Source organism: Stegodyphus dumicola, chromosome 9, assembly GCF_044657685.1.
Source record: "Stegodyphus dumicola isolate Sdum_Otavi_A_Nest chromosome 9, ASM4465768v1".
In the NCBI taxonomy this organism is placed as follows: Eukaryota; Metazoa; Arthropoda; class Arachnida; order Araneae; family Eresidae; genus Stegodyphus; species Stegodyphus dumicola.
Window position 1 is genome coordinate 31,206,740 of NC_140776.1, and position 975,175 is coordinate 32,181,914.

At 32.6% G+C, this 975,175-nt stretch overlaps 1 protein-coding gene across 1 annotated transcript; it reads left to right on the forward strand.

The window, feature by feature from the left end:
• The first annotated feature begins 308,488 nt into the window (after positions 1–308,488).
• LOC118181428 (cell adhesion molecule Dscam1-like) lies at positions 308,489–974,850 on the forward strand. The gene is made up of 22 exons (XM_085823330.1): positions 308,489–308,777; positions 380,920–381,219; positions 575,414–575,575; positions 627,513–627,659; positions 659,744–660,037; positions 681,515–681,784; positions 742,135–742,545; positions 789,343–789,504; positions 828,252–828,539; positions 831,135–831,254; positions 832,853–833,032; positions 842,981–843,128; positions 849,214–849,362; positions 920,091–920,222; positions 933,924–934,091; positions 934,945–935,015; positions 946,245–946,485; positions 947,478–947,564; positions 948,633–948,818; positions 950,685–950,984; positions 956,851–957,027; positions 972,614–974,850. The coding sequence occupies exons 1-22, from the start codon at positions 308,708–308,710 to the stop codon at positions 972,871–972,873; spliced, it is 4,323 nt and encodes a 1,440-aa protein (XP_085679456.1). The 5' UTR covers positions 308,489–308,707; the 3' UTR covers positions 972,874–974,850.
• Positions 974,851–975,175: the final 325 nt, after the last annotated feature.

Here is a 975,175-nt window from a genome sequence, read left to right on the forward strand (position 1 = left end):
CACTTGGGTAGAAAACGAAGTAATGTTTTTCTTAAATTCGTAGACAAAGGGTTAAAGCACATCTGAAGGTATTTTAAGATTAATCACTTTTTGTGTCAGCACTGAATTGTTCTCAACAAAATAGAAATGGTATTGTTTTTTAGAAGTAGGGGGAATTCTGCTCTGTATAAAGAAGCGACATGTGCATATTTGCTGATACCGAAAAACTGACCAGTAATTCATAGTTGTAATTATATGTTATGCTCGAATACGTCATAATTTTATAACCTTTAGAGGGGAAAAATATAAATTTCAACATCTCATTTTAATGAGAGTTCAATTTAAGTTAAAAAAAGAATTAAATAATTACTACGAAAGGTTACAAACTTTGCTTTTTTCTAAATAGTTAGAGAATTCCTGACAGAATTTATTATACGTTTATATGATTTAATAGTGACAGCGTTTCTTTTTAAATAAATTTTTAAAAAGGTTTTTAAGCATAACTTGCGGTGTTATAGCATTAAAATTCCAAACTATTCAAAATGCATTCTTCGAAAGTTGCAATTTATATTATTATGAGAATGAAAACGTCCCTAAAGAAGAAAAATGAAACTTTTATCGACATAAAGATGAGAGAGAGACATTGTACTCCAGGAATATAATATAAAAGTGTTTTACTTGCTTCTAAAGTCATGAAGACATACAATACTTTGAAATATTTCTGCTTTGTATGAGGCAAATTTCCGTATAAGAAAATGTAGGAAAGAACGTATTGAGGCCATAAAATCTCGATTGTTGCGGCACAATGAAGTAAACAGACATTGTGGGATTTTGCTTTTGAACATTCAGGCAAAAATATTCGTCCGTGTTCCCCCAATCACTTTCGTTACAAGAACATATATATTATGAATAAAGAGTTGCATTTTCAATTTTTTACGTCTAGAAATTTATATCTGAGATTGCATAGAACTCATTGCTATGAAAGAATTTTGGGATAAAAATGTAAATATCATAGAAAATTTTATTCTTAGAGGACTTATTTTTCAGAGTACAAAATTAACAAAATATAAAAATAGAATTACAATCCTAGAAACATTAGTATATTTGAAAGGATTGCTGAGAATTGGTTGTGATGGCTTAATTTTGGTTGTTGGTATTTTCTCTCTCCTTCCAGCATGACTTCTTTCAGTAACCGTAGCACACTTGATGCGTATTGGAGAGTTCCAGTATCGAGTTCCGGTGAGAGCATTGCTGATCTTTCATGTCTCCTACTTAAAAGAAAACTATTGACTCTACAAATGATTAACGAGTAAAAATATCCAGCACTTTTTAAAGATATTGTAATTTACAAGGAAAAGAAAAAGTAACAACAATTAGGCAAACAAAAAAGATATTAAAAGAGGACGATAAGAAACTGAAAGATAAAATATTTTCAATGTCGTCTTAAATAAAGAGCAATGAGATGAAGAGGTTTTAGAACTGTCTCCAGAGACCATGACATGATGAAGTGGGATCTACGCGTTGACGACATTTGGCAAAAGATTGCTATAAAAGTTATAAAAGCATTAATAACAGTTATTTTGAAATCTTAAGTTGATGTTGAAGCTTTGTGATAGAACTTATCTTTAATAAAATCAAGAAGACTCAAATTCAAGCAGAATGCAGGTTAAAATATGATATCAGTATATGGATGGCATAGGACTGTGACTTCTGTCCTGAAAAAATATATTTTATAGATCATATTAAAAACAATCCGCATTCTGTGAAAGGGCAATTTATCATGTTAGAACCAATAATCTCTAACTATACCTAATCACTGAATCTTCGGGAAACATTTAAGAAGAACCTCACAATTTTATCTCCTTCGATAAAAAATTGAACATACAGCTACTTGACTAGTGAAAACATCCCAGATTGCTAATTTTTGTGTTCGAGTTATGTATGCGCCATCGCAAACTACTAATGTTTGAATTCGAGGTATATCGTGTGTCTTCCTTGTCATCTTTCCAGTATCAATCACTTCGGAAACACCTGCATTCATCACTTTTCATTTCAAGCAAAACGCTTCAGAAGTCATATTTTGCTGTTTTCCATTTTTCTCTTTAATTAAAATTTAGTTGTTTATTACTTAACTATGTTTTTTATGTAAGGGTATTATTACACTTTAAGATACCCTCATAGATATACATTCAAACTTGATTTATAAAAGGCATTCTATGTCAAAGGCAATCACATTTTCGACTACTATTGTTTGGTGTATAAAATTTTATAATATTGTGTTACTGATTTTTCATTTCTTTAACAAACTAAACGTTTAATTGTAAAAATTGTTTTTTAATTGGTTTAATTACATTTGGTTTCTTATGTTTTTCTTCATCTTTCAATTTTGAATGAAAATGTTTTGAGTTTTATGTATTTTTGCCTTGCCGCAAAGTGAGAACTGAATTAATGAAGTGAGAAAAATACCTGTAATGAAATTGGAGGAAATAAGTTTAAATGAAATGCAGGAAAGAATGCGTATAATTTAATATTCCGTACAAGGAAGTCATGTGGTGTTACACATGAGACTTTTAATCGTGGATTAGTATACTTATTTTAATTTTTCTCATGTATTAACTAATTTTATATTACCACAGCGTTTATTTATTGCACCAGGATTTTCAGACAAAACAGAATTTATTATTTTTCTCTGTTATTAAATAATGAAGAATTTGTATGCATATATGTATGTCCATGTATATGTATGTGTATGTTTGGTATTCTCATTGCAGAAAAACAATGGTATCTACAACCCCAAGATTTTGAAAATTTTTCCACCTGAACTTGTGCACATTCAAGCTGAATTTCAAATTTTATATGTGGTTTTTGCTTATTTTATGTTTTGTGCAAAGTTAATGAAATTTTGATTAAGAAATTCCGAGATTTAAAACCAATGTGTTAACCAAAGCATAAAATATTTATATTTCAAATTTAATGAAAAATATCAGGGATTTAAAAGAAATATGTGGTATCTCGCAAAGTGTAAAATAATTATTAGCCCAAAGAAGCCTTAGTTCAGAAGGGCTATTAATCTCGAAACAGCATTTTGTGTCGGTTCACTATAAATGGCGTATCACTTTTCAAATTGTGGCTGACAAACATTATCGTCCTGTATACATTTAAAAAAGATATATAATCCAGAATTTGCATGAATGTGTGCATGGTTTTCACGTTGATAAAAACAAACGTATTTAGAACTATCAAATTCTGAATAACGTAGTCCTCCATTCGAATTTGGACACCTGAAAGCCCGAATCTGGAATTTGTTTGATTGTCTACTTGATATTTTGTAAAACTTTAACGAAGTTTTGTTTAACCAACTCAACGATTTAAAAGCTAGCAATGGCAACACTGTGCGGGAAAAACATTTTTTATCTCCAGCGCGAGATTCTGCATATCGGAAATTCTAAAGATATGCTTCTTTTAAATATTTTTTTGTGTATTTCCTATTTTGCAAAACTTTAGCGAATTTTTGATTAAAACACGCAGCAATATAAAAGCGAGCATTGGCAACACTGTAGGGAATAAAAATTTTATTTCAGGGCGCGAGACTGTCTATTTGAAATTCTAAAGATATGCTGCTTTTAAATATTTTTAGTCCAAAGAGACATTAGTCCAAATGCTCTCAAAACGTATGTGTATGTAAATAGAAAACGACCTTTTGGGCATAATAAATAATTTGAAAGCTTTCGGATATTTTTTTATCATTCACTTAATTTTATCTTAAAAATTTAATCAACAGACTCAGCGATTTAAAAGATATGTGTTACTACTGCTCGAATTTTTTTTAAATCTATCTCTTATTGATTAACAAATTAGGCGATTTAGAAGCAATAAATTTAGTTTTTCCTCGTTATTGTTATTAGTTACTGATAAGATCCGAGAAATTACGCTAGTTGGATTCATTAAAATTATTACATAGATTTTTTTTTTCAATTAGTCGGGTGGCAACATTTACCACGGTTTAAGGAACTGTTGCAAAATATAACTGGAATAAAAATTGTAGTGAAAATGTCATTATTATGCTTAGGCTTGTTTGTTTCTTTGAATGTAGTAAAAGATGAGAGCTTATCCGGATATTTAGGTGCGTAAAATTTAGGTGTAGTGTGTTTATAAGCAGTAGACATTTTCTTTCTAAATTGCAATGGTTTCCCCTCTATTTATTTTCCTCTCAATTTCTTCTCTAGGCGAAAGAATACAGTATTTCTTAAATTATAGCATGGAATTTGTTTTAGAGTAATAATTTATACTGAATAATTATAAGCGTAGTTTATCACCGAAAAGTATATTTTTCATTATTAGTCTTTTATCATCCTGAAAGTTTTCATTAAAAAGGAATTTATCACAAAATCATGAATGTAAAATAATTACACATGACGTAAGTGAAATCTTTCGCTTTATTTTGTTCTGAGCTGATTTTCGACAAAAGGAAAAAATGTACCCCATAAAAATAATCTCTTTCTTCTAATTATAATTAATATGCAAGAATGAAATAATTACTCAATTAATAAACGTATCAAGTAATCAATTCTTTCTTTCGATTTCTCATTTTCATTTTGTCAGTACAATTTATTTCTATTTTTTCTAGAACTTGATACCAGAATTTAACGTCATTTCTCAAATATTTTAAATTTTGTATTTACGAGTAAATGAGGTTTGTTTCAATCATTTGCAAAATGAAAGCCAACAGACGGATATCCATTTTTTTTGTAATCTATTTCTAATTCTATTGTAACTATATTTCATGTATGTAAAGATTTATCGATAATATTTTATGATGAACTGCATAATTTCTTGTATTAATTAAATAGAAAATTTTAGCTTGGTCAAAATTTTGTATTTCATATTTCTATTAGAATTCTATAGAATGTTCATAGCTTTACAGCCAAAAGATAGGTTACTAATGAGAAACACTTTAGATAGCTTGATAAAGGAAGTTGTAAATTTAGGAATACTTCCTTTAATTTCGTATTTTGGAAAAATGCGTCTTAAGGTATTTGGAAACAGTTCATCTTATAATATCCGGCTTGACTTTTAAATATGAACTAAATGATGCAACTTCATTTAGCGATAGACTAAACTGTTAAAAATAAATGACGTTTATAGTCTAATTAACAGGTTGACGTGCATCTAAAAGGTTGCTGTGCGATCTGAGAGTCCAGTGTTCTGTATTACACACGAGGCTTTAATCGGTCTATTTAAATGTTCTGTTAAACATTGCATGTGTTTAGGTGTCAGTTCTTCATAGCCAAATTGATTAAATAATAATTTAAATAATATGGCTATGATAATTATTATCATATTTAATCAAACTGAAATAAGGTGTTAAATTACATACCTTATTTCAGCAAAATGTAAATATAAAAGCAAAACTGGAGACGGTAATGACTTTTCCTTGTATTAAGTTACATGTGGTTTCATTCTGTAATGGTAATCATTTCTTTAGAAAATTCAAGCGTATTAATTATATCTCTTCCTTCACATCTGAGTAAAATCGAGTTCAAAAAATTCATCACAGTTAAGAGCAGCAGGGTAGAAAATATGGAATTAAAACTGAAGAAAATATTTACTTTATTAAATTAGAGGTTAGAACTTTGTTGTTAGACCAAGGCCTTAGAGGCCATATAGATAACAGTCTACTTTTGCGTAGTTATATCTCAAATTAGATCAAGAATGCTGGTGGGGAATGGAATATAAAGGTTTATTCTATTGCTTTTTCTGAAGACAAAGACCTTTCGAGGAGACTTTAGCCGCAACGGATTTTAAGTATCTTCATTCTGAAGACCCTATACATATACAACTATTCATGCATTCTCTGGAATTTCAGTAAAGGGCGCAATAATAAGGCTTTCTTAATTACTATACAGAGTAGGACCGCGGATGAAACTGTAAACTACGCTTTCACCCCACTTTCTTTATTTACTGCTTTGTAGATGTATTGAATGAAAAACACGAAAATTTAAAATTTTCGTCTTTAATAACCCCTTCCAGCTTGACAAAAATATTTTTAATATTCATTTGAGAAATTTGATATTTAATATTCTTTTCGAAGAGTAAAAACAGAAAATAAAATTCTGTAAACTAGAAAAAGAAACTGAATACTGAAAATTAATAAGCAACTGAAAAGCAACTGCGAAGATACTAAATAAATAAATGAATAATTCCTTCCTGTTTGAAAGAACAAGATTTCAGAAACATAAAGAGGTTTGCGAAAGAATAATCTTGAGAAATTAACTTTTCTCTCGTAGGCTTTGGTTTGTTTAGTTATGGCAAAGCACTCAAAGGCTATCTGCCTAAAGGAAGGGATGCCTTCGTGGAGGTCTTTCTAAGAGAAACTGGCTCCTATACACGTTACAAATGGGGAAAATCACGAAAAAGCCCATGCAGCCAGCCAATTTGCCAGAATTAGAAATTCGAACCGAACTACCAGTGTTTAGCGACTTTACAGCTCAGGTGCTGGTGGGCGCTCTTGCAAGGAATGAAAACCGTGTCCAGTTTACTTTACTGGCATTTTCAGTTACCGTAAAAAGAAAATGACATGCATGAATGTCTTTATCTCTCGGATCATATGATAAAATATAACGATAAAGAGCATCTATTTTAGATATATATTTCCTACTGTTTTATTTTTTATAAATGTTTTATGAAACATTTCTTAACGCGCAGATAAAGACTCAGATGTATATTTTATAACGAGTACAAAAGTTCACTAAATATAAACATAAGGGCCAAAGCAACGTGTAAAATTAGATTACATAATTTTGACAAAACTTATTTTAAATTTTAAAATTCTAAAACAGGAATCTTTGCATCATTTAAACCATTTCTTCAACAGGAAGAATATGTCTTCAACCATAGGCTTCGGAAAAAACCTGGGTAAAAGTTTTGTGGATACAATATTTATGAAGTAAGAAATTTATAACCAATTTTTCACAAAGACCAAAAAGTTTGAAATTCAAAAGTAATAAATTTCATTAAGTCCTATAAATGTAAAAAAAAAACTTAATTAATGCTAAAACTAAATTTCTTCAAACAAATAATACCCTAATTAAAAAAAAAAAAAAAAAGGATTCAATCAACTTCAATGCCACTTCGTCAGAAGGAGGAACACTGAAATCAAATAAAATCTCTCTTCCATAAAAATCCTTGCTTTTCTGTAGCCATAATTAGCCAAATAACCATTCCAATGCAATTTTATTTATAATAGTTCACCCGAAACTTTTGGCCCCTTAACAAAGCAAGGAAAAAACAAAGTAAATTTAAATCAAAATTTTACCTTTAAAGAAAGAGTTCTTGCAATTCCTTGGATAGAGATATATTTGTTTAATTGTAAAATTTTGATTTGAATTTACTTTGTTTTTTCCTTATCTTTGCTTTAGGAAGGGGCAATTAAAATACATTGGAATGGTTCATCAGTTAATTCTAGATACAGAAAAAGCAAGGATTTCTTATGGATTAATTTTATTTTAATTAGAGATTAATCTCTAATTATTTAATTAGAGATTTAATTAGATAATTTAATTAGAGATAAATACATTGGAATGGTTCATCAGTTAATTCTAGATACAGAAAAAGCAAGGATTTCTTATGGATTAATTTTATTTTAATTAGAGATTTCAATTAATTTCAGTATTCCTCCTCCGGACGAAGTGGCACTGAAGTTGATTGAATTCCTGTTCTTTTGCATTCTTTAGTGTTTAAATTTCATTGATTTTTTTGAACTATTGTATTATTTGTTTGAAGAATTTTAGTTTTAATATTAATTAAATTCTTTTTTACATTTATGTGATTTTATGAAATTTGTTACTTATGAATTTCCAAGTTTTTGGTGTTTGTGAAAAATTGTCTCATGATTTTATTTTGTATTTTTAAAAATTGTTTTGTATATATATATATATATGTATATCTGTACATATACATGTGTGTGCATGTAATAAAAAAGGACTTTGCAATATTTATGGTGTAGAACGTCGAAGGCTGAATCCGTAATGAACAGCGAGAATTTTGATTGCATAGAATGTTGATCCATAATTAATAGGAAACTGGCAAGAAAGGCAGATTAAATCTTCATTTTATTTCAGTAAACATATTCCGACCACAAACGACGTGACTCAGTATTTGTGCCTATTTCAAAATATTTACATTTTTAATCGATTTGAAAAAAAGAAGAGAACAGCAGACAGCAGTCCAGCTAGGCCGAAGATTAGAAAGCGAGTGCGTTATGTTCAGGATGAAATCTTACTTCAGACTGAGTTAGTTTTGGTTCTCAGTGCATTTTGATTGGATAATTAACACTGCTATAAAGTTATTATTGGCTCTTTTAGTTCCATTTACGTCATCAGACAGAGTCATATGGCATGGATTAGTCTCGCGATGACGCACTGCAAATAGAGATTACTATTTTTAGAATACAGTGAGAAATAAATTTACATTGCTAATTTAAAAAATGTTATCTTTTACTCATTATTACTTTTCTGTGTTTATTAAATTCCAAATTCCATTTCACAGTTTTTTACAATTAAAAAAAATGTGGATTATTTATTAGCGTTAAATAATTAATTTTAATTCAAATTTCATGAATATGTAAAAGAAAGTTTTGTTTTTATATTGACAACAACAATTTTTACGAAAGCCAAGGATTCCAAAATGCTATGATTATGATTAAGATATTCAAGCAAAGATTTTAAGTACTGTGAACGTTAACCGTTATTTATTAAAAAAATCATAACATTCCTTACATTGATTTTATATATATATAAAAAGAACTTGCAGATTTTCAGTAGAATTTTCAATTTGCATTTGTTGTTAATAATGATAATTGTAAAATTTTGTTATTTTTAAAGTTATTTAAATCAAAGTTTTATGAAATTTCGTCCCAAAGTTGTATTTCCTTATTTCGATAATGCTATAATGCTTTCTTCTAAAAAGACTTTTCTGTCACCATGCCGTATTTCTTTGAAGGGTGGAATATGTAAGACAAAAAATATGTAAATTAGCTTTGTAATTCAATTTAACAATAGGCTTTTAATTCCTCATTTTAAATTGTAGTGTTTCCTCTTTGTATTCTAAAAATTGCAATAACTTTCTTGGACTGCGTCATTTCTAGATCAGTTTGTGATACATGGCTTGCGTTACGCTGATGACCTAGATAATTCGGAACTTGAACTCAAGAATTTGAGTATTGAAATTTTTCTAACCTAAACCAAAACCTCCCTCTTTGCGATCTCCCATATTGGATAAATGCGCACTTCCCTTTTACCTTCTGTGGTGCTTGTATATTGTTTCACTATACCTTTCTTGTTATCGCAATAGTATAAAAAATTCAAATGTTCTGGAAATAGGGTACGATTGGTATGCCAGGTAGATTGTGACCATAAATGTCAATTTAAATAAAAATGGAATTTAATTCGTTTCGACTGCCAAGTTTCCTCTTCAATATGCCATCTACGTTCTACGCCATCTACATTTGCTATGTCTTTGTCTCTTTTTTATCACATAAATATTTATATAGAGGGAGATGGATCGATAAATATAGATGTAAAGTGTATATTTATGTGTATCTAAATATACACCCGGTACATATATATACGTATACGTAGTTACTTACATCACTTTATTGCTTCATTTTGCCTTTCTTTCCAAGTTTCTGAAAATATTTGTATGCTATATTTTCCTGTTTCACTTTATTTTAAGCTTATGAACGGTAAAAAAATATTTAAAACACCTACGTGAGAATAAATGTTCCTTACCATAGCACATAACGTCTTTTTTTCTTCAGAGAATGGAGTTTTAAGTTCATTTTGAATCAGAATTTCTTTTGCCTCCCAAACAAATTTTTAAAGGAAGTGATAATTTAATCAACTAGCAAGACTGTATTTTTTCTCTTCTTAGGGAAAGAAAAGGTAATTTTTTTCCTCGTGTGAGATAACTTTTTTCTCAAATCCATTAAAGCTTAAAATTTATTTTTGCACACCACGAGCAAGTCCATTTGTGTCCCAAAATTGGCTTACCTAGGGCAGAAGTTTTTGACATTTTTTAAAGAGGCTTTTCCTCCTGGCTGTAGTTATAAATAAAAGGGAATAGAAATATTGTGCAGCTCTTTTAATGAATTGTATGTCTAGTTGTATAGGAGGTAACGGAGCTGCTGTCAAATAAATTTATTTCTGCATTATTTTCCCTTTATTAGTTTTCATTATAGCAATTAAAATTTTTTGCTGCCTTTTATTTAATGAATGTAGAAATAACCCTTCAAAATAACACGTATTTTAGAAAGAAGTTGACAATTTTTAAACTGGAAATATTTCTACGACATTTTAAATATTACTTTACTATGCTTATTGCCCTATTTTACAACATAGAATGCTTCTGTTTACAAAGCTTACAACTCTTTGAATAACTGGAATACCTTATAGGATATACTTGCAAAATGGTAATTATTATTAAATTATGAAATACACTGGGCGATAATTTATTAACTACTTTTGTAAAAATCTGATATCAGTACAGAGAATAATTTTATAGTAGCGACTTTAGTTGTATAAACATTTAACTAATACGTAACTTAGAATTTTTAACGTAAACAACTCAAAATTACTTAAAAAATATAATTAGAATTTATTTAATCCAAGTCTTGGTTTGCAAAATTTAAACGTACACACACAAAAAAGTTAAAGTTCAGATTATGTACTGCAAGAATGCCCAAATTGTTAGTTTAGTTTTACTCATTAAGTCTTAAATCAAATTATCTCAAAATTTTAATTAATAAAATAGGAAAAAAAGAAATAACTTATCTGGATTTGGGTCTTTTATTCAGACAAACGAAACTAAAAATCTGAACTACTCGATTAATATTGTTATAAACCTTAACTATTACAATATAATTATGGTCATCAGAATACATACTATTATTATATTTATGGTCACCAGAGTAAGGGGGGAAGAAAAAGGTCTTAAATGATTAAGATTTTAATGGCCACATAAAAGGATTTATTAAGGTTTTTTTAAGCTCTCGTTGACCTCGCGACTCAGTTTTTTTTGTCTTTTTAACTGTATTATTAAGCATCATCTTCTTCGCGCTAAGCTCATATACAAAAAAGTTAAGATCAACACCAAAACTACAGAAATTTTAAAAGACCATAGCAGTATACATTTAGAATTCCTAATCCAGATGAGTTAAGTGTTGGCATACATTTTTCTGGTTTTTTCAGTCTTTTCTCAGTTTATCACATGAATGTTCAGTTTTCTTACTAGGATGAGTTAACAGAATTTTATTTTGCATTTTCATTATTACCGTTTTGTTCGTTTACTTTATTTATTGAATATCACTTCCTTGGGGCTTACACGAAATAAAATTCAACTGAATAGCAGAATCACCAAATATTTACAAACAGCATATCTTTAGAAAATCCGTTAGACAGTCTTGAACGCTTGAGATAAAAATGTTTTTTAGTCCTTGTAGTGTTGCCACTGCTCGCTTTGAAATCTTTAAGTTTTTAAATCAAAATTTCGTTAAAGGTTTACAAAATATGAAATAGATAATAAACCTATTCTAAATTAAAAACTAGGCATGCACGTGCCCATGCTCTTGTAAAGAACTACGTTATTCAATTTTGGATGGCTCTAGGCAACGTTGATTTTTCACAATTCGAGAAGCATACATACATTCATGAAGATTCTTCATTATTTAAATTCCTTAAATATAATACAGAGCGATAATATTTGGTGGCAGCAATTTAGTAATTTAACGCTTTTAATGATTCGACGTTAAATGCCATTTCGAGACTAACGTCCTTTTGAGCTAAAAATTAGGGGGCCAATCTATAGTTTACTCTAAAACTTTTAAAAGAGTATGTAATTATCACAATACAAATATTAATGGGATGAAGGTAACTGCAATTGCCTTTTTTTTAAAGTTATCTAAATCCATTGCATTGCGACGTAATAATTGTGAGAAGTTACGTTAAACGCTAATCTGTTACTCTATTTCTCATATAATGTTTTCTAAGATTCATGGTTAACAAATTACATGCATAAAAATTCAAATTTTTGCGCAGTAGTGGTATCGTGCAGCTCCCCGATCCCTGAATGTTGCGTATTTCTTGTAAGAAAAATCATTCTTTACTTTAGCTTACAGATGATTTTCGAGCAACAAGTTCAGCAGTTAATCTTAGGAGCATATTAGAATATAATAACTGTGAATGCAATTAGTCTGAAATGCTTTACAGTTTTGAAATTTTTTGTTAATTTGCGGTTACGTTTTATTATTACGCTATATTTACGTTATTTGATTATTATTTATTATTATAACTTGTTATTTATTATTACGCTATATTTAAATATTCACATAATATATCTCAAGATGTCTATTTTAGTTTTATTACTTAAAAGTTCTTACTTAGCTTATGCAAGGATGTTGTCAAAAACGATATCTGAAACACTGAACAGCAACATAAAAAAATGCCGTTTATTAATAACGTAATTTATCTCTTATATCCAAGACAATATAAGGAATGAAAGTATTGTAAAAATTTGAATTTTAGTATTAAATACGTAAAAAATGAAAATTTCTTGAATTTCGTTTCTTTAAAAATTAATATAAATTTTATGAAAATTATATATTAATTTAACATAATTAGTTATTTTTTGAAGAATCCTTTTTCCTCCGGTAGATATTATTCGCTAGAGATAAAAAATGGTTTCTCTTCAGAGCATTATCTAAGTTTAAACTAGTAATAATTAGTAACAGTAAGTTAATTTAATTAACAATGAAACTTAACAACTTATCTTAAATTATCCCTAAACTCTTTTTGGTATGTTTTTCTTTAAAGCAATGTCTGAAATGTCTGAGGCATTTTCACTTATTATTAAATTCCTTATACACATAATTAGGAAAAAGAATGTTTTTTTTTTTGTTATTTGTAATTAAACCTTCACTATGGTGGAAGTTAAATTTGATAAATTCTTTGTTCTTTGTTCTTATTATTACATTATTCATATTATGCAGTATTCTCTTTTCTTATGTTTATGTATATACTTAAAAGTTTTCCTGGTTCTTAATAATATTATAAGATGTGTTTAAAAAAATTACTAAACTCAGTAGCTTCTTATCTTTCTAATTAGTTGCCAGTATAAATTTCGTAAGTTTCATTGTACCTGTATGTAATTAACATAAGTAAGGCAATTAATTTCCTTTTCCTTTAGAAAATAAAACGGATCTAATTTTTCATAACAACATAAAAATTACTTATCTAAATTAAATAATAGCAAATGTTTCTTTAAAGCTACATAAATATTTACTATTACAAGAGTTTCAGGGATATATACTGAAATAAGTTGTAAATAAATAATTACGTTAAATCAAACGATAAGATAACTGCAGTAGAAAAATAATTTTTATCTCATTACTATCAAATTACATTACGGTTAAATAAATTTAAACTGTAAAATTAATAAATGATATCGAATTATTTTCATTCGTATGAGGTATATTTTTAATACCATTTGCAGTCACCACAGAAGCATATTTTTGTTTTTCGAATTTAAAATCACTCGGATTTAATTGAAAATATTCATCATTAAAACATATTCAGCATATATAATGTAGGTCATATATATACGAAAAATTTTAGAAATTTATTTAGATACATTAGTATATATTTATTTTCTCTTTTGATTAAGATAAACGTATGAAACAGAAATTCCCATGATGTGATTTTTATCTCGAAACCACATGAACTCCAGAAAATAAAAAATAAGAGTGTATTTATTAAGCTTGAAATATATTAGTCAAGAGTCTATCTTTTTATAGATATTTTTCAGATGGTCACAATTGTCCTACTGTATACTTGGTCTAATGATCCTGCCGCTTCTGGAACACGTAGTAGAACTGACGTCTCATTTAAAACCACCATTGCTTTTTTTTTAAAGCTTATTTGTGAATTGAAACAAGGATCTCAAAGCTATTACTGTTGATGAAAGTATAAAAATCATAAAAAGTTAAATGCAGACCAGATGGAGAGTGCGGCACATATTCGATTTCTTTTCCGAGCCATATTTTGGACAACATGGAAGGATGTGCTTTATCCTTATGTAAACACCATCTAGACGTATTTAGCACAGGTCTCAACAAATTGTTACACATTTTGTATTTAGATAGGAAATTTTAGTGGAATTATAATTAAAACTATTGTATTTATCTGTATAATGTAGCGCGAGACAAATTTCACATTTCAGCACGCGCGCTTGGCAATTTTACATGAGCACGCGCGCGTCGTATTTTTTACGACATCCGTTATTTTACCGTTTTGGGTACGAAAAACCACAGAAATGAGTGGATGTTGATAATAAATTAAGAAATAAAATATTAATCTGATTTTTGCAAAATACAAATGATATCGCATTCAAATATAAGTAAATTATTTTTAAGTTCTTATGTTAGTGAGATGGAAATGCAATGATGTATTTCATTATAGAATATTTAAAATTTTTTATTTAATAATTATATTTTAAAATCGAAGCGAATTTTAATATTCATAAAAGACAAGTATAGACAATAAAAATTAAAAAAAAAAAAAAAAAAAAAAAAAAAAAAAAAAAAAAACGAAAAACCTTGGTAGGAAAAAAATAAATTTAGCATTACTTACTTCTGCAAGGAAATTTACTTCTTACTGATTACAAAAACGCACTTTAAACTAACTGTAATGTTTTTATTTATTTCTAAAAATTAGAAATAAAAGAAAATAAGGAATGGAAATCGTTATTGTTCTCCCATCGAAATGTTTCCTTGTCTTCATTTTCTTCATGAGATATTTCTTGAAGAATCCGAGCAAAATCAGCTGGTTGCACATATTTTTTGGCCATGAAAAACAGATATAAAATTTACAGAGACAAACGTATTCAAATTAAAATAATTAATAACACAAAATTACAAAACATTTTGCGAATTTTAAAACCCGACCACGCGCGTGTCGTAACTTTTATGAAAAATCTGCTATGTAGCACAAAATCCCAGGTAAAAAAAGTCAAATGACTTCCTGTTGGCACATTCCATGATGTGGATAAAATTGACTTTGCACATTCCATGATGTCGGTATGCGAAAAATGTGCATTGAAAACTGAATTTGTCGTAAATTTTGCGCATACGTGCGTGCTGGAAGGTTCAAGAGAAAGCTATGCCGGAAAAGTACGTATATAGGAGCATGTGCATTTAACTTTGAATCTAAGTAATTTGTATTAAAATTGAATGTATATAATTGACGACTGTGTTAGCTGCAACTGTAATTCCACACTCTTATTGCTTTCTAGTAATCTCGAGAAGCAGAAAATACTAGAAATATCGCGCGGCTGGTTGAAAACAATAAAAGAACGGAAAGAGAGCATCCGAGTTCAATCGTTCAACGAGAATAATGGTTTGCGTTTATGAGTAAAGGCTGTGTTTCTTCCGTTCATACTGGTTTAAAAACGGTCTATTCAGTTTCGTCCCTGTCACGTTTTCACGAATCATGCTTAAGAAAAGGATGAAGCATTTTCCGATTGATGTACCTTACACTAGATACCTGATTAAAGAATTAGGTATAAGCTTATAAAGACTTTTCTGAATCTCTCTGACGAGCAATCTCTGAATGAGATTGCTCGTCTACAGAGCAACGTTCTTGATGGCTACCCGCTATAATATCGACTTAAATGTGCTGAGAATTTTTTTTCCTCTTAAAGAATGCTAACATAGATATTCAGCCTTTTAAAATCCTGATTGGGCTGACCGTTCTGCGACTCCGTTGAAGCCCGTTCATCCAAATCCTGGAAAAACAGACAGACCGCCCATACTGGTGTTGTAAATGATATTGCAAGCATCATAACCACTGAATCAGATGATAATGCGCTGGTTTTGCCTGCAAAATCGTCCTCACCTTCCGTGGAAAGCTACCACTGCTGCTGAGCCTACGACTACTAAGTATTGTAATGTGTTTCCGTTATCAGCGTTTAGGGCATGGATAATTATTCTGCAATAACTCACCGACATATCTTAAGTGTGACCGTAACCATCGTATCTACACTTCCAGATTAAAAGGTGAAGAAAACCCTACATGTGTGAGATGTAAAAAATCGCATGTAGCTTCCTATAAGGGATGTGAGTGTTTTCCTAAACTCGCACCAAACCTGATATCAAAGCTGCCGAGAAATGTAAAAAGAAGACTGCTTAGAAGGATAAGAAACCTATCTCTGATAGTGTACATATTTCGAAAGCCCGGCACTTAATCTGACGACCAGCAAAACGACTGTAAATCTGGCTATGCAATTTTTAGAAGTGATAGAGTAGTTAAACTTTTAGTTTAAAGTACTACGAACGATCACTTATTTTTAACTCCTATTCCAAACATCAACTGACTCTACATCACGGTGGATGATTCTACATTTTCTTCTCACGACGCTACTTCGCTTTTGGCCTGTCATGTTTTTGGCCTTTTACTTTATTATTTTATTTATTTTTTCCTTCCTTATGACTGTTAATTTTTATTAAGATTGTTCATACTTTCAGATTTCTACTATTTTATAGAGACGGAACAAAGCTAGTTCCTATACTAGCTAACAGCGGCTTAATAAAGTTATGTCATGTCATGTCATCTGAGTTCAGTTACTCGGTTATTGTTGCGAGTTGTTTAATCCCGCGTGAACTGAGATATCCGAGTTAGCTTACTCTTTAGGTGCTCTTTGCGTTTCGTTGTATTCAACGTTTTCAGTAGGTTGAACTAGAACTATTGATTATACTGCGTGAGTTTGTGAACACTTGAACGAATATCTCCGAGAAAAAAACTCCAGAGTTCTGATATATTTCTTTTGATAAGAATAAATTTTATTAAACTGTTATCGAACTTGTGCATTCAATCTATTACGAAATCGTACGCACGAAACAAACATATGCTCAAGCACTGTATATTGATAAACCATTGCATGATAAATAAAGAAATAGAAGCTACTTTTCTGTTTCTGTTGATTTTGGACTCTTTTGAAATAGAAGAACAGGGCGGTTTCTAGACTATGCTTGTTTAATGAGTGATACAGCTAACATTCATCAGTAGAAATAATATATTTCAATCATGCTTAACTACCAGATTCTGAAGCTGCAGACACACATCTCCTCGTATTTCCTTCTATTTAGGAGTTAAAAATCTCGACACGCATCTAGTACAGGTGAGTATCATCTGCTTACGATCTTGTATAATGATAAATGCGCTGTAACGACAAATATCTTGCCCATACACTGCTACTCAGCCCATACACTATCGGTATCGTCAGCCCATACACTGCTACTCGACAATATTTTCGAACAGTGGGAATGACAGTGTTTTTCATAATGTCGCTCACTGTGCTAGAAGGTGCACTCGAATTCCTTTTGTTTGAAAACGAAATATAGGCTACGCTTAAGTCATTTGAATCTCTGAAGAGTTATGTCAAAAATCTGTGTCACATTCTTCGATGCCAAATTTTATGTATCTCTGTCTACAATCTAACTCAAAATTTGTTGTATATGCTTACTGCGAACAGTTATTGTTAATTGCTAGTGAATCTCAAAGCGAGATTTACTTAGAATGTTTTACTAAACAGAAGATATTCGAGTTACTTGCTAAGATTTCTTTCGCTACCGTATACCACTATGAAGAAATAAAATCATTCTCCATCTTCTTTGAATGTTTTATATATGATGATAAAAAATTCCACATATGTTTTGCAAACGAATTAATAATTTGAATTAAAGTAATTTATTTATTTCTGGTTAAACATGTTATGATAGTGGTTCTATTAAGTGTTTAATTTTGAGTAGTAGTAAAAAATTAAAATTAAAAGTACACATTTGCATTATCAAACATAATTTTACTTTGGCATACAAAATTCATGACTAAAAAGTTTCAAAATGACGAATGCTGTGTTAAAATTCAGAGCTAAAGTAAGTACGAATTTATTACAGAAGGGTTTAGTGTAGTTAACGTAGTACTATTTATTCATGGAGTTATTTTTTATAATGTCAAGAGCATCTTATAAAGATTAACAGCAAGGATTACAGAAGTATTCTGAGTTTTTTTAAATCAAGAAATTGTTTTAGAAACAAATAATGTTTTAAAATGTTAAAGAAATTATCACATTTTGTTTCTTTGCTTGTAAATTGTATATATAAGTTAATTACATTTATTCGATCCAGTATTTTAATAAAGATGTTGTTATTAGTATTATTTTTAAATTTTTCTTTACGTTCATAAGTTGTGTTCACAAAATTTTACGCTCATAAATTATACTTCCTCTAAAATATTTTCAGTTGTTACATTGCACATGTTAATTGAACTTACAGCTCGAGTGTTCCATGATTTCTCACTCAAAAGATTACTTAAAAGGAATTCACAATTTTTAATGGTATACAGTCAAATGGAGTGTTTAAAAAATTCTAAAAGCTTCCATTTAATTTCAAATAAATCTCCCCAAGAAGTAAGCTTTTATAAAACTATCTTTTCGTGCATGCAAATTTATGAATTATATTAATTCTCTCCTTTAATGGCGGTTTCAGTATCACTATTAGGAGATGAATTATAAAAAATCCAAGCAAAAAGTTAAATTTAAATCGTCTCAAACCTATCTATGCGTTTCTTAAGAACAGCTTAAATTATAAAGTAATAAAGAATAAAAATTCAATGCATGATTTTTGGAGGTACGTGGATATATTTCTTTGATAAACTCACATATTGGTATATTTAAACATATTGGTTAACTTGATTATGAAAGTGTGTAAAATGTATGCTTAAAAAGAAAATATTTAAAAAAAATATAAAGAAATTTTAGTAATTTTAAATTTAATACTTACAATTGTGAAATGTGAATGCATTTGATATTACATATAAGTAATTAACAGAGTAAGTAAGTCTTAAAAGAGCCCGTTATATTAATACACTTTAAATAGCAGTGAGGAATCATTCATACGAAAATGAATCTTGTACTGACAAACAAAGGAAACATTTACAAAATCTACTTTTAGAAAATGCTTTTATATAAAATATTAAAATATATATATTTTTATATATTTATATAAAAGCGTAATGAGATCAAATTAGGAATAGGAACTTTGGGCTTCTAATGTGAACTATCATTTATATATAACAGACCAAATATTATGAAAGGATTTTAATAACTGAAAATGTGATCATTAGTGTTATAATTGATGTCTTAAAAGGATTTTAATTACACATACATATATTTCATTTAGTTATAATTTATTTTAAATATTTAAAATGAGGGATATTTTGTAAATTTAAAATTGGAGATAAATGCTTCCTAGATATTAAAAACATAATTAAACAAGTTGATTCGTAATTGTGTTTTCTCTCCTGAAATCTTTCATGGGCATAATTAGGATTAGAAATATATATTTCAAGATTATAATTTTAAGTTTTTTATGTATAATGAAGGATTTTCATGTAAGAGGACATGCAATTTTTATAATCATCCTACTTTCTTTAAATACAAAGGCTGTTTGCACAGTTTGTAGACGATTTTCATTGCAAATACTATATTTGATTGCCCTTATTTTTCGCTATCTTTCTACAGCGTAATTGCCAAGATAACAAAGCAAATTATAATATCCGAAGAAGTATATTATACCATTATTTTGAACAGATTTCCAAGGCGTGTTGTAGAACAATCCACATTTTAAAACTCCAAAAAAACGCAAAAATTGCATCAGGTTGTTATCAGGTGATTTCATAGGGATTTGAATGAAGGGTATGCCTTGAATATCCGTTTCCTATCCATTTTTACTTCCTTGTACAAAGTAAAAAGGAAGTATTGTAATCACGAAAAGTTTCAGGCAGCATATTTCAACGAAAATATCCATTTTGACCGCTATCGAATGCAATTTAACGATGTTTTTGAGTGATATCTGTACGTAAGGGCAGAATAAAAGGACTCTTTTCCTCCAAAAAAATTATAAAACTGCTTTCAAATGAATTCTGAAGGGAATTTTTCGTGGTGTCTGTACTTACGTACGTATGTATCCCGCTAACTCAAAAACTAGTAACCTCAGAACGTTGAAATTTTGTATGTAGAACTGCTATAACATGTAGATGTGCACAGCGTATTTTGGTTGCACTCGGACGCACCAAACGTATATAAATATATTTATATATATATCCTCTCTGTTACCCGGCTTAGCGATCTCAGTTTTTTACTGTTATATGTTTGCAAATTGTGCATTTTTTGCTTTAAAAATGACTGAATTATGTTGTTCTTATCTTTCGATTAAGGTTTTTATGGTTTTAGTAAATCTGTATGCAATATTTTTAGAATTATCAACAATTTTAAAGTTGTTTAAGTGCCGCTAAGCCTAATAATTTTTTTGATGGCGGCCATTGCTTGTTTACATTTGAAACAGAAGAAAAGTAGATTTCTTGCCAGATATAGATAATAGATATGGATACATATAGAGATACTAAGCTTCGCAACAACAAATATAACGCCTTCATTTATTATTGTGAATTAAATCATACTTAATCCTTTCTAGAAGTTTTTAGAGAAAATAAGTGTTTAAGATTTACTTCGTAATTTTTAATACAGATATCTTCAGTTTTTATATATTTTTGCCTTGTCGCGAAGTGAGAACTGAATTATTTCAATGAGAAACACTGAATCGTCTGTGAAAAGCTGTTTTTTTGTTTTGTTTGCTTAATTTCTTTTATATATCGTTTTAGATTTACTATAGTATTTGCATAAAATATGTGGCAACGATTAGATAATTCTTCAAATGATATACATGTTGTGCATTCTGAGTTATAATACGAACGAAATATAACGCTGTTAAGTGAACCTAGCGCCAGTGTGTCGATATGGTAAACAAATACAGTGAATTTTAAAGAATGCATTTATTCTATTGTGGTTTATAGGCTATCGACGAAGTAGATTTAATTCAATCCAATAAGTTTAAATGAAATGCAAGAAAAATGTTTATAATTTAATATTCTGTGCAAGGAAGTCATGTGGTGTACACATCAGATTTTTTTATTAGGAAATTAACAGTGGATTTTGACGTATGGCTGCTTGCTGTACCTTGATCCAGTTCTACTGACTGATGGCATTGTGGGTAAACAGAAGGTAATTTGTATATGAAAATTAGGTGTAAAATATGTTTCTGATAATATGTGGAATTTATTTTAGAAATTCTCTCCACTCTCTTCATTTTCAATTTGCCGTTATATGAAAAACCAACATCAATCATAAATCCTTTGAAAAATTCTTTTTTTTAAAAATATTTTTAAGATTTTTCCTCTTTGTCGACAATAAACGGTTTTATTTTTATTGCAATAATTTAAATGGAACAGGATACATATAACAACATTTTTCCAATTTTTGTCCAGATAAAAGTTTCGCCTAAAGAATTCTGCAAAGAGTTCTGCGTTTGGCGATGTGTGTTAGACAAAGACAATGCACTTTATGTTTTTTTTACCTTTTCGAAATTAAAATAAGCATTAAATACTCTGTTTCCACTTGACTTGAGTATTTTAACGATTTTGCAACTCTCCTTTGATTTGGCGGACTTTCGTTTAACATTAAGGATCTTACCTTTGCAATATTCGAAACATTCCGTTTTTGTCTTGTATATGTGTCTGGAACAACTTTTCTCCTCGAAACCAAACTTTGAAGTTTTTTTCCTTTCTTACTGACAGTGTTACCTATCGTAGCTTTAGATATCGAAAAACTATGGCTTTCACAACATTTTTAATAACTTATAAGGTATTTTCTTCCTCCTTTCTGCATGCCATGCATTGTGTAACGGTTGCACATTCGGCGCGTCGGCGATGGCACTGCACATTTTTCATGCCTCCTGCTTCAAAAATAGTTAATGTTTCCACAGTGGCGCCCGAACTAAAAGGTGGTGGATGATGATTCTTCACCTCCAGGGTTTGGCGACTGTTTCCACTAATCGTCAGTCGCCCTTTAAAAGAGGGAGTATATAACATATTTTCTTTCTTTTTTCTGCATGTCTTCCTGGTGTACCGGTAGCACACTCGGCACGTATTCGAGAGGTCCAGGTTCTAGTCCCGGCGAGGGCATTGCACATTTTTCATGTCTCCTGCTTAAGAAACCGCTAATGATTCTACAAGCTAAATATGAATAATTTTCTTTGGAAAGAGCCCAAGCATAATCCTCCATCCATTGCTTATTTTAAAATGCTATTTTTCATGAAAACTAAAGTATCAAGTAGCAGACAATAATTTATACTTTAGAAAATATAGTTGCAGTTAAAAACAATATTTCCGAGAGAAGTTGATTTTTAATAGTAAGGCAAAATCGTCTAAAAAGATATGTGATCAACCTCACTAAATCATACTGCGTCATTATAAAGCATCTGAAATTTGCATTAAAATTCCTGTGGAATTCCTGGCTTATCTAGTAATACGAAAGTTCTTCAGCAAAGTTAACTCTCTCTTAGGTAGACGCTTTATAAACATAAAGAATAATTACGCTGGAAGAATTTTATAATTTCTGCTCTAATTTAGGATATCATCTACAAGTTCCAATAAAATTTCTGTCTATAACTTTAAATGCTGCTACTGACGTATATGCATAAATATTGCAGCAAATGCGTTTGAAGAGTTATCAACGGATGGGTATTGCAAATCAGCCTTTATATTTCTAATTGCATCACAGAAGTATACTAATCCTATATTTCTCAGGCCTCAGGTATATTTTTTATATAAGATATTTCTCAGGGCTTGAAAATCGAATGCATATGAAATTAGAAATTACTGCTTTCATACAAATTTAATATTTCTATATTTCCAAAGCAAATGCTTTATGTTTGATACATTCTGAATGTAAAATTTTACAATGATTTTAAACAATAAAAAACGATAATATGTGAGTAATTCCAGATTAATGTTAACTTAGAGAATGCAACGCTTTTAGTAATTTTTCTAACAAAAACCATTGGACAATTTATGAGGAATTCGTTACACAGTTCATTGAGACTATTGTTTCAAACTAGATCCTTACATTAATATGTTTGTCAGTATATCAGAGTGATTAAACGATTTTGTTTTTCTACTAACAAAAGAAACAAACAAAAAAGCTTTTCAATTAATTTTTAGAGATCAACAAAATTCAATTAATTTAAGCAAGTGTGGTTGTCGTTTTCTTCCCTTTCGAGATGGAACAAAGAAACCTTAATCTCCCAAGAGCCGAGAAATTAATTTTCAGAATTTTCTATAAACACTTTTTTTTTTTGCCTGCAAACAATACGAAAAAATGCAATCGATTTCTATTTCTATCTATATTACTATTTTTCGCAATACTCCATTAAAAATTGACGCAGGATGTTAAGGAGTAGAATAATTAAATGAATAAAAAAGCTATAAAAGTTACAAATTTTATGAAACTAAATATTTTAAACTACATGAAATTCGCTATATTTAATCCTAACGATTGTACAAAGGTTTTATTTTGGAGTACTCTATCTGAGATCATTTTGAGGAAAATATCTAAAGTATGGAGGAAATTTTGGTAACTTTTAACCCATTTAAGTAAAATTATTATCATATTTTATTTCATTACTGAAAATATTATACTGTTGCTAAGAATTCTACTATTTTTATTTCCTTGTACGAAGTAAAAAGGAAGTATTGCAATCGCGAAAAATTTCTTGCATCATATTTCAAAGCAAATATCCATTTTCACCGTTATCGAATGCAATTTAAAGATGTTTTTGCGTGACATCTGTACGTAAGGACAGAATACAGGAATCCTTTCTTCCAAAAAAATTCTAAAACTAATATAAAATGAATTCTGAAGAGAATGTTTCGTGGCGTCTGTGCCTACGTACGTACGAATGTATCTCGCATAACTCAAAAACGTGTAGCCTCAGAACGTTGAAATTTTCTATATGAGACTGTTATAAGATACAGAAGCTGTTCACACATATTTTAGACGATGTATATTGTATTCACAAAACTAAATTACATACAATTCTTGTGTTTTAAACGTTCTATTTGATATCCCTTATTCTGAACTATCTTTCGACACCGCAATTTCCAGGATAATAATTCCTTTTGAAGTGGAAGAAGAGGTATTCTATCCCATTCCTTCCGAACAGATTTCCACAGTCCTGTTAGGGTTTGGGAACAACGTTTGGATAATGCAGTTTTTAAAAGTCCGAAAACACAAAAATCCATAGATGACACATCGGGAGATTTAGTAGGGATATCATGAAGAGTATGGCCTTGATACCAGTTTTTTGTTCTATTTCGTTTAGGAAATTTACTGTGGATTTTGATATATGACTGCTAGCTTTGTCCTGATGGAGTCTCACAGATTGATGGCGCTGTGGGTAAAGCGATGGTATTTCATTCAGAAAAACTGGCTATAAAATATGTTCCTGATAGTATTTGGAGTTAATCTTGACATTTTTTTGCACTCTGTTTATTTTTAACTTGCCATTATAAGAAAAACCAGCAACAATCATGATTCCCTTAGAAAAACTTTCTTTCGATTCTTTGAACCATGTACTTAATTTTTTTCTCCCCTTTTATGATAATAAATGGCTCTTTTTTTGCTACAATCATTTAAATACACCCATGTTTTATCTATTGTGACAATTGTTTTCCATTTTTTTTGGATATGTGTTTCTCATATAGAATTCTGCAGCGTGTCCTGCGTTGAGCGATATGCTTTGGAAGAAGACGATGCACATTGCGTTTTTTTGCTTTCTTAAGATTTAAATCAACGTTTATCATTCTGTTTACAGTGGACACCGAGCATTTTAATGATTTTGAAACAGTCCTTTGACTAGGATGATTTTCTTTTAACATTAAACAACGTACCTTTGCAATAGTCGAAGATGTCCCTTTTTTCCTTGGATACTTGTTTGGAATTTTTGTCCCACTTGAGGCTCGAATTTGACGTTTTTTCCTTTTTTGTTGATGATATTACATGTCGACGCTTTAGATATCACAAAACCATGACTCTCACATCGTTTTTGGATAACGGAGTATGCATATTTCTCTTCGGAAAGAGCGTAAATGTAGCCTTCGAACCACTGCTTTGTTAAATTCACCATTTTGAATAAAAACAAAACTTTCAAGCCACAGACGATAATTTTGACTCTTACAAACATAGTAAAATTGCAATTACTTCTTTTGCAGCAAACTATGTTTTATTACGGCTTACCAAAATCGTCTAAAAAATGTGCGAACAGCCTCTGAATAGATGTGCTCTCGTATTTTGGTTGCAATCGGTCGCACCAAAAGTATATAAATATATGTATTTATATTTATATACTTTTGGTACATAAATAGATACTTTTGGTATATTATATACTTCATTGAGCCGAGTAACAGAGTATATCCACTCTGTTACTCGACTCAATGATCTGTTTCTTTATTCTTATATGTAGGTAAATTGTGCATTTGTTGCTTTAAAAATGATTGAATTATGTTGTTCTTAATCTTCCGGTTAAGGTTTTTATGCCTTTAGTAAATCTGTAAGCAATATGTTTAGAATTATGTACAATTTAAAAGTTTTTTGAGTGCCTCTAAGCCTAATAATTTTTGTCATCTCTGCCATTGCTTCTTCACAATAACAAAGATAACGGCTTCTTTTATTATTGCCAATTAGATCATGCTTAATCCATTCTGGAATTTATTCGAACAAATAAGTGTTTAAGATTTACTTCATAATTTTTAATACAGACATCTTGAGTTTTAATGTATTTTTGCCTTGTCGCGAAGTGAGAACTGAATTAATTGAATGAGAAATACTTAATCGTCTGTGAAAAACTGTTTCATTTTTGTTGTTGTTGTTCTTTGCTTAATTTCTTTTATACATCATTTTAGATTTATTATTCAATCCAATAAGTTTAAATGAAATGCAGGAAAAAATGCGCATAATTTAATATTCCATACACGGAAACCATGTGATGCACATATCAGATTTTTTTGAGTATTTTTTCTTAGTCTTTCCCATTTTAAAGCAGGAAATACTCTAAAGCTATACAAATTCCTTTGAGAATTTTCCTATTTTAATAATGCATGGTGTTGCACTGTTTATAACAAGCAACGCATCATTAGTCTCTTTTAAAGCAGTAAAACGAATATGGAAAATTTTAAAGCTTCCAGCGCAGTTTTGAAGCTTTATAGGGCATTTTTGTGGTATTTCAGAGCAGTTTGAGAGAGATTCTATAATCAAACTTAAACAATAAATGAACATTTGAAATAACACTCTCTGAACACCAATGAATTCCGTTTTACTAGGTAGGCATGTCCTGTCCACTGAAAACTAACCCTATAGTCTGTTAGTCCTATTTATCATGACGGACGTTTTCTACAATGTATGCGTGTGACTTATAGTATTTTGTCATACTTCATTTCTTAGCTGTTTCAGACTTTTTCTATGAGTGGTTTGTTGCACAGTATTACATGCAAAGGAGGAATAGCTATTTTATAGACACCTTCTTGGAATTACACACTAATAGCTGTATTTTCAGCAGATTGAATTATTTTGTTTTGTAAACTGTATGTGGAACAAAAGTTGCAGCAAAAAACGATTTACCATTAGGAAGCATGTGAGGGCAAATGAGCATAAAGGAGCAGCTGAAAGAGCAATAAAAAAGAGCCAAGTCTCAGATTTTGCTTGTGCACAATTCTTTCTTAAGTATCACCGAAGAAATAATTTTATAAAGAATTAGTTTGAGCCATGGTATCCACAAACATTCCTCTAGAATAACGTAACAACCCTATATTTTGCAACTTATTAGAGAAATATGTAGACCAAATGGTACCTGATGAATCTATGCTGTAAAAATATATATAGAATATTATTTCTGCGAAACAATGGATAAATCCAGGGAAGCAATGAAAGGGGGAAAATATTTGTTTGAATTGATGTAATGAATGATGTTGATGGTCGTTATGATGTTGATGGTTGTTATGATGTTGATGGTCGTTAGTGCGATATAGGTACTCTGGTATCCAAATTACTTGGCAAAATATTTTTACTTAATATAATGGAATTAATTTGAAAAAGTGAACCTCTAGAGTTTATGGGTATTCTTTGATAACATACAACTTGGTTTCTATATAGAAGACATGTGTCGTTATGAGGATAGTGCGATGTAGGTTATGTGTTTAGTGCGATATATGTCGAACTATTGTACACAATTTCTCTTGGTTACGAGTTGCGTTATCTGCTTTGCCAAATCCTTGCAAATTATGCCAACTTCACCAAAATCTTCAATTTGGTAAACATCAGATGAAAAGAAATCTCAGATATTTAGATAAACAGATACAGATGGTCTTGTTATCATTTTGCCTTACGTTCAAAGACCAGCTTTTTTGATAAAGAGGTAATTGAAGAGAAGGCCAGTTACACCACGAAGGCATGCGGAACGGAGGTAGAAAATACATTATTAGCCAACTATTTTGAACTTCATACAAATTATGTTGTCTCGAATTATATTATTATTGTTTCAATAGAGAAAATGCAGACTTTTTTTAATAGTAGAGAATAGTCTTTAGCAGTCCAAATTGAAGTTTACAAGCTTATCGAACATGGAAAGACCTCTCTGTGAACATCTTGGTCAAAGAAGTATGTGAAAACAGTTAAAAATTATAGAAGAGATGAAGCAAGAATGTGGCTAATTTCATAACTTTACTCAAGTATCTAAAAGAAATTTCACGGAATGATTTTAGCTAGAATCTCTGCAAAATTATTTTGTTTATTTAATCTGTTACTTGACATTTTGTGTTTATAATGTTCAAAAATAGCCATACGAAACTGCTCGATAATTTTGAATAACCTGTTCAATAAACGCTTAATGTTTCTTTCTCAAATTATACTCATCATATGCACAGACATTCTAAACGCAGAGTATGTAATACAAAAGTGTTCTACTTTTCGTCCTTGTTATAATGTTAAATACCTATAATTATGATTCAGATCAATTTGGGTACAACTGAAAATTGGTTTTGGGGGGGGGATTTCTTAACATATTAATGCAAATGAAAAGCGTAAGAATTCCTTTTATTACAAAGATCGTTTTCCAACCATTGTAGAAATGATATTCATTCTTTCCATGTTTATGCTTATTTCAGAAAGTGAATCTCCAGAAAACAAAATGATTTTATGCTTGAATTTCTGTAGGTATACATAAACACTCACTGAATAATTTCGTGGAATTCGTTATCTTAGAAGATATGTATAAAAAGCGAGATGGTTATAACCATGGCTTACAGCCTTTCAAACAAATTTCTCGTATTCAAACACTCCAACCACACTCGAATCGTAACGATAACCGAACAATGGAACAAGACCCCAAACGAAGACCAAAATAATAGACGCAAAGGAATATAAAAGGCTACGAGAAGAATTTTAAAATAAAGTGAAATAAATTCTGTAAGGAAAGGGGCTTTTCTGCTGAGGCCGCTAGCGAATGGCAGGACATGAATATTTAATGAGGGCGAAAAACCACGGGGAGCCTAGGCGACTGCTTCCATATTTGGAATGCGGAGCTCGTAATCCGCAAGCCAAAAGAAAAAATATAAATGAAAAACGTAAAAAATAAAAGCCTGAGAGCTTTTGAGATTTGAATTGGATTGAAAAATAAAGTTTTCGTTCTGAGTGGAGATGGCTCTGGTTAACGTTGGTAATGGAGGGATAAGTGGGTGGGAAGAAACTTTTTCCCCTCTTTACCGATTGATTCAGTTTCGGTTGGTCCTGATGAATTTTATTTCTGATTGTGAAGCCTTTTAATTTAGTTAAGTGCCTATTTCAAAGGCATCCCTGCTCCGACGCTCTTAGTGGTTCTCGTGGGAAATAAAGGTCGTTCTGTAAAATTCAATTAGTTTACTAATCCGACTGTAGATACTGAAAAGATTACCCTATAATAAGGAAAGTTGGAACAGAGAAAGTAGGAGGAACTTTGATTAAGGATACATTTCAGTTTTAATTATGGCCCTCTGTCCGAATTCTTTAATATTAAGACGAAATATATTTGCTCTGTAAAATTCAATAATTTTATACAACTTACAAGGAATGCACGGAAAAAATACATCTCATTAAAAAGTGATAAGTTTTATACATCTTCCATACAAGACAATTGTTATGGGTCTCTGCCTGAATTCTTTGCTATTATGACAAAATATATTTGCCCTGCCAAATTCAGAAATTTTATAAAACTTGCAAAGGATGCACCGAAAAAATACATCTCATTAAAAACTGGTAAATTTTACACAGCTTCTATACAACAAAATTATTATGAGCTTCTGTCTAAGTTCTTTTGACGAAATATATTTGCTCGGCCTCGGCCAAATTCAGCAATTTGATGTAACTTTCAATAAATGGATTAAAAAATATATCTCATTAAAATGTTTTAATTTCAATATATCTTCTATACAACAGAATTATTATGGGCTTCTGTTTAAATTCTTTATCATTATGACGAAGTATATTTGCTCGGCAAAATTCAGCAATTTTATCAAAAATGCAAGTGATGCAATGGAAGAAATACATGTAATTAAAAAGTGGTAAGTTTTATATATATTCTGTGCAACAGAATTATTACGGATCTCAGTCTGAATTGTTTAATACATTTTCTCGGTAAAATTTAGCACTTTTATATAACTTGCAAGAGACGCACTGAAAAATACGTTTTGTTAAAAACTGATATTTTATCTTCTACATAATAGAATTATGATGAGCGTGGTGAATAATTCACTCATTTGAAATTTTACGCTGCAAAGACCACATGTAAATTTAGATTTTATAACCGAAATTTCTACACAGATAGTACTGAAACCCCTTGAATAATGCTTTTGCCTGTTTTTGAAAGAAATCTCGTCATTTGATGTGCGTATTTAAGATAAATATTTAACGAAAAAATGTTATTCAAACAAACTGTTCACTGTTCTTTTATAAAATATGTCTATGTACATGGGAAGTCTTTTAAATGTATGACATTAAGTCTTTCAAAGGAAGAGGAAATTACTTTCAAATATACATAGATCTTATAATCCTAAAAATAATGTAACAACAACAAAACAAAACAAAACAAAAACCTGAATGGTTTCAGATTTATATTACGTCCAAAGGGGCGTTTTTTTTTTAACTTTTTGCGTGTTAACTTTATTTCTTAAATAAATGTTCTTTACACTTAAACGACAAAATTCAGTTCAATAGTAATGTCGCAAAATAATTTTAAAATGAGCTTATCTTTAGAATTTCCGATATAGTTCCGCTCGCTGGAGATAAAAAAAGTTTTTTTTCCTGTAGAGTGTTTCCGTTGCTCGTTTTGAAATCCTCGAGTTTGTTAACCAAAAATTCGTCAAAGTTTTACAAACTATTAAATCGATAATAAAACAAATTTCAAATTTCAAATTTGTTCTTCCACATGCCCATATTCGTAGTAGGATTACATCATTCAAAATTTCGATGGCTGTATGTACCGTTGTTTTATCCCAATGCGAGAAATATACATATATTTATGCAGATTTTTCATTATTTGATTTCTTCAAATCTAATGTAAGACTCTAACATTTGATAGCAACAGTTTGAAAAGTGAAACGAACATTTATAGTGATTCAACTCAAAACAATAGTCCTTCAGGGACAAAGCCCCTTTGGACAATAAAAAATATACCTGAAGTTAAAAAACAAATTTCCAAGCAGACGAATTCTTTTGCAGCAAAGTAAAATCGTCTAAAAAATGTGTGACCAGCCTCTGTGTATAAAATATTATTGGAAGTCATTTTTGGTATTCAACGCAAAATCGCAAAACGGAAACAATAGTCCTTCAGGGTCAAAGCCCCTTTGGACTAACAATTATTATCTATACTATCAAAATCTGTATATGTGCGTATCTGTATGTTTGTTTTTTGGCTGTTTGTGACATTCTCCCTTCTGGAATGGCGGGAAGTTGTGTTCCGTGAGAGATACTCCCCGGGTTCCACAAATCCGTGGGAAGCTATTTCAACCATTCTCATCTTTATACGAATTAAACCAACCGCGATATGAAATTAAAACTCTGAAAACGATAATTTTTACAGTTATTTTTCCGGGTGGAAATAGTCTTGTGCGCAGGAGATAAAAATCTGCTTTATTTCGAAAAGTGTTGAGATGTATAGCCTGTTAGCAAAAAATTTCTAAGTTTCACAAAATATGAAGCAAAAATAACATTTCCAAACAACAAATATGTTATTAATATTTAACATCATATTTTGATCTTGTAGAAAGCACGCGATGCGGCATATTACGTCATCAGCATCGTGGCGCTAAGTGATGTATATCGAAAAAGTTTCGTCACCATTTTCAATAAATAGCTGCTGTTGGCAACTTTTCTGTTTCATGTTAGAATAACTGACATGATATGTTATTGCCACTTTAATTCTTCTATTGATACTAAGAAAAAAATGTTATATTACATTAAATTTAAATTATGACCTCATACGCATAGCCGAAGTGTCAAAAGGTTTTTGTTTCCTGGTTTCGAAGAAAAAAAAATATTTACGAATTGGTTTTTGCTCCGAAAGAATGAACCGGTTTTATATACTGAAATGTTTTTATGCATTTTCATTTAAAGTGTACATAGAAGTCACAAATTTTCTTTTGGCCGCAACCTGCTCATCCGACGGGCGTGTCAGCTAGTAATGTAAACAAATCAATGCAGGTTTTATTTTAAAAAGATACTAAACACAGCTGAGAAAATATTTCATAATATGCCTCCTTTCCCTGCATTCTACAATGAAGTCTGTTCAAATCCTGTACATGTTATTACAAAAGATTTCTTTTTAACATAACGCGTGTAATTAGTCACTTTTCCAGGAATACATGATATTTTCGAAAAATCGATCTATTATGTTAACTTGGGATTTCTAGACAACAGTATGACGGAAACTACTTTCTTCATACATTGCAGAAAATAAGTGGTGGGGGAACCGAGCAAAAGAAAATCTGTGCAAAACTTTTACCCTAGTCAGTACCACTTCCGTTAAATGTCGGAGAGCTTTGCCCGACAAGATTTGCATTGCTGATGCACGCAGAGTATTACCATACGTCTAAATAAACCTCACCATCTAAAGCTGTTTAGAAAGTCCCCGGCTTTTACTGCATTCTATTCTTCAGTCTTGGAGCATAAATACAAAGGGAAAAAAAATTAAACGGAAATCAACTTGCTCTCTTAAATTTATGTCTGAGCTGCTGAATAGAGGGTTTTGTTACATTATTCATGTAAGAGATTTATATTGTATTTAAATACGCGTCGCAGTGAGTCTTGATGCCCGTATGGAGATAATTGAACCACGAAGGAATTCATTGTTTATTCAAAATGATTGTATGAGGTTTTTCCTGACTAACAATTCCATTTGAATCTTCAAATCAAAATGAACGTCAGACTAAAGGTTGCTTGAATATTTATTGTTTCAAGTTGTAAAATCTTTTGTTAACACTCTTAAATTAAAGGCTTTGTCTTGCAAAGCTCAGAAATTCTCGAAGTACTTCCTTTGTATTCATAACTTAAAAAAAAAAAAAAAAAAAAAAAAAAAAAAAAAAAAAACTTTCATCTGTCTCTTTAAGTGGCATAAAAGCTTCTCTTTTGCTATGTTGTTGACAGTTTAGAACATATAGTTAACTTCAGCTAAATGTAAAGTTACTGTTAACTACTGTTAACTGTATATCAAGTGAGGACATGCTTCTCTCTTGCTATATAGTGAAAGTTTATTCATGTATTGCCCTTAGTTTTAAAGCAGAAAACTTTAAATATTATTGCAAATAAATTGGGTTAGAGGAAATGAAATTCATTGAAAAATTACGTATATATAATTTTATCTTTTATTTTAATGACGTGTTGTAGTACAATCGTGTTGTAGCCATATGTATATGTGTATCATTATCGTGATATACGTATTGTATTCAAATTTCACTTCGAAATATTAAATCCACGTTCTAAATTAAAATGCATTTTCTCTAAAGTATCGTGTGAGGCATATAAAGACGATAATAGTTCAGATAAATAAGTTGCATAAGTAACAGTAAATGTGTTAGTGATGCATCTTTTTATATCTATAAAGATATATTTTTACATCTGAATTATGCATAGTCTTTAAGTGGATGAAAATAATTCTGTTACAGTAAATATAATAATAAACCGAAATAAAAATGTTACAATAATAATAATAAAACGATATAGTAATAATAATAAAAATAAATTATGTTACAGTATAAAAATACCACAAATAACAACGTTTTAACCATATTTACAATAATAAATGTAACTATGTTAATAAAAATAACCATATTACGATACATATACATAAAATTATGCTTAAATTGCTTTAAAGTACGCAAGCTGAAAAATGGAGTAAGGGTTTTAACATAGGAACACCCCATCAAACCATACGCATTCGAAGGTAGAATAAAAAAGTTATCCCCCCCCCCGAATAAAATATGTAAGCTTTTAGATTTTATATTATGTCCAAAGGGGCCTTTTTTAACATCTTTTGTGTTATCTTTACTTATCAAATATCTTATAATATATTCTTCGCACTTAAATCATAAAATTACAGCAATGTCACAAAATACTTAAAAAGAACATATCTTTAGAATTTTCGATACACAGTCTCGATTGAAATGAATTGAGATTGAATTGAAATGAATTGAAATTGAGATTGAAATGTTTTTTGTTAGTAGAGTTTTACCATTGCTCGCTTTGAAATCGTTGAGTTTGTTAGTCACATTTTCGTTAACATTTTACAAAATATATAATAGATAATAAAACAAATTCTAGATTCGAAGTTTAGATTTTCGGATGCCCATATTCAGTTTGGGCTTCCAGGTGCTCATATTTGTTCATAATTTGATGTCTCTAGGTACCGTTTATTTATCACAATGCGAAAAACATACATACATTCTTGCAGATTCTTGATTATTTAATTTCTTTAATTATAATGCAGGGCTTTAATATTTGGTGGCGACAATTTGGAAAGTGATTCGCCATTTAGAGTTTTCATTGCAAAATGCCAGAACGAAATTAATAGTCCTTCATGGCAAATTGCCCCTTTGGACTAATAAATATTGAGAGACAAGGTAAGATTGCACTGATCTTAATATTTAATCATTACTTTCTTCTTAAAACTCCTTTTAATTACAGTGATTATCAAAATCAAAATTCAACAATATTATCAAAAATAGTTATCAAATAATCAATTTACAAAGTAATTATCAAATCATAATATCAATTTACACAATAATTTTAAAAAACAATTCTTCACGCAGGGAACTTTCTTGATTGTTGCAATTTAATAAGAAACATAAAACTAACTTGGCAACAAAAAATTTTGAATGAATCTACCAGCTAGAAATGGACTGGACGTATTGGATTAGACGAATGGAATTCAAGAATCCTGGCACTTATAATAACATCAGAACTTTAAGCTATTAAGAAAATTTTAAATACTTTATTTTAAAAGTTTATGCAAAAATGTGCAGATATTAAAAATTTATTTTCTTCACATGATGAGAAATTTGCAAAACAATCTAATGCAGAAGTGCCTACGATTTTTATTGATCGGTGTTATGGCACGTTTAAAAGGTTTCAGGAGTTTAAGCTTAGTTCTGAAGCTTAATTTATAACAATTAATCACTTAACAAACTAAAGAAATTAACTAAAAAATATTGATTAAAAGGATCAGCCCTCATTGCTTATGTAAGAGCTTTTTATTTCGGCGGAAAATTGTGATCTAGCTATTGAGTTGTTAAAAAACAGTACGATCGTAAGTGATTATAGCTAGAACACGTATAATTAATATGCTAAACTTGCTCCCTCTACATTCTGCTATCAATTTAAAATAGCTTCACGAGTGTGCGATGCTTGTGGAATTCAAATTAGAAATTTGGAATCTGTGTGGAAATAGTATACATGCTACATATGCCGTTCGTTTTTATAGCAGATTGTTATTTTTATGCTAATTAAACTGATTTCTGCTAATATTTTTCCAAAATTAAAATTAACAGAAATTACAGAGAAGATAAAAAGCGGAAGATGTGTCATAAGTTGTTAAATTTTTGAAATCAAAAATTGAAAAAATGCATGCTTTTATTCAGAAGTAAAAGAGAGGACGTATCTTGAGTTATAAAACCTTAATATTTTCGGCTGTACAATAAGTGTTCGTGTTACCAAGCCGGTATAGTGGTTAAGCAACCTAACTGTCGCAGCTATATACCCGAGTTCGAATCCTGGAGAAAGCATGCTGTAACTGTCCGTCCCTTCATAAAAGATAATGGTAGCAACATATTAGGTGCTTCCATAATGAAATGATCACCACTTTTGACCTTTGTAACGGAGCAAGGCTAATGGTTATTAAATAAAGCACTTCGCCATTAAAAAAATAAATATTAGTAATTTTTCAGTAAGTTGTTGAATTTAACTACTTCCTAAAAAATGATGAAACGAAAACGATAACGCCTTCTACTACGGCCTAAGTATGAGAGATGAAACTTGTATATTTTGTAATAACTGAGGACGTTAATTCAAAACTGGGCATAAATATTACAAGTAATCATCCCACTGATCATACATGACTGTTTCATTGATATTACTCTTTTAATGTATTTTCTGCTGTTCTTTTTTAATTAATTAATTAAGAATAAAGAATTTTTAAACATAAAACATAGCTTAAGCACTTTTTCTGGCATTAGTCATTTCAGTTTTAAGAAAAAGAATGTAATTCTCTTCCAGGCAAAACTATAGAGTTAAATCAAACAAATTTGGTATGTAAGTGTATTAAAAAAATTACTTAGAATAACAGGAACTCCCTTTTCCATACCATACCTAAATTAAAGGAAGGATTTTCACGAAGGGGTGGCGTTGAAAAAATGTTTCCGCTTAAGGAGGGTAGCTTCCAAAAAGGTTGAGAATCACTGGTGTAGAGGAAAATGATTTATCTCGTTATCGCACATCAAAATTAAAACGCGTTGCTTCTAACCATAAACATAATAAATTAAATTTCAAGGACAAATCATCTGCGAAAGGTTATGTCTTGTTATTTGAATATGGCAGTGCACACAAAGACTATTTTTCTAAAGGAAGGGATGCCTTTGTGGAGTATTTATAAGTGAAACTGATTCGTATTCAAGTTCCATACGGGGAAAACAACAAATTTCTTACTGCGTCAATTCCAGCAACACAATTCTGACCAAAGGCAGCAGATCATTTTTGACTCCTTCAAGAAAAGGGATATGTTCTAATTCATAAAGCTGCTCAACAACCAGAGGACAATGGTTAGCGACGCTGACTGCCGTACAGGAAAGCCTGGGTTCGAATCCTGGAGAAGTCATGGGTGTTCTTAAATGTATGCATAGGGCCACTTTAAATATTCTGCGAGCTGAAAGTCTTTTCGAGAGGCTGCTGGTAAGGGAAGAGGGGGTAGGAGACTCTTAGACCCGTCTCGCCAAGGTGCTCTCCATCAAAATTGGGGCGGAACTGAGTTAAGTTTTACTGTCCCCTGTATGGTGCTCAAGGCTGTTGCCAAAGGCAGGTGCAATCTTGCACTGCTAGCCGTGATGAATATAGTGGGGCTGTTCTGATATTACTATCAGACAAGTGAGATAAGTCACAACACATCACAAAATAAAAATAAATGAACCAATGGCGAGTAAACTGTAAATATTACCAATTTTTAAAATTCATATTAAGTACTTTATTTCTTTAATAACGTTCATTTGTGAAACAGGTGTCTATGATAATTCGATCCTTAGCATTCTTGCTTTCACAGAGTATGTACATTGTTTTTAAAAGAATTCATATAGAATTATATGCACTATACGAATACAGTTGTGCAAAAGTGTGAAAAGATGTGCCTTTAATTTGTTTATGACATTGCGAATATTTAGAGTTTATGTCATATTTTGTCGATATTTGTATTTTTAATAAAGTATAAATTATTTTATTAGCTAAGTATATTAATTATATAGTAATATTTTTCGTTTTACTGTAAATGAGCTTTATGTCCTTACATGCAGTTTTAAGCCTTATGCTTGCACATAATCCGCATTATTTTCCCATAAACTCCGACGGACATAATCTAGAAATAAAGAAGTAGAATTATAATTAATTCGGAATTATCATATGTCAGGCGAAATATTTGCTTTCTTTCAAATGCAGAGTGCATTTCCACCTCACTAATTTCGTTTTTTCAATGTTTTTTATACTACCATGCAAAAACATCAGGAAAAAGAAAACGATACTACAATATTCTTTCCATTTTAAAAATGCTATTTTGTTTTTTCTCTTTTCAATTTACCGTCGATGTTTTACCAGCCAGAGGCAACTTAGTTTTTTTTTACTTCCTTTTTTAATCATTTTCTTTTAGATTACCAAGGAGAAGCGAAAAAAATGTTTAGTAATTGTTGTTATTGGTATCCAAGCCCTTGGAATCTAGATACTGGAAAAAAATTCCGGATAAAACGGATGAAAAGAAGAGGGGAGGGAGGAAGTCTCTTTTCTCTTTAATAAGAACTACCGGCTGGCCCTTTGATCAATTTCGCGCGATTTTGATCTCGGAAACCTGGCAACTGGGTAGCAATTCGCAATTAATTGAAGAAGTCTAAGAAAAAAAAAATTATGAGAGGGGGGGGGAACACTTTTTGAATTTTTACGCTTCACTTTTCAAAGTGGCACTTGAAATAGGTTTTAATTTCAATTTGTAAGTATCATCATAAAATTTAGGAAAAACGGAATGCCTTTTTTTAATTTTGTTTAGGTTGAGAAATAGCCTGTTTTGTTAATGTTAAGAAAATTTATAATTTTTTTAAAGGAATGCTAAAAGATGGAGATTAACTCTGCCAACAGGACTGCAGCAATGCAGAATGAAGAATCATAGACTTAAATTTTATCTTTGTAATTGCAATGCAAAATATATGCATGTAAGATAAAGATATATGTAAACAAAAGTTGTAACTTTAATTTGCAATACTCCCTTGATTATCCATTTTAATTTGGTTATTGCCCCTTTCTATTCTAAATATAGTAACTACTTATAAGACGTCGTTCTAAACTGCATCATTTAAACATTAATGTTCGATGCATGATTCTTACGCAACGTGCATGAAGCAGATGCTTACAAACCGCTTCAGCCAAAGTAATGGTTTCAAATTTGGAAATCAAAATTATTATCAATTATTGGGGATTAATCAGAATTGAAAGTGATTCATTTTGAATAAAGCTTTTATCTTAGGCCCGTCGTATTCAAGTTATATAATCGTCGTTTATCTTAAAAGTTGTAAAATTCGTTCAGGAATGGGCAAGCTTAGCACTAGTATATCATTGATGGATCAAAAATTGTATGTGAATGAGTCCGGAAATATTAAATCCGCAACTACGCTGTTGGCACATTTTTAGACGAATTTCTTTTGCTATTAAAAAAAATTCGCCTATTTGGAAATTCTTTTTAACTGCAACTATATTTTTGATACTGTAAAGTAAGTGATTAACAAAAGCCACTACCAGTTTATTCCGTATTTGAATAATCAGACATTCACCAGTTTGAGTTTCATAAGCAGTGGAGATGAAGTTAATAAGCTTCGGTTTTTCTATTCATCAGTATATGACTGATTGAAATTCCTGTACAGCCATTAGAGTCTTAAAAGGGCTTAGTGGTACTAGTTAAATAATGAAACGTTGAAATCTAAAACAAGGCTTATATTAGGCCCATAAGCAGCATAACAACCACCATACTACCTGAAATAACGTTACAACTAAAATACAATAATTTAACAATTAAAATATGATCTTCAAGTCTAGAAGTTGGTGAGATTTACCAGCTACACCATAAAAATAGCACATTATTACATACTCTGTAAAACAAAATATAACGCATGTTACTTACATGCATAAAATATATTACTAACAGGATATCATAAACACCCTAATTTTTCTTAAAACAGACAGAGAAATTTTTAAACACAATCAATATATAAATTCGTTTCATATAAAGATACATATTTTATGAAATTTGACAATTTCAAATTAGTCACTGTACTTTTACATAGGTCCATTAGAGCATTAAATTTAGCGATATCTGGAATAAATCTTAGAAAAATATTTTTCATAGAAGAACAACTAAATAACAGGTGCTCAAGATCGACATTACTCATGGCACAAGGACAGGCACATTTTTTAATGGAAAACTATTATAATAAAATGGGAAATGGCCATGATTAGTTAAAGCTTGATATTGATCAGTATATATTCGTTTTGGTCCTCTGGAAGTTAAACTCAATAAACGGCTAAGTTTATTAACCAATGAGTTTAATGAGCGGTGGACATTTCTCTTACAAACTGTGATATCAGTTTTTAACTCTTTACATACAATAATAGCTAGCAAAACGTTTTTTAAGTAATCCTGAAATAATAATTACAAATTAACACTAAAATTAAACTATTCACGCAATTTTAAAATTTATAAAAAATTTTGTTTTATAAAACTATTTTTTATAATTTCTTTCCTGATGAAACTTTATCTCTTAAAAACAACTATTTTCTCTGTTTTTATCTCATATTGTTCAATAAAAGTTTTTAATTATATTCTCAATTTCGTAAAACTGTTGACAGGTTTCAGATCAGCATCTTTCAGTTCAAGATTTTTTTTGTGTCTCTTTCGCTGTCTGTTTCTACAAATCTTTTATACATTTTCGTAGTCAGGTTTTATACACGTTGACTCAATATTGTTGGAAATCTACATATATACCAAAAATGAGTTTTCATAAATTTCCTTACTGATATCCTGAAGCATCAGAATCTTGCAGTTCCTCTGAGGAGCTTATGCCCTCAGGCAAAGCTCAGCTACCCAGAGAATGCAACAGCTTCACCCATTGTATATTTTAAAATGCATTATTTGCGTTGTGACAGTACTGTAACTCCTGCGCAGTAAACTCTAGAGCTAGACCGCTACTGTCTGGAAGTAAGAGGCTACATCCCAAAATGAAAGCCATATGGAAAGTTAGACAAGGTAAAATAAGATAAGATAGAGGCGTTCTTCGTTCCGTCAACTTAATGACACTATGGACCAAAGAAAGTCTATGTAAAGAAGGAAAGGCCTCCATAGACGCAATGTAAACTAGTTTGCCTTCTACGCCGCTAGAAAGAAGAGGGACAATTCGCCAAGAGATTTGGCGACGGAACCTGTAGGCGAGAATTTCCCCCTTTGTGATGTACCTGGCCGAGATTTTTCACCTCCGCCACGTGTACAGGAAATTGAGGAACGCGAGTTATTATGAATCGTTCCTTGACTTTTCGCGATAATTTAAACTCGAATTTTCGTGCTTTTTGCTACGGAGTCCAATCCCACAGCCGAATCAGGCACAACGGTTCAACCCCTGTTCTCGCACCTTGGAGAGACTGGCGCCGTTGCCTTAATGCGACACTGGTCGTCAATTTGCAGTAGCGTCTAGCCATAGCATGGTTTATGCTTTGCAGTGATAAACTTCGTTGGCGTTTGGCGTTATAGGCTGGCGTCCGTTATATAAATTTGGCAATGTATCATGAGATTGGCTACAAAAGACATGTTGTTATTCCACTAAATTTTGTCACGTTGCAAAAGTTAAGCCTGAATGAGAAGCTTAAAGCGTTGAACAAGTTAAGCTGTTACTGATTTCTTATATTTAGCGTGATTAGTATGGAAGGTAATTTTGTGTGTTTGGAATGTTAGAAGACCTATTTTGGATTAGTACTAAGGTAAGATAAGATAATCTTGGGCTGCCCCGCCCCGTGAACTAAATCACACTACTGGTCCACTCACCTTTAGCACTCCGTGGATGTTCAACGTCCACTATTACCCTTCCAGGTAAGCAGCGCACCACCTGGATATGACGCCAGGCAGCACTTGTCATCAATTGCTCCTGCCAGTCGCATGGGCGAGCCCGCCACAGAGGGCCGTTACCCAGCAAACCGGGGGTGAGAAATCCTCCGGCTACGGATCCAACCGCTCAGGATATGCCAAACCCCGAGGCCGGCCAGTGAGTGACCTTTCCCAGGGCCTTCAGAACCACCAGTTTATGAATTTTATACCCCGAGACTGCATAGGTACAGATCCTAGCCAGTAGCTTCTCAGAATTCTCTACGTCGATCCCGGGGGGGGGATAGCACTAAGGTAAGATAATATAATCAAGAAAAGAATCAAAGGACCAAAGTATGTTATTTTGCTGAATGCCTGTTAATTTTGCTATCCGAGACAGAACCCGGGACGCCAACCTGGGCTACTAGAGCCTTGAGCTCTAGGACGTGCTAGACCCACGTTCCGACTGATAAGCGATCTATCCGGGGCCTTTAGAACTATTTGTATACCCTCGTGACCGAGACTGCCTAGGTACAGATCCAAATAAGTAGCTTATCAGAGCTCTTTACGTCGACCCCCGGGGGGTGGTGAATGCTAGACAAGGTATGCAACACACCTGAAAGATGTTATCTTGAAAAAAAAAAAAAACCTTGAAAACACAATGCTTTTCCATGTTTTTTGGAATGCTTTACTTATTTACAATTTATTTTTCAATTAAATTTAATTTCCAAGTTATTATTCGTCTAAGTGGTTTTAGCTCTCGCTATACTTTGATACAAACTGAAACATCTCATTCTACATCTGGGGGTTCCTTAATTCCACGAAATTATAAATATTAGTTAACAAACGTAAGATAACTATTATCTGGAATTTACTCTCCTGTCCCTCATCTTGCAAAAACTTTCACAATTTGAATTCTCTTAGGATAGTTACTTTATCTCTTTTCAACTAAAAAAAATCTGCTTCACAATTCTTTCCTTAGCTTGGCTCTATTCTTCGCCGGCAGACACGATTTAACACGGGCGTACTTAAACGCTTTATGCATACAAATGGGTTAACGTAACTACTCATGCAAACAGAATTGCATCCAGAAAGCAGTCTCCCACTCTGAAGGTAAATCTAAACAATTTACTTTTTAATGTTCTTAAACCATCTCTCTGCTGTGCTATATTTTTTTTTCTGAATTTGAAATTATTTTGTTTTAAAACAGGCACACCAGTGTAGTATACGTAAGTTTAGAAACATATTTTATTAACTACTGTAGATTGCGTCTTGCCTTGGTGTCTGAGAACACACTGCATACAATAGCTCAAACTTTCTTATGTCTCGGGATAAACACATACACTAGTCCAACTAACATATTAAGTTGAACATATGTTGAGGATTATGAACGATTTTCACACACTGTGAAATGGGACGACTGGAACGTGAATATTTAGAGGAAATTTGTCGCACTAAAGAAAAGTAAAAAAAAAAAAAAAAAAACTTTCATCTTTATAACATCGTGCAAATTCTGCTAACATGTCATACACATCCTCTGCAATCACGGCGGCATAGTCAGTTTTTTTTAAATAAAACAGTTCTGTCGAAGGGCGTAAAGTGCCATCTGCTATAGAAACACAAAATCTTTTAGGGAGGCAATTTATTTTTGTTGCTTGGAGGACGGTGAAACAGCGCTATGAGACACACATTTCTTCGACGCTTGACATTAAAGTATTTATTTCTCACATATTGCAGGGTTTTCCTTAGTTTAAGTAACCAATTACTTTAATCTTTGTTATCTTTTCTGAACTCTTCAATTTACCCTTGCATTTCCTCGCCAGGATTTAAATTAAGTGTTACTCTGAGTTCTTGATACTCTAGGTTCCTGATGGGTTCCTTTTGGCCGTTTATTTAAAGTCTATCGACGGTGAAGGCTGCTAAGTCAGCCTGTATTTCTAGTACTTCTTGCTGCTCCAAATTACTGGAAAGCAATACGAGTATTGAATTAAGATTAAAGCTAACATACTGGTGAATTACATTTATTCAATTTCAATACATATTACAGTGATACAGCGAATGGACCAAAATATCGCCAAATGCTCGCCAAATTCGGCCGCTTTTGGAGATTTCTTGCCAAATTACCAAGATACCCGAATATCGCCAAATTACCGAGATATAAGAAAATGCAGTATTCCCTTTATTCTTATTTTTTCGTCATAACTTCTCTTCAGACTCTTCATGTTACAAAAGAAATACAACAATTTTACTTATAATTCTACTAAAATTACCTATCTAAGTAGAACGTTCGTAACAATATGAATGATATTCGCAAGTTCTTTTCTGAGAAATACACTTACGTAAATTGATAAGAAGTGATATTGCTTTGAAAATAATCACTCTTAACAAAGATAGATGCTATAACTTGAAAGATAAAAATCAAAAAACGCAAATTTTCAAGAAGTAAGATTACCGGTATGGAACAACTGAAGTACAGTATGCGTTCTATTGCATTTATTTATAATATTATGTTTTAATATGAAAGATAAAATAAAGAGCTTTGATAAGAGATATGTCTCAGAACTGACAATCAATCAGAAGTCTCAGAACTGACAATCCATTAGATGGCATAAATAATTAGTGAAGATAAAATACCGCGGAAATTGAGGAGCTCTCAACATGATACATAATGCAGCAATAACTTAACGTTAATTCATGTGATTAAAGATTAAACTGCTAATTTTATAAATGACCTAGGAAGAAAAAACGATACTGTAACATCTTCTTAAATTAAATTAAAATCGAAATCTAGAATGCATCTCATAGAACCCAACGAAATGCAAATGTATATTTTATTGCTTTTTAATTCTAGTACAAATAATCATTCTAAAACCTATTACAAAGAGACAGAGAAAGTAAAAAAAATTCCGCAAAACAGCAATAAATAATAAATCTTCAAACTTCCTAAAAAGCAAACAGGTTTAAAAGTATTAATCAAAATTAACGTTCAGTAAAATAAACGCACTTTAAAAAGTGGCGTCATAACTTTATTGAATTTAAACTGAGAAGTTGGTAAAGCCTAGGTTGATATTGTTCCTCTAGAAAGTAAAAATGCAATAACATAATGATTATAATAGTTTACTTCTTGTAATATCAGATTCACAAGTTGGCAATGTATTAGCAAATGTATGCAGATATATTTAAAGGTACGTAGTACGCATACGTATGCAGATGAAGCTATTTTTTTCTTTTCTTTTCAGACTTATTTATTTATGTCTTTTTTTATTATTTTATATTTTCTATTTTTGACAGCTGTTTGAAAAAAAAATTACGTAAACAAGACATGATTGTAGGCATGATCTATATACTAGAAATAAGTTGCTTCTAGCCACCTCAATTTATAATGTCATGATCAATTTTTACATGCAAATAACAATGTAACACCACAACAATGTAATTTCTGAAAATCAATTAACACAAAAACATACGTAACAGCACATAATGAATCGTCAAAATTGAGCTGTTAAAGTTTCAGCACAACTTTACAACAGTACTTAAATGTAAGCTTTGTAAACAATTTTATAGTTCTTAATTAATTCTGATATAAACTGATCATGTTTACAAAAATGATTTGTAACGTGGGAACATGCGACTGTTTCTAATGCAATATATAATGTCCTGGAAACATGTTGCCTGTACCCACTACAATAGATAACATCTTCAAAATATGCACCTGCACAACTATGTATTTCGCATTGTATATCATGTAATTCAATCCCTTTTACTTGAGCTAATTTAATGCTGAAAAGAAGGAGTACCGTTGATGCCGCCGCCGGTGGTAGTATTTATAGTACTCACTGGAGTCGACTCGAGGAATGATGCCAGAATGTTGTTAGTTTTCTAGTTAGTGTGTGGGGCTAATACCTGCTTACGTAGGGTAAATATTAGGTGGCCCCTTCACTTCTACATAACATAACATAACATATGTTACAATTAAACACTTCTACATATCAATGCAATTAAACACCACTTTATAATTACAAACTTGAAACATTAGTTACTTTATACTGAACATATATTACATAAATTCATTAGATAATGACAAATATCCAGCTGAAGCAACATAAACAACAACAAAAAATCATTACAAATATTTAAATACTTGTTCATAACATATAGACATAACTGGCGTAAAAGCAAATGCTGATGGTTTACATTAAAACATTTCGCTGTCACTATACCAAGTAAGTTATAGCAAGAAAAGCAAATATATATCCATGAAACAGTGACAATATCCAGAAATCTTGAGCTGAACTTTAATTACAGCTTCTAGGCATCAACCTAAAACAAAACTAAACAACCGTTCTAACGTTCTAATAATCCTAAGCCCGGAAATTAATTAATATGAGAGACATTGTCGTGGAAGAATTTTTAGTTGACAGCTGGCACGGGAACCTCATTAACTGAAATGTTCCATGCGGTCTTGGGCACATTTCTTAACTGTTCTGTCAAAGATTACACTAGGTAATAATTGTTTTCACACAAACCGTGTCAGGTTGCTTGATGTTGGGTAGCATCTCTCGCGTTTCGATGTATAATAGAAAGCGTATGGTTCTGATGAATGGTTTTCAGCTGTGTTGGAAGGTATTTTTTACCCCATTTTAAATTGTCGTTGAAATTGTATTTTCGTTTCGATCACAGTAGAAAATATAATTAGCTTAAATGAATGAAAACTGAAAATTATTGATGTAAAGATTTATTTTTTATAGAATTTCTCGTTACATTTAAGGAAAAAAAAATTTTAAATACTGCATGAAAAAAAACCCTCGTTGATAGAAATTTTATTATAAATTTAAGTTTCTGTTTACTTGTTTATAAATATCTCTTTAAATAACTAGGTTAGGTTGTAGAGACATTACATAGTTTTGAAAGTAGGTGGTATAAAAAATGAGCAATGCCCTCGCCGGAACTCGAACCACGGATCTCTTGAATACGCGTCTAGAATGCTAGCCACTACACCACGAAGATATGCTCAGAAGGCGGGAGAAATATCTTATATATTTCCCATTTTAAAGGGCGACTGGGGTTTTAGAGGACCCAATCGCCAAATCCTGGTGGTGAAGAATTATCTTGCACTACCTTTCAGTTCGGGCGCCACTATAGAGACATTTAGTATTTTTTGAAAGCAGGAGGTATGAAAAATGAGCAATGACCTCGCCGGGACTCGAACAATGAACCTCTCGAATATACTAGGCACTACACGACGAAGGCATGCTAAGAAGGCGGGAGAAATACCTTATAAGGTAAACTGGGATTCTTGAAACATTGTTACTATTCAATATAAAACTTAGATAATTATCTGAATTCGTAACAATATGTAAAAATAATTCACAAGTACAAAACTGCAGTACTTTGACTCCCTAGTAAGAGCTAAGAATGATAGAAATTGTCACTCTACCACATTCTGAGATTCCTGCTCTTGGGCAGGTGGTTTAGTCATCCCACCACATTTTCGTTCTCATTGGATTGCCTTACAACGTGCTGACACTGTTTTCTTCCCTCTACTGAGCACTGTAAGAAGAATAACTGGATTTCGAATTCTACGAATGTGAAATATCCTTTAATTGCACCGCAATTAGTTTTTTTTTTTTTTTTTTCAATGTACTTTCCCCTTTGCCCCACTGGAAAGCAATTTCTAAAGAAGAGGGATTACCTATTCATTTTATTGCTCCCTTGTCACAAAACTATCTTTCACTGAGTACAAATCTGCCTTTGAAACCTCTAAAGGTTACTAACAAAGATTATTTCTATTTTTATTTATTTCTCTACTTCTATCTTATTTTTGACACTGTTTCTCTATGCCCTTTAATTAGAGGTGTCCTTTACAGGATTAGATAGGCACTTAGATAATTTTAGTAGAATTATAACTTAAATTGTTTTATTTCCTCATACAATGCAGCGCATGATAAAATTTAAGATAAAGCTACGCCGAAAATGTAAAAAATATAAGAGCACATGCATTTAACATTAAATAAATGGATATCTCTTTTATTTTTATTGAAATTGAATTGACTACTTAAATTCTTAGTGTTTAGACCGAGACACTCGGCAATTCGTGACTACTGTGTTAGCTGTAACCGTAATTCCACCTTCGTGTTCGTTTTCAGAAATCTCGAGAAGTAAAGAAATTACTAGAACTCTCTCGCGACCGATTGAAAGCTTTAAAATGCCGGAGACAGACATCTCAGCTCAGTTTTTTAGTTACCTGCTGGTGATACTGTGGGTCGAATTAGCTTCCTGTGCTGTGCTTTGCGTTCTATTTACGCTATATTACTATACGCTTTTAGTAGTTTAAAGTATAATTACTGATCATTACTGCCTAATATGTGAACACTTGTATAAATATTTCTGAAAAACATTCCAGCGTTCTATTATATTTCTTTTCATGAGAATAAATTTTATTAACTTATTTTACTAACTTTCACCGGACTTGTGCATTCAATCTGTTACAATCCTGTATGCACGCAACAAAATGTTATTTATCATGGCTTTAAAGAGGAAAAGATTAATATTAAAACAAAAAGTTGACTTAATTCATGTAGCAGAAATTGAGAAGGTATTTGGAATAAGTAAAAACCGAATAAGTCATGCGCTAAAGGATAGAGAAGAAATAACTATGGATTACTAATTCAAATGAATATCTAAAGATTCTAAAATTTGCAAAAATTGCAGCATGTGAAATTGATTGATTAGTGTTCAACATGTTTTGTTTTGTAAGAGCAAACAATATTCCTGTACGTATTATTGCAAGAAAAGGCAAAAGAAGTTGCGGAACGTCTAGGACTACAGAACTTCAAAGCATCAAATGGTTGGTTAAACAAATTTAAACAAAGGCATAACATTACTTTTAAGACTACTTATGGTAAGGAAAAATCAGTAGAGGCGAACAAGCAACAGACTGTATAAAAGAAATTAAATTAAATTTGTGAAAGATATGAGGCTAAAAACATCTGCAATGTTAGATTATTTTATCAAATTTTGCCGGATAAAACACTATGCTTCAAAGCAGAAAATGCTCTGGTGGTAAAAGCTCCAAGGAACGTCTCACTGATTTAATCTGTTGTAAGATGGAAGAAGATTTGGAGCAGAAACTTTTTATTGGTGTTAACGCTGAAGAGAAGAGAAGTGACGCCGAGATCTAATGTTTGAATGTTGTCTACGTCTTCAATCGGTTACAACTACAAGTAGAAAAGAATAAGGCGAAAAGCTAGCCGCTATGGACTGAGTGTGTGGTGGTATTTCTGATTATGCGATATAATGTGTGGATGGAAAGAGTGTCCATCCGATTACAATACGTAAATTTTTCATGCGTATGTAATGTCTGTTATTAGAAGTAATATTAAAAATGCTACAGCCCAGAAATTTTTGTGAGTGAATTTCGTGAATATTTGTATGATTAAATTCTATGATCGAACATTGTGGTCCGTCGAGCTGGAGTAGAAGCAGCGACCTATGTATGGACAGATTCCCAATCATAAAATTTAATCAATTGGAAAAGCCAGGAAACTAAGTTGCTTCAATAACATAAATCCAAAATTTTTATTGGTAAATTGGCATCACAATAGAAAAAATCCCACCTCTAACGTAACATCAGTATTATAACCCCTGAACCAAGCCATATTTGGAAGCTTCGAGATTCATTGCAGAAATTTGTTTTTACGGCATGTTCTTTGTTAAGGTGCTTGCGGAACGATCAGCTAGTAAAACATATCAATGTGTAAAACATATCAATGTACTGAATTCCATTCAGTGGGAAACAAAAGCTTTTTAATAAGTAAATCCGTATAACAGTGTTCATTGTTTAAAGAAATCAGGCTTTGAAATTCCAATTTCGGTGCCGTCATTTAAAATATTGCTAATGAAAATGAATTGTTTGAATTTGTTAAAATCAGTGGCAGTGCTGAAATGCGAAAGTATTTAGAAATCGATGAACATGTGTGTACTGAAGACACCAATGACGCAATAAAATTTTTTAAACTAATAGTTAATAATGTGAGGCTTAATAAAAATAATTTGTATTACTGCGAGGAAGACGAAGAAAAACCAAACGAAAAGGATGACACAATAAATAGTGCAGATACCACAAAATACACCCCGCAATTAAAATAATCCATGACTTTTATTTGAGACTGTGCAGGACTTAAGATGAAGAGTGACTTGCAGATCACAGATGTAAGATCATCAGTGATAAATGTAGTTGCCACCATTTTTCCATAATGCACAAAATATACATACATACAAGATCTTCGTTTCTTAATAACAGAAATAGGTCGTTATATAAAAGGACAGACAGATATACGAGTAGATGGAAAAATAAATACTTATTACAGAAAAGTAATTATTGTAGCATGATTTATATTATCACATATAATTTGTTTCATAGAATTACGTATTTTACTTTGTCGCATAGAATTTAATTTTTGATTTCTTTTAATCGCACTGTTTTATGTAAATATTGAGGGTTTTCGTGTAACAATTTGCAGGTTTTTTATATATTATATATATAATGCATATGATTGGATACGCCCGTATAGGGTCATAGGGCAACCTTCGTTTTGCAAGGTGGACCGGGCTACGCCCTAGCAAAATAAAACAGATATCAGATATTCAGAGGCAGGATATTTTTCAGGTAAAACAAAATAATAGGCCTCTCAGTATGTACTTCATTCTCATTCTAAATTTTTATCATGATTTTCCCTATGGAAAAATAAAACATATGTTTTTATCAAAATTTTTTTATAAACCATTTCTTTTTTTTCTTTTTTTTCGTTTTTAAACTAAAATCTTTTCGTTAAGGAAATTACTTTCTGTAGTTACTCAAAGATAAGTGCATTTCATGCAACTCATTTAATTAAGTACGCATTAGCGCACTGCATTAAAGTGCATTAAAACATTTTCACAAGTTTTTCTGAACAACAGAGAGCAAATTTAATGCTTCCTAAAAAGCATCCTAAAGCCTCATCTTCCTGGAGCAAAATAATGACAGAAATTTTATCGCAACCATGTTTAATTTTTTCATGCACACAATTTGAAAGAAAATAATTAATAATGTACAAGACAAGCTAAATCTAATAATATAGAAGGAACGTTCTCTGTATAACACCTTCGATGAAACGTAAGTAAATGGAATTACTAATATTTAAAGTATTTTCTATTAAACAGCAGCTAATAACCTAGTCTCTGGCATATTGCGTAAACTTCCTGAAGTGGATATAAATCTAGAGTACCTAAACCGTAGGATAATTATCAGCTTCAAGGTACCGTTATAAAATTTTCATTCGATTCTGTGTATCCAAAATTTATCGAAATCCTCATATTTCATATATTTGAGAGCGTAAATGAGATCTTATGAACGGCATCTTAGACACCTTTACATATTACATAAGAGGATTTAGACGAAAGATATATATATATATATATATATTTAGATATATAGAGTCAAAGATGGTTACACAACCACTTCTGGGTATTGGGCAAAAGTAATAAATGGATGACTGCGAGGAAGAGCAATGTAATTATAAATTTATGCAATAAAAGGAAAAGGAAATGAAACATTTCAATATAAATATTTACATTTATTTTATAATCTTAAAATTTCAACATACGAGTATAATTTAATGCAATTATTCTGAGTAAAATTTAAATTTTACTTATTTAAATAAGTAATGGCCGTCTATTTAAAATTAATTACAGATTTTTACTTATACACAACACGGAACAAAAATTAAGTTAAATCATATGTGTTTTAAACCAGCTATAATTTAGTGATATTATTCTTTTGATTTCAAAAACACAATAGCCGTTTACACTTTATTAACAATTTTAAAATATTCTTCAGTAGTATTGAAAGCTTTTTAAAATTTCCCTAGAACTTTACTTAATGTGTCTTCACCCTTCTGCACGAAAATTCTCATCATTCTTCATACCCTGTATTTCTTAGTTCCATCTATTCTTCATAGCCTATTTACAAGAAATAATACCTAATAAAATACGTAATTAAGGTATTAAAGCATTTTTGTTTACACCATCATAATTAAAATGATGACGGAATTTCATAACTCGTTTTAGAAGATATTGAATCAATCAAGAAAGAACAATATCATCTTCCTAATTCTTTGGACTAACAGCAGTAAATCCATAGTCATTTAGCCCAAGTCATGTGATCGGTTTTGAACCAACTACACAGTCTGTATTTGAACACAAATTTTCAATTCACGTGTGTGTGTGTGATTATGGCAAAGCCTCGAGGGCTATCTGCCTAACGGGAGGGATGCCTTCGTGGAGGACTTTCTAAGAAAAACTGGCTCGTATACACGTTACACATGGGGAAAACCACAAAAACGCCCATGCAGCCAGCCCGTTCGCGGGATTCGAACCTCGGACCGAACTACCAGTGTTCAGCGACTTTACCGCTCGGCCGCTGGTGGGCTTTTTCAATTCATGATCTGCTGGTTTAGTATTTCACATCATATTGTCTTTGTTAATTAAATAAAGGTTGAATATGGAAAAAAGAAAAAAAAATATGATGTGGTCACCACATAATTTCCCTATACGGCCTATTAAATTATACACATTTTTTGTTGCATTTCATTTAGACTTATTTCATCGAATTTCATTAGAGATATATTTCTAATTCAATTAATACAGTTCTCACTTCGCGACAAGGCAAAAATAGATAAATCTCAAAACATCAAGACAGAAAACCATAAAACACCAAATACAGTTAAAACAGTTAAAATTTTTTTTTTTTTTTACAATTAAATTTAGACTTTCTTCGTAAAAACAAGGAATTCGGCCTGCGTCAAGAAGGCAGATTTTTCGGTGCCCAAAACTGAAAGATTACTTTTGGTCCCACTCGCCAGAAAGACATAGAAAGTGCAGATGTCACGCATAATTATCATTTAAATGTAATCGAGATCGTTCACAATCGAGATTTTCATTGAAATATGATGCCCGAAATTTTTCGTGATTACAATACATCCTTACAACGAAGTAAGCGCACAAAATGTCCACATATATTAGCAGAATGCTAACATTGGCTTCATTAGACAGAAACTTCTGAAACTTGTATCTAGTCAACATGTAGAGATTTGTTAGGTCTGTGAATGTGAGTATCATTGTAAGCAATATTATTTCAAATTTGACACTATACAGATATAAATACAAGCAGTGAAATGATGAACATTCCATGGAGGTGTTACAAATACGACATGCTGGCTGTGACTAATGAGTGTTGTCATGAACTTATATAGATGTAAATCCATGGAAAAAGCCTCCAGGCATTTTATAAAATTTTTATATTAGTTAACAGAGTAAAATAAAAAATATATCGGCACCACTATTTTAATGTCAAATTCTGCAGTTTCGTTTTATAAACAAAAGCTTGTTTGAACTTACCTCATTATATTTCATCACTTTAAGACTTATGATAAATAAAAATTGATTAAATGTACATAAAATAATGAAATATTAAGTGAAGCATACAAATTATTTTTAGCTCGAATTAAAGCTATAAAGTGAAATTATTTCGTATATTTTATATAGAAATAGCTAATGCATTAAAGATTTACTAAGACTATTATTTCACAATAAAATGATGCTTTCGATGATGACGTAGTACTGAGCCACAAAAATGTACATAATTCTGTATTTGCAATGTACTATATTACATTTAGTTCTGTTACGAAATTCGATAATGTATGCGCTATAAACGTCTGTTAATGATTGTTATATTAAACATGTTAGTATAAGTAGTAAGAAGCTCGCAAAACTGTTAATTTGTCTGCTCTCACACGCCATTAAGTCAGGTAAGACGAGTTCACTGCATCTAGCATCGGAGCGCAATTTAAAGCGAAAATTAGAAAACTACAAATAGATACATCTTAATAAAAAGTAAAATAATGTCTTGAACCCTTATTCATTCATATCCTTTGAATGATCGCAGTTTAATAATATTGCATATCTGCAATATTATTAATTAACATATACATATTACCCTCTATAATAATAATATCATAATTACCAATAATTATCATATACATATTACCCTCTTTAACGAGCGAACAAAAGTGAAATAAATTAAATTAAAGTATCATAATGAATAAATTTTAAAATTGAATGATACGTGGTATTTGAAGTTTTATTTATTAATAATATTGATAGCATTATTAAATACATGCCTTTCTGAGAGCATTCAATTTGTTCTGTTAAAAGCAATGTACTGCTACAGAAATTTCGCAATGTGAAGCGGAAACACCTGTCAGCATTGGCATCTCCAGATAACATGGATGGTGCTACAAAATATCTGCTTGGTACCGACAAATGCTTTCTAATGTTAAAACTATTTCATACCGCGTGTGGTACTTATTTTAAGTGTTTTGTCAGGGTTCTATCAAACACGGAAGGAAGAAAGTTATGTTCCTGTTGCTTTAGAATATGATTTGACAATTGTCGAAATTTTGTCGCAGTTTGAATAGAGAGTGTGTTTAATCCATTTCTTTAATTTTTTTTTTTTTTTTGCAAAACCGTCAGTTGAATTATACTTATCGTTCACCTCTTTTCAGTTCGACCGCGACTTAGAGTAATTAGGCTATTTGGAAGAAGTCTACATGAAAATTAAGCAATGCCCTCGATGGAACCCGAGCCTGGACCTCTCGAATACGCACCGAGTGTGCTACCGTTACACCACGAAGGCATGCTGGAAAGAGGGAGAAAATACCTTATATAGCATACTGTTCGATTCTTCTTTGTTACCTCATATATGCTTTGAGTATTTTTAAAGTTTTTTAACAAGTCTTTCGAGTAATTTGTTTTGTATTTTAATGGACTGGAATTTTATTACTCATAGTAGGCACTTGATACAATTTCTTGTAAACCATTTTAATGAAATAATTTTCTAAAGAAATATTTCAAAACTCAATGCTAGAATCTTTTACTAGTGTACGAATGGTCTGACAGACAAACTCAAGCAAAATCTCTGATCCTATTATTATGTTATATCTTCTATGTTTAATGTATTTTGCAAGGTTATAGGACTTCTTCCACCAATACATTTTAGTGCTTTAACATATTGGATGCTTTTTGCAATTCCTTGCCTGATAAATGATGCATGTTTCTGTTTTCCATTTTCTTCAAATTATTTCTTTCACAAAAGATTTCGATGCTTAATGAATTTTAACGGTTTTCTTCAGTATAACTTTAGCTAACCATTCAGTTAAATAATATATATTGCATAAATATGCTATATAAATTGTGCAGCATCATTTAAGTAGATTCTGGAACGTGTTATTTTTGAAAGATTCTAAGCGAAAATAAATTATTTTCAGTACTAGTTTATAGAAATATTGAAATTAAAATGAAAGATATTTTTCTCATATAGGCTTAACTTTAATGGTCAATGGAAAGAATTTAACGAGATTCATCGCCCATTTTATTCATTTATTTATTTTCAAACGTTAAAGTAAGCAGCAGCTGAATTTTTAGACATCCTTTTAAAATATATCTAAAATATAATCGTTGTGAGAAGATACTTTACTTGCATTTCTTCTTTTTTCTAATCCACAGTATACGCATTGAAAGATAAGAGGATTTACTTCATAAAAAGTCAAACATCTTCCAAGATTAATAAAAAGTGCAACTGGTCTGTTTTAAGAGTAGCCTAAAATGTGCTCCTGTTAACACTTTGCTACTCGCAGTTTACTTAAGAAGAGAAGTTAAGATGTTATAACACATGATAATATATCCTTAAGAAGTAGGATGGGAAGAATAAAGAGAAAACACTAGTTTATGATCACATTTTAGTTGTCACAAAAACAACTCATGGGAAGATATTATCCTTATATTCGCTACTGAACAATGTGGTATGTGTGGATAGAGACTTCAACATACAGCTTATAGCAGAACAGACAACGAGAACTAAATAAAGAACCCTATATCATAACTCTTTCAGCTGCTTTGTCGAAGGAATAAGTCAGCAACAGTATCTCAAGCCAAGTTAAAGGCTTTCCGCCATCTTTGGACATGCACGTAGAAGTTCTTGATAAAGTGTTTTTTTCTTTTACTGTAATAGCAACAGTAATTAAAGTACTCATCCAATTACCAAAATCCAAGTTGTAATAGAAGAAAATTTCGTTTTCATATCAGTACAAACTTAAGAATGTTGTCTATTTGCATAAAAAGTATTAAGATAAGACAGCTTCGTTAACGTTTAGGTTTCATACATTCTAACCAGTCACTTATTAGGTTTTAATATTTTTTATGTTTATATCTTTCCTTTAAATAGTTAAGTGCTAGTTTTAATCATTTGAGTTTCATTGATTGTTTAATTTACAGATTTGTCTTTGCCTTAATTCGAAACGAAGTTTATATAAATTGGAATGACAGCAAGAAAGATGAAGCTAGAAGAAGACATTATACTTGTATAACAGTTTTGATATTAAAATCGACATCGCTTGCCGTTGAATTTGTCTCATTGCCAAGAAAAAAAGTCTCACGTTGTGAAGTCGCAGGATAGATATGGTGTGGTAAGTTAGAATTTGGTTCTCTCTAGCAATCTTAGACAAATTTTGTAGTCTCTGGTTAGAATTTTGATTAGAAAAAATCCAAGAAAAGCTTATGTCCATAGCCAGATTCAGGTGGCTGGTAGTTTGTGTTGTATTATTTAAATTTAACCCTCATAAATAGTAAAGTAGAATAAATTTAAAGTATACATTTGTCTCTTTGTTTTATCTGTTCTGTCTCTTTGTTTATTTATTCTAGCGGTGGTACATTACCCACTGAATCTATAGAACACATATCTTAACAACTAACACCTCCCAAGTAGCACATGACGTACCAAAGACGTTGCAAACTGGACCGAGAGGTCGCAAAGTGGTTGTGGTAACTTTTACGACGTCTTTACAACGCAGCGAAAATACAAAATACTTGCCGTTGCATCTTGAGAGTTTGTCAATGTCGCTCAAACGTCATGGTATGACCGCGTTTAGACGTGGTCGTTTTAGCATCTTTTTTCCTAGTTCATTTAGCGTTACTTTTAGAATGAAAAGATACTAAATCTGCCCTTTAAAAAATCTGAAGTCCGCATAAGTTTTATTTTGCAATGTTTCATTACTTTATTTCTTCTAAATATATTAATCTAAGGTAGATTCATCTAATGAAATATAAATTTAATATAAATACTTGAATTATTAAATTTAATTAGTGCTAAAATACGTGCTAAATTATTGTTTAAAATAATTAATACTTAAAATATTTTTATAAATATTATAGTAATATGTTTAAAAATGAAACTAATCTATAAAGTAAGTTATTAAGCTATGCATTTTATATATTTAAAAAAAAAACATATTTACGAAATCAATGCAAATCACATGTTAGCAATTATTTCACTGCTGAAATATGACAGTCAGGAAAAGCAGAACGGAAAAATTAATGGGAAAGGAGAAAGAAATATTAACACTTTTAATGGAAAACGACAAAATTAATGGCTTTGATAAATTACTAATAAATGTTGACATCAAAATTAAAGAAACTGTGAACAAAAATACGAAATTCATTACCTATAAAAATTCTGATGAACTGTTTGTTATGTTTTTACGTTTTTAGCATGTATTCAAAAATGCTTGGTTTAATCCTAGTATACGGTACACTCAGTATTTGGCGACATTGACATTACAAATGTTTTAGTGAGCCCGATAAATATTTTTTTGTAAATATCATCTTGTGAACATTGTTCGTAATTCTATTCAGATGAAATAATTATTCTAAGCCATTTAAAAAGAATTCTATTAAATTATCAGAAGAACCGTCGAAAGGTTTAATGCAATCGCTGAAAAGTTTAGACTGAACCACTGTTCGACCGATTGACATTACAGGTATATTATTTACTGAATGATTATATAAACGGACATCTGAGCTCGAGGCTTGCACTCTTTGGTTAGCTGCCAAATTCGAACAGGTTAGTTAATTTCAGACTCCCTCTTATTTTCAGAAAAATTTTCTTCACGGTTTTGTAATTCACCGTCGGAATTAAATACTGGAGAGCTTCAATACAGCAAGAGAACGATGTACAAGAATATAATGATGGCAGTTTATTTTGAATTGAGGAGAAATCATCGTGGTAATGCCGAATTTTTGCTTATTTTTTTTGGTGAATATCTGCTCTACAATGCAACGTGCTAAAATCTTCCATACAGTGAAATAGTATCTGTTTTGGTGTTTTATGTTCCCAGTGATTAATCTTATATAGTGGTGTTCTCCAATCTTAATTGTTCCAGCATTGCAATATTTGGATACACGTTCCAGCATTGCAATATTTGGAGTCGGTTATAACGTTCTAAGGTTGGTGCTCAGACTTTCCGCATATGATCGAAAAAATAGTTTTAAGAAAACATTAGCATTACTATGAAATAGTGTAATCTATAATTATGCGATATTTAAGTGTATAATATTAAAAAACATTAAATATTTTTTTATTGATTGCAAATTACAGTTTTATTACTTGTCGTTTGATAGCTATTCTTCCAAACACTGTGTAATTCGTGGTTTTATAAATATTGCTGTTATGTATGTCTATTAGATTATCTCAATAAATGAATGTTAGAAAATAAGTTTTATTCTTTAGTAAATTTAAGTATATTCTATTTTCTTCGCTTACATTTTATGTGCACGTAGTAACAAAGAAATTCAAAATAAAACATAAAGTTTCATCGCGTGCTATTTAACGAAGAGCTTACTTTAACGTACTTTGCTTATTATCGTACACCATATTATTTAAATTATTTCTGTACAGTATCAAAAGAAAAGTTATTGATTATAAAAACTGCATGAAATGATCATTGTAATATACCACTATTCTAAAATGTAGAAACTAAAAGTAAGTAAATACATTTACATAATGATAAAAAAATGGTGCTAAGAAACATCAGCATTACTAGTAAATAAGTAAATACTGCAATCCATAATTATTGCACTTTTAATTGCTTACCATTTAAAAAACATAAATATTTTTTTATTAATTGGAAATTTTAGTTTTGTTACCCTCCTTCTGATATTTATACTTTCAAACACTACTAGTTCATCTTTTTTCTTAAATAGTGCTGTCATGTATGTTGTTTGTTAGGTTATTATTTCATTTTAGCAATGAATATGGGAAGTTTTTTTTTGGTTATTAGATAGGTATATTTTTGGTTATTAGATAGATTATTAGATAGGTTATTAGATAGGTATATATTTTTATCACATTTATTAACTGCTTTATACAGTCTTTTATTTGCATATCTTGGAGATATAGAAGTTAATGGTTATATTTTTTGCTATGAAACACGAATAAATTTATAGAGTTCAGGTAAAATACTGATTAAGTTATCTTAAGAACCACCTCCTAACTTATCATGACAGGGGCAATTTTCGATGTCCCTGAGATTTAACAAAAATAAATGCGATAAAGCTGTTATAATCAGAAACACTCTTTCTTTACCCACATATATAGCTTTACTTTTATTTATGTCTGATTGAGTTCCATTTAGTTAAAACCTTCCACACTGACTACCAATAAGTATTTGGACACCTCTGATAGGAAAGAAAAACAAACTTTATTCAAATTAAATAGTTGGCAGAGCCTCCACGAGAGGTAATTACAGCGTGGACCCTCCGGGGCATACTTTCCACAAGTCTTTGTATGACAGCTAGTGGTATTTTCTTCCACTCGGCTTGGAGAAGACATAGAATTTCCTTCACCGATTTTGCACAGGTAGTGCACCCCTGAATTCGGCGATGCAACTCGTCCCAGAAGTTCTCGATAGTGTTCAGCTCTGGACTCTGGGCAGGCCAGTCCATTCGATGAACTCCAATGGCACCATACCAAGCCTTGGTTAACGTCGAAACATGACAACTGGCATTGTCGTCCTGAAAGTAACAGGGGTCCAACCCGTAAAACTGCCACAACATAGGAAGCAAATTGTCATCCAATATATTGCAGTAGGCATCGGAGTTGAGCTTACCATGAATGGGGACCAAGGGTCCCAGCCCATACCAGGAGAAACACCCCCAGACCATAATTCCACCTCCGCCGAACTTGACTAGTGGCACAATGCATTCTGGCAGGAGACGTTCTTCAGGTAGACGCCAGACCTAGGCCCTGCAATCGGAACGGTAAAGGGTGAACCTTGATTCGTCACTCCAAAGGACCCGTTTCCACTGCTCTACGGTCCAATTTCGATGTGCTTTGCACCACATTAACCGAGCAGCGCGGTTGGACTTTGTGATCAAAGGCTTATGGGCAGCAGCACGACCATGAAAAACAAGCAGATGCGCTTCTTTACGGATGGTATTCATTGAAACAATACTCCCGGATGCCTGTTGAAACTCCTCGCGGATGAGAGCCATCGGTTGGGTGCGGTTCTTCCGAATTTCTGTGGACAGCATTCGTCGGTCTCTATCTCCCAGTTTCGTTGGTCTGCCGACTCGGGACACATTCTGACAATCACCGCTCACCTTCCACTTCTTAATCACATAGGCCACTGTCGATTTTGGGTACTTCAGATCGCTAGATATGTCCCTTAAGGATCGGCCACATTTGTGATACCCGATAATTATACATTTCTCGAAATCAGAGATCTCTGAACTGCGAGGCATCTTGCATGTGACTAAAGCCGATGCTGTTTCCTACACGATTTATACCGGCGGAGTCCGTGACGTACCTTAGGACGCAGATATCGTCATTTGCATAGGTGTCCAAATACTTATTGGTAGTCAGTGTATTATTGTTATTTATTTAATAATAACTATTTTCGTAATTACTCTTACTTACATACTAAAGGATTAAGGAAAAAAAATGATGAAACCTTAAATAATCGTGCCTTACAATTTAAGTTATTTAAATAATATAGTTTAAAGTACTGAAAATAATTAAAGCTATTACTAAATATGCATATTCAGTTTAAAGAGAAAAAATTGTATTATCTTCTGGTTTTCAGGAAATGATAAAATATTTAAACTTTAGAAAAATACAAGGAATAAAAAATTTTTAAAAAGAAGTAAAATACATTAATTATTAAACTTATTTTTCTGCATAAATCATTATGTAACACAAGGACATAATAACGAGGTTTTCACAACTGTTGGAAAAAGGTCGAATTCTGTGAACAGTTAGGTTTCGTTAAGACGTCGTGATACCAGACGCAATAACGACGTCTATTCAACATAAACCTGATATGCAAAGATGTAATAAAGACGTCTTTGCAACGGTTGCAAAACATGGAAACATCTGGGCTTCTTAAAGACGACATATCGTAACTTTTTGCAACGACATCTGCGACGAGTTTGCAACTTCGTTACGATGTTGACGTGCTATGTTCAGCAGTCTTAATGACTGCTGGTGGGGGGATTTCAAATTAATATTTTTCTTTATGATAAGGTAACATTTGGTTTTAAGAGGTTCTGACTTTTTAGGATGCATATCCAGATGTTAAATATTCCATATATAAGTGTTAGTACTAGTGATATTCTGTTGTTATCTGTAATTAATTAACATTTTGATGCCAAACTTGTCAGTTTTGTGATTTTTATAATCAATGCCTGAATGATTGATAATTTGCAGCTAATGTTATGGTTTTTGGGTGCTTACGTATTAACGCCACCGCAGCTGCTGAAGCTGTAACTGAAATAGTTGAAATTAATTAAGTCACAGATAAGTGTTATAGGTTTTCTACGTTCAGTTAAAATAATGTTTTCAATAAATTCGATGTTTGAAAAAACGCTGTTGCAGCATTAAGAGGGGTTAATCTCTAAGAGAATCTTCAGATCTAAGAAGTATTGATACGTACTTGAGTATCTAGATCATTAAAGTGTTGATCTTAGATACGTACTTGAATATCTAGATTCGTCCTGGATGCGTATAGATACGTCCTGGATACTTACGTACCTGTATCTAGATCCTAGATACGTTGGTCCTAGATACTAAAGTTTAAACTTTTCCCAAAATAAGCTACAGAACTTCATGAAAACAATTTTAATCGTGCGGGTAAATCGTTTAGATAAATTAAACGTAACATTTTAAGGATATTAAATATAATTCGTAAACTAATTACTATATTTTAATAAGTTAAAAACTAATGATGCCACATCTTAAGCGTAAAAGTCGCTAAGATATGCGAAAATGAATATTTTCTTGGAGTTATTTGTCTATTTAAAATTGAGCGCATTTTACTCATTAATGATCCCCAAATTTGGTCAGTACTTTTGGCGGTATACTAGTGAAACTAGTCGCAATAAATAAATTCTTCGCAGAATACCTATGCAAACTTTTTTATTCAAAGATATGAACCATTTTGTATTTAACGTATTAGAGAATACTAATACTATTTCGCTTATTACCATGTTTGATCCAAGGGTAAAATATAAAGCCTAAATTTTATATTTGCAAATCCCTTACATACGCAGTATAGAAAAATCCATAGATTCTTTATATTATTTCTTTATGCAAATGTAATTGAAAATTTGTATCTATGATGATTGTTAAAGAAAATATAGCCTGCCTCCACTTGTTTCGAAGAAATTACGTATTAAAAATAATTTGTTTTTTATGAATATTAAAAGCATAATTATTTTTTCTGTAAGCGTATTTCTAATCAATAAATAAGAGAAAATAATCAAAATAATCTCTCTTATAAAATAATGGGTAAGATGTATTTTCTTGCATTCTGGAAAATGGTGGCGTCTAGAGTCACCTAATTTAAATGTGCATGGTTCTCCACGTGAACGTGTACAATTTGAACCTCAGAATTTTTAACTATGTTTTACCCCAAAGAGCCAATTTGTCCAGAAGAGCTATTAATTTCGTTTTGGCATTTTGCGTCGTCCGCTATAAAACGGCTTTTCAATCTTCAAATTGTTGCCACCAAATATTAAAGCCCAGCATTATATTTAAAGAAATTAAATAATGAAGAATCTGCATAAATATATTTATGTTTCTCGCATTGTGAAAAAGCAGCGGTAACTAGAGATATCAAATTTTGAATAACGTAGTTCTCCACTCGAATACGGGCATCTGGAAGCTCAAATTTGGAATTTGTTTTATTATCCATTTCATATTTTGTAAAACTTTGACGAATTTTCGATTAAGAAACTCAAACGATTTAGAAGCAAGCAATGACAACACTGCAAGAGAAAAATATACCTCCAGCGCGCGAGACAATGTATCGGAAATTATTTAGATATACTCTTTCTAAATATTTTGCGATATTCCTGTTGAATTAAATTTTATTGTTTAAGTGCAAAGAACATGATATTTGATAAATAAAGGTAACACACAAAACGTTAAATAAACGCCCCTTTGGACGTAATATAAAATCTGAAAGCTGTGAGGGTTTTTTTTTTTTTTTTTTTGAACTTCAGACTTTGTCAAAATGTAATGAATTTTTGATTCACAAACTCAGGGTTTTGAAAACAGTGTGCTGCCATCGCTCGAAATAAATCATTTAATCTTCAACTCGCCAGTATGTTGCCATTTAGGAAACTGTGAAATAAAAAAAAAAAATGATTCAGCTTTCAAATTTTATGACCACACCATTTGAAAGCAATATGCTGCAACTACTACTACTAAATTCGTGCATTTAAAAGCAATATGCTGCCACTACTGGAAATACGATATTTCTCTCTTCCTCGCACCTGCGCTTTGCCATTCCGTGAAACGTAAGCTATTTTCTTTCACATTTAATTTATCTATTATTGATTTAGAATATTTTTTTTTTACTTAATCGTTAACATTCTTCAAAGAGTATGTTTTTTCAGAGCAGTTATATTGCAATTTGACAGCTTTTTCTAATGATCTGGAGCCGTGCTAATAATTCGTACGAAATACTTCAAAGCTCAGTCCATCCAATCTATACTAAATCTTTTGATAATATTGCTTAAAGCTTCGTTGATTTTATTCATAGCCTTTCAGAAAGATTAGCCAGACTTTGTTGCATAGGTAGACAGAAAATAACGGATTTTTCCAGGGAAATAATGCATGTGATGACTGCTACTCACCAATCGTTCTGTCGCTTAATTTCAAATCATTCAATTAAAAAAATCTGATGTGTGCACCACATGACTTCCTTGTATGAACTATTAAATTATACGCATTTTTCCTGCATTTCATTTAAAATTATTTCCTCGAATTTCATTAGAGATAAGTTACTCGTTTAACTAATTCAGTTGTCTCTTCTCGGCAAGGTAAAAATACATAAAAACGCAAAATCTTTTTATTGAAAATTTAAAGATATAGAAAAACGTAAAAAACCAAATACAGTTAAAATAATTTAAAAATTACAAATAAAATTACAGTTTCTACGCAAAAAGAAGCAATTAAGCCACCATTCAAGAAGGCGGATTTTTCGGTGCACAAATCTAAAAGTTTCCCACTCGGGAAAAAGACACTGAAGGTGCAGAAAGACTTACTTCACTATTCTGCTAAGTTTCAAACGTAAGCAAGTATGACTGCTGTGGTAAAAAAAATTAGGCTTAGCCGCACTTAAACAATTTATTAATTGTTGGTAATTCTACATTTGTCGCATGCAGATTAACTAAAGGTATAAAAAACCCTAACCGGAAGACAAGAACAACACAATTCAATTATTTTAAAGCAAAATATGCACGATTTACTAAATTATAAGAATGAAAGAAACTGAGCTCACTGAGTCGAGTAATAGAGTTGATATAAATATATTTATTTATATACTTCTGGTGTGGCCGATTGCAACCAAAAAAGGCATGTGCACAACTACATGTTATTGCCGTTCAATATACAAAATTTCAACGTTCAGAGACTACTCTTTTTTGAATTATGCGAGATACATACATACGTACGTTCAGACGCCAAGAAAAAAAAATCTCTTCTGAATTTGTTTTAAATAAGTTTTATAATTCGTTTGAAGAAAAAGCTTACGTACAGATGTAACGCAATAACGTTGTTAAATTGCATTGGATAGCGGTCAAAATGGATATTTCCGTTGAAATATGGTACCCGGAGTTTTTCGTGATTACAGTACTTCGTACACGGAAGTAAAAAAGAAAACAAATATATATTTGATTTAATAACACTATTGCCATTATGTGATTACGAAAAATAATAGTATAAATATAGGTCAGAAATCTGAAGAAAAGAAATAATTTTTGTTCGTTCGTAGGCCTTTTCGGAGCATTAAAATTAATTGCCTCAACCAACAATTCTGTACTTTTGATTAAAGCCATAATCAATAGTATAGAATTATTCGTCTGGAGAAATTGATTCAAGTATTTTAATCAAAATAAGCCCAATTTTTGGTTTATTGTTAAAATCATTAAACATTTTAAAGAAATTTTACTAGATGGACCCATGAAACGCAGCTAGATATTAAAAATGAAATTGCCATATTTAAGCCGTAGGTGGAACACGGTTAAGATATCATGACGCTCAACTATGCACGAGTGTTTTTAATTTTGCAACAAGCGGGGAATCCCCGTGGAGCTTAAAAGATTGGGTTAAGCGAAAGCTGTGTACACGCGTTCTTAATAAGAAGAAAATGCAACTTGTTATATATTACATTAATTATGTATATCCTTAGCTTTGTAGTTTAAAATATGTAAAATTATTGTGCGCCTGTAGTTTATGGAGAATGATGCAAGTCCAGCCATGCGAATTAAATAGAGTTAAGTTAAACTTAAGATTTCTCTTTTATCCTTACTCATTTATTACTTTCTCGCTTATCCTTATTATTTACTTATTTATGCTGTAGAAGAAATCTAGACGAATAGATTTGGGTAAATTTAACAATCGTTACATCTAATTAGTGAGCCAGCCAGGATCCTTAATACATATTTAATGAATTAGTACAGAAGTTTAGATTTATGAGTAAAAATTATGCTGTGGAGTTAAATAAGAATTGCTTGTTACTCCAGGATTTTCCTTTACGAATACTAGATGTTTTAAAAGAAACAGAACGTCTGTAAACCGAAAGCAGAAAAATGCACGCTTAAAGAGCTTACTAAGCTGGGTAAATCAAATGCTGATTTGATAGATCTTGATAAAAAAATTATATATATAATTACAAATTATGGTTCCGAAGAGGAAGAACTGGTAGCCGAAATGAAGAGCGCGGAAGAATATTATGACAAGTTTATTATTATAACACATGTAACTAAATAAAAATTAATAGGTGACGTTCAGAATTAAAATACACATTTATGAGGATCAAAGGTTGTAAGTTATTTCTCCCGCCTTCTTCTCATGTCTTCGTAGCGTAGTGGTCTGCACGCTGGGCGCGTATTCCAGAGGTCCGTGGTTCGATTCCCGGCCAGGGCGTTGCTCATTTTTTCAAGCCTCCTGCTTTGAAAATAACCTAATGACTTTACAAGGTTAGAAATGATAAACTTCTAAAAATCAAAATTAAAGCCTGTGATAGAGAATTAATAATTTGTTCTAATTTTGGCTTCAGTTTAAGAAGCTGTAAGAGGACTAAAATTTACACAATAGTGAGATTGTGTAATAGTAATAATAATAATATATACAATAGCTGCCCAACCAGCACAGTGGTTAACCACTCTGGCTGCCCTTGAGTCGAATCTTCGAGAAGGAATGGACGTTTGTAAATGTATAGTGTTTGTGCGGCAGGATGGCATTCCAAATATGCGGCGAGCCGAAACTCCTCTCGAGAGGTTCGTGATAGGGAAAAAGGGTGGGAAACCTTTGAACCCGTTCCCTTGGGGTTTTCTCCATCAACATTGGGGACGGAACTGAGCAAAGTCGTACTATCACCTGTATGGTGCTAAACTAGCTGTTGCCAACAACAGGCGCAATCTTGCACTGCTTGCCATGAAGAATTCCGTGGGCTTGTTCTGATGTAACTGTCAGACAAGAAAGCTTGGAAGCTCTAACTTGAAATTATCTTCTTCAAAGAAGACAATCTCCAAGTTAGAGCTTCCTGCTTGTAATTTAAGAGCCAGACTTCACAAATACATTGTAGAGGTAGTAAATCTATTCAATTTCTCTATGCAAGTTTGGACATATTATTTGGCTATAGACCTTGCTTGAATTAAAAGAAATTATCAATGAGGTACATTTGCAGAAATTCAAGTTCAGGAGATAACCATACTTGCAGATTTTGCATCTTTGGACTAATGTTCCTGTAACCTTAATTCAACAAATCACTTGAAGAGGATGGAATCCAAAGGGATTCCTCGATAGTCAATGATGGAAGGGTTCGACGGAGCGTAAGCATATTTAATGCCAAGACACATTCAGATGTACAACAAGCACTTGCTAGGAGGTAGAATGGGTCATTAAATTTTATGGCTGGTAAAATTAAAATTGTTTTCTTTAAGGGAAGGAAAATCTCCAAGTCAGAGCTTCCTGCTTGTAATTTAAGAGCCAAACGTGACAAATACATTATAGAAGTACTAAATCTATTTAATTTCTCTATACAATTTTGTACCTATTCGGGTATACCCCTTTCTTTTTTTAAAAGAAATTATCAGGGGGGTACATTTCCAGGAATTCAAGGTCAGGTGATAACCAAACTTGCAGATTTTAAACATTGGGCTGATGTCCCTGTTACCTTAATTCAATGAATTACATCAAGAGGATGCAATTCAAAGAGATTCCTGAACAGTTAGTGATGGGAGGGCTCTACGTGGCTTAAGCATATTTAATGGCAAGACACATTCAGATGAAAAACAAACCCTTGCTGAGAGATAGAATGGGGCATTTATTTTTATGGCTTACAAAACAAAAACACTAATGTGTTTCAAATTTCAAAGACTCTGCGAAAAATCTGAATATTTTTTGAACCCTAGGACAAAGTCCGTAAAGATCTTATGAAAAGATCTTATTACTTTAAATATGCATTTGAAAGACTGAGAGAAAAAATGAGAATATTTCCTGGCTCATGGTTCAGAAAAAAAGTTTTTTTCACTGTAAAAGATTCCTATCAACGGATTGTTGATTGTTAAATATGATTAGGTTAAACACTGACGTTGTTAATTAAGTTAAAACGAAAGTCATAGCAAGAGAAGATACATTTTTCTTTGGTTATCATGTAGTGTTACCCAGTGGTAAGCTATGAACATTTTAAAAAGGATAGCACATTATCCTATAAACACAAAATACTAAATGCTAACTATGTGTTTACTTTTGCAGAAAAAGAAAATAAAAATAGTTGTAATGATTAAGAAAATATTTTAAAATAAAAAATATGTTTAAATTTAAAAATTTCACAAATTATCATACATAATGCATGTAGGGCGGGAGTAGGCAACGTGGTGTCATGGCGCCTTTACTACATTATACACATACTGAACCCAATAAATATATCGCTCGTATATAAGGAAGCTTAATTACGAAAACGCAATGTCAGAAAATAACAATAAAGTTGCAACCAAAGAATTTACTACTTAATACCTAAAACGCTTCTTGCTATTGGTACACTTGGTAATGGGTTATCGTTCTGCAGACGAACTTCATATATTTTGAACATTACTGGCGACACCACAGAAGACAATCTCATTTCTATCGATTAAATACGTATCGTACTGGTTAAGCGGATTTTATATTTAACAAATCAGGAATAATTATAAAAGAAAATTAATTTATTGTTTTGAAGAAATTTGTTTTATTGATTTAAAGTTTGTTTTTGTTCAATAATAATATAGCGATCCTCAAGAAAATTAACATTGAAAGGCATTTCAAAAGCATTTATTCAAATTTTGATGCTGCCTATCCTGTGTGCTCCGAAAGAAAAGAAAAAATATATCTTCCTTAAAATAAGCTGTTACCAAACAACAAAGCATTTTCGATAAACCTTTAGAATTGTCTAAATCTGCAAAAACTGTATCATTTAAACTGCGCTCTAATAATTTTTGAATTTATATAGCGCTTTTTTTTGTCAAAACTGTTGCCGACCTCTGCTGTAGGGTAAGGATCATCAATGCCAGGTCTTTTAAAAATTCCAAATTTAAGGGTCAGTTATAAACAACCTTTATATTTATTGTTCGATTCAACTTGATTCCACATCCCTCCACACACCAAATGCCGTTCATAAGCTACATATGTTCTACCACTGTCTAAAAATACGGATGATGTTTAATATTTCGAAATTCAAATCTTTACAAATCTCAGTAAAAACTCTCTAAACGGAAGGCAGATTCTCTAAACGGAACAGAAAACATATAATTGATGAAGAATTACTTCAAAATGATTTACTTCTATATGTGGTTTATTTAATCTGCCAACGCTAATTGTAAGCGATGAGTTAATCAATGCTCAGTTATAATATTAGAAAAGTTTTAGTAGATTTAGAAATTACTTAACGGTTTTAGAAGATTAATTGAAACTGAACTTTTCTGCTAGCAATAACACTAACTATATCTCAACAAAATGTAATTGAATGATTTTTCAAATAGTTTTCAGGAAGTTCATATAAATTGTTGTTACATATGGCTTGATTGGAAAGATCAATCTGAACATATAAGGCAGCTCAAGTTCTCACGCAAGAACAATGATAAATAATAAAAAAGAACAAACATTTAAAGTAAGAATCAGAATAAATGAACATGGAATAAAAGTAAAAAGTCAAAATTTTCACAACAAAGAAAGGAATATAAGAGATAGTCTTACTTAGTACGACCTCCTATATTCAAATGTCATTTCTCTTGCTCTTTATATTCTCTGCCCTCTGAACTAATTGGCTCAGACATTTCTCGTAGAAGCCACTCTGCGATTTTGCACGCTGCCTTTACTTAGTCTTTACAGGGAGTTCATGAAAGCTCCAGTATAGTTTGTTTACCACACCATATAAATTCATATATAAAAGGCATTCCAGTATAGGTTGTTTACTTCACCATATAAATTGAAACCTCTAATTATACAAGCATGTGTACATTCAGTAGTAGCAGCCTTTAGGTTAAAATGAAAAAGTACATTTAGCTTGCAGATTATATACAAATTTAACTAAAGGCTCGCGCGATCTCCATGTTCTAGCTCACCAGTAATGCTAACAGCAACGCATTATGTCGTTATATGTTTTATTAGAGAATAGCGTTGGAAGAACTTCCGTGCAGGAAGTATAGCAGCTGTCTGCTGTTGTGTGATAGCAATACTAGATCATTTATTCCTTAGGAATTATTAGGAGAATCTTTTGACACAGTATAAAATTTCAGAGGTTTCCTGAGAAGTCAAAAAACGCTGTTCCTGTTCACGTAACCCTTGAACAGAGTCAGAAAAGCTATTGCATTTAGGGTTATTGAGGTTGATTTTTATGGATGTCTGTTTTTCAGAAATGGGCCTGAAGCGTGGATACTACTATGTATTTGTTTATTTATAAAGCTGTGCATTAACAACCGATTGCTTCTTTAAGTACAAAGACGTTTACACAAACAGTGAGAAGATTTATACACTGATACGCTGGATTGCCTGCTATAGGCTCTGATAATGCTGCAAGTTTTATTGATGATGAAAATGCACTAAAAATGTAAATTCGAAGGCTATCGAATGCAATGAAACTTTGAACCTCATAAGAGCTAAATTCTTTCCACCCACATCTGCTGTAAGACAGCGTTTGATTCGTTGTATCGGAATATTTTTAAAAAAACGTTTTAGAATATTCATCACTTGACCTCGAATAGTTAGTTACTGTCTTGTGTGAAGTGGATGCAACTATTAATGCCATACTTCTCATTCAGAGCCTCTGAAATCTGAGGATAATTGATGTAACTTTTATCCTCGTATTTTCTTATAGGATAAAGAAACCGGAGTAGCAGATTTTGATATACGGTATCACAAGAAAATATATTCTAATTATGAGTACTTACGTGCAAAATTGCAAAGTGGCTTCTACGAGAAATGTCTGAGCCAGTTAGTTCAGAGGACAGAGAATATAAAAAGGAGGAGAAATGACATTTGAATACAGGAGGTCGTACTAGGCAAGACTATCTTTTCTGGAGGGCCAGAAGAGATTTTTTTCGCCAACGACCAATGTATAGACACGCTTTGCAAGCTAAAATGGGCATACAAGTATCGCAGGATTAGGAATAGGATTTTCGCTATTAACGAAAACTCCCGGTAGATCTGTAGACTCAGGTAATCGAAAGGCTATGTAAATGCATACTTAAGGAGAAAATAAAGCTTGTATATCATATTTATGAGCTAAATTCTTAATTTCGTAGATTAAAATAGGCAAAATTTTAAGTGTGGCTGTAGTTTACAGATAACGATGCCAATCCAAACACGAGAATGAAATAGTATGAGAAACTTACTTCTAAAGTGTGGGAAACTTCTACTGAAGTATGTGAAACTTACTTCTCTATCATATTTTTGAAAGGTATTTTCTTCCACCTAACCGCGTGTCTTCGAGGTGTAATTGGAAGCATATTCCCGCTAGCATCGGAAATTTTGGCCTTCGAATCCTGGTCCGGACATTGCACATTTTGCATGTTTCTCAACTTCAAAATACATAATGACTCTCTCTTCATTTCCTTATATTTTTATCAAGCCTGAGACAGAAAGATGTGGACTGGTAGTTTTGTGTTAGTCTGCCAGTCGTTATAATAATAAAAATGTTAATAATAGAAAACTATCATTGACGATTGTAGCCTCAAGAAAAAAAAAAAAAAAAAAAAAAAAAAAAAAATCTGAAATGTTTCAGATTTTTTTTTTTTTTTAAAAGGGGCGTTTTTTAACATTTTGTGTGTTACCTTTCTTTATTAAATATCATGTTCCTCGCACTTAAACCATAAGATCCAGTGCAACAGCAATATCGCAAAATAGTTTTAAAACGAGCATATCTTTAGAATTTCCGATACAGAGACTCACGCGCTGGAGATAAAATTTTTTTTTCTGCACAACGTTGCCATTGCTCGCTTTGAAATCCTTGAGTTTGTTAATCAAAAATTCGTCAAAGTTTTAAAAAATAGGAAATCGATCATAAAACAAATTTCAAATTACAAATTTGGTCTTCCACATGCTCATATTCGTTGGAGGATTACGTTATTCAAAATTCGATGACTCTATGTACCGTTGTTTTATCACAATACGAGAAATATACATATATTTATGCAGATTTTTCATTATTTAATTTCTTCAAATATAATGCAGGACTCTAACATTTTGTGGCAACAGTTTGAAAAGTGAACCGACATTTATGAGTCCGACGCAAAATGCCAGAACGAAACTAATAGTCCTTAAGGATTCAAATCCCTTTGGACTAAAAAAAAAAAAAAAATGTTTGCATAATGTAATATATATTAAGATCATACTTCATAGGATCATTTCTATAGTATGATTAGCGAGTTCACTCACCTGTAATATATATTACTTCAATTCGCTAAGCCAATATAGTTTTTTATGAAAAATTGCTTAGTTATCAAAATGAAAAGTAAGATATTTTTATCAAAATATTTGTTTCAATGAAATTATTATTTCAAAATTGAAGCAAATTTTGAAGTCACCACACTTAAATATGATACATTCTAAAATATAAAAATACTTGAAAATTTTTCTCGAAATTTGTCGCCATTTTAAAGCTGAAAATTGTTTAAAGTTCAGCTTTCAGAGTCTCTGATAAATGCCTTAGCCATTAGATAGTCAAATGGATTTGAGAAACTAGCACAAGCGTTACAACATTGTCAAAGAAAAGTACTTTATTCAAGAATACAAGAATCATTTGTTTAGATGAGTTACCTCTCACAGCTTTAATTGGATTTTCGTTTTTTCTGTAATGGTTGAAAGTGTGCCACAAGTAATTTCATTTGTAACAAGAGTAAACCGCTGACAAATGTTTGCTAGCGAAATGTAGCAGGAACTACATAAAGATTTTAACTAATTTATTCCAGTAAGGAACTTTTAATAAATTACTTTACGATTAAATCTGCGTGTCAAATTGCTTTGATGAATCCACCTTTTGAGGTGCTGAAAAATGCCAAATAATTGCCAAATTAGCAATAAATTTGGTACTTAAAATAATACGTTTTAATTGAACCCAGTCACCTGCTATCTGTTGGCCCCCTGTAGGCTAAATCATGAAGCTCATTGTTTAGTTTATTATAATACATATTTTGGAAAAATAAGAAAGAGACCAAGATGAAGATGCAACATTCTTTGCAGATTTCAAATAATTTGTGAAATATATGCAAATAAATATTTATTTTTGAAATTAGATTTTATTCTACCAGTACGCTTCCAAATTTTATATGAAAGATGGAATATTTAAAAATAAACTTACTACGACAGGAAATACCTTTAAATAAAGAACTCCTATAAAGAATGTAAACAAATAAATGTATAATTAAGACAATAAATGTATTAATAATTAAATAAATGTATGTTTATATGCTTTATAAGTTGGGGATTTAAAAACACTTGCTTTTTTCAAGCAGCTGAATGTGATTGTGATTATGGGTTATCTGCATATTGGCGGAATGCTTTCGTGGAAGACTTTCTAATGGGAACTGGCTCGTATACACGTAACACATGTGGGAAACCACAACGACCAGGAAGCCAGCCCTTTCGCGGGACTTAAATCTCGGACAGAACTACCACTGACTTTTACCGCTCGGCCGCTTGTGAGCCTTTGTGTTGTTTTTGATCTAAGGCATCTTGAACATAGCAATAGAAAGATCGCGGTTGAGAGCCACATCTTCTACGTTTAAGCCTTTTGGAAACATTTTCATAACCTGCTGACGACATTATGATGCACATTCAGCTCTGTCGCAATACCACATTGTCTTGCACCAGCTTGCAACTTTTCGACAACCCTCCAACATATTTCATCCTGGAAATGTTGTCTCCGGCTCATGGTTTATGCTTTAGCTATCCCAAATCACACGTAACTATTGCTGATGGCCCAGCATGTCCCTTTGGTTACCTATTTGCTTTCGACGATACAACCTCAAACTTAAAACCTCAAAACATGAAGAAAAATGCAAATGTAAGCCACAAAGATAACAGAAGCAGCCTCTTTGACCTTCTCTGAGATCTGCTCCAAAATATAAAACTTAATTCAGCATCAATGGAATGTCCCTCCGATTCCCTCTTGGTATAATAGGCAGACTCCAGGTAGTGCCCTTGTCGTTAAGCCTTATAGAGTCATTCAGTCCGCCATTAGCAGGCTTGCAAGCGGACACATCAGGTGTATGTAATTTAAACATGAGCAAAATACCTATCTGACATGCACCAACTGCAGCTCTATGCAGGCCTCTTCCGATTATACACTGAACCGTGCAGGTCTTGATATAATGACTTTTTTATCAGTCCTATTCTTGTTTATTATTTTTGAAGATTCCTTGGCTTGTGGATTTGGTATAGCCTGCGGCTTAATATTGTGGAATGAGACAATAAAAACAACAACGGAAGGAGACACTTTTGACGATAAATTTTTCAGGGAAGTGTTTCTAAACATATTAGCATATTATATTACGCTATCTTGCTTTTCTATGAATATATTTCTTGTGATTCTTACCAAATGTTGCCATTTAATATTATATATGATCATTTGATATCATATATGCCATTTGATATCATATATCGTACATGATGATTTGATATTATATATCATATATTCTTTTATATTTTTTAAAAATATAACTTCTGTTTTTATTAAACTGAGATTTTGTAAACAGTAAGTCTCGCCAGTGGCTTAATAGGCTTCTGACTACTACATGTTTGACCTGCATTTGAATGCCACCCAGGGGACTTACTTTATGAGCACTTGTAGGGGTTTTCCCAATGTGTAAGGTGAATATGGGCCAGTTGGGCTCACAGAAAGTCCTTCACGAATTCATCTTTTCTCACTAAAGCACCTTATAAATATCCAGCTGAAACATTGTACAGAAACATTACGAGAAAATATAAAGAATGTAAAAAGTTTTTTAATTATTGAAGGATTAAAACATAGTTTCTGACTATTTTTAAATTCATAAAAGTAACTTCGAATCAGAATACGTATAAAAAGTATCAAGAAGGTATAAAGCAATTAGCTTACATATTTTTAATACAGATTACAGAATAAGAATGTCATTGCTTTCATTTCATATTTTGCTGCTTCTTTTAGAGTTCAGTAGCTTTTATCTTAAAATAATGTACGGTATATTACCTACTTAAAATCCCCTTTACTTTTGCATAAATTATTGCGTTTCTTTCTTCCATAGATGTATTCCTATAAAGATTTAAATTTCGTATATGAACTTCATAACGTCTCCTTCCCTTTTATCCACAATTAAATTTTGCAACTTTGAAACTAATTTTATACATTACAATAATTACTCTTCTGGAGTAAGCGGAGGAAAGGGATTTTTGAATTAATATCATTCCTTTCGCACTACATTTGCATAATATAACCAATCTCGCAGGGCAAAGGGAATTCCTCAGAGATAGAAAATCTGACGGAAGCCATAAAATTCGAGACTATGTAAATGAGATTCTAAATTAATTTTAATTTGGGTCATAAACCCTTTCAGAGGTGGGTAAAATGTGTTTATAATGAGTTTTATTTATTTTATATGTTCTGTATAATGAACATTAAATTCAATTTATATTTAATGCTGTGTGTTTGAGGATTTCTCACATATTAAGGAACGTATTTCAAAGTATTTCTGTATAATATGTACTAAATACACAATTTTCCTTTATTCAACAATCGTTTTTACATGCGTACATACAGAATATATGTTTGATTCTTATTACTTTTAGTTAAGATTTTAGTTCTTGATTCTTTTTGCTGTTGCAGTTAAAATTGTAAAAAAGAATCAAGAAATTAAAAAAAAGAATCAAATTTCCCAACAGTACTGCTGCCTTATGTTAATTTTAAATTACAGATTCTTTAATATAACAGACGTATAGGAAAAAAGACGCATTTATATTTTGAAGACATTTATACACCATTTCCTAAAACATTTAGGAAATTAAAAAACTATAGAATTCTCTTTCCATCCCAAGGAAATTGGATCAAACTCGTATTCACGTTACACATGGGGAAAACAACGAAAACGCCCATGTAGCCAGGACTCGAACTCCGGACCGAGCTACCAGTATTCAGCGGCTTTTACCGCTCGACCGCTGGTGGGCCTCTTTCCAGATCTTGGAGACATTTCTAGGTTTCAAGAAATTTCTTTGGATATATCACTCATGAATATTTTTTACTGATAATTCAACTTCTGAAAAAAATGCCTTGCATGAAACATGCATTTTACGCATTTATTAAAGAAACTTACGATTACTAATTCAGAAGTCAGACAACAAAAATCAGCGTTATATTTTCAAAAATTTCGCAGGACTAGTTTCGATGGTTTTTGCCGAACCACTATCCTCAGCTGCAAAACCGTAAATGAGCAAGATAGGAAATAATGATTAGATAAGATAAGAAAGCCTGGACTGGAATAAGCATATTTTGTTGTTTGACTTCTGAATTAGTATTTATTCGGCGTGTTATTGTGTCTTAAACTTACGATTCTTTTTGAAAACACCTTTATCTTTTATTAAGGCGAAAGGCGCATAAATAGAGCAAAAATATATAATTTAGTCATGATAGTTAGAGCATTATTTTAAACATTTTAATTACAATTATATTATTCTTTGTATTATATTACAATTGTATTATTCTTTGTATTGTATTACAATTGTATTATTATTCTTTGTATTGCATTACAGTTGTATTATTCTTTGTATTGTATTACAATTGTATTACTTAATTTCAACTGTATTAATTGTATCATTCTTTTTTCCAAATTATATAAGAATTAAGTTTTTAATGAAAGGAAACTGTCATATTTTCTCTTAAAGTATTGTCACATTTAAATTTCACAATTTTATGTAGAATGTTTTGCATGGATATTGGAATAGAAAAACTGAAATTATTGATTGATAGAATTCCTTAAAATTATTTATTTTACGGTTTGTAACTGATAATATCGGGCATGCCTGCCAGATGAGCGGGCTGCTACCAAAGCACAATTTATAAGTTCTATGTACCCCTGGAAAGCAAATGTAAAAAAAAATTTCAATGTGAGTGAAATCAATTCATTTTTTACAAGCGACAACAAATTCGTAAATAATTGTTTTGTTCCCAAATTAGGAAACAGAAACTTTTGACTGTTCAGGTCAGTACGTTTGACGTCGTGATTTAAATGTAATTTAATATAACAAGTTATCTCAATATCTTATCTTAATCTGAAACAAAAAAGTTCAAAACAACAGATGTTTATTTAAAATGCTGACATTAAGAAAACATTTTCGACATACAACGACATCACATGCAGTCGTGTGCTTTCTTCAAAGTCATAATATAATATTATATAATAATAATATATTTGATGTTTGGCATTGCTATTTTTAGTCCAAAGGGGCTTTGTTACTGAAGGACTATTGTTTTCGATTTTGCGTTGAATCACTATAAATCTCCGTTTCACTTTTCAAACTGTTGCTACCAAATGTTAGAGCCCTGCATTATATTTGAAGAAATTAAATAATGAAAAATCTGCATAAATGTATCTATATTTCTTGCGTTGTGATAAAACGACAGTATATTGAGCCATCGAATTTTGAATGACGTAATCCTACTGCGAATATGGACATGCGGAACCCAAATTTGAAATTTGGAATTTGTTTTATTATAACGATTTCATATTTTGTAAAACTATAACGAATTTTTGAGTAACAAATTCAACGATTTGAAAGCGAGCAATGGCAACAATGTACGGAGGGGGGGGGACCAGCGCGCGGAACTGTGTATCGGAAATTCTCTTTTTAAGTATTTTGTGATATTGCCGTAGTTTTATGGTTTAAGTGCGAAGAACGAGATATTTAATAAATAAAGGTAACACGCAATATGTTAAAAAACGCCCCTGTGAACGTAATTAAAAATCTGAAAGCTTTCAGTTTTTTTTTTTTTATTATTCCTTATTTTGCAATAAATTTTTTATTAACAAACTGTACGATTTGAAACGAGCAGTGGCAACACTTTTCAAAGTAATAACTTTTTGTCTCCAACTCGCGAGCTTGTTGCGACTCAGAGAAATGAGGGCGAAATTTAGCGTTTTGAAAGTTTTTAATTAATATCTCGGCTGATTAAAATAGCACAAAGATGAGAGTGGTCGAAAGTTCCCGTCGTCCAAAAACTGAAGTCCCCGTCGTTCCGGAGAAGATAAAGCACAAAAGAAACAAATAGACAGACACTCACAGATTTTTATATATAACAGATAGTTTATAATCATAAAAGTTCAAGAAAATGAGACATTTTTGTTATTATAATAATTTTCAGATGAAGGCAAACAGCACAAGCCGACCGAAACAATTACTGCTGAAGTTTCATGGGCATTCCATATTTTCGTGTCAAACCTTAATTTTGTTATATTGTATTAGATTGGTTTGGTTTATTTAATTATGGCAAAACACAATAGGGCTAGCGTAAGGGAAGGGATGTCTTCGTGGAGGACGTTCTAAGGAAAGCTGGCTCGTATACACGTTACACATGGGAAAAACCACGAAAACGCCCATGCAGCCAGCCCGTTCGCGGGATTCGAACCTCAGACCGAATTACCAGTGTTCAGCGACTTTGCTGCTCGGCCGCTGGTCGGCCTATCTTATATTCGAAAGTAAGTGATTTTTTTGTATTCGAAAGTAAGTGATTTTTTTGTATTCGAAAGAAAGTGATTTTATACATTAAAACTATTTCTTGACGAACTCAATATCCTGCAAATGTAAGTTTATGCAGATTTCACACTGTATTTCTGGAAATGAAATTGAAAATTAGTAATTCTTTTCAAATCAGTTGTTCTTTTTCTGATCCTCATAACGTGCTCAACTTTATTCCTACGCGTACCTAAACGGGTTCAACTACACTGCTTTATAAGTGAAATATATTTGGGCGAATTTACCTATGTAAAGGATTTTTACGGCAATAAAAATTAGAAAATCTAAGTACAGATATAAAATTACTTACCTTACTTATCAAATTACATATCTGCATCATTTTAAGCGCCAAAATACGAGCAATTCGCCATTGAACTTTAAAAAATATGGATTATGTATTTCGGCAAAGTAATTGAAGGCATGGGAGGTCTGGTCTAATACATTCAAAGAGTTGGAATCTAACAGAATTTTAACCATTCTCTTTTTCATCAGCTTTTCAAGAAGGATAGTTTATTTAACAATAAAAAACAGCACAAGAGTTCTGTTGTGTAAGGCGAAGGATGCCTTCAGGGAGAGCTTTCTAAGGGAAATTGGTTCTAATTTATGGGCATTCGAGGAAACTTTTGAATAGTTTTAGTTTATAGTTTAGTATCGTTTTAGAATAGTTAATATTTTTAAGTGTATTCGAATAGAATGCAGGCACAAACGGTCATATATGTTTCATTCCTTAAGCCTTAAATGCCTTCAGTCACCCGCATACAACGATGCGGGTGTATAAACAGAATAGCGGTAAAGTATAAACAGAAAAATACTAATGCTGTTTTTAATTCCATATCAATGATTTAACTTGTAGAGATATTAGGTTATTTCGAAGCAGGAGACATGAAAAATGAGCAATGCCCTCACTACGGACCTTTCGAATACGCATCAAGTGTTCTCACCCCTACACCACGAATGCATGCTAAGAAGGCGGGAGAAATACCTTATATACTACACCTTTTAAAGGGTGACTGGGAATTAGGGAGCCTGATCGCCAAATCCTAGTGGTGGATAATCGTCATCTACCACCTTTTTTAATTTTGGCGTCACTTTGGAGACATTAGGGTATTTTAAGCAGAAGACGTGAAAAATGAAAAATGCCCTCTCCGGCACGAACCTCGGACCTCTTGAATACGCGTCGAGTGTGTTGACCATTACACCACGATGGCTTGCCAAGGAGGAGGGAGAATTACCTTATAAACTTAAATTTATACTTTATATTATGTTTTTAGTATTTCAATTAATTTATATTATGTTTTAGCAAGCATCTTTAAGCATTCAACCCATGCATATCAAGAATAATGTTTGGTTTTTTATATAAAGAAAGTTAATTAATACAGCCAGCTATAAATTGTATTTCTAAAGGTCAATGATGCCATCGCAATAAACGCTATAATCCTTATTTATGCGCATAAAACCATGTTTCCTAAGCTTTTATGCATCACAAATTTTGAAATGGGACTCATCCTTTATCCTGAATTCAGTAGCAACATACATATAGACTATTTGGTTTCGAAGGTCCATAATGGCCTAAACATCCTTAAATATTTGCTGGCAGAGATTGGGGAGCCGGTGCAAACACTCTTAGAGCTACATATATTGCGCTAATAAGACATATTCTAGAATATGGCTATCCAATTTATTCTTGCGTTTCTGAAACCAATCTTCAGAAATTAGAACGTCTATAACTTATTGCGGCTTTAATTATTCTTGGACTCAGAAATAGCTTCCCTTCTGGTATAGCCTTGTTCGAGACCACTTACAGTCACTAAAATAATAAATATTAGAAGAAGAGACAATTTAGTTAAGTATTTCAATAAAATATACAGCTACGGCCCCCAACATCGTACTTCGTTATACCTCCATACTTGCACAACAATCAAAGACGCAAGAAATACAGCCCTTTTAGCTTGGCAGAAACTCAGAACCTGATCTCTCGGGAAGGTTGTACCTCTATTTCTAAGATCCTTTGTTTATCCCTCAGTGGGACTACTGAAGGTTTTCTTCCACTCTGTTCTGAAATCCACTGCAAACAACAAACTCACCATGAAGACCTTCCTAGGCAACTGGCTCTGGAAATTATTAGTTGCATTCATAAAGATGCAGTGAAGGTCTATACTGGTGGTAGTCGTACAGAAGATCGTACTGGCAGCTGTATCTTTATTAAGACCTCTCACTTTGAAACCACAATAAAGCAACGCAACAATGACTCTTGCTCTGTCTTCAGGAGCGAGTTAAAAGTGATTAATATCGGGCTTGATGCCATCTTGGCTTATGATTGTGATTTTGGGGAACCATGGATTTTATCGGACAGCGCAGTGCACTACAATATCTTGGTGGCTGGTCGTCCGCATGCGATGAAACCAGCATATCTATTCTTCTCAAACTGAGGAAGATCTCTCAGACACACGAGGTCCACCTACAGTCGATCCCATCACATGTTAATATTAGTGATAATGAGGTCGCTGATAAACTGGCAAAAGTGGGTAGTGGAAATGACACGGTCACTGGCTCCTCACTTACTTAAGAACTTTACTTAAATGAAAAATCTAAACTTAATATAATATGGCGCATTCCACTTACGCACCAATGGTACATAGGAACATCTCCTGGTTCCCTACTGGAAATTAAATGTGACCGTGGCTCCCAGACTACTCTGACTAGATTAACAAGTGGCCACCGTAAATGTCTTTCCTTTGATAGTGGCAGAAAAATCCATCCCGCTTGTAAAAAATGCTGTGACCATCCAGCTACACCAGATCACATACTGGGTTATATCGGACTTTCTAAGGAGGACTTAACATCCGATCCCCATCACTGTTATTAATTTTTTGACGGTCAACAACCTTCTGGAGCTGATATGACGTATGTCTGATCTTTCGAGGATAAGCAACAACAACAACCCAACAAGTTGTATTTTAGAATTTATTAAAGTGGAATCGTAGCTGAAAAAATGCAATGTAAATTACTCGCATATTATTTAAATGAATTGTTTTCAGAGAGTCTCTTTCTATGCATATATATCTTATTCATGGATAGAAAAAGCCGTCCAACCGGTATAATAGTTAACGTCGCTGATTGCCGTGTCGAAGGGTCCGGGTTGGAATCTCGGAAAAGGCATGGATGTTTGTAAATGTATAGTGTCGGTGCGGCATGACACCATTCTAAATATGCAGCGAGCCGAAAGTTCTCTCGTGTGGGTTGGTTGAAAGGGAGAATGGTGGGAGACTCTCGGATCCATCTCCTCCGGGTGCTCTCTATAAAAATTCGGGGCCGAAACTGAGCTAAATCGCACTCTCACCTGAAAGGTGCTCAAGGCTGTTGCCAACGACAGGCATATCTTGCGCTCCTTGCCACAAGGGATTTCGTGGACTTGGACCGACAACGTCAGATAAGTGAGCATAAGCAACTACAACAACAAGATGGATAGAAAAAGAAACGTTGTTACGGTGTTGCAAGTATTAACTTTAACTCTTCTATAAATACATTTTCAGAATTCTGAAGTTTTTTTATGCTGAAACAATGTGCCACATTCTTCTTTGTTCCTTCTTTGAAGGAAAAAAAAAGAAGAACGGTCTTAATTGACTTCCCACGTCGCACATTGATGATGTCAAAGAAAGCTAACTTTAACTTCTCAGGACTTCAAAAGGCTAGCTAGTTTATAATTGCGCAAAGTAAACCTGACAACCTGTAAAAACAAAGTTAGTTTATTTCCATTATAAATGTATTTGTACTCATACGAATGATCTGAATTTATCTATCCCAGGAAAAAGTGTAAACATTATTGACATTGTGCTACACGATAAATGTATTTTAAGTAAAAGTTATAACTTTGGTGTCGATAAGTTAGAAGAATCTTTCTAATTTTCCACGGCTCGAAGAAATGTTTAATAACAATAATTCCAAGCGCATGGGAAGAAATTATGGATCATTTGAAATATTATCAAAACCATTTGATGTATATTTTAAAGGAGAATAACTGAGAATTTCGGAAACATGGATTATAAACCCATACTATGTAAATATGGATAGCATTTCGGATGAAGAAGCAGTGATGGAAGATTTTTTGGAAATGCAAATCGTGTTCTTGAAATGCAGGTTGAAAGCAATGCTTTGGAATAGAAATGGTATTCGGTAATAAATATATTCCCAAATATCAGTAAAAAGGCCCTAACTGTATTTATTTCATTTTTTTATTTTACATTTCTGTGAGTTTGGATATAGTGCCCTTTTGTCAGTCAATGCAATATTCAGAAATCACTTGGATGCAAAAGGAGATATTTGAATTGGTTTTAACTGTAATGCGCATAATTTGAAAAACTCTGATCCAATAAACACAAAAGGAGAAATTAATGTTGTTCAAAAGATTTATGAAAATATTAATTTTTTATAATATTTTGTTATTTTTGTGTTCCATTTTTAGTCTAAACGAGCAATTTGCCCTGAAGGACTATTAATTTCGTTTTGGCATTTTGCGCTGGTTCACTATTAATATCGGTTCACTTTTCAAATTGTTGCCAGTTTTATTATCTATTTCATATTTTGTAAAACTTTAAAAATTTTTTGATTAACTCAACGATTTCAAAGCGAGGAATAGCAACACTCTACTAAAAAAGTATCTCTAAAGACTCTGTACTGGAAATACTAAAGATATGCTCATTTTAAAATTATTTTGCGATATTGCTGTCGAACTGAATTTTATGATTTAAGGGCAAAGAACATGATATTTAATAAATAAATGTAGCCCAAAAAACCCTTAAAAACGCCCCTTTGGGCGTAGTGTAAAATCTGAAAACTTTTAGATTTTATGTTGCTGTTGAATTGAATTTTATGTGGTTTAAGTGCAAAGCACATGCTATTTAATAAATAAAGGTAACACGCAAAACGTTGAAAAACGCCCCTTTGGGCGTAATATAAAACCTGAAAGCTTTTATACTATTTTGTTTGTTTTTGTTTATTAATAAAAACTTGATTGTACAATTTAAGAAATTGGTTTCCTATGCTATATAAAGTATTTCCTTCACTAGGCACGAGGCTTCTTTTTACTTCCGCCTAACCTTCGTCATAAAAGTATATTGGTCAAAAATGGCGAAATTGAATGAGTTTGGCCAAACAATATTTTTCTTTCTCTTGCCTGTCGTATCCAAGAGATGTCATTAAGCTTGCAACAAGCTTGATTCTCTTGTAACTCCTCGGGGTTTCCCTTAGGGATCTGAATGGCCTTTTTTATATTCTTTTCTTAAACCTCCTAGATTAAGGAAAGACGTAGCAGGAATATCTGGCCTCTGCGGGTTTTAACCAACTCCTCGATATTGCAAAACAATTTGAGGAAGACACAAAACATCACACTGAATGCAAGCTTTTCTAGCCTTTATTTTCTCAAGAAACGAGTTTTTTCTGGGTTCCTTAGTCCTTTTTTCGGTGTGTGTGATTGTGTGTATTTAGCCATCGACGTGAATTAAAAGTTTCAGACTTTTGTAGTTTCGTATCTAAGGATTAGTATTTTTATAAGGACAGCATTTTTCAAAAAGACTTTATAGAAAAAGGAATGAGTCTCCTTTTTTTGTAGAAAAATAACATAAATAACATAAATGACATAAATAAAATTTATTCGAATTTCAGAAGGTGAAAACTGAAGCTACAAAACGAGTAATCTAAAAAATCTGACTTATCAACAAAACTTTAATTTATACATTTAGTTCCTCCTATCGTAACTTCCTATTTATCGAAGATCTTACAGTTTTATATTGAAATTTAAGGAACGTAAAACTAATAAAAATGAATAATTATGTTACACCTAGGCATACTTTCTTGATCATTTAACTAAAAATTTAAGTATTAATACATTTTAATATTCCGTGCCCTATTTTCGATAAATTAGTATCTTTTAGATAAAAATATGTACTTTCATTTGTAAATATATCTAAGTGATATAATTGCTAACTATGATAAGTTCGCTCTAGAGAAAAAGCATCCCTTTTTTCTTAAGAAGCAAAATCCAGTCTGTCGTTTTAATTCAAGAAAAACTTAAGGGGGCCCATACACCTTATGATCTCCTTATGATCTTCGAATATGTGACTGTTGCAAGAATTGGGATATTTTATTTATTTTAAAAGCAATTACTTCCAACTTTTTACGGCTGACTACATAATATAGTTGCTTTAGGATTCAGTAACCAGAAAGTTTGTGTTGCCACAAATACTTTTTTAATTTAATCCGCTTTGTGACGGAATTTTTCGTCATGTTTCCACCTTGCGCGCATAATATTTTAAAAATGGGTAATGGTATATAATTTAAATTAGTTGGAATTCTTTATATGGGCACTATGTTCTAACTGAACCAAAAATCTGATGAATATATTAATATTAAAACATTTTTTGCACGAAAACATTACAGATTTTGTTAATAAAATACATTTTATAAACTCAACTCAAAATAAAATAAAAATCTTAGGACTTTTTGATTCACAGTAGTTTTCAAATGTTATAAAAGCTATATATTAAATATGGAATTAAACTATGCAACAAAATGTTTTAAACCGTGCGCTCAAGTTGGAAACATAACGAAAAGTTTTGTCACAAAACGGATTAAATTATAAAAATATTTGTGGCAACACAAACTTTCTGATTACTATTACGAGAAGCAACTATATTGTGTAGTCAGCTGTGAAAAGTTGGAAGTAATTTCTTTTAAAATAAATGAGTTATTCCAATTCTTGCAAGAATCACATTTTCGAAGATCTTGAGTTTTAAGGTGTATGAGTCCCCTTAACATAGTAACTGAAGATTTGAAGTATAATTTTAGCAGAAAGAAATGACGCAGTTTCCTTTGAAGCGTTTACAATATTTTGATGTAGAAATAGTTTTAATATGATGCTGAACGTTTTTTATCTCCATTGAATTGAAGTTCGAAGAAATAAATTTAAAATGATTATAAACGGCTTTTTCAAAACTGATATATAATAAGGCATTTCGAACAAAGTGATGACTAGCATCAAAACCTCTCTGATATCCTGAAAACATTTGCCATGAAAGCTTCAGAAGAGATCAAGAATGTATATAAAGATCCAGATGTCAGGTATAGCATTTTGCTGTTGCCCACAAAACTCAGAGGAAGGCGGTGCGCTATTTATAGGCATAAATGTTAACAAACATAATGTATGTATAAGATTAAAGAATTCTTTCGCAAGTAGAGGTACATTGTTGTTAATAATATTGGAATAGTGTGGTAATGTGGCGAAAGAAAGCAGGGTTTGTGACTGGAGTTGGCACATGCACCAAGTTGGTGACAGAAGTGAATGGGACACCAAAAAATTTACCATGGATTATAGATGTAGCACCTAGCAAGACTAAATATCCTTAGAATTAACCTCACCATGGGGACATTAGTTTAAATGACTGAACTCGAATAGAAGAGATGGTTAACGATGACTTTCCAACAGTGGTAAGCAAATACTTTCAATCACTGGCCAACATCGTCTTTCTAAGCGCACCATGCCGGCAGAGCCACCGCAATGTGTAACGGTGCTTGTGTGACAATCTTGTACGATGCTCTTGTTGTTTTCTAGAACTCGATGGGAGGGAGGAGCACGCAGACGTTTGTATTACACGATAAAAACATGCAATTTCATTTTCATTCTGCATTCATTTGAAGCTAAGATGCATGACAAAATATTTACGTAATAAGATATTTCTCCCGCTTTCCTAGCGTGCCTTCGTGGTGTAGTGCTTCTGCACCGGTATTTCAGAGGTCCGTGGTTCGATTTCCGGTGAAGGCAGTTGCTAATTTTTCATCTTGCCTGCTTCCAAAAACTTCTAATGGCTCTACAACGTTAAAGCATTTCTTTTTAGTGTAACTGGAAACATACTCGAAGGGTATCCGAGAGGTGCAGGTTCGATTCCCGGAGAGAGCATTCCTCAATTTTATATATTCCTGCTTCAAAATGACTCTACAACGTATGCATTAAAATTAACATGCAATTGATGTGTTTTAAAATGTGTTTGATGTGAAGTAAAAAATAGCATTTATTAAAAGTTATTTAAAAATGTTTGCTTAAACTTTAAGTAGCCCAGAGCGACAATTTGCACAGAAGGGCTATTAATTTCGTTATGTCATTTTGCGTTGATTCACTATAAACGAAGAATCACTTTTGAAATTCTTGCCATCAAATATTAGAGTCCATATCATATCTAAAGAAATTAAGTAATGAAGAATCTGCATACAGGTATGTATGTTTCTCGCATTGTGATAAAACAACGGTACCTAGAGCGATCAAATTTTGAATAACGTACGTCTCCGCCCGAATATGGGCATCTGGAAGCCAAAATTTGGAATTTGTTTTATTATCGCTTTCATATTTTGTAAAGCATTTGTGCATTTTTGATTAAGAAACCCAACGATTTCAAAGACAGCACTGCCAACACTGTACGAAAGAAAAAACACTTTGATGTCCAGCGCGCGAGGCTGTCTACCGGAATATCTAAAGATATGTCCTTTTTAAATATTTTGTGATATTGCTGTTGAATTGATGTTGTGCTGAATTCAATTGTCGTTTAAATGCAAAGAACATGACCTTTAATAAATAAAGTTAACACACAAAACGTTAAAAAAACGCATGTTGGGGCGCAGTATAAAATCTGATATCTCTCAGATATTTTTAGTCCAAAGGGGCATTGTCCCGGAACAACTACTTTTTCGTTTTGCGATTTTGCGTTGGTTCACTATAAATGTCCGTTTCACTTTTCAAACTGTTGCTACTAAATGTTAGAGTCCTGCATTTTATTTGAAGAAATTAAATAATGAAAAATCTGCATAAATGTATGTGTGTTTCTCCTAATGTGATAAAACAACGGTGCATAGAGCCACCGGATTTTTAATGATGTAATCCTACTGCGAATATGGGCATGTGGAAGACCAAATTTGAAATTTGGAATTTGTTTACAATCGATTTCATATTTTGTAAATCTTTAACGAATTTTTGGTTTACAAACTCAAGGATTTGAAGGCGAATAATGGCAACGTTGTACAGAAAAAGTATTTTTATCTCCAGCGCGTGATACTGCATATTGGAAATTCTAATAATATACTCAATTTTAAATTATCTTGCGATATTGCTTTTGAACTGGATTTTATGGCTTAAGTGCGAAGAACGTGATATTTAATAAATAAAGGTTGTAGAGACATTAGGTATTTTTTGGAAGCCGGAGAGATGAAAAATTAGCAACCGCCTTCGCCGGGAATCGAATTGACGGACCTCTGGAATACCGGTCCAGCGTGCAGAACCACTACACGACGAAGGCACGCTAGGAAACCGGGAGAAATATCTTACACACTCCCCTTTTTAAAGGGCGACTGGAGTTTTCAGGGAACCCAATCGCCGAATCCTGGGTGGTGGAGAAACCTCATCCAACACCCTTTTAGTTCGGGCGCCACTGTAGAGACATTAGGTATTTTTTGGAAGCTGGAGAGATGAAAAATTAGCAACCGCCTTTGCCGGGAATCACGGACCTCTGGAATCCCGGCCCAGTATGCAGAACCACGAAGGACCGCTAGGAAACCGGGAGAAATACCTTGTAAGGTAACAGAGAAATTGTTAAAAATATGCCCCTTTGGACGTAATTTAAAATCTGAAACATTTCAGATTTTCTTTTCTTTTTTTTTTTCTTTATTATTATTTTTTTCTTTGAATAATGGAGCACGCTGTTAAGATGACAACATTTAAAACAAAACACACAAAACTTTGACTCATTTATATTGAAAGAAGCAGGGTAGTCTAATATCCTCTTTGAAAGATATGATCTCTACAGGAATGTACCAAGGTTTTTTCCAAATGGTTACAAAATTACGTCAATTTATAAAAGCCTTTATTTGATATGGAGATACAAATAAATTAAATAAAAACAGCGCTTCTAATAATCTGTCATGAATGCCTGTATAAACTTTTTATAAATTAGTAATTATAATTTTTAATCACATAAGGAGATACGAGTAAATTTATATTTAAATAACAGACAGTACATTTTCGTAAATATAATTGTATTAAGTAATTAAACTATTTTACCAAAAAAATATATGATTGTAGGAATTAAATTAAACAAGTTAAAAGCAAATATATTTTCATTTTACCAACACATTTACGTGGAGATCAATGACAAACAAAGTAATTTATCCTACAAATTACCTAGAGCTATTCCATCACCATTAAAAAGAGGACTAAGCACGAAAAATCAAAACCTATTTCAGGAGAAGTCGTATGAATAACTGCTTAATAAAGCGAGATTACTGAGACTAATTTAACTGCTTTTTTCCTCTTCTTCCATTGGTTTCCTAACAGCAGGCAAAATTCAAATTCAAAATGGAGATCATAGAATTTTCATTCCGGCGGTTGGGTCGGTATCTAATGCGAGAAACCTAATCGAACAATCGACCACATCAACGGGAAAATTAGCATTGCTAATCTTTAGCTAACGACTTCTTAATTGATAAATGATTGTCCTCTCCCTAAAGAGGCGGACTGGAACAATATGCTTAAAGTCATCAATTTTGATTCCAAATGACGCACTGCATTTTACATATTCATACCCGAGATTGCGTGCGTTTAGGTTGCTTGTTTGTATCGGAAGATACCGCTTGTGTAGTAAGTTTGTAGCGTGCGTTAAGTGAGCAGAGAATTGTTTGAAAAGTATCAAGCTTAAAAATTTGAATAAATTAAATGCGCTTGCAGTTCGCTGCACAAAATAGAATTATGTAACTTAATTTAAAATTAAGGAAAATTTTAAAATTAAATTTAATATATATATATTAATAAAATAAATATGTTACGCTTCTTGGTATTTTAATCCAAGACAACACTTAAGCTTTAATTCGTTTTCTCCCCAATTACATAATAATAGTAAGATCTTATTTTCTTTAAAAATTTTCGGCCCCTTTTCCCAATTTGATTACGAGAGTTGTAATTGTTTGTTGGTTCCACTTTTTATCCGTGGACATTACTTAAGCAAAGATTAATGCTGCAAACATTGAAACATTGAATTAGTTTATCAACGTTACAAATACTTACTTTTATTACAATGCTTGCTGCAGACTATGTTAATTGGTCATATATTTGGATTAATGTTTTATTCTTCCTATTTATCCTTTAAAGTATCACTCAGAAATAATTTCAGTTGCGTGTCAAAATAATAAATAGCTTTGGAGGCAACCGTTAGACCGATTTAACTAGAGTTTGCCAAATTAAAGTTCAAATTTAGCATTAAAAATTAAGTCGGCGGAATTGTAGCCTGCATGTTGATATCTTGTAAATTAGTAAACAGCCCAGCCGGTTAGGGGAGCCTACTGTGGTACCGAAGAGTGCGGCTTCAAATTACGGAGAATGCATGGATGTTTGTATATGTATAGTGTCTGGCGGCATGGAAAGATTCTAAATATATTTAGAACCGAAAGTCCTCTCGAAAGGTTGAAGGTAGGGGAAGAGGAGTAAGGGAACATAGAACCGTCTCCACGGGGGAACTGTGCGAAGTCGTCCTGTCACCTGTATGGTGCTCAAGGCTCTTGCCAACGCCAGGCGCAATCTTGATGTTCTTGCCACGTTGAATTTCGTCTGCTTGTTCTGGTGTTACTATTAGACAAGTGAGGTAATTCACAATAACAACGAATTAATATGGAGTTACTTGAAATTTCTATAGCTTCATTCTGGCTTGATGATTTCCTGTTGAACCTCTTGAAACGCTAATCGCGCCGTGCCAAATGAAGTTGTTAAAATTGCGCTTATGAGTGAAAATTGATGTTTGCTAGAACTGATTGCATTCAGACGCGAAACTTCTGAAATGATGCTTAGTATTAAATCCTAATGTTTTGTATGTAAGATTTGTTTTGTGTAAGATTTGGTTCGAATGTATTATATCTGTGTACTAGTCCAGTTGTCAAGAAGCATATCATCTCTGCAAAATAGATCAAAATCGGGAGACTTTTCTAGAGCCTTATCTCCAAAATCTCAAAGAATTAAAGAGCTATACTGCAACATTTGTAATAACACTGTGAATACAAAATATTCTTGATAACAAAGTAGTAGTGGAGAAAGCATAAAATGGCTAGTATCCGCCATAAAAAAGTAAATAATCTGACGGGAAAAAATACCCCAAGAAAAATGTATTACCTTATTCCATTTGCAAGCAATCGAAAGATATGTTTAAAATATTTCAAAAATTCCAGGGATTTTCTGCTTTCGAAAGCCAACACATTATTTTAAAAGCTAAATTACCTGGAAATTATCTAAATTTTTCTCAGAATATTAGTATCGATAAGTCAAATGTACTAATATTACTTATATACTTTTATATCCGAAAATGAAAATTTTAAGAGCCATTTTTCTTATATCCAGAAATCAGTACTACTACCACCACAACCACTACTAATAATAATAATAATGATAATAATAACTTTAATGCTGATAATAAATAATTAAAATAAAATCCATTAATTTTTCTTCAGTATAGTAAAAATAATTGAAATAATGTCTGAAGTTTAAATATAACTAAATATCTTCTACGGATCAAATCCTATACACCACACTTCCGGCTTTAAATAATATAAGCGTTTGTTCTAGTGCAGTTAGTTTGAAACCACATGATCTGAATTTTTTTTTCCTAAATTCCATTCAAAGCTTAGAAATTGCTTTAGAGTCTGAGTGAAATCCTTGCAGCTTTATAGACGAATTGCCCTGTAAATGGCGATGCCTCATCAGACCATTCCAGAAACGATTTGAATCTTGGATTAAAATGTTTTTTTCCGTATGGCAGAATTATTTGCGTTGCTACGAGTAATGTGTAGGTATATTGTTGCCTTTGCGTTAATTTCAAAATGGAAAATTTTGAGGCAAACATTCCAAAGGTGCAATTAGATGAGAATATGATTAGATTTAAGTACTTTTTACGTATTTTGCAATAGTAGAGTTAGAAGATATATAAATATTTCAGGCTAAGAACACCTAAGAATCAGCCTAAGAATTAGTTGCGCCCTCTTAAGCAAGGTATTTCTTCGCTTATTAGTCCAAAGGGACAATTTGGCCAGAAGGACTTTTAATTTCATTTTGGCATTTTGCGTTGGTTCACTACAAACTTTGTAAATGTGTGGTTATGCTTGCAATGAAGTAGTATAAGTCCATATTTAATCATTATGCAAATTTGTTGATCTTGAATTTGTTGAACTGTATCTTTTATAGAACCTCGCGAATCAAAACAGCTTAAGAAATTAAATCCATGCTACCAACAACAAATGGTCGGGGACGTGCCTGTAGATTATACAAAGCTCTCATTTGCTTGAAACACTGTATGCTGGACTACCCAGCATGACTCTACGTTCAGTTAAAATTGTTGTAGCTTCAATGATATTGCATTGTGGAAATGCGAAATTTCAAAACAGTAGTATTGCTGACAGTAATCACTCGCTGTTAGATGCCTTGTTGGTCTCGTGCTTTTAATTTGTTGTTTGTATGCAAGAAATTTGAAAATATTTACGAGCTATTTGGTTATTAATCAAAATATTAACCAAATATTTAACCAAAATATTTGTTTGCAATTCCATCAAGATGAATATCAATCTTGTCAAAAAAATCATGTGCTATTACAGAAAAGTTAGAAAATTATGCTGCAAATAAAAACATAATTAATATGTCAGTCTATAAATGTACACTGCGAAAAAAAGGTTTACATATAGCAATTGTTGTAATATAGGTATTTTGACAGAAAATCGGCATGCTAACTGTTTCAATATTTCTATTCTACCACTCAAATTACGCCAAACTGACAAGTTTTGGAAAACTCGCACGAGTGCCTTTCAAAACATTAGCTGTCAAAATTTTAGCTCCTCAATGTTAGATGAATTTAGTATATATTTGTTAATATCTCTTTTTTTATTAAACTTAATTTTCAAAAACATTTTTGAATTACAATCTATAAAAATTTTAACATCATCTTAAAATAGAAGTATCTTTGGCACACCTGCAAAAAAATCAATTTTTTTTTCAAAATTTCCTAAGATGAACATACATATAGAACATACATGGACATACATATTGGCGCGTTTTGAAATTTGGCATATTTTTATAAGCTATAATAACGCTAAATGTGGTTTAAGCACTTTGTAAAAATTATTTGAAAGTATGAATGATGACATTTTTTCCGCTCGTTTGCAGTGAAAAAAAAAGGAAAGGAAAACAGTTTTCAATAAATTAAGAAACTCGCCAAGTGAATTATTCTTGGCGCAAACTGAAAAAAAAAATGCGGCAAGATAATTTTTTGAATTTCTCCGTAAATTTCCAACTACAATTTACAAAATATAATATTAAATCTAATTTGAGTCGTAAAATCGAAAACATTTGGCATGTCATTTCAGAAAGAGTCCGATTTTAAATTTGTCATTTAGGAAAGAGTCCGATTCGATTTTTCAGAAAGAGTCAAAATACCTGTATTATAACAATGCTATGTATAAATCTACAGATCCTAAGCCGCGCTTTCGAGACATGAAAAATGCAATTTGAATTTCGTTAGTCAGCCCAATAGAACGGGAGATATCGAACTTCCCCCCCTTTTTTTTCGTTCCACCTTTCGTAGCTACAAAACTTTTACATTTTTAAAAACATTCGTAGTCATGCATACTAGTGTGGGAGCATACTTGATTCGAGTAACTAGATATAGAAATTATTCATTTCCAGAATTGTACTTTAACATGAAATACGTAATCGCATGAAATCGTAGCATTGCCTCAAAACCTGAATATCGTCAAAACGTATGGTTTATATTATCTGTAAAGAATTATTGATCCAGAATAGAAAGTATTGCATTTTATAATTAATGCTTGAATCATTTACCAAAAATTCTCATACTCCATTGATTTGAGAAGTGATGAATTGAGGGTTCCTTCATTTGCCGAATAATGATAAAAGATCAGATAACGGGAACATCTGAAGCATAAATATTTTAGAGAACAGAAATTTTTAAAACTCACTTAAGCAGATTTCCACTCCTACAGTCAATATTCCAATGGGATATACTTGACTGAGCAAATGTTCTCTAACCGAGTGTCCTCAGGGGGCATTGCTATAATTAGCCACGTTATTCGCCTATGTTGCAATATCAGTTGTTTTGATAGACTTGAGATACACGGAATTTCAATTAGTTTCTCGTGTATATCGCAAATGACGGAAATCTCTAGTTTATTTATGCTTAAACGCTCAAGTATTTGCTCTGGAGAACATGGTGAAATTCGCTGCCTTTTGTTCCCATATATGATCGAGTTTCATTTCCAATGCATTTCAATATCAGTAGATGTATGCTCACTCTAGATAGATAACTGCTAGATAAATGAGTAAGTATTTAGTTTTTTAATTCTAATGTCTGTATATAATAAATGCGTAACAATGTTTTTAATTGCATTATTCATAATGTTCATGATAAATTATTCTATGAGTGTAGTTTGTTATACATCAAATCAGATAAAACTGAAACATTTCATATTCTATAATAATTGTTTTAGCGTTTTGTATATGTAACGTTTCTTAACGTAATGTTTAACGTTTATTTACTAAATATCATGTTCCTCGCACTTAAATCATAAAATTCAATTAAACAGCAATATCACAAAATATTTAATAAGAGCACATCTTTAAGAATTTCCAATACACAGTGTCGCGCGCTGGAGATAAAAATGTTTTTTTTTTTTTTTTTTTCTTTTTCGTACAGTGTTGCCACTGATTGCTTTGAAAATTTGTTTGTTAATCAAAAATTCGTTAAAGTTTTATAAATATAACAAATTCCAAATTCGGACTGGTGCCCATATTCGAGTGGAGGACTACGTTGTCCAAAATTTGATGTCTCTAGGTACCGTTGTTTTTTCACAGAGCGAGAAACATACGTACATTCATGCAGATTCTTCATTATTGAATTTCTTTATATATAATGCAGGGCTCTAATATTTGGTGGCAACAATTTGTAAAGTGAAACGCCATTTTATAGTAGACGACGCAGAATTCCATAACGAAATTAATTCCCCTTCTGGACAAATTGCCCCTGTGGGCTAGTAATAAATTAAAACGTCAAAACATTATTTTTCTTTATGGACTAGTCAAGAGGGAAACTTATAAATTGAAAAACATGTCCATCTAAAAAAGGAATGCAATAGAAAAATTTCAGATTATTTTTTTATATTTGTTTGTGGATTTTATACTCTGGTAAAATAAAAATTTATTAATTTAACAGTGTTATGCCATTTGAACTATTGTTATTTATACATCCTTCTATTGTGGTTTTTTGTAGGAATATGTAATACAGCTGAAGAAGCTCTGTGTTTCCATCTCACAAATCTGCTATTCTAAGCTTGTTTAGAGATCCTTATAATTTGAAATACAGGGTGATTATAATTAAAGTTTATGTTTCAAAACGCTATAAAAAAAGAACCACTCATGAAAATGATGCCAAATTTGAAAGGAATGTTATTGAAGAAAGCGGAAAGCGTATGGCAGAAGAAAAAAATTAGTTTCAAAAGTTAGCAACAGATGGCGCTGCAAGCGGAAGAAGACGTAAATTAAAATGTTAGTTAAATTTCAGTGTTATAAAGCCGCCAGGTACCAGGCTGTTCCTCATTTCGCGTCTCAGACGTTCGCCATGGGTGTTTCACTGCAGGACCGCGGTCTGCTGGTAAAGCTGTATTACAAGAATGATGATTGTGCAAGAGTAGCTCTGCAAAAATTCAGGACACTGAAGGGTATAAAAGAAGGCGTTGGTCCAATGAGTGTCATAGGTCTAAAGAAAATGATGCAAAAATTCGAAACGACAGGTTCGTTTGATGTGCAATCTGGAAGAGGGAGAAAGCGAGTGAGTGCATTCGACGGTAGTTGAAGAAGTGGCCACAGCATTACAGGAAGGGTCGGCCGGTGGTGTGCAACCGTGTAGTGCACGAGGAATTGCCCGAACATTGGACAGGCCTACGAGCACGGTGCTGAAAATTGTACGAAACATCCTGCAATGCTATCCGTACAAAATTGGCCATGTGCAGGAGTTTCTTCCGTCTGACCTGACAGCTAGGGAGACGTTTGCGTTAGAATTCCTGGCTCGCATGGAAGTGGATAATGAATGGCCGTGGAAAATTTTGTGGACAGATGAAGCCCATTTCCATCTGGCAGAATACGTGAATACCCAGAATTGTCGAATATGGGCAACAGAAAATCCACTGGCAACGCACCCCGTACCACTTCATCCTGAAAAGGTCACGGTATGTTGTGGCTTTACGGCATCCTACAACCATATTTTTTCGAGCAGACGAGTGCTTCCGGTCCTGTTACCACAACCGTCACTGGTCAGAGGTATCCGTCTCTTTTGCGCAACCACGTGATTCCAGCTCTGCAACAGCGTGGATGTGTGGATGAAATCATTTTTATGCAAGATGGCGCTCCTCCGCACATTGGACATCCCGTGAAGCAGCTGCTGAGGCGCCATTTCGGAAATGCTCGAATTATCAGCCGTCATTTCCCTACAGCCTGGCCGTCCCGATCGCCTGATCTTACTCCGTGTGATTTCTGGCTGTAGGGATATCTGAAGGATGTTGTGTTCCGTGCTCCAATTGCAAATTTAGCGGAATTAAAGGCACGCATTTCGCAACACTTTCTTAACAACGCCCCGGAGACACTGCGATCCGTTGCGGAACATGCTGTTTGTCGCTTTCAACTTGTTGCACACAACGGTGGACACCATATTGAACATGTTTTGCGCCAGTCTCGCTACAGTTCCGAACTTCTTTGATGAATGGTTCTTATGCGGTATGTCGCCGCAAAACTCTTGAAACCGATTCGTCCCTTTCGATGTGATATGTATAGTCATGCAAATAAAATTATTCAACAATTCTAATTTGTCAATGCGTTTTTATGTGTAACTTCCATCTTAGCCGTTGTTTTACGAATCATTTCTCTTTTCTCGTCGTGATTCTGCCGCTTACAGCGCCATCTGTTGCTAACTTTTGAAACTAAATTTTTTCTTCTGCCATACGCTTTCCGCCTTCTTCAATAACATTCCTTTCAAATTTCACATCATTTTCATCAGTGGGTCTTTTTTTATAGCGTTTTGAAACTTAAACTTTAATTATAATCACCCTGTATATAGGTGTAAGAATTATTAGAACAAATGAAAAAAACAAAAATTTTATTTATTTGTTTTAAGTATTCTTTTGCACGAAACAATTTTAAACATTTATATTTTTGTCTTTGCTCTTTTTTCCTTACGCAAGTACATTAATACAATTTTATAATCGTTTAATTAGTTTTACGTTTATTCTTATTTCACTTTCATGGACGCGGATTTCAAAAATGATTCAAAGCGTTGCACCTTAGTACTTGTAGTATATAGTATCTTCATTTTTCTCTCGAAAATCTTCATAAGTTCTCAAAGCTTCGGTTACTCACACCACTCATGTGATTTTTAGCCTAAGGAGCGTTAGCTTAGAAAGGCTATTAAATTATTTTTGCCATTTTGCTTGAAAATTTTAAATGTCCGTTTCACTTTTCAAATTATTGCCGCCATATTATCGCCCTCTGTTATATTTAAATAAAGTAAATAATGAAGAATCTGCATACATGAATGTATGTTTCTCGCATTGTGATAAAACAACGGTACCTAAAGCCATCAAATTTTTAATTACGTAATCCTCCATCGAATATGGGAACCTGGAAACCCTAATTTTGAATTTGTTAATTTATTATCGATTTCACATTTTGTAACACTTGAACGAATTTTTGATTAACAAACTCAAAGATTTCAAAGCGAGCAATGGCAACGCTGTTGGGAGGGGGAACTATCTCTAGCGCATGAGACTGTGTATCGGAATTTCTTAAGATACGCTCATTTAAAAATTATTTTGTGATATTGCTGTTGAATTGAATTTTATGTTTTAAGCGCTAAGATCATAATATTTAATAAATGAAATTAACACACAAAACGTTAAAAAACTCCTCTTTGGACGTAATGTAAAATCTGAAATATTTCATATTTTTTTTTCTTTTTTTTAAATCTTATTTCGATCAAAAACTGAGTGATAGATTTCGTTCTGTGTCTAGGAACTCCATCATGAAATATGAAGTGTTTGGTGAATACCACACAATAAACTATGGCAGTTGTTTTAGGACATTTTGTGTTGATAATTGTTTCATTGTTCCTTTTATGATCCATATAATTTATTTGTATCTCGTTTACATTTAACATGCAAAAGCATAACTTTAGCTGTATTGAAACTGTAGCTTGAGCTGTACATTGAAATGAAAAGTTTTCATTTTTTACCTCTTATTATATATAGATTTTTTTTTTTTTCAGATTCATAAAATACAGAGAGGCATTGCCTATGATTACACATCTTATGGTTTATTAGGGTATATCCTTTTATAACATTAAATTTTCAAATTTTATAACTATGTAATTTACGAATCTAAAATATAATTGTTTATTTTTAACATAATTATTTTTTTAAATTTTATAAGTATGTAATTTATTAAATTAAAAGCTAATTGCTTTGTTTGTTAAGATAATTACTTATTTGTCCATTTTACAATTGCTTATTTATTTTCAAATTTCATTTTCATTCCAAGAGGGCAGGGTAAGTTTTGTTTTGGCATAATTGCAGTAATTTTTCCTTTCTTTTAAGGATGCACTGCCGAAATCCCAGCAATGATCGATTTCCGACGAATGTTCGAAGATCACACTTTTAAAATTGTTTTAATACTTTTCTAAAATGCTAATTTTTACTCCACTTATTTTTCTTTGAAATTTGCCCAGGTTTTCCTTCCATTCCTTTTTTACACGAATGATGTGATGGTGTAATCTCTATTACTCTTTATAAATGGATTTATCCTACTTACTGGTTTTTGATTTTATTTCAATCTATCTGCAATTTATTGCTGCATATATTTTTTTAGACGATGTATTTAGTATGTGCAACTTTTCTGGTAGAATGATCACTTGTTTTATCCGTAGACGCAAAATAAATCTGAAAATCAGTATGTTAATAAAATATTTGAATATTCTCTGCTATTAATTAATAAAGAATCTGTATGTATGTATGTATTTTTTTCGCATTGCGAAAAAATGATAACGCATGGAGCCACCATATTCAATATTTAGTTTCTAGATTTTCAGTTTTATTAAATAATAAAGATTAAACGATTAGATAGTATTATTAGATAATAATACTTTATTAAAAATTCAAGCTTATTATTAAGCTAATTATTACGAAAGAGCTCAAGTTGATTACTTTTCTGATTTAAGAAAATCTGAATTTTTATTTAATTCTTTGAATTATTAATTTAATGTTTTGTTATTTATAATTAAGTTAATATTTGGTTATGTAAATTCTTTAATTTTGGGGAAAAACCAATGCTTCACCAATGCTATTATTATTATTTTTCTTTTATTTAAATTTAATCAAGAATTCTGCGTTCTTGTGAAGCATTAAGGAAAGAAAGCAAATTTTCACCTAGTCATTCGCTCAGAGTGACGTACTTCCGTAGATCTTTCTAGAAAGAAATTGCTTTGTTTCGGTTGTCTTGAAGGACAGGAAGTACGTGACGAAGGGTCAGAGGCGTTAACGTTTCACCTACAGGGTACGTCATTTGCTTGGCGACCTAAGAGTCCGGTTTTGGCCCGCTTTTGGAATAAGTGGCGCATGTTCAATTTGAGTTATCTTATCTGGGCTGAAAAGCGGAAATTCTGTATCTAATATGGGGGCGAAAATCCAGTTTTGGGGTAGCCAGTATTTCTTGTGAGAAGTGAGGGAAAATTCGAGTACGGGTCACGTTTGGACGGACCTTTAGATTTTGCACTTGGACTTCTTACGCTGAGCTGAAAAAAGAGATGTAGCTTGTCTTCTAGCAGTGCCTAAGTTGCGGGAGTTATGCCGCGTGTCTCATTGAAATTGCGAAGAATAGGAATTTGTGTGGCGATCTTGTGAATTAACGAAAGAAATATCTAAGGACTTTAGATCACACATTTGTACTTTTTACACTTTTTGCTCGAGTCGTGGAAGTGTTGGCTACCGTGGAGTGAGCTCCGAAGGCAAAAGGGGGAAACCACACTTATGATCCCGACCTTGTTGCTCTTACCTTAACTTCAGGTAAATTAGAGTTCTCGATGGTTAGCTTGAAAATGGTTTTGCTCCCAAACTGGTAAATCAGTCTGAAGTAAGAAAAGGAGGGTTTCGCTTTTCTTCCTCGTGCTTCCTACCTCTTTTAATGAGAGCTGGCACGGGTGACCGATTATGCCTCGCGGTCCGTGGCCAGTTAACCCTTTGTTGCATCATGCCCCCTCTAGTAGACAAAAGTTTTAATTTGTTTATTCTTCTGTAAATGCCTTAAGAGATTCCATTCCTGTGTTTATTCATTCTATATTATTAGAACTTTCAACTGTCGATCATAGATGGCTGTATAGCTTCACCAAGTAAAGCATTGCTATTTGGAAAATGGCTGCTACGTTTGTTTCCAAGTTAAATTAATTTCTCATAGTAAACATTATATAATATTGCTTACATTTTCTTATCCTGCCATTTTTCATTCATAATTGGTAATTTTAACCATTTTGTTTTAAATGTCAGTTTGAGAAAATTGTGGACTGTATAGATAAAGATTTACCAAAAAGAGTAAATTGAAATCCAAATGTATTGCTTATCAAGCCAAAACACCACTGGAAATGTTTATGTTTGGCAAGGAATTTCTAGAACATTTGACATTTGAATCCAATAGGTACAGGTCACAAAATCGTAGCAAAATGAATTCAATCACAATCCACGAAATGAAGGTATTTCGGAGGATCTGTATGTACATGTCAGCTGTAGATTTACCATTTAAAAGAGGGTAATGACAACTGGAAACAAGGCAGGAAATGATTTCAAATGCAATGACCGTAAATCGTTGGGAAGAGATTTGTATGCATGTATGTATGTGCATGCACTGTCACTGTAGTGAACAAACTGTAGCAATTATTTAAAACGAAATTTGAATAAAATTAATTTTTTTTATTATTACTAATTTTATTTTCAGTAGAAAATAGACAAACATTTTCGTTTAACATCTCTAGATTATTTGTATGCCACAAAGGGTTAAACGTTAACTCCTACCTCGCATGTACTATAAAGAAAGTTGTTATCGCGTATGGAAAGTTGTTATCTGGAATAGAAAGTCTTTATATTGAAAGGATGTTAACTCGAATGGCGTTCGGAAGTCCCGACCTTTTATTCGATGTTTCCCTACAACTGGGGGCCTAGTTAATTGTAGCAGCTGGAGAATACTTAATTTCCTGACCGACGTTTTCGACAACCTCAGAGGAAGCCCTTGGTACCACATCTATAGAAAGATAAGTGTGCTTTTACTCTTTGTTCATCCCACCATTAAGAAAACTTGAACTTGAGACATCGAATGCTCTTCCGTTCTTCGACTGTTATTGGTAATTGATAACTTATGTTGAAGGAATTTATCTAATTGAACTCTAACTTGTTCTTGTCAAAAATTCGCTTGTTTTTGCTTCCTACTGCAGGCTTAATTTTAGGCTTAATTTAGTCCAAATAATTAATAATTAAAAATATAAAATTTTCTGAATTAATTATTCATCTATTAATTCATTCTTAACACCTGAAAGTGAAGACTGTAATAATTTATCTTCTTCGGTTTTGTAGCTTGTATTGAGCATTGCTTACTAGGTCCTATTTGTCAGTGTATACCTAAATTATAAATTAAGTTAATATACCAAATTTTGATAGGATAACCATACTTCCAGGATGCTGTGAAAATTCCGTTTAAACCTGAGAAAATTTAATAAACCTGGAATTAATTTGAAATTTATGTTATGGTCTTATTTGTAAATTATATGTATCATTTGTCCGATCCTTACCTACCAATGGTCCCGGGAGTACATTAAAACAAAACTCAATAACTAAATCTTAATTACGATCATGAAGACGTTAATTTTGCTAGCACTTATATTTCCAGGATTATTTTTAAGTTTTTTTTTGCTAGCTTGGATAGCTTAAGGTTTAAATTAGTATTTTATCACGGTTTCACCAGATAATATTGTGGGCCTCCAAAAAAAAAAAAAAAAAAAAAAAAAAAAAACTCACAATATTACACTTACGCCATAAAATTCAGTAGAGATTATCAAAAAGTTAAAAGCATTTCTCCTAGGAATTTACTCGTGGTTTCCTTCGATGTAAAATCATTATTCACCGGTGATCCAGTGGAAAGTGCATTAAGATGTCTAGAAACCAGACTTCATGAACTTAATTTTTCCTGCATCGAAGTTGATGACCTAATTTCTCTTATCCAACTCTGTTTGAAACAAACACACTTTTTCCCCCAAAATAAATATTATAAACAAACTGAAGAATTATCAATGGGAAGTCCTATTAGTCTCATCCTTGCTGACATGGCTAAATAGTCCAATCTCTTGTAATACTAGATACATGCTATATAGATCTGGAATAAAAATTTTAAATAATAATAAAAATTATATAAATAATAAATAAAAATTTTAAATAATTTTAAATATAATAAATAATAAGTGAAATTAATAAACATACTAATTAAACTAAAGAAAAGATAATTCATAAAAATAAGAAAAAAAGTTAAGTATTCTAAAATCAAGAATTACAAGGAAAATATGATATGGCCTGATGATTAACTATAATAAGTATTTTTAATTTATAATGCAATTAGTTTAATTGCAGTAAAATGAAATAATAAACTCATAGTTTATTTTGTACTTTTATTTAAATTCCCTCGAACGTTATTAAGAAAGTAATTTTATTTTCTAAATCACTGTCACATTCGCGAACTTATTTATTTCAACTAATAACCTATGGACGTTATTACAAAATCTCTGACGACATGAAGATAATAAAGTAATGAAACTTTCTGCAACATTTCTTAGACATCAGAATAATAGCTACTGACTTGAGATTGGTGATTTAAAACGTATCCGTTTTGGAGCGAGGGCCAGGCAATTCCAGTGTATTGGCATCATGTAACAACTCACGCATCCGTGAAAAATACTGAAAAAGATAGCTTCAGGTCTCCCCATGTGGAAAATATTGCCTCCTGGGAGTTTTTTTGCATTGTTTTAAGAAAGCTTTCAAGCACGAAGAATTTCTAGCACTTCAAAGATAATGCCAGTATCCATGGTAACAGCGAAGAAAACACCCTGTAGGCGAAATCCGATACATATGAAAAGATAGTTGAAAGAATGAAACAATTTGAGTGTTAAGGCAAAACGACGTGGCGTAAAATATTTATTATTTCTTACTATTTCATGAATATTGCTAAATTTTGAGGTCTAGAAATATACTTTTTATCTTTCCAAAACTCAAAATGCAAATTTCTAAAATTTTATTTTCGTCTTTGTGTGTTTATAGTTTGCTTTCTTCTCAAACACTTACTAATTATTTTTTTCCAGGGATGAAGTTCGTCTGCTGCTAAAATTTCAATTAAAAATTTTAATGAATAATAAGGCTTATTAGTGTACTTGCGTATTATACGTTTCCCATCAGTGACCGAGTGGTTAAAACTTCTAAATACTAGAAGTTCGACTTGGGTTCGGTCCAAGCGGATGAATTGTTTGCATTGCTGGTTTTCGAAGTTTGCCTTATGTGCATAGGAATACGAACCAGTCTTCCTTAGGAAGCCTTCCAGAAAAGGCATTTCTCCCCAAAGGAAGATAGCTCTTGTATGCTTTGCAATCGTAAGTAACCTAACCCCATATGATATTTATATTTAGCGGAAAGTCCAGATTATGATTTTGCATTTAAGGTATAAATTATTAAGTGTTATATTAATTTTATACTGTATATTTATCCTAAAAGCTAATCACAGAATTACCATTGACCTATTGGTGAGTTATCTCTCTTATTTACTACTTAACTACCAACAAAACAGAAGTCAAATAAAATTAATTACCTACCCGTAAGGAGTGGTTAAATAAAATTAATTACCGACTCTTGACGAAACCCGTAAGGAGTGGTTAAATAAATTTTAACAGAATGATAATAATTGATTGAAATATTAATACAAACTAAAACAAAAACCTGAAATTTCAAGATTAGGCTACTAGCCCTGGTAGCTAAGAATGAAATATTTACAAAAAAATATTCTAAATTTAAAATGAAATACCTGGTTAGTTACATTATCCTTAAATATCTGAAGCATTTAACAAAGTACAATGGTAGACTGAAATTTATACTTAAAAAAAAAAAAAAAAAAAAAAAAAAAAAAACCCTCTTAGTAAGGCCCCAAGACCCAAACAAGTTGTGACGAAATCTCCAATACCATTGCGATTAAGATTGACTCCTATTTATGAACTGTACCTCATGCCATTAAATTTGCATAATTTCCTAAACAATTACGAGTATTATATTTCAACTAAATATCAATTTTCTCCGTTCTCAAACCCATTTGAACGATTTTTTTTTTGCTTTATATCTATACGTGCGGACAGAATAAATGGACATTTTTTTCTAAAACGGAATGTAAAATGGACTAAACATAGATGCAAAAGAATTTATTTGTGACGTCTGTACGTATATGCGTATGCGTTTATTTCGTGTAACTCAAAAATGAGTAGTCATAGAATGATGAAAGTTTGTATATGGAATTGCTATAACATCTATTTGTGCACCTCCCTTTTTCGTCGTAATTGGCCGCAACACACACACACACATATATATAATATATTCACACTCTGTTACCTGGCTCGGTGAGCTTGGATTTTACTCTTATATGATGGTAAAGTGTGCATTGTTTCCCTTAACCCTTTGCGGCACAGTGTGTCCGGTCTGGACACACCTAAAAATTTCCTTCTGTACGCACAGAAAAATTGAATGAAAAAGGATTTATAGGTTACTATAGGTTACTCTTAATCTTCTTTATTTACAGTAGATGGCAGCTCAACACAAACCAGTCCATATATTTTAGCCATGCTTAGTTTTTTAAGACCCTCATTTTTCAAAGAAATCTTCCCCACTTTTCTTAGGGATAAAAGTAATTGTTTGAAAAGAAATTTCTATGTTATTTTTTATGTTCTTTCTATGTCCTGGCTGTATGCTAATCTCTTTATTCTATATTAGTTTTAAATATTTACCTTCAAATATTGCCTAAAATCAAACGGCGAACCCTAGGTGTGCCCAGACCGGGCTCACCGATAATCTAGAACAACTGAGAGTCTGTATTCGTTGTTTCTCCGCATCTCGTCGGTCTGTTGATTGACAAAAATGCTCGTTTCAGCACTCTTTTCGAAGCTCTATTCAATTCAGTGTGCCACTTTGGGCACACCCACAGAATTAAAACCATAAGTTCTATCTTCACAAAATTTTACTTGTGTATGCCTCTAGGTGTAAGTAGACTGTCTATCTTTTTTTTTTTTTTCTCAAAACTCCGACTTTAAAAGGTAGCGTGCCGGAAAGGGTTAAAAGTTATTGAATTACAAGTATGTTGTTCTTATATTCTGTTTAAGGTATTAATTTAGTAGTCAAACAACAGAAATCAGCGTTATATTTTCAAATTTTCACAGGACTAATTTTACGAACCATCATCCTCAGCTGCCAAAGCGAAAATGAACGAGATAAGATATAGTGATTAGATTTTGCGCTTTGGCAACTGAGGATGGTAGTTAGGTAAAACCATCGAAACTAGTCCTGTGAAAATTTGAAAATATAAACGCTGATTTTCTGTTGTTTGACTCCTAAATTAATTACCTGTTCGGTGTGTTATTGTATCTGTTTAAGGTTTTTGTGCCTTTAGGTTATCCGAATGCAATAATTGTAGATTTATCAATGATTGAGAACTATTAGGCTTAACGAGATACCCATTTGACATCTGAAACTGTTAGTGGAATAGTAAATTAAGTCGGTTGGTGCACAAATGTCAGTGTGCTTTTTTCGAGTAACACAAAAGCTAACTTTTTGTTCTTTGCACTGAAAATTTTGTCTTTCTGCCCACTGGCCGAATTGTTTGTTTTGGAGTAAAACTCTATTTTATTGTAATTTTTTTAAACTGTTTTTAACTGTATTTGCTGTTTTAAGTTTTTTTTTAATATATATATTACAATTTTTAATAAAGACATTTTGAGTTTTTATGTATTTTTGCCTTGTTGGGTAGTGAGAACAGAGTAGAGTGAATGAGAAATATGTCGCAAATAAAATTCGAGGAAATACGTTTAAATGAAGGGCAGAAAAAAGGTGCATAATTTAATAGTCCACATCAGGTATTTTGAATTATGTTTTAAACATTAATATTAGATGAAAGTTTTAAATACCTCAGATATTTTCACTTTTGCTAAACAATATTTCTGAATGTTCATGTTTTTAGTTAATTTATTTGCCGTTCCGTTTAAAAGATATTTAACATAAGTAAATAAATGTGAGTCTGAGTATTAAATGTCTTTATATCATACCGAAAGGAATTTTCACGGACTCTTGTTTCATACTATTCACTCTATGACGAAAATCCTTTTTACATTTTCCCTAATGTAACAAATTATTGAGTAACTAGCGAAATATTAAGGATTGGTAAAATGTTAAATAGCTATATATATATGTTTTCATTTAACAAGATATTAATTTTATTCCAACTGAAGAAAATATTTTTAAAGATTTCGCTGGCTAAGCAGTTATGTATTACATATTATTATTGCATTAAACCATTTATACAGATGAATATAAACAACTTTATGAAGTGAATTTTACAAATAATTTAATACTATTATTTAGATTTTAAGCGCGCCACTATAGTAAAGAATTTTTATTCACTTTCAGAGCGCAGACCTTTAATAAAATATAAATGGATTTTTCATACTTGGTTTCATTCTCCTATAGCTAATATATATGGGATTAGGAATTGCACAATTTATGTTTTAATTTTAATGAGAATTTATTTCAGTTGTGAGTTTCAGTAACAGCAAGCGGCAAACGGATAAAATTATTAGGAATTGTTACTTTATCTTCAGCTTAATTCTCGGGTAGTACTTGAAATTTTATTAATTTCATTTGGCATTTAGTTGCAAACGGTTTTATAGGGGGAAGTTTATATTATTTGTTATTCAAAATATATTTCACTACTAGTTTTTAGTTAATATATTAGCAAATATATTTTACCATTAGTTTTTAGTTAATATATGCCATTGATTTTTACTTCCCATTTTAAAACAAAAGGAAAAAAAATCGAAAAGAAAAAGCTTTCAGAATTTACATTAGAAATTACATTGGAAGCTTTCAGATTTTACATTACGCCTAAAGGGGCGTTTTTTAAACTTTTTGTGTGTTACCTTTATTTACTAAACATCATGTTCTTTGTACTTAAACCATAAAATTCAGTTCAACAGCAATATCGCAAAATAATTGTAAAATTAGCATATCTTTAGAATTTTCGATACACAGTCTTGCGCGCTGGAGATAATTTTTTTTTAAGTACAGTGTCGTCATTCCTCGCTTTGAAATCGCAAGTTCCTTAATAAACTATTCTTTAATGTCTCACAAAATATGAAAGATATAATAAAACAAATTCCAAATTAGGGCTTCCAGACGCCCGTATTCGCTGAAGGATTACGTTATTCAAAATTGGATGGCTCTAGGTACCGTTGTTTTCACAATGCGAGAAACATGCATACATTTATGTAGATTCTTCATTATTTAATTTCTTTAAATATAATGCAAGGATGTAATAGTTGGTGGAAACAGTTTGAAAAGTGAATCGACGCAAAATGCCAAAGCTAAATTAATAGCTGTTCTGGGCTAACACCCTTTCTTTCTTGCTTCTTTTTACTTCCTTGTAAGCAGTAAAGGAAGTTTTGTGATCGTGAAAAATTTCGGGTGTCATATTTCAACGGAAATATCAGTTTTGAACGTTCCTTTACCCATTACAAAATGCAAAATACACTCATTGTTCGGTTAAACAGTTAGAGGCATATATATATATATATATATATATATATATATATGTCTGTTATGCTTTTTCAATTCTAATTTCAGTTAAAACTGACTAAATAATTTCATTTGCTTTTTTGGACTGGGAAATTATTCTTAGTCTGCGTCGGGGACGACTTCAAAATTTTTTGTTCGACTGTTATAATTAAATACCTTAAAATAGTTCATCAGCTAAATTCTGTATACAGAAACGCTGTGTTTCTCAAGTGAAAGAGGCATTGCAATTCCGTCTGCTGTATCCTCCTCTTGTTAAGGTTATATCAGATTTGATTGAATTTCTCTTCTTTTGAACTTTCATGGTTTCTGCATTTTTTCCTGGTTTTAGTAATTTTTAGGTTTTAGTTTCAATTTTTTAATTCTTATTTTACATATTTATAAAGAATTTTCAAATTTATTGATAATAAATGTCACGTCTTTAAAGCCTATGTAAAATTGGTTCTAAATTTCTCAGTTTTAATTTAGGATCAATTTTCAGCCGCATACTAAGCGGCAATCCTTGGAATAATTTTGTTTTTAATTGATAAAATTTTTTTGATACTATATGTATATATAGCTATATATGAACTATTATAATTAAAATACATTGAAATGGTTCATCGGCTAATTCTGGATACAGAAAAGCAAGGGTTTTCGTTAGAAGAGTAATTTCAATTAATTTCAAGGTTCCTTTCCCGTTATGAAGTGACACTGAGTTTGGCTGAATTCCTTTTCTGTTTCTGTTCATTATTCTTTCAGTTTCATTAATGTTTTGAAGTGGGGTTTTAATTGTTTGAAATGTTTTGGTTTTAATATTTTAAAATTCTTTGTTGCATTTATATGACTATTTGAAATTTAGTAAAACATTAGTTCTAAATTTCTTACTTTATATATATATGCCGTTAAATCCCACACCGGAAATGAATTTGATGATTCACTGGTAGTTTGAGGCAGCAGAGTTTGAAATCCATTCGGGAAAACTTTCACCAGGTAAATCCTGTCGACTTTTTATAAATATGTAATGATTTCAAATGCGTAGATAAAAGCAGTGGAACTTACGATACTGCGTAGATGACCGAGAAGACCGTAGTGGCTTGAAGATGGCAGAGTGGAAAGCATGATGACGCAGTTTAGCACAACATATCTTGAAAAATCACAATCTTTATTTTTTCCATGCATATCAAACAATCCTTTTCAAACAAGATATTTCTTAATAATATTTGAATAGAATAACTCCCATTTTGAAGTACGACGTCAGCTTAAGCAAGTAAGCGGCAGCAGCATGGATGAAAAGCGTCTTACCAGCGGAAGAGCTAACGCGGAAAAGGGGCAGAGAATCATAGAACTTCAGAGGAAGAAGGGTGGGAGTCAGAAAAGTTTCAGTTCACAGTTCTCGTTTACAATTAATTTGATTGGACAAGAGGCATCTGCATTAAAACGTTACATAAGATAGAAAAGTCTGGAACCTGTGAGAAGAGATGAATTTAGAGCCAGATTACCAAATTTAGAATGTTAATTTTGAGGTCGTCAATTATATTTTTTGAAACAGCTATCATATTTTGTTATATCTTACATATATATATGTGTGTGTGTGTGTGGGTGTATGTGAATATGTATACATCCATACCATTAAGTATTTAAAAGTCCTTACCCGCAATTATTTCTGCAGTCGTTGGTCGTATGACGAAAATATTCATGTTTTTGCAATGTCAAATTTAAAAAATAGTTAATTTTTAACAAAGAGTGAAATCTGACATTTAATGTGGTCTATCAGTTTTCATACATATATTTGGAAAAGTTTTATACTCGTCTTGAAAAAGTGAATTTTTAAGAAATTTGACTCCATATGACAAAAATTCAGTTCATATACATTACAGTTTTTGATGTCAACTTGCCATGAGCGATAGGTTTAAAAGTTAAAATAATTCGAGGAAATAGGTTTAAATGAAGTACAGCAAAAAAAAATTGTATAATATAATAGGGCGTACAAGGGAGTCATGTGGTCTCCGCATCAGAATTTTTTTAATATTTTTACGAAATAAATAAATAATGTTAAATATTTAAACTTACTTCTAATTGTTGCGTAATAAATAAAATGTGAGAATAGTTTTCGAATTATAATTAAATTTTCAGCTAATGAACGCAGGAGTGCCTAGGTTATAAATTAAAACTTTGTGTTCAGCTTAGTCGTGAATTTCGTAAGTTACGAATTCTTAGAAAATATCTTGATCTGTAAAACTTATAAGTGAGCTAAAGCAAGACGAACTTTTGTTAAGGGAGTCATCACTTTTGTGCAACACAAAAAGTGAGAATTTTGGCTGATTTTTCGAGTTTTAATAAGTCAAATTGTTATGATCATAGATATATGAAATTTTCAGTGTGTCATCGCTATACATAGATGGTGTTAAATATTTGCATAATCGCCTGTAGTAACGGCAACTGCCGTCAATAAAAGGAGGTGCTTTCCTTAGTGGCACCGCAGTTCATTTTAGTTCAATCCAGAATAGACCTAGCCGGGGAAGAAGCCAGGGGATGATAGATTCCGGTTCCCGTCCTGTTCCGGTTCCAGTCCTGGTCCTGTTCCGGTTCCCGTCCTATTCCGGTTCCCGTCTTGTTCCGGTTCCAGTCCTGTTCCGGTCCTGATCCAGTCCTGTTCCAGTTCCAGTCCGGCCGTTTAAGTCCAAAACATGTAGGAGCGGAAGTCTGAATCCAGCGAATGGAGATATATGCCGAAAGGGTTAGATGGATTCTGTCTTTTAAAAGAAAGTGTTCTTCACCGTGCCGGAATAGCTGTTATATTAAAGCATTTTGAATGTTTTCCACCTAAGATGTTAAGTTTTCGTTTATGATGTTAAGTTTTTATCATTTTTGAAGTTGCAGTTGAATAAACCTTTAAGTTTCAGACAAGGTTTTTGTGTTCTTCAGAAAATTTTAGATTCGAAGTCGAAGATAGCACATAGGATTTAGCGGAAAAAATCAACATTTGGCGCCAAGCGACAGGACATTGTATGCAAGGTAAGCGACTTTTTTATTTTTGAATCGTGGAAGCCTTAAAGTTAGCACGAACTCAATACAGAAGATTATTTTGCAAAGCGCGTAATGAATTTGACAATGAAAAAACTAAATTTAATCAGGAAGAAAAATTAATTAAAATAAAAGTTATTGCCGAGAAAGCTAAAGTTTTGTTTGATACTGAAATGAAAATACGAGAATTAATGTTTAAAGAAATTACCGATGAGACTTTACTTATTAAGGAAATAGATGAATCTGAATTATATTTTGATAGGTGGAGACTTATGGAAAGTAAACTAAAAGATCTTACTTCTGGTACCTGAACGTTAATTGATCCATCCTTTGTTCAGAATAAAATGCTACATTATCCGAAGATTAAATTGCCTATCTTTGGCGGCAACGTGAAGAAATGGCTAGGATTTTGGGGGCAATTCCAAAAGATTGATAAAGATCCTACATTAGATAATAATGAAAAATTTGTTCATTTGGTACAGGCTATGGAGAAGAATTCTCCCGCAGAGGAAATAGTTAAAAGCCTTTCGCCAACTGGTGATAGTTGCAAGAGCGCAATTGAAGCATTGCAAACGCGTTTTGGTAACAAAGAATTACTAACGGAGATTTATATTCGTGATTTGTTAACCCTTGTTATTCAAAAACAAGGTACACACTCTTTGCGGAAACTATACGATGAACTCGAATCTAATCTAAGAGCCTTGGAGATATTGGGAATAAATAGAGGCAAATATTGCGCGATATTATATCTATTGGTAGAATCAGCATTGCCGAATGAAGTCTTAAAAACGTGGGAGAGACTTAGGTTTTCGCGTAAAGGATCAGAAAGTTTAACCGGCGAAAACGCCGAGTTAAGAGAAAGGGAATCTGACCTTGAGCGTCTTTTATGTTTCTTGCGCGGTGAAGTTGAAAGTGAGGAAAGAATTTCTTTAGCAGCTAAATCTTTCAATGTTTTCGATCGATTGGCTCACAGTAATAAGAAAGGAAATTCGGGTTTAAAGATAAGAGAACCTCACTTAAAACCTACGGCAGCTGAACTGTTTACTTCTTCTCATGAAGCTAGAAAAGGCTGCATATTTTGTTCCAGTATAAATCATGGTTCTGCGGAATGTTTTCAGGCGCGTAACTTATCGTTTTCGGAAAGAGAAGTTTTGGTCCAAAGGACACGCTCTTGTTACCTGCGTCCGAAATCTGGACATTCTGTCAGGAGGTGTAGATTAAAAACAGTTTGTTTTACATGCGGTAAAAGGCATCATATTTTTCTATGTAAGGGCCATTCACAAATGAGTGAGACAAGGGCAACAGAACAGCCTCCAAATCAGGCTGAAACACTCGCCAACATTTCTTCAAGGTCTCCTAAAGTTTTGCTGCAAACAATAAGAGTAATAATTAAAGGAGATAAAAAATCTCGTTCGGCTCGAGCTATAATTGATATTGGTTCTCAAAGATCATATAGTCTGCAAAGCGCAGCTCAAGATATGGGTTATAGGTATACGGTAAAGGAATACCTTAGCCACGCATTATTTGGCGGTACGACGACCAGTTTGTGTGAACATAAAGTTTACAAAATTCATTTATCTAATACGTCTGGCTCGTACAGTTGTAATTTTGATACGTTAAGTCAGGCTGTTATTTGTAATAATATACATTCTATTGGACAAGGAATATGGCTTAAAGAGCTTGCTGACTGTGGAATAAGTTTAACAGATCGTTTAGAAGGACCTATAGAAATTTTAATAGGAGCCGATGTTGCAGGACGATTATTAACGGGAAATCGTAAACAAATTTCAAACGGTCTTGTAGCTATTGAGACAAAGTTAGGATGGACGGTTATGGGAAAAACCGGGGAGTTGAATAGTGAAGGTTCAACATTCTTAGTTACTTCAATGTTGAATAAAGAGGCTTGTATTTCTGATTTATGGGCCCTCGACTCGCTTGGTATTACGGACCCATCCGAACAAAAGAGTAAATTGGAATTATATGAGGCTACCAGGCAACATTTTCTTGATACTATAAAAATAGAAGATAACCGCTTTGTAGTGTCTTTGCCTTGGTTGGAAGGGCACCCTCCCCTGTCGGATAATTTTGAGTTATCGCTTAAAAGGTTGCACGGTACGATTAGGCAACTTGAACTGGATAATCTTCGCAAAGAGTATGAAAATATATTCCAAGAATGGGTCAAAGAGGGCATAATAGAGGAAGTACCCATAAATGAATTGGATTTACCCCATCATTATTTGCCACATAGACATGTTGTTAAGGAACATAGTACTACGAAGTTATGGCCAGTATTTGACGCTTCGTCTAAAGCAAAGGGTTCTCCGAGTCTCAACGATTGTCTTGAAAAGGGATTAAACCTTATTGCATTTATTCCTACAATCTTAAATAGATTTCGCCAAGAAAAAATAGGGGTGATTTCTGATATTCGTAAGGCCTTTCTACAAATTGGCCTGAATTCTAGTGACAGAAACTTCCTCCGATTTCTTTGGATAAAGGGTGAAGATGACTTGAAGCAGTTTCGTCATTGTCGAGTCGTATTTGGTGTAACCAGTAGTCCATTTTTACTTGGAGCTGTTATTAAATATCACCTAAATTCAATTTTAGAGAAAAATGATGCAGATGTAAAATATCCTTCCAACATTATTGTTAAATTAATGAATAGTTTCTATGTTGATAACTGTGTAACAAGTGTCGGAAGTGAAGATGAATTACAGCGCTTCATGAAAGTATCTTCAGATGTTATGGCAGAACGAAAATTTGAATTACGGGGTTGGGAATATACCGACTGTAGTTTAGAAACCGAAACTATTGCGAATGTATTAGGTTTGTTATGGGAAAGACAAGGCGATACTCCTCAAATAAATGTTGCTAATTTACAAAATCTTTGTTTCGAGAAAGTTACGAAAAGAAGTATTTTGGCAATAGCCCATAAAGTATTTGATCCCATCGGTATAACATGTCCAGTCCGTATATTACCTAAGATGTTATTACAGCGCACATGGGAAACAAAAGTAAAATGGGACGAAGAAGTTAACACTGAAATTAAAAGTAAATTTTTGAAATGGGTAAAAGACATTTCTCTTTTGAAAAACATTAAAATTCCAAGTTTTTCATTCGTGTAGAACAACCTGAATCAGTTAAAGTCCAGTTGCTTCAGGTTAGGTCTAGAGTTTTCCCTTGTGGTAAAAAGGAAACGACTATTGTAAGATTAGAATTGTTAGCAGCAACTATTGCATCTCGTCTTGCTGCAGACGTTCTAAAAGACTTTGAGGCCAGAAGTACATTTTTCTGGACAGATTCAACTGTCCTTGCATGGATAAAAAGGGAACGTCTGATCGGAATGATGAAGCAAGTCCTTAAAGTTCTTAAACATGCTTGTTTAAATTATGAAGAAATGAACACGATACTGTGTGACTGTGAAGCGATTCTTAATGACCGACCGTTGACAGTAAGTCCTTCCGATCCTGAATTTAAAGCTTTAACTCCTGCCGACTTTTTAAAAGAAATTAGAACTAGTAGTTTGCGGGATATAAAATACGGTATCAAATCAAGTAATTTACAAAGAAGATTTCAGTATATTCAAACTGTACGAGAAGCATTTAAAAATAGATTTCGTAAAGAATATTTGGGAATTCTCAAGGTCTCGCATAAAAGAGCTGAAAGGAAAGTTACTATTAAATTAGATGATATTGTTTTGATCGGTAGTAGTGACAAAAGACTTTTTTGGCAACTTGGTCGTGTCATAGAACTACTTCCAGGACCTGATGGAATAAATCGGCTTGCAAGAGTAAAGACCCAAAATGGAATTTTGCTTAGAGCGGTTCGAACTCTGTATCCTTTAGAGGTAACGCAAAATGATGTACCCGTGAAGCTGCAGAATGAAAAACAAGATTCGTTGTCTGAACTTAAACTCAACGTAGACGATAAATCTGTGACACGATCTGGTAGAACTGTAACTCCGCCAGACAGACTGGCATATTAAGGCTCTTTGGCATTGTTTTACTTTGTTGTGAAAGTTCACTTTTTTTCCCTTAGGTGGAAGGATGTTAAATATTTGCATAATCGCCTGTAGTAACGGCAACCGCCGTCAATAAAAAGAGGTGCTTTCCTTAGTGGCACCGCAGTTCATTTTAGTTCGAGCCAGAATAGACCTACCCGGGGGAGAAGCCAGGGGATGATAGATTCCGGTTTCCGTCTTGTTCCGGTTTCCGTCTTGTTCCGGTTTCCGTCTTGTTCCGGTTCCAGTCTTGTTCCGGTTCCCGTCCTGTTCCGAATATCCAGTCCTGTTCCGGTTCCAGTCCTGTTCCAGTTCCAGTCCGGCCGTTTAAGTCCAAAACATGTAGGAGCGGAAGTCTGAATCCAGCGAATGGAGATATATGCCGAAAGGGCTAGATGGATTCTGTCTTTTAAAAGAAAGTGTTCTTCACTGTGCCGGAATAGCTGTTACTTTAAAGCATTTTGAATGTTTTCCACCTAAGATGTTAATTTTTCGTTTATGATGTTACGTTTTCATCAGTTTTGAAGTTGCAGTTGAATAAACCTTTATGTTTCAGACAAGGTTTTTGTGTTCTTCAGAAAATTTTAGATTCGAAGTCGGATATAGCACATAGGATTTAGCGGTAAAAATCAACAGATGGGTTTGTTTCTTGATTTATTTTACTAATAGTGTTTAAGAATTTGTTTTATAAAGAAAAAACAAACTGTATTTTTCGAAAATTAAAAATTTGTGCTGAAGCACTGCGCTCAAACTGACAGTAATACAAATTTATTTTTACAATTTTGTGATGAAAGAGCATTAGGTATGATTCTTCACCTCTTTAAATTTTAAAATATCAAAGAATATTAACACCATTACAGTAAGATCTTAGAAAACAGAAAAAGCATTACAAATTCTTAAGTAAATTTATATAGATACTTAAAAAATAATTATTCAAAGAAAAAGATAGATTTTTTTCAGCAATATCATCATGTACTTAGTCTGAAACTTTTAAATCAATAGTTATAGATTTTTTAAAGAGTGGGCGCAAGTATGAAAATCACCATTTTGAGAAAAATGGTTTTAAAGTTTCAAAATTTTCAATATATTTTCTCTCAAGTGACACTAAAACAGTTTAAAACTGCTCAGCTGCATATACCATACTCTCCTGTTCTTCAATAGCTGTTACTGAAACAAGTTTGGCTCTTTATCTTGCTCTGCGAGTATGTATTGTAGACATCTCTGCCTTTATTTCGCCTGACTAAATAGGACGTTAATCAGTATCTGCAGCAAACTAGATTGCATTATCACCAATTCGGTATCCAAGTTCATTTATAGTATGTAATCGCCCACCTTGACCTTCCTTGTATATAATAACTGCCTCATTTACCCTCATTACTCCGAACCCGGAATTTTTAGGACACAATTTCCAAATCAAAGCATTCAACGAATCATTTGGATTCTGTGTATGTCCTCCTAAACACTTTTTAGTAATAATGGCATGTTACCATGTCATCTTTAAATATATTTTGTACGATTTCAGATTTTCACTTGCACTCGCTCTTTGATATGTACACCACGAACCCAACCCTGTTGGGGAAAAATTGTGAGTAGGTTCCACCTCGGTTGAACATTTGTGGTAAAATATTGCACATATTGCCTTTTGCATATCTTTTACAGAACTCCAAGTTTTTGAATAGAATTTCCGTACTAAATTGGCAATTGGTTTATAATATCATCCATAAGGCGACCTTTTCCACTGAGAGTTTTACTGTCACTAAGTTTCTTACCCTTTATTTCTTGCTTTCGCTTATGTAATTTAATGCCTATTCTTTTGTGAATGTGTCGAACATATTCAATGTTGCTAATATACATGATGTTAACAGTAAAATTTAAAGCAATCTACGAGTGAACATTCGTAAGCAGCTGCGCATACAAATGTAAACAAACGTCAGGTGACGATTTAAATGCCCGATCTGGCAATATTTACCTCAGAATCGTTTTCTTTAATTCATAATTTTTAAGGTTCTAATTAGAATATAGTAACGCCGTTTGTTTTAGCAGACTTAGAAATGTTTGCAGGTTCCAAACATGCTAAAAAAAATAAAATTCGATTTTTTGAATGTGTAAAGGTGATGACTCCCCTAGCTTATTTATTCAAGATTAAAGAATTTGTCAAGGCAATTTAAAAATTCATATAGTTATGCATATAGTTCTGTCGTATAGCTGAAGATTTATTCTGTAGTATTTCTCGCAATACAAAAGAACTGGAATTTTCAAACTGACTGCAAAGCAATAAACATTGGACGAAACCCATAAATTTATTTATTCATATTTTATCTATTCTCCTACTGAACTGGGCGCCATCTACACATTTCTTTATTTTCCACCTAACTGCATTATATTCTCGACATTTTCCTCTTTCCCTTTTGTTTTTTACTTTTCAGGAGGTCTACCGAAATGCAACTATTCCCTTTTCTTTCACTTCAACTCCCACAGGCGCGTCATTCCAATAAATTTCTGCAGTTATAGCTTCTTCTTATTCATTTGCTTATTTCGCTCAGTTTGAACTTAAATACTAGTTCAAAGTTCCGGACAACTCTTGCAGTTAATGTAATTTTGCTGCAGGAGCACTTCACGATTAAAGGGTCGCAAATCGATGAGATATTTTCTTCAAAGGCAGGGGACGATCTACAAAACGAATCTGCTCAGAATATTTCACCTAGAGTTTTGCAATAATGAATTTCCTATTGTATGCAGTTTCCATGCAATAAATTACTTTGCATTAACTAACTTATGTTAGGCCTTTATATGTAGCTTAAAGCTTTACTATAAAATTAAAAAGACACTCTAGCATTGTTTTAAATAAGAGATTTACGTAACTAATGAATTAAGACTCTCATGACCCATATCATCTGTAGCAACAAATCAAATCTTTCTGGGTTTGCATAAAATGTATGTTATAAGGTAACATAATGCTGAGGTAAACCTTGCCCTCCCCCAAATAAAACAGTTTTATATCTCTCGTTTTTCTGGGCTGATTGACGAAATTTGTGTTTTTCATGTCTGGGAAGTGCGACTTAAGATATGTATTATATATAGCGTTGTTCTAAGTTAGGTAATTTAGCGCAAAATCGAACTTTTTTGGATATGGAATACCGATTTGTTTCAATATTTCGATTCTAAGGCTCAAATTATGCCCAAATACAATATTTTATAAAATTTAATAAGAAATTTACCGAGAAATTTAAAACTGTATCTCGGCTAACATTTTTACAATTTACGCCAAGAATAATTTACTTCGTGAAATTCTTAATGTATAGCAATCTTTTTTCCTTCCCATTTTGTAATTGTGCACCACGGAAAAAAAAAAGGTGCATCGATCATACTTTGAAATAATTTTTAATTTTAATAATTTTAAATAACTTTGAAATAATTTTTATTTTAATTTTTAATTTGATTTTGATTTTTATTTAAGTGTGTAAAGCAATAGTTGGAGTTAATGTAAAAAGTTTGCAAATATGGAAAATATGAAAAATTTCAAAAAAGTGTCAGTATATAAGTTTACGTATATCTTTGAAAATTGTAAATAAAAAAATTCTAATGTTTTGTAGGTATGCCAAGAAATATATTTACTTTAAGATGATGATAAAAATTTGATAGGTTATAGTTCAAAACACTTTTGGACAAATTTATAAAAATTTCTAAAGAACACAAATTAATAAAAAAGAAAATATCTGGAAATTTTATTTGGACTGAACCTGAAATTCGAATTGTAAAAAAAAGAATATAAACCAAATTCAGTTAACATGGAGAAGCTAAAATTTTGAGAGCTACTTTTTTAAAAACCGTGCTATTTTTACAAAACTTGGAACTTTCGCAAAATTTAAGTTGCAGATTTGAAATATAGAAAACATTCAGTTTGTCTTTTCAGAAAAAGTCCAATTTTTTATCAGACTACCTATCTTAGATCAATGTTCTATACGAAACTAATAAATATTCTAAGTCGCGCTTTCGAGACGTAAAAATTGGAAGTTAAATTTCGCCAGTCGTCCCAGTAGAACGGGAAATATAGATCAGTCCCTTCCCTCTCCTTTTTTTTTCTTTTTTTGGTGGATGGTGTACGTAGACTAAAATTCCATTTTTTCTATATTTATTCAGTAAATATCTAATAGTGAGTTGAAGAGAAGAGTTTGAGTTACTTATTTATTGAAGCATTACCCGTGCTTTTTTCGGTGTTGGAACATTTAATCTTCGAATTAATGTAAGGAGATCTTGACAATAAAATCACTATAGAGAGGAACATGGTCATTGTTGGCGACAAATTGTTGGATTGGTCTCCAACATGGTCATTATTGGTCATTGTTGGATTGTCAATAGACAATAATGGCGTGTCGTATTTAACAAAGTTCTAAAATAAATCTAAACGTCGTATCTGAATTTCTACACGTGTGTTTTAGGGGTATGTCTAGCTAAATCAACATTCAATCCAGTTTAAAAGGGAATTTATTAGTATACCAAACAAATTAATTTAATCTAGAATCTATTTGATATGTCATCCGCAGCATTCAAGTTGCATCAAACAATTTGAAAGCAAATTCTAAAATACAGAATGTTGCCACTAGAGTTCTCTAAATCATTGTGCTTCTACTGATTTTCGCGTTCCCAGAGTCAGAGAAAAGTGTTTGGTCAAACCGGGACAGTCTTAATAAGGGTATTTTGGAACTAATTATTTTCAAGCACATAATAAAAAGGAAACGTATGTATTGTTATAATATTTATATATATATTGTTACGGATTTGGTATTTAAATAGCTTATAATAGTAGAATTATAAATTAAATTGTTTTATTCCCTGTGCAGTGCAGCGCGTGACGAATATTAAGAGAAAGCTAAACCGGAAAAAATAAAAATACAAGATAACGTGCATTTAACATTTAATAAATTAAATATCTCTTTTTTTCGAGAAATTGCTAGAACAAAATCGTTCGGCCGATTTAAAAAGATATAAAAGCCAGAGAGAGAACACTTCAAATCAGCCCTGTTTAGAAAACTGCTGCTGTTTACTGTAACGAATTCGCAGTGAAATCGGATTAGCTTTCTGTATGTTTCTCTATTTTGAATTAGTTCTGCTGAAAGTTTTTAGTGGTTTAAAAAAATAACTACTGTGAGATAATGGGATATTGTACGAATATCTGAGGAAATTTAAGCAGTTTGTTTTATTTGTTGCAATAATAGTAAATTTTATTCATTTTTCATCGAATTTGTGCATTCAATTCATAATGAACCCGTACTCACACATCAAAATATAAAATATAACAAAATACGATAGCTGCTTTAAAAATAATTGGCGACCTCAAAATTAACATTTCTAGATTTGGTCTCTCCCCTTAAATTCATGTGTTCTTCCAAATTCGAGATTTTTCTACTACTGCAAACTACTGGAAAAACGCAACTAAAACTAATATTACCCAATCATAGCTTGTTTCTAGAATCGCACATACGCTTGTATACCTCTGACAAGCTAACTAAGTCTTAATTCTGCTAGCTTCCGCCTTGCTAATATCTCCTCGCTTCATTTCTGTAAAATGCTTGCGTGATTACTTTTAAAAAACCAATGTGTATAAGAAATTATCGTAACTTATTATTAAAGGGTATATTGTGTACGAGAATTATTCTAGGAAATCGGGAAATAAGGATGATAATTGGCTGAACTTAGTTTCGTATCAACATCTTCCTCTTTCTCTACCATTCAGCCATCGCGACTTTGCTTCGAAATTATGACACATATATAAAAGAAAAGAGAAAAACCTGGAGAAAGTAATAAATTTCTAAATTTATTTTAAAAGAACTTAAAACGTAAAATCATCTGCTATTGCTGCAAAGATTAAAAATTAAATTTAACAGAGAATATAAATGAAAAATTATCTCCTAGGAAATGAGAAGTAAAATTTAGATTGTAATTGTGTTCAGCAACTGCACAACAATTAAATGATTGAAACACTAATAATTGTTGATGATTGTGCAGAGGGATCCCAATTCCTGTGGAAAATTCGGGATTTGCTGTAGAATTAACGATAATTCCCTTGTTTTAATTGCTTAAATTTACTTTATTAATTAAGCATTTTAAATACTATTTCCAGTTTGACTAATTACAAATTCCAATTTTTTATTTCCGATTGGTACACATTTACTATCTAAATTTTACTTCACATTTTCGAGGAGATAATGTTTCATTATATATACATACATATAAATGAAAATCATGTTGATGTAATAAATCATGTTAATACGAAAGTAAAATATTTATAGGCAAAAATGATAGCATTCTGCTGACCTTAATTAGTGCAAATGAAAGGCAATTATAGCAAGTACTTTCAAAAGAAACAGTGCTTTCAGTAGATAGCTGTCATTTTTGCCCATAAATCTTTCACATTCATATAGGAGGTACAGTCACCATAAGCTGGCTAAAATACCACCGCATGTTTTTAATTTATTATTTTAGTTTTCCTAGCTCTTCATTCACGGAAAATTTTTTTCTTGAATTTTTCAGGAACACACTATATTAAATGCTAATAAACACACCTTATTAATACGCCACAGTATTAATATGCCAATGAACAAATTCACAGTTACTCTAAGCCTCTTTAATTGATTATTCATGCATTTTTAAATATTTGTGAAGTCACTAACATTATTTAAATTTACCTCTAGGCCTTTAATCTGTTCCGCACCCCTATAAATATCAACATAAAAATCAATTTTTATAATAAATAACACTGGTAAATAATATAACCATAGTTTGTCTTTATGATAGCTTCCGACACCGAATAGCCTTTGAACTGTTTCTCGTTAATCCACACCAGCAACAGCTTCTCGACATCTTCTAGGTGTTTTGGACGATGCTTGGAAGGATGGGTAACTGTTTTGGCCTACATCAAGTTTCTTAATTTCTTCCCGCTTCTTCTCAATAGTACAAACAGTCGATATCGAAAAGGCCGTAAGTCTTCGCCAATTCCGTCTCTCTTAGACCATTTTTGTTTATCTATGATTTCTTCCTTATTTCCAACGACAAGGGCTTTTTTATTTTCTATTACAGCACTATCTAAGGCAACAATGCGAGACATCGTGAAGTAGTTATTTTCATGTTAAATATATTAAACAATTAATTCACAAGTGCACAAACATGTAGATCAAATAACACCGAGTGATCTGACAAGGGGATTCCCCGAGTCGAGCCGGATTGGGAAATGACGCCATGCATGTCAACCGCCTGGCTCATTCCTCGTTACTCCAGTCAATGCTCATATTTAGAGACACATTTTTCGCTCATAGTTTTCTCGTATCTCGAATTTCTCGTAAATAGAGACGCTCGTATTTCGTGGTTCCACTGTATTTACAAATATATTTTATCTAAAATATTTGTGTTTCAAATGCTCTATTTAATAACCCTTATGCTTAACTAATTTTCAATCCAATAAAACCTTTTGTAGTATCGTAAGAAGTATTTTATCCCATTCCTCTTGAACAACATTCTAGGGGCCAAGAAATGTTGTAAGTTGACGGTTGCACAATCCGCTTTTTTAAAATCAAGAATTGCAAAGTAAATCCATAAGGGATAAATTAGGAGATTTAGTAGGGATATGACTGAAAGATATGGCTCTGGTGCCTGTTTTTTGTTCCATTTTTTCCAGGAAATTAACAGTGGATTTTCACGTGCAGCGGCATACTTTGTCTTGAAGCAGTTATACTCACATTATTTTTAATTTGTTGTTATATGGAAAACCAGCGACAATCCTAAATCCATTTGAAGAACTCTCTTTTAGATTCTTTGAAACATGTTTAAAGATTTTTTTATCTCTTTGATGATGATAAATGGATTTCTTTTTATTGCATTCATTTAACTGCATTCAAGATCCGTCTATCGTGACACTAATACCATTTTTGTTCAGATAAATGCTTCTCATAAAGAATTCTGTATCCCGTTCTGCGTCTGGGGATATGTCGTGGAGAAAGACGATGCCCATTGTGTTTTTTAGGCTTTTTTAAGATTCAAATCAGCATTAATCACTTTGTTTACAGATGAGACTGAGAAGTTTAATAATGATTTTACAACTGTCCTTTGACTTGGCGGATTTTCTTTTAACATTAAAAATTTTAATTTTGTAACATCTCCGAAACATTCCATTTTTTCCTTGAATATGTTGTAGAGACATTAGGTATTTTTTGGAAGTAGGCAAAATGGAAAACGAGTAATTGTCTTCGTCAGGAATCGAACGACGGACCTCTGGAATACCACCCGAGCGTGGAGAACCACTACACTACGAAGGCACACTATGAAAGCGGGAGAAATACTCCATAATGTATTTGGAACAATTTTCTACTTGAAGCCAAACTTTGAAGTTTTTTTCCCTTTCTTATTCACAAAATTACCTATTGTAGATTTATGTATCCAAAAACCAGTATTAGTATGACTTTCGCAGTATTTCTTAATAACTAAATGCAAATAACTTTTTTTAGGAAGATCGCAGACATAGCCTTCCATCTATTGCTTCTTTAACAGCGTCATTTGCTTGAAAAGAAACTGTTAAGGAGCAGATGATAATTTATACTTTCAAAAACATAGCTGCAGTTAAAAAAAAAAAAAAAAAAAAAAAAAAAAAAAAAAAAAAAAAAAAAAACGATTTTCCAATCAGACAATTTTATTTAATCTTCTAAATCTTCTAAAAAATGTGCAAACCAGCCTCTATAGTCTGGTCTACTTAGAAAAAAAAGAAAGAAAAACTGTGAAACTTTTCAGATTTTATATGATGCCCAAATGAGCCTTTTTTGAACCTTTTGAGTGTTACCTATATTTATTGAATATAAAGTTCTTCGCACATAAACCATACAATTCATCTCTACAATTCCGATACACATTATCGCTCGCTAGGCAATAATATTTTTTTCTGTACAGTACTGCCATTTCTCTCTTTCAAATCATTGAATTTCTTAATGAAAAACTCATAAATGCTTTACAAAATGTGAAATAGATATAAAAAAAATTCCAAATTCCAAATTTGAAATTTGAGCGACATATGTACGAGGGCAATCCCCAAAAAAATATCTCCAATTTTTTGGGGACGTAGAGAAAGTTTTAATACGGTTGTTGGCAACACTGTTGTGAGTAGTGCCTTCTTCGCTACCACATAAGCACGCAGGCGCTTCGCTCGGATGCTCAGTCTTGGCTTGGCAGCCATTCGAAATGGAGCTCCCGATAAACGTTACCGCCAAGTGCGAATTATTCGATTTTTGAACGCAACAGGCGTTAAACCGGTTGAAATTCACCGCTTATTGACGGAAGTGTATGGACGGTCGTGCATGGATGTCAAAAACGTTCGCAAGTGGTGTAGAGTTTACAAACGGTCGTACTGAAATTCATGACGAAGAAAGGAGCGGGAGGCCATCAATTGCCGACGAGACAATCGCGAAAGTTGAGGAACTCATGCGTAAAGATCAGAGGATCACTCTGGATGCTCTCTGCATTTTGGTTCCTCAGGTTTCCAGAAGCACCATCCACAGGATTTTAAAGGAAAAGTTGCAATATCGGAAGGTGTGTGCAAGATGGGTGCCACGTATGTTGACAGAAGACCACAAACAGCAACGGGTTGATTCTTCTGAAGATTGAACTGTTGATGATTCAACGCTTCTAGAAGGACATGGCGGGAAGCTGGTATGACATGGGCATTGTAAAATTGCCACAGCGTCTACAAAAATGCATCGACCGAAATGGCGATTATGTTGAAAAATAAAGCATTCTTCAATCTTTAAAGTGATGTAGCAATTATAGAAAATAAACGGTTCTTTGTATATCTAAAAATATAGGAGACTTTTTTTTTGGGGGATTGCCCTCGTAATTAAAAATTGGATGGCTCTAGGTACCGTAGTTTTATAACAATGTGAGAAACATACTTACAGTTATGCAGATTATTTTTATTTAATTTCTTTAAATATAATACAGATCTTTAATATTTGGTGACAACAATTTGAAAAGTGATTTGCTGTTTATAGTGAATCAATGCAAAATGCCAAGACGAAATGGGCAAATTTCGCCTTTGCACTAAAAAATAACAAAAACGTCACGCATACATTTCGCTAAAATTATTTACATATGTACAAAATTCATAAAAATATTATTTTCTTCCTCTACTGTTATAAACAAAATCTAAAAACATTCATGCTGTGGAAATTTGTTATTGCGTTGCGTTAAACTTTGCTGTTGGTCGCTTTAAAATCCTTGAGCATGTTAATCAAAACGTTTTATAAAATATGAAATCAGTAATAAAACAAATGTGGATTTCAAGATGCCCGTATTCTCTGAAGAATTACGTTATTCAAAATTTGATGGCTCTAGGTACCGCTGTTTTATCACAATGCTAGAAATATATCTACATTTAGGCAGATTCTTCATTATTTAATTTCTTTAAATATAACACAGGGGGATAATATTTAGTGGCAATAATTTGAAAAGTGAAACGGACATTTAAAGATTTCAACACAAAATGCCAGAACGAAATTAATAATCCTTCTGAGCTAAGGCCCTTTGGGCTAAAATTGAAACGACAGTTGGTGATTTACGAAAAAGTGATCTGGATTGCGTATTCTTGGAATGAGCTATTTCCCATGTATGAAACGAATGATTACTCACAAAGACAATCTAATTTTTCAAAAATAGCTTTTCAAAATCATTTTCTCAGTTATCTTCCTTCCCTAGCAAGAAATAAACACTAGTTTAAAATTCTTATTATAAGCATGTAAATACCATTTCGTTTAACAGAATACTGAAAGTTTAAAGGAAAATGTCAAAAGTATAATATAGGGAAAATGTCACAAAAAGTATTTTTGGGAATAAAATGGCTTTAGAAATGAGTGTTCTGACGGCTGTCAAGAATTTCAATGCTTTGTTGCCACAAACAATAGGAAGAGAGGAAGAAAAAAAGTACTTGACCACGCAGCAAAAATGTTACATAAGCGAGGGAGAAATATGAAGGAAGGTGCAGGAGAAAGAAGGTTGTTGAAGAGTAGTTCAAAAAATAAGCAGCAACAATATTTCAAATGCAAAATATTTCTAAATCTTGAGAGAAGAGTAATAAAGATGATAATTTTTACCCTTTTAAATTTATACACATTAAAAAAAAGTATCACTGATTTATTCTTTTTAAGCCTAAACAAACAAGCGATGTGTCAATATTGAAATTTAAAAAAAAATCTGTTGTGGGCACGACAAGTCTTCCTTGCATGAGCCATTGAATTTTACACATTTTAGCTGCCTTTCATTTAAAAATATTTCCTCAAATTTTAATAGATATATTTCTCATTCAATCAATTCAGTTCTCACTTCGTGGCAAGGCAAAAATATTTAAAATATCAAAACAGCTTCACTAGAAATTGTAAAATACAGAAAAACATAAATATAGATATAATAATGTATATTTTAATTTTATAGAAGTTTATGGCTCTTTCGTATCCTTCCTAGCTTCAGGTTACAACTCCTTACCAGAATGCGTTTTTAAAACCTCGTTAAATGCAAATGAGAAGTGGAATAGCATTTAAGTCAAGTTCCACTGACTTCGCCAGAGAGAGTTAGGATTCCTGAAATAGCGTGCAGTTGTCTTTGGGCTACGTGTTCTTTTTTCTTACATTTTAAACCCAAATGAAGGCTTTGCTGTACGCCCTGAGAAAGGGGCTGAGTATTAAATCTTTATTTTGAGCAAATAAAGTGTAATTAACCCTTCTTGAAGTTTACGTTTCTGTTCTTGGACTTGTGCGATTATTCGCTTAGCAATTTACTAGATTCCTCGACACTTAGTTTAATATAAAAAGGTGAAGAACTATAAATATTTACTAAAGAAATATTGATTCTTTAGTAAATAAATTACTATTATCTTACTTTGTGGCTTTTGCTCAAGTATTAGAAAAACTTGTTTTCAAATTCACTGAATTTTAGATCATTCAATATATATATATATATATTTAAGGGAAAGTTTCTGTAGACAAGGATTTCTAAAATACATTGGTTTCTAGATGTTTTATTATTTTATAAAAAATTAATTAAAAAAATAATTTTTTAAGAAAAAGTTTAATTCTTGACTGTACTTGCTTGTTTCCCAAAAGACTTCATTAGTATTTTCCTTTTTGAACTTTAATTCTTAAATGTTAATACTTAAATGTTAATTTCTAAGGGTACCACTTTATTGGAATTACTTTTAGTTTTGACCTTTACCCTTGCCTACATGAATGACGAAACACGAATTGAATGATTGGAAAGTTAGGTTTGGAGGCAACTTCCCCTTGATAAGTCTGTCTCCTGCCTACTCTACGGTCATTCACATATGCATTTTTTTAAAAAAATTGTTTAATTAATTTTAATTTATTAAATTAGTAGATTTATTTTCATGGATAGATATTACACTTGATTTGCTTATGCTTCTGAATTTAAATGATATTGTAGATTAGTTCGAGAATTAAATCTTTTACATGTTTGCACATTTTTTAAAAATTATTTTAAATTATTTTGGACTTTTTTCCTTTTTTTAGAATTTAAATTTGCTTTTTTACTTTTATACGTATTTGTTAAGAATTTGAATTTGTTTAAATTTATATATATATATATATATATATACATATTTTTAGTAAGAGGAGTGTTTAAAAGCTAATGCTAAAAATACTTTTGACACTATAGTTTCTTAGTAAAAATGTAAAGTCATGTAACAACAACAAACAATACTAAAGTAGTAAAATCTATCTCTTAAAAACTAAATGTAAAAATTACAAATCGAGATGACTGCAAAATCAAAAAGGGTAAGAAAAAAATTAAGAAATTTGAACGCACAAAACATTTTAAAAGGACGCTTGTAAAAATTAAATACCTTTCAAATACACAATAAATATGTACAAAGAATTGCAACAAATGGTAAATTAGCTCAACCCGAGGTCTGAACCGGATTTATCAAGGAAAAAGCAGGTCAAAACTCGAATTAAGTTAATACCTATAGCACATTTCGTCAAACAATAATAATTGAGACTATAAACGTAATTTCATTAATAGAATAATCCAACATAATAATCTTAAAAAAGCTAGTAAGTCTCAATTATATCGCTTCTTTTACCAAATTTTTACGAGATAGCTTTTACTACTGTAGTATTGCTTGTTATTGTTACATGATTTTACATTTTTACGAGATAGCTTTTACTACTGTAGTATTGCTTGTTATTGTTACATGATTTTACATTTTTGCTAAGGAATTATAGTGTTAAATGTATTTTTTAGCATTAGCTTTTAAACATTCCTCTTACTTAAAAAATTTTGCAGCTCAATGAGCAAAATTCTTGACCACTAAGGCCTCTCTAATTCATGTTGTCTTGCTACTTTTATATATATATATATATATATATATATACGTATGATAAAAAGTATGAAATCAAACTTCTAAATTTGACTATAACCTCTTTTATTTTTTATTTAATTTGGGGAGTTCATCTTTCTGTTTTAAATAGCGCTATAAATTTAAACTGCGTTATTCAAATTTGTCATGCGATTTGACGCAACCCTTAAAGCAGATATCTCTTGCTCAATCAAAATAATTGTAAACCAAAACTAATTCGAATTGAAAATTGACTTGCTCCCTTCTTCCTTTGCATTACTAATGCGACACTCTTTCTCTTTTCTACGCTTTGATACTGTTCAGACGCAGCTGCAATCACGTTTTTATCGCCATAGAATCAAAATGTAATTGTTCTTTAATGAGTGCCAAGTGATTGTGGCCACAAGTGAATTTAAACAAATAATGGAATTAAATATGTTTATTCTTCGTCAAAATGGATGGATGCTCTAAGCATTAAGTATCTACGCCATCAATATTTCTACGTTTCGGCGTCTCAGTGTTCTTACACCAATGCTTCGAAAAGCGTGCTAGTATTACACACACACATACATATATATGAAATGTAATACTGAGCCGGATATGTTTGAGAGAACGGACGTGTGTCGTTTCGCTCCTGTTTTTTCGAGATTTTCTATTGGAAATTCTGCCGCCGAAAGTGCGCCGTTGGTTTTAAAGTGTGTATGAATATCTGCTACATGCGTGGATACTTTGTTTATGTGTGTGTGACCATTTTTTACGGAGATATAAGTGTTTTAGTGCAATAACAAAGGATTATAGGCTGCTGCAATTTCAGCGGACTTCTGTTCACTTACCTCGCCGCCTTCCCTACGGAAGGTTCCCGCCGGCCAAACACGTGGCACCGAGGTAGGCTTAACTTTTTGCTTGAAATTTTTTAAGTCCAGAGACTAGACAATTGTTTTCAAAAATCCATAACTCTTCAAATTTTAGTGATTTTCACACCGGGTTTTGTTCAAAATGTGTTAAATTTTAAGTTCTATCTTTTTGTATTACTTAATATAATCTTGTATTGATATTTAACGAGTTAGTATATAATAGCTATGTTTTTATGCACTTATGCTAAATTTCACCCTGTGTTTAAATAGGCTTAACTGTATTTTCATATGTATTTGCTCCAAAGGGTTTGTCCTTTTGGCAGTTGTTTTTCGCGAAATTTTTAACATTGTCGAGAAGTTGAACTTTTTGTCGAGATCCAGTTCTCGTCATTAGACTATTGTCGAATCTCACTCGACAAGTGTTCGTTTTTCGTTTTTTTGACATTTGTATTGATTAAAATAGTGTTTTAAGTATATTTCTTGATCTCTCAACTGTCTTATAATATTCTTTAAGCATTGTTTCACTTTATTTTATGGTTTTTTTATGTAATTTAATTAATTTTACTGGACTTAGTTGTTTCATATTGTGAAGATTGAAATCTATAATCTCTGCCTATATTTAGTGTCTTGCTATTATAACTGCTGATAATATACCTCGATATGTATTTGAGTCAGTTAAAATTTTAGTCATTCTGCTGTCTAAACATTACTTTGTGTATATTGATTAGTTATACAGGAATTTTGCTTGTATTATTCTCTGTTATCACGTGTCACATAGACATTTTAATCTGATCGTTCTTAGTGACTTTTGGACATTGCACTTTTAGTCTATGTTTTACTATTGCTCTTTAATACTTTATAATGTCCCGTAAATCTGTTTTAACAACTGCCAGAGAAACATCACAGGGGGCTACTAGCGCACCCGATTTGTTAGACTCTGACTTACCTTATGCGGATAAAATTACACTACTCTGTGCTGATATACGCAAAGTAGCTACCACCAGCAGAGGTGGCAGAATCCTCTTATCTTCGGATCTTCGAGAGCATCTGTTACAATCTCTGACAACTTTGCAAACTTTGGCCTTACAGGGGCCTGAGGGCTTACCTATTCCAGAATTGGTGGACGCTGAAGTCAATACATCTACCATAGTTTGCTGTGAAGCGGTTCGACAACATTCTTTCCAGTCACCTGTTCTCCCATCTACAGCTGATCAGGCTTTGGCTCCTGCTCCATCTTTTGCGGATATTGTTCGACGACCTAAAAAGCCTAGCCTTATTATTCGTCCTAAAGCTGACACTACTAGTGATACGCTTAAAGAACAGCTTAATACCAAAGTTCCGCTCTCACAACTTAAAGTTGGAATAGATCGTATTACTAAAATAAATAACGGAGGTTTGGAGGTCTTCTGTCAAACACCTGATGATGTTGCGATACTCGAACAAGAACTCACGCGCTCTGATGTACCAGCAGATGTCAGTAGACCAATTAGACGAAAACCAAGAATTGCTTTCCATGACTTGCCGGAATCAATCACACCGCAAACAGTACTTTCAGAACTCAGCGGAGCCACGGGATTGCCAGAAACAGCATTCACGATGCGATTCCGTCTCAGGGAGCGACGGAAGGGATACATTAAATGGATTGTTGAATGTGACTCCCCAGGTTTTGCTGCGGTCATGCGTCGGCGAAAAATTTTCGTCGGCTGGCAAGCTCACAGAGCCACTGAATTTATTGGAATTAAAAGATGTTACTCCTGTCAGCAATATGGCCATGTGCAAACAGAATGCAAGAGTAAGCGAAAATACTGCTCCTACTGTGCAGGAGATCACGGGCTCAAAGATTGCACAGCTCAAACACCTGAATGCATCAACTGTGGGGAAGCCAATAATCGTTACGGTACCAGATATGACTTCGCCCATCCCACCTACCACCCCGATTGTCCAGAGTATCAACGTCGCGTCCAGCTCATCAGGGCAAACACAGACTACTAACTTCAATCCTTATAGTCTAGCATCAGGTAACTTAGTATCTGATTCTTCATTGGATCATATACTATCTGATTCTTCATTGGATATACAAAAAGATCTTAATACCACTCTTCTGCAACGAACTTTACCGACGGAATGTCTACAAATAAACCTTCAACATGCTCGAGCTGCGACGGCACAGACTGTAGAATATGCTACTTCTGAGCATATTGACTTCATCTTAATCCAGGAGCCGTATTGTCTAAATGGTAAGGCGGTTGGCTTTCCACTGCACTGGACACTATATCAAAAGGAAGATCCTTTACTTCCACCCCGTGCAATTATTGTCAATTGTAATTCTTTCTGGTCTCCTTTACTTGTCACTGCGCTGCGAGATATTGTTGCTGTTCTTCTGGAAGTTCATCATCTGACAGTCCTTCTGGTTTCCATTTATTCCTCACCGTCCTCAGAAATCGAACCTGTGCTCTCTGCGATGCAAGATTTACTGACCTCAATTCAAATTCCAAATTTGCTCTTTTCTGGTGATTTTAATGCTCATAATGTTTCGTGGGGATATGCTACTACGGACGTAAAGGGTAGACTTCTGGAAGATTTTATATCCAGTTTTAATCTCGTGAAACATAATTCACATGATGCTCCTCCGACTTTTGATCGTCAACATTCACATGGTTGGCCAGATTTGACTTTGTCTACTTTGCCTATGGCCTCTCTTCTTCAAGATTGGCGAGTAATTGAGGGTCTAAGTCTATCAGACCATAACTATATACGTTTTTCACTCGCGGGAACTACAGCCACCTCAATCATACGGCATTATAATTTACCTGGCCGAAAGGTCAGACAGTTTACTGCAGCCATTCAAGCCAATTTGGCCTCTTATCATTCTCGTCTTCAATCTCAGCATTCTCGTGAAGATCTACAAAATTTTACTAGTGATCTTATGGCTACCATTCGAATAGTATGTGATAGTGTTTTGCCTATTCGTACCACTAACAAGTTATGTACATTAAATTGGTGGAATGCTCAGCTTCGTACTCAACAACAAAAATGTAGAGCTCTTCGACGTCGGCTAAAGCAAGAGCGTCGAAATAATATCAGCTCCAATACTCTGCTTCTTTACCGACAGGAAAGAGCATGCATGTTACAAACAAATGATTATACGTGCCAAATTAACTAGCTGGCGCAAATTTTGTTCTGAGACAACATCTGTTTATGGTATTCATCATAAGATTGCGACTGACAAGCTGTTTAAGCCAGCAACTTTCCATCTTTTACCTACAGCTAGTCCTAATAGTCACCTGACTGAATCAACTCTATCAGAAGTCCTTGATACGGTTTTTTCTACAGATGATAATTCAACTGATTCCTCCTTTCATCAGACTATTCGAAATCAAACTTCTAGTCTTCAAACACCAGACGATGTTATTTTTACTACTCAAGAAATTCGGCAAGTCTTACGCCAACTCCCTAATAAGCGCGCACCGGGTCCAGATGGTGTTGACTATCGTATTGTCAAATTGATTATTAGCACCAATCTCAGTCTCTTCCAAAGCCTGTTTAATAAGCTATTCAATAGTGGAACTTTTCCTCAATGTTTTAAAATTGGCCAGGTGATCTTATTTTTAAAGAAACACCGTGATCCAGCCCGTGCCGATTCTTATCGCCCTATTTGTTTGTTGTCAGCTTTTGGCAAAACTTTTGAAAAACTTCTTATGGGACGATTGAGATTTCATTTGCACTCAACAAATTATCTGTGTCCTTTTCAATACGGTTTTCGCACCAAAAGATCAACACTGCACGCTTTAAAGGAAGTTCAAGATACTATCCTGCGCAATAAGTTCTCCGGCCACCACACAGCGTTTATCTCAGTGGATTTAAAGAGCGCCTTCGATACGTTGTGGTGGCCGGCAGTTCTATATGCATTAAGAGATGCCAATTGCCCCCACAATTTATATAATACTCTTGCACATTATCTGTCCGATCGACATTTGATCATTTCCTATAATGGAGGCCTGGTACATAGATGTCAGACTCGAGGGTGCCCGCAGGGTTCATGTGCGAGCCCCTTTCTCTGGAATGTGACATACAATCTTATCCTTAAGCAGCCATGGCCTGAACATACATCTGTGGTTACTTATGCCGATGATACCGCATTCATAGTGCGAGGTAGGACTCGTGATCAACTTCAAGCAAACTCACAGGAGACCTGTTCTTTGTTTCAGACTAGATGTGAAGATTTTAAATTGCAAATCTCTGAAGAGAAATCGCAAATTCTGATCATTCCTAAGAAGGGTGGTTCTATGACTCGTCAGCCGAGAATAACCATAAATGGCAAGCGTCTTCGTATTAAACGTGAACTTAAATACCTTGGAATTATTTTCGACGACAAACTCAATTGGATTCCCCATGTGTTAGATCTCAAGAAGCGTACTGCTGTGATTGCTCAACGCCTTAAACTTATGAAGGGAATCCACTGGGGCTTAAATCCACATCTTCTTAAAGTTTTATATGCAACAGTAACTGAAAAGATTGTTTCATATGGTGCTGCAATTTGGGCAGCACCAATGCAAGGACGCAAAGTCCGACATTTAAATAGTATACAGAGACCATTTCTCTTAAATATCACTCGTGCCTTCCGCACATCACCAACTAACGCCCTCGCAGTTGCAGCTGGAGTCTTGCCTTTACCTATTGCGGTTGAAAAGGACGCAGCTTATCAGTTGATTAGACAACTTGGCTGTTCAGTTCAGTTTGGAGATCACTCTTTCTCCTCCCATGATTATGAAGCAGCAATAAACAGAGAAGATCAACACCCCTCCCTCTATGGTACGGGAGTTAAAGTTAATCTCAAACCGAGTCATCAAGTTTCTCATGCTGATCTGGTCTTTTATACTGATGGCTCTAAATTGGAAGATCAGGTTGGCTGTGCATATATAGCCATACTGCAAGATCAGACAACTCTTCACCAGTGGAAATGCCATCTGTCTTCTTTTAACAGCGTCTTCCAGAGTGAGGCTATTGCTATTCGACAAGCAATACAAACAATCATTAATCATCGATATTCACATTCCTATGTTCTTACCGATAGTCTCTCCACATTGTATGCCATTTTAAATCCTCTGCATTCATCCCCCATTATTGTGGACATTCAAACTAGCTTGTCTCGACATAAAAATCTACACATTTGTTTAGAATGGACAAAAGCTCATGTGGGGAACTACGGTAATGAAACTGTCGATAGGCTTGCTAAAGAAGCAGCACAGAATCACGAGATAACACAGACCTTGACGGTTTCACGCCCAGTATCTAATCTAAAGCGTCATTTACTTCTCACAGCCATCTCCTTGTGGCAAAATGCATGGAGTTCGGAGGAAACTGGTCGCCGAGCATTTGCCCATGTCCCTAAAGTAGATTTAGACCGATTAATCATGCCACCACAGCTGATCTTCTACATTACGGGCCACGGGCCTTTTGCCTTATATTTCGAGAGACATGGACTCTCTTCCTCAGCACTCTGTAGTTGTGGACAACTGGGCAATCCAGAACACTATCTAATCGATTGTCCACTTACTACTGAATTCCATATTCCTTTTCCACCAACGGATAGGACTGCCTTTAGTCGTTTTTTGATTAAGCAACGGCATCAAGTCAAAAAGATAGTCCGTTTAATTGACAAACTGATGAATCTGGGACTTGATCTTTGTGCCTTATAATATCGACATATGATTCAACTTCTTCAACTGCTTGTATATATTATAACCCATCTACTTTTATGCTCTGAAGTGTTTGTAACCATTGTAATCTATTGTAATCCATCTGTTATAAGTCGCTGTGTATAGCAGCAGTCAAATATTTGTATATTCTCTCTCAGCATCTTTTTCTAAGTGCAACCAGGTAATATTGTCTATAACAGCTGTCCTTGTACCTATGGTACATTTAATACCAGGTGCTGTTTAGTATCTGTATATCTTGCATTTGCCTATTTACCGATGAATAATAATGTTATCTTTTGCATATGCACATTTATTATCAAGTGCTGTTAAATATCTGTATATATTGAATTTGCATATTTATCTGTTGCATATGTATTGTCCTAATAGTCTCTTTGTTGTCCATAGTAGCTATCAATGTACTTATGGTACATTTTTTACCAGGTGCTGTTAAATATCTGAATATATTAAATCTGCATATTTACCTATGAATAATAATGTTATTGTCTTTATTTTTATCTTTTGCCCATGTATTATCAAACATATAACTGTCTGTATTCCCTCATAATGCACTATGATAATATCTACATTGAACGTATTTTTCGTTTTTCACTGTATAATAGTATATAATATCTTGGCATATTTAGTTGGGCGTATTAATGGTACATTGTTTGCCAGTTGCTGTTAAACATCGGTATACCATATACTTGCATATTTGGCTATACATTATACTGTTACTGTCTTCTTTTCATCAATTGCCCATGTAATATCATACATTTAATTCTCTGTGTAATAATAACACTGAATGTATTGGGGTCGCTAGAGATTTTCATTGTATAATATATCCAACCATTATCCATTGTTTTAAATATATCCATTGTATTTATACCAACATTGAATGTATTTTGTGTTTTTCACGGTATAATATATGTTCATAATTTGTGGCATACTTAAGTCTATATTTCATCCTTTGCAAATGTATAGTAACACATTTAACTGTCTGCATCAATTTATTTGCTGCATAAGGATCACAAGTGTCATGATAATTTTAAATGTATATTTGTGTTACCAACACTGAATGTATTTTATATTTCTATTGTATAGTATCTACTGTATCGTATCGTATTATGGTATTGTTTTGTATTGTATAGTATCTTATATCAATTGGCTTTATACAGGTTAAATATGTTAATTTTTATTCATTATAATCGTTTAATTAGCTTTTGTATTGTATTGTATTGTAGTATTGTATAGTATTGTATGGTATCTTATATAAGTTATCTTTTATGCAGGTAACTGCATCAATTTATTTGCTGCATTAGGATCACTGGTATCATGACAATTTTAAATGTATTTTTGTGTCACCAACACTGAATGTATTTTGTATTTTCATCACTAGTGTCATGACAATTTTAAATGTATTTTTGTGTCACCAACACTGAATGTATTTTGTATTTTCATTGTATAGTATTGTATAGCATCTACTGTATCGTATTATATTGTGGTATTGTATCTACTGTATCGTATTGTATTGTGGTATTGTATAGTATCTTATATCAGTTGGCTTTTAGTACAGGTTAAATATGTTAAATTTTTTTTGTATTGTATTGTATTGTAATATTGTATAGTATTGTATAGTATCTTATATTCGTTAACTTTTATGCAGGCTAAATATGTTATTTTTTTTCCTCATAATCGTATAATTAGCCTTATTGCATGTTTTTCCCACAATACCACGTGATCAAGTGTATTGTACCGCTATTGCATTCTGTTACATTGTATTCTTTTATTTTTATTTCTTTTGGTATATCCTCTGTGTATTGCTGTAATCATTTACATTCATTATTTCACTATGTTCTCTATTTTTATGTTATATTGTCATTAAGTCTAATTCTACTGTCTATATTTTATTCATTGTATATTATTGGGCTGCCCAACATCAGACTGTACTTTAGCTTATGTATATTCTATATTTGTGTGTATTACACCTTTGTAAAATTTTTGCTTATTGTCCAAACTCGCTCTTTTTGGCCCTGCACGCTTTTGTTATTTTATTTAATAAATGTGGGGCCTGGGCGGTTGTTGGGACTGTCTTTCGTGGGCATTTGGTCTGTTGGACTGCCCCCGGGTTGAATTTGGCTCTGGGTTTGGGCGCCCGGCGCGTGGCGTCTTGTGATTCCTCTTTAGGCTCTAGATATAGGTGGACGTGGTGCTATACCGATTAACCTTTTGGTAAAGGGACAGTGCCCACGTCCTCCGTTGCTTATCGCTTATATGAAATGTAATTTCTCATACATTATTTGTTTTTTGCAGCCGGGGCAACAGGAATGAGACAAATTTTGGAATATAAAGTGGTAGGTTTATTTTAGCATCCATCTCGTAAGCGTTCTCCTCGTACCTCGAGCAGAAGCCCTACTTATACATATGTGTACGTCACGAGGCTCCTCCAATCAGCGATATTAATTGAATCACGAGGTGACGCTATCTTCTCATCAGGAGTGTTCTTAAGTACTTTATGTAATATGATAGATTTATGAGTTTGGCGATTTCGCGGGCGCCAACAGCTTAATATATTTTATACTAAAGAAAGGATTTCGCCAAAATTTAGGAACAGGGATGCAATTTAGGTAGAGAATCGCCAACACATTATTAAGCAATATTAATAGAATTTAATTCAATCAATTGATTTAAAAATATCATTACAGATTATCCCCCCCCCCATCTGAAAAGGCTTGCAGTCGCGGCCGTCGACCCAAGACAGTCCAGATAGTGAGAGCAGAAAATTTAGTTATTAGGAAATTAAGTGAGTAGGAAAACTGATTGGATTTACCTCAAGGCACACAAAATGTTTACATAAAATATGACATAAAATATTTGAATATAATTAATACAGTATATAAAATATAATAAATGATTAATGAAATTATAATATAGTAACTAAGTGCAGAACAAATAAAGCACTAATAACATATTGCTGGTTAGCTACGCGGCAATAGGAAATATAGGAAGTAACTGAATTTGTAAGTTTATATCTTAGGGCATGCCATTCACAGTTTGTGTATGAGTCCATACAATCATTAGAGTTGTCATTCAGTCTCATCTTCAGTCTTTTACTGGTCTTTGGAGATCTCCGGATCATTTAATTAGCGCTAGATTTATGGATCAGCATTGGCACTGAAAACATTTGAGTTTTTATGTCACGATACTAGAGCTCTTATACTCTTGTTGAAAATACACATTTTGCTAGGTTTTTAACATATTTTGTCACTCTATGTTTCTCTTATTAATGATAATAAAACAAAATTTAACTTCCAACATCCATACCAGTTTTTTGGTACACGATGCTGCAGAAACATAAAATGAAATTCAGAAGTTTCAACAACTGAAATTTAACTTTTTCAACTGTTGCTACAATTTATAACACAAACATAGGAAAACATGAGCTCAAGGAAATGTGAGGGTATAGTACTCTACTTGTAGTATAGCCTCAATTGAGTGTTTCCCACACGGAAAGTGCATTGAACCTGAAACTCAAGTTTGAAGGAGCCCAGTAAAAGAAAACGGCAGACAAACTTTTCAGACACTGAGAGATAAATCAATTATTAAGGGGGACAACAGGATGAAAACTAAAAGAAGGGTTATGGATAGTTTATTGATTTATAAATTTTGATTTATTCATGATGTAATTTAAAGTTCTCGGGTGGATAATAGAACCTTAATTTTGACGCATGTACAATCTCAGTTGGTTTCTTCGTGTGAAAATTTTCCCTGTCGATTTCATAATTAACTTCAGATAATTTATTCATAATCCGATAAGGGCCTGAATAGGGTGAAGTCAATTTTCTAGTATTTGGGTATTCAAATTCCTCGTAAAGGACAAAATCTCCAGGTTGAAATTTAGATTCTACAAATCTGATGTCATATCTAGTTTTATTCTTTCGGTGGTATTCGATAGTTCTTTTCTTTGCTAAAGCCCTTGCTTCATTTAAGGAAGGGTATTTATTTTGATCAATTGGAGATTCAAAAGGGAGGTTACCAAATAGTAAGTATGCTGGGGTGAACTTAGTTACCGTATGAGGGGAGTTGTTATATTCGATAACAACTTGCTCTAGCACTTTAGTCCACGGTACCTTTTTAGAAGAAGAATTTACTTTACATTTTAGTCGACTTACTATTGATTGATTTACTCTTTCTACTTTACCATTTGTCTGGGGATGGTGAGATGAAGTTAAAAGTTGTTTAACATTATGCTTTTTAAGAAATTTTTTGAATCTAGAGGAAGTGAAGGCTGCATTCCTGTCACTCAGAATTTTTTCGGGGACTTGTATTTGAAATATTTGTTTTAGACAATTGGCATAGGTTTCTGAAGTTACACTTTTAGAGGGAAACGCCCAGACATATCTTGTTGCATGGTCAATAACTATATGCAAATATTTTTTTGTAGAATTATAATAATTAAATCCTCCCACAGTGTCAATAGAGAGACATTCGAAAGGTTTGTCGGTTGGGGGTACGTCTTGCATAAGACCAAATTTTTTCTGTTTTTTCTTTTTATTAAGTTGACAAGTATGACAATGTTTAACAAAATTTCCGATATCTTCGCTAATATGAGGCCAATAATATTGAGGGGTGATTAAGTTAAGCATAATTTGAACTCCCGGGTGACCAAAATTTTCATGGGTTTTATTCAACAATTTTAATCTTAAAGATTTAGGTACTACAATTTTATAAATATTCTTTTTCTTAATTACCATCATATCATTTATCTCTTGGTAATTTTTTCCGCAGACATTATCAGTTTTTTGTTGTTGGATTATTTCATTTCTATCAAGTAAATGTACATAATGTTGGAGGTGCTGTGAAACAGGATGTCTAGAAAGCATGTCAGCTTCAATATTGGTAGAGCCCTTCTGATACTTTACTTCATAATTGAACATACTTAGTTTGAGTGTTATTCAAGTAATTCTGAGGAAGCTTTCTCTTACATTTTCGCTTTTTTCTTAATCTGTTGCATCACAGTATTTGGAAACTATCGTAGGTCTTTAATTGCAGCAATAATTTCAGTATTGTTCTTAAAATAAATAAAATGTGAATCTGATATTTCCCCGAAAGTTTCATTTATCAATTTCCCGACCGAAAAACTATATATATGCTATATATATTTAATATGGCTTACTTTGAATGATGCAATAGTCACTTCAGGTATTTCAGATGGGCTTTTTGAAACACATTTTTGAGATCCTAATTAAAAAACCTAATTTTATTTTCCACCAAGTCACTATTTCATGGATTATCGGTTTGATATTCATTATGTAAAATTTAAAATGTGTCTCTAGATGATCCTTTTTGGTAATGCTTATAGTTATTTTATATATTAAGCGACATTTATACTCATCCATTATAAAAATGTAATCAAGTTTTTATTTTTTATGATAATGAAACATTTTTTATTTGTTTGATACTCATTTTTATTGGTACTAAAATTCAAATGAAATATATATAAAAGGCAATTTTAGTTTAAAACATGCAAAGAAGATATTTGCATTTTTGACAAGGCTACTGTTAAGAAACATTGACACTTTTTCTAAGAAGTGTAATAAAATGCTACCACTATAGTAAAAACTGAACAAGGAATACAAGAATGCTAGTTTATGCGTTGTTAGACGGAGGATCAAGAGAGAGAGCGCTGATGAGCCCGCAAGATGGTGTGTTGGACAAAGAATGGAGGGCAGATAACGTAGGACGCCGCTCTCCTACTCTTTCAACAACTTGTGTGGAAGGGGGATTGTCAGCGTTAAGCAAGATACTAGAAGAGCTACGACCGTTTGTTTCTATGGGCCACGAATAAGTTGCGCTTGCCCATTGAAATTATCTTTTGTCGGATGTCATTGACCAAAAATCGCTTTGCCATCAAGTAGTTGGCCAATCCTGCTACAGATAGAATTCAGTCGTACGAAATACTGAAAGATGTTCAGAAATAAAGATTGGCCAGCTTTTAATTAATTATATGTACGCTGTAAATATCAATGCATAAAAATCATGTCTAATATAGTAAGGAATAATAATATATTTACTTTAAATTCACTCGAACACAATGAATATTCACTCCTTACAGCATGCAGATTCGTCATCTTTTCGCATTGTGGGAGGAAAGGAAAAGAAGAGAGAAAAATCATGTTTTTGGTTTATCCCTTGTCCGTTTATGTTTTTCCATATGTACTGTCCACTTACATTAAGGAATAAGCCAAGAGAAAAAGCATGTGGTAGTACGCAACTCGTTTCGTTTTGAAACTCTGATTTTAAAATCGATGGCTTGGTTCATAACTACACATTAAATACAAGTAATAAGGATATGGACTGTTTCCCGATGTATCTACACCAAAACTGGGGCTGAGGTGTTCAGTTAATACGGTGAGGTTATACTACATGTGCAACTCTAATGCTGAAATTTGTGGTGTCCCACTCATTTGTATCTGTACCTATATGAAACTGTTACAGCTGAAAACATCGTGTCAAAAACATCGCGGACGAAAACGTTGCGGAGAAAAGAACGCAAGGCGAAAGTGTATTGGTACAAAACATAGTGTGAGAAAAGAAAGCAAAAGAAAACATCGCAGTTCTAAATCATCGTGGTACAAAATATCGTCGTCCAAAATAAAGCGGTTAAAAAATTTCGCAGTTTAAAAACATCGTCGTCGAAAATATCCTGGCAAAAAAATAAAGCTATCTACAAATTGATTATCGCATGACGATAATAACATCGCACACATGCGCTTTTCAGTTTTAAAAAAGTTATAACTACATATTCGCATAGAGATTTGGAAGCTTAAGAAATGTTAACGACACTTTAAGAATAAACGGAAACAAAAGATATAATTTCCCCCAAACCAATATCAGATTATGAAATGTGAAAGAAAATAATTTCAAAATTAAGTAAGCAATTTTTATAGAGGTAACCTCATATAGTTATTTATCTTCCTTATTTTAAGCATATCAGGCTGTATTTTTCATCAAAAATTACGAGTAAAACTTTGTAAAAAAGATTAATTTATAACTGATCTTTGTTAATTAACCTTGTAAATTTAAAATTCTGTTAAGTGCTATAAGTTGCATTACTTTTCTACTCTTTTTCAATTTTTAAATGCTTAAGTTTCCTTCTTACGTTTTTAGCAAAAATTTTTAGTTCATTCAAAAATATGAAATATCAAAGTAAAAGTATCTTTCTTTTCTTCTTGTATTCCCAAATCATTATGCGAAAATGGATTTACAGCTTTTATAACCTGAAAAACGCATGTGTGTGATGTTATCGTCATGCCATGATTTGTATATACTTTATTTTTCCCACGATATTTCCGACGACGATGTTTTTAAATTGCGAAGTTTTTAAATCGCTTTATTTTCTCCGACGATGTTTTAGAATAGCGATATTTTCTCTTTGCTTTCTTTAATCCCACGATGTTTTGTACCATGACGTTTTCGCCTTGCGTTGTTTTCTCCGCGATGTTTTCGTCCACGATGTTTTTAGCGGACACCATATGAAAGGTATGAAAAAAAAAAACAGTTCTCTTTTCTGTCAACTTTAAATTCATGCATTACATGCACTGAGAAGACATACCTGAAATTAACAGTGTAAAGTTTTCAAATATTATATTAGTAGTCTGCAGAAGCATGCCCTTCGAAAATAATTTGTTGGTCGGTATAATATGGAAAAATACACAACAGTTATCTGCTTTAAAGAGAAGCTTGGTGGATGATTGACTAAAGTAGACTAGCTTAAATGCATCTTACATACATAATAAAACCACAAAATAGCCCGACCTCGGGTTTTGATCTGTGTTGCAGGATTAATGTTCAACAGTTTTAAACATTCGGCCACCAGTGGGACACTTAGAAAAAAATTTTCTATATCATGAGTAAACGTTTTAATATTTATGAGGTTTTATATTATTAAATAAATCTTAATTTTCCAAGCACTTCTGCCGTAATTCTAACGGTAACTTTGTTAAAATATGATTGAAATTGTGGAATATTTCATTACACGTTTATCAATCCCAAGTATTTTGTACGAAAGACAATACTTTGAATATTTCACGTCGTAGATATTATGGTTAAATGGTGATTAGATTACTCAAAATATATAAAAAACTAATCATTAAACGTAACATACAACAGAAAACTTATAAAGGTAAACACTTGCGATAAAGTATCAATAATGTTTCACATTTAATTAGATAATTATCATTATCATAAGAAAAAACAAATGTACCGTTATTATTAACCTTTCGAAAAATAATTGGATTATATAAAATAATAAAAATTAAGATTTAATAAATAAGAATTATCTAAATAGCAAAATGATTTCAACAACTGTTCAATTCCACTAAAGGGAGACAAAAAAATTCCATTAATACCAACAAGCAAACCGATCTATTTATACGTGAAATCATAAATTAACTAGAAGACCTTCCATACAAATATAATACTGCTAATTCATGTTCCTAAATAAATGGAGGAAAAAAGCGGAAGACAGCTCTTTTGTTCCCATTATGTGATAAACACTTCCCTTAATTTACCTCAAATACCATTAATTTTTAATCGATTTTCTTAGAGCTTTGTTGGAAAAGACGAATAATAATTAAAGAAAAGAAAGTTTTCTTCCACTCCCGCAAATATATCATAGCAATTAATAAGCGGAAACACATTCATTAAGCAGTTTTAATGGGAATGATTTATACTCGAACTTATGCAAATGTAGCAGTCCTCAGACTTTAATGGGGGAGTAAATGTTAATAAGATTAGCTTATTTTTTTATTTCACGAGTTTGGAGTTTGTAGAAAGTGAGATTAAATAAAACCTGCGTTTAAAGGGAATTAGTTTTTGAGGAAATAAATGGTGTAACCAAGTTTATTGTTCTTTCGAAACTCTCACGCAAATATTTGATGAGAAATATATCAAGTCATTCATTATATCTAAGCATAATTAAAAAAATAAAAGCATCAAGTGCTTCAAATTCTAAACTTCTTTATATTTGAGTTTACGAGTGATAATCGCATGCATGTATAATTATCATATCATTTGCCGAGAAAATAATTTCAACGCATTAACGATGAAGACAAATATACTTTTTTCTAAATTTTGGCAATTATAAAAATAGCTTTATGCTTTCTTTAAATAAAAGAATAATTTGGTAGTTTTAAATTGTCCTGGAAGCAAATCATGAATAATAATCTTTGTTATATTTTATTAACCGTGCATTATATTTTAATCTCTTTACTTAAAAATAAATTTCCTCAAAATGCATGTTAAAAACTTCTAAAAACAGAATATATTATTCAATTTCTCACGAGTATATTAACAGGATGGTGTCTAATGAAATGTTTTAAATTTCAAATTCTTTTTGTCGTGAACACATCAGATCTTTTAACAAACATGCATAAATTTAGGAAGAGTACGAATATTACATACATTTATTATTATTATTATTTACGTGATCCGCTCTAAGGCACTGCACAGAAAAGAAGGATGCCTTCGTGAAGAACTCTAAAGAAAACTGGCTCGTATTAAGACGTTGGGAAAACCACCAAAACGCTCATGCAGCACTCTCGTTCGCGGAATTCGAAACTTGGACCGTACTACCAGTGTTCAGGGACTTTACCGCTCAGTTGGTGGGCCACTTCATATATTTAAATGTATATTTAATACGCATTTCATGCTATGTATTTGTATATGAATTAGTGAACTTTGATTTCGAGATGGGGATAAACGAATTATAAAGAAAAATAACTTTAAAGTGAGTTTGGTTAACTGCTTAATGAATTTTTTTTTTATTTTTGAAAATGAAGTGATGTATTTACGTTTTTGAGCTCTATCAAGCATATTTTATATGAAGAGATGTACACATAAGCGTCGATATTTTCTCGAATTTGCTGGATGAAAAAATCGATAAACGCGCCAGAACGAACGAGCCAGGAAAACATTGCATATTGTTAAATAAAGAGATATTACTACAATGGGGACACAATGCGTTTTTTACAGTTGCAATTATATTTTTTACACTATACAGTCATATTTTTTTCGCTAATACTTATGTACTATTTTCTTTTGCTTCTCTGTTGAATATGATCTTTATTGGAAGTACGACTTTTTTCGAGATTTAAAATGGTTTTATGTTCCGCACTGCTTCCACTTTGTACACAGTACAATTCCTAATATTGAAGAAAAGGGCGCTTAACTCGGATTCTAAGCTGAGGACAGCATGAGTTAGTGCATCGCTGCATTGCCAGATTTATCATAGAAATAAAATAGATAAAAAGCAAATATGAGAGAAACCTGAAAGGTTTCACCTTTTGACAGTCACCCAAAAACGTGTGTTCAAATTTTACCAAATACAATTCAATAACAAAATCTGCAAAAATTTCAAAGTAGCATAACAGAACATGCATAAATTTTGAATAACATATTAAATTTTGAAAATTCCCAATGCAGCGTTTAACTGTTTCCATATATTTCTTTCTATTTTTTCAATCTTTTATCAGTAATCTTAGTAAGATGGTTTACAAAACTTTTTTTTTTGTCTTTTATTATTAACTTTTTGTATGTTTTTATTTATTAAATAGCATGTTCTTCGACATTACGGTGCATAAAATTCGATCCAACAACAAAATCATAAAATATTTAAAAACATTATATATTTCGAATTTTCGACAGGCAATCTCGCGACATTGGAGATAATTTTTTTTATGCCGTGCAGTGTCGCCGCTGCCCGAAATAGTTCAGTTCCTTAATAAAAAATTCGTTAAAAGTTTACAAAATATGAAATGTAAAATTCGAAATTTAAACTTCAGCCTTCCAGGCGCGCATATTCGGGTGGAGGACTATTTCAAAATTTAATAGGTACTGGTGTTTTCTCACAGTGAAAGGAATATGCATACATACATGCAGATTCTTGATTATTAATTTGCTTCAAAAATAATAGATAATACTGGTGTCAATGATTTGAAAAGTGATTCGCCTTTGATAGTGAACCAACTCAAAATCCCATCAAACAAGGTGAACACACAAGGGAAAATGATGGTTGAAGAAATTACAGATCGAGTTTCTTCTTAATTTAATAATTTACTTGACACTATCATCGAACAATATTATAAGATACTCGTGTCAAATACAAGTTATTCGTTTCTGTCAATGGTTTAACATAATTTATAAGGTATTTCTCCCGCCTTCTTAACGAGCCTTCGTGGTGCAGTGGACTGCACGCTCAGCGCGTAATTGAGAGGTCCGCGTTTCGATTCCCGGTGAAGACTTTGCTAATTTTTCATCTTTCCTGCTTCCAGAAAATACCTAATGTCTCTACAAATTTACTTAATACTAACAGTTTTTAACGTGAATCGTATATGCGCGGTTATCTGTTAGCGCGGTTGAGTGAAATGATGTTATTTCCTTTATGAGTTAGATCACTTGTTCTGCACTACAGGGAAATTTTCATTGCCAATCTGTAGAATTATTTTATTTAATTCAGCGAATATTGTTAAAATGATTTAATATAAAAGTAGAAGTGTGGGAGTTCGTTATATATAACTGGTATATCGTTAAAATTATAAAAACCTTACTTATTTCAATATTTAGAGATTAATATGTTTAATTTATTAACTGATTATAGCACAACATTCGAGCGCTACTGCATTAAGTTTGGTTTGGTTTAGTTGATTAAGGCATAGCACACTAAGGCAAACTGCCTAAGAGAAAGAATGCCTTTGTGGAGGACTTCCTAAAGGAAACTGGCTCGTATATACTTTACACATGAGGAAGACCTGGTAGCCAGCCTGTTCGACCCAGGTCTGAATTACCAATATTCTGGGATTTTAACGCTCGGCCACGCTATTCAATTAAGCAAAGGGTCCTATGTTTAAGGATTTTCTAAAAGATTTATTACTACTGACATATTTGAAATGAGGCGAAGAATCTGGAAACTAATACTCCATGCTGTGCAAATAAGACGGTTGTGTAGAACTAACACTATTGCACGACATTTTTCAAGCTTTCATATAGCACCGTTAATTTGGACACATTTTAAGAGTTCTGAAATGAATAGCAACTATAATATTTGCAAAGATAGCTGTGATATTAGAATCACTAAAGGCATGTCTACTTGTAGTACATTACTTTAAATTCATTTTATATATTGATGATATTTTATTTTTTTTCCTAATTTAATGTCTCTACTGGTAATTAGTTCTTCATGTTTATAGCTTATGTCTCTTAGATTTAAATTTGTTTTTCTAATTTACAAATAATATTTTGTTGTGAAATATCTTCTTGTAAAGAAATAGCAACTGTTTACCCAATTAAAAATTTTATATTCTTATCTCTTACCCTAAACTTGGTACCAAATATCTTCTTTTTCTCGTAATATAATATTTAAGTTGACTGATATTTATATACTAGTCAGTGTTGACAGTCTCAATGAGTTACACGTAAGAGATCTTACAGCCCTATGTGCGACTTTCCAGGGGTGCTATTGGTCTGAGTTCCTTTTCACGGGCAACCACATGATGTCCACCTGGTTGATAACTATTTGGAAAGCAAGGATATTGACCAAGGATCGACCAGCCAAATGTTCTGACCTTAATCCTATTGAACATGCTTGGGATGCTCTTGGGAGGACTATCTGAATATGCCAACTTCAAATCCAGAATCATTATTCAGCAGTTAAAAACGCTCTGGTTGGAGAGTAGGTGATACTTCCACAGCCACAACAGAAAAATCTCTTGTTTACAACATGGCTACTTATTGTGCGTGCTGTATGTCAGTCAGAGGTGACCACTCACCATACTGGCAACATTTTCACTGTCATTTTTAAACCTCAAATTTGGACAACATTGTACTATTGGCCATAACTCATGCTAATGAACGGCATTTTCATTGTTATTTTTTACACATTACTCTCATACAATGAGCTATATCCGTGCCTAATTTTTTTTATTTCTATCCATTATTTCTCAAGATATTTAGGAAAAACTTGTTCCATCTCCGAGTTTTGTTTGTTTTTAATTTTGTTTAATGATTCGAAAGTGAAGTGATCAGAAAACTTCATTTATTTCAAATATTTTTTTACTAGCCGCTACGAGGCCAGCCTTCGTCTGGCTTTTACATATACCGTAAAAATGCCTGAAGGGAACACCAAACATTAAACTTAAAACCTACACAGAATTCTACTCTGCAGAACAAATTTATAAAAAAAAATATGTATCACATATTAAAAGAAATTGCAATGATACAAGCAATATCCCTTAATGCAAATATTAATTATCCTAATAAATAAATTAAACCAATTTCCCTTTTCAAAATCTTACGAATTCTAATGGTATAGAGGAAAGAAAGTTAAGAAGAAAGTTCCTTCTGTGGTGCCTCGCGTGACGCATACACGTCAGAATAAGAAGGTTGCAATGTGCGTGTTACGCGTCCCAAAATCAAAAGAAAATAAGCAGCATGGAATAAGCAATATCCCTTAATACAAATATTAATTATTCTAATAAATAAATTTACCCACTTCCCGTTGAAAAAAAATCATGCTAAGCTTTTTCAGTATCTTAAAAACAGTGAAATAAGCAATAAATATTTTATCTCATATTTTCAACAGTCAGCAGTTCAGCATACAAATCATTGAATGAAAAACTGTTGCCAAAAGCACATTTCTAAAAGAATGAAACTATTCAAAATGATACGATTTCATCAGAAAAGATTAAATGAAAAAAAGTCTGATTCGAATTTTGAAAAAAATCGCTTCTAGGTGCACTGGCTCTTGTCTAGATGCACCTACGTGTCAAATTTCATATTCCTGGGTCTATTAGCTTACGCGCAGCACGAACGAAAGACACAAACAGACAGACTCTTTCTTTTATTATATGTAGAGATTAACATAAATTTACTAATAACTAATTTTGTATAAAAACGTTGATATAAGTTAATAAGTTGATAAAATGTTAATAAGTGGAATCATAAGTAAGTAAACGGAGTAGTTTCCAGAAATGTGTGAATTGCACAACTTGTATGCAAAGCCTTACAAGCTGTAGAGTTATTAGGTTTTTTTTTTTTTTGAAGCAAAAGACGTTAAAAATGTGCTATGCCTTTGCCGAGACTTGGACCCCTAGAATACGCGCCGAGTGTGCTACCGTTACACCATGAAGGCATGCTGGAAGAAGGGAGAAAATATGTTATGTACTCACCCTTTTAAAGGGCCACTGGGAATTAGGAGACTCTTTCGCTAAATCCTGGTGGTGACGAATTATTGTCCGAATCCAGAACTCGAACCTGGACCTCTTGAATACCTTAATATGTCGAAGGCATTCTGGAAGGAGGGAGAAAATACATTATATAGTAAAATACCTTAACAAGCCTGGTAACCTGGGCCTTATAAAGTAAAATACTTGACCTTATAAAGCAAATACCTTAACGAGATAAGTAACCCTAATTTTCAAAGGACTGTACTTTTATTTTTTTTAATGTTGCGCCTTGAGTTTTATTTTTCTTTTGAGAAGGCGAAGAAAAGTGAACAACAATTAAAAGCCGTATGAATGTTTAAAAACGACAAAGGAACTTACCTTAAAAATTACTAGTTACATGTTTTCTTCGATTCTGTAATATAAATGTATGTTTTATTCGATTATGTAATAAAAATGTATGTTTTCTTCTTTTTTAGCAAAAAAATAAAATATCTGAAAAACGAAATTCATAAACGTATAGTAAGACAGTCAAATGCGAGTAGAGCTGAACTGCAATTTCATACTGCTGAAGAAATGCTACGATGAAGGTTAAATCTAAATTAAATGAATACATTCTTTCTGTGAAGTATCTCTGTATATACACAACAAGCTCGACTTAACAATATTCTTCACTCTGATTAGATAACAAATATCTAAAGGATTATGCTTTTCATCTCTGCAACTTTCGAGAAAAACAGTAATATCAGTAACAGTCCTTTGCAAGGAAAATAAAAATTTTATTTATTAGATAAAACAGAATAAAAATATCATAATTTAAAAGAATTACATCTATAAATTTGTATTCGCATTTGTCTCGAAATATACATACCATAGAGATATACCAGTAATTTTATATTCTCAGTGCGGAGTTTATGCGCAACTCACTAGATACTCTCTATCCTTGCTAGAACAAATTTTTGTCTGCTTAAGTATTTATTCGTATATTTTTATGATTTATTTATATTTGATCAAAGGTTTCATATGCTTGTGGCTTACTTCGCACGTGTGTAGTTGATTTAATATTTTGAAAATGTGAGTTGAAATAAGGAATTTTAACAAATAACTTCGCTCGTTTTCGTGAATATAAGAAAATTACAGTAAATTAACATTGTTTTTTTTATGTTTGATGAGATAGAGTATCAGATAGAAGTAATTTTCATTCTCATTTATTTATTCATTTAAATATTTTATTTTCATGTAACTGCTTGGAATTATTTTACGAAATCACGTGCCGTATGCAAAGAATATGTTATTTATTATCTGCCTCCTTTTATCGAGAAGACAGAGGACACTTAAAGTTGATGTCTTATAATAATGAATAGGAAAACTTAAAAAGGGCATAAAAAGATGTCTGCAAAAAATCGTAACTGTTAGTTGCAAAAATTAATTCAGTTATAAAACAAATAAATTTTCATTTCATCCTTTCTCATTTAAAAAAAATCTGATGCGGACAACACAAGATTTGTACGGAATATGACTTGTACGGAATATTAAATTATACGCATTTTTTCCTGCATTTCATTTAAACTTATTTCCTCGAAATTCATTAGAGATCTATTCCATATTCAATTAATCCAGTTTTCACTTCGCGGCAAGGCAAAAATACATAAAACCTCAAAATGTCTTCATTAAAAGTTGAAAAATATAGAATCACATAAAACACCAAATGCGGTTAAAAACAATTTAAAAAAATTGCAGTTTAAATTAGAATTTTTACGCAATTCGGGCAGCAGGCAAGAAGGTAGATTTTTCGGTGCACAAAACTGAAAGTCTTTTGGTCCCACTCTGCAAAAAGACATTGAAGGTGGAGAAACTAACTTAATTATCCATTCTACTAAGTTTTGAATGTAAGCAAACATGTCTGATGTGTTAAACAAAATTAGATTTAGCCACACTTAAACATCTTTTATCTGTTGAAAATTCTACAGCTAACGCATGCAGAATAACTAACGGCATAAAAACCTAAACCGGAAGATAAGAACAACATAATTCAATCACTTTTAAAAGCAGAAAAGGGGCAATTTACCAACATATAAGAATAAAAATACTGAAGTGACGGAGCTGAGTAACAGAGTGGGTACGCATACACAAATAATATATGAGTACATATATGTATATATGGTACACACACATATATATATATGTATATATGGGTACATATATATATATATATATATACTGCTTTAGGTGCAGCGGATTGCGACCGAAAAGGAATGTGATCAACTACCTGATATATATATGTAACATGTAGCAGTAATATATACAAATTATAACATTCTGAGACTACTCGTTTTTGAGTTATGCGAGAAACATACATGCATACTTACGTACGTACCTACTTATGTGCAGACAACACAAAAAATCTCTCCTGTATCCATTTTAAATAAATTTTATAATTCGTTTGGGGAAAAAAGTGTCCCTTGTTCTGTCCTTACGTACAAATGATGTAACGCAAAAACATTATTAAATTGCCTTCGACAGCGGTCAAAATGGATATTTTCGTTGAAATATGATACCCGGAAATTTTTCTGATTACATTACATCATTTTCTTCGTACCAGGAAGTAAAAACAGATACAGTTTAAATGTAATTTAAAGAAAAAATTGTAAAATTTATTAGTATATAACATAATTAATGCATTTATTGTTTCCTATAAAAGGTACGCTTTGTTTACAATTTTTAATATATTGAAGAAAGGATTTTCTAAAGTTATTTTCGAAAGCAAAGTTGAAATGAGGAAAATATTGAAGTTTCATATATCCTCTTTTTTTAGAAATAATGGCAATCGAATGTTTTTTCTTTCCAGATATTCTAAGAACTAGTAGGTAGAAAATTTTTCTTTATTGCTGTTTAACTTTCTCCAATTACTGTTCTTTATAAGAAAGAGTTTCCCAAAAGTTCAAGATAGGTAATTCATAAAATTCAATAAGAGTATAAATTTTAACTCAGTCTTGTGCAATTTATTATTTCGTAGAAGTTTTCAGAATAGAATATAGACGGGTTGATACTTTTGATATCCTGCAAAATTTTTATCAATTAAAAATTAATTGAAAGTATACAAAAAAACTCATTACTTTAGGAAAATGGATTATGGAAAAAAAACTTTCTACTGAAAAACAGTGCAAAAGAATCCAAATTATTATTTGAATAATTTTCTAATTATTTTCCAGTTTTATGTCAGTATTTTTTACTTTAATTAATTAAGTGTATTTTGTATTTCATGGCAATATTGTGACTTAAGTGTTTGCCAATAACACATTCGGAAGTTACTAATTAACAGTCGTTAGATTTAAATCAAAAAAGTGGCACGCGTAAGCCTTCATTTTTATCTAAATGTAAATTTTTAATCACAAGTAAAAACTGCCAAAAGAGCTTGCTTTATTTTAACATATTTTGAAATTTTAGACTGTAGTTTAACGAATTTATTTTATGACACTGCAAATTCTGGTAGCTGCTTCCTATACTTAACTCCGATGTTTAATGGCTTCCAGCTCATAAATTAAGAACTTCCATTGTACTTTGATAGACCGTTTTTCCTTATGTTTTGTATCCCAAAATAAAATTAGAATTTACATAGCGATGCCACTGATATTTTATGAGATATTTTTAAACATATAAAGAAAGTACCATTCAATCAGGGTAGTGTTTAACGAAGCTGACTGCCGAATCGAAGGGCTCGGGATCGAATCCCGGAGAAGGCAAACGTATAGTGTCTCTGAAGTATGGGAGCACTCTAAATAAGCTGCAAGCCGAAAGTACTCTCGAGAGGTTGGTGGTAAGGAAAGACAGGTGGGAGAACCTCGGACGTGTTCCCCGGGTTGCTGTCTATCAAAACTGAAACCAGAACTGAGCAAAGTCGTACAGTCGCCTATATGGTGCTCAGGGATCTTGCCGATGCAGGCTCAATCTTGAACTCCTTGCCATGATAAAGTTTGTTCGCTTGTTCTGATGGTACTGTCAGCCAAACGAGATATGTCACAACAACAACAGAAAGAATGTTTAATGCCATGCAGAATTCTAGTTACCCCGCAGAGATATGTCGTTGTACGGTCTCTTCATATTCGCGGATACAACAACAACTGGAACAGCACATGAACATATTGCAGAACTACGCTGTCCGTTTGTATGGGGAGGGCAACAGCGGCCGAGTGGCAAAGTCTCGCTGAGTACTGGTAATTTTGTTCAGGGTCCAAATCCCCGCGAAAGAAATGGCTGCATAAATGTTGTTATGGTTTTCCCCATGTGTAAACGTGTATACGAGCCAGTTTCCTTAGAAAGACCTCCACGTATTCCTTCCCCAAGGAAGATCTCCAGTGCTTTGTCTAATCAAATAAAACAAACAAAACATTTTTTGTGGTCACAAGTTTCGAATATGTTTCCCACCATCTTGCCATTGACATTCCTATATTATTAGATGTTCAAGCTAAAGGATGGACTGGGAGAAAACAGACATTTTTTGCACGACCACACACATCACTAAACTAAGATTCAGCTGATGATACTGTAGAGACACTAGGTATTTTTGGAAGCAGGCAACATGAAAAATGAGCAATGCCTTCACCGGGAATAGAACCATGGACCTCTGTAATACGCGTCCAGTGGGCAGACCACCACACCACGAAGGCATACTAATAAGGCGGGAGAAGTACCGTATAATACCAGTGTGAATTTATAAAAAAGAGGTGTATGTAATACATACACTTATCCTGAAGATGCATGCGGAAGAATCTGTATTGGAATACTTGCATAAAGCAAAAAGCTTCCAAACCCATGAATTGGAGAAAAAAATTGGAGTAAAAAAATATATGCTGAGTAAAACTACTCTTAAAAATTAGGACAAAAACAACTTAGGTTGTCCTAGATTTCGAAAATTCTATCGATTTCGAGGGCATTTAGAGATATATTCTTCTTTTTGAAAGCAAAATGCTAAAAAAGAAAAAAAAATACCTTTGTGAAACATTGACCTAGGTCCAAACACCTCGAAATCTAAATATTTAAAATCTACTCTAAACTGGAATTTTTTTTTTTTGGCCTAGCTTCAAACTCATATTTGCGTTCTCTCTTTCAAACTGATCTGCCAGTCTGCTAGAAACGTTCATATAGCTTGCGAAATTTATAAAAAATATTTTTTCATGTTTTTTACCTGGCAGATTTAATATATTCATAACATTCTATAACCCAATATTCTTTTAATAATCCTTTAAGTAGCACATCCTGTATTTTAAGTTTTTACATTATTTAAAACCAAAGACGAGTTGTAGGTTGGCAGTATAAAATTTAGCGATCTTCTAAGTAAAGGAATTAATATTGGTTATCAACTTGTGATTTAAAAAATGATGAAATATATGTTGCGAGTGTTTGTATAATGTAACATAAACGGCATCAAGAAATGCGAAGCTTTACTGGAAAATTAAGATTGCAGGGAAAAGTCCATTTAACATTAAGGTATATGGATATCTCACTACATTGCAGAGATATCGCCAAGCTAGAAACGGGTCGCCAAATTTGGCGGGACTTTGTCAAAAGTCGTAAATTTTCTGACAATTTGTGAGCATTGGGGACTGGTCAAAGTATAACTGTAATTTGCCTAAATGCCTATGTAACTGTAACTGTATCCGACCCTTATATACAATTTTAACCTTACATGCTTTTAAAAAAGGGAAGGTACTGGATATTATTTAGTTGCTGAGGAAAACTGTATAAGACTGGAGAGCATTATTTTTCTCTTTTTACTTCAGAGTTGATTTCGGAGTATTGAGAGATCTCCTTGCGAGCTTCGCGCTTTAGATAGGCTTTACCATGCGTTGTGTTTAACGTTCATAGTAGTTTGAAGCGGTAACTAATAAGTGTCGTCTCTAATACTGAGAAAAGTTGCTCGAAAATGTTTGTGAAAACTTTTATAGAACGGTAGTGTGTGTCTTCTAGAGTGTGTTTCTTTTGGAAAAATAAATTTTGTCAATCTCTCACCAGTTATGCGTGCATTCAAAACACTGCAAACACGTACGCACGTAACAAAAATTTTATGTTAAAATATATTTTTCCTTTGGTTAATTATTCAGATAAGTTTCACAAGAGGAAAAAAATTGTCTCGCTGTTTTGCGTCAAAGCAAAAATGAGAGTCTTAATCGTGAAGCAAGATTAAATAATTTTCATCTGAGATGCAATTTTAAATTTCAGTAAGCTTATATTGTCTTACACCACATCGAAAATAAGATTAAAACATTCAATGTCGAGAAGCTAGCTTTAGAGAAAAAAATTACTAAAATAATAAAAGGAAATCATCTATTGCCAAGGAATTAAATTGCAGATACTTGAAAGAAGACAATAAAAAAGTTAAGTTTTGGTTGAAGCAACCTGACAGGAAAGATCAACATTCTGACTTAGCGACGTCAGCTGAGTTTAGGAACACAAACGATTGAAAATATGCGCAGACAAGTGAAGAAAATAGTGTTATTCGCTGCAATCATAACTTGAATATTTAATTCCCTTGCAATAAATAAATTACAAAGAAACAGCGTTTGTTATAACCCAAATACCACTTTACCGAAACAATGAAAAAATTAAAACAACACTAGAAAATGCTACATTTCGGAATTTTTTTAATGACCTTTTTTTAATAAATGTATATTTTATGCTGTAAACAATTGCAGTATGTTCCAAAGCAGAATTAGTGGACTATGAAATCTCTAAACAGAAGCTGACCTATGTTAGAATATATGAATTTTTTCAATTAAAAGTTTATGTGTTTTTCTCTGCATAGGAATAAATGAATCATTAAAAACTAAAGTACAGATATGTTTAATAAATTTTAAAAAATTGAAATGCCGCACTATGAAAAACTTATTAACACTTTTACTTGGACCTTTTGTTTATAAAAATGTTTACTTTCTGAAATTAAATAATAAAATAACAACATAAATATGCAACAACATTTTATTTTTGTTTGGATTTTACATTTTCAAAAAATTCGCATGAGACATAAATGTCCTTTTAAGGTTCCCTTAGGTCCCTCCATCAACTTCTGGTTCGATGAGGTTTTGACCAATGCTTGAGCTTTCCGGATTTTCCAGATGAAAGCTACTTTCACCCATGCCGGATTCTGAAGTCATCTCTGTGGTGGATGGAGCACATTCGGAACCACTGTCTTGAATTGGATCCGCATCATCTTCAGACTCATCCAAAAAACGATCAGCAAACTGTTGTAGTTGTCTGTCGTCCAGCTTCGACTTTCTGCACAAATATATATATATATATATATATATATATATGAATGCATATTTTTGAGCACATAAACAGCAAAAACCGACAGCGACCCATTTATCCCCAATAAGAATTTGAGAGGGCCATATATGTCACATGTTGAAAGTTTTAGCCAAAAAAAAAAAAAAAAAAAAAAAAAAAAAGGAATAGAAATATATTAGCAACACCTTTGTCGCTGAATGTAGACTAACACGGAAAGCATGGCGAAATTGAGGGGGGGGAACCTTTGATCAAATTCCTGTACTTAAGTGGGATACGCACTCACGAATTAGAAATAGCCGTCCTTTTTTGTCGTATTTTTTGGTTTTCTGATGGGACATACGTAATCCATTAGAAGCGAAAGGGTTAACCCGCAATTTAGTGGAAGAAAATTCATCAAGTTCCATTTATCTCAAAATTCTATTTATCCATCTTATTATTTATCAAATTATATTTAACTGACTTGAAAATTTAGTATAAGTTTACTTTAATTAAAACGATTAAAATTTCAGGTAATTTTGTGGTACAGAATATGCGGTTCTCCAGCATCTATCTGCCTCTACAAACAACAGCAGTTATTATGTGTCTGGGCATCAGGTAAAACAGAATTTAGATGATAGTTAAAGGTTGTAGAGTCCATGCGTCTTCAGTTTTATGATATAGTTTAATCTGCTGTACCGAGAGGTTTGTATTATCTTGCCCGTGTTCGTAATCATTAATCAGTCGTTAATGAGTGCAAATTGATAAGAGAAGAGAACACTGTGGACAAGGCAAGAGTCGAATACCTTGTCGATTGAGAAAACACCAAGCAACATGGGTCTCATGTTGTCCAAACTGTTCTGTTGAAATGTTTGGTAACGGAGGCCTCTGTGGTATATCACAACAAAGATAGCGATAGCGTAACAGTGGCCGGTCATGGTACCAGATGTAAAAAAACTAAAGGTGAATGGAATAAATCCCATATCATCATCGACTAGGCTAGTACGGCAATGCAAATTACTGGCCTCCAATGTTTGTTCCTTTCGATGTCTCCACACAGAGAAAGGTCATCAAAATGCAGTAAGCAAAGAGAGTTTCTTCAGAAAAGACGACTTCAGGCTATTGATTACCGATGTACGTTGCTGAACGCGCAGTACTGTTTCTGTAAGTACTGATTCCTGCACTGCAACGTCAAGATAAGCCGAAGAAATGGTCGCCTTGTTGACAAGGCTAGGCGTTGCAGACATCGTGGCAGCGTATGTGAGAATTATTGATGTCGCCCATTTCATTCAATATTCTGACCCGTAATCTTGGTAGATGAAGATTCTCTCGCTTTCGAATTTTCTAAATACCGTTCTGTTCCGGATCCGTGCTGCTTCGAATCCCTTATGAAGCGACGCAAAACACGACTTCCGAAACAACTGGTAAACGTGATTTCTGAATAAAAAATATCAGCATTTTAATACCTCTTTTTGTATTGTTTCGAGGTGTCATTGTTCTTGCCTGTAATGGGTGTTTAACGTAAAATGCTTTCATAATTTGTCTATCAAAAATATTCTGCTTGTATGGAAATTTGAGGTATATTCTTAGTTTCTTCATGGTATAGCTATTTTTATGGCTAGCAGTGTATTTTTTATGTAAAGAAACATTAGTTGCCAGAAATTTCCGACTTATTATTAGACTCCTATTAGAAAGAGTTCCTATGAATGCTCAAATTGCATCAATTTACTGAAACAGAGCATAACGTCATTTTGAATAGAAGAGTATCCCGGTGGAACGGTGTCGAGAGTCGCCTACCCATCTTCCCTACCATCATCACCATACTCGAGAGGACTAGCAGCTATTAAGCATATTTAGCTTCCTGCATATTAAGAATATCCCATGCTGCGCAGACACTATACATTTACAAACACCCATACCTTCTCCGAGTTTCGAAACAGGTAAAGTAGTTAGAGTTACTAACTATTATCCCGGCATTGCGGCAATTGTAAGAATTTTAATGATTAAGAAAATTTTATTAAATTTTTTTAGTTTAGTATTTATTTTTATTATTATTTTTATTAACTTTTATTATTTATAATTTATTTATTTTATTAAAATTTTGTTTAAATTAGGGATTTTTCTTATCAGTTTAAGAAAATTTAATTTAATTGATTAATTATATATTTAATTTCATTTAAGTTTTACTTAATTTTAATTAATTTAAAAGTTTATTTTATTTTTCATTTATTTTATTTTATTAAAGGTTTATAAATTTGATTTATTATTAATTTATTAGAAATTGTATATATTTAATTTTTTGCAAAGTAATAAACATTGTACATATTTGAAAAATGAAGTGTTTGGGAATTAAACTTCAACAAAGTTTATTAGCAGTTTTTTTCAAGGTTAACACGTAACGGGGAAACATTACTGCAGATGAATTTAATCTTTCATATGAGCACTTCTATTTTGCAAATACGTTACGGATGATTTAAAAAAGTACTTCCCGCATAAACGAATTTTTACATTTTGACATCTCCATTTGTTGTGGTTTTAATACGCACAGTTGTTTAGAAACCTTTAGCTTCAGACATTCTAATAACAGCTGCAATTTATTTATCTTTAAGTAAATACAGTTTTGAATCAAACACAAATCCATATATATTGGAGATTTTACAAATTGTCACATTCGTATCTCGACAAAGAGAATTTCGTTGCTGCAACTCCAAACAAATATTGCAAAGAATCAAACTGATTTAATGGAAAAGGAAAAACAAACGAAAGATTTATATTTTTTATAACGCCAGATTCACTAGAACCTTTAACATTTAAAATTCATATCCCAATACCGAAGAAAAACATAAATTCAATGCATCGAATAAAAATGTTTTTTTGAAAAATTCAATTTATCACTGTATCCGTTTTCTTGTCTCCGCAACGCCGATTGCACGGTACGGCTCTTAAATTTTTCATTTATTTGCTTAGTTTATTTCATCTGAAGATTTTTTCTCTTTTTCTTTTGATTTCAAATGATTTTTTCCTGTCTTCCTGAGTCGCAAACAAACATGACATGGAAGAGCATCTACGTGAATAATTTATTCCTTTTTGGATTGGGAGTTCGTGCGGTTAAAAATCGTAAAAACAATCGATTTTGTGGATCCAAATTTTATGTTTTTCTCCACTTCATCCAAATATCTTAGTTCTTATTTCTGCTTCTGAATATTTTTGAAGTTCTGTGAACAATGATTTTCAGACTTTAGGCGATGAATGTCGAAAGCTTCTAATACAGGAGTGTGACTTCTGGTAAATATAAAATACAATTTAAAATCGCTAACCATGTCTTTTCAGCACAAAGGGGCAATTTGCCCAGAAAGACTATTAATTTAGTTTTAGCATTTTGCGTTGGTTCACTATAAACGGCGTTTCACTTTTCAAATTGTTGCCAGCAAATATTAGAGCCCTGCATTATAGCTAAAGAAATTTAATAATGAAGAATCTGCATGTATATATGTATGTTTCGTGCATTGTGAAAAAACAACGGTAGCTAGAGACTTCAAATTTTGAATAACATAGTCCTCCGCTTGAATATGGGCATCTCAAAGCCCACATTTGGAATTTGTTTTATTGCCTGTTGCGTATTTTGTAAAAGTTTAGGAAACTTTTTATCAACAAACGCAACGATTTCAAAGCGAGCAATGGCAACACTGTGCGAAAGAAGAAACAATTTTCTCTTCAGCGCGAGAGACTATGGATCGGAAATTATAAAGATGTACTCTTTTTAAATTATTTTGTTTTGTTATCTGTTGAATTGAGCTTTATATATTAAGTTAGAAGAACATGATATTTAATAAATAAAGGTAACACACAAACGTTAAAAAAACGCCCCTTAGGGCATATTATAAAATCTGAAAGCTTTCAGATATTTTTAAACTATGTAATTGTTCGTAGAGTAATTATTTTTAATATACTTTACAATACAATTCGTTAAAGTTCATGTACTACGGTTTTAATATTAAATCTGTTGTGGATGTCTTGCAACAAAGTCGGTTACAGAAATTTAGAGATTTATGTATAGATGTTACGGAAGTTATAGAAGCTGAAATTGTGTAGTGAAATTTCCTTATTTCAGTTTCCGACCTAGCGACTCAATTAGAAAATGGCAGAATTTGCCATAAGCTGCTAATAAAAATAGATGGTTAAAAGCACATTTTTCTATGTATTTATCCTAATATATAATTATAATTAATTAATTTCCCAAAATAAGTAAGATAGTTTTATGAAAGGAATTTAATTATTGTGGGCAGGATTTTTTTTTTTAAATATAACTTTTCATACCGATTATGTCGAGAAAGATTTCTAAATATAGTGTCTTTTCTGTCTTAATTATAGTGCATTAAAAGTGCACTTTTGCAAATATTTTTATTTGTTAGAGACTTCAAAAATCTCATGAATACTTATTCATTTTGCAACTCTACTTTGAAAAACTTATAATTCTATAGAATTAAGGTTAGCACCTAACCACTGCCTTTTGCGTTGAAAAAAATCAAAATGCATTATTTTATAATCGAATATTCCATCCTCATATGGTTAAATATTTTTATCTATTCTCAGAAAAATATTGAAAGGAAAAATGAGTGTTTTTACCGAAGAATTTGTTTCCACATCTTCTGTAGTGGGATCAGGCTTGATTTTAAGCTCTGTGCTGATTAAACAACGTTTGCTGTTACTTCGTAATTTATATCTACCATCATCTAGAAAGAAAATAAACCAGAACTATTTATCAGGCCAGTGAACATGTCGAGGTGCCATCTGGAAAGACTCATAACTTGTGATGAGAGGAATAGTTATACAAATGGTTGTCTGCTTTTGGCAATCTGAATGAAGCTTTACGGTGCACAGTAGATAATATCCTCATTCCAATGGCTACAGCTGGAGAAAACCCCAGTAAGTTTCATGCAGAAGGTCCTCCAACTTCATGCACTTAATTTCAGATATTTAACTTCAAACGTCATAGTAACTCTTGAGTCACTGAACACTGGTAGTTCGGTACGAGGTTCGAATCCCGCGAAAGGGCTGACTGCATGGGTTTTTTCGTGGTTTCCCATGTATTCCCCATGTGTAACGTGCATACGAGCCAGTTTCCCTTAGAACGTCCTGCACGAAGGCATCTATACCCTTAGGCAGATAGCCCTCGAAACTTTGCCGTAATTATATAACCTAACCATAGTAACTCTTGAGAGCCTTCTATATGGGTTTTCCCTGCCGGTGGTCATCCATCATAGTTTATTTGTAAAAGATACTTCGAAGTTATTGTATTATATTTGTTACACCATGCTAGTTCCTCGTAGACATTTTAATCACAAATATGTGCTTTCGTGTCCTTGCCTCATAATGGAAAGCGATGATAGCACCAAGATGTATGCTGAGAACCGGGTTTTTATAGTGCATCTAAATTTCCTTCAAGTAATTTATTGTTTAGCACGATCGTTATTTTTGTGATATTTTCATAAAAAGTGGAACCCATTTTTTTTTTCCTTTTCGATCAGAAACAAAACTAACAAAAATTAGAAAATTACTCAGCGGTTTGATTATTTCAAGGAAGGATAATATTTTGGACTAATTTCGATGGTACCTTAAACAGCGTAAGTAATTGAAATAAAATAAATTCCATTTGGAAGTAAAATAAACTAAAGTTATTAAATATCATTCGCTCTAAGACGCACATATTATCATCATGATACTTCAACTGGTTTATATTTTGGCACATTTTTCACAAATCTATGCCAAAAATAATATCCCGATTAAAGTTCTGCTTTTGTAAATATTTATTCAGCTTTTTAAATCCATTCGCTCTGCAGAAAGATATAATAAGACCAAAACCAAACATAAATATCATTTGAAGCATTCTAAAGACATCCAAGACTACAAAGGAATCTTATAGATGTGAAAACTAGAATCATCTAATGATGCAACCAAAGAACCAAAGAATAAAATAACCACAGCCAAAGAATTGGTGGAAATGTGACAATTCCCTCAGTTTATATGCCGTTATTATTTTGAATCCCAGAATTTCAGGAAGAAGCCATTTGTCGTTTTTAAGCTTTAGAACTAGAAACATTTAAAAGAAATTTTTGATAAAATTGCATGTCTTTATTGCCGTCATTTTCTTCCTTCTCCCTTAGATTGAATTCTTTAGATCTCCTCATGATGCATTTAATTCATTACGTTATAACATTATTTTTATCCTCTTCTTTTTTTTTCTGTTTTATACGTTTCTTTACTTCTAATGAGTTTACTTTATCACAATGGAATTTATCCATTTGGATTCCTTGGAAATTAATATTTTCAATCCTTAAGTGCTTTAAGCCTCAAAAATGCTGTTTGTGGCTTTCGAAATTTCGCAATCTGGAACAATTTCTTGTTTGCCAAAAATATTTGCAGCAACATCTAATAAAGTAATAATTGTCCAGCTAAAATACATACGCAACATTGTCTTGAATAGAATATTTGATTACATTACTTAACAGAATAATTTGTATAATTGCAACGCGATTAAATTTTAAAAGATTATTTTTCATACTAACTAGCGTCCTTCACACAGTGTTTCCAAAGTGTTTAAATTAGAAATGCCTTTCAAATCTAAAGCTCGTTAATTGATTCTCAAAATACGTTTCCATACATATTCAAAAATTTAGATAAAAACAAAAAAGGTCGCAAGTTTAATAACTGAACAAATCTATAAAATAAATTTACATATGAATGAATAAGAAAATTCTGAAAGCTTTCAGATTTTAAATTACACTCACAGAGGCGTATTTTAACGTTTTGTGTGTTACCATTATTTATTAAATATCATGTTCTTTACACTTAAACGATAAAATTCAATTAAACAGCAATACCACAAAATTTTAAAAACAGCATATTTTTAGAATTTCCGTTAGACAGTTTCATATGCTAGAGATAGAAAATGTCTTTTTCTAAGTACAGTTTTGCTACTGCTCGCTTTGGAATCATTGAGTTTTTTTCCCATAAATTCTTTAAAGTTTTACAAAATATGAAATAGATAATAAAAATAATCAAAATTCGGGCTTCCAGGTGTCCATGATCGAGTGGAGGATTACGTTATTCAAGATTTGATGGCTCTAGGTACCGTCATGTTTTCCCAGTGCGAGAAATATACATACATTCTTACATGTTTTTCTTTATTTAACTTGTTTAAATATAAGACAGGGCGATAATGTTTAGTGGCAACAATTAAATTATTCGCTGTTTATCGTGAAGCTCCACAAAATGCCATTTTGAGACTAATAGCCCTTCTGGGCTACCGCCTCTCTGGGCTAAAAACATAAATCTCTTATAAAACGATTATGTCTATCATGTGAAGCGAAAACCTCTTTCGTTCAAAAAATATTTTGAATCATAAAACGTTTATTTACTTCATCTCATTTTATTTTTGAGTATCGTTAATGTTCATAAAATTTCTAACCAAATTCTCTGCACCCCCAGTTTTCAAACAACTATAACATAAAAAACATAATAGCATGCAAGTCTGTTATGGATTCATAATTTAGAATTGAATATTTTTTCTTAAAGAGGGGCACATAAAACGTAACGGAGTAAATACACAGTAGGCTGACTTATGTAGAAGTACCATACAAAGCAGAAAATACATGAGTATAAATATTAGGGGAATAGAAACTCGGGAATAAACTTTGACGTTTACGGTAACGGCTCAATATTTTATAGCTCAGATATTTTTTCGGGTTGTTCATAATTATGACATAACATACATAGTTTAGGTTGCTATATAAATTGCTTATTTTGAAAGAAATAAAAATATAAATAAAATAATCAAGCGCCTGTGTTGCATCAGTGCAATATTCTGTTTCAGAGCACTGAGAAGATTAAATAAGTTAACAGTAAATATTTTGAGCTAATGTAACTTAAAAAATGTTAAACGTTTAACTGACGCTTACTTAATTTAGAAGACAAATAACGAAAATCAGCGTTATGAAAAGTGCGCTTTTGCAACCATTTGCGCTTTTGTAGCTGAGGGTGATGGTTTGGTAAAACCATCGAAACCAGTCCAGTGAAAATTTGAAAATTTAACACTGATTTTCGTTGTTTGATTTCTAAATTAGTACTTGTTCGGCGTGTAATTGTATCATAATGATACTTACTTGTCAAACATTTTAGCATGATTAGAATAAATCATTTCTGCAATAGAAAATTTCTTCCAAATTTCAAATTAAAGTGTATCATATGAAAAGGTGTATCAGCTTTTAAAATTTTCTGAAATTATTAAAAAGGTCTAAAATATAAAATATTTTAGAAATTAAAACAAACTGCAACCTTTCTATCTAGATTCTTGTGTTACTTTCAGATTCAGTTCAAAAGTTACTTTAAAATTATCCAGATTCTTTAAACCTTTTAAAGCTAATTCTATGATAGATTTGATAATTTCCTATACTTATTAAAAATGTCTAAATATATAATATTTTAGAAATTAAAACAATCTGCAACGTTAACATAAAGGTAACGTATCAACAAACTGCAACGTTAACGTAAAGTAACATAAAGTATCTGGGTATAAAACCCAGATTCTTGTGTAATACTTTACAATTTTTAAAAATAATTTTGATAGATTTAATGATTTAAATATAAATCCCAAAATCCAAGACACGGGTAATTAAATGATATATTTAAAAATAGCCTTCGTCTGGCTTTTAAATGTACCGGAAAACAAACGTCTTCTCGACAAACGTCCTCTCGACAAACCTCTCGACAAACGTCCAGTATCCAAGTAAAACATTAAATTTAAAAACTGCACCGAATCATCGCCCTCATTTTTCCGAGTGGTAACAGTGCTGATATCAGTAACAAAGGCAACAGTGATATATCAGCAAGAATGGCTTCGTGCCATCGATTTAATGCGATTTCATCAAAAACATAGATTAAAAAAAATCTTATTCGAATTTTGGAAAACCGCTTCGAGGTGCACTGGCTATTGTCTAGATGCACCTGTATACCAAATTTCGTAGCCCTGGGTAGCTTACTCGCAGCACGAACGAAAGACACACTCTTCCTTTTATTATACGTTGAGACTCTTCCTTTTATTACACGTTGAGATGAGCGATTCGAAACTGCAGCATCGAATAGTAAGAAAAACGATAAATTACTGTAATATTATTCTTTCAAAAATTAGAGACACTTAAAGGTAATTTCAGTTTATGTATCAAAATGAACTTATTATGCAGGATACATCTGCCTATTTTTTTCGTCATTTTATCTTGTAAGGAAAACATTGGACATGCTGCTTGAAACATATTCCGACAAGTGACATGATTTTAATATGCATTTTCACAGGACAAATAGCTCATGATATTTTGTAGTGCCGCTGGCATTCTGAATTTTCGCTAATATGGTTTGTTTAACTAAATTATTTTAAACTAAAATGCTTAATTGTTTTTAATAGAAAGAAATAAATTAGTATTTACATTTACGTTTAACTTTCCAATTATTAAATATAAACTTCTTTTAAATTTTAACCTTTTCTTTTTAAACATTAACCCTTTAACCCTTTCGGGTTAAACCTAAGCCTTTATTCTACATAGTTTTCCCAACGTTAAAGATGACCCATTTCATAAAAGTATTTATGTTTTCAAATGATAATATTACAATGATAATTTTAAAACATAATTTTCTATACAATGCTGGCAATTAAAATCAAAAGTTGTTAATATTATAATAGAAATTATTTCTACACAGCAACTGAATAAACTTTCAAATTTTAGTTTCATGATACACCGGTTATTTAGCTTTTTCTCGGCTATGAAAAGGAAATAATTTAACACTTAACACTGTATCGGCAGATTCAAAATATATTCTGCAATGCGGCTTTTAAAACTCAATGCAAAGAAAGCGGCTTTTAATAATAAAGCTAAAAAGGACAGGGAAGATTAGGAAATTTTCATATTTTAAATTACGTCTAAAGGGTCCTTTTTTTAACATTTTGTGTGTTACCTTTATTTATTAAATATCATGTTCTTCGCATTTAAATCATAAAATTCAGTTCAAGAGCAATATCGCAGAATAATTTTAAAATGAGCATATCTTTAGAATTTCCGATACACAGTCTCGTTCGTTGGAGATAAAAATATTTTTTCTGTACAACGTTACCATTTGAAGTGAAATCGCTTTGAGTTTGGCAATTAAAAATTTGTTAAAGTTTTGCAAATTATGAAATCGATAATAAAACATGATATGTTTTGTACTGTATGGTGTCATAATAAATTTCCAAGAATTCAATTATAACCTACAAAAAGAAAAAAAAATAATTATATCAAAAAACAAAAAAAGTTATTTGTGTTTAACATTGGTAGGTCTTATTTGGCCCACCCTATACAAGGAGTAAAAAGTAATCGCTATTAATAACGCTTAAGTAATACACTTGTAAGCAGTCCAAATACTGTGGTTTCTCCTTGTCGAAATACATAGCAGTCTCAAGCACACCTATTTTGTATACTGCCTAGTTTTTACTCGTACAATCACACTAATATCACGTAAGCAAAAGCTAATAATTCTATCATTTTGAACAGATTTAAAACGCAACAAGCAAACATGTTTTCGCAAATACAATAGCGGAAAATTCAATAGCTAACAAGATAGATTGCAAATATCTATATGCAATTCGCTTATAATGCAGATGAAAGTCACTTATGACAAATTACTTTAATTGTAAGCATCCCTCGAATAAATATGCCCCGAGAAATTCAAAGCTTTCAAAAGGAGCAAGAAACAAGATCAATGACGTAACAAAGTATTAAACCCTAGTATATAATGTTAATGATGGATCGTTATTCCAAATTAAATGTCAGACGGCGATTATACACTGGAAATACAGAAGTGCTTACATTAGCATTTTCTTTTGTTGGTGAATTATGGGGCAGATTATGCCAACGAAGAAACGAATGCAAAGTTTTCTTTTCGAAGTTCAAACAAGATTAAAGCTGTAGGATTTCAAAAAAATAATGAGCTGATTTTCTTCTATGCTATATGAGATTTTCGGCGTTATAAATATTCAACGTGTCTTAACAGCGAAGCTGTGTCTGTAAAAATAAAACTAGAGCTTCAACTTTCCTTCTTTCTCATAAAGTGATTTATGGATCAAGAGAAATCCTCAAGAGGATTTGAGAACTTTTGAAATAAATAAAATACGATCCATGGAATCATTTTACGTATGAAGGCTCGAGTATTGTGAGAAACGAAATAAATTAAATAATTTCTTTTTGCGTGCGTAGCATATTAAAATATATTTCAGAGAAAAATTCGAGTATTTAAATCAAAAACTATGTAAAAATAAAGAAAATTTTCTGAGTGGGAATTGCTATAAATGCAGTAAAAATTATGTATAATATATAGAGTTTACGTGGGTGGTAGAAGTTAAATCTGCGGAGCTTTTAGATTTAGGATGACACCTTTTGATTAAATACACACATAGACAGTCTTCACAATAACATAAAACATTAAACATGAAAGTTTACTTTTTGCAATAACATACTTGCATTGTCTTTTCCTTAACGTCGTAATTATTACCATCACCATCCTAAACCTAAATCGAGCTCATCGTTATCAATATCGTTATCATCAGAAACATAATTCACAACCAACCATTCATGTAAGAAAACGGGACGACTTAAACGGCTCTTTTAACATGCAAGTTTTTAAATACAGCTTATGTCTTTATTTTTTCCTTTTGTTTTAGCCGAAGGGACAATTTGCCCAGAAAGTCTGTTAATTTTGTTTTGGAATTTTACGTTGGTTCAGTATAAACGGCGTTTCATTTTTCAAATTGTTGCCACCAAATATTATCGCCTTTTATTAAATTTAAAGAAATTAAATAATGAAGAATCTGCATGAATGTATGTATGTCTCTTGCACTGCGAAAAACCTACTGTACCAAGAGCCGTCAAATTTTAAAAAAGTAATCTTCCACTCCGATATGGGCATCTGAGAGCCCATATTTGGTATTTTTTTAATTACCTGCTTCATATTTTGTAAATCGTTAACGAATTGTTGATTAACAAAGTGAAGCATTTCAAAGGCAGCAAATGCAACACCCTACCAGAAAAAAAACTTACGTCTAGTGCCCGAGACTGTGTATCGGAATTTCTTGAGATATGCTTATTTTTAAATTATTTTGCGATATTGCTGTTGAATTGTATTTTATGGTTTAAATGCGAAGAAAATTATGTTTAATAAATAAAGGTAACAAACTAAACGTTAAAAAACGCTCCGTGGCGTAACGTAAAATCTGAAAGCAAACCTATTTTGCGAATTTCAAGCAGTCATTTAAAATCATATTACAGTGCTCCGTTTATTGGTAGCCGATTAGCTAAATGTTTTATTTTTTCTGACGTGGGCTATCTTGTCGATAATTTTTGAGAAAAAAGTCCACTTTGTTTCTTCTTATCATCTCTCGTCTTTAAAAGTCCAGCCAGAACTTGAAGAGTTCTCGTCAACCAGGTCATCTCAGCAGGTGTAGCCCGGCGGTATCTGCCGTTCGACCCTGGCATCACATGTATATTATCAATAAACATGAATACATATAATTAAATAAATAGTGAGTAAATGACTACTTATTAGAGGAAACAAGCATAGTACACATAAATTAAAACATGAATTGGAAGGTGTAAGCATGTACAGAGACTCTGGAAATTTTTTTTGATGAGTTTATTGCATTTATAGAAATATTCTACCTATAATTTTTGTGTTTTAAATGTTACATTTGATAACCCTTAATCTTTACTATCTTCTGACACCTTAATTTTGCCCAGACAATAAAGCTTTTTTTAGTATCCAAAGAGGTACTTCATCCCATTCCTGTTAAACAGATTTTGATCTCGATGCAGTTCTACTACTGTGGGTAAAGAGAATATATTTCATAATTGAGAATCGAGGGTAAAATATATTCCTGATAATATGTGGAGTTGACCTTAACAGTCTTCTGCAGTATATTTAATTTTTATTTGGTGTTATATCAAGAACCAGCAATAATCATAAATCCCTTTGTAAAATTTTCTTTAAATTTGTCGAACATGTTATAAGCTTTTTTTTCTTCTCTTTCATGATAATCAAAGGACTCTTTTTATTGCAGTCATTTAAATACATCCAATATTTATCTACAGTGACAATATCTTCCACTTTTGTTCGAAAAATTGTTTCTCATAAAGAATTCTGCAGCGCGTTCTGCTTTTGGTGATATGTCGTGAAAAAAGACGATGCACATTGTGTTTTTTCACCTTTTTAAGAATCAAATCAGTATTAATCAGTTTGTTTATAGTCAACACTGAGCATTTTAATGATTATGCAACTGTGCTTTGAATTTGGGGATTTGATTCAATATTAAAGTTCTTACCTTCAACATTCGAAACATACTATTTTTTCCTTGGATATGTATTTTGAATAATTTTGCACCTTAAACTTTGACATTTTTTCTCCTATCTTATTGACGATATTAACCCTCCGTTCTTTAGATAGCAGAAAATCCTGGCTTTCACAGCATTTTTAATAACTAGAATACGAATAAATTTAATCGGAAAAAGCACAAACATACCCTTCCGTCCATTGCTTCTTTAAAAGCGTCATTTTGCATACAAATAAAATTGTCAAGTAGCAGAGGATAATTCGTACTTTCAAAAATATAGTTTCCGTTAAAAAATTTACAGATAAGCAATTTTTTATAGTAAAGCAAAGTGGTCTAAGAAATCTACGAATAACCTTAGTACAAGGGGAATTTCCATACAATTTTTTTAAAATAATTAAAAAATAGAATGCTTTGAAATGAAAGATTAGGGAACATTTATTTTTGGACACTTACATTTTACAGTTTTATTTGAAAGTATGATTAGTTAGATTCAAGCTAAATAACTTACTTTTATTCTCGCATATACTAATTATTACTATTTAAAAAAACCTGCTTGTTTTACTATAAGTATTTCAATGAGCTTTAGGTTAAAAAATTATTTTAAATGTTTTGAAACTGAATTTGCATAAGTATTCGAACACTTTTAAACAAACACTTTACATTACGTGTATAAATCCACGTAAATAACATCTTGTTCACGTGTATAAAAGACACGTTAAAAATACATAAAGAACGGGACATTCAATATTTTTTAACATCCTTCAGTTACACTTTCCGCAGTTATGAATTCAACTATTTTTTTCGTATAAAGATGTTCTAATTCGTACTATAGGCTTGCTGTTAGTAGAGCTCCAGAAGAAATTTTCCTTATTCCTTCGCCAACTTACTTTATAGATGCCGGATAGGACCGATTAAAGTTTGAAGAAAATGGAGGAATTTTGACTATTTCAGGACAGTTGTTTAATAACCACATGCGTTAATTTCATATAGCCATTGCCAACTAAAAATAGGCCCACTTGGTGCATACGCTATTCGTCCTTCCGTAAGTAAAAGTTTTTGAATAATGTTTTTGAATAATAAAATATGTTTCAGTTATCGCTTAATGTCACATGATGATCTGTTTCTTAGGACTGATAGCTTACAAAACGTTCTTGCTGATATGTTTTCTGTTTTTAATCGTTCTGCAGTTGGTACTAATTTTCTTTGCATTTGCTCATTGAAAGTACGTACATAGAGATATGACATGCTTGTCAATACAGATATTCGTATGGAATACAGAAGTGGACGCAGCTGGCATGAAGGCACCTATCATTTTTTTTCTGCAAGGATTCACGCAGCAACTTTCCGCAATATGCTAACGCTGATGTTTAGTATTGCATAACATGTAAATTAGAGTTTCGGTTCTATTCAAAAGACATTTTTTATCCCCCAGCATACAGAATATTTGGAAAATCAATTGTAGGCACCTGTGTACTCCTAAAACATGAGAGTGGGATGCAGAATTTTGTAAAGCCTGCTCTATTTGTAATGATAAATGACTGATAACACTAAATAATAAAACAGTATAAATGATTTAAAGGAAAACTTGCAATCCCACATTAATGAACACAGAAGTTAAGACTTCTTTTCTTAAAGTAACTATATATTTAGAAGATGGCTAATGGATAAAAGCTGCTGAAATTTCAGTGTAGCAGAAAAGCCTAATGTATGTTGCAGTGGTATCGATATTTGACATAAAATCTGGATGAACAGATGTGTGATTCTAATGCTTACGCCTCATTTTTACTTCATTGTACGAAATAAAACAATTATTTGTATCCTGAAATATTTCGGGTACCATATTTTAACAAAAATATCCATTTTGAGCGCTGTGCAATCCATTTAAACGATGCTTTTGCTTGACATCTATACGTACGGATAGAATAAATAACTCATTTTTCCAAAGCGGATTTAACATGGATTTGAAATGGATTCAGAATAGAGTTTTCGTAACGCCTGTAAGTATAAATTAATTGAAACTGACCTACAATATACAAAAGACAGCAAGGTATAAAACAACATGAAAAGAAATTATCAGACAGTTATGGTGTTATAGCATACGTATAAAATGAAAAAATGGAGTTGTTAGTTTAGTATAGGAAAATTACCTTCAATATGGAGTATGATCTCCTCTTAAAAGTAATATAGCACATACAGCAATGTGCGATGCTGTCAGTTATGCGGTCTGTGAGTTCCATAAGAAGCGAGATCCATTGCTCTTGCAAAGCAGTTGCAAGCAAAGCAAAGATCCGTAAAGGAGGACTGAGAACAGCTATACGTCTTCGTAGAGAATCCCAAACATGCTCGATAGGTTTCAGCAGGTCCGGTGATCGGTCTATCCACTCTATGCTCTAAATTGTTTGCTGTTGAAGATAATCATACCAGATGCCAGTCCTTTGAGGTCTAGGGTTGTCCTGTAGCAAGAAACTATCACCTATTGCCTCGGCATAAGGTCACACATAAGCATCAAGAATGTGATCTGTATAGACCTGAGCATTCACGGTTCCACGTGGAAACACAGGAAGGTCTCTGCGTCCACACGAAAAGATACCGCCCCAAACACAGACACTGCTCCTCCGTATGCGTCCCTTTCCCAGAGTTTGATGGATGATAACATGTGCCATCTTCTCTCCAATGAAATAATGCCTACTATCACTTTGGAGACTAAATCTGGACTCATCGGCAAAGAAAAAATCCTCCATTGATCAGCCGTCTAGTAGATACGTTGACGCGTCCCACTCAAACGTTCCCTTTTATGACGTGACTTGCGGGATACGCAAATGGCTGGTAGAGTCGCGTACAGACTTCCTTCGTGAATACTTTTACACATGGTTGACGTTGACACCAACTATCTGGTTACTGCGGCAAGAGAGTATCTGAGTTGAGTCGGAGTTGCGGTTCTGTACATTCGTGCGCATAACAACAAACATCGGTCATTGACTTACGTCATAGCGGTTAACCGTCCTTGGCCGAACCTGCTGTATGCGGAATCTGTGCTTATAAATTGTTGTCAAATTTTATGAACTAGAGAAATATTTACATTTAGTCATCTGCTCATATATATATATATATGTAACATTTCCAGAAGCACAGAAGAGGAATCAGCTTGCAGTCGTTGTGGCTGAGGGTGACGGCGTACAGATGAAGATAACCAAACATGAACATGAAGAATTTCCAGTCTTTATTTCCACGCATATAGAATCATCTGTATATATATTTATCCAATCATAATGAAATATGAGACATTTCGATGATTCAGTCATAATGAAATATGATAGATTGCTATGCACATTGGTTCTTAAAATTACGACGCAGACGGAGTAAGACAGAGAAGCACAGCAGCGGGGATATTTTAGCAGCTGCGAAAGCTAGAAAACGAATGACGTAATTAGTTGCCAGAGGTATACAAGAGTATATCAGAGATAATATACCAGAGTAGGTGCGATTCTAGAGACAAACTATGATTGGTTAATATTAGTTTTGTTGGCGCTTTTCGGTATATGCATAACGTAGAAAAATCTCGAATTTGGGAGAACAGATGAATTAGGGGAAGAGCACCAAACTTAGAATGTAAATTTTGAGTCGCCAATTATTTTTTATAGCAGCTATCATATTTTGTTATATCTTACATATTATATACACACATACATATATTATATATATTCTTTCTTACTATAAATTTCTACTGACACGAAACTTAATTCAGGTTTTGTAACCATTTGCGTGTTTTGAATTTGTTCAGGTTTTATTTAGCTTACTGCGTAATTTTTACAACGCATGATGCTTTTCATTGTATTCATACAAATTCATATAATATCTTATTATAATGCTCTAGTGCAATGTTGAAAGGAAAGTTCATCTGCAATTCTTTTACTTCAGAATAAGCTGAATTACAAATATCAAGTCGATTTCTGATAAAATGGGGTTACCTCAAAGAATAAAAATTATTGCGTGGCCCATTATCTAAAAATAAGGAAAGTCTCAAAATTAACAGTGAAGTCAAAGGGATGGAAGGACATGAATACTATATAACATAATATGACACTATATAATGTTATCAAATTAAAGTTAATAAACATCTAAAGCTGCAATAAATGGCAATAACAATCAGTTTAATGCACATTGCATCGCTTTCCGATGAATGCGGTTTTAAAAGAATACCCGTCACATGTGTTAAATGCTGTGATTGTTGAATCTCTTTTACACTTTCTAAGATGTCAATTCATATGCCGAACTTTTAACATTCATTCTAAGATTTAGAAATGATTCAAGCATACACCGAGAATTTCTCGAATCACTAATAATCTCAGCTCAGTCGAACTGCTGGGATTGCAAATAGACAGGTAGAACGCATTTTAGTGTGTTCTACCTATCTATTTGAGGATGTGGTATGTGTCTGGAGTATAGATTTTGTTTTTCTTTCGGTGTGGACCAGAATAAAATATTATGCGTTTTCTTAGGAGCATCTCTGGCATCATCAATCATTTTGATTCGACATAACGTATCATCTCACAGTATTTATCGGGCGGATGGCTAATAACGGTCGCGATGAGAGAAGCCCAAATGTTCGAGAATTTAAATAACTGTGGAAGATCAAACTTAGAATATGTCTTTTATAAAGCGCCTTATTAGTGGCTGAGTGGCTAACTTCGCTGAATGCTGGTATTTCGACTTAGTTTCTAGTCTAGGCGAACGGACTGATTTCATGATTGGTTTTCGTGAAAAGTGAATGCGAAACAGTTTCCTTGGAAAATCCTTAACGGAAACATAATTTCCCTTGGGTAGATAAGCTTAGCGTGCTTTATGATGTTTCAATCAACTGTTTAATACACTCGGGTAGAACTTGAAGGTGACGAGTGAGGTAGCGTAAATTAACGCCTCAAAACATTATGAAAATTTTGAAGTAGTGCGGTATATGTTAAAGCTGATAAAAACCATAAATATTATAGAAATTTGCCTAAAATCATATTGATGTAAGAAAAAGTGCATTCGAGATTCCGTGACATATAAGATGGAATATTCCGTGATATATAACTATGCATGATGATACTTTTTCTAGCTATTGATTCGTAGTAATTAGATTACGCTGTTAAATTTTGCAAATTATCATTTTCTTTCCCCTCGCTATGCTGCATATTTAAGTTTTAATAACTTCCGTCATTGTTCTCTAGAAATGCTATGCTGCATTTATGGTCAAATTTTCGATGACCTTTCTTAACTACTTTCTTTCGTAGAAGGAGAATTAACCGTGTAGAGTAAGAAACTATTTGTTAAGAAACAGAAGGTGTGAACGAACAACATTCCTTTATATATGCATAATATGTATTATATTACTGTGGAGTGACTTTTCTTAGTTTGATTATTACATATTTTCTCCTTTTCCTTTGGGACCATCACAACTACAGTGGTGGCCAAAATTGTGGACACTTTTGGAAATTTTTATGTTTTTGAACTTTGTATGCTTATAGAAAACGTTACGTTTCACAAATGCAAACTGGTATATATCATTTTAAAGAGAATTTATTACTGAATTCAATACAAAACACAAAATTCAATTATTTGCAATACAAAAAAAGTTAAACGATAATAGTTATCGATATACATTAGATAGTGATGATTGCAGTGAGTTATCAGTACTTAGTAGAGTACCCTTTATTTTTGATTACAGCTTCACATCGACGTTTCATTGAGCTGACAAGAGTTTTAAGCTCTTCTTTCTTTATTACATGATGCCAGGAAACAATTATAACCTCAATTAGTTCTCTTTTATTTGATGGGCGCCTCATTAGGACAAGAGTTTTCAAACGGTGCCACAAATTGAGGTCAGGACTGTTTCCTGGCCATGACAACAATTTAATGCTCTTTGTACGAAACCAATCTTTCGATATTTTGGCCGTGTGGCAAGGAGCAGAATCCTGCTGAAAAATAAACGAAGCATTGTTGGGAAAGAGATCTCTGATGGAAGGTAGAAGTTTTGGTTCTAGAATAGTGTCCATGTATTTTCTGGCATTCAGTGTTCCACCGATGACATGAAGGCGACCAATACCATCTGCTGACATGCATGACCAAATCATAACACTAACTAGGTTCTTCACAGTTGCTTGAATGCAGTCAGGATGTAGCTCTTCTCCTATTCTACGTCTTACATATTTTCGCCCATCACTACTGAATAAAGATATCTTAGTTTCATCAATCCATATAACTTGTGACCACTGATCATCTGTCCAATTAATGTGTTCCTTTGCCCACTGTAGTCTTTTTTTCGTTGCTGAAAATTAAGATAAGGCTTTTTTCGTGGAATTCTACCTCTCAGTCCAACATATATTAATCTTCTCCAGATTGTTCTTGAACTGACAGAAACACCATCATCATTCAGATCACTTCTGATGGCCGCTGATGACATTTTTCTATCTTGGAGACATAGTCTTTTTATTCTTCTGTCATCAATAGATGTGGTGCACCTTTTTCGGCATTTTCCTTCTCTGTTTTTTATTGAATTTGTTTCCTGATATCGTAATCAAAATTTTCGGACTCCAGATGTAATCACTGAACCACCCACCTGTCTTGCAATTTCAGCATAGGAAAGACCACTTTCTCGTAACACAATAATATTACATCTCTTTCTATGTGTCCAATCTACTCTTTTATTTGATGTCATTGCTTCTTGACTAAATATTAAAAATTTTTACAAAAATTCCTACTTGTAATTGCAGTGTATAAGAAACAGGCCCTCCTTCTACAGAACAAAGCAAAATAATGAATTGTTTCAAGTGTAAACGTGATGTCAGCTTCTACTGGCAGTTACTAACATTTGATTGGTTCTCAGAACAAGAGCAGTGATTGGCCAGGAAAGCTAGACATTACAAACCACTTCATAACTGTGTGTTTTATTTATATTAAAGTACATATAACTTTGTTTCTATTGCAAATAATTGAATTTTGTGTTTTGTATTGAATTCAGTAATAAATTCTCTTTAAAATGATATATGCAAGTTTGCATTTTGTGAAACGTAACATTTTCCATAAGCATACAAAGTTCAAAAACATAAAAATTTCCAAAAGTGTCCACGATTTTGGCCACCACTGTAGGTCTCACAGCCTATATTTCTGTATGTGTTCTAGATTGCATCGGAAAAAAATCATGAGTTGTATTAATAGAAATACAAAACCCTACTCATGTTAAATTGGTGCAACAAGGAGAGAAATTCGGTCTCTAATTATGAATATTATGCCTATATTACTGTACCACATGTATATTGCATCGGCAAAAATCATGAATTGCAGTCATAAGAATACAAAGCCTTATTCATTTTAAATTGATGCAATAAAGACAGAAATTAAGTCTCTTAATTATGAATATAATGCTTGCATTGCTGTACCATATGTATATTGATTTAGAAAAAATCATGCGTTGCGTTCATATGAATACGAAGCCGTATTCATTTTAAATTTATGTAATAAAGACATACAGTCTCTAATTATGAATATCATCACTATATTACTGTTCCATATATTATCTACATTGCATCGGAAAAAAATCGTGATTTGCAATCATATTAATACTAAGCCGTATTAATTTTAAATTGATGCAATAAAGACATTCAGTTTCTAATTATGAATATTATGCCTATATTACTGTACCATATGTTATGTACAATGGTTCAGAAACAATAATGCTTTGCAATCATATGAATACAAAACCATATTCATTTTAAGCTGATGCAAAACAGACTGAAATTTGGTCTGTAATTATGATTATTTTGCCTATATTGCTGTACTATATGTTATGCAGATTGCATCGGAAAAATCATGAGTTACAGTGATAGGATTACAAAACCATATTCATTTGATATTGATGCAATAAAGACAGAAATTCAGTCTCTAATTGTGAATATTATGCTTATATTGCTGTACCATATATATATTGTGTCGGAAAAAATCACGAGTTGCATTCTTATGAATACAAAACCATATTCATTTTAAAATGATGTAACAAAGACAGAAATTAAGTTGTAGAGACATTAGGGCTTTTCTGAAAGCAGGCAAGATGAAAAGTATGCAACACCTTCGCCGGGAATCGAACCACGGACCTCTGAAAAGCGGGAGTATACCTTATATACTCCCTTTCTTAAAGGGCGGCTGGGGTTTTCAGGGGACACAATCGCAAAATCCTGGCTGTGGAGAATCATCGTGCACAACCCTTAAGTTCGAGCGCCACTGTAGAAATATTAGGATTTTTTTGGAAGCGGGCAAGATGAAAAATATGCAACGCCTTCGTCGGGAATCGAACAACGAACCTCTGAAATACCGGCTCAGTGTGCTGACCACTACACCATGAGGGCACGCCAGGAAAGCGGGAGATATACCTTCTAAAGTCTCTAGTAATGAATATTAAGTAATCAATAATAAAGTTAATTAAAAATAACAATAAAAGCAATAAAAATTTAACATCTTATTTTTTGTGCAGGTTTATACGATAAGTGATTACCAGTTTATGATGCAAAATCTCTTAATACCGATTTTATATTGCTGATCAGGTTGTCAACGAAGAGCGCTTTATTTATGATCTTTTACTTGAATTGTAAGTTGCAGTGCAAAGGATTATTCAGAGCCAAAACTTGCAGCGAGGCTTTAAAAATGTCGACAGCCAAAATATAAAAAAAAAAAACTGTCCTGAGGTATCTCGGGATTCAAGGGATGAAAGAATAAATGGCTATAAAAGAATTTTTTATTTATTTTTCCTACATTTTATAGGGAGAAGGATAAAAAAATGTATTCGCCCGTTTTATATTGAATTTTTACGCCGTCTTAGGTTAACCTTCCATCTCAAAAGACAGCAAGAAAAGAATAGAGAGAAGGATAGAAAGAGGATATTTCCTCCTTTTTCCGTCTCTTTCCTATTTTCTTTCTTAGGTCGGGATCACGACAAGAAAAGACGTCAGGATAGAGTAAAATCTATTTCCGTTTCTTGCTTTCTTTTAAAAGCCTTTTTTATATTTTTTATTTCTAGAATTCCTTTGGGAAAAGGGCAAGAAAACTTGACTGCACTTGTGTAAGGGACCAATATCTAATACGTTCTTGTGAATATAAAAGAGGCAGACGAAAATTCGTTAAACGTCTAAAAAAAGCAAAGCATAGAATTTCACAGAAAAGGACTGTTGTTAAGAGTGAGCACGTATCTTGAATGCTACATTATATTTTGACAAGACAGCTTTATAAAAATTCAGCTAATGACTATTTACACAGAGACAAAAAATTGTAATTAAATATCCTGGAATTAAATTTAACAAGATTAAAGCAATGGACATCTTTGAAAGAAAATATATATTTTGTAATAAAAGAAAAGAAGTAACATACCAAGAAATTCAACTCAAATAATTTCTTATATGCGTGCAATTAGCACATACATAATAAAGTGATTTCCTGTTAAAAATAGTATTAATAATAAAAAAAAACTGAAAGCTTTCAGATTTTATATTACACCCAAAGTAGCGTTTCTTTACATGGTTGGATTCAAAACGGGATTTGAAAAGCGATACAGACATTCACTCGCCACAACTAGACAAAGTTATTCGAAAGAAAACGCCGTTTGGCATTGCGTCTTTGCGTTGCTACGCTACCAACATAATACCAGTAAGAAATGTGAACAAATCTCTCGCATAAAATATCCGTGCTTGAAGATGCACGCCATGGCAGTGTTAATGTGTGTGTGTGACTATGGCAAAGCCTCGACGGCTATCTGCCTCTGGAAGGAATGCCTTCGTAAAGGACTTTCTAAGGGAAACTGGCTCGTATACACGTTACACTTGGGGAAAACCACGGAAACGCCCATGCAGCCAGCCCGTTCACGGGATTCGAACCTCGGACCGAACTACCAGTGTTCAGCGACTTTACCGCCCGGCCGCCGGTGGGCTGGTAGTGTTAATGAAAAGTTTTGAAATCTTTTCGATCGTTAATCAAAATTTCGTTTTGCAAAATATGAATTAGATAATAAAATAAATTCCAAATTTGAGCTTCCAGATGCCCACATTCCAGTGGAGGACTATGTTATTCAAAATTTGATGATTCGGACTTTTATAGTAAACCGCCGCAAAATGGCAAAACGAATTTAACAGCCCTTCTGGACTAACGTCCATTTTGCTTATCATAATCATAATAATATTAACAATAATACTAAAAGTAGTTACAGCAGAAGTAACAGATTAAAAATAAGAGTTCATAAGAAATTAAATATTATTTTAATGTAAACAGTTCCAGAAACGTTCAGCAGTCTAGGTGTTTGTTGCAAGGTATAAATAATTAGTATTTCCATTCACGATGTGAATGTTTGTAAAATTTATCAGTATGTTAGGTGAGATAATATTGAAATACAATGAAAAATACGTTTTGCTTTATAAGAATTATTCATACACGCATTTGTTTTCATAAACAGCTCATTGTTTTTAAACGTTAAGTAATCTATTGTTGCAATTTACAGTGGAAAACAAAAATAACGTCATTAAGATGCGAATATACAGTGGTTACAATATTTCAGTTTACTACATTGCTGCACATGGCGCCGCCAAGGTATTTTCAGGAATATAGGTTATAGCAACTGTTTTCAGAATTAGCAATTTGCTGTGCCGCACTGATATTGAACGTGGTAGTAGCGTAATGAAACTTAGGTGAAAGCGTATGAAATATGAACATTCCTAAAGTCAAAATATTGGATTAAGCATTCAAATTTTAAGCTGGAATTTAAACATTCGTTCGCGGTTTTTATGTATAATTTACATGCTTTAATATCAGCTTCAACGATTTGATATCAGGTTAAACGATTTTTGTGAAAATTCATAAAATAATACATTTTAAATTTTAAATTGCAGTTAACTTTAGGGTAATTAAATTATTAAAAAATTGACCATTATCGAAGCAAGAAGATAAATGCGTATTTTACCTTCTAATTTAATTAACTTCTAATCTCATTAATGTTGCTTTTTACTTAAGCAATTGACTCGTGTTATTTTCGTTTTAAAGGTTACATTATTAAAAGAGAAGCAATGGTACAACAGGCCAATGCAGTATTAAAATGAAATGGTTAGAAAAATGAAGAAAAATCTGGTAATTTAATACGTTTTAGTAAGTATCTGTGGCTTCAAAGATAACTTTTATTTTTTAAAACAGTTTACATTTGCGTATCATGGAAATATCTATACATATTTCAGCTTAATCATTGGTAAATCCACAACTATCCAAGCTTAAAATCTTAGTGATTTAATGAGAGTAAAATTATTTTGAAAAGACCTATTGAACAACTAATACGTGCCGTAGTAAAAATTACATACAGTTGGTTATTACTATTCAATATTTTAACCTTATTGCTTAAATTATCTTGTGAAAATGTTACGAAATCCAATATTCCAATAATTTTACAGCAAAACAGCAATAGTTTAGCATTTGCTTTAATAACAAGAGTTAACAAGATATCAAATATTTGACGAATATACCCTACTTCTAGCTTGCGAGAATGTTTTTAAACAAATATAGTAGAATATTACAGACACTAGACAGAAAAGCTCTACCATAAGAAATTCAAACATCATTATGGTTAACGCCATGTCTTTATCTTCCAGTGTAACGTACTTCATGCCCTCGCTGGAATTCGAAAACAGACCTCTGGAATACGCACCGAGTGGGCTACCAATTTCCCCACGAAGACCTTACAGGAAAGAGGGCCAAAATTCCTTATACACTTCCCTTTTTTAAGGTCGACTTAGGGATTAAGGGACTCAGTCTCCAAATCCTGGTGGCGATTCTCGCTTGTTCATTCCCTCTTTTTAGTTCGAGCGTCATTTGTAAAGTCATTAGGCTTTTTGATGCAGGGGATATAGAACATGAGCAGTGCCCTCAACGGGACTCAAACCTAGACCTCTCGAATACATGTCTAGTGTACTACTGTTAAGTACCGTTCGTTACACCACGAAGACCTGCTGGAAGGAGGGAGAAAATACCTTATAATATTTCGTGGCCTGTTATGACCATAAGACCAACTTGTTTGGTTAAGTGGGTAGGGTTGCGCCCATTTCTAGTATCTTATAATATTAACAGTTTGAATTACATTAAATGCATATTAACGGTCACTTCGGTCCTGAAAATGAAGAATCCATTACAGCTTTTATAAAATAAATGAAGGTGTATTCCCTTGTGATACAGGGAAACGGGATTAGAACACATATTATAAGGTATTTCTCCCGCATTCTTGGCATGCCTTCGTGGTGTGGTGGTCTGCACGCTGGGCGCGTATTCCAAAGGTTCGCAGTTTCATTCCCGGTGAAGGCTTTGTTAATTTTTCATCTCTGTTGAGTCTAAAAAAATACCTAATGTCTCTACAGTATTACGTCTAAAATAATCATAGTGCAAAGATTTTCAATGCAAACGTGAGGATTTCACTGACCACTACACAACGAAGGCATGCTAAGAAGGCGAGAGAAATAACTTATATACCACTACAGAGACATTAGGTTATTAAGAAGCAGGAAACATAAAAAATGTGCAATGCCCTCACCAGGGTTCGAACCACGGACCTATCAAATACGCGCTGAGCGTGATGACCACTACAGCACGAAGGCATGCTAAGAAGGCTTTTAATTCCTTATAAGGTATTAAAAGTTAGTATGTTGACTAATTTCATGGTCCTCTCGATCTCTTTGTAAACTTAATCAGACTTATTTATATGGAGGTTGTAAAAGATCCGTTTTGTGAAACTAAATTACGTTATACTGTTGAATTTAAGTAATGAGTTGTAGATCTCATTGCAACTATAATACTCGTCACTTTCGGGGAATCGGTATAAGTGTTTGACTGGAATAATTTACACAATACAAAAATACATCATCGAAGGATTTTGAAATCAAAGAACTGCTTGAGTTGCTTTGTAATTTGATATATAATACAAATGGTTATATTTTGTAGCTCCCATGCTATTCATCACCGAAATGCGTTAAATTAATTTATAGCTGTCTATGTAATAAATATAAATAATAGATATATTCCTAATTAACAACGATGTTTATATATTCTCTAGAATGACTCTAGAAAGTCTGACACTCAGCTATAATTTAGTTAGTAGAAAACTTTAGCCGTTTAAGTGTGAACTCCCTGCTCTTCATCTAACTAAAATAACTTCACTGCGTCATTAAAGAAAAAAAATTCTCGATCACTCATGGTTATTCTGACATTAATGAACCAAAAAAAAAAAAAAAAAAAAAAAAAAAAGGATGAGTGAGATTCATATCATCTCTGCACTAAGAAAACAAATAAGAAGGGAAATGTATTAAAAAAATCATTTTATTAAAGTACTCAGTCGAGGCTCAAAAGAGAAAGGTGATCCGTTATCTTAAAATTTGTTGTTAAGGAGACTTAAAGTTTTGTTATTGTTGTCAGAAGGAGCATCGTTTCAGCGCATGTATAGAGATTTGAAACTGGAAGAAAAAATATTGCTTTTTAAAAAATTCATATAATATAATCCTTATTAATTACATTTAATAGCCTATATTTATGAACTGAGTAATAAATTTTATTGTCAGAACACATTGCCATGCCCCATTTTCCTTTGCCCATTCAGCACTTATAAAAAGATAGTTGCATGCTGATGAAGGCGTGCGAATGCAAGTTTCTCACACTTATATCATAATTATCGACACTATCGTAACATTAATCAGAATCGCAGAACTACACATGCATATAAATACCCGCCAAACAGGTTCGCTCTCTTTTCTGACTACCTCTCGAACGAGTATGTGGGCTGCGGCCATTGCATATCTCACACTCATGGAATGATGTCTTTTTAATGGAAAGGAAGGAGCGGAGCAACATGAGAATTGCACAAATTATCCTGAAAGATTATGTTAAAAATTAATCCACTTATGAAGTAATTATGCTAAAATTTAACCTGTCTTGAAATAGCTTGTTAATGTGTGTGTTTCGCATCAAGACATTGCTGCTATTGCGTCTCCTCGTGGTCTGTACCTTGCGCTCATCAGAAGAATGGGTGTAAAAAAAGAATAATCTAAGAGTATATAAAGCAATATCTGCAATGTGTGTAGATATCGTGGAAATATTTCCAGTACGAAAAATAAGCGATGAAATAAGATATAAATTTTGCTTTCTATTTTCACTAGAGGGCGCCGTTCTTATGTTCTTGTGTTTTTTGTGTGCTATGTTATCAATTTGATATATTTAATCCAGATAATGTTTAAATAATTGAATAAAGAGAGATTGAGAAAAGAAATGGATCTCCGCAAGTCTCATGCATATGGGTTTGTAGGTAAGTGACGTAATGTTATTATTCTCTATTTTAGGGTTACAACGCAATGTACGATATACCTTTTTTTCGGGCCAGTAAGTATTGGGTACATGTAACTTAGATTTGATACTTGAAAGTATTTAGTTAAATAGGGATTTACACACAACGCAAAAAAGGATTTCTCCCTTCCTTTCCTTCCCGCCCAGAATGCAAGAAATGATCCAACTGTATGCCGTCGCGTTACAACGTATCAAAGGAACATTTCTGGGAATCTTTTTTATACGGAATCATCCTCAAAGAATACAAAGTTGCTTTTATATATTCTTACGTATGGGTTCATGCACTTGAAAATTTAGGGTTCTTCCGAGCCCCCACCCACACACAATCAAAGAGACTGAAGCGGTCCCATTTTCTGCGACTGATTGGACCTACACCAGAACTTATGGTGCTGGGGGCAATTTCCTATGACAGCAAGAGCTCTCTCATTACTATCCCATGCACGTGGGCGGCACATATTTGTACATCATTCTGATTGTACTGTTGTACTGCCATTCTTGAGCAATATTACAGGGGTCATTTTAAAACAGGATAACGCTCGTCCCAATAACGCTGCTATCAACCTATATGCTCTGCAGAGTGTCGAAATGTTGCCTTGGCCTGCATGATCACCAGATCTTTCTCCTGTCCAGCACCTGTTGAACATTAGAAGACATATCTAGCTTTATCCATAATCAGCGTGGACCACTTCTGATTTGAATGACCAAGTGCAACAGGCAGGGAACACCATTCCATAAAATGACGTATGGCATCTGTATGTGCTGTTTTTCATGCTTGCATTCAACATCGTAGTGACTACAATCGCAATTATTGTACCATCAATTTCATGTTTCAAATAACTCTTTTCGCATATACTTTAATCTATCGCATTGAAACACTAATCAAATAAATAGATCACCTAGACAACTGCTTTGGCTACATTTAATTCTTCTAATATAATTTCTTCTTGATGCTGGGATTTCATTTTCGATCTGTGTATACATATATTGATCGACTTTAGATTTTAAAAGTGAAGCACCACAAAAATGATTCGACGTAAAAGGGAGGACTGGGAGTAATAGCCTCTTTGAGGTTAATAATACGTAATAGATTTTCATAGGCTTTTGTTAGAACTGTTAGTTATTAGCCGAAACATGCTGCTGTCATTTCACCAGCTTTTATTTCTTTTCAGAATGTCACACTTTCATTATTTTTCAAAACTTCTGGAGAATTGTACGTTTAATTATTTTCGCATTCAATAAATCAATGAACGATAATTTTCTACGTTTAGTATATAACTTTATTTAGTATTCAGATTTATCTGTTTACTGTCTAGAATAAATAGCAGAAGAGAGCAGAGGCCTATTCGTTGATGTAACAAATTCAGGGATAGTTTGTGTTGTTTTATAAAAGTCCATCACAATTCTCAAGACATCAATTATGAATTTTTGAGGCAGCTTTTCTCTGATTTACCACCTATTTACAATAAAGATTTATTAGCATTTTATAAAGTCTCTATCAAAAGCATAAAACAACATGAAATATTACTGTATAAAGTATTTTCACCCTCCTTCCAGCATGTCTTCGTGGTGTAAAGGTTAGCACACTCGGCGCGTATTCTAGGGATCCAGGTTCGAGTCCCGGGGAAGGATTACTCATTTTTCGCAATTTCAGCACCAAAAACCCCAAAGACTGATTAAATATATCTTTTCGGCTTATAAATTCCCATTTTTCAGACTTAAACACGGCAAAACCCCGCTTTTCTCACACATGTTCTTCTTTTACACTCTGGAATGAATGAAAGAAAACGGGTTTATAATGTTGCGTGCTTACGGGTTCGTAATAGATTGACTGCACAAGTCCGATAAAATGTTCATAAAATTTATTCTTATCAGAAGAAATATAACAAATTAATTCCTCAAAAATATTCGTACAGTATCGCAATATCACGCAATGTAATCAGTAGCTATATTGTAAACTACTATAACATTAAATAGAACTCATTCGAAAGCGCAGAGAAAGCTAATCCGATCTCACCGTGAATTCGCTACACTCAAAAACAACAGTTATCTACACAACTCAGCTGAGATGTATCTCTCCGGCCTTTTAAAGCTTTTTAATCAGACACTAGAAAGTTCTCGTAATTTCCATTTTCTCGAGATTTCTGAAAAGCAAAAGAGTAGAATTATGGTCACAACTAACACAGTAATCAATTAAATTTATCCAGTTTAAAAACAAATTACGAGATATCTATTTATTAAATGCTAAATGCATACAAACTGTATTTTTACTTTTCCGGCGTAGCTTTCTCTTAAAATAAATTTCGTGCTGCATTGCACGGAGATATAAAACAGCTATAATTATAATTCTAGTAAAAATAGCTAACTAAATACAAAATCAGTAAATGTATTATAAAGTTCGATCGGCACGAGTAGAAAAGCGGGTATGTTATATCCAAAGGCTTTGAATTCCAACCAGATTTCATTAAAATATTTAAAGTTCACATCGGTCTGCTTTATTAATTTGCCTGTCCAGAGGATTTGACCATAAATTGTCTGCTTTAGTAATTTGCTAGTCCAGAGTTTTTGACCATAAATTAAGCTTCAATAGGTTTCATTCTCTATTAAAAAAGAAAAGAATTAGGATAATAACAGCAAAGCAGGCTATGATAAAATTACATGCGCCTGCTCTAGAATTGATTAATATTTGTTATTTATTTTTCTTGAGAGTAACAATAATTATATAAAACTGCGTTTATAGCATTCTTTTTTCTTGCGTTATATGAACTATATATTATTAAGGAATTAACGGCAAACGTTCATTCATGTAACACGGAAAATTGAAATGAGCTTTGATATTATAAGAATTATGGTATATTTTTCAAGTTTTGTTTCCTTAATTTTTCGTGATAGCCATTAAATAAGCAGCTGTTACGAAGATTGTTTCCGGTTAGGAAGCAAATTAAAATGTAGTGGCTAGTATTGAAACCAGTCATTGTATTGAAACCAGTCAAAAATAGTATTGATAGTATTGAAACCAGTCAAAAATGTGTTAAATTTGATTTCATGTCTTACGTATGCGATTCAAAAAGTAGGTTTTAATAGCCTAGAGAAAAACCTTTACCTCTGGAACTTTTAAAAGAACTTAACTTTCAAATTAAATATCTACCTTTCAGTTCATGATTATTTACATAACTGTTATATAAATTTACATTTCGCTATAATTTATATTTTATTCACGATTTATTGTAAATAATATTTTAATAAAGTAAATCTAAAAATTCAACGCGCGTAGTAAATCGTTATTCTTCAGCGGTAGGTGACTGCTGCTATAGCTGCTGATGAAGAATAACGATTTGCTGTGGCACAAGTGTGGCCTTCAGAATCATACAAAAGGACGTGATAATAGTAGCTTTTCTATAAGTGTTTCATGCGTCAAACATGGAACACTGCTACAAATAGCATAGTAGTTCACTTGTGTGGCTTTTGTTAACGCCGGTAAGGGAAATGTATAACATTTAATGTATTCCAGCCTAAAGTACCATTCTTCAACTCACATCACAGGGTTCTACATCTTATCTCAATACATATTATCCTCGGCTCGGAAACACTGCCATTAGACATGGGAATTGGAAAAAGTAACTTGATGTGACGTTCGATTTGCCGTGAGAAAGTGAACACTTTATTTATGAACACAGTGCGAAGGAAACTGTAGGAAACAATAATCTAGAATATCAACAAACGTATTAATGCAACCTGATGACTTACAGACTTAATAATTATGATTGATATATAAAGCATTCAGCTTTTATGATATCGGATTACTCCAAACAGTTATAATTGTCTCCAACCAGTAGTAACTGAGTAAATATCTTTTCAGATACATTGTTACCACAAACATCTACAGCCTTTTATCTAGAGTTTCAGAAACATTTCTCAAAGTTTAGGCTTCTCAAATGACGCTTATTTCATTAGACTCAAACATTAGAAAGCAAATCTAGGTTATCTTGCAATGATACTTTCATAGCAAATAATTAATTCTTATGAGTTTTGAAGAACTGTGAGCATTTTGTAGTGCAACTTGGCATCATTTTCTGCATACTATCTCAAACTATACGCTGTAGTCGATTTCTGCAGTTTCAGGATCCAAATTTTAGCAGAACATCTTTTAAGTTGCTATTTCAATTTTTCCAACATTTCAGTGATACGTATTGCACATAAATAAGGCTTCAGAAGAAATGATTAAAATCAATTTTCAAAAACTGCATTACTTTTACATTGCGGTTTTTAATTACCAAAATTAAAGCTTAAGTTTCTTTAAAGTGCACTACTAATACTAAGCATTTTAATAAGAAAGTATTAGTAGACATTATAAGACATAAGTAAACATTTTAATAAGGACCTATTAAAAGCATGCCTAATCTGTTAGAGAGCATTCAGAATCTGTGCAACATGTTGATAAAATCTTTGATACAGCTTACTTGTTCATTCTTGTGAAAATACAGCTCTAATTTTAATTAACTAAAAGTAGTTCTGCCAAAGTGGAATTGGTTTGTGGTTATATAAGTACCTTTCAAATCTGAAAATACATTTGCACACTTAATATAAAGTGTGAAACATCGCATAAAGATTTGTGCTTCATTTCCATATTTAACATGTATGATTTAAGCATTCTTGAAAAACATGCCCCCCCACGATAAAAAAACAGACCGAAAGCTCTGTCTTCTAGTTTAAAAAGCCACTGGTGTTTAATGCGTAGGATTACTGACGGAAGTGCGAGGACGTTAAGGAGCAAAGAGTTCAAACAAAACAATCTTATAACTACATATCTTTTTATTTTATTTTTATTTTTCCTTTATTACATTTATTCATTCAAAATCACCCTACATAAAACTGGTCGATGATATAAGAAATAAGATACATAATTTAAGATGTCTGCAGCTATATTCCTAGTAAATATTAAATCTATAAACGAATTTTCAAATATACTTGGAGAGTTACTTGGCACCATATTGAGATTAAAATGTTTCATAAATTCAGATGCCTTTTTATTTCTTTTGACGTCTAATTTGAAATTTTCCATCATAATAATATGAACATCTAGTAAACTCTTCATCGATAAATAAAGTAGTGTCGAAATAGTTCTATAATACACTAAACAAGAACATCTTCTAATCTTCTCAATTAACAGATGGGTGAATGGGTGAATATATAAGAATGCTAAAACAAATCTTGGCTGTCCATTAACAATTACATCCAGACTCCAAATAAGTATCTTCTGCTTTTGAATTGTTGCGCTGCTTAATACTTATTTCTATTGGTATAAAATATGCAACCCTCTTCAAATTTCTATAACTTGCAACACCGCTAGCTTGTTGAAATAAAATAAAATCCAACAAACAAAACCCGAACTCACTGAATTGTAAGAATTATGTTAATTTTATTTAACAGTTAAATTTTAAGTTCCTTTCCTGTCAAACTCTTAACTTCAACTTACTTCTTCCGGCCAGAACGTAGTTTTGGAATCCCGTCTGAATACATAATGAGGAAGAGCAAGATTTAACCGCGAAGTTCTACTTGCTGAGTTAGAGAGAAAAAGAGTTTCTGATAAGCGCGCCTCCGCCTTTCGGCTACTCTCCCTCAAAGCTGTTATTACGCTCGGCCGTACTCAGGCCCTTGATAGCTTCGCAGTCAATTAGCGTTAAGGGGCTAACTCGGTTAGAATCTTGATAGCTTCGGCTATATCTCTTAGTTTAGATTAGATTTAGTTTACTTTTTAGCCTCTTAAGTTCAAGCCCAAGTGTTGGCTTTGATTGTACACTCCAAGACGGAGTTCTGTTAAATCTTATTGAATAATAAAGGGTTATTTACCCTTCCATCGTGTTGTTTCTTGTCACACGAACTCGGTGTGGAGCTAGGTCAGTGCCGTGCTGTCAGGACGTGTATTTGTCGCTCCTCCGATTTGCCTAATATCAGCGGAAGTTCTCAACGTACCGCTGTAAAAGTAGTTGCTACGTGTAGCTAACATCATCAGGAGTACACTTATATAAAAATTGTGTAATTACGACATTTAGTCGTTTTTTTTATGGAACTTCAAAGTTTTTAACACTATCATTCACGACTTGGAGCCATTTTCGCCGTGTTCCTCAACTTCGCAGCCCGTGGATACACCGACGGACGTCGTAGCAGCCGGATTTTTACATAGCCGGATAGAGGATCATCTCAGCAGTATTTTGATATAAGTTTTATCAAGATTGGATAATTGGTTGAATAATTATGCAGAAATTACTCATTTAATTTAGCGCTTTTTTCGCTCACGCTGCATTTTCGACCATTAGGTGCCACCGTCCCCCCCTCGGGGTAGCGCGTTTTCGTCAAGGACATTCGCAACGGCTTTCCTTTTATGAAGTGGACACTTTATTAGCTGCCTGCTAATTAATTTCCTAATTGCTGTATCATGCTGGAATAAACGGCAATCTTCATCATCTATCTTCAGAAGCAGAAGTTTCAAATTTTGGTCGTGATCGGCCCACTGGTTCCAAAGATATAATTTTTTCGACATTTATTAACTTAGAATTTTCAAGCTGCAAAATTGCGTAGTTTGACTTCCTATTACAGTGCAGTGTTGTGTTTCAGTGTCTATGTGCCTTTGGATTACTATGGAATACCTTTATACAGATGAAGGACAGATGAAATACTGCTGCCAAGGTAAGAAAATTTGACTTTTTCCTGTATTCCAGATAGAAATATAAAAATTCAGCACCAAACGCAGTACTGTACAGAAAAACTTAGATCCTTTCCCATACGATGAGTGACACAGATTCCTCCACTTACTCGAGAGAATTTGCTTTGAAAACATTCATTACCTCGGACATAAGCTATACTGAGAAGATTGATAAACTCACTGACGAAATTATAAAGATCGCAACTTCCTTTCGAGGTGGCAAAAATATTCTACCCCTAGGCTTGCGAAAGCAACTGATAGACACGGTTGAAGCCTTCCGAATTCTGGCTTTGGGAGTATCTGAGTATATCCCACCTCCGGATACCGTCGATAAAGCAGTCAACACATCCAGTATTTTCGCGTGTGAACTAGCAAGTCAACAGCAACACATCACAGCTGCACCTAATCTAGCGCAAAAGGCAACAGACAATCGAAAGTCCTACGCAAGTGTAACGGCGCAAAAGCCTAAACACACCTTGCTGATCTACCCTAAAGACCCGTCCACAACATCCAGGAAAGTGTTAAAAGAAAAATTGACTGCTGAATTTCCGTTACCCACATTGGGAGTTCAAGTAGCAGCTTTAAGATACATCCCACAGGAAGGACTTGCAGTGGATTGCCATACAAAGGAGGACATTCACGCACTCTCGGAAAAACTGCAGACTGAAAAGGCTAAAGAATTCTTGCAAACCAAGATCCCAAGCACAAGGCTTCCCAGGGTTGCTATACACAATATCCCATTAATCGTTACACAGGAGTAACTTGGACGAGTCATCAGTTTAGAACTCCATATTAACAAGAATAATGCCAAAATCCTGTACAGGCTCAAAGAAAGGAGTAACACAGTCAAGTGGATTGTCGAATGTAATCCCGATGCCTTCCAACAACTCATGCACTCCAGAAAACTACTCATCGGCTGGCGGGCACATCGAATCTCAGAGTACTTCAACACTAAGAGGTGCTACCGCTGTCAAGCATTTGGCCATACCCAGCAGGGATGCCAAAATAAAATCTATTGTGCATACTGCTCGGGGAATCATGCAATCAAAGACTGTCAAGCCAGACGAGCCATATGCTTCAACTGTGCAGACAGTAACTACCGCAACCGAGACAATAAAGCTTGCGACCATCCAGCATATGATGTTGCCTGTCCAACATACACGAGATACGTCGAACGGATCATACGCAGCACTATCTATGAATAGTCTATCTGCTACTAATGCTAACAACAACACGCCTGTAATCCAATCTAATAATAACAATAATCATATGCAGATTCTCTCTCCACATACTATACCTCCATCAAGCAGGAACATAGGTACACTAAGCACAAGTATCATCAAATGCCTGCTAATCAATCTTCAAAGGGCTGAGGCAGCAACATCTCATGTCCTCACGCAAGTTATTTCCAACGACATAGACCTCGTAATCATGCAGGAACCATACTGTAGAGAAGGTCACGTCGCTAGCTTACCTATTGCATGGAAAATATACCAAAAGGAGTCCCCGACGGCAGATCTTGCTCCTAGAGTAGCAATTGCCTGCTGCAACCCCACATGGACACCACAAGTCATCAAGCTGCATAGGGATTATGTCGCCATTCTAATCATTTTTGAAAATATGCAATTTATCCTTACTTCGGTGTATTCACCACCAACAGATGCAATTGGCAGCACTGTCGCCCACATAAGCGAAAAAAGTAGAAAATTGCCAAACACAGTTCAAGTCATAGGAGGCGACTTTAATGCCCATCATATTATATGGGGGTATAGTACCACAAATCCAAAAGGGCAGGAGCTTGAAGATTATATTGCGGCAAACAATTTACAATTGCACAATACAACGAATGCACCACCTACATTCGATAATTCGTACAATCAAGGATGGCCAGACTTAACGATCTCAACGTATGATATTGCTAACAACATACATTCATGGCATGTCTCAGACTCTGAAAGTTGTTCAGATCATAAATACGTAGAATTTACTATACAAACAGATACCACCATTTCTATAATTAAACGCTATAGGCTGCCATGTAACAAGGTTAGACAATTGACCCAGGCCTTTACTCGTCTCCTGCAAGCAAAAGAATTGCAGCTAGAATCTTGCAACAACTCAGAACACCTTGATTCCCTTGCACAAGGACTTCTAGAAGAACTTAATGAAATATGTCAACAAATTTTACCCCTCCGTACAACCAAGAAATTACAAGGAATCTCTTGGTGGACCGGCGAACTAAGGCAACAAAGACAAAAATGCAGAGCTTTGCGCCGCAGACTAAGAGGCAACGTGGACGGAGAGACCAAAGCACAGATTCTGACTACATACCGGCAAGAGCGGGCTAAATATAAGAAGAATATTCTCGCTGCAAAAGTGACAAGCTGGCGTACCTTCTGTAACAACAATACGAATCCCTACGGGATCTTACATAAGATTGCAACACAGATGGTATTCAAACCAGCACAAATTCATGCACAGGTTCCAACAGCTAGTCTTTCAACAAACCCAGCGGGGTTTACAGCTGCCACCCTTCTTGACGAAATTTTTGCAAAGGACAATCCGCATGAAGATACACTGGAATAACGTGCAGTGCGAAACAATACAACTATACCAGATACGCCAGATGATTATGCTTTCTCAGCAAAAGAAATCGCTCATGTATTTCGCTACCTACCCCTGAAAAAAGCCCCAGGACCGGATGGCCTGGACTATTCAATAATTAAAGTTGCATATAAAGCCAATCCAGATTTCTTCACTAAATTTTTCAATAAATTACTTCAGGCAAAGCTCTTCCCAACCGTATTTAAGAAGGGACAGGTAGTCTTGTTCTTGAAAAAATTCAAAAATCCAGCTGAACCGCGGTCTTACAGGCCAATCTGCTTGTTGTCTGCACTGGGCAAAGTGTATGAAAAGCTGATTGTCAATCGACTTCGTCATCATCTGCACAAGACCAAATATCTAAGTGTCAGACAATTCGGTTTCCGCATAGGATCTTCCACCGTTCAAGCCCTTTCAACAATCAAGGATTGCATCCAGAAGAATAGAAATGATAATATGCATACGGCTTTCATTTCGATTGACCTGGCCAGCGCATTTGATACTCTGTGGTGGCCAGCAATCAAACAAGCTTTACGCAATGCAAAATGCCCGACCAACCTTTATCTAACAATCACAAGCTACTTACAAGATCGTATGTTAATAATGTCCCACGATGCAGGTGTTTCATCCAAAGCCCAAGTGAGAGGTTGCCCGCAAGGCTCTTGCGCGGGGCCCCTCCTATGGAACATCACATTTAACGAAGTGCTCGCTGCAGACTGGCCCGCACACACGCGAGTTGTCGCCTACGCAGATGATGCTGCACTCCTGGTGCGAGGACGCACACGCAACGAACTGGAGAAAAACGGCACAGAAGTCTGCACACTTTTTGCTGACTACTGCACTCGACTTAAGCTTCAAATATCAACAGAAAAGTCAACAGCGTTGATCATTCCAAGGCCAGGAACAAATCCAACACGACGGCCCTGTATTAAATTAAACGGGAGAAATATTAAGTTCGTTAAAAATCTTAGGAGTAACATGGGACTCCGGTCTAACCTTTATTCCTCATATACAAGACCTTCGTGTTAAAACATCTCGAATAACGAGAACAGCGCGCCAATTTCAGGGCAAGAATTGGGGTCAGAGCCCCCATTTTCAGAAACTGTTATATCTCACAGTTGCAGAGAAAATCGCATTATATGCAGCCCCAATCTGGGCAAACCCAATGGGAGCCAGGAAAATCCGTCAACTATCAGCCTTGCAAAGACCTTTTGCGATAAACCTATGCAAAGCATATCGAACTACAGCCACAAATGCAGCACAGGTACTAGCTGGTATCATACCACTGCATATCAAAGCCTTAATGGAATCTGCATATGTCCAACTGATCCACTTGCGCCGAGATGCGACATTTGGAAACACTACCTATAGCCCAGTCCAATATGAGCATCGGGGCGACGTATTGCGTACACATCCCTCAATAAAAGGGACAGGCATACGCACAGTTAAATCCAACTGCCTTCATCGAGACACCCTCACGAAGATATACACGGATGGCTCGAAGCATGAACATGGAGTAGGTAGTGCCTTTATACACTATGATGGTTCCAACACCGAATACACATGGAAAGGACATCTGAAACCGGAAAACAGCGTCTTTCAGGCGGAAGTTACTGCTCTCACAGCAGCGGTACAGCATATACTCAACAACAATATACAGGCAGCTACCATATACACGGACAGCCTTTCAGCAATAAATGCAATAGAAAATCAACACCATGTATCGCCGAGCATCATTAACTTGCAAGACATCCTGCAGCATAATCGTCACACTAAAATTACCATGGTCTGGGTCAAAGCCCACGATGGCAACCAGGGAAATGAAGCAGCTGACCGTTTGGCTAAGGATGCTGCAAGCAATCTCGAAGCACAAGAAATAAATATTCCTGCCCCACCATCCTATCTAAAGCGTCATTTGCAGGGACAAGCAATACGACAATGGCAAGAAGAATGGACTAATGCGGAAACAGGGAGGCGCACCTATGAGCGTATTTCAAAGGTATCAACTGACCGCCTTATCGCCATTGCTCCTTTGGTAAACTACATAACAGGTCACGGGCCGTTCCCGTCTTATTTTCATCGACATGGGATATCAAATACAGACATCTGTGCCTGTGGAGAAGACGGAACGCCAGACCACTACCTATTCAGGTGCCCTCTGACAAATACCATGCATCTTTTCATGCCCACGAGCAACATAACTGCCTACCACCGACTGATAATAAAGCACAAGGGAAGCATTAATGCAATATGTAAAATTTTAAAATTTATCGCGGCACTAGGTCAGGATATCTGCCAGCCCATTTAATCAACATAAGGTTTTCCAGTGCATTTATCCAGGAAACTACAATTTGCACACGCATACCTTATATCTTATACCTAAACAGAACTTAAACTGGTTTGAGAACTCTTGCACAATAGCAAATATTTAATGAACTTTAACGCTGTCATGTGTCCTTATTAGTTCTATACAAGCACAGTATTATGTGCTTTTGTCAGTATTATAACGACTCTGTAGCATGCCTTCCTATAAGCATCATATCAGCTCTCTGTATCATATGTTTCTATTAGCACTTATTACTCATATACTATCATATGTATCTTTGTCTACCTTAATATTTATTTGCACAATGTGTTTTATTCGTATTATATCTGCTTTGCTATTAGTATCATATCAGCTCTGCACCATGTATATTTATTGGCATCATATTTACTTTGTACCAAGTGTATTTACTCGTTCTTCACCTGTACTGCATCTACTCAGCACCATGTCATTTAATTAGCTCTATATTTGTTCTGCATCATGTATATACATTAATATCATATTTGCACTGCATTATGTGTTTCAATCGTATGACAGCCTAAGTTCGTGCACTATAAGTTGTCTAATCATAAGTTTTTTTTTTTTTTTTTTTTTTTTTTTATACATATACTATCATATGCATTATATGAAACACCAACTGTTTACCCCAAAAATATTTATCTGCATTAAATATTTTCATTTGTATTACATCTACTTTACATCATGCGTTCCTATTAGTACAACATATGCTCTGTACCATATGAGCCTATAAGCTATTTATCTGTTCTGCATCATGTATATTCATTAGTATCATATCTGTCCTGCATCAAATGATTTTAATCGTACTATATCTGCTCAGCGGCATGTGGCCCTTTCTTTCTTTTTTTTTTCCTCATATCTGATTTGCATCATACGTGTTCATTAGAACTTAAACTGCACTGCATAATGTATTTTCATGTATTTCTATTAGTATCATATCTGCCCTATGTCACGTTTTTAATTAGCTCTAGATTTGCTCTGCATCATGTGTATATACCAGCATCATACCTGCTCTGCATAAAGTACCCTAATATTTATTTGTATCATATGCTCCTATTTGTATTATATCTGCTTTGCATCATGAGTTTCTATTAGTATAACATATGCCCTGTACCATGTGTATCATATTCATGCTTGCATCATGTGTTTCTCATTAGTATTATCTCTGTCCTGCATCATGTGCTTTTAAATAGCATCATCTCTGCCCAAAGTCATGTGTTTTTATCAGTATTATAGTTGTCCTGAATCATGTCTTTTATTTAGCTCTATATTTGCTCTGCATAATGTGTATATACTATTAACATATTTGCTCTGCATCATGTACTCCTATCATGTGTTAGCCTAGGTTCATGCACTATGAATTGTCTCCCCATAAGTATTATTACTCATATACCACCATCTGTTTCATATGTAAACCAAAAGTTCATTGCTAATAATTATTTGCAACTTATGTTATTATCTGTCTTAAAACTGCCCTGCATCATGTGTTTTAATTAGTATACACGCGTGCTTTATATCTGGCAATGTTACACGCGTGCTTTATATCTGGCATGCACCATGTGTTTTCACTAGTATCGCAGCTTTATCTCTGCTCTGCATCCTGTGATCTTACCAGTTTTATTACACGTTTTTATATGTCACATAGTATTACATCTGCCCAGCATTATATGTTCTAACAGCATCACATGAATGCATTATTAGTACTCTACTTAGCAGTCTGTGAGTATGTTCTGTGTATTTTAAGCGTGTTGTTATGTGTATTATGTCTTACATTTTTATGCCACCTCCACCCCTTTTTTTTTTTTTTTTTTTTTTTTTTTTTTTAGATTTCCTGTAACAACCACTGCAATCCTAAAACTTTCAAATGTCATACACATCACTTGTAATGTAGACTATGTCAACCGCCCTTGTATGGCCATCTAACTTTCTCATTAAGATTCAAATATACTCCCGAGGCAGCCTGATGAGGCTCCAGGGAGTTGTTGCCACTAGATAGTGGAGGACGCGGGGCATATGCCTGTTTACCTATGTTAAACATCAGGCGCCCTCGTCCTCCGTCACCTGTCACACGAACTCAAGCGATTATTCGCTTAACAGTTCTTCAGATTTTTCACGTTAAAAAATAACTTAGAATTTACAAAGTGGAGAACTCTAGAGTCAATCTACGAGACGACCTTGCCCCTCATACGCTGTTACGCATGCGCAAGGAGATCAGACTTCCCCATAATGTCGCTGTTTTGGGCGATTTTTATGCATATACTCTTGGTCTTTTGTTAAAAATATTTTTGGTGTTTACTAATGTGGTCTTTCACCAATTCAATGATGTACTTAGATTGATTATAACGTTTGTAGTTTCCTAGGTATAAGCGTTAATTGTAACATTTATAGTTTCCGTAGGTATAAGTATTTGATTGTAACTTTTGCAGTTTCCTAGGTATAAGCGTTGATTGCAAAATTGTAGTGTCCCAAGGTATAAGCATTGATTGTAAGATTTGTAGTTTTTTGGTTTAAGCATTGACTGTAACATTTTTAGTTTCCTAGGCATAAGCGTTGATTGTAACATTTGTAGTTTCCAAGAATTAAGTATTCGCGCACACCACAAATAGTATCTTAATGTTTACTTTCCCAACAGAACATTATGTAGGAAGGTAAACTTACGTTAAAAAAATCTAAGCAAATACAGCTAATCAAAGAATAAATTCTCCAATCTTTATTTAAACTGGTAATTGGCTTGGAAAAAAAATTCTCTGTATTATAAATCAGTCAAGAAAACTTTATGAATAACTGAAATAAGTTGTCAAAAATATAAAATCATGCGAATGAATTTTACTCTTCCTTATTAAAAGAATACACAATAGTCATTACTTTCAGTTCTAAAAAATAATTAAATATCCAAGTTAAATAATTAAAAGAGCGACAAATTACACGTCACTTCAAGAAAATTTTTAAAAAATCTGATGCAGACACCACATGCGTTCCTTATACAGATTATTAAATTATACACATTTTTTGCTGAAAATTCCTCAAATTTTATTTCCTCGAAATTCATTAGAAATAAATTTCTCAATTGAATCAGCTCTCACTTCGTGGTAAGACAAAAATACATAAAAACTCAAAATATCCCGATTTTATATATATATATATATATATATACTTTTGTTGTAGCCGGATTCCAACCAAAAAGAGAGGTAAACAACTACATGTCATAGCAGTCCTATATACAAAATTTCAACATTCTGAAGCTATTTGTTTTTGAGTTATGCGAGATACATACATACATACGTACGTACAGACGTCACGGAAAAATCTCTTCTGAATCCATTTTAATAAATTTTATTCTGCGCTTCGGGAAAAAAAGAGCCCTTTATTATCTCCTTACGTACAAATATCACGCAAAAAGCTCGTTAAATTGCATTCGCTAGCAGTCAAAATGGATACTTTCTTTGAAATATGATACTCAGAATTTTCCGTGATTACAATACTTCCTTTACGTCGTACAAGGAAGTATAACGGTGTTTCCGGTTCCTAAATTTAAATGTTCCTTCAAAGCTATAATCAAACAATTTTTCATATAGGTTGAGGGCCTTAAATAAAGCATATTAAGTAAGAAGTTGGAGTCAATCGATAGAGTAAAATATTATAGGTTTTTTGATTTATGATATTAATTTTAGTCATCATTCCATTCATATAAATCTCTTTGATTGAAGGATTCGACCAAAGAAGTATTAAAACAGACCAGGAGAAATAAAGGTTCATACTGACAGTGTGATTTGTTGGAGCTTGCTCAGTTTCCAATTTAATAACTATAGAATGACATATTTTAAGACATTCTGCCACTGATTGTGCTCTTGTCAGAAGCAGCGCAGTGAAATCACTTCTTGAAACGAGCATCAAGATTGGAAATGTGAGAGTTAAGAGATCAAACCAGAATAGTTTTTAAAATTCGGAGGTGCCAAAATAAAGAATAGCTTATATTTTCTGTTAAAAATGACTGTTGTTGCTTCTAATATATCACATTTTATTTCTAAGCGGATCAGACACTAGTAACAGGATCTAAGGCAATAAATAATATATATCTTTCTGTCATAAAAAAGGAACTGGGAACAAGATTTATTCCAGCAAACCCGATATTCTGACGTCTCTGTAGGATTTACACAAAATGAAAGTATATGTTCTAAGACGATTACATAGATAGGTGGGTATCCATGTTAATTATATTTCACTAGGAGATCTGAACAAATTGAACAATATTTTAATGTGACATCTTAGTAAAATGTGTTAGAATCAAAAGATATATTTAGAAGCCAGCTAGCATAAAATTTTATTTATGAGTTTCAGTGTTAATATTTTGCATGTAATGTTTTTCATTTGTTTTCATTTTGTTATAAGGAAAAAATACCTAAACTGAAATTTTATGAATTAATTACAAAAAAAAAATTAGTAGAAAGTTTATCTCCAACAGTTAAATTCACAAATATTTTATTGTGGTGAAAAAAAAAAAAAAAAAAAAAAAAAAAAAAAAAAAAAAAAAAAAAAAAAGAACTGAAAGCTTTCAGATTTTATACTACTCCCAAATGGGCCTTTTTTTTCATGTATGCAGTGTATGAAGAAATAAACAAATGATTACAAATTCTGAACAAAAGACTGTTAGACTGTTTTATTAAAATGTTATAACATGAAAAAGGTTGCAGTAAGAAGTATAGCCACCTCTGGCAGCTATACACGGCGTAGCATCGAATTAAGTAGGCCACCTATTACCACTCTGGCGAAGATCATGCCACAGTCTTTGCAAATGGCCAGTTAATTTACCAATATTCTGAGACGGCTGCAGTTGTCTTCTAAGCATGTCGCAAGCTTGCTCTATTGGCGAGAGGTTTGGTGACCTGGCAGGCCAAGGGAGTACGTCATATCCTTGAAGACATTTTTGGGAGAGCTGCGCGGTATGTGGACGAGTGTTGTCTTGCTGATAAAGGGCACCCGGGAGGCTTAATAGCATAGGCAGTACATTTGACAAAATGTCGTCCACGTAACTGCGAGCCCTCATAGTGCCTTGAAGGACTACTAGAAGTGATCGTGTACCCCAACAAATCGCTCCCCACATTGTCACACCTTGAGTAATCGCCGTATGCCGCTCGAGAATAAATGCCGCATCGGACCGCAGGTTCTGGCTGTCTCCACACCCACACGCATCTGCATTGGTCATCAGTATTGAGACTGACTCGGGATTCATTTCTGAAGATCACACGCCTCCAGTCGGTAACACTCCAGTTTGCCCGATTTCGGAAAAAATGCAGTCGACATTGCTTATGATGTAGATCAGTGGTAGACGTCTTAATGGACGTTGGCATCATACACTAGCGCAGGCCAGTCAACTCCGAATTATTTCCTTTGATACCACCGGATGCTTGAAAGATGGTAAATGGCGTCGAATCGATGCTGGCAATATCGTTGGCGCGGAAGTGACCGCTGATATGATTGCGCGATCCTCCAGATTCATAAATGCTTTGAATTTGTGATTTTCAAATTATATTTGAAAATAATTTTCTCTTACTTTTCGAATGGCTTTTCTGGCTTTAGAATTATTTGTTCATAAATGTTAAATATCTGATTACGCAATAAAAAAAATCTTGTTTTATTATTGAGCCACATAAGAATTTTCATCTTCATTTCATAGAAGATGATATAATTATTTTTTAAATCCATTCTTTACTTAGTTTATGTAAAGGAATATAAAATAAGAGACTTCTGAGCTCCGTAAGCTATCTGCGTACTAACTCTCCTGTATATGAGAGAATGGTTTGAGTTCAGGCTAGAAACTAGTCAGATATTCAGCATGCAACAAAAATGAAGTAGTATTAGATAAAAGTCGGGATTAAGTGTTTAAAAATGATGGTATTGAAGACTTTCGGAATACTTTTCTTTTTTATTGCAGGGTTTAAATTTCTGGAAAATATAACTTCTTTGAATATAATATTCGGGAAGTAAAACAAATTGAAATGTTATGACTACGAATTCAAAGGTATAGCAAAACGTATTTTATTCTTTTTTCAAAAAAATCTGTTCTCAAGTGTTATGCAAGGCTCTATTATTCATTTCGCGTTTTAAAGTATATAGCGAAAGCATTTTCTTAATTTCAGTGACATTTTCAAGAATATTTCTGGAACTGAAATATTGTCACAGAAACGTTATACATCTGAAATAACATTATCAGGACTTGTATTCTTCTTTACTTGCTTTGGAAACACGAACTGTCCTGACTCGGAACAGGGAGCTTATTCAAACTATGTTCAATAAATTGTGAAGTAGACAATACACACAGGAAGCGTATACAAAACCCTTTATTTTTCAATCTTTACAGAGATTTCCGGACTTCGGAATACAGACACCAACCAATTGTGGTCTGAACGTAAGAATATAAGACTACTAACTAAAATCTAACTAAAACTAACTTTTGATTAATATACAAGTGCCTAACTTTAAGATTGGCCGATATTTAACAAAAATCCGTATGTAGTACAGAGAGCTGCTAAAACTACGATACGTTTAAAATTATCAAGAGGATTAAACCTCTGGCCTGGAAGGCAACCAGCAACCGAGTAAAACTTCTAAGGCAAGCGGCCTGCTTCGACTAACTCCTTCCTCTCTCTCGCTTGGCAAAAAGCCACAACTTAAGTACTTGGCGTTCGCCAGACAAATTTGCATAAACAAGTTAAAGCTGTTAATTCTGGCCGGAAGTAGAAAATAAGAAGTGATAGTAAAGATTTAAAATAAAATAAACGTTAGTAAAACTTAGGATCCTTACAACATCACTAAACTAACTTTAGTTTTATCCAAGATACTATTCATAAACTACAGATACTAGAAATCGCATGTTGTAAGGCCTTAATTGTAAGCAGGTTGTGATATAATTTTAACAGTGCATTTCATTAGTAATTACTGAACACAAATAACGATATGCGGCTTGCATTACTATGGTACAGTGTCCACTGTCCCAAGAATTTATATTACTTTCTGAATATATGTTGGTCTTCAATACTATAGTATAATATGGATATCTGATAGTAGTTCTGAGAGAAAGAGATGCCTATAAGCCACATTGCGTAATAAAAAAGAAACCGAAGCCTTCGCTGACCTGCATGCTTAAAATACCGAAACGCCTGTCCCCGTTCATTATCGTCCTATTGGTTTCCTTCCTTCAGCGTCCATTAATGCACGTGACGATTTCAAATGACATCCTTTCAACTTCCTAACAAAGAAGCTACCATTAGCCTTTTAGGAATAGGTGTCTGCAAATAAACTGATACAATGCATTTGGGAAACTGCACATCTTAGGGAAGGCACATCGTAATCTTGGCCGTTTTGGGAAGTTGTAGGTTTCAATAGAAGACTGTCTTGGGCGTTTTGGACCCTGAAAGGGTTAATTTAGAATATCTTTCTTCTGAGCAGCTACATCAGTCATTTCCAGGACACATACTTCGGCAATCGTAAGATTTGAATGCGATGTATTTTTATTTTAACGGGTGTTATTATCATCTTTGGAACGTTTATTGCCGTTTTTTGGTCTTTTTTGCGAATCATATTCAATCATGTCTGTTTCCATAACCTGATGAACAATGGATAAATTTTTTTCCCTTCGAACATCTAGATGTACAGCTCAAGAGCATAAGTATAAAGCATTAAATTGTCATATACAATTCAAAATGTTAACATTGCCGAAACATTATGTGACACTACATTCTTTGCATAAGGTATGCATTGATTTTGTTGAAAAATTACCCAAACAATGTTAACACTGCGCGCTAAAACAAAGTTTTCCTGCCGTACAGGTGATCGCCCAGCTGGCATAATCGTTAGCGACGCTTATTACTATACCAATGGGCCCTAGTTCGAACCTCAGAGAAGCCATAGATATTTGTAAACCTACCGTACCTGTGTGGCAAGGGGCACTTCAAATTTACAGCGCGCCGAAAGATTTCTGAAGAGACTGGTGCTGGAGGAAGTGGGGTGGAAGGCTCATCCTAGTGCACTAAGGTGATAGCACTCTAGATCTCAAAGCTATGACAGAACTTGCCTGCTTCTACTTGTTTTCTAGACGTAAGTGTGAGTTCTGCACACAAACGTTCAACTTGGGATTAATGTAGCCATCAGTAGATTGAAAACTTAACGGATTTTCCTTGGCAAGCTCACTTCATTAACACAATTACATTTCATTAAGACTTATATTTCTGGAACAGTTGTATATAAAACGGTAACAAAATATTTATTGCAAAATGCAGTTTTCTCCTAAATGTAAATCCTAATTATAAATTCCTCAGTATAACTGATATATGAAAAATTTTGCATTCTTTAAACAACTACTGAAAGATAAAAACAGAATTTTCTGCCGCATTAAAAACCTTCCAAAGCAGATGAATCTTTCTTCTTCTTCTTCTTCTTGAAGCTTGGCTTCCCTTTGGCGCCTTATGCTCCAACTCAAAATAGCATACCATTAGGACGCATTCCCTCCAATTCAGGGGGGAACGTCAGTCCGAAAAGCAAACCCGTACACAAAAAATGCTTAGGAGTTCTTTAAGATGTATTTGATGACAAATTTGCCTAAAAATAATACCTCCAAGGTTTCTTATTACAATGATTTAAAAGATCAGCTAAGAGGTCAATATTGTTGATTTTCATTTTCTTGAGCATAATGTTTCTGGCGGTATCGTACTTTGTGCAGTGAATAATTGCATGTTCAGTACTGTCAATCGTATAACATGAGTCACAAAATGGCGAATTCGCTCTACGATACCTGTGCAACAGTTGAGTCGTGTCCAACATTTGCAATCTAGTTTTACTGATTGCAACTTCCATTTTCCTGTCGATGTTTAAACCCTTACTCCACTCACAGTGAACATTACACTAGCTGAATCTGCGGCCGGTGTAAGAGGCCCGCCAGCTGTCGTCTTGCTCTTTCTTAATAGTATTCTCGATAAACCTACACGCATCCTCTGCTGAAATATCCCCCAAGTTGTTCATATTTCTTCTTTTCGCAACTTTATCCGCTCTTTCATTGTACCCTATGCCCTTATGGCCAGGAACCCAGATGACTGTGAGGTAATGAAAAGACTTAATCCGCTCAAAGAGCTTAAGAATAAGAGAGTTGGATCTCCTATGAACACAGCTCAGCGCGCTGACGACAGAATTGCTATCTGTAAGGATAGCGATCTTATCTCGAGGATTCAGTATCTCAAGAAGCTTACAAATGGCCCAAGCCTCAGCTGAAAAGATGGAGTTTCTATTGTCAATGCACTGACTGACAATTGCTGAGGTACGATCTACAGCCGCAATGCCAACCCCTGTATCGGACTTGGAAGCGTCTGTAGCATAGATTTTAAACCCTTGATTCACGTAATCATTAATAGTGGAACGGAAAAATTGCTGTATCTCCACATCCGAAAGATTTTTATTCTGGAACTCATACTCATTTGTTTTGAAACAGCACTTAACTTCTTCAGAAAAATCTAGTTCATTGTTAAAGGTAATACAATTATTGAGATCTAGATCGAAATTGCTAAGCTTATCTTTAACGCACTGGCTAATGGGCTTACGTAATTTGCTCCACTTGTACTTGCAGCTTTGCAAGCAATTTTTCAGATTATCCGCAATAGGAGAGGCTGCTGACATAGTGATATTTTTTATTAGGAACTTCATTGCGGTGATGCATCTTCTTGTTTCTAAAGCAAACACCCCTGCTTCAACATATAACAGCGGGAGAGGAGTGCTGATTGGCGCCCCTATAGCAAGTCTTAAAGCGTGATTATAAACTATTTCGAGCTTTTTCTTATTTTGTTGAGAGGTAGACAAAAGGAGACAGCTGCCGTATTCTATTCTTCCTCTTATTGTAGCATTTGCAACATTGACGAGATCCACTTTTCTAGCACCCCACCTGGGGCTCGCGATAAATTTGAAAGCATTCAGCATTCTTTCCAGTTTCGGTACTATTTTATTAACATGGACGTTCCAGCTCAATTTACTGTCAAACCACATGACCAGAATTTTAATATGATCTTCCGTAGGGATTCTAACACCATCAAGCTTCAAAAGATTCTCTTCACTACTCCTTGTTCCGCCGAAAGTAATCGATTTACTTTTCTCTGGAGAAATGCACAAGTTCCACTCTTTAGCCCATCTATGCACTTTAAACAGCGCACGCTGCAAATTACTGACTACCTTGGAGGGTGAGACATCTGCGCTGTAGAGGAATATGTCGTCCGCATACACGTAGCAGTCAACATTAGCCGGGATAATTTCATAGATATCGTGCATGAAAATTGTGAAAAAAATGGGAGACAAAATGCAGCCCCGAGGAACACCACTGATAGTATCATAGCTTCTTGAAAGAACCCCTCTCCACTTTACTCTAATAGTTCTCTGGTTTAAGAAATTGGCAATCCACAGGATACTATTCCCTTTAACTCCGAATTGCATGATTTTATAGAGCAGGCCATCATGCCAAACTGAATCAAATGCAGCTTTGAGATCGAGAGCCACCAGTTGAACAACTTTCCTTTGCTTCCTGTGGTGCAGGATACTACTGAACAATTTGTTAAGCAAGACCAGGCAACTTCTATTTGGAATAAAGCCGTAGTGCATTTTAGAGAGTCTTTTACTTTGCTGGATCCTCGGAAGTAATCTATTGAGAATCATCCTTTCCATGACTTTGGCAAGAATTTGCGTTAGAGAAATAGGTCTGTAGCTTGAAACCAGCGCACTGTCACCCCCAGGTTTCAAAAACGGAATAACAATAGCTTCTTTCCAATTCTTAGGGATAAGACCCAGATTCCATGACTTGTTGTAGGCCTCGAGGAGTGCATACTTGCAATCATCAGCTAAAACTGTAATAGCATATCTTGTAAGGTCATCTTGTCCCGGAGCAGAGTTTTTGAGGCTCCTGATAGCTTTATCGAGCTCAAAACCTGAGAAGGGGTTATTCATACAGCTACTCTCTTCGTCACTGAAATCCAGGGGAATGAACTTTTGAATAGTGAATCTTGAATAATATTTAGCAAAAACTACACTTTGCTCTTCAGGTGACCAGGCATGGCCATTCTGGTACTTTAAGATATTGTTAGAGAACTGGACCTGACTTTTGTTATTCTGAAGATTTTTAACTATCCTAAATAAATTGCCGTCCTTTCTGGAATGACTACAAATTTTTTCCCAATGAAGCCTTCTCTTGATATTAATGACCCTCTTAAGGTAAGCATTCCATTTCTTGTAAGAGATCCAGTAGGCTCTTGAAAGATGAGCTTTAGCGAGTCTAAGACATTTCCTTTTCTGGCCAAGAATGAAGTTACATTCTGTGTCCCACCACGGGCTGTTTTTGCGTTGAATCTCAATTTTTTGAGGTTCTCCTTTTTCGTGGCGCTCAAGATTCGGTTGAAATTTTCCAGGTTCCTTTCTTCAAGGCGCAAAGCCCTGAATTTGTTACTGCTTTCTGTAGCGAACTTCTTCCAGTCATGGCGAACGATTATTCTCTGGTTGCCAGCAGCTGAGGCGTAGTTATCATTTGCAAAATTAATTTTTATAGGGTAGTGGTCACTGCTGAAGGGATCAGGAGAAACTTCCCATTTCAATTGTCCATAAAGCTCGGCAGAGCACAAAGCGATGTCAATGCACGATTCAATTCCTCCAGGGCTTACATGAGTGGGCTTCCCTGTATTTAGAATGCAAAGGTTGTTGTTGTTACACCACTCCAAAAGCACCTTACCCCCTGCTGACATCCTGCTTGACCCCCAAGCCGGGTTGTGACAGTTGAAGTCTCCTAAGATAATAAACTTGCCGGGCAACGAAGCCAGAACTTTATCCCACTCTTTCACGCTGAACTGGCCATTGGGAAGGTAGACATTGATCACTGAAATATCGTAACTATTTGCACGGAAATCTACTCTCATAATTTCCCCTCCCGCTAAATCATAACTGCTATCTTGTACAAATAAGCTTGCCCACTGTCTCCTGATGGCAATCATTAGACCCCCGCCTTGGTAGGTGCTTAATCTATCTTTACGAAAAATAACCTTTCCGGGTAAGCAAAAATCGTCTAAATTAGAAAGCCAGGTCTCCTGAATAATTAACACGTCGCAGAAGAATTCTTTCCTGCTAATAATAAAGTTTCTTTTGTTGGAGATACTTCTTGCATTCCATGAACAAAACGTAGGTCCCATCGAACTAGATGAGAAAAGGAAGCAAAAGAGAAGCAGGAAAAAAAAAAAAACACCTTATTTTTTGAGTATAGTCTTGGTTTCTAACCTTGGCCAGACTTTTTTGGTATGCTTATGTCAAGTTTGCTTTGAATGCAGGCTTCCCTTGTTATAGGTTCTGATTTAAAATGGGGCTTCTTGCCCTTACTTCTTGCTACTTCTACTTCCGTATTATGCTTATCCAAATCCAGGTCACTGTCAGACTCAAGAGCTCTTTTCCCAATATGCTTATCTCTAGTGCATTCTGATATCTCGCTCAACTTTGTATCGAGCTTGCTGAACATGCTTTCATATTTTTGATCCAATCCTGCTAAGATTTTTTCGAAGTAGTCAGCCTGCTGTTTTAACGCACTTTCAAAAGATCCTTGCAGCGCAGCTATAATTGGAGTCATGACTTTCAGGAAATCTTCCTTTGCAGGAGTAGACACGTGAGCTCCTGCTACCTTCGCATAGGAAATTTTGCTTGCTACAGCCTGCCTTGCTTCTACTACAGGAACATGATGGTCAGCACTATATTTGAGAATATTGCCCTCTTCGATGTATTTGGGACAATTCTTCGAGGATGCTTCATGTGAGCTACTGCACAATGCACACTTGATCTGCTCACTTTGACACTGTGCCCTGGTGTGATTTTCGCTACATTTGCTGCATCTGACTAATCCTCTGCAGCTTTTAATCCCGTGACCAAACCTCAGACATTGAGGACATTGCCTTGGATTGTCGTAGAACCTTGTGATCCTATGTCTTGTCAACCATATTTTTACATATTCTGGCAAGTGGTGTCCTACAATCGTAACAAGTACTCTTTCTGAAGGTTTCTTATTACTGTCAGAACTTTTCGCTAAAAATCTTCTTAAATTCAATACTTCAATCTCATTATTATGATTCAACTCGTTAGCTAGCTCAGAGAGCTCAACTTCTACTGGAATGGATGATAGAAGAAATTTGCTTGTCAATTCAGACACGGCAAGCATCGAGGAGACCTTAATATTATGCAATTCAAATACGTTTAAAACTTGCCATGCACATTCAGCCACCGAGGTATTTATTAGAAGCCTTCCATCTCTTATAATTTTTATGAAGTCAATATTTTTGACTAAAGCCACTTTGCTAGATATCTCATCTTTCAAAATTTTAGGATTGTTTACATTAATATTCTTCTCTATGCCTTTAAGAAAAACAGTGTAGTTCCTTATTCCTTTTTCATGACAAATTTTTAATAAACGCTCTGACGATAAGGGCGGTTTGTACTGACAGTCCAGGTAAGAGCTCCATTCCATCCTGCTTCATCACACTTGTGTCAGAGCGCAAAAGGAAAATGAAAAGGAAAAATCTCCTACCTGAAACTTCACTGAAAAAACAAAACCAGGGGAACAAGACACTCTGTTACTAGCTTTATTTAAAGCACAAATTAAACACCACAATACGGGAAGAAAACCCGCACTTTAACACGTTGCACTTCGCCGAAGTAAACAAACGCGAGTCGAAGAATTCACCACACAGCTTCGCGTTCTCTCAGCGAGAAAAACCATGAATCTTTCATCTAAAAAGCCATTCAGTTTTGACTTTCGAATCGTTGCCGTAAGTACCCTTAGTGTTTATGGAATGGCGTATATGTTTTATTCTGTGCATATCGAGCTGCAAATATTGAAGAATTGTAGTGTTTAAAAGTATTTTACTGTTATTATGTGATCATTAAAATATCATTTTATTTCTGCAATTTTAAGGAAAAATATTAGATATTGCCTTGAATTTAAATTTATGCAAAAAGTTTATTTGTCTAAACATTTCTGAAAAAAGCGTCATGAAAATCTTACATCATATAATTTCAATCTGCGTTATAGTTTAGATCAATGACGAATCACATCTCTGCACGAACACAGTAAATTAAAACATTGCGATTAAAAGTGAATCAAGCGTTCGTACCATGCAACAGATATTCAGATCGATAAATAAGTCATCTTCGAAATAACTTTTCTAAATTAAGCGGACAACAGTGAATTGTTGGTCCACCCCTTGACCATACGTGCGCGTGTGTGTCAGTACATGCCACGGGGCCAATAATTCTCTCCCGGGAAACCGCCTTTTAAACGCATCAGATTTGACATTCTCTAAAAGGTTTTTTTTTCTCCCCCCCCCCTCTCGAAGCATAAAAGAGAAAGACATCAGATTTCGCGCCGCTCTGGAAAGAAATTGAGAATTTTTCCCTTCCTTTACAAAGTTAGGAAGACAAGACGAATTCGGAATTTTATTCTTTATGTTCAAAGATAGCTTTTGTTTTACGGAAATGGTTCTTGGAAAACTTGCTGACCATATGCGAGTAAAATTCTTTTTTGAATGGCCTTACATTCAGAAAGTTTGGACAATTTCGTTGTTTTGCACGAAAAGCAGAAATACTAAATAATGCTTATCTTATATTTTATGTATCATTTCAATTTTATTTGGTTTATATTCAAGAATAGTAGTTTCGATACACACAAAATACAGTTTGCTTGGGGTAAAAGACTCTGTTTAAATTCTATTCGTCAAAATCCATTTATGCGCACATAAATTTATTTTTTCACCTTGTTTTTGTTATACTGGACATTTTGTTCGCGTTTCCAACTTTAAACTGATGGTTTATGTTTGTTTAAAGTAATGGAAGAGAATGCATTAAATGTGATTATATTCTGCAGTGGATATCGCTGGGGTTATCACAAGATCTTAGATAAAAAGAAATGGTAGAAATACCAGGCCATAACTCATTTATACATCCAATCCAAGATTCGTTTACATTTTATTGAAATGATGCAAAAATAACAGAAATAAAATAAAAATTACCCACTCCCCAAAATCTGAAAGCTTTCAGATTTTTTATTACTTTCAAAGGGGCGTTTCTTCATTAACACGCACACTCGCGTTTTGAGAACACTTGAGCTAATGTCTCTTTGGGCTAAAAAGATTTAAAAACAGCATATCGTTAGAATTTCCGATAGAGAGTATCGCGCGCTAGAGATAAAAATATTTTTTTCCGTACAATGTTGCCATTAATGGTGTGGCAGTCTTGATGTTCGGCTGCGTTCGCTGCTAGACCATGTCATATTGTGTTTTTAAAAACTGCTAGCGCGGCAGTGAACTCGCTCACTTCGCCTTTAGCTCGAGCGTAGGATGTACGAATTTTAGTTTAGTAGTTTTCTGATATGTTATTTCGTTATGTTATGACAATTGTGTTAAAATTATGCTTGTGTGAAAAATGTTATGTTTAACGAAAGGTAAGGAAAGGAAGTAGGTACTGTTGCTTTTTCACAATATGAGAAATATGTATGCAGATTCTTCATTATTTAATTTGGTTAAATATAGTACAGGGCGATAATATTTGATGGCAACAGTTATAAAAGTGAAACGAACATTTATAGCGAATCAACACAAAATGCTGTTTCGAGACTAATCGCCCTTCTGGGCTAACGCCCCTCTGGGGAATGGAACTATTCACCGTGGCCGTCCGTTTCGCCGTGGTCGTTTTGCCGTCGGGCCTTTTCGCCGCCGGGACGTTTCGAAGTCAAGATATATTTTTCTTTACAAGACTATATTACATCTTGCCGTATTATATTATGTTTAAATTAATAACTCTGTTTATCTGTTTAGTATAAAAACTTAATATAATAAACATTTTATATAGAATCTTTTTGTGCGCAGTTTAATACAAACACACCGTTACACATCACATATTAATTTTAAGAGGGTAAGTTGCTGACAAAATTCTAAAGTAATTCCGTTTTCCATTCAGATTTCATAAAAATATGAATTTTCTACTTGTATGAGTGGTTTCTTTGAACTAGTCGATTAAAAGTTTAAGAAATTTTGACGAATCATTTAAGCATTGTACCCGCATAATTTTAAAATCGATAATATAACATCTGTTATATCAGAAGTTTAGCCCCAGTTCTCTTTGGTACTGACATAATTTTCCAAATAGCTATGTGTAATTTCTTTATATCTCATACTTGTAAATAACTATATATATTAAAAGCAACCTTTATTAAGTATACAAAAGGTAAACAAAATTATTAAAATAATAAATTTAATACGAGTATAATACGGGAAGATAAACTACAGTCATGTAAAGAAAAATATGTCTTGACGGTGAAACGGCCACGGTCAAATGGCGACGAAAGTCCTAGACCCTTCTTTGAGCTAATAATGAGTAAGTGAATTTTGTTGTACGAGTTGTAATAATAAGCTTCTAGCTGTTGAAAATTCCAATAGTTGTCAGTAACATACACACCTCTTTACATTAATATATGCTTTTTTGTATATTATTATGTATATAAGATTCAAAATAGGCATATAACCTGCAGGGATATAGTTGCTTGTTGCCAAATGAACAATAGAAATGCAGTTACAGATATGCTTCGTTTTTCGACAACGCGCTCTAACACTCAATAGTGATATATGCGAGGTTAAACCGACTAACTTACGGTAAATAAATGTACCTGTCCTCAGTCAAAAGTCAAGATTCAACAACAACATATTTAACGCAAGGAATTCTAACGGAGCGTGTAACCAGAAATTTCCAATAGCACATCTTTTCATAAATTTCTGAAAACTTACAAAAAGGCCTTTTTTATGAAAATTAGAAGGCCTTTCTTCCCGTTCCTTTCTCAGATATGCTGTAAAAACAGTTATAAAAAAAAGAAACTTTCAGAGAGGATTTCAGAGAAGACGTTATAATATATTTAAACGAATAACAAATCGAGCTTAATCAATTCATTGGAAGGAAGAAGGGGAGCCACTTTCTCTTTGCGACGTAGCTATAAAATATTTAGTCTAATGACAAAATTACATTGAATATCACTATGAATAGGGTATTCAAGTGCTTGGCTTTATTCATATGACTGCCTAAGTTTTAACACGTAGCCTCATCTTCTACTACATGGTAAATGAAATGTAAATGGTATGTAAGGCCTTGAGAATAACGTTCAAACAAAAAAGTTTTTTATGTAGTCCAAAATTACAATTGCAAGCAGTAGAGCGCTTAACAGCATCGTACGACTTCCTGGTGAAGAGCCAGGAAACCATTGTTTTGGTCTGCCTAGTCATCTAGAGTCTCACTGTCTCTTGAAATGGGCAGTTCATAAGCACGTAAGCCTGAGGTGTGGAAAGGTCCAAGGATTTCCGCAATTAAACCGGCAAATCGTTTGAGTTATGGGTTATCTTAGCCACGAACTTATCTCTTATGCCTTGGGTAACATCACCAGTTGTTCTTAATTCTTTGCCAAACTACAAGAAAACTTCCATGCGGTTTGTAGTTTCATACTTTCCAGTGTTCATTTAAGAGTGGTAGTTTTTCTTCCAAGGAGTCGTGTTCATCTCCAACCATTTTGGCGATTTTGAGTTTTGGATCTCTACTTTTCAGTGCAGATAGGTTTGCTTGAGGATTATACACTTTAAGATCTTGCTTAATTTCGAGAAAATTGCAATTTTGTTTCATTACGGCACATATGAACTGTGATCCATTACCACTGGTCAGTTTGCGTGGAGGTCCGTATCATAGAAAGACTTCTTCGACGAACATTTTGGTGCAGTTTGCAGGTATGGAATTTTCATGGGCACACTGTGTACTAATTCGATAAAAATTCTCTATCATAAAAATCCATTTCCTACAGAGAGATCTTGCGAAGACGTTCAGAAAGTGAATAGCTAAGATTTCAAACTTTTGAGCATAAATTGAAGTTCGAAGAAGACCGGTTAGCTTCTGATTAGACGATTTTTAACGGTTATATTTTGGGCAATTTTTAAGATATTCAGAAATGCACTTGCGCTTTCTTGACAAATATTGTCTAGAGGGAACTTTATTGCAAGTTCCTTCCAGCCCCATAGTGTACAGCGGTTGGAACGTCATTGCTCTGTTGTAACATTCATGTCCTGGATATGACTGTCATAACTGTCCTGGATATGAACTACGTTTAGAGCTTCTTCTATTTCTACTTAGCGTTTGTAACAAAACTATACCTTGAATCATAAGATAAGCTCCCTTAATCCCTTTTAAGAAATTTTCATTTTTTGAAACGCTTTAAAAACAGCCAATTATTTTTTCATTTTGCCTTCCTTCATCTGTTATTCTCGAATTTTTTCGAACCTTCTCACTGTAAAATCCACTGATGTTGCAAATAAATCAAAAGGGACAAATTCATCTGCATTCGAGGGTCTAGACAACATATCGGCAAGCACATTAGTTTTACCATGTGTAAACTCAATTTTCGGATTATAGGATTGAACCTGAAAAGCTCATCTTGCCAAACGATCTGATGGTGAATTTATGGTCATAAGCCATTTTAAGGGTTGGTGGTCAGATGCTATGACTATTTCTTGGTTTTCGAAATATCCTCGAAATTTCTCCAGAGCCCAAACTATTGCAAGTACCTCACGTTCAGTAGTGGAGTAATTTCATTCTGCTACGATAAACAAACGACTGGCGTACTGAATAATGCTTTCCTCTGGGCCTTCTCCTTGAGTAAGAGCTGCTCCTAGACTATACCTACTATCATCTTTACGAATACAAATCATCTTAAAACTATCTCTGTGGTTGTTTTAATACCATGGATGTTATTAATATTTTCTTCAATTCTTCAAAAGTTTCTTGGTGTTCAGGACACCACCGTACAATTTTTTTAAAGTTACTGAGTGACCTTGAAATTTTCGCGAAGTTTGGAACATACTTCCTTAACCATGAGCACGTTTGCAAAGAGGACTGAAATTCTTTCACGTTGGCTGGCACAAGTTCTCTGAACAGAGAACACTTTTTTCGGGTTCACTTCAGTTCCTTTTGTGGTTATTTAGTGATCTAACCATTTAACACATCATATGCAAAATGACATTTTTCTCTGTTAGTATGGAATTTAAACAAAGAAATGCTCTCGAAAACAGTTTGTAAATTACTGACTTGTCGATAAAAAGTCTTTGATAAAATAATGTCATCGCCTAAATACGACAGAGCAAAAGCACCTTTTAGATCTGCTCTGAAATTGTAAATTAGGCGTTGACAACTTACGGGCTCATTCCGTAAACTGAATGTCCTATGCTAGCGTTTGGTTTAGGCACCAACATAACAGGACTGACATATGAAACTTCTCTTTCTTTAATTATACTATTACCAAGGAAAGAATCTAATTCATTTTTCAGCAATTCTCATTTTAGCAGGATTCATTCGATAAGGTCTGCAACGGGTAGACTATTTCCAGTATTAATATGATGTTTACTATATGGGGTTGGGTCTCCCTCCGGTTAGAGTTAGCTCTCAAATTCTTGCAATAAGAGATTTAGTTCAGTACTTTGTTCTGCATTTAGAGGTTTACCTTCGTCACTGAAGATTCAGCAAAAATGTTTCAAAAACTTTAACTGAACTGGAAGTTTCTGTAATTCTTTCAGAAGTGGAGGCAGAATTTTCAGTCTGGAAAGGCACCTTGTTGAAAGGGTACTGGACGAGAGGATATTCATATTAATGCCAAATACCATTGAGGACATGTAGGACAATCCCAGCAGATTGGGGAATGCCTGTTCTCAAGAGAGTTTTATATATTTTTTTTTTCAGGCAAAACAATTATTTCTGTTGGTGCGACTTTACTTTCAATATTTCCGCAGCTGTGGTCAAGGCAGCTACACTGTTCCCTCAGAACACAGAGCAGTGTTTTTTTTATGATAGCGTCAAAGAAATGTGTTTGGATTTATATAGTGAAAGATAAAAACACAGCTACAAAACATGTTAGCTAAAATTCTCCACACAAAGTGTAAATATTTTGGATTTTTTATCATGCGATGTTAGTAAATGTTAGAAAAAATTTTCAAGATCTAAAATTACATATTTTCGGAAGCTAATACTAAAACGCAAAGTGCCCGAAAATTAAAACATATTTTCAAAAACAGGTAAAATAAACAATCATTATAAGAACAGAATATAATAAATATAAGAATAGAATGGAAAAGTTAAGATTATATAGGAATAATTAGCGTGCACTTGCGAGAACATACGAGTAACAGTACTACCTACAATAGAGTAGTCGAGCTCGAATTGCACAACTTATTATTGTATAGATTTAACTTGCACAACTTGTTGTATAGTTTTAAATTTGTACAATTCGTATACATTAATGGTACCGAAATATCTTTCTGTGATTAAATGGAACTGAAATATACCTTACAGCCTTCCTTTCCCACATCAGAATAGTTCGCCTTTGTGAGAAATCTAAGCCGAACTTTGTTAAATTATTTTTTTTATTTCGTATAATTTTCTTGTGTGTTTTTCAAATTTATACGACATTTTTTTGTACATTTCTAGGATAATAGTATTATTATGCTATATAAATAGGGTCTTAATATATTTTCCACATTCTCAAATATATTTTTGAGATTTATCACTAGATTAGGTAGGTATTGAAACCAAACATTTGATTAAAACTGCCACAATAAACATTTGAAATCATATTTCGTAAAATGAAATCTTAAACCTCATTTGTTTGTTGCCTTAAGTGTAAAAGGTTACAAAATTTTGCACGCTTTTCATTATCGAAGGAAATATTTCAGGATGCGCAAAATGGCAAACAGATGGAGATAAGGGGAAAAAATTACTCAGTTTTGCAGGATAAATGAACTTTTGGCAGTCTTACAAAAGCTTTTGCGCCGCAAAGCGTTGACATTTGCAAAGAAATGTTTGGTTATATTTTTCTCTGAATATCAACAGCTTCCATTTATTTCCTCTTTTCAGTTGAATTCACCAAAACGGTGATTTTGTTGAAACACAATGACGTACATGATACATAAAATGATTTCAGAAGGATTCCGATCCTAAAAGAAATGAATTGCAAAAACTGGAATGAAAAGTAGTTTCTTGTGTTTTACAACATGTCATTTTTCTTCTTCGTTTTTTCCCTTTATTATTTACTTACTTACCACCAGCTGAGTTGATGTACCGCCTGTTATATGACTATCAGCATTTGCACTCAATTGGTGAAGCATTCTGTTATCGCTAAGCCTAGCCAAAAATCTCTATAGAATATTAAAATTTGTAGCGGATTTTATAAAGTTACTTCCGAAGATGAGTATTTGTGACCTGTGGCTATTAAAGAGACCCTATCAAGATTTTGACGGTGCTTAATGAGAATTTTAGCAATGATTTGTGGATTTTTATTCTGAGTTTGCAGAGAATGTTTACAGTAGAAATCAGTGGTAACTTGGGTATAAGAAGTTATTCTGATGTATTATAATAGACAATATCAAGTGGGTATATTTATGTACAACATGCGTTCTGTTCACATAGTTCTTGTGTTATATTTCCTTGTCACATGCATAGTAATCACTTGTGTTATTCACTTATTTACGGTTCGTTTACATTTCACTTATGTATAGTCTTCATGACAACTGAAGGTGACAATGAGAAATACAAATCAGTGTGTAGAGCTGGAAATTTATCTGCTCATTGAAAAACACGTGCGGTTCACTCATACATACACTGTGCGGTTCTCTTATGATGCTAGAAAATATTAAGTACGTAAGTTTATTATACAACCACTCAGCCGCTAAGTCTGTACTGAGAGCTTCTTTATTTCTTTCACAAAAGAAATTTTGTTTTAAATCTGATGCTCTAGTATTCAAAGAAATAAAAAAAAAATCTGACATGGACGCCACATAACTTCCTTGTACGGCTTATTAAATCATACATATTTTTTGTTAATCATACACATTTTTTGTTGCATTTCATTTAAACTTATTTCGAATTTCATTAGAGATGTATTTCCCATTCAACAATTCTCACTCTGCGGCAAGGCGGAAAAAAAAAAAAAAAAAAAAAACCTCAAAACATCTTTATTAAAAATTGTAAAATTCAGAAAACTCTAAACACCAAATATAATTAGGTAAAAGGGTGATAGAAGAACAACTCTTACTATTAAAATTAGAGTTTCTAAGCAAAAGTAAGTAATTCGACCAGCGGGCAGGAAGACAGATTTTTCGGTGCACAATAATTACTTTTGATGCCACTCGTCAGAAAGACATTGAAGTTGGTGGCGAAACTGACTTAATTCACTATTCTACTAAGAGTTTCAAATTTAATCAAATGCTGGCTTCGTTAAGTTTAGTATACTTAAACAACTCTTAAATTGTTGATAATTCTACGACTAGTGCATGCAGATTAACTAAAGGCATAAAAACCTTAACCGGAACATGAGAACAATATATAATTCAATCATGTTTAAAGCAAAATTCACAATTTGCCAATATACCAGGAAAAAAAAAATTGAGCTCACCTAGCAGGGTAACATTGTGTGTATATATATATATATATATATATATATATATATATAATGTTGTATGAACTTAATATGCATATATATATATATATATATATATATGCACATATATAAATATATATAGAGAGAAAGAGAGAGAGAGAGATTTATATAGTTTTGGTGTGGCCGATTGCAACCAAAAATGGAAATGCTCAACTACATGTTATAACAGTCCCATATGCAAAAATTCAACGTTCTGAGACTATTCGTTTTTTAGTTATGCAAGATATATACATACGTGCGTACGTTACGTACAAGTGTCACGAAAAATTCTCTTCTGATTCCATTTTAAATCCAATTTGTAATCCGGTTTCGGGAAAAAGAAACTTCTTACTCTGTCCGTAGGTAAATATGCCAGCAAAAACATCATTCAAAAGGACTCGAAAGTGACCAAAATACATATTTTGCTTGAAATAAGAAACCTGAATTTTTTTTAGATTACAATACATCCTTTACTTTGTAGGATGTAAAAAAGCAGTTTCTTAAATGTCCTAGGTGAATACGACTTTCTAAACATTAATTTCCTGCCCTTCATTATTTTTTATTTATATCTCCATGCCATTATTAAATGCTTCTTATTTTGGATAGAAACCGGAAAATTCAAAATTTAGAAGATATTTCTTAAACTTTCTTTATGAATACTTTGACCATTGCAATAAAATTAGTGTAATGTCCGAATTTTTTTGTGCTGCGTTTAACAAAATAAATTTTGGAGGAAAAAGACAAACCTGTAGCAGAAAATAATTTCGGAAATTGCGTAAGGCGAAATTAATTTTATTCTCTAAATTGGGAATTTTATTCCATTTTTGAATGTAAATAATTCAATTTAAAATTAAATGCATACAGCCTTTGGAAATCATTGTGTCCCTAACAGGGAAGAAAGACTGCCCTAGAACTAACTGTATACTCCTCATGAATGGATCTTGATTCTAGGAAAAATGCGCATAGGAAAAAAGCCCACTGAAATAATGCTCACGGGTACAAATGCTCACAGAAAAAAAGCCCACACAGAAATATGCTCACACAGAAAAAACTCACATGGAAAACTGCTCACTTAGAAATATACTCACACGTAAAAATGTTCACATAGACATATGCTCACATGGAAACAAGCCCACTGATAAATAAAATACGTAGAAATATCCTTACATTAAGCAATTAATAATTAATCGATTTGAACATCTTACACCTACTTGAATTTTTTAAAGAAAAATTATTTGATCATTTGAAAAAAATATTGCACAAATGCTCACATTAACCTTTTCAGGTATATAAAAGAATAAAAATTATAATAAAATTTTGCATGTACTGTAATATTTTACACCACTGCCCCCTGTACGAACTTTTTCCCCTGTTAAATGCCAGTAGTTTATTTTTTTTATTTTTTACTCTATTTTTGCATACTTTAGATGCGTATCTATAGAAATTGATGTTTGAATGTAGTTATTTAAGTTTGCAGCCAAAAAGGTTCTGACCACAGTTTTCAATCGAAGTGAGAAATAATTATGAAGCAGCCTTCGAAAAATCTCCTAAAACAACAAATTGTTTGAAAGCTTTCATAAGGTGATAAATTCATTATTTAATTGTAACCATCGAGTATGTGGTTTTTGTTTGACGGACTGAAAAAAGATTTAGCCTGTCAACGTCTTTTAGTAGCTACTTTAAATATAGGGCGTACTGAAGTTAATATATATATATATATATATATATATATGAAACTTACATTTGGTAATCACGAATCATGTTAGAAACTATGATGAAATCGATGATAAAATTAGATATTTACATATATTAGCTAATAATATTCAGTAAGTTTATGTGACATATATATTTATGATTTATATATAACAAGGTATTTTACGTAATTAAAATAATATAATTATTTCTGTTTGCTTATTCTTCTAAACATTTATATTATAAAATGTGAAACTTATATTTACTATTATTTTATTTTTTTAGCCACTTGCGATACGACTAAACTTCGCGGTTGCGATGCCGTGCGCTACAATATAACAAGTTGTAAAGTGTCTCATTTACGCCGCTCCGCGTTTGCGAGTGCAATCCAGAGCTGTAACTCGAGAAATAAACAATCTCGTCGTTAGGCGACGTGTGCACCACGTTGTTTTCATTTTTGCGATAAATGCCTATAGACGTGGTATTCACGTCGCTAGCGGTTTGAGACAAAAGCATCTCGACGTGCGTGGCAAGTCGAAATGGTTAACAATTAAATTGTGATTATTTTTCGCTGCATATTCTATATCATTTTTTTCCTTCCTCCGCTATTTTTCCTAATTAAAATGACCCATTTGTTAATCTTATACAGCAACTGAAGCTACACATAAGTTATACACAGTTATATATATATATATCATAGATGTTTTGGTAATTTAAATAATTTTTCTTTGAAAATAAAAGTAGGTGTTCGATGTTCAAATCGATTAATTATTGGTCAATATTGGATATAAGGAGGTTAATGTTGCGCCTGTCGTTGGCAAAAACCTTGGACACCATACAAGTCATAGTATCACTTTGCTGAATTCCGCCCCCAATTTTGATGGAAAACACCCGGGTGGTAATGATAAATAATTAATGAAACTAGCTATCATTATGGTTTCCCAATCGGGTTATTTGTTAGCGCTGCTGACTATCGTGCCGAAAGTTCCGGGTTCGAATCTCGGAGAAGGCATGCGTGTCTGTGCGACATGGGCCCACTCTATGTATGCGGTTAGCCGAAGGACTTCCTGAAAAGTTGGTGCTATGGGAAGAATGATTGGAAGACTCTCAGATCCCTCCCTCCCCCGAGGTGGTCTCCTTTAAAATTAGGGGTGGAACAGAGCGAAATCGTACTGTCACCTGTATGGTGCTCAACCCCTCCCGGGGGTTGACTCAGGCGAATGCCTGGGAAGTACTGGTTAGGGTCTGTACCTAGGCAGTCTCAACCATGGGGGTATATAATAACTCTTCACAGAAGGTCTTAGGGGTCTCCGGACAGGGTAAGGCTCGGCAGCGACCGTACTGGTACTGTCTTGACCGCCCTTGCTCTCTAGGATCGTTACATGGAGATTGATCCAAGGGCGGGGCGGTATTAATCCTGTTTGGCACCCTCGAGGTTGCATTAGGTCGGGAGCTGTCTCGCTCCAACAGCGTTGTATGGTGCTCGAGGATCTTGCCAACAAAAGTCAAAATCTTGCACCCCTTGTCACGATGAAATTCGTCTAATGTTTCCGACAGACAAGTGAGGTAGGTCACAACAACATTACTATCATTATGTATCAAGTAAAGTATAAGTAATAACTGAATTCATCTGAATCTGATTTTAGTCTCGTGAATGTGATTTAACTTTAATAGACTCTGAATTTGGTTTAAAAATATAAATGTATCCAAGTCGTACATTACTGTAACAAAAATTATTTTTATATTTATGATTCAATTTGTGTTTTATGTAATGTATTGTGAGAGCTGTATAAAAAAGGAGAAACTGTGTTGTTAATAATAATTTTGTATTTATTTTCTTGGGAATTAAATCATCATTTATTTAGTAGATACTCCATATATATTCAGTTTAGGAATACATAAACATAACAGAAACGAAAGATGTTTCTATAGAAAATGCATTTTACATTAAAACGGGTATAGAATATAAAATAAAATACACAAAATTGATTGTGAAATTGCAACTAGTAAATAAAAAAGTTATTGGACGAGGGAGAAAAGTAATAAAGCTAGAGATTGTGAGAAATGAAATTGAATTCTAAGAAGAAAATTTAATTTTCAAAATGAAACCGAATTTTCTTTTAAATGTAATTCAAGAAACGTATCATTCTACTTTTTTATAAAAATGATTAAATTTCTTTCCTGACATTTTAAGGTAATTAAGTTCAAATATGCTTGAAATGTTTCGTTATTTCAGTGGGGAGTTTTCATGAAATCTAATTTAAAGTAACTCTTGAATTTTATTTTTTACAAGTATCTCTGCCTCATAATATTGGAAAGTGTTTTATTATAGGTTTATAGATATTTTGTCTTGATTTATGTAAGAAGACAATTTGAAATATTAATTTAAAAAAGGCTTAATATGAACTCATCCTTTGTTATAGTGATTTAAAATCTTTTTATACAAGACTTGTGTTAACTCAGTTTTGATGCTTTCATTCCCAGAGAATTTATTTCATATGAAGAGGATTCCTTTTATTTTCTTACTATTTAATTTTTAAACTGGACTCCACCAGATCTCCTGCATTTTCAAATCTTGTTGTGTAACTAATTGCTTGTGTTGACCTAAAATGCTCAAACCTTAGACTTTGTGCTAAATATAATATTGTGACTAATTTTGTACTTAGATAGGTAATGTTAGTAGAATTAAAAGTAAAATTGTTTTATTTTTGTGTTTAATATAGCGCGAGACTTTTAAGAGAAAGCTATTTGAGAAAAGCTAGAATACATGGGAAAATGTATCAGGTTCAATGTTCCGTCTTACTTTCTTTGGGAACATGCACAGACCTGACTCGGAACAGGGAGCTTACTAAAGCTATGTTCAATAACTGTGGGAAGTAGACAAGATACACAGAAAGGATATACAAAACCCTTTATTTTTCACTCCTTACAATAATTTCCGTACTTCGAAATACAGAGACCAATTACTTGTGGTCTGAACGTAATAATAAAAATATAACTAAACTCTAACTTAACTTTGGAATAATAAACGTGGAAGATTGGCCTTATACTAACAGGAAGCCGTATGTAGTACAGAGAACTGTTAACACTACAATACGTTTAAAATTATCACGAGGATTAAACCTCTGGCCTGGAAGGCAAACAGCAACCGAGTAAAACTTCTAAGGCAAGCGGTCTGCTTCGACTAACTCCTTCCCCTCTCTCGCTTGGCAAAAAGACACAACTTAAGTACTTGGCGTTCGCCAGACAAATTTTGCATAAATAAGTTAACGCTTTTAATTCTGGCCGGAAGTAGAAAATAAGAAGTGATAGTAAAGATTTAAAATAAAATAAACGTTAGTAAAACTTAAGATCCTTACAAGTGTATTTAACATTGTATAAATAGGTATCTCAGTAATTTGGCGAGATATCGCCAAGGTTTTGACAATGGTTTTGGCGACTTAGTTTGTCACCAAATTTTAAGGAAAATCGCGAAAAGTCGCTAAATTTGGCAACTATGTGGCGACATTTGTATCTGATCCTTGTATCACCGTAATATGTAGTGAAATTAAATAAATTTAATTGACCTCTATGTTAGCTGTAACCGTAATCCCACACTCTTATAGGTTTCCATTAATTTCGAGAAGCAGAAATTATTAAAAAAATCTAGGCAGCTGGTTGAGAACTATAAAAGCATCTGAGTTCAGTTCCTTAGTTATTATTGTTGTGATTTGTTAGTTTCTCGTGAATTAAAATATAATCCGAGTTGGATTTCCGCGTGAATTGAAATATAATCCGAGGTGGATTTCTATTTAGATGCACTTTGCATTGTATTGTGTTTAATGTTCCTAGTAGATTGAAGGGTAACTACTGATTGCATTGTGTGATACTGTGAACACCTGCACGAGTATTGCTGTTGAAAATTTCACGGTTTTATTTTACTTTTTTTTTAAATTGCTTAACCTATTATCGAACTTCTGCATTCAATCTATTACGAACCCGTACGCAAGAAACAATATTTTGTGTCTCTGTTTCCATTTAGGAACCAAGTGGCTTATGTCCTGAGAGGGAAGGTTAGAAATTCCTAGAATACGTACGAGGTTTTATAGTCCTAAAACTCCATTAGGCGTGGAGCGAAAATTGTGGTTAGATCTGTAGTGACTACAAGTCATGTTAAGCTTTTAATAGCCTTCTTTATTAAATAGAAATTAGAATATAAATGCGCTTCCTTGTGCTAATAATATCAGTTACAACTCCTGGTGAGACAACTAAACAGAAACAGTCAAATTTAAGTAAAAGAATCAGTAGGCAAAGATCTGAACAATTTAAATCTTACTCGAAGATGGCTCAATAATTCTACCCCAGGGTCAAATTCAACATGTCGGCAACGATATAACGCAAAGCTAAACGTAACGCGCAGGCCAGGAACACGGGTGTCCGGCGGAAACATCGCGGCAAAACGCCGCGGACGAAAACGTCGCGGAGAAAACAACACAAGGCAAAAACGTCGTGGTACAAAACATCGTGGGAGAAAATAAAGCAAAGAGAAAACATCGCAATTCTAAAACATCGTGGTACAAAATATCTTCCCGGAAAATAAAGCGGTTCAAAAGCCTCGCAGTTTAAAAACATCGTCGTCGAAAATTTCATCTTAAAAAATAAAGTACCTACATATCAGCGCATTATGATAAAATCGCAGACATGCGTTTTTCAAACTTTAATAATTGTAAAAGGGTACTCGCATAATGATATGGGAGCGCAAGATGGAAAGAAAGATAATTTTTATTTTCATATTTTTAGCTAATAAATACTTTCTGAAAATGTGATATGGAAACTTAAGCACAGAAAATTAATGCAAATTATAGCACTTAATAGAATTTTAGACTGACATAGTTAACTAAGAAAGGTCATTAATACGTTTTTTATAAAGTTTTACTTGTAATTTTTCATGAAAACTAATCTAAAAAAATAGAAAAAAGGAAGATAAGTAACTGCATGACCTTATCTAAAAAAAAATTTGCCAAGTTAATTATGAGATTCTTTTATTCACTTTTGTTAATCTGATACTCTTATAGTGAAAGTTATTTCTTGTTTTGTTTAAATTTCTTGTTCAGTTTTTTAAAAATTTATTTGGTAATAAATATATGGAAGGTAAAATTAGCCTTCTCTCCATCTTGCGCTCATAAATAATTATGCGAGTATCCTTTTACAATTAATAAAGCCTGAAAAACGCATGTCTGCGATGTTATCGTCATGCGATTATTTGTAGGTACTTGATTTCTTACCGCGATATTTTCGATGGCGATGTTTTTAAACTGCTAGGTTTAGGAACCGCTTGATTTTCGACGTCGATATTTTGTACCCCGATTTTTTGAGCTGCGATGTTTTTTCTTTGCTTTATTTTCTCCCACGATGTTTTGTACCACGACGTTTTCACCTTGATTTGTTTTCTCCGCGACGTTTTCGTCCACGATGTTTTTGGCTGTTAAAGAAACACGATCTATCTTAAAATCGCCCCAAACTTCAATTTAAGTACTATTTACACGCATTTACTTTCTGGTGAAGAAAACAGAAAGAAGAAACTGCAGTAAAGGCAGAAAACATGAAAACATAGTTAGTTTAAGTAATGACAACCGTACATCGCACTACAACGATAGATGAGAAATAGAAATATATCTCTGTACATTATCATCATTTTTAGTCGAATGTTTAGTACACTAAGATGATGGAGATCTTCATCTCGCCTACCCAACTGTAGTCATAACTAACGCTATGTTTTCTTCTCCATTAACCTTATGTAAACATATTTTATCAACTTAAAAACATAATAGTGATATACATAAATGGTAATATGATTTCTGTTCGAGAGTCAAATATTTCATTAATAATTTTCTTGTCACTGAGGAATGTAAAATATTCTTTTGTGTAAGCAATATGGTATTGCAGTTTGAAAATTACATGAAAACCCCATGCGGTTTCTAACAATACATTGACATCTAGTGCTATTATTCTATTTTTTGATTTGTACCAAGGAAAAATAATTGTCCTGATAAATTTGTGTAATCAGAAAAAGTAGATTATGTTCCCGCTATACTGGTGTAATGTCTAGATGTTTTTAAATAATTTTGATCAATGCATAATGGCTAGAATAATATAAGTTTTGTTACAAAATCAACACTTTGCGAAAGTGAATTGCAAAATAAAAAATTAACTCATTCTATTTTGTTTTATTAATTTTATGGCTTTTTAGAGTAAACAAAAGTGCTTATATTATTATTTCTTTCAGAAAATGTGACAGAGAGAATTGTAAGCCTCTCAAATGGTCTTATAGTATGTGAATACAGTCTTTGTATTTAATAGTAAATTTGATGGAATATATAATTATATAGAGAGAAGAGTTAAAAATCTTGAAATATTTTAATTTGATGAGAAATGAATATATGAAAATATAAAGTTTATGAATATGCATATCTGTATTTATATACTTCATGACTGTATATTAGCTAATCAATTTAATTAATACTTTAAATAAATACTTTTAGCCCAAAAAATTCTATTAATCTCAGAATGGAATTTTGCGCTTCATCACTATAAATGCATCGTTTCACTTTTGATTCGCGTTTTTTGCCATTCGGCGAAATATGATATATTTATCTTTCAGATTTACTCTGTCTGTTTCAGATTAACAAACTAACCTTTGTTGGATCCCTCGCTGTGTAATTCTAAGTTATTCTTGGAAGTGAAGAATCTTAAAAACTGATAACCGAATAAACTGATAACCGAATTGAGTTCGTGTGACAGGAAACAACAAGATAGAAGGGTAAACTAACCCTTTATTATTCCAAATAAAGTTTAACGAAACTCCGTCTTGGAGTTGTACAATAAAGCCGATACTTGGGCTTGAACGTAAGAGGTTAAGAATTAAACTAAACTAATCTTAACTAAAGAGACATAGCCGAAGCTATTAAAATTCTAACAGAGTTGGCCCCTTAACGCTAACGAAGCTATCAAGGGCCTAAATTACGGCCGAACTTAATAATAGCTTAAGAGAGAGTGGCCTAAAAAGGCGGACGCGCGCAGCCAGAATATCTGTTTTCTCTCTCACTAAGATTGTAGAACTTCGCGGTTATGTACCTCTCTTCCTCATTAACATTCAGATGTGATTTTAATACTACGTTCTGGCCGGAAGTGGTAAGTTGAAATTAAAAATCGATAAGAAAGGAAGATAAACTCAAAATTTAACTGTTAATAAAATTAACATAATTCTTACACCTCTTTGAGAGCAATAATTTCATAGAATGACGTTATATATTTTTTATTATTTGTTTTATATTTTGCAAAACCTTAATGTATTTTCGATTAACAAACTCAATGATTCGAGATCCAGCATTGGCAATTGTTTCCGAAATCAAACATATTTATCTCTAGCCCGAGAGACTGTCTATCGGAAATTTTAAAGATGTGTTTTTTAAATATCTTATGATTTACCTATTCAAATGAATTTTATGTGATGTAATTGCGAAGTGCGTGATATTTAATAAACAAAATTCTGAAAGCTTCCAGATTTTATATTATGCCCAAAGAGTCGTTCGTTTTTCATTTACACTAGGTACAGGGTATTTATGTTAACTCCCCTTTTGGCTAAAAATATTTAAAAACTACATAACATTAGAATTTTCGGTAGACAGTCTTGCGCTCGTTTTAAATTGAGTTTCAAGCTTAAAAAATAAGAAATAAACAATAAAAAAATTCCAAATTCAAGATTCGGGCTTCCAGGCGTCCATATTCGGGTGGAGGGCTGCGTTTTTCAAAATTTGATAGGTCTGGGTAGCTGTTTTTTTTTCACGAATCGAGAAACGTACAATGCTGGATCTCGAATCATTGAGTTTGTTAATCGAAAATACATTAAGGTTTTGCAAAATATAAAACAAATAATAAAAAATATATAACGTCATTCTATGAAATTATTGCTCTCAAAGAGGTGTAAGAATTATGTTAATTTTATTAACAGTTAAATTTTGAGTTTATCTTCCTTTCTTATCGATTTTTAATTTCAACTTACCACTTCCGGCCAGAACGTAGTATTAAAATCACATCTGAATGTTAATGAGGAAGAGAGGTACATAACCGCGAAGTTCTACAATGCAGATTCTTTATTATATAATATCTTTGGTACTATTCGGTTTCGAGGGCCGTAAAAAATCGCCAAACTATTGTTGATGCCAATGCTGCCAAAAATAATTGCGGCAACCCTAATAATTGCGGCAAGAAAGGAAATATAATAGTAAATAACTATCTAAGATTGCTGTTTTAATTTAGATGAAAGGTTAATTTCATATAATGCTTTTTATTATTATAATTATATGAAAAAGGCTAAACATGACTGAATGGAAGCATAAGAGTAAATAACTATTTCAGATCATTATTATAATTTATATAAAAATTGCTAAACATAACTGATTGGATGCCTGCATCGCTATTTCGCTACCGAATTATCGCTAAAGCATAATTTTATCTCGTTGGTTGTTCAAACGTAATTTTCTATAATGAATGATGCCTTTTCTTTGAAAATATTCTCGGTAAAGTGCAGAATCGCGCACTTATTTGTTTGCCGCTTTTTACAAGGGTAAAAACTATTGGATTTTAGTCAATTTTCTTTTACTTTTTAAGTGAAAATAGATCGATGTGTACATAGAAAGTCGAGGGTGTGCGCAGTGCGATTTTTGTGCAATTCTAGGATTTTTTTTTAAGTGAAAATGGTCGATGTGCAGATGGATGCCGAGTATGTGCAATTCTTAAAAACGCGTCAAGCAGTGGGTGATTCTGCACTTTACCCAAAATTCTATTGCCGACTTTTCGTCATGGGCAATTCCCAAATTTTTAAATTCATAGGTTATCAGAAAAAGGTTTTAAAATCAAAAAATGATTTAAAAATTAAAAAATGATTTAAAAATTAAAAAGTACTTCAATGGCGTACATTTTTTACGCCATTGAAGTATAAATATTTTTAGCCCAAAAAATTCTATTAATCTCAGAATGGAATTTTGCGCTTCATCACTATAAATGCATCGTTTCACTTTTGATTCGCGTTTTTTGCCATTCGGCGAAATATGATATATTTATCTTTCAGATTTACTCTGTCTGTTTCAGATTAACAAACTAACCTTTGTTGGATCCCTCACTGTGTAATTCTAAGTTACTGTTGAAAGTGAGAATCTTAAAAACTGATAACCGAATAAACGCTTGAGAAATATAGAAGAACATAAAGAAATATAGAAGTATATAAACTTATGCAATCTGAAATCAACGCGTACGCTAGATTTGATGCTTTTGCGCATACATTTTCGCTGCAATTTTTACGGCCCTCGAAACCAAATAGTACTATATCTTTAAATATAATATAGATCAATAATATTTGGTAGCAACAATTGGAAAGTTAATCGGACATTTATAGTGAAGGGATTCAAAATGCCGTTTCAAGAGTGATTGCGTTTTCTGACTAAATCCTCTTTAGGTAATAAAGTTAACACACAAAACGTTAATAATAAAAAGTCAAAAAAAGTTTTAACCATTTTTACTAAGAAAACTGACCATTGATATGATAAACTCAGAAAAGGCTGAAGAAAATAGTAAAGGCGTTGTACAATACTTAATACTGCATCGAAAATTCTAACCATGTACTGCTGTACTGCTTTCACTATTTTTGTCATTTTTCTTTTAAACTGTACATGACATAACAGAGAGAAAAACGATGCTTAGTCATAAAGTTAAAAAAAAAAAAAAAAAAAAAAAATACAAACAGCAGAATGGTAGAATGAGAACTTAGCGAAAATGTAAAATTCTTTAAAAAGACCCTTTTCGGCAAACGTTAAAATCTGAAAACTTTCCTTTATTAGACCAAAGGGGCTTTTCCCCTGAGGGACTATTGCTTTCGTTTTGTCATTTTGCGTTGAAAGCTTTTTGTATCACTTTTCAAACTGTTGCCGCCAAATATTATCGCCCTGTATTATATTTGAAGAAACTGAATAAGGAAGAATCTGCATAAAAGTATGTATGTTTCTCACATTGTGATAAAACAACGGTACCTAGAGCAATCCAACTTTGAATGACGTAATCCTCCTGCGAATATGGGCATCTGGAAGCTCAAATTTGAAATTTGGGATTTGTTTTATTATCGATTTCATATTTTGTAAAGCTTTACCAAATTTCTGCTTAATAAACTAAAGGATTTCAAAGCGAGCTACGCAACCTTTTACAGAAAAAAAACATTTTTATCTCCAGCGCGCGAGACTGTGTATCGGGAATTAATCGGAGCGCGCGAGACTGTGTATCGGGAATTAATCGGAGCGCGCGAGACTGTGTATCGGGAGAGTGTATGCTCAATTTAAAATTATTTGGCGATATTGCTCTTGAATTGAATTTTGTGATTGCAGTGCGCAGAACATGACATTTAATAAATAGAGGTAACAGACAAAATGCTAAAAGAATACCTATTTGGGCGCAATTTAAAATCTGAAACCTGTCAGATTTTTATTTTATTTTATTTTTTATGTGGTGTATCTTATTTTTCAGTTTACAGGAGAGTGTATGTATATTGTAGCTCTGGTATTCCACGAGATAAAATTAAAGTTTTCGGATTAAAAAGGAGAAAACCAATAGTTTAATTTTAAAAAATATTTTAGACTTAGTTATGTGTCGGAAATATGAAACGATTCGAATAGGCCTGCGTTTATTGCGCAGCTTGGGCGTGGAATTGTGTTGGTAAACGTAATACAGTGTTTGCACATTGCGTTACGACTACACTATTCCTGTTTGCACAATTACTATACTACAACTCACAAACGATTCTGAGTGATAGATTCCTTCACATTTCGGTGAACATCGTACAATTTTCGGTACTTAATCAAATAATAATTATTGTTAAACTGATAGTGAAACATTGGTATCCTTATCACTTAATTCGTTGCTGATATTATAATTAATTATCATTTAAACCTCTTCATTTCCAGTACATCACAGATGGTATGCTTCAATTTCAATTCGTAGAGATCATGTAAGAAATGTGCTATGGGAAAGGAAATGGGAATGAGGGTCATGGTATCATATTTGATACGGCAAAGAGACCGTTTTATTTTAAAATTTTTAAGCGAATGAATGATTTTACAATATTACAAAACTTAACTGAATGGAATGTTTTAAGTGTTAATCTATGTAATACTCTACCAATGTAAAGGCTGCTTAACTTGTTATTCAGAGTTTAGAACAAATTTACACAGGGTGAATGTTTTTAGATTTTGTTTATAATATTGGGGGTAGAATATAATATTTTTATGAATTTTGTATACATGTAAAGAATTTTAGCGAAATCGTACGAAATATTTTTTTTTTTTTAGTCCAAAGTTCATTTTGTTTTGGCATTTTACGTTGATCCATTATAAATTGGGAATCACTTTTTAAATTGTTGCCACCGAATATTAGAACCCAGTATTATATTCAAAAATTACATAATGAAGAATCTGCATATCTGTATATATGTTTCTCGCATTGTGATAAAACAACAGTACCTAGAGTCATCCAATTATGAATAACGTAATCCTCCACCGAATATGGGCTTGTGGAAGCCCTAATTTAGAATCTGGAATTTGTTTCATAAACGATTTTATATTTTGTAACACTTTAATGAATTTTTGATTAACAAACTCGGGGATTTCAAAGTGAGGAATTGCTTGCAACACTGCACACACACACACACACACAAAAAAAAAAAAAAAAAATTATTTTCAGCACGCGAGACTGTGTATCGGAAATTCTAAAAATATGCTCATTTTAAAATTATTTTGCGATATTGCTGTAGAATTGAACTTTATGTTTTAAGTGCGAAGAACATGATATTTAATAAAGTAACATGCAAAACGTTGAAAAAACGCCAATTTGGGGGTAATGTATAACATGTAAGCTTTCCGGTTTCTTTACAGTTCTCATGTTATTATTTTTTTAATAATGTAACATGAAAATCTACAGAAGCGATACTTGCTGGTAAAGAATGCAGCGGCAAATCTATTTAACATTGAGCGAGAGCTGGCGACAAATTTCCTCAGCATATTTGACGAGAAATCCTCCAAAGTCGCCAAACTTGGGACATTCGGCGACATTTTTGGTCCAGTCCCTGTATAACTGTAATGAGTATTGCAATATCCGGCCCTCATACAGAGAGAAACTCAGTTTCAGAGCGATTTAGAAGCATTGAGATATCCGTGAGATCTTTGCCTTTTGGATGTGCTTTGCATGCATTGTGTTTAATGTTCTTCGTGCTTTGAAGTGTAACTGTCTTAGCAATTTGAAGTGTCATCTGTGATACTGTGAAGAGCTGTACGAGTATTTTGAGAGAATGTTCCAGAAATGTGATATGCTTCTTTTGATAAAAATTTTATCAATTTTATCGGTGCCGTGTGCATTCAATCTATTATGAGCTGTACGCACGCAATAACATGTATTTATGGTTTTAAATCTTAAATTTTCTGTTTCACTAATCTATAGAAATGATTTAGAATCTGACAATCAATCTGAGAATCGATGCTCTATCCGGGCTTATATAGTTTTCTCACAGCCACCGAGAAATCTATAGTACCTTCCATTTCTCGAAATTACTTGGAGGCATACACAGTTAAAGTTACATACAAGTGTTTGATAAGGTTACAGTTACATAGAGGTACAGGTTTACATAAGGTTGCAGTTACATAGAGGTACAGGTTTACCTAAGGTTACAGTTACATCAACAAATAGTTGCCAATTTTGGCGATTTTTCTTCAAATTTGGCACAAAAATTAGTCGCCAAACCATAGCACCTTCACGATATTTTGCGAATTTAGCAAGATAGCCGTTTAACTCAATGTTAAATAGACTTGACATTAGTTTTCCACCAGAGATTGATTTTCCAAGTATTTTATGTTACTGCGAGCTTAATGAGAGCGGAAAAAACCTTAACAGACTTTTTTGGGTGACCTTTAAAATCTAGAATCTTTCATCTCTCTCTCTCTCTCTCTCTATATATATATATATATTACGTTTTCGCACTTCTAGACGATTTGTTTTTGGCCAGTTACATTTTATTACGTTATAAGGTATTTCGCCTGCTTTCCTAGCGTTTACATAATACAAAAGATACTACACTTTAACATACAATTTCACTAAAATTATTTACATATATAATTTCACTAAAATTATTTACATATATAATTTCACTAAAATTATTTACATATATATAAAATTAGTAACAATATTATGAACAGATATGAAAGTCTTATTTTAAATTGTATTTTATTTATCTTTTTCATTCTGACTTAACGATATTCATTTGCTTTAAAACGACGTTGCTGTGACATTTTAAAGATTAAAATAATTAGAAATAAAAACGAGCGTAAACATAGTGACCCAACGCTCTTTTCCATATATTTTCTTAACGGGAGCACTTTATCCAACAAAAAACATAACAAAAGCCACACATGTAAATTTAATCATATCTTAATGACCATTCATTATGCATCACCCCATAACAGGGCAAAGGAGGAATTTTTCGATCTGGTTTACAAAAGCATACATTACCGGTAGAGAAACAAAGTTGTTAATTAGATGTATAATCACACTCTAATGCTCACCTACAAAGATTCATAAAAAAGCTTTTTTTCCCCCGCTCTTAAGCATAATTTAGAGTATTTTGAGTTTCTTGCGTAATATCCTACTGCGTGACATTCTTTTCTTTCTTTCTTTTTTTTTTTTTTTTTAATCTTCTGTCCTCTTCTTTTTCTTCCTAAACAAAAGGAAAGTTTTCCACTCCGAATATTAAGCATAATAGGGTTGCAAATGCTTCTGCCTCAACGTTTTTCTCTTATTTTTAGTTTAAAAGCGAATGACAAATAACCTCATTGTGTTGCGTAACAAAAGGCTATTCCCTTCGTCGAAGAAGAATGGAAGATTCCTTTAAAATGATATAATGGTTATGAAGGAAATATTTCATCAAGGCATAAACGGAATTGCTGTCAATATATTAATCATCCATAGAACGTCTAACGTCGTTCTAACGGAGAAAATCATTTCCAAGAAAAGGTTGATATAATGAATATTCTTTCTATATTATTTGTACCCTTTGTATACCGTAAAATTATTAATGGTTATTTCTCTGAATGGAGGTTTAACTGTTATTTTATTTAAAATCACTACTTAAAATTCTAATACATTCTATTAAGATTGATTTATTTTCAGTAAGAGAATTTTCAGGAATCGTACAGGAATTTCAGAAATTTTGAAATAATTGCAAAGGCATTAAACTATTTCAATATTCAGGAACTTATACCTAGCAGTACTTTTTATATCGTCCAGAATACTAATAATATATTCTTATTAATACAAATAGAATGTATCACGTTTACCTGAAAGCTTACCAATCAACGGCCACGTGACAAAATCGCTGAACCTTGGAAGTACCAATTAGGAGAACTGCAAATACTGTTCAAAGCCGGCAGACGGTTTGGCTGCAAGGGATTTTTTGGGTTTTCTGTATGAGTAACATGAATACGACCCTAAGTCCTTTAAACAAATCTCACCGAAGTCCTCCCTTCTCTTAGAAAGATAACCCTCAAATGAATTACCGTAGATTAAAGAATCCAATCTCAATAATAATTTGGCTTCACACGTAAGGTGATTCCATGTTTTAAGGTGTAGCTTCATTAAGTATATTTTACGTGATGTAAAATATACTTTCGTTGATTTTACGTAATGTAAAATCAACGATGGCCTTATAGGGTCTCTCCTAGTTTGCATAACAAACTATTAGCCCAAAAAGCGTCAGCTAGAAGGGCTATTAATTTCTGTTTGGCGTTTTGCTTAGTTTAAATGTCGGTTCACTTTTCAAATTATTGCCACCAAATATTACAGCCCTGTATTATATTTTAAGAAGTTAAATAATGAAGAATCTGCATAAATGTATATACGTTTCTCGCATTGTGATAAGAGGGCGGTACCTAGAGCCATCAAATTTTGAATAACGTAATCCTGCAGCTATGGGCATCTGAAAACCCACATTTGGAGTTTGTTTTATTATCTATTTCATATTTTGCAAAAATTTACCGAATTTTTGATTGACAGACTCAAGGATTTCAAAGCGAGCAATGGCAACATTGTACAGAAGAGAAACATTTTTATATCGAGTGCGCGAAACTGTGTATCGGAAATGCTAAAGATATGCTGTTGATATGCTGTTTCTGCGATATTGCTGTTGAACTGAATTTTATGGTTTAAGTGCGAAGAACATGATATTTAATAAATAAAGGTAACCGACAAAATGTCAAAACGCCCCTTTGAGTGTAATATAAAATCTGAAAGCTTTCAATTTTTTTTTTTTTTTTTTTTTTAAGTTTGGTATCTTTCCTGAATTTCTCATTTTCCCCTGGCATTTCCTCACCAGGATGCAAATTTAAAGTGATGAGAGTATAAAAAGAGACTGAACTGCTATTTCTCCTTGCTGCTGTTACGCTGACTTGCTGATAAGCCTTTTAGCCATTTATTAAGTATATCGCTGTGTAGGTTGTTGAGTTAGTCTTAAACTAAGTTGTTAGTCCAGCACTATTATTTTTCTTAGAGTTTATTGTTAAATTATTCTTAGGTTCCACCGCAAGTCGTCGGTGTTACTGTGAGCACACCGTACGAAAGTTTAAGTAAGTTAAAACTTTTACGAATGAAAAAGTGTTTATGTTAACCTTCTTCTATGTTAATTGTTTATGTTAACCTATGCGTGAAGTTGTCAGATTTCCTCTTAAGATCACATTAACTGTATGAAAGCAAAGAAAGTTAGATCTTGCAAACTCTCCAAAATTAGAACTAAAGAGATTCCGACTGCCAACCAGACGTGCTTCTACCTTACGGTAAGTCTCTTTCCTTGGGGGACTTACATTCTCCTCCGTCTCAGGGATGACTGGGGAAAAGAAGATCCAGTCATTTAGTCCAAGCAGTCGTCGATTATATTTTAATTTGTGCGTCATTTGCAGAGTCATCGGGTATATTTCGGAGCTGGAAACACGTAAAATCGATGATACCCTCGCAGGGATTCGAACTCCGGACCTTGCGATTACTAGCCAGATTTGTTTCCACTTACACTAAGAAAGATACTCCATTAAGAAGGAAAAAATTCCTTACGAAGGGTGTTTTTCAAGAACTTTTGACATGTTTCAAAGACATAATTACAAAATGAACTCATATGCATGAGCTTCAACGTCGAGCTTATTTTATTATCAATGGTGTTGTTTTGACAAAGAATTGCAGTGAAGCACAGAAATTTCCTGCTAAAAACTTCTAGGCTGACCTAAGAAGAATAATACTGTAGATATGAAGGACACGGATTAACTGGTATTTTCGGCACATATAATGCTATTTTTTACAAACATTTTTTGAAGGATCAAATCATAAGACTTCTTATACCGTGTTCCTGAAGCCATCTGCTCCTACGTTAAAAAAATATTGATTTCTCTGAAATATTATGAAGCACAATATTTATTGAACTTTTTATATAATAATTGCTTTATTATATTAATTTTTAGTTTTCAAAACGCTTACTGCGAATATTTATAGATTTTCTTCAACATTCCGCATTTACATACTATCTACATTAAATGAATGTTCTTGCATTTAAGCGGAGATTGTCGCTTTTAGTAACATGTTCTTTACATCCAGTTATTTTAAGGTTTTTGCCGCTGGGATTTCAATATTTTTATTTTAGTAATTTTCCATTTCGATTTGTTTATTCTTTTTCGGCTCGTTTAATATGGTGTTCTTGAACACTTGTTAAAAGATTCCTTTCTTGAAACTTTCGACTTTCTTCTGTTAAACGTTTATCTTCTCAATCGTTTCTCGCTTCTTCTTTAAGCTTCACTTTTTGGTTTGATTATCATGCATGTTTGAAAAATAATTTTCAAGCCTTTATTTATTTTTCCCACAGTGAAGATCGGCTTGCCGTTTTTCTGATTTTATCCACGTATTGCGAAAATTTCGCTTTATTTTTTTTCGTTCCTTAATTTTTTTTGGGTAATTATTTTTTTTTCTCTCTAAGTTTCTTTGCTCATTTTTCATTTCACAAGGATGAGTGTATCTATCTGTTTTCTTTCTTTTTTTTTTCATTTACACACTCCATCGGTCATTTACTTTGCTTTGAGTGACATTACAAAGCTTTGAGTGAAGCTAAAATTTTGCAGCTCCACTTAAAGCTGAAATTTGTTTAAACATTTGCATACTTTCTTTTATTATTATTTACTGAAATTCTAATGTTCGCCTTTTTCTGAATCAATATGGATCCATGTCATTTTTAAAAATTTTGATTACATTACTTATTACATTATAATAGTGTTGTCGCAACATTATCATTACTTCAAAATCAATTTTGAGCCATTTAAGAGCTAACTGAATATGGAAAAAAAAACTAAATTTTAAATGAGGCTTAAATGTTGTTACTTTATCGTTATTGTGCCTAATTTTGTATAGTATAAGTTGACGTAATAACCATACAGTCATGTGTTACTCCAGATGTCTTTAGAATTTAATTTAGCAATGTCAAAAATAGTATCAGTCTAATTTTAACAGTTGTTTTAGACGAATTATTTCATCAAACATTTGGTCATTTTTATGAAAATATTAACAAGAGATGTTAATTTACACATAGTATTATTCATTTTTTAAAAGAACTATTAGATATGGCAGTGAATTTATTGAGTGATGTATATGTTACCGTGAAAGACCGAAATTGGAGAATGTCGACATTCACCGGAGAATGTCAACATTCACCAAATGCGTCGGTGAAAGATCGAATATTGCATTACATTCTTGTACATTCGGACCCTCACCGGTGTATGTCGACAATCACAGATATGCTCTGGTGTAGGTCGAAAAGAGAGAAGTACGTGCTGTCATTGCAAAAGGAAGTGTTCCACAAATAAATGCAGTTGTAAAAGCAAGGACCTCTTGTGCAATTCAAAGTGTCCTAATAGTTTAAGTTGTTGCAGTAAATAAGATTTGAATCACATAATTTAGTAAGTTTTTAACTTCTATTATTTTCCTTTCTCATTTTGAATGTACTGTGTGTTTTAAGTTCTTATATTTTTAAGTTCTCGTTTTAAGTCTCAAGTGCGTTTTTTCGAGACTGAATTACGGAGAAGAAAATATAATATTCTTATATGTTCAACATTCACCGGTGTAAGTCAGAAATAAGAGTATTTGGAAAATATTTGGGGCATGCACCAAGCGACTATGTGGATGTTTACATTCACCGGTGAAAGTCGACATTCTCCAGATTTCGGTGTTTCACCGTAACATATACATTAAGCCGAAAATTTTAAAAAATGCATTACAGATTCTCAGTTTCTTTTTACGCTGCTAGCTACTTTAAATACTGCATTACAATTTTTGACATGGGTTTTAGTCCAAATGGGTGTTAATCCAGATGGGCAATTAACTTTGTTTTGGCATTTTGCGTTGGTTCCTTATAAAAGTCTGAATCACTTTTCAAATTGTTGCCACCAAATATTAGATCCCTGAATTAGATTTAAGGAAATGAAATAACGAATAATCTGCATGAATGCATGCATGTTTCTTGCATTGGTAAAAACACCGGTATGTAGACACATCAAATTTTGAATAACGTAGTCCACCGCTCACGTATGGGCATCTACAAGTCCAAATTTGGAATTCGGAATTTGGTTTTATTATCTATTTCATGTTTAGTAAATCTTTAGCGAATTTTTGATTAAAACTCAACGATTTCAAAGCGTTCTATTAACATAAACATTGCATGCATCTCCAAGCAAACATATTTTATGTGCGAGGTTTCTTTACATGTCTCTTACTGGTATTATGTTGATAGAGTAGCAAAGCAAAGATGCTACAATATTTAACGATATTTTGCCTCGAATGGCTTTGAACGTCTGTATCACTTTTCAAATCCTGTTTTGAATCCCACTGGAAAATAACGCCCCTTTAGGCGTAATATAAAATCTGAAATCTTTCAGATTGCTTACTTATTTATTTATTTTCTGAGTTCATACCTAGTAAGTACTGTTTGATTTATCTATATATAAGAGATACTCATTATTTTTTTTCTAAAATATTTTGCATTACCCGCTACTTAAGCAGCAATTGAGTTTTGTGTGCTTAATAACAGATTAGGGGAATAAACGATATTTACTGAATAATATTCTTTTTCACAATGATATATCTTAAGTACACTGTCAGTAAAGAACAGCTTGATGCGCTCTTGCTCAATGAAAGTATCATGTTCAGAACTTGTAGAACTTGAACCATTAGAAGATGTTTTTGACATTTCTAGCTTTAGAGTACCGTGAACTCTCGATTATCCTAGTGCGGGTTATCCGGTTTCCAGATTATACGTGCTTTGCGACGCATAAGCACACGCGCTCATCGCTCTGCACAAAAGTGTGTAAAAAAACTAACACGAGCAGAAATGGAGTAGGTTTTAAAAGGCGTTAAACTGCATCTTTAGGCTTAGTTTCAGCAGCTTTAGGTTAGCCTTTAGGTTTCTTCTCATACCTTTTGCTGAGGAAGACGATAATAAAATGAAGTTCTGGAAAAGTTGACTGTATTGGATCCAACCAGCTTGGTCGAAATTAATGCAAATAATACTGGTTCGATCATGGAGGGAATTCTTCCTTATATAAAAATCAGAGATTTGGAAAGAAATCGAGGCAATAACTAAAGATGTTTGCCAAAAAAGCTAAAATTATACAATTCTTCAGAAATGTAGGTCGAAAAAACACCCAATAGTGGAACTCCAATTCAAATGAGCCAGTTTTTCAGTGTTTGAGTCGTGCGGATAAAGATTTAGTTGACACAAGAACAGAAGGGCAAAGAGTGATACCGAAAAAACAAACAAAAAAGATAATGACAATTACAATTGCCCCGAGACAGCATTATTCTGTGGAAAATATTCTGGGGAAACTCTACTGAAATACGTCGAACAAAACTGATGATAAAATAGCACTTGGAAAAATACGCAGTGAAATTCGGCAAATGCTTAAACAATCTCAAAAACAAAATAAAGTTACTGATTGTTTTAAGAACTAACACAGAGAATATGCATGAAAATTGATAGTGTGAATTATCCGTATCATCAATTATAAGTGATCCGGTTTCGTAGCACTAGTGCGGATAATGGAGAGTACGCTTTAGTTTGAAATTCTACATAAGCAAGAAGTGCAATAACGAATATGCCAAGCCTAAGAATACTGAAGACGTGTGTAAAATATAAAATTCTGAATTATATATGTATATGAATTATACATGTGTGTGTATCAACACCAGTGGTGTTCATATACCTCTGGATTAATATTTTGTACCGAAACGAAACGAAGTACTAACGTAAGTTGCAATGAGGTCGTAATTTAGCCATACGATGTGAACATGTTTACTAAAATTAGATTAATTTTCAGTTGAATTAGAATTATTTTCAGAATTATTTAAGAATGATTCTTGAAAAGGTAAATAATATTTCAAAGAAAGTAATATTTGAAATTTAATTTACTCAGATTTTTCGTAATGTTTTTCTTCGTTGCATGCAGATGCTATATTAACTCTTAAAATATTTCTTAAAAAATAATTCATTTAGGGATAGAATATAAAATTTATCATAAGCATTAACTGGAAAGTTGAAAGTAAATTGTGAAAATCGTGAGTAATGAATAAAAGAAGAAGAGTTATGCTTTGCCAGAATGGTAACATCAGAAGGTGTTTCTAAAGATCTGATAAAAAATTTGTACTTATTGTTTAAAGTTATATGTTTGTGTTTCTAAAGGCTAAATAAAATTGATATAATATTATCAAAGATGGCTTCATATTGAAAAGAACTAAATTTTTCGCCTCATTGAAACAAATTGCGGGAAGATGGCATTTTATCTCAGTATGGAATGAATAAAAGGCCAAGAAAGAATTTTATATATATATATATATATATATGTAAATAATATTTGTAAAATTGTAGTATTTTTTATATAATGTGACATGAAATGCTTGAAAGAGACGAAGCTCTGCCATAAAAATAATACAAGGAAGCCTATTTAATATTGAGGCTACTCGCTAAATTGGCGAGACATTGCCAAGCTGTCGATTGTTTTGGAGACTAAATTTGTTACCAAATTTGGCGAGAAATTGCCAAAAGTCAACACACTTAGCGACCATCAGGTGACATTTTAGTCCGGTCCTTGCAAAACTGTGATGGGTATTGCAACTGAACAACTTAAATTGTTTCCTATAAGTAATTGTAACTGTATACAACCCTCATATACTTCCAGTAATTTCAAGAAGTGGAAGGTACAATAGATTTCTCGATGGCTATACAAGACTGGAAAATTATATAACACCGAGAAGCATTAGTTTCGGTGTTGTTTATTTCAGCGTTGAATGCAGAGTATTCAGAGCTTCGTTCGAGTGTATTTTAATGTATTTTGCATTACGCTGTGTTGAACGTACTTATTAATTTGAAGTGTAACTACTGATTGTACTCTTCGATACTGAGGAGAACTGTATGAGTAATTTTGTGGAAAGTTCCACTCAGGCTATTATCTATTCTTAACACAATGCGTCTGGTTTCGCTCTTTCTTTCAGTATTTCTTTCAATAAAGTGATTTAATATAATAATGATCTGTGGGCAAAATATTTGATGTATATACGGAAAAGAGAAAATTGATGCCTTTCGTTTTAATTCTCTTGTTTAAATACATAAACAACAAAATACTCTTATATATTTTTGAAATTCCGTTCATATATTACCGAATATGTTAATGAAAGTATAATGTATTAACTTAATGCGTAATTCTGCTCTGCACATATTAATTCAAAATAGAAAATATCGGTATTCATGTCAGTCTTCTCGTGATTTATAAACTAATCATTATGAACTATGGAGCCACTGCAATGCTTCTTTGAAGGTTCTGTTGTTCTAATAAAATTGATGATAGTTCAAACTGGATAGTACAAAAACCTAAATTAGAAGTAAGTGAAGGCAGCTGTTTCGAATATTCTCTAACATAAGAGAATACACTCAATATTATGTGTTTAAATTGTATACACATATTTCTCTAAAATGCATTCAAAAAGTCTTTCTCTGATAAACAAATTATATTGGTAATACAAATTACTTATATATTATGTAAAATCTCTCTCTGTATATATATAAAATATATATATAAAACTGGATACTTTTATCTCTCTCTATATATATAAAACTGAATAACATTGCTGAAATAAATGTAGATTAAAGCTTCTGCAGGAGACTAACATTTTCAGTTCTCCATTTCCATCTAACACCCATGCAGTGTTATAATAATATACATTTAATGTATGCAACCGATTGAATAGAACTGGCTATAAGAAAATTTATCAAGTATTTCTTACGTGCAATACATTAACATCTCTTAAAAGATATGCCCCTATTGATTTATTCCCATTTTATCTAATTTTACGCCCTTTGATGAAAGCTTTCGCACAAGTACTGCAAAGTCATTAGGTATTTTTTAAACATGAATACTTAAAAACTGTACAATGCACTCGCCGGGTCTCAAACCTGGACCTCTCGAATACACGCCGAGTTGCCTTACACTACGAAAGCATACTGCAAAGAGGTAGAGAATACCTCATATACTCTCCCTTTCAAAAGGCGACTGGGGATTAAGGGACCCATTTGCCAAGTCCTTCTTGTGAGGAATTATTGTTCACCACCTTTTTGGGCGACACTGTAGCGTGATGAGGATTTTTGAAGCAGGAGAAGTGAAAAATATGCAATGAACTCGCCGAGACTCGAACCTGGAACTCTCGAACGTGCTACCATTACACCAAAAAGGCATGCTGCAAGGAGGGAGAGAATAAATACTTTATATCGTCCCCCATTTAAAGGACGCCTGGTAAAAGGGGACCCAATCGCCAATCCTGGTGGTGACGAATCGTCGCTAAGCTTTTTTAGTTCAGAAGCCATGTTAAGTTATTAGGATTTTTTGACCTGGATACGTGAAAAATGAGCAATTATCACCCCAGAACTCGCGCCGGGATCTCTCGATTACGCGCTGAGTATGTTAACATTTACCATGAAAGCATGCTGCAAGGAGAGAAAAAAAAACATGTTAGTACATTTTTTTCGAACCGAACTGCTGCCTAATATGCTTTTTGCTATTATTCAATGGGAATGTTTGGAAAATTTTCAAGTTATGATGCTAGATCATGTTTTGAAATTGCTTTACTCTGAGTTTATATTGTGGTTAGTGCAGAAACGGTTTTTCAAATTAAATCTTTACAGTGTAAGGATTATGTTAATTTTCTAACGGTTAAATTTTGAGTTAAAGTTCCTTTCCTATCGCTTCTTAATTTCAACTTACAATTTCCGATCAGAACGCATTTTTAGAATCGCGTTTGGATGCAAATTTGAGGAGTAGTATTTAACCGCGAAGTCCTGCTGTCTTAGTTAGAGAGAGAACCAGCGATTCTCGCTAGCATGCGTTTGCATTTTTAGGCTATTGTCTCTTAAGCTATTATTACGCTAAGCCGTACTTTAGGCTCTTGATAGCTTCAACGTTATTTAGCTTTAATGGGCCAACTGTGTTAAAATCTTGATAGCTTCGGCTATATTTTTTAGCTATTGTCTCTTAAGCTTTTATTACGCTAAGCCGTACTTTAGGCCCTTGATAGCTTCACCGTTATTCAGCTTTAATGGGCCAACTGTGTTAGAATCTTGATAGCTTCGGCTATATTTTTTTTAGTTAAGATTAGTTAACTTCTTAGGTTCTGAGTTGAAGCCAGAGGGACGACTTTATTGTACAACTCCAAGACGAAGTTCTGTTAAACTTTAATTTGGAATAATTAAGGGTCTTTAACCCTTTTCAAGTCTTAGTTGCTGTCTCACGAACTCAAGCGGTCGTTCGCTTACCAGTTCTTAAGAGTTTTCAAATTCAATTGTAACTTAAACGTACACAATACAGAATCTTACAGCAGAGACAATTCTGTGAAGAAATTTTGCACTGAAGGAGATACATTTTAAAAGGAGTGAGAGGAGATTTTAACTTCATTATCCTCATAAAATCATAAGGAATAGGTAATCAGCAGTTTTACTGAAACGAATACATAAATATAGCACAATGAGAACAAATGTAAAAGATAAAAGTTACATAGATTGATTCTTCAGAATAGCATACATTCGTTCATTCTAAGAATTTTATGATCGAACAGTTTAAAAAATGGGCTAAAACTAACTTGTTCGATGTCTTTCCAAATATTTCAGTAATAACTATGACACAGACAATTTAGTGTGTGCAGGCATAAAAGTTAAACATTTATTTCAGGAACAGCCTTTGCTTGATGCACCTGAAATATAAGGAGATGAAATAATAAAAAACTATATATTGAATAAAAAAACCAAAATGAGCATCAAAGAAAAACATTTTAAATAAAGAAATCTTTCTTTATTAGAAAAAAATTAAACTTTGAAAGTTAAAATGTTCTTGAACAGAAATAGTGGAGATTTTTCCCTTTATCATTTTACAATAATAATGCATCTCAAGATTGCAAGAAATTATATATGTATATATATATATATTACATTCAGTATAAAGTGCGGGAATATGTTAGATGATAAGACTATCAAAGCATTCTATAAATGGTGGGAAAAAAAAACTTCGTTTCACATTCATGAGGTGTGAGCGGGGAGCTTCCAAAAGGAGAAATAGGTGTGTAAGGCGCCATAATTCTTTTAAATCACTCATGGAGGCACTTACATCTGCAATACCACGAAGGTAAGGACCAAATGATACGCAGAAAAACTTTAGAGCGGGTGAGCTGTATAATTTTCACATTTCAATGGAAAAAAATGAGTATGCTAAATTTGCTTCAAAGATGAGAACATTCTTGAAAAATACTGGGATGTAGTTGAAACTATCTTCCGTAGAGATGGGTAATTTATCAGGCATACAAAAATAAATCGGCTAAAATGAGCAGTTTGCTTGTCTAACAAAGTTTCTATTTTATTTTATTGTAGGCAGTTTATTTTTATCAATTGCTTAGCTGTAAAAATCTTCTAAAGTTACGCATACCCATCTATGCTGTTATATCTGCAAGTGCAATGTGGCAGCCATTCTTAAAACATATATTTGCACTGAATCCTCAGAGATTATGTATAATCAGTCGATGATAATGCACTCTTGGTAACTGGATCATTGGTGTATTGGAAAAATATATTAAAAAGTTCAAATCGAAAAATAAACTCTCCTTTTTGTTTCGGATTGAACGCTGTTTGATAGAGGCAGTCGATAAATCAATAGAAATATTCGAATCTGATGTTTAGAACTTTTATTGCATAAAAGCATTGTACAAAAGAGGGAAGAGCTCAATTTGAAAATTCGAGACTGGTAACAGATGAATCAGAAATGATAGCGCAGGGCAAATAATAAGATAACTGGTTAACAATTAAAAAATTCTGCATGTAACATATTTTATGTTATATGTCATAAGGTATTTCCCCCGCCTTCGTGGTGTAGTGGTTAGGCCTTCGTACCTCGGCGCGTATTCGAGAGGTCCGTAGTTCGAGTCTTGGCGAGAGCATTGCTCATTTTTCACGTCTCCTGCTTCAAAACACCTAATGTCTGCACAGTGGCGCCTGAACTAAAAAAGATGGTGGATGATGATTCTCCACCAACAGGATTTGGCGATTGGGTCTCCTAATCTTCTATCGGTTTCTGAAAGAGGAGAGTATATAAGGTATTTCTCCCGCCTTCTTAGCACGCCTTCGTGGTGTAATGGCCAGCACACTCGGCCTGTATTCGAGAAGTCCGTAGTTCGAGACCTGGCGAGGACATTGCTAATATTTCATCTCTCCTGCTTTAAAAATTACCTAATATCTCTACAATGTAATCTTGAGAAGTAAAGGAGATTTAATGCATTGTACAATAATATTAAAATGTATTACGCCTAACATTTACTTTGGAGAGACATTAGGTATTTTGTAAGCGGGAAAGATGAAAAATATGCAACGCCTTAGTCGGGAATCGAACCGCGGACCTCTCAATTACGCATTGGGCATGCAGACCACTACACCACGAAGGTTAGATAAGAAGGCGGAAGAAATAGCTTATAACGTGCTGGACAAATATATCTTATTAAATGAGTTATTGTTAGTATATCCATAAGCAGCTAAAATGTTCTCTATTCAATTTTAGTAAATTCGGTTTTGGTATACCTGTTATACACATTTGATGTAGTAAAGGAATATAACCCGTTAAGGATTTGTGACACTTTTTGGTGCGAAGAGAAAATTGTTCATGAATAAGCTAAATATCGCAAGCATAATATTTCCCAATATGAACTCAATATAGTAACAAATGTCACTACAGAATAATTACGAATCAAGCCAATAATAGCAATTCATTTGCAGAAGATCATAAAACGTTCTTACTAATGTCCAAGCAATTTCATTTCTCAGTAAGGAATATATCCACTTCGAACCAACATTCGTAACACCCTGGTACATTCACTACTAAATGATTTATGAATTTACGGCGCATATTGTTCTATTCCTCCTTTAGGGCAGATATATGGTCTCACATTAATAGGGTTGAAAGATGTAGCTCATATCCAATAACATCTCATCTGCACTCTCAAGCTGAAGACTGAGAAACCTGTAAGCCAGTTGATTCGACTCACAGATTCTTCATTTCTCTAGTTGAGACAGGCAATTATCCTCCATAAGTAGGATTTTTTTCAGTTGTATCATGAAATAAGCAAATACGGCACAAATAACCTCTTTATAATGAATTTCTCCTGTCATCTTGCTATCTCTCCGGTCATCTAACATCTACTACTTATTGCACAATGCTGTTACACATTATCACCATAATAATGCTTTTAACGACAGCTGGATTGATAGCTGGAAAAGAATTGAGAAATTAAACAACTCTCAAAAGAACATCCATCGTCGAGTGCATAGATGTTATTTAAATGCCAGGAACCAAATTTAACGATTACTCTCCTTTGTGTGCTGCAGTAAAGATAACTTACAATTTTGATCCTTTAATTCTAAATATCAGTCTTCTTGTAGATTAATAGCAGGAGAATTACATTTCATTTGTTTAAAGCGTTACAGAAAGTCAATGCACAGCAGTTTGCTGGATTCTAAACTTCACTTCAGTTTTGCGAATGGAAGGTTATAATATATTATGGCATTTCGCTATGCACCTTCTCCCGGTGTAAGTGGTTAGCTCGTTCAATTAGTAATTGAGACATCAGTGGTTCAAATCACGGCTACGATACAGTTGATTCCCTATCTAAAATGTCTATAGGTCTCGGTAGGCTTTCCTTACATATTCGTTTTTACATTTTTCAGCACATAAATTTATTTAAATCAGATATTCGAGATATGAAGAAAATTTTGCCCTTGTATAGATCTTTCAGCCTGGGAAATTCTGACAAATGCACTCATTTTTCCTGCTTTGAGCTACCGCGAGATTCCATAATGGAATGATTGGGTGTTTTCATATAGATTGGCTTCTTGATGTCCATATTTCAAGCACACAAATCGTAAATGAATTCATTCATCGGATTTTGTAGCGATAATATAGTGGACTTATGTTCATTTTTACGTATGTTTTTACATGTGTGTGCCACTAGTTTAGTTTAAATATGTACCGTCATATTTTAGAAAACTGATCAACTGAAATATGATTTAGAAAACTGACAGTGGATCAACTGATGGCTCGTTTAGATGATTTAGCAAGACAAGTCGACGCTTTGATACGGAGTAGGAGCGAGAAGAAAGTGGCTCTAAGGTGTTGGAGATGTGGTAGTGAAGGTCACCTAAGACGGAATTGCAGAACGCCCCAGGGTACGGAATATAAAGCAGATGATTTTACCAGACAAGTCAGTGGCTTGAGACGGAACAGAAGTGAAAAGGAACTAGTTCCAAAGTGCTGGAACTGCGGAGTTGAAGGCCACATACGAAGAAACTGCAAAACACCCCGAGGTACGGAAAATAAGACCATTTCCCAGCAACAACGCAGTAAACAAATTAGTGACCATATCGAGGAACGGAGGTTGCCAGATAATGAAAAACCTTGTTTTAAAGCGCTTAAAATTTATACAGTGAGTGGCAACAGTAAAGGACTGTCCATTAATGGGAATATCGACGGAGTTCCTTGCAATATGATCATTGACACAGGAGCTAATGTTACCATCATTAGGAAAGATTTAGCTGAACAGTTTAAAGATAAACTTATTTGGACGCCATCCTGTGTTACCCTTCAGACTGCGTCTGGTGACAAAATCGACATAACTGGGAAGTTAAACGTAAACATCACGTTTGGAAGTGCCGCCTACCATCACACGGCATATGTGGCGGATATTACAGATCCATGCATACTCGGATTGGACTTTTTAAGGAAATACAATTTTTCCTTAGATTTCAGAAACAATAAGCTGCTTTCAGCATCTGATGGCATGACTATACATCCTCAAAAGGGATCCTCGCCTGGAAATGTCGACGCCTTGTCCGAAAGATCGAGCTCGGGAAGCTGCCGAAATCATACCAGGGTCGAAAAGAAACTCAAGACAACCAGCTATTCTCCATCCCAGAAGCTCTTCGGTCGAGACCTTCGTCTTCCTTGTGACCGCCTGTTTAGTCGCCCTACGGATGCGCCTTCATCGCCTGAGGAACACATCCAAGATGCCCAGGCCCGGTTTGAGGGGATGCACCGTTCTGCACGAAAGCGAGTCAACTTGGCGACGGAGAAAATGAAGACCAGATGTGACACAAGAGCTACTAGACAGAGATCCAACAAAGGAGACAAGGTGTGGTTGTGGAACCCAATTCAACGAAAAGGACTGAGTCCTAAATTACAGTCACCTTCGGATGGTCCATATACAGTGCTGAACACGAATGACGTCGTGGTTCGGATCCGTGAGTCTTCGAACTCTTACGACAGGTTAGCTTATTACTATGGCCATAGTACATAATGTAAATAATTGTAAATAGTATAAGACCATGGTCCATTTTGTTTTTAAATGTGTATTTGATTTGTATTTGATAGCATTTGATTTGTTTTATGTATTGCATTTATTGTTCATGTTGTTTATTATTGTAACGTAATGCTTATTAATGCATTTATGCCACAATTGTAAGTTTAGCTTCCTGTCCAGGGATTGTACTGCCCGGGACGTGCAGTGCTTGGGAAGGGGGCAGTGTTACGAATTTGGTATTTAAAAAGCTAATGTTAGTTCAATTATAAATTAAATGGTTTTATTTCTCGCGCAGTGCAGCGCGTGACGAATATTAAAAGAAAGCTAAGCCGGAAAATTGAAAATACAAGAGCGCGTGCATTAAATAAATAAATATCTCTTTTTGATTTCGAGAAAGTACTGGAAAATTCTAGCGCGTGATTTTAAAATCTTATAAAAGGAGGGAAACATCTCAGTTTGGAGTAGTTGCTTAGTTTGTTGTTGTTTAGAAAACTGCCGTTGTTGATTATAGCGAATTCGCGGATTAGCGTTCTTTAGCTGTTTTGAATTACGTTCTATTGTACATTTAAGTAGTTAAAAGATAACTACTGTGAGATATTGTGATACTGCATGATAATTTGAGAAAATTTAAGCATTTCTGTTGTGATAATAATAAATTTTTGTTCATTTTTCATCGGATTTGTGCATTCATTTCATAACGAACCCGTACGCACGCAACAATATATATATATATATTATAGAGACATTAGGTATTTTTTGGAGGCCGGAGAGATGAAAAATTAGCAACCGCCTTCGCCGGGAATTGAACCACGGACCTCTGGAAAACCACTACACCACGAAGGACGCTAGGAAAGTGGGAGACCTTATAATATTACCGGCAACGTTTGAAATTCGGCATTCTATAGGATGCCTAGGCATTGTATATAAAGCCTGAAACTAGCCGGTAATGTGTGAAATGGTTCATATTTCACACATTTCCTAGATCGTCTATAGAATGCCAAATGACAAAGCGGTATGAAATACATGTCCGATTCGTTTCGAAGAACCGAAACTACTAACCAAAAGTCATTGAATGTTGTAAAAAAGCGAAAATGGCTACTAAGAAGGAAATACGGGACTCGTGGCTGCTGAACTGCTAAGATGTGATGTGATATTTGCGGAAAACAAAAGTACATCCATTTACCCTGTTAAAAAGAAAGCATCAGTACTATAGAGTATTACGTCACGGAAGCTGTGTTATTTTCCGTACGTCATAAAAACTCATTTGAGTGCTGCACACGGACGACGTCACATAATGTTGAATGAATTTTCAAACAAATACAAACACGTTATATGTAATGATATTGAACTGTACAACCACCTTTGTAATCCCTGCCAGAAAAAACATACATATTTCGAATAACAGGCTTTTAATGCCACTCTTTGATTAATTTTTTTAAATAATATTTGCATTTTTGAAGAATGAACATGTTTTAAATAATATCCATACTTTGGATCCATACTTTGGAATTTTTCCATACTTTGGATAAAGAGGATTTGTCATTCTATAGAATCCCCATGTACTATATACAATGCCTATAGAAACTGGTATTTCATGCTTTGCCGGTTGCATATACATGTGAATTTTTTTCTTTTAAATTTAATTAGTAAAAGATATATCATCTGTTGCTAATTAAACAGGAAATATGGATACTATGTTGTGAATCGCATCACAAATCAATTCATAGATCGCCAGCACTGAAATGCATTGGCACTTTCCATTTACCTGAATTGATTTTGGAGAGAGCGGTTAGCTTAAAAGATCAAAATATTCTTACATACTGCAAAATTCATCGGCAAAAGTCGATAAATATTTGCAATGCATGACGATAAATTATTTCCGTTTAAAATAAGCGTGATGCTACAAGTACTGCTAGACCCCACTTTTAAAGCTATAAATTCCATTGCTCGTATCTACAGCGATGAACCTCATATCATTCGATTAATGCACATTTTCCAGCCTGAACATAAAGGTTTCTAACTATCGACTGCTGTTTAAAGTACTGGAATAGGTTTCATGAGACTTAAATTTACACACAGGGCATAGATTCTATACACAGAGAACACCAGACCAAGTGTGTCTAATAAAATACATTTCCATTCGGATTACTTTTGCATCGATTACTATCACATGGTCTTACGGACACATGTGTGCTTTATAGTCTGTTGCTTTTATGATTCTATCACATGGTCTTACGGACACATGTGTGCTTTATAGTCTGTTGCTTTTATGATTCTATCACATGGTCTTACGGACACATGTGTGCTTTATAGTCTGTTGCTTTTATGATTCTATCACATGGTCTTACGGACACATGTGTGCTTTATAGTCTGTTGCTTTTATGATTCTATCACATGGTCTTACGGACACATGTGTGCTTTATAGTCTGTTGCTTTTATGATTCTATCACATGGTCTTACGGACACATGTGTGCTTTATAGTCTGTTGCTTTTATGATTCCAATGTTATGGGATTTCTGGGAAATTCTGAGTTGATAACTTTATAGGATTTTCTAGTATGAATATCAGACGTCCAAAGCCATCAGTATAACAAATAAGTGTTTTTCACTTTTTTGCTGTACTAATGTCAGTTGGACGTTTGCTTATGAAATTTTAGACAATAATTTTTAGTTCCTTTGAAGTACCCAAAAATATGCTTTGCAGCCAACGATGTCATTCTCCAGGCTTATTATTAAATTGGCTCAGATGGCTGATAGATTATGAAATATCCGGTCTAGTAAACACGCTATATATTAGAGAACCAATTAGCCAGCAACAGGATATATCGTTAATTTCTTTTTTTCATTTTCAGAAGGACATATTTCTTTATTTAATTTTGCACTAGGATTTAAAGGATATGCTACTGTTTTTCCAGCTTGCCTTTAAAACCTTGTAACATGTTATTAACATATTTCTTCTGAGCTAAACTAATGGAATTATTATTTACATCTCGATTAAATTATATTCCAAGACAATAAAGTAGTTTGCTTAAATCGTTAACAAGAAATTCTTTAGAAAGATTATCATTAAGTTCAGCATATAAATCACAGTTGTTTTTTACTATTATTAAGTCCTTTATAAATAAAATTAGAAATTACTAACCTTGAGAGGTTTTCTTCTTGTAAACACACATACTCGATTGTAATGGTTGTAATACAGATTTTTTTTTGAGTCTTTTGTCTAATTTTTCACACTATTGTGTTCCACTTGTTTCAAACCATACAGAAACATTTTCAAAGCATAAACATAGCCAGGAAAATTTTGGTCTTCAAAACCTTTAGCTTATTTCATAAAAATATTTTCTCTTAAATATCCGTTAATATAAGCCCTTATAAAATTTAATTAATATAGAATAAGGTGTCGTCGAGTACTTGTATGTTATGTACAATCACATTTCCTACCCAGCTTCCTCTGGCTACTGAAGCAAAAGTTTCACTGAAGTAAATTCCATATTCCTGTGTATATACTCTGGCAACTAATCGAGCTTTTCTCTTTTGAAATGTTCCATCCGCATTAGATTTTGTCTCCCTAAGAGTACAATAACATTCTATTGCTATTTTGTTTTTAGTCACTTTACTAATTTCTGAGCACCATTCTTAACACGTGTTTCATATTCACTTTGCGTGGCTTTATGCCTATCTTCAGCATAACTTCCATTTAATGCATATTCAAAGATAAGATTTGTATCTTCTGATTCAGCTTATTTTATTTCTTCGTCTTTATGTTTATATTGAGCTATTCCTTTTTCGGTCTTCCTGCATTCTCATTATTAACTTTTTTCTTTGGCTGATCTGATCCCCTTTTAATCTGCATTTCAGGTATTGCTTCGAAATCAGAATCTTCAGTTACATTATCTGTTATTTCAACAGCCGATATTTGCTCTACAATCAAAGGTTGTTCCTTCTTTTTAGCAGGGATATCATCAAGAAACCAAACTTCTAAATCCTTTTCATAATTAGTACATTTTTCAAATTCATCAAGAAAACTAACATCTAGGGCTAATAACGATTTTTCTAGAATTTTTATTCCACAGCATGTTTTCTTTCGATTGATTTGAGTATCCTCCAAAAATATGTTCTTCTGATCTAGGATCGAATTTTCCTTTAGACGTTTTATTAAGTATAAACATTTCTTTCCAAATACTTTAAAGTGAGGTACAGTTAGCTTGATGCCAAAAAAACTCATTTGATGTCTTGTTTACTCTCAGGATTTGCGTCAGGCAACGATTAATTATATAAAAGAAACACATTTCAAAACTTCCCTCCAAAACGTTTGGGAGATATTTCTTTGTAATAACAAGCATCTGGCTGTTTCATTTAAAGTACCATTCATGCGCTCAGCTCCCGAATTTTGTTCGGGAGTCATGGGTACCGAGAATTTTCGTTTAATCCTACATTCTTGAAGATAATTATTAAATTCTTCTCCGCGTTATTTGAGACTGTTATCAGTACAAAGGATTTTCTGCCTAGACGATTTTCGACCGCCGCTTTGTATATAATGAAGGTATAAACGTCTTTAATTTTTTCAATCTTTAGTTTCACTTTCAGTTCACCACTTTAGTTTTAAGAAAACTAACTTCGACATAACGAGATTTGACGTCTACTAAGTTAACAAAATAACACAAGCCAGCAGTGGATGGGATTATCATAGATCCACATAAATCAGAGTGAATCAATATCCGTTATTCATCACTTTGAGATCTCGATTATTTTGGAAAAGGTTGCACAGTTTGTTTACCTTTGATACAGACTTTACAGTCTTTTAGAGATTCGTTATCATTACAATTCATATTCCTAACCATACCTAAGTCTTTTTAACTCTTTGAAACCCAAAGCCTTCTTTAACCTGTAGGTTGAAATACGGAACCGTCCGAAATAGTTTTCGAGAGTCACAACAATTTCCTCCCCTCCCCATCCATTAACACACAAAGAAAAGTGAAGAATTTAAATGATATCCCTTCTACTTCTAACAAATAAAGATAAGCAGCCACAAATAAATCCTTATAGGACAGGTTGTCTGCAATAAACTGATACAAAGCATTTTGGAAAACTGCCTCCGCTTCTTGCATTCTTTAGGGAAAGGAAGAAAACAGCATCGGAATTTCGGCCGTTTGGGGCGGTTGTAGTCGTTTGAAAGAAAGACTGTCTGGGGCTTTATGGTCTTCAAAGAATTAAATCAGACTCATTTAAATACCTAATTTAAGATGCGACTTTACAAAATCACTTACCTGGGCTATTTCCAGGTCTTTCGGTGCTTTGACTTAAATAAAATCACTATTAAGAATAGCCTACACTTTTATACCTTTATTCGGTTGTGTTATTTTAGTATAGCTTTTTAGAAAAAGCACTGAACGATAATTTGGAGTAGTTTTAGATGTTCGCAGTTAATCATATTTTGATTCTGGCATACATGGTACATTTTTAAATGTGAGTTTAGTTGTTTTATTCCCTTTAGGTACTATTATAAGAACAGTTCTAGTTCCTGTATAGCTTGCTGTTTTGTAAAGTATTCGCAACTTTATCGTAGAATTCGTTCGGAAATGAAATTCTGAAATGGCCTACTGTCATTGCACATGTGAGATGTACTGGTACTATCTAAATACCATGAGAAGGTCTGTGGATAACCATCGTATTGTGTGTCTTTTAAATAAAACTAGAATATACTCCAATTACTGTTGAATCTATTAATATAAGGGCTCAATAAATTACAAGACTTACCCCTTTCATGATATTCTTGATGCTGGATTACATTCCGAATATCCGCTAGAAAAAAACTAAAGACATCTTCTGTGAATCATTCATAACGTAGAAATAATCATCTGACATGACATGAGATAATCATCAGACATAGCTTTTTTTAGTTTTATATTGACACAGTGTTATTTACATTTTTAGTTTAAAACGATAATCATTTTACTGCATAACTCAAAAGCATAAAAGCGAACGTGCGCTAAGGTATATATTGGCGAGAGAAAGCGAAGATCGGAGCCATTCCATTCTCACCTTAGCTACTTGTACCTGGCCAAAGGTCAAATTCAGTTAGTGCTTTCTCTTTCAGGTATTGAGTCAAAGTACGTTCGTGTTTCTCTTTTTTATTGCGCAAACAGGTAAGCCTGGTGATTTAGGACTGATGATGGTTCTATATAAGTTATTCTTTCAATCCTTAAATTTTTAATATCTGTAAAGATTGTTGATTTAATTGGTATTCTACTTAAGCAGAATTCTCAAACTTGTTAAATAAAGATTTCTTAATTATTTTGAATTATGATTCTTTGATTAACCCTTTGTTGCATCATGTCCACTGTAGTAGACAAAAGTTTAAATTTGTTTGTTCTTCTGTAAATGCCTTAACAGATTCCATTCCTGTGTTTATTCATTCTTTAATATCAGAACCTTAAATTGTCGATCATAGATGGCTGTATAGCATCACTAAGTAAACCATTGCTATTTGGAAAATGGCTGCTAATTCTGTTTCCAAGTTAGTACAATGTGGGTAGATAAAGATTACCGGTGTTGGTGTTGGTGTATTTAATTATGGCAAAGCACACTAGGGCTATCTGCCTAAGGGGAGGGATGCCTTCGTGGAGGACTTTCTAAGGGAAACTTGCTCGTATACACGTTAAACATGGGGAAAACCACGAAAACGCCCATGCAGCCAGCCCATTCGCGGGATTCGAACCTAAAGATGTACCGAAAAGAGTGAATTGAAACCCAAATGTACTACTTATCAAGCCAAAACACCACTGGAAATGTTTATGTTTGGGAAGAAATTTCTAGAACATTTGATATTTGAATCCAATAGGTACAGGTTACAAAATCGTAGCAAAATCAATTCAATTACAATCGACGAAATGAAAGTATTTTGGGGGATATATATGCACATTTCAGTTGTATATTTACCATTTATAATAATATGGTAATGATCACTGGAAACAAGGCATGAAAGGATTTCAAATGCAATGACCGTAAATCGTTGGAAAGAGATTTGTATGCATGTACGTATATGCATGCTGTCCACTGTAGTGAACAAATTGTAGCAATTATTTAAAACAAAATTTGAATAAAATAAATTTTTTTAAATTATTACTAAGGTTATTTAAAGTAGAAAAAATACAAACATTTATTTACATTATTAAACATTTATTAAAAATACTAGATTATTTGTATGCAACAAAGGGTTAAAACTGCGCTAAATAGAGGAAACGTAGTCATGCACAACACAACACATTTAAACAACAGTATCCAATTACAGCCGAATCAAAAACTCATAAAAATCGAGTTCAAGTAAAAGTTCTAAAGAAACATGGCTAGTTCTACAGTTTTCGTCTGGTTTCTTTCTGTTCCGCAAACCCCCATCGAATCCAATAACTGTTTTGTTCTTCTCCTATTTACTTCCTTGTACGAAGTAAAAAGGAAGTATTGTAATCGCGAAATGTTTCAGGCAGCATATTTCAACTAAAATATCCCATTTTGACCTCTTTCAAATGCAATTTAACGATGTATTTCCGTGATATCTGTATGTAAGGTCAGAATAAAACACTCTTTTTCTCCAAAAAATTATAAAACTGCTTTAAAATGAATTCTGAAGAGAATTTTTCGTGGCGTCTGTACGAACGTATGTACCTACTCGCGTACGTACGTATCTCGCATAACTCAAAAACGAGTAGCCTCAGAATGTTGAAATTTTGTTTATAGGACTACTATAACATGTAGATGTGCACCTAGTATTTTGGTTGCAATCGGGCGCACCAAACGTATATAAATATATTTATATATATATCCACTTTGTTACCCTGCTCAGTGATCTCAGTTTCTTTACTCTTATATGTTTGTAAATTGTACACTTTTGCTTTAAAAATGATTAAATTATGTTGTTCTTATCTTCCGGTTAAAGTTTTTATGCCTTTAGTAAATCTGTATGCAATATTATTAGAATTATCAACAATTTTAAAATTGTTTAAGTGCCGCTAAGCCTAATAATGTTTTTGATGGCGGCGATTGCTCTTGTTTACATTTGAAACAGCAGGATAGCGGATTTATTGCCAATCTAGAGAAACTTAGCTTCGCAACAACAAAGATAACACCTTCATTTATTATTTAAATCATGCTTAATCCCTTCTGGAATTTTTCCGTGGAAATAAGCGTTTAAGATTTACTTTGTAATTTTTAATACAGATATTTTGAGTTTTTATGTATTTTTGCCTTGTCGCGAAGTGAAAACTGAATTAATTGAATGAAAAATACTCAATCGTCTGTGAAAAACTGACGATTGAGTATTTCTTTTGTTTTGTTTTCTTAATTTCTTTTATACATCGTTCTAGCTTTATTATAGTATTTGAATATAACACGTGGCAACGATTAGATAATTCTTTAAATGATATAAATTTTGTGCATTCTGAGTTATAATATGAACGAAATATAATACTGTTAAGTAAACCTAGCGCCAGAGTGTCCCTATGGTAAACAAAGTGAATTTTAAAGAATGCATTTATTTTATGCGCTGTCGGCGAAGTAGGTTTAATTCAAGCTAATACGTTTAAATGAAATGCAAGAAATAGTGCGTATAATTTAATATTCTGTACAAGGAAGTCATGTGGTGTACACATCAGATTTTTTCTTTTTCTTTTGCCGGAGTAGTTGCCATTAAGGGGCCTCATACACCTTAAAACCCGTAAGATCTTCGAATATGCGACTGTTGGAAGAATTGGAGTAACTTTTTTTTTTTTTTTTTTTTTTTTAAGCAATTACTTCCAACTTTTTACAGCTGAATACATAATATAGCTCATTTTTGAAATAGTAATCAGAAAGTTTGTGTTGCCACAAATATTTTTATAATTTAATCCGCTTTGTGACAAAGGTTTTCGTCATGCTTCCACCTTGCGCGCACAGCTTAAAACATTCTGTTGCATAATTTGATTCCATACTTAATATGTAGCTTTCATAACATTTGATAAATAGTGTGAAGCAAAAATTCTAAGAATTTCATGTTAAATTTTTATTTTATTTGACGTTGAGTTTATAAAATGTATTTTATTAAAAAAAATCTGTAATGTTTTTGTGCATAAAATATTTTAATATTAAAATTTTCATCAAATTTTTGGTTCAGGTAGAAGATAGTGCCCATATAAAGAATTCCATCCATTTTCAAGTATGTACCATTAGCCATTTTTAAAATATCAGGCGCGTAAGGTGGAAATATGACGAAATATTTTGTCACAAAGTGGATTAAATTACAAAAATATTTGTGGCAACACAAGCTTTCTGGTTTCTAGTTCCCAAAGCACCTGTATTATGTATTAAGCTGTAAAAAGTTGGAAGTAATTTCTTTTAAAATAAATAAGTTATTCTAATTCTTGCAACAGTCACATATTCGAAGATCTTACGGGTTTTAAGGTGTATGAGTCCCCTGAAGGTAGTGCTAAGTACTTGAAGTACTTGAAGAAGAAATACGTTTAACTATTACTGTTTCCAAAAATCGTTTCCTGCCAGACTAGTCGGTTCATAACTGGTACACATCAAACAACCCTGATTTCCCTTATTTGATTGCTCATATTTTCTATAAGCTATTTTCTTTCTATATTTTAATGTAATTACAGTTCATTTGCTATAATTGTTTTCAGCAGTAGAATTTCTATTCTAATTTAACCTTCATTTCTTATTTTTTCTGTTCTTGACTCCTTTTATTTTCAGCATAGTAGGCATTTGGTGAAGCTTGAGACGTTTTCTTTTTTTTTTTTTTTTTTTTTTTTTTTGCTTCCCTTTCTTCTAACATTTTACTTTTCAGGGATTAGGGACTAGGTAATTTATCTTATGACTTGATGGTGCTTAAAAAGTTTTCAAAGCATTCTTCCACCAAATGTTGTTTCAATATAGTTGCCCTTTTTCGCGGTCACTTCGATTCTCACACGGCTTTTGAGTTTATTATTCACAAAATTTGATGTCGCATAATGTTTTATATGATACAGTTCACTAGAATTAATGCGAAGAATTATGTTTGCACGAGCTTTTTGATCAACTTGGGGCTATTGCCTCTTGTCTTCAGTTGCTTCAACAGGTTTCAGTATTTACCTGTCACGTAATACTGGTGATTATGTTTAATTAATACAGCTTATACCTTCCAGCTGTCGAACTTGCGTTTTCCGGAGCTTTCCTGTCGTAATCAAATGCGATATAATGTAATGCAGTCTCTCACAGCCAAAAAAAGGACAACAAAATAGGCTTTTCAGAGGACTGATCAGTTTTTACCTTCGATTAGGTTTAACAGATCTTGCACAGGATTTCGCTTAAGAGCTCGCAGCTCGAAACTCGAAAGTCTGTTTTAAAGAAAATACTTTGGTAGTTATTCACAGTTGAAACGTTCCTGGACACATAACCATTAAAGAAAAATGGGCCCATACAAATTATAACATTAATCAGCATTTTAATCAAATAGATAAACATTGAGACTGTAATGCAAAAGGAAAGAAAGTTAAGCATAGCATATACATACATACATATTAATACATATATATATATATATATATATATATATATACATACATATATATAAGCGGAGGAGAGAGATTGCGTCATCACGGCTCAGATTTTCCTACGATCCTACGACATTTCGCAAAGTAATATATATAGTCCTCTGGAACATATTCTAACCTCTACGGAACTTGAAAGGCAATCTTAGAAACGAATATGCATAGTATTTAGTAATTAAAACTGTCCTCGGATCATCCTTGGGTCTTATGGCTAGACGGGAATATCCAAACGTTAAATGTCATGTAAATTTTCAGATTATTTCTTCAGTTATTAGTAGCAGGTAAATTGTGAAACCACAAATGAATGATTTTCCTAAATTCCTCCTGATTCCTGATGAAATGATTTTCCTCCTGATTTCAGTGGCCAGAGAGAATTTATCTCTTTTCTAAAATGTGATATTTTTCTGTTTATTGAAATAATTTAAGATAATTTTCTCCAAATTATTACAACAGATAATAATTTGTAGCGTTTAAAAATGAAGCTAATTAATCTTCGATATATATAAAAATGAATGTTTGCTAGTTTGTCTTTTATACAAATGAACATTTATTTCGGATTTTTATGAAACTCGCCACACTCATCCTTCAAAATAAGAGGAAGGTCGCTGTCTACAAAGGATTTCTGGAAAGCCCACTCATGCGTGTCCGCACTCATTACATACATATATAATTTATGCTAATTTAACGAACTGATTAAAAACCCGAAGATTTAAAAGCTTTGCGTTGCCACTCTGGAAAACGTAAGCTATATATGGTTCAAATTTAATCAAAAAAATTGGCGATACAAAAAATATTGTGTTGCTACTCCGCAAAATGCAATTGTATTAATTTGTCTCGACTTTAATAAACAATTTCAGCTATTTAAGACAAATATGTTGCACTGCACAGATTAAAATACTTTAAAGTATGTTATCGTTCAGCAAAAAAGTAAAATATTTCACGCATAAACACGCACGCATTAATATGCGTGTTATTGCATCACACATATTTTCTTTGCTTTTTAAATAGGAATTTGTAATGGTGATCAAAAAGCATTACTTTCACTGTGAAATCAATTATGACACCAAAGCGAAAATAGATTTCTCGATCTACACCTCAAGCATGAAAGAAAAAGATATCACGAGCTTCGAAAACAAACGAGCAACGTGAGGCAAGACAGATAAACGGTCGAGTACGCACTGCTCAATCTTGTTCGTCTGAAACAGACGAGCAAGAGGAAGCAAGACTAAAAAACGTTCAGGTATGCACTGTTCAAGCCAGTTCATCTGAAACAGACGAGAAACGAAAAACAAGACTGGAAAACGTTCGAGAATGTGCTGCTCGTTCCAGACGAAGACTAACTATAAGCTGATTTAAATCATGCTGCATTCCATTACAATGCTATTATGATTACAGTATTCGTCTAAATGTGGCCGTTGGAAAGCTGGATAAATTGAGCATACATTGCAGAGTCGTCAAATTAAGGATGAAAAACCAGGAATGTCCTACGAGGATGGAAATAGAAAATTTTCAGAATTAAATTCACCCCCCGAACTACTATCATCAAGTGATACAACAAAATATAGTTAATATTATTAATACAGTTTAAAGGATGAGAAACAGCAGCGGTAAAATTTAATGAGAATGATATGAAACTAAATAGGATAATCAAGGTTGTTATCAAAAGAATATGAATTTGATCTGAAAGCAAAAGTGTATTTCTCAGAATCTGTAACTGTCTTTAGAAGTAAACGTAAAATAATTTGCTTTCTATAATGGATCACCTCGTATCTGACATGATTTATTATTGTAGATCTCAAATTTGGCTTATCAGAAAACCTTTAAATAAACAAAAAGAATTCAATATTAAACCTTGCACCGCAGGTTTCGACATTTTGTTTTCGTCCTTTTTCATTACATAAGTAGGCTGTAAATGATGGGCTGAAAAATTTTCGATATCAAACTCTTTGAAGCCAATATTTAGCTCCTTTCCTATCTAATCTGTTTACTATATCTCTGTGTGCATCCGAGATTTAAGAATATATTGAAAAAATCCTAAAAAATGTAAACAAAATTAATTATCTTATCGAAGTACATAAAACGTTTTCCGTTGAGAATAATATGAAACCTTCCAAATATTGGTGAAAAATTAAATTAATAACTGAGGGAAAATAAGATTTATTTTTGGCTCCAGAACATAGCCTAGAGAAGTAAAAAAAATCTATGTATTTATGTGGGTGATCTCTTTGAAGAACCGAAAATGTTCTACTATTCTTAAAACGATAATAGAACGTATGAAGTATTTTCTCTCTACTAGCTGCATGCCTTTGTGGTGTAACAGTAGCCTACTTGGCGATTCAGGTTTGAAGTCGAGGTCCAACGAGAGGTCCAGGTTCGAGTTCCAGCGAGGGCATTGCTCATTGTTTTACGTGTCCAGCATACTACTACTACTAATAATAATAATAATAAAACCTAATGACTCTACAGACGGTCTGAAAGCGTGTTGGGCAACTGTAATTAATGTTACATAATGGAATTCTTGGGGGAACTCCCTTGCTCTAATTTTTCCTTTAACATTAAAATAGCATATCATTATTTTTAAGCATGCATTTAGGTATCAAGACTTAAATTTAAAATTAATAATAATCACATTCAATTTGCTGCTGTTATGTTCTTATATCAATTAGTTTATTGTTTTGTTCTATTTGGCATTCAATAATTGATATTAAATATGTTGTGGCATCATTGCATTCTTAAGCATGAGTTGATAGTCACGTAGTGATACAAGCAATTGTAATAAATAATTGATCTACCAAGTTGTCGTCTCGATTTAACTTTCTGTTTGTGCGCAGTGAATTTTAGTGTTGTGTTTCAATGTCTGATGTATTTTACGGAATGGCGGCTGTGGCCGAAATATTAATCATAAAGATTTGTGAAAATAAGGAAATGTATTTTCGGTACTTTTCCGTTTTGCGAGCGCAGGCGATAAAGTCGCCTATAAAAACCTAATGACTCCACAGGTACAACTGAAGCCAAACGGAATATCCTCGCTGGTAACCTTTTACGCATCACTTTCAAAACAAATCGCAGCTATTTCTTATCAGATTGATTGTTTCTTTCAATAATGGCATACAATTACATAGAATTTTTATGAGATAGTTCAATTTTATGCCCTAACGTCATTCGCGGTAATTAAGTCAATTAGGATGCAATCACACCTCTCAGCCAAGGCGAAAATATAAAAAAGGCAAAGTCAAGGGTTAAACTCATCAATTCTAGTAAGAATGCACTAGCAAAGTAAAACATTACGGCCATTACGGTTTTACATAATATTTGAGTATTCGTACGAATTGAAATAATTCTTGCATTTAAACTTGCATCCCAAATTAAGATTTAACTTAAATTAATGTAGATAATTACCAAGAGAATTAGATTTTTGTAGCACAGTTTACGCGAGATGATATCCCTTGGGATCACATGGTATGAACCAGCGAATCAGGATGTTGAACCATGAAAGCATAGTAAATTCTTAAATAAATGTCTTTTTACAAATTTATTGTCTTTATTTATTGTCTTTTTTACAAATTTATTATCTTTATTTATTGTCTTTTTACAAAATTTTAAACGATACTAAAATATTTATGCCTTCAAAATAATAATAAAAAAAAAATTCTTAGAACTAACATTTTTATGTGTATACTGTATGTTGTCGCCAATAAAGTCTGCTTGGCGAGATTTGCGCAGGCGAAACGGAAAAGTACCTTATTCTCTTAATATAGGCATGTTTTATTTTCTGCTGAGCTGAAAATAACCAACCAGGGTATACCATAAGCATTAAAATGAATTTTTATTTTAAATTATACAGATACTATCTTACATTTGTATGAATCAATGTAATAATATCACATGTAACCCCCCCCCCATTTCTCCCATTTTTGTAAATGAACTAAGATTTGTAATAACCAACCAGGGTATTCCATAAGAATTAAAATGAATTTTTATTTTAAATTACAAGATTCTATCTTAAATTTGTATGAATCAATGTAATAACATCACATGTCCCCCCCCCATATTTCTCACATTTTTGTAAATGAACTAAAATTTGTTCTGTTCACTAATTCTAACTTAAATATGATTTCTAACTTAGTATTAAAAGTACTTAAATATTCTTTTTAAAGGGCTGGTATCCCTTGCAAATGAGGAATTCAAAACTCTTGATCCCAAATAGCCATATTTAATGGAATCGTTAATTTATGAAGTTTATGCGTTCCAAACTTGTTAAGGGCGTTAGCTCAGAAGGGCTATTAATTTCGTTTTGGCATTTTGCGTTGATTCACTATAAATGTCGGTTCACTTTTCAGATTGTTGACACCAAATATTATCGACCTGTATTGTATTTAAAGAAATTAAATAATGAGGAATCTGCAAAAATGTATGTATGTTTCTCGCATTATTATAAAACAATGGTATCTAAAGCTATCAAATTTTGAATAACATAATCTTCCACTAAATATGGGCATCTGGAAGTCCAAATTTGTAATTTGTTTTATTACCTATTTCATATTTTGGAAAAATTTAAAGAAATTTTGATTAACAAACTCAGCGATTTTAAGGCAATGGCAAACTGTACTGTACGGGAAAGGAAAAAATGCCATTTTATCCCCAGCGCGTGAGACACTGTATCGTAAATTCTAAAGATATATGCTCATTTAAAAATTATTCTGCAATATTAGTGTTGAATTGAATTAATGCAAAGAACATGATATTTAATAAATAAAGTAACACACAAAACTTTAAAAAACGTCCTTGGGTGTAATGTATGTGAACAAAAACTTATGAGACTATCCCAACTTTTATTTTTAATATACATTACCAATTTTACTGTTTTATTCTTCTTGTCAATTCATTTTGTCAGTCAATAGTTTCAACGTCATGCGAAATTAATACCTGTATCTCATCGGCCTCGTCGTATGTCTCGATCGATATTTCAATTGAGCACACATTGACGGCATAATTTCAGCTTCATCGCTGCTAATTATGATCATTGTTCTGCTTGCGGCAATTTTCTCGTCGCTTTTAGTGTCGCAATCATCTGCGCTTGCGAACTTTCATCACACCTTTTCATAAATTATTAATCATTTCAGTTTGAAGGGAAATTTTCAAACTGTTTTTAGGTTTCGCACTTAGGACGTCAAGAAAACAGTTTGCACATAATGTCAGAACATAATGCATATGTTATTGAAATAACTCTTGATGATTATTCAAAATTTAAAGTTAATTACTTTCACATTGAAACGAAAAACATAGAATCACTTATTTGAAATTCATCAATTATTTTCTAAAGCACACATACAGCGCATGATCTTGAAAGTGAATTTATATTTTCGAATTTAAATTAGGTTTAGTTTGGTTTATTTTATTACAGCAAAGCGCTCAAGGGTTATCTGACTAAAGCGAGGATGTCTTCGTAGACGATGTTCTAAGGGAAGCTGGCTTATATCCACATTGCACATGCGGAAAACCACGAAAGCGACAAGCAACCAGCCCGTTCACTGAGATTCGAACCCTGGACCCAATCACCAGTTTTCTGCCACTTTATTGCTTGGTCGCTGGTGGACGCAATTGGAATAAACTCGGAGTTTTATATTACCGATGATATACGATGCTTAGATATAACTTGTAATAAAATAATACATGCTTAGATATATATTGTTAGAGTATAACTTGTAATACTTAGATATAACTTGTAATAAAGTAATAAAGTAATTTGGAGACACCATGAGAAAAATAATTCCAGTTTTTGATATTAGAAAATTCTCGTTCGGAATGATATATCAGCAAATGCGCGTACACGTATTAATAAAATGGGGGGGGTGTATTTGCTGACTGATTTAAATTTCATAACCACGCAATAAATCATTCGGTAAATATCAAACTTTATTTGCTTTGTTTTTATTTCGTTCTAAAATATAATATCTGAATTAATAATATGTATGTAGGAAAAGGTATTAAAACTCACTAATAACATGACGCTCATAGCAGACTAATGAGGTGATGCATAGTGTACAAAATATTGTTGCGTGCGTACGGGTTCGTTATGAAATGAATGCACAAGTCCGATGAAAAAAAAATGAACAAAAATTTATTATTATCACAACAAAAATGCTTAAATTTTCTCAAATTATCACGCAGTATTACAATATCTCACAGTAGTTTTCTTTTAACTACTCAAATGTCCAATAGAACGTAATTCAAAACAGCTAAAGAACGCTAATCCGCGAATTCGGTACAATCATCAACAGTAGTTTTCTAAACAACAACAAACTAAGCAACTACTACAAACTGAGATGTTTTCCTCCATTTATAAGATTTTAAAATCACGCGATAGAATTTTCCAGCACTTTCTCAAAATCAAAAAGAGATATTTATTTATTTAACGCACGCGCTCTTGTATTTTTAATTTTTCCGGCTTAGCTTTCTTTTAATATTCGTCACGCGCTGCACTGCGCGAGAAATAAAACCATTTAATTTATAATTGAACTAACATTAGCTTTTTAAATACCAAATTCGTAACACTATGATATTTTCAAAATCGTACTACAGAACATTTGGGCAGTCAAGGCCATATTAACCTTAGGACGAAAAAAATACAGCATGTAGGTTTTCTTATAGTACATCATCGCATAAATGTTAAACTTTTACTTACCATAATGCATTCCGCATTCTGATGGTGGTTTCTGCAATTCTGAATTGTGTTTCTTGTACGTCAAGCAGGAAATGTAGAATGCAGTTATGATCTCGCATGCATTTTAAAAGTTAAAAACTACCATACACTTAAATTCAGTAATTACGGCAGTCATATGAATAAATATCATTTGAAGTTTGATATACCTGATACATTTATGCAACTCTACATCATAAAGCACAGAGTAAAAATTTCTAAAACTGTATGGATATGTCTAGAATACTTGCCCACTTAGCATAAGTAATCTATTGAATGGGTTCCCAATGGTTTCTCACCCGTTTTAAACATCTCATAATGTTAATTAGGAATATCTGTACACCTCTCTTCTGAAAATTTCAAATGATTTAGGCTTCAATCATTCTCTTAAATATTGCAAAACGTTCGGGCTCTAATTATTAAAGATTCCACTGTTTGTTTACGAAACATTACAAAAATTAATTGTAAATTGACCCGAAATAATTAAAAAGTATTCAGTTATTTTAAACTTTACATATATCGTTAGAGTGTAAATAATTGAAAGAAAATCAGTTATTTCCACTATGTGAATTTTGTGGATTCTAACTATTTCAAACTCTTCATACTATTCAAATTTCGAGCTAATATTTTTCAAAAATTTGTTTCTGAGATATAAAGTTATAACTAAAATCTGAGCGAAGGACTCAAAATGAGAATTGTTTTATGCTGTATTGAAGTTAACGTTTTCTTTCGTCTGATTTTTTTGTTTGATATTTTAATTGAAAAGTCTAAAAATGTGATAAACTTAAATTATATGAAGTAATACATTATTTCTTTAATTTCTAGTTAATATTTTCTGTAAATGCTTATTGTTTTCTATAAACTAATTCTATAAACCACCGGGTTCTTCTATAAAGTGACGGACACTTATAACCATGACTTCTCCGGGATTCGACCCTGGGCATTTCGGTATCGCAGTAGGCTCATCTAGTCCTTATACCATCTGGGCTGTAATTCTTATATCATAAATATTGCACTGGCGTTCTGAACTTTAATAATAATTTCTAAAAGCAAAATATATACCAACAGCAAATAGGAAGTTTAGCACCTAATCTATAAATGAATGAAACTAAATTAAATTTAGTTTCTAATACAGGAAATATATACTTCAGAGTCGGCAAAAAAAATCTACCTGTATTAAAATTTTTATCATTGTATAAGTATTGTATTATTTAAGTTACTTTAGCATTGCAGATTAAATAAGCTCGCGTTCTATTTATAAGTATCTCTCCCGCCTTCTTATCATGCCTTCGTGGTGTAATGGTCAGCACACTCGGCCCGTATTTGGGAGGCCCGTGGCTGGAGTTCCAGCGTGGGCATTGCTTATTTCTTCAACTTTCAGCTTTTAAAAATTCTAATGACGCTAGAGTGGCTCTCGGATTAAAAAAAGGTAGTGGATGATGATTCTCAACCACCAGGATTTGGCAATTAAGTCCCCTAATCCCCACTTTTCCTTTAAAAGGGGAAGAATATAAGGTATTTATCCGGCCTTCTTAACATGCCTACGTGAGGTAATGGTCAGCAGACTCGGCGCGTATGCGAGCGGTCCGTGGTTCAACCTCCGACGAGGGCATTGTTCATTTCTTCATATTCCTGCTATCAAAAATCCTAACGACTCTAGATATTAATCAATAATATTAACATTTTTAGCTACTTAGATACATATTATTTTTATTCTTAATACCTAGCTTTTGAGAAACTCCCTTCTGCAGCTGTCATATATATTTATGAACATATCGTACACAATTTAGGCAGATGAATTGTATAAGTAATCAAGCTAATAATAATGGCACTAGGGATTTATTCTTTGTTTAAAGTTCGTGTTAGACATTACAATACTCTTATCAGAGTACGGGGTTGTGCTGGATTGAATGCACATAGAATCGATCATAAATTGATAGAACAAAATCCCCAAAGAAACGTTTTACAGTTCTGGAAATTTTCACAAAAGTACTCGTACAGCTCTTCTCAATATAACACCACACTCATGTGTTACCGCTTCAAAATATTAAGAACGTTTAACACAACGCAATGCAAGAGCGAAGCTCGCACGGAGGTTTCTCAATACTCCAAACTCTGAACTAAAAACTGAGAAAAAGATACTCTCTCTGGTCTTATGCAGTTTTTCTCCCGTCTGCCGGGATATTTACACCACCTTCGGGTTTCTAGAAATTGATGGAAGGCATGTGCAGTTACAGTTGCTACCTGCAAAGCCATATGCGTTACATTGGAATTATACTAAATACAGTCAAACAGAAATCAAACCCATAGTCGCAAAACGGTAGCCGCATTTGGCGACTTTTGGCTATTTATCGCCAAATTTGAAGAGAGAGAATTCGTAGAGAATTTTCTTTAGAATCTGAGTTCAATTTGAATTTATTGACGACGAAAGGGGAACAGATATAAGTTACCAACTTAACATAGCCTTCAGCACCTTGTAGAGATATTAAGTTCATTGGAAAAAACGAAGAGATGAAAAATATGCAACGCCTTCGCCGGGAATCGAACCACGGACCTCTGAAATACCAGCTCAGTGTGCTGACCACTACACCACGAAGCACGCTAGGAAAGTGGGAGAAATACCTTATATACTCCCCTTTTTAAAGGGACACTGGGGATTTTAGAGGACCCAATCGCCAAATTCTGGGGACGAAGAATCACCATCCACAACCCTTTTAGTTCGGGCGCCACTGTAGACAATAGGTATTTTTTTGGAACCAGGAAAGATGAAAAATTAACAACGCCTTCGCCGGGAATCGAACCACGGACCTCTGGAACACCGGCCCAGCGTGCAAAACCACTACACCACGAAGGCAGAAGAAATACCTTATAACCTAATAGCAAATTTTCTGGTTTCAAATTCTTATACATTATGTTTCTGTTGTTCAGATATTCAAGCGTTTTCATCACACAAACTGTTATAATTAAAAAACATAATAAAAAATATAAAAAACTTGTTGCGCCGTCGAAAGAAGCCCTAATTCATAAAATAATTAGCAATAAAATTATATTAAAAATTGCTTATTAAATTTTAATTTATCTCTTATCATTTTGTTTAATTTTAATTATTTAATTACTTAAAATATTTAAAAATAATAATAAATTTTAAAAAGTAAAAGAAAATAAAAAAACCTGAAAAATTTTCATATTTTAAATTACGTCGAAAAGGGCTTTTTTTTTTAACATTTTTTGCGTTACCTCCATTTATTAAATATGTTCTTCGCAATTAAATCTTAAAATTAAGTTCAAGAGCAATATTGCAAAATAATTTTAAAATGAACATATCTTTAGAATTTCCGATACAGAGCCTCGCGCGCTGGAGATAAAAAGGTTTTTTCTGTACAACGTTATTATTGCTCGCTTTGACGTTTTGAGTTGGTTAATCAAAACTTCGTTAAAATTTTACAAAATATGAAATCGATAATTAAACAAACTCCAAATTTCAATTTGGGATTCCAGCTGCCCATATACGAAGAAGGATTACCTTCAAAATTGATGGCTCTAGGTACCGTTGTTTATCTCAATGCGAGGAACATACATACATTTATGCAGATTCTTCATCATTTAATTTCTTTAAATATAATACAGGGGGATAATATTTTGTGGCAACAATATGAAAAGTGTAACGACGCTTGTAGAGAATCGACGCAAAATGTCAAAACGAAATGAATATATCTTCTGAGCAAATTGCCCCTTTGGACTAATTATTAATTAATTAAATAATATTTATAAATTAAATAATAATTAATAAATATCAATAACATAATTATTAATCAATTTTCTACTAATTAATTATTTAATTTTTAAATTAATAATGATTTTAATAGTCATTTTATTTATTTATTTACTCTTGTTCCTCTTTCCTGACGGTCTTCCATAGTGCTCCGGCACTTTTAAAAATTAAGCCTCGAGTCTCACATAGACTATATCAGCAATTTTCGCTCCATTGAGAGAACTGTCAAATTTATTCAGGCATATAAAGTTTTCTTGAACAAACAAACAAACAAAAAAAAAAAAAAAAAAAAAAAAAAAAAAAAATGCAATAATAACAGCATAAATCTCAAAAAACGTAATAATTCTTAAATGTTTCAAATTTTCTTGTCAATATTGACATTGATTCTCTTCAGTCACCAGCCACGCAAACTAGAACATTTTTGTCTTTATACAAGATCTGGTCTTTTCAGGAAGCATGGAATTAGATCAGAACTCTTAAACGACACTTAATGACTTTCACTATGTCTTTGAAATACCGAAATACCATAGAGACAAGGAAAGGGTGTAAACTGCCCTTTTATTAATCCATATAAAATTTAAAAGAAGGCACCAACTCGTGCTCACAGAAGCTTAAAGTTTGGCTTAATTTAAGTATACTAGATAACTAAAATTTATAAAGTACAGCCTTACGGCTTCATAGTATATTAGCACGCAAGCTGGCTGTGGCCGAAGTCGGCGTAGAAAAGCACAATGGCCAGAATAACTTAACGCCGAAGAATTCTAATCTAGAGAATCCAAGTTAGCAACGTGGCTTTCAAGCAGGAAAAACACGCTCTGATTTCACCCTCCAAAACCTTTCTTTAAGTACTTCTTTCATTCTACCTAATTTGAATATCGTAAGCGATGAAAATTTACATGCTGCCAGGGAAATCAAAGTAGGCTTGATTGGAAATTAACTTAAAATAACTGGTTAGAAAATTAAAATGAGACATTATATGTTCTTAGGGGAGTACTTTACATTAATTATAAATGAAATCTTAACAACCTTATAGTGTTTATTGCAACTATGTATTAATATATACAAAATACTGAATTATAATTTGTTTCTTAGTAGAAGACTTTAAATGAAATCTTGAAAGCGTTAGGAAAGTAAATTTTAGATGTAGGCTGCACGAGAAATAACCGAAAAGTTTACAGAGCTAGAACATTTGGTGATTAAGATATAGTTACCATAGCAAACACATCAATGAATTATAAATTGAAGACTTTCAAATTAAAATTATATCTGAAATAGCTTCGTAATATCATAATTCAAATCTAACTGGAGATTTTGTAGAATGTTTACTCACATATCGTGACAAATATTTTATAAAACAATTTTTAATTCATTTACTTAACGAATCTGACTTTGTCTAATATTTTAAGATGCTATTAATTACTAATTATTCCAGGAAGAGAATAGTTTAATTGGCGGTTGCATAGTAAATAAATTTCCATCGGCTGAAATATAGATATTTTCATAAGTTAGTTATCTGTACTTCAAACAAAATATTCTTTTCATCATGAATTAATTGCTTTTCAGAATTTTATAATTGGTCGTTCCGTTTAATATTTCAATGTTGACCAAAATATTTTAGAGAAATCGTTTTATTGTGAAAGTAAGAATGATTAATAATATTCATCGTTAATTTTTAAGAAATGAAATTGCTATAGTGCTTATAAAAATTTTCTTTAATGAAGATTTAGCATTAGATGCATTCAAATATCTTTAGATATGATACCGATTGTGAAAATGATAAATTGAGTCATGCATTTGAGACGAAAATAATGGTAAGTAAAGAATGAAAACCTCAAAACAATTTAGACGTTACTTTCACATCAGAAGATTTATTCCTTTCTTTATGTTCTCGCTGAGCATCGTACGTTACTAATCTACTCTTAGACTCAATCCTACCATAGTGTTTTTTATTAGCCCAAAGGGGCATTTTGCCCAGAAGGGTTATTAATTTCGTTTGGACATTTTGAATCCTTCACTATAAAACTGCGTTTAACTTTTCAAATTGCTGCCACCAGATATTAAAGCCCTGTATTATATTTAAAGAAATTAAGTAACGAAGAATTTGTATGAATGTTTTTCTAACATTGCTAAAAAACAAATGTACCTAGAGACATCAAATTTTGAAAAACGCAATCCTCCTCTCGAGTAAGGGCGTCTGGAAGCCAGTTTTGAGAACTAGAATTTCTTTTATTATCCATTTTATATTTTGTAAAACATCAACGAATTCTTGATTGACAATCTCAACGATTTCAAAAAGAGCAATGGTAATGGATTTTTGCAGCTTTCTTTGTGGTGAGAAAATTAGTAATGATATAGCCTTCACGTTTGCCAATAACCACTGCTACACGGTGCGGCACTGAGTGAGAGACTTTGGATGTGTTATTGGAAAATGGCACCTATGCTGCCTCCACACGCAGCCAAAGTTCATCTAATGTACTCGAGGGTATGAGATGTCGAGCTAGGCGTTGACATGCTTGGTGGACAAAATTCTGGAAAACGGCAGACCAGCGTAACAATGCAATAAAGTGGGGCTTGAAGATAGCGGGAACATTGCGTGTAGCGTGTGACCGCGAATTGTCTTATAGAAATGTGACCTTCGGCAAGCTAAGGACGTTAAGCAGGAGAACAAGCTGCAGAAACCTCACAGATATAACGTCGGCTGGTACGTGTACCGATATTTGGTACTAGGTGGTGGGGGAGTGGAATCCTGTACCACAGCAAACCGAGTGCCGGAGCGGTATGACGACGCATAACACAACAGATGAGCAACCTTTCCATACAGTATCTCTGCACTTTAATACGATTATCGTGGTACTGCAAAAGCAGCGTAATTCGTCCGCAAATGCAATGTTATGCCATTTGGAGTTTCATATCCACCAGTGCACCACTGCAAACGCAGACGCCTGTGGTTTAACGGTAAGCGAAGAATGACACATAGCGGACAGTGCATTGCACTGTAAATGATGTTGAATTGTTGCTGCAAACACCAAATGTTGTGTTAAAGACTGCGCTTATATATAATATGAGCGCAGTCTTTAACGCATTATTTGGTGTTTAATGTGTAATATGGTTGCGGATGTGGTAGTCAGTGTCGTGAGCCAGTTTTCCCGTGGAATGACGCAATGAGACGGTTGCAATTCTTCCTGTCCGTAAGTCTTCCCTACTGTATCCACCCATTCCACATTCGCATGACTGTTGCTCGGCTACGTCCGACATGTTAACGGATTTCCCAGAAGGATAATCTGCAATCTCCATATGTAGCGATTATGCCTCGGTTGAACTCAGTAATGTGCTCGATAATGCTCTTACTTTTCCACGATTCATCTTGAAGCTACAAAAAAAAAAAAAAAAAAAAAAAAAAAAAAAAAAAAAAAAAAGAGGGGGCAAACTCACGAGAGAAAAATTTACGTTCTTCAAATAGCAATCTTTCCTCCCTTTATGTACGAATTGTAGGAAGCGTTGCAATTGCTCATGATGTCCGAGTATACTGAAATCATAATCATTTGCCTGTTCCATTCCGGTATAAGTATGATGTACAATTTATGTGCTGTTTTAATGCTTCCATCCTGGCGTTGCGTTTTAGATGTCCAGCAGTTTATTAACAACGAATTAACAGTAATATACATATATTTAAAGAGACAAAAGTTTAGGAATCGAACTATTATAGTTAGTAACTTAGTATCTTTTTTGAAATGTTGTGATAAATTAAAAATTAATTCACGAAGTTTTCTAATTATAAAATACCGAATAGAGTATATGAATCTCAAAATGACATGTAAATCTTCGTTTTTCTGATAGTGGAGTTTGACTTCAAGTATTTTTTTAGACCGAAAAAACATCGGTTAGCATCTGTGAATCTACTACGGATCTCGGGCATTAAATCATTGAGATTATTAACTTCTGATCCTAAATATTTAAATTGTACTAAACGGTACACAGAAATTAAAATAAAAATGCAGGAATCCTGATAATGCATTCCACATATTATGTCGTGTTCTTTAAGTTTCTAACTGCCTAACTGCCAGAATCATTTTCCCGCCTGTTTCGCACACTCTGCAGGGTTTTGTTCATCTATGCGAACAAAATACATGCATGAAATGCAGAAATAGTTAGCATTAATCACTTTGTCATAACAATATACAAATAAATCAAATGAAGTTTTCCCATAATACAAATCACCAAGCAAAATGTGGTCTTTTGAAAATGCACTTTTCATCGGTATGTTAAGAGATGCTTATGCTCTCCATCTACCTACAAGATTTAAAATAATATTGCATTTACTTCCTTTCGCTTTTATAATATTGCATTTCTTTGGATTTTCTGCCATTACAGTTTCTTGCTGGATACTCCTAAATCGTTAAAAGATCAAGAAGCTCAATGCAGCTTTTACAGCAGTAAAATATTGTCTTATTAAAGGGAATAAGCAAAACATCTTATTCCTGACACTGCAATAAGCTTTGTAGTCAACTACATTGTGAGATAAATATAATGTATTACACTAGGGATATATATTGCTAGGAGCAGAACCGTTCACTAAAATAAGAAACGAAAAATCTATTTCGAACGAAGTCATTTTTAAAACAGAACTAAGACACATTTCAATTGCATCCAATTCAAGTTCAGCTGAGACAGAAGAAAAAAGCAAAATAAAATTAGTCACAGGAAAGCTTTTTTATTTTACTTCAAAGAGTGATCCAAGCGTCCGAAACGATTTAGATCGTATCATTCGATTAGGAATGGCTTACAGAGATTGGCAAAACGATTCCCTCAGGGAGAAATAGCTCTTTTACCATTTCTTTCTCTTATTTTCTGGAGTTGAGAAAAAGTGTTTTCTACTACTTCGTTCTGCTTTTAAATGGCTTCCTTAAAGATATTCTAGCGGAAGTCTTTAGTTTTATTGCACTGATAATTGAAAACGGTAAAATATTCCCATTTATAGTAAAATATAACACGGTGCATCCAGAGAGTGTATTTGAAAAAACAGTGGCTTTATCTTAAGGAGTGAGACTTTCTTTTATACTAGGTATGCAAAAAACTCGATCAAGCTATGATTTTACTATAATTTATGGCTCTAAATGCTTCAACATTTTGTATTAAAGTTTTCTTCTGTGAAAGAAATGCGTATAGTAAATACTTCTGGACTCTTAAACTTTCTTCACTGACTTTTAAATTTGCTTCAATTTAAATTTAAATTTTTATTACTTTTCAGTATTTTAATTATTTAAAAAAATAAAATTCAATATCAGTATTTTTTTCATTTCTATAAATACATGATAGTACTTTCACTGAATATGTCATATTTTTGGAAAATTTTCTGATATAAGAGAAAACATTGTATAGAAGATTGCTATATTTATGCATAATGGTAACATATATTATAGGAATGTACATACAAATCAAGCTCAGGATATGGTTTTGGTAATATTTCAATTTTAGATAAAGTTAAAAATTTAAAAACTAAGATTAAGTTTGTAAAGCATTCATTTATTTTACACAACCTGCTATTTTTTGTTCAGTATCTTTAATGTGTTTTTCCCTTTCCGTTTTCCTGCCAGAAAGCTAATTTATAGTTCCAGCATAGTCAAATGAGGTAGAAGGAGACAGTATTGTAAGTGAAGTAAAGAGTAGATTGCTTAATTAGAGCAAGGTTCACCTGCTGAAGGCCACGTTACTAGCTGAATTTATCCAGCTTTGCTTTTATTCTTGCCAATAGTGCTTGTCACTTCGGTTTAGGTTTGTGCCAATTTTCATGTTATACACTACTGTGTAACCATCAGATCTAATTAGTTTTAATTTGAATTCATTACTTTGGAGTTACGCCATAAATATGGCTGCTTCTGTAAGCAGAAGAAACGCCTTCTATTAAATTATTGAGTTCTTAAAAAAAGGATCTCTCACACTTCTTACATTGATTGTTTTCTTACTGGACATAGCGATAAATCGCTTTCAAAGAAGGTGAGACTCTACAAACAATTTACTTTAAGTTTAAAAACCAAGTTACCAAACAGGGATTTGTGATCATAATAAACAGCTTATTTAAATTCCTGTGGTGGTTAAAGAAAGCTGTTTACGCCACTGGACTCAGGCTAGAATTCAGGGACAAGTAATGAATGAATGTTTGTTGTTGTCCTGTGTTCTCAAAATGTGAGTGTCTGATGTATGATGATATAGAAGATTTTTTGAGTGCTAGTTAGTAGAGAAGGCAGAATAATATATATTATTTAATAAAATATTATGCATTAAAAATGAGATAAAACGAAAGGGAAGAGTACACATGTGTGTTGAAGTTTAATTTACTTTTTATAAAAATTAACCGTGGCTTTAAGTGAAACAGTAATTTTTAATGGTACTGCTTTTGCTTTTAAAGAAAAGTCAGATGTTATTATTACCAATACAAGATTAGGTAAAGCTTTTCCCTTGATTTAGTGTTTCTTACAGAAATTGACTAAAAAATGAAAACTTTTTCCATACTTCCTTTGCCTTCTAGAAAGCAGTTTTAGACGTTGAAAAATTATCCTAAAGCGCCTTTCGGAATAAGGAATGATAAAAGGCAGTCTCTTTTCACTTTTATTTCTTTGATTAATGTCCTTACTGTACTTTTATTTTTCGGAAACGTTTTGCTTGCACACACTTTGATAAATGTGGTAATTAGTGATCTCATTGAAATTTTTAATAACTGCGTAACATAATAGAGAAATATTCAAATCATTTTGCCATAAGTCATTATCTCGCCGCCTAACCGGGATAATGATTAGCAACGCTGACTGCCGCAACGAAGGATTGATTTCAAATCCCGGAGAAGGCATGGATATTTTTAATAATGCATTTGCTGCATGGGGCACATTAAATATGTGAAGAGCCAAAATTCCTTTCGAGAAGTTGGTGGTACGGAAAGAGGAGTGGCAGACCTTCGGACCGGTTCCCCCCGCCGGAGTGCTGTCTATGAAAATTGGGGATGGAACGGAACAAGGTGGCACTGCAGCCTGTAGGTTACTCAAGGTTCTTGCCGACGACAGGCGCAATCTTGTAATCCTTGTCCCGATGCATTTCATGAGCTTGTTCTGATCTTACTGCCAGAGAAGTGAGATAAGTAATAACAAAAGTCTTTTGCGAAAATGCGTATCTTATGTTAGTTATTAGTGGACGATCCTCTTTGTGAACACTTTCAAACTTTTAAAGCTTATATTTGGAATGAAGTACTTGTTTAATACATCAAATTTTAAATTCTAAATTTATTATATTGCTTCAAAAAACTTATATACTTCTGATAACACCATTTGCGTTATTTATAATATTATTTGAATAGTCCTTTGAGAAATCTGAGAATCACCATTTCCCAGTCAATCCTCCGACACACGCTTAACATTCGACACCCTGCATCTCCCCTAGAAGCACCGTACGTGATGACAGGCGGATAAAAGCAAGCAAAATGCAAGCTATTCACAGCTTATCAACGTAATTGGAACTCGAAGCTGAGAATGAGATGAAAATTTTACTTTTTATCAGAAACTATTTAAAAATAAAATAAAAGCTTTATAGGGACTTTGAAACCGTACATTTGAACGTAGCTATATATTTGAAAATATATTAATACCATACGGCAAACACTACGGAAATTAAATTTCTTACGAGAGTTCCAAGAAGATCTTGATAACTAGAGACCTACTCTATTGCGACATGTAGCTTCAGGAGAGATGCGGTTAGCCTTTTATTTATTTATTAAGTATTTAATTATAATTTATGAATATAACATACGACTTCTGTAGCTGCAACTTCTGTAGCTTCTATAGCTCCCAGTTGCGACAAGTAATTGCAGCTGGGATTATGGCGGATCACCGATACTTTGATGAAATTGTATCGCTTCATGTTCAACTTTTGTGTAATGCTTTCGGTAATAAATCTTTTTTCGTGAATGGCAACGCACCGTGTGACCGAATAGGTTACAGCCGAAAACATCACGGCAAAAAGATCGCGGACGAAAACGTCGAGGAGAAAACAACGCAAGGCAAAAACGTCGTGGTACAAAATATCGTGGGAGAAAAGAAAGCAAAGAGAAAACATTGCAGCTCTAATACATCGTGGCACAAAATACCGTAGTCGAAAATAAAGCGGTTCAAAAACTTCTCAGTTTAAAAACATCGTCATCGAAATTTCAGGGTAAAAAAATAAAGTACCTACAAATCATCGCATGACGATAACATCGCACGTATGTGTTTTCCAGGTTTTAAAAGTTGTAAATGCATTTTCTCCTAATGATTTGGGAGCGCAAGAAGGAAAGACGGAAAGAGGGTGAAAATGTTAACATAACTTAAAAAGAAACAAAACAAGATGTAATTTTCACTATAACAATAACAGATTGTGAAACGTGAAAGAAAATAATTTCATAATTAAGGAAGTAATTTTTATAGAAGTAACCTCATACGGTTATTTATCCTATATTTCTAAGCATTTCAGGCTGTATTTTACATGAAAAATTGTCAGTAAAATTTTATAAAAAAGATTAATTTATTAATAACCTTTAAAATTATATTAAGTTGCATTAATTTTCTACTCATTTTCAATTTTGTAATGCTTAAGTTTCCTTCTAACATTTTCAGAAAAAATTTATTAGTTCATTCAAAAATATGAAATATGGAAATAAAAGTATTCCTATTTCCTTCTTGCGCTCCCAAATCCTTATGAGAAAACGCACTTACAGCTTTTAAAACCTGGAAACCACATATGTGCGATATTATCGTCATACGATGATTTGTAGGTACTTTATTTTTTACCACGATATTTTCTAAAACGGTGTTTTTAAACTGAAAAGTTTTTTAACCGCTTTATTTTGGACGAGGATATTTTGTGCCAATATCTTTTACAAATGTTGTGTTGTTTCTTTGCTTTCTTCCCCCCCCCCCCACAATGTTTTGTGCTACGACGTTTTCGCCTTGCGTTATTTTCTCCGCGAGGTTTTCGTCTGAGATGTTTCTGCTGCGATATTTTCGGCGGACACCAGCCGAATACTCGCTGTTCAGGATTGTCTGGAACAGTGGTTCTCAAACGATTATCCGCAATGCATCTCTTTCACCATTGGTAGAAACTCATTCCTCTTTCCTAAATTTAAAAAATCCATATAGGAATTCCTTTTAAATAAATTGTTTTAACTTGGTTCGGGACGTTTAACTGTGTTAAGCCACCCAATAAAGCTTGCCAGGTCTGGGTGCCGCGTTCCTCCTGTTGAATTGAACTGTTAAGTCCAAGCTTAGTAAATAGGTTTATTTAAAACCTTTGTAAGATTTTGTCGTATTTCTACAGACGGAGCGATAACTTGCTTGGTATTCTAGTACGGTGTGGAAAACGTTAAGATAATATTACGCAAGTTGAGACCCTGTAAATGTTAACTTCCGAAGTAATCTACTTGATTTTTAAAAATTCTTGAAAAAAGTAAAATAAACCTGAGCTCTTATCCAAATATTTTTGTCAAAGCATACTGAAAATTTTAGCTTTTTAATTTGTTACTTCATTAAATAAATTGCCTGAATATTTCCTTGATAATTATAGACTATATTTTAAAATTATTCTCTTTTCCCATAAATTTATTTTTAAGTGAAATTTTATTTTGATTAAAATCGAGTTTAGTATTTTAAATTTGTCATTAATCATAAAACATATAATACTAAATATATTTTTCTCTTCTATAAATTTTATATTAGTTTTAAAGTTTAGATTCAAGAAAATTTAAAACTCATCCCTTCAATACAAGAAAGCTTACATGCAGGAAATGTCATCAGTGTTATTTATTTCCTTTAACATATTACTTTCTTTCACGGAGTAAAGGAAATTCAATACAAGGCGCTGAATATCTCATTCATATAAAAAAGAATTAAGAATTTAATACTGATATTGAGATAGAAAACTCAGATGAGAGAGGTATTTCTCAAGATCTTCCAATGTTGAAACCATCGAATTAAGCCTTGGGATCTTGTCTACCACAATATTTCTTTGATGAGTTCTACTTCCAATTATTTCTCCTCGATGTCATTTCTATGAATCTTTATTGGTAACATAAATAAAAGTGGCGTATCTATAGCAACGTTACAAATCCAAATATAACATTCCTCAAACCATTCTTGGTGCCTTAAATTATAATTCATCTTGTTACGAAAAGGTTTAGTAATCAAAACATCACATTCTCTGGTTTCTAGAAAGATAACCGTTTTTTCTTCAGGTTTTCAATTTTTAAAACACAGCTTTATTTAATTCTATATGTGTACAAGAAATAATGTTTAGTTTGAACAGAAATTTACACATTTATATTTTCACTTTAGATTTCTAAATTTTAAACATTTTTGTAATTACTTTGAACTCTTTATTACATTAAAAATGTAGCAGCCTTACGAACTTCAGATGACGTAACATGCTGCTTCTTATGAAATGATTTTCTGTATTCCACTATATTATGTTAATGATGGTTTATTTTAACGTTATCTGACGCACAAAAACATTTTTAATTACATCAAAAACTGTTACAAATTAAATCGCAATCTGGTGAATTCAGATCACAAAGTAACAACTCATATATATATATATATATATATATATAAATATACACACACACACATATATATATATATGTACACGTACATATGTAAATAATGGAAATATTCCGCATTTCTTTTTTCAAAAATAACTGTTATTGAAAATACACAAAATTTAATCTTTATTATTGATTAAGATTAAAACTCAATTTGAAAAAAGTTGCAGAATAAAATGCAATCTGAAGACCTCAGATTAAAACGTAATAACTAAAAAGGAGAATATATATATACAGGGCCAATTCAGCAAGTCGGTTACAAACTTTCAAGAGAGATTCAGTACACCTAGGAAAGGCGCATAGCAATGCGTGGTTGAAAACGCTTTCTTGGCGCGGTAGTTAATACAAAATACAAAAAGGAAGGACACCAACAGTATGACAAGTCATATTTTATTATGTTTAGTACACCAGTAACGAACAAATAAGAACATATGGGACAACGATCGTCATTAAAGAATGTTTCCGAAATTACAACCCTCGACCGTGATGCAGGCCTCACATCTCCTCAGGGAATATATACATCAGGCATTGGAGATCGCATAGAAAATGAGTGACGCACAGTTCCTGCATCACGGTCCGGGTCGTAATTTCGAACACCTTCTTTGATGACGACCGTCTGTTTTTGTTCTAATTTCTTGGTTTCCGCTGCACTAAACATAATAAATTATATTATTTATTTATCAAATGCCTGGTCATTGACCATCAGGTCATTAGGCAACGAGCTTTCCAATACTTCTTTACAATACAGTCCAAACTCTTAAGCTCAGAGCACACGCCCAGATGAGCAGCGTCTATGACTTGTCCAGAATCGCACAAAAAGGTGAGACAGTCAGATTAAAACAAAAGAAATAAGCACCAAGGCAGTCATGTCCAGTCAATAATCTAAATTCCCTCCCAGCAGTAGCACGAGGAGAGTCCGAGACACAGGCGGCTTTTAATAGCACCCTCTGTGACCTATTTTCAGTGGCACTAACAGCAGCTTTACGAAAGGATTTTTTATAAATACTATTGATTTCAAGTTTCGGTCTCTGAAAGACCTTTGAAGAATATTTTTACCTTTTTCTGCCAAAAGGTCCGCCGTTTTATTTCCACAAAGGCCACGATGTTATGGCACCCCTGGAAAAACACCTGAAGAGCAGAACTTGAGTCCGACGACATAACAGTCTTTTCAAGCGGACATAGACGGGCAGAAAGCTGTCGAAGGGCTAAAATAGATGGCCTCGACTTCACTGTCAGAATGGATTGATGAGTATATGTAGGTAAAAGGAAAACAGATCACAGATGACTCCAGCACCAGCGCCCTGGATGAAATCCAAAAGCATAGTAAACATTATTATTCTTTTTGAATATATATATACAATATAGAAATACTCCACTTATCTTCCTTCAAAGATAACAACTATTACAAATTCACAAAATTTAATCTTTATTATTGAATAAGTTCAAAACTCAGTTCGGAAAGAATTGTAATTTTAAAAGCTCCAGTAATTTTTATAAGAATTGCTGTAGAGAATTACAAAATTGCTCTTTTTTACAATTCGTTTCCAATATAAAATGGTATTAAACGAAAAAAAATCAAATTAATTAGAAAGTATATTATAGGAGTTAAAAAAGAAAGGTATTACAATAGTAAAAGGAAAATGCATAAAAAGGTTTGAAACTCCAGATAGACAAAATTAACTTTTACTTTGATTATCTTAACATTGCATCCTGCAATGTACTTTTATAAAATCAAACAAAACATGAGATCCTATTTTTCATTAATTCGCAGCAATATCCCAGACACGAGTTTAACAAAATTCAAAACAATACATCCTTGAAGTGAATTCTTTGCTAATTATTTTGATATTTTCAGATTATTAGCCACTTCACCGAACAAATCGACAAATGTTTTATGACTTTTTATACAAGCGAAAGACATTTGATTTTTTACTGCTATTGAGTTAGAAGAGCAGTTTTCCATTCTTAAAGAAAAATATAAATAAGGCTTTTGTAAGAAACAAAAAATCTAAGATAAAACAAAAATCTAGTCTCTGGTATTTTTATTTTTACAGCCAGTGGATACTGCTCAGGGAGAAGACGTTTAAATATAAATTACGTGCAATTAAACGTACATCTGGTATATGTTGTATGTATACACGAAAACATGTCTGAAACCCCAACAGTTTAGCACATTGAATTCCAGGATTGGATAATCAGAAAATATTATAAATTGTAACGGCTAGTTATTTAGTATTATAAGTATAAAGTAGTTTTATATTTTTTTCGTGCATTGTTGTTGTTGTTAGTTATCTTAACTTGTCTGACAGTAACTTCAGCCCAAGCCCACGATATTCCTCATGGACTATATTAAAATTGTTTCAGACTGTTTGGTTATTGTAATGTGAACTGATTTCTTATGGCTTTTTTTTTTTTTTTTAGCTTGGAGAAACACTATTGTTCTCTTCCAGTTTCCTTTGCCAATTTTCTGACTCGTCGCTCTTGATTTTTATCAATAATGCAGAGCCTACCTTTTGTTCCATTTTTCAATCGTCGCTGTATATTATTGGTGCTGTATGTTATTTGTTTTCTCATTGTAATATTTCCCTGAAATAATTGCATTAGGATTTAATGCAGAGGGTCCTATATGGCAGTTCAGAGAACTCGTGCTTATCAGAGGATATTGTGTAATTATATACAGGGTGATCAGCGAATAAGCCCTGATTTCAAAATTAAATATCTCTACAACAAAAATCGATAGAATTATCGGGAAAACTGTACATTTAATAGCAAAACTGTAAAAATGGTGTACAAAATTTTAGAAAACTTAGTTAGGAAAATCGTTCACAGATGGCTCTCTGCGCTGAAAACATTTTCTCTGAAAGAAGTCAAAAGAAAAAAATTAATTAGAAAAATAAAGTGAAGCAGCCTTTGCAATCAATATACAATTTTTTCAAAATGTTCACCGTTCGAAACAATGAGGTGGCGTAAACGAACAATGAAATTTGACATCACGTCTTGCAATGTCTCGACGAAAATGGAATCACATGCAACTCCAATAAACGATTCAAGCTCATCTAGAGTAGAAGGATTGTTTCGATAGACAGCGTCTTTCAATGCGCCCCACAGAAAGAAGTAACAAGGACTCAGATCGGGAGAATATGGAGGCCAAGCTATTCCTGTGTCAGTAAATTCAGGATAATCTAACGCAAATACTCTATTCCCAAAGTATTCATGAAGAAAGTGAAAAACTTTATTTGTTCGATGTGGTCGAGCCCCCATCTTGCAGGAACCAGTCGATACCTGGTCGATCCTTCAAGCTAGTTGAGTGCTGACAAATTGTTCCAAAATTGTAACATAACGTTCAGTAGTTATCGTTTCTTGTACGAAAAAGGGTACGATAATGCCTCTGGCGCATACCGCAGTCGTTACCATAACGTTAGGCGAATGCAGTGCTTTTTCTTCACACAAATGAGGAATTTCAGTACCCCAAAATCTCCAGTTTTGTTTATTAACGATTCCATTCAAATGAAAATGTGCTTCATCTGACTTTTGTATGGAAGGAGCCGTAGGCTATTTTTAAATATTTTTTGTGTGCTCGTGAACTTCAAACCTGTCTCTGATGCAATCCGTCGGATGCTTTTCCTAGGATTTTGCTGAACAAATCCAGAAACTTTGGCTGCATGTTTAGGAGTGACTGTAGTTTGCTTAGGCCCAACATTTCCCTTTCAATCATCAGCCATGCTGCCAGTCCATTCGAATTTCGCGAAGAGCATGCGAATGGTTTTTGCATCGGGTCCAACTGGAACATTGAATCGGTTTTGAAAACTGCGACTTGTTGCCGTAGGACTGTGTTCTAATTGGTGAAATTCCAGAACCAAAATACACCTTGTTCAATGGAATACATTATTTCACTTTCTACGGTAGCCTCTTTTCACTAGCCAACAGTTGTACCGATCACGTTCGACTTCGAAGCACATTTTAAAGGCTATTGATAGGTCATTGCGATTAGAGCGCCATCTGTTAACGATTTCCGAAACTAAATTTTATGAACTTTTGTACATCATTTTTACAGTTTTGCTAATAAACATACAGTTTACCGCATAATTATATCTATCTTTGTTGTAGAGATATTTAATTCTGAAATCAGGGCTTATTCGCTGATCACCCTGTATATTGTATTTGTTTCAGAACTAGCAATCTGGGGATTTTGCTGCTTCCTTTAGAGCTTTTTGAGTTCCTGAACATTTGCATAAAGCTTCGTTAGAAATCGTTCTGCAAAACGAAAGATTTTTGACTGCTAAAGAGTATCCTCTCATTTTTCTTTTGATGCCCCTATTATTGCTCCATAGTTAACAATACTAGCGATTATTATTCTACACAGGATCTTTGGAACACGTGGTTTCAATCCCCAGCTTAGGTCTTGCATTGGTCTGAAATTTTATGCTATTTTGGAAGTTTTAGTTCTTTCAGACCCGATGTTATTTCAGATTTATTGTCTAAGGTAAGGCTTAGAAATCTGATCTCTTTGGTTATTTGTATTCTTTGCCCTTTTAGGATAAGTTTAGGTTGTCTATTAATTTTTTTTTTTTTTGCTTGTCTATGGATGGTTATTTCTTTGGATTTTTCTTGGGAGATAATTAACTTCTGTTTTTGGCATTTTGTATGGAAAAGTTCAACCGTTTTATTAACATTTCGCTGAAACATTTATCTGTAGAATCTATTCACTACCAGAGCTGTAACATCTGCATAAGCATACCTTTCTGTATGTGATGGGAAGGTGCTTTTGAGAATGTCATATTGAGTCTATATTGAGAGTCTCAGAAGTCTATATTGATTAATGACCCAGATGTCTATATTGAGTAATGACCCACGTGGGCAGCCTCTTGATTGCACGTTTTCTACAATTTTGAATTATGAAGCATTTTCTTTCATCTCTAATTATGAAGGAGTAATCATTGATGATCCAGTATACATTTCTAGACAAATAGCTTCTGCTTTGCATAAGCATCAGCCACCAAAGGGAGCATATCTCAAGTCCATCTTGCGATTGCGTTGAGCAAAAGATATATATTCGTTCCGAGAGAAAATAGACTCTGAATATAATAAGGGCAAGAGGTAAAATGGGAGCAGGCTGTATCCAATAACTAAGAGTTCAGCAATGCAACAAAACTTTTCAGTTATTTATTTAAATTAAGGATGCATCGACTTGCCCCGATATTTTACAGAACACTGTATTTTATTTAAAACACTTTTCTTATTTTAATAAATTATTTTTAGTGTAACATGCACTAAGAAAAATAATAAATAGCAGATAAAAATTACAAATTATAATGCAAATAAACATTATTTTTGTTTAATTTTAAGATACTTCCGTATTATCCCGTCGATATTGAAACAGTTCCCAAGCAGCGTGAATTACAACCAATTGTGGATAAATGTGAAATAACACCACACTCATAACATCTGCGATTTTATCTGATGTAACCCAATTGATTCTATGTGAAACACCTTTTGTTTTTATGAACAAGAATCTAAATTAATTGTTATTGCTGCATTTTTCTCAAATTTTGCATTACGCCCAAAGGAGCGTTTTTTTAACATTTTGTGTATTTCCTTTATTTATTAAATATCATGTTCTTTCCACTTAAACCGTAAAATTCAATTCACAAGCAATATTGAAAAATAATTTTAAAATGAGCATATCTTTAGAGTTTCGATAGATCGTCTCTGGCGCTTGAAACAAAATTTTCTTTTGCACAGTATTGCCATTGCTTGTTTTCAAATAGTAAGTTTCTTAATCAAGAATTCGTTAAAGTGCTATAAAATATTAAATAGATAATAAAACATATTACAAATTAGGACTTAAAGATCCCAATATTTGGTGGAAGGTTACGTTATTCAAAATTTGAAGGCTTTAGGTACCGTTGTTTTATCACAATGCGAGAAACATATATACATTTATGCAGATTATTCATTATTTAATTTCTTTAAATATAACACAGGGCGATAATATTTTGTGGCAACAATGAACATTGATACGCCGTTTGTAGCAATTGAACACAAAATGCGGAAACGAAATTATTAGCCCTTATGGGCTATCACTTTTTGGGCTAAAAAGATTAAAAATTTGGGTCTTGTCTTTCACAAAACTACAAGCTGTAGATCAGTTTCAAGGTTACAAGAGCCTACCTTAACGTGTGTATTAATGGACATGATTTGGTCAGCTGAATGTGGATGAGAAAACAATAATAAATTGGTAATAGTACTTACGTATTAACACAAGCTCCTTACTATATGTCTCCGAATTCTCAGAATGTGCCAAACTCTGACAACCATGCTAATAGCAATTCTTCTGGCAACCTTTTTCATAACAATAAAAAAGGGAAAAAGCGTTTCCTCGACAGTGCACTAGGCGAAGTCCCGGTAATTCTCTGGTGTTTTGTTTAAGCGAAAACAGATCGGTGTGTAATTCGGAAGAGAAATGTAAGTGTTTTATTTCTAACGCATCACGCAGTCCTTATTTAACAATTAAAAGTTTTATTTTAAATTGAATAGTTTCGTTCTTTTAGAAATATGGCTTTGGCAACAATTTTCATTGTATTTCTTATGTCACTGTTTTTAAGAGATTGACATATTTCATTGTCATTTATATATTTGTAATAATAAAATTACATAGTCAAGAATACTCTTAAAATTCTAACTGTATGTTCTTTTCATTTTTGATGGCGACGTTCTCTTATTTGAAAGTACGTGGATTTAAATTCACAGCCCCGTAGTCAAGTTGTTTTTCCCGCCTTTTCTACACTTACAGTTATAGAATGTTCTGGAAATATTTTAAGCGAACTGGATTGGCTGACGTCATTTCTTGGAAGCTCCGCCTTTCCAGAGGCTATAAAAGGATTCGCAAAAGAATATCGGGGCTTTTTCTTAAATGTCACGATGCAGTAAACTTCATACAAAAAGTTATTAGTAATTCTTTTATTTACTTCGGATATCTGATTTTGTAACTGCTATTTTCTCCTGAATAATAATAAATAGATCCTGTTTCGTAAACTTATCGTCTGATCATTTAAGCTACGACTACATTTATGATTCTTCATCATTCTATTTATGCCGGACAAAAGCTGGTACATCACATATATATACATATATATATATAAAATACATATTTATTGATTTTTTTTTGTTAAAGTTGTTCTGCAGAGTAAAATTCTGCGCGGAATTTTATGTTTTTTGAGTTAATTTCATGTTATTTTTTGTTTGTAAAATATTGAAAAGTTGTGCAAGATTTTTTTTCTTCAACGGAAAGTTGGTTAATTTTTTATTAGGATAATTAATATTTGTATTAAGGGATATAGCTTATTTCATTGTAATTTTTTTTTCTCTTGAAAATATAAGATAAAATATCACTAATTATACTTTGCTTTTCAGAAAGTTTTGTTTTTTGCATTTTTTTATGTTATTTATTGCTCATTTCACTGTTTTTTTGAAAAGTTTTGAGTGATTTTTTTAGGAAACAAAGTTCTTAACCTCCTTTATACCATTTGAGTTCTTAGGATTTTGCAAAGGGAAGTTGGTTAATTTATTTATTAGGATAATTAATATTTGTATTAAGGAATATTGCTTATTTCATTGTAATTTTGTTATACGTAATAACATTTTTTTTATGAAGTTGTACTGCAGAGTAAAATTCTACGCAGTTTTCAAATTTAACGTTTTATGTTCCCTTCAGCCATTTTTCCGGTACATTTAAAAGCAGCTGGCAGCGAAGCTGCTATTTAATTCAATAAAGTATCACTGAGTTTATTCCTGAGGTCTATAGTCACTTGAATCCTATATACGGTAGGTTTTAATCTAGTTGGTAGTTTTGTTATTTTTGGAAATATTTACATGACCCCATAACACGTGCAAAAACTGCTGTATTAGTAATCAAAATATTCTTAAAACAAATAATGAAAATATCTGCTGAACAGCTAATGAAAGTATTTCTCGAAGGTCCTCTAAACTACAAGCAAAGAAAGAACTTGTTCGCTTAACTAATACGTTGAAGGCTGAGCATTTATATTGGCGAACCAGATGACGGCGGGTTTTACAATGGGTTTTATGCATTTGCTCAGCCATAAATTTTATCTTAAACTTCGCGAGGTGAAATATTTCGATCTTTTATGCGTGGTAGTTAAATGGTTCCCACAGCTGTCACAGCCCCTTGTAAAAATGCACAGCAATATTTCTCTGAAATTATTCCGATATCTGAATATCGAATGCTTAATGAAGCAAGAAAAAAAACGCGGTAGCATTTTAATTTGCTTCTTAAATATGCTTAGTAGCTTTACAAAGTTTATGTATGAATTTAATCTTTCTTGAAGGAAAATGCAAATAGTAGTTGTAGAGAAAAATCTCAGGTTTAATTTAAAAAAGCGGGCCTAAAATATTTAATAAAAAATTTAAACTTATGGAATTAGATGTCTAAAAAGTTAAAAAAATTATGTCATTCTTATTTTTTTAATAATGAGCATTACTGGATGCAGATGGCATTTTAAATATCGTTACTTCATTGTTAAAGCTGCCATCGAAAGCGATTTGAGAAGAGAATTTCGAGCCTTTACATATTAATTTCTTAAAAACTAGAAAACCACTGTGAAACCTTCAAAAATGAAAAACCGTAATCATGTAATAAAATATATATTGTGTTATATAATCAATATTGTACCATACAATAAAATATATATTGTGTTAATATGCAGAATACCAAAGTTGTGCATAATTTCGGATTTGTGCAATTCTCTGATGCATTTTTAAGCATGAAAACCTCACTTTACGCTAAAGATGGACAAAACTGCTCTTTTCTCTTTAACGATTCACAGCTCACTAACAATGAGCTTTATGAATGTGCTCGGAACAGGCGTGGATCAAGAGCGGTCAGCAAAGTTGGGGGAAAAGCAGAAATAATCAAAGAGTGGGATCGCTGGAATCTACTCAACCAAACCGCTTACTCCCTGGACTTATTTCCTTCAACTGTACTTTCGAAATTTTCTAAAAACATCTTTCTACTTAGCACAACAAGGTGTCGAAGGGACGCTTGCTATTTATCGTCTCCTATGATCGGGCCTGTGGTGTGCAAGATGGCTGGATGAAAGGGTGTATACTCAAATGATTCATAAAATAACGCAGACACAAAATAAAACTTATATATTGTCGACCTTTGACGATATCAGACGAGACAACCCGCTGAATTTAAGCATATAAATAAGCGGGAGAAAAGAAACCAAGAGATTCCCTTCGTAGCGGCGAGCGAACCGGGATGACCCTAGCGCCGAATTCCGCACCGTTTGGTGTTGGAAAATGGGGCGTATAGGAGTGAGCGTTCCGGAGGTTGACTCTGCAGCAAGTCCCTCTGACCGGGGCTGTTACCGAAAGCGGATGTGAGGCCCTTAGCTGCTAGGTCTCCTCAGGATGCGATCTCCTGGGAGTCGGGTTGCTTGGATGTGCAACCCTAATCGGGTGGTAAACTCCACCTAAGGCTAAATACTGCCGTGAGACCGATAGCAAACAAGTACCGTGATGAAATGTTGCAAAGAATTTTGAAGAGAGAGTTCAAGAGTACGTGAAACTGCTCAGAGGTAAACAGGTGGGCAATCGAAATCCTGTGGCGGAAGGATTCAGTTGGGCTTCCGTGGTAGCACTGACTGATTGACCAAAACGGATCCCAGTTTAAAAAATAATGAAAACTATACTCACTTTTGTTAAGGATTAGATTATTTTATTACTATAATTGTTATTTAGTTCCTAGTACAAAGCAGTGTAAAAATAAATTTTTAGGTTAGAGGCAGATCCCAAAGAACAGGAAATTTTCTGCGACAATACCGGCATTTTTCTTTTTTTTAAATCTAATTTGACAAAATTATACCAAATATCGCGAGAGGTTCTTCTTTTCGGTAGGGCATATAGAATACGTACGTATTCTATCGGTTTTGTTCTACAACCTTTGAACAATACATTTGATGGAAAAGTTTACGTTTATAAATATATACTAATTCTAAAGAAGATTAAATAGAAATTCAGAGCTCTTGACTGAGTTCCAAGACGTTAAGATGTAAAACTTATTTAAATAAATATTACAGTAATATTATATTAAAACGGTAAGACCTAATATACATAGCAATACTATGATACAGTATTCAAACAATCAAATAAAAACTCATCGGGACAGATCCGAGGAAGCGAAAAGAGCAAATAATCAGAATCCGCAGATATCGAATCTGCGGTTAGAGCAGGAAGGATGAAACAGAGAATAATCATAACTGCAAAGGATCCAGACATACCACTAGCGCCGTAGCGATCATAGCTGGGAATCCGAGGAAGTAGTTCCTGTAATCTACATACTATAAACCGATCATCGCACTGCTATATGGGAAAAAAATATCTATCTACAAACAGGGCGTGGACAGTTTCCATAATATTCGTTGGTTTATTTAATGTTTTGTTTTTCAAATACTAGATTTCTGCAGAAGCAAACCAAAAGCACACATATATAATACATGCATAACACACATAAAAAATAGGTCAGAGACGTTTCCGGTAAATAATAAAGGAAAAAATGCTAGTGCTTACATTAAGAGGAATCAATTTTTAGCACGCTTTCTAACAACAGCTATTGGTGAACTTTTAAAGAACCAAAAAAAAAAAAAAAAAAAAAAAAAACTTTTATCTCCAGTACGCCAGACGCCAGATTGCGTATCGGAAATTCTGAAGATATGTTACTTTGCTGTTTCTGAATATTTTGTGCTATTGCTGTTGAATTGAAATTCTTACGGCGGGTGTTTTGGGCGTAATATAAAATCTGAAAGCTTTCAAATTTTTTTAGATGAAAGTGCGTTAGCCCAGAGGGGCTATTAATTTCGTTTTGGCATTTTGCGTTGAAAACTTTAAAAGTCTGGATCACTTTTTAAATTGTTGCCACCAAATATTATTATCTTGTATTATATTTAAAGAAAATAAAGAGTTTGCATAAATGTATGTGTGTCTCGCATTGTGATAAAACAGAGTTACCTAGAGCCATCAAATTTTGAATAACGTTCGTCTCTACTCACATATGGGCATCTGGAAGACCAAATTTGAAATTTGGAATTTATTTTATTATCAATTGCATAATTTGTAAAGCATTTATGAGTTTTTAATTAAGAAACTCAACGATTTTAATAGTAACACTGTACGGAAGAAAACATTTTTATCCCCAGCGAGCGAGATAGTGTACCGGAAACTATAAAGATATCTTCTTTTTAAATTATTTTACGATATTGCTGTTGAATTCAGTTTATGTTTTAATTGCGAATAACATTTTTAATGTATAAATGTAGCACACAAAACCTTAAAAAAAGCCCCTTTGGGAGTAATATAAAATCTGAAAGCTTTCACATTTTTTTATATTCGAACCTAGTTTAAATTTTAGAATCAGTTTTTAATTTTATTTGTTTTGTTTTTATATTTGTAGAAGCAATATATTTTCTCATATATGCATATGCATTTTGAAGTCCAAAATAAATTTAAACTATATAAATATGACCTTTAAGAATGATTTAGGTTACTGAAATTAACGTCCTGTAGGATAAAGTAAACGTATGGGTAACAGGAAACTGTTATAAAGCACAATAATAGGCATAAATTTAAAAAGCGGGTGGGCAATATTAATACCGTGATATGAACTTTTAAATTTAAATATAACTGAAATTGTGCAATAATAAAATACAAGTAAAATCTTGTTTGAATAATACTTTTCTATTATGATTACAAATTTTGGATCTCTTGCCTTATAGGACAAATAAGGTCAAACAATTTTCTCTAGACTGTGATATGCTAAATTGATATTTCCTGCAGGATAATATGCTTTCGTTATCAGCAGATTTTTGACTATGAGGACAGTTTTCGAAGTATTAATATTTTTTTATTAATTATACAAATAAATAAACGGAAAATACAGTGACACTCTTTAAAAGCTTTACTAATATACTATCTATTTTACTAAATATTGCTTTGAGCTGTTTTCTAGTTATCCACACTCCTAAGGAAGCATTTGAGGAAAACAACTGCTTGGCTATTTTCACGACTTATGGCTACTTTACTGCTTATATATAACAACAAAGATGAGCATTCAATGAAAAAGGAATGTTATGAAACAAACCAAAACCTATATCGCTGATTATTTACACTCTTTCTTACACCTGGTGAATGCTGCTCAGAAATGATAATTCAACATAAAGTACGTACACTCATACACAAAATGGCACAGTTCTATATCTCCGATTCTACTGGGCAGATTAACGAAATGTAACTTCCGTTTTTCATGTTTCAAAAGGTGACTTTGGATATGTATTGGATTTATATATAGTACTGATCAAATATAGGTATTTTGACAATTTATAGGACTTTCTCTCATTTTATACGCCGAAGTGTTTCTATATTTCGATTCTACGACTTCAATTATGCTAATGTACAAATTGTGCAAAAATAGAGCTAGAAAGTGTCTCAAAATTAGCTCTTAAAATTTTAGCTCTTCAATGTTAATTGAATTTGGCATATATATTTATTAACATATCTTTTTTATTAAACGCACATGATTTCGAAATGTAGATTCAGTCCAAATAAAATTTGCAGTAGTTTTCTGATTTGTATTTCAAATTTGACTTTTAAATATTAGATATTTTTCATAAATGTTCGAAAGCGTTTTGTGTTAGGAATTCTAACATTTTTGCCGTACGTTACAGTAGAAGTATTTTTAAGCATACATGCAAAATGTTATTCAAAATTTCTTAAGATCTATGTGAATTCGTATATGAAAGCATACGTGCATTCTGAAATCTACATTCAGTAATAATAATAAATTTCGTTAATTTGCAGTCTCGCAGGCTTAAATAAGGTCATATCTAATGTACAAAAGTGGTTCTTATTTCGCTATGCAGAAAATTTAATTTTATCGCTATCAGAAAGACCTTGTGACATACAAAACACTTAGCTATCTATTCTATAGCAGGGATATAGTACGCTAATTTTACTAGGAATAATTGAAACATACTGTTGAGTTCTACAGTTGCGTGGATTTGGAGTGATTGATGACAAAACTTGATGAAGAATCGAAACACTATTTAATTGCCAGTATTACAGGACAGTTCCAAAGACAGGTTTACAATCGTCGATAAACTACGAGAAATACGCTGAAACAATTAGGAACACAGCTTTCAGGCTATAACACTATAACGGCGAAGACAGCTTCACGGCAAAGCACTAAAGCACAACTCTCGACTCGGTTCGGTCACTGTCAAGCTACCCTCTAAACTAAAGATACTCTTCTACTCCAGGCAGGGTATATATAGCTTTAACCTACGTTCGAGAACATTCCCGAAAAAAACCCGCCGAGAATTCGTCTTAGGATGTTCTCACTCCAAATCTACGGCACATCGCTAATTTTGTCACCAAATGGGCGATTTCGTGCCAAACCTGGAAACACTCCTTTCTCTGTCACTTTCTGGCAACCCCGCTTTGATTGGAAGCTATCTTACCGCAGCTGAGCAATTCTGAACAATAAGCTTCGTAAATCAATTAAACTATTTAACTAAATAATAAATTACTTTTATTTCCAGAACTTCAGTGAGACAAAATTCATAAGAAATTCCATTAATCACCCATTCACAGGAAAGTTGCACACTTTCAGACAGCTCATGTCTGTTCCACTCACATTTCAGTTTTTTCCTTTATATTTAGTATCCATAAATTGATATTAAAAGGATGACAAATAATTTTCTAATATATTCTATTCTGTATTAAAAAATGTGTAACTTAAAATATAGAATACCTACAAATCAATTTCTTAATGCAATGTGTTTCACTTCCTGATTTAAGGAACAGAAACTATTAAAAGACAAAAAAATTTAAAAACATAAAATATCATCTTATATGTAAATACAAAGAAATTTCTTTCAACAAACACTTTTGGTTACTGGAAACAACATTATTTGTTCAATGCAACTTAATACATAGAAATAATTATAAAAATTCCCAAATAGTGTAAAATAAATATCAATTGTTCTTTCAGTACGTTAAGGTATACATATTAAATTTTTCTCTAAATTATTTGTAATGCAATTGTTCATTAAAAATTAACATTATTAAGAATGGATGACAGCGTCCCAGAAATAATTAATTAATTGTAATTTTAAGGAAATAAATTAATATCTGTACATCGCTTTACATTATTGTTCAAATATTCAGTATACGTAATTAGATTATTTTTCAAACATGTGTAATTTCAACATCAAATATACGCATTTATACTTTCTTTAAATATTCAGTTGAAAAGCTAAAGAAATGCTTTTCTAACTATAATTCATGAAGATTTAGTGAAAATTTATGGTTTATATGAGAACAAAGTCTTTATTTGGAGAAATAGAACGAAATTTTTCTCTCTCTCTTGATCCCTTACTTTAGTCTATTTCTCACTGGGGACAATGTTTTGAAACAGAGAAATTTTAATTTCTCTCGAGAGCTTAGACTTAAGACAACAGTCTTTAATCCCTCCCGCTTCAGAGTCTGCTCAATTTTCGCAAAGATATGTATGCATCTTAGCATAGAACGTTTATGTTTGGAGCTTTAAATGAAACAGAAATGTATTTCAGATGTAATATTTTGCATTTTTCTTTGCTAAATCTACGAAAATCTTGTTTTAAGAAATCTTAAATATTTATATAATGTTCTTAAACTAAATGACTCTGAATAATTTTATTGTTGGATGCTAGACGAATATTTTATTAATAACAGTAATATATTATAATCTGTCTTAAACTATATCACTTTTTTAAATATTCAAAAATAAAATAAGATTTAATCAGTTAATAAATGCTACTGCTGCTTTTAAATATTTTAGTTTTTAAGCAATTACGTATTAATTAAGTATGATAGATGACGTAAAGTTCTTTTGCACTGTCCAATGGCAGAACTTAAAATCCATGACGTGCATGAACTCTAGCTTAACAACAAAATTGAGAGTTGTTTTCGATGCGAGCGCTAACACAACCACAGATGTTTCTTTAAATGATACGCTAATGATAGGCCCAAAAATACAAGATGACTTAATTTGTATTTTACTAAGATTTAGACTTCATAACATTGCAATAACCGCTGATATTAAAATGATGTACGGAAAGATAAAGGTTCATGAAAAAGAAAGAGATTTTCAGAGAATATTATGGAGAGATAGCGCGTATAAACAAATACAAGTTTGTCATTTGAAAACAGTTACATATGGAATTGCAGCTGCTCCATATCTTGAAACCAAAATTTTGAGTCAGTTAGCGATTGATGAAGGAATGAACTTTCCAAAGGCAAAGAAAATAGTTTTGAGAGATTTTTATGTTGATGATATGTTAACAGGTGTAAAAGATAGTTCGGAAGGTATTGCATTGATAGACGAATTGCAACAACTGCTAAAAAGGGGTGGCTTTGAGCTTCACAAATGGTCGACAAGTGAACCGTCATTGTTAAAAACCTCTGGCTTAACAAACACAGATAGTGACAATATTCATCGTGTAATAGAAGACAAATCATTGAAACTTCTGGGATTGGAATGGCATCCGGACAATGATGAATTCGAATGTAATGTCGGTGTAATAGAGTATCAAAGTGTTACGACTAAAAGGATTATTTTGTCATTCGTAGCAAAGGTATTCGATCCATTGGGGTGGATAGCTCCGTTTGTGATTCTCGCTAAAATGATCTTTCAGCAATTTTGGAAATTACAATTATTATGGGATGATCCTGTAACAGAAGAGATTGATCGAAATTGGAGAAATCTATGTAGAGAAGTTAAAATTTTGAATTCTATAAATATGCCTAGGAAAATTCTGCTACCTGATTATTTTCGATGTGAAATTCACAGATTTTGTGATGCGTCTGAAAGGGGTTATGCAGCAGTTATTTATATCAAAACTTGCAATAACTCTGACATTAATGTTAAACTTATAACAGCTAAAACTCGTGTAGCACCATTAAAATCTATTACGATTCCAAAACTGGAATTATGTGCAGCAGTGTTATTGGCACGTTTGATTCAGTCTGTAAAAGCTGCAATAGTTATAAATTTTGATTTAGTGCAAGCTTGGAGTGATTCACAAATCGTGTTGTCATGGCTAAGGTCAGATCCTAAAAAATTGCAAGTATTTGTATCCAATAGAGTTTCTGAAATACAATCCATCTTACCACCTGAGAACTGGAATCATGTTGATGGAAAAGAAAATCCAGCTGATTGTGCTTCACGTGGATTATTTCCTGCAGAACTATTAGCTCATCAATTATGGTGGAATGGTCCTTCTTGATTAAAGTGCAGTGAGATTTCCTTGTCTAAAAATATTCTTATAGATGAAGAGACATTACCAGATGCACGTAAAACAGTCTCATTTGTAGTTTCTGAACCTGTACAGGAACTTGCTATTATATCAAATTTATCTTCATTTCTTAAGTTACAACGCATATTTGCTTCGATATTAAGATTCATATAGAATTCTAAAGTAGCATATCTAGAAAGAAATACGTCTTTTTTTATCTAGTTATGAAATTCGAGTTGCAACTTTCTGTATTGTCCGAATAATATCGCGATTTCACTTTTTTAAAGAAATTCAATGTTTGGAGTTGGGAAAAAACTTACCTAAAGACAGCAACCTCCTTAGCTTGTGTCCAATTTTAGATGACAACAAAGTGTTACGTGTAAGAGGAAGACTGAAAAATGCGCAACTATCAGAAAATGAAAAACATCCAATCTTATTACCTTCAAAACACAATCTGACAGAAATCATAATTAGACACTTTCATGTCAAATATCTGCATGCAGCACCGGAACTTCTTCTATCTTTAATTAGACAGCAATTTTGCATCATAGCTGCTAGATCTGCTATCCAAAAAGTAGTAAGATCTTGTATCACGTGTTGCAAACTTAGAGCTAAAACTGCAAGTCAAATAATGGCTGATCTACCAGAATCTAGAATAACACAATAGCGTCCATTTAATCGAACTGGAATAGATTTTTCTGGACCGTTCATGATCAAACATCGTGCAGGACGTGGACAAAAATCATTTAAATGTTACGTATGTTTTGTAATCAAAACAGTACATCTTGAAGTGGTAGAAGATGTGTCAACAAAGGCATTTTAAGTGCATTGAAACGATTTGAGATTTATAGTGACTGCGGTACTAACTTTAAAGGTGCAGACAAAGAAATTAGAAAATGTTTTTACAATGTTATCAGGACTTGTATTCCTCTTCACTTGTCTTGGAAACATGAACTGTCCTGACTCGGAACAGGGAGCTTACTCAAGCTATGTTCAATAAATTGTGAAGTAGAAAATACACACATGAAGGGTATACGAAACCTTTTATTTTTCTATCTTTACAGAGATTTCCGGAACTTCGGAATACAGAGATCAACCACTTGTGGTCTGAACGTAAGAATATAAAACTACTAACTAAAACTCTAACTAAAACTAACTTTGGATTAATATACAAGTGCCTAACATTAAGATTGGCCGTTATTTAACAAAATCCGTATGTAGTACAGAGAGCTGCTAAAACTACGATACGTTTGAAATTATCAAGAGGACTAAACCTCTGGCTTTTAAGGCAACTAGCAACCGAATAAAACTACTATGGCAAGCGGCCTGCTTCTAATAACTCCTTCCTCTCTCTTGCTTGGCAAAAAGTCACAACTTAAGTACTTGGCGTTAGCAAGACAAATTTGCATAAATAAGTTAAAGCTTTTAATTCTGGCCGGAAGTAGAAAATAAGAAGTGATAGTAAAGATTTAAAATAAAATAAACGTTAGTAAAACTTAGGATCCTTACAATGTAAGCAAAATCAAGAAATTCACAAATTTTTGTCTTTAGAGGAAATAAAATGGATATTCAACCCGTCATCATCTCCCCATTTTGGTGGACTATAGGAATCGGCAGTAAAGTCAATGAAAAAACACTGTTGGTGATACTGTGCTGACCTATCCTGAATTTCAGACCTTGATAGCGCAGGTTGAGGCTTGTCTCAACTCTAGACCATTGTGTCCAACATCGGCTGATCCAAATGATTTAACTGCATTAACACCTGGTCATTTCCTAATAAGAACGTCTTTAACTGCCATACCTGAACAAGACCTAAATTATAGTTCCTTCAATCACCTACACAGATGGCATGTGAGACAGTTTATTTTTCAGCAGTTCTGGAAAAGATGGAGTCGAGAATACCTGTCTCAGCTTCAGCAAAGACCTAAATGGCAAAAAAAGTCAAAACAATTTAGAAGTCAATGACTTAGTCCTCATCAAAGAAGATAATCTTCCGCCTCTAAATGGAGGTTAGGGAGAATAATTGCTGTTCATCCGGGCTCAGATTATAGAGTCAGAGTTGTTAGTATTAAAACTGGTCATGGTGTCATAAAACGACCAGTCGTGAAATTTTGTCCTCTTCCTATTCAGACTAAAGACTACGAACTGCTTCGCATATAATATTTTGTGTTATTTTTTTATATTTATCTTTTATTACAGACTAAGAAGTTTCAAAATGCTCCAACTGTTGAAATACCCTGGAATTTCAACGAGGGCCAGGATGTTTATGTGAGTATCGTTTGCTTCATTTTATTGTTGCAAACAGCGTAAATTTCTTTTGTTTTTCTTCCTTTAGTTTTGAACTTTTTGTGTGGCAACAAGATAATTGATTGATAGAATTGTGTTTGTGACAGCCATGTAGAATGGCTCGCTTATTTTGTATCAATTATTTCGCATCGCTGACATCTTATTTATAATTAGTGTAATGAAATAAAAGTGAAGGAAAACAGTCCATGTGTAATTATTGTTTGTGAAACATATTAAATAAAGATCAACATCCTTTATATTTGAGTGTGACTATTAAGTTCGTATATTGCCTGGAGCTCACGCATTTACCAGACAGGTAACAGAGAGTGGGAGACTTCTGGCGGCTACCAGAGGTTAGCAGAAATCGTCTCAGTCCAGCAGTTTGGTGCAACAAAAGTAATTTTGACATATCTGTACAAGGGCGAATGTACATAAATGATACGTTACAGATTTTTTTTTGCTATTACGTAATTAACAGTTTGGACTTACAGAAGTTAATAGTGTTTTCTAATTAAACATGCAATTTTAAAGCCTAATGTTTAAAATAACATTAATTAAACTAAAATTAAAATTAGAAATAAAACAAAGTTAAAATAAAACTAAAACTAAAATTAATGCAGAACTTTCGCTGTATTAATTGTGCGCTTGCTGGAAACAAGTGTGGATCCGTAATTATTCTTGCTTTGATCTCGTGCTTTTGAGATCTTGTCGTATTACCGTTATGAATTTATTTTATCTTTCTCCAGATTTAAGTAATTAATATTCTGTTGGTGATTATAAACGTCTTATACACAACGTTTCATCAAATTTTTGGAAAGAAGACATAAATGATTTATCGCCGTTAGCCGACAGTGGAAAGCAAAGTTATCAGGGCAGCCTTTGTTTCCTCAGAAGCAAATAGCTGTGTCCAAGATAATACAACGATAGAAACGGTTCAAATTACAAGTAATATAATTTGTTAGATAAGAGATGGTAATCTGACGTGTTGATTAAGCTTTCCATATACCATACGTTTGTCTTCCTCTGTCAGTTTGGTCCCATTCGAATTCCCATGTTTGGATCGCCTTGACCAGCTGTACTCGATTCAGGCAGGATGTAGGGGCTGGGATATTACGTTATGATGCATTCATATATCTGGCTGCTTCCGTGCTACTCTGGGTGATTGTATAGAATTTGATTGCAGGTTTTATAGTTAAAATATGAACAGTTGATGCAGTTAGGTGATCCGAGTCCAAACAGAAAGCACAGCATTAATTCATTCTTGCAGCTCTACTGCAAGAATGCAGTAGCAGCTCTATTGCGTATATCCAAGTTCGGGACAGCGGAAGCAGCATTAGCTGTTGTAGAATTCAGTATTTTATGCGCTCGCCAGCCAGTATAGAGGCCCAGGACGGCATAGGATACTGCATAAGATTCCTAAAGGCAGCTGGTTGACATTCCGAAATCCATTTCACTTTTTCGGACTTTTAGCTAGTAAATTCCCTTGATCGATATTTTGGTTATATTGTGTTCCGTTGTCAGAGCATTTTTAATTTCTTGTTCTTTTGTAGGCGAATATCGTGAACTGCTATTTTTGTCTGCTGGTTGGCAGTTTGATGCAATCAGACAATTTATATTCATCAGACAATAAACAGGCGCAAGTGAATTATCAGGTGAATTATTAAGTCAGAGCGTCAAAAAAATAGTAACGCAGGTGTGTAATAAAACCAACTCACTTAATCAGCCAAATTAAGGGAAGGTTGCTATCGATTGGCCAGTTCTACAAAATGATCCTTAAAATCGTCAAATTTGGCAATTTTTCAGATTTTTTCATGTTAATTTAAACATTACTTTCCATACTACACATATTAGGAAGAGACGTTATAATTATGAAATGTTCCGTAAATATCAGAAAAATAAAATTAGGTACCATTGGCCCAAAGAAAGAAACGGTCGCCTTCGCTGATCCAGGGAATTTCCATGTAGCTATTTCCTTTTTTATACAGTATCATCTTAATACAAAACAAAAAAAAAATGTTTAAAACTATTTTGAGCATGATTCGTAAGTATAAAATTCTGGTTACAAACCAACACAAACCACTGAAAATACATTGAAACACATTGATAGCTTCATACACAAATTACTGCATCAGTTATTCGCTCTTAATGATTTCAGTTGCAGTTTTTGCAGTAATACATTTTGATTCCCTTTCTAAAACTAGCACACTTTTCATGAGCCCACAATATACACGACAGACATTGAATCATGTCATCCTTGAAATCATCACAACAGACATCAGAGAACCATGAATCTTCGTTGGAACTGATAGGGCTATTTACTGAATGAAAGTTTAGCATTTACTGTCTTCTCCATTTCAGAAGTTTGGAGTCGCTTGCCTCTTCTTCCTTTTGTTTTTAATAGGCCTCTTCCAGGATCTGCTTCTATGGGTTACTTTTTTATCAGTATTGCTTTTTTCAGCTTTGTTTGAGCCTTTCCCAATTGAGAATGTAGATGGAATTGGAGAGATTCACTCAGAAAAACTTTAACTTTTGACAACAATGTTGATCTACCAGATGGAAGCGGTCTTGATTCTGTTCCACTGGTAGTTGCGAAAGATTTTCACTCTGGAGACTGCATGCCATGTGACAGTTCACTAGTAGAAGCAGTTAGACTTATGTCAGGATTTTCTACAACAGGAATATCATTTGTCTCAAACTGCACTGCTGCAACAAATTGTGAGTCTTGAAATACATCTCTCTTCACTGGCAAAACTGCTGTTTTAGGAAAACCATTCATTGCCGTCCTTACTGTTGCTGCATGTCCACATGCTTTCCCAAACAATCTTGCTATATGGGACTGGGTGACAACTTCTAATTTTCCTTCTCTCCGTCTTACAAATTTTTTCTTAATTTATTTATTATACAAATATAGTTTTAAAACGGAAAATAGGCATAAATTGCACAAGAAGTGTTAAAACACATTATTATAATTTCAATAAAATATTCATTTTACACACGAATCCTGATATGTTTTTACTGAATCAGATAGAGACATTTTATTCTTCAACATGAAAAAGTTACAAAATATTTATCTCAGTATGGTTTCCATGGTTAAGACACCATCTCATTCATAACAAAGCAGGCTGGGTCATTGAAAACAACTATCTGTCGGCCTGTAATACGTCCGTGATTTCGGTTATAACAAAGTAAACAAGCCTCGTTAATATAGCCAAAATAATGCTGATTTAAGACAGTTTTAAATGTTATCAGTAACAACTAAAACAATACTTACGTCTTACTTATACCCATATTTTCATTACACTGATGATTTAGAAGAAAAGTACAAAAATCTTCCTTCCTTGTAAAGAAATCTTGTTTTAGCATGGATCTTCTCTCAGTCAAGATGCCGGTTTTCAAGCATCTTGTAGTATACTAACAGTCAACAAGTAGCGCTTATTGTCAATAAATAGAAAATAATGGAGGTGGCTTAACGAAGAAGCCGGCTCATCGATAGAAACATTACCCTATACTTTTACAGCATAAATAAATTAGCTTTTTTATTAATTACGTTTTGGTCTTTTATATTTCAGGTTTCTTGATAGAATGAGTCTGAATAGAAAGGAATTGTGATATATAGTAAATTAGAATTATCTTTAATCAAATATATATATGATGATCAAAGATAAGTTTATAAGCATTATTTAAAAGCATTTGCAGATTATATATATGAAATATATAACTTGAACCAACTTTAGTGGTTGGTATATCTCACTGTGCGCTGAATATAGCTGAATATTAATGTACACGGGTTTGGGTTAAGTATTTCGTGTATCTAAGCAATTTTGTTGCAGAAAAGGAGGCCCTAACGTTATATACATAATTTAGAGACTGATAATTACTTAATGTTTTTTCCTCTCAAGTACTATCAGTTTGAAATAATGAAGGAAGTAAAGATAGCCTTCGAGCAAAGGCATTTTTTTTTTTTTTTTTTAGAATAGCATTAAAAATTCGAAATGCAAACACAGTTTAAGAAAGAATTCAAATATATTCGTCAGAAACGTTTTAGTGACGATTAGCATCGATAAAAATTAGTTGGTAAAAATGATTGATAAAAAATGGAACGCCAGAATTAAAAAAAAAAAAACTGTACGGAGAGCGTATCGTGAGTTATGAATGACGAAATCGTGTATCCACTATATTTTCAAACACTGTCTTGGGAAAAACTGCATTTTAAGAACAATCCTGGTCCTCAGTATAGATGATCTTAACCTGAAAATACAGCTTTGTGAAATAGATTTGGCTAGATGTGATATGTGATATTTCCAAGAAAGTTTGAAGGAATGAAGCCATATTTAAATCAAATGGCATTAATTAACCAACACAATTGCCCCTACTGAACACCTGAAAACCACGTCACTAATCCATATAACAACCATTGATTAAGAACGCACACGCATACCGAAGGAAATGATTTTTAACTCTTGCTTTTGCACTGTTTTGCGTTATTATCTGTGAATGAATCAAAATGGCCATCAGTATGATAACACACTAACAACAAGCTATATATTTTTGTATACTCTCTTTAATTTTAAGCTGATTTTATGTTATTCAATACTAATTTTAAAATCACTAACTTAAAAATATATAGGGAGGGAAATCAGACAAAGCATGGATTTACAAATATAAAACTTTAAAATGCTAGAACGTATAATGAAGACTAATATATTTTATCATTTTCTATCAAGAGATAATCAAACACTTGTAAAAAATTAAAATTTTCCAGGTGTCAATTACAAACGTTTTCAGACTTTACATGGTGCCAACGTTGGTTAAAACGTGTTAATAAGTGTAAAGTTAAGCATTAAATCACATCTGCGTAAGATTAACTGTAAAATTAACTTTTAACTATATAACTAATAATTGCATTATTCCTCCCTTTAAGTGCTTGAATTTCAATTATGTCTAGCATTTTAATATATGGAAGGAATCGTGTATTTCGGTTATTATTTGTTTTAATTTTAACTCAATATTGCAGATTTTAACTAAACGTAGTTTCATCAATTGGAAGTAACTGTACTTATACTGGCATTGCCCTCAAGAAACAATAATACTTTGAAGAATGTAATAGTCAAGCTCCAAAACGTTCAAAACAGTATTAAAGCATTTCAAAAATTATAAATACAAAAGGAAAACCCTGTAAGGACATTAGGTAATTTTGAAGTAGAAGACATGAAAAATGAGCAGTGCCCTTGACGGGACTTTCGGACCTCTCGAAAACGTGTTCTGACGGTTACACCATGCAGGCATGCTAAGAAGTCGGGAGAAATACCATATAACCCTTTATCATCCTGATTTCAATTTAATATTCGGAACGATTTTATTTACCATCAACTTACCGTTTACCATTGGTTTGCCTTTCAAGAGAGTAAGAAAAGAAGAAAAGAAAAATTACATTTTAAGAAAGTAAAAAATATCATTGATTTGCATTTAAGATCCTGAAAAAGTTAAAATTTAGAACATAAATTTTCTGTTTAAAGAGAGCTATTCAAAATAAAAAAGCCATACAGTAGAAAACAAAACTGCTGCAACATTATTTCTTTGAAAATTACTGTGAAGACAGTGAAGAGTTGCATATGCATATTTAAGAAAGAAAGTCCGTAACTGTTCAAGTCCTAATTTGCATTTCTATTAATGGATTGCTTTCGCGCAAGGCTTGCAACAAATATTTCTCACAAGATCAACACCCTCCATTTTTCTAAAATGCGAAATTTGCAAGTGAAAAGAAAATGTACATCGAAAAGATTTCCTCCGAGGTGTATGCTAGACATGTAATTTTTTTCAAGATATCTGGAATTCTTTTACGAATATAAATGTAACACCCTAAGTCAAAAACATTTTAGACATTTATGATGACTCATTAGAAACAAAATGGTTACACAAAAATAGTAAAGTCGATTGTATTTTGGTTGCAAATCATATTCCCAATACTTTGTTATCAATGCAACAATCTTTTTATTTGACAACGAAAATTATATTTTCATACTTGGCTTCTAATGTTGGCAAAATACACAGCATTTTTATATTTGTAACCTGTGCAGTAATATACATAAGTGAGTGGACAATATATAATACTACTACAATACTATATTCAATACATGATTCCTTTCTTATTCTTTTAAACAACGAACTTCACTTAAGGCTAGTCGCTCAAGCTCACTAATTTGTAAGAATGTAGAATATAAGACGTACATACACTCAAGAGCCAAAACTTTATGACCAGCCCTACATTTTGCGATGAACACGCCTGGATGACGTGGAAGGCACGTGATCAGGTGGAAGTGGTATTTAACTGCTGCTGGAGAGTCTGAAGAATCATTCTTTCACTTACTTCTGTGTGTGATGGGAAAGGCTGCGGATCTAAGCGACTTTGATAGAGGGCAGATTGTAATGGCTCGAAGGCTCGGAACAAGTATTTCCGAAACTGCACAACTCGTGGGTTGTTCGCGATCTACAGTTGTTAGTACGTATGAAAAGTGGATGAATGACGGTGAAACCAGCAGCAGACGACATGGTGTTGGACGTCTACACGCTATCAAAGAAAAAGGTCGTCGGAGACTGTCTTGCATGATGAAGCAAAACCAGAGCCAGACAGTGGCTCAGCTGACAGCCGAATACAATGCAGGGTCAGGTAGAAAAGTAACGGAGCACACTGTTCAGCGAACACTGTTGGATATGGGGCTACGCAGCAAACGTCCCACTCATGTGCCTTTGCTGACCAAGCGTCATCGCCAACTGAGCCTGCGCTGGTCCCGGGAACATCGCTACTGGTCCATGAATCAGTGGGAGAGTTGCTTGGTCAGATGAATCACGGTTTGTCATTCATCACGCCGATGGCCGTGTCAGGATACGCCGTCTTCCAGGCGAACAGTTGCTCCCTCAATACACAGTAGGTCATACACAGGTCGGTTGTGGCGGTATTATGCTCTGGGGACTTTCTCTTGGGCGTCTCTGGGACCCGTAGTTGTGGTAGAGCAGACCATGAATGCTACAGGGTATCTGAACATCATTGCGGACCAGATGCACCCTCACATGGCCTCTGGTTTTCCAGCTGGAAATGGAATGTTCCAACAGGACAACGCTCCGTGTCACAAGGCTACAATTTTGTCGGAGTGGTTCCAGGAACATGATGCTGATTTCCAGTTAATGTCCTGGCCACCTAACTCACCGGATCCCAATCCGATAGAACACATTTAGGATGTCATGGGACGGCAGCTCAGAGGTCAAAGACCACCAATTCGCAATATCTCGGATTTGCGTGACCGTTGCTACAACATCTGGTACAATCTGTCTCCGGCCATCTTTCAAGGACTTGTGGCATCAATGCCAAGGCGGGTTGAAGCTATGTTGCGCGCCAAAGGTGGCCTAACTCAAAATTGACAGGTGGTCATAATGTTTTGGCTCTTGAGTGTATGAAAAATATATGTTACTCTACAGTAACTGGTCTACTTCTGGTCAGCAAAATAATATTAACAATTTTTTCATTGCATAGCCAAAAATGTACACAAACGTGAAACTGCAGGATTTTGTTATAAATTTATATTGCATTCTAAATGGAAATAATAAATATACATTGATTTCAATTCAAATTATAGTACGAGATATTCGATACCAAATATGATGGGGTAAATAATAGACGATGAACATTGCGAAATTCGCTTTAAGCCTTTTAAAGCAAATTTTATTTCATAATAATTATTTTTCACAAATTAATTTGTTGACTTTTATTTGATCATCTTTGTATTTCTAATTTGTATTTCTAATATTTTTAATTTTACAAATAAAGTTCATATTTCGAAATTTCTGTTTTCCTAAGTTCTGTATCTATTCATTTTTGGTGTTTCACTCATGTTTCTTTATATTATAAGGTTATTTTCTCCCTCCTTTCTGCATTCCTTCGTGGTGTAATGGTAGCACACTCGGCACGTATTTGACAGTTACGGGCTCGAGTCTCAGCAAGGCAACTGCTCATTTTTCATGTACTCCTACTTAAAAATAACCTAATGATTTTAAAATGTGATTATTGATGAAGTGTAAGATTTCATGAATCTATAAAGGATTATTAAGCTTGAATTTTCATAACTATTTCTACCCCAGACTAACGTTTAGAAAAGTGAACTTCTTGTTTTTGAAATTTTAAACGTTATTTTGTTCATAGTGTACAGTTTTGTACACAATTACATAAGACAACACTTTTTCTCTCAAGTTCAGTAAAAGACGAATTGATAAGCAGAAAATCTATTAACATATAGATCTTATTTATGCAATTCTAGAATGAATTAAATGCTACTTAAATAAGTTCTGAAACTTACTCTGGCTGCTTTTAGAATCGTTTTGCGCAGAAAACATACAATATGAAAATATATATATTCAAATCAAGGAGATTATTTGAGACAAAAAATTTTAAACTCATTTCTGTAGAATCAAACAACTTTCAAATAATAGTGCGTATTTCTGATAAACGGTTCAAATTCAAATATATGACTGTATGTCTGTAGTTTTACATATCATACATGTAGTTTTACATATAGTTTAAATTACGTTCGTATTAGTTTAAATTAATTTCAAAGCATTAACGTACTTTTAATTAACTAAATTGAAAATGTATAGAAAAACCATGAAACTATTCGCCTTTCATTTATTATTAATTATCTCTTTAAGTAGCATGCGCCACCAGAATAAATTAACAGAACGGTATTGCATGAATGGAATGTGTTACAGTCATCAAATTAAAATTCTATCTTTCATAATCTTATGTTGAAAATAAAGTGTGAAATAAAATGTACTAAGTATATACGTAAAAGAAAGATATTATATTTTAATAGATAAATTAAAAAAATTATAACCAAATGTAAAATTTTAAAACTTTCTTTGCAAAAACTGTTGAAAAACGTACTATTTTATAACACACATAATATATAAATTATAATACATCATCAAAAAGACGACAATAGAGAGCGGCAAAGCTATACCAGATTTAGCGATACACAGGGTGCCCCACGAGGAGACCTGCTACGTTACACCCCAAAATACACCGATTCACAATTAAGATCTATTTCAGTTACACCAATTCACAATTAAGATCTCTTGCAATGAAAACTGTTAGGGTTGCTATCCTCAAAATGAGTGGTTATGCGTCTACCTCGACGTCTCTATGTTAGAGAGAGCGCGCGATGCTGGAGCAGGCATCCATAGCAAGCTTGTTAGTTTCTACTTACCAGTGGGCCCACTTACTACTGACTGCCTTTAATGGGGATATCGAAGATATTGCTGTGGATATTCAACAACTGTTTATTCGCAATCACTCTTTTGTAAAGGCAGTTATATTTTTAGATTCCAAAAATTCGCTTCAAGCTCTTCTAAATAATCAAAACAGTTCCCAAAGAATCTTAAAATGTAGGCCGTTACTTAAGGCAATGGCACGCATAATTTCTTTCAAATGGATTCCAGCCCATTGTGGAGTTATGGCCAATAAAAAAGCTGATACATTGGCTAAGAAAGGAACTTTGATGAAGCAACGCATTAGTCGACTAATTTTCTTTTCATACAACTTAAATTGTTTGTTAATCTGATTCTTAAGAAAATTCTTAAGGAGGACATAACGTGCTATGGATAAGAGATGAAGGATTCTGGAGGAAGAAACAACTTTAATTCCCAGTTTTCCAAAAAAGACAGCAGTAGCTCTATTTAAACGTCTGATCGGACGTGACAGTTTGCGAGTAAAGTTAATATCTTCTACGTAGTGGTGAATCCCCCAAAACGTGTTTTGTGTGACTGAAATCAGCTTATGATTTTTGAAAATTTAAATAATTGTATTGTACTTTTCGGTATGAAGATATTGCTAAAAAGTACTGGAGAGCTCGTGAACAAATGGCTTAAACGCTAATGTTTCGCATTTATAAAGTAAAAATATATAATATATTTACATTAATTAATTAAAATTAATTTATTAATTAATTTACATTAATTTATTAATATATTAATTATATTAATACATATTGTAATACAATGATATTTAGAGATAAAAATGCTAATGAAAAATTGCTTTAAAATAAAATACATTTAAAACAATATTTGAAACAAAAAATAAAATCATGTCTTCAATAACGATGCCATGCTTTTTAAAATGAATAGATTATGTTTATTTTCATCTTCAGGTTCACAAATATCTAATACTATGTTTCTTTAAGTTTATGTCTTGATATGATGTACTGATCTGTTGAAAATCGCATTATTTTCAAGTATCTAATTAACTTTTTGAAGGAAAGGCCAGAATTCTGAAAGACAAATCTAGTTTACAACTTTTTTACGAATGTAAATGTAAATTAGATAAAATCGAAATCTCTAAAATTCTTGCATTTCTAAATTCACGCTGCTCTCTGACTTCTGAGTAAATTCCAGACTTTGACGCATGCGCAAACGGAAATTCGGGGAGTCGGGATCGCGGTCTTATCCGAACGCTGCCAGAAAATTGATTTCAGTCCTCTCAGCCTCCGCTTCAAGAGTGGGAGTAAGAGTTTGGTTTTCCGAGTTAATGTGGAGAATTTGTTGCGCCCGCTGACAAGCGAGCGCTCGTAACACGTGGTCGTGATTCCGGCAACACTGACATTCCAAACTGACTCTGTGCAGTCTTGCGTGATAAATTATGTAGTAATATAAAGGTTTAATGTGGTTTTGGTACATACTATATTGAAAAGAAGAAACATTTCGTGTTAGGTATCGGATTTAAAATGATAAATCATTTTTGCGTTACGCTGTTATTGGTACTGATAACAGGACTATATTCCACTGACATAACAGGTAAGGGTATATTTTTATCAAATACTTTTAAAATATGTATTTGTCCCAATGATAGCTTTCATTTATAAATGACGATTTCTGAACATTTCATACGCGTAGAAAATTACTAATTAACAATCTGAGACGTTTCTAGTACTTTTATAGACAATAGTGTGACTGAAGCTAAAGCATTACATGCTATTTGATAATTTATGTCTAATATTTTAGTAGAAATATTACAAGAATGCTTTCGTTCCTTGAAAAGAGCAAAAATATGCCTATCCTTAACAAAACTACACAGCCTACCAGCGGCTGAGCGGTAAAGTAGCTAAACACTGGTTGGTTCGAATCCAAACGAATGGGCAGCTTTTTGGTTTCCTCCATTTGTAACATGTATACGAGCCAGTGTTTTTAGAACCTGTTTACCTTAATTTTACGCTACCGGTTATAGCAAATGATCCTCTCGACCTGGCATGTGTAGCCACTGCAAGAAGCATGAGATCATAAATTTACCTTTCTCATTAACTACAGCTTGACTAGCTTCTCTCAGAGTATTACCATTAGACATGTTAAATTTATCTTCCAGTTTAACCAGTCTGTTACTGGCTTTTGAATTTGGCGATATTAACTGTAATAAATGTGTTTCTTGATAGTTTACCTCCTTATTTCGAATAAAATATATAAAAGACATAAATTATAAAACTATAGCATCGTTATTGTTACTGAAAGATATTTTAAATGCCATACATTATTACCTGATACAAAATTCCTTGGTGTTTATCTATAAAACCAGTTCCTATTTAAGGTTACTTTTACCTGAATTTCTATCTAGTACAGAATTCTTTGGGCTTTTCTATAAAACCAAGGATAAAAGGGCAATCTGTGCCTCTTATTTTTGCTCAGACGTACTTAAGTATGGCATCATGTATTAAAATTTCAATTACAAACGAGTAGCTCGTTAAATCTGTGACAAGTGTTGAGTTTGAAAGTTTGTTTGAATAGGCAGAGAATATGTCTGAAAAATCTGAATAACTAAGTTTTCTTTTCTTACTGCAGACAAATGCGAATAGAATGTAATGGAAGTAAATGAACTTTATTCTTGCTTTATCTTACTTTATTTTCAAAATGATTAAATAGTAAAGTGGCTAAAATATTTTATGATTAAATAGTAAAGCGAATAAAATATTAAAAGTATCTGTGAAAAAGTACAGAATTTTCTTGGCGATGCTGTATGTATATATGTACCAAAACAGATAATACACTTTTCTTTTCAGCAGCAACAACAAAAACAAATTGTAAAATGTCACGTCTTTTGATAACGTATACTAAGTCATGATGCCTACTTGGACTTAAACGACTTATCTTTATGTGTCTAGATTAAGCTAAAACAAACATTTGAAGGGTGTAAATGACCTGCTATATAAAACTAAGCAAACCGAGCAGAAATCACACCTAGTGCTTACAAATCAGCCAGTATATATGGAGTGAACTCTGAAGATTTTTAATTAAAATTAAATTAAACTTTCCTAGCCAAAGACTACGCGGAGATGATTAGGACAGGTTAGCCCTTAACGTACACAGGCGTAACATCACAAATCGTCAAGAAAAAAGCAACGCCGTAGACGGGAATGCTTATCATAAAATAACGACTAGTAACGTGGCCTTCAGCAGGCAGAACACGCTCTGGTTAAAAACAATCTCACACCCTCACCTAAATGCACGGGATGCAATAGAAAAGTAGAAAGTGAAAAGTGACAGTACAGATTCGTAACATAAAATAACTGGTTAGTTAATATAAATAAACCTTACAAATTTGTATTATTTTACTGATAATTGAAAATTATGAATTACACAGCTTAGGGTAAGACAAAAATGTGTTCTGTGAAGAGAGATTTAGCATAGTTTATTAAAACTCTTCTTAGAAAAGGAATACTTGTTGTGATGAAATAAACAAATGGAGATCTACTTATAGATTATTCAAATAATTTTATCATTTTATGGATTATCTTTATTTATCATTTCTGTATTTATAGATTTCCATTAGTTGTGCAGACTATTTATTTTTCCAAAATTACATAAAACTTATTATATCGTTTCCTCTAGTTTTATACTTTCTCTAATTTGGAGGGACAACTGTTACTATTCACAGATAGAATTTTTTGAATACCAGTATGTATTGGATTAATATATTTATTATGGATAGTTTCTTCCATTAGCATTCTTCGATTTTTCTTATCACTTCTATCATAGTTTTAAATTTCTCTATATTAATATGACTTTCCTAATAAATCTTTTAAGAACAATTTCTTTCACATTTAATTTTCCAAATTATCTGCTTAACTTAGTACCCTAATATTTAATTCAATTATTTAGTAACCTAGAATTTTTGTTCGGTACTTTTCCGTTTCGCCGGCGCAAATCTCGCCAATCAGACTTTGTTGGCAAGAACATACAGTATACACATAAAAATTTTTAACAAATGTTAATGCTAAGAATTTTTTTATTTTAAAGGCATAAACATTTTAATATGGTTAAAAATTTTGTGAAAAGCCAATAAATAAAGACAATAAATTTGCAAAAAGACATTAATTTAAGAATTTACTATGCTTTCGTGGTTCAACATCCTGATTCGCCGGTTCGTATCACGTGACCCCAAGTGATCCCATCTCACGTAAACTACGCTACAAAAATATAATTCTCTCAGTAATTATTTACATTAATTTCAAGTTAAATCTTAATTTGGAATACAAGTTTAAATGCAAGAATTATTTCAATTCGTACAAATGGCTTACTCAGAAATTATGTAAAAACGTAGTGCTTTACTTTGCTAGTGCTTTCTCATTAGAATTGATGAATTTACCACTTGATTTTGCCTTTTCTATATTTTCGCCTTCGGGTGAGCGGTGTGATTGCATTCTAATTGACTTAATTACCGCCAATTGTCTTAGAGCATAAAATTTAACTCTCTTGTAAAAATTCTATGTAACTGTATGCCAGTATTGAAAGAAATAATCAATTCGATAAGAAATGGCTGAGACTTGTTTTGGCAAGGCGTAAAAGGTTACCAGCGAGGATATTCCGTTTGGCATCAGTTGTACCATTATTGGCGACTTTATCGTTTAAGCCGGCAAAACGGAAAAGTACCTTTTGTTCCTGTGCGTTATAATCATATATGGTTTTATTTACAATATTCATAAGCATTAATTCATTAGTTTTAAAATGCTGATGTCTCTGCAAATAAAATAATGCTGGACTGAAGATAGGTATGCAAAATGAATGAATCTAGTTCATTTTGATATATAAAAGACAAAATATTTGTCACTTATATTACACTGATCAGGAATTTCCAAATATTTGACGTCCGGAGCCCTTTGTTTAATCAACTGCTTTAACAGGGCTTATCTTTAATGATGTTCAAGAATAGTATTACAAGGGTAGAAAAAAGGGTAGTTAATAAGGGTATGTAATGTGAGGAAGTATTTAAACAGTTCTGCAATGTATATGAAAGGAAATTATATTCTAAAATGTTTAGCTTTACCATAATACCTCAATTTATTATCAACATGATATTGTCAAAACATAACTCCACATAATGGTCCTTCTAAAATTCAATAAATCAAAACATTCTGTGTTACATCACGCATTTGATATTGCTGCTGAGGGCATTATTAAGGTCATTATATTAAGTTCAGTTCCTGTAAGATAATCATTACATGCAGTTTCACACACTTGTCTGTTGTTTGTAATTTGACATACTTTTACTTTCTGTAGAAGATAATTACAATTTAATTTGTAAGCAATTATTTTGCAACTAATTGTGCAATGTAGAGCTAAATTAAGCTATAATGTAAGAAACATAAAAGTTTTTAATGAGACGCTTGTACTTGACTTTATGTGTACAAGTTTCTGAGTTCCGGTGTAAATGCTGATAATTGCAAACGAATACATTGTTCAGATTCCGCACATTCTTTTGGTTTCTGTACTAGCGGAAAATCCTGCATTGTAGAGATGTGTACATAGCTTAGAAAGATAGCAACACACAGTTTGCTTCCTCAGACAAGATTTTTAAATTCATTTAATATGCAGCCAAATCGCTCGTGGACTTCGGTTTTGAATCGCGAGTGTTAATTTGTTGTGTTATATCAAATCTATGATGAATTCGAATTCCGTTAGTCTGGATCCACACTGAATACCATCCAGTACTTATCCAAGAGCACCAAAATCTTAAATAGATACCAAACACTCAGATCAACAAACTAAATATAAAAAATGTAGATCAAACTCATCAGCAAACGTACACAGCCTCGTTTAAGCTGGTCTATCTAAGTTTCTTGGTGAGTTTTACTATTTGTCTCTGTTTTCTCTTGAAGTTTGATGTTATATTCTTGTAAGAAAGTTTTTGTAAGGAATGTGCAATGGTTATATTCCTTTCCACGCACTCCAGCCAGTGAATTCGTTTTCTCTTAAAAAAAGACACTTTGACATTTGCATCAAAAACTACTGTATTTTTCCCTATTATTGAGTGATTTGCTTCGTTCACTTTGATAAAAATTTCGGAAAATATGCCAGTATAGAGGCACAGTCCTTATTTTAAACCATTTTCAATATATGGCTATGATTCATTAAAAATGTCACACGCGTTGATATATAGAATCTGTCTTTAAAGGATCACGATTTAGTGCAGTTTATTATTTTTATTATCACCTTTATAAATAACACAAGATAAAAGGTGCACAAGATGAATACGTATACCTCCGCCAAAGCAAAATATCAGTAAACTCGTGGAAGAACTAAGAATTCATGATATTATCGCTATGAGCATTCTCTATCAAGTGATTCAAAGTCGACTAAATATTTGTTTTTATATGACACTAAGTTTCAAGAAGCTTCGAGCTGATTCCAGGAATTCCGAAAAGATTGAGAAGCTGCTTGAATGTGCATTTCATAGAGAATAATCAAGCACTGAATGACAGAAGAGATACGAAATTCAACTTAGCGAATTTCCTCGTTTAACATGCAATTCCCAAGTTTCTGACTTACTAATTTTTCTATTTTATAAACATATTATTTAACGTAATTCAGATTTTATATGTTTTACTTTCCTGGATGAGCTCCTTTGAAGTTCACTCTGAGCCCTTATAGCTCCACGGAGCTCAGACTGGAAACCGCAGCCTTGACTTATTATACCCATTTCACTCTGTCTCAATCATTATATTAAATGTAGCTTGAGTCGCAACTCAAAGTATCTGTAATAAATTTACTAAGAAAATGATCAACAATTTTTGACCAATTTTCTTAAACAGTTTGCAGATCTGAATGTAGGAAGAAATACTAGATGTTGTCCTCTAGAGATCTTGATGAAATGAAATTCAGTAAATGAACTCTTGAAAAGTTAATTTATAGCTCAGGTCGGATTTACATATTACAAATTCCGTAATAGACGCATCTGCACATACTCATTGTACTTATGCACCACATTTTCTCTTGCAATTCCAATAAATTAAATGGCTTAATATCAGTTAATCACATTGTTTGATATTTAAGGTACTATATAATGGAATAAAAATTTCTGCAGGTTAATTCTAGGAGATAGAGACAAATCAGAGCTGTGTTTAAAATATTTGTAAATTTATCTGTGGGTCCTGTTTACCTTAGAGAACCGTTATCCACTGAGATCAAAAAGTATCATTTAAAGCGATTAGAATATTTGTTTTCCTTTCATGAAACAAGAATATGAATTGTTTCGCTTGAATAGACATTATATTGTTTTCAAACCAGGAAGATGGAAAAAATGTGCAATGCCCTTGCCGGGATTCAAACCTGGACTTCTTGAATACTCTCCGAGTATAATTATCTGGCACTGGGGATGCCTTGATCAAATACGAGTCGAGTGTGCTATCGTTACACCACGAAAGCATGCTGGAAGGATAAAAAAAAATACCTTATATACACCACTTTTCAAGGGCAGCGGGAGATTAGGGTATCCAGTTGCCAAATCCTGATGATGACGAATTATTATCCACCACCATTTTTAGTCCGGACGCCACTGTATAATCATTTTAAAACTTTTCGAAGCAAGGAAACTGAAAAAATGCCTATCTTCGCCGGTACTCGAAACTGGACCTCTCGAATACGCCCTGAGTGTGCTACCGTTACACCACGATGGCATGCTGGAAGGAGGGAGAAAATGACTGATACACTTAAAAGTTTCTCCATGATGGTATCCCTTTTCATAACCGAATAGCTCTGGTGGGCTGTGCTATAATCGATTAAGCAGGCTAATATTTCCTTTATATCGTTTTAACGCAGTAGGTTTCGGCATTATTTCAGCATAAAGTTTGATGCTGAAAATGTAAATTAGTGTATCTAATTATTACGCTAAAACTATTCAAGATACACAATATCAAGGAAAATTTAAATATTACTGCTTGATTAAAGGTAACTTTTGTCTAGGATACATTACATCTTTGTTTGAACTTTGAGCTAGTTTGAAACGCTCGCTCCTTACACCACAGAAAATGCTTCAGTAAAGATGTTGAACAGCTAAAATTTCTGTAATTTCAAATCATGAACTATGCATAAGTATTGCTGCCAGGTTAGTCATTTCAAATTTACTAAATTAAATATAATTTTTAAGACTTTTAGTACTGATATAAAAGTGATTTAATTCAAGTAATTTTGTATCTACATGTTCACGATATACGGACAAATATTTGCAAGCAAGCAACACTTTCCTCTCGTATGGAACAAAACTAGATAAGATAAACTCTGCCACAAAAATAATACTTTAGATTTTAAAAGATCTATGCATTCTGTTCATAAAATGTCTTGTTTTCCTAATCATTTATATGTATCTATACATAGCTCATAATTACAATTCATACATCGGGGGAGGAAAGGAAAGCAAACAGCAGAATCTTCTTTATAGAACATACACAGTATATTAAGAGGAAGATATGATTATATTTGGAGGTGGCTTGCAGAATTGAGTACACACAGCTGCTACTTCTGGCAGCAACAACAATTGTAATACGGCTGGACATCAAGTCGAACTGAGCTTATGCGACTAATACGGGTAGTTCATTCCGTGAGGCTTCATTTCAATGACAGACTTTTATCAATCTACTGATGGCATTGGAGAGTGGTGGCTTGCAAAGCTCTCGGCAGTCAGTGACCAAATGCTCTCGCTGGGTAAGAGATCCGGGCAATCTGCGGGTCAGAGAAACAGTTGAACACCTTCTGTATCGAGCAGTTTTAGGACAGCACTTGCAACATGCGGTCGTATATTAGTTTGCTGAAAAATGGCGTCACGCAATAATACAATATAACCCTTCTGGAGTCATTGATTCCCACCTTAGAGTCATGCGATATCTACCATCACGAGATACCATATCACAGAACGATAAATTGCAGTCTCCAGAGGATACGATGCTACGGAGGTAGAATTTCGACTCATGCTGATACCAGTTTCTTCTTACACGAAGTATAACACGATATTCAGATGCAATTTCGAAACCAGAAATTTGCTACTCAAGCTTTCCATGTACTCACAATGAAGATGGGGCTACTGCTTTATGCGCATCTCTTGGAGTGTTAATTGTTTGCATATCGCAGCATGTAGTACCTTTCAGGCAAATATGACGCTTACCACACCGAACTTCGTGGTGTAAAAATTTTAATTGGCCATTAGTATACCTTCCCAAAGGGAGAACTAATTTTACCTCTTTCAAAAATTTAAAAGTTCCTGAGCTTTTGTTACTGAACAGTGACTGAATGGATAAGATCGTTCAGCAGTGGTAATTTGGTACGAATTCAGGAATGGTGAATTTTCAAATCTGGATGCATGGGCATCAGTTTGTCCTTGTGCAAGACAAAAATTGGCTAGTTTCCCTAAGAAAGGTTATTCTCTTGGTTCCTTAGAAACGTTCCCAGGAAAGTAACTTTCTTGCAAAATATTCGTTATGTTTCTCTTTTAATGGACACTAATAAATTATAATCAGTTAGAATCAATTAATAAATTATAATTTGAAATATTTTTAAAACTTCTCTAAGGAGTAATTATTATAGTTTTAAAATATTTCTTCGTAAAATAATGTAATGCATTTTATGCTTACATTATAGCAAATGCTTTAAAGAATTCCCAACTCGCAATTACATTTTTCCAATTATAAACTCTCAGAAAAATACGAAAACGTGTTTAAACTTTAATGCAGTTTTGGGATATATAATCTGTATCTTTAGATCGTCATTTATCTGTGTTTTTTGCTATGGAGTCACTAGATAACGAAGTGGAGAACAATAAGAGAGGAAGAGATCCAAGGTACAGTAAGCAAAAATGGCGATATCTTAGTTGATATTGGAAATGTTAATATTAATATGCATGATATCCTAAATTCTTTAAATAAATAATATTGCAGTAGCCATTTGTACTTTATCTGTGTACTTTATCCGTGTATTCATTTACCATGTCCTCACTGTTACCACGACCTGCAGAATTTAAATAATTCGCGTAATTTTCTTCTCTCGATTTTTGTACAATAAAATTAGTAAAAACGGGAGAAGGAAAATAGACGCGAATATGGTATTTGCATCTTATTTCAAAAATATTTTAGAATAATATTTCTAATACTTTATTGTAGTTCTTCTATTCTGTAGCACATTATGGAAGTACGCTAAACGTTTAAACAGGTTTTACAATAATAAAATAAAATCCTTCTTACTTTCCTAACGTGGTAATTCATAAGAATACTTTGATTAAAATACAGGTAGTAGACTCCACATCTATTAGAACATGGGATTTACTATGTAACATGGAGCCATCATGTATCTTTTGGGAACTATGACTTTTAGAAACTAAGCTGCTATATAACATTTGGGCACATTTATCTGATTAGGCTAGAAATGCTTCTTTAAGGTAACAAATTTGGGGTTTCCCCATAAATAGATTATTTCTAGGCTGCTGGTTTCAGAGAGAAGTGTAACTTGAATTATCTGTTTTCTTAGTCACCAGTTTAATACCTAGCGAGATTTTTTTTCCTGTTCACGAAAGTAAAAAATCTAAAACAATTTCGATAATGTTTGAAAGTCAGATGAAAACGTAACAGATGAATGAAGTATAATCCTTTAACTTCAGGATAAATCACCCATTAAAATGTTACTTCAGTCTTCCGTACATTCATCTCACAATGTCAAAGTTGTAAAAGCATAACAGAACGGCATATTCGATCACTAAGGAAAGTTTAAACACACTAAGTGCTTGAACTACTATAGAGCTCTGAAGTGAATAAATTCTGAACTAAGCTGACTGGTTGAGAGCTTTTTTATACCCTTTTCTGCGAAGGATGGCAGCGGTAAAACGAGCTTAGAACTGAGTAAAATTACATTAGCGTGTTTCTACTCTCTTGAGACTTCGCTTTTCAGATGTTAAAAAGTTGCCAAATTTATCAAAAATGTTATCAGTTATTGCCAAAATTGGGCAGAATCTATCAAATTACAATTTCAATTCTGTATACGCTAATTAAATATATAACTATTAATCGAATTCTAAAATCACACTAATTGCACAAACACTTGAGGACATGACAATAAAAAGATATAACTATGTACTCAATAATTAGAATGAGATAACACAAAAATAGTAAAAGCAGGTATGCAATAAAGTACGATGAAATAATTTACATAATTAATAACATCATGCTTTTCACACAATTCAATTAAAACTAAGAGCATCCTAACAAGAGATGGAGAAGTATTATGCTGTTAATTAACATTTATTTTTGATTTGTATGGCTTATTTCAAAAATCTATTCAATAATGAACGCAGATGTTTGCAGAATTATGCTAAAAGAGCAAAAAGTATGCTTTGAGTCGTTTTCAATAAAATTACGCATCAGTTTCAGTAGCAGTATCATTAAATGAAAGAATTATCATTGTCTTAAATGATTTAGCAATCTTGTGATCGGCGTATATTCTTACCATTAAAAGAAGGAAAGTATTTAATTACTAATTTGAGAAAATTAGTATTTTAAATTTTCAATACATTTTTAACTATTTGACATGGGAAAGAATATCGAAATAATCGATGTAAAACAGTTAAACTCTCCCTACGAATCTGTGCGATGTATGCTTTCGAATGTATTTTTTTATTTCTAGGGCGGAAATTTTATTTTTTAAATCTGGAATAACGTTATCTGCTTCAGTCCCTTCTCATTTAATCAAATATCTGAAATAGCGTATAAGTAATAAATTAATTTATTTGACTAATTATCGCAAAGTATTTGAAAACTATATGTCCAAAAAGATGGATGCTTTCTTGGTGGATCGTTTAGCAGAAATTGTCCCTAATTTGCATTTGACACATGGTAATCGTAACAGTGCCCTTAATTATACCCCTCATTCACCAAATGCTAAGTGTTAGACAAACTGCCAGTTTCCGTGGCATTAGCTATTTGGTAACTTGTGATAATGATTTTAAAGGATGATGTAATTATCTTAAGAGAAACTAAGATAGTTTCTTTATCTTCAGGATTAATATTTACCTCATTTAATTAATGGTTAACAATTATGCAAATGAATTATGCAAAATAAAATACTACAGAATGAATAATTTTAATATTCATGCCATTTCTAGCATTAAAATACATTTTTATTCACTGTATTCGCTATATTATACGAAAATTTTCTTTCTTCTTAATAAACTCATACATGGGCGTATCTGTAATTTTATGTTAGCTTTTTAGACTCTTTCTTATTAGATTACAGAATTTTATTTTGACTACTATATGCTTTTATTTGCTGTTGTCTTGTCCATACTACATGGAACAATTGTTGCCATAACCTACTCCAAAACGAGGTTGGACTTCTATTTTCCACTCCAATTTTGAGGAAGAGCACCCAGGGGGATCCGGAGGTTTCCCACCCCTCTTCCTTTCCTCAATCCACAAGAGAGAACTTTGGGATCGCCTCATATTTAGAGTGCCGCCATGCCGCACCGACACTATACATTTACAAACACCCATGTCTTCTCCGGGATTCGAACCGTAGTAGGCTTCTTACCACTATACCGTCTGAGCGACATATGCTTTTAATTGATCCTTTATATAAAATTCGAAATTTTACCCTGAAATTATGCTAATTTCTTTTACATCGAGAGAATTTAGTATGCTTTACATAAATGTTTCTAACACAATTTTAATTTCATTAAAATTATTTTATATTGCGCATATACATTTGTAGGTCGACCTCGTTTCTTCAGCGAGTTTATAAATTAGTGAAATGAATGAGTTACCTCATTTATTGTAATGTGCAGTTGATTATGTTTATAATGAATGTGCTTTTATATTTTTAAAATACAATAATACTTTATATAATACAATAGAGTTATGGCCAGTTAACTTCTAGGTAACTTTGTAATATTCAACTTATTTCGTTGCAATGGGCATCCGTTATGTTTAATTTACTTACGACTTTGCAAAAGGAGGTGCCAGCTTCCTACAACATCCTAGTACAGCCATTTCCTATTAGACGATTAAATGGTTTTTAAAAAGAAATTATATCTTGCGAGACGTTTACACTTGTACTGAAAGAGTTGGAGGATGATAAGTCATACTCTTATTCCCGATAGTTCAAGACGCAATGCAGTTGCAGCTTTCCGTCTGTCTAGATGACATGGTTGCCTTGCCTCCTGCCTGCACGGCATAGTGATTTTAAGTGATCTCATTTGCGCACTTTGTGATTCTGGTGAAGAAATGAGCAGGAAGCACCTGCTCCGATGTAGGGTTCTTCGTAGTTTTACAGAGGAGTGGAGATATTGGGAGGCAAGGACGTTCCTTAGGCAATGACTTCGGTCTTTTTGTTCTTAGTTCTATTATTTGTAACCTTGTTTAACGTTATTTTAAGATTTGAATTTATTATAAGGTTTTAATTCTTTGTAACCTTTTGCCTAGCTATTGAAAATACCAAAATAGCTATATAAACTTCTGTAAGAATCAGACTAACAAAACGTGGATGTCTTTTATCATGCAGGTGAAAGATACCATGGGTAATTTTACTGCAGAGATAATTAAAGTCAAAATGAAAACAAAGGAATATTTAAATTTCTTTTTTAGAAAAAGTTTAAATTACACTTGATCAGAAAATTTTAATTTAAAATGTTCTCTAGGTTGTTTCTAGTTCGGCTAATAATTGTTTCTTTTTCTAACAGTCCGATAGAAAATGTAAAAATCTGTTAACTAGAACACAGCATACGTCATGTATATAGAAATTTTAATTTTTTATATTTTACTGAAAATATCACTATGCATCTGTAACTAAAACATAATGGCAGACTAAATAACTACGTTTGGAAGTTCTATTCAGTGCGCAGATTCCAGTGTAAGAAATGAATAAAACGAAATAAGATTCGAAATAAAGAGAAATAAATAAAATAAAATTCAAAGAATGTAATAAAAATGTCAAACAGAAAAACATTTTGTCACATGAGGCCTTTTTTAGTAAAGTAATATCATATTATGCATAGATACTTCAGAAAAAGAAAATGAAATGGGAAACATATTTTTCATCACTATAACACTCCTTCCTCTTCCACTAAAAATTAATCAAGATGGTGTTAGCTAAAAGTTTTGGATCATCTACAGAACTTTAAGATTTCTTCAAGAGAAAAAATTTTAATACAAATTTTAAAAGGTATTTTGTTCATTCGATAAACATAAGAGTATAAGAGACAGGCTTTAAAATTCCTTTTCTCATTGATGGTGAAATTCCAAATATTTCATGTAACTTAATTCAGTTTCACTCTTCTCATTTATTGACATTTATAACAACGTAGTTTCCTCAAGAAAGTATTTTAGTCTGATGATATTGATACGTTTCAGAAACAACCTTTTATGTTAAAAATGTTTGCGGTTGTTTTTAGTTCGGCTAATGATTGTTTCTCTTTCTAGCAGTCCGACAGAAAATGTAAAAATTTGTTAACTAGGAACACAGCATACGTCATACTAAAAATTTTAATTTTTTATATTTCACTAAAAATATCGTATGAAAACTGTTATGGTATTTTTGAAACCTCCTTCGTTTAATTTATTTGTCATGCAAGCAATAAGCCTATGATCTACCATGTAAAACATAACATAAGAGGTCTTTTTCAAATAACTACCTTTTAAGAACGAAATCAAGACCTTGTGTTTTCAGAGCGAAGTGCAAAATTTATTACATTAATACATTAATGTAATAAATTTTGCATTAATTATTTATTTCATTTAATACATTAATGGGATCTTCTGATAAAGAAAACACGATTAAAAACAAATATTATGTTAAAACAGAATTAAACTCTCAATTAAAATTTCCGTTATGATTTATTAGATGAACCTTTTGATCAACAAAATCAGTATATGCAACCAATAAAATATATGTGCATTATTCACTGCACAAACACGTTCATGGCAGTAGAAACACATTTACAGGTGTGAGATTTAAAATCAACTTGAGTATTAGAGCGGTAGTAAAAAGCACTATTTTGCGGTGAGAGCAGGGTTTGAAATCTTTAAAACATGAAAAGAAAGATCTTTCAATAAAAAAATGACAATGCTTTTTTTAACTAATGAATAGTTTACGTAGTCTATCTTATAAATTCAAACAATAATTTACGTCTACGTTATATTTTATCTGCTTGTAGTTTTCGTATATTGTTTAGGTTATTTTAATAATAATTCTTTCAGCCCTTATTATGTTGAACGTTATTGAAACGTAAATGCAGTTACATTCTGAGAAATAAAAGCTAGCCATCTTTTGAACTATTAATAAAATATTTCATATTATCATAGTAGTTTAAGATTCATTATTGAAAAGTTTATATTATATCTGTCACAATATCTTCAACGCTCAAATGCACAGAAAATGCCTACTTTTTAAGAATAGAAAATTAATTTATGAGGAACAGGAAATTCTTATTTAAACCTTAAACATTCTTAGGCGAGGTGTATCTGAACTCCTGTCTTTTGTGTCTGGATATGAATTTTGGTTCCCACAACTAACATATTTCCTGCTTATATATATATATATGTGTGTGTGTGTATGTGTATTGATGGATAAGAGATAACATAAACTAAACTATACACATATCTGCTTTATTCCCTCAGTGATCTTGGATTACAGGTTCTTTCTCTCTTTCGAGAACTAATTGATTGTCATCCTTAATACATCATTTGTTTAAAATTTCACAAATATGAAAGTGTAGAAGGATGCTGCAGTAAAACCTAAATTAATACCATATGTTAGTACTTTCTTTTCAGAAACAAATATGAATTTAGGGAGACGTGAAAGAAAGAAAATATAAAAGAAAAATAATTAATAATATATTACTCCCACAGCTATGTTTTTAACGTTTTTTGTGTTATCTTTATTTATTAAATGTCATATTCTTTGCATTAAATAACATAAAAATCAATACAACTGCAAAATAACAAAATATTTCAAAACAACATACTTTTAGAATTTCGATTGACAATCTCTCGCGCCGGAGATAAAATTGTTTTTTCCCCTGTGCAGTGTTGCCATTGGTCGCTTTGAAATCGTTGAGTTTTTTAATGAAACATTCGTTAAGTTTTACAAAAGGTGAAATAGATAATAAAACAAATTCGAAATTTTTCAAAAACCGGCCCTTAGGTGTCCATGTTCGGGTGGAGGATTACGCTATTCAAAATGCTTACTGCCCTTCTTTCACAATGCGAGAAACATACTTACACTCATGAAAATTCTCCTTCATTTAATTTCTTTTAAAATAATACAGGGAGGTAATAGTTGGTGGCAACAATTCGAAAAGTGATTCAGTCTTTTACAGTTATCTAACGCAAAATTAGGTTTCGAGACAAATAACCCTTCTGGGCTAACGCTACTTTGGGTTAATTATTAAATTTTAGGTACAGAGAAAAATAATAAAGAATATACTGGAATACACTTTTATTAGAAAATTACATATGTGCAATATTTATATTTAATTTTTTGAATTAAATGAATAATACATAAAATATTCCTAAATTACCGCCCTGCACAACTGACAATAGTTTATTTTTTTATGTTCAACTAAAATGTAACATAATTCAATTCATGGAAATTTAAAATTAAAAAAAGAAAAATAAAAAGGAAACATTCTGATGGAAAACATGTTAAAGGGAAGTTTCGAGAATTACGTTGGAATGTAATAGCAGGTCTGATCGTATCTAATATGTCGGTCATTAAAATCCATAAAAAATTACCAATGCTTAAAATCTGCACAAAGCATAAATTTCAGAGGCATCACAATTAAATACTTTAAAAATCAATGAACTTTATATATTAAAGTGTTTGCAACAGATTGTCAGTTATAACATAATTTTCAAAAAATAACATCTTAATTTTACTGAAAGTCAATTGATTTTACCTTCAGACCTATACGAGCTTCCTTACAAGTGTTTCAACTTCTGGCTTTATTTGGATTAAAAACTAAAGTATACAAGTCACGAAAAACATAAATTAAATTTTATTAATTACCAGCGGATGTACTCGATGCCAGTTACATTAGATTCAGAGTAATTCATCTAACAACGGAACAATACCGCTGTAATCCGTCTCTAATAACGATGCAAAAGATACCATTCATAGGCATACATTTTTCAGTTTGATATGACATAGAACACACATAAAATGTCGATAGAAAAATAAACTAATTTTCTCTCATTTTTAGCAACAATGGCATGAAGTTTTTAATCATTATCATCTTTCTAATCAATTGGTCATAAAAGCTCAAGCTGCATCTAATATTTCACCTATATTAAATTTTAGTCGATTAAATGTGGCAAAAAATTGATCATAAATGATCATAAATCAATAGCGCAAATAAACACAGAAACATATATTTTTCTTTATATACACATATATTACAAGGTAGTATTTCTCCTGCCTTTCTAGCATTCCTTCGTGGTGTAGTGGTTCTGCACGCTGGGTCGGTATTCCAGAAGTCCGTGGTTCGATTCCCAGTGAAGGTGATTGCTAATTTTTGATCTTTCGGCTTCCGAAAAAATCCTAATGTCTCTAAAGTGGCGTTCCAATTAAAACAGTGTTGGATGATGATTCTCATTACCTGGGATTTTGCGACTGGATTCCCTGAAAACTGCAGTCGCTCTTTAAAAAAAGGGAGTTTATAAGGTATTTCTCCCGCCTGCCTAGCTTGCCTTTGTGGTGTAGTGGTTCTGCACGCTGGGCCGGTATTCCAGAAGTCCGTGGTTCGATTCCCAGGGAAGGTGATGGCTAATTTTTCACTTCTCTGGCTTCCCCAAAAAAATCCTAATCTCTCTGCAATATACATATATATATATAATTTATGATAAGAAAACTTTTCATATACCATCTCCAAAGAACACAAATTCAATTTAAAACCATGAATGAAACAATTTTTTTAGTCATAATTTAAATTAGTATTTGAAATAGCAATTTCAACTTCTCGTTCAAAAATCTACAAAAAAAAAAAAAAAAAAAAAAAAAAAAAAAAAATTCTTAAATCACAAATTCTGACTAAAAATTTTGTTTCGTTCATGGTTTTAAACTGAATTTGGTTTCTTTGGAGAGGGTATATGAAAAGTTTTCTTATTGTAAATTATTATGAATTATTAATTTAGTGCTTTGCAGCTTTAGCGCAAGCCATAGGCTATTTAATTTACTTTATATTTTGAATTGGTATATGTATATACATATAGAGTTTCTTAATCTTACAAATTTTTGATTAACGAACTCTACGATTTGAAAGCGAATAGTACCAACACTTTTCGAAATAAACCATTTTTATCTTCAACACTCGAGACTGTTGTGATTTGGAAATATGAGCCGAAAATAAGTGTTCTTAAGTTTGGAGTTTTTAATTATTATCTCCGCTGATTAAAGTCGTGCGGAAATTTTGGAATTGGGAATAATGTATTTAATGTTTGCCAATGCTATTTTTATTTCATTGTAAAACTTTTATTAACAAACTCCAAGATTTGAAAGCGAGTAGTGGCAACGTTTATCGAATAAAGAAGATTTTTATCTCCAGCGTGCGAGACTGTTGCTTCTCAGAAACAATTAGCGTTAAATTAGAGTTCGAAAATTATCGTTTTAAGCGTGTTCTTTGATTTTAGCTAGTTTTTGTGGAAAAAAGGTGGCCGTCGAATTTTTCCAGAAGAGAATTAAAGAAAGTTTGGTCACGATAACTATATTAATGACATAGTTATCAGCGAACAAACAAACGTACAGACTTTCTTCTTAATATATATATATATTTAATAATCACAAATCCTCAAAATGAAATAAATATTACGGTCAGCAGCCCAAGCAAATTAGACTCAAACAGAGTTTTTAAGTTTTAATTACTTTTAAAATAAGATATGGCTTATCCCATCTCAAAATATTTAGAAACTCCCATAAAAGATCAATTTTCGCAAACTTCACAAAAATGCGAAACTGCAAGAAGAAAAAAAGTATGGTAACTGAACAGGATATCTTAACACCTATTATGCTTCAGTCAGGTGACTAATGCATCAATGTCGAACTGAACGGAGTTTAATGGAGCCTCCAAAATCAAATAAATAACAGTTTTAAAGAAAACCTAGCGGAGCGCGTGTAATGCGAGAGATAAAACACGAAGGCTCAGTTACCACTAGACCATTAATTAATTCTACACAATAGATGGAGTAGACGCTTCACCGTTGTTGTCAATAAATGAATTAAGTTAACGTGTTCATCAATGGCCATGTGGGCGTGGCATCCGCAAAGAATGAATGAAAGAAGAACGAGTGATAGGTCGATTATACGGGTGTGGAGGTTTATGGGATATCATGCACGCACTTGCAAATACATTATATTTTGAGGTCTGAAAGGAATATTACGGCAAAAGGCTTTTGTGTTTAAAAGCAGCATATATATTTTTTCGAGTGATATCTCGAACTGATCGAGTGATATCTCGATCTTACAAAAAGCTGTAATATGTAATTAAAAACTTTAGTACTTTTACCGGAACAATATACATATAATTTTAACATACAAAATATACAAGTAAAGAAAACATATATTTGGCTTTCATATTGTTACGAATTTTTCATTTAAATAGGTAATTTTAGTAGACTGATACTTAAAACAGTTGTATTTTACTGCGTAATATAGCGTACGACAAATTTTAAGAGAAAGCTATGTAAGAAAAGTAAGAATACAGGAGCACGTATATTTAACATTGAGTAAATGGGTGTAGAGGTAATTTGCATTGATACTGAGTATTATTAGTGTATCTTCTTTACATTTTTAAAGAAAATATTGTTCAAGTATTATTATTGGGTCACCCTTTGAGAAAACATACAAGAAGGAAAGACATATATAAAAAATCTGATATGTACAACACATAATTTCCTTGTACGGAATATTAAATTGTACGCAATTTTTGCTGCATTTCATTTAAACTTATTTCCTCTAATTTCATTAGAGATACATTTGTCATTCAATAAATTCTGTTCTCAGTTCCAGGGAAGGCAAAAAGACATAAAACTTCAAAATATCTTCAATAAAATTGAAAAATATAGAAAACAATAAAAACCAAATACAGTTAAAACAATAAAAAAAAGAATTTTTACAATTAAAATTAGAGTTTCTAAGCAAAAGAAAGCATTTCGGCTAGAAAGCAAGAAGGCATATTTTTTTCGGTGCGCAAAACTAAAAGTTTTCTTTTCGTACCACTCGGCAAAAACACACTGGAGGTGCAGAAAGACTTAGTTCACAGTTCTGCTAAGTTTGATCTGTAAACAAATATGGCTGCTATGGCAAAAAAAAAAAAAAAAAAAAAATATGTTTAGCCGCGCTTAAAAATTTTTTTAAATTGTTGATAATTCTACAACGTTTGTATGCTGATTAAGTAAAGGATTAATCACTTAATCGAAGTATAAGAACAAAATAATTTAATCATTTTTAAAGCAAAAAATGCACAATTTACCAACATATAAGAATAAAAAAAACTGAGCTCATTTTGCCGAGTAAACAGAGTAGGCATACTTTAGTTTCTACGCATAAATAAGCAGTTCGGTTAGCAGACAACATGGCAGATTTTTCAGTGCCCAAAAATGAAAGTTTAATTTTGGTCGCACTCGGCAATAATACACTGAAGGTGTAGAAACTGAATTCACTATTCTGCTGAGTTTCATATGTAAACAAATATGGCTGCTATGTCAAATCGAAGTTAGACTTATACACACTTAAACAACTTTTAAATTGTTGATAATTCTGTAAGTATTTCATGCAGATTACCTACAGCATAAAAACTTTAACAAAAAAATAATAACATTTTTAAAGCAAAAAATGCGCAATTTAGCAACAAATAAGAATCAAAACAGCTGAGCTCACTGAGACGGTGCACAACTACATTTTATAGCAGTCCCATATACAAACTTTTAACGTTCTGAGGCTACTCGTTTTTGAGTTATGAGAGATACATACATACGTACGTATGTACAGATGGTCACGGAAAAAAATATCTTCTGAGTACATTATTTATAATTCGTTTGTGGGAAAATGAGTCCTTTACTCTGTCCTTACGTACAGATGTCACGCAAAAACATCGTTAAACTGCATTTGATAGTGGTCAAGAAGGATACATTCATTGAAATATGACACACAGAATTTTACGTGATTGCAATACAAGGAAGTAAAAAGATGACGATTTGTTTAAAACTGAAGGATAGAGTGTGAAAACGGCTTTGAAGTGTGCACAGATGGTGGGAAAAATGATCATGGACGAAAACGTTGGCATTAAATCTTTTGTAAAAGCTTGCAACGAAGATAATCTATAGGAGCATTTACCAGCAAATAAATTAACAACTGAAATGTACCATGTGCTTCAGGGTGCTCTCAAAATGATAAAAAGTATTAAAAATAGTGCGTACAATCATGTCAATAGATTAATATTTATTAGTATTGTTAAACCACGAAATTATTATATTTTTGAAGGAGCAAAAATTTGATCTTGCTGTTACTTTTTAAAATGACTTATAGGTATGCTGTCTTATTTTTCATATATTTTTGAGAAAGTAAAGAAATTCACTCAAGTCGTTTCTTCAAGGTAAGAATAACAATACATTTGCTTCCAATAATAACAGGGGCCCACCACCAGTGACCGAGCGGTAACGTCGCTGAACACTGGTAGTTTGGTCCGAGGTTCGAATCCCGAGAACGGGCTGGCTGCATGGGTGTTTTCGTGGTTTCTCCCATGTGTAACGTGTATACTAGCCAGTTCCCCTTAAAACGTCCTCCACGAAGGCATTCGTCCCTTAAGGCAAATATCCCTCGAGTGCTTTGTCGTAATCTAATAAACCAAACCAATAATAACATTAAAGATCAACATTGAATAGCGTGGAAAATGATTCATTTGAAATATTTTCGATTACTGAATTATTGATTTGATTATGATAATAGAATCGATTATTGAATTTCAGGTAATTTATGAAATAACAATAAATGTTTTTCTGCCATTCATCACCAGCTTTTTCAGCTTTAACGCTTACTAAATTCAAATATAATTCAGCGATAAAAATACTGAAGATTTCGAATCGAAATGGTTTATCTCCTGCAGTATCAAATATTGCACCAAGATTTAATCTGTTGCTGTTGTTGTTACTTATGTTCACTTTTCTGATAGTAACATCAGCTCAAGCCCATGAAATTCGTCGTAACAAGTAGCACAAGACACGCCTGTCGTTGGCAACAGCCTTGAGCACCTCACAGACGAAAGTGCGATTTAGCTCAGTTCAGCCCTCAATTTTGATGGCCAGCACCCCGGGCGAACGGGTCCGAGGGTCTCCCATCCCTCTCCCTTTCAAGCAAACCACATGAGAGGACTTTCTTCTCGCTGCATATTTAGATTGCCGCCATGTCTCACTGACACTATACGTTTGCAAACATCCATGCCTTCTCCGGGATTCAAGCCCGAGGACTTCGGCAACGCGGTCAGCGACGCTAACAACTATACCAGTTGAACGGCATATTTGTTATTTAATTCATTGTGCAGGAAAAGACAAGCCTATCCGCATCGTCGAAAATTGATTTTCTTTCATTCATTTTTTGGTACTTAAAACAAAATTTAAATCTACTTCATTTTATTTGTATATTGCTTACCAAAGATGTAAATTTTTTATTTTTATTTATTATCTGGTGTCGCGAAAAATATCATGATGTTAAAAGGATTGGATTATTCAATTATGGCAAAGCACACGAGGGCTATCTGCCTAAAAGAAGGGATGCCTTCGTGGAGGATTTTCTGACGGAAACTGGCTCATATACACGTTACACATGGGGAAAACCACAAAAACGCTAATGTAGCCAGCCCGTTCTAGGAATTCGAACCTCGGACCAAATTACCAGTCTTCAGCATCTTTACCGCTCTGCCGCTGGTGTGCTGATGTTAAAAAGCGGTCATTACTTTGGGTAAAAGATAACAGATCTATAGCAGTTCTTCGATAACAAATCCAAGAACGGCCGTTTCTTAGCTGTACGAAAGCCAACAAGCAGTTAAGAATAAAATACAGAAAAGGTTACCATTTTTTTTTTTTTTTTAATTTTTCTCTATAAAGTAAATACAATCCTAGAAAAGTTATACCCACAAATTAGTTTTCATTATTAATACATACTTAAGACGATGAAAAGTGAAAATAAATTAAGAAATTAAAAACTGTGATTAAAAACTAAATGGTTGATTCTAACATGGAATACACCTCTTACAAAGGAAGAAAAAGTATGTGTAAATATATTCCTTACATTAAGCACGATGGCTCACCATTAGCGATAAAGAAGTCTAGATATATATGTGGAACTTCAAAAAGATTTCAGAAGGGAAAAAATGGAAATGTGAAAGAAATTCGGGTACTTTGTATGAGAAATCCAAGCTTTCGTTCAGAATAGTCACCATGAAAATGAAAATTCATGTCTTCTCGGTTATCGCTGACGTGTAATTCCGATGATAAATTTAGGCTTGGCGCATTTATCGCTTGTTTACGGCGCCGTATTGGTGGAAGTTGAGATTTTCCTAAAGCCGGGCGTAAACCTTTAACGGCTTGCCCGCTGCAACAAATGGAGAATCGTAAATCGTAATTACGTAATTTACGAAACCGCGGGAAGCGCATGATGAAAAGAAAATGCTGCAGTAAAATGTCATTTTCACCAAAGATGGATATCGTATTGAGCATGCAGAAAAGATTACTTTTCTTAAAACAGATACAGAGAAAGAATATTTTGGCCGAAAAATAAGATCATATTCGATATGTATATGTATATATAGAGAGAGAGATTCAAAACCTCATTTCAAATTTTTTCTAAGACCAACGCAATGCTTAATGTTTTAGTATAAATGTAATTGATGCCTTATTTTAATAACACTGACGAAATAATTCTAAAATATTAAATATTATTTTTTTCTATTTTCTACTTAAAATATCTGCATTAAATAGTTATTTAAATTTCGAAATTTTTATCATGCTTTTCATTTCGAATTTGCTGAATTCCTTCATTTTTACTAGCGATAGAATAATTTCCAGAGAAACATTATGATATTTTTAAAATTTAATTATATTATGAACATTAAATTGAGATATACCAAATAATAACTAAAGTTATTCTCCGGAATCAGATAACAACAGCAGAATGGACTGGAGTCGCGTCATCTGTCACTGTTATACATATAAGCTTCTTAGACACATATAGTTTGAGGGATTTTATCTTATTAAGCAGTTATTTTATCATTTTGCCTTCACTTCTGCTTTCATTGGCTCCCACCAGGATGCAAATTGTTCCTGCATTTAAGTGTGGAGCATTTGAGTTCAGAACGAGTTGCTAGCAGTTCTCGTTGTTCGTCTTGTAACGATTCTTCTGATATTTGGATTATTTGAATTGGCTTAAATGATTCAGACCGTTGTTTAGTGTTTCTTTCTTCTGATATAAATACAAGATAGTTATATATAACATTAGAAAACATCGGGTCTGCTTTATATAACATCGGGTTTGCTGTACATTCCTTGAGTAGACTGGAAGGTCACTCTGGGCAACTATACTATATAAGTAAATAAATACAAATGATACAGGACATTGAGTAAACGTCAGAGTAGAGGCCAGAAAAGGAAATATTAAGACAAAAGAAAATCAAGTAATCGTTTTACCATGTTTCAATAATTATTGTTTACATTATCGTTATTTTTCAAATATTGATGAAATATTTTGTTATTCCTATCTCTATCTGTATAAATAAACACACATATTATATAGGCAAAGAATGTTTGAAGAGGTAAGAAGAACTGGAATTTCTTAAAGTTGAACGTTATAACGTTATATAATTTTGACCTCATCTGGGTGTAATAGTTATAAAGATCCATACCTCGCATTGAAACTTTGGCAATCTACGAAAAATTCTAAATGCTGTGATTTTGCAGCATAAGCTGTGGTCTAATGAAATATTTGAGATAAAAAATCTAAAAGAAGCTTTTTAACCTGAAAACCGCATTTTTGTTTCTAAGGCGTCACGCTTCAAACTTGTATAGAGAAAACAAATGTGACTTTAAAAACAGGAAGCTATTGCCACTAAATGGAGTGGTCGTAGTACGTGGGACACCTAGCGCTTAATGTCTTAAACTGATCGACTGACAGAATCCGCTATATGGGGATCCTTAGAAGATACGAATAATGCAAGTGTGATATGATAGTAATGGACGGAAATTGCGAACGTGGTTTGTTACGGCTAAGTCAGACATACTCTTTGTAAGGAAGTATTTGTCTGCGAGATTGTCGAGATATTAGATTATTTTGAAACACGAAAGGTGAAAAATTTGCAATGTCCTCACCGGGACTCGGACCCTGAACCTCTCAAGCGCGCGCTATGTATGCTATTGTTATACCACGAAGGTATGCTGGAAGGAGGAAGAAAATACTTATACACTCTCCCCTTTTAAAGGGAGACTGGGGATTAGGGGACCTAATCCCCAGTCTTGTAGTGGAGAATTCTAGTCGTGAAAAAGCATCCATTCTAGTGTGAAGAATCATCATTCATCAACTTTTAGTCCGGAGGCCACTGTAGTGATATTAAGTTAATGTTTTGAAGCCGAAGATGTGAAAAATGTGCAATACCCTCGCCTGGACTCGAACCTGGACATCTCGAATACGCGCCGAGGAAGCATTCGTTACACCACGAAGGCATGCTAAGAAGGAGTGAGAAATACCTTATACTAATAATACTAAAGCTTCTTGTACTATAAGAACGTAATAGTACAAGGCAATTTTGTGGCATTATCAGCAATTAAAAGACAACTGCGCGAGAAGAGGTTTCTCTTAAGGAATGAGGAGATGAAAAAAACCACGATTATAATTTTAAAAATGATGTAGCAAATCTCTTATTATCCTATTTTTAGAGCCTTCATTAAACAGTGTAAGGTGTAATTCATTCTAAAAGACTTTATTTTGAAATAAAAACTAAGTACAGTGACTTTTGATTTATTAGAATTTGAGTATAAGACAAGAAATTCAAACATTTTCAGTATTTTTAAGAATACGTTGTATTCTGTGTAATTAAAATGTCTCTTCACTAGTCGGTCAGAGCTTTAACATAAGAAAGAGAAGAAAATAATTACAATAAATTTTCCCCTTCCTAGACTAATCATTTTAGTAGGAAAAACTTCATGGAATATTTCTTACTTTAATATGGGGTTCACGGTAGTGTCTTAAAATCCTGATGATTACACGATAATCCAAATTACCAGAAAATTCAATAAGTGTTAAACTTCCATTTGTAGTTTGACATCAAACATAGTTAATTATCTGTAAAAGACCGAACTAATTTACATTAAAAGAATGTGGAGTTCCTGTTAATAGTTTTTATAAGAAAATTAATAGTGTTAAGTAAATCTTCAGATGGCTCTAATGAGATACTAGCTTAGTCCATTAATTAGTTAAATAACTACTCTTGGGAAATAAAATCCATCAGTATTAAAGCTGCTTAATTTGGTCATGTTTGTGAATGTGACTCTTTTACAGACATACATAAAATAAATTGCATTAGTTAAGCTATTGTTATCAATTACCGTGCTTTATGTTGAATCAGACGAGGATTAGCGTTTCTGTTTATCAGAGGTGACCAAATTCTGTGCTAACCTATAATCTAAGGACCTGTTGATAATTTGTGTTGACGTTGATATATCTTGATTAGACAATACTTAGAAATTGTTTCAAAATGGTAAATATTATTTCAAAGTATTTATGTAAAGAGATTTCCATTATAACTATAACTAGGAAAGGCATTTTACACAAGAGACTTAAGATGTTGCTTTCGAAATATCCCTCAGGGGAAAATAATTATATTTAAAATTCTATACAAGTGACTTTTAGAAAAATATTCGTTAATGCTTAAAATGTAATACAACATTGAGAATACTCTTGCGGAACAAAAACAATTCAAAAAACAGTTTTCAACTAGGTATAAACAATTTCAAAAAGCTCTCAAAAATTTACAGTTGAAAAAAATCCATTTGAATCCAATTCAGCTAAATTCAGCTAATACTCGAATTTAACTAATTCGAGTTTTGAGCCGCTTTCTCCTTGATAATTCTGGCTTAAACCTCGGGGTGGGCTAATTTACCATTTATTGCAATTCTTTGCACATATTTGCTATGTATTTATTATGTTTTTAATTATTTGCGTAAATCTTTTAAAAAAATTAAATTTTTTTATTTAAAATTTATCAGTTTTTTCTCATTCTTTTTTGATTTTGTAGTTATCTCGTTTCATAATTTTTACATTAAATTTTTAGGAGATAACTATGAAGTCTTTTGTATTGTTTGGTGTTTTTACCTAGTGTAACTATTTTACTCAGGAAGTACGGTATCAAATGTACTTTTAAGCAATAGCTTTTGGACATTCTTCTTCTTTGCAAAAATTTTCAATTTTGCAGCTCAATACACAACATTCTTGACCACAAAGGTATCTTGTTCGTGATATCTTTCTATTTATATATATATATATATATATATATATGGTACTGCAGATTGATTGCAATAAAAGAGGAAGTTCCACAACGGTGTCACGAGAAAATGGTGTCCGCCGAAAACTCGCGAAGTAAACAACGCAAGGCGAAAGCGTCGTGGTACAAAACTTCATGGGAGAAAAAGAAGCAAAGCGAAAACATCGCGGTTTGTGGTACAAATATTGTCTTCGAAAATAAAGCGGTTCAAAAACTTGCACATTAAAAACAGCGTCGTCGAAAATATCGTGGTAAAAAAGTGACTACACATCATCGCATGACGAGAACATCCCACGCACATGAGGTTTTTCAGGTTTTAAGAAGCTGTAAAGGCATTTTCGCATAATGATTTTGGAGAGCAAGAAGGAAAGAGGGATGCTTTTACTTTTTTATTTCATATTTTTGAATGAACGTTTGCTGAAAAACTAAGAAAGAAAACTAAGAAGGAAGCATTTCAAAATTGAAAATGAGTAAACAATTAATGTAACTTGCACCACTTAAGAGAATTTTAAATTTACTTGGTTAATTAACAAAGGTCATTAATAAATTAATCTTTTCTATCAAGTTTTACTCATGATTTGTCATGCAAAATTCAGCCTGAAATGTTCAGAGAAAGCAAGATAAATAACCGCACGAAGTTACATCTACGAAAATTACTTAGTTAATTTTCAAGCTACTTTCTTTCACGTTTGTTAATCAGATATTGGTTTAGTGAAAATTATATCTTCTTTTGTTTCCGTTTATTCTTAAAGTGTCGTTGATATTTTTTGCGCTTTCAAATCTTTATGCGAATATGATTTTATAACTTTTAAAACCTGAAAAACGCACGAGTGCAATGTTATTATCATGTTATGATTTGCGGGTACTTCATTTTTTCCCACGATATTTTCGACAGCGATGTTTTGAACCGCTTTATTTTCGAAAACGAGGTTTTGAACCGCTTTATTTTCGACGACGATACCACGTAGTGTTAGAACTGCGAATTTTTTCCTTCCGTTCTTTTCTCCCATGATGTTTTGCATTACGACAATTTCGCCTTACGTTGTTTCATTCCCGACGTTTTCGTGCGCGATGTTTTCGACTGTAACTGAAAAAAAATCCATTTTTAATCCATTTTAAATCTAATTTACAATCCCGTTTGAAAAATGATTCATTTTTCTGCCTATTTACTACATATCTAGTACTCAAAATCGATTTGGAAACGATCGAAATTGATAAGGCCGTTGAAATCCGAAATTTTTCGTGATTACAATACTTCCTTTAATTTTTACAAAGAAGTAAAACATTTAAGAGAATCACGGGGAAATAAATTTCATGTATTAATTTAGTAGACCAGATAACGAAAAATTATAACATGCTTGAAGCAATAAAACTCTTTTTTTTTCTTTTCTTTTTTTTTTTTTTTTTTTTTTTTTTTTTTTTTTTTTTTTTTGGTATACTAAAATTTTTCAAATTCTGGATAATCAAGTATTGTTTATATTAATAATATAGAAGTTTATTTTGTTACAAATACCTCTTACGTATTTCAACAGCTGAATTTCGTTTTAAAAATAATGCTTTAATTAATCGTTTTAATGTTAATAAATCAAATGTTCTCGCATCAAATGCATTGAATTGCAATAAGTTTAAAATTAACTTTATTTTTAATACTAGAACTTATATTATGTATAATCAAACTGTTGTGCTTTTGTTTTAAGATTTAGATTTAGTATATGCTAATTATTAGTTATGATAAATCAAACATATAAATTAAGGAAATAAAACAATCTTCAAAAAACCCTGTATACTGTTCAATAATGTTCTTTAAATCCGTACATATAGACTGATAAATTATTTCTAGATTGCCCATTGATCCACTTTAATATTGTGTTAGGCATATCTTTACATTCTAAATATTTAGCATTGGAATTAATTTATGTTAGAATATTAAACATTCAACAGTGGAATATGCTATTATATTAAGCATTTAATATTGGAATGTGTTAGAACATCCATTTTATATGTAAATACATTATATGGAACGTATTGTTAGTGTTTAACTAAATACAGGAAGACATTTCATTAATGTGACTATAATACATCATATGTTTACGATACAGGCCATTTAGATTTCTCTCTTCTACGAAAACTATTTATATGAAATGCATTATAAACTTTTTTCTCATGTTTTCAAGTTTTCACTATCCATGTATTGCTTCTCTGAGAAAAAGTAAATATACCTTGCATATATTTATCTTTATATATATTTATCTTGCATATGCTTATCTTTATATATTTATTTATCTTACATATATTTATCTTTATTCACACATTATGTTACACATTTATCTTTATACATTTATTTATCTTTACGTATTTACTTTTCTTGCACTTATTATCTTTATATATTTGTTTTTCTTGCATTTACTTATATTTGTACATATATATATATATATATATATCTTGCATGTGGCTTGGTAATCTTCCAGTTCTCAGGTTTCTTTTATTTGACCTTTCGAAAGCTGTTTAATTTACTTTCTACTTATATTACAACTGCATATAACACACAATTATAAATGTAATACTAAGCAACTTATATATAATTTAACAATACCTTTAATTAGCATAAAGTGTGATATATTTTGATATTTTTAAAACTTTTTTTAATTGATAAATTTACGATCATTTGCAGCATTATAGAAATTAAGAAACAAATCATTTAACAACGTACAATGAGAAATAGATTTTATGCGTTATTTTTCATATTTGATTTCGATTCTTTATTAACAGTCACTGAGCGAGTATGTACAGTATGTTTCCAAAACTACAAAGAAATAGATCGAATGATTTCTGAAAGAGATGAAAAAAAAGTACATGAAATAAATGAAATCGTAATTTAAAATAACCCGCGATTTGAACACAAAATGAGTATGTTATTGCTCTATTTAGAACAAGACTGTTTTACATTAATACTAAATGAAAGGTTACTTTGTATTAATTATAAATACTCTGTTACATTATTTATATGCAAACATTCTCAAGTAAAACTACACAGCAAATATATTCAATTAAAATCGCCATAAAAGCTCTGTAATTATAGAATGTTATATTCTTCATGAACAATTTACTAGGGTGTTTTGTACAAAGAGACGAAACTTCAGTAAAAATTAAATCCACGTCTGACAGTAAGAAATAAATTTGAGTTATATGGTGACTAGTTTCTAATTCTAATCTCAATTTTAATACTTACTATACGATGCAATGTGCTAAAAATCGATCTTTGTTACTGACTGCCCATATTTAGGGATGCTGGAGGAGTGGGAATAGCTTCTATTTATCCATTTATTTTCCATTCCGTCACAAGAAGACTCCAAGATTGAAAGATAATCAAAATTTTATTCCAATACGTACATAGCAGAGAAGTATTTTTTTTCTTCTTTAATAAAGGTCTATGCGAAACGTAATACACTAAGAATGAATTTTAATCCGTTTGCAAATTTTTATCAAAATGAATGTCTTGAGAGATATGAATTTTTGCCGAATGCTGATGATATTGTGGTATGGTGTTAATGCTTCAACGGTGTGGTGTTGAATTCCAATGAAAACTCTAATGATGGAACACCGCATGAAGATTTTATTGAACGCCCAAAATACAAAGCTACGTACAATCAAGAAGAGAAAAACCTATCTAAAACATCTGATGTGTGCATCACATGACTTCCTTGTACGGAATATTAAATTATAAGCATTTTTTCTTGCATTTTATTTAAACTTATTAGATCGAATTTCCCCGACAGCGCATAAACAACAATAGAATAAATGCATTCTTTAAAATTCATTTTGTTTACCCGCTAAGTTTACTTAGTATTATATTTCGTTCATATTATAACTCAGAATGCACAAAATTTATATCATTTAAAGAATTATCTAATCGCTGCCGCATGTTCTATTCAAATACTATAAAAAGCTAGAACTATGTATAAAAGAAATTAAGGAAACAAAACAAAAAAGAAACAGATTTTCACAGACGATTGAGTATTTCTCATTTAATTCAGTTTTCACTTCGCGACAAGACAATAATACATAAAAACTCAAAATATCTGTATTAAAAATTACGAAGTAAATCTTAAACGCTTATTTCCTCGAAAAAATTTCAGAAACGATTAAGCATGATTTAAATAATAAATGAAGGCGTTATCTTTGTCGTTGCGAAGCTAAGTTATTCTAGATTGGCAACAAATCCGCTACTCAGCTGTTTCAAATGTAAACAAGAGCAATGGCCGCCATCAAATTAGGCTTAGCGGCACTTAAACAATTTTAAAATTGTTGATAATTAAAAATATTGCACACAGATTTACTAAAGGCATAAAACCCTTAACAGGAAGATAAAAACAACATAATTCAATCATTATTAAAGCAAAAAATGTACAATTTAAAAACATATAAGAGTAAAAAGACTGAGATCACTGAGCCGGGTAACAGAGTGGATATATTTATAAATATATTTATATACGTTTGGCGCAGCCGATTGGAACCAAAATACGAGGTGCACATCTACATGCTATAGTAGTCTTATATATAAAATTTCAACGTTCTGAGGCTACTCGCTTTTGAGTTATGCGAGATACGTACGTACGCACGCACGTACGTACGTACATACGTTCGTACAGATGCCACGAAAAATTATCTTCAGAAAATATTTTAAAGCAGTTTTTCAGTTTTTTTGGAGGAAAAGCGTCTTTTATTCTGTCCTTACGTGCAAATATCACGCAAAGACATCGTTAAATTGCATTCGAAAGCGGTCAAAGTGGATATTTTCGTTGAAATATGCTGCCTGAAGCTTTTCGCGATTACAATACTTCCTTTTTACTTCGTAGAAGGAAGTAAAAAGAAAAAGTGATTTATACGAAAGAGTGCGACGAGGCTTTCAATAAACTGAAGACCAAACTAGTAAAAAGTCCGGTTTTATTTGCACCAGATTATTCTAAAGAATTTATTGTGCAGACAGATGCCAGCTTATATGGTGCAGGTATTGTGTTGTCTACAATTCAGATAGGGAGAGACACCCTATACTGTATCTTAGCAAAACGTTTACTAAAGCGGAGCGAAATTATAGCACCATTGAAAGAGAACTAGCGGCCATTATTTATGGACTGAAGAAACTAAATCATTACTTAGAGGGACAAAAATTCAAGATCCAGACGGATCATAATCCGTTGACGTTTTTAAACAAAATGATGGGATCAAATTCTCGTTTGAATCGCTTGGAATTGTATCTCCAGCAGTAGAACTTTGAAATTGTTCATAGGCCAGGCAAATTACACGGTAATGCAGATGGATTGCGTCGTGCTCTAGTCTAGTAATTGAATATCACTAGTGGATACAATGCGAAAATGATTTTTGTAGCGTTTTGGAATTATATTAGAGTAGATTCAAAATTTAAATCTTTTTGTTGTATTTTTGCGTTTATATTATCTAGAACTAAGTGCAGGGTAATGTAACTGGCTTTTCTATTATCACTTAAATGGTTACCACTTGTGTTTTGAAAGCAGTGAAAGTATTTAGAATTTACCCATCCATAGTCTAGGAAAATTCTTTTATGAGGAGAGGAGTTGTAATAAGGTTGCATAAAGGTACTTGGTCTACGACGAATGATTTCAAATTGTAAATTCAGAGTGCAATATCCGTGATGAAAAATATAATTACTTAATTGTTATTAAAATAATATTAAGTTGTTAAAATGATTGTTATTAAAATAATATTAAATTGTTGACAATGTTAAAAACGTAGGTTCGAGAGCCATGTGTGGCTCTCACACGACTGATGTATAGAAATTATGTTTTGAAAAGTAAAGGAATTTTTATATAGGTTATTCTCTTGTTGACTGTATGTAGCCTTTTATTTTGGGCGTTCAATAAAATCTTCATGCGATGTTCCATCTTTAGAGTTTTCATTGGAGTTCAATACCACACCACAATATTTTAGATAACTTCTAAATAATATTCAAAATAAAGCTTGAAATCAAAAAATCTTGTCGCTGGGCTACATAAGATACAAAAATCATTAAGACTTTAAATTAAATATTAATATTAATATTAAATGTATTAATTAAATTAAATATTAATAGAAATACATTTTCTCGCTAGTTAGTATCTAATATATTTGGTTTCAGAATGAAGTATAAAAAATAAGATGTATGAATAATAATGTGTATTATTTAATTTATCACGGTTGTCTAATCAAGACAAGTGTCATTTATCACACTTGTCTAAGTGATTTATCACACTTGTCAATATCAGTTCAAGTCCGCAAATTTTAACATGGACAAGAAACAGCATTTGAGCCTGTCGATGGTTTAGGCCTTTGACCCCTTAAAATGTGACAATAGAAATTTGACCATTTTCTTCCCAGTATTAACAAAGAGTCCCTCGGGTACGGATCCAAGCGTCTTCCATTCTTCTGTCATTCCATCAATCTCTCGAAGTAACTTGGTGCACAGTATGTTATGTGCCCCCATGCTGAAAAGATATTGTATACTTGGAAATGGCCTTGCCTTCTCTGGGATTCAAACCCAGACACAAATGTTGAGTTAAACAAAATGGCAACCAGGCTAAAATTAAATATATTAAACAAAATAAAATATTATTGACATAATTTGAATATGCTTTCAAAAACACTGAATGTCTCCATTAAGTGATAGATTTTAACGTGATTCTTGTTTTCAATTCAAATGAAAATGCTTTGCATTCAATATTAAAATGTTTTCCTTTCTTATAACTGTATAAAATATGAATATAATTAAACTCATTCATTTCACAGAAGTAGTGATTGATTTATTATCGTTTTTTCCGATGTATATTCGTTAAGTGAATATTTAAGTAGTTATAGAAATATAAATAATTTCGCATTATGAATGAAAATCTTACTTGTGTTATCATTTGGCTCATTTGTTGCCCTTTATTTGATCTGAAAAATAATTCGAATTCTTATAGAATTATAATTAAATTTGTATCTGCATGTGTAGTGATTTCATATATTCAGGGAAATTAAGTGATCCAATTTGGACTTGCACACACACACACAAAAAAAAAAAAAAAAAAAAAATACAACAACAACAACAACAAAAAAAAAACAAATTACAGAATTAACACAATATAAGAGAAAATTGATAAATTAATATCCTAAAATTTCAAAAGGATTTTTCAAAATAATCCGGTTTTTAAATTGTCAGATGCTCCGAAAATTGTTCGCTTATTTTTTTGCGTTGTAAAAGATTTCTAATACCGCGTTCTTAAAAATCGCTGGTTCTATAAATTGGTTTTAGACAGCTATAGATCTTAAAGTTACCCAAACTGATAATTTTAGAGCTTTTCGCCCTGTACAAGTTAAAACGTTTATTAAAAAATAAACTATTAATATATATATAAAATCTACAGATGTATGAGTTACAAGAAAATGGAAGTATAATATTAAATAAAATTTAAAAAAAGAAAAGAAAACAATAAATAAAAAAAGAGAACAACAAAACTATCAGATCTCATATTATGCTCAAAGGGGCGTTTTTTTAAAGTATTATGTGTTAACATATATTTATTAAATATCATTCTCTTTGCACTAAAATTATAAAATTAAATTCAAGAACAATATCACAAAATATTTAAAAACAGCATATCCCTAAAACTTCCGATACACAGTCTTGGGCGCTGGAGATAAAAACTCTTTTTTTCGTACAGTGGTGCCATTGCTTGCTTTCAAATCGTTGAGTTTGTTAATAAAAAATTCCGTTTTACAAATTTCCATTACAAAATATGAAATAGACAAAAAAGCAATCTCCAAATTTCAAATTTGGACTTCCAGATGCCCAAATTCAAGAGGAGAACTAGGCTATTCAAAAATTGATGTCTCTACGTAAAGTTGCTTTCTCATAATGCGAGAAACATATATACATTCATGCAGATTCTTTATTATTTATTTTTTAATATAATGCAGGGCTCTAATATTTGGTGGCAACAAGTTGAAAAGTGAAACGCAGGTTTATAGTGGAGAACGCAAAATGCCGAAATGAAGTTAGCAGTCCCTCTGGGCAAATAGCTTCTTTAGACTAATAAAGTAATAGTTAGGAGTAATGTTAGTTTATTGTCGTATACATATGAAATTTCAGTACATGTTATTTATCATGTTTATCAGATTAATTTTAATTATGTATTTTTAATTGGAGTATAATATATTGAATTAATACACTAACCAGGTAGTCTCAACTTACCGATCTGATGTCAATATACCTAGACAGGCGTATTACAATATAACAACGTCACTATACATTTATTATTTATAGTTATTAGCCCAAACGGGCATTAGCTCAGAGAGGCTGTTTGTCTCGAAACGGCATTTTGCATCCCATCACTATAAACGTCTGTATCACTTTTGAAATTGTTACCGCCAAATACTATCGCTCTGTATTATGATTAAGCATATTAAAGAATGAAGAATCTGCATAAATGTATGTATATTTCTCGCATTGTTGAAAAAACAACAGTATGATAGGTCCATTAAATTTTTAATAACGTAGTGTTCTACCGAATAGTGTGGAAGCCGGAATCTTGATTTTCAAATTAGTTTTATTATTTATTTCATATATTTAAACTTTAACAAATTTTTCGTTAAGAATTTCACGCGATTTGAAAGCGAGCATTGGCAACATTGTAGAGAATGGAATATTTTTATCTTCAGCACGCGAGCCATTCTATCGGAAATTCTAAAGAATTCCGATGCTTCTTTTTAAATACTTTTAGCCCAAAGGCACATTAAACCAAATGCTTATGGTGAGCCCATTTTTATTACAAATTTAATTTATTTGAGGAACTGCATAAATAAACCGCCGACCTAACAATCTGCGAAAATTATCTCTCACATATATATGCAGTCATTAAAATAATTTATATATTTTTCGAAGGCGAATAAAAGAAACAGTTATGAAATATTCATCATACCATCTTTGACTTTTCCTAAATTAAAAGGCAAACTTTTCAAAGAATTCCCCCCCCATCCAACTGTTTAATTATATTTTGAATGGATAATAGAATGATAAGAAAAAGAAAATTACTGAAGACATTATTTTCACTTTCTTATGGCATATATTTGAGCAGATTATTCTTTCTTTTCCTTTAAATAAATTGCAACATTATTATATGTTATTACAGGAAGGAAAATATTCGAGAAAAGACGAGAACCATTTACGTTGATGGCCCGTTAATGAGGTTTGATAAATCATTAACTTAATGTATAATTGAGAAAATAATTAAACTTTTTATTATCTTAACATGCATTCTCTGGCATTTAAATTGTCAATGACGCTTTAATTGTTGTCACTGGTTTACAAGTACTTATTTCCTTTAAAGATTTTTTTTTCTAACGCATAGAAAATGAGATTGTTAAAATACAGATAGTAATCAAAATTTAAGTAAGAAGGCATTTCATCATTTATTTTAAGTAATATTATTATAGCTTTATACTTTGTCGTTATGCATTCACTTGCAAAATTACATTATCATAAAAAATGTCTGTTTCATGTAAGATGTTGAGTTTATATTCATGAATAGAAAAAAAGTTTTAATTTTAAAGAGGTGTGTTAAGGATAGGTATTAGGAAAAGATATTAAATAATATGCCAAAGCTTCTAACGATTATTTTTTGGGATGTTTGCTCCGATTTGCGTTACATTTTTAGAAATCTACAAAATTAAAATATAAATTTTTGATTATGACGTATATTTTGGTTTGGTTTATGTGATTACGGCAAAGCCTCGAGGGCTATCCGCTAAGGGAAGAGATACCTTCGTGGATGACTTTCCAAGGGAACGAGGTTGTATACATGTTACACATGAGAAAAACCACGAAAACGCCCATGCAGCCAGCTGTTCGCGAGATTCAATCCTCGGAGCGAACTACCAGTATTCAGCGACTTTTACCATTCGACGTGGGCATTCTGCGATGGAAATTTAAAAAGGTAAATACTGAAATTTGCATTTTATTGGAAATATTTTATCATATTTAGAAATTGAATCAATAAAATATTTTATGCACTGATTGGATAAAACAGCTTGTGAATTGTTTGACATTTCGAAGCACTAGGTATTTTAACTACCCTTGTTATTAAAATTTAGTTAACAGGAAGGAAGAATTTATAAATATATTTAAGCCAAAAGTTAATGCTAAGCTTCATCTTTACAATAAGCACACCAGTAAACAAGCGGTAATTTTGCTGAATACTGGTAGTTCGACCCGTGTTCAAATCTTGGCGACTGGCCTGGCTACCGGGGAATTATTTTCTTTGTGTGCAAAGGAACCATTTTCCACCTCTGTGAAGGCACCACATAAGTAGCCCCCCCTTGCTTTGCTGTAATCTAATTTATAACGTTAATGTTAATCGTGCAGCCCAAAAGGACTATTTGTCTCGAAACTGCATTTTACGTCGAATCACTATAAGCGTTCTATCACTTTTCAAATTGTTGCCACCAAATATTATTGTCCTGTATTATATTTAAGGAAAATAGGTAAGGTAGAATCTGCATGAAAATATGTATGTTTCTCGCATTTTGAACAAACGAACGGTACCCAGATTCTACAAATTTTGAGTAATATGAACCTCCCCCCGAGTATGGACAATTGGAAGCCCGAATTCTGAATTTCGAGTTTGTTTTATTATCACTTTCATGTTTTGTGAAACATTAACGAATTTTTATTTAGAAAACGCAACGATTTCAATGTGAGCAGGGGCAACACTCTATTGAATAAAACATTTTTATCGACAGTAGTAAGAGTAATATGGAAAGTACCTCAAGTAGTAACAGTAGTATAGAAATGTATATCAATATATTTCCTCTAATTGGGTTAGCCAGTAAGAGGAAACAGGATAACGTCACGAGCGGTAAAGTCACTAAACGGTGGTAGTTCGGTCCAGGGTCGATTCCTAGGTAGCAAGATGGGGTTTTAGTGATTTATTTGTATTTAATGTTTATACGACCTAGTTTAATTTGAAACTGCCTCCACGAGTGCATCCTGCTCCTTAGGTAGCTAGCTCTCGAGTACCTTTGCCATAATGAAATATGCCAAATTCTAACTAGGTTAAGTTTGAGATAAACAAATGCTAAACCTTTCCAAATCTATGATAAACAGTATTTAATCCTTTAAAAAAACTTCGTGCGAAAATGCAATCCTATATTTCGTCTTAATTATTTGGTCATCAAGTAAGTTTATAGGTTCTCAAACAGCCAACTTTTAAACAATCTAACATACTAATTCAGAAGTCAAACAACAAAAATTAGCGTTATATTTACAAAAATTATTAAATATTTATTTACAAAATTATTTATTATTTTTGTAAATATAACGCTGATTTTTGTTGTTTGACTTCTGAATTAGTATTTATTCGGCGTGTTATTGTGTCTTAATCTAACATACTATTACTTATCTATTACTTGTAATATACTGGTTGCAATTACCTATTACTTCTAATGAAAACAAGCGCGATTGAGCTCATCGTATTTCTCGGCTATGTAACACTTGAATATACCTCTAGACCTCAGAAACACACAGGAAGGTTTTTTTTTTAAATTTTTATTTTAATGTCTTGCACTTTTGAATAGCATTCATTAAACAAAAACCAAACTGTTATATTTCAGTTATGTAATACGGGCAGTTATAAGTATTTTATGACTTACTATAAGACTTTAAATATTCCTGAAAACATTTCTTGGCTGCAGTATTTGTTAAACATATTTAATTTGTATAAGGCAGGTATGTTTTTAAAAAAGTGAATCAAAAATTTCAATTACTAGGAAAGACTTTTATTACTCTTAAATGTATCAATGTATTCATGAATAATAGGTTGGTTAAATTTGAGAGAAAAATAATGACTTATTATTTATGAAGTGGCAGCACTTTGAGAAATGACAGCATGTAGAGCCGCGTGCAGGTTAAATTAATTACGTCAGTTTAGTGCAGTGCCAATGCTTGATAAAACGAATGTAAAATACACTGATGTTACTGTAGCGTAATGTGACTGAACATGCGAAACTAACGATCTAAACATTTGGAAAAACTCCATTAAAGAGCTTTCTGACGTCAAAAAGCTATTCAAACAATGAAGGAACTGACATGTGGATTATAGCTAAAGTTCTATAAGGTTCATGTACGCGAATGCTCTACTGACGAAGATGTAGAACCTAAAACCTAACTCGTGTAGCTGTTATGATCATGTTTGCGGTATACAGTCAGTGACTAGCATTAAAAAACTAATTGTTTTATGGCCCACCAGCGGCCGAGCGGTTAATTCGCTGAACACTGATAGTTTGGTTTGAGGTTCGAATCCCGCGAACGGGATGGCTGCATGTCTGTTTTCATGGTTTTCCCCATGTGTAACGTGTATACAAGCCAGTTTCCCTTAGAAAGTCGTCCTCGAAGGCATCCGTCCCCTTAGGCAGATGACCCTAGTGTGCTGTGCCATAATTAAATACACCACACTTAATTGTTTTTTTACTTTTATTTTAACTTTTATTGCTTACTTTTATTTTAGACTAGCCGCTACGCACGCAGCCTTCGTCTGGCTTTTAAATGTATAGGAAAATGCGTAAAGGGAACACCAAACATTACATTTAATCTGTGCAGTTCTGCAGAGTAAACTGCACAGAATTTTACTCTGCAGAACAACTTTATAAAAACAGGAACAACAAAAACATTCGATAAAAATGTATTGCATATATAAAAATTACAATGAGATAAACAATATCCCTTAATACAAATATTAACTATCCTAATAAACAACTCAAACAACTTACCCTTGCTTTCTCGCGAAAAACATCCAGTATCCGAGAGAAACATTAAATTTAAAAACCGCACAGAATTATCGACCTCATTTTCCCGAGTATTAATAGCGCTGATATCAGCAATAATGGCAACAGCGATGTGTCAGCAACAACGGCTGTGTGCTATTGTTGCTGATATAATAAGAAAGAAATATCAATTTGACGCGATTTCATAAACAAAAAATTGTCATTCGAATTCTGAAAAAAAAAATCGCTTTGAGGTTCACTGGCTCTTGTCTCGACAAACCTATGTACAAAATTTCGTAACCCTGTGTCTATCAGCTTACATGCAGCACGAACGAAAGACACACACACAGACAGACTCTTCCCTTTAAACATATAGAAAACGTTGACTACTTAGCTTTTAAGATGCGACAAAAAACATTTAATTAGTTATAATACATTGTGCATTAAATAAAATTATGTCTAAGGAAACTGTAACTAATTAGATAAGCTGAAGTTTTGTTACTAATTGCTATAACCTTCTCCGAAACGAAAGTGATTTTTGTAGGAGATAATTGGTGATAACCTTTTGCACGAATTATCTAGCCGTTGCAAGAACTATTTATTTTGGATCTTGCATAATGTGTACAGACTGGTCTTTAATCACACATTAATTTACGTCAGAAAAAAGCAACCTTCTGTTAGTTGGATTAAAAAAGTAAAGCTTATGCTTGGAGATGCTTCTGCGATTGCTATTCAAATGTTATTTTCCATGCTTCTTTTTCCTCATTGCGCAGAAAAAATTCCAGATAGTGCAGGAATATAAATAATATTAATTTCCTCATTTTCTCATTGCTTCTAGTGGATCAGAAGACAACTAAACTTATTTGTGTCTCAGATGTGTGGATTTAATGTAACCTCATCAGGACTACTATTTCTTCTTATTGCCTTTGCGAACACACTGTAATCCTGAGTAAGAAGAACAGGAAGTTTATTTAAAACTATGTTCCTGCAAATGTAGATGATACAACACACATGTGAAGGGTTTAATTACCCTTTATTCTTCACACAGTTCACAGCTGTTCCCGCACTTCGGGATACAAAGACCAGTACTTATTGTCTGAAAATGTAAAATATAAGAATTACAAACTAACTAAATTAAATAATAACTAAACTCAAATACATTAAAAAGACTAGTAACGCGAAGATTGGCCTTTTAATATTTACGAATGTAGTACTCAGAATGCAGGAAAACTACAGTACGTCTTCGATATCAAGAGGACTAAATTCTGGCCTATAGGCGGACAGCAACTGACTGAAAAGCGCGCGTGAGGTAAGATAGCGAGAAGTCTCTTTCTAACTCTTTTTTGGATAAAAGCCACAACACGAATACTTAACAGTTTGCAAGCACAATTTTGATAATCAAAACTAACCTCGTTTATTTTGGACGGAAATGGAAAATAAGAGAGGGCAATAAAGTTTTAAAATAAAATAAACGTTAGTAAAGCTCCTTACAACCTCACCAAATGCTATATGCTCATTTTCAGACCTTCGGAAAATCGTTAGTTCTGTTTATAAGTGCCTTTCGTACCAAATGTAAGGCTGTAAATACATGCAAAAATTCCTTTTTCTCATTAAAAAGAATTTGCCTCACCAACCAACGTCGCTTGTGTAGTACCTTGTGAAATGTTCTCGTTGGCAGCTTCAACTGTTGAGACTCTTGCTGGATTGATTTGGTTGAGCTGCAGATAAATACATGCTACATCCATTCTACGTCTGTTTCACTCGTGTTCGGACGTCCACAACTCGTACTCTTCATGATACATTCTGTTCCCTTGAGCGTTGTATACCACTGCTGGATGGTGGGACTTGAAGGGATGTGCGCCCTTAATGCGTAAGGAAGTGCTGTTGGGCCTGGATGGCAGATTTGGTCTACATCTGCTATTTTGTACATTGTGCCATCTCTTTGAGGATGGCCATTCTCGTTAATGCCTCACCTCAACAGATAAAATAAACACCTAGCTTACTTTGAGTAAATAAGAGACAGTTTGTAAAATCACTGGATATTTATAAACTTTCTAATTATTATTTAAAATTTGCATAATTAATTTAATTATAACAGTATAATCCACATGATCGGTGAAAGTATGGATCATGCATTTGAAACTAAAATAATTAATCTAAATTTCAAATAAGAAATCAGTCTAAAAATTCACTAAGCCACCACTAAGCAAACAAAACTTTTTAAAATTAGAAGGAGTTTGCATTTATATGCTTTCAAACTGTATGGGAATTGTATTCTTAGAATTAAAATAGTTAATACTGTTTTAAAGGATTAATACTTGAATGCTTTGATTCGTTTTGAGATAAAATCGAATATTAATTTCAGATATGCATAAAAACAGAACCATCAAGAGACTTGCTTACTTTTGAGTGGAACGTCGGTCTGCATGTCAGTAAATAAATTCTTGCAAATAATTAAAAACAGCTACGGAACCTTAAAGATATTTTTCACGGAAAGATATTTTTTCAATGCTGAAAGAATAACATGCTTTTTTAAGAATATTCTTTTAAATATTCTTCAAATCGGAAAGATTTTCAATATTTTTTTTTCTATTATAATAGACTTCAAAAACTGACATAATATAATATCATATATACATATGATATTTTGTCTAAAATTATTAGCATAAGAATATAATACATTCTCTGAGTACTCGAAAAATTATTTTCTCAGAAATGCTTTTCAATTAACTTTCCAGAATTGTAATCACTCCCTAATGTAACAAGTATAACAATCGTCAAGACATAGAACAAACATCAGGAATATTTAAATTCCTGAAATATATTTACGATACGATTTACTACGTAAGAAACTGTATGCCCTCCCAATCGGTATAGCGGTTGTGATTCTGACTGCCGTAACGAAGCGATAAGCGATAAGCAACGGAGGACGTGGGCACTGTCCCTTTACCAAAAGGTTAATCGGTATAGCTAGCACCACGTCCACCTATATCTAGAGCCTAAAGAGGAATCACAAGACGCCACGCACCGGGCTCCCAAACCCAAAGCCAAATTCAACCCGGGGCAGTCCAACAGACCAAATGCCCACGAAAGACAGTCCCAACAACCGCCCGGGCCCAACATTTATTAAATAAAATAACAAAAGCGTGCAAGGCCAAAAAGGGCGAGTTTTGACAATAAGAGAAAATTTTACAAAGGTGTAATACACACAAATATAGAATATACATAAGCTAAAGTACAGTCTGATGTTGAGCAGCCCAATAATATACAATGAGTAAAATATAGACAGTAGAATTAGACTTAATGACAATATAACATAAAAATAGAGAACATAGTGACATAATGAATGTAAATGATTACAGCAATACACAGAGGGTATACCAAAATAAATAAAAATAAAATAATACAATAGCCATCAGTGTGTGACTGGAAGTACTGATACATGGGAAATGCGTAAAGCATTCAGATCGGGATACATTGTATAGCCAAGTACATATATTTGACAAAGCAACATATTGAAAGTCAGTGTAATAAACTAGATATTCGCTATGACAAAGTCATGTTACAATACCGCAGGTAGTGATGTGATACAGAAGAAGTAGGTAGCGTACAATATAATTTGATCTCGGTACGCATTCAATCCCTATAGTACAACAATAGTTAGGAAAAAGGAATATGTTATACAAAATATATTTAGCATGCAACTGTGTTTAAGATATACAAAGGTCGATACATTGGTTACTACCAATTATGGTACAGGATTCTTACCAAACTTAGTAACTGAATGCAATAGCGGTACAATACAATTGATCACGTGGTATTGTGGGAAAAACATGCAATAAGGCTAATTATACGATTATGAGGAATAAAAATAACATATTTAGCCTGCATAAAAGTTAACGAATATAAGATACCATACAATACTATACAGTATTACAATACAATACAATACAAAAAAGAAATTAACATATTTAACCTGTACTAAAAGCCAACTGATATAAGATACTATACAATACTATACAATACCACAATACAATACGATACAGTAGATACAATACCACAATACAATACGATATAGTAGATGCTATACAATACTATACAATGAAAATACAAAATACATTCAGTGTTGGTGAAACAAAAATACATTTAAAATTGTCATGACACCAATGATCCTAATGCAGCAAATAAATTGATGCAGTTACCTGCATAAAAGATAACTAATATAAGATACCATACAATACTATACAATACTACAATACAATACAATACAAAAGCTAATTAAACGATTATAATGAATAAAAATTAACATATTTAACCTGTATAAAGCCAACTGATATAAGATACTGTACAATACTAAACAATACCACAATACGATACGATACAGTAGATACTATACAATACTATACAATAAAAATATAAAATTCATTCAGTGTTGGTAACACAAATATACATTTAAAATTGTCATGACACCTGTGATCCTTATGCAGCAAATAAATTGATGCAGACAGTTAAATGTGTTACTATACATTTGTAAAGGATGAAATATAGACTTAAGTATGCCACAAATTATGAACGTATATTATACCGTGAAAAACACAAAATACATTCAATGTTGGTATAAATACAATGGATATATTTAAAACAATGGATAATGGTTGGATATATTATACAATGAAATTCTCTAGCGACCCCAATACATTCAGTGTTATTATTACACAGAGAATTAAATGTATGATATTACATGGGCAATTGATGAAAAGAAGACAGTAACAGTATAATGTATAGCCAAATATGCAAGTATATGGTATACCGATGTTTAACAGCAACTGGCAAACAATGTATCATTAATACGCACAACTAGATACGCCAAGATATTATATACTATTATACAGTGAAAAACGCAAAATACGTTCAATGTAGATATTATCATAATGCATTATGAGGGAATACAGACAGTTATATGTATGATAATACATGGGCAAAAGATAAAAATAAAGACAATAACATTATTATTCATAGGTAAATATGTAGATTTAATATATTCAGATATTTAACAGCACCTGGTAAAAAATGTACCATAAGTACATTGATAGCTGCTATGGACAGCAAAGAGATTATTAGGACGGGACATATGCAACAGATAAATATGCGAATCCAATATATTCAGATATTTAACAGCACCTGGTAATAAATGTACCATAAGTACATTGATAGCTGCTATGGACAACAAAGAGACTATTAGGACAATACATATGCAACAGATAAATATGCAAATTCAATATATACAGATATTTAACAGCACTTGATAATAAATGTGCATATGCAAAAGATAACATTATTATTCATCGGTAAATAGGCAAATGCAAGATATACAGATACTAAACAGCACCTGGTATTAAATGTACCATAGGTACAGGGTTTTTAGACAATATTACCTGATTATAGACAATATTACCTGGTTATAGACAATATTACCTGCCGTAACGAAGGGGTCCAGTTTCGAATCCCGGAGAAGGCATGGATATTTGTAAATTTGTAGTATCCGTTCGGCATGAAGGCACTATAAATATGCGGCGAACCGAAAGTCCTCTCGAAAGGGAAGTGGTAAGAGAAGAGTGTTAGGGACCCTCGGACCCGTCCCATGGGGTCGGCTGTCCTTCAAAATTGGGGACGAAACTGAGTATAGTCGTACTGTCACCTGTATGGTGCTCAAGGCCAATGAGAAACACAATCTTGCACTCATTCCCACGATGAATTTTGTGGGCGTGTTCTGATTTTACTGACAGACAAATGAGACAAGTCACAACAACAGGACCTATGTATTTATTTTAAGCATATTTTATACATTGCAAGTATTTCTAGTGCATTCGATACCGTAAAGTTATTTGAAGTAGTGAATTTTTACACTTACACACATATGAAAGAAATTACTTGAAGGTTTTGGGTAGAATTCTCGTGATGAATTCGAATTGTGGGAAGAGAGAGAAAGAGAAAGAATGTAGAGGAAAATGATTTATAATGTCATTAGGATGATGGTGTAAGCTGAAGTTTCCTTGAAATGCGGAAACTAATAATTAAGCGGAAACAAAACTGGACTCTGACGAAATGATCTACAGCAGTAAAGACTTCTCTAAGAATTAATGGACTGTGTAAATCTTCGTAATTAAAACTAAGTCGCAAAGCAAAAGACATATGCTATGTTCTGCACTCCATCACACATGACTCAGAAACTTAAAACTCGACGAAAGTGTCACTTCGTGTAATTTATTTAATTCATCATTAAACACTCCTAAAATGTGAAATTAAATAACATTGGTTTTACTTCTGTTTGTGGGTTGGAAAATGAAATGTTATAGTTTTTAATATTTATCCATTCATTCCATGTATTTTCTTCTCTATCTCTATTTGTGTTTTTAAAGAAATATATAAAAAGCAAAATAGTAATAAATTTATAAAAACTTTTAATGCCATAACATATTCAACTTAGAGTAAATCATTAAAATCAAATTCAAGAAGCTCAGAGACAAACGGAAAGAAAAGATGCAAAATTTGTCTATACCAAAAATGAAAAACGAAATCAGTAAAAGAATAAGAATTATTTTCTTCCCTCGTTACAATGTCCCCATTATTTTTATTTTATTTTACTGCCACCAGTTTTTGCCGCTGTCAGGAAATAGCTGAATAACGTTTTGAAAAGTTTTTACTCCTTTGTCAAAGTAAAGGAAGTATTGTAATCGCGAAAAATTTCGGGCATTGTATTTCAAAGGAAATAACCATTAGGACTGCTCTCGAATCAATTTGTACAATTTGTTTTGCGTGAAATCAGTATGCACGCACATAATAAAGAACTCTCTTTTCCCAAACAGATTGTAAAATGGGTGTAAATGGATTCAGAAGAGAATTTTGTTTCTGATATCTCACCTAAATATCGATTAGCCGTAAAACGTTGAAACTTTGTATATGCGTCTGCTATAACATCTAGTTGTGCAACTACCTTTTTTGGTGCAATCGGCCGCTCCAAATATGTACATATATAGTGTTGCATGCGTTATATTAGTACAATATCTTAATATCTCACCGTAGGTATATTTTAAACTATTAAAATGTAAATAAAACTCAAATTAAAAAAACACAGAGAAAGCTAATCCGATCTCACCGCGAATTCGCTACAATCAATAACAGCAGTAAGTAAACAACTGAACAAGAACTGAATGGAGATGCTTTCCTCCAGTTTTTATAGGCTTTTTAATCCTGGTAATTTCCCGATTTTACTGAATTGAGATGTTTTCCACCAGCTCTTATAAGATTTTTAATCCTGGTAATTTCTCGATTTTTCTGAATAACAAAAGAGTACAATTACCAGATATCTATTTATTAAAATGTTAAATGCGCGTGCTCCTGTATTTTAATTTTTCCGGCGTAGCTTTTTCTTCAAATAAGTTTCGTGCTACATTGCGCGGGAGTATAAAACAATTTTAAATACAAATTATACTAAAAATAGCTAAATAAATACAAAAACCTTAACATGTATATCCGTACACATTTATGTATAGCCACCCTTTTACCCGCACGGTAAGCTAAGTATTTTCATTCTTATATGTTGGTAAATTGCGCATTTTTTGTTTTAAAAAGTGATTCAGTTACGCTATGCTTTATGCCGCTATGCTCAGTTACGCTATGCTTTATTATTAAGGGTTTAAGGTTCCTGTTAAAATTCAGTTAATCCGTATACAATATTTTTGGAATTATCAACAATTTAAAAGCGTCGCTAATCCTAATGCGGCTGCTATTTGTTTGCGTTTGAAGCTTTTAGCAGTAGAGTGAATTTAAGTCAGTTGGTTCATCAACTTCAGTGTCGTTTTACCTGGTGAGACAGGAAGTTAACTTTAAAGTTTGTGCATCGAAAATGTGCACCATTATATATTTCTTTCTCTCCGTTGCCGAATGTCATTTTTGGCGTAGAAACTCTAGTTTCAATTGCAAAAAATGTTTTTCTTTAACTTCTTTTATAAAGAATTTCTCCCGCTTTCCTAGCGTGCATTCGTTCTATAGTGGTTCTGCACTGGTTTTGCAGTTTTTAATGAAGATTTTTTGAGTTATGCTCTTTTGTATTCCCGCGAAGTGAGAACTAAATTGATTGAATGAGAAATATATCTCTAATGAAATTCGAAAAAAAAAGTGTAAATGAAGTGCAGCAAAAAATGGGTATAAATTAATAAGCTGTACAAGAAAGTCGTATGGCGTCCACATGAGATATTTTATTGTATCTCATGTATCATCATTTAGGAGATTATAAAAATTCTGTTGTCATTCCCTTCTTTCCATCAATTAGCTATAAAGTTGCACATATTTTGCAGAAATTTAACTTTCGGGTCATTTATTCTCCCATCAATAAAATTCCGAGTTCCATACTCAAGGACCCCATTCCGGATATGAATTCCTGGGGTATTTATAGGATTCCTTGCCAGTGTGGTTTAATTTACATTGGCCAAACTAAGAGAGCCTTAAAATTTCGCGTCAAGGAACATGAGGCATATGTTAGAAAAAAGGAAACACAGAAGTCTTCTGTTGCTCAACATTGTTGGTCCGAAAACCACACTTTCAGTTTTTCTGCTGCCAAAATTATTCAAAAAACATCTTCCATTGGAGAACTGGATTTTCTAGAGGCATTTCACATTCATAAAAATCTTTCTGTTCTAGTTAACGATCCTAATTCCAATACAAATTTGCCTTCGGCCTTTAAAGAAATTATGTTTTAGTTCTGGTTTCACCAACAGATGGCGCCACTTGCTTATTCTTGTCCAGGCTTTCTTATCTTATCTAATCATTATTTCCTATCTTGTTCATTTGCGGTTTTGCAGCTGAAGATGGTGGTTCGGTAAAACCATCGAAACTAGTCCTGTGAAAATTTTGTAAATATAACGCTGATTTTTGTTGTTTGACTTCTGAATTAGTATTTATTCGGCGTGTTATTGTGTCTTAATATTTTATTTTGTTTTGAATCAGTAATAATAAAACATTTTATTGTATAAATAATACGAACAACGTTCAGTGTTTTCGTAACCTATTATTATGCCATTCTGTTGTTTTTATAACGCTTCAGGAAGATATTGTACCGAAGAATAGTTATTATAATCTTTATTAAGTATTTGCATTATATATACAGAAAGAGAGATAAAAAGAGAAAGAGGGAGAGTTTAATGGAAAATAGAGCAAAAAGCGAAATGATAAAAAATGATTTTCTAAGTTTAATTCCAAGCGCCATAAATTCTATTAATTACTTTTTTTTTACTTGCTCTCTTTTTCGGGGGGGGGAGGGTTACTTTTTTTAACTTAATATGAAACAAATTTATACTAAAATGTGCATAGTAAAAAGCAAAATGCAACAAAATAAAGCCCCTGCGAGTAACAGATAATTAAAACGGATATAGAAATCAGCGTTAACTAAAAGTGCTGATTAAATGCGAAATTGAATTAGAATATTAACTAGTTGCATCTTTTGTTCAAGACAAAGAGAGTTTTCATGCAGTTATATTAGTGCATCTCGAAGTTACCACCGAAGTTCAACAGAATTTTTTATAATAATTAATTTCAATTAAATAAGCTTATGTTGCGATCAGCTTTGGATATGCTTCTAAACTTAGGAATGGATAAAAATAATAATTATTCGAAAACAAAGTAATTGTTAAACAAAAGCAAAAACTGACCGCAGCGTATTTTGGAAAATTAAAAGTAAACATTCAGTTTTATACACCAAAAATCTCTCTTCTAGCTCGCTAGCCGAATTTCTTGTTTTAGAGAAAAAAATTCTAATTTTAATTTAAAAATTTGCTTTTAGCCCAAAGGAGCGTTATCTCAGAAGGGCTAATTAATCTCGAACACTGTAAAAGTCTGTTTCACTTTTCAGATTGTTGCCAACAAATATTATCGCCTTGTATTACTTTAAAAGAAAATAAATAAAGTAGAATGTGCTTGAATGTTGGAAAGCTTAAACGAATTTTTGATTAAGAAAAACAAAGATTTCAAAGCGACCAGTGGCAGCACACTCTACGAAATAAAATAGTTTTATCTCCAGCCGCGAGACTATCTCTCAGAAATTTTAAAGATATGCTATTTTTAAATATTTTGTGATACTACTCTTGAATTGAATTTTACTTGGTTTAAGTGCAAATAAAGTGACAATTAATAAATGAATGTAACACAAAGCATTAAAAAAACAGTTTTGGGAGTTATAATATGGGAAGTCTTTCAGATTTAAAAAAAAAAAAATTACTTATTTTTAAATGTTTTTTGTGTTTTATCGTTTTTTTTTTTGTATTTTAGAATTTTTAATAAGGTTGTTTGAAGTTTTTATGTTTTTATGTATTTTTGCTTAACTCCGAAGTGAAAATTTAATAAATTGAATGAGAAATACTTCTCTGATGAAATTCGAAAAAATAAATGGAAATGAAATGCAGCAAAAATGTGCATTATTTAATAGGCAATACAAGGAAGTCAAATGGTATTCACATAATGTTTTTTATAATAATAGACTGATAACAGCTTCTAACCATCTTTCTGTAAACTCGTAAGTGTAATATCACTAGGCAATTGAAATTATATCTACGAAACATTTTAATAAATATATTAACTTTATGCCACTCTGACGCGTTCATTACTTTCAGTTTGATGTAGTATTGTAAATTTAAAAATTTGGAGTTTCAGTGAGGGATAAAGACGTACTTCTGAAAATCAGAACTTAAAAAAAGAAAGATATATATTTTCAATTATTAAACATTCTAAATATAGTGATATATATTCCATAAACAGAATTGTTTTTTCCTATCATTAGGCACACTCTCACAGTCATATTCTAAGTTGAAATTACCAAATGCACCTGCAGATTTATTTAAATGACGCTCAACAGAAGGCGAGATGAAAAACATACTAAATACTTTTAAATGGAATTCTACTCTCCTAAAAAAGTATTAAATTAAATTCTAATGGACTGTAGAATATTTCTTACCTGACAAGCGTAATTTGGAAAACTGTTTTTTTAGAACTACACTTGTGAAATATATTTTATTCAACGGATTCAGGAGTTTTAATGCTTATATCATCAAAGAAATAAATTCCATTCCATTTAAACAGAGCGTTACTGATGAAATAATTTTTAATTATTCAGAAAAAGATGCATGCATTATTAAAAGTATATGATTTAATAAGAAATTAATTTTCGAATCATAATGAAACAAAACGCTTTCAGACGTTTTCGTATGCTGAAATGAACTTAATGGAAATTTAATGAAAATAAATTTATTTAGTTATAATTTAAGCTAAAGTCATCAAATGGAAATTGATGAGAATATATTGAATGACTTAAACGTTGCGACTTTAGCATGTGACATGATTATTAATTATGTGTAATTAAAAGCAGTGCAATAAATAAAAGAATGAAAAAATTATATTTAATTGCTTTTGATCTTGTTGCCAAATTTCTTCTATATAATTAATAGCTGTTATTAATAAGATTTTTAGATAAGTTAATAACTGCTAAGCACCAACACAATTACACATCAGTCAACTAAGAAATAACATCAGAAAATTCTTAGAATATTGTGTGATTTCCGTCTATAGAATTTGCTATACAATTTGCGTATATTTATCGCATATAGTGCGTAAATCTCCCCATTATTTCGCTTCGTATGTTTATAATGAAATTTTTTAAATTTTTCACAAATATATATTTTACGCAGAAATTTACGTAAATTTTCGCTGTTTTTTTTTACTATATCTATATATACTTTTGGTAAAAGTTCTGTAAAAATTCCTAAGCGTTTTCTGCGTATTAATGTGCATTTGGGGGAAAAATGCGTCAAAAAACTCTTTTCTTACTAAATCTACTACTGCGCTTGTACGCGTATTTTTAGTGAAATTCACGTATACTTTTACATACGTACATATATTTAATACCATATTTCTATCATTATATGCAGATTATATATGCACGTTACGAATATAAAAACGTCCTTTTAAACACATTTGATTTTCATATATCCGTCTTCTAGTTATAAAGCAGTGGAATAAAATATACGAGGGCCATCCAGGAAGTAGATTACGTTTCCGTCTGTGTCCGCTAGGGGCGGGTCTAGCGCGGCCATCTTGGGGTCAGAGCGTTGCGCAGCTCAGTCTGCATCTAGCCGTGCTAGTGAGAGGTTCGTGCTGTGCTCCGTTCAGATACTGTGACGGTTTGAAATGTCTGCGTTAATTGAAAATCCTGCGAGGTGCGCTCAGTAATAAGGTTTCTGACTGCAAAAAACTGTAAACCGATAGAAATCTATCGGCAGCTTCGTGAAGTGTATGGGGACAACATTATCACTGAAGGTGGAGTGCATCAGTGGGTCATAAGATTTCAAAATGGCCGAACCAATGTTCACGACGAAGATCGAAGTGGGAGACCCAGCATAGTGACCGCCGAACTTCTCGAAAAAGTCGATGCTAAAGTCCGTGAAAATCGAAATTTCACAATAACGGAACTTTCTTTGAGTTTTCCACAAATTTCGCGAAGTTTGTTGCACGAAATCATCAGCGAAAAGCTTGGTTACCACAAGTTTTGTGCAAGATGGATTCCAAAAATCTTGACAGAGGACCACAAAAATCAGCGAATGGCTGCAGCGTTGAACTTTTTGGACGCTTACCATAAGGATGGTGACTCTTTACTCGATCGCATCGTTACTGGTGACGAAACATGGGTGAAACATGTGAACTGTGAAACGAAATTGCAATCAATGCGTTTTGATGACGACGCACAGCTGCAAGAAGAGGTAACGAAGTGGTTGAAGGCGCAGGCGGCCGAATTTTTCGACGAAGGAATTTCCAAGCTCGTACATCGCTACGATAAATGCCTTAATTTGTATGGTGACTATGTAGAAAAGTAGTATTTGAGTGTGGCTTTCATCTGTATATAATAAAATTTGTTTCCTATACTTTGTTTATTTTTTTATTCCAAAACGTAATCTACTTTCTGGATAGCCCTCGTACGTGTGCCAGAATGCAGTTAAACTTTACAGTAATTAAGACACCCCATCCGCACATTTACAATACAACCAAGTGCCAATAATATCTTCACCTTTTATCTGTATAATTTAACACGTAAAAATAGCGTGAAAAATATGCCATAGACGTATTTCAACAAACATTATACTTTTGTTTTCTGGGTAGGATTTCAGAAGAAAAATAAATTCTGACAATTCTTTGAATTATTACAAATACCTGTTTTATATATTTTCTTAAATTTAGCAAGTAAATGTGTTTGCTTTTTTTTTTTTTTAATAAATCACTTTTATTCTTTACATCTTCTTTAGCATGTACCATACCACTCCTATTTTTACGTATATTTATCACAAAAACAAAAAAACATTCATTTTTCTTATCAGTGCAGATGAAATTTATATACTTTATAAACCTATCTAAAACAATTAGAGTACTTCGTTTAAATTCTTTTCTAGAAATAACACAAAAATTTTCTTTATAAAAAGAATTTTATTATTTCTTTATAAGAAGAATTTTATTTTCTTTATAAAAAGAAAATACAAATTTATTTTCTCTGTAATAACGCAAAGTGAAATCCGATGCTTCAAAACATTAAAAAAAGGAAAAAAAACATTTTTGCCATAGAATTTATTCCAGAACAATGCCCATTTCAAAATCTGCCAATCTGTTTAATTTTCATTAGTCTATGAATTATGAAACATATGTTTCAGAAAGAAGTTTGGAAAGAAGTTTCCAAAGAAGCTCGGATTCATTGTCATATATAAGCGTAAAATGACAGGAAACAATGAAGCAACTTTTTCAATCTTGAATTAAATTTTTTTATAAATCAAATGTTTCGAAATGTAATGCGAAAGTGAAGAATAATAAATTTTTAACTGAATACGGAAACTGAGTTTCATGAAAAATCAATTTTATATGCGTTAAAATATTCATAATTTTCCCTTTTCTGGTTGAAAAATCATGCAATTTGTTTTTTGCAATCTGTTAGCATCAAACTTACATATTCAATTTTAAATATAAACTTACACTTATTTAAAAATTCTATGAAAGATGTATTAGAAAAAGCTGTTAGTTTTCGAGCTAAAAGAATATTTTCACTTTATAACAATAACGGCAAGATAAATCTTAATATTTTAAAATCTAACTTAATACACAAATTTTCATGTGAAGAACTTCAAAACAATGCATATAATAACATTTATTCCTCACATATAAGCCTATTCAAAATCTGACTCGATTCCAGATAGTTTTGCTTTTAAAACTGCATATAAAATTTAAAAAATAATATAGGAAATGAAGACAAATTGGTTCATGTTTTATGTTAAGGAATAAACATTGCGACTCTAAAATATATTTTCCTACGTCATCAAATTATCCCAAGCGAAGGCGTTGTGGGGTGAATTACGATCACCTAAAGGTTCAGGAATAAAGTATCAAGTGATATTCAGTATGTTTTATTGGTGTTAGCGACGATACATTCGGATTAATCAATTTAAATATTCATGTATATTCCTTTTCAATAATAGTTTACGGCCTACTTGTGGCTAAACCAAATCAAAGAACCAAATAAACTAAGTAACCAAATTAAAGTACTGGGCAGATTGTCCTAAATTCGTCCTCCAAGGAAGATTCTTTGGCATCGCCAGGAGGGTCACCTCGACCTTTATTCGAATAAATTCACTATAATAGCTGGAATAAAATATGATACAATTAAACTTATGATACTTGTGGCTAAGCGGCTAGAGCAAAAACATTGTGCAGATGCTTTTAGAAAATCAACTAGCCAGCCTTAAGATATCTTTCCTGTTCTTCCTACGGGCAAAGAAAATGAAAGTTAGTTTCATTTTACATTTTCGATTTAAACTTAAACTATTTTATTCACTTCATTTCATCGCATAAATAAATGCATAATAATGAGTTCACAATTAAATGCCTTTAAATTTCATTTCAGTTATCAGCTTGGTGAATTTGTTCTATTTACTCGAAAGATATTTTTACTTCCTTGTACGAAGCAAAGGAAGTATTGTAATCGTGAAAAATATCGTGTATCATATTTCTACAAAATACCCATTTTTACCGCTCTCGGATCCATTTGAAAGTTGTTTTTGTATGGAATATGTGCGTACGGACTGAAAACGATATTTTTATGACATCTATACTTACATATGTATGTATCACTCATAACTCAAAAATGAGTAGCCTTACAAGGTTCAAACTTTGTATTATAGAATTGTTAAAATATTTAGTTGTGCATCTCTCTTTTTGTTTCTTATTGGCAGCACGCAAAGTTATGTAAATATATACGTATATCCCCAATATCTTACCCGACTCGGTGAGCTCAGTATTTTTATTCTTACATGTTGGTAAATTTTGCCGTTTTTGATTGAAAAGATGTTGAATTTTGTTGTTTTTTCTTATGTTCTTTTTAACATTTTTTTATATCTTTAGTTAATTTGTATTCATAATTTGTAGAATTAACAACAGTTTAAAAGTTCAAGTGGCTCCAACAAGGCAGCCATTTCTTTACAATTGAAACTCTTAGTAAAATAGTGAGTTCAGTTAATTTGTGCAACAATTTCAGTGTCTTTTTGCCGAGTGGGAGCAAAAGTAAACTTTCAATTTTGGACAATTTGAGGTTCGAGCGGGGAGATAGGATCCATTAATATCCCATATCACTGATCATTGACGACATTTTATAGTTCACAAGCTTATTGAGCTGTTTGCTCTTGTCAAAATGTCAGCCAAAATTGCATTAGCGACGATCAGACAATTGTTGGCAATGCTACGTCAAACACGAGTGCGAAAAGAAATTTGATGGATGCATTTTGCATTTCCCTAGTATTAAAAAACTGCACTTAGCGTCTGAAAATCATTTTCACAATTATATTCCACAATTCTTTGTTAATCCACCAGACGGTAGAGTGGTTAGAGGAACCTACTGCGGAACCGAAGTGCACGGGTTCGAATTTTAGAGAAAGCATGGAATTTTGCAAATGTATAGTGTATTTGAGGGAACGAGGCGCTCTAAATATATGGCGATCCGAAAGTCCTCTCGTGTGGACTTGTGGTAGGAGAACCCTTCAAATCTAGATTGGAAGTAAAAGTTCAACTTCCAGGTGGTTCTGACAAACATTCTTCCATAAATACGTGTATAAGTATTTCTCCCGCCTTCTTAGAATTGCTTCGTGTAGTGGACAGCACACTCGGCGCGTATTCGAGAGGTCCGAGGTTCGAGTCCCGGCGAGGGCATTGCTCATTTTTCATCTCTCCTGCTTCGAAATAACCTGATGTCGCTACAGTGGCACCCTATCTGAAAACGTTGGTGGATGATACTTGTCCACCACCAGGATATGGCGACTGGATCCAATAATCCCCAATCGCCCTTTAAATGGGGACGTATATAAGGTACCTTTAAATGGGGACATATATAAGGTTTCTGCCGCCTTCATGGTATAGTGGTCAGTACACTCGGTGCGTATTTGAGAGGTCAGAGGTTTGAGTCCCGGCGAAGGCACTACTCATTTTTCATCTCTCCTGCTTTCAAAAAGTACCTACTGTCTCTACACACGCACAAGCCGATAACAACAACAATGGTCTGTTAAAGTGTAAGAACGCATTACCAATGGAAGGAGATGTATTATTTTCATATAACGTGTAAAATCCTATCTTTCTGAAACTGACGAACGAAAAAAATGGAAAGAAATTAGAAACAGTGTTTGGGAAATTTTACCACTGTGTTAAACATAAGATACTTATTTTCCATACATACTAGCACATTACAAATTCTCATAGTGTTACCGTCTTACAAAGTAATAAGTAACTAAAGCATTTAAATTTTCTCCACCTTTGACTCAAACAGTTATTGATTAACAAACGGAACCATTTAAATTGAAGTAATGCTTTTCTCCATAGTTTAATCTTTATTTAATTTTTATTTCTATTTTACTTGATAATGAATGTAAACGGATAAAAAAAAGGTTACATTAATCATGTAGTATGTCGGAGAATTTTTAATAAGATCTGAAATTTTAATGTTATATATATTTTTAAAAAAGTTTATAGCTCAATGAATTTCCCAGTTTTTTAAGCTGTTTTACATTATTTTTTTTGTAATTTGTTAATTTGTTTTTCAAATCTTCGTTTTAAACTATTCTTTGAGGCAGATTATAATCTGAAATCTTCAAACTACCGTTTTCGTGTTAAAATATATATTTCCGTTGAGGTGTTTGTTTTTATAAAATCCACCTAATTGTCAAGAAACTATTTATTGCGATGTTGTTTTAGTATACAGCAAGGACTAATACTATATGTATATTCAATACAGAAAATATACATTAAATCTTAGAATTTTTTGTAAGAGCTGGACCACATTAATCAAAAATAAATCTTAGCTTTATGTTTGAGATTTCAGTACTCTGTACAAAAAATATCGTCATAAATTCTTTAAATGAAACTGCTATAAATCAGATTTAGCAATGTGGGTCACCGAATTAATAAGCGAACAGTACACACGCCATTGCGGTTGGTAAATCAATATAACATTTCATTCGTAGAAATGCTCTTTTTAAATTATTACCACTAGTTCTTCCGTAACAAAATACTTCCTCTACCATGTTGTAATCACATCCAACAGAATATTACAAGCAACGCAGCTCAATAATTTAGTAGATTTCGTTTCATTTTGATAAAAACATTAATGGAGAATTGGTTTGGCTGAACCGAAGAGTCACACATCAAACCGAAAATCTAAAGAGCAATGGGAAAAATATGTTTTTTTGGCTGCTCTCTCTCTACTCTATAAATTATTGTTATTATTATTTTTGGAGACGATCAAAAACAGCTTACCCCAGAAGTCATGCGTTTAAAAAATATCTATCTCATCTAACCTTATCTATGATTCAGGCGGACAATTATGATTTAGTGGGAATTATCAATGAAAGATACAGAGGATACTTGAAAGGTATTTTCAGAAACTTTTAGCAGTGTTACGAAAAACTCTTAATTAATACATTAATACGAAGGAATGCTATTAACAAATACATTAAAAACACATTTTTCCTACTCGTTGTCAATTCGAAATTATCAACTGTGATTTAAACTATAATCCTAAGGATATTTCATGAACTTCACATTCGTTTTAGAAAATGGTTTTAAATGGTATAAGCGTACTAATGCCCCAAATTAGTGGGTAGCCTCATACTACCTAAGACTTTTAGCTATAGAATTAGAATACGATTACAAATTAAAAAAGTATTATAAGCTCTGAAAGCTTTCAGATTTTATATTACGCACCAAGTGGCGTTATTTTCGTTTGCACACACATACAGGTTTCGAGAGCATATGGGCTAATGCTCCTTTGGGGCTAAATATATTTGAAAATAGTATATCTTTAGAATTTCTGATGCCATTCTTGCGCACTGGAGACAAAAATATAGGACGTATAGTGTTGCAACTCTTTGCTTGGAAATAGTTGAGTATTTTAATAAAACATTTCCATAAAGTTTTCCAAAATATGAAATAGATAATGAAACAAATTGCATTGACGATGAAATAAAAATAGCATTGACAAACATTAAATATATTATTACTAATTCCAAAAATTTGCGAGAAGCCAGTTCGACTCTTCCCATCTTCGTACGACTTTAATCAGCCGAGATGTTAATTAAAACCTCTGAAAACACCAATTTTCGCAATCCTTTTTCCGACTGGCAACAGTATTGCGCGATAGAGATAAAAACGCTTTATTTCGAAAGGTGTTGCTACTGCTCGCATTCAAATCGTAGAGATTTTTTTTTTAATTGAAAATTTCAAATTCCTTGTGAACCGCATAGTATTATACAGGGCTTACAGAGGTAAGTAAAAAAAAAACAAACAAATAAATACAACAACACAACACAAAATAAAATAAACTTACAAATTCACAGATGACACGTAAGAGATAAAGTTACAGAAGAAAGAGAAAGCCATTTTATGTTGGAAAAATACGTGAAGAGGGGGAGGAAGTGTAATATTCACAGAGTTTTAACCTAGATATGAGTTCTTTTCGCCTTTCCTTGAGCTTTGAACAATAGAACAACAAATGTTCGAGATTTTGCACTCCCCCGAAACTGCATGAACACAATTCTGTACTAGATAATCTAAATCTCTTCTAATATTAATTAAATTTACCATGTTCAGTTAGAAATTTAGTAACTTCAAAATTGCAGAAAAAGTGTTTATTATTCAATTTGTGAGGAATGGAAGGAAAATATAATTTACTCAAAGAGGCAGTAGTAGAATTCCTGTATAGTTCATTCCACTTGAGTATTGTATGATCCCTATTTTTGTTCTTGAAAAATGACTTGGGCAGTATCATTGGAGTATTTACTTGAAGATGTGTAGCTCGTTTTGCCAATCAATCAGCCCTTTTATTTCCTAGATCGCCAGTGTGGCCACGTATATGTTTTATGAGAAGGCGTTTGAAAGGCAGAACATTGGTAGTTGGGAATTTTATGTGCCATTCTGCTGTTAGGGGGCACTCCGTGACATAATGGTCTGGTGAGCCCACGTTGCCACAGACACACATATCAGTTGTTGCTAGTAAAAATTAACTACAATTAAAACTAACAGTAAAGAAAATAAGCTATAAGATATACATACACAAACAAATATCTACACAAATTATTGATAGTAAACGGAAATGAGACTAAAATGCGACAGCAAAAAATTCGTGCAGCTCTAAGTAAAGATTACTCGCGCTACTGATAAAAATCCCGCGTGAAAATTACTCACAAAAATTTCAAGAGGACCATATTAGGGCTTTCATAGCACAAACCACACCTCACCCCTCAAGACTGCTTTGTTTGATTTCCTTCCCCCAAAATAAAGGAAACAGAAAACATATACAAGAGATGTTTTCTCCTAAGACTGATGTGATGCGTAATAGCATGAGATCGCTAAAGGCGCAGTGTTCCCGCTAATGGAACACCCTGTTTTATTCAATGATTCTGCGTATGCTTTTTGTATGAAAAATTAAAAAAAAAAATATAACAAATAATATAGAGTACAGCCATCAAAGTTATACAGAAATCGGTTTTCAAACAAATTTTTTTGTATCACCAAAAAAATGTAGAAAATTACTAGAAAATAAGTGGATTTTAATACCTTATCATAAATGAAAATTCTGGGTCTCCTTGTGATATGCTGCCATCGAATATTTAAAAAGAGAAGTTCTAAGTATATTTTAAAGGTATTTTTATCCATTTATGGTTGAATTTAATGGTTTCAAAAGTGATTCAACTTAGGTGTTCCATGTAGTGGAACACCGAGAAACAAATGGATATAGGTAAAATATTAGATAGAAATTGAGCCTTTACGACCATTTGATTAGAAAGACGAAAATAATTAAAAACTGGCTGCCATAGTTGTTGATATAATGAGAGATAATTAGTTTAGTTTCTATCAACTTTTTATGTGGGTTATATATCGCAAACTGAAATCGTTCTCTCTTTAGATGCATTACTCTCAATCTTACTTAACTGGTATCGGGTACTTCCGCTATTTGTAAATAAATCTAATAATTTTAATTGAATTTATTTATAGAAACAAAACTATCATTTTAAATAAGAATAATTATATCGAAATTTTCTTGTATAGAATTAAAAAATAATATTTTGTAATCTTGTATAGAATTAAAAAAAATAATATAAAGCCTTGTATAGAAATGAAAATAATAATATAAAGATACTCTTCGATTTAAAAAAAAAGCGAATGTGGAACGTATCTTCTGAACATCCGATAGAAAGGGCAAAAACCAAAACAGAAGGAAAAGGAAGATGGGTACTTATTTTTGTTATTATTTTCCCATTTTTCTGCTCCGTAAAAGCCCTCTTCCAAGTGTCATCAGAAGGCAGGGATACAAAAATTGTTGTCCAATACGAAACAGTTTGAAAGATAGTAGCCATGGAAGACCATATCTCGAACTCAATTGTGTAATTTATGGTTTTGTAGCGAAGATCGAAGCAAAAGACACAAAATTCATCAAAGAATACTTTACGATACTTTACGAAAAGAAATTTAAAGCCACAAAATGGCATTTTTCTTCCTATATTTGACGAGCAATAACATTCCGAAATTGCAAACGATTTTGGAATGTGAAATATCTTTTTATTCGGATCTCCTTTAAAATGATCAGAGCGATAATTTATCCAGTTATGAACAAAACTGCATCGGAAATGGAAAGTTGCCTTTTTCAGAATTTCACGATGTTTGTTTAAATAACTGTTAACGCCGTCATTGGAGATTCAAAGGTAGCTTCTACGTGTCTGAAAATAATACATGGGAAATAAATTTCTGAAATATCTCGTTCAGAAAATAATTCTAATTGGGCTATGTATAAAGTAATTCTTTACTTTTTTGTGGTACAATACAGGAAGTAACCTATTTTGCAATATTTATAATAGTGTTACGAATTTTATACATAGGTAAATACTTTTAGTGAAATTATATGAAGAATTGCTGTATATTTTGTATAATGTAACATATGATGGTTGAGAAAGCAGATGATTTGCCAAAAAATAACAATATATGGTCAGGTTTGATTAAGCAATGAGTAAATGGTATGTTGCCAAATTCGCGAGAAATTTTCAAGCTGGCGACGGTGTTGACTTTTGTCGATATCTCGCAAAATTGGCAACTAATTTTTGTCGCCAAATTTGCGATCAGTCGGTAAAAGTCGCCAAACTAGGTCCCCATTTGGTGACATTTTAATCCGGTCTATGTATAACTTGATTTGATATTGTGATTGAATAAATGTATTTAATCTAGGTATGTAACTGTAACCGCATGCTGCTCTCATATGCCTTCCAGTGATTGGAGAGCTAGAAGGTACTAGAGATTTCTATGTTGCTGGGGGAAAAACTATATAAGACTGGACAGAACACCGGTTTCTCTATTGTTTAGTTCAGTGTGAGTATGGAGTACTGAGAGATCACCGTAGCAGAAGTCTCAATAGCAGAAGTCCTCTTCTCCTTTTTAGATGCCCTTAGCATTGCGTTGGTTTTAACGTTCTTAGTAGAAATATAAAGAAATTTTAACGTTCTTAGTAGAAGTATAAAGTTCTTAGTAGAAATATAAAGAAGCGTAACTTCTGAATGTGCTCTGCGATATTGAGAACACACGTACGAGTATATATGTAGAAAGCTCCATAACTGTACAGTGTTCCTTTTCAAAAAAAAAAAAAAAAAAAAAAAAAAAAAAAAAAAAAAAAACTGAAAGCTTTTAGATTTTATATTACACCCAAAGGGGCCATTTTTTAACGTTTTGTGTGCTACCTTCCTAAATATCACGTTCTTCGCATTTAAACCACAAAATTCAATTCAATAACTACAACACAAAAATGTCTCAAAGCTTTCAGATTTTATATTATGTTCAGAAGGGCGTTATTTACAACGTTTGTGTTACCTTTATTGATTAAATACCATGTTCTTCGCATTTAAAATACATAAAATTAATTTAAACAATATCACAAAATATTTGAAACAGCGAAAGAGCTTATCTTTAGAGCATCCGATACACAATCTTGTGCGCTGGACATAAAAATGTTTTTTTTTCATGATATGTTGTCATTGCTCGCTTTGAAATTGTTGAGTATGTTAATCAAAAATTCGTTAAAGGTTTATAAAATTTTAAGTGGATAATAAAAGAAATCCAAATTCAATGTCCGGGCTTCCAGTGTCAATGATGGGTTGGAAAACTCCGTTATTCAGAATTTGATGGTTCTATGTACCATTGTTTATTCACAGTGCGAGAAACATTCATACATTCATGCAGATTCTTCACTATTTAGTTTTTACTTCCTTGTACGAAGTAAAAAGGAAGTATTGTAATCGCGAAAAGTTTCAGGCAGCATATTTCAACGAAAATATCCATTTTGACCGCTATCGAATGCAATTTAACGACGTTTTTGCGTGATATCTGTACGTATGGACAGAATAAAAGACTCGTTTCCTCCAAAAAAAAAAATATCAAACTGCTTTAAAATGAATTTTGAAGTGAATTTTTCGTGCCGTCTAAACTAACGTATGTACGTACGTATCTCGCATAACTCAAAAACGCGTAGCCTCAGAACGTTGAAATTTTGTATATAGGACTGCTAAAACACGTAGATATACACCTCGTATTTTGGTTGCAATCGCCGCACGAAACATATATAAATATATTTATATATATATCCACTCTGTTACCCGGCTCAGTGATCTCAGTTTCTTTACTCTTATATGTTTGTAAATTGTACATTTTTTGCTTTAAAAATGATTGAATTATGTTGTTTTCATCTTCCGGTTAAGGTGTTTATGCCTTTAGTAAATCTGTATGCAACAGTTGTAGAATTATCAACAATTTTAAAGTTGTTTAAATGCCGCTAAGCCTAATACGTTTTTGGATGGCGGCCATTGCTTGTTTACATTTGAAACAGCATACTAGTGGATTTGTTGCCAATCTAGAGAAACTTAGCTTCGCAACAACAAAGATAACGAATTCATTTATTATTGCCAATTAAATCATGCTTAAACCTTTCTGCAATTTTTTCGAGGAAATAAGTGTTTAAGATTTACTTCGTGTTTTTTAATATAGATATTTCGAGTTTTTATGTATTTTTGCTTTCTCGCGAAGTGAGAATATAATTAATTGAATGAGAAATACTCAATCGTCTGTGAAAAACTGGTTCTTTTTTGTTTTGTTTGCTTAATTTCTTTTATACATCATTCTAGCTGTATTATAGTATTTGAATAGAACATGTGGCAACGATTAGATAATTCTATTCTTTAAATGATATAAATTTTTTGAATTATGATTTATAATATGAACGAAATATAATACTGTTAAGTGAATGCAGCGCCAGAGTGTCACTGTGGTAAACAAATACTAGAGTGAATTTTAAAGAATGCATTTATTCTATTGTGGTTTATGCGCTGACGGCGAAGTAGATTTAATTCAATCCAGTAAGTTTAAATGAAATGCAAGAAAAAATACGTATAATTTAATATTCCGTACAAGGAAGTCATGTGGCGTATACATCAGATTTTTTTAAATAAAATATATGGCGATAATATTTGGTGGCAACAATTTTAAAAGTGAGTCAACGCGAAATGCTGTTTTTAAATTAATAGCCTTTCCGGGCTAACGTCGTTTGGGCTAGAAATTATCGAGCTATTATTGATTCTGTGTGCTTTCAATCTATTACGAACCTGTACGCATGCAACAATATTTTTGTTAACTGCAGCATGCATAATTAGTATAAATATGTAGGTAATGAAATGAACAAAAATAAGTCACGCACATGAATGACGAGCAGTCAGAGAATTCTTGATGTAATAATGCAAGAAATTTGTGCAAAACGTCTTCAATGAAAATAAAACGAAAACTGAATATACTTCCATGGAATATAATTCTTTGCTCGAACGCACTTTTTCCCCTTTGCAAGTTGAAAGATATTGCAAAAAATGCTAGGCGAATAAAAAGGCGAAATTATTTTTCAAGTCATAAACAAAGAAAGTTTTTCCTCGGTCACCGTATATTTATCTTTTACTTCCCATTCCACTTGAAATAAGCTTTTTTCAAGAGCATGTAGCAGTATTAACAAGCCCAAGCGTGTCGCGTAGCAACAGTGAGTTCAAGAATTTCAACTTAATCCTTTTTTTACTCTAGATATGATTGCCAAGATTCTTTTTCAGAGAATCTTTTATAATTTATGAAATTAGAAGTAAGAACACTTATCATAACAAACGATATTTTTTCTATTAACAGATGAATGTAGTAAATGCCTTTCTGGTTCTAATGAAATCTTCTCCTTTCAATGGAAAGGAGACACTTTACTTTTTATAAAAAAAAAAAGTATTTTGTCTTCTTTTTTGAATAAATATGTTTTACAGGAAATCAATTGAAATGAAACGAAATTTATTCTGATCAGCATTCTTGGAAATATTTTCGTATAATCTATTTAAAACGCTTAAATATTTCGGTAAGAAATTTCGAAAAGAATTTTCCTCAATTGTGGCAATAGGTTTATCTGTGAATTGTAAATTAAATGCCATGATTCTAAAAACAGTCAAGTTAAAGCTTAATATAGAAACTTTGGCTTACGTTCATTTTATATTATTTACTTAGGATGTATACTTTAGCTGTGAATCATGTAGAATTAAAATCTGACATGCAACGTTTATGAATTGAATTACCTGAGACCTGCAATCTGATATATAAGTGCATTTATGTACAACAAAAATTCAAATAATATCTTAGAAATACCAGTATTATCATTTTTCAGTCCATAATATCTCCAAGCATTTTATCCAGATATGTTTGGAATCAAATTAAAAATTCTTGAAAGCGCAGATGAAGCTTCTTTAGAAAATACATCAAAAACAAATTTGTTTTGTCATGTGTCTGGAAATATATTTAATATGAAAAATTATATATGAAGCTTTCTGATATCTTTTGACAATCGAAATGCACTGGCGTTTCGACATCAAATATCAATAACGAATAAATTTTGTATTTTAGTTTTTAATCTTAGAATTTAATTCAAATAAAAATACCTTAGCTTTTATTTAATGCTTTTTAAAGGTATTTTAAATGAAATTTTCTGTTGTTATAAAACATAAAGTCTGATCTTAAAAATGATGAACTTGTGTTCATGAAATTTTGTTCGGGTAACAGGATTCTGAATTTCAAACCCCTGAGATGTTATCTTACTGTATTCATTTATGAATCTTTTTGGAGCGTCATTCAACAATTGATAATATTTTTACCATTACTGTTTTACAGAAACGGAAAGAAAACTTCGTTAAATATATACTGTTTAATTGTAGCAAAACGTTTTGAGAATTCAGATTTTTTTTTTTACTTTGATTACTTAATTTAACGGGAAATGGAATAAAATAAAGAAGTTAAGGATAATAGTGCATGATATTTTCTGTCGTTTCAATACTTGATATATCTTGAGCATCTAACAAGTAATAGTATTATTACACACCTTTTATTTATTATAATTTTCAATTAATCTATTAAATTTAATATGTTAGTTATTTTAATCGACTTTCTATACATAAACATTGAAACCAATTTTAATATACGTTTCAAATATAAATCCAGGTCTCCAAACAGAATAAGGATGTCAGTATACTAGTTGACTGATTTGTAGAAATTTCAATGATTTACTAATTTACTTGCAATATGAGATGCATGTGACGTGAAATGCTTAAACTTGTTGCCGATAAATGCATTTAAAAATATTAAAATTCCATTGGTCCCATTTATAAAACAAAAAGATGTGTCAACATATTATGTCTAAAAGTATGCCATTATAGTGTGCTTTTCGTTAAATAGGAGATTCATAAATTTAGGCAGGACTAAAATTTGACTAACTAAGTTTATGGTAGCATTCGTATCATGTGCTTGAATTTCTGCAAAATAAAGTGTTAGAAACATAAGTATACTGGTATAATAGATTACCTCCAGAATTAATGGTTACATTTCAATAAGTTCTGGTATGCATGTAATGATATTTTTTAATCAACTGATTAAATTAAATTCTAATCATATTACTTAATAAAGCATTGGCGATTCTTTACCTAAATTGCATCCTTGTTCCTAAATTTTGGCGAAATCCTTTCTTTATTATAAATTATATTAACCTGTTGGCGTCCGCCAAATCGGCAAACTCATAAATCTGTCATATTACATAAAGTCCTTAAGAACACTCCTGATGACAAGATAGCGTCACCTCGTGATTTCAATTAATACCGCTGATTGGATGAGCACCATGATGCACACATATCTATAAATAAGGCTTCTCCCTCAAGGTACAGGAGGAACACTTGTGAGATGGATGCTAAAATAAACGTATCACTTTATATTCCAAAATTTCTCTCATTCCTGTTGCCCCGGCTGCATAACACAAATAATGTATGAGAAAATACATTTCATGCATATAGTTCGATATAATACAAAATACAAGTACTTGTACCTTACAATAGTTATGATATACACACTTGGTCATGGATTAAACTCACCAGCGGACGCATATATAAAACCGTGGTTCAAGGATTGATCAACAAAGGATGTTAATAATGGTCTAGTCATACAACACTAGCAATGTAACTTTGTATTGTATATGACGTAGCCGTAAGTGCGTGGGGCAATCGTTCCTATACCAGCAGCAACGTTGTTATTGTTGCTGGTGGTTTCTGAGTGGGATAAGGTGAGATGCCATTCCCCTCCCATGAGCATTCCAGACATGTTATAAAGGGCTTAGCTCTGGAAATTTAGCATGCCAACTCATCCAGTTATTATTGTTACATTCTGGAAAAATAATCCACTAGGTTATTGATGCAAAAGCATTGTCGTTCATAAAAGTGCCCTGAGGACGAACTGCAGCCTTAAAGAGACTAGCATAGACATTTAAGATCTCATCTGTTTGCAATAAGAATCGCTGTTTGCGCTCTGATCACTTCTGCATACAAGAGAGTTCATTTAGCTTGGTTAAGAGTACATCAATGTTGGGCAAAGCGTTAGTGGGGCCTTTCTCTTCCCATATGACTCCCGATTCAGCCTAAGCATTGTTTTTCGTTGTGTCTTCATTTAGTAGATATGAGCATGTATGCGCTATGACTTTGGTTGGTGCACAGACATTTATATCTTTAACAGAGAAGATACAAATGCTATGAGGTATAGATAAGATATTTTAGAAATTTATATCCATTTTTCAAAGGTGAAGTTTGCTCATATTTACATTTGATACATGAAAATGTTTTTTCACCTAGGACTGATCAGCCTTTGTTTTCATTAACATTCCGCCAGCCGCAAATATATATACGCAAATGGGAATTTTGAGGGAAACAATCTTTTGTCTTACTCAGATTCATACACAAAGCAATAAAGATTCCTTTCGAAAAATTAATAGATAAGTAAAATTAGTTCTTTTAATTCTTTGTAATTATTAACACATCTATAAATAAGCACAAAAGCTTTCTCATCATTTATACCTTTAAAGGCAGTTTTATGAAGGATAAATTTATTACATTTAAGACAGTAGCTTTTTAGTTTCTGAATTGCTATTATCCATGGAATCATATAATCAGACTTATTCTAATCAGCAGTTTATTATCAATGTGAGACACCAAATATCCTTTAATATTTAAAAGTAATTATGGCGATGCATGTATACAAATGAGAATGTAAGATGTATATTTTACGATTTAATGCTTCTTGAAAGTTAGGAAAGGTAATGTCTAACAATATTACCCCTAACAATTACCCTCTGCTGTGGTTTTCTGCAGAAAACCCTTTTTATTTAAATTAAAAATTTGTCAAACTATTAAAAAAAGTGTCATGCCACCTTTCCATCGCTAAACAATTATCATGCAAAAACTTAAGGAATAATATTCAAAATGTAAATTCTATTTCGTGTTTTTAAATTCTTTGAAATAAACAAATTCACAGCTATTTCAAATTGTATATGAACTTCTTTCTTTATTATCACATAAAGTAGACATAAATATAAATAAGAAAGCTCCCAAAACAGTGAATAATATTCGAGACGTTAAGTTATGCCAGGTTGTTTGCGAACAGTAAAGCACGCAAGAACTATTTGTTTAGGGACAGGAAAGCCTTTTTGAAGTATTTTAGAAGGAAAACTGACTATTGAAAAACTTTTATATCATCTATATTTGACTGGTATTCATCTGTATTGAGTAAACCACGAAAGTCAAATATGCAGCCAGCTTATTCGTTTGGCATCGAACCCGAGTCAAACTCTCAGTCAGCCTCCAGAGGTCTTAACCACTCAGTAGCGGCGTAGCTAGGGTGGGGCAAAGAGGGATATTTGTCCCCAGGCGCAGCGTCCCGGGGGCGCCAAACTGATGCTACGCAATTTTATAATGAAAGGTTTCCCATTCTTGACACACAGAAGGGGGCACAAAATTTTCATTTACCCCCAAGCACTGTAAATCCTAACTATGGCTTTGCCACTCAGCCATTCGTTAAACTAATAACTGAACAACCAGTTTTTCGAAAATTATTATTTTCACAAAAACAAAAGTTTACTTTTCGAGTTAACAGCAAACATATTTGGTTAGGACAATAATAGTTTTCATCCTCTCACTTTTGTCTCTAAGTACAGTCACAATTGTTGCGTTATCATTAAACACAAACAATTTCTTTAAAAATATACCAACTCTGGACTCAACCGCTTATTTATATAAGAAAAATATGATGTGTCAAGTAAATGACTTCCCACCAGTTCCATTTTAAAACATGGTTTGGTATATGTGATCACGGCAAAGCCTCGAGGGCTATCTGCCTTATAAGAGAGAAGCCTTCGTGGAGAATCTTTTTAAGAAAAACTGGACACATTTTACACATGGGGAGAACCTCGAAAACGCTCATGCAGCCAGTCCGTTTGCAGGATTCGAACTGCAGACCGAATTACTAATGTTCAGCCGCTTGTTCACCACGAACAAAATGTTTACCGCTCGGCCGCTAGTGGGGGAAATGGTGCCCTCGTTGGGACTCGAACCTGGACCTCTCGAATACGCTCCGGTGTGCTACCATTATACAAGGAAGGCGTTAAAATATGGAAAGAGATGAATAGCTAGTAACGTTAAGTGAAGTATGCCTTTCATTTGATCGTTTGTAAATAAAACCTGATAAGTTTATGAATTTTGTGTCCAAATTTAATTATAAACACTACTCATTTTTATTATTCTGTTCTCGCATACAATGGATAGTGATAATTATATCCTTATGTTCACATTCTTTCTCAAGCTGTGATTGGAAAATTTGGCATCGATCATAATATATCCATTGGTCATATGGTATTTCGAATTATACTATTTTGAATTTCCATTAGAGTGTTAAGTTTTGCCATACAGTTCCTTTTCAGCATTTTCTAAGTTTACGATATCAGTATTCAGTTTTCTTCAAATGATGGCCAACATTTTTAATGTATCTTTTTTAACTTTATTTATTGAACATTTGTTTCTTCGCATCATACGTCACATAAGAATTCATCAATGAAATCACACAACTTTTAAATATCTTTATAATTTTCAGTTAATTATTTGCCATATATTTCAATTTACTATATTATTTATAGGTGCTGTATTATTTATTTTAAAATATAACATATCAATAACGTTTGATGGCGACATCCTTTTATTTGAAACGTGACTAGACATAAAGATGAAACGAACACAAACTTTAAGGCTGGGGATTAATACATTCGAACTGCTTCTGAACGAGCTCGTCTTCATAATGTTGCATTCTCGCTTCATTTAATATATTTACGCGAATACATTTATGTATGTTCATAAATATCATATTATGTTCTCAATTAGTTATATGTTTTAACTATCAAATTTGAGAAGTTTCAGACTATTTCAAAATACATATTTCAGAAAGCGTGTTCTAATTATCAAGTAAAGTAACCAGGTTTAGCCAAAATCTAAGATATCTAATATATCTCTTTGAGAGTATCGAAAAGTCTGAAGCACTAAAATTGAAAGGTTTTGTATTATAATTTAACATTGTTTTCCATTAAAAGCTTTTGTGATCTTAACCTCTTTCGGTTGTCCAAATTTACCTAAAATATAATCAAATATTTATATGAATGCTGTGTGATGTTGGGAGGCCCCAACTTGTCAGCAACAGTAGTAGTGACTGCTATGAACTTGAAATTACACAAACCCTTAAGAAGGGTTTAACTCCCTTTTTATTTCACTTTAGAAATCACAGTTGCGTTCACTTGACTCTCACGAACTACGCCGACCCGGCGGTTAAACAAAAATAGAAAAGTACAACAAAAAATAAATGACAGGATGAATAACTAACGAAGTCACTATCTACGAGGCTCTATAATCGTAACTATCTTAACCGCGTTCTAAGATACAGCTAACTTTCTGATTAAGAATTTGAAAGATTCAACGAACTGTCGAAATAGGCACACAAGCCGAAACGCGCGGTTCTTAAACTTTCTACCAAGCAACCTTCCCGCTCGTGATTCAAGAAGCAAACTTACAATCTCGCTTCCCTTCTATTTAAACTCAATTACTTCTGCTAAAAATTTGAATACTCTGCGCGTTCTACTAAAATTTACATACTGTGGCATTGGCAATTCTAGGGCAAAGTAAAGGCTTGACAGGAAAGATACCTTAAACTTTAAATAAATGTTAGTTAAAATAAATATAAACCCTATAATGAAATACAGAAAATAAAAGGTTTTGGAAGTTTGATATCAGAGTGACCATGAACAAAACAGTCATTACACGCATACAAACAGGGAGACACGCATCATTATAAAAATAGTTAAAAGATGTTTATAGGAGCCCTAATTCGTACTTATTCACTAAAAATTCGTAGCCGAATTTTTGGCCGAAAACATACCTACGTGTATGAGTTATCGAAGAACAAAAATAATAAGAGTCCTTTCTTACCTTGTAAACATCGGTATGCTATTTCCGTAAAAGTTCAATTTGTTGTCAAAATACTTATGTTAGAACAATGCCATATACAAATCTAATATATATCCTAAGTCTCGATTTCTGAGTCATGGAAAACTAAAGTTAAATTTAGACATTCGGTCCTGTAGAACGGGAGATATAGAACTGTTCCCCCTTTTTTTGTGCAAGGTTTACAATGAAAGCAACATTGTAATCTGAAAACAAGAGTAAACAACTGCATAAAATTTTGAGATAGATTTTTCTTAAGATTTAATGCAATAAATCATAACTATTTAAACTAATTTGTACATCTTATAAATTTTAGAAAGAAAAGAGAGAAAAATAATGTTTGTGTGGAAATATTTCAATCTGTGCATTACAAATTGATGAAAAATTACTATAAAAATTTCCATTTAATATTAATCATTAAGGATTGCTTAAAGATTCATTTAATTTTACATTATTTTACTTCAGAATTGAAATAAGCCAACTTTATGCACTGATACTGTCAACAGTTGTCCAAAATAATTTATACTTTCTTATTTGTATTCCGATTAAGTTGGTTCATAGCTGAAAATATTCATCTTTCCAGAAAAACTGTTTTGCAGTTTAAACTGTGAAATTCTTAAAGCAAAACTATGCGCTTGAATAAATTTGTTTATTACTTTTTTTAATTTCCCAGTTAAATACTTTAAACTAACAGAATCAGCAAGTGCAGAATGCCAGAAAATTTGCAGATGTTGCATTTGCAAAACTCATTATATTTGAAATAAGTTTACTCACTTGGAATTATTCATATTAGCTATTCCGCAAAAATTAATATTTTTGCACCATATGAAGAAAATGGAATAATTTGAAGCCATTCCACTAAATGACCTAAGTTTTAAATGCCAAAACATATTGTGTATAAATAAAATACAACTTTGTCCTTCCTTTTAGAATAAAGGTAGGTTCACGGATCCACCTGATAAAATGCTTATTTCTGAAAGCTATTTTTGTTAGCAGAATGTATATTGGATTTAAAGGAAACGATTATAGTAAAAAAAAAAAAACCCCTCTTTTTGGAAGACTTTAGTTTATTAGTTTTTTAGTAAGTTCGAAATAAACATAAAGGAAATTACAATAAGTGTAAAATAATTTATGTAGATAAATTACTTTTAAAATTCATTGTAAAAGGTTTGGCAGTCTCGCCTTAACGTTAAATTACGCTGCATAAGCTGAATATAAATGCTCTTTAATTACAGTTGTTTTTTCTTCTTCTTTTTCATCTTTATGAAATATTTGGCATATAAGATTTCTCTGTTATAATATTTTAATCTTATGCAAACCAAGTTGAAATGTATTATTACAAATTTTATAGAATATAACATGAACGGCTTTACTAAATTGCAAGCTTTGCCGGAAAAATAAGATTACAGTGGCAAGTCTACTTAACATTGATATCAATGGCTATCTCTCTAAATTTGCGAGATACAGACAAGTTTGGCGAATGATTTATATCGCCAAACTTTGCGACAATTTGACGACATTTTGGTCAGTTCCTTGTAACATTGTTAATTGTAACTGGTACTGCAACTGAATAATTGTAATTGATCCTTATATGTAACTGTAACCGTATTCGGCCCTTATATGTAACTTGTACTAGATATATAGACTGTCTATGTCTTCCAGTAATTTCGAGAAGTGGGGAGTATATATTCGATAAATAATATTTTAAATTTCGTTCATTACATATTTTGATATTTTTTATATAATTAATTATTTTCAATGAAATTTGAACCCTGTAAGATTGTAAAATATTTTTCCTTTATAGTTCGAGGACCTATGTTTGAGTATGAACCACCTCCGAGGATCGATTTTGACAATTCAACAGGAGCTGTTCTACGATGCGCTGCTAAAGGGCAGCCAACACCAGATACTTGGTGGGAGACCAAAAATGGATCTGCGGTGAGAGGAATACCTGGGCTGCAACAGTTGCGTTCTGATGGATCTATGGTATTCTCTCCATTCTCCCCGCTACAGTACAGAAGAGAGGTTCATGATGCTGTTTACAGATGTGTTGCGGCTAATGTTGCTGGAAAATTAGGAAGCAGAGAAGTTCGTGTTAGAGCTGGTAAGATTTATTTCATATTCTGGCTTCAATGCATACAATGAATTTAATTTTTGAAAGAACCTTGAAATAAGCATTAGCATTCTCGGATTAAAAACAACTTTTTATCGCTTAATGCTAATATCAGATATACAAAAAGTATGTATTTAAGGTATCTGAACACGTTAAAAAGGCCAATTTTGGCATAAAATGGCAATTTCCTTTTATTCGTTCATTGGATAGATTGTGTATTTAGCTTTCCAAAACTGGTCTGCTTTTGTTTCTACGTTAATTAGAAACTGAGATATTAAGGATTTCATAAAGACGCAAACACCGGAAATGGGCATTTAAGTCACCGAAAGTGCGCATTCAAAGGGTTGACAAGAGCTAAAAATGGACGTAAACATTTTTTTACCTTTGAAACATAATGTAAAGAATTTTAAAGAGAGGGAATTAATATGATCTGTAATCTGCGCAGCAAAACGAAATTATTTCCAATAAAATGCAATACTTTAATTGAATGCGTTATGTCCTCGTTAGCATATGTGTTTGATTTGATTCGAAACATAGCATACTGCAATTAGATTTATAACTTATTCTTTGATTATTTTTAATAATATTCGAATTAAAAGTATAATAAAGGGTGATAAAAAATCGATGTCGTGTTTGTAAACGATAATGCGTACGGAACAAATTTATGAAACGGGTTGCGAAGGAAACTGAGAATAATATTAATAAAACAATTCCCATCGAATGAGCTAAGATTAAAATGTTTCTCATCGGCAGGAGATGTTTTTGAAAGTGATTTGTTATGTAAAAGATATTTATATTTCAGTAGTGTCACTATCAACGCATAAGTCATATTCAGAAGCTCCGTTCCAGAGTTAGAATTGAAGGGAAAACAAAAATATCTTGATAGAAGGGTCAACGTCGCTCACTAATGGATGTCTTTATTGACAAACTTAAAAATGGATTTAGAATCAGGTGACGGATCGGGGAATGCCTCCATAGGTTTATCCTTGGGTGGTATGAGGGAAATAAAATACCTCCCGCGGACCAACAGGCAGAAGTCCAACCTGTTCGAAGCTCTGGCAGCTTCTTTTTCTATGAATTGTACAAAATGGTGGAGTTAATATGTTTTACAAAATTCAAAGCACTAATACGTACGTCATTTAAAACACTTTTGTAAGAAGGATAGATCAGGGATTAAATGGTTTCAAAAATATATTCGCGTTAGAGCCTTTGTGAACATGATGTATATTAATGAGTTACCTTCCATTCAATGACTTTAAAAGCTGTTATTGTTGTTACTAATGTTCACTTTCTTGATCTATATTCAGCCCAAGCTCACGAAATTCCTCGTGTCAATAAGCTCAAGTTTATTCCTGTCGTTGGCAACAGTCTTGAACACCTTGCATGTGACAATGCGATTTAGCTCAGTTCTGATCCCAATTTTGATGGAGATCATCCCGGGTGGGAAGGGGTTTGAGGGACTCCCATTCCTCTTTCTCAACTTTTCGAGAGGAATTTTGGCTCGCTGAATATTTAGAGAGTTCTATGCCGCACACATACTATACATTTACAAGCCACTATGCCTTCTCCGGGATTCGAACCCAGGCCTTCGGCAAGACAGTCAGCGACGCTTACCACTATACTAGTCGGGCTGTTACAAAACTGTAAACAGTATTTATGAATAATACCGAAGACGTGGAACATTGGTATGTTGCTATGGGTATCAGATTCAATGGATATTCATATGTAAAACTGGTATTATTATTTGGTGACTGGTAAGGGCGAAAACGTTTTCTTTAAAGTAACGTATATTGTATCAATGTAAAATGTTTACAAAACTGCTGACTTATTTGAAACAAATCACCGAAAACAAATTAAATTAATGCGATTTTATTTTGACAATTTCAAGTCTAAATACTACATTAGTATCATGAAAGTTACTGCACCTTCTTTTCATAAATTTGGTACATGAAAACAATGAGGTTAAAAGTATAAAATTATAATAAATATTACCTGTAATAATGTAAATGTCACAAAATAGCTGTTTTTAGAATGTCAGTGAGACGTAGAAGTACTAAAAATTTATTTATTCAACCTAATAAACAAAAAATATTATTACGCTTCTTATATCTAAAGTAGAACAAGCTATAACCAATATGCGGTTAAAACTGCTAATGAACGAATTGCTTAGACAAATTCTAAAAACATCTAAGAATTTCCAACCGAAAGAAAAATGTTAAAGGAGCTGTATTAATACATCATCTATTATAGTAAATGATGGTGTGGTGTATTTAATTATGGCAAAGCACACTAGGGCTATCTGCCTAAGATGAGAAATGCCTTCGTGGAGGACTTTCTAAGGGGAACCGGCTCGTATACACGTTACACATGGGGAAAACCACGAAAACACCCATGCAGCCAGCCCGTTCGCGGGATTCGAACCTCGGACCGAACTACCAGTGTTCAACGACTTTACCGCTCGGCCGCTGGTGGGCAGTAAATGATGGAAATTAGGTTACCTTCTACAAAGACTTAAGCATCGGATAAACAGCGCCATATCTTGCCTTTGGTTTATTTTACTCTTAAGCAGAAGTTTATGGAAATACATAACTCACGCAAAAACTTTCAATATAAGTTAAACTTTCAGCTCTTTACTTGAAAAATCTCCTTTCCATTAATCACTCTTTGCACGCAGACTCAACCAGGTAATTTAGGAGAGGAAGTTGATAGAACCTAGGATCTACTTACCTCTTGACGAATGCAGTAAGCAAATCTTTAGTACAATTAGTTTAGTTAATGGTCAATCCAGATATTTTGTTTTAAGATTCATAAGTTTTGATAGTTGCACTTGCAAAGCCGTTAGCCTGATTATAGATAACTTCCGAATTTTTCCAATTCTGCAGACCGAATACAGTATTTACTCGCGCATTTCCTACATTCTTTTTCTACCAAATTTATGGTGCGAACGTCGAGAGGGAAAATGTTTGTGTATAATTAATTTTTGATTGACTCGATTGCAGTAAGAGAAATATAAATGAAAAGTATTCATGAACAAAATACTGGTAACTATCACAATATTATTTAGTTAAAAAAACAAGTTCCAATCAACATACGTTGTAATATAAACATTGCATTATCTAACAAGATATTTTCTTTCGACTTGCGGTATATTGAATCTCCTTCTTTTACTATATTGCACTGCTAAATTCTAGTCTTCAAATTAATAAATGCTCTTGGAAGTTTTGTCTGCATCGTCCACTGTGGTTTGTACCGTTCAGTTTTTCTTACACCATGCAATGATCTTTACAGTCAAATGGAACATTTGATATCCCCATTTTTTTAAAGCTGGTCACTGTTATAATAATTCATCAGCAGAGCTCATGTACCCAAATTTCTCGATCATATCAATTAGTAAGACTAACCAATCACTACATGGACAAATCTATTCTAGAATTTACGGTAGATAACGTTCTGAATTCTGTAAACGAGTGGAAAGTTATTTAAATAATTAAAACTTTCCAGAAACTTGTTGTAAAGAGCTAGGGAGAAAAAGGCGAATGTGAGTGAATGCGGTAAACCTGTTTAAATTTGGATATAAAACCACGAAGAGTTATTCAACAAAACTTCATCTTATTCAATTTTATGTGAAGGTCTTAATTTAGTTAGAGAGATAATCTGTTGATATCTTCAATGTCATTAGGTGAGTGAACTAACAGAAAAGATTAAGCTGGGTGTCAACTAAAATAAATAAAAAGGCAAAAATGCAAATTTAGAGAAAAACGTGTACGATTGCTTGAAATTACGCGTTTGAAATTTTCATACAAATAAGTATGTGTCGTTTCTACAGGATATGTATGACAGGCGGTATTATCCTTCACTGGTGGTTCTTTCTCGTTCCCTTTCCACAATAACTCATTTCTGACCCAAATGAAATGCATCATTTCATCAGCATACGTGGTAAAACTGTACCTTTAAGTTCTACTGGAGTTCCAAAACCATAACAAAAAGATGCACTACATCATCTGAGTCCATCATAAGCAATGAATGACAAACAACTCATTAACAATAAAATATCGTTGAAAGATCATGGAAGCCCCTTGATTGCATACCCCAAGCTAGAACCAGTAGTCAAATTAGAACCCGGTCTGCCATCTTGTAGCATATTTCGGCATTAACCTTGATATTTACTAGGTATGGGGAGCAGTTTCTCGAGCTAATAACGGAGTTTTTGGCAAAGCAATTCATGAAAACAGCATTAAAACTTTAAAACGTTCAGTACACATTTTCACTTAAAGTGTTATTAAAGTTATTAAAGTGTGGGACCTCAATGTGTAGGTATTTTGGAATGAAATTTGATATCGCATTTAAAACAATATAATAATTCAGGCAATATCAGTTTCAAAAAATGTTTTGTTCCACTCTAATGTGTAATCGTTGTCACTGTGTACAGCAGGTTCACTTCTCACGGTGTCCGCCGAAAAAATTGCGGACAAAAACGTCGCGGAGAAAACAACACAAAGCGAAAACATCGCGTTACAATATAGTGTGGGAGAAAAGAAAGCAAAGAGGAAACATCGCAGTTCTAAAACATCGTGGTACAAAATATCGTAATCAAAAATAAAGTGGTTCAGAAACTTCGCAGTTTAAAGACATCGTGGTCGAAAATATCGGGGTAAAAAATAAAATACCTACAAATCATCACATGACGATAATATCACACACATGCGCTTTCAGTTTCTAAAAGTTGTAAATGCATGATCGCATAATGATCTGGAAGCGCAAGAAAGAAAAACGGTTTGTTTTAATTCTATACTTCATATTTTTGAATGAACTAATAAACTTTTACTGAAAAAATAAGGGGGAAACTAAAACATTTAAAAATTGAAAATGAGTAGAAAATTAATGAAACTTATAGCACTTAATAGAATTTTAAATTTACATAGTTAATTAACAAAGGTCACTAATAAATTAATCTTTTTTAGAAAAGTTTACTGATAACTATTTTATGAAGAATACGGTCTAAAAATGCTTAGAGAAAGGAAGATAAATAACGGCAGGAGGTTACCTCTATAAAAATTGTTAGTTAATTATCAAATTACCTTTTTCACATTTGTTAATCTAATGTTGTTTCGGTGAAATTTATATTTTGTTTTGTTCCCGTTTATTCTTAAAGTGTCGTTAACATTTTCATATATAGCGTGCAATCAATTTTTTGGATTCCAATTTGTTAGTTATGACGAACGTCAGTATGGGATTTAAAAAACGCATGTGTGCGATGTTACCGTCCTGCGATGATTTGTAGGTACTTTATTTTTTACTGCGATCTTTTCGACGAAGATGTTTTTAAAGTGTGAAGTTTTTGAACCTCTTTATTTTTGATCACGGTATTTTTATTACGATGTTTTTAGAATTGCGATGTTTTCTCTTCGCTTACTTTTTCCCACGATGTTTTGTACAGCGAAATTTTCGCCTTGCGTTCTCCGCGACGTTTCCGTCTGCGATGTTTTCGACTGTAACCACTTTTCACCTACTTTTGATTACTAAAAATAAAATTTAACGGTGCTTCTTTTTCCTTATACTTATAACGACTGTTTATTGATACTGATTGGCTACATGGTCAAATATTTACTGCATCAGCTAATAATTGCATTTTAGCTTTCATTTAAATCGAATTTCAGTCGAATTTTAAGGAAAGTCGTACTTTATGTTATACATAAAACATATAGAATACATAAAATTTTATACTTTATCCCAACGTTTAATTATTCCATTTCCCTTGTAGCAATTTTGATTTTGCGGACTTGGAAGCACTTATTTTCCTCCAATTTCTATATTTACTACATTATTACATTTCTACATTTTTGGGGGGAAACTTTCCTCTACCTTCTAGCATTGCGAATATAGTTTTAATTAATCTGCACTTATTTTCATTTCTCTGTTTACATACATTCCGTTTAAAAATATGTGTTGTGGTTTACTTAACTAAATGAACTTTCATACGTTTTATTTAATGCATAAATGAATGTACATGCGAGATTCTAATTAGTACTATTTATATCTTCCGTGAATTTCGCTATACAGTTAACTATTAATTTGTTGTTTATCACTTGAATAAAAGATAAATGCCACAACGTGTGTGAGCAGTATTATATCATTAGGTGGTAATTACGTTTGACGTTGAAGTTTCAGTGCGAAAGCGAATTAAACAAATAAACGCATTCATAATAAATCATTTAAGAAAAATAAGGATAGTTTAGCTGCATTTAATTCGCGAGAGATAAATGGGAAAATATACCCATTTTTCTTTTCGAGTGAATATTTCATTCTCATAAACAGTCAATAAACGCAAGGAAAACTTGAAAATACTGGTTTGGGTCACTTTGCGTCTAAATGTCTCTTATCATGCCGCTTTAATGAGATTTGGTTAGCATTGTTACGAAATTGTCAGTGTGTCAGTGCGAAACGGGAGACGTAAGCTCCTGTTTAATTTAGAGAACTCAAAGTTATTAATGTCCAAACAATTGACTTTAATAATGCAGAGTATGAATTCGTGGTTCTTGGATAATCGCAATCTAACTTCCACGATCTGCCACTGAGTGTCAAAAGAGGAAATAAACCCTTAGTTCGGTTTATTTAACGCAATTGTCTATAATTTGTATTGAATATGCTTGATTATACACAGAATGGTTTAGAACTCCTTGATACATGTAAAACAACAACTGTTCAAACGCAATATATACTCAGTACATACAGCGTTACAGTAACAATTTTTACTTCCTTGTAAGAAGTAAAGGAAGCATTGCAGTCGCAAAAAATGTCAGTGTATTATATTTATTTCAAAAGAAAAACCCATTTAACCGTTTAGTAATCGACTTCGACGATTTTTTGTATGACGTCCATACGTGTGCATAGAATAAAGCATCTCTTTTCTAAAACGGGTTCCAAAATAGATATAAAATACATTTAGAAGAGATTTGTTTTGAACTTACATTTGTATCTGTGCAAGCATGAACTTACCGCACATAACGCAAAAAATAATTAGACATAGAACGTTCAAATTTTGTAGATAGTACTGCTATAGCATCTAGTTGTGCACATCCTCTCTTTTGTTGCAACCGGCAGTATCTAACATGCACACACACACATATATGTGGTGACCGGAAATATGACCATAGGAAAAAGGCCCACAGGAAAAATGCTCACAGAAATAATACTCACAGGTGTAAATGCTCACAGGAAAAAAGCTCATGCAGAAATATGCCCACATAGAAAAAAGCTCACATGGAAAAATGTTCACTTAGGAATATGCTCACACGGAAAAAAGCTCACATGGAAAAATGCTCACTTAGGAATATGCTCACACGGAAAAAAGCTCACATAGATATATGCTCACATGGAAATAAGTCCACTGATAATTCTATGTATGTTGCATACATATATATATATGTGGGGATTTTAAACGATGAACAAATTAATTAACGAAAGACATTTTAATTAGACAAACGATTATTACATAAATTTAACATTTAAGAGAATTAAACAAGTAATGATTCGTCAAAGTTCTTTTTGAACAGAAGCAGCGTCTCTGCTTTCACTTCAATCGTCTATCATCTCAAAACGGTAATTCCCCTAATTTTTGCTTGGCGCCTTCGCAGCTCGTAGAGAGAATGACGTCACGGCATCTGGTTTTCATCACAGCTCCAAGCGATCGGCACTACATTTCGGCCATCCGAGGGTGGACTGGCCCTCCAGGACACTGCAAAATACAAACAAAAAAACAAAGCAACAAGCAAGAATATACAATAACAGAAATAAGTATTCGTGAAAAATTTTAAGGTGCCGTCCATTTCTTGAGGAATTCGGCACATGTGGTGGTGCATATGGGACCCTCATGGCATCCTTCCTTTATTACGTCATACGTGTTGCCACCCTTAACTTTCGTGATCTTATAAGGTCCAAAATACTTCGCTCTTAATTTTAAGTGTGGTCCGAATTGAGTCCTTTTGATTGCCACTAAGTCACCAACTTTGTACGGCTGTGCTTGTCTTCTTTTGGCATTATATGTCTTTTTATTTTCCTGTTGGACTTGGAAAATTTGCCTCTTGGCTTGCTTTCGTAATTCTTCTCTTTGAGACTCGAATTGAGATTGAAACTCACTTTCTATCAGCTCTTTGAGCTGATCGGTGCCCTTACTGTTTATTTTAGTACCGAAGAGTAATTCGAACGGAGTGGTGTTAATGCTTCTTTGATATGTTGAGTTAAGCGTCCTCTGAACTTCGTGTGTGTGTTTATACCATTCGGTTGGTTTTTTTAAGGACAGTTTCGCTAATACTGATATAATGACTTGGTTGATTCGTTCGACTTGTCCATTTTCTCTCGGCAGGCCTGTGGTGATTAGATGATGTTTAATATCTTCTTTAGCACAGTAGTCAGAAAACTCACTGGATGTGAAAGCCGTTCCTCTATCAGAAATGATCTGACAAGGGCTTCCAAAAATGGCCTTCTGATTCTCTAACTTCGCTATCACCTCGGCTGAGGTCGTAGATTTTGTTGGATAAATCCAAGTAAATTTAGTAAAGGCGTCGACCACTACTAATAGGTGCTTGTAGTTTTTATGGGTACTTTCCAGAGGACCCAAGTGATCTATATGATAAGTATGCAACGGAATGTCCTCCTTGAATCGCGGATGTAAAAATCCTTCCTTTTTCCCTGCTTTGCGATTTATTAAGATGTAATGAACGCAATTCGCGATAACGTTTTCTATCTTCTGCCGAAGTTTGGGAGTGAAATAGTATTCATCCAGGTGTTTCTCTGTATGTTTGATACCGGTGTGCCCTTTCTCGTGAGCATCTTTTATGATTTCAGTCTGCATACTTTCCGGCACGACTATCAATTCTTTACCGTCAATAAACTTGTATAGTACGCCATTTCTATTACAATAATTTTCATAACTTGAGGTTTTCAATAATTCCTTAATGGTTTTTATTTCAGTGTCATTTTCTTGAGCAAGTTTTAATTTAGGTAAGATATTTTCAATAGAAATGCATAAGACGTTTACAGGAGCTCTACTTAGAGCATCTACATGTGGCATTCTAACACCTTTACGATGCTCTATAACATAATCGAATTCTTGTAACAACAGAGCCCAACGAGCAACACGCGTCGCTAAATCTCTTTTTTCCATCGTCCGTTGAAATGCTGAACAGTCCGTCACTATCTTAAATGAAATTCCCAAAAGGTAAACACGGAACCTTTTCAGTGCTTCTACGATCGCGAGGACCTCCAACTCGTAACTTGAGTATTTTTTCTCTGCATCAGAGGTTTTCCTACTCATAAAATAAGTGGGGTGAAAACTGCTATCACCTGGAGGTTTCTGCATTAGAATCGCCCCATATCCTTCTATACTGGCGTCTGTGTGTAGTTCGGTTTCATAATTAAGGTTATAAATTGCAAGTACAGGCTTCTCAGCTAGCGCTGATTTCAAACGATTGAATGCGATCTTTTGTTCTTCACCGAATTCGAACTTATTACCTTTTTTTAGCAGGTCGCTAAGTGGCTTGGCAATTATAGAGTATTTATTAATAAATTTTCTGAAATACCCTGTCAGCCCAAGAAAACTTTGGATCTGTTTTAAATTAGATGGTTCAGGGAAATTTATAACAGCTTGCGTCTTCAAGGTGGATGGGAAAATTTTACCCTCTTCTATGACATGACCTAAAAAGTCAATTCGTTTCTTTAAGAATTGGGATTTTTTAAAATTTATTTCCAATCCGTATTCACTCGCTAGATTTAAAACTTGACTCAGCCTCTCGATTCCCTCTTCGTATGAGGCGGCCAAAATGATGATATCGTCCATGTACGGCAAAACGATGCCATCGTTAACTAACGGTCGGAAAATGGTATTTATGAATCTCTGGAATACAGCTGGTGAGTTACAGAGTCCAAACGGCACTTTCAAAAACTGGTACTGTCCTTCATGCGTAACAAATGATGTGTACTTCCGACTTTCCTTTTCGACGTCCACGTGAAAAAAGCCATTTTTGAGATCAATAGTGCTGAAAACACGTGCTTCTTGAAGGCGGTCTAGGATATCCTCAATCAGGGGAAGGGGAAATCTATCCTTTACGACAACTTTGTTTAAACGACGATAATCAACGCAAACTCTTGGTGTCCCGTCTTTCTTTTTAACGATGACCAATGGGCTGGAATATTCCGAAGAACTCTGTTCTATAATTCCTGACTTTAGCCACTCGGATATTTGGGTTTCAACAATTTTCTTTTCCGCAAACGGTAATCTACGCGGTTGATGCGATACTGGTTCGTTATTTTTAACGAAAAGTTTTAACTGTATGTCCGTAGATTTGGTCTTACATGGCATATAGTTCGAAACTAACTGTTGAACAGTCTCTTTAAAGTAGTTTGGAACACTAGGTGCAATGTTTATTTCGTCTTCGTTACTAGCTAGGTCAACAGGTAAAACAGATATAATATTTACTTTCTCTACACTCTGTGACTTACTTTTTATGGTAACCCCATTTTCATTTATTAATATTTCACCTTTTAATATTACGTTTAAGCCTAAAATGGCTTCATGTGTCATTACATTGTTGTCTACAACACAAATATCTGCAGTACACTGGAAATCATTAATTTTAATATTACCTTTAAAGAAACCTAGAGGTTTTACTTGACATTTACCGAACCCACTCAGCGTTGAACTTACGGGCACGAGGCCTTCGATATTCTGTTTATCAAAAGTCGATCTACATAACAAAGTAGTTTGACTTCCTGTGTCTATTAACGCGGTTACATATACATCATTAATTTTTACTTCTTTGGTCAACTTCGAGACTACATCAATATTATTCACGGTTGATACTTCTGGTTTCGAATTCGTATTTGAGCATTCGAAACTTCGGTGCCCAAATTCTTTACATTTAAAACACTTGACTCCCTTATCTTTATGAACACATTGTTTGGAAATATGACCGCTTTCACCGCAGTTGAAACAGGTTGTATTGCGTTTAATTTCAGGAATTGTTCCTCGACTATCAATTACGTTACGCTTTGTTTGGTTAACAGAATTTTTTGAGTCATATTTATGCCCAGATTCAATTTTTTGTTTACTTTCAGATTTTGTTTTTGACGTTCGCGACTTTTCTTCATCATCACATATCTGTTGATAAAGCTTCAATTTGTTCTTAAAATCAGTTAATGTTTGTGACCCATACAAGCAAGATTTTTTAAACGCGGAGCCTGGTATACCATCTATAACATATCGTAGTAAAGCAACATCTTCAATTTGACCATTTTTAGCAATTCTTTTCATATTTAAAAAATACACATCAAATGTTTCATTGCTCTTCATTTTTTGTTTTGATAATAACTCATGCAGTTCGGCCGAATTGCAGCTGTACCGGAATTCATCAAGAATAGCATTCTTAAAAATTTGCCATGAGTTCAACTTTGGTTCACTAAGAACAAATAGTTTTGCTTTGCCTGTCATCAGGCGTTTAGCAAAAATCAGTTTTTGTAAATCATTTAACTGAAGAATGGTAGCTGCATCTTCAAAACTTTCGACCCAACTACTGACATTTTCGTGGCTTTGGCCATCAAATTGAGCAACAAAAGATTTGATGTCTTCAATAGTAACATTTATACTACAGTTATGAAATACATTCGACTTGTTTTCAATTGTACTAAGAATATTATCATTAGCACATTGGGAAGGAAGTTGTCTCACTGTGGCACCAGAATTGTTTCTTAGTTTCGTTTCATCTCGAACATTATCATCTACTTCATTTTTATTCCCACCATCCACACCCTCTAAATCATTTTCGTTTTCACTTTCTTCTAAAATTACATTATTTTTAAGCAATTCTAAATTATTCAGATAAGAAACAATTCGGGTTGCTAAGTCATCTTGTGCGCCAGAGCTATCAATGCATAAAACATTGGCAATGGAAATTAATTCATAAGCCTGAAAATCTTGTTTGATTTTTTCGAGTTTTTCATTAAGTTCTTTACTATTCTCTTCTAAAGAGAAACCACTAAATTGTCTTAACCTTTTTCGATTATTTCTGTCGCCCACATCGTTAAATATTATTTTGTGTAATAATTTTATAATTAAGACACAATAACACGCCGAATAAATACTAATTCAGAAGTCAAACAAAAAAAATCAGCGTTAATTTACAAAATTTTCACAGGACTAGTTTCGATGGTTTTACCGAACCATCATCTTCAGCTGCAAAACCGTAAATGAACAAGATAGGAAATAATGTTTAGATAAGATAAGAAAGCCTGGACAAGAATAAGCAAGTGGCGCCATCTGTTGGCGAAACCAGAACTAAAACATAATTTCTCTAAAAGCCGAAGGCAAATTTGGATTGGAATTAGGATCGTTAACTAGAACAGAAAGATTTTTATGAATGTGAAATGCCTCTAGAAAATCCAGTTCTCCAATGGAAGATGTTTTTTGAATAATTTTGGCAGCAGAAAAATTGAAAGTGTGATTTTCGGACCAACAATGTTGAGCAACAGAAGACTTCTGTGTTTCCTTTTTTCTAACATATGCCTCATGTTCTTTGACGCGAAATTTTAAGGCTCTCTTAGTTTGGCCAATGTAAATTAAACCGCACTGGCAAGGAATCCTATAAATACCCCAGGAATTCATATCCGGAATGGGGTCCTTGAGTATAGAAGTTGGAATTTTATTGATGGGAGAGTAAACAACCCGAAAGTTAAATTTCTGCAAAATATGTGCAACTTTATAGCTAATTGATGGAAAGAAGGGAATGACAACAAAATTTTTATAATCTCCTAAAATAAGAGTGTGGCTTTTAGTGTGTTGAGATGAGAATTTTTTAACTGCTTGATTAATAATGTTGGGTGAAAAGCCCCTGTCAATAGCTATTGCTTTTAAATAATTTAGTTCTTCATCAAGGCCTAGTTTGGAGGAGCAAACTTGAAGAGCACGGAAAACATAGGAATAAAATGAAGCTAACTTTTGTTTAGTCGGATGACATGATTTAAAGTGTGGTGGAAGGCAAACCGATGAAGGTTTACGGTAAACTGTAGTACTGAAGTTGGATGTGTTACGTGTGACCAGAATGTCGAGAAACGGAAGAGAATTGCAAGTCTCAAGTTCAAAAGTGAACTGAATAGCAGGATCAATAGAATTCATTGTTGAAAGAACTCTATTTAAATCATCTTTATTACCTTCAAACAGGGTAAAAGTATCGTCTACGTAGCGGAACCATGTCGGGAAGTTTAAAGTTTCAAACAATTTTGATTCATAATAATGCATGTAGATATCAGCCAGGATGGGACTGAGGGGGCTTCCCATGGCTAATCCCTCAGTTTGCTTGTAATATTTATTTTGGAAAACAAAATGTGTTTGTTTCAAACAGAGTTGAGTGAGAGAAATTAGCTCATCAATTTCGATGCAAGAGAAATGAAATTTGCGAAGTCTGGTTTCTAGACATCTTAATGCACCCTCCACTGGGACATTGGTGAATAATGATTTTACATCAAAAGAAACCATGAGTAAATTACGAGGAGAAATGTTTTTAACCTTTTTTACAAACTCTATTGAATTTTTTATGGTGTAAATGTTATTGTCTAATAGAGTGTAAAATCTAGAAACTAAATATTTAGCTAATGGATACGAGGCAGTACCTAAATTTGATACAATAGGGCGGAAAGGAATACCACTTTTATGAATTTTGGGAAGAGCATATAATCTGGCACAATTCGCAACAGATGGGATAAGCGAATGTTTTAAGTTGCTTGAAATGATTTGCGAAGATTTGATCGCAGTTTTTATTTTGGATAAGTCCGAAGGTGAAGGATCTTTAGGGATCGGATTATATGGTCCTTCGTTTAAGAGTTTAGTGACACCATCGATGTAAGTGTTCTTATCCATGACGACTATCTGGCCACCTTTGTCGGCCTTTGAAATGACAATATCCGGGTTAGAATGAATCTCGCGCATTGTAGCTCTTTCTCTCGCAGTTAGATTTGGTTTCAAAGGTTTATTATTGAATTTCACATTATGAGCGATAAGATGCCTAATCATTTCTTTCTGTGAATCTGAAACTTTACTGAACTTGAAAGCTTTTTCGATAGGAGCCAAAATCTTTGGAATCGGGGGTTTACAGGTTTGTGAGAAGTTAAAATTATATTTTAGAATTCTCTCTTGTTCTTCTGAAAGACTAACATTAGAAATATTAACTATTGGCTTGATGTTTACAATGGGAAGATTTTTTGAACTACTTGAACTGGAAGACTGTAAAAGAAGTTTTTCGAATTTAACTGCAAGGGTGTTTTTATGACGGTTAACTGCATTCTCCGTTCTAGACCAAGACCTTTGTTCAAGGGCAGTGAATTTTGGATATGTTTTAGCGAGTTCCAGATGAAGCTTATAGAGTTCACGTTCAATTTTGGACAATTGTTGACGTGTATCCCTTATCACGGACCGAAGTAAGGCAAGTTTGCAATTTAACAGAATTCTTGAAACGCGACTCGAAGGTTTTTGATTAGATTTGATTTGAATAAAATTGGGGATCAATTTTTTACATTTACATTTAAGTAAAAAGTCAAGATGATTCAGGAATTTTTGCCGTTTCAGGCGTAATTTAGTGAAACGATTAACGGATGAAGGCATGATAAACAATGCAGAAAATCAAACTAAATTAACTGAGGAATAATAAAGTACACACAAAATAGCAGAAAAATCCCTCACTGAAATGAATAGAAAAGAAAATGTTTGTAAGCAAAATGCATGAAATCAGACAAGCAAAGCACAATATCCAAATGTACAAAACATAAACATAACTTGAAAATTGCAAAAATGTACTCACCGAAACTCCTACAATGAGTGAGTACATTTTTGCAATTTTCAAGTTATGTTTATGTTTTGTACATTTGGATATTGTGCTTTGCTTGTCTGATTTCATGCATTTTGCTTACAAACATTTTCTTTTCTATTCATTTCAGTGAGGGATTTTTCTGCTATTTTGTGTGTACTTTATTATTCCTCAGTTAATTTAGTTTGATTTTCTGCATTGTTTATCATGCCTTCATCCGTTAATCGTTTCACTAAATTACGCCTGAAACGGCAAAAATTCCTGAATCATCTTGACTTTTTACTTAAATGTAAATGTAAAAAATTGATCCCCAATTTTATTCAAATCAAATCTAATCAAAAACCTTCGAGTCGCGTTTCAAGAATTCTGTTAAATTGCAAACTTGCCTTACTTCGGTCCGTGATAAGGGATACACGTCAACAATTGTCCAAAATTGAACGTGAACTCTATAAGCTTCATCTGGAACTCGCTAAAACATATCCAAAATTCACTGCCCTTGAACAAAGGTCTTGGTCTAGAACGGAGAATGCAGTTAACCGTCATAAAAACACCCTTGCAGTTAAATTCGAAAAACTTCTTTTACAGTCTTCCAGTTCAAGTAGTTCAAAAAATCTTCCCATTGTAAACATCAAGCCAATAGTTAATATTTCTAATGTTAGTCTTTCAGAAGAACAAGAGAGAATTCTAAAATATAATTTTAACTTCTCACAAACCTGTAAACCCCCGATTCCAAAGATTTTGGCTCCTATCGAAAAAGCTTTCAAGTTCAGTAAAGTTTCAGATTCACAGAAAGAAATGATTAGGCATCTTATCGCTCATAATGTGAAATTCAATAATAAACCTTTGAAACCAAATCTAACTGCGAGAGAAAGAGCTACAATGCGCGAGATTCATTCTAACCCGGATATTGTCATTTCAAAGGCCGACAAAGGTGGCCAGATAGTCGTCATGGATAAGAACACTTACATCGATGGTGTCACTAAACTCTTAAACGAAGGACCATATAATCCGATCCCTAAAGATCCTTCACCTTCGGACTTATCCAAAATAAAAACTGCGATCAAATCTTCGCAAATCATTTCAAGCAACTTAAAACATTCGCTTATCCCATCTGTTGCGAATTGTGCCAGATTATATGCTCTTCCCAAAATTCATAAAAGTGGTATTCCTTTCCGCCCTATTGTATCAAATTTAGGTACTGCCTCGTATCCATTAGCTAAATATTTAGTTTCTAGATTTTACACTCTATTAGACAATAACATTTACACCATAAAAAATTCAATAGAGTTTGTAAAAAAGGTTAAAAACATTTCTCCTCGTAATTTACTCATGGTTTCTTTTGATGTAAAATCATTATTCACCAATGTCCCAGTGGAGGATGCATTAAGATGTCTAGAAACCAGACTTCGCGAATTTCATTTCTCTTGCATCGAAATTGATGAGCTAATTTCTCTCACTCAACTCTGTTTGAAACAAACACATTTTGTTTTCCAAAATAAATATTACAAGCAAACTGAGGGATTAGCCATGGGAAGCCCCCTCAGTCCCATCCTGGCTGATATCTACATGCATTATTATGAATCAAAATTGTTTGAAACTTTAAACTTCCCGACATGGTTCCGCTACGTAGACGATACTTTTACCCTGTTTGAAGGTAATAAAGATGATTTAAATAGAGTTCTTTCAACAATGAATTCTATTGATCCTGCTATTCAGTTCACTTTTGAACTTGAGACTTGCAATTCTCTTCCGTTTCTCGACATTCTGGTCACACGTAACACATCCAACTTCAGTACTACAGTTTACCGTAAACCTTCATCGGTTTGCCTTCCACCACACTTTAAATCATGTCATCCGACTAAACAAAAGTTAGCTTCATTTTATTCCTATGTTTTCCGTGCTCTTCAAGTTTGCTCCTCCAAACTAGGCCTTGATGAAGAACTAAATTATTTAAAAGCAATAGCTATTGACAGGGGCTTTTCACCCAACATTATTAATCAAGCAGTTAAAAAATTCTCATCTCAACACACTAAAAGCCACACTCTTATTTTAGGAGATTATAAAAATTCTGTTGTCATTCCCTTCTTTCCATCAATTAGCTATAAAGTTGCACATATTTTGCAGAAATTTAACTTTCGGGTTGTTTACTCTCCCATCAATAAAATTCCAACTTCTATACTCAAGGACCCCATTCCGGATATGAATTCCTGGGGTATTTATAGGATTCCTTGCCAGTGCGGTTTAATTTACATTGGCCAAACTAAGAGAGCCTTAAAATTTCGCGTCAAAGAACATGAGGCATATGTTAGAAAAAAGGAAACACAGAAGTCTTCTGTTGCTCAACATTGTTGGTCCGAAAATCACACTTTCAATTTTTCTGCTGCCAAAATTATTCAAAAAACATCTTCCATTGGAGAACTGGATTTTCTAGAGGCATTTCACATTCATAAAAATCTTTCTGTTCTAGTTAACGATCCTAATTCCAATCCAAATTTGCCTTCGGCTTTTAGAGAAATTATGTTTTAGTTCTGGTTTCGCCAACAGATGGCGCCACTTGCTTATTCTTGTCCAGGCTTTCTTATCTTATCTAAACATTATTTCCTATCTTGTTCATTTACGGTTTTGCAGCTGAAGATGATGGTTCGGTAAAACCATCGAAACTAGTCCTGTGAAAATTTTGTAAATTAACGCTGATTTTTTTTGTTTGACTTCTGAATTAGTAATAATTTTATATTATGCGCTTTTTCACTTTTCAGGACATCTTCCATTCCCGGCACATCAATTAGAAACATAGTTAATAAAATTGAGAAAATCACTCACTTCATATAATGGTAATCCACGATGTTCCTGGCTCTATAATCCGGAAACAGAAACGAAACAAATTACTTCCATACCATCCAATGGATCACAAATGCTGTCGACAAGAGGCGAGTACAAACAGATTATGTCCGATGGATTTTTGGCCACAATTCACGTCTTGACACTTGACATCCAGTATTATTAAAATTAATTCCAGTCTTTAATAGAGCCGCACACTATTTACTCACTATTACGCAGTTTAGGTTCAGGTAAATCAGCATACATTCCTAGGAGTTTGACGAGGTTTTTGTTCGAAACATAGTTGATTATACATCGTAAAACAATCCAGCACAGCAACAGTTATTCTTCAAAACCGGTAGTAATCCAGGAAAGCAGGTAAAACTACAGTTCATTCGAGTGCTTAATTGCTATCCCACTTCTGAGAAAATTTTTGTGGGGATTTTAAACGATGAACAAATTAATTAACGAAAGACATTTTAATTAGACAAACGATTATTACATAAATTTAACATTTAAGAGAATTAAACAAGTAATGATTCGTCAAAGTTCTTTTTGAACAGAAGCAGCGTCTCTGCTTTCACGTCAATCGTCTATCATCTCAAAACGGTAATTCCCCTAATTTTTGCTTGGCGCCTTCGCAGCTCGTAGAGAGAATGACATCACGGCATCTGGTTTTCCTCACAGCTCCAAGCGATCGGCACTACATATATGATTGATATATATATTGATATACCAAAACATCTATGATATATATATCAAAAATTGTATAACTTATGTGTAGATTTAGTTGCTATGTTAGTGTGAAAGACCGAAATATATACTCAGTACATACATGTCGACTTTCACCGGAGAATATCAACATTCACCAAATACGTCATTGAAAGACCGAATATTTCACTACATTCTTGTATATTCGGACCCTCACCGGTATATATCGACAAACACAGATATGCTCTGGTGAAAGTCGAAAAAAGCGGTCATAAAGTGCCATAATAGTTTATGTTGTTGCAATAAATAAGATTTGAATCACATAATTTAGTAAGTTTTTTATTACTGTTATTTTATTTTCTCATTTAGAACGTAGTGTATAATTAATAAAGTTTTTAACTTCTATGATTTTCCTTTCTCATTTTGAATGTATTGTGTGTTTTAGGTTCTCATGTTCTTAAGTTCTTATTTCAAGTCTCAAATGCGTTTATTCGCGACTGAATTACGGAGAAGAAAATATAATATTGTTATATGATCAACATTCCCCATTAGTACATGGTGAATGTTAACATTGACCGGTATATGTCAGAAATAAGAGTATTTGGAAAATATTTCGGACATACACCAAGAGACTATGTGAATGTTGACATTCACCGGTGAAAGTCGACATTCTCCAGATTTGGGTCTTTCACCGTAACATATATACCAACCACTTACTCGGACTTTATTTTCGTAGTTGGTGGTCGTACATCCAATTACAATAGTGCTTAAACGAGAAAAATACTTTTTTGTGTGTATATGTTTTTGTATTACCAAATTTTAAACGAAATTACAACAAATTACGAAATCTAAATTTTAATGCGATCTCCAGCTTCCTATAATTATAACTGGGAAAGTTTAAATTCATTAAGAAAAAATAAAGCTGCAAAAAGTTTTATTTCTGCACGATCAAAGTTGACCAGGATATTTTATTTTTAAATTTACCGTTTTTGATGTCATTTTTCATTTTTTCATTCATTTTTTGTCATTGATCATTTTCATGTTTTTGATTTCATTGCTCTGAGAAATCGGTTAATTACGTTAGAATAATTCGATGAAATAAGTTTAAGTGAATTGCAGCAAAAAATGTGTATAATTTAATTGCACGTACATGGACTTTCTGTGGTCTCCAAGTAGGATTTTTTAAGGAGCTTTACTGTTGGAGCCTTTTGTGCCGAATACCATATCTAAAAAATATGCTTTTGCGATCTAAATAAATACCTAATTTTAATTACAAAATATTCTTTTCGGCTTAATTTAATAGTCCTGTGATTTCTGTCGAAAAATTTACAAACTGCGAAACAAAAACTTTTTATTTGACCTATCCTTCTAAGAAATGTGCTTTACGCACTTTGTTAAAATTATTTGAAAATATGAACGATGTACCTCATGCACAGTGAAAATAGGAAAGGAAAACAGGTTGCTATGAATTAAGTATTTTGCTAAGTGAATTATTCTTAACTCAAATTAAAAAAAGTGAGCCAAGATAAATTTTTTAATATCTCGGTACGTTTCTCACCAAACTTTACAAAATTTAATATTTGGGCGTAATTTGAGTTGTAGAATCGAAATCTTAAAAAACATTGGTATGGCATTTCAGAAAAAGTCTGATTTTGTGAACATTTTCTATGTTAGAGCAATGTTGTATATAAATCTAACATACGAGTATATGGTAAGTGACGCTTTCGAGACATGAAAAACGCAAGTTAAATTTCATCAATCAACTCAATAGCACGGAAGATAAGGTACATGTTTTGCTGTATACTTTATCAAAACAAGAATTAATTTATGCACATTTTCTTAATTCGCATATTTCTCTTTCTTTCTTTTCACTTCCTTCATACTTAATAAAATATGTTTTTCAACTATAAGCAATTCAGTATTCAGGATCTAAATATACATTTAATATCAATAACTACGATGAGCGAATCAGCAAACTAATTTAAATTCTCAAAACATTAATTATATTTAATTACATTATTTATATGACTGCAATAATTTCTTCAACATTAAATTAAGTAACTCTTTAATAAATACCCGAAAAGTCCTGTTATATTTAAAATCGTGTTTTAAACAGAAAGATGAAATGCAAATTCAGATTTCATGAAGTATATTTTTCATAAAATACGTAATATGTAACCCTAAAATGCGCGTATTCCCGATTTGGCTAATTACGCAAGTAATGAAAACACGCGGAATATTTGATAGACTCAAAATTTAATTCGACTCAATAGAGTGTGTATGTGCCCGAAATTATAGACAAGTGTCTAACTGGGGGGGGGGGGAACAGCGAATCGAATTTTTCATTAGCTGAAAGGAAAGTCAGTGTTAAACCTTTCCTCAAGTATTCGCTTAAATATCATTATTCTATTTACCCTTTATTTAAATTAGTTTAAGGTATTGTCTCCATAAATCGAAATTAGACTATTAAAATGACATTCAATAGGAATTTAAGTAGGTACAGAAAGGTTCTAATTAAAGTTACCCTATTTAGACCTATGTAGAGATCGTTTTGGTAGGCCTATTTCTTTAAAGGTTGTTATATAAGTTACATGGACTATCGACAAAAGGAAACAACAATAAAAAATAACACTTCAAATTTCGACTATCAGGTGAGAAAGAGTAACTTGAAAATTTTAAAACTCGAAATTTTAATGACAATATTTGTTTAACGTGATAAATTGCAGCAACATGACGTGCTATGCTTGATTTAAATTCAGGCATAGTCTGCATACTTCTTACACAGACCCGAATTGTTAACGAACGGAAGTTCCAAGGATTCAAATCCGAAGAGTGACGAGGCATGGTAGTCGGAAAATGTCTCAAAATTACCCGATCATCTCCAAAATGCACAAGAAACAGTGTCTTCACTAGTCCGGCAATGTGAGGCAGTGTACCATCTTGCATGAAGGCTGTAGTCTCCCAAAATTCTTTTTGTAATGCTGCAGATGATTTGCTGAAGGGAACGAACATCCATGTTGGAACATCTTTGAGGACCTTGAAGGACTGTTCTTCTCAAAGGAAAAGGGACCATGAATGAAATCAGTAGTAAATATACGCCATACAGCAAAGAAATCAGGATACAGGGAAAATTCATAGACAACATTAGGATTTGTAGCACCCCATATGGTGTATTAATTGCTCTTTCTAGGGTAAAATGAGACTTGTCCGACGATAAACTATTCCAATATCATGCATTGTCAGAGGCTATTCTGGCAAAAAGGCTAGAAAAATCAGTATGTTTGTGCTGGTTTGTAGGATGCAGCTCTTGCCGAACTTTGATCTTGTATGGATACATCTTTAAAATTAATCGCAGAATTTTCGTACTGTCCATCAAAGCAGAGACACATCATGTATGTTCAAGCGCTTGTCGAAGAATATTGGAAAATGGATGCCCTTTCGGTCAAGGCAAGAGCGACCTATTTCCACAATTTCATTTGAAATTGTTTCCATCCTCTTCTTCGAAGCACGCGCAACTACCCATTTTCTTCAAATTTAGTAATTATCTTTTTCAAACCTTGCCTCTACATGGGCCCTTCTTGAAAACGTCTTTCAGACGTCGATTTTCTTGTAGTGCAGTTGAAAACTCCTGCTGCAATGAAAAATCAACTTCATCAGTAAACTTCTGAATTTTGACTCTAAAGGCATAGTGCAGAATGATTTTAATGCACTGAATTCCAGTTTTTTGAAACGATCCAAATTTACGTAACGTCTTTTCTACGTTGCACATTCTATTTCTACATTGCCCCATCTATTGGTTGAAAGTTTAACTATTAATTTTTATTGCAAATGTCTTTTCCCCGTGGTCTATAAAACGTATATAGCAAATTTCAACGAAATTGTTCTTCCAGAACGGTGTCTGCATACATTTGAGTGGAGTACTTTAAATATAACCCCTCGCTATGCCTAGTAAGAACAGTGTAAGTATAAAATCGTTACTTCTGTAATTAAATTATATCTCATGATTCTTGTAATTTTAATACATTTGAATACATTTAGGTACAGGACAAGAAAGAAATGATTTATTTCATGAACTCATATGAGTTTATTTTTTAAGAATGCGCAATTAAATGACTTTTGTAAATGTATTTATGATTTATTTATTTTCTTCTGAATTTTTAAGTCTATATGCAGAACTGCCCTGAAAATCATCTTTCATTACCTACAAGAACGATGTAAATGTTTATAATAATCATCAGTTAAATTAAATGTTTTTTAAATTTATATTCATTTCATATGTTATTTAAAAAATAAAATAAAAGTTTAAATTAGTAAGAGCTATATTTATCACTTTTAAGTTAATGCAGATAATTAATCAGCATCATAGTGATTAAATTATGAAGGTAAATTAAAAAAAATATATATATATATATGTACTGTCGAATGGCAGCACACTGGCAACCGGTTAGGTGGGAAGGGACAATTAATCTTGTTGGAATGGATTTTCTCGTCCATGACAAGAAGAATGCTACAGTGTTAACAGTAACCTTGTAGAGTCATTAGGACTTTTTGAAAGCAGGAGACGTGAAAAATGAGCAAGGCCCTCGCCGGGAATCGGACCACGGACCTCTGGAATACGCGCCCAGCGTGCAGACCACTACACCACGAAAGCATAGTAAGAAGGCGGGAGAAATACTTCATATACTTCCCATTTTAAACGGCGACTGGGTTTTTTAGGTAACCCAATCGCCAAATCCTGGGTATGGAGAATCATGATCCATCACATTTTTAGTTCGGGAGCCACTGTAGAGTCATTATGATTTTTTTTGGAAGCAGGAGATGTGAAAAATGAGAAACGCCCTTACCGGGAATTAAACCACGGACCTCTGGAATGCCCGTGCAGAGTGCAGAACATGACACCACGAAGGCATGCGAAGAAGGCTGGAGAAATACCTTATAACCTATTTAAATTAATTAAATATATTTAAACTATTAACCGATTTTAATTAAGCGATTAGTCCTCTCTTGATGATCATTACGCTATTTCACGCCACTGTGTGCACTTGCCCAATAAGACATGATTGCAACTGCTAGCATCAATAGCTAAACAAGAGGGAAGGTGGATTCAAATAAGAGAGTCACTTTTAGCCGTTTCAAAAGAATGATTAGTATTTGATGGGATAGATGATTAACATGATTAGCTAATTTGATGGGGCGAAAGCACCAGGCACACCGGAGTTCTGGCGTCTTACCGATGTCTGAATGCACGGTCGTTTCTGGCGACTTCGCTGTGAAAGATTTAAATTAAAAGCCATTTTTTCTGTTAGCGATAATGATTGGTTTTTAAAAAACTCTGAAAGATAAGAGATTCATTCAATAACACTGTAGTAACAGTTCAATCTATGACAAAAACAAAAAAAAAAAAAAAAAAAAAAAAAACAGATTGAACAAATATGAGAGACAAAATAAAGCTTTTCTAAACAGCAACAGTATGAGAATATTCTAATTAAATGTGTGACATTTCGAGCAACAGCAACATTTTTAAGAAATGTTTTTAGTTTCTTTCCTCTCTCCTCACCGTCAATTATGCCAAGGCAGTATTATAAATACTAAATTAAAGAATACATCTCCCTCGCGATGTAAAAATGATTATAATTTATTTAGTTTCATTGCTTGACGCTACATTCAATCACATTTACAGTTAGTACATTTGTTCTAAGCACTTTACTGAAAGAACTCAAAAGCATTCTAATTGGCAGCACAGATAGCTAGTTTTATGAGACAAAAACATATCCCAAAAATGCTATTTAAGAAAGTGTTATTCTTTCGTTGAGGAAAAAAAAAATACACATTTGATAACATATATTAAGTGGTGCTGTTTATCTAGAAGCACAGCGATATGAAACACATTCAGTAAATTATGCTAATAAAGTTTTAAAACGCTGAAAACCAAATTGAATCTGTTTTCTTCATATTTAACAACGAAATGCTCTTAAATAGTCTTGGAACGCGAACAACTTATCCAATGATCCGATTAATTACAAAAAAAAAAAAAAAAAATCGTACCCTTTTTTCAATAACAAAACATCTGGAGCTGTAACATCTGGAAAATAAGCTATTTGATAGTAAAGGAGAAATTCTTGCTTGTCATTTGTCTTACGGAATGCATCATTCTTCTCGAAATGCATTTGAAATTATGCCGTATTGTTTTCAGAACGCTTCAGTTTTCTTAGAATGCGCTTAAAATTAAATTGGGCAAGAAATGATATTTTCAGTTAAAGAGTTGATCGAATACTTCAACGAATTATAAAATCATTTGGATCATTATCTGTCAATATGTAATTTTACTTTAAAATTAAAACTAAACAAAAATGTCTTTTGGAAATTCGTAAATGTGTAAAACATGTGATCTTCTATTATGTGTGGAATTGGCTTTTTAGAATTCTAAAACTATATTTTCAATTATATTTTAGATCTAATTTTACATATAGTTTCAGAATTTTTGCAAACGGAGTGTAGATATTACCATTCCAATCTTAAGTGATTGGATAGCCGTCCACTCGGTATAGCGGTTAGCGTCACCGACTGCCGTGCCGAAGGGCCCGGATTCGATACCCGGAGAAGGCATGAATATTTGCAAATGTATAGTTTCGGTGCGGCATGGCGGTAGTCTAAATATGCGACGAGCCAAAGGTCCTCTCGGTTGGTTTGGTGGAAAGGGAGAGAGGTGGGAGACCCTCGGACCTGTCCTCCCAGGGTGCTTTCCATCAAAATTGGGGAGGGGGATGAGATAAATCACCTGTAAAATGCTCAAGGCCGTTACCAACGACAGGCGTATTTTGCACTCCTTGCCACAAGGAATCTCGCGGGCTTGGGTCACACAAGTGAGTATAAGTAGCAACAGGAACATCATTGGATAAACTTTTGTTCATCAAGTGACAAGACGAATATACAGTCGATGAACATCGCTCATTCGAATCTGGTTCGATTCCTGGAAATGGGCTGGCTAAATGTGCTGTTTCGTGTTGTTGAGCGCAAACAGCTTGAACGCAAGCCAGTTTCCTTTAAAATGTGCTTCTGTAAACCTTTCACTACTTTAGGCATACTGCTTATACATGCGTTTTTTGCAATCGTTTAAATAAATAACGTATGGTGGGATGGACAGGCATTCAAGTAACTTCAAATTTAAGAAAAGAGTCATTGTTTAGAAAAATTTAATAGTAGCACAAGCAGCTGCTAGTGTTAAAAAAGAGGATAGATAGTGGATAAAAGCAGATATGCCCAAATACTTGCTAATTTTAATAAAAGGATTATACTTTACTATATTTTCCATGCGTTTTTTGGTGTTTTTTCCATGCGTATTTTAGTATTTTTTCCAAGCGTTTTTTGGTGTTTTTTCCATTGGTTTTTAGTATATTTTCCATGCGATTTTTGGTAGTTTTTCCATTGGTTTTTTAGTATTTTTTCCAAGCGTTTTTTGGTGTTTTTTCCATGCGTATTTTAGTATTTTTTCCATGCGTTTTTTGGTGTAACTTCGTGATTCAGAAAGCAAACGAAAAACGATATTGTTATTCAATTTACAGAAAAAACATTATTATAATTATAATTATTATTATTTGTAACAAATTAATGTTACTTGAAATTATCTGTCTTTTAATTAACAGCATGCGCAGTCTCGACGTAAAAAATTACAAAATTATGTTATAGAATAAGAAAAACATTTGTCTTTTATAGAGTAAAAAATACTCAATTAAATTAAATGGCGTATTAAATGGCATAGTCTTTCAAATGTTAATTGTGAAAAACTATTATTTTTCGTTCGATTTAATCTCTCGTACAGTTTTCATCAAGAGTTAAAATTTCGAGGTTATATGACTTCATTTCAATGTATTATGACGAAATTACAAACCGAAATGGACCTGGATATTCGGAAAATAGTAATTACTATTGTCAGCAAAAGGCAAAATACATTTAATGAAAGCTATGGACATGAGAGTATCTTTATTACGTTTTATAGATTTTATCTTCGTCTTAGAAAGACAAAAACTCATTATTTTTCTTATTATGCTAAAATCAGCTGGGATGCTGCGCAAAAGATTTTATCAAAGACGTGAAAGTAAACATAAAAAAGAGAATAGAATTTTATATGCCAGAAGTATTAGAAACGTTAGAAAAATGAAAGAATTTCTTGTAACATGGGTTTGCATTTAGCAAAATAAATAAACTGCATTAATATGACCATTTTATATAAGTTCTCGGCCAAAAGAATGAATTTAATATATTTAAGATCTCTCATCATTAAGATTTTGCTGCTTTTGCCATGTAATTGATGATGTTTTTTAGCTAAAAATAATTTAAGTGATATGAATTCCCTCTTAAAGAATTAAGATACCTTAGAGCTGGCATAATTCAAATAAAAATTTGAACTTAGGCATCTCATAATGCCATCTTCTATTTCATAAGTTTATATACATTTTTCTAGCATTAATATGCTAACATCCAAAAATAGGACTGTTATAAAGATTTGAGATTTTAGAGTTTATAAAAAACGCTTCCTAGTCTTTTAAAACAGGAAAGATTTAAAAAATAAAGTTGATACGACTTTCTAGAACTTGTTTCAAGCCTAGTCACATTTTTTAGCGTTAGCGCAGAACGGTTGTTAGTCTCAAAACGGGATTTTGCGTTGAACCACTATAAAAGTCAGAATCACTTTTCAAACTGCTGCCACCAAGTATTATCGCCCTGTATTATATTTACATAAATTAAATGAGGGAGAATTTGCATGAATTTATACATGTTTTACACATTGCAGAAAAATAATGGTAGCTAGAGCCATCGAATTTTGAATAGCGTATTCCTCCAACCCAATATGGACACCTGGAAGACCAAATTTTGAATTTCGAATATGTTTTATTGTATATTTTATATTTTGTGAAACTTGTACGAATTTTTGATTGACAACCTCAATGATTTCAAAGTGAGCAATGGCAACACTGAACGAGGGAAAAAAATATATTTTTATCTCCAGCGCGTGAGCCTGTCTGTCCAAAGTTCTAAAGACATGCTGCTTTTAAATATTTTTAGCCCAAAGCAAGATTAGTCCAAATGCTGTCGAACCGTATATGTGTATATGCAAATGAAAAAACGTCTCGAAAAATTCCAGGTATCATATTTCAACGAAAATATCCATTTTAACGGCTATCGAAGGCAATTTAACGAAATTAATACGTGACATCTGTACATAAGAAGAGAATAAAGGAATATTTTATCCAAACGAATTATAAAACTTATTTAAAATGGATTCAGGAAAGATTTTTTTCGTGGTGTCTGTACGTACGTACATATGTATGTATCTGACATAACTCAAAAATAAATAACCTCAGAAACTTGAAATTTTGTATGTTGGATTGCTATAACAATTAGATGTGCACCTCTCTTTTCGGTTGCAATCTACTCTGTTACAGGGCTTAGTGAGCTCAGTTTCTTTATTTTTATATGTTTGTAATTTGTGCATTTTTTGCTTTAAAAATGGTTGAATTATACTGTTAATCTTGCGATTAAGGTTTTCATGCCTTTAGTTACCCTGCATGTTATAGTTATAGAATTATCTACAATTTAAAAGTTGTTCAGTTGGGGCTAAGCCTATTTTTTGTTTACCATAGTAGCCAAATTTGTTTACATTTGAAATTTAACAGAATAGTGGATTTATTGTCGATCTAGAGAAACTAAGCTTCGCAACAGCAAAGCAACGTCTTCTTTTATCATTGCAAATTGAATTATGCGTAATAATGCTAGGTCCTCGGCTCGATTCCCGACAAAGTCGTTGCAAATTTTTCATGACTTCCGTTTCCAAAAAAATACCTAATGTCTCTATAACCTACATACCGTAATATATTACTTTAATTTTATTGGTAAAAGTATAACCACCACCTTTACAGATTTATCAAGGTTATGCCTTTAACAAAACAATTAAATTAATATGCTTCGATTTATAAACAGACATGATTTTATTATCGTGATTTAAAGCTGTATTTGAATTCTGTAAATAGAATAAATTAATCGATTGTTCCCAATAAGCTAAACGATAAATTATTAGCTCAAAGCGGCATTAGCCCAAAAAGACTAGTAACCTCGAAACGTCATTTTGCGTAGAATCGCTGTAAACAGCTGTATCATATTTCAAATTGTGTCCACCAAATATTATCGCATTGTGTTATATTAAATAAATTAAATAATGAACATCTACGTGAGTGTAAGTATGTTTCTCGCATTGTGAAAACCCAACGGTACTTAGAGCCATCAAATTTTGAATAATATAGTTCTCTACCCGAGTACCCGGACACTTGGCAGCCCGAACCTTTAAATTCGAATTTATTTTATTATCTATTTCATATTTCTTAATCTTTAATGAATTTTTGATTAGAAACTAAGTGATTTTAAAGGTAGCAGTGGCAAAATCTTTACGAAACAAAATATTTTTATCTTCAGCGTGAGCGACTACTTATTGAAAATTCTAAAGATATGCTGTTTTTAAATATTTTTAGCCCAAACATGTATCTATGTATAAATTGAACAAACGCCCCTTTCTGAGTAATATTAAGTCTGAAAGCTTTGGGAATTTTTTTAAAAATTCTTTTACCTTTAGTCCATTATGTTTATGAGTTTATGAGTTTGTAAGGATTATGTTAATTTTATTAACAGTTAAATTTTAAGTTCCTTTCCAGTCAAATTCTTTACTTCAACTTACTACTTTCTGCCAAAACGTAGTTTGGAATCTTACTGAATATTTAATGAGGAGGAGCGGTATTTAAACCACGAAGTTACTTACTGAGTCAGAGAGAATCAGAGTTTCTGATTTACGCGCGTCTGCCTTTTTGGCCGCTCTCTCTCAAAGCTGTTATTACGCTCGGCCGTACTCAGGCCCTTGCTAAGCTTCGTAGTCAAATATATTAACGGGCCAGCTCGATTTGAACCTTGATAGCTTCGGCTATACTTCTTTAGTTAATCTTAGTTTTAGTTTAATTTTTAGTCTTTTAAGTTCAAGTCCAAGTGCAGGCTTTTCTTGTAGACTCCCAGGCGGAGTTTTGTTAAATCTCATTGGAATAATAAAGGGTTAGTTACCCTTCTATCTTGTTTTTTCTTGTCACCGAACTCAAGCGATTATTCGCTTATCGGTTCTTAGATTCTTCACTTCCAACATTAACTTCGAAATTTAATTGTTAATAAAATTAACATAATCCTTACAAGTTTTAAATAAAATTTAATACATTTAATTTTTTTAAACACAGTTTAATACTTTTTCTTTTAAGCTGAACTAGTTTCAGCCTGTATTTGTTCAAATTGGTGATACACTATGTTGAAACTTTACAACCATTAAAGTATAATTTAATTAACAGCAAAATTATTCACAAGGAACTGTATGATCTTAAGGAAAATAGAATTATATAGCCTAAAATATGTAGAAAGATGTTCTTTTGAATCGCTTAAAATGTGTTTCAAGCAAATATATTCTTTTTACTTTGCAGCAGTATGCAATTCTGAAATAAATAGAATTGAAAAAGTCGGGTGAAAACAGAAAAGATTTTAGGCCCAAGAAATTAAGAAATTAAAAGGAACTGAGAAAATTAAAATTCCTAAGTTTTTGGTTTAAAATTTTTTATTTGGTTTCAACTTACTGCTATGTACTTCTTAAAATATATGTTCTGAACTAAAAGAAACAGAATATCTTAGCAAAATCTAAATTGTTTTTGCTTGAAGAAGTATTTGGTAAGCAGCTGAAACGAAATTCAGACATAATTTACATTCAAGAAATGCATTTCCTAGTCAACAATTTTGATTTGATTTTAGTGTAAGATGCTGAAACCCAAACGAAATAAAGTAACGAAAAATTCCCAATTGGAAATACTGACCGAAAAAAGTTCTACAAGAGAGAGGGAAAAAATTCTTTAAAAGCTTCGATCTTGGTGCACAAAAGAGAAGTTAAGATATCCCCACCAACTCAACTTTGAAGGGTGGGTGTCTCTGTAAAATTCGATCCGTTACTGTGGCGAAGTAGAAACGGTACGTGGGAAGGCATGTGCTTTTCTAAAGAAAACTGAAAGAGGAGGGATAAAGTAACTTAACCCCTCAAGATGACAAAAACCACTTTAGAGGAAGAGAGAACCTTTTTTAAAGTCCATTTTTTACTTTGCTTTTGTCCTGTTTTATAGTTCGCTTTATTTCGAACGCTAATATTATTTCAGTCAAAACATGTAAGAGTGCAGGAGATAACTTGTGTTATCTTTATTATATTGTGAATTCTTGTGTTTCTGTATACTTTTCACAAAAGATTTAAAGAAAATATATGTTCATTAATGCTTGTAATCACTAATATTAACCTCATGACGATTTTGTAGGAAGAACATTATTTTGAACCTGGAGTTTTTCGGGGTAAAATAGTCTCGTCGAATTCCATTAAAGCCAATTTATATACAAATTAATGGTACTTTATTTCATTACCAATTTATCAGGATAATGAAAATCCGGTTAAGCAAAACTAAGGAACTAAAAAAATAAGAAAAATAAATTTTACACCGATTTGGCAAGTAATGAGCGTTTGAAGATTTTATTAATTCAAATTGAATGTATTGCCGTTTCTAAATTAACTAACTGTATAATAATTGAAAACCAACCTCCCATAGCAAGGAATGAAGTGTCTTTTATATATAATTAATCGTATACCTATAAAAAATCAATATTTTTAATTGTAGAAATGACTTATCAGAAAATTTTAAATCACTTTGTTTATGGAAAATATCTTTATTTACAGAAATAAAAATTAACATCAATCTCTATTCTCAACAGCTTGATTCAGTTTACTATGGCAAACCACACTAAAGCTAACTTTCTAAAAGGAGGTTACTTCCTTTGAGGACTTTCTAAGGGAAACTGGCTCGTATAGACGTTACACATGAGGAAAACCACAAAAAAGCTCACACAGACAGCCCGTGCGCCTCGATGTTCGAACTACCAGTGTTCAGCTGTTTTAACACACGACCGCTGGTAGACCTTCTTTTTAAAAAGCCCGCATTTATGTAACAAAATGAAGTATCACCATTACGAAGATTGATTTAACTTAGCTTAAGAAATTCTTACCTTTCTTAACATTGGTGCTTCTTCCTCTCCAGAAAAAAAAAAAAAAAAAAAAGAATACTAAGCTTTTTTATAAAAAGCATATAAACCAAACCAAAGAAAAATTAATTAATTAATTAATAAAAAACCTGAACCTTTTTCAAATCTTACATATCCCCCAAAGGGGCGCTTTTGAACGTTATAGATGTTACATTTATTTATTACATATCACGTTCTTCGCACTTAAAACATAAAATTCAATTTAACAGCGATATCATAAAATAGTTTAAAAAGAGCATATCTTTAAAATGTCTTATACACAGTCTCGCGCGCTGGAGATAATTTTTTTTCCTCTCAAAGTTTTGACATTGCCCGCTTTGAAATCGTTGAGTTTGTTAATCAAAAATTCGGTAAAGTTTTACAAAATATGAAATAGATAATAAAACGAATTCCAAATTCGAAATTGGGACATACAGATACCCATATTAAGGACTACGTTATTCAAAATTTAATGTCTCTAGGTACCATTTTTTTCACAGTGCGAGAAACATACATACATTCATGAAAGTTCTTCAGTATTCAGTTTCTTTAAATATAATGTAAGGCTCTAATATTTGGTGGCAACAATCTGAAAAGAGAAGTGCCGTTTACAGTGAACCAACGCAAAATGCCAAAACGAAATTAAAAGCCCTTCTAGACAAATAGCCTTTTTGGGCTAAAACACCTTGTTTTGTTTCGCTAAATTGCTAAAATAAAATATTTTATAATAATGACGGGAATGAGTTTAATTTCCTTAATACTTTGAAACTTCTTTTGCTCTTCTTAGACTGAAAATTGTAAAGAACAAATTAATTATATAACGAGTTAATGTCTGTCTGAATGGTTAATATTATAAATATTTCTAGGCTCAAATTTATATAAAGGGGCATGATCAGAAGCGAAATGTATCATTTTGGAAACGCAAGTTATCATTACTTGATTTCGACATTAGACTTCATTTATAAACTAAAGGTAGAATGCATCCAGAATTACTATCCTTCATATTAATCTCTTTTATGACGTGGGTTTCAAAATTGCAAATTGAAAGAGTCGAAGCAAATAGCTTGGAGACGAAGTGCATTCTGAACCAGACTAGGATGTCCAAGATATACTGAAATATCGATTAAATTTAAATGCAGAATATGATTTAAGACTTGAATTAGTATCGGAAGTTGTTGCTGTTAAAGCAAACTTTCAGTAATCTAAAATGAAGTATGAGGGAAGGCACAGCTGAATAACAAATGGGATGTTAATCACCAATCAAGAACTATATATACGGACCGATTACTAAGTCTAGAATTTAAATTATGATATGTGGGTTTTCTCATTACTCCATATGTGATAGTATTAAAGAGCTGTTTGATTTATGTTTTACCAATGATTCGGTTAATTTCATTGTAATGTTTCAAACTAGAATTTAGAACTAAATGTGTGGAACCTTAAGAACTGGTAAACGAATATACGCTTCGTTCAGAAAGATAGAAACGTAAACGTACGAAGGGTTAATTACCCTTTATTATTCAAAGTAAATTTAACATTTGACTCCTTCTTGGAGTTTACAGCAAAGCCTCCACTTGGACTTAAACTCAGAAATACTAAGAAATAAAACTTAACTAAACTAAAAAGAAATAGCCGAAGCTATCAAGATTCTATAAGAGTTGGCCCATTAACGCTAACTAAACAGCAAAGCTATCAAGGGCCTAAAGTACGGACTAGCGTAGAAATAGCTTTAGAGAGAGATTAGCCTAAAAGGCGAGCGGGCGCTGGACAGAATCTCTGGCTCTCTAACGAAGTCAGTAGAACTTCAAAGTTAAATACTTTCTCCTCCTTCATTTGCAATTAACCGAGTTTCTGAAAACACGTTCTGGCAGGAAATTGTAAGCTGAAATTAGAAGAGATAGGATAGTGGCTAAAATTAAAAATAACTGTTAGCAACTTAGGATAAACCTTACAGTATAAACATCCATTTAATTTCGTAGAATGTCGTCTTTTAACCAATAAATCAAACATTTTAAACCCTTCAAACACTTAAAGTTTAGCTCAATTATCAGACGTGCTTTATGTTATTGAGATAAAAAGTGACTAAGTCTTGAAGCACAAGCTGGTATTTTTTTATGGACAAAATGTTTTAAAAGACTGGAATTTTGTCTTAGATTATTTATGACTAATTAGATTATTTATGACTTAGATTATTTATGACACGTCTTACTTATAAGATACTTACTTACTTAATTTATAAGAATTTATAAGTCTTTCTGAAATCCTTTTCAAATATGTTTCCGTAATAGACAAAAATCAGGTTCTGCTTCTCTTTTTCTTCATCAAAATGTCTTTATGTTGCGATAATAGTCACTCAAATATAGCAGAAAAGTTATAACTGAAAGAAGAATGAAAGTAATACTCAAAAAATATAGTTTCAAGTTAAATGTTCGTAATGAAAATGCAAAGAGGAACTGAAATGAAATAAAATGTAAATATCTTAATTTACAGCGGGAAAAACCGTTTCATAGCCTCTTCGTCCTGTCTTTTGTGTATTTTTTGTTTTATAACTTATATTTTTCAGCTTTTTTTTTATTTTTATTCTTGATTTAAAATTTAGACGACGCGTTTACGTTATAGCTATTTAAATATTAAACATGAAGCGTTCTCCATTAATGTCACACATTGTTTTATTATGTGTGGCTTATCCTGCTATTCTGTTTAGATTAATATCAAACAAATCGGAAGCCGGTATTTTGTAAACTGCATTTCTTCAATTTGTGTCTCTAGGAGATAGTCTAGTAATTTTCCCATTATTACAAATTTTCCATTATGATCTTGGCTAAATTCCATTTATTACAAAAAATTGTATATATATATATTTTTTTTTTAATTTTACTTAATTTGAAATCTATGTAGGTGTCTTCTTTTTTTTTTTCTTTTTTTTTTTTTCCCAGCGTATTAGAAATTTGCCGAAATTTACGCATGCTTGATTTCTTATTTTAATTCATTTTAAGAATCATGTAAATTTTCTAAGCCTTATTTATAGAAATACTCAACTTTGTCCTCGTATTATATCGGAATTAGGACTAACAGAAGGAGCTCAGGTATCTCATTTGTAATAAAAAATGTAGAAATAATTAATCTTAACGAAAAAACATAACAAATATCATGTATGGAGTAAAGATATAGGCCATAAATTAATTCTTTTACAGCGAAGTCTCCCGAAACGCCCGTGCAATCAGACATCAGCTGGTCGCCCGAATGCCAGCGCCTCTTTTTCAGCTGGTTATTTCTCCAGCACGTTAGTGCATGGCTCATTGGTTTGGGGAGTTGTTAAGTGACATGCCACTCATTCTTTCGAAGCGACTAAATGTGACGTTCTTATTTGAATACACATTCTCTTATCATGTTTAACGTTTAACAGTTTATATTCACAGTTGCAATCCTGTCCTAAGGGGAAAGTGCACATAGTGGGTGAAACAGCACACAGATCTCCAATAGAGAAGTAACCGCTTAACTTAAGTAAGTTATAGTTACTGTTGTAGCATTTTACTTGGTATTGAGATCGGAACCCATTCCAATAAAATTCGTATGTACTAGTGTTTCAGATGTTTGAGAGGAAAAGATTTTGGCTTCGACAGAAACAGTTAGATAGAAGTACCGATAGGAAGAGTTAAACAATTAGCCAAATTGGGAAAACTAAGTACTTAAAAAAATTTGAAAGAAATATTCTAGCGAATATTCGAATGTTGATAAAGCTGTAAACACTGAATTCTTTATAAAATACAGTATATTCAATGTAGGCATTTTATTACTCAAGCAACCACATTTATTGCATTAATCTCATTATTACGATAAATTGAAACCGAACAAGCAATACCTCGTTCCAGATTTGCATAAAAAATAATTACAATGTCTTAGCTCGTGTTCAGTATATTCGATGCCTTAACTCAGATTCGGATTGTTAATTTTTGTTTTAGATTATCTTTTCAGACAAATCTTGACTCATCAATATTTTCCTTTCACTTTCATTTAAGGGACATTTTTCCTTATATTTTTAGGAGAACAAATTTAATTTCTCTGAAAACACTTATCATTTCTATTAAATCTACTCCATATCCAAATGATAATTAGCATAGTAATAACAAAATAAGGTTTACATGTTGTTGTTGTCTTGACCAAGAATTTCATAGAAGAATGGTTGCCAAAGCCTCAAAAAGGTTGGCCTTCTATTTCCACCCTAATTTTGTGGAAGAGCACACCGGGGGCTGGTCCGAGGGTATCCCATTCATCTCGCCCACCAGAAGTCCACACGAGATGACTTTCGACTCGCCATATGTTTAGAGTGCCCCATGCCGCAAAGACATTATACATTTACAAACACCCATGACTTCTCCGGGATTCAAACCCGGGCCTTTCAGTACCGCAGTAGGCTTCCCTAACCATTACATCGTCTAGGCGGCATTAGATTTACATTTATGTCTCATAAGACAAAATAATTAATAATTAACTGAGATGTAAGAGAAATGTTAATTTGAGCCCAAATTATATTTTTGTTTGCAAACATGGTAATAAAATAATGTACTAACCGTCATGATAAAAACAGAAAACCATTTTTTTATTTTTTTGAAAAATAACCTGTTTTGATCTATTCTTATTTCCAATTACCTAATTTCTTGTTATATTGATAAATAACACGATAAATAAATAACGTTTTTGCGGGTATAATAAGAAGTTAAATTATTTACCATGAAGTTCGTTTGAAATAAGAAGAATAATAAATCTGAGTTTCTAAATCATGTGGTGAAAAGAATTAAATTTTGGAAACAACACTTACAGACTTTATTTACTCCTGTTTAATAAATCAAAAGTTAAATTTTCTCATATATACCATAATAAACTCTTGCTGAAAACTGCCATGAACATTTAATGTATACTTTCTGTTTGCATCTTCCGCTATAGAATGAAAAGTCGTCACGCAAGCACGCGAATTCACTTAATTTATCGCTTTAATTAACAGAAACTCAGCAGGTTACAAACGCTATAATTATGCAAATCATTACAACAATGAAATAGTTCACTCGAGGGAAGTAAGAAAAGGAAGATTTATAGCTATTACCTAATTATTACGGAAGGTCTAGCAAAAATGACGGAAGATCCCACAAATAGCTTTGTTTATTAACATAGGAATGTATTGTATTGAATGAATTTAGTGTAGAATATGTAAAATATCGCTGCTAGGTTTTTAACACTTATACGTTTATAATAGTAGTAACTACTCAGAGAATGCTGACGAAAAACAAATACCTGCATGCCTCGTATCAGTCCAGTAATATCTTCCACATCTTAAAAAAATAAGGGCCCACCAGCGGCCGAGTGGTAAAGTCGCTGAACACTGGTAGTTCGGTCCGAGGTACGAATCCCGCGAACGGGCTGGCTGCATGGGTGTTTTCGTGGTTTTCCCCATGTGTAACGTGTATACGAGCCAGTTTCCCTTAGAAAGCCCTCCACGAAAGGCATCCCTCCCCTTTGGCAGATAGCCCTAGTGTGCTTTGCCGTAATTAAATACACCACCACACACCACCTTAATAAAAATATATAAAATGCGTGATGTGAGTAAAAGGAAGAATTATATTATATAACCAAAAATAACCGCCCTAGCAACCGTCTGAATGTAAGGTAGTTAAAACTCTCGCTGATATCTGCAGCCAAAAACTGTTATACGTACTCTTTCCACAATAATAGTATAATTAATACATTAAATACTCAGCTGAAACCTTTCATGACATGCTGTTCTGTCTTCAGAAAAACGGCGGCTCCACGGGGAAAAATGAATTATTGCGAACCATAAGTGAGATCTTTACTGTGTCTTCCCGTTTTAACAGTACACTGCTTAATTTGATAAAACAGACAAAGACAACATGCTATGCAATACCATTTTAAGACTTGTCACTGGCAATTATCAAGTCTATTAATTATGCTTTATTATGTCTTCTAATCTGCAGATGTATTATTATTTATTAATACCAATGAGTAGTTGATATTTCTCTCCGTAGCAAAAATGTTAAAGAAGAAGCGAAATTATGTTGTTTATAACTGTCTGAGTTTTGCCTGAAGTGTGTCAATACTTATCCGATTAACATGCTAAAAACAAAAACGTAATATGCAGTTATTAATAATATAAGAATTTTGTTAATTTTTTTAAAAGCATATAAATTAAACAATTTTGATTGAAACATTTATATTCAATTGCGAACACACATAACTAATCCGTGTTAGATTAAAAGAAAAATCTAGTATGTAGCAGTGTCAAGAAACAGAGAGCGATTGATTGATATGTAAATGAACGTTAAATAAAACATAAACACAGTTGTAGACACATTAGGTTAATTTTGGAAGCCGGAGAGAGGAAAAATTAGCAATTGCTTTCGACGGGAATCGAACCACGGACCCCTGGAATACCGACTCAGCGTGTAGAACCACTACACCACGAAGGCACGTTAGGAAAGCGGGAGAAATACCTTCTGAAGTTACAGAAAAGAAAAATATACTCATGCTCTACGTTTATTTAAGACAATTGTAAATATCCTAAGTTTCATTTCAGTAACTAATAAAATCGATGCACTTGTAGACTCATTAGGTTAGTTTGATTCTGGAGACGTGAAAAATAAGCAATACCCTCGCCGGGACTTGAACCTGGACCTCTCGAATACGCGACAATTATACTACCATTACACCACGAAAGCATGTAGAAAGGAGGAAGGGCAACTGAGAATTGGAAGATGCAGTCGCCGAGTCCTGGTGGTCCTAATATCATTATTTACCACCGTTTTTAGTTCAGGTGCCACTATAATTAGCTTATTTTAAAGCTGAAGACGTGAAAAATGAACAATGCTCTCGCCGTAACTCGGTCTTGGACCTCTCGAATACGCGCCGTATGTCTGTTGTCACACCATGAAGGCACGCAGAAAGGACGGGAAAAATTATTCTGATAGAATAATAACGAAATGACAGCGCAGTAGGAGGAAGGGGCATTCAGACCTGATTTGTTTGAGGTTGCGTTACACGATGGATTGCCCAATCCCTAGGGGCGATCCCAGGAGGCGTAACCCCCGGTCAATCCGGAGGGGAACAATCTCGATTTAACAAAATATGGGTTTTGTAACGTATAGAACAATTGCGGACTGCAACGAATCCACCGAAAAAACATAGAACGCATGTCAGATATCGACCATCCCCCAGTGTTGACCAAGAAGAGAAATCCAACCATATAGCGTCCCTACAACCAAAAGGCAGACAAGACAGTACCATATGGTCCCTGCCGAGCCCAACCGAAGCTACCACCGAATAAACGATGGTTCTCGTCGCTGTGAAGATTGTTAGTTTGGTCCTCACAAGTCAAGTCTGTCTAGAATCTAGTCAGAACGCCAGGGTTGCTCCCAGTCGACCCCCGGGAATAAATGAGTAGTATATGTCTCAATCTATGAAAATATTCCGATTAAACGTGGCAAATGTGTATCTTTTCGTTGTTATTAATTTTTGCAATCTAGCCCCGTTGCTTTTCTGTTGATTCTACTAAGAAGTACAAACGCTCAACGATTGGTATAAAACGAAAATAAACAGATTACCCATTTAGAGCGATTACGATATGAATTCTTCCTAACGCGTAGAAAAATATATTATATAAAAGCATACCCATTAAAACTACATGTTAATGGCAAATATATCAAACTATCTCTGTATTTTAATAGCTCAACTCAGCTTGAGTATTCGTTTTTAAAATATACGACTTGTTTCATTATTTTAGGATATCATATCTTCTGTTCAAGGTTCAACCTCATCATTTTAAGATAAAGTCAATAGCTACAACATGTAAAATAATATATTCTGTGTATCACTGAAAAATTTAAAAGCGATGTAATTTTCTTATAAAATGTAACAATGGTGGAACTTACAAAATATTGATGATGATGCGAAAAACGATGATGACGCGACAAAGGAAAATAAAATGGCAATGAAAATTTCAGAGCTTGATGACAGGAAAGCAGCGTATTCAAATGTTTTTCAGAAGTTTAAGTGATTTTAGAATGAACAGAATTATTGTCTGAACATAGGCCGTACTAATATGAAACATCCGGGAAATTTAGCTATCTGATTGATTTGTAGCAGTAATATATTTTAAGAAAATGTCAAAATCCGGAAGTTAAATTCCTCACAGGGAGTTTCATCCTGAAAGTCAACTGAAGGTCTGTTAAGACTTATGTACAACAATTCGTAGATTCGTCCGCACTGCCAAAGTGGAAAATGTAATCGCTCTTTCACTATTATAAGTTATATCTCGCGCCTTCTTAGCGAGCCTTCATGGTGTGGTGTTATGCAGGCTGAGCGCGTAACTGAGAGGTCCTCGGTTGGATTCCGGTGAAGGCTTTGCATATTTTTCATCTTGCCTGCTTTCAAAAAATATCTAATGTCTCTACACTCTTTTAATTTAATCTTAAGTACATCGTGCTATAAATTGTGTCCTGCCAGTGCGGTTTTATACTTCAAGACAATCCGTGCATTTTTATTCTTCAAGAAGTATCATGCTTATGTTATCTCGCAAATTCATCTTCTTCCAGACAAAATTATGCCTCCAAATCTAAACTTAAAATTAAAAGAGAGTCATTTTGTTCATATTAGCATTTAACAAAAAAAAGCCGAGAACCTTAAGGTATCTGCCTACGTTCGGAGCACTTTTTTTTAAAAAACATAGAATTCTGATGAAATATATATTTATTTAGTCAAAATATGATATCAAATCATGAAAATAGGTAAATTTTTGGGAATATTTTAATAAATTTTTGAAATATATGCAATTTTATGCAAACTTTTAGGAGAATTTAACGCTTACGTTAAATGTCGTATATTTTTTCTCACAGCATATATTTCAATTTTATTTATACTACTACAGCACTTATCTGTGTTATGAACTAAAATGTTTATGATATTTCTAAAATTTACTAAAATATGTGTAATTACATGAAAAAACACAGTTTTTTGTAAAATATTTCTTATCGTTTTATATAGAAATACTTATAAAACAATCAAATTAATAAATATTACTTAGATTGTAGCTTAAAACCTAATAAATAATATAGAAAACATTTTAGTGAAATTTAATAGAGATACCTTTAGAACATTTTGAGTAATTACATTTCTTGTATGTAAAAACACTAGAAAGATTAGTTTTTCAAAAAACGCATTTAGAGATTTCACATTAACAGGAAAACTGTTCTGTTGCATTTACACACTTAAAATTCTCCACATTTGTACATCACACCCTCCATATCTTTATACTTAAGTAATTTTGATTTCCTATTTGATTTTAATTTTTCTGGCTATTTTCGAAATGAGCGACGAATGAATTTTCGAGTTCTTTATTCTTTCGTTATCAATTCCAAAGTAATTTTTAATCATTTCTTGTTCAATTGATATGCCTAAATGTTCAAACGCAGGAAGTAATCCAAGATACCCTGAATTAAAAATTAAAACGGCTATATATGCACCCAGCAACATAGTCTTTATACCTAATCGCAATGTTGCCAAACCCAGTTAAAAAAACCGCAATGTTGCCAGCCCCAGTTCAAAGAATTAAGGCAAATAATTATTGCCAGAAACAAAAAAAAGTACCCAGAATTAAAATGAAATGTTTTAGCACAATTTTACACACAAACAGGTAAAAAAACACGGATAACAACATTGTTTACCTTTAAGTTGAGCCTTTTAAATGGCACTTCCGGTCTTTCTGCTTTCACTTCCAGTGCAGTTAATTGGCTATACCTTCTCTTCTAATTATCACAAACGTAAAAATGAATCATTTTCGGAATCCTACAAAACTGACCTTTCAAATTGGGCAATAAAAAAAAATCGAATTTTTTCGCCGAAATTGTTTTTTTAACGTAGGCAGATACCTTAAAGAGAAAGCCGAGAACCTGGTAACCCGTTGAAGGCCAAAACGCCCGAGACACCCCTTCATTCAAACGACCACAACAGCCCGAGACGGCAATTGCGATGTTGTTTACTTCCGTCTCCTGATATGCAGTAGCAGGAGCAGTTTCCCCAAATGCACTGTATCAGTTTATTGCAGACAGCTTTTCCTAAAGGGCTAATGGAAGTTTCTTTGTTATGAAGCAGAAAAGATGTAATTTGAAATCTTCACACCTCTTTATGGTTTAATGGAGAGGAAGGGGACGACAAGTAAGTTTTCTGATGCAACTAGGCTTCATTTGAACTTAATTGGTGAATATGAGTCACCTCAAAATTTTTTCCAACTAATTACAGACACCCAGGAATTACATTTATGCAAATCTCATTTTTTTTGTACTACACTCTAAAAAAAGGCGACTAGCGTGTTATGCTCGTCTTCACGTCGTGGGAAGTATCCGACACATCTTCACGTCCCCAAAAATGTCTCTCAAGAAAATAATTAATCTAGTAGACTATCTTTTTACCTTTACATGCCAAGGAGAGTTTAAACTGTAAAATGGCGTCTTGCTCAAAATCGCACTTTTTCGAAGCTACCGTTTACGCTGATTTCCTATAAAAAATTCGTTCCCATTAATTTAAAATTTTTCTCTTGACGACAATTCAGATCTAAGACTTTTCTTTCAAAGCATGCGTCGATTCATCTTCAACAAACATCCCGCTGTTCGAAAATGCTTTACTATTTAACTCTTTCGCATCAGTAGTGGTCCAAATCTGTCTTATAACAGAACCACTCAAACGTCCGTATACTATACGTGTTTTTGTTAGAATGGATTTCCTTCCCCATGCCATGTAGTAACATGTTACCTTCTTAAGTGAAGCGATAACTTCTCATATGGAATCTTCGTGTGGTTAAACCACCGTTTGCAGTTTTCCTGTTCGGATAGGATTGTGATTTGGAGCATCAATAGCTGACGCTAATAATAGGAGAGGGAAACAATAGAACTACGTTTAGTCACCGCAAAAAAAAAAAAAATGATTTTCATGTCATTTAACAAATCTCCAAAGCAGTGAGCCATGCGCCAACGAAAGGCACCTGGTAGAAAATGTTTCAGGTGTTCAGGCAACCTGCCGATATCTGAATGGTAGATCATTTTGAGACACTTCGATGTGAAAGATTTAATGCAGTGGAAGACATTCTATATCCCTCTTCATTCAGCGGCGTCTGGAACTTAACCGCTCATATCAGAAATTACTTTAGACTAGAGCAACAGCTAGAATTCATACTGAACCCAAAATGCTAAAGGAACACGTTGTGCAAAATAATGCTGTACACATAATGTTGTGCAAAAGAAGACGGAACGATATAAGGTACGATTAATATTTCCATGAATGTCTTAAAATAACCCACTTTCATAACTATTAAATTTCTTTTTTCCACGAATTGTAGAATAACATTTTAAATCCTATTCTCTAATAAGTTATAGTAAAAATACCCTCACATTATTTTCACAGTTTATCAAATGATGTCTTGACAACATGTTTTTACTCTATTTCTTACTACACATAAATAAATATATATACAGGATATTGTGAATTTTTATAAATTAATTAAATATTTTCCAGTTCCATTCTTTCTCATTCTCTCTCTCTCTATATATATATAATTCATAATTTTGGTAAAATTTATGTAAATTCTTCAGAATTCGCCAAATATGTTGCAGGGTTTATATTTATTTTAACTAACATTTATTTTAAGTTTAAACTATCTTTCCTGTCAAGCCTTACTTTTCCCTGGAACTGCCAATGCCAGAATATGTAAATTTTAGTAGAACGCGCAAGGATTCAAATTATCAGAGGAAGTATTATGATTTAAATAGAAAGGAAACGAGTTCGGGGTGTGATGTTCTTACTACACGAGCGCGGAGGTACTTAGCGAGAAATTGAAGAACCCCGCGTTTCGGCCTATGTGCTTGGCGGGAAGTAGTGTTAATCGTTCCAGTGAGCTTCAAGTCTGCTGAATTAGCAGCGGTATTGTAACACGCGGTGAGTTAGTTATTTTTAGAGAGCCTCGTAGTTAGAGTCTTGTCTTTAGTTTCTTCTCAGGTTATTATTTTTATTTGACCGCCGAGTTGGCGCAGTCTGTGAGCGTCAAGAGCACGCAATTGTAATTTATTACGTTGAATAAAAAGGGACTTAAACCCTTCACAAGACTCTGTCTTTTATCCAGTTTTCACAGTCACCTCTTGGTTGCGTGCAAGTTGGAGGCGCGCAACGCTACATTGGCGCCCGAACACTTATCGAACTGAAATGGCCGAAAATTGGATGGAAACCGCTGGACAACACCAAGAAATGACAAACCAGTTGGAAGGATTTGGATTACTGGTCCAGACTTTGAGAGCGTCAATCAAGCCAAACGTCCATTTCGACGGAAAAAATTCGGTGGCGGTATTTCTAGAAGGTCTAGAAAACCACTTTCAGCTCTACCCTGTTCCTGAAAGACAAAAAGTTGCCATCGCCACATCAGCACTAAGAGGACAGGCCGCGCTATGGTGGAAAATAAAGGCAAATTTTTATTAGGGGAATTTGGAAGCCAGACATATACATTTGAAAATTTCAAAAAATCGTTAGTAAAGGCCTTCCCCATAGTGAAAGATCGCGCACGGCTGGAAGCCGAACTATATAGTTTCTATCAACGGGATATAGCAGAATTGACGGACTTTATTCTACGAAAAATTAAGCTCACGGATATGCTGTATGGGAAGAAACTCGATGCAGAGATTATTGAAATAATCTTGCCAAGATTGTTACCCGCTGTTCAAAACTACTTTGAAATTAGAAACCCAAGCACATTGCAGGAACTCTTCGAATTGGCGGTGAAGTTTCAAAATCGCAGAATAGCGGAAAAAGCGAGAGGGGAAACATATTCTCAAAGTACCCGAAGGAAATCTTCAAATGAGGAAACCAGAAATGGAAATCGCTCTTATGGGGGAAAGAGCTATCAAGCTAACTCATCGAAACTCGAAGGTCAAGGCCCAAAAAGAAAATTTGAAAATAAACATCCGCGTACCCAGAAGGCACAGATTGAAAGGAAAGCTTTAAACGAGTAGAGGGGCCTGTGAAAGGGAGGGTTAAAAAAAACCCTCAAATAGACATTTAAATACGGTCATCGTAAAAAACTCACAGCTACCAATTATACAAGTCCTGGTTGGCGATGTACCACTAGAAGCCCTCATCAATACAGGAGCAGAAGGAAATTTTGTGAGTGAAAATTTCTTCAAAAAGAATTTTTATAGGGTACGATTATTTAAAACCAAAAATACGGAAATTATAGCGGCGCAAGGAAAAACATGTCACTGCATCGGGAAATTATCATTAAACTTACAGGTAAAAGAGGAAAGTCTCAAAGCATTAATTTTTGTAGTGAAAAATCTGCAAAATTCTCTTATTTTAGGTATGGAGTTTTTAAGGGCCGCGAGGGCCAAAATAAATTTTCAAGATAGTTCCGTGGTGTTGGAGATGGACCAGAGGGTGGTGGAACCTGTGGAGACACCGCTAGTGGACCTTAGCCATCTGAATGACCATGAAAGGAAAGCAATACAGCAAGTGGTGAGTAATTTTTGTCATTTATTTTCAGAAAAACCAGGAAACTGCCAAATAGTCACGCACAAGATTCAATTAAATGCCGAAAAACCTTGTAGGACTAAACCTTATAGGTATGACAAACAAAAAGACGTAATCATCGAAGAACATATTCAGGAGATGTTAAAGAATAAAATAACGCCCATAAATAGTGAGTACGCGAGTCCAGTCGTACTATGTAGGAAAAAGAACGAGTTTCCTCCTTCGGATAAAAGGGCTTGGAGGTTTGCTATTGATTACAGAAAACTAAATAGTATTACCAAATTTCCAGTTTACCCTTTGCCGGTTATAGACGAGATCATTAGACAGATCAAATCGACAAGATATATGTCTAATTTGGAATTAACGTCTGGCTACTATCAAATAGCTATGAGACCCGAAGATATACATAAAACCGCGTTTATAACAAAATCGGGCACTTATGCATTTTTACGCATGCCCTTTCGGTTGTGTGGGGCCCCATCAACATTACAGAGAGCTATGGACATTTTTCAAAAGCCTGTCCTAGGAAAATCAACTTTAATTTATCTAGATGATATAATTATAACGAGTAGTACGTTGGAACAACACATTAATGATCTAGAACAAGTTTTTAAATTATTAAAAGAGGCCGGTCTTACAATTAACGCCTCAAAATGCAAGTTCGCAACTAAAGAACTTAAATATCTCGGTTATAAAATTTCGCAAAAGGGTATAGAAACGCAAGATTCAAAAATAAAAGCTATTAAGAATTTCCCACCGCCCAACACCGCCAAGAAACTTTCTTCTTTCCTTGGGTTATGTTCTTACTATCGATCTTTCATAAAAGATTTCGCTAATATTGTTGAACCACTCTTAGTAATCAAAAGAAAAAGGGGTAAATTTACGTGGACAGCGGAAGCTAACACAGCATTTGAAAGATTAAAAGAAGCGCTAATTAATGCCCCTGTTTTAAAATTCCCTGAGGGGGACGAAAACCTGGAAATTGCAGCAGATGCGTCAGACTATGCGGTGGGGGCGGTTCTTAAGCAAAATAACCATCCTCTGGCATTTTTTAGTAAAACATTGAATCAGACATAAAGGAATTATACAGCTACAGAAAGAGAAACATTAGCCGTATTAATGGCTGTATACAAATTTCGAGTTTATTTCGGCAAATCGCCAGTAACAGTCTTTTCGGATCATGCGGCTGTTGGTAGACTTTACTCGGGGAAAAACCTAACGCCCAGGTTAATAAGATGGGCTTTAAAACTCCAAGAATATAATATCACAATAAAATATAAACCGGGTAAGGAAAACAATGTAGCTGACGCACTTTCTCGTATAAAACTGGACGATGAAGGAAATGAACTTAAATGCGCTGTGTTGACTTCAAAAATTTTAGATTCTAGAGATACGATTATTACAGAACTGAAAGCTGATCCTGAATTTGGAAATATATATGCTTATTTGAAAGACCCCGAAAGCTTCGAGCCCAAAGATATCGATTCGATAAGAAATAGAGCAAAAAACTATGAAATAATAGATAATTTATTATTTTATACGAAAACAACAAACGAAAATCTTGAGTATAAACCAGTCATCCCAGCCTCGCTTCGATTAAGCATTTTGAAGGAATTACACGAAGCAAAAACAGCGGGCCATTTAGGGGTCAGAAAGACTTTAAAAAGGGTACGCGAGGCGGTATATTTCCCGCAATTATACAAAATAGTAACGGCGTATGTCAGGTCCTGCAATCAATGTCAGTTAATAAATGATATTAATTACAGCCCGGCCGGGTACTTAAATAGCATTCGCGCTACATTTCCGAATGAAATTTTAGGCATAGATCTTCTTGGTCCCTTCCCCCAGAGCGAGTTAAATAAAAATCGTTTTCTTTTAGTAATAGTAGATCATTTTTCAAAATGGACAGAAATTGTTCCACTTAAACGCGCGTCAGCCAAAGCAGTCGCAGATGCATTCTTACACAGATACATTTTAAAATACGGTGCACCGATAAAAGTCATTAGCGATAACGGAAAACAATTCATTAGTCAAATATTTGAAAACATATGCAATGGACTTGGCATACGCCATATCAAAATGGTTCCGTATAGACCACAGGCTAACATAGCAGAAAGAGTTAATAAAAATATAGTAAAAATAATTCGCAGTTTCGTGAGCACACATCACAAGCGCTGGGATGGCTACATAAATGAATTAGCTTATGCTTCAAGAACGGCAAATCATGATACTACGGTAAAAACTCCAGCAGAATTATTTTTAGGCAGAAAGTTAATTACGCCTTTAGATAAATTATTCTTTGTGCAACAAAGAGAGCAGGAGTTTAAACAAAAAGATGTGCAAAAGCTGATTGATCAGGCGCTTAAAAGCTCGGATACGGCAAGAAATAGGCAGAAAATATATTATGATAGAAAACGCCGTGAAGCAGATTTTAAAGTTGGGGATAAAGTATTGAAGCGGAAATTTTCTTTATCAAGTGCCCCAGACAATTTTACGGCAAAGCTAGCTCCAAAGTTTGAAGGCCCCTATGTAATTCAGGAAATCAAAGGAGTAGTATTATATCTTAAGAACGAGAGAGGGGAAATCTGTAAAGCAAGTCTCGACCAGGTGAAAAAATACTATAATCCAAATGATTTTGAAATCCTTAAAAGTTTCTTGCAGGACTCAAGTCTAAACGAAGTAGAAGGTCCAGAGATAACAACAACTATTCCACCACCCAAGAAACAGAGAACTGAAGAGAGACCTAGCCCTTCTACAACCCGGACGTCGGTAGCAAAAAGAAAAAATAACTTTCAAACTCCAGCGTTTAAGAAAAACAAAAATACAGATGAACCGGGTAAAGAAACCGTGGTAAAGAGAAAAACACCACCTACAAAGGATCGCAGGAGAAATTATATATCAAGGAGAACGCGCACACGGCCACAGAGTCAGGTGCCAGCAAGGCCGCCGTTCCGGAAACTGAAACGGCAACAGGAGGCACAAAAATACGAGGAACAGAAGAAATTCAAGAAGGACTCCAGACCGGAGGACGTCAAGACCAGCCGTCCCAGGGAAAAACGGAAATGCCAACCACCAGACGATTACTCCGCCAAGAGGCCAGCATGTAGAGGACGCAAAAGAAAGAGTAATGTGGACGACACTCGGAGGTCAATAAGGAGAAGATTGACATCCATGAAACCTCTAACTTGGGAACAATATTGCCAAAAACGAATGACGGAGTTTCAAGCATCGAAAACTCAAAGATAAGTTAAAACCTTCTATAAATTTTTTTTCTCTTTTGTTCCGAAATGTTATGCATAAGTACGAAGTTCTATGTTTTGACGAAAGTCAATATGTCTCGGTTGAGACTTAGTTTTGTTTTACTTTATTTAGCTAAGGCAAAAGTATTATTTTCTTTAAGTGTAAAAGCTAAAAACAAGCATTTTCTGTTGGTCGAAAGACTAATTCTGTTATGTTAAAGCCAAAATTTGGCCGAAGATAAAAATAACTTCGTATTCTTGTATTAATAAGAATTTTAGTTTCAGTGCCGCCAGCTTGGCGAAGAATGAGTAAAGTAAAAATTTATTTTCTCTTATTCATTTTATGGTAAATTGTAAAAATCATATGTATTAAAATTTTGTAAATGTACATAAATACTTGAATGTTATGTAAAAGTATAATTTAGTCTAGAAGCATAAAATTGTAGATGCTAAAAGTGAATGCTTAAAAGCAATGAAGTCAAAATTTAAGTATTAAATTGTAGATAAAGTCATGCTTTAGGGCGAAAGCCTGCATGTTTAAAGATGAATGAGGGGGAAGTTACAATGAATGTGTTTTGTAGGGTTCTCCACCTACATTTGAATTTTTAAGAATATTAAAGTAGCTCATTGAGTTGTAGAATGTCGAGTAAGGTGTGTCTATTTGGTCGTTGAATTCTAACAAATCATGGTGGTTAGGGGAAGTGTTGTAAGACTAAAACACGAATATTCCCGTTTGACACCACACACGGTGGAGGGCCAGGGTAAAGTTAAATTAATGCTTGAAAAATTGAATGAATGTGAAGTAAGCAATAACTAAGAAAAACGAATCGTTTAAAAGCAAAAATTTATTGTGTCAAGAAAGTGTAAATTATAATGTATTTAGAAAGATACTGATACTTATTCCTTCCAGATGCTGGAAGGAAAGACCAAGATTGATTGATGAAGTCCAGGAAAAGTTGCTGTAAGAAGAGAAAGTTATAACTATCAACAGAAATTTTAGTATACAATTTGTTACATAAGATTTTTTTTTTTTTTTTTTTTTTTTTTTTTGTGTGTGTGAACGAGGTTCTCGCCAGTTAGTTCAGAATTAGAGAAACTTACAACAGGTCGTTTGTAGGACCTGCTTCCAAGTTTTCCAAATTCTGGTAGCGGCAAATGTAGGGTTTATATTTATTTTAACTAACATTTATTTTAAGTTTAAACTATCTTTCCTGTCAAGCCTTACTTTCCCCTGGAACTGCCAATGCCAGAATATGTAAATTTTAGTAGAACGCGCAAGGATTCAAATTATCAGCGGAAGTATTATGATTTAAATAGAAAGGAAACGAGTTCGGGGTGTGATGTTCTTACTTCACGAGCACGGAGGTAGTTAGCGAGAAATTGAGGAACCCCGCGTTTCGGCCTATGTGCTTGGCGGGAAGTAGTGTTAATCGTTCAAGTGAGCTTCAAGTCTGCTGAATTAGCAGCGGTATTGTAAAACGCGGTGAGTTAGTTATTTTTAGAGAGCCTCGTAGTTAGAGTCTTGTCTTTAGTTTCTTTTCAGGTTATTATTTTTATTTGACTGCCGAGTTGGCGCAGTCTGTCAGCGTCAAGAGCACGCAATTGTAATTTATTACGTTGAATAAAAAGGGACTTAAACCCTTCACAAGACTCTGTCTTTTATCCAGTTTTCACAGTCACCTCTTGGTTGCGTGCAAGTTGGAGGCGCGCAACGCTACAATGTAATACGTATATAAATATATAACTATAAATATCTGTACCTATTATATATAATAATAGACTATATATTATATATAGAGAACGTATCTATTATATATATATAATGCATCCATTATATATAATTATATATAAATACCTGTATATATTATTTTAAAGGTAATGAAATAAGGACTAAAATATATTCAATAAAATAGCTTAACCTTCTTTGTATTCAAAAGTTAAGTTTAGCAAATAAAAAAAAATTCCTAAAGATTATATTATCCGGAAAAGTTTAAGAAAGATTTTAACTAAAACTTAGATTAAGAAAACAGTATTTTGTATTTTGAATTAAAAAGTCATTTTAAACCTATTGTGTTAATTTCTTTATTATTGAATTTTTATTTGTTTAATTAAAATTTTATTTAATATATGTTTATTTTTTTAAAAATAAAAAATAATAATAAAATAAAAAATAATAAAAATAAAAAATAATAATTATATATGTTTAATAAATAAAAAATTTAAAATATAAAATTGCTTACAAGTTTACTCACAAATTACACAAAAGTCAAAAAGCACGACATGTGTACTCATTACACCTTAATTTTTCATACTTCAGGTTTATTGCTTTACATAATTAGCTCCTGGCGAGTCTATTTCAAGCATTAATTAAGCTGCAAATATTCATTAGGTTTAAAAAAGTTTTTTTTTTTTTTTTTACATATTTTAAAGAAATCTTTAACTAATTCAAACTACTGAATCTATTGCTGAAAATGCTTAATAATCTTGCTAACTCTTTTCTTTATCTAAAATTACTGTTTAAGTATTTATTAAATTTTCCACGATAGTATATAATAATTTTCATGGTAAACATTTTATCTCCTAAGCTTATATGTATATACATGTTTACTCTGTTGACTAGAATGTAAGGGAATATAAAATCATTGTTTTCTTCAAAATACATTTCTGAAAAAACATATCTGTTTCTAGATGCTCAGCTTAACAGTCAAAAAACATATTAACGCCATTTATTTCTTTAAGAGGGAATGTATTTTTCAACTTTACTTTATGCTAAGAATTTAAGGTTATTCAGGTACCGTACTTGAATAATATCTTTAAAATTAAACTCAAATGCATTTGATCTGTCTTATATGGGCGGGCTGATGATGCCGTTTTATATTCATACCAACATGATGCATTGTTAGGTATACAGTTTCATTATTCTGTTTTGGAAAGCTTTGCATTAATATCATTCTAAAATTACGAATACTTATGCACGTATTTATTGCTTGAGGTTATATAGAAGATAGAAAGATACGTAAGTACGATTACAGTACAATTCGCATACCAAGAAAATGAATTTATAATATGTTATTTTGTTGAACTATGTAATGAGAATGGCTTCCAGGCTTTATTAATCAACACTACGCAATTCAAAATACGAACGTGCTTGAATATCTTAAACTGGAAGATGGAATTCCAAAAGATTAAATTCCAGATAAATTTCCGCTGGGAAATCCCTATTCGTGGTCTAATGGTCGTTAGAGTGGCTACGTGCTATTTAAATATTGCAAGTAAAGGCCCTTTTGAAGAGAACGATGGTTGGTGCGCTGAATCGGAATTGTGAGTAATATTTAGTACAAGGAGGAAGTTTTATTTGACTGGTTGTAACTTAGTTTTAAAATAAAATGCAATCATTCAATGACAAAGCATTTCATAAATATTTTACTTTCATGAATTTCTTCTTTTTATTTCCCTAAATACGTTTCATATTCTCCGGCTAAATTGAAAGAAAAAAAAATATTACAGAGAATAGAAGGTTTACAATGATTTTACATTACAAACTGACTTTTTAGCGCAAAGGAGAAATTTACGCAGAAGATCTGTAAATTTCGTTTTGGCCTCCACTATAAAACGGCTTTTCCCTTTTCAGATTGTTGTCACAAATATTAGAGCCCTTCATTATATTTAAAGAAATTAAATAATGAGGAATTTGCGTGAATGTATGTATATTTCTCTCATTGTAGAAAAACAACGGTACCTAGAGGCATCAAATTTTGAATAACGTAGTACGTACTATACTCGAATATTGGCATCTGGAAGTCCAAATTCGGAATCTGGTGCTTTTTTATTACCTATTTCATGTTTTGTAGAACTTCAACGATTTTTGATTAAGAAACTCAACGATTTCAAAGCGACCAATGGCTACACTGTAGGGAACAAAAAAATTATCTCCTGTGCCCGAGCCTGTGTATCAAAAATTCTAAAGATATGCTCTTTTAAAATACTTTGTGATATTGATGTGAAATTCAATTTTGTGGTTCAAGTGCGAAGAACATGATATGTAATAAATAAAGGTAGCACACAAAACGCTAAGTAAGCGTTCCTTTAGGCATAATATAAAATCGCAAAGATTTCAAATTTTCGTCTTTTTAAACCCATCTGATTTAAAGTAGCTGAAATAATATTCTTAAGGAAAACTTCATCTATTAGTTTTAAACTGCTTAGTTTTCTATTTGAAGTTGTGTCTTAAATTTTAATACTTATTCGAATTATGCACATGCCTATTACTATTTATAAAGTATTTGCACTAGGATTTACTTTATAAGGTATTTCGCCCGCTTTCCTAGCGTGCCTTCGTGGTGTAGTGGTTCTACACACTGGACCGGTGTTTCAGAGGTCTGTGGTTCGATTTCCGGCGAAGGCGTTGCTAACGTTTCATCTCTCCGGCTTTTCCCCAAATCCTAATATCTCTACAGGGGCTTCCGAACTAAAAAGGTGATGGATAATGACTCTAAACAACCAGGATCTGACAATTAGGTCCCCTAAGAACCCCAGTCACCCTTTAAACAGGGGAGTATATAAGGTATTTCTCCCGCTTTCCTAGCGTGCCTTCGTGGTGCAGTAACTCTGCACGCTGGGCCGGTTTTCCAGAGGTCTGTGGTTCGATTCCCGTCGAAGGCGTTGCTAAATTTTCATCTCTCCGGCTTACCCAAAAATCCTAATGTCTCTACAACTTTAGTATTTACATTAGTCTTTGCATTGGTATTTACGCTAGTATTTACGTATTTAGAAATTTTTTGTATAGTATTTACATAGAAAGTATTTAGATTCTATTAGAAGTATTTGAATATATTACTTTCTAATAGAAATATTTACATTTAGAAATATTTTATGTTAACATAATTATATACTAAAGCTACGTAATGCTAAAAGGTGAATGCATTGATTAGTGCTATCCGCCTGGCTATTAAGAAATATAATAACGAGTTCTTTTTCAACTGTGTTAATAAATCTTAATTCCAATAACAGACATACTAGTATAACGTTGATAAAAATTCTGCAAAAGTAATGACTTTTGAACTTCACTCACAATCTTCTTTATATCAGTTCCATTTTTATTTCATACTGATTTGCATTCTCAACGCATCTCCCAACTACTCTATCTCAACATCAAAGGTATTCATTCTTTATTCTTCTGAAAATCTGCATCTTCAATGTATTCAACAACACGAGACATAGAGATTTCAATCCTGAATAATTTCTATCAATTTTCCTTCAATATATGCGTGTTTATGGAGTTGAGTAAAAGTATGAATATATATCTGATTTATAGAGATATAACCTAATTTGCAATTGTAAATTGTTGTAAATTTGAGATCTTACTTCTTTTCGGATAGGTTGTCCTTGGAGGGAAGAGCTATCCAAAGCAATGAGTAACCTCGTGCACTTTCTTTAAAGATGAAAGAGAAAGATTTCTGTTTTGACCTTAAACTATGGTGACACCAATACTCTAACTCAGTGCTCCGCAACCGGTGTGCCATGAGTAGGATATAAGTGTGCCGCAATCAAATACATGTATTTGACATTTTGCAAATTGTTATCATATATTTAATACACAATGACAATTTTTTCCTTAATAATGTCTATTTTAAATGTTTTTATATATTTCGCTGTTGTGTGGTTGTGTGTGTGATTGTAAGTGTGTCAGCATTTGAATTTTTTCGGCACTTCCTTGATAAATCGGAACTCTTTGGTGTGCCACGAAATTCCAGAAATATTTTTTGTCGTCGCAGGTGAGAAAAGGTTGCGGAGCACTGCTCTAACTCCTTTCGTTTGCTGAATGGTGTGTTCCGGGCGATGATAACAATGATAGGCGAAGTGTACTGCTATACAACACATGGAATTCAATTTAAAAGTGAATCGTACATTTCAAGCGTGTATAGTTTTCACTCAAATTTTACTTCCAGTCGCTTTCTGATATCTGCATATGTAAAACTGTTATATATAAACAGTTGTTTAGCTAATTCGCTCAGAAAGTGGAGCGTGAAACCATGAGAACTAAAAAAGGTTTGATATGTTCTGTTATTTGAGCGCGTGTTGAATAAAGTCTCGTTTGGCGTCGTATCTGTGATATTGTTATGTAAAAACGACATGCGTGGTAACAGTTCAATATTAGATCCTGTGTGTTAAGAAATGAAGCAAGATTTCCTCTAAAATTTTATGTTTTTGTCAAAACGTAGCTTTATGAAAAGCTCATCTGTTTATTCAGTCTCTTCTGCGTCTCACGAAACCTTATGTTTGGTCTGTCATTTGAAGATGACGAAATGTAAATGTAAATCATTTGCTCTTTTGAAACAATCATGGATGCTAAAATTTTCGAAAATATTTTCTGGTAGTTCTTTACCATATAACCAGAAGTATTAACTGGCACCATATCTCTAGAAGCTGAAAACCGATATATATATAGGATTATTGTCATTTTTACTTCCTTATGCGAGGTAAAAACGACAAAGTACTGTAATCGAGAGAAATTTCGAGAATCATATTTCAACAGAAATGTCTGCTTTGGCGGGTCCCAAATCAACTTGTATGATTTGTTTGCTTGACATCCATGCATAGAGACAGAATAAAGAACATTTTTCCAAAACGGGTTGTAAAAATAGATTTAAAAGGGACTGTTTCTTGATGGCTTTTGTACGTCCGTCCGTATTTATATATGTACCTCTCATTACTCAAAAGTGGTTAATCATAGAACACTGAAATTGTGTATATCACAGCTATAACATCTAGATATGCACTTTCCTTTTTTATAGCAATCGGCTACACCAAACGTTTATATAGTATATACATATATAAACGTTTAATGTGGTACATATATATATATAAATATATTTATAAACTTATGTATATAGTATATATTTATATATTCCACCCTCTTACTTGTCTTAAATATCCTTATCTAGGCTGTTGGTGGTAGACATATACTTTCAGTTACAAAAGTGTTTTAAAATGACGAAACTATTTATGTTTTCACAACATCAATAACGAAATCTAGCATTTAATGCGGTCTCTCCGTTGCTGCACTTATATTTAGGAATGGTTTATATTTGTTATGAAAAAAGAATTGATGTTTGAAAGATATATCATTCTTGTACGGCCTATAAAATATCCTTATTAGAACAACACTAAACTGGTATTAAGCACTGTTATATACTTACAGCATTGGACTAATATTCGATACTTATTTTTAGACTAAATACATATATAAGTTGCTATTACGTATTTAGTTAGATTTCCTTATTTGTCGAAAGTTATATTTTTAAGTTTGGCATTGCAGAAACATGAATATTTTCATCATTTAAAATATTTCTATAACTGGAACTATAAGACTATGACCAATGATTCCGATGAGAAAGGCCGGATAAGGACATCTAAGCCGTTTAAAAGGGTGGGGATAAGTATACGTTTGATGCTACCGATTTCAAGGAAAACGTGGGTGTAAAATTAGATTTGATAGCAGACCCGTAAACGAAATTCAAAGTTCTACGGCTATCGTTTTTCAGTTATGCGAGGTACATATATACATACATACATACATACAGGGTGTCCCGTAAATGTTGGGACAAACTTCTATAGGAGGTAGGGCACATTATAAGGATTACGAATTGCATAAGAGTCCCTGCCCAGAAACGTCACTGTACGTCACCAGGGGGTGTTTTACAGGAGAGTGCTAGTGGAAAGTGAGGATTGCCTCATTCGAGCGGTAGGCACCATACGAAGAGCATGGAAAGCTGTGTGAACTGAGAGCTTGTGAACATAATGAAGTGCCTGCTCATTTTTGACTGGATATTCGTAGCCATTTAAACAGATCATTCCCGCATCGATGGATTGGTCGCGGTGGACCGGTTCCCTGGCCCATACACTCAGTGGATTTAGCGTTGATTTCTTTTTGTGGGGCTCCATCAAAAGTGTCTCGTATCACGATCTTGTTGTGTCTGAAATGGATCTCTTGGCAAGACTTGCTACTGCGCAAAACTGCCCAGCTGCTACAATCAAAGAAACTCCCGCTGTGTGTGAACATGTGCGGCAATCAATGGTCCGTCGGTGGCAGGCATGCTTGGCGTCTGATGGTGCTAACTCCGAGCATCTTTTGTATCATTCAAGCTGTCGTACACCATAGGTATGCATGCCCAATAAATGTTTCAAATTAATCACTCTCTTGTTTCTTTTCCCATCTTGTAACTCTGCTACCACTTACGCCTGACATTTCAAGACCATGGGTTCCTATGCAATTCCTTTTGCTTATGATGTGCTCTACCTCCCCCAGAAGTTTGTCGCAACATTTACGGGACACCCTGTATACGTACGCACGTGCAGTGCGAAAAATTCCTTTTTTAACCCATTTTAAATCAACTGTACAATCTCTTTTGGAAACGAGATTCTTTTATTTTGTCCTCATAATGAAGATGTTATACAGAAAAGTTGTTCATATGGGTTTGGGGACGGCCGAAATTCATACTTCTGTTGAAATTTCGCGATCTTTCTTTACTTCGCACAAGGAAGTAAAACTAAAACTGTAAGAAGTTTCACATCCGTACGAGAAAAATTGACCTACTTTCAAAATTTCGAATTTTTGATGTCATTTTCAACTTGCCTTGATCGGTTAATTAAATTAAAACAAGTCCAGGGAATACGTTTAAATGGAGTGCAGCAAAAATGCGTATATTTTACTGGGTCTTACAAGTAAGTCATGTAGTGCTCACATCAGTTTTTTTAAATAAAGTGTTGGAATTTCCAAGTAGCCAGGCTTGTATTACTAATATGCCTGTACATACAAATTAGTGATTACATCGGTTAAGAACGTAAATTGTCACAACACTATTTTACTTTTAAAATTGACCTTAGGGACAAAAAGCAATGAGTTCAAACATAGTTGGAGATGGAAGTTCATTTCTTCACATGAAAACAGTGTGAAGAAGGAAATTTATCTGCAAAATGTTAAAGAACAGAGATTAGTCAACGAAAGTGGTATCTATTTTAATAAGTAGTTTTATCTACACTTCAATTGCTAAAATTTCAACCAAATGAAAAGTGCTGCTTAAATGTCATTTTTTACGTAATATGCTTGAGTCGATAATTATATCCTTCTCATGGCTGAAAATCAAGATGAATGTACTTAACTTTGTAAAAAAAATTATAGTTTTAGGCAATTAAAGCAATAAAATGAATTTGTGCAATTTATCATCAAAAGAAAGTTTCGCAATTGAGACTGAAGATCATTTATTTGTAAAAATATATGACAACTGAATTAATAAATTGAAATCATTTATGCAAATTAACTTCCTCGCTTTTCTGTCTTCGATTACTTAATTAATAGTGCTTAAAATATGTTTTTATTTAGCTGCTCGCTTATCTTTTGCATTTTACATAATCAGTGTATAATGGCAAAAATATAGTTTTATTTTATTTATTTATTATTTTTTGAAAAAATTTAAAATACGTTCTGCTATATATAAATAAAGTAAAACATTTTACGAAATAATTGTTTTCTTTTGCAATTGTCCTTATTATTCTAAGCGGTCAAGTTACCAATAAATTAATTTAGAATTACTTTTGACGCACATTTTAATTTAGAAAAAAAAGATATTAGTTTTTACCATCCTATTAAGTAACACATTTTTATAACTGCCAACAGTAATTATTTTACGCAGAATTATGAACTCCTAACTATGTCTGTCATTCAAAAATAAATCTTAATAATAAATTATCAAGTTAAGAATTTTGATTTTTATTTCCTTTGTAAATTTATTATTTATTTTCGAAATAGTCATATGAATAAACAATTATTCCAGCAGATTAAAAAAAAATATGTATATATATATATATATTTTGCAGCATTTAAAAGAAGAAAAACTCCAACATTGCAAATTAGAAATTATAATATTAATATTAATGCAATATATAAGAAATTGTATTAGCAATATAATATATTGCGGAAACATATCGAACATATTTTTCTTTATATGTAATCCGAATATGGTTTTTACACATCATGGAAGGCGTTTATTTTGTTACACAAAAAAGAAAAGTAACAGGAATAAAAAATACACATGAATACATGAGTAAATAAACAAAAAAAATAATAAAAATAAACAAATAAAATGCAATCAAAACAAAAAAATAAATAAAATAGATTATCTTTACAAAATTACAAAGCAATTTTACATCACGAAAATTATAACGTAAGTTCCTTTGATAAATTTCTAAACTTAGTGGCTTATACGTTTGACAACCCACCAGTGGCCGAGTGGTAAAGTCGCTGAACACTGGTAGTTCGGTCCGAGGTTCGAATCCCGCGAACGGGCTAGCTGCATGGGCGTTTTCGTGGTTTCCCCCATGTGTAACGTCTATACGAGTCGGTTTCCCTTAGAAAGTCCTCCACGAAGGCTTCCCTCCCCTTAGGCAGATAACCCTCGAGGCTTTGCTATAATCACATACATACATATAAGTTTGACAATGAAATTCGATTCCTTCATTTTTTAACGGTCCACGTTTTAATGCTTCGTCATATTAAACTGTAAGTGAATTTTGCAGAATGTATTATTTAATCTCTCGCTCTCATCAAACAATATGATACATCATTAACCCAATGGGACAATTAGCCAAAATTTTAGAGCCCTGCACTATTTTTAAGGAAATTGAATAATGAAGAATCTGCATGAATATACGTATATTTCTCGCACTGTGAAAAAAGACAACGGTATCTACTGACATCAAGTTTTGAATAATTCTGTTCTCCACTCGATTATGAGCATCTGGAAGCCCAAATTTGGAATTTGTTTTATTACCTATTTCATATTTTGTAAAACTTTAACGAATTTTTTCTTAACAAATTCAACGATTACAAAGCGTTCCATTAACATCGCGTGTATCTTCAAGCACGGATATTTTAAGCACGAGGTTTCTTTACATTTCTTATTGTTATTATGTTGGTAGTGTAGCAACTCAAGAACGTTACAATTTCTAACGGTATTTTGCGTCGAATGACTATGAATGTCTGTATCACTTTTCAAGTCCCGTTTTGAATCCCCGAGAAAAAAAAACCCCTTTTTGGCGTAATATAAAATTTGCAAAACTTTCAGATATTTTTTTCTATTTTAGTTCATAAATTATTTTTAGAGATTCGGATAACATATCATTTTGCTAAAGCTTTTTTTATAAATTTCTTTTTATTTTCCTCTTGTTATTCTCAATGACAGGTTATCAATCAAATCATTAAATTAAAAAATCTTTTTTAACAATTAATAGGAAACTGTATATTTCCAACAATTCTGGTACGGCAAATGATAAAAACTCCAGAGATAGGCCAAAAATAAGAAATTATGTTAAAATTTCATATAAACTTCATTTAACAGATATTCGCCATTGTTTTCGATGGTTTAAATAGCAATATTCTCCTAATTTTAGGCTTTTTTCATCAAATGAAGATATAAGCGAAAACCTGTTTCAGTATTTAATTTTTAAGAAATCCAAACCAAATTGTGAACAAAATCTCTTCTCCTAATCGTATTATCATTCACAATGATTGGGTGTGTAAAATGCGAGCTCGATAGATTATCAAGGAATGGCTTAAAAATGGGTGGTAATTTTTTGACAATACAATAATGACAAAAAGCATGAGCGAGCTTCAAAAACGTGGGTGGATTTTTTTTTAATGTAATCTTTCTTGTTTTAAAAGAAGTTGAAAAATATTTTTCATAAACAGGGCAGGTGACTTTAATAAAATTCGAATAACATAACCTAGCGAAATAAATTAATATTTATAAACAACTTCCGGCAAAAAAATAACTTCATTTATGACACATAAATTTGTTCCAAAATATAGTACCTGTATTTTAATAAAAAAGATTGTATTTTTTTGTGTTGCTCACTGAAAAGTTGCAAGAATACAAGAATTAAAATTCGATTTGGTAGGTTTATTTTAGATATGGCAAAGCACTCGAGGGCTCAGGGACTAAGAGGAGAGATGCCTTCGTTGAGAACTTCTTAAGGGAAACTTGCTCGTATACACGTTAGTAGGGTAATATTCGTTTAGAATTCAGAAAACGAAACTTTTGCTTGAAGGATTCGGAGTTGATATCGATTTTCAGAATAAACGACAATAAAAATATGCTATATTCATTACCCATTGTGCATCCTTCTCTTCCCACTGGAATGGACTTCACGTTCAGGGCAAACTATCTTCTTTGTATGTATGATATCAAATTCTAAAAATGTGATTTTTCGAGTTATGTGCATTGAGATGTATGGTGTCACATTAGGAGGTGAGTTGAGTCATTCATTCATCTCAGAATTATGAAAAGCGATCTCGATGGAGCAACACACGCAAATAATTATCCTCTCTAAGTTCCAATATCTTATGTTGCACAAATGGGTCAGCTATCGTTTATGGCTCATTTCCTAATGGAATAATTAATATGCAGTTATTTACCAAATGGGTGCTTTTGAATTCGCGTTGATGTCAAAGCATAACAGCTTTCACTATTATATTTATATTATATTTTATAAACGTCAAGTGCTAAGGTTTATTTCGGAAAAAAAATCACAGTTTATAAAAGCTTCGTAACATTGTTTAATTGGCCGTATATTATTATTGTGTGTTATTCTGGAAATAAGAAGATAATTTTAATCAGATATAAGATGCTTTTAACCGTATGTAATTTTAATCACATTTCTTCAGGGCTTCTGTCAATAATTCACCATAAGTTGGCTGAACATGGAATTTGTTTGAAAAACATTTGAAGAAAAAAATATGCTACGCAAAGGCTAGAAATGAAGTAGACAATTTGAATTATTTTACTTGCATATGAAATAAGAAATCAAGTAGTATTATTTACTTTATTCCATACTATTATTTGGATTCACGTAATTAGGTCCCCGAATATATATTATCATTGAAGATCCACTATGCTATGTTGCAAAATAAAATTTATTCTCTAGCTACCCGAGAACAAAATAAATGAAATATAGATCGCTTTCTAGCAATTCCGAGCTACATAATTATATTAACGTTGCGTGTGCCATCACGAAAGTTATTTATTTGCTCGGATCCTTTTTATGTTATGTAAATGGACAAATACTAATTTTGCATTATATAAACAGGCTATGTATATTGAGGGATTCATTTCAATAACATGCTGCACTTCCAATAACTTTATTATACTTATTTCAATAACGTTAACCCTCAAATTCTAATATACAGGTATTAGAACGATTCTCGATGGTTCGCCCTAGCAAAATCTGGTTTGACGTCATTCATTTAAATATAATAGAATACGCAGTTCGAAAATTTGCTTTTGAATATTTTAATGTTAGAATCGTCTACAGCAGATCTCTTGAAAGAATTTTGAGGTATTATAATTAATGATACGCTACTATGCATGCACCACCTACCATGCATGTAGCTTGGTTTGTGTTGCTGCTGTTGCACATGACATTGCACTATCCTGAAACACGGAATTGCACACCATTGACTCTCAACTCAAAGTCCACTGATCGCCGACGGCTTAACGAGAAATGATGGTGTTCCATTTAATTAAAAACTTTTAAATCTATATAAGTATGCTGGCGGCCGCCCACACTGTAGAGTAGTTAGGGGAGCCGACTGCGATACCAAAGGGCCAGGATTAGAATCTCGTAGAAAGGATGACTGTAGCTTTTCGTCCCTTCATAGGAGTCAAAGGTGACCCACCTATCATGTGCCTCCATTATAAAGTGACAATCACTTCTGGCCTTAGTAGTGGCCAAGCCGAAGTTGGCTGGAGGCCGCCATTGGTGAAAACAATATGCGGGCAGTCATCCATGCTGTTAACCTCCAACCCATAGAAAATCAGCGAATAACACTGTTGACAATCATTTTTCAGTTATATTTTGTTATAATAATTGAACTGATATAGCTCTAGCTGTAAGTTTTAATTTTCAAAAATTATTACATTTATATTTGCAGCATCATTTTAGTTAACAAAATACGTTTCTAACACGGTTACAGTTTCTGTTACAGAATCGTACTATTTTATGGTACAAATTCCAATGAGCATTTTTCTTTGGTTTCGAATCAAGTTTCGAAATAGTAGTATTTTACATAGGAAAATAAAGATTCATTACAATATTCATACACTAGTTGTTCCTAATATAGGTAAAACAATCGGAAATAATTATATTTGATTAATTTTTTCCTTGATTTGCTTTCTATAACTTTCAAAGGTACAAAATTATATCTAGACAGATAAATGACAAATTATCGCTAAACATTTAAACGTATTTTGTGCTTCGTACTGAAGAATATGAAATATTTATTGATTATTTTACAAGAACAATTCATGTTTTTACGTTTTTTAAGCATTAATAGCTGTACAAAAATTTAATAAAGAGGATGATAAAATAAGTAGATAGTTGTACAAAAACAACTATCCTCTTCGAGAATGAAACTTATCACAAAAGTTGAGAATGACAATTTCCTTTACGTAAGAGGAAAATCATGCCGCCCAACTGGGTTAATAGTTAATGACGCTAACTGCCATATCGAAGTGCTTGGGTTCGAATCCCAGAGAAGGCATGGATGTTTGTAAATATATATTGTCCTCGCGGCATAGGAGCACTCTAAATATGCGACGAGCCTAAAGTCCTCTCGAGAGGCTAATGGTAGGAGAAAAAGGGTAGGATACCCTCGGACCCGTCTTACCGGGGTGCTCTACTTCAAAATTTGAGGCGGAATTGTGCAAAGTGTTACTGTCAGCTTAGGGCTCTTGCCAACAACAGGCGCAGTCTTGAATTCCTTACCACAATGAATTTCGTGGGCGTATTCTTATGTTTCTGGCAGACAAGTGAGATAAGTCACAACAACAACAACAGAAAGTTATAATTTCATTGATGATAAAATTAAATTGAAGAAATATTTTTACAAAATGCATGAATTCACAAAAAATCTCTAAAAATACATATAACGGAAGGCCATTACCTTATTATTTGAAACTTTACTGTCACCTTTACCTTTGTTGGCTAGCATCACGATGGAAATTAGTTAATGTATTGTTGCATGCGTTTGGGTTACTAATAGATTGGATGAACACTCATCCGATGATAGACTAATAACAATTTATTTTATCAAAATAAACACTTCAAAGTTCTGGAATTTTACGCAAAAGTACTCGTACGGGAGTTCACAGTATCACAGAATACAATCAGTAGTTACACATCAAACTACTAAGAATGTTACACATAACCCATCTAAAGAGAAAGCTACCTCGGATATTCCAGTTCACGCGGAACTAAGCAACTAAGAGCAGCTGCTCTCTCTTTAGTCTTGTGTAGTTTTCAACCGGCCACCGAGATATTTCTAATACTTTCTGTTCTAGAAATTACCGCAAAGATATATGAGGGTCGAATTAGTTACTGCTAACATTGCTGTCAATTACATTTATTCAAATACGATATCTACTAGGGTAATACAGAACCGAACCAAAATGTCGCCAAATGGTGGCAGAGTTCGGCAACTTTTGGTGATTTCTAGTCACATTTGACGAGAAAAATAGGTCGCCAAAACCGTTACCAGCTTGGTGATATCTCGCCGAATTCCCGAGATACTTATTTACTCAATGTTTAATACATTGCCCCTGTGTTCTTACGTTTTCGGTGTAGCTTCTCTTTAGATATTCCATGTTACATTATACAAAAAGAAGTACAAAAATTGTACTTATAATTCCACTAAAATTATCTATCTAAGTACGAAATTCGTAACAGTTCTTAACAGCTATCTCTTAACTTCAAGAACTGAGTTCTTGGAGTTAAGAGAGAGATTTACTTGGCGACTGCTAACTTTCTTTGAAACAGATTCACGCAAATCCTAGAGCGTTATCAGATCTCTTAGCTACCCTTAGTTCCGCGTCAAAAAATTTACGGTTCCAGAAAGTCCATAATCGCTTCCAGAAAGTCTGCTTGATTGGCTAAAATTCCTCTAAAAACCATATTCTGCCTTTCCTCTCCAAAGCGAGACAGAGCTGCCAGAGAAACAATTTTGCCAGCATCTTAAAATGTCCCATGCATGTACTCGACCACACATCGTCAAGTACAAGTCTTTCGGTTCGAAACCTTCCATTTTAACTAGTGCTGAGAGAAGCACTTTCCTCGAAAGAGTTTCTTATAGCGTCATTAGATGTGATAATTCCAACAGCGTTATCTGAATTGGCTTTATCATTTTTCTAGATTCTTGTTTAGAGGGCTTAAACAAAACCTTACAATAGAACTTTGCTTTGGATCTTGCACACATTAATTGTTTCCGTTTAACTGTTATGCTAAATCCTACAAGAGATGATTTAAAGTGGTTTTTATACACTACATTATTTAGTTTCCTAAGTTCATATGAATAGATTTTTTTTTTTTTTAATTTTCAGGGTTCGTAGTTATTCTCAGGAAGACTAAGACGTAGCGATAAATCAAATGGCTGTCAACAAGGAGCTGGAAGTTAGATATGAATTACACAATTAGTATAACTTATGTGTCGCAAATCAAATGTGTTTATGTCTAAAGCATGTTGTAGCGAAAATATACACAGTAGCGATAAATATTCAGTTAAAAATTACTAGTATAGTTGGTCATTATTTTTCAAAACTTTGCACCGATTTATCAGTAGTTTTCATGATTTTTAAACAATAAAATGTAAAGAAGTAACACTCTTAGCGTTTTTATAGCAAGCAATTACTTAATCGTTAGCCAAGCATCTTGCTAAGTATTATTAATTAAAACGGAAAACTGGCAAAAATTACCTCTATTCCAGATTATTAATTAGGCGAATGGTTTACACATTTTATGTTTTCTGAATCAACAAGCTTCTCAAAATTTTTATGGTCATACTAAAAAATATGTACATGGAAAAAATACAAGTTAATGAAAGAAAATATAAGCTAAGTAACAATCAATCTTATGTTTGTTTTATTTTATATACAAAACACTACTGATTTCCAGAAAACTAGGCGAAGTTTCCTTTTCTTCAAAAAATAAGTAAATAAATAAATAAAACCTGTACTAATCTAAGGCTTAATATTAAAGTTCATTTACGTTTTAAGTGCGTCTCTCATTGAAAAAAAAATAATATATTTGCAGAGTCAAAAGGATATTTTTGAAGCATGAACCTGAAAAATAAGCAATGCTCTTGACAAGACTATAAATATAAAATAAAATAAAATAAAATACCTGAACTTTTCGAATAAGTTTCGAGGGTGTTACCGTTACACCACGAAGGCATGCAGAAAGGGGGTAGAAACTACATTATATACACCCCATCTAAAGGGCGACTGGGAGTTAAGAGAACCCAATCGCCAAATCCTGGTGGTGAAAAATCATCATCCACCACCTTTTAATTCGGGCGCCACTGTAGAGTCATTAGGTTTTTTTTTTTTTGAAGCAGAAGACGTGAAATATCTGCAGTGCCCTCACTGAGACTCGACCCTGGACCTGAATACTTGCCAAGTGTGCTACGTTTACACTACGAAGACCTGCAGAAGCGAGGGAAAAATAACTTAATCAAATATATAGCTTATCATTATAAAAGAAGCTGCATAGACACCAATCTATACAATAAAAAATCGCAAGAAGGAACTTACAATTAGACCTTTTACGTCAAATTTAGCGTCATTATCATAATTTTTTATCACGTGTCATTGCTGTTGCATTTATCTAATTTCTACATTTATCATATTTACACTTCATGTCTTTAATTTAGATGCACATTATTAGAACAGACAAAACAGGTTTGTATTTCACGAATTCTTCAATAATAGTCACTCTTGTACGATCGTAAAAACGTTAAACATGTAAGTCTTATTTAGTAATTAATGAAAAAAACATTAGGTGCGTTGATAAGAAGTAAAAATAAAGTTCGGATAAAAAGAAAATCAGGTAGTATTGAGAAAGCAGATTTTATTGAATATCAGACAAATGTACGAAATATTACATCTAAAATATACATAGACAGCTTTAAAAGGATACACTTAAAAAGCAAAGAGGCTTTTATTTTGTTTTAAAAATCTTGAATTTTTCATTTTCTAATGTAATTATGAAAGCCTTATTATATATCATATCTCATGCTTAATAGCTGGTAAATAATTAATAGTAGAATAAACTTAATGCTAATAGCAAATCTAATACCAGCTGTTAAATTGGTTATCATGAATTATTCAGTACTAAATCTCGTAAGGCAAGACGGCGGAAGGAATCTTTATGAGATTACAGTCTCTTTGCTCAGCAGAATGACACATGCTTCAGAAAATTACTTTATGCAAATAATTTATTTATCGAAAGTATGTTGTGAAGATGCCAGAAAATGTTTGTGGTGCGCAAAATTTCTTATCATCCATTTCCCTCGTATGCTAAAGCAATAGCTTTTGCCATGACATAAATGATTCGATGAAATTAAGCTGGAATTCATAAATCACTTGTATACTTTGTCATAATGCGCATTTTAAATATGCAGGTCATTAAAATTAATGTGTAGTATTATCATTTAGCTGAAGTGATACTTTTAGGAATACAATCAGAAATGCATCATAAAGAAGATAATCAACTTAATTACAGCTAAACGTTTACTTTATGAACTTTACTCTTTATGTGTGTAAAAGCTTTGTGGAATCTCCTTCTATGAAGCGAATAAAGTTTTTCGACTTAAACTATAAGTAAAAGTAATGTTAGATAGGGTGTGCTTTATAATAAATTTAAAATGTATTAAAAGAGGACTGACCTCATAAGCATTACGGGATTAAAATGAAGTGTTTAAACATAAAAAGTTAAGTAAAAATAATTAAAAATAATAAATTAAAAAATATAAAACATCTGAATGTTTTCAGATTATATATTACGCCCAAAGGGGCCTTTTTTTAACGTTTTTCGTGTTACAATTATTTATTAAATAGCATGTTCATTGCACCTAAACCACAAAATCCATTTCAACAGCAATATCATAAAATAATTTAAGAATGAGAATACATAAAAAAATCCGATACGCAGTCTAGCGCGATGGAGAGAAAAATGTCTTTTTCGTAGTGTTGCCATTCCTCGCTTTGGAATCGTTAAGTTTCTTAAGCAGGAACTCATAAATGCTTTACAAAATATGAAATAGATAATAAAACAAATTTCAAATTCCCTAACTGGGCTTTCATATGCCCATATTCGGGTGAAGACGTACGTTACTCAATATTTGAAGACTTTAGGAACCGTTGTTTTTACATACATTTATGCAGATTTTTCATTATTGAATTCTTTAAATATAATAAAGGGTAATATTATTTGGTAGCAGCAATTTGAAAAGCAATTCAGACTTTAAAGTTTCCTACGCAGAATGCCGAATCGAAATTAATAGTCCTTCTGGGCTAACACCCTTTAGACTAATAATAAAAAAATAACCATCTTAAAGTGAAAAGAAATTATGAAGGGTTTTATTTTATTTTCTTAACAGTCACTTTTATTTTGGAAACTGCCTTTCTACACCCTGATTTTTCTGAACACGCTTTCCTGCGAGTATGAGTTTTCAGTTTCAACTTTTATGCGAAGTAGTGTAGAAATTATTGTTTTAGCTATGATCTGATTTTACACTAATTCAGACAGAGCGTGCTCTACATTCCGATTATGTTGTTTCGATATTAGTTAAAGCTTGCTATTTTACGGCCGTTTATATGAATTGCCTATTAATTTAAATCAATGATTTTAGCCAAGAGCCAACTACGCGCTAAATATCTGTGAGCAGCCTCAGCTGATTATTCAGTTTAGGATTACTTTCTCTTATTTTTTCTACTTTTTAGTGAAAGCCATAAGTGCTGGCTATTTGTACGCCCAAGAGGAGCCAGCTGGGAATCTACTTGAGTTAAAATAAATGTGTCTTTTTACCCTTCTTGCTGCTACTGACACATTATATCTTAGTGAATAGTCATTTCATGGTTCTAGGTGGTTTTAACTTTAATTTATCTAAAACGCTAAGGGTCAAATGCTATGAAAAATGAGGATTTTTAATTTTCAGATTACAAAAATTTTATCAATTTATTTCGGGATTCGATTTCTGAGATGACCGAATCAAACTACATTTCTAATACGGAAAACTTATATATTGAACTTGAATGGTGAAGTAAGAGGAAGCTTAGTCCAGGTATAAGCTTATTTTGAAGGGTATTATATTTTAGCATTGTTAAGATTCCGTATTATTTCTTGCTTATAAGCTCTAGGGCAAGATGGATGAAATAGGCGTCCTAAATAAAGCTCGTTTCTTTCATTTTCAAAACTATTTCTTTTCTCATTTCAGAAAGAAATTTGTAAATAATATCCTGCTAACCAAACAAGTATTTTTTTTTTTTTTTTTTTTTTTTTTTTTAATTTTAAGATCATAAGAAATTTTGTTAGTTAATTCAGTTTATCTTATTAATTTGGCTTTTGTACTTTCACTTCCGCTTTCGACCAAAAGAATGTAAATTAGTTAAATATCCAACAGAACGCAAATTATTTGAGGTATGCATAAGAGCATAAGATCAAACTTCTAAGGTTTCAACGTGAGTTTTTCGCAGCGTAGGTTAACGATCACTCTGCCACACTGCAGTGCTGTTTGAACTAATACACTTAAGCTTCGACAAGATGCATTAGCTTCGCGATAAACTATACTAACTGGAGAGTTTGTATTGAAGTACTCTAATAAGTCTAGGGGCGAAACTGAGCAAAGTCGTACTGTCACTGCATGAAGCTCAAGTCTCTTGCTAAAGGCAAACACAATCTGCATTCCTTGCCAGGATGAAATTTCATGGGTTTGCTCAGGTGTTACAGTCAGAACACTGAGATAAGTCAGAACAACAATAGAATCTTACATCGATTTTTTTCCTAGCCCAAAGGGCCTAAAAGGTTATTAATTTCGTTTGAGAATTTTATGATGTTTTACTATTAATGGCGTTTCACTTTTCACATTGTTGCCAACAAATATTATCGTACAGTATTATATTTAAAGAAATTAAATGATAACGAATCTGCATAAATGTATATATATATTTCTCGCATTGTGATAAAACAACGGTACCTAGAGTCTAATTTTGAATACCTAACCTGATTTGCACCTAACCTAAATTTGATTACCGTACGTCTCCACTCGAATCTGGGCATCTGGATGCCCAAATTTGGAACTTGGAATTCTGTTTTATTATCTATTTCATATTCTGAAAAGCATTTATGAATTTTTGATTAAAAATATCAACGATTTCAAAGCGAGCCATGGCAACACTGTATGGGTGAAAAATTATCTCCAGCGCGCAAGACTGTGTATCGGAAATTCTAAAGATATGCTCTTTTTAAATTATTTCGTGCTATTGCTGTTGAACTGAATTTTATGGTTTAAGTGCGAAGAACATGATAAAAGGTAGCACACAAAATGTTAAAAAAATTCACTTTGGGTGTAATACAAAATCCGAAAGCTTTCAGAATTTTTTTTTTCGCTTTGAATTAAAGAAGTTGAAACCGCTGATACTTAGTTAGTAGATATGAGGGTAAGATTTCATTATATTTCATTTTCGGTGTAAATACTCTTTGCCCTTCACAAGCAGCAAACCAATGTGAATATCAATAAAAGGGATAAAATATGGATAAAGCGATTGATTTCAAGAAAAATTGGTCTCTGAACCAAAGGTTTTGTATAATTTATCCTTATGCCACATTAAAATTTGTAAGAAAATACGCGTGGTTATTACACCACTATACTTTCTCTAATTTTCTTTAATGCAGTGAGATTAAAAATAAATGTTCTCTAACAAAATCACCAAAGCGTGAGTTAATTAAAAACACGAATTTCAGTACAAGCCGCCCCTTCGAAATTTATTGAACACAAAGCAGCATTTGAATTATCTGATACAGCTTTCAAAAGCCAGCGTAACAGATGAACAGCCCAGAACATTTTCCCTTTTAAGTAAATATCAATTGATTTTAATTAATTAAACCTGAGGGAAAAATTAATTTGAAATTTCCCGAAAAGAAAACGGCATTCTACGGAACCTAATCCTGAGTGAGTAAAAATGTGTTTCATATTAACTGTTAATATAGAAAGCTATAAGATTTTAAAAATATGCTTTAATTATATTTATAGAGGTTATTAATAATAAATTGCAAAGTGCTGAATTTTGAATAGGAAGTAATTGAAGTAGATTATAAAATTGGAACCTCATTTATGCTGAATGAATTTTCAGTGGTAAAAAAATACTTGAACCTAATAAACTAAAGCTACCCTCAGAAAATACCATTTTCCAGTTTCATTGTGTTTCCAGTTTCATTGTCTTGAAGGAAATGGAAACACTGGGCTCATTTTATTACTTCCATCCTTTTCAGTATTCTTCATTGGTGCAGAGGCTTTCAACATGAACAGATGTGCTGCAAATAGCTTTTGCATTTCAAGGCAAAACTGCGCGATTTCTCAAGTAAATGTAATTTCAAAGGTTTTTATTAGAATTTAAATCATTGGTATGTTTGTGGGTTAGTAAACATGCAATCGGCCGATTTATGAAATTAAAATTTCGTTTTACACGTCTCGAAAGAGCGACTTAGGATATATATTAGATTTATATTTAGCGTTGTTCTAACATAGGAAAAATGACACAAAATCGGATTTTTTTCTGAAATGGCATACCGATTTTTTTTCATATTTTAATTATATGACTGAAATTATATTTCAATTCTATGACTCAATTTTTGTTTACTCTCTCTTGGAGTTATCTCAGTCAATAAAAAAAAGGAGAGAATATTGAAACAGACAATTTAAATTGAGAGATAACGGGAATTCAAATACTGATTGCTATTATTCCATCTGTGGGCATACAAATTAGTGCAGATACTAAAATAGATCTTAATATAACTAAAGAACTGTAATATAGTTTTGCAAGTAGTAAGTTTCGCAATAGATTTCTGAATTCATGTAGACTAAAATGAATGGAGTCAGCACTTTGTTCTCAATAAAACCACGAAAATCAAGTTATAAAACATGAATGAAGCTCAGTATATATTGATCAGAACATTATAAATACGACGTTAGTATAGCAGTTTACTTCTGAAAGTCCTCCATTAAGGCATCCCCCCTCTTAGGTAGATAACCTTCGAGTACTTTCCCATAATGAAATAAACCAAATTATTACACTTTTAACATCTAATTTAAACCATAAAGGGATCTCTTCAAAGAAAACCCCACTATTTAACTTTGTAAATGCCTTGTAACTGCTAAAATTTGTACATGCTTGTTATTAAGAATTTTCATGATTTAGTCTGAATAGTATATTTATATGCCGATTATTTTATGTAGCCAGTCCTCTAATGTAAACGTAAAAGAATAGGAGTTTATTGCCAGTTGAGCATAAAGTCTTGCCTTAATTTTACATGATATTTTATTTCATACAACCTCCTTGCATGTATATTATTGCACAAACATTAATTGTTAAAAGGTTGTATGTGTATTATTAACATCTTAATTGTTATAAAACACTATGCGTATTAAATAGTTGGCTGTATTAAAAACTCCTTGTCTGTTTTGCAGAAGTCTCAAAAATTCAATAAGAAAATATTATGCATTCACCGGCATTAATTAATAATCGAGATTATATACAGAGTGTTTGTTTTTAAACTGACATTACCCAGAGCAATCTGTACTCTACGTATCAGCTGGAATGCTATTAGAGTTGGGAAGGGGACTAATGACGACATGAGAAAAATGATTTTGTGGAAAACAAAGGCGAGTTCCTAAAGTTGCTGATAGGGAAAAATATGGGGCTGCTCTGGTCCTCACATTTTAGAACAAATAAATAAATAAATAAATAAATAACAGATGAAAAAATTGAGTTAAATTTAAAGCCAATTTAATGCAGCAAATCAATTACCCAAATGTTTACAGAGATGATATTTTATTTGATAAATGTGCTTCCTCGGGAAGTCTATGACTTATAGTCATAAACATATTTATCAAATAGTATCAAATTATTAATTTATCAAATAATATCAAATTATTCCTCGGGGAGTCATAGACTTCCCGAGGAAGTCTATGATTATATTATACTATTAAAATACTATTAAAATATGACCACCTTCTCATGGGTCACACATTGCATGTTGTATATAACATTCCCGACAGCAGAACATCGTTAAGAATGCTCAGCTCAGACTGTGATATCTTATCGTTTAACAGCTCTACGATATGCTGACGACGTACTGCGGCCGTATGTGTTGCTTTTCATGGCACGCTATTCTGGAGCCGTTTTCCAACAGGATAATGCTATATACCCAATGGGTTTCGCATATCTGAATTGTCTCAGAGCTATTGATAATATTCCTTGGCCAGCAAGATCATCACATCTTTAGTCAGATGAACGTGCACTGGTCATGAGAGGACTCCAAATTCAGGCACTTCAAAATATACCAGATCTGGACCAACAATAGAGGAATGCCTAGCGGAATATATCGCAATTACTAGAAATTGCTAGCCACTAATGTGTTCTATGGCCTCATTTTATTAGTCGTGTATGAGCTCTACACATATCTAACTATTTTACAATGTCTCTTATGGGTTTTGCAAGCCACTCAAGGTTATTACTATGAAATCCTAAATTGTTACTAGCGACTTTATTTTATTAATTTTCCCTTTCATTTTTAAACAAACGTGATTATTTATTTTTCAAAATTAAAACTTTATTAAAACATAACAACAGTTTACTCTTGTGTCCTTAATTAATTCTGACATTTTTCTTAATTAATACGCATTTTATCTCGAATTGTCTGAACCATGCATAAAATTCCTGAAACGTTCCTATGATAGTTGCACAACTTCCGTTTACAAAATTCACATTTCTGCTTCTCTAATACCTCACAGGAATACGAGTAATTAATTTTGCGTTATAATATAATGTAGGTATATCATGCTATGTCGTAAATGTAGCTGCAAAAAGTTTGCAGTGTAATATATTAACCTTACATTAAACTACCTCTCTCGTCTCCTAGCACGTTACATGATGACTCCGATGTTATTAGTCTCTTGCAAAGTATCCTGTTCATAAATTAGAGGGCAGTGTAAATGTTTAAGCCAGTTAATTAGTTACGCGAAGTACACGTGTGTAGAGCGTATTTATCTTGAAAAGACTAATTTGGCGCATTTTGAAATTTCCACAGTCTACTTAAATTTCTGATTTTCTGCATCGTAATATTTTGAATAAACGTAATTGTGCTATTCAAGGTATAAGAATATAATATACTTGATTATGTCACTCTTAAATACCATGAACGGTTTATATTCAGTAGAATATAAAAATACAGAAAGGAACTCAATATATATGCGCAATTAAAGACTTATTTCCAGTTGCAAACTTAATTGTTTTGTGATTTTTTGTTGCTTTCTACTATAGATTGTTAGAAAAAAGGTACATTTTACTGATAATTCTAGAAAGCGAATTTATATTATAAATAGAAACATATAAATTAGCTATTTTAAGAATACTTAATTCAACAGAGTTTATTTTGGCAAATATTCACAGTAAACATTTGGTTTAAAAATAAATTTATATTTGCCGGTTTCAGTTTCAAACTCACAAATTATTTAAATGGCAGCAAAATTTACTGAAGAAAACATAACTTGAAATATGATGTAAAGAATAAAACATGGTAAGTATGAAATGATTTCATTTCATACCAATTTATGCTTCATGTATCGTTACAAGAATGAAAAGGTGCCCACCAGCGGCCTAGCGGTAAAGACGCTGAACACTGGTAGTTCGGTCCGAGGTTCGAATCCCGCGAACGGGCTGGCTGCATGGGCGTTTTCGGGGTTTTCCCCATGTGTAACGTATATACGAGCCAGTTTCCCTTAGAAAGTCCTCCACGAAGGCATCCCTCCCTTTAGGCAGATAGCCCTAGTGTGCTTTGCCATAATTAAATACACCACAAGAATGAAAAGATAATTTGATTTACGGCACATACAAGTTAATATTCTAGTTGTTTTAGAGAAAACCACAATATAGATAAATTTTAATTAATCAATACAATAATAATAATTTTAGTTCATAATGAAATCAAATGGTAAAATTTACAGTTAAAAACATTGAAAAATATAAGTCTTAGATAAAGGGAAAACGTATGAAACCGCTTGTCGTTTCAGTAGTTAAGATTCTGCATAGATAACGTGCCCAAATTAAGAACTGTTTGTCACGGCTGAAGTAAGACAGTGTACGGAATTGCTGAAGTAAACTCCGTGCGTTATCTTCAGATATTTATCTATCAAAGTAATAAAAGTATAGGAATTTAATACGTATTTGTATTTTTTCCCCAGAGCAAGAATTTTTATTTTGCACTTATGTCCCATCCCAAATATCCATTCAATGAATATTTAAACGGACCAACAAACCAAGTATTGATTTTATACTGCTTGTTAAAAATTATAGTGCTTATAAGAAGCTATTATTCAAAAGAACTAGTTTTTAAAGTGTCATGTACAAATTAAGTAAGAAATTTTCATTTTGTAAAATGTTTGATGCCATTAACGCTAGATAAACACGAAGAAATTGGCAATATATTATAAAAAGAAGATACCAACGAACTGGTAACCCTCAACAATATTTTTAAGAAATTTAACATGCTGAAGGACTGAGGCAATCAGACGAATAAATAATTCATTTTGATGCAACTATGACCAAATTTTAACACCATAATATTTTTTTTTCGAATTAATTGAAGAATATTATACCTGGGCAAAAACATCTAACATAATAGCTAAGTTATTTATGTGGTCTTGTTCATATATTTCACTAAATAATGGTTGGCAGAGCCTCAAGGCGTTTGGACTTCTACGTCCACACCAAGTTTGAGGAAGAGCACCCTGGGGGGGGAGGCCAGAGGGTCTCCACCCCTCTCCCCTACCACCAAACCGCAGGAGAGGACTTTCGGCTCGCCATGTATGTAGACTGTCCGAGAGAGACTATACATTTACAAGCATCCATGCCTTCTCTGGGATTCGAACCTGGGCCCTTCGGTATCACAGTAGACACCCCTAACAACTGCACCGTCGGGCGGCTAAATTATTCCATAGTAACATCTTTCGTAAATATGTCATCTAAATGGATTGCTTTGTTGTCGTACTGAAAAATATAAAAAATCAGAAGTGATTTTGTTGCTATACTTTTTATTATAGATATTCCTGAAGTTTTTGAGACACTGAACGTGATTTTGTTGCTCGCTTTATGTTCAAAAGGAATTCGGCTGTTACAAATACAAACTGTTCCCTCACAAATGGGATCTTTGCCGAACACAATTAATCCTACTGTTTGAATATCTCTTATTGACACTACTTATTATTGAACTCACGTTTTTACCTTATCCTCTAAATTTCACGTAAATTAGCATTATAAAATAATTAACATTTCAAAATTTAGAGCAGATTTCTTTTATCAAATTAAAATATACAACAAAATTATACGTATTTATAAGTCCAAAGAAAAATAATATACAAATTCTGGCATGTGTTTCTAACTCAGTTTTCAGTGTCCTACAAAATTAATTTTTTCGGAATTTCAAGCTTTAGTAATATTACTTCGCTTACAGATTTGTGTTCTCTAAATTCATAACATCTACAGAGTTTATCTTATAATACACGGAAAAGAATTATGCCATTTTAAAATAAAAAAAACTAGGCAAAATTTTATCTCACATATGATTTTTTTTATACAGCATCTCTGTAAAGTTAGAAAGAACTGAAATTTTCAGTTTTGGGGGGCAAGAGAAACACGGAAATATGGTGTTGCTGCGGTGTATTTAATTGTGGCAAAGCACAATACGGCTATCTGCCTAAGGGGAGGGATGCCTTCGTGGAGGACTTTCTAAAGGAATCTGGCTCGTATACATGTTACACATGGGGAAAACCACGAAAACACCCATGCAGCCAGCCCCTTCGCGGGATTCGAACCTCGGACGGAACTGCCAGTGTTCAGCGATGTTACCGCTCGGCCGTTGGTGGGCCCCCACGGACTGTGTGTTAAGCCTCGATATCCACGCATTTTAATCAAAAGAATGATTTCGTTACCATTGAATGATTCTCTTCCATTTAATATGAGAATGCTAGATTTCGTTACCATTTTCAAAATTATACCTAATTTATTTTAACTATTATTGTCCAAGATTAAAAATGGTACTTTAAATTTAAATAATCTTGTGCAATCATATTTTTTTTCTCGAAATTTAATTCTCGGGCATTAGAGTTATTTTTCGAGGATTTCTAGTTTTAAGAAGGAGATTAATATGACTAATGGAATGGCTGATCTTTGGTTGGTAAAACTTTTACGCAAATGCAGATGAAAATTTTAAGGGAATGCGAATGAGCGAGGATTTAAAAAAATTAACGTAGATTTAAAGAAAAATATTTTAAAGTTCAGATCAATTTGGAAAATTTATACAAACGTCTGAATCTAGACACATGGATTTATTTATTTACTTAATTATTTATTTTTATTAAAAATAATTTAATACGTATTATGTAATAACTGAATAAGAATGCATAAATGCAAAATTGCATTATATTTAGTTCTTAAAGAAATGAGATATTTTTAAAAGAATACTTCATTAAAAAATCATTTATAACAGTAAAAGAAAGACTATTAAAAGAATAAGCCGAAGCAAATTTTTAAATATAATATGAGTTTCCTAATAAAAAAACGTAAAATAATTTAATATTAATCCTATGATATAAAAATGTTATAATTAGAGTATCATTTCAGTAGCATTACTAATTACTATATTCTTTTCAGTTACTAATTAAATAGGAAGATGTATAAAGGACCATATGTCAAATTTGACATGAGTAACAAAAGAACTATCCTATCTTTATAAGAAATTCAAAAGTGAATAACAAAAAATTGTGGGTTCAATGTAATTAGTATCCATACAATTATACGTTTTTCAACGTCTTCTGACATTCTTTTGAGGAAGGGAAGTGTTTCGTTGCTCTCGTAAAATTTAACCTTTGCCGCATAGTGTCTTTTCACTTCTTCCGATTTAATTATTATTTCAGTTATTACATTTTCAGAATCGTGATCTCATATTTAGGTGCTGTTTATGGCTTACTCAAATTAAAACTCCCAGTTGAACTGTAGATGAGCTTTCATTAATCATATAAATAGTCGAACCCGGCTAAGACTAGTCCTGCTTGTAACAAATTCCTGGATATATCGGAGAAACATTTTGGTCCCGTCCAATTGCTCTATAAACGTAAGATTTTTTATTTATTTTAGCGAACGTCCAAAGTTATGAAAATCTGAAACAGATAACTGTATGGATATATTCATTTGAATTTTTTTGTAGTTTTCATTTTTGCAATAATTTCCATACGTTTTGATGAAAAACTTACTAACCCTTAAAATTGTTCACGTTTAGGATTTTAGGATCCGCATTCCACGGGTAACCTTTTACGTAGTTTTTCTTTATTTTCACTCCCAATTTTATGTTCGAAACAGAGACTTTGCAAAGTAAGCCTGAATCCAGTTCTAGGAGAACGACGACGCAATAAGCATACTTTTGCACAGCATGTAGTATAAGTGACTATTGAATCAAAGAACGTTAATAGGTTCTTATATATTACGTCCAACTTTGAATGATCTGTCACAGACTCTATTCAATGCTGATGCTCTCATTGATACTTTTTTGCTGCCCAGAGAGAGCGGGGATAATGAAGCTTCTTATGAGCTGGGGGCTATGCAGTTGATTCAGCTTTTAGGGAATGAAATCTTGATCCTTAACGATTTATTTTATTAGAGTATAAATGCCCTTCAAATTCTGTTGGACCTTTGCTTTGCATAAACACACTGCTGACATTTTCTCCTTTCCATCTTTTGCAGAAAAGCTAAACATTCACATAATCTTTGATCAAACTTTATGCATTCTCTTTATATGACAGAAAGTTACTCAGTACTCAGTAGCCACAGCAAAATCTCTCGGCTCATGATCTAGCCCTTGAAACCCTAAAAACTACCAAATAGCCATGAATAAATGATTTTTTCCTGAACATAATTCCAAAATGTCCTTCTGACTTTGTACCTTGATTCCACTTCTTTCAGTATACACCCAGTCCAAAATCAGATCCATAAAAATATGGCAGACTTCTCGTCAGTAACGCACTGGAAGGCCATCTTCCTATATTGAAGAAACAAAAAGAGAAAAAAAACGTAATCCTAAAAAAAACGGAAGATAAATATAATGGAACAACGGTGACGTAATATTATTTCTTCGTAAGTCAGTGCAATGTAAAACTCTAATGCCCAGAGAACTTGAAGGACATTTATACTCATACAAATGATGAGGATTTCATTTCTTAAAAGCTGAATCAACTGTATACCCTGCAGTTCATAAGAAAGTTCATTTATTTAAGACGTGACCGGTGCAATTGTTTCAACAGATAATTTTTTTGAACAAATACTTTTCTTAAGTCACAATACTTTTTGCTTTGTTATATGCAAAATCAAAGAAGACAAAAAATAAAACTTCGAAAATATTTTGCACAAATATTTATTCATTTATTAAAAAGACATATCGAGAATAGCAAATCGAACAATACTATACTAAAAATACAAGTACAATAATAAAAATAAATCTTCATTCTAAAGCATTTGCAAATTTTACTGTTAATAATTTCAGAGTTATTTTCTAGAATATCCATATTCAAATACGTCCAACTTTGAATTATTCGGTCTTTGACAACATTGTTTAAATGCATTCTAAAGCAAAAGCATTTTCAGTTAATTTAAACATTCAACGTCCGGTAAAATTGCTTGATTTCATTCTTTCTTTGCGATATGTTTCTCTTCCACAACGAAAATACTTTGGAAGTCAGCCAAAATTAGAAAATACGTTTCTTTCAGTTCCAGGAAACTAAGCATTCTCCCCGTGGCAGTATGCTGAGAAAAACAATAGAAAACATCACACAAAAAATAAAACTTACTCGTAACTTAGGAACAATTAAAGTAAGGTGAAATTACTTAGAGAAAGAATGTTTGTGCCCTTAAGCGTACGAACCAACTCTGAGCAAATCATTCAAGTTCTTCGAAGTTTTCCTTTTGCGAAGATTAATGAGGTATGCAATTAGGGTAATAAGCGGTGCAAGAATCAATTACCTTAATTCAAATTTGATCGAAAAGAAAGTCCTCGGTTACTTGTAATAATTAGTTGTTTTGCCGTTGTTGGAAACGGAGTAAAGAATGGAAAAAAATTACGTAAGCTGCAGGAGGAAAAGCAGTAAATAATAGTAATTTTTTTATTCACTTTGGAGATATTTCTGCTCTCTATGCGTGGTTGAGTATCAGAAATTCGCATGTCTTCTGCAGGGAATCTTTAACATCTTCTTAGGCACATCATTAGTGTGATACAAATTTAGCTCTGCGATGTCAGTGATTGTAACCGTGAGAGATTTTTTGTGAAGTATAATATTATTATTTTAGTCATAATTTTCTTTTTTTTCTTCTGATTCAGACAAGTTTCTACTTTCTAATTTGATTTGGGAGATTTTATACTTTTTTGCTTCTTTTCTAAGTGCATTAGTCATACAAACGTGGATAGTTAGAGGATGTTCACATCTTCTAGACGTCTTTGCAATGAAAAAATAATTGCCTGCTTGGAATTTTTTTTAACTGCTGTTATATTTTTTAAAGTGTAAATTATCAATTATTTGACAATTATCAATTATTATCAATTATTATTTGACAATTTTATTTTCCTGCAAAATGACATGCAAAACGCAATGGACAGAAGGCTATATTTGTGCTCTTTCCGAAGAAAATGATTCGCATTTAATTATAAAAAATGCTGTGGAAGCCTTGATGTTCCCGTATCTAAAGCAACGATCGATAATATTGTCAATAGGAAGGGGGGGAAAAGTTCAAAGCTTGAATTCAAGGAGTAAATTGTTCAAAATACATATCCAAGGAAAAACGGCATGTTTCGAATGTTGCAAAGCTAAGAAATTTAGTGCTAAAAATTTTTTAAAGTCAGAGGACAATTGCATAATCTTTAAAATGCCCAGTGTCAACTATAAAATATAAAAAAATATTATTGCTGATTTGGATCTTAAAAAGGTGAAACCATGTAATGTGCATCGTCCTTCCCCATGAAATATCGCTGAAAGCAGAACACACTGGTCTGATCTGGTCTGGTAGGAATATAGTGGGACACCCATTGTTTACCATAAGTAATGTAGGTCCACCACACTTCGATCTAGAGAAAGCCCAAAATATCACAGTGCTGACCGAGCTGTCGTGGCGCGAAACATTTGTTTCACCTCGCACCGACAGTCCCGAGACCTCCCGTGAACTCCAGGACTCCCAACCAAGACTCCGGATATTTATTGAAATTTAGGAAAGATATACAAAAATGCACATAACGTTTAACAGATGGTGTTATCGCACGTACATGCTTTGGATACATATCCAGTTTCGACTTATATAGTTTGGTCTTGGTGGTAGCAATACATGTATATTCGCTAAAATACAATTGATACAATTAATCCAACACAATTTTGACTGGTTATCAACAGATGGTATAGTTTTGAGAATTTAACTCGAGGGAAAATTCGTAGAGTGTATCATACCCCAACTCTACAAAAAAGTGGAATAGTCTTAAGTTTTTAAACTGAAATTCTGTGCTGCATTCAGTAGCTGAATTTCTGGTAGTGGTTGACTTTCAGAACCACCTTTTGCGTTGCCAATGTGTTTCAGAAAAATATTTATTGGTATTTAATTGGATATGGCATATCCTACGCGCCTATGCACGTAAGTGTTTTTCTGACGGAATATTTATTTGAGAAATTTATTTCTACAGTGTAACAGTAAATATTTCTACTCGCAAACGATTTTACAGTATTTGAAATTCAATTTTTAAAGATTTCTAAGCTCATTATCGCAAAAAAGAATGACTCTCTAGGAACTGAAAATGCAATGGCTGTGAGATTTATTAGAAATATTTAAAAGTGATGAAAATTGTATTTTGGAAACTGAAGATAAATATAGGAATATTTTCTGCGCTGTTCGGTTTCGAAAAAGAATAAACATTAATTTCTTATGTTCCTAAAAAAGGAAAAACTGTTCTTATGCTATCAACATTACATAACGATGATGCTGTAAATGATACTATTGCAGAAAAACAAACGCCAGAAATTATATATTTTTATATCACTAAGAGAGTAGTTGATACTGTGGATGAAATGGCAGCAAGTTTTTCAATTCCCAGACTAACAAAAAGGTGGTTAATGGTAATTTTCTTTTCTGCACTAATTTTTGCTAAAATAAATGCTTAAAATATATTACTTTCAACTGCTAATACACCAACCGGATAACAATCAGATGCCTGTTTTGGAGAAACTTAGCATTACAGTTAATTAAAAACAAATCATTAAACTACGATCAGAGATTAATATTTTACCGAGAAACTTACGTAATGTATGCAAAAGAAGAGCAGAAGTTTCGAGGAGTAACTCAAACGAATATATGAAATTCGAAGCATCTAAGTATAAAAGATGTAATGAATTTTTTTGCTCTCGAGCCAAAGACAGAAGAACGCGAAAGCGATATTTAAAATGTGAAAACTTTCTGTGCCAAGAACACATAAATGCATTTTGTTCAAAGTGTAAACAAATAAAATAAGCACTGTGTATTAGAGATGCAATGAAACTTAGAGGTATGAGGTTTATTTTGTTATTATTTTTATTTGAGTAATTTCTACTTTCTATAAGGTTAATTTGGAAATTAAATTTTTATAACCCAAGTATTATTCACGTATTATAAATGAAAAAACAGCTTTAAAACTAAATAAAACTGTTTTTACCGTATTTTAAATAGTGGGGTATGTGATACTCCATGCGCCCACTCTAGTAACTTTTCTTGATGCGCTTTGCACCAGGTTAAAATAATTAGTATAGTACTTAAATGAATAGTACAATTTAGTGTTTCACTAATTAAATATATAATGCAATGCAAATGTCAATTTAGTTCAGTAATTCAATGCATATATATATATATATATTCAAATATAACAGAGTTTATATATTCAATAGATCAATGTTAAATAGTTCATTGATCCTAATAGTTTATAATTGTAATAGCTCATAAACGTTCAAACTAATATATTGGCATACAGTTCATAAATAGTTCATTGCTATATGATTCACACATAATGTGTATATAGTTCATAATAGTATAGTTATAGAGTACTGGGAAATAATTTAGTAGTTCATAATAGTTTATTGGCAAAATTATTGGTGTTATAAACAACAAAAATAATTATAATTGTGCATTGACATTTAGTTCTTATAAATTTGCATTTATAATAGTTCTTTACAGTTAATAATAAATAAATCTATAATTAGGTAAATAGTTCCTAATTGTTAGTATTTGGAATAGTTCATTTCTATTCAGCAGGATTATTAAATCCGTTAGGCTCTAGGAATGGCTCTGGATTAATAGTTAGTATTTGCAACAGTTCCTAATAGTTCATTTTCATTATTGTTAGTATCATAATCAACAGATTAATAGACAATGACATGATCATGTATAATTTTTAAAGTTAGTATATATATATATATAAATAATAGTATATATTAGCACATTGACATTTTGATTGGTATCATAACCATTAGATATATTTATAATAGTTGTGCTAGATATAATAACAGTAGACCAACAGTCATAATTATAATAGTCCATAATAGTTTCTTGATATATGATTTATTATATGATTTCGCTTCTTTTATTTGAGATGTTGTAATTTCATATTATAAGTTTATATCGAATTCTTATAATTAAGTTCATGTATCACATTTTGTCACTGTAAATATTTTCACTTGATAGTACAATATTTAATAAGTTGCCATAATATGTTTATATTGATAAGTTATAATTTAGTTTTAGTTCATATAATAGATTTCATCAGTTTCTTTTGTAACATAAATATATTTATATCAGTATTGTAATAATCATTTAATATTTTTCTGTTCTTCATGGGAAGCACTTGCCCTTTTAGTGAAATATATAAATACATTTTCTTGAATATAAAAATGAAGTTCAGGAACTTTAAAACTATCATTTTATTATCATTGCAGGAAAGTGATTATATTTACTAATGATTTTGATATTTTCAAATGCAATTTCATTTTAAATTTAAATAGAATCAATTAAAATATATTATAAGTAAATCTAAGTAAAGTTCATAGTATGAATGTATAAAAACATTATAGTAATCTTTATAGTTTTTACTGTCCTTAATCCTAGATAGTTTATTCTCCGTGAATATTCGACTTTATTTAACAGTTCAGTATGTTTAACTGTAGAGCTATTTTTCTTACTGGACCATTAATATTGCAAGGAAACAGATACAAAATATATTCTTGATTTAAGTCATTAGGTTCTAATAGGTATGACGTTTTTAAATTGTTTTTAAGATAATTATGCAGTTTTAGATGAATTGCAACTTCAAAAATGAATTTTGACACTAATTAAGTTAATCCACATAACGTTTTTTCTATTGAATATAGATACTTGAATGCATTTTCTGTTTTAAATGTTTGTTTTTAATTTCAAATATATTGCTTTGGTGATTTAAAGTGAAAAAGTGATTTTAATTTTTTGGTTGTAGGGATGAAATTAATCTAAGATGCCATATTCTGTTCTTGTAGTTATTTTGGTAACTTCGTTTTGATATGTTGGGCAGTATGGGTGATATGTGTTAAAGTTCGTATTATTAGCGTCATTATAGCGTTTGCAGTTTATATATGATGGACTTCCTGCTTGGCATTTTTGATACTGTTATTGCCCCCACAGAATGCGCAATAATTTTTGTGCTTGCGATTTCTGACTGAGTGGGTCAAGTCTTGACACATCGACATAAACCAAAACGTTCTGTGATTTTGTGACTTCACCAGCTGTGAATGATATTATTTTGTTTCATTGGAATTAGTCTAGAGGAGAGCATTAAATTACCCATTTTGTTCCATTGTTTCTTTTGTCATTTATTGTTAAAGAGGGCTTGAATTCTTTCTCATCCAAATTAGTTGCTTGTTTAATTACTTCAGTGACATCTTCTGGAACAGTATTATTAGGTAATTTTTTTCTTGCGCTTTTAGATTTTTCTTTTGAATGGTATTTTGAGTGAAAATATATTATTGATTTTCCATTGTTTTCCAATATGAACTTAATCTTGAGTATTTCTTCTTTGATATTGCATGAAACCGCAATACCACATTTTCAGATGTGGGAAATATTTTGAATTTTTACACCAATTTTGGAAATTAGATTGCATTTTTCTAATTTCTCTTGAAATTCACGATTCGCCATTTGAGCCTTTCTGGTTATAAGAAGTGTTGGCGGCTGTCTTTTAGTTCGAGTTTTATTTATTTTGACGATTTCTGCATATGATATGAATCCTTCATTTAGTATTTGGTCATGATATATAAGAGACATATATGTCTTTTTGGTATTTTGACGATGGCCTGAAGGTACCGTTGTTTTATCACGATGCTAGAAACATACATACATTTATGCAGATTCTTCGTTATTTAATTTCTTTAAATATAACACAGGGTGATAACAATTGGTGGCTACAGTTTAAAAAGTGATTCACCGTTTATAGTTAATCAACGCAAAATGCCGAAACGAAAATAGCAATTCTGAGTAAATTGACCCTTTGGGCTAAAAAATATTTTTCCTAATCTGAGCTATATAATACTACTATGTTGTGCGGATGTGGCTATAATGTGATTCGCGAGCTGAGTTCTATTATCTCAGGCTAGTAGTGCGGTTATTATGCAAATGAAATACATGTATGAAGTATGGTAAACTAAAACTACTCGATGTCTAAAAGAAAATATGGCACACTGTCTTTGAGATTTTGTTTGGAATCACACGCTTTTTTTTTATTAAAACCTACTTCACTACATTTAAAGTGATGCGCCGCCCAGTCGATATAATAGTTAGGGCAGTCTCCTGCGGCACCGAAGTGCCCGGGTTCGAATCCCAAAGAACGTATGGATGTTTGGAAATGTATAATGTCTTTGCGGCATGGGGGCACTCTAAATAGCACCACGTCCAGTTACAGATTAACATTCAAGATACATTACTGGCACAATACTGATACAAACGTGACAGATGCAGAACTGATAAAAGGCTGATATAATACTGATATTAACACTGATTAATACTGCTACAGTACTGATACATTGATATAACACTGAATATTATTACTTATTAAATGGAAATGATTTTGCACAAGTTGGTAAATAAATCCACGAAATAATACGTTACAGAGACTCAAAATATTGCGAATTAAAATATCACAGATGAATGTTCTGCTGTTACATTACTTATACTATTGCACTATCTATGGCACCCCTTCAAAGTACATAAAAAGGAAGACACTTGGACCGACAGACCGGGGTGCTCTCCATCAAAACTGGGGGCGGAACTGAGCAAAGTCGTACTTTCACCTGTATGGAGCTCAAGACTCTTGCCAACGACGAGTGCAATCTTGCTTTCCTTGCCATGATGAATTTTTGTGGGCTTGTTCTAATGTTACTGTCAGACAAGTTCGACAATTTGCAGACAAACGAAATGATGTAAATACTATGCACTTGTGGCTTCTAGAAAATCTAGCTGCTTCTGTCGAACTGTCCTGAATTCCAACTTACAGACATGAAGTTGGACCACACTTGATACATAGCGTTAGAATATTCTTTCATTAATTGTAAAACGAAATGATTCTATACCGAGGCCTTATAATATATGGTGTTTTGAATCAACCTTTCTAATAATTACACCCCTGCTGCTGATATTCGTTAAAATTATGAGTATATTATAAATTAATTTTAAATTATAATGATTGAATTATTTATTACATATATTAATAAATATCAGGAAGTTCAATATATTAAGAAATGGGTTTATTACTTTTCAATTGTTTATTTTGTTAAACTTAGTTTAAAGATTAATTGAATATTTCATATCTCAAACAGTATATCTTTGTCATCTGGCTGTCTGCCTGGACAATTAGTGGAAAATTCAAACATCATGCGTTTTGCTGAATGATAGCAACGCTTGCCAAGTGGCGAAAATAGATGTTGTTGTGTCTAATTTTCCGACCAAATCCACAAAGTTCATCATGGAAAGGAGGCAAAGTTGCGCCTGTCGTTGGCAAGAACCTTGGACAGCATACAGGTAAGAGTACGCTTGTTCTCAGTTCTGACCCCAGTTTTGTAGAAGAGCATCCCGGTGGACGGCTGCGAGAGACTTCCATCCCTCTTTCCTTAACAGCAAACTCTAGGGAGGAATTTGGGCTCACCGCATATTAAGAGTGCCCCCATGCCAAACAGACACTATACATTTACAGGCAACCATGCCTTCTCCGGAATTCGAACCCAAGTCTCTTCGTGCGGCAGCCAGAGTCACTAATATCCCGATTGCGCGGCGGTGAAAGTAGTGTATTTGATACAGGGTAGCGTAACTTAAAGCAACAACAGTAACAATAAAAAATGTCGAAAAATTCCGTAAAAATATTTATAAAATAAAAAACGAAAAAAATTACTTCCGTTGTTAATTTTTTTTTTTCGTTCCCTACAAATCGAGAAGAAATGTATGGGAAAAACAAATCGCCCCTGAAACGAAATAAATTCATTTTAAACCTCAAATGTGCTAAAGTTTCAATACAAATATCAAAGTTCTTATTAGTCCAAAGGGCGTTAGCGCAGAAGGGCTACTAATTTGGTTTTGGCATTTTGCGTTGATTCAGTTTTCATATGATTGCCACCAAATATCACAGCCCTGTATTACACTTAAAAAATTAAATAATGAAGAATCTACATAAATGTATGTAGGTTTCACGCATTGTGATAAAACAACGGTACCTAAAGCCATCAAAATTTGAATAACGTAATCCTCCACCGAATATGGGCATCTGGAAGCTAATATGCGGTAATTTGCACTTTGTTTTATCATCGATTTCATATTTTGTCAAGCATTCAGGAATTTTTGATTAACAAACTCAACGATTTCAAAGCGAGGAATGGCAACAATGTACGAAAAAAATTAACTCGCGAGACTGTGTATCTGGAATTCTAAAGATATGTTCATTTGAGAATTATTTTGCGATATTACTCTTGAATTGAATTTTATGGTATTATGGAATTTTGTGGAATTTTATGGTAAGAACATGATATTTAATAAATAAAGGTAACGCACTAAACGTTAAGAAAACGCCTCTTTGGGTGTAATGTAAAATCTGAAAGCTTTCAGATTTATTTTTTTTTTTTAAATTTTCATGCCATTATCTTCAGTGTAACGCAATAAACTTCCGTGATTTAAGACCGTTATTTATTGTACAATTTTAAATGCAAGGCATTTTAATAAACATGTTACAGCACTATATGTAGAATTCTTAACTAAGTAATATATTGTATCTTTAATGCCTGAATTAATTCTTATTGTCTCTTTCGAATTTCGATATACATGTGTAAAATGGTCACGTATTCATCCTTGTATACCCTGTTCAACTATGCGAGGAAATAATTCTTATCCTTTCTATTGAGACAACAATGGACTGACAATGCGGAAGCAGCGCTTGCAAGAATCCACACACCTGTCAACTTGTCTCCTTTCAAATGCCTCTCTGTTGAAGCAATTCTTCACTCTTTTCTTAAGTTTGTTGCTTGACTTAGTCGAGGAGCTACATTCTCTCAGTCATTTAAAAGGACCATTTTAATATTATTTTCAAACTCCAACAGGGATTTAGATAAGAATCAAGCTGGATTTCCGCTGGATCATTAAATGTTTCAGCTGAAGAAAAGAAATGGGCATTTCAGCCACTATAATGCCTTACTTCCATTACCTGTTTTAGACAGAAAAGTACTGAAATACTCAAATTTTAAAAAGAAGTTTCAGATCTATTTTTAGAAAATCTATCCCTACTGCAAAACTTTGCTTTTATTGTTTCAATACATTAAAAATATTTCTATTAATTCAGCTCATTTTCTAGATCAGTACATGATCCCCTTTGTTACTTGAATACACACACAAAAAATATTCATTCCGGTATTTTAATATAATGATGCAAAAAATTGACAGTTTATGCAAACTTTTATTCGTATTTACATTTTATGAAAAATTACGATATTAATTTACTTTAAAATATCATTTTGGTTTCAGAAACACAGGTGATATTGTTACATTTCTTCACGCACTTCTTCCCTGGAGAGATACTATGCCATATGGAACTCCTTATCTTACCTCTTTGAAGTTATTTTTATTATTCTTATGTCCAAAATTTTACTGTGGCTAATACGGAAATATTATACATATAAAGATATGAAAGAAAATTAGTCACTTAAATTCTGCAATAATCCCTTTTTGTTCCCTTTTTAAATTCCTACTATTAGCTCTATTAGCTCACACTGTCCCTATAACTCTTTCAAATTTTCACAAAATACGTTTTATTCATCCACTCAAGTTCAAATACATTTTTTAAACTTGTAGTGGATGACACTTGATGCTAATACAGTTTTTTGCATATTAAAGAAAATATTGATTTAATAAATAAATAAATAAATCTAAATAATTTAATTTTGTTTAGATGTTTTTGGCGCTTTTTAATTTCTAAATGATTTAATAAATAATTAATGTACTTTTATTAAAAGTCTATTAAATTAATTTAGATGAAAGTAAAAATGTGAAAGGTTTGATTTTAAATTACGTCCAAAGGGGCGGTTTTTTTAATATTTTGTGTGCTATCTTTATTTATTAAATATCATGTTCTTCGCACATAAACCATAAAATTCAGTTCAAGAGCAATATCAGAAAATAATTTTAAATTGAGCATATCTTTAGAATTTCCGATACACAGTCTCACACGCTGCAGATAAAAATGTTTTTTTTTTCCTCTGCGACGTTGGCATTGCTCGCTTTAAAATCCTTGAATTTGTTAATCAAAAATTAGTTAAAGTTTTACAAAATATGAAATCGACAATAAAACAGATTCAATTTAAAATTTTAATAAAATTTGATAGTAAAATTTTTCTTTGTTGACCTAAGTAGGAATTGACTTTATTTTTTTTAAATATTACTTGTTAATTTAGCTATACGCATATTCAGTCTTAAAAGTAGAAATTCTGTATAATAACTTTCTGCACTATGTCTTTTCAAAATTTATCCGTTTCATGCTCGCCTATGTAATACCGCTGCAATGGGACAGCTCCTATCCAGTCACATTAAGAACGTCTTACTAGATATACCGCGTTTTGCGATGCTTTCCTTTTTGCGATGCTTCCCTGATTCGTTTTTCCGCTTTTCTTCTTTATGGATAACGCGCGCACCATCAATTTTCTACGATTTTAAAATTGTGGAGTACGTATTGCACTTACAGTGACGTGTGGGCAAATATTGTGTCTTCAGAATTTCATTATTCAATAATAAAATTATGTTGAATTCGACCACGTCTGTCTGCAAGTCCATCATTCCATTAACGGATTAAAGCCTGTCCAAATAACTAAGACACAGATAAACGTCTCTTTGAAAGGTACCTCTCCTGTCATCATATTACAATTAAAAGTCTGACAGGACCAAGCTTGTAAAATATTTCCCCTGCTTTGTTGAAAATTGTTCTACGGAATACATTAGTAATATCCGATAATAATAAGAAAAAAAATCTTATCATCGTACTGCTGAGGCTTATAGTAATACATCTTATGACCTAACAGTGCTTTTAAAAAATCAAGCGTGGTACTTATTAAGTAAAAGTGACTTGACGATTTACTTCTGTCTTGGGGATCTTTTTGCGGTGTCACCCACTGTGTGCAGTTACCCTTTAGAAAAGGTTTACAGCTACGAAAATTAATAGTTAAACGTTGGCGCTAAACAGAGGAAAACGTAGATGCATTCATTGAGCTACTTAGCCGTTTCAAAATCATGATTTTCCTCGAAATAAGTGAGCCATGCACTAAAGGGATTTATTAACTTTAATTTCAAAATAGTTCTTTTTATTCCATATCTAAATTTTTCTATCTTCCGTTTCTTTCCTAAAAGTAGAAATTGTTTTAATAATGTTTTGTGCTGCATCTTTTCAAAATTAATCCATTTCATGCTTGCTTTTTATACATCCACGCAACTGCTTTTTTCTGATCTCAAGATATTTATATAGAATTATGAAAAATAATTTATTCCACATCCCCTGTTAAACTAAAAAAAATCTAAGTGATAATAAAGACATTTTAGAAAAAGCATTAGAAAGTTTGCAAAAGAAGATAAATATAATTTTGTGAAAACTCATGTAATTTTGAATATAACAGTTTTGACTAACAAATGCAAAATTTAGACTTCTGTTGAAATCTTCGGTACAGTTTTAAAATTTGCAAGATCACGTTTTCTCTGAAAATATTAAAAATGATTCTGGTGTCTTAATCCTTAAACGAAAAAAAAAGCTAAGAACTTAGCTCTTAGAAAACTTGTATGAATATTATTAATGTAATTTTTAATAGCCCTTCTCTTGGAAGTCTCTTGTAGAAATCTTTGTATTCAATGTAAAACAAAAACATTTTTATCACACATATGTGAAATTGCATTAAAATAAATTATTTACTTATTATAAAACAATCTACATTTTTCTTTTGTAAAACATTTTAAAAGGACTATAAGGCATTGATAACACAGAAAACGAACCAAATACAGTATAATAATGAAACAAACTAATGAAACAATGACAAAAATGGGCAGGTCCTCACAAACTATGCAGCGTAACTTGTGATGCTGAACGCTGTAGGATTTATAAATACAATCGCAATTAAAACCTCTGATCTTTATACAAGGAAGGGCTTTTAGTACTATAAATACAACAAAGTTTATGCTATGATTTATGGTCATAAAAGTGGTCAAATTACACAATTATAATTAAAAAATTAAAAATTTCAATTTCAAACTAATACAAATAGCATGCACATTCAAGTTAGGTTTTATAAATTTAGTGTACAAAATGTAATTTACATTACCCCACAATAATAGTGTTATGTATTAATTGTCTATTAATTGCAAGCTTTAAGTTAAGTGTTTCTTTTTTCAGTTTAGAAAATGATTGAAGTTGTTAATTTTTGCTTTAGTTTGTTTAAAGTTGGTTGTAAGTTTAAACTGTATTTAGGTTTGGTTAACTTTAAATTTAGGTTTGGTTGTTTTAAAAGTTTTTTTAAGTGGAGTTGTTTAACTTTAACTGAATAAGGGACTTGGTTTCTGTACACTTTGTTTCTGACTATTAAGGTTGCTTAACTTTATTTTTTTAAAGTTTTGTTGCTGCACTTTCGGTGCGTTAATTTTAATGTTATTAAAGTACTTTAATTGTTACCCCCTTTTTCTATTAGAGTTTCTCGAATTCATATTTTCTGACTGCTGGTAAGGTCAATTAATTGTAAAAGAAACTCAATCTTGAAAATGAATACCTACACTTATTTCTTCAGAAGAAACAACTTATTATGTGTGTATTTCATGAAAATGAACTTAATTGTCAAATAAGAGTTAAATTTACAGTATTGAATTTGTTAATTGTGTTGAAAAATCTATTCACTGGTTCAGCGATTTGTCCCGTCCAAAAAATTGTCGGTTTGGAACTCGCTTCTCAGAATTCCTTATCTGGGGATTGCTGCTTCCCGAATTCTTTTGCCAAGTACAGTACTTCACGATGCGTGCTGCTTTGCATATTCTGCATTCTTTTGCTCAGGGATCTCTAGCAGAGAAAATGGTGAAGGTCTCTGGTGAAGGTTTGTCCGTTAGGTTGCTCGCTATAATAAATCCAGACACCGATAAGAGGCTAGTTCGGCCCATCCTTTCAGCGGAGGGGTAATTGACTTCGCGCAGTGGCCTTGGAGGGCTCCTCTGCTGGACAGAGAGGTGAGCCAACATTTAGTAGCCAGGAAGGTCGTTCCCATAAAGATTTCACTATTTCTTTCTTTTGGGCTGCCTAGCTCGGCGACTTTTACATCCCATTCTTCGCCAATTATTCAAGATCTCGCCAATGAACAAAAACAGTTGCTGCGTAGTTGGAAGACAGAGAAAGAGAAAGAGAGAGAAGAGCTGCGACGAGGTTAGAACTTAGACGAGAGAACATGAAGACAGCGCCGTGAGTGCGAGACCGAGGAATTTCTGAAAAGGATCATGCTGGACGGAGCTATGAATTTTACCAGAGCTGGAGGAGGACCCTTCTAACTGAATAACTTTGACAGATAGAGCTGCTGAATAGTACACGCGGACCAGTGCTGAATCAACTGCTTACTCTTCTCGAAATAAGAATGGCGATTAGAGAGAAGTACGGGAACCTGACGGGAGGAACTGCCGAACGGAGAAAGGGAGCATAACCGCGTCCATGATTCCGGTCCTGAGGTGATCTAATTAATTAATTACCTCTCTTTTTCTTTTATTTTGGAGACAATACAGTGTTCCACAAAAGCCTAGCGGGAGGAATGTTGTTTCCCCGCAGAAGAATTTGTAAACAAGCTGGCCATCGATAACTGTTAATTGTCAAGAATCTTTTGGATTTCACCCATGTAAAAAATTTTTTAAATCAAAAGCTATGTTAATTTGTTTTGTTTCTTTAAAAAAAAAGTAATAGACCAGCCACCAACTAACCAAAATTTGTATTTATTCTTATTAAGTTACAAAATAAACGTTAGATTGTTTTCTTACATAATTGTATTTGTTTTCAGTTAATTTTCTCACTGGAGCATAGATTTTAATTTATTGGGTTTAGACTTGCCAATAACACAACACAAATAGTCCCTTTAATACTTGCATTTTGAATTGTTATATTATTTTTGCATATCTTATTTCTTGCATGTTATACTATCATGAAATACTCTGAGAAACTGAGACTCTGAGAAACAGATATTGAACATATTTTACACTTTTACCATATACAATATTGACATAATTACACTCAGTGTTATGAATACTATTTACTCAGTGATGCTGACTAGTTACACAGAATGTTAAATGAATCATGTTATATTGTTCTACATTTAATATACAACAATATATATATATAAACTTTTAGATGAAAAAAGAAGCCACATTAAGAGAGTGAAACTTGGGAAAAGTTTGTCATAATTTTACTTGTATTACACAATATTACATGAATAAAAATTTTACATGCCAATACTTCTTTTTCAAGTGCACAGTTTTGTCTTCGTAATAGGACAACCCTTGGTACGCATAAACATATTCAATTACCCTCATTTATGGGTGCGAAATTCACCCCTCAATTTTGTACAACTTATATGTTTTTAGACAATTAGGAAACAGTTAGGAATCAAGAGTGTCCAAAAATTAAATTCAGAAAAATAATATACTTATTTGCGAAATTATTATAAATTTCGTTAAAAATTAATATACAGTACAACTCCAGTTATCCGAATCAATTAGGACCGGACACCATTTGGATAATCGAAAATTCCGATAATTGGATTTCTTTCGAGTTAAGAATCTACGTACACCTTAATTAATTACTGTATGTGTTGTATATTGAAAATTGTAAAAAACTATTTTTAAAGAAAAAGATGTTTTAATTAATTAAAATGAAAAGGCAACACTTTTGCGTACATGTTATATAGGGTACTGTACAGTACTTACAAGCGCTGAAAATCATTGCTTGCTGAACCTTACGGCACAAGTAAGCTGTCTTACTGTCTTCATCAGTTTTCGGGCAGCGACGTCATGCATCCGCTTGACAACGAGATGTTGCATGTGGTCACAGTCAGGCTGACGCTCAACCCATTTCAGTGCAGTTAGTTTAAGGCCGGAAAACACTTCACTAGCTGAGGGTCCCATATCTGCTTCAACTTCGACATTGAGGTCATCTTCTTCCTCGATACTATCTTCTCTCATACTTTCAGTAACTTCATAATCCTTTAGAACTTGAAACCCAGGGTCTGACGTATCACACACCCTCCATTCTGAACTTCTGAACATACAGGAATTTTCAAAAGATTTTGCGATTTATTAGCAAAATTTGCGTGATTGAGATTTCAAATTTATTCTGCGGATCGCAGTACGTTTCTTAAATTTTCAAAGCGATTCGGATAGTCGAAATTCGGATCATTGGAGTTGTACCGTATATATATATATAATGTTGTATGATCTTAAATTCACTTAGTTAAAAACAAGTTTTTCTAATACTTGCGCAATAGCTGCAAAGTAAGATAATAATAATTTGCTTACTAAAGAAATATTGATTATATTATCTCTTAATATAAATTTAGTAGAAGTATCAAAAAAGAGTGAACCCATATGTAGGAAGTTTTATTCCGAAAATTGTGTTTTAAAGTAACTTGAATGTAAATTATTAAAAATGCTTTACGGGGACTTGAGTAACAAAATTTTAAACTTTGAAAAAGAAATTAAATTAATTAATACGAAGGTTAATTATTGTTCACTGAATGGGAGTTGGTTTGTTCCCCTTGAAACGTCAACTAATTTCCGATCAATAGCGATAATTACTTGTTTTTATATTAATTTCTTTTTCTAAATTTGAAATTTTGTTATTCATGATTTAATTCAAGTCCCCGTAAAACATTTGTAATAATTTACATTCAAGTTACTTTAAAACGCAATTTTTAGAATTAAACTTCCTACATATGGGTCACTCTTTTTTGATACTTCTACTAAATTTATATTAGGAGATAATATAATCACTATTTCTTTAGTAAATAAATTATATATATATATATATACAAATATTTATGTTGTTATTGTTGCTATAATTATATATATATCTCTCTATATATGTATATCGGTATCTATCTATCTATCTGTCTCTCTCCCTTATATATATAACAACGGTAAATGAAGTAATTAAATAAGTTGCAATATAATTGGTAGATAATATTGGGCTATTTTGCAACTGAGTAATAATGTAAGTAAAGAATAAGGTTGCAGAAAATTTACAAGAATTGAAAAGTAAATAGTGTTAAGAAATAACCAAACGTATTGTTATGAGATATTTTTTGATTTTACTCAAATGTGAAACTTAAATGGATTCTTTCAAAACTGTGTGAAATCTAGCCAAATGAGCTTTAAAAATTTTAATGGAATCGTTATAAAAGTGCAGAATAATATTAAGAAATGTGAAAAACATAAAGGTTGTCTAAACTTAACACAAAATATTGCTCAATAAAAAAAAATCTGCTTGCGAAGAAAAATCAGTGAGCAGTTTATTGTTAACGTGGGCATGAAATGAGTAAATTAGATTGATTATACAGAAGTATTTTTGCTATTGAAGAATATGATAACATCCTACTATTTTTCATGATAATTAAATCAAAAGTTAGAAACTAAATCTTCGTACGCTCCAACCAAAATTGCATTAATTAATTGTCTATTTTACCGGTTATGTTTTCTTCTACAAGCTCTGTGAAATGTTCCTTTTTTCAATTCTGATTCTTCTTTTGTGCAACAGCTGGCAGATGCTGATTTACGGTACACATGAAGATTTCATGTTAGCCAATATGTTCCTGTTAGCTTGTTTTTCAGTCTTTACATTTCAAACATTTTTTCTGAGGTATTTTGGTGTTGCTTATCAATGCATTTAACACATTGCTTTATATACTGATTTTAGTATTCTTCCTTTTTTTTCTGAGATAGGTGTTTATAATTCCTTGCAATGAATAATTAAGCGTACTTTTATGCAGTTTCACGTTTCTTCTTAATATCTGTTTTTTTTATAGGCAATTTATCTTAATGCGATATTAAAAGTGATTTTTGAAGTTCATGATGTTGTTGTTGCTGCTAATCTTAGTTGTCTGTATTAGAACAAAGTCCACGAATCATTAGAGTGGCAAAAAATACTAGATTGCGCATGTCATTGTCCAGAGACTTGAGCGCCGTGCAGGTGACAGTCCGACTAGCAGTTCTGCCCTCAATTTTGATCGAAATCACCCCGGCCGACAGGAGGGTTTCCTATCCTTTTCGCCTACTACCAACTTCTGGAGAAGACTTCGGCTCACCGCATATGTTTATGCTCCCATGCCGCACAGACACTATACATTTACAAACATCCATGCCTTTTCCGGGATTCTAACACGTGTTCTTCGATACGATCCCGGGCCCTTCGAATCTTGTGTAGTCGGCGTCGCTAACCACTTTTCCGTCTGGGCAGCTCAAGTTTATGTTACTTACGTAATTACAATTAGGCGTCTGCGCTATTTGCGATTGTTTGCAGTCTCTGTAACAAGAATATCTCGTCGGTACCTGCTCTATTTCTTTAGGCGACTGACATTTCAAATGCTGTTGAAGTTAGACCGCGAAAAAATAAATCACTTACAATTCATGAAGTTCTGCCTTGATTTATTCCAGATTGCACGAGGAAAATGATTTCATTAGTTGCATACACTCAAATAAAATAACAGAACAAATTATATTTATTTTTACAGTACACTACATTTTTCGTATATATGAAGATTAGCCTATATTTTGAATCTATCTGCAAATGTAAATTGATTCTATTAAACCCATATTGAATAGCAGTCCATTAAATATCTTTTATATATCGCAGTGGCATCCGCATTTTAATACCTTCTATCCCAAGGTATTTCTCTGCAAGTTTCTTGTACATGTGCTACCAGCAATCAAACTGAAATATTGACTGGCTGCTGGATGATAAAGACAGAATACATGCCCTTAGTTTTGGGTGATTTCTGCTTTTGCGAAACGTGTTATAAACACATGACGCCTTGTGAAATACTCTATTGAAAATCCAGTCCATGCAATGAAATTTCCATATGTAATGCTTGGGGTCCAAAGATGTTATTAGGTTCTTACATTAATTGCATGTACTCTATTATCTACAGAGCATCAATCATTTGTTGTCTTACTTTTAGGTAAATCCTTGATTTTTCTTCGAAAACTATGCATCATTTTGCTTGGATTTGCGTTATATACACGTACAGTCGTTAGGTTATTTTAAAGCAGGAACACATGAAAAATGAGCAATGTCCTTACCGGAACTAACCTGGACCTCTCGAACACGACGAAGACATGCAGAATAGAGGGAGAAAATACCTTATATACTCCCCCTTTTAAATGGCGTCTGGTGATTGGGGGACCCAGTAACCAAACGCTGGTAGTGAAGAATCACCACCCGCAACAATTTTTTAGTTAGGGTGTAATTGAAGAGTCATTAGGGTATTTTTAAAAGCAACAGACGTAAAATAAGCAATTTCCTCGCTGGGAAATAATACCCTCTGATTGCTTAGAATGATAAAATGTTGAAGAGAGCTAGAAACAAAATGTGCATTTATCTATTATTTGGGGCTCACTAAGAAGAAGTTTTTGGTTTAGATTAGAATGGTATAACCTCACCCATCTTGCATTTGCATCGCCGTTGTAGCGTTCACGCTATTAGCTCTTACAAGATCCGTTAGATGACGCCATGTTAGTTTATTCTTTTAAAGAGTATAATATCTTTAAAACAGAAACGTATATGGGTTGTTTATCCAATTCTCGTGAATATTTCCAAATTGGGCAAAGTGGATGGTGATTTTGCGAATAAAACGTAACGGATAACAAAGGAAATATCAGAACTTATTAAAACCTTTGCATGGCGACATATTTTATTTCTTTATAAACGTGTATAATTTTTATAGCAAGATTTAAGTGCGCTCTCTATGAGTTTTTCATGAATATTTCGAATAGGCGAAAGTGGACCGCTTATTTCCGAAAAAAACGAATATGTATTTTTTCGAAAATAAGGTCATAAAAAAGAAAATTCAACTCTTCAGATAATCAGTTTATAAATATTAATTCATAATCATACAGATATCGGTACAGATGTAGTATTACGACTTTCCTGTTTTACGGATTACCTTTGCACTGACGCCTTGTTCGGAATTCTTATGGCAACACTGATGATTTGACCGAAATAGTACCTTTTCATAATTCTCCTTTATTATTCGTCTTCCGTTTTTAGTTTTCCTTTTGCTGATTTTGTCTCCGTTATCCGTTTCCACTTTAGAATGCTCTGAGAGTTTCTATTAAATTCTGCAACATTCTTCGAAAACGGAATTTCGAAAGTCGTTTACCTAGCACAACAATTTTTAAATCGGCATTTCTCATTTCATTGTTGTTTAGCATGGTCGTTATTTTGGTCTATCATCTACCAGGTAAGTTATCTTTATTTTAGCATTGACAGCTATGTGAAAAAGTCATTTTCGCACCATATTGTGAGTATGTTAACAGACTTATTTATGAAATGCTTCCCGCAGAACTGTCACCTTTCTATCCATAGGTTCAGTAATGGACATATAGCAAGATGAGCATTAGGTAACAGAATTGCTGATTTTGTCTACGTTATCCGTTTTCGCTTTAAAATGTTCTGAGAGTTTCTACTGAAATTCTGCAACGTTCTTCGAAAGTGGAAGTTCGAAAGTCTATTTCCTAGTACAATAATTTTTAAATCGACATTTCCTATTTAATTGTTTTCTAGTGTGGTCGTTATTTTGGGCTATCATATACCAGATAGGTTATCTTTCTTTTGGCATCCATGCCTTCGTGAAAAGCCTGCGTGATTTAGTCATTTTAGTACCATGTTATAAGTATGTTAACAAACTTATCCATGAAATGCTTGTGCAACGGAATAAGTCTTACCGTATTACCAATTAAACAAGGAGAATTAGAGGAATCCAATTACACAATTAATACAGACCTTAATGATAACAGGCCACAGAAAAGCTCGTAAGTGAACAAATTTGATATCCAATGATTCGAATATGCTCTTGGATTTCAAGCGATTGCAGTTCCCCCATCTACTTACATTCGCTGTATCAACAAATAACAAAGGCAATCACATTGTGTGGCAAGTATTAAGTTGGAAACAACATGTGACATGGAAACATCTTATTTTTCACATGGTCAACGCAATATTCAAGCATGCCGGATAGTTTAGTTTGTTTACGCTTCAGATGAGCAAACGAAAAACCTTATGTGCCTTCATGTTTTGTCATAAGAGGTGAGATAAAATCAATGTTTATGTTCTAGCTAAATGAAATCTACAGTTTTATTCGAGCTTGGTAATATTTTGCAAAGTTCACCTTGAACCAAAATCATAAGAAAATCACTATTTGCTTAGATTTCGCAAAAACAACCCTCATGTCTATAAATGAAGGCTATCTGTCCTGCTAAAAGCCCGGGTAACGCCGGGTATTTCAGCTCATTCATAAATTTGAAGATTATGAAAAAGGGATTGAAGTAAACATAATCTAATGTATATTTATTGTATCTATATGAAGGTATATTTTATAAATTCTAGCCTAAGGCACGTAATAATAAATATGTAAGTAGAATGCATAAATATATAAACAACAGTGAGCGTTCATTTTGAAATTATCGTCGTTATCAAGCTAGAGGCAACGAAAGCCATTAACGTCGAAGCAAATTTTATATACCAGCGAAATGACATCAACAAGGTAAAAACGTTTTTGGAATATATAATGGAATGTATACTTCATGAATTAAATATGTAAGTGGGGCAAATCATTGAAGAAAATGAACATTAGATTTTATTTTAAGAAAAAGTAGACTATTGAATTTTACTTGCATAGTTAACTTTTCATAGTGTATTAATAAATGAGCGTATAAAAGTAAGAGATGAAGAACGAAAATTATATTCTTCAAATGATGGGTAATAGAAAACGAAGCAACGCGTGCCTGCAATAAAACAAAACAAAATTATGTGTTATCCATATGTATGACTTTAAGCACAGCTAGCAGCAGATACTGCGTTCTTAAGTACGCTTTGACAAACACTAAATAATAATTTCGAGCACCGAAAGCAAAACGCCCAAAGTACAAGAAATAAAATCGGTTTCGTGCTCAAAACTACGTGCCTTTCCCCCTTTCCCGTAACGTCATTTTCATTCAAGCGTGCTTTCTAAACGAAACAACCGTTTATTCAGCAATAATCCCGTTTCCCATTCATCAAAAAAGCTTTAAGATCGCCATTTCCTTTTTTGCTAAAACAGGAACGCGCATTAAAATTCTGCTAACGCTTTTCGCAGACGATAATGTCCCTTTTTTTAATTCTAGTTCTTTGTCCGAGCCATCAGATGGCAATAACAGAAACCGCGTTTTAAGTGGAGGGAAGAAGGCAACGAAGCAGCTGTTGGTTCGATGAATGTTTGATGGTGCGAAATTCTGAGCTATACCGTCTGCGAATAACGGGATGGGTTATTCTGTGAATTTACCACCATATAAAGAACATTTTGGGGAACAATGGCTCAATAAAAACGTTATGATTTTTCGAAACTCGTTCAATGATTTATTACCTAAATGTCGCGCATAAAATTTTAGTTAGCACAAAGTGGTGCATAACATTATGATAATGCAGTTGTGGTATCACGGTAGATATCATGAGAGAAATTTTAAGGATTGTAACACATTGAAATTACCAATCTAAAGATTAATATAATTAATTAAAGGTCACCCGTTGTAGATAAATTTAAACATTATTTACCATAATTCTGTAATATGTGTGAAAGGCACGTGTTTGAGCCTACGGATGCTTAAGGTAAGCAAATCTTCATTTAATTTATTTCAAAATTTCTGATTTTTGTGTGTGTTTAATTAACATTCTTAATATGAAAGCGCTTTAATAAAGTACTCTGCTTTTTCGAGATTATTTCTAAAATCTGTACTTTACATTAACTCATACAGTTTTGTTTCAGGATAATTATTTAGTTAATATTGTATGTGAATTATCTAAAACTTTTGTACATTTCCGATTATTGTATGAAAATATGAAATTTTACTTTGAACTGTTGTTTATCCAGGCTCGGTACAAGGTTAATAGATTGGTTGCATAATGGTTGTTGCATCTCTCCCCGCTAGTAAAATAAATACGAATTAGTTTCTGTTAGAATGTTTTCTATTAATCCACGTTTTCCGTCTAAAAGTCTTCCCATGATTTTTAATTGAATTAAACAATAGTCCTCGAACTAACTGTCTTCGCTAAACGTATGGAAGTTTATAAACCCTCACCCGTAGTTTAAAGTCCCGTGTTACACAAATTAATATTAATCAATAGGAAAATTATCAATATTAATCAATATTGAAATTTATACGATTATTTGCATTTCAAAATTAAACAGTTCAATCACTAGTAAAATTTCTTTTATCATCTTTATTCGCTAAAAAATTAACAGTGAAGCAAGAAAAAATAATTTTATTAACATTTATTTTTAATAATGCTTGTTCTTAAATTGTATAATAATCTGTACAATATTATAGGTTCATTTTTTTAAAGCAACAGACGTGAAAAGTGTGCACTGCGCTCTCCAAGACTCGAACCCTGGATCTCTCGCATACCTGCTGGGTATACTTCCAGGTACTTTACGAAAGCATTCGGAAAGGAAGGGGAGACAATACCTCATATACTCCACTTTTTAAAGGGCGACTAAGATGAGGGGACCAATCGCCAAATCCTGGTGGTGACGAATTATTGTCCACCACTTTTTTTTAGTTTTGTGGAACTTGCCTCGACGGGGCTCGAACACTGGACCTCTCGAGTATGCGTACAATTACACCACGAAGGCACTCGAAAACGAGAGTAAATACCTTATAAATATCAGAAATAAATTAGGTTGTTCAGATACAATCGATAAGAAAACATTAATTTATTTAAAATTATGTTTTCCAATTCTGAATTATCTGTCTTAGGAACTGAGTTTTTCAGCGATGCTCTTCTTTAACTACTAATCACCCTTATATTAGCCAAAGAAAATGTTTTATCATACGACTTCTTTAGTTCGAAGAAAAAGTGCAAAGAAAATTTGTCTGGTTCAATCAATTATATATTCTTTCTTAAAACTTATCCAAGATAAATTCTGAATTTTACAAGTAATTAAAACCAACCTGCTTCTGTTCTATCATTTTTTTTTATTCCTTCTTTTATCTAAACTAAAACGTATGACGGATCTCTATAATTTTGATTCTTGCACAGCAAATAAAGCAAGAATAAAATAAAAGTATTTTATTTTCATAAAATTTGCTTTCTTGAAGTAATTACCCACTCTTTTTTTATTGTATATGTATTATTTTTAGTGTACATATCAATAGCATATCCAAGATTAAAACTGGGCTAGAGATTTATCACTTAATTTTATGATTTTTAAAAGCACACTCATTTGTTTAAATCTAGTTTAATCGTACACAATGCATTTAATTTTGGAATTTCAAATTTTCAATTTAAATTAACTTTCCTCTTTATTAAAAATTGTACATTATTGTTAGCCCAAAGTGGCATTTTTCTCTGAAAGGGTATTAATTCTCTGTTGGCATTCTGCTTCGTCTACTAGAAAACGAAGTTTCGCTTTTCAAATTTTTGCCACCAAATACTAGAACCTGCACTCTATTTAAAGTAATCAATTGATGGAGAATCTGCATGATTGTGTGTATGCTTCTCGCATTGTAAAAACAACGGTACCCAGAGACATCAAATTTTGAATAACGTAGTCCTCCACTCGAATATGGGCATCTGGAAGACCAAATTTGAAAGTTATTTCATTATTTTGCAAAAGTTTAACAAATTTTTGATTAGAAAACTCAAAGATTTCAAGGCAAGCAATGGCATCACAGTACGAAAAAGAAAACAAAAATATTTATCCTGCAGCGGGCGAGACTGTATATCAGAAATTCTAAAGTTATGCTCTATTTAAATATTTTGTTATATCACTGTTAATTTGATTTTATGATTTAATTGCGAAGAATTTAACATTTAATAAATAAAGGTAACATACAGAACGTTAAAAGACGCCTCTTTAGGCGTAATATAAAGTTTGAAAACATTCATATTTTTATTTTTTATTTATTATTTTAAATTATTTTTACTTAATTTTGATTTGATTTTGATTTTAATCTGGAAGCTTTCGTATATATATAGATATAGATATAGATAGATTTTATGTGTATATATATATTATTTTGACATATTTTACTTTACGCAAACGCATTGGTTAAATACAATGATGCTCCGTCATGATTTTCCAGAACCTCATACTTTCCTGATAAAATAGTTGAACGAAAATATTAGAAAATGAGCTTATTTAAACTGCTGAGAAATTACGCCAAGTAACATCCATAAACATTCCTTGGCATATATAATTTTGAACTGAGTTATAATGAAAAATGAAATGTCACTTTTAAGAGCATTCTGACCAATGAACAAATCACCTTTCATCTCTTCCATACCAAGTCACTTAGACAACAATAGTAACACGCAGCGTGCTTAAATGACTTATTCTATTATTCCCCAAATCCTTAGAGACTTAGTAATGGGAAAAGTATAAAAACGCGGGTTGCATTTAGAATATGCGATGCTGATGATCCTTGGCCGATGATGATGATGATGAGCAGTTTACGGCGTCCTTCCTATTACGTGGTATGCAATAAATCGCACCTTCGCATGCATAATAAAGTACTTATCCATTCCTTTAGGTACGCCGTAAATGTTTCTTGGTAACGACAGCCATCAACGGCAATATCACTTTGAGGGAAAGGGGGGGGAAATCAACAATGCACGTTTATCGTGCTTTATGTAAGTGTGTACAGCATTCAGCGAAGTTTCTGATTATTGGTGAGATTTTCATGGAGGGATCATGACGTCAGAAGGGTAATAAAATTTAACTTTATGGTGTTAAAGGTTACCAATCATTTTATGTTTTCTGAAAATGGATGCGGAATTTGCTGATCGTGTAAAAGTATGAATGCGAAAGGCTTCTTTACTTGACAAAACGTTCAACGTTTAGGAAATTAAGATTTAAAGTGAATATATCTTTATACAATTTTTAAGGAAGATGTAAAAAGTCTTATTTTTAAAATGAGCTTACTGCAGAAAATAGATTAACATAGCTATACAGCTTTAATGATTTAAGCGACAGTTATTTTACCCAAACATTGTATTTTTCATGCCCAACCAAAAGCTCTAATCATTTGTAATCCCCTGCGATGTTATGTTCCAACTGACTGCGATAAAACTAAACTGAACCTCTGAAATAAACGCACAAGCAACCGAGCGGTCCCTGATCACTGGTAGTTCGGTCCGAGGTTCGAATCCCGCGAACGGACTGGCTTCATAGCCGTTTTTGTGGTTTCCCCATATGTAACGTGGTAATACGAGCCAGTTCCCTTAGAAAGTCCTCTACTAAGGCATCACTCCCTTCCCTGTTGTGCCTTAGGGCGAAACACGTAAATAATAATAATAATGATAAAAACTTCCGAAATAATACATAAGTAACGATGAATGTTTTCACGAAATTTGTTAGAATGTACTATTAAATTTGTGAAAATATGTTGTAGTCATTCTTAAGGAATTTCGTGTGTTTATGACTACATCAAGTTGTAAGATTATCTAGCATTGTGTATAAAAGTTGAAAATTAATACTTAGTACATCCATGTGTTTTCATGGCAATAAAACGAGAGTTTTGCAGTGTTGAAAGTCTTCATTACTGTTTGACCTGAAGTATTTGTTAAACTTCGCCTTTTGAACAGGTAAACTTAAAAAAAATCAATTAAAATACCTTTTTCTCGTCTTTTGCTTGCATTGCTGATAGCGTATAACAAATCAACATCAATGTGGTTCTAAAAGAATTCACTTTTATTTTTAACGTTGCTACAATCGGTCGCATTTAGTTTTCAGTTCACGGTTCAATGCGTGTATACATGTGGCATTTTATTTTCAATTTCATTAATCTTAAGTGATTCAGCTTGGCTTCAAATGTTCCAATTTGAAGTTATTTAGAATAATACATCAGACAATGACGTAAAACAAAAGTAAAAGCATTTTGAAGCACGAAAAATTACTGCAGATAATTTTAAGGATTTGTCACAAACAAAGCTGGACGAAAAGTAGAATGGAGAGTTAATAAGATGATTTTCTTCATGTTTAAGGCAGTTAACTTTATATTCCATCATTTTAAGAAATATTGATGTTATTTACAGCATACTTTTGCCTGTATACTAATGTAAAGTTGAATAAAAAATAAACGGTGTACCAAATTAAGGTATTTTTTTTTTCCTAAGGAATAAAATATCTAGTATGCACTTTTCCATCATTGTAATGTCTGTGCTTGTCCATTCTGCATCTTCGGCTCAGAACTTACGTATACAATTTTACCTGCGTATAACTTAGTTACCTGTCTTTCATTGCATATATCTAACACTGTATCTTTCCTATGTTAAAATTTAACATACAAGACATTTCTTTCGTAATTTCAAATAGTTCCTTTAATACTTATGTGAGTGCGGAAGCTCATGATTTCAAAAATAAGAAATATTATGAGGATATTTAACATGATTGAACTATTTATTTCCTAATCATAGAGGTAATATTCTTAAACGAAGTTATTTAGAATATCCCTAGAATATCCTGTATCTGAATACAAAAAGGTATTAATTTAATATGACTAAAAATCTAAAATCTTTTATTTATATAACGCCCAAAAATGTTTCTCTTAACATTTTGTGTGTTACCTTTATTTATTAAATATCATGTTCTTTGCACTATAAAATTCAATTCAAAAGCAATATCACAAAATATGTAAAAGAGCATATCTTTAGAATTTCCGATACAGATAATTTTTTTTTCCCGTACAGTCTATCCATTGCTCGCTTTGAAATCGTTGAGTTTGTTAATAGAAAATTCTTTAATCTTTGACAAAATATGAAATAGATACTAAACCAAATTCCAAATTTGGGCTTCTAGATGCCCATATTCGAATGGAGGACTACGTTATTCAAAATTTGGTGTCTTTAGGTACCGTTGTTTTTTCACAGTGCGAGAAACATTGGTACATTCATCCATATTCTTCATTATTTAATTTCTTTAAATATAATGCTGGGCTGTAATATTTAGTGGCAGGAATCTGAAAAGTGAACCGACATTTATAGCGAACCGACGCAAACTGCCAAAACGAAATTGTATTGCTGAGGAAATTGCCTCTTTGGTGTAATAATTTTCAGGGAATTTTTACTGCCATCTGAAGTTAAAGAATATTAGATTTACTGATCGATACTGAGGCTTATTTACAAATAGGCGTTTTCCACGAGTTAATGAACATTATTTTGAATGCCCCTCCTAAAATTAATATCGCATTTTCATTATGCAAAATATTCATTTCTTGAGGGTACTTGAAATCAATAATATTTGTTTTTTTATATAAATTGTGAGAAATGGGCTAATCCGTGTATGCAGGGAAAGGTTTTAAACATCAATAGTTTATAAGTTATGCTTTAAAATTCTATATTCATACTATATTACTCGTATCTTATTATATTGTTATTTCCTTCTTTGATTTTTAATTATTATCCAGATATTATATCTATAAAATGTTTAATGATGATCTAAATCCTTATCATCTAACACGCAGCATCAAGGCAATATAACTTTATCCGAAGCTCTTTTCTCCTTTCAGAAAGAGTCAGAATAGCATTTTACTAAAAATATTCAAATGTAGCATTTTATATTCAGAACTTTATGTAAGAGAGTGATTTTGGAAAAATTCAACTGTCTACAAAGCCCAGTCATTTCTTTCATATCTTGGAAAATACTGTATAAGTGTGCTTAAGCAACAATAAAATATCTGATGTGGATACCATATGAACTCCTTGTGCTACCTATTACACATTTGGTTGCTGTACTACATTTAAACTTTTATTTTCCCGAATTTCATTAGAGATATACTTCTTATTAAATCAAATCAGTTCTCACTTCAAGGTAAAAACACATGAAAACGTAAAGCATAAAAACGTGAACACCAGATACTATAAAAAAAAGTAAATTTTTTCTTTTCCAAATAAAATTAGAGTTTCCACGAAAAAATAAGCAATTCGGCAAACACGTTCGAAGACAAAATTTTTGGTGCGCGAAATTGAAAGGTAACTTTCGGTCCTACTGTGAAAAAAGACACTCAGGTTGGTGCACCAACTGACTTAATTCACTGTTGCACTAAAATATTCAAATGTAAATAAATGGCGCTCTTGTTAGTCCTAGCGCCACTTAAACTTTCAAATTGTTGATAATTCTACAACCGTTGCATGCACACTAACTAAAGACAAGAATCCTTACCCGGAATATAAGAACACGATAATTCAATCACTTTTAAATAAAAAAAATGCACGCTTTACCAATGTATAGGAAATAACACAGAGGTCACTGAGCCGGCTACAGCAGTGGATGTATATATCCACATATATAAACATTTAGTGGGGCCGATTATAACAAAAAAGGGAGGTCCACTACTAAACGTTATAGCTGCTACGGATACAAAATTTCACTATTCTGTAGCTAATAATTTTTAGTTACGCGAGGTACATACAGACGTACGTACTTATACCCAGACGTCACTAAAAAGTCCGTTTTGATTCCATTTTAAATTCATTTTACAATCCTTAATGGAAAAAAAAAAGTGTTCCTTTATTCTGCCCGTACGTACAGATCACACGGAAAAATATTGTGTAAATAGATTCTAGAGCTGTCAACCTGAAATTTTTTGCAACTGCAGTACTTACATTGCTTTGTAGAAGGAAGTTAAAAAGAGCTGTTATTGATCTATTAGTATATATGAAATAAAAATATATTTACATTTAGAATAATAGCTTAAGTATTTCACTTGTAAATCTAAAATGCAGAATTTGTTTTTAAATAAAGAGGTAGTTTCAGTCATAATATGGACATTTTTGATTAATTCAAAACATAGGAAATAAATTGCAATACCTTGAAGCATTACCTTGATGAAACGCGAAATGTGTATTACGTTCTGCTATAGAATAGAAACGAAATTCGTTTATTTACTTTTTACATTTGTTTGAAAATTTGAACTCTCTTATTCTGACATTTATATATTCATTTTATTAACAACTGAGTAATGAAATGAAATTCATATATCTCAGAGAATAATTTTCTTTTGAAAACAATTGTTTATATAAAGTTACATTAATGATCTCTAAATTTAATTATGCTAAAATTTTAATTTAAAATTCTTCTTTATGAATATCTAAATGTAGATACTGTAATGTATTTTGCAGTAATTGACAAAACAGGCAATTTTCTTAGTAGAACATAAATTTCATTTCTAGTTCACGGAGATAGATAATTTGAAGAAATTCTTTAGTGACAAAACTTTCATACTACTCCTAGCTGGTGAAACTTCAGAATCTAATTTTAAAACAATTTCTCACGTTGCTGAGCAAAGGTTACATAATACAAATATGGCGTTGCCACTTCAACAATAAATATAGTTATTTATTAAATAACAAGATATTACAATACTCATCCACATGCAGACGATGAATTGGGGAATATCAATTGCAAAAGTATGAAAAAAGCAGATAAAAATTTAGTCTGTTGTTGCGTGCTTTCAAAAACAATTTCTTCAATACGCCTATGTATATTTTTAGCTTTATATTGAGGGCTAGAGAAACATAGATATTTTTATAAATGAACATTATTTGAAGCACAAACTTCAGTCGATATCCGTATATTATTAAGAAACGCCAAAATACCTTCACAGATGTCATGTGGAACTGGGCTCAGATGGTAGATGTTTGAGACTGGGATTAAATGACCGCCTTTCTGAACAAGACAAATACGTTCCATTTAATGCAGAGGAAACTGTAAAAGACTCTTTACACTAGCATGCAAATCTTAGCGGGTATTATCTCTTCTGGATCTAAAATTCCTCAAATTATTTACCGAGCCAAGTTGGGAAAGAAATTTGCATAATTTATGTGACGCGACTTCTAATTCCCCAGTTGGATTGGGAGAAAGCGTTTGCCCATGACTCGTTGGGGCCGTACTCTCTTTAAACTCTTATTTCAAGACAGTTTGCAAAAGTTTGGAGTCGTCATGGGTATGGGGTGGTGTTCAAATTGAGTACTGTTCCCCGTTCTAAGTAGGTATACATAACAAACACGTAAGGCACGTGAGGAATTTTATTTAGAATAGGAAAATTAGTATATTTCGCTTCTCTGATGCCAAGGGCTTCTCTTAAAATGGAAATGTTACTTTCGATTTCTGGGACTACAATTTTACAGCCACGTCTGGAAAATGAATTAATCTTGAAAGTGAGTTCTCAGAATATTTTGATGAGAATTCTCAAAGGATCTATAGATATTGCTCTTAACTAGCTAGCAGAGTTATTTAGAAGCAATTTAATCTTATGAATTAGTTACGAAAATCTGTGCTCGCAAAGCAATACGTTTAATACATGTTCGTAAAAATTAAATATTAAAATTCTTCCTAATCTTTCCTAAACATTAAACTATAAGATATTCTCAAAATTTATTTATATCTTATCTCCTAGTACACTTATCATTTATTAATTTAGTTGCAAGCAAGAAAGTGCAATAATTACTAAATGAAAAATATATTTATTAAAGGGATTTTGATATTTGTAGGTTGGATTTCACACATTGCATTATGGTAGAGTAGCTTAAACGGAATTCAAGCTACAAATATAATTTCCATTGTTTTGCCGTTCTACATCTTGGAAAAAATATATTATATCTCTTTCTTGGAGTTTTTAAAAGTCAACAAAATATTAAAAGCTTAATGAAACGAAGTTTTGAAAAATCAGTATGTCACTTCAGTAAGCATGAAATTCAACGGGAGGAAAGAACCTTTCGCTCGTATGCCTGTTCCCTCCCAGCCTCTTCTGATCACGTACTGGATTATATAGGTGTCCTCCTAAGACAGCTGGCTGCTGGCGGCAAGGTCTCTTGGACTTAGTGTAGGCTTTCCTTCCCCAAGGGGATTTAGCAACAACAACGTCAGTAACTATTTAGTGATGCTTGTGAAGTTTATATTTTTCGGAATATTTCAGGAATAAAATTACACGAAATTTTGCGCTTGCATTATTTTGTGAACAACATTTTTGTAATTTAATATGTACCAAATATGTTCAAATTTCCTTATCAAATTACTTTCTTTACAAACGAAACGTCATATAGAACTCAAAAGTTGAATAAAACCAGTGCATAATAAAAACCATATGTAATTCATAAATAATCGTTATCTAACGGTACCTATTATTAACTTTTTGGAATATTCGATTGGGGACAAGACTATTTTAAAATTTCCTCCCAAATCCTGTTTTTAAAGGGAAAATTATTTTGCAGATTTTTTAAGCGAACTGTGCTTTGAAGATTTCAAATGAGTTACTTTAGAAGCGTTTTCTAAGGATAATCTAGAAAATAAGGTAAGAAGAAATCAAGATGAGGTAAATTTTAATAACTAAATATCGTGCCAGATGCAATAAATGTAAAGATAATTATGAATAATTCTTCTAAACACATGACCTCCAGTTTTGATATAAATGCATCATACTTTTGGCCGATGCCCGAAATATCAAAATTTGACCGATGTCTGTTATCAAAGGAGAAAAATTTTAATTTGTTGATGGGAATTTAACATGCTTTTTTTCTTAGGAGAGGAGGCTTAGTCTTGTCTCAAGCAACAGTTGAGAGGAGATGGAGGCACCATCATTCGTCTATGAAGATTATGTGGTATTGTCTTGCGTTCTCCTACATTTAACATTATTAGATACATCAAATAACAATATAAGATACTTTTGTCGTTGTGTCCAAGACATAATTACATAATTTATGTAATCATACATAATTTCAGGTATTCAAACTACTTTACAGCAGAACATACACTTAAATTTCATTACATATACACTTTCTTTACAAATTACAATCACAGTTTATAAAGACAAAACTTCACAAATTTTACAGAAACTTACAGTCATATATTAGGGGACATCCAAATATAGTAGTAGTACAGAGAGTTAAACTTCTAGAAAAAATCTGAATTAATATTAAATTCTTATTCCAGGCACTGATCCTATTAATAAATGGTTTTGTTAATAGGAACATTAACAACATTAACACATCGTTGGCTGTCTCAGCCAACAGCGAAACGATTAAGGAGACCCTACGTAACTTCAGATATTTTACATAAGTAATGTAAACATATTAGGGTTTTAATGAATGACTGTGTTTAAAGAATCCTCTGATAGATGCCAGTTTAAAAACATATTACTGTAAAACCCTCTTGCAGTTTATTCCTTGATATAGGTTTTGGTATCTTGGCGCCCTGGCTGCTTTTTCTTACTACTATTCCAAAGCTGATAATTGTCTAGATTGTGTCTTATTTAAAACATAACTTGGAAATCTGAGATATTTATGATGTGTTCTGTTTATATAAGCGCTTAAAGTCGAAATGTGGAAGTCTGTGTCCTTTTAAACTTTCTTTTCCCCTTCTCTCGCAACCAAAGTTGTGATATGTGTATAAAAGGAGCAAAAGTTAGTAGAAAATAATGCTTAATATGTTTTAGCATACGGGAGATTTCAGATGATCATCAAGGCTTTCATCATTTTGCTCCTTTAAATGAATTTTAAATCTGGGGAAAAGAAAAAATCACAAATGTGAGGAAATACGAAGACTGATCGTTAACAAGGATGCTTCACCTGTCCATATATGTCATTAGGAAAAGCATATACACACAACGTTCATGTTTGTTTTTTAAATATTATCTTGTACCACTGGCTTAACATATTAGTTGTGTGGGAACATACTGATTTGCACTTGTGAATTGCTTCGCTAAATTTCTACTTCGTTTCCTACTTTAACTCTGGCTGGATTCTGCTGCGAGCTCTGCATAAATGTTTTTAGAAATATATGAGACATTTTAATCTTACATTCTTTCAGGAAGAGAGAACTAGATTTATATTTTTTTTAGGATTTCCACTTCTCTTCTGAGATGATCATGTAACTTGATACACAATTTATAACATTTGTGTTATATATCAAAATCTTTAAACATGTCATTAATAAATCTTCATTTTGTGTTATATGTTTCGTATTTCCATGTTGCGTTTCAGAGAGAAGAAATGTTTAGCAATCAATAGTATTTACCGTGTATATCAATATCTTAAAAAATCACAATATTCTTAGCACTTAAAAAGAACTCCGCAGCTTTTTAAAGATATGGTATATGTTACTAATCCTTTATTATGTTTCTTTTCAGAATATTTTATACATAATAAAGATAGGACATATTAAATATTAATATCAAAAGAACACAGCTAAAAATCCAGTGTCAACCGATTACTTGTAACTCTGGCAAATGCTTAAATACCCTTATCTGTATTTTAAAGCTGCTTCACAATGCTGCTTCATACTTTTGCAAACTATTTAATAATATTACAATAAATAAATATATTCTTCGTTGTCACTGTTCGTCCTTTCCAGTCAAATATGAAAGGAACTCCGAGGAACACCTTTATAGCAAGATTTTAATTTTCTTTCTTCCCTTTCCCTTCAAATTATTATTTACGTAAATAATTTTTTAAAACTTATTCTTTTCCCTAATTCTGGCCATTTGCCTTGGGAAATTTTAGGTTATGGCCAGCCATATGTCTATAGAGGGATATGTGCAGATTTCAAGTGGAAGTTACTGGAATGATGTATTTTGAAATTTAATCTTGTTTGAGGTTGACGTTTTAGCTTATTCGGCCAAGGTAACATCATTTGGAAGAATCCTGTTTGAACTATTCATAAATGGTAAATGACTTTAAAGTTGAATCAAACCGAGCATTGAACTTATTTAGTCTTCAGAAATGATCTCTTGAATAAAATGAAGACAAAATTAAATGTTTTGATATTATTTTTCATGTATTTGTCATGACTAAGTTTAAGTGTTTCTTAAGCATGAGAAGAATATGCATTTCAGAATATGTATAATTTTAAAATATTTAAAATATTTTTAAAAAAGTACAATTTTAAAATTTCACATTGCGACATATAAGAATAACAAACACATATGGTAAAGGAATTAAATATTGAAGACATTTATAATAAGTAACAATTATGCCTACATTTTACATAACGAACGCGTTCCTCTATTAATAGGAATGAGTTAATCTTTCAGCTACACAAATTTAATTAAATATCTTGCTTAAGAATTCTTTGCTCACTCGAGATGCATTAAAACTTATTAACTATTTACTTTCCAACAAACTAATTGCAAAATAGTAAATCCGTTCTGAAGATGGATTACTAAATAATTATGATTAATTAAGCATCTTAAACTAGGATTATGTTCGAGAGAAAAGCATGTTTCATTAATATATAACAATTTAAATTTAGGAAACCATTTAATGACGTCACTGAAACAGGCAATGTTGTCAAGAACTATTTATTTTCTTTAATGATTTATTTTTGTGATTAAATAAATTAAAACATGTGAGTATGTTTAAATCTAAAAATATAAACTGAAACAAAAATTGTTACGAAATTCGACAATGATATAGATAATAAGAAAAATATGCTGCACTAATTTATTGCAAAACCTGTTACTTTATCCATATATCATGAGACAATTAGTTCTTCATAATATATGGATATGAAAACGTTCAAAATTAATCAGATACACATACTAGAGTCCATGATGTCTACGTTATTATAAGGAAAATAAAGTAAGCTAAATATATAATGTATTTTTCTTAAAAATTATGCCATTTTTATCATTTTTTCCCTTTTCAAAACATATTACTCAAAAGCGCCTCCAGACAATTATGTCAGTCTAAAGAAATATAGTGCAGATAACTTTCTTCCTTTTTTTAATCATGAAAATTAATTTATGAAAATATTATGGTTTAAAATTGGTGCGTTTTTTATGCTACGTGTGAGAAAATTCAAAATCAGATAAACGTTTTCGTTAAATGAAGTTTACGAACCAGAAAGAGAAGGTAACGGAAACAAATGGATATAGTTAAGGGGTGTTGGAACTCAAAAATCTTCAAAAAATGGTGGTTTCAGATTTTTGCATTTTCAAATTCTCTACACTTTTATCTTTCTAAAAATACCATTCTTTGATCTCTATGAAAATTAGAACTGTAAAATAATCCTAGTTTTAATTTGTCATCGAATGCTTTGATAAGTGAGGATTCTTACATAAAAGCGTGTTTTTTTTTTTTTTTTTAAACGTGATTTTTCTATACTCGATGTACCTTTTCTCAGAAACTACTGCTCACAGGTATCTAAACTTTTTATGACTTATTTATTAGGTTCCCTAATATTTACTAAAATGAGCTTTTTGTAATAAACTTAGAAAAAAAAATAATTTTTTTGTGTGAGAAAAGTGATAAATTTTACTATGCCTAACGAAATATCCTGTAATTTACTCTAAAATTCAAAATGTTTCAAAAGCTCATTCCAGTATAATCGAATAGGTATACTTTAATTACACAAAGAATTTCAAGCGTGTATAGCAGATTTTGAGAAATGGCACATCAAAATGGCCAATTTAACATTGTCAGTACAGAGGTTTCTGATACCCCTTAAAGTATACATCTTGCAACTGTTTTAAGAGAATTTCCAAGGACAGACGTACTCTAACATTATTTACTAATTTTATTGGTTTAACCCCCAACTTTATTTTAAATGGTATATCATAGCAAAGATCGGTAGCTTGCGAACGGAATAACTTACATTTCGGAGGTTTAAATTAGCTTCTATGAGCTTCTGTAGTAATTTATATGCATATATATGTAGTATTTTAAGTGCGTAGTTAGAGAGATAGATGCAGAAACTAGTAACTTCCAGACGTGACCGTTTCAAAACATCATTTTATTCCATGGTATTTCCCATCGGATAAATTTTGTAGACAGGGTATTTTTTCAATAACATTTAAATACGATAATTTTTATTTACAGTATTTTTAAAAGTAAGACGTAAGCATCGTAGAGTAAGAAGCAAAGCAACGCGAAGATATTAGCATGGTAGAAGCTGGGGAAAGACGTGATGTAGTTGATTTGCAAAGCGTATTTATACTAAGTACATTCAAAAAGTACTCGACGCTGTGATTAGTTCATTTTAGGTTGTTATGTAACATGGAAAGATCTCGAATTTGGGAGAGCAGACGAATTTGGGGGGGGGTGGAAGTACAGTGTTTTGTAAATCAACAAAAAATAATATCAACCAAAAACTTCTTGACATATAATATCAACAAATTTTGGGTTAAAACAATATTATTTCCGTGCAATAGGCTGGTGAAAATTAATCAGTTATAGTTAAAAATTATGAAATTTAGAAACAAATCCTCAAAGAAATGAAATTCAAAACCACTAAAATCCAAAATTCCATATAAATATGTAAAACATAAGTCAATAATCAGAAGAATTATAGGCATGGGAAATACAAAAATTACCAAAAACAGATATAGGAAGAGGAACTCAATCAAAATTTGATTCAATACATATATTCAAATGTTTTTCTAAACGCATCCTACTGTAACAATATTGTCTAGATAATTATGCAGATAGGCTTCATATAACAGTCCCTTCAAAACAGTCTCCATTAGGGGTTCATATGTCGCTGCACACTTTAAATGGCATAGCGTGAAACTACCAAATTCCTGGCTAGTAATAAATGCAATCGCCTCGTGATCTTGACTCCACTTGTCAGCAAATACTTTTTCAGTCCGGAAAAAAAGTTAAAAACTATTTGTTTCCTGTTAGTGTCTTTGTTCAGCTAGTTTCCGCTAGTACCAGTGCTACTACTAACTTCTGCTAGTGGCCAATTTTCTGCTAGTTCCTAGTAATATAAGTGCTAGTTCCTGCCAGTGCTAGAATCTTCTTGCTAGTGTCGTTGAGGTGTCTTCGATTCTAGGCGAAGGGTGACTGTCTTTCTTTGCAATATATTTGAGACGTCTATAATCGGCTTAAAATCGAGTGTAATTGTCAGTTATTTCAAGCTAACGCTCTAGATCAGGATTTCTTAAACGTTTTGATGTGGGGACGCTTTAATATTTACGAAAACATTGACGGACCCCCCATAAGCACTGAGCAAATCCGACACACGGTTCAGTGAAACTATCAGTGTCTTCACTTGTATTGTAATATACTATTGCAGCTTTAGGTCACTGACTTTAATTTTTAAAGTAAAATGAACGTTTCTATTATAAAAAAAATGCGTCAAAGCGTTTTCGTTTTTTCTTTGTCTATATTGTTTTATATTTATCTATTCTCAGGTACATTATGTAAAAATATTTTGTTATCGTAAGAGTATTATAATAAGTTAAAGACATATCAAAATTGCTAAATTTTTGGCGATCCGCTACTGCAAGTGCCGTGACCCCAATTGCGGTAGCAACCCAAAGTTTAAAACTCTGCTCTAGATGATACTTCACTTCTATAAGAGGATTTATTGACGTGATTATCCCGCATCTTCTTTAGGAGTTTTAAAACATTCTTTGGTTTTACGAAAGGAAGACACCAACGATGTTACTTGATTAGGCGGTTGCCTTTCTGTATCAATCCGGTGTCATAGTATTTGTATGCTTTATGACACCAAGTGAAGTTACAAGTGAAGTTTAAAAGATGTTTTTAAAGTCTTCGATTAAGTGATTTGTAGGATAACACTGATTAGCATTAATTTGTTCTTTCAATTAAATCTTTTATTTCAGCTGGCGTCTACTCCTTATTAATAAAACTTCAATGCGTATAGTATGGGTATATGAAACTGTTTTCTCGCCTTTGGTAAAAGTACTTGGCCATTCACGTATGTTTGAAATTTTGACCAGCACGATTTTTTTGGTTATAGTCAGTAACACAGGTAGGATTAATCCTTTCCAATGTGCATTTTTTGTAGAAAATAAGTGACTCCTTTGCACAAATTCTTGGGATAAATCTCTTTCGCTATACAATGATGCGTGCTGTTTCAGAGGAGAAAGTGGTATTACTCTGAGCAGTTACCTTGTATTCTCATCCACTCCAAATATCGGTATTTCTTCATTAGAGTTTCAAAGTTTATCCTTTTGACATCCAAACAAAATCCACATTTCTTGGAAAACCAAAATTCTCCTATGCATAAATGTATTATATCGGCCAATTACACTTTAAGCTTATACATAGAGGATGTGTATTTGATGTGCAGCTTTTCCAATACATTGACATTTCTGTCCTTTCAGAGTCTGCTGTTTCTGTAGAGTTAAATATGGAGCCGTGTGTAGCAGATCTCGATATGTTTGCAGGCTACATCAGCACACAAATAGTTACATTAACACCGCTATCTACATTTATGTGACAAGGAGATCCATTTTCTGCTCCTTCAACACGGAGTACGCGATTTCTAACGTAAAGTGCCTGTAGAATCCTGATCAGCTGAATTTTTGCTTGAATTAATTTCTGTTCTTTCATATGATTTTAACTTCTTAGTGTTTTACGCACAGGATGTTGCTTCTCTAAATGCTATTCATTTCCATAGCTCTAGAATTTTAATTTATTATAACCGGTGCTTTGAGTCTTAACTGTTTCCATTAACTCCAGTCCTTTCATCAGATCGTCATTACTCTAAATACTGAGTCTCCTAAGTTATGGAGTCCTTTTACAAGACGACGATCTCCTGTGTTGGGTTTATGTTCAGCTTTTAGATTTATGGTATACACGACAGTACACTTTAAATTTTCTTCGGCTATTCGGAGTACGTATACATAAAGATCTGTAGTCTCGTCTATAAAATATTGCAAAGTATAAGTGCTCTTTGGAACCTAAAATTCCAACTGAATTACGTTTTTCATGTTCTAGTTCTCGAATTGTCTTTACTGCTTCCTATTGTTGAATGCTGAAGATGCAGTCAGTGACAGTCTTCGATAATTTTTCATCCAAACATCAGTTACAAATCTATAAATAAGACATCAAGAATTTAAGACATCAAGACATTTAAGATATCAGAAAGCCTTTGTTTTTAAAGAATCAGCCAAATGTAAGGCTTTGATTACCTGCGAAATCAGCTCAGTTTTCTTTATATTTAAATTTACGATGATTTTCCCCTTATGTATGAGAGTGAGATAACTGAGCCCTGAACAGGATGAAAGAAAGTGACTATCACCAAATACTAAAATTGAGATGCTCTTTGCTGATGAAACTGACATTAGAAATTTCTTTTCTAATCTTTGCATTTCCCCGTCGAGTGTCTCGCTAAATAGCAGGAATCTCTTCAGTGGCGTTGGCGTTTATTTGATTTACAGCCCCTAAAAGTTCTGATTTTATATTCTTATTTTAAAATATTTCTTCTAGAATGGTTACATTCTTAGTCATAGCAACTTAAGTCCTCTAAAAGAAGTTTCTTCATTTCATTCGTAATTGTCTCTTTCCACATTCAGTATGCATTCAGTTTCCTTCTTACTAGCAGCAATCACTTCGATGATAGCCTTCAACTGCTCTTGAATCTACCTGGTTATATTATAGGCTGTTGCAACCTCCATCTGGTTATATTATAAGCATTTATATTGTGTTCCTTAGTATCTTATTTGAAAATTAGCGCAGAAACGCCTCTAAACGCACGCTGTTAAATGAGTAGTTGGATTACAATATGAGTTGAAGGAGGGGCCAACACATATTTTCCCTCTTTGTAAATGAATGTATCCCTGATACAACACTGCTCTGGAGAAAGGGTGACCAATTAAGCCACCAGTCACCTTTGTTTCATTTTCGACTCATTTTGGTGGTTGAAAAGAACGAAGCTATGAATCTAGCAAACCACATTCAACTCAGACGAGTGTGTACTGTTGTTAAAGAATGAAGACACTTTCAAAATCGACGAGTCTTGATCGGGGCAAAGGGGGTGCAGTTTTGCAGAAGAAGTAAACATTTACTTGGAGTACATGTGGTTATGTATTAATATGTGGTATACATGTGACAATGTATAAAATATATAGGTTAAAATTTAAGTAACCAAAAACCAACTCTAAAATTACTATTCTATGTGCAAACGTTTTCACATTTTAAATAAAATTTACTTTAAAGTTTAAAGTAATTTACAGTTTTCTATAACTATAAAATTTTCATTTCAAAAATTAAAAAAAAAATTATCTCTTTAGTTTAATAAGTGTTTTTAGCAGTTAAACGATTTCTACATTTAGATTAATTACTTTAATTGTTTAATGCAACAAAACAAATAAGTAAATCAATAAATGAATTAACGTGAAATAATTTTAATGTGTCAGTAAATTCATATAGCCTCAAATTTATTGTTTCAGAAATAGCAGTTGCTCGACATAAATGGTATTCCAAATACCTAGGTTCAAAGTATTTTAAGTGAAATCGCCGAGCTGTGTAAATTTCGAAATATTAATAAAGCAGAGTTGTTAAGTCTAGTTTTAAATAAAACTTTCATAGGTAGCAAAGGATTATGCTGTATAATTGATATCCGATAAAACTAACTAAAGCTGCTTCCTTCAATTCTTTAAGGAATGAAATAATGATTCTCAATATAAGGTAGGAAATCATTTTGCGAAATGCAGTAACATGGAAGAAAATTTCTAATATGTGCTTCCAGTAGGTAAAGTGTTAATAAATGGCAAATGTTATGTAAAGAAGGTATGCCTGTATCAGCAGAAACAATTTCATCATTGGTGCAGTTTTAACAATATTTGGTTAATTGATAAATAATTTTAGAAGTAATTATTTAAGATTATCGTCAATTATCATGTTTGGGTCACTACATATGAGTATGAGATACTAATTTATTTAAAATATCCTATATTTTATCTTAAACCTAAAATTTATTGTATAAATAGCATTATAAATTAACTTCTTTAATACGCTGCAAAACCGCAATCAAATCTAAAAATCATAATTTTCAATACTCCTGAAGCATAACGCCTAAATTTCAAAATTTATGGTGTGAAAGCTAAAAATCTAATACGCTTTCGAAGCAATTTATTGAACTAAATGTCAATGCAATTTCTCTAAAGTCATGCCTTTTCTACTGCAATTACACACATCGCCTAAGATGGACAAAATCGCCGAGCTGTGTAAGTCTTTTCTTGGGCATTCCAGACTTCAAAAATCAGCACCGTTATAATCAGAAAAAAAATATGATGTGGACACAACATGACTTCCTTGTACAGAATATTAAATTATACCAGTTTTTCCTGCATTTCTTTTAAACTTATTTCTTAGAATTTCATTAGAGATATAATTTTTATTCAATTAATTCAGTTTTTACTTCGCGACAAATCAAAAATACATAAAACCTCAAAATATTTATATCAAAAATTGAAAAATCCAAAAAAAAAATATATATATATATATAAAGCACCAAATACATTGAAAACAATTAAAGAAAAACAATTTTTACAATTAAAATTATATTTTCTCCTCAAACACAAGCAACTGGGCCAGCGGGCAAGAAGACAGGTTTTTCGGTGCACAAAACTGAAAGTTTACTTTTGGTACCACTCGGTAAAAAGACACTGAAGGTGCAAAACCTGTATTCAATATTCTGCTAATTTTCAAATGTAAACAAATGTGGTTGCTAAGGTACAAAGAAATTAGGCTTAACTGCGCTTAAGCAGCTTGCAAATTGTATATACTTCTATAACTATTACATGCAAATTAACTAAATTCATAAAAACCTTAACCGGAAGAAAAAATAATATAATTCAAACATTTTTAAATAAAAAATGCTCGATTTATCAATCAATAAAAAGAAATTTAGCTTTGGAGCCGAGTAACGGAGTATATATATATATTCTTTTGGTGTGGAAATTAAAAAGGGAGGTGCACGCCTACATATTATAGCAGTCCTATGTACAATGTTTCAACGTTCTGGTCCTACTCGTTTTTGAGTTATGGGAGATAAATACATACCTACGTACGTACAGACGTCGGAAAAAACCCTCTGAAATCATTTTTGCAATCTGTTTTGGGAAAAAGAGTTTTTTTTTATCTGTCTTTATGTACACATGTAAAGCAAAAACATCTTTAAATTGTATTCGATTAGCAGTCAAAATGGATATTTTCGATGAAATATGATACCCGAAATTTTCGCGATTTCAATGCTTTCTTTACTTCGTACAAGGAAGTAAAAAATGTAAGAAAACCTTCTCGAAAAAATTGCCCTAAATTTTCAACGACAAAACGAAAAAGGAATACACGAAACCTAAAATTTCCTTTTCATATTTAAAAGATTATTTCTGCTTCGTCTTTCGAAAAAGCATTTGAAAAATGATATCAGGAAAGAAAAAGTTTGAATAAATATTTACAAGAAATGCATTCACAGACTATCTCGCAAAATTCGTAAAACGCTTATAAAAGCATCAACGAGAAAATATTATTTTAATCCTTTGAATGTTTCTATGTATCTGATGCTTTACCTTTTAGTTTCATTAAACAATTCATATTGCGCGTAGATTTGCCAAGATTTTGATTTTATTTCACTCGCTTCTATTTTGTGATAAAATGTATTCTGATATTTTAATACAAGTTTGCTATTAGTGATTTTTTTCATTTATTATAAAAGACTCTCTTCGTAAGTTTTTGGAAAAATATCGAACAGTATTAATTCTTTTCTGTCCGAGTTCGTACACTATGCAAGCAGAAATATGCGATGCAGATGCAAACAGAAATAAGAGAGATAGAGATGTGTATGTGCGTGTAATGAAAATAAGTTTTCAATATTAATGGCATATACCGTAGAATGTTTAATTTGTAATGAACATCAAACATGACAGTAAAGGTATAATAAAATTTCATCTTTACTTCAATTGGCATTTGCAGCCATAATTCCCCTGGCACTCTAATCTTGCTTATTCAAGAACATTTTACATTTTATATACTGTTGCGATGAAAAAGAGAGTGTCTTAGGCAAGGCAGTGTCTTAGCGGGAACACATGTAGAAACAATGGTGTGCAATATGGCCGCCTATACGAGCCTATTATTATCTAATATGACAGCCTATATCAGGCAGCCTATTACATGATTTTACCTCTTTGAAATCCAGACCCTTCGCTAACCTGTATCCTCAAAATGCCAAATCACACAAAATACTTTTCCAATTTCACTGCAAATTCCTCACCTCCCCGTCCATTAAGGCGGAAAATAGGTGTGAATATTTCGAATGATATCCTTTGTACTTTCTAACAAAGATTCCATTAGCCTTTTACCCCGTTCTTTATAAACCTATTCTGAAGGTCAGACCAACAAGCCTTTCTGGCTTTGTTATGATCACGACTTAGATTTTGTTTACTTCCGTTATTTTTGTAGGAAGGAATAAATTGATTAAAAATAAATATAATCCTTAAATTTTTAAACTGCACTTTTATTGCTATTTAAAGCTTAAAAGCATACTGTACAAAAAAAAAAAAAAAAAAAAAAAAAAAAAAAGAGAATCAACAACAAAATGTCACGAGCAACCAAAAGATTAGAAACCTCTTAGGACAAGCTTTCTGCAGTAAACTGATACAATGCATTTGGGGAAACTGCACCTGCTATTGCTTACCTTACGAGGAGGGAAGAAAACAAGATAGCAGTCTCGGCCGTTTTAGGGCGGTTCTGGTTGTCTCAATGTAGGGCCGTGTGGGACGGATTGGTCGTGAAAGAGTTAATCTTTCAGACAAGTGTATGACTACTGGCAGGATCAACCAGATAGCTAACTTATGTTCATAGAACGTTTGGAGCTGCAAGCAAATCGAATCCACCATTTCATAGCGTACACCTTGGAAATGCCGCTGCCCAGACGGCTCCCTCTCTTATACGCACGGAATACTATCATGTGCTTTTCGTAGCGGCTCAAGACTCACTACGTCCTCCACGGCATCAGCGCTGGAAGGTGAGCATTCATGGGCATCGAGAGGATTTTTCTGGATGGGATGCAGATTCAAAAATTCCCGTGTTTCAAATTTTATTATTACGTGTCTAGACACCCAGCTACGGCACGGGGAAAGAGCTGCTCGCAGAAGTGCTATGAAAGTTTTCTGTTCCTCTGTTTAAGTTCTGAACTAGCTAAGCCATTAACGTTACGCAAATCATTTGATATAGTTTGATCTAGAAATGATGCTGTTTGAGAAAAGCATTGCTAGCTTTAGAACACAGAGGGGGAGGGGACAACTAAGAGGCTATTGCTAGTTTAAACTATAATTTTGATGTGCATATTTTTGTCTTACCTATTACCCTCCCTCTTTCAAAAAGAAAAATCCTGGACGACAGAAAAAACTTTTTAGGAGATAGCTACGTTATGCAAGTCATATGATATAAAATTATCCAGAAATGACACAATCCCGGGAAAGGTATTACTATTTTTAGAATAAAAATATTACTTATATATATATATATAAGTAATCTTATTTTTTGTAGATATATATATATATATATATATATAGTACTAGAAAATTTTATTTAAGCACAAAATTATCCTAAATTATTTCCGCGCAATATGTGTCTGAAAATTAGCCAAAAAGTAAAAAATTTAGAACCAATTCCACAAGACGCGAAAAAAGTGAAATTCAGTACCAATCAAGTTTCAAAATTCCCTATAAAAATGCATTATGTACATGTAAATTAAACAAAATTCAGAAGAACAAAATGCTAGAAACCTAAAACAAAAGTAATAAATACAAAAAAAAAAAAAAAACACTGAATATTAATTAGTACATAGGAAGAGGAATGCAATCAAATGCAATAACGTTGTCAAGAGGAAGTGTATCAGGCTCAATTGAACCCCTGTACGTTTGAAATCATCGCGTTTCTGTTATCCAAAATTAGCTGCTGAACCATTCTAAATTATTTAATTTTAACATTTCACCAGAAAATTTTGAATTCCTCCCTGACGCAATGTTGAAAGAAAAGTACAAGTATATATAGAGCCACTTGTTAAAATTCTAAGAACAAAAGAAGCAAAAGAAAATAATGAGACTCCTTTTACTGAACTTAGAATTAAAACTAATACACAATATATAATAAAACTTAGTGGATGCACATAAAATTCGTTAGAGAAATATACTCATCACATCCATATGAAAAAATCCCATCGTTAACTAAAGTAAATAAGTTAGTAAACATTTTTAAAGAATGCAAGAGCACAAGTCAAATTGACAAGTTAAATTAAAATGTAGAAATAAAACAAAATACAAGAGATAAACAAAGAACATTGTACTCAAAAGACTAATTTCGGAAAAAAAGATCAGAAGCTCTAGATTCAAACAGGACACTCAGGGATGTCAGTTTGGCTTCTTGGCAAAACCAATTGGAGGTGGAAATTAAATCTCCTAAATGGTAAATTAAATACTTGTTATTTTTTTATTTTTTATATAATAAAAATGTTAACGAAAAGAAAAAAGGGAATAAAAAAAACAAAGGTAGCAGCGTAAAAAGTTTTCAGGTCATAGGCTTATTATAACGACTTAGAACATAGCAGGCCCTATGTTAGTAAAACTAAAGTAAAAAATGTAGTTAATAAAATTATACAGTAATAAAAATATCACAAAATACTACAAAATTTCGTAAAGCATCCTTCTCTATTTCGGTTTTCAAATAAAAATTCATACTTTTAAAATAATTTATAGGGTGTAGACTACTCCAGCTATTCTTAGTATATTTTTATTAGAATATTCCGTATTAATACCAATTCTACATTCAATAAAATGTGTCTAATTAAATTTCTTATGCTTTCTTTGACCTTCTAAACTTTAGTAGCGTAATTGTCTTTGTATTTTCTTTTAACACTGCTTTGGGGTGGAATCCAAAATTTTCGGGTGAACTGTTAATTAAATAATTTATAATCAATCTTCAGCTAATTATGCATAACAGAAACGCGGTGGTTTTAAAAGAATCAATTCAGTCTGTTGCACCGCATCTTGATAATGTTATATCAGATTTAATTATAATCCTCTTTCTATGTACTTATATTTTGCATTTATTGTATTTGTTTTGTATTATTACGAAGTTTGGTTGAGGTTTTAGAATTTTTTGCCTCACCTTTGGTTAGTTTTACCCATTTATAGGGAATTTTGAAATTTACTGGTATTGAATTTCACTTCTTTTGGGTTTTTGGTAACTCGTTCTGAATTTCCTACCATATATATGCATAATTACAAAACATTTTTTAAAAAACAAAATATAAATATGCCAAGTATAAAAGAGTAGGAAGAAGTTTGTAGGAGAGAGATTTCAATTGATTTCGGTGTTCTTTTATTCCCTGATGAAGTGCCACTGAAGTTGATTAAACTACTCTTCTGTTATTGCCTTTTTTTCTTTTAATTTCTTTAAGGAGTTTTTTTGAATTGGGGTATTGATTGTTTAAAAGTTTTGGTTTTTGCATTTATTAAATTCTTTGTTGCATTTATTAGATTATTTGAAATTTATTAATTATGAATTTCAAAATTTTCGTTTCCGTGAAACATTAGATCTAAATTTCCTACTTGATATATATATATATATACAGAGAGAGAGGGAGCAAGAGAGCTTATATCCCCCTTTCCTTTATGTGATATAAGTTTTGAATATATTTTTTTCGTTTGTTTATATTTTTCATACATTTATTTTCCGGTATATTACATTTTACATTGTTTTTCATTCTGAGTGTATTAATATTTATTTATTTATACGTGTGCTTACCTAGGATAAATTACTATTTTACTATTATTTTATTGAACTATTTAGCATACATTTGTTACAAAAAATATGAGAAGTAAAATGCTAATTTTAAATATGTAATATGCAATCAAAATCGTAAAAAACAACCTTATATTTAGCGTAGGTATAATGAAACACTCAATCGATTTCGAGGGCAGCTAAAGGTCCCTCCTCATCAGGAGAAAGAAATACATAGAAAGAAGAAAATAGGAATCACAGAAACACGTGGTGCTTATCAGCACTGCACGTGGTTATAACTAGGTTTTTAATCAGAGTTGCACTGGCCGCCTACTTTTACTGAGCCAGGCTGTCTGATCAAGCATAAAGAAATATTAGCGAAGTTAAAATAGGGAGCGAGGGGCAAATGCACATTACGCTCAAAATCTGAACTTCAAATAATGGAAAGCAACCACTGAACGGGTTTTTATACCCTCTGGTAGTACCAAGTGCGAGGAGGTAACGCCATCTATCGGCAAAAATAATTGAATTAAGACAGTAGAATTTTAAAGGCATTAGGAAGGACTGGATTGGACTTCAAATCATTAACTAAACTTTCTAAATCTTTGTGAATTTGAAAAGCCTCAAGAAAATCCAATTCGTCTATGGAAGAAGCCTTTTGGATGATTTTTGCAGACCCAAAATCAAAATTATGGTTAAAAGTCCAGCTATGATACGCTATTGAAGACTTGTTAATTTCCCCTTTTTTGACATAAGATTCATGTTCCTTGATACGAAACTTCAACGCTCTTTTTGTTTGGCCAATATATCTTAAACCACACTGACATGATATACTATAAATTCCCCAAGAATTCAAGACAGAAACGCAATCTTTTAGAATCGAAGGGTGAATTTTATTAATAGGGGAGAAACCGACTTGAAAATTGAATTTCTGGAGAATCCGTACAATTTTATAGCTAACAGAAGGATAAAATGGAAGCACTACAAGGTCATTGATATTATTTCTAACAGTGGAATGTCTTCTTTGATGGGAATCTGAAAATTTTTTGACGGCTTTATCAATAATCACGGGAGAAAATCCACGGTCAATCGCAACTGCTCTCAAATAATTAAGTTCATTGGTAAGCAAAGATTCAGAGGAACAAACTTTTAGCGCGCGGAAAACATAATAGTAAAAAGAAGCCATTTTTTGCTTAACAGGGTGGCATGACTTGGCATGGGGTGGTAAACAAACTGCAAAGGGTTTACGGTACACAGTGGTGCTAAAATCGGTTTCATTGCGGATTATAAGAATATCGAGGAAGGGGAGGGAATTGTTGGATTCAATTTCAAGAGTGAATTGGATGGCTGGATCAATTGAATTCATAATAGATAGAATCTCGGATAAATCCTCTTTATAACAGTCAAAATGTGCGAAAGTGTCGTCAACATACCGAATCCAAAGACGAAAAGATAATTTATCAAATAATTTCATCTCAAAATAGTGCATATAAATGTCAGCAAGTACCGGACTGAGAGGATTACCCATAGCCAATCCTGCAACTTGACGAAAATATGCATTTTGGAAAACAAAGTGGGTTTGACTTAGAGAAACTTTAGTAAGCGAAACCAACTCATTAATTTCAGTATGTGTGAAGTGAAATTCCCGAAGCCTAGTTTCAAGACAATTTAGTGCTCCTTCGACCGGAACATTAGTAAACAATGATTTGACATCAAATGAAACCATAATGGAACGAAGTGGGGAAATATTTTTAAGTTTATCAATGACTTCAACAGAATTTTTTACAGTGTGAATATTGTTATCAAGTAGAGGAGAAAATCTGGAAACTAAATATCTGGCCAAAGGATATGAAGCAGTACCTATGTTGGAAACAATTGGTCGAAAAGGAATACCGGTTTTGTGGACTTTTGGAAGAGCATAAAGTCTAGCGCAATTAGTAATAGACGGAATAAGTGATCTCTTCAACTGAGTTGGCAGAATGTGGGAAGATTTAATAACACTTTTTACTTTCATGAGGTCCGAAGTTGAAGGATCTTTAGGGATCGAGCAGTATGGGCCTTCATTTATCAATTTAGAGACTCCAGTAATATATGTGTGTTTGTCCATAACAACGATCTGTCCGCCCTTATCAGCTTTAGAGATAATGATATTAGTATCAGAATGAATTTCACGTAAGATCTCATTTTCCTTTTTGCTAAGATTAGAACCCAAAGATTTATTGTTAAAATTAACGTTATGAGTAATTAGGTGGCGGAAATTATCCTTCTGCGTTTCCGAAATTTTGGAGAATTTAAAGGCTTTCTCTATAGGGGCGATGATTTGAGGAATTGAAGGTTTAGATGTCTTTGAAAAGTTGAAATTATATTTTAATACTTTTAACTGATCCTCCGAAAGATTCCTATTGGAGATATTAACGATATAATCGTTAATATCTCCAATACATCTAAACCTTCAATTCCTCAAATCATCGCCCCTATAGAAAAAGCCTTTAAATTCTCCAAAATTTCGGAAACGCAGAAGGATAATTTCCGCCACCTAATTACTCATAACGTTAATTTTAACAATAAATCTTTGGGTTCTAATCTTAGCAAAAAGGAAAATGAGATCTTACGTGAAATTCATTCTGATACTAATATCATTATCTCTAAAGCTGATAAGGGCGGACAGATCGTTGTTATGGACAAACACACATATATTACTGGAGTCTCTAATTTGATAAATGAAGGCCCATACTGCTCGATCCCTAAAGATCCTTCAACTTCGGACCTCATGAAAGTAAAAAGTGCTATTAAATCTTCCCACATTCTGCCAACTCAGTTGAAGAGATCACTTATTCCGTCTATTACTAATTGCGCTAGACTTTATGCTCTTCCAAAAGTCCACAAAACCGGTATTCCTTTTCGACCAATTGTTTCCAACATAGGTACTGCTTCATATCCTTTGGCCAGATATTTAGTTTCCAGATTTTCTCCTCTACTTGATAACAATATTCACACTGTAAAAAATTCTGTTGAAGTCATTGATAAACTTAAAAATATTTCCCCACTTCGTTCCATTATGGTTTCATTTGATGTCAAATCATTGTTTACTAATGTTCCGGTCGAAGGAGCACTAAATTGTCTTGAAACTAGGCTTCGGGAATTTCACTTCACACATACTGAAATTAATGAGTTGGTTTCGCTTACTAAAGTTTCTCTAAGTCAAACCCACTTTGTTTTCCAAAATGCATATTTTCGTCAAGTTGCAGGATTGGCTATGGGTAATCCTCTCAGTCCGGTACTTGCTGACATTTATATGCACTATTTTGAGATGAAATTATTTGATAAATTATCTTTTCGTCTTTGGATTCGGTATGTTGACGACACTTTCGCACATTTTGACTGTTATAAAGAGGATTTATCCGAGATTCTATCTATTATGAATTCAATTGATCCAGCCATCCAATTCACTCTTGAAATTGAATCCAACAATTCCCTCCCCTTCCTCGATATTCTTATAAATCCGCAATGAAACCGATTTTAGCACCACTGTGTACCGTAAACCCTTTGCAGTTTGTTTACCACCCCATGCCAAGTCATGCCACCCTGTTAAGCAAAAAATGGCTTCTTTTTACTATTATGTTTTCCGCGCGCTAAAAGTTTGTTCCTCTGAATCTTTGCTTACCAATGAACTTAATTATTTGAGAGCAGTTGCGATTGACCGTGGATTTTCTCCCGTGATTATTGATAAAGCCGTCAAAAAATTTTCAGATTCCCATCAAAGAAGACATTCCACTGTTAGAAATAATATCAATGACCTTGTAGTGCTTCCATTTTATCCTTCTGTTAGCTATAAAATTGTACGGATTCTCCAGAAATTCAATTTTCAAGTCGGTTTCTCCCCTATTAATAAAATTCACCCTTCGATTCTAAAAGATTGCGTTTCTGTCTTGAATTCTTGGGGAATTTATAGTATATCATGTCAGTGTGGTTTAAGATATATTGGCCAAACAAAAAGAGCGTTGAAGTTTCGTATCAAGGAACATGAATCTTATGTCAAAAAAGGGGAAATTAACAAGTCTTCAATAGCGTATCATAGCTGGACTTTTAACCATAATTTTGATTTTGGGTCTGCAAAAATCATCCAAAAGGCTTCTTCCATAGACGAATTGGATTTTCTTGAGGCTTTTCAAATTCACAAAGATTTAGAAAGTTTAGTTAATGATTTGAAGTCCAATCCAGTCCTTCCTAATGCCTTTAAAATTCTACTGTCTTAATTCAATTATTTTTGCCGATAGATGGCGTTACCTCCTCGCACTTGGTACTACCAGAGGGTATAAAAATCCGTTCAGTGGTTGCTTTCCATTATTTGACATTTCATTTCATTGGAGAACAGCGATGGCTGCTAACAGTGACGGACGTACGAGCTCTGAGCTCCGTAATGTCAATGCAAATGGTATCCTGAATACGGCGCCGCCAGCGGGCAATCAACCCTCTTTTCCTCCACCTTTACTGATACAAACCGAAATGGAAGTAACAGCAAATACTCCGCCTGCCTCTCCTTCAGCACTTGAGTTATCTAAGAGCGCAATCCAGATATACTCACTTAAGAATCGGCACACAGACCTCCTTTTTGACATCCAGCGTCTTCAGCGAACTGAGACACCTAATAAGGAACTGATGGTCAAACAGTTACAGGATGAGGGTGAGAAAGTTTTATTTTCCTTACATACCCTCTGCTCTAAACTCGGCATAAATTTATTCACCCTCCCTGCTACTGAAGAGGAATTCTTCAAAGAATTCAAAAAGACTTCTAAAACCCCTGATTCGGACTCCAAAACTCAAAATTCTAACGCTAAAACCCAAAACACTAATCCACCCTCATCCTCAACCAATCAAAATCCTCCAAAAGAAAATCTCAAAAATGATTCTAAAAAACGAACCAGACCCACAGACAGTGAAGGATTTGTAGTTCCTCCAAAACATTTAATTGCCAAAAAACCACTTCCCAACACTAATAGTAATGAAAACATCACAACATCCAATTCTTTCACAAACATACAAAACTCTGATAACACTGAACACTCGACGCAGCAGCCGGCTGTCACTCAAACACCAAAAATTCAAGCACCACCTCCAATTTTCATAAAACCGCGAGCTGATTGGTTCTTTCTCCTCAATCAGCTACGCCGACATGCACCAACTGTTCTTTCCAAACAAAACATTGATTTTCTTAAACTCACTACCACTAATGAGACTGACTATAGAACAGTTGTTAGATTCCTCACAGACAATAATATTGAATTCAAGTCCCACACACTCAAATCAGATAGACCACTTAATGTGGTAATTAGGGGATTACCCTCAAATACACCGCTCAACGTTGTGCAGACTGCGGTTGAAGTGCTTGGCTTCAAAATTCACAAGATCTCTCAACTAAAGAAATGGAAGACCAAAATGCCAATGCCTCTCTTTTATTTACAAATCTTCAACAGCCTCAAAGCCGAAGATATCTACTCTATAACTGAACTCCTTGGAACTGAGGTATCCATGGAACACTTCAAAGGTCAGAAGGGTCCCTCCCAATGCTGGCGTTGTCAGGGATTTTTTCATTCATCTGAAGTTTGCACCTTACCAAGACGATGCGTCAGATGCGCTGGGCCGCATCAAGCCAAAGAATGCACTAAACCCTTTGAAGAGCCTAACAAATGTGCAAATTGTTCGGGAAACCATGCTGCTAACTGGCGTTCCTGCCCGAAGTTCCCAGGCTCCAAAAACAGACAACCTCCAAAGCCAAGCACCAAACCCAGTCAGACCGTTGACAACACAAACAAATTTAACCTACAACATAATACATTTCCAGTTCTGCCGGCTGCACACACTCCCAGTGCAAATAATACTCGCCCTGGAGTATCATACTCTGCTGCCCTTACGGGTATGCAACAGACTGCACCCCAAATTCTTCCAAATCTATCGGTCCCCATAGGAGCAAATTCGACTCTAAATTGTACCGAGATCCTTTTGGCTATAATCCAAATTTCTAATCAGCCTGGCATTGACCAGAGCAAATTACTTCTGGCATTCAAAAACGTCTTACCGCAGCTCAGAGTGGCTCCATCTGGTGTTGACGCGGCCTACTATATCTTTGAGAGTTATATTACTCTCCAATTCTCTGATTCCCACATTCATTAAAATTCAATACTTTGAAAGGGTTGAAAAATCTTAAACTATGCACCTGGAATGCAAATGGCATTCTTTCCAAATTCCATGAGTTTAGAGACTATGTAGAAGAAAAGGATTTTGATATCATTTTTGTCCAAGAGACCAAACTCCAGCCAGGGAGAGCTCCCAAGCTTGTAGATTATGCACTATATAAAAATGACAGACAAGCTTCGAATACACGTGATGTCTATCATGGTGGCACTTGTATTTACATAAAAAACTCTATCCCGCATCGCAGAATTGACACACCAAATATGAGCAAACTTGAAGCAACAATCATCGAAATTTTTATTCAAAATTCACCATCCCTAGTTATGATCTCTGCCTATCTCCCACCAGGTGGAAATTTTCCTGTGGTAGATTTCAATAAACTGCTCAATTTTTCAAATAATCTTATCATAGCTGGTGATTTAAATTGTCACCATCAGCATTGGCGTTGTCATAGATCAAACCCTGCTGGTCGTGGCCTACTAAAATGGGCTCAGTGCGCCCAAATTAAAATTATTGCGCCGGATTCCCCTACTAGATATGGTTCACGGAATGCCCCTTCATTCATAGATTTGGCACTCTTTCGAAACATCCCTTTTGGATATCACGTGACTGTTGAAAACTGTTTATCTTCAGATCACAACCCCGTAATCATAGACCTTAACTGTACTACTTTTAATCAAAATTCTCCGGCACTCGTCTCTACAAACTGGGACAATTTTGGTTTCAAACTTAAAAGTAAAGATTTGCCCTCCCTTGAAATTAAATCCAGCCATGATATTGACTCGGCAGTTGATCACTTAACGACCATTCTAACAGATACTTATAAGGAAGTATCAAAACCCACCCTTAGACCCAATTTTCGTAAATTACCCCAAGAAATTAAACTCAAAATTAAAGAAAAGAAAAAAGTACGGAGACTTTGGCAAAGAAATAGGAATCCAGGTCTAAAAATTCAACTCCGTGCTCTCCAAAATGAGATCAAGGCATCATGTGACCAGTTCTTCCAATCACAATACACGAATTACATTCAGTCCCTAACGACCAATGATAACAGTCTCTGGCGCGCATCAGCCCGCCTACGCAAACACAAATCTAACATTCCGTCCTTAGCTACGGACGCAGTGGTGGCTCACACAGACGCTGAGAAATCCGAACTAATTGCGGATTCTCTTCAAACTCAATTTACACCACATAATGAAGGAATTTTTGCGAACAGCGCAAGTTCTTTCCCACAAGATGTTGAACGTTTCCTCTCCTCGCCTTTCGCGAGAGATATACACTATACATCCATGAGCGAGGTAAGTGAATACATTACCAAGCTCAAACCCAAAAAAGCCCCTGGTATGGACTCTATTTCTAATCGTATGATTAAAAATTTACCCACCAACTATCTATTTTTCTTAGTAATGCTTATAAATTATATGATACAGCATTGCTATTTTCCTCAAAGCTGGAAACAAGCACTTATTGTGCCTATTCCAAAACCAGGCCAAAGCCTTTCTAATCCTCAAAATTATAGACCTATCAGCCTCCTATCCTCGTTATCTAAGATATACGAGTTTGTGTTACTTAAGCGCCTGAATGATTTTCTCCGAAATCACAACGTTCTGATTGATGAATAATTTGGATTTCGAGCAAAACACTGCACCACGCACCAGCTGCTGAGGACAGTGGAGTTCATTCACGAAGGGTTTCGTAACAAAATGCTTACTGGCGCTTTATTTCTTGACATAGCCAAAGCATTTGATAGGACTTGGCATATAGGAATTATTATCAAGCTCATACGACTTGACGTTTCGGCCCATTTAATTCATATAATTAATTCGTACCTCACTAATAGATCTTTTTCTGTACGAGTTAATTCTTTCATTTCGGCACCCCGTCCTATTCTAAGCGGCGTCCCCCAAGGGTCACTTTTAGGCCCAATTTTGTTCAACATTTTCATAAATGACATACCAAAATCACCTAGTATCACTCTTGCACTTTATGCAGATGATACGGCCATCCTAGCTCAACACACACGCCTTGAAAGCTTGGTCCAAATCATTCAGAGATATCTCTCTAGCCTTGAGCACTGGCTCATCACTTGGAAAATAAAAATTAATGTTGCTAAATGTGCTGCTATGATATTCAAACGTAGCCCCCTCCCGTACCCTTCCATTAATATTAAATTCTTTGATGACTATGTTCCCTGGTCAAATTCTTACAAGTACCTAGGAGTTGTACTTGATTCAAAATTAACCTGGCGCCTTCATATTGAAAATGTTCTCAACAAAGCGAAAGGTGCTAGAGCCCAACTTTACCCATTTTTAGCTCGAAAGAGCAATCTGTCAATTAAAAACAAAATCCTTCTCTATACATCCATTATAAGACCTGTCTTTATGTATGCATGTACAATCTGGGGTACTGCTGCAAAAACTCATGTGAAAAAACTTCAATCTTTTCAAAGTAAAACCTTACGTATGGCCCTGAATGCAGCCTGGTACGTCCGTACAGATGTGATTCATTCGGACCTAAATATTAAACCTGTAGATTATCATATTAAAAAGCTTAGTCAAAATTTATTCCTCAAAATTGAACAGATTGATAACCGAGCACTTCAGCAGATTCCAGCATATGATCCTGCTATTCGCAGCTCACAGAAGAGACCAAGAGCCGTGATTGGCCGAGAGTTCGGCATCTACCCTCCATCCAAAAGGGCAAGACACGCCCTCTCAACATCCCCCGTATGTGAAGAACAAACGTCTCCATGAAGATTTAAAAATGGATACAATAGTGGAATATTTAAGAAGAACTAACACGGCATTTTATGACGCCGCTAAGGAGTGCCAACATATGGACATTTTCAACCTATTTCACTATGAAATTTTACACGAGGACAGGCACCTCCGTCCATATGCCGCTTTTCTACTCAGTGGAAACCAGGATTTTCCAACATAATTTGTGTTTTTAAGTATGTAGTGAAAAACTTATTTGACTTGTAAATAATGATGTTTAGAAATCTTAGCCGGATGATCATGTGACACACACAGCCAAGCCCACAAGATATTACTTATATTTTTCCTGTATATACTATTATACTTTTTGGAATCGTATTCTATTTTCTGCATTTATGACTGCAACACACACCTTTTATGAACTGATTTAGTACTATTTTATGTATAACTACTGTAAAACTTCAGATTTACAGCGCTACGATGCCTGGATACCTCATCGCCAACCAGATGTCATATCGCTCATCACGTGACATTGGTCACACCCCCTGCATCTGCTATCCTGTCTCCACGAGAACTACGTTCGGCATTTCCTTACCTGCAGCGCTCCTAGAAGCACCAAAGTTCGATAGCCGGAACACAACCTGCGATTTCGCAGGTTAATCGCGGCAAATAAAGCAAGTTGGAGTTCTCAACATCAGTTCCAGCTCCCGCGCCATGAAGGAAGGACGTCTCTTCAGCGAGCTGCCATATAATTGCTTATTTCATCCTCTGCTACTACTATCAAGATCTTCAAGCAAAGTTATCAATCTATTTACTTAAGAATCACATCTCCCGCAGATTTCAAATCTGCCTATGAATATTTTCATCGCGATCTCAATAATTATTTGCACTCCCTAACACAAGCCACATGCCAATGAGCCTATTAATCGTAAAATCTTTCCTATCCACTTTTTGCTTTAGTGTTTGTACTGTGTATAAAAAATTATAAAAAACCAAAAAAAAGTATAAAATATAAAATACAAAAAAATTTTAAAAACCTAAAAACTTATAAAAAAATTATGAAACTTAAGTTTTTATTTTACTCATCTCTATCCCTAAACTTTCTAGAGCCTGTGGCTCCCTCTAGTGTGCATCAAGTAAATCACTTATGCCAAATTTTTCTTATTTCTGCTCGCTTTTAATAATTCTGATGTGGAGGTAGATGGTTTTGAACCATAGGAACTCCGAAATTATTAAATCATTGGCATTTCCATTATTTGAAGTTCAGATTTTGAGCGTAATGTGCATTTGCCCCTCGCTCCCTATTTTAACTTCGCTAATATTTCTTTATGCTTGATCAGACAGCCTGGCTCAGTAAAACTAGGCGGCCAGTGCAACTCTGATTAAAAACCTAGTTATAACCACGTGCAGTGCTGATAAGCACCACGTGTTTCTGTGATTCCTATTTTCTTCTTTCTATGTATTTCTTTCTCCTGATGAGGAGGGACCTTTAGCTGCCCTCGAAATCGATTGAGTGTTTCATTATACCTACGCTAAATATAAGGTTGTTTTTTACGATTTTGATTGTCACATTAGCGTGTTTCTCTTCTAGTCCATGTAATATGCATTTAATTCTTTATTTTAATTTGGATATTTTCCCTGTCCACCCTTTTAATAGCTCTGGAGACACAGAAGAATTGCAAATAGAATGTCAAACATCCGATACCGTTATTTTAATAGTCAATCAGGGGATTGTAAACCATGGACACTTTTCTTTCTGAACCGCGGGCCAATATCTTGAAATACGTGAATTTTCTCCTCAGCGTGTCCTGCTTACCTAGCTTAGAGCATTGTCTATCTTCAAAATTATATTTTAAAAATGTAAATATTCTGAAACAGGCGCGCTTATTGTTCCTTTTATTTGCGTGACATAGTAAAATGTGTGTGAACCATGAATAAAAAGAATATTATTAATTCTACCACATGTGGAACTACTTCATGTTTCATCATCATGTCTAATGGACATTTCCTAATCATCGCGCTCGAACAGTCATTAGGGAATATCTCTATATATAAAACGCGTGTCTACGTATGATATAGAATTTCTGTATATATGATGTATTTCTATATGAAGCGCTTGCGATTTTAAAGTGCACCCATGCGGTTCGGTATCACAGAGCAATGTACGGTTAGAAATAAAATGTGAGTGCGGTGCACAGAAAACACCATAAATCAAGTACGCCACATAAATGAATAATTTTGTTAAGAATAATTGTACATTCACAAAGGTAACAGCTGAAATTAATGTGATCGAAGTTTCATTTACTACCTATAATGGAGATCTTACATCTACAGCGCACGGTATTCCGAATATTCTGGAAGATTTCTGGTATGTCTTGGACTTCTGAGACAGGTATACATGATGGGTGAAATCAGTTTCTCACCGATGTTAAAGAGGTTTTCGTACACCAGCGCTTTTTTCAAGTCATCTCAAGTCATGATAGATCCAGCGATCGAGTGAGCAGGTCAAAGCATCGGACCATCATGCCCGATCTGCTATTGGTCAAGTGTAGCGCTTGCGTACCATCTAACTAGAATGTTTTTATAATCGTTCATCCTACTGCCTCTGAATCTGTGAGTAAAGTGACCTTTCCAACGAAAATGCTAAGATCATCGCTATCTACCGCCTAAGGAAAGCATTTTTGATTTTGCACTGTTATGTCATTCAAGTCATATACACACACACATACGTAAATATACGGTCTCCAGCAAAATATTATGAATTCCCCCCTTATTTAACAAGATGAAATGATAGTATCTTTTTAAGCGCTGGCTTTTAAATAAATTCAATATGCATTTTTTCTTAGATTGCATGATTTTGTTATTACAATTAAAATATTTCATTACTTCACTGGTGTAATGAATTTGTTATTTTTATTTATAATAAATTTTATTCATGTAGTTCATTTCGTCGATGTTCTTATATTTTGTATATTCCTTTTATTCCTTAGATTACTCATTTTTGTATTGTTATTTTGCTAAATTTATTTTAATAAATTTAATGTATAAAAAAAATTTGAATGAGGAATTTAGAGGGCGAACCTAGATAATACCAAAAAAGTAATCATCCGGAGCGAAAAGACGTTACTAAAAAGTAAACGTTTCACATAAGTATGTGCGTGTTATTAAAAACACCAAAGAATAAAATGAAAGTTTGTCACTGAACATTTAAGGAAATGAGATAACCTCTAATGAGCAGAAAACTTATCAGAATCAGTATGAAAATTCACAGATTGCCATCCACAGAATTAAAATGGATGTAGGAAATCGTTTTGGAGCAGAGATATCACTCTGCTCCAAAACTGCAAGCAAACGCCTCCTGAGAGTTAAATGTTACACTTTCTATGATAAAAAACAATTTTCGTATCCCAAACTTATGCCACATTGAGCTCTGAAGATTGGAACAAAGTGTTTATTCAAAATTTAGTTAATTTTCATACTGAATCTGATTTCGTGCCATTAACTGCGTTTAACTCAATTAACTGGTTGATTCAGAAATATTCCTTTCATTATTCTTGCCATTTTTAGCAAAAGTTTATTTTTTCTGGTGAAACTTAAATCTAAGTGCTTAATGAAAGCTAACTATGATTTAGTATGTAAGTTGGAAAAAGCAAACAAAGAAACTTAAATTTCAACTAAGGTGAAACACCCTCCATCTTAAATAACATACAGCTGTATATCTGTTAATGCTACCGGGCACATCGACATAATTAAAACTACAAGGAGATGCTTGAAAGACGTGGCTTCCCAAAACTTATGTATGATTTCCTCAAGTAGATGTCCTTTTTTCAACAAGACTATAGCTCTTGCAATGCATCCAGGACTCCGAAAAATTATTTTACTTCTAAAGAGCTTCAAATGCTGATTTGCTCTGGAAATAGTCCTAATATAAACCTTATTGAATGTCTATGAAATATTTTTAAAAATGATTAAATGAAGAAGAAATTACAAAAATGAGTAAGCTAATTTAAATAACTCAGAAAATATGGGATTAGGAAAAAAATATTAAGCTTTATTATAAGACAAAAGGCGTCTTACTGAATAACAAAATGTTTTAATATTACTTAAAATAGCATTCAATATAATTACTTTATTTGGAAATATCAACAAATGTAGTTAATGTGCAATAGAGTCTTATTAATTTCAATATATATACTTTAGCAACGAAGTTTTCAGAAATCCGTAATAATTCGCATAAGATTATGTATAGCAAATTCGAATTTTAATTCCTTTACCTGAATCTTAGCCTAACATCATATATTCTAAATTTATCATATTTTTTCCTACATATTTCTAAAAAGTTACTTTTATATAAACAGTAAAACTCACATTTAAAAGTAATATCAATCGTAATTCAAATTTGTATAAACTGTTTCCTAAGGAAAAATAGCTTTTCAAACTGAGTTAAAAAAATATTGTTCCAAAATGTTGTATTAAATATGTATTTTATTAGTTATACTAATTACAACACTAATTCATTTTACTGCAAATAAATTAGAAGGTTGGAAGGTATTTTGAAACTTGAACTATGCATTTGAGTTGGAGCGGAGATTTGAAATAGTAGACTTATAAGGTATTTCTCCTGCTTTCCTAGCGTGCCTTCGTGGTTTTGCACGCTGGGTCGGTATCCAGAGGTCCGTGTTTCGATTTCCGGCTAAGGCGATTGCGAATTTTTCATCCTTCCGGTTTCCAAAAAATACCTAATGTCTCTACAGACTGATGTGATGTACGATATACACATTGTAAGATCTCATGGGATGCATGTTTTTATTTTCTTGTAATAGGAAGTATGCAGACACAGTTCTAAAAATAACCGTTCTGCAAACTGTTTTTCAAAGATCTAGTTCATACAGTAATTTTGGAATTATTGGATAATTATGAACTTATTAACACAATTTCAATGTTCATAGAGGGGAAAAAACAAGGCTTCAGCAAAAGCCAGCAGACAAAATTCTTTCTTATTTTATTCAGAATATAATAAAAGGAAATTTCCTTTATACGACAAATAACATCCAGCAAATAAATTACTCTAGAAATATACGTGATATTTCCAAGGACAAAATATTCTTTTTCAATATAAATCCATTTTGACATATGAAATGATCATTTTAAAGAGAAATATAACTCGCAAGCTAGCTACTTCATTAAACAAACAGCGAATTATAAAAACACACTTTAAAAATTTTATAGACAATAATTATTTTGAAAATAAGAACACTACTGTAAGAGATCAGAATAACGTATTTAATTTAAAATCGACCAGCAGTCTAACCGGTATAGTGGTTATCGACGCTGACTGCCATCCCGAAGGGACCGTGTTCGAATCCCAGAGAAGGCATACATGTTTGTAAGTGTATAATGTCTGTGCGACATGGAGGCACTAAAAGCAGAAGATGAAAGTCCTTTCGAGAGGTTGCTGATAGGGAAAGAGGGGTAGGAGGCCGTCGGACATATCGCCCACGGGCTGTTATTGTGCATTAGAATTAAAAGCGGAACTGAATAAAGTCGTACTGTCATCTGTATGGTGCCCAAATCTCTTGCCAATGACAGGCGCAATCTCGACTCCTTGCCACGATGAATTTTGTGCGCTTGCTCTGATTTCAGAGACCTGTTCTAATGTTGCCACCACCAGGTGGGATAAATCACAACAACAGCAACCAATAAAGCCGATTTAAAAGCGACCAATAGCTAACATTAACGTGCGTATGATTTAGCCCAAAATTGTTTGAACTTTGAAACATCCTAGTAATTAATAAGGAAATTTATTATGTGCTATGCAATTTTAAATGTCTTATAATCACCGTAGGGAAAGATAACGAAATGGAAAACAATTAGGAAAAAAACATAACAGTCACTTTCATAACAGAGACAGGTTTTTTGGACTTAAGGTTATATTAATTCCGAAAAAAAAACTTGCAGTTATTTTATGCACATTAATTTTAATTGAGCAATGCTACCAACGAAAAACACTCCTGAAACACAAGGATGATGAAGAATGTTGATGAAAAATGTCGCGCTTTGCTCCTTTTTTTCCTCAACATACGCCTTATTTTCTTACAATCAGCTGTTCATATCTGCATCATTTCCTCATTTATTATCTACACCAAGACATGAGACTTTTGTTAATATTAATTAGGAGTAATAAGAAAGCAAACACATTCTGTGTGTAGTAAAGGCAAGACTGAAAGAAAAACAAGGGTCATTTCCTTTCTCTCAAACGTGTGTAAGATAAAGAAAGGTTCTTATTTTAATATTAGCTTTAAAAAGTTTCTAATCAACTCATGTCCTTTTATGATAATTCATGTACTATGTGAAATTTTTGAACATATTTTATTTGAATAAATATTTCTTTCTTATCAATAATGTAGTCGAATAAATGTGAAATAATTTTCTTTAAAGTGGAAGAAGTATTGTTTTCGTAAAGAAAAAGTTTACGGGAAAAGGAAAAAGATTTGATTACATTTTGTTCGTTTGTTAAACTATTTCAGAAGACACTTTCTTTGCTAAAACCTTTCTTGTTCAAAAAAGAAATGAATTTTGCATAACATTTGTTTTCCTCTAGAGCTTTAAGAAAATTTTACCACTAAGCATTAGAAATTCCTTTTTGGAGTTCTTAGATTATTTTTTGCATTAAGATGTGCTTTTCCTTCATGCATGCTAAAGAGGTACGGCAGGAAAATTCAGATTTTATTCTTGTATAGCACGCCATCTGACGTGTGAAGAAGTAGCACCAAATGAAATTTTAAGAAAAGAATGGTTGTAAAATCAGCGTTTTCGAGTTGTCGACAAGGAACGAAAATAAATGTAAAGGAAAGCGAAGCACATTTTAACTTGCAATAAAACAATGCTATTTGGGAAACATTTTGTATAACTGAATACCCTTAAATAGAAATGTATTGACAAATAACATTAGTTCTGAATATATTTAGCATTTTATAGCAAAATCCAATGTACTGCAATGTTATGTTTAATACTTCTAGAGTATTTTTATGTGAGGTTTGTTTATTAATATATATTATATATATTATTACGTTAATGAATATTAACTAGGTGTGTATAATGTTTATATTTTTATGTTTTCCTAAAAGTTTTAAAACGTTTTAATTAAAATTTCTAATATATAAATATATATAATATATTTATATATGTATGTATGTGTATATGTATATGTATGTGTTTATGCTTCTACGTGCAATAACACAATGCCGCTACAATTTCCAAAAATCGTAGCAGCATTCGAGTATACTCGTACTATACTTATTTATATTTTATTGTAATGTAAACGTTTCATTTACGAATATAATGAAACGTTTGAGAACCCCTGCGTCAGAGAACGTTCTGTTTACTTTATGTCCCTAACCATGGAAATTTACTTGTATGAAAAAAATTCATGTTGTAGAATATAATACTTTTTAATACGAACTTCGTTATAATTGTCCTTCTAAAAATGCTCGTAGAAACCCATAAAATGTTTTTACGTGGAATTGGCCCACGGGTACTCTTACAGTTCTGAGGATACCTGTAGGCCAAATCCCCGTAAAAACCCACAGACGAAAACCCTTACAACTGTACGGGTACCCTTATGCCAAATCCCCGTAAAAACCTACAGACGGAAACCCATACAGTTGTACGGGTACCCGTAGGCCAAATCCCCATAAAACCCATAGAAAGAAACTCGTATAACTTTATGGGTACCCATAGGCCAAATTCCCGTAAAAGCTTATAAACAAAACCCCGTAAAACTAACCCGTAAAATATGAGTAGGCCAAATCTGCGTAAAAAAATCCCATAGAAACCCGTAGAACTGTATGGGCACTATAAACGAAATCCCAGTAACAACCCATAGCCAGAAATCCGAACTTTATGCGTATCCATAGGTCAAATCTCCATAAAAAATGGATATGCCGTAGGTCTATTCCTCATAAAAACCAGTAGAAAAAAACCCCGCATATCTATATAGGTACCCATAGGGCCAAATCCTTGTAAAAACCAGATCTACAGATCAATAAAGGTACCTCTTGGCAAAATCGCTGCACAAAACAGTAGACAAAATCCCATAAAAAAACCAATAACGTAGGCGGTGTATACATACATAGAATCGTACATAGAATTGGTATTCATATACATAATCTTTATAAAAAAAGACACACAAATAGAACTGTAGATCAAATTTTCATAAAAACTAGTAATTAAAAACATAAACCTTTAGAAGTACATAATTAGCACTGATGAAATGTACAGAACTAAATGGCGGAGAAAAATGTAGAGTAATTCTAAATAAAATTCAATGAGAATAAACTTGATTAAAAAAATACAACCCCCCCCCCGAAAAAAATGTTTGAAATGTTTCAGATTTTAAATGACGTCCAAAGTGGCGTTTTTTTAACGTTTTGTGTTATATGTTTATTTATTAAATATCATGTTCTTTGCATTTAAACCATAAAATTCAGTTCAGTAGCAATGTCGCAAAATAATTTTAAAATGAGAGTATCTTTAGAATTTCCGATACACAGTTCCGAACCCGCTGGAGATAAAAAGTTTTTTTTTCTATTTTTTTTTTTTTTTTTTTTTTTTTTTTACCCAACCGTAGAGTTTTGCCATTGTTCGCTTTTAAATCGTCGAGTTTGTTATTCAAAAATTTGCTAATGTTTTACAAAATAGGAAATCGATAATAAAACAAATTCCAAATTTCAAACTTGGTCTTCCACATGCCCTTATTCGTAGGAGGATGATGGCATTCAAAATTCGATGACTCTATGTACCGCTGTTTTATCACAATGCGAGAAATATACATACATTTATGCAGATTTTTCATTATTTAATTTCTTCAAATATAATGCAAAACTCTAACATTTGGTGGCAACAGTTTGAAAAGTGAAACGGCTATTTATAGTGATTCAACGCAAAATCGAAAAGCGAAAGCAATAGTCCTTCAGGGGCAAACCCCCTTTGGACTAATATAAATTTAAAGAATATTTAGAATCCGACAACTCCCTGTCCTTTTCAATGCATGTCAGTATCTATAAACATATTACAAATTATTTGTATAAATTCTGCTTACAAAATTTTAATCTCCTTTTATATAATTTTGAAAATAAAAATAATAGAAAGATAATAATCAAAGTCATGATTCATAACCATCGAATGATATATGTACGAAAAATAAAGAATATATAAAAAATTAAAATAGCAGCGTAAAATTAATTTTCCTTCTCTATTCTAAAAATAGTAATCTCTCTGCACTGAGTCATTTCGAGATTAATCAATGTCATATGACTCTTACATAATTCCGATGTTGTAAATGGAACTAAAACTCAAACAGCCAATAGCAATTTTACAGCAGTATTATTTATCAAATCAAAATGCATCGAGAACCAAATTTAACTCGGTCTGAATTAACATTTCACCCTTAACATATCTCATTTGCTTTCTACGCTTTGGCCTAACTGGATTGCACTCTGTCTGCTCCTTGTTACTTACTACACATTTATCAAAAATGTAAACTTTTGAAATAGACATAAATAGAAAGTGAATTATATTCTAAATTTCAAAATTCAAATTTCGAGTTTCCAGGTATACCATGCATTATAGTATGTTCGTAATGGCTGGTATTCGAAATTAAAATAAAAGTTTGAAATCTAAAGGACATGACTACAGACCCCACTTTATTGAGGATTTAAAAATTTAACATAAAATTACCCTTTTAATTTTTAATGGTAATAATTCTCCTGTTTTCACATTTTGAATGCGATTCTGATAAATTCCTAAAATACTTTGCTTTTAATTAAAATGAAAAAGGTAACATTGTATGCTATTTAACAATGCAAAAAATGTTTTAATACACGTACCTCTAAACTGTAAATAAAACGGGTATTTTTATTAATACTATCTCCATACCAACTGTCAGATGAACTCTACGATAGAGAATGCTTGCCGCAGCTTAGCTGCATTACACGGGATGCAAAAGAACCTATATTGATACATTGAGACAGACGTATTGGACAGCCTGTATTTCTATCTACTATCTACTACTTTCTTCTAGACTAGCAGCTAGGTTACTTTCTTATAAGTAACAAAAGGAGGCATCTACTAGGCTGAAGTTTTGGTTGTTATAATCAAACGTTTCTCTTACAAATTGCCGCCATTTTAAACCATACCTATATTTTTCTTTGCAGTAAAATTATCCTGTTCCTTTCTTTTGCTTCGGTGCCAATTTTTTATACACGTTTTAAGCAAGATATTAAAGTTTAACTTATCGTTGAAAAATATGTTTTCATACAGCATTTAATATCTGAGCTGTGTTTAAGTATATTAAACATGTGTCGCTCTCAGCAGGCAAATTTTGTAGAAACAAGTGTAAAAAATTTAAGAAGAAATAAATAATCAGATGAACGTTAGTTCAGAAGAAATTTAAGTTCTGTCTTTATTTTACAATTTTTGGATATAATTCCTTTCACCCCTCGAACATCTTTTTCAGATAACTTCTTACTTCGGCGATTACCCTGATTGAAAGAACTTCTTATTTCTAGGCATATAAGATACGATCCTGGCTATAATATTTCTTGAAACGTACAAAAAATCTGCTGACCTTTTGTGATTTTTCAGCTTTAAACATGTGTAACATAAAAATAAGCATGTTTCATTGAAAATTCTGCCACTAACTTAAATTACGTTCATTGCTAATAAAATAAGCTCTTTTTGCTTGCACGATTGCTAGTTAAGTCCTTTTTTCTAGTTACGTTTAAGGTATTTTCTTCCTGCTTCCAGCATACCTTCGTGCCGCAATTGGATGCATACACGAAACGTGCTCGAGATTTCCAGGTTCGAGTTCCGGCCAAGGCACTCTATATTTTCACCTCTCAATATCAAGAAACTTTAATGACTACAACTTTTTAACAGATATGTTTGTAAAAATAACTACATATCTTTTTGAAATTTACTTTCAAGTTTAAATTTCCTTTACTGTTGATACTGTAATGGACATCTTTTTCTGAAAAATAAATGCTCGTATTATTTAATTTAATTTATATGTTCAATATAAGTTGAAAATTCAATCTACTGAAGCATCCGCATTTAGCTTCAAAAATTTATTTAAAAATTCGGGATATCATTCAGTCCCCTTCGGAAGGTCCAGATTCCAGTCCCGGTGAGAGAAATGCTCATTTCCCATATCTCCTGCTATAAACTAATCTAATGATTCTACAGTGGCACCCGAATTAAAAACGGTAGTGGATGATGATTCTTCGCCATCAGCATTTGGCGAGTGGAGCCCTTAACGAACAGGCTCCCTTTAAAAGAAGGAGTATGTAAGGGATTTTATCCCTCCTTTATACATGCCCTCGTGATGTAACGGTAGCACATTCGGCTCGTATTTGAGAGGTCTAGGTTCGAGTCCTGGTTCGGTCCAGGTTCGAGTACCGGTTCTGTCCAGGTTCGAGATGGCATTACCCATTTCTCATGTCTCTAACATCAAAAAGGCCTAATGACTCTATATAACGTATTATAAAAAGAAACGTCTAAATAATTCAAATTCGTCGGAACACTATAGAAAAAGAAAATTAGTTTGAAAACGTATCCTTATATTTTGCGCCTTTAATCAATATTTTATGGTTCTGCATGTATTACTTGACATTAAACGACGAATGGAAGCATTAAAAAATTCACAATTTTTTGCTCCAAATAGCGTTACATCTATTTTTTTACTCCATCTTCCCCTGAGCTTTATATTTTCTTCTTTTTCCTCTCTCTTCTTTCATTCCGTAGGGTCTCCGAACGGCTTACCGAAGAGTCTGATATCCAGGAGTGTTTAATATATATTGGATATAGCCAGATATTATCAGAGACGAGTTTTTGCTTCTCTGCAGCTTATTAAGGCTTTGGGGTTATTATATGAGAACGGCAAAGGCAGGAAATAAGCCACGCTAAAGAGGAAGTGAGAAGAGGGCGAGTAAAAGTAGAAGTAATACTTATGCATTTCATTGTAAGATATCGCCGGAATACATGCTTTTTTCTCCTTTAGATCAGCACAACATACACGAAAGGAGTTAACCAGGTCGGGAGGATCAAAAGGCAATATGGAACTGCAATAGCACTTGATGCAATATTTACATACGTGATTTTTTATATAAAAGTGATAATGAATAGAAATAAGGCTATAAAAGGTTAGCAGTGTTGCTAATGTTTCTCGCTTTTGTGTATTCTGAAGAGCTGATTTAGATTCAGACAGAAACACTGAACTAATTTAAGTAAATCTGGGCAATAAAATGTTAAAAGAATAAATTTCAGTGTAACGAAGTTGAAACATACTAAACTACGTAAAAGAAATAATAAATACTACGTAAAATCACATTAATAGCAATAATTTAAAATTATAATAATAATAATAATAATAATTTTAAAAAATGGAAGTAATTAAATATACTAAAAAATAATAAATTTTAAATTTAACATAGAAGAATACTATGTTATTTTCAGAAAGGAAAAACATGAAAGGGTTCAGATTTTAACGGTCGTCCAAGAGCATTTGTTAAGTTTTCTTTCCGCTCTCGCGATGTTCGCAGTTTACCAGAATGGGGTTGCACTCACTTCTACCAACCAATTCCTGTTTCTTTTTCTAGTTTGATTATTAAGCAACATTTTTTATTCACATTTACAATTACAAAATTCAAAAGCAAAATGACAAAAAAATTTTAATGCAATATAACAGAATAGTTCTTAGAGAGCTTAGAGTTCCAATGCAGTCTCAAAGGTTGGCACACATTTTTTCAGACTTTTCTCAGTTCATTAAATCAATCCTCAGTTTTGTTAGTAGAATTATTTACAAAACGTTTTTGGGCCTTTTTACTATTATTAATTTTTTTGCGTTAAACTTATTAATGTATAAGGTATTTCTACCGCCTTTCTAGCGCGTCTTCGTGGTGTAGTGGTTCTGCACGCTGGACCCGAGGTGCATGGTTAGATTCCCGGCGAAGGTGATTGCTAATTTTTCATCTTGCCTGCTTCCAAAAAATACCTAATATGTCTACAAATTAAATATCATGGTCTTCGCACTTATAAAATTCAGCAAATTCGCTAAATATTTATAAAAAACATAACTTTGCAATTTCCGATATAAAGTCTCTCCCACTGGGGATAAACATATTCCATTCCGTACAGAGTTGCCTGTGCGTTCTTTCACTTCATTGAGTTTGCTAATCAGAAATTCATTAAAGATTAAAAGAATATGAAATACAAATTTCAAAAATTCAAATTTCGGTTGTTTAGGTGTACGTGTTAGTATGAGGACTACGTTATTCAATATTTCTTCGCTCTGGATACCGTTTCTTTTCAGAAAGTGAAAACATACATAAATATCATGTCAGGGTAATAATAAAAGAAGTAACAAAAATAAAAAACTGAAAGTTTTAGATTTAAGCGGTCGCTAAAAGGTTTCGTTAATGTTTTGTACGCATTCGCTGAGCTCGCAGTTTAACAGTAAAAAAATGGGTTATTAGGAGTAAATGCTGGCTTTTCAGCCCTATTATTAAGAATCAATTTCTTCGCACTGACACCATAAACGTTTTGTTTTACTTATTAGGTTTAATCACTAATGCTATTAATGGTTTATCTAACGAGAATTTTGCTTTGGCTTTAAATGAAAAGTCTGAAATGGGAAACGTTTTCACCTATCCTATCAAGGGAGGTTGAAATGGCGCGATTTTTAGTAAAGCCTTAGCTGGGAAATCCTGAAATATTTCTCAACCTTTTTTTTCATTAAGGCTTTTCTTAATCTTTGAGTTAAACTTCGGGCAAGCCGTATAGTACACCGAAGTGCCACTGAATTAGTGATAGCTACTCAATATCGAGCTGGGCTTCTTCTGGCCTTGATAATGTCTGCCACACGACAGGGCCTAGATTCAGAAAGATTGCGGAAGGATTCTAGGGGAATGTCTCTCCAAACATTGGATATAGATGTTCATAATTTAGGAAGGTTTGCTAGTGTTGCTGTGTTTCCACACCTTTCTGCGAAAGATCAGAAAGGTGCGGAGTAGAGTAAATCGAAAATTTATCGAATAAAACAGTTCAACAGCAAATTTACGAAAATTTTAAAAGAAGCATATCACTTTTTGAGTTCACTCTTCTTTGGGCTAGTAATAATAATAATAATAATAATAATAATAATAATAATAATAATAATAATAATAATAATAATAATAATAATAATAATAATAAATGGTTAATATTATTATTTATTATTATTGTTAACAACAATAATAACAATAATTTAATCTATTTATTATAATTCATTATTGTTATAATTATAACTACCATTTTTAAATTTCAGTTTTAACATTACTTAAAAATTACACTGTGAGTTTATGAATGCTTTTTTCTTGCATAAAATAAAGATGAAACAAATAATTTAGTGACTCTTACCACTGCCACATAATGATTAAAAAAATTTATTTAAATTTTGAAATATAATTCCGTTTCATTCATTAAGTCCATTCACTGTTACACACTTCTGTAGCGTTTCTTCCGTGATCAAATTCGTTAAAAATACAGTATTGTTAATTACATTTATCTCTAGCATTGTGTACATGATCGTGTCTGATTTGATAATGACATGATACGCTTTTGTTTTGTTAACTTAGAAGAGCACATGTTATTAAATGCAGTGATAAAGAGAGCCAGTCATATATGTCTCATATTAACACTTGCATGTGTGTTAAACCTTGAAATAACATTTATCGAATAAAACTTTTCGTACTGATGTCCGTTTGATGTCCCGTTTCGGGCTTTCTCGTTCAGGCTTTCTGAAGGTGGCAATAAAAATCGTGCAATATCAGGTATTTTTTCCTCTTCTGCAGATGTTATAGATGAAAGCATAAAAAATCTTACTATTTTAGACTTTCTATGTTTAATCTTAATTATAATTGGTGAGAAGACATTGGAAGTAAAATTCTTGTACTTTAAGTTGCTCCGAAATAAGATCAAAAGAAAGAAACCTAAATTGAAGCCTTCTTGGGATACATAAAGGACAAGTATTTCAGCTGGAGAAGAGGATATTTCATTGATTTTATGCCATATAGTAACTTCATTCGGTAGATGGCGGTAAAAAGGCTATTTTCCTATGCATAGTATAAAATTCACTTTAACGATAAAAATCACATTTTAAAATATCTGTAAAATAATCAGTTTATTTTATTAAAAACTGCGATAGCAATATTACTGACAATTTTCACGGATCACTGTGCTTTTAATACAGGTTTAATGCTAGTCAAGTCTTCAAAAGGTTTCACTTTTTGCTTTAAGCTTTTCAATTTTCTTTTTCAGTATTTCAGTTTTCGAGATGTAGAAATCTCAAAATATTTTAGCCCCCTTATTCTTTAGAAATCGACATGATCCCATTTCAACATAATTATATTACTGAATTGCGGAAGGATTCTAGGGGAATGTCTCTCCAAACATTGGGTCAATTTTTAAAAACGTTTTGTTTTACTTATTAGGTTTAATCATTAATGCTATTAATGGTTTATCTAACGAGAATTTTGCTTTGGCTTTAAATGAAAAGTCTGAAATGGGAAACGTTTTCACCTATCCTATCAAGGGAGGTTGAAATGGCGCGATTTTTAGTAAAGCCTTAGCTGGGAAATCCTGAAATATTTCTCAACCTTTTTTTTCATTAAGGCTTTTCTTAATCTTTTGAGTTAAACTTCGGGTAAGCCGTATAGTACACCGAAGTGCCACTGAATTAGTGATAGCTGCTCAATATCGAGCTGGGCTTCTTCTGGCCTTGATAATATCTGCCACATGACAGGGCCTAGATTCAGAAAGATTGCGGAAGGATTCTAGGGGAATGTCTTTCCAAACATTGGATATAGATGTTCATAATTTAGGAAGGTTTGCTAGTGTTGATGTGTTTCCACACCTTTCTGCGAAAGATCAGAAAGGTGCGGAGTAGAGTTTACGTCAGGGCTTCTAGGTAGCCAGTTTATGGCAGAGAAGTTAGAGGAATACTCATCCAAACAGGCAGTAGCCAACCGGTACCTGTGGGAGGAGCAGTTATCTTGTTGGGATGTCCCATTTTCGTGTGAATGACAGGGCAACACAAATCGATGGCGATGATCGCCTAGCAACTCTAAGTATCAAATCATATTGAGAGAAGTAAGTAAATAGATAGGTATAGGTATAAGTAGGTGGGACACCAGATATTTAACAAAAGGTGATCCAGGAGTAGTTCCTTCCTACTAACGTTCCCGAATAATCTAGCTTGGAACAGAAGATGCCCGCTTTACGTTAAGCCACGGGCCCTACCACTGCCAGCAGTGCATTAGGGGCACGTCCGCATGTCTCGAGTGCTTCGTTTGTACATTTATATCTATGAAAAGTTACATTATGCATGGTGTTACATTAATATTACTTCAACATGGTGATAAAATGGATTTTACATAGTAGATACAAATGTGTTGCATATTTTTAAATCATATGGGTTACGATTGTATTCACATATTGTTTGAGGGACGTAGGTATAAGTAAAAAAGTTCCCAAACACTGCCAAGAGAAACACCTTAGACCAGCTGAAACGTACCATCTATACCAAAATTGGAAACCTTTAGTACCATCACTACAAAGTACTACTACCACCACCACTCCTGAACAAAGCTCAGATCGCAAAAATGTACGAGTGTTAGAGAAAAACAAACTCAATCAGGATGTTGGGGGTCTTAATTTTTGGATTTAATAGTTAAAAATACATTGCTTCTTTGCGTATCACATTTTTCTCTTGCGCACTACCGGTTGTCAAGTCCTGCCTTAGACCATGATTGAGCCGACATGGTCTTGTACAGTTCCAATCTGGCATTCTGGATCCATGCCTTCATGAGTCTGACGCCATAGTCTCAGCCTCCTATCGGTATTAATTAGTCCAAATCGAGACTCATCACTCCATGCAGTTCGTTTCCAGCTCCCTAGAGTCTATTCTCTGTTCTCTTTCCCAGGTAAGAAGTGCAGCTCGATAGCATTCATTCAGCAATGATACTCTCGCGTGTAGACTCCCCAGGCCCATATGTTGAAGCGACCGTTACACGATCTGTTTTCTGACTATACGACTGGCTCCCTGATTCAACTGGGTGGTAATATGAGTTAATGTTTGGCTTCGTTGATATGTACAATACGGTTTATCCATTTTCCACCATGCTCGTTTGAGGTTAATTTTTCTTTGCAATTTTCCTGATCGCTTATTATTTTCCTACTATCCATGTAATATCATTACACACTTGATGCTGTCGACCCTGAAAATCCTGGCCCTCTGATGATTTCGGAAATTAAACTGCCCATACGTGCGTCGAGTGCCCACTATCTGTCAGCGATCGAAGCTGTCTAAATCAGAAGTTTTACCCTAATGGTAATTGAAACAACTAATTGATAACAATTATTGTACTAGCTATATATGCAGCTACCACAACGGCATAGCGTGAGCATAAATGCGGCGCAGCGATATAAAATTTGGTGGCTATGTCTATCCCTAATTCAGTGGCACTTCAGTGTATTATTCACATGGAAATCGTGTACTGATTTTATCTTTTATTTAACGACTATAATTTATTCAAAAATTTCATAGTATTTTGATCAAATTATCTGATTTCTTGATCATAATAAGCAATTTTTTTATATGTTTGTTTACAATTGGGTTTTAGCAATTAGGAAACAATATCACATGCTAACAGTAAACAGTATCACATTAAGCTGCGTCTACAGTGGTTCCAAATAAAAATTGGTTAATTTCATTTGTAAACATCGAATAAAACTATATTCAAATATTTATATCTGGCAAATTGAATTCTCTGATATTTTTGGTGACTAACCGTAAAAGAAATATGCCCTGAGTTAAATATTTTCTTGTGCTTGTGAGGAAATCTGATTAATTCTATAAGCAAATATCAAAGAAATATGTTTATGGTTGAATATTTTCCTTAAGGATATTCGCTATTATGTAATATTCATGAAAATACTTTTGAGTAAACACACTGTTGACTGGGATATTTTTTGAGAATAATCAGATTTGTATTTAATTCTAGATGAATTTGAAACGCTGGAAATGCAATAGATATACATGTGTTCCAATCTTGTGAAATACGAATGAATTAGCAAGATTCGAAATAAATTATTTACTTATATTTTCAATTATGAATTGCCAAAGTTATTTTCATCAAGCCCACATTTGATGAAAATGAGTTGTGTGCTGTTTACCAGTTAGTAAATGGTATGCATGTATATTATATTTATCGCATGAGCAAATGGAAAAATACATTGTGATTTAATATGTCCTTTATGAATACTTAGCAAACCGAATTTCTGTATTTCTATAAGTTACCCAAAAGCCTTTTATTGGATTAAATGTTATTGCACACTTTGAAATTATTTTGTAATAAAACAGTACACTGTGTAAGTCATATTACGTTTATATATAAAATGTCAATGATATTTACTACGTATTGGGTGTTTGCAAGACTTTTACTTCTTATATAGATGCAAATGAGATCAGACAAAGTCACCTCACTAATGGAAATGATTGCCTGATTCTTTTACCCCAACAAAAAATAGCGTCATACAGCATACATACTATTCTCAAACTACAGAATGAGTAATGTGATTAACAATTAAAAATGGAAAAACAAAATAAGCACAATATGTATTGTAGAATTTGATAAAATAAGAAATAGTCATAGCTTTGTACCGCATATGGAGAGGATGCTATGACGATAACAATATTACCATTGCTTTCAGTAATTCTGAGATGGAAACAGAGAATGCAAAACTTACTAGTCACGTTCAGAAAGTCCTTCAGTGATTTCACTTGTTGTTGTTGCTGATGCTCACTTGTCTGACCTATATTCACCCCAAACCCACGAATTTTCTCGTGGTAAAGAGCTCAAGCTTACGCCTCTCATCGGCAACAGCATTAAACACCTTATAGTTGACTGATTTAGCTCAGTCCCCCCCCCCCAGTTTTGATGGAGAGAAACCTGGCGGGACAGATCCGACGTTCTCTCAGCCCTCTTCCCCTACCTTCAACCTCTCGATGGGACTTTCGGCCCGCCGCATATTTTAGAGTGCCACCATATCGCATGGACACCATATATTAACAAACATTCATGCCTTCTCCTGGATTCAAACTCGGGCACTTCGGAACGGGAGTCAGCGATGCAAACTACTATACCTTTTGAGCGGCTCAGTGTTTTCTGCTGAAAAGGATTAAGTCATTAAAAGGGAGGCAAACTGACCTCCCATAAACTATTTAAAATGTTGTTCCACAGAACAACAGTTGAAAATCCCATGCACGCGTGTGGATTGCTGAACTTTAAATGAGTTTCACTGTAGCTTTTTGTGAATCAGTGAGAGAAAGCAATCAAACTATGTACTTCTTTGCTTTGTTATTTTAGAATTGAAGCATTTTTAGGGCAAATTCTATTGGAAGATGAGAAAAGTGTTCTGCACTGTAATATAAAGCATTTAAGTGCGTAGTTGCAGACTCTGCGCTGCCAACCTCCAAAGCATGAATGAATCCCTAATATAATCTTGTAAAGTGTATGTTGGGATGACAAGCGAATAATCTACTTGGATGTAATGAAACAATAACTGATGCCTTTGTAACATGTCTTTCCGAGGTTATCCAATCAGCTGCCTCTTTTTTCGCAGTGAAGAGCCAGCAAGGGTAACAGACCAGAAATTGAAGATTGGAGTTGTCTACGAGAACTTCGCCAGGTTGTTGCATCTGAGTTAGAATGTGGTGTTTAGCCAGTTTGGCTGAAATAAAATGTTAAAATTAGATTTACGAGGAATATAAATCATCGCCAATCTGACAAGCACAACAGCCTTCTAATGCCGACAACTGGTCAGCCGAGAGAAAAAATCTAAAATTTTATAGTTTCCACTTCTCATTTGTACAGATGTTATCTTTTAACATGATAATGTCATGCCTCATGGGAATAAATAAATTCCCCCAAAATTACTTGACTTTTGCTGGAAAGTATTGCTTCATCTCGGGTATTCACTAAACCTTGTTCTTTTACATTTTATTATCTCATTCGATATTGCTGAACAACTTTAACACTTTGAATTTCACTAGAGAATAGGTTGTAAAAACAGAAACACAAGATTCCTTTAATTGGAAAGCAGAGAAGCTACTTCGGTATGTAATGACAACTATTATGCAAAATCATTAATACCGGTTGTGTTCTATCCCCCTTCACACGTTTTGATTAAAGAAGCGGAATGAACATTTTCATGTACCTAATTGGAAATATACAGGAACTGAGTTCCTATCATGTTACGGTTAATATAATATGAACAAAATTTGTATTCCTCTGCCAGTGCATAAGGAGATTAATTTAGAACATTAATAGCCACTTCCATGTAACATTCTGTTCTAGAATGAGAAAAATAGCAAATGAAAGTGTTTTCTCTAAATAGCGGAAAATATAAAACAAACAGCTCCTCAGCTGAGATAATCATGAAAACAAGCATGTATTCATTATGGAAACGTTATTGAAATGCACTTTAGCGGTAAAAATAGTGATGGAAACGAATGCCAATATTTTCTTCTTGCTGCCATCTGAGATGGTGAATAAATCCAATAATTGAGGTCATTTAAATCAAATCGTACAACTGGCCAAATATTAGAAAGGGCACGGCTCGTTTTCGTTCTTAATGCCAGAATTTGCATAGAATAAGGAATTATTTATTGTTGTGCTCATTTTCGATAATATATTGGTGTTAAAAATATTGCAAGAAATATTCAAAAAACTTTATACTAGGGGATTTTGGCACCTTGAAAGAAAAACAAAATTGTTCTCGTTGGGAAACAAGTTAATGCAATACATTCTCGCTAAATTACCAATGGAAGAAAAAAAAAATTCAGTCTTGTGTTCCAAAATAAAATTTCATAATCTATTTTATATTTACACATTCAAAGAGATAATTAATATATGCATGATTTAAATCACATAAATGCCTCTAATATTAAAATTTAAAAAATACGGCAAAATTTAAATTTAACAAATTGCTAAAATCAACGATAAAAATTAATTCTAACAATTAGATTTTAAACACTTTGCCTACTACAGTAAAACAGAAACTTTTAAGAATGAAACTGTTTAAGAATAGATGGAAAATATTTTCTCAGCCTTTCCTGTTATATTTCTAAAATGCAAAACTACAGAAAAGTTTTTAAGAATGTATGCCTGTATGTCTTTTATTCATATCTTTCTTTGGAAATACTTTTAAAATAAATACTACGGTAAAACAGATCCTTTTAAAATGAAAAATTTTAGAAATAGATGAAAGATATTTTCGCAGCCTTTACTGCTACACATAATTCAAAAGTAAATAAGTGTTTATTAAGAGCATATCTATGTCTCTTTTTTTCCATCTTGCTTTGGAAATACTTTTAGAGCACTGCGGTAAAACAGAAACGTTTATAAATGAAACTATTTAACACTATGTGGAATATATTTTTGCCGCTTTTCCTGTTACATTTCTATAATTCAGATTAAGGAAGTTTATTAAGAACTTATGTCACTTTCATATCCTTCTTTGAAATACTTTTAGAATACTACAGTAAAACATATCTTTTTGAAAATTATGCTGTTTAAGAATGTATGAGAGATGCAAAACTACAGAAAAGTTACGCGCGCTGTATTTTTGCGGTCTTTCCTATTATATTTCTATAATGCAAAACTAAAAAAGTGCTTGTTAAGAACATATGTTGTTTTTTTTTTCATTATCTTTCTTTGGAAATGCTTTTAGAATAAATACTACAGTAAAACAGATCCTTTTAAAATTGAAACTGTTTAGGAATAGATAGAAGATATTTTCGCAGCCATTCCTGTGATACATAATTCAAAACTAAATATGTGTTTATTAAAAACATTTGTCTTTTTTCACATCTTGCTTTGGAAATACGTTTACAGTAAAACATAAACTTTTAAGAATGGAACTATATAACAATAGGTGGAATATATTTAGCAACATTTTCTGTTACATTTGTATAATTCAGAACTAAGAAGTGTTTATTAAGAACATATGTCACTTCTTCACAAATTCCTTTGGATATACTTTAAGAATTATGATTTAGGATAAAAATTTAAATAAAATTTCATAAGAGACATGAGTGACTTCATTCGACAGGATCTTCTGAAATATTAAATTTTCAATTGTTTAGCAAAATGTGTTAATTATTTTTAAGAATCTGATACGCAGTTTTTTAAAAAAATAGTATTTGCAGGAATTTACGCTGTTATTTTGGGCGAAGTTTAATGTAAATTGCAATAAAAATAAAAATTACATAAATCTTAATTTTGTACATATTATTAATGTGTTGTATTGTCTAATTAGTTGTAGTAAACGCATTCATCGTTTGAAAAGTGTTAGTTGTAATAAACACATTCATCGTTTTTTATTCCATTGTCAATGTTTCTCCCTCCTTCCATCATACCTTCGTGGTGTAACAGTGAACAGAATAGGCGTGTATTCGAGAGCTCCAGGTTCGAGTCCCGGAGAGAGCTTTTGCTCATGTTTCATGCCTTCCGCTCCAGAATAACCTAATGACTCTACACCGTGTAACATTCTATTCTAGAATGAAAAATTGCAACTGAACGCGTTTTACCTCAAAAATAGCAGAAAATATAAACCGAAGTACTCCTCAGTAATTATTATTAAACAGTTACGTAAGTGTTAAGCTGTTTTCTATGTGAAGAAACGCGATTTTCCTTTAAATAATGAACAAATAGAACACGAATTGCAGTTTTCCAGTATTCCTAATAGTTTCTATATTTGAATGCAATATTTAATTTAACTACCATTTAGCAGCTATATTTAGATTGATTTGTTTGTTATTAAATACAATTGAAATATGAAAAAAGAGCGCAATCATAAATAATAAGATAATACGTTTATATAATAAAGCAATTTAAAAACTTTTTTCTTAATCTTTCCTTTGGCATGCAGAAGTGTTTTTAATTTTTATCGTTTAGAAGTAAATTCGAAATAGCTTTTTCTAATTATTATTGCCCATATTTTTCGCACTCAATTACAACTCTCGTAGAAGCAAACACATTTGGAAACTCAAATAATTTCTTTCAAATAAGCAATTCCCTTAGCATAACAAACCGCCATAAATACAGCTATTAAATTTAATACTTCTACGTGATAGCATTATCACGAGCACACTCCATATTAGAGTAAACGCAATTCTTCGCTGTAATACGAGAACACGCATATGCTGAACATTAATTACTAACACAAGTTCTGAAGCGATTAACCTTTAACGGCTGCCATTACGTTAAAACTCCGCAATATTACACGAAACACTTCACATCTAACGGACGCGAATTTTACTTAGTCGGCAGCCCCGTACAAAGTACTTATTATACGAACACATGCATGCATATATACATAGGCATTAACGAAAAGAATAGAGAGAGTCAAAACCTAAAAAAAGGGAGCAAGGATGTTTTATTCATGAGTTGTCCCCTCAACTGTACAAAAAAAAAAAAAAAAAAAAAAAAAAAAAAAAAAAAACTCCTCTTATGTTTCACTTCATTTTTGGATGTGTTCAAACAAACGCAGCGTCGGCAAGATTCTCACGTTCGTACTCAACTGCATTTGTAGAACAAACGAAAACGCAAGAGCTCCCGGCTATTGCAATTGTGCGAATGTATGGAAAAAAAAGGGCAAGCTTAATTCTGCCACCCTAATCACACTCGCCCTCTCTTTAGCTGAAAAAAAGTTCGATCGAACTTTTTCTTTCTCTACAAGATTTCTTCTCCTTTTGTGGAAGTAAATGATTAAACAAAGAGTAGTACAAGATCTTTTTTTTTTATCATATCAAACTTTTTCTCTCATTACTCTGTTTTTAATGCGAAGTGTTTCAGTGTCTAGTGTATTTAAAGAAGAACATTCAAATATACATATACATATATTTACGTAAGTGATTATGTAAGTGTAGAAATGGTGAAACTTCCACTCTCTGATAATTTTGATGTTCATAAAGGAAAGTAATTCCTGCATTACATACATGCATTTTATATAAAGATATATATATATATATGAACAAAGAATGTTTTGCAGTGAATTAAAAATGATAACTATTAATAAAAGAACTTAATAATATTCTGGCACTCGAAAGAGTTTATTATTAAAACTTTAAATACCTTAAAAAATTAAAAGGTATAAAAATTGAAAGATGTAATAAAAGTTACTGTCTGAATCTAGTAGAAAAATTCTTGTTTAAAACATAAGGTAACTTTAAACTAGATACCTACAATACGTTTGCTGGAATAAATTAAATAGATTATAAAGGTATAGAATTCGAAACGTTATATCTAAAATCAACTGTTCAAAACAGTAGGCAAATAGTACAAAATACAAATTTACTATATTATTTCAGCGTAAACTAACGGAATGTAGAGACTTTAAAAGATATAAGACAGAAAAGACTTAATTATTGAAGACACATATGAATATATAATTGTCTATACGTTTCAGTGGATCGCATTCGCCAGATGCTTGTTAAAGTGGGTTAATACTTATAATGTACAGTAACTAGTGCCTATAGGAAAGAATGTTTAAGACAGGGTAAATATTAGTGGAAGAAAATGTGTTGTCGAGGCAATCGCCATTGATAATTAGTAGAAGATGACACCTTTGTCAAGTTTATCAAGTGCATAGATTTGCTACAGCTCTCATGTTGTTACAATGCTCATTTAATATTCATGCTGCAAACAGTGTATCGGAACATGCAATGTATTGCGTAGTGTGCTACGGAGCTATCACTTCATCCGCCTGTCTTTTCCTGCTATAGTATATTAGTGTGAAACATTTATGTATATTGACGCATCGTGTCATTGGTTTATTGTGTCTATAAATATATTCTAGCATCATGTTGTCATGATTCAAGATCTAAGAACATACAGAGTAACACTTGTAGTAGTACTGTGTATTATTAATATTTACACAAAAGTGTATTTTAAAATATATAGAATTTACGCAGTATCTATGTGTATCAATACTTAACTTTTTTATATATTGTAACTTAGCGTAAGTTTCTACCTATCTCAGTGTATTGTATCCACGTGTATGTTACAGTAGTGTAATAGAATAATTGTATTATCTTACCTATGTGTATTTTTGTGTACATGATACTTATGTATTAGCGTCAATGTATACTAGTGTGTCGCATTTATGCGCACTGGTGTATTGTGTCTATCTTTTAGTGTATAGTATATTAGTGAATTATTGTATAGTATACTGGTGTATAGTATATTAGTGTATAGAATACTGGTGTATAGCGTATTAGTGTGTCACAATTATGTGTATTGGTGTATTGTGTCTATCTTTGAGTTTACAGTATCTTAGTGTGCTGCATTATGTACATTGACGCATTGTGCGATTACACGATCAGGTCTATTTGTAAACTACTATATTTATGTCTATTTAAAGTTTCAGCTACAGATAGTTGCAGGGTCCGGACAGCACCCGAGTAGTCATTGTAAGCCGTCCGGGTGTCCGGCCCTGCTGTCACCTGTCACCTGTCTTTTCCTGCTGCAATGCATTGCCATAAACATACTGTGAGCATAGAGACATGGCCATTGGATTACTGAAATGAAGACTCTCGCTTGGGCAGTTGCATCTCGTCTTTCTTTACACCACATGGATGGGCGTATTCGTGTGCGATATGTACCAATGAGAAAGATTAATCCGTCAGCGAACTTCGACGCAAGCAAGCTGATGGCATAATTATTGTGGTGTGGTGAGCAAGTTCTTTTTTATCGCTCTTGTTATATGGAATATGTTTGGCTTTACTCCGAAAGTTTGAGAAAATGTCAATTCTTCCACCTGCTCAAGCATCCTGGGAAACTAGTTACAGTTCTTCATGCTGCACAATCTTTTGAGTGTAACTAGCGACGTATAAGACAATGCTCCCTGTCGTATAGCTCGTACTGTTCTAGAATGGTTTGATGAACAGGGTAAGAGTTATTTTCGACGTCATGAATCCCAAATGTTTTCCAAATAAATTCCATCTAGCATTAGAATAACTCATTGGTTTCCATTAGAATAAATCATCAATTTACCAACAACAAAGTCATGGAATTTACAAGATTTAGGCCAAATTCTGTTAAAGTCATAACGCGACGTGCCTCACAAGAAACCCTAGACCTTATTAGGTGGTTTAGCATTTCGGTGATCAGTGTAATTCGTTACAGCAGTGTTCTGCTTTCCAAAAAATAAACATGAAATAATACGTACTTTGAAGAACGATAAACAAACAAGCAAATATATTAAAGTTTAATTTAAATAATAGTTTAGAGATACAAAATGTAATTAGTATATAAATGTTGCACTATTCCAGGCATTCGGGATGTAGTTTTCTTAATTGTAACAAAATTGCTAATAATTTATTATTATACATTTTATACTTAATTTCTGTTCGATGAAGGTAATACTTATGTGAGATAATTTTTCTCGACAGAGCGAAAATAATGGAGAATTTCTAATTATTTTAAGTGTTTCGAACAGTTTTCCAACCCCCTTTCCCATCTTAGCAATGCTGGTATTGTATATTGCACACTTCTCTAAACATTTATTCCTTTTTATTAACATTTAATCAAATTTTGTTGCACTTTCCATTCGTAGCTTTTTAAGTGAAACGTAAAATTCATAAAGCATTTCCTCTGTTACTTACTGTGTTTCTGATTAACGGAAATTATTTAATGTTACAACCACGCAATTAAAATTACACCAGGTCTGCTGCAGTCCTTCGCCTAATCCTAAATGAGAGCTGAGCTATCTAGGCTGCTTTGATATTTTCATAACTTAGTACAAAAACGAATAGAAGGACGTCTTCAAAAGATAAATCTTTGACATTATACTACTGAAATTAAATTCAATTAGAATGATTGTGTTGTTTCTATAAAGATTCCAAACAGCAGTTTATGATTATATATTTCAAGCTATAACAGATATAGGCAGTTAAGAGAAAACAGAGCTTCTGTATTCCGTTGATTTGTAAGATAAATACCGTATTTACTCTAGTATCCTCACCATTATTTATATTAATTTTGTCAGACAAAAGCCGAAAAGAAAATTTATGAGAATAATTTAATTTCGGAAAGAAGCATTTGCTGTTAGAACATAGCAAACGAAAGGAAAACCCATCGTTTACTATAAGAAACCTATATTTCAATAAAAAATACATACTAATATTAAAATTACCAACATCTAATAAGCTATCATCATTTTTACTTCTTCTATCTTGAATTTATCCCACTATTATAGTTTCTCATTTTCTTCCTTTCAACCAACGGCGGGGCAGCCGATTCACTGGCGCAGTTAGCCTACCAGCCAGGTGGCCCCACTGACGGAATTAACTTGCTACAAAAGTTCCTTGATTGCAGGCACTCCAAGTTTATGTTTGGTGGGTCGTAAGTAAAAGGTCAAGTAATTGGTTTCACTGATACTCCCTTGGCTCAAATCATTTAATGCAGCCGTAAGTGCTGTCTGGGTAGTCAGCTAAATTTTTCGAGCTGCCGCCATAATTGCGTCTGTTTTGTTTATCTTCAGTCAGTTTTGATTTCCGATGCGCAGTGATCATCAGAAATATCATGAGACTCAGGTATAATCATTTCCTTGAAGTTTTTCACTATTATTGCTCCTTAAGTCAGAGCTCCTGCACCGCAAATCTACTCGCAAAACAATTAGTAAGACGAAAATAGTTACTACTTGGATGAATTCATATTTAGAACATAGAATATTTCGCTTTCTGAACGCTTTAAGCAAGGAGAAAGTTACCTGAACCCTTAAAAAAATTACAGGACCTTGTATTAGTTAAGAGGAAAAATACTCGAGTAAAGAATTTATATTTCGAAAGTATTTTCAGAAATGTTTTAAGTTGATTTTTTAACTTGAATTTTATTACTAATTCTTTTTCTTTCATTCGATTTTCAAAGAGATCTAAACTCAAAATTTAGATTTATACGTTTCCTTTGAAATGTATTACTTCTAAACTCACAGAAATTCATAAAGAACAGTGATAAATGTTTATAACGTATGAGCCAAAAGCTCAGATTCGTAAGAAAATGGCAAGAGAATGATACACAGTTCCAATTTCATGAGAAGTTACAGAGAGATGGATGATTTTCCATTGAAATAAGATGATAGAAAGGGAAGTTGACCCGTTTTGTGGGAATCCAGCGGTTAGATTTTGCTCAGTTTCTGACCATATGCGCATTTGATTGGTCTTCAGGTTTATAACAAGTCCAGACTGTTTAGTTTATTTCTTCGTTGAGGAGATTCTTCCCTTCACATCTTTGTTCATTTCATAACTCTAATTTTGGAGGACATTAGATTTTTTTTTATACAGACATTCATGCTTTGTGCAAGAATTAAATGATGTTGGAAGTCATGTATGTAAATGAAGTAAGTTAAAATGAAGCAAATATGTATCATACCAGACACGAATAAAACTATTTAAAAATTATTCCATTATCTTACTTCCTAGTGGTGAACTGTATTGGTTTAATTATACATTTATTTCTTGTGCATTTACATTTCTCGTCTGGAATTAGAATTTTGTGCTTTGTTAGCAATTTATAATGTATTCGAATATATATTGTTTATTCTCAGTTGGAGTAAGTTTTAACAAATGATATTTACACTTTTCTATATAAAATGTCTTAATTATTTTTATTTATATGTTTCATTTTAAATATGTTACTTAGGTTCAAAAAGGGACATTCGAGTATTAAGGTTTCTAAAAAGCACACTTTTATTCTGTTTTTGACACACATTCATTAAAAATGTGTTTACAATATGTATTACCTTTTGGTATAAAGTATTCTCATACTATACGGATATTCTGAACTACTACAGATTATATACTATATACGTATATTGAGCGGCATTTGGAATTAAATGATATTTACACTTTCTATATAAAAGGCTTAAATTTCCTTCTTTATTTATATTACAATTTAGCTATGTTACTTATGTTCCTGAAGACACATATGATTATTTAAGTTTCTAAAGAGTACACTTTTGTTCTGTTTTTGACACACATTTGTTAAAATATTTTTTGTAATAAGTATTACTTTTTGATATAGTATATCCTCACACTATACGGATATTCTGAACAACCAATAAAATATGTTCCATATACTTTTGTGAAGCGGCATTTGGAATTAGATGAAAAAGAGCAATTTATTTAATTTAATCTATTTCAAAACGACCCATTATGCCTTAAATGCTATATAAAAAGTCTAATGTTATTAAAATAAAAGTCTAATGTTATTAAAATAAAAGTCTAATGTTATTAAAATAAAATATAAAACTTTATTGTCATATTGTGTGTTAGCACTGCCGAAAAGTGCTTTTTGGGGGAAGCATCTAACGATATAAATTTTTAAAAATGATTCCTCTATGAAGTTTCGTCTTATTGAAGTTTCGTCTTATTGTGACGTACGGATATTTCACATTTTTACATCTAAAGGCTAAACACACTTTCTAATGAGCCCAAATAAGAAGTGCACTGTACATATATTTATGAATAAAACTACTAATAAGCAGTGTTTATGGATTATTTAATAAATATTTAGACCTTTTATTTGTATATTTCTGACGCATGCTTATCGGTTAAGATTCATTGTTGTGAACCAACATGTATTTTCCCTCAGAAAAAAGAGCACTGTAGATCCTATTGGCCCCTTAAAAGTGAATGATAGTGGGGTACATTAACGAGATCTACGGAAACCTTGTTACAAATCTAGTTATTACACAGGACACGATCCTTTCTTGTTGTTTTCCTGGGAAGTATAGTCACACAATAAGGGAAAAAAAACTCTGGTTTTCTTCTCTGCTTTTAATATGATTCTCAGACATAATGTCCTTCTGGAAGCATATTTTCTTGTCTCGCCTGTCTATTTTCAAGATCACTGCAAGATTATCCTTGAAATTTCTTAAAATCTCCTGCAGTTTCCTGTAAGAAATGTTCATTTGACAGGTAATATAAAGGTTTTCGTAATTTTCGTTCCTTTTCAACATTTTTGTTCTAAGCATTATATTACTTAATTACTCACAACATTCTTATGCTTGAACCTCGAACAAATTAGAATGAAGGCTATACCCAAACGAGTTTCTCTTTTCACATATTTAACCAAGACATTATTTCTAAGCTGTGCGTGAAAGTTCTGATCAATCGCAAAATAGTTTTGAATTATTAAAATTTAGTGGAGGAACGAACTGACTTTATAATTAATAAACTTAACCTTAAATTATTACTATCATAAAATGTTGCCTTCTATCTTGCTGCTTAGGGCGCCATAATATCGACTATTGCCGAAACGTAAAATTTTACTGTAAAAAATAGCTTTAATTGACGGTGTGTAAAACTATGAAAAATAGTTTCATTTTTTGTATAATACTTAATTATAAGTAATTAAGTTATGTAAATGCTTTGTAGAGTCATATGGTATTTAATTGGAAGCAGAAAGGATGAAAAATAGCAACCGCCTTCGCCGGGAATCGAACCACGGACCTCAGGAATACCGGCCCAGTGTGCAGAACCACTACACCACGAAGGCTCGCTAGGGAAATGGGAGAAATATCTTATAGCTTAATAATTAATAGTTTGCTTATGCGCAAAGTAGAAATGCGTAACTAAATTCTATACATTTGTGGCACGCAGTGTATTTATATCAAGAATGCTCATAAAACAGGTTTTTATAAATGTTGTTTGGAAAAGGCGGAGTCTTTTACAATGTATGATAGAAAGTTTATTTTTGATCATAAAAGATACCTATTCTTTCGCTTCGAAAGTCAGTATAAAACAAAAACTAGAAAAGAAAATATCTGTAATGAACATTATACATATTCGTTCTTACTTCAGCAGTATTAACTATTAACACTAGAGTATGTATTATAAGGTTTTTCTCTCTTCTTTCAACATGCATTGGTGGTGTTAAAGTTAGCAACACATGGCGCGTATTCGAAGTGACCAAGTTCGAGTGCCGCCCAGGGCATTGCTTATTTTTCACGTTATCTGCTTTAAAAAAAACCTAATGATTTTATAGTGGTGACCGAACTACAAAAGAGGGTAGATAATGATGTTTCACCATCAGGAATTGCCGATTGGGTCCCCTAATACCAGTCATTCTTTAAAAGGGAAATTACATATGGTATTTTCTACCTCTCTCCAACATGCCTTCGTGGTGTTAGGGTTAGCACACTTGGCGCATATTCGAGGGTTCTAGGTTCGAGTCCCGGCGAGAGCATTGCTTATTTTTTACGTCTCCTGTTTCAAAAAAATATCCTAATGACTATAATATGTAAGAATTAAAAATGTTTCTAAGGCATGACTTTTATTTACAAGAGAGGTAGACTTTTCAGTTTGGGCTTAGTAAATTATAAAATGTGTTTCTTTAATACAAAATAGTCTGTCTCTACCTATTTCCTGCACTTTTCATTCCTTTTCATTTATCGCTTATATGATCTATAAATAGAAAAAAAAGAGATACGTACGTTAGACATTTCTAATCAATTCAAAATATTATTGCTCAGTAATAGTGTTATTGCTAAGTATATAACTATGGCAAAATATTTTGTTAAGTATATAACTATAATCTTTGGGCTTATCTTAAAAGCTTCTGTTTGTGCTTAACAAGAAAGAGCTTTTATATCAATCTGCTTAAATATACTGCTACCGATCTGCAACAAAATTCTGCCGCTTTGTAATCATTCAAATGGAAAATTACGAAGTAAATTACTAATTATAATCACAACTACATTTTAAAACGTAATCGATATATATAAAGAAGAATGTCTGTATGTTTGTTTGTTTGCGATTAATTCAGTCACTACTATAGCTGTCGTCACCAAACTTTCTAAATTCTTTTCTGGGTTCTGGGAAAGGTCGACCGCCACTCTTTTCTTAAACAAATAGCTAAAATCAGAGATATTAATTAAAAACTCAATTTCACACATTCTTCCGAGCGGCAAGAGTCTTGCTCGTTGGAGATAAAAATGATTTATTTCGAAATGTCTTGCTACTGCTCGCTTTCAAATCGTAGAGTTTGTTATTCAAAAATTTGTGTAAGTTTCAAATAACCAGAAAGTTTGTGTTGCCGAAAATATTTTTACAATTGAATCTGCTTTGGGACAAAATTTTGTATGCGTTCACGTCATGTTTCCAGCTTCCATATTTTAAAAATAGCTAACGGTGCATACTTGAAATTTGGTGAAATTCTTTAAATGGGCACAATCTTCTATCTGAACCAAAACTCTGATAAATATTTTAATATTAAAAAATTTATGCATGAAAAAAATTGCATATTTTTCTAATAAAATACATTTTATAAACTCAAATCCAAACAAATTAAAATTTAACATGAAATTCTTAGGATATTTGGTTTACAGTAGTTTACAGATATTATTAAAGCTGTATATTAAATATGGAATTAAACTGTGCGCGCAAGGTGGAAACACGACATGAACGCATAAATAATTTAACAAAGCAGATTAAATTATAGAAATATTTGTGGCAACACAAAGTTCTGGTTACTAATTCGCAAAGCAGCTATATTATGCAGTCAGCTGAAAAATGTTGGAAGTAATTGCTTTTAAAATAAATAAAATATCCCAATTCTTGCAACAGTCACATATTCGCAGATCTTAAGGGTTTTAAGGTGTATGAGTCCCCTTAATGGACTAAAATTGATATAGATGAAATATTGGATGGAACTTGAGCTCTTACGACCACTGGATTAAAAGAACAAAAGTCGTTAAAAATTACGTGCCATTGTTGCTGATATAATGAGGGAGAATTAGTTTATTTTTCTATTGAAATTTTTATGTGGGTTCCATATCGCATCAGAGTGAAAAATGTATGACTATGAATGGCATTTTTTGCAACTTTATTAGAGAAGGATTACAGCGGTATCATTTTCTTTGTTGTCATATACATTACTCTCAATTTAACTTAACTGGCATCGGGTACTTCCGCTAGTATTATATATTACGGAAATGTTTTGCTCTGTTCAAGCTTTTTATTGGAAAATTAAGCAGCTTGGCTTAAACAAATTATAAAGACATCACTTTTGTACAAGTTATTATAGTTGTGTTTATTATTATACCTATCACCACAAGTAATTATACTTATGTAAATTAATTTGCCCACCGATCGAGTTTAAATCGCTTATATATGTATGGTAAAGCTCATAGGGACGCATTGAGACTTATCTGCCTAAATTCAAAGAGCGATTTATATTTGTCATGATAAGAAAAGAACCTAACGCTTTTTAAACCGAATGACTACGCCAAAGAATTAAACTCAGCACTAGATGCATGGGTCAAAAAGAATGCGAGGCGACAAAATGGAACGATAAGTATAAACTAGAAGCTAAGTTGTCACAAACTAAAAACATTCAAATATAAATTCACGTAATTAAGGAAGCTAATTTCTTCCACCCCTATTCGTTGGCAACGCTTTCCTTTTGCCACAGTGCCAACTCGTTTTCGAACTTTTCGCGAGACGAGACTGGAGCAGCAGAAATTAATTTTAGCAATTACAGTAATTGACGTCGCACACCAAGAAAAATTTTCCCTTTTATCCCGACAAATAAAAATCTTCGCGATTTCAATTATCTCTTTCCCATTTCCTCGCGGGGTGACATTAATAACTCTTCCATTTTCCCCCTATTTCCCTGACTCGTTCTCTAAAGCCAGTTTAAGAGTATGCGTTGAGCTTCTGTCGATTGAAAGAATGCTAACGGGGAAGTTTGCACCGAAATTTTGTCTGATGTTTAATTCCTATAATGGATGCTAATCTTTTTCTTTTCTTTCATTTTCTTTTACCTCAGAATTAATAAAATTGAGAAACTTTTCAGTTTTATAAACACATTTTTAAGTTTAATTAATTATGCAAATTTACTAAAATATTTCGTAATTTGTCAAAATTAAAAAAAAAAAAAAAATAAAAAAATAAATTCGCTAAATTTGAAAGAATCTCAAAATTTACCGGAATACATGTGATATTAGGATCATATGTTTTATTAGAAGAGCGTACGACATCATATCGATATGAATGGTGTACCTGTTAGATTGCATGGTTAAACAACAAGTTTCAGTTGGGATGATTAATGTGCCTCTCCTTTCGAAGTACCGGCATTTCAATTCTTTTAATTCCTACCAATACCTATGTGATCCACATATAATCCAATATTCCGAATTATTCGTCACCTTTTGAAATTAATTTAAACATCTGTACCTTTTTTTTCCATAAAATAACTCAAAATCCAAAATGTGTTACGTAGATTTTCTACTTTTCCACATTTGATATATAGAGCTATATAGATATTGGTATATAGATATTTGCTTTTCACTTCCTTATAAAGGAAATACTATAATCGCGAAAAAGTTTGGGTATCATATTTCAACCAAAAGTATACATTTTGAACGCACTCGCATCAGTTTGAACGATGTTTCCGCGTGATATCTATATTTACGGACAGAATAAGGGACTCGTTTTCCCAAAACGGATAATAAAATGGTGTTTAAAAGAATTCAGAAGAGAATTTGTGATGACGTTTGTACGTACGTATGCATGTACGTATTTCGCATATTTCATGCACGAGTAGCCTCAGAAAGCTGACATTATTACTAAAACATGTATGCAGTTGCACACCTTCCTTTTTAGATGCCATTTATTAAAAAGAATTGTATGCACAAAATATAAAAATAGACTATTTAAGCAAATTCTTTCATGACTCAACTCGGCATTTTTCTGAACTCCCCTACTTCTACAAAAAACAGTCTGCTGGCTGCGCCACGGTGGTTTGACTATAAGGAAACTTTTGATAACCAGTGCTCTTGCTAACACAATGCAAAATGGAATGATTCAGCTATTAGTTCACATTCGCTCTCTTTCAGCTTTTTAGAACTGTTAATAGAGAAACTGTATCACAGCATATGATCCAAACCGCACCATTTTCAAAGTGGAGCATGGAAGTAAGTAAAAGGTAAACTGTCTGCGTTTTGGGCTGTATTATCCTGAAGGTCTATGAGAAAATTGGTAGGTCTTTGTAATTATATCACTAATTAATTATCGATGTATTCTAGAGATCAGTTTCAACAGATTGTTCAAATAGTGTATTTCGAAGGAGATGCAGTGTATAAGGAACTTTTTCATATGCTTTCATAACGTGAAATAACTACATTTTCAACCAAAATGGTAAAACCACTGTTAATCATTCTACAAGACATATATTTGTCATTTAAAAGAAGACTGCTACATTACTGACTTTCAATTAATAAAGCACCATATCAATAAAAGTCATAGCAATACACCATATCATTGAAGATACAAGTGTTTCAATTTCATTGTCCAATGCATGCATATTAATGCTATCAGTATCGGTAACTTAAATCATTGTGCAAAATTCAGTATGTTTATTCACACTGTAGAAATAGAGAATGGTTTGTATAATGCAAGAGTTTTGAAATCGTTTACTTACTTCACTGTCCACTGATCTCAATAATTGATACATCTAAAATATGCTGGAGAGCAGTGTTGAAAAAAATTATATCGCCTCCAACATCTTGAAGTTAAATAACCGCTGTTTTGCAAGGGGATTGATTAAGAACATTTCAAATGAGTGTGCAGTGTTTATATTAGATATTTTCAAAATGAATCGCTGCACTATTGGCCTCTAAAAGTGGACTTATATGATATTAGTAAAGTATTACGTTCCCAGTTGCAGGTTTTTCAGTTTCATTGTCAAACTCTCGCATGTGCTGTTGGGAGCATCAATGATTTTGTAATAATAAAAAGGACAGTATGCTACATGGATGCTGAAAATTAAAAAAAAAAAAAAAAAAATGATAGCAGTACTTTTTGCCATTGTTTTCAAAATACTGCATATTTTTTATTTATTTGTTTACTGGTAATTAAGAACGGGGTTTGAAGTCTAGTTATGAAATAATGCAATGCATAATTTGTTTTTATTCCACCCAGAAGTAACGCATGGAGATAAATTAATTATACATGGTTCCCATTATCACAAAACCCGTTGGGAATAATGATGATTATTGAAAGCCGCATAACAATCAAGAACTAGTCATGCATTCTAAACCGGCTTTCGAAGAAAGTGGTTTAGAATACCACTGCATTTCAAAGAAGATACAATTTATTAGAACGAGAATGTACCATCCTCAATACAGTAGTGACAAAGAACTTCGAAAGCCATAGAAGTTAAGTTGAACACGTCCGATATCAGGCAGAATGTTCTGATCTCAGTATCACTGAATCGGCCTGAGGTTTCTTAAATGGAAAGCACGTTTCTTTCATTTGCCCTTATCTAGTGAACTAGCCGCATTTTCAAACGCAATGGAAAAATCAACTGTTAATGGTATTACAAGATATATATTAGTCTTTTCAAAAAAACAGTTGCTGCAATACTGACTTCCAATCAAAAACGCACCGTATCAATAAAAATGAATTTTGGCAATGCGTCATATCAATGAAGATACAGGTATTTGAGGTTCGTTGGCCAGTCCATGCATAGAATGTTATCAGCAACTTTAATCACTGTGAAAACCAGTTTACATAATATACGCTAAAAATGAGAGAAAATCAAAGATAATTATTACAATATAATATAAAACTGCCCAAAAATGATCATGAATCCTGTTTCGTTAAAGAAAATTGTGTCTCGCTTTCTAATTTTGTGAGAGTGGAAATAATAATTCATATTTATCTCCGCCCTCAAAATTACAATTTTTACTTACTTGTGCGAAGTAAACGAAATACCGTAATCGGGAATCGTATTTAAACGAAAATGTCCATTTTAAACGCTATCGAATGCAATTAAAAGATGTTTTTGTGTGACATTTGTACGTAAAGACTGAATAAAGGACTATTTTTGCCCAAACGAATTGTAAAACTGATTTAAAATGGATTCAAAAGATATTTTTGCGACGTATGCATGCATGTATATGTATAACGTAAGAACCAGTAGCCTCAGAACATTGAAATTTTGTATGTAGAACGGCTATAACATGTAGTTGTACACCTTCCTCTCAGTCTGCCGATTGCGTTTTTTGCGTAGAAACTTTAATTTTAATTCTAAAAATTATGTTTAATTGTTTTTAGTGTATTTAGTGTTTTATATTTTTCTATATTTTTCACATTTTAATAAAAATATTTTGAGGTTTTATGTATTTTTGCCTTGTCGCGAAATGAGAACTGAATTAATTTAATGAGACGTACATCTAATGAATTTCGAGAAAATAAGTTTAAATGAAATGCAGCAACAAATGCGTATAAATTAGTATTGTGTACAAGGAAGTCATGTGTCCACATCAGGTTTCTTTTATTACTGTAATGGCAATATCTGAATGCCTAAGGAATAAGTAAAAGGAAGCTGTAAGCGTATAGATAATCTAAAAATGAGAACTCACGTAAAAAGAGAGGAAGGGGAGTGTCATGTGTGACCTTTATCAACAATAATAATTGCTTACATTGTTAAAAATGTTCAAGTCTTTCATACTTCATATTTATTTAACGTATCATTCTAATAAATAAGGTCACATGTTTCTATTAAAATATATTTAAATTGGAAATTTTGTACTAAATATCTTTGGACAATAACAAGCTTCTTCACAATAAGTGTTTACTTGTAAAATCATTTCATAAACATAAAATGAGAGCCAAGTCTTAAGCGACAGTGAATTTTTCAACGAAAAAGTTCAAATGAAGGAAAATCTTTTGTTCGCTTGCTTTCGTTTTGGGAGTAAATGGTGCGCAAAGTATACTTAGAGAAAATGAATAAATATTCATTAGAATTTTCTCTGTAAATAGACTGACTCCGATACTTCAAAAGTTTGGCTCATCTTTCTTCTTCTGGTATGTTAATTCTTCACTCAAGAAATTCCAGCTATGGAGCAAGATCTATAAGAATAATGCCATGATTAAGAAAAGAAGAACTACGTTAAAAAACTGGAGAAAATCAGAAGGGATTTCTTGCCTCTAGGCAACTAAGACTTTTTAGAAAAAATCATCCGCATTGGAGTTGCCAGATTCGCTGCAGAATAGATTCTATAGATATATGCAAATCATCTGCCCAAGAAAATTATTTTTCCGTTCCTTTTGACTCGCTTATTTCTTCCGGCATTTTTTATGACGGAAAAAGTCGATATGAGTTGGAAAAGCAAATGAATTTATCTTGCTTTTAATTAGATGGTTCGAATTATTCTTCTTGACTTTCTTCGTCGACAGCTAGTGCGTTACTTATATTTTATTGGAGATGGTTTAAGGGAGGTTATTTGTTTGTTATTTATTTGTTCTCAGTTTAGTCGATGCAAATTTTGTTTGACTAGTTTGAGTATACCTTATTTTATTTTCAAAGGTAAAATTTCGTTTTACTCTTCTTACAAATGTGGTCGCAAATTTAATTAGCAACATCTTGTCTGTTCCTTTGTTAATTAGTCTAAGTTTGGTATTCAAGATCATTCATTTACTTTGTTTTCTTTTGCTTTTACGTTGTTATTTTACTTTTCATTTGGTAATTTAAAAATGAGATAGGATTGGTTCATTCAATTCACCACTTTGCCTTGTTTTTACCCAAACCTTTGATTTATCAAATTCTAAACGGGGACGAAATCAGTTTTTATTATACTTCTTCCTGGCCATAATATATAAATCATTATCAATAATATTAGAAATTACAGTAGCCTGATATGTTAATTGTTAAAAGGTAAAGCGCTATAAATACTGCCATTTTCTGTTTACATCCATGAAACTTTATAGAGGTTCTATAGGGGTTCTCAGCCAGTGGTATGCGTACAACTTGTGGTACTCAAAAATAGATATGAAATATGATTTAAATTTCCTTGGAATAGAGATGAAATGAACCCTCAATCTCAATCTGTTGTTTGCTATAAGAAATTAAATAATGAAGAATCTGCATAAATGTATGTATGTTTTTCTTATTGTGATAAGAAAACGCTACCTAGAGCCATTCAGTTTTGAATAAGTAATCCTCCACCGAATATGGGCATCTGGAAGCCCTAAGTTGGAATTTGGAATTTGTTTTATTATCGATTTCATATTTTGTAATACTTTAACGAATCTTTGATTAAGAAACTCGACGATTTCAAAGCAAGGAATGGCAACACTGTACGAAAAAAAAATATCTTCAGGGCGCGAGACTATTTATCGGAAATTCTAAAGATATGCTGTTTTAAATATTTTGTGATATTGCTGCTGAATTGAGTTTTATGATTTAAGTGCAAAGAATATGACGTTTAATAAATAAAGATAACACCTTTTAGGCGTAATATAAAGTCTGAAAGCTTTCAGATTTTTTTTCATATTTCTATTTATAAATTGAAAAATAATGGTTTTAAAATGCTGGGGTGGTACTAAAGGTTTTCAATTTTTTTTTTAGATGGCACGCGATAGTTAGAAGGTTAAGAACCGCTGTTATAGATTATACCGGAAAAAAATATTTTTATCGTATGTTCCATTTTTGGCATAGATCGATATAAATTTTGATCTGGATTTCATCACTATATTATTCGTAAATGTTGTCAGCATGAAGAAAAGAGAAATGAGTAATTCAAAACTGCCCATCTATGCATATTATATTGACTGCTTTATCTAAAGCAGTCAATAAGCTTTAGATAAAATGGCTCTCGAAACTGTTCCTACACATTAAGAATTTGCTGTAGTCTGGAAATAAATTCGAATATTAAGGCCAATATTTTTTCATATCATCTCTAAGTGGGTTTGAATAAAACCACGCTTCCTTTTGCTTAATAGTTACTTTTTTTTTCTAAAATTGAAAATAAGTAACTATTGTTAACTTAACTTCGGCACAAATGTGATCGTACACTGAAACATTTAGGTAAAATTTCATAAATAAAATTATAATTAAACTAAACATACGTGCATTTTCAAGAGATACTTCTACCAAAACGAAATGTCGAAATAGAATTTATCTGAAACTCCTAGATTTCATACTTCAAATGAAAATGGTATTGGAAGAAAAAGAAATCTGCCCTGTTTATTTTGCACCCTTATCAGCTTGCATACATATAGCTCAGATATTGATTAAGATTTATAAAATTCAATTTTCTTTTAAATAACTGCAACATAAAAAGGGCACGTTTATGTATGTGTTTTTCTTTTAAACGCTAATTAATAACGTATGTTACGATAATATGTTGTGTAATATATTTTATTTTAGTCGATTTATTTTAAAATGAAGAGAAATTTTATCAGTATTAATTATATGGTTCAAACAAAATGGAGTAATTCGATGTAAAAAAAAAAAATTATTTTTCAGTGACATTCATAACATATATTATCAGTACAGTTTCAGTACGGCGTAACTTGACACTACAGTGGAATAGAATTAGAGTACATTACTTCGAAGCAACCACCACTTTTGAAAAAAGCCTGTATGTAGAGGAGTGTCAAAAAACCTGCTCCTATATTGTAAAGCCTTATTAGCTTATCCGGTTAACGAATCGAATGAAATTTCAGATATTGTTATTTGAAGGTATTCGCTCGACATTGTGATGATTTAAAACATTAGAGATCTTACTAAGTTATTATTTAGTTTTAAAATTTAAGACTTTATACCTATTCTGGTTTATTCTTAATTTATTTGCGATAAAAGTACTTTTGGGTGCATCTGTATACAAGTGTGCATGGATATATTTATATTTAAACGCATGCACTTGTGTAAATATATGCGTATGTGTGTGCAGCAATGACAATATTAACTTATTTCTTAAGAAGATATACATGTTCGTATGTATTAAGAAGGTCGTAGCGCCTATGTTGACTTACGATTAAATTCACTATAGCTGTAGAATGTATAATTAAAGTCACACTATTCAAAATTTATTTTTTTACATTCATTTAATTCAAGAGATGAAGAAAAGTTATATTAAAAAATGCATAAATATATTAAGACCAAAAGATGTTTTCATTTAGACACATAGACGTTTGAACAGCATTTGGGCAAACGCCATTTTGGGCTAAAAATATTTTAAAATAGCATATCTTTAGAATTTTCGATAGGCAATCTACCGCGCTGGAGATGAAAATGCTTTTTCCTTATAGTGTTGCCATTGCTTGCTTTGAAATCGTTGAGTTTTATAACCAAAAATTCTTTAAAGTTTTACAAAATATGAAATAATCAATAAAACATATTCGAAATTCCTAATTCGGGATTCCAGGTTCTCATGTTAGGGTGGAAAATTATGTTATTCAAAATGTGATGACTCTAGGTACTATTGTTTTTTACACAATGCTAGAAACATACATATACATTCATGCAGATCCTCCATTATTTATTTTCTTTAATTATAATACAGGAGGATAATATTTCGTGACAACAACTTGAAAAGCGATACATCGCATTTAAGTGATTCAAAGCAAAATGCCGTTTCGAGAGTTATAGCTCCACTGGGTTAACGCCCCTTTGGACTAATAATGTTTATAAAAAGCGGTAAACCCTCGTATTACTTCATCATGTCTTCAGTTTGATTATATATATTTCTACTGATCTTCAAAACGTGAATTATTAACTCATTAACTATCACATTCCTTTTGGATGAATCATAGTAGGTAACTAAATAAGGTATTTTCCACTTTCAATATCATTTTGTTGATTTTAGTGACTCACAATTTCAAATATATATATCGGTCACCCTCTAAATGCTATATTCTTAAATTTGTACATTACCCCTTTTATTATTTAAATTAAAGGAAATGCGAAGTATTCCTAAACATATTCATGCCATCCCAAATGACTTGATCGTTAATTACCTGATTAAACCTTCCACGAACCGATTGCTAAGAAAAGACGATTCACTTGATTATATACTGGATCTCAATTCTTCTTCAGAATCTAATCTTTTATAGATAGTTTATCCTCTCTTTGTGAACACGGTTTGCGGAAATTACTGAATGAAAGAATCCGTAATTTAAAATTATTCATTGTGCCGATGTTTGTGATAATTATTTAAAAAAAAAAAAAAAAAAAAAAAAAAAAAAAATGGTATTGTGTTGATTAACTCAAAATTGTCATAAATATAAATTAAGGTACTTCAGAGTTTCAAATTCATTACTCCATTTAAAAAAATTAGCTTTAGAAATAAGATTCCATAATGCACTTCGTCCACAAATATTTCAAGCAATTTTTATTATTGTGGTTCACCGATATTCGTTAATTATAATTTAGAGAAGCTGAAGATTTTCTTTTCAGTTTAAATATTTTATTGTAAGAAGTTTAACTCGAACTTATTACAAGATTTCTTGAAATAAAGTTTAAAAAATAACCAGAATTCTGCTGCTACCGATCTTCATTTGCGTAGTTATATTTCGACGCTTTAATGTTATTACTCGCGATGTTCGTATGTTTCCTAGTCACTTGTTTACAATCACGTACGTAAACTATATGTTGATACTTTAGAGCAAACCTGATTTATTTCGAAAAATATCTCACGATATTTCTAAATCGGGAACCATGATGTAAAAGCATAAAAGTAAATCCAATTTTACCGTTTATTCTTGTTACTAAAGTTCTGATGTATGTACAAAAAATAAAATTTCATTGTCAATTATTAATTTAAATGCAGATTTTTAAACCAATGAAATAAATTTCCTTTTATACTTGTTAAACTATTTTAAAGAGTATAGATCCCATCAATAAAATTCCGAGTTCCATACTTAAGGACCCCATTCCAGATATGAATTCCTGGGGTATTTATAGGATTCCTTGCCAGTGTGGTTTAATTTACATTGGCCAAACTAAGAGAGCCTTAAAATTTCGCGTGAAGGAACATGAGGCATATGTTAAAAAAAAGGAAACACAGAAGTCTTCTGTTGCGCAACATTGTTGGTCCGAAAATCACACTTTCAATTTTTCTGCTGCCAAAATTATTCAAAAAACATCTTCCATTGGAGAACTGGATTTTTTAGAGGCATTTCACATTCATAAAAATCTTTCTGTTCTAATTAACGATCCTAATTCCAATCCAAATTTGCCTTCGGCCTTTAAAGAAATTATGTTTTAGTTCTGGTTTCACCAACAGATGGCGCCACTTGCTTATTCTTATCCAGGCTTTCTTATCTTATCTAATCATTTTTTCCTATCTTGTTCATTTGCGGTTTTGCAGCTGAGGATGGTGGTTCGGTAAAACCATCGAAACTAGTCCTGTGGAAATTTTGTAAATATAATGCTGATTTTTGTTGTTTGTCTTCTGAATTAGTATAGATCACATTGCTCATAATACAATCTGCCAAAATTTATCTTTAGATACCGAATCCAAAAACCGAAAAATCGAAAGTCCAATGAAAGAATTGTCCCCTTACACTTGCTAAACTATTTTGAGGAGTCATAAGCCAAACTTCTAATAATACACTCTGTCCAAATTTATCTTTGCATACCCTCAAAAAATAATATTCCAAGAAATGTTTAATCGATGTAATTCATTTCTGCAGGGAATGCGGGAAATGTAAGCTCAATTAATATTACTCAATCAAAAGTGGTGAAACGGTTTCTGATATGAAAATCAAGACATTCATCTGATGGTTAACTGCGCAAAGCGAATATCTGAGTGAAGTTCTAAAATAGAGCGTTTGATATCAGTGAGTCAAAGCAGTTTGTTATGGACCCGAAGTGTAACTTGGAAGAATTTGTGAAGTGGCGAATCATCGACTGTTTAGAAGAAGAGCAGAAAATCATGGAAGCTATGAGACATTCGAATATTTCAAAAAGGACAGTCTGTACGCTATGGAAATATTTTCAGAATTCTCCAACTGTTGTACAGAACCCTGGATTTCATCGTATACGAATAATAAATAATTCTCAGGATCTCTATCTGGCAATAACTACTTGTAGCGGGAAGTGTATTGCTCGGTAGTTAAATTCAGAGCTTGCTTCGGCTACTGGAATTGTTTTATCATGTCTAAATCGCATCCAGAAGGCTTAGTATAAATGATCTTTGTGCTAGAAATCCAAGGGTATATATATATTCCGAACGGCGGGCACTGTTTTGTCTTTTTTCAATATTGGCCATTCCCTAATGCCGGATGTTTTGGCTATTGTATTGCGGATGCACCTAATAGGCCGCCACCGTTACCTCCTATGAAGGGACGGTCAGTTACAACCATGCCTCTCCAGGATTTGGACCTGGGCCCTTTCGTATCGTAGTCGGTATCCTTAACCACTATATCATATTAGCCAATTGTATATATTTCACTACATTCACACAAAAAAAATGAAAAAATAGGGATCTCTTTAATTAGTGCAAAGAGCATCAGAACTGCACGGTACTGCGGTGGTCCCTTGTTCCCTTTACTGATGAGTCAGTGTTTAGTTTAATATCTGATTCTAAACATGTTTACATCTGGAGGGCATTAGGAATGCGTAATCTTCTTTTGAACGTCATTGGATGTGACTGTTTCGCTAATGTAGGTGTGATGATTCGGGAGGAATAATGATCAAAGGACGGGTATAATGATCAATGGGTGTGAACATGATCAATCAAAAGGTAAGTGAGGAATGGTGATCAATTAGTAGGTGTGATGGTATGGAAGGAATAATGATCAATACGCCTCTACAAATGAATCTGTAACTGACCACAGATAATGGTATGAAGTCTTAGAACTTTATATCAGCCTTTCCATTGATGATTATAGACCTGATATTTTATGTAAGGACGATGCGGCTTGTCCACATCGAGCAAACCTCGTTGACAAATTACTTGAAAGTGAAGAGCAATAAAGCAGTTAACTGGAAAGTGAACTTTCAAGCATTTGCACTTCACAAATATGGCCAGCAGAGTAAATTGATCTTAACCTCATACAGAACTTAGAAGACTGCCTTGAAAAAGCAGCTACATGGAGACATCATTTCCATAGCTAAGTAATTTATCTGAAGATTGCTTTACTGGAAGAGTGCAACTTAATTTCCTAAACAGTGGTTAGCAACGTTGTTGCCAGCAAAAAAAACATTTTGCAATAAATTAGGGAATATCATATTTTATATTAAATTTATAGGATTTATATTTTCTGAGTTATTATTTTCTCTGAACTCTTGTTATAACAAATTATTACCAGTTTTATGGTTTCATGCTACAGTTTTATACCATAAGCAGTGGCCCTTAAATTTTTTCTTTAGTATTTATGAGTATTTTTTTTTTTTTTGTGTTATGCATCATACCGCCCAAATTCATAAAATTATATTTCACAGGTTCTGTGAAATCTATGAATTTATGCGTGTGAAGATAATTTTAGACATGAGTTTATTACTTTAATATGTTTACATATAATGAATAATACAATGCACATTTCAAAAATTTAAAAAACAAATGGGAAAAAAATAAAAAATATAAATAAAAAATAAAACAAAACACTTTTGTTTCCATTTTTAATTTTATTAATCACTTTAAGTTGTTTTACAGTCTAAAATAAATAATATTGCTCAGTGTTGGTTGGGCCATACTGCACATTTCAAGTTTCAAAATAACGTATATTCATTCTTCAAATTTTGAGATATTTTTGTGAGCCGATGAGACATTTCGTAATCGCTTAGATGTTTGTTTTGTTGATATGATGTTTTGATTCTTGCCCGCTTTTCGAAATTTTGCATTAAATTTCTATTTCTTGCACTAAACACTAAGGTTTCTTTTAATGAAGCCAAATTTAAATAGAACATATGCTAATACATTTCTCATTTAATGAAAAATTTTAAATTCTTCATTAAGAATATATGCGAAATTTAGTAATTTTGAATTTTTTATTTCATTATTTCATTAAATATATGTTTAACAAAAGATTTATAACCATTTCCACTTAATAATTTGACATCACTCGAATTAATTTATCGCATGTTTTGAAAGTTATAAAACATTTTCTCCGTCCTTTGGACATGTCTTCGTAGTGTTACTGAAATCAAGCTCGACGCGTATTCGGGAGGTCCGAGTTCGAATCATGGCAAGAGGATTCTTCAGTTCCCTGTCATCGTGAGTGTGGATGTCCTCAGTCCCTGTAGATGATCCCAGTCCACATGCTGTGTATGTCTTCAGTCCTGTGAAAAATCCTTGCGGATGTCTTCCGTTCCCTGTCATCGAAAGTTCTAAATGACTGTACAAATGGCGCCCGAACTAAATGATAGTGGATAATAATTTCTTCGCCACCAGGCTGGGAGATTCCCATAATCCCCAGCCGCCCTCTAAAAGGGGGAACTGTATAAGAAACGTTCTTCACCCTTTACGCATGCCTTCGTAATGTAACTGGAAGCAAGCTCGCTACGTATTCTGGGGTCCAGATTTCGAATTTTGGTGAGGGCATTTCGGACATCTTCAGTTCCCTGGCATCGAAAATTCGAAATGATTCCGCAAAGTTTTAGTGAATATGAGAGAATTTAGATAATTTCCTTTGCAGTTTAATAAATTTAGAATGTATTCTTATTCATTTCCGAAATTTTACATTTGAGAGAATTACAGGAAAGTCTTATTAAATTCTCCTTAGTAATACATGGTAAAATGCCTTAACTTTCAATTTTAATGAATCTGGTTTATTTGCAGTTACTTTCTTTAATTGAATATTTTATTTGTTAAAATCACAAATAGTTTGGAAAGAAAATAATTATAAAGAATGATTTTATTTTTTAATCTGAATAAAAAATTTCCCTTTTAGTTTCAGAAACATACCTTTTATAAAGTATTGCCCTTTTATTTTCATCTCCAATAGATTTTTAACATTTACCTATTGTTAAACAAGAAAAGCAAAGGGGAAATTATGGCAATAGCAGAAAGCATTTACCGCCAGCTTTTTTTATCTGGTCTCCAAGGAAGCCGTTTCGACATGAAAAATTGAATTCCATTCTATAACACAGATAAGGATGCAGTGGTCATATCCTTTTATCATTACAAAAAACACGCCTGGTCATCGAGAATGTAAACGAATGGTTTCTATGATTTCGAACGTCTTATGGAGAGGGTGGGGAACAGTTGGAAATTTATGGCAAGCGGTATCTTACTCCCATTTGGGGAAATGTTTCTATCTTTCTTTCGTTCCCTTAGTAGTGATATTATGGTATAAAATTTTCGTGTTCTTCCTCTTTTTTATTCCCTCCCCCACGTCATAAAAACATATATATTTATACATGGAATAGTTTCCTTGAAACAAAAATGCCTTTTTTTCCCTACTGTTAGCCATATTCAGTAAAAGAACAGAAAAGGTACGGGGAAGAAGCAGATCATGCTACTTTCCATTCCCCCACCCCTCACCAATATATTACGTATACGTTTCTAGACTTCACATTTATACTAGCCCCCTTCAACCCCCTCTAAAAGAAATATCCGATTCCATACACACACACGACGGCCCATATATTGCTCTTGTTCTATTTCGGGAAAAGTTTGCATCTCCTAAAAATGACAGTTTTATCCAAGCAGCCAGCTGCAGTGTATGGCTCCAATTCCTCCAGCCGTGCGGAAGTATAAAATGTATTCTCCTCTCCGAAGAAGCGGGATTTCGGGCATTTCCCTCCCTAAAGACTTGTAGAGGATAGCGTAGTGGAAAAGCATTTCCGTTTATTCAGTCGTCCATGTAAGAGAACTGAATGTTTTAATATCGGACAATTTCTATTTCCATAAACTCTGTTAGATTAAAAGACGAATTTTATGCGCGAGTGCAGAGCAATGTTTTTAAAGTGGTATTAACGGTTATGTTTTTAAGGTGGTTATTATGTTGCTTTTCTGATACTGAATTTCATACGGGGGGTTTCATACGGGTAAAAACATTTGTTTTTGTTTATTTGAAGATGAAGCTAAAACATAAGCTATGAACTCAAGGTATCGGAATATAAACCTGAAATGTTTTATCCATTAAGTTAGTGAATAAAAACTTTATAAAGAAAACATAGGATCTAATTTTATGTAAGGGAATTAAAACTATGTATTCATATCAGACTATTATACAGCACATTTCAATTTCATGATATAGTTGCAATGAAAATACGCCCATGAATCTGAAAGTTATTGAATAGAAATCACATTAAAATTCCAAGTATTTTTGGCTATAATTTCGAAAATATACAGTTTAGAAGATTGTTGACTTTTAACTTCCAAACCTTCTGTTAGCTTAAATAAGTTTTTCGCTGTTCTTTTCCAAGGCCAAGACAGATACTCCTCTGTTAATTTTTTTCCTTTTTAGAAAACATCTCCAAAATCTAGAAACTAACTGCAACAATTTTATGGGAATTCTGAATTTGCCATAAGAAAATTATTACACGAAAATATAAAGTTTCGACCAAGCTACTGAAACACGTATGCCACTTTGATTTGATTAAAGAAAACTATATTCCTTTACACTGTAAGCTTCGTAAAGCAGCAGAATTTGTAGTTATAATTACGCTTTTTTTTCTCAAGATGTGAAAATCTGACGCAAGCCTTTAGAAGCTGGTTTCAAAGTTTGCGACCTCTTCAAGTTGTGATTGAAGGCTGATGGCTGCAACCACTACTGGAAGAAGAAAAAATTTTCTTCTCTCGTCATTTTTTACGAAAAACGTTAAATCGTTTTATTGACATCTTTTTCGTATTTTATTTACATCTTTTTTCATTCATCTATAAACGTATTTACATCTTATTGCCATTTTATTTACATCTATAAACAGAATAACTTTAATTTGTGAACAATCAGAGTTAACTTCTTTTAGAACCTTAAATGGGGCCCAGAAGGACCAAAGGGGCGATAGCCCAGAAGGTCTATTAACATCGGAACGGCATTTTGTGTTGGTTCACTGGAAATGTCCGTTTAAATTTTCCTTGTTGCCACCAAATCTTATCGCCCTGTATTATACTTAAAGAAATTTAAATAAGGAAGAACCTGCACGGATGTATGTATGTTTCTCGGATTCTGAAAAAACAACGGTACCTACAAAGATCAAAGCTTTAATAGTCCTCTACATGAGCATGGAAACCTGAAAGGATGAGTTTAGAATTTGTTCATTATCTATTTAATATTTTGTAAAGCGTTAAAGAATTTCTTATTAACAAACTCAACGATTTCAAAGCGAGCAGTGGCAACACTGCATGGAAAAAATCATTTTTATCTCCAGCGCTAGAGAGTGTCTATTGGAAATTCTAAGGATACGCTGTTTTTAAGTATTTTTAGCTCAAATGCTCTCTTATCGTGTATGTGTGTATAATCGAAAATAGATCCCTTAATGACATAAAATCTGGAGCTCTTTAAACTAAGAAATTAAACTCGGCCTCACAAACAGCCCTTACGGAGCCATGGCTGGCAGTGCGCTGTTATCTGCTTTCTAGACCGTGATCTCCGGGATGCTTGCGCATCTTGCCTGGACAAGTGGTCAGCTCGTCGCAGGATCCCCGATGTTTAATCTCCAAGCGAACTTGGTACTCATTTTATCGACCCACACAAGGGATAAAACCCTGAGTCAACCTCGCCCAGTCCGGTGATCGAACCGCGGACCTGTGGGTGAAAGCTTTCAGACTTTTTAAGGTTTTTTTATTATTATCTTATATGAAGTTAAATAATAATAAAAATATTAAATACAATGTAATAGGGTATGTGTATAAATACCTTATTATATTAAAGTTGGTAAAATATTTAACTCACATCTTTTGGTAAGCTTGGTATGATCCTAACTGTGCAAGCTAGAATCACGTGTCAATCAATCAATCTATTAAGAGCTATACCAATATTTATTATGCTTTTCTAATTATTAACTGTAAAAATCATCAAGTTTTGTTTTGCAATTTATCTTGTATATATTACTATATTTAAGGTGGAAACAAACGCAATATTTTATTTGTTAGACCATTCTTTTTTCAAGGGCGACTTTATAAAATTTAAATTTTTGAGTAATAATATCTCTTCCACTCGGAATGCTCATTTTTTCCCGTGCAGTTTACAGTTTTAAGGAACTGTGAAAACAATATTTAATATAATAAAATCTGTACTGCTTCTTACAAATACCCTCTACAGGTACAGTTCTGATTTGACTCCCTGGATGATGTGAGTCGTCATGTGTTTTGCTAGAAGATCTCACTCCCCAGCACACAAAAATAGCAAAAACATCTGCACACAATCTTTCCGTAAGCTCATGAAACTAGAATATCTCCCCCCTATTAGGACAATAAAGGCAAAGGGATTTTCGATACGCATCTATTTGCGGAGGAAAATATAGCTTAGGAAATTGGTTTCATGCACTTCGTCCATCTTTATTACTGTTCAGCCATCCCTTTGAGTCTCTCAGGTTTCTAAAGGTCTGTATTTTCATTTCCATGCATAACTGCCAAAAATAGAATATGAATTTATAAATTGGGTGTAATACTTGGAATACTCAAATGAATTTTCCACAACCAAAATTGGACCCCAGTAATTGCCAAAGTAAAATACATATTTAAATACTATATTGTACTAATACAGCATAATTAATAGATAATATTAAAAATTTTAATACTGTCGTAAGCCGGCCAGCCGGGATAGGGGTTGGTAACTCTGACTACCGTACCGAAGGTTCCAGGTCCGAATCCCGGAGAATGCATGGATGTTTGTAAATGCATAATGCCTGTACATCATAGGCCACTCTAAATATATATATATATATATAATGTAGTAAGCTCGCCTAAAAGTTACCAAGAGCTGCTGCTCCAAAAAGTTCAACACGTTTTAAAAAAATTAATACACATGAAAATCAAACCACCAGACATGTAAAACATAAAAAAACAGAAGCAGACAAAAAGTTTGCATATTTAGGACTAATGGCTGACCGCTATTTATTTTCATTTTTATTTTGATTTTAATTTTGATTTTAGTCTAGATTTAGGAAGTTTAGGTATTGTTTAACATATTTTAACACCTTAATGTGTCATTCTGTGCGGACGCGTCGGGAAATTGGAACAGAGAATTGGGACTATTAAAATTTCCAAGACACTTTGTCTAAATTTTTTAAAAATTTTTGTAGCGTAAAGGTTTCAATTGTCTGTTTCGGCGAAACGCGTAATAAGGTTAGCTTGATTCGACGTTCAAATAAATGAAATTTCCCTTGAAAAGCCAGTTTGGAAGTCGAATTGGGCTAATTTACCATTTTACGCTTAACGTTTTGTCTGATTGTGTTTTTTTTTGATGTTTTACATGTCTGGTGGTTTGATTTTCATGTGCATTAATTTTTTTAAAACGTGTTGAACTTTTTGGAGCAGCAGCTCTTGGTAACTTTTAGACGAGCTTACTACATTTTTTATATTTTACTTATTTTGCAGCATATTGCACAAGATGTTTTCTAGACCAAAATTGGTTTTTCAAAATTGTAATTATTACCTTGCTTGATATATATATATATATATATATATAAATGTCCTATGGAGAGTTTGGTGGTAGGGGGAAGAGAGGTAGGAGATCCTCGGACACGTCCCTTGGGATGCTCTCTCACAAATGCGGAAGCAGAACTGAGGAAAGTCATACCATCCCCTGTATGGCGCTCAAAGCCTTTGCCAACGTCAGGCGCAAACTTACCTCCTTGACACGATTAATTTGTGGGCTCGCTTTTATATCAGACAAGATAAATTAGACACTACCACAACAACAATACTATTGCAAAATTTAATTGTTCTCCTTTTTAATAATATTTTACTTATTCAGAGTTATGAACTACAGCAAGGAAAATTAATAAGATTGTGGGAAATGTTATGTCATGATATTCCCTAATCCCCTACTGTGTGACGTATGCATTGCGTCAGCATGTGTTTCCCGCCTTCGGGAGAAGACGAGGATTAGCTGGCGAGCGGAGCAGACGTCGCTCGATCGCTCGTATACAATTTTCATTAATTGTAATCCTAATGTAATCTATATTTTTAAATAGTAATAAATGTGTGTTATCAACTATGGTCGTTGCCTTTCCCCAAATTTTGGGGGCTCGACCGTGCCTTTTTGTGCATGCGTTATAATCGAACCCTAGACACCAGCAATCACTAAAGACGTTCAGAAAGCTAACAAAGGCAAGACGTAGACGTGCCTTTATGACGATTTAATATTCTTCTTCAAGCCAGACGACGTATGTGAATGAAGACGTGCCTTTATGACGATTTAATATTCTTCTTCAAGCTAGACGACGTATGTGATTGAAGACGTGCCTTTATGACGATTTAATATTCTTCAAGCTGGACGACATATGTGAATGATGTTACATGCCATTCTTCTGATTTTGGACGTTAAATCGAAATTCGATTTTGGATTACATTGGATTGGCCAAGATATAGTATATTGGATTATAAGGACTTCCCCGAAGTTAGGTAGGCCCATTTCTTTTAATTTGATGATATACTATGTTGCTTCAGGCGAGGTCGCCTGTCCGGTCATGATGGCCGAATGTGGGAAATGTTATGTCATGATATTCCCTAATCCCCTACTGTGTGACGTATGCATTGCGTCAGCATGTGTTTCCCGCCTTCGGGAGAAGACGAGGATTAGCTGGCGAGCGGAGCATACGTCGCTCGATCGCTCGTATACCATTTTCATTAATTGTAATTCTAATGTAATCTATATTTGTAAATAGTAATAAATGTGTGTTATCAACCATGATCGTTGCCTTTCCCCACAAGATAGTTGAAAATAAATAAGTACATTAATACGAATTCTATCCGTGGAAAAAAGGAAGTACAATGTTTCATATAAAAGTTAAGAAACCTGGCATTTAAAATGAAATGCTGACAAATGTACATATGTATATATAAAATGTCAAAAGGGTATCTTCCTAACAAATAACTCTAAACGTCAATCAGCTATGACATTCTATTGATATGCATAGTATAAACGATGCCCAAAATCTTCATGACTCCACCGACTATTCTAGATTACGAAGATTTTCGGATTTTAGATCATCAGTTTAAATACAGACATGGCAACATTGGGGCTTATTGTTTTGAACAGAAATCAAAGATAAGCCCCCACAACCACTCAAAGTTCGAAAGCGTGATCCCGGCCAACATCATAACAATGCAATCAATGTATTGTCATTCGCCACAGTGCGACTAGCTATCCAGCAGATGATTAAAATTGAGATGCAGGAAACTATAACGGGATGTCTCGTTCCTTTTGTTGAGTATTATACTCTACATTTCCACATATTATGAATAATATTTCCAAAGTAATTTAATTTAATTTAATTATTTATTTTTTGGTTGTCTGCAGTCTGGGATCCAGGTCTGTTGTCAGGATCCGGATTTTAGATCATTAAGGATATTAAACATCTGAATTTCGGACTTAAAATACTAATTCAATTCTAAAATTGTATTAAGAGAAACGAAATTAGCAAAAGAAATAAATAGTATAGATAAAAAGTGTAATGAAAAAAAAAAATTCACGTTCATTAGGTGTTTTTGAAGTAGGAGACGTGGTAAATGTGCAGTGCCCTCGCTGAGACTTCAACCCTGAAACTCATGAGCATGCGTCGAATATGCTTCCGATTACGTCATGAACGTATGCAAGAAAGAGGGGGGATATACCTTATAAGGAAAATGTAAAAATTAAAAAATCTAAAATGAAATGTTGCGGAAAACAATACAGTTACAAAAATGGCACTTGAATGTTTGGCTTAATATCACCACAAATAATATTAATAGTATCAAAAATGACAAAAATAAAGGGAAAAGAGAAGTGCATACTGCAGAAAGAAAGAATATACAGCAAAGTCATAACATCTGTGATACCTATTGTTGTCAGATGGTTTTCTTTAGGAAATCATTTCCAAGATGAGATACCACAGCTGTTTTAAAATGAAGGGAAAGAAGTCTACTTCGTTTAAAATCCTAACGTTGCGTATTTAAACAAAAATTGTAAAAAAACTACATATTTCATATTTTTTTATCATTTTTGTTTTAAACGATAACGAAATTTTGCTTTATTACCCGTGAACATTTTGAAATTTTGCTTAAGAACAATCCCTTAATGCAGACATTTTAAAATAACTCAAGTTCAAAGGTAAAAAAGAAATTGTCGAGTTGTTCTTGATATTGTTCTTGAAAAATTGGCAAAAAATCAAAACACTTTGTTAGAGATTTGGAATGAAGCTCATATAAATATTTCCCTATGATTGTAACTCTGAAGGTAGTGTTAATTTGAATATTTTTTATGATTTGTGAGAAAAAATCGTTAAGAATCTTTTAAGTATGCAACAGGAAATCTAAATAAAATTTTAAAAAATACCGCTCCGAAATGCATTTCTACACCATCCCAACAACATGCGTTCCAAAATTTGTGTTTCCTCTAACCAACCACATGCAATCTCCACTGACACAAATAAATTTTCTCTTTTGTTATTATAAATATAGTGCAATTCCTTACAGAACAATATAAGGGACAAAACCCCTTTGGGTTCTTTGAAGGACTATTGTTTTCGTTTTGCCATTTTGTGTTGAATCACTATAAATGTCCGTTTCACTTTTCAGACTGTTGCCAACAAATGTTAGAATCCTGCATTATATTTGAAGAAATTGAATAATGAAAAATCTGCATACATGTATGTATATTTCTCGCATTGTGATAATACAACGGTACATAGAGCCATCGAATTTTGAATGACGTAATCCTCTTACGAATATTGGCATGTGGAAGACCCAATTTGAAATTTGGAATTTGTTTTATTGTCGATTTCATATTTTGTAAACCTTTAACGAATTTTTGATTCACAAACTCAAGGATTTCAAAGCGAGCAATGGCAACACTTTACGGAGGGGGGAAAAGAACCCTTTTTATCTCCAGCGCTCGGAACTGTGTTTCGGAAATTCTAAAAAAAGGCTCATTTTAAAATTATTTTGCGACATTGCTACTGAACTGAATTTTATGGTTTAAGTGAAAACAACATGATATTTAATAAATAAAGGTAACACACAAAACGTTAAAAAAACGCCTCTTTTGACGTAATTTCAAATCTTAAACATTTCAGATATTTTTTTGCATAAAATTTAAATACAACATCAGAAGCAATTAATAATTCGCAGATATTTGAAAAGAACCTTAGAACCATCTAAAATCAACCTTAGATTGCAAGGTATTTTCTCCCTCCTTTCCGCATGCCTTCGTGATGCAACGGTAGCACACTCGACGTGTATTCTAGAGGTCCAGGTTCATACCCCGGCGAAGGCATTGCACATTTTTCACGTCTCCTGCTTCAAAAAATCCTGATGACTTTGCAAGATTAGCATATATTTTGAACAAATGTCTATCGATTTCTAAGTTGATCAGACACGGGTTTTGCTTCTTTAGGAAAAAAAGTAAATTAAATATTTATGTTCGTAAAGAAGCTAATTTTTAAAATTCTACGCTAATCTAAAGTTTATTTTTTCCCTTTGATTTTAAATTCTAAATTGCTTCTCTCCTTCTCTTACTATTTGTTTGCTTGAGCTCTCTACATCTAATTCAAAATTTGTCATCTGAAACCATTTTAAGGCAAAACGCATGGCATGCTACAAACCCCTCAGCGTTCATTGTGCAACTACATCCGTCAAAGACGTAAACTAACTATCAGGTTGTAAAAGTGCATGGAAATTCTTAGAAAGCACATCTTAATAAGATTATAAATTCTGACATCAAATGATAACATTTTATATGCTAATTGTATTTAGATCAAAACTAATAATAGATTCAAAGGAAAGCTGGAAGGGCCGACGTTTTTCGGTAATATTGATGCAATTCTTCGTGCTAAAAATTGATATAGAAGCCGATGCACCAAATTATAATTTTTTGGTATTTTACTTACTTTAATACGAAATTCACACACGTCGGGTTTTTCAAATCTCTTTACCATCGCGTCTCTCTCTCTCTCTCTTTTTCTCTCTTTATTCATATGTATACACAATGAGTGTAAATTAAAAATTCTGTGTAAAATTTAAAATCTGTTTACAATCGCTTTTCTGTCTCTCTCTCTCTATATATATATACATATATCTATATATATATACATGTATATTAAAATCGCATTTCTATCTGTCTTTCTATATCTATACTCTCTCTCTTTACATATATATTCTATTTTAAAAATGCTAATGAATAAATTCGATTCTATAATTCTAACTACTCTTTCAAAAGAGATAATATATTCAGTAATCTACTAGAAAATAAATTATTATTTTATTACTTTGCAACTTTAGTGCAAGTATTATTATTACTTGCAATTACCTTGTTTACTTAAATATTCAGTTTAGACAAGTAAGAAAATAAAACTCTTGTAAGAATTAGACATTCCTATTTGAAGATTGCATTTAAAGCTTGATAGAATCGCCAATTTCTTACTGACTTTTAATTAGCAATTTGAATAATTTGAACTCAGTCTTACTGAATAGCTTTTTTAGTTCTGATTCTTGTTTAAGAAAAAGACGAAATGCTTTCGCATCTCTTAATTATTGTTAATTGATCAGAAGTTAGTTTGTTCCCCCTTGAAACGTCAACTAATTCCCGATTAATGACGATAATTACTTACTTTATTGGTTGCATTTTGGGTTTTAATTATTCCATTTTAAATATGCTAATGAGTAAATTCAAGTCTAACAATTATAATTGTTTATGAAGGAGATAATATATTCAATACTCTACTAGAAAACATATATATATATATATATATATATATATATATATATATATATATATATACATACGTTGAATGTTAATTGAAAGTTCAATTTAAAATTAAATACCTTATAGAAATTCCAAAAGTATTAAACTCTAAATCACCCTTAATTGAAACTTATAATTAAACTAGTAATGAATATAAATTACTACTTCTTTTAGAAGGGAACAATAATTATTAGGTAAATCACATAAAATGCCAAAGACCAAGCTCTCATATATAATTTTTAAATTTATTAAATGTATTATGTTTAAAAAATGAATTGTTCGGGTGGTGTGGTGGTGTGTTTAATTATGGCAAAGCACACTAAGGCTATCTGCCTAGCCCAGCAAGGGAAAGGGAAATATGGAGCAGCAATTCAGCAAGGGAAATATGGGAAAACATTAAACCAATTAAATAAGTGAAGACTGATCTGTTTTTAAGTCTTTTTCAAGGATATATGCAAAAACGTGATTAGCCTTACACAATTTTGATTCAATAAAATTCAAATTTTAATATTTAATCAATGATTTTTTTTCGTTTATCAGCATTGCCCTTAAAACAATTTTAAACTGAAATATATTTACTGAATATGGTATTCGGGGGCAGTTAACTTCTTATTAGATATTTATTTCGGTTATCTTTCAGATTATTTTTACCATTACCATCTTCATCCCTGATACGTTCCTGACTGAGACAGCTGATTAAGCTTGTCCTAACTTTTGAATGTAAGTGAGGAGATATCTCAACTCATAAACAAAAATTCATTTAGCCAATTTTTATACATGTTTACAAATAACCGATTGCACACTGATGAAATGTTCTTACACGTTTGACTGAAAAATGAAAGAAAAATTATTATTTACAACAGTGGTAAACTTTTCAACTATCATAAAAATAATTTGCAGAATCTATGATTTTGAAATAATTATTATTATTAAAATTAATTATAATTTCGTTTTTTTTTAATTTATTTTTTCTATTTTTTCTTTATAATTATAATTCCAAAAATTTCGAAATTTAGATTAACCAAACTGAATTTCGACTTGCCATTATGATAGTGTAAGAAATTCTGAGCTTCTGAGAGATTTTGCCAAACACAGGCTTTGAAGACGATGTCAGGACTACAAATTAATTTATATATTATTATGGTAATAATAGCATAGCAAAACATAACTATATGTTTTCCTTCAATACAAAAGAAAAGATCGATATATCACGTTATCCCCTTGGGATTTTTCATTTGTTATTTGTGATGCTTTTATTCGGCTTATTGTCTTTTGAAGTGAATAAAGATATATCCGGAATTATCAAAAAAAGGTAGGAAACGAATGAACTTAAGTTTTTGATTTGATTAAGGCAAAGCATACGAGGGCTATCTGCCTAAGGGAAGAGATGCTTTCGTGAAGGACTTTCTAAGGGAAACCGGCTTTTATACGAGTTACACATGGGGAAAACTACGAAAATGCCCGCGCTGTCAGCCTGTTCGCCGAGATTCGAAACCCGGACCGAATTACCAGTGTTCATTGACTTCTGCTCGGCCGCTGGTAAGACGAAAATAAACTTAAGTATCTAATAATTAACAAGGTGATGGAACCTTTGTAATATATCATCTCCATCTGTGTTTAGAGGCATAAGCCTGAAATGTTAAAATTTGAGCACAGATTTTCTAGAAATATGCAACAGAATTTTACTCATAAAGAGAATAAGCTATAATTTTATTATTTTATTGCTTTGTAGCAAATAATATATGCAACAGAAATTTAGTCATAAGTATTGAATAATATTTCGTCTTAAATATGCACTTTAAAAGTTTGCAACAGAATTTTAAATATAAAGAGAATAAATTATAATTTTATTGTATTCTTTGTAGCAAATTTAATTTTTAGTAGGATATTTTGTACTTACAGTATTAAAAAATGTTCACATTTTTATTTAACAGTTTCCAGAATCTTTGATAGACGTTTTAATAGAAACACATGTAAATGGTATCGAATATCGTTTTTTGAAAACTGTTCCGTACAAACTGATACGCACTCGAATTTCAAAATGCATTTTACTAAATTTTGCTAAGAACTTTTCTAATGATCGTGGTGTGGTTTTAATATCTTCTTCTCACAATACCACAAAATGCAACATTTATTCTTCGTCCAAATACATGATGAGGCCCACCAAAAGTCGCAGAACAATGGTAGGTCGGTCTGAGGCTGGAACCCCTCGAAAGTCTGGCTGCATGGGCTTTTTGTGGTTTTCTTCAAGTGTAACGATTATACGAGTCAGTATCCACTAGAACGTCCTCCACGAAGGCATTGCTTCCCTCAGACAGATAGCCCTAGTAACCCCCTTGATTACGGCCCTTTGCCGTAATCAAATAAACCAACCTAATGCATGAATATTAGTATCATAAATATTTTCACGCTAACTGTAATTATATAAAATATATAGAAATTATATATAATTTCAAATAACTTGTTCAGACTATCAAATAACGTTTTCAGACTATCTGCATTTAAAAACTGTAAAATATTTATAATTATTTATAATGTTAAATGAACAAACATGATAGCAGTGTTGTTAAAATGTGTTCGATTACGCAGTTCTTCTGCAAACAGAAGAAATAAGATTCAGAAAAGAAAAATTGGAAGTTGGGAACGTTTTCATAGTTTCAGAAAATCAATGACACGCATTTGGATGCAAATCCAAATTATCTTTTCCCTTTTCCATTCTTTCATTTCTTTCTTTTTTTTTTTTTTTATTTTCAGTGCTGCAGGATTACAAGGTGACTGTTTACGATGCTGAGTTTATTTTCAAAGGCAACGTGGCTTTACTTCGCTGCGAGATATCTGGAAATGGGAAAGAGTACGTCTTTGTAACGTCATGGCAAAGAGACGATGGTTTTACCATTTCATTAAACGACAATAATGGTAAGTACCAGAACTATCATACTTTATTGCTTCTTTGTCGTTTTCCGTCTGATTTGCTTTCCATCTCAATGGTAGTGAACAAATGCCCAATGGACCTAGGAAGCCGTATTACGGGATTCAACTTCGGTTCTTTTTTTTTTTTTTTTTTTTTTTACAAAGATTGCAAGGCTATGCTTTATTCGAACATTCCAATATAAAGGTTACGTAATGTTCTTTCTCTTGGGATCAAGGCTCTCTGATGTAAGCGAATGCATATATAAGCAAGAAAACTGTATTATTTTTAAGTTGATAAAGATACTATAAACGCAATCCAAATGAGTTTAATAATTGTGAAATTCATTATTTTGCATAAATTCTCTAACATTTGTATATTTATTCACTTAGTTTGGATTTCGAGTTCAATTAACGTATACGTACCAGATTTTGATTTGCTTTTGTTTGCTTTATTATTATGCAACTATTTCTTATGCTATGAATTGAGATGAACGCTTTTTAATATAATAGTAAACATATTAACAGCTTATTTAACCGATCACCAACTGAAAAGACTTTTAGATACGTTAATAATTTTATTCATATTGCACCTTTGACTATATTTTTTTTTCTTTATGTTATGCGACTATTTCTTAAGGTATACCATCTGCGATGAACAATTATTAATATAGTAGTTGCACATTTTACGTGCTACTTTAAGCGATCACCAATCAATAATCTCATGTGTGTATCTCACCTTTGACTCTTCATTTTTTTCCTTATTATATGCGACTGATCCTTAAGCTACTAACTGCTGTAAAGTCTTCTTAATATAATAGCTAAACCTTAAGCTACTAACTGAGATAAACTCTTCTTAATATTCTAGAGACATTAAGTTATTTTTAAGCAGTAGAGATGAAAAATGAGCAATCGCCTTTGCTGGGAATTGAACCACGGACCTCTGGAATACCGGTCCAGCGTGCAGAACCACTACACCACGAAGGCACGCCGGGAAAGCGGGTAAAACACCTTATAATATAATAGCTAAATCTTAAGCTACTAACTGCGATAAACTCTTCTTAATATAATAATTTAACATATTGACGGCTTATACGCACCTTTGACCATTATTTTTTTTTTCTTTATTATATGCGACTACTAACTGGGATGAACTCTTCTTAATAAAATAGTTAAACATGTTGACAGCTTATTTAAGCAATCCCCAATTGTAAAGACGTTTAGATACGTTAGTAATTTTATGCATATATTGCACCTTTAGCGTTTTCAGAATTTGAATTAATATCTCGGCTAACTAAAGTCGTACGGAAATGAGAATGGTAGAAATGGCTTTCCGTGAAATTTTGGAATACGGAGGTACCTTTCTCGAAACTTAAATCGTCGCGTTCCGAAAGAGATAATACTACAAACAAACAGACAGATGCACACATATTTTAATAGAATAGATAACCAAATCAAACTCCGAGAAATCCCTCCCCATATTGATTGCACATACAAAATATATTCAACTCTTAAATCTTAATTTATTGCCTAATGCGAAGCGCACATAATTCGTTTTGAGTATCTCAAATTATAGTAAAATTTATGCAACAAAGCAAATTTGTGCTAAATTTGTTAGTAGCACTTTTTTTTTTTTTTTTTTTTTTTTTTTTTTTTTTTTTACGATTTAAAGAGATATATTTTAATAACAAACCGTTAAATCAACCAAGCTATTACATCTCGTCAGAAAGGGAAATTCAAAAAAGTATTTAAAATATTTCCTCAAATTTAGAATTTTCAATGTGTGAGTATTGAAACTGACGGATTAATCACGATTTAATCTTGATTACAAATACTGATGTGTTTTGTAAGCGTCACACAATATATTACTCCCAATACCGTGCATAAAAAATATTGTGCATAAAAATCGTAATCTAATGCAGGTTATAGGTTCAGTTCTACTTTATTGTTTTAAGTTTATAAGGCATTTTCTCCCTCCTTTCCGCATGTTTCCGTGTTGTAATTGGAAGCATACTCGACGCGTATTCGAGAGGTCCAGGGTTCGAGAGCCGGCGAAGGCAATGCATATTTTTTACGTCTCCTTAAAAAAAAATGACTTCACAGCTGCCACCCGAACTTAAAGATGGTGGGCCATAATTCGTCAAAACCAGGATTTGTGGCCTGTGTGCCCTAGTCCTCAGTCACCTTTTAAAGGGGGGCATATAAGGTATTTTCTCCCTCCTTTCCTCATACCTTCGTGTAGTTACTGGAAGCAAACTCGACGAGGATTCGAGAGGTCCAGGTTTCAAAATACCGGCGAAGTCATTGCATGTTTTTCGCTTCTCCTGCATAAAAAATAGTTACTCTACAAGTTATTCAAAGATGCAATCGAAATCCTCTTCTATTCCCTTTATTGAAGGAAGTAGATATTCAGATTCCGAATATTCAGATTTCTAACTTTTATATTTGTTAACTAAATTGTAAGGTATTTTTCCCCTCCTCTTAACAGACCTTCGTGGTGTAACAGTAGCAAACGCGGCGTGAATTCATGAAGTCCAAGTTCAAGTCCCTGTGAGAGCATTGCTCATTTTCTACGCCTCCTGCTCTATATCTATAGTTTCTCTATAGTGGCGTCCGAACTAAAATGCTGGTCTTTAATAATTCATTTCCATCAGGATTTGGCGATTAGGTCCCTTAATGTCGAGTGCCCTATAAAAGAAAATTAAATAATGTATTTTCTCTCTGCTTTCGTGGTGTAACAGTAGGATACGCGGCGAGTATTCGAGAGGACCGGGTTCGGTTCCCGGTGAGAGCACTGAGCATTTTCCCCTTCTTCTACTTCAAAAATAATCTACAACTTAAAATGTTTCTAACAAATTATTTTTATTCCGTGTGCAGATAACAGACTAATGCAAAATAAAGTGAACCGGCTGATGATGTTTTCAGAAGCATTTTCTAAAAAGCAGATTTTAAAAAAAAGCACAAATAGCAATGTGATTATTTTATGGAGAATACATATGATATTTTACGCGTAATATTCACATTTCAAATCTCTAATAAAGAAAGGCATAAAATTGTTTAATATGGCAAAAGTGCCTAAAATATATTTCATAATCAAGACGTGAATATTTCAGTTTAGTGAGTGATATTGCAAATCTTAGAGATGAAAAAGCATTGCTGGAAAATGGATTTCATTTCGAGCGTTATATTAAAAATGCAGAAGCGTTTAAATAACAAATTTAAATCAGAAATATATTTAATTTTTCCATCTTTGTTGCTAATTGGTTAAACAACTTTAAAACAAATACCATACATAATTTTCACGTTTTAGAGTTCTCAGTGCAAGATATATCAAATTTCATTACAGCATAGAATTTGCGCAAATAACTCGTAAATATGAAGCTATATTAATGAAATCTTTAAACTACTGGTAAACAAAATAGTATATTTATACTTTTTCCAAACATACATTTGAAATAATATCTAAAGAATAAACCAGTTAGAAGTGTAAGGTTATTCCAAAGGTTTTCATAAAACGAAATAGCTAATAATTTTATGGAAGATGCCCCTCTTCAGACACAGAGTCTTTGCAGGCATCGCTCCAATTTAAATGACGTAATCTAATCCTTTTCTGCGTTCTGTCATATCATGACAGTTTTTTCTCAATTTTCTATTTCTTTTATCACAACTTCATCAACATTTTTACTATGTTAGCAATTTTGCAACATTGACGCTATATTTTAAAGAATTATATAATCGATATTTTCTTAATATTAGTTTTCAGACCTGCGTAATTTTCGACCATATTAATTGCTTATGTGATTGCCATCCGATGAGTTATTTAATTATTCTTGATTCTAATTAAAATTTGGAAGATAATTACATGAAAACAGTTTTCCTAATGTTTTATTTTTACGTGTGGTGAAGAAATTCAAAAACTTAATCCAAATGTGTATTCCGTTTAATCAGTCCCCTTTAAATAGTAAAAAGAAAATGTTACCCTAACACAGTTTAATGACTGCTAGTTGATCAATAACCAAAATTTAATGCCTGCTTTTGGCAATCAGTTTCTAAACCTCTAAACTCAACTGGAATTGATCTTACTTTAATAATTTTTGAACTTATATTTTTGTTGCATTTCTGCTTAAAATATAAAACAGGAGGGTAAATAATATATACAAAATATTTCAATGATTCAAAATCATCAAATTTGTGTTAGACTGTATTTCCAAAGCCGTTTCTGTTCTAAATCCTTGAATAAATAAGAATTAAATACTGAAATTGTAAGGATCTTAAGTTTTACTAACGTTTATTTTATTTTAAATCTTTACTATCACTTCTTATTTTCTACTTCCGGCCAGAATTAAAAGCTTTAACTTATTTATGTAAATTTGTTTGGCGAATGCCAAGTACTTAAGTTGTGGCTTTTTGCCCAGCGAGAGAGAGGAAGGAGTTAGTCGAAACAGGCCGCTTGCCTTAGCAGTTTTACTCGGTTGCTGGTTGCCTTCCAGGCCAGAGGTTTAATCCTCTTGATAATTTTAAACGTATTGTAGTGTTAACAGTTCTCTGTACTACATACGGCTTCCTGTTAATATACGGCCAATCTTCCACGTAGACCCTTGTTTATTATTCCAAAGTTAAGTTAGAGTTTAGTTAATATTTTTATATTCTTACGTTCAGACCACAAGTAGTTGGTCTCTGTATTCCGAAGTACGGAAATTATTGTAAAGAGTGAAAAATAAAGGGTTTCGTATACCCTTCCTGTGTATCTTGTCTACTTCCTACATTTATTGAACATAGCTTTAGTAAGCTCCCTGTTCCGAGTCAGGTTCTGGAATGTTCCCCAAGCAAGTAAGGAGAAACACTGAACCTGATAGTGGCGCCCGACGAAGAAGAATAACCATGGCCGAGTTTCAAGAAGAACCTGTGCTGCCTGCAGAAGCGGCTCAGAATCCAGAAATGCCAGCTGCCACCCTGGAATTATTTGGTTACATCGTCCAGATCATGCGCGCAGCGATGAAACCAGAAGCAACATTTAATGGAAACTCACCGGTAACCAGTTTTTTAGAAAAACTAGATGACCACTTCATGATGTATCCCGTGCACGAGTTCCAGAAAGTTACCTTAGCTACCAGCGCTTTGAGGGGCCAAGCGCTTAATTGGTTCAAATGTATAGGCAGAAGTCTCTTGGGTCAAGCAGGAAGTCCCACCTATACTTACGAAAATTTCAAGACTGCCCTAATAAAAGCCTACCCTGTCGTAAGTGATCGTGCGAAATTAGAAACGGAACTTTTCAGCATATATCAGCAAAGAATCGAAAATCTCTCAAGCTTTAGTTTAAGAAAAATTCACGTCTTCAAACTCTTGTATGGAAACCGTCCGGATCCTGAGATAATTCAAGTGATTTTGCCGAGGTTACTTCCCCAAGTGCAAGACTTTATTGAATTAAGGAATCCGACTACACTGGAAACGTTATTTGAGCTAGCAATTCAGTTTGAAAGTAGAAGAACGGCGGACTTTGAAAGAAGACGCCAATATCAACAACGAAACCAATTTGGTGCGCCAAGACCACAGCAAAGTCAAGCACACGGCTACGGAAGCAAAGCGAATCAGTGGGCAAGGAAACCCGAGCATCCAAAAAGAGCCGGCGAACGTCGACAGTTCAATAGCAATCCAGGAAAAAAGTCTCAAGGCCAGTGGAAAAAGAAGGAAAGCATGGAAAGAAAAAAGGATTTAAACTAAAACGGATTTCTGCTGACGGGAGGGTGCGGAAATCCGAAGGCCAAGAAAACCCCTCTTCCTTCAAGTTAAATACAGTAATGGTGAAAAATTTGACTCTTCCGAAGATTGAAGTGTTGGTGAATAACATCCCAGCCACCGCACTCCTGGATACAGGCGCGCAGTGTTCCTGTGTGGCAGAAGATTTCAGTATTTTCGTAAATATCGCATATATAATTCGGATAATACGACAGTGTTAGCTGCGCAAGGAGAAAGATGTAAGTGCATAGGTAAATTACCGCTATACATTCGTATCAAGGACGAACAAGTAAAGGTTATGTTTTTTATAGTAAAGAATCTGCAAGCACATATTATACTAGGAATAGATTTTCTTTCAGAGGCACAAGCAACGCTGGATTTTAATGAAGCGTCCCTTAAGCTGACGATGAAACCAGTTCGAGAAGAAAAATCGGAACCGCCAATGTTAAACCTGGATCACCTGCCTAAGGAAGAGCAACAAAGAATCCGACAAGTGGTAAGTGAATTTGCTTCGTTATTTAGTGATATTCCAGGATTTACTCAAGTTACTAACCATAGTATTGACACCGGAGATTCAATGCCAGTTCGCCACAAAGCATACCGGTATGATAAGAATAAAGAAAAAATTATAGAATAGCACATTAGCGATATGCTACGTAAAAAGATCATAACGCCCATCTCAAGTAGTTATGCTAGCCCGGTGGTTTTATGTAAGAAAAACAATGACTATCCATTGACACATCCAAAAAGGTGGCGTTTCGCGATTGACTATCGTAAATTAAACTCCATAACTAAATATCCGGTATATCCGTTACCGATTATTGAAGAAATTCTAAGGAACATAACGTCGACCAAATACATGACGACTTTAGACTTAACGACTGGTTATTTTCAAATAGGGGTTAGACCGGAGGACGTGCCTAAGACTGCTTTTTTAACCAAGTCTGGCACTTATGCATTCCTGCGTATGCCGTTTGGCCTTTCAGAGGCACCCGCAACATTTCAGCGATGTATGGACATTGTGTTAAGGCCTGTTCTTGGAAAGTCCACATTTATCTATTTAGACGATATCATTATTACTAGTGATAATCTCGACCAACATGTACAGGATTTAAGACAGGTGTTTTCTTTATTAAATGAGGCCGGTCTAAAAGTTAATGTCGAAAAGTGCAAATTTGCAGCCCCTGAATTAAAATATTTAGGTTACAAAATATCTCAGAAAGGAATCGAGACAAACGAATCAAAAATAACCGCTGTGAAAAAGTATCCGCCGCCAAATACGGCAAGGAAGCTCTCTTCTTTTCTAGGACTTTGTTCATATTATAGGTCCTTTATAAAAGATTTTGCAGCTATTGCTGAACCATTTTTAAAATTAAAAAGGAAAAAGGCAAGATCCTCGTGGACGGCCGAAGCAAATAGTGCTTTCGAAAAATTAAAGCAAGCATTAACGCAAGCCCCTGTGTTGAAATTTCATGAAAAGGATGAGGATTTAGAAATTTCAGCGGATGCTTCGGATTATGCGGTAGGAGCGGTACTTTCGCAAAATCAGCAGCCCGTGGCAATTTTTAGTCGAACTTTAAATCAAACACAAAGAAATTATTCCGCGACTAAGAGAGAGGCACTTGCAGTTCTTTTAGCAGTGCAAAAGTTCCGAGTCTATTTTGGAAGAGCGCCAATAACAGTGTATTCTAATCATGCGGCGGTAACTAGATTGTACTCAGGGGAAAACTTATCCCAAGCTTAATAAGATTGGCACTCAAGCTACAAGAATATAATCTGGTAATCAAGCATACCCCCGGAAAGGAAAATGAAACTGTAAAAACCGAACTGGATAAGGATCCTGAGTTTGGAAACATTTATGAGTATTTAAAGGATCCTGAAAATTTTAGCCACCAAGATATTGTGGCGATAAGAAATAGGGCGGCCCATTACGAACTAATAGATGGTCTATTATTTTATACAAAAACTACAAATTCCAACAACGATTTTCGACCTGTTATCCCAGTTAGTCTTAGATTAAATATCCTGCAGGAGTTACATGACAGCACTTTAGCTTCTCATGCTGGTATTCGAAAAACTCTCCAACGCGTACGCGAAGCAGTCTATTTTCCTGAACTGCAATAGTTAACAAGGGCGTGTGTTCAGTCCTGCCCAACATGTCAAGCAGTTAATTATATTAATTTCCGCCCGGCCGGGTTTCTAAATAGTATTAAATCCGAATTTCCAAATGAAATAATTGGCATCGATTTATTGGGCTCTTTCCCAAAAAGTCAGTTAAATAAAAGTCGGTATCTCCTTGTTATGGTTGATCATTTTAGTAAGTGGACCGAAATAGTTCCCTTAAAACGAGCCTCCGCGAAATTAGTTAATTCTATTTTAAATAAATATATTTTAAAATACGAGGCGCCCCTAAAAGTTATATCGGATAATGGTCCTCAATTTGTAAGTAATATAGTTGAAGACATGTGCCAAAAACTGGGCATACGTCATTTAAAAATGGTCCCGTATCGGCCACAATCAAATATAGCGGAACGGGTCAATAGAAATATAGTGAACATTATCCGTAGTTATGTTAAAAATTTTCATGAAAGCTGGGATAACTATGTCAATAAATTTGCTTTCGCCCTTAGGACCGCAAAACATGATACAACGGGCAAAACTCCTGCTGAGTTATTTTTAGGCAGAAAGATTATAACGCCGTTAGATAAATTATTTTATGTTCAACAAAGAGCCCCAGAATTTAAAATGGGTGATATAGAAAAATTAATTAAAGAAGCAAAAAAGAACACTGAATTAGCACAAAGAAAACAGAAGCTCTATTATGACACGAAACGACGGGGATTAACTTATAAAGTAGGAGATGAAGTATAAAAATTAAGCATTCACTTTCTTCAGCACCAGAAGATAAAACCGCCAAATTTTTTCCACGATTTGAAGGACCTTATGTCATAGAAAAAATAACTCACGCTGTAGTGGTGTTAAAAGCCAGGAATGGTGAAACATGCTCCGCAAACATTGACCAAATAAAACCATACTATGACCGTAATAAAATGGAAATATTCAAAGATCTTTTGCAGGATTCGGCACGGCAGACACGGCAGGCACAAGCTCCAGAGGTGGAACAACGTCAAGCACAAGGACAAGCCATTAGGAGGCAGGAGCAATTGAAAAGAAAGTTTCCCCGTTGAATTGAAGATAACAAGAAAAAGAAGCCGTTCCACCGACCACAAAAGAGAACGCACGATTACCCCCAGAATGAAGAAGGGAGAAGTACGACGAATGCAAAGAGAGCCAGGAGAAATAACGGCAACTATAACCCAGCTCCCAAACGGAAGATCTACTCATCGGACAGGACTCTACGCAGCAAATGTCGCCGAACTGCGGAAGGACCACCAGCGGCGGTGGAAAAGATACAAGGCAAATTTGAACGGCCAGCAACGAGGTCCAAGCAGGAACGAGAGAGAAGTGTCCCGGTTCAGCCAAGACCAGCGGCCATCAAACGGCCAGGACCACAGGAAGAGGCGAAAAAGAAGGTATTCAAGGGTGACCGAACTGGAGGGAAAAGAAAGCTTCTAGAGGAAGGCACTGAAAGGCGAGCCCGCACAAGAAGGAGGATAAATCAAATGCGAATCGTTGCCACCTTCCAGGACTGGGCTGAGAAAAGAATGTCCGAATATAACAAAGATAAGTAAAATTTTATGTTACTTTGCAAACTTAAGTTAATCTTTCATTCTTACTGCAAGTGGCAGATTTCAAGAAGTTTTACCTCATGTGAGGTCTACCTTTATCGCCAAAAAGGCGAGAAATGAGTTGTTACCTATTTTGGTATTATGTTTTTCAATTACTCGCGAGTAAAACTAAAGTTGATGTATAATAGGGATGTGTAAATACTTGAATATTGTAAAAGTTATTGTATAAATTTTATTTAAAACATTCTGGCAAGAAAGAAGTTTTAGTCTGAAAGACTTTTGAAATGTAGTGTTTCAATGTAGAAGAATTGGCACTTGCTTGGAAAAGAATAGAAGTTAACAATGTACTACTAATGTATGTTTTAAAATGCGTAAAATTAACGGCATGTTAATATGTTCTTATATACAATGTGAACTGTTATTTTAAATGTTAAGAAATACTGTGATATGGTAAAAGTGAAAGTAATGCCAAAAATTTTAAACTTATTCGTGTGACTGAAAAAAAAAAAAAAAAGAAAAGAAAAAGAAAAAAAAAAAAAGAAAAGTATTGTGAATATGTGTTAAAGGTTGAATGAATGTAGTTAGGCTCTCTGACGCTACACTTCAGAGTTAGCCACTTTCAGAATAGTACCTCAGGGTTTAGAGTTGAAGATAGGGTGTGTTACTAGGTCTTGTTATGTTGAATTTTAACACGTTAGTGTTTTGATTGTAGGAGGCAGTGTTGAACACGTATACATAAACACATTCGTGTTTGGTGTTTTCTTTTACAACACATGTCAGAGAGCACGGGGAGAGATAATTAAAATAAAGTCATGAATGAAATAAGAATGTTAAGAGAAATATAAATATTCATGTTACTTGCCATTTCATTGTGTAACATTTCATGAAACTAGTTTTCCTTCCAGATCTCTGGAAGGAACCAGATTTGAATTAAAAGCTCCTGTTTGGATGCAGTACAGATGAAAAGTGATTGTCCATGGAGCTGATAATGTAAAACAAATTTATTTTTTTAATTTCTAGTTTCTAGTAAGAAATGTTTGTAAAAGATTGGCCTCGCGTTAGATTCTAGAGCTAAAAGTTTTATGTAAGAAAAGATTTGGAGATTTGGAGATTATTTGGAGATGCAAATATAATCTCCAACGTATGGCAGAAATATCGCAATTACGTAGTATGAATTATTTATTTCTGAATCCTCGGATATAACTCTCAAATATTAATAAAAATGTTCTATAAGGGACGGGAATATAAATATGTATGTGCAATTCAGAATTCTATTTTATGAATCTGAAAATGTGTAATGAATATATCCATTACTGTTTGTCCGTATTGCAAATTATTTCTTTGAAAAGCAAAAACAGAAACAAAAACAAAAACAAAATTCATAAAATAACCAATTTATATGTATGAAACACATGTAATTATTTTTAAAGTTTTATTGAAATTCTTGTGTACGTATTAACTTTTCGCTACCATTTTATTTCCTGGAAACCATAATAAAATATTTTAAGTTTAATCATTAAACTGTCAATAGTTCAGGACTTTTATTGTATAATATCCTGAATTGATGAAAATAATTTACAATTCATTCATTATTTCATAATGAAAAGATTTAAAAAAATAAGAATTATATTTGTCGTTTTCATTTCCTTGTACGGAATAAAAAGGAAGTATTGTAATCGCGAAAAATTTCAGGTACCATATTTGGCCGAAAATATCCATTTTGACAACTATCGAATGCAATTTAACGATGTGTTTTCGTGACATCCGTACGTAAGAACAGAATAAAGGACTCCTTTCCCCAAAAAACACTATAAAACTGATTAAAAATTAATTGTGAAGAGATCTTTTTCGAGGCGTTTGTACGTATGTATGTATGTATCTCTCATAACTCAAAAACGAGTAGCCTCAGAACATCGAAAGTTTGTATATAAGACTATATAAGACTGCTATAACATGTAGATGCGCACCTTTCATTTTGGTTGCAATCGGCCGCACCAAAGGTATATAAATATATGTATATATACGAGGGTCAGTCAAAAGGTTAGTTGCATTGCCTCAGAAAACAAAACTGGAGCAAACTTTTACAATACCTTTATTTATATCTTAAAGTTCCATTCAAAATCTACTTTTCAGCGTAATTACCTCCGTCATTTAGGCATTTGTCGAGGTGTGGTACAAGATTTTCAATGCTTTCTGCAAAGAAACCCCGTCCAATGTCCGATAACCATTGTTGGGCTGCAGCTTTCACTTCAGCATCCAAATGATATCGTTGCTTTGAATGTTCTTGTTTCATGGGACCAAACACATGGAAGTCAGGAGGTGAAAGGTCTGGGCTATAAGGAGGGTGATTCCACACTTCCCACCTAAAAGTTTACAAAAGGTCACACGTTTGTTTTGCTGCATGCGGTCTTGCATTGTCATGCTGGAGCATAATGCCGTACGACAGTTTACCTGGCCGTCAGTTTTTAAGTGATTGTCGCAATCGATTTTGTGTTTCACAGTAAGAAGATGCATTAATTGTTGTATCCTTCGGCATGAACTCTGTATGCACCACGCATTCTCTGTCGAAAAACAGCGTCATCATCACGTTTCCTGCAGATGGAACAGTTCGACACTTTGTTCGTATCGGAGAACTGCAATGTTTTCACTCGAGCGAACTGCATTTCGTTTCAATTGAGAAGTGATTAATCCAAGTTTCATCTGCAGTCATAATTTTGTCCAAAAACTCATTTCCTTTCTTTTGGTAATGTTGCAGATATGCAAATGCACTTTCAAAACGCTTTCCTTTATCTTCCTCTGTCAATAGACGTGGCACCCATTGAGCACAAACTTTACGAAATTTAAGGTGATCGGCAATAATTTTATGCACAATTCCATGAGAAATATCCAGTTCGTTTAAGATTTCGTCCATCGTCATGCGTCTGTTTGCAAGAATGCATTCATTCACGGGAGCAGCGATTCCCGAATAATTAGTTGCAGTTGAAGGTCTTCCCTCGCGCTGTAGCGTCGTCAATATCTGTAAGTCCATTCTCAAACATGTTGCAGCATTTCGCGATACCTGGACATTACATTGCATTTTCACCATACACTTCATGCAACTGCCCATAAATTTCAGTGCATTTGCACCTTTTTGCGCGCAAAAGACGAATCACTGTACGCATTTCCAATTTGGAACCCTATTTACAGCTGTCGTGACATGTTTGCGACTGATTATCTGGAAAACTAAACTTGCCTCGGGAAAGCTGCTACGTCACGCGATATAGGTACAGTCTGAAGTGTTGCCACGCAGTGCCATCCAAATAGTCTTAGACGAAACATGTTTAGGCAGTAGTGCAACAAACTTTCTGACTGACCTACGTATATATATATATATATATATCCACTGTGTTACTCGTCTTTGTGAGCTCATTTTTGTTATTCTTATACTCGTATGTTTGTAAATTGTGCATTTTTTGCTTTAAAAATGATTGAATAAGTTGTTCTTGTCTTCCGGTTAAGGCTTTTATGCCTTTACTTAACCTGCATGCAATAATTGTGTAATTATCAACAATTCAAAAGTTTTTAAAGTGCGGCTAAGCGTACTTTTTGGTTAGTATGGCAGCCGTATTTGTTTACATTTGAAACTTAGCAGAATAGTGGATGTTTTGCCAATTTAGAGAAACTAAGCTTCGCAACAACAAAGTAATGACATCTTTTATTATTGTGAATTAAATTGTGCTTAATTCATTCTGGAATTATCATTTCTGTTATTAGCTTGTTTTTGAGTAGAAATTGTAATTTTAATAGCAAAAATTATTTTTTTAATGTTTTAACTGCACTTGTGTTTAATGTTTTCTATATATTTCAATTTTTAATGAAAATATTTCGGATTTTTATGTATTTTTGCCTTGACGCGAAGTGAGAACTGAATTAAATAGGAGCGCATGTGCATTAGGTAAGCGGCGCTGAACCGTCTGTGAAAAAACTTTTTTTATTATTATTTGTGTAATTTCCTTTATACATCGTTTTAGATTTATTATAGTATTTGAATAGTGCATGTGGTAATTCTTCAGATGAGATACTTTTTGTGCACTTTAAGTTATAAAATGAACAAAATGTAATGCTGTTAAGTGAACCTAGCGCCGAAGCGTCGTTATAGTAAATATATATATTGAATTTGAAACAGTGCATTTATTTTACTGTGGTTCATGCGCTATCGACGAAGTAGATTTGATTCAGAATTCGTTACCTGTTAATTCAATATGTTTAAACGAAATGCAGGAAAATTGCGCATAATTTAATATTCCGTACAAGGAAGTCATGAGGTATTCACATCAATTTTTTTTATTTAAATTTTAAAAAAATTATGTGAATCATTTTTTTTATTTAAAATATTTTATTTTTAAATTAAGAAAATCGAGCGGAGAAACCTGCGACGATTGTCACTTCATATAAAGACTGCATCTGTCTTGCTACAAAAATGTCAGTTTAAAACATACAAATGTCAATTTAAATTTGAAAAGTAATTGAAAGACAATATCTCATTTTAAATTAATTCTAACTTAAAAGTTTTATTGGTTTTCTAGACCACTAATATATTTTATCATAACTTGCAGTTCTAAAATTATTACCAAATTTTCGTCAATTAATATGAATTATTTAGTACGTGAGGATTTTAAAATATTCTGTGTGTACAAATTATATAAATTTTTTTTTATTCTTTGGCATTTCATATAAATGTTCTGTTCTTTTCCTCAGTGTTTAGAATATTTTGTCACTTTTATTTCACTTTAATTTGAATTTCACTTTTGGATCTAATATTTTTATTTTACTTATATATACCTTTTTAAATGTAATAAAGAAAATTTATTACTTCCTTTATTGTGTTTTAAGACAAAAACGTTCACACAGTTTTTTCATAAATAAAATGCAGAACGTATATTATTTAGTAAATTTACATACAGCAAATATTTATTTCTTGTTGAAGCCATAAACCCATTTATATTACAAATGAAATTTTATTTACATTTTTTCCCTTGAAATAAACACAGAGTGTAAATTTCTTTGTGTAAAGAAATATATTTATTCAATTAAATGTATTTAATATGCTATATATCCAAGATAAAAAATAATAAAATCAACGAAAATTCTGAAAGTTCTCAGATTTTACTTTTACGCACGAAAGGGCTTTTTTTTTTTTTTTTTTTTTTTTTTTTATGCACGTTTCGGGAGCACTTTGTCTAATTCCCGTTTGGACTAAAAATATTTGAAGAAAGAATATTTTTAGAATATCCGATAAACAGTCTTCCGCACTGGATATAAAATGTTTTATTCCGTACAGTGTTGTCACTGCTTTCTTTGAAATCGTTTAGTTTTTGATAACAACTTCGCTAAAATTTTAAAAAATATGAAATAGGAAACGAAATAAAACAAATTCGAAATTAGGGTTTCTAGCAGCAAATATTTGGACATTATTCAAAATTTGCATACATACACGCAGATTCTTCATTATTTAATTTCTTTAAAATTAACAGAGTGCGATAATGTTTGGTAGCAACAATTTGAAAAAAAATTCAGCGGTTTTAGTGATTAGACCCAAAATGCCATTTCGAGTAAATAGCCCTTCTGGGCTAACGCCCCTTTTGAACTCTAAATATCTGCTAAATTTATGATGAATATTTGAATAAAAAATTTAAAAGAGGTAAACAAATTATGAATATTTTAAATTTTATTTAACTTAGGATGAAGAATAGTCGATATGAACTATTAGAGGTAACTGAAGGTCATATAATTTCATTTCCAATATACTTGTGCCATAATGAATAGTGAATGACTGAAAAAAATGGCAAAATTTTGAAGAGTAGAAGTTGCACTGATTCAGAGAAACGAGGCCACAGCAGGTAAAATGGTACGAGAGTAATTGCATTTTATATTTAGCAACTGGTGTTCTGAAGCAAAAGATGTTAATATAAAACTGTGTTGCATTCCTTAACTGAAATAAAGTAAAACATAATTTAAGAATTGTATAAAAATATTAATGTAGATTTTGATAATTTAGGGTAAAAATCAATCTCTTTTACGTTTGAAGCCTATGCGAAAAATAAATACTAAATACATGTAAAACTCATGTTTCACATGCATGAGCTTACAGATGAATTTATCTTTGGATTATTTCCCTTGGTTAAAAAGCTTATTTCGTTATCCGCCCTTAGGCACTACCCTGAAAAGGAGAATTGCCCCGTGGAAGACGTTTTAAGGGAAACGGCCTCTTACCCTTGTTAAGCATGGGAAAAACACAAAAACCCTCATACACCCAGTTTGTTCATCCCCTGTGCACTCAGTTTGTTCCCCATGCACCCAGTTCGAACTCTGGGCCGAACTACCAGTGCTCAGTGGCTTTTACAGGTTGGCCGCTGGTGGGTCATTTTTCATTTTAATCTATACCTTTTAAGGTACCTTACATTTAGGCAAAAGAGGATATCTACATACCTATAAAGCTTCCATATTTATACAAGAAAACTTAGAGATTATTTTTAACTTAGCGATGTTGGCTGTTATTTAACCCTTTGCGGCACAGTGTGTCCGGTATGGACAAACAAAAACTTTCCTTCTGTACGCACAGAAAAATTTAATGAAAAAGAATTTATAGGTTACTATAGGTTACTCCGAACCTTCTTTATTTATAGTAGATGGCAGTTCAACACAAACCATTCCATATATTTTAGCCATGTTTAGTTTCTTAAGACCCTCATTTTTCAAAGAAATCTTCCAGATTTATTTAGAGTATAAAAGAAATTGTTTGAAAAGAAATTTCGATGTTATTTTCTTGTCTGTATGCTAATCTCCTTATTCTATACTATTTTTAAATTTTTACCTTGAAATCTTGCATAAAATCAAACGGCGAACCCTAGGTGTGCCCAGACCGGGCTCACCGATAATCTAGGACGATTGAGAGTCTGTGTTCTTTGTTTCTCCGCATCTCATCGGTCAGATCATTGACAGCAACTCGTTTCAGCACTCGTTTTGAAGCTCTATTCAATCAGTGTGCCACTTTGGGCACACCCACAGAATTAAAGCGATAAGTGCTATCTTCACAAAATTTTACTTGTGTACTCCTCTAGGCCTAATTACACTGCCTACCTTCTTTTTTTTTTTTTTAATGAAACTCCGACTTTAAAAGGTAGCGTGCCAGAAAGGTTTAAAAGTAAAATTATTTTTATATTTGCTTAATCTATTTCTAAACAAATCTAAGAAAAAATTCATTCATGTAGCTAAAAATATTTTCCTTTAGCATCCATGCATTGAAATAACCGTAATAATTATCTTAAACACTAAATCTTTGAAAAACTTCTATTTTTCCCAGCGTATATTTTTTCTTAATCGTATAACTATTTTAACATGTTGTGTATTTGATAGATATCTTTTTAATACCTTCAGTTCGCAGTATGTTATAAAAATGTTCTCTCTATTTACGATTTTATGCACGTTTATTTTTGAAGTGAAATTCACGTTGAACTTTGCATGGGGACTACAAAAAGAGGTATTTGAAGATAAATAAATACTATTTCAAAGGACCAAAATCTCGAAGGATTTCAATCGAAAAAGTGAGAGCTTTTTTTTTTTTATATTTCTCTCCGTATGGCTTCTTTGGGATACTACCTTACAAATACATTTTAAAATAACTATGTGTTATTGTAAGAATATAAAAGCCTTCGATAGCAATCTGTTTACTTTTCTAGTGTTTTAATGCTTTTTCCAAGAGCTAGTAGTTTTTCTTCAGATATAAAACGGGGGAAAATATACATATAAGTTGAATGTGCCTTTAAACATAAACTGTACCTTTAAAAACTTACAATGGACTACTGGAGATTTTATTCATTACACTGTGTATCCATTACACTAAATAGTTAGTTTCATAAAGATAAATTTATTTAAATAAATAGAAACAAAATCATGATGATTTAATTTATGTTTGTCAGTTATTAAATTTCTTAAAGAATTAATTAAAGTATCAACATTCGAGGTTCTTGACCGCACTTTTATTGTTAAATAAGTAAATAAAACATTATACTCATGTTTAATTTAATTATCAAGCGAAAAAATGTTATACCTTCTTTTCCAGTTAGTAGTTTTAACGAGTACTGAAAAAGAGTTAGTTGAATATTGAGGGTTTCTGTAAACATCGAAAAAACTAGTGGAACTCACATCGTTAATATATTCAAAAACTGGGAATAAAAATGATTCAGTTGACCCTATATGTTATACGCCTGCTCATGAAGAACTAATGTAAATTTAATTAAAATGTCTTCAGACTGTAAACAACTGCAGGAGATGATAATTTCAAGAAATTCCTAAGAACTGCAGTACTAGAAGATGTAATATATATCATTCATAGAGAATAATTCCACTTTACTATAAGCAATTTTCGTTCATCATTAACATATAATGTTTATATAATCGCATATGTCTGAAAAGACGTAATCTGGACTGAAGAGTCGAAGAGTAGATGTGGCTTCTTGCGCACAGAAGAATAGAGAATGCAGAAAATCAAAACACAACAATAGTAAGAAGAAACAGGAATACACAATTATTTCATTAAAAGGTTTCCTCTTCTGCTTAGTATCTGTAGTTATCTGTTCCTAAAAGAAACATATGATATATGTAGAGATAAATTGTATTACAAACGTTACCTACTGAAAGAAAGCACAACAGTCGTGAACTCATTTCCAGAAGTGTTATTTTGTCATTTACCAAAATATATGTCGTAATATGCCCATTTAATAAAAAGTAATGAAATCTCTAATTCTGTATAAATCTTCTGCCAGGTGAAAAATTAACAGTAAAGAAAAATAATTTCTACATGTTTAATATTACTTGTAGTTGTTGTTGTAATCAAAGTGAAATAGCCTTATATTCAGCTACAGATACATCAAATAAGTTACATTTTGCCTTGAATTGGTTTCTTAATATAATTTATTTTGCATAGAATTAACAACAGTTTATCTTGTCACTTGCATGGTACTCAAGGCTATTGCCAACGACAGGCGAAATCTTGATATCCTTGCCACCATAAATTTCATGGGCTTGTTCTGATGTTACTGTCAGACAAGTGAGATAAGTAACAGGAACAACACTCCTTTACCAGGATAGTCTACAAAATGAAAGCGTAATCTTTTTATCAGCAAGAATAATTAACTGAAAAATTAATTATAAAACTAAGCACTGAGTTTTGTATAATGTGAAGTTCTGCTATGCATTAGTTTCTTTTTTCTGTTTTTTGAGACTTTTGTGTTGTACTAACTTATATATAAAGGATATTAGGTAATCAACGAGATTAATGTAATATAACAGGCATAACTTTTGCTATAACGTAACATCCACTACTTTTGGATATTTAAATTAACATGACAGACAATTAAAAAAAATACTAACACAGTCTAAACTAATTTCGCTCAGATAATTTACCGTAGCGTCTTTTTGTAAACATCGGCTAGCGAGATTATACAGCCGGAATACAACTGTTATAGAAAGCTAATGAGAATACTTACGACAAAGCTCGGTTGCCAGAAACTCTAATCTAAAGATTCAAATTACTGCGCCTAAGTACAAGCAAATGGATTTTATATGCTGGTAAAGAATATGGAAAGACGTTATGGTTAAGGCTTAAGTAAGAATAATTGTTTAATTAAAGTAAGATACTTTACAAATCTCTGCCTGATTTAGGTATTTTTTAATCTGCTTGCACAGGTTTGTATAACCACAGCTACTTTTGCAATTAGAGATGCATAAAGAGCAATATTATCTAAAGTATTTATTAAGAAAGATCTGTGGTAGTTACAACGCAAAATATAAACAATTGAAATTCAACTGGTTCTGATAGTAAAAACTTAACATTCTGATCAAATTTAATTTCGATAATAAGCGCCCAGGGTTCATGCCTGTCTCTGCCTTCATTTTATTCTAACCAATTATTTTAAATTTTACTTTGACTTTACCTCCTGATTTTTTTTTCTGTCGGAATGTAAATTTAAAATGATGTATTATACTAATCTAAACATGTTTCAGAAACAATATTTAAACTGCGTTTCAAGAATTCGTGAAGAGTAGTAGGGGAGTTAATTCCGAGTTTATGTTGCATGTTTGAAATTAGCTCTATAGTCGGTGTTAGACACCCTTCAGTTGAAATTGTTATTTCTAGGCTCGGCTTTGCTGTGTGCAGACGGTTTAGCGTTTAGTTAAACTAAGGAGCCAGTCGTTAAACATTCAGATTTATTAATGGTTTGTTACATTCTTGTTTTCTTTTAAATTTAAGTTAATCGCAAGGGGCTGAATTGTGAGCACCAAGTGCGTGCATCTGTTTATTTTAGTTCGAATAAAAAGTTTATTTCAACCTTCTTCTGCAGTATTTATTCTTCAAAGCCATAGAGAGCATTCGCTGCTTCATCTTCTACGTAGAGTCCATATTATATGCTACCAAACGAAACACGGAGACACTATACCCTCACCAGCTGGATCTTTGCCACGACTAGTCGAAATACCAGTCAGTTAGTTCAGCAGCTCATCATAGAAACATCCACTCTCATACAAGATCCGGGGCTTAAGCCATTGGTAAAGTAGCATTCCAGAGCAAACTATCATTATTATCGGGAAGAATGAATTTAAAAGAGAACAGTTTTAAATTTCTTTCATTGCATTTTATATAAAAGAAAACTAAACGAAGCCCAAACTTCCTACTTAATTTTCACCAGCTTTCTGTACTTGGTACTCTGGAAAGGATGACACCTCAACCGAAAGATGTCCGAATTTTATAATAACAATGTTTGGAATTTGTATATGTACTATAATAGTTGTAGTGAAATTATATATGAGAATGTAATATTTTTTATGTAATGTAATGTAAGGCGAAACTCTAAAGTAGCAATGCTTTTCCGGAGAAATAAGAATAAAGGGCCATGTCTATTTAACATTACGGAAATGGCTATCTCGTTAATTTGTCGACATATAGTCAAGTTGGCGACTTTTTGGCAACAACTCATAGGCGCTAAATTTGGGGAGAAAACACCAAAAGTCGCTACACTTGTTGACATTTTGGTGCGGCCTTTGTGTAATTGCTATTATAACTGCTAGTTATTGTAATTGAATAATTGTAGAGAGAGCATCAGCTTGGGAGTTAGTGGAGAGTTGAATACGGAATACTGAGATATCCGTCAGAGCTTCGCCGTTTAGATTTGCTTTGCACTGCGCTGTGTTAAACGATCATAATAGTTTGAAGTGTAACTACTGATTGTACTCTGTTATACTGTGAACAGTCGTACGACTATTTTTATGGACAGTTCCAGCTCTGGGAAGTGTTTCCTTTCGTAAAATAAAATTATCAAGCTGCCATCTGTTCAAATGTAGTTTCCTTTTATTCAGTCTATTACGAACCCGCATGCACGCAACAATGCTAGCACCTTAAAACGTTAAACAATATGCTACTTCTTTTATATCAGTTAAATTTATTTACCTATTGAATGAAATGACGTAAATCAATAATGAATGTACAGAAACGAAAAGCTAAAAAGAACGGCATAGGCATAGTAAGCATTTAAAGTGCAACGCTTGCCTAATTTGCATAATAAAACATACAGAATGTGGGTATTGTTCAAAATGTTGTTTAAAGAAATTTGTTAATAGCATTTGATGATGTTATTAAGCAAGAGTAATCCCGTTTTGTTACGCATCTTGCAACAATAACGTTAAACTTAAAGGGAGCCTGATGTGTCTTGTTAAGGCCTGAGGTAAAATATTGCGTTACAAAAGTAGTTTTTGAAGAAATCTTTCGTTTCAAGATTAAAAAAATTTTCTATCTACATTCATGGAATACTGAGGACAAAAGATTGGGAACAGCAAGTAATCTGAATGGGGATATTTAGATAAATATATTCATTCTGTCGCTCTTTGAATTTACCATTTTTAGATATAACATCATTTCAGAACTAGCAAAATGTGTTGTATAAGTAAATTTTAGATATTAATTCTCAATACATAAAAGCCATGATCAGTCAAAGATTAAACGAAGAGATTTTTTTAAAGAACAAACACCCTTAGCCGAATTTAACAAGCTCGTTAAATTTATTTCGAGTCAATTAACTGTCTAAACTAACAAAGGATAACCAGGGAAGAATTCTTTAGTAAAATTTGGTTTTCTGTTAGAATGCTTAAAGATAAGTTAAGTAATTTTTGTTCTATTAATATTATTCGTAGCTTTATAACAGTTTCTTCTACTTTGTCTCAAAAGTAATTAACTTGTGTATTTATTTTGCTTAGATGTAATTTGGGATTTTAATTTTATAATCTGTGCTTGTTATAAAATGAATAAATAAAATAATTCTCATGACGGTAATACTTTGTTTCCTCAATTCTTATTTCTTTATTTGTTGTTAATGCTACTGTGTGTGTTGTAACAAAAGAGACCCGAGTCTTTTTCAGGAAAATATAATTGTAAAATTTGCATTAGAAATGCAGAACAAATTTTGGTAGTTGGGTGTACAGTATTTTTAGTACCTTGATAAAATGCTTTGTTGCTATAACATGTAATGGTACAGTAGATTCGCGCAAACTCGACATAACTTGGAATGAGATACTATTAAACAACTCTAGAAATCGATACTTATGATCCTAGAGACAAATAATATAGCAATTTAAAAAATCTCCTCTTACCCAGTGATCTGTAGGTGGTGGTTCCGCTTTTTCCATCTGTTGAACCAGCCCAAACTAGCAGTAAATCCAGGCTCTCCTTCTCTAAATTCATCATAACATTTTACGGCTTTATTTTACAAAATTGGTTCTGAAATAAATGTTCCCTCCGCTGCCTAAACTACAAAAAAGAGCCTCTCTCACATTTTCGTATTCACCACTTTTCAAATACTTTTTTCTTTCCTTTAGACTATCCGTACATGCTCTTTTCACACATAAAGACTCGATTTAGAACTTCTTCTTTTCCACCCTATAAAAGTTGTCCCTCCAACACCTAAATCCATTGTAATTTTGTTTACGCTTTCCCCTTTATCCAGTCTCTTTAAGGCATCTAGTTTCATTTCCATTGTCACGTTAGTTTTTTTTTTTTTTTTTTTTTTTTTCAAACGACATTTTTTACTTCACAGAATATCAAAAGTTTTCAAAAATATGCAACACTTATACGCCTGAATGTGAACCGAGGAACGGTACCCGCGATGAACACGTGTGAGCTTAGTTTGCAATAAGATGCAGTCACAAAACTTCAGACAAGTCTCTTAACGTTTCGCAACAATAGGTAGGAATCTGAGCCAGCGGCTAGCCGCAACCTGACTTTTCCTGTATCTTCGAAAGAAGTAAACTGCGTTTCCAAGTATTACAAGATATCTTGAAATTAGTTAGGCAGTTCCAAGAATTAATGGCACAACGCGAAAACAGCAGTAATTACAAAAACGAACACTCAAATCCTTGAACGGAACAGGAAATATACGTATATATAATAATAATTTATTTATTTCCTAAGCAGTATTGATTAATTGATTATATTATCTCCTAAGTTTAATTAAAGTAGAATTATTTTAAAAGTGTGCATCCATACTGGTAAGTTATATTTTGAAAGATGTTTTGAAGTAATTTGAAAGCAAAATGTTAATAATGTTTTAACGGGGACTGGAGTTAAATCATCCCGAAGAATAATATTTCATTTGTAAAAGGAAAAATTAAAACATGTAATCATTGTCATTGATCGGAAATTAGTTGACTTTTCAAGGGGAACAAACCAACTCTCGTTCAATAAACAATAATTGATAAAAGTACGTAAATATGAAAGTGTTTCGTCTTTACTCGAGTTATAAGTTAAAGCCAAACCGGCAATTCTAGTCAGGCCAAATATTTCCGCGAATAGTTGCTACTCAAAGAACTTATTCTCATGAAGCATTTTAGTTAATTCAATTTGGAGTAAAAATCAATTACTGTAGAGAAATCCTGTAAAACTCGAGTAACCGTCCCCGACGCTTTCATCTTTATGTATATTGAGTACTATATTATTTGTAGAAATTAAACATTGGAAATTGTCATTATGAAATCGAATTCAAAGTAAAGTTGAAATAAACATAGAAGATTATAAAAAAGATAAATAATGCAAACTTTGTAAAAACAAATCAAAGAAAACATAAAAATAATATAAAAATAATATAGAAAATAATATAAATAAGAACAGTGAATGTACATGAAGATATAAAGGCCAGAAAGGTATTAAGTAACTTACATTCTTTCTAGTGGGGGAGTTGGCAAAGTGTTCTCTTCGTGTCTGACTCAGAAGTGTAGGGTGTCCGAAAATTCTTAGCGGCAGTAGGGGCTTTGAATAATATCAGTCGGTAAGACTTGGGTGAAGTAATTTATGGTAGTGGGTGGGACGTGGAATTCTTGAGGGATGTATTTTGTGGAGTTCTTATCTGAGAGAGACCGTCTGTGAAGATTTTTTTGAAAATACTAGTGAATGGAAATTAATTAATTTCTGGCTAATTGTCGTGTCGCAATGATTAAGAATTTAAGAAAGGAAAAAGGCATTTTCGCTGTCCAAGAGCTAATAGACAGTCTAAAGGCAGGAAATAGGCCCATTTTTTTAGTAACAGTATAGTAACAGTATATGTCTGAAGACAATTAGCTTTTTACAATATATACAATTGAGTAATTACACTATATACAAATCTTTCAACTGACAGTCATCCAACTTATACCGCCTTCTCAGGTTTAGGAATAAATTATCATATCCCTATCAGTTAAATGATTTAGAGTGAGTATTTAACGCCTGCTCTTTTAAGGCAATGGTTGATAAATTGAAAGGGAATTAGATTATTTTTGAGAATTTTGATAAGGATCAAAATTTCGCGTTGTAAATCTATTGTATCTGTGCATATAGTTTTAATTCGTTGTATTTGATTAATTATAGTATTGTTAATTACTTTTTTGGATATGTTGGAGTTCCAATTTATTAATTTGTTAGTATTGAAATTGAAGTTTCTTGTTTTGTCAAAAAGTAAAAATTTTTTGTAGTTAATGATTTGAAGATCTAGAAAGTCTATGCTATTTTGTGAATTATTAGTTTTATTAAGTTTAAGACAATTCGGATAAATGTCGGAGTTTCCAATTTTACCAAAATTATTAATTGTAATAAGGTCATCAATATATCTGTAGGTGTGTTTGTAGTAATTTAACTCTTGTGGTTGTAGATTTTTTTGGAAGTTAAATTCTTTTGGAAGTTAAATTCTTTGTTCTTAAATTGTTCTTAAATTGTATTCGCACTAAATGGATTTAAGTTCATACAACATTATATATAATAATTATGTGTACTTGGCAAAGTGTTATTAGTTGCTCTGTTTGGCCTAGAGATATCTTAAGTTCTTGAAAAGTTGTCGAGTTTGCGGGACTCTACTAAGTTCTAAATATCTATATTTTATTTCAATTGTTCCCATTGACTAAACTGGTACGAGAGTTCAAGGAAGGCAGTGTCTCCCAGGTTATAACATTTTATAGATGTCTCAATAAGTGGGCAATTACATGTATGTGTGGAGCACTAATTGTCTACAAGGTGCCCGTCGAAAATCGCGAACGGAAACTTCGCGAAGAAAACACAGCAAGGCGAAAACGTCATGGTACAAAACATTGTGTAAGAAAATAAAGAGAAAACATCGCAGTTCTAAAACATCGTGGTGCAATATATCGTCGTCGGAAAGAAAGCCGTTCGAAAACGTCGCAGTTTAAAAAATCAAAAATATCGTGTTAAAAAATAAAGTACCTACAAATCATCGCATGACGATAACATCGCACCATGCGTTTTTCAGGCTTTAATATTTGTAAATGGATATCCGCATAATGATTTGTGAGCGCGAGATGGAAAGAAGGATAATTTTATTCTCATATTTTTATTAACTAATGAATATTTGTTGAAAACATAAAAAGGAATATTAAGTGGAAATTAATGCAACTTGTAGCACTTAATAGAATTTTAAACTGATATAGTTAACTAAAAAAGTCATAGTTAAATTATTTTTTTATAAAGTTTTACTGTCAATTTTTCATTAAAAGTATAATCTAAAGAAAATTAGAAAAAGGAAAATAAGTAACTACATGCAGGTATGCAGTTACTTATTTTTCTTTTTCTAATTTCTTTATCTATAAATTCTGATTTCTAATTAGCCCACCAGCGGCCGAGCGGTAGAGTCGCTGAACACTGGTAGTTCGGTCCGAGGTTCGAATCCCGCGAAAGGGCTGGCTGCATGGGCGTTTTCGTGGTTTTCCCCATGTGTAACATGTATACGAGCCAGTTTCCCTTAGAAAGTCCTCCACGAAGGCATCCCTCCCCTTATGCAGATAGCCCTCGAGGCTTTGCCATAATCACATACACACACACACTAATTTCTTTATCTTTCCTTTTTTTATCTATAAAAATATTAAGTTAATTATGAGATTATTTTCTTCACTTTTGTTAATTGGATACTCTTCTATTGAAAATTATTTCTTCTTTGTTTAAATTTCTTGTTTAGTTTTTTATAAATTTGTTATTTAATAAAAAAATATGAAAGTAAAATATATCCTTCTTTCCATCTCGTGCTCACAAATCATTATGCGAATATCCATTTACAAATATTAAAGCCTGAAAAACATGTTTGAGATGTTATCGTCAACGCGATGGATTTGTAGATACTTTATTTTTTACCACGATATTTTCGACGACGATGTTTTTAAACTGCGAAGATTTTGAACCACTTTATTTTCTCCCATTATGTTTTAGAACTGCGATGTTTTCTCTTTGCTTTATTTTCTCCCACGATATTTTGTGGTACGACGCTTTCGCCTTGCGTTGTTTTTTAGGCTACGTTTTCGTTCGCGATTTTTTTGCCGCGAAGTTTTCGGCTGAAACCTTCTATAATGGTACTATTCAAAATAAAATCGTCAATGCCTGTGTATTTGTACCTCCGCTGAATGCATTTTTTCAGAAAACTATGTGTTCTGACAGCTGACGTTTGAGTATTTTTGCTCTAAGGAAGATTAAATACCTCCACTCCCTGTAGAATTATCAGCCAGTACTCTAAAGACGCGTCCAGATCTAATAAACAACATAAACACTAGAAAAAATGAAGAATTGAAAAGTTGCAAACTATTCCTAAAATCTTACATATAACATGCTTAGCCATATTGTGATTCGAGAGCCTCATGCAGCTTTTTGGCTAGTACAGTAGTTGCTACAAACAGTAGTTGTAGAAAAGTTAGTATATTTTCTGAAGTATTAAATTTTGAAAATTAGAAACTTTAGATTCTGAAAATTTCTGAAAATTAGTTTATCTTAATTAAAGAAAAAAAGTAAAATCCCACTAATACCAAGATATTTTAATATATCTATCTATATATCTATATCTATATCTATATCTATATATATATATATATAATCTTTTTTAAAACTGTAAAGGAATAATATTTTGAACTGTAAAATTTCTAAAAATTACCATTTAATGTACTGAGAAGGTAGCTATTGTTATTGACCGTTAATTGACTTGCCAAGAGGAACAAATCAATCCAACATCAATTAACAACAACCAAATTAAGGGCGAGAGTTTCATCTCTTTTCCAAGTAAAGATCAAGTTGGTAATTTTTCTAGAGTTAAATCATAGGCTGCGTACAAAACTTAAAAATTAGAAAAAAATTGGTCAGCTTGAGCCCAAAGAATTGTTAATAACAAAAAGTAAACTACAAATTAATAAGAAATTCTTCATTTAAGGTACTCGTTCAGAACAAAATTAAACTAGTAAATCGAGATCCTAACTTTAGAAAAAAAACCTTCCCTACACTCTCTATCTCACGCACATATATATATGTCAAGTACAATTAATATATATATATATATATGTACATTATTACAATTAGTATATATATATATATATATATATATATGCTAATATATGTAAATATATATGTATAATAAACAAAAAAAATAAAAGTTAATAATTCGTTTTGGTGACTTATGGGGAAATTGTTAGTTTTAGAATAATAACAGATAAAAAAAAAGGTAAATACATGCTAAAAGTATTTTTTTATTTTTTTTTATTTGTCTACCAATAAGTACAGCCTTTGAATACATAAGGCATATTATTGGAAGCATACTCGACACGTATTCGAGAGGCCAGGTTCGAATCCCGTCGAAGGTATTGTTAAATTGTCATGTCTCCAGCATACAACAACAACAACAAAAAAAAAATAATGACACTACAAGTTATTCGAAGAAGGAAAAAAATACACGTTTTAGCACGTTTTAACAATTTTAGAGAGTAAATTTGTAGTAAATTTTTTTTCCTGCAAAGCTAAGAATACAATCTTTGAACCGTAGATTACTTTAAGTCTACGACATGCTTTAATTGGTTATATTTGTTCTTTGCCTTTCTCCCGGCTGTAATATCTCGTGGTTAACCCTGAGCAAGAGTGTCGGTGATGACGTGACTAAATGATTAGTAGGCTTAATACATACATTTATATATATATATAATTTATATATATATATATATATATATATATATAAATGTATGTATGTATATATATAATATGTATATAAGAATAATACATATATATATAAATAATTATGAGCAAATTAAAACTACTTTTATTATACTTAAACGAAAGTATTTTGTCAGTTTTGATCTTCTTTTGATTTTGAATTAATTTTTAATTTAAAAATATGTATAACTTTTGTTTTTACTATTGAATTTTGAGTTTGAAAATGAGAGTGTGTATTGTTCGTGACTTATGATTAGGCTCTGGCAGAATACTAATTTTGTCCTTAGTTGGAAGAATTAAAATGCTGTTAATTATAGTAGATTGGTTTGTTCTCCTTGACGTCAATGACAATAGGTACTTTTTCAATACTTAATATTTTTACTTTTGATTTTGGTATGTTTGCGATTAAAGATTTTTGTATACAGAATTTTATATTTTTAAAGCAATAGAGGTCTAAAAAATACTAATTTAAAATACTAGTTAAAAAAACTGACTAATACTATTTTTCTTATGAATATTCATGATTCATCTTTCTGTGCCTTGGAGATGGTATATAAAATATTTTCTAATTATATATATAATAATAATTTATAATCAGAAATCTTTCCATATACCATCTCCAAGGAACAAAAATCCAATTTAAAGCGATCGCATAGGCTTTTTAATTTACTTTTAATTACTTATATTTTGAATTTATATTCTAAGTAATAGCAGCTTTTAGCGCTATTTTAGTAACAACCTACTCTCTATGTATTACCTTCAATAAAAATTCCTTTTTTATCGCCAATTTAGGCTAACTTTCTTAAGTAGAAAACTACACTTTACGACAACTGTTTTACTTCCATCACTCAATACTTGAATTTCTAGTCACCTGGTTTTAAAATTTTGAAGGCAAGTTATTTTATGTCAACTTACTAGTTTGATCTTTAAATTTCGAATTAATTACTTGTTTTAAACTTTAATTTTAAGGATTATATAATTTTTGATTTTCTTATGATTTTGAATTAATTTTTAATGCCTAAAATGTATACATTTGTTTTTGAGTTTGAAATTGAGATTGTAGGGGATATGTCTTCTAAAGTACGCAACCCTTTCAGTTTAATTGTGTTCTTAATGAGAAACTTTAATTTAAAAGACTATTTGCTATTTATTTTGTTTAACAGGATTTTTTTTGGCTTAAATGGGCTAATGTCTTTATTTGGATTGAGTATTAATTGCGACTTATGATTCGGAACTAGAATAATTTGATGCTTACTTGGAAGTACGACGAAACACTCTCTCTTATTTTAGTTGTTAATTGATGGTAGATTGGGTTATCCCCTTGATAAGTCGATTAATCTGCGACCAATGACAATAGCTACTTTTTCAATGCTTAAAATATTTAATTTCCGTTTTCGTATTTTTGCGATTTAAGATTTTTCTTATCAGATTTTTACGCTTTTAAGCAAGGAGTTTTTGAAAACACTAATTAAAATTCTAACTAAAATTTGTTTCATTCATTGTTTTAAATTGATTGTGTTCTTTGGAGATGTTATATGTAAAGTTTTCTTATTATAAATTATTATGAATTAGCGGTTTAGTACTCTGCAGCTTTAGCGCAAGTCATAGGCTTTTTAATTTTCTTTTAATTACTTTTATAAATAGAGAGTATGTGTGTATAAATGTATATGCTGATAAGTCCACAAATGTTTATATTATATCACTACACATATATATACATGCTAGCAAATAGATATCTACCTCTTCTTCAAATGTTTACTAAGTAATTAAAAAGCTGTATAAACAAAGACGGGAACGCAATGCGATATTTAATAGATCATCAAAGAAAAATGGCCGGCGTCTTTAGTGAAACCTCCTTCTGAACATTTTCTGTTAACTAAATCGCGAAGTAAAAGATTTCCTGATACAAATTGCCTGCTTGTCACGTTAAAGTCTTCTAGCGTTTACAAGTCCCTTCGTATACTTAAGGGACTCTTTGAAAGCTTAGATTAATCGACTACATAAGTAGAATCACTTTGCCTTGAGCTCCGGTGCCAGGATCGCATAAACATCCTAATCACTTATCGTTCATTACTATAGTTAATGGAAAAGTCTCGGTGTGAGGAAAGGGAGGGGTAAAATGTATGTACGTTCTGGTACAAAGTCATTGTTCAAACACACTTTCTTTCGTCTCTTGTGTCCCAGTGGGAGAAGAAAAAAATTAAGTTTGATAGAAATATTTTTGGCATTCAATTTCTTCGTCACTCGTGTTGTGTATTGTCGAAAATAAAGCTGTACGAATGCATTTCTACCAGAATTAGAAAAATCAAATGTTCTTCGTGTGATCATTGAGTATGAAATTGGTAATTACGAGAAAGGAAGTTTAATAATTCAAATGTGTCAAAACAAAGAAGATTCTTTAAGATATATGAGTATCAGTATTGCATATAAATTTAATTCTCATAGCTCATTTGGAACAAACAAATTTGGGAAAACAATTTTAAAATAAGATGTGATCTATTTTGATTTGGAAGTAGAAGGATGTAGCTATAAACAAGTTCGAATATCATGTTTAGTTGCCTATGCCCTTCGCTCTCCTCGCGAGTGCATTATCTATCATTTCTGTTAATTCAAAGTGAGTATGAAACTTGACGATGACTTAGCTAAATGATTAATGGGCTCAATGAGTACATTAAGTTGCAAATTCCCGGTCATTTAGTTGAAATCTTTCTCTACTTATCAGTGCTCGCATTCGAATATATGTGCATATGTATACGTTAATATGTCCATAAAGATTTCAAATATGTCAATATATATATACATATATATTTTTACGTTCTTTGTATTGATTCAATTAGTTTTCTGTTTTTAATAGAATTGTTATTAAACTGTTTTTTGATATGTCCTTGGACGACAGAAACATTTTCTTCAATTTGTTGTTCGATTCGCTGTTGGACGGACAAAACTCTTCCTTCGATTCGTTGCTCCACAGCTGAAACTCTCTCTTCCATTTGTTCTTTCACAGAAAAACCTCTTTCTTGAATTTCTTCAACTTTATTTTCAACACCGTCTATTCTGTCTTCCACAGACTCAAAATTGTTTTCTATTATGTAGGTAATCTCTACTTTAACATTTTTCATTTCTACTTTCTTGGCCGGCTTGAACGGCTTTAATCTCTTCCTTAACGGAGTCTTGACCAGCATCCATCTTTTCTTTGACTGCTTTCATCTCTGTCTAAAGGAACCTTTCATCTCTTCTTTAAATGTAGCAAAGGTTGCCATCAGCTGTCTCAAATGCTCCTTCATCGCTTTTGTTATTGGCAATCAAAATCCCACTTCTGTCACTAAAAAGTGTTGCATGCTTGCGGATTCGTAATAAATTGAATGCACAAGTCCGATGCAAAGTCAATAAAATTTATTTTTATTACAACCATTAAAAAATGCTTAAATTTCCTTAGATATTTGTACAGTATTTCAATATCTCGCAGTAGTTATCTTTTAAACTACCAAAACTTTCAACAGAACTAATTCAAAATAGAGAAAGCTAATCCGATTTTACCACAAATTCGCTACAATAAACAACAACAGTTTTCTAAACAATTCATGAAACAACTGAACTGAGATGCCCTTTTTCCGGCTTCTATAAGCTTTTTAATCAGCACGAGCATAGTCTGGTATTTTCTCGATTTTTCCCGAAAAGCAAGAGCGTACAATTACGAGATATGTATTTATTAAATGCGCATGCTCCTGCATTATTAATTTTTCTGGCGCAGCTTTCTCTTCAAATAAGTAGCATTGCACGTTGAAATCAAACATTTAATAACAATTCTATTAAAATAGCAAACTAAATAAATAAATACCAAAACCGTAACAATATATATACATACATGCTAGTAAATATATATGTACATCTTGAACCCAAAAAAAAAAGAAGACAGTTCTATATCCCCCGTTCTGATAGGCCGATTGACTAAATTTAACCAACATTTTCCATGTCTCAAAAGCGCGACTTAGTATATACAATATATTCGATTTATATATATCACTTTTCGAACATAAATATTTTGACACAAAGCTGGACTTTTTCTGAAATGACATGACCTTCTTTTATATATTCTGATTCTACAACTCAAATGCAATCTATGGTAAATAGAAAGCAAAAAACATTTTGGTGCCAAGAGCATTACAAGATGAAATATAGTCTTCATTACATTTATTTAAAAGCGTCTTATAATAAAAGGACTTCTAATAGCTTTTTGAAATGCTAATATTTATATATATGGGTAAATTTAGAGCACCTTCAGCTAAGAAATCGGATCTTTCATTTCCATAGAGTCCATAGCAAAACGGATATAAATTTCGCTGTTTCTATGGGAACTGACAGTTAATAGAATTTCGATTACTAATTTGTCGCTGGTAGTAATACTATTCAAAAGTTGAAGTGAAGAAAGAGAGCCAGAACATAAGGCAAGATAAATACCATAAAGTTCTGCTTGAAAACCTCTGCATTCATATCGAATACTGAGCTTAAAATGGCAAATCTCAGATTGGTATTCAAAACGAGAAAATGCAAGGTCAACTTTATTGTGCACTTTACTGCCATCCGTGAAGCAAACCGTATGAAAAGACTTAGTAGTATAGTATTTTTATAGTATAATATAGTAGTATTTTTATAATAATATTTTTATAATCGCAGAAATTTATAGGCTCTAAAGTAGCTAGAGGAGGAATACGTTAGTATTAGGTCTTCTAATACTTTTCAGTTAGTTACTATTAGGACTTTAACTCTTATTACTGTTATAAATTAAATGCAAATAATTTCATCTGCATTAATTCCTAAACACACTTATTGAATTCAATGTATTTAATTCATGTTTTTCAATCTCAAAAATTATGATTTTTAGATGTATGGAGTAGTCAAATTTGATGTCAGCCTGAGCTAGTTACAAATTCTAAATATATTAACTGCTGTCTATGATGGGACTTCATTATTAGACTAAATGCTATGCTTTCAATTTGGGCTGGACATACATAGATTTAATTGTTTTGAGCATTTACCTGAGTTACAAATTTCTAAAAACTAACACTGACACTGTTCAATTTACTGTAATAACTAAATATACCAGTGTATGGTTCGATCGATATACCAGCGTATGGTTCTGCAAAATGAATCCTGTCTTCCAGTATTCTAAACTGCAGTCATTTATATAAACCTTGATATATATATCAAGGTTTATATTAAGATTTACTTAATCAAAGTTAAGACGGAAGCGAGAAATCCTTAAAATCCTTAAAAGTAAAGTATTTATGTAAGCACAGAAACTAGATTACGGCTGTTCGTACCAGACCATCATAAAGTATATTAATACAGAGAGAATTTGGGTATTCACTATTTAACATTCATAACTCAGGGATGACTAAATAAGCAGTATCTGTTTCGTACAGGCCTTTCATTTGTACGTAAATGTATCTTAAATATGATATATGGAACAAATGTGAATTATTGTATGTGTATTAGACAAATACGAGTTCAAAACGATTGCTGAAGTTTTCAGATTTTATGTGAGTTTTGCTGTGGAGTTCTATAACATGTTTTTAAAGAAACCCTTGGCAATTTTCATTTTGGAAAACAATTGCACATTATTTAAAGTATTTTAGAAGCGACAATACAAAAGCAAAGCCAAATTCTCCATGAAAGTGGAAAAATTCAGGTTGTAATACACACAGCTTGTAGGTATGAAACTAGGCTGTGATTTAGAAGGTTATTCGAGTTATACGGAGCAAATGACGAATATTGGTACTCCATTCTCTCTGTATTTATGAAAGCTGTCTGTTTGATTGTGCAGTCATAAAAATCCCTCAATGATATTAAAAACTAGACTACTTTACTGACTACTTGACTAAACTACACATAAATGAACTTTGGAGCACAGAAATAAGATTAGTATGAACAAAACGTTCGGCCATTCTTTGTCACTGCATTAATGGGTCCTTTATTATTAGTAGTAGTATTATTAGTATTTATTATTATTATTATTAGTAGTAGTAGTAATAGCAGTGGAAGAAAAAAAGAGAAGAAGAAGAGCTACGTGTAAATAAAAAGCAAAAAACTGTTAAAATAATTATTAAGAACTAGAATAAAACATTTATTTAAATCTAATGATTAATATTTTTTAAATTTTAGAAACAAAACCTGAATATCGTACATTAAAAGGCATAGTTAAAAAAACTTTCATCAATATGATGTTATCAATAAAACAAAATGATAACAAACTAATAAAAAATTACAGTTGGTATTAAATTTTTTCGTGGATAATATGTTACACTCTTGCTACCTATATATATAAAATATTTTAAAAATACTCGAAAAACTACTCATCAAAAACCCTTAATCTTGAAAGAGAAACAGAAGGATGTTAGATTTCCTTTTATTTGTTGCTCTCTCTTTGAATGTTTCTAGAAAGAACTATCCCACTTAGTTCTCGCCACTGGCCTAAAACTTCAATAGAACACTGCTGAAGTATTACCTTCAGCAAGAGTGTTTGTACCCATCACTGACGATGGACACAGGTTGGGTCTCATTCCACGTAAAATTAGAAAGCAGTACCTAATAGGGCATTCCCATGCTTAGGTGTAAACAAACTTTAAGAAAGGAATTAGGTAAGCTTCAATAACTTTTAATAAAGTGTTCAACAGCGTCGATAAATTGAGGTTTTCTTGTTAACGTTTTGGTGAAAGCGAAGTCTTTAAACACTGATTCGAAACAAAAAACTAAGTCTTTGGACAGTACGAAAGACGGTTGAGATTTTCTGTTGAAATTACCATCAGATATTCTTAAAACACAAGAAAGTAAATAAAAAGAAACGAAAGAGCGAAAATGTTGGAAACTGATTCATTCTTTGCTTTAATTGTGTCACTCAGTGGGTAATCTTAGTTTATGCTACAAAAGCTACACTTAATGAAATAATATTATAGGAGTATTTCAGCTATTTATGCAAGAGTTTCAAAGTCTACTAGCAAGTCTAGTTTCTACCTATAATTGCTAAGGACGCATATCGCATTATTTAAATTTCTTTTCCAAAAGCATAACAATGAATGCTGATAAATTATTTCATATAATCGTGTATTAATACCGAGGCTGTTCATATATTTTTAGACGACATTGCTTTGCTATAAAATCATCTCCTGCTTGGAAAAACATTTCTTTTAACTGCAATTATATTTTCGAAAGTGTAATTATCTTCTGCTATTTGTCAATTCTGTTTTCGCGCAAAATGACGCTTTTAGAGAGACAATGGACGGAAGGCTATGTTTGACCTCTTTCCGAAGACGACTGTTCGTATTTAGGTATTGAAAAATTCTATGAAAGCCGTGAATTTTCGATATCCAAAGCAACGATATATTGTCAATAAGAAAGGAAAAAAATCGTAAAAATTTGGCTTCAGTGAGAACAATTATTCAAAATAACCAACGAAGTTTAAAACGAAATGTTTCAAATATTACAAAGGTAAAAATTTTAAAGTTAAAAGAAAATCTTCGTAATCAAAGGACAGCTGCATAATTATTAAAATGCTCCGTATCAACTGTAAGCAAAGTGATTAATGCTGATTTGCCTGTTAGAAAGACAAAAACATCGTCTTTCTCTAAGATATAAGCAGAACTGGCTGCAGAATTGCCTAAGAGAAATAATTATTCTGACAAAAATGGAAAAATAATGTCACGATAGATGAATCTGGGGCACATTTAAATGAACGTAGAAACAGAGATCCATTTATAATCATCAGAGTGAAGAAAAAAGTCTTAGACCATGATTCAAAGAATCTAAAGAAAGTTTTTCAAAGGGATTTATGATTGTTGCTAGTTTCTGAAAAGTCTAAACGTAGACTTATTGGTCTTTGGAAAGCTCTTCAATGAATTCTTAGCAATGGGATGAAATACCTCTTCCGCTACTAAAAAAACTTTATTGTATTCGAAATTACGGTGCGGAAACATAGTGAAAAATAAGGGTTATACAATGAAATATTTAAACAAAAAGATTTTGCGTAAAATATTTCTGCATATACTATGACAATCGTCTGAAAAACATACGAACGGCCTTAGTATAGTACTGACAGATTCATTCATACGAATGTGTTATCATAATTTCACTTGTTCTTTTAAAACATTAAATATTTGCTTCTTAATTCTATCATATTTCTTTATTTATTGCCTTAATATTGATACTTAGATTAGTTCATTAACATTTCTCAGCGATTGCGCAAATATTATCTCTGATATTATTCGGAGAGTTTACAATGACATGTAAACAATTTAAGAATTTTAACTTTTCATTATATTGGTATTATATTTAAACAACCAACACATGTTTCTCAAATCCCAGAAGACAATACATAGTTTTACAATACAGTTAAATTCCTCATATGAATGTATTCGCAAGCTAAATATACTTTTAATTTCATATCGCAATCTAAAGTTATTTATTCACGTGAATATGGTTTACAATGAGACTAATTTATTACTGCTTAAATAGTTTTAACTTTTACTTGATATTTTCTAAAGTGTATCAATTTATTGTATACATACATTGTGTAATAAAGGAACAAAATTTGATGATCCGTAAATGAAATATGCATTTTTGACAAAATTATTCTGCATAAATCTGTCCGTTTTAATTACAACTCTTTTATAAATAATTGAACTAAACAACTTCTATTTCGTTAAAATGAAACAATATTTATGTCTAGGTTCTTTTGTGATGTCACAGATTATTAACTTTCCCAAATATCTCTGCATTTAAAGGCATTAGGAGGAAAATAAATAAGATATTATTGGAAACCAGTGTTTTAACAGAGTCTGTTATTGTTATGAACAAAGTTTAATTAATAGTCTTAAGTATTGCTGTGCACACAATTTAATTAAGTGATTAATAACTTTACATTCTAAATTTCTGAAAAAATATAAAATTTTCATTGAATTTCCGAAAGAACATCGCTTTGTCAAATACAATTAGATTTGTATGCTTCCAGTTTCAAATAGTTAGATTTAAAATATTGTTAGACTTGTATAGTTTCCTAAGTAGTTAGATTAGTTAATAATGTCAGTTTCAACAGTTAAGATTATTTATAGTTTTTCAAATATAGTTCAAATATTAGATTTGTATAGTTTCAATTATTAGATTTGTATAGTTTGAACTATTAGATTTGCATAGTGTCAATATTCTGTTTGTATTGATTTTATAGTCAAGTGTTAACATTAAGTATATGCAAAACATTTGTTATATTGAGGCTTGTCAGAAACATCTTATCGTAAATAAAGTATTACATTTAAATTTCTTGTATACTTGCTTGACATGCTCAGTTTGTACTTCCATGTTAATAGCATTTGAATGATGTTTTTGCGTGACATCTGCAGCTATGGACAGAATAAAGGACTGATTTTGTCAAGGATGATTTTAAACTGGATTTAAAACTGATTCATAAGAGATTTTTTACGTGCCGTCAGTACGTACGTACGCATTTATGTATATATCTCTTAGCTTGAAAACGAGTAGCTACAAGAACGTTGAAAGCTTGCCATATGGGACTGCTATAACATGTAGTTCTGCACCTCTCCTTTTCTTTGCAATCGGCTGCACCAGAAACCGTTTTGAGTTTTTATGTATTTTTGCTTTTACTCTAAGTGAGAACTTAATGAATTGAATGAGAATTGTATCTCTAATGAAATTCAGGAAAATATACGCAAATGAAATGCAGCAAAAAGTGTGTATAACTTACAAGGAAGTCCACACAAGGAAAATATGTGGTGTCCACGTCATATTATTGTTACATATGAAAACCAGATTTATGAACCCTAATTTATACACAGATCTAATCTGCATCCCTATATATATCTTGCAAGTATTTTTATAACTATAATTCTATTAACGTTCCATCACAAAAAACGACTTTCCATAGTTATTGTTGTTATCTATATCTTTTACCAAATATTCTGAGATTAAAATTCTCCTAATAGAATACTTAACAGTTGCAATGTATTACGTCTTCTGCGAAGAATTTGAAATCAGATTTAAAATTATATATTTCATTACCGCATATAAATTTCAGACTATATAATGCTCAGTAGCAAAATGTATTTCAAAGAAAATGCGTTGAAACGTGTTACAGTGTGGACAATTTTTATTCTCATGAAACGCATTTACACTTACTGTTTATGTCATTAACTCTTGACATAAATATATCCTCCAATTTTATCTACACAGACCCTATAATCGTATTAAGTACTTAAAGCAAATCTTCCATATTTCAGATTCTTAGCAGAAAGTAAGTCGCAAGAGATCAGAACTGTCGTTATATCCACATCAGCTACTACACTCGCTGATTTTTATAGAAGCGTAGCAAAACATTTTCTTTTTTTGTGTGGTTAATCTGTATCAAATAATAATCTGTGCATGCTATAAATAGCATGCACAGAGAAGAGAAAAGTATATCGGATTATACAAACCGTCTTCAGTAGCATTTACATTAGTTATGTTTGGTATAGGATAAGGTATCAATGTTGTCACGTGCATTAATGTTAATGAAGGGCAAATAATTAAACATATTTTGTAATATCAAACTACAGTCTTCAGGAAAATTAGGAAAGTTCTATATCCCCCATTTTAATCGGACGACTGACAAAATTTAATTAGCGTTTTTGTCTCGAACGAGCAATTTATGGTTTATATTAAATTTATATAAAGCGTTGATCTAGCAAAGGTATTTTTATTCAAATTTTTATTCAATCGAATATTTTCTGAAATAACATACGGATATTTTTCCATATTTCGATCCTATCCCTGATGAGAAATTTAAAAATTTATCTTCGCTCATTTTTTTCCAGTTTGCGCAAGAATAATTCACTTGGCGAAATTCTCAATTTAAGATAACTTATTCTCCTTTCCCTTTCGTTGTGCACAAACGGGAAAAAGGGCCCTCGTTCATTCTTTCAAATAATTTTAACAATGTGCGTAAATGATATTTCGCGTTAATATCGCTTATAACAAAATCGATCCGGTAGAATGGAATATATGTAACTGCTGCCCCCCAACTGTTTTGTAATTCGAAATATATTTTAATATCTTGTAGGAAGAAAGCGGATACAGTAAAGTTGGTGCAGCCAGATTGACAACAAAACTTTATCAACATGAGCTATACTTCAGTATTAAAATATGACTATATAAGTATTAATTGCCATTAAACAGACTATCAAAATGTAATAAAAACGCTCGCAAACATTATCTCGGAACTGATTCCTTGATTACACTTTTAATTCATATAAATATCCACAAGGAAATAAATAGGTTAAAACACTTCGGTGTGTTTGGAAGACTTATTGAAACTGTTATAATAATGATCAAGATAAGTGTGGAAATTCAAATAACAGTTGTTGAGATTAAAATATTATAAATGTAAAAGAAATTTAAGCAACATAACTAATAAAACTGCAGACAAGCACAACCTTCCAAGTACGTCATTATTCCAAAATTCCCCAAAATTCTTAAGACATGCTAAAATTCAACGAAGGATCCAGGAGTTTGGTTGCAGATAAAGATGAAAGTCTTAAGAGCTTGTAATGTATAAGATTAAAGCTAAGTAGGTGGTTCAGAGTAGTCCAGATAATATTGAGGTTAATTATGATGATAAAAGAAATAATTTGTTAACAACTAAATTCTGAGATAATTGTGGTTATGAGAAGAGTACCTGATTCCACTGGAGGTTCAACTTAAAATTAGCCGAAATATCAAAGACTTTTCATAATTACCGAAACTTAAGCCACAGGTACTTAGTAAACTTTCTCGTCTAGAAGAGGAATTGAGAGATCTCTTCTTTAGCATCACATCTCCAGTAGGGCAATTAAAATGCTGGAGATGTCAAGCTGAATCAGAGTAGAAGAATGACAACAGAGATGATAATGTACATGATAACGCCTAGTTGAAGTCGGGCAAAGTGATGGAAAGAGAAACAGCAAATTAATAATATCTAAGAAACTTACTTGTTGTATATCCCAAACTTTAAATTTTATTATTATGAATTTTTTCATTGCAAAAGGTGAATTCTATTTTTCTGGAGTTTTACTTAACATAACCCTAGGAGAATTTAATCTACTTCCGTAAACGTGAAAGCACTTACATATTGAGATATTTCATTTATTAATTAGCAGATTTTAGAAGCATGTGTAAATAAATCTGCTTGCGAAAGTATAATTACTAAAGGTAACATTTTGCCTGCATACTGATGCTCCTTTGGAATGTACCCGTAGATTTTTAATTTTTCTGAGGTCTCATATGTAAAACATTCAGAACGTATAATTTTTAAAATAGTATTAATGAATAAGAGCATGTGCAAAAGCTGTGTTTGTGAGGTTTTAATGTAGAAAGAAAACAGTAGAAAGAACGCAGGTGCAATAAATTTGGTGCAGCCAGATGAACAAGAAAGTTTTATCAAATCCTTTTATTAAAAATCACTAAATACTGAACAAATATAAAGATGAGAAAAGAATGAATCAGCAATAAGGTATCTGTAATATTTTGGTATTTTAAAGAATAGCAACGAATGTAATATATAATCAACAGTTATGTTTATTTAAACAAAGCACGAGTTGGAATAAAGATTAATACTTATTCGTTTAATTGGACAGTCAAGAGTCGAGCAACATATGTTGTACTGGTCTATTAGAGAGTGTTAGCTTAATTTTTAAAGGAAAATTGAATGAAATGTTATTGTGAAAACCAGCGCAGTTAGTTTTGTAATACAGAAGTATTTCAAGTATTTTTCTCCCATTCAGCGCATTGCAGGATTTAAGAAATAGAATTCTGATATGCCACAACTTCACTACTTGAAAGAATCTCACATTCTGGTCCTGTTGTTATCAAATATTAAGTTGGTTTTACGACGTCAGTGTTTCCAGATAAATTCCACTCTCCGTCTAAATTATAATGAAAATTAAAATGGCATTATGCCAAAGTTTCCAAGAATACCAGGAGAGGTGAAACAAATATGTATATTCTGATGAATATTACTTCCAAATTAAAAGGTAATATTTTTTTCTTTTTACATTTCAAGCAACTCTATCTTACAGATAATTTCGGATAACGTTCCTTTAGTGTGTGTATGTATATATATGTGATAAAAACAAGCTTAGAAGTAATTACGAGAAGGAATTTTGTTGTCTTAGAATGCAGAAACGACGATTCACAATGAATAGGAAATTTGGCAGTCAAGGTATACTTAGTTCAACTTTTATTGCAGTAAACATGATGTGGCCACAATCCAGTTGGCACATTAATTGTGCCTCTTCCAAAAGGCTTACATTTTTGATAACTTTGTAGCAAGAAAGAAGCAGCAGACAGACAGAACTAGGCCGAAGCGTGGAAAGAAAGTGTGTGATGTTCAGGATGAAATCTCAAGTCAAACTGAGTTAGTTTCGGTTCTCAAAGCATTCTGATTGAATGGTTAATATTGTTGTAAAATTATTATTGGCTGTTAAGAGTTTTATGATTATTTAAACAAGTTCCTTTTATATCATCAGAACTATGTAAGAGTCATATGACATAGATTTTTCTCGAAATGGCGCAGTGGAAATAGAGGTTACTATAATAGAATACAGAATAGAATTAATTTAATCTTTTACATATTCTTTACTGGATAACGTTCCGTTAGTGTATATATATATATACTACATATAAAATATGAAGGAACATTATTAACAAATTACAAACTAACTTAATAGGTAATTCTTGAATTTAATTTAAATACATTGTAAGGATTATGTTAATTTTCTTAACAGTTAAATTTTGAGTTAAAGTTCCTTTCCTGTCGAGTCTTAACTTCCGGCCTGAACGTATAGAATCACTCTGAATACATAATGAGGAAGAGCGACATTTAACCACAAAGTTCTACTGGCTGAGTTAGAGAGAATCAGAGTTTCTGATTTGCGCGCGTCTGCCTTTTTAGCTACTCTCTCGCAGCTTAAGCTGTTACTACGCTCTTCCGTACTCAGGTCCTTGAAAGCTTCGCAGTCAGTTGGCGTTAAGGGGCCAATTCGACTAGAATCTTCATAGCTTCGGCTATATCTCTTTAGTTTAGATTAGTTTTTTTCTTAGCCTCTTACGTTTAAGCCCAAATGTCGGCTTTTATTGTATACGCCAAGACGGAGTTGTGTTAAATCTTATTTGAATAAGAAAGGTCCCTTCCATCTTGTTGTTTCTTGTCACGCGAACTTAAGTGATTATTCGCTTAGCAGTTCTTAAGATTCTTCACGTTCAACAGCAACTTAGCATTTACAAAGTGAGGAACTCTGCAACATCCCATTCAACGAATCCATCCAGTGACACTAGCATCATTAATTTATCTGCAATTCTGTGAGATTTTATTCAATCACTATTTAAAACTGAAACAAAGGAACCGAGCTTATAAATTCTCCAGCTGCTTTATACGAAATAACTTTCCATGCTCTCTCCTGACTGAGTGACCCACGTCTCTTTCGCTTAGTCATATCTTAAATAATTTAAAGTGAGATTAGTGTATACATTGTGGAGCGCTTGTTGCATCGCTAGTTAATGTATGAGTCAAGATGATATGTCTTAAAGAATTAGTCTTTAAAGTGTTATTTTAAATATAAAGCTAATTATGCTTTCCAGCGTTCCCGTCATCTAACATGTAACCGGCATGTCTGTCACTTCTACAAGCACTCTGACCATGACTATAGAATTAATTGGTTTGATCATGTGCAAAACTGCTTCAATTTGCAGAGCTGGCAGGATAGCATTGAAAGCCTCAGTGCCTTTCCACATGTGTCTGTACGTATGACCCAAAAGTAATTTCATTTTCGAAAGTTAAACAAGTAAACTAAAAAGTGACATTAACGCAGCGAAATGTGTTAGAGGGGAAAGGAATCGCGCTTTTCTTTAGACATCTCTCATATTAGCTTCAGTCATGATCAAATTTAATATGTCTTTTTATTGTCGTTGACACATATTTTCATAAGCCAGCACAAAATAAATTGACGTATATTCGTTCCCGTTCTAGAATGTTTTATATTTTTGAAGCCATCCGCAGCAGCACGTTAGCACAAACGAAGTGGAGAAACAATGAAAAGCAAGGAAGCGTATGATAATGCTTTGATGAATGTTGAGCTCAAAGTGAAAACTTTATGAACGAACACATTCTAATCTTAATTTTGTGCTCCAAAATGAACGTTTATTTATATATACTTAAGAAAATCGTTTAGTTTCTAATATTATTGAGTGATCTCTTTGATTGCATAATCAAACAGACAAATTTCATAAATAGAATATCAATTTTTGCATTTTGGAGAAAAAGTATCAAAAATAAACTTTACCAGTAACTAACAATTTAAGGATTATGAACAATTTATTTATAGATAGATAAGTAAATATATTTGTTTGTAGTAAAGTACAAGGTGATCGAGAATGAAACAGCCAAATATTGAGAAGAGATTACATGAACTAAGGTAACCAAATTGTCCCCTATGAATCTATGACGGAAGATATGCTTCACGATTTACAAGACGAGAAATACCAGTACATGTGGTTGCAAAATTTTAACATTGAACGTGTTGAGTCATGAATTTTATCACAGCAGGAAACATGAAAAATGAACCATGCCCTTGCCATCATTCGAACTTTTGATCTCCCGACTGTTAGCGGAATGTGCTTCCAATAAAGGAAGAAATACTTTACAAGTAGAATATAAAGAATATATGTTAGGAAACATACCTATAGACGTATCTGTAATGATAAAATAGGAATAGCGTGGCACTATGGACTAGTATAAAAATACAACATATTTATTGGAAAAGCCCAGCTATATATTGCAAATAATGTATTGTTGTAAAGTCGTCAGTCCATTTCTGAAGTTACTCAGGAACAGAAACATCATGAATATAGAAACTATTAAGTATCGAATATAGGAATAAAAAAACTGATAGTTAGAGTGTGGTCTATTGTATAGGTATTACGCTTGCATCAAAATGAAGGTCAAACATCAAAAACGTCATGTCGGCGGCATTGGACACCTATCAACTGATACTGTCGCAGCATCTTCTACCTTTTACTACTAAACTATCTTATACAGCAGCCCTTTCGACAATACGCTTTTATATCATTCACACTATTATAGCCTGTATCCTTCTATTGTATCATATACTATTTACATTTCAAAACCTTGCCTATCATATTTGACGGAATTCGAAGCCTTGAATGCGTTCCTGTATTTGTTTGTCTAGTTCAAAGAATTAACTTCCATGTCAATAATACTGCTATTCAGCATCTTGTAAAATGAAAATCGAACTTTCTCTCTTTTATATATTCATCGAACCTATTTTACTTACTTTAGTCCATACATGACTCCACAGAGTTTAACTCTTCTGTAGTTCAAAATTATTCAGTACGTGCATTTATCACTTATAATTTCTTCTATTCTAAAACTGTTGTGAAATTTTGCATTTGTAGTTAAAGTACCTTTATTGAGTGTAGTCACACGAATATTAAATTGTAAAATTGTAAATTGGAATTGAATATTAAATTGTAAAATTGTAATTCCATGAAAATTAAAGACATTTAAAGTTATTACAAAGATTAGATTTGAAAGATAATATATAAACACTGCATTGTTTGTAACTCTTCCAAGACGCTTCTAAATTATATATGGTAATCATTACGAAAGACTGTCTACTCGGTCTCATTAGAGGGAGTATTGATTGGGTCTTACATTAGGTACATTATTCAGTAAATTTTCGGAATGCATTGAAGGACTGCATCATTTAATTTCTTTGATTCTTAATTTCGTAATGGTTATTTTCAATGAAAATTATTCAACAATTTCAGAAGTTCTGTTTTAATACCTTTCTTTATAGACCATGGAAAATCACATAGCAATGCATGGTTCGAAAGTCTTTCCTGGGTGGTAGTGACAACACAAAACACAAGAAAGGGAGAGCATGAACAGTGTGAGGAAATATGTTTATCATGCTTAGTGGGAAGAAATCAAGAAATAAGAACAAAAATAGACAACGATCTTCAACAAAGAATGTGCTCTAAATTACGATCTGAGACCGTGACACAGACCTCACATCTCCAGCACATGGAAGATCTGATGTTCTGGAAAAAACTCGGCAAGTCCCGGACGTCTCCAGCAGCTGCCACGATGCATGTAATAAGTTCTTCGGCACTTCTAATAGTTATTCGCACTTCTATTTTGACTATCGCCAGAGGAAGCAGTCAGTGCAATTGAGGTCTGGTGATCTTGATCTTGCTGGCCAATGCACCGACCAGCCATTCTGATCTCATGTTGAAGATACGTTTCGATAGAAATGTCGAACACTTTATTTGATTATGATCGTCTGTTTTTATTCTTATTTTTTGGTTCCGCTACACCAAGTATAATAAACATATATTCTCACCTTGTTCGTATCCTTCCTTTCTTGTGCTTTTTGTCGTAACTACTGCGCCAGGAAAGCGTTTCCGAGAATACATTTCTACGTGTTTTTTCATCGTCTAGGTATAATTTATCTGGCCAGAAAGTTTATAATCAATTTGCAGGAACACCATGTATATTAAGTTCATCATCCGTTTTCTATGCATTAGTAAGCGCACTTTACGAAATTATAGACTGTATTTTTAAAAGTAGTTTTCAATGATATATTTTCGTCTTTTTTTATGCAATAGTATTTTTTTTTCTTTTATCTTTTTCATACATCTTAATTTCCGTAATTAAGCACTTTGTCATAGGCGCTATCAAGTTATTTACGAAAACTCAATCGGTACTAGTGATTTGTTTAATGTATTTATGCAGTTCATCTTTTCAGGGTTGGGGTTTCATGGAGTGGATTTCACTCCATAAACATTATTCTTGTATCAGATTGCTCCGCTTCGCTATTTGAAAGCTGGAAGTTTTCTTTCCATTCAAGCAAACTAATCCTTTTTTATTTGAATTTAATTCTATTTAAAAGTGATCTAAGCTTTTTATTTTAACTGTCTATTTATTCAAAATTTATTAAGCACTTTATAAGAGTTTTATTTGTTTGATTATGTTTAAGAGTCATTAGGTTTTTTCTATGCTGGAAACGTGAGAAGAAGCAATACAAAGTAATAAAATAGCCTATTATTTCGGGCGCCACTGTAGGGCCATTAGGGGTTTGGATGCTGGAGGCGCGAGAAATGAGCAATGCCTTAGCGAGGTTTCGAACCTGGACCTCTCGAATACGCGTCGAGTGTGCTACCGTTACGCCACGAAGGTATGCGGGAAGGAGGAAGAACTTATACCTTTACTGTTGGGACCGATGTGGATTTCCATCTCCGCTTTCGAATGTTACACTATAAATAGAGGTTGGCACTAAACAAACTGCTTCATTAGACACGTTTTGTTGCTCCATTGAAGTTTCTCATCCATTTTTTTTAAATTTCAATATAAGACTTCTGAAGAATCTTCTGAATTATTAATAATAATAATAATTGGAAATTCGTATTAACTAGCTGGTTTAGTAAATGCTAATGCAGCTTGCACTTCTTTCAGTACTTCAGAGTGCTCTATCACAATCACATTCAAATTAAGATCGCAATTGTCGCTTGATTTCTGAATCAGTGTACCCAAATCAAAGACACCGATGGGAAAAAAACAGTGTCTCATCTTTCGAAACTAGTATTATTTACACAAGGCAACAGATTGGGGTTCCAAATATTTCGAATTCTTTCTGAGGACGTTCAGTCATTAATCTCTCATTGCATTTTAGCATGTAGAAAATATTAAAGAATCTGATAATTTCCGCACCACATAAAGGACGATTATGGGGAGGCAGGTGAGCCAGTTTAAGATATGCAAATGTTGCGAATTTATATCAACCTCCACATTTTTAGATGGGACACTACTACAGAGTTTATTTGGCTGGGGGAACACGAAACGTAGAAGAAATTAATCAATTTCAGACCGGAAATAAAAAAAATCTTCCATTTGTTAGATAGATTTTCTAATCACTTAGAGAACAAGAGAGTTATGCTAAAGATTAGGATAATAACTTACAACATAAAAATTGCGACAAAATATATTTTTCGCAATCTTTGAAAGAGTTAACTAATTTTTGGAAATGATAACTTACTTTTTTTGGCACAGTGATTCCCAATTACTTGTTCCCAATTACTTGTATAAGAGAATCTATTCTGCTTTTGGACATTTTTAGATAGGTTTTAATTCGTTTGTTATGCAGTATTCAACAGCCTCACAAATTCGTGAATAGATGAAAGGTTATCCATTAGTTTGAAGTAGGAAAAGTTAGAGTTCTGTATCTTCATCAATAATATTTTATACTTACAGTAATATCTTTAAAGTCTGAAAATCGCAGTACATCAACTATATTCCTTTGTTTCCTTTTACGCTGCATTATACGTCATACGGATATTCCATTTCATAAGTTATTTATTGCTGTTTTTCAGCACTTCTATATTTATTCAATGTTAATAATCATACATTAAGATCCACATAGTAGCTTTTTTTTTTTTTTTTTTTTTTTTTTTTTTTGCTACTATGTGAAACTTACCAAAACATACTATAACGATGACACAACCTATCTCAGTTCTGTGGCAGCATACGCTATTTATCCTCTGCATTTTCTCTTTCTTTCTCTCTCTCTCCCATCCAGTGTTCCTAACGTTCTCACGATTTGCACACATGCAATATTTTTTTTATGACTGTAAGTACCACATACAGTACCTTTAAGTCTGAAATCCCAATAGTACTTACTTTCTATGTTATTTATCATGTACGGTGATTCAAAGTTATTCAGCTATCTGTGGTTTTTAATTATTGTATTTACATTTATTCACAATTTAATTCAAAAGGTAATTTTATTTTTAAAATAAAACTTATAAATTACCATTACTTGTAAGCTACATTTTATTAAATCAGCATATAAAAACGACCCAAAATTATAGTTTTGTTTACTTAATTATGATAAAGCACTCGAAGGTGATCTGTACTTTGCTTTTCTATGCTTATGTTAGGTTCGTCTTATTGAAATGTAAAGGTTTCAGCAGATGATCTTCTAAATTAAGTTTCCACTATGCAAACAACTAATTTTTTCAGGCACCTAATTTTTTTAATCAACTATCAGACAAATATTTTTTTTTAAATTATGAAAATGTCATAAATGGGAACGAATTTTCGCCATTACATATTTTACAAGCCTCTGTGAATATTCAAAACAAATACATATAATAGATAATTTTGCAATTTCGAATCACTATATAAAGTGGATATCTTTGTTTTCAATGCAATGGAATTATAATGCATAATATACTGTAGCTGTTCTGAAATGGTTTTCTAGAGCTATTAGGCATTTATTTGGAAAAAGGAACATAAAAAATAAGCTACGTCTTCGGCAGGATTTAAACTCGATATCTTCTGAGTGCTGTCAGGATGGGCTACGAATTACAACATAAAAACAAGGAGCGGAGAATGCCTTCCCTACTGAAAGGGATAGATGAGAGAAAAGAAACTTAGTCGCCATATCCAAATGGATACGAATTATCGTTTACCATGTTTTGATTGGGTGTCACTGTAGGGCTATTATATTTGTAGGGATATATACTGTAATACTACTTGCATGAAATGCAATAATTATTCGCTATATTTATTACTCTGAATCAATTGCTGTTCCCTCGCCGAGACTCCAGATATAAGGTAGCCGAACTTACACAATGAAGGCACTGAGTGGGGAAGTCTCAAATTCCGCATAATGTTGAAACTGATTGCATTAAGTTCTAATGAACAGACATACAAAACTAGAAAAAGAAATTTAAGTCAAGCTTTTTAATAATTCAGAAGTCAAACAACAAAAATCAGCGTTAATTTACAAAATTTTCACAGGACTAGTTTCGATGGTTTTACCGAACCATCATCTTCAGCTGCAAAACCGCAAATGAACAAGATAGGAAATAATGTTTAGATAAGATAAGAAAGCCTGGACAAGAATAAGCAAGTGGCGCCATCTGTTGGCGAAACCAGAACTAAAACATAATTTCTCTAAAAGCCGAAGGCAAATTTGGATTGGAATTAGGATCGTTAACTAGAACAGAAAGATTTTTATGAATGTGAAATGCCTCTAGAAAATCCAGTTCTCCAATGGAAGATGTTTTTTGAATAATTTTGGCAGCAGAAAAATTGAAAGTGTGATTTTCGGATCAACAATGTTGAGCAACAGAAGACTTCTGTGTTTCCTTTTTTCTAACATATGCCTCATGTTCTTTGACGCGAAATTTTAAGGCTCTCTTAGTTTGGCCAATGTAAATTAAACCGCACTGGCAAGGAATCCTATAAATACCCCAGGAATTCATATCCGGAATGGGGTCCTTGAGTATAGAAGTTGGAATTTTATTGATGGGAGAGTAAACAACCCGAAAGTTAAATTTCTGCAAAATATGTGCAACTTTATAGCTAATTGATGGAAAGAAGGGAATGACAACAGAATTTTTATAATCTCCTAAAATAAGAGTGTGGCTTTTAGTGTGTTGAGATGAGAATTTTTTAACTGCTTGATTAATAATGTTGGGTGAAAAGCCCCTGTCAATAGCTATTGCTTTTAAATAATTTAGTTCTTCATCAAGGGCTAGTTTTGAGGAGCAAACTTGAAGAGCACGGAAAACATAGGAATAAAATGAAGCTAACTTTTGTTTAGTCGGATGACATGATTTAAAGTGTGGTGGAAGGCAAACCGATGAAGGTTTACGGTAAACTGTAGTACTGAAGTTGGATGTGTTACGTGTGACCAGAATGTCGAGAAACGGAAGAGAATTGCAAGTCTCAAGTTCAAAAGTGAACTGAATAGCAGGATCAATAGAATTCATTGTTGAAAGAACTCTATTTAAATCATCTTTATTACCTTCAAACAGGGTAAAAGTATCGTCTACGTAGCGGAACCATGCCGGGAAGTTTAAAGTTTCAAACAATTTTGATTCATAATAATGCATGTAGATATCAGCCAGGATGGGACTGAGGGGGCTTCCCATGGCTAATCCCTCAGTTTGCTTGTAATATTTATTTTGGAAAACCAAATGTGTTTGTTTCAAACAGAGTTGAGTGAGAGAAATTAGCTCATCGATTTCGATGCAAGAGAAATGAAATTCGCGAAGTCTGGTTTCTAGACATCTTAATGCACCCTCCACTGGGACATTGGTGAATAATGATTTTACATCAAAAGAAACCATGAGTAAATTACGAGGAGAAATGTTTTTAACCTTTTTTACAAACTCTATTGAATTTTTTATGGTGTAAATGTTATTGTCTAATAGAGTGGAAAATCTAGAAACTAAATATTTAGCTAATGGATACGAGGCAGTACCTAAATTTGATACAATAGGGCGGAAAGGAATACCACTTTTATGAATTTTGGGAAGAGCATATAATCTGGCACAATTCGCAACAGATGGGATAAGCGAATGTTTTAAGTTGCTTGAAATGATTTGCGAAGATTTGATCGCAGTTTTTATTTTGGATAAGTCCGAAGGTGAAGGATCTTTAGGGATCGGATTATATGGTCCTTCGTTTAAGAGTTTAGTGACACCATCGATGTAAGTGTTCTTATCCATGACGACTATCTGGCCACCTTTGTCGGCCTTTGAAATGACAATATCCGGGTTAGAATGAATCTCGCGCATTGTAGCTCTTTCTCTCGCAGTTAGATTTGGTTTCAAAGGTTTATTATTGAATTTCACATTATGAGCGATAAGATGCCTAATCATTTCTTTCTGTGAATCTGAAACTTTACTGAACTTGAAAGCTTTTTCGATAGGAGCCAAAATCTTTGGAATCGGGGGTTTACAGGTTTGTGAGAAGTTAAAATTATATTTTAGAATTCTCTCTTGTTCTTCTGAAAGACTAACATTAGAAATATTAACTATTGGCTTGATGTTTACAATGGGAAGATTTTTTGAACTACTTGAACTGGAAGACTGTAAAAGAAGTTTTTCGAATTTAACTGCAAGGGTGTTTTTATGACGGTTAACTGCATTCTCCGTTCTAGACCAAGACCTTTGTTCAAGGGCAGTGAATTTTGGATATGTTTTAGCGAGTTCCAGATGAAGCTTATAGAGTTCACGTTCAATTTTGGACAATTGTTGACGTGTATCCCTTATCACGGACCGAAGTAAGGCAAGTTTGCAATTTAACAGAATTCTTGAAACGCGACTCGAAGGTTTTTGATTAGATTTGATTTGAATAAAATTGGGGATCAATTTTTTACATTTACATTTAAGTAAAAAGTCAAGATGATTCAGGAATTTTTGCCGTTTCAGGCGTAATTTAGTGCTTAGTCAAGCTTTTTAAGTCAACATGAGAAAAGGACTCGAAATTCTTATCTTGGTTTATCTTAATTTGTCTTGAATTTTCACTCCCTATTTTCATTAAGAACGAAAATCAATGGACACAGAAGGCGCATCACGTACTCATGTTATAGAAATAATAGTGTCCTAGTATTTAAATATTTGTATAAAATTTAAAGCGGTATTAAGTCCGGTATTCGTTTAGTAGTATAACATTGTAACTTACGAAAAGAAAACTTTGCAAAAAATTTTCCCAAAAGTTTTATGGAGTATAATAATATTACTAACAATCTTTCCAAAATTTCCGTCAAGCTTAATTTTGTAAATATACCAACAACTTCTTTGAAAATGTACCTTACTGTAGGATTTGAAGACTAAGCAAAATCTTGCAAAAGTGTAGTTAATGTTCATATAGACATGCAGGGTGAGGTTACAAGCTCTTAGAAAGTGGCTTTAGAAATCTAGGTAAATAAAAAGTAATTCATGGAGGTTGCTAATTATTGTAGAAGAAGTTATATGTAAAGATGAGTTCATGTCAATAAGGTAATATTTTTAACTATTGGAGTAGAATGTTCAAGAGTGTATAAAGTATGACATACGTTTGTTAATTATTTCAGATTCACTTATGTTCTAAAAATAATATTTTTTACAGGCAAATATGCTGTCTTCCCAACTGGCGAATTTCACATTCGTAATGTGGACGAAAGTGATACCAGTCGAAAATATAAGTGCCAGGTGCATAATAAACTGAGACGAGAAACTAAAGAAAGTGAACAGTGGGCAAGGATCATCATGACAGGTATTCTAAATTGGTTACATTGGGCATAGCATATTTCGTAAATCAAGTTATCTAACATATTTATGCAGTATATATTACATTCATTGTTCATATAGCATCAGAATTTCTTGATGTACTATAATTCCATTGAAAAAAAATAAAATTAACAATGAGAATAATAAGAATAATATTTATTCGGAATTTCTATAACATTATTTACCACGTAATTCAAGACAAAAGTTGGAATAATTGCGACACGATGGAATATCCATTGATAAATACCAAAAGTTTGTTCTGTTCTTTTACCACATTTAAGTACTTAATTTTCTTTCCTGTGGATGGACCTAATGTTAAATCTTTTTTATGAATTATTAATTAAAAATTATTTGGTAGCTATCAAAATCGCAATAACAACCTTGTATTTAGCGTACATATGCTACAACAATCGATTTCGAGGCTAGCTAAAGGTCCCTCCTCATCAGGAGAACGAAATTACTAGAAAGGGGAAAAAAGAAGAAAAATAAAGCATTGACAAAGGAGTCTCAGAAACACGTGGTAGTTATCAGCAAAGCACGTGGTCGTAACAGGATTTTGAATCAGAGTTACACTGGCCGCCTACTTTTACTGGGCCAGTCTATCTGATCAAACATATAACACATAGACTAAAACGCAAAAAAATCAGCGAAGCCAAAAAATAGGGAGCGAGGGGCAACTGCACCTTCACGCACTAAGTCTGAACCTATTTTGGTAGCCATTACATGAAAAGCTTACAGTTCATAGCATAAATCCGCTCTGTGTCGGATTTTCTAGAAAAAGAAACAAATATGAGAATGTGAATTATAAGGTCTTATGAATGAATCAGTGGGGAAATTATTTGGATGTTACTGAGAAGGAAAGTTCTTGGAAATTAAAAATTATTATATACTTAGAGGTCATTTTTTTTTCATTTATTTCAATCATATATTTGGTTTCTATTACACTGACTACAATTTTTACAATGGCAGAAATTTAAAGACAAATGTGGGTTTCGATTAAATCAGTTATCAATTCGAAGAAGACCTAGACCTTGTTCGAAAAATGAGTGTAGACTGTATCTCTGTGTTCTCTTGACTACGGTGACTTGTGTGCATATCTTGAACTTGACGAAAAAATTTTTAAGAGGTAAATGCCCACTGCCCAGATTGGAGCCTTATGAAACTATTGAGAGAAGCTATCCCAGAAATCTCTGGACCCATGTTTTCACCGATGGATCCATGGTTAAGCGAGGTACTGGAGCTGGTGCAGGAATGTATTGTAATCATTTTGTATTCTGTATTACTAGTTTTGATGGTGAAGTTGCGGCTATATTTATTGCTATGAATCAATTAAGTGCTCGGAGAAGTTATTTTCCTCGGGCTGTTATTTTGCCCGAAAGCAAAGCCCCTTTGCAGGCTATCTCCAACAATAAATTTTGTATTTAAGAATGTAGGAAGATTCTAAACACTCTGGATGACTCAATTGTCTTGCAGTGAACTCCTGTTTATTGTGGCATCCAGAGAAATGAAGGGGCCGGTTTCCTGGCGAAGAAAGGAACGATTATTCTACAGACCACTAATAACCATATGACTTTTAATTCTGTGAAACTCATAATTAAATTAGAATTTAAAAAGGTGTTTGTCTTCTGCCTATCAAATGGAGCTAAGGGAAAGGCCAAGGTGTGTCAACCCAGTTATTCCAGATTCTCCTCGTTCTGTAGCCATGGCTTTGTTTCATCTTTTGACTGGGGAAGATTGTCTGAATGGCTATCTTTTTAACATTCGATATAAGGCTTCTTCTATCTGTACTCTTTGTAAAACTGGTCAGTCTATGGATATGGAGAATATTGACGAATGCACTGCACTATAACCTTTTAATGCTATTGTTCTTAAATTTTAGGAAACAAGATCAAGGCTAATGACTTATTGACGAAATGTCTGACATCTGTGCAAATAAAAATAAAATATCGATCATACACTTTCTACAAGCATCAGTGTTTAATTGCGTAATTTCTAAAATGTAAAAACATCCTTAAAAGGCATTAATTAATAGCAAGTTTATCTTTGAAGCTGTCAAACGAGAATCACAGTATGGATATAAATCATTCAAATAATGATTTACAAATTTATTGCTAAAACAAAGCACAAAATGAAAATAAAGTAATAAATAAATTAATTTTGAATACCACTTAAATCATTTAAAACTTATTTTTAACAACATTATATATTATGACTAAATAAAAAAAAGATCTTAAATGTCAAGAGATTTTACTTATCTTATATATAACGTGTGCATAGGAAAGGTTCTTTTTTTTTCCTGGTTATGTTTTCTAAAGGGAAAGAATTAGAGTAAGCTTTTTATTGTGCCACTCAAAGGACTGTTTTTTTTTTTTTTTTTTTTTTTTTTTTGTGTGTGTTTTTCAAAAGACATTTCCTAGACGGAGAAAAGTAAAATTTCTTTTTCAGATTTTTTTCCCCAGAAGGATGAATAAAGAGAAAAAACTGTCCTTTATGCTTCATAAGTGATGTATTTTTCCTTTTATTTTACTAGAAACATTTTGATTATTTGACGGTAATGTTTTTGCGCGCATAAAATCACGCATGAAAAATTTCTTTCTCTTTAGAGACTTTGCTTTAGCAAAGTAATTAAAAATAAATGGAATGAGTTAATTAGCTAGTTTGCATTAATTTAGTGTCCGTATTCCAGCACAAATTTCAAAAAATAACAGTTAAATTATTATACTAAGTAAATTACTTTGCATTTAACTTAATGCTTTCGTTTGTTCTGTTGCGTGATCCACGCTAATGAGACAGTTCACTGCACAGTAAAAATTCAAAATCATATTAAAATATTGTGAATTATCTGAGTCAGCTTTTATCATTAAATAAATTGTTAAGTCATCGTTTAGATGAATCAAGATATAATAGCATATATTAATTTAGAAGTTAAATTAAAAAAAAAAAAATCAGCGTTATATTTTCAAATCTTCACAGGGCTAATTTCGATGGTTTTACCGAACCATCATTCTCAGCTGCCAAAGCGAAAATGAACGAGATAAGATAGGATAAGAATGGCTAGACAGGAGTTAAGCTACTCGTGCCATCTATTGATGAAACGAGAACTAAAACAACTTAAAGGCTAAAGGTAAATACGGATTGGAATTAGGGTCATTAACTAGAACAGAAATATTTTTTAATGTGAAATGCCTCTAGAAAATCTAATTCACTAATGGAAGTTTTTTTTTTCTGAATAATTTCGGCTGCAGAAAAATTAAAAGTGTGATTTTCAGACCAAAAATGTTGGGAAACAGACGACCTCTGTGTTTCCATTTTTCGAACATACGCCTCATGTTCCTTAACGCGAAATTTTAAGGCTGTCTTAGTTTAACCAATGTAAATTAAACCACACTGGCAAGAGTTCTCATCCGCTTAGGTTACGGCCGACTGAATAGAACTACTAAACGTTATTAGCTTTTTTCTCCTGATTCCTTCTGATGTTCGGTTTCCAGAGGTGGAATGATTCCACAGTTTATTTTATTGTTCATCTAAATATTTAAGGTAAATATGAATCATATTACTTTATAAACGTTTTCACATTATTCTTGAGTCTGATAATAATACAATGATCTGTCATTACACATAACCTACCTTTTAATTTCTAGTTTAACTGAAAATTTCAAGAAGTATAACAAAAACGTCACATGTTCTGTGAAGTTGTTTTTAGTGCAAGCATTATTAATTTCGAAGCGAATTGTTCAAGAAAGCAACATTCGTTACATTGTGAGGATTTATTTATTTATTTTGAGTTAAAGAAACTTTCCCGTCGCTCTCCATTTCATGCCAGAATGTAAATGAGATAACGCACGTGTATACTGCTATCTAAACGCAGGCTTCGCAAGTTGATATTAGAAGAGTGCTCTGCCTATTTCAGGCTACGTTGTTACTGTGACTTATTAGCGATTTGATTCTGTTTCGTTGAGTGTGTCTAGCTATTAAACTTGTCTAGCCGGTTTCTCTGTGCCAGATCCATTCTGCGCATTTGGTTTATCCTGTGAGCTGCCAAGCTAATCTAAATTATAATTTATTTTAAGCTCCAGATTACTTTTTTGAGTTAAGCTAGGAGTGTTGGCTTATGTACGCTCAAGTAAGGTCAACTGTTAATACATTGTGATCGAATAAAAGGGATATTTACACCCTTCTTCTGACTTTGTCTGCCTACTTGTCAAAGGCAGGAGAAAAATTTCCTACAGTCTTTCTAGAGCTCGCGAGTTTATACGACACTCTATAACATGTTATCTTATGTAGTGCTGTAAGGATCTTAAGTTTTACTAACGTTTATTTTATTTTAAAACTGTATTATCTTTTCTTATTTTTCCACTTCCGGCCAGAATTAGTGTTAACTTGTTTATGCAAATTCTAGCTGCTAACGCCCAAGAGAGGAAGCGAGCCGCCTTGCCACTGCATTTTGTACGAGTTTTTCAATCAGTTGCTGCTTGCCTTTAAGGCCAGAGCTTTAATCCTCTTGATATTTAAAACGTATTGTAGTTTCGGCAGTTTGCTTACTACATACGTAATCGTTTAAAAAAGCCAGTCTTAGGGTTAGGCATTTGTAAACTAATTCAAAGATAGCTCTTATTTAGAATTTTAGTTAGTAGTTTTACATTTTAACGTTCAGACCACAAGTGGTTGGTCTCTGTATCCCGAAGTGCGGGAACACCTGTAAACGTATCGAGAATAAAGGGTAAAGTAAACCCTTCCTGCTTGTGTCGTCCATTCCACACATACTTGAACATAGCTTTAGTAAGCTCCCTGTTCCTATTCAGGACACATCATATTCCCTAAACAAGTCAAAAGACATACAAGTCCTGACAGTGCAAATCTTACAGCTATAGAATACTTTAGCTCACACTGTTTTTTTAATAACTCGCAATGAATACACACTATATTCATTTCTAGAATTTTAAATACTGGGAGTACAGTCGGTGATTTTGATAAAAATCTCGTTAAGCTTTTTACCTACATCTCAGAACAATAAGCTACATTTATAATACCTTAGGAATCTAAATTATGTATGCGGTGTATTTAACAAAAACTTCCCTAAGCCTACAACCTTACAGCTCAGAAAATAAAGCTACTTTTGGAATATCATTGAACATCTGAATTATGTTATTAATCTATTGATAGCATTCATTCTGCCTGTATGGATAATAATTTGATATGAGGCAACAATTAGAATGCACATGCTGTTACTATTCCCAACGCTGAGGTTGTAAATACCTAAACTGCAAAGTCACGGTACCGCAAATTGACCTCTCTTTCACTCATTACTTTATTCTTGAAAGTCGGTTTATTTTTGATCTTCTGATCTATAAGTGTGCTTTAGAACCAACGGCACAATTTAGGGTTTCCATCCAGTGTTCTGCCTTTAAGGTCGCATTATGACGGCACAAGTTAATACATTTTCAGGCAACTAATTACTATCTACCCAACGATATGGTAGTACTAGGCCATGGCCACAATTAACAAGTCAAGCATTGCATTTTACGAAAGAGAGTTTCCTACGAATAACCTACACAAAGGCATTTTTCTTCAAACGTAGCTAGATCCCTTGTGCTTTATCAACCTAATTCAGTAACGCTGTAGACACATTAGGTTATTTTAATTGTGGGAAACGTGAAAATGAGCAATGCCCTCGCCGGGACTCGTACTTGAACCCTCGAATCCGCGCTGAATGTGCTAACCGTTACATCACGAAGGCATGATGGAAAGAGAGAGAAAATAGCTCATATACTCCTCCTTTTAAAGGGCGACTAGGGATCAGGGGACCTATTCGCCAAATACTGGTGGTGAAGAAACATCACCCATCACCTTTTAGTTCGGGCGCCAGTATAAAGTCATCATATTTTTCTAATGGGAGAAACCTGAAAAATGAGGAATGCCCTCTCCGGGATTTTTAATCTGGACCTGTTGAATACACGTCGAATGTACTAACCGTTACAAGACGAAGGTATGCTAGAAGGAGGGGAAAGATAGCTCATAACGTGTATATTTGAGAAAAAAATATACTTCTTCTATTTCATACAGCTTAAATATATTTATTTATTAAATGAATTTTAGTTCTTACTAATATTGGTCAGGTAACAAATACACTCTGGCAAGTGGATAAGGCCTTTGAACACTGGTAGTTCGATATGGACTCAAACCTGACAAACGTGTTGACAGAGTAACTGGTTTCATGGTCTTTCACGCGAGTAACATGACTATAAGAGAGTTTTCTCTTGAAAGTGCAAATTGAAGGTGTCCTTTCCCCTAACAGAATTCTAGAATCCTACAATGTTTTGCCATAGTTAAAAAAAAAAAAAATCAAACATTTCATAAATAATGTTCGCACATATTTCTAAACTAAAATTGTAAAAGAAAACGAAATACTGAAGCATGCGTTACGATTTCGGAAGCAGATGATAGAATTCCTTAAAATTTTTAGAAAGTATCACTGAATCCTCTGAATAAATTTCCTGAATATTTTTTCATTTAAAAAAATAGCATATAATTTCTTTTGCAGCATAGAATAAAAACTAAACGCCAAGAAAGAAGATTATGAATTATATACTTCTGCGTTTTTGAAAGAAAAACAATTACGCAGAATACAAAATACAGCAGTTTGCTCACGGGAAATATGTGCAAATATAGATTTATTTTATTTATTCACATTTTTGCTATATGGGGTTGATCCCTCCTCAGTAACTACTATTTGCATGTCTAATGCAGTTCTTTGTCTTGCTGAAAGACGACTATTCCTAAAGCACACATTGCTGCTTTTCCGATGTGCTCTCGCATACATTACGAAACGCCTTTTCTGTTTGTACGTCTCAAAATTCCTCCTCATCATTAATCTTCAAAGACTTGCCTCGCACATCTCAGGATTCACTTGCATAAATCTTTCCGAAAGAATACAAATGCGTTTGAAGCATTTTCTACTTTTAATTCTTGTTGAAACTGTGTAAAATAAATATTGTTGCAAATTTTACTTGGACTATTTAATGTAATTATGAAGGATGATTCTTGCTGAATAACAATAAAATAAATTGCACAGAAGGAAATAAATTTGAAATTAAATTCAATTACCCAGATATATCTTCGAATACTTTACTGAGAATCGTGGAATGTAAAAGCATTAACAAAACATATTATATTATTTTTTATACATGCTACATTTACAATTTTTCTTTTACCAACGCTTTCCTTAAATGCTGCAATTTTATGCTTTTTAAAACTCTCAGACTGGAGATTCAGACAAAATTTTCGATAGGCTGGGAATAAGTATAATTGTTTTTTTTTTTTTTTTCCCTTGCGCAGTTTTTTTTATTTATATATATAGGGTGTTTAGGAAAATCGGTAAAAAATCGGTTAACAATTTCAGGAGAGATAGAGTACACATAAATGATGGGAAAACACACAGCAATTAAATGGTCGAAACGCTTTCCTGGCACGGCAGTGACGAAAACATACAATCGTTATCAAAGAATTTGTTCGAATTACGTTCGAAACGTAACCTCAACACTGGATCTCTAGGGGTGGTCAGGTACACTTTCTTTCTTTTCGCCATCGACGGAACAGCTGGCCCATTGGGTTAGGTGCTTTTCAGCCTGTTGCATCCCGTCGATTGAATTAAAAATAAATATATGAATAAATATAAATTAGGAGCTTAGTACTGTGTCCTCCGAGGAATGGCCACGAAACGAGGAACATTGAAATAAGGACCAGAACATGGAAAGAATGTGCATGGTGGGGACTGATGAAACTAAGCGGAAAACTTTTCACTATTATGGTACATGTTAGGCTTACAGTTATATTAAGGATGTGCGATAGCACTGGCCAGCTAGATCGTCAGACCTCATTTGCAGTGACACCTTTCTTTGTGGCACGTCAAGACGCTACACGAAACCTTTTTTTGAAGTGCTGAGGAACTTGTTGCACTCGTCGTGGCAGCTGCTGGGGAAGTCCGGGACATGTCCGGTATTTTCGAGAATATCAGATCTTCTATGTTCCGGAGATCTGAGACCTGCATCAGGGTCCCGGGGTTGGAATTTCGAACACCTTCTTTGATAACAATCGTTGTCTATTTTTGTTCCTATTTCTTGATCTCTGCTATGCTAAGCGTAATAATCATGTTATCATACGTAATAAATGTAAAGTCTGGACCAACAATTTTCAACCTTTTGATTAACACGTACTATCTAAACAAAAACTGAAAACCTTTGGTACCACCACTGCAAAGTACTACTACCACCACCACTCTTGAACAGAGCTCAGATCGCATAAATGTACGAGTGTTAGAGAGAGAACTCAGTCAGCATGCTGGGTTTCAATTTTTGAATTTAATAGCTAAAAATGCGTTGCTTCTTTGCGTACCACATTTTTGTCTTGCGTACCACCAGTTGAGGACTCCTGGTCTAAACTGCTCTTAAGGTACATTTTCAAAAATTCAGTAAATGATTTTTTTAATAAAGCTGTGTTTTTAGTATGACGATATTATTTAGAAGGGATAAATATGTTTGTTTATAAAAAGTAATAATGTTTAATTTTCTTTTGAAACAAATTATTTTAAATCATTTCAGTCCAGTAGTCACTATTTTATTAGCCACTAACGCCATTTAATTCACTCATTAGTGACTGAAATAAAGATGTTGTGCGATATCAGATTGGAAGAAAAGCATGACAGACTAAAATTTTAAAGTAATCAGAAAAGTCAATGCCGATTCAAAATTTTTGCCAAACTGAGGGTGTTGTAAAGTTTTTTCGTTATTTAAAATTTTGCATAATAATGAAAGATTCTTAAATAAATTTTATACTTTATAAATACAATATTTAATATTAATAATATATTATTAATAAATTAATTATTTTTCATCATTTGGAAAAAATTGAAAACCATGGTGGTAAATGTTGGATATTTTTATAATTTTTAATAAACGAAATCTTTAAATTATATTTAAGAAGGAATATTTATAGGTTCAAATAATTTACATATCTATACTGCTACTTATTCAATGTCCTATTCAACACACTAAATTGCGTAAAATTTGTAGTAATCAGTTTTACAATATTTATTGTATTAGATGTATAAAATGATTGATACTATTTGCAAAACATAAATATTTTAACACAGATAACAAGGTTCGCAACTTCAAGGATACTAGTCAGAATACTTGAAATTTTTTATGTATTTTTTCTAAACAACATATGATCCGACTTCAAAGAATCAACAACGGATCGAAGTAAAATTTTTCAATTAATTTCAAATAATTTTAGTAATTTTAAATATTAAGCTTATCGTTCCATAAACAATGTCACAAACAGGTATATCTCAAATATGAACATCTTGGTGGTGAGTCTAGAAGATACATAAGGCATGATAAAGTCGCTTCCTATTGGTCACATGTGGTCCTTGTTTGATTTCTTTGTGTCCCTTTTAAAATAACAAAAATATATTGTCATAGTATATTAATAAAAATCGGAATTACCTCATTATCGAGGGGTATACACAATCTTGGGTGCTAAAAGGAACTCTTGAAATCGTCTCTTTACAAAATTATTTCTCAAACGACGGTGAGAAAATGTTAGACCACATTTCTAGAGTTATCCTAATAAAAGATGAAATTTCAATTTGTACATTATGAAGCCTTTGAACGTTTGTTGAATGGTAAATGATGTATTATTGATCAAAAGAGAGCTATTCTATGATACTTCCAACATTTCAATATTTCACAAGGATACGTTTTACGGTGGTAATTAGTTGATTTTCATGACAACAATGTTAATTATAAACTTTAAATACTTTTATCTTTTTGGAAAAGCTCTGAGCAAGATAAAAGCCTGGATACGTTATTAAATGGCTAATTCTCTTCAATGGATAATTTATTAAAATACGATTTTATATTCTTCTTCCCCATTTATTTTACCAAATATGAGTCATCTATCGCATATCATTTCTCAAATCATTAATTACAGATGTATTTATACTAAAAAGTAACAGATAATACAGAATATTCTAAATGGTATTATATCGAGTATTCTGAAATATAGGAACCTAAAGACATATATTAGAAATAGACTGCTTTTGGAAAATTGAATTCAGATATTGCATTTAAAATCGGAATTAAACTTTAATGTAAATTATTAATTTCTCAAATTGAAGAATGTATACATTGAACAAAAAACATTGATATGATTTTCATTGCAATGACATCCAATTTTCCTGTGATTCTGAGTTTAAAATTCATTTTTTTTTAAATTATTTAGCATTCTAAGGTTTCTGAATTTTCAATGTTAGTTTCCAAATTTATAACAGAGTTTGGGCCTTATAATTTACACTATGTTTTGTACTTCACAGATAAATAATTTTCTATTACAATCCTGCCTTATAAATTCACTATTCCTGTCCAGAAACTGTTACGTTTATACCACGTCATTACAGCGGAAGTCACCTGAAAATAAAATCAAACATTGAAAAGGACTTGCTGCCATCACGAGCGTGTGAACAGACTATTAAAAGATTGATCGATGCAATCAATTAACCGCTACTTTCTTTACTTAGCTTCAAAATTTTTAAAACAGTTCCATTGCGCTGTGTTGTTTGGTTTTAAACTTAGGTGATATGACTGAACTAGACGTCGCGTAACATTTTTAAGAAGTTCAAACTTTTATAACTAGTATTAAAAAGAAATTCCATCTTCTTAGTATACTAAATTAAAGGACAGGAGCTAATTACATGCATGCTTCGATTATTGATTCAATATGAAAATATATTACGTACTTATAAATTGTAAAATTAGTTAACAATTTTAAAACATTTTTTTGCTGAATAAGTACACCATAAACATTTTGACATTATGTAATCGCTGCAAAATTAAATCTTGTATCGAATTCATTATATAACTATTTTCTGGGTAACTGTATTTTAATTGAATTATGATGAAAATAAACTGAAAAATTACGCATTAAATACATTTCATTAAATAGAAACAATTAAAATTATTTAAAGATCTAATTTGTAGTATATTAATTACGATAAATTGTCATATAAATATTACATTATTAATATATACAATTTATTTCGTGCTTCTTATTTTATTTATAAACACAAACTAACGCCAAATTACATTTTTAAATTCTTTCCATTATGTATAACTGTGGTGAAAACTTCATGTGAGTAGGAGTCACATGCTGTTACTTAATAAAGTTCGAGAGTCTCATCTAATTTTCCGAAACGACGTACACCCATATTTACAAAAAATTGTAAAGCAGCTTTCAAATGGATAGAAACGTCTGATTCTAAACAATTATTTAGTGACCGCTTAACTGCTTGTGATGAGGAGTCGAAGACCACGCGAAATTTTGTGGTATCTGCTTTCTCTAATTAGAGCTTCATGCGACGGAATTTTTTTTTTTTTAGTTTTTAAATGCTCTGATTTTTTGGCGATACCTTCTTTTAGATGTTCAATCACTGCTTTGTAATCCTCATAAATTCGAATTGTTCTTAATATTCTTTTCGGTAACTCTAATAATTTTTCTGATGCTTCATAATTAACCCATAAACCCCCGCATGCTCGTTCCAAAGCAAGCCGTATATCTGTAGGCCTCAAATTCTATGGATTATCTACATTTTCTAAAGGAAACATCGTCTTCTTAGCTCTGACTATCTAAAAATTTATTAGAAATTCCCAAAGATTCCAATAACCAGGAATTTCTCATCAATGTGAACGTCATATCAACTTCTAAATAATTTTTAACTCATATAAAATCTTATTGTTATCTTTCTTATTACTGTTGAATTTTTTCAGTGCAAAAATTCAAAGATTCCTGGACCAACAATCTCTTCTTGAGCTCACGGTTTTGCATATTAACGAGAAGTCGACTGGTCACTTGATATCGAGATACCCTTTTATCTACGCTCAACTTGTTGTTGTTGTTGACCAACGCTCACTTGTGTGACCTATAGTCAACCTAAGTATCCACCAAATTCCTCGAGACAAGGAGCGCAAGATACGCAAGATGGCAACAGCCTTGAGCACAATACAAGGGGCAGTGCGATTTAGCTCAGCTCCGGTCCCAATTTTGATGAAGAGCACCTCGCGGGGTTGACGAGTACGAGGGTTTCCAGCCCTCTTCCCCTGGCACCAACCGTCTGGAGAATACTTTTGGCTGGCTGCATATTTAGAGTGTCCCATGCCGTGCGGACACTGTACATTTACAAACATCCATGGCTGCTCCGGGCCTATAACCACTATATTGGTTGATCGACAGGCTCAACTTAAAAGATACAAATGAGTAGTTCGTAACTGATTGCCATTTTAGGAATTTTCTGTACTCTGTATTGGATTTTTGTCCTATTAGTTGAAAAATATGTATATTATTTCCCCAATATCTCCTTTAAAGTACCCTTACGGTGTCAAGAGAAGCGTTTCTTTAGAAAACTTTATAGACTGTTGCATTTGTCTCATATATCTTTTTGCGTTACAAATTTATTGCAATCTCATCCTTAATTTCATAATTTACAATAATCTGAACCTAGTGTGGAAAAGCAGTTAGCGCCAAGCAGTTATAAAAACGTGTGCTTTAGAATATAATAACTCAATGAATCTATTGAAAAGTTCTTCCACGTGAAGCTCAAATATTTTTATCAACCAATCAGAATTACAGAAAGGTCATACATGGTATCCCAGTCACAAACCTAGACATGAATAACAGCTCTTACGTTCGTTAGCCGAAGAGGGACGTTAGTCTCGAATGGGACACTAGTCTTTAAACGGCATTTTGCGTTGAATCACTAAAAACGGAGAATCATTTTCAAATTATTGCCACCAAACTGGATCGTCCTGTCTTATATTTAAAGAAATTAAATAATGATGAATCTGCATGAATGTGTGAGTGAGTGAGTGCCACTAAGGAAGACCACTGACCTGGCCTTAGCCTCACAGTGTGTTTTCTTCCTGGCAGAAACCATCTGCTTTCTGCTCCACCCTGCTCCGGGAACGCAGCCGCATACTTCTCACATTATGGTACCAACGGTACCTAGAGACCAACGGTACCTAGAGAAACCAACGGTACCTAGAGACAACCAATTCTGACTAACATAATTCTCCCCCTCCCGAACATTGGCACATAGAAGTTCGAAATTTGAGTTTAGAATTACGTTAAACGTTTACAAAATATAAAGTAGTATTTTAATACCTACTTCATATTTTGTAAACGTTTAACGAAATTTCGACTAACAAATTCAACAATTTAAAAGCGAGCAGTGGCAATACTCTACGCATAAAACACTTTTAGCTTCAGTGCTCGAGACTATAATGTACATATGCATAACTTTCATTTATATATATATATATATATATGTATGTATGTATTTTGAGTGCATATCTGCTAACACATCTACTAACAGTTTTATAAAGATGGATGAAATAAACTAATTAATTAATTTTGGATACTAAGACATTTAGATTACCATATTTCTTACACATATTTTATTTTCATAAGAGCTGGGCGCATAAGAGTTTAAGAACCGTGCGCATATCGCGAGCCGCGCTGTGGCCAACATTGATGTATGATTTATGTTACATATAAACAGAGCTATGCAAGCAAAGAAGTTCTTATAAGTATTTTTATAGGTATTACTGCTGAATAATTAAGAAAAAATGGGTAATTAATTATCTTTTCAAATGATAAATTCAGTACACCTTTAGTCTAATATATTCATCAGTATAATTCTAGCAAATCCCACCAGTACATTCACGAAAATTTCATCAGTCATATAAAAAATATGCAATACAGGTTTTCGAAAGCCTCACCAGCAAGAAAAATTATTGTGAAGAAATCAACACACATTCAATAAACTTCTACCGTTCTACCAACTATATAGCTACAACTAATTTTGCATTATTTGTAAAGCTTTATATAATGACAACAATAAAAGTTTGAAAGCGGAAATATTTACAAACTCATAAGCTCACAAAATATCACATGAAAATTTTTGATACTTATTCGGGTTGATAAAGAAACTTATAACTAACTACATAAAAGCCTTATATGTATGATCTTTGATTCCAGTAAGGACATTAAAATTCTTTGATAGTAAAATTCTCAGTAACAAATACAAACTATCAGTTTCGATAATTGTTTTACCACATATCCGTCTAAGCCGACATATAAAAAAAAAGAAAACAAAACTTATCTTACTTTATGGGCTTTTATATTTTTTGTTAGCTTTATTATTCTTTATGAGTATTTTCCATGCTTGTATATTATTATTGAACAATAGAATGTCCAACTATATAAGCTGTATGCTTTGAAATTATTAAATAAAATTTAATAATAAGTTATATGATCAAGTTAATTGAATGCCAGTGGGTGTAAACTAGTCTGCATTAGTATGTAACTAATTTTTATTTGCTTAACCATACTATTTCATCCTAAATTACCATAATCTGAGTTTTCAAATGCATTTAGACGTATATTGATGATAATATAGTCAAAATAATTCCAACAGAACTGAATATCGAACACATTTTTCTAAACTATTAAAATTTAAATTAAGAAAGCTAACACCTATGACGTAGTGTGAATTAATTAATTTTCAGTACCAAAATTACAATACTAGCGTTCCTTTTGATCCAAAGAGATTCGTTATCAACATGAAACTAGTATATTAATTGAAAACTTATATCCAAATGCATTGTGACCAGCAATATAACGAATTACTTTATCTCAATAAAAATGCTTGCACTAAAAACGAAGATTATCCCAACGAACTAAATATCTTAATTAGTATTTTATTCTAACGATGATTAAGTTCATTACTAAAGAAATATGAAGCTATGCTTGAAGTTTATTTTATTTTTTTTAATTTTTCTCAGAAGCAGAGTCCTGATTAGCTCCGCTTAGTTCTCCTTCCTGATTAGCTCAGATCGTTTTCGAAGGGTACTTCTGGATACGTATTGTTGTGTACATACACACACAATTTGAGTTTACACTTTTGGTAAATGAAAGGACGTGTTTCGTGTTTTCTAGGAACCAACAGGTCAATAGATTTGAATTTTTCTCTCCTAAAACATCTTTTTTTGGGGGCGACCGAAAAAATAAAAATTTGATGATACTAAATATTCACTATTTCGCAGGCGAGGTAGGACATCTCTCTTTGTTCGTAAACTTCAGCCAGATTCCTTTTTTGTGTTCAAGAACTAAAAGATATAAAACCCACATGACTCATATCATGGCACTACATGTAGGATATAGGTTTACCTATATGTTTGTCGGAATATATGCAGTACCACTCCCACTCCACATCAGTTGTCCCCAATCAGACAGTACACTAAACCTACTTTCATATGAGTACCGTACATAAACCTAGTATTTTTCCCCCCATTTGCGATTTTGACTACACCTGCAAACGGGCGGAACAGTTGTCACCATTGCAAACAGCATCAAAACAAACAGGCGGAACATTGATGTCTAAACAATGGTATGAACACAACATGACGGCGGGTGTACAGTAGTCCTTGATACAAATGCCTGGCTATAGTTTTCGGAAGATTTTCTTGCCAGTAGCAGCAAGTAACTGACGTAACCTTAGCAGTTGATTTGCGCTGGTTCCTTTTTGTGGATAGCACTATGTACCTATCTTCTGTAGGCATCATAGTGCGAAGACGGCCTTCGTGACGTTTCCTACACATACCATTTGTCTGAAACGATTTCCAAATTCTTGAAACAACATTATGTCTGACGCCGTACACCCTAGCAACATTTGTTATCTTGCCAATAACATAGCACGTCTAAATAAATCTAAAAGATATGAGAAAGCCATACCGAATATTGCAAGCTTGTCAGTTGTTTCTTTCCCTTTCAATTTTGCATTTGACAAACAACGGTCAATACTCGTGAAATCCTTTATATCTCTTTTTAACGCTAACAACTCGGGCAATCCAAAACGTATACACGCACAACACGTCTTATTGTATCCCGCACTTATGCTAACTTCGACTTTTCCTGCCTTCTATTTTGTGGTTACTATCACTGCTACAGTCGTCCGTCCTTAGTTGTTTTCCACCAGTGGATATGTTCATCCTGCGACATCCATGCCTCAAACATGTCATATTTAAGTACCATCTGTCTACAATCAGAGATACCATTCCCGAAGAAACACTCTTAGTATCGTGCCATTGTTTGGCACTTTATGCTTTTAAACATCTCTAAATGAACTCCGGTGCATTGCTCTCAGAGCATCAAGAGCTGCTTTTCCTAGAGCGTTGTGAGCTCCACACAATACTCAAATAGTTTACGTAAGTTCCCCGAGTGTCCGGACCCACTTTCACCTGTCACCTGATCTCTTCCCCGGGGATTGACTCAGGCGAACACCTGGGAAGTACTGGTTATTATCTGTACCTAGGCAGTCTTAACCACGAGGGTATATAATTTGACTTCACCAGACTAGAGCCCGAGTATTGTACTCAGGTTGGTTCGAGCTTGGCAGGGACCATACTGGTCCTGTCGTGTCTGTTCCTCCGGCTGTGATGAAGCTATATCGGAGATCGTCGACTAAATCTCTGGGGATTTGACTCCATTCAGTTCTCATGGCGGGGACTGACAGATTGGACTAATTCCATTGTTATAATCCAATAAATTCCATTGTAGTTCCAGTAACAATTGAATTTTTGCCGATGGAGTGGTGCCCGGAGGCAAGGTGACAGAGTTTTTTAATTTGCAGTGATTTAGTTCTGCCCAATGCTATGTAAAATCCGGGCGGGGACTGCAGGGGTTGCGCTCGAGAGGACGAGGTCTCAGGAACGACGGGATATTCCAAACTCTGTATGGTTCTTTTAGAATGAGGCCGGAGATCGGAGGTCCTTTATCTGGTGTGTCTGTCAGCTGATCTGCTGTACTGTACGAAACCTTTGCACAAAATTCAAACAACATTCTCAGTTGACAAAATGTACCAACTATAATATAATAATATTCTGACAATAAGAATCTTTCATTAATAAAATAAATATCATATACTTCTATGTATTTTTGATAAAACGACATCTTGCTGCTGTTTATATTTTTCAAATTATTTAATTTCTCTCTATTCCTTTTTTATCCTCCAGTTATGTAGTGGTATTTTAAATGGGATGCATTAAAATGATGTTATATAATGGTTAAGTTATATATATATGTTAAACATATATATATTGAGCCATGACCAATTTAAAACCATTTTATTCTTGAGAAAACACTCTTGGAAAACATATACAGCTCGGTTGGGGCAAAACGCAAGCCCGTTCTTGAATAAATATATTCTCACTATTCACGTCATTTTAACAACATTTTTTAAGTAACAAAGAGAAGCGGCTGACTGCATGTTAGTACGGTAGAGAAACTGAGAAGAAATGTGGACTGCAATTAGAGATAGTGAAGTAACAACTTTCAGTTTTTTTCTATTGGTTAATTAAGGTTTTAATTTGCACAGTATTATAATTGGATAAAAGATTTTTTTTTCATTACGTAAACGCATGCATCAGGAGTATTATATAAGAATCGTATGATAAGGATGAATTTTTAACTGACACACCAGATAAAGATTTCTTATAAACAGGTTACTATATTTATGAAAGAAAAGGGAAACATCAAATTAAAAAAAGAGCCTTAAGAGACTATTACGAATTAAATTCAGAATTTGCTCTTATACATACCTTATCTTGAGTATATAGGTAAACAAAAAGACATATAAAGATTATGAATTGAAGTAAACGGGTTATATATAACTGTAAAGGACATCTAAACTGAAGTGTATACAATATTCAATGCATATAAAAGCATTCTAAACTAAAAAATACAGTTACCTACAAGCATATAATAGATATATATTGTTGCTATAAAATCACCACTTCTGAATATTTCTGCAACATTTGATAAAAATTTATAAGTTCCTGAAGAAATAAATAAAAACTTTGGATGTTTAGCTTTCATGTATTGCATTCCAAAAATGTTTCATCAACAATTTATTGTGAAATAAAAGCATTACTTGGAGAAGAAAGCGTTGAAAACTCTTAAAAGCAGCGTCATCGGAATGTTGAAATGTAGGCGAAATTGGCCATGTTTCAAATGATAAAAGCGTGGTATGACTAAAATATTTCGTCTGAAGAATGCTTCAGTGTCTGTGTTACAAAGAGAAAATCACTCTCTGATATATATATATATATATATGTAGAATTTGACTTGATTCACAGCATGAGATCACGAAGTAATATTTAAATGGTTTATTTAATAGAAAGAAATAAAAGTAAATAAAAAAAGTATATAAAGATGAAGTTAACGGTATGCAGGATTAACATAATGATGCACCAACAGTCCTTTTATAAACTCTTGAAGACGTGTGAGCCGTCTGCTCACGTCTGCCCTACACTCTCGACCAGGTCTCAGCGCTGTCTGGGATGATTCTTACTGCGCTGGGTGATGCTATACTGATGACGTCATAACGGGCAATTCTCATTCAGCATTGGACGGTATGATTTCCCACAGCTTCGGCCAGCCTGAAGAGGCATCGTCCTCGATGTCTGTTGAATAGACATCACCATCATGTACCTGCAAAGATAATAAAAAAAAAAAAAAAAAAAGAAAAAGAAAAAAGAGAGTATCAGGTCCTTAGGTTTTGAGCTGATACAAGCATGGAATCAATTTGACCATGGCTTCATATGGTCAGCCGCAGTAGATGTCAAATTTGGTCCTTCATGGCATCCTACTTTCTCGACTTCATATCTATCATTTAATCGAACAGCTATGATTTTATACGGTCCATGAAACTTAGGTGGTAGTTTCAAACCAGTCCCATATTGAGTTCTCTGAATGGCTACCAAGTCGCCAATCTTGTATAGTTTCGGTTTCTTACGTTTCTTGTTGAATTGTTTACGATTCTCTTCTTGTATCTTCAAAATGTTGTTTTTCGCATCTTCTCTCATTTCATCACGTTCTTGCATCAATTGTTTTAGATATTCTTCATTCAATATCTCACTAATTCTCAAATCTTCTTTATTCTTCATTTTCGTGCCTATGAGAAGCTCAAACGGTGAATATTTCGTACTTCTCGTAGTTGTACTGTTGATTATTCTCTGAACATCTGAAACATATTTAAACCATTTCGTTGAATCTTCATGTGATAATTTTGACAAAACAGGAATCAAAATTCTATGAATTCGCTCAATTTGTCCGTTACCTCTTGGAATACCGGAAGTAATTTTGACATGTTCTATTCCTTCTTCAGTACAATAAGCTGAAAATTCTTTCGATGTAAAGGCACTACCTCGATCTGAAATGATTCTGGCTGGATTTCCAAATACAGTCTGTTGTTGCTTCAATTTTGAAATAACTTCTTGTGTAGTTGGTGATTTCACTGGATAGAACCAAGTAAATTTCGTAAAAGCGTCGACAACAGTTAGAATGTGTTGGTATCTCTTGTTCGTCGATGGAAGAGGTCCAATAAAGTCGATATGATACGTACTCAAAGGAACGTTTTCTTTCGGTAAAGGATGAAGAAATCCTTCTGCTTTTCCTTGCTTCTTGTTGTACAGTATACATTCTATACAGTTAGCAATTACTTTTTCAACTTTACATTTCAGTCTGGGAATATAGAATTCTTGCTCTACAGCATTCACAGTTTTATCTACAGCAAAGTGACCTTTTTTATGTACCTTCTGTATGATTTCGTTCTGTAGGGATTCTGGCACTACTAGAAGATCTTTACCATTTTCAAATTTGTACAAAATATCATTTCTCACGAAGAATCCATTTTCTTCTCCCTTCTCAACTAAATTCTTGATTAATTTCACATGTTCATCTTCGTTCTGTTGTTGAGCTAACCGAATCTTCTCAGTTACATCGGATGTGTATGATGTTAAAATTAGAGCATTTCTACTTAAAGCATCAGCATGTTTCATTTGGCTTCCTGAACGATGTACAATTTCGTAATCGAATTCTTCAATGAACATTGCCCATCTTGCAATTTTAGGAGTTAAATCTTTCTTATCTAAAGTTTTCTGAAAAGCGCTACAATCAGTTACAATTTTGAATTTAGTCCCTAACAAATAGTTTCGAAATTTCTTCAGAGCTTCTATTACTGCAAGGGCTTCTAATTCGTAACTACAGAGTTTCTCTTGCTGAAGTCTTCTTACTCATATACTGGATTGGGTGATAATTACCATCATCAGACAATTGGAGTAATACCGCACCAAAGCCTTGACTACTAGCATCAGTATGAAGTTCTAATGGATATCCTTGCCTAAATATGTGTAGAACAGGTGCCTGAGAGAGAATTTCTTTTAATCTGCAAAAAGCTTCCTGTTGTTCGGAATCGAACTTAAAACCAATACCTTTTCTAAGTAAGTCACTAAGAGGTTTAGCTATTTTAGCATACTGAGGAATGAATTTACGAAAATATCCCGTTAGTCCTAAAAAGCTTTGTAGTTGTTTACAGTTACGCGGTTGTGGAAAGTTTCGAACAGCAACAGTTTTGGAAGGTGATGGTCGAATAGTTCCGTTTTCAATTACATGTCCCAAAAATTCAATTTTACGTTTTAAGAATTGGCACTTTTTGAAATTTAGTTGTAATCCATACTCCGAAGCAGTTTTGAGTACTCTTTCTAATTTGTCTAAACATTCAACTTCATCATTAGCCGGTATGACTATATCATCCATATAAATAATTAGTATACCCTCATTTAGCAAGTCACGAAATACTGAATAAATATACCTTTGAAAAACATTTGGACTAATACATAAACCAAAAGGAGCTTTAAGAAATTCGTAGATACCATTATCTGTTACAAATGCGGTATATTTGGTGCAATTTTCGTCTATGTCTACATGGAAAAAGCCATTTTTCAAATCTAGTGTCGTGAAGACTTTTGACTGTTCTAAGCGATCAAGTACTTCCGGAATTAAAGGCAGTCGAAATTTGTCTTTAATAATCTTCTTATTTAATTTCCGATAATCTATACATAAACATTTCGAATTATGACGCTTGTTACATAACACAATAGGCGCCGAATAATTAGAATTGCTAGGCTTTATTATGCCCTCTTTCAACCATTCCTTAATTTGATCGTCAACAATTTTTTGTTCCGCGAAAGACATGTATCTTCTATTTTGACAGACAGGAATATCATCGCATAAATTTATTTGCATCTTGAAGTCAGATTGTCTATTTTTCCGAGGCTGGTATGAATTAATTAAATTACACAGTCTTTCTTTATGTTCTACATTCGAAATATGCGATAAATCAATCTCGTTGACAGAAATAGCATTCACCAGATGTGAAAGGTAATTAAACGTCGCGCTACTTCCGCTTTCGGGACTTTTGTTTACATTAACAGAGACGCCAGACGATCGCGAAGGATCATAAGCATTCTTCAATGAGACAGCAATATTCAAATTTCCCATAACGCAACGAACGTTAGAATTTCGAGATGACTCAGCAGTTATCAAGTTTACATTACTTTTATTCCGATGAGAAATTATTTGAAGGCCATTCTCGGTATAAGAGAAGTTAAACTGACTCAATACATCCAAACCTAATACAATTTGATTACATAATGACTTAACAACATAAATTTTCGTACGAAGTAAAAAACTATCAATTGAAATATCAGACATGAAAAAGCCGATGGGGTACGTTTGCTTTGATTCAATTCCGTTTAATGTGATATCGCTACAATTTAAATTAGGAGAACCAATCTGCTTGTGTAACTCTACGCTGCATATCGTTACATCTGAACCAGTGTCAACTAGACTATCAACTAAATAATTATTTATTTCTACAGTCTTCATAATTCTATCCTTGTCACAAATTCGTTGTAATAAAGCTGCTTGATGTGTCTCGGTGGTCTGATCTGGACAGTCCGTTGAATAATGCCCGAACTTCTTACATTTTATACATTTTACACCCTTCGATTTGTTTACACAATGCTTAGAATAATGCCCAAATTCCTGGCAATTAAAACATTTGACCTTATTAACGTTAGATTGATTTCGGTTTGATGACGAAAGCTTACTTCTATCTTTAACTTGAGTGTCTACTTTCGGTTTCGGATTTTTAAACTTATCATTGTCCGATCTCATCTTATCATAAATTTTAAGCCTTTGTTTAAATTCAGATATTGTTCCGCAACCATATAGTATAGTTTTCCTAACCACAGAATCGGGAATACCATCAATAACATATTTAATTAATGAAGCATCTTCAATGTTACCTCGCGAACACATTTCTTTCATTTTCAAAAAATACTCATCTAAAGATTCATTAGGCATTAATTTACGTTTACATAACATTTCATGCAACTCAGCAGAATTAAAAGCTTTACCATATTCAGATTTCAAAAGCTTTTTTAACTTACACCAGTCATTAACTTTAGGTTCACTCTGAATAAATAGTTTCGCTTTACCTTTTAATGATCTTTTAGCAAAAACTAATTTATGCAAATCACTTAATTTCAAAGAATTTATAACATCTTCAAATTCATCAATCCATTTATCAACATTTTCATATGCATTACCAGAAAAAGGATTAACAATACTTTCAATATCAGAAAAACTAAGATGAGGTTTAAAATGATCTTGAATTGGAAGCTGCATACTGTTATTTACTTGAGACTCGTTAAAACCAGGATTGTCTCTTTGATTATCATCAAGCATTACTTCAGAAAATTTATTAATAGTTTCATCTTCAATATCACTATTTTCTTCATGCAAAATATTTTCAAATAATACAGATAAATCACATAGGAAAGAGACAATTCGGGTTACGACTTCCGTTTTTGAACCTTCTGAATTTATGCACAGTACATTGCAAATTTTAATTAACTCATTCAAAGTAAAACTATTCTGCACTGCATCTATTTTCTTACTAAATTCTTCGGAATCTGGTTTAAATATAAAGCCAGAAAATTCACGTAATCTTTTTCGGTTATCTCGATCTCCATCAGTATTAAAAATAAACTTATGCAAACTTTTGATTTCAGAACTTTTACTGTTCTTTAAAGCTGCTTCCAATTCTGGAATTTCTACTAACTTCATATTGGAAAGAAAGTTTTGTACTCACCCGACAGATGATCGTCGTCAATTGGGTAATCCACACTTTATACGAGTAATCCAATAAATCGAATAACTTGTGACAACAGTTCACTCAGTTCACAGTTCAAAGCACAGTTCTACTACTCGCACATTTTGGAATTCGAGGCCGCACGGTTGGTCGCCATATTTTTTTGTAGAATTTGACTTGATTCACAGCATGAGATCACGAAGTAATATTTAAATGGTTTATTTAATAGAAAGAAATAAAAGTAAATAAAAAAAGTATATAAAGATGAAGTTAACGGTATGCAGGATTAAATTTAGATGCACCAACAGTCCTTTTATAAACTCTTGAAGACGTGTGAGCCGTCTGCTCACGTCTGCCCTCCACTCTCGACCAGGTCTCAGCGCTGTCTGGGATGATTCTTACTGCGCTGGGTGATGCTATACTGATGACGTCATAACGGGCAATTCTCATTCAGCATTGGACGGTATGATTTCCCACATATATATATATATGTATATTAGAAAGCCAAAGCCATAGCAATCCATTATATGATTTATGTGTATTTATTAGTTTATTTAAAAATTTTAACATGATGTAGGTTAGATTTAAAGCATTTATCGATTTTTAAATGGTACCTCGTTCGAAAATTCTCATAAACATGTAATAAATACAATGGTGTTTCCAGTGTTACCTTTTTGTCCATAAAATTAAGGATATTTTCTGAAAAAATAATGTATATATTTTTACGGCATGAGCGAAAAACAAACCTAGTTTGCCATAATCCAATACTTTTTTGAAATGCAAGTTATTGCAAGAATTTCATGCAAAACAAGTTTCTCTGAAAACTTACTAAGTTTCTGTTTCGATTTCTGCGTTTATCGAGACAATATTAGTTTTAATGGACCTACCAGAGGCCGAGCGGTAAAGTCGCTGAACACTGGTAGTTCGGTCCGAGGCTCGAATCCAGCAAACGGGCTGCTGCATGGGCGTTTTCGTGGTTTTCTCCATGTGTAACGTGTATACGAGCCAGTTCCTCTTAGAAAGTCCTCCATGAAGGCATCCTGTCCTTTAGGCAGATAGCCCCAGTGTGCTTTGCCATAATTAAATAAACCAAACCAAATTACTTTTAATGCAGATGAAATATCTTTTGAAAAAAAAATTTAATTATACTTTTGTTGACCGTTCGGAAATATGATATTTATAAAAGTGGCAAAATGGCTGAGTATTTCAAAACATATAATTTCTGCGGTACTTACAGAAAAGCCTGTGGACTAATTTTTCCTATTAAAGAAAAGATGCCAAACTAGACGATTGTTCGCCAAAAATGGAAAAGTCTTCTTCAAACACTCCGAGTTTGGTGTTACATTTATTACAAGTGTTAGCTACTATTCTTGAGTAAAAACTCCTTTTTTTCACTGTATCAAGCATTTTCAAATAAAAATGCGAAAATAATTGCTAAACCTAGTGAAATAATGATAAATAAACCTTGCGAACCTAACGAAATAACCTAAGTAATAAAACCTAGCGAAAATAATTGCTTTTACAGTATATCTCCTTAATAAAAATAAAGGAATTTTTTAATAAAAAATTAAGTATAAATAAATGATAATATAATATATTTGAAAGAAACCTAAGAATAGAACTTTTTTCTTGTATTTCGTATTTTTTTTTTTTTTTTCGTTTGGCGCGATTGGCGCCTTCTCTTGTCTTAGTCGACAGGATTTTCCGTAAGTACCATTTCTGCCCTCTGGGAACAATTTAAAAGTCACGAAATTGTTGCTTTAATGTTGTTCAGGCAAGACCTAAGAAATAAGAGAATTGCTTCTCAAGATCGAATGCTCAGCCGAGCAGTGGCCGAGCGGTATAAAGCGCTGAACACTGGCAGTTCAGTTTGTGATTAGAGTCTCGGAGAACGGGCTGGATGCATTGACGCTTTCGTGGTTTTCCCTATATGGATATGAGCCAGTTTCACTTGAAATTCAGATGTTAATGTACTATGTAAAACATATGTAGCTTACCGGTATATTGCAAAACTTTACAAAGTCTGACTGGTGGAATCGGTCTGCTATACGTTGATTTCTGAGCACCAATAATTGCTTTTGGTTATTTTTTATTGCGCAATGTCTTCATGCTTTTTTTTTTTAATTTTCCCTTGTGTATTTAAAATAAAACCTTTCCTTTTCTGCCTAAAGGAAGCCTCTGAATTATTAATCCTTTAACACAGCTTTTATGATTAACTTGTATTATCGAACAGTTTCATTTTTCATTTTTTATGTATTTATTTATGAGAAAAGTGTTTTTAATGATTCATTTCAAGCTTTTGACCTTTACTGCTTCGCGTAACCCTTAATGAGTTTTTCCAATCGTAGTCCACTACCTTCTCTTTCAGAACAAATAATACTCGGTTGTTCCGCAATGTATTTTAAATTTGAATTTTATTAAAAGTATAAAGCTTATTAATCACAATAAATTAAATTAGGAAATATAATCAAAGACTAACTACTAAAATATTTATTTCAAATAAGCACAAAGATAATACATATTTTAAATAAAATACAGCATTATTAATATACTGTAATTATTTTGACCAAAAGCTCTTGTTAAAATGAAATGAAATTAATGACTTTATGAATTTATTGACTACTGATAAGGTCTAAGCATGGATTAAAATTCTTGAGAGCTCTTGGAGTTATAGTGTACCATTATAAAATATTGTTGCGATCTACGAAATCATTCCATTCCGTCTTTCCCTACCACAAACCTTTCGATTGAACTTTTAGCTTGCCGTGTACTATGAGTGTCTCTTGTCGCACAGACACTTTACATTTATAGCCATCCATGCCTTCTCCAAGATTTAAATCCGGCCCTAGCGGTACGGAAGTCAGCATTAGTAACCATTACGCTAGCTGGGGGGGGGCAATAAACAAAAACTGAAAGGAGTTAAAATCTGAAATTCTATTTTCAATATTTTATCTTCCACTCAGGAAGACCTCTATGTGAATTGACCGAACAGATGGGTTCTTTCTATTCACGAACGAAACTTAAATGAATATCCACCATAAGTGTAATCACATCTTCTTGCATAATAATATCTGGGTCAATTACAGTTCAGTTCAGCATTTGTATGAGACATGCTAGCATATCCAAATTTTCAATGCCTTGCAAGAAAAACTATTTTTTATTAAAGCTTCTTGTCTATAACACTATGTACTTTCTAGGGACGTTTTGAGTAATTCGCATATTTTTGTAGTATTTTCTTGCATTTTCTACGTTTTACTTTTTTATGTTGTGCTTATTGTATAAAAAGTTATATTTATAAAAATATTACTGACTTTTAAAATATATGAAAACATTTAAATTTTTTTTTCTTAATATTATGTTATATGATTTTTTTCATTACTATATGATATGTATAGCTCTATATCAATAAATTATTAAGTTACAATCTTATTAATAATTTTTTGGCGATTAATGGGAGCTTTATGATGCCGATCAATTGTTTATGCTTATTTGAATATCGACCCTTAATTAACAACATATTGATCATCATTAAACCCCAGAAGGTCAATACTAATACCATTTGGAATATCTGTATACCTTTATATAATATTGTATGAAACAGTTATCAATAAAAATGTAAGAAACATAAAATTAACTAAGTAACTGTTGAAGATAAATTAGTAATGAGGATGAAAAGAGAAAAGAACAATATTTACAAAGGAAAACGGAAGGAATTAAGCAAATAACTGTTGGTAAATATACTGAAATAAACTTTACTTAAAACGGTAACATACTGATAAAGACGTATAGGGTGACAGAATAAAAAATGCCATCATCTGATATAATTTCATATCTCATATGATCAACAGCAAAAACACCTAAAGACTATTCAGGAAATTTTAATGTTTCGTGATGATGCTTCCAAACGTAATTGAAAGGAAAATATGAAAAAAAAAATATGTCAACTGACAAAATGAGTTGGATGAAAAATGAGCAATAAAATAGGAAGGCGTTTATCGTCGGTTTTTACCAAATAAAAGTCCGCGTAATTACGATGGTGACTTTTATGTTTTATTACATTTGCTAATGGTTGCTTTTATTATAATTAAGCTATTTGACAAGTCCCTTGCTATTTTGTATCTTTGCGAATGAAATTGTTCTGTACGACAGTTACGTATCTATTTTTACTTCAGTCCGCTTAATATTAGCCTGATTTTAAATAGTCTTTGGAAACATTTTAATGGAATGAAGTTAATACTTTTTTTGCAATAAAATGAACAGCATATTAGTGAGTATTGATTAATAGTCATGTAACATTTTACAACTAAAGTATTTAATAAACATACCTAAGGATTACAAGAATTACAAGAATTTAAATAAAATGTTAAAATGTATAATTTTTCTTTTCGTTAATATTTTTTTAACTAAAGCTTTTCCATTACCAAATAAAGTAACACTCTCAAACACATATTTAGGCCCACCAGCGGCCTAGCGGTAAAGTCGCTGAACAATGGTAGTTCGGTCCGAGGTTCGAATCCCGCGAACGGGCTGGCTGCTTGGGTGTTTTCGTGGTTTTCCCTATGTGTAACGTGTTTACGAGCCAGTTTGCCTTAGAAAGTCCTCCACGGAAGGCATCCCTCCTCTTAGGCAGATAGCCCTAGTGTGCTTTGCCATAATTAAATACACCAACACACCACCAAACACATATTTGTATGCATTCGAATGAGAACAAATATATCACAAGAAAAATTTTAAAAAAATATTGTTGACTTTTTTGAAGACAATACTTAGTGTTTCACTAAAGTAAATGTCAGTCACTGTTACAGTGCTGCATTACTCACGTAAACTTACACACAAGAATTTATTAACTTTTTAGTTAATGTATAAAACTTAATATTATCATTAAACGTTACTTAAATTAATATTTTAATGTCACGAATAATTGTTACAATTTTTTATGTTACCTACGAAGTCCGTTCCTATCTGCTGTTAGCATTCAGCTGCCATAGGTTTGCCGTTTAGAAAATTTGCTATATTCATATTTCGTTTGTTTTAATAATTAGCCAAAATGGGCGTTAATCCAGGAGGGCTATTTGTCTCGAAACGACATTTCGTGTCGTATCACTATAAACAGTTATAACTCTTTTAAAATTGTTGCCACCAAATAATATCTCCCTCTAATATAATTTTAAAAAAACTAAATAATTAAGAATCTACATGAATGTATGTACGTTTCTCGCATTGTCAAAAAATCATCAAATTAATATCATCAAAAAATAGAGTCATTAAATTTTAAATAACATAGCTCTGCACCTGGAAGCCTGAATTTGTTTCACTGTCTATTTTCATACTCTGTAAATCTTTAACGAAATTTTGATTAACAAACTGAATAATATCATAGCAAGCAGTGGCAACACTGTACGGAATAAAATATTTTTATTTCCAGAGCGCGAGACTGTCTATCGGAAATTCTAAAAATATGCTGATTTTAAATATTTCTAGTCCAATATGGCGTTAGACCAAAAGGCTCTCGAAACGTGTATGTGTCTGTAAACAAAAAACACCCCGTTTTGGCCTAATATAAAAGCTGTCAGATTTTAATAAATTCTTTATTTTTTAATATTCAGTTCGGTACTATTTAAATGTTTTTCGCCTTTATTCAATTGCTGTGATTTAGTGATTTATTGATTTTTCCCTCCTATTTATGACGGATTCGGTTATTTGGATGACGGCAAACTGCATGAGGGACATCTGTAAGAGAAGGGATGACATCATGCGGAAAAATTTCAGGGAAATACATATATAAATAATCATTTTCTGGGTGAAGGAAAAATGTGAATACACATAAATTCAAGGTAAAATTTGAAAAGTCCTAATTATCTTAGCTAGTGAATAAGTGGTGAAATCATAGCATAATCCCTGTGTATGGAAAAATATGAATTAAACAAATTAGCAGTGTATTAAAAATTAAGTAAAATTATTAAATTTATATTGAAAGTACTCTAGAAACTTGGCCAAAAATTGTTGCAATGTTTGACAGAAGGAAAAGTTATTAATCTCCCTTGTTTAATGTTTCAGACAGAACTTATCAAGAAGAGTGTGTTTGAAATTTTAAATTTGGTCTATCAATGAGTTCCGAATACATGTTTCGTTCCTCTGGTCCATTTAAGACTTAAAACCGTTATGCTCCAATTTTATAATAATATTTAATATTATAACCATCAGAACTAGTCACAAATGAGTTCGTATCAATCCCCTCAAGTATCTGAACTCAAAAATAACGAAAACAATTTCTATATGAAAATCGTTGTATTTATACATACATATGTAATAAAAAGGACTTTGAAATATTGGGGTTGTAAACGTAGAATGTGTTGAAGGTTCGTGCGGTTCATTTGTTTACTATCTAAACACTTGCTATTTCTGACAAGCAGATAAATAAAACAAAATGAAAGTTCTTACCTTATTAATGGGTAATCCATCTTGCTATATGTAAGGAACACAAATTATTATTATTAGCCCACAAAAAGCATATGTATTATGTATGTGAAGAAAAAAAAATTCTAGCGTTCGTACAAGCCTTATCTGCTTTCCATGGCAGAACGCGTAAGAAATGAATCATACAAGGAGAGGGTGTTCCTTTTTTTTTTGGGGGGGGGACTGTGTCCGATACTGGTTAGCGTGTGGAAGTGACGTCTGAAATACAGCTTAATTACTTTCGTTTTCAATGACGACTGCTCCACAGAATATTGACTTTGTAATGAAGAGCAAGAATTTTGATGATGTAGAATGCTGAAATGCTGATTCACAACGAATAGGAAATTGGCAGTTGAAGCAGATTAACTCTTTATTTTATTTTATTAAATATGTTGCGGCCACAAACAACTTGAATAGCATTATTTGTGCCTATTTCGAGAAGTTTACATTTTTGATAACTTTGCAGTAAGACGGAAGCAGCAGACAGCGGTCCAGCTAGGCCGAGCAGTAGCAAGCGAATGCCTTATGTTAGGATGAAATCTGAATTCTGGCTGAGTTGGTTCTCAATGCATTTGATTGGATGCTGCTCTAAAATTATTATTGGGTGTGTGGATTTTAGTTCCATTTACATCATCAGAGCTATGTACGAGTTATTTGACACGGATTAGACTTAATATGACGCAATGAAAAGGAGGATTACTGTTTTTAGAATACAGATGGAGGGTTATTAATAATTTAAATCTTAATTTATCTTTCATATATTTTTTTACTTTTCTTACATATATATATATATAACTTCCGTTGACAAATCACCTCTAAAAACGGCCTGTATTTCTCCGGATAATTAAATAATGGTGAGAGTTGGCAGTCATATTCTTAACGGTAACTATATCCTCAGTAAATTAAAAATGTCCAGATCTGTGGACGACTGTCTTAAGTTTCACTGTATGCAGCTTTAATAATTTTCAGTTCAAAATTTAATATGTCTGAAAATATTATTTCTATCTCTATCTTTGCGCATCAGCTAATTATAATTATTTCGTAAACTGAGATTTTAAATATTGAAATTAAAAAACAAAACCTCTGTTTTGTTTTAATTTCTGGAAATAATCAATCGATGTGTACTCAAGAGTGTAACTTATTAAAATTTTGAAACACCAAAATCGAAAAGAAATTTTTATTCTTTCTTAAAATAGAGAATTGTGCAAATTGAACCCTGGAGGTATATTTGATGGGTTGGAGAAAGGAAAAAAGGAAGTATAAAATGTAATGAATTATTCCTAAGTTAATATTTAAACTTTCGCTTGGTTAAAGCTAACTGACTCTAATATTACTCGAGGGATGTCGTTATTAAGAAAGCTTTCTTTCGCAATAATATAAAAAACAAATTATTTCACTAGTCATATTTTAAGATTTTGGTAATAACTACAGCATTTAAATTGAACCAGAGACAACAAAATGATTACGCAGCACACTGGAAATTCAAATTATATTTTCTTTCAATTAAGTATTTCATTATGCGTGACGTATACCAGAATTTTTGCCATTAAATTAAATTCTTCATTTTTGTCCCTGTGGTGCTTTCACGTGCAAGCGAATACGAGATGGCTGAAAAAAAAAAAAGACTTTTATGGTACAGTTTAGTTTTATGGTACAGTTAGTTTTGTCTTCTTGATAGGTGTAGCGGTTAGCGATGCTAGCTGTCATTACGGGGAAGGCGGTGTAAGTCCTCATGTCTATCTGAATTTTTAATTTAGTGAGTTATATAGTGATACTATGCACATTATAGTTATGTACAGTTATACAGTAATATTATGAATCGTAACTTGTATAGTTAAAATAATACATCTCCAATCTTGATAAAACAATATACTACAGGTTGTCATCTAGGGCAGTGGCCTCCAAACACTTCGCGTACTCGAGGGAGTACGAAAAGTCATATGTGGAGATACGTAAAAGAAGAACCTCACGATTACTTGGGAGTGCATGATCTTGTATGATATGAGTTCGAGTTTTTCTCATATATCTCTGAGTCTGGTTTCATTAGCGCCTGAGGACTGATGAGTTCGTCATCAGAAATGCACCGGCTTGTCGCCCCAAAAGGGATTGTGATTGGTGATTCTGATTACTTTACCAAAGGGCTTGTACGAAAGTGTACTATACAGAAAAAAAATATCGGACGTAGAATTCCAGGCCTACGAAAAATTCCTAATATCATCCACTAGTATTTTTTTTTTTTTTACTCTTTAACTAAATTCATTATTTATTGCATGAAATAACTAGGTATTTTGCGAAATAACTGAATTGTGCATCTTAACAATAAATATATGTGGGAAACTTTAATGAATAGTCTTTTTAATGAGAATTTAAATTTTTATATTATTAAAGGTTTTGCCAAAAATTACTTTTGTTAGAAATATTGTAATATGCTTCTACATACTTTTAGAATTTATATATACTATCACCTTTATATTATAATATCTAACATTAATTTAATTACTTTGCAGAGCCCCATGCACACGTCCAACCTAGAATAGTACATTGGCGAAGAGAGGTGCAAGGATATAACGGTGAAACAATTTTACTTCCATGCGTGGCTCATGGCTATCCTGTACCCACAGTTCGCTGGTACAGACAAGATTCAAACTTAATGACAACATTCGCAGCAAATCGTAGATTTAGTGAGCAAGAAGGCTTACTTATGATACACAGAGCAACACTTCAAGATAGTGGAAAATACATCTGTGTAGTTAATAACAGCAAAGGACAAGAACAGATCCACACAGTTTTAACTGTGAGAGGTAAGTACCAGTTTGAGTCATGTTCTGTTTTCTTCTAAAATCTTTTATAATTGTAGTTTTATTTCTTGAACGAGTTTTATTTAATATGTTCGAAAATAAACGAAGTTGCAAAAGCTAAAAATGAAATAAATCTACACGTATGATTAAAGCGTCATATTTCAAATTATTGATTAGTAGCATCAGAAGTACTATTAGTATCAATTCTCACATTTGTATCCATATAACTTTTTATGTTATCGGTATGTATTATTTTTAATAAAACAATACAGCAAGTATAAAAAGTGCATGATAACACTTAATACTCTATCTGGAATATTAAAAATACGCCTGTTTTTAAATATTTTATGATTTTGATGTTGAATTTATGTAGCGTAAATGCGAAGAAAGTGGTGTTTAATTAAGTAAAATTAAAAAGATATGAAATGAATAATAAAAAGATCTGCAAGTTATCTTACTAAAAAAACTGATATTTATATGATGAATTTAGAAAAGACTAAAAAATTTAATAGCAACGCTTAATAATATATCGAGAATTCAAAGCATACGCTGCAGTTAAATATTTTATAATTTTACTGTTGTATTTTACTTAACGACGTTTAATAATAAAATTAAAAGGACAAAATATACATGTTAGCAGAAGTAAATCAAAAAGCAAATTGATAATCTACGAGCTCAGCGAGAGAAAAAAATCCTTAACAAATCTTTGGTGCAACATTAAAATGTGAATGCTTTCAGAATTTTTTAAAAAATTTTGTCTTTTAATTCTTGCTTTTCAATTTTTAAACTGTTCGGTTGAAATTCTTTTTGGAATTTCATGAGATTTTTCACATCGTTTTGAGCTAGAGTTAGCATTTCTTTGAATGTTCTACGCATAGATGATCCGTCGTTTACAGATATATCTCATCTACTGGCCCGTGTTCTATTATTCTTGCATTAAGAAAACAAGTACATAAAAAAGAAATCATTTAAATACGATACTGTATCTGAAACTGAAGAGTTTGGTAGACAATAAGGTATACAACGATACTGTTACCATTTTTTTTTTTTTTTTTTTTTTTTTTTTTTTTTATCGGGAACACAAAAACACAAACAGCTTGCCTTTTGCTTCCCTGTTAAAATGATGATACGTTGAGCTAACAGATCTAAGTACATAAAAAAAAAAAAAAAAAATTAAAGCGATTGAAACATGCACAGAATAATAACTTGCTGTAATATTTTTTAAAAGTTTTACAAAAGTTAAAATACATTCAGATATGTTAGTTAATTCATATCAAGTAGCGTAATTTCAAATGCTTTTACTGTACAAACACTGATGGAAAACGAAATCCCAGCACCAAGAAGAATTCAGTTCAGAGGAATGAAATGTAGACAAAGAATTTGTGTAGACAATGTATTTATTTGATTAATATGCCAAGGTCACAGATAAAAGTGTGCGCGAGAAGAGATATTTCAGATGTAAAATAGTAGTACATTAATAACGGCTGTCGCTACGATGTTGAATGCAAGCATGCAAACGAGATTGCCTTGTGTCGTACAGGTGCCGTATTTCATTTTGTAGCCCACCAGCGGCCGAGCGGTAAAGACGCTGAACACTGGTAGTTCGGTCTGAGGTTCGAATCCCGCGAACGGGCTGGCTGCATGGGCGTTTTCGTGGTTTTCCCCATGTGTAACGTGTATACGAGCCAGTTTCCCTTAGAAAGTCCTCCGCGAAAGGCATCCCTCCCTTTAGGCAGATAGCCCTCGTGTGCTTTGCCATAATTAAATACACCAACACCAACATTTCATTTTGTAGAATAGAATTTCATGGTTGTTGCGCTTGATCAGTCAAATCAGCAATAGTACGTGCTGGTTGTAAATGGTGCAGGATTTGTTTTTCAATCATCCCCCCATATGAGCTGAATGGTAGAAAGATGACTGATCACGCATTTCAAGACAAAACACTCTGTAGAGCAAGTTGGATGATAGCAGCGATGGAGCGAGGAGTGTTATCTTGTTGCTAAATTCGCTCTGAAATATTACTCAAAAATAGCAGCACAAGCGGTTTAGTCACCGGTCTGATGTATAGATTTGCTGTCAAGGTGTGTGGGATAGCAATGAGATTGCCCCTGCTGTCTTAGGGAATTTCTAAGCACAGCATTACTCTTTGTATTTGTCCAGTATGTGTACCCTGCAGATAGCTTCCTTACAAGCGCTCACATAGGCTCCTTCAAAACTAGCATCAAGACTGAAATAACTCTCGTCTGAGAACAAAACAGATCCCCACTTCGCCCTCCAGTGAACTCTCGTCTGAGAACACAACTGATCCCCAATTCGCCCTCCAGTAAACTCTAGCTTGACATGACAGCAGTTTCAGATAGCTGTGATTTATAATTAGTGGTATGCCTGCTACACTAAGTATACTGTAATTAGCGTAAGGAGCACTAATTATACTATAATTAGTGTAGACTTGCTTGCAGCTGTATCGTAATCATTTTGTTACAGGTTGCTGTGTCCCTCTCAGCCGAAAGACTGCTGCAGATTTAACGCGATGCGTGACAGACATCCGGCAAATAGGGCCGTCTTTCCTTTGAGTGGTTACATGTGTGCTGCCAGACACCGAGCTTCCTTGAGAAGCTGTGATTACAAGCCATAATAATGCCAACCTGCCCAATATAATATTGATAATTATCTGCGTATATGAAAAATCCATTCCCGGTATTAATTAGATGCCATTCTTCCTTGCGTTTTCCTTCCTTATTGCTCCAGCAATATGACTTTCAGTTAGCATATATTCGTTTGTAAACAAACTAGTATATTACTGGTTAATACCCCCAGATTTATCTGATATATATATATATATATATATGTGTGTGTGTGTATGTATTTTATATTTTATTTATTATTCTGTTTCCTAATTCTTAAGTTTCTTCTTTCCGGAAGATAAATACATTCAGTACCCGGATTAATCTCTCATGACTAATTAAAATACACGTACTTTCCTCTCCACATAAAACAGAAATAAGTCATACATTTCATAAAGGGAATAATTCGTAGCACTAACAATGCATGTCCCTTTTATCAATTTATAAACCTAGATCAATTATACAGTTGAAGGGTTAGAACTTCCGTAGTTACATCATCTAAGTATTGTCGTTAAAGGACAGACCCAGGTAGTAATTCATGCAGCTCAAACTCATAATTAGTTCTTTTAGTGGGTTTTAATGGGAGAGGTGCTGATTCAGTCCAGAGGATGGCTGTCCTCTAAGCGTAAAAGTACGTTACGTGAAAATTGCTGCCAACACGCATGCGCATGCGTAGTGGACATAGCCCTGCCTAGTCTTTCTGCAGTATCGGAAAAAGAAAATGTATTTTATCTCGGCCTCATTCTCACTCAGTAAGTTACTGATACTGCCTTCTTTGTCTCTTTAAATACATTCTAGACTCAAATCTTGCTGATTTTGCTCAATTCGGAAGATAAAATAAACACACAAAATTTGCATCGAGTATTTGAAACAAACGTTGTTGCTGTGACTAATCTCACTTGTCTGACCGCATCATCAGAACAAACCCACGAAATTTATCGTGGCAAAGGGTACAAGATTACGTCCGTCGTTGTCAACAGCCTTGGTCACCATAGAGGTGATAGTACGATTTTGCCCAGTTCCACCAGAATTTTGAAAGGCAGCACGTTGGGAATAGGGTGAGGGTCTCAAACCCCTCTTACCCTATAACCAAGCCACACGGGAGGCCTTTCGGTTAGCCATATATTTAAATTGCGCCCATGCCGCAAAGTCACTATACATTTGCAAACATCCATACCTTCTCACTAATTCGAATTCTAGACCTTCGGTTGTCAGATCCCACTAGGCTCTATCCCGATTCAGCGGCTGAAGAAAACCTAATGGCGTTACTAGTGTAACTCTCATAATGACATTACCAGTGTAACACCTATTCGTCTACCGTGAAATTTGAACAAGGATCAACGTTCAGATGTGCAGATACTCTTTCTAATTTTTGTTTACCACTACAACTCCTTCTTGCTGTTGGACTTTCATTTTCCATCAGTACACTCAAACCTGTTTTTGTGCAGTGGATAGGGATCGCATAAAAATCGCACAGAACTTCACGCGTAGCCATAAAGATTAGTTTTCGCAACACAATTAAAAAGTATATTTTATGCGGTCTGTATTCACCGCATAGAAAAGTCCCGAGTATAAAATAAATAAAAATCTTACTAAATAGCCAGGAATTGTGTTTAAACGAAATCTAAACACTGGAATCTCGTCAAACCTTTTAGAATCTGATTTAGAAAATATACATGCGAACATTTTTAAATATTTTTATTTACATATGCAAAACATTTCAAAACCTATAACCATTATCCTTCGTAGTTTGACGATAGGCTAACTTTCTTGTGGTAAACTGGCTCAAACTCACTTTCGTCACTTGAAGATACTACCTCTCACTCGTTTAGAGTCGACATGTTTTAGTTACCGTGTAGTCAGTGATCATTTCTTTTACTAGAGGCTTGTATACGTCTCGTTAGCCAGATATACAAGATTGAAGCTCCTTGGGGAATTTTAGCTTTGCGACGCAAGAATTCCAAAGCAATATGCTATTGCACATTTAATTTATTTACATGAAAATTCTTGTGTATTGAACAATTAAATTATGCGATCATAGAATATGTAATGTGGTGAAATACTACATATCGAAAATCTAAAAAACTAAATGGCCGATAAAAGCTTCTATTTTTGTTATTGATAACTTCATCAAATATGTTCCAACTGATTGAAATATTCATATGCCGCACAAAAAATCGTACAATAAAGCCCGCACAAAAACAGATTTGAGTGTATAGTAAAGGTATGTTAATTCCAAAAAAGATATACGAGTCATGGAATTCTCATACTTGGCACTATGCGCCGTAACTACATTTACAAACATTGTGTTTCAATTGAAAAGATGCTTTTAATAATGGTTTTTGAATACCTTTATATTAATTAAAGCAAAGTGAAAATGATTAATGTGAGCAAATTTACAATTGCTAATTTATTATTCCTCTGTAAGCATCTTAGAAAAAGTTTTTAAAAGTTATTGCATAATATCATACTTACATGTGTTCAAGAAATGTAATTTTATAATAACATTAATATCTTATTTTCTTGTTTGAGTATAACATATATTATATTTCGATTTTTCGGATGATACACAATAATCGTCATTCATTATTTATTACAACTTTTGCAGTCGATTTTTCTAAAAAAATCTCTAGTTAACTTTGAAACCTAATTTTTCCATCCACTTAATGCGTAACTATTTATTTGAGTCCTTTTAAATGCATGTGCGACATTTTACTTCGTTTATTTTATCTCAATTAATGCATGGCAAAAATTGAATTTAGGAAGACATTTTCTCGTGCTTTCATAATCACTTTAAGAGCATAAAAAACTTTTAATGTATTCATTCTCTTGGCGTAGAAGTTCAGAATTTTCATTCATGAACTTAAAGTAGTTCTCGTTTAAGCTAAAAAAAAGTAATGCTTTTAACATATTGCCAATACATCAGTTCAACTCTAATTGAAAGTGAACCCAATCTAATCAGTTACTGCAATTTAATTAAACACTTATTACCACTAGAACTACTTAACATTTTTTTATCTTGCTACGTTGAAGTATTTTATTCAGTCTTTGCTACGAGGTTTAATGTCAACGTATCCCACATTGCTTTAAAAAAATGAATTCCGAGATTGTTTCAGAAGCTATTCACATAATTTTCCTTTATAGAATTTTATGAATACATGTATTTGTGTTGCATATTATTTTTATGAATCTGCATTTTGAATGAGCCTGCCAATAGAATGATTTTATGTAGGAGATAAAATCTTCAGGAATATCACGAACTTTGCAAAGTATACAATTTTATTTATCCTATCAAGTGTGTGTTATAATTATTTTATCTTATTCCAAAGCATATATGGTTGAAATTAGCTGAAAGATTTCGCAGGATTACTCTTATTTATTATTAATCTATTGATAAAAACGCCGTTTTACTTCCTTGTAGGAAGTAAGGGAAGTATTGTAATCGCGAAAAAATTTGGATATCATATTTCAACGATAATATTCATTTTGACAGCCATCGAATTAAATGTAACGATATTTTTGCGTAACATCTGTACGTAAGGACAGAATAAAAGACTCTTTTTACCAAAAGGGATTATAAAATGAATTTAAAATGGGTTCAGAAGAGATTACGTGATGTCTGTACGTAGGTACGTATGCATGTATCTCGCATACCTGAAAAACAAGTAGCATCAGAACATCGAAATTCTGTACATACGAGTGCTATAACATGTATTAGGGCAACTGCTTTTTTTATTATAATTGGCTGCACTAAAAGTATATATGTATCCACTCTGATACCCGGCTGGTTGAGCTCAGTTTTTTTTTATTGTTATAAGCTGGCATATTGAGCATTTTTTGCTTTAAAAATGATTTAATTATGTTATTCTTGTATTCCGGTCATGTTTTTACTTAACGTGCATGTAAATAGGCGTAGCATTATGAACAAATTAAAAATTGTTTGAGTTCGTATACGCCTAACAGAGCAGTTATATTTGTTTACTCTTAAAACATAACAGAATAGTGAATTCAGTCAGTTTCTGACCTTCAGTGTCTTTTTAAATGTGATCAAAAGTAAGCTTTTCTTTTATTTGCCTTCTTGCCCGCAATTCGAATTGCTTGTTTTTGTGTAGAAACTCTAGTTTTAATTGTATTTTTAAAGTTTTATAATTGTATTTAATTTTTTTATAATTTTCTATATTTTTCAAATTTAATTGATTTATTTCGAGTTTTTATGTATTTTTGCCTTGTCGTGAAGTAAGAACTGAATTAATTGAATGATAAATATATCTCTAATGATATTCGAGGAAATAAGTTTTAATGAAATGCAGCAAAAAATGTGCATAATTTAATAGGCCGTGCAAGGAAGTCATGTAGTGCCCACGTCAGATTTTTATTTTTCCTTAATATAATTAAATGGAAATAATTTCTCATTAGCATACAAAAATGTCAAAATAAATGAAAACCGTCGCAAAGCTTATTTTTCTTATGCTAAAGAAATAAAATGTATTCTTTTCCCCTTACAAATAAACTAGCAAGAAAAATGTAATTGTTTAAAACTATAGTTTACGTTTTATTGAATTTGTTACCTGCTGAAAATAACTTTTCATCAATTAATATAGAATCATTTGAATCGCCATCATTTTCAAGTGACATGAACTATTGAAATCAGCATTTGAGTCCAAAAATTTCTATTTGAACTGTCACATGGTTTCAAATAATTTATTAAGCATTAGCTTTGATAAATTGCTCTTTTCATTCACATTAATCGTAACTACAGTATAATCCCACTTTCCCTAACTAATTGAAACAAGTCATTTCTAATACCATTTTCAGATAAGCCATATTAATTACGTTTAGCAATAAGCAATACCAAAGAGTATCCTTAACAGTTTTAAGCAAATATATGTGTTACATTTCAGCTATATGTCTATATTATAATATATTGTAAGTATATATTATTTAAAATGATAATTTTAATTTGATTATTTTTCAGCTAAGCTCTGCTTTTGCCTTTTGACATAAGGACAAAAAATTTATTATATCCTGATAGTTTAAGTCACATTATTGTTGTATGAAACCAAGAAGTTTTTTGCACTAATCCTTTTAATAAAACTTATATTTATTATATTAAATCCTACAAAGAAAATAACATGATGGAATAATTACAAGAATGTGCTATATTTTTTATTAAACTGCCACATTTTAATTACAGGGTAAAACTCAAAATGAAGAAGAAAAAACAGATCATGTCTACTGTTAGTACTGTAGTTTAAACTTTTGACAAAAGATGCAACGTATGAAAATGTAAAATTAGTAATGCTAATAATGCCTTATATATAAATGACCTACACTGCTGTGCGAAAATTAAAGACGAAGTCGAAAAATTAGCATATCAGCTGAACGAAGAGGCAGAGCGGAAAGAAAGACCAATCAGGAGATTAAGTAAGGTGATGTACGGTAGCACATGCGCAGATATGCAGGTAGACGTAATGGGGGAGTGTCTGAGTAGTATAAAGCATGTTGTCGGTGTAAGATCAGTATTTCTGGCAAAGAGATTGCACGCCGTATAGCAGTTAAAATCACACCGAGTTGATGCCTCAGCGAGAAATGGCAAATAATCAGTCTGTTAGACGACATCTGGATGCTTTTACCCGAGGTCGAATCATTGGGAAGTTGGAGGAAGGCCGCAGTGTGACAAGTGTGGCTGCAGAGTTCGGAATTGCTCACAGCACCGTTTCACGACTTTGGAGACAATTTGAAACTACAGGAACAGCTATCCGGGGGTTTGGTAGTGGTTGTCCACGAGGAACCACACCCGCAGATGGCCGGTATATTGCCTTACAGGCCAGAAGAAACAGGCTGCAGACAGCGGGAGAAATCGCTAGACACACGACACAGGCGAGTGGACGAAAGATATCGCGTTTTACCGTGGCCAGAAGACTGCACGGTGGTGGTCTGTTTGCACGACGCCCTGTACGGTGTGTACCTCTAACGCCTGCCCACCGGAGAAGGCGTTCTCTGTGGTGCCGGGAACACCGGAATTGGAAAGACAATGAATGGGAACGAGTACTCTTTACAAATGTGAGCAGATTCAGTCTGAGTAGCGATTCTCATCTGGAGAGAGCGGGGAAGCCGCAATCCTCCCTCGAACACCATTGAAAGGGACAGGTATGGAGGTGGCGGTGTTCTCGTTTGGGGAGCATCATGCTTGGTAGTCGTACAGACCTTCACATCTTCGACGAAGGTTCAGTCAACGGGACCGGTTATTGAAACGAGATTCTTCTTCCATATGTGCGTCTTTTTAGAGGCGCTATGGGTCCGCAGTTCCTTTTCATGGACGACAATGCACCATGTCATCGCACAGTAGCTGCCGAACAGCTCTTAGAGAGTGAGGATATTGAACGTATGGATTGGCCGGCACGATCTCCGGATCTCATTCCCATCGAGCATGTATGGGATTTTCTAGGCAGACGCTTGGCAGCTCGTACCTTACCAGCAGTAACGATTCCGGAGCTTCGATTGGCGCTGCAAGACGAATGGGCAGCAATGCCTCAACAACTCATTGACACCCTCATTCTCAGCATGGGCAGGCGGTGTGAAACCTGCCTAGCAGTCAGGGGAGATCATATCCCCTATTGAAGACCGGATGTTTCTTGCTGGACAGCCATCACAGGGATGTTTCGGCCTTCAGTCGCTTTGCGCTCCATGCTACTGTTTCAATAAAGCTTATTTTTATCCCTCTGATTTCTCTTTTAGTAAGTGTTGCTTACATTACTCATGTTCTTACGTATTGGGGATCTTACGGTATTAAATGTGTTGATTTGGAAAGCTTTTGTACAAAGTTATATTGAAAAAACTGTCTCGTCCTTAATTTTTGCACACCAGTGTATTTCGGAAATTTTTCTAGAATACTATCAATATCGGTGACTGGCTGCAAACAAATTTCCTTACATTATGCCAAAACGTCATTGGGGAATATAGAACATTATTTTACGAATGTATTATGCCATTTCGTTAGACGGAATTTTGGTTAAGCAATTCTTCTTTTGCTGTACGAAAGTGTTTTAGTCTTGACTCTCTAGAGAAATCTTTAAAAAAAATAAAAATAAAAAAAATCGAAATATTATACTAAACTTACTCTATAAGGCACATGCTGCTTACTGTAGTAAATGAAAAGGAAGAATTTAATAAAGTGGAACTCACCAGTTTTAATAAATCTTGCATTTGTAAAAATACGTGAACACAAAAAGGAAGGTAAAAATATATAAACATGCTTTTGAAAAGTAAAATGTAGTGACAGAATGTGAAAACGGTCATTGTAAACTGCAAAACAAAGTGGAATGTACACAATAAAATAGAAAATGCTTAAATTCTTTATATTTTATTACTGCATGGTGTTAGTGTATTTGCACATCCCCAAATTAATGATACATAAGGGCAATGTATGCAGAAAGGCCATTAGGCTTGAGGTGTATAATGTGGCTTCCCAGCACGGACCATCATCAACTTATATCCTGAAACAATCTTGAGGGACAAGAGGTTGCTAAGGAAGGGAGTTACCTGACAATTTGCGCGTGGAACATGGTAGTAGCTTTATAAGAACGGAATTCTCAGAATATTGTTATGCTTTTCGAGAAAAAATTACCTCTGACATATTATTTGCGGCGGACCACACAGAGATAAGAAAAATCGTGTGTGCGGTACCCGCAAGTCACTGCTTTCAAGCTGTTACGTTGTGTCAGACGACATGGTCTTATGTCGCCGGCGCTATAATTCGTTCCAATTGACAGTACAAGAGACATAACTTCACGACTAGTGTCAAAGCGTTCTGCAAATTAAATAAAAGATTTTAGCATTCTGCACTGTGTCTGCAAAGCGTCTCGATTTCAAGAGGGCTGACGAACCAATTATCTTGTTCTTCCTCTGATATCGTTCCAGATATAACGAATCAGGCGGTGTGAAATGCAACTGAAAAATTAAGGAGGCGTGGCTAATTCAGTCCACCAATTGTTTCTAGCCGAACAACATGCCATAATGTTCTGAAACTCTCGACTAGAGAGAACTGCCGTTGGCAAGATCCTCTCATAATGAGGACAGTAATCTTACATTGTTTGTTCTGTGTTCGCCGTATTGTCAGATATTGTAATAAGCTTCTCATAATTTGTAACAAATATGTTTGAGTTCAAAAATGCAGTAAGTATTATGCAACCTCAAAAAATGTAATATAAAAAAAAATGCTTACATGAAGTCATCAGAGAGACCGGTTACCCCACGTCCTTTGTGAAACATTTTTTCCTAAACGCTTTTGTTCCTGAACAACTGTAGGTTAGTATTTATCCCAGCGATATGTACCACGTCCTAGAGTAATTCTTAGGCGTTCAATCCTCCTTTTATATTATAAGTCTTCATGTGCTTATGTTTTTTTATGTGTTATATGTGTGTATATGTGCTGTGTTTAGTGTGTGTTATGTGTTTACTTGGTTGCCTTCGTGTAGTATGTGTTTGTTTTCCATTTTGTATTTTTATGTGTTATTCACTATGTAATGTACTTTGTATGTCACCTCAACCACATATGTAATCCACCAACTTATGTCAAACAATTGCCCCTGTATGGCCTTCTATACCTTTCTTAAATCTTATATAAACTCCCGGTGCGGCCTCGTGAGGATCCAGGGAGTTGTTGCCTCTGGATAGTGGAGGACGCGGAATATCTGCCTGTTTACCTCTGTTAAACACCAGGCATCCCCATCCTCCGTCACGGTCACCTGTTATGACCATAAGACGAGCTTATTTGGTTAGGTGGGTCGTGCTCCGCCTAATTCTGGTACATCGTCTCCTCGATCGTTGGATTAATGCCTTTGGATTTCTGATTGCCGGTTCTGTTTGACATCGCAGCGGTATACTTGCAGTCCTTCTTCTTACCACAATAAAATATGCTGCGAAGTCAGCTCTACAGACCTACGTTCAAAGTATAAAAATATGAGTGAAATGTGAATTCACACGACGTTAGAAACTGATTTTTTTCATTTGAAGAGTACATTGAAAACTTGGTAGCGTGAAATACCGTATAATGATGCAACTATTTAAAAAGCTTCACTTCGTAAAAGGAACTCGAACTTTCTTGCATCATGATGTATGCTGTCCGCTGTCATCTATAGTGAAATTATCAATTAACACTTTTGCTGACAATAAAAAAATATAAATGCATCATGTATGTAGAATTTGACTTGATTCACAGCATGAGATCACGAAGTAATATTTAAATGGTTTATTTAATAGAAAGAAATAAAAGTAAATAAAAAAAGTATATAAAGATGAAGTTAACGGTATGCAGGATTAACATAATGATGTAAAGGCATAACATCGAAAGCACAATTAAAGTTCATAAACTCTTGAAGACGTGTGAGCCGTCTGCTCACGTCTAACCTCCACTCTCGACCAGGTTTCAGCGCTGTCTGGGATGATTCTTACTGCGCTGGGTGATGCTATACTGATGACGTCACAACGGGCAATTCTCATTCAGCATTGGACGGTATGATTTCCCACAGCTTCGGCCAGCCTGAAGAGGCATCGTCCTCGATGTCTGTTGAATGGACATCACTATCATGTACCTGCAAAGATAATAAAAAAACAAAAAGAGTATCAGGTCCTTAGGTTTTGAGCTGTTACAAACATCAAATCAATTTGACCATGGCTTCATATGGTCAGCCGCAGTAGATGTCAAATTTAGTCCTTCATGGCATCCTACTTTCTCGACTTCATATCTATCATTTGATCGAACAGCTATGATTTTATACGGTCCATGAAACTTAGGTCGTAGTTTCAAACCAGTCCCATATTGAGTTCTCTGAATGGCTACCAAGTCACCAATCTTGTATAGTTTCGGTTTCTTACGTTTCTTGTTGAATTGTTTTCGATTCTCTTCTTGTATCTTCAAAATGTTGTTTTTAGCATCTTCTCTCATCTTATCGCGTTCTTGCATCAATTGCTTTAAATATTCTTCATTCAATATTTCACTAATTCTCAAATCTTCTTTATTCTTCATTTTCGTGCCTATGAGAAGCTCAAACGGTGAATATTTCGTACTTCTCGTAGTTGTACTGTTGATTATTCTCTGAACATCTGAAACATATTTAAACCATTTCGTTGAATCTTCATGTGATAATTTTGACAAAACAGGAATCAAAATTCTATGAATTCGCTCAATTTGTCCGTTACCTCTTGGAATACCGGTAGTAATTTTGACATGTTCTATTCCTTCTTCAGTACAATAAGCTGAAAATTCTTTCGATGTAAAGGCACTACCTCGATCTGAAATGATTCTGGCTGGATTTCCAAATACAGTCTGTTGTTGCTTCAATTTTGAAATAACTTCTTGTGTAGTTGGTGATTTCACTGGATAGAACCAAGTAAATTTCGTAAAAGCGTCGACAACAGTTAGAATGTGTTGGTATCTCTTGTTCGTCGATGGAAGAGGTCCAATAAAGTCGATATGATACGTACTCAAAGGAACGTTTTCTTTCGGTAAAGGATGAAGAAATCCTTCTGCTTTTCCTTGCTTCTTGTTGTACAGTATACATTCTATACAGTTAGCAATTACTTTTTCAACTTTACATTTCAGTCTGGGAATATAGAATTCTTGCTCTACAGCATTCACAGTTTTATCTACAGCAAAGTGACCTTTTTTATGTACCTTCTGTATGATTTCGTTCTGTAGGGATTCTGGCACTACTAGAACATCTTTACCATTTTCAAATTTGTACAAAATATCATTTCTCACGAAGAATCCATTTTCTTCTCCCTTCTCAACTAAATTCTTGATTAATTTCACATGTTCATCTTCATTCTGTTGTTGAGCTAACCGAATCTTCTCAGTTACATCGGATGTGTATGATGTTAAAATTAGAGCATTTCTACTTAAAGCATCAGCATGTTTCATTTGGCTTCCTGAACGATGTACAATTTCGTAATCGAATTCTTCAATGAACATTGCCCATCTTGCAATTTTAGGAGTTAAATCTTTCTTATCTAAAGTTTTCTGAAAAGCGCTACAATCAGTTACAATTTTGAATTTAGTCCCTAACAAATAGTTTCGAAATTTCTTCAGAGCTTCTATTACTGCAAGGGCTTCTAATTCGTAACTACAGAGTTTCTCTTGCTGCGGTGAAGTCTTCTTACTCATATACTGGATTGGGTGATAATTACCATCATCAGACAATTGGAGTAATACCGCACCAAAGCCTTGACTACTAGCATCAGTATGAAGTTCTAATGGATATCCTTGCCTAAATATGTGTAGAACAGGTGCCTGAGAGAGAATTTCTTTTAATCTGCAAAAAGCTTCCTGTTGTTCGGAATCGAACTTAAAACCAATACCTTTTCTAAGTAAGTCACTAAGAGGTTTAGCTATTTTAGCATACTGAGGAATGAATTTACGAAAATATCCCGTTAGTCCTAAAAAGCTTTGTAGTTGTTTACAGTTACGCGGTTGTGGAAAGTTTCGAACAGCAACAGTTTTGGAAGGTGATGGTCGAATAGTTCCGTTTTCAATTACATGTCCCAAAAATTCAATTTTACGTTTTAAGAATTGGCACTTTTTGAAATTTATTTGTAATCCATACTCCGAAGCAGTTTTGAATACTCTTTCTAATTTGTCTAAACATTCAACTTCATCATTAGCCGGTATGACTATATCATCCATATAAATAATTAGTACACCCTCATTTAGCAAGTCACGAAATACTGAATAAATATACCTTTGAAAAACATTTGGACTAATACATAAACCAAAAGGAGCTTTAAGAAATTCGTAGATACCATTATCTGCTACAAATGCGGTATATTTGGTGCAATTTTCGTCTATGTCTACATGGAAAAAGCCATTTTTCAAATCTAGTGTCGTGAAGACTTTTGACTGTTCTAAGCGATCAAGTACTTCCGGAATTAAAGGCAGTCGAAATTTGTCTTTAATAATCTTCTTATTTAATTTCCGATAATCTATACATAAACATTTCGAATTATGACGCTTGTTACATAACACAATAGGCGCCGAATAATTAGAATTGCTAGGCTTTATTATGCCCTCTTTCAACCATTCCTTAATTTGATCGTCAACAATTTTTTGTTCCGCGAAAGACATGTATCTTCTATTTTGACAGACAGGAATATCATCGCATAAATTTATTTGCATCTTGAAGTCAGATTGTCTATTTTTCCGAGGCTGGTATGAATTAATTAAATTACACAGTCTTTCTTTATGTTCTACATTCGAAATATGCGATAAATCAATCTCGTTGACAGAAATAGCATTCACCAGATGTGAAAGGTAATTAAACGTCGCGCTACTTCCGCTTTCGGGACTTTTGTTTACATTAACAGAGACGCCAGACGATCGCGAAGGATCATAAGCATTCTTCAATGAGACAGCAATATTCAAATTTCCCATAACGCAACGAACGTTAGAATTTCGAGATGACTCAGCAGTTATCAAGTTTACATTACTTTTATTCCGATGAGAAATTATTTGAAGGCCATTCTCGGTATAAGAGAAGTTAAACTGACTCAATACATCCAAACCTAATACAATTTGATTACATAATGACTTAACAACATAAATTTTCGTACGAAGTAAAAAACTATCAATTGAAATATCAGACATGAAAAAGCCGATGGGGTACGTTTGCTTTGATTCAATTCCGTTTAATGTGATATCGCTACAATTTAAATTAGGAGAACCAATCTGCTTGTGTAACTCTACGCTGCATATCGTTACATCTGAACCAGTGTCAACTAGACTATCAACTAAATAATTATTTATTTCTACAGTCTTCATAATTCTATCCTTGTCACAAATTCGTTGTAATAAAGCTGCTTGATGTGTCTCGGGGGTCTGCTCTGGACAGTTTGTTGAATAATGCCCGAACTTCTTACATTTTATACATTTTACACCCTTTGATTTGTTTACACAATGCTTAGAATAATGCCCAAATTCCTGGCAATTAAAACATTTGACCTTATTAACGTTAGATTGATTTCGGTTTGATGACGAAAGCTTACTTCTATCTTTAACTTGAGTGTCTACTTTCGGTTTCGGATTTTTAAACTTATCATTGTCCGATCTCATTTTATCATAAATTTTAAGCCTTTGTTTAAATTCAGATATTGTTTCGCAACCATATAATATCGTTTTCCTAACCACAGAATCGGGAATACCATCAATAACATATTTAATTAATGAAGCATCTTCAATGTTACCTCGCGAACACATTTCTTTCATTTTCAAAAAATACTCATCTAAAGATTCATTAGGCATTAATTTACGTTTACATAACATTTCATGCAACTCAGCAGAATTAAAAGCTTTACCATATTCAGATTTCAAAAGCTTTTTTAACTTACACCAGTCATTAACTTTAGGTTCACTCTGAATAAATAGTTTCGCTTTACCTTTTAATGATCTTTTAGCAAAAACTAATTTATGCAAATCACTCAATTTCAAAGAGTTTATAACATCTTCAAATTCATCAATCCATTTATCAACATTTTCATATGCATTACCAGAAAAAGGATTAACAATACTTTCAATATCAGAAAAACTAAGATGAGGTTTAAAATGATCTTGAATTGGAAGCTGCATACTGTTATTTACTTGAGACTCGTTAAAACCAGGATTGTCTCTTTGATTATCATCAAGCATTACTTCAGAAATTTTATTAATAGTTTCATCTTCAATATCACTATTTTCTTCATGCAAAATATTTTCAAATAATACAGATAAATCACATAGGTAAGAGACAATTCGGGTTACGACTTCCGTTTTTGAACCTTCTGAATTTATGCACAGTACATTGCAAATTTTAATTAACTCATTCAAAGTAAAACTATTCTGCACTGCATCTATTTTCTTATTAAATTCTTCAGAATCTGGTTTAAATATAAAGCCAGAAAATTCACGTAATCTTTTCCGGTTATTTCGATCTCCATCAGTATTAAAAATAAGCTTATGCAAACTTTTGATTTCAGAACTTTTACTGTTCTTTAAAGCTGCTTCCAATTCTGGAATTTCTACTAACTTCATATTGGAAAGAAAGTTTTGTACTCACCCGACAGATGATCGACGTCAATTGGGTAATCCACACTTTATACGAGTAATCCAATAAATCGAATAACTTTCACTCAGTAGTTCAAAGGACAGTTCTACTACTCGAACATTTTGGAATTCGAGGCCGCACGGTTGGTCGCCATATTTTTTTGTAGAATTTGACTTGATTCACAGCATGAGATCACGAAGTAATATTTAAATGGTTTATTTAATAGAAAGAAATAAAAGTAAATAAAAAAAGTATATAAAGATGAAGTTAACGGTATGCAGGATTAACATAATGATGTAAAGGCATAACATCGAAAGCACAATTAAAGTTCATAAACTCTTGAAGACGTGTGAGCCGTCTGCTCACGTCTGCCCTCCACTCTCGACCAGGTTTCAGCGCTGTCTGGGATGATTCTTACTGCGCTGGGTGATGCTATACTGATGACGTCATAACGGGCAATTCTCATTCAGCATTGGACGGTATGATTTCCCACATGTATACATTTCAGATACAAAAGGTAAGAAATTTTAAATTAATGTAATACACGCTATTAAGGTTGTACAGTATGCTGCGAAATTAATAATTTGATTAAGAAATAGTAATTAAATGAAACTAAATGGTAAAAGGTGGGCTACCCTCTGACAAGAAAAGCACATATCAAAATCAAAACAAAAATATAAACATTTCGAATTCAAACAAAAGCAGTTCAATAAAATCAATCAAACGAATATAAAATATAAAAAAAATGTTGAAAATGCCTTGGTGTTTTCAAGGAGTGACCTAGGAATTTTCAACAGAGTTATATTTCTGAATTATATTTAAGTGATTGTTAATTATGTTAATATTTAGGTGATTGTTAATATACATTTAAAACATTTTTAATGCCGATTAACGTAATTTAGTTACAATTAAGATAATTAAATTGATTTGAAAGATCAACAAAGTAATTTTTAAAGTTCAAAATGCTTTAATTTCATTAATCACCAAGATATGACCTGCTCCGGCGTGACTCGGAAATAAAATATATATATATATATAGCTTTTAAAAGGATAAAAAAGGAATAAAAAGGTTATTCGAGTAAGAAACTATAGAGACCACTGAGTGAGTAAAAAACTATTCGATAAAATTATTAATTAAATTTTGGAGTAAGAAACCTGAATAACTATTGGGTAAATCGAAAGCAGTGTGCTAAAAATAATAAAAATGATGATAAACAGAATTACCATTGAAAGAAATCAGAGCATTAAATTAAGTGTAATATGCTAAACACGAATTTTATTATTTAAATTATTTTATTATTTAAATATTAAATTTTATTATTCAAATATTAAAACACGAATTTTCTAAATAAATATTAATTAAATTTCGAACCAAAGAAAATGCAGAAATGCTAATAAAAACTTTACAAATAGAAAGCAACTATTGTAAAACAAAAGCTAAAAATTTTGAAGTCAAATTTATGAGGAAACAAATATATTCACAATAAATTAATTAAAAATAAATTACGAAAGTATTTAATGCTTATATGCATAAATATATACTCGTATGCAAGCTGTTTCAAATTAAATGGTATAAAAAGAATAGCAAAGTACAAATTCTGAAATTGAATTATTAAGCCGAAACAAATTAATTCTGAAACTGCAATTATGCAAGTTTTATCTCATCCACGCGGAAGAAAGAGTACTGTGTTTTGGAATACGGCAACACATCATGGTTTACAGTTGTTCAAAGATATTTTCGCACAGAATTTGGTAAAGAACCACCGTTTTGTCAGAAAATCAAACTGTAGGTGAAGCAGTTTCAAGACATGAGCTGCTTCTGTCACAGACCCGCCCAGGATGGAAAGCGGCCAAATCCGAATTAGTTGAAAGAATTCGTGAAACGTTTTTACAAAGTCCCACAAAATCAACGAATCATGTGAGTTCTAAACTCAAAGTGCCTCATAGAACTGTGTGGCGTGTGTTATGGAAACGTTTTCAATTCAGACCATGCACCTTTCAGATAGTGCAGGCGTTAAAATCCTTCCGACAAACCGGTTCGTAAAGTTTTCTGTGAGAATATTTAAGATAAGCTGTATGTAAATGGTTTCGCGAACAGAACTGAGATTACGGATGAAGCCACCTTTCGCATATCTGACAAATAACCATATTTTAGGATTCTGAGAGCACGAATGTTCCATGTGGTGTAGTGGAACACGAATGTGGCAGGAGCTGAAATACCATATAAATATTTGCCGTGTCCCCAGAGGGGCGCACATAGAACATCCATAGAAACTTGGATAACTATAGTTTCACTGCTATCTGGAGAACCAATGGAAATGAAATTTCAGATATTGTTACTTGAAGGCATGCTCGAGATTGTGGGGATTTAACTCTTTTCGCAGAGGTAGAGTCCAAAATCTCTTTCAATGAAACATCTGAAACGATAAGTATTTTTTGGAATGGATTTCCTTTCCTCACGCCAAGTAGAATGCCAATAATAACCTACTTAAGTAAAGCGAAAACTTTTCTTTTGCCATCTTCATGCGCTTTGACTGTGTGCCATTTTCTCTTAGGACAGATTGCAACTTCGGGCATCAGTAGCTAAATATTGACGCTAAACAAAGGGGAAGAATGTGCAGTTAAATAACTCAACTACTTTTAGTCGTTTCAAAAGAATGATTGTCATATCATTTAATAACACCCAATAGCAATGACCCATGCATTAACGCGACGGGACCAGGTAGAAAATACTTTAGACGTTTGGCTGACCTGTGGATGTCTGAACGCTTTGGGCGCTTTTGGGGACTTCAATGTGAAAGAGTTAAAACAATAACGTTCTCACAGCTACATTTACGGAGAAAAAATGTCGAAATTTTCGAATGGTAACACCAACTATTTCCTTGCTCAGATTGATCAATCATTGAAAAACCACAAATGGCATTAGAAAAGCATTTGTGGTTTTTCAACGCATTGAAAAACCACAAATGGCATTAGAACAGTGCACTGATGAATGAAATTCCGGGCGTGAAATATTTGCAAAGAAGAACAGTTATACACTAAGAACTCTTCTACGATTATGGATTATTAAAGGACCATTGACAACACAAAGAGGAGGTGCACTAAAGCACTTTGCATAATTCACAGGTATGGACGTTTCATCTGAAAGGAAAAAGTATTATTGAAGCAGTACGAGTTTATCGGCGAAATCATAACTTAAGAGGAGGCTCATATACCATAAAAACTGTATGTGATTTGGAAAAAATAGTTTGAAGAAACTGGCTGCATATATGGTAAATCGCGATGCGGACAACTGCATTTCTAGTTACATTTGATGTGGGATACATAATACAATTTTTGCAGGTTCATTGCATTCCGCAAAAAGCTTTGCCTTCAATATAATCACCAAAAACCACAATCTTCAAGCTTCTGCGCTCTTTTCTGTGGATGTTTTCTTATCGATTCCAGCGCGTTTAGATGTTGTAATCTGGAGACGAGCAATAGCATCTTGATTACTCAAATTGTTTCCTCATCAGATATGATGAAAACAACAGGCAGCCGTTGCTGATATTATGGACAGATGAGGTGTATTCCTAGAACTGCGTTCACTGAGATGACAAAAATCCTCAGGATATAGCATCAGCGTCTTTATCCGAAGCTGGATAAAGACGAGTTGATCAATTTGCGCAGGAAAAAAGTGGGTGTTACCATTCAATTTCATTGCAACCGTAACCGTGAGTGCAGTATTGTTTTAAATCTCGAGTAAAAAATTTCAAATAAGAATGAATGAAATTTCACTTCGATTGGTTGAATAGATATATATATTTATGTGTGTAACAATATATTTCAGTTATTCACTTTGCTAAAAAAAATTTAGAATGTTTCTTTCAACTTAAGTGACTGTGTTGGTGCGGTATCATCAGCACATTCGTTCTCGGACATTACACCTTCGAAGAGGTCATATTTATATGTGAGTAAACGTGCTCTATCACAAATGCCTTGTATACAACAACGCTGCAAATCTGCAGCAGCGAAATATCGTTAGTGACATAGTATGGATGCAAGATGGTGCTTCTTCACACGCCTCCACATATGTTTAGCAAGTCCTGTAAAAACACGTTTGGAGATACCGTCACCTTTCGTAATTTTACATTTTGGTGGGCACCGCGATCACCCGATTTTACTCCGATGGCTTTCTGGCTATGGGGTTACATGAAATCACATCAAATACACGATATTTGTCAAAAGTGAAAGGTACATAAAACGTGATGTTATACAGATCCCTCCTGCGATGTTACGTTCATTATTCTTTTCAACAGTCTCTTGCATGCAATGCGTTATGATCTGCGAAGGTTGAAAATTTATAATTCCAATAAACGTTTTTGTCACTCTCTCCTCTCTTGTTTTACCATTGGTCTTCTTCGCAAATGTTTTTTATGGACAACTTTCGTGATATGTGCGTCGTTCCTGTGCCCTTTAAGGTTTTCGGACGAGTTGATCAATTTGCACAGGAAGAAAGCAGGTTTTACCATTCAATTTCATTGCAACCGTAACCGTGAGTGCAGTATTGTTTTAAATCTCGAGCACAAAATTTCAAATAAGAATGAATGAAATTTCACTTCGAAATGGTTGAGTGGATATATATATTTATGTTTGTAGCAATATATATTTCAGTTATTTATTTTGCTAAGAAAGTTTAAAATATTTCTTTCAACTTAAATTGCTTTCCTTGACACTGCATTCATATTTTATTATTTACAGATAATAGAGTTTCATTTAACAGTAATGTTTTTTAACTATTGCAGAAACTCTCCGAGCTACGGTCAGCCCTTCGCAGACCTTGGTAACTGTTGGAACATCGCTTTCACTTCGCTGCGAAGTAACAGGCTCTCCCATTTTATACCTTAAGTGGAAGAAAAATTTAAAAGCATTAATTTTGGATAACAGAATTCGACAGCAAAGCAATAATGTATTGGAAATAGCAAATATGAGATTAGGAGATGAAGGAATATATCAGTGTTTCATATATAATAGTGAAGAGTCAGCCCAAGGTAGTTCAACTGTCCTTATACAAGGTAAGAAACAATCTTGAAATCTTTTGAAAATTATAACATAAATAAATCAGAATAAGATTATATCCTGTTGTTGCAGAAGAGCGGTGAATATGTTAAAATTCAGTTCTTGAAATAAATATTAGGTTAGAAAACTATATAGAACATTTTAGCAGTTTTAATAGCAGATTTTTATCCTGCTTCGAAAGACAGATCTGTATGTTTCCATTACGCATATCTAAATAAAAAAGAAAACATTATAGTTGGAAAGAGGTATGATTGCAAGGACAACTATCTCTAGTAAAACAAATTTAATAATGGAATGAATTTAAAAACGGAATATATAAACGCATAATGTTAAACTAAAAATCGGACAAATGGACACCAATTTTGGCGTAAATTCTGATTTTTTTCCCTCCTTAGAAAGAGAAACTTACTTCTGATCGACTTCGAATTTGATATATGTTTATTCAGAATCTATGCCCAAATTAAGGCTGTTCATTCGTCTAAAGTTAATCCATCTAATAATTTTGGAACAACATTAGTTTCGCTCGAAATCCTCCAAAATACACTTCGAAATAAATAAATAAGACGAATAATTATTAATAGTATCTTAAATAAAAAAAATGTTAAAAATTGACTGTTATGAATTCGAAAAGTTTTGTACGTTCTTGTCTTCGAAAGAAACACGGTCCAGGTTATTATCATAACATAATGTGCCTCCCCATTTAATTATGTTCTGTGTCTAAAAAAAACTGAATAAACTTCTGTAAGTGAAAACATAAAAACTAGCTGTGAATGAGATACTTTTTGGCTTCAACTGCTTCACAGCAATAGTTTAAAAAATTCTCCTGAAAGAAAGAGAACTGAATTTTATTGCTTTAGAAATCGTTAGAGATTTTAATCAAAATGTACATCACACAAACATTACTTTTAACATAAAATTAAATTTTACATTAACGCGTTTCTCTTCCAATTGAGTGACTGACATTTTACTGTTATTTGTAATACTTTCCATTTTATCAACGAAAGTATTTTATTAAGGATGTCTTTAGAAATACATGTAGAGTCATTGGGTTATTTCGAAGCACCAGATGTGAATGATGTGCAATGCCCTCGCCGGGACTGGAACCTGAACACCTCGAATACGCGCCGAGTGGGCTACCATTACACTACGAAGACAAGCTGGAAGGAGGGAGAAAATAGCTTATATACTTTAAAGCTAATTTATGAATACACTGATGATGTTACTACTAATCTCAAGTTTAATCATCTGAAAGGTTCAAAATATACCGTGATTTGCAAAATAGACCAAATTTACAAGACCAATAAATAAAAAAGCAATATTAAATATCTTGATCTCTGAGTTATCATTAAAACCTAAATCCTTTTTGAGAGAACAAGATTTTAATCTAAAAATATTGATGCCTACAAATAAATAAAATATTTAGGACATTTCATTGTTTGGACTGCGTTTGGGTTTACTAAAACAAAATATAGACAGACTGTCTACGAGGCATATTATTTCTTAAGGCCAGTTTCTAATGATGAACAGTTTCTGAGTTTCTTGCTGTGCGCAGAAGAATTGAACAATTGCGTTAGAGTCTCTTTCGGTGAGAAGAAGGGAATCTGCATTGCATAATTTTCATTACCTGTATGCGTTTAATTGGTTTGAGGAAAAAAGCAGTGTAGTATCAAAGTAAGATCATATGAGGCTTAGCTGCATCAAAAATCAATTTTAATATTGATTAGGTTTAATAGAAAAGAATATTGGAAAAGATGGGACAAGAAAAGCGGAATAAGAAGTCGGGGTGTGCCGGCAGATGTACTGAAGGAGTTTTGATGCGATGAGAAAACAATAAAAGGAAAATAAAGAAAAGGGTAGAAGGAAACAAAAGGTCGCAGAATAGAGATATGAAGAGTGCAGAGATGGACCACAGTTTATTAATGAAAAAGAGAAAGGTGTGCCAACGATATATCGACTCCTGAGTGGATGATCAGCTGAATTAATTAATAAATAATGCGTGCTCGAGACGCTTCTAGACTGTTAACTAGCGTAAGATAATGATGATCATCTGAATTAAATGATTATTTAATATGTGTCCTAGACGAAAATCTAGGGTGTGACTGAAGAAGAGGACATGAACGTCAGTCTCAACAATGGAAATCTTAAGATTCTCAGCTTTCGACTGTAACAGTCCGAAGATGTCTTGTTGTTTGGAGCGACTTGCGTGATTCGGTCTTCTATAATTCCCATTTCTCTCAATCACACGTGTGTCCTTGCGATCTGATTGCTCCCTATACAATTATTTTATCATAAATTACGATGTGCGGTGAATTAGGAAACTTGACAGATACCATGGAATTATGATATCGAAAGAAGTTGTGATCTTAAAACCAAGAATTTTTAAACATAGCGCTGCTTAACTGTGGATAAGTTGTCCAAGTAAGTGATCCTCACAACCTTTAAAGTGCATACAATAAATTGCCTGTTAAACATTCCAACGATTTAAAAACTGTACTCGTAGAATGATTAGTGTAAGCAGCCTAATTATTTGAATAATTTTACTTGTTACCTAATATTTTCTAAGGTATTTTATATCATCAGATATTTGTGTAAGTTATGTTTGCGTAAAAATCTAAAGAAATATAAAAAGTGAATATTTGTAATGTATAGTTTATCTCGTGTTATCTGTTTGCCATAGTTGAGGATTTATAGAGATATGAATCACATATGCAATTAGGTTTATGAATATTTTTTGGATTTAGTATCCATTGTAATTTCAAATTTTTGTCAAGATAATGTTTAAAGACTGGGAACACTCTGAGCACATGCAGATGTGTATTTATTGGTATATATGTTTTCACAGAGAAAGAAAAAGGAGTACACAAAAAAAAAAAGCATATAATAATATGTAAGTTAGAACTATTATCATAAATCTCACTTATGGAAATAAATTTATACTGCTTTAAATGCCCTTTAATTAAAATGTAACGATATTAGAACTAAGGTTATAAAATGTAAAGAATAAAATATTATAAAAATTCTTTTTGAAGAAATGCATTCGTTACTTTAAATTCATTTTCTGTACAATAGAATAGAATGCGAACGGTAATGTTTCATTAAACTTTATGTAGAAGGAAGACAGCGCATCAGATAAATCTTCTGTCAGCAAGCATGTTGCTATACAAACCGCTCGTTACTCAAAGCTTACCTTCGTTCTTTTTCCTTCCACCAACGGTTTAGACTATGTTCCTTCAAACAAAAGAATTATTTTATCCAACTGGATACTACGTTAGCAAACACAGTAATTTAAAAACTAGTCGGATAAAAAGTACGGAAGCTTATGATAGAGATGAAGAATTTAGTGTACAGTTCAAATTCAGAAATAAAATAAACATTTGTTCTTGGGAGGGTACAAAAGTTCTTCTGGTCTTAAATTGAATTATGGGATTGTTTTTGTCTACTCACTTTCCCCGCACTGAAGTTAATAAATCGCTCAGGAACCTTTTTAGAGTTCAGAAAATAACCAGTGTATTTGTTTCAATTGTTGGTTGACAAAGAACTCAGTTTCAACAAAATGGATTGCATTTTTTATGTTTCCATTTCAGGAATCAATTAAGTCTTTCGAGTTTTACAAAAAACATGAACTTTTCTGATACATGAAGACTGCATAAAAAAAAAGTTATATCTTATCTTTCTCTCTACATATATATATAGCGAGAGAGAGATTAAAATTTTATTTTCAAAGAAAATTTTTAATAATAAAAGTTACCTCATTTACTTAATTCTTTGAATATATATGTATGTGTGTGTGCTGCTTAATAGGTATTTCGCCATGCTTTTCTTCCTCTCGCAATAGCATTAATAAGTGCAAATGTGTTGGGAATAGACACGATTCGAGTGCCAAGTGAATTGTGGCCACAAATCTATGTATATAATAAATGCCAATTTAAATAAAAATGGTGTTTTTCCATCTCGAACGCAAGGAAACTGCAGAATGAGCAGCTGCTCTGTCTGAAAGCTTTCAGCTTTTTCTGCTCATTTAGCGGCGTTTGAAACAATGTAATAGAATAATATTACAGAAGTAAAACGATTATCATTCAGATAATTAGCCCCATTTGTAACTGTTAGTAGCATTAATAATTAAAAGATTGTAAATAAAAATGAGAATTATACTACTTTGAGGTTGTCGCTGTTTATTACAAGGTAGTTCATTAGAGAGTGTGGAGCTTCTGGCAAAGAGAATTATTCCCAAGAATCTGCTAGCAATTCACGAGCATTGTTTGATGTTTAGGGTCCAAAATTTAGATCTTTGGTTATTTGACTCTGAGACAAGTAGTGGTCTAATGTACCTGGTAAGCCATAAATGCAAATATATGTGTTATGTAGCCCAAAACGAAATACGTACGACACAATAGGTCTATGAGCTGTCAGAAGATAAGTTACTGCACCATTTGTGGAAACTAATTCACGTGAGAAGATAGGTGAAAAGGTAAATGTTCTTCTTCCAATGACTTCCTGTGAGCATAAATATTTCCATTCTGACATAAGGCTTTTGTCTAAACGAGATTGTAAGTAAGAAATTGGATTAGACACGGAAATAACTGATGTTAGAGTACTGTTTGCAGCCTCACATGATAGTTGATCAGCGTGCTCAAAATTTTAACATTCTACGCAATCAGAATTCTTCCTCTTCAATATGCCATGAACATTTACTACGTCTTTTTCTCTATCATTTCTATGTTTTCTCGATCTCTTTTTCTCTATCATTTCTCTATCACGTGGAAGTGCAGTACGAAAAATGAACGAAAAAATAAGATATAAATTTTGCTTTCGATCTTCTCAGGACAGCGCCGCTCTTATGTTCTTCAATTCTGGTGTGTTTTTGTGTGCTATGTTATCAAATTGATATATTTAATCCAGATAGTGTTTAAATAATTGAATAAAGAGAGATTGAGAAAGAAATGTGTCTCCGCAAGTCTCATGCATATGTGTTTGTAGGTAAGTGAAGTAATTTTATTATTCTCTATTTTAGGGTTACAACGGAATGTACGATATATCTTTTCTTCAAGCCAGTAAATGCTGGGCGCATGTAACTTTGATTTGATACTTGTAAGTATCTAGTTAGATAGTGACTTACACACCACACGGGTCTTGTAAAAGGTTGCTACTAGTATTATTTCCTTAAATATTGATCTTAAGTCTATATTTCCAGTACGAGGTCTCTCAAAATAGAATGCAGAGTTTTATGAAAACTCTTTTAACATTAAGTGTGGAAATGTAATGTTAGTAAGTAAAGTCTTGAATCTTTTTTAAAAAATAAGTGCAAACACATTTCATTTGTTCCTGTTTAAAATTTATGTAAGTGTGAGCGAAAGAAATTGTTGATTTAATCACATTTCAGTGTTTATTCAAAGAAATGCTTTAGAAATTTTGGGGAAAAGCATTCAAAACATTTTTAATAGATTTAAGAAGAAGTTTTGAAACAAAAATATTCGAATATTGGTATTTGAATATGTTTCGAATATTGGTACCGCACTCCTTTCTACAATACGCTAAGTAGTTCGGATCATTTTCTTCAATCAGTTCGCATGTTCTTCCCATGATATTGAATAATACTTCGAGATTATTAAATTAAGAAGTTTTGTTTTCCGTTTGCAAATTTTCTTCAATTTTGTTTTCTTCTTTATAAGCCCGCTCTTCTTCTATGCTGATGCGAGATTCATCATCAAAAGGCTTATATTCTGTTTGAATGCAGCCCATGATACAGGTAGAATCCGATGATATAAAGCCTAAATCATGTCCAAGTGCCGCGACTTCTGCTGACATTGCATCCATTTCAAAATCAAAGCCGCAAACATCACTGCTGCAATGAAGCAAAACATATTTCCACACGTTTCTTCATAAAATTTTCACTCACTTCATTCAGTGCAAGCTCGATATGTTTAACAGCATTTCGAATATTGTAATATTTGCAAAATGTGATCAAATCTGAGGAGTTTTTACGAGAGGTTCCTTTGATTGCCTAGGAAAGTCCTTCTCAAATAAAAAGCGTTAAATGTTGAAATATCCCCTTGATACATGGGATGTAGCACAGAGGTACTATTTGGGAGAAGAAAATGAGTTATGTTATTAAATAGAAATTTGATGACCTGGCGCATTGCCTAATAACAGTAATGCTTTAAAGGCTAGGTTTTGTTTTTCACGGTAACTATTAACTTTAAGGGTACGATGGACTTTAAAAATGAGTTTCTTAAGTTTTTTGTGTTTTCAACAGGAAATTTTATACGTATACATATTATAACATCAGTTTATAAAATATATGTTCAAAATTTAAGTTTATTTCAAATTAAATTTTTTTAAAACAAATAATTAATTATTTTAATTAGAGATTCAAAATGCTCCTTGTACGCTATATTTCAATATCTTTTCCTAATTTTTCCTTTAAGTTAGTTATAAAGACTTGACAAAAGTTTTTGTGCATTCGTTATTGAATATGATCGATCAGAAATTTTTGAAAAGGGGTTTTGTGAACTTAAGCCCAGTTTTTGGAAAAATGTCACCTTTTGTTAAATATTATTACAAGTTTAAACTTTTTAATAACCTCATGTCCAAAAATGCATACATAGTTATACTATAAAATATATCAAGATAGTTCCTTCCAAATATCTTTCATTTTAAACTAAAAATGAGACGCATAGAGCATTTTCAAGACATACGAATTGCGAAAAAAATTTTGTTTTGAGAAAACCGAATTTAAAGTTTTTCTTCAAACTTTGCTTTAATACATGGTCATGAGAAACAGCAAATTAGCTTATGTGAGTGAATATGTAACACTAGATAACATGTGACTTATGTGAACATGTGACATGTGACTTATGAACATGTGAGATGTGACTTATGTGAACGAATATGTAAACACTAGATAACATTTTCGTACCATTTAACTAATTTTAATCAATTAATATTAAATATGAGAAAAATAAACATATCGCAATCTGGTATGTCATTCGAAGTTATAGGTAGAAACAATTTATGCATTATATCCAATGAAACTTTTAAAATTCACCCGCATCTTATGTTTTACCTTTATTTGTTGCATTTACGTTATCTTTTAATGCTTTCTAATATGTTTTACTATTTCTATTTTTTTCCAAGCAGGAAAAAAATAGAAATTTCCTCTTTTTGCTTTCGTTCAAGCGACGTTGATCACGCTTTTTTGCAAAGATTAGGGAAAACGAATTTGTTTCCTCCTGTTCTAAGCGTATAGCATTTACATAGCCAAAGTTAAATTCATTAATAGTTGCCACTACTGACATTTCTAGCCTTTCTTTTAGAAATAAACACTTCTTTCGGTAAAATATATAAATTATAACACCAGCAAATAACTGCTGATTTTTTTTTTTTTTCATTTTCTCCAAAATTTAAAGGGCAAAGTTTACGTTGTTTGCACATTTTAAATGTTTGTAACTTCTTAAAAAATTAGAATATTTGAACTCGGTTTTTGCATACGATGAAGTTACGTATTTGGAACGAGGGAAAAAAAAACAAATTCAATATTTTGTTTGATTTTGAGCTATTTTTAAGTTCACCGCCCCCTTAAACACTGCTTTAGTAATCCAGCTTTTCTTACGAGAATGAAAAAGCGAATACAATGAGCTTTCAGCTCATACCTTTAAAGTGCGAGGGTTTCAGAGCTCAGAGCATGGGCTTCAGTCTGATATCACTAGACGCGTTTACTCTTAGCAATGACGTAATTCGAGGCTTTGATGCATTTTCCCTTCTTTTCGAACAAATAAGTTCTAGAAGGCTGCTTTTTTCTGTATAACCCAGTTTAGTCCACGTTAAAAATTTCTTCAGAAGAAAGAAGAAGTTTCCAAATTTGAGCTTCCAGATGCCCATATTCGGGTGAAGACGTACCGTTATTCAAACTTGGATGGCTTTAGGTACCGTTGTTTTATTACAATGCGAGAAACATATGTAAAGTTTTGCATATTCTTCATTATTAACTTTCTTTAAATATAATACAGGGCTCTAGTATTTGGTGGCAACAATTTAAATAGTGATTCGCCGTTTATAGTGAATCAACGCAAAATGCCGAAACAAAATTAATAGCTCTTCTGGGTAAATTGCCCCTTTGGGCTAAAGAAAGTCTTCATGCTTTTGCTTCACCACTTCATGCACCACCTTCATGAATTTTAATAATTTCTAGCTTTTGTCGGAAATTCAATAATTTATGATTGTTTCGTTTATCATTTATGATTGTTCGCAACTAGTATCAGATTTTCGTTTTTCATTCATTATAAATGGGTTTAGTAATGATTATGTATCTCACATTATGTATCTTATAGAATACTTATTTGTTTATTTTAAACAAAGCTGCGAAGAATCGTAAAACAACACAAAATTTGCGGAGCTTTTTTTCAGCGATTACAGAGGGTATATGGGAAGCAAGTTTGACTTGAGCGTCTACCTTCTCGAAATAAGAGAAAGCAGTAGAAAACACAAATTCGTAAACTCCACATTAGAACCATCTTTAATGGAGTCTTCTCAAAATTCTCGGACTTTTGTATTACATTTGTTTGTTATGGAGATATATTGCCCACTCGTCTTGATAAAAAAAAAAAATGTTGAAAAATGTTGTCTTTGCGTTAATATTAATCTCGTTAACACTTCTAGCATGGTTCCCAGACGTTGGTATTTCTGATAAAAGTTAAATTTAGCGAAATGTTTAATCTTATGTTAGAAAGGGCGAATTATTCCGTGGACGCAGTCTAATCAAGGTCAAACACATTCTCCTATTCCCCCTTCTTTTCTTCCGCATCCTGAAAATATAGACGAAAATTTCCCTATCTGCAGGGGAAAGTAAGTGTTCGCTGATTAGCATTGGCTCTGTCGCAATTTATTATTACGTTTTATTTAGAGGAACGTGAGTTTTCTGCCTCAAAGTTTACATTTAATGAAAAATTATATATGTGTGTGTTACATGTGCATTAATTTTTAACAATATTTTTACCAGAAACATTATGTACAGTCAAGTTTTGGATAAACTTCATGAGTTGATTTGGTTTGTTAACTTTGCTTCTCACTATTGCGCAATGTTTGAGTTATATTTTAATTCATATTCCATCATTTAATTTTTATTTGATGTTATTTACTTATTATTCAATTTCGTTTGGGATTTATTTCCTACTTTTTTAATTTTGCCATTCCAATTTCACTTTACTTCACACCGTAGAGTTCACACTTTCGCTTATTTGATTCGTTAGAGTATCGAGGGATGAGTAGTTTATTTGTAGAATGTTTCATTTTCCTTTCTAATTTAATCTATCTGCAATGATATTATCTGTGAATGATAATATTATTACAGATGCTATCATTATCCAAAATCTGTGACAGAGGATATTCACATAAAATCCCAAAAAACTGACCTTCTGGCATTCCAAAGCTTTCTAATTAAAGATAAACATGTATCTGAAGTTTCAAAAAATTATACAACGACTCTCTCTTCCTACAGCCTAGATCTTTGTCAATTTCTCATGTAAACTGAGTGGCCTCAGTATCTCATTGACTCACTGACTCAGTAAAACTCAAATAAACTGAGTGGCCATTAGGCCACTCAGTTTACGGTTTTATCAAAATCTGTCAAGTTCTTTCCTAGATCTTTGTCAAGTTCTTATGCTGCACAAATTTGGAGAATTTTAATATCCTGTGAATATATAAAAAATGACTCCTTGTGAACTTAATAAACTGTGACAACTTTTTATAACTGAAATAGCAGCATGGACACCAACCTCTATAGTATTATTATGACAGCCTATAATAACATTGAGCTTCCAATATTTATTTTAGTTATATCATTAATGTTTATCTGTATACTAATTATGCTTATCTGTTATCTTTGTTACACCAAAACAGATGTTCAATTTAATTTGTGAATTTCAAATTGTATTGTGAACTGTATTGTAATCTCTCTATGTTCATTTTGTTTCTCTAGGCCACTTTGTTTAATAAATACTGGATGCGGGGCGTAAAGTGAGATTGCACGATGTACCATAATAGGTAAACTCTACATCATTTGGAAAGTTTCAGCTGAACATTTCCTCATCCTTTCTTTGTAAATTCTTATAAAGCAAGTCCACTTCCATCCCCTTTTTTAGAGTTAATATGAGAAGGCATTACCAACTGACCCATGGTACATCGCTGGTTTCCCCCATACTTTTACCTGTACCTGTGATGGTATTATTATAATAGATATACAAATTAAGTTCCTTCTGTGGAAACTCTGTCATTGTTTCCATTGTAGTTTTTCTCACTCATATGGTGAATTGAAATTTATTAGCCCCTCTTTTTTCAATTTTGAAACAATTTGTTTTGCTTTGGTTAACGAATAACAATTATTTATAAACTTCATTCATTGCGAAGGATTCTAAACTTTCCGTAGACTCTTTAAAGTTAAGTAAGAAACATCGAAACGATTAAGTGCACCCCGAAGAAAGCAATTTTGCACCATGAATATCCACTGAAATAAATAATCACAAACCTTCAAAAGCGAAAACGCGATCAAGAGATTCCTTTAACGTTTACATTAAAAGTAAAACAGAAACTTAAATATAACGTTTGCTTTAAAAACTCGATTTATTTCAATGCAAGTTTAAGCGATTTTCTTACTCGCATTTGCAGATAATGCTTTCAAACACCTCTTGTGTAATTCAAAACCGAAAGAATGGTTCTACATTATTTTTCTTATTTTTCTTTACTTTCAATAGCACTTAGCATTACGTCATTCGATCAGTTCATTGGTCCCCAGTGTTTTGGGCGGGTAAACATGTTTTATAGCCTTGCTGACGATAAGGATGGGCTTTATGCTTCTATGGAGTTATTAATCCTAGGAGGCACATATGTCAGGGAGGATGCAGAAATTGCGGCAGAGACCATCCGATAGCTAATATGTTCACGGGAATTTATTAAGCATTTGTCAATATTCTTCTAACGTAATGGTTTCATTATATCGCCTTCATCTTATCTCCATAGTAACTATACTGATGAACAAGTTATGTGAATTAGATTTCATATATGAACAACGAGAGACGATTTCTTAGTATAGTTTTTATATCTGAGAAAGGCAACGAAAATCGAAAGGTCATATAAAAAGAAGAAACGTATTTTCTAGAAAGGAAACGGAAATAGTAGCATGCAATTTAAGAATTTGAATTACAACTTTTCATAGTGTGACGTCCATAAGCTGCAAGACAATCTATTAAACTATGGATTGTTTTCTTATGGTATTTTAGCCAGCTTTTTGAAAGTAGCGTATAAGTAGTATTATTAAGATGTTAATAAGACATAATTGAGAGATCTATTAAAGGAAGATTTTCGTACTCGTCGGACTGATGAATCTGTTACTAACACAGCAGGTCTTTCTGATTTGTGGAGGGCTATTCTGCCCAGTGTCGTATCTGTATATCTATACTTGACTCTAGATGTCTAGGAATTAGTTAGAAAATTTAGTCCAGTCTCAGTAACTGGAAAGATAAATAGACCTTTATGTGCAAAATACGAGTGTTAAGACATCAGAGTGTTAAAAAAAGTATTTTCCCAAACATAAAATGGTGATTGCTAAAGTAACACCAGATATCAATCTTTTATTGCAAGTCCCCATTTTTACAAAACCTCTCTGTCATCAGATTTCAAGAATTATATTTATTTATAGTCGAGGAAATATAGCTAATCTTTTGATAGCAAGTGTCCATGTTAAAGGTGGTTTTCACTACTGTCATGAGCTAAACCTCGCTCAGTGTACCGTCCAAATTGTTCAATATATTTTTCAATAATAAAAGCAACTTCATGTTTTTCCAACATTTGGAAGCGTTCATGTATACAGAACTGATTCAGAAGCATATGATACGGACTGACGAGTGCAGAGAGTGTATAGATGCGCATTGGTGGCTGTTTGTGCCACATTAAAGTGTAAATCTCTTGGTAAACTTAATAAACTTTTTGATGATTTCATACTGTCAAAAATTATCGATGTATTATAAAGGATCACGTTCACTCCGTTTTTTAAGCATTCTGTGTCGCTATTGGTCCGTAAATCATTATGACAGTGCAGCAGTTTGTATCTCGGTATTGGCGATATAAGTTATTGAAGACCATGAGAGACCATCACGTCCACTTAGTTTTTTAAGCATTGTGTGCCGAAATTGGCCCGTATATTAGTACGACAGTGCAGCAGTTTATATATCAGAATTGGTAATAGGGGTTATTAAAGACCATAAGAGACTATCACGTCCACTCAGTTTTTTAAACATTGTGTACCGAAATTGTCCAGAAATTCAATATGGCAGTGCAGCAGTTTATATCTCAAAATTGGTGATAGAGGTTATTGAAGGCCATGAGATTGAGCTGAAACGTTCTGCACAATCTCGTGATGTCAAAGGCCATAGAAACTGGCTAGAGTATTTTAGAAGACAAAGTTGTAAAATAATTTTCTCCTTCACCATGATAAAGTAAATAGCCATTGTTTTGGAAGGGGAACAGCTAAAGCTTCAAGACTAGCAGACATAACGCAAGACTTATGCCGTTGTTTTAAGAATAATTCCTGCAGCATTTGCCTCCAAAATTAGGCCTTTGTTGCTACAGCATCAATAAATATAAAATGTACTAGAGTAGCCTGTGTTCTATCCTGGAACATGATATTTTATGTACATAAACATTCCATAAAAAGTCAGTCTTTTCAACAAACTCTACTTCGGTAGGTAAGATTAAATTATTTGAATACTGTAAAGCACAGAAGAGTTACCTGCTTAAGGGAAGACAGTTAGCTCTTCTTTAAAGACTTCTGAGGGAACTGGTTTGCATTCCCATTAAAATAGTGAAACCCACAAAAGTTATATTGAGTGATGGTTAACTTGTTGGGCAAAGAATATTCAGTGATCATAACCGTTCGGCCACAAATGAGACCTCACACTGGTTAGAAATATAGATAATGTCATCAGTTTTTATTGATCGCTTGAGACTAAAGTGAATTCTTCGAAATCATGTCTCTGAATATATATATATTTTTTTTTAAATGTTCTCTCTCTGCATTAGGGAGACTTACAGCTTTTATTTCTAAGAACAATATTGATTGTAAGCACTTTTTTTTTCGTTCACTGTAGTATGATTACTTTTAACTATTAATCTTTGATACTGTAAGGTATTTCTGCCATCTTCTTAGCATGGCGTCGTGGTGTAGTGGTCAGCACACTCGGCGCATATTCTATATGTCCGTGGTTTGAGTCCCGGCGAGGCCATTGCTCATTTTTCGTCTCTCCTGCTTTCAAAAAATTTTTAATGTTTATACAATGGCGCCCGAACTGAAAAAGGGGGGATGATGATGATAATTCTTCAACGTCAGGATTTGGCGTTTGGGTCCCTTAATCTCCAGTCGCCCTTTAAAAGGGGAAATATGTAAGTTATTTCTCCCACCTTCTTAGCGAGCTTTCGTGGTGTAGTGGTCAGAACACTCGGCGCGTATTCGACAGGTCCGTGGTTCTAGTCCCGGCAAGGGCATTGATCATTTTCCATTATCTCCTGCTTTCAAACTATACCTAATGCCTTTATAATACAATAAAGGATCATGTTGAAATATGTATTTTTTCCAGTTGATACAAATATGTTCGGTAAATAATATTTCATTTTTAAATTAAAAGAAGTTTCCCTTCATTTGCATTTAATGGAAGCATTTGTAGATAAGATTCCAGATTCTTTTATAAAATTCCTTTACCTCATTATAGTAAAACTTACAAATGGAATAAATTGCTATCTATTTTCAGAAAACGCATTATCAATCAAGTTTCTGAAATATATGTTGTTTATTTTTTATTTTTCTAAACTAGTTATTTTAACTATTACAATTTAGTTCATATCTTAAATGGAAATCTCTTGATCTGTAGGCTTAACAAAATGAGCTTAACAAAATGCTGTGATTTGAAATTTTGTTCAACATAACTTTTGAATAAAGAAAAGAAATTTGATTTTATTCATAAATGAAAAGTCAAAGTTGCTTTTAGCTTCGAATTCCTATAATTAACGTTCTATTTATGGTAAAATGTAATACACAATTTAAATAAGTCAGGTTTTCTCAGTAGGATAATCATTCAATAATTGACAAATAGATATTACTTTCCTCTTAAAAAATAAACAGAAAATAAATTTGTAGTAATTGAGGTTTAGATATTCCATACGAATTTATCATTGATGAAACATTTAGCCTGCTAGATACGTTTTAAATACAAATAATTCTTCTTGAGGTCCATCAAGATTTTTTGTTGAATGACAGTTGAACTTCATGGAAAAGAGAAACGATTATTTAATGCGTTTAAACTGTAGAAATCTTACTTAATTGCATTTTAATATATATATTAATTACATATATCTGTAACAATGTTTAACCAGAGACAGCAACAGATAACTATAGACAGCTTGTAGATTCGTTTAGTTATTTTGATGCAGGAGACATGAAAAATGTAGAATGCCCTCGCCGAGATTCGAACTTGGATCTCTCGAATATGCGCCGAGTATGCTAACCATTATACTACGAATGCATGCAGAAAGAAGAGAGAAAATTCTCTCTTTTAAAGGGCGACTGGCGATTATGGTGTCGCCAAAGTCTGGTGGTGAAGAATTATCATCCACTACCTTTTAGTTCAGGTGCCAATGTAGAGTCATTAGGATATTTTAAAGCAGGAGATATGAAAAATGCACAGTGCCCTCGCCGGGACCCGAAAACATGAAAGTCTAAAATACCCACCAAATGTACTACCCGTTACACCATAAAGGTATGCAGAAATGAGGGAGAAAATACCTTATAAGCTAAAAACAGCATCAGATGTTACAGATTATTTGAAATATAAGATTGTTTCCTTCAGATCACAGTTTTTGCTTCATCATGTATCATGAAATGAGGAAGGAATTTCAGATCAGGCTCAAGTTGAAATAAAATGGCTGCAACATTCCCTCTGAGGCTGTTGACAATAAAACTATGAAGATTGAATTGATAACGGCGGGAACGGCACTAAAACAGAAACCCCACGCGCGTGCTTAATTTGTTTTATTAGAGCTGGCAAATTAGAATTTCAGCTTATGTTGATGGTTGCTAGTTCGATGTGAAAGCAAAATGTGATGCTTTTATTTTTAGGAAAATTGTGTCAGACCTGTCACATGCAGTTTCCCTGCTTAAACATTATTTGAAGAATTATTTATTCTAAAGAAAAAAAAAATAGAACTACTTATTTGCATTTCTGGCAAATGGCCCTTGCAATCTCCTCACGGTCAGTTTTCTAATTCAGGTAAATTAGAATTTCAGTTTATATTACTAGTTAATTTTTCTTTATGAAAATAGTCTTTTCACAGATTTTTTTTCACAGCTGAAAAAAATTATTCTTGAAAATAAAAGGATACTTTTTTGTCACTTAAACCCATAATATAATATAATAATATGCCTACTTCATGTAAAAGGAATTGAATTAACTATTTTAACAAAAGGTGACGAATATAAAACATTTAACGAAGACTATCGATTTCACCCACAATCTAAAAGCAAAAAACTCATAGATAATTTAGCGACTGTGAAAAACATGATTAGGAAACACTGTCGGATGGATAAGAAAATGAGTAAAATCAGTCAGTGATTGAAGTGTAACCACTGACTGATCATGACGTATTCGGTGGCGAAATCAACAGTGATGAAACGAGTCATCATCACTGTTAATGATGCTAGAAATTAAATCATATTGTGGTGCACCCAAAATGATTTAATCTCTAGCATCATCAACAGTGATCATCATCAATGGTGATCAACAGTAAAATGCAGATATACCAAGGATAAATTCAGAATTGAACTTCGAGATTGTTGGATACTACAATCACGGAGAGCTCGAATTTGCACATAAACATAAAATACAAAAGAAATAATTAAAAGATTTAGCTTATAGAATTCAAAGACAAAATACCGGCTACATTTTTGAAAGAATTTGTTTATAGAATTATAAGCAATTTTTCAGTCAGAAGAATACCGCTAATTAAAAATCTAAAATAAAATTAAAATATCTAAAATGTTTAGCAATGTTAGCAACGTTTTGTTTTCAAAACAAATGACAAGAAAACTAGCAAATTATTATTTTTATGCAAAAAATACATTTCCGAAAAACGCACCCATGGTTTCTAAATCAAGTGTGTTCAGAAAAAAAGAATGAGCAAATATCTGCAAAACATTATTCCTCTTTTTATGTACCATTAAAAATATTCCTTTAAGTACCGAATAAGTTTAAAGGCAATTTTTTGTATTTCCTACTATTTGCTCACAATCTTCCTATATCTCGTTAAAATTTTCAATCGTTAATAAAATTCTTTTCATTCATCCACTCAAGTTCAAATACATTTTGAAAGCCGCACCCATAGTTTCTAAATCAAGTGTGTTCAGACAAAAAGAATGAGCAAATATCTGTAAAAAAAATATTCCTCTTTTTACGTACTATTAAAAATATTCCTTAAGTACCGAATACGTTTAAAGGGCAGTATTTTTTATTTCCTACTATTAGCTCAAAATCTCCCTATATCTCGTTCAAATTTTCAATCGTTAATAAAATACTTTTTTATTCATCCACTCTAGTTCAAATATATTTTTTTAAAATTTGTAGTGGATGAACCTTGATGTTAATACAGTTTTTTACATATTAAATTTTTGTTTAAATTTTAATTATTATTTTTTTAAATATTTCTTTGTTGACCTATGTTGGAACTTACATTAAATATTTTTTACGTAATTAATTTTCAATCGTTAATAAAATACATTTTGTTCATCCACTCAAGTTCAAATAAATTTTTTTGAACTTTTAGGGTATGACACTTGATGTTACAATTTTTTCATATATTTAAATATTTTCATTTTTTTTTTTCAAAATTTTTCTTTGTTGATCAAAGTAGGAATTGACTTTCAATTCATTTTTATTTAATTAATTATTAATTCATTAATTTACAATCATTAATACAATACTTTTTATTCACCTTCTCAAGTTCAAATATAATTTTTTAAACTTGTAATGGATGACACTTGATGCTAATACAGTTCTTTTACATATTAAATATTTTTTTAATTTTAATTTTTTTTTTTTGTTTATCTAAGTAGGAATTGACTTCAAACAAGTAATATAAAAAACAAATTATATTACTTGTTAATTTCCTTAATATGAACTTTTAATAAGTTATTAGCGGAGAAAATTTAACATAATATTTCTCAAGATAAATTATGTTAACATCAAAACAATATATATATATATATATATATAATAATAATATTCTAAAGCTCGTGTAGTAATTAGTTTTAGATTGTTTGTAAATTAAGAGTAATAATAACAATATTTAGAATAATATTTTTAAATACATTTATGTGTACTTTTGTACTAAACAAGCACCTTTGTAAGAATTAAATAATTCTGCATAAAGGTGCAAAAGATTTATTTCATTCCCTGCTTAATTAATTAATCAAGAATACAATATTAATTGCAGTTCAATTATTGGTTCTGCATAAGAATGTTGGTACTGCATAAGAGTGCCCGTAACTTTATATTTTTCTAAAGTCAGAAGCCTCTTTCCTTAAAAAAGCCGATACCTTTATGTCGGGGAAGCTTTAAGATGGTTTTCGTGTTTTTGAATAGTGGCCGACCTGTTTAAAAACGCGATATTTCAACTTAAAGATCTTTTTGAAAACGCAGCGTTCTTTTTAATATTTGGCTCAGCAGCGGCCGAGTGATGAAGTAGCGGAGCACTTGTAATTCCGTCTGGATTTCGAATCCCAGTGAATGGGCTGGCTTCATGGGGTTTTGCTCCATGTGTAACGTGTATAAGAGCCAGTTCCCTTTAAAAGTCTTCCACAAAAGCATCCCTTCCCTTAGGCAGATAGCCCTCGAGCTCCTTGACAAGTGCTTTGTTTAAATAAACCAAACCAAACCATTTTATTATTTAAGATCTCCTGGAACCTCAGACAAGCAATTGGTTTAGTAGATGGTACACCTCCCGAGATGTGACCTTCGTTATATGTTCTTACGAAGGTCAAGACCAAGGGAAATGGTATTATACTGTAAGGATTATGTTAATTTTATTAACATTTAAATTTTAAGTTAAAGTTCTTTACCTGTCGATCCTTAATTTCAACTTACTACTTCCGGCCAGAACTTACTTTTTGAATCACGTCTGAATACATAATGAGGAAGAGCTGTCTGCTTTGTCGTAAGCTATTATTACGCTCGGCCGTACTTTAGACCCTTGATAGCTTCGCAGTCAATTAGCGGTAAGGGGCTAACTCGGTTAGAATCTTGATAGCCTCGGCTATATCTCTTTAGACTAGATTTTTTTAATTCTTAGCCTCTTAAATTCAAGCCCAAGTGTCGGTTTTTATTGTGCACTCCAAGACGGAGTTCTGTTAAATCTTATTTGAATAATAAAGGGTTATTTACCATTCCATCTTGTTGTTTCCTGTCACACGAACTCAAGTGATTATTCTCATATCAGTTCTTAAGATTCTTCACGTTCAACTGTAACTTACAATTTACAAAGTGAGGAGCTCTAGAATACACTGCCTGAGCAAGTTCACTGAACCCTTTCCAGGCTAAAATGCACAAGGTGAGAAAGAGATTCTTCTCTAATGTTCGTTGTTCCTTTCAGGTCGCTGCACTAACATACACAAAGCAACGGTGGATGAACTGGATTAATATGTAACTAACCCTTAAAGGACTGAGCCACACTCCGAATAGCAATCAAAAGAGGACGTTAGTGGATTCCCAAAAGCTCTCAGCTCCCTTCCTCCACCAACCATCCTGTTGCTTGTAAAGCAAATGCACATCCCTGTTAAATATGTAAATACTGATTCACGATTCCAAAGCAGTATTTACCAGCCTTTGTTTATATGAAACATTTCAGATATTTGCATAATAACGTCATGCATTTGAACAGCACTGAACGTGCTTTTGATTAATCAATGTGAAAGTGTATTTAAATAGAAAATGATCTTTCAAGAATCATGTTTATCTTTCTATATAAACAATTATAAGGCAAACTTCACTTTTATTGAAATTTCGGTGCGATTATGTTCAATTTAATCACTCAAAAAAGGTTTGGTTTGGTTTATTATATTACGGCAAAGCACTCGGGGGCTATCTGCCTTAAGGGAGCGATGCCTTCGTGGAAGACTTTTTAAGGTAAACTGGCTCGTATAGAAGTTACACGTGGGGAAAACCACGAAAACACCCAGCAAGCCCGTTCGCGGGATTCGAACCTCGGACTGAACTACTAGTGTTCAGCGACGTTACCGCTCGGCCACTGGTGGGCCCACCACCGGAAAAAGGAAAAAGAACAATAAGAAATAATTCTAGCCAAATGATTCTATAAAAATGGACAAAATCAGGTTTCGAAAGCCCCTCTAAAATTCAGCGCTTTTGCTGACATCAAGCTAAGTGTCATGCACGCTAATTTTATTCTTGCTTTTTGTAGTTTCAAGAATTTTGTTGTCCAAAAATTAAAAAAAAAAAAAAAAAAAACCCTCAGAAATCGTCAAATATTTTGCTAGTTTGCCAAGAAATGTTTAGTAAAGTTCTCAAAGTTTACGATTTTGTACTATCAATATACGAGAGATGTTTAAATTGTAATGTTTTACTCACGCAAATTTAAAGCAATGTGAAGTACAAATAAAATGCTCAGATTCACGTCTAAAAATAAAGCAAAGCAAATTTAAATGAATATTCCTACAACTTGTAAAAATACCTGCTCAGAAGAAACTGCATTTTGTTATATACAACACTAACTAAAGTTTTTATTTTTTTTACTTTTCATGATCGCAAAATTGTATCTTTAAAAATCTGTTGGTATTTTCTAAGCACCACTACTTTCCCTTGAAATAAAATATAAAGGGCCAATTTAAAATGTTTGAAAGCTGCATCTTTATATACTACAACTAAAGCTTTGAGCTGCTTAAAAAATGAAAAACATTATCCACAATACAAGGATTTATATTTTATCCTTCTTATGATCAATACCTCAATTTTCTCTCAGTATCGAAAATCCCTTTTCTTATAAAGTTTTTATATACTTCGTTATCTCCTCTTTCTTTCAAAACAAGATCAAAGGAAATGACTTAAGAATTTAGAGACGACCCCTAATCCTTCTGCTGTTTAAACCCTTTATACGTACGCATCCCCATTAAAACATTCCTTATCCCTATAAAAGCCTTAAGTCTTTAACTGTAAACTGGGGTCATAAAAACTTGGCTAGGATACGCTGTAAAAATGCAATAAATCTTTACTAACCACATTAAAGATGGGCAGACAATGAAAAGATAATTTTGAATGCGTTTTATGGGTCATGAAAGAGCCACCAGATATTGATGATAAAGGCATATATTACTTTTCATAAAATCCCCGCTTTTTCGGAAGCATGGAAAAGTTATACGGCGTGAACTATTCTGCTGATTTTATCAACTTCAGAGATAAACGGATCCACAAAAGTCGAATTTCTTTGCATTTATGGGTTATTTAATATTTTGCTTATAGAATGTATTCTGTTAGCACGGAAATAAAGTGTATTTATTTTATCGTGGCAGTTCAATTTTCCTATCTAATTTTTATTAGCTCCACTTACTTTAGTCTGATTAATAGCTACTGTTCTTTTTCATAGAAAGTCAGTTTGGTGACGTACATATAACAATTACTCGGCTTGTTTGGGTCTAATATCATAAACATATTGTTGCGTTCTACGAGTTGATGGATTCGGAGTTATTGATGACAACACTTGATGACGAATCAAAACACAATTTATTCGTCAATATTACACGGGTCAGTTCCAAAGACGAATTACAGTCGTCGAAAAAATTACCATAAACATGCTGAAACAATAAGCAACGCAGTCTTCAGGCTACAACGATGAAAACAGCTTTACGGCAAAGTACTAAATTACAGCTCCCGACCCGTTTCGGTGGCTCTTCAGCTAATCTGTGTACGCAAGACACTACTACTGAACTCAACATACCCTCAAGATACTCTTCTCCGCGTACAAGCAAAGTCTATATATAGCTTTTGACCTGCGTTCGAGAATATTCTCGAGGAAACCGGTAAAAATTCCTTCTAGAATGTTATCGCTCCGTCTATGGCATAACGCCAATTTTGTCCCCAAATGGCGATTTGGTGCCAAATATGACAACCCTGCCTTTCCCAATCACTTTCTGACCACCCTAACCCCGCTTTGCGGGGAAGCTATCTTACTGCAGCTGGGCGTTTCTCAAGAATATATATTTCAATGAATTTTTTCCTCAGTAATTGTGCTTTATTTGCATAAATAGATATTAAACTTTTCTTTTACACATAGGATTTGTTTCTAAGGATGAAAAAGGACTTGCATCAACAGTGAAAGGGGGCAAATATCAGCTAGCAATGGAATAATTTTTTAACTTGCAAAGGCACTTTACTATACATCATTGGCTCACATTGGAGCATGGAAATAAATACAAAAATAGAATTACGAAAATACAAAACAGTAATTAACCACATTACAATAATAATCACTATATCAAAACTGCAAAATAGAATAACAAATGTTTACATTAAGGACTAAAGAGGTTATCACATATGGCTGCAGTCCCTTCTAGACGGGACTTTTCTGAGAAACGAGATTCTGGTAGCACTGGATTAAATGGGAGGATTCCTAGAAAAACTGGATTAAATGGGAGGATTCCTCCGGATTTCTTCCCGCTGGAAGCGAAGTCCCGCCTAGCTAGGGAAATAATGTTGCGGCTACGCGGGATTTTTTTCAAACCTCACCGAAAATGTTTCGGATCCCGGGTAGAGACAACCAATCAGACGAAAGTTCAGCTTCTGAAGAATCACGTGATCCCAATTTGAGCGATAATAGATTACTTTTTGGCATGCAGGTCTTTGTAGTAAGTGAGAACGCTAACCTAGCTAGTGTTTCCCAGAATCATGCGGGTTCTGAGAACTGACCCTTTCGACGTCAAGTCCCGCGTAGCCAAACATAATGTGATTGGGACCTAATAATAATAATAATATATTATTCTCTGGATATCAACTGCGTCAACATTCTAGCCCGCTAATTTCGACTGTATAGATTTTATTCTTTCAACGAGGGACATTTTAGCAAATGACCTCTGTCCATCTCAAAATTCTGCCTGCACAAATTACGGAAGGGGCTGCCATATATACCAATACGGTGCAGATATTTAGCGAGGCAAACATGTCCGGTCTTCAAACGAAAAGCTGCAACTGCGATGAATCTACGAGATTACAAATTGAATCCTTCCACTTCTTATTCTTAATTTCTACAAGAAATTTAACATCAAAATTTGTTTCAGGTCATTTTTTACTAGGTAAATGGTACCCCACTATTATCTGATTGCAAAATTTTAGTTCCTTGTTTAGCTAGTTTATACCAAGTAGCTTATTTCTTTAGTTAGTTTGCTAGTTGGGGATTAATGTTACTCACGTCCATAGAATACTTTAACTCTTTGAAGACCATAACGCCCCAGACGGCCTTTCATTCAAACGACCACAACCGCCCCAAATGGCCGAAATTCCTATGTTATTTTCTTTCCTCCCTTAAGGTATGCAGTAGCAGGTGCAAGTTCTCCAAATGTATTATATCAGTTTATTGCAGACAGCCTGTCCTAAAAGGATTCATTCACGGTTTCTTATTTTTGCTTGTTAGACGTAGAAGATAGGTCATTTGAAATCTTCACTCTTCTTTGTGCGTTAATAAATGGGGAGGGGAAGAAATTGCTGTGACTCTCGAAAATCATTTAAAGAGGTTTGGTATTTTAGCATACATGTTAACGAAGGCTTCGGACTTCAAAGAGTTAAGCTACACATGCCACCTAGTTAGTACTAAATGAGTGACAACTCTTGCAAGATTGGAGCTATGTTTACAGGAATGAAATATATGCAACAAAAACGTTAATTATGAATTAAGTTATGAAGGCTATGAACATAAACGATATTTTAAAGTTTTCTCAAATATGATTGCCAAAATAAATGTCAAAATGCCATTACACATCAGTTTGCAATAAATAGAATTTTCCCCATTACTAAAATGAAAAAGCAAAGGAGTATCACTACCAGAAATTCAGATAGAAATTTAATTGCCACATTAGAATATCATAACTGAATTAATTTGTGACTAGTTGAGCTAAAGAAAAATAAGTGGCATCTCTTCAACATTTTCATAACTGAGAAATGGGGAAAATTATAAAAAAACGCCATAAAATATTTTCACAACCCTTCAGCAGCCAAGCGGAAAATTCGTTGCGGTAGTTCAATCTGGGCCCGAATCCTGGTGAGTGGGAATGCTGCATGAAATGTTTCCTATTTTAATATTCTAAATATTCTGGGTATCAACGGGACATCGCACGAAAATAAAATCTGATGTGCTAATTTCAGCGAGCCTTACGAATATAAAGTTTCGTGAGACGAAACGATTTTTATCGCTTTGGCGATTGTAGCAAATTTCTTCTAACATAACATTTGAGAACTGTGAATTTGCCCAGGTCATCGTAATTCAATTGCTTATAAACACTTATTCAAAAGCGTACAACGAAAATTGAAAGTTATTGTATCAAGATTGGAAATTTCTCTTGTGAACAAACGCTGGTAATGCGCGTTTCCTTTACAAGCAACATGAGGACTGCTCAAGGAGGAAAGGATGACCTAACAGTTCTCGGGAATTGACAAGTGTCTTTGCTCCAGCACTACGCAGAAGACGAGCACAAAGCTCAGTTCCATAAGGGCAAATTACACAGGAATACAGTTCCTCCACCGTCATTTCGTGCATGTTAGTGCAGCGACCTGAAAGGAACAAGGAAAATCAAGAAAATTCAGATAGATGTACTATGTTTCTTGCTTTGATTTAAATAATGAAACCGAGTCAACCAGCGATGTTACAGTAAGCCGTAGAACTTGAAAGAAAAATTGAAGAAAAATTGAAAGAAAAATTGAAGACAATTTCAATGTTCATACGTAGGATTATGAATCACATCCGGATGCTTCACATATTAGATAGCAACTGGATTGGCTTTACAATTTGTTACTTTATGCTATTATTTTAAAAATCAAAAGTCTTTGTAGACGGAGGTGTTCAAAATGCTTTTTTGTAAAGGGCATTTCTGAACATATATATATATATATTTTTTAAAAAAACGGCTGTTTTTGGACCGAGGAATCAGACTTTTGGCATCATTTTGGAGTGAAAAGTCTTTGCGAATAAAAAATCACTTTCAGGGGGCCATTAGGAACAATTTTCAGTTTAGTGGATTTAGAATAAAGAAATTAAATTCTCAAAAATTTCAAGCCTAATAATTACAAAAGATTCGTAAAATAAGAAATTAACCTCCAAAATGCTCGAGCTACAGATTACAAAAATCATATATTTAAGAGGATTTATTGAAAATAGCAATGCCAGTTGGTAGAACAAATAATTGCTGTCATACTTAACGTCACACGAAGATATTTTAAACTTATTCAATAAAGAAAAGCCATACAAATCAAGACGGTAATTAGCATTACTTCACTTTGGATCGCTTGCGCACAAGTTTTGCAATAGAAATTGAAAAGCCAAGGTTTATCATTTTGCCAGGGCACGCATTTCAAGTAATGAAAATATTAATATCTTTTCCACAGTGTTAAAATTTCACCTGGATTTTCTGACAACAGGAAATTAAAAATATCAGATTTATATTATTTAGTTTGAAAGAAAGCTAATCTTGTAATTCTGAAAAGCAAGTTAAGCTACGAAGACTTTTTTCTGGGTTGTACGCAAAACGTTATGTTCTAGATTTTAGGCTTCAGAAAGCGGAAATTTTATTTTAATAGCAGTTCTTTTATCTAAAACGATGCCATTGTCTTTTACACATGTAATAAAACCAACATTACATCAAACGGCGCTCTCCGTATCTAGCCATTTAACGCGAAAATAATGAACTAGATTTGCATAGTCTATTTATCAAATACGAAAACGCCCTTTCCCATTAAATGTTTAAAAAGAACTGCATTTAAAATTCCATCCAACAATCGACAAGCATCTAATTACGGCTCTGTGTAATAGAATATTCGAATATAATCTAATCTTCAAAAATGTCCAGTGCAAGATATTGGAAATTTTTCCGCAGAACATTATGAGGCATAGGAATAAGCATTGTTCTTCCCTACCCAAGTACTGTTATGCTCATTAAGTTAATTATAATAGGTAACTAACATCAATAAAGATTCTATTTTGCGTGCGGAGCAATTATTGGATTCCTTCTCGCCCCAGAATTATTTCCTGGGAAATACTGTCTCCTTTGTTCAGGTAATGAAAACAGGAATATGACAAATGAAGGACGGGTGCGTTTAGAGGCGAGAGAATAAATTCAGTTTGTTTTGTAAGCGTCTGACCTTTGAATATGCGACTGTTAATTTGTAATGTTCTTCCGTTTCCTATCGTGCTTTGTGTTCAGAAAGTTTCCAGTCAAATTATATTTGAATATTCTGTTTCATTTACTGTAGTAAGTGAATATGTTCATATGTATACATTGTTTTAAAATGTATAAAGAATAGCAATACTAACGAAATTCAGTGCAAACAGTGATGTTTCATGATCGATGAACTTTCGATTGGACTCACTGAAGACTACAACTGCAAGTTAAATGATAAATTTAAAACACTGCTGTATTTACTGAATATGACGATGGTACAATCCGAATTTCTGAATCCTTTATAACTTTAAGCGTTAGTTTCGTTGTTTATAATATCTCGGGAATTCCGTTCTTTTGCATACTTTGATAAAAACTACAAAAGGACCTTCATCAACAAAAGTTACAGAAAGGAACAACTATATGAACACCGTTAAATATTAAAAGTATGCTCATTTAATTATTTTAACATATTCAACAGGATGTTATGCATTATTTAAAAACTACCAGCACGATTTATTTTTTATTTTCGATTCGCAAACCATTTTACTTGTGCACTTAGAGGGAAACATATTTAATACTTCTTACTTTTTGTTAGATGTGCAGAACTAAATTATTGTTACTAACTCGTTGTTAGATTTGCAGATGGGGTTATTTTAGCAGAATTAACTATTTACTTTTAACTTTCGCCACATCAGGATACCGCTATTCGATGAGTCAAATACTAGCTTCTACAAATTTGTCCATACAACTGTTTACAATATAATAGTCCGTATATTAGTCCAAAGCAAATAATGAATTCAATCCTTACACCCTGCCTTTCCACCGTCAGAATTAATCTCATTCACCATCAGCTTATAAATAGTAGTTACACTATAACTCAAACTTGAAGAGGGTTTGTACTGTACTTGTGTTGAGAGTAGTCTCAAGACTAAAGTTTACAATGTCGACGATTGGTGTGACAGTTTACAATATCAAGGTTGCAATGATCAATGTCAAACCCATATTTATGAGTTGCAATGTTGAGCAATAAATTGGTAATGGCCGTTGCAACGACCAAGTCCAAGGATTACAATACTCACGTTGTAAAAAATGACTCTTTTTAGCTCTGCACAAAAAAGTTCTTTGGCTCTGCACAAAAAAGTTCTTTGGCTCGTTCTGTTCATCATGAAAGTCTTCATAATGCCTTTATGGAAGATTCAGACTTAAGTGTCTCTTAATTGAAGTTATCAACTAGGAACCATCATTATTCAGAGGTATTGTCTAGAATATTTAATAATATACACAAATGTTCAAAATTGAGAGACTTTTTCACGCCAGGTTATTATACCCAGAACTGATGGGGAAATTTTAATAAAATTTGTATGAACATATATTGATATAATACAAACAAATATAAAATAAAACAGTGAAGTATACACGCATGATCTTGCGTAAGGTGCATTGGCGCTGTGATTTCGCAATTTTGTTAGAAGACTTGCTTTTGTGTCCCATCAGTTTTGAGCATAAGAATATCATAGTGCACAGAACAACCTTGGAGCAAGCATCCACTCTGTTCAGGAAGGAATTTTTCTCTTCTCAAACGAGTCCCGATTCAACCTAACCACTTTTACTCCACGTACCTCTTGTCTGGAGAGAACTGGATGTACTAGTAACGGAGGACGAGAGCACCATCCCTCTACCATTACGGTTAATAGGTTCTATCCACATTCGTCTCTGTCTAGTATTTATTATTAATCATTGAATTTTTACATGGCCATATTAAAAACTGGGTTTACTGCTCTAATATCCGTATTTCTCCCCTAATATGCGGGAAAGGAACCAGTGTCGCACCGGAGATTTGATGGTCTGGGCAGGAAAGTTACTGGACTGGCGCACAGCTCTATATGGTTTTGTTAGAGGCTCTGCTGTGAAGTACAGGAAAGAGATCTTAATGCACAATGTTAACACTTTCTGAGAGGCAGTTTCTTTACAGTTAATTTATATGGAACCCTTGTCCACGTATTGACAAAACTGGAGAATGATTTTCTGAAAAGTAATAATATAAACTGGATGAAAGGGCCAGCTTAATTGCCATTAGGTTAAGCCCAAAGGAACGTGTATGTGACGCTCTCGGAAGGGTGGTTGTAACTAGTAACTCCCTCCGAGAAAACTCCAGGTTTTAAGAACAGCGTTGTTTTGGAGGGGGACCGATTTCTACAGCGAGCTATTGCGAGAGCTCTGCGACTGTTATAAGGGACGATACTTCCTAATTATCTCCATTTTTATTCTATTTGTAACCTTTGTTGAAGACGTTTCTGACAAAATACATGCTATAACCTCCTACACTTTCTGAATATGTGGTTTGATGTTTGGAACTTCAGCAAGTATGCGGAAACAGGTATGGTTTGGTTTATTTGATTATGGCAAAGCTCTCGAAGGCTATCTGCCTAAGGAATGGAATGCCTTTTGGGAGGACTTTCTGTGGGATTTTGGTTTGTATGCACGTTACACATGGGAAAAATCATGAAACGTCCATGCAGCCAGCCCGTATGCCTGGATTCGAACTCCAAACTGAACTACCAGTGATCAGCGACTTTACCGCTCGGCGAAAATAGGCATGTTTCTGTATTTTAAAGCAAAACAGTGCAGTCTACTTGACCATAAATATTATACACATTCAAGCAAAGTTGCGCTCACTGTATATTCTGCATTCTCTCTCAAAATCTTCAAAAAATAATGACATCTATTATTTTCATATGGTAATATTTCTATGCTTTATTCCAGATAATTTGTTTGAAAGCATGTAAACTTTAATATATATTATAGCATGTTTATAGCAGCAATAGTTCATTCATTCGAAGAAAAATAATTGTATTTCTCCCCCTTACTATTATTTTGTTCTCTTTTCATGTACATATTTACCTTACAGCCTTTAGAAACAGCAGCCAGATTTCATCTAATTTGACAAAACAGTTTTTGAAGTATGCACAGTTTATTTCTTCTACTTCTCCTTTTTTGATACCCAGTGTATACCAGTTAAGGAAACTAAAATTTTGAGACAATAATTACACAAACTCGAAAAACTACTATCTTCGATTAGCAGGACTTCCGAACTTACTATATTTTACGAAGTATATATAATAAATGTTGTAAATGAAATACTGAGAATTAAATAAATAAATGCCTACATTTTTCCTTTTTGACTAATCATTAAATAGGTCTTAAATTCATAGTAAATTTTCTGTGCACTTATTCAGAAATAGTCCTGAAGCGTCAAAATGACTGACATGCAAAATCTTAAATTCTGAGGGAATGCTGTGAAGCATTTATTTATTTATGCAGTTTCATATTTTAAGATTTTAAGATTTTAATATGCACATTTTTGGACTATTTCGATAATATATCTTTAAATGTATAAAATCGCAGTTTTTTTTCCTTTCTTTTTCTGTTTTAGACAGTTGTTCTTTTTCTGTTTTAGACAGTTGCAGACCCAGAAAAGGAATTTTAAAATAAGTTACAATTTTGCGAGGAGACAGAAAAAAATAGGTGCTCGTAGCTTCTTGACAGTCAAGGCTGCTAAAAGACGCGCACAGAGGCATTTAGAAAAGACAGTGAAGAGTGAAGAAATAAAAGAAGTAGGAAAAACAGCCAAGACTCGAGTTCTAGTAAAATGAAGTTACTCACACTGACACAATCAATTTAACCAGCAAAAGCGCTGGCGACAATACGAAGAGAAAAAAAGGAAAAAGTTAAAAAAAAAATCAGGCTTGTAAATTCAACTGCAGACATTTCTCCGCTATTCATTTCCCATTTGGCATCAAAATTCCGATGCAGGTGAAAATTTTGTATTTTTCCTTTTAAGAGAGGGGAAAAAATAAATAAAAAGTTCCCTTTTCACAATTCTGAGAGTTTCACAATTTCCCCTTCTTTTTTCCCTTTCATCCCTCAAAGCACCTGTCAGAAACAGCCGTCGCAAAAATTTCTCTTCGGGATCAACTTTTTTCTTTTTACCATTTTTATTTCCGCCCCCGAATGCTATACCCTATTTTGGTTCTCCCTCCCACCAGAATCGAAGCTGAAGTTTTTTTTTTTTTTTTCTTTTACTATTATTATTACTTTTCGATTTTTTTTTCTTATCATTTTTACGCAGAACCTATTGTTCTGCTAGCTGCCTTAGTTCAATTGTCACTGGAAGTATAACGTTATTGGAATGGTATCTTTCTTTATTTTTTTTAATATTCATTCCCAATTCTATGCCCGGTCATTTGAATTTCAACCGTGATTTATATATTCTTTATTTTCTGCCACATGGGGCTGTCAGAATAAGATCCAGTAGGACGTTTCTTCTCGTGGCTTTCCATCTGGATGTGCTATGAAAGCCCTTTTTACGATCAGGTTTGGATCGATGGCTGTTGGTGGCATCTGAAGGATGGACGGAGTGATAAGTTCAAAAGATAAAATTAATTTTATGGGTGTTATTGACATTTCCAGAGGCAGTGAATGAGATTTATGGTCTATAAAATTCTGGCAAAAAGAATATTAAAATATAGGCATTTAAAGACCGCAAAAATTCATCTTTTTTACTTAAATATATATCGCATTTCAATTGAGTTTAGTAGTGACGTGTTCCCAAAACAGGGTTGGAATTTATTGAAACTGATAAAGGCTAGTTTATTACATTGTCAAAAGCAGAATCTTAAAGATTAAACTAATTGAGAAAGCAAATAAAATATTTTAAAATATCCATGCATCTTTAAGCTATGTACTAAATGTGCATAGTGTGAATATTAATGAGTAGATAAGGTGCATTAAAAGATTTATTTGGTACTGCTTGATTTTGATGGTCCCCTTCAAAAAAATGAGGCCAAGATTATCGACAAGTTTAAACTACTCGTACATAGTTTGTAACTGTCATATCTTCGCGGCATCAAAAGACATTTAACATGACATCATTAGGCTTATTTTTCCAGAGAATTTCGCCCACATGGATTCCGAAATATACGTCTTTAGATGATGTCGTGCCGTATACCTTTACCTTTTGTTTCGCCATTTAACAGAAATCCACAGTTTCTCCACATTTTGGGTGTGAGCACTTGCTGTTAGATGAACAAAATTAAATGTGTGATTCACAGTGAAATGGTTGTAAAAAGTCTTTTCAAGCCTGTTGTATAGGCTCGCAGACAATCTAAATATATTGGTATGTGATTTAAAATGATTATGCACGATTTTAAACCACTACGTGGGGGTTTAATCACCTATTTTAAACCACTACGTGGTTTTTTTAACCACTAAATAGCTGATATCAAGTTTAAAATAGTTGATATCAGTGTGCTTGCTTCCTGATTTGGAACCTGAACAAGACAGCACTCGCCACTTACGTAAAGGCCGCATATAAAGGCCCTTTCAGCCGAATATTTATCGTTTTGGAAATACCGTGATAGAGTTGTTTTTTCGCGGTACGAACAAATTCCCGACAATTTCGACTGTTTTTCCAGGCCCACCTATTGACACATGCTGAGCTGTTTATCGAATTACTTAAATGACGTTAGTTATCTTCTCTTAGTAAATGAAATACAGCTGTGCTAGGAATGGTATTCCGAAACCACTAAAATAGTTTTCCGATCAAATGCTCCTTTTCGTTTTAGTCCAAAGGGACATTTTGCACAGAAAGGCTATTAATTTTGTTTTGGCATTTTGCGTTGATTCACTATAAACGGCGAAATAACCGATTCGCCGTTTATAAATTGTTGCCACCAAATATTAGAGCCATGCACTATATTTAAAGAAATTAAATGATGAAGAATCTGCATAAATGTATGTATGTTTCTCGCATTGTGATAAAACAACGGTACCTAGATCCATCAAATTTTGAATAACGTAATCCTCCACCCGAGTATGAGCATCTGGACGCCCAAATTTGGAATTTGCAATTTATTTTATTTTGATAAAGGAACTAAGCGATTTCAAAGCAAAGCGAGCAATGGTAATATTATACGAAAAGAAAAAAAAGAAAAAAAATATCTCCAGCTTGCGAGACTGTGTATCGAAAATTCTACAGATATGCTCATTTTAAAATTATTTTGCGATATTGTTGTTGAAGTGAATTTATTGCTTTGAGTGCAAATAACACAATGCTTAATAAATAAAGGTAACCCACAAAACGTTGAAAAAAAGCGCCACTTTGGGCGTAATGTACAATCTGAAAGCCTTCAGATTTTTTTTTTTTTTTTTTTTTACAAGTTTTCACTTTGCACCTCCACATACTTTGGTTTACATATTTTTTTCGTGGCTGCGTACTCATATTCGATTGCGAGGTCATATCGTTTTACCCCCCTGGAAAAACTATACACTCCCGGGTGAATTAAAAATTGTCAATTTTTTTTTTAAATGTTTAAATTGAAAAACGACTACTAGATATTATGGTGTTCACCCAATTCGGCAAATGGAAAACGAAACTGAAAGTGCAAGTGCGTTTTTTACATAAATGTTTAAATTGAAAACAAGTAATATAAAAAAATTAAATTCCTACTTAGGAATAAATAGAAATAAAGTAGGAATTTAATAGCAGACTTCTTTCTTTGGACTGTGTAGTAAATATAAAAAGAAATATATTGTCATTCTTGAAACAAAACGAACGTGCAGATATATCAGGTATTTCTGAAACGTGGAAACATTTCCATGTCATTATGCCACAACCCACGTGCTTAAGAGTAGGCAATATAATATAAAACAAGAAATATAAAGATATAAAATTAATTTTTACAGGACGTGAGAATTCCTAATAAACGGTCATTATTTGTAAGTCTTATAATGTATTTAAAAACAGCATATCTTTAGTTGTAATAAACAGGAATAAATGAGTAGGAATTTAATATGTGAAAAAACTGTATTAACATCAAGTGTAATCCACTACAAGTTTAATAAAATGTATTTGAACTTGAGTGGATGAATAAAAAGTGTTTTATTAACGATTGAAAATTTTCACAAGATACAGGGATATTGTGAGCTAACAGTAGAAATAAAAAAAAAAAAAAAAAAATTACGATATCATGCGCTTGTCAGATTCGACAAGCAGAAGTTAAATTGAAAGAAATGTCTATTATGATTTCACAAAATTTACATAATTTGGCCCATATTTTTACCATATTTTACCCATATTTTTACTGGAATATATATTACATTTCAACTGAGTCTAGTAGTGTTCTGTTCCCAAAACAGGGATGGAATTTATTGAAACTAATGAAGACTAGATTTATTACATTGTCAAAAGCAGAATTTTTAAGATTACCATTATTTGGCGAGCAAATATATTACCTTAAATATTGTTTTATAAGAATAAATTGAATTTAATTAAAAAATTAAATTTAAATAAATATTTAATTAAATATTCTTTGCGCCATTGCTGCAAGGAATGAAATTTAAATTTAAACAAATTTAAATTTAATTTTTAACAAATACGTATAAAAGTAAAAAAGCAAATTTAAATTCTAAAAAAAGGAAAAAAGCCAAAATAATTTTTAAAAAAATGTGCAAACATGTAAAAGATTTAATTCTCGAACTAATCTACAATATCATTTAAATTCAGAAGCATAAGTAAATCAAGTGCAAAATCAATCCATGAAAATAAATTTACTAATTTAATAAATTAAAATTAAATTAAACATTTTTTTTTAAAAAATGCATATGTGAATGACCGTTGAGTAGGCAGGAGATAGACTTATCAAGGGGAAGTTGCCTCCCCACCTAACTCTCCAATCATTCAATTCGTGTTTCGTCATTCATGCAGGCAAGGGTAAAAGTCAGAACCAAAAGTAATTCCACTAAAGTGGTATCCCTATAAATTAATATTTAAGAATTAACATTTAAGAATTAAAGTTCAAAAAGGAAAACACTAATGAAGTCCCTTGAGAAACAAGCAAGTAAAGTCAAGAATTAAACTTTTTCCTAAAAAATTAAATTTTTTTAAAAAATTAATTCCCTATAAAAACAATAAAAAAATCTAGAAATCAATGTATTTTAGAAACCCTTGTCTACAGAAACTTCCCCTACACGAATATGCATATCAATAAAAAGAAACTAAAAAAGAACTAGACATAATCCATATAATCCAATAAGAAACAAACAACCATATAATCCAATAAGAAATATATATATAAACAATCCATATAATCCAATAAGAAACAACAACTTGACACTCAACTTTACCTACATAAGCGCCATCTATATAATTTGAAGAACACACTTACTTCTCTTTCACAACACTTTTGCAGACCCCAACACTCATTAGTAGATAAGTTAGAATTAAAACTTACTATTTACTTGCTTTAAGTATTTTTTAACATTTTTTATGTAGTATCTGGGTATTTTCTAAATATGAAATTATATTTTTAAATATATATTTGTTTTTTTAAAAAATTGTGAATTAGTTCTTTTTGTTTCTTATTGGATTATATGGATTATGTCTAGTTCTTTTTTAGTTTCTTTTTATTGATATGCATATTCGTGTAGGGGAAGTTTCTGTAGACAAGGGTTTCTAAAATACATTGATTTCTAGATTTTTTTTATTGTTTTTATAGGGAATTAATTTTTTAAAAAAATTTAATTTTTTAGGAAAAAGTTTAATTCTTGACTTGTTTCTCAAGGGACTTCATTAGTGTTTTCCTTTTTGAACTTTAATTCTTAAATGTTAATTCTTAAATATTAATTTATAGGGATACCACTTTAGTGGAATTACTTTTGGTTCTGACTTTTACCCTTGCCTGCATGAATGACGAAACACGAATTGAATGATTGGAGAGTTAGATTTGGAGGCAACTTCCCCTTGATAAGTCTGTCTCCTGCCTACTCAACGGTCATTCACATATGCATTTTTTTAAAAATTGTTTAATTTAATTTTAATTTATTAAATTAGTAAATTTATTTTCATAGATTGATTTTGCCCTTGATTTCCTTATGCTTCTGAATTTAAATGATATTGTAGATTAGTTCGAGAATTAAATCTTTTACATCTTTGCACACATTTTTAAAAAATTATTTTGGCTTTTTTCCTTTTTTTAGAATTTAAATTTGCTTTTTTACTTTTATACGTATTTTTTAAAAATTAAATTTAAATTTGTTTAAATTTATCTTAAATATTCATGTTTTATTAAACTATATACTAAATATACATAATATCAATGTTATTGAGCAGATAAGATGCATTAAAAAGAAATATTCTGTCGTTTGCGTAATAAAAATATAACTGATTGCTTGCTCTGAGTGTTTGAGGGCATTTTACATTACCATTAATTTTCTGCTTTATTTACATTAATTACTTTGTCGCACTGGGTAAATTGTCTTCAACTATTAATTATCTGATGTAAGAAACACTAACCAACAGAAATTGAAGCTCTCTCAGTACGCCATTATGATCGACAATAATAACATTCTTCCACTGAATAGCTCTTAACGTTTATAAAGACATTTACGTAAAATTATGTGTATGATTTTTAATTTGCTTGTAGCAAATTGCTATGATTTTTTTCCTCTCAAAAGAGCTATTTATAATCTTTTTATGATATTGAGATTATAACGAATAATAAAAATTGATAAAAATAAAAGTATTTCATATATAAAATTAAAATTAGCCTCAAATACAGTATGAGCAGTACTGACATAAGCATTAAGAGTTAATATGTTTATGCCAAAAACCTAATAATTAAACATGATTTTTACATATTAAACATAAATTATGTCACTAAATAAAAAGTCTTTAAACATGCACATGTGTTTCTCTCAATGTAGATAAACGATACAATCGAATTTTGAGCACACATAGTATGGTACCCGATCATGTGCACCACGAAACCTTAATTTTGAATTAAAAATTCCTTTCTAATTATTTCATATTTAGAACAAACATAAGGAACTTTTTATTAAAAATTCCTTATATGTGTCCTAAATCTTTATTAATTATATTCGTCAGAGAATATATCCGTATAATTATATTCATTCAGAGAGAAGTGTAAAACACTTTATAAGGTATTTCTCCCACTTCCCCAGCGAGCCTTCGTGGTGTAACGGTAGCACGCTGGGCCGGTATTCCAGAGGTCCGTGGTCCGATTCCCGGCGAAGGCGGTTGCTAATTTTTCATCTCTCTGGCTTCTAAAAAATCCTAATGACTCCTCAACTTATCTCTGAAGTTTAATAAAAAATTTCAGCACATAAAAGCAGTATGTTTCCATTGGGAGAAATAAACTTGTTTTACCTTCCAAGGGTCAGTGCATTGTTATGGCCCACCAGCGGCCGAGCGGTAAAGGCCGCTGAATACTGGTAGCTCGGTCTGGGCTTCGAGGCCTGGTGAACGGGCTGGCTGCATAGGCGTTTTCGTGTTTATTTCCATGTGGATACGAGCAAGTTTCTCTTAAAAGACCTCCACGGGGCATCATTCCCTTTCCGCGTAGTTCGTAACAAGTAAGTTAAGTGTATTTCTATTGAGAAAAGCGTTAGAATTTGAACTTTCAGATGTAATCTCTCTGTTATTTATTAACAAATTAATAGATTTAAAAATAAGAAAAACCAATTCTTAATAACAGACTTTTTTTAAATTTTGATTTGATTGATTAAAAATAATGCATTTAATTCTAAACATATCTAAGTAATAATATATATGGATTTTGATTGATTGATTTATTTTTTTATTTATTTATTAAAATAGTTCCAACACCATATGGTACATATAACTGTTATAGCAAACTCGTTTATAGACTTTCCATTTTTAAAAGACAAATTCTCCTTCGAGGCATTATGTTATAATCTGAAATCTACAGATGAATTGTCTTAGGCAATTGGACTGGTGCTTAACTCGTACCGAAATTCTTCGGTATTTATTATATTTAGTCCATTCGGTAAATCCTATATCTTGTGATAATATCGCTTTAAACATCTCACTTGATTATTCTTCCGTGTTAAAGTTTTACCAAGCTGTGTCGCAGTAGTTGAAAGAAGAAAAAGAACTTTGTTACAGAAATAATATATATCATGAACTTATACAAAACGGCCCTTGTATCTCCTAACACAAAATAAAATAAAGCAAATGATATTTAAACTAATATCAGCGCTGCGAATATATGCTACCTCCCAGCAGTGTAGTAGTTAGTGACATTGACTACCGATATGGTAGGCCCGGGCTCAGATCCCGGAGAAGGCATGAGTTTTTGTAAGCGTTTAATATCTGCGCGGCAAAGTGGCACTCAAAATAAACGGTGAGCGAAAAGTCCTCTCTAGATGTCAGTGGTAGAAGATGAAGGATTGGAGACCTTTAGGATTGCCGTCCGGAGCTTTCTGTCTCAAAATTCCGGCTGTGCTGAGAAGTTAGTCAGGAGGAACTGTATCTCTGCGAGCAATGGTAAATTTCTGCTGTCCCACTCATTTCCTGTACCTGCAATTATATACTGAAAAGCAGAAGGCATATCAAAAATAATATAAGTGCGATTGAAAGCTCAAAAAAGAAAGACATGAGCAGATCTGTATTTCATAGTCTAAATTTAATCATTGAAACTTAAAGGCTTTTTGTGCGGTGAAAAATAAAACCTCTAACAATTTTTGTTCTTTCTAGGTCTATCGGAGTATAATTAAACGTAGTTATCACATTAAAGTTGTACAAAATGAGTTACAATATTACCTACAGTTCACTCTATAATTTCTGATGGATTTAAAATCTAGAACTGTTAGACTTACCGTAATCATAAAAAAATGGCACTTAGGGTTAAACAGCTGCCTCTCCACAGTTTTATTTCTTAATCATCATTTTCATTGTCCCGTCGAGAATAGCTTAGGTTATTTGAATACAGCAAAGCCACCAGGCTGTCTGCTTAATAAGACGGATGCCTTGGGGGAAGACTTTCTGAGGCAAACTGATTTGAATTTATGTTACACATGGGAAAAATATGAAAACCAAGCATGCAGTCACCCTGGTTTCGCCTGGATTTCGAATCCAAAGTACGTCGAACTACCAGTATTCAGCTGTCTTAACCACTGAACGTTTAGTGGGCCCTTTCGAGAGCAATTTATCTAATTGTTAATCCGGAAGCCCGGCATAAAGAAGGAAAAATATAACATAAGATTATAAGGTATTTCTCCCGCCTTCTTAGCATGCCTTCCTGGTGTAATGGCCAGCACACTCGGCGCGTATTCGAGAGGTCCGTGGTTCGAGTCCGGGGAAGAGCATTGATCATTTTTCACGGCTCTCAGCATCAAAAACAACCTAATGATGCCACGAGATTTCCATTTGGTGAAGTCTGTTGTTAGATTCAAACAAGGCTGTCGCAAACAAAGTTAAGTTAGAGGATGTGTCACAAAATATTAAATTGGACTTATAATAAAATTTCCGTAACAAACGAGAGCTTAGATCCTAACAAGTGTCATATTTATCAATAATTGTCTCATATCCTCAAGCAGATAGGTATATTGAACTAATTGCATGGTGTCGTATAATGTTTACCAAACAGTTCTCTTGCGAGCTCAGAAAAAGGCTTTTAAGAGAACTTGGTACCCAAAAATTACCAATGAAATTACCAATTTTCCATTTTTTTTCAAAAAAAATATACTTTAGTAGCTAACGCATTCAGAAGAATTTTTCAAATGGTCTGACGGTAAAAAATGACGTAAAAAAGCTTTTAAAAATTTTGACAGACCTTTAAAAGCCTAACCCTGTTAGTGTTTAGTTTCTTTTAGTGTAGAAGGAGAGGAACGTAATTAGATGTGACTGCAACTGTCAGCGAAATTGTTTATATGCACTATCTGATTGATTTTAAGTACAGAGTGAAGTTTGGACAGAAAAGTTATTTTCACATTTAAGCTTGTAGAATTTTCTTCCACTTTCTTTACTCAGAAAATATTTCTGTGTGTGTTATCAGTCAATTTTGTTATGCCTCTTCAGAAACAGAAATTATTCGTAATAAGAGAGGAACAGGAAGAAGTGGCATAGAAAAAGTGTTCAAGTTCCTGACTGTAGTATTATTGACCATAGCATTGGGAAAGTAATAAACTTTTTATTAATTAAAATACTCCCTAAATTAATTTAAATGCAATTTATATCCGATTATAAAAGAGAACAATCGCTTAAAAGACGAGAAGAATCCACGTATGTTGCTTAGCAGATTTAAAAAAAAAAATTTTCCTATGTCTGTTCAAATTTCCAGTTATGCTTTTGAAAAAAATGAATTAAACAAAAAAATGATGATATTGATATTAATTAATTTTTATTTTACGATTGTTTTGAATGTATTTTAGAAAACAGAAACTGGTAAAGAAAAAAATCTACTTACATTTGCAATATTTCTGGTCAGACAACGTTTCAAATAAAAGTTTGTAATTTATCTTCTTGTTCACCAGTTGAACAGTAATGTACTTAATTTTAGGCAGTTCTATACACTAAAATTCAGTTAAAAAATGCAGAAAACTGGAAATGTTTTAATGACCATTTTCAGAGTTTTCATTCTTTAAATTGTCTTTTTCTATAAATCAGGAGTTCTTGAGCTTTTCAAATCTTGCATCACATAAATGAGAATAAAAAAAATATATGTACCATCATAATCTATATATAAATATATATATATAGTGATCATATATAATGATATGATGGTACATATACTTTTTGTATCACATATTGTATCACATAAACGAGAATAAAAAATATATGTACCATCATATCACTATATATATATGTATATAAATATATATATAGTGATATGATGGTATATTTTTTATTTTCGTTTATGTGATACTATATTAAAAACGCTTGAGGGCTTTAGGCTGCCACAGAAACTCGAATAGGCCGTTCTGATGCTTCACGAAGCCTTCACATGTTTGGGAATTCTTGGTAGACAACCTACTGTCTCACTCACCTTGTTCTCCAAACGTTTCCAGTAAGTGTAGTCGGCATGGTGTTTAACTCTTTAAGGCCTCCAAAGGCCTTTGCTAACATGCATGTTAAAATATCGAACCGCCCGAAACGGTTTTCGAGAGCCACAACAATTTCTTCCCCTCCCCATCCATTAACGCGTTAAGAAGAGTGAAATCTAACATCGGGATTTCGGCAGTTTTGGGGCGGTTTTGCTTTTGGTTGAATGAAGGGTCGTCTGGGTTGATATGGTCTTCAAAGAGTTAATGAATTGAAGGAAAATGGTTTCTACTAGCGAGATCAGACGTAGGTTAATCTGTGATTTGTTTAGATTTGGAGTAAGTGAAGAACACGTAACTTGTATTCCCTTGTTCTTGTAAGATCCTGTTTCCATGGAAGCAGTTTCATGGTTTGAACAGAATCATCAAAAATGTCTTCACCAAGCTACGTATTATTGCAAAAGTTTTCGTACAAGGTACTATGTCAAGGTACATGGATAAGTTCTTGAAACTCCAAGTAAGGCTAATAAGGAATGCTGTTAGCCCAGATGGCGACTAGTGGATGATAATGCTAGTATTTTGCCTCAAACAGATATATTATAAGAATAGACGATTTCATTTGAATGGATGTGGCAAATTACTCACGAGGTTTGAACCCACGATGTTTGAACCACTTACTCACGAGGTTGAATACTTAAAGAAATTCTTCCGGGTAGAATTAGGGCAGTATAAGTCAGATATGCCCATGTACCATAATAAAGAAAGTTTAGTTGCAAAGCAGGGAAGATCATTTTCGCATAATTTTTACGTTTCTGTAAAATTTGATTTTAAATTTAATATATTGATATAATCAATTTATAAACATGATAATTTATGTTGAATATTACTTTTACAGAATTTAGTTTTTAATTAATTTTCAATAAGTGACAGTTAAATTATATATCTGTTAATATAATAGTATTTAGAAGTATAAATATAGTATACAGTATACTTTTATATCTTTTAATTTTGTTGTGAACTGTACTTCGCATTCATAAGTCTATTAGCGAATGTTTATATGGTTTTATTTTTGTTATAGATGCAGAGTCTGTTTGATCAACAGTTAGTGTAAACGTAAAAATAGCCTTTTTATCCTCATGCTGATTGATTATTTTGCAAACATTTTCAGTTTTATGGTGAAAAGAAGTAAACCTAAACTTGCAAAGTCTTCGTCTGTAAAAAACTACGATAAGAAGTCTAGTTATTGTTTACGAATTTAGATATTTTGCAGTTTAATTTCACAGTTTAAATAAATCAATTTTAGGAGTAAGAATGAATTTTAGTCACAAAAAGTTTTCTAATTTATACCCCAAACAAATTTCTTTTCAACAAAATCTCACGATCACCTTATTATTATCTCCGTGACTCCAGATTTTAAAAACTGTTCATGTCTATCAAGCTGTGACTTTTAGAGGATCAAATACTGTTATATAAATTTTCTCTATTTTTTTTAGCCCAAAGGAGCAATTTTCACAGAAATGCAATTAATTTTTCTTTGGTATTTTGTGTCGTTCACTATAGAACGGTGCTTCACTTTTCAAATTGTTGCAACCAAATATTAGAGCCCTGCATTACATTTAAAGAAGTTAATTAATGAAAATTCTGTACGAATGTATGTATGTTTCTCGCACTGTGAAAAAACAACGGTACCTAGGGACATCAAGTTTTAAATAACGTAGTCTTCCACTCCATTATGGGCATCTCGAATCCCAAATTTTGTTTTATCATCTATTTCATATTTTGTAAAACTTTAACGAATTTTTTATCAAATTCGACAATTTCATGGCGAAAAATGGCAATACTGTATGAAAAAAAATTATATCGCCAGCACGCCAGACTGTGTATCGGAAATTCTAAAGATATGCTGTTTGTAAGTATTTTGTGATATTTCTATTGAATTCAACTGGTTTAAGTTCGGAGATCATGGTATTTGAAAAATAAAGGTAAAAAAAAAAAAAAAATACCCCTTTGGGGTAATATAAAATTTGAAAAGCTTTAGGATTTTTTTTTTTTTTTTTTTTTTTTTTAAAGTTGACGTTTATTTATGTAGTTAACCCAAATTGAAGGCAAAAAAACAAAACAACGTTCTTGATAAAATAAAAAAGGAAATTCGAAGAGTAACATACGTAATCACAATGTAACCGCTGAATAAACTTTAGGGGCAGTCTATGTTTTCAAAAAACATCTAAGGAACCAAGTGTATTTTTTATCTGTAAATATAGGATATTCTTTCCTAGAAAATGCAAATTTGAGAAAATAAACTTCTTTCTGAATCAGTTCAAGTGACTTTCAAAGTAAGAAAAATAAGTAATGTAGAAAGGAAAAAAAAAAAAAAAAAAAAAAAAAAAAACTTTTCATTTACGTAAAGCTTTTCCTTCTTCATATTTTATTTGTCCTGAAGCTAAGGGGTGTTTTACTTTGAAAAACATAACACGGCGGTTCTCTTGATTGCGCGATTTAAATTAAGTTAAGATAAAATTTTTTTCTTGAATTCTGTAAGGTCGCCGCTGGTCTTACTTCAAAAACGAGAAAAAAAGTGCTTGTTTATTTGAAGAGCTGATTTCGTGTTTGTTACCGAGGTTGAATTTTAATGAAATATTCAACAGAAAGATAGAGGTAACATATTTTCGCCATTTGTGTTGTACTGTGGATTTGAAATGAGATACTAGAAAAAAAAAACACTATTTTTTAAGAATAAATAAAGGGGGTATATTTTAAAGAAACAATCACAAAAGTTATGATTTTTTGAATGTTTTATTTATTCTATTATTCGTTACACTTCGAACATTTGCTATCTAACTCAGTAAGAAAATAATCAGTTCTACGATACCCAGAGGTATTAGTTGCTGCCTTATTTATCTCTGTTTTCTGTTACTGGAGTTTTTCCCATAAGTCAGTTATTACTGCTCTTATTATAAATATTTTATTGTGTGTATAATGCGATTTGATTGTTTCTTTAATTTGATTGAAGGTTTCATTGATTTATGTTTACTGTCATGTCAAGATTTAGTGATAATCGTTTTATCTACACGTATTTATAATAGAGGGCATGTCAAATTTATTTCGTTATAACTTCCAAATATTTTAATTTTCTGAAATGTAGGAAACAACAACAACAGATTTTATTTTCAGTAATTTTAAAAAGAGCGGAGAAATATTTTGAATATTTCATTACGCCCTTTTAACTCATCTGAAACTGAATAATTATTTTCTTAATTTTATTTAAGCAATATTTTCCTTTTGCTCCTACTCAAAACTTCCCGTATTACTAACTTTCTACTGCTTCGGTAGAGCTAAAGCGCTACAGCAAATTCAAAATAAAGTTAGAATTTTGTATAACTTTTTTCAGACTTTCCTAAATCAACTTACACTTCATATTAACCCTTTAATTTTAAATTTGTGATGTTCGCTTTGCATTCCCCTATCATTCTTTATAAAGATATAAGGCATTTTTTCATTCCTCTCTGCATGCCTTCGAGGTGTAGCGGTAGCATACTCGGCGCGCATTCGAGAGGTCCAGATTCGAGTCCCGGCAAGGGCATTCGTAATTTTTCGTGTTTTTTACTTTACATAAAATGGAATATCCAATCCTCACTTCATAGCAAATGTATCACAGGAAGTTTTGCACTTTACAGAAATACTAATAACTAATATAGTGGCGACTAAATACTAATGACTTTACAAAATAATACTAACGAAACACTAATGTGTGATAAATTTACAATGCATATACTAATGACTTTACAATAATCATACCAATGACTAATAACATACTAATAATTAAATATTAATGACTTTACAGTGGCGCCTAAACTAAAAGATGGTGGATGATAATTCTTCACCACTAGGATTTGACATTGGGTACTCCAATCTCCAATCGCCCTTTAAAAAGAGGATTATATAAGATATTTTCTCCCTTCTTTGTGCATGGAATCGCGGGGTAAAAGTAGCACGCTGCGCGTATTCGAGTCCCAGAGAGGGTATTGCTCAGTTTTAGTGTTTCCTGTTGCAGAAATCCTAATGACTCTACAAAGAATTAATCATAGAATAATTTAAAATTTTAAATGCCTATTTTATATTTTCCTCTGTAAATGATACCATCTAATGCCATTTTTATTATTTATGCTTTAATTTGATTTCGTTACTTATCCTAATAAGGAGAACATGTGGAAAAGTTTTTGCAATCACCAAACATTTATGCGTATTAAATAGAAATAGTAAATATAGAAATAAAGAATAATACATTGCTAATTTGTAAGAAGCAAAGCTATGTGAGCATTTTAAGCAATTTATAGTCGTATAAAATGTATTTTAATGTCGTATAAAAGTAATTTCACATAAAAAGACCTTCCTCCTTAGCAAATCTTGAAAAATTAAGTAATTCTGTATAGATATTATGAGCAAAGTGGATTTGTCAAACTTTAAACAATGATGTTGTATATACCTAAATGTAATATGTGTGTATGTTAGTATCACTTAGACAATTACTTTTAAAACATCGGTTATCATATCGAATTGCAAGAGAAACACGCCAAAAAGCCAGTCTTAGTGTAGATAAAATTTTGAATGAAACTATCGATTTCAAGAGCAATCAAACATAAGTTCCTCTTCTTTAGCATCAAGAAAAAAAAATTGCGATATATGAATTCGAAGTTACGCCAATCTAAATCTGTTTTTTTTTTTTTTTCTTGCCTAACGTTTAAAAGCTGTTATTATTGATATTTCAGAAAGAATAATAGAACACTTTCCCTTAGTATGCAGCTGAAGAATAAATGAAGAATGCTTTCTCTTATGATTTAATAATACACGCACAGGATAATTGCAACTTTTAAGAAAATGAAACTACAGAGCATTTTTCTATTATTTTAAAATTAATATACATAAGTACTATGAAATTTTTAAACGTCATAAATGTATACAGTAAGAACATGTTCTTCTCGAAATTATAGCTATTTTTCACGCACAGTTCATTTTAAGGCTGGTCCTTCATGTTTAGAATTTATCTTCTATGCTATCAGTTGCGTCTTCGAAGTCAGTGTCACCATGATTAGATCATCACTAATCACGTCCTTTTTCAGGAGGAAAAGACAATACCATCTTGAAAAATAGAAGCTTATGGTAAACCTCTATGAACTTCTATGGTCTCTTCTATGGTCTGGATATTTCTGCTAACACTTGTAGAGACAGAAGGATTTTTTTTAAGCAGGTTTAAAAGAAAAATAAGCAATACCCTCCCGGAGACTCAAAACACGGGCCTCTCGAGAACGCGCCGATTGTGCTGACAACTACACCACGAAGGCATGCTAAGAAGACGGGAGAAATACCTTTACAGGTTTACAAACATCATTCAGGAAGATGATTGGATCTCGCTATACTTGGTGATATATATACTCAAAACGAACCCACTGCTTATCGACAAGTAAAATTTCGCGCAGTTCCATCTTGTTTAATCAAATAACAGATAACATCTTGTTTAATCAAATAACATCTTGTTTAATCAAATAACATTTTTTTTCTTGCATACTGTTACAAACCTTTACTATATTAATAATCTGTCAAATAAATAATAATGTGCATGGTCATATGCGTGCAAGTACTAATGCATTTTAAATTAACATATCTGTTCAAGGCATAATCATAAAATTTTCTTTTCGTTACGGATGGAATGTGGACTTGTTTTTATTTTAAATATCGTTTACCAGTTTCTACAAACGGTAAAAGAAGCCATTTTTATTTGCTTCGAAATCACGCCATTTTAAAAATGTAGTTTAAACATTTACATGAATGCAGAACTTTACTATTATAAACCAAACAAAACAACAGTTTATCCTTAAAACCCATCCGAATAAGCGGAATCAAATACAAAACTCTGATAAATGTTACAACAGTTATCCTAATCGAACGTTTCCTTCGAAATCCACCGCAGCTTCCCAAACGCGTTCAATATTCCCCCTAAAGCCCATGGCTCGTCAACCTGTCACAGAAATCCTACATTTAAACTTCATTAAACCTACTTTTCCCGCAAGCAGTAACCTCGATCCCAAACCCCCAACCTCACAGGGGACCACAGGGAGGTATTTAACTGGTGGCTCCCCATGCCACCAGTATTTATTGCCCGAGGGATGGCAACGCGTTAGGAAAATTAATGTTGTGTTGCAGCCGTGTGTTTGTCAGGCTCCTCATAAAGTATTCAAGCGATTCTTCTCACGTGTTCTGGGAAATCATCAAAATGCGCGTGCAACATTCCGAGGACTGCACGTTCTGCTTATGGACAGAGAGGCCATTTAGGAAATGGAAATGAAATTCGTCTGTTACTGTTTACAAGGCAACTCACGGTTCTTCATTTGCATGTAATGGGCATAAATTTAATGGGCGGAGATTGATGTGCCGCATCTTTCGTGACGTCACTAGGAATTTCAAGAGATAAGAAGAGGCTCAGCGAGTTAAAGGGATAAATCATTTTTATCAGTTTTGATGTTAGATCTGCATTTAGTGAAAATGTTATTGTTAGATCGTAAATGTTAAAAGAGACTTTCTCATGGTACGTAGCTGGCAGAGATTGCAATTTTAATTACTTTTGATCTTTGCTTTGAGATCGAATATTTTTATGAAAAATATTTTACTTATTAATGTGTGAGGTTTTATTGATTATATCACTTTGCAATTCTTACATTGAAAGCTCTAATGTAAGCTTCCTTATTTATTAAATGTATGAAAGATAACGTGTTTATTAAGTGAATCTGAGTGCAGGTGTGAATTATATGAACATACAATCAGATTAATGTACAGCAGAATTATAACAGCAGTGAAAATTATTTTTATACGTATCATAAAAACGCGTAGAGACAAAAAAAATGGAAAGATTTTATTAAAAATTCGCCTAATATACCACACTTGCGCATAATTCATTATTATTATTTTACAAAAGTGTTTTTTTTTTTTTAATTGTATCACAACGGCTCCTTTTAAATGTTACAAGCCATTGAAAATAAGTGCAGAAAATAATATTTAGCATAAATTATTGACTTTAAAATCTATATAATTATTATCTTCGGTCATTTAAGTTTGTTGCATAGTTACAAGCTACAAATTTGATGGAAGTGTGCTAGTCATAAACGAATAGAATGGCAGGTTTTAATTTATTTTTTCTTCAAAAACGTTAACTAATACCGATGTGTAATTAATTCCGTTAGTATACATAAATACATTCCGTTAGTAATCCGTTAGTATACATTTTTTTTAATTGTATCACAGCGGCTGGTTTTAAATGTTACAAGCCATTGAAAATAAGTGCAGAAAATAATATTTAGCATAAATTATTGACTTTAAAATCTATATATTATTATCTTCGGTCATTTAAGTTCGTTGCATAGTTACAAGCTACAAATTTGATGGAAGTGTGCAAGTCATAAACGAATAGAATGGCAGATTTTAATTTATTTTTTCTTCAAAAACGTTAACTAATACCGATGTGTAATTAATTCCGTTAGTATACATAAATACATTCCGTTAGTAATCCGTTAGTATACATTTTTTTTTAATTGTATCACAGCGGCTGCTTTTAAATGTTACAAGCCATTGAAAATAAGTGCAGAAAATAATATTTAGCATAAATTATTGACTTTAAAATCTATATATTATTATCTTCGGTCATTTAAGTTTGTTGCATAGTTACAAGCTACAAATTTGATGGAAGTGTGCAAGTCATAAACGAATAGAATGGCAGATTTTAATTTATTTTTCTTCAAACACGTTAACTAATACCGATGTGTAATTAATTCCGTTAGTATACATAAATACATTCCGTTAGTAATCCGTTAGTATACATTTTTTTTTAATTGTATCACAGCGGCTGCTTTTAAATGTTACAAGCCATTGAAAATAAGTGCAGAAAATAATATTTAGCATAAATTATTGACTTTAAAATCTATATATTATTATCTTCGGTCATTTAAGTTTGTTGCATAGTTACAAGCTACAAATTTGATGGAAGTGTGCAAGTCATAAACGAATAGAATGGCAGATTTTAATTTATTTTTCTTCAAACACGTTAACTAATACCGATGTGTAATTAATTCCGTTAGTATACATAAATACATTCCGTTAGTAATCCGTTAGTATACATTTTTTTTTAATTGTATCACAGCGGCTGCTTTTAAATGTTACAAGCCATTGAAAATAAGTGCAGAAAATAATATTTAGCATAAATTATTGACTTTAAAATCTATATATTATTATCTTCGGTCATTTAAGTTTGTTGCATAGTTACAAGCTACAAATTTGATGGAAGTGTGCAAGTCATAAACGAATAGAATGGCAGATTTTAATTTATTTTTTCTTCAAAAACGTTAACTAATACCGATGTGTAATTAATTCCGTTAGTATACATAAATGATTATACATAAAAGTATATATAAATGAGACATATTTTTAGGTATGATTACTTTTCTTGCTAGATTTAGATGAAACGTTTTCTTTTCCTTTATATAATGGCAAAATTATATATAAAATTCGTTAGTAATTAAACACCGGAAGCAAGCAAATTATATCAAACTTTCAGTGAATAAAAAATGAAATAATTTAAATTAATGTCAAATCTGTTTGTATGGAGAACTTCTTTAATCGTTTAATTTCATATCACCTTTAAACATAAACATTATTGCTCGAAACATTTATGAAATAAAGCAATAATTTTGCAGTTTCTCTAAAATCTTCACGTGCAGATATAGGACTCCACCTGATCAATTTCAAGAACAATCACAAATGTGATCAGAAAGTGAAATTATTACTGTATATGGATATATGTCTCCCGCTATCTTAACTTGCCTTCGTGGTGTAGCGGTCTGCATGCTGGACGCGTATTCCAGAGTAAAACTTCGTGGTTAGATTCCCGGGGAAGGCGTTGCTCAATTTTCATGACTCCTGCTTCCAAAAAATAACTAATGTCTCTACAATGACGCCCAAACTTAAAGAGGGGTGGATGATGGTTCTCCACATTCCAGGATTTGGCGATTGGGTCCCCTAAAACCCCAGTCGCCCTTTAAAAGGGGGTGCATAAGATTCTTCTCCCGCTTTCTTAGCGTGCCTTTGTTGTGTAGTGGTCTGCACGCTGGGCGCGTATTCCAGAGGTTGTTGCTCGATTCCCGGAGAAAGCGTTGCTCATTTTTTACATCTCCTGCTTACGAAATAACCTAATGTCTCTACAACTGGTTTATGTACTTTATCACATACATCACAGAATGATTTCTTACCCAATTATATGCAAATTTTCATCGAAAACATTCTACACCAAGATCGAGTCATATAATCAGATACTTATTCACTTTGCCAAACTAAAGATAGTCTCTCCGAATGACAGATTTTTAGATCCACTTTCAGTATGATTGGTCATCCAAACTTCCAAACCTTTTACTGTAATTTATGATTATGAGGGTACCTATAGTCTGGATATACAGAGATCATGCAACGCCAATGTGAAAAACACTGCTCAACTCCATGTCTGAATGATTGCAAACGTATATGCTTTTTTAGCTTTCTTTTTCATCTTCAGGATCGGTAAAGATTTCTTCCCCATTCAGCATTCATTATATATGTCATTCTGCATTTATTTTGTGTCCGTAAGTGGATGAAGATCGCCTAGTGAATGTGGCTGAAAAAAAAAAAAAAAAAAAAAAAAAAAAATACATAATCAAATTAATTTAAATAACTCTACGGATTTTCTCCATGTCAGTATAAATTTTTCAACTATACATTCAAAAGTCACTAAAATATAAATTTCTTAAGCGCATCAGAAATTTTAACAGAATGAAACGGATAAAATGCAGTAATTAAAATTTGCTTAAAAATATAGTAGAAATTAATATTTCTGCATAACTTACATTTTAATAAAAATTGGTAATAGTAATATAATAAATTAGTAAATATCAAAAATACAAACCTTCGTAGAAGTAGATTATCTTGAGCTCAGATTATTCCTTCAGTATAGAAAACACTTCTGAACATCTGTATTCAAAATTTAATAAGAAAAACGCAATACCGTTAAATTATACAATTATCTATACTTATCAGTATACTCAGTGATACTGATCCAGTAATATTTACGTGAGATACGAGTGATCTTACACTTAAGTGGGATTATAAGGTATTTCTCCCGTCTTCTTAACATACCTTCGCGGTGTGGTGGTCTGCAAGCTGGGCGCGTATTGCAGAGGTCCACGGTTCTTTTCCCAGCGAAGGCGTTGCTCAATTTTCATCTTGCCTGCTTCCAAAAATACCTAATGTCCTTACAGGATCACGTGGGATACTTGTAAGTAACAGACGCCGCCCAACGTGTAAAGTGTTTAGCGTCACTGACTGTCGTGCGGATGGGCCCAGGTTCGAATCCCGGAGAAGGCATGGATGCTTGCAAATGTCTAGTGTCGGTACGGCATGGCGGCACTCTAAATATGCGGTGAGCCGAAATTCGTCTTCGTGCGGTTTAGTGGAAGGGAAGAGAGGTGAGAGACCCTCGCACCCGTCCCCCCCTCGGGGTTCTATCCATAAATATTGGCGACGGGACTGAGCCAAATCGCACTGTCACCTGAATGGTGCTGGAGGCTGTTGCCAACGACAGGCGTAATCTTGCGTTCCTTGCCACGAGGAATTTCATGGGCGTGGACTGCTTACGTCACACAGGTGAGTCTAAGCAACAACATAAGTAATAGACGTTTATCAATATTTCATTTTTTTACATTATTGTTCCATCTAAAATTGTTCATTAAATTAAATATATAATTTCTTTTCTTTCTCAGTCACTCATTTAGGATTTACTAAAATTGTAAACAATATCAATATAAGATTTTGCTAAAAATATTCTGCAAAGTAAATGTTAACTAAAATTTGTTATCAGTTACTGGAAACATCTTCTCATTTTTAATTAAAGTGGTAAAATTTTCCTAGAACGTTTCTGAAAGAAATTAACAATTCATCCAGTTGGGATACATTAAAATTGAGTTATTGCATTTTTCATCAAAACTAGGCAAAAGTGAGAGCAGGTTTTTCACAGACAAAGCAAGCAAGAATCCTACTTTTTAAAAATCTTTATGTCAGGCACTGAAATAAAAAGAGAAATATATTCATTTTATCTGAATAACGCAATATACTTCAAATGCATACAAAGAATACCAGAAAAAACTCTTGACTTTCATTAAGGATAGTTTTTCACCTCTCTTACAGCAAAGATAAACATACAGTAGGTTTAATTTAAAACCACCTGCTGTCTTTTGCAAGTAATTTTAAGACAAATACTTTGGTTAAGTTAATAAATTTTTAAAAAGTACTATCTGTTTCTTGTTGCCAGCTGTCAAAAGTGTTTCAGTACAATAATATTTTAAGGCAGTTAAGTTTAAAGAATAACTTATTCATATAAGCATTTTTGTCTTGGGAAACATGGATACAAATACAATATACATACTGGTAAATCTTCACATTATCATTTAATTGCTTTCAAGGTAATCTTGTATTTTTATATTTTAAAATTCTCTGATTGTCTACACCATCGTTTAGCTGTATTGAAAACTAAGGAAATGAACTAAGGAATAATATGAAAAATATTTGCAAAGTGGTGAGGACTATAACTTGGGAAAATTCAACGACTTGAACATACCAATACTATCTTCACATTGCAATTATCAAACTCGGGTCTAAATGCTTAAGCGAAATTCAAACCGATTTTTAGAGTGCTTAAAAGTAAAGAAATTATGTTCTACAATACAATATGGGGCACAATATATTTTGGCTCCTTTTTACTTTATTAAAGTTTAAGCTAAAATGTCAGAATACGTTATATTTACGTACACAATAGAAAAAAAGAAGCAATTCCTTTATTTAATCAAACAGTGTCTTAGGGCTCGTGATTTATGAAATATAATTTAATGCATTTAAGTATGTCACTTCAGTATCACGTTGTATAACTTTGCATTCTATATCATTCGAGGCTTCATGCAGCTCCGGTAGATCTTGGATTGAATTATTTAGCTTATAGCATATCACAGGAGCACTTTAAAAATCGGTTATCTACCTAAGGGGAAAGATGCCTCCGGTGAGGATTTACTAATGGAAACTGGCTTATATTTATGTCATATAATTGGTTTATTTGATTATGGCAAAGAACTCGAGGGCTTTCTGCCTGAGGGAGAGATGCCTTCTTGGAGGACTTTCTAAGGGAACCTCGCTTGTATACACGTTATACCTGAGGAAAACCCAGAAACGCCAGCCCTTTTGCAAGATTTGAACTTTGGACAGAATTACCAGTGTTAAGCGGCTTTACCGCACGGCCGCTGTTGGGCCTCATGTCATATGAGTAGAACCATGCAATCAACCAGTCCTTCTGCAACATCTAAACACAGGTCCAACTATAGTAGTTTTACCACACGGTCGTTGATTGGCGCGTATTTTTTGAAAGAGTTAGGTTAATTGATTAATGCAGAGAAAACACAAGAAAGCAATTTCTTTGTATGATAAGAAATGGCTTGCTGAAAGATCTTCTAAGGGAAATAGGCTTTTATTCTCGTTGCAAATAGGGCCAGTCAAGAAAATTTTGCGCAACTGGCCTATTTGTTGGCACATGAACATGAGGTTAAAATTCACAGTATTCAGATATTTTATTCACTCCAGTGTTGATGAGTAGGAGTTTGTTAACCAGATCTTGGCCTACTTTTATAGATTTAACAAAACTTAAGAACAAAAGTTTTTTTTTTTTGTAATAGTTTTAATTGTAATAATGAATACAATTTTGCTGCTTATGGCAATCATAAATGATGTCCATTGACAATTAAGTGTCTGTCAAAATAGTATTTCAAAGTTTTCTAATTTTGCTTTTACTTATAATAATTATGCGATAATTTAATTTTTAATTATCGTTATTATATACATGAATTACAATAAATTATACATGAATTACAAGTAATTAAATAACTGGATTTCTTGGCTTAATCTCTTCGTGCATTTTAAATCAAGATTTAACAATTTAAAGCCTAAAAGGAAATAAACTCATGGGCAACATTACATTTCTGCTTCTCCTTTACCACAGAATGGCCAAACTGGATTTCAACTAACTCTCCAATTAGCACTTTCCGACAGTGACAGATGCTTCTATTCAGGGTCATACATACAAGCGTTAAGCATCACGGATTCAGGCAAGCATGCATAGATTAGCTACTACAATAGAACCGCACACACAGTCGTCTGAGAGATTACAGCTTTGCAACAATTACCTGAACTCAGTTGTTATTTATTAAAACAGAACTTGGATTATTGATTCCGTAATACCAGCTTCCCTCCTGCATATTATTAGTGAATGACGTTTAAAGGATTCAATGCTATTAGAATACAAGTGAATGGCATTGTCATTCTGATCATGAGGGCATTGGTCATGTAGCTTATACTCGTCAAGTACTCGATATGATTATATGGAGGTTTCAGTAATCATTTAGCAAACTGAAATGGATGTTTACAGAGATGTACATTCAAAGAAGTTAATGTTTTCAATAAGTGGGTTAATAAAAGGAAAATAGAAAGGGGAAGAGAAACAGTGGAACTTAACCAGTGAATCTATAAAGCAGAAATTATTAATTGAATAAGTGGGAAATAGTAAAATATAAATGCAGAATTTGTCAACAGTTAATTATTCAAACTGAAAATTTAAATAGTCAATATAGGTCAGTAAACATTGCAAATGAGAAGAACAGTTCAAATATTAGAAAATATATTGCTTCCACAAAGAGGGAAATATAAAGCCTACTCCTACAGTAACTTATAAAATTTTTCAAATAGCATTTTTTTAGAAATAAATTCTGTTCTGCTTACAGGGTGGGTTGACGCTCATTGAAAAGAGCGGTATCTAAAGTTTTATGTCATGTAGGTTTAGTACATATCATGCAGTGGACGAGAGAGAAGCGCGCATTCTGCGTGGAGTCGTACTTTTCAACGTACTAACTTTTCATCCATATAAATTGGCAGTGGTGCAAAAATATCCATGCGATTTTCTTTCACGAAAAAAAATACATACACAGCCGTTCTTGACAATACTCCTCATGATGCCCTTGTGTTCTTTAGCGATGAGACATACTTTCATCTTTCCGGTTGCAGCATGCATTAAGCAAAACATGCGATAATGGAGTGGCGCGAATTCCCTGAAAATTTCATGATCAGCTCCTCCATACAGAACGTGTGACTGTTTGGTGTGCGTTGTCCAGAATAGGCATCATTGGACCATGATTTTTGGAAAACATTTCCCTGGATGCCTTATCTCCTTGCAAGGCCATTCTCAGCGGCCAGCGCGCTCGCCTGATTTAGCCCCGTGTGATTTCTTTTTGTGGGGCTATCTGAAATCACTAACGTCGAAAGACCCTGGCTCAACTGAAGAACAATATTAAAGCTGCTATCGACAACATACCCGTTGATATGCTAGTAAAAGTGGAATGAAACTTCAAAACTCAACTATCTCAATGCATTGACCAGAACGGAGGCCACCTAAATGATATAATTTTAAAACCGTAATAAAAAAAAAAAAAAATCTTTGGCTAATCATGCATCACACAGGTTCCCCAGTCGTCAACAGCCCAGATGTCGCTTCTTCAGATTTCTTCCTCTTCCCCCCCCCTCCCGACTGAAAAGGACGACACCATGTCTCGGTCCAAAAGTCGCTGGAAACTGTAAGTTCAAGCAGAAAGGGCATTCTTTGAAACCTTTTAAATCGATGTACCAAAATTTTGAATAATTTTTTTAAAAAATTCAGTGCTACTACTTTCGGGACAAATTCTGTATTTTTTTATAATTACCAATTTGAACTTTCTGTTGAATAATAATTTTTGCTAGTCTATAAGCCTTTTAAGATAATAAAATATAAAGTGTTAAGCTTTTTCACAGGTAGCTGATAGGAAATACATTTATCGTGCTATTCTGAAGAACGGATTCTGAAGCCGGATCAAACAAATGCTGTGTAAAATTGCTATGTATTATTTACAGTGCTTAGTGATTCTATTAATTTACGGTGAAGAATAGTGAAATTTTAATATTCATATTTGAGATTTAATTCTTTTAATATATGATATTTTTTTTAATCATTTTTCGTTTGATTACGGTAAAGCTCTTATTTAGCCAGCCGAATGTCTTGTACAGCTAAAGGCGGGTGACACTTCGTTTCTCACGGAACGACCAGTTTGGGGAGGACGGCGGCCAGCTGCCTTTTTCTTCTTTTATCCTTCCGCGTGTTTTGCTAGCTCGGAGGCGAATAGCTCTAACGGGCGAAGCTACTTGAGAGAATTATGGGTTGAAAACATTTGCATATTGTTTGCGCCGGAAAAGAGGTATGTCAGTTTAAAAGAGATTACTTTAGATTTTTCTTCGAATTTTGGAGGTTAATCATTCCTTATATTCTAGTTCGTCAGAGAGGGTTTCCAGTTTTGTGTATGATTGGGTAGATTCAATTTTATTGATATTTCGAGCCAATAGTAAATATTGAGGCGGTGAGTATTTTGAGCGTCACCGAGGTTTTAAAAGTGGTTGCACGAGAGGCAGTAGCAGATCTTTAGCAGTTTTTCACCTTTGAAAATTTACAAATTGAAGAGAGAATTGAGCGTAACAGCCGGGCTGTCTATGGGGCCGACAGCGGTTTACTGTTTTCCGGAGACCCTGAAGTTGGTTTGCCGTGTTTCGGCACAGTCGTTCCGGCCACGCTTGAATCGTCGCCTAAGAATAACTAAAGAGTATCAGAGTTGAAAACTCACATGGGAACTGTTGGAAAGTATCAGTGATCCTCTATTGGAAAAGATGAGCTCTTTTCTTTTCTTCAAAAGGGTAATTCCCAGCCCCTGAAATAATTGCGTAAACTTTCATCAAACCCTCTGGACTTCCGCTTGTACAGAATCAGCGTGGCTGACTACTTGATAATCGCTTTCTACAAACTGATGGTGCAAGAAGTAGATTTGCTGGAGGGAGTCATCAGACTTTCTTTTAGACAGCGATGAAGTATAGAGTCGTGAGTGCTTTGAGCAGACTTTAGATTATGGGTTTGAGAAGATTTCGACCGAATAAAGTTTTTGATGCATTAAAGAAACTGTCCTCCAGCTCCCCGAGCTCCCAGAGACTGATATGTATTCGGCTTCCTTGAGTATATATATATATATACACATATATAATATATATATACATATATAATAATGTTATAGCCTTCAAGAACTTCAACAAGATAGAAAATGCTAATATCTACCCTTCATGCCTAAAACTTAATACTACAAATACCGTGCAGCATAATATAGTCTACTTTGATTTGCATATTATAAATTACAATTTTTTAAAAGTGTATGACAAAAGAAGAGAGTTCAACTTTTCAACATTTAAATTAGCCAACTGGAATCCCAATATTTCTAAAAGAGTCATCCTCAACACAATCTACTCACAGCTGCTTAGAATTAAAAGAATCTGCAATGCAGCAAAACACCTTCAAGAAGAAGTAATACGTGAAAATTTTGAAAAATAACCTCATTCCTCAAAAAATAATTAAAAATACTTTAAAAAAAGCTGGCATTAGCCTTGCCAATTTTTCGAGTTAGATAATGAAATTTTATACTTAAAGCCCAATGGGACGGTATAAAGTGGATGGCAGATTCTGAAGATCTAATGTATAAATGTACAGATAATTCTTGTCACAACGTCTTTTTTCCTCTTAAAATTTGGCACAATACTTTTAATACTATTTTTAAATAGTTTTTCAAAATATTTTGATGGCCAGTTCTATTCTGTTATTAACTTACGGGCGATTTTTGTTTCTGGCAGCTTGAAAGCTATCTAGCTTGAAGAATTACGACTTTAATTAACAAATTACTATTTTTTTCATTATTTCTGTTACTTTAGAGGCCATTTTAGGTATTTTTTTGCTGAATTAGCCATTTTCACTTTTACCTAGTCCATTTCCCTCAAACTACTATGAGAAGACGCCATTTTGAACTTTTTCCACATTTTTCAACGCCTTTCACCCCCATTTGCTATGAGTCAGGTTGCCGCCAATGGACAGTCACTTGGCATTGGCTATTGCCCAGTGACATTGTTTTCCCCATTTCTACGTCATCCGACAAGTTGGAGGGCAATGGAAGCGCTAGGGGATTGCAAGCCCTTTTCCAGTTTCCTCGTCACCAGAGAAGACAGCTTTGTTCCTGGTCTGATTTTTGATAATTTTTTCTCTAAAAGTTTTCCTAGGTCTTGGCAAGACCCATGCTGCTTGTCGTCTTATTTATTATTTTTTCCTTTTTGATTTAAATATAATTTACGGTTCCTTTAAAAAGTTTAAATTCTTTAAGCTCACAGGTTCAACCCATAAGTTCTTGTACAATTTGACTAATAGCATACCGTTATTTATTTATATATTTTTTCTGTACATCGGAATTGCTTTTCCATTTTTTACACACTAATGTTTCAATATATGCGGACCGTCGGGAAATTGGAAAAGATAATTTAAAGTTTTTTATTGACATAGTTTATTTAATTCATTAAAAATTTGTCGCGCAAAGTTTCAATTGTCTGTTTCGGCGAAACGCGTAATGGAATTAGCTTGGTTCGAAATTCATTTTAAAAAATGTCCCTTGAAAAGCCAAAATGAACTTCGAATTGGGCTAATTAACCATTTACCGCTTCTTAATTTTAACATAATTTTTATATTTTACCTTGATCAATTGATAAGTATTTTACTATGTTCTATAATCTACTTTTTTCGTTTAGCATATAACCTACTATCTTTATTTTACCTCTTTCAATTAATTTGTTTTTTACGGTGTTAAAAATTACCTAATTTGTTTAGCAATTTTTTTTCTCCTCTTTCACACATTTCATACCAACCAAATGTGCTTATGTTGGAGTTTTCACTGAGCCACAGTTTTTGGTAACTTTTTGGCGTGCGTACTAAAATTTATCTCCTAAGTTCCAAAATTTTGCGCAACGCATTTTTTTGTTATTTTTCAAAATTTTTCTATACTCTATCCTTTAATTTTGCAGCACAATGCGCAAAATTTTGACCAAAATTGGTCTTTTTTCGTTTTTTCTTACAACCTTACTTATAATTATATACATATATATATATATATAAATTATTTCCTAAACAGTATTGATTAATTGATTATATTATCTCCTAAGTTTAATTAAAGTAGAATTATTTTAAAAGTGTGCATCCATACTGGTAAGTTATATTTTGAAAGATGTTTTGAAGTAATTTGAAAGCAAAATGTTAATAATGTTTTAACGGGGACCGGAGTTAAATCATCACGATTTAAGTTCATACAACATTATATATATATATATATATATATATATATATATATATACTCTCTCGTTTTGTTTGCTGCTAGTTATTTATTTATTAATTTGAGAAAGAGAGTTTTTTACGAAAAATATTTAATTGATATGAAATATAACTTAATTAAATTAAGGGAAAATAAGTGTTTCTTAAAAGAAATTTTCACTAAATTATTGTGCATTGAGTAACTATTTTAAAGAAGGCAAGAATTGTAAGTTGGTTTAATTATGATTTTGGTAGGATTTTAAAATTATTAAAAATGAGAAATTGTTTGAAACTACATGAATTTTGTCCAGTGTTAATTATGCGAATATTGCAGAGTATATAATAAATAATTTGGGTATAATATTTATCGTTGTTTCGAATGTCAAAGGGAAAATTATGAGAAATTTTTATTTAATATTTTGTAGGGGTAGTCTGGCTAGCTATTTAAAATTTAAATTTTTGTGGAGTATTTAATAAATTTTTTTATTGATTTATTTTTGTATATTTTATTTTGAGTTTTTTCTGGTGGTCTACTGTAGCTCACCCATGTTATCCTTACGGAAAACATGGCTGTTTCTTTTCATTTCGAACCTGAGTAACTTAGCGGGTAATAGGAAAATTTAATTTTAAGTGTGTTGTAACTATAGGATTAAATTAAGTAATTTATCGGAACTGGTGATTGCCTTATTACTTGTGAGATTTATCTTTCCCTGGTGTTTTTAGGTTTTCTGTGTTATATTTAAATGTAAGATCTTTGTGGCTACCTCTAGAGTTCTATTGAAATTTATGTGTTTTCAGGAAAAAGAGCTGATATAGTTTTATTTTAAAGAGAGATAGTATGTTGATGATTTTGTTAGGAAAATGCATTTTCACATTTTTCTTTGATAAATAATCTGATTTTATTAAATTACCCGTGAGGATATTATCCTTTCATTATTGACTTAAAGAGTATGAGGCGTTGATCTGATAAACTTTTATTTTACTTTGTTGATGTATTTTAAATCTAACTGAAGGTTTTGCGATCACCAGCCATCTAAAAAGTTAAGGTATATTATTAGGAGAGTTTTTATGTGCAGCACCAGGTAGAGAGAGAAGAGAGTTTGTTGAGTAGTAACCCAGGCAATTTAAAAGCAAATTAATAATAACAACTTTCTTAAGTAACATAAATGAATAAAATAAACTTTTATATGAAATAGTATTTTTTTTCATCAAGGATAAATTATATTCAAAGCATAGTAAATATATTTGATATATAAATTCACGGTCACATAAGAATAGCAACATGAAAAATATAAATTTCAGGATTTATGTACCAATTACCATATAAAAGGGATTCAGGTACGAATAACTTTTTCAGTATAACGACTTCAGCAAACGAATATTTCATTCAAAATTGTATATCAACATATTTTGAGTATTAGTCTATCCTCAGTCCTTACTTTCGTCATATTTATTTTCACATGATATTAACTAAAGTGTCTCAGTGTTTTATTATGCATTAAAGGCCATTCGTCAGATTGTTGTTATTTACCCTGAAGTGTGCTGTTAATGTACCCCTATTGCATTAATGTACTGAGCTGATAATTAATTTTAAAAAATTCTGCAGAGGTATTTATGTTAAATTATATTATAGCATTTTCTGCATAGTAATGCAACTTAATTCCTCGGTTTAAGACTGTTCTATATCCTTTAATGCTTTGTTTTTGCTTAAATTTCAGCAACAAATTGAGAACCGTAAATTCTAATGTATATATATAGTATCACAATTATTGTTACTTAAAAACGTAATTATTCCAAATATTTCCACGCAATATGTTGCTGAAAATTTATCAGTATAGCGAAAAAGTCAGAAACTTAGAACCAATTTTACACAAAGACCCAAAAGAAGCGAAATTCAATACTAATAAATATCAAAATATTCTATAAATATGCAAAATAAGAATTAAAGAAATGTGAAACTAAAACCATAAAATTTTAAAACCTGAAAAAATTTACCAAAACCAGAAAAAATTCAAAATATGATATAACATTATCAAGAAGAGGAGGATATATCAGACTCAATTACTATCACCCGTCCACTTGGAAACCACTGAGCTTATGAATCCAAAATTAGACGATGAACTATACTAAAGTATTAAATTATAAGAGTTCATCTGAAAATTTCGAAGTCCTCCCGAGGCGTTGTAATTGAGACTGATGTATTTTCCTCTACATAACGTTATATCATTTTTTATTCGATGAAATTACTCTTCTTTAATGTTATTTTCTGGTCTGGGTATATTTTTTCAAGTTATTATAATTTTTCGGTTTTTGTTTCACATTTCTTTATTTTGATATTTATAGGATATTTTGAAATGTATTGGTATTGAATTTCACTTTTGGGTCTTTCTATAAAACTGGATCCGAATTTCTTACTTTTTTCCTCTCTCTATATATTTTCCTATGGCGGACACTAGCTATTATAAGCAATTGGCCACTACTAAGGCCGGAAGAGGTAGTCACTTTATTAAGAAATCACTTAATAGGTCCGCCGTCGTTGCCTTCTGTGAAGTACAATTTACATCCCTGCTTTCTCCGAGGTTCGTAATTTGGCCCTTCGGTATGGCAGACTGGATCATTAACAACTTTCTGATCTGGGTGCACTTCTAATATATTATTCTTTTTCTTCTTTTCAGCCGATCCACCAGTGATTACATCCCGCTTTGAAGAACAAACAGTAAATCCTGGCCATCCTGTTTCATTTCGATGCATTGCAAAAGGACATCCACTTCCTAAAATTACATGGACAGCAGACAGTGAGAGTATTCCCTCTTCTCCTCGTCTGAGACTTGGAGATTTTGTTACGCAGGATGGAAGTGTAGTGCACAGTTTTCTTAACATAAGTTCTGTAGAAGTGGGTGATGGCAAGGACTATGCTTGTCATGCTGATAGCGATTTCGGAAGAGCTTCTCATCAAGCAAGACTGAATGTTCCTTCTTCCCCGGTAGCGCGACCGCCTCAAAACAAAACAGCCTTAGTAGGGCAGACAGCAGTTTTTGTGTGTCCAGTTGCTGGATATCCACTGACTCATTTTTCTTGGGAAAAAGGTATTTGCTTTTGTTAATTTTACTAACATATAATTTCTCTATCTGTTGTTTAGTTAGTTTGCATTCTAAATATATTCTGTCTGTTTAATGTTCTGTCATAATTTCACTACTTCAGAACAAAGATTTCTTTTTTGGTTTGATTTGGCTTATTTAATTATGCCCAAAGCACTCAAGGGCTATCTGCTTTCGATTGCTTTGACTAAGTGGAACGATGCTTTCATAGAGGACTTTCTAAGGAAAACTGGCTCTTATGCATGTTACACATAGGGAAATCCACGAAAACGCGCGTGTACCCAGACCCTTCAGTGGGATTCGAACGTCGGATCAAACTACCAATAGTCAGCGACTTTACTACTCGACCGTTGGTGGAGCAATGATTTCTGGGAATACCAACACTTTCTTATTTTGTTAATTGCTAAAGACAGTGACCATGTAGCAAATTATTTTATTAGTGGAAAACGTGTGTGGTTTAAGCTAGTACCGTGGCACAGAAACAATATAGCTGTAATATTTTTTATCCATAGTTGTTTCGCAAGATAATGTACAGCACTATATATGATAAACTATTGTTTCAACTATGTTTCGTATTTACTGTATGTAAAACATGCTCCTTAACCTTGCAGTATCATAAGCAAGACCCATTTTGGACATATCAGAGTTGTGTAATACTCGTTAAGCATACTGGTTTTGAAATGGAAATTTATATTAGGCTAGTTACTATTCAAAGTTATAACCGGGCTGAAATGGATTGGATGCACACAGAACAGGTGATAGATTTATAAAGTTTATTTTTGCCAAAAGAAACATTTTACAGTTCTAGAATTTTGTACTAAAATACTCTTCTCGATTTCGTACGGTACAATGAGTACACACTTTAAACTACTAAGAATGTTAAACACAGCCCAATACAAATCTCATCTAAAGAGCGAATCTCACACTGAAATATGAATCTCAATACTCCGTACTCAGTCCATAGGTATATAAAATTAATTTTTACCAAAAGAAAAGCATAACAGTTCTGGAACTTTCCACACAAACACTCGCATAGCTCTTTTCAGTTTCGTACAGTACACTCAATAGTTACAAACTATTAAGACTATTAAGCACACCCCAATGCAAAGGTCATACAAAGAGCAAATCTCACACGGAGATATCCCCAAACCCCTATTGAGTCCATAGTTGATTCTGAACTGAAAAACTTATGCTTTTCCCTCAACCGCTGAGAAACGTCCAGCAGATTCCACTTCTCAAAATCGCTGAAAGGCATATGAGGGCCGGAAGGGATCAATAAAATCTATTGAATGATAATACTCATTACAGTTACACATGGAATGGAAGAAAATGTCGCCAAATGGTCGCCAAGTTTGAGAATAAAAGTTCAAACCATCGCCAGGTTTAGCAGCAAAAATTCAAATCACCACCAAGTTTGGCAATAAACCCCAAACCATCGCCAAGTTTGGCAACAAACCCCAAACCATTGCCAAGTTTGCGATATCTCGCCAATTTAACCTAGATAGAAATTTACCTCAATCACAGATTTGTCCCTGTGATCACATTTTTTCAGCTTTCTCCCTTTGAAGCTTTGCGTGTCACATTATACAAAAAGATGTTAAAATTTCACATATATCGATAGTTTCATTAAAATTATTTTCATATAAGCAAAATTCGTAATAATATATTTATGAAAGATTATTACGAAACCTAATGGAGAATTTGGAAGCATCATTGCATATAAAACTAATGTCAGATTATTATACAATTTAAATTATTATATCATTTTAATGTTTTAATTCATACACATACAAAAATGCATCTCAAAAATATATAATTTTAATATTGATTTACAGTTTAAATATTGTTGGGTGCGTACGGGTTCATAATTAATTGAATGCACAAGTCGATAAAAAGTTAATAAAATTTATTATTATTTCAAGAATAAATACAAATTGTTCAAGTCTCTTCAGAGATATTCGTACAATATTGCAATATCTCACAGTAGTTCCATTCTAAACTACTAAAACGTTCAACAGAACTTAATTGAAAACAGAGAAAGGTAATGCGATCTCACGGGGAATTCGCTACAATGATCAACAAAACTTAGTAAAAAATTGAATTGAGATTTTTTCCTCTAGCTTACTTCTCGTATTTTCTGGATAACAAAAAATACAATTACGAGATATCTATTTATTAAAATGTTAGATGCGCGTGCTCCTGTATTTTACTTTTTCCGGCGAAGCTTTCTTTTCAAATAACTCTCGTGCTGCATTGCACGAGAATATAAAACAATTTTGATAACAATTCCATTAAAATAGCTAACTAAATAAATACAAAATACGTAACAATATGCATTCATACATATGCATAGGCATATATATATATATAGAGAGAGAGAGAGAGAGAGAGAGAGAACAGAGTTTGTTTGATATATATATATATACATACTCATTAATTTTATTTACATACATATTAAAGAGAAAAATCTTCCTAAAAATTTATCATAAAGGAAACTAAATGATAGAAATTCATATATTTACAATCAAAACTAAAACATGGATAAATTTTAAAATACGTTAAATCATTTCTGCTGTGTTAAAGCGAGGGCTAAATCTGAGTACACTACCATAAGGTAATCAAAAATTAATTCTGATGATTTTTTTTATTTTTCTCGTTTTCTTTCTACCTAATGCATATTTAATAATGGAAAATCGTTGGTCGAAATGTGATACCGCTGTTAGTTACGCCAAACCGAATCGACATATCAATCCATCTTTTGAATCAAATCCGATTTCAAAAGCGTTAGTGCGAGAAAAACGATTACGCTTTATCTCACACCATGTCTTTCGAACGTCGGCGATCCTACCAATCAATGCTCATTATGTACCGAGCTCAATCGGAAAATGACTGGAAAAGAATTCCTGTTCATATGTTCATCAGGTTAAGAAATGAACTGAATTAAGTCAGACAATGAAATATAATACAGTTAACAAGTTAGCGATCAGCGTCGCAGACCAATTTTTTGATTCAAAGATACTTTAAAGTAAGCAAGGTTTTTAAAAATAGAAGAAAAAGAATTTTAAAAATAATCCGAAAGCTTTCGGATTTTTTATTACGTTTAAAGATACTTTATTTTATTTTACTTTTTGTTTGTTTTAATTGAATGATCCTAAATATAATGGCATGCTGTAACACCTTTATCATATATAATATTCTGTAGAAAAATTCTTTTTTCTCTTTCTAGTTCTGCGACATAGCCTTTGAAAATGTCTGAAAAAATAAAATAAAATAAAATAAATAAAAGGAAAAAAATAAAAACAGATCTGAAAGCTTTCAAATTTTACATTACGCCCAAATGGGCGTTTTTTAACGTTTTATGTGTTACCTTATTAAATATCATGTTCTCCACAAAGAAACCACATAAAATTCAATTCAACAGCAATATCACGAAGTATTCAAAAACAGTATATCTTTAGAATTTCCGATATACAGTATCGCGCGCTGCACATAAAAATGTTTTTTTTTTTTTTTTTTTTTTTTTTTTTTCGTACAGTGAAAATGGACAATCATTTTTTTTTTTTTTTTAAAGATTGATATGTGTGAAAATTTAAACACCACAACGTCTATCTATTTCACTGCCGAATTTAAAACTTAATAAAGTTAGATTCAGTGGAAAAATAGATGACATTTTTTTTTAAATCGTCAAAAATGGAAAATTACGCTCAAGTGATGACATTGTCCATTATGTGCGTTGGTACAGATATCTTAATCATTTGTATATTCCGTAGCGTATACACGAGCTGCAAGTTTCATGCTGTTTAGATGGTTTCTAAAAGGTCAAAAAGTCTATACAGATCAGTTATTACAGAATTTTTACGTTAAGGTAATAAAATAGAAAGCAAAATTTACTTTGAATCTTAAGCGTAATTTTCCATTTTTGACGATTTTTAAAAAATTGTCATCTATTTTTCCACTAAATCTATCTTTATTAAGTTTTAATTTCGGCAGTGAAAAAGATAGACGTTGTAGTGTTTTTAAATTTTCACACATATCATTCATTCGACATCTTTAAAAACAAATATGATAAAAAAACATTAAAAACTTATATACTCCCCCTTTTAAAGGCCGACTGGTGTTTTCAGGGAACCCAGTCGCCAAAATCCTGGGTGTGGAGAATCATCATCCACCACCCTTTTTAGTTCGGGTGCCACTTTGGAGACATTAGGTATTTTTTGGAAGAAAGAGAAAAGATAAATGAGCAACACCTTCACCGGGAATCGAACCGCGCACCTCTGAAATACGCGCCCAGCGGGCTGATCACTACACTACGAAGGCATGCTAAGAAGGTGGGAGAAATACCTTTTAAGTAATCAAAATAAAGCAGGCAACCCATGTCAGTACGACAACATGTGCATTTTCGCCTTTTGTTTTTATTATTCTAAGCGCATACAAAAAATACGGCGTTGCCAAACCGTGAAAAATAACTTTTACGAAATTTACCTTTATACAACCGTTGAGCAGCTCGAGACAAGGTAAATTGTCTTAGCATATTTAAATGCATGCGATATGCTCATATAAGATGTTTAGGAATTTCAAAAGAGCTTCCTTAAGGGCAAATCTTCCACCTCATATTCGGCCAAATAACGGTGCTTTAAGGAAATAATTGCTAAGATCTACTTTTTTTTTTTTTTTCAAAATGTGGTATTAGAAGAGGTACAGTGTTTTTACGTCTATAAAATTGAATACTGTGAGGCACAAATTTCAACAATTCCGTAATCGACTTCTCTGCACCTTAAGCGATGGAGGGAATTAACTGTCTCCGTCTGGGATCTTCGCAGATGTTGAAGAGTCTATCACCGCTGAACCCGCACATAATCATTAAAGAGCATGATGCATATTTATCTACTCTGTGCTTCGCTTCCAAGTACTAATGCAGAGAAAGGCGTGTGTAACTATTAGGCACATAAGCTGCATTAATTTGCTTTATTCTTCTTCAGTTTCAGAAGTGGAATATTAACCACTAAAATTCTACAACCTGAGAGCATTATTAGTATTTAACTAACTTTGCATTGAATATGCAAACAACACATTTTCATTCAGTGCTCTTGTTCACGTGATGTATAAGTAATTATGTTTATTTAATGAATAATGAAAGATATATTGGAAAGTTCAGAAATTTTATTGCATTAAACTCTTCACTTAAGTACATGTTTTTAAACATTGTTCAAGATGGAATCACCTTCCAAGTGCGAAAAAGTCTGAAAAACGAATTAAATTTAATTTAGCAGGAGAGATGACATTAATGTAAAGAATTATATCATTTGTGATAGAGAATTAGGGGTAAGGTAATCAGTTATGCTAAATTTCTGTGGCCTTAAAATATCAACATTCTATGTAATTAACAAATTGATGATTCAGAAGTCAAACAACAAAAATCAGCGTTAATTCACAAAATTTTTCACAGCCGTACATCCTGAAAGGTTTCAGATTTTAAAGGTCAACCAGAAGAGTTTTGTTAAAGTTTCTTATGCTCTTGCTGAGTTTCCAGTTTACCAATCTAATATAGGAGGCCCTTAATGCGTACAAATATCTTTTAAGTAACATTTCGGTAACTCGTAAAAGAGAGGAAATTAACGATGTTGTACTCCCATTTAATGTTATCTTCAAGATATGTTATGGGAAAGAACAACTTCATTCTCTCCTACTTAAATTGTATTAATGAAATATGAATACTCTTTAGCTGAATAGTATAGAACTCATTAAAATACGGTGTCATATATGCATATGATTAACGTTAGGATGTACGGGTTTATTTTTCTGTGAAAAATTTTGTGAATTAACGCTGATTTTTGTTGTTTGACTTCTGAATCAGTATTTATTCGGCGTGTTATTGTGTCTTAAGTAACAAATTGATGCTGTATTGATTTACAAGAAAGGATAAGGAAAAGAGGGGTAGATTTAGTTTAGGTTTAGTTTAGTTTATTATGGCAAAGCGTACTAGGACTATCTGCCTAAGGGGAGAGATACCTTCCTGGATAAATTTTTAAGCTGAAAAATGAGGGGTAGAAGTGAGCTTATATTCATAAATAGAGTTTTCTGAAAACTTTAATTTTATAGAACATATATAACAACAACTTCTTTGTTTTCAAAATTTAAATAAACTAGAAGTAAACATAGTTATTTAAAACTAAACATGCTAACCTTTAATATGGAAATTATTTTTTAATATTAATTGGTATTTAAAATTTAAAAAGTTAATTTTCGTTATGCTACAAATTCATAAATTGTTTCGTTTGGGAAAAAAATCTTACACAATATTTTAATATGTTTCAAGCAGAACGCTACAGAAATTTTCATATTTATAAAAATTATTTATAATATTGTAGAGACATAACGTTAATTGGAAAAGCCGAAGAGATGAAAAATTAGCAAACGCCTTCGCCGGGAATCGAACCACTGACCTCTGGAATAAGGGCGCAGCGGGCAGGACCACTACACCACGAAAGCGTGCTAGGAAGGCGGAAGAAATACCTTATATAGTTCCCCTTTTAAAGGGCGACTGCTTTTTTTGAGGACCCAATCGCGAAATGCTGGGTGTGGAGAAACCTCATCCTACACCCTTTTAGTTCGGGCGCCACTGTAGAGATATCAGGTTAATTTGAAAAGCCGGAGAGATGAAAATTTAGCAAATGTCTTCGCCGGGAATCGAACCACAGACCTCTGGAATACCGGCCCAGCGTGCTGAACCACTGCACCACGAAGGCACGCATGTATTTAAAATAACGTACTAGAAAGCACACAGGTACAAGCATACAACGAGAAATTACCTGAAAACTAATGAAAATTAATTTTAGAGTTTATAAAACAAGCCATAGAAAAAATTAAGGAATTTAGGGAAAAAAATATAAATAAATAAACATTTTTACAAATGTCTGAAAGGTTTCAGATTTTAAAGGTCACCCAGAAGAGTTTTGTTAAAGTTTCTTATGCTCTTGCTGAGTTTCCAGTTTACCAATCTAATATAGGAGGCCCTTAATGCGTACAAATATCTTTTAAGTAACATTTCGGTAACTCGTAAAAGAGAGGAAATTAACGATGTTGTACTCCCATTTAATGTTACCTTCAAGATATGTTATGGGAAAGAACAACTTCATTTTCTCCTGCTTAAATTGTATTAATGAAATATGAATACTCTTTAACTGAATAGTATACAACTCATTAAAACACGGTGTCATATATGATTATGATTAACGTTAGGATGTACGGGTTTATTTTAACAAGCCCAGTTATCCTACTATTTTCATTTATTATCCATCAAAATGAACCATTCAACTTCCATCAAAATCATAGTTTTAAAGTATAAATAAACTGTTGGTTTTTAACTGTTTCAAAGGGCTCATCGCAGCATAAGCTGACCATCATTCTGCTTCCTGTTCCCTGCTGTTACTATTTGGCTTACCGTTAAATTTCTGTAAACTGAAATTTCTTCGCAAGTACTTAATTAGAGGTGTGGCAGGAATCAATTAGGCAATGTTAATTTTATACTTGCATTCCATTTAATTTCAATGTCTTTTTGCTTACCGGCAAGCTTTTCGATGCCTATTTCCGTTAAACTTTGTGTAAGTATCAGGTCGATGGTTTAATAAAGAATTTTATAAACCCAAATGGACGTTAGCCCAGAAGCGCTTTTAATTTCGAAATGACATTTTGCGTCGAACCACCAAAAACCTTGAATGACTTTTGAAATTGTTGCCACTAAATATTATCGCTCTGTATTATATTTAAGGAAATTAAATAATGAAGAATCTACATCAATGTATGTATGCTTCTCGCACTGAGAAAAAACAGCTGATAAAAGTTTGAATAGAGTAGTCCTCCACGCAAATACTTGCACATGGAAGCAGGAATTTTCTATTTGAATTTTTTATTATACATTTCATATTTTATAAAACTTTGTGAATTTTCGCTTAAAAAACGCAAATATTTCAAACCGAGTATTGGCAACACTGTATGGATTAAAATTGACGCTCCCTATCGGAAATTCTAGAGATATGATGCTTTTAAATACTCTTAGCCTAAAAGGAAGTTATTCAAAATGTTCTTGAAATGTGTGTGTGTGAATTAAAACAAAGATCCCTTTGGGCATAATATAAAATCTGAAAGCATTTAACTTTCCTTTTTAACTTTTTATTTTGTGATATTTTTATTAATAGATAGATAGAGAAAATTTGTCTGACACTTACTTACCGTTACTGAAAGGTGAAAGAGTAGTTCTAATTAATAGCCTATGGCAGTTGTTTTTTTTATAGGGAATTTTCGTAAGATTACAATCTAGGCTATTAATTATAATTTACGAAAACCATTTTACGAACACACACTTTTCTCCTGCTATCGATTTAGTTACGTCAATTATTAAGGAAAAATATGCAAAAGATGCTGTTCTAGTACACGAACTTTAGAATTTAAGCTAACGGTTTTAAGAACGTGGTGAATTAGGCATTAGTTCTTGAAAATTTTGACACAGGGAAAGCAATATACATTGCTTGGCTGTTTGTTTCTTTTTTTCAATGTTTTTTTAATAGTTGCATTACTATTGTTATCTAATGCTGCAAAATAAAGGAGGGGGTTTTTTTTGGACATATTTAGGAAAAAGAGGACATATTTAGGACATATTTAGGACATATTTAGGAAAAAGAGAAACGCATAACAAAATTTATTTCTGATATTTATAGCGGGGAGAAAAGATTGCTAGGTATTTTCGCTTAGAAGTAAAACTGAAAGTCAGCGTGGTTCAGGGTTGCAGTTAAATTTGGAAATCATTTAAATGTCTATGTCTTTGTAAATTCAATCATGTTCTACGTCATCCTCGCAGAAACCTGGCAAGACAGAAAACTTCCCTTCTTGTTAAAACGAAAATAAGTGAACTATTTTCCCCAAACATCATAGCATTTTAGGCTTGTTTTTGAAACATAAGAACTTAAAAAATTCTTGTTGTCAAGGTAATCGTGTTTTGTGGATTTATTTTAACATTGTTTAATCAAAATCGCAATAACAACCTTGTATTTAGAGTACATACATTAAAACACTCAATCGATTTCGAGGGCAGCTAAAGATCCCCCCTCATCAGGAGAACGAAATTACTAGAAAGGGGAAAAAAATAAAGCATTGGCAAAGGAGTCACAGAAACACGTGGTCGTTATCAGCACTGCACGTGGTCGTAACAGAATTTTGAATCAGAGTTACACTGACCGCCTACTTATACTGAGTCAGGCTATCTGATCAAACATGTAACACATAGACTAAAACTCAAAAAATAGGGAGCGAGGTGCAACTGCACCTTCACGCAACAAGTCTGAACCTCGAATGATTCAACTCTGATTCAAAATCCGGTTACGACCACGTGCAGTGCTGATAACGACCACGTATTTCTGAGACTCCTTTGCCAATGCTTTATTTTTCTTCTTTTTTTCCCTTTCTAAAATTTCGTTCTCCTGATGAGGAGGGACCTTTAGCTGCCCTCAAAAACGATTCAGTGTTTTAACATATGTACTCTAAATACAAGGTTGTTATTGTGATTTTGATTGTCACATTGGCATGTTTCTCTTCTATTCTAGTTTAACATTGTTTGTTGAAATTAACCTTATATTAAAAACAGATTGAAAATATTGTGTGATGAAATGATTATTAGATTTAAAAACAGATTGAAAACGTATTTTATCAACAAATCGTAAAACTGAATTTGCATCTCCGATAAAAACATCATTTTGCAATCGCTAAAATCTTTAAAAGAAAAAGCAAACGTAAATAAATAATAAATAAATGAAAAGATCTAGGAGAGCGTTTGTGTTCTAGCGAGAATTCAGCCGCCGTTCGTTACCCCGAGAGATTCTGATTTCCTGACAACCAGAACAGATTCTCTTCGAAGATCTCGTTTTGTCACCCAGTAGTAACTCTAAATTTGTTTTTCTATGTCTTTGGTCACAAGGTTTTCTGCCACTTCTGATTTTGAATCAGAACAGACTTTGCGTTGGTGTTTTGGAGTTATATATATTACTTCATAAAACAATATTTAAATAATAATTTTCAACATCTCCCGAGTCCAGTAAATAATTTTCAAATGCTATAACATCACTACCAATAATCATAACAAGAAATTACGATTTTGGAAGCAAGTAAAATATTCTCCTTCTGAATTCAAAAAATATGTATCTACATTAAACAACAACTCATATTTAATAAAGTAATTAAAATTGAAATTGCATAATAAAATCTGTCGCTTAAGATTACATTAGATTATATTAAATTTAATTAAATTGAAAATTAATTTGGCTGAGTTTGGAAATTTAATTTTTAAAATTAGTGTGATAAATTATATTTTAAAAATTATACCTAAAGAAAAATACAGTGCTTAATTAATATGCTTTGCATTTATAAATAACAAGTGGAAATAGCAGTTTTATTTCTTTCAAATAGCGCAGATACTTTTATTACTTAGATATTACTTAGCAATAGCTAAGCTACAGGTATCGAGGTCTCGAGTACATAGGCGGAAATTTCACAGTTTTCTCCAAGCAGTGTTATAGTCTTAAAAGGAAGAATCGTGATCAAAGGTTGTGTCGAAATATTAGCTGAGCGAGGCCATAATATACAATGCACAATTGTTTCTGCAGAAACGGCATTTTCCAAAATAATAATACTGTTTTCAAATTAGACCAGTCCTTTTCTAAAATGAGCGATTTGAAGGTGAAATATTTTCCTTGACATGTACAGTCATCCGACCTGTTATCGATTTTAGAGGCTCAAGTTAGGAAGCAATGTGTAGCACCAAGATATTCACAGAAACGTTCGCAATTGTTCCCGAACTAAGGATTTACCATTCTCTAAGCTTCGTGTGTAATTTGTACAGTATAATACGCATATACAACTTCTGTACCCTTACTTTATATAATGCAAGTATAAAAGCAATTTTTAACACAGTAAAAAAAAAAAAGCATGAATTTGTGTCTTTAGAAAGAGCCTTAGGTATATAACTGTTTTTCAAAATGTTTCGTGTGTTATTTTTCATAGGTTTACCTGACTATTCCATTTATTGCACAGCTTGTCCAAGCTAGTGTTTCCTTGGCATAAAATATTGAGTACCTAGTGTACAAGCGACCGAAAGTAACAAATCTCAGACCAGAAGTACAGGTTTAAGTGCTGCCGAACATCAGTTACGGATGGTAGTTCAAATGTAGTCATGCTACCCTGGCTATTTAACTCCTCCTCCTCCCAATTTTGATGACAAAATACCCCGTATGCGAGATTTTGACAGAGAACATCCCGGAACACCCGTCTTCTCCTATAGGACATTTGGATTGAGATGTATTTTGAGTGCCCTCTTGCCGCACAGAAACTATACATTAACAAATGCCCATGCATTCTGCGAGATTTAAGCCTGAGAACAACGATACAGAAGTCATGAACACTAACCCGCTATACCGATCGAAGTGACAGTCATCGATCACTAGTATAAGTGAAGGGTACGAGTATAACAAAATTTAAATTTAAAAACAAATCTAAATTTATTGCACTTCTTTACTCCGGTAACCTGGAGGTCAACCTACCGTGACCGTTAACTTGTAAATTACCATGACCAGTAGCTTTGGCAGGCAATGGTATTCTTCGGTTTACTTTAATTTTTAAAATCTGTGTACATTTACTGAAGTGTCAAATACCAATACTCTATATGTTGACCAGAAATGCCCCACTTCTGTGTCTTCACTTCAGCGGGGTAGAAGGGCGGCAACTTTCTCTTGATTTGGAGCGGCTAACGGGTCCATGGAAACAAGAATCAATTTATTACCTACTTATTTTAACACCTCCTAACAGAGGAAAGCCAGGAGACTGAAGCAAGAGGAAGCTCTGACGTCACAGGTGGTCGTCTAATGAACCTCGCTGCTTCTAACATGCTCAAAGCCCCGTAGTGCTGGCGAGCAACGAAAGTGCGGCAATTCTTTTCAATTTTTACGTTAATTGTTGTCGTGATCTTATAATTTCTTAGGATTAAATAAATGTGCTGCAGACACTTCGATTATGAGGTGTTGCTTATTTCCTATCTCCATGAACGGTCTCGTCGCCAAGCTGCGGTTGGCCTCCCAGCGTAGGAGCTTGAGAGGACCTTGATGGTACATTTAAACTTCAGAGTCATAAAGCTGTATCAAAGAATACACCTTCACCTCCTTTGGCTGTACTCAGCAGTGAGCACTCCATCTTGGCTGGCGATGATAGTAATGGGGTCGTCTTGCCGAGAGCAGATTGGGTGAGTGTTACATATCTGCGTTAGAAAGTAATTAAGTGTTGGCACGGGTTAATTGCATTTGGTGTTGACCAGAAATGCTAGGTTAGGCGCCGCTATACTTTGTTTTAAATTTATTTTTGAAACCCATGTAAATTTGCTATACCGTATTACACTTGTGGCAATCCATTCATAGAAATCTCTGGCGACTAGTGGCTTCGTTGACCAATTTCCTATTAACTACCATTGAAAAATATATCAACGCAATACAATTCAAAATATATTTAATTTGTATTAAATGCAACTGACAATTTTATGAATATTTGCAGCATTATTTTTATTGATGACAGTTACTTCTAAAGCCATGTATTGCAAAGCTGTATGTAAAATAATTGTTTGATTTTATCTTGTTTATAACTGTCTTTAAAGGTAATATAATGTGTATTTTTCTCAAAGTTTAACTAGAATTGGTTTGATATGCATTTAATGAACAACTTAAGTTAAAAATCATTCCTTAACCGTAGAACTTATCTAACTTTAATTGTTATGTTTATTGCAAAATCTATATTCAGTTTTATTTTAATAGAGTATCAAGATATATCGCAAATATCTTGAAGATTGTTAGTTCGATTTTGCTTTATTTTGGGATAAATAAAGCACAGTGCACATGGAAAAGAATTTTCAACAAGAAAAACTGCAATACAAAATGCTTAACCGAAATGCGTCATGTAAGAAGGCAATGTGTCACTTAGCTAATTAAAAAAAAATTAAGTACTGTACCGGTAGAATCTAGCTTTCCAGGCACGAAAGTAAGACAAAAATTTGTTTTGACAAAAAGTCAGACAAAAGTGTCCATCTAAGTTAAAAAAAAAAAATAAATAAAAATAAAAAATCTGAATGCTTTCAGATTTTATATTACGTCTCAAATGGTCATTTAAAAATTGGTGTGTTACATGTATTTATTATACAGGGTGATTATAATTAAAGTTTAAGTTTCAAAACGCTATAAAAAAAGAACCACTGATGAAAATGATGTGAAATTTGAAAGGAATGTTATTGAAGAAGGCGGAAAGCGTATGGCAAAAGAAAAAATTTAGTTTCAAAAGTTAGAAACAGATGGCGCTGTAAGCGGCAGAATCACGACGAGAAACGAGAAATGATTCGTAAAACAACGGCTAAGGTGGAAGTTACACATTAAAACGCATTGACAAATTAGAATTGTTGAATAATTTTATTTGCGCGTTGGAGACGATTTTTTTCCTTACAGTGTTGCCATTGATCACTTCGAAATCGTTGAATTTGTTGACCAACAAATTCGTTAAGTTGTACAAAATGAGGGTAGCACTACGTTATTCAAATTTTGAAGCCTCTAGTTACCGTTGTTTTTTTTTTTTTTCACAGTGCGAGAAATACACATACATTCACGCAGATTCCTCATTATTTAATTTCATTAAATATAATACAAGGCTGTAATATTTGGTGGCAACAATTTGAAAAGCCGTTTGTAGTGAACCAACGCAGAATGCCAAAATGCAATTAATAGCCCTTCTGTGCAAATTGAACCTTTGGGCTAAAATAATGCATTGGCATCACCATTAGACATTTATGGAGTAGGGAAATGAATGAAAACTTTTGCAATATATCTTACCACTTCTAAAAAATATAATAATGATGCATAGCATAAAGCACATAAATACACATAAAAACAAAAAATAATATAACGTTCAATTTAACAAATTTGTATATCTAAGACACAATAACACGCCGAATAAATACTGATTCAGAAGTCAAACAACAAAATCAAACAACAAATTTTGTGAATTAACGCTGATTTTTGTTGTTTGACTTCTGAATCAAAATTTGTATATCATTAGCAAACAAGTTGCCGACTTATAATAACAGATCTTGAAAAATCAAAGCTTCTTGCTAGCTGTTCGCAACTTTTCGTGCCGTGTAATTTGCAGCTTCCTAGTAAATGTTCAAGCTATGTATGGACAGAGAATTTTGAAACTGTCTAAAATATTTGGCTACAGAGCTACTTTTTTATTTCCTTTCACCTCATTAATAAAAGAAATACAGTTGAGGTATTTCAAGTGAAAAATTGCTTAGAGAATTCGCTGAGAAAATTACTTTTTAATTATTCATTGTTGGTAAATGTTAGTGTGTTTCGAAGATTTAATTTATTTTCATAAAAATAAATTACTTAATTATAAAAATATTTATTGCTTTAAGTAGGGTCATCGATTGCAACAAAGGTGTTTTCAATTATAAAAGTCTGTGACTTTAGACACGCCTTTCCTGTGTTAATAAAATCAATATTGTATGAATATGTAATTAGTGTAAAACTAAAGCAAAAATATCTATTCATAAAGGCATATATATATACATATATATATATAGGTATGTGCGTGTACGTATATATATATGATAATTCATCTCTCTCTATATAAATCTATTTTACTTCAATTCTGTAGCTACAGCACAGACTGGTATAAAAATTTGCTTTTAATTTTAGCCTCTTATTATATTTCTTTTTGTATATATATATATATATATATATAGTTAGGTTTGGAGGCAACTTCCCCTTAATAAGTCTGTCTCCTGCCTGCTCAACAGTCATTCACTTATGCATTAAAAAAAAAAAAAAATGTATGTTTGAATTAATTTTAATTTGCTAAATTATTAAATTTATTTTCATGGATTGCTTTTGCACTTGATTTGCTTATAATTCTGAATTTAAGTGATATTGTAGATTAGTTCGAAAATTAAATCTTTTATATGTTTGCAATTTTTTTAAATATTTTTTTTAAATCTATTTTATTTTTAAATTTAATTTTTGCTCTAAATTTGCTTTTTTACTTTTATACGTGTTTGTTAAATTTAAATTTAAATTTGTTTAAATTTATATATATATATAACATGTGTGTATGTAGGTATGTGTGCATGTCTATGAATGGTGGACTGCTAAATTTTAGTGAACTGAAGGGTAGGTCAAACCGAAACCCATAACTATTAGTTAAACACTCATAATAGCAACATAACAAACCATTAATTTATAATAATAATAAAAATTATCCCAAAGGAATGTTTCTCGCATTATGAAAAAAGAAAGATACCAGCTGTCAAAATTTGAGTAACGTAGTTCTCCACCCGAACATGCACTGAACATGGGTTTTGTTTTATTATGTATTTTATTTTGTTTTTTTATATATTTTATTTTGTTTTACTATCTATTTTGCATTTTTTAAAACTTTAATAAAATCTGAAAGCCTTCAGATTTTTTAGTTGGCATTTTACTATTATTATTTTATAATTACTATAATTACGTACGTGTATGAGATAAAATCTGAGCTCAAGAAATGCGAAATATTTCTGTATTTAGTTGAAAAAATAGGCAAAAATATAGAAGTAAATATGCTATTTTACAATTTATTAAATAGACATTAAATAGAAGAATTGTTAAATATCCAATAGTTAATTATTTGAGATACAAATGTGGTATTTTGTTTTCAAATTGAGTAATCTTTTGTTTAAAATGTCTATTTTATGTTGTAAATTTCGAAGAGATACCCATTTTATGTAAAATTAAAGATACGTTTCTATATATTAGACAGATGAAGAGTGAACGATTTATTTATGTAATAAAATCACCATGTGCATTGTAAAATGATGTTATCAAAGAGTATGATGTAAATATTTTAAATAATTACATTACAAAGAGATATGCTTTGCTTCAACAATCTTGTCACAGCGCAGATGCAGTTTAGAATTCTCTGCTTTTATTGAATATTTTTACGTTATTTTCACGTTCATGAACATTTGAATATAAGCAAATTTCATAAAAGCAAACTAAATTGTTGCTGCAGCAACTGGTGTATAAATTTCTACCAACTATTCTCAGACATCTCACATATGGGATAGTCACTATTTTCGGGTCAAGGAAGCATAAAATTATAATTTGACTTTGCATTTCCATTCGTTGAAAAGCATGAATGTAGCTTGTTAATTCATGCAGATATATTTTGGAATGTCCATACCGAAACTTACTCTAATAAACAAACTAACCATTCATTAGAGCTTCGAAAGTAGTTCAGCTGCCTGTTTTCACGAGAGATAGAAACATCGCATCAATCGAGTGAATTATCAAGCATATGTTAAAGGAATAAATATGTAGCTATATAAATTTCATTAGAAAATAGAGAGCGACTTTCAGTATAATTAAAACAACTGGTATCTTTCCTTTTCTAAAAAAATAGTGAAAACTGGTCAGAAGTAAAATATCACGTATATATGTATGATTCTGATTTGCAGTTGTAGAATGCATGAAAATATTCCATTTATAATAATTTTATTAATTAATTAATTTTATTAAAATACCCTTTATGATGAGTGAGCTGAATGCTGAAAGTATAAGAAATTTACCCTCCCAAGAAAACTCTGAAAGCTTTCAGACTTTATATTACGCCCAAAAAGGCTCTTTTCTACGTTTTATATGTTACCTTTATTTATTAAACATCATGTTCTTCGCACTTGAACTACATGAAATTCATTTTAACAGCAATATCGCAAAGTATTTCAAATAGAAAAACAGCATATCTTTAGAATTTCCGATGCACTGTCTCATGCGGTTTTCGTACAGTGTTGCCATTGCTCGCTTTGAAATCGCTGAGTTTATTAATCGTTAAAGTTTTACAAAATTTGAAATCGATAAAACAAATTCGAAACTCAAAATTCGGGCTTCCAACTTCCTATGTTTCATTGGAAGACTACGTTGTTCAAAATTTGATGGCTTTAGGTACCGCTGTTTTTTCACAATGCGAGAAACATTCATGCATTCATACAGATTCTTCGTTATTTAGTTCCTTTAAGTATGATACATGGCGATAATATTTGGTGGCATCAGTCTGAAAAATGAATCGACGCAGATAGTGAAACGATGGAAAATGCCGTTTTGAGTCTATTAGCGCTTTGGTTCTAACGCCCTTTTGTGCTAAAAACACGCAAAAGAATTCAGAGCACTTTTTGGGAGACACTTTTTGGGATTCTACGGAGGAAAGTGGCTGAAACATATTATTTAAATAAAATTTAGAAGATCCCAAATGGACATATTTGTACTTGTACTGCTGTGCGCACGCCATGTTTTCAATATGTTAATCTGTTTGCAACTATTAAATTTTCGTTATTTTTTTTTAATTTCCTACATACAAAACAATATGTACTTAATTCATATTCAGATAAAAGCAATAGTAATGTTTCTTTCACTCAATTGTTTAGTAATAAATATAAAAATTTAAAAGGTAATAATAAAGTAGCTTTCGTTTCTAATGCATTTCATCAAATGGTATATCACTAGAAATCAGTTTCAAAATCTTCTTTTTGGGAATTATTCAATAATTTTGGCAAAATAAGTATATAAAGCCATTTTTTAGATTTGCGTCATTTAATGAAGAGCTAAGAAGCAATTTTTTTCAGTTAAGCTGGCGTTCATTTAATTCTTTTAAGTGAATGATGTCCATTCAAAACATTTAATGGTGTAAGTGCTATGAATTAAATGGACTAAATTAATGGCCACTTGTTTTAAATATGCATTAAATTAAATAAGCTTAATACTGGGATATTTATTAGACTTCATTATGGGAACTGTTTCAGCTGTTCAGAGCTGTTATTCAACTGTTTCCACTATTATTTATTAATGACTTTGTAGAATCATGAGGTTATGTCAATTCACGAACATGAAAGATGTGCCATGCCTTCGCCGGTCCTCCCAAACATGCATCGAGCTTGCTTCCAGGTACACCACGAAAGCATGCGGAAAGGGCGAAGAAAATACCTTATATACTCCCCCTTTTAAAGGACGATTGGGGATTAGAGGACTCAGGTTGCTAAATCCTGGAGGTGGCAAATTATCGTCCACAACAATTTAGTTTGGTCGCCACTATAGAGTAATTTAGAGGTTTTTCAATGTCAGGAAACTTCCCGACCTTCTGAATATGTAACCAGTGTGTTTCCAGTTACACGGCAAAGGCATGTGGAAAGAAGGTAGAAAATAGATTACAACTTACATCTTAGGTAGTTTCTGTATCAGAATCAGAGCATGTTATTTGCACAGGGCACATAATAACACAATTTCTGCAAACATGTAAGCATTATGTAAGCATGTAATCATTATAAGTAAGAAGAGTCATTATAATTTTTTTCATGTCAGGAAACTAAAGAAATGAGCAATGTCCTTGCCGGGACTCGAATCTGGACCTTCTGAATACGCGCCAAGTGTGCTAATTGTTCCACCACGAAGGCATGCTGAAAGGGGCGAAAAATACCTTATATACTCTCCCTTTTAAAGGAAGACAGGGAATTAGGGGATCTCTTGGGGGGGCGCGGTGCTGAACTGGTTCACCCTATGGTAAAGGTACAGTGCTCGAGTCTCCGTCAATGGAATGGAATGGAATGGATTAGGGGATCCAATAGCCAAATCCTGGTGGTGAAGATTCATCATCCACCAACATTTAGTTCGGGTGCCACCGTAGAGTCTATTAGGTTATTTCGAAGCAGAAGACGTGAAAAATGTGCAATGGCCTTGCCGGGACTCGAACCTGAAACTTTCGAATACGCGCCGTGTATGCTAACTCTTACACCACGAAGGCATGCAGAAAAGAAGGCGAAAATATTTCGAAATAAAGGTAACTATGGATACAGAATATTTATTTGCGTAAATTTTATAAGGAACTAATTGTTTGGAGGAAAATGAGAAACGTTTTTGCTGTTTTTTGCAGACTGTTTACTTTATAAATCTGGAATTGAATCGAAACAACAACATAATATATTTTATTTAATACTCTGCATTTAAATAATGCATTTATATGCATTTATATTTCTCCTCTCTGGTGAAGCTTCAATGGCCATAGATGACGTCATGCAGCGTAATATCATGACATAACAGTGAAGCTCATTCTAGAGAATTTAATTAATGAAGACCTTAGTTAGTAGCCAGCCTATTTATTGACCAAGCTGTTTCGTCTCAGACACTTTGTGATTACCTATTTCGCTGAGCTGCAATCTATGTTTCTCGTGATGTCACTCATGATAATTTACTCATAACTCTTACATAAAGTATTTTGTTGCCATTTTCTTGATTTTAGCTGGAGATAAAACTATTTTATTCTGCACAGTGTGCCACTGCTCGCTTTGAAATCGCTGAGTTTCGTAATCAAAAATTCGTTGAAGCTTAAAAAATCGGAAATAGATAAAAAAACAATTTCAAAATTCAAAATTCGGGCTTCCAGATGCCTTTCTTCGGGTGGCGAACTTCGTATTCAAAATTTGATGGCTCTAAGTATCGTTGTTTTCTTCACACTGCAAGAAACATACATACCTTCATACAGATTCTTCATTATTTAATTTGTTTAAATGTAACACAGGGCGGTGATACTTCGTGGCAACAATCTGAAACGTGATAGATCCGTTTGTAGTGATTCCTCGCAAAATGCAATTTCTCGACTAAGTGCCCTTCTGAGATAACGTCCTTTTGGGTAAATAATATTACCTTTTTATAAAAAATAATATATATTGGACGTTTTAATTATTAGGATCCTATTTAGATATTTTACACCTCGTAGATGAATGACCTCGTAATGACATACTAATATGCAGTCTCCAAACAGTACTTAAGTGTATATGTATGTGTTAGTAAAATTAAATCTGATGCTATACAGTAAACGTTTTATGAGTCAAGATTTTCTGCATTCAGTAATTCACTTTGTAGAGACATTAGGAATTTTTTGGAAGCAAGCAAGATGAAAAATTAGCAAGCGCCTTCGCCGGGAATCGAACCTCGGACCTCTGGAATAGGGCCAGCGTGCAGAACCGCTACACAACGAAGGCACGTTGGGAAGGCTGAAGAAACAAATTTAGAGAATTAGTCATGTAGGAACATTGAGACGTAGAAATATAGCAGTGTTGTTTGGTATAGAAGGTAGATCCATACTGACGAGGAATCTTGACAACTGAAGCAGATTACATCTTGATTTTTTTTTCAATAAATATGTTGCGGCCGCAAACAATTTGGCACATTATTTGTACCTACTTCAAAAATATTTACCTTTTTGATGCTATTGCGTTAGGAAGAAGGCATAACGAAATTGCGCCTAAGCAGCACACAGAGAGAAGCTAAAGTGCGTATTTATCCAATATGGCAGAGTAATAAGAGAGAGCTTTTGATTTAAGTTAAAAAAATTTCAGTTCTCAAGGTTCAGGTTCCCAGTTAACTACATCATCAGCGCTATGCAATCTTTGTGCCAAAGATTAATCTAGAAATGGCGCAATCCAGAAATGCTGTTATTTTTAGAATAGAGAAAAAAATACCCAAATTAAAAATAAGGAATTAAGAAGCTATTAATAAATTAAATTGTAAAGCTCTTATACATAATCGGAGGGTAATGGAGGATTTTGAGGATTTCATAGATTATACTAGTAAATAATTATTAATTTGTAAAAATGTATATTTAATCAATACTGGATACTTCCCTTTTACTAATGAAAAGCCAACTCTTTTCAAAGGCTCAATTATAACCCGAATTGAGTGAAGATTTTTATCTTTTTCAAATTTTCATTACTTTTGGCCAGTAAAGTTTAGATAAAACTTGTAGAAATTCAGTTTTAATAAATTCAGACTATTACTCCTATCTGGCTTGCAAACACGTTACACAGGGAAAAGCTGCAATAACGCCCATGCAGCCAGCCTGTTCGCCGGATTCGAACACCGGATCGAACTACCAGTGTTTAGCGACTTTATCACGCGGTCGCTGATAGGATCCCAGTTGAACGGTCTACTCGAAATTTTGAGCGCAAATAGAGTACCTAATAGTCAGTGCGTTTGATTAAGGCATACTGCAGCAAATAAGTCGAATTTTATCTCTCTGTCCTAGAAATGTCCAAAAATTTCCGAGAATAACATTAAGCGTACGATATCGTTTAAACTCACAACAAATGACGGAAGGTTCATCATTTTGCATTCATGGAATCTATTTCGCATTTATAGGCATGGGTCTCATCGCACACAGCAAGGCGAAACAGCGTGACGCGATATTTCAATAGATGTAAAATGAGAATATTCAAATATTATCCGTAACAACTGATAACATCAAGAACAGTAAAGAATTATGCTGGTATTTTGATTTTATTTGCCGTAGCCAAATCAGTTTTGTGCACTGAATATTGTAAAATTTAACGGGCTTTAGAAAGCTACTATCATTATTATCATATTTTTAAGTTATTTTGCGGGTGAAAAAAGTCTTATATAATTTATCCACTTTCTTTTATACATTCGATATATTTTTAAAATAAGATACGCGTAACTTACATTTAAATGTATTCTGCATTTAATACATATAATTCTATATACAACAGAGATTTCAATTTTCGAATTGGTTATATATTACGCGACCAAAATTATAAATATAAAAGACGATTGGCATCAGTTCACTGAATTATAATGTATCTAAAAGAGAGAGAATTTCTCATGCCTTTATTTTTTATTCTAAGTAAAATAAAAACATGCAATCCGAAAGATTTCATATTTTATATTGCGCGCAAAGAAGCATGTTTCTTTATTTACACACATACACGTGTCGATACCATTTAGGCTAATGTCCCTTTGGTTAAAAATATTTAAAAACAGCACATCTTTAGAATTTCTCATAGATAGTCTCGCAGACATTTTTATTCGAGATAAAAATATGTATTTTTTTCGTGCAATGTTCTCATGCCTCGCCTTGAAATCGTAGAGTTTGTTAATAAACATTCCTGAAAGTTTAAAAAATATTGAGTAGATAATAAAACAAATTCGAAATTCTAATTTCAGTCTTCCAGGTGCCCATGTTTAAGTGAAGGATTACGTTATTTCAGAATCTGATGGCTCTAGGTACCGCCGTTCTTTCACAATGCGAGGAACATACATACATTCATGCAGTTTTAATTTCTTTAAAAATATAATACAAGGCGATAATATTTGGTGATAACAATTTAAAAGTGATATGTTGTTTAAAGTGACGGAAATGCCGTTTCGAGACTAATAGTTCTTCCGGGGTAACAGACTTTTGAGCTAAAAACTTGGTTTTCGCGAGCGAAGAGAACGTGCATGTGTCATCTGATCAATCAAAGATCAATCATCTGATCATCAACAAAGATCTAAAGTGAAAACTAGGAATTGTTTGGTTAACATCATGCAGCTTTTTAAGGATGCTGCTTAAAGAAGAGTTTGCCTTCTTAATGGACTTAGATTTAATAAATGAGTCTTAAACTTCCTACGATTCTGATAATTTTGTGTTATTCATGTAATATCTGATAATCACTTTCCTTTCACCGAAAATAATTTAATGGGATGAATCCGGATATGTTTAGTATAAATACATGCACGAGCGCTTAAATCACAGTTAATAATCATGTGTGTATAACATATTAAATGTGATCTTGTCTTCTTCGGAAGCATACAGTTAAATCAGAAATCTAAAAAATAGCTAATGACTTTTTACTGTGTCTCATAATTACCACAGAGACAGGGAAAGGGGGTAAAGGACTCTTTTATTAATCCAAATAAATTTTAAAAGACGGCGCCAACTCGTGCTTCTAGAAGCCATCACGTTTGGCTTAAAATCTAAGATAATGAATGAGCTTAAATAATAAATAAGTTTAAACCTAGCCTATCGGCTCCACCTTTTAACTAGCGCGAACGCTAGCTCTGACCATAATCGGCATAGTCAGGGATAATGACAAAAAATTCTCGACGCCGCCGAATTCTAATCTCTACAGGATTAAAGTTAGCAACGTGACCTTCAAGCAGGCAGAACAAGCTCCGATTTTCATTCGAAAACCTTCTTTAAATACTTCCTTAAATAATATGAATATCGCCGTCTCTAGAAATTCTGGCATGGAAATGAAACAAGATTGGATTGAAAAGATATTTGAGTTAAAATAACTGATTAGGAAATTAAAGTGAAATTTACCACGTAATAAAGCACGTTAGTATAAATTTACAGTAACAATATACTATAATTCGCTCTCCTTAAATTTATATTATAAGTTTTTAACCCTTTCCGGCATGATACCTATTAAAGTCGGGGTTTTGATAAAAAAAAAAAAAAAAAAAGTATGCAGTCTAATTAGGCCTAGAGAAGTACACAATTTAAATTTTGTGAAGATAGTACTTATCGTTTTAATTCTGTGGGTGTGCCCAAAGTGGCACACTGATTGAATAAAGCTTCGAAAACAGTGCTGAAACGAGCATTGTTGTCAATGAACTGACCTATGAGATGCGGAGAAACAAAGAATACAGACTCTCAGTTGTCCTAAATTATCGGTGAGCCCGGTCTGGGCACACATAGGGTTCGCCGTTTGATTTTAGGCAAGATTTCAAGGTAAATGTTTAAAACTAACATATAATAAGAAAATTAGCATACAGCCAAAAAATAATATAGAAATTTCTTTTCAAACAATTCCTTTTATACCCTAAAATAAATCTGGAAGTTTTCTTTGAAAAATGAGGTTTTTGAAAATGAAGTTATGCTGCAGCAAAATGCGAAAATACGTAGCATACATTTCTAACAAAGAAAGGAAGCTTGTAAATGCACTGAAATACATAGCAGTTAGAAAAATTAATAGAACTATCAGTTAAGACTATGTATCAAGCAAAAAATAAATTTTGACGATATAATTCTCTGTTTTGTAACAGATTATATGGTTGTCCTCCACATAATGGCATGAAATGCAACTATATTTGAATTTTGCTTTTCAGTTTTTAAATATTTTAAACAATTTATAGAAATATTCTGAAAACGTATGAGGAATTTCTAACCATTTTATGTATGTGGGTATTATATACACTAAACCTGGCATTAGTTTTCGAATATGTTTTTCGCGAAATCAGTTTCGAAATAATAATTTATTCTGCGCTATCATTCAACAGACCCCATTTCTTTCCACATTTATGAATATTTAACAAATCCACTTAGTTATTCGAGTTGTAACGAAACTCATTTTTTTTTCAAATTTTACCCACAGTCGTTTATAAGGAAGTCCTCATTATAATGCCTAGGAATGAATGAAACATTAAGCTGAATTTCTAAACAAAATGAGAAGATTTTAAGTATTCCATTAAGGACAGCGATGTTTGAACAAGAGATTAAAGATACTGAAGAATTGAGTTTCGAGGAATATTATTCAGACAATACCTCAATTAGCAGATAATTTGACATTTATAATAAATAAAGAAAAGCATAAGCTTAATTTCCCTTCATTCCAATTTAATGGGATGTCTCTTTTTGAAATATCAGAAGCTACTTTAATTAACATCTTTTAAAGACTGGTGATTTCCTAAAGTTAAGTAATGGAGTATCTAATAATAACAAACATTCATATGCTGGAACACGAAACCAAGAAAGATAAATTTATTAATGAAATTTTACTTACTTGAATGACACTGCGATGAATCTTGGAATACATTCACTTTTGTACCTGTCCTCTGATTTAGTATCCATGATTCATGATGGTGACACAGTTGCCAACATCTAGAAAAATAAATAATTAGTAATAAATGTTACACTTTTTAATTATTATCAGCCCTTAGGATACAGAATTGCATCAAAATAAAATAGTTTTAGTTAAGGCAAAGTACACGCAAGATTTTTAAAAATAATGTTTTCTTATAAATATGGAGACGTATAGTAATTATCCACAGTCAAATTAATACTTAACTATTAAATAATTAAGTTTCGTAATTTTTTTCTCCTGCTATTTGTAAGAAAAATCATTTACTCATATAGTCTGCATTTATTGTTGTATCTTAATTAAATGTAATTAACCACATATTTGATTTCCATAGAACAGTTTAAAATTTTCATTTCGAATTGTCGTTTCTGTTGATCTCTTTACTTACAGAGGTTCGAAGCCCGCTGGCTGCATTGGCATTTTTGAGGTTTTCCCCATGTGTAACGTGTATACGAGCCAGTTTCCCTTAGAAAGTCCTCCACAAAGGCATCCCTCCCTTTAGGCAGATAGCCCTCGTGTGCTTTGCCATAATTGAATAATCCTAATCCGAATCCTTACTCACAGACTATATTTTATACTTGAAATGTTCCTGCAACATAAAAGGGTTTCAGAAGATTTGAGCAATCTGTTAATTACTGCTAAAATTTTAAGAACAAAAGTTTTAGAAATGCGGAAAGAGATGGTCATTAGATTTTTACATCTAATTGCCATCGCTCTACAGCTAGGTTGAGTGTCCGTATAAAACGTGAGATATATATATATATATATATATATATATATATATAAGATAAAAAAATATGTGAATCAAAATTATAATTTGAACTAATGGAAAAACTTTAATTCTCCCTCTCTGGTTTAAAAATCGCAATATCTTCACTGGATTGCGTCATTTCTAGATCATTCTATGGCAGCTCTGATGACGTAATAATTGGGAACTGAAACAACCATAGTAAACCAAAACTTTTTCTCTTCGCGTGCTTCTATCCTTTATAACTACGCACTTTAGCTTCTGTCTGTGCTGTGCTTGGTCGCAATTTCGCTATGCTGCTTTTCCTGTTGCAAAAATATCAATAATGTAAATGTTCTTTAACAGGCACGATTAGGGTGCCAAGTGATATGTGGCCACATAATGTCAATTGGAAATAAAAATGGAATTAAAATCGCCACGACTGCCAAGTCTTATTTACGAAGTCAACACATTAGTTAACGACGCAATCAGAATACTTAATCTTCAATATAGGGTTAACTACGCATCAACAGTGCTCCGTCTTTTCCTTTTCTTGCTTTTATTATGTCAATTTGTAAGATAAAATTATGAAAGCACACTTAGAAATTTAATTTACTATAACCTCTTTTATTTTCTATTTCATTTGGGAACTTCATCTATCTGTCCTAAAAATAGCGCTTAAGTCTAAACCGCGTCATTCAAATTAATCATGTGATCTTACGTAACCCTTAATGCGGATTTCTCTTGATCAATCAGATAATTGTAAACCAAAACTCAAAACTGAAACTTTTGCTTCACCCCCTTCTTCCTCTGTATTACTACTGCGACACTCACTCTATTCTGGCTTATGCTTCCATCCTGTCGAATCTATCGATACTGTTGGAAGTTTAAATTATTATAATCCTACTAAAAATTATATTCACATAATTATTGATCATGCCATCAGATGTATTTGGACTTTTGCGTCTAAAAGTGTAACTACTGATACTTACATAAATTGCTTAAAGAAAAATTTTCAAATTCAGGTACTTAAGAAAATTTTAAGTGATAGGAATGCTGCTTTCACATCTTCAAAATTTAAACACTTTTTAAGAATCATAATGTAAAACAATTATTGACTACAGCATATAGACCCCAAATTAATAGTAAAATTGAACGCGTTAATCAAACGATTATAACTAGATTAAAATGTAAACTAAATTCTTATCAAGGTAATATTGCTTGACAAAATTATTACCCCAAGTAACTGAAGAATATAATAATAGCCCTCATTCTGTAACAAAATTCCCACCATCGTACTTAATGTATGGAAAATTCTTTTATGATTCCTTAATCCAAAATCAAGAATTATGTCCACCAATAGAAGAAGCTAGAAAAATAGCTCAAAAAAGATCTGATGATTATCATAATGTTAATAAAGAAAGATATGATACTCATTATAAACCTAGTAATTTTAAAATAGGTGATTTAGTAATGTATGAAGAATTTCAATATTCTAATACACGTAAACATTCTCTTCAATTTTCAGGACCTTACAAAATTCTAAAACAATATTCTGAAGTTACTTATGAAATTTATAAACCTAATCCTCTAACCAAAAAGAAATCAGAAATTGTTCATTCAACTAGACTCAGACTTTTTAATAGAATTCCTATTTCTATTCAAAATTAATTTAATTCTAATTTTTCAAATTTCTTTCCTGATTATGACTTTTGATACCTGATCTAGACTTAAACCCTAACTATGACAAATTATTTTCCCTGTTTTGACCTTTATTTTTAGTCAGCTATGGTAATGTTATATAGAAGTTTCGGCACCAAGGTTAAATAGCTTTACTTCAAGGTACCATTGTTAAATAAGACACTACTATGAAGCTTACTTCACAGCACCAATGTTATATCTGAAATTCCTATATGTTAAATGTTAAATATGGACCTACTTGCTGTGAAAGGTTTCTACTTCCTCTTAGGGAGGAAACTAAACTCTTAAGAAATTTTGCTAATTACCCAAACTTTTAGTGATCGTATAGTGAAACGGTAAAGCATTTTTGCGTTGTGAAAAAAAATGCATCCCGGGACCGCGCCGTGAGAGGATCGAAAACATAAGAAAAACATATACAAGATATATAGGAAAAACATATTAAATATATAAAGAAAACATACTGTAATAGGTTTCCAGATTAAATATCAGTTTATTCAATTACATCACAATAAAAAAAATCTTAACCTCATCTGAGAGTCTAAGGAGAAGTCATCAATTTGTCATTTACCCTTTTTTTTTCATTTAAATTCATATAAAAAAAACTTAAGGTTTGTCTGATAATTTAAAAGGGGAAAGGGAAACAATTTAAGGCCTGAGAATTAATTTAAGAGTCGACGCTGTTTTTACATTCCAAGAAAAATTATTGAAAACCCACTCAAAGTTCAAACACGAAAAAATAGCACTTAACTTTGTTGGACATCTTGAAGTGGAGGACTCGTATCTTAATAAGCGTTGACGTCGGCCGGGCTCATCTTTACACTGGTTCTCATACTGTCGACGTTATTTTACCACTGTAGAACAGAAACAGGAGCACTGCTGCCCAGGACGGCTATCCGCTTGGTCTTGAAAGTCTAAAGTCAACACGCAGGTAACTGGTTTTCATAGTGACGAAACTAATTTTACCTCTGTAAAACAGAAACAGGAGCACTGCTGCCCAGGACGGCTATCCGCTTGGTCCTGAAAGTCTAAAGTCAACACGCAGGTAACTCGTTCAAATTTCGCCTCTTTACCAGAACGCGATAAGGGAGCGTGTTTGCAGCTTCCGGCCAGAAACGTTTTTCTAGGCAATTACGGCTCGCCTGTTCTTACTCATCCCAAGAGCAAGCTTCACGAGTAACGTCCCAAGTAAGTTCCACACGCCAGTCAGTAAGTGAGTGAATCCAACTCCAATTTCCTTCGTCTCCTTCACAAAACGCGGGCTCCCACAATGGCTTCACTTATCGCCCCCTTAATTTTGGCAAAATTTGCGTTTTCAACTCCAGAATGCGGAAATAAGGGTGATCGCGCATGCGCGCCCTTCTTCACTTAGCCAACAACCGGACCCTCAATCGCCAAAAACCTGAATGACTTACATTGAAAGACAAGTAGCAACCTTTGACCTTTTTGTCACGTACTTCCTCTCTTAAGGTCAACTACACAATGAAAAATCCTTCTAGAACATTCTAAAGGACAAAGCGCGCGAAATCATGACTTTGCAAAAATTGCCTCCCTTTCCCTGCTTCTTTCACAATGAATCAAAGTTTGTACAAGATTTGCAAATAGAGGAAAATAAATAATATTCTTTTAAACTAAATAATATTCCCAGAAGCATCTGTTTTTCCCCAAAATTAAAGCCTTAAAATAATAATTCAGAATCAAATAAAATTAAAATTTCTATAAATCAGAAAATCATTCACCTAGTTTTTATACCGTTATCAGACAAATTCTCTACACAACAGTAATGAAACTGCCTTGGCTTTTTATTTACTTTTCATACCAGCCACGACCCTCTGACCTTACTTTAGCACAGAAGCGCTATCACACACAACACATTAACGCATTTTTTTTCACGTAATTTTAGATTAATTTGTAACTTTTCTTTTCTTTCTTCTTGTTGTAGGGTAATATTCATTTCTTGTTTCTAAATTTCTAAAATAGACTTTAACTTGATCATACAAGTTATTTGTCTTGAAATTTTAATTTTGTAAAATTTTGTATTTTAATTTGTAGGATTTTGTATTTTTATAAAAACACTTTGACACAATGTACAATACCAAAAACCAGTTATTTTTATTAGGCAACGGAAGTTTTTTGAAATTTTGTACCTAGCTCCTCCTAACCATAGTCACTCTGATCTGTTGGCGAGGACATGCCAAAAATTTTGATTCAAAGTGTTATTGTCTTGTTATATCATATCATTATTTTTATTGAATTGTATAGTAATGTTTTGTATTAAATTTTTTAATTATTTTAAAATATATCAATATATTGTTAATTACCTATAATGAGAAGAATAAATGCACATAATACATTATTTATAAATGGTATAAATTGTATATCTTCTAAGTTTTATATGAACAGAAAATTTTAAATATTTTCTATTCAAACATTATTATTGAATCATATTTATTGGAAAAACTGCATAATATTTGTGAACTTGTAAGTCCATAAGATGAAAATAAGCTGGACTTACTGGCATCAAGAGACTTTTAAAAAGTTGTAAGATTCTCCTAATGTTATTCTCAGTTACTGTAGAAAGTGACGAATCTTAAGAACTAGCTAGCGAATAATCGCTTAAGTTCGTTTAAAAAGAAACAGCAAGATGAAAGGGTAACTAACCCTTTATTATTCCAATAAGATTTAACAAAACTCCGACTTGGAGTGTACAATCAAAGCCGACACTTGGGCTTGAACTTGAGACTAAGAATTCAACTAAAACTAAGATGAACTAAAGAAATATAGCCGAAGCTATCAAGATTCTGAACTAGTTGGCCCCTTAACTCTATTTGACTACGAAGCTTATCAAGGGCCTGAACACGGCCGAGCGTAATAACAGCTTTGAGAGTGAGTGTGTGCGTGTGATTATGGCAAAGCCTCGAGGGCTATCTTCCTAGGGAGAGGAATGCCTTCGTGGAGGACTTTCTAAGGGAAACTGGCTCGTATACACGTTACACATGGGGAAAACCACGAAAACACCCATGCAGCCAGCCCGTTTGCAGGATTCGAACCTTGGACGGAACTACCAGTATTCAGCGACTTTACCGCTCGGCCGCTGGTGGGCCTTGCTTTGAGACAGAGAGAGTGGCCAAAAGGCAGACGCGCGTAAATCAGAAACTCTGATTCGCTCTAACTCTGCAAGTAAACTTCGCGGTTTAAAGACCTCTTCTCCTCATTAAATATTCAGAAAGATTCCAAAACTACGTTCTGGCCGGAAGTAGTAAGTTGAAGTTAATTTGACAGGAAAGAAATTTTAACTTAAAATTTAACTGTTAATAAAATTAACATAATTCTTACAAAGTATTTCATTCGACTTCAACTATAATTATGAAAGGACTGTTCAACGGGCATTTTAAGAAAAATTCAGGGCTTTTATGCTTATAATTTATTTATTTATTATTATTATTATTCCATATAAAATTTAGTTATATGTTTGTTTATAAATCATTGTACAATTGTATACTTCCGAAACTTTATAATTATTTGAGAAAAGATCATGTGTTATGATGTTGTTATGATCTTAAAGCCTGTACAATACGTCGCGGATGTTTCTTCATGTCTTTCCTCATACTTCTTGCTTTACTAATGTACTAATGTTCTGCTCACCCTGCCTCTTGTTTTTGAGGAGGGAGAAGATGTAAAATATAAAAAATACGATGGCTTTGCTCTTCGCGAACACGCAACCTATCATTAATTTTCTGCAATTTAGGATCTTCCCCCTAGACCAGTACCTTTTAGAATTTGCTAGCGTATTAAGTAACCGCTACTATAAATACTGAGTACGCGCCCTTTTTTCTTGAGATTGCTTCCTAATCTCGCCGCTACATGAATCTGCGCTGCCCTGTCCATCTTTTCTTCCTTTGTTAGAATTAATTATGACGCAGTTTAAATTAAGTTTAAATTCAATCATACTTAGTTAAAACCGCTATGGATATGTAATTTAAAGAGTGCTATCTAAAAGGAAACTGTTCTACTAATTGGAGTAAATAAAAATGGGCAATTAAAAGCTAAATCAATCTGTGTCGTCTTTGGATATCCTCCTTACCACTCTGCAAGAATCCGGGCCTGAACTTTGATATCAAATGGTCAAATATCATATATATATATATACAAGGGTTGGACAAAAATATAAAAACATCTTTAAAAAAACATGTTTCTTTGCTTAATATGGTGTAGTAAACCCGTTGGCATCCAAAACAGCTTGCAGTCTTCTCGGAATGGATAAATACAGTTCCTGTATGTTTGCCAAGGGAATATTATACCATTCTTCCTGCAAAACGGTGGCAAGTTCAGATAACGATGTTGGCGGTAGATAACGAGAACGCACTTTCCGTTCCAATGTAGACCACAAAGGTTCGATAATATTCACGTCTGGTGACTGTGGTGGCCAGGGGAGATGGGACAACTCATCCTCGTGCTCAGAAAACCAGTCCTGGACAATGTGAGCTGTGTGAACAGGGGCTTTGTCGTCTTGGAAGACACCATCACCATCGGGGAACAAAGTTTGTACCATGGGATGAACTTGATCGGCCAAAATGTTCACATAAGTCTTGGCAGTCATGTGCCCTGACACAGTTATCATGGGGCTAGCAGAGAACCACGATATGGCTGCCCAAACCATAACAGAACCCCCGCCATGTTTCACTCTTGGCAACAAGCAGTCTGTATTATAGGCTTGAGATGGCGTTCTCCAGACGTAAACTCGGCCAGAAGTGGGAAACAATGTGAAAGAAGACTCGTCAGACCATATTACTCGCTTCCACTGCTCTATAGTCCAGGCTTTATGACTTAAACACCACCTTTTCCTGTTACGGGCATTAGCATCACTGATGAGTGGCTTCTCAATTGCAGTACGGCCAGCAATTCCCTGTTTATGAGCTCCCTTTTAATTGTTTTGGTACTCACAGGGTTCGGTAACACAACATTCATTTCAGCAGTAACTTTTGCAGCTGTGGTCTTCTTATTTTTCGTCACAATTGCCCTTAATGATCGTTTGTCACGATCACTCAGGACACACTTTCGTACGCGCTGTGATTTAGCAGATGATGTTTTTCCCGCTTTTCAAATATGCGGAATAAACCTTCGATACAGTACCTCTTGAAACACTAAACATCTCGGCTACCTTGCTTACGGAAGCACCTACCATACGTGCTCCAACAATTTGCCCACGTTCGAAGTCTATTAACTCTGACATAATGCAATGACAACCTCACATAACAGTACTCCGACAACAACTGAACTGTTCAGCACATTTTCGAAGTTATATTGATGGCGTCAGTAGTCAAAAACGCCAGCGCCACCTACATATTTCATTAAAATCAATCTTTCTTTTCAAACATGCATTTCACAAGGTGTTTCCATATTTTTATCAATCCACTGTATATATATATATATATATATATATATAAAAGCAAAGTTCTAAATTTAATTCTCTATAACCTCTTCTCTCTGTCTAAAATAGCGCCATGAGTCTAAACTGAGTCATTCAAATTAATCATGCGATCTTACGTAACCCTTAATGCAGATACCTTTTGCCCAATCAAAGTAATTTGTTAAACGAAACCTTGACTCCGTCCCTTCTGTATAGGAAGTACTGGGACGCTCTCTCTTATTTCGCTTAATCTTTCATCCTGTTAAGACGCTGTTGCAAGCACCTATATTCTCTTCTGTCTCTAATGCATCAAAATTGTTCTGAAAATAAACCAGGTGAATTGAGGACGTCAGTGTGAATTTAAATAAATATGGAATGTAATCCGGATCCACTGTGTGTTCTTCAAAATGGATGGGCGCATAAGCTTGAGGAATCTACGCCATCAGTACATCTACGCATCTACATCTCAGTGTTCTTACATTCAATGCTTCTAAATTTGTGCTTTCATTACATTTTTCGGCCAGTTGTAATTATGAAGAAATCTACACTGGGTTGTTACTCTATGTTCACATTGAATCATGGGAAAAGTTCTGTATCACCGAAAATTTTAATGCAAGTTTGTGCCGTATTCATAATCAAATCATTCATGTCGTGTCATCGAACCGCAGTTTTGCTACATATATGTATGTATGTATAATTATAGACAAAAAGTAAGAAATTTAGAACCAAATTTACAGAAATACTTAAGAGAAGTGAAATTTATTACCAATAAGTTTCGTAAATCGTTTGAATATGCAAAATAAAACTATAGTATTGTGAAATAAAAAAATAAAGTAGTAAAATATTTTAGTAAAAAATGTTTTAATTATCTCTTTTGTTTGGTTTGACACTGAAAGTTTTAGCCTGCGTTGAGGAACACCTCAAAAGTTTCAGATGAACTTTGATATTCACTGATTGAGTTGTCCAGATCAAATGACTATGACATTACAAAAATCAACAACTCTCTTTTAGAAGCAACCCAAACCCCTTTAACACGAATGGTCTCACCCCCACCCAACAACATCAGGCCGATACTCTTCTGAGAGCCCCCCACAGCAAACAACACCATAAATTTGTCCTAATTCCCCCTCTTCTCCGCCCCCTCCTTCCCTACTGTACTTCTTCGAATGTTTCGCACTTGCTGCCTCAAAATAGTTGGAGATTTTATTTGACCTTCACACTTCGTCCCAATGAAACTCGCAGAAGTATGAAAACTGAGTTCGCAAAAAAGAGATTTTCCTGATTTGTAGTTCTTAAATAAGAGCGCAAAATTACATTACATCTATGGGAGTGTATTCGGGACCATTCGCTAGTTCGTCAAATCGAGAGTGTTCGTAAAAATGAGGTTCGTAAAAACGAACGTCTACTGTAATTACATTATTTGGAATAGTTCATCAGCTAATTTTGGATACAGAAACGCAGTGGTTTTCAAGCGGAAGAGGGATTGTAATTAAATCTGATGTATCCTCCTCTTGATAACGTTATATCAGATTTGATTCAATTTTTTTTTTTTTTTTTTTTTTTTTTTTTTTTTTTGTATTTTTTCTAATTATGGTATTTTTCTGTTTCTTGCATTACTTATATTTTAGTTTCACATTTCTTTAATACTTTTTTCCATATTTATAGAGTTTTATGAAATTTATTGGTATTGAATTTCACTTTTTTAGGTCTTTGTGTAAATTTGTTTCAAATTTCTTACTTTTTCTCGATAATGATCCATTTTCAGCAGCATATTGCGCGGACGTACTTCGAATAATCATGTTTTAAAAAAAAAAAAAAAATATTGTGAACTGTGTTATTAGACATGTACATTGCGAGAAAAAAAAATCTGACAGTTCTCTATTTCCCGTTCTACTGGGCGAATTATTGTCTTAAAACCGCGATTTAATATGTCTTATATATAGCACGGTTTTATTATAGCTTTATATATAGCACCGGCTTTATATATAGCACGGTTTTATTATAGGTGTTTTGACAGGAAATCCTGTATTAAAACCATGCTATATACGAAATGGTATGCTAATTGTTTTCCACATTTAGATTCTACAACTCAAATTATACCAAACTGCCAAATTTTGTAAAAAGTCGCACGAGTAGGGTTTTAAAAATTAGCTTTTAAACTCTGAGCTCCTGAATATTAATTTATTTGATATACATTTATTAATATCTCTTTTTTTATTTAACATAATTGATTGCTTCTTCCAAAATTCGAAATTTAGGCTTAATCGAAATATAATTTGTGCATGTTTTATTATTTATTTTAAAAATTTGTACTTTTAAATAATTTTTATAATTTTTTCGAAATCAATTTTCTATTTTAACCTATAAAATTTTATCATCTTAAAGTAGGTGTATTTCTAAGAATATTTGCAAGAAATTAAAGTTTTTATTCAAAATTTCCTAGAATATACATGAATTTACATACTTGCGCCTTTTGAAATTTGCATATACGTATGTTATAAGCGATAATAACGCCAAACGTGGTTTACGCACTTTGTTAAAATTATAAAAGTATGAACGATGATTTTTTTTTCCGTTTTTGTAGAATGATAAAAGGGAAAGGAAAATAGGTTGCTATAAATTAAAAAGGTGGCCAAGCGAATTATACTTAGCACAAACTGAAAAAAAAAAAAAAAAAACAAAAAAACGACAAGAACATTTTTTGAATTTCTTCGTAAATTTCGTAATAAATTTTACAAAATATAATATTTAGGCATAATTAGAGTAGTAGAATCGAAATATGGAAAAACATGGCATGCCATTTCAGATAAAGTCCGATTTCTTTTCAAAATACATATATAAGGACAATGCTATATATAAATCTAATATATGTCCTAAGTCGCGCTTTCGAGAAATGCAATTTGAATTTCGTCAATCGGCCCAGTAAAACGGGATATGCAGAACTGTCCCCCCCCTTTTTTTGAGCAGTGTACACACATTTTACACAATCTCTCTCTTTAGATATGTATATAAACATGTTAGAAGAGAAAACTGAGATGATTGCAAAAATATGTGTGCGTGCTTAAAAAATTTATCATAATAACAATTACTTTTTAAAAAGTAATTTAATTTACTTTAATATTTTGATTTCTTAATTAATTTTTTTATACATTGCTAATTCTGTCTTACAGCAGATCCTTCTATGAATTCTAATTTCTTCCGAAATGCAGCTCACCTGATAGGATTTTCTTAATGACCGAACTCTTCTCTTCAACCTAGTTAACTCCGGCGACCACCAAGAGATTTTATTATGCTGTCTTTTTTAATACGAAGCAATTTATTTGCATGCAATACAAGATCTTCCTCCATATCCAAAATAATTTCACCCAACTGGGACTTAGTACCAGCTCTTAATAATTCTCTCCTGATAACTCGTAATCTTACTTTTCGTTTTAAACAAAATCTCTTGATACGAATTGGATTCCTCGTAATAGTACAGGAACTAGTTTCTATATATACAATTGCATCCGCATCTAAAATCAAATATTTATGGTCAATAAGAGTCAATCCATCTGAAATAATAAAATTATAATCTGGAAATAATAAAATTATATTTGAAGAGCCGATCACCAAGTCAGTATATCCAACTCCAAATGTAGATAAAAAACCTCTGGGGGTGTAGAATCATCATCCACCACCTTTTAGTTCGGCTGCAACTGTAGAGTGACTCTTTCAATGACAAGAAATTGAAGATATCTTCAATGCCTTAGCCGGGACTCGAAACTGGAACTCTCAAATATGCGCCGAGTTTGCTAACCGTTACACCGCAAACGAATGCTGAAAGGAGGAAGAAAATACCTTGTAACATAATATATGAAATTTGTATTTAAGTGAATAATTAATATTTTAAAGCATAAAGGTGATCACTAAAGCGATGCCCGTAAGTTTTCATAACAATCTTTTTGTAAATATATATATATTTTTTTTTTTTTGATCACGTTGGTGAATTGCATTCATCTTTGAAAATGGTATATAATCATATAATTTAAAATAAAAATTAAAAGAAAATTTAAAAATCATATTCGAATACAAAAAAGGAGAGAAACAAACCAAATTCGTTATAAACAGTGTAAACAATCACAGGGGAAATATATATATATCTTAAAGCTATTTTAAAAATTAAGCCATTTTGTGATAAAATTAAAATCAAAATTGAAAGGAAAGACAATTTCAAAAAAACGTACTCACTTGAAGCAAAATAAATAACGTAATCAACTAATCTAATCCCAAACCTCAACTAATTTTCTGACATAAATTTGCTATTTCTCTGCAGTCTACAATTCTGATTGCAGTTCGCTAATGGGCTTTGATTTCGTAGCTTTGAAGATGTTTTACCTCAGAAAACATTTTCTCTCTAGCGTCGACTAAAACACCTTTTTTTCCTTCTTCAAAATTTACTAATCAGAAAACTCTAGTCTCAAATCTAATCAATTAAAGTGGCAAAAGAAATCTCGTGCTTATTTTCTGTTCAATTATTCGTATCTTAGGACATCATTGCCGATGCAATGATGTTAAAATCTTATTTGATACTTCTTATTATACTTCTTATTATACTTATTTGATACTTCTTAAATCTTATTTGATAAAATCTTATTTGATACTCTTTATACTTCTCTTTAATAGTTTCTGTGATTTTTTTCCCTGAACGTAGCCAGAATTGTCCAATACTGTCACGACGAAGCACATGTCCTCCTGTTTCTAATCCTATAGCACATATTTGAAACAGACAGATGGCAATTAGGCCTTTTATGCTACTGTAAATGTAAAGAAATATCTGTTCACTGATTGATAATTAGAAAGTGTGATTTCTTTTCATATAAAATTTTAATTATATTTTTATTTGTTCATTAACAATTTTCATTTTCTGTAGGCGATCTTGCTTTGATATAATAAATCAATAATAAGATGCGTGAATTTAGCTTTTAACAAAATATAATTGAGAAACCTTTCGGAAAGTAAAACCAAATTTCTAGTATAAAACTTATATCAAAACAAAGTACGGTTTTCAGAACACTGAACAGTTTTTGATGGTATAATGAATAATAAGATGCATGAATTTAACTTTTGACAATGTGGTTAAGATACCTCTCGGAAAGTAAATTCAAATCTCTAGTATAAAACTTATATCAAAATACGATTTTCAGAACACTGAAAATTTTTTGATGATATATATATATATAGATATATATATATATATATGCAGGATGTTTTAGCAAATCGGCTACAAACTTTCAGGAAAGGTAGAGTACATCTAGATAATGGAAAAACACAAATAATTAATGGACGGAAACGCTTTCCTGGGACGGTAGTAATCACACAAAACACAAGAAAAAAAGAATGTGAATACGGTAGGGAACATATTTATTATGCTTAGAACAACAGAAATCAAGAAATAAGAACAAAAATAGACAACGATCATCATCAAAGAAGGTGTTCGAAATAACTTCTATGGACCCTGATGCAGGCCTCACAACTTCGGCATATGAAAGATCAGATGTTTTGGAAAATTTCAGGCATGTCCCGGACTTCCCCGACAGCTGCCAAGATACATTCCACAGCACTTCTAATGGGGAGTTTCGTATACGAATGTTTTGACGTACCCGCAAAGGAAGTAGTCAATATAAGTGGGGTCTGGCGATCTTGCTCGCCAATGCGCCGGACCACTTCTGCCGATCCCATGTTGAGGATACGTTTCGAACGTGATTTGGAATGTCTTTGATGACGATTTTCTGTTTTTGTTCTTCTTTCTTGGTCTCCGCTACCCTAACATAACTGAACATATTGACATATTAACATATTAAACATATTGACATAGTAACATATTGACATATTGAACATACTGACATATAACATAAATGAACATATTTTCTTACCCTCTTCGTGTCTCTTCTTCTTTGTGGTCTGTGCCGTTAAGGGTTTCCGATCATGCATTGTCGGGTGTTTTTCCATCGTCTAGGTGTACACTCTCTCTCCTAAAAATTTGTAACCTACTTGCTGAAACACCCTGTATATAAAGGGAACCTCTTTATATCAGAATAAGGGATGTTGCTTTAAAGCTTCATATATAACAGTATACTTAATTTATGATTTCGCCTTTCATATTTTGTAGACTATCACTTTGTTACTTATGATTTAAAATTTTAATTGTGTTGCTAATAATTTTTTTTCTCCTATTTTATTAGTGATGTACTTTTAATTCGTTACTAAAACTTTCGGATTTTAGGAAATTTCTTTTTAGTTCGTTGCATTTCTGTCGTGCATTAAACTACACATTTTTATTTAGAGAATCTATACCTAGAACATTAGTATTATAAACGCCCTTAGCATTAGTACTATGCTTGCCCTGGATCTTAAATAAAATCTTGAAAGTCATCCATATAATATCTATATGATAATAAGGTGAATCAACAAACATTATATTATCCTTTACAATCAGTTTCGGTCTTGTCTTTCTGTCAAAAGCTCATTAGCAAGTAGAATTTAATAATCTGTCTCCATATACATCATTAGATCGTAGTTTCCCCATAATCTACTGTCAGATGTTAGTCTTCGGTAATTACAGACATTTCTGGCATTGTTATCATTGCTAGTGATCCACCGAACTCTAATCTATCTCGATCTCCCAAGTATACTCAAATTCTCCCAACCAGCCAGTTCTAGGCACGTACAAGTCAGCTAATTCTCTATAATAGCAAAGGTAAGTTCCACATAGTCTAGAATCCATTACGTGAGGAAACACTAGATAAGTGCTCACAAACAAAATTCTTCAGTAAATATCTTTCAACTAAACATGTTATAATGAAGCAGCATCATTATTTTCGTTTAATGCCTTGGCAATCAATCTTTTATTCATAAATAAAATTCACTATAAAATGGCGTAAATATCGCATACCAATATCTGCAAGATTAAGTTTATCAAAATGATGTAGAGATGTCAACCCTCCGTTACCTAAAAATGCAATAGTTTTTGTAAATACGTGCTGCTGCACATTTCTTTTATTTAAATAATGTTTAAAATTAACTAAAAATATTTAATGAAATAATATTGGCCACAGGCATTATTAGAAAAATTTTCTTACTTTTTCCTCGTTGACAAATAAATATTACGCATTATAGACCTGTATATAAAGGGTTAATTTAATTTACTAATAATACTTATAAGTTACGAATAATTTGAATTTTAAAGCCACGTTAGTCTCAAATGCATGTTCAGTTGCTTAAATATCATGATGTATATTATATTTACACCAAGGTTAACATGTGTGCAAGGTTAAGAGAATTTGTACATTATGTCGAATTTATGAAAAACTAATGGACAGATTTTAATGAAACTCGGTATGAATATACATTTATAATAGAAGAAGAAATTTATCATACAAATTCATTTTGAGTGCGCATGATTATCAGTAAATCTGATAGTGAAAGGATGTCCAAAATCAAGGTTCTCATATCGAAATGAAATTTAACAGGGAGTATAGCCCCTCTCTGAGCCGGACAGTTCGCTCAGCGTGATAGCATACTAGATAGGAGACAGCGAAGGAGTCACTGTGGCAGTCATTATCACTCCTGCAGCAATTGATCTGGAAGGGAAGGTGGAAAGATGAACTGCCCTCCCAAGAGTATTCTGTATACGCTGTATAAGGTTAAGGTCAGATGATCTAGCTGGCCAATCCCATACGGCAAATATATTTATTTTCCATTTATCGTCGTGCAGCTCAACATTATGTGGATGAGCATCGTCATCCATTAATTGGAGCGTCACAGCAGTCAGGGAGCCTTTGTCAAACCTACATAAGGTAATGTGGCCATCCAACATGATGCTTGCACAAAACATTACACCTCCGCTACCGTAAGAATCCTTTTCCCTGATGAGAGAGGAATAGTATTGTGTTACAGGTTCTTCCCCGATATAAATACATTGTCCAGACTGAATCTCGATTCATCTGTAAAATGTACCTTGCTTCATTGAAGTCTTCCAAGGCGCATGTTGTCTGCGCCATGCTAATCATGCTCCCTTGTGTCTGCAGTGTACGGAAGTAAATAGGTCTTCTGGCAGACAGCCCTATCTCATGAAGGCCTTCGAGTTACTGTAAACTGTAAAAATTGTGTTCAAATTGCAGCTATAGCTGAAGTGAGAGCTGGTAAGCCGAACAGTCCTGTGTCGAGGCGCAGTAAATGCCAAATAACTATCCTCTTTCGTGACTTTGGATCATAGTGGACCTTGTTCAGGTCTTCTAGATATCAATTCAATGACCTGAAAATGTTTACCCAATGTGCAGAAGAAAGTGGGCGTTGCACTAAGCTATAAGTCAATTGCGTTAGCGACTTCCCTGCCTGTAATCTACAGACAATTCTCTATATCTTTCCATCGTCCATACTTTGATGGCTATTCATTTTACCTGGTATCTTTTAAAATTTATCAAGCTCTTGCGAGAAAGTCGGCAAATGTCGTGAGAAAATAAGAACACGTGAATTAGCGAAACCTCGTCGTGCGCTTATCGTCATTGCATAATCATAGCTTCCCATATTCGCACGTTTAAGCTTACGCTTTCGACTCTGAATGTTTGCATAATTCTTCGAAGGCATAATTAATACCCTTGGTAAATGCTTTACGTAATGATGCACATAACTTGCAAATTCTTTTAACTTTGCAAACAAATGTGTTCAATTGCACTGCGCTTATCAGTAAGCTAAACACATCACTCTTCAACAGCTTTTAATGTAGCCAGAATTAAAGTTAAACGATTGAAATATGAAAATGATTTTAAGAAATAAATATTGTAAATTTCCACTAAAGTTTATGATTTTAAACTGTACTATTTGTGTTAATATCCACCGTAACAATTATACTAGTTTAGGTGTTTTATACAGATATAAGTTATATTAAAGTAAATTTAAAGTGTGCAATTTCTGAACTGAATATTATGCTGAAGCATAGGAAAATTAATTCTTGTTTGGAAAAGTGCTATTTGATTTTTATAGATTGCTTCTACGCTGCTGGATGTGGACGATTTTGGAAACATTTTGGAGATAAGTGGGAAATACAATTAAATAATTAAAATACTTTTATGCTTCTAATTGATTTAAGAATTGGAACAGCAAACTGCTGACAGGTTTAGGTTAAATTTACCTAATTGCAAGCTAGAGATTATTCAAGTATTTTTGGGGCATATTATTTTAAAAGAGACGAACATTTATCGCTCATGCAAATTGTTAAGTTAGTTTTGAGTTATTGTTTAATTGATTTTAGTAAGGCCTTTATTCTTCTGCTGGTCACAAGTCGACTAATTTAAGCCTTTTGCTCAAACTGAAAATAAACTTATATTCTGGAAGTAAAAATATAGAGTTAGAATTCCAGTTCAGAAGTCAAACAACAAAAATTAGAATTCCAGCTTTAATTTTGTTTCATAGAATAGACAACAAGATGTGCTAGATAAGTTTTTATAGCTATTTTATTCAGCGATGTAAGATTCTAGCCAAATTATCTTTCTTTTTTGCTGTCTAGATCATTACTTGGACTGTGAAACGACTATAACTGTATCAATGTAAGAAGAGGTTAGGTGGCACTCCTGGTGCTTACAGACTCCTGGTCCTTGCTTACAAACTGAGCCAATACTTTTGGCTGCAATTCAAGCTGGAAATATAAACTTAAAACTAAGTTAAACAATCAACCGAAGCTACACAGAGATAATTAGCGCGAATTGGCTCTTAGCCCTACAATTGATATAGACAAACCGGCAATTAATATGTACAGTACTATCTAGCTTAAGTCAACAAAAAACATAGGCCGACGAGTCTCCGACGTTGCGGGAACTGGAATTCCGGACCCCTCTTCCTGGCCTGTGGACCCTTGTCGCCGTCTGTGACTGACTTTGCTCCTGAGCTTTCTCTGGGATGGATTTTCTCTGTTTTCATGGCCTCGCATGTTGCGGAGACGTTACCTGATGCAAAAGTAACAAAATGATGCATAAACGAAAGTAAATTTCTCATTTTATGCAAAAGGAGAAAATGTAAAGAATGTAATAAATGTAAAGAAATTAGACGAGTAATCAGATATTTTCTTTCTGAAGAGAGTGGCATTATATTTTCTTAATCTGTTCATTCAGTAATTCTTGTAAATTTGTAACTTTTATCTGTTTTGTGTTACATACCTTTCTTATTTTTATTGTAATATATGTAAACCCTGCCCAAAGAAAGGTTTACAATTAAAAATCTCCCCCTCTATTGAACCAATGGACGAAATTTAACTTGCTTTTTCCATTTCTCGAAAGCTCGAGGTCTTGTTTAGTACATGATTGCGGCAAAATCTGTCTGTTTAAAGAGATGATTGCCTTCGCGAAGGACGTTCTCAGGTAAACTGGCTCACTTTACACATGGAGAAAACCACGAAAACTTCCATGCAGCCATTCCTTTTAAATGATTCGAACCTCGGAGCGAACCACTCGTGTGCAGCTACTTTACCGCTAGGCCGCTGGTGGGCCATCCGAGATATATGATACAGCATGTATATACAGCATTTTTCAAACAGCTGTATTTTGACACAAAATTGAGCTTTGTTTGAAACGACGTACTGATTATTTTCCACATTTCCATTCTACGACTCAAATTATACCCGAGTAATAAATTTTGTAAAATTTGATGAGAAGCTTACCGAGATAGTTAAAAATTTATCCTGGCTCACTTTTTTCAATTTGCGAGAATTTAATTCACTTGGCGAAATTTTTAGTTTATAGCAACCTATTTTCTTTTCTTTCCTACATTGTGCAAGAGCAGAAGAAAAAATGAATCGTTCATTCTTTCAACTAATTTTAATGAAGAGCGTAAAGCACATTTGGTATTAATATCGCTTATAACAAATATGGTAATTTTCAAAACGTGCCAATATATAAATTTCCTTATATTTTTGAAAAATTTAAATAAAAAAACTAATTTTTTACAGGTATACCTAATACATCTACTTTAGGAAGACGGTAAAATTTCTGCAGGTTATAACTCAAAAATGTTTTATAAACTTCATAAAATCTACTAAAAAATACAAATTTTAAAGAAAAATTAAAAAAATTGCAGTGAATTTTATTTGGATTGTATTTAAATTTCGAATTGTCAAAGAAGGAATCAAGTAAGTTTAATAAAAAAAAGAGGTATTTATAAGTATATACGAAATTCAGTTATCGTTGGAGAGCTAAAATTTTAGAGCTACGTTTTTAAGAACAAATCGTGCGGTTTTTCCAAAATTTGGCACTTTGAGACAATTTCAGTAGTAGAGTCAAAATAGGGAAACGATTCATGACTGTGATTTCAGAAAATGTCTAATCTTGTGTCAAAATACCTATGTTAGAACAATGCTATATATAAAGTCTGATATAGAGCCTAAGTCTCACTTTTGAGGCATGAAAAACGAAATGTAAATTTCGTCAATCGGCGCAACAGAACAGAAGATATAAAACTATCCCTATTTTTTTGTGTGTGCGTATGCAAGTTGTACGTTTATATGCATCATTTTTAATTATAATAATTTTCAAAGAAAATATAATGAAACATCTTCTACGATATTTAAATGAGATCCTCGTAGTTCCGTGACTGTTATGCTTTAGTAAGGTAATAATTTACGAACTTTTAAAGAAACATAGTTTTAGTTAAAATTAGATAGTTATAAGAATTGTTACCTACATGATGAGGGATTATGCTAAAGATGGGTTTTCACATAAGGCTGTGTAGACGTTCTGTGTCATATTATTCTAAGCAGGGGACATATCTTGCGATTTTTGGATTTTCCTTGTTCAGGTAAAGGAGATCTTTGTGAATTTATCTAGTATTGCAAAAATAAATAAAATTCAAATACACAATGAAAAAAAAATCAGCATTTACACTGTTTATCCTTTATAGGATCTTTCAATCCTGTCGAGAAATATATTAATCATAACAATATGCTTATCTGTTAACTTAAACGCAACTCTGTATTGGCTTCACTATCTAGCGCAACATTACGTAAGTGGTAAAAACGGGGTTAAAAGAAAAATATTTGATGTGACCAGCACATGATCTCCCACCAGTACCATTTGAAAAAGCAATGAGACTTAAGTAAATTATCACTCACGTTGATCTTTTGTAAACAAAATCTAATGTGTTGTTGCAATAAATAACAAAGTATATAACACCAAATTTTGGATTTTTATTTTATTAGCCCAAATGGGCCATGTGTAAAATCTGCCTTTTTTACTTCCTTGTACGAAGTAAAAAGGAAGTACTGTAATCGCGAAAAGCTTCAGGCAGCATATTTCAACGTAAATATCCAATTTTGACCGATTTCGAATGCAATTTAACGATGTTTTCGTGTGATATCCGTACGTAAGGACAGAATAAAAAACTCTTTTCCTCCAAAAAAAACTAAAAAAACTGCTTTAAAATGAATTCTGAAGAGAATTTTTCGTACGTACGTATCTCGCATAACTCAAAAATGAGTAGCCTCAGAACTTTGAAATTTTGTATATAGGACTATTATAACATGTAGATGTGCACCTCGTATTTTGGTTTCAATCAACCGCGCCAAACGTATATAAATATGTTTATAAATATATAAAGACTCTGTCACCCGGCTCAGTGATCTCAGTTTCTTTACTCTTATATGTTTGTAAATTGTACATTTTTTTCTTTAAAGATGATTGAATTATGCTGTTTTTATCTTCCGGTTAAGGGTTTTATGCTTTTAGTAAATCTGTATGCAATATTTTTAGAATTATCAACAATTTAAAAGTTGTTGAAGGGCCGCTAAGCCTATTTTGATGGCGGCCATTGCTTGTTTACATTTGAAACAGCTGAGTAGTGAATTTGTTGCCAATCTAGAGAAACGTAGCTTCGAAACAACAAAGATAAACGCCTTCATTTATTATTGCGATTTAAATCATACTTAATCCTTTCTGAAAATTTTTCGAGGAAATAAGCGTTTAAGATTTACTTAATTTTTAATAATTAGTAATTTAATTTTTAATAATTAATAATTTTTACTAGAGATATTTTGAGTTTTTATGAATTTTTGCCTTGTCTCGAAGTGAGAACTGAATTAATTGAATGAGAAATACTCAATCATCTGTGAAACACTGTTCCTTTTTTGTCTTGTTTGCTTAATTTTTTTTATACATCGTTCTAGCTTTATTATAATACTTGAATAGAACATGTGGCAACGATTAGATAATTCTTTAAATGATAAAAATTTTGTGCATTCTGAGTTATAATATGAACAAAAAACAAAATGCAAGAAAAAATGCGTATAGTTTAATATTCCGTACAAGAATGTCATGTGGTGTACACATCAGAATTTTTTGTCTGAATTTAAAGCAACATAGTGATGTGTTTGCTCCTTTATATATTTATGTTTTATTAAAAATGGTATTTTATTGGGCCATTGAATAGCATATAATTTAGCTGGCTTTTAATTAAAGAAACCTGAGTGGTTATGGTACATGAATATTTAAAATAAATACTTTGAAACGAATATCATACTTTAATTTTCTTTTTTATTATTTCCATAGTATAAACAAGTCTAAATTTGTTTTTATTTCTGTGTTTATCCTCGCAACATTTATGCATCAGTAATTAATGCTCATTCATTTGCAGCGACATTTTATGGTTTATACTTACAATACAATGTTATATGTATTGTAACAATGCAATGTTATATGTATAATTATACAATGTTGATTGTCACAAAACTGTTATGGGCTTCAAGTCAAACACCACTTCTGGTTGTTTTAGTTTACCCCAAATCTAATCAACTCTTTATATGAGTGCGGAAATCGTAAAGACGAAAAATAGAAATTCTTGGAAGTGTGATATAAGAGTTATATTGAACGAAAAAAATCCCCGCACACATATACACAGATAGACACACATCATTGTGAAGATAGGAAAAAAAAAGCGTATTGCGGGGACCCTGATTTGTGCTTTTTCACGGAAAACTCACTGTCGGATTTTTGGACTGAAATTATTACCGCCTTTATATTATATATAAGTTAGCGGAAGGTTACAAAATAGTGAAAAGATAAGAAGTTGCTAATATATAGATGTACTGGACAATAACTGAATATATCAATAACTTTTTTGTTTTATTTTCAACAGATGGTGAAAGCCTTCCAAACAGTCACCGTCACGAAGTGAGACCTAATGGAAAAATCGTGATTCATTATGTGGAAAAAAACACTGACGATGGTACGTACTGGTGCACAGCGGGTAATAACAGAGGAGTTTCCGCAAGAGGAAGAATAGACGTGCACGTAGTTGGTGAGAAAACGATTCACTTTTTTTTTTTTTTTTTTTTTATCTCGATTCCACTAATTTTTAGTTTCGAATTAAGTATTTTGAAAAAAAAAAAAAAAAAAAAAAAAAAAAAAATTAATACTTTGTTATTTCCAACTGGATGAACTAGTGTGCAAATATTAGAAAAACTTCTTAACTTAGAAGGACCTACATTAGGTCATGATAGTTTTCCAATAAAATCTCTACTTTATAGTATGTTATAACGCAGAAATAATTTATTCTGATATTAAGTTTCAGATACATAAATAAGTATATTTTGAGGGTACTGCAAACTTTTTTCTCCCATTGTTAGCCCAAAAGGGAAATTTCCTAGAAGGACTATTAATTTCGTTTTAACATTTTGCGTTGGTTCACTTTAAATGGCGTTATACTTTTCAAACTGTTGCCACCAAATATTAGAGCCCTGAGTAATATTTAAAGAAATTAAGTAATGAAGATTCTTAATGAATATAAGTATATTTCTCGGCTATGAAAAACAAAGGTATCTAGAGACATCAAATTTTAAATAACGTAGTCCTCCACGCGCATATGGACATCTGGAAACGTAATTTGGATTTTTTTTTTTATTATGTAGTTCATATTTTGCAAAACATTAACGAATTTTCGATTAACAAACTCAATTATTTTAAAGCAAGCAATGGCAACACTGCACGTAAAGAAACGCATTTTTATCTCGAGCCTGCGAGACTGTCTATCGGAAACTAAAAATATGCTGTTGTATTGAATTTTATGGTTTGAGTGCGAAGAATATGATATTTAGTAAATAAAGGTAACATACAAAATGTTAAAAAAAAAAAAAAAAAAAAAAAAAAAAAAAGCTTTTTCGGACACAAAATAAAATCTGAGAGCTTTTACATTTTACATAAGTTGCTTTTGCATGAACTTAGCCAAGTTAGTAAAATTACAACTTTAAAATACTGAAAAGCTGATATATGTTCTCACTATGGATGCTTTTGTAATGCTGTAAGAAATACATTTGTTGTTTAGTTTATACGAACTACATTTTTTTTTTTATTTCTATTAGCAAAAAATTTTAAATCAAATTTTAACTAGTAAATTTCGAGACGTGTTAAATATTTGAATCCACAACTGCAAACTACATCTTTCTTTCAGACTATGTGCACAAATTTAAAGACGACTGGGCGCATTAAAAATGAAATCTTTCTATTGACGCACCAGCTTTCTTTTTAAATTTATCCAATAAAAAAAAGTTTTAAAAAAAGTCTTTGAAAGAGCAGAAACCCTTTTCTATCATTGTAAAATTTAGTCAGAAACAAATATTGAACATGATTTTGCGTTTTACTTGTGAAAAACAGTGACAAACTCTTGACGTCTCCTGCGAGAAATTTCAAAGCAAATGCACTTTGGGATTCTGGAATTGGAATGCAGACTGACAGGTTTGCCTTCACCTATTTTGAAAGTTGAAGTTTTTGATAATAATAAAAATAAATGCGTACAGGTTGGTGTATATATATTTGCTTCGCATGTCAATTATTTAGCATTCTGTATTTGAATGGCTGCTGATTGTGACTTCAGAAATGTGCTCAAACAAGTGGATATTTAGGTTAAAATAACACGTCGAACAAATATTAATTTAGAAGTCTAAAAACCAGCGTTATATTTGCAAATTTTCACAGGACTAGTTTTGATAGTTTTACTAAACCATAAGTCTCAGCTGTCAAAGTGCAAATATGCTATATATGGATAGAAATTCCTAGGGTATTTACAGGATTCCTTGCTATTGGGTTTTTATTTACATTGGTCAAACTAAGAGAGCCATAAAATTTCGCGTCAAAGAACATGAGGCAGATGTTAGGAAAAATGAAACATAAAAGTCCTCTGTTGCTCAGCACTGTTGGTTCGAAAATCACATTTTAAATTTTTATGCCGGCAAAATTACTCAAAAAAATCTTCTTTCGTTTCTCTTTGACTTTCGTCAATTAGATTTTCTGGAGGCGTTTCACAGTCAAACAATCATTCTGTTCTGGTTAACGATCCTAATTCCAATCCATCTTTGCCTTCAGTCTTTAAGGAGATTAAGTTTTAGTTCTCTTTTCATCACTAGATGGCGCCAGTAGCTTAACTCCTGTCCGGCCATTCTTATCTCATCTTACCTTACCTTTTAAACTATATCGTATATCGTTCATTTGCACTTTGACAGCTGAAGGTGATGGTTCGGTAAAACCATCGAAACTAGTCCTGTGAAAGTTAGCAAATATAACGCTGATTGTGTTATTTGACTTTTAAATTAAATGCGTATTTGTTTGTTTTTTGATCATAGCTATTGGATTTCCAACCCACCATTTACAAATTTAGTCATAATCTCTCAACGAATGCAAGCCGGAATTATGCTAAATTAAAATATGAAACCCCGATAATCTACCTGTCTCCTTTGAAAAAATTATTAAACGTAATTATTAGACCAAAAGGGGCAATTCGCCCAGATGAGCTATTAATTTTCTTTTGGCATTTTGCTGTGATTCACTGTAAACGGCGAAGCGCTTTATAAAATATTAGAGCCCGGTATTATATTTAAAGAAATTAATAAAGAATCTGATTAATATATGTATGTTTCTCGCAGTGTGGTAAAACAACGGTACCTAGAGCCATCCAATTTTGAATAACGTACGTCTGCACCCGAATATGGGCATCTGGAAAGCCAAACTTGAAATTTGGAATTTGTTTCATTATCTATTTCATGTTTGGTAAAGCATTTATGAGTTTTCGATTACGAAACTCAAAATTTTCAAAGTGAGCAATGACAACACTGTACGGGGGAAAACATTTTAATCTCCTCAGAAATTCTTAATATATGCTGTTTCTAAATATTTTGTAATATTGCTCTTGAATTGAATTTTATGGTTTAAATGCGAATAACATGATATTTAGCAAATAAAGGTAACGCACAATACGTTAAAAAACGCCCCTTTGGTAGTAATATAAAATACGAAAGCTTTCATATTTGTTGCTCTTTTTATCAAGTATGAGTTCATTCTTCTTACGACAGACATATCCTAATTCAAAAAATGCCCAAATAAAATGTCGGTATTTCAGTCACTTGTTTTTATGTACTACTTCTGGGTGTCATTTATCATGCTTGATTGTTATACTCTGACTACCAATAAGTATTTGGACACCTGTGATAGAAACGAAAAACTAACTTTATTCTAAATCAATAGTTGATAGAGCCTCCACGAGACGTAATTACAGCGTGGACCCTCCGGGGCATACTTTCCACAAGTCATTGTATAGACAGCTAGTGGTATTTTCTTCCACTCGGCTTGGAGAAGACATAGAATTTCCTTCACCGATTTTGCACAGGTAGTGCACCCCTGAATTCGGCGATGCAACTCGTCCCAGAGGTTTTCGATAGGGTTCAGGTCTGGACTTTGTAGAGGCCAGTCCATTCGATGAACTCCATTGGCACCATACCAAGCCTTGGTTAAAGTCGAAACATGACAACTGGCATTGTCGTCCTGAACAGGGGTCCAACCCGTAAAACTGCCACAACGTAGGAAGCACATTGTCATCCAAAATAGTGCAGTAGGCATCGGAGTTGAGCTTACCATGAATGGGGACCAAGGGTCCCAGCTCAAAACGGGAGAAACACTTTCAGACCATAATTCCACCTCCGCCGAACTTAACTGTTGGCACAATGCATTCCGGCAGGAGACCTTCTCCAGGTAGACACCAGACCCAGACCCTTACGGATGATATTCATTGAAAAAATACTCCCAGATGCCTGTTGAAACTCCTCGCGGATGAGGGCCATCGGTTGGGTGCGGTTCTTCCGAATTTTCTCTGGACAGCACTCGCCGGTCTCTATCTCCCAGTTTCGTTGGTCTGCCGACTCGGGGTACATTCCAACATTCACCGCTCACCTTCCATTTCTTAATCACATAGGCCACTGTCGATTTTGGGTACTTCAGATTGCTAGATATGTCCCTTAAGGATCGGCAACATTTCTGATACCCGATAATTATACCTTTCTCGAAATCAGAGAGCTCCGAACTGCGAGGCATCTTGCATACGACTAAAGCCGATGCTGTTTCCTACACGATATATACCGGCGGAGTCCGTGACGTACCTTAGGACCGCAGATATCGTCATTTGCATAGGTGTCCAAATACTTATTGGTAGTCAGTGTAATTGCATGCTGGAAAACGCTAACTTTTGCATATTCCTGCATCTTCTACCTTTTACGCAAATTTGAGCGCTGTTGCTCTCATTGTTCATAGTGCAGAAATTTAATAGCCAATTTATTATTCAACATAAAATTACGATCTCTTTTATAATAGGTTACCTTATTTACTTCAATTATGTTTGGCAGATGTTATCGTTGTTGGGAAACAAAACACTGACATCCAAAATTTACGCTACGACAACTTGAACAAAAATGTAAAAGTAAAACTTTGATTAATACCAAACAGCGTATAAAGGGAGTAAACATGTTTATGCATAAAAGAAAACATTCATTACATACAGAGATGGAAAAAAAAAGAAAGAAATTAGAAAACTTTCTGATTTTATATTAGTATCTTATGGTTTAAGTGCGAGGAACATGATATTTAATAAAGAAAGGTAACACACAAAATGTAAAAAACGCCCCTTTGGACGTAATTTAAAATCTGAAACATTTCAGATTTTTTTTTTTAATTTTATGTTTTATTTATTTATTTATTTATTTATTTATTTTTCAAAAAAGGATTCAAAACAGGAATTGAAAAGTGATACAGGCAATTCCAAGCTATTCAACGCAGATCACCCTTAGACGTTATGACGTCTTTGCGTTGTTACGCTACCAACATAATACCAGTAAGGCTGCTATCACAAAACTGTTTGGAGAAAACATTTTTGCTTTGATTTCACCGCAGATCACTTTGGGGTTAACATGCTTCATTACAAACTGGTGCTTCATTACAAGCAATCTGATAGCTGATTTGTTTAAAGCGAACAACTTGCAATTTGTTTCGAAAGTAAGGAAAAAATCGCGCGTCTTTCTTTCAGTAGTAAACCAGGCAGAAAGATCGTCCGAAACAGTTGTTCGTGTGAAACAAATGCCTGTGGCATATGATCCTTAGAAGTGTAAAGAAACCTCGCGCATAAAATATTCGTGGTTGAAGTTGCACGCGATGTTAATGTTATTGGAACTCTTTGAATTCGTTGAGTTTGTTAATAAAAAATCATTAAAGTTTTACAAAATGTGAAACACATAATAAAATAATTTCCAAATTTGGGTCTGATTCCAGGTACTTGTCCGTAAACGAGAGATTGCTGTAATTTGAGACACTCTAACTGGATGTTGACCGCACCATTATGATCTTGCCTTTCTGGATTTTGACGGTTAGTGGAACACAAACACTTGGTACTGGTGTTTATGATATTTTCATGTGACCCCTCTGAACACAGTACTAACAGCTATTGTAGTTAGTGACGCTGCAAACAGAGATTTAATACTTTTTGAGGTCGACTGTCGACTGCGCTTGGTTACTATAGCAACAAATAGATCTTCAGAAGGTGTGGTAGCCGTGGCTGCTCTTGCTTCAAAAGAAAAATTAGTGACTTTACAGATTGTTAAACAATAAAATTTATTTATGGGAGCAAGAAATAAGTTATTAAAATAATTAAATATTTTTATGAAATTTCACTAGTTGAATGCAGTAAAATTACACTACCATGTGTTTTTTAAAATTCTGTTATATTTTGAGTTTTTTATAATAAATATTTTAAGCTACTAGCATTAAAAATAATAAAACTAGTGATATTGTGTTCCATAAAGGATATTCTTGACTCAATATATTGATACTATTTAAATGAGAAAATTTTCTTACATAAAAACCCACGTTTCTAAATTCTAAAACACAAAAGCAGTGTTCATCCAACTATAGTACATTTGAAGTGCCCAAATGTGCGTAACAAACAGCAGATTGTAAAATTAAATAAAGTATAATTTTAAAATCGTACAATATAATTCCGATATAAATTAAAAGCAAAATTAAGTGCAATAAAATATTAGAGCTGCTTCCTAAAATTAGAAAAAGATGGGCAAAATTTGTACTGAGAACTTAACAGAATCACTTAGTTTTCTCATTATAGAAATTAAGTATTCTCTAGCCTGAAGCATCCCTTAATGGTTTGTAGTCTAACAGAATGGAAGTACTTTATCTTTGAAAGGACAGATGAATTGTTTTTTAGAAAACATTGATAGGCCTCACGGGGTTTTCTTACATTTTTCTTCTACTCGCCAAGAATAAAATGTCGTAAATTTAAAAGAAAGAATTTGCTGGATTTCAGGAGCTTAGATAAAATAGGAATTGTTTCGAAAGTCTTATAAATGTGGAACAGAGAATTTTGGATGGTTCTTTTTCAGATCTCAAACTGAAATATTTATTTTAGGATGAGTAAAGAGGTACTTCGAATCTTTCAGATGTTTTGATAATTTCTTTAAGATAAGATGATCTTTCAGACACACTACTTCATACATCTAAGTGCTTGATGAAATATTATTGAAGAATTCGGAAGTATGTGTAATGTAGTTCTAGAACAAAGGGTACAAGATAATTCTTAGGAGGGAAGGATTCGTGGATTTATTTTTAAATAATCGCTCCAAATGAGCAGAAAGAAACTGATATTGTTGTTATTGTTGTAAACTGAACAGTACAATATTGTTGCGTGCGTACGGGTTCGTTACAAAATAAATGCACAAGTCCGATGAAAAATGAAGAAAATTTATTATTATCACAACAAATATGATTAAATGTCCTCAAATAATCGTGCAGTATCACAATATATCACAGTAGTATCTTATAACTACTCAAACGTTCAAGAGAACTTAATTCAAAACAGTTAAAGAAAGCTAATCCGCGAATTCGCTACAGTCAACAAGAGCAGTTTTCTGAACAACAACAAACTAAGTAACTACTACGAACTGAGAGGTTTTCCTCCTTTTATAAGATTTTAAAATCGCGCGCGAGAATTTTCTAGTTCTTTCTCGAAATCAAAAAGAGATATTTATTAAATGTTACATGCACGTGCTCTTGTATTTTCAATTTTCCAGCTTAGCTTTCTTTTAATATTCGTCACGCGCTGGACTGCGCGGGAAATAAAACCATTTAATTTACAATTAAACTAACGTTAATTATTTAAATGCCAAATTCGTAACAATATAATTAATTAAATCCTAAAGCAAAACAAATATCTATATTCAGCTCGAGAAAAACGAAGATATTATGTAAAGCTTCTTTAGCACATGAGAAATATCGTAAATTCCCAATATCACTCTCAGAGTTAACTTGTAGGATTCCTCACAGTGTAATGCTGAGTTACTGTTGATCGTGAAGAATCTTAAGAACTGATGAGCGAATAACCACTTGAATTCTTGTGTCAGGAAACAACAAGATAGAAGAGTAAACTAGCCCTTTATTATTACAACTAGAGTTTAGCAAACTCCCGTCTTGGAGTGTACAATAAAGCCGACACTTGGGCTTTGAACTTAAAAGACTAAAAATAATACTAAACTAATCTAAACTAAAAAGATAAAATAGCCGAAGCTATCAAGATTCTAACCGAGTTGGCCCCTTAACGTTAATTCACTGCGAAGCTATCAAGGGCCTAAAGTACGGCCGAGCGTAATAATAACTTACTAGTGCCTTGTGTAATAATAACTTACTAGAGCGTAATAATAACTTACTAGTGCCTTGTGTAATAATAACTTACTAGAGCGTAATAATAACTTACTAGTGCCTAGTGAGCGTAATAATAACTTGTAAAAAGGCGGATGCTTGCAGACAGAGTACCTGGTATCTCTATTACTAAGACCGAAGAACTTCGCGGTTAATTACCACTCTTCCTCATTATGTATTCAGACGTGATTCTAAAAAACTACGTTCTGACCGGAAGTAGTAAGTTTAAGTTAAGAATCGACAGGAAAGGAACTTAAAATTTAACTGTTAATAAAACTAACATAATCCTTACAAATACTAACACCCAATTTAACAAACTTCCTTTCCACTGTAGTCCCTCAACCCACAGTAACATCTGACTTCTTACTCTCGAAGCCGTATTTACATCGCGTTGCACAAGCCGCTAAAGCTTCCGTCTTACGGCTTCAAAAATTCCTTTCCTCAAATTTTCGAGAGAAACGCCAAGATGGAAGAATACAACCAAGTGTTACCAACTCGGGGACAAAAACTGTTGCTAAGGCCTGTCGTGCTATATATATTGATACCTTGAGTTCTTATTGAGCTTTTTAACAATTCAAACGTCATTGGATCCAGAGCTAAAACCCTTTAGAGTTCTATAAGAATAAAGCATTTATATGTCAAACATTTGGGCGCACAGTTAATTATACGTAGAAAAACTTTAAAACTAGTTCCCTAAAAGCAACATATCAAACAATACACGGTATTATAATACACAAAAAGAACAATGGAGGTAAAAATTTAAATGAATTAAATTTTTAATGAAATATACAATAATATTGTTGAATGTGTACGGGCCCGTAATAGATTCAATGGACACACGCCCGATGATAGGTTAATAAAAAATTATTTTATCAAAATAAGCACTTCAAAGTTCTGTAGTTTTCCGCAGGAATACTCGTACATGAGTACACAGTATCACAGATTACAATCAGTATTTACGCATTAAACTATTAAGAACGTTAACCACAATGAAATGTAAAGCGCATCTAAAGAGAAAACTAACACGCATATCTCAATCCACGAGGAACAACTCGCAACCACAATAACTAAGCAATTGCGAGCAGATGTTGTCTCTTCAAAAAGTTTTCAACAGGCTACTGAGATATTTCTATTACATCCTATTTTTCAAAATTACTAGAAAGCAATACGAGGCTAGAATTACAGCTAACAGAGTGGTCAATTACATTTACTTAGTAAGGTTATATCAGGACTGGACCAAAATGTCTCCATATTTGGAGACAAAATAAGTAGCCAAAATGTTAAATGGATTTGCGCCTGTATTCTTACATTTCCGGCATAGCTTTCTTTTAAAATTTGTTTCGCGTTACATACCAAGTAAAGCATGACGTAGCAAAGACGTTGCAAAGTGGTCGTGGTAACATCTTCGCTACGTGATGTGCTACTTGGGATTACACAGAAAAATATAACGATTTCACATATAATTGTACTAAAATCATCTAATGACTAGTTAATTTAAAATAATAGCCTTATAAACTAAACTACGAAAAATGCTTGAACATTGATTTCGATACTTTTTACATTCGCTACACTACTGTTTATAATGTTTTCGTGTTACATACCATTTACCAGAAAGGAGTTTTTTAATGATTTTTTATTTCAAAACTGAAAAATCATTAAAAGTATGTATTTTTTCTGATTATATAGAGATATGATTAAATCTTATTTTAGAGTCTTGGTATTATTATTTGAAGTATAAAAATGAAAGAACTGTACATCTAAAAAACATACACACGTATATACAAGTGAGAGACTTGTAGACAGATGTAGCCGTACTGAACATATTTTAAATGCTGGACACGAATTAATTATCAAAATCATATTTTATTACACATGATTATAAGCGCAATATGCACACCACAATTTTATATAGAATATGACATTTTATATAACGGCATAGTTAGTAGCACGACAGTGCACAGCAATTTGAAATAGATTCCAAGCGGGAAGCTGCAAGCTAACCTTATCCAATATGGCAAGTCTGTTAAGAGAAAGGTTTTGGTTAAAAATAGAAAAGGTTTCAGTTCAAAGAGCTACGTCATCAGCGATGCGCAGGCCATGCAAGAGGGATTGATCTAGAAATGACGCAATCCAGAGAAGTTGTTACGATTTTTAGAATAGAGAAGGCGAATTAAAGGGTTAACGCTAGTTTAAATTATAATTTTTATTTACATATTTTTATCTTACATATCATATCTTACATATCATATATATATATGTGTGTGTGTGTGTGTGTGTGCTTGTGTACATTATGTGTTTTAAATGGCCGGACACCTTGCTATGGGCAAACGGGCTGGCATTTACCCCTTTGTCTCAAGGTAAATAATATGTAGCCACGGCTCAGTGTACTCTTTATAATAAATATTATTTTTAAAGTGATCTGTTTGTTAAATGATAGACTTAAATGCATATTTTCAAGTAAAATGTAACTTCACCTTCTTTATTAGGCTATTCGATGAAAGTTACATATGCTGTTATTGTAATTAATTAATTTCACTATCCCTCATATCAGTGGCCTATTCATATAAATTATATCATTTGCTTTGTAGCATTTACGTACCAATTACAAACCTTAAATTAACGAGCAAGGACTTACAATGATGTAAAATTACATGCAAGGCGTAAACTCGATTTGAAATTAGATCTTATTACTAGCCATTTGCAGCTCCAATTTGCTCAGTCATGCTTATTTCTGCTCTGTATTAATTGTTTTCCTTGTAACATTGTTAACAACCTGTCTTTTATTCTCCTTCCTAGTCTCTTAATTGAATCTAATCAATAGTACTAGAGTACAAAAATGATGGTAGGTGAATAAATGTATGAGATATTCTGAATCATAATGATTACCTGTCCGTCGACTCATTATTAAGAACTCATTAATTAAAGCTCGCGGTTTTAAATAATGGCCAAGGACAGTGAGAAATAGCTTATTTTATACTTTCATTTGAACAATAGAATAAAATAATTGTCTCTTGCGGGATATAATGATATGTCTTAAATGAAAGCTGACAAAATATTTATGAATATTTTCGTTAAGAAATATATATATATATATATATATATATATATATATAAATTTTAAAAATTTAAAAAATTTTAATTGGTTAAAATTATTGTGAATTTTATTACATTTAATTTTGAACTAAGTTGTCTTCAGAGAATATAGAAAGGAAATTATTATATCTAGCATCATTATATTTTAATTCAATTTTCAGCCACATGGTAAATAGTTTAGATAATAAATTAACGTTCTTATTGTCTGTTCTTATAAAAACCGCTTAATATTTAAAGAAATTTAATCCAAGACATAGGAAAATATTCCTTTTTCTTCAGAAAAGTAATAAAGCAAAAGTTTATATCGCCATGTTCGAGATAGATTCTCACGTATTTGATAAGCATTATAAATTGCATAATTCAAATTTTGAGAAATATTTTCTCTCTGCTGATGCCTAAAATTTAATGAATTGTGCGTAGAAGTGATAAAAAAAAAACACTAAATGGCGTCTTCCCCTCCCGCCGGGAAAAAAACCTTCTGTTTTTGTGTTATTAAATCATAAACAAATAAGCAACTCTGAATATATTAATTTCATGTATATTGCATTATCAGAAAGAATTATCGGTATTGTTGCGTGCATACACGTTCGTTATAGACTGAATGCAAACAGCTTCTATGATAGGTTGATAAAACTTATTTGATCAAAAGGAACATTTCAGGGATCTGAAATATTCCAAAGATATAATGATACAGGTGTTCACAGTATCACAGAGTACAATCAGTAGTTACGTTTCAAACAACTAAAAGTGCTAAATACAACGCAAACTAAACACATCTAAAAGGGGAATCTAACTCAGATATATCTCAAGACTCTAACTGTTTACACCCGAAAACATCGCGGAGAAAACAACGGTAGGCGAAAACGTCGTGACACGAAACATCGTGGGAGAAAACAGAGCAAAGAGAAAACATCGCAGTTGTAAAACATCGTGGGTAAAATATCGTCGTCGAAAATAAAGCGGTTCAAAAACTTAGTAACTTAAAACACCGTCGTCGAAAATGTCAGGGTAAAAAATAAAAAAAAAGAACATACAAATTTTCGCGTGACGATAACACCGCAGGCATTCGTTTATCAGCCTTTAATATTTGTAAATGTATATTCGCATAATGATTTGCGATTTGCGAGCGCAAGATGGAAAGAAGAATATTTTTTACATTCATATTTTTATTAACGAACAAATTTAGAAAAAAAAAGATATAATTTTCACTATAAGAGGATCAGATTAACAAAAAATCTTATAATTATTAGCAATTGTTTTATAGATAAGGTCATGGAGTTACTTATACTCCTTTTTCTAATCTTTTTTAGATTATACTTTTCGTGAAAAATTACCAATAAAATTTTATAAAAAATAATTTATTAATGACATTTGTTACTTTACTATGTCAGTTTAAAATTTTATTAAGTGCTATAAGTTGCATTAATTTTTTATACTTAAATTTACATTTTACATGTTTAGCAAATATTTATTAGATAATAAAAAATTATGAGAGTAAAAATTATATTTCTTTTCATCTTGCGCTCACAAATTATTATGCGAGTATCGTTTCACAATTATTAAAACGCATGACTGAAAACTCTTGTCTGTGATGTTAGCGTCATGCTATGATTTGTAGGTACTTCATTTTTTACTACGATATTTTTAAACTGCGAAGTTTTTGAACGGTTTTATTTTCGAGGACGATATTTTGTACCACGATGTTTTAGAACTGCGATGTTCTTTCTTTGCTTTGCTTTCTCCTACGATCTTTTGTGTCACATTTTCGCCTTGCGTTGTTTCATCCGCGACGTTTTCGTCCACGATGTTTTCGGCGGACACCCTCCAACTCATCCTGAATTAACAACGAACAGCAGCAACTACTCAGGGCAGATGCTCTCTCCTGCCTTATATAGTTTTCACCTGGCTGCCGAGATTTTTCTAGTACTTTCTGCTTCTCGAAATTAGTGGAAGGTAAATGAGGGCCGAATACAGTTACACAAAACATAAATTACAATTCAATTATAATATGTATTACGGTGATACAGAGACCGGACCCAGATGTCTCCAAAAAGTCTCGAATTTAGCCACTGTGGCAATTTCTCGCCAAATTTGGAGACAAAAATTAGTTGTTAAAACAGTTGCCAGCTTGGCGATATCTCGCCAAATTAGCTAAATTGCCATTTATTTTAGCCTTAAATAGACCTTCCGTATTCTTGCTTTTCCGGCAAGCTTCCCTTCTTCATATTTCATGTTACATTATGCAAAAAATACAACAATTTCACATAAAATTTCACTAAAATTATCTGTCTATGTACAAAATTCGTAAGAGTATGTTATGAATATGTAATAATATCTAGGAGTCAGAAATAGTTGCGATCGTCCAATGGTATCACGTATAAAATAATAGAGCAATAAAATTGTGTTTTCCACATTCTTCAGAAAACCAATTTTATGAGTTTTCTACCTAGCATTGAACATGATATTGTTACGAAATATACAGACGCGGTGAGATAGCTTCCCCGCAAAGCAGGTTTAGGGTTGCCAAAAAATAGCAAGCCACATTTGGCGAGAAATCGCCCATTTTGCGACAAAATAGGCGATATGCCATGGACGGATGGATAATCTTCTGGAACGAATTCTTACCGGTTTAGCCCAGAATGTTCTCGAACACATGCCGAAAGCTATATAAATCCTGTTGGTCCGCAGTCAGTTAGTGAGTGCCTCGTCTAGCGAGCGGATAGTCAGTCATTGAGCGAGTGTGTCTCATCTAGTCAGCCCTTGCGGAATCGATCGAGTTAACAGCCGGGCAGCGAGTGCCGAATGCGTCGTCGAGTGCATCGAATAGTCTCTTAGTGTATCGCGGTTAATGCATCGTCGAGAGAGTGTGTTAAGCTCCGAGAACGACTGAACCGAAGAGTCGGGAGCTGTGCTCTGTGTGTCGTGAAGTGCATCGCGAGTAGTAGAGTGGAGAGTCTCGAGAGTATGTGGAGCTCCGAGAAAGACCGAGCAGAGTGGGAAGCTGTACTCTGGTGCTTTGCAGTGAAGCTTCTCCACCGTTATAGCCTGATAACCTGAAGGCTGTGTCGCTGGCTGTTCCAGCGCTTTTATTGTAATTCTTCGACGACTGTGTAAACGGGATTTTGGAGCTGTCCTGAGAACACTGGCCAATAAGTGTGTTTCGATACTTCATCAAGTGTCGTCGTTATTCACTCCAAATCCACCCGAACCCCGTACGAACGTAAAGGAAGAAAATAACGTAACAACTGGTGTCAGAAAAGAAAAACGTAACAATATTTTTTACAAACCCTGGGGAATGTAGATAATATTCCGAGTAAGTATCTTAAATGAATATTTAAAACATTTCCTATTTTGAATTGTGATTACATTTTCTTGTGACATTTAGTATGTAGTATGGAAATGAAAGTATGTTTTTATTTAACATATTATAAACATAATTCCATTTTTTTATTCCTTACGTTGGTTATAGCTTCGAATATATGTTTAGGTCCTGTTTTAAAATGGCATGCATGGGTGTTACAGAATTAAAAAAAAATAATATATTCCAAATCGAAATTACATCACTTGCCTTTAAAACTAGGTTTCCAAGTAATAATCTTAGTGCTAATAGAAATTTCATGAACTAAGATTATCATTTGAGATCCGCATATTTAATATTCATATACAGCCTGGTACTTCATTTACAGGGTTTAGGAGAGGATTATAATAGTTAGAAGATGATATTGTTACAAAATAACCAAAATTATCATTGTCATAACTTTCAGTATTTCTTTTTCTTTTTGTATTTGATTCCAAGGCACTCTGCTGTGAAATAATTTGCTGTCAAATGTTCGATAGCGAATTACACCTTGATAGTAGTAGAATTGTAAATTTCTTTTTACTTTCTTTTCTTTCTCTTGGACCAAAGCAATATCAAAAGTCAATGTAATAAATCCATATTTGTGATAAAGAGAGTAATCGAAATTTATTATTACTCATGATAAAATTTCAAGACATATCATCTACTTTATTTTGTTTTTATTGACGATAAATGTTACCATAGAAAGTCTTCAAAAGTGAAAGGAAAACTTGCGATGTCGCTGGTAGCTCGATCCGGATTTCGAATACCGACGAATTGGTTAGTTGCATGTGCCTTTTCGTGTTTTTTCTCATGTTTAGCCTGGACGAGCCAGTTTCTCTCACAAGTCTCACAGAGCGTCCCTCCTTTTGGAAAATACCACAGGTTATGTCACCGTAAAAATAATTATAATAGTAAAACATTGCAATGTAAAGCTGGCAAAGCCGAGACAAAGGCGACTTCTCTCAGGTGAACGGCTAAGAGGGACGCCAAATTAGCTGGTGAATTTTAGAATAGCATTTAAAAACAAATTACTATTAACTTTCAATTTTGAAGCATATCGAGAAGCGCATTTTAAATTAGCACATTTAACTAAAGAAAAGGTGCTATATTCTTCCTTACTTGCGTATAAAAATTGCACGCTTAATAGAGGAATTGATATAATATCGAATCCCGACAAATGAATTGGTTGTATTATAAGTTATTTCTACTGCCTTCCTAGCATGCCTTCGTGGTGTAGTGGTCTGCACGCTGGGCGCGTCTTCCAGAGATCCGCGGTTCGATTCCCGGCGAAGGTGTTGATAATTTTTCACTTCTCCTGCTTATCTCTCTACAGTATGAAAAATTGCGTGGTTTCTCCCATGTGTAACGTAATTACGAACCTGTTTCCGCTAGAAAGTTCTCCAAGAAGAAATTTTAGATAAATAGTTTGTATACGCTTTGCATATTTAATTAAATAAATAAACATAGTATAAGGAGTATCTCTTTCTTTACAAAAATATGAGAGAAAATATTCTTGTGTAATGTAAGGATTCAACTTTACATGTAAACGTAATGTGAAAAGAATTGAAAATGAAATTTTTATCAATAATATCAATAATTTATAATCTATAATCAATTGATTTATAATTTATAATTTTGCTAGAAAAAATAACTCGAATGATTGAACTGGTAAAAATGAAGAAACAAATGAGAAACATTTTAATTTCAGAACTAAAATAGAGATTTGAAAAATAAACGAGATAACTTTCGATCGCTAGTTTTCTAACTGATAACAAAACTATTGTCATTGGATTTGAGTATTTTGAAAATTAGCAGCTTAGCATTTAAATAGCCAAATTCTTAAAAATATTTATAAACGTATATGGTATGAGTTTGTGAAGTTACCTTTATTAAGTGCACAGATACAGTTAGTTTGATTGTATATAAGGGCAAGCATTTACTTCTTTGTGTCAGGCGAAAAGGTATTTAGTCACTGTCGTGAAAGCTGGTAATGATGAACGTCCCAGAGTTGTCAACCATTGCGATGTTTATTATATTAATGACATTTACAAAGAAAAATTGGGATGCTCAGTGATCCTATCACTGTTGCAAAATTACTTCAGTTTTTTAGCTTAGTGTCCACAGAAAAAGATACATAAAATACAAAAGATAAAAACGCGTTACTTTCGTTCGTTTGCAGGAAGAAGAATGTTTTCATAAATAAAGTTTATTTTAGTCAGATGCTAATTGTTTATTGTGCCAAGCAGACCCGAAAACTGCACTAAGCATCAACACAAAATAATTCAGTCAGCAAAAATTGGCAAAGGTTGCTCAATAAATATGCTGTAAAGGAAAAGAAAGCAAAGCAAATGAAAAATCATTTATTTTGACGTCATTTTTTTACAAAAAGGCTTATTAATATATGAAGTTTTCTCACTACCATGTGTTATAGTGTGTCCCAAATTATTGATAAAAAGAAAAATAAACTTCCTTAACATCGTGAAGCTAATAAAGAATCCTTTTCTTGAGTATTGCGAGTACAAATATCACAAGAAAAGCCATTATAATAAATACTAAGTTTTCTGGCAATATATTTCTAAAACAAATTGAGTTTATAAATAAAAAAAAATATTTACAATAATGTGTAGATAAAAGTATTTAAAATAATTTATCACACTTATCTTGAATCCGTTGATGGAATTCAAACGTCTTTAAGTTAGCCATATTTGTAAAAATGATCTTCAGTTATTTCTCAACATTTTAATCAATGAAATTACTGATCAAGAGTTTTCAGCAGAAACCAAAATAATTATCAATCCTAAGATGTGTTAATCCAGAAGGGCTATTAGACTCGAAACTGCATTTTGTGTCGGTTCACTATAAATAGCGTATCACTTTTTAATTGTTGCCATCAAATATTATCGCTCTATTTTACATTTAAATAATGAAATATCTGCATGAATGTATGTATCTTTCTCGCATTGTGAAAACACAACGGTACGTAGAACCATCAAATTGTGAATAACGTAATCTTCCACCCGAACATAGGTACCTGGTGACCCGAATTTTGAATTTCGAATTTGTTTTATTATTTATTTCATATTTTTCAAAACTTTAACCATTTTTTGAATGAAAAACTCAAAGATTTCAAAACAAGGAATAGCAAAACTGTTGAAAAAGACATTTTTATCTCCAGCTCCTGAGAGTGTCTATCAGAAATTCTAAAGATACGCTTTTAAATATTTGTGAGATTGCTGTTCAGTTGAATTTTATATGGTTTAAGTGCGAAGAACATTTATGTGAATTAAGGTAATTAAAGTGAATTACATTTATACATCAAACATTAAAATAAACGCCCCTTTGGGCGTAATATAAAATCTGAAAGATTTAAGCTTTTATTTGTTTATTTAGTTATTTACTAATATGCTTATTCAAAAACTCATGAATGCTACTACGACACTAGCAACAAAAAATAAAAAAAATCAAACTAACGCCCCTTTGGCTTAATAATCAAATAAACGCCCCTTCGGCAGTAATATAAAATCTGAAAATAATTTTTTTTTATTATTTGTTTAGTTATCTAATAATATGCTTATTCAAAATCTCATGAATGCTACTACGACTCATCTGTCTTTTATTTATCTGTATGCAGATAAATAAAAGTCAGATTTTTGTCCCAGAAACATATAGCGGGCCTATGCTAATTTTACGTATTCCTACATTATTCATCAACTTATATTACAAGCATAATACTTATAATTCGAGAAAGATTAAAAATTTTCTCCTTAAAGGATTGCGAAGAGACCTAATGTTCTTTATAAGCATTTGAACAAAGCCGAAGACATTTGCTTTATGGTTGGAGAGCTACTGAAAGAGAGAGGCAAACTGAAGAATGGATACGGTCTTCATCGTTTAGATGAATAACTGTCCAGCTAAAGCGATATGAATGTTTAGGAATGCTCTGAAGACTGTGCGTAATTTCAAAATTCCAAGCCTTTGTCAAACATTAATGCTGAAGTTCAGAAACAAGGATATATTTAGGAAAGACGATTTGATTTGGTTTGATTTATTGAGAATACGAACACACTAGGGCTAGGAAGCACACTAGGGCTTTCTGCCTAAGAGGAGGTATGCCTTTGTGGAGGACTTTCTAAGGTAAACTGGCTCGTATACACGAAAGAGGATTTGAAACGCATGGGCATTTCTTACAAAATGGTACACAATAATTTAAATAACATATTGCTGAAATTAAAGAAATGAGAATCTTTAAACAAAGCCATAAACGGAATGAAAATACTCTTTGCTATTTATTGATAAGTAGCATGGTTTTAACAACGCACTAGAAAATTCCTAACATTTTATTCGACAGCAGTTGAAATGTTCGTTATTCATATAAGACTCCAGGCAGTGGAAGCAACAAAATAATAGTAGCTTTTATATTTTAACTTTGTGACATATTGAAGAAATGATTCATGTTAATGCATTCCGCTTTTTATAAGTGCACAAAGCAAAAATTTAAAAAAAAAAAAAAAAAAAAAAAAAAAAAAAAAAAAAAACACCCCAAAGAATAGGCTTTGGGCTCAGTAAAATTCATTTGCTTTTCAAAAATAACCACCAACTCATTCAAACATAAATTCAGTGGACCACTAATGCGAACGTCGATATTTGTTTAATAATGAGGCGCGTGCAAAGCTCTCACCCCCCTGTACTAAAACCCCCATGATTGATCGCGAAATAAAGGCACAAGAGAGTTGGAATATATTTAATAAAAATATTTCATAAATAAAGTAAGGAAGGGCAACTCCTTAATGTTTCATTTTGGTCATGATAACTATTGTTGGCCCATTAGTAATGTGAAAAGTTTTCACTTTCCTGCTCGAATCCGTTTGGGTAATCACCAACATGACCATTAATTTTTTCCTTTGCCTTCTCTCCTTGTGCAGAGGGAAGCACGCGAAAGATCCTTAGGGATTCTTCCTAAATTGAGAGCGTTTTATTCGGGACAAATGAGGTATTGAGTTGTGTTTTTTCGAAGAGTTATGCTTTTAATGTGAATTAAAAAAAAAATACTTGCCCAGCATTTTCAAACAATTATTTCGAAAACAGGAGAATTGATCAATAGGGATCATGACTCATTATCACATTAGCTTAAGAAAGAATTACTGTGAGCAGTTTCAGATAATGAACGCTACATATTGGAGTAGCCATATACTACATCGTTTGCTGTATTAATTATATTCCTAAAACCATGTTTTAGATCGATGTTATAATCCATTTTTTAACACAGGATGAAATGAGGTAAATAATAATGGAATTTCTGATGTAATTCATTAACTCATGTAAATCTAAATAAATATTGCAAAATACAATTAAGTTTAATTACACTTAAAATGTTACATCTAATATCAGAGAGGAAGATGATTTACATAAAAGACAATATAAGACTTAATATGAAATACTTTTTGGACTTTTAATTTCAGTAGTTTATAAATGTTTGAATTACTCATGTATTTAATTTTGCTTCCTTAAATTCAAAGCAGAATTTTTAGAGATTTTGTGCAAGTGTAATTTCTATAATAACTATTTGTTGAATGAGGGGTTCTGTGTCTGACACTTTTCATAAATTCTTGTCAAATATCTTGCCGGAGTTTTATTTAATGCAAAATATACTATGTTTTTCCATTGCAAGGTGTACATCAACAGTTTCAAATGATTTCAGATATTTTACAAAATGGCTTTCTTTGTGACAAAGAGTGCTAGTGATAGTGATTATCGATTGGTATTATATATTTACCTTAATTCAGGCACTAGCACTTGGAGTCTATTAAAATATCAAAGAAGTATTGCACTGTATATCAATTTATGAATATCTTATCAATTTCCTTCATAAAGTTACTAATTAATTACAAAGGTGCGTAACAAATAAAGCAGGTAAGGAAATATATAAAAAATTACCTTATACGTAATTAGAAATTATCTTATACTTAATGCTTTTAAGTGCTATAAATTTGAAAATTTATATAAATATTATAATTATATATGCTATAAATTTTTAAGTGAAACACAATTGTAAAAGTATGATATTATAAACTTCCTTCATTAAATGAATAAACACTTACTGCTATTTATTCAGATTCAACTTAATTGATTTTATTCTGTTATTAATCAATACCTTTTCTTAATTAAATGTATTAATCAATACATTTAACTTTTATTAAAAAAAATCAGCGATCTTATTATTACTAAATTAGATTTTTTTTTTTTTTTTTTTTTTGCTTTGTTACATTTTTTATCTTTGTTTATTGAAAACAATAGTATTTGTACATATTCTTTCTCCTGCAGAGTATCTTTCTCTTATTTACAAATATTGGAAAAGTAAAAGTTTAAAAATTGTCACTCTGCGAGTCTTACAGCTTTTGTTTATTGTTTCAAGATCGTTTTGATGATGATCTTTAATTTTGAACCAAAAAATGTAGTTTCTTTTTCTGCCATGGCTAAAACTCATGATGTAATTTTTAACTCATGATAGTTTTTAACAGATTTTGTGTTATTATTCTCCTGTTCTTACATGCATATTTCATGCATTCGACTAAATTTACCAACGAAATGTTTTTAAATTACTTCATATGTATGTTCGACTGAATCGGGAATGGTTGTTATAGTAATCATTATAAGACGCTTATTTAACACTTATTACTTTTATTTAACTCTTACTTGATAATTCCATGACCTTAAAATTTTGATTGACTAGTTATTTACAGATAGGAAAATGAAAAATGAATGTTCACGGTAATTCCATGTGCTATTGGCATCATTTCAATGCTGGTTAGTTAAACCTTACGAAATTGTGAACATACAGTCAATGCCCCTTAATATGATTGCGGTTAGTGTTATCATTCGGATATTATTATCAAATTGCCGAAGTCCTAGTTATTTACGTACGAAATTATACAAAACACATGGTTATTTAATCAATGATTCGGTTAACATTATAAAAGTATTATCGAATAATTCTTGAATCTGAAGCAAAGTAGCCAATTAGGAAATAAAATCCTCTAATAAAGTCAAAATTTATTCCGAAACTGCCAAAAATCAGAAAAATGTTGCTACGTAAATGATTATGAGCGTGTTTTCGACAAAATGCGTTCTTTCAATTTTACTCAATCAATTATAATTAGGCAAAAAGCAACCTCAGTATTGTATGGAAGTAATACAAATAGCCAAATTAGAGATAATGTCGCCAAATAAAGTCAAATTAGTTTATAAAGCGGTAAAAAATTAGAAAAATGTTTCTAAGTATAGCAGCGTGTTTCCGATTTTAGTCAATCAAATTAGACAAAAATGCAACCTTAGTTTGGCAACCTCAGTACTGTATGAAAGTAATATGAATAGCCAAATAAGAGATAAATTCGCCAAATAAAGTCATAGATCATGAAACTGCCAAAAATCTGAAAAATGTTGTTAAGTAAAGGACTACCAGCGTGTTTTCGACAAAAAGCGTGTTTCAATTTTAGTTAATCAATTAAAAATCAGCCAGACACGCAACCTTAGTTTTGGCTTAGATTTTGAATAACTCTTTTTTCGATTTTGTGGATGATTAGACACAGGTTCCTCTTCTTTAGGAGCAAAAACATTTGTCCAGAATTTTTTCTCCTGATTCTTGAAAAAAAAAAGGAAATGAAAAATTAAAAATATCTACACCAAACACAGATTTCTTTCTTACGTAATTTAAAATTTTGCATTTGCGTTTTCTATTTTGCTGAATAGGGTATGCCCTTCAAATATTATGATGAAGGTTGTTGCATCGATCAGATAAATTCCAGGAATGTTATAAACAATTCATAAATGAATTATTGTGTTAAAGATATTGTGAACTGCTCATAAATGAATTATTATGTTATATATTGTGAATAAGATGTTATGAACATTTCATAAACAAATTTTTATATTTTAGTAATTAAAACTCTTTAAAATTCTTATTTATGTACTTTATATTTTATTTATATAAAATTCGTTAAATTCAACTGCAGTTTTGAAAAATATTTTTTTCTTATAGCTTAATGTTATCATTCGGCTAATGTTATAAAAATAGCTGTGGTCAAACATCATTACAATTATTGAAGTAATATGAACATACCAATGCTCTGCTTAGTATATGGAATGATATTTGTAGATAAATATATACTATCTATAAACATGTACTATATATATATATATATATATATATGGAATGAATTCCGTACATAAAATGATATATATATATAGGAATGAATTCTCTATATGTGGAAGGAATTCCATACACGGAATGATATGTATATATATATATATGCAATGAATTCCATACATGGATGTGATATATATATATATATATGGAATGAATTCCATACATGAAATGTGATATATATATATATATATATATATATGGGGAATTCTTTCCATACACACACACACACACACACATATATATATATATATATATATATATGTATGTATGTGTATGTGTATGGAGGGTATTAATTCCATATATATATATATATATATGTATGTGTATGTGTATGGAGCGTATTAATTCCATATATATATATATATGTATGTGTATGTGTATGGAGGGTATTAATTCCATATATATATATATATATATATATATATATATATATATATATATATGGAATTAATACCATACATATATTCATTCCATACATACATATATGAATGAAATGAATTTCCCTTATTAAGCGCCCCCTGTTGTATGGAATTAATATTAACAACTCACAAATGGAAAGAAACATTTACAGCTGGTATCACATATAGAAATAATTCGATAGCAAAATTTGTCACCTAATGCTATTCAGACAGTGTCAATCATTATGGTTAACAAGTAAAAATGAAAATAGGTACTCCATAATCACCACGGAAATGGAGTTTTGATTCAAAGATTTGGTTAGTTGAAATACGGAACAATCTGCAACATTTTACGGGCGGGGAAGTAAAATGTTGATCATCTTTCTTTCAGATTTAAATTTGGTAGGAAATTGTCCTGAAGAGCTGGTTATCAGAAACAGCGGGATATGTTAGAGGGATTTAAATGTCACAAAATATGGAATCAAGTATCTCTTAGTCCATAATTACTAATGTAGCGTCCGGACTAAAACGTGAAGTACCAAAATTCGTCACTACCTCTTCCCTGTAGCCTTCTAATTGAATAAAAATATCACAACACATCTTAGAATGTAAATGGTAGTACGCCCAGCTGGCAACTTGAAGTCCTGTAGCTCAAATGTCGGGAACAATGTGGTCGAGTGTAGAAGTTTCTCAGTTATGGTAAAATATCTACTGCGTTTTCCTTTTCAAACGTATACGTAAAAGAATTTGAATTGCTTTTAATACTTTAATAAATTATAAGCTAATGATTGCTAAATATATTGACATCACGCTAATGATTGCAAAATATATTGACATCACGCTAATGATTCCTAAGAATACTCACATTATTACATTTCTCCGGCGGAGTGCATTGGTAAACCCATTGTATATACGCATTTGCTATGCAGACATTAAATAACTCAATGTTTTTGTGAACACTGTTTTAAGGAACACAAATGCACATTTTTACTACTAACATAACGATATAATTTTTGCAGGAGCACAAAACTGAAATGAGGGCTTTCTTCACATTTAGAGAAAAAAATGCTGAAACCTTAGAAATTCCACTAAATTAATTATTTCGCATTTTATTGAAAGAAATTACTTCAAATTTCAGTCATGTCTAAGATAAAGGGCAGCTCTATAAAATTAAAGGTATTATAAATGAGATAAAACATTAAATTCCACAAAAGCATAAAATAAACTTTCTGTGTGAAATGACATTACTTAATTCAGATAGAAATAAAAGCTAATTCCTACAAAGTTAAGTAAATTGAAACCATTTTAACACAAATATCTACGTCATCTGTGATCCCTATTCTTTTAGATCACTCGGAAACGGAAGTCATCATATACAGATCACTCGGAAGTCATTTGAACAAGGTGTACATGGAATAAATAAATGTTACTTTGTACAATAGAAATGCTTGTTATTTTACTTCCTTGTACGAAGTAAAAAGGAAGTATTGTAATCGCGAAAAGTTTCAGGCAGCATATTTCAAAGAAAATATCCATTTTGTCCGCTTTCGAATGCAATTTATCGACGTATTTGCGTGATATATGTACATAAGGACAGAATAAAAGACTCTTTACCTCCAACAAAATTATAAAATTGCTTTAAAATGGATTCTGAAGAGAATTTTTCGTGGCGTCTGTACGAACATATGTACGTATCTCGCATAACTCAAAAACGAGTAGCCTCAAAAAGTTGAAATTTTATATATAGGGCTACTATAACCTCGTATTTTGCTTGCAATCGGCCGCACCAAACGTATATAAATATATATATATCCACTCTGTTACCCGGCTCAGTTATCTCAATATCTTTACTCTTATACGTTTGTAAATTGTACATTTTTTGCTTTAAAAATGATTGAATTATGTTGTTCTTATCTTCCGGTTAAGGTTTTTACGCCTTTAGTAAATCTGTAAGCAATATTTTTAGAATTATCAACAATTTTAAAGTTGTTTAAGTGCCGCTAAGCCTAATAATTTTTCTGATGGCGGCCATTGCTTGTTTACATTTGAAACAGCAGAGTATTGGATTTGTTGCAAATCTAGAGAAACGTAGCTTCGCAACAACAAAGTTAACGCCTTCATTTATTATTGCGAATTAAATTATGCTTAATCCTTTCTGGAATTTTTTCGAGGAAATAAGTGTTTAAGATTTACTTCGTAATTTTTAATACAGATATTTTGGGGTTTTTATGTATTTTTGCCCTGTCGCGAAGTGAGAACTGAATTAATTAAATGAGAAATACTCAATCGTCTGTGAACAACTGTTTCTTTTTTGTTTTGTTTGCTTAATTTCTTTTATACATCTTTCTAGCTTTATTATAGTATTTGAATAGAACATGTGGCAACGATTATATAATTCTTTAAATGATATAAATTTTGTGCATTCTGAGTTATTCTATGAACGAAATATAATACTGTTAAGTGAACCTAGCGCCAGAGTGTCGCTATGGTAAACAAATAGTGTGAATTTTAAAGAATGCATTTATTCTATTGTGGTTTATGCGCTGTCGTTGAAGTAGGTTTAATGCAATCCAATAAGATTAAACGAAATGCAAGAAAAAAATGCGTATAATTTAATATTCCGTACAAGGAAGTCATGAGGTGTACACATCAGATTCTTTTTAACTTGTGTTTAGAAATGTCTGCCTTATTTTTTAATTTAACTAATCTGTTGATCATAAAATAGAGGCTGTGAAAAATTAAGGAATTTTTTTCAACATGAGTTGATAAATGAAAGCTATTTTCAAAATTTTACATCTTCCATATATAAATTACAAAGCAAAATTATAAAATATACAAAAACTTTCAAAAATACAGAATGATAAATGTCGAAATTGCAAACTGAAATTTTGGTAAATGAGCACTTCAGTTTAATAATTTGATAAATTTTCGTTATGATAATTTTTTAATAGTGAATATTTAATCTGAAGAGCTTCTGGTTGTCCAGAATGAAAGCCATTTTTTGAAGAAATTCGTTTCTAACTTTGCCCTTGTCAGCAAATAATTCCTTCAGTTAGTAACATCTAATATTAACTATTCGTGAAAATATTTTAGCATTTGGAAATATTTAAAATGTTTTTTAATCAAACTCACTTGTTTTACTTTAACTTTTTTTAGTAAGCATAGATTAAAATAAATAAAAATACTTAAATTGTGATTGGATTTATTATTAACGGAAAACATAATAAGCAAATAAAAAACCAAATCAAAAATATTTTTTAGATGGGAGTAATTTTTATGTTATTATTAGGTTAACTATTTCAGCCAATATTTTTTAATTTGTTAAAATTTTTTGTCCGTTTTTAAATCTTTTACTGACTTAAAAAGTATCGTCAAAATGCATGTTTTTCTTATATTTTGGGTCTTTCGTCTCTTTAACTTAAATACCAGCTTTTAGCAGATTTTTGGGTAAAGCCTGTTTTCTAAGTTTGCTTAATAATTCATTTATATACAATTATTTTCCAACATTCTTCCAAAGAATGAAAAAATAAAAGATGCGTTTTTAATTTTGAAAATCATAAGGAAGAAATAAAGCAAGAACAATCGTCAAGAAAGCAAACAGCAAAGAGGGCGAAAAGCAATAAAAATAAAAGTAAAATGTGAAACTCCTTCAGCCGGAAAAAAGACTTATTAATTGCATTAAAATAAATTAGTATGGTAGGACAAATCCCCAAAAAAGACAGCATAAGAAAAATGAATTCGTTTGAGAATGACAGTGATTTTTTCTCATTTTTTACTCTTCAAGAAAATGAAGATGTAAAATATTCAACAAAATACAAAGGATACAAATCCAATGCTAAAAATTAATATAAAAGCAGTAAATTTTAACCGTAAGTAATGATACAAATTAGAGAGGAATTTTGGAGCTGTTTATTCTGAAATCTACTCCAACCAAACAACTAGAAACGAAAAAAAAGTAAAATATGTAAGTGTTGATATTGGTTAATTGCTTGATAAAGTAATAAAAACTATGAAACAAAATATTGTAACTCCAGGCATGCACAACAGTGGCAAAAAACATTCGTGCAGTTTGGATTTAAAACTCAAGCCAGAGAAAGGCGTTAAAATGCAAATGATAAAAGATATAAAATATATGTATATATATATATATATATATATATATATGTATATATAAATGAGAAAGCTTTCAGATTTTGTATCACGCACAAAGCGGCGTTTTTTAACTTTTTGTGTGCTACCATTATTTATTAAATATCATGTTCTTTGTATTTAAACCATAAAATTAAATTCAACAGCAATATCATAAAATATTAGAAAGGGCATATCTTTAAAATTTAGGATACACAGTTTCGCGCGCTGGAGATATTTTTTCCCCGTACTGTTGACGTTTATTTCTTTGGAATCGTTGAGTTTCTTAATCAAAAACTCATAAATGCGTAATTCCAAATTTGTGCTTCAAGATGTCCATATTCGAGTGGAGACATACGTTATTCAAAATTTTATGACTATGTGTACCGTTTTCGAGTTTGGGAAAAGGAGAGAGGAAGGATTTTCTAGAAGTGATTAAGGGAAAATGCGTAGGTAAAACAAACCAGTTTCCTTGTTTCTAAGCTTGTCGCGCTATCAATTTACGTTAGCACGCTCGAGCAGCCATTATCAATCTTAAAAATAAAAGTTAAAATCGTAACTCCAGCACTTAACATGAGCATTCATTTGCCACTTAACCTTAGTCTTATTTCATTATTTAAAATTACCAATATTAAATTTGAAGTCGGTTACTGTGCTACTGACGTACATACAGATGCTTGTATTTACCAGTAAAACACTACAATTACTTTCTCATAATTTGTAGCAGACTTTGTAAAGTTATTTTCCAGAAATATTATACCTGAAGCTAGTGAATATTTTAATTTTTCGTTTGTCGAAAACATACATCTTGGGAAGGTTTTTAAGGTAATTTCTTATTTCAGTCTTATTTATTTTTATTGCTATAAATAATATTTCACGAGTTGAAGAACGAAGAATGCGAAATGCATTTTATGTTGTAGAGACATTAGGTATTTTTTGGAAGCAGGAAAGATGAAAAATATGCAACGCCTTCTCCGGGAATCGAATCACGGACCTCTCAAATACGCGCCCAGCGTGCAAACCATCTCACCACGAAGGCATGCCAAGAAGGCGGGAGAAATACCTTGTATACTCCCCCTTTTAAATGGCTACTGGGGTTTTTAGGGTCGCAATCGCAAATCTTGGGTGAGGGGAATCATCATCCAACACTCTTTTAGTTCAGGCGACACTGTAGAGACATAATGTTAATTGGAAGCAAGAGAAGTGAAAAATGAGCAGCGCCTTCGCCAGGAATCGAACCGCGGACCTCTGGAATACGCGCCCAACGTGCAGACCACCAAACCATGAAGGCATGCCAAGAAAGTGGGAGAAATACCTTTTAGTGTCATAAATTACGAGACACTTGTTCGCTAACAGCAGTATTGATTTCTAAAATATTTATAAAAGAAGGTAGAAGTTAATTTAGAATTCAAACAGCAAAAATCAGCGTTATATTTTCATTTAATGTGAAATTTGTTGTTTGATTGATTTTTGTTGTTTAACTTCTAAATTAATATTTGTTTGGCGTGTTATTATATCTTAAGGTATAAGCTCTTCATTTCCGTTTTAAACTTTTTTTCTGTAAGTGAACAATGTTTGAAACAAGCATGATGAATTAAATTATTATATTTTAGCATTGTATTCAACTGGCAACTGCGTTTGGATTAAAATGTAGTTGAATTAATGAAAGCAGAAAATTTGCAGAATTTATTAGTATGCATTAATACAAATCAAATAAGAAACTTCTGAATAGGCTCAGCTAATTTTTCATATGGAAAAGAAGAAAGAGATTAAATGATTTTAAAACGCAACTTTAAGTGTTATATGATTATAGCAGGACCTTGTTACATATAGGCGTACCGATTGTAATATAAAAACTTGTTTCTTTTAAAAATAATAATGATTCGTATACATTTTTGTTATTTAAAACATTTCATTAATCATAATATTGGCTGTTACCTTCTGAGAACTATTTATAAATTTAATAGGTAACATAAAGTGGCATTATTTTCATACTTAACGTATGATGTTATTCAAATAAATGATTTTAATATCGTGAGGACTTCAATATTGTGCTTTGGAAATAAAATAATTTTGGATGTATCAAACTGTCTGAAAAATTTAATTATTTTTGAAAATTAATACAGCGCATGTAATATTATAATACTTAAGTATCAGAGAGATGTTCGAAATGTTTCAAAATAGTTTACTTTGTTGTAAAATGATTCTGTTCAAACTGTATAGTAAAGCTAGCGTGTAGTCCAATTATCAGTTTTTGTTATAATGCGTAACCTTGAATAAATGACATTTGATGACCTTGAATAATTTTCATTAAAATGAAGAGAACGCAATGCTTCTCGGAGCAGGTAATATATTTAGTTTTACATTTTGAAAGTCATTTTCTTACTATTCAAAATCTGATATCCTTTAAAGCTTTGTTTTGCATTTGTTGAAGCTTTATTTTTATTTGGTTCGAAAGAATTGTATCTTGCTAATTTTTTTATTTGTCAAATTTGAAATGATAAATGTGAATTCTATTGGACATTTATACAGCTGAGATGTATTGTAAATAAGAGTAATTTTGTTAAACTAAGGATTATATGAGTAGGAATATTTTCTTTTTTTGTAAAATTCTGTTTTAAAGGTTTTTATCCCATGTTATAATAATTTAAGTTGCTTTCAGTTCATTTTATTTTTTTTATAAAAATTAATTTTAAACATTTTGCACACTATACATGAAAAATCATTTCATTTCAGTTAAACTGAAACTTCTGAATACGAAATGGCCGTAAAAATTTATAATACGTAACTCTCTGTGCAACATAAGTGAAACAAATTCTTTCAAAAGAGAACAAGTATTCTAAATTTATTAACATTTAATTAAATCATTAATACATGTAACTCTCAAATTTGATCATATAATACTTTTATTAAGAACAAATATTAATACCGAACGCAACAAACAAATATCACTATAGAGAATTTAACCTCTAAATTCAAGTCCTATGCTTAACATCAAATTTACAGATAAGTGCCACTGAATTAGAGATACCTACCTAGTAACGGGTTGGACCTCCTCTGGCCTTGATAACGGCTGCCACACGAAGAGGCATAGATGGAAGTTTCTGGAAACGTTCCACGGAAATGGCTTGCCAAATTTTGGCTAAAGCTGTTCATAATTCAGTAAGGTTCGTTGGTGCTGTGTGATGACCTTTCACGCCTTGTTCGAAAACATCCCAAAAATTCTCAATAGAATTTAAGTCTGGGCTTCTATGTGGCCAATTTATGACGGAAAAGTCAGAGGAATGCTCATCCAACCAGCCAGTAGCCGACCGGGACTTATGAGAGGTACAGTTGTCTTGCAGGAAAGCTTCACTTCCGTGCCATTACTCCATTCCAGAACAGCATACACAGATGGAGGTGATCATCCAACAACTCTACGTACCAAATTGCATTGATGGAGTTTGGTACACGCAACAAAGATCCTAAACAGTGCCACGAAAAAACACCACAGACCATGATTGAGCCACCATTGCCCTTGTAAAGTTTCTGTTCGAACTTCGACAACTTCGAGCTTTGGCGCTTTTTGGCGAAGATATTTCACGCATACACAAAATAATTATGGTAGATGTAGAAAAAGTTACGTGTGTCTAGACCTTTATCCGGGCTAAACGTAGTATTCAGTATTGAAAGTTAACCTGTGTCCTTCACGTATAAGACACAGGTAACGTTTTGAGACCAAATTTAGGAAACAATGTGCGTCTTATATGCCGTCAAAAACGGTAATTCAGAACATTCACAGTACGCGCTATATATGCAGTTACCACAGTGCCCTCACATGCGCATAAATGATGAGCAGCACTACACAATTTGTATAGTCCTTGCTATCCCTAATTCAGCGGCACTTCAGTGTATTACATAGTCATTCCTTTGATATAAAAAATAAGATATGTACGTACTGATCTGCATTATAAAAAGAGTAGATTTTTTTTTGTGTATAATACAATGAATGATGCTAAACTAAAACTCGCAGCTAATATAGAAATCATTCTAAACCTGAGAAATATTTATAGCTTATATTTATTTCCTCTGGAGCACATGGCAGAGTCTCCAAAAAAACAGAAGCAATCATGATAAAATTTTATCTACGTTAATATATTTCCTTTATTTATTGAATATTTTTAATGGAATCTTTTCTCTTGCTCTTTATTCACAGCTTCTAATTGATCTGGTGAAACGTCCAGATGGGAATGTAGATAAAGGAATTTCAGCGTTATTCTGCAACCTGGCTTACGTATTCGTCTTGAAATTCTTGAAAACCTGTCTATAAATTTCCGTTTTATTACTTACCAGAGTTTCCAAAATCCATCCACTGTGTTTACAAAAGATCTTCCAATTCATCATCATTATTTTAAGTTTTTATTCTGTAAGATTCTACGAATAAATGTACCGACGAATATTCCATTCTTCATTTAGCATTTAATATCTTTCGCATGAGATCTTAGGTACATAAATTTTCTCCTAGTATGTATGTATCTACAGCAAAAGTTTTCATTAGGCTTCATTTCTTATTTAAACGTGGCAGTAGTATCTTGCCTGAAATGGCTACTATGCTCATTTAAAGTGAATGCCATGTTCAGAATCCTGGAAGTAATAGAGAATATGAATTAACTGCATTTCTTTTAACACATTCCCGCAAGTTTTAGCACAAGCCCTTGACCTTCATCGTGGCAAGGAGTTAAATGCGCCTGTCATTGGCAAGAGCCTTGAGCATCATATAGATGATAGCCTGACTTTAGCTCAATTCCGTCTCCAGTTTTGAGAGAGGGCATCCCAAAGGGACGTGTCGGAGGGTCTCTCATATCTCTTTCCCAACTATCAACCTCGATACATTTACAAATATTCCTGCCTCATTACAAATATTCCTGAAGACGATACATTTACAAATATTCCTGCCTTCTCCAGGATTCGAGTCTGAGCCCTTCAGTACGGCCATCAAGAGTCACTAACCACTGTATCGGTTCGTGATGGTCGTACTTAGGTAGCGAAGAATACTGTGATTGCTATTTATGTGTATGCATGTGTATTTGGATTGTTATGTATGTGTATGCATGTGTATTTGCATCGAAATGTATGTGTATACATGTTTATTTGGATTGTTATATATGTGTACACGTAACAAACAATGATTCTTTCAACTACGACACCTTTCAAAAAAGAAAATTGTATTTTCTCTTGTATATATGTTTTTGGTATGTGTATGTATACATGTATGTTAGCATAAAAAAACTTCGATGTTTTCACCTACGATACTTTTCAAAAAAGAAAATGTTTTTTCTCTTACGTATGCGTTTTTTTAAATCAGTTGTTCCAATGAGTATGAAACTTCCATATTACTCAGGAAGTAATACAGTGGATTTTGAAGGGAGTTCCAAATTTTTTAGTAAATCTCTTTCAGAATAATGAGGACGAGACAATACCAATTAAGCAAAATTCGGATAAAAGTTTAGGCGAAATTTTAAATTTCATTACCTGTGAGTTTTAGTAACTTAGTAGCATTATTCTGAAATATAGCATTAAGATTTTTATATTAATGTTCTTTAGAAACATTGAAAAATTAAGGCACCTATTTTGACTCACATGGCAAATTTGTATTAACATGTGTTTTTACTCATTTTATTAATAAATGAGTTCATGAAATTGTTTTCACCTGCATCAATTTCTCTGATGTACATATGGAAATGTATACTTCTTTTCAAAAATATCTGGTGAGATAGAAAAAGGAATTGCATATTTGAAATCAACAAATCAAAGCTTATTTTTTTATCTTTTTTTAATTATTAGTTTTCCCTCATGTTGATCAATATCCCTTATTTCTTCACTAGCGAATTTAATCTTTTCATTCAAATTAATTTTAAGTTTGAAACTTTAAATATAGGCAGTCTCTTTGAGTTTCGCATTTCAGTTGAAACAATTCTTTGAAAAAACCTCTTTTATTTTAGTCGGTTTTCATTTATTACCGATTTTTTAAAAAAAATAATTGGTCCTTTGAAAAATAAGCATCCTAAATACCATATAACATTATAGAAGTATATGCAGTGAATTCAGTGGGAAAATAAATGAACTGATGTTTAAGTTTTTAAATAAATTTGAGAAATACGAAACTCATTTCTTCCCTTTATGAATAAAATATAAGCTATAAGAAATGCTATATAAAAGATTTTACTGCCGACTATAAAAAGCAGTTCTGGTTTGATTAAATATTTGAAATGCAATTATTTTAGGAAAAGCTACTTAGTCGTTTCTTAGTAGGAATTTCTTTCATATTTCAGGTATAAAATAAAAATTTTTAAAAGCTACTCTGAAATATCTGATTTGCTAATTGTTAAAATTATTGTTGATATATTCAATATAAAGTTTACAATGAAATAATCAATATCCCTTAACACAAATAATAATTATCCTAATAAATAAATTAACCAAATTCACGTTGCAAAATCATAAGAATTCAAATGGTATAAAGGAAGTTAAGAACTTCGTTTCCTAAACGAAAATCATGCAAAACATTTTATATAATTAAAATTATATATAACTAAAACATAATATAAAAACATTTACAAAGAAATAAGCAATAAATCTCATATTTTCAAGAGAAAACAATGAGCTGTCCAGTATCCAAACCAATGAATGAAAACCTGTTACCAAAACCACATTTCTAAAAGAATGAAACTATCATGAGGAAGCAATAACCATTCAAAATTGTGCTTCGTGGTTGACATAATTCAAAATATACAAACATCTTTGCCATTAGCTAATAAAGAGAGAAGGAGGAAAAAAGGAAATTCTTTCGGTTGTGCCTCGCTAGACACATGCGCGTCAGCATAAGAAGATTGCGATGTGTGTGTTGCGTGTATAATTAATAATTATACATACTCATACTATACACTATACATATTATATACATAGTGAATATATATATATATATATATATATATTATATACTCACTATACATATTAATAACACTACTCATATTTTCAACAGTCAGCAGTCCAGTATATAAAGCATTAATGGAAAACTGTTGCCGAATTCACATTCATAAAAGAATGAAACTTTTCAAAATGATGCGATTTCTTCAGAAAAAAAAAAAAAAAGGGTAAAATAAAAAAATCTGTTTCGAATTTTGAAAAAATCTCTTCGAGGTGCACTGGCTCGTGTCTAGATGCACCCATGTACCAATTTTCGTAGCCCTGGGTCAATTAGCTTACGCGCAGCACGAACGAAAGACAGACACACACAGACATACTCTTTCTTTTATTATATGTAAAGACTACCATGGATTTCTAACTTGAATTAAGTCATGCTCAACTTTATATTTGTCAACTCTACATGTTATGGTGAACGAGTCTTTTTATCCCAATTTTATACAGTAAAAATTAAAAGGAAAAGTCATGTTTTGCTTGTCATTTACATGTCAGAAGCATAAGTACTTTATCGATTAATATTAGTATTACCGGAATGCGCTATCGGGATATTTTCAGAGTTATTGAATGTGATTGATAATGAACATAATTCTGCATTTATTCAATGCACATTAATTTTATGTAAATCATACGAAAAAGCATGTGTTTTAGAATATCATTTACGCATTTCCCTTACCAAAGCTCAGAGAATTTTTTTTTTTGTGTGTGTGTGTGTATGAAGAGCAAAATGGCTTAATGTTCAATAGATGGTCTCTGAATTTATTAATATGATATCATGGGACTTTTCCTTGGGAATATGTTAAGAAAGGTATGTGCTCAAATTATCTGCATGGGACCAGCAACTGCATTGGTAAAGCTATGGCGAAAGAAATGAAGGGTGTACTCAAGCAAATATAGTATATATATATATATTTATAGTGTTTTGGTACGAAGGTGGTATAATCGAAGAGATTTTCAGAGAACACTTTTGGAAAACCGTGTATAGTTTCCCTGTTACTTTATGCAGTACATATCAGTCGGTTTCCTTGACTTTTACGAATAAAGCCATGGAATAAAGTAAAGAGCGAATCATTTTGAATAATCATGTACAGACTCTCAAATAATCAAAAGTAATTAAAACCATTAACTTGTTTTTATTAAATCAGTAGAATTTTACTTTAAAAGTTTTATAAGACGAAACAATACGAATTGTAATATCTTGGACCGCGAGCAATTGTTAAGTAAAACTAGCACAAGATTTTATCCAGAGTTCATATTTATGTTATACATACGAGAAAAAAGAATAATTGTTAACTTGCAAAATTTATACTTTTAACTTAACATATTTATCTTTCTTACAACATTTATTTTGAACAGACAGAAAGGTATCGATTCCTTAAGTTTTCTTTCTCTGTTATTCGAAAGAAAAATGTTTTTTTTTAAATATGCCATGCCTTTTAATATAATAAAATTTTAAATGTGCCCTGAAGTTCGTTTGAAGTTTTACTAATTATTTAAAAGGTAAAAAGTGAATTTTTTTAGTTAAATTGACAATCTTCATAATAGGCATACTTATTTCAATGAAGAGAAAATCCAGAGTTCAAAAGGAGGAGGAAAAATATCTTAATAAAAAGATCACGATGAGAGAAAAGGAAACAAAATATTGCTTCAGAGTCAAATGTTTTTTTATGAGCCCATTTTCTATTAAATATCACTATATTTAAGTGACATAAAAGCTTCTTTGCTGCGTAATGAGATTTTTAATAGAAGGATTATCAATAAAAATGTTTCATAACAAATTTATCCTCATAAAAAGTATTTAGTAAAAAGCTACAGAACTGAATGTGTGTGGAAAATGTCCTGTATTGTGTTATTGATTCGTTGTTATACTGTAATTTCGTTTACTCATGGAATTCATTAGTTCCTCAACTGAAGAAATTTCTGCATGATTTGGTCAGGTATTCTTAGATTTTTATTTTTTGTTTCTCCTAAGGCTGGCAGCATTTATATTCAAATAACAAAGACAGGAAAAAATTCATATTTTTAATATTTTTATACATGGATTTAGCTTTTAAAAGCCTATTTAGGTATTCGTCAAGGCGAGACCATATTTTTTTTCCTTTTTTACTTCTTTGTACGAAGTAAAGGAAGTATTGTAATCAAGAAAAATTTCGGGTATTATATTTCAACGAAAATATCCATTTTGACCGCTCTCGAATCCATCTAAACGATGTTTCTGCGTGACACCTGTACTCATAAACAAATAAAGAACTCTTTTTCCCAAAACATATCGTAAAATAGATTTAAAAGGACATCAGAAGAGATTGTTTTTGGTGACGTCTGTACGTACGCACGTATGTATATCTTTCGCATAACTCAAAAAAGAGTAGCTTCAAAACATTGAAACGTATATCCAGTGTATATGAGACTGTTATTCCATGGATTTGTACACCCCTCATTTTGGCAGCAATCGGTTGCATCAAAAGTGTATATACATATACACCCACCCTGTTACGCGGCTCGTTGAACTCAGAATTTTTATTCTTATATCTTGGCAAATTATGCATTTTTTGTTTTAAAATTGATTGAATTATGTTGTACTTATGTTCCGGTTAAGGATTTTATGCCTTTAGTTTAATCTGCATGGTATAATTTTAGAATTATCAACAAGTTGTTTAACTGCTGCTAAGCCTAACGAAACCGTCATATGTTTGCATTTGAATCTCTTAGTAGAATAGTGAACTGAGTCAATTTATGCACCAACTTCAATCAATTTGTGGACCAAAAGTAAACTTTCAGTTTTGTACACCGAAAAATCAATCTTTTTGCTTTCGTGTCAAATTGCTTGATTTTGCATAGAAACTCTAACTTTAATTCTAATTTTTCTATGCTGTTTTTAACTGTATTCGGTGTGTTATGTTTTTCTGTATTTTACAATTTTTAATGAAATTGTTTTAAGATTTTATGAATTTTTGCTCTGCCGCAGAAGAAAGAACTGAATTAATTGAATGAGAAAGATATCTCTAACGCAATTCGAGGAAGTACGTTTAAATGGAATGCAGCAAAAAGTGTACGGCCAAAATTGTGGACACTTTTGGAAATTTTTATGTTTTTGAACTTTGTATGCTTATAGAAAACGTTACGTTTCACAAAATGCAAACTGGTATATATCATTTTAAAGAGAATATTTTACTGAATTCAATACAAAACACAAAATTCAATTATTTGCAATACAAAAAAGTTAAACGATAATAGTTATCGATATACATTAGATAGTGATGATTGCAGTGAGTTATCAGTACTTAGTAGGGTACCCTTTATTTTTGATTACAGCTTCACATCGACATTTCATTGAGCTGACAAGAGTTTTAAGCTCTTCTTTCGTTATTACATGATGCCAGGAAACAATTATAGCCTCAATTAGTTCCCTTTTATTTGATGAGCGCTTCATTCGGACAAGAGTTTTCAAACAGTGCCACAAATTTTCGATAGGATTGAGGTCAGTACTGTTTCCTGGCTTTGACAACAATTTAATGCTCTTTGTACGAAACCACTCTTTCGATATTTTGGCCGTGTGGCAAGGAGCAGAATCCTGCTGAAAAATAAACGAAGCATTGTTGGGAAAGAGATCTCTGATGGAAGGTAGAAGTTTTGGTTCTAGAATAGAGTCAATGTGTTTTCTGGCATTCAGTGTCCCATCGATTACATGAAGTTGACCAATACCATCTGCTGATATGCATGATCAAATCATAACACTAACTGGGTTCTTCACAGTTGCTTGAATGCAGTCAGGATGTAGCTCTTCTCCTATTCTACGTCTTACATATTTTCGCTCATCACTACCGAATAACGATATCTTAATTTCATCACTCCATATAACTTGTGACCACTGATCATCTGTCCAATTAATGTGTTCCTTTGCCCACTGTAGTCTTTTTTTTTTTTTTTTCGTTGCTGAAAATTAAGATAAGGCTTTTTTCGAGTTCTACCTCTCAGTCCAACATCTGTTAATCATCTCCTGATTGTTCTTGAACTGACAGAAACACCAGCATCATTCAGATCACTTCTGATAGCCGCTGATGACATTTTTCTATCTTGGAGACAGTCTTTTTATTCTTCTGTCATCAATAGATGTGGTGCACCTTTTTCGGCCTTTTCCTTCTTTGTTTCTTATTGAATTTGTCTCCTGATATCGTAAACAAAACTTTCGGACTCCAGATGTAGTCACTAAATCATCCACCTGTCTTGCAATTTCAGCATAGGAAAGACCACTTTCTCGTAACACAATAATATTACATCTCTTTCTAGGTGTCCAATCTACTCTTTTATTTGATGTCATTGTTTTTGACTAAATATTAAAATTTTTTACAAACATTCCTACTTGTAATTGCAATGTATAAGAAACAGGTCCTCCTTCTACAGAACAAAGCAAAATAATGAATTGTTTCAAGTGTAAACATGATGTCAGCTTTTACTGGCAGTTACTAACATTTGATTGGTTCTCAGAACAAGAACAGCGATTGGCCAGGAAAGCTAGACATTACAAACCACTTCATAACTGTGTTTTTGTATTTATATTAAAGCACATATAACTTTTTTTGCATTGCAAATAATTGAATTTTGTGTTGTGTATTTAATTCAGTAATAAATTATCTTTAAAATGATATATACAAGTTTGCATTTTGCGAAACGTAACATTTTCTATAAGCATACAAAGTTAAAAAACATAAAAACTTCCAAAAGTGTTGTTCACAATTGTGGCCACAACTGTATGCAATTTATTAGGCAGTAAAAGGAAGTCATTTGGTGTCCACATCAGATGTTTTTTAAACTGTGGAGGTTATACACTTTCTCTATACACAGTCTTTTCCAAGAAAGCCTTAATGTTAGTTATAAAATGTAACAAAACCTTTGTTTTTTCTTTATAGCTGGCCCTGTTCTAGACCCCTTCTTTTTTCCTGAGAATTTAAGAGAAGGACGACGCACAACGTTAACTTGCATTGTGTCTGCTGGAGATCCTCCAATATCCTTTAGATGGGAGAAAGATGGAGAACCCATACAACCAGCCGCACTCGATGTTACGGTGGAGTACATGAATCAGTACACATCGACTTTATTCTTTGAAAGAGCGAGTCAGAAACACAATGGGAATTATACCTGTATTGCTTCAAACCCCTACGCTTCGGCTAACCATACTGCCAGTATGGTTCTGAACAGTATGTACTGTCTTTTGTCTTCCTTATATTTTTTCCACTAACATGTACTGCCGCTTTTGTTATATATATTTTAATTGAAGAGAAAAGTAAGCTTTGAAAATATCTATTAACTTGCTCCTTCATCTCACAAATGTAAATTTATGCTTTAGAACGATAATTAAAAGGCAATGAAACTTTGCAGATGCCTAGTCCTTCTATTACAAAATCAAAAAAATATTATTCGATGGAAAATATCAAATTTTTATTAGCTTTGAATGATTGAAATGAAGATAACTTGTATTTTTATTTAACCACTTAAGTCATTTCTTTAAGATTTCATGTTATGTAAAATATGTTATTTTTATTACAGTCTCACTAATAGTTTTATTATTATGTCATTTTTCATCATATAGGTTAGACAGAAGAGGTGAATATATTCTGTATATAATAGCTGGTGTTTTATTTGAGTAGAAAATTCTACCAAAATTTATAAATGTATCATTAATAAAATATCTTGCATCCTGTCAAAGAAACTTTTAAATGAGGCAGACTGCAACTATTCTAAGATAATGACTGAAAGACACAAATCAAAGATGGTAGAAAACTTCGAAACTGAATCATTGTTTCCAGATTTTGTGATTATAATTATTTTCATACTGATTATTTTCTATTGAATATTAATTGAAATATTAGACTATCACTGATTTCACTCAGACTATTCACTGAGTTCTAGAATGAGAGATTATAGAGATAAAAATCGCAAAGAAAAAAATTATTAAAATTTAATACGTTTTTCCAGTTGTATTGAATTTGAGTTATTTAAACAAAATTTTAAAGTTATTAAATCACTCGTTTTACTGCAAAGAAATTACTTAATTTTTAAGCAGTTACTTAATTTATAAGCAAAATTAACTGTTGCTTTCAAATTTAAAAATAAATTTATAAGCAGCTACTTAATTTTGTCTATTGAATTTTTTGAGTTAATAGTTTTTCTCCCTTGTTTGAGCATCGATATTTGGATTAAGGATTACTATCTCGAATCTTTCATGAAATGTGAAACATTTTATCGGATTTGATAAAAACGTTTTTTCAAAATTTATGAAAAATATGAGCCTTTAAATATCTCCAATTTATTCTTAAATTTCTGAAGTTTATCGAAGCTGCTATATGGTACTCTATCCTAACAAAAAAGTTTTAGAATAAAATGTCGCGGCAGATACTATACAATCTTTCATTATTTTTCTGAGATAACGAAGAAATTCTTTTATGAATCTCAAGAATCAGATAAATTTCATCACTAATGCAGATATTTTTTGATAGATGCCAACAAAATTCCTGCAACATATTATTTATGAGCTTTGGAAAGTCGATTAATAATAGAGAGTGTGGGGCAGAAACAATTAGGCGATTGATGACTTAAAAATAAACACTTTTTCTCAAAAGTGACAATTAGCTAAAAGGTTGTAAAACATATCGAAAAGCATTTCGTTTCCGTTTTGGTGGTAACATCACGTAGGAGGTAAGACACATCCATATCTTTCCCTGCCATTATTTATGATATTCAACATCAAATTCTCTTGAATTGCATAAATTTCCTTTCTGATGTAAATTTTCCCCAGCTCCTGTATTCCCTTTCTGTATCCTGTTTCTGTTCCAATCAGACAAAAGTACAGGGCATTCAGCATCTCTGAAACGAGAAATAACATGTTGCGGTGCGGGAATATTGCTGTGCTGAGAGCCACTGACTCCTGATGATGAACCAACCGGGTTTTCTCTGTTTGTCCGGTATCTGAAGTTCTGACTGTCGAAGTATTCGCTTAGATGAAAATGAGTTTCGCAGGATGTTACCAGATGATCAATTGACTGCAGCATCTAATGTTATTATTTAAGTTCATTTGCGGTCATTTTCTGCAAAATTCATTCTGTTTGATGTTCTTCCGGCTAACGTCACATAATAATTAAAGGTTTTAAAACACGTTACTTAGCGATGTATGCTTCACCATGGCAAATTCAAACGTTCGCGTGGCAAAAATTTGAAACGTCTAATTCTTTCTGATCCATCCACATTAACCTGATTCTATTACCTATGTTTAATAATTTATTGCTTTTAATTTATATTAAGAATATTTCTATAAATAATTAATGAAAAATAAAATTATTCATTAAAGTGAATAAAATAGAGGTATGTATATTTTAATGCAAATGTTTGTCTATGAATAATCAGTTCTTAAAATTGTTGCAGGAGTCTTAATCGTAATAAATTATAAAAATATAATTATAAAAATATAAATAATAAATATAAATTATAAAAAGTATGATTTTTTATTTATTTTAATTTAATTACAGCTTTAACTTAATTGAAAAATGTTAGTTTCCTCAGTTACAGCATTAAGAATTTTTTGTGGTAAATGTGGTAAATTTTTCATTTTAAATCTTTTGAGATGCTTTAGCTCTCATTTTCTAAGGCTCCTATTTCGGCTGTGTTAAAAAAAAAAAAAAAAAAAAAAAAAAAAAAAAAACAGTGAAATTGGAAATGTGACATTTGAAAATCCAAATAACAACGCTGAGTTACAAAGTGCATCATGTAACTATCTCTTAACTACTAAATGTTTTCAGTTCCTCCAAGATGGATAATAGAGCCCAAAGATGTAGAAGTGGTTCAAGGTAGTTCTGTCCGAGCAGATTGTCAAGCTGAAGGATATCCTAGACCGATAATAAGGTGGAAACAGCTTGTTGGTGAGTTGTTGAACATTGTTATGAATGTTATTTATCTATCTTAATAACTGAATAAATAGTTCATCTTGATCTCTTTTAGCAATATATACGATAAACATTTTAAGGACTAGAAATAACATTTTAGCAGGAAAATTTGAAAATAATCTGACGCAACAAATAAACAAGAATGCAAACAATAAATACTAGAATTATTAAAAGAGAACAGTAAGACTAACAGCAACGCTGTATGTCGGCCAACCGAGATAGTGGTTAGACTTCTGTAGCGAAGGGCCTGGTTTTGAATCCAGGAAACGGCGTGGATATTTATAAATGTATAGTGCCAGTGCAGAACCAGGGCACGAGATTAGTAACACCGCATTTCAGAAATCGTAAATTGCAACTAATATGTCACCAATACGAGCTTAACGTATCCTTTTAAACCTAGTAATACGAGAAAAATAACAAAATTCTCAGAATAAATCTACAGAACAGCAACCATTTCAGATACTGCTCGAAGAATACGTTCCACAGAAGCTTTGTAATTTGGTAACACATCAAGACGATTAAAATGAAAACCCGTGCATTGAACCTCTTTATATTCCTTGGTAATCAGAAGACAAAAAGAAATGATAAATATTTTATTTAATATATTATTCACCAGTTAAAATTGACGAAGGCTTTGAGCTCTATTATTAGTATTTAAGGATATGTGATGGATTAAACTTATTATATTGTAACTACAAAGTGAAGGTGCTTTCATTTCCATTTTCTTATGCAATTAAATTTTTTGTAAAATGTTTTCTTTGTTTATGATTTTCAGCTTCTTACTTCGATCACTAACTTCACATCAATAACTTTTTTTCAGCTTTTCATACTTCAACCAATCTTTTCATTTTTTTTATAGTTCAGTCAGTAACATTTTGCAGTACCTTACTTCACTCACTGACTGAGTTAAGCACCAAAGAGATCAATTTATGTTTTGTAGAGGTATGGAAATTTTCTAATTTTAGAGTATATTATCGAGTTAGATATAATGAGTATATTATCGAGTTAGAACACGTTTTTAGGTCAATTCTATCCAGTTTTATGAATTTAAATTTTACATCACTGTCACTCGCTGATATATTAGTTCTCAGTTTATTTTGAAGATAGTTTAGTTATGAAGTTATGCATACATTTAGAAACTGGCGATTACTAGTAGTAAAATGTTATTCTAAGCGCTGTTCGCACGTTATCTGACGAACCACACCCTACCCACGGAACATAGGTTAGAAAGAAAAGATATAAAATACAATAGCGCACTCAGTATTAAATGCAATCTAGTTAAACATTTAAATTAACATTAATGCATGTTAAGATAGTCTTCTAAACATAAGAGGTATACTTTATTCGTTCATATTTAATCATAAAGTGTGCTGAATAAGAAACCATATTTTTGAATAAATTCTGTTTAATTACGAAGAAGGACGGAACATTATATGTCTCTCTTTATTTGAAGCACTGGAATGGACAGACAAATTCGATCAAATGGACAAATCAGAAAATGATTTGTTTCCATCATTAAGGTATATTACTAGTTATGCATATTTTTATCAGAAATTTATTTACCTTTATTTTAGGTTCTAATGGAGCACCAGAAGCTTTCCAGACCATCATGAGCAGTGCGAGAATGCAAGTACTAGAAAACGGTTCTTTGCTAATATTAGAAGCTAGTCCAGCTGATGGAGGCTCATTCCTATGCCAAGCATTCAACAGAATTGGTCCTGGGTTAAGCAAGATGCTTACCATTACAGTACACGGTAATGACATTTTGGATATTGTTAACTAGGTTGTATATTTATAAATTCTAAAGTTTCATAGAACGTATACAGTAGACTAGGCAATAACAGAAATTCATGTTAGTAACCATATGACGGTCATTACAGTAATATAATTATATTATTTTACTGTAATGACCATATTTACCATATTACAGTAAAATAATTATAAAATTATTGGTATAAAAATACAATTTTAACATATTTGGTACTTTTATAATATTGTAATAAAATTACATATTCTTCATAAACTCAAAAATGTATTATCCGTCAGCTAACCATTTGTACATCTGTGTTACTTTTTTATATTGTTAAATAGTGAATGCATGCAGTATATTTATGTATGTATGCCTGTATGTATTTATGTATGTTCCTCGAATTGCGTAGAAACGATGACACTAACAGCCACGAAATTTTGAACACATAAATAGTCCTCCAACCGAATGAATGTTTTTGAATTTAGAATGAATTTTGAATTTAAATTTGTTTTTTATTCATATCACATTTTTCAAAAATTTAAAGAAATTATTAACTAATTCAGTGATTTAAAAGCAATATGTTGCCAGTGTTCGAAGTAAAGCAATTCTTGTCATCCAAGCGTCAGTGTATTACCAATTGACAAAAGTCATTTGCCAATTTCAGCTATTTAAGTGCAATATGTTAATTACATTTGTAAATAAATTACTTTTATTTCATGTAATAGGGTGTTGCCATACTACAAAGCATAAAGTTTTTAAATTTCAAATTGAATCTGTCTGTTAACTGACGAACTAAGCAATTTAGAAGATATAAACGCAATTCTTATTAATATTTTTTGCATTTTTTGTTTGATTTAAATAATAGTGTATTCAATCATCTTGTCATTCTGGTCTCGTGCCAACAATTTGTACAGAAATTCTTCAGGATTTATAATATTTAGTCCTTGATTTCTTATACATCTCTTACAGCTAACATATAATATATCGCATTAAATCATAATACTACTGTAAGTTCCTTTGTTGATTTTCTTGTGGTTTATTGAGAAATATTCTCTACTCTTTTTTACACAGGTATAAAAAAAAGGAAATTGTATCACAGAAGCAATTTAAAATCTTATTCCTATGGAACTACCAATGTGTCCATATCATCAAACATGTAAAATAAAAAGGCAAAATAAAATCAAGCAGTTAATGTTTGACCTACTATCAACACGTCCAAGATATATTAAAAATATAATAGTACGCCAAAAATAATATAAATATCATCCAAAAGATCTGAATGAAATAAAAATGCTGACTTCATTTTATTATATAATTTAAATATTAAATAATAAGATGCATTTGGACTCTGAAACACACAATACTTTAAAATGATTTTCATCATTCCAGGCTTTTTCGGGTCATAACTAAACGTAGTTGCCATATTAAAGAAATTTTACAATGAATAACAGCTCATTATATAATTTGCACTGCATTGAGACAGAAGAATCATTGGACTGAAGAGACTGATTAAATTAGTGTAATCAAAAGAGCAATACTTTTGGTTTATTATTAAAATCACAAAGTATTTTTAAGAAGTTATGCTAGTCAGACCCAATGAAATTACATTAATTGAACACTTTAAAATCATTGTACACTGAGCAAGAATGTGGGACTGTTCTATATCTCCCGTTCTGTTGGACAGATTGACGTAATTCGAATTGCGTTTTTCATGTCTTAGGATATAAATTAGATTTATATATAGCATTGTTCTAATATAGGGATTTTGATACAAAATCGGACGTTTTCTGAAATGACAAGACTTTTTTTTTCCATGTTTCGATTCTAAGCCTCAAATTATGGCTAAATAATTAATTTTGCAGAATAGTTTCGAAATTTACGGAGAAATTCAAAAATTTATCTTGGTGCATTTTTTTAAGTTTACGCCAAGAATAATTCACTTGGCGAACTTCTTAATATATGGCAACCCTTTCCCCTTTTACACTGTGTATGAGAGGAAAAAAAAGTCACATCGTTCCTATTTTCAAATAATTTTAACAGAGTGCCCAAACCACACTTGATGTTATTATCGCTTTCAACAAATATGGCAAATTTCGAAATTAGCCAGTATGTAAATTCACGAATACCTTCGGAAAATTTTATTAAAAAACTCTAATTTTTTTGTAGTGCTACTTATAAATACATCTACATTAACATGATGGTAAACAATTTACATATTATAATTCAAAATGTTTTTCGAAAAATTTCTAAAAATTATTTAAAAATACAAATTTAAAAAATTAATCATAAAAATCGGGGAATTTTATTTGGAATGAACCTCAATTTCGTAATGTGAAAGGAAGAATCAAATAAGTTTAATTGAAAAGAGAGATTAATAAATATATACCAAATTCAATTAACGTCGCACTTTCGAGACATGAAAAACGCAAGTTAAGTTTCGTCAATCGGCCAGTAGAACTGGAGATATAGAACTGTCCCTTTTTTGCTTTCTTAGCAGTGTACATAAATATAGACGTACTCGTATAAATAGTAATAACTATTTTAAGCAGCTAGAATTTTATGTAATGATTTAAATCTCTGGTGCAAAATTATACATATAGTTTTCAAATGATATAGAAGCAGAATTTAACTGAATTAATATTTCATTTCAATTTACAAAGTTATTAATTTTACCTTTTAGTAAGTAAATGATACATGATGGCAGGGGTACAATTAAAAGAAATATTTCCCTAGATAAATATTTCGACATATGGTAAGAAATTCGTCATGTCCGAAATATCTTCAGGAGAATCTCTTAGTAGTCAAATTGAAACTTAAATTGTGGGCAGTATTACAGAACAACGGGAAATTTGATCTGGCAAGGGTAATTCTTGAGATTATCATCAAAAATAAGCAAAACGTATAGTAATAATTTTGCTTATCATCTTCGTATTGAATAATTTAATCTTTCAAGGTTTAATTAGCGATTGTTGATGTATAAGCTTAATAAGAGATTTAATTCAACTTGACGACATGGCGTAAGGGAAGGGAGATCACATCTCTTCTGCACGGCAAAATTAATGCTTTCATACGGCTGTTTTATATAAAGGATACAGACATTAAGCAAATATCTATTGTGTCTTGCATATACGATATATATGTCTTGCATGTCTTGCATACGTCGTATATTTCCTTCTGATTCGAAAAACTGGAAATTTAATGGATATTTTCCTTTTAAAATTCTCGTTACGCTTTCAAATGTTTCTCGAACATAAGACTATACGATTAGATGCAAATGAAAACATATAATGTGTTTAGAATAGCAATTTCTAAAAGTTGTACAGGAAAATTATGATATTTTTGTTTAACTAATATTAATTTCGCTGTTGTCAAATTCCTGCCTTATTTGAAATGGATTATAGCTTTCTATTAATAAACCATGTTCCTTACTACTACCTGTCAACTTTCATTTACTATTTATGACATTTGATTCATTAGTGAATTATGCAGTTATGAATGAATATTGTGAAGTTATTAATTAACCACGACAGCTAAAATCATGAAAACAGTTATGACATTAGATTGATCTGGATATGCGTAAAAGGACGCCTTAACCCATTAACCGCCAAAACTGCAAGGAATGTTTCTTTTCTCATGAAAATAATAACAAATATTAAATTAAGCATTTATATCATAAATTTACATTGAAAATAAAAAAATGCTCTTACCTGTGGAAAACGCGAGCGTTGCGTTCGCGCAACTTCAGCGGAATAAGACTACGGATGTTTAGTGAGTAGGATTGTACTCGTGTGATGTTTATTTTGAGTGGAGCGCAGGATTACTTTTTAGTTGTATAGCGTTTTATAAATCTAAAAATCACTTTACTTGTAATTAAATTAATATTAAAATATACATTGTATTTCTTTTACAAATACAGATTATTTCAATTGAATTCATAGCATGAAAAGCTTGATTACAATCATGGTGTAAAGCTACATTGCATACTTTGCATCTATAAACAGTCTGGCTATGGTACTCTTTACAACAAAGTCTTTCGTTATCAACGGACTTAAATAATAATGATAAAATGTCTACCATCTCCATGCAATGGTTTTTGAATGCTGAATTTACTAGGTCTTCCCGTTGTTTTTGTCTTTTATAATTTCTCTTCTGTCTCTCTCTTCATGTTCTTCCTGAGACATCACTAACAGTTCCTATATCTGGCTAATTCTACACTCTCAATAGGAGTTTGCAAAAGGAATAATGCATTCTCGCGTCTGAAATCTAAAAGAGTATATTTCCAGTAGAAATAGTGGTGATATTTAATAAGTTTAGATACGGTCTCATCTCATATAATTTATCAGTATTGTCAATTTGACTATTGTCAAATGCAAATTCTGCTTCATATTCATGTACTGCAAACGTGATATCGATTCTCATACAACAGAAACCGACATGTCCTTATCAAAAGACCAATAATTTTTTTCTTTAGGTAAAGAATAATATCCTGTAAGCAATAATATTCCAATAAATCTTCTTATATAGGCTTCAGATGCAATAAATTCCGGGATTTTTTTTTCTAAGTGTATATATGTGTCTGTTCAACGAGAAGAGAGTAAATGTCTAAACCAAAAGAAAATCGAAAATCTGTGCACTAGTTTTACCTTGTATTTTGTCTTTTATAATTTCTCTTCTGTCTCTCTCTTCATGTTCTTCCTGAGACATCACTAACAGTTCCTATTTTATCCACTTCAAGATTTCAGTCTTCTGCTTTTTAAACGTTTTAGTATGACTATAATTGCTTTTAGAAGGCTCAAACTTACTTCTAACGTGAATTTCAACTTCCCCAGCAGTATCATTTGGTAAAATATCATTATCATTATTTAAAACATTGCCATTCCTTTCTTCTTCGTCACTAGTTTCTGCAATATCTGGGGGAACAACAACAATATCAGTTTCATTTTGGTCATTATTAACATTATCATCACATGTTTCTTCAACAAAAAATCTTTGAAGGGCTTCTTCTAATGTAAGGTACCTCGTTCTAGGCATTTTTAAACAACCAGAACATGAATCAGAATATCGAAAGGAATAAGTGAAAAAGGAGATTGACTACCCGTTTCCTGCTGACGTTGCGTCAGCGCAACATCTGTTTTCCCTTGCTTCCCAACTCAAATATAAACATCTGACTGATGGAATGTTCTGATAAACGGTGACCTTGACTAAAAATAGATCACTCATAAAGACGGCGATTCTTTAAATATTTTCAGCGAAAATACCCGGTCGAAAATTTTGCTTAAATTTTGCTTAAAGTATGAGATTAATTATTATAAACAAAATGATTGTTGAAGGCAAATATTTTTTACAGAAATAATGTTCATAATATTCCCTAAACAAATCATCTTCTGGTATAAAATATTTTAGATAGTTATATTTATATACACATTTATTTTGACCGTTGCGTTAACGCAACACCAGCGGCTAATGGGTTAAGTGTAAGGAGAATATTATATATCCTCATGTAATATCTGTTCTAATGTAATGTACGCACTTATTTAACCGTATGAAAAGTGCATTTGGCGTATGTATATAAAAGGTCATCTCCAGAATAATAATACTGTTTACGAAGCTGTATTATCAGCCATAAAAGTAGCAATTGAAATAGTCATTCTCAAAAATCTCAACGAATATAACATAAAATCTGATTCCCAAGTTGCTATTTTAGCGATTAAGAATCCCTTAGCTTCCTATCCATTGGTTTCCGACATAAATTCTCCTCTTGGCAAAATTCGAAACTACAAAATTCAAATTTCATGGATCAAAGTACATAGCGGCCATTTTGCCAATGATCAGGCAGATTAGTTAGTCAAAGAAGCAGCTATTAGTTAAGACGATACTGAAATCATCATTCCATGGCCTCGCTCAAATGTCAAGTACCAACTAAAACAACTTGCTTCAAAGTCTTGACAAGATTTGTGGAACAATGCTCTACAGAAAATACGCACATATAACTTGATCCCCAACGTATGCTTGGCATCTCTGTACTCGAATCCTTCATTGTATTGCTATAGAACAGGATGCGGACCCTTCTTTATTTTTGCGCAGGTAAACATCAGTATCCAAATGTTTCACAAATTATGCGGCTACTCTCTTCCTACGTCCAAGATCTGTGTCAAGTGTAAGTGCTCATACAACATAAATTTAGTGAACTTTTACATGCTGTGATTATAGATAAAATCATTCCACTCCTGAACTTTATAATCTGCAAAAACCTTTTATAACTAAAATAACTCCGTGGACACCTACCTCCATAATATTACTATGACAGTTCATAATGACATTGTGCTGCCAATATTTATTATAGTTAACTCGTTAATCTTTTTACTAATTATGTTTATCTCTTATTTTCGTTGCACCAAAACAGATGTTCAAGTTAATTTGTGAATTTCAAATTGCATTCAGACTATATTCTAATTTCGTTATGTCCTACATCATCATTTTTAATAAATATCAGATACGGGGCGTACAGTGGGAATGCACGATGTACCATAATAGGCAAACATTATACCATTTGGAAAACTTTAGTTGCCGAATTCTTCAACCCTTCTTTGTAAATTCTTATAAAACTTGCAATTATTTTTTCCTTTTTTCTTTTTTCCCTGTCTCCTTTTTGTTTCCCCCTCTCTTCTTTTAAATAGTTAGTTAGTATGGGAAGACATGAAGACATTTGTCATTTTTTGGGAAGCAGGCAAGATGAAAAATATGCAACGCCTTCACCGGGAATCGAACCACGGACCTCTATAATACGCGCCCAGTGTGCAGACCACCATACCTTGAAGGCATTCCAAGAAGGCGGTCTGCACATGCTGGTAGAGCTCCGTTATAGTTTCCTTTAAATTGGTGCATTTCCTCCTTAAATTGTTAAACTTTTACGCTTTTGCCTTCAGGTCGATACACCTTTTCTACTGAGATACATTCTGATTACCTCAGCGACCACGTGACTTAGTATGGCTTAATCAAACAATGTAGATGACTTCAGAGATCATATAACTTATGCATAGCTAATGTAAACAAACAATGCTGATGACTTCAGAGAACACGTGATCTATGTATATCAAATGTAAACAAACAAGGTCGTACTTCCTCTTCTCTTGGGAATGTATGACATAAATATAGAAAAAAATGTGCTTTCCCCAATAAAATCTCTTTTATCAAACATACATGGAAACAGTGAATTCTCACAAATTTTTCGCCCCTCAGTGTGAGGTTTTTATTTCATCAGTATTTTTCGCATTGTCATAAAAATAAGTAATCAAAACATTCTCCATTATTGGATTGAGTAACATATATCTTATATATTTCATTACAAGCATTATCCTTTAATTTCAGCTGAGTTATTAAATCCCGTTTTAAGCATTATAGATTACAACATATTGTTGCGTTCTACGGGTTCATGGATTTGGGGTTATTAAAAACAACACTTGATGGAGAATCAAAACACAATTTATTCGTCAATATTATAAGTAAGTTCCAAAGACACTTTTACAGTCGAAAAACTGTTGAAACAATCAGCAATACAGACTCCAGGCTACAACGGTGAAGACAGCTTCACGGCAAAACACTGAAATACAGCTAGCGATTCGGTCGATCGTTCTCGAGTTACTCTTTGAACTCAAGACCCAACTATTGAAATCAACATACTACTATACTACTCCAGCTACTTCGCATACAGGCAAGGTATCTATAGCTTTTGACTTGCCTCCAAGAATATTCTTGGGAACATCGGTAAGAACTCGTACTAGAATTTTCCCGGTTCTTCTGAGGCATATCGCCGACTTTGTTGCTAAATGGGCGATTTCGCTCCGAATCTAGTAACCTTGTCTTTTCTTGCCATTTTGTGGCATCCCTAACCCCGCTTTGCGGGGAAGCTATCTTACCGCAGCTGGGCATTTCGTAACACTATTATTTATTAAGAGAAATAAGAATAATTTCATTGCATGTTATTACTTTCTCTGATCTCATTTTCTCTTGCCTCAACTCATTATATATGTTATTGGCTGCAATGGGGAATTTAGAAGAAATAGTGTTTAAGTACACGCTATTAAGTTATCTCAAAAAATAACCCTAAATCACTGCAATAGAATTATATTTCACTTACATTTAAATAGCCATAATTTTCAAATTTAAGTTTAGAGAGATTTTTTTTAATAGCCTGGAAATTCTTTTAATAATTTTCATTGCCGTACATATAATGTTACCAATCTATTTATGGTACATTTATGGTAAACATATTATAGAATTAAAATAGAAATCTGCTACATTATTTCTTGTCATGACTTTTGAAAAGTGCAAATTTTATCATTATTAGACAATTAAACGTATATTTGTCTTTATTTCATTCTCATATTCGTCTAGATTTAAGTAAAAACTATTAGATACATTATGCAAACATTTAGACATATTAAATAAACACTTAGACATTAACATAAAATTAGCATAAGACTGCATTAACATAGGCTTTAACATAACATTAAAATAACATAGACTAGACATAAGTAAACACCTAGACATAAAGAACAACCTAAATTTTAGAAACACTCTTTGGATACATTTAAAGTGATGAAAATACTATTAAATAAACCATCACTGCAGATTTATAATCCAAAATATTTGATGAAATTTCTAATTAGAAACTTTATCATTATGACTACAATTAATCCTGTAAGATCTTCATAAAGGAAAGGTTTAGGCTCTTAGGTATTCTTTCGATAATTTGATGATTATTAACTCAAAGGAGCGTTAACACTGAAGGGCTAAAGGTCTCGAAAGAGCATTTTGCTTCGGTTCACCATAAACGGCATATTACTTTTTAAAATTTTGCCACCAAATATTATCACTTTGTATTACATTTAAAGAAACTAAATAATGAAGAATTTGCATGAATGTATGTATATTTCACGCATTGTGGAAAAAAAATAAAAGGTATACACAATCGTTAAATTTTGAATAACGGGTTCCTCCACCCGAATATGGGAACCTGGAAGCCCCAATTTTTAATTCATTTTATTATCTATTTCATATTTTGCATTTGAAACATTAACGAATTTTTAATTAACAAACTCAACGATTTTAAAGCGAGTAATGGCAACGCTTCACGGAAAAAAAGAAAAAAAAAAAAAAAAATCTCGAGCGTGAGAGACTGTCTATCGGAAATCGAAAATTCTAAATTAATGTTTTTAAACGTTCTGTGATATTGTTGTTGAATTGAATTTTATGTGGTTTGAGTGCAAAGAACATGCTATTTAAAAAATAAAGGTAACACACAAAACGACCAAAAAACTCTCTTTAGGGTAATATAAAAATCTGAAAATTTTCAGATTTTACTTGAATACATAGAATATAAAATAATAAAACATCCTTATTAAAATAATACTTGGAATTAATTTTGCATATAATGAGATTAAAGTTAGTTTTCTGCTCATTTAAACTTATTGAACACAGAACATCATGATTTTCTCTAATAAAATTTGAAGATTTCGTTTGAATATGAAACGAGGTTATTTCTTGCATACTTAAAAGTAAGCAGAAATAAATTTTTGTAAGTTAGCCCAATAATTTATTAAAAGGAATCTAAATTTATGTTTCAAAAAAAAAAAGAAATACACAAAAAAAGTAATCTCTATCTTTATCGAAACTTAAGCGATAAAGAAACTTTATGCCTTAATATCAAATAGATATTATTATATTATTAGATTAATAATAATGTGGATACAAATAACGTTTAATCTGCTGCATTTTTATATTTAATTCTAGCAACGCAAGAGTTAGTTTTGCTAATTTTACAGCGCTTTTTTAGAACTGATGTAATGTATATTTGAGAAAGTTTTATTTAATTCAACTGCCTCTTCTCATTCTTTGATGACCTTTCCACGTCGTTGTGATTTTAATTGAGATTTAATTCCTTTAATTTCAGTTCCGGCTCACTTTAAAACGAAGTTTAGTGCCCAAAAAGTGAAAAAAGGAGAGCAAGTAACCCTTTCTTGTAAAGCCCATGGAGACCGGCCAATCTCAATTGCGTGGTACAAAGATGGAGAGATTCTCAGTAACGGCACTATTCCCAGGTACATTGTCCTCTGCAACTACACAAGTGAACTTTATTCCCCTACCATTAGGGAAATTGAAAAGGGGCACTTTCCAAGATTCCCAGCACTGTTTTCTTTCTTTTATTTAGTTTTGTTATTTTTTCCCTTTACAGTTTGCTCGACCTGTTGCTGTAAGTTTTGATTCTCTTTGAAGTTTCAGGCTCAAGAAAAACTAAGAGTGGGTGGAAATAGAATTTTATTATATTGATCTGCATGTTCTTACTTGAAGAATAACTATTTATGCACAGTTAGAAGGAGCAATGCTATATCGAAATGAAGTGCCAGTGATTAAAAATTCCATCTTATAAATTACAACGCAGAACTGAAGAATTTTAAAACTAGAGATTCATTGCATTGGCAAATGAAGTTTTTTATTTAAAAAAAGTATTTGATAAAAATATTGGTAAGTTTAACTTCCATTTTACAAGAAATGAATTTTAATTAAATTATTAAAATTTTATTAATTTTAATTTTAATTAAAATTTTAATTAAAACTTAATAAAAATTTTATAAATTTTAATAATAATTAATTAAATTTTAATAAATTTTAATTAATTTAAAATATAGTTATAATTTAATAATTCTTATTAAGATTAGTTATTGAAAAATGGTTAGCAGTTCCACGTAATGTAATGTAACATACGAGAGTGCTGCAACCCCCCTGGGCGAAAAGAATCGGCTTCATTAACGCAACACGCCCAACACCGACAAACGAAGATACAGTTAAAAACATCAAACCAAAATTCCCGGTATTATTCTGTTGGCACTTATAAAGTTCATTAAATCCTTTGCAAATCTAAGCTCTTTATTTTGGCAGTATAATTTCATTATGTTGCCATGTTTTTCTCTAACATGCCGCAATAATGTTTAGTCTTCGACGAAATGTTGTGCATTGGCTTCAGTACTACAAAGAGTATTATTTTGCAAATTAAATATTTTCAGCTACGCCGGTAAGCGCTCGTGTCCAGTAATTATTTAATTGTAATCAAAATCATATATCATTCTCATATTTTTAGAAATTTCAAAGTTCAACAAATAATCTTTCCTTTTCCAGAAATGTTACATTTCTCATTCCAGCAATCATAAAAAAATCCTTGATTTTACCAATAAAAAATCTTTTAAATGCTTGAATAACAAACGCATCCCGGGGTGTTACCCATAACAGATTAATAATAATGTGGATACAAATAACGTTTTCTTTCGCCAGCATGTCAGCCCTCTCGTTGCCTTTAAAACCTTTATGGGCTTTCAGCTAGTTCACTTTGTGTATCTTTTCAACTTTTGCAAGGATATCTTTCATGTATGAGACCAAAGCATTCGTGTTGTATCGTAGTTCCACGTGTCGTATATCTGTCTTTTGTTAAGATTATTGTATTTTATTTGATAAATATTTATTTATTTACTTATTTTACGCCTGCAATTGAAAACGAACAAACACAATTTCAGTTATGAATCACAGTTATCTGTTGTGTTCGACTGTTATTTCACATGGGAATGTTTATAAAACCGAGTAAACAAATTAAGATTGGAACCTAGGTGGTCAACTTATTCGCATTTACTATATTTTCATTAACTTACTTAATACGTGTTTACACTTATTGATAAATAATATTCAGTAATTGAAAAATAATATAAAAGATAATATTTCACTTCCTTCTTTCATATGAAATTTACATCAATGTAGATAACGTAAGGAAAATGTAACTTATTTTTCTTTTATATTATTTTCCATAAGTTCTTCTTACATTTAAAATCAAAGTGTTGCAATAAAATATAACTATGTGGTTGAAATATAATTTGAACTGTACAGAGATCTACTATAAAGATTTATCTGTATGTCTACCGTCTTGAACGCTCTTCCTCTAAAGGGCATTATTCACATATAAGCAGTCCTGTAAATTGGCAGAATGGCTTTGCTACGTTATTCATCTAAAATCCAAAGATAACTGGCTATGTCTTCTGTATGAAATCATCCAGATCCCTTAGCGGTTTTGTGTACATTTCCTAGCTGAAATATTCTCGCAGCTAAAATTTGCCTGGAGACAAATCTGATGATTACGGAGAACATGAAATGGCTCTTCTGCAGCCAGTCCACTTGCTTTCGAATACATGATCCAATAAATTTCTGACTACAAGAATACTACGGGGACGCTGAAAATGCACGCCATCTTTGATACAAATTGCAACCAGCGGTGGAAAAATGATTGCAGTAGATGGAAAATATAACATCTTTATAGTATCACATCAAGGATGATGATTCCTATCAATTAAACTATCCACAAGAGCATCTATAGGTTAACGTTTGGGCTACCCGTTTAGTAGACTTGAAATTTGCCTGATATCCCTCCAGACTCGGTTGTTGCACTGGTTCGATTCTCTGAACATATAGAAAATGAAGCAGTCAAATCCATAACCTTGTATTCGGATAACAAGGTTGTCGATTTGCCTGTTTTATTTTCCACTTCGGCGTGTTTCTCTTGCGTCTACATCGAAATTGATCATACCTGAGAGCATGATATTTGCCAACAATTCGCCATCAACCGCCATTCGCCGGTTCAAAAGTTCAAATGATAAGCAAATATCAAATTGCAAGACTTCCTTTGCATGAGTGCGATTTTGGAATATTCTCACCAGCCTTGACTGAAATTAATGCAACTACAAGGAGTTTCGCTGAATATATTTCTTCATATTTGTCGAAATACTTTTCCTTTGTGCGTTCTTTGAGGTAATTTCTGACTGCCTTGGATGGTGAATTCCCAGAACTTTCTGCGTCCAGAAAATTTGGATGCCATTCCTTGATGGTGTTTATATCCAGAACCGTTTTCTGATATTCATCTGTGGAATTTTCAATGCGCGAGAGAGTCCGATTTCAGCTTTACAAATCTAGTGTGACTATATATTCTCATACATCGATTTTATCTTATGTGCTACGTCAGTTACATAATACGTTAAATTTGCGTTTTTTGAATTATTCGTGCTGCATGATAAATTCGTAAACCTCGTAATATTTTGCCGTCACGTAAACCACTCAGCTGCAAAATTCTATATTTTTTCAATGTATCCCTGTTTCTTTCAAGAAAAATGCATATCTCTAGAGATGCTTTCGCATGATATAAAGTCTTCTTTTAGACGATGCCTTTGCGAATGTACAGTGTCATTTGAGTAAAATCTCTTGGTTTCCATTTCACCAAAAAAAGCTAATAAGAAGTTTCAATTGTATTTAAAATCTTTACCTCTAAACATTTAAAGAAGACGATGGAGCGAAAACGTTAAATCTTTTGCATGGAGAGAGGCCAAAATCTGTTCATATCAAACATCTAAAACTCCCATGTATGCGGAAGTTTGTGGAATGGATTTCCTTCCATGCCAAGTAAAATGCAACAGCGTTTGCAGTAAACTAATTAAGCGACTACTTGTCCCTTGAGGATCTTTGTGCAGTTTCACATAGCTTTAAAATAGGATTGCAGCTTCGAGCATCAATAGTTAAACGTTGACTCTAAAGAAACCAGAGAGAAAATGCATAAGCTATTTTAGTCAGCTATTTTAGTCGCTTCGAAAGAATAACTGGCATGACATTTAACAACTCGCAAAATCAGTGAGCCATCCACTGACGTAATGAGGGAGAGCACCAGGTAGAAAAGGAACGCAGGCTTTCGGGAAACCTGCCGATCTCTGAATGCACGGATGTTTCGGGTGACTTCGCTGTAAATGAGTGAAGTGAAGACGTAGATCTCAATGCTTCCATTAGTCGTAAAGCTGTTATGTATGATGACTCCATTAATAACAAACTAGTTTATTTTCTTGATGCCATTGGCATTTTAAGCTAGATGCCACTGATTATCTTCAATGCAGAGAGTTCAATGAAAAGGAAACTCTAAACTAAACCTGCACTAACAAATCGTTTTTCCCCAGATTTACAATCCATTTTCTACGCTCTTGATTTGCGGTTTGTATCTAACTATTTATACAGGAGGGTGAGAGAGTATTACGTCTTTACATCGTTGAATATATGAATTAGAGAAAAGTTTGTCTGGATTTTCAGGTAAACTATATATTTTTAAACTCCATCAGTTCCGTTTAAGAAGCTATAAGCTCTAAGAATTTTCTTCTTATCATGTTGCCCAGCTAATGCACAATATCTACCTTTTGAAAGGCTGGCAATTTCAATAAATACTAAGCTGAATTTATTCATACAGATCTATTTTCTCGATCATGATTCTAAATCGAGAGCCACTGACATTTTGCAGTATTTTAAATACAGGAGATCCATTACAACTCAGCTTGTGACTGAGTGATTGTAAATTTCATGCTTGTTCTACTCCTAATTTAATGATTAATCTTATGTTTTTCAACTAGAATTGGCATCTTGTAGATGTTGACATCAGCTCTTCTTCTCCCAAACAGAAAAAAAAAATATATATATATATATACTAAAATATATATATTTTTAGTAAGATAAACTTTGATTTGCGACCTCATATTTGCAGTAGTGATATTTCAGTGTGCTCTGAACTTAATTTAGCGGCGTGATTATATGTTGCCTCGATACCTAAATGATTAAGTCATATACGTTCAGTTAAAAGTACTTTTAGTGGCAAGTAGAGATTTAACTTCAGAGTTTCTGTGTGATTTAGATACTAAATATTTTGAACCTTATATTAGATTTGTTATTATTACAAAGATTTATGATTTGCGTGTCATCTACGTTATTTTCTCTTTATTTAATTCATACGTAAGATGTAGATGGAAATATATAAGGTAACATATCTACATATGTAAATGTATATATGTAAGATAATTAAGATGTATGTAGCTAGCCTATGGATCTAGAGTATATTGTTTTTAAATCAGCGATTTTTAAATTTCAAAAATACAAAGTTTTGGAAATATTAACTATTATACTCGTATCTTTTGCTCCTCTATCCTAATTATAATTTTCTTACGAACAATTTCAGCTGGATATATTCATTTTCACAATAATTTGTCGCGTCTGTGTTATTATTGCCTTCTCATGCAGGTTGTAACCTAGAAATATTTGTGCCATTCTAAAATGCCACTTAAATATTTTATCTAGTTTCCATAATGCATAAAATAATTCCCAATTTATATATTGTGTCTATGATTTCTCTAATTATACTTCTAATTATATTTCTAATTACTCGTATCTTTAATTATATGCCTGAAACTCATTTTATAAATAGCTGCTCTCATTTAATTATTTTTTAAGTACCTTTTCGTTAAAATAAAATACTGGTTGTTTAATATAATTAGGAGAAATTATTTAACAAATTTGTAGTATTTCTCTTCGCACAGACCATAATAACTCTGAGGCGAGTTAATTATTGAGTAAATTACTGAGTTATGAGAAAAATATATTTGTTACTTTCTTCGTCAAAACATGGCATAAAAGAAATAATAGTATTGATGATTTTAATACTTAAAACTTACATAGGTTTTATAGTAAATATTATGACATCCCTTAGCTGCCACCTTTGAACATGTTTGGAAAGTGATCGATATTTCTGAGAGCTTAATTAAATAACGGAATTGAATATCATCAATAGTTATATTATCTCAAATGGAAACCGATAGAAAAACTAAACACTAGTTTGGAATCATAGATGACCATCTGAGAGTTCATTTTCATTGTACTTTAAGTTCATTTAAGTAAGGTGATATAGAATGAACTTGAAATATTTGAATGATGAAAACTTGCTTATACTTATGAAAAGGAAATCGCAAATTCAGAAAAATGTTATTAAGGCTTTATATTTAATCGTGCACATTTTTTACTGACTTCTTATATGTTTTACGTGCAAATAGAAAACCTTAATCAATGAAAGGAATTTAAATGAAAACTTTAAAATCTGTTTCAAAATATCGTATTTAATATTTTCATTCATTTGTTGCAATACATGTTCATTGAATGTAATCAAAATATTATTTTTCTTCTAGTTTCTGGATTGCATTGCACTGAAATATTTTTTTTTTTTAATTTAAAGTACTTATTGAAAATTTATTGATTTGTCAGAAGAATGAATAAGTGTGTTTTTCCAAAGCGCAGATACAGTAAGAGGCAATTTGATCATCATGATGGTGTGACTTCTCAGCTTAGCATACATTCAGCCAGGAGAGAAGACTCCTCTGTCTTCTCGTGTCGTGCATCTAACTTGTATGGACATGATGATTCTACTGTGGAATTAGTCATCCAAGGTAAGTTATTTTCTATGTTTGCTTTCGGAAATGAAGGCGTTATTTTCTTTTATAATTAATTCTTGTAAATTCCGCTTTGAAAACCTAGTTTGTTTGCAGAATTTACGCGTATGTATTGCATTTTTAAAGTTTTATTTGTGTAATTATTTATTGCTAATTTAGAGATTAATATGCTTTGAAATAACTTCCTTTCATATAAAGAGCAAGTGTGTGTACATTGCATTCTAATATACAAGCATTATCAGAGTTAATTTAATAGCAAACTTAAGGTTATGTGACGACAATTTTAAAAAGTTGTGGAATTTTTCGGGCTATTTAAAATGCCCTGTCCAAATTCAAAAATATATCCGGCATTCAACGGAAATCAATATTCGTATAATGTCCAGAAATACATATCGAGAGGTTCTAGAGCAACCTGATTTGTGCTAAGCCCCACCTAAACTTTTCTAAAATTATTATGCACCCCTAACATTCTTATGTTCCTTCAATTTAAAATAAAAAGAAATAATATGAATTGAAGTAAACGTAGATTGAAAATATATATTTAAATAAGTGTGGCATACATTTACCTCTTCCCACCAGCCGCAAAAACAAACGTATCTTTTCATTTGAAAAATTTTTCTGGGGAATGATGCTTCTAAAACTGAAATTAATAAAAATTACCAGCTGGATTTACATACAATTTACATTTTTGCAATATGTATATATTTTAAAACAACGAGGCTTTTACAGCAATTTAACGGACGATTATTTAAAATTAACACCAACAGTGAGTGCTGAGCATTATTGCGAAACACTACAGAAACTGAAATCCCGACAGAACCATTAAAAATAAATATCTCGAAATGCTTAGTGCCGGCCCAGTATAACCAGTAGTTGAACTCTAATAACAGCGAAATCACGGCTAATAACATGGAGGACAGAAGTTATTTATACTGACCGTTTACGTAGCTCAAATTGCGAATGAGAATCACCATACGGTTAACATAAACTCTGCACAATCCCATTTCGAACTGCCCCCTTTAATAATCGAATTGCCTTTGCCCACCGGGGTGTAGGCCACACCTTAGGAGGAAACACTCTAATAGAGTAAATTGTTTGACAACACAATTGACTGAGCAGCGCGATTTATCATTATTTAAGTCCCTTATGCCATAGTAGTTGAATTCATCTACGTTTATACAGAGATGGCTATCTCACCAAATTGCCAATAAATTACATTGATGATTATACAACATCATCAAAAAATAAATCCGAGTTTTCATAATATTTTACATTTTGAAAGGCTGATTATATGGATATAATTCTTGTGTTAGAACTGAATTAAAGAATAAAGTTTTACCTTTGCTTATTAAATGGCTACTGGGCTTGCAGCCTTAAATGAGACGTTTTCAAATTGGAGGAGTGTTAAACCCGTGGTATCCATTACATCCAGGCCTTACACATCTGGACTCCTTTAGTTACGTTAAGAACATAAATAATAATTACTTAGCGCACATACTTGAAGCACATTAAACACTGATCAACGATCTTGAACCATCTGTAATGTTGAAATTCCTAAGCGTTAAATCGCTAATTTAAAACACACATTTTTGCTTCTGAATATTACAGTAGTAATGCTATATTTAATTTCTTTAGACATTGAGCCGTTCAACAGGTATAGTGTTTAGCGTCGCTGACTGTCGTGCCGAAGGGCCCGAGGTCGAACTTCTGAGAAGGCGTGGATGTTTGCAAATGTATAGTGGCCGTGTGGAATGGAGGCACTCTAAATATGCGGAGAGCCAAAAGTTCTCTCGAGAGGTTGATTGTAGGGGAAGAGAGGTAGAAGGCCTTCGGTGTATCCATCAAAATTGGGGGCGGAACTAAGCTGCTCAAGGCTGTTGCCAACGACAGGCGTAATCTTGCGCTGCTTGCCATGAGGAATTTCGTGGGCTTGGGCTGACTATAGGTCAGGCAAGTGAGCATTAGTCAACAACAACACCAATATTAGAACTGTCTCAGTTGCAGATAAGCAGGCATATTTATTGAATTTTGAAACAAATCGAATTGGAGAATAAATTTTTCATTGAAGTCACTAGCATGGGAACAAGATTTATTTCTTAGAACGCTTTGTAATTCCATATATGAATTTTCCAACCGCACATATGTCATCCTCTCTGGCTTAGAACGCAGATCCATACTGAAAAGGAAACTTGGCAGTCGAGAAAGATTAAATATTGAACTTTATTTGAATTGGCCGCCCAGACGGTATAGTTATTAGGGGAGTCAGCCGACTGCGATACCGAAGTGCCCGGCTTCGAAACCCAGAGATATCATGGATGTAAATTGTCTGTGCCTAGGGAGGTAATAGAGATTGCCTTTAGGTGCCTCTATAATAAAATGACCACCCCTTCTGGTCTTAGTAGTGGAGAAAGCCTAAAAATGGCTAATGCTGCCACTAAAAAGAAACTTTGTTCCATTTAACATTTAGAGCCACAACTTACCTGGCACTAATCGTGGCTATTCAAAGACATTTGAGTTTTTGATATCCTTGCGATAAAAAGAGAGAAGAACGAAAGAGTGTGTAAACAGGAAGAGAGGCAGAAGCTAAAGTGCCCAGTTATCCAATAATGAGGTTCACCAAGAGAAGGTTTTGGTTGCTTGTTAAGAGAAAAGTTTCTGTTTTGGAAATTTTGAGTTCAGGTTTTGAATTACTTGCGGCATTGGTCGTAGTCGTAGATCCAATTACAAAAGTGTTTTAAATAATGAAAATATTTGGCAATGCCACATTAAACAAAAATAATTTTCGACAAACAGTGATGTCTAACTTTCAGTGTGCTCTCTCCATTTCTATACTTATATTTCGGAAAGTTTTATACTCATTAACTCATTATCAAAAAATAAAATTAGAAGACTTATGACACTCGTACGAAAAAATTTGACTGGGAAAATTTAATTCCAAAATTACATTTTTTATGGTTATTTTAATTTTAATAATCGCAATTGATTAATACTGCTTGAGTAATGCTATAGAACTTCACCGATAGTGACTATCGCTTTAGTCCAGTTTTTTATTTGGTGTGTATAAAGTACTTAAAGCATGTAAAAGGATAATATTTTTCAGAAACAAATGTCCTAGATAACCTACATTTGAGAGATTCAATAAAGTGAAATATATTAAGATAAGTTAATTTGCAACATGAATTTACTGATTCTCTCTGCTGTTGTACTGAAGAACGTACTGATGCACGTATATTTATGAAATATTTTGCTCTTATTTACTAAGAAATAACTACAGACAAATGCAGAATTGTCCGATCATATTTCTTCTTTTTGAGAAAATTTATTTATAGTAAAAACCACGATATTTGCTCATGATGTTTATTGAATTTTATATTCATATTTTGTTATTAATCGCAATATAAATGCAGTTAATTAAAATAAATTCGATTTTCAGTATTTTTCTTAAATTGTGTCATTATTGTTTTGCGTTAAAAATAATATTACGAACGATACTTGCCGAAATTCTTACAAAAACGCACATTTTATAAATATTTCCAAAATTCTGCTTTTATATGGTGATTCTTTGTCAAATCTGGAAAATCAAACAAAAAATGAATTTTGCTAATTTTTATGTTTGTTTTGAAATGGCTGTTTCAGAATTATAGTGCTTTCTCATTTAGAATACATTTAGAATTTTCTGTATTGGTAAATTGATCCTGTGGCAAGAATCGATGATATGAATAGGAGTGTACCTTCCCATTAAAACACGATCTTTTGTTTAACATCTCTTAATATGGAATAAATAACTTCTAAACTCATATTACTTAATATAAATTTGCAAACACATTTACAGAAATTTTTGCAATGGCATTGTTATAGAGAACCTAATTTCAACGAGAGAAGCATAATATCTGAAAGAAGGAATTTCGTCTGAGATTTGAAATTTCGGTCGTCCACAATATGCATTGTACCTTTTATTACCTATCTGACTGCTTCAAGCACTTCATTTTATATCTCTGAAGGTACTCACAGAATCAGACATAAAACGTGTCATCTAGAAGCAGAATGCGTCCAAAAATATCTTTTCGAGCACAAATACAGATATATAGCATGATTTAGAACAGGGCACAACCAAATATTTCAGCCGAACAGAGGCGTTGTTACGGAAAAATCAAAACCTCTCCATCTCTACAATCAACACAATCCAAGACCTATAAAAGTGAACAGAGGTGTTCCTTATATGCTTGAATGCACACGCTCTCGCTTCTATGTCCATAAAAATCTTCGAACGATACAAGAACACATTTAAAATGCAGTCTCCGAAGCGGAGGCGGATAGAATATTTTTTATTTTCTTTCTTCAAAGCTGAATGAGAAGTACTGGGAAACGTAAAAGGCGAAGCTCCGGTGACTAAATTTCAATACATTCGATGAAATCATTAATATTGAAGTAATCTATGGAGTAGTGTTAAGACAGAATACGTTTTAGATTGTTCCAAGGAAACGTGTTCGCTTCGAAACAACTCTCGTCGCATTTATTTACGAGCGATTAAACTAGAAATCGCTTCAAGAATGAGTTTTAAGGAACACAGGTGTTTAAAAATAACTGAAAAGTAAACGTGATTAACTTCAATAATTAAGAATAAACATTTCTTGCCCTAATTATTGCCACCAATCCAGATTCTTTATTAGAAAGTTTTACTAAGAAGAAAATCTTAGAACTTCCAAGTATGGAAACATATATGTGTAATTAACCACTTATGAAGATAGTGCTTTATAAATTGTAACCAAACCATATGCACGTTTTTCAGGTGACAGCATTATTTCCTTTCATAATATAAGTTCGTTTTTTTTTCTCTGAAGTGCAAGGCGTCACATTCATTTTTACTTCCTTCTAAGAAGTAAACGAAGAATTAAAATCGTGAAAAGTTTCCGGTGTTATATTTCAAAGAAAATAACCATTTTGATCGCTCTCGAAACCATTTGAAATAGGGTTTCCTGTGATATTTGTACATACGGGAAGAATATAGGATTCTTTTTCACAAAACGGATTGTAAAATGCATTTAAAACGGATTTAGAAGATTTCGTCAACTACAGATACGTAGATACATACGTATGTACATATGTACATATATACGTACCTTTATACTTATTTGCATAATTCAAAAAACAGTAGCCTCGGAACGTTAAAATTTTGTTTATGGAACTGCTGTAAAACGCAGTTGTGCATTTCTCTTTTTAGTTTCAATCGGCAGCACCAAAATATATATAAATATATATATACTTTTTAGCGAGCTCACTACACCTTATTTTTGTAGCATATTGCGCAAAAAATTTTTAAGACCAAATAGATCTTACTGCACAGTACTTACTAGCTTTTCAATTATATATATATATATTCCCACCCAGATCCGGTTACCCAGATCGGAGAAATCAGATTTCTTATTCTTATATGCAGTTAAACTGGGCATTTTTTGCTTGAAAAGGGATTGAATCATGATGCTCTTATATTCCGGTTAAGGTTTTTATGCCTTTAGTTAAATAAGCATGCAATAGTTATAGAATTATGAACAATCAAAGTTTTTTGAAGTCCTGTTAAGCCTAACGAAGCCGCAATTTATTTACATTTGAAACTCTTAGTTTAGTTTTGTTTAGTGACGGAGGACGTGGGCACTACACCTTTACCATTATGGTTAATTGGTTTAGCGCCAAGTCCACCCTTATATAAAGCTGACTCATGTTAGGGTCACACGAGATCCACTCATAGGGCACATTGGTTAATGTTACAAAACATAGATATTAAAAATGGTTACATCTGTGTGAACACAGTACTTATGAGTTATGAACAAAACTTTAGCAAGTGACACATAAGATTACAATTTAATACCCTAGCAAGTTTTGAAACTCTTAGCACGATAGTGAATTAAGTTATTCCCTGCACAAAATTCAGTGTCCTTTCGCCGAATGGGACCAAAAGTTAACTTTCAGTTTTCTGCCCCGAAAAATTCGTCTTCTCATTCGCCGACCGAATCTCCTGATTTTACATAGAAAGTAGTATTTTGCGTGGTTCCAAAAGTTGTTTTTTAAACTCTTTTTACCTTCTATGTGGTCTGTTATGTTTTTCTATACTTTACAATTTTTAATGAAGGTTTTATGAGCTCTTATGTGCTTTGCCTTGCCGCAAAGGAAGAACTGAGTTGATTGAATGGGATATATATCTCTAATAAAATTCTAGGAAATACGTTTGCATGAAATGTAGCAAAAAATGCGTATAATTTAACAGGCCGTACAAGGAAATTATGTGATGTCTACATCAGATTTTTAAAAATGTTTTAAGCAAAATATTTACTCAACTTTACAGAAATTAATACTTTTCGTTCTGCATAATTAACTCAATATTTTGATTGAAACACAATTTATCCCAAAAAGGGATGACAGAGCTCTCGTAATTAGATAATGAAGCAGAAAAGAATCATTTTTAGATTCTGCTTAAAATTCGTCTGGGTAGAGGTAGTTAATCTTATTACCTCTGTCTAGTTTCAAGTCATTATTTAATCTTAATGTTAAAAGTTTGTGCTTTCTTAATGCAGAAGTTATTTAATACAGATATTTATTTAAGCAAGGTTACTTTAAATAAATATTTTGCTTTGCGGGAAGTATTTATTTCCACCTTGATTTTCAATCTTTTTGGAAAATGTGATGAAATATGTAACGTGGGAATAATTTTTATATTCATAAATTCATGAAACATATTTATTTTAAAAATTCTAGCAAAGTTTGTAACTTAATTTGTTTCATTCAATTTATTATTAAATGAATTAATAGAAATATTTAAGAAATTCATAAATTTCAGGCAGTAAAATAATATGCTGAATAACTGCAACTTTGTGAATAAGTGGACATATTTATGGGTGGAAAAAAAAAAAAAAACGTTCGTCTTACTCTTTCATCTCTCACTGATGTCGGCCAAAATAATCATTATATTTTGGCTAAGTTAATTGCAAAAAACAGCAAAAATCTATAATGAAATATGCAGATTTAAATAAAGCGAATATAAAATAAGGATTATTTTTATATCAATTTATAACACTGTTATTATATAAATGAATTCTACACAATTTATGTAATTGCAATTTGTATAAAAAAAGCTTTAAAAAATCTGGCACTTTCAGATTTTATATAACATACAAATGGACCTTTTTTAACGTTTTCTGTGTTACCTTATTATTAAATATCATGTTCTTCTCACTTAAATATAAAACTCAATTTTACAGCAATATAGCAAAATAATTTAAAATGAGTCTATCTTTAGAATTTCCGACGCACAGTCTCGCGCGCTAGAGGTAAATTTTTTTTTTTTTTTTTTTTTTTTTTTTTTTTTTTTTTTTTTTAAGTGTGTATGTGACTCCCGTACAGCGTTGCCTTTGCTCGCTTTGAAATCGTTTAGTTTTTTAAACAAAAACTCATAAATTCTTTACAAAATATGTAAAGGATAATAAAACAAATTCTAAATTTAGGATTCCAGATGCCCATATTCGGTGGAGGATTATACAATATTTGATGGCTCTAGGTATTATTGTTCTATCTCAGTGCGAGAGACATACATGCATTTATGCAGATTCTTCATTATTTAATTTCTTTAATTATAACGCAGGGCGATAATATTTGGTGGCAACAAATTAATAAGTGATTCATACTTCTAAAGTTTTCGACGCAAAGTGCCAAAAACGAAATAAATAGTTCTTCTGGGCTAACGACTTTGGGCTAATAATGTTACACGGCATAATTTATATAAAATATATATAAAAAAATCTGAAAGCTTTCAGATTTTACATTACGCCCAAACGGACATTTTTGTTAACCTTTTATGTGTTATCTTTATTTATTTGTCCAAAGGGGCAATTTGCTTAGATGGTTTATTAATTTCGTTTTGGCATTTTGCGTCGATTCAACGATTAACGTTTCAAACTGTTGCCACAAATTATTATCGCCCTGTATTATAGTTAAAGAATTTAAATAATGAAGAATCTGCATGAATGCATGTATGTTTCTCACATTGTGATAAAATAACGGTACATACAGCCATCACAATTTCAACAACGTAATCTTCAAGAGAATATGGGCATATGGAATCCCTAATTTGAATTTGAAATTTATTATCGATTTCATATATTGTAACACCTCAACGAATTTTTGATTAACAAACTAAACGATTTCAAAGCGAGCAATGGCAACACTGTACGGGGAAAAAAAACTTTTTATCGCCATTCCGCGAGACTGTGTGTCGTAAAAAAATATGCTCATCTTAAGATTATTTTGCGATATTGCTGTTGAACTGAATTTAATGGTTTTAGTGCGAAGAACATGATATTTAATAAATAAAGGTAACAAGCAAAATGTTAAAAAAAACTCCCCTTTGGACATAATTTAAAATCTTTCAGATTTCTTTTAATGTTCTTTGCACTTAAACCATATGTATATAACACATGACGATAATATTTGGTGGCAACAACTTAAAAAGTGATCCGACATTTAAAAGTTTCAACGCAAAATGCTGAAACGAGATTAATAGCCCTTCTAGTCTCACACATTTTGGGCTAAAAATAATTTTCAGTTTTAATCCATTACAATTTATACAACATAATGCTACAATTTATGTAAAATAATGTTAATTGTTACAATTTATACAAAATAATGTTACAATTTATACAAAATAATGTTACAATTTATACAAAATAATGTTACAATTTATACAAAATAATGTTACAATTTATACAAAATAATGTTACAATTTATATAAAATAAAGTTAATTATTACAATTTATATAAAATGATGTTACATCGTAATACATTACACAGTTAAAAGCAAAAGTAAAATTCTTATATCGCAGCGTTTTCAGAAATATGAATACCACCTGAAAATAAACATATTCCTAACTTTAACTAACCATTAAATGAAGTGTCACGAAAACGCAGCAGAAGTTGTGTCTTGTTGACAAATTAAATCGGTAATCGTGCTTCAGGGCACGTAGCAATTATCCTCAGGATGTTCTTGAAATTCGGTAAAGACAGTAGAAGATGAACCTCACTTCCTGAATTAATTAGGAAACCGAAACGTAAGTGGGACATTGAAATGAAATGATTTGATTAATTACAGGAGCCTGATAAGAATCTTTACTTGGAAGGTAATTTAAGCCTGATAATATTGAGTTTTCATTTCTAAAGTATCGTTAAAGTGTTACTAAGCTATTGAATGAAAATGGAAATGGTTATCGAATTGATACAGATTATCACTGAAATAAATTCTTCATTTAGGTTTCCGTGTTCTATAAATATAGAATATATGCTTCTGTATTTCTATACTTTTATAATATTCGGATTAGTCGAAGTAAAGTATTTTATAAGGTATATGTCAGTAGACAAAATTTAGGGAAAAATCAAGATGTTAGAATTTTGCTTCGTAAATCAATGTATTAAAAACACTGTGAACTCCAATATTGCCTGGAAATGTCTACATATAATAAAAAAGGAAGCGTTTATCTGTCTATATGTGTGTGTGTGTGTGTCTTTCGTTTGTGCTGCGCGTAAGTTAATAGACCCAGGGCTACGAAATTTGGTACATAGGTGCATCTAGTTAAGAGACAATGCACCTCTAAGCGATTTTTTCAAAATTCGAATGAGTTCTTTTATTTCATGTTTTTGATGAAATCGAATCAAATCGATGGCACGCAGCTATTGTTGCTGATATATTACTGTTGCCATTATTGCTGATATATCCACTGTTGCCATTATTGCTGCTATCAACACTGTTGCCACTCGGAAAAATGAGGGCGATGCTTATGTGTAGCTTTTAAATTTTATACTTCTTTTGGATACTGGACTTTTGCCGAGAGGTACTTAGATACGAAGTTCGTCGAGAGGTTCATCGAGAGGTCGTTTGTTTTCCGATACATTTAAAAGCCAGACGAAGGCTGGACGCAAAGCGGCTAGTATGCAATAAAACGAAAGATTATCTAACAGTTGACAGGAAAACTAATGCCATTAAATTTGGCAAAAGTTGCCTATTTTATCAGATGTGTTTATAATTTATGTATATTATACTTGCAAAGGGGCATTTGAGACCTCGATTCCAATGAATAGTGAAAATTATTCGCGATTCGAAAACACGAATCTTCATGCTATTTTCGTGTTTCTAATCTTTCGAATTCCTAACTTAAAAATTATTAGTTTATATTAATCCCTGAAACAATCCTTTCCCTCAACAGTTGCTTTATTTAAAGAGAATTCAGAAAATTGTGTAAAATTTGAGCTTTCACATAATTCACAAATAATTTCACAAATATTCTTTCACATAGAGAAAAAGTATTACATTAAGAAAAGAAACTTCAAACCTGAAAGGTTTCAAACTGTCTTCATTTTGTAAATAATATTTATATTTTTATATCTTCATAATTAATGCAGATACTATATTTCTAAAGAGAAGCAGTAAACCATTATTAAAAAGCATGCCATTCAATCTTAAAATTTTTTATTATATATTTGTGTATTGATTTTCAAGGAATAACATATAGTATGCAATACGCAATATTCGTAAGTATATTATTACATGTACTGCTTAAAATATATACAAGCAGTATACGTATATTGTTTACCATTTCCTGATTATATCATATTTCAATTTGAAAAGAAAATTAGAGTTGCTGCATGGTTGGTAATAACTCATTCTGTATCTGAAAACCTCCATTTCATTTTACTTTCTTCTGTGAAAATGCTATATAATAACATTTTGAAAAAAGACTAAATCTAATACGTTTAATCTTGTAATTATCTGCTTTTAGGTAAATAAATTCATATAATGACAATACTCCTCTGACTAGTATAAGAATTAAAAAATGCAAACAAATAGTAATACAATAATAACGTGATTCTATGTGGGTCATCTAAATATAAAAATATTTTAAGCATTCGACATTAATGTTTAATCTTAAAATTGGTCTGATGTTTCTGCGCTTCAGATAGGAAATTTTCAGCAAAAGGATACATTAACAGTATTCAAGTAGTCGATATATTTTGGTATAAATTTAAATTTGCCCCTTTTTAATTGCTGAGAATTTGCAATTTAGATTCTAGCATTTTATTAAGTAAAACTCATTTGATTGTATATCGTTTCGTATTTAATATTTTAATATACTGGTGTGTCAAATGTAAAACATGGTGAAACCTTTCCTAATGAAAGTCTTTCGAATGGGAAACAGCAGATTCAAATTTCCTAACACCTTATTTCTGAACTGAGGATATCTGATGTATTTATTGTAAAGCAATCATGATTTTTCTTGTTTCTCATGCTAAGGATAGTTTGCTGTCTTTGCTCAGTGCACACAAATTTTGATTCTAGTTCTGTTTTATAACGGAACAAGGTTTGCTTTGTGTCAGTCTCCAAAAATAGAACAAAGATCCCTTATAATGCAAAGCTGTCTACGCGTTACAATAAAATATCTTTGTCGATAAATATATTTTCTGAAAGAATAAGTTTAAATTTAACTGTTTCAATGGCATGCCGTTGCAGAATTTACAAACATTGTTCACCTGTTTGAAAAAGTAAATGACCATTTCCTTCAAGAAACTTCATCAAACAGTTTAAAAGAACAATGATTATAGATTTTTTTTATTGGAAATCTATTACCACATTGCGATTTTTATTGGAAACAGTTTAAGAACAAAAAATTAAAAACAAATAAAATAAATAAAAAATTAAAATGAAGAAGAAAGTGTTTGAAATTTTATTTATTTTAAAAAGGACAAAGTCTTGGAACATATATTCTCTTCTAAATCTAGAACTTGCACTTTTCCACTCTACTTTTAATGTCATCTCCTTGAACTGTGAAAAGACACAGACGACTTAACGTCTTATTTCTAAAGTACAGTAAACACAGACTCAGACGAAGATTTAAAATGAACATTCTTATCAAAACATCACCCTACAAAGAGTAAAACTATAACCGAAGACCACTTATTCAGCTTAGTGGAAATTCAGAATATACGTTTGAGCCAAAATAAAATACTAAATATTAAGCAACACACGCCTTTGGCTAAGGCCTCAGTATTTTCAAGAAGCAACGGTGGATAATGAAATTAAAATAAACTAAACAATTCTCTAGCAGCAAGATCTAAAAGTGATGCCTCTGTAGAATTGGGTGCCCCTTCGATTAGAGACAAATTGTGTTTAATTTTGGCAGTGAAACCCCATTTCTGGTTACCATGATAGTTCTAGTTTCATGATTTTTTTAATGAAAATAGATCGATGTGTACATGGTCAGAGTTAAGGCAGTGCTCAATGCCTAGTTTATGCAATTCTCTTGTGTTTTTTGAAGTGAAAATAGATCGATGTGTGCATAGACATCGAGTTCATGCAATTCTTTGACTTCTTATTTTGTTTTGTGTATCGGCCATCTTAGAATTATGCCTTCCTAGCGCCAATCTTGGGGTCGAAAAAGTATCCCCAAAAACAAAGGTCACCCAATTGTAAACTTTTAATAAACTTTTCAATCAGCGATAGCTATAAGAGGGTTCTCTTCAAATTCGAGAATTCTGGGCTTAACATATAATCTAATTTGCATCGTGGTGGATGAGAAAGAAAGAAAAAAAGAAAGTAGCTGCAAAATAATAATATAACTGGTTAATGAATATAAAATCCTAATAACAATTTAATAGGGTTAATTAATATAAACTCTGCATATTAGATAAAATTATATAATTATTGAAATTATTTGAATTAATTGTGCCACTATAACCAATTTAATCACCAAAATATGTTTTCGCTTAGTAGTTCTCATGCAAGTCCTTTACACACTGAAAACTGAAATTAAGAGTTATTAAACGCTAAGAACCAGAATTGTTTGAAAACTATATTTCATACTTGACTACATGTGCTTATATGGCTGAAATGAATCGGCATTCATAAGTTCGATGACTTGATATTCCATTGGTGCATCACGTGTTAATCTTTGAGCTCAGGGGCGTAGCTAGAGTTTCCAGCGCTGAGGAACAACTCAAGAATTTGAGCTCCTTTCTGTGTGCCAAGAATCGAAAATATTTCATTAAAAAATTTCGTAGCATCAATTTGGCGCCCCTTGAATGCTGTGCTCGGACACATGTTCCCCCTTGTCCCACCCTAGCTACGCCACTGCTTGAGCTGGAATTATCTAGAATGGGAGAACTGATGGAAGGAAGAAGGAGAGGAGGACTAAAGGCCTCAAGTGTAGATCATCCCTTACATTTTGCCTGCTTAGTAGCTTGAAATGTATTTTACGTGTGTGCGGGTTCGAAATGGATTGACTAGTCACAAACTGATGATAATTTAATAAAAGTTATTTTTTCTAAAAACACTTCACATTTGTATAACTCTTCACACAAAAGTATTCGTACACCTCTTATCAGTATGGCAGAGCACAATTAGTAGTTATCACTTCAAACGCCTAAGAATTTTGAACTCAAGTTGTAAGGATCTTAATTTTTACTAACGTTTATTTTATTTTAAATCTTTACTATCACTACTTATTTTCTACTTCCGGCCAGAATTAAAAGCTTTAACTTATTTATGCAAATTTGTCTGGCGAACGCCAAGTACTTAAGTTGTGGCTTTTTGCCAAAGAGAAGAGAGGAAGGAGTTAGTCGAAGCAGGCCGCTTGCCTTAGCAGTTTTACTCGGTTGCTGGTTGCCTTCCAGGCCAGAGGTTTAATCCTCTTGATAATTTTAAACGTATTGTAGTGTTAACAGTTCTCTGTACTACACACCTCTTCCTGTTAATATAGGGCCAATATTCCACGTAGGCCCTTGTTTATTATTCCAAATTTAAGTTAGAGTTTAGTTAATATTTTTATATTCTTACGTTCAGACCACAAGTAGTTGGTCTCTGTATTCCGAAGTACGGAAATTATTGTAAAGAGTGAAAAATAAAGGGTTTCGTATACTCTTCCTGTGTATCTTGTCTACTTCCTACATTTATTGGACACAGCTTTAGTAAGCTCCCTGTTCCGAGTCAGGTCTTTGCATGTTCCCAAAGAAAGTAAGGCGGAACATTGAACCTGATAAAGTTAATACAAGAAGCCTCAATTGCATTAGTCTACACACTCCCTCAGTACTGTGAATACTAAACTCTAAACTCAACTGAAAACTGATGTTCTTTCTGGTCCTATATACTTCCAGTACCTTTGGTTTTTCGAAATTGCTGGAAGGCATAAACTATTGTATTTACGTAAGGCCATATACAGTTACAGTTAAATAGCGATCGGATCAGTTAGAGTTACATAGGGATCGGACTAAAATATCGCCAAGTTAAGAGACGTTTGACGATAGAAGATACAGGCCTGTTTTTAATTATCATAACTTATGACATTTCATAGAAATTCCATCAATATTTATGGCATTTCTATGGCATTTAATATAAAAACTTTTTTTTTCCTCATGTGATGGTTGTATCGCATATTTATATTGAAACAAATTTTTCTTTTGCAGAGCCTTATTTATTTAGAAGTGAAGCCATAGGTATAATAAAATTTTAGAGTTAATTTGCATCTTTCTTCAGTTCCTTTTATTTGCCAACTGTTTCTATTTTCAAAATAATAAAATGTTTATCAAAAATCTTTCTTAAGTATATCATTTAAATATTAAAAATTATGTTTCTTATGAAGTAAAATTGATGCATGTGTCATAACGGCATACATAACGGCAAAAGTGAGATTAGCTTTCTTCAATGAGTGTGAAATGAAACCTTTAACTAAACCAACAATCATATGGCGTTAATCTACATTTTTATATTGGGATTTAAAGTACTTTTAAAATTCTTTATTTGACATCAGTAACATTATCTTGTTCTTTCGCCTTTTCCCATTGCTTAGCATTTAAGAAGTTTGTTATTCGTCATAGCTTCCGTTTTTCTTGCTGTTGTTTTTTTATGCTGACTTGTCTGACGTAGTCAGCCCAAGCCCAAGACATTCCTCGTCGCAAGGAGTGCTAAATTACGCCTGCCATTGGCAACAGCCTTGAGCACTTAGCAGATGATAGCGCGATTTGGCTTAGTTCTGCCTCCCCAGTTCGGATGGAGAGCACCCCGTGGGGGACGGGTTTGAGGGTCTTCCACCCCTCTAATCTTTCACCAAACCACACGAGAGGACTTACGGCTCGATGCATTTTTAGAGTGCCGCCATGCCACAGCAACACTATACAGTTACAAACATCCATGCCTTCTTCGGGATTTGAACCCGGTCCTTCCGCATGGCAGTCAGCGACGCTAACCTCTTATTATTGTTGCTTATGAGAGGCTGGGCGGCTTGCCTCCTAGTCAGTTATAATAATAAAGACATGTACAATTCGGGCTTGAAATTAGTGAACAGCGGTGCAGCCGTGTTTATTGTTCTGCAAAGTACTGTTGGCTGAATACAACCTAGAAAGAAATGCAAACAGAACCGATGACAGCTTGGTAAAATTTATTTTCCCAAAAAAAACTTTAACCGTTCTGGAACCCCTCTTACAGATCTTCTCGGTCTCACAGAACACTTCAAGCTAATAAAAAAGTTAACACAATGCAACGCAAAACGCACTTAAAAGAGAAGGTCCCTCTGTGATTTAAATGATCCGAGGTCAGCTCTGAAATAAAAGCTGAAACCTGATGCTCTCTCCGGCCGCCCTCGGTCACCCAGAAATCTCTAGTATCTTCCATTTCTCGAAATTACTGTAAAACATAGATGGTTAAAGTTACATATAAGGGCCGGATCTGGTTACAGTTACATACAAGGACCAGCTCCAGTTGTTCAATTACTGTACCAGTTACAGCAGCACAGCGACCACACCAAAATGTCGCCAAATACTCGCCAAACATTTGTGACCCAAACCATCAACATCTTGGCGATATATTGCCAATTTAGCGAGATAGCCGTTTACCTGAATGTTTAATAGGGTGCAACTTTATTTTCGAAGCAAAGCTTCGCTTTCTCAAGCATTTCATGATACATTATACAAAAAAAGTTACGATTTCACATTAAATTTCCCTAAAATTATTAACATACATACAAAATTCTTAATATTATGTTTATATAAATATTATGCCAAGACACTTTTATTGATACCATCATCTTCACTTAGATACATCAGGCTACTCTAAATTCTATTATTACATATATATAAAATGTATTACACGTACATAAAATACTACTGAATAAATAAAAATAAAATTAAGATTTCATTCAAGATCTTGATCACATTTATTTAGTAACTACATAACTGCTTTACTGTATTTTAAAATCTATAATTCTCTTTCCTTGAACCGTTTTGCTGTTTTTTCATCCAGATTATACTCATTTTCGGGAAATTATTATCCATGTGGAAAAAGGAAAATAGTTTACATGGATAAAGTATCTTCTATTTTTATTCTACTGTTTTTACTTCCTTGTACGAAGTAAAAAGGAAGTATTGTAATCGCGAAAAGTTTCAGGCAGCATATTTCAACGAAAATATGCATTTTGACCGCTATCGAATGCAATTTAACGATGTTTTTGCGTGATATCTGTACGTAAGAACATTATAAAAGACTCGTTTCCTCCCAAAAAATTATAAAACTGCTTTAAAATTAATTCTGAAGAGAATTTTTCGTGGCGTCTGTACGAACGTATGTACGTACGTGCGTAAGTACGTACGTACGTATCTCGCATAATTAAAAAACGAGTAGTCTCAGAACGTTGAAATTTTGTATATAGAACTGCTATAACATGAAGATGTGCACCTCGTATTTTGGTTGCAATCGGCCGCACCAAACGTATATAAACATATTTATATATATATCCGCTCTGTTATCCGGCTCAGTGATCTCAGTTTCTTTACGCTTATATGTTTGTAAACTGTAAATTTTTTGCTGTAAAAATGATTGAATTATGTTGTTTTTATCTTCCGGTTAAGGATTTTATGCCTTTACTAAATCTATATGCAATATTTTTAGAATTATCAACAATTTTAAAGTTGTTTAAGTGCCGCTAAGCCTTTACTTTCATGGCGGCCATTGATTATTTACATTTGTAACAGCAAACTAGTGGATTTGTTGCCAATCTAGAGGAACTTAGCTTTGCAACAACAAGATAACGCCTTCATTTATTATTGCCAATTAACTCGTGCTTAATCCTTTCTGGAATTTTTTCGAGGAAATAAGTGCTTAAGATTTACTTCGTAATTTTTAATATAGATATTTTGAGTTTTTATGTATTTTTGCCTTCTCGCGAAGTGAGAACTGAATGAATTGAATGAGAAATACTCAAACGTCTGTGAAAAAATGTTTCTTTTTTGTTTTGTTTGCTTAATTTCTTTTATACATCATTCTAGCTTTTTTATAGTATTTGAATAGAACATGTGGGAACGATTAGATAATTCTAGTCTTTAAATGATATAAATTTTGTGCATTATGAGTTATATCATGAACGAAATATAATACTGTTAAGTGAATCTAGCGCCAGAGTGTCGCTTTGGTAAACACATACTAGAGTGAGTTTTAAAGAATGCATTTATTCTATTGTGGTTTATGCGGTATCGGCGAAGTAGATTTAATTCAATCCAATAAGTTTAAATGAAATGCAAATGATGTCACAGAAATGACAGAATTAATTAGTATGGAATTAACATCACGGAAACGACAAAATAAATTAGCTTAATTGGAAATCTAGCTCGTCTGTTCCAAATATTTCAATTATGTTATCTAGCTAATTTGAGCACTTTGCATCGAGCCTTCTAATTTTCTTCCAGATCAACATAATTATAGAAAACCTTAAAATGAGCTTGAATATTTTATGTGAAAAACTTAATAATGGCGCGACATAAAATTACATTAAGAAGCATTTTTATTTATATATTTTAACTTCATATACTTAATTTACAAATTTATTGAAAATTATTAGTATGATATTTACCATAAAACTCGTTGCATAGATAATTTATTTCTGAATTGAACGCATAGAATAAGTAATAAAGCAATAATCTAATGTTACTAAAATTTTTATTTTAAGTAAAAAACACAATCCTTAACCTTTATAAAAATAAGGTTTACAAAAAGAGCTTATATAATTTTGAGCTATTGAAAAGGGTCTCAAATTTGGCCATTTTTGTGCAAGTGATCAAGTGAACGACCTTTTCATGTAAAATACAGTTTATTTTTTATTAAATTCATATTATTAGCTCACACTCTCCCTGTATCTTGTTCAAAATTTCAATCGTTAATAAAATACTTTTTATTCACCCACTCAAGTTCAAATACATTTTTTGAACTTGTAGTGGATGATACTGGATGTTAATACAGCTTTTTACATATTATTTTTTTAATTTTTAATTTATTTATTTTTGATTTTAAAATTTTCTTTGTTGACTTAAGTTGGAATTGACTTTCAACATATACTTTTATATTACTTGTTTACATTAATTATGTAAGCGTTTTCATAAATATCTATCCTTTCAAAGTAAAAGGATATTAAATGATAGTATTAAACAGCGCACCCTAAATCTAATTTTTAACTGAAATCTTAATATTTTTCAAAACACTTGTAAGGTTTATTGTAAGTTTACAAGAGTTATTTTTTAAGTTAAAGATCCTTTCCTATCTCTCCTAATTTCAGCTTACAAATTCTTTACCAGAATGTGTTTTTAGAAGCGCGTTAAAGGCAAATGAGAAGGTGTTGTATTTAAGTTCCGCAGACTTCGAGAGAGAGAATCAGAGTTTCTGACTAGCGCGCGTTTGCCTTTTGGCCGTGACCCTTTAACCTGTCATTACGTTCGGCCGTATTTTGGGCCCTTAATAGCTTTGTTAGCTAATGTGACATTTAGGGACCAACTAATTGGATTTATGTAAGTTTCGAGTACATCCCTTTAGTTTAGTCATTAGTTAATCTATTATTTCTTATACGTTTGAGTTTATGCCTAAAAGTGGATTCTTTGCTGTATGTATTGAGAAAGGGACCGACTGTATTTCGCTATTTTAAGCAATCAAGGGTTCTTGAGTTTTACGTTTCTGTTTCTGGACTTAAGCGATTTTTCGCTTAACATTTCACTAGGTTCCTCCACACTTAGTTCACAGATAAAAGGGAGGAACACTACACATTTATATGTTAAATATTGTGTTAGAACTGATAACTGCAAATGGAAGAATAATCTACATCTGGAGTATCATATCCAGTAACTCAAGTTTGCCAACTAGCCATCAGTGCAAAATAGGTCAGGAGTAAGGGGGAAAAGTCAAAATAAGTAAGTAAAGGAGGCTTGATTTTCATGCCTATTCTACATGTTATTTAAAATTTGTTCTCGATCGTCTCGCTAATTTTTGAAAAATGCGCACTTCTCATGTGGGAAAAAATATTCACTTTAACTAGGTTTATGCAACACCGAAACAACAAATAATAACTACAGAGAATCGCTTCGGAAGGACATTACTGAAAGGAACAATCATATAGTACGGATTAACAGAATTTTTCATATTCTTTTACGGCCTAGAAAGAAATCTGCTGCTACCTTTCGACTTGTTACTGGCCATGGATGTCCTTTAAAACATCTGCATTGAATGGAAATTGTTCCAAACACTATTTCGAATTTGTGCAGCCTTCATGCGGAAATGAATAACTTGCATGTGAGTTGTTGCCCTGCATTTAATTCTGGATCACTCTGGGTGAGATACGAGGAGGCTGGACATAAAATAGATTTATAGATTTAGCTGTGGGTTTCATCTGTGGGTTGTTCTGTTTATAGCAGTCTTTGTAATCTGCCACCAGAAAAAAGTAATAAAATTTTAGAATTATTGCCGAGTTGGACGAAATAGGTATGCCCTAAATTAAACACTTCGCATGTGAAATCAGATCTCAACTTGAGCGCAAATCACTGTTTGAAGTTAAATTTACCAGTAGATGGTGCCCATATCCTATCAATTAACAAAACAACAAAAAAGGAGTAATTTTATTCGAAAACAATAATAATATAAATACTGTGAGGATTTATTTCACGTTAACTTGAGCAGTGATGAAGAACGGGAAAAAATATGGAAAAAATCTTATTTTCCTTGAACGCGATTTCTCAACAATATTTAATAATCTGAATTCTGCGTCTTATCTAAGCTCTGTTCTATGAAATTCGGTCTTGAATTTCTTACAATTTTTTAAATTATATATTGGAATTCACGTTACCTATTTACTAAAATAGATGAACATTTGATCAATTGTTAAAGGTATTAAGCAACAAAAATCAGCGCAATGTGTGTAACTATACAGGAATATATTGCGTTGACGGATAAGTTATGACGTATTAGTTTTATTTTTAAGTGAACATTTTGCGAGAAAAATAAAAGTTTTGGCAATGCATTTTGTGCCATTCCATATAGAATTAAGTGCTCTACAAAATAGTATGCTTAGTTTTTTATTTATTTTTATTTTTTTTAATGTCTTTAAATGAACGGTCACGTAGACAAAAAAGAGCATTTTCGACAACTTCTGCTTTTTACATTTAGTCGAGATGATAAAGTCATAGAAGTTGCACAAGAAATTTGTGAAGTATATGGCGAAGAAACCATACCTCATTGGACTGTTCAAAATCGGTTTAAGCTATTAAAAGACAGTGATTGCTGCCGTCGAATCACTGAATAGTTTGATGAACGTTGAGAAGTAGTTGAAAATACCATCAAGAATACATTATTGATTGGATTTGTGGTTCAAGTTTCTTGTTTATTTCTGTGGAAATCCAAACTTGAAAAACGCCAGAACTTACTGGCCAACAGAATAATTTCGGAGGTTAAATCGAAACGTTTTCTTGAGCTGCTGGAATAAAAACAGTTTTCGTTCTGCATAACGAATAAGGAAAATTCGACATTTTACTATGACATAATTGGAATTCGATTTTACTACGATCTGATAAAAAAATATTTGTCATTTTCAAAGCTGAAGATGGATAGCACTAGATTATTTTCTCACCTGCAACTAAAGAAGAATTTACTATTTAATCTTCATAACTACATACTTGAAATTTTACGCACATTACGCATGTTACTACAACATCTTTAGGATTGGTTCTTGTTGCTTTAGTGTCTCTAATATTTGACCTTCAGCATTTTTTTCTGGTTATAATGTCGAGAGCTTGTATAACTGCTATAATTTATATAGTTTTGACAACCCATTTTTCTAATAAACATGGGAACTTATATTTTTGAAGCAGAATAATATTCCATCTATCTATATATACAGGGTATTGTGTGCGAATTCACTTCCTTAATTAAAGTGAGTTTTCGAAAACCGACTTTAACACCTTGCATTGAAATTTGTGGAAAAGCTATTGTGCAAAGTCACTTAAAATAATATTACGCTGACAAATGGTATATGATGCAAGGTTAAACATAGCTGAGAAAGCATTTTAATTTTCTGAGAGAGTACTTTACGGTAATAACTTAGAAATGCTTTCAATAGGGAGAATAAATTATCAAAGCATTAAATGCAGATTTATATACGTTGCCAAAGTCCATTCATTGTTCATATTTAATTATTTGTTTAGCGTCTATGAAAGGTTCGAGTCATAAAACTTCCCATAATTATGTTTCAGACATTTTCAATTAACTAAAATTTGTCATACCAATGTATAGCGCATGCATTTTAGTGATAAAGTTATAACTAAAATTTGCGTATATTTTGCTTAGTCATAAAAAAAGGTGTAACAAGTACATGTAATATATTGTAGAGTTATTAGGATTTTTTGATGTAGGATACATGAAAAATATGCGATGCCTTAGCCGGGACTTGAATCTCTCGAATACAGGTAGAATATGCTTCCTAATACACCAAAAAGGCATGAGCAAAGGAAGGAGATAATACCTTATATACTCCCCCGTTTAAAGGGTAACTGGGGATTAGTGACCCAATCGCCAAATCCAGGTTGTGATGAATTATCGTCCACCACCTTTTAATTCGAGCGCCAATGTAGTGGAATTAGGCTTTCTTTTAAGCAGGACTCATGAAAAATGTGCAATGACATCGCCGGGATGCGAAATTGAACCAGTCGAATACGCTTCGAGTTTGCTTCCAATTACACCACGAAGGCATCCTGAAAGGAGAGAGAAAGTACCTTATAATTTAAATAACTAAGGAAATACTCAGTTTGTGGAGAAATTAGGTACTCTTTCGAAGCAGGATAGATAAAAAATGAGCAACGCCTTTGCCGGGACTCGAATCACGGGCAGTTCGAATACGCACCGAGTGTGCTGACCATTACACTACGAAGGCATGCTAAGAATTGGGGAGAAACGCCTTATATTCTCCCCCCTTTTAAAGGGCGAATGGGGTTTTTAGGAAACCCAATCGCCAAATCCTTGTGGCGAAGAATCATCTTTCACCACGTTTTAGTTCGGACGCCACTGTAGAGACATTAGGTATTTTTTCGAAGTAGGAGAGATGAAAAATGAGCAACGCTTTCGCCGGAAATCGAACCACGGGCCTTCCGAATACGCGCTAGCGTACTAACCACTACATTACGAAGGCATGCTAAGAAGGAGGAAGACTCTAAACTTACGTTCTCTAAACTGGAGCAGATGGGAGCTGAAATTTCAGGTAAAAAGGAATTTCTAGAACACATAACAGGGCTTTGAACTGTATAATTTTTATAAATCTTTCTCTTTCTAAAATTATATATTATATTAGCTATACCTTTTTTATTTCAGTCTATATTAGCAGCTCTCACTATTATAATGCTAGCATTAGTGTTTACTGTAACGTGAAATATGAATTCTGCCTTTAGTTTAATATCACTTTATTTCTCATGTTTCAATTAATTCTCGAATTTTAAGTGAAAAAATATTGAACTTAAAATAAATGAAAACCAAAATATGTAATAAGTAAAATAAGTAACCAGTATTTGAGATTCAGACTAGCTAGGTTTTAGTTTTCCTTTAACTTCCACTGCAGTGATTCTCAACTAAAGAGGAATTCCTCTGTTGGAGGGGGAAGAATTTCGTAGTTTCAGGGCGGAATGCGGTTAGCCCTTTATTTACTTATTAAGTATTTAGTTTATAAAAGCTAATTTTATTCAAGTTTTATTTTCAACATTTTTAATACTTTTGTAGAGTCTCACCACCTTGGGAAGCGTAAATTAAAACGAGACTCAAGTCGAAGCTAAGCAACGTATCCCTATGTCCAGGACGAATACAAAGAACATAAAAAGGATGTAAAATACCCTTCTTTTAAAACTCAATATTTAAACAGAAGGCACATCTTGTGCTTACAAAACCAGCCAGCATTTATGACATAACTCAAAAGTAGATAATTAAAATTAAAGATAAATTAAGTCGTAAGTTAGTCAAAGGCTACACAGACTGAATAACACATAAGTTGTCCAAAAATGCCCAGCCTCTGCCGGCGTGACAAGTACTAGTAACCAAAATAACGCAAAGCTGCAGATAAGCTACTACCGAAGAGTTTCAACTAGTAACGTGGCCTTCAGCTGGCGAAACACGCTCTGATTATACAATCTAAAACCTTCCTTTTAAAACTACATTCTTCTGCCTTCTTTGAATATGTACAAACTAAAATTAGCATTCTGGCATGGAAAAGGAGAATGACAGCAAAGCTACTATAAATTTTATTACACCATAAATATGGAATTTTAGACTAAAATAACAATGTAAAAATTAATTTTGATACCATACATATTCACCTCTCATAATAATAAATGGCTATGAAGTGCAGATATAAAAAGTGCAAAAATGCTTGGGGAAATATTGCACATACATAATGCTTAGTAATATTGCACACATGTTAAATACATCTTATGAGTTTGTGCAGAAATTTAATGTTAATTTATGATTTTCTTGACTGTCTGACTGTAATTTATTGTATCATTGCTTCCCAACTAAAATTATTTCTTCTTTAAAACAAGAAAGATAAAAGGAGGCAAATTTTTAAATGCTGCATAAAATTTTCTTTTGGAATATTTTAAATTATGAGCATGATAAACAACGAATATTATGTATATTTTACTCAGATTAACATTAAGTAGAAATTTAATGAACCTTGCAGTATTCCTGTACATTTTTTAGAATTCGTGAAGTTGTAAATTTCGCTTTCTAAATGCGCGTGTTTTTTAAGAAATGCTAAATTTCTAAATGTTTTTTCGAACTGCTTAATTTCAAGCAGCATTCGATGTATCCACACTTTTGAGTAATTCTGAGCCTGACATTTTAATATTGACTGAAATACGTCTAGTCAACCAACACCGATTTGAGAATGTAAATATACAATATATTTCATTCACTACATTTATGCTTAGTCACAGAATGTATTTTTAGTGTGCAATTTTTGTTGCTAATATAAAAGCTAATTTGCCGTCAATGCTGATATTGTCATGTACGTTGCATGCATTTCGTAAAACACTGCTTCTCGAGAATTTATTATATCTATATATGGTCACTTTAAATATGCAAGAAATGTAGGTTCCCATAATTTGTAAACCCTAACTTTTAGCCAACTTGCTATTACTATGATGTTTCTTATTAATGAGATAGTTCATACTAGTTTATCACATTTCATAATTTCAATTAATTACATTTCATTTTTTGTTATTACTTATTATGTAAGTTGCATTACTTTAACTAACTTTTCTATAAATCTCAACATTCCCCTCTATTAGTGAAGGACACTCAAAACAAAATCTGATGTAGACACCACATGATTTCCATGTATGGGCTGTTAAATTATACACATTTTTTGCTGAATTTCATTTAAACGTATTTTCTCAAATTTCATTTGAGGTAAATTTATCATTTGAGGTTCTCAATTCGTCGCCAAGCAATATTACATAAAAACTTGAAATATCTTCATAAAAAATTGTCAAGTATAGAAAAGCATAAATCACTAAATAGAGTTAAAAACCATTATAAAACGATTTTTCCAAATAAAATTAGAATTTCTAAGCAAAAAAAAGGAACTACGCCAACGGGCAAGAAGGCAGATTTTAGGGTGCACAAAAATGAATCCATTCGGCGAAAAGACATTGAAGTTGCAGAAACTGACTTAATTCACTATTCTACTGCGTTTCAAATGTAATCAAATGGCAGTTCGTTAGGCTTAACTCAGAGCATAAACTTTTAAATTCTTGATAATTCTACAACTTTTGAATTCAGATTAACTAAAGGCATAAAACCCTTAACTGGAACATAAAAATAACTGGAACATAATTCAATAAGTTACTGGTTAAAAATGCACAACTTACCAGCATTTAAGAATAAAAAGAAACTAATCTCACGAAACCAGTTAACAGCGTAGGAATACATATATAGAGAGAGATATGTACATGTATATACATACACGAATTGTACCGCAACGAAAAAGGGAGGTGCACAACTATATGTTATAGTAGACCCATATCAAAATTTAAAAATTCTACTGCTACTAGTTTTTGAGTTATGCGACATAAATACATACAACCGTACAGATGTCAAGAAAATCGCTTTTGAATCCATTTTAAATCCAATTGACAATCCTTTTCGGGAAAAACATCCTTTATTCTGTTTGTACGTACAGAAGTCAAGTATAAACATCGTCAAATGGTCTCGAGAGCGGTTGAAATGGATATTTTCGTTGAAATCCCAAATTACTTACAATTACAATACATTTCTTTAATTCGTGAAAGGAGGCAAAACATTTGAAATTACTTTCGTAATGAAAGACTTATATTTTAATATATTGATAAAAAGACATTTTTTTTCTTAGAACTCCTGTTAACCCTCCTTCATTGTACCAACAAATGCTGTAACTCACGGACTTTCGGAGGCAGTGAATATAAACTTTAGAATTAAAATTGTGGGCGAAAAGTAATATTAATATAGTAGTAAAAACACTTTTAGGCATAATTTCAAAATGTTTAGCTCAAATCTATGCTCTCTGCGGATTTATCTTTCTTCGTTTGTACAGTATTTTTTGATTTAATGATTTTTGTTTAAACTAAGTTCCATAACGTATTTTCTCCCTCCTTTTTTTTGTATGCTTTCGTGGCATAATGGTTAGCACACTTGTTGCGTATTCGAGAGGTCCGTGTGTCGAGTCCCAGCGAGCGCATTGCTCATTTTTCGTGTTATCTACTTCAAACCGCCTAATGCCCCTACAGTGGCGCCCCAACTAAAAGGTGCTGGATGATGATGATTCTTCACCGCCAGGATTTGGCGACTGGGTTCCTTAATCCCCAGTCGCCCTTTAAAAAGGGGCATATAAGGTATTTTCCTCCTCCTTCTAGCATACCTTAGTGATATAACGATTAGCACACTCGGATCGTATTCGAGAGTTCGAGGTTCGAATCCCGGCGAGAGCATTGCTCATTTTTCTTTTTCCCTTCTACAAAAATCCTAATGTCTCTACCAATGCTATGTTTCTTTTTTTCAGTTTATAAGGTATTTCTCCCGCTTTCATAGCGTGCCTTCGTGGTGTAGTTTTTCTGAACGCTGGGCGGTATTCCAGAGGTCCGGGGTTCAATTCCCGGCGAAAGTATTGCCAAATTTTCATCTTGTCAGCTTTCAAAAATATACCTAATGTCTCTACAGAGGAAATGATGCTCTTTTCCCAAAGTAGTTGAGAGACAAACGTTAGTTTTTACTTTCCTTTCAGTGCGCATTACCTTCGTTTCAGATAGGAATTATCTATTTTTTTGTTTCTCTAAGGAAGTAAGGGCTGAGAGATCTTCTTCCCTAGTCGTACTGGCTGTCGAGCGTATTACGTGATGGTTCTTAAGCCATTATTCTTCTAACTCGTTCCTTTTCATTATGTTGGAAGATTTTTGCATTCTTCATATTCTTTATCAGATAGTAGTTCCAGAAAATAATTACTAGCTTAATTTTCATTCTCATTATTATCATCTTGTGAGTCTTCTTCAATGTTCGTCCAACAAAATTTTCAAAAATTCATACAACAGCTTCTGCTGGGGAATCTATATCCTTTCGTTCCAGAAGAAGCTCTTTATGCAGTTCCTCTAGATGCTTTTCTCGTGCAGGGCAAGGAAGTCTTTTCTTTTTTTTAACCCAAAGGGTGTTAGCCCAGAAGGGGAATTAATTTTATTTTGGCATTTTACGTCGAAACCTTTAAATGTCCGTTTCACTTTTCAAATTGTTGCCACCAAATACTATCGACCTGTGTTATATTTAAAGAAATTAAATAATGAATAATTTGCATAAATGTATGCCATTGCTCATTGCCGGCGAGCGCATTGCTAATTTTTGGTGTTATCAACTTCAAAAGTCCTAATGTCTCTACAGTGGCGCCCGAACTAAAAGGTTCTGGATGATGCTGATTCTTCACCGCCAGGATTTGGTGACTGGGTTTCTTAATACCCATCGCCCTTTAAAAAGGGGTATATAGCGTATTTTCTTCCTCCTTCTAGAATGCCTTCGTGATGTAACGATTAGCACACTCTGGATCGTACTCGAGAGTTCGAGGTTCGAATCCCGGTTAGGGCATTGCTCATTTTTCGTTTTCCCTTCTTCAAATATCCTAATGTCTCTACCAATGCTATGTTTCTTTTTTATTTTTTTTCAGTTTATAAGGTATTTCTCCCGCCTTCATAGCGTGCCTTCGGGGTGTAGTGGTCAGCATGCTGGGCCGGTATTCCAGAGGTCTGTGTTTCGATTCCCGGCGAAGGCGTTGCTAATTTTTCCTCCTACCTGCTACAAAAAAAAATACTTAATGTCTTTACAGTGGTGCCCGAACTAAAAATTGTTATGATGAGGATTTTTCACACCCAGGATTTGGCGATTGTGTCCCCTAAAAACCCCTGTCGCCCTTTAAAAAAAGGAGGAGTATATAAGGTATTTATCCCGCTTTCCTAGCGTGCCTCCGTGGTGTAGTGAACTGCACGCTGGGCCGGTATTCCAGAGGTCCGTGGTACGATTCCCGGGGAAAGCAATTGCTCATTTTTCATCACACCAGCTTCAAAAATAATTAAATAAATAAATAAATAGATAAATAAAAAGAAATAAAAAGAAAAGAAAAAACTAATGTGTGTACAAGTTTAACAAAGCAAAATAATGTAAACATATAATAAATTTGCAGTTGCGAAGTATTTCTATTTGTGCGTCATTTATTTTTCGATATCAAAATTACTACATCTTAGAAACATTTTCAGAAGAATTTTGTGGATGAAATTAGCAACTGCACAAAGGAATTTTGTCTTTGTGGATTATCACAAGACTGCTAAATTGTATGGTGTTGAAAAAGCACTGTGTTTCTCAGATTAAAACGTTTACGGATTTCTTCATTGTTGACAGAAGTATTAATTTCTGTTTCGAAAGGTTGTAACTGATTTCTATTTTTATCTATTATTTTATATATCAGATATCCGTGCAAAAGCTACAAAAATAGCTTATTGTGTATATTATTTTTTTTTCTTTCAAAATGCTCAGGGGAAGGATAATTTTCGGTGAGCTATGTAATTCGTCTAAAAAGGTTTTTCAAAAACTAAAATAAAGCACTTAAAATAATCTTTTAGTATTTTCATTTTTGTATGCCTTTCAGTCAAAGAATAATGCTCGGACAATTAACTGTTACATCCGTCCCAATCCATCAAACGAGTTTCGGCTTTTACCAGACCCACCTGCATTAGAACACCTGTTTCTTTAGTAAAATCATCAAACTTTTCCCCTTACCATGAAACACTATAATGACAGAAAGATTAATGTCATCTAACATCATTAATCACTGCATAAGAGCTTCTCCAAGTCAACTGAGCAGTTGTCTCAGTGTACACAACCCACCTAGGGAAAGAAGTTCTGTTGCTCGTTCAACCGTAAATTACCCATCTCTCCCTGCAAATTTAAAAGATTCATCTTTCTGGAAACCTTTTTCAAGTTGCGGAGTAGTTTGGATTCAAAAAATCCGTTATCGGTAGCGTGCAGAGAGTATCGGGTTAGGATACGTCCCGTGTACTACGCAAATCTATTCAGCCATAAACCGAATAACTTATCTGTCTATCTGCAACGAGATATCTAAGCGAAACAAAGCTTAATTTTCCGCTGCCGTGCATCTGTTTTCCCAGAAATCCCCAAGATATCTGGTCCTGCCAGGAGAGATAATAATATCGACTCCTTCATGCTTGAGGGAACGTACAGCATCGTAATATTATAACAGCCAAGTTTGCGAGGGCCTGGACGGGGAGAGGAGAATTCAAAATATCGAACATGGATTTGGATTTTATCTTTAAAAGCGTCCCTGTGTTTCCTTTGAGATTTGTTTCCTCTCCGGCAGGAAACGCATTTCTGTTTGTGAATGCTTTGTTATGTCACAGTAGCAGTATTTTAGGTTAACTATTACGACGATCGAAAATGCATTTCAGTAGTTTTGAAAAGTGAATGTTTTGCAGTTTATTTTGCTAACTGTTTTCTAAAAAAGTGTTGTTATTATTATTTTGTTTTGTTTACTTATTTATTTAATTATTTATTAGCCCAAAGGGACAATTTCCGCAGACGGGCTATTAATTTCGTTTTGGCATTTTGCGTTGGTTCACTATAAATGACGGTTCAAATAGTTGCCACCAAATATTATCACCCTGTATTATAATTAAAGAAAATAAACAATAAATAATCTGCATAAATGTATGTATGTATATCGCATTCTGATAAAACAACTGTACTTATAGTCATCGAATTTTGAATAACGTACGTCTCCACCTGCACATGGGCAACTGGAAGCCCAAATTTGGAATTTAGAATTTGTTTTATTACCTATTTCATATTTTGTAAAGTATTTAATAGTTTTTAGTAAGAAATGCAACGATTTCAAAGCGAGCAATGGCAACACTGTACGAAAAAATAAAAACATTCAAGCCCGCGAGACTGTGTATCTGAAATTCTAAAGACATGCTATTTTAAATATTTTGTGATATTGCTGTTGAATTAAACTGTAGGGTTCAAGTGCGAAGAATATGATATTTAATAACTAAAGGTAACACACGAAACGTTGAAAAACGCCCTTTTGGAAGTAATATAAAATTTGAGAGTATTCAGATTTTTATTTTTAATTCTTCTTGACACTGAATCTGAAAATACATGTATTCTGCCTACATTCATAAAGGCATTTGGAACTTATACGTTTTATTTTAAATTAAGGTATGTAAGTTTTCGTATTGTAATATTTTTTGTAATTTTAAATTCTCATAAACCTATATATAGTAAATCAATTTGTCACAGCTTTTTTCCTATTATATATCTCTTGTTTGAATAAATAAAAATAATCGAAAATATTGCTCGGGTTTGATTGGATTATCTTGAGCCCTTTCACATTTAATTTAAGTTGATAAATTTATCTAACTGTGTTTATTGAATCGCGGATTTTTTACAATTTTAGTGTATCATAAACTAAATCAACATATACTGGTGCCTTATTTTTATAGCGAAAGATTCTTTTCTTGTATCAGTTAGCTCTAATCCCTACTTAAACTAATTAAATAATATTTAACTACATAGTTGATTTATACTTATTCTGATTTTGAACTAATTTTTATGATTTTATAGTTAAAGAAAATTAGATTGCCTGAAGAAGGTAATTTCAGTATTTTCGATTTAGAGAGCTATCTTAACATTTCAAGAAAATGTGTCGAATGATAAAATAGAAGATAGAAATCTTTAAGTAAATATCGCTCAGCAGATATATTGTTATAATAGTATATAATGCTTTTTAAAAATTTTATTTACAATCGTATGTAACACATATTCAAAATTTTATTATCATGAAAGTAACTCATCTCTTAAACTTTGAAATCATGTTTAATTCAGAAAACGAAAATTATTATAGCGTTTAATTTTGCACGTTCCTATTTTACTCATTTCTAAATTGTAATTATTTATACCTCTTACTCACAGTTTGCCTGCTTAATATGGTTAATTAGAAACAACTCAAACCGTCTTCACGAGAGGAGCTTGTTCCAGATTTATATATTCAAGTACTGATGAAAACGGGTGTGACCAAAAAAATATGGTGGTGGACAATATCTGCCTTTCTCACGTCTTCATATTTGACTTCTTATTGTAGCTATGTGCTTATCCCGCAACGGCCAAACGTAAATACTAATACATAATAGCAACAAATAATAACACAAACAGAAAAATAAATATTTAAAATGGTTAGCTTGTATATTAAACTATTTATTTCAAGTACTTTAGTATTTTGTGGGAAAAGATCATATTAAATTATTTATAATAATTGTTACATTATTTAATATTTTCAGACGAGTTTTGTTTATTTAATTTATACCATTTACATCATTCAGTTATTTCTTCCGCATATATTTTTTTTAATATTGGGTGTATAAATAAGTTTTGAGGGATTTACATAAGATGGAATTACTAGTATAAAATCCTATCGGACAATCTTGTAACTATATTAATGTTAAAGCGCCAGCATTTCCGTACTAAAAATCAATCTGTTTCATTTCACTGAAGTGTAAACAACAAACTTTTTTTGTGCTCAACCCATGTCAGCCTTTATACCAACAAAACAAAATTTGCGGGAAGAGCTTCTTTTTTGTTTAAATTTGAAGAAAAGTGCAACTCATGGACATCGATTGCTTGCTGTGTGAAGCATATGGGGAACATGCTCCATCAATCGTATGCTACGAGTAAAGTTTGAGTTGGAGGTGTTATTGGACCACGATTCATGCCAAACTCAAGACGAGCTCGCCCAAACCTTGGGAGTAACTCAACAAGCGAATTAAAAGCTTCTCAAGATAATGGGTATGGTGCAAAAACAAGGAAGTTGCGTTCCGTATGAACTCAGGCCAAGAGATGTCGAACGCCGTTTGTTCATGTGCGAACAATTGCTCTAAAGGCAAAATAGGAAGAAGTTATTGCGTCCAATCGTGACAGGGGACGACAAATGGATCTATAACGACAACTCATAGCGCAAAAAATCATGGGGTAAGCCCGACCATGCATCAACTTCAATGGCCAAACCGAATATTCATGGCAAGAAGGTAATGGTGTGCATATGGTGAGATCTGCCACGGCCTCGGAGTGATTTGTTATGATCCACTCCAGCCTTACGAAACAATAACTGGGGAACGTCATGAACAACAGCTGAGCCGAGCATTCAAGCTCAAACGCCCCCAATATGCCAAAAGACATGACAAAGTGATCTTTAAGCACGACCAACTTTCGCCCAGATGCTGCAAATTTGACAAGGAAACTTTTGGGGCGCTTCGATGGGATGTCTTACCCCACTCGCGTATTCACCAGACACTGCTTTTTCCAACTTCCACTTGTTCCGGTCCATGGATCATGATTTTGCCAAGCAGCACTTCAAACGAAGAAGTCAAAAATTGGGTCGTTTCTTGGATTGCCTCAAAAGACGAGGAATGTTTTAAACGCGGAATCCGTATGCTACCTGAAAGATGGGGAAAAGTTGTAGCTAACGATGGACAAGACTTTGAATAAAATACGTTCTTCCAATTTATCTGAATAAAGCTTCAAAGAAAAAAGAAAAAAAAAAAAAAAAACGCTCAAGATTTATTTGTTTATCCAATACATTTCAAACACTTCAATGACTTTTTTTTTTTTTTTTTTTTCCTTTTACGTGAGATGAAGTACTGAGATTGAAGAAAATCATTCTCGAATTTCTGACTTGAAGAATAAAGGAAAATTTTCAAGTTTAAGAAATAATCTGTATAGACAATATTCGGAAAAGTGCACTTTATTTAAACATATGCATATAAAAAAATGCAATTTAACCCACTATTAAATTATATAACTATTAAATTATCCGCTATACACTAATATTAGTTTTAAACTTCCAAAAATCAGTTTTTGATTAAGAATCTCAACGATTTCAAAGCAAGCAATGGCAAGAAAAGCATTTTTATCTTCAGCGCGCGAAAGGAAACTTAGGAGGCAATTTTTAAAAGAAATATCTTCTCCTAAAATTAGCAGTCAGCCTTCACATATTCGTCAATATTTTTAGTAGATTTTGCTCCATGAATTTTGCTAGCATGGGAGTGTTTCAAGTATTAGGAAATAAATCAATAAAATATCATATTGATTTAAAATGAAAAATGTTGCTCTCTATGTACTGTTAAAAACGTTATCATTCCCTATAGAACGCATTTTCTCAGAATGGTAAGCCTTTTTTATAGAACATTGTATATGTCCGCCGATTTTCCTAGCCGTATTTAATCTTTTTGCAAATATTATGCATGAAAACTTTATTTTTGTCTTTATGCATACTTTAGTTTGCGCATACTAAGAAAACCTTTATAAAGAACACATTATTACCCTTAATACACATTTATAAAATCGATTTTATAATAAAGTACACGCGTTCTTGCATCGAGAGAATTTCATTGCATAAAGACTATCTACAATGAAATATTTAAGAGAGTGTAATGTACTTCAAATTAGTTTTCTTCTCATAAGTTATTTTGACTAAATCTAGGGAACTGACTTGGCAAGAAACATATAATAACATTATCGATTATTCATCCACTATCACAAGTTGTTGATGCTTAGCAACTTTAAATGCAGAACAGCTTATATTTAATAATCTTGTTTACAAGCGTTGTTGTTATACGTAAAACAAAAAATGCTGAGAGAAAGAGTTATGCATATCTGCTTAACAGTTCATAAAGTAATATTTAATACGTATGAGGAAAAATATAGAATCTATTTATCTTATAGGCTTCTATTTCATAATATCTACATCAAAATATTAAAGCATGCTTCCTCGTCTGACAGCTGTTCACATTCCGTATATTTCTAGTTCTCTTTACAAAAAAGAAAAAAAATAGCTTTACATCTATCGGTTAACTGCTTACTTAAATATAATAGTTTTGAAGTTTAAATCAATTGCTATGGAAGTTTAAGAAATGTGCTATGGGAAGGAAATGTGAATGAGGGCCACAGTATCATATTTCATACGCCAAAGAGACCATTTTATTTTAAAATTTTAAGGCGTATGAATGATTTTACAATATTATAACACTTAATGGAATGTTTTAAGTGTTAATCTAGTTATTTAATGTAATACTCTACCAATGTAAAGGCTGCTCAACTTATTATTCAGAGTTTAGAACAAATTTACACAGGGTAAATGTTTTTAGATTTTGTTTATAATAGTGGAAGCAGAATATAATATTGTTATGAATTTTGTATATAAGTAAACAATTTTAGCGAAACTGTACGAGATATTTTTGTATTTTTTTAGTCCAAAGTTCATTTCGATTTGGCATTTTGCGTCGATCCATTATAAATGGCGAATCACTTTTTAAATTGCTGCCACCAAATATTAGAGCCCTGCATTATATTTAAAAAATTAATAATGGATAATCTGCATAAATGTATGTATGTTACTCGCAGTGTGATCAAACAACGATACCTAGAGCCATCAAATTTTGAATAACGTAATCCTCCACCAAATATGGACATGTGGAAGATTTAATTTAGAATACGGAATTAATTTTATTATCTGTTTCATATTTTGTCAGGCATTAAAGAATTTTTACTAATAAACCAAACGATTTCAAAGCCAGCAATGGCAACACTATACGGGGGAAAAAAACCTTTTTATCTGCAGCAAGCGAAACTGTGTATCGGAATTTCTAAAGACATGCTCTTTTAAAAATTTTGTGATATTGATATTGAATTGAACTTTTACTAATAAACTCAACGATTTCAAAGCGAGCAATGGCAACACTATACGGGGGAAAAAACCTTTTTATCTGCAGCAAGCGAAACTGTGTATCGGAATTTCTAAAGACATGCTCTTTTAAAAATTTTGTGATATTGATATTGAATTGAATTTTATGGTTTAAGTGCGAAGAACATAATATTTAATAAGCAAAGGTAACGCACAAAACATTTAAAAACGATCCTCTGGGCGTAAAACCTGAAAGCTTTCATATTTTTTTTTTTTTTTTTTTTTAGATTTTATTGTCTTTTTCTTTTTATTATGTAGTAACCTTGTAAAGACATAAAGTTATTTCGAAAGCAGAAGCAATGAAAAATGAGCAATGGCCTCGCCTGGAAACGAACCATTGACCTCTCGAATACGTCCCGGGTATGCTGACCATTATACCATGACAGTTTGCTAAAAGACGGGAGAATACCTTATATACCTCCCTTTTCAAGGACGACTGGGATTACAGAACCCAATATTCAAATCCTGATGGTTGAGAAGCATCACCCACCACCTTTTTTTATTTTTTGTTCGGGCGCCATTGTAGGATATTTCGAAGCAGGAGATATGAGAAATGAGCAATGCCGTCGCCGGGACTCCAACCTCGGAACTCTCGAATACTCGCCGAGTATGCTGACTATTACACCCCGAAGGCATGCTAAGAAGGCGGGAGAAATACCTTATAACCTAATGATCAGTGCTTTGGGGAAATCATTCCATTGCAAAATAATATAAAAATTCAAATATCAAATGATACCAAATCAGAGTTTCATAAAGGATGCCGCTATTGTGTAAGTGTCCCTTATTCAAAAGTGAAAGAATGTTAATGAATGTGGATATGATATATCGCCAAGCGCAAACACTGGCAAATAAGTGTAAGGTGAATCGTGGTGAAATGTAACATGGAAAACCCACTTCTTATTTCTCTCACGATCAATAATACCAAGTAAGATCATTTCTTAGGCCTGAAATCAACAAAACATCAGGCGAAAAAAATCAATGGGAGACCTGTGCTTCAGAATCAGAGATTTTTTTAAGGATTTAGAAGAAGCCTAATTTTGTCATAAAAGGAAACTGAATTCATATTTCTAGTACTTTTCTCTACGTTATTCTTGTGAACAACTATATTAAAATATATACTGATAAAATAAATAACTAAATAACTGTCGAATCCCGATTTTGTGTGTTTGTATGAACACTTAGGTATATTTTATAGTTATCATAATAATTACCTTATTTTCAGACTTATTTAATTAGTTAAGAACGCATTCTTTAAAGTGAAAAACTCTTAATTCACAGCCCGATTATAACAGAACAAAAGTTCTGATTTATTACGTTGAGCTAATAATGATATCTACGCAAAAATAAGTAAAGAAAAAACTGCATAATTCGTGAGCACAATTACGGTGCATCAAATTTTATTTTTCAACACGTTGGCGAAATATCTCGTATTTTGAGTACAAACTTAATTATAATTGCATACATTTTTTCGTTAACTGTTTATAACTGTATTTGGTGTTTTATTTTATTTTATTTTATTTTTTTTTTATTTTTTTGCATTTTAAAATTTTTAATAAAGATGTTTTGAGTTGTGATGTATTTTTGCCTTGTCGCTGACTGAGAACTGAATGGATTGAATGAGAAATATATCTATAATGAAATTCAAGGAAATAAGTTTAAATGAAGCGCAACAAAAATGTGCATAATCTAACAGGCCGTACAAGAATGCCAAAGAATGTCATACACTGTCAAAATCAGATGTTTCTTTATTTTCATATCAGGAAAAATTCTAAACTAGTGTTTCAAAATATGTCCTTTGCAATTTACTGTTACTTAATCTAAAATTTCCATCCAAATCTGACTTTTATGAAAGCACATTTACAATAATAATTCGAATTTTGTTTACTTTTGTTACTAAGAAATGTAATGACTGAATGCCTTCTTTATGTTATTTCGCATTGTTAGAAATATTATTATTGTTTGTAGAATTAGACTCTAAATTTTCGTCCGAAGGGTTTTCAGCGCATGTGCCCAATGGCTTTGATTTCGAGAATTCCTCTAAACTCTTTTATAACATTTATATTCTTACCAATTTTACATATTTTTCCAATGGTACGCTTTAACAACATAAAATTAGAATCGACTTCACGAAACGAAAAAAAAAAAAAAAAACGTTTCTTTATTTAAAATCAACGGAATATTTTAATCATATATTTATTCATACACTTAATTGTTGAATTGATTATGAAGTTATCTCTGTAACGCAATAATCGATTTTAGCAAAATCATTAATACAGGGTGTTTATAAATTCTCTATACATTTTAGCTTAAACAGGCGTTATTTTGAAATATATGAGTTATTTACATGAAAATGCAACATAATAGAAAACTAAATTAGTACAATTCAATGTGCCCCCTTGAATGTTTAGGCACAATTGCCACCATTCCACTACACTTCGGAACACATTATGTAAAGTAAATGCTGTAAATCAGCTGCTGCAGCTATAATTAGTCCAAAGGGGCTTTGTCCCTGGAGGACTATTCTTTTCGTTTTGCGATTTTGCGTTGACTCACTATAAATGTCCGTTTCACTTTTCAAACTGTTGCCACCAAATATTAGAGTGCTGCATTATATTTGAAGAAATTAAATAATGAAAATCTGCATAAATGTCTGTCTATTCCTCGCATTGTGATAAAACAACGGTACATAGAGCCATCGAATTTTGAATGACGTAATCCTCCTACGAATATGGGCATGTGGAAGACCAAATTTGAAATTTGGAATTTGTTTTATTCTCGATTTCATATTTTATAAAACTTTAACGAATTTTTGAGTAACAAATACAAAGATTTAAAAGTGAACAATGGCAACACTCTGCGGGGGAAAAAGACCTTTTTATCTCCAGCGCGCGGAACTGTGTATCAAAAATTCTAAAGATATGCTCATTTTTAAATTACTTTGCGACATTGCTACTGAACTGAATTTTAGGCTTTAAGTGCAAAGAACATGATATTTAATAAATAAAGGTAAAACACAAAACGTTATAAAAACGCCTTTTGGACGTAATTTAAAATCTGAAACCTTTCAGGTTTTTATTTTATTTTTTTATTTTTCAATGTTGTAATTGTTCAATGCTGTCAGTCTTCACTCGGCACAGTTTGGACTTGACAAAACCCCATACGAAACCGTCTAGGAAATCTGGTGATTGTGCAGCCCAAAGCCGTTAAGAGCCACTACCAATCCACCTATATGAAAAAGTTCCGTTAAAATAATTACGCACAATAATGGCAAAATGGGGAAGTGTCCCATCCTGTTGGTAGATAAATGTGAATAATGCCCCCCTCATTCGGCAATTATGCCTGTTAATATGGCAGCTGAGATGGAATGTGGTTTATCGCTAAAGAGAAAAATTGCCATTAAGTTCTCATTATATACAGTTTTCAACAAATCATAAAAAATGTCTTGCCGAGCTGCATAGTCCTCGGCTTTAAGCTTATTTACAGTTTGACTGTGGTAGGTATCCTTGTTTAAATGACAGCGTAAAGTTTTCCAAACAGTAGTATGCGAAATACCAAGATCCCGACTAAGTATTCGTGTAGATGCCTGGTAATCACTTCTTGTACACTTTGCTAAACTTGGGGCGTTATCGAAGGTCTCCCAAAACGGTCTTCACCTTTAACACTACCAGTTTGCTTATTTGTTTACCAAGGTTTTAATAGTTGCTCCGGTAGGGACTTGTTTTCTAAATTTGCAGGCGAAGACCTCCTGCACCTGTTGATACGTTAAACCACGTGTACAGGCAATGACTGTTCTTTCCTCTGTTGATAGCATTCTCTCAGTTCGCCTCCAGACAAATTGGATTTGAACGTATTTCTCAAAAATGTATAGAGACTTTAAAACACCTCATATTTCTTTATTCCCTTCTATTCAGTTTCTTTCCCAGAAAAATTCTTAACGCAAAATATGCCAGTTTTTATTTTATGCAACGTATACTAGACTAAGAGCACGAAAACAAAGTACACACACTAAAAGCAATGAAACGTTCATTTTTGTTTAAATGATTTTTCTTTAAAGATATCGAATTATGGGATTATTTCATGAAATGTTACATATGAAATGTAGTACACCTTGCACAAAAAAGGAGAGAGTACATTTCTATATCTCTCATTCGAAATCTCCCATTCTATATCTCCCGATTGACGAAATTTAACTTATATTTTTCGTGTTTCGAAAGCGCCACTTAGCATATGTACTCGTATTAGATTTACATTCAACGTTGTTCCAACTTAGGTATTTTGACGCAAATCAAACTTTTTCTGAAATAACATACCGATTTTTTTTCCATATTTCGAGTCTATGACTCAGATTGTGCTCAAACATTAAACTTCATAAAATTTGATGAGAAGCTTCGCAGGAAATTTAAAAATTTATATTGCCTCGCTTTTCTTTACAGTTTTCCCCAAGAGTAATTCACTTAGCGAAACTCTTAATTTATAATAACCTATTTTCCTTTCCTTTTTTTCACTGTGCACGAGCGGAAAAAAATGAAACGTTCATTCTGTCAAATAAATTTAACAAAGCGCGTAAAGCACGTTTGGCGTTATTATCAATTATAGCAAATATGCAACATTTCAGAACGCGCCAATATATAAATTCACGTATATATTTTGAAATTTTGAATAAAACCTCTATTTTTTAATACGTTATACAGAAATACATCTACTTTAAGGTTGTGGTAAACTTTTATAGGTTATAATTCAGAAAACGTTTTCGGAAAATTTATAAAAATTTAAAAAATAAATCAGGAAATATCTATGAATTTTATTTGGTTTGATCCTAAATTTCGAACAGTGAAAGAAAGAATCAAATAAGTCTAATAAAAAATATTAATAATTTAAATTTAATTAACATCGCGTAGCTAAAATTTTGACAGCTAATTTAAAAAAAAAATACTCTGGGATTTTTGCAAACTTGACGCTTATGCATTATTTGAGTCGTAGAGTCGAAATGTGGAAAAAATGGGTATATTAATTCAGAAAAACTTCAATTTTGAGGCAAAATACTCATATTAAAATAAATATAATATATATCCTAAGTCGCGCTTTCGAAACATGAAAAGCGCAAGTTAAATTTCGTCAATCGACCCAGTAGAACGGAAGATATAGAACTGCCCTTTTTTTCTGTCCAAGGTATACTTTACAGGAATTATAAATGTTCTTTAACGCCGTCTACTGCGCTTAAAATATTAGACAAAGGACATTGTCACCGGTTTCGACCACTGTTACCAGATCGTGCGATTTTTCACAAATTTGCGACTTTTGACAAACTTGTGCTACTAAAATTTTAGTATTTGCGATTTTGCGAAATTTTTGCGACCTCCATCATTTCCTTATGCTACTTTTTGCGACTTCAAAATTTTTTAATATATCATAAAGTGCTTACATGTTAAAATAATGTATCCATTAAAATAATTTACATAAGGAAAAACAGTTTATTTAAGCTTAAATAGCTGTTGACATCTTGCAATCCAATTTGCATGTATGCTTTAAGGCTACACATCCTGACCCCGGTATAACGAGAAGGGGGAAGGGGGAGTGGGGAAAGAAAAAAAAAACTGCTTCAGGATCTCTCACCTTCCCCTCTCGCCTCCCGTGTGTTTTGCTTTTTTTAAGTCAGTTCAGTTTAAGTTTTATGTCAGTTTTGTTTTTAAGTCTAGTTCTATGGTGATAACGAATCGAACAAAAGAACTTGCAGCTTAGGTAGACAACCAGAAAAAGAAATGAAACACATATTGGGTACCCAAAGAGAGAAAGAAATGTAACATACATTGAGTACCCAAACAGAGAAAGAAATAGCAGAAAATAAATTAAAAAGGAATCATTTCGCATCATATAGTTGCTGGATATGGCACTGCACTGTTTGAAAAAAAAATGGGTTTTACTGCAATCTAAAAAATATTTGTTTATAATAATAATAATTTCATTTTCTCATTTCTTGATCTTTACAAGACAAGTCTGTTCATAATTCTTTTACACATTTTGATTAAGATTTCAGCGGAAGTGAGATGCAACCGAATTAAAACTGTCAGATGTTGATAATAATATAGTTGATAAAATCTAATAAACCGGAATTTCAATTAGTTTTCTTTTAAATTCTATTTCTTAATTATATTCGTCTGAAATAAGGCTTTTTTATTTGTATAAAGAATACTTACTCCTAATAATTCGAAACGTAAAACTATTAAGCTGTTGCAGACAGTAAATTAAATTAGAATCAAGGATGAAAAATTCTTCAATACATTCTGCAATATATATATATAACGTAGCTTTATTTATTTTATTGACATATCCAATATAAAGATTTATAAGAGCTGTCGTAAATTGTAATAATCTTATTTTTAGCATATGATTTATGTTATTCGCTTTTAGCAAAATTTTGTTTAATTTTATGTATCAAAATTTCCATCAGGGTTTCACTATTAAATCCAAAGCAAGGATATGTAATTTAAATTTCACTAGTTTCAATTTTGAATTTGCTGTATTTTTAAACCGGTTGTTTTTTAATTAAATTTTAAGCTGACATGTGTAATTAATTTCAATATAAAATTTTAATTTCATGTTTTATAATTAATATGCAATTTTCTTAAATTTAATTTGAAATATAAAACTATGAAAATAATTTTTAAATGGATAGCGTTGCTTACTCTGTTTCGAAATATCTCGCTGTCATCTGATTTTATGGTATCATTTGATTTGAGATAAATTACTAAATTTATTTGCTTAGCTTTATATAAAAAATATAGCATCAAAATATTAGCTCCTAATAATCCACTTATGGAGTCAAAAGAGATGTTATTACATTTATCTATAGGCAAGGAATAGTGAAACTTTACTGAAAAATGTAAACTGCAAGCTTCTATATAAAATTTCAAAGAAGATTTCTTTTAAGAATTGTTCGTGGCTAAAGGACTATAAATTACGAGGCACTTTTTACTGTCGCTGGTATTACACTCATAGACATTAAGATTTTTAACAATATTTGGAAGCAACTTCATGAAATTTCTTGACAACTACCGTCCACTTTCTCCTCTGACACATCCTTTTACAAATCTTGTATCAGTGTTTCGCTATTCCAATGTTGTTGTTCAAGAGTAGGAATTGCTTTCTTTTATAGGAAGCATGAAGAATGATAAGGTTGGCCTTGCTTTTGTTGTTTATGCACATAAACAAAAAATATATTTTAAACAGTACAGAGTTAATAAGTGCTATGTTTTTCAGGCTAAGCTGCTATATTTAAACTTGACTGTGAAATTGATTCAAAATTCTTGTAGTGATTCTCTTTCTTTGCTACAATAAATAAGAAAATCAGTGTTTTAGAAAATTTTTCTGTTGAAATTAAGGTTATTATTAATACCTTGATATCGACACTTATTTTGCTTACATTCTTGGACAGTGTGGAAATTCTGGAATTGAGAAAGTTAATGCTTTAGCAAAGCCTTGAAACGTCACGTCAATTTAAATCTTCGTGTTCCTGTTTCTCATTGGAAGCGGTTTTATAGAAATGACGCTATCGATATTTGGAACAGAGAATATCGGGCTTCACCAAATGCACAGCGGACCGAAAGTTTCTTCACAATAAAAATTGTTCAATATTTAACAGATTTTAAAGTAACTCAATTTTTGACTGGGCATGGTAATTTTTAAGAGCTGCTTAAAGCAATCTGGACTTGTTTCAAGTGCTTTGTGCAGCTGTGGTAGGGGCGATGAAGATTTTAAGAATATTTGTTGTGTGTACATTGATCATGTCTAGCACAAAAAAGTGCTTCAGGAACTTTGAAGCACCTGTCTGTATCTTGGGTATCAGCTTTTTATGAACTGTTTTGGAATGAAGACACAATTTCTTCTTCGAAATTTCTTTCTTAATTTAGTTTATTGAGTTCTCTTTATCTTATAGTTATTTATTTTATTAATCCAAAGGTTCAGTTTACCCTGAAGGACTATTAATTCCGTTTTGGCATTTTGCGTTGGTTCACTATAAATGTCGGTTCACTTTTGAAATTATTGCCACCAAATATTACCGACCTGCTTTATAGTTAAAGAAATTTAATAATGAAGAATCTGCATAAATATATGTATATTTATCATATTGGGATAAAATAACGCTATCTAAAGGCCAATCAAATTTTGAATAGCAAAATCTTCCATCGAATATGGGCATCTGGAAGCCCAATTTGGAATTTGAAATTTACTTTATTATCGATTTCATATTTTGTAGCACTTTAAAGAATTTTTGATTAACAAACTCAACGATTTCGAAGCAAGCAATTGCAACACTTTACGAAAAAAAAAAAAAAAAAAAAAAAAAAAAAAAAAAAAAAACACTTTTATCTCCAGCGTGCGAGACTGTATATCGCAAATTCTAAAGCTTTTGCTAATTTTAAAATTATTTTCCGACATTGCGGTTAAAATGAATTTTATGGTTTAAGTGCAGCGGACATGATATTTAATAAATAAAGGTAACACACAAAGCGTTAAAAAAACGCCCCTTTGGGCGTAATGTAAAATCTGAAAGCTTTCAGGTTTTTTATTATCTTTAATACTTTTTACTTATTGTTTTAAATAATTTTTCCCATTAGCAGTGCTATTTGAAATTATAACACTAACAAAATAAACATATTCTAGTGCTATAATTTACATGTGTAAGCCTCGTGGTATGCTTTGAGGAACACTAGGAGTTAAATATATATATATATATATTTAACTCCTAGTGTATATATATATATATATATATATATATATATAATAATAAAAGCAAAGGAAAAAAGACGGAGCAGTGTCGATGCGTGCTTAGATTCATATTGAAGAAGAATTTTGATTGCGTAGTATTTAAAGAACTTGGCAGTCGAGGCAGTTTTAATTCCATTTTTATTTCCAATTGATATTTATGGCCACAATCACTTGGCACTCTAGTCGTGTCTTTCAACAGAAGATTTACATTTTTGATATTGTTGGGATAGAAAGCAAGCCAGCGAAATCCCATCTTAGCACAGTAGCGAGCAAAAGCTGAAGTGCGTAGTTATGAAAGATGGAAGCACGCGAAGAGAAAAGTTTTGGTTTACAATTATTACGTCATCAGAGCTTCGCGGGCTATAGAGTGATCTAGAAATGACGCAATGCAGAGAAGTTATTACGATTTTAGAATAGAGAGGAAGAATTAATGTTTATAGTTATATTATAATTCTGATTCATATATTTTTATCTTACATATTCCCCCCTTCAAAAAGAAAAAGGGGTAGCGACAGAGAAGCCTTTTTAAAGAGAAAGAGTTAAAACACTAGCAAATGTAAAAAAAAAAAAAATAAAAAATAAAAATAAATAAATCATAAAATTTTTGTCCTGTAAAGTATAATTTATAAATATCAATTTTTTTTAAATAAATTTTTAATTTTTAGAGTCCTATTGAATTTTTCAGCATTTCAGTCCAAAAGTCTTTTTGTTTGAGAGTTCACATAATCATAATTCTTCAGGGAAGGTTCTTGTTATTACAGAATCTCACAAAATAAACTTTTACATAATCATTACTTAGAATTAAATGTAATTCACAAAAATATTTATGATACTTATTTCTATACCGATAAATTATAATTTAACATCAGATTTTCAGAATTTATGGTTTCACCGTTATCATCTTTCATTTACAGTTCCTTTATTTTTCCATACTGGAAGCCTCGCAATACTTCTAAACAAACATATCCATCAATAGGGCTGTCCTCTTGAACTAACCAGTGTGTTCTCTGCACTAGTGGCCCAGGGTGCCTAGGCAGTTACTTGAAAAAGCCTCCGTTCCTCGCATTAAGGTAGCTGGCCTTTGAGAACTGCACTAATACATTCCATAATAAAAAAATATAATAATAATAATAATATAAAAAATTTACATGCATTCATAAAATGAGAGCCTCCAACATTATCTTGCATGAAGAGAGTAAAAGGAACAACTGTACAGAGGTAATTACAGGCCTCTATTGAAGGAACCAGTACACCCTCATCATACTATACTTAACACACAATAACCCATAAATTTTAACATGCATTTACCATAATTTAATATTACTTATCTGTACTAATTTTACTTATTTTTAACATCATGGTTTTTAGATTAATTATAAAATTCGTATTCAAAATTCTCAACAAAATTTCAAAACATAAAAACTTATCTTAATATCCTTCCCTATGAATAATTTAAATAGCTTAAAATTCGTTACTTAATTTGCTCACACATAATTATGAAAAATTAGAAAAATTAATGAACAAGAATTTCAAATTTTCTCAAAACAAATTACAGAAATTTTAACCAAAGTTGAAATGAAACTATAGAATTCGCAGCACATTAAATAATTTAGTTCCTGAGCTAGATTCACACGAATAGAATAATTTTTGAGCTGTTGAAAAAGCGGAAGTGCAAATAATTTTCTGTCGCACATACTTGCAAACACTAACTCAGATCGACCTTCAACCCGCTGTAATGCTTAATTCCTAAACGGTAACTCACTGATGATTTTCTTTTTACTAGGCATTCGAACTTCTCAATTTATCGAGAGATTACTTTCAATCGTTAAACACTACGCGTGATTATTTTTTGAAGCACTTGCAAAACACCACAGCAGAAGAATGATCTGTTATTTTTTAAACACTGAAAAAACAAACTTGATAATTCACTTCTTTCACATTATCTTGGAGTTATCACAAAACGATGATTTGAAGAGCTGAATTAAATTTTCCATTGAGGTTTCAGGCTGCAGGAAACTATCCTTACCGGCTTAATTGTCATAATAAAAGCAAAGGAAAGGAAAAGCCGGAGCAGTGTCGATGCGTAGTTATCCTATATTGAAGAGGAAGTAATCTGATTGCGTCGTAAGCTAATGTGTTGACTTCGTAAATAAAACTTGGCAGTAGAAGCGATTTTAATTCCATTTTTATTTCCAATTGATATTTGTGGCCACAATCACCTTGGCACTCTAGTTATGCCTATTCAAGAACATTACATTTTTGATATGATTGAGAAGGAAAGCAAGCCAGCGAAATTACATCTTAGCAGAGTAGAGGGCAAAAGCTGAAGTGCGTAGTTATGCAAGATGGAAGCACGCGAAGAGAAAAGTTTCGGTTTGCAATTTGGTGATTGGTCGAGAGGGATCTGCATTATGGGTTAAGTAAGATCGCATGAATTTGAATGACGCAGTTTAGACTTAAGCGATATTTTTAGGACAGATAGAGGAAGTTCTCAAATGAAATAGAAAATAATGGAAGTTATAGTGAATTAAGCGCTATTTTTAGGACAGATAGAGGAAGTTCTCAAATGAAATAGAAAATAATTGAAGTTATAGTGAATTAAGTTTAGAAGTTTGCCTTCATATTTTTTATCTTACATATTCCCCCCTTCAAAGCTTTGAGGAACACTAGGAGTTAAATATATATATATATAATGTTGTATGAACTTAAATCCATTTAGTGCGAATACAAGTTATTATTACCTTCGCAATTGCTGTAAAGTTAGTTAATAATAATTTATTTCCTAAACAGTATTGATTAATTGATTATATTATCTCCTAAGTTTAATTAAAGTAGAATTATTTTAAAAGTGTGCATCCATACTGGTAAGTTATATTTTGAAAGATGTTTTGAAGTAATTTGAAAGCAAAATGTTAATAATGTTTTAACGGGGACTGGAGTTAAATCATCACGAAGAATAATATATCAATTGTAAAAGGAAAAATTAAAACATGTAATTATTGTCATTGATCGGAAATTAGTTGACTTTTCAAGGGGAACAAACCAACTCCCGTTCAATGAACAATAATTGAGAAAAATACGTAAATATGAAAGTGTTTCGTCTTTACTCGAGTTATAAGTTAAAGCCAAACCGGCAATTCTAGTCAGGCCAAAAATTTCCGCGAATAGTTGCTACTCAAAGAACTTATTCTCATGAAGCATTTTAGTCAATTCAATTTGGAGTAAAAATCAATTAGTGTAGAGAAATCCTGTAAAACTCGAGTAACCGTCCCCGACACTATCATCTTTATGTATTTGAGTACTATATTATTTGTAGAAATTAAACATTGGAAATTGTCATTATGAAATCGAATTCAAAGTAAAGTTGAAATAAACATAGAAGATTATAATAAAGATAAATAATGCAAACTTTGTAAAAACAAATCAAAGAAAACATAAAAATAATATAAAAATAATATAGAAAATATAAATAAGATCAGTGAATGTACATGAAAATATAAAGGCCAGAAAGGTATTAAGTAACTTACATTCTTTCTAGTGGGGGAGTTGGCAAAGTGTTCTCTTCGTGTCTGACTCAGAAGTGTAGGGTATCCGAAAATTCTTAACGGCAGTAGGGGCTTTGAATAATATCAGTCGGTAAGACTTGGGTGAAGTAATTTATGGTAGTGGGTGGGACGTGGAATTCTTGAGGGATGTATTTTGTGGAGTTCTTATCTGAGAGAGACCGTCTGTGAAGATTTTTTTGAAAATACTAGTGAATGGAAATTAATTAATTTCTGGCTAATTGTCGTGTCGCAATGATTAAGAATTTAAGAAAGGAAAAAGGCATTTTCGCTGTCCAAGAGCTAATAGACAGTCTAAAGGCAGGAAATAGGCCCATTTTTTTAGTAACAGTATAGTAACAGTATATGTCTGAAGACAATTAGCTTTTTACAATATATACAATTGAGTAATTACACTATATACAAATCTTTCAACTGACAGTCATCCAACTTATACCGCCTTCTCAGGTTTAGGAATAAATTATCATATCCCTATCAGTTAAATGATTTAGAGTGAGTATTTAACGCCTGCTCTTTTAAGGCAATGGTTGATAAATTGAAAGGGAATTAGATTATTTTTGAGAATTTTGATAAGGATCAAAATTTCGCGTTGTAAATCTATTGTATCTGTGCATATAGTTTTAATTCGTTGTATTTGATTAATTATAGTATTGTTAATTACTTTTTTGGATATGTTGGAGTTCCAATTTATTAATTTGTTAGTATTGAAATTGAAGTTTCTTGTTTTGTCAAAAAGTAAAAATTTTTTGTAGTTAATGATTTGAAGATCTAGAAAGTCTATGCTATTTTGTGAATTATTAGTTTTATTAAGTTTAAGACAATTCGGATAAATGTCGGAGTTTCCAATTTTACCAAAATTATTAATTGTAATAAGGTCATCAATATATCTGTAGGTGTGTTTGTAGTAATTTAACTCTTGTGGTTGTAGATTTTTTTGGAAGTTAATTTCTTTGACAAATAAAAAGATATTACAGATCGAGGTGCTGGAATGTAAGCCCATTGGCAATCCTCTGACTTGTTTAAAAAGTTGATTTTGAAACTTGATGTAGTTATGAAAAAGTGTGCATTTTAGGTAGGTTTTCCATTTGTCAACAGTCATGATATTGAGTATATTAGGGAAAAGTTTTGGTAGATCAAGTAGACTGGTATAGATTTCTTCTAGAGGAAGTGAGGTATATAAGTTTTCAAAATCATAGCAGTTAATGTTTTGGATGTTAATGGTATGAATGGTATTAATGACAGGAGTGTTATTATGAATGATCCAGCAATAGTTATGATTAGTGTTACAATCATTGAAAATAAATTTACAGATTTTATTAAGTTGAATTGAAAAATAATAGTCTATATTTTTCTTGTAATTATTAGTTCCATTAGCTATAAATCTAATTTTAATGGTGTTTTATGGAATTTGGGAATCGCATAAAGATTAGTAAATCTGTTGTAGTTTGCATTGAAAGTAATATTGAGTTTCTTATGAAAAGTTTTAATCCTGTTTATTATAGATTTTTCTGTAAGGTTGGCTAATTGATAAGTAGTTGCGTTGAGAAGTTCTTTATGAATAATCTCAGTGTAGAATTGTTTTCATATAATGCTAAAGTTATTAGTTGCTTTATCTATTTTTGTAATAGTAAAAAGCTGTTTTAATTTACTAATATCTGATGTAAGTTGCGACCAATTCAGTGTACTTTTAAATTTGAGGTGACTGATTTCTGTGGATATGCGTTGAAGAATTTTAGCTTTCCATTTTAAGAAGGTGTCTATGGGTAAATTCAGTTGATAGCTTGCTTTAAATTCGTTGATGTTGTTTTCGAAAGTCTTGTAACAGTAATTTGTAGTCATGTTTCTGACTGGTCTAAATTTTGTACCATAACTCATTAGTGTTTTTAGTTGATGGTTTTGTATGATATTCAGGTTGCCAGTAATTATGTGCTGATGATGAGAATCTACGTAATTGCTGTAAATTGGTGTCTTACAATGTCATTCTGCAGTTTCATCTATTTCATGGTGGTTAGTAAGCAAGTTGCTTAAGGTCCTTTGATATTTAAATGCAATCATTGGTATTGTGTCAACTGCGGGGAAGTAATCTTTACAATCTCTGATGATTCTTGAGAAATGAATATTGTCAAACTGCGGATGCAGAAAATTGACTTTAAAATAAATTTTGCGTTGAGTGAGACTATTAGAGAGTCTGAAAAGACTAAAAATCAAGAATCATGTCTTTAATGATTTGTATGTCGTCGTAGCTTTCTTGAATGAATTTTTTTAGTTTGATAAGGAATTTATTAGTACAGGAGTGTAACCAGTTGAGAAGTTTCTTGGGAAAGCAGTCTGAGTCAAAAAAACATTTCAATTGTTTTTTCAATGCAAGTGTATTCAAAGTGGATAAAAATCTCGCATTATTTTTTATTTTGCTTCCTCTTTTTTCTCTCTGCGTTTTGATGCTGTAGAGTTTAAATTGGCTGAAAATAGACTTCTTAGAAGTATCTCTATGACTATGTATATAAGTGTTAAGTCCATATGGATTAAGTGAACGTTGTTTTAGTATATAGAGAGATTCCTGAAAAATTCGTGTTTTGTCATTGGGTATTATATCTAGTATCTGAAGTTGAATAGAGTTGAAGTCATGGTGTTTAAAGTGTTCTAATTCTGCTGTATTAAGTTGTGATGGTGTACTTATTTTAATGCTATTTTTTTGTGCGTTGAATTTTTTGATTTGAGCTCTATGGTTATTGATTCGAAAGTTAAGATTGTTTTTAGTCTGTCCTATATATTTAATATGTCAAGTACCGCATGTAATCATGTAAATACAGTTAAATGTTTTTCATAGAAATTGTTTTTTGGGTTTACCTGTAGCAGGCATGGCGTTAAATTTTCAAGTTTGTGATCTAGTGGAATGACATTTAGTGATTTCAATATGAGTTAAACTAGCAAGATATAAAAGTAAGGAGGCTGCTAACCTTCAATACAGTAAAGTTTTTGTAAAAGAACTTTAAAACTTAAAATGGATGGAGATAATATATAAAGTGGGTACATTAGGTAAGAGATAAATAGCGCTAATAGCTGCTATTTAGCATATCAAATGTTGTATGAACTTAAATCCATTTAGTGCGAATACAAGTTATTATTACTTGCGCAATTGCTGCAAAGTTAGTTAATAATAATTTATTTCCTAAACAGTATTGATTAATTGATTATATTATCTCCTAAGTTTAATTAAAGTAGAATTATTTTAAAAGTGTGCATCCGTACTGGTAAGTTATATTTTGAAAGATGTTTTGAAGTAATTTGAAAGCAAAACAAAACTGGAGTGCATATTTAGTTGAATTTGAATACTAGTCAGAGTAATTTATGTATTCGCATTTAATAAATTTAAAACATATCATCTCTATTTCATCAACAAACTTCGCCTTGTTGATGATGGAAATGCACAGAATTTTTATCACGCTTTGCTAATGTTTCTTTAAAATAGAAAGAAAAAGTATTAATATTCTTTAACTGTGCACGTATATTTTGCTTTCAGACCGCATTTTTTGCATGGTCACTGAATGTTGCAGAATTTTACTTAGTTATCATTAAGTTCTTAGTTAACTCTGGAGTTTCTTCAAAACAAATAAATCAAAATTTCATGTTATTTTTAGAAGTGAGTACATTTCTCCTATTCCAAAATGATATTCTTAAATGTCGAAAGAAATGTGAAATCTGATTAAAAGATATTTCGTAAAAGGTTAATGGGAGATTACAACATTATGGTATGATTATCACTGTGTATTTTATCGCTATGACATGTGAAACGCTTTTTAAATTTTGACTGTGAACAAAGGCTGAATTTTCTCGTCATTTACTTTTGTTGACTTTTAGACATTGCTTGTTTCCAAATAGAACTGTTGCAAAATATTTTGCCTCGTAAAGTGTAAAAACCATGAAAAGTTAATGTGTTAAATATGTTGTACCCTTTTTGGCAGACAGAAATGTTGAAAATTTTAAATATTTTGCATTCTAAATGAAAAAAAAAAAAAAAATATATGGTAAAGCAAGAATAAAATGTTACGGATAAATATATAGTGTTAAGATAATATTAAATCGCGTAAGAAAATACTTAGTTAAGCTTGGTTTTCCTTTCGTTTTCATATAAGATTCTTAAGAAAAACCACATTTTTTTTTAGTTTCTGTTAATAATAGTTATAATAATTTAAACGAAATATCAGTAGTAAAATCATTTTTGCTAAAATGTAGTAACATCTGTCATCAGTGAAATCTGTGAACAGTCGTTTAAATAGCCGTACTTAAGAACCCGAAAATTTATTTATAATTTTTGTATTTAACGTTCATAAATTAAAGTGGCCATGTTGTTTTAAAAATTAAATATTAATAAATTAAAGTGGCCAGCTGATTGTAAAAATTTATAAGTGATTTCAACTGATGAAGGTAAACATTTCCATAGCAGTTAAGAAGATGCTTTTTGCAACTATATGTAGAACTTAGCTAAGAACAATATTCACTTCAAGTGAAATTTTATAAAAGCGATTTCTACTTTTGTTGCATGAAGGTTTCATAAAAATTAAAGAGAAATATTTTCTGAATAATGTATCCACCCTTTCTTCGGCGTCCTCCAAATTTACGCGTTTATTTCATCATAATGTTCCTTCATTTTTTTATTAGAATCAGAATTAATTTCTTATTTTGCTTTGGAAACCATATAAAATTTGGTTAAGCAATTACTTTTAATACTGATATATGTCAAAAAGGTTATACCTTAAATAAGAAGTAAATTATATCAAAAGGATTCTTTTAACAATTAACGATTTTTACGTTGGTATTTCTAAGTAAATTACAGAGAAAATACAGTATAAAAAATTTGAAATCTTTCAGACTTTATATCATGTCAAACGGTTTTTATTTTTTTCATTTAGAGACATATGCACGTTTCGAGGACATTCGGGCTAACCCAAATTAGGGCTAAAAGTATTTCAAAACAACATATCTTTAGAATTTCCGATAGACTGTCTCGCGCACTGGAGATAAAAGTGCTTATTCCCTGCAGTGTTGCCACTGCTCACCATGAAATTGCTGAGATTTTTAATCAAAAATCCGTTAAAATTTTACAAAATATGAAATGAACAATAAACCAAATTCCAAATTCGGGCCTTCCAGGTTCCCATGTTTGAGTGGATTACTATGTTATTTATAATTTGATGACGCTAGGTATGATTTTTTTTTCACAGCGAGAGAAACATGCATACATTCATGCAGTTCTTCATTATTTAATATCTTTAAATATAATACAGGGCGGTAATGTTTGATGGCAACGATTTGAAAACTGATACATCGCATTTCAGCGATTCAATGTAAAATGCCGTTTCGAGACAAATAGCCCTTTAGGGCTAACAATTAAACGTCATTTACCCTATATAATAAGAAATCATGAAAATGCAATCTTTGGATGAAATTTCAGAGGAAATTTGCCTAACTAATATATAACTGTATAAATGAATATGAAATATTTTTTCATTAGCAGAATTTCTTAATTGATTAAAACCTTTAATTTTGATTCAATTTCTATAGAAATTTGTTTAACTAATAAAACTTAGGTTGTTGTTGTGATTTATCTCATTTAGCTGATTCATCAGAGCAAGTCTGCGAAATTTATCGTGACAAGGGGTGCACGATTGAGCCTCTCGTTGGCAATACCCTTAAGCATATAATATAGGTGAAGTACGACTTTGCACAGTTCCGCCCCCCAATTTTGAAAGACAGCACCCCGGGGACGGTTCCGAGGATCTCCCATCCCTCTTTCCCTAACTCTCGAGAGTACTTTCTGCTGGTCGCATATTTAGAGTGCCCCAAACCGCACAGATACTATACATTTACAAACATCCATGTCTCCTCCTAGGTTCAAACCCGGATCTTTCGGTACGGCAGTACTAACCACTCTCCTGGTCGGGCGGCAATGAAACTTATAAAAACTGTATAAATGAATGCGAAATATTTTTATTAGTAAAATTTCTTATATAATTAAAACTTTGAAATATTAAATAATTTAAGTAACTATTGCTTAGTAAGGTTTCTTTTATAATTGTTGTAAGCAGAATTAGTCCTAAACCGGAAACTGTTCATTAAACATGTTAAAAATAATCTTATAAAATAAATCCATCTTAAAATCCTCTGCAACAAATGTGTTTGCTAACCAGTAAGTACACTTATAAAAAATAATCCATTGATTAATATACGTTATGTTTTAGGCAGATCATGATAAGTACGCTCACATTCCTTTCATAATCAGTCTAGAAATAATATTTCCTTTCAGAGATTTATTCACATATCTTTCATATGAAATTCAATGTAATTTATTCATACTGCGAAATAATCTTATAATATTTTATTAAATAATTCAGGTTTTTCATTGCTTCTATCCATATAATGATAAATGTTCCATCGAAAATTTGAAAAAGATTTTAATCCACTACATTCATAAAAGAATATAATTGTTCCAAACAATATTATGGATATAACAAGAAACGTGTTTTACTCTTAAAAGAGAAATATATTTTAATTTTTTTTATTCTTATTTCTAAACACTTGTATATGCATGTAATATAAATGGTTTAATGTTTGGAAGAAATCCTTTAATAACTGTGAACACAATATAGTAGAAGTCCACGATTTTTTTATTGTGCTTCTGGATATTAAATTTTCTTTGACAAATATTTATTTGCACTTATTTTCTTACAATAACAGTTTGTTTAAAATTAGTTATGTTCGAAAATTATTCAAAAAAATAATAAAATTCAGATTACTATATGCAAGAAATATTAAAATTGTCATTATTTTCAAAACTTTTAACCAAATTTTAAGCTGGGCAGAAATTATTGAAATTATGTGACGCGTAATTAAAACTTATATCTTTCTATTCGGAAAAGATAAGTTCAGTCTGAATAGATAAGTTCACATAGATCAGTTCATAAGTATTTGAATAGATAAGTTCAGTCCATTGAAATTATTTCCGAAATATAATCTAGATATTATGGTATATTATTTTCAAATAAATATTCTTGTCGTTGTAACTATTCTTTATAGCAAGGAGCACCTTGGAATCAATATCTTTCAAGCCTTTATAGACATAAAAAATAAGAAATAAAATTAGCAACAGGATGTCCTATATAATAAAAAAATGATAAATTTAATTAATAATTATGTTCTTAGCATGATTAAAATGCTTTAAAACATCTAATAATTATTAAATATTAATGAAATAATAATACGTAATTGGTTATTAAAAAAATAAAAATTCTGAACACTTTGTCTGATAAATATAATTTTCTTATTGGAATATTCCAATGTCTCACGATTCTCAAATTAGTTTAACAATGCATGCTTACTATCAGTCTTAAGAGTTTGATTGCTTAAAATATAATTACCACCCTCAAAGCATGAAAGTTCATTAATTACCAGATATAATTCCAATTTCGTTTACCATGGAAGTATAATAATTATAGTTCAATTGTCATATTTTAATGAGAGACATAACACATAATGCTCATTTAATCTTTATACTGTTCCTTCATCTTCATTGCAGTCACCGCTTTTAATTGAATCTAATTCCAAAACTCTTCAAATGGAGCATGAGCAATTTTCCTTCAAAATATCATCTCCATTCTACAGAAAGTAAGTGCCGGCGTTGCCTGATATCATTGAAACACTGGCAACAAATGCATTCCACGAGCAATGTCGCCTGTCACCGGCGGCTAAAATTCATCCAACACACCATCCCCTTTTGGTGGAAGTCCAACCAAACAAGCATCTTTCGCGGCCATGCAATTGCATTAGCAGACAAGAGGTAAAGTATGCCAGCCAATAGTGGGAAACTAATTAAAAGCGAGTAAATTTAATTAAATCCATAAGGAAACAGCCAGTGGGGGTATGAAGAGACGCCTAGGAGAGAAGGGAGACTTCCCTCAAGTGGAAGCACAAAACTTCATTTCGCCGAAATTCTCGTCGCCTAAGATAACACTTGGAAAAGGGAAAAGGTGTGCAAGGATTATGCTAGGGAGCGTCACGCTGGATCGTTTGTTTGAGTGTAGGAACGATTTTGGAATGGATTTTCTCTTTGGTGTAGCTTGTATTGCTGGAAGTGATGTTTGTAAAATTGTTCGCTAATGTTTAAATTTATTATTTATTTTATTATTATTTATTATTTAATACACCTCGTTAAGTAACATGAGTGATAATTTACGTGATACTTAAAAATAGGCATATGAAATTAGAATTTATTTAATAATTTGTATAATAAGTTAGAATTATTTATAAGTTAGATCTTATTAGCCTAAAGGGAGTTAACCCAGAAGGGCTATTAATTTCGCTTTGTAATTTTTCGTCGAAAACTTTAAATGTCGGAATCACTTTTCAAATTTTCGATACCAAATCTAATCGCCCTGCATTATATTTAAAGAAATTTAATAATGAAGAATCTGCATAAATGTATGTATGTTTTTCGCATTGTGATAAAACAACGGCACCTAGAGCCAACACATTTTGAATAACGTACGTCTTCACCTGAATATGAGCAAGTGGAATCCAAAATTTGAAATTCGTTTTATTATCTTTTTCACATTTTGTTCAGCATTTATGAATTTTTGATTAAGAAACTCAAGGATTTCAAAGCGAGCAACAGCAGCACTGTACGGGGAAGGGAATATTTTTATCTCTAGCACGCGAGACTGTGTATCGGAAATTCTAATGATATGCTCTTTTTAAATTATTTTTAAATATATGTTTCATATTTCGTAAAACTTCCACGAATAGATTTGATTAACGAACTCAATAATTTCAAAGCCTTCCATTAACATTAACATTGTGTGCATCTTCAAGCACGGACATTTTATAGATGAGGTTTCTGTACATTACTTACTGGTATTACGTTGGTAGCGTAGCAACGCAAAGACTTTACAATGTCTAATCGTATTTTGCTTCGAATGACTGTTAATGACTGTATCACTTTCAAAACCCGTTTTGAATACCCCATGGCAAAATGTCGCTTTGGGAGTAAAATTTTTAAATGTTAGTTATATATATATATATATATGGATTCTTAATCTGTTTATTTATAAAGATAATTATGTACTATTCCGTTAGGTAAAGGTAAAGGTAAAAGTATGGGGGACACCAGCGATGTACCATAGGTCAACTGGTAATGCCTTCCCATACTAACTCTTTGAGAGAGAAAAAAAAGGGGAGGCTAATTGCAAGTTTTATAAGAATTTGCATAGACTGAAGCTTTTCAAAAGGTCTAAAGTTTGCCTATTATGGTACATCGTGCAATTCCACAGTACGCCCCGCATCCAGTATTTATTAAAAATAATGGTGTAGGGCACAAGTAGATTACAAAATAGTAGGAATACAATTTGAGATTCACAAAATAAATTGAACATCTGATTTGGTGCAACAAAAACAGGAGATAAACATAATTAATAAACAAATAAACATAATGAGATAATTATAATTAGTACTGGCAACAGAATGTTAAATGAATTGTTATAATAATGCTAAAGAGGTAGGTGTCCATGGGTTATTTCAGATATATTGGTTTATTGCAGTTTATAAAGTTCACGAGCGGATCCATTTTGTCCATAATCACAGCATGTAAAAGTTCACTAAGTTTAAACTGTATGTGGACTTACACTTGGCAGAGATCTAGGCCGTAGGAAGAGAGTCGTTGCATAATTTTCTGAAACTTTGGATATTGATGTTTAATTTTAATTAAAAATCTTTGGAATGCCAGGAGGTCAGTTCTTGGGGATTTTATGTGAATATCCTCAGTTAAGGGGCATGAGAAAATGTAGTGATCAGGAGTTCCCTGTTCCCCACATATGCAGATATCAGAATTTGCCAAATTTCTTGCGTAGAAATATGTGGGGAAGGGTCCATGTCCTGTTATAAAGTAATTTAGGGAAGGATTCGAGTTCAGAGATGCTAAGCTTACATTGGGCATCAAGTTATATGTGCGTCTTCCCTGTGAAGCATTATTCCACAAATCTTGCCAAGATTTTGAAGCAAGTTATTTTAGTTGGTACTTGATATTTTGAGCGAGGCCACGGAATGATGATTTCAGTACCATCTTGATTAATAGCTGCTTCTTTGGCTAGTTCATCTGCCTGATCATTACCGAAATGGCCACAATGTCCTTTGATCCATGAGATTTGAATTTTGTAGTTTCGGATTTTTCCAAGAAGAGAATTTATGTCGGATATCAACGGAGAGGAAGGTAAGGGATTTTTAATAGCTAGAATAGCTGCTTGGGAGTCAGATTTTATGCTAAATTCGTTGAGATTTTTTAGAATGGCTATTTCAATCGCTGCTTTTATAGCTGACAATTCCGCTTGAAAAACACTATTATTATTATGGGGATAGCCTTTCCATTTGATGATATTTGAGGGGGTAATTTGAAAAAAAACTGCGGAACCAACTTTTCCCTCAATTTTTGATCCATCAGTATAAGCAATTGGAGATAAACTTGAATTTTCTTCAGACGTGGGGAATATTACTTTGCTGAAGCGAAGCGCTGGATGGATAAGATTGGGGTTGATTTTCTTTTCATAGTTGGATGGCCAAAAGGTTTGGTTGTTGAATTCTGCGGCTTGGTTAAGTTGAAGAACTTTCATATAGGTGCATTCCATTTCTGCACTGATTGATAACGGAAGAGTACCAGCTAGAATATCAAGTGCTATATTTGAAGTTGTGCAATACGCCCGAGTAATGCAAAGAGTAAAAGGCCTTTGAATTGAATTTAAACATTTCATCTTTCTTGCTGTCATTGGTTGTGCCCAAATTCCGGCTCCGTAATTTACCATTTTTGAGATGACTGTTTTTAGAAGAATACGTGTTATATGGGGATTTAATCCGTTACAGTGGCGTCAGTTAATAATGTGCCATTCCCCTTCCCCAAATTGTTGCCAAGTTTAAAAATATAAAGCAATAATCGAGCTTAAAAGTCTAAAAAAATTACTTCTGTAAAAAGTATATTTTTTTAATTTCATAATTCTTAAATTAAAGGAAGTTTTTCTTTTTAATTTCTTAATTTACAATATTCTACACAAAAATAAAAAACAACAAAACAAAACGAAATTTAATCTAACAGGTGGCATAAAAATATCCTACACATAAATCAAATTAACAAAACAAAAGGAAATTCAAACAGGTGGCAGAAAATTACAGATATCATTCAATATTATAGAAAAAAATTCATTTTTTAAATATAACCGACGCCACATAAATTCCATCAAATAAGGCTCTAAATGGTGGTGAGCAATGCCCCGCTCACTTTTATTTGTCCATTTACCCCTGCCCCACAATCGTTCCACAGTATGGCCTCCGGTTTCGGAGTCTACAAAAATATAATTCACAGTGAAATGTTCATACCCAGCATTTCTTAATTTTTCTTTCTTATATCCTTTTCAGCAGTCTGAAAATATAATGCTGCCATCCGCATTGCTTTCCTGAATGGCAGTCAATAATGGTGTAGCACAACGATCGGAAACGGCGACCTGAAAACATTCTTTGTTTTTCCGGCATAAAACCTTGTATACCCATTTTCCAGAAGAATACACCCAACGTTGCTTCTTCTTTTTTGTGATAAGACTTTCGTCTATTTCTACGATTTTGTCGTCTCCATCGAGTTTATTTCTTTTACGAGATATCAAACTAATAGGGGGAACAGAAACTAATGTCATGTCAAACACTCGTAACCCACCTTGGTCGACCACCCAAGAACATTTAAAGCAGAATGAAAAAATAAGCAAAGCAGGTGTTTAAGTCCCCCATAATCTGTCCGAAAAGAACAAAGCCAACCTATCCATCACAATGCAACGTATTGCTTCAACGGCACCCTACAGAACCGTTTTTTTTTTTTTTTTTTTTTTTTTTTTTTTTTTTTTTATCGTTTGATTAGTGGAGACAAAAAAATAAGTCCTGTATGATAATCCGAAACGCAAAAGGCAGTTTTAATAGGGGTCACACAGTGTTTATACCCCGAAAAGGCGCTTCTGTGTGTATGTCTGATGGAGTATTCGCGGAATCGTTCATTTTGAATTGCTGAAACCTGGAAAAACTGTTAATGTAGACCTTTATTGTGAAGAATTCGACGTAGTGAACCAATCTTTAATCGAAAAATATCTCGCGATTGTCAACGGAAAAGGCGTCATTCTGCAACACGACAATGCAAGATCGCACTGTGCAAGACGAACCCTGGAAAAATATAATGAATTCGGGTGGGAGGTACAGCCTCACCCACCATATTCGCTCGATATCGCAACCTCGGATTTCCATTTATTCCGATCCCTACTATATTTTCTTAGTGACAAAAAATTTGAAAATTTGGTTGATGTCCAAAATGCCATCTCGAGATATTTTACTCAAAAACAAATTGATTTTTATTGGTCTGGGATTGAAATCGGCATACTAGATGTCAACAGGTTGCTGATAGCGAGGGTGATTATATTATTGATTAAAAATTAAAAACTTTTTACAAATTTATTCGTTTGAATTTAATGTCAGAAAGCGACATTACTTTCCGGCCCCTTTATTACATTGACATAATTTCCTCAACTAGTTATTCCAATCTATTGTCGTATTATGACTGATTTCTAATTGAAGTTAACAAAATTCAATCGACGTTAATTACTGAAACCTCAGATAGATAAAACGAACGGCATTGAAATAAGAAAACTTCGAGCCTTCAAACCATGTTTTGGTTCTCAATCCTTTTCTTTTCACAGCAAGAACGTACATAACAGTGTCATATAAGAGCTTTGTTTGAACCAAAACTTAACTTCATCGAATGATTTGAGAAAAAACTCAGTTGTCATGAATTTTTTCCGTGTCCTGAAGGAATCTTATGGCAGCCTCATCGTCATTAGATAATTTCCAAATTGTGCAGTCCATCGCAATTTTCTTTTGAAAAAAACGAAGCACCAAAAAGGTCTTTTGCAATGGCGACGACATTTGGTATGCAAAATCATCTTAATCGAACACGCAAATGATCAAATTTTCAATGAAAATGAGCAGGAATTGCGATCATAGCGTAATTCGCAACGTATAAAACCAGCAACAGAGGCGGAAAATTTATCTTTTTTTGTTGCTGCCATTGTATTTCCGTAAGGAAGAAACTAAAGATGCGATAACGACGATATCGAAAACTTACAGACAACTAAACGACTCCGAACGTGGTCGCATTATAGGGTTGCGTGAAGCTAAGTGGTCATACCGAGCAATAGGCCGCCACCTGCAGTGTACAGACACTGCTGTGCAAAAATGTTGGCAGCAATCGTTGCTACAAGGAAATTGCCGACGAAATGGCCAAGGCCAAGGATCACAAATGCGAGGCAAGATAGGATGATTGTTCGCCAGCTTCGAACTGCTCCAAAGTTATAATTTTCGACTATTCAACGCACTACAGCCGCATCTATACCTTCCGTGGTACCGTCCACCATCTCACTGCGCTTGTCTGAGACGGGGTTACGCTCACAGAGGCCTTTAAGACGTTTGCCTTGACCCCACAACATAGGCGGAGTCTTCTGGAGTGGTGCCGCAGCCGATCATCATGGCTGCCATCAGACTGGCATCGTACAGTCTTCAGCGAAGAATCTCGCATCGCTCTTGAAGCAGATTACCACCGTGTTCATGCCTGAAGAGGACGGGGCCAGCGGTCCTAATCAACCTTTGTTTTACAAAGGCATACAGCCAACCCCTGGTGTGATGGTGTGGGGCTAGTTCTTATGACAGTAGGTCACCTTTAGTTATCATCGTACATCTTTAACAGTTCAACGATATGTTGGTACCATCCTGCGGCCGGTTGCATTACCCTTTATGTCACGTCATCCTGGGGCCATTTTTCAACAAGATGATGCCAGGGCACATACCGCTCGCATATCTTAGAACTATCTTCGTGCGGATGATACCATTTCTTGGCCAATAAGGTCTCCAGACCTTTCACGAATCGAGCATGTCTGGGACATGGTAAGCTGCTAGATTCGGGCAACACAAAATATCGCAGATCTGGAGCGGCAACTGAAGAATCCCTGGCAGATTATGTCGCAAGATCACATTAGGAACCTCTACCACTCCTTGCCTCGAGTATTCAAGCATGCATTGCCGCCAGGGGCGGTTCAACCAACTACTAATCTGAACACTTTATGGGTGAAGGTCAGCCATGAGCAAGTACTATGACCTTGATTTTTTAAACATTTTATTAACTGTGTATGAGCTATACATATATACAATTTCATTAAAATCAACCACTTCCTTCATGGTGCTTCGATTTTTTTGCAAAAGAGTGTATATATATCTTTGCAATCACTGTCTCATTACCTTTCACTGTCAATCACTGCCTCATTACCCCAACTATTTAAAGAGATAGAAAGGCAAATATAATTGTTGTTATTTTTTAATTATATGTACGCAAACTTTTAAACTGAGCACAATTTAATTATTCCTAAAGTTTCTTCATGCTAAAACGATAGAAAGAGTAAGTTTAATTATTAATTTTTAATGAAAGTGGAACAAATTTGTATATTTAGTTGAAATTACTTATATGCCTTAAATGTAACAAGCAAATTAAAGTATGACATACTTTCATGCGTTCCCGGGTATTAATCAATTATTTCGATTTGATTTTTTTTATTATGCATATTTACGATAATAAAAATTCTTTGGCATATATGCATGCATTTAAGCAATGGGAATTCGTTTAATATTAAATGTAATTTATTTTTAAAAACTGAAATTCAATCAGTTGATTTTATAATTATCTTTCATGCTGGAATATCCCGTCAGACTGATACTAGATATTTATGCGATCTCTTTTTTTTTAATTAACTGCAATTTAAACTGACGTGCTTTATTTGCATCTAATCATATTAAATTCTAGCATGCTGCACTTTTCGTGTCCTCTAATTTCTGCTGCTTGAAAGAAAGCATTAAGAACAGTTGACATACATAACTTAATTACACTTAGAAACTATCAATATCTTTGTAAGGAGATTTTACGAAATTAAGTATTTCAACGTTGCTATACTTCATTTAAGAAACAACTTATTCCCTTATCTCTGCATTTCATGCAGTAAATTATTCATGACTAAGCTTAATTAAGCTTAGTCATGAATATTTAAGAAACTCTCGACATTTCGGGTAGAATTTCATCTCTGTGGGTTAGTTAAGCAAATTCTGACTTTTCTATGAGATGCATAAAAGCTTTCGTTTCTTAATTTATAATTCTGTTTATTTATCAAGATGAAATTGAGAACAAAATTAAACATTTAACTCTGTGGTTCTTACAAAAATGCGTAGTTGTTTTGCACCTTATTTTGGTTTACAGTATGGTATGATCATTGATTATCATGATTTATTTATTAGAAGCGTTTTATTCTCAGTAGTTTTCGAAAGTTTTACATAAGTAGCGATATTATAATCGGTTTATTTATTTTCTCAGACAATTAGTTTAAAGTATAATACAAATTTAGTTTTACCAGTAAAACAATAATTTTTCTATTTAAACCTTATGATGTCATTTAGTATTCTGTCGAAGTAATAAGTTTCCCAGCAGGAAATATGTTGCAGTTGAAAGCAAATTTTTAAATGAATTCCTGTGAAATATTTTGCTGTTTAACGGACTAAAATCATGCTAATTGACTTCATGCTTCATATTTAATCAAAATAGTTTACTTCCTGCTTCATACTTTCAGCGTAAAGCCTGTTGTTTTAAATAATGCTCTAATTATTCAAAATTAATTATTTTTAACAAACGATTCAAAAGTTATTTTTATCTTTTATACTCAACAAGTTATTTAAAATTTCTCACGATATCCTTGTCTTCTTATCTTCAAGATGGTATTGTATCATCAGAATGTTTTATGATGGTAATTTCCAGCATCCACCTCTATATCTTACATTACATCTTATTGATGCTGTTCAGTTTTAGCTTTAAAACACACTAATAAAACGCACTGATGAAAATAGGATAAATAATAGAAATACGAAATAGTATAAACGCACTGATGAAATTATAACACTTAGCTACATTAGTTAACGAATAAGAATATCGGATATGACCATGAAGTCGATAATAAATTAACCTCCATCTCTAAAGTAAAAGAGAAATTGAACTATAAAATTATTTTATAAAAACCTTGTTTAATATTTATAGAACTAAAATTTTATAACCGAAACTTATAACCTTTATATTTTACTCTTTAAAATTCCCCCTTTTTCCCCCAAATGGGCCTTAGCCGAGAAGGACTATTAGTCTCAAAACGGTGTTTTAAGTCGACTTATTATAAATGACCGAATCACTTTTCAAATTGTTACCTCCAAATATTATCGCCCTGTATTATATTTAAATAAAGAAGAATCAACATGAACGTATGTATGTTTCTCGCATTGTGCAAAACCAACTGTACCCAGAGTTATGGAATCGTTCTTATTTCAAGCTTAATCTTCATACAAAACATTCACTGGGAATGTAAAAAAAAAAAAAAAAAAAAAAAAAAAAAATCTTCTGAATGTGCTTTGTACCAGTGAAAACGTACTGAAGTGTATTCGTGTTGAATATAGCCTACAATTAAAAGCGAATTTGATGAAATCTTTTGCCAACCTATGGATTTGCATTTGTAAAGCAAATTGTGCTATTCATTGCTTTTCTTTTCAGTTGCTTTTGTGAATTATACGCAGCATAACAAAGAATAGCAAAAACGTGTTTTGTAGTAGTTCTAAGCTTCTTTAATTCTGTCTGAATCTCTAATAAAATGAGATTTAGTATTATTTATCCTAAAAAAATTATTCCTAGTACACACTAGTGTATGAAAAAAAAAGGTATCATTTCAATAACTCTTCTTTTAATTCACTTTGCAGACGGTCCCCGATGACATTCGACATCAGAAAGAAACCTTTGTGTATGGCATTGTTCTTGCGACATTCTAATTTCGCACTGCCTTGTTAGGAGCCTCTTCATCCATGTCAAGGCAGACCCTGGGGGACGGACAAACAAAGAACATGCACCGTAGATCATAAGTTTATCCGTATTCAGCATTCACATCCGTCGGTCTATATCTGGATTCTTTCCTCCCTGAGGCTTACAACAAACGGCTCCAATAGGAAACAACATTTTTGAGGGTTTTCGATTAGATGAGGAATTCAGAGTGAAGGAATATATTGCAACTGATATGCGAATTGTTCATTCAACACAATGCAACTGTTTGCTTCTTTTTCTATTCTTTGTTGATAGTCCTTATTCCATATGTGTTATGTCGGATGCTTTTATTTTTGCCAGAATTTTGAACTGCAAATAAATATTAAATTTTCTAAACCATACTTCTCGCTTCCGCATTTTTGTATTTTAAAGCAGTCATTGTCATGAAGTAAAGACGTATTATTTATGAAAAATAATAAATATGATTTTTTTAACCCATCTGAGTTTTAAAAATGGATTTTATGCACATATTCATATCAAAGAGATATATAATCCTATCTCTTCATATTTTGAATCGAAATTGTTATTAGGGAGTGCCGAAAATTCCACCAAATTAACTTCCTCGCGATAACTGTTATTTGCATGGCATTGATGGGATAAATGTATGTTTCCTAAAGACTCCTGTATGCCTGAGTAATACGCTTGCTGTAATACAAATTAATAATTATACGCAGATACGCATAAATAAAAATTATGATATTATTGCGTGCGTACGGATTCGTAATAGATTGAATGCACATAGGTCGGTTGATAGTGAGATAAAATTTATTTTTCTTAAGAGAACCATGTCAGATTCTGGAACTTTCCACAGAAATACTCGTACAGGTGTTCAAATTATCACAAAGTACAATCAGTAGTTATACTTCAAACTACTAATAACGTTAAAGACAAAGGAATGCAAAGCGAAGCTAAACCGGAAATTGTACTCCAAATCACACTGTGCAGTTAACAACAACAACTGAGAGAAGATGCTCTAATAAGGTATTTCTCCCGCCTTCTTAGCATGCCTTCGTGGTGTGGCGGTTTGCACGCTGGGCGCGTATTCCACAAGTCCGTGGTTCGATTCTCGGAGACAGCGTTGCTCATTTTTCATCACTCCTGCTTCCAATTAACCTTATGTCTCTAGACTGCAGCCCGAACTAAAAAGGGTGGTGGATAATGATTCTCCATGCCAAGGAATTGGGAATTGGGTTCCTTAAAACCTCAGTCGCCCTTTAAAAGGGGGAGTATATAAGGCGTTTCTTCCGCCTTCTTGACATGAATTCGTGGTGTGGTGGTCTGAACGCTGGGCGCGTATTCCAGAGGTCCTCCGTTCAGTTCCCGGCGAAGGCGTTGCTCGTTTTTCATCTTGCCTGCTTCCAAATAATCCTAATGTTTATACAAACATCAAACGTTTTTCGAAGTCACGGATGCAAATGACAATGTTTTTCGGGTCATGACTCTTTTCCAGAGAAGAATAACACAAAGAGACAATAAGGCAGTTCAAAGCAAATTAACCAACTACTTTTGTATTGTAGAGAAATAAAAAATAAAGATAATATAGTAAGTATGTATGAATTTTTATAATTGTTTTCCCCGCGAACTTGTTTTTACGAGCACTCGTAAAAACAGAAGAGCAAATATCGCGGTCCCTTCACGCTCGTTATTAGCGAGGTCTATTGTATTTAAATGTTATTGATTTAAAAAAACAGAGTAATTACGCAGTTTAAGTAGTAGGGATATCATTGTATTGTAGAAAACTAATTACTTTATTTAGCATTAGTTTCATTGATGTAATAAAAATAAAAATTTATCTTTCCTCAAATCGGAATCTCAAATTCAGGTGTACAAAGGGAAGAAAATACAGAAAAAAGCGTAAGGTTTCATAAAAAACCTAAATGAATGGTGCTCGAGTAGCGTTTAACTTTATATTTTTTTATGTCTTCTCAGTAATAATAAAACTATTAGTTTGCAAATTTACATTAATTTCAATAAAACGAACCACAGAGTTTATGTTTAAATAAATATTTTTTGGTACATGAAGAATATGAAAATGACTCTGCTCTGTTTCTACGCTTTTTGCAATGAAAGTTTCCCAGTCACATGTTTTTGACGATAACACAATAAAAATTTCTGAAATAATTTCAGATATATTTTTATCTTTTAATGAACAGATGTAGTATTACATAAAAAAGAAATAGCTAATTTTATCTGATTTTTATATGTATAAATATGTTATATAGAAAATAGATAACGTTTACTAATAATGTTATCTAGTAACCACATGAGAGTTTAAAATTAATTATTCTTTAAATAGAGAACGAAATATTTATTTTATATTTCTTAAGAAATAACTGATTAAACTTCCAGTAGCCGTTTTTGTTTCCCTCTTTAAAAATAATTTTATTACTGCTATTTTCAATATTTGATAATTAATTTCTACATACATTCAACATCAATTCACATTAGGTTTAAAAACTTTCCTTGACAGTAATTATTTTCTTCATTATGGTCGTGTCAATTAAATTTAATTATACTTCCTTAAAGCAAAATTTAATTAAACAGCAAATGCTTTTTGACAGTTTATGAATAATTTTGCATACATTTTTAATAATCTGTTTTTATAATTTAGATTTCATAGTTTTATAAAATAATTTTTTCTTTAATTTTGCTTGACTGGTATTGCATATCTTAATTAAACAGTAAACTTACATTAGGAAATACACGAATATCTGATCTCCAGAGAGTATGAAGTATCTCGCAGTTCACTAAAGAGTTAAATTATTAATTAATAATAAGCATGAATATATATTTCAGTCAATTTCAACGTTGAGACATTTTTCTTACGAGTTTTTCGTATTGTACATAATACCATGAAAATATTTATTTTATATAAATATACCTAACATTTATTTCATAAATTCAAACATAGCATCAATTTCTTATCTTACATGTATATATATTGTTGAGTGCGTACGGGTTCGTAATGGACTGAATGCACAAGTCGATAAGAAGGTAATAAAATTTATTCTTATCACAAGAAATAATCCAAAATGCTTAAATTTTTCCAGAGATAATTCGTAAAATATTGCAATATCTCACAGTAGTTATATTTTAAACTACTAAAACGTTGACCGCGAATTCGTTACAATCAACGACAAGAACTAAGTAAACTACTGAATTGAAATGTATTCCTCCAGCTTATATAATCCTTTTAATCTGCACGAAAACATTCTAGTATTTTCTCGATTTTTCTAGATAGCAAAAGCGTATAAATGCGTGATAGCTTTCCGGCGTACCTTTCTCTTCAAATAAGTTTCGCGCTTACTAAAAATAGCTACATAAATATAAAATCCGTAACACTGTCCCCTTCCCAAGGCTGCACGTCCCGAGTAATACAATCCTTGGACAGGAAGCCAAACTTACAACTAGAACAGAAAAGGCAATAACAAACATTACATTACAATATTGCAATATGTAACGTAAAACAAATCAAATACTATCAAATACTAAACACAAAGCAAATCAGATACAAATTTACAAACAAAAAGGACCATAGTCTTATACTATTTACAATTATACACACTGCGTACTACGGCCACAGTAAGGGCCTAACCTGTGGTAATGAAAGACTTAAAATTTCGATGACTTACGGATCCGAGGCACGACGTCGTTCAGCCTGTTTAAAATAAGTGTACACACCATCCCAAGGTGACTATAATTTAGGACCGAGTCCTTTCCGTCGAATTGGGTTCCACAATCACACTTCGTCTCCTTCCCCGAATCGATATCCAGCAGTTCTCGTGCCGTATCGGGTCCTCACCTTTTTCGTCGCATGTAATATAAATTGAAAAATATTTTTATAGACTTTTTCTCCTGAAATTATTGCATTATACGTCTTTTAGCCAATCGGTTTAATCATAAGAGGCTACATTAATACGAAGGGTTTTTTTTTTTTTTTTTTTTTTTTTTTTTTTTTTTTAATGTACTCATTTTTTACGCTTTTGTACGAGGCAAAGGAAGAACTGTAATTAGAAAAAGTTCGTTAGTTAATTCACATTTCAGCAGAAATATTCATTTTTACCGTTCCTGAATTCATTTGCACGAAGTCTATACCTAAGGACGGAATAAAGGACTGAGTTTTCCAAAACAAACTGTAAAAGGAATTTAAAGTAGATTCGAAAGGAATGTTTTTGTGACGTCTGTACGTACGTACGTGCAGTCATTAACAGAAGTCGTGTGGTTCAGATCGTTCCTTAATCACTTACAAGTACATTCCTAGGTGAAGTCGTAAGTAAATCACGTACGTAAGATGCATATATATATATATATATATATATATATATGGACACGTATATGTACACACGCGCATATATATATATAATTTAATGTAGTAGTAGAGAAAATAAAGGAAATTATCTCACAGGAAATTTGAAGTGGGATTAAAAATAAAACAGAAGAATATACGTACCCCCTTCCTCGGCTTAAAAGTTCTCACATTGCCTTTATTTTCGCAATCGTTGGTCGTAGTTATATACTTCCAGTTATAAAAATGTTTTAAATGACAAGAATATGTGCAATTATGTTTCGACAAATTAAAAATTACGTTTCAACAAATATAGAAATCTGACTTATAATACGGTCTCGCAACTCCTATAGTTATATATTTGGGAAAGTTTTATGCTCGTTATGAGAAAATAAATATACAAGAAGTTTGACTCCCGTACGGCAAAAATTGATCTGGATATTTAATTTCAAAATTTGCAATTTTTGATGTCATTTTCAGCTTGCCTTGATGAATCAGTTAATTAATTTAAAATAATCCAAAGAAATCATTTTAATGAAGAACAGAACATCAAAAAATATGTATAATTTAATAGGCCGTACAAGGAATTCAAGTGGTGTCCATTTTTGATTTGCCAGTTTTCGAAACATCAGATTTTTTATATTAAAATATCATTCAATAAAAATTTAAAAGGTCTGGTTTTCTGGAAAATAGCATATGTTGCAGAAAATTGGAATACAATTTCTGCAAATATCAGTTACGTGTCTGTAACCCTATTAAAATATTTTTTTTTCTTTTTTAATCTTCTGAAATGATCCACCTCTTGTTGAATATACATCACGCTTTGAACATATATCAGCAATAACTGTAATACACTGTTGGCCATTAAAATTACAACACCATGAAGGAAAGAAAATACAAAAAATATATTTATTGTACGCAAACAGTACAGCATGAAGATAAAATGATTAAATTTATAAGAAGTTTTGGGGTTTACAGGAGTGCAAAGTTAGTAGAAACATCTACCACGACGGGTAGCTAAAATGTCCTTTAACTAGATAGGCAGGAATTTGAACTGGGCTTCGATCTCAGAAACGGGCAACTCATTTCATGCTGCTTCAAGTCTGTGTCACACTTAATCAACCGTATTAGGTGGAGAGAGATGGTGGCCAGTCTCTCAGCAACCCTGGACCAGATGTTATCAATGGCTGACAGATCTGGAGACCGTGCAGACCAGCGCAGCAAGCGAATACCCTGTGTATCGAGGAAAGTCAGAACTGGTGTGGTCTTCAGTCAGGACGGGTGTAACATGTGGTCTTGCGTTATCTTGTTGGAAGATGGCGTTTGGCAGGCCTCGAGGATAGGGCACAACCAGTGGAGGTAAGATTTCAGAAATGTACTGATCAGCGTTCAAATTACTCTCGATTCGAACTAAAGATGTGCGTGTCGTGTACGCAATGGCTACCCAAACCATCTCAGCAGATATCCCTATGCCGATATCAAATGCAAGCAGGTGACATGCAGTCTCCTGGGAGCCTCCAGTTACGTATACGGCCGTCAGAATACTGCACGCAGAACCGGGACTCATCTGAAAAGACGACATTGTACCACTCCTTATGTGCGTTCGTTCGCACCAGGACATTGTGCGTTCGGCGCACCAGAGCGCTTGTCTCTCTCTATGCAGCATTGTCAAGGCTAGCCGAATAATCGTCGCCGTGCTGATAGTTCTTGATGCTGCAAACGTCGAAGCTCCGTACGAGCGGATACTGGAATTACTGCAAACATGCCCATTTCCTGACTAATGGTCCGTTATGTGGTTGCAACTTTTTGTTGCAGGGCTGACCTCACAATATGTCTGTTTTCTCGGGTATTATTCAAGGGAGGGCGTTGAGATCCTGCAAGCTGTTCAGTATGAACCTCAGCAACCTGATGATTCCATATTCGCACAACAGTGGTTGGATGTCGACCAGTGTGACGAGTGATATCACGGGACGATAATCCACACTCTCGATAGGCAACGATCCTGCCTCTGCTGAATTCCGGCACTCGCTGGTTAGCACATCTTATTATTTGAGGAATAACGCGATATTCTGAGGACACACCAACCTTACAGCTTTCCGAATAACATTTGTTTTTCTTTTTCTTAACACTACACAACGTTTCTTTCATGCAGTGTTTCAGATGTCGTCTCTCCCACCTGCGTCTTCTAAATGCGCTGAAATACTCATCATTTGTATATCCCATCTTCTTACTTTCATGTGATTTTGATGTTAGTCAGATTACTCCTTCCTGGCGTTTCAATTTTAATGGCCAGTAGTGTATCTTACTGCCCACAAAATGTTTTGGTTCTATATTTGTATCCTAAAATGCGCATGTTTCATTCTTCATGAAGGAATATGCAATCAATAACTTCTTATTGTTTTTCAGAGCCACCAGATCATCCGACTCAAGTAGAAGTTATTCATATATCGAGCCGCAGCGTTCATATTCGATGGGCTGTCCCCTTCAACGGAAATAGTCCTATTATTCGTTTCATAGTAGTTACAGATCATACGAAAGGTTAGTGCTTTTGAATAACTCAGCTTTATTTATTGCTTATTCACACTTACATATAATTACATTACAGAATCTGCATAAATTCTGCTTTCTTTTGGAGGGGAGAAAATAAATAAATAAAGTAAAATCTGGAAGAGTTCAGATTTAACGGTCGCCCAGGGCTTGCTAAAGTTTTTTATTTTCTCCTGAGCTCGCATTCTACCCATCTGCTCTTCTACTAACTCCTGCTAACAATTTTTTGTTTTTGTTTTTCTAGCTTTATTATTAATTATCGAACTTACGTCACATACAATTCAACACCAACATCACAGAAATTTTAAAAGCAGCATAATAGCATATGTTTAGAATTCCTGCTGCAGTGTTAAGTGTTGGTGTAAAATATTCTAATTTTTTTCGTTCTCAATTCATCATATCAGTGTTCATTTTCTTTAGTAAGATGGCTTACAGAACTTTCTTTTTGTTTTTTACAATAAATATTTTATGTTCGCTTTATATATTAAATATCCCATTCTTCGCACCTACCCACATAAAATTCAATTCAACAGCCAAATCACAAAATATTTATAAACAGCATATCATTAGAATTTCCGAAAGATAGCCTCGCGTGATGGAGATAAAAGTGTTTTATTGCGTACGGTGTTTATACTGCTCGCTTTCAAATTGTTGAGTTTGTTAATCAAAAATTCAGTCAACAAAATAAAAATTTTTGTTAGTCAAAAATTGAAGTTATACAAACTGTAAAGTAAAGAATGAGGAACCATTCCGAGATTCAAAATTCGAGCTTCCAGCTGCACATGTTCAGGTGGAGGATTACGTTATTCAAAATTTGATGTCTCTAGGTATCGTCGTTTTTCACCATGTGAGGAAGAACAAACATATAGACATATAGAGTTTTCATTATTTATATTCTTTAAAAATAATACAGGCTGATAATATTCGGTAACAACAATTTGAAAATTGATACGCCGTTTTTACGAGTTTATATGTTTATTTGTAGTTAACCTGCATAAAATCCCATTTCGAGACTAAGAGCCCCTTTTGTGTTGAAGAGAAAAAAACTATATAAAAAGTAAAATAAATTAAAGAAACACAGAAATCTGAAAGACTTCAGATTTTTAAATCAAATCCAAAGGGGTGTTTCTTTAACATTTTGTCTGTTACCTTTATTTATTAAATATCATGTTCTTCGCACTTAAGGGGACTCATACACCTTAAAACCCATAAGATCTTCGAATATGTGACTGCTGCAAGAATTGGGATAACTTATTTATTTTAAAAGCAATTACTTCCAACTTTTTACAGCTGACTACATAATATATCTGCTTTCTGAAATAGCCATCAGAAAGTTTGTGTTGCAACAAATATTTTTATAATTTAATCCGCTTCGTGACAATATTTTTCGTCATGTTTCCACCTTGCGCGCACAGTTTAAAATATTCTATTGCATAATTTAATTCCATATTTAATATATAGCTTTTATAACATTTGGAAACTACTGTGAACCTAAAATTCTAAAAATTTCATGTTAAATTTTTATTTTATTTGGAGTTGAGTTTATAAAATGTATTTTAGTAAACAAATTTGCAATGCTTTCGTCCATAAAATTTTTCAATATTAAAACATTTATCAGTTTTTTGGTTCAGTTAGAAAATAGTGCCCATATAAAGAATTCCATTGAATTTCAAGTATGTACCATTAGCTATTTTTAAAATATCATGCGCGCAAGGTGGAAACATGGCGAAATATTTTGTCACGAGGATTAAATTACAAAAATATTTGTGGCAACACAAACTCTCTGGTTATTAGTTTCCAAAGCAACTACGTATATTATGTAGTCAGTTTTAAAAGGTTGGAAGTAATAAAATAAAATATCGCAATTCTTGCAACAATCCCATATTTGAAGATCATGAGGGGTTTCAGGTGTATGAGCCCACTTAAACGATAAAATTCAGTTCAAGAGCAATATAACAAAATTATGTTTAAATGAGAGTATACTGGGCATTGTTATCCAATTTCAAGAACTAAAATTGTCTCGAAAAAGATGTGTGGTTTATGATCTGCAGCCTAACCTTAAAAAAAAAAAAAAAGCAAAACAACTTCACGAAACATTTTTCGGAGGATCTTACTAAGAGCAATGAGAAACTGTGCAGTTAAGCCTATATACTGGTGTGAGAATTATTTGAAAATAGAAACAGTGAATTATTGGAGATTATTTTACAAGTAACAGGACACCGCATGAACACTGTGTTGTTGTTGTTGTTCATTCCCGAAGACTATCAGGACTAAATCAGATCCACCGCGTTGGTCCACCTAAAGAAATGCAGAACCAACAATAGATTGTCAGTACGATCCTGTGCAGGAGAAGCTATAATGTGATCAGAGAAAGCTTGCTCAGAACAACACTTGGTGCAAACTTCAAATCACTTAGAAACCTTAAAAATGTCAGAGTTCTTATGATGCCCACTGAGGAAGCGGGTGAAGGTGGAGCACTGTATGCAACCCTAGTCAAAAACACACTTATTTAATAGAACACCCAGTAGATGGAGATTTCCGTAACTTATGTCGCAAGAAATCAATCTAGTAAATCACTTAGGCATTTTTTGTCAGATAAAAAATGCAAAACATCAGGCAACAACCAAGAAGAATGCTTTATTAATATCACATTAGGCACACACACACACACACACATATATATATATATATATATAATTAACCAATTATTAACAATTTTGTATGTATTTATTTTGTACAACTTCATTATTATATTATTTTACTCATTCAAAACACCCTTTCCCTACTTTTTATTACATTTTTCGGAACAACTATACACTTATTGGCATTGGTATGGTAAATTATTGTTCTAAGATTAAGTAGATTTGCTAAAATATTGCGAGCGTCAAATCAAATTGACATATGCTTATAACTCTTAACATTTAGACGTGTTGTTTGCAGAAATAAAAGTTTTTTAGCAGCATAAAATTAATTTTAAATACACTTTTTACTCACATTTATGAAAGTTCACTTACTTAATTGTTAAAGATGCATTTCTTAAAAATTTATAATTACTAGACTTTGATTGTTATTCGGAGTTGAATCAAATGGTAATTACGCATTTCCATATGAATCGAAAAAGAGTATAAATTTAAAATTTTTGTAGTTACGTTTCTCTTCCATAAAACTTCATAAATATTTATATCAATTTCAGCCGGGGTTTTGACTTAAGAGAATATCAGGAAAGCATATTCGGCAAGCAGAATGAATTATAGGAAATGTTAATTGTTATTTAGATTTAGGAAAGATTTTTATTACATTTTCATTTTTCTTGACAAATGATACAAAGTACTTTTTTTTTCTTTGTAACAATTTTTTTAATTCATCTTGCTTTTAAAATTAAAATTTAAATGAATATATAAAGAACAGTTAATTACTGTGATTTATTAAACTTTATCCACCTCTAAATGACAACTGTCCTTTTGAAACATAAAACTCAGTATTTGGTACTAGCTATGATGTGAAATGTAATATACTATACAGCTTGTATTCTTCAATATAATATTATCTGTAAGCTCAGTAACGCAAATTATAATTTATGCTTATAATATTGTATTGTTACTACCTAAAAATAGGTTTTATGTTAAAATTATTGAGGTTTTATTTAGGCAGATCCTTGTTAATGGTATTTATAAATTAAATTTGAATTTGGAATATTTGTGTGTGTATGTGATTATGGCAAAGCCTCGAGGGCCATCTGCCTAAGGGAAGGGATGCCTTTGTGGAGGACGTTCTAAGGAAAACTGGCTCGTATACACGTTACACTTGAGAAAAACCATGAAAACGCCCATGCAACCAGCCCGTTTGCGGGATTCGTACCTCGGACCGAACTACTAGTGTTCAGCGACTTTACTGCTCGGCCGCTGGTGGGCTTGGAATATTTGAAGCAGAAATTTGTAAGTTTATTACATCAGCTAAAAATCTTTATAACTCTGAGTATTATCATTTACGTTTTTAATTTATAATTATATTAAGATTTAGATTCCGAATACACGTTTGTGCATGCAAATTAATGAAACTGTAAATAAATGAGACTAACGATATCAGCTGCTGATTGAAATGCAATTACCAACGACTGTACACGAAAACATTCAAAATTCAACTATGCTGTGTTATGGTATATCAATAAAATATTATTAAAGAGCGCATAACACAGTATAACGATGATACAACCCTCTGGACATAATCACTTAGTCACTCTTAAACAACTTATGTGTACTTAACCAAATGTTTATCTAAATGTTCGATTCCGTGATGAGAGAAGTCTGCGAACATTTTGAAGCTTTTCATAAAGTCATATTGCAGTGAATGAGAACAGCATCTCCACTCAACTTTTCTTTTCTTATCTGTTCGAATTTCAGCCAATATATTAACGCTTGAGAGCAAAAACTGGCATCGGTTCTTAAGTTTAGCATAACGTCGGTGTCCTTTGCGGAATTTGCTATTGATAGCACAACTTGGCTTTTAAACTATATACATTTTCTTCCTTCGTGGCTTGAAATAATGCACCTATTTCTCAGCGCTCGTAATGTTGTGGCGTAAGAAACTCCTGGTTTCTCACAAGGTAAAGCTAAAGGAAGTCTGTAGACGTCAAAAAGCTTACACCTTTGCATTCGAACGAGGAATGAAAGATGAACCCATTGTGAATACAATTTGCAAAATTGTGGTGCACCTCACGATAGATAAGCACCACAATGCTACGATACCTAAATTTTGTGAAATTTCTGAGATACCTGCCTGGAAATTCCTGCGAATTATTTCATCATCCTTCAGTCCAGCTATCCTGTGATCAACGCTGATGGCTATTCTTGCCATTAAGAAAGTTCAGTAGTCATTTTTGTAAGAGTGATTTTGAGGTGCTGGAACTATTCATTTATGATTCCCCAGAAATGGCATTTCATTTTTACTATCTTAATTTTATGATTCTCGGTACAGTGAAGATGTTTTGTCCTCTAAAACTGTAATGTTTCTTGAACCTCAAACTTAAATTCTGTGCTAAGTATCCCGTTGGTAAACGATTTTGCTCTCGTGCTATGATACATTTCTTGTGAGTCTACAATAAAACTATCTTCGTAAGAAGTCGTGGACATGGGCTGCATACAGCATACGTGCAAGTTTTGTTGAATAAGTAATAAGTCTTATAGGTACTGATGATAGAAATTTACATTTTTAAGTCTACATAAGTTTTATATTTGAACTTTATATTTGAGTCTCGTATTCTTTGCAACTTAAACTTACGACGTTGTTTAAGCAACTTAACGAACGTTTAAGCAACTTAAACGAACGAGTTATAGAAAGACTGTAGAGGAATTAGCCTCGGGTCTTGACAGTAGACAGACAAGTCAGAAGAAGGACGTAAATGACCCTTTACTCAAAGTGTTCACAGACCACCCCACTGGATTTGCATAATCCAACATTTCTGGCATAACTTAAACAAGAAATGTTGAACTTATAGTAAAACGTAATTAAAGTAGTCTAACGGTTCACAGGATAAATTAATCGCGCAGGAAGGCTCTGATTCTTAAAAGCCGGCGGAACAAGATTACTGGCTAGAAGTATTCAATGCTCCAATATCAAATCGCAAGTGAGTCAAAGTAATAACGGGACCTACAAGCAGACATACACACTACACATTCAACTTCCGAAGCTTTCGCTTAAAGCAGCATTTCTTTCTTCCTTAATTTGAATACCCGCTCATTAACATGCTGGCAGGAAAGTATAGGTGAAAAGAAGAGTAAAAGGAATGTAGCTTTACATAAAAATTAACTATTAAACAAAGTAAATAAATAAATAAATCGTCACAAATTAATAAAATTCATCAAAATACGAAATTTATTTTTACTCAAGGGAGGGGACTTATCATATGAGGCTTTATTTATTTTTGAAAACGTACTTAGCACGTTATGTGTAAATAAATGAAAAATTTAAATAATACACTTATTTTTATAGCGTACAGTATATTTTGTACAATAATATAAAAAATGTGTAAAAGGATTGGTGGGGGGGCTAACTTTTAATGTACGGGGTCAGATAGAAATAAAAGGCTTAAAAAAGGAATAATCGTAACCTCGGGAATTACGATATACAGTATATGTACAGTTTGTTACAGCAAAAAAGCATATACATGATATGTCACAAAAGAAACATTTTCTTCTTTATATTTTAAATGTTGGTAAATATTACTCTTATTCTCAAGAATAAAACACATATTTTATATATATTTATAAAAAGATATACTTGAAATTCAGCCCTGATTTAGTCTATTCGCTCTATCAACTAAGCTTTTAAAAACCTTAATTTTCTTAACGTATAATATGTCTTTTTATTTCCGGAATTTAATTATCTTAATTCGTTTAGTTTTACTATAATTTGTAATTACGATTTACCATTTGTTATCTCAGAAATCAGAGGTTCCATTATTATTGTTATTATTCAAAATAGTATTTACAGCAGTTAGGATTACTAATTTTTTTGCTAAATTTGTCTACATAGTCATGAAGAAGGAAGGAAAAAGCGCGAAAAAACCCTATCCCGAGTACGAAAAGGAATAAATTGTTTTTATAATTTACTGTTTGAAGTTATTAAAAGATTTGTTAGTGAATGAGTGAGAGTAAGATTATTGGCGCAAAACCAAAAATGATTATAATGCGCCAAACATGAGTATTGAAAGATTTGAAAAAGCATTTATCGCAGATGCCTTTACGAATGAGGAAAGTGATTGCTGTTTACTAATAAAATATTTATACATATCTAGACGAATACTTTGATATAATTATGCTGCTTATCACTGTATTTGTTAACTGAATTATTTCAACTACCGAGGGAGAATTATAAACCTTACATGAATAAATGGAACCATATGTAATGAAAAGGCTTTCTGCATCCAAGTGTTTAGCGAACTGAAGAAACTTATAGTTGGTAATCGTCAGTATGCAACTTCAGAGAACTTGAAACTTAGAAAAAAAACTATATCCAGTTTCATTGTGATTTTGTATTACAGTACCTTTAATTATTTTGTGCACAAAAGCAACATCAAATCGAATTATATTTTTTTTTTCTTTCTTTATATTTTCTGTTAGGAAAGTGCGCTTTATTTCTTTCTCCATAACTACATGGAATGTTTTCTTGTTATTCCAACTTTGAGCTAAAACAAATCTTAATGAGAAAATCTGAATAAGCATCTACAGTAGATAAGTTTTCAAAACAGACTTCAAACAGACGAATGGAATCAGAAATCGAGATACAAGAGGAAAATTTAGAAAAGAACAAATTTTAAGATGCAAGTTTTAGTTCATTGTAGTTCTTTTGATGTACGCAGCATTTCAGTAATAGTATTACTCTTACCTTTCTATCTTCCTTTGAGGCGAAGGAAATATCTCACAGAATAACATCAGCGAATCTTCTTAGAATTTTCAGTCTGTTGCACGTATGTCACTAAACTTTGGCTACCATCATGACTCATACAACGATTAGCCACAAATACTTTTTCAGAATAAGCATGCATTTATTTAATAATGAATTTCATATTAGCTATTTATTTTAAATAAATTTGCTAAAGTTAAATTTTTTCATAAAAGTTTTCTTTATTTATTACTATTATTTTCCATTAATAATACTATTATAGTTTGCATGTACAAATTTCTCTTTGACTCTCAAACCTCGTATGATGTTTGTGTCATTTTACGTTCTGCAGGTAGTGTATGTTAAAATCATAAAATATTAACTTATAAAAATCCTGTCCTGGCAAAATTAAATTCAAGGATTTGTTATGCCTCATAAAATGACGAATAGGAGATAACGGAAAGAATATGGAATGGTTATGGATCTTTGCCAACTTTTAATGGGGCGAATTAAGATTTAATGTATCTACCATTTATCCTCTTGTGAAATGATAGTGGATTGTACAGTTTTTTATACACCAAAGGAAAGTATCTTTAATTTACCTTTGAAATTTTTATCTGTCTATTACTGATTAATAACTTTAGAGGTTTTAAACAAAATAAACGCAATTCTTAATAACTTTAGAGCTTTATTTTATATTTGTAATAACATATATAATTAACGAAATTAAAATAAAATTAATTATATTATATCCAACGTGTAATTTTGTGAATGTTTCCAATTTCTCAGCAAGCAATAAAATGTAATAATGCTCTTCTATGAAGTTGTTTATCTATCCATACATCCATACATATGTAATAAAACTGCGTTAACATTATAATAAAATTTTATATTTTACATATTCCCCCTTTAAGAAGAAAAGGGCTGGGTCAGAGAGAAAGGTTTTTAGAGAGAAAGCGCTAAAGCATTAGCAAATATAAAGAAATAATTTAAAAAATACAAATCCCGAAATTTTGACCAAAATAATTATTTAAAAAATCTAGCTTTCAAATAATAAATTAATAGCCCTTTAATTCCTGTCTAGTTTAGGATGATGTATTATTTCAACTACCGAGGGAGAATTATAAACCTTACATGAATAAATGGAACCATATGTAATGAAAAGGCTTTCTGCATCCAAGTGTTTAGCAAAAGTGTTTAGCGAACTGAAGAAATTTATAGTTGGTAATCGTCAGTATGCAACTTCAGAGAACTTGAAACTTAGAAAAAAAAATTATATCCAGTTTCATTGTGATTTTGTATTACAGTACCTTTAATTATTTTGTGCACAAAAGCAACATCAAATCGAATTATATATTTTTTTTCTTTCTTTATATTTTCTGTTAGGAAAGTGCGCTTTATTTCTTTCTCCATAACTACATGGAATGTTTTCTTGTTATTCCAACTTTGAGCTAAAACAAATCTTAATGAGAAAATCTGAATAAGCATCTACAGTAGATAAGTTTTCAAAACAGACTTCAAACAGACGAATGGAATCAGAAATCGAGATACAAGAGGAAAATTTAGAAAAGAACAAATTATAATAATTAAATAATTTAAAAAATATAATTATATTAAAATATTATTACAAATAATTTAAAAAATACAAATCCCAAAATTTTGACCAAAATAATTATTTAAAAAATCTAGCTTTCAAATAATAAATTAATAGCCCTTTAATTCCTGTCTTCATTCTAAAAATAACAGAGAACACTTATGTAACTAAACGAAAAAGATTCGGTATTTAATATGTATTGCGCACTCTTACCGATGAAATCTGAACCCAACACCTATACATTAAACTGTCATGTGATCTCAAATGGAATTCGGTATAAAAAGCTCAATTGCGTCGCAACTCTCTCTCTTCTGTCTTTTTTTCTTCTGCTTTCAGACGCTTGTGTCTCCTTGCCGCTATCCATGCAAAGTTTACTTTTCCAATTTTCATCCTTTAAGAAGATGTAAGCTGTATAAAATTGTGGGGTGCATAGCGCACCCACAGTGATGATGTGCATTATTATCCAGGAAATGAAATAATTCGTAAAATTTAGGCCGTGTCTGCAGGTTTTTTTTTTTTTTTTTTGCCTTCATCGTTCTCACGACGTAACAAAGTTTTCAAGTTATGACGCAGTCCTCTCCAACGCCAATCCGTTGCAACTTACTTCTATTAAGTCATCTTATTTCAATAATAACTCAAATTTATTATATATATATAGAGAGAGAGAGAAAGAGAAATATAAAAATAGGTTAAAAATCCAATTAAAATATTCAAACTAAAAACTTTTTTAAACACGTCCTGCGCTATAGCTTTGATATCGATATCATGTTAAACCTCTTATACACGATTGAAATTATTATATTATATAGTTTATTATATAGATGAATCGCCTTGCTTTTACTCCAATTTACTAATTAATTTAGATGCTTTAAGTTTATATATAGATATAGTTGTAACTATGCATATATTTATATGGTGAGAATTAAGCTGTGTAAAGATGATAGCAGCAATCGTGTTATACATTTACATTTTATTTCCTGACAAAATTTCTTTTCATCGATACATTTACAAGGACGCAATCCGAGAGCCAGCTCTTGAGTAGTATGCTGTTATCTTTTGTATTTTTTGTACCTGGAGAAAGAATGAGCAACAACAGATAGCAAATCAGTAGAAGAGAGAAGAGAGAAAGATATACTTATATGATTCTACGAAGATCTAGAGAGATTGATTCAGTTTCATTTCGATTAGTAGATTGCATAAAGTTTCAGTTCATAAAACTTATAATTATTATCAGCTGACGTATCTTGTAAGGTGCCTACGTCATTAGTGTTGTGTAAGAATAATAAGAGAAGAATTAATTTTGAAATAGAGCAGTTTAGGATGATGTATTGAAACAGTTGCTATTTTTAGGTTGGAAATGATCAATAAACAAAGTAAAAACAAGAGTTGAAGCGCTATTGCAAATTAAAATTCGTATTTTATCTTACCTAATTTTATTTTGCACAGACATCATAATATACACTATTACCATAAATGCAAATATCGCAAAATCAAAACTTTCAAGTCTTTAAAAGGAAATACTATAAGGTATTTCTACCACTTCCCTAGCGTGCCTCCGTGGTGTAACGGTAGCACGCTGGGCCGGTATTCCAGAAGTCCGTTTCGATTGCCGGCGAAGGCGTTTGCTAAATTTTCATCTCTCCTGCTTTTCCAATTAACCTAATGTCTCTACAATACTATATAACAATAAAAAAAAATGTATAAAAATATGTTATTCAATCTAATTCAATTGTAAAAGTAAAACATCCTTCAAAAATTATTTTTGATTTGCTCTCATTTATAATAATATCAGATTTGAATGTCAATTAATTGAGATTACATCGTGAGTGCCCACATTACGTCAACATCAGTCGACAGGAGTCGTGCAGGAGCTAAAAAGGGCTTACAATGATGTCTTTAATAAGTTGTTTTCGTTTTTTAAACTTGGCACTGTTAGTTCTGATTTGACTGTTGAATTAAATCTAAATATATTTTTATTGAAAATTTCCTTCAGAAATGTTATGCATATTTCATTAAGTGCCAGGATGTTTCATTAAGTTTCAGGAAGTGTCAGGCTCAAAAGTCATAACGATGCCCATTGCTTAATAGATATAAGGCATTTGATTTCACTAAGCACATTGTTAGAAGAAGAGACCTCCACATCTTTGTCTTCATGGAGAGAGATGAAGGATGTTTCCAGAGTTTTTCAGCAATTTGTTTTACGAGGACATTATATCGCTTTATATTTTGATCCTCATTTAATATCTCCAGTGAATTTTTTCTCTGGACTGAAAGAAATACGTCTTCATTCAAAATGCTAAAGATACTTCCGGTACACCAGTGGCCGAGTGGGGAAGCCCCGGAACACTGATAGTTTGACCTGGCTTCGATTATAAACGAAAGGTCTGGTTGCGTGAACGTTTTCGTGGTTTTGTCCTTATTTACAGTAGATGCAATCCAATTTCCCTCAGATAATCCTCCACTAAAGCATCCCTTCTCCTTGGCAGATACTCTTCGAGTACTTTGACATTAACAATTAAACCATACTAAAGATAATTTCAGCCTGATTTCATGTTAAAAATTATGTATTATAAAAGCATTTCTTTAAACTACACGATCTTAAACTTTGAGATTCTTAAATTAGTTTGTATATTATAGTTTAGTCAAACTCTACGCTTACATCCTATAATTGTTTATATTCTATTCTATGGTTAACAAGGCTTAAAGTCTTATTAAAACAACCATTATATTCTGTAGTTGATGATTTAAAAACCAAATATAGAAGTCTTAATACTTTGTGTGGTCGCCCTGCCGTGTCCGCTGCCTATTAAGCCGCTATTGTAGTTTATAATATAGAATATATCTTTTTATCCATGATTGTTGGATGAAGAGAATATATGAACTGTTTTCTATGAAGGGTTCTGTATTTCAAGTCCTTAAGGAGTAATGTTTGAAAAACAAGGCAAAGGTGGAATTATCTTAAATAAAACTTAATTGCAATAATTTATTTGAAACTATTTTTTTAATAGATTTCTTTTCCAACAAAAAATATTTTTCTCTATCGTAGAAGAAAAGAAGAATATATTTCAAAGTTAAGTTATTATTTCATAAGGATTTTTTTATCACCGCTTATATAATAAACATTTTTAATAATAGATAAAAATAACTTTGCTTAGCAATAGTGCCATATGTATTTTATATTCCATTAACAATAAGTAATATATATATTTGTAACCTTTCGTAGCAATAGAGTCATATGGAATTTATATTACATTAACAAACAGTAATATATATATATTTGCTTTTTTAATAAAAGTAGATTTTACTGATAAAATCCTTTACACCTTAAATACATCATCTACTATAGAATATAGTCGTTAAGAGGAGACGCCTAATGAATTTTCACTTAAGAATTCAAATACTATGTGGTAGGCCTTATGTAAATGTCTCACGTAATATTATTTTGTCTGCGTTAAGTCCTGCTAGGCATATTACAGAAAAGAAGGAAATTGTTTTATATACTTTCGAAATTAACCTAAATTAATATTATATAATTTCTTATAAGAAAATATTGAAGACAATAAAATTCGTACCTTTAAGTGTAGTATGAATCGTTTCTATTATGTAAATAGGAATATTATAAAACTTAAGAGAACACCACATATTAAAGCATAAATACTTTTCACTAGATGGCAGCACATAACAGAAAATTAAGATTAAAAGAGTGATACATAGTTTGGGTGAAAAACTTCAATAAAAAATTACAGCATTACATCAGGAGCAATGAAAAATTTCATTTTAACCAATGTAAGTTTCTCAGCTTAAAATAAAAATTAGTTGCTAATTTTTCAATAATAGTGATATTTTTACATCATGCAAAAGAAACTTGTTAATAAAAACGTAAATAAACACTATGGTTCGACATACCAAGCTTAGCTTTTCTCTGATAGGTTCAAGCCATATTTGAGCCAAAAAGACAATCATTTCCATTTCAATGTAAATGTGTATTTTATATTTATATTTTTTACTCCAGAAACACTTCTAGCATTTATCATTTTATGACCATCCTCGATATTTATAGTTTCTTTCTAAATAAATTTTTCCTTGCACCTCACAAGGCATCATGCTGTTGATTTATTATCAGCCTAAAATGGATGTTAGTTCCCTCGAAAAGGCATTTTGCGTTGAATCACTGTGAATAAGATAACACTATTTAAAATGTTGCCACCAAATATTATCGCCCTGTATTACATCTGCATGAATATATACATGTTTCGTTCACTGCAAAAAAACGACCGTACCTTGAAACATCAAATTTTGAATAACGTAGTCCTCCATCCGAACATGTTCACTCGAAAGCCCGAATTTTGAATTTCGAATTTGTTTTATTACATATTTCATATTTTGTAAAACTTCAACGAAATTTTGATTAACAAACTCAACGTTTTCAAAGCGAGCAATGACAACACTTTACGAAAAAAGAACATTTTTATCTCCGGCGCGCGAGACTGTGTATTGGCAAAAGATATGCTCATTTTAAAATTATTTTGCGATATTGTTGTTAAACTAAATTTTATGGTTTAAGTGCGAAGACATGATATTTAATAAATAAAGGTAACCCACAAAACGTTAAAAATACGCCCCTTTAGGCGTAATGTAAAATCTGAAAGCTTTCAAATTTTTACTTTCTCTATTATTACTATTTATTATCATTACATATATTACTACTGTAATTTCAGGAAAATCTGATGCGAGCCTTGTTACAACCGACATATCGGGAAGTCAGACAGATGCAACTCTTAGAGGCTTGAAGCCACGATCTACTTATAACATCCATGTAGTTGCAGAAAATGCCGTTGGAAGAAGTCCACCCAGTAAAGTTTTAACAGTAACTACAGATGATGAAGGTTAACAGTATTTTCTTATGCTAATTATTTCCTTTTCTCAATTCCTTTTGTATATTGATTCCGCTGATCTGTTTCATTAAAAGTTTATATTAGTTCCCAAGTAGCAGCATTCAATACAATATATAAGTTATATAAAATACATTTTAAATTTCTGCGTCGAAGCCGTCTAAACCTTTTCAATCCCACTCACCAGAACTTTTAATATGTAATAACTTTATACTTTTAGACGCAAATTGATTTAGATGAAAAAATTTATTTACGCTTATGTGTTTCGGAAAATTTTAGTAAAAAGACAACAACAACAAAAAGATACAAAGATAAGAAAATAGAAGAAAAATGTTTAATATTGGATTTACTTTAAGAAGCTTTACAGATTCACACATTTTTTTTCCTCCTAAAAAATCTCAAAGTTATCTATATATTATTTTGCATAAGTTTATGATGTTAAGCTTTATACTTTTTAAAAACTGTTATGAATTAAAAGCAAATTTATCTGTATCTTCGTAAATATTATGTAAATAAAAGACGAATTCTTTTATTTTTTTCAATACTTTAAGTGTTTGTTCTGTTTTCATAGCATTATCGTTTAATTCATTGTTAGTTTTAAATTTGTTTAATGGAAAATATCTTCTTTAACATAAGTCAAAACGGCTTTATTATCATAATTTTTCTTTCTTTTTTTTCTTTCTTTTTTTCTCTATTTACATGAAAACCTTTGATATTTCTAAATAACAGTGAAGCCCCTGTTTATATCGTAGATATTTATTAAAACGCTTGTTATGAAAATAACAAATTGTTATCGCGTTTTGAAAAGTAAGTTAAAATACCAAATATTTATCTTCTTATCTTGTAGTTCCAAGAACTCCACCTTTGCAAGTTAGAGTTGTGCCAATCAGCTCAAATTCTCTTCGAGTCTATTGGTTGGTAAGTATCATATAGATAAAAGTGAGCTGTTAATAAATTTACAAATATTGCTCATAAATTCTAATAATATTTAAGACAGTGCTATTCGAATTATAAAAGGTTTGGTTTTCAAACATTTTGTCTCCGGCAGATGGCACCACTATATTCTCCGGAACCCCTTGAAGTTTAGCTTTCCGTTGATAGATGGCAGCACTAAACTTTATTTCTCCGCTGCTTTCAATTGTAACTGCGTTTAGTTCTACGTTAGTAAACAGGCTTCTAACTGAATGGAGTAAGACTTGGACAAGCCACCGAATAATTCATACTCATTTTATATAAAACGGCTGTTAAATTAAAAATTTAATGCAAATTTAAAATTTTGCAACTGTTCCCCTATAGTATCAAAAATAAATATGAAATTTATGAATAATAATTAATTTTGATTTCCATTATATTTGATAACATTTAAGAATGGAAATGAGAAACAGAAAAAATTTTGATGTCTTAAAAAGAATTAATTAATTTTATAACTAAGAAAATTTTCCTTAATTACAAAATAAAAAAGTAATTTTTTTGAAATTTTAATATGGAGTCGGATTTTCTATTAAATTACATTTATCTAACGATATTTAATCTTTAGGAACATTTAACATAAACGATATTTATAATTTATGGTAGAGGAATATATCTGTAAAATTTGCATTTCATTTAAATAACAATGCCTTAAATTCACACATTCATTTCGAAAAGAAATAAGACATTCAGTTTGTATTTGATATAAAGTAATATCCCCATATCCGCGGATAATAACAAACATTATATATTTCTTGTAACATACATAAATGTGATCAAATATGATTGATAAATTATATTCTAAAAAGCAATAGCAATATTTAATCATGTAAGCTGTATACTACACTGCATTATGTATTATATTTAAAAGATAATAATACAAAATATACCGGATGCTACGTTCTCTCTCTCATATATATGAAAATCTAAAACTAAAGTATTCATATATTTTAACTTAAAACCTTCAAACTGTGAACGAGAAACTATAACAAAAAATTCTATGCTATAGAGTATAATACAATATTAAAGATAAAAAAAAAAAAAAAAAAAAAAAGTGTGCTGTAGAGTACGATACAATATTAAGGAATAAGGAAAACAAAAGTAAGATTTGCATGTTATCCGAATTTGAGACAGATTTGCATATCAAAGCAGTTTTCCAGTTCAGAACTCCATTATACCTTCAGTAAAGGTAATGTTAATTATAAAAATAACATAACATTTATGTAAAATATTTAAATATGTAGTTATATTTAATAGAATAGTTATTTTTAATAGAAGTGAATGGATTGTTAGTTACTATTGTTTCCACATCGCTTCTAAATGTATCACAATTACAAATAAAATTATAATATAAGGATGTTAAAATACAACCTACCCATCAATTTAGATTAATAAATAATTTAAATATGCAGTAAAGAAAGGCATTCCTCATTAAATAGTGTTGAAAATTTATCCTGCAATTTTAATAATTATATTAATATTTTTTCTTGACGACTTCGACCATTTTCTGCACTTGTTTATCTAAATAATATGTTTTAAGTACCGAAATGATAGTTATTCTTTTGAATGTTACTATTAATACTATTATATTGTATTTTGAAACATTAGGGACTTTGTGTATAATATATTAAATACTAGCGGAAGTATCCGATACCAATTAAGTTTGATTGAGAGTAATGTATTTAACAGGAGAGAGAGAGAGATACCGCTGTAATCTTCTTTAATAACGATGCAAAAAGTACAATTCATAGTCATACATTTTTCAATCTGCTGCAATATGGGGCCCACATAAAACATTTCTATAGGAAAAATAAACTAATTCTCTCTCATTATGTCAGTAACAATGGCACGCAGATTTTAATGATTTTCGTTTTTTCTAATCAAATGATCGTAAAAGCTCAAATTCCATCCAATAGTTCACCTATATTCAATTTAAGTCGATTAACTCTTTCGCATCGAAGTCGCCCGTAACGCCCGTTCATTCAGGCAACGGCAAACCGCCCTAACGCCTCGTTTATTTTCTACCTAGTTCTTTCCCCTCCACGTTAGTGTATGGCTCATTGGTTTCGCGAGTTGTTAAAAGACATGTCAATCATTCTTTTGAAGCAAATAAAGGAGAAATACGGAAAGCTATTGACGTTCGCAAGTGCAATCCGGCCCCAAGGTGAAACTGCATACAATGGATGAAACCGCAGGGGGAATAGAAAACTATTCCAAGACAAATTCGTAAACACGGGCGTTTTCGATGTTTGTTGAAATCAGATTTGGTCGTCTCTCGATGCGAAAGAGTTAAATGTGCGCAAAAAAATTATCATAGTTCGTCAAAAAAACATTAACGCGAACAGACAAACACACAAACAGACATTCTTCTTTACTTATATAGATTTTGTAAAACTTACAAATTTGTGATTAGCAAACTCTACGATTTGAAAGCGAGCAGTATTTGTGATTAACAAATTTTACAATTTGAAAGCTTAGCAACGCTTTTCGAAATAAAGCATTTTTATCTCCTACGCGGCAGAATGTTGCCACTCTGAAACATGAGTGCGAAAATTCGTGTTTTCAGAGCTTTTGAATAATATCTCGGCTTTTAAAGTTTTACAAAGATGGGAGTAGTCGAAATGGCTTCTCACGAATTTTTGGAATCTGGAATAATGTATTTAATGTTTGGCGATTCTATTTTTATTTTATTGTAAAAAATAGGAATTTTTTGTTAACAGACTCTACGATTTGAAAGCGAGCAGTGGCAACACTTTTTCAAAATTAAGCAACATTTTATCTCCAGCGTACGGGACTGTTGCCACTCGGAGAAATGAGGGCGAAAATTAGCGTTTTCAGTGTTTTTAATTAATATCTCTGATTTTAACTACTTTTTGGGTAAAAAGTAGATGTCGACCCTTTCCAGGACCCAAAGGAATTGTAGAAAGTTTGGTGACGATAGCTATATTAGTCCTGAGTTAATAGCGAACAGACACACAGAGACATTCTTCTTTATATAGAGATAGATAACTTACTTTTTTAAGCGCTCTACAAAGATTGCAGAGGAATATTTTGCACATCTTCATCCATTTACCATAGTTATGCTAATTTGCTATTTGAAATAAAATCTGAGAAAGGAAAAGTTTGACATTTGAATTAAATGTTTTTAAATTTTAATACAGTTTATTAAAGTCATTGCATAATTAATTGAAGGCTAGAGTATTAAACATATTAAGGTCATTGCCAACATTAAAGTTTTTCAATTATGCGATGGTAATGTTGGTTCATGAGAAAATCCAATGATGAAAATATTGTGACAGAAATAAAAATGAGAAATACTGGCGTTGATGATTCTTCTCCTGACTAATGAAAATGTTGAGAAAATGCAAAGCATGGTGATGAACTTTCTACCACAGGTGATTCCAAGGCTGCTACGCATGCCATTAATATGCTTAGATTCGCACAAACTATATAACAAATGATGAAACCTCTCAGTTTTTTGCGTAGAAATATGGGTAAAGGCTCCTGAAATCTGCGTCGAACCAACAGAAAATTAGAGATTATTATTGCACTCAGAATTTAAGTAAATGTTAAAGGTAAATTTGTCAATATTTTGTATTATCCATTTTTAGTGCTTTTATCTTTTAATGGATAAGATAATCTATTCATGATCATAGAAGTGTAATGTGAGGGAAAATCGAATCAAAACATTTATGCCAAATAACTTAGTTGCCTTGAACTAAAAAGCATCAGCTTTGTATAATAAACTTTATTGTTATTCTAAAAGATGAAATATTTAAGAGAAAAATTGCCTGCAGCGCAGTGCGGCTAAGAACGTTATTCTACTGAAACATAAACATGAACAACTGTTGCCACTCACACAAACGTAATAGTAAATAAAGCACGTTGCCAGTAACAAGATTATTGCAAAAATCATAACATAAAATTAAGCAGTGAGGAAATAAAATATACAAAGAAAAAAAGAAATGCAAATATTAAATATGCATCCAACATTAACTCCCACCCTTGCCATTGCATTAAATAGATCATTCCCTATGCAATGGCAATGGTAAAAGTTTTACTATAGGTCTTTTAAAATAACCATTAACAGTTTTTACTGTAACAACTCTAACATTGCCGTCCTTTCCTGGATGGATTTCAACAATGCGACCTAAAGGCCAAACACCAGGAGGCATGTTGTCCTCCTTAATTAATACAATATCATCTACAGACAAATTTGGAAGTTGTTGCTTCCATTTGTATCTTTGTTGTAAGGAATTTAAATACTCCTTATAATATCTCTTCCAAAAGCCTTGTTTCATTTGCTGTAATAATTCCCATCGTTTTAATAAAGTGGGTTTGGGAATATTAGAAAAATCCTGCTCTGGGATGCTAGTAATAACATCCCCAGTTAAAAAATGTGATGGAGTCAAAGCATCTAAATTACCTACATCATTGTGATTAGTTTTAGATAAGGGGCGTGAATTTAACACAGCTTCAATTTGAGTTAGTAAAGTAGTTAATTCTTCAAATGTTAACTTTGTCTCTCCTATCATTCTTTTCAAATGAAATTTTATGGACTTGATCCCTGATTCCCACAAACCACCAAAGTGGGGAGAAGCAGGTGGAATCATTTTCCATTCCATAGTATTTTCAGCCAAATAATTTAAAATCAATTCATTGCTGTTAAGTGAAAGTAGCAGAGTTTGCAATTCGGACAATTTTCTTTTTGCGCCAACAAAGTTCGTACCATTATCCGAAAATAAGTATCGAGGTGTACCACGCCTCGATACAAATCGCCTAAGAGCAGCAATGAAAGAATCTGCAGTTAAGTCGCTAACTACCTCAATATGGTAAGCTTTGGTAGCTAGACATACAAACAAAGCTATATAACCTTTAGTGGTCTTAAAGCAACGACCTTTGTAACATTTCAAAATTACAGGACCGGCATAATCAATACCTGTGCTAAAAATGGTCTCTCAAGTGTTACTCTTTGTTTTGGCAAGTTTCCCATTAACTGATTATTAGATGACAATTTATATCTGTGACAAACAATACATTTATGGATAAAAGACTGAATAAGTTTCTTACCATTTACAATCCAATAGCTTTGCTTTAAAATGTTAGCTAGTAAACTGGGCCCTGCATGCATATAAGTTACATGATATTGTTTAACAAGCAACAAAGCAATCCTGTGTTGACCTGGTATAATTATGGGATGCTTAGCATTGAATGACAAGTCAGAATTTTGCAGCCTACCTCCCACCCGTAAAACACCATCATCATCTAGAAAAGGAAAAAGTGAGCTTAAAACACTTTTAGGACTTAAAGATGAATTATTTTTGAGATCCTTTATATCTTTATGGAAGTGCACAAACTGGATCCATTTAATGATCAACTTCATAGCTGCTTGCCTTTCATTAGATGAAGGTACTACTGCAGGACTTTTTAACCTATTATCTTCAGAACCAAAGACCCGTTCTTTGCACCTAGAAATAAATCTTAAACAAAAGGAAATTACATTAACTATTTTAGATAAAGAAGAACAGTTCTGAAATAAATTGTCCAGAGTGTCATTAGTCAAATAAGCTGTTGTACAAAAAATTGATTTTGTCCTTTGTTCAGTTAAGACAGTTGCATCACTGTTAGTCTCATTACTGACAGAACATTGTAGAGGCCACTTTGAACTGTCGAACGCTAAGAATGATGGCCCATGCCACCATAGGGATATGTTCGGTAGAACTTTAGGATCGATTCCTCTAGAAGGAAGGTCGGCAGGATTCTGTTTCGACGAAATATAGCTCCACTGTTGATAGGGAATAGCATCTAATATTTCTGAAGTCCTGTTTGCCACAAAAGGCTTCCATTTTCGAGGATGAGCTGCTAACCAACAGAGAACAACCTTAGAGTCAGTCCAAGCGTGAAAGGAAATTTCAGTACTGGAGAAGGCTTTACGGACAGCTTTGATTAATCTGGCAAGGAGCAATGCACCTAGGAGTTCCAGTCTAGGTATGGACACTTGTTTAATGGGAGCAACTTTGGTTTTAGCAACCACCAAATTGACTTCATTTCTGTCGTGAGATGTTGGTTGAACACAGTAGATAACAGCAGCGTAAGCAGATTCTGACGCGTCACAAAAACCATGCAGATAGATGTGGTTAGACGTAGTTTGAAGCCACCTTGAAAGTTTAACATTTTTGAGAGCCTTAAGATCTTCTTGAAGTCGCTGCAACTTCTCTTCCCATTCTTTAGGCAGTGGGGCATCCCAGTCAAGTTTTAAAAACCACAATTGCTGATAAAACATTTTCAACTTGACTGTACATGGTGATAGCAAGCCAAGAGGATTAAAGATTTTAGAAGATTGAGAAATGAACCTTCTTTTAGTAATTCCAGTCCCAAAATCCATAGAAATGTTAAATAAAAATACGTCTTCTGTAGAGTTCCAAAACAGCCCTAAAGTCTTAGCACATTCATCTGAGTGAACTTCCAGGTCATCTTCTTCATGATTATCAATGGATAAATTTTCGAGAAGCTTTGAGCAGTTTGATCTCCATTTCCTTAAATTAAATCCACGTTTCTCTAATAGCTGTGAAAGCTTAGAACATAGGTCAACTGCTTCCTCTAAATTGTTTGCTCCAGATAAACAATCATCTACATAGAAATCATTTTTAAGAACGGAGGATACATGGGGATGATCCTGTTCTGCATCCAAAGCAATTTGCCACAAACAGCGTGTTGCTAAAAATGGTGCAGATGCAGTGCCATATGTAACTGTACATAATTTATATGTCTGCATTTTTGAATTAACAGATTCTCTCCAAACAATTCTTTGTAAATGTTGATCCTCATTATCTACTAAAATCTGGCGGTACATTTTTTCTATGTCAGCAGAAAAAGCTATTTTATGTATACGAAAGTTGAGCAATATTGAAAATATATCTCGTTGTAGTGTTGCACCTACCCCTAAAACAGAGTTCAAAGAAACTGAATTTTTAGGTTTACATGAACCGTCAAATACTACACGAAGTTTAGTGGTAGAGCTACTCGGTTTAACAACAGCATGATGCGGTAGATAATATACTTGCTTATTTTCTTCATTCTCAACAACTGGAACCATATGATTTAAAGTTTCGTATTCTTGCATGAACTCCTTGTATTGCCTACCAATTTCTTTATCTAAATCAAATTTTCTTTCCATGGATAGAAGACGAGAAATAGCCAAAGGTTTGGAGTCGCCTAACTCTTCAGCATTACTGAAAATGGGCAGTCGGACAACAAATCTGCCATTTCCGTTTACTCGATAATTTTCTTTAAAATGCTTCTCACAAAACTCTTCTTCAATCGTTAATTTCTGATTTTGGAACGTTAATTCTTCCAACTCCCAAAAACGCTTAAGTGTTGCATCGACGTTATCCTCAATATGTAAACTAATGCGATTAACACTAATGGGATGCGGAGTATTGCCTTCTGTTTTAATTCTGCCTGATACAACCCAACCAAAAATAGTATTTTGCGCAATTACATTTTTATAGCCAACAATCTGCCCTGGCTGAAGCAGAGAAAAGAAATAGTCAGCTCCAATTATCATGTCTATTTGTTTGGGCGTACTGAAATTCGGATCTGCAAGATTAATTGAATTCAAATAATCAAGTTCCTTGCTGTCAATCTTTAGTGAAGGCAAATGCGAAGTTAATTTTTTAAGAATATATGCTTGTATTAAAACACTATTTTTTTTCAACTCAGATTTCGGAAACAATTTTACATTTACATAACCACGAGTCAAAGCTGCTTCAGAATCACCAAGTCCCTGTACGCAAATACGGGCATTTTGTCTGCGTATATTTAATTGTCGAATAAATGATTCACTGATGAAAGAAGCTTCACTTCCACTGTCAAAAAGAATGATACATTCGTGACCTTGACCAGCAGAATCGTAAATTATTACTGCCGCCGTTGGTAAAAATGAAGTACTCTGACCCTGAATAGAAAAACTCGAAATATTATTTTGTTCGTCTGAATTAGAAATTTGTTCATCAGATGGAGATGAATTTGACACAACTACGTTATTACTTTTAATATCTTCATGCAGTAAAGTATGGTGTTTTGCTTTGCAAATAGAACACACATTCTGCGATGAACAAAATTTTAATTGATGATTTCCGAAACAATTGAAGCATAATAAATTCTTGCGAATGATATTTTTCCTAGTCGTAATATCTGCACCTTTAAATTTATAACACTTTGATAAAAAATGACAACCATTGCAATGCTGACATTTTAGAACAGAATTTTTATTATTATGTGAAACATTCTTCGAAATAGAGCACTGATTTTTATGCGATACTCGCTTTTCATTATTATGAGTGTTTAACATTTCAAGTGAAACACACCTTGAGTTTAAGAATTCCAAAAAACATTCTAAGGTAGGAAATTCTTCTTCACCATTTTTTTGTGACCATAAATGGCGCGTTTCCGGATCGACTTTTTCTAACAAAAAATAAATTAGCCAAACATCTCTAGACGAAGCCTTTTCGCCAAGAGATTTTAATCCACGGATAACTTCATCAGATGTATCAGATAGTTTTCTTAGATTAACAGAATCAGCGCTAGTAATTTTGGGTTGCTCAAGAAATGTTCTGACAAGCGACATTACAATTTGATTTTTTCTATCATAACGATTCATCAGTTTGTCCCAAGCCTCATCGTATGTAGTTTCGGAAATCGGAATGTGCTTAATAATAGCAGCTGGTTCGTCTTTTATAAGTCCTATCAAATATTGGAATTTCTGAATTTTCGCTAATGACTGATTGGTATGAACTGTCGCCATGTACAGATCTTTAAAATTAAGCCAATCGGTATATTTACCATTGAAACTCGGAATGTTTAAACGCGGAAGTTTAAAGCTAGCCTCAACTGCAGTGGGATTTGAAATAAAACATTTCTGGCCGTTACGGATTCAATGGCGGATTGATACATTACTTTCGTTTCAAAATATTTAGCTTCGAATTCAGCAATTTCAGAAGCTTCTTCGGGTAAAGCAGCATCATATTGATCAAATTCTTTAAATATTTGTTCAATTCTTTCTAATCGTGCTTTTAATTCCGTTAAACTTAACTGATTACTGAAACTATTGTGAAGCCGCATTAGGGTAGATTTCGTTCGTCCTCTTAATCTTTTAAGATCAGATTCACTTAATTCTGTCATTATTACCATGAATAATGATTAATAAGCACAAATAACTTCAACAAGATACTTAAGCAGCAAAAAATATTTCCGCTTATCTTTCTGACGTCACGCAGACGATTCGCAGTACCAGTACTTAAAAGTTCGTTAAACACAGTTCTAAAGCATATAATAATAACACATTAAATAGCATTAAATGCCTCACCTGGGGAACCAAATAGTTGCCTTAAACTAAAAAGCATCAGCTTTGTATAATAAACTTTATTGTTATTCTAAAAGATGAAATATTTAAGAGAAAAATTGCCTGCAGCGCAGTGCGGCTAAGAACGCTATTCTACTGAAACATAAACATGAACAACTGTTGCCACTCACACAAACGTAATAGTAAATAAAGCACGTTGCCAGTAACAAGATTATTGCAAAAATCATAACATAAAATTAAGCAGTGAGGAAATAAAATATACAAAGAAAAAAAGAAATGCAAATATTAAATATGCATCCAACATAACTTATCGCGTAAAATTAATAACCTCTAGTAACACTGACCCAACTATTTTAATAACTGCGATTAGTGGTAATTATTAAATCTAAAGCTGATTTTTTTTAAATGGATTTATTAGCTCAGAAAGTCATTGAAGTAATTTAATACATTTCTTTCTTATGATAGCAATTTTAGGCTAATTTTAAATAAATAATATAGCGAATATATAAAAATACATGGCAATCTCTAACATGCTATCAGGAATTCTAAAGATATGCTCGTTTCTAAATATTTCGTGATCATTCTGTTGAATTTAATTTTATGTGGCGTAAATACGAAGTACATGATATTTAATTAAATTGTCAGCACATAAAAAATTAATAATAAAAAAGCAAAAAAGAAAACTTTTTTAGTCAATTTACTAAGAAAACTGAATATTGATATGGTAAACTTAGAAAAGACTGTAAAAATGCAAAAAATATATGGCAAAACTTAAAATAGCATTGGGAATTATTCTAAACAAATCTGTTAAGCACCTTTTAAAGATTTTGTTATTATGTTCTTGAACTGTATGTGACGTAAGTGACAAGAAAACGATGTTTAATAATAAAACTAAAAAGACCGGAAGAAAGGGTTCTGAGGCTTATAGCAGAAATGAGTATAAGAGCAGACGGGTACGCTGCAAGCTCAACTAGAGCGTACAATACCCTAACAAACCTTTTAAATCGGAAAACTTTCAGTTTTTTTTTTTAACCTTCCTTTTAACTTTACTCAAAACATTGTAAGTTGTAGCACCCAACAAAAGTAATACACTGATGTTAAATATGTTTATTAATAATAAAGTTGAAAAGATAAACAATAATAAGATTGAAAAGATAAAGATAAAAGGTTTAAAAGATAAACAATAATAAGATTGAAAAGATAAAGATAAAAGGTTTAAAAGATAAACACGTTGCTGGTGCATCATTCAGAATAACCTGACCTTAGTGCCCATTGAAGGGGTGAAGCAGGCGGAATAATAAATAAATAAACAACCTTCCTTTTCTTTTATTTGATTCATTTTCAGTTTGTTCATTTCTAGGAGATAATAGAATTGGATATAGCATATAAAAGTTTCGGTCTCATCTATTTAGTTATGAGTAATGAGGTTCCACTATATTTACATAATTTTGCTTTTTAAATAAGAATAAAAAGAATATGCTTTCAATTACGTTAGTAATGTTTGTAAAGCTGAATAATATAGACAATTAAAATTTAAAATTTTTTTTTATTATATACCTCACAAAAATTTAACAGCATATTTCATGCTAAAGTTATTTTTACGAAATTCTTTTGAAAAGTAAACGTACGCTACACCATTTACGCATTTCATACTTATCGGTAGCTGTTTAATATTCATTACAAAAACAGAAAGAAAATAAGTGAATTGTGCACCAAAGCAAAAAATGTATACTACTGTATTATTATTAGCCATTATAATTTATTTTAATCTGCTTTTGTAACCAAGAAATGAAATAGAATATTTCTTATTTCAGCCACCAGATGGTGCGAATGATGGCGGAGGATCCATTACAGGATATTACGTTGGTTATAAAGCTACGAAAACTGGAGGGCAGTACCTATTCAAAACTCTTAAAGTTAACGAAGATTTTGAAAATGAATGTGTTCTGACCAATCTATTGAGTTCAACAGAATATAGCATAGTAGTGCAAGCTTTTAATGAGAAAGGTCCTGGACCTCAGTCAGATGAAATAGTAGCACAGACTTTAAAATTTGGTAAGTATTAAAACTTTTTATTAAAATAACAATTTATAAGTGTTCGAAACTCCTTTTAAAGTACTTTCAGTTGAAAAATGTATTATGAAAAACTATGATTTTAGAAGATTTCTATAATAATTAATAAAGAAATAGATAGGTTTGGCAAAGTCGATCCATAATCCGTAATTGCGCAAAATTGGCTTTGTCATTTTATCCGCATTCTTATCAGCTTGTATTACGTGAGCAAATATTTTCCTACATAATATTTGTTTGAAGTAAGATCAGAAGCAGCTTTTAACTACGGAATATTCAGATGCTTGTATTTGTCTTAAGATGATTAACTATAAGCCAGACTTAACTAAACTGGCGTCACAAAGTTCATAATCAGAAGAGCCATTGATAATAAAGAGAAAAATAAAGTTAATTTTATTATGTTTATTTTTAAAATAACAATATTTTTTCCCAATGGCAGATTGTGAACAATTACAAATGTAACCCAGTCCATTAATCTATACAAGGCCGGATGCGGTGGTCTCTTTATTATGGAGGCACCTAACAGGTAGGCCATCATCGCCTTTCCTATGTAGGGACGGACAATTACAACCATACCTCCTCCGGGATTCGAACCTAGGCCCTTCGGCATCGCAGTCAGCTTCCCTGACCACCATGCCGACTGGGCGGGAATATAATAATAATTATAATTAGATTTTTTAAAGCATGTTATAATTATTTCATCAAAAAAACAATTATATTATTAAACGACTGTTTTAAAACGAAAATGCCACTGACACGGAACATCTTCATAATTCACACAGTTAGTTGATTTTGATCCGTAGTCCAAAAAGGTTGCTGAAACCTAGTGTAGGATTTAATTACTCCTCAAAATTGGAATATGCTGAAGTGAATAATGTTAATAAGAAGTAAATTAAAAATAAAAAACTGGTCACATTGTATTAAACTTAAGTAGGATTAAGTAATTTCGCAATTTAATATTTATAATTATGTTTCAGATCCTCCTAAAAGTCCAACTTTGGAAGCAACGAAAACTACAACAAATTCTATACAAATCCAATGGGAAAGCAGCGGCGATGTTGATGGTAAAAAATATTTCTTTTTTTGGTCAATAAATAATTAATTGTTGTGAACGATATTTTAATATAAAATAAATATTTAACTAAACATAAAAATGTTTACTTGCTTTTTGATGTGATATTACCTCGAGACATGGATTTAAACTTAATAAAAATCTTTATTTCAATACAAATTTTAATTCTGAGTAGTATATACTGAATTTTTCATGAATTATTTATTTTTCCTTAACTAGTCTTCAATTGTTACTCTCAATGAAGTGCCAAAAGTGCACTCTCAAAGTGCCATGTTTTGTGAAAGTTGCATGTGTAATTCTCAAAAAATTAGATCTCAAAATTTTAGCTCTTCACTGTTAATTGAATTTGATGTATATTTCTTTATATCGTTTTCTTATTACGCTTACTTGATTTCTTCTTTCAAAGTTCGAAATTTACGTTCAATTCAAATAAAGCACAAGAAGATAGTTTTTAATTAATTTTTTAAATTTGTATTTTCAGTAAATTTTTAGAAAACATTTTCTAATTATAACCTCTAATATTTTTACCATCACCTTAATGTAGATGTATTTATGTACATGCCTGCAAAAAATTATAGTTTTTTTATTCAAAATTTCCAAAGAGATACGTGAATGTATATGCTGGCTCGTTTTGAAATTTGGAATATTTGTTATAAGCGATAATGACGCCCAAATGTACTTTATTTAATAGGCCTATTGAATATTTAGGCATTATTGAATATTCGGCGTGATTCTAGTCGCAGTATCGAAGAACGGAAAAAAAATCTGTATGTTATTTCAGAAAAGGTCCGCTTTTCTGTCAATACCTATATTAGAACAATGTTATATATAGATCTAATATACATTTTAAGTCGTGCTTTCGAGACATGGAAAACGAAAGTTAAATTTCTCCAGCCCCCCCCCCCCAATAGAACGGGAGATATAGAACTATGACACTTTGTTTTTGTCTGCAAGATGTACATGTACCCTAAATAATATGCAACTTATTGTTATAATAATTCTTACTTTATCTTTCACTGAAAAGTGTTACTTCTAATTCAATTGCAACTTATTGTTTCAGGTTACTTGGCTTATATGCGAGAAGAAAACGGCGAGTGGAAAGAAGCGACTTTGCCTTCGAACATTCTTAAATATAATTTTGAAAATCTAAAATGTGGGAACGTCTACCAAATATATCTTATTCCATTTACTACGGGTGGAAAAGGAGAAAGAAGTCAAATATTAACAGTCAAAACAGAAGGAAAAGGTTTGTATATTCTGTGGTATTCTTATACCGTGAATAATGTTTATAACAAAGTAAGACGCTTGCAGTATATTTCAACTAAATATAGCGGTAGAACATATTGATCCATAATGACATTTAAAAGTGAATTAATAATATCTTCATATACCTGAATTTTGTTGAAAAATAAAATTACATACATATCATAATCATGATTCGCAATTAGATGTAATTAAAGCACTTTGTCATTAATGTCTCATCCTAAATATAATACAGATGGACTAAATATGGGTCATGATGCCTGGCACTTAATATCTGATGCCTGTAACCTTAATGATTATTATCTGTTACTATTATAATACATTTCTTGGTCATTAAACCATATTAAGACATTGGTTTGAGCTTCGGGCTAAGTAATTTTGCAAATGAAGCTACCATACCTAATTGGGTGATTGTGAACTTGCAGATGGAATAGGTTAAACGTGTCCGACTAATAGTAAATGCAGTTCAATTACTTCAAGTAAGTGCTCGAATATTGCGCGCGTGGACTATCAGACACGAAATATTTAAGTATCGTGTGAAATTACTAATATATTGAGATTGAATTTAGCAGTTTTGCTTATAATCTAACTTTTTTAGTATTTCCCTAGCAGAAAGATGAGCGCCATAATTACACCGTGTCTTAGATTTAGCTTAACTCCACTAACATTTCCAAATGTGGTTTTGGGAAAATGTTACAAAATCAGCGGATTTCTATATATTCATTTATTACATAATTCAAGAAAAGAGTAACATTTTCATATCATCCCTGTGAGCGCAGTGTAGTCAAAGCTATTACAAGATGCCATATTTATATCTTTTTAAATTCATACACATATTTACAACTACTTTATAAAACCATATTTCAGTTTCAGATTGTGATAAAGCGTACCTCTATTGTACAAATTTTAAAAAATCGCCCTATAATTTCCTTGCTTTGCTCGACAAACTAACTGGTTACTTTGCAAGAAAGAACTAAACTTAAACTTTTAATTCTGTCAAAGCATATTTGACACAAGAGTTTTATATAAATGCTTCTTTCCATTTCATTCATAAAAATTCGTAATTGTAAAAAAAGTCAATTTATGTTCTGGTTTATTGTCCAGGGTGGTCGAGTAGTTAGCGGAGGCTCGCTGTTAATCTGAACTCCAGGGTTCAAATTCAAATCTTGCGTAAGTCATGTGTGTTTGTATATGTCCTCCAGTCTTTAACTCTTTCACAGCGAAGCCGCCTGAAATGCCCGTACATTCAGACATCGGCAGGCTGCCTGTGTCTATTTTCTGGTGCTTTACCTCATTACGTTCAGTGTATGGCTCTCGGTTTCGGGAGATGTTAAATGATCATTCTGTGATTAATCATTCTTTTGAAGCTATTAAATGTAGCTCTCTTATTTGAATGCACCTTCCATCTCAACATTTAGCTATTGATGCAATCCTGTTCTAAGGAGAAACCAGACACAGTGGGTGAAACTGCACAAAGCTGCCCAAGAGATAAGTAATCACCTCATTTAAGTAGATTATTGTTAATGTTGTTGCATTCTACTTGGTAAGCGGGGAAGAAAACCATTCCAACAAAAGTTCGAGAAGTTTCAGAAGAACATATTTTGACCAGTACCCATGCGAAAGAGTTACCAGATCACTTCGATGTAGCTCTTTTGCATGTTTGGTATTGCATCTGAAATGCATGCAAACACTTTCAATCGAAATTGAATTATGTCTCATTTATGTTCTTTACGAGGAATAATGTATGTTATTTTCACATTCTTCAATAAGATATCTGTAGTAAATGTAAACTAAATTATGCTCTTAGTTTTATAATAATAATAAATACTAACAAAATATATGATTTTAGCACCCATTGCGCCACTTAAAGAACAGTTTCTTCAAGTTAATGCCTCTTCAGTTACCGTATTCCTTTCCGCCTGGGATGACGGTGGTTGCCTAATTACCCACTATATGTTGCGATACAGGTCCCAAAATGAGCAGAAATGGACAGAAGTTCCTGTTATGAATCACAGACCAAGGGCTTTTATCACAGGACTTATTCCAGGGCACTGGTACAAGCTGATCGCAGGAGCTCGAAATAGCGCTGGAAGCAAAGACGTTGAATTGGATTTCCTTACAAGAAGAACAGACGTTGGAAAATCACAAGGTGAATATTTTCATCATGGAAGATTAAAACTGTTTATATATTGGAAAACTATTCAGAAAATATTATGCTATTTATTTTTATTTATTACAATTAGGAGGGTCACTCTGAAATTTTTAGATGCACATTTTAATGTTATACTGACTAAATTTTTGAAGTGTTCAAAGTACTTTCTCCAGCATTAATGCACTTAAAGATGGTGCTACGAATTTATTAGGTGAATAAATAAAATTAGGCGAATTTTCCAAATATTGAATGCCTCAAGCCATTCATTTCTTGGAATCGATGGGAAAAATGCATATATAGCCTCATCTAACTCAACTTCTGAATGAAAACGAAGTCCACGTAAGTTCTATTTTAGATTAAAAATAGCTAATGGTCAAACATAGCTAGCTCGGATCAATAGGGTGGATGTCCTACCACTCTGATGTGTCTTTATTCAAGAAACTCTGCTGTCAATCTTGTTTAATGAGATGATGCATTTTCATGGGGAAGCATGAGTACTCTGACATTCATTTCTTTAAAAATTTCTGGAAAACACTTAGAGGTGTACCAGTTAGCTGTGACTCTCTCCTGTCCTTCCAGCTTGATGGATTTGGTCAGTCCTATACGTACTAAGAAAACGGTATACATTAATTTTTCATGGCCCGTTTCCTTTTCGGCTGTGAGAGTGGGACTTTTTTTAAAGACCCATACTCTACTTTCTTGACGTGCTGAAACGTCAAAAAATGGTTTATACATTTTGTCACCAGTTTACGATTTTAGAAATACAAAGCGCTGACCACCATCTTTAAGTAATTTATGAGTTTCTTTAATGATTTTGACATGCTCCTCTTTTTGGTGCTCAGTTAAATGATCTGGAACTAGTATTTTCCTATTCGATTCTTCATGAATAATTTTATGTATGGCGCTGCGGATACAATGTTAAGTTTCTATAGCAAACACATTACCCGGGGTGACTGCTCACAGTGTCCTCCTTATGGTTTCTTCATCCTGAAGAGAGTTGTGAGCTGTGTGAAATTCTGTAAACCATCTGAATGCAGTAGCACGAGATGCAACTTCATTTCCAAATGATAACTCGAGACGTAAAACGTTTTCTTTTATTTAATCCCACTTTAAAATCATAGAAAATCATAATGATATAAAATTCTAGCTATTCAACTCCATTTTTCTTCTGCCTGAAATTGATTCGACGCTAAACTACTTTCGATTTACCAATACAATGAGTTTGCTGGGCTAAAATAGTTCATATTAAGCATTTATAGTCTGCGAATATTTAAAAAAATTTCAGAGTAACGCAAGTATACGTTTTCAAAAACTGAATTCTTTAAATTAATTTCGAATTACTTATAAATACCTATTTAATTAGTGTTTTAAATCATTTGAAATTTAAAGTTTCGTATCTTACTACAGAAACTAAAATTTCACAGATATTTTAACTAAATTTTAAATTTGTTTTGCATATAATACAGTTACAAGAATTATGAAACTTAAGAACTCGTTTAGTTGAATACTAAAATAAGTCACGACATTTAAATTTTATTTTCAAATGAGGAGTAGCAGCTAAAATTAGAATTAATTTGTAAGGTCGGATTTAAACAGAGGCAAGATGTAAAGATCAGGAGAGTCTTTTGCTTAGTATGTATGTTGGATGAAATTTAGAGAAGAACCAAGTAAATGTAGCTTTCAAGCAAAGCTGATCTTTAATGTAAATTAATGCTGAGTGCAGCAGACTGTAAAATGAGAAACCTTTTCAAGCATAAACTCGCATCTAAGTTAAATTAGCAGTAAATCTAAATTTAAATAAAATAATTACTATATGGAATTTAAGCTTAACAGAATTTTCAGGACTTTTCCGCTAAATAATGTATCATGTCGAGCAATGTAGATATTGTACTTACGGGTGTTTGATTTTTGTAAAGTGTGTACATACAACATATATTAGTTTCCGCATTAATGATGCTAAAGTGTACTGAGTTTCATAGTTAATGATACTAAAAAGTGCCTTCATACCAAATCCTTGAAATTGCATCTCATCGTTTTGCATGAATTCTAAATGCAGCTATAATTAGCAGCAATATATATATTTTAGTAAATAAAACATCACCTGGCAGATATTTAAAAGGGTTTCTTATGTTTGAGGAACATGTCTAACTTCACAGTTAAATATGTTTAGCATGTAAGGATTCAAATAGCCCTTTTTCGCTGGCTTTGGGATGAATGATATTGAGCTGTTATCTTATTTGTTTATCGACATACATCAGTTGCGGTAGGTAACTATTAAAACGAATTGTCTGTTTTTTTTTGTTGTTTGAATATTGTAAAGCTCATTAGGGGTATATCTCTAAACGGAAGGTTGACTCCGTAGAAGGAAGTGGATATTATGACGACTTATATTTTAAAAATACATAAATATGTACTTAAATTAGCAAAGAAAACCCTTGTACTTGGCGCATATTTAGAGCCCCCCCCCGAAAAAAACTCAAACTATTTCAAGGGCAAACAAGTCCCTCTTCAGCAAGAGAAAAGAAATCTGCAAGACTGGAAAGCAGCGCGAGTAACGTTCCTATTTACAACCTACTGCAGTGAAGCGAACAGGAACGATTTTGTTGTTACTATTGCCGACAGATGACGCTACCTTTCTGTTCACTTTACTGCAGTAGGCCATTACTTCAGTTCCTTTCCAGTCTTCTTTGATGCTGATGAAGAGGACCTGTTTGTCATCGATATCATTTTTTTTCTGTTTAAATCTACGCTAAATATACAAGGTTGCTACTTTACTAATTTTATGTTTCATTTTGCCTTGTTTCTCTTCTGATTTGCATAAGTCTACATCAACTGTGAAAGATTTGTTACGATCATTGAATACATGGATCGAATGGCATAAGATCTCCTGTTCCTATCATAAAAATCAGACTTTTAAAATTGCGAAGTAATACATTGCAGAGCATGTCTTTGGGGAAATAGATAAGTAAATCACTATTTGAAATTTAATGTTATACAGCAGCTGTTTCTAATTCTGTTCTCCGATGAGTACTGAGAAACCCGCCTGCACTTCACAAGAACTCCGAGGTTGTTCCTGTTAAGAATAAATACAAACTGATGAAATTAAAGAATAAGACATTTTTTTTCCTGTGGCGGGCTCTAGCCGTTTATAGGCCACCATTGTCTCCTATGAAAGGACGGACAAATTATATCCACACCTTCTCCGGCATTCTAACCCGTGCCATTCGGTACGGCTCTCAGAGTCCCTAACCACTTCTCCGTCGGGGCAGCAAAGAATAAGAAATAAAATGTTGAATATAAAACACTAAAAATTACAATCTGAACTTACTAAATTTGTTAAATTCAATTTCACATCTCCTCCAGCAAACAAGGCGTCGTTTGTTACTGGAGACCTGCTGTATTTGCTTTCTGTATAATACGAAAATCCCATATCAGGAAAATTGATTCGTATTCTCGTTACAAATTCACGGAAGCTAACATGAAGGCAAACGTTTGTTGAAGCTGAAGCAGAAATAATTGAGTAAAGCATATTTTTTAAAGAAAATTGTTTTGTTTTGTTGTTTCCATAAAACGCTACATATAAATGAACTAAGTTATGAAAAGCAAATTCCGGCTGAATAACATTTTGAAATTTAATCTTAAAAAGATATAACAAAGTAGCATCAGTATGTCTGTTTCTGGATATATGCTTGATTAATTTTATGGAATCATCTGAGGAAGTCTTACTTTTGAACCCAGTCCTTTAGATATGAATACCAGCACATTTAGAACAGTTTCCTAGAAATGATAACTATTTTGAGAAGGTAATTTAACAAATTAGATCTACATTGCACAATATGAGTATAAAGTTAGTTTATATTAGATTCTAAAATCAGTTTTTTGAGGCACTTTGTATATTTCCTGGAGTCTGCATACTTTTAAGTAATAAATAAATTAAGAAGAAAGAGAATATTCTATTTCAAACTAATCTTCAAATGTCTCAGAGAATATGACTTTATCCTTAAGGTACGCTGTTTTTCTGATCATCTTTCTTCTGTTAACGTTTTTAGAATTATTATGAACTGAGACATCCTGATAATCGAAACTTCCTTAGTTATTAGTTGAGGAACAGTTTTTCAATTTGCTTACGCGCATGGCCATGATAACAGGTCATCACACTATTTATGGAAATGTGTAAGGTTCCTTTATGTTATTTTAAAGAGTTATTATGTTTTAGATCTTAACTGTCACTTCGCTTCAATGCCGTTTCAATGCCAGAATGCATATTTAGGTCCAGGGTATCTCAGCTGAGGTTGTTCGGGTCAGAGCATTTTTCTGCTACTCGACGCCATGTTATCGCTAGCTGTGATGAGCAGGATCGGATTTAGATTTGAGGAGATCCTAAGCTATTTGACATATGGAGCCCTTTATGAGGGATATGGGACTTTTTTTTTTTTTTTTTTTTTTCTTAATAAGGGATATAGTACACTTTTTGAAAGGGGCGCCAAGATAGTGGGGCCCTAAGCAAAAGCTTGTGCTGTAGCGGATCACCAGTTCCGGATTTACGTATAAACGTAAATCCGGTGATGGTGATGAGATTGTATTGTTTAGCTCTGCATGGAAGTTGCTGATATTTAAACTATTACTCCAGTGAGAAATTTCAGCCACCTTCAAATTAAATCAATTATGTAGCGTAATTTGTAAACTTAAAAAACTTTAAAATTGTAAACTTAAAATTAATAAACTTAAAATTATTATTAATTTTAAGTTTGAATTTAGTGTTACTTAAAGTTACCCAGCCAGAGGTGGTGTCTAAGTTGGCTATGCACGAGTCATGCGTTTATGTGAAAGTGCTAACTTAATAAAAACGTTATTTTTTAAATTTTTAAATTCTTTGTCGTTATCTTCAGATGCAGAGATAATTCGTTCCAAGTCTATTAGGTGTTTAAGCACACGTTACGCTACCAGAAAAAAATCAAACTTTATAAACAAAAGGGCTATTTTTTAAAACTCTTAACATACTTAATGTTTATTTATCAATATTAATATTCGTATTCCAAAGAGTTAGTTGAAGTCCGTTTATTATAATAAGCTATCATCAGAATGGAAGATTATGCTTTATCTTGTAATGTTGGGCAGACCAAGTAATTCTTTCCTTCCAGTAACAATATACTGTATTTAGAGGCTTTTTCCTTTACAAATTTTAAAACACATTTTTATCTGGTCACGAAAAATGGGCAAATTACCTGTTTCGTTTTAATCCAAGATCAATCAATCTGCGCGATTGTTCCAGAAACGTACATTTGTTGAAATTAAATCTAGGATATTTAATTTTCTTCTGTTCTATTATTGGTGGCTCATATTATGGCTTATATTGATGGCTCCTACAGAACGGAATATACCTCCAGAACGATTTAATACAGAGACATGTGATTTGACCAGTGAACGTAGCTATTCTTCCCTTTTATTTTGCTAAAGTTTAGACTTTTTTTTTTTTTTTTCGTTTTCTTTTTTAGCACGTATATGTTTAATTACTTTACTTTTGAAAGCCCAGTGTTGTACGTATTAGTACACTGAAATTTCGTACGTGTTCAAAAAAAAGGTGTCAGTAAAGTGTCAGTTTCTTTTATAAATATTGATAACTCATTCCCTATAACTGCAAATTTAAAACAATTGAATACAGAATATTGTTCTGCAAGAAATTTTAAGCCGTAAATAAGATTAATATCTATCTCTGTATCACGTGAAATCGAAGAAAGTGCAGTATTTATGCCTAAAGCAATTATGCATAAGTTTAATAAGTTTATGTTGTTTTGATAACACCTAATCTGAAATTATTTCAGGAGCATATTTTACTCGCATATTTCTCCTCTTTAAAATTCAGGTATTGGACATCCACCGCCAATCGTGGCCGAGTCATCTGCAATGGAACTCCAGCGGAGAGTTGCTGTGATAACGTCTGCCGTCTGTTCGGCAGTGGTGCTTGTTGTCATTTTGATTGCAGCTTGTGCAGTGCTTACAAGGCGGCGCAGACACAGGCCAGAAGGACACGATTCAGGAGGTAAATCTACTTTACTTATCAATCTCCATTTTTTTCAGTTACTTATACTGAAGATAATTTTCATAAATTTAAGCATTTCATAACCATTGTAGAATTGTTTTGAAGTTTAAGTTAATACATTTCTTAAAGCAGTTCTTCAGTTCTTCAAATTGACTTACAACTACTTTAATTCTTACTTTACTTCTTCTCTGCTTGATTAGTTTTATGGAATCATCTGAGGAAGTCTTACTTTTGAACCCAGTCCTTTAGATATGAATACCAGCACATTTAGAACAGTTTCCAAGAGCAAAGTATAAAGAATTTCTAGTATCCATTTATTGGATATTTTGATTTCTTGTGAAGGTGTCTATCAGTATGATAATTGGATATAATAATTTGGTGAAGATTTCTTGTCAAATGTTGCGCCAAAAACTAGTCGCCAAATTCGCTGCCAACTTGGCGATATCTCGCCGAATTATCAAGATAGCCATTTAATTAATGTTAAATAGACCTTGCCCCTATATTCTTATTTTTTTGTGGGCAGAGCATCATTTCTCTCGGGCTTTTAATGTTGCAGAGTACAGACATTAGATATTTTTTTGGAAGCAGGAGAGATGAAAATTGAGCAATGCCTTCGCCGGAAATCGAACCATGCATATCTGGAACACGCGCCCAGCATGCAGTCCACTACACCCAGAAGGCACGCTAAGAAGGCGGGAGAAATACCTTATATACTCCCCCTTTAAAAGGGCGACTGGAGTTTTTAGGGAGCCCAATCGCCAAATCCTGACTGTGGAGAATCATCATCCACCACTCTTTTAATTCGGGCGCTACTGTAGAGACATTAGGTATTTTTGGAAACAGACCAGATGAAAAATAAGCAACGCCTTCGCCGGGTATCGAACCGAGGACCTTTAGAATATGCGCCCAACGTGTAGACCACCACACCACGAAGGCACGCTAAGAAGGTGGGAGAAATACCTTATAACATTATATAAAAAATACAAAAATTTTACTATATTTATCTACCTATGTACAAAATTCGTAATGATATATGCAAGAAATGGGAACTTCTTATTTGTAGTCATAAAATCAGTAACTATTAGATAGTCCAAAATATTAAAGGATATCAGGTACTGAGTAATTTACAGGAGAGACGAGAAAATTAGGGGGGCAGCTATTACCATGGTACATGGCCGTTGTCAGAAACATTTAACTGTGAAACTGACCTCACTTTGCTTAAACTTCCTGCGTCCGGTGTAAATGATGTCTGCCCTTAAGGGGGGACAAACAGATTTGCAAAAATAAGTGAAAAAAAAATTATTTTCTTTGAAAGTATGTTTAGTTTACAGCCTACTCGCAGATTACAATTCCAAAAATGCAACAGGAGAAATCATTACAAATATCATCACTGAAAAAGCGGAAGACGCCCACCAGCTGCTAAGAGGTAAATTAGTTGAACTCTGTGGCATAACCCAACCAACTCTTTTATTTCATTTTTAATTTGTTATTATATTATTTCTCTGTTTCACATGCCAATCTTATCTGTGTACCAAACACAGCTAAAATTTAAAAATAGTTACAATACACATAATTTTCAATACAATTTCACAGAGCCACCAAGTTCAAAATGATGTTTTAATGTAATAATTTATGTATTCTGTATTAATGTATGTATTTATGTAATAATTTATGTACGGAAAATAGTCATGTTACACGATATCGGACTGAAATTTAACCTAATGTCTTTTTCTAAAAGCGATTTTACCTCTTGGTCTTCATTGGAGTGTGATGAAATAGAAACAGTTAAGAGTTCACTTAATTAATGGCATAAAATCTAAATTGATTACTTTCTTTCCCTTAAGTGTTTATTAATTGCTTAGTAATCAAGCAACTGATTTTCTGTTTTTAATCTTATCCTGTATAAAGAACAACATTAAGCATGATTTTTCAGTTTAGTTTTTCAATAATGACCTAATAATTTCCACAAAGATGTTAATATATGAAGTGTTAAGTCGTCTTATCCAAATACAGGGAATTTTCATTAGACGATTTTTTGGAATCCATTGATATATATTTCTATTTCTTTAATGTAAAATTGAATAATCATGATAATTTTATATACGTAATTTTATGAACTCATAATAAAGAGATTATCTTTTGAAGTTCAAAATTCTAACAAAACTAGCTCCACATATTACTTTAATTTAATATTTAGGAAAATATTTCCTCCCGATATTCATTTCTAACTTTCTCACGATTCACGTTTCCTATCTTATTTTCTCTTTTTTTAAGTTGCTTTTATTATCGATAATAAGATTTGACTCTAGCCTTCGAAAACAAACTTTTCTCAGTATATGATGAATAAGGTTCGTTCAAAAGAACTCTGATTAAAAAAATTGGTAATCAAATACGCATTTCAAATGATTTCTTCATATATAGTTTTTAGCTTTTTTTTTAACTTAAAAAAGTCTTCTAAAAGTGCTACTTTCAGCTTGTTTTTCATCCATCTATGAATAAAGACGTAAGAAATGTGTCGGATGAACTAAAGAAAAATTTAACTCTTATATCGATTTTTTCATCAAAGGGCATTTAAGAAAATGAAATTGCTCTGAAAGTTACATTTCTTAGAAAAGTCGGAGAAAAAAATGTCCATTACTGATTTTCTATAGCTTTTCGCATACCCACCATTTGAAGCTCCCTTTCAAACGTAAAGAAGAATGATTTTCAAAGAATGTTAAAATATTTGATAGAAGTATTTGATAGCTAATTTAATTTCATAATTTCTGAAAATATATTTTAATTTTTCTTCTTCAGGAACTTGATGACTTTCATTACGCCACTTCTTTCTGTTCGTATCTTATCACAAATAATTTCAGTTTTTTAAGAAACATAACAAAGTTGACTGATAATACACATAGAGACCCCAAAATTCACCTGGTACCCCCAAAATTGATGAAATTACTGCTTTTTTCAGTTTTTTGCTAAAACGTACCTTAATACCCCTACTACACTAAAGAGAAATTCTAAAATAATATGACAATAATAAACGATATAGATGGCTTTTAAAAATTTTGACAGCCCTTAAAATGCCACACCCCATTAGTGTTTATTTTTTGTTACTTCTTAATTGATTCAGTAACTTATTAAAAATCAGTGTAAAAGAAGGGAAATGTGACTACAACCATCTGCAAACTCTGTTTATGCGTTAACTGATTTATGTAAATAAAGTTGGAAAAATGAATGTTTTTCACCATTAAACTGGCAGGTTTACCGCAAATATTTCTATGTGTATTATCAGTCAACTTTGCTATGCTTCTTCAAAAAGTGAAACTATTTGTGATAAGAAACGAAGAGAAAGAGGTGGCGTAATGAAAGTCATCAAGTTTCTGACTATTACACTAATGAAATAATCCTGAAACAAACGTTAAACTCTTTAATTAATTAAAATTGCAATCTATATACAAGAATAAATGGATAAAAGAAAAGAAGAACTCACATATGCTGCTGAAAGATTTTAAATCCGTTAAAATTTCAAATTTTGCTTTTTGAAAAAAAAACAATAAATAATATTATTAATATTGATTATAAGTGTTTAGAAAAGATATTATAATTAATACATGCATTGAAATTGTTTTGAACGAGTTGCAAAAAACAAAAACATGTAAAGAAAAATTCTACTTACATATTATAATTTTTTTGCAATTTTCTGCCCAGATAAGGTTTTGAACAAAAGCTTGTAATTTATGTTTATGTTAACCAACTGAACAGTACTAGGGGATATTTCATACATATGGGTGTGTACGAAAATTAAGTAACGTAAGTTTTAAAAAATTTGAAATGATTTAATGACCTATCAGAGAGTTTACATTCTTTAAAATGCGTCTTCTCAGTTCCCAACTTTTCAATAAATTCTTTTACATAACGTCTAAAACTTATATAGGTACGGACTTAATTATTTTTCCTGCTTGTTAAAATTATATACTTAAAAGAGACAAGGATGGATTTTTCAAAATAGCGAAAAGGAAAATTATTGTAAATGAAAATGTAATTGAGATCCTATTTCTTTCAAAGGTTTTACATAAAAATGTTGTTTTTACTTTTCTTTATCGGAAACTAATTCATCAACTGCAAAATAGATCCTTAAAAATACTAAGAACACTTCAATAAATGCAATAAAATATTTGGGGGATAAACATTGACAATTGTAAGAGAAGAAAGAAATTTTAATTGTTAAATTTTATTTCAAAATTTTTAATTTAAAAGCAAACTACTGGAAAAAGGTATATTTTTTAGATTAAAATCATTTCGTCTTACAATATAATTATATTCATAAAAATTAGATGAAAGTTCTTAAGTAAAAAATAAAAAATCTTTCAAAACCGAGTCCCCTTAACGGCACAGAGTCCCCTTAACGGTAAACCACTACACCCAGAAAAAGATGTATTTCTTTGTATAAGTGTAGTATAAGTTTTTGTATAAGTGTAGTGTATGTAAGTTTTTGTATAAGTGTAGTATAAATTTTTAATTGTTTTGTGTAAATATTTGTATAAGTGAATTTAAAGATTAAATGCTGAACACTGGTAGTTCTGACCTGGGTTCGATTCCAGGCGCAGGATCTGGGTGCATAGGCGTTTTCCTGGTTTTCTACATGCATCATGTGTATGCGATCCAATTTCCCTTAGAAAGTCGTCCACTAATGCATTCCTCCCCTTAAGCTGATAGACCTACTGTACTTTTCCGTAGTCAAATAAACAAAACTAAATCATTTAAAATTAAATGAAGAAAACACATAATAACTGCAATCACTTTCATCACAAATGTTATAAAATATACAAGATTTGGATTTCCTACGAAAGGACATGCGATCCTCAGTATAATATCTAACTGGTGTGAATATTTCAGTACAGTAGACAGGAATGGATTTAAAAGTTGTTTTTGTCTTCCTGCATTCTTGGCTGATGTTCCGTAAATAATTTAGAATATTGCATGCCAATGTAATATTTATTTTACACTGAGGTCTCCGCAATGTTCACTGGAAAAAAAAATGAAATTCAGTTACAGCAGAAAATCCCTTTTAAAATACATTTATATTTTTATGCAGAACTTCATTAAACGGATTAAGAAAACCCAATATTATGTAAAACTTGTGAAATGAAATTTTCCTTAAGTACGCAACTAGTATCATATTTATCTTGACTAGATATAGTAGTTTTCATTTTGCACGTAAATGTATTTATTGTGTTATATACCTTTTGCATTTTGTTCAGGTCTTCGATTCAAGTGAAAAAAAAAATAATATTTGGTGAACCTTGTAGAACTGTCAACTTCTTCAGCAGAGGTTCTATTGATAGTCCATAACGGAGCTTCATGTTATAAACATGAAAGGAAATATAGAGAATTTCTTTCACATCAAGAAAACGAAAATATTTTAAAACTTATTTTAAATAAATCGACGAAACATTTTCAGTTTTCTGAATTACATGACTGTTTTCCTTGATCGTCATGATAGCAATATTTAAACTCTTAGGTTTTAAAACTTTGTTTTCTTTATTTGATATAAGCTTTTTACTTAAGTTGTTTTCGTTACAAGTGATTTCTATGCGGCCTGTGACAAAATAGTTACATTAAGAAAGTACCATTTTTGCATACAAAACACCTTACTTTCGAATGCTGATGGAACAGCATTTTGATACCAGTTTCAAAGATCAGTTTTTTAAATTTTGATTTAACAGAATATTCATCAGTTTTACATCGCTGAAGATTTTTTCTTCTCCTTCAAAGTAATGTTAACCAGGCTTTGACAGCTGTATAATTCATTTATCCGAAATAAAGTGAAAGTCTAATTAATATTAGATGCTATTATTCTTATATTTATTAGTCCAAAGGAGCAGTTTGCCCAGAAGGACTATTTATTTCGTTTTGCCTTTTGTGTTGCTTCACTATAAATATCGGTTCACTTTTCGAACTGTTGCCACCAAACTTTAGAGCGTTGCATTATATTTAAAGAAATTAAATAATGAAGAATCTGCATAAATGTAAGTATGTTTCTCGCCCTGTGATAAAACAAAAGTTCCTAGAGCTCTCAGATTTTGAATAACGTACGTTTCGTCCCGAATATGGGCATCTGGAAGCCCAAATTTGGGATTTGGAATTTGTTTTATTATCTAATTCATATTTTGTAAAACTTTAACGAATTTTTGATTAACAAACTGAACGATTTGGAAGTGAGCAATGGCAACACTGTAAGGAAAAAAAAATAATTATCTCCAGCGCGCAAGATTGTGTATCGAAAACACATTGTGTATAAAACAAGATTGTGTATAAAGATATGCTCATTTTAAAATTATTTTGCGATACTGCGGTTTAAGAGCGAAGGACATGATATTTAATGAACAAAGTAACACACAAAACGTTAAGGTAACGCCCCTTTTGGCCTAATGTAAAATTTGAAAGCTTTCAGAATTTTATACATATTTATTTTTCTTCACTATTATTATTATCTCGTTTCTGTTGTTGTTACTTATCTCACTTGTCTGATAGTAACATCAGAACAACTCACGAAATTCATCGTGGTGCAAGATTTCTCTTGCCGTTGGCAAGTGCCTTGGGCCCCACACATTTGTTCAATTCCCCCTCCCCCAGTTTTCATGGAGATTACCCCGCGGGGGCGACGAATCAGAAATTCTCTCAGCTCTTTTCCCCTATCTCAGCCTCTCCAGAGGACTTTCGGCTCGCCGCATATTTATTAGTTCCCCCCATGCCGCACAGGCACTATACATTTACAAATATCCCTGCCATCCCCGGGAGTTGAAGCCGGACTCTTCAGTACGGTAGTGAGAAACACCAACTACTATCACGGTTGGGCAGCATTATTATTGTTGTAGTTTTGTTATAGTACTTATATATTATATATGTATCATACTGTAATACTGAAAATATAGAACCTTCAATACTTTGAATTATACTATAATTTTGAGAACAGGAAACCTGATTCCTCATAGAAAGCAGTCCATTCTAGCAAACCGTGGTCTTTTACGTCTGTCTCTTTTAAATTTTAATCATTCATTCACACCACCATGCCGTTTTGCACACTGTCCTGTTACATTTGTTTAACCGTTTGAAATGCTTCAACGAAAATCGGATTTCAAGTTTCCCAATTGAATAGAAACTTGAAGCTTTAGAAAGGCGAACCAAAACTTTGCTGGAGTTTTAGAAAGGTGAATAAAGTACACAAAAGACTGAGGAAAAGATGAAAGCTCTGTCTAGACCTTTCATCGAAGACTCTAACACATAATAAAAGCATACGGCAATACCTCGCAAACAGATGTTTGGCATTCTGTGAGGAAATCTACTTCCAACCTTTGATAACAACATAATACGAGAAACTCGCGGTTATTTGCGGAATGTTGTGAGTATGTTTTTCAATTCAATTCCATATTTGTTAAGCTTTAAATTTTTGTAAATACTCATGAATTTACTGACTGTACTATTACAGATTTCCGTCATGCATTTTTTTTTTTTTTTTTTTTTTTTACTTCATCTTTCGAAAACAATTTGTTCAGTACTGTAAATACGGCAATTGCAATAGAAATAATTGTAAAGATAAAATAATCTTAACGCTTTCAGATTTTATATTAGGCCCAAAGGGGCGTCATTTTCATTTACACATAAATACATGTTTCCAGAACATTTGAGCTAAAAATATTTAAAAACAGCATGTATTTAGAATTTAGGAAAGAAAGTCTCACGCGTTGGAGACAAAAATATTTTATTCCGCACAGTGTTGTCACTGCTCGCTTTGAAACCGTTGAGTTTCTTAATCACAAATTCGTTAAAATAATAATTAAAAAAAATTGAAGTAGATAATAAAAAAAAAAAATCGAAATTCAAAGTTCAGGCTTCTAGGTTCCTACATTCGGGTGGAGGACTATATTATTCACAATTTGATGGCTCTGGGTACTGTTGTTTTTCACAATGCGAGAAACATACACCCATTCCTGCAAATTCTTCATCATATAATTTCTTTAAATATAATACAGGGCGCAAATATTTGGTGGCAACAATATGAAAAATGATCCAGTGCTTATAGTGATTCGAAGCAAAATGCCGTTTCGAGAGTAATAGACCTTCTAGGCAAACATTCCTTTCGACTAATAACAGTTCTTGTAACTGCTTATTCTCATTATTTTCTTTATGTAATTTAAATGAAAGTAAAAAGTTTAAAATTGAAACTTTCAATTATAAAGGGCAGCCTTTTCTACATTTTACGAAAACGTCACCCTGATCGGTATAGTGGTTAATACTCTTGACTGAGGTATTCGTTGGTTTGGAATTCGAACTAAAGAAGCATGAATGCACGTATAGTGTCTGTGCGGCATGGTGGCACTCAAAATACAAACGTTCTTCGGCGTGTTCTCCATCAAATTTTGAATAACATTTTATGGTGTTTTCCATTCTTGGTGATCAGACGGCTGAATGACTGATTGGTATTGGCCATTACAGATGAATGCCTAAAGAAACAAGTGTTCAGACATTTCAAAACAACACTATATTATATTATAAGTGATATTTAACAAATCAGGACGCAACGTATGTTATATAATAAACTCATTCAAATATAGAATTAAAAAATACTCGGTATCATTCGTTGTTTTGAGTAACATAAATATATAATTATAATGTAATAAAACCTTATACATAAATGCATTGTGTAATTGTAATAATGTGTATTGAAATAATTATATTGTAACATAATATTATGTAAGCATATTGTAATGAAACCTTACGCATAAACGCAGTGCGATATCGTAGTTACTTAACTGTGTTAGAAGAAACGGGTTTAACCATTATTCCTGAAAAAATATAGAAAATGGCTTTCTACAGCAGCTCTACTATTAAGAGAGAAGTTAAATTATTCTATATAAAATGTATTATCTAAAGAAATTTGAATGAACCAAGGTAAAGGACAGAAAGATCTGCTAATTAATCTTTGAATTATGTAAACAATAAAAAATTTGTGGTTAGCGTCGCTCCGTGCCAAAGGGCCGAGATTCGAATCCCGAAGAAGGCATAAATGTGTGTAAACGTAGAGTGCCCGTGCGGCATGAGGGCACTGTAAATAAGCAGCAAGCCGAAACTCCTCTCGAGAGGTTATTGGCAGGGAAATAAGGGTAGAGACTCGTACTTCGGGGGGGGGGGAGCTCTCCATGAAAATTGGTGGTGGAACTGAGCTTAATCTCACTGTCACCTGTAAGGTGCTCAAGGATATTGTCAACGACTGGCGTAAACTTTTATGCTCCTTGCCTCGAGGAATTTCGTGGGCTTAATTTGTAACAAAAGGTCGTAAAGGAATTAAGTTAAGCAAATGGATTAATTCATCTACAGTTTCATTATCATGAAAGATATGTGTAATATTATGCTTTAGTGTTTGCTGTATAGCTATAATTAACATTTAATTTTATTTTCACTGAAAAGGCATCTCAGAAAATATAACTTGATGGAGTCAAATAACAGCAGGACTTACTTTAAAGACTTGAATTATTAAATCATTCAAAAATTCTGCAATTTTTCAAATCGAAGCGTCTTTTCTTCTATTTATTTGGTTATTGCTAATTAGAAGTAACCTCAATCGAAGCAGAAGTTTAAATAGGGTCTTTTCTGCTCACGTTATGTAACTCTAGCGTGTATTGTAGCAAAATTTGTGTTTCAGTGTACTGCTAAGAATGGCGAACCCACAATTTCATTTCCGTCATACTATGCTGTTTTACTTTAAAGAAATAAACAAAAAATGCTATTCAAACTGCTTATAGAATTTGTGCTATATATGGACAAAGTGTTGTTTTGCATTGTGCAGTTTAAAGGTGGTTTGAGATGTTTATGGAGATTTCAGCCTTAAAGATGATACCTGATATTGACGATCATCCTATGTACGACGGAATCCTCTACTGCAGTAAAAACCAATTAAAATCTGTAAAGAAAATTCCTAAAAAGTAAACTTTTCAATAATGAAAAAGTAGTTAATGTCATTGATCTCAGATTAATTGACTTGTCAAGGGGAACAAATCAATCTACTATGAATTAACAATAAACACAATTAAGTGTGTTTCGTCTTTTTTCCAAGTAAGAACTAAATTATTATTTTGTTAGAGCTAGATCATAAATTATGAACAAAATTAACAGAAAAAAAAGTTTTAGTTGTTCATTTAAGCCAAAAGAACTGTCATAAACTAACTAACAATTAGTTAAATATTTTTTCTCAAATTACGTTATTCGTTAAGAACGGCATTAACCAAGATCCTTGCTTAAAAAAAAATATCCCCCGACACTCTCATACTTAAAATCAAAAGTAAAAATAAAAGTATATTTTTAATATAAAAATTCAAAATCAAAAGAAGATCAAAATTTACATAATCTTTTAATTTAAAGTTTAATAAAAAGTAGTAATTTTTATATTTTAAGAGCAATGCCAGGAATGAAAACAAAATAAACCTACCCATCTGCTAAATCCAAAACGAAATGGCGGCAATGTAATTGTACTCAGTGATCAACTATTACTAATTTATAACATTTAACAATAAATAAGATGAAATAAAATGTAAAAGTAAGAAATTCCTGCGGTTAAGCTGCAAAGGATTGAACTTTAAAAATTTATAATATTTAAAAAATATCCTATTATAGGAAAAGAATTATAAACGCAATTAAGAGTTCAATTCGGCAAACGGAAGTGAGAATGCGTTACTATTTGACAGCATTTTTTATTTTAAAATTAGAAAATATTTGGCATTGCTTCTTAAAAGGTAAATAGGCTTTAGTTTAGTTTATTATGGCAAAGCTCATCAAGGCTAGTGATGCCTTCGTAAAGGAACTTTCTCAGGAAACTGGTTTGTATACACATAGGAAAACCTCGAAAACGCCCATGCAACCACCCCGTTGTCTTGAAATAGGACGCAGGTCGAAACTACCTGAGTTCAATGGTTTTATCACTCGGCCGCTGGTGGGCCAAAGGGAAATGAGAAAAGTTTAAAAAAATAGGCAGTAGGAAAAATAAATAAAAACTATTCATCCTTTATTATTTAATACTTCAAATAGAACCTTTCAAGAGGTAAGACATTAAAACATTTTACCTGGATATAATTAATGAATGCGGAATACACATTTGGCTCTTCCTGTCATTTTGAGATTAATACCTGGAAGTACTAATTGTGCAGAAATGATAAATAATACTTCTCTTTATCTCAAAATGATAAGCAACTACCCCAAAGTACCCCACCATTTTTTTAATATTTTAATTTCTGATATATATATGTACCGTAGTATATGTATACTACCATAGTATAGATATATATATGCGTATATATACTACGGTTATTTAACTGTTCGAGATTTATTTTAGTGTGCATGAGTTTTCAATGCGTCAGTATATATGTTTCCGCATCTGAAATTACATACACAGAATCAGCACTTAAAATATTACATCTGTAAGAATTTTTTTATGAAATACTTTAAATAAATATGTAACTTTAACAGACGCATTATAAATTTGTCCATGTATATAAGCTCTGCGATTAAATAAATTTGTAAAAATTGTCATTCCGATTTACTGAACCTATAAATAATAATTATTGGTTGGCAGTGATTACTAATATTGCTTACCTTTTTGTTTTAACTTTTAAAGGTCCATCTTTATATGAAAAGGAATTCAAAATGGATTTTTAGTTCAAATTTATACATTCAGCACCTTCTGCTGTGAATTAAATCTGCAGATAATGTAAAGCCATAAAGATTTTATTGAAAAATCAGGCAGGTTGTAAGGTATTTTCTGTGTTCCAGCATGCCTAAGTGGTATAACAGTAGAACCCCAGGTGCGTATTCGAGAGGTTTAGCTTCGAATTCCGCAGAGTGCATTGCACAAGTTTCATGTTTCCTGGTTCAAAAAATAAATAAATAAAACCTAATGACTCTGCAATGGTACCCGAACAAAGCGGTAGACCATATTTCGTCACTACCAGTATTTGGCGATTGGGTTCCCTAATCTTCAGTCTCCATTTAAAAGGGGTAATATATAAGACATCTTCTCTATCTTTAGAGCATGCTTTCATGATGTAACAGTAGCACACTCGGCGCGTGTTCGAGAGGTCCAGCTTCAAGTTCCGAGGATGGCATTGAACACATTCTTCAAAAAGTAAAACCTAATGATTCTACAAGGTATCTCGAATTGTGTCCACAGATCAAAATACATAAGAATTCACAAGGCCATCTGAATAAGTTTGAGTGGCCTGGGTGGAAACAAAAATGTGTCTTCATGACATTGGATTGAATAATAATTAAATTATGCACATAACTAAACAGATTTCATGGCATAAATTTTATTTTAAATTAGACGCGTAGTGTGTATTTTTCCCGTGGGCTACAGAGGCCAATTCCGAAAGTATTATGGCCTTTTAGTCACTTATTTTAAATGAAAGGAACAGAAAAACAAATCGGCAGGGTCTTGCATTTCCAAATCCATATTAAGGAGTAAATTTTAAATCTCCATAGTTTACTGTCTTGAGACACATTTAAAGTAGTGAAAGTGCGGGACATATATGTCCCAGCCCCTGGAAAAGGTAAAAATATTAATAACACAAAAAAGATACAATGCTGCATTGTTAAAAAACAATTAACAGAAAAACTAGTTATTTATTTATTCCATTTTACTTTCTTCCAGTCCATTTTACTACGAGCTATCCTTTCTGATATATCATGTTTTAAGAAAGAATACTGTTTTTTCCAGCTTATGCATACACGATCAACAGTATGATCATATCAAACCTATGAATTCATCGTGGAAAGGGGTCGAGTTTGCGCCTGTCACTGGCAAGAGTCTTGAGCATCCATATAGGTACCTCTTGAGCACCATATAGCTACGAATTTGGGCGGTTCCGCTTCCGATTTTGTAGGACAGCAGCTCGGAGAGGGACGTGCCTGACGTCACCACATCTCTTCCCTAAGAATTACCCCTCGAAAGGACTTTCGGTTCGCTGCATATGTAGGGTGCTCTCATGCCACACAGGCACTATACATTTGCATGCTTTCTCTGGGTTCTTGCCTTGTCTTGGATCCGAATCGGGGCCCTTCGGTACGATGGTAGGTTTCGCTAAACAGTATCCTAGTTAGGCGGCGAAAGAGTACTTAAATTAAATAAATCTTTTGATGATCGCAGCTAAATTTTCGTTCTCTTGGGAGTAGAAAACAGAAGATAATTTTAGCACGCGATGCTGTATTTCACTAAACCATAAAACTGTCAAACTGAATAAACCAACTAAGTATTCCATACATTTGTTTTGTTCTTTCACTTGTCCAAGAGTTATGCATGTTTTATCAAATGTACAACATACTTTACTCAGACAACACAAGAAATTAAATTTTACCTATACATGTTCTATTCTCAAAATGAAAATATTTTTATGATGCGTTATTTTGGTAAACTTCCCAAATGAAAGAACGCTTGGTGAAAGCATATACTTAAGTATAATTATAATACTATATTTGGTGCAAGTGGAGGGGAAACTTAAATGTAGTTCGTATACCTGCTATTATTCTATTAAATGCACGTTTAATTTGCAGTTCAGTTATTGATAGTAGAATGATTTTGCTTTTGATGGAATCTAAGACGTTAATAAATTTACAATATGGTCAAAAATGCAAATATTTTATAGCTAAACCATTTTTTGACGTTAATTGAATTACAGAAAAGAAATCCTTAAATTTTGGTATATGATTCAATTAACTTCGAAATTATATTGATGAAATGAACTGAAGCTCATTATATCAATCAAATATGTTATGTAATATTCGAAATATGGAATATCGCTCTGTGATTATAATTTGTTGAAAGTTGAATTAATATCACACGGTCTATTCTACCTTGAAGTGATATGGATAAAAAGGTCTTGTAGGTAACCCATGTTCAATAACACACTTAAAAACTGATATCTTTTAAATATTATAATCGCTATAAATCTTATGTTTCAGTTTAAAAGTGTTTTCTTTTCTCTTTTGATTAAAAAATAATCTTTATTTTGAAAGACGCATACTGAAGATCAATGCAGATAAGAATCTATAATTGTAATACAGCTTCAAAATACCTAGTACATTATTTAGAATATTATAATTGAATATTTACATTACATTAATTGTAGAAATTGTATATATATATATTATTAATATTAATATATTATTATATAATATATAATATTATTAATACACATGCATTGTTATATTAATATTTTCTTAATATTTGGAATATTATAATATTAATAATATTATTATATTTTATAGCAACCATTTTATTAAGCAAAGAGCAATAATATATAATATTGTTGCGAAAGCACAGCTACGGTAAGACAGCTTCGCCGCAGTGCGACGTTACGAAACCATAAAGTGGCAAGTAAAGGCAGGTTTGCTAGATTTGGCGTGAAATCGCTTATTTGGTGACATTCTGCGACAAAATTGGCGATATTCTAAAGACGGAGCGAGAACATTCTAGAAACCATTCTTAGCAGTATTCTCGTCAATATTCTCGAAGTTAGTTTAAAGCTATATATACCCTGCCTGTACGCGGAGTAGTAGTGTAATAGTTGTACCTTGAGTTCACTAGTGTCGTAATTTTAGAGATTAGCTTGAGAGCGATCGACCGAATTGAGATCTGTACAATAGTGCTTTGCCGTGAAGCTGTAATTACCACTATAGCCTGAAGGCTGTGTTTCTGATTGTTTCAGCCTGTTTATCTTAGTTTTTCAAATTCTGTAAACATGTCTTTGGAGCTGTGCCGCGTAATATTGGCGAATAAATTGCGTTTTGATTGTTCATCAAGTGTTGCCATCAATCATCCCACATACACGAACTCCTAAAACCGCAACAATATACTATTGTTGGTTGCTTAATGAAATGCCATCCTATGAAAACATAAAATGAAGTAAGTGAAGTAAGGTTCAAAACTAAGATAGAATACAATTTCGAATAGATGGTGCGTATACTGAATCATTACTTATATAGACACATTTGTGAGTTTTGGGTATTTATCTTTGTTTTCATTTATTTAGTTATTTAAGTTGATCTAAATAAACGTTTGCCAGGCAGTGATTATTAGAGTACGTATATGTCAACTTTTATAGATATTTTTTTCTTTGTATATTTGATAATGGCAAAGCATTTGAGGATTATCTGCCTAAAAGAGAGGGATACCTTCGTGGAGAACTTTCTAAGGGAAACTGGCTCGTATACTCGTTACACATGGGGGAAATCACGAAAACGCCCAAGGACCCAGTCCATTCGCAGGTGCGAACATCGGACCGAACTACCAGTATTCAACGACTTTACTGCTCGTCCGCTGGATAGAGAGATAAAAATTATTGAATGGTGTTGCGTTTCAAATTACTTATGGCAATAAACTAAACAAGTACTTTATAATTTTTGATTTTTTTACATAGTTAAGTATTTTAATCAAATCGTTTTGGGAGGATTATTGTATACTAATTTACTTTTTCGGATTTCTTTAAACAAATGAATATTTTTTTACAATGCTCTTAATTTTACTAATACACAATTTTGTATTTTTGTTCAGCTGACCGAAGAAGCACAGGCGAAATACAAAAATCTGAGACTGTAGCCCTGAGCGCGTGGGAAAAACGCCCTAGGGTTGATTCATCACAAAGAGGCTCACAATGTAGAGAATCGCTTTATCTACCTTGTCCATACGCTACAGCGAGACTTTCCCAGTTCTCAGTAGATGGCGACACCGACGGCGTCCACCACTCAGTGTCCCTAGCGGGAAATGAACATTCGTATGATGTGCCTATTCAAGTGGTCAGTAAATTACATTAACGCGAGAATTGAATTCTATTTTTTGTATGTAAATATATTGTATTATGAGTGTCATTATATTGTACAAAAGTGTTGTACTTATTTATTTCGTGCTGCAAATGTGTTGATAAGAGGTGTTTCCTATGGTTAAGGTGATATTTTAAACCATTAAATAGAACTTATATTATTCGTTAAATTAAAGCTCGATTAATTTTTCATGATCTGCTTCTAATCTAATGAAAATTATACACAAACATTACACACGTTTTCTAAAGTTCTGTCATTAAAGGGCAAGTTTAATAAATCTCAATATGAAACTTATCATTATGTGTTTTAAAATGCAGTCTTACTTAAATGTTTGCGTTAATATTATGCCCGTTTACACTTCATCTTCCTGATTAAGAAAATTCGTATATATACTTAAATTTATTGCAATTTTTCTTCAAAATATTTATTTACCCTGGTGTTGTCATAGAGTTATATCATGAAAACTGAAGTTCTCTAGCGAAAATACTTGAAATATTACTATTAAATAAGAACTGGAACTGTTTCTCATTTTTTGCATTGAATAACTCCTAATAAACCAAATACAAGAAATTATAAAGCATGTGAATTTTTTATTAAAACTTCATGTTCCGATTTTTTTTTTTTTTTTTTTTTACTAAATTATACAACATTTTTAAATCCTTTCGATAATATTCTCAATATTGCTGAAATAAATTGTAGTATATTTTATTTTCTTCCCCGCTCTACACTTTTAAAATCACAATATTAGAAAATACCTGATGAGGACACCACATGAATTCTTGTAAGGCATATTAAATTACACACACTATTTGCAGCATTTCATTGAAAAGGATTTCCTCAAATTTATTCCTCTAATTTGTTCTGTACGTACGCACAGAATAAAGAACGTATGTACATCACCCAAAAAAATTCCTCTAAATGGATTTGGAAACTGTCAAAATGTATATTTCGAGATTATAATACCTCCTTTACTTCGCACAAGGAGGTCAGAATTCGGTATTTATAAATGAAGCTGATGTTATTTAAAGGTTATTAATTCTTATTCTAAAAATAAACAAGACTTTAAGAAACCACGTATTTAAAAAAAAAAATCTATTTTTGAGACTCATAAGAGATAAGAGTGAATTTTAAAGCAATAAATTAATCTGAATTTAACCGATTCTCTAGTAATTTGCTTTAAATGAAATTTTAAATTATGTTTTAATTACAATATTTAGCAAACTATAAAGATTTCAAAGTTAAAAATTTAACTCTGTTGTCATCTAATAAATGTCTAAATCTTTTAATATTCAAGCTGTAACTAATATAATAACAAGTTAACATCTTGGTGGGAGTGAAACACTTTTTATCATCTACTGTACAATGAAATCATAATTTCAGATTACTGCATTATTAATTGTTACATTTATTTTCCATTTAGTTTTATAAAAGGAGGATTTTTTTGTTTCATTTTATATATTGCAAACAAAGTAACGTATGTGGAAATGCCGAAGATATTATGAATATGAAAATAATATTTATTAAGTTATTGAATTATTCAAGTTATTAATTTTATATAGTTAGTTTTTTATAACCTAAACAGCGAATTAATTGTTCTAAATTTGTATTACAATAAAACACTAATATTATTCCTTATCTTTATGTATATATGTTAGTATCTGTTATTACTTTTCATTTTATTTTAATACCTTTTACAATATTAGTATCATTATTATATCCGTATAATATAATAACAATGTGGAAAAAAAATTGAAAGAAATGGGAAACTCTTCTTTATAAACACATTGTTTGTCTGAGACAAATGTGTATAGAATGTTCTTCACACCTGCATCGCTCACTGTGCATTCATGGACACGTAATGTGTTCCATTTGCCATTTGGTTCTTGTGATCCAACACTTTTTACATTTTCAACATGTCTGTGCCATTCTGATGATGTATCATTGAAGTCTTTATTAAAACATTATTTTCTACATTGTGTATGTTTTATTATCGTTTTATAAGTTTTAATTGAACGTTTCTTTCATCTTGGGAATTTAACAGTTATTTAATCAAACAAGAAACAAATTACAGAAAACGCAATTTTACGAAGTAAAGTTTACAACTTCTTCGGCAGTGTGAAACACTTTACGCCTGATGTTTAAACATCAGCATTACTAGTAAATACTGCAATCCATAATTATTGCACTTTTAATTTTAATATTTAAAAAAACACAAATGATTTTTTGTTAATTGGAAATCTTAGTTATGTTTCCTTTTTTCTGCTATTTATAATTTCAAACACTACTAATTAATTTT

Coding starts and splice junctions, on each gene's coding strand:
- LOC118181428 (XM_085823330.1), top strand. CDS start 308,708: ATGATAAATCATTTTTGCGTTACGCTGTTATTGGTACTGATAACAGGA. Junction 828,540..831,134: donor TGCCAGTATGGTTCTGAACA/GTATGTACTGTC, acceptor AAATGTTTTCAG/TTCCTCCAAGATGGATAATA. Junction 849,363..920,090: donor TGTGGAATTAGTCATCCAAG/GTAAGTTATTTT, acceptor ATTGTTTTTCAG/AGCCACCAGATCATCCGACT.